This window comes from Schistocerca cancellata, chromosome 5 (genome assembly GCF_023864275.1).
Source record: "Schistocerca cancellata isolate TAMUIC-IGC-003103 chromosome 5, iqSchCanc2.1, whole genome shotgun sequence".
In the NCBI taxonomy this organism is placed as follows: domain Eukaryota; kingdom Metazoa; phylum Arthropoda; class Insecta; order Orthoptera; family Acrididae; genus Schistocerca; species Schistocerca cancellata.
In genome coordinates, this window is record NC_064630.1 from 456,686,927 (window position 1) to 457,840,359 (window position 1,153,433).

Consider the following 1,153,433-nt stretch of genomic DNA (forward strand, 5'->3'; position numbering starts at 1 on the left):
TTATTTTCAGAATTTTTAGCGGCTCTCTCTGCCTCTGTTTATGTACCCAGACACTGGATCAAAATGAAACTACAGCCGTAATAATAGCCTCATTATACTGCCTCGCTATACGGGTAGTTATCTGTGCTGAACTGTGGCGGTACTAGAAATTTGCCGACCGTTGTGACCGTGCGGTTCTAGGCACTTCAGTCTGGAACCACGTGACCGCTACGGTCGCAGGTTCGAATCTTGCCTCGGGCATGGATGTGTGTGATGTCCTTAGGTTAGTTAGGTTTAAGTAGTTCTAAGTTCTAGGAAACTGATGACCACTGATGTTAGTCCCATAGTGCTCAGAGCCATTTGAACCAATCACCTAGAAATTTTGAGGATTCAGACTGCGTATGACTTATTGGAACAAATTTTTGATACGGGCATCCGCAGCTGCAGAATTGTATCTTGATGAAAAAAGGCGGCTTGAGCAGTGTGATAAATATTTGGTTATGATCCAACTATTTTCGTGCCATTAGAACCAAATCTTCAGAAGAAAAGTCTCTAAGCACTATGGGACTTAACTTCTGAGGTCATCAGTCACCTAGAACTTAGAACTACTTAAACCTAACTAACCTAAAAAAGATGATGATGATGTTTGGTTTGTGGGGCGCTCAACTGCGTGGTTATCAGCGCCCGTACAATTATCCAATCTTTGCTCAGTCCAATTTCGCCACTTTTCTGGATGATGATGAAATGATGAAGACAACACAAACACCCAGTCATCTCAAGGCAGGTGAAAATCCCTGACCCCGCCGGGAATCGAACCTGGGACCCCGTGCTCGGGAAGCGAGAACGCTACCGCGAGACCACGAGCGGCGGACTGACTAACCTAAGGGCATCACAAACATCCATGCCCGAGGCAGAATTCGAACACGCGACTGTAGCGGTCGTGCGGTTCCAGACTGAAGCGCCTAGAACCGCCCGGCCACCACGGTCGGCCCAAATCTTCAGAAATACGTATTCATTTGGTATCATATTTCAAACCATAACCAGTAGATGATCAAGACTTCTTTTGTCAAATGCGATAAAAATGTTCAACCGTCAACAGGTCAGTAAAATTCATTTTATCTAAAGTTGATCTTGGTTACCTGTCGTACAGTCATACGGGCTCTGCTGTTTCAGATTTATTTTACCTTACCGGGTGAACATTTTTTCTATCTGGATGATGTTTCCTTCATTCTGCCATATTTTAACGTGGGACTACCGACATTTTGAATGATGAACATTTTTATCGGAAATGGCAGAGGATACTGGGTCATCGACTGGTTGTCGCTTGAACCAAGTTAGGAAATAAATGTATATGCCTGATGATATGTATCTAAGGCCAAGAAACTAGCTGGATTATAAATAAATGTTCATCATACAGCTGAAGGTTGTCGCTCGAACCAAGTTAGGAAATAAATGTATATGCCTGATTATATGTATCTAAGGCCAAGAAACTAGTTGGATTATAAATAAATATTCATCATACAGCTGAAGCTGTAGCTGTCTTTTCCATCAAGATATTAGGTATTACTACGAGAGAGGGTAAAAAGCTGACAAAAGCCGAGACGTGATTGTGAACTGATGTGGGTCGAACATGTAGCCAGCCGTAGACACGGCAGTCAAAGAACTTCTTTGTTGTGTTAACAAGAGATGAGAAAACCGTAAGACATAATGGAGAGTAGGCGAATAGCATTTGAAACCTTGCAGAGGGAACAAGGATGCGTAAAAGTGAATATTTTAATGCGAGAAGACGCTCGTGAATGGTCTTCATACTGTGGTGGACGTCACGCGGCTGCTGTTGATGATGATGATAATGATGATGATGATGTCATGAACCTTCACACACGAAATTTTACACATCAGCCTCTCCCGAAGTATTTAAAATTCCTCCTGAAATATACTGCTCATTTCTTCTTGAGGACTAATTACAGGGAAGACAAGTAATACTGATAACATGAATTGGAACAAACTAACTTGGCACGTCAGCCACGTCCATCAATCACCCAATCCCGTGAACATTTATCACGGACGGCGCTCTTTGCTGGTGAACGAGTAGCTCGGTTGCTCATTTCTGGAAGGGACCCGTTGATGCGTTTCGTGGGCGGTAATTCTGAGCCGCGCAAGTCCAGGCGGCGTCCTTTAAGAGCGGAGCGCGGCCTGTAGTAATTTTCTCGCGTCACTCAGGCGGCGTGACATCGGCGGAGGAGGAACAGAAGGTGCGTGGGAGGGATGCCGGCGACGCATCCCGAGGGCCCGGCAGGCTGCGCGCCGCTCCGTGCTGCACGCTGCACAATTCATGTCATCTCCACGCCGGGCGTGCTCAATAATTAGGGAAGTCGTCGATCCGAGAATAGCCCACGGGATCGATACATCGCCTCAGGCTTAAACGAAACGAGCCTTCCTCTTTTGCCCACTGAGGCTCCATACCTACACACCAGCACTCCGCAAAACAATGTACAGTACTTGTTGAGTGTACTTCGTGTCAGTTTTCGACAGCCTCTTTCCAGTTCGATTAGTACTTGGAGCGGGGGAAAGATACAGAGAATAGTAAAACTCTGAGGTGACACATGTTGTAGGACAGCGACGTGCCCACGACGCAACTGGCTTATGGAGAAGGCAATGGAAGCAAGGAATATCAACGTTGAGGAAAGTCAAGACAGAAGAAGGTGGCGACTGGAGGCGGAGAACTGGCGCCAGCCGCTGATAATCCGCAAGAAGGTGAAGGAGACATATACAGATGGCGGTTAAAAGGCTTCCGATGTGGTCATGGCTGCATGATGCGAATTAAGGGAGGTAGGACATCAAATGCGCCGACTTGGAGCAGGAGAGGAACCACAGTTCATTTTATTTTCCACTGTCTATACTTTTACAAGTAAATTCATAAAATTTTGTCTGCATGACCAGGAAGGATTCATGATTCACACTCGAAGCAGCGGAAGTTCAAAAACATAACAAAATAATTTTTTTTACAGGTGAAATTTCATCATTTTTTCACTTACTATTGGCTGCATTTGTTGCTATAGGTACACTTTTCTTCATAAGTAAGAGAGACTGTTCGATGAATTTCGCACAGCATACAAACCATACTTACAGGTGTCTGAAACTCTAGAATCTATTTAATTTATGAAAAAATGAATGAACTGTTACATTTTAAACTTAATGTTTAGAAAAAATCAAATTTTTTAGTTAATTATCTCAATTTTTACCACAGTTTTTAATAGATTTGGAAAATTCTAGAGTTTCATACACCTTTAAGTATGGTTTGTTTGCTGTGCAAAATTCATCAAAAGAATCTCTCTTACTTGTGAAGAAAAATGTACCTATAGCAACAAATGCAGCCAATAGTAAGTGAAAAAATGATGAAAGTTCACATGTAAAAAATTATTTTCTTATGTTTTTGAACTTCCGCTACTACGAGTGTGAATCCCGAATCCTTCCTGGTCATGCTGACAAAGTTTTATGAATTTATTTGTAAAAGTGTAGACAGTAGAAAATAAAATGTCCTGTGGTGCCTCTCCTGCTCCAAGTCGGTCCGTTTGACGTCCTACCCCCCTTAACAGACTTTGAACACGGCATGGTAGTTGGGACATTCCGAGATCAACAGTCTGATGAGTGTGCCAAGAATACCAGATTTCAGAAATTACCTCTCACCACGGAAAACACAGTGGCCGACGACATACGCTTAATGACCGAGAGCAGCAGCGTTTGCGTGTACTTGTCAATGCTAATAGACGAGCAGCACAGCATCAAATAACAGCACGCATCAATTTGGGATATACGATGAACGTATCCGTTTACGACAGTGCGTCGAAATTTGGCGTCAGTGGGCTATGTCTACAGACGACCGAGGCCTGTGCGTTTACCAACAGCACGACATCGCCAGCAGCACCACTCATGGGATCGTGACCATATCGTTAGGACCACAGACAAGTGTCAAACAGTAGCTTGATCAGATGAGTCTAGTTTTCAGTTGGTAAGAGCTGATGTTAGCGCTGCAGTATAGCGCAGGACCCACGACGCCATGGAACCAAGCTGTCAACAAGACATTGTGCAAGCGGTGGTGACTCCATGACGGTGAGTGCTGAGTTTACTTGGAATGGAATGCGTCCTCTTCTGCAACTGAACCGATCATTGACTGGAAGGTAGTGTTTCAGGACTTCTGCTGTTCCTTATCTATATAGAAAATTTAGGAGACAACCTGAGCTTAGGTGGCTTGCAGACGATGCTGTCGTTTATGTATGCTTAGTCTTTCTTCAAGATTCCTCCACCATTGACGCACTTTGCTGTTATGCATTACAATGACGTTATGTGGGCTGCAGGCGGAACCCCTCAGAATGAAGAAATGATATGAGAGCACTTGGCGGATGACTCTATTGTTCTAGTCATTTTTACGGGTCCGCTGGGCATTCAGAACTGAATAGTGGGACGTGACGCTATCTACGAGCATATTAGAGACACTGCGCAACACATCTGCCTAAGGATTCAATTATATTCACTGTGAGATCATTTTCGCGGTCGATCGGACCTTGAAAAAATTCGCCCTCGTAGGGGCGAACAAATTCGTCTTATGCAAATGAATTTCTGTTTTATTGTTAACCAAACATGCTTGGTCTACAATGTAAAGAAAATTATTTAATTACAAATATTTTGTTAGGGTCTCTGTACTGTTTCCTCAAAGCTAATTTAAATATCTATGTACAACTGTAGGTTGTAATTTATCAGTTACTTTCATTTTTCTGTTCTTCTTATGTACGCATTGACTACTCTGCAGGCACTAAATGCACAAATTTGAGGTTTCCAGTTGCCTGCATGTCACACTTTTTATACATTTCACTACACGTAACCTTTCCTGTAGTATTTTCCAGCAAGCAGAATTGACACAATTCATCAACCGACCACGGCATAACAGCCAGGATGATTATAATGGACATTATGGACAAACAGAATTTTGTTATTATCAGTGGTTCGCTAACTAGGTCAGAACGTAAAAGAAAATAAGTGGAATTTCAATATTACCACGCTTAATAAACGCAGTGACGTTCACCCTTAATTTCGGTGATCGCTTTGTGGTCCAGGAAAGGGTGGCAGTGTGAACTGGCCGGGTGTTGTGTCGGCACACTCACCAAGTCTTAAACACATTATTGACAACAGAATTCAAAAAATGAGAGTGCATGAGAATCGGTAAAACACTACGCAAATGATCAGCGCGCAGTCAAGAAATACACATTAACTTCATATTTAGCGTAACAAGCCAAATGGTAAAATTTCTCTCACTCAAAATGATTTTAGCTGTACAATAACAAGGAGAACACTAAACAATATATATCCACATTAGCCGGCCGGGGGGGCCTAGCGGTTCTAGGTGCTACAGTCTGGAATCGCGCGACCAATACGGTCGCAGGTTCGAATCCTACCTCGGGCATGGATGTGTGTGATCACCTTAGGTTAGTTAGGCTTAAGTAGTCCTAAGGGACTGATGACCTCAGAAGTTAAGTCCCATAGTGCTCAGAGCCATTGGAACCATATCCACGTCAATAATAACTATTCAAGCCGTAATGAATGACGAGAAAAATAAAGTGGTAAGATTCTAGCTCACCACACAATATTCGAAACTAAACCAACTAGAACAGAACACGAGACTGCAAAATTAATGAAAAACAACTAATTAACAAGAGAAATAGCAAATATATAATTAAGGCACAATGAGCTAGACTACACAATGCTTCCCAGAGGATCAAATAAATCAGAACAGTGATTCAGCCGAGATCAGTAATCTCGAAGTGAAGAAGGTGAAGCAGTGAAGCACAATTGAGAATAATATAAAGTGCACCATGAGGATTTAACTTGCACAGAATTTCTCCTACTATAATACAGGGTGATTCAAAAAGAATACCACAACTTTAAAAATGTGTATTTAATGAAAGAAACATAATATAACCTTCTGTTATACATCATTACAAATAGTATTTAAAAAGGTTTTTTTCACTCAAAAACAAGTTCAGAGATGTTCAATATGGCCCCCTCCAGACACTCGAGCAATATCAACCCGATACTCCAACTCGTTCCACACACTCTGTAGCATATCAGGCGTAACAGTTTGGATAGCTGCTGTTATTTCTCGTTTCAAATCATCAATGGTGGCTGGGAGAGGTGGCCGAAACACCATATCCTTAACATACCCCCATAAGAAAAAATCGCAGGGGGTAATATCAGGGCTTCTTGGAGGCCAGTGATGAAGTGCTCTGTCACGGGCTGCCTGGCGGCCGATCCATCGCCTCGGGTAGTTGACGTTCAGGTAGTTACGGACAGATAAGTGCCAATGTGGTGGCGCTCCATCCTGCTGAAATATGAATTGTTGTGCTTCTTGTTCGCGCTGAGGGAACAGCCAATTCTCTAATATCTCCAGATACTGTAGTCCAGTTACAGTAGCACCTTCGAAGAAAAAGGAACCAAAAACTTTATTGACTGAAATGGCACAGAAAACGTTCACCTTAGGCGAGTCACGTTCATACTGAGTTGTTTCCTGCGGATTCTCAGTGCCCCAAATACAGGCATTGTGACGGTTGACTTTACCGTTAGTGTGGAAAGTTGCTTCATCACTAAACACAATCTTTGAAACGAAAGATTCATCTGTTTCCATTTGAGCGAGGATAAAATCACAGAAATCGATTCTTTTAATCTTATCAGCTGCATACAGTGCTTGAACCAATTTCAGACGATAAGGTTTCATAACTAACCTTTTTCGTATGACTCTCCATACAGTTGATTGTGGAATTTGCAGCTCTCTGCTAGCTCTGCGAGTCGATTTTCCTGGGCTGCGAACAAATGCTTGCTGGAAGCGTGCTACATTTTCATCACGCGTTCTCGGGCGTCCAGAACTTTTCCCTTTGCACAAACACCCATTATCTGTAAACTGTTTATACCAACGTTTAATACACCACCTATCAGGAGGTTTAACACCATACTTCGTTCGAAATGCACGCTGAACAACTGTCGTCGATTCTCTTCTGCCGTACTCAATAACACAAAAAGCTTTCTGTTGAGCGGTCGCCATCTTAGCATCAACTGACGCTGACGCCTAGTCAACAGCGCCTCAAGCGAACAAATGTACAACTAAATGAAGCTTTATAGCTCCCTTAATTCGCCAACAGATAGTGCTTAGCTCTGCCTTTTGTCGTTGCAGAGTTTTAAATTCCTAAAGTTGTGGTATTCTTTTTGAATCACCCCGATATCACCACCAGGTCTTAACATGGCTCAGCCATAATAAACGCATATTAAACAGCGTAGCTTAAGTTGAAACACAGCTGGAACATGCATCTGCACAACCAAAATTTTCCACCGAACACAACTGGCATAACGCTCTTCTAGTACACCACTATCCAACAGCACACATCACAGCTTGCGTCTCATCTACACGAGCGTCCCTGGAGTCAAGACACCACGTACAATGAGCCCACCTGGAGAAGGAACCGATGCCTGATGTTGATAACAAGTCACAAGTACCTCAGCGAGGTTGCCTCCGATGATGATCACAGGAGCATATCGCTCCGTCCTGCCCAGCTGACTCCCGTCTCAGTTGCTTGCTTCCTCATTGGCCCTCTGCTTCACTCCACGTCTCTACTCAGGCTCCTTTAGCTTCCTTTTCCATGACGACAGTGCCCTCCTCCCCCCCCTCCCCCTCCCTGTCCACCGTACACATGGCGCATTTTTCACCAGCTGTCAGCAGCCGACCGCATCCGTCCTTTAAGGCCCTGCTCATAATTGGCTAATTCCATTGAACCAGCCACTACAGGGTGTAAACAAGACCTGCTACCCGCAGCCCGACGCCAAAATCAGATTCTCGTCCTGCCACTGCTGCCAATGCGCCCTGTTGCTGGTCCAACATCTTGCAACTTCTTTGCCGTACACTATACTGGTCTCCATTGTCACTGACGGCCACTCGCAACCTCGCCACAATACTGTGCTCAGCTATTTTGCAGTTTCGCGCAAGCACTGCTATAGCAGGACTCCACCAGCAGTGCTGGCGTCAACCGCCAAACAGAGAGGAATATCAAATGTGAATTGGTAAGTCACGCTACAGCTTTGTTGTTATGCTTCAAGACACAAATCTAACGAACACTGAGAATGTGATGCTTCTCTTCCACATCTTCCATTCATGGTAGTTCTCTACTCTGACTTGTTTTATGTGTTATTAATGACCAAATTTAATCTTACCACTGCGCTACTGGGGCTACCTAGAATCGGCGCATCTTTATTTCTGTATTAGTCAGTAGCTAAGTGTATTGGTCAACAGTAGCCACTTTTAATTTTTCGGGAACCAGAGAGCCACACATAAATGTCTAAAATACGTAACGAAACGTTTAATATTTATGAGGAAAGCGCTTGGAACTAATTGAAAAAGTTCTAGACTCAGCGTTTATACTTCTTCTGGTTTTAAGTTTTGATCCCAAACAAAGAACGTTTATTTTTGTATTGTCTTTAATCGCACTCGTACAGTGTTAGCAGTCAAATGTTGTGACATATAATGAGCAAACTGAGTACATAATTTACCAAAACTTTAAAGGTATATTACTTAAAATATATATGTAACAAATTCTAATTTTATACGCTACAAGGATTCAAAGTTTCTCCCCCCCCCCCCCCTATGCAAATTTGGGAAGTTGATGTTCGTGGGATGAATGGTTTCACATATCCTAAAGAGTGAATGATCTTGCATCACACTGAGCATTGGGGAAAAGCCATGGCAATGTCGTAAGCAGCAAATTTAGCAGTCAAAGACGTTTCCTTGAATAAAAAAAAATGGTTCAAATGGCTCTCAGGACTATGGGACTTAACATCAGAGGTCATCAGTCCCCTAGAACTTAGGACTACTTAAACCTAACTAACCTAAGGAGATCACACACATCCATACCCTAGGCAGGATTCGAACCTGCGACCGTATTGGTCGCGCGATTCCAGACTGTAGCGCCTAGAACCGCTAGGCCACCCCGGCCTGCTGTCCTTGAATAACATCGATACAATTAATGATGGAAACCTAATACAACAAACATAGCTGAGAAAAAGAAGACGCAAGGATTAGCTATGTATTACAGCAACAAGGACAAAATAAATATAGAGTGCAATAGAAACATACTCCTCTGACAAGGAAATTGAGAAATATTTAACTATTATAAAACATTTCTACACAAAACTGAAAACGCCACTTACAAGTGAAGCATTTCGCTGATGTTTCTTGTGACTTCTAGATGCCGTGTAGAATTATCAGAGGGGCTTTTAAAATAATAAAGAAAACACGAATAAGGTTTCAGTTTCTTCTATGTATAACAGGTCCTCTAATTCGATTTCTACTTCTTCAATATTTCTGTTGTTTTTAACACAAGCTTCTGGCATAACGTTAAGTCACATAAATGTTCACAGATTAATTTTCCGGCTTCTTTTGATAAACCGCAACATTACTTAAAGAACTACTTCTGAAAGAGAAGCAGAGCTGAAAATTTCTTTATCTCACTGCAGTCATTACGTAGAGACTCTTTGGCATTAGGATTGACAGTACGTATGTGGAGCAGAAGCTCATTACTTTGCTGCCACGCCTATGACAAGTGATCGTATGTTAATTACATAGATTTCTACATCGGTACCTGCAGCCTTATCTTCATTCGATGATATCATTCCACTGGAAATGACCAAATTGTTACGCAGTTTGAGGGCTAATATCGGTCCCCCTCTCCTAGTCCATTGAGCCAACATCTACTAAAGGGTTGTGAAAGTTGCCGTCGATAGTATTTCACCGCACCTGTTCGTTGTGCTAGTACGACCCCGCCGGCGAGAAGCGTGCATCTAATTGAAGTAATTATCACGGGAACAATGGGCGCTGCTCTTTTTGGAGCTGTTAGCGGCTCCCAGAATAATAACAACTGCCGTGTGATTGGGCAGAGCGTAATGCCATGCTACTTTCATTCGCTAACTATGTAACAATACCATTGGTCGGCAATTACTGGCCGCATTGTAATTACAGCATTAAATGGTTTATGTGGGCCTGTTTTGTTTCCGCGTTATTTATTGTTTCCCCCTCTATTTTCGACGCTCGCGTCTCTCCATGTTCGAACGGGAGACCAGCTCACGAAGCAAAAGAGAGATTTTCTGAAACTGAAACTGTCAAAGCGATAACGTCCGCAAAATGGTGGTTCTGTGGACGGAAATGACCTGAACGGGGGCAGTTATTCAACCATTGTGGTTAGAAACTACCATATCGCCATTTTGCGGTGCGTTCTCTGCAGGACCAAGTAATTTCTGTTCGCATTGTGGGTACATTTCACTGCTGAGTTGCATAGAATTCGTTTTAAAACGTTCAAAAACAGAGACGCTATCCGTTTTGAACACTTACCTCCACTGTGATCTGAGAATGACCTTGCTCAGTTCATCCTCTCTGGCAATTTCTCTGTGTGCATACCTAGGACGAGAAACATAACCAAAAAAGTAATATATTTGTCGAACTGTTGAAAAAATTTCCAACAAACATTAGAGACGAGCTTAACGCTGTATATCCATTCGGATAACTTTTAATACTGGGATGTTGAAGCCTGCTTTTTCTGTTTTCGGTAGATGTCGAAATGTACTACCTGCAACAAAATTTGAGAACGTTCCAACTTGATAGAATATTGGTGTGACTTTTTTGTTGTGGTGTAAGCGGTGGTTTTTTGAGCTGGGGAGCAAGCAGGCCTGACTATTGCTAGAGTGCGGCTTCCGATCCTGTAACCGATGTTTTCGTAATATCACTAAACTACGGAGTGCCTAATGTTGCTAACTGTTTTTCACATTTATTACGTATGTTAAGCGCTCTCAAAAATTAGCGATAGTATCCTTAGCTGATTTTATTGTCTCATTAGTTCAGATGCATTCCTGATTGTTGATATCGGTACTAAACGCACACATTTCATTTGGCCTACATCTGCACCGCGGTAAGCCATACACATGCTTAGTGACTAATTTGTAGTAAATGTGGTTTCTAATTACACATTTCTGGTCTTAGTTAAGCTTTACTTTTCATTATTCCCGTAATAATAATGTTCAACTATATGACCGCGTTCATTTTCCCCAACTCCATAAGCTCACTCAAATTAAATTCACATTACACAAAGCTACATTCACGCGACACTCCGAACCGAAACTTCAATGTAAAACTTCTCCATGTTCAGTATCAACGCCTTCGGTGGGATATGGTTTCCCTCGACACGTGGATAACTGCACCTACATCGGACGTCTAGTATACATCACATGACGTTCCTACTGCTACAACGAGTAAGAGCCCATTCAAAAAGAGTTGACGATTGTAAGCTAACTGTTCTTACAATTGAATTCCCTTTCCCCGAGGATCTTTAATACTGCGAGGTCAACAACTTACTTATGTTAAGAAACAAAACACAGTTGAGGAAATGTTCTCAGGCTTCCATCCTGGACGCTGCACTGAAATTCCACGATGTTTTGATGAGTGTCACTCTCATCATCTTGTGGTGAACTGACACTCATCGAAAGGGGACCTATACCGACATTTCATGTCAATTTCATTGAAGCAATTTCTTTTTTATACTCGAATGTAAAACCTTCCCTTTGTATGGTGCTGACGAAATTCTCTCAGGCCTCCATTAAGTTGGTTGCACTGAAATTCCACGACACTTCCATGACTGTGATTTCTCCAGAAGATATTCGGCATGAAATGTCGGTAGAAGTCAGGGAGAATTATGTTCAGCGCTTCGAAATTCGCGGTAAAATTTTAATTCTACACTCAATTATTTGCTGTCCCTTAATAAATTTCAGTGCTTTGGCATGTGTCATACGAAAATCGTACCTATGACTAAAAAATTAATAATGCTATCTTCCATGACACAATCCCTCAATATCTCATCAACCTGGTTTCTTGTTTACTTTTCCTCAGTTTCTTTTCTTTTTTGATTTACTATACGCATTTAACTGTTTTCTGGGGTAAGTAACGTAGATTATGTGTTGGTGAACTCACAGAAAATGTAATATGCTGAAAAACAAATTACTGTGCGATCGAGAGTTTATCGTAATAGTTGAAGTAGTTGAATCAAAGTAGACACTAAAGGTACAAGCATTGAACATGCACAAAATTACGAGCCCCATTTTCCTAATATGGTTTGCCGCAAACAGTAGTTCGAGATAGCGGTTCCGCAAATATTTGCGATACTAGCTTTGATGAAACGCATTCCATATTTGCGGTCGTCTTTAAGTTAAATACATGAGAACTGTAGATGCGTTAAGTTACACTTCCAACTACATGGCATGGGTTAGCAAACCTGAAGCAGCGAATGAATGTAAACGTAGGCTTCGTTTGGGATTTTAATAATGCAGAGTCTATGGTGTTGTCCTGTACGAGCCTATAGCAGGTTTCGTAGAGGCTTTCTTCCCTTACAGTGATGGTTAACGATTTCCTAACATACTTAAAAAACTTCCTCAAGGGTTGCCGTAAGCACATGCAGTATGACGTTGTCGGTTAAGTACCCATTTCACTCCGTCAAGTGCACTCTAATTACAGTTTATTGAAAGAGAGGACAATTTATAATATTTTGTAAAATTCTGCGTTTTTCATCGACATAATAATAATTATCTGCATCGTCACACAGCGTGACTCTATTAGTAACTAAATCTCACTGCATTACACCTCCCTAACGGACACCATCAGTACTGTGGGAAATAAATGTACTGTGAAAGGAAAAATAGCTCAGTACCAGAGAGGGCGTTGGTAAGTAGCTGTCTACGGGAAGAGTTATCTCCAGAAGTTGCGATGTGTCATCACTCTTTCGAATGCCGATTACCGCCGATAGGCGTAGTAATGCCATATGCAGTCAGTGGAAAGGATTATTTGATCGTTCTCGGCTTCACCAAGTGATCAAACACGAAGCAATAACGATGTTACCTCGAACATAAAATCCGGCAATCCGATATCAACTATGTCAAAATATGCAAGTGTAAGATTTACTTATTTTTAAGAAAAAGTGTGTTGATATTGCAGATCGAACTTAAAGAGTCTATATCTGATAACCATTTGTATGTTTCTGTTGCCACACATGAGTTACAGTTAAGTGCGAGAACACAAAAATTGCGCTGACAACTTCCAAATCACACTACCTTCAAACTATCATAAATCTACAGTCCTACTAACATCAAATTGATGGTTCTGATTACAAGACATGGTGAAATTTCCCTATTGTTAAACCTACTACCACGCAGTGCAAAATTTATTAGGAAATCAAATGCAGAACAAAACCAGTGTCTTCAACAACTGTGTTAAAAGGTTACCAAAATGACGGTGTAATTACCCTCAGTCTCTCACAGGGAAATGTTAAACTTAGACTAGTGCCGGCCCAAAACTGTTTAAGTTACATATCCTCTCGAATTCTATGCTGAGCATTAAACAGCGAAGGTAGATTTTCTTTGAAAAATGTACAATAAAGCTCCCAAAAATTTAACTCCTTCTCTTCCGAATACAGCAATCAATAACAGTTAGTCTAATTTCTGTGTTTGGATTCAGACTGAATATTGTTTCAGTAAGTTTAACGCTAACAAAGAGGTTTAAAGTGCAACGTGTCGACGTTTTTTAAAATTTTTGTTAGAGTTAACGAGTGATGGAAACAGGCAACTTAGTTATTATAACACGAAAATTCCATTTCTAAACTGATTTGAAAATGCAATTTTTTTGGTGTACGAAGTAAACTACTGAAAACATACCACTTCATTATGTCCGTCGAACCTAGTCACCTCGCAGTTTTTATGTCAAATGGATACAGGGCGTAAACATAGTTGCAGAATACGCCTGAATCATATTGAGGCATGGTGAATAACTTGTCAAACTGGCCATTTACCAGCGTTGATTTTAATTACTCTCACCAAACTAAAAAAAAAAAAGACATTTTGTCTTGTTTTGTTGCATATAGTCTGCGTGCATAGTGCGCAGACATTTGCGAATTCGGAAAGAAAACACATATTATTTGTTCCTGTTTTAGTACCATTCAATACATATTTTTTCTGTAGAGCCCGGATGATATTGATGTTATTCGTTCAGCAGAGACCTGGCGCCGTTACAACTTAATTTGATCCGCAAATTACATGGTCCAGTCACGTTAATGTGACCACCACCTACGGTAGACGTCAATCTATAATACCCACTGTGAGACAATAGGTGGCAAGACTAGCAGTGGTGAGTATATAAAGCGTGTCTGAGGGACGCGCAATACAGCGCAGTCATTGTCGTAAGTCTGAAACGGAGCGATTTATACGAAGTCCAAAAAGGCGTGATGATTATTGACTTTCGGGCCAAGAGTGGAAGCATTTCCGAAATGGCTAAGTTTATAAGCTGTTCGTGTGCCTCCGGGTTAAAGTATACTGTTCATGGCGAAATGGCGCCATCCGAAACGAAAGCTGGGGCAACTGTGGTGAATGGTGGCTGCGGAGATGTGGGCGGTCGAACAAATGTTCAACTGTTAAGCAACTGAACGCCCATATTAACCGAGCGGCTACCAACGGTATCTTCTCAAAGACCTTTCAATGACCGTACCTGCTTACGGGCCTACGCAGCAGGCGCTTGGTTAATTGCATCCATGTTAACTGCTGCTCATCGGCGACGAAGCCTCCAATGTTTACGACAGTGCTGCAGCTGGACGTCCACTGAGTGGCGACAGGTGGCCTCTGCTGATGAAACACGTTTTACGCTCCGAAACGTCTGAAAGCAAACACAAAGCAACCATCTTCAGAAGGGTCCAGGCAGAGGAGGGAGCGTTGTGGCAGAGGTGAAAAACCACGCAAGTTTCAGTTACCAACTCTGCAACTATTACGTTGATTCCAGTTCTTCTAGTATTTAGTAAGCCTTACGTAAGCTCACCCAGCTAGCCGCGCGGTCTAACGCGCTGCTTCCCGTGCGGGAAGGCGCATCGCTCACCGGCACGAATTCGTCCGGTGTGCCGACCAGCCTGTGGATGGTTTTTAAGGCGGTTTTCAATCTGCCTCGGCGAATGCGGGCTGGTTCCCCTTATTCCGCCTCAGTAACACTAAGTCGGCGATTGTTGCGTAAACACTGCCTCCACGTACGCGTACACCATAATTACCCTACCACGCAAACATTTGGGGCTACACTCGTATGAGACGTTACCGGGTGGTCCACTGGGGGGGAGGGGGGGGGGGGCGAACCGCACAATAACCCTGTGTTCGGTATGGGGCGGCGGTGGGGTGGGTGGACTCCTGTGGCCTGTTGTGGGGTCGTGAACTACTGAGGGCTGCGGTGGGACGAAGCCTCTCCGTCGTTTCTAGGTCCCCGGTTCAATACACAATACACATAAGCCTTACGTATAACATGCAACAATAAGGTATGCATCTGTTAGATGCTGTCCTTCTGTATGTTCTGAATCGCTGTTAGCTAGGAGACAATTTGTTACCCTGTCATATTGCGATACACTTACTGAAACTTTGAATGTTGGGTGTATTCCACCAAATGTTTTGGTATTTGAATATTACGAATAATCTATGACCTTCAGTGGAACATGACCTAGAAAAGTCACGTTTACTGATACGTAAGACAAAGGAAATTAAGACTAACATATGTGGCCTGTGTAGTGAAGTCGTATGCGCTGTCTGCTCCATCATTACAAATAAGCCGCGTAGTTCGGTCAAGGATGTATTAGTAATACCGGTACGTATTTCTTAGCGCCTGAAGCGTTTACGTGTGACAAAGTCGACACAACAACATTTCCCTAAATTCTCTTTGTTCAATATTCTTTGCCTTTATAATAATATGTCTAGCTGGCACGTCATCTGGAAGGAAGCATTTAGAAGGTTGATTTTTCTCCAACGTGTTTTACAACGAAAAGCCCACATATGAAATTTAGTTCCAGTGTTCGCACGATGGTAAAATTCGTTGCTAAAAAGCGAATTGTCAAGCTAAACCATTTCACGGGCGCTAAAACGAAATGTATCAGAAATATTTCCATCTGCGCCGATATTCACTCATCCGGAATTATAGATAACTAGCGACAATATCGGAAAATACCGCCAGAAGAACAGCGTTTACTACTCAGTGCATTGCGCCAGTCAGAGCTTCACTACAGAAAACATACAAAAAATTTCTTCCAGCAAAGGAGACTAATCGAACATGTGCTTTCCCCCCCTACCCCCTCACCATCAAGGTATCCCAAGTTGACAGAACTGTTACTTTTTTACTTTCAATCATGCTTATCACTGCCAATGTCACTTACAATAGTAACATCATCGGACCTATTCACTAAAGACATCGGTGGTTCGTTGAAATACCAAGTGCGTTGATTGACACGCAGTTCCATATACCAAACGTGCGATACTAGTGACAAATCTGATATCGCAAAGAAAATTAGACGATCCACGTTCACGGATTTCTTTCTACGCGAGATTTCGCAATTACGCAATTACGAGTACTATTGGACACGTTGTCTCAGAATGATGGAACACTTATTTGCTCTAGATGCAGTGTGATACATCACGTAAATTGGCAAATGATGGATCGGCCGTTTCGGGAACATGCATTGGCGCTAACCTCCATGGTGCCTTCTTCTATCAGACTTATGCATGTAGGAGAGCGTGGAATGCTTTGCGTGTAAAGTAAACACCAGTGACCAATTTGTCGCTCGCATTGTGTACAATCATGAGCTTAAAAAACAACAGCAAGAATAGCCCAAAATTTAATATAAAATGCTATAGTTTGAGAATTTTACTGAGTAATTTTTATAGTAAAATCCTTGCTGAAGCGGTTACTAACACAAAAGATTGTTTTTTTTTTCAACGTCAATAAGCCTTACCAACAGCCGTATACTTTAAAATATCTTAGCCGGCCGCTGTGACCGAGCGGTTCTAGGCGCTTTATGCCGGAACCGCGCTGCTGCTACGGTCGCAGGTTCGAATCCTGCCTCGGGCATGGGATTTAAGTAGTTCTAAGTCTAGGAGACTGATGACCTCAGATGTTAAGTCCCATAGTGCTTAGAACCATTTGAGCCATTTTTTAAAAAATATCTTAATGTGTACGGCTGTTGGTCAAGTTTATTGACATTGGAAAGTACGTACCAGTCGATGTCCCCTGGCCGTAATGGACAAACAGAGATCAAATGGTTGTTGTTCTTTGACGTTTGGAAGTATTACTTAGAATTTGTAGGGATATGTTAATATTGTGGGTTAACGTTTCTGACTTTTTTCATATTATTATTGTGCTGATAGTAACAAGATAATTTACAAGAAATCTACAAATTAATAGCAACAGTGCATTTCATATTTAATTTAGTGCAGGTACAACGGCAAGTTTAGAGTTGATTAGTGATCGCCAGATGATTTGATTGTGGTAGTATCACATGTGCTATGAGAATTGGTTCGCGCAGCGATCAGTTTCGGCCAACTCCTCGTCTCAAATTTTAATATGTGGAGGTGAATTAGTTACCACATGTAATGCAGGATACCCTAAATATTATCGCTTACAATGGTACAGCGCACAAATTTGAATATCTTGTGGTAAGGAACTTGTGATTGAAAATAAGTATCTAGTTTTTTAACCACCTGAATAAATTGCTCCCCGTAACAATAACTTCAACTCATTCACTGATTTCAGAGTAACCACTACCAAGTTAACAGGTGCTTCTTGATGGGCATTCTCGCATACGAAACATCTATTTTATTGTTTTACCTCGCCTTTATCCTGTACCGTTACGGGGTCGACGTACTACTAGCAGCATTCAACAAGTAAAGGAACACTTCCTTTTTTCTCGTCCATTTCCGGTAGAAAAAATGTAGAATTTGTTGTGAGTCAGCTTGGAATGTACCCGCTTCAGCTCCTTTAGTTTCATTAAGTTCGTATCGGTTGTGGCGTCATACGTAGCCTTAAAAGTGGCGTCTGTAAAGTGGGTGTGTTCCAAGCGGAGAGCTGCCATTGAGCATTGACTTTCGTGTGGAGGAAAACTAGAGCATCGCAGATCTTCATGGACGCTTGCAGTATGTTTAGGGAGACCTGGCAGTGAACAAGAGCACGGTGAGTCATTGGTCGAGGTGTCTGTCATCATCGCAACAAGGTCGCGGAAATCTGTCCGATCTCCCGCGTTCCGATTGGTCGCTCACAGCGGTGACTTCTGCTACGTTGGAATAACTTCTGTTTCTTCGTCGCCACGAAAAGGCAAAAGGATTTCTCCCTCTCCATTAGAGAGGGCCTCATACAAGTCTGCGCACCTGAGAGGAGCTCACAAAACTTCAATGGACTGTTCTTCCTCACACCCTACAGCACGGATCTCGCGCCTTACATCTGTTTTTCTGGATTCTGCGGGAAGCAGTACGTGGTGGAGGATAGGCAAGTTATTGATGCAGCAAGACATTGGCTCCAACGTCGATCAGTAGAGGGGTACCATGCGATCTTAGAAGCCCTCTCAGTAAGGTGATGTAAGACCGTCGCATTGAAGTGAGACTATGTTGAAAAACAGCGTTTGGCAGCCAAACGAGTGGGGAACATTGTGATGTATTGGAATCCTGAATAAAACCAAGCTGCTTTCACAATAAGAACGTGTTGCATTACTTACTTAACGCTCTTCATACTCCGGATTTGGTAATGTTAATGGTAAAGGGTGGTCATATGCTCCTGCCATCGCCTTTCTGTAGCCCTACCGTCTGTCTTCAGCGTTAACACAGGCGAAAGTGCGCGAAAGTTTTCTGAATGTTTGCGAATCGTGTAACTGTAGCTGGACGTGGTTATCAGCCCTGTTCAGATGGTTCAAATGGATCTAAGCACTATGAAACTAAACATCTGAGGTCATCAGTCCACTAGACTTAGAACTACTTAAATCTAACTAACCTAAGGACTTCACACACATCCATGCCCGAGGCTGGATTCGAACCTGCGACCGCAGCAGCAGCGCGGTTCCGGACTGAAGCGCCTAGAACCGCTCGGCCACAGCGGCCGGCCTATCAGCTCGGTATTTACCTAGTTGGACGTGGGAATCTGCCTAAAAACCATGTCAAGACTGCCCTGTACATCTGCCCTCGTCGTTAATTCACAGATGTATCCTACCCGGAGCAGGCGCGCCTCCCCAAATCTCAGAGGCAATGGGCTGACACGTGGCTGTCCCTGTGGTGGAGGAGGTACGGGGATTTACACGAAACATCACCATATTCTACAAAGTGAAACAATCTTTATCTAGAATATTCGCCAGCATTCCGTCTTTTGAACGATGAAGATCCTCGTAAGTTTCTACGCACAGTGACAAATGTCCAAGCGAGGATGCCGGCTGATTCGAAAATGACGCAGTGGATAGCAAACTGGACTTGGAATCCGGAGGACTACGTTTCAGATCCCCGACTGGTAAGCATGATTTAGGTTTTTCCGTGATTTCCCTAATGCGCTTCTGGTAAATGCCCGGATGTTCCCTCCCCATTCTTAAGCAGTCTCGGTTGTGCTCCGTCTGTAATGACCTCATTGTCCGTGGGGAATTAATAACTAACCTTCCTTTTCTCCATTTTGGCCCTAAGATTTTCTCTCTATGGTTTTTAGTCCTTATTGGGAACTGCAGTGTCATAACGCAAATGAATGTCATCAAGTTTCCATAAACAGTAGTCTTCGGCACCCGGGCATGAATTATACCCAGTTGTAAACTTCGTTGTGGATACCTCACACTCACAGCCGTTTGATGGGGACTTTAGGGTTAAGGTCTTGTCAACAACGAAGTTATTAGGGACAGAGAATAATTATATATGCAGTTGTTTGCTATGAAACACCAGTTCATGAAAATTAGCCTCCGACATTGCTCATTCAAGATGTCGCGTGTCCTTACGCAAAAAGTTAATTATTATGTGTATAACTTGACCCAGAAGATTTGGAAATATTGAAGACAAACAATTTTTAAACAAACTGCTGGTAGATGCTGTCTTCATCTTTGCACTTGCACGTAAATACGATTCAGCGTTAAGATAGTAAGTTGACGCTCTATAACCCTACACACGTGTGAAGTGGTATTACTGTCTCACACACGTCGGTCCAATAGCGGACACAACACGTACGATGGTCCCATTAGGTCCATTAGCACGTATTGATCTCGCATAACCGTGCCGCCACGCTGTATTATCCCTGCACATTACAGCGCGACTTAATGTAACGCTACCTTTCAACGCCCATCTTCTGTACGATCGAATGAAGAAATAGTTGCCTTTCCCTTCCGAAATTCCTCTTTTTACGTTCGAGTTCTGAAACATCGTCGGTGGGAAAATATGTTGTCCCTGTCCCATAGAAGTGTTGGCATGCGGCAGTTACATATTTTACGATGGCAACATCGCACTACCATATAAGAGGGACACACAGTGTTATTGTAACGATACCATCAATCGACTCCCGGAAGAGGATAACGACCGGTGATGTAACTGTACAAATCTTACAGGTTGATATATTTTTAACAGAAGGTTTATCTTCTCCCGAACCTAGCTTGTGTAGCTTCACGGGATTTTAATGTAGTTATCAGTCGGATTGGGCGTCAGAGGTTTATCTTTGTATTCTTCAACAGATAAACTGGGAAAAGTCGAACAGAGCGTGTACCGAAATGTAGCTTATGAGAAACAATTAGCGATCTATAGTCAGTGATATTTGATGCATATTGTGGAGCCTGTGAAGGCTGCCGTCACTACCTGCATGTTTGTTGCAGTTCTGTGGTATTGTAGATAATACGTTTGCTGTAATCATACGGGACGTTGGAGAGTAAGACGAGCGCGATGCCAAAAACCTTTCTTTAAGCGTGTCAAATGGATCTTGTTTGAACATTTTTATGTCTTTATACCACTCTTGCTGTAACTATAGGAATTATACAAAATTTATTTTGCCGCCTCCAAATGACAGAACAATCGTTTTGTAAGAGACTCCGCATTTCAGATTCTGAAAGCAAACAACGATTCACTTACTGACATCAGAATTTAAAAGAAAATTTTTACAAAATATCGTTTAGTGCATCGTGTACAGCTAGGAAAGCTTATATTATTGCTACCAGTTTTAACTTTTTCTAATCATCAGGCACTTTCTTATGCCTGATGATTAGTAAGAAACGAAACTGGCACACTTCGTAGCACATTAAAACTGTGTGCCGAATCGGAAATCGAACCTGGGACCTCTGCCTTTCTCGGACGAGTTCTCCACAGACTCAAATGTCCAAGTACGGCTCGCGAGCTGCCCTCACAGCTTTACTTCTGCCAGTACCTGTTCTCACCTTCCATACTTCTCAGACGTTCTGCTGCGTACCTCGTAGGCCTAGCTCCACTGGAAGAAAGGATATTGCGGAGAGGTGGCTCAGCCACAGTCTACGGGATAGATTCATGTATAAAGTTTAACACTGCAATGGAGTGTGTGCTGAGTCGCGCGGGATTAGCCGAGCGGTCTGAGGCACTGCAGTCATGGACTGAGCGGCTGGTCCCGGCGGAGGTTCGAGTCCTCCCTCGGGCATGGATGTGTTGTTTGTCCTTAGGATAATTTAGGTTAAGTAGTGCGTAAGCTTAGGGACTGATGATCTTAGCAGTTAAGTCCCATAAGATTACACACACATTTGAATTTGAGTGTGTGCTGATCTGAAACTTGCTGGTAGATGAAAACTATGTTCCGGATCGGGGCCGCGCGGGGTAGCCGTGCGGTCTTGGGTGCCTTGTCACGGTTCTCGCAGCTTCTCCCTCGGAGGTTCGAGTCCTCCCTCGGGCATGGGTGTGTGTGTAGTCCTTAGCGTAAGTTAAAGTTAGGGTAAGTAGTGTTTAAGCTTAGGGACCGATGACCTCAGCAGTTTGGTCCCATAGAATTTACCTCGAATTTCCGAATTTCCGGACCGGGAATCGAACCTGAAACCTTTACGTTTTTGTGGTCTCTAGAAAGTAGTGGTGGAAGTACAGCTTTGTAGGCTGGCTGTGAGTAGTGTTTGGATATAGTTCAGTCGGTATTGACGGCTGTATCATCATACTTGTCCAAGCTACTGAATATAAAAAAACAAAATAAAGATAAAGATAAAGATAAAAATAAAAGAAGTGGCCTTCTAAACCTTTTCGTTTTCAGACAATCTATTTAATTTACGAATAGCATACTGCGCTTCATGGACTAAAGATATGCACTTTTACAAAGAAGTACTTATCAATTTTTATTTTTGTCGAGAAAGAAGAAGTTTTTCTTGCTGAAGAGCAGATGTGCGACAGCAGAGAAGCCAGGATATATTTGGTCATACGAAACAATGTTTAATTTCAGTAAGCGTTTCCTTTTTTTTGTAGAAATTATACTTTTGTTTTAATAAAGAAAAGACTTTTAGTGTCACAGAAGTTTTATGTTATTAAGACAAAGAAACAATAGAAAAAGGAAAACAAAACAGAAGTCGGTAGAGGTCTTTCCCTCGAAAGGCAAAATGACTGGTTCGATATGCGGTACGTTGCAAAGCTATAATTTGCTAAGAAGCTTCGTATCAGCGCAGACTCCATCGCAGAGCAAAAACTCATTTTGGAATTTCGTGGCTGTTGGCGGTGCTCTACATTATATTCCGAAAATTTCTTCAAATACTAAATGAATTTCTTCATACAGTTTTCGACGTTATAGGTCGTCGTTATACATACTATTTACAAAATTGTTTGACACCACATTATTTTCCACACTAAATGTGTTTCAATTTACTGAGACTATCAATTTAGATCGTATTACAGACAATTTGAGTCAAGCCATGGCTAGTTAATGACGCAGGTATGATAAAAAATGGCAATAAAAATTTACTTAAAAAACGGAAATAACAGCACTAATTACATAATACGCATCAACTGATCATCAGTTTTATCTGGATGAAATAAAAACCGAGTTTTCATTTAAAATATTTACAGGAAAATGATGCTACAGAATTAACACCAAAGCTTGTTCTTTGGCTGTCATTTCTATAAAAGGGAAATGTAGCTATGGCAACAGTAATAAATAACAAAGTTAACAATTCATTCACAGTTTACTATAAAAATAAAGAAATATGATGCCTATGTCTACATAATATGTCTTTAACTGCTTGCAGCCCTTGGAAACAGACTCCTTAGCAAAAAAAATAGAGTTCTCCAACCTTAGTTTCCACCCTTTAACACTGACTATTCGTAATGTCCAAACAGTAGTATGATCCTTCGATTAGAACATTATTTTTTAGCTGATATTTTAAAAAAATGAGAACCAGTTGAAGAGCAGAGCGGATTTTTGGTAGTATTCAATCTTTCACTACTTCTCGAGAAAAGAAGCCAGCGGTATGAAGACTAAGTGTTCCTTTGTATACGTTACTTAATATTTTGATTTTATATATTTTGAAAAGTATAATGCAAAATTCTGAGGTACTCTTAAAACTTTTCAATCTTTGATCGATGTCTGCGTTTATTGTTGCAAATAATAGCAATAAAAAAGCGAAAATCGGTTATTTCAGAATCCGTTTATTTTCAGCGGTTTTGTCAGTCACTTTAAATTGGAGATGGAGAAAACAGGTGCAACCGAAAACCTGTGGTTTCAGCGATAATCGCCATTATTGATTCACAGTAGCACAGTAGAAACCATGTTAGCAGCACATTCGGTATGTACTGTAAGTATTTTTGCTTTGTTTGACATACGCTTTCTATTCGCTTACGAGAGCGGCGTTACCGCATTACGTTTCACTGACTCGTCGCTTCGGTAAGCTCCCTGCAGAGGCAGACGTAGGGTGTAGCTGGTCCGTAGTGCTAATTCTGGAAGCGCCTCACAAGACGATACAGGTTGGTGGCTGTTTGTCAGGGGTGAACGCGAGCGGGGCGGCTGTAGCTGGCGCGCTCATTAGCGTCCATTATCTTAATTAGCGCGTTTAGCACTTGGCACTCATCGCATCAGCGGCGCCGCCTCGCGCAGCTGCCGGCGTCGATTATCGACAGGTAGCGCCAACGACAGCGGCGAGCAATTTGCCCAGCGCACTCGCTACCAGTTTACCGCCAGGGCAAGGAGGATAGCCCGCACCATCGTCCTCGTCTCTGATGTCGGGGTAGAGAGCAGAGATGGGTAAAGGAATAACACGTGGGAAGTATACAGGAAACACTTTGCGTGATACTGAATGTGTACCAATGAAATTCACTAAGCGTTTCCTTTCAAAGAATTCATTTGAGAGCTTACTGTAAAGTCCTGTGTGCTTTTCAGATATTCTTACATTCTACTGAATAGTAGTAGGTATTATCGAGCGACGGTATTTGTCTGTGGCCGCAGACCATTCCGTTTATCTTCTATTTTACGAACGTTCTTTTGGCCTAGGTAAGCTAAAAGGTTGAGCACCCCTGGTATAGAGTGAAATTCATGGTGTAGCGTATGATTTTGAAGGGGTTTGGTTTGGGCTTGGAGCTGTGCGAGCGTGGGCTTATTTTAAATATCGCATTAAGAAGCATATCGCATTAAGAGTGCATGGGAATTCCGCTGTTAAACGCGGAGGAGACAGTGAATGGGTGGAATAGCAAACATTCCAACGGAAGTTGTTGCTGGGGCAAGTGACAACAAAATGACTATTCAAGTTGGTGTGTAAAATCTATGAGACTGGTAACGCACCGTGATACTTGCGGGAAAGTATCGTTCATTCTATCCGAAGAGAGCAAGGACAGAGAATACCGACAATCTTTCTTTCTACGAACAATACGAGACTGGAATAGAAGGGAAAACCGATAGAGGTACTCAAAGTCCCCTCCACCACACACCGTCAAGTGGCTTGCGGAGTATGGATGTAGATGAAGATGTAGAAGTGCGACGACTTGCACACAGTTAGTTTAACAGCTCATGCGTCCAAACTGCTGACAAGAATAATATACAAAAGAATGGAAAAGAAAATGAAAGGTCGATGATATGGCTTTAGGGAAGATAAGAGGTAGTTCTCACGTTGCACATGATAATGTAAAGAATACCGAAGAAAAATCAGGATACGTTCATAGGATTTGTCTAGCTATAAAATGGCTTAGACAATGTGAAATGATGCAAGATGCTCGGAGTACTGTGAAATATAGGGGTAGTCTATGGGGAAAGACGAGTAATATACGATATGTACGAGAATCAAGTTGGAACAATAAGATTGGAAGAATCAACCAAGGTGGAACAGTAAGATTGGAAGACCAAGAAAGAAGTGCTCCTAACTAAAAACAGAATAGGACAGGGAAGCAGTCTTTCGCCTTTACTGGTCAATCCGCACATCGAGGAAACAATGACGTAAATAAAAAGAAAGCTTCAAGAAATGGATTAAAAAACGGGACGAAACGGCACCCGAAAAAGATAAAATTATTCAGAAGTGGCAGAAATGAGACTAACGGTAAGATTAAAATCAAAATTGATGATGACGAAGTAGAAAAGTTAGGGAATCCTGCTACCTTTCAAGCAACCCTGACAGACGAAGCAAAGAAGAGAGAAAGTGCAGACCAGTTCTGGAAAAGAAGGCATTCCTGGCTAGAAGAAGTCAACTAGTATCAAACGTAGGCGTTAATTTAATGAAGAAATTTCTGAGAATCTACGTTTGGATCAGAACATTGTATGGTAGTGAACTATGAAGGGTAGGAATCATGAATCACAAACTGAAGGAAGAATGCTGGAGGTCAGATAGGTCACTCACTTAACTAATGAGGAAGTACTGAAAAGAACTGGGGATACAAAAAATTTTGGCACAATGTGACCAAAAGAAGAGATCGGTTCATAGGACACACTCTGAGTAATCAAGGTATCACCAATTTAACACTGGAGGTAAGTAGTGGGGGGTAGGGGGTGAAAATCGTAGAGTGAAACTAAAATATGGATATAGTAAGCAGATTCAGAAAGATGTAGGTCACAGCAGTAATTCGGAGATGGACACACAGAGTATCATGGAGAGTGACATCAAACCAGTCTTCGGACTTAAGACCGCAACAACTACAGCACCAAAATTGCAACAGAACAGAATCGAAGCGTTTGGGATGTGGCGCTGCACATGACCGTTGAAAATTAGGTGGACCGATAAGTCAAGGAATGAGGTGGTTCTCCTCAGAATCGACGAAGAAAGGAACATATGAAAAACACTAACAAGATGACATGTATTAAGCCGCCAGAGAGTAACGTCGATGTTACTAGAGAGAGTGGAAGATCTTTAGGGGAAGATAGAGATTAGCATACATCTAACAAATAATTGCGGATCTAGAGTGCAACTGTCACGGAAGACGTTAGCATAGGAAAGGAGTTCGTGAAGATCCAAATCAAATCTGTCATAAGAGTGATGACTAAAAAATCATAATATGGAAGCGCATACAGTTACAGCCCTTTCTCTTGATACCGAAAGTATATTCAGATTAATACCAATAATAAACAATAATCGCTACAGGTACAAGTACAGTAACAATTCTTACTTAAAATGGGCACAGAACAATAGTAATAAACAAAACATTCTACACAAATCAGAATATTTCTTCGACTTTACGCTAAGACCAGTGCTACTTTACAACTGGGCACTGCAAAAGAGAACCAGTATTACAAACCAGCACACAGAACGACGCTGAATAACTGAGACAGCCTTTGAAAATCTATACTACTATCGACCTCCACCGTCTACCAAACCAATGCCTATTGGCAATACAACATACAACTAAATACCACATACACAAAGAAATGAAGCTCAACACAAAATAACTATTCCACAAACGAGAAATCACAATCTCTCCATGAGCACTAATATCGCAATACAATAAAATAACTTTATGTACCACTGCGTCACTTTGCGGTACCGTGCTAAAAATGATCGCATGGCATTGTTGGCTAGCAGCTCTAGTATGTGGTTTATCAGCTGTCTGTTGCAAGTCTTTCTGTTTGTCGCAGTTTGTTCAATGCATCTCTTACAATTAAAAATTCACCTGAAACATGAAGTTACACTTCTTGATATAAACCTGTCCCGTTTGCGGTATTCTTCTCTTTTAATTTTTCTCCTGATTATTGACTTTGTCTGACGATAGATAAACTATAGTACATTTCGTGGTTCTCATTCATATATTTTACCGTTCTTAATGAATATTGTATTTTACGAAGGAACGTAATACGTTTCTGTACTTTTCTAATTACATAATTTCTCTAAACAAAGTCAGTGATCTGCGGCGCACTGCCACTACTGTTATTGATTTTGTGATTAAGGGATGGCGTCTATTTCTGGACACATTGTCTGTCACTTTCGGCTCCATTTGCCACAGCAACCGAGAGACGGCCGGTAGCTCGTGCGGAAGAGGAAATTCAATTCGAGCCCATTTCCTCCTGGAGACGACGCTTTGAAACAATTAGCAGAAGGAGAAAATATTTGCCGAGGCAATTAGTTCAGCAACAGTTTCGCAGCAGCAGGCTGAGTTGATGCTTAGTAGTTTGGCGTACTGGAAGCTTTTGGCCCTGCTGGTCTTCCGCTATCAGCTGCAAACTATAAAAGGTGCGCAACAATGTGGCCATTGGCTGAAAGTGTTTTCTTGAAGAAGAATGATTAGTACAAAGACATTGCGGCACAAAATGAAAATGACGTTTGATCTCTTGCGTCACACTTCAACAAAGAGGGCAATTTGATGTTTCTACTACTTTTACTATCCCCCCTCCTCCTTACTTACTTACACTCTCTCTCTCTCTCTCTCTCTCTCTGTCACACACACACACACACACACACACACACACACACACACACACACACAATGCTAAAAAAACAAGTAGGTCAATTTTAGGGTCAAATAGTAATCTCCAAGAGACAAAGGCAAATAAATATATCCCTTTGTTGGAGCTAGCATGTTTAGTTGATCACCTTATGATGGAACTACGATTTTTAAGAGTGATTATTGCAACTGACTCGCCTACGGGACGTACTGGGTCGAAACTCCCGTTGGCTTCCCAAAATCACGTTAATGTAAATGCCAACAAGTATGAGCGTGTGTATGACGTCAATGCCGACAGGATGTAACTTGCTTGTAGGCGTATCTTAATTAAAGAGCATAGTGTTCTTCAATTTTTTTGTTTTCTTAAGTGTTTTAGAATGATAGAACAGGGAATAACGTGTGTGGGGCTAGTGGGAGATGCAGAGGGCAAAAGTTTTATGAGAAGATCGAGTTTACTCAGAGGCTCATTGGTAAAGTGCCTGACTGTGGATCGTAAGTTCTTGGACTCAATTCCCGACCAGTCTTAAGGGTTTAATCAGTCGCATATCACTTCTTTCACCTCTGCTCAAGTTTCATGATGTGAAAAACTGCCGATATACACCGTTGTTCTGGGTTCACCCCTATAACTGGGTGCGTAACTCTGATCAAAGGTCGGAGGAAGGTAACGGCAAACCACCTCAACAGGACTATGCCTAATAAAACGCTGTGATGTTCAATCGTCGGATGTTCAAGGCTAACGGATATAAGTGGGGATATTTTTATGTTTCGTACTTTAATATGTGCACACAATAGTGAGTTGGTTGTTCTATCTCTGCATCGAAAGTCTTCCTACAGACACCTCACAAACTTTATGACGAACTTTATGACGTGATGTTTTCTGCATGGAGTACTACAAAACTGAACGTACTGCACCTATCAGTACAGAGTAACCGTTCTGCGTCAATGGGTCTACACTTCAACATTTGACCTGTTGACCAGGGAAAAATACGCATTAACGGCTTGCTCTTGCCACATCTACTTGGAGATACTAATCAACCTTAAAACATTAGACTTGTAATGACTATATATATATTAGTTTGCAAATGAAGTCATCAGTAGAAATGTCTTCAATTATATCCGTTACACGCTGCTTGGGTGACGGCTTTAACTTTTTTTTAGAACTGTGCGATATACTATAGGGTGAAGAGGTCGTCGCAGCTAGGGAAACTGTGGTGGACCGAATAAGGCCTTCTAGAAGACTGTCGAAGAAACAAAAGTTACTGACATACATCGCTCCATGAGAGATGCTGCACTGAATGCACGCTGTTCGGGAATTTCCAGTGGGTCAATACCTCTTCTATCAAAAGGCTGAAATACACTGGTGTGTAGAACTTAACGACGAAAGCAGGTTTTGCATAATATTTCACTGGAAAGTAGCATAGCGTGATGAAACTTGCACCCTAAATAGAAAGAAGCGGTAAAGTACAGTACAGTACACAAGATAACTGCAAAAAGTATGCAGTGAGAGGAACATAGACGTCGCATTTATTCAAATACAATAATTGCACTGAAGTCACCGCGATTGTTGGTGGTCCCCTAGACATCACAATTCGAGGGCCATTGTTTTTAACGGAGTGTAAGGTCGCCACGGACGACCATACCAGCTCTGCAATGGGCGCCATTGCTGGACGCAAGGCTTGTCAACCGCTCTGCTGGAGAAACGGAACACCCTACCACGAAAATTCCTTACCGAGATTTGTTGCCAGCATGGAAGCACGTCGCAGAGCACTCATTACTGTCCATGATGATCAAACCCTATAAAATCCATGTCCCTCCATCTGTAATGTCCAGGGGACTATCATAAATTCCACTGACAGTTGCTATCCTAGAATAAACGTGTCATTTCTGTCTCGTCTCGTAGCATATATCTGTACTATGCTGTAGCAGTTATTTCTACGAGGGTTATTCGGGAAGTAAGGAACGATCGGTCGCGAAGTGGAAAATACAGTGAAAAAACTGATGAAGCTTGGCACAGATGCGTTGGGCACTGTGTCTAGTACTCCCATCGAACGCATCATGTCGCTCTACTCAGTAATGAGCTCAAAGTGTGAACGTAAAGACGGCTAGCAATTAGCGTCTCCCGCCAAGTATGACGGCCCAGCGAAAGATTTCGCCTCAAGCTATGCAATCCACATAACATAACTGTCATGCGTTTCGTTCTACACGACAATTCTCGGCCGCACTCTGCAGGGGCAGTGAAGATGCTCCTGCAGCGTTTTCGATGGGAAGTGTTTGATCACCCCCAATACAGCCCGTAATTGGCTCCCCCTGAGGTTCATCTTTGCTCAAATGAACGGCTGGCTATGAAGACAATATTTTGACACAGACAACGAGCTGCAGTGCAGAGTAGAAAATTGTCGAAAAACGCTTCTATAACGACGGAATTGAAAAGTTGGCACAACGCTACGACGTCTAAGTCTGAGGAAGACTGAGGGACGATTGTGTAGAGAAGTAGCTGGAAGGTGAAGCTAACTGTTGCAAATAAAACAGTTTTGATTTTCACTATGGTTTCCATTTCGCGACTTATCGTTCTTACTTTTCGAATAGCCCTCGTGTGTAGGGCCCAAGTTTCATCGAGTTATGTTACTTGGCAGTGGCACGTGATTTAATAGTTGCTTTCGCTTTTAAGATTTGAGCTCCATCGTGTTTCTCTGACAGTTGCCCTCATGAAACTGGCTCCACAGTCTGTGAAACGAATCCGACTGATATCTTACTCGAGTTGTAAGTCTGGACTAATGTACGAGCTGTTAAGAGGGAGTGATCGTGTCGGGTGGAACTCCGCAGTCTTAAGCCTTTGGCTGGACAGAGAAGGCCCCTCTGGTCTCACAGCGTGAGACGTTAAGCTGGCTGCGTTGACGGCGGCGGCGGCTGAGTCGGCTCGCTACAAACAAGGCGCCGCTATGAATAAAATTACCGCGGCTTTTTTTACGGGCCGGCGCTGCACTGCGCTCGGCCGGCTGATTGACAGTGATGTGTGGCGGGTTAATGAGGCGTCAGGCGTTTCAGCCGTCGCACGCCGCCGGCGAGAGGCGTGAAAGGGGATCTTGTTGCGCCGCAGCAGAGCCGCCCGCTCGACTGTGCGCACGCGCGGCGCGATTTATCCGTTAATGTGCGCGCTAATCTGGCGGGCGGCGAGGGTGCAAATGATGCACGTGTAATTTGTGAAAGCTACATTCTTCGCGTAATAGTTAAGCACTAGCGGCAACTAATTCCTTTAATAGCCGCCCCATTCTCGCAGCAAATGGCCTAATTTTATTATGTGTTTACGATAGGCTCCAAAATATATGAACATGTTATGAGAAGTGATTCTCAAACATAATTAATAACAACATCACAGATGGTCATACTCGATTTATTATGGATGAAGGAAGTAGAGAGCCAATAACTAACTTATGAATATCGTGTAAAGATGTAAGTAGGCTGTTTAGGTTTTTAGGTTGGTAACGCCACGTAGCGCTCTGTATGAAAATCGCTGACTGTGCTGTGTGCAGTCTGTGACTGGTTGGCATTGTTGGAATATTCGCTATTGTAGTGTTGGGCAGATGGATGTGAACAGCGCGTAGCGTTGCGCAGTTGGAGGTGAGTCGCCAGCAGTGGTGGATGTGTGGAGAGAGATGCCAGAATTTTGAGAGCGGTCGATCTGGACGTGTGTCCATCAAAAGAGTATATTTGCAAAACTGGATGTCATGATAAATATATATGATGACTTTTGAACACTTTTAAGGTAAATACATTGTTCGTTCTCTATCAAAATCTTTCATTTGCTAAGGATGCCTATCAGTAGTTAGTGCCTTCAGTAGTTAGAATCTTTTTTTAGCTGGCAGTATTGGCTCTCGCTGTATTGCAGTAGTTCGAGTAACGAAGATTTTTGTGAGGTAAGAATCATGAAAGGTATAGGGTATTGTTAGTCAGGGCCATTCTTTTGTAGGGATTATGGAAAGTCAGATTGCGTTGCACTAAAAATATTGTGTGTCAGTTTAGTGATGATCAGAATCAGGCATTCGCTCCAGGACTCTCTGCTCATGACGTGATATTCTTAAATTACTCAGTACATACTACCAAAGAAAAATCTCACCTGGTAACCTACAGAAACCTAAAAAATGTTAACCATGACGCTCTTCAAAAGGATTGCTCAGACATCCCTTGGCATGATATAAGCAATGAACCGACTTTAGACGTAAAAATTCGGGAATTATGTCGCAAAATTATTGCACTGTATGATAAACATGCTCCTCAACGCATTGTCAAGGTAAAGAGAGCTCCCGCTCCGTGGCTCACCACTGCATTACGCCAGTTAATGAATAAACGTGATGCTGCACATAGGGCCTTCAAGCGTAACCCAACTCCCGAGGCGTACGAAGCTTATAGGAAACTCCGAAATAGAACCAAGCAAAGCGTGAGGAATGCCAAAATCAGACATGCCTGCTCTGTCGTATGCGGCATATCAAAAACTGCTGCACTGTGGAAAAAGCTGCGCAGTTTCGGTATAGGGAAGCGAAGATCTGACGCTGTTTATCAAGCGTCTGCAGAAGAATTAAACGATTTCTTCTCAACAGCTGTAAACTGCCACGCAGCGACAAATTACCAGCCTCAAGATATCAATCTCTCGAGAGACAATTTTTTCCTAAAACATGTCACTACCGGCACAGTACACAAGGCAATTATGAGAATCTCTTCCGAGACAGTTGGAAATGATGGAGTGAGCATTGGCATGATTAAGAACGTCGTAAACACTATTACTCCAGTTATCACAGACATCTTCAACCTGTCTCTTGTCAGTAGTACATATCCTACTGAGTGGAAGCAAGGTTTAATTCAACCTATACCCAAGACTGACAACCCTAAGTCGCCAGGTGACTACAGGCTGATCAGCATACTTCCTGCAATATCTAAAGCCCTAGAATACATCGTCCATGAACAGCTGACGGATAACCTCAAAACTCATAACATCCACGACAAATATCAGTCAGGCTTTCGAAAGCACCATAGTACAGCAACTGCATTAATCAAAGTAACTGATGATATTAAACATGCTATGGACAGACGTGAAGCTACCATCCTAACACTGCTTGACTTTAGCAAGGCTTTTGATACAGTTGACTTTGATATATTACTAATTAAAATGAAGCAGCTGAATTTCTCAAACAGCGCAATACACTGGTTCGACAGCTACCTCCAAAACAGAAGTCAACATGTCATTTGTGGGTCGGAAAAGTCATCATGGAAAAACGTGCGCTCTGGAGTTCCCCAAGGCTCCGTCCTTGGTCCATTACTCTTCTCACTGTACATTAATGATATTTCTTCAGTGATTCACTCCTGCGACTACCATCTATATGCCGACGACATCCAACTGTACATAAGTGCAAGCCCCAAGAACATTGCTGACGCAGTAGCGAGTATGAACGCAGATCTTTGCTCTGTTTCTGGCTGGGCACAGAACCTAGGTCTGAAACTAAACCCCGAGAAATCCCAGGTCATACTTATATCTCATCCAAAGTTAATCAGTCGGTACTTTCGCGAAACAGTCCCTCAAATACTCCTCAATGGTACCCAACTACCATACCTAAAACAGTAAAAGATCTTGGAATAATCTTGGATGAACACCTAAACTGGAAAGAACAAACAGTCACAGCTTGCCGGAAATCGCTCTCCTCCCTACATGCAATTCAAAAATTTAGAAAAATATTTCCAACCCATGTCAAACAAAAATTAGTCCAAACACTAGTCTTGCCTAATCTTTACTACTGTGATGTAGTTCAACACGGCACAAATAGTGAAAATTCGAGATGCCTCGAGCTCGTGATGAATGCTTGCGTTAGACACGTATGCAATATACGGTTGTATGATCATATCAGACCTTCATACTCCCAGCTAGGTTGGATACGCCCACATAAGGCACGCGATCTCCACACGATGTGCTTACTTCATCGATTTATTAGCCACTGGTGCCCCCAATACTTATCTTCTCACATTAAACATCTATCATCATTCCACAACCGCAATACCAGATCGGATACGTCTAGCATCTTGGCTGTACCTTTACATAACACAAAATCTTTCTCCATGTCATTCTCCATCTCAGCCATACGACTATGGAACGCGCTCCCCTGTGATGTGCGTCTTATCTAGAACCACTCAACATTCAAGATTTACATATTAGGGACGGTATAGCCACCATTGTTGTGCCCCTCTCATCTTTTTCTTTCTCCTCTCCATCATAGCTTCGAATTTTACCATTCTATTTCTCTTCCTCTAACCTATCTACCTCTTCTATATCTCTTTCACCCCATTCTATCGTCTTATGTCTCTGCTTGATGAGAATAACTCACAAGCTGCAAGAATATAACGAGAAAATTCCCAACTAGCAATAGGACTGACAATCATAAAAGAAAAATATGTTTACTTTCATATACATAGTCATTATTCTTCTTCTTCTTCTTCTTTCGATTTCGGCCATCTTTGGACCACGTTCAACAATTCACTTGCCCGGCTTTTTGATCTTTTTTTCTCTCTTCCCAATATTTCCTCATCATTTTCGAGTGGTTCCTCCTCCGCTCTTCCGACCATTTCCTGTTATTATTCTTTAGTTTCGTTTCTTCTGGAAAACACTTAATTTCCTTCACTATTTGTCTAAACTTTTCCCTGTCCCTGATTGACTCACGGGTGACATTAAAATAGGCCAAATCCTTTTTCACCATCTGTATCCATTTATTGTTGGTTTTTTCGTTCCTGTTACTATGTTCAAACACTTTTCTTGTTAGTCTGTTTCCATCCATCCTCGACAGGTGACCATAAAACGTTAGTCTGCGTTTACGCATTGCCTCACTCACTTTCTCAATAGTTTTGTATATTTCCTTATTACTCTTTAGCTTGTACTCTTCTCCAATCTTTCTCGGTCCTAATATTTTTCTCAAAATTTTCCTTTCTTTCTTTTCCATGTTTTCTATTTCCCCCTTTTTGTTAAGAGTTAGGCACTCCGATGCATACAGGCATTCTGGTCTAATGACAGTTTTATAGTGTCTTAATTTAGCTTGAATCGAAATGTTTTTTTGTTATATATGTCTTTGGTTTTTTGAAAAGCAAATTCCATTTTCCTTGCTCTCGCCTGGTTTGCACTCTTGTCTAAACCATTCACTTGAATTATTTCACCTAAATACTTAAATTTTTCTACTCTCTTAATATTGCCGTATTTAGTAATAAGATTTTTCCTGTTATTTCTATGATTAGACATATACACGGTTTTTTCAAATGAAATCTGCAGTCCAGCTCTGGCCGAAACTTCTTGTAGTTTCTCCAAGTAGTTCTGAGCTATTTCTTCGTTTTCTGTAATTATTGCCAGATCGTCTGCAAAAGCTAAACAGTCCACTTCTATTTTTTCTTTTTTTGTTCCAATTCTGATGTCATTCTTGGTGCCTTTGAGTTCTTCTTTCCATATTCTCAATATCTTTTCCAGTACGCAGTTGAAGAGGATTGGGGATAAACCATCACCTTGTCTAACACCTGTTTTAATTTCGAACTTCCTTGAAATTTCACCCATAAATTTAACTTTGGCCTTACTGTTTGTTAGCGTCTGTTTGATAATTTGAATTGTTTTCTTATCGACCCCAAATTCTTCCAATACTTTCAGTAATGTTTCTCTATCTACCGAGTCGTATGCTTTTTTGAAATCTACAAATGCTATTGCAAATCTCTGGCCTCTTGAGATTCTGTAACGAATTAGTGTTTTCAGGTTAAATATTTGTTCAACACAGGATCTACCTTGTCTAAAACCTGCTTGATATTCACCTATTTTTTTATCCAGAACTGGCTCCACGATTTGAAGTAATTTCCTTGACAAAATTTTGTATCCTACTGGTAGTAGCGAGATCCCTCTATAATTATTAACATTCATCTTATCCCCCTTTTTGTGTAGTGGGTGTATCAGGGCACACTGCCAGTCTTCAGGAATTCTTTCTTCGTCCCAGATCTTCTTAAACATATGTTCCAAAACTTGTGGGAGGTTGGTATCCATTATTTTTAGGATTTCTGGTACTATGGAGTCTTCACCTGGGGCTTTATTGTTTTTTAGACTGTGTATTATGTGTTTTATTTCTTCAGCGTCTGGAGGTTTTGACTCGGTATTAGTATTTCGGTGGTTTTCAAAACTCATTTTATCTTTGGGTGGTTCACAATTTAGTAGATTCTCGAAATATTTTGCTAATATTTCACAATTAGTCTTGTTTGTCAAACCTAGCTTGTTCTCTTCATCTTTAAAACATAAATTTGGGGATTGGTATTTGGTTAGCTGTTTTCTAAAAGTTTTGTAGAAATCTCTAGAATTATTTCTTTTAAAGTCTTCCTCAATCTGTTCTAGGTTATCCTGAAATTGTCTTCTTTTTTTATTACGGAAAAGCTTAGCTGTTTCTCTTCTCTGGATTTTAAAATTGTCAAGATCTTGAGGATCTTTTGTGGAGTTCCATTTCTGCCACAATTTCTGTCTCTTCTCCAGGTTCTCATCACATTCATTGTCCCACCATGGATGTCTTCTTACTCTTTTCACGAGACAATTTTCTTTTGCTATTTCAACTATTTCGTTTTTGATCTCCTCCCATCCCGCTTCCTTATTTATTGTGGATATGCCATCGCTATCTTTGTGCAATGCTCTTTGAAACCGTTGTTTAATTTCTTCATTTTTTAAAGTTTCTGTGTTATATTTTGGAATTTTGTAAAAGGTTTTCTTCTCTTTTCGAAATGGGAGTGGTCTGAATTTAATCGTAGTCAAATAGTGGTCTGAATCAACATCAAGGCTTTTCAGCACTTTAGTGTTTTGAATTTCTTCTTGACAATGAAGTGAGATAGCCACATGGTCAATTTGGAATTCTCCGAGAAGTGGATTTGGTGATCTCCATGTTTTAGTTTTTCGGCTCAGCTTTTTGAAATGTGTTGTCATTATTTTCAAGTTGAAATGCCTACATACCTCTATAAGCCTTTCTCCATTTTTTGAAGTTCTTTTGTGACCTGGGAAGAGGCCTACTGTTCCATGGTATTTTTTCTCCCTTCCTATTTGTGCGTTAAAATCGCCTACTAACATTTTTATGTTCTTCTTTGAGCATCTATCCAGTTCCATTTCAAGTATCTCCCAAAATTCTTCAACTTTCTCCGGGTTATTTTTGTTGTCCTGGTTTATGGGTGCATGGCAGTTGACTATAGAGTATCCTTTGTTTTTACATTTAATCTCAAGAGTGGATAGTCTCTCAGAACTCGAGTAGAAGTTAGTAACTGAATCTAAAATTGAGTGATGTACCAGAAATGCTGTTCCCAGGTATGGCATTTGTTTCATTAAGATTTTACCTGGTTTTCCTTTAAATAAACGATAGTTTTCAAAATTTAAAGCAGTTTCATCTAAAAACCTTGTTTCTTGCAATGCACATATTAAAATTTCTTTCTGGTTCAGCTTTGCAATCAATGATTTCAATTTTCCTACTTTAATTAGAGAGTTTACATTTAGGGTTGCAAACATAGTTGCTTTCTTAAATTTCAGTGTTGAGGGCTGCATACATGTTGGTTGGGGTCCTCGAAAATCCTTTGACCCCTTTGCATTGTTTCTACGAACAACGGAGGATTTGCCATTCGGTCTACCTCTTGGAGTAGTGTCTATCTTTGACGACGTTCCCATCATGCTTTGCAGTAATTGTTGGATAATAAATTGGGGGATCGGGTTGCCCCGAATCCGAAATTAAAACCAAGGTAGTAAGCCCTGGAGTTAGCTCTTCCGCTCTCTCTGCCGTTGGGAAATTGTTCCTCTTCCGCCATTGAGACCGTTGGCTGGGTTTCACCTAGTAACCCTAGGCAGGGCCCTATGACAGGGTGCTACCATCTGGAGCCGGATGGACCCTGGTTTTTTAACGAGGTTGTTACTCCTCCCCCTCCACACTTCCCCATCCTCTTGTTTTTAGATGGGCCCGGGCTTGGGACCGGCTTGCGGTGGTGTTAGTCATTATTATTATTATTATTATTGATTGTTATAATTATTTTTTGATTGTTATAATTATCATTGTACTACTTTTATAATCTCTATTTTTTTTTCTTTAACATTAATACTGTATAATATGTTATATGTCCTTAATGTTCTGTAGAAACTGAAATTTGTTGAATCTGAGTATGCCTGGTTACGTGTAAGAGAGGGCCTGAAGGCCCTAATCTTGCCAGGTAAAATAAATGCATAAATAAATAAATAAATAAATAAGTGAAGAGGAAACTGAGTACGTTGAGTTTTGCTCAGCTGTTTGAAAATCAAATAACGTAAGGGGCTTGCCAGCACAGTAATTCATACATTTTTCTAAGGGGCTGTTCAAAGAATCCAAAGATATTCAGACCGTATGCAAAGTACACCAGCGGAAAGGCACTGTCAATACTTTCACTGCACGACTGGTGACAGTGCGACTAAAGCAGAGTTAAAAAAAAAAAATACGAGTTTCCGAAATTCCTTCACGAACGTAGATGAAATAAATATTCAAGAATATACATGTGTAACTTAGATGTAGATATCCTACGTGTAACAAAGCAGCTTATATTACTTAATAAAAGCAAGGCCTCCAGTCTGATGTATACCAGGGATGCTCGTCTCAGAGTATGGTGATGCACTAGCTCCATATTTAATAATAATATACAACCGCTCGTTCATCGTAAGATCCCTACCTAAGGACTGGAAAGTTGCTTGAGTCACATCAGTAAGCATGGCAGGAAATAGAAGTAATCAGCTGAATTACAGAAACACATAACTGACATCTATTTGCAGTAGGCTTATGGAACATGTATTGTGTTCGAAATTATGGGTTACCTCGAGGGAAACGAGCTGTTGAGAAAAACCCAACACAGATTCAGAAAACATCGTTCATGTAAAACGAAAGTAGCTCTTTATTCTCACGAAGTGACTAATGCTTTTGACAGGGAATGTCAAACTGATTCCATATTTTTAGGTTTCCAGAAGGCTTTTGACACCGTACCTCACAAGCGACTTCTAATTAGAGATGGGGGATCCGCTCCTGAACTGATACATAGAGTTGAATCTTTCAAAGGAGTGAACAATCAGTGATTCAGAAAAAAAGAACGGTAGTTCCAAACGTTTCCCACGGCAGAGAGAGAGAGAGAGAGAGAGAGAGACAGAGCATATCGGCGGCGCCTCTGCTGGTCAGAGCACAGTGCACGCCACACAACACAGCCAGCGCCGGCCTCTGCCCTGCTTCTACCTTGGCTGCCTGCATTGTGCAGTGCCCCATTGGATTTTGTGTTTCACATATGCCGTGCCACCTCTGTGCGTCATCTGCCGCGTGCAGTGTCTGGCGCAGCCTAACTTAGCATCGCACTCTGTCGGCGATCGTTTCAGTCGCACGTCCTGCCCTCTGGGCAGTTTATGCGAGCAACAGGACAGAGAGCCTCCTAGCGGAGAACATAGGAACTACTTGCAACAACCTGCTCGCAAGAGAACGGACGATTTGTCTCGGAGCGGGTGACTGGTGGCCGTTCACTGCTCCCCCCACCCTCGGAACTCGCCCGCTCAACGCTCACCCCACCGTTCTCGACTCTAGCCAGAGCGTTGAGCAAAGCAACTCAGGTGTCACTCTGGTCTCTGCCGTCTTAGCTCACGCAGTAATACAGCTTGCGGCTCGATCTGCTCGACTCAGTGCTTCTGCATTGGAGTTCGTCTCTACTGGATATTGTTCTTCGTAGTAATACCGCTATGTATATTACATTATTATGTTATGTATACATCAATTGTTTTTATTTTATTTTTATTTGTTTAAACTGATCAGATTAGGTTCCTGACGACTCCTCTTACTATAGGATTTTTATTATGGACACTCGAATTTACGCTTTAATTACGAGCGAACCGATAATCGTATCACAAAATGTGATACACCAATATTTTCCTTGTTTTATTCTGCGTAAGGCTATATGCAGCACTTTCGTCTTACAGTCAAATTTATATATTTTTTTCTTATTCTGGTACGGATTTTGCGATTTTAGGCGTCTTCGGAAGGAAATGTTCACTTTAAAAATATATGGCATGTGATGTATTTGTATGAGGTTAATGAAATTTTAATACATTATAGCCAAATATATTGTTAATGTAAATCTCAAGTTACAACATTTTCCGATCACCCAAAAACCACGATAGTGCAAAATAAATCAATAATCAAAAACTTTGTCATATCGTGGAAATTTCAATAAACCATACAAAATTCTTACTCATTATCTGTGTTACTTCAAAATAGGATCAAATAAGATCAAAATACAAGTATAGTACTGGAATAAACCAAGTTTAAAGGGCAATGTGCCTTCCATTTATTTTCTATTGTAAATGAGTGGTGAGTCATGAAAAAGAGCTAATTCATTTCAGGGAGTGAACAGTTCTGATCCGATCTCTAAAAAGAACAGTTTTTCCCATCTCTACTTCTAATTAGATTGAGTGCCTATGCAGTATCGTCTCAGTTGTGCGATTGGGTTCGTGATTTGCTGACAGAAAGGCTACATTTCTTAGTAACTGACGGGAAGTCTCCGAGCAAAACAGAAGTGATTACTGGCGTTCTACAAGGAAGTGTTATATCTGCTGTTCCTGATCTACATAATCGATTTAGTAGAAAATCTGAATATCCCTCTTATATTGTTTGCTGATGATGCTATTGTATCGTCTTATAAAGTTTTCACATGATAAAAATAAATTACAAAAGATTAAGACAAGCCATCTGTGTGGCGCGAAAAACTGCAATTGACTCTAAATAATGGGATGTGTAAACTCGTCCACATGAGTTGTAAAACGATAAATCGCACAAACCCAAAGGCTGTAAATTCACTTAAATACTTGGGGGCTACAATTACGAATAGCTTAAGCTGGAACGATCATGCATTTAATGTTGTTGGTAAAGCAAACCAAAAACATTTATTGGTGGAACTCTTAGAAAATGCGATAGGACTAAAGAGACTGCCTACAGTACGCTTGTACGTCCTCTCTTTCAGTATTGCTGTACGGCACAGAATCCGCATCAAATAGGATCGACACAGAACATCGAGAAGGTTCAAAGAAGGGCAACACGTTTTGTACTGTAGCGAAATACGAGACAGAGCGCCATGATTATGATACTCGTACCTGAATTGGGTGGCGATCATTAAAACAAAGGCGTTTTTCGTTGCGGCAGGATCTTTTCATGAGTATCAGTCACCAACTTTCTTCTCAGAGCTTGACTGTTTTGTTGCGTCCATCTACACAGGGAGGAATGATCGTTATAACGAAGTAAGAAAAATCAGAGATCACACGCAAAGTGTTCATTTTTCCCTCGCGCTGTTCGAAAATGGAACGGTAGAGGAATAGCTTGAAGGTTGCTCGATGAACGCTCTGACAGACACTTACTTGAGAATAGCAGGGTAATCATATTGACGTAGATGTAGATACAGATGAAATTTTTCACTATTAATAAACCATTATATGTTAAATGTTTGTTTTTGAGGCCATCTTTCGCTTTAGCTGTTACATAAGAGAGACGTTCAATAAGTAATGGTTTTATTCACCATTACAGTGCAGCATATTATTCTCCGCCTTTTTAGCTACGGTATCCTTTTGTTCAACATAATCTCCGTTCAGTCCGACGGCTCTAGGTATCCAACACGGAGGGCCTGTGTTCCCGTATGGTACCAAACCACTGGTAGACATCAGAGCGGACATCATGCTCCATCAATAACCTCCCCATCGTCCACGTACTGTTTCCCATTGAGTGCACTTCATTGGGCCAAACAGATGGAAATCGGGCGGTGTACAACCCGGGCTATAGGCAGGTAGAGGAAAAACAGTCCGATAGAGTTATGTGAGCTCCTCTCGGGTACCCAAACTTGTGTGAGGCCTTGCACTGTCATGGAAAAGTTCGTTTGTTATCGGCCGATCATTTCGAATGAGCGTGTCCGCACGTTCTAACATTGAAGGAGTCACAGCTGCGTGGGGCTGGGCGTCACGCGGGAGATCGGACAGGTCTGAGCGACCTTGTTAGGATGATGACAGACCGCTCGCCCAACGACTCTCCGTGCTTTTGTTTTGTTCGCTGCCAGGTCTCAGTAGACATTCTGCAAACTCGTATAAATATCATCGATGCTACGGTTTTCTGTCAAAAGAAACCTCTGCTTGGAACACACCTCCGTTGAATACGCCACTTTGAAGACTACATATATCCACCAATAGTCAGAACTTCATGAAACTGTAGGGGCTGAAGCGAGAATATATCGTGACGTCCCATATCAAATTCCGCGTATTTTCAACCTTGTCGAGAAAAAAATGTGCTGCATTACTTATTGAACAGCCCTTCTATACGAACGACCCTTTCTCGAGCGACGTGTATTTATCACCACTATGCGTGGAAAAACGAACTGCCTCATTGTGAGTTTACCTCGTTGCATATATAGCCAACATACTGTACCCGCTAGTTTCATATTTCGTCATCTATTTCAATCATAAATTTTCTACTTTTAGTTATAAATCTTGTAATTCTTATCTGTCATCCATGGCATGGTTTTTCTTTGTTTTCGGTAGCTACCCTGGCCTCAGTTAACATATTGTTTGTCTTACCTCACTCCCAGTTTGCTGATATAGTTTGCGTTTCGACAGAATCACACGGAATCCATCCAAAACTATTTCCGTTTCATGTCAGTGCGCTTTAATTTATAGATGTCTGTTTTTGCCGTACACTGCTATTTTCTTTACGGCTTCTAATTTTTGTCTACTCTGTATAGATACTAGGCTGGGACCAGAATTGTTTGGTGAAAGGTGTGTAACCTACAGAAATTGATGTCGAAACGTGCCCTTTATGCTTTTCCAGTTATACCTTCATCTAATATAGGTATGTTCTCGCATTAATACCCGTATAGTTCACATTTTTTAAAAAAACATCCGATAGTTCTCTCGTTTACAGTAATTTCCCACCACCCACATGCTTCAAAGCGTTTCTGCGCTTATACTTCACCCTACATCAGATTCAAATTATCATCCTCTTTCACACAGGACTTCATTTCCACGATTTCCTCAAATTATATAATGGAATTGAAATGCCCAGTGGATGATAAAATCAGTAAGACAAGACGTAAAAGGTATTCGACCGTTTGTATTTTAATTTGCTGCAATTTTTCTAAATAGCTCCTTTAGTCCAATCTTCCGTCCTTTCTCAGTTGATGTATTATTCCACTGTTTATGACCTAGACGACGGACAGATCGTAATTTAATTCTTTTATTACATTTTTCGTATGAGTAGAGTGTAGTATGAACAAGTCGTCCTATATGGTGTTTGTCACTGGATTAGTTAATACTTAGAAGAGAAATAGTCTGTGTTTCTATTAGAAGCTGGCTCTTGTTACCCACTGTTAAAACAACACCAGTTATCGATACAGTTATATTTCTACAGTTGTCTGACAACACATCACAAAACTAGAAATAAGTAGACAGAAACATAAAATAATTGTAATCGTAATTTTGTCATTCATAAATCAGGGCTGTCGTATGGAACACGTTTCTGCTATGTAAAAGTACTAAAAGGCTCTTTAGAAACATTCGGTAATACAAAACTGCAGCAGCCAACATTACTGCCTCTTCTATTAGTACTTAGCGGGAGGCTTTAACTGAGGCCACGGGAGAACAAGTGAGTGTGTTCCTGTTTACCGCATGTTTACCGCTGGCCTCACTGCTACAAGTTATCCTGATAATTAATTTCACACTTCATGGTGGAGTTACTCTTAATTAAAGCCGCGACTGCTCGTTAGAGGCACAATCAGAAGCGTGTCGTTTTGCGACGTACGACTGCTCAGCGAAGCTGACTGGAAAGTTACGTTGCACACTTTTCGTCCACCACTGACCTGGCGGCTGCGCTAACGAAGCAATTAACATCAGCACAAACTTTTATAATTTTAAGAGAAGTTCTGGTGTACGTAAATTAATTAAAATACCCCTTTGGCGGTGAGTTATTATGGGAGTTTGTACTACCCTTTGAAAATAGTATTTTAGCTGGAGAAAATAACTCATTCATTATCACTTATTGACCATTTATGTCTGTAAAGATGATTAGGCAGCTGTACTAAATGTAGCTCGCGTTTTTTCGATAAGGTAAAACCTCATGTGTAATTTAAAAGAGAAAAAATGTTTAGTAGGAGCTATACCCATTTCGATAAGGTGAAAACTCATGCGTAATTTAAAAGAGAATTAATGTGTAGAAGGAGCTATACCCATTTCAATTTTAGCGCAAGAAAACTTGAGATTAAGACTTTTCTCGTTTCAACGTCTCTCGGGCACGCATCCGGATTTATTCATCGACGTTGAACGAATTTTCGACGGCGTAAAGATTCGAATGGCGGTCCTCAGTCTGCACTCCGCCTTCACCTTGCGAGCTGTCCCCACCACCACCGAGACCGGCACATCGTGCACTCCACGTACGGGGTCAGTGGAGGAGGGACACGACCTGTAGACACATCGCACCTGCTGCCCCGGAGTGTGCATTAGTAGGAATAACCTAACGTTGATGGCACTTTACGCAGTCGAAAATTCATTCTAAAACGATCAGTCAATTCGGCTGCATGTCCGGGAGATTTCCATGCAACATTTTCACCAGGAAAAGACAAAACTTTTCAGTAAGTTTTATGGCTAAAGTCGACATGAAATATAGAGTGTCTCTAAAGTCACTAACCATTTCCATGAAAACGCCAATTTGGTTTCCTTTCCTCTGCAGATAGTGGTACAGTCATACAAGATGTTTTGCACGGAAGGAGGGGTTGCCATTCTTTGTGTATGGGTACGCGGATTGTCATATGAAGACACAATAGCTGATTTCACCTGTAAATTCAACAAACCAGCGCCATCAACGGTACATATTCGTCTGCTTGTGAGCAAATTTAAGCGTACCGACAGTGCGTGCGACGAGCCACTTCGTGGACGACCATGCGTATTCGCAGAAACAGTGCAGCAGGTTCGAATTACCAGTGATAGGAATCCGAAGGCATCAGCTCGACGCCTCAGTAGGGAACTGAATGTCCCTCGCAACACAGTGTGGAAAATCCTACATTTCACACTACGAAAATGTCATCACATTCAGGTTCTGCATCATCCTGAGGACGAGGATTTCGCCTGTCGTCGGGCAATGTGTTATGACCACCTGGAATCTATAGATAACGATAATTTAATGGACAACATTTGATTCTCCGACGAAGCCACATTCCACGTTTGTCGAAAGTTCACAGACACAACAGACGAATATGGGCATCTGAAGAATCACATTCTCATCCAGCGTGGCGCAACGGCGTTACAATAGAAAAATGAGTCACAGAGAAGAGGATTTGGTGGTCTGTTGGATTGATGATTGGTTCATATACTTATGGTTTGGGTTCGATTCCAACTTCTGCCGATGATTTTTCACAGGGAGAGACAGATTCCATTTTCTTCTGGCTACGCCAGGTGAAGAAGGTATAATGGCACTGGGGTCTGAAATTCACATTAAACATGATAATCCTTCTCTACCAAGTAGACGTTGGGTTGAACCACAATAATGTCAGGAGTGCGTCAGCGTCTGGAGTCCCAGGACTATTAGCATGGTGACAGTCGTTGCTGCTCCACTTGTTGAGTAGTTTAAAGCGCTGGTAAAAGTTCTGAACAGGAAGCTATAAGGCAATGTGGATAGACGGACTGGCGATTTAGACGAGGAAAATGAAGGGGAGTTGCTATTACCTGTTAAGAATCATAGGGGAAAGATATATTGAGGAAGGTAGCGAGAAACATGCTGTTTATAATCATTTGGAAATAGCTTTTGACAGAGTATAATGGAACAATTTGATGCACATTCTGAAAAAGAGTAGTTTGGAATGAGAGACGACTGGACAGAATCTATGTTTACTACACAAAGTAAGAATGAAGATTATGAGCAAATTTAAATTCAGCAGTAATGGATGCCATCCCGTAGCCAAGTTAGGCGTGTGGTAGGGCTGCCAACTTTTGGCCTCATGATTTGCCAGTTGATATTGATCTAGGTTTACTTTCTCGGGCCTTTGATAAGCCAATCAACCCAACTGAAGGACAGCAGCTGTTTAATTTTTCTCCGGAGATTTCGCGTAGGAGAACAAAGAGAGTTCAAAAGGGAAACATACATAGCGTTATGTATGACTTGTGGAAAGACTTCGAGCATGTAGACAGGAACATCTTATGATAATATTGCACATGAATGGATTTCCTCAGCGTATAATAAAGGATAGAAAGCCTATACAAAGGTACAAAAATAAGAATAAAGTCCAACTATGGTATGTCAAATACGATGCTTTAAGTAGACGACCTTGCAATTGTAGAGGATAGCGAGACTTCGCTACAACTATCTGTCTAAAGATTGAAACAGATTTCTAAAGGTAATATGGAAATATCCATTGAAAAAACAAAAGTGGTGGCTTCCAAAAAGACAAAACTGCTGAGAACTAGCGTCATATAGGGAAACAAACCCACTGAACAGTGCCGGCCGGTGTGGCCGTGCGGTTAAAGGCGCTTCAGTCTGGACTCGCGTGACCGCTCCGGTCGCAGGTTCGAATCGTGCCTCGGGCATGGATGTGTGTGATGTCCTTAGGTTAGTTAGGTTTAAGTAGTTCTAAGTTCTAGGGGACTGATGACCACAGATGTTAAGTCCCATAGTGCTCAGAGCCATTTGAACCATTTTTGAACCACTGAACAGTTTAATCACTTCATTTACCTTGGAAATATTGTAAGCTACCAGAGTGAACTCGATATACATAACAAACTGTAGAAGTATCAAATAATACGAAGAAAAATCAATGAAATATTCAGAAATAGAGTAAAAAAAATACACAAATATTAAATTTTATAAGGTAATGACCACCCCCACATTGTTATCTGGAAGCGAATCCTGGAAAACTAGTAAATAGCAAGAAAGTAGAATTTAAGTGGCATATAGGAGTGAAGGGCTATCCAAGCTTACATAGATTAAGAAACAAAGACATAAGAGCAGAACTTGGGATGTATGCTGTACATGAGAAGATCAAGTCTAGTCGACAAAGCTGACTAGAGCATTTACAAAGGATGCCAGATCCAAGACTAACAAAACAAGTCTTAAATTTTAAACCGTTAGATGGTCAGCAGGAAGACCATGTAAAGATGGCTGGATGCTTAGAAGACGGAACAGTCCTATGGCCTTGGCCGTGATGAAAGGAGAAAAAGAAGGAGTAAGACTAACGATTTGAAATGAAATGTCGGAAGGTAGCAGAATTGGAAGGAGTGTTAGCCATGGTAGTTGCTCACCCCTTATACCAAGGGCGTTCGGCCGTTAAAACTTGACAACTGATACAATGAGTATTTATATCATCTCGTAACAGAGATCATCATATATATCTTTCCATAAAGTAGCTGTCAGTCCCTACTGCAATAAATTACCGGCAACACATATGTGTACTATGAATATGACGAATGTTGTGTTTCTTGCCATCCTATTCGCATGTACCACGTTACAGCAACATTATACAAAATGATATCTGTTACCAGATTATATGAATACTGTTACTGTCATTAACGAAGTTTTAACAGCATAATGCCTTTGGTAAGACGATAAGTATTGTTCTTTTATTTCCACTCCCTCTTTTCTATATTGATGTGTATTTTCAGTTTTATGACACTAGTTCAATTACACTTGTCACGAACGATGAAAAGATTTTTAACCATGTCATACACGGATTTTGCTATTTTAAGAAAGATTTTAACGATGATAGCAACATTAATCAAGGAAGTTTTATGGTATGTATTTTGTGAGTAATTCGTGCATATACTCGTGAATCCTGTTACGATGTTGTATGTTTCTGAAATGAGAAAAAATCTTTCCTATATATCTTAGATCTGAAGATGGGTAGATTGTTAGCCGAAACTAATGATCGATTGCATGTGCGATTTGTCTTCACGGGTTTTTAATCCCTAATACTGTATAAATAAAAAAAGTAATGGCTTGGCCTTGGCACGCATACTTAGAGGTACTAACGAACCTAAAACATACTAGTCGTAATACCTATAATTATTAGTCTGCAGATGAATTAAATACTGATTAGTGTGTTCATTACTCTGTCTGTAGGTATCAATAAAAATATATGCCCTTTTACCCCTAACACGCTGTGTAGAAATGAAATAAAATTCGTGGTTTATTAAAAATGTTTTTTCAAGGACATTGCTATACCGACAGAGCTACTGGAATGCATTAAGCTGCAAAATGTGACTTTGCCCTATCCAATTCTGGCAGTTAATGCTGCAGTAATTTTACCTCAATAACAAATCTAATCAAGCGCACGCCTGTTTCCCGACAGAACTACTTTAAAATATTTAGCGAAAAAACAGCACAAAGCCGTACTCCACCAATAGCGGGCGCGGATTGCCTTTAAATTCCTAACGAGCCACACCAGACTACTCGGATTCCGCGCAGGCGCTAATGGACTCCCACACTACCTTTGTGTTACGTGAGGCAGCAGCGGCAAAACTCGGATGCTCTACTAACGTAAATCACTCATGTATAGCTTAGATACGGATCTATCGCAGCTACAGCCTGTCGGCAAATGTCTACAGCTCCGTATACGGCTTCGACAAAAATATGGACACGCCTAATTGTTGTTGTGGTCTTCAGTCCTGAGACTGGTTTGATGCAGCTGCTTCACCTCCCAGTACGTACTGCAACCTACATCCTTCTGAATCTGCTTATTGTATTCATCTCTTGGTCTCCCTCTACGATTTTTACCCTCCACGCTGCCCTCCAATACTAAACTGGTGATCCCTTGATGCCTTAGAACATGTCCTACTAACCGATCCCTTCTTCTAGTCTAGTTGTGCCACAAACTCCTCTTCTCCCCAGTTCTATTCAATACCTCCTCATTAGTTATGTGATCTACCCATCTGATCTTCAGCATTCTTCTGTAACATCACATTTCGAAAGCTTCTATTCTTGTCCAAACTATTTATCGTCCATGTTTCACTTCCATACAAATACTTTCAGAAACGACTTCCTGACACTTAAATCTATACTCGATGTTAACAAATTTCTCTTCTTCAGAAACGCTTTCCTTGCCATTGCCAGTCTACATTTTATATCCTCTCTACTTCCACCATCATCAATTATTTTGCTCTCCAAATAGCAAAACTCCTTTACTACTTTAGGTGTATCATTTCCTACTCTAATTCCCTCAGCATCACCCGATTTAATTCGACTACATTCCATTATCATCGTTTTGCTTTTGTTAATGTTCATCTTAAACCCTCCTTTCAAGACACTGTCCATTCCGTTCAACTGCCCTTCCAAGTCCTTTGCTGTCTCTGACAGAATTACAATGTCATCGGCAAAATTCAAAGTTTTTGTTTCTTCTCCATGGATTTTAATACCTACTCCGAACTTTTCTGTCGTTTCCTTTACTGATTGCTCAATATACAGATTGAATAACATTGGGGAGAGGCTACAATCCTGTCTCACTCCCTTCCCAACCACTGCTTCCCTTTCGTGCCCCTCGACTCTTATAACTGCCATCTGCTTTCTGTACAAATTGTAAATAGCCTTTCGCTCCCTGTATTTTACCCCTGCCACCTTCAGAATTCGAAAGAGAGTATTCCAGTCAACATTGTTTAAAGTTTCTCCAATACGATGTATGAAAACCGTTGGTATTCAAAACGTCTTCCAGTCGTCTCGGAATCGATAAATACAGGCAAGTTAAGATAACGATGCTGGAGGTGCATAACGATCACGCAGGGTTCTATCCAAAGCAGACCGCAAAGGCTCAATAATTCTGTGACCTAGTGACTATGATCGGCGGGGGGGGGGGGGGGGGAGGGGGGACAGTTCATCCTCATTCTCACAAAACCGGCCCTGGACGATAGAGCTGTGTGAACAACTTCTCTTCTCCGTCTTGGAACACAGCATCACCATTGGAGAACAAACATTATGCCATGGGATGGACGTGATTAGCCAGAACAGTCACAGAATCCGTGGTAGTGATGTGCGCTTGCAGAGTAACCTTGAGGCCCATAGAATAACGCGATATGGCTACCCAAATCATCACCAAACCACCGCAAATTTTCACTATTCGGATGTAAACTGGCCCACAAGTTGGAAACAGTGTCAAAGAAGACTCATCCGACTAAATGACTATCTTCCATTTCAACATAGTCCAGATTTTATTGCTTCCACTTTTTTTTGGGTCTGTGATGAATAGTTTTTGGAATTCAAGCTCACTATCACACTCGCTCAACACTTACTTTCGCCCGAGTTGTGACTTTTCCTGTATACGGTATAAATCTGTGATACGTTGACTCTTGAAACGCAAAACGCTTCGGCGCCCTAGGCTGCCGTAGTACCCACCATACGATCACCAAAATTTGTCCACTTTCAAATTTATGTAGCTCCGATATATTGTACTCACTACACAGAACACTGTTCTGACGGCGAATGGCATATGCAACGTGTTGAGGACGTTGTACAGGTGCCATTCGTGGTCAAATACAGCAGCGGAACCTGCAGGCTTGGCTAGTTTCTTCATTTGTGTTCAAGATACAGTTTTCGCAGTGTTTCCATATTTTCGTCCAACTCCTGTATTCACTTGGTAAGTCACCGTAGAGTGCATGGCGGACGGGAACGTGTACCAAGATCAGTCATTCCCTTTCCTGTTCCACTCGTAACTGTAGCGAGATAGCAACTATGTGTTTTAGTACGAGCTCTGATTTCTCTTTTCTTGGCGCTTCTCGCGCAACATGTTCGAGGGTTGGAACTTTAATAGTGGCAACTATATATTTACAGGTCGTATAAAGTAGATGCGTGTTTCAAAGTGTCACTGACCTTCAAAAAAGTCACCAGCGATGTGAAAGTCGTAGGATACTCTTAGCAGTGCCAGTTGTGTTGACACTTCGAGCGGCGCGGTCTATTGCCTGACAAATTTGTAGCAGTTCTGTAGCGAATGCCGTGAAGTGTTTCCTTCAGTTTAGATATTCAAATGTGTGTGAAATCTTATGGGACTCAACTGCTAAGGTCATCAGTCCCTATGCTCACACACTACTTAACCTAAATTATCCTAAGGACAAACACACATATCCATGCACGAGGGAGGACTCTAACCTCCGCCGGGACCAGCCGCACAGTCCATGACTGCAGCGCCTGAGACCGCTCGGCTAATCCCGCGCGGCTTCAGTTTAGAAATCCAGTTGAACTCAAGAGGGCCTAAGTCAGGGGAGTGTTGTAGGTGGTACAGCACTTAGCAGCCCCATCAGTCAAACAAATCAGTAACAACTCGCACTGTACGTGTTTGAGCATTGTCCTTCAGAATAATGGTCAGGTCCTGCAGAAAATGTCATCAGTTCTGTCTCTAAGCTGGTCGTAGGTTGTGTTCCAAAAATGAACAGCATAGAGAAAGAAGTGTTTACACATTCTGCAGGAGCTGAACATCATTTTACAGGACAGTGTGTGGATGCAAGCTGTTACTGATATGCTTGACTGATGGGGCTGCTAAGTGCTATACCACCTACTGCACTCCCCTGACTTAAGCCCACGTGAGTTCAACACGATTTCTAAACTGAGGGCAAACACTTCGCGGCATTCGCTTCAGAAGTGATACAAATTCGTCGGGCAGTATAGCGCGCTGCTCGAACCGTGAACACAACTGGCACTGCTAAGAGTATCCTACGACTTCCACATCGCTGACAACGGGTAATACACAATGCATTGGTGACTATTTTGAAGGTCAGAAAAACTTTGAAATACGTATCTATTTTGTACTAGCTGTACATAAATAGTTCCCACTACTAAAGTTCCAACCCTCGTACGTTGGCGGCAGTAGTATTGTTTTGCAGTCAGCTGTAAAAGCTGTTTCTCTAAGCTTTCTCGATAGTGTTTCGCGACAAGAATGTGTCTTCCCTCCAGGGAATACTATTTAAGTTCACGGAACATTTCCGTAATACTCGCATACTGATCGAACTTATGGATACAATTCTAAAGGCATGTTTCCCAGTTGCTTCGATGTCTACTTTTACTCGACCCCATGGGGATTTTAAGCACTCGTGCGGTACGCAAGAATTGGTTGCGTAGATATTCTGCACACGTTTTGTGATTTCCTTTGTACATGATCTACAACTTCCTTGAAGTCTCCTAATAAACTCAAGTCGATCACTCGCGTTCTCTACTATCGGCCTTACGCGCTCGTTTCATTTCATATCGCTTTGCACAGTTACACCCAGATATTGAACCGACGTGACTGTGTCCAACGACACAACACTAAATATTGTATTCGAACATTATAGGATTGGTTTTCCTATTCAGCTGCATTAACTTACATTTTTCTACATTTAGAGGAAGCTGACATTCATCATATCAAATAGATATTGTGTGTAAGTCATCTTGTATTTATGGTCACCTTACTCGCCAGATCATTTGTGCATGTAGAGAAAAAGACTGGCTCTGTGATACTTCACTGGGAGCATAGAAACTATCGTTCACTTTATTCTTTTAAGAAAAATTATTGAATGCACTCCAGTCGCAACAGATACTGTTGTTATTGTTATGGTCTTCAGATTGAAGATTGGTTTGATGCATCTCTCCATGCTACCCTATCCTGTGCGAGCGTTTTCATCTCCGAATAACTACTGCAATCTGCATCCTTCTGAACCTGTTTACTGTATTCATCTCTTGGTCTCCCTCTACTGCTTTTACTTCCTACACTTCCCTCTAATACTAAATTCATCATCCATTGACGTCTCAGCCTGTGTCCTCCGTTTGGTCAAGTTGTGTCACAAATTTCTTGCCTCCCCAATTCTATTCAGTACCTCCTCATCAGTTACGTGATCAACCCATCTAACCTTCAACATTCTTCTGTAGCACCACATTTCGAAAACTTCTATTCTCTTCTGGTCTAAGCTGTTTATCGTCCGTGTTTCACTTCCCTACATGGCTGCACTCCATGCAAATACTTCCAGAAAAGACTACCTGACACTTAAATCTATACTCGATGTTAGCAAATTTCTCTTCTTCAGTAATGCTTTCCTTTCCATTGCAACTCTACATTTTATACAGTCTCTACTTCGGTCATCATCTGTTACTTAGCTGCCCAAGCAGCGAAGCTCACCTACTACTTTAAGTGTGTCGTTTCCTTTTCCGATTCCCTTAGCATCATCTGATTTCATTCGACTACATTTCATTATCCTTGTTTTGCTTTTGTTGAGGTTCATCTTATACCTTACTTCTAAGACACTACCTAATCCGCTCAACTGCTAGTCCAAGTCCTTTGCTATCTGTGACAGAATTACAATCACATCGGCAAAGCTCAAAATTTCTATTTCTTCTCCCTGAACTTTAATTCATACTTCAAATTTTTCTTCTGTTTACTTTAACACCTGTTCAACGTACAGCTTGAATAACATCGGGGATAAGCTACAACCCTATCTCACTCCTTTCTCAACCACTGCTTCCCTTTCATGTCCCTCGACTGTTACAATTGCTGTCTGGTTTCTGCACAAGCTGTAAATTTCTGTAGAAGCTGTAAATAGCCTTTCGCTCTCTGTATTTTACAGAAAGTAGTCTCGTCACCATTGTCGAAAGCTATGTCTGCAGCTGCCATTGTCTTTCCTTAACCTATCTTCTAACGTAAGTCGTAGGATCAGTGTTGCCTCACGTGTTCTTCCAACAAAGAATATACGACCACTGAAAAGGTATTACAATAAAAAAAATTACTTTTAAAGTGTGTATCACTTTAATCCTCTCTGAAACTATCCGTGATACTGTAGTGAGGAAAGATAATACACCTTAGCGTTTCGTTTCGGGCGCTGATAACCACGCAGTTGAGCGCCCCACAAACCAAACATCGTCATCATCACCTTAGCGTTTCAACGCTTCTGAGATAGATCGCACATAATAGTCAGCATGCAAGACTGTAACCGGAACCATCACGTAGAAAATATTGTGGGGACCGCCTACACTAGCGTAGTGTAGGGACTGCCTACACTACGCTTGTCCGTCCTTTTTGGGAGTAGTGCTGCGCGGTTTTGGATCCTTACCAGATGTGACTGACGGAACAGATCGAAAAAATTCAAAGAAGAACATCTAGTTTTGCACGATTATTGTAGCGAAATACGAGACAGAGTGCCACCAATACGATGGAAATGTTGTGGTGGCAATAGTCACTTTTTCACGACTTCTTCACGAAAATTTAACCACTGTATTACTCCTCCGAATGTCCGAGTATAACTCCCGAGTACATAGGGGAAACTGGCGGCAGTGGGAAAAGGGGAGTCCGAGACTGAAACAACAGAGAAACGCTCTTGCAGTTGGTTTCATCCGCCCTCTGCCACATACTGAAGTGTAAATTTCAGAATAATCAAGTAGATGTAGAAATACACGTACTATAATAAAACTATCGTCACCGCTATGCGTCCATGCGTTATTTCTTGGGAAACGTATAGCAGCAACCGAATTACTGACATTTTATACATATTTTTCAACGCAGTGCACTGAATTAGTTACTGTGTCTAAAATTTCTGTCATTGTAGACTTTCAGAAGCCTCTGAAGGTATTCATGCATCCATTTTCCGAAAGTGTTGGTTTTTACACTGGTGTGCAAAACTTATGGATTAAGTAAATTTCGCACGATGTGTCAAGCCAAATACATTACTTGCCATTGAAATTGCTACGCCACGAAGATGACGTGCTACAGACGCAAAATTTAACCGACAGGAAGAAGATTCTGTGATATACAAATGATTAGCTCTTCAGAGCAATCACACAAGGTTGGCGGCGGTGGCGACACCTACAACGTGCTGACGTAAGGAAAGTTTCCAACCGATTTCTCATACACAAACAGCAGTTGACCGGCGTTGCCTGGTGAAGCCTATCGCGATAGTGATTTATCGTATCGCGACGTTGCTGCTCGCGTTGTTCGAGGTCCAATGACTGTTAGCAGAATACGGAATCGGTAGGTTCAGGAGGGTAATACGGAACGCTGTGCTGGATCCCATCGGCCTCGTATCTCCAGCAGTAGAGATGACAGGCATCTTAACCGCATGGATGTAACGGATCGTGCAGCCATGTCTCGATCCCTGAGTCAACAGGTGGGGCCGTTTGCAAGACAACAAACATCTGCACGAATAGATGGACGACGTTTGCAGCAGCATGGACAATCAGCTCGGAGATCATGGCCGCGGTTACCCTTGACGCTGCATCACAGACAGGAGCGCCTGCGATGGTGTACTCAACGACGGACCCGGGTACGCGAATGGCAAAACGTCATTTTTTCGGATGAATCCTGGTTCTGTTTACAGTATCATGATGGTCGAATCCGTGTTTGGCGACATTGCGGTGAACGCACATTGGAAGCGTGTATTCGTCATCGCCATATTGGCGTATCTCCCGCCGTGATGGTATGGGGTGCCATTGGTAACCTGTACGGGTTTTTCTGGATACAGAAAATGTTCGACTGCTGCCCTGGCCAGCACATTCTCCAGATCTCTCACCAATTGAAAACGCCTGGTCAATGGTGGCCGAGCAACTGGCTCGTCACAATACGCCAGTCACTACTCTTGATGAACTATGGTATCGTGTTGAAGCTGCAAGGGCCGCTGTACCTGTACACGCCATCCAAGCTCTGTTTGACTCAATGCCCAGGCGTATCAAGGCCGTTATTACGATCAGAGGTAGTTGTTCTGGGTACTGATTTCTCGGGATCTATGCACCCAAATTGCGTGTAAATGTAATCACATGTTAGTTCCAGTATAATATATTTGTCCAATGAATACCCGTTTTTCATCTGCATTTATTCTTGGTGTAGCAATTTTAATGGTCAATAGTGTAACATAGCTCAGCTAAACTCGGACCATACAGGGGAAAACTGCTACAGTATGGTACAGAAAGTAAGAAACGGGAATGTCAGTTCTATTCAAAGACAATAATTATATTTTCACAGCGATTTATGATGGTTATTAGTGCGGAGTGTGATTAGCACGGAAGGCAGTGCGTGGTCTACAAAGTGCTCCCATACTGGCCACGAGGTTGGTAATGAGTTATTGTGTAGGTCGTCCCATTCCACCGACAGCGTGGATGACAGCTCGCATTGCCATATCTAAAAGATTTGTAGGGTATCATGCTCATGCAGCCTTACACCTTCCCAGATCATAACACCTGAACCACAAAACTATCATGTTCGACAATGTTCCTCGATGCATTATGTGTTTCCACGTCTCATCATACACTCCTGGAAATTGAAATAAGAACACCGTGAATTCATTGTCCCAGGAAGGGGAAACTTTATTGACACATTCCTGGGGTCAGATACATCACATGATCACACTGGCAGAACCACAGGCACATAGACACAGGCAACAGAGCATGCACAATGTCGGCACTAGTACAATGTATATCCACTTTTCGCAGCAATGCAGGCTGCTATTCTCCCATGGAGACGATCGTAGAGATGCTGGATGTAGTCCTGTGGAACGGCTTGCCATGCCATTTCCACCTGGCGCCTCAGTTGGACCAGCGTTCGTGCTGGACGTGCAGACCGCGTGAGAAGACGCTTCATCCAGTCCCAAACATGCTCAATGGGGGACAGATCCGGAGATCTTGCTGGCCAGAGTAGTTGACTTACACCTTCTAGAGCACGTTGGGTGGCACGGGATACATGCGGATGTGCATTGTCCTGTTGGAACAGCAAGTTCCCTTGCCGGTCTAGGAATGGTAGAACGATGGGTTCGATGACGGTTTGGATGTACCGTGCACTATTCAGTGTCCCCTCGACGATCACCAGTGGTGTACGGCCAGTGTAGGAGATCGCTCCCCACACCATGATGCCGGGTGTTGGCCCTGTGTGCCTCGGTCGTATGCAGTCCTGATTGTGGCGCTCACCTGCACGGCGCCAAACACGCATACGACCATCATTGGCACCAAGGCAGAAGCGACTCTCATCGCTGAAGACGACACGTCTCCATTCGTCCCTCCATTCACGTCTGTCGCGACACCACTGGAGGCGGGCTGCACGATGTTAGGGCGTGAGCGGAAGACGGCCTAACGGTGTGCGGGACCGTAGCCCAGCTTCATGGAGACGGTTGCGAATGGTCCTCGCCGATACCCCAGGACCAACAGTGCCCCTAATTTGCTGGGAAGTGGCGGTGCGGTCCCCTACGGCACTGCGTAGGATCCTACGGTCTTGGCGTGCATCCGTGCGTCGCTGTGGTCCGGTCCCAGGTCGACGGGCACGTGCACCTTCCGCCGACCACTGGCGACAACATCGATGTACTGTGGAGACCTCACGCCCCACGTGTTGAGCAATTCGGCGGTACGTCCACCCGGCCTCCCGCATGCCCACTATACGCCCTCGCTCAAAGTCCGTCAACTGCACATACGGTTCACGTCCACGCTGTCGCGGCATGCTACCAGTGTTAAAGACTGCGATGGAGCTCCGTATGCCACGGCAAACTGGCTGACACTGACGGCGGCGGTGCACAAATGCTGCGCAGCTAGCGCCATTCGACGGCCAACACCGCGGTTCCTGGTGTGCCCACTGTGCCGTGCGTGTGATCATTGCTTGTACAGCCTTCTCGCAGTGTCCGGAGCAAGTATGGTGGGTCTGACACACCGGTGTCAATGTGTTCTTTTTTCCATTTCCAGGAGTGTATGTGGATATATAACGCAATTAATGTAGCAAAAGTGTAGAGTCAGCGCTTGAGAACAGCTTTTAGGACTATAGTGTGTATGTTTTTCATTACAATGGAACCCGTATCTACGTTTCATTCCAGGGGGATGGGGAAGTGGTGGTGCTGTTGGTGGTGGTGCTGTTGGTGGTGGTGGGGGAGGGGTGCTCACTATTTTCGACAGCCTCTTGGTCTCGATGCTCCCTCCCCCCTCCCCTCGCCCCGCCCACCCTCTCCTCATTTCATAAAAGATCTAATTTCCTGCAAACCAATTTTTAAGGAATCACGGATTGTTATGACTATGGAAATAACAACAAAACATACAAAAATTCCTTTAAAATAATAACAATTTGTTTACCTAAAGTCTCAGTACCTCGCTCTCGCATAACTTCCGAGAAATTTCAGTTAAGGTAAATGTATCATTTGTAAGAAATTCATTCACAAATTTCAGAGATAAATGATGTGCAGTTGACTTAAGTACTAATAATAGCACCAAACTCTCACTTCTGAGAACATCCAAACTTACACAGTATGAAATCTAAGTGTGCATTCACAACCATCAGTACTTCACAAATCAGTATGATTGTCAACAAAGATCTTCAGCCTGTGGCTATGCGTGCGTGGAAATGTTCTCTCTGCCAGTTATTTCCTCTTACGGTTGGGAAATTACACTTTGTTGCTAAATTTTTCCTTTTGGACGGTATTTTCCTTTCTGTCTTACTCTACCCAACTCCCTGCTGTTTTCCGGTTCTACCTTGGTCTCGCAAAATGTGTCTCATTTGTTACTGGCGACGGGTAATGTCAGCCGGTGAATTTGCAACTTTATCTGAGTGGCGTTTCCCGCAGGTAGTTCGGACACATACCCATCCACGTGAGCTAACACCTAAAATGTGTTTTAATATTGCAATTTTCTAGAATTCCGTACAGTTTCAGACACTCTTACTTTCACGCTGCTTTATTCTCCAAAAGGAAAATAGGAATTTGGAAAATGGCATATGTAAATACATCAGAGCTTTTACGAACACATTTTATGCGGAAGGCTAGTGACCCCTGCCCCTTGGATTCGCTCCAGATTGTAATAGAGCGCCTTCCAGAAGAATTTCCAGCTCGTGAAACTACCGCCGCGTAATTGCGGAGGCACGTTTGCACCTCGACGACGCCTCACGACTCCAGCGCCGTGCGAGCAGTGGCGACAGCGCATTGCCCTCTAACCAAGCCGTCGCCTCTTCTTTGTGGCTCGCTCGACGCATTTACCGAATTCAGGGTCCTTAATTACATTTCGCGGAATAATCCCTTCCGCGTCGCCCTTTTCTCTCCGCTGCCACTACGGAGCCGCACAGTAATGACATTTTCTTTTGTTTCCCGGGCGAGTTATTTAAAGTCTATTCACTAGCCTCTCTCTCTCTCCCAACCCCCCCCCCTCCCCCCCTCTCCTTGTGGGCCTCATTTTTGATATGATGACGAAATACGGGCACGAGACTTTATTTTTTCCCCTTTCTTTTGTTTCCTACTTTCTTCCAGCCTCTTTTCTTCCATAATATCTCGCCGACCCCCCCCCCCCCCCAATTTCCCTCTTCCTCTGTCCCTCATTACTTACGGTACATGTGCGTTCTATGGAGTTGGCGTAATGAATACCCCCCCCCCCTCCCCCAGTGCAATACATTGCGGACCTAATGAGTGTTATGTGTTTCGGCCTGTCAGACTGCCGACTGTTAGTGTCATGCCGTTCGGAACAATTTCAGTGATATCTACACGCTTAATGAGCAAGTGATTGTAAAGGCTGCTTGCCGCTGACAGGCACAATATCACAGCCGTGTGGACCGTGACGCTGATATTGGAGCTCGTCCGTTCGATTCCCGCTGCGTGGCATAAATTCGATAATGATGTGGGTGCACTAGGACGTGCGGAATCATTCAGTGTTCTCTCTCCCGCAGAATTTGGTCGTCCGCAATGAGCCGTTCTTTCCGAAAGTGAAATGAGCTTCGGACTACTACTACCACGCTAAGTGTGATTCACACGAATAAATTAATCAAGTAATATTTGCATGTACACTCCAAAATAGTAGTAAGAAAATTCGTTAGTCCACACAATACTTTGGTACTTCGGCGCGTCTTATAAGATTTAAATGTAACGCGTGTAACAGTTCACGAAAGTACAGGAAATATATATTTCAGAGGTTTTAGGGTGCCCCTCCACATGATAATGAGTACATTGCTTTATAGATTTTATGCGACACTACTGGCAAGAAGCATAGCCACTTGTTTAGAAGATATCTCCCACATTTACGTGACAGTAACTTACTGTTAAATTACAGACATACAAATTCCTACGTCACATATTCTGTTTTTGAATACCTGTGTGTCACATAAGTTATTTTTAATTTTTGATTTCTTCCTTGAGATCACTTATAAGGTAATACGAGATTTTATTCACATCGAGATAAAAGTTCTTGTGGTGGACTGCTTCGAAGAGCTGAATCCACCAAACCTATAATACAAACATGATATCAGGTACTTTTTTAAAATTAAATTTTTGAAGTAATTTATCTGTAACGCTGAAAGAGGTCAACCTACTTCAGTCGAGTAATTATGTTATTTTTCAAATCGATTTTCCAAGTTAGATAAATTCTTTATTTCTTTGAGGTGGAATCATTACTTTTCATACACGCTACCTAGAAAAACTATGACCCTGGTGTGAAGTATTATCATATGACTTGCATGAAGATTACATTTTCCTTCATTATATTTTGATAGCATAATGATAAATTTTATTTTCTTGTTTTTGTAGGACTACCATCATTTCAACCCGGTTCAGTCGTTGTCCCATTAACGAGGCAGTCTCAGTGCTATTAATCGTCACTGAATCGTGCAGTGAATTGGATTTAAGCCTACAGCAATATATCAAATTCAGTAAAACCTGAATTTTTACGATAGATATGCCATTAGAGAGCCGAGGGTGTAGAACTGTCGAAATACCGATGGTGGTGGAAAACTTCCTCAGGTGCATTCACACAAGTTGTTTGAACATGTAAACTTTTAGTTGACGTAGGAGACATGTCTTCATTGCGATGTATAGCTCATTTGACGCTCTAATAGTGACGTAAAGAGCCACATCTGTAACAGAATACTTTCAGTAGGTCCATGTGACAGAGCTGTAAGCTGGCAACACTGATTACAGCTACCCTCATTCTAGTTTTTTTGAATCAGTGAATAAACGTGTTAGTTGTACAACGTATGTTGTTTCATTCGGCAGCCATGTAGCGAAATAATACCGAATCCTGAAAGGAACAAATGGACTTGCTCGTCTAGATCAAACAACGAAGGTATCTGATGATCACGCCGTTTAGCGCCATAAACCACTAATTATCATCGTCATCACCAAATAACGATGATAAATAGCAAACGGTTAGTATTCTGTTTAGCAGTGCCGCGGATTTGACGAACTGCTTGTTTACATACGAAGGGCCTCGTAAAGTATGTTACAGAGATTAAGTAATCAACTAACGTAAACATTTTATTTCGTATGATGAATTTGAACTATCAAGCGTATTATCAGACGGCTACTCCAACAGCTATATGAAGGTAAGTCGTGTCAAGTTCGCTGGCTTAATAGCTGCATTTCATTGACATCAGTGCCACTGGTATGGTGAAGTACTTGTTTCGTTATGTCATGGGATCCGAATTTGAAAAGTACTTGTTGCAAGCTACAGACGTACAGTTTGTGATGAAGTCTTTTACTTGTAATTATTCTTTAAAATGAAGCCGGTCCGAGTGGCCGAGCGGTTCTAGGCGCTACAGTCTGAAACCGCGTGACCGCTACGGTCGCAGGTTCGAATCCTACCTCGGGCATGGATGTGTGTGATGTCCTTAGGTTAGTTAGGTTTAAGTAGTTCTAAGTTCTAGGGGACTGATGACCTCAGAAGTTAAGTGCCATAGTGCTCAGAGCCATTTGAACCATTTTTTAAAATGAAACTTCATAGACGTCGTTGCTTATATTCTTTTGACAGGGACTTCGATATCGAAACCGAGACCGTAAACCAGTCGCTCTGATAGCGTGCAACAGTCCGTCCACTTGTCCCTGAAGTACTGGGAAAGGAGGACTCAATCGAGTGATCGCGAGTCAACATACACACACAAAACGTTTAGCCTGTAGTTATTTCAAGGTATCTAGCGGAACCTCGCCGCCAGGGTAAGAAAAAATTTCCGTAAAGCACTAATTCCCTTAGGGGTGCAGGCAGGAAAAGCCGTGGTGTGGCGCCGACGATCTGGAGACTCACGGTGCTCCGGAGCAGCCCTCTTGGCTTACGGGTTTTACGGTGGGGCCGCGATAACATGGCTGCCTGTAAAATGACAAGCGTTCCGACGAGGCGATAGCACAAGAGCAGCGCCGATTAGATCGCGTAAAAGTTTTATCGACTCGCCTCATATTTTATACGCTCTCCAGTACGAGACCGGTTCGTGCTAGGACCAGGGTCCTTACCGGAACAGGATCAGCACGTTCTGTCCATCAGGTATACCTTTGCTTCGTATTTTTTATTTCCTTCTTAGCTCTTCCTTTACACACTCAATAGTAATTACAGCACAATCACACATCTTCCCCCTTACTTTTTCATAACTACGAGGCGTGTTTTTTAAGTAAGTACTGTTTTGAAATTAAAAAAAGACGTGCTACGATATCTCAATAATTTTATTTTTACGTGAAAGCCTGTACCTTATCTACACACTGACGCCATTACAGTCTGATTCTTCCTTGTTTACGTTACGTACTGAGTGTGTAAAATACCTCCGATAATCGTGAGTCCCGCCGACTGCGAAGTATGGGCTGTTATAAGATTTCTTAGTGCTAAAGGCCTAAAAGCGATCGATATTCATCGTGAGATCTGTGCAGTTTACGGAGGAAACATTATGAGTGATGGAATGGTAAGAAAGTGGGTGAGAGCATTTTAAGATGGCCGCACAAATGTGCATGATGAACAACGGAGTGGGCGTCCTTCGGTCGTTAATGAAAGTTTGGTGCAGGAAGTGGACAATAAGGTAAGAGAAAAAAGACGATTTACAATTTCCCCCTTGCGGGATGACTTTCCTAATGTTTCTCGTAGTGTTTTGTGTGGCATTGTGACCGAGCACTTGAATTACCGAAAATTGTGCGCACGTTGGGTGCCGAAAATTTTGACAGGTGTGCACAAAACCGGACGTTTAACAGTGCATTGAGTTTCCTTGAGCGGTACCACAACGACGATGATGATTCCTTAAGCCAAATTGTTACTGGCAATGAAACGTGGGTGGCCTACGTCACACCAGAATCAAAGCAACAGTCTATGGAAGTTGAGCAAGGGCATCGTTTTGCTGCAAGACAATGCCCGTCCGCATGTGGCGAATCAGACCAAAGATCTCATCACATCTTTTCGATGAGAAACTCTAGATCATCCTCCATACAGCCCCAATCTTGCGCCCAGTGATACCATCTGTTCCTGCACTTGCAGAAACACCTGGGCGGTTGGTGTCTTCAAGACGATGACGAAGTCAAAACAGTGGTGATACAGTGGTTAACAAGTCAGGCGGCAGACTTCTATGTGGAGGGTATTCAAAAACTGGTACAACGTTATAACAAGTGCCTCAATATTGACGGAAATTTTGTAGAAAAGTAGATTAACGTACAGGCTTTCATGTAAAAATAAAAAAAGACGTGCTAAGATATCTCAATAATTTTAATTTCAAAACGGTACTTACTTAAAACACACACCTCGTATTTTCATGTGTCTTTCCCAGCACTGAGCCGAGTGCCTCACTTGAGCTGCATTGAGTGAACATGCTATATGCATTAGGAAGAAGTAGAAAGGGATGCTTCGGAAAGATCAGTATAAGACAGACACTGCATCATAGCAGTTCTGTATCCAAGAAAGAAGCTTCCGCTGTAACAACAGTGAATGTTAGTTGACAGCATATGTATCTTCATATTCCTGTCTCATTCACTATGACGAGTAAAAATTTTCTGTTACTAAACTGCTGTGCATGTGCTTTGGACACATGTGGCAGAACTGCAAACATCTCTAGATAAAGGGTGTTCCGAAAAGACACCTACAAACTTGTGGGACTAATTCATTACACCAAAACAAGAAAAAATGTCCAGTAAACATTAGAATGCACAGCTTAAGAGCTAGGAGTGCTTGTGCATCTTCGGTACTATGAAACAGATCTCTTCCACTCCAAGGACTTCACTTTCTTTATTTTTTGAGGAGGTTGTACGGACCACACCAAGGAAAAAAGTCAACTATGCATGGGCTTTAAAACGCATATCTTAAGATCTAAGAGCACTTGTTCAATAGAAGAGATGTATTCCCCACTATCTACAAGCTCCTGTTCATCTCCGCTAGTGTGTAATACATCTCTTCTACCGAACAAGTGCTCGTAGCTGTTGAGATATATGTTTCAGAGCCCATGTTTAGCAGTCTTTCTTTTTCCTTATTTTGGTCTATACCGCCCCATCCCAAAATATGGAAAGCAAAGCCCTTGCTCTAGAAGAACTCTGTTTCATAGTATCGAAGATGAACAAGTGCTCATAGCCCTTAAGAGATGCATTTTAGAGGCCATGTTTATTACACATATTTTTCTTGTACTGGTGTAATATATATATATATATATATATATATATATATATATATATATATATATATATATATATATATATATATACTCCTGGAAATTGAAATAAGAACACCGTGAATTCATTGTCCCAGGAAGGGGAAACTTTATTGACACATTCCTGGGGTCAGATACATCACATGATCACACTGACAGAACTACAGGCACATAGACACAGGCAACAGAGCATGCACAATGTCGGCACTAGTACAGTGTATATCCACCTTTCGCAGCAATGCAGGCTGCTATTCTCCCATGGAGACGATCGTAGAGATGCTGGATGTAGTCCTGTGGAACGGCTTGCCATGCCATTTCCACCTGGCACCTCAGTTGGACCAGCGTTCGTGCTGGACGTGCAGACCGCGTGAGACGACGCTTCATCCAGTCCCAAACATGCTCAATGGGGGACAGATCCGGAGATCTTGCTGGCCAGGGTAGTTGACTTACACCTTCTAGAGCACGTTGGGTGGCACGGGATACATGCGGACGTGCATTGTCCTGTTGGAACAGCAAGTTCCCTTGCCGGTCTAGGAATGGTAGAACGATGGGTTCGATGACGGTTTGGATGTACCGTGCACTATTCAGTGTCCCCTCGACGATCACCAGTGGTGTACAGCCAGTGTAGGAGATGGCTCCCCACACCATGATGCCGGGTGTTGGCCCTGTGTGCCTCGGTCGTATGCAGTCCTGATTGTGGCGCTCACCTGCACGGCGCCAAACACGCATACGACCATCATTGGCACCAAGGCAGAAGCGACTCTCGTCGCTGAAGACGACACGTCTCCATTCGTCCCTCCATTCACACCTGTCGCGACACCACTGGAGGCGGGCTGCACGATGTTGGGGCGTGAGCGGAAGACGGCCTAACGGTGTGCGGGACCGTAGCCCAGCTTCATGGAGACGGTTGCGAATGGTCCTCGCCGATACCCCAGGACCAACAGTGCCCCTAATTTGCTGGGAAGTGGCGGTGCGGTCCCCTACGGCACTGCGTAGGATCCTACGGTCTTGGCGTGCATCCGTGCGTCGCTGCGGTCCGGTCCCAGGTCGACGGGCACGTGCACCTTCCGCCGACCACTGGCGACAACATCGATGTACTGTGGAGACCTCACGCCCCACGTGTTGAGCAATTCGGCGGTACGTCCACCCGGCCTCCCGCATGCCCACTATACGCCCTCGCTCAAAGTCCGTCAACTGCACATACGGTTCACGTCCACGCCCTCGCTCAAAGTCCGTCAACTGCACATACGGTTCACGTCCACGCTGTCGCGGCATGCTACCAGTGTTAAAGACTGCGATGGAGCTCCGTATGCCACGGCAAACTGGCTGACACTGACGGCGGCGGTGCACAAATGCTGCGCAGCTAGCGCCATTCGACGGCCAACACCGCGGTTCCTGGTGTGTCCGCTGTGCCGTGCATGTGATCATTGCTTGTACAGCCCTCTCGCAGTGTCCGGAGCAAGTATGGTGGGTCTGACACACCGGTGTCAATGTGTTCTTTTTTCCATTTCCAGGAGTGTAGATACATCCAGGCCAGAGTCAGGTTCGATCGGCCACCCCGGCCGGCAAGTCCCCTCTATATCAAGCAGTAATAGAACAGTAAACTGTGATATGTAAATGAAAAGTGATGCAACTAATAATAAATAAATATTTTTTCTTTATCTCATTAAGGTTGTGAGGCCATTGGACGATTGAGAATGAACACTCTAAAAATGTCAACTACACCATTGTTCAACACTTAGTAAAAGTATCTCTCAAATGTTGAAAACCAGTGAAAGTCAAAAACGTCGATTGTTGACGTTGTCTGGACTTCGCCATAGTAAGTCATATAAGTACAAAGGGCCAGAACGATTTCCTTGTTTATGTCACGGAGAAAAGGCATCAGTGTTTCCTTATGATTTTAAGTAGCTCATGTACCTGTCGACTAACAGATGCAACACCTTCATTGCGGATGAAGTTTCCACGTAGTATTGTAGTTAAGTTTTCTAACTAAGAAACGAAAAAGGTTGGGTTGTTGGGGTTGTTTTGGGGAAGACCAGACAGCGAGGTCATCGGCCTCATCGGACTAGGGAAGGACGGGGAAGGAAGTCGGCCGTGCCCTTTGAAAGGAACCATCCCGGCATTTGCCTGGAGCGATTTAGGGAAATCACGGAAAACCTAAACCAGGATGGCCGGACGCGGGATTGAACCGTCGTCCTCCCGAATGCGAGTCCAGTGTCTAACCACTGCGCCACCTCGCTCGGTGAAACGAAAAGGATTTCTGTATTGTTTACAGCGACGATGGGAAAAGGTGCACGCCAGTGATTTTAGGTTGAATTACTAGAATTAACTGGAATTTCATCCTTTACGTACCGATCTTCAATACAACAGTTTCTGGGCTTGTGATTGTACGTAGTAGGTGGTGACTGCTATGAGAGAACGGCTGATACATATTTTATTACACAGGGAAAACGACAGTGGTCTTGGCATTAAACTCTGAGGAACTCCTAAAATGATGTCCCTCAACCGCATTTCTTGCTCGCATTGATTGTCAGTTTTTAATTTCTTCTGTAAACGGTTAAGTCGTTACTGAATCTTAACTCCTCTTTTGCGTTTATACAGCTAAGTACGTTCAAATCGACAGTATCGGAAATATTCCCGGAATAGAGAACGAGCAAGCATTTGGTTGTTTTATTTGTAGGCATGTTGAGCACAAATTTTTACAACCATTAATTTGGCAGTTAAAAGGAATGATAGGATGTATTGGCTGTGGGACGACGCATTACGCAACACGCGGTTACCAGTGCGCGCGTCTCTGTTCGTAGGCAGTAGCTGCTGCAGCCTACGCTCTAGAATTCGTGGGCCGAGCGCGCTCGCTATAAATTCGGGATGAAACTGGGAACTCATGCAAAGCGGCACGTTCTTCACAGCACCCTGAGGACAGTATTTATTTAGAACGGCAAACATTTGTACTTCCAAAAAGCGCTGTGCTTTGCATACAGACCGCAACGCCTATTACCATGCAAATTACAACCATAAATGTTACAAAATTACCAATACATTTTGCTGCGCCTTTGTAGGAGGATAAATGTTTGCATCTGTTTTTCACGGCGTAGCAGCAAGATACGGGGCGAAACATTACAATTGTTAAAACAGTTGTTTGTTCCGCTAGCAGCATCCGTCAGGTAAGTTACCTGGGGCACACAAACACGTAGGCGACAGTGTAAGTAGATTTTTAGACAAAAGGATTTTACTTTTTTAGCATTGAATGCACAGATTATTTTAAAATACATAGCAATATCCTACTGCAGTTTTCAGCTACGTACAAACACAGTTTTTATGAAAATGTTGACTTTTAAGAATAAGTCACATTTTTGAAGATCGGCAAAAGTGTGCCGTCAGTCAAATAAAGGCTTGGCATTGCATTATCATGATCTGCCGTCTACATCTTTGTAGACAGTGACATTATTTTCACATCGCAATGTATAATGTTCTTTTCATTACATACAAGGACTTCATAGTATCAAAACTAAGTTTGTCGGTTGTATTTTTGTTTCTTCACTATCATTATTACACGAGATACCAGCGGAAATAATGAGATTCGGCCTCATTCTCAGGTCATCCAGAAGAAGCAGCTCTTGGAGAACACTGAGGAAATGACTCTACAACTGTCAATACTAGTAACTATTACCGAGGCGCAACTTTTCAGCATCTCGCTCAAGAAAGTCCATTTCTCGTAACATCCATTCCTCATAACGTAAAACCGTCTAAGTGACTGGAGACAAGTCTAAAAATCATAAGAAGGATTTCTTTTTAATTTCACCAAGATATTGGTACTCTAAGATATCTTCTCAAACAGTCAATTTTGGAAACACAGTTTACGTTATTTTATACTCTATCATACGTTTCTTCAAAATTTATGTAGTTGTTTATCGTTTCTAAATCAGTGAAAACTGGTGATTTCCGTCCTAAGAAGTGAAAATTGGTGCTGGCTTGGTTTCTGGAAAATCGTGCTACGTATCCGTGACTTGCTAAGATTTCGGTGACGCTGTAAACAATAGGGATTACTAAACGAATTTTGCTACATTTTCACCATCTTTGAAATACTCTTCGATTCCAGAATGAGATTTTTATTCTGCAGCGGAGTGTGCGCCGATATGAAACGTCCTGGCCGATTAAAACTGTGTGTCGGACCGAGACTCAAACTCGGGACCTTCGCCTTTCGCGGGCAAGTACTCTACCATCTGAGCTCCCCAAGCACGATTCGCGCCCCGTCCTCACAGCTTTACTTCCAGGTTGTTTTTTTTTTCTCTCTCCGTTGCTTAAGAACCCAGTATGGCTCTTACGCTCTGATGTCGATATCTCTGTACACTCTAACACCACCAACTGCACAAGAACAATTACGAGTAACACCGGAAAATTCGTGGATCGGTACCTCATTAGCGAGATTCCAACGCCTTATAAAGTAACTGTCACGACGTATTACTGCTGCTCTGAGAGCTTGAAAATGAGGTCTCGCTATTAGCGCCAAATCTAACGCCCTCTCATAACTTTTCGCCACTCAGCGTACGTTGCTGTTTCGTTCATCTCTTTTTTGACTTGTTTGATGCGGCCCTCCGTTAGTCCCTTGTTGTCAACCACTTTAATGAGATTCGGCCTCACTCTCAGGTCATCCAGAAGAAACAGCTCTTGGAGAACACTGTTTAATGTATTCAAATTTATGACCTTCACTGCCTTTCCCCCCTAGAGATATCTCTAACTCTATGCAGCACATGCGACACCCCACACGCTAAGAATTTCTGCAGAATGGCTCTAGGAAAACTCTTCTGAATTCAAAAGCTACCGCTGGCCACAAAACTCCTCCGACGTGGACATTATTGAGCATATCTGAGACGACTTGCAAGGTGCTGTTCAGAAGAAATATCCACCCCCTCATACTCTTATGGATTTAGGGAGAGCCCTACAGGATTCATTGTGTCAGTTCCCTCCAGCACTACTTCAGACATTAGTCGAGTCCATGTCACAGCACTTGCCCGCGAAAGGCAAAGGTCCGAATTCGAGTCTGGGTCCGGCACACAGTTTTAATCTGCCAGGAAGTTTCATATCAGCGCACACTCCTCTGCAGAGTGAAAATCTCATTCTGAAAATATTCAGTTTATCATAACTTGATAGCGCCGGCCGCTGTGTCCGAGTGGTTGTAGGTGCTTCAGTCTGGAATCGCGCTGGTGCTACGGTCGCGGGTTCGAATCCTGCCTCGAGCATGGATGTGTTTGATGTCCTTAGGTTAGTTAGGTTTAAGTAGTTTCTATGTCTAGGCGACTGATGACCTTAGATGTAAAGTCCCATAGTGTTTGAATTTGAACCGTAACTTGATATAAATAGATGTTTAAGGACTATTTTTTTCCGATCCTGTGGTAGACGCTCACGTCTTAGCCCGCATGGATATTTGCGGACACCCCTGGTGTAGTTATTGGAGTCAGCTAAAGTTAAACAGGAACTTTAGTTACATGTAGTGCAGCGACATGCATAACAGAATTACGAGACCACCTGCGCTTCCATAATCTACGACAACCCCATACGACTCTTATCCAACAAGTAACGGACTATTACACATGTCCGCTGTGAAGATTCGTATTAGGCCACTACCAGACATCGACTGGTTAATTCACCATCTTCATCATTGATATGTGAGTAACAGTAACGTTGTATTGGTTGCTAAGACTGTTTAAGTGAGCTGTGTGATGCGAAGTCCCTCCGAACGTGACGTCAGAGATTTAATTCGTTTCTCGTTAAGTCTTGGTATATTCTAATTTTGTATTCGGAAAGAAGTGTACCTGATGTAACTATGTTATCAAAAATTATACAGATAACATTTTACTTAACATTCGCACAAGTGGTATTATATTATATTATAATGGAGCACGTAAAATAAATAAGAAGATCGGAAGGTGAAACCTGAAGAAATTTACTCCTACCATGAGGTGCATGGTGGTACAGTTACGAATGTTATAAACTGGTGTTATATGCTCAAAAACAGAAGAAAAAATTACATAAGAAATGTGCTTCACGAAACTCGACCCGCTCATCTGTCATTAGAAATGATTTGAAGAGTGAGGTACAGTACGAAATGGTGGAAGACACTAAGCACAGAGGGTTCCTGAGCTGCAAACGCTTTGGAAGGAATGTCGAGGTGAAGAATACGGCGAACAATTTGATATATGGACTGGAGACGCGAGACGCGAACGCGGGACTATAGAAATTCGTGGACAGAAATAAAGCTCAGGTAAAGTAGGTGTTTATCAAGAGAAATAAAATAGGTTTCCTTTATTAACATTTATTGTCTCAATTGCAGCTTATTTCTTGTTTGCGAGAAATGATACAGATTTTGTGCCCATTTTCAAGTTTCTCCACTATAGGACTCAGACTGTGAATTATACCACTTCATTAAAATTGGGAAGTAAATACGCATGTGGTGCCACATGTGACATTACATGCTAAGGCTTATCTTAAGTTAATACTTGGAACATAGCTAGTTGAAACGGATGGCACATCTCAGGACAGAGAACTTCGCGTTAGCTACACGGATTAGAAAATCCATCTAGGCGATTCTGTGTTAGCGTAAGGCATTACTTAAACTGTTAATTGGACTGGATAATTATATATTGCCTAATGACTGCATGGGTTCAGACAATTTGATCGCTGTTGCAACCACATACATATAATGATTTTGGAGTGTGCAGTCGACGGGCTATTTTAAGCCAGAAACTTCGCCTATGCCATTTTAAAGGCATGTTCCACCATAAAGGTTGTACCTTTACAGTATTAGAAGCTGTGGAAGGCAGCTGAGGAGATTGTCAGACATAATTCGATGACTCGCAGTAACCTATAAACAGTAGGATTCCCGCACTGCTTTATACGTGTCCTATTATACATTCACGTATATATAGAAACATAGTAGGGCTTTTCATGTATACCTGTGTGTACGCTGTAGCGGAGACAAGAGCCATGTTATTCAATTAATATCTGAACGTTTCGTTTTTGTTGTTTCTGAAACTAATTACGTCCATCTATAATGTTCGACGGATACCAGCCTTCAGAGGTGCACCATGGTTCTCGTTCTGAAGAAAGCGACAGCTATAAAATGAGAATAGTACTGTAACTTAAGCCCAGTATCACGAACATCCAGTATTCTCATAACGATTAATCTGATGAGAATACGTGGAAACCAAAACTGTCTTTGACCCCAAGTTCGCTTTATTCGATTGAATAACTGGTATCTACCGTTATGACCATAGTCAGATTGATCTGTCTCCTTAAATTTACTAAAAGAAGCAAACAGTATGTTTAAGAAGACGTATCAGTCTGATGATTATCGTAGTTGTTGTGTACATAGTTCCGCGTAGTCAACGCGTACACAACTTTCCCAGTAGAGCGCGCCCCGCCTAGCACAACAGCGCAGGCGCAGCGCTCGTCCGTCTCCGCACTACGAGATGGCGCTGCCTTAGAGACTGACCAAATTCTGCTTCCGCCGATCCGCGTATTAATATGTAATGCAGCCAATGAGATTGCTGCTAACATAGAACCTTTTCTCCTCGCAGATCACACTCGCGCAGTGATACCTGAACGCGTGAGGTATTATAACGAGTGTACAGACCTCCGATTAATCAGTCTGCATTTGTGTGCACCAGTCTGTAACAGTCTGCATTAGCCTGTATTAGTCTGCATCAGTCTATAGTCAAGTTTCAGTCTGCACCTAAGAGATTATCATATTCCTGTACATAGCCATGAAGATAAATGTATACACTTTGTCAAGTATCAGAGATATGGGAGAATATGATTAACGTACCAAGACCAAAGGAACTTCAGATTGTCAATTATAAATAGCATCCAGAATCAAGTTACGTAAGGTTTATGCTTGTTATCATTTTAATAAATCTGTGTGAAAATTAATCAAGTTCTGTTTAAAGTTGGTCACCGTCAATCTGTTACTCTAAGCGTGCAAGTGTCATTTCTATCGTCTGACCTAACGGCAGAAGATAAACACGCCACGATAAGACCACGAGTCATATTGCTGACACTCGCCCTCTTCGTTAGAGCGACAAGTCAAATAATCAGATGGTGTGTGTAGGGAAGGCCTTACAGTACGCACACCACAGTAGTGATCGAACCTGGTTAGTGAGCTGAATACCAAAACAGTCATAGAATGCTTCGTCGCAGTGCCTGTGCTTTTACTATGTTCTCTGCTATGTCCTTCATACATACATGCACGTTTCAAGGACACTACAGAGTACATCGTAAAATCACAGGCACTGCAATATAGTAATTCACGCCATGACAAAGCCGCGACGATAATCATGACTCTCCCTGTGCGGGAATCACAGCAATTGTGCGACTGCAGGACGTAGACACATGGTGACACGTGGGAACGTGGGTCGGTCGCGTGGTGTGCTCAAATGACCGAGGCTGTTAAGGAGACCGCTCGCCTGAAGCGGGAAATATGGGTTCGAGACCCGGTCCAGCAATAATATACATTGTTACCAACACTTTGTGCAGATGGATTCTGATCATATTCGCAACTGTGAATATATTTTTTTGTAGTTACAAAATGTTTAGGTTTCCAAGTATTATCAGACACGGGACCCCATTGTTACCTTCAAGTTGAGGAGAGCTGGAAAGAAGACTGAGAATATACTGAGAAAATATCACTTTATATTCAGGGAGGGGATGGGAGTGAGAGGGCTTCTTACTAGAAATCAGTTAAAAAAAAACAAGTAATTGATGTTGCCGTTGTAGATCTGTAAAAAGGCATTTGATAATATTATCCGGCAAGAAATCTTCAAAGTGCTGAAGAAAGCAAGTATAAAATAAAGACATGCTAATGATACTCAGCTTCAATAAGAACGAAATGGCTGTGATTAGTAAGTTTCATAAGGAACAAGTAGCAAAAATTAGAGAAGGTTTGACACGAGGATGTACTCTCTCTCTCTCTCTCTCTCTCTCTCTCTCCCTCCCTCCCTCCCTCTCTCTCTCTCTCTTTCTCTCTCTCTCTCTCTCTCTCTCTCTCTCTGCCTCTCATCTCACATTCAAGGAAGCTATGTATTAAGCTTGTGAAACAACTGAGGCGGAGATCAAAATTAATCGACAGAAGGTAGACATACGCAGGTGATGGTGTTGTGACCACGAAGACGGCGAAGGATCTAATCATAAACACAATGGAAAGGAATTTCTGTGGCCGATTCAGCGTGATAATAAACAAGAAGAAGATTAAACTGATGCAATACTGAAGAACAATATCATCCTATTAGAATGAGAATTGCAGGAATTATCAGGACAAGAATTACAAACAATGAATGAATCTCTCTCTCTAGAAAGCAGGATCAGAAGAAAAAAAGGTTCAAATGGCTCTGCGCACTATGGGACTTAACTTCTGAGGTCATCACCCCCTAGAACTTAGAACTACTTAAACCTAACTAACCTAAGGACATCACACACATCCAAACCCGAGGCAGGATTCGATCCTGCGACCGTAGCGGTCTCGCGGTTCGAGACTGTAGCGCCTAGAACCGCACGGCCACTCCGGCCGGCAGGATCAGAAGAACTATACAGTAGAATACAGGTGGCTAAAATTACGTTTAATTTGAGAGACAACCAACTCACCAACAAAAAAGTCATCAGGAAATAAGGAAAAAGCGCTGAGAATGTGGACCTATACGGGTGTTAAACAACAGGGAAACAGAAGAAGGTGGCTAGAAGTACTGGAAATTTGAGACTACCAAAAGATAAGGCTCAAGTGGAGAAATGGTTACCAATGAAGAGGTGCTGCCAGTTTCATAGAAGACCAGATTTCTCTGGATGACAGCGAAACAAATAGAGACGAACTCGAGGGACACATTTTAAGACAAGAGCATCTCTGGAACAATAACGGAAGGAGCTACTGAGGGAAGGGCCAATTATGTCTTACAAGCAGCAAAGTATGGGTGATACAGTGTGTTTTGCATGTGTGGATATAAAGACGAAGGCAGACAGATAATTGGAATGGCGTACTACTCCATGCCAGCTTCAGACTGTCACAGTTGTGTGCCACAGTCAAAACTTTCATTACTGATTCTCTTTCATGTATCCTAATTCTCCGACGCTCTTCAAAGATATATTCTGCACCGAGAAATCAATCTCTGGCGGTGTAATTGTCTTTGACACTTTAGGAGCCTATATGGAAGCACTGTGGTCAGCACGTTACAGCGACGAATTGGAAGCGAACGCACCACGTGGTTCTCGGGGAACGTTTAGTTCTAATGCACAAGGAAAGGTCAAGACGAACAATGGCGACAGGCATGGGCTATAGTGGTGAGACGCTGTTATGAGTGAACAAGAGTTAAGTGGAACTGAAATTAGAGTCTGCTGTGCCTTCTCAGATATCGTGCTACAAGTGCATGTCTATTTTCTGGTTCGAACTGCAAGGCTTGGCGTAGTGGTATTCATAACATTTTCAGAAGTTCATCGAGTGCTTATCTATGCTGAGTCGATACGTTCTTTGTTTGCTGAGATGGGTAACTTTCTAAGCACGCTACAGAATTGTATTTACTTTAGTCCATCCGGACATTAGGGCATATGAAGTCATAACATTCCCGTTTAGTGGGTTGCACTATTTTCTGATGCATCGGGAATTATCTTTGTTTAAATTTTTCAGCTACACACATTTACCATGTGTTTCGCGGATGGATGTTGTGTGCGTCATAATGGCCATAATTACACTTTACACGCAATTACATATTTTTTTATTCTTATATGCTAAGGTTTATTCGTGAGCCTCTGCCAGTAGTTTAAAATGTTTACGGCTGAATGTGCTCTTTGCAATCATCATCGAGCTATCTCCTGCAATGCTGTAGACTTTCTGCCTTCATTAGAGATACCGGCTTTCCTAAAACTAATACTGAATTCAGTATATACGTTTCAAAACTGCACTCAGCTGTGTGTTTCATCTGTTTCCTTTGCATGATTTTACAGCTTAAGAAGCAAACCAGAAGTTGGAGTTGCAGAGGGAGAAGGCAGTTCATCACGCGATATATAATGTGATTGTTTTGTATCTTTGAATTTCGGATTTCTAAAAGGAAATATTATGAAAGAGGCAAACCAAAGCGTGCCCACTGTACGTAGATCGGGTACAGGCTGTGTTACCTGTTTTTATTGTTATTCGACGTGATTGTCGCAAGTTAGTAAGTCGATTCCTTTGAAAAAATTTAGCGACACAGCGTTATTACATGATTTCGCGGACCAAAACTGTGCGTAGGACATTTTATTCAGGGCACGTTTGAGCAGACATGAAAAGAAGACAGGAGGCTTGCAATTACAGCAAATATTTGTCCTACAAAAGTAGCTTAACAAGTGGTAGAATGCTGCTGAAATCACGTCACACGCGAGGGATTCAGTCATGTAGCTGCAGCCCTGCGGCGGTATTGCTTTTCCCGTCCAACGGCGGCATCACAACGGAATTTTAATAGGTCTGTGGTAGGTGAACAAACGCCAGCCGCGGTCGGAATGGTGTTGTCCGCACCGCACCACACTGCACCGCAACCGTAGCGTACGTAACTAACCGTGGGACCCCGCAACAGTTGCCGTGCGCACGCTAAGCGGCAATTGGCCGGCGAGGCCAGTACGCGGGTCGCTGTGGGGCTATGAGAGCGCTATTTGTGCCAGCGCGCCGCTACCTGTTATCATATTTCCGCCACATTTGTTTCGGAAATGTCTGTCCCGAAGTTGGGTCGGGGCTCTGAGCGGTGCACGCCGGCTCCCAGCGGGCTAGGAGGCGCTCCCGTGCTCTGCAGCGAAACTTTAAATCGACTCGCAGCTTGCTCTGCTGCCGGGCCCCTGTTGTTCCTACAGGACAGATTAGACGCGGGGCCTTGCATCCCTTTGCGTCCCCGGCTTTCTTTTCTTTTTCCGCGCTGCTCTCCTAAAATTCAATTTCGGCATTGCGGCTCCGGTCGATCGCTTTCTGCTGCCCCGCTTCCGATGCTCGAGGGGCGCGGCGAGTTGCGAACCGACAGCGGCGGCGGCGTTGGGCTCGGCGTGGCACTGCCGAGGCGCTCTTCCGGAAACCGAGATATATTTGTTCCCTCAAAGCGATGTCCCGCGGTGCAGCGATCCCGGCCGCTACCTGAGTCTGTTCGCGACGTAATTCCTGATTCGGGCAAATAACGCTCGGTTGGAAGGAGCAGATGCTTCCGTTCCTCTCCGATACCGTATTACACGCTGTCTTCGGTAGAGGAGCAGTTCCCATTCTGATGTATTTTTTTGCGCATCCCTGGCACAGAATAAATTGCTGTTTACAAATTCTATGGTTTCCGGCTTTGCCATTTTCCAAGAATTGACTTATTGCCAGACAGAAGCACATGATCTTATTAATGTTCAGATACAACGTAATTTCAATGTCAAGAGGGCCTAATTACTATTCTTGACAGTTCCTTTTTCCTCGAAATTATCTCGCAGCCGAGTAATTGTGAGTTGCGTTGGTGCATATTACCAGTCTCTCAATATACACTCCTGGAAATTGAAATAAGAACACCGTGAATTCATTGTCCCAGGAAGGGGAAACTTTATTGACACATTCCTGGGGTCAGATACATCACATGATCACACTGACAGAACCACAGGCACATAGACACAGGCAACAGACCATGCACAATGTCGGCACTAGTACAGTGTATATCCACCTTTCGCAGCAATGCAGGCTGCTATTCTCCCATGGAGACGATCGTAGAGATGCTGGATGTAGTCCTGTGGAACGGCTTGCCACGCCATTTCCACCTGGCGCCTCAGTTGGACCAGCGTTCGTGCTGGACGTGCAGACCGCGTGAGACGACGCTTCATCCAGTCCCAAACATGCTCAATGGGGGACAGATCCGGAGATCTTGCTGGCCAGGGTAGTTGACTTACACCTTCTAGAGCACGTTGGGTGGCACGGGATACATGCGGACGTGCATTGTCCTGTTGGAACAGCAAGTTCCCTTGCCGGTCTAGGAATGGTAGAACGATGGGTTCGATGACGGTTTGGATGTACCGTGCACTATTCAGTGTCCCCTCGACGATCACCAGTGGTGTACGGCCAGTGTAGGAGATCGCTCCCCACACTATGATACCGGGTGTTGGCCCTGTGTGCCTCGGTCGTATGCAGTCCTGATTGTGGCGCTCACCTGCACGGCGCCAAACACGCATACGACCATCATTGGCACCAAGGCAGAAGCGACTCTCATCGCTGAAGACGACACGTCTCCATTCGTCCCTCCATTCACGCCTGTCGCGACACCACTGGAGGCGGGCTGCACGATGTTGGGGCGTGAGCGGAAGACGGCCTAACGGTGTGCGGGACCGTAACCCAGCTTCATGGAGACGGTTGCGAATGGTCCTCGCCGGTACCCCAGGAGCAACAGTGTCCCTAATTTGCTGGGAAGTGGCGGTGCGGTCCCCTACGGCACTGCGTAGGATCCTACGGTCTTGGCGTGCATCCGTGCGCCGCTGCGGTCCGGTCCCAGGTCGACGGGCACGTGCACCTTCCGCCGACCACTGGCGACAACATCGATGTACTGTGGAGACCTCACGCCCCACGTGTTGAGCAATTCGGCGGTACGTCCACCCGGCCTCCCGCATGCCCACTATACGCCCTCGCTCAAAGTCCGTCAACTGCATATACGGTTCACGTCCACGCTGTCGCGGCATGCTACCAGTGTTAAAGACTGCGATGGAGTTCCGTATGCCACGGCAAACTGGCTGACACTGACGGTGGCGGTGCACAAATGCTGCGCAGCTAGCGCCATTCGACGGCCAACACCGCGGTTCCTGGTGTGTCCGCTGTGCCGTGCGTGTGATCATTGCTTGTACAGCCCTCTCGCAGTGTCCGGAGCAAGTATGGTGGGTCTGACACACCGGTGTCAATGTGTTCTATTTTCCATTTCCAGGAGTGTAGATTTTACACGTTTCTCTGAGTTTTCAAACGTCGTGCACCACTGAAAGGTGCTCAAAAAATGTTCAAATATGTGTGAAATCTTAAGGGACTTAACTGCTAAGGTCATCAGTCCCTAACCGTACACACTACTTAACCTAAATTATCCTATGCACAAACACACATACCCATGAGCGAGGGAGGACTCGAACCTCCGCCGGGACCAGCCGCAGAGTCCATGACTGCAGCGCCGGAGACCGCTCGAATGATTCCGCGCGACACTGAAAGGTGTTTCGGGGTTTCGTAAGCCCGGCTTTCTCTATAAAGCACAGCTTCCGGACTGAGTTATCATAGCCAAATTCGATGTAGTGATTCCTTTTTCTAATGATACCACAACCGATTTTGAAGCTGCCACGATTAAATCACTGTGTGGCCAAGCGGTTAAAGGCGCTACAGTCTGGAACCGCGTGGCCGCTACGGTCGCAGGTTCGAATCCTGCCTCGGGCATGGATGTGTGTGATGTCCTTAGGTTAGTTAGGTTTAAGTAATTCTAAGTTCTAGGGGACTGATGACCTTAGAAGTTAAGTCCCATAGTGCTCAGAGCCATTTGAACCATTTGCCATTCGATTAAATCATTACCTGACGTTTCTGGATCGAAGACGGCCATCCGTTTTGTTCCAAACTACGGGTGCGCACAAGGCGCAAACAGCATACTGAAACTATCTACCTCACTTTCGAATAGTGAATTAACCATGTCCTAAAAGCTAAATCCAAACACTAGGTATTAGATAAGAATAGTGCTCTTCCAATAAAACATATATCACTGGTTACCCAAAATGCTTCTAGAAATCCCGTTTTCAACCCATCGTCCTTCGTTTCAGTACATCTTGGTCCTTGATAGGATAATTTGATATCTAGGGGCTTCCCATATCACACACAAATACTCCACGGTTTGCACTCGTTGGTAGCACACCGCGTCTTGTACTCGTTCACCGCGGCGCTCGGGGTCACAGTAACAAGTTATGACACCTGAAGATGGACGTTTAAGAGCTCGAAACTGGTCGTGTGTTAAATATAAGAAGATTACAACTGTAGCGGTATTTTCAACCTCAAGTACAAGAGTGTTGTTATATCACCAATGTTGTACTGATTCCGGAAGCCACGTGGTAGGTAACTGTCTAGTACTGTGTGTACAAATAAAATTTAGTGGACCGCGATACAAAAAAGGTATTTTCAGTGGCTCTTGAGGAAGTTTTCTGATTCCTAGACTGAAAAAATAGTAATGAGTATCTATTATCTGAACATACCTGGACCATTTTCGTCCTACAGACGACATTGAACTGTTGGTGTCCGGTTGCATTTCATCTCCCACTGAAACAAGAAAGCAAATCGGTAATTACACGTGAAAGTTAGCTACCGAAAGATAATACGAGACGAACTTATAGCTCTTAGACATGGTCTTCTAAAATGTTAAGCATTCAAATGTAGAGGGATGAGTAACGAACAGCGGAGAGATATATGATGACAGTTGCTTAGGGGGTCAGGAGAGCAAACAGGTGAGGCAACTGGATGGAAAAGGAGAAGGTCGCTACATCTACCAAGGTGAGATGGTTTTAGATGTGTGAGACGACTACTTAATCGAAGATGGGTTTGTGACATGAAAAAACATTGAAGAGCAACGTGGAGCCGCATGAGATAAATGTAACTGGGTCGAATCCTGCTGGTGAAAGAACCTTTCACTACCATTATTTATCCTGAAAGAGATGTCAAGCAAATAATGAGTGGTTGGAAGGAACAGATGCTTCCGGTCTTACCCGATACGGTGTTACACGCTGTCTTTGGCAGAGGAGCAGTTCCCATTCTTGTGTATTTCTTTGTGCAACAGCGACAAAAAATAAAGTGCTGTTTAAAAATTTTATGGTTGGCGGCTTTATCACTTTCTAAGAATTGACTTATTGTCAGACATATACCAATTTTGAGCTCAAGAGCGCGTCATTACTATTCTGGACAGTTTCTTCTTCCTCGAACTTCTCTCGCAGCCGAGTAATTGTGAGTGGTGTTGGTACATCTCGCTGAAGCTTCATCCTGAACTGTCATTATACTGCACTTACGTTCTCAAACTTCCACTAGCACTTCAGAATGAACTTTCTTTTGCTTAGGGTTCGTGCTACCTTCAGCCATTTTTCAAGTCGTAAACCTGAAAAAGGAAAAAAAGGTGTCGTAGTTGTGTCCTGCAAAAGAGAGTATACATTTTTTTGGGGATACACTGTATGTCAATAAAGCTCGCATCATGCCGACACACGATAAAAGTGGAATTAAAATATGGCCATGTGCTATGTGGTATAGGGCTTACGGAAGAGAAGGGCATAGGAAATTGGGGGAAAATTAAGGACATAGACGAAGCGGACCATCATACAGCTACACTATTTCAACTCAAGTTAAAAAAGTAAAAGGAAATTCTTACAAGTTAATTTTTTAAACTTTTTGAACTGATACTTCTTCTTGCTTGCTTACTTTGAAAGCAGCATATGAATGTAGAATACGCTGTTATCCGTTCCGCTCCGCGTATATCCTTTGTACCCCTCGCCTTCCCCATGCCACTCTTCACACAGGGTAGATAGCAAATTTTAATTTCAACCTGTTTTATAATTTGAGGGCCTATTTTATACTAATATTTTATACCAATTTCGTGATGTTCAATATGCTTATAACTATGCAAATAACTGAAGTTTACATGTAATGACGAAACATTTTGTGGATTAATTATCATAGCTGTTGGTGGCAGTAATATGTTGTAACCAGTTCAGTGAATACTTGTGGTAATTAGACGACCATGGATCAATCAGTTACAATATAGAAATTATGATTGTCTGCTTAAGCGACATTCTTAGAACGTCCGTAATAGTCGTCATCGGGTGCAGAGCGCAGATTTCGTTGTTCGCTGTGTGGGCACCAACCGAACTGAATGTTACACTATGCGCACCGCCGTTTCCATTGTTTCCCGGCGCCACTAAACAATAAAACACTCATAAAGGTAGTCACAACTCTGAAATGGAAACATTTCCGCAATAAACTGCAGTTACTGTTCCTTTCTCGCTATTGGCCACTTTTGGCTGTTACGCCATTGTCAAGCGGTAGTGGACGATGGACGTGCATGATAACAGACGACCAAGCTGTTTGACTACTGTAGGTTTCTTTTACCGTTAATCATGTGGTTTAATGCGTCACGCCACAATTTCCTCCCCCATTAAACCTCAACTTCTAAAAGTACAACTCGTAATTCATGTCTCCAGTTACTTTTTGTGTATATTGCATTCTCTATATTTCGGTTCAGTTTTTGCTATTCACGGCTCCTAGTGCCGCGGAAGATACTCCTTGATATCTTGGCACGCCCTATCATCCCGTTCCTTCCTCTTGTTACTGTTTTTCGCATACACCGCCTGACAAAAAAGCACTTAGAATGGCAGGTGAAAACGAAATTAAGCTTCACAGTTTCACTGGGTATCCGTATTATTTCAGTAATTACAAATTCAAGTCAAATCTGCAAAGAACCTGGCAGTATAAACCCGCCTCTCAGTGTGGCATTCCTCACCCTCAGGTGTGACTGCATGCACTCATTTGGTTGGGAAGTGTATCGTAAAGCCGTTGTGAAGTGAACTGGCCCACAACTGTTGTAGTTGGTTATTGATAACATGGATACTGGCGTTGATACGAAGTCCACGTGCGAGCTGATCCGACAAATGGTCTATCGGGGACATACTATGTAAATTTTACTAGCAATATGAGTACTCCAACATCACACAGACAGTTCCTAGACGCATGTACCATGTGTGGACGAGCATTGTCCTATTGAAAAATGGCACCACAATACTGAGGACGTATGATGTCCTGACGTACTGTTGCACCGTGATAATTACCTAAATCACCAGCCGTAACCTTTGGTTCCCCATACCAGTAGCAACACCGCTGTAACTCCCCAGAACATTGGAAGGATGAGGCCTCTCCCAAATGCAGCCGCTGTAGTAACCGACGATGGTCATCCGAGATAGTGCAGCAACAGATTATACCGACAACTAACAATAGAAGAAAATTATTTCATACAAAAGGCTATAGTGGAGGGAAAAATGTAATAAATGTAAACACTACTCTGAGAGAACTGACACATGTTACAGAACACAAAATATACACACGCAAAAGAACCCCCCCCCCCCCCCCCCCCCCCAAAATCACTAACAGAGACATAAATAAGGAACAGAAGTTGTTAGAACTTCCGCTAGAATTTTTATAGGCTTCTCCCAACACGCGTTACATTTTTCGCGACACGCGCGTACAGCAAGATGGCATAATGTTTTGGTTTATGAACGAAGTGCGGAAGTTAGGTTTTTCTGCGTATAAAAGTGGCTGTAGGCCGTCCAGCGAGCGTGAGTACACGATAAACTACGTAACAACCTAGTACATACCAAAACTGTATCCACAGCACTTCGCAATCCCAGTTGCATAAGGCTGATATACATAAACTCACGTTTACTAACAGCCGCTCATGCAGTTGCAGATGACATGATGTACGCCAAGAAAAGCGGCAACAGAAAAGCACAGGAAACATGCCGCAAACAGCGACAACAATCCTCAAACCATGCTGTTACGTATAGTAAATAAGGTATTGTGAATGTATTCACAGAAAACAACATTTAAAAACCATACATTACGTATGTAAAATTGGTTTAGAATGTTTTATAAGTACGCTGTTTCTGCGTGTTGGAAGTAAAGAATCCACTGATTATGGCGGTATTTGTCGCTAAACTAGTTTGGGGAATAAATAAACAACAAAAGTTTTCCATCAAGGTGGACACACAATTCCCATCGTATTGTGCAGTAAAGCGAATCGTCGCTGAACACAATACAACGCAATGATTCCTGGTCGTGCCACTACTCTAAAGACGGTTGTTGGTGAGGTGAAACGTGGTTTGACCGGAAACTTAGCGACGAATATGCCTGCCCCGACGTTCCTGTACAGTACAACATCGGGCCACTGACATATTCGAATGCCCCAAAATCTGGATATTGCGTGATTCAACCAACCGGTCAAATGAAGGCCCCTTTTTCAACTATCTCAGGTGCTGATACCGCCGTCCCACACGAATGCGCAGTATCTCCGTGTCCCTCCTACTAGACCTGGTTACAGCACTAAACGCGGCCACCGCTAGTGCACTCTGGTGGACGTGATACCGCTCACAGAAAATTGCAACTCTAATCATAAATATGCCCGCCAAAGGCGTTTGCATGACAAAATGCGCATAAACGTTGCACATTTTTCATTTTACATATGGGTTTCATTCCTACGAGACTTGTATGTGTGTCTGCTATGGTTGCTTTTTCCACACACTGCTGTGAGGACCATTTATTGTTAAATATCATATTAATGGTCAAGAGGCTGATATTAGCTAATTACTAAATAATAAAACAATGTTTGTTTCGAAATCAAAGAACAGCTTTGGCAGGAACATGATTTACTTTAAGAAATTTACGGGGCTGTGGATCCATACATAGAATGGACTAATGAAACAGTCGACTGAAATTCTAGTCCAATAGAAAAAATACGTCAAAATGTAATAAAGTTTACATTAATGAACACACTGTAGAACAGTCTTTCACTAAGAACACTATTAATAGCCTGTTTATTATCAGTAGAGAACGAGTGACATATCCTTCCCACGTGACTTAAGCAGTGTGGGTGCAGGATCCCATACTTTGTTTAGGCTGCTGCCTCTGTTCCTCTTGATTAAATTTTCTGCCACTCTTTTTTTTATTTGCCCCATATTATATAGTTCAAGAAAGTCCTCACCTGCGTCACTACGATGATAAACTGGTTTTTAATTTATTCCTCACAGGTGAGGAAAAGTTGGGCGACAGCTGGTATACCGTGGTTTCCCTCAATTAGGGGAACAGCTTGTGGCCTTTAAGATCTTTGCTCAATAGTTAGTTCTTGTAGTCTTTGTAGAACTCACATTTTGGTTGAAGTCCACAGAGTGAGCGCGGGAATTAGTCCCCTACGCTTGACGAAGGCATCTAGAGAAAGTTTCGAAATATCGATTAAAACTCAACGGCTAACACAATACTTGCAGATTACCAGTTTTGTAGAGAAACCCTGAAGTATCACAAACTAAAGATTATTCTTTTCGGATCCACTTCCATCTTTTGAAATACGTCCTTCAAAAATTATGAGGTGTTTACTTATTCACTGAAGCTCTGTTCTTCCTTAAGTGTGTCGTGCGCGGAAACACTGTGATTAGGAAATGCCTCGGGCTCCGTTGTTTCTTTGTTCACTTGCTTCTGATGCCCGGCTAAATTTTGAAAAGGTCATGTCCACCTTTTTTCACTTTACATGTATATGAACTCCATCTGCAGTGACCTAGTCGTCGGTGGGATGGTGAATCCGAACGTAACCTACTTAGGAACCAACTTAAAAAAAAGGCAAGTTGTAACGCAGCCGTTGCGTTTTACGATGCCATCCCATTCATAGAAATGTTAAAACACAAATTTCAAGCACACGTAGTTAGAGTGCTGTATCTTCACGCGTGTGTATTTGAAATGGAAGAACTCAGTAAAAATCGTATAATCAGTACTGTATCTTCACATGTGTGTGTCTGAAATGGAAGAACTCATTAAAATCGTATAATACAGCCAAATTGACAAAGGTGTGGTCAATAATATTTATAGTAAGAACAATCAGTTCTGCATTAACATAACAAATAACATGGTCACAGAAAAGCATTCAACCAAACACAGACAAGCACACCCACACACACACTCACTCACTCACTCACTGACTGACTGACTCACTCACTCACTCACTCACTCACACTACGTTATTATTAAGCATGCACAAGAATAATTCTGATGCTGAAAACAAGGGAACTATCAAATTCAGCCGAGCGGTCTAGGGCGCTGCAGTCATGGACTCCTCGTGATGACTGGGTGTTGTGTGATTTTCTTAGGTTAGTTAGGTTTAAGTAGTTCTAAGTTCTAGTTCTAGGGGACTGATGACCATAGATGTTAAGTCCCATAGTGCTCAGAGCCAGTTGAACCAGTCATGGACTGTGCGGCTGGTACTGGCGGAGGTTCGAGTCCTCCCTCGGGCATGGGTGTGTGTGTTTGTCCTTAGGATAATTTAGGTTAAGTAGTGCGTAAGCTTAGGGACTGATGACCTTATCAGTTAAGTCCCATAACATTTCACACACATCTGAACATCATCAAATTCACTTAGGCGGTAGTACAATGCTGAGAAATGGTAGTGATGCCTTTGCAATTCGTAATGTTACGAAACTGTTTCGTGAAGCAAAAGTGAGTTTTATGTTAACTGATTCCTCTGTCACTTCTTGGTTTTACAGCTCATAAATATATATGAAAAGGTCATTGTTGCTTCAGTTCTACAGTATTAATATATTCTGTTAACCGAATTTCGACTTACAAGCCCATCGTCAGACTTTACCAATCGTCGCCAAATATGATATAATATTGCTGATCAACAGCTAAAATGATGTTGCACGCAAAGAATCAGGTACGAGCATAGAGTAAGTCACCTTTGGCCGTCTACTGGCAACGCAATTAAAAATGTTAAACACAGTGGGAGGTATACATTGGGTGTTTAAATTCAGATGAACATCAGAGTGAGAAATTAATAGCGTCTGATTTATAACATCTTTAAACAACATCAGCCACTGTTGATGATAATAATAATAACCGTAATAATTATAATATGCATAGCTTGTCTGAAAAAAGAAAGACTTGCTTTTGTGGAATTTTGTTGTTTTGTATACAATTAAGTATAGTTTATGGGAAGAACGAAATAAAGTTTACGCTTTCGCTACTCTCCGTTTCACGTTGAAGTTTTCGTGCTTTTTTTTCCAGACGAATGTGTAAGATTCCTAATTCATGTATTAGTTAACGAGTGAACTTCTGGTCTGGAAATCTGGCATTCTTACGCTGCACCGACACAACAATTTATTTCTTAAATGTTAGCTTGTAGTCACGCTTATTTGATTTCGTCACTTTCTCAGACAACGTATTTAGTGTGGAATGCCCTAATTTATTTGCGAAATTGTCTAAATTTCAGCTTGTGAAGCACTGTTAGGTGAAACCACTTTAGATCAAGGCCGACTAACTTCACAAGCAAGCATTGACTTGTAATAACACAGCAAATTCAATGCACTGGCATAAAATTATTTTTTCTTTAAATTCTTTCTCAATTTATTATGTAAGTTCCTTCGAAACATCTCGGCCTATGCGTCTGCATCTGATAAAAATAATAACTAGTGTCACCTGTTATCAGCGTATGGAAATATTTCAATTTTTCTACTGTCTTTGCGAAATCGTAATTTTTAATTATTTCTCAGTGATGCAAATAGTAGAGCGTATAATACGAGATACAAAATTTTTTTTTATACACTTTGCTTATACAGCAGACAGAATTACCCAAGGTCGGTCAAAAACTTAATTTGTTGATGAACAAGGATGCGAACAGGTAGCCGTTGTAAACGAATGGTTGTGTGTACCACGGCTCTGAGCAACAGAACAGAAATGATTCGATAACCGGTAAAGAGGAAAACGTTGAAAGCGTAGAAGATGCCGTTCGACGCCATGGAGTATTAGCCACACGGTTACAATGGAGACACTGCGAGAGAGAGAGAGAGAGAGAGAGAGATTCCAGTACGCCACTCAGATTGCGATACCAACTTCGCCGGCCGGAGTGGCCGAGCGGTTCTAGGCGCTTCAGTCTGGAACCGCGAGACCGCTGTGGTCGCAGGTTCGAATCCTGCCGCGGGCATGGATGTGTGTGATGTCCTTAAGTTAGTTAGGTTTAAGTAGTTCTAAATTCTAGGGGACTTATGACCTCTGATGTTAAGCCCCATAGTGCTCAGAGCCATTTGAACCATTTTTTGATACCAACTTCAACAATGCATACATCCAGCAACACAAATGAGTGTCACTAATTTTGTAATAGTCAGTTTTTGATATTTCCCATACAATTTTAATTTGAAAAATAAATTATTGTGAGACAATGTTAGGTGTAAACGTAAACGATTGTAGTTGTTTTCATCTTTTCTTCTTTGGTGTTCTCCACTAGTCCCTTTTTTGTTATTAGAGGCAATAAAATTCATTGCCTAAACCAACGGCTACACCCCTGTCCTATTTGACCACATCTTGCGTATGAAACAAAAGTTAAAAATAACCTTCACCCCTTACTCTTCTATGGGCCTGCGCCTTCTGCTGTTCCTTCCATTACTTGTCCCTACCGGGGATACGTATCACAGAATGTAGACAAAATACTGAAATCCTGCAACTGTAGGATTTCCTAAAGACCCAGTTACTAGCCAACAGTGGGGTAAACAAAAATAGTCAACGTAATTGTAATGTGCATTATATTGATCAATCAGGTAGAAACATAGCAACTAGGCTGGCTGAACATGAACACAGCTGAAGGATGCTGAATTATGACTCCAAGGTAGTTGAGTATGTACTGAGTAAGGACCACAACTACCAGCCAGTCCTATAACCTTCATGTAGCACAAAAAGGCCAAAAACGTAATTTGTTGAAAGTCCCGGAAATTAACAAATATCTGGTCCACTGTCCCTATTTAATATTAAAATGCAACTCAACACTGGTTCTGTTTTAAACTTAACTTAATGTTCACGATTTTCCAATGCTTCCCACAATCAATTTCATTCTATTCCTCTGTTTTCCTGTACTTATTTATTTTACTATGGCTGTATATGTACTCCTCATATTCTGTCACTTCATTTGTGAGTTCTATCCATTATTCTGTCCCGTACCATTTCATATGTAAAACTTCTTCAAGTTGTTCTTATCACGGAGCAAGGTGGGCCAGTGGTTAGCACACACGACTCGCATTCGGCACGGCGACGGTTCAAGTCTCTGTCCGGCTATCCAGATTTAGGCTTTCCGCGATTCCCTGAAGGGTTCCAGGGAAATGTTGGGATGGTTCCTTCGATAAAGACACGGCCAATGTCCTTCCCCACCCTTTCGTAATACGAGCTCGTGCTCCGTCTTTAATGACAGCACTGTCCACAGGACGTTAAACTCTAATCTTCTTTCCTTCTTTTGTTCTTCGGCACTTTTGTAGTACTAATTTTATTTTACTAGAGTTGTTAATTTAATTTAAATTCTTAGATAGGCATCGGTTTTTCGTGTTTAGTGTTAATGTTTTTCTGGTTTGTTCTCTCCGTATTTGTTTAGTGTTTAACCAGTGGCGGCTCCTGTCTAAGAGCACAAGAGCACGTGAACATCCTAAATTTGACATCTTGGGGATTTTTTGGTTATTTTTCTACAAATGCTGCTAAACGTAATGCAGATGCGGTAATCTCAAATACACGGCAGTAAATCTACAGCACTGTGCTACGTATTGCTCCTTAGACTCGGTGGAACTTGGCATCAGAATCGCGAGCACACCTTCACTTGTACACGTTTTAAGGAACTTCTGCACATGCGCAGATGGTGTGACATAATTGCCTTACTGGTCAAATACATACGGATGTGATAAATAATGTGCACGGTTCACAGGGTGCGCTGCTAGTCTATCATTCAACTACAAGTTCAGGTCAATGCCACCAGGTGGTAGCACACTTCAGCAGACTTTTATCTACGTTCGTTTGGAATAAATCTCCCGCTAGGCGGCAGCACACTCCACAGATATGCGAATTCACTCACTATGTTAAATTAGATCGGACATCAGCATATGTCATAGTTATTCTGACAGAGAAACCTATTTTGTGGGCTTCTCAATGAGATATAATGCATTAAGTTTTGGATTTTATCATAGACTGTGGCAGGAAATTTTGTTTCCTGTTAGTGCTTAATACAGGTTCAACCGAGTTCATGTTGACACTTCACAGGAAAGCTGATTCCTGTACAGTAGACGACAAACAGCTCCAAACACTAGCTGCCGTTTGCGGAAATCTTATATACAAAAAGGAATTGTAGTAGTTGATCAGTTCTGAAACTGAGCTCTGGAATGGAAGGGAGTAAACAAGAAAACGAGAATGTCTCTAAACATTCGTGGATCGAACATAAATGTTTCTCAGAAAGAGAGCTGACAAATAATATAGATAAACGATGTGATCGCATTGTTGGAAGTAGACTGTTCTCATGAATGTCCTCGTTTGCAGTAAATTCTTTTGTTGGTATAGTGAATAAAAAAGGAAGAAGTGACACCTCTTCAGAACAGCAGCAAAATTACAAATAAAATATCCACATGTAGCTAATTTTGACTCTTACGCTGACAGTAGGAAATATTAAAAAGAACTGTCGATGAGCATGGACGATTTTTTTCTGTGGCAGTTAAGCCATAAAAAGAAAAGCAGCTATAAGTCTGATAAGCAGCACCAAACAGCAAAGAATGACAAGAATGTACGCTGTATAGAAAGCAAACTCTGTCGTGATGTCCGAAGACAAGAAAAGACTTCACCAGAAGAATCAAAAGTTCTTTAGGAAAACGTATCTAAATTGTGATATTGCTCTCCAACTGAGATTGAATTCACTGGAAATTCACTACGGAAACGCAATACTACATTGAAATCAAAAGTGTGTAATTTTAAATAGCGAATCAATACAGAAACATTTTGCTAGTTCTGCAAGGATCGCAGAAGAGCTTCTGTGGAGTTTGGAAAGTGGAAGATGAAGTACTGGCAGCATTAAAGCTGTGAGGACGGGGGTCGTGAGTCGTGCTTGGGTAGCTGAGTTGGTAGCTCACTTGCCAGCGAAAGGCAAAGGTCCGGAGATCGAGTCTCGGTCAGGCACACAGTTTTAATCTGACAGGAAGTTTCATATCAGCGCACACTCCGCTGCACAGTGGAAATTTCATCCTGGAAACGTCCCCTAGGCTGTGGCTAAGCAATGTCTCCGCAATATCCTTTCTTCCAGAAGTCCTAGTTCTGCAAGTTTCGCAGAAGAGCTTCTGTGTAGTTTGGAAAGTTGGTGACGAGGTACTGGCAGAATCGAAGCTGCGAGGACGGGTCGTAAGTCGTGCTTGGGTAGCTCAGATGGTAGAGCAATTGCCCGCGAATGGCAAAGGTCCCGAGTTCGAGTCTCGGTCCGGCACACAGTTTTAATCTGCCAGGAAGTTTCATTTTGGAATATGTTTCCACAAAACGGATATAAAGCACAAAGCGAGAGGAAGATACGGTGATTGTTTTAGTTGGGGGCAACTATGTATGGCAAGCACACAATAGAGGAAGTAAGTAGAAATGGGCCACAACTCTGAACGACTCGACCATGGTCTTGCCAAGGGGACCATCTCGCCATTCGCAGTAACCGAAATGGAGAATGCGATGAGTCTAGATCTATGTCGAATGCTTGTCCTGTAATTTGACAACTGCACCAACTCATTCGATTGCGGAAAAGGAGCGCATTTGTGTAAACTGTCTTAAAGAATGCTTTGGTATTCCTGGAAACAGTCGGTTTGAGAGACAAAAAAAAAAAAACCTGTAGAAGGACATGTGTTGAATCACCATCTGCTATTATCAAATGCACATGATGTTGCTAACTACACAAATGAAGTGTCGCTGTGCAGCGGAGATACCTCCGGGTGAAGTCTCAGGATAGCTGTTGGGAACCTGCTACGCACCTACGACGCTAGTAATAAAATTATTACAGTTCAGTTATTTATGCACAATGTTTAAGAGTCGTCGTTCTCCTGCAGCAGTGCTGGCAGTTGCTAATTCAGCTGCGAGGTGGATTCTAACTGACGTCCATAGAGTGAGTTCAGTGTTCGCATTCCCTGTAGGTGATGTAAGCGATCCTGGCGGCGTGGCGGCTGCCGGCGAAAGGGACGGTGGCTGCCCAGTTCGAAGTGGTTCTCGCGCTGGCTGCGGAGTGCACTCGGTCCCACTCCAAACTCTACGATGACCCTTGATGACCCTCCCGCGTTGTTCCTGGTTACGGTAGTCGTGTGGTTGGCTGATCTCCTCTCTATCCCTGATAGGTTGAACAGGAACGTGAACCCAAAGAGGCCCAGTTGCTGGCTTCAGTATTGAGGTGCGGTACTGGCAGCACTCTGCTATATGGTGGTGTCGGAAAACGGACAGTTTCTCCGTCAGTAGATGGCACGCGGCGAGTAGCATGAAGTTCGTTCGGTGAAGGCCGTCATCTCGGGCGCATCTTCCGCTAACTGTGCATCAGCGTCTAGTACATAGTTTCACTACAGTATCGTATCATGGAATAGGGTACTATTACTGTGAATGACGTCGATCCCATCGATCAACTCATGTTAAGAGCTGGAGAGCTGGAGAACTTAAAGAGAGCTATGACGCAAAGCTCGGTTCATAGCGACCGAATGTGTCCTCCTTATTCTGCTATATTCACTTAGCAGCCTATTAACTGATGTTTCAGTCCCTCACTATGTGCTTTTATGAAGTAGGTATAGTTTCTTGCAACATATCTTACGAACTAACGAATACGCTTGTCTCTCTCTTTTGGTTCTCCGTCCTCTTTCTCCGTTGACTCACTCGCGACATAATGGTTAGCTTCATGCTTCAGCCTCTATCTCTGGCATGCCTTGAATTTTTCTGAGGCTGTGCGAGTGAGTTTGAATAAATTTTTTTCTAATTTCTAACCCCTAAAATTCTGTGCAATAACAGCTGGGTAGAAAGAAGTGGACGGTACTAAACCAACAGGAGAAAGTATTAGCTATAAATATATGTAGAAAACTTAATAGTAGATGTAGCCTTCCTTTCCTCCAATGATCTCGTCCCTTGAACAATTTAAAATCCATAGCGGTTTCAATGTGTTACTGTCTACAGGCAGTTCTTTTCAGAAAATTTGTTCTACCATTCTACCAACATAATTCTTCGGTAGCACACAGGGTGTATCATATACACTGATGCATGTTGGTTGGCTGATTTGGGGGAGCGGAAGAAACAGCGAGGTCATCGGTCCCGTGGGATGAAGGAAGAATGGGGCAGGAAATCAGCCCTTTTAATGGAACCATCATGGCATTTGCATGAAACGATTTAGGGAAACCTGCGGGTTTGAACCGTCGCTCTCCCGTGTGCTAACCACTGTGCCACCTCACTCGGTCGGATACACATATACAATGACAGGACCAAATTGCTGTAAACATGAGTCCACAGGCGAATCGTTAGTGAGATAACGATTGATGTGTAGCTACGAGCCGCAATTGACTTCATATAAAGTATTGTCCTAGTTAGTATAAATGCAGCTCAAATGTAACCGTGTCTAGGTGAACTGCTGTTTCTTCTGCTGTTAGTTTCAGTAGCTCTCTCAAAGAACCTTCATGCCTCCTGCTGTATCTTTCATCTCCTCAATGGTCTTTCTTGATTCTCATGAAAGTACTGCTTTTGTGTTCGGGTTATCTGATAATGTTGGTTTTCCGCGGTTCCTTCTGTATCACTTACATCTAATTCCAATTTTCTTGTCCCAAGAGTGACACCGCCTTGTTCTTTTACTTCTGACCGGACTCATGCATTGTGGTTAATGCAGAGGGGACATTGAACTCTCATATTCTTGTGCTAAAAATCTGCCGTACATACAAGCCGGAAAAAACAATGATAGTGCGGGCCAAGGGAGTCGAACCGTGCAAAATTTTACAGACAACCATATCGTGAAATGTATCGGTAAGAACAGCTGTTTTAGAAAGACACCCAGTCAGTGACGAACGCACAGAGTTTGGTCTACTAAGCAAACGTGTCTGAGTGGGTCTAGCTGTGACAGCTGGCCGTAACATGCCAGGGACGTGCGCGAGTGAGCGCCAGTAATTTCTTTTGCTTTTCCGGCGTTTTCGCTATCTGGTGACAGAAATATCGAGTATTTGCTATCAAACATAGATATGAGGAAAAGTGTTTACAACTTATTTTGTTTCCTTTTTCACCATTTTCGTAGTTTACAGGTACTGATCAGAACCACCTGCACATCTAATAGAGGACATCAAGGAGTCAATACAAAGGATGTTCACCATTTATGACGGCTGTAACTCTAATGGAGACTATTTCAGTGACGTGTCTGGATGTCTGCAGATGAATGGCAGCCCACTCTACCTCAAGAGTCAACAACAGGGAAGTGGTGCTATTGGATACTGAAACGAAGTTGGCGTTTTGACTCACCCCAGAGATGCTGAATTGGATTTCAGGAACGTTACTGTTTACAAACCATTTCTTCGCATATGCTGCTGTTTAACAGGATGCACTGTTATGCTATTGCAAACAATCATCGTCTCTGGACTTTTTCTCTGATGCTGTAGTGTGTGCTCATATCCTTCTGCCTTTATCGCTTTCTTTTGTGCAATGTTGGGACCACACCCTAATCACGAAAATCATCCCCACGCCGTAACACCACTTCTTCCATACTTCACTGTTGGTACTACGCTTGATAGCAATTAAAGTTCTCCAGGCATTCGCCAAACCCAAACCGTTCTATCGGATTGTGGTAGAGCACCGAGTGTGATTCATCATTCCAAATCACTCATTTCCAGTCATCCACTGTCCAGCGGCATCGCTTTTTCTACCACGTCAACGAAAAATGTTCAAATGTGTGTGAAATCTTATGGGGCTTAACTGCTAAGGTCATCAGTCCCTAAGCTTACACACTACTTAACCTAAATTATCCTAAGGACAAACACACACATCCACGCCCGAGGGAGGACTCGAACCTCCGCCGGGACCAGCCGCACAGTCCATGACTGCAGCGCCTAAGAGCGTTCGGCTAATCCCGCGCGGCCACGTCAACGCTCAGCATTGGCCATAGAAATGTATGGCTTATGAGGAGTTGCTCAGTCGTTGCCTCTCGTTCTTTTTAACTCAGTACGCGCTGCCACTGTGCTAGCTGGACTACTGGTAGCCTTTCGAGCACACGATTGATTCGTGCCGGCCGGTGTGGCTGTGCCGTTAAAGGCGCTTCAGTCTGGAACCGCGTGACCGCTACGGTCGCAGGTTCGAATCCTGCCTCGGGCATGGATGTATGTGATGTCCTTAGGTTAGTTAGGTTTAAGTAGTTCTAAGTTCTAGGGGACTTATGACCACAGATGATGAGTCCCATAGTGCTCAGAGCCATTTGAACCATTTTTGATTGATTCGTTCCCCTGACTTTTAAAAACCACATTCCGCTATTCTCGATGTTCCCTGCCCTTCGGTAGATGGTCTTTTTTCTTTTTTTTTTTTTTTTTTTTTAGATGTGGTTGCTCCTTCGCTTTTCCATCTCACAATCGCGTCACCAAAAGCAGACATGTGCAGCTTTATAAAGGCTGAAATTTGTTACTTAAGAGAAATCCAATGAAGAGTTCATCTTCGAAACCACTAAGCTCTCCTGACCGATACATTGACAGCACAACATTACTCGTCTTCTTTTATCCCGGCAGGTCCGTCTCTCGTGGAATTTAATGGACATTTCCGCATTAGTAAGTATATCCAGATACATTTTGAACGGATAGCATTCCTGTCTACTGCACTTATTATATGAAATATCTAAACCTTAAATATGGCTGCGAAACAGCAACTGTGTAATTCTGAACAGATTGAAAAATCTGCCAACCAGTTGCAAATAAAGGGTTATTATCCCTTGACTATGGTTTCGATTTTTGTAAAAATATGTTCTTCAGAAGCATTGACCTTATTATATGATATGATGCCACAATAGATTGGCTGAAGCCTAGCGGCTCTTGTCATAAACGAAATTGATGGAACGGATAGACGTTAAATAAAAATATGACATTTCAGTCTTTGATCGCTATCTTTTATTTTCAATGACCAGTTTCAGTTATGACAGCGAACTGATAGTTTTGTACTGACGAGTTACTCTGTAACGGCTATATATGATCTGAAGATGGGCAGCTAGCCTGAAACCGGCCATTGAAAATAAAAAAACAGTGATCAAAGACTGAAATGCCATATTGTTATTTAAAGAACGATCGCGGCAATCCCATTAAGACAATCATGTCTAGTTTTGATAAATGGATAGACGTTGACTGTGGATATAGTATCACAGGCACAGTCCCTTTGACTGTACAGATATGTCACTAAACCCGTCCAAAGATGTAAACAACTATGCATGAGCAGCGCCTATTGGACGGAGAGGGGGTGCCCGACAGCCCGTCAGTTCCAGTCATTCCACCACGAAGCAGGTATACGGCTAGTGCTGTCCGTAGTTCAACCATTCCTAGACGGTCAATACAGCGGTTCTTTCGCGTCTGCATTGTTACTTTGTGCCAGGAAGGGCTTTCAACAAGGGAAGTGTCCAGGCGTGTCGGAGTGAATCAAAGCGATGTTGTTCGGACATGGAGGAGATACAGAGGGACAGGAACTGACACTGATATGCCGCGCTAAGGCCGCCCAAGGGCTACCTACTACTGCAGTGGATGACCGCTACCTACGGATTATGGCTCGGAGGAACCCTGACAGCAACGCCACCATGTTGAATAACGCTATTCGTGCAGCCACAGGACGTCGTGTTACGACTCAAACTGTGCACAATAGGCTGCATGATGCGCAACTTCACTCCCGACGTCCATGAAGAGGTCCATCTTCGCAACCACGACTCTATACAGCGCGGTGCAGGTGGGCTCAACAACAAGCCGAATGGACCGCTCAGAATTGGCATCACGTTCTCTTCACCGAAGAGTGCCTCATATGCCTTCAATCATACTATCGTCGGAGACATGTTTGGAGGCAACACGGTCAGGCTGAACGCTTTAGACACACTGTCCAGATAGTGCAGCAAGATGGAGGTCCCCTGCTGTTTTGGGATGGCATTATGTGGGGCAGACGTACGCTGCTGGTGTTCATGGAAGGTACCGAACGGCTGTACGATACGTAAAGGCCATCCTCCGAACGATATTACGACCATATCGGCGGCATATTGGTGAGACATTCGTCTTCATAGGCGACATTTTGCGTCCCCATCGTGCACATCTTGAGACTGACCTCCCTCAGGATAACGAAATCGCTCGACTAGGGTGGCCAGCATCTTTTCCAGACATGAACCCTATGACATACCTGGGATTGATTGAAAAGGGCTGTTTATGGGCAACGTGACCCACCAACCACTCTGGGGGATCTACGCCGAATCGCCGTTGAGGAGTAGTACAATCTGGACCCAGTACCTTGATGAACTTGTGCATAGTATGCCACTACGAATACTGGCATGCATCATCGCAAGAGGACGTGCTACTGGGTAATAGAGGTACCGGTGTGTACAGCCATCTGGACCACATCCTCTGAAGGTCTCGTTGTGTGGTGGTACTACATGCAGTGTGTGTGTGATTTTCATGAGGAATAAAAAAAGGCAGAAATGATGTTTACGTTGCCCTCTATTCCAATTTTCTGTACAGGTTCCTGAAGTCTCGGAACCGAGGTGTTGCAAACCTTATATATATAAAAGAAAGTTTTGTAATACAAAAAGTACTATTATTACATCACATGGGGCCACAATAGATTTAGATGAAACCGAGCGGTTCTTGTCATAAACGAAAATTGATGAAATATGAGTTATCGTAAGCCAATATATATATATATATATATATATATATATATATATATATATATATATATATATATATATATATATATATATATATAAAGCCATGGCTTGCTGGCTTACGATAACTCTTATTTCATCAATTTAGTTTATGACATGAACCGCTTGGTTTCAGCTAATCTATTGTGGCATCATGTGATTTAATAAGGCCAATGCTTCTGAAGAACAAATACCAAAACCATGGTCAAGGGATAATAAATATTTATTTGCAACTGGTTGGCTGATTTTTCATTCTGTTCAATAAAATCAAGTGGAGAAGTCATGCTAATTGTCAATATATTAGCGTATTACACAAATGCTTTTGCATTTGCTTTTGACGAAAGTGATGTATGTAACCGAAGACACATGTTGTGACGATGACTTGTTGTCTACTGAAATTTAATGCGTTTTAATACTTGTAGCACTTGATAATGGCCTAAGGCCGAAATGTAGATTGTGGTATAAAGCCTGTTGTAAAGTCTAAAAGTTTTATGTGACTGTGGCTCCACACAAAAGTAAAACCATGAATTAAATTTCATTGTTAAAGTAACTTCCAAATTCCAACAAACTTACTGCAATGCTGTTCCTGCATTACATCGTCTTCTCTTATCAAAGAAATAGCAGTACCTTCATTTTAGCGTACTTTATTCAACTTCTCTTAACGAAGGAATATCATTACGTTCCTTCCAGCGTACTTTATTCAGTAGTATACTAGGCCGAGTAAACACAACGTATACAACTGTGGGTATCAATTTGAAGTTTTCGTAGCTTTGACCCACTGAAACCATTATCTTCAGTTGATTTAATTAGTAACTGTAGTCTTTAGCATATGAGTTATTAGTTGGGCCAAGTTCATTTAAATGCACACACTCTCATGCAGTCATCGCAGTTTGGCTGTCGTTCTGTGGACTTAACTCCACAATAGTGCACTTACGACCTATGGTTATTTAGAAAATATTTCTCGAATATCATCAGTTGGTTTTTCGCTACCCTGTATATTTCCGAGACATTCACTACTTCTTCTTCTCATAATTATTTGTTACGATCGTTTCGTAGCAAGATATTTCAAACTCCTTTCATCTACATCTACATACACGTGATTACTCTGCTATTCACAATGAAGCACCTGGCAGAGGGTTCAATCAACCACCTTCAAGCTGTCTCTCTTCCGTTCCACTCTCGAACAGCGAGAGAAAAACGAGCATTACATTTTTTTGTGTGAGCCTGTTCATTGTTGTATTTATGACGTAAGTCCAAAAAATTTCGAGGCTACAGTAATTTAAAAAAAAAAAAAGAGGAACGCTAGGATGGTGGTTTTAATGCTTCAGGTGTTCTACATACTCTATTCCTAATCTGAGCACAATGCTCGAAAAGTTCATGCAAACATGTAAAACCCTCAGAAAAGCCTTATTAGTTTCATTTTTTAAAATTTTGTTCAACTCGCACATCACATTTTCTTGAATGTCGCTTTTGTCGTCAGAGCTTTTAGCCTTTGTGTGAATATCTGTAATTTGTCTTTTTGTGGCATGTTCTTGTTGATAAAACCAAGTCTTGTCATCTACAATGATTATTTTCCAGGAAAGATCTGTCCGTGTTGTGTGTTTCAATCAAGAGCGGCAAGCATCCCCGTATCGTCGTTTGTGTTGGAGAGTCATGCTGTGCGGGCCAAACTTCGCAGATACTTTTCTCTTCTTCGAAATATAGTGTAGAATGTCTTAAAACACGATTTAGAGATGTTGGTCCACAGGAATTTGTGACACAACAAAGTTGAGACACTGCAGTCATACGTCCTCTACTTAACACTGCCTTTTCACAACTGACGGGTCGGATACACAACTATTGTTAACAGTTGTTAGTTCAAGCAGCTGGTGTACAGTTGTCCACTATTTAGTTGACATAGGGTTACATCACTGTCGTGACGTTCAATTTCTGGCTTCACATAGAAGAGGTGCTTCTATGGGCCCTTCTGATGATGTTGACGACTCTTCCTTTTCTGCCGGGCGGAGTGGCCGTGCGGTTCTAGGCGCTTCAGTCTGGAACCGCGTGACCGCTACGGTCGCAGGTTCGAACCCTGCCTCGGGCATGGATGTGTGTGATGTCCTTAGGTTAGTTAGGTTTAAGTAGTTCTAAGTTCTAGGGGACTGATGACCTCAGAAGTTAAGTCATATAGTACTCAGCGCTATTTGATCCATTTTGAACGCTGGTAGGCGCAGGATGAGACGGCGGCCGGTCGGTACCGTTACGCCTTCATGGGTTGTTCGAATGGAGTTTAGTTTTTAGATTTTATAGTACTCCGTATTGTTAGTTCAAATGGTTCTAAGCACTACGGCCTTGACATCTTAGGTCATCAGTCTCCTAGACTTAGAAATACTTAAACCTAACTACCCTAAGGACATCACACACATCCACGCCTGAGGCAGGATTCGAACCTGCGACCGTAGCAGCAGCGCGGTTCCGGACTGAAGCACCTAGAATCACTCGGCTACAGCGGCCGGCTGTTAGTATGGAAGTGGGAATAAAGACATTGTACGAAATGGCATAGCATGATGTATAGCCTACGACTTTAACCATTTCTACGTAGGCTAGTAGAGTAAGAAATTTCCTAGCCACACTCTTCATTTCCGTCCACCTCGCCTGGACGTTAAAAAAAAGGCACGAGTAGTTGCAAGGACGGGAATGATTGCGCCGAGGTAAGGAGCAGCAATTAAACAGCTTAAGGCGGAACTTCGCGCAATACCAGGCCGCATTTGAATACAGCAGGGCAAAGTTATTCGCAGAACACGCCCCTGCTCTCCGGGTAATTGTACGTTTTCGTGGCTTAGCAGTGTCTGCGCGCGGAGCGCTGTTTAATACGGAGGACTCGTTAAAAGTCGTTCTTCGTTCGGTATGATAATCAGAAGATTACACCTAACTTTTATTCCAGCGCTTCATTTACACTGTAAATGTGGAGGACGAGGCTGTGTAGCGGCGGGCAGGTGGGAAGGATAGGCAGCCGCCCCGTGCGGGCGACGCAGGCTCTTCGGCGCTGCTTGCGAACCGGTCGTGTGTTGGCGCGTTCGCGTCGCCTGCGATCGCAGGTGGCCGCACGGCGAAGGATTTACTGGTAAAACTATTTCATTTAAGGGCGGTAGCGGAGCTTTTACCCGAAAATTAGAGCGCTATAAACGTCGCACTGAAATAAAACCTGTTCTCAACCTGGTAGTCGGTGGCGGCGCCGAAGCAGTAGACTTAATCCCGGCCGAGATTAATCTGCGGAGCATGCAAATGTACAGTGGCCGCCGGGTCGCGTCCTACCCCCCACCCCCGTCCCTCCCACCAGCCTACCAGAGCTCTCTGCCTAACACCGTGGCGCTATTTACAATCGTATCGCGACCCGCCTCGTCCGGGGCCATTCCACGCGTAGCAATCCGCAGCGCCAGCCAGTCCGGCGGTGGGCCGCTGTTGCTCGGCAGGCCGGGATGCGCGGCAGGAATTTACCGGCGGTCCGTGATGGAAGGCAAAATAGCTGCACGTCGCGCGGTAATGAAGAAAGAGTTACGGCCGGCGGTCCGCCTACCCTGCACTACGGCGCAACACTCCGGCACCGAACTCTCCTATTTTTGCTTTCCTTCTTTTATCCTCTTCCACAGGTTTCCACACACATCTGAGCTTGAAATGTGCACTATGTTCTTCGACTGATCGAACTCCACGGCAGTCTACATCTACATCTACACGATTACTCTGCAATTCACATTTTAGTGCTTGGCAGAGGGTTCATTGATCCACAATCGCCGGCCGGTGTGGCCGTGCGGTTCTAGGCGCTTCAGTCTGGAACCGCGTGACCGCGACGGTTGCAGGCTCGAATCCTGTTTGGGGCATGGATGTGTGTGATGTCCTTAGGTTAGTTAGGTTTAAGTAGTTCTAGGGGACTGATGACCACAGATGTTAAGTCCCATAGTGCTCAGAGCCATCTGAACCATTTTTATGAACCACAATAACACTATCTCCCTACTATTCCACTCCCGAACAGCGCGCGGGAAAAACGAACACCTAAACCTTTCTGTTCGAGCTCTGATTTCGCTTATTTTATTTTGATGATCATTCCTACCTATGTAGGTTGGGCTCAACAAAATATTTTCGCATTTGGAAGAGAAAGTTGGTGACTGAAATTTCGTAAATAGATCTCGCCACGACGAAAAACGCCTTTACTTTAATGACTTCCATCCCAACTCGCGTATCATATCTGCCACATTATCTGCCCTATTACGTGATAATACTAAACGAGCTGCCCTTTTTTGCACCCTTTCGATGTCCTCCATCAATCCCTCCTGGTAAGGATCCCACACTGCGCAGCAATATTCTAACAGAGGACGAACGAGTGTAGCGTAAGCTGTCTCTTTAGTGGACTTGTTGCATCTTCTAAGTGTCCTGCCAATGAAACGCAACCTTTGGCTCGCCTTCCCCACAATATTATCTATGTGGTCTTTCCAACTGAAGTTGTTCGTAATTTTAACACCCAGGTACTTAGTTGAATTGACCTTGAGAATTGTACTACTTATCGAGTAATCGAATTCCAACGGATTAATTTTGGAACTCATGTGGAACACCTCACACTTTTCGTTATTTAGCGTCAACTGCCACCTGCCACACCATACAGCAATCTTTTCTAAATCGCTTTGCAACTGATACTGGTCTTCGGGTGACCTTACTAGACGGTAAATTACAGCATCATCTGCGAACAACCTAAGAGAACTGATCAGATTGTCACCCAGGTGATTTATATAGATCAGGAATAGCAGAGGTCCCAAGACGCTTCCCTGGGGAACACCTGGTATCATTTCAGTTTTACTCGATGATTTGCCGTCTATTACTACGAACTGCGACCTTCCTGACAGGAAATCACGAATCCAGTCGCACAACTGAGACGATACCCCATAGGCCCGCAGCTTGATTAGAAGTCGCTTGTGAGGAACGGTGTCAAAAGCTTTCCGGAAATCTAGAAATACGGAATCAACTTGAGATCCCCTGTCGATAGCGGCCATTACTTCGTGCGAATAAAGAGCTAGCTGCGTTACACAAGAACGATGTTTTCTGGAACCATGCTGATTACATATCAATAGATCGTTCCCTTCGAGGTGATTCATATTGTTTGAATACAGTATGTGCTCCAAAACCCTACTGCAAACTGACGTCATAGATATACGTCTGTAGTTAGATGGATTACTCCTACTACCCTTCTTAAACACTGGTGCGACCTGCGCAATTTTCCAATCTGTAGGTACTGATCTATCGGTGAGCGAGCGGTTGTATATGATTGATAAGTAGGGAGCTATTGTATCAGCATAATCTGAAAGGAACCTAATCGGTATACGATTTGGACCTGAAGACTTGCCAGTATCAAGCGATTTGAGTTGCTTCGCAACCCCTAAGGTATCTACTTCTAATAAACTCATGCTATCAGCTGTTCGTGTTTCAAATTCTGGAATATTCCATTCGTCTTCCCTGGTGAAGGAATTTCGGATTTACAACCGAAGAAAGTACAAAACTTAGGTACCCGAGGACACCCAAGATTAGGTTTTACGAGACCGTCGTACCAAACGCTGAGATTAAAGTCCAGTTTACACGACGACTTTAGATTGCGCCACTCGTTGTGTGGAATGAGTTGCACGCAAATGGTTTCATATTTGATTGTAGACACGGCGAAACCAGTATATACTCCAGTTTCGTCGTTTTGTGGGTTCCTGAGTCGTGTCTGAAATGAAAGTTTTGGCAGCTGCACGACGCACGAGTTGTAATAGAGTTAAAGCTTTTTGCGTGGAATCGCTGCATAAGAAAAAAAAGAAAAATAAATGTGTTTCCATTCGTGACTGAATGAAGGAAAGACGTCAGCTCGGTTGCTCAGCATCCTTGCTGAAATAATTTGAAATGGAAGACTCAAAATGTTCTTTTACGAATATTAGAATGTCACCAGAACTGCCGGTCAGTGTGGCCGAGCGGTTCTAGGCGCTTCAGTCTGGAACCGCGCGACAGCTACGGTCGCAGGTTCGAATCCTGCCTCGGGCATGGATGTGTGTGATGTCCTTAGAACTACTTAAACCTAACTAACCTAAGTTCTAGGGGACTGATGACCTCAGAAGTTAAGTCCCATAGTGCTCAGAGCCATTTGAACCATCACCAGAACTTAACATTTATCCTAAAGAGGGTTAATTATGTGATAAGTAATAAAGATATTGTAATGCATGAAGCGCTGTTGCCAGAACTGAAATTACATATCACATTGCATGCATTACAATCGAAAACACTGGGCATGCTATAAGATGCGGTTTTAGTTGATGACGCTTTTTTATTAACACCAATTTATTAACAGCAGTAATTACTCGAAGCAGGCCGCATTAAGAAGAGAATTGTTTACAAACAGCTCTCTTGAAGATAGATCTGTACAGTGCCAATATTTCAAAATTGAAACATTTATGAATGGGGAGCACTGCTGGGACGTTTTTAATAGCTGAATATTGAATAAAAAATGTAGCTTCTTTATTTACGTAGCCCTCCCTCCTGTCAACAATATTCCTAAAAAAAAAAGAGTGGGACAACTCGAACAATGGGATTTAAGTCTTGTAGACAAGAGTATTTCTAGAGCTAAAATTACATTTACTTGTATTTTTCTTAATTCAGTTGTATATGTGCTCCTAATTCAATAAATTTTGCCCTGCAACTCAGATATTGTCAAACTACCTATGTTCTGATCGCACATGACGGTCCCAGGAGCAGCAATATGTTACTTATTGCCGGCCGGAGTGGCCGAGCGGTTCTAGGCGCTACAGTCTGGAACTGCGCAACCGCTACGGTCGCAGGTTGGAATCCTGCCTCGGGCATGAATGTGTGTGATATCCTTAGATTAGTTAAGTTTACGTAGTTCCAAGATCTAGGGGACCGATGACCTCAGAAGTTAAGTCCCATAGCGCTCAGAGCCATTTGAACCATTTGTTACTTATTTTTGTAACCAGCATCACTGAAATCCGACAAACACCTATGCAAAGTATAGATATCCAAAAAGCGAATATTAATCTCCGTTCCTCACTTTATATTTCAGTTTGTCTACACTCTGCGAACACACACAATCTCAAAACTCATGCAACTAGTGTCACCAAAGTAGGAACACGCCGAAACTGTTTTGTTTCACCGACGAGTTGCGCAAACGCGCGGCGCGCATGCGCAGTGGCCGGTAGCGCAGTTGCCTGCAACCTAGTGTCGTCGTGTAAACTACGCTTCATGTACAAGATACTGGCATCTGATTTGGGTTCGTAGTCTCGTTGAATTTTTTGAAATGCAAAATATTCATATTGACTTCTAGAACGAATTTTCGCTTTTCAGCGGAGTGTGCTCCGCATTGAAAGTTCCTGACAGATAAAACTGTTGGTTGCATTAGGTCTCCAACCCGGAACCTTCGCCGTTTGCGGGTACATTACCAGCTGATCATTTTATTCTCTTTCTAGAATTCCGAGCCTCAGTCGGTAAAAACGTAACCCTTATAGGATCTCTTTGCTGCCCGTCTACCCGACTGTTAAGAACCCTTTATTCTCAGGAACGGATAGACATAGCAACTTCAAATTTATGCTACACATTATGTTCTAACTCTCTTGATCCATCATGGACAGAGGACATCAGCTGGTTAAGCAATTGTCAATATCAATGAAATTCAAGTAAGACGTCATTTTATTTTATTTTGGTGACAGCCAGTTTCGGCATTCCACTATGCCATCTTCAGGCCTCATATGCAGCTCTCATAATAAACGATAATGCCGGATGCCATATATACCTAGATTTTGTGAATTCAGACCGTTTCACAAGTGTTTCATTGGAAGACTTGGCACCGACGGTTTGAATTTAACAAAACCTGAGATATATGGCACTGTATGACATTATCGATTGCCGGCCGGTGTGACCGAGCCGTTCTAGGCGCTTCAAAAAAATGGTTCAAATGGCTCTGAGCACTATGGGACTTAACATCTATGGTCATCAGTCCCCTAGAACTTAGAACTACATAAACCTAACTAACCTAAGGACAGCACACAACACCCAGCCATCACTAGGTCTAGGCGCTTCAGTCTGCAACCGCGCGACCACTACGGTCGCAGGTTTGAATCCTGCCTCGGGAATGGATGTGTGTAATTTCCTTAGGTTAGTTAGGTTTAAGTAGTTTTAAGTTCTAGGGCACTGATGACTTCAGATGTTAAGTCCCATAGTGCTCAGAGCCATTTTTTTTGACATTATCGTTCATTTTGAGAGTTGCATGTGAGGCCTGAAGATAGCATAGTGGAATGCCGAAACTCGTTGTCGCCAAAATAAAATAAAATGAGATCTTAGTTACACAGCTTTTGGAGAATTTCACTGATATTGACAACATTATATTCTATGTTCTCTCGGTAGTAAAAAATTTAAGCTTCTAAGTCAATGTAGTTAAAATATACGGGAAGTTATGTCACATACTTTGATACTCTGAAACTCATTCATCAAAACTAAAGAGTACTTCTCGATGACCTAGGCTAACGACATTTGCAAAGACGCACAGTTTCACACTGTAAGTAAAAGAAAAAAATCCGAAAAATGTTGATTTATAATTACATCACACGAAAATAATGTTTTTATCATTTTTTTTATCCATGTGTCTGTCGGTCTGTCAAGACCCCCTTTTCTCTGGCACGCGTTGGTGTATCAAGCTCAAATTTGTATCACTTACTGAAGTGTATGATCCCTCGGCGGTGTAAAACGTTTTAGCTTGTAAGGCAATTCAATCAAACGATTCGGCAATTTATTTTACGTGTTCCGAAACTTGCAAACCCACTCATAAAAACTTAAAGGGTACTTCCCATTAACCTAGAATCTTAAAACTGGGCAAGTAGCAAGATTTTACAGCATAGGTAATGGAAAAATTTCAAAACTTGTTGATTTGTAATTATGTAAAGCGAAAAAAATATCCTATTTTGTAATTTTTCATCTGTCTTTGCGTGTCTGTCCGTCTGTTAAGACCCCTTTTTCCCAATAACAGGTAGGCGTATCAAATTCAAATTTATATCACTTATTAAGGTGTATGGTCCCTTAGCAGTATACAAAATTTAAGCTTATAAGTTAATGTAATAAAAAGATACTGCTATTAACGCCACATATTTTGATACTTGCAAACTCGATCATCAAAACCTATAGGGTGCTTTCCATTGACGTAGATTCATGAAATTTGACAAGAAGCAAGGTTTTACAGAACAAGTTAAGTAAAAACATTGAAAATTATTAATTTGTAATTATGTCACATAAGTGTACCTTTTGCCATTAGAACATACATTGCATTCATCAACTAATAAAAGCAGAATAGACTTACATTTCTGCTATGTTGTAATTATATTTTATTAAGTAAGTAAAAATATTTTACGAAATCTTCTGTATTTAAATATATAAACTGAAGTTCCCAGATCTTTTAGTTTCGTAAGTCCGGACAACTCTGAGGAACTACTGTAGAGATTTTGACGCGGGTTTGAAATTCCTCGGACCGATATTTTGCCAGTATCTATGTTGAAAACAGGCAAAAATCGAACTGGTAATCAGATTGCTAGTGAGAGATTGTCAAATAACGGTTTGTCGATCTAAGATATCTTCTGCAAGCTGAGAATATCATCGTCTTGCATGTATTAGATTCTGTGACGTTTTCCTATCTTTATTTTCAAGTCTGCTTTGGTTTACCAAGCAGTTAGTATCTGTGGTCATTTGTCTCCGACTCATCCATTGATAATGTGTAAGAAGTAAAGCGCCCAATCTTTCATGCCTTCGCAGCTTCGATGTTGGGTAAACTGTACATTGTTCTACTATCCTGGCTCACAGCTAAAATTCCGTCAGTATCTCTCATAATTTCGAAACATCAAAACATCGCAGTTTCCCTGCATAGGAAACGCGTTAGAGTCTCGGAACAGGAACAGTTTTCGTATAGTAGGAATTTTTAATTCAGCACACACATCGCTGCAAAGCGAAAATTCGTTTTAGAGGCAATCCTATATGCTGTGGTAAGCCAATTTTTTCTTCCAGGAGTGCCCTTGTCCCGCAAGGTATACGGTAGAACATCTTTGAAGTTTGGAGGGGTGGGAGAGCTGCTGGCGGAATGAAAGCTGTGTGAAGAGTTGCGAGTCGTCCCTCTATACCTCAGTCTGTAGAGAATTTACCTGTGGAAGACAATGGTACAGGGTTCGAGTCCCGATTCCGCACACAGTTTTAATCTGGCAGAAAAATCCCACAGCTCACACTTATTGTGAATTGGGTGGTTGCTATTTCGGCTTTAAGCAGTTATCAAGTCGTTTTGATGCTGAAACGCTGCAACTGTCAACATGGGCTAAAGAAACAAACTGCGTGGCTTGTTTGGATCTCCGCCAACACATTTGGTGCACTAGAAATGGTAATGATTCTCGAAGAACTTGCTTCAAGGTGACTAGGGATGAGTAGACATGGATGTGGTTTACGACAGTGACGTCTGGACACCATGGAGTCAGCTGCTCGAGAATCATCAAATGTATTCCCTAACTGCGAATACACTATTACCGCACAATACAATTTAATGGGAACAAACGAAAATTTGGGTCGGACCATGACTCGAGCCCGGATTTCACGCTCTACGCAAGCGGTCGGCTTAATCGCTTCGGCTATCCAAACACGCTTCACGGACAGTCCTAAGTTTCCCTTAATCCCACTGTCTGCTACCCACTGCGCTCGCACAATCATGTTATTCCCGTACAGTTAGCGACGTATTTAGTTTTCTCGTTAACTGCCTTGGCTTTGACATGTAATACATTACTGTAGCGTCTGTACTTGCCAGTGACTCTAAAGTCCGATCCGATGTCCGAATTAAAATTGTATCGAACTTTACAGACACTGTCAATTGCACTGATACGCCAAAACATTATGACCACTGCCAGCTGAAGCGTTGGATGCAGCCGTGTGGCGATGTGGGCACGTGACGCCGTAACAAAAGTATGTAGCGGAGCAGACATGGATGGGGTATCACACTAGCGAAGATGTGCCCTGCAAATGCGTAAATCCACTGAGATCAGCGACTCTGACAAAAGGCAGGTTATTATTACGCACAGCCTGTGAACGAGATTCCCCAAAAACGAGCCGTGTATCTCCTACCTGGTGGAATGACTGGAATTGATCGGCTGTCGGAGCCCCTCCGTCTAGTAGGTGCTGCTCATGCATGGTTGTTTACATCTTTGAGTGGGTTTAGTGACATCTATGAACAGCCAAGCGGAGTGTGTCCGTGAAACAATATCCACAGTCAACGTCTATCTTCAAGAGTTCTGAGAACCGGGGGTGATGCAAAACGTTTTTTGATGTGTGTATAATGTGAAATCTCTATTTTATTGTAAACCAGAAGTTTTGAACAGCTTAAAAATTTAGTAATGATGAATTTTACATTAACTTACATTACAGGTTTTTTGTTCTATGACTGTCTAGCCATTACGCCTCAAGTCTCTATTAATGCAGCATGTCATCTACAACACAGGCAAAATCGTTAGCGGAAGTTTTAGGCCTCGATTATAACCTCGAAAAATTTTGTTATCATGTGAGAAAGGTGACTCGTGTCAATTTTGACGCTTAAATTTACTGTATTGTATCATATGTGGGTTGTGGTAGGTGTGCATTAGTTGTGTACGAATTATTATTAGTGCTTACTAGTGTCTTTATGCCAGTTGGTTGGTGATTACGTTGTTTGTGGCGGTTTTCAAACGAAGCGCATGTATTCCCACGTTCTACTGCTATAGTTGTTCGAAGTCTCTTATTCTAAAATTTATGTTGGACTTTAAGATACAAGCAGAATGACAGTTATTAAAGGTTAATTGGTATATGTCTGTTCTGCTGAATAGCTAGAACAAGTGGCAAAAGACTAATAGTGCACCACAAAAAAGAAGAAGAAACATGGTGAACAGTGTGAGAAAGTTCGGAATACAAAATTGTGTTTATGTTACGGGCGACCTCAAACGGTTCAAATGGCTCTGAACACTATGCGACTTAACTTCTGAGGTCATCAGTCTCCTAGAACTTAGAACTAATTAAACCTAACCAACCTAAGGACATCACGCACATCCATGCCCGAGGCAGGATTCGAACCTGCGACCGTAGCGGTCGCTCGGTTCCAGACTGTAGCGCCCAGAACCGCACGGCCACCGACCGGCCAGGGCGACCTCCAAACCGAATAAGAAGAAAAGCAGATCACAGCAAACTATCCCACTGAAGATGCCTTAGAGCAATAAAAAGGCGAAACGTGTCTGGAAAAAATAAATTAAGTTGCAACAGAAGAGGCGGCTTTATTCACAGAAGAAGTATTTCTATGATTGCTGCGGAAGATGGCCACGCAAACAAACTTGTTTCCACTTTAATCTCATGAATTCGTACAACTTTGCTGGTTATTTCATTAACTGACAAAGGATGTACATTACTCGCCATGTTAGTCTCGAGACAGATACACAGGTGGGGTTAGACAAAAATATGGAAGCACAACGAGAAATGAATACTTGAGTATAAATGCGGATCCTAGCCAAATCTGCAGGTTGCACTGCTACACTACTGGCCATTAAAATTGCTACACCACGAAGATGACGTGCTACAGATGTGAAATTTAACTGACAGGAAGAAGATGCTGTGATATGAAAATGATTAGCTTTTCAGAGCATTCACACAAGGTTAGCGCCGGTGGCGACACCTACAACGGGCTGACATGAGCAAAGTTTCCAAGCGATTTCTCATACACAAACAGCAGTTGACCGGCGTTGCCTGGTGAAACGTTGTTGTGATGCCTCGTGGAAGGAGGAGAAATGCGTACCATCACGTTTCCGACTTTGATAAAGGTCGGATTGTAGACTATTGCGATTGCGGTTTATCGTATCGCGACATTGCTGCTCGCGTTCGTCGAGATCCTATGACTGTTAGCAGAATATGGAATCGGTGGGTTCAGGAGGGTAATACGGAACGGCGTGCGGGATCCCAACGGCCTCTTATCACTAGCAGTCGAGATGACAGGCATCTTATCCGCATGGCTGTAACGGATTGTGCAGCCACGTCTCGATCCCTGAGTCAACAGATGGGGACGTTTGCAAGACAACAATCATCTGTACGATCAGTTCGACGACGTTTTCAGCAGCATGGACTATCAGCTCGGAAACCATGGCTGCGGTTGCCCTTGACGCTGCATCACAGACAGGAGCGCCTGCGATGGTGTACTCAACGACGAACCTTGGTGCACGAATGGCAAAACGTCATTTTTTCGGTTGAATCCAGGTTCTGTTTACAGCATCTTGATGGTCGCATCCGTGTTTGGCGACATCGCGGTGAACGTACATTGGATGCGTGTATTCGTCATCGCCCGCATCTCGTGGTCGTGCAGTAGCGTTCTCGCTTCCCACGCCCGGGTTCCCGGGTTCGATTCCCGGCGGGGTCAGGGATTTTCTCTGCCTCGTGATGGCTGGGTGTTGTGTGCTGTCCTTAGGTTAGTTAGGTTTAAGTAGTTCTAAGTTCTAGGGGACTTATGACCACAGCAGTTGAGTCCCATAGTGCTCAGAGCCATTTTGTATTCGTCATCGCCATACTGGCGTATCACCCGGCGTAATGTTATGGGGTGCGATTGGTTACACGTCTCGGTCACCTCTTGTTCGCATTGATGGCACTTTGAACAGTGGACGTTACATTTCAGATGTGTTATGACCCGTGGCTCTACCCTTCATTCGATCCCTGCGAAACCCTACATTTCAGCAGGATAGTGCAAGACCACATGTTGCAGGTCTTGTAGGGGCTTTTCTGTATACAGAAAATGTTCGTATGTTGCCCTGGCCAGCACATTCTCCAGATCTGCCACCAATTGAAGACGTCTGGACAATGGTGGCCGAGCAACTGGCTCGTCACAATACGCCAGTCACTACTCTTGATGAACTGTGGTAATGTGTTGAAGCTGCACGGGCAGTTGTACCTGTTCACGCCATTCAAGCTCTGTTTGACTTAATGCCCAGGTGTATCAAGGCCGTTATTACGGCCAGAGGTGGTTGTTCTGGGTACTGATTTCTCAGGATCTATGCACCCAAACTGCGTGAAATTGTGTTCACATGTCAGTTCTAGTATGATACATTTGTCCAATGAATACCCGTTTATAATCTGCATTTCTTCGTGTTTGATATTTCAAAAGGCACCGTATCGAAGCCTTATGCAGACTACAGAGAAAGCGAGAAAACATCGTCAACTAAGTCACAACGCGGACGATAGTGTATGTTGAGTGGTCGTGACAGACCTTCGTTGAAGATGACTGTGACGAAGATTAAGAGGACGGCAACTGCAAAAGCCACTACAGAACGCAGTGTCAGCACCGAAACAACACGAAGAAAGCTCCATAGACAGGGAATTGTAGGGCGAGCTGGAATTCCAAAACCACTCATTAGTGATAAAAATGCCAGCGACAGGAAAAGTGGTGCACAAGCTATGAAAAGGTAAAAGTCCCTTGCTAGGATGAATCTTGTTGCACATTGTTTCCATCTTCTGTCCGAGTTTACATTCTAAGAGTTAAACATGCCGAGGTTCAGTGATACTTTGGCAGCCATAACGTGGTATTCCGTGGGCCCAGTCGTTATTCTGCATTGCCTTATTACGGCCAAGGATTAACGGACTATTTTCGCTGATCAGGTCCTTCCCATGAGACAATGTTTGTTCCCCAATGGTGATGCTGTATTCCCAGACAACGGAGCCTCTGAGCAGACCACGCAGAATAACTATGGATCCCACGGAATACCATGTTATGGTTGCCCAAAATACAACTTGCATCGCCCAGGACTAGTTTTGTGAGTACGAGGATGAATTGTAACACCCCCGTTGGTTACCTCAGTCATTATATGTCAATGTTACTGAGCATTTGCAGCCTAGAAGAGTGCATAGTCGCTTTCCACCTCCATCACCGTTACTGAACTTGCCGCTATTTTGAAGGAAGAATGGTATATAAGTGTCCCTCGAAAACCATATGGAACCAGTGTTTATCCATTTCTAAACTATCTGAAGACTTTTCATTGTAAACGAGCTTCCTACACCGCATTAGGCATGAAAGTGTGTAGTGTTTCTGGCGTTTTCGTGTTTTTCTTTTCCTTCCTCTGTAGCTCATTTAGATGCATTAGGCGCCATTTTAAGGGAGCAGGCTTCTCTCAACGCATAAAAGTAAGTAATTTTCTTGAATTTTTAAGTAAATAAAAATAATGGTAAATATGATGAAATAGTTTTCTTCCTTACAATTTTATAATTAAGAAGTAATTTTTGAGTCCACATGGGACGCTTTCTGTAGCCACTGCACCAGGTGGAAGACAACCCTGCAGTCATAACGTTGGTCATCGGCGGAAATTCCGGAAGAACTCCCATTGGACCTGTAACATAATGATTATGTGAAAGTCATTTTCAATATACTTTATGTCAGCGCGTAAAGGATAACTGAAATATAAACGTCAGTTTTACCGCCCAGACCATTAAGACAAAGGCGTGCACCGGAAAAAGATTTTTGAAAATATCGTAAAACGACTACATACACTGTCGGAGAATTTCATCGAGAATGCTGGGATTAACTTCCGGTCAAAATTGTATTACCGTTCTAAAGTTATATTTCCCGCCAGTTTGAGAAATACGGTTTCGAGAAGAACGCGTTGAAAGTTTTAGGTTACATTTTTCGTACTTACCTTAAAAAATGGTTCAAATGGCTCTGAGCACTATGGGACTTAACATCTGTGGTCATCAGTCCTCTAGAACTTAGAACTACTTAAACCTAACTAACCTAAGGACATCACACACATCCATGCCCGAGGCAGGATTCGAACCTGCGACTGTAGCAGTCGCGCGGCTCCGGACTGAGCGCCTAGAACCGCTAGACCACCGCGGCCGGCGTACTTACCTTAAACATACCTCTAGTCAATGATGGCTGGACCGTACAACAATCGTTCAGGATCCGAAAGGAGGTCCTCTTCCATCTCCTTCATGTCCACGGTTGTCCTGCGGGCCTCTTTGACAGTTGTCATCCATTACTCTGCTCATTCTATACCATTTTCGTCCGCTTTTGTGCAGAAGTTGAAACAGGCCGATCCGATCGCAAGATCGAGCAATTTCATGATATTCTTAATGCCTGTTACGCTGTCGTTAAAATTACATTTTGCCACACTGGCCCCAATTTCGACTATTTATTCCCCACTGTAAGTGGTTATTACAAATCGCTTTGTAACTCAATAACTGAGTGGCTGGCGAATTTGAGACGCTCGTTGCAATAAAGTAGACATTCCGAAAAAAAACAGTTTTTTGAAATTTTCAAAGAGGACTATGCCTCATTGATTCTTGGAATTTTCTAGGCGTAAGGAGAATTCCATGAAGTTTCGTAGCGGTTCAAGTCCAGGGCCTTACTGCAATATGCCGTCAATATTTCTTCTAAATTAGGCAAAATCTTAAGTAAACATCAAGTCACTGCAAAGACTTGTACTCTTGTCGGTTTGACATAGAACGATCTGGGATTGTGGAGGGTGTAATCTAGAGAATACCTTGCAAGTGTGGCAAAGCCTACGTTGGTTAGACAACGCGCACAATACGTGAAAGGTGTTTTGGACATTACCGCCACACTTGCCTTTCGCAGCCGAACATTGAGTCATCACAGGACATTCCACGGATTACTCTGCCACGGAAATTTTGGCGTCAACGAGTTTCTTCTGGGATTCAATAATAAAGGAGTCGGTGGAAATACGTTTGCCGGAAGATCTGTTTAATCGTGAATTTGGCTTTAAACTGGATAAGGCGTGAGACTCGGTGATTAATACTTTGAGAAAGAAAACATTTTGTCACTAATGATAGTTATGTTATTAATCTGACATCTGTATTTTAGCTCTAGGAACCCACATTCCGACAGAGCATGCGCCTGCTCGCCATAAGTGGAGCAATATTCGAAGAGGGCACGAATCTCGACAGATGTCGCTCATGTAGCGGCTGCCTTTGCGCATGCGTCTCCACGTCGGCTTTTGGTATACAGTTAGCGATGTGACCTAGCGTTCTCTTCCAACGCATCTTCAACCAACTCCTTCACCCAGACAATTAGATCCGCTCCGATATTTATCCCTATTATGAAATTTAGTCCCTTTCCACCAACCCCACTCCATATCAGGGGTTCTTCTCCCTCTACACCGACCCCTATCCCTTACTTATTGTGCCACTACCCTCCCCACACACAATTACCCATCCTCACATTATGTCCTTCCCATTTTCTGCATTCTGACTATATCCTTCACCTCCTGCTTGTCATTTCCATAGTTTTCACACCTAACAGATCCCTACCTCCTTATCCACACTTCCCGAGCCTCTATGGAACATACTCTTCTCCCAGAACACTTTTCGTCCACTGGAGGTCCTTCAGATGTTAAGTGAAAGTGCAGTGCCCCGGTGTTTTTTCGTAGAAGAATTTCATCTCATTGCAACCGTGTTTTTGAATTATATATTGCCGACCTCGGTGGCCACGTGGTTCTCGGCGCTGCAGTCCGGAACCGCGCGACTGCTACGGTCGCAGGTTCGAATCCTGCCTCGGGCATGGATGTCTGTGATTTCCTTAGGTTAGTTAGGTTTAAGTAGTTCTAGGTTCTAGGGGACTGATGACCTCAGATGTTAAGTCCCATAGTGCTCAGAGCCATTTGAACCATTTGAACCAATTATATATTCTATGTCATTTTAGCTGCGTGTCATTAATTTTTTAACTTAAAATAGCCCTCGTATTTTTATTCTTCTATATCCTTTTTTATCTTTTTATGAATATTCTTGGCTAAGGAGTATTGCCATTATGGGCCGTGGAGGATGAAATAAAAATAAAGAAAAAATTATTAGCAATCTACAATGCTTAACACTCATCTGAAGATGGCTACATAGTTGTCAGCCGAAATATCGCGGCAAGAATCCGATGTCACGCGGCTGCGATCCGCAGACTTCATGGGATAGGACTGCCCCTTTAATAGCAAAAGCCTTAATGCAACACTCGCCTCTCCGCACAGTGGTATCGTAGCCTCCATCCCGACCAAGGAGATTACAACCAATAAGTGATGGAGGAGATCGGTCACGCTGTGACCAAGCTGTCGGCCGATGATATCGGGCGACCTCTGGCGACGGCATATGGCGGTACTACTGTGCTCCTAGCCTTGGCCGACTGCGATTCTGAAGCGCAGGAAAGAAGTCGTTGGTGAAATTACTTTCCACATGCGACGTAGCAGCGATAGCAACAGCTGGGGCTGCAGCCTACCTTGCGGCACGGCGTCACTCGGCAAGTGGCGGCGCTAGCGAGCGCCGTTTCGGGGGTCAAACCGCCTGGCTTGGTGGTGAGTGGGCTGCGGTATTGGCAGCGGCGCGGGCTTCGCCATCGCCTGACTCCGCACTAATTAACCCATGAAGCATTAAGGGCGCAGCCGGCCGGCAGCTCCACTTAGGCGGTTCCCCACCCCCTCCCAAACCTCCTCCCCCGCCACCACCCCTTCCACCTACACCCCCCCACTCCTATCCCCACCCCCTCCTCCTAACCTCTTGCGCCCCACCGGGCGCCGCTCACTGACTTGTGGCCTCCACTGTATTTACAGTTCGTGCCAACCAATTAATTCGCAGCGCCTAGTTCGTAATAGCTCGTGTAAACTAGCGCGGTCTAACGTGTTTACCGGCCGACGTTATGGATCCGCGGCGCCGTCTCGGATCAAGAGGGAAACGCGCAATTACTCCGTGAGAGCGCGCGGACTTCTCCGTGTGCAGGCGGCTAAGCACCTGGGCGAGCAGTCGCACCGCGCCGAAATGATCGCGCTAATTGCACCTGCAGTCGACACTCACTCGTCGTTTCCTGTAATGGTGAAGCACATAACATTTTCATCTCAAACAACTTTTGACACTGAAGATATGCGTGATGTCTTTTTTTGTAAAGAACTCATGAAAAAAAAGGACCAACGGCGTTTTCACAACTTCATTGATACCTGAAAAGACGCATAGACTGTGGTATTTTAAATAAACATTGGATTTAGGTAGTTACATATTTTGCAACCACTCGCTGTGATACGGAACGAGTCAGTTTTGCTAATCGTACATCCTCTCAGCGGGAAATTCAACCGCATGCAAACCATTGACATGATTTCTTAACTTTCTTACTTCGTATTTGTTTAGATTTTCTTACATGCATACGTTGATTAGAAGAGTAGAAATGGAAAACATTCTCAGTGTCAAATATGAAATTTGTCAGAAAAATGAAAAAAACGATATAATCTCTGATTATACGTAAATGATTTGTGCCGTAAAATTGGGTGGACAGAAGCATTGTAGTGAATAGAAGCGAAACTTCCAGAAACATTCTATGGTAGCGTTTCGGAAGTCAAATTGGAATATCATTCAAAGATTTGTTCGTCTAGCGTGATAGTGAACGAAACTAAAAGGAAAATTATTAATTTCAAAGTTGGCGACTCTGTCACTCGTTTGTTCAATATATGTCAAAGATCGGATGAGGGGCTGAGTTTTCTTAACTTCCAACTTTATTTGTAAGTGCCAATGTAAATTCTGTTGTTTTAACCACCTTTTAAGCAAATTATCAATTCCGTACCATTAGCAAAAAGTTCAGTTTTAAGGTACATTTTAATCTGACTTGTGTCTCGGCTGAATGGAATATAGGATTGTGTCTTCGGAAATGGTGAGGTGAACAGAAACAGTAACCGTCAGTGTTCCTTCAGTAGTCGACCAAGAATTTGATGGAAACGAAGAACGACCTGGCACTCTTTCTAGTCCAGGAGTTTAAACAATGATTAAAGGATACTGAAAAAATAAGGAGGCCAAGCATGTAGAAGGCAAAGGTTCTGATGGTACATTAAGCGAAAAAAAGAAAGGAAGAAAAGCAAGACCAAGTAGACACATTTATTTTAACAGATGGGAATGGAAATTAACTCCCATTCTTCTTGACAGAGCGTAGGGGAACGATGCGTGAGATCCACACCGCCGTACTAGGCAAGGTCCTAATGGAGGTGGTATGCCGTTGCCTTCCTCCGACCATAATGGGGATGAAAGATTATGATAAAGACGACACAACAACACCGACTCATCTCTAAAAAAAATCTTCGGTGTTTTCAGCGCCAGCACGGATGTACCTGTTTCACGCCAGGAATTCCCACAACCACCAAGGAATGTAGATCTGATGATGATGTCTGTTGCAGATCGAAACCGGTCATCCACAAGTACGAAGGACCAACTTGTACGCGACCACGACTGTGTTTACTAAGTAAAATAATTAAGATAATTGACAAATAATATGTTCTACAAAAAGGTGACGTTTTCAAAGAAATCTCGTCAAAGAAATCTAGAAAAGCCGTGCACCAAAATAGACTTTTGAAGATATCTCAAAACGGCTAATACACTGATAGATAATTAAACTGAGGATGCTGGAAGCACATTCCAATCAGAATCGTATGTACCATTCTCAATTTACGACTCCTGCCAATTTGGAACAGGGTTTCGAGAAAAATGCGTTTAAAGTTTAGAATAAATTGTTTTGTAGTTAAGTTTAACATACCTCTAATCAGTTCAAAAATGGTTCAAATGGCTCTGAGCACTATGGGACTTAACATCTATGGTCATCAGTCCCCTAGAACTTAGAACTACTTAAACCTAACTAACCTAAGGACCGCACACAACACCCAGCCATCACGAGGCAGAGAAAATCCCTGACCCCGCCGGGAATCGAACCCGGGAACCCGGGCGTGGGAAGCGAGAACGCTACCGCACGACCACGAGATGCGGGCTCTAATCAGTGATCCGTGAACTATACAGTATTCATTCCACATCCAAAAGGAGGTCCTCCTCTGTCTTCTCCTCTTAGGCAGTTTCTGTCATCCGTTGCCCTGCTCGCTCGATATTCTTTACGTATGCATTTGTCGACAAGTTGTAAGAAGCTGATCTGATCCCAAGTTCGAGAAATCGTAATTTCCATAACGTCCGTTAAGCAGTCGTTGAAATTACATGCTACCACAATGACCGCGTCGTCGACAATATTTTTCCGGTTGTGAATGGTTTTCGAGAACCTTTTCTCACAAATCGCCTCATAACTGAACAACGAAGTTTGTGGCGAACTTGAGATGAACGCATCAATAAAGCAGACATCACACAGAATATTTTAAGCCGAAAAATACAGTTTTGAAATTTTCAAAAAGAACAACGACCTTAATAGACACGCGGCGTGTTATCGAACGATCGCGAGACCGAGGCGGGCACAGCGAATGCTTAGTCAACAAACGAATATGTCGATGCAGTGAGTACCAGTGACGTCACAGCCGGCATCCAGCGTATAGAAGTGTGTATCAGCTGTCCTTAGGCAGTCATTTACATGATAATGGGCAGGGAGTGCTTGGTCGAATACTCGTCGAATTTAAACCACTTGACGCAGCTGGAAAAGCAAGAACATGTTATTCGATCTGGTTTGTTTTTTATAAAATTGAATGAGCCTGTTCGCCATGCGGTAACAACTGGGATGATATCTGGTTTCGGTTGTCTTGCAACCACTCCCAAATCATGTTTACAGTATAGCTGGAAGCTAATGCAGCATTAACCACAACATCGATACTACGCGTATACTGTCAATTGAAGGCTGCTCGAAGCATGACTGACAAGTTGCGCATAGTAACGATGTTGCGAAGATGAACGATGCAAATTAAAGTGTAAACGTGACCTGGAGATGGTTGGCAGTCAACTCAAACCGGTTTTCATTTAGTTTTTATTGCTTTGAATTGCGACCAAGAACATTTTTATTTATAGTAATTGATAACGTTCGCTTTGAAAAGTGCCATAGAAGGATCTCAGAAATGTGCTACAACTGAAAGCTAGATAGAGTTGTCATACAAGCATTTGTCGTTGCGTCGAGCCCTTTGACTGTGTATCTGTTTCCACACAAGCTGTTCAAATGGCTCTAAGTACTATGGGAATTAACATCTGAGGTCATCAGTCCCGTAGACTTAGAACTACTTAAACCTAACTAACCTAAGGACATCACACACATCCATGCCCGAGGCAGGATTTGAACCGGCGACCGTAGCAGCAGCGCGGTTCCGGACTGAAGCGCCTAGAACCACTCGGCCACAGAGGTCGGCAAAAGCTGTTCACTTCTACATGATGCGAAAAAAGGCATTTGAAATAGCCCATCTTAAAGTGCTAGAAGTTACTTACAGTTTGTGTTACAACAATCGTAGCTGACATTAAATCTTTGTCATATCAAGTACGGGCATGAGGAATAACTTTTAACCTTATTAGCTTAGACCTATACTCCCGCTGCATGTAACGTGTTTTTCTGGCAGTTCACGTATTCCGGTAAAGAAGTGCATTTCAGGATCTACCTTTCCTTCAGGCTGTATTATCCGGCTGCAGTAGTGATATAGAACAACGGTACATGAACTGGTCGACCGGTGCTCTATCGCAACTTTGTAAGGTTTCAGTTTGAGATCATGCACAGCTCTATGAGGCTCTGACGGTTCTCCAGTCTGAAGTGCAAAATAGTGCAACGATTTGCCTGGACTTGTTTCCAAGGCCGCTACTAGCTCATCTATTTTGTCTAAAACAGACGTCCCAGAGTTCCAAGAACGGGCCCAAGCTTATACAGCAGTCACAGCCCGCCCCGTAGTATTGGATCCCGTGCAACATCGTCAGGAGCTCGTTTCGCACGAGAAAAACCTTGCATAAGCGACCTGATAAAAAGGTCACCCCTGTGTAATGCAGAAATTGACAACCAGATGTTAAACAGTAGAATGGGTCGGCCAGGAGATCTCACTGACTTCGAGAGTGGACTAGTCATTGCATGCCACCTCAGTAACAGATCCATCAGAGGCATTTCGATTCTTCTAAAGATGCCCAAGTCGACTGCTGGTGGTGTTATTTTAAAGAGGAAACACGACCGTACTTAAACCACGACCACGCAGACTTCATGTATTGACGTTGAGGGACCGTCGAGCATTGTAGAGGCGATTGTAAAAAAAATCATATGAAATCAGTGGAAGGAATCATTCGAGAGTCCCGAAATGCTACTAGCTGTATAGTTAACACAGTGAATGTTAGAAGGGAGTTAAAATTAATTGTATGTAACGGTCACGCAGCTCCTCATAATCTATACATTTATACTAAGCGATGCTTCTACCTTACGTCAGTTCGATATGTTTGGAATGCCTGGAGAACATTATCTGCCATGATGCGTAGTGCCAACAGCGAAGTGCGAAGAACGGTATTTTCCGTGGTTAGGGTGTGGTCCCCGCATTGTCCTTAATAAAAAGCTAACTGCCGAAGAACACGAACACATTTTACATCATTGTACACTACGTACAACAGACGAACAGTTCGGAGACATTGATTATTTACGTATCGTACATCAGCACGACAATGTACCCTGTTATAAAGCTGCATTTGTAGTCAATGGTTTGTGGAATTCTTGAAATAGACTGACCTGCCCTGAGTCCTTCACTTGGTTTCGGGTCTTGAGGGACAATGGGCTACCAGTCCTCCACAGACATTCACATGCCTCACTGAAAGCATCTCCAGCAGAATTCAATCCGTCATATAGGGGAGCAGTCGACACACCTAATGCTTGTCACCACACTGTGTATTCCAAGCCAGCACACGAGATCAGTATTGAAATCAAGACTGTTATAAATGAATGATAAACACTCGAGGAGAATGTAACGCGCTATTTAGATGAAAGGCTCATCCGAGCTTATTTCAAATTTTACGAGATGGGGAGAATCACGTGCTCGTAGTTGCGGTGTGCATTTACAACACACCGCATAACACAGCCATGAATAACTATCATTCGAAACTTGACTTACATTAGAATGCAACTTAAAGCAGTCGTCTATAACAAAATAATCATTAATAATGACGGTGCACATCTTTCTCAAGTTTAAATATCCTCCGTACCATTTCGAATGTGAATGCTTTCTGATTGTGAAGAATACAGTAGAAGCAACTAGCACCTGTTTCAAAAGTGATTACTCCCGATAACAATAAACGTCGTGAAACTACTTACCACATTCGCGAATTTGGGATACAAACCACTCTGCGATTCATTGAATGGAGTCCAGCACACGAAGGATTTGAACATAATTCTCGCATGCGAATATACGGCAAACATTGCGTCAATATTGTTTACTTCCTTATCATAATCGGATGGGCCAACATTTTCATGCAAGCGATGAGGCTCGTTGATTGGAATTTTGTCGATGGGTAATTGCTAATAGCTTGTTAATTCCATTCACACTGTTCAATGATGAACCTACCGTCACCCGCAACAGCGAAAGCAATGATATTTCTCCTCCGTGCAGAACTAGTAATTTTTGTGGGCAGCGTAATACGTCGAAACTTACTGAGTTCGATTCTTATCTTTGACGACGGATGAAAACTTAAAACTACAAAGGAAGTAAACACAGGAGTTATTGTTCATTAAAATTTTAAACGATTCCGCTCCCCTTATAATATAAGTAGTCCCTGGAAGAGCCACTCCGAATGTTGCAAAGGGAGCCACAAACTGTTATTAATAAGCTGATCTATTTTAATTTAAACTGTAGTAAGTTTACGTGTACTTCACATCAATCGCTTGCTTCAGTAACATGTTTGAATGTTTTTGTCCAATTTGCACGTCGTTCATACGGCTTTAATTTTGTTTCCACAGGAAATTGGATACATGTTTATTGTCAGCCTAGAACGATATGACACATTATCACGACTTACTATTTTCAAAGTTGTAATATTTTCGCTGGTGTATCAAACGAAATTAAAGCAAAAGGCCGCCTTTAGTAATTTAAAACATATCACATATTTTCAGCAATAACGGTTTAGAAGATACAACAGCGTCTGAGGCGAAACATAAGTTTCATGTTTTATAGTCCGTCGTTTCACAGGAGATGCTACTAGACCACCTCAAAAATTCTTGATAACATGGCTGGTGGGCGCTAGTAAACCACAAACATACGGCTGACCCTTCGCTCACTAAGAGATTGTGCTGTGTTCTGTCGCAAAGGGCGTGGAAAATGGACTGGAGGCTCTTCGTGCATAATCCTCATCGTCCTAGGGTACCAATATTCAATAGCGCTGGTAATTTGTAGCACAGGAATTACTGAGAAACAGCACTTGTTGAAACTTCCTGGCAGATTAAAACTGTGTGCCCGACCGAGACTCGAACTCGGGACCTTTGCCTTTCGCGGGCAAGTGCTCTACCATCTGAGCTACCGAAGCACGACTCATGCCCGGTCCTCACAGCTTTACTTCTGGAAGTATCTCGTCTCCTACCTTCCAAACTTTAGAGAAACTCTCCTGCGAACCTTGCAATACTAGCACTCCTGAAAGAAAGGATACTGCGGAGGCATTGCTTAGCCACAGCCTGGGGGAGTGCTTTCAGGAGTGCTAGTTCAGCAAGGTTCGCAGGAGAGCTTCTGTAAAGTTTGGAAGGTAGGAGACGAGATACTGGCAGAAGTAAAGCTGTAAGGACCGGGCGTGAGTCGTGCTTCGGTAGCTCAGATGGTAGAGCACTTGCCCGCGAAAGGCAAAGATCCCGAGCTCGAGTCTCGGTCGGGCACACAGTTTTAATCTGCCAGGAAGTTTCATATCAGCGCACACTCCGCTGCAGAGTGAAAATCTCATTCCAGCACTTTTTGATTTTTCCGTTAAACTGTGTGGCCCCATGAGTCGATGACACACACTTCCCATCCACACATTGATACTGAGGGCAAAGCTGATACCTTGCTTCCATGATCGCTCAAGAAGATTCATCTCTCCACACGTGGTTGTCCTGATAATTTTCCATCCAAATCTATGTGAAGCCGGCTCCGTCCGGAAGTAAAAGGCAAGCTGTGGACTGTGATTCTTCAGTGCTCCATTTTAGAATCCATTGTCCCGACTGTAACCTGCCGAGGTGGTCTTATCGCTGAGAGGGCGGATGAGCTGGAAGTTATGTAAAAAGGGAACATCTCGGGTGGAAATGGCCAGTCAAGAGCGTTGTTTATTCCTTCAGAACTATGTTGGCATTGTCGTCTCTGCGAGGTATGCACGATTCATTGTCTTCGTTTGCGATTCATCCCTTGTGTAGAAGTCGCTGGACTGGCGTACTGAGCATTTCTTTTTCTTTGATGTAACACGGCATTGAGGATGTCGCTCGGTTTCCGTGACACGTGCCAATCGACTATCTCGGTCGGCTAAACCATAGCAGAATACCATGTGATTACCACAATGGCTGACGAAGGAGACACGTGTGAGTGCCACGTGTGACAACAGCATTACTATCTAACAAGGGGACCACGCCTACTCGCCATCACTTGTTTCCGCCATATTTATAGTATTCGCAAGGCCTGACCAGAAACGAAAGTGGCAGAAATGGAAGCTACATGTGGGCAAGCGTTTGGAAAAAAAAGAAAGAAAAATATCATTTCGGACGCGCGTCGGGGGATGCACGGGCCACTTACGTTAGCGGAAGAGCACAGAACGATAAACCGAGGGTCGAGCCACAAAGCGGGAACCTTTTGTTTCACGTTTTACTTGACTTTCACTTCAAATAAAACGAAATAATGCACAATAAATTGTTTTTAGTACTATTTTCGTAAAAGACACGAAAACTAGAATTTAGGACTGTGGATTCAAAAAACTGTGGATGAGTACGCGGCAAAGAACACGAATGTCATCATTATTTCCTCAAAATCGAGGAAACCTATAACAGCCTCATTCTGATCTCTTTTGATTCTTGTGACGAAGGCCTAAGTTCAGGGCAAAAATTATTTTGCTGATTGCTCCGTGGCGGGAACAGACATATCCACAATTATAGGATTGGATTTTTCGAGATGAATAAGGACTGCCATCGTGCAGTACTAACGTCATTCCTCCCAAATGCTCTCCCACCTGTGCAACCCCACGATGTCTGTTATTATTGTCAGACAATGAATTTTATCATAAAGCTTCAGAACTGCTCTCATCTCATAAAGACGGAAAAAGATTGAATCAAAATACTTGTCATTGTACATCACCAGGTATCCTCGCCAATATTCTGCGAAATGATCCGTTACGCATGGTTTGCTGCCAAACAGTGCACCAAGTTCGTTTGTCTTTAGAAGTTTTTAAGCTATGTAATTGTGAAAATGTATTTATAACAGATTTGAGATGGCGAGAAAACTAATACTTCCCTGTTTTGTAGTATGAATGTCACCCCATTACTGTAAAATATTCAGTCTCAAATTTTAAATACGAATTCCTCTTGTATGCCTTACAGTTCCTCTTTGGAAATTTACTTGGAGTCCCAAAATTTCTTTTGCCTTTCTTTCATGCCTTTTATGTACATATTAATAATTATAATATTTTAGCATTGTTTCGCTTTATTTGCTGTGTAATGTACAACGTAAAAAAATAATAAAAGGTTTCCGCATAGGGAGTCGATCCACCGACGCTCTGATTACTGTTCAGAACGCTTTCCGCTGCGCCATATCCTGCCTGGAAACTACGATAACATAATGCGTCGCCCGACCCTCGCCAAAAATGTAATTTTTTTTAACTCTTGGCTTTCGGGAGCACTCACTTCTGATACTTTTATTTCTGGCCATGCCCAGTATGTACCAAAATTTGGATGAAATCGGTGATGACTAGGCGCGGTCCTCTCTTAAGTACAGAGACAAACACAACTAATAAGGGACGTCCAGTGAATGTTGAAAGAGTACTGGTCATTCACGTTAGATGTAAAATGATAGGCCATAGCTCGTCAGATGTTTCTTACAGTCATGCGTTTATCCCCTTTTCTCTAGTTTCGACAGGTACTGGTGTTGGTGGTAAATTCCTGTAGGACCAAACTGCTGAGGTCATCGGTCCCTAGGCTTACACACTACTTAATATAACTTAAACTGACTTATGCTAAGGACAACAAACACACCCATGCCCGAGGGAGGACTCGAACCTCCGATTGGTGGAGCCGCCCGAACCGTGGCAAGGCGCCCTGACCGCGCGGCTACCCCGCTCGGCAACAGGTACTATCTCAAGTAATAATATTATGTGACACATTCATTGCGAAAAAAAAGAAAAATTCTGAAAATAAACACTGCTTATCTCATTTCACCTACAGTTTCAACGGGATTTTAACAAAATGCATAATACTTTCATTCACTCATAGGCGTCCGCTAGGTGGGGCAAGAGACGTCACTCTCCCGTTCCTGGAATCTGAGTGGAGGCTGTCTATTAATTACAGAATTCATTATAGTTTCTAGTAATGATTATCTGCGACGATACTGAACTGTAGATTAACAGTGCATGGAGCAACGGGAAATACCGTGACTTTACCAATGATTGCCTGTCTCGGGAATTTTTTTTTCCATGTCGGTCGCGAGAAGTTGCACTGATTCCAGGAGACCGTGGAAATTTCAGTGGTATTCTGCATTCAGGGTGAATGCGAACCTTGACAGAACAGTGCCACTGTAGTTTCGCTAATGTTTTCTCTGTTTCTCCGTCGTGATGCTCTTTTAGAGCCGGAGAAAGGGGCCGATCAGACACCCTGAAGAGCGGATTCCAGTACAGATTTCAGCTTGGCAGCACTATACGTGTCTGTCATTCGTCCACAACTTATTCAAGGACGTCTCTTCCATTTGTTCCAAATCGGAATCACAGAAGTAGTTTATCGTTGTTCTGTAGATAAAATAGACCAGTGATGGCTTGCAAATTCTACATTCAGTTTTACGCTGCTGAGCTTTTGCAGCAGACTCTGAAAAACACAGGCTTCTGCAATCTATGAGTCCAAATGCTTCTGTCGAAACGGAAAATTTCATTTCACGCTTTAGAGGCTAGGGGAAAAAAATTCAAGACCGAAATATGTCCCCACCAGGAATTCGAAATTCGCAACTCTATTGAATGTAACGCAGCACCAAGTGCTGTCATACATCTATGAATTCTTGGTTCAGTTGGTGTGACTACAATACTGTGGACATCTGGAGAAGCGACGACTGTCTTGTTTCAGGCCTGTGGCTAATTTGGGGGCAGAAGTGGAAGATATATCACGTTCTTCATCTTGTCCACTATTGGACCTAGGCTACTTTTTAAGTCTTCAAGACAAGAAATTTATTTTTCAAAACAATTTCATTTAGTTCAGCTTTGGTTACGACACTCAGTATCAGAAAAGAGAAAGCATGATATGGATGAACTAAATTCACAGACATTAAAAATGTGTAGTAAGCATAGAAAGTTTAATAGATGACTTAGAACATAATAAACCATTATTAAGAGTTTACAGCCTGTTTCCTCCATTTCGATCAGTGTTAATGTTGGTTATTTTTCTTGATATTCAATAGGATTCTCCGAGTCGTTATGACCTTTATCTGTGTCAGATTTTTAATATTCGTTTCATATCACATCATGCGCTTAAAAACAAATGTCCTGCAAAAATATTTAAGCCTTATTTCATATTTCGTTGAGTACGCTGGTCTTCGTCTATCTCGTCGAAAAGGTGCCTTTCATATTCATATTGATGAGTTTCCATATACTATTAAATATGTTTACCGTTAAGATACCAAAATAATTAATGCTAAAATTAATTCTTTGTTGAGTAAGATAAGTTTTGTGTAACTCTCCCTAAATTTAATTTCTAGGGCACAACATGTTTTCTAATACCGAATCAGTTACATAAAAAATGGCAATTTGAGAATTCTGCTCCTCTTGGAATAATTTGTACGAACGCCCATGCTTTCATTTCCTAGTTCCTTGGCGGAATCATTCCACTGTCATTTTGTATGTCAATTCACCTACAACGTAATGAGCAAACACCATCTCGCGGTGTGTGTGTCTCCGTAGTTATTCAATTACCAAGCCTATGTGAGCAGATTAGATGTACCTTTTGTTCCATAGGAGACGTTATCGTTAAGGACGTGGAGAAAACAATAACACAAAGTACATATTTATAAAAAGAAATCCCTTCATATATCCTAAGTGCAAGGTCGTGATCGACTAGGAATAAGGTAAAATGTCTACATCTACATCTACATCCATACTCCGCAAGCCACCTGACGGTGTGTGGCGGAGGGTACCTTCAGTACCTCTATCGGTTCTCCCTTCTATTCCAGTCTCGTATTGTTCGTGGAAAGAAGGATTGTCGGTATGCCTCTGTGTGGGCTCTAATCTCTCTGATTTTATACTCATGGTCTCTTCGCGAGATATACGTAGGAGGGAGCAATATACTGCTTGATTCTTCGGTGAAGGTATGTTCTCGAAACTTTGACAAAAGCCCGTACCGAGCTACTGAGCGTCTCTCCTGCCAGAGTCTTCCACTGGAGTTTATCCATCATCTCCGTAACGCTTTCGCGATTACTAAATGATCCTGTAACGAAGCGCGCTGCTCTCCGTTGGATCTTCTCTATGTCTTGTATCAACCCTATCTGGTACGGATCCCACACTGCTGAGCAGTATTCAAGCAGTGGGCGAACAAGCGTACTGTAACCTACTTCCTTTGTTTTCGGATTGCATTTCCTTAGGATTCTTCCAATGAATCACTCCTAATGCGTACTCCCAGATAATTTATGGTATTAACTGCTTCCAGTTGCTGACCTGCTATTTTGTAGCTAAATGATAAAGGATCTATCTTTCTGTGTCTTAAACAAACTCTCATTTAGGAAGGATGTTTTACGGAAGCTGTGTCGAATTGCAATATGTTTTGTACTGCCAATTCAAATGGCATTATAACTATTAAAGAAAATAAAAAAAAATGATGTTGCCATCTACATATAAGTTTTCATTAAGAGCTTCTTTATCTTTTCCATTTTACTTCCATTTCGTTAGGTATATAGGTGTTCTACTGCCATGTAATGCGTGTCTTTATTGCTCATCACCCAAATGAAGTGCTGGCTCATAGCGTGGATCGCCACTGTCGGCGGAAGCAGTCAGATTCGTTAAACCCACAACTTCGGAGCTCACCACTCTCGTGCCGGTTCCGTGTTTACAGCGATGTCAAGAGAGGCGAAGCAATTTTTATTTCGCGTCAAGACGTTTCCGCTATTCGTTGCGTTCTCTCCCAGATTTGACTTCTTAATTCGTTTCCCAATACCAATTTAGTAACAACAGCACGAAAGTAATTACTGTTCTTGAAAAGTTAATGAAACGTCATAGTAAGAAGAGGAGGGTGAGTCGCATTAGGAGAGAACATCGGCCTCATGAAAACAGGAAATGAGAAAGTCGCTCGACTTGTGTTCTCTCAGCAGCGAATGAAGCGCGCTGTAAGAAACCGAGAATTATTACCAAGGTCGTCCAGCTTCCATCGCTGTATTACGGAGAATCAGACTTCGCTAATAAGGAGATGGGACGAAGCTTATACACCCAGTCGACGGCAACGTCATTACATGTGCATCAAAAGCGCGGACAGCGTGAAGATGGGCAAGCAAATTGGCGGTGTACTTTTCAAAGGGACCATTCCTAAGTGCACCTTCATCGGCGTTCGGAAGTCACAGAAATTTCACATCGGGGATGACCAGGTTGAGGTTCGAACTGTTCCTGAATGTGAGCCGAGCGAGTTAATTACTCCTAAGGGCTTTGCTCCAGTCTGATACTTACTATATTGACGTCTGAGTCTCGAAATCGGTCCAAAAAATGGTTGAAATGACTCTGAGCACTATGGGACTTAACTTCTGAGGTCATCAGTCAAATAAAATGGCTCTAAGCACTATGGGACTCAACTTCTGAGATCATTAGTCCCCTAGAACTTAGAACTAGTTAAACCGAACTAACCTAAGGTCATCACGCACATCCATGCCCGAAGCAGGATTCGAACCTGCGACCGTAGCGGCCTCGCGGTTCCAGACTGCAGCGCCTAGAACCGCCGGGCACTTCGGCCGGCAGGTCATCAGTCCCCTAGAACTTAGAACTACTTAAACCTAACTAACCTAAGGACATCACACACATCCATGCCCGAGGCAGGATTCGAACCTGCGACCGTAGCGGTCGCGCGGTTCCAGACAGTAGCGCCTAGAACCGCTCGGCCACCCCGGCCGGCGAAATCGGTCTCCATCGCTAAGAAAGACATCCCGTAGATTTTACAATCAGCTTTCAGGGCATAAAGTAAGAACACTTTTCAGTTTTCAACGTGTAGATTCCGTAGGGATAGTGTAGGTCCATCTGGCAAACAACATTTCGCGTAGAAGCATACATGCACACATGTATCCTAATGGAATGAAATGCAGAGAAAGCTAATCTCATAACAAGGAATAACCTCTGCTACCTTCTCTTACAGTGATTTGGAGAGTACAGATGTAACAATGCCGAGCCTGTCGTTCAGATGCGCAGCTCGTGCTACACCTGATCCGTATATTCACCTAAGGATATTAGAAAAACAATTTAATGTCCCATTTGCCGAAGGACAGTATCTGTTTCTTCCTACGGTTGTTATTATTGGCCAATTCTGTCCGAAGAGACATACCCGATTGGTACAATTCACAGCGGGTCGAAAATTTGTCTTATGGACCCCTGACATGTATCGGACAATGACAATATTTCTTGAAGAATTCTGTACAGGAGCAATTATAAGACCCTTGTATACTTACAAAAAAATGTACGTAATTTCACGAACTGCTGTATCATATCCAACGCTAGCCTGTTACAAAATTCAAGACAAACAATGGAGTTCTTTAACTCTACGTTGCAAGACTTTTGGAAGATCTTACAAAGTTATCTACGACATTTGTTCCTCCTCAGTAAACGATACGAGTGAAATCACAAACCACAAGCGAACGTTTTGATATTTTGATATGTTCCTTCTTTATCGTATATATAAAATGGTATCCATACTTCAGCTATTACTATGCAAGTAGAGGCGTAAAATGGTAAAAAAAATTCCGTAAATATAAGCTGGGGTTTACTTACATTTTTTTATACCGCAATTCTTATAAAATATTTCCCTTTCACCGTAGAATACATCATTCATATGCGACAGACGATGAGCGGAAACGAAATTTCATCTCTTAAGTGTGGTGTAGTGCCGGTGCAATTCAGGAAGACATGGTCGTTGTACAGTATTTATCTTGCATAAAATTTTTGCGTGAAATGCTCTTAACAATCTGGGCTGCGCTACACATTTGCACTGAAAACGAGTTGCGCTACTCTCTTTTCAACACACAAATTTCTTCGTTCTCTGTGGACACGTATTTCTCTCCTCATTGCCGCTGCTTGGAGGCTTATTAACGTTTACTTGCAATGTTGTCTTCATTTTAATGTTGGTTCTATTAATCAGTTGTAAATTAGAACATTTTTTTGCTACCAGCATGTAAATGCGTTATGTGGTAGTAAAATTTCGTGTACGCAGTGTTGGACACTTTTAGAAATGTTAAGAATTGTGCTATTTAATATACAGCGGTACTAGTTTATATTTTATTGACAATAGCATTAAATGTAGACGTAGAATCCCAAAAAAAGGAAAGAAAGAAAGAAATAGAAGGGTAACGCTGTTTTCCTATTTTGTCGAATTGTTTTTTTTGCAATACGTTAAGAAATATTAAAAACGTTTTCGCATGGCAAAGAAACTCATCTTTGAAAATTTTCCAGGACTAACGACACTCCAACAGGAGCATTTTATATTACTTTTGCTAAACGTAGTCTCCAGAGCTGTCCTGCTTTCTGTTGTACTAGCTATTGATACAATTTCACATTCTTACTACGCAGGTTGGAGCGTTCTGAAGTGAAACATCAGTTTATGATATCTGGAACCCACAGGAAATAATCGAAGTAAGACCTAAAATTAGAATATCAGTTTCATATCTCATTTCCTAATGCAAACGCAAACTGTTACACAAGCTAGAAGAGGATACACATTACGTCACTACAAATAGCGTATGACTGTTGCTCTGGGGACAACTGAAGATAGTTCGCTAGAAACAGATGTGGAAAAGAGAAGGTTCGGTTTTGGGACCTTCGTTAGTTATTCCAATGATAATGATTTCAGATTTTATATAAATAATCACTCCATTCGCTACACTGACGTCAGTTCAGACTTTGATAACGTTCATACTATGACGCCCTACCGCAACTATCAATCTGGTTTCGAGCTAATGGATTTTTCCTCAAGGGGAGTAAAATTCAACAAAGTGTAGTTTAAGGAATTTGCCAGAAGGTGACTGCTTACTTAGCGTTAAGCTTTTAGGTTTTGTTGTTGATAGTAAATTGTTTTGGGATCCACACATTAAATATTTTACTGAAACTTTTTCTAGAGTGATATATTTGCTAATAAATTCAAGCATTATATACCTTTGGCTTACGTAAGTTCAGCTTATATTGTTATTTTTCATAGTATTATATCCCATGGGCTTTTGTTTTGGTGCAATAGCACACATGTTCAGGATATTTTGGTACTTCAGATGAAAGTTTTTCGGACTGCCCCAAACTCAGAAAAACTTGTCCACTGCACACCATTGCTTATTGACCTCAAAATATTAACTGTAATAAAGTTATACAGTTACAGTATTCTCTTCTATACAAAGAACAAATTATTAGAATACTAGCTTGGATAATATTTACACCCTCATTGCAGTAGAAATAATAGCTACACTGACATGCTTTACTCTAGACTATCTAAACCATTAAACAGTTACGACGTGGAGGGTATGAAAATGTACAATAATATTTCTCTACAATCAGTAGAATCTCCATTCGACTTATTTAAAAATAAACTGCACAGTTGGTTATCCATTAAGCCTTTTTACTAGTTAATGAACTTCATGAATTTGAAAATGTGACAGCAATGGTAATTGTTTGGAGAGTGTACCGTAATATCTTTAACGTTGTTAATTTATGACCATTTGCTGAAATAGTTTTAACTTAAATGTCGCACTTTACTGGAAATTTACAGAAATTTATTGCTGTTTTAACTTTTATCTTTTTTGTGTATTGTACTGTATATGGTCAGGGAATAGGGGAGAAGGTTGTTACATATGCCTCGTGACGACAGTGTGCAGGAGGTTGAGCGGTCAGGAGAGTGGGTATCCAGGGCTGCGATTAAATGACAGAACAGGAAATTGGGTACAATAAAGAGAATGTATTTCAGCGTCTGGGATACAAGGGGCGCGCCTAGGGTCGGAAGTCATCATGTTTAGGCCAGCCTAGGAGGTCGAACGATTAACTGGAACGAACAACGGAAGGGGAAGTGGTTCATGTTCACTTACGTTGGTGGCCGGTCGTGAAAAGCAGAGCCAGAGAATCTGCCTTCCGAAAAGACGTCTGTTCTGCTCGAGGTCTGGATTACAAGAGAGAGAGAGAGAGAGAGAGAGAGAGAGAGGCGACTTCCGCACCGCAGAACACTCCAGCGTCCACGCACGTGACCTGTATCCCACGCACGCTATTGGCTAAAACCAATGGCGTGAATTCGCTAGCAGTTTCAGCAGAGGGCTCAGGGCGTCTCTTGTCAGCAACTTTAACTGGACATAACTGCCTCGGTTTTCAAAGACAGGCAACTTGTGTCACGTAGGCACAGCGTAAGTTGCTCTAGGAGTAGACTTGTAAAGATTTGACTGGGCCTTTGAAATGAATTTTTTAAACCAATTCTGTAAAATATTATTTGACTGGCTGCCACCACGTATATAACTTGACGTTGGCTGTTGCTGTAACAATTATTTATTTATTTATTTATTTAGTTGGATTTAACATATTGGCGCAGAGCATATAAGCTACTGCAGTTATCCGTAGCGGAGGGGTCTGATTGCGGTTATAGCCCAAATTTGCAAAATCAGAAATCCTCATCAATAGAAACTAAAGACGACTTTGCGTCCCAACTCAATCATCTACTTTAAAAATACCAGTACGAAAGAAAGCCATGATTACTGCAAGAAATATGGTATAATGGTGTTTCGGGTGACTCGGTAGTGTTTATAGAGTAAAAAAAAGAAAAAGTTTTAAATGCTCTATATCCCTGGCTTTAACGCCGGTAGCAATCAATCACTCTCACTACTGAATTAATTCGTGGCTCTTAAAAGGTTGAGCCGCTCGGAGTGCCACTTAGGCGAATGAAGATGTCTCGACGTTAATGCAGTTTACTTTGCGGCTTTCTACCGAAGTCTAGTCCGCCTTTACCACAGATTTCAGAAACCAGTGTCAGTGCAGAGGTTAAGAAATTTACGTGCTGCCATTTACTTGTTTTCCACCTAAAATAACGTGAGCAACAGGATCATAACAAACAGAAAAGGGCTATATCCGTTAAAGTGTCGTTATTAGCTCATACGTAATGTTTATAAAGTTATGTCACAAATCTGTAGCCGGCCACGGTGGTCATGCGGTTCTAGGCGCTGTAGTCCGGAACCGCGCGACTGCTACGGTCGCAGGTTCGAATCCTGCCTCGGGCATGGATGTGTGTGATGTACGTAGAGTAGTTAGGTTTAAGTAGTTCTAAGTTCTAGGGAACTGATGACCTCAGATGTTAAGTCCCATAGTGCTCAGAGACATTTGAACCATTTTGAACAAATCTTTATTGCTTGTTACAGTGACAGATGTGAGCTGTGATCGAAAATTACAACGAAGTCAAATAAAAACAAAAATTGCAAAGTAATATTTGTGAAGGAAACGACTGAAAGTAAGCCCGACGGACAATAGTTGACAGTTGATGGTTGGAGAGACAATATCAGTGTTACGGGTAGTCTGCGGAAACCAGTTAATACATGTTTGCCACTGATGAATCGTGTGTACAGATCGTGTTAACCCCCTCAGTGCCAGTTAAGTCCTGAAGAAGATGCACTGAAAATCCGAAACTGGTAGGCACATAACAAACAACATCTTAAAGACAGCTGTAAGTGATCCATTTTACTACATAAAATATTTGATACTCCATTCAAGGACTACTCTGGTTGCTTTGGAGCGCTGTAGACGACAGGGAATTGGTACCTTCCGTCGCTAAGTCATGGCAATGTGTATAGGCCAGTAAGTTATTTGGAATGAGCACAGTAAAAAGGAGTCGACGTACAGGCGTAACAGGACGGCCGAATGAAGCTTTAGTGGATGGACGTGCCCATGTCCACACTGTGAATGAAGTTATCCAATACACAGGGTGAACAATAACAAAACTGAAAAACTGCAGGAACAGATTCTTGACTGGAAATCGAAGAAATATGGTCATACGAAAATGTATTCGGAAACGGACGGTGTCCGTGCAACGACAACAAATGGTCCTGTAACACAGTACAAAGCTTCATCGCATCCACGTCCCAAGAGATGCTACAAGTGGCCGTCATGGGTTGCAATGCACGCGTTCACACATCGCACCACGGATTGGCGCACTCTTTCGCACGTTCCGGTCTCTCCCCGAAAAGCACCATGTTGTTGTTGTTGTTGTGGTCTTCAGTCCTGAGACTGGTTTGATGCAGCTCTCCATGCTACTCTATCCTGTGCAAGCTTCTTCATCTCCCAAGTACCTACTGCAACCTACATCCTTCTGAATCTGCTTAGTGTATTCATCTCTGGGTCTCCCCCTACGATTTTTACCCTCCACGCTGCCCTCCAATACTAAATTGGTGATCCCTTGATGCCTCAGAACATGTCCTACCAACCGATCCCTTCTTCTGGTCAAGTTGCGCCACAAACGTCTCTTCTCCCCAATCCTATTCAATACTTCCTCATTAGTTATGTGATCTACCCATCTAATCTTCAGCATTCTTCTGTAGCACCACATTTCGAAAGCTTCTATTCTCTTCTTGTCCAAACTATTTACCGTCCATGTTTCACTTCCATACATGGCTACGCTCCATACAAATACTTTCAGAAATGACTTCCTGACACTTAAATCTATACTCGATGTTAACAAATTTCTCTTTTTCAGAAACGCTTTCCTTGCCATTGCCAGTCTACCTTTTATATCCTCTCTACTTCGACCATCATCAATTATTTTGCTCCCCAAATAGCAAAACTCCTTAGCACCATAGGCGTCATGAACACACTATTGAAGGGTGCGCACATCGGGAACTGTTTCAGTACACACAACGCTTTTCAGATGTCTCCAGAGGCTTACGTCTGGTGATATACAAATTCCGGGGAAGATGTTGAGGTGTTGGTGAACTGTGATGCGGGAGCGAGGTGGTGCTCCGTCGTGCAGAAAGCACATAATTTGTAGTATTGCCAAAGGCACATTCTGAAGCATCCCAAGCAGAGTGTTCGGCAGGAAGTCCAGATACGTGATCGCCACGAATCCCTTTACACACACTGATGGTGAACCGATGCTGATGAGACGCTTCAACCACTTCCAGAAGGCTTCCTGTGGCCCCGCAGACGACAATGATTGATTGATGATGCCATATCTGGCAAAGTTTACTTCGTCGGTAAAGAGTACTGATGACGGAAATCCCATAATTGTGATGGTCTGGCGGAGAAACCACTGATAAAATCCTTTCCGTAGAGGGAGATCAGCTGCTGGTAGTCGTTGCACTCGTTGCGGGCGATGGGAATATTAGCAGGCGTCACGCAGAATAACATAGTCGTGCTTTGGCTTACAACCTGTTGGCGCGCCTGCAACTTGTACTAGGTTTCGTCTCAATATCCTGTAGATTCCGTCCATCCAAATCTGGTGTACGCACAGCCGGCCGCCTCCCTGCACGTTCGTCTGTCTTAAAGCACCCATGACCATATGAATCCCCAAAACGAGTTTTAAGGCGCTCCGGAAAGGCTCAAAATCATGAAAAGTTCAATTTTTACTTTTTTGCGTTTTCTGAATCTTTTAATAGATATATAATTTAAGCAATTCCGAAGACTACAACTATTTTTAAATTTTTTTTGAAATGTGTTCTACATGGGCGTGACCCACTGTGGAGCTGTTAAACTGCTGTCAAATGGTGTTATTATTAACGTCCGTGTTCATCAGGTACATTTTAGTGACGTGAGATAAAGAATGTGTTGTGGCTAACCTGTGATGGTTCAATATATATCGCTGGTGTGATTGTCGATTGTTTCATGTTTATTTACTCTGTCGTTATCTCGAAAATATTCGTAATTAATTCTGTTTCTTGAGTCTCTGTTTTGTTGAAGTATAATAATGAGTAAAAGTAAAGTTATTAGAAATCCTCTGAAGGCTTTTAAGAAAAGGAGAAATGTTGGAAAGCCAAAGGTATGTGTTATTACTGTAAATAATAACATTCTAACATGGTACGAGCGATGCTTGCTTTAGACAAGGAACGCCTTCGGGCTGCAGACAGGGTTGTAAAGAGTCTAGAAATACAAGCAAGAGTAAACAGGAGGAGGAACAAGAGGAAGCTGGAGGAGGAGTTTGCAGAGGTGAAGATAATCCATCCTATGGACCTGGAATGCACTAAAAAGTTAATCCAATCTTTGTCGCTCGATTCCCAAAACTTTTATTTTCTCATACTAATTAAATGTTTTCTAAGGATCTTCCAAACATATTTGTTTCAAACTTTCAGTAAATGTTACACAGTACCTTCTGCATAATTTAACACAGCCTTTTTCCAAAAAACTGTGTATTTTTGAATATATAAATAAAAAATTGCAAAAAAATGTTGTGACTTTTCATTACAACTGAAAAAAAAATCATCTTTAATAACTGAAGTAAAATTTTGTAAAATCCCTGTGTTAAGTTGTAGCCCATATTCCAATAAATAATCTGTAAAAAGTTCAACTTCCTACCTCAAATACTTTGTGCGGAAAGATGTAATTTATAAGCGTCATTTTAACATTGCAAGTATAGGGCGTTCCGGAGCCCCTTTAATGTGTGAAGTGGTTGGTGTCTGTGAGGATACTTGTTTTGGTGTAGCAGTGCTGCGACTCCTCAGTATGTACCCGCTTGGCCGGGCACAAACATATCTCGGCTCGTTCCCGACATGAATACCGGATCGTTCTCCTGCATTTCCGAAGAGAAGTCCATAGAAACTCTTTTCCTCCATTTCCAGTCAGGAAACCGACACTGCAGTTTGTCGTCTTATTAATGTTCAACCTGTATTGGTGTATTAACGTGGAAATGTCCAACGAGTGTATTAAGAATGACGTACTATTTGTAAACGCGCGAAAAGTTGTTAGAAGTCGTGAAAAGATCGGAGGCGATTTTTGTGCTTTACCAATAACAGTCGGAATTACCGCAGTCAGTGGATGCAAGTTCATCTTAACCAGTTTCGGAGCGGATAGTCCGAATTAAAGTGCATGCAATGAAAATTTGGAATCGGACACCTCGAAAAAGGCCATTGTCCAAAGGGGTACATAAAGCTGCGCGTTATCAACGGGCTAGGCAACACAGAAACTAGACAACAGATGATTGGAGACGTGTAGTATCATCCGACGAGTTACGATTTTACCTCTTTTGGAATGATGCAGGGTCCGGCCGAAGTGGCCGAGCGTTTCTAGGCTCTACAGTCCGGAACCGCGCGACTGCTACGGTCGCAGGTTCGAATCCTGCCTCGGGCATGGATGTGTGTGATGTCCTTAGGTTAGTTAGGTTTAAGTAGTTCTAAGTTCTAGGGGACTGATGACCTCAGCAGCTAAGTCCCATAGTGCTCAGAGCCATTTGAACCATTTGAATGATGCAGGGCTTCGAATTAATGTGTAGAGGATATAGTTCAGACTGTAGATGGCCCTTTCGTATTTTCGTATTTTTGGTACTATGACTTATGTTCACTCATTGATGTCAACTTGACTATGATCCAGGATGATTTCAACATTCTCAATGTCTAATTTTCACATTTCGTTTACGTCTTGTTATTGATTACGCTATGAACACCCTTTTCTTCCAGGACGACAGAGCTGCATGATAACGCTCCGGGTTTCACTAATACCTAATCACCCTGTCGCACTTCGACTGCCCCGCTAAACTACACGATACTGATCAAATAGGAATTTGGTAGCCCTGAGGAATTAAATAAATAGCGGGTTTCAGGTGCATATGGGATACCTGAAGAAACTCGTGGATGCTCGTACTCGAGCACGCACGTACGTGTGTATGTGTTTAGGGCATTAATTACGTCTTTTCTTGTCATGCACGTTTTAATAATTTTGGAACTTTTATCAACACTTGTCTCAGGAAACTTTCGCATGGGTGCTAAAGACCTTGCCATCATGCATACCCACTATCGTATCATCATCATCATTTACCAACCGAACTGAGGCCATAATGAAGGGTAGCGGCAGTGGTGTACGGTATTAGAATTAGGTTTTCTAGGGGTGACGTATTTTTTTATATCGGTGTACTAATCGTATCAGTATTTCACTAGAGGAAACCTAGTAACGCAGATGTGCATGCACTGTGACGCGGCTGAACGTATCGAGTAAAATAATTTCACATTGATGTACAAGAGAATAACGCCTAACAAACTACACTACTTAGCACTAAAAAATGTTACATGCATTGCCTGATAAAAGAAATGAAGCACCCACAGGTTATGTGGGGATGCGAGAGAGAAATTGAAGTGGTGATAAGCGTTTCGTTGAGGAACGGTCATTCTATCCCATATGGCCGAGTATTCGCTCCAAAGAGCCCTTTTTTTGTTCACTGGACGGACAAAAGCGTCCTATCCTCCCCTGTGCGAGTGGAAGTGTCACACTATAATAAACGTTTCCACGGAGAAGGATTACTCTGTCCGTTTAGAACTCTTAAACGCTGATAACGTGTTCCTTGATGTTTATCTCTTTGGCACTGGTGAGGCGTACTGCCTTCTTGTTTGCACTTTGACAACTCTCTGCTGTTGAACTTGGCGTAATACCGACGTCTGATGGACCTACGTGTACTCCATCACTTAGCGGTCTTAATCAATCGAAGGTGTTAAACCAGTATAAAATATGTATAAAAAAGATTAAACAGTTAATCTATCATAAACTGAGCAGTACTACTCAGTTGTGGTTGTTATACTGTTCTATACACCCTTTGAAGTCCTTGAGTCAGTCTCTCTTGATATTGCAACTCCCTTTAAAGTTAACGTAAATATTGTACGAATTACACTGAAAATTCCCTGAAATCGCAGTCATCAGTCTTTCTTTGTGTACCGCTTAGCAGGTAAAGAGGTGCACTCTTGCACACCAAAGACGTTCACTGAAATGTTAAAGAACGGTTAAACTTTCACTGGTTTTCTGATCGACTTGTGAGAGGTGTGACTCACTCTACGTCATCGCGTTTGACCTGCAACAGTGTGGAGTCTATCAGTATTCGGCCAGTATGTCAATTTATCGGAAGCTACCAGCGGCGTGACGTCTGTAAATCTGGCAGACCTGTCGTTCCACCGGTTCCGCTGGGACAAGCTGGTCCACGGAGAATTCACGAAAGCCCCTGCATCGTCCGATGACCCGCAACGCTGTTGCCCACCGCAGGTAGCGCGTTAACCGGCGCTTGCGTTTTCTGCTACCAGCTGCATACTGCGTCCGTATCCCGATAGCGGCGAATGGACTGACCTGTCCAACTTAAACAGCATCGAGCACGTGTGGGATGCGTTGGGGATAAATATTACCCCAACGATCATTTATCGCCCTGTTCCAGGAATGTAAAGGTCTGCCATAAGAAGCCCTTGCCATCTTGAGGCCGGCGAGGAAGCACGATGCAGAACGTGCCTTGCCATCCGTAGTAACCACAAATCCCGTTAAGAACCATGTCCCACCTTTTATTACGTCCAGGGGATCGTCATAAATCGAACTGATTTCAGTGTAATTATTGTCTTTGAATAAAAGTGACGTTTCTGATAGTCTCATCCAATATTTCGTTTAGTTACCTTCTTTATTAAGCTGTGGCAGTTATTTCTTTGTATGGTCCTAGTCTCATCGAGCTGTGGTACTTGTCATGCGAGTGTTACTTTCGTCCTTACGTTTTGGACACCAGTGTTAATTTTATTAATTAGAAGATCCGTTCTCACAAAAAGAAGTAATAGCTGCGGATGTGGGCAGCTACGAAATAAATCTTCAATACAGATTAATAAGAAACTAGGAGAGGAAAATGTGAGTGCATTATTCGTAATCCAAATACTTTGAACGAAATGCGTGCGTTTTCATTATATCTCGCTTCTAACCCAAGTAACGAAGTCTTCCTTTCGCCCAAATCATGTATTAAAAAGAAAACAGAATTAATAACTGAAGTTACATGATACATAATCTACAGATAACACTGTGTGATGACGCTTCCGAATTTGCTATTGCATCTTACACATAACCGCTACGAAAGCTTCAGTTTCCCACAGTTAATAAAATAAAAACACACAGAAACTGAGTCAAATAACCGTAAATTCCAATGTTCACTTCGTAAAAGCCTCACGGAACCTGGTATCATTAAACACTGTATGATAAGCAAAGGACTTGGTGCTCGCTTACCACCTCGTAGTAAGCAAAATCTCGAAGTAACGAAGAATTTCCTTGAGAATAGCTTGCAACAAAAAGAGGCTCTGAACAGTTAGAAAATATGCGGCCTAGGAGTGACCTCAGTAACAGCATGTTAACTCGCAAAGAGTCGTGGCAGCTAGCTCCAATCAACGCATTGACACGCTAATTTACGACAAATTGCATATACAGAAACATATGACAATAAAACATTGCCAAGTCCCACATTTACGTAATAAATAAGCAAGGAACTGTTATGACAAGTTGACTGAGGGTCATATCGGAATAAGCCTCAATCAAGAAAAGATTGTAATTGTCAGTTTTGGAAATTAATTTACAGAATGACACAAATAATTTGACTGTGAGGATATATGTAATGAGGGAAGCAAGTCATCGAAGGTTGAATGTCTGTTTCTCGCACAAATTTAGCAAGACAACAACAAATCACCCAAATGTCCCAGCGGCGGCAACGACTATTTCATACAGCCTCTCTTACCCAAGTGTGATTAAGCCAGCTGCTCATAGTACTTTACTTAAGACAAATCATTTGCCTTTGGTCACATATCCAGCTCATTTCGACAGTCACTTGTCTTATGAACCACAGCTAAAGTGGTATCTTTGGCCGACAGGAAAGCCAGAGTATGACCAAGAAATATAAAATCGTTTACAGCATATGGGACGCTCTTTCTCTCTTCTCGCGCATACTAGATGTACATGGCTGGATAATGAAATTATACGAATGCTAAATATAAAATAAAAATATAGTTATGCACTGTTAGTAAATCAGTCCCATATACTAGGAACCTTTCAATAGTTGGAACAATTGCAAATATTTAGTGTGGCGTCCCTGTTGCACATTTTTAATACACGACACAGTTCGATCTCCAAGGATCATTTTCAGATCTATGCAGTTGAGCGTCATAAACCCGTCGTGTCTGTATCAAAACCATACATCACAGTACTGTAAGACCCTTCAGGTACACAGATTCGAAGATGATCCAAGGAGATCGGAACGCGTCTTTTATTAAAAAATGTGCAATTGTGACTGAAAAATAAACGATTTCTTACAACCGTTTTGAATATGAACACAGTTGCTGTTCTCTCACGACGAATACGTGGGTCGTAGTGACCTTTCAAAGTGTTTGTTGAGCATTTTGTGCTTCGCAGTTAATGTAAATGTTGACAAGAAGCGCCACAGTAATACTAAAGATGCTCTTATTATGCCACAACTGGTTTCGCTCTACCTGAACGACTTCAGGTAATAGAAAATTCACCAAAGTCTTTGTCATTAATTCTCACGATAAATTTTAGGAGGTGGTGCCACGCAGCTCTCATATATTTGAAAAACGTCATACTAATGCCTTGAGATGCTGGTATAATACTTTATGTACACAACCACTTTCAGTCTTCTGACCATCCTCAGGTTGATTCGTAATCAGCTGGTGAGTCGTCTCTGTGTGCTATGTTCAGATGTGTGTGAAATCTTATGGGACTTAACTGCTAAGGTCATCAGTCCCTAAGCTTACACACTGCTTAACCTAAATTATCCTAAGGACAAACACACACACCCATGCCCGAGGGAGGACTCGAACCTCCGCCGGGTCCAGCCGCACAGTCCATGACTGCAGCGCCTAAGACCGCTCGGCTAATCCCGCGCGGCTCTGTGTGGTATGACGATGTTCATAGTGTTAAGTCTCTTGCAATTTTAACACGAATAAGTACTCTCCCTAGCACAGTTATTATAGACTGACGCCGTAATTTGTATTAAAATATGATAACATGTATTATTAATGGTTTTATCGCCTGACGATAACGATATATTTCACGTAACGTGATGCTGTGAATACTTTTATCAACCTGATAATGGTCAGACGAGGAGGAGGAGGAGAAGGAGATTAGTGTTCAATGTCCCGTCGACAATGAGGTCATTAGAGACGGAGTGCAAGGTCGTGTTAGGGAAGGACGGGGAAGGAAATCGGCCGTGCCCTTTCACAGGAACCATCCCGGCATTTGCCTGGAAGGATTTAGGGAAATCACTTAAAACCTAAATCAGGATGGCCGGAGTCGGGATTGAACCGTCGTTTTCCCGAATGCGAGTCCAGTGCGCTAACCACTGCGCCACCTCGCTCGGTAATGGTGAGACGACTGGAACTAGTTGGATAAATAATTCAACCAGCTGGTGGAGGCTGTAACAAACACTTTTCAATTTTTAATGTCACACAAAGTGACAACTAGACATGTTTGAGTCATGAGAGTAGTAAATTTCTGACACTTTGGAAGATTCAGTAAAAGTGAATGTTGGGGAATTTTCGGTCACCTTAAGACGTATATATGAACGAAACTAGTGTGGCTGAAATAAAGTTACGGTGATTTTATTAACATTTTAAAAAAGTTAGTGGATCGGACGTGGAGGAGTTGTATGAAATGTTGTGGGTGTCACAGTCACTCAGACGAATGTAGACACTATTAATTCCCTCGCGAAGTCTCGTCGGACGACTTCCCACCGCACAGGTGGATCTCGCCTGTAATACGGTAGCCACAGAGAGCTCCGCTTTTAATCAATCGTCCAGTAGCTTCGCTGCGCGGCGGTCGGGACCACACAATGCCCACTAGTCGCTGCGGGAACGATACGCGCGCAATGGGCGAGCGTTCGGAGCCTCCAGGGTAGTATCCGCACAAACAGACGCAATCAAGCGAGTCGGCGATAAGCCGGCGGGCGCGTCGCCCTCTAATTGTGGAATTGGCGGGCGTGTCCGCCGCCCGCCGCTCTGCCCTGCCGGGTCCGGCTGTGGCCGCTGCCGCCGCTGCGGCCTTTCAGCGCCCCAGATTGTGCGCCGCTAACGACCCATTTAGCTTGCATTAACGCCGCGGCGCTCAGGCGCAAAGAGAGCCCCGCAGCGTAGCGCAGCGCAGCCCGGCCCGGCGGAAGCGGAAGCCGCAGCGCGGCCGACAACACTGTGTGGCTCCCGACGGGCGGCGCGTCCGCCGCACCGGAGCAGCGCACTGCCGGCTACTGTGCGTTCTCTCCAGTTCGCACCAGAGCCTGTGCGACTCACGAGGGCACCTTCCGCACTGACGCTCTCCGGTTTCCTTCACACTTACAGGATCTGTTCAAATGTGTGTGAAATCTTATGGGACTTAACTGCTAAGGTCATCGTCCCTAAGCTTACACACTGCTTAACCTAAATTATCCTAAGGAGAAACACACACCCATGTCCGAGGGAGGACTCGAACCTCCGCCGGGATCAGCCGCACAGTCCATGACTGCAGCGCCATAAATCGCTCGGCTAATCCCGCGCGGCACTTACAGGATCTGAAGGCACGCGCGGTCGCGGGTTGAAGTCTAGGGAGAATCGCGGTTTATTTATTTCCCCTCCCTCACTTCTCCTTCCACTCCTATCCCGACATAAATATATTCCACTGTCTGGTCTAAAGTATCCATAAACCCGTTAGTGCACGGAAGAAAGTGGAGCAGTATCGTTGGCGCACTGGATTCTAATTCGGCAATACTTCACACTTAACAACAATCCTTACTGAAATGATTCTCTTTCCAAAATTACACTACTGGCCATTAAAATTGCTACACCACGAAGATGATGTGCTAAAGACACGAAATTTAACTGACAGGAAGAAGATGCTGTGATATGCAAATGATTAACTTTTCAGAGCATTCACACAAGGTTGGCGCCGATGGCGACACCTACAACTTGCTGACATGAGGAAAGTTTCCAACCGATTTCTCGTACACAAACAGCAGTTGACCGGCGTTGCCTGGTGAAACGTTGTTGTGATGCCTCAAGTGTAAGGAGGAGAAATGCGTATCATCACGTTTCCGACTTTGATAAAGGTCGGATTGTAGCCTATCGCGATTGCGGTTTATCGTATCGCGACATTGCTGCTCGCGTTGGTCGAGATCCAATGACTGTTAGCAGAATATGGAGTCGTGGGTTCAGGAGGGTAATACGGAACGCCGTGCTGGATCCCAACGGCTTCGTATCACTAGCAGTCGAGATGACAAGCATCCTATCCGCATGGCTGTAACGGATCGTGCAGCCACGTCTCGATCCCTGAGTCAACAGATGGGGACGTTTGCAAGACAACAACCATCTGCACGAACAGTTTGATGACTTTTGCAGCAGCGTGGACTATCAGCTCGGAGACCATGGCTGCGGTTACCCTTGACGCTGCATCACAGACAGGAGCGCCTGCGATGGTGTACTCAACGATGAACCTGGGTGCTCAAATGGCAAAACGTCATTTTTTCGGATGAATCCAGGTTCTGTTTACAGCATCATGATGGTCGCATCCGTGTTTGGCGACATCGCAGTGAACGCACATTGGAAGCGTATATTCGTCATCGCCATACTGGCGCATCACCCTTCGTGATGGTATGGGGTGCCACTGGTTACACGTCTTGGTCACCTCTTGTTCGCATTGACGGCACTTTTAACAGTGGACGTTACATTTCAGATGTGTTACGACCCGTGGCTCTATCCTTCATTCGATCCCTGCGAAACTCTACATTTCAGCAGGATAATGCACGACCGCATGTTGCAGGTCCTGTACTGGCCTTTCTGGATACAGAAAATGTTCGACTACTGCCCTGGCCAAGACATTCCCCAGATCTGCCACCAATTGAAAACGTCTGGTCAATGGTGGCCGAGCAACTGGCTCGTCACAATACGCAAGTCACTACTCTTGATGTACTGTGGTATCGTGTTGAAGCTCCATGGGCAGCTGTGCCTGTACACGCCATCCAAGCTCTGTTTCACTCAATGCCGAGGCATATCAAGGCCGTTGTTACGGCCAGAGGTGGTTGTTCTGGGTACTGATTTCTCAGGATCTATGCACCCAAATTGCGTGAAAATGTAATCACATGTCAGTTCTAGTATAATACATTTGTCCAATGAATACCCGTTTATCATCTCCATTTCTCTTTGGTGTAGCAATTTTGTTGGCCAGTAGTGTACATTCGAAAACCTCTTGCGGTTTCTACCCAATTTCTGTACTCTTCTAGCATCAGGAATTGTTCATGTAGTACAGTTTGTAAGTTCAAAGGACGAGAAATCACTTCCTAAAATGCTCGATGAATCCGTATGCATTATAGAAGTGGATGTATGTGTGTATGTATGCTCTAGATCTCCTCTTAAATCACTTGATCGATCTCGACCAAACTTGGTACATGTACCATTATCTGGAAGGAACCACTGTGGGGTAAGAAGCTCCTGCCTCTCAAAGGGGTGGCGGTGAGGGTGAAAAGAGAGCGTAGCTCAGGAGACGCAAATATCCATACTTCATTCATGCAGTATTTGAGAATGAGCCAATTTAGTAACTTGCAACAAATTTTACACACACAGTTTCAAACCTGTAGAGGGCCTTTTCATTGCTGACTGTGCTGGTGTAAGCTGTCGCCAGCACACTTGTTGGCAAAAACGTAGCGCGAAGATCGATAGTAGGCGCTGGATCAAGCACGCCTGCCACGAGAGAGGCCTGAGACACACCGTCAAGCAACAGGCCACCATATATTTAGGTCGCCGCCGCTGACCGGATGGCCTCACTTACTCACTCCTCTAGTTTGGCGAGTATAGTTCATTGCAAGTTATAACAGTACGTATCGACCAGATTAGTGACCATAGCGGAACTAGCAGTGAGACTGAAGTTTGTAATAGCAAGATTACCTCCCCAGTAGCTGAGTGGTCAGCGCGACACAATGTCAGTCCTAAGGGCCTAGGTTCGATTCCCAGCATGGTCTGAGATTTTCTCCGCTCAGGGATTGGGTCTTGTCTTAACCATCATCATTTCATCCCTATCGACGCACAAATCGCCAAAATGGCATCAGATCGAAAGACTTGCACCCGGCGAACGGTCTACCCGACGGGAGGCCCAAGTCACATAACATTTACTTTTATTACCTATATTGTCTGCAAGAGGACTATTGCTGATGAGCTTGTACCACAAAAATGGACTCTATTCCAGTTAAGTAATACTGTCAGTTCTTGCAAACCCAGGTGTGCATTTGTGTTGTAGAGAAAGGATACCCGCCACTCATAACAACATTTTCTCCCTTGCATCCTTCGGCACGAGGCTCTACAATGACACCCCTACAAAATGACGAATGGAAAACAGCATCCTCGGCACTTTAACGTTGCACTTAATTGTAGCAGTGCCTCCTTACGTCTCCTTCTCGTTAAATTGGAAGTTTCATAGTGTTTTGTTTACAGAACGCCTGCGACTGACTTCCATGATGAGATTGAAAATATCCGTTTCAGTTGTTACTTTTTTGCATTATGAACACGAACGGTATACCTGCAAATAGGAATATAATTTTCCCGAAACCCGTCATGTTCATAATAAAACAAATTCACAAACGAATTGAATATTTTCAGTCTCACACAGCGGCAGTTGACGAAATAAATTTTATTAGAGCGCTCCTATCTCTTTTGTCTACAGCGCGTAACTAGTGGAGTATGTCCTTCGATGTGCTTGAATTAGTGACGTAATGTCGTAGAGGCATTGTGCGTCGTCCTGGATGTGTACCTGATAGACACTACCGTACGTTTCAGAGCTGCAGCATACTGGATGGAAAAGGGAAGACAGACAACACAAAATGCAGGAAATAACTGAATAGACATAACTTAATGAATAACGAAATGACACCTGGCAGACCGAATGGGATACCTCAGAGAAAGGACGCAGAGTACACACATTCTTCCCGAATATCCGGAAACGAATGAACATGAAGTATATAGATCCGACACGTGGTATGGTCCACTTTCCTACAGTGCAAGGACCGTACCCACAAAATCTCCATCGTGTTGGACTAAGTGACATAGACATGTCCACATGTGGAGAAATCGGCACAGTGGGACACATCACATTATATTACGACATGTTTAGACACGTACGACCACAACAGCACGACAGTGACGTACGACAAAGGACAAGGCAGCCTGATGATTTGTTAGAACTAAACACTATCTCAGACAAAATTCACAAACATTCCATGCAGCATACAGACAGGAACGACCACACACATGACATGGAGAACAGGGAATTACCCCGCAAGACAACACAACACATGGACCGACCATGGAACAACCATTGACTCGGATGCCTCAACAAACTCAAAACAAGGTAACATGGATCCATAGAACAATGTAAAAGTAAATATTAGAAAAATGAAGAAATAAAAGTATATATAGAACATTAGCCCACGATAGAAACTGTATAAAGCTTGTAACTATAGATAAGTAACACGTAAACAATTGTTAAGTTTAATTTCGTACCGGGTTACATTACAGAAATACATTGAGCTAAAATTTCCTGTGGAGGTGAGGCTCGAGGAACTTTCGATGCTCCACTCACACAGGAAAAGCCACATCATTGCAAGTAATTGTTCAAGTATGTCATACTACTGTCAAATGTCATTTAAACTGTTTGTTAAATTTCCCATTATAGATCACTTTCCATAATTAATTACTAGAAACTGCACGATAACACTAAAATTAATGTGAGAAATGTATGTTAATATATTATACATAATGAAAACTTTGTAAATAAGATAATTCAATACAATTTGAACTTAGATCCAAGCAAACGGCTGCTCCAACAAGAACTGGCTCGAATTGCTCCTATGCCCTCCCACCTGGTCATCTACTAACGAAAACTCCGCAATAATTTATTAGCTTCTTCTTAAATAAACAAATTGTTTCCGTTTTCTTTTCCTCATATTATGTTCATTATATAACAGTATTAGCTCATTATTTGTTACTCTTGTTTTATTGCTAAAAGCAAATTTTGTTAGAAATATGGAACAATGTACAGTAACATGTAAAACTGTAAAATATATGACCTGCTTTTTAAAACAGGCAGTAGGTTTTGAAATTTCCAATAAGTGAAATAAAAAAAAAGTCTTAGTGATGTTTCTTAGGAGCGGCTTTGAGCTGTAGTTATGTAATTATGATTTTTGTTTTATTTATTATTACATAATTTTCCTAGAGTAGGGCACTTGCAGAACAGTACTACATAAAAGGACTGTTGCGCCTGCTGTACAAATACAAACAGATTATAATACATTTATTTTCACAACAACTGGTGAACTCGAACCTGCCTATTACTTTCGGTTACACCTTTCACATGACCTAATATGTGGGAAAACAGTAACTTGTCCATTGTAAATAACAATCTAGAGCTTAATTGACAGGGACATCGTTCGGACAGTAGATTATGTTTAAATTGTATGTGAACATAAAATTCACTTGAGGATTAGTGTTGCGTGGTCATTAAAGTCCATATTATTTCTGTATTAAAATGAACGTCGTAAATGTTCACAGATGGACGTCATTTCCGTGCTTCGCCAAAATTCATTATAACAGAGACTAGAAGGTCACGAGATTGCGGTACATACACAGCGTGCTTTCTTACTCTCTTCCCTTCTCTCTCTCACTCTCTCTCTCTCTGTCTCATTCCCTTTCGTTGTTTCTTGTTTTATTTTGCAGCAGAATACATCTACCGCCACAACTGTAATTTACATTTTCATAAACATTGCAAAATAGGATTAAAGGAGGTACTTATGCAACTATTAACACAGTAAGCTTTACTGCATTCATAGTTCTTTGCATTAGTTGTAATGAACAGAACAGAGGTAGCAACAGCCAGCTACACTGATTGCAGTTTGAATTCATAGCTGCGTTGATATGATACAGATGTGAGATGTCACTCACTCACATAGTTATTATTTACTTCCGATGGAAATTAATTTCATTAGGTAATTAACGTGCGCTTTGTACTTTGCTGTGTTCAGTGCAGTGCGTTTAAATGAGTCGGTAAATAATATCGCTACCGATATAAATTTTTCATTTCTGCAACGAATTAATTTCATAGTGAAATTGGTCAAAGTTAGCTCAGAGCAAATTTTACGGCAATCTGAATATAGGTGGTAATCAAGAAGCGTAGGCTTATGCAGGGTATGGATACCGACAGGGTTATTAATGGTACCTTAATTATACTCCACGAGTTAACTAGTTTCAAGAAAACCAAAGCAGAAATACCTACTGTCACTTCTACAGCCGTATCAGTAGGACACCATGTCGCTAAGGAAAATATGGGGGATGTCAGCAAAATATTGACTGTTCCTCCACTCGGGGCCGCCACACAACCAAGGAAAGTTAATAAGAAAGTCTTGCACATCAAACTAGTGTTATGCTGTGCCGTGTCACTGACAGTATCCATGAAATCTTTTGCTTTAAAACATTCACTAGAAAAATAAGAAAATTATCCAAGAAGGACGACCACGATAACATTCTCCTCACTTGTCAATTTAAACGCTACAAACATTTATATAAAAATTCGTTGAAAAGAACCAGGTCCGCTTCGTCTTTTCTTCCAGTTGTTCCGCGAACTGTAAAAAAATGTGCAATTATTTTATTACAGCAGCTAACTTGATTGAATTGTGATGACATAAACTGCATTTGGTGATTCGATTTCGAGTGCAAAGACGAACAAGTATATTAGTTGTGTAATACGTGAACACAATATAGTTGCCCGTGAAAGAGACAAGAGCTTTTTAATTCACTTCGCAAGCGGAAATTAGAGAATTTTAATGCTGAATAGTAAGCTGAAGGACCTGTATTCTTTGCTCGAATGCTGACTTTGCTCTCTCCTTTCCGGTCAATATTTCTGACTGTGATGTTCTTTAGAAACTGTTTTGTGAGGTCATCGAGCGAACTTAAGAATTCTTTTGGGACGTTTATGCTTTCGTCGCGTTATATTATGGTATCAGTGGATTCAAAAGCTGTTTCTTCTGCTGGTGTCATATTCTGTGCTCGAAGCATTGTCAGTTGAACCAGATCATTTTATTGTTTCTAAAATACTTCGCGCATGTAATCAGTTTTAGGTTATGTAGCTTCTCTCTGTACGGGAATGCACTTTTTCGACGAGTCATTCCTTTGTCTTTGGTGCATTGTACAGCTCATCGCTTTAGTCGATTTTGCCGGTGCACGGAGAAGTGCGATACGTGCCGTTGCGGAGTTGTTTTCTAGAGTATTCGATGTTATTATAGTTTTAGGCCATCCGAGAACATTTGCTAACATTAAAAAACAAGGTGTTATATTCAACAGAAGACTTTCGAGATTGTTCTATAGCGTTCTCGAACTTTATGTCTATATGTGTAGGTGAGTTTGTGAGGAAAGAGAGAGAGAGAGAGTGTGTGTGTGTGTGTGTGCGTGTGTGTGTGTGTGTGTGTGTGTGTGTGTGAGAGGGGGTTTAAAAATTACATTGTTGTTGTTTGTAGTGTTAATATTGCAAAGATGACACAGGACACTGGAGCTTCATAAAAATTTATCGTCATATCTAACGTTTCAAAATCATGAATGAAATCCAATATGTGCCTGCGCTATTTTAGCTAATGAAGGGCCATCAACTTCGAGAAAAAACATTGTTACTGAAATGAAGATTAACATAAATTCGTATTTTCTATATGTTGATACATTTCATAAAAGAGCAAACAGTGACCTACACATATATTTTAATGTTTATATTATACAGCCGGCCGCTGTGCCGTGCGGTTCTGGCGCTGCAGTCCGGAACCGCGGGACTGCTACGGTCGCAGGTTCGAATCCTGCCTCGGGCATGGGTGTATGTGATGTCCTTAGGTTAGTTAGGTTTAAGTAGTTCTACGTTCTAGGGGACTTATGACCTAAGATGTTGAGTCCCATAGTGCTCAGAGCCATTTGAACCATTTTATATTATACAGGGTGAATATATAACTGGGTGCAAAAATCACACGAGTAACATAAAATTCATAGATGAAAATTACCTTTTACAGCGAGCCCGCGATCAGGAAGACTTGAGGAGATAGCAGCTGAAACCAATACCGTAGCTTATTTAACCCGTTATCTGGTATATTTTCGTTTCATTCATTTAATAGCACGTCAAAACACTGAGTATAGCATTCGCTGTTCTCTATAGACAGATTCGCAATTCCTATTACGGGCTTCTGGGAATTGCAGTGCGTTCTTTATACATAAAGTTTAGATAAGAAACCCATGTTCGAAAATGTGCCATTTGGATATAAAATGAGCTTTAGGATCGAATCCCTTTCAAACCTCCCGATACACGTAATGGTACGTTATGATAGAGCTGCGCAGCGACAAGGTATTCCAGATTGACGTAGTCCATCACGTCACGTTTTCGTACATCTACAACAACGGCAGCGAGAAAATGGTACGTTCTCAGCTAGGTGGGTTGACTAAGGTGTTCCATGGAAGCTCACTAGGGTTTGTGGACCGTGTACATGAAAGCAAGCGGCGCAGATGTGGATTGTGTAACCAGCAACAGCAACGCCACGTGTAATAACTACTGTATTGCACACCGGTCAGTACATGCAGTGTGCGTACCGCGAAGCAACAGTTTTAAAAGTGATCTCTTAGAAGTTGTTTTATCTAGAAATGGTACATTTTCGGACAATAGTTCCATATCAAAACTATGTCTGAGACCACTCTACAGTTCCTAGAAACCTGTAATAGGAATTTTGAAAACTTGCACCTCTCTCAGTACTTCACATACTTCAGTATTAATTACTATATGAAGGTACAACGTTTCCACGTAAAACTGAGCGTCAAAGAAATTTATGGTTGTCATCTGTTATGCATGGTCATGATAGAAATTTTTCAAGTTGTAATTTCTTAACTTTTTTGAAAGAAGAACAGGATCCTTGAACGAGTTGAAATTGTCAGACATACAGGACTGAGACCGGGCCTACCTCCACCGAAATGGGAGGTGAACCATTGTGGAACGTGAAAGGAACGAGTAACTGGTGGTCATTAATGGTATGACTCAGTTATGATTCAAAGTCGGATGGATCAACAGGTAGTGAAAGGCTTGTGTCAGAAATTTCTACACTGTGAAAATTTTTCAGCTCATCTATATCATTTGTAGCGGTGATGAATATTCTCAGTACACACTGGGAGAAGAACGAGATTATGTAGGATACATGCTGGGAGAAAGGATAGGTAAACGGTAGATGTGCTATGTCATCCAGGAACATGTTGCTGGAAGGAGGAAGAGAGAAAAATTACTGTTGGGACTGACGATGTTTAGAAAGCACTAAACAAATGATCGAGAATATTGGAAGCTGTAGAGAGCTAGATACGAAAAGATTTTCACAGTGTTGTAAACGGCGGAGGACAAAGTAATATCTCAAGCAACACAGTTTATAGATGTACAGCAAAAGCTGGCAGTGTTCAATCTTTTCATTCAGATGTTTGATATTATTACACGGATACTGGTTTAAGCTTAAAGCATCCCCATCGACACACATACCCCGCAAGCCAAATGGCGTCAAATGGCTCTGAGCACTATGGGACTTAACATCTGAGGTCATCAGTCCCCTAGAACTTAGAACTACTTAAACCTAACTACCCTAAGGACATCACACACACCCATGCCCGAGGCAGGATTCGAACCTGCGACCGTAGCGGTCGCGCTGTTCCAGACTGTAGCGCCTAGAACCGCTCGGCCATCCCGGCCGGCCACGCAAGCCACCATACGCTTCATGGCACTACCCACTCGTCACCACAACAGTCTTGTATTTTATGCAACATTCTATTAATAATTTGGCAACTGCGTGCAATGGAAACATCTACACGTTGAAACAAAGTCTTTGTGTATTCCTGATTATATCTACTACATAAGGCTCACCTGATCATGGCATAAGTTATATGAAGCAGCGTTCAGAAATTGAAGTCGATTTCATGTATGAGGAGTACAAACATGAAATGCTGAAGTTAATTACTAAAAGCTAAAAGGAGCACAAAATTATAATTCCTTATCTCCTCAACTCGCATTTTCAAATTAACAAGATAAGTAACGCAGTGAATTCTGCATCCAAGATGCACAAAGATTCGGAAAACTGCGAGCTGTTGCGAATATAGGTTCTGAGATATGAATCTGAACCTTATACTATAGCAGAAGTGACACTTGCATCCTAAAACTGCACAGTCAGCATGGGACGACAGACAAGAAGCTGATTCTAGTAAACACAGGACTACTCCAAGGAAAGAAGCGATGAGAACAAAAAATCCTCTGTATTCAACTCAAACGCTGAAGGGAACGACAGTAGCCCAAAGTGATGAACCAGAAAGTGCATCGGAGCATAAAAACAGAGGGAAGAAACACTGTTGAGATGGTGTGAAATTTTTACCGTTTTATAAAAACGGAAAGGCAGTATTCTTGTTTACATCCATGTCATCATCATCATCATCATCATCATCATCATCATCATCATCTTGGACAGTTTCCAGCCTCTGGCCGGGTCTGTATGAAACATAGACATCTCCATCGTCTTCTGTCTTGCCACCATCTCTCCGTCTTCACCATGCACAGTCTTCTCTTTCCTTCTGGACGCATTACTCTACTCCTTCCAGTCGTCTGTCTTTCGGTCTTCCTCTTGGTCTCTTTCCTTCCAGTTTCATATTGTGTATGCTCCTGGGTATCAGCAGCTGCAGGTATTAATACATAATTCTAATCAACAAATTGTACTGCCTGCTTTTATTTAAGAAATGAGTGTAAGTGAACTGATACAAGGCACAAGATCTTTACCAGTTATGTTAAATCCTTTACACCAGAAAATGGAGCGAGCGAAAAACGGCTGTCCATATGCTTCCGTCTGAGACCTATTTTATCTTATTTTGTTTTCACAGTTCATACTCCATGTGTGCCTTGTTAGATGTAGGATGGTTCTGCTTTCTGTAACAAATGACTATTCTAGAAATTTTCTCAACAACGTTTAGCGAAAAGAACAACTTCTTCCCTTCAGGGGTTCTCATGCGAGCTTACGTAGCATTTCCATATTACTCACGCTCTTATCGATAATACTGGTAACGAACTAGCAGCATGACCCTGAACTGCTTCGATGTCAACATTTAATCCGATGTGATGGGGATCAGTCGAGCAGTACTCGAGAATGGGTCACGAAAGTGCTCAGCACGAGGTCTCCTTTACATATGAGCTTCACTTCCCTGCAATTCTCCCAATAAATTCCGGTTTCTCCTCCCCTCCATTTCATGTCGCTTTGTAACATTACGCCTAGATATTTAATCGAAGTGACTGTGTTAAGCAGCACACTATTAATACTCTATTCTAAAATTATAAGATGGTTTCCCCCACCCATCTGCCTTAATACATACTTCTTTCACATTTAGAGCAAGCTGCCAGTCAGCTCACTAAACACGAGTAGAAATTGTGTCAGGCATCCCGTATCCTCCCACAGTCAGCTGAAGACGACAATGTCTCGCACACTACAGCTCATCAGGAAAGAGACGCAGACTCTAGTGAAACGAAATCTGAAGTTTTAAATTCCGCTCCGTGTTTAATAAATCGTTTAGGCAAGAAGATAGTATAAACATACCGTCGTTTGACCACTTCACACAGTCCTGTATGGACGACATAGTAATCTGCACTTCTGAAATAGAGAAACAACTGAAAGAGTTGAAAACAAATAGGTCGCCAGGCCCGGATGGAAACACATTTCGGTTTTACAAAGGGTTCCCTATCCCAGCAGCAGCTTACTTAGTCTGCATTTGTCTCGAGTCTCTCGCCCAGGGAATATCCCAAGCGACTGGAAAAACGCGCAGGTGACTGCTATATATAAGAAGGTTAAAAGAACGAACCCACAAAATAACATACATCCTTAACATACCTTTTGTGCAGAATTACAGAATACATCCTAAGTTCGAATGTGATAAATTTCCCAGACACCCGAAATCTTATGTCCACTACTCAGCGTGGTTTCAGATAACATCGCTCATGTGAAACTCAACTTGGCCTTCTCTCACATGATATACTGCAAACTGAGGGTGATAGCCAGGCAGACCCCATATTTCTAGATTTCTGAAAAGGACTAACACGGTACCCGACTGTAGATTGTTAACGAAGGTGCGAGCGTACGGAATAAGTTCACAGATAAAGGAGTGCTTGAAGACTTGGTAAGTAGCAGAACCCAGTATGTGGTCCTGAATGACCAACATTGGTAAGAGACAAGGGTATCGTCAGGAGTGTTCCAGGGAAGCGTGATAGGACCGATGTTATTTTCGACATATATAAATGATCCGGTAGAAAGGGTGGGCAACAGTTTGAGGTTGCTTACTGATGGTGCTGTGGTATACGGAAAGGTGTCGAAGATGAGTGACTGCATGACGAAACTTGGATAAAATTTCTAGTTGGTGTGATGAATGGTATCTGGCTCTAAATGTAGAAAAATGTAAGTTAATGCTGGTGAGTAGGGAAAACAAACTTGTAATGTTCGCATATACAAATGTAGCTTCCTGCTTGACATAGTCACAGCAACTGCGCAACAGCAACGGTTCCACGTAATAAGACTAAAAACAGCCGACCAGTTGCAATGGATAAAGAAATCTTTACCTAGGTTTCGGCAGATTTAAATCTGTCTTCTTCAGAAGGCGGCAATTTTTACATAAATATGGATGATATATCATTCCATATTTATGTAAAAATTGCCGCCTTCTGAAGAAGACAGATTTAAATCTGCCGAAACCTAGGTAAAGATTTCTTTATCCATTGCAACTGGTCGGCTGTTTTTAGTCTTATTATAGTCACGTTGGTTAAATATCTGGGCGTAACGTTGCAAAGCGAAGTGAAATGTAACGAGCAAGTGAGGATTGTGGTAGAGAAGGCGAATGGTCGACTTAGGTTCATTGGCAGAATTTTAGGAAAGTGTGGTTCATCTGTAAAGGAGACCGCAAATCGGAAGCCAGTGGGACCTCTTCTTGAGAAGTGCTAGTGTCTTTGAGACACACACCACGTCGGGTTAAAAGAAGGCATGGAAGCAATTCAGAAGCAGGCTGCTAGATTTGTTAGCAGTAGGTTCGAACAACAAGGAAGTGTTGCGGAAATGCTTCGGGAACTAAAATGGGAACCCTTGGTGGGAAGGCGACAGCTTTTCGAGGAACACTATTAAGAAAATTTAGAGAACCAGCACTTGAAGCTTACTGCAGAACGATCCTCTGGCGCCAACGTGCATTTCGTATAAGGAACACGTAGATAAGATGATAGAAATTAGGGCCATACGAAGCCATCTAGACAGTCGTTTTCCCCGCCTTCCATCTGTGAGTGGAACAGGAAATGGCTCTGAGTACTATGGGACTTAACTTCTGAGGTCATCAGTCCCTTAGAACTTAGAACTACTTAAACCTAACTAACCTAAGGACATCACACACATCCATGCCCGAGGCAGGATTCGAACCTTCGACCGTAGCGGTCAAACGGTTCCAGACTGTAGCGCCTAGAACCGCTCGGCCACTGCGGCCGGCGAACAGGAAAGGAAAAGACTATTAGTGATACTCCGCCACGCACCGTACGGTGGTTTTTGGGAGTATGTATGTAGGTGTAGATGCAGGTTCCTGCTCACCCTATCCTTCATATGTTTATATAAACAGAGAACCAAAGTGTCCTTATCATAGTTCCATGGGGCGCTCCTGACAATACTTACACTCCGATGACCACTGGCCTCTATTACTTAAAAATTTCGACTCACTCATATATCTGAAAACCAAATCCCTGTCGTCGGACTTTCCTTTGCTGCGTGGCACTATCATAACTGCTTTCCTTAAATGTAGGAATAAATAATAACAATAAATTACAATAACAACCAGAATACGAGTACTTGCTGACGAGTGTGTCAGAAGGTGTATGAGGTGGATCCAACAAGAAAATATTGACGTTACTGGAGACAAGAGGTAGGTTGCTGTTTTATTACGGTGGATGAGGTGAGCGTGTGTGGTGCGCGGCCTTGGTGAAGGGCCGTGTGAGGCAGGTTTCCGTGAGGTGCAGTGCGGCGCGATGTGATCCTATCTGGGAGTGTAATTGAGTGCCGCAATCCATCAGGCGCGTCGAACACCGGCCGCGGGGGACGCTGCGCTGTCCTGCGCCGCGACGCAGGCGGGGTCACACGTCAGGTGAGCGCCAGCGTCGCCCCCCCCCCCCTCCTCTTTCCTAGGGTCACTGCCCCTCGAGACCACGCGTGGTCGAGGACGCAGCGGGGGCCTCTCCCGATGGCGCTAATGTTGGCTCATGGATAGCCACTGCCAACGTCAGCAAGTGAAAGCTCTGCGTCATCCTAATGACTTGCAAAGCTTGTTAATTAATTTAGAGAGATCCATTTCAGTTGTATTAATCATTTATTGAAACCACGACCGGTTTCACGTTAATCCTATCTTCATGTGTATGAAATTATTGTATTTGGTAACACACAATACGCCGTCGGGCCAGAATCACTGCAGAATGTCAAATCAAACACGTTTCAGCCGTCTAAATTTTCAAATTGTTATTTTATTGAGCTACCAATTTCGGCTATATATTACACAGGCTTCGGGCCCCCTGACCGACGTGTAGGAAGATATTCATCCATCTTTGGTCCATTCAAAATTGCGGCCAGCAATCTGTTACCAGTAGGTACCTTCTTGAGACAGCAATCATTTCAAACGTCACTTGCCAATCACTGAGTATAGGCGGAGACTGGCCATCTCTTAGCAGCAGCACCGTAGCAACGCCCGCTACCACAGTTAGTAGTAGTTCTACACCCGCCGACCGCATATTATGTGTTACAAAACACAATAATTTTATACGCCTGAAAACGGGATTTTAAAATCCAGTAACCGGTCATCGAATGGATAAGTAATTAATACATCCGAGGCGGATCTCTCTAAAATATTTATCATGCCGCTCAGCTTCCGTACCAAATCTTGTGCATAGTTTATATTTTGCTCAGTACTCTTTTGACCACGAGAAATGACTGCGTAGAGCCCATTGTCACTATTACAGCAAGGGAGTACCCAGGATCTGAACTAGGGGAGGGGGGAGGGGGGGGGCAGGTCAGATTAGTCTCAGGAAACAAGGACTCGAGACAACATACAGCACTTCTTATTAAATAAAACAGTAAACCAGTGAAAAACTGCTTTAAATAAACATTTTAAATACAAGAATACACTTGTACAATCCGAGAAAACATGCAGCACTTCTTATTGAATAAAACAGTAAACTAGTGAAAATGGGTTGGTTCAAATGGCTCTGACCACTATGGGACTTAACTTCTGAGTCATCAGTCCCCTAGAACTTAGAACTACTTAAACTTAACTAACCTAATGACATCACACACATCCATGCCCGAGGCAGGATTCGAACCTGCGACCGTAGCGGTCGCGAGGTTCCAGACTGTAGCGCCTAGAACCGCTCGGCCACCCCGGCCGGCAAACTAGTGAAAAACTGCTTTCAATAAACATTTTAAATATAAGAATGCACTTGCTTAAAAATACTTTTTAATCCAGTAAAATCTTCTAAGATTTGCCGCAAATTTCTCATTTACTTTCTTCTCTAACATCTCGCAGTTTTCTTTTACATAATTGTGGTGTACGCTCATCAGACGCAATCCTGTGAGCCTTTCTTCTCCCATAGTGCTTCTCAGCTAAGTCTTCACTCTTCGAAGTGTGCTTAAGGATCGTTCCACAGTCGCTGTTGTGCATGGAATAGTGCTCAAAATTTTTAGTGCTGTTTTCATGCAAGGAAAAAAAAATATTGGTCTCGTTAAACAGGTCAACGACTTCCATATCCTTTAATTTTGCTTCAGTTATATTCTTTTTCCTCCACAAATTGTACCATAGTTCCAGTTCTCCGGCAATATCATCCAATCCATAAAATGTTTTAAACAATTTTGCACTTTTAAGGAATGGTGTATTTTCTGGTGAAAATCGTATATTTAATAATGACATGAATGATTCGATGTATGGTATTACCAGCGAACGTTGCCAGTAATCGTCATTTTGGAATGGTGGACGAGTTCGAATAACATCTGGGGGGGGGGGGAGGTGGGGTAGCCGCACCCCCCTGCCCCAAGCTGGGTACGCCCATGTATTAGAGCATTTTCTAAACTTTTTGAGAAAATAACTGTGTGATGTAGGGGTACTTGGCCTCATAGTTTGGATTTCTAAAGAGCCATTCCTCCGAGTCAGTTATTTATACACTCCTGGAAATGGAAAAAAGAACACATTGACACCGGTGTGTCAGACCCACCATACTTGCTCCGGACACTGCGAGAGGGCTGTACAAGCAATGATCACACGCACGGCACAGCGGACACACCAGGAACCGCAGTGTTCGCCGTCGAATGGCGCTAGCTGCGCAGCATTTGTGCACCGCCGCCGTCAGTGTCAGCCAGTTTGCCGTGGCATACGGAGCTCCATCGCAGTCTTTAACACCGATAGCATGCCGCGACAGCGTGGACGTGAACCGTATGTGCAGTTGACGGACTTTGAGCGAGGGCGTATAGTGGGCATGCGGGAGGCCGGGTGGACGTACCGCCGAATTGCTCAACACGTGGGGCGTGAGGTCTCCACAGTGCATCGATGTTGTCGCCAGTGGTCGGCGGAAGGTGCACGTGCCCGTCGAACTGGGACCGGACCGCAGCGACGCACGGATGCACGCCAAGACCGTAGGATCCTACGCAGTGCCGTAGGGGACCGCACCGCCACTTCCCAGCAAATTAGGGACACTGTTGCTCCTGGGGTATCGGCGAGGACCATTCGCAACCGTCTCCATGAAGCTGGGCTACGGTCCCGCACACCGTTAGGCCGTCTTCCGCTCACGCCCCAACATCGTGCAGCCCGCCTCCAGTGGTGTCGCGACAGGCGTGAATGGAGGGACGAATGGAGACGTGTCGTCTTCAGCGATGAGAGTCGCTTCTGCCTTGGTGCCAATGATGGTCGTATGCGTGTTTGGCGCCGTGCAGGCGAGCGCCACAATCAGGACTGCATACGACCGAGGCACACAGGGCCAACACCCGGCATCATGGTGTGGGGAGCGATCTCCTACACTGGCCGTACACCACTGGTGATCGTCGAGGGGACACTGAATAGTGCACGGTACATCCAAACTGTCATCGAACCCATCGTTCTACCATTCCTAGACCGGCAAGGGAACTTGCTGTTCCAACAGGACAATGCTCGTCCGCATGTATCCCGTGCCACCCAACGTGCTCTAGAAGGTGTAAGTCAACTACCCTGGCCAGCAAGATCTCCGGATCTGTCCCCCACTGAGCATGTTTGGGACTGGATGAAGCGTCGTCTCACGCGGTCTGCACGTCCAGCACGAACGCTGGTCCAACTGAGGCGCCAGGTGGAAATGGCATGGCAAGCCGTTCCACAGGACTACATCCAGCATCTCTACGATCGTCTCCATGGGAGAATAGCAGCCTGCATTGCTGCGAAAGGTGGATATACACTGTACTAGTGCCGACATTGTGCATGCTCTGTTGCCTGTGTCTATGTGCCTGTGGTTCTGTCAGTGTGATCATATGATGTATCTGACCCCAGGAATGTGTCAATAAAGTTTCCCCTTCCTGGAACAATGAATTCACGGTGTTCTTATTTCAATTTCCAGGAGTGTACATTTACTGAGCGCATGATGAAATCTTTAAATGATAAAACATCACTAGTTGGGATCTCCTCTAACTTATCGAAGGCATTTGATTGTGCCAGTCACAATATTGAAGTAGAGAAAGTAAGATCTTGTGGAATAAGCATTTCAGCAAATGTCTGGTTTACTTCGTATTTTAAAGCAGAAAGTTTTTATTTGAATTGGGAGGCAGAATTTGTTTGTTGATGATACGAGTATTGTTGTGAAACCGAACAAAGAACCGTCAACCAAGGAAATAACAAATGAGGTTTAGGAAAGTTACTGAATGTTACTGCACAATATGGCTAGTTAAAAACTTTGATGAAATGCAGTTCATCGAGTTTTGTACTGTTAACAATTTGCAGGCTTCTATCTACCGGGTATACCAGCAAGAAATCATAAACTGTGTAGATAATCTTAACTTTTTATGTGTGCTTACTGATGAAAAGTTAATCTGAAAAAAAAAAAACGTATAGCACACTTGCTACAGCGTTTAGGTTCGGCTAGTTTTGCGATAAGAATAATGACCAACACTGAGGATTTAGAAGTTGACAGATATTACATATCATTATTTATCGATGTCGAAGTGATTCGCGTACACCACGGTGACTACGTTCGTGCATTCAGCCGCTATCGTGCGACAAAGCCTAACACTGAAGAACTGTCTCATGAGTGATCGCCCATGTTCAACAACACACTCTTCACCGCTGCCTAGAATAACTCTAAGAAGTGCTGTTTACGAACACGACTCAAAGTGATTGAACACTTGACGTCACAGCTCGGCAAACTGTGTAAAACTTCAGCCATCCCCAGTCTGCAGGAAAGCCAAAACTAACACGCAGCTTGGATTTAAATTAAATCCCGTCGTATTTTATTTTCTTTCTGAGTTAACAGTCACTTCACGTACTTCTTGTTACATAGTTTAGATGTTACTTATCATCATTCATCTCGTCTCTGCTGCTCCTAATCACTTTCATCATTCTGCCGTTTATTCTCAGTCCACATTCTGTGCTCAGCAGACAGTTCAGTATGTTCTGTAATTATTGTCCATTTTCACTGATGACAACAATGTCAACAGTTAAATTTATCGTTGACATTCTCTTACCGTAAATTTTACTCCCACCTTTATTTAATTTCCGTCTTTAGTTCTCCGATGTATAGATTGAACAGGAGGGGCGGGAAACTACACCCCTATCTTATATTCTTTTCCGGCCGAACACTTCGTTATTGGTTTTCCGATATCACTGAGCCCTGTTGTTTCTTGGACTTATTGTACATTACACGTCTCTCTGTGTAGGTTACACCTGTTATACTGATAATTTTGAATATCTCTCACAATTTTCCGTTATCTTTTTCCTGGCCTACAAATCCTATGAATGTGTCTTTTTTCTTATTAAGTCTTGCTTCCTGTATCAAACGCGGCGTCAGAACTGCCCCTCTAGTGCCTTTGCCTTTCCTTAAGTGAAACTGATAGTCATATAAGGTAACCCAAGTTTTCCATTCTTGCCTGTATGATTCATGTAAGCACTTTGATACGTGACCTGTTATGCTGATCGCACGATAGATATACGTATCTGCCGCTGCCAGCTTTGGGACTGTGTTGATAAAACACTACTGACCATTAAAATTGCTACACCAAGAAGAAATGCAGATGATAAACGGGTATTCATTGGACAAATATATTATACTAAAACTGACATGTGATTACATTTTAACGCAATTTGGGTGTATATATACTGAGAAATCAGTATCCAGAATAACCACCTCTGGCCGTAATAACGGCTTTGACTCGCCTGGGCATTGAATCAAACAGAGCTTGGATGGCGTGTACAGGTACAGCTGCCCATGCAGCTTCAACACGATACCACAGTTCATCAAGAGTACTGACTGGCGTATTGTGACGAGCCAGTTGCTCGGCCACCATTGACCAGACGTTCTCAATTGGTGAGAGATCTGGAGAATGTGCTGGCCAGGGCAGCAGTCGAACATTTTCTGTATCCAGAAAGGCCCGTACATGACCTGCAACATGCGGTCGTGCATTATCCTCCTGAAATATAGGATTTCGCAGGGATGGAATGAAGGGTAGAGACACGGGTCGTAACACATCTGAAATGTAACGTCCACTGTTCAAAGTGCCGTCAACGCGAACAAGAGGTGACCGAGACGTGTAACCAATGGCACCCAATACCATCACGCCAGGTGATACGCCAGTATGGCGATGACGAATACACGCTTCGAATTTGCGTTCACTGCGATGTCGCCAAACACGGATGCGACATTCATGATGCTGTAAACAGAACCTGGATTCATCCGAAAAAATGACGTTTTGCCATTCGTGCGCACAGATTCGTCTTTGAGTTCACCATCGCAGGCGCTCCTGTCTGTGGTGCAGCGTCAAGTGTAACCGGAGCCATGGTCTCTGAGCTGATAGTCCATGCTGCTGCAAACGTCGTCGAACTGTTCGTGCAGATGGTTGTTGTCTTGCAAACGTCCCCATCTGTTGACTCAGGAATCGAGACATGGCTGCACGATCCGTTACAGCCATGCGGATAAGATGCCTGTCATGTCGACTGCTAGTGATACGAGGCCGTTGGGATCCAGCACGGCGTTCCGTATTACCCTCCTGAACCCACCGATTCCATATTCTGCTAACAGTCACTGGATCTCGACCAAAGCGAGCAGCAATGACGCGATACGATACACCGCAATCGCGATAGGCTACAATCCGACCTTTATCAAAGTCGGAAACGTGATGGTACGCATTTCTCCTCCTTACACGAGGCATCACAACAACGTTTCACCAGTACGCCGGTCATCTGCTGTTTGTGTATGAGAAATCGGTTGAAAACTTTCTTCATGTTAGCACGTTGTAGGTGTCGCCACCGGCGCCACCCTTGTGTGAATGCTCTGAAAAGCTGATCATTGGCATATCACAGCATCTTCTTCCTGTCGGTTAAATTTTGCGTCTGTAGCACGTCATCTTCGTGGTGCAGCAATTGTAGTGGCCAGTAGTGTGTATTTCCGAGAGCCTCACTCTCTCCAGATTCTACAAAGCGGTTTGAGTAGTAGTTTGATTGTTACTTCCCCTAATGATCTTAGAAATTAGGAAGAAACGTTGCCTATTCCTTCTGCTCAGAAATTGGCTGCTGCCCCGAAAACAAAGTCGCGAGACTTAATAATTAATTCAACATGTGGAAATTTAAAAAAAAATGTGTTTTGTGTGAAATATGCGAGTGAGTTCGTCAAGTTCAAGAAGTGACTGTAACGCAAATTTCGGCGTCGGCGCACAGTGTCGCCTGGGAGAGCGTCGTCACCGTCCAGGTAGTTCTTAGCGAGAAGCCGGCAGCGCTGCCTCCTCCTCTGGACGGAGACAAATTTCTTCAGCTCTCCCGGCCGTCCCCGTAATCCGGCGAGGCCGACTGAGAGATCCCGCCTCGGCCCGCGGTTTGGCGGCTGCTCGTCCCGTCCGCCTCGGGAAGCAATATAAATTTTCGACCGGGCGCAGCGGCTATCAAAGTCCCGCCTCCTCCGCCCGGACCTCCGCTTCGCCTTTGCAAAGAAGACGTCCTACGCTCCGCCTAAAAGCGAGTCTTAATCGCATCAGCGGATAAGCACAACACGCCGCTGAACGGATTACACCGGATGAACGGAAAAGAGGACTCGGAAAACCTCTTTCGGTTTCTCGTGCTCCTATAAATAAATGCATGGCGCCCTGAGAAGGTGGCCTTGCCGACGCCGTAAGACCGACACGACACGACGCGACGCTCAGCGCAAAAGAGGGCGCCACACTGTTCGTGCACGTCGAGTAATTCCACTTTTATCTGCGGCTCGGGAGTGGTCCGCCCGCGCCGCGTCAGGAACCCGTTCCGGCACGGGACTCAAAGACGAGCTGTTGAGCTTTCCTATCATTACAAGGATCTCTTCCTTACAAATATTTGTTTTGTAAATAAAACTGCTTTTTCCTGCTGCTATTTACTTTATTAATCCTATAGGCGTTTCGCCTTCTCCTGTTCTAAGACATCATCAGTGGGCTCTGTAACGATACAGTTTTGTTACTTATAGATTATCAAACAGTTCACTTCGCGATTTTTTGTAAAAAAAAAAAGTAATTACTTACGATTTGCTGATCTGCATTTTCTCACATCTGGTCCGGAGGTCGCATTACTACTTTTGTCACTGCCATGTAATCACGTCTTTGTGTTCTCACCTTCCACACACTGTTCACCATGTTTCTCACTATTTTTTGTGGTGGACTATTGTTCTTTTGTCACTCGATACAACTATCTCGTCGTACACTGCTTTTCACAGCATAAATATTGCGACTCCACTACGTGTTTCATATTCTTTGGTATGTTTACATGTTTACCTATTTGTTGCCAACCTAACGAAGTATACAGGGTGAAAAGTATTTAAACCGACAAACTCTGGGAGGTTGCAGGGGACATCAAAACAAATATTTTTCCCTAGTGTCATTTTTTCCTATGAGGATTAATTAAACCGGTAGAGGGCGTATTACGCTCTTCAGTTGTAGGCAACTGCTGTCCGCCAATGTAGTAGTGCATTGTCTCGATTTACTAATGGAGCGATACACCTGGAGTGAGTACACTGATATGGTTGGTGCGTACTGCGTAGCGCACCACAACGGACGAGCTGCACAGCGGGTTTATCAACAACAATATCCTAATCGCCGTATCCCGAATCATACGACCTTTGTTGTTGTGTATCAACGTCTGCTTGAGACCGGGTCATTTAGCAGATTACCTGGACAGGGACACCGTCGCACGGTAAGAACGCTGCAATTTGAGGAAGCTGTCTAGCAGCATGTCGAGCGGGATCTTTCAACCAGCACTCGTGCAATTGCACGTAACATGGGGACCAATCAGGCGAATGTAAGAACAGTCTTTCGAGAGCAATTGTTACGTCCATTTCACTTACAGTGTGTCCACAACCTGGAACCAGTTGATTATCCACCCAGGGCACAGCTCCTCTACCGGTTTAAATACTCTCCGTAGGAAAAAATGACATTAGGGAAAATATTTGTTTTGATGTCCCCTACAACGTCCCAGAGTTTGTCGGTTTAAATACTTTTCACCCTGTATGTTCGATACTAACATCTATTATGATGTTTATACCGTGAGTGTGTTTATGGGTGAGAGGGGGGGTAGAGCAGACTTTTTTTTTTTTTGGGTGGGGGGTCGCGGGTGTACTAGCTGTTATCGAGTGGCTGAAAATTTTGATGACAGCTGTTTTGACTTTTCGTTTCAATATTCTGTGGAGGGGTTTATGGATTAGTGAGTGTAAAGATTTTGAGTTCTATTATTATTACATTGGACAGTATTATTATATTAATACTTCTTGAGAACGTTATTCTATTATTTTATCTATTAGTGTAAAGGAATGGACAAGGTACAGGGACACAGTACTAGAAGTGGCTAAAGAATGTCTTGGAACAGTAGTATGTAAAAGTAGGAAGAAGCAAACAGCTTGGTGGAATGATACAGTCAAGGCAGCCTGTAAAAGGAAAAAGAAGGCGTATCAAAAATGGCTACATACCAGAACCCAGGTAGACAGAGAAAGGTATGTTGAAGAAAGAAACAAAGCCAAACAGATAATTGCAGCATCCAAGAAGAAATCGTGGGAAGACTTTGGAAACAGGTTGGAGACTATGGGTCAAGCTGCTGGAAAACCATTCTGGAGTGTAATTAGCAGTCTTCGAAAGGGAGGTAAGAAGGAAATGACAAGTATTTTGGACAGGTCAGGAAAACTGCTGGTGAATCCTGCGGATGCCTTGGGAAGATGGAGGGAATATTTTGAAGAGTTGCTCAATGTAGGTGAAAATGCGATCAGTAATGTTTCAGATTTCGAGGTAGAATGGGATAGGAATGATGATGGAAATAGGATCACATTTGAGGAAGTGGAAAAAATGGTCAATAGATTGCAGTGCAATAAAGCGGCTGGGGTGGATGAAATTAAGTCGGAACTCATCAAATACAGTGGAATGTCAGGTCTTAAATGGCTACACAGGATAATTGAAATGGCCTGGGAGTCGGGACAGGTTCCATCAGACTGGACAAAAGCAGTAATCACACCAATCTTTAAACATGGAAACAGAAAAGATTGTAACAACTACAGAGATATCTCTTTAATCAGCGTTGTGGGTAAAATCTTCTCAGGTATTGTTGAAAGGAAAGTGCGAGTATTAGTTGAGGACCAATTGGATGAAAATCAGTGTGGGTTTAGGCCTCTTAGAGGTTGTCAGGACCAGATCTTTAGCTTACGGCAAATAATGGAGAAGTGTTATGAGTGGAACAGGGAATTGTATCTATGCTTTATAGATCTAGAAAAGGCATATGACCGGGTTCCTAGGAGGAAGTTATTGTCTGTTCTACAAGATTATGGAATACGAGGCAAACTTTTGCAAGCAATTAAATGTCTTTACATGGATAGTCAGGCAGCAGTTAGAGTTGACGGTAAATTGAGTTCATGGTTCAGAGTAGTTTCAGGGGTAAGACAAGGCTGCAACCTGTCTCCACTGTTGTTCATATTATTCATGGATCATATGTTGAAAACAATAGACTGGCTGGTTGAGATTAAGATATGTGAACACAAAATAAGCAGTCTTGCATATGCGGATGACTTAGTTGTGATGGCAGATTCGATTGAAAGTTTGAAAAGTAATATTTCAGAGCTAGATCAGAAATGTAAGGACTATGGTATGAAGATTAGCATCTCCAAAACGAAAGTAATGTCAGTGGGAAAGAAATATAAACGGGTTGAGTGCCAAATAGGAGGAACAAAGTTAGAACAGGTGGACGGTTTCAAGTACTTAGGATGCATATTCTCACAGGATGGCAACATAGTGAAAGAACTGGAAGCGAGGTGTAGCAAAGCTAATGTAGTGAGCGCTCAGCTACGATCTACTCTCTTCTGCAAGAAGGAAGTCAGTACCAAGACTAAGTTATCTGTGCACCGTTCAATCTTTCGACCAACTTTGTTGTATGGGAGCGAAAGCTGGGTGGATTCAGGTTACGGATATGAAAGTAGCTAAGATGATTGCAGGTACTAGTAGATGGAAACAATGGCAGGAGGGTGTCCACAATGAGGAAATCAAAGAAAAACTGGGAATGAACTCTATAGATGTAGCAGTCAGGGCGAACAGGCTTAGATGGGGGGGTCATGTTACACGCATGGGAGAAGCAAGGTTACCCAAGAGACTCATGGATTCAGCAGTAGAGGGTAGGAGGAGTCGGGGCAGACCGAGGAGAAGGTACCTGGATTCGGTTAAGAATGATTTTGAAGTAATAGGTTTAACATCAGAAGAGGCATCAATGTTAGCACTGAATAGGGGATCATGGAGGAACTGTATAAGGGGGGCTATGCTCCAGACTGAACGCTGAAAGGTATAATCAGTCTTAAATGATGATGATGATGATGATTATGATGATTAGTGTAAATAATGAATTGCTTGGCATGTGTACTTGGTCATTCAACAGGATTTTCCCTTTTGCTTTGGTTTTATGTATGTGGTAATTTTCTTGCATATTCAGGAGGTGTTTTTATCGTCGATTGTAATTATTTTCATGTCATCTTCTCTATTGGTTGGATTGTGGTCATTCTCTCTAAGGTGTTCTGCAAATATGGAGTAGTTTGTCCCATATTTCCAGGCTCTCATGTGTTTCTTGCATCCGACATCAAATGTTCTCCCTGTTTGCCCTATGTAATTTCTTGAAAAAAGAGACAGCATTGGTCGTATATTTTTTTACTATCGCAAAATCGATTTTCTGTCACTGAGTGACCATCTTCAGTGCTATATTGTATAACTGAAATTAGGATGAACTGTTGTCACTAAGCTTACGGCAATCACATAGACTCATGTGATTGCCGTAAGCTTAGTGACAACAGTGCATCCTAATTTAAGTTATACAATATAGCACTGAAGATGGTCACTCAGTGACAGAAAATCGCAATGCTGTCTCTCTTTTCAAGTATACCTGTTATCTGGTCGTAGTGCACAAGACAACATGGAGTCGCCAATCAATAAACTTGTTTTTCCTTACTTTTTTGTTTATTCACAAACGTCTTCTGCGAATTTGGTGAATTTGTGACAGCTGACTGAAAGTAAGGTGCGACCATGTCCAATTAGAGGACACTTACACCGATGCTGATTAGGTGGCTATGATGAACTGGCCACTTGCTAAAAATTCATTATATTGACGTGTTCGGGTTCAGCTCATCATCAGAACGTAAAAAAGAAAAAGTATACATACAAAGTATGGCGTTACATGGCTCATTCCTGAGCTGCGCACGGAACACGTCGTATACTAGTAAAGGCTGACGGAAAAAAAATCGCAGCAGCAAGGAGTTTTGCAGCATGGATGAATGGTATCAGACGAATGCCACATTCTTTGACTTCCGGAAAGCGTTTGATTTGGTGCCCCACTGCAGACACCTAACTAAGGTACGAGCATATGGGATTGGTTCCCAAATAAGTGAGTGGTTCGAAGACTTCTTAAGTAATAGAACCCAGTACGTTGTCCTCGATGGTGAGTGTTCATCGGAGGTGAGGGTATCATCTGGAGTGCCCCAGGGAAGTGTGGTAGGTCCGCTGTTGTTATCTATCTACATAAATGATATTTTGGATAGGGTGGATAGCAATGGGCGGCTGTTTGCTTATGATGCTGTGGTGTACGGGAAGGTGTCGTCGTTGAGTGATTGTAAGAAGATACAAGATGACTTGGACAGGATTTTTGATTGGTTTAAAGAATGGCAGCTAACTCTAAATATAGATAAATGTAAATTAATGCAGATGAATAGGAAAAAGAATCCCGTAATGTTTGAATACTCCATTAGTAGTGTAGCGCTTGACACAGTCACGTCGATTAAATATTTGGGCGTAACATTGCAGAGCGATATGAAGTAGGACAAGCATGTAATGGCAGTTGTGGGGAAGGCGGATAGTCGTCTTCGGTTCATTGGTAGAATTTTGGGAAGATGTGGTTCATCTGTAAAGGAGACTGCTTATAAAACACTAATCGACCTATTTTTGAGTACTGCTCGAGTGTTTGGGATCCCCATCAGGTCGGATTGAGGGAGGACATAGCAATTCAGAGGCGGCCCGCTAGATTTGTTACTGGTAGGTTTGATCATCACGCGAGTGTTACGGAAATGGTTCTGGAACTCGGGTGGGAGTCTCTGGAGGAAAGGAGGCGTTCTTTTCATGAATCGCTACTGAGGAAATTTAGAGAACCAGCATTTGAGGCTCATTGCAGTACAATTTTACTGCCGCCAATTTATATTTCGCGGAAAGACCACAAAGATTAGATAAGAGAGATTAGGGCTCGTACAGAGGCATATAGCCAGTCATGTTTCCCTCGTTCTGTTTAGGAGTGGAACAGGGAGAGAAGAAGGTAGTTGTGGTACGCGGTACCCTTCGCCACGCACCGTATGGTTGATTGCGGAGTATGTATGTAGATGTAGATGTAGATGTAGAGTTGGTAAGCGTATTTATACACCTGAGAGATGATGTATACTCAAATTTCGCGCCACTCGCATAAGAGTGACGCTAGTAGAGCCACTATGAGGAAGAAAATCAGGTTTGCTTTAAATACACGCTGTAACGTCGACGAGCGTTTGTTACCTATGAGATTGGATATCAGTCAAGAATCCCTTTAAGGCGACAAAGACGCCTGAATGTATTTCAACGAGGTCGTTTAATAGGGCTACAAGAAGCTTGATAATCCTCCTGCGATACTGCAGAAAGACTTCGCAGGAATGTAACCACTGTACGTGACTGCTGGCAGTGGCGGTCACGAGACTATACGGTCGCAAGAAGACCGGGCTCCGGTCGCGCAGGTGACATTACAGAGGGAAGACCATTCTGCGTATGGCTCTGGAGCATCGTGCTGCATCTCCAGCAACAATTTGAGAAGCAGTTGGCATCGCAGTGACAAATCGTTTACTTGAAGGACAGCTCCTAGCCAGACTTCCTGTAGCGTGCATTCCACTGACCCGGAATTACCGCCATTTGCAACGTCAGTGGTGTCCAGCGATTGCTCATTTTAGGGTAGGGTGGAGGTCCGTCGTGTTTTCTGGTGAAAGTTGGTTCCTCATCGGTGCCAGTGATGTCAGAGTGTTGGTTAGAAAGAGGCCAGCTGAGGACCTAAAACCATCATGTCTGCTTGCTAGACACTCTGGACCTATACCTGGAGCTATAGCCAGGAGTGCGATTTTGTATGACAGCAGGAGCTCTATCGTGGTCGTCCCACGCACCCTGACTGCAAATCTGTACGTCAGTCTGGTGATTCGATCTGTTGTGCTGCCATTCATCAACAGCATTCCTCGTGGTGAAACTTCCTGGCAGATTAAAACTGTGTGCCGGACCGAGACTCGAACTCTGGACCTGTGAGGACCTGTGAGGAAGAGGGGGGGGGGCTGAGTCGTGCTTGGGTAGCTCAGTTGGTAGAGCACTTGCCCGCGAAAGGAAAAGGTCCCGAGTTCAAGTCTCGGTCCGGCACACAGTTTTAATGGCTCTGAGCACTATGGGACTCAACTGCTGTGGTCATAAGTCCCCTAGAACTTAGAACTACTTAAACCTAACTAACCTAAGGACAGCACACAACACCCAGCCATCACGAGGCAGAGAAAATCCCTGACCCCGCCGGGAATCGAACCCGGGAACCCGGGCGTGGGAAGCGAGAACGCTACCGCACGACCACGAGATGCGGGCTCACAGTTTTAATCTGCCAGGAAGTTTCATATCAGCGCACACTCCGCTGCAGAGTGAAAATGTTATTCTGATTCCTGGGAGTGTTTTCCAAAAGAATAGCGGTGGTCTACGTACCTCTGTTGTAACCCAACATGCTCTATTGTGTGTCTGTTGGCCTGCTCGATTGTTTCATCTGTCTGCAGTCGAGCAGATAAGGGACATCATCGGACGACGAGCCCAGCGACATACACAAACAGCAATAACCGCCCCTGCATTAACCGAACAAGTGCAATAGGCCTGCCACTTCATTCCACAAAGCGACATCCAGCACCTGTACAACAGGCACGTTTGCATGCTTGCATTCAACATTCTGGCAGTTACACTGGTTATTAAAGTACCAGCAACTCAGCAACTGTGGCTTATCTCGCGCTTACATTAACCTGTGTTGTTTCACTGCTAATCACTTACCTTTGTTACCTAGACTAATGTATTCCAGAAATTTAATTACTCTGCATTAATTATTTTCGGTTTTATGATTTTTTTCCTCAATGTAATTTAAGCAACAATTCTTCAGATCATTCTAGCGCCCTATTCAGCGTTGGCGTAAGTCTCCTCAAGTTAGAGGAAGACCTCAGCTGTGAACACTGGCAAGGGATAGTCGATGAGAAAAGTATTATTGCACATAAAACATGGAAAATAATGCGGTTCGAATGGTTCAAATAGTTCTGAGCACTATGGGACTTAACATCTTAGGTCATCAGTCCCCTAGAACTTAGAACTACTTAAACCTAACTAACCTAAGGACATCACACACATCCATGCCCGAGGCAGGATTCGAACCTGCGACCGTAGCAGTCGCACGGTTCCGGACTGAGCGCCTAGAACCGCGAGACCACCGCGGCCGGCAATGCGGTTCATTCATGTTACTTCATACATCAATTACACAGGTCTGCGACATAAAAATTGTTTCAAATTTATTAAGTGATTTTTATAGTGTTTTCAACGCTGATTTCGGGAAAAATAGTGAAAAAATTCCATCACGTACAGTTATTTCACAAACTGCCTGCCTAGTTTAGCTTTTTTCGATGCTTCAGCACTCTAGTGAGTTTGAATTTTGGTTTTTAGGATCATAAAATGTTATTTAACAGTTTTTGTACTAGATGTACGTGAATTAAAGAGTAATTAGGAGAAACCGGCAGTATTTTCATGTCAGTGCCTGTCTGTCGCGCTGCCCATTCTCCCCGCCATCACCTAGCAGTGAGCTTCTGCTATTGTCCTTCAGTTCACAGTACCTCTTCACTCTGTGCTGTTCACGTCTTGTTGTTATTAGTGTTTTAAAGTACTGGCTGTTTTTTGTGTTGTGAAGTTGTTTTATGGACAATGCGCAATGTCTACTAGAGGATGTATGAACTCGCCAGATTGCTTCTGCTACATTTATGGTTCCGGTAACTGTACCGTTAAAATGCATTTCACAGCTCCTTACACGAAAAAAGAAGACAGACAGAAATGACAATGTATTTCTTGAACGTAATGGCGAACTGTTGAAGACAACAATTTAATTTAGTAGTCCACTGTGAAACAATATAAAGCATGTTACGTGCTTGTTTTCCCGCAGTGTTGGATATTTTGAAGGACATTATTACCTTACCGATGTCTGACAATATACGGGTCAATAACAGTAATACAATCACGTTTTCAGTGGTTCAGCTGCGCTAAAAGACTCTGCTCGCCTTGGAAAAGTATTATATGCGATTTCGCAGTGAACTTCCAGTTCCTGTTATAATCAGGTATTATCTCAACATGTTTCCAAGGAACAGTTCTACATTCTCGGATAGTGATTAAATGCAGTCTTACATCTCATAGAAATTTCTGTGTAAATGATGACTGTTGGCTTTGTCTCATTCGAAATACATGTTTCACTTCTTCAGTAGTCTCGCACTGTCATTCAAAAGTTTTGGGTACCAAAGCAAGCTTCACACAATACTTACACTGCCTACTACAATAGTCTACTATTATCATCAGGATCTACACACAGTTCCTCACACACTATATCGACAAAAAATGATATGAGCGTGTGGCGTTGTTGGCCGGAAGGCCCCGTCTGGGGAAGTTCTGCCACCGAATGCAAATCTTATTTCAGCCGACGCCACATTGGCTGACATACGCGCCTGTGATGAAGATGAAGTGATGATAGGGACAACACAACACGCAGTCCACGTGCGGAGAAAATCTTGAACCCGGCCGGAAATCGAACCCAGGCTCGCTGTATGGGAGGCAAGCACTTTACCACTCATCTAAGCAGGCGGATATTATATCGATATTCAACATGCATGACATACCATTTAATCGAATGGCGAAGATGATGAACTATATTCAAACACCATGGTAATACTGGATGCGGCATAAATCAGTTAACCGCGGAGCGTTTCTGTCTATCGTCGCATTTTAGCTAAATTATTAAGTACTATTCCCCACATTAGAATATCGCGAAACCTCTGCCCAGTAAAATTGGTTTGAAGGGTGATTGCAGAACTGGTTTTCTATAAGCAAGAGACAGACTGAGCGCTAACATCATTTGTGCGTTCACTGCAAGCGTGAAAAGTGGAACAGAAAATCGTATACGGTACAGAGCACACTTGCTTTACAGTTGGACATTTGTTCGAAATTGTGAAGACGTAAGACGATATTTCGTTGTAAAATTCCTGCATATACAACCACTATGCAGGAAAGCTACCTACAAATTAAATCGATTGTTCTCGGTGACAGGATTAGTAGCTGGCTTACCACGCAATGTCCACCCTAGTTCAGTAACTAATGAAGAAAATCTGCAGCTGGTTGCAGTGGCGTTAGTTCACTCACCCAAGAAATCTATAAGAAGAGCTCCTAAGCAACGACCACTTTCCAACAAAAGATTAATGAGTTTTTTAAAAGCCGTATATCTGAAGCCTTATAAGCTGACATTACATATTACCTAAACGGGTATGATTCTGATCGAAGACGTTGATTCTGTGAGTTTTATGTAGTCCGCATTGAAACTGTTTGTAATCTTACGAAACAAACCTGTGGTTTAATGAAGCATGTTTGAACTTAAATGGAAGATGTAACAAACGCAGCTGCGTTTATTGGTCATCTGAAAATTCTTTATTTATTATTAAAGTGGAGTTAAGTGTTGCTGGAGTTAAGGTTTTGACAGCAAAGGCGAGATAAGTCCTTATTTTTTCAATGCGATCGTGACTACTGGAAGGTATATTGAAATGTTAAGGGGAGTTAGATCGGAAAAATTCTTTTCACATTTTCGGACTTTCATTTCATTATAAAACTTGCAATTTTCCGTTTATAAACTCACATGGGAAGGATTTTTGTTTAATTTTTTTTAAATATAATCTACACCGGTTGAAAATATTAAAATTTTTACGTGCATTACATCAAGATCTAATAAAATCGGGAATTTTGTATACACACGGCTGTTGATTGCTGTGTTATAAAAGTCATGTCCAGAAGAGGATGGGCACTAGGTTAAGGAAGTTGTAACAAAGTTTGAGAGACAAGAAACTTTCTGATGGTAAGACCATAAGAGGCAGGCTGAGCGGCAAAATGATTGATGAACTACAGCAGTATTATGGGATGGCCATTAGAAATGATACTGAGAATTTGTTGAAAATGAAGCAGGTCGTATGCGCTACCTTCTTTCGTAGACTGTCAACTGATGGAAAACCAGTGCACCACCTTTGCCCTCCTTTACCTGATTCATGGAGCAATTACCGCAATGCCCAGTATTCAAACAGTTAATACAGCCTTAAACATTCCATCCCAGCAGCAGTCATGGATACCATGAAATCTATTTACAGAGACCTGGCAAATCCTGAATTACTGAAGAAGTGTCTGCATGGTCAGACTCAAAATACCAGTGAGTCGTTCAGTAATCTTATACGGACTCACTTCCCAAAAATGTTTTTGTTGGAATGAAGACACTAAAAGGGGGGGGGGGGTCAGTGATGCTGTTATTGCTTATAATGATGGCAACATTGATATGATGAAAGTGCTACCGCATATGGGAATTAATCCTGGAGCAAACTGCATCAGAGAACTTTAACAGATGGAAAAGGTTCGTATTGATAAAGCAGAGTATGCAGCACAGTTGGCCACAGGAAGTCCAGAAAGAAGAAAAGAAGATAAAAACTTGGAAAAAGATCAAGAGAATGATATGCAGTATGGTTCAGGGTGCTTCTGAGCGACTAAAAATTTAAAAAAAATTAAGCATATATTAAGTGAGTTACAGTCTTTTGAAACTTTAGAATCCGTTCCTGAAAATCTACATTTTCTGTTGCATTTTCCCCTAAATCTCAGAAACCACATCGAGCACAGTATTCAAATTTTCAGGGAGTAATAACATACATATCCTGCGTCTTCTGAACTAAAAGGAGAACGTAATATAATGTATAATTAAAATTATTTATGATAATGTACAAAAAAGTACGCAAAATTTTAACCGCGTAATTAAAAAAATTGTAGTTCCGAAAGCAGTTGCTGAAATGCATTTATTTTAGTTCAGTAGACTTGGAAAATACAGTTTAATGTCCTGTAAAAGTTTTATGTCAATGGCTACAGTGGTTCCTGAACTACAGGGAAGCCAAGTCTTTAAATTTAACACTGTCGGGATAGGGCGTTCCAACTCCCCTTAAAAATGGCTCAAATGGCTCTGAGCACTGTGGGACTTAACATCTATGGTCATCAGTCCCCTAGAACTTAGAACTACTTAAACCTGACTGACCTAAGGACAGCACACGACACCCAGTCATCACGAGGCAGAGAAAATCCCTGACCCCGCCGGGAATCGAACCCGGGCGTGGGAAGCGAGAACGGCAACTCCCCTTAAGAGAAGTTATTATTGAATTAGACATTACCAGTGTACTTGAAGCTGCACGAAACATCACTTTATAGCAAGACGGCGCTCCATTGCACTACGTATTACACGTTTGTGCATTTTTGAACAGGAAGGCGTGGTAAAGTCAAATAGCCTCCAAGATCACCGGACTTCACAGCGCGTGATGTACTGAAAGACTATGTTTGTGCCATAAAACCGTTGAACCTAGAGCGCTTAAGAGATGTGATTGAAAAAAAATTTGAAAACAGTTATGGTAACAATGGGGGGGGGGGGTTGCGCAACAAGTTACGTATATCAGTATTTAAACGATATGTTAAAAGTCTACATAACAACGGATGACACATTGAACAATCTCAGGAGGATAAATTACTTTGTATAAAACATTAAAACTACACGACATTGTAGTGCATTTTCGCTTAACTGACGTTTGCTGTAACCGTATATTATTATGGAATCGAGTCGAAGGTAGTTCCTGGCATAGTCGTGCCTAATTTCTTACAGGGTGGCCTCCTTTGAATCCTTTAAATCGGAAACTAAGTACTAAGAGGAACGGTGAAGATAAGTTTCATTAATTTTTGAGTCTCCTTAACATCGTTTTGTCATGAACAGTTGAATATAAAGGATATTCAATAAGGTGAGACTGAAGCGTCGAACTTACATGAATATTTTATAGTCGACCCATCTGTCACAATGGCCGGTGTGACACTAATGAATTAGGCGTATTTAATCGTAACACGTGTGCCACCAGCTGCTAGAAAAAGATTTGTTTGCACCTTATGTATCAACAACGGAGGAGAGAGGCTCCATGCAGCAAGGCATCCGGAATATCCTGACAAGTGATGCATCATCTGTCACTCCCATCCACATTCCTTCCTCACAAGCCCTGAGAAGTAAACACGCACGATGAAGTCCCACACACGCGGCTAGCCTTACAACACAACTCTCCAGAGCCAGCGACTTGTACATCGCATTCTGCAGAGTCTTTCTTTTATGAAGAGAGCTCTCAAATGCTGCAGTATCCACTGAATTTCATATTCATGAAAATAAAAAGCAAGCATTTTGTATATAGAACTGCGTTATTGCATCAGTCATTTAGTGTCCTCCGAGAAGCTTATGACGTGTAGAAAGACTAGTAAATGGTGAAATATGCTCTAGGACAGTAGAGTTTGATATGTCATTTATGTACTATTCATTGTCGCCAGAGAAGAGGAAAACAACGTAAAAAAGATTTTCGCTTTTTTAGTCCTCCGCACAAATGAACGCCTGACATTTCTTTCATATTTTCCATTCATTGTTTTTCTGAGCTTTTTCGGATTATTCTGCAGCAAGTTTATCCTCTCCCACACTCCCCACTTTCTTGCTTACTCTCCCTCCGTTTCTGGACTGTCTTTAAGCATGACTTCACAACTCTAATTTTTCCTCTGTTTCATTTCTCTGAATCATAAAGTTTTTTTCAGTGAAAGGTTTTACTTCAGTGAAACAGAGAAAGCTTCCTATTTCCACTGTACTCTTTTATTCCCGTAAATGCGAAACATTCAGTGCTTGTCGGCAATGCGCATGAATAAAGACCGTGCCATCTTCTGCTCTGGCTGACACGCATTTATTTTCAGTAGCGTTACAGAAATGCAGTACAGTTCATACGAAACATCTGACTGACGTGCGTTAATTGTACGGTTTCTGTAAAGCAGTACTATGTGGTATCCGTTTGTGTGTGTGGGGGGGGGGGGGGGGGGGCAGGTCGGTTTCCTGCGTGGCCGTCATGGCGGTAGTTCTCTATTGCTCATAGGTTCGCAAGGTGTCAGTTTCGCTAGTCAATGAGATGGTACTTTCACGTAACCAATCAGAAGCGAGAAAAGATGAATTTCTAGCTTCGAAACAAACCAGTCTCTTCTCTGCTGTCGTAACTAATATTTCACTGTCTTTTCCGAGTGTGTCATGAACAGTACAGTTCCAGTTGCTGCGTGTGAAACGAGCGGCAGCTAAATTAATGAGCCTGATGGAAACTGACGGTTTGGTGGTGAGATGGCAAAGCGAATGTGAAAGCTAAAAACACTGACAGCTGATGTGCAGACTAGCCAATGTTTAGGTTAGACTGGAATGTGTTAGTTTCATGTTCCACGGATCATTTGCACAGTTAATCGTAGCGGTATGTAACAAGTAGTTTTACATTTACATTACACATTTGTAAAATGGCAATATGCTGACCGTTTAAAAGCATTTTTTTTAATATACGTCTCAGCTGTGCGACTAGCCGGCCGGTGTGGCTGAGCGGTTCTAGGCGCTTCAGTCTGGAACCGCGCGACCACTACGGTCGCAGGTTCGAATCTTGCCTCGTGCATGGATGTGTGTGATGTCCTTAGGTTAGTTAGGTTTAAGTAGTTCGAAGTTCTAGGGGACTGATGACCTCAAATGTTGAGTCCCATAGTGCTCAGAGCCATTTGAACCATTTATGTGGCTGGATTTGTGATATACCCGCAGAAAAAGTTTCAGTTCGCAGTAAATGAAGAAAAGTCATCGAGTCAAACAGAAGCGATATCTGACTTTTCACCAAGGAATTATTGTATGTCCTCTGCGGTTCTTAATTTATTCAATCGATTCAGCAGACAGTCAGAGTAGCCCTCTTTGTTTGTTTTCAGATAATCCTGTTATTTACCGTCTCATAAAGTCTTCAGATGATTAACAACAACAGCAATTTTGCATTGTGACTCTACATAACGATAAGTGTGATGTAATCACCGTGAGTGCTAAAAGGAATCCGCTAAATTTCAGTTACGCGATGAACCACACAAATCTAAAGACCGGAAATTCAGCTAAATGCTAAAGGATTACAATTATTAGTAACTTAAATTACAGTGATCACATTGAAAATGTTGTGAGGTAAGTTAGCCATACGCTTCGATTTGGTGGCCTTGTACTTAAAAAATGCAACACGTGTACTAAAGAGTCTGCTTGCACAACCCTTTTCCGTCCTCTTTTTCGAGTGCTGCTGCGCGGTGTAGGATCCATATCGGGCAGGATTCCCGAAGGGCATCAAAAACGTTCAAAGAAGAAAGCTCATTTGCCATTAACGCGAAACAGAGGAGGGAGTGTCACGGATACAATGAGCCAGTTGGAGTGGCGCTTTTTAAAGCAAAGGAGTTTTTCGTTGCGGTAGTATGTTTTCAGGACATTTCAGTCGCCAACTTTCTCCTCCGAATGCGAAAATATTTTATTGGCGCCCACTTCCTCAGGGAGAAATGATCATTATAAGAAAATAAGAGAAACTTCGTAAAGCTTCAAGTGCCCGCGCTGTTCAAAAGTGGAACAGTGGAGAAATAGCTTACGAATCGTCTGGCAGGCACTTAATTCAGTACTGCAGAGTAGAGAATATGTAGGTGTAGATGTAGATATTAGCAATTTCTACCCAAGATCTTTTGCACGTTACAATAATAGAAATTATTCTGCGAAACAGAAGGAGTTATCAAGGAGGTTGGATGTTCTTCAGTTTGTTTTCTGATTTTCTTTTGCTGTCTCTCACATATTCTGTATCACACAAATTTTCGTTTCACTATTGTGAACCTCTTTTTGTGCTAATAACACCCTTACTGTGGAGTAACAATGATGGCTTATCTTCTGATAATGCAATTGTGTATATCATTATTTTTTCATAACTTCCACGAACCATTTGTGACTAACTTCATTAGGGAACCAATATACTATGAAGCAGTAATCAAAATAAATAACTCGTAGAACAGATGTCTGTAAGATGATAGCGAGTGAACACCACTTATTCTTGCAGCTCGTTTTTGAGCATTGAGGACTTTTTTTTTAAGATGAGTAACGCCGGAAATTTGTTCCATATGACATTATTGAATGAAAATATGAAAAATAGTCAACTTAATGGTTTGTCTCTCCACAATATTTACAATGATTCGAAGTGCAAATGGGGCTAACTAAGTTGTTTTAGGAGTTACAAAACGTGCTATTTCCAGTTTAAATTCTCGTCAAAGTGGGCACCTAATGACTTTGGAATTTCGCACTGTTTATTATTTCTTTACCTTGTGTTACACTTATCATTGATCCCACACTTCTAGGTTTGTAAAACTGGATATGTTTGCCTTTTTGAAACTGCAAATGAGACCATTCGCAGAAAACTAATCAGTGATACTTATAAGGACATACTTTCTATTTCTTCTGTTGCTGACATCCATAAAATGAACTAATTCGGCTTGTTGTATATTAGCCGGAGGATCGTTTACATATATGAGAAACCAAAGCGGATCTAAGATATCAGTTTCGTTGTGAGACGACGATGCTAAAAATATGTGAAAGCTAAAAACCCTAGATGTAGTGCCAGACATCTGTAGCTTAACCCGGGGCTTATGTTAGGTTGGAATGTGACCAACTGGTTGAGAGTTGGTGAAGCTAAGGAATGTGAAAGCTGAAAAACCTTGTTATGGCAGCAGGCTGAACTGTAGTTTAGCGCTATTGTAGTTGGAATACGACAGTTTTATTTCGAAAAATTATATTAATAATGTTTATTATAACATATATTTCTTTCTTCCGAATACGTCACGAATTACGAGGTTGTGCTTATGTTGTAATCTAATCTTTCTTTCTTTCGCTATCGCCTTTATCCCGCATTGTGCGCAGGGTTGGCAGGGTTAAGTACGGATTTGGCATGGTTAATTGGAAGGGGTGGCCGGATGCCCTCCTGCCGCCACCCCATATCCCCCGGGACGGAATTAGTGTACCCCCAGCTGCTGCATCTACTGTAAATCGTGAAATAGTGTGAACGTGTGTCAAATGTCTGCGAGTCGTGTAACTGAGACGAGACGTGGGGACCAGCCCGGTATTCACCTAGTAGAGTGTGGAAAACCGCCTAAAAACCACATTCAGTCTGGCCAGCACACCGGCCGTCGTCGTTAAGCCGCCGGGCGGATTCGATCCGGGGCCGGCGCACGTACAGCTTAAATTAAATTAAAAATCTTGGCTGTCAAAAGATTTGCTGGTTCCATAAAAATATGCTACAGTTCCGGAGGCTGCGAGAAAACTCAATCGTCCTGTCTCCTCTCTCATTGGCTGCAAAGATCTGGCGTTGATATACCGCATTTCCTCACCGTCATGCCTCATGGCGAGCGCCGACAACACTACTGCACCAAACACCAAAGTATGCCTCAGGCCCTGATCTAGAATTTTACCGACCACCCCTTTTTAGTAACTAGAAGACGAGGTCTAGAGTGTATGAAGGCAAGAAACGGCTAACTGCCATTGTAAGGGGAGATAATAATCATGGGGAAATGAAACGATGCGGTATGGGTACGAATTGAAGAAGGGGTGTTACGGGACTTGTTGGTAAGAGTGAGAGAGGGGGAAACCTGGTACTCTGCATTAAACTTCATTTATATCCCCGGAAAGAGATACGGGAAGAAATGGAGAACACATGGAGGCAGAGGTAAATACCACCTGGATTAAGAGGGCGTTCAATAAGTAATGAAACACATTTTTTCTTTCAATGCGACGGCCTTACTCCACCTGTATGCCCGCATGGTACCACTTTACTGGTCGACGTCGGAGCCAATGTCCTTCTGCATCAGTAACCTCCCCATTATCCAAGAACAGCTTCCAGGGATTAAATTCCTCATTGGGCCAAACAAATGGTTCTCCATTGCCATTTGTGGTCTTTGTGGCGCCGAGAAACTCAGCGGGCACACACCTCTGAATATACCTACTGGTGGGCAAGTGTCTCGGTACAACCAACACATACGTGCAGTTATGCAGCGAGATGCTTGATTGTGATGTGGAGTGTCCGCACGTTCCAACGTTGCAGGAGTCGTGGTTGTAAATTATTTAAATGGTGTACTTTTGCTGTTGTAATACCTTTAAATTAATAAATATTGATCATCAATACCTCACGTTGTTGGCTAAAGAGCGACCAATTAATGCAATGCAAAGAAAGCTTTAGATATGAAGTATATATATGAAACGTCCCCTTAGAAAAATTATACATGACTGTGCTTAAACTGGCACACTATATTTTTAGCGCAACGCAATCTGACTTTCAAAAATCCCTACAAAATAATGGCCCTGGACTAACATTAACCTATACCTTTCACAAATCACTTACCTCACCAAAAATCTTCGTTACTCGAACTACTACAATACAGCGAGCGCTACTACTGCCAGCTAAATAAAAGATTCAAACTACTGAAGGCTCTAACTACTGATAGGCATAGTTAGCAAATGAAAGATTTTGATAGAGAACAAACAATGTATTTACCTTAATAGTGTTGAAAAATCATAATATACATAGCAGTTCATGACATCCAGTCTTACAAATTTCAAAACTCCGCCATTTCTCTCCCCACATCCACCACTGCTGGCGGCTCACCTCCAACTGCGCAACGCTAGCGCTGTTCACATCCAGCTGCCCAACACTACAACGGCAGACAACAATGCAAACTAGCCACAGACTGCACACAGCACAACCAGTGATTTTCATACAGAACGCTACGTAACGTTGCCAATAAGAAAACATAAACAGCCTATATATATATATATATATATATATATATATATATATATATATATATATATATATACTGTGGGTCTGAAGATGGGAACTTTTTTCCTACACGCGATCAAGGCAGTAAGAAGTTCATATCTGAAGCTTTCTTTACACTGAAATATTAATCGTTAGCCGGCCGGGGTGGCCAAGCGGTTCTAGACGTTCAGTCTGAAACCGCGTGACCGCTTTGGTCGCAGGTTCGAATCCTGCCTCGGGCATGGATGTGTGTGATGTCTGTAGGTTCGGTAGGTTTAAGTAGCTCTAAGTTCTAGTGGACTGATGACCTCAGAAGATAAGTCCCATAGTGCTCAGTGCCATTTGATCTTTTTTTTTTTTTATTAACCGGTCTTTCTGCACTCTACCAAATAACAACCCAGTTCTCGTTTCCTGTACCTATCGGTGGTACAATGAAGATCCCATATTTATCAGACTTAGGTCTATTTGTTGTCGGCTGCTACTTACTTGACTTCGTGAATGACACGGTACCTGCGGTTGGCTGAGCCTCTCACCTGTATGGCCAAAGTAACCGCCGTGTCGTTAACCTCAGTGCAGCTCCCACTAGTCTCGTATGGTACTCAAGAGCGATGCGCTCCTCTCGGCAGCTCAGCAGTCGGGTGGCTCCCATGCGACCCACGTGTCGACCGTGCGTGCCCAAGCACCGTGCCCTCCGAGATGACGGGCCCGGCTCGGTCCCATCCAGACAGGACACGCGCGTGCTCGCGCCTCCCATTAATCACGTGGTCAGGCGCGCTGCCGCCACTATTTCCATCACCGGCCACAATGGCGCTGTCGGCGCCGACGCTAGCACAAAGAGGCGGGAGCGCTGCAGCGGAAAAAAATACACTGTTTCTCTTTCCTGTCCGGCGGATTTCCAGCCGCGGTTTTTCACCCAGGCCTCCTTTCTCCCGTCTTCTCAGCGTCCCTTATCACCTCTGCACTTTCCCGCTGCCTCCCTGACACACACACACACACACACACACACACACACACACAGGTATGTACTGCTTTTTTCACCTTGCTGCTTTTCGTTTGTTATTACTTACCTGTTATGGGCCGAAGGAATTCCATTTTTCAAATGTTCCTGCAGAAGATAACCATTAATAAAAGAGTCACTTTTTTGATTGAAGAAACGGATGTGCTGTCTCTCGCGCCGAGGTGAACATTTTGATGTATGGTCCAATTTGAAGCGACGGCTTGTGTTTTATCTAGATGTGAGTTATGGCACCGTAACACCTTCTGCTCTTTCGTTTTTACGTAAGTTAGCTGAACCTAGTTAAATATGTTGCGCATAATGACTGTGAATGCTATGTACAGTAGAAGACAAACGAACCACCACAAACTGCTGTCCCGGAACAGATACAACTGTACGTTGCCCATATAATGGCTCCCGGAGGCAACAAAAATCTGATTTTCAATATTTATCGTAATTACTGGCTGACTTTAATAATTTATGATGCCATCATAATCTGCTAATTAACAGGCATAATCTTTTGTTGAAAGTTCAATGGTGTGTTTTGCCTTGAATCAGCGTAACTGACGGCTGGCAAATACCCGTAATATATTATCCAGTATTTGAGAATGGCAGCAGTTAACGAATTCCAGCAAACTTTAAACATAATTTCAAACCAATATGTAACTTTGTTTCATTAATCCCTCCCACAGAATGATAAAAGGAAAAGTTTTATCGCTTACTAAATTTTCGCTATTCACTCAAGCAAACTTCAGCGTCTGGCATTACCTTCAAATTTGTTACTCGTTAACGAAGTTTGCACAGTATTTAGATGTACCACTGAGTGAGCATGAAAATTTACTACATTATATAGAACGTAGGTCAGGAGATATGACACTGAAGAAAAAAAATGAGATTCTTGAGAAACCACCTTTTGCTTAAAATGGAGGGCAAATTGTTCAGACTGTGTTCATCTAGTGTTTCATAATGAGAGCACTTAGCGGTTTCCAGTAGACGTTAAGCATAATTTCAGATCTTTCCTAAACTTTTCCTCGCTTAGAAAGTTAAAAATGAAATATTTAACAAATTATCTCTTTTGTAAATTATTCAGATATTTAAAGCTGTTTTACCAAGGGAAGTTCGACTCTTTAAAACTGAGGTTTACTGGTAGATTACTATAACGTTTGACATTCGTTATTTAGTCCCTGTCTGGAATGGGAAGGGAACTTTTTTGAGATATGATGCATTTAAGAGCTCAGTCCTTTTCAGAAGAATTGTGGTGTTACACTTGCCTGCTCAGCATATTCGCTAAGAAATATCTCCCAATAAAGGGGATGCCATACCGAATGCCCTTGGGAGTATCTGACGATCCTACTTTCAGATGTCATATAGCAGTCACTTTGAACATTAATCAATAGAAACGACTCATTGCGATGAAGACGATAAAGAAGAGCAGTTAGTTGTGTGGTTCGAGTTATGTTGTAGGCTAAGTTAGTTTTCGTCGTGTCTGTGGGTCTTATCATCTATAATTATAATAACGGCAAGAGTCCTAATTCGACTCTGTAACTGAGGTTTATCTTGAAATGAAGATTTAGAAAGAAACATGAAACCAATATTAAGCACGGAAATCGAGGAAAAAGGTTGCACTAGTGTTCAATGTCAAGCTCAACGGTTGTCAAGCATCAGTTAAAACGAGTAGCAAAGATGCAATCAGTGAAGCCCGTATGCGACTGAGACGAGCGAGGGAGACAAACGTTGGCAACGAGAAGCAACTTTTGTCTACGACACGCCTCAACAACTATCTGGTTCTGATCGTGAGCACACGCGCCTGCTCAGGCTCTTGCTCGCGAGCATAGCAACTGTGGCGCGGTTGGGAAGGAGGGGAAATGCGCACGCAACATTTGGTGGCGGCAGCATGGAAGAAGCGCCAACAGTGGAAGGGGGAGGGCCAGTTTTGACAGCGGTACCATCTAATAGTAGGAATGTCGCGTCGACGTTGTATAACAACGACAATGTAATCGCATTGCAATCCCCGTTGCAATGAATCTTATAATTTTACACAAAAAATGGGTTCTCAATAATATTAGTACTGAGTACAATGCTACTACGTGTATTACCAGGTGAATGTATACGAAAACTTAGAATGTGAAGGATCTGAGTTTCTATAAGACATTTATGTATTAGGAAGCCATCTGAAGAGAAGGAAGTCCCACCGATATGACTTCGGACACCAAGGAACCCACTGTGGACGCCACTCAAATGTTAACTAATAGAAGTCGGACGGCTAGTAAACAAACTTCCACAGTGGTAGTCCTGCCGGAACTGAACTTCGAACCGTTTCCGTCACTGTTGCAAGAACTAAAGATCCAAAGGACTGGGAGCGGAAGATGCTGGAAGCTATATTGAAATCCGGCCGACATGCACAATACGAAACGCCTTACTCGGGAATTCAGCCGACGAGCGGTAGACCTGTTGGGAAGAGAAAATGGCGCAATTTCTCCTCAACGCCAAGGAAGAACGGCAGCTTATCCGACGACTCCGACAACCCGCGGCTACTACGTACAATTCTGACGGCCTTGTGTATAATCGACTGGCGAAGCTGGAGCTTTATGCGACTGTCTATGACTGGAATATTTCGAATACAACCACCAGCACGACTAGCCTAACAGCTTTATCAAGAATAGAACAGACTGCTGAAAGTAGTAACTGACTTCTGACCGCGACCGACGCAGGATCACCCTCTTCTGTCAACGCCCCATAAGCTCAAGAACGTTATTCGTAAAACTAAAAACTACTTCGTCAGTGCTGAACTGAAACATCTTCCGCGAAAGTTGCTGGTACTGCTTACGGAATTATTAACAGCTGTCTTTAGCTGGAGTACTTCCCGGACACATGGAAGATAGCTCATGTTATCCAGATTCAGAAGCCTGGGAAAGATCGTTCTCAAGCGGACAGTTATCGTACGATAAGCTGTTGCCTACTAAGGGGAAAGTGCTGGAACGAATTCTCCTTAACAGGATCACCGCTCAACTGGAACAACACAACCATCCGCCCTAAATAGTTTGGTTTCCTGGCAAAGCTGTCTGCAAAACTTGAGCTTATCTGGTTTGCTGAATTTATGCAATATAATTTTTTCAGATTCAGCTCTACCCTCTACGTCTTCACAGATACAGACAAAGTGGACGATAAGGTTTGGTGCCTACAGTTCCTACAGAAGCTTATCACCATCACGCCTATTCAGGACTGCTACGTGAAGGTTTTGGATAGCTCTCTACACGACCGACAACTCTTTGTTCAGCTTGAAACGAAGTAGTGTGGCACGAAGCATCCCATCCGTGGCATCCCTCAGGGCTCTGTCTTATCGCCGTTGCTGTCTAATATTTATAGTAACGACAGTCCACTGGAACTCAACGTATCCACAAGTCTTTATGCCAATGACACGGCTTTCATAACCACGGGTAGTATTAAACCGCAGCTGACTGCCCGCATGCGGCGACAGTTTGATCGACTTGAAACATGGTCTTTCCGGTACAAAATAACCATTAACGCAATCCTAACTGCAGCAGTCTTATTATAGAAAAACTGCCGATACAGGACGCGGACGTATTGATCAGTGAAGACAGGAGACCCTGGAAGACTCAGTTTGAGTTACTTTGTTTAATTTGGTTTATGGCTTGACAATGGACTTCTCTTCAAAGCACATGTTAAGGAGACGAAAAAGACGGCACTAAAGATGTTACATGCTCTGATAACGATGTCTCTCAGCAAAGATCTCAACACGGTAAAGAAGCTTAAAATCTTCAAGACGACAGTACAGGCCACTCGTCTATATGGCAGTGTCGCATGCTGAACAAATGCCTGAAGTGGCATTTTGGTCTCCCATGATAGACAAGTACAAGAGCGATTCACAGGAACCTTCATGAAAAATATCTTTGCGAAAAGATTTGCGACGACACAACTACCGTCATCCAACTGGTAGACTCCTTACGACATGTTGTCCGGCAACGTGAACAGGTAGACACCGTCGAACCACGTTTGTGACATAAATACACGGCCCCCCGACAACTGATGGACAGTTAACACAAGAATCTGCCCTGCCCTACGTTAGCCGAGATGTTCATCTACTTTTAACCTTCGATATTTATGATACCACAGGTGGAAAGAACCCGCTTGAGTGTCGACCCTCCTCTCAAATTGTCAAATAAAGAGAAAATTTCCTTCTACCACCTACCCTAAAAGCCGGCCTGAGTGGCCGAGCGGTTCTAGGCGCTACAGTCTGGAACCGCGAGACCGCTGCGGTCGGAGGTTCGAATCCTGTCTCGGGCATGGATTTATGTTATGTCCCTAGGTTAGTTAGGTTTAAGTAGTTCTAAGTTCTAGGGGACTGATGACCTCAGAAGTTGAGTCCCATAGTGCTCAGAGCCCTTTGAACCAACCTACCCTAAAAGGAGAGACCGTTGACGGCGGTAAGATTTCAGTAGTACCACACAAAACACACACACACACACACACACACACACACACACACACACACACACTCACGCCGCACTCAGACACAAAAGAGAAAGAAGAGGAAAGAAATCAAGTGAGTGTCGTTCGATTGAGCTACAAATTTGCACTACTTTTAGCAAAGACTTGTTCCCTTTCAGAGACGTGATTTAATAAAAGAATACTTTGTAGCTGCAGCTAGACAGTTATGTACACTTCAGGTAGAACAGCTTACCGTGGTGCTGTTATCAAACATGACAATGGTCGCATATGGGTTATGGCAGACGACGTTCGGAATCAGCTTGCAAAACCTTCGTAAGGAGTTTGTTGTGTATTCTTAAGCGCTCTGTGTGTAGATATTACAGGCACATGGGAAGATGTGACATTGTTAGCAGTGATCTCGTAAGATGGGGAATGTAAATAAAGCATGCAATTCATTAGTTTATATGCTTACAGACATAGCGCCAGTGATATTTCGAAAAAAAAATCGGGATTCGTAGAGCAACTAAATGGGAAAACGAAAAAAATCTTCAAGTACCTGGTTTCAGCTGATCTGCAGCTTAATGTAACTGATTTACGAGGAAGGGGCAACAAATAATGCAACACATTTTTTTCTCGACCAGTTTCAGTTGAAAAAATGCGGAAATTTTTGAAAGACATCGTGCAATGCTCCCGCGTCTGCCCCTATAGTTCCATAAAGTCTGGGTACTTGGCGGCGCTGCACGTGTCTTCAAAGTTGCGTCTGTAATGGATCACAATCAGACACCTCGCTTCTCAACTGGACATCTCTGTTGGTAGTGCCGGCACAATCGCAGGTCATTTAGGATACTCAAAGGTATGTGACCACCGCGTTCCGCCATATAACGGCAGGCCATAAAGAGCAGACTTGCTTGCTCATTACAAGGCTGATCTAATATCATCACAGGCGATGAAATATGGCAAACTGAAGAAATGACTTTAGCCTGTTCGTCACCATAAAAATGCAAGCGAACTTCGCCTTCTCCATTACAACGCAGAGCCTCTCACAAGTCTGCGCATCCGAGAGGAGCTCACAGGACTTCATGGGACTGCCCTTGCTCGTCCAGCCTGTAACCCGGATTTCGCACCTTCCGACTTCCCTCTATTTAGGCTAGTGAAAGATGCACTCTGCAGGAAGCAGTGGTGGATGACGGGGAGATTATTGATACAGCAAGATGTTGGCTCCGACGTCATCCAGTAGAGTGGCACAATGTGGGAACACAGCCCTCCCAACAAGTGGTATAAGGCCCTCGCACTGAACGGAAATTATGTTGAAAAATTGGGGTTTGCAGTCAAAGGAGTGGAGAATAATATGGTCTGTTGGATTCCAGAATCAACCTAACATGCTTTGAGAAAAAAATTGTGTTCCTTTAGTTATCGAATGTTCTTCGTGATAAATGCCGACACCCGTAATTTATGTAACTCAACTAGTGAAATGTGGGACCCAGGTAGAATGAACTCGATTTGCTAGATATTCCACTGATTGCTGTCTGTTAGGCAGCAGCGATACAGGAAATAAAGTATGAACTCAACAGTCTCCATTATTCCGCGAAAAACCGATTATTTCTAGCATGACAGCTATCACTTGCCGCTTCTCATTTCTGCACAAGTTTGCAGCTTACGTAATACAAATCCTAGGAACGTTGTTGTGTGTTATACACTACTGATCATTAAAATTGGTACACCAAGAAGAAATGCAGAGGATAAACGGGTATTAGTTGGACAAATATATTATACTAGGACTGACATGTGATTACATTTTCACGCAGTTTAGGTGCATAGTGCATGGGGGCTTAATTAAAATAAAATGCAAGCAAACAGAGCTTGGATGGCGTGTACAAGTACAGCTGCCCATGCAGCTTGAACACTATACCACAGTTCATCAAGAGTAGTGACTGGCGTATTGTGACGAGCCAGTTGCTCGGCCACCATTGACCAGACGTTTTCAGTTGGTGAGGGATCTGGGGAATGTGCTGGCCAGGGGAGCAGTCGAACATTTTCAGTATCCAGAAAGGCCAGTACAGGACCTGCAACATGCGGTTGTGCATTATGCTGCTGAAATTTAGGGTTTCGTAGGGGTCGAATGAAGAGTAGAGCCACGGGTCGTAACACATCTGAAATATAACGTCCACTGTTCGATGTGGCGTCAATGCGAACAAGAGGTGACCGAGACGTGTAACCAATGGCACCCTATACCGTCACGCCGGGTGATACGCCAATATGGCGATGACGAATACACGCTTCCAATGTGCGTTCACCGCGATGACGCCAGACACGGATGCAACCATCATGATACTATAAATAGAACGTGAAAAAAAAATGACGTCTGCCCTTTCGTGCACCCAGGTTCGTCGTTGGGTAATCGCAGGCGCTCCTGTTTCTGATGCAGCGTCAAGGGTAACCGCAGCCATGGTCTCCGAGCTGATAGTCCATGCTGCTGCGAACATCGTCGAACTATTCGTGCAGATGGTTGTTGTCTTGCAAATGTCCCCATCTGTTGACTCAGGAATCGAGACGTGGCTGCACGATCCGTTACAGCCATGCGGATAAGATGCCTGTCATCTCGACTGCTAGTGATACGAGGCCGTTGGGATCCAGCACTGCGTTCCGTATTACCCTCCTGAACCCACCGATTCCATATTCTGCTAACAGTCATTGGATCTCGACCAGTGCGAGCAGCAATGTCGCGATACGATAAACTGCAATCGCGATAGTCTACAATCAAACCTTTATGAAAGTCGGAAACGTGATGGTACACATTTCTCCTCCTTACACGAGGCATCACAACAACGTTTCACCAGTACGCCGGTCAACTGCTGTTTGTGTATTAGAAATTGGTTGGAAACTTTCCTCATGTCAGCACGTTGTAGGTGTCGCCACCTCGTGTGAATGCTCTGAGAAGCTAATCATTTGCGTATCACAGCATCTTCTTCCTGTCGGTTAAATTTTGCGTCTGTAGCGCGTCACCTTCGTGGTGTAGCAATTTTAATGGCCAGTGGTGTACATATTTCGTAGCTTAAAAGTGGCGATTTCAGTACAACAACTGTAGTTCATAGAAACGCACCTCCGTTGGAATTACTCATCTTGGACCTTTTGTTCCCATTACAAATACCAAATAATGTTAACCATTTGGGAGCTGTAATTACAGCAGCTCCGTCTCAATTAGTGCTTCATTTAATTAATCCGGCACTGGTAACTGAAATTCGCCCAAGGGCGGCGACATTCGCGGCGCACGAAGGCGCGCGCCTACACCGGAGTACGTGTACTCGCAGCACGGACGGACCTGCCTTTAATTCCATTCATTCGATCAGATGAAAATGCGGCTATTAGTCTCCGCCCCTATCTGCGGCCGTGTGAATGCAGCGGAGGCAGCGCGGCGCGGCGCGGCGTGGCGCGGCCGCTTGCAGGTCCTCCGGTGGCAGAGTAATTACCGAGCCCGCTTCCCGGGGTCCTCCTCCGGCTAATCCATCTCTTGTTAATTCCCTCGCACGTAATCCCAGGCCGCCCATCTCCCGGGCATCCATCAAGCCCGCTGCAGTCCGTTTTTATCTGCGTCTTGCCCGGCTCCGTTTTATCCCGCCGTCGGCCCTCCACCGACCGTTTTCGGCGCGCCGGTGCCCGGTGACGCGGAGGGATGGCGCGGTCTTTTTCTTCGCGCTCATCTCGCCAGGCACGTGACCGGGGCTCCAACACGTGTCCTTAGTTTCTCATCCACAACGACTCTCGTCGGCAGTTTTCTCATATACAACTTCTCGAGGGTTCGCGAACTGTTGCCGAGTGGCTTCCCGTAAAGAGGATATTGCTTGATTCGTACTGGAACTGGACAGACTGAATTAAGAATTTAGCATTTGTAATGCATCCATACATGTTACAAACATGTTGGTGTGTATGTCGGTGTATGTTTGTATATACGAGGTGGTCCATTGACAGTGACCGCGTCAAATATCTCAGGAAATAAGCATCAAACGAAAAAACTACAAACAACGAAACTTGTCTAGGTTGAAAGGGGAAACCAGAAGGCGCTATAGAAGACCCGCTAGATGGCACTGCCATACTCCAAACGGATATCAACTACGTTCTTTTTAAATAGGAACCCGCATTTTTTATTACATATTCGTGAAGTACGTAAAGAAATATGAATGTTTTAGTTGGACCACTTATTTCGCTTTGTGATAGATGGTGCTGTAATAGTCACAAACGTATAAGTACGTGGTATTACGTAACATTCCGCCAGTGCGGATGGTATTTGCTTCGTGATAGATTACCCTTGTTAAAATGCACCGTTTACCTATTGCGAAAAAGATCGGTATCGTGTTGATGTATGGCTATTGTGATCAAAATGCCCAACGGGTGCGTGCTATGTGTACTGATCGGTAACCTGGACGACATCATCCAAGTGTCTGGACCGTTCGCCGGATAGTTACGTTATTTAAGGAAACAGGAAGTGTTTAGGAAACAGGAAGTGTTTAGGAAACAGGTTTAGCCACATGTGAAACTTCATCCACGACCTGCAACAAATGGTGATGCCCAAGTAGGTGTTTTAGCTGCTGTCGCGACTAGTCCGCACATCAGTAGCAGACAAATTGCGTGGGAATCGGCAATCTCCAAATCGTCGGTGTTGAGAATGCTATGTCAACATCGATTGCACCCGTGCCATATTTCTATGCATCAGGAATTGCATGGCGACGTTTTTGAATGTCGTGTACAGTTCTGCCACTGGGCACAAGAGTAATTATCGGACGATGACAGATTTTTTGCACGCGTTCGATTTAGCGACGAAGCGTCTTTCACCAACAGCGGCAACGTAAACTGGCTTAATATGCACTATTGGGCAACGGAAAATCCACGATGGCTGCGACAAGTGGAACATCAGCGACCTTGGCGGGTTAATGTATGATGCGGCATTATGGGAGGAAGGATAATTGGCCCCCATTTTATCGATGGCAATCTAAATGGTGCAGTGTATGTTGATTTCGTACGTAATGTTCTACCGATGTTACTACAAGATGTTTCACTGCATGACAGAATGGCGACGTACTTCCAACATGATGGATGGACATTACCGAAGGCGAACTACTCGCTGTTGAGAGGAATGTCGTTACATGTATTGGCAAATGCATTGAGGTTGACAGACATCATTTTGAGCATTTATTGCATTAATGTTGGTATTTACAGGTAATCCCCCTGTAAGAGCATGCGTTCTCAGAAATGATAAGTTCACAAAGGTACATGTATCACATTGGAACAACCGAAATAAAACGTTCAAACGTACCTACGTTCTGTATTTTAATTTTAAAAAACCTACCTGTTACCAACTGTTCGTCTAAAATTGGGAGCCATATGTTTGTGACTATTACAGCGCCATCTATAACAAAGCGAAGAGAGTGGTCCAACTAAAACATTCATAATCCCTTACGTACTACACGAATGTGTAATATAGGGGTTCCTATTTAAAAAAAAACGCAGTTGATATTCATTTGACCTGTGGCAGAGGCTTCTAACGGGCCAACCATAGCGCCAACTGCTTTTCCCCTTCAAGCTAGACAAGTTTCGTTCCTTGTAGTTTTTTCGTTTGACACTTTTTTCGTGAGATATTTGGCCCGGTCACGTTCAATCGATCACTCTGCATATACGCACATGTACGTCCCATCTTCTCCTAAACGAATTGACTGACTTCAGTCAAGTTTGTTATACAAATCTCTTATTGACGGACAGAAATCGCTGTCGCGATATGAATCACCTACGTATCATAGTCCATGAGATATGATGTCATAAACAATAAGATTATTGAAGAACTGCCGCGTCTTACATGACGTTCAAATTTATTACCTCTGTTATACTAACTCTATTCACAATAATTTCATAGACAGTATCCACATAGGACGCGAAATGCACCTACAAAATTATATCATGGTACGACACAGAGTCAGGAGATATGACGTCATAAACACTGAGATGTTTGAAAAACTGCCAGATTATGCAAGACGTTTATTACTTTTTTGCTGCTAACTCTCTTCGAAACACATTTAGCACACAGTATACACATATTCTACTGAATATACTTACAAAATTTACGATCAGTAAAATATTCCGGACTATCATGCTGTACAGCCTGGGGACCATCACATTCATTTTGATAGGGCTCAAGTACTGGCAGACTGGCAAACAGATTCCACGAAAGGCTATACAGAGAGGCCATAGAGATTGTGAAACACACCAGGAATTTTAGTAGGAAAGAGGAGGGCGTGAAATTGAATGAAATTTGGATGCCGGTGCTGAAGAAGATGTGTGCCAGTCTTCCACCATGGGATGATATCAGTCCAACGGCCAGTTGCGCTCGAATATTCAAAACCTGTGACGTCACGCCACTGCGCGGAAGCGGAATTTTGCTGTAGTTTGCTGTACTCAGTAGTGAGACAGGGTATGAATCGTACGCTCAACGAAGCTACGATCCGCCTTGGAAATATCATCCGCAGATGGGAACGAAACGTCGGCTTTTAAAGTGAAATCCCTTGGACAACAGCACAATAGCCCGGAATATTTGATTAATTGTGACAATTCCGGCCGTGAAAGTTTACATTTTACGCTTACAAAATTATATCACATAGATCAAAAGATATGACGCTATGAACACTGAGACGCGTGAGAAACCGCCGCATAGTGTATGTCGTTTAAATTTATTACTTCTTCGCTACTGACTCTATTTGGAACACATACTGCAGACAGCATCCACATACGCCGCTGAATGTACCTACAGATTTCTATCATGGTGTTACACATAGTTCAGGAGATGTGAGTCATAAACACTGAGTTGCGTGAAAAACTGCCTCATCCTGCATGATGTTTAAATTTGCGAGGTATGTACAAAAGTAATGAGACGGAATACAATGCGAGCGATCTGGCAACGCTGTGTTGTTCTACATCTACTTCGTACTACACAAGCCACATCATGGTGTGTGCGGAAGGTACTTTCGGGACCACCATGTGATCCCTCCAAGTCTGTTACACTCGCGAACAGCGCGTGGGAAGAATGATTGTCAGTAAGCCTCTGTATTGGCTCTAATTTCTCGAACTTTCTGCTCTTCGTCAATACGCGAGATGTATGGGGAAGGAATATGTTGTCCGACTCCTCCTGAAAAACACTGTCCCGAAATTTTAGTAGTAAATCTTTCCATGATGCACAACGCCTCCCTTGTAACGTCTGCCAATGGAGTTTGCTTAGCATCTCCGTAACGCTCTCTCGCCAGCTAAACGATCCCGTTACGAGCGCGCCGCTCTTCGTTGGATCTTCTCCATCTCCTTATCAGTCCTACCTCATAGGGATCCCAGGTAGATGAACAATGCTCAAGAATCGGGCGAACAAGCGCCTTACAAGCCACTTATTTCGTGGATGAGCTACATTTCCTTAAGGTTCTTCCAATGAATCTGAGTCTAGTATCTGCTTTTCCTACTATCTGCTTTTTGTGGTCATTCCACTTAAGGTCGGTCTGGATAGTTATGCCTAGATGTTTTACGGCAGACGCTGTCTCCAGATGTTTGTCATAAATAGTGTAGCTGTACAGTAGTGGATTTCTTTTGTTGTGTAGACTGGTGTGTTCATCCCTTCCAGATGCAGACCAAGTTTCAGCTCCGTACAGCCATAACGTGATTTTTAAGAGCGCCATTAGTGAAGTTCTCTTTTTGTTATTTGCTACTAATGCCGGCCGCTGTGGCCGAGTGGCTCTAGGCGCTTCAGTCCGGAACCGCGCTGCTGCTGCGGTCGCAGGTTCGAATCCTGCCTCGGGCATGGATGTGTGTGGTTTCCTTAGGTTAGTTGGGTTTAAATAGTTTTAAGTCTAGGGGACTCATGACCTCTGATGTTAAGTCCCATAGCGCTTATAGCCATTTGAACCATTTTGTGTTACTAATATTGGAGCAGCGATATTTAGAGCAGTGATATGCAATCAACTTCTATGTAAATTTGGGGAATCTGCGAGTCTGACCTTTCAAAAGTTGAAACAGGCCCACGGGGAACATTAGTTATTAGTAAGACAAGTTTTTTGCTGGCACAAATCATTCTTGGAATGAAGATGATCCTCGCTTAGGGACACCTTCAACTTCAGAATCCGGTGGAAACGTCGTACGTGTGTCTGCTCTTGTAAGATCAGGTCGACGTTTAACAATAAGGACAAATGGCCAACAAAGTGTTTTACAAAGATGTCCATCAAAGGCCCAGGAAAGGTTGAATCGGGTGAGACCGGACATTGCGTACGAGTGGCAGCTGCATCATGACAACGACCCATGTCACACGCCTACCTCCATTGTGGAATTTTTGATCTCAGAAGGTATTCTTGTTTCATGGCCCTCTATTCACCTCATTCGATATTTTTCTTTCCCGGAAGTTGAAAAATTTCTGTGAGATGCTGGAGAAAATTTAAAAGAATGTGACCGATGTGTTACAGGTTCTACCAGTTGAAGCCTTTCAGGGCTGCTACAAAGACTGGGAACCGTTTTGAAGGAGACATGTAGTTCGCAAAAAATTAAAAAAACTTTGGTAGGTGAAAACTCACACACCTCGTATTAACACTTTACTAATAATTATCCTCGCAACATATTTCGCAGACAGTATCCACATATGGCCCTGAACGTACCTACAATATTATACAAATGTATAACTCATTAATATGACGTCATGAACACTGAGACGCGAGAAAAAAATGCCGCATCATGCATGAAGTTTTAATAAATTTATTCTTTACTACTAAGACACTCCTATAGCCAAGTTAAATTCCGGAAATCACCTACACCTGGCAGCGGTTTTGACGGATTGTATCTGCGAAGAGCAAACTGCTGTAGGCGAAACCAATAGCCGTCTATAAAGCTATAGGTGTTACTATACATACGTTTACAATATCGCGTTGTAGACACGCGAAGCAGTTGTACCTATACATATATAGATTATACATATTTCTTTGTATGACCCTTTCATAATTTCAAAGATGTTTTTACGAATACAGGGAAACGAATTTTCTTTCGATATTATACTACAAACGCAGTTCATTTGTTTGTTTCCGTTTCTAACAGAAATACTCGGACAATGCCCGGTTTCTCAGCTACTAAGTTCCTTTGAATACTGTAACGAATCACATATGAAATCGTCATATAAAAACGAAGAGCAGCCCAAGTTGTAACTGGTTACTTCGATCAGCCGCAGATGTGGATCCAGCATATCTTTACGAAGCATATCTTTACAGAAGAACGTTATGTTATCACCGAAAATGACGTTACTGAGGACTAAAATCACTTGTTTTAGATTTCTTTTTCTTCTTATTCTTCCTCTTCTTCTTCTTTGTCATTTTTCTGTATTTTCATTGTGAATTATATTATCATTTGGGAGATACCGATCAGACATTATTCAGTATTTACTATACGAAAGTACTTTGAGGACTACATTATGTGATCAAAAGTATCCTGACAACCCCATAAACATACGTTTAACGCATTAAGCCCATTGTGCTGCCACCTACTGCCATGTACTCCATATCAGCGACCTCAGCAGTCTTTAGACATTGTGAGAGAGCAGAATACGGTGCTCCGCGGAACTCATGCAATTCGAACTTGGTCAGGTGACTGGGTGTCACTTGTCTCATACGTCTGTATGCGAGACTCCCACACTCCTAAACATCTCTAGGTCCATTGTTTCCGATGTGATAGTGATGTGGAAACTTGAAGGAACATGTACAGCACAAAAGCGTACAGGTCGACCTCGTCTGTTTACTACAGAGATCGCCGACTGTTGGAGAGGGTCGTAATTTGTAATAGGCAGACATCTATCCAGACTATCACATAGGAATTCCAAACTACATCAGGATCCACTGCAAGTACTATGATAGTTAGATGGGAGGTGAGAAAACTTGGATTTCATGGTCGAGCGGCTGCTCGTAAGCCACAAATCACGCTGGTAAATGGCAAACGATGCCTCGCTTGGTGTAAGGAGCGTAAACATTGGACGATTTAACAGTGGGAAAACGTTGTGTGCAGTGACGAATCACGGTGCACAATGTGGCGATCCGAAGGCAGGGTGTGGATATGGCTCATGCCCGGTGACTCTTATCTGCCAATGTTTGTAGTGCCTACAGTAAAATTCGGAGACGGTGGTGTTATGGTGTGATCGTGTTTTTCATGGAGGGGGCTTGCACCCCTTGTTGTTTTTCGTGACACTATCACAGCACAGGCCTGCATTGATGTTTTAAGGACCTTCTTGCTTCTCACTGTTGAAGAGCAATTCGAGGATGGCGATTGCATCTTTCAACACGATCGAGCACTTGTTCACAATGCACGACTTGTAGCGGAGTGGTTAGACGACAATAACATCCGTGTAATGGATTGGTCTGCGTAGAGTCCTGACCTGAACTCTGTAGAACACCTTTGGGATGTTTTGAAACGCCGACTTCGTGCCAGGCCTCACCGACCGACATCGATACCTCCCCTCAGTGCAGCGCTACATGAAGAATGAGCTGCCATTCCCCAAGAAACCTTCCAGCACCTGACTGAAAGTATGCATGCGAGAGTGGAAGCTGTCATCAAGGTTAAAGGTGGGCCAACAATGTACTGAATTAGAGCATTACCGATGGAGGGCGCCACGAACTTGTAAGACATTTTCAGTCAGGTTGTAAGTAGGCTGTTTATGTTTTCTTATTGGCAACGTTACGTAGCGCTCTGTGTGTTAGTTTGCATTGCCTTTTACTGCTCAGACTTTGAAAAAAAAACACTGAAATTTTACTGTGATGAACAATCTGGACTGTCTTTATGGACTGTGAAAAAATTTTAGCTTTTGACCAACATTGTATCAATAAGTGTGTGCATTTGATATCTTTGTTATTGTAATTATAAAAAAAATTTATCAAATCATTATTGGCCACTGTCCAAAAACAATTTGTAAAATTTTTTGTGGGGAGCATGGAGGCTATGTAAGTAGGCTGTTTATGTTTTCTTATTGGCAACGTTACGTAGCGATCTGTGTGCTAGTTTGCATTGTTGTCTGCCATTGTAGTGTTGGGCAGCGGCAGCTGGATGTTAACAGCGCATAGCGTTGCGTAGTTAGAGGTGAGCCGCCAGCAGTGGTGGATGTGTGGAAGGAAATGGCGGAGTTTTGAAATTACATATATTATGACTTTTGATGATATTAAGGTAAATACATTGTTTGTTTTCTATTAAAATCTTTCATTTGCTAACTATGCCTATCAGTAGTTAGTGCCTTCTGTAGTTTGAATCTTTTATTTAGCTGGCAGTAGTGGCGCTCGCTGTATTGCAGTAGTTCGAGTAACGGAGATTTTTGGTGAGGTAAGTGATTTGTGAAAGGTATAGATTAATGTTAGTCAGGGCCATTCTTTTGTAGGGATTTTTGAAAGTCAGATTGCGTTGCGCTAAAAATATTGTATGTCAGTTTAAGCACAGTCATGTATAATTGTTCAAAGGGCACGTTTCAAGGTTTCCGGATACTTTTGATCACATAGTATACCTAGTCTAAGTGCGAGAAGCCTTTAACTGATGAAATGTTGCTATTTATAAAATTTAATTCGAGGAGGTACAATTTCTTTTTTGTATTCGCTCATGTTCGTAACAGAAGCTGAATTGGCAACAGCGACACAAACATTTAGACAAGACTACTCCACTACACGCTGGCAGCAATAGAAGAAATCCGTTCGTTATTTAATCGTTTGAATTAAACTCACTTTTTAATATACCACATTTTTAAATCGGACTGAAAAGTATAAAACAATCTCTCCTTGTCCCGTACAGACTCGTAACATAATTTAAATAGTCCTTTGTAATTCAGACTTTTTAAAACGAAAACCATGGGGCGCATGTAATAGATAACAGCAAAGTCGTGAACGTTCGTACATCACTTTATAAGTAGTCTAATAGCAAGGAGATGAATTATTCATGCATCAGTTATGCATTGCATGCGACTCACATTTTTCGTTTTGAATAGTGCATGAATTTCGTTAGGTGTTAAAAATATAGGATCACAAATTTTATCTCTACGGGGTAAGGAATGTACATAATCCCCGAAGAAATGATTTTATAATTGAGGGTCTGTTAGATGACAATCAGTTTGGCTTTAGAAAGAGTAAAGGGACCAGAGAGGCAGCTGCGACGTTGCGGTTGATAATGGAAGCAAGGCTGAAGAAAAATCAAGACACGTTCATACGATTTGTAGAACTTGAAAAAGCGTTTGACAATGTAAAATGGTGCAATACGCTCGAGATTCTGAGGAAAATAGAATTAAGCTACAGGAGAGACGGGAAAAATAAAATATTTACGAAAAACAAGAGGAAATAATAAGAGTGGAAGATGAAGAATATGATGTACGAATTAAAAATACTGTAAGACAGGGAAGTAGTCTTTCGTACCCAACTGTTAGATCTATACGACGAAAAAAGGAGTGACGAAAGTAAAATAAAGTTAGAAGAGTGAGATTAAAATTCAAGGTGACAGGTAAGATTCGCTGATGACAGTTGAGGCAAAGAAGAATTAAAAAATCTGATGAATTCGATGAACGTCTAATGAATACACAATATGGATTGAGAGTAAGTCGAAGGAAGACGAAAGTAACGAGAAGTGAGAACAGCGAGAAACTAAACATTAGAATTGTTGATCACAAAGTAGATGAAGTTAAGTAATTATGCTACCTAGGCAGCAAAATAAAGCAGACTACTATCTGCGAAAGGGACATTTCTGGCCAAGACAACTCTACTGGTATCAAAGACAGGCGTTAATTTAAAGAAGAAGCTTCCGAGAATGAACGGTTGTTACAAAGTATTGTATAGTACTGAAACATAGTTTGTGTAAAAACCGAAGCAGAAGAGTATCCAAAGCAACTACGGTATGGTGATACAGAAGAATGTTGAAGATTTGGCGGACTGATAAGGTAACGCATGTGGAGGTTCTCCACAGGATCGGCGAAAAAAATGACAGGATGGCAGCACATCCGTTAAGGCATCAGGAAATTGCAGAGGGTAAAAACTGTAGGGAAAGACAGAGATTTGAATGAATCCGACATATAACTGAAAAAGTAGGTTGCAAGTGCTACTTTGAGATGAAAAGGAATTCGTGGCGGGCTGCATCATACCAGTCAGAACGAGTTGTATTAAAAGCTCATTTATTAAAATTCTTCTTTTTATATTTTTGAGTGTGTAATACTTGAATCAGTTGCAAAGATTCTGTTGAGATTACATACATGCGGCAAATATTATGTTTATTTCAATGTCTCTTCACCTCAGTCAATTAATACGTTGTTTCTTCTTATGTATATCTCACAAAAAGACTGTGAACTCAAAAAAAATTAGAAAAGTTCAATGGCTTAGAATCACACATTCTTTCCGGAAATTATCCGCGACTGGAACAGGAAAAAGCCGGCCGGAGTGGCCGTGCGGTTCTAGGCGCTACAGTCTGGAACCGCGCGACCGGTACGGTCGCAGGTTCGAATCCTGCCTCGGGCATGGATGTGTGTGATGTCCTTAGGTTAGTTAGGTTTAAGTAGTTCTACGTTGTCGGGGACTGATGACCTCAGAAGTTAAGTCCCATAGTGCTCAGGGCCATTTTTTTGGAACAGGAAATAGGTACACGAAGTATCCCCCGGCACACACCAGACAAGAAAGCGAGCTAAGTCTCAAACTTATCGGAAAATTTAAAATCAATTGCAAAGTTTGTACCAGACAGGCAGACACGCAAGAAAGCGACGCAATAAAAAGCGAAAAAAAAATGTAATACGCCTTCTTCACCAGTGATTGTTAAGTTTTCTCAGTTACGTGCAGAAAATTAATGCGGATACAAGAATTTCGCAAAACAGAACGTAGCAGAAACGTGCCGTGTATAATTGGATATCTTGGGGACGCAGCAAAAATTCTTGCTACTAATTTATTCCTCTGAGTCCACAGGCGTAGAAAATACACTTCGATATTCGTACAGCCCCAGAGAAAACGTCCAACTGGGTGAGGTCGGGCGAATTTACTGGCCAACGTCCAATTCCTTCCCGGCCGATCTGCCTATTGACGGAAGTACAGGTTAATGCTGCAGGAGCTGGCTCTGCAAAGCGCTCCGCGGCTTCACGATCCTGCAACCACATGCTCTCTCTGATGCGCAGGTGTACGTCAGCAAGTGCTCTCCCACGAGTTTACCACACATTGTCTCTTACGGTTTGACATAACTGTTGTAAATGGGTTTTCAACTGCCCATCGCCTTTGGCGTAACGATGTTTGAAGGGGAAACTTTTTGTCTACAGCCTACAACATGGGCATACTTATGCGTACCTATCGCTTTCTCAAATGCATTTTCGACGTCTGGCTACTTAATGAAATATATTTCCTGTTGGCTCCGTCGCAAAATTTCTCACTGTGGAAACTGTATTTTTGAATCCCCTGCAAAGGTCTCTTAGAATAACGCCCGGGTACATTTCTGAATTGGCGTCTTGCCTGTCGGAAGCCTGTGACCTTATAATATTCATATAATAATTTATTACATGAAGGTAGCTTATTTATTGCTATTATCCACACCACAGTTTGTTCATAATATTGCCATTTTAACATTTGATAGTTAATCCACAAACATTTTCGACATACCACATATCGAACAATATGAAAATAGTATAAAATATGTAAAAATATGTGCATCATAGCGTCACGAGTTGAAAGAGACTAAAACTTAATGAGGACTCTTCGTGGATTAAACCAATAACATGAATATTTGTAGTAATTACTCAGTCCTTGTTTAATATACTATTCTACACCCAGAACTACAGTGGTCCTGGTTTTTGAAAGGAAATGTGGCCATCACGGTGTTAGATATATACACCACACCATGGAGGCCCATAGATTTGTTGCTTATGAAGCGATCTAACAAGGGGGTATTGTTCTGTGATTCAACTTCATTCCAAATGCTCACTGCATCCTGAGATAGTTGAAAGGTATCGTGAATTATGCATGAAACGTAACCTTAATATTTATGTGCTCTTCCACGGTTTGCGAAAGCGCTGATTCATCCAGGCTGCTACTTTGCATTCAGTGGAGACAGACTAGGCGAGACATCATGAACTCAACGAATCTAATGGAGAATTGTAGTCGATTCAAACGGAGGACACAACTATGAAGTTTTAAAGCCATTCAGAAAGTTTTCTCAGTCCACCTAAGATAACACAATGAACACCAACGGCTTCTTCATAATTGGTAATAAGAACCAAATACTTGACACGCGACACTACTACTATATTCTTGAACTGTTGTCTCCATCAACTACACACATACTTTGTGCACTATACCACACAGCGGCGAAGTAAAAGTAAGACGTGTACGTAACTGACTCTAAGTATCTCATTAAAATACACTCCTGGAAATTGAAATAAGAACACCGTGAATTCATTGTCCCAGGAAGGGGAAACTTTATTGACACATTCCTGGGGTCAGATACATCACATGATCACACTGACAGAACCACAGGCACATAGACATAGGCAACAGAGCATGCACAATGTCGGCACTAGTACAGTGTATATCCACCTTTCGCAGCAATGCAGGCTGCTATTCTCCCTTGGAGACGATCGTAGAGATGCTGGATGTAGTCCTGTGGAACGGCTTGCCATGCCATTTCCACCTGGCGCCTCAGTTGGACCAGCGTTCGTGCTGGACGTGCAGACCGCGTGAGACGACGCTTCATCCAGTCCCAAACATGCTCAATGGGGGACAGATCCGGACATCTTGCTGGCCAGGGTAGTTGACTTACACCTTCTAGAGCACGTTGGGTGGCACGGGATACATGCGGACGTGCATTGTCCTGTTGGAACAGCAAGTTCCCTTGCCGGTCTAGGAATGGTAGAACGATGGGTTCGATGACGGTTTGGATGTACCGTGCGCTATTCAGTGTCCCCTCGACGATCACCAGTGGTGTACGGCCAGTGTAGGAGATCGCTCCCCACACCATGATGCCGGGTGTTGGCCCTGTGTGCCTCGGTCGTATGCGGTCCTGATTGTGGCGCTCACCTGCACGGCGCCAAACACGCATACGACCATCATTGGCACCAAGGCAGAAGCGACTCTCATCGCTGAAGACGACACGTCTCCATTCGTCCCTCCATTCACGCCTGTCGCGACACCACTGGAGGCGGGCTGCACGATGTTGGGGCGTGAGCGGAAGACGGCCTAACGGTGTGCGGGACCGTAGCCCAGCTTCATGGAGACGGTTGCGAATGGTCCTCGCCGATACCCCAGGAGCAACAGTGTCCCTAATTTGCTGGGAAGTGGCGGTGCGGTCCCCTACGGCACTGCGTAGGATCCTACGGTCTTGGCGTGCATCCGTGCGTCGCTGCGGTCCGGTCCCAGGTCGACGGGCACGTGCACCTTCCGCCGACCACTGGCGACAACATCGATGTACTGTGGAGACCTCACGCCCCATGTGTTGAGCAATTCGGCGGTACGTCCACCCGGCCTCCCGCATGCCCACTATACGCCCTCGCTCAAAGTCCGTCAACTGCACATACGGTTCACGTCCACGCTGTCGCGGCATGCTACCAGTGTTAAAGACTGCGATGGAGCTCCGTATGCCACGGCAAACTGGCTGACAATGACGGCGGCGGTGCACAAATGCTGCGCAGCTAGCGTCATTCGACGGCCAACACCGCGGTTCCTGGTGTGTCCGCTGTGCCGTGCGTGTGATAATTGCTTGTACAGCCCTCTCGCAGTGTCCGGAGCAAGTATGGTGGGTCTGACACACCGGTGTCAATGTGTTCTTTTTTCCATTTCCAGGAGTGTATCTTATCCAGGTTGTAATTGCATAATCACTCACTTAGAAACAGCGTGACACAACAGTAACTACGTTATGGTTACTATAGCACTGTGATAATAGTTGTTACCATTATTGTTACTATTATTACTATTATTATTATTATTATTATTATTAGAGGGGTCAGACACGAAGCATTAACATCCTGAACTCTCCCAATTTTTGACGGTTCAGAAGTAACGAGTACAGAACTTCGGTGATTTACAGACAGTTAGTATAGTTAATATATTTTAATTGATTTAAAAATGGAGGTGCAAGGTATGGGTAGAGCAAGTGCCGCTATGGCTAAGAGTAGTGAAAGATAAGCATGTTTTGTTGCAAGTACCTACCCCTACTGTAGGTAGTTAGTTTTCTTATCTGAGAAGGAAATATACTGTAGGTGGCTTCGCCATGCATCGCAAATTACTTCGTCATTCATTAAACACACACACACACACACACACACACACACACACACACATACAGGTGCGCGCACACACACGGGAATTGAATGTAGGACTCAAGATTAATAGATGTGGAAGTAGATTTTTCTTTATGACAGCAATGAAAATAGAGACAATGAAAATATATTTGTAGCATGATATATGATTTGCACTGTCTGAAAGCATGATATATGACGTGCATTGTATGAAAGCAACTTAAATATAAGAGGCGTTCAAAAAGAAACGACCCGGAGGCATAATTACAGAAACAATTACCTGTATGTTAGAAGTATTGACCCTGGCTGTTGAGACACTTATCCCACTGTGACACAAGGCGATGAATGGATTGACCCTGGCTGTTGAGACACTTAGCCCACTGTGACACAAGGCGATGAATGGATGTCTCATAAAATTCCTGGGGCTCCGAGATTAACCAGTTCCGCACGTACAGCTGGACGTTGTCGTCCGAGGTGATCGTTTGCCCTTCAGAGTCTTTTTAAGGGGACCAAAAATTCTTTCCTTCTGATTCACTTCCTGCCGCACGCGACAACAGTGAATGTCCAGCGTTACTCGCAAACCTTGACCACCCTTCGCCTAGCGATCAAATCAAAACGACCAGGCAATGTAACCCCGGCTCCACGTCAATGCAAAGCCACGTACGGCCAACACAGTCGCGGCACTCCTACAGAAATTCAAATGGGAGGTTCTCGGCCACCCTCCATACAGTCCGGACCTTTCTCCCTGTGATTACGCCATTTTTTGTCCCCTTAAAAAGGCTCTGAGGAGCAGATGATTCACCGTGGACGACGACCTCCAGTTATACGTGCGGAACTGGTTAACATCGGAGCCCCAGGAATTTTATGAGATAGCCATTCCCCACCTTGTGTCACACTGGGACAAGTGTCTAACAGTCAGCGTCAATACTTCTAACATACAGGTACTGGTTTCTGTAATTACGCCTCCGGCTCTTTTCTTTTTGAACGCCCCTTCTATATAGAAAGTTGTTAGACATAATCACTATAAACTATCTCGTAGTTAGTGGCTTAATAAAACAACCGCAGCAACAAAATATCATTGACGTTAATCATTTTGAAAATAAAAGTGTTCAAAGAAAATTATTTCGCTAATGTTGGTGATGTTGGGGAGAGCGGCGGCGGGCGGGGTAGGAGATGGGAGGCGTAGGGTTCTACCTAATATCTACTTATACTCAGGGGTAGAAAGGTCGGGAACTAGTGCCCCACGATTGGTATTGCTTTATGGTAGCTCACGGACTAGGTATGCGTCTCATTAAACGGTAAATTACAGTAATTTACAGTTATCTCGTGCTATTTAGCCCACTGATGGTTTAAGGGCTAGAAGCTCGGTTACTCGTTTCTGTCTGCAAGGACAGAACATCCACCCCCATGAAAATCGCAGTGTAACAAGCCGTTTATGCTTCCCTGTGCTTTTACATACGAACATAAAATATGTGTATTAAAACGCAGAGATAGGGATTTACTCATATTATCATTATTCAGAGAGCAATTTTTGAATATTTTTGTTAAAACACGTATTGTTTATTGATTAATGTAATTCATGTTTCGACTTCGACCAAACACATAACTATAATCTGTTGAACTACAATATAGAATTTCTACACCTGTCCCACAGTGCGCTTGAATGAAAAGATAAAAACAGCGCACTTTGCAGAACTAGTACATGCGGTATCAATGTATACTTTCGGCAATCGATGGGTCGGCTGGGAAGAAACTGCACACGGAGCAGTAAGCACCCGGCATCTCACCTCATTAGATTATTTCCTTCTCTGATGCTACGTGAAGGCTGAAGTATATTCTTGCAGAGTTCCCATACCTACAGAACACGCAACGATCAGTTACGTTGATACTCGTCTAGCTCTGTGCTGACGTTAATGGTGCTCAGTTTCAATATTTATTGCTACAATGATCAGATCATTAAATGACTGAATGCATCAACTTTTTTTTCATTTACAGTCACGCTCAGTGAGTCCTTGACTGTACTCATGTAATATGCGTTTCGACACGTTCTTTTCTTAATGTTACTGAATTATTTATTCAAAATGTTCAAATGTGTGTGAAATCTTATGGGACTTAACTGCTAAGGTCATCATTCCCTGAGCTTACACACTACTTAACCTAAATTATCATAAGAACAGACACACACACCCATGCCCGAGGGAGGACTCGAACCCCGCCGGGACCAGTCGCACAGTCCATAACTGCAGCGCCCTAGACCGCTCGGCTAATCCCGCGCGGCTGAATTATTTATCACCCTGTATATGCTGCACATGCCTTCCTATTCTCTTAGAACATCTGTCAACATAATTCTGAACGTTCTTCCAGAGCAGCATATTCCCCGGCCTCGAGATACAGTTTCCAATTTTCACGCTTCACAAGTAACAATTTCCGGTAGCAGAGTACTCCATTCGTATAACTTGAACCTGACGCGTGAGATCAGTACATAGTTTTTCAATAAAAATATAAAAAACAAAAATCTCGTTCTGTAATCCTATTAACGTGCTTCTTTCTTTGTTTGTCTTGTGCTATGTGGAATACGGGTCCTAGTGACGCTTATGCTCGAACTCAGACAGATACGAATGTGGGAAACAATTTTGCAGATTGATGTGAGGGACATGTGTGAACAATTTCTTCTAGTAATTCATCATACAACCTCAGTATCACCGGCTCCACAAAAGGACCGTCCGTCCACCCACCCATCCACCCACCCACCCACCCACCCACCCACCCACCCACCCACACACACACACACACATACACACACACACACACACACACAGTACGGACTCCGAAGATAAACTACGGAAGGAGTTCGAGAGTCTTGCAAATGATTACAGTATGATAATAACTAAAGATAAAACAAATGACATTCCATGGAAAGGAGCATTTAAACTTTTACATGTGTGGGACGTGAGGTCTCACATACCAAAAACAAATGATCAAGAATGTAACAGCAAAAATTTCAGCAATTGGTAGATACTATAAATCACACTCTCCTCTAAAACGTTGTAAAGGAGACCGCACTAAAATTTTGTAATGTGACGGCAGTACCAGATCTAATGTATGGTTCAGAACCTCGGGAGCTAACCATCAGTCAAAGAAGAAGAACTGAGGCAGCGAAGATGAGTCTCCCAGGACCTCTAGCAGATTACAAGCTCATAGATCAAATAAAAAAAAAAGGAAATACAGAATCAACTGAATGTCAAAAGCATACTCCAGAAAATAGAGGAGTACAGAAAGAAATAGTATAAGCACATTCAGAGGATTTTGTATACCGCCTGGAAGACGGTGCATGGGTCTGCTCCTGTAAACTGAAGGGTAGGCCGAATATAGGAAGCGAGTAGGAGCAGGTGAGGTAAAAATCTCGGTACTGCTTTTAACGTAAAAGTACATTAGATAGAGAATATTATTCAATGACATATACGTAACTTTTGGAAAAGATGAGCACGTAGGTGCTAAGCCGGATGTATCAAAGCTAACACAGGCAAAATCTGTAGTGGCTCGCCCACTTTGTTGGTTGGTCGTCAGCTCGCGAACAAATGGGGTGAATCTGGAGCGGTGCTCTTAGAGCTGCAGAGCACCGGCTAGAGGCCGCTGTCGTCGGTGTCTGTCGTGGCATCGTAACTATCGATACCACAGAGGATGTCAGAAGAACGAATACCTAAATTAATATATATATATATATATATATATATATATATATATATATATATACCTCAAGGGAAAAGGAATGTTGGGCGTCGTAAGAAGAGATGGAAAGATCAGCTGCGTTATACTTGAAAGTGGTACAGGCAAGGATGGCTAAACCGAAACTAGACAAGACGATGATGATGATGCAAGGAAATACGAGGGCCCACGTGGCGGGAGTCGGATGGGATGTCTTGCAAAGGCTGGATATTGAAGTAACGGAAAGGCCATTGGCGAGTCCCCATCCAGGCCCCATCGAGCACACATGGGACACGCTTGACAGGCGTGTTCGAGCTCGTCCTGCTCCGCGACAGACTCTCTAAAAACTCTGAAATATCTCTCCTTCAGGAATGGGGACGGCTACCACAGGGTAGCCTCCGTAGACTTTAAGGCGTATGCCACGTAATTGTCAGAGACCTTCGGACAGTACACGGGTTATTACAGCGCTCAAAGTCCAATTAAAAGCCCCCAGAATATGTCGTTGTTGTTGTGGTCTTCAGTCCTGAGACTGGTTTGATGCAGCTCTCCATGCTACTCTATCCTGTGCAAGCTTCTTCATCTCCCAGTACCTACTGCAACATACATCCTTCTGAATCTGCTTAGTGTATTCATCTCTTGGTCTCCCTCTACGATTTTTACCCTCCACGCTGTCCTCAAATACTAAATTGGTGACCCTTGATGCCTCCGAACATGTCCTACCAACCGATCCCTTCTTCTAGTCAAGTTGTGCCACAAACTCCTCTTCTCCCCAATCCTATTCAATACCTCCTCATTAGTTATGTGATCTACCCATCTAATCTTCAGCATTCTTCTGTAGCACCACATTTCGAAAGCTTCTATTCTCTTCTTGTCCAAACTATTTATCGTCCATGTTTCACTTCCATACATGGCTACACTCCATATAAATACTTTCAGAAATGACTTACTGACACTTAAATCTATACTCGATGTTAACAAATTTCTCTTCTTCAGAAACGCTTTCATTGCCATTGCCACTCTACATTTCATATCCTCTCTACTTCGACCCAAGAGTAAGGGTAAGATTATTTCTACTTTGTTTTCGGACATTTCAGTTCTTGTTGTGTAAATGAAGTAGGACCTAATGTTGTCTTGGGTCTGTGTTTAATTTATGAGACATAAAGGAATAATTTGGTAACATACCCAGTCATCAATTATTGCTCAAATGAGCATGGCAGTCGCCCAGAGTAACGTTTCCCATTTCCTGAGTTGTGTGTTTGCTCTCCCATGTCCAACCTTGATGCTCCGGTGCGTTACAGTAGCCGTGGCGTTTTTAGTAAGAGGTACGCCTTCTGCGAGGGAAAATCGAGAGAGCGCGATTCTCTACAAGAAGACACACGTTTCCGGCGTCTGAGGGAAAAATCCGCGGCCGCATTATTACCAGACGTGGTGCCGGGGGCACGCAGCTGAATGCACGCGCCGAAGCGAACTTCCAGCCGAGGACACGCGAGCTGCCGGCACTTAATTAAGGCCCTGGCACCGCTGGTAATGAAAATCTCCAGCACTCCAGGTGGCAGCGAGTCGCGCGGAGGGGCGCGACGGCAGCGGCGCCAGCGGCTCAGCCGTGGCTGGAGCTGGAACACGCCCGCACAGCGACGGCCGCCTGCTGTACTGCAGTAACCGTGGCACGCGTGGAGGCGGAGGCCGAGGGCTCAAGCAATCAGCCTGTCAGCGGGGGACAGCCTTCTATTAGGGCTGCTAATCAGCCAGCGCCAAAGTGATTTCTCACGTGAAGGAGTGTCACTTCCCATCCGAGCTCACAACGACTGCGGGGCTCGACTGTGTACGTTGCGCGTCCCCCAGCAAAGCTGCCTACAGAATTACTCATCACTGCGTCACTTTTAGTTACTGCCAAGGAAGAAAGGCGATATTCAGTAGCTTCTTCGGGAAGCAGTTCTGACGTCGCCCTTCTTCACTTACGCAATACACAAGAAAAATCAGGGGCTTTGTCGGTCTAGTACGTAGAAATTGGTATATACAATAATTTCCTTTAACCATGCGTGCGGCCAAACAGGCCACCAGTAAACCATCTCTGGACATTGGCCTCCCGAAGACTGATTTGCAAGCAGTCTTACGCCGCAAAGTTTTCGAGATTTGGGACACTGAATGGCGCAACCTGACCACAACAAACAAAATCCGTCCTATCGAGGAGAGGACGAATGTGTGGCGGTCGTCCTTGCGAGCCACTCGCAGGTACTCAGTTGTCCTTTGTCGGCTCCGCATTGGCCACACTCGCTTGACACACAGCTATTTACTGCGCCGTGAGGACCCGCCTCTATGTCGCTGCGGGTCGGCTTTGACGGTGGTCCACATTTTGTTGGCCTGTCCCCTTTTAAATGTGCTCAGGCAGACGTTTGCGCTGCCTGATACGCTCCCTGCCCTTTTAACAGATGACACTGCTATGGCAGGCTTAGTTTTGCGTTTTATTCGGGCAGGAGTTTTTCTATCACTTAATCTAAGTGTTTCTCTTTTTGCAAAAACAGACATAATGTCTTATGGGACAACAGCAATCAGTGATTTTATAATGTTACTTAAAATCCGTCTTGATTGCAAATTTTTTTTTTATTATTCATATGACCGGTTTCGGTTCATTCAGAACCATCTTCAGATCTGTAAAAATAATTATACTAATTTACTATTTCACGGAAACAAATGTTTTTCATCTTATCTAATGAACATCAAATGTACCAGAACGTACCAGATATTTCAGTTACAGTAATCAGGTACGTTCTGGTACATTTGATGTTCATTAGATAAGATGAAAAACATTTGTTTCCGTGAAATAGTAAATTAGTATAATTATTTTTACAGATCTGAAGATGGTTCTGAATGAACCGAAACCGGTCATGTGAATAATAAAAAAAATTTTTGCAATCAAGACGGATTTTAATGTTTCTCTTTTTTGTGTTGAGTCTGGCCTTTGGCCTACGATTTTAGACTGGGTTTTTTAGTGTGTTTCTAGGTGGTTGGCTTGTTCTTTTTTGTCTCTGTGGTCGGCCAACCACTGTCACATACTGTGTGAATTTAATTCCTTTTGTCTGGTCTCTGTCTGAGTCTTTCTTGTCCTGTGTCGTCTGTTGTCATCTCCATTGTTCGTTTTTATTTTGCGTGGGTGTTTGAAGTTTTGGAAAAAGGGACCGATGGCCGTAGCAGTCTGGTCCCTTCAATCCCATAAACCAAACAAGCGTCACATGTCTTGCGGAATGATTTGTCTAAAAGTTAGAAATACATTGAGGTGACAAAAGTCATAGGACAGCGATATGCACATCTACAGACGCCGGTAGCATCTCGTATAAAAAGGCAGTGCATTGGCGGAGCTGTCATTTGTTCTCAGGTGACTCATATGAAAATATTTCCGTCGTGATTATGGCTGCAATGCGAGAATTAACAAATTTTGATCGCGGAATGGAAGTTGGAGCTAGACGCGTAGGACATTCCACTTCTGAAATCGTTAGGGAATTCAATATTCTGAAGTTCCATAGCGTCAAGCGTGTGCCGAGAATACCAAATTCCAAGCATTACCTCCCACGACGGGCAACGCAGTGACCGACGTCCTTCACTTAACGACCGAGAGCAGCGGCATTTTTGTAGAGTTGTCAGTAATAACAGCCAAGCACCTCTGCATGGAATAACAGCAGAAGTCAATGTGGGACGTACGATGAACGTATCCGTTAGCACAGTGCGGCGAAATTTTGTGTTAGTGGGCTGTGGCAACGGAAGACCGATGCGAATGTTTTTGCTAACAACAAGACATCGCCTGCAGCGCCTCTCATAGGTTCGTGACCATATCATTTGGATCCAAGACGACTGGAAAACCATGATACCGATTTCAGTTGATACGAGCTAATGGTAGGGTTCGAGTGTGGCGCATACCCCATGTAGCCTTGGACTCAGGTTGTCAACACGGCACAGTGCAAGCTGATGGTTTCTCCATAATGGTGGTCTGGGTCCTCTGGTCTAACTGAACCTGTCATTGACTGAAAATGGTTATGTTCGGCTACTTGGAGACCATTTGGAGCCATTCATCGACTTAATATTCTAAAATTTTTATGGATGACAAATCGCAATGTCACTTGGCCACAGTAGTTTGCATTTGATTTGAAGAACATTCTGAAGAATTCGAGCGAATACTTTGGCGATCCAGATAGCCGGATATGAACATTTATGGTATGTAATCGACAGGCCTGTTCTTGCAAAACTTCCTGCAGCGGCAACACTTTCTCAATTAACGATGGCTACAAAGGCAGGATGGCTCAATATTTCTACAGTAGACATCCATCGACTTGTTGAATCCATGCCACGTTCAGTTGCGGCATTACGCCGGGCAAAAAGAGATGCGACACGGTTTTAGGACGTACCCCACGAGTTTTATCCTCTCAGTGTAGAAATAGATCAGAAGAAAATTTGACGTATATTTGAATTATGCTAAGAATAAAGTAATCAAAAGAGGTGCCGATTGAGAACTTCAAGGTAAATTTGTAACTTAGAATATTAACGAGAACGGGAGGTCGCTCAGTCGGCATGTGACTCCGAGCGTCATTCACAGACGCAACGAATGCTTCTGTGTTTTGTTTTGACTTTTAAACAAGTTATTTTGTTATGACATGACGAAACTACAATCGTATGGTCATAACTGTGCGTTCTTTGATTGCTCTGAGATAGACGAGCGGAGTTACAACACATAAAACATTAGCTCACTTCAATACAAGAGCGACAAAAAGAGTTACTTAACTTTATGCAATCCATTGACACAGGAATGCTACGAATATTTACAATTATCTTTGAACAATAAAGCATCACTCGATGAACAAAATTACAGTTCCATCTGAAACATGAATAGCATTGGTCCCTAACCCGATGACGACTGCTTCATCGGAGCTCACGAACTGGGCAGAGGGAGTCCATACTCGATTCTATATCGATCTCTGTGCCATGGCGCTGCGATGCTGACAGAAAGGGTGTGTCTTAAGGAGTGCCTCCCATTCACGATACGGACTGCAGCATCTCATCGTCGGTAGTATTTATGCGCATTGCAGACTTTGATGTGGCACTGCGATCTTTGGACGATACCACAATTTTCATAAGACAAATGACCGTTCTTTTTCAATTTCTCTATTATTTTCGAGATATTATTTTTTAAATTACACCTAATGCTGGTCAGTTTGTATCTATTCGTCCAGCCTTCCTTTGGCTTTGAAAATCAGGACAAAAATTTTGCCTTAACTTTTTCTTAACTACGCTTACTAATTTCAAGGAGCAAAATCTTTCTTTGCTGAACAGGACCTCATGCAGGTCAGTTTGGTATCCATTTGTCCCACTCTTAGTTTTTCTACGAAAATTCAGACAAAAAACCATTGCTTAATTTCTGGACAGCATTATTCACTGAATGATATGACCAGAAATGTGATGATCCACAATGTTTGCAAATACTGAGAGGGACTAACTAGAATGGCGTGCCAAGAGAAAAGTGCTCGGATTAACCCACTAATGCCCGCTAATTTTTTTCTCAATTTTGTGTAGTATGTCATTCTGTAACTTGTTTTGGTGCATATAAATGGTATTATTTCTTATTTACAAAATTGCTTCTTATTAAGTTTTTTTTTTAAATACCGTATGATATACTGTACGGCGAGCAGCAATGATTAGAACGGTGTGAACGTGCAAAAAACTGTAGTGTACTTACTGCTCTTTTTATTCAATACAAACATTTAAATGTAGTAAATGGTAAACAGTGTGTGATTTACTTAAGCTCTAATTTGAAGATCGTTACTCCACAAAAGTTTCTCAGGATATATTTTTACATTGCACTTTACACAGTGAAACTCAACAAGCTTACCACAAAATGAACAACGATTTTGGATACATTGCATTTTAAAAAGGTGTGCAATATGTTGACCGTTGCACTATTCAAGCAGAATCCAGAGTAGGTCGACCACCACTTCATTGATCTGATTCGACTGCTGCAGCAGACCCGGATGCGGATCGAAGAGATTTACTCCTTCAATACCACGGTTCATTGTACCAATAACGAAAAATTTATGGTACAGCATAATACGTAACAGAGTCAAAGAATTGATCTTGACAAGAAAAATGCAGCTCCCTGGCAGAACAATATTTGAGCAAAGCTTTCTAATGACTGGCGTGCAAAACACTTTTTCAGCGCATCACTTTTGCCTGATTACGGTTAGAAGGTTACTAGCTAGGCTTTAAGCGGGAGGCAGGAATTCAATTCTCCTTGTCTGTCATTTAGCCTGCATGTCATGGCACGAATAAAGGCAGTAGCAGAGTGTTTCGGAAGTGGGACTAAAATTAATGCTGAAAGGCTGTCAATGATTAGACTCGCAGAAGACGTTGTTACCCTCTACGAATGTGAGGAAGAAACGCAGCACCTGTTGAATAGGACAATCAGTGTACTTAGGACAGTGTGTGGATTGCCAGTGGACCGATGAAAGACAAAAATATTGACTGAACTGAGATTATCGATAAACTAAACAACAGAATTGGAGGTCAGGTAGTAGACGAACTGCTGCTTTGGATGCAAATTAACGCCTGACGGACGAAGCAAGAAGGGCACTGGGGAAGTCAAAGAGGGCGATCTTCCGTAATATAAGTCTAATAGTGATTGTAAGAGTAAATTTCTTAGAAGGTATTCATGGAGCATAATACTGTATGAAAGTTATTCATGGTCTGTAAAAGATGAACACTCTAAATAGGAGAGAGTCGAATAATTTGAGATGTGGTGTTACGGTAAGTTTTGAAAATTAAGTGAACTGGTAGGGTAAAAAACTTAGTCATCCACCTCTTCAGCAAAGACGAAAATATATGAATAACACTGATTAGAAGACGGTAGAATATGTATACTTATTTAGCGTAGCCTATAGCAATTTAAATGAAACGCAAACAAAAATATAAGAAAAAACACGACAGGAATCCAAATGATGCATTAAACTAACAACTAACAGTTGTTACATGTGCAGTCAAAGCTCCACGGCGCATTCGTGACAAAGTCGTTACGGTCACCGACATAGTCCCTCAGTTTACACCCCATGACAATGTGCCAGTTGACCTATTTCGGTGCTCCAAAATTGTAGCTTCGACTGGGATACTTTACCCCATTTACTCCGTTTCCAGTTCGGATGCGAATTATGTTTCTTCTTCCACTCATGTCATGAGAATTCAAAGCCCTTCGGTCCCTGTAGACTGTCAATAACACGTCGAACTTCAGACAGAATATTCGCAGTAAGACGTAACACGCCAGTTAAAGTAAGTCTAGTGCTTATTATGTAACATATTCCACAAAGATTTTTAAAATAAAAATTAAAAACCGGTTTGCCACAATTGGAAACAATATTGCTAAAAAGCACCTTCTGTAACTAACTATGACGACGCACGCTACATTCCACTGATGCTCTCTAGATTTTGAATTGCCTAACGGTGCACATTTCTGCACTTTTTTTACATTTACATGAGGCGTTAATTATGTCATGGATCCACGTTCTTTCAAATATACAGTTCAACTAATTGACACTAAAGCGTAGTAGCTAAGGAATGTAAATAATAGCAGATACTAGGTGACTCTTACGTATGTATCTGAATACCAGATCTTTTAAATTCTTTGCACTGGTTTCAGGTTTGTCAGAAATATAAAGCTGTAAGTATTGACCCCCAAAGATAGTAAGTTACGTAGTTCCCTTTCTTTGCTTATGTGATTACCTGGGACTACTAGTAAATACGTTTAAGATATGTGTAAAGCTGTCGTTGAATAACTTTCATTTTTTTCTTGTGGACATAGTAAACAGCAAAACAGTTGCAAATTGGAAGATTTATTAAAACCTCTTTATTATGGTCTCAACATTTACAAATACGCCTTCTGCAGAAGGAAATATAGACCACTGGAGGGCATGTTGTGGCAGAGGTAAGTTAAAATACAGCTGAAAGGCGTCATTCAAACATAAAATTTCACCTCCATTATAAATTAAAACATGCACAAGTTGTTTGTCATATGGTATATCCAGACCCATGTACAGCTAGTGCACGCCGTACCTCTGCCACAACATATAATCCAGTTGTCTGTATTTTCTTCTGAAAAAGGAGTTTTTATAACCGCTGAGCATGGTAAAACGATTTTAATAAATCTTCCAATTTGCAACTGATTGGCAGTTTACCATTTCTACAAGAAGATTTCATTCCATGTCGCTGCTCCAGACGTACAAAAACATTTATAGCTTTCAGAATGAGATTTTCACTCTGCAGCGGAGTGTGCGCTGATATGAAACTTCCTGGCAGATTAAAACTGTGTGCCCGACCGAGACTCGAACTCGGGACCTTTGCCTTTCGCGGGCAAGCGCTCTACCATCTGAGCTACCGAAGCACGACTCACGCCCGCTACTCACAGCTTCACTTCTGCCAGTACCTCGTCTCCTACCTTCCAAACTTTACAGAAGCTCTCCTGCGAACCTTGCAGAACTAGCACTCCTGAAAGAAAGGATATTGCGGAGACATGGCTTAGCCACAGCCTGGTGGGTGTTTCCAGAATGAGATTTTCGCTCTGCAGCGGAGTGTGCGCTGATATGAAACTTCCTGGCAGATTAAAACTGTGTGCCCGACCGAGACTCGAACTCGGGACCTTTGCCTTTCGCGGGCAAGCGCTCTACCAACTGAGCTACCGAAGCACGACTCACGCCCGGTACTCACAGCTTTACTTCTGCCAGTACCTCGTCTCCTACCTTCCAAACTTTACAGAAGCTCTCCTGCGAACCTTGCAGAACTGGCACTCCTGAAAGAAAGGATATTGCGGAGACATGGCTTAGCCACAGCCTGGGGGATGTTTCCAGAATGAGATTTTCACTCTGCAGCGGAGTGTGCGCTGATATGAAACTTCCTGGCAGATTAAAACTGTGTGCCCGATCGAGACTCGAACTCGGGACCTTTGCCTTTCGCGGCAAGCGCTCTACCATCTGAGCTACCGAAGCACGACTCACGCCCGGTACTCACAGCTTTACTTCTGCCAGTACCTCGTCTCCTACCTTCCAAACTTTACAGAAGCTCTCCTGCGAACCTTGCAGAACTAGCACTCCTGAAAGAAAGGATATTGCGGAGACATGGCTTAGCCACAGCCTGGGGGATGTTTCCAGAATGAGATTTTCACTCTGCAGCGGAGTGTGCGCTGATATGAAACTTCCTGGCAGATTAAAACTGTGTGCCCGACCGAGACTCGAACTCGGGACCTTTGCCTTTCGCGGGCAAGCGCTCTACCATCTGAGCGCTTGCCCGCGAAAGGCAAAGGTCCCGAGTTCGAGTCTCGGTCGGGCACACAGTTTTAATCTGCCAGGAAGTTTTATTTATAGCTTTCACTGTAATAGAGCGAACTGCAGAAGGGAAACACTGTAGAGGGAAATGAGACGAAATGTTCCACACAGGAGAGGAGATAATCGATGGTCACATCAAATGAGTTAGAAGACAAATGACCCCCTCCTCCATTCGAAAAAGTAGTTTCTGGGAGTAAATTGTAAATTGCGTGCTGGACTAGAACTCATATTCGGACGACTTACTTCCGCAGTTTAACAACCCGGTCATGCATCAAGGGATCTGGATGTCTCATCTTTCATTTGGTTGCTACACTACTGGCCATTAAAATTGCTCCATCAAGAATAAATTCAGATGATAAACGGGTCTTCATTGGACAAATATATTACACTACAACTGACATATGATTACATTTTCACGCAATTTGGGTGCATAGATCCTGAGAAATCAGTTCCCAGAACAACCACCTCTGGCCATAATAACGGCCTTGATACGCCTGGGCATAGAGTCAAACAGAGCTTGGATGGCGTGAACAGGTACAACTGCCCGTGCAACTTCATCACGATACCACAGCAACACGATACCACAGTTCATCAAGTGTAGTGAATGGCGTATTGTGACGAGCCAGTTGCTCGGACACCATTCACCAGGCGTTTTCAGTTGGTGAGAGATCTAGAGAATGTGCTGGCCAGGGCAACAGTCGAACATTTTCTGTATCCAGAAAGGCCCGTACAGGACCTGCAATATGCGGTCGTGCATTATCCTGCTGAAATGTAGGGTTTCGCAGCGATCGATGAAGGGTAGAGCTACGGGTCGTAAAACATCTTAAATGCAACGTCCACTGTTCAAAGTGCCGTCAATGCGAACAAGAGGTGACGGAGACGTGTAACCAATGGCACCCTGTACCATCACGCCGGGTGATACGCCAGTATGGCGATGGTGAATACACGCTTCCAATGTGCGTTCATCGCAGTGTAGCCAAACACGGATGCGACCATCATGATGCTGTAAACAGAACCTGGATTCATTCGAAAAATGACGTTTTGCCATTCGTGCACCCAGGTTCGTCGTTGTGTAGACCATCGCAGGCGCTGCTGTCTGTGATGCAGCGTCAAGGGTAACCGCAGCCATGGTCTCCGAGCTGATAGTCCATGCTGCTGCTAACGTCGTCGAACTGTTGTGCAGATGGTTGTTGTCTTTCAAACGTCCCCATCTGTTGACTCCGGAATCGAGACGTGGCTGCACGATCCGTTACAGCCATGCGGATAAGATGCCTGTCATCTTGACTGCTAGTGATACGAGGCCGTTGGGATCCAGCACTGCGTTCCGTATTACCCTCCTGAACCCACCGATTCCATATTCTGCTAACAGTCATTGGATCTCGACCAACGCGAGCAGCAATGTCGCGATACGATAAGCCGCAATCGCGATAGGCTACAATCCGACATTTATGAAAGTCGGAAACGTGATGGTACGCATTTCTCCTCCTTACACGAAGCATCACAACAACGTTTCACCAGGCAACGCCAGTCAACTGCTGTTTGTGTATGAGAAATCGGTTGGAAACTTTCCTCATGTCAGCACGTTGTAGGTGTCGCCACCGGCGCCAACTTTGTGCGAATGCTCTGGAAAGCTAATCGTTTGCATATCACAGCATCTTCTTTCTGTCGGCTAAATTTCCGTCTTTAGCACGTCATCTTCGTGGTGTAGCAATTTTAATGGCCAGTAGTGTGTTAGTAAACAGTTATTCCATTGACCACTGCTACAGTGACGTATGGTCTGTGCGAACAACATCAGCAGGTTACCTGCGAGGTTACCTGAGTAGTTCCACCTGCCGCTCCTGCCAGCCCCCCCCCCCCCCCCCCCCGCCCGCGACAACCAACATACACACCGCAAGCGCAGGACACACACACACACACACACACACACACACAGAACGGGCTATAAATTACTCAGAGCTGGCGCGCGACGTCCCTTGTGAAAGGCTTTGACAATTTTGAGCTTGCGGCTACTTCAAAGCCAGCCAGCGTTACCCGGCTGCGGCGGCGGCGGCGGCGGCGGCGGTAGTGGTAGTGGTGGCAGCGCGTAGCCCGGAGCACGACACGCGTAGGACGCAGGCGCAGCCACTGTTGCCAACGCAACGCTAATCTGGGACGCTGCGGTCGGCGCCGCCCACCCGCCGAACTGGTGTTGTAATACGCGCCCGCCTGCTCTACCCAAACCACGGCGGCCCCTCGAAATCCAGCCCACCTCACCTCATCCCGCCTCACCTTCTGCCACCTCGCCGGCCCAATTCGCTCGCCGCCACCCCTCCCGCTTCACCGCTGTCCCGGTGAAAATTGCTAGCGGGGTTGGCTCCTCTCGCGTAGGATATTCGTTTATTCGGTGCCTAAATTTATGCGCGGGGCTGTGGCGGTGGTATTATGAGAGGCCGCGGTGGTGGAAACGGCGGCTGCACGCTTTTGCCCGCCGCCGCAGGCGTTCCGACCTCCAGGCAGGTGAACGAGCGTGCCTGCCAGGCCCTCCCTCTCGGCTGCGCGGCAACTCCTTCCTCCGACCCACTACTCCGCCCGCACTCGGCACTCACGTACGTGGCTGGAATTAATGGGGGTGGCGGGGGAGGGGTGAGGGGGCGGCAGAAGGTCGTGTGATTCGCTTACGTCAGTGACATTTGGCAAATATTACTATATCAATAACTCTTACTACCCTGGCAGAAACCGAAACGCTTCTCTTAATGGTGTTGTATGCTGGAGGCTTACGCTCTTTGACGGCCAATACTTCCAGGATGAAACTAAAAAACTAAACAGGCATGAAGACCCAACGGTGCCGACCGGCCGCCGTATCATCCTCAGCCCACAGGCGTCACTGGATGCATATATGGAGGGGCATGTGATCAGCACACTGCTCTCCCGGCCGTATGTCAGTTTCCGAGACCGGAGCCGCTACTTCTCTATCAGGTAGCTCTCCAGTTTGCCTCACAAGTGCTGAGTGCACCGCGCTTGCCAACAGCGCTCGGTAGACCGGATGGTCACCCATCCAAGTACTAGCCCAGCCCGACAGCGCTTAACTTCGGTGATCTGACGGGAACCGGTGTTACCACTGCGTCAAGGCCGTTGGCTCCAGGATGAAAGGGTGAATATAATCACCACTTGTTTTTTCTAAAATCTATAGCAAACTAGGGGCGGAATCGGTTACATTACGTTTAACATTTTTTGTAAAATAACAGAGCACAATAAAACGCTCGTTAAATCTGTATAGATCAATTTCCGTCGCTTGCAACTGTATTGAAAGTTTTATTAAGACCAGACGTATTTCGCTTTATTTTATAGCATCTTCAGTGGTTACTGACACAATATGGCTTTTCCTCTTATAATTTTGCTTCTGTGATCATGAGCAGTTCGGTTACTACTGTAAATAGCTTTTATTCTTTACATTACTCATGTTTTTTTCCTTTATTTACTGCATCCTTCTTCTTCTTCTTGTATGTGTTCAGTCTTTGCACACAGTGCTTTCACATCACTTAATATATTCACATTTCTATGCCGATAAGTGTCGCTGTCCTCACGCCATTTCGTATGTTTTCTTCTGCTAATGCGGGATGCGTTCGTCTTTTGTTCGTTTTGGTAGCGGTGCAAGCGTTTATTATCGCTCTGTGAATGTTTATATTTTCCAAATAGAGAAAAGGATTGTCTGCGTGCGTGTTTGTGTGTGTGTGTGTGTGTGTGTGTGTGAAGGGAGCTCACATATCCTATCTCTTGCTTGTGTGTAAGTTATTGCTTTATTGTGGCACAGCGGTGAAAAGAATAGAAACTGTTTTCACCTTTAACAAAGGCATGCGAACTGTTCACAATCATAAGAAACAGAAATGTAACAGAAAAATGTATTGTTAAATATTGTTAGAGTGACCACTGAAGATCCTTTGAAAGAAAGCGAAGCGTGTCTGGTGTTACCAAGATTTTTATTGCAGTTTCAAAAGACATCAATTAACCTATACAACTTTTATACGTGCAACTATGGAAAAAAGAATCTGAAAAACAAAGATAGCTTCTTAAAGGTATAAAAAAATTACCTTGTAGTGTAACCTGACGTATCCTACTTGAAAATCACTTAAATGTGTGTTTTGTATTTTTTATATTTTTTCAAAGGCATGCTTGTATACTACCTGTTCTGCCCCTCTCGCAGGGCAGAATGGGATGAAGGAATTTTTTGTGAAATTATTGCTTATACGTTGTAGTTCTTAGGAATCTTATCTTGAAACTAAGTCATAAATTTTATTGAACAGTTTAACCTAATAAATATGGAGACAAATAAAAGTCATTAACTATAAGGAAATATTTTAATGTCATTTTGAAAAATATACAATTATTTTCAATGGTTAATACCAATTTACTGTTACTTTATTGAATCCCATAGCTTGTACACCAGATGTACTTTCTGGCTTGCGAATAGACAGCAATACGTGTAATAATAAATCCTATAGCACAGTACATCTCAGACCGTGAAGTTTCTTCCTCACTTCCGTGTGGTTAGCCGTTTCGTTCTGCTGCATGACAGGCTAATGATCTGACATTCAGATACTTCATCGTTGGACTAGAAAAGTCTGCTCTACAGTGACTTCAGGTATACTTCCATTTCTCTTTTTGTTCTGCAGTGAACACAATTTCAAATTTCTCTGTTCATTTGCCAACACTGTAGTTGGAGCTATTGTTAGCTTTATGAAAGTATTTTTCTACAGTTGTTTTGGTACGTCAAACTTCTTAGGTGCTTTAAAAACTCCCATTTCAGAAGATAATATGGCTGAACCTGCCATTTCCATTGATTTGATAACCACTTGCTCTCTATCAGCCTTTCTAACATAAGTGCACTCTATCTGAAAAAGCAAAGCGGAAGAAAAGGAAAACGCAATTTGGAATGTACTTGCATCAAAAAATGAAGGGCCAGGACGAATCACTGCCCTGTTCTTCCTCGTCTCGTTCCGTTTCTGAAGCCATTTCAAGTGAACAATTTTTATGGAACACAATAACTGACAGTTCTAATCGCTTCGTGAAATAACGTATAGCGAATGGCATGCACTTCAAAACTATGTGTCATTTCAAGATAAACAACTAAAATTAACGGATTATCTTGCGTTTAACAAAAGTTACAAAAGAAGAAATGAGAACGCGAGGGGCAACCGTTCACCTACAAGTCGCACTCCCTACCAAGTTAAATTGGCTGTCGCGCCATTCCTTCCATTCAGAGACATAGTTACATGTCACTAATAGATTTTAGCATTCTACAGACTAGAAGACAGCCAATGCCTTTTATCCACGCCACCTGCCCCTAGTTTCTCCATATCGTTCATTTTTCCGTCTAAGCTGCAATTTTTTTTACAGCTTCGCTTGTTTTGATCACACTGGATCGTCTTCAGATCTAAGCAGTTGCGTAAACCAACAAACGTGTCTATGCAGGATCTACGCATCCGAATTCTGATGTGTAGTTCTTGCATAAACACTCCGGATTGCTTGCGCAACAACATAGTCAGATTTTTAGTTCCTGTATACTTTTTTCTAGTTTCTGCGTTGACTTCGCTAGACCACAAGGCTGCACTAAAATAAATACCCATCAGCAGGTAGCTGCGTTCTTCGGCGGACGCCTTCTCGTAGAATCTATAAAATATTGCTTCCAGTACCATTCGCAACAAAGCCCACCACAAAGCCATGATCACATTTGGCTGTCCAACCGAGAGCGAAATCAATTCCTACAAAGTCCTAGGCAATTTTTTGTGTCATTTGTATAAAAGTGAAGCGAACATAAGTTGGACTGTTTCCTTCGAGAAGGCGTTAGTAGAAGACTCTATATTTTGACTCATAATTTTAAGATCTCTGAAACTTGACCTGTTTTCTCGTGCACGTGACATCGCTGAATGTGAAAGTGGGATTAAGTAGTGTTCGATCGAGTCGAACAACTTCGGATTTGTTTTTGTTACTCATTTTATTGGAGTTATCCGGCAAGAAGTTTAGGTAACCAGTCTCAGCCTTTCCATTTAACCCAAAATTTGACATTTCACAATTTATACCCCTTGAAAAATTACTTCCCAGATAACGAAAACACCTTTTATCCATCACTTTCGAATGCTCACTACCTACCTACTTAAATTTCTGTCTCTTTTCCAACCGGTTTGGGATGATTCGTCATTTGTCATGTGCCCACTCGATCTCATTTATAGTCTGTCAAGGGCCCTGTAGTTTAGTGATCAGTAAATGATGAAGTGGATTGTGCGGTTAACATTGTTGTATATGCTTGACACTGCGTCTGTCGTTGGGAGCGATCTGGAAGTTATGTTATTATTATTTAAGAATCAGGTTTGCCAATATCGCTAGCAAGCCTTTTGAAATAAAAAATAAAAAACAGAAAATAAAATGACGGTTTAGGCAGTTACCATCGGATGATGACAGCGTAGATCTGTCGAAATCGGTCACAGTAACAAAAAGAATTGCTAGCAGTCTTAGAAAACTCGATTCTTCAAGAATACTATAACAAAAGTATTCGTAATATCACTTTCATACATTTCCATGGTACACTCCAAGTAAATACATGAAATGAAACAAGCATCATTATATTCCTAACTCTTTTTCAAAATACCTAATTCAACTTTTCCAATTATTTTCATTCCGACTCGACGTAAATTCTTGAAGAAGTAATAACATTTTCGAGGGAGATCTAAAGACATAGCTGAAAGAAGTTATTTTTCCTAGGGCTCCTTAACCACCACTGTATCTTATCTGTAATGAAAACTGGTATCCAGCTCAAGCAAGGCTAGTGTGTACTGCAGTGGCTCTTTCGCTGTCCACGGTGAAGCTCGTGTTTTAATGTGGCCATGACTATTAAAAAAATACGTGCGTGTGCGGACGAAGAACCATAAACTTGGTGGACTTGTACTGAAGATTTATCGCAGTAATGACATAATTTGAAGCAGTGGTACAAATGGTGAACATTAACGCGAATAAAAGAGAAGGGAACTTCTCATAAAGGTTCCAACAGACGTTATATTAACGTACGAGTAGAACGTATACTCGCTGGAGCACTCTGAAGTATGTGTGACTCGCTGTAAAAATGCGATTCGGTTGTATGTCGACAGTTGTGGATGAAGCCTTCGTGCGCGAATTGAGGAAATCCCTGCCCATCCTACGCTGATACCGATGTCAATAAATTATTGACTCTCGAATCGGAATAAGATTTAGCTGGTTTCTGCTGGGCAGGAACATCTGAATGCTGCTTCATCATATGCAGGCGTGGAACGAATGTCACTCCAATCAAGATTCTATTCTCGTAATAACGCTGCGATTTCTCGGCATTTACAAGCGCCTCTGATTTTTGGAAGGAAGTGGGACGGCGGAATTGAAGTAGATAGACTACACATGAAGGTCAGCAAGTAGAAAAGGTGAAGAGAAGCTCTCTCTACGCCTTAAACAGCTCCATTAGCGTCCCATGTGAGATGATATTTCTTGTCATCAGAGAACGGAAACAGGATACATTAGCGAATTTGGAACGTATTTTTCCTGAAACTTTCTAATGTTAAATAATTATAAGAAGTGTAGGAAAGCCGAGAGTGCTAAATATACGTACAGTAGATATGGATAACGGTTAAGATTCGCCGTCATCCTCAGGAAGAGGCGAGAGTAATTTACAGTGTCGTGTGTTGCCATACGTCATACTCTCAAAGGCTATGTATTTCAATTTTTAAACAAAATTTCATACGACCTTTTCAGTTTCTTTCCATTTTTTCTTTCAAAAAAACACACGTTAGTAGATTGTGTATTGCTGTGTATCAGGTGACAGAAATAGCACTATTTTCTGTTTATTTTAATATACATTTGGTTGAACCATTGTTTTATAAAATGTTCCGTACAATCACAAAGTTATTCATTTTTCGGACACAAATTAGGCAAAGTGACATGAACTTGTGATAATCCTTTTCCAACCTCAAGTGAAACTCGTGGTCTTTTTTGTAAATTGGCGGGACCAGTAGACGACCCATCGACAATAATGAAAATTTCTGAGGTGAGGCAGTACAGAAAAGCTTTCAGATAGTTACGGAAACACGAAACGTCAACTTTTTAAGTGACTGTTGAATTTATCCACTGCTAAATAACAGGACGCAGCTCAACGGTTATTAACGATTGGCCGTCAGAGTACACTGCCCCCTTTTCCCAGCAAAGATTAGTTACACCCATCTCCAATTGTGAAACAAATTTAAGTGATGTTTATTGTCCACTGTAGATGTTTGTGGTGACGTAATCTGCAGATAGAGTACCAAGTAATTAATGCCATTTCATTCTCTACAGTTTTAACCCTCTACAGCTTCATTTTGAATCATAAAAGCTATTGTCTCATGTCTTTATACTTGTCCGATTATCCTGTCTTTCACATTGTCAGTGTTTCCTTTATGTGCCTTTCCTCGCCAATTCTAAGGAGAAATTTCTCATTTCTTATCATTAATCTTAACTCACTGCCACATAACGCTGTGCCAACAGAATGTTCTTCTTCAAATTAAATTAAATCCTAGTTATTCGATGACTTATTTTGAGCAACAACGATTTGTGCTAGGCTGATTTTTATACCCTTCTCGCTTTGGCCCGTCATGTGTTATTTTGTTTGCAAGGTAGCAAAATTTCTTCGACTTCTTGGTCATCAACTCTAATGTAAAGTTTTTCGTTAGTATCATTTCTGAAACTTCTCATTACTTTTGTCTTTCTTCGGTTCATCCTCAATCCATATTCTGTACTCACTGGACTGTTCATTCTATTCAACATATCGTGTAGTTCTTCTTCACTTTAACTGAAGACAGCAATATCATCCGCGAACGTATCATTGATATCCTTTCACAATGAATTTTAATCCCGTTGTTTTTACGTCATTGCTTCTTCGATGTGTAGATTGAACTGTGGGGGAGGGAAACTGCATCCTTGTCTTACATCCTTTTAATGTGAGCACTTCGTTCTTGGTCTTTTATTCTCATCGTTCCCTTTTCTTTTATGTGCCTACTGCACACTATGTTACCTGTCTTTTCCTGCAGCTTACACTTGCTTCCCTAAGAATTTCGAACATCTTGGACCATTTCCCATTGTCGAACGCTTTTTCTCGGTTAACTATTCCTATGAAATCGTCTTAAATTTTCTTAAGTCTTTTTCCGTAATCAGCTCAACGTTAGATCTGCCGCTCTGGTTCGTTTAACTTCCCATGATGGCCAATTAACAGGTCCTATATTTTCTTTTCCATTCTCCTGTGCGTCATCCTTATCAGTAACTTTCATGCTGATTGTACGATAGAGTCTCACATATCTGTCCTTGCTGTCTCCAGAATTGTGTAATCTCCCTCATAGCTCTGATCGGAACGCAATGCGCCGGGTGCAATTGACGGAGATGCTATCGATACCTCATTATATATCTCAGTTTTAGGCTTTTGTCGGTTGCTTGGACTTTGCGTACCGTCCACATCAGATGTATAATTCCTGGTGCTACAGTCTTCTCAACCCGTTACGTACATGGGTTGTACGGTGCCCTTTAACCCTTTATTTAGCAATGTTGCTCTCAATAATCATCAACGTTGCCAACTGTTTTCTATAACATGTTGCTAGTTTCATCCTTGGAAGGCCAACGCTGCTTGTAAGCAATGTCTAAGTCCTCCTACACGCCAATATTCAGTTGTCTTTGGTGAAAAGTTTCTGAATGGCTTGTATCTTTAACAGACACTGCGCAAGGTTACGTGAGCATCAGTTTACGCTGTAACGGTTCCTGCAGTTTTCGTGGAGCTGTTTCTTCTTGTGCTACGAAAACTACTTATAGCAGGAAACAGGAATTGTTGGAGGTGAGTTGTTATACAAATGTGTTGGCGAATTCCTGCCTGGGGCATTGTAAATGGACTTACCTTCTCTGGGAACAGAATTACTGATTTTGAAATTAGATGAACAACAAGCCCCGAAGAAGAAGAAGAAGAAGAAGAAGAAAGTAACTCTTGTGCGGGAGAATGATGTACTGTATGACAGTTTTGGTCACGAGACAATCTATTTGCCAAAAGGGAGATGTAGCCACTGCCTTCAGGAGTATTCGACGGTAAAATGTGGAAGCTAAGGAACTATTCTGTGTTTTGTAGCAAAAAAGATTTTTTTAAGACAATTCACAGGAAATAACGTAAAACGCACCCATTCGCAGAAAATACTGTCGTATTTATATTGTAGTACCCTTGCCGCTATTGTGAGCAACGATAATTACGGGAAAAATTTGTGTTTTTTAATTATTACATGCACTTTTTTTTCTAGCTAAATACTGCATTTCTCTCTTTGACAGGTTATCTGTTCTTCCTCACTTTTATAGATGGCGAATACGAAAAAGGAAATATGTGAGCCATTTTTATAGGAATAGCGATAGAAGTGAGGCCTTCAGTGAAAAGGACGTCACAAGTGATCAGTGTGAAACACGTTTCAGGTATTTCTTGTCACCCTGCCACGATCGCTCACTTTGCTTCAAATGGGGAGGGAGTCGTTTTGTTTCCAGATATCGGCCTTCCGCAGCCTCTCAAGAGGATGTCACAGCAAAGCAAAGTGATTGGCTCTCTCCGAGGACGCGGGCTTTCAGCCAATTGCTCGGCGGAACACTTGGTTCGCTTTCGACGAAAAATAAGTGATGACACTCGTAATGTTTAAGTATTTTACCGTGTCAGCAATCTCGATGGAGTACACTTCTCATTTGCATTCGAACGATTATGTTAGGCAGCTTTTGCTTCGGGGAACACTCTTCCTTCGAGAATCTCCAGAATTTTTCGACTTTAACTACTTGCAAAACTCTGAAAATACTGATATAACGTAGTTAACATTTTTCGTCAAAAAAGAGATGTAAAACGAACTTAAGTTCATGCTCAGTGTAAGATCCTTCGAAATGTGACGTTGGCAGTTATCGCTGTTACTGTCGAGGCTACCTTACATACTCTTAATTGTACTGACAGCACTAGTTCCCAGAAAGGTTGGACTAGGTCATTCAGATTATGTCGTCACACTCTCTAAGTGTGGCGGAATTTAGTAACCAATTAAGATAATTAAAACCTTCGAGGCCAAAAATAAAACAGAAATTAGAATTTATTAATGAGCGCTTAAATTTTCTTATCCGTTTTATGTAGTATATTTGGAAATTTGTGGTTAGTTCCTATGGGACCAAACTGCTGAAGTCATAGGTTCCTGGGCTTACACACTACTTAATCTAACTTCAGCTAAGGACAACATGCATTACCCATGACCGAGGGAAGACTTGAATATCCGACGGGGGGGGGGGGGGGGGGGGAGCCGCGCGAACCGTGGCAAGGTGCCTGAGATCGCGCGCCTTCCCCGCGCGGCTTTATGTAGTAGCTGGTGATTTTAGGCTGATCCTGAGGTACTTTTCCATACCTTTTGTGGATCGCTACTCCATTTCGTTAAGAAAGTTATTTTCGCAAAAATGGCGCTTCACGTTCAAAGTACGACGTTGTGGCAACTTAATGGTACCTCCTCAATGGAGATTTGTTTCTTTTCACTAGCGAACTTTTCAATAACACTCAAAGGTAGTGGCCGGCATTCGCTTAACTGGCTGATTTCCTACAAGTCACGAGTTTTTCTTGGTTCGTACTGTCAACCTACAGACTATCAACCTACAGGTTGAGCGGTACGTTTCTGTTGTTTATCTGAGGGCTCGCACCATTCTCAGATTTAGTGGTAAGATCGTCCAGTGGCTAGCCTGTCAAAAACTGAGCGCAGATGAAGCATGAAACAGGAAGAAGGTGCACTAATCAGTGAAAAAGAAGCAAAATAGTGAACGGTCCAAGCTCAAGATGTGCAACACTGAGAGAGCTAGCAGAGACACTGAGTCGTAGTTATGCGGTCACATATGTGGAATACACAATGGGAGATCCGTGTTCAAATCTCCCTAGTATCACTTCTTTTTTTCACAAAATTGTGAGCTGTCCGTCTGGTCATTGACGTGTCTGTCCGCTTTATTCTAATCTGTGTCTGTGTCATGGTGTAACTCCCATTTGCAGCAGCAAGGTATAAGGAACAGATCTATAATGAAAGTCGATTCTGCACATCTACTCTATTTGCAGCCGAAAGGAAGTGGCTCTCGAATGGGAACCGCACACGTTTGATGACAAGGTGACAAGTCAACACAATCCTCCAAACGGAAAACACGTCTGGTGTGTCATACACGATAACACTCTAATTTACTATCAGTCCACACTATTTTTCGGAGGTCCAAAACAGCATATTTCACATCTTTAATGTTTTTCTTTTTCGTTTCCAATTTTCCCACTGTCCATGATTTACCCATAGAACACTTTTCTTCAAAAATTATTTTTCAGAAATTTCTTCATCAAATGAAGATCTACGTAGACTTCTTTTAGCGAGGAATATCCTATTTGCGTGTCCTAGTCTGCTGGTTATACACCCCTTGCTTACTCTGTCAAGTGTTGCTTCCAAGATAGTACAATCACTCTGTGTAGTGGTATTTGGGTGATATTTGTGCTTGAGGTTGTGTAGGCGTGGCCTTACGTTGACAAACAAGATTTATTAGACGAAAATATCTTCATCTGTAGGGAACAAAATGGAAGTTAAACAAACTAAATTCAGATATATGGCCGATCATTTGGCATTAGAAGAACACAGCAAACGAATTAATTTCTATCTTTCTCTTCATCATCAGTCTTCTTATCGGTTTTATGTGGCCCGCTACGAATTCTTCTCCTGTGCCAAACATTTCCTCTAAAAGTAGCATTAGCAACCTATGTCCCCAATTATTTGTTGGATGCATTCCACCCTCTCTGTCTTCCTCTACAGTTTGTATCCTATACAGCTCCCTCTAATACCATGGAAGTTATTCCCTGTGTTTCAGCAGATGTCCTATCAGATTGTCCCGTCATCTTGTCAGTGTTTTGCCGACATTCCTTTCCTCACCGATTCTGTGGAGAACCTCCTCATTCCGTATCTTGCCAGCATACCTAATTTTCAACATTCGTCTGTAGCACTACATGTCAAATGCTTCGATTCTCTTCTGATCCGATTTTGCAACAGTCCATGCTTCATTACAATACATTTCTGCTCTCCAGATGCACGTTCTCAGAAATTTCTTCCTGAAATTAGGGCCTGTGTTCGACAATGTGGACTTACCTTGGGCAGGAATACCAGTTTTGCTAGTACTAGTCTGCTTTTTTTGTCCTCCTTGCTCCATTCATCATAGTTTATATTGCTGCCTAGATAGCTCAATTTGACTACGATACATCAAATACCAGGCTATTTCCAGGTTCCACCGAAAGTACCGACACCGGTATTTCGAGAATGACAAAGGAAATTTCTATTAAATGCCCACATTCTAGCACGCATTTAAATTAAATGGGAGACAGCCGGTCAGAACTTTCAATCGCAGACAGAAGAAACTGCAATCACCCTTGCGCGACGCGTCAGGAGCCCCACCTGGTGGCCCTGCCAGGAGACCACGGGAGGAATGCAGGCACACCCTGCAGATAGAGCGGTGGTGCCTTGGCGAGCCGCAGGTGGTCATAACTCATCGGTGGCACGCCCCCGCAACCTCCATAAAACAGGGGCCACCGCACCGCGCCGCGCCGCTGCAGATAAAACCTCCGCCCGCTTGCAGTCCCGTCCGGCGACTACGGGGAACCCCCTCGACCGTCGTCCTCACCGCCAGTGTCTCTCTGCCATCCCTCCCTCCCTGCCTCCCTCCCTCCCTCCCTCCCACCAAACCAACAACCGACGTCGGACGGGCAAAACCGCGGCGGCCGCCGGTCGCGCCTCCCGCCCCGCCCAGTCCTGCGGTCCCAGAGGCCACTCGGCGGAAAATCGCCCACCGGGATTTGTGGCACTCGAGTAGGAAGCGCCAGCCCTTTGTCAGTTTCGGAGATTAATGAAAGCCGCGAGTCAAACGTGAAATATGTCTCGTGTGCAATAAAAGCTGTAGCTGCTCCTCGTGCTCATACATTGAATACAGAGGTATATATTCGCATAGACAATTCTGCTACGCATTACGACGGCTACGATCTACTCACTACCCCCTTTGCACGAAAAAAATCATGCTCGATTGCCAGTGAGTTATCACGCACACTGTCAGTACTGTAGAAGAAGTTCTTTCCTCTTTCATTTCTCGTATCAGCACATCAGAAGAAATATCTAAGATTTGAATCAGGATAAATGCCTGTAGGATGTACAAGGGAGTGTGATGGTTAGGAATATTGACAGTAATATTTCAGTCGGTTAACAAATGATTCAGTAGTCTTCCCAACAGTTTCTTCTGCAATGACCTGAGGCAAGCGGCTTTTACACGGGATTAGCCGAGCGGTCTAAGGCGTTGTAGTCATGGACTGTGCGGCTGGTCCCGGCGGAGGTTCGAGTCCTCCCTCGGGCATGGGTGTGTGTGTGTTTGTCCTTAGTATAATTTAGGTTAAGTAGTGTTTAAGCTTAGGGACTGATGACCTTAGCAGTTAAGTCCCATAAGATTTCACACACATTTGAACATTTTTTGAACAAGCGGCTTTTAGTCGCAAGTTACACTAATATACACACACCAAAGAAAGTTTTGCATCACCTCAGTTCCGAGAGTCCCGGAAACTGTTGATTTGATTTGATTTGATTTTAACAGGAGAGCTAAAACAGCTTAGGTCTAACCCACCACTGCCCTCATCGAAACTAGGTTTATTGTGCGCTATCGCTCCCTGTATATCTAGTAAAGCCAACCAGTGCCCTTAAATAGTGCGAGGAGTCCCTCTACCAGTTTTTTGTTAGACACAATTTCTTCAGGTCTAGTTGTCCCGAAGATTCTGTATCTTTTACTCTCCAATGCCGTGCAATCAAAGATTAGGTGTGATGCAGTTTCTTCACCCTCATCACAGATCCTACATTTAGGGTCCTCTTCCATTATACCCTTTGTGTGTAGGTATTTTTTGAAGTTCCCATGGCCGGTCATCAGTCCAAGTATGAGTTTAATTTCTTTCCTGTTCAATCCCAGGATTACAGAGCTTCCCGGAACCTGTATAGAATAGTGGAATAGAGATCAATATAAACATCATTTCCGCCTTTTTTATTGCTCATCAAACCCACACACTGCATGTTTTACCACCATAGAGAGAGACCTTCAGAGGTGGTGGTCCTCATTGCTGTACACTCCGGTACCTCTAATACCCACTAGCACGTCCTCTTGCATTGATGTATGCCTGTATTCATCGTGGCATACTATCCACGAGTTCATCAAGACATTTTTGGTCCAGTTTGTCCCACTCCTCAATGGCGATTCGGCGTAGATCCCTCAGAGTGGTTGGTGGGACACGTCGTCCACAAACGGCCCTTTTCAATTTATCCCAGGCATGTTCGATAGGGGTCATGCCTGGAGAACAAGCTGGCCACTCTAATCAAGCAATGTCGTTATCTTGAAGGAAGTCATTCACAAGAGATGCACGATAGGGGTGCGAATTGTCGTTCATGATGACGAATGTTTCGTCAATATGCTGCCGACATGGTTGCATTATCCGTCGGAGGATGGCATTCACGTATCATACGACGTTACGGCACCTTCCATGACCACCAGCGGCGTACGTTGGCCCCACATAATGCCACCCCAAAACAGCACCTTGCTGCACTCGCTCAGGCGTTCAGCTCCGGAGATTGACTGGTTGAAGGCATATGCGACACTTATCTGTGAAGAGAACGTGATGACAGTCCTGTGCGGGCTATTCGGCATGTTGTTGGGCCCATCTGTACCGCCCTGCATGGTCTCGTGGTTGCAAAGTTGGACCTCACCAAGGACGTCGGGAGTGGAGTTGCGCATCATGCAGCCTATTGCGCACAATTTGAGTCGTAACACTACGTCCTGTGACTGCACGAAAAGCATTATTCAACATGCCACGTTGCTGTCAGGGTTACTCCGAGCCATAATCCATAGGTAGCGGTCATGCACTGCAGTAGTAGCCCTTGGGCGACCTGAGCGAGGCATGTCATCGACAGTTCCTCTCTCTCTGTATCTCTTTCACGTCCGAACATAGCTTTGGTTCCCTCCGAGAAGCCTGGACACTGCCCTTGTTGAGAGCCCTTCCTGGTCCAAAGTAACAGTGTGGATGCTATCGAGCCGCGGTATTGACCGTCTAGACATGGTTGAACTACAGACAACACGAGCCGTGTACCTCCTTCCTGGAGGAATGACTGGAACTGGTCGGCTGTCGACCCCCTCTGTCAAATAGGCGCTGCTCATGCATAGTCGTTTACATCTTTTGGCGATTTTAGTGACATCTCTGAACTTTCAGAGGGACTGAGTCTGTGATAAAATATCCAAAGTCAACCTCTATCTTCAGGAGTTTTGGGAACCGTGGTAATGCAAAACTTTTTGTGATGTGTGTAGTTCATATAGCAGTCAGGGCATGTTGTCGTTTTCAATTTTCTGTAATCTTGAAATCAGCAGCTCCTAATATACGTAGTTTCTCTCATTTTCAGCTTTTGGTGACATCACATGTACAGTAACGAATCATCGAGATAAAACAAAGTAACAAGACGCACGGTTTTATTTTTAACATAGTTGCCTTCTGTGGCGCTTTTCGGCTGTGGATGAACTATAATGTTAGACAAATATGCAAGTTCTGAGTTCAAAGTCTTGCAGAAACGTAGCTCCTGTCGTCGTTTCATCATCTTCATCGTCGTTGTAATTTTTGCAGCCTGTGTTACGCAACGCGCCTATGCACAACTGAACAAAGAATAAACAGTGACCTTAATGAAGGAACAGCATTCGACAGAAAACCAGTCGATTTCACTCTTTCTCTGGTAAAAGAAAAACGCCTTTTTTCTGACCACATTACATTTTTTATTTACTTTATCCACCCAGACTCGTTTCACCATATTTACAAGTCATCATTAGTGGCGGTCGTGAAATATTACACGATTTTTATCGTTTTCACAGAAACCAGCAATTGTGAAATAAAACAAAATACCACGCAATTTTGGCTGCAAAAGACTTTATTTACTTACTGTTTTTTGTTTTGCTATATGTGTGTTGACATAAGTTTGTGTATACTTTTTGTTTGATTGCTTATTAATTAATTTTTCTTTTTATTTATTTGTTATTAGTGTTTTTTTATCATTTATATACATAGAATAGGAACGGAATTTGTGATCAGTTGTTGGAATTTTTGTCTATTATAAGATCAGTCAGTGTAAACAGTGGGTCATTTTGTAGTAACTTCTTTCCAGACTTTGTTTTGTATATGCAATAATTTTCTTGTAAGGTTACGAGGTCCCTTCCATTAGTTGTTTTAACTATTCTTTAACAACATGTCTTCAGGATGAACTTGGACATATTGTCACATAGACGAACCTGTTAGGCTCTGAGCACTATGCGACTTAACTTTTGAGGTCATCAGTCGCCTAGAACTTAGAACTAATTAAACCTAACTAACCTAAGGACATCACACACATCCATGCCCGAGGCAGGATTCGAACCTGCGACCGTAGCGGTACCCAGTTCCAGACTGTAGCGCCTAGAACCTATTAGAACTGAAACATTATCGTGTCTGTTACTGCAGGGAATTGTCGAAAGTTTTCCATAATAATGTTTACTTTCGTTCAGTTACAGAACATTTTCAGCTGAACAGTAATATCAAAGCAATCAGTTCCTGTTATTGAAGAAAGAATCCTTAACTCAAGGCACCTTCTGTTCATGATACTCAAGACACCTTCTGTTCATGATACACCTTTTCCACTTTCTCTGCAGAATCCTTTGAAAGGATTTCACGCTTTCATTCACTAATCGGCTGCACATCAAAACTGCAACATTATGAAGGCAGAGTGAAACAAACTTTACATGACACGTACTACATGTTAGTATTTCCACTCAACTGCACGAGTTAGAAGGTGTAACGACATATACGTTCTCTATATGTAGAAAAATTACTCCGCTCTTTACCATTTAGAAATCAGAAAGATTGTATTATGCCTTATTTAAGAAAGAGAAAAGTCCATCAGCACGTGCCCAAATTCAGCAACGGCAGGGGCTCGGCATTTCAGACCGCAGTTTACCATTCCGCGATATTGCTGGTCGTGTTAGTCGGAGACCAACGACTGTCATGTAAGTATGGAATCTTTATCAAGTTTTCAGCAAAATAACACAAAACCACATGTAGCCTGTACCATCCTGAGGGTGTTCGTTTTTTGCCCTGGCCAGCACATTCTCAAGATCTCTCATTTATGGAAAACATCACTCTTTTTAAGAATGGTGTATTTGTTAAGATATCTGACTTTGATGGTATTAGAGGGCCACTCGCCAACCACTACAGTTGATGAACTGACATAGAGATGAAGAGGAGTGGAATGACATAACAATATCTGTTACCCAAGTTCGACTCGAGGTTCATCCGAGTCATAACAGTCATTGCTGCTGCAGATGAAAGTACTATCTATTAAATTTCGCACTCTGAATCGGCTACGGAAGGAACATATGTATAATTCTGACAAAAAGAAAAGAGAGAATTGTGGGATATGTTCACCGTAAGGTTGAAGATCACTGTTGGTTGGTTAATTTGGGTGAGGGGACCAAACAGCGAGGTCATCGGCCGCATCGGATTAAGGAGGAAGTCGACCATGCCCTTCCAAAGGAACCATTCCGGCATTTGCCTGAAGCGATTCAGGGAAATCACGGAAAACTTAAATCAGGATTTCTGGACGGGAGGGTTGAACCGTCGTCCTCCAGAAGGCGAGTCTAGTCTGCTAACCACTGCTTCACCTCGCTCGGCAGCTCACTGTTGCGTCTGCGCTTGCTTACAGAAGTTCCACCTTCAGCAACACAGAAGATGAAAATGCGGTTGCCCAAGGCGGAACGTATCCAAAACATTTTAAAAAAAAGAATGGTTTATTTGTTAAGATATCTGATTTTGATGGTATTAGAGGGAGCTATAGAAGCTACAAACTACAGGGAATAAAAATATTGGAATATCTCTTACAAACGCTGGGTGAAAGTGCTAGAGATGAAGAGGTTGATCTAGGAGAGGAAGTCATGGCAGGCCACATAAAACCAGTCTTTGCCACACTCAAATTACCTAAAAAAAATTGATTTCTGTACTTGCTAAATGGGTTGTACAAAAAGCAGTAGCAACACTACTATAACTCCTACCAGACTTTATTGACAGACGTTCACTGTTTTACATTCCCTAAATACAAGGTGGAGAAAAATTGTGTCACGAAATTTTAATCCTGGATAGCTGATGCTAGTAGCAACCAAAATTACTAATGTTGTGTAGGTCTACAACGCACCATTTTTAAACTACGGAAACTTGGCGCACGCACTCCAATTGGCCGTGGAATTGATCTGTGGCCGTTAGTCGGTTGACGGGCAGCGCTATGGTTATCGGTTCTCACGTACGAACGTCCCTCCCCCCATCACTGCCCCAACGTGATACGCACACATGTCGAATAGGTCTTGCTGTTTGTGTCCACCTCACGTCAGAGGCATTCACATGTAAGCTTCGCTTCGGAGCACACACAGGTCACCTGCGATTTAGTCGTACAGTAAGCATGGTGGCCCAGTATTCGTTTGAAGAACAACGAGATATGGTTTTTGTTTATAGACAGCCGACGGTAATGCTCATGAAGCTCGACGGTTGCAAGAGGAACGGCACCCAGCAAGACGCCATCCACACCCGCATACTTTTACAGCATTTCACCGGCGACCAGGAGAAACAGGCTCTTTAGCAGGACATCATGGTGATGCTGGAAGACCTCGAACACGACGGGATGCTGCATTTGAAGAGACTGTTTTCAAGAGCTTCGAGGAAGCACCTACGACAAGTACTCGAGCGGTTGGACACGACATGGAGGTCACTAATCGGTTAGTCTGGGAGGTTCTGAGGGATAACAGCCGGCATAAATTTAGTTTCCACCCTGTCCAAGACCTAAATCCTGTGGCGGACTATGAACAGAGGCTAAGATTTCGCCGGTGGTTTCTGCGAAGTGTTGCTCGAGAACCCGACTTCCCCGCCATTGTGTTGTTTACCGACGAGTGCAACTTCCATCGGGATGGCGTTTACAACACTTACTAGGCAAGGAGAAATCCTTACATCACGTACGTCCACGGACACCAGAAACGAGTTTCGCTCAACATTAGGGCAGGCATTGTGTGTGACATCTGATTGGGCTGATCCGCCTACCTCCTCGACTTACCAGGACTATTACTTTCACTTTTTGCAAGAAACTCTACCCGACCTGCTGGAAGATGTTCCCCTGGACATATGGCTACTCGTGTGGTTGCAGGATGATGGGGTGCCCGCACGTAACAGTCGTGCTGTGCGCGGATATTTAAATGAACTGTTCGACGTTCGGGTCATTGGCAGAGGTGCTTGTAGGACTTGGCCCCCGTGATCACCAGATCTCACACCATCAGACCTTTTCCTGTGCGGATTCTTCAAGGTTCTAGTTCACCCACCCGGACGCGAATCATCTAGAAACGAAGAGGAATTAATGCATCGCATTCAATATGCCGTCAATCACGTCGAGGTAATGTCAGGAATCTCTGAAAGAGTTCGGTGAAACACCGTTCGACGTTACCAAGCTTGTGTCGCGTCAAAGGGTCGCCAGTTCGAGCACCTGCTTCAAGTAGCCAATATCCTAGCTGCAAAGAAAGTTCCTTTTCATGGCCGACACAATTTCTGAAAGACTTTCAGTACGCGAACTAACAGCTGTTGCCGGTTTCGTTCCCGGTACGTCTTATCACAAAACTACAATGGATGTGTCCGGGCCCCAGTGGATTCGCCCCCAGGCCCCCAGAGTGGAAGGCTAGCGCGCTACCACCGGGCGTGCGGGCCGCTTGGGATGCATCGCGATCTCAGGCAAAGCATTCGCAGTTATGCGTTGTCCAGAGCATCCGGCAACAGCGTAATCCCGCGGCTAATCGGAGCGCGTGGCGCCAAGTTTCCGTAATTTAAAATTTGTGCATTGTCGACCTACACAACATTAGTAATTTTGGTTCCTACTGGCGTCAGCTATCCAGGATTAAAATTTCATGACACATTTTTTCTCCACCCTGTATAATCGCCCCGCACATCGATCACTTTGCCCCACACTAATGGAAGGACTTGTACACCACCAGCGTGTTCATCTCTGTCGATGTCTCTCATCAAACGCACTATGCCACTGATCTCTTGTGTTAGCCGGCCGGAGTGGCCGAGCGGTTCTAGGCGCATCAGTCTGGAACCGAGCGACCACTACGGTCGCAGGTTCGAATCCTGCCTCGGGCATAGATGTGTGTGATGACCTTAGGTTTACGTAGTTCTAAGTTCTAGAGGACTGATGACCTCAGATGTCCCATAGTGCTCAGAGCCATTTGAACCAATCTCTTGTGTTGTAGCACGTGCCATGAGGAGGTTCCAAACTTTTGGTGAGCTGGTCGTAATCGCATATACTCATATCGGGTGAATACGGCGAAGTTCTAGTATTCTCGCTTCTATGTACCCAGGGGCTTCCCATGGGGTTGGCACAGTGTCGTGGTGGGTGATGAGATGCCGTACCAGGAGGTGGTGTCACTTTCCTCTCAATGCGGGACTAAGATGGTGTCACAAGACATAGCAGTAGTAGGACACAGTGTTCGTCCGCCCCTGCGGTACATGATGCAGGATTAAACATGGATACTCTAAACCTCGAGAACCACCGCTTTGGTACCGGCTGGTTCACGGAGCACTTTCTGTGGGTGAGGAGAACCAGGGCGTTGCCATTCACTGGGCCGACCCTGGATGACATCCCTGCCATCCTGAAACACTTTCACTCATTCCGCCGCCGTACAATATGGCAATGATGATGCATCACCAACAGACTACGTTCCAGTTAAGTCATGACTAACATACGTTTTTCATGTTTCCTAAACATTCTGTTAGAGCGCTTGAACTGTCCTCCAGCACGTTCAGACAGTACACACTGCAACTGACTAAAGCACAGTCGTCGCCGCTCACTGTATTACTTCAACAGATCTGCTATCAGCTACATACAGCGCTCATGCTGTTGGCTGCATGTCCTCCACGTGTCACAACTTCTCATCCTGCCGTAGTATTCTTCCCAGTGCCGCAGTTTTAATGGCCCCCAGAGTACATTGATGAACTTGTTAAGTCAGAAATTAAGAATTTACTAAAACTGTAGATGTATCTCTTATGAAGTAAATGCACATTTCATATTATCATACCGACAACTCTAGCACGTCATGGCAGTAGGAAGGAAGGAGGGAGGATTAGAATTTAACGTCACGTCTTATACGTGGAGAACAGGGTCGGATTACAAAAGGATGGGGACGGATATCGGCTGTGGCGGTTTCAAAGGAACCATCTCGACATTTGCCTGGAGAAATTCAGGGATATCACGGAAAACCTAAAGCTGGATCTCTGGATTTGAACCGACGTCCTTCCGAATGTAAGTCTGTTGTGCTTACCATTTGTATGGTTGCATGGTTCAAATTATCATACCGACACCTCTGGCACGCGATACACAATGTGAACAAAAGCATACGGACACCTGACTGAAAATGACTTACAAGTTCGTGGCACCGTCCATTGATAATGATGGAATTCAATATGGTGTTGACCCACCCTTAGACTCGACGACAGCTTCCACTCTCGCTTGAATACGTTTAGTCAGGTGCTGGAAGGTTTCTTGGGGAATGGCAGCCAATTCTTCACGGAGTGCTGCACTGAGGAGAGGTATCGATGTGAGCCCTATACCAAGTCGGCGTTCTAAAACATCTCAAAGGTATTCTATAGGATTCAGGTCAGGACACTGTGCAGGCCAGCCCATTACCGGGATGTTATTGTCTTGTAACCACTACGCCATAGGCCGTGCATTATGAACAGGTGCTCAATCGTGTTGAAAGATGCAATCGACATCCCCGAATCGCTCTTCAACTGTGGGAAGCAAGAAGGTGCTTAAAACATCAATTTAGGTGTGTGCTGTGGTAGTTTCACGCAAAACAACAAGGGGTGCAAGCCCCCTCCATGACAAACATGATCACACCGTAACACCACCACCTCCAAATTTTACTGTGGGCACTACACACGCTGACAGATGAAGTTCACTATACATTCGCCATACCCACACCCTGCCATCGGGTCGCCACTTCGAGTACGGCGATTCGTTACTCCACACAACGTTTTTCCACTGTTCAATCGTCTAATGTTTATGCTCCTTACTCCAAGGGAGGCATCGTTGTACTTTTACCGGCGTGATGTGTGGCATATGAGCAGCCGCTCGACCATGAAATCCTAACTGTCGTAGTCCGTGCAGTGGATCCTGGTGCAGTCTGGAATTCCTGTGTGATGGGCTGGTTAGATGTCTGCCTATTAGACATTACGACCCTCTTCACCTGTCAGCGGTCTCTGTCAGTCAGCAGACGAGGTCGACCTGTAGGCTTTTGTGCTGTACATGTACCTTTGCGTTTCCACTTCACTATCACATCGGAAACAGTGGACCTAGGGATATTTAGGAGTGTGGAAAGCTCGCTACAGACATATGACACAAGTGTCATCCAGTCACGTTCGAAGTCCTTGAGTTCCGCAGTGTGCCCCAGTCTGCTCTCTCACGATGTCTAATGACTGCAGAGGTCGCAGATATGGAGTAGATGGGAGAAGGAGGCAGCACAATATACCTAATATGAAGAAATTATGTTTTTGGGGGTGTCCGTATACTTTTCATCAAAAAGTGTATGTCTTCTGCCATTGCAAATAATTCACCGTCACTGTACTGGGACAGAGATGCGTGAACGCATTTCACGAGTAGTGGATAAGACTCTTGACCCTGTGTTTAATGTAATCTGTGGTGCGCTTGCTTGCCAGTCATTTGTGCAGCGCTGGAGCATTCCTATTAGAGGCACAGCAGCGAGCAGTTGGGTTTTAGAGACAATCTTATATTTGCGAATCTGGGAGAAATTATTTGAATAGTTTATTATGGATACGAAAACTTGTTTGTAAAACAATTTCATTGATAGAATTGATGCAGGAGACTTTTGGAGGAATATTTCAAGGTAATCCATGCACGCGCAAGCATATAATGTTTGTTTGTCGGAACTGACAATTGAAGGAAGTTTTTATCCCTTAGGTTACTAATAACATACACGATTTGTGTTAACGTGATCTCTTTGGCTGGCCGGAGTGGCCGAGTGGTTCTAAGCGCTACAGTCTGGAACCGCGTGTCCGCTACGGTCGCAGGTTCGAATCCTGCCTCGGGAATGGATGTGGGTGATGTGGGTCATGTCCTTAGGTTAGTTGGGTTTAAGTAGTTCTAAGTTCTAGGGGACTGATGACCTTAGAAGTTAAGTCCCATAGTGCTCAGAGCCATTTGAACCATTTGAACAACGATGTCCACCGCCAAATAGGAGGGCCCGCTGAGAGGCTTCGCCTTAATGTCTGCAGCCCACCTAACACAACTGCCACGCACTTGTTTCTTTATGGCAATTCTCAGCCGCACTCTGCAGGAGCAGTGAGGACGCTCCTGCAGCCTTTTCGATGGGAAGTGTTCGATCACCCACAACACAGCCCTAATTGGCTCGTCCTGAGTAACATTTCTGTTCACATGAAATGCTGGATACGAAGACAACACTTGGGCACAGGCTACGTTCTATAGACCTGTCTAGAGGATTATCAGAAAGTACAGGTGGCTGCCTTCTATGACGATGGTGTTGGAAATTTCGTATAACGCTCCGACAAATGTCTAAGTCGGAGCGGCGACTATATAGAGAAGTATCTGGAAAGTGTAGCTAACTCTTGCAAATAAGATGTTTCTGATTTTCACTATGGTTTCTATTTAGCGACCGAACGGAACTTGCATTCTGGACAACCCTCGTATTTTAAGTCAGACACTTAAATTCATATTAGGTAACTTTCATAGAATACTTCAGTAAAGCCTTTCAGTTAAATATTTTTCACTGAATACACAATTAGTTCCTTTTGGGATTTAATTTGATTTATTTTCATTATTTGAAATTCAAGTTTCACTAAGATTAAAGTTATGTTTCATGACACTGTTCATATGCGAAACACATAACCAACTAACACCCACTTTTGATCAGCAGCTTAATACCATATCTAAAGCACACGTTACGCGAGGAGAAAGTTATAGCACTGATGAGCCACAACATTATGACCACCAGCCTAATAGCCGTTGACAGGAATAACAGCGGCGAAGCGTCGTGGGATGGAAACAATGAGGTCTTGGTAGGTTGCTGGAGGGAGTTGGCACCACATCTGCACATAGAAGTCAGCTAATTCCCGTAAACTCCGGGAGGGGTCGATGAGCTCTGACGCCACTTTCACTCACGTTCCAGACGTGTTTCATCAGTGAGATGGAGGGGGGGGGGGCAGCACATCAACTGGAGCTCGCCACTGTGTTCCTCGATCCACTCCAACACACTCCTGGCATTGTGACATGGCGCAATATATCGTTGAAAAATTCCACTGCCGTCAGGAAACATGATCGTCATGAACGGCTGTATGGGGTCTGCAACCAGTGTACGATACTAACTGCCCCCTCATCGTCCCTTGCTCGAGTTCCACTGGACCCATGGCTGCCAACGTGTGTTCGTGGTGTTACCATTGGCACATGCATGGGTCGTCGGTGGCGGAAGTCCATCGTTAGGAGTGTTCGATGCACTATGTGTACAGACACACTTGTGCTCTTCCCACCATTTAAGTCTGATGTTACTTCCGCCATAGTTAGCCACCAGTCCTGTCTTACCAGTCTGCCCAACCTACAACGTCCGACATCTGTAATAAGTACTTATATGGATATGGTGTCAGCATATCCATATAAGTATATAGTTCTGGGAGTACCGGCCATGACCTTCTTCTTCTGTGCAGATGCACACGTATTCCCCGAACTCTTACGGGACTTGGAAAGAATTTCTTCCACTAGTAATGATGTTGGGGTAGGACACTACATATGTAGTGTGTGGACATACAAGTTGAGAATGTGTGCCTCGCGCCGGCCGGAGTGGCCGTGCGGCTCTAGGCGCTACAGTCTGGAACCGAATGACCGCTACGGTCGCAGGTTCGAATCCTGCCTCAGGCATGGATGTGTGTGATGTCCTTAGGTTAGTTAGATTTAGTTAGTTCTAAGTTCTAGGTGACTGATGACCTCAGAAGTTAAGTCGGATAGTGCTCAGAGCCATTTTGTGGGTCTCGCGGGAGGCGTGCGCGAGGTAGTCCCTGCAGTTGCGCTATCCTCTGTGCCCTCGGTGCCACAGATGGATAGAGCGTCTGCCATGTATGAAGGAGATCCTGGGTTCGAGTCCCGGTCGGGGCACACACTTTCACCGGTTCCCGTTTATATATATATAAACGCCTGTCGGCAGCTGACGGTATTAATATGATTCTAATTTCTGTAATAAGTGGTGTCCGTCCAATACGACGACATTTGGACGTGGTTACTCCTTGGTTTCGCTACGTTCCTCGAACACCCAGCAAGTCGTGCAGTTTCCAAAATGCTCATGCACAGCCTCTGGGCCATCACAATTTGCCTCGGTGAAATTCAGATAGATCTCGCTCGTTCTCCATTCTACACACGGAAAGCACGTTCATTGATACTACATGCACTGTGAGTGTGTCTCACTAGCAGTCATTTCTCTCCAGGTGACGCTGCAATCGCCTGGGCGGGTTTATATCGATAGTAAGTCACTCGTCATAATATGCTGGCTGATCAATGCAGATAAACTGCATAGGAAGGGTAGCCGAGCGGTTCTAGGCGATACAGTCTGGAACCACGCGACCGCTACGGTCGGAGGTTCGAATCCTGCCTCGGGCATGGATGTGTGTGATGTCCTTAGGTTAATTAGGTTTAAGTAGTTCTAAGTTCTAGGGGACTGATGACCTCAGATGTTAAGTCCCATAGGGCTCAGAGCCATTTCTTTTTTTCTTTTTTTGCATAGGAAGCTTACACATTGGGCAGCCTCACTCGTGTTGTAGCATGTGCCAGAAGTGGACAAGACAACGAGAAAAAAGTTTGTTGTAGGTGTCCAGCGGGATAAAATTAATTGTTGGTAAGGCAGGTGCCAGGTTGAGATCCATTGGTAGAGTCCTTAGAAAATATAATCCATCAACAAAGGAGGTGACTTACAAAACACTCGTTCGACCAATACTTGAGAATTGCTCATCAGTGTGGGATCCGTACCAGGTCGGGTTGACAGAGGAGATAGAGAAGATCCAAAGAAGAGTGGCGCGTTTCGTCACAGGGTTATTTGGTAAGCGTGATAGCGTTATGGAGATGTTTAGCAAACTCAAGTGGCAGACTCTGCAGGAGCGAGGTACTCTGCAACGCGGTGTAGCTTGCTGTCCAGGTTTCGAGAGGGTGCGTTTCTGGATGAGGTATCGAATATATTGCTTCCCCCTACTTATACCTTCCGAGGAGATCACGAATGTAAAATTAGAGAGATTCGAGCGCGCACGGAGGCTTTCCGGCAGTCGTTCTTCCCGCGAACCATACGCGACTGGAACAGGAAAGGGAGGTAATGACAGTGGCACGTAAAGTGCCCTCCGCCACACACCGTTGGGTGGCTTGTGGAGTATAAATGTAGATGTAGATGTAGATATCGTGTGAATTATTGATACAGTGTACTGCAGCCGAAAATGAGGGTGAAACATCCTTTGTCGCTCACCAGAAGGCGAGGCAGACCCTTGAGGAACAAGTGAGAATGGACAGGCATACAGTCTGCCGTCAGCCAGTGCTCCTGCCCAGTCCGTATGTGACGGCAGCGAAGGCGCCTCTGGCCGGTGCATTCATTACCGTGGCCTGTCAAAGCGGCCGGACTGCGGCGACGTCTGGGGAGGGCCGGGCAGGGCTGCGTGGGCGCTGGCGGTGGCGGCGGCGCTGGTGGCAGCGCGCCCCACTAATGAGGCCAGCCGCTCGCGCCGCTACACGCTAATTGGGACAGTCGCAGTAATGAGAGCGTGTAGCGGCCGCGCCACGCCGAGCCACGCCACTGCACGCCACGCGGGGCCACGCCTGCTGCCGCCCGGGGGCGCCCCAGAGGCCCTGGCGCTGACCAGCGCGCCGATGCGTGGTGCAAAGGCTGTGGACACAATAGCGTCGTCCTCAGTGTCAACCACAAGTTCCGTCATCCCGGGCGACAGGTAGGAGCAACATACAGTGTGAATAGTTATAGGGGACCTCCCAATGTCGCGTCGAGGCGCCTTTTGCCCAGCGTAGTACATCGATGTCGCATGGACGCTATTCCTTGGTAGTGCTCTGCACAAATAATGCCTCTGTAGGAGCCCATAATTGCGAAAGTGTTGGCGGTGAAGGATGTCAGGCACGAACTAATCTCCCATAAACGTTCCATTCGGGTAGTTTTGTTGGTCAAAATATTTGCTCAAATGGTCCAGAATTTTCTTCGGACCAATCGGGAACAATTGCGGCCCGATGGCAAAGCACACTGTCGTTCATAAAAATTCGATCATTGAATGGCTGGGAATGGCCTCCAAGTAGCCGAACATAACCATTTACAGTCAACGGGCTGCTGATTTGCACCAGAAGTCGCAGTCTGTGTCATATAAATACAACACACACCATTACGCGGCCATCAGCTTGCACAGCTTGTCGCCAACCTAGCTTCGTGGGGTCTGCGCTACACTCGAACCCTACCACCAGTTATTCCCAATACAAAATGGGATTCATCTGATCAGGTCACCGTTTTGCAGTTGTCTAGTGTCCAACGAATATGGTCATGGGCGCGAGAGAGGCGCTGCTGGCATTGTAGTGCTGTTAGCAAAGGCAGTCGCGTCTGTTGTCTTCTGCCGTAGTCCATTAACGCCAGATTTCGTCGTACTGTACTATCGGATACATTTGTCGTACATCCCACATTGATTTCTGCGATTATTTCACCCAGTGTTGCTTCTCTGCTATCACTGACTACTCTATACAAACGACTTCGCTCTCGGTCGTTAAGTGAAAGCCGTTGACCACTGCGTTGTCCGTAACAAGAGATAATGCCCGAAACTGGGTATTCTCGGCGCACTCTTGACACTGAGAATCTCGGAATATAGAATATCCTGACTATTTCCAAACTGGAATGTCCCACTCGTCTAGCTTCAACTACCATTTCGCGTTTAAAGTCTGTTATTTCCCGTCGTGCGGCCATTATCACGTGGGAAACCTTTTCACCTGATTCACTTGAGTACAAATGATTTCTCCGCAAATGCACTGTGCTTTTATACCTGCCGGCCGGAGTGGCCGAGCGGTTAAAGGCGCTACAGTCTGGAACCGCACGACCGCTACGGTCGCAGGTTCGAATCCTGCCTCGGGCATGGATGTGTGTGATGTCCTTAGGTTAGTTAGGTTTAAGTAGTTCTAAGTTCTAGGGGACTTATGACCACAGCAGTTGAGTCCCATAGTGCTCAGAGCCAACCTTTTATACCTTCTGTACGTGATACTACTGCTTTCTGTATATTTGCATATCGCTATCATATGACTCTAGTCAGCTCAGCGTACGTGCCTGGGCTTCGCTAGCAGAGTCGAAATACAGGTTATTCGTAAGTATTTCCACTGCTTCGGATTGCTGCGCGAAAACTGCAGACGTGCAGAAAATAAACACGTTTCAGTTTGTAGAGAATATCTCCAACTTTCTAACACACATTATGGATGCCAAATGTGGTCTCTGCGTCCAATTTATTTAAGTCGTCCTTGAAGGTGCCTGGGAAAGCAGGCACTGTGGATATATGTTCATTGGGCAGCCTATATGGCTGCCCGAAGTAATCCAATGTGACAATACGGAGCTGATGCGTTTTATACATGTTACGACATGTCTACCTCCTAGGGGTGCGCTCTGCAACTACACTATGGCGTGTATTACGTATCTAAACTTGGAGCAATGCTCTGTCTAATGATACCTACCATTTTTTCTATAGGTCTTGTAGTTTTCATGCGGTTTTCTTCTGACATCCAAAAAAAAATTATGAATAATCCTACGTAAGTTCTCTGAGTGTGGAGTGTGAGAAAAATATGTGCTCTCTCTCCTGTTACATCTCCATAAAAAACCATAATGGAGACTTGTTTTCTTTTGTTATGGAGATCGAATGAAGCGTCATTTCAACTAAGCATGCTGTGTGCAACTTATGGTTCTGAGGTGGCACTAATACATATCCCATTATTACAATAAAATAAAAAATTTTGTCACTTATAAAGGGTGTCAATCCGGAGGCAATTCTAAACAGTCTGAACGCATATAAACTGTTACCACCCTGATCTTTGTCTTTTACAAAGGAAACTGAGGTTACGAGATTGTTCGTGGTAACCAACAATACTACTGAAATTTTTCTGCCCGTAAACCAATAATGATACGATAAAACTTTTACGTCAGATAGATACAAGTAAATAATTATGAACTAAAAATTATATGAACAACAATAGTTCATGAGTGTAAGGTATGAGTACATCAGGTCTATTAAGACAACTATGGAACACAATGGTGTCCGTGTAACTGGATGTAGCAAACGTTCATGTTCAACGTCCAAGATATAATGCACATTTAGTAAGGAATCAAGAACAAAAAAAAAAAAAAAGAAGAAATATCATAAAAAGGATGTATTAGGGACGGTGTATAAAGATGTAGTCATAGTGTACGAAAAATATATACGAAGTAATAGCACAATGATAATATTAACCGTAATGTACATTAGTTTAAGAAACTATTGTAACATTGTATTGTACGAGGGACAACCGCAGCCAAAAGAAGACATCTTACATCTTGAGTAATAACCGCTTGGCTGCACTTGTAAAAAATAAAAAAAATGGAAGATTGGGTTTAACGTACCGTCGACATCGAGATCATTAGAGGCAAAGCACAAGCTCGAATTTGATCAAGGTAGGGGAAGGAAATCGACCGTGCCCTTTCAAGGGAACCATCCCGGTATTTGCCTGGAGCGATTTAGGAAAAATCACGAAAAACCTAAATCTGGATGGCCGGACTCGTGTTCGAATCGTTGTCCTCCCCGAAAGCGAGTTCAGTGTGCTAAACACTGCGCTGCTTCGCTTGGTGGCTGCACTAGTAAATAGTTTATTTCACTACCGGATACATAACCTAGCAACCACATCATCAGGTTTAATCTGTTAAATTAGAGAAAGCGTTCGCTACAGTTGTGGTCGTGCTATAGTTACAATCAGTACAGAAAGACGTTAAAGCTACACAACATTCCTTGATTATAAATAAACGATTGTTAGGTAAACGGAAAGTGTGGGTCCATGGCTCCTCAACCGCGCCATGCATCTGGAACGGATGACAGTAGGCCGAACACTATTCTTCCAGAGAGCTATAAATACAGCAGACCACACTTCATGGAGATGCAGGCGGGCAAGTTCCTAGCTATGGACATGAGTTATTCTAAGTGTGATCCTAGTGTGTTCAGACCTTTATCACTGGTGGCATTTACTATGGACTATAACTATATCAAAGTTCAACAGGCATATACCATTCTGGGAGCATTGTCCGACTGATGCCGAGGTCGGTGGAGGCTATGGCTTCGGCTACGACTGCTGTCGGCTTGTTAAGCAACTGTTGCGGTGACCCTACTCGGGTGGTCCTGGGGTTAGGCCTGACCACTTACGTGGAGGCTTGGCAGAATGATATTTGCACCGGTTCCTCCGGACATATTACTGATAGAGGCAAGTAGTCATGTGCATGTGGGTGGTGTTTTCCGAAATCTAACTCGGTAACAGACCGGCTTGTTTTGGTCGGAGTTTGTGGTGAGATACAGCTCTCTTCGTGTTGTGTAGACGGTGGGGTACCTGAGCTAGTGCAGACCGCCTGGTTGAATCCGTACTGTGGGTAGAGAGAGCAATAGGATTTGGTAATGTTTCTAAGAATATCCCTAAACAGTGTAGTAAGCGCAATTTAGCTGTAAAATCTGTAAAGAGGAACGTTGGCCGAAGGTGTCATTAATACAATTTTATAGAATAGAGTATTATGAAGGTATAATACTGACGAGGTGTACTGGCTCCATTCCCTGTTCTGGATGTCACTGTTTTCATGTGTATACAGGCGAAAGAAAAAGTCACCCTTCGTGGTCGTACGCGATTCCTCATCCCAGTTCAAGAGAAAAGTGTGTGTAGCAAAAACTAGACCCGCCAATAGGTTTAACAGAACTGCGATTTAAAAAAAGGAGCTCTGGCAACGCTTTAACTGGGCGCAGCGTAATCAAGAACATGTGAGTGTACTCGGCGCTGTGCTGGACCTCTTCCATTAGCTTAGTGAGGCGAGTCACTACTGTGTGGAATGGATATGTAGAGTGGCCGATGTTCGTGTCGCGTTCGTGCCAAATATATGTCTTTTTCAGTTAAAGCATCGAACTGTATCCAGATTACACCTCCAACAATGCGGTATATGTGTATTTCTTTCTGTTTCTGTTACCTTTATTTAAACATTAAAATATAACACGAACTTATTACACATATAAACGACCACTTTGTTTCGTTTATGACACAAAGAAAGCGAGCGGAAATTAATAATTGATATAACAACATCGTCTGTAAGCAATAGCTAAGCTACACTAGATTGCACCTTATGCTATGCACAATAACTCGATTCTGTACGTTTGGCGTCCAAGCTTGTCTAACCAGAGTCGATATGTACACTAAGAGCAACGTCCACTTCACAAAAGGTGTTCAAACCGCTCACCTTTCATTTGCAAACAGTTCACCAATCGCTGGATAATACTTCGCTGGACTATGAGCAGCACACCTGTAATCACCATTGCCGAATCCGCATGCGAGCGAGTTATTAGGTGGTGTACACCCATGGGTGGAGTAATACAAACTTGTTCGTTCACATAAGCCCACAAACAAAAATCTAGTGGATTAAGGTCCGGGGAGGCCAGAACATCCATTCCCTGGAAACACTTCATTAAATAACTACGCACACCCATGCACTATCGTGCTGAAACCATAGCTGTCGCCGAACACCAAGTGGAACATTTTCTATTACATCAGACAAAATGTCGCAAAGAAATGTAGGACACAGGAGCGCATTCAACGTGTCCGCAATAGGTAAAGGCCCAAAAGCACGCCTCCCATGATTCCAGCCCACAGGTTTATGCAAAAGCGCTTCTGACAGTTACGATCACGGGTAACATGTGGACTGCGTTCAGACCAATAATGGCTGTTGTGGAGGTAGAAAACACCTTCACGAGTGAAGATAGATTTGTCAGTCCGTATCGCGTTCTTTATAAAACGTTCGTTGTCTTCTACTCGGAGCAAAGGCCATTCACAAAATTGCACTCGTCGAATAAGGTGTTGAGTTAACTTGTAATGATATGGATGAAGTTCCGTCGTGCAACCCTTAATTGCCAGTCTTTAATGTGTCTACAACTGCCTTGCAATATCATGGATACTTCGCCGAGATGATTGGTGAACGGTTTCAAGATTCGCGCCCTCTGTTTGTGCACTACGTCTAGTCCTTCGACGACATCTGTCCATTGCTCGTGGTCGAATGTTACCGCTTTCCCGGAAAGGTTGCTTCAGGTGAAGGAAAACATTCTTATCTTGATGGCACCTTTGACGGTACCGTGCAGCGTACGCACGAGCAGCAGCAGCAGCTAGGTTATGGGAGGCTCCCAGTTCCAAAATCATATCGACGTATTAATCGTTTGCATACTACATCGCGAAGCCGCCCTACAGGAAGTTGACGGCACCAATTATGTAGCCGGCCGCTATGGCGGAGCGGTTCTAGGTGCTTCAGTCCGGTACCACGCTGCTGCGACGGGCGCAGGTGCGAATCCTGCCTCAGTATGGATGTGTGTGATGTCCTTAGGTTAGTTAGGTTTAAGTAGTTCTAAGTCTAGGAGACTGATGACCTCAGTTGTTAAATCCCGTAGTGCTTAGAGCCATTTTGAACCAGCTATGTTTGTGCACTGTGCGATCGGTAGACACATGCATGCAGTTTAATGGTCCCAACTGTCATGTGATATGCTATTATCGTGTGACAAAATGATGTCGTGCTTATAAACAACGAGAACTAAGGAACGGACATTTAAAAAATAAAAAGAAACCTGATGAGCATTCGAACCATAGCTCTATGGCGTATGTGGGTTTCCTGTCCCAGCAGTCTACTCAGTAAGCAACAACGGCTAGCACGATAGTGCTGGGTGATACACCTTCCTCTGTACATTCCGATGCACTGCAGGATGTGACAGTGTTGCCGCCAGCTCCTCGCTTTCATACATTTATTTTCATGACATAGCCAACCCGAATTTGCTAGATAACATGTTGTCTTGAATCTGGATGAGGAATCGTATGCCGATCTCGAAGTGCGGTGCTTTTCCTTCACCCTGTATATATACTCCACAAGCCACTGTGAATGGTGGTAAGCAGAGCATGCTTAGAACTTCGATTTTCTGTCCCGTTCCATCAGAGTTTCCAGCTAGGGGTAAATGAGACATCTGTGTGCCCCCGCACACGCCGTAACCCTTTTTTACTGTTTTCATTATCCGTACGTGAGATACACAGTGGGGGAAGCATAATGATCACAGAGCCTTCTTATAATATACAGGGTGATTCAAAAAGAATACCACAACTTTAAAAATGTGTATTTAATGAAAGAAACATAATATAACCTTCTGTTATACAGCATTACAAAGAGTATTTAAAAAGGTTTTTTATTCACTCAAAAACAAGTTCAGAGATGTTCAATATGGCCCCCTCCAGACACTCGAGCAATATCAACCCGATACTCCAACCCGTTCCACACTCTCTGTAGCATATCAGGCGTAACAGTTTGGATAGCTGCTGTTATTTTTCGTTTCAAATCATCAATGGTGGCTGGGAGAGGTGGCCGAAACACCATATCCTTAACATACCCCCATAAGAAAAAATCGCAGGGGGTAAGATCAGGGCTTCTTGGAGGCCAGTGATGAAGTGCTCTGTCACGGGCTGCCTGGCGGCCGATCCATCGCCTCGGGTAGTTGACGTTCAGGTTTCATAACTAACCTTTTTCGTAGGACTCTCCATACAGTTGATTATGGAATTTACAGCTCTCTGCTAGCTCTGCGAGTCGATTTTCCTGGGCTGCGAACAAATGCTTGCTGGATGCGTGCTACATTTTCATCACTCGTTCTCGGCCGTCCAGAACTTTTCCCTTTGCACAAACACCAATTCTCTGTAAACTGTTTATACCAACGTTTAATACACCACCTATCAGGAGGTTTAACACCATACTTCGTTCGACATGCACGCTGAATAACTGTCGTCGATTCACTTCTGCCGTACTCAATAACACAAAAAGCTTTCCGTTGAGCGGTCGCCATCTTAGCATCAATTGACGCTGACGCCTAGTCAACAGCGCCTCAAGCGAACAAATGTACAACTAAATGAAACTTTATAGCTCCCTTAATTCGCCGACAGATAGTGCTTAGCTCTGCCTTTTGTCGCTGCAGAGTTTTAAATTCCTAAAGTTCTGGTATTCTTTTTGAATCACCCTGTACTTTTCGAATGAGCTTTGCCAAGCTGTTAGGCAGCTCGCAGCACGGCTCTGAAATCGTTCGACGACTGTTAACGCGTACAGTTGACAAGGACTCCACGCACTGAAAATATGGTACTGCTCACATTGCCGCCTTGTATGCGATCTACTTTATGGACGAATTACTTTTTCGCAAAGCCCTTCCAACAAATCAAACTCTTCCATTCGCTCCTTAATACTGATTTTACATTATTGGCCCATTTCATGTCGCTTGCTAACATTACTTTGAATACGTGATCTATACGAGGTGCTTAATTTGTTCAACACTTTAAGTTGTAATCAAATAATGCCTTGTTCTTTATCTTATTGGAAGGGTAAGGGACGATCAAAAAATTTTCCGTTTGAGGACGTTGCTGCAGCTTATATGCAACTCGCCGGGACTTCGATGAAGGAATATAAGCACCGACATGTAGGCAAGGGGTTAGTGTAGCCTTGGAACGGAAATTTTTATGATCGGTTCTTATGACTTACATTATCTACATTCAAAGAGAGCAGCATTTCATTGCATCAAGTAAAAATACATCCAAGTCTTTCTGCACTTCCGTACTTTCCTGTATTCAACATCGCAGTGAGCGAACTGTCTTATGGTGCTGCTGGTCGTGTGTGATAAATCATTTCGGTTACTGAGAACATGTTACATCCTATTATACTTCATTGCAGCAATCAGCGGCACTTTCATTTCTGTACAACATTCATCGTCCAGGCATGAAATATAATCCCAGTTGCGAATATGAACCACCTCCAGCTGTGTAACGGAATGCGAGCATGTCCGAACGAACACTGAATCATACGAGTTCACAATACAGGCACTGTTACTCCGTATTCGCCGTCCAGTATAACATGTTGGGTTATATTGGTGAACTATTCATCGAGTCACTCACATATCTGCGAAGATAGTATGCTCGTAGCTTCATTAGTAATCCAAGATGTGGTACTGTTTCGAAAGTCAGTCGGAAATATAAGGAAAGAGTATCTATCTGTTCACCTGCAGCTATTATCTGCAGGATGTCGTGTATTAACAAAGTTATTTTACACGAATGGTTTCTTTCGTGTTTATTCTTCGAGAGATACTAATTTTCCTGTAATGAAGTTATTATATTTGTGTTGAAAATGTGCTGTGGGATACTGGAACACACGGACGACAGTGTTTCAGTGTGACACACGTGTTTATCTTTTTCACCAAGAATTTATTACGAGGGATGTTGCGCAGTGTTTATCACCATGGACTCGCATTCGGGATGACGACGGTTCAAACCCGCGTCCTACCATCCTGATTTAGGTTTTCCGCGATTTACCTAAATCGCTTCAGGCAAGTGCCTAAATGGTGCCCTTGAAAGGGCACTTCCAGCTTACTTCCCATTCCTTCTCTAACCCTATGGAACCGATGATCTCGCTGTTTGGTCCCCTTCCCCAAATCAGCCAACCAGCCAACCAAGAATTTATTCCGAAAGCGGTGTTACTGTCTCCCGTAGCCTGCACAGGCTGTGTTCTGTTTTCTCGTGTTCCTTTATCCAAGTATACAGGAGAGAAGCTAGCGCTAAGTCCGGTGATGGAGCGGTGTAGCGTAGTGGCTCATCCCGCAGACTGCTGGACTCGAACGGGTTAATCCAAGCTCGCGGCAGCAATCTTTTTCTGTGCGGGCGGTCTTGGTCAGACCTCGCTTTGGCACGCCGCGCATCGCCGCTCCTCCCGTCGTCGGATTAACTGTTTGTCGAGTCGCGTTGCAGCCCACAGGAGGCTACAATGATTTAATTTCTGAAATGGGTCGCTTGTCTTTGATGTCAAAAGAGATAGTTCCCCCTCGCCTGACCGTTTTCAGTTGCGCAAAATTGGGCAGCGTCTGCGCAGTAATGGTGTTTCACTTTGACTGTCGGCGTCGTGTATTTATTACATTAAATGCTTTCCTTGCTGTTACAGTTACTGGTAACGATGGTAGCTCTGTACTCGTAAGAAGGAGGTGAACACACTTCATTTAGCACAAAAGTTTTATGAAGTATGTTTACAAATCGAAGTACTTTAGCCATCACATTTCTGTACGTAAAACCACTGTCGAAGAGTGGGTACGATTACAGTGCCCAGAAGCTATTAAGCTTCACTCCAGAAATGGATAATCCCTTGACGTTGTAACAAGCGTAAATTATTGAGAGTCTCTTCTTGTGTGTCTACACTTTGTAGTTGACGCACTGTAGCTGTAGAATATACCTTTCACGGATATAAAGTGTTAATTATTAAGTGTGGAATTATCACCAAATGTGCACTATTTTAACTGTGCCAAGGCACAACGTGTTTATATGGACTATGTTAAGACACACTATTATGAAAATTATTTATGTTCTACTTTTGTATGGACCATATATGAAGAAAATGTATTATTGAACCACTGATGTGCAGTATGTAAGTATTCTGGTTTAAAAATGACCGTTTTTAATTCATCCATTTGCTGTGATACTTGTGTACATTCTACAGTCGTTTCTTTGTATTTTAGTCGTTTCTTTGTATTTTTCAGTTTTTTCCTTGAAGATTATTGCTACAGCAGAAACCGGTGGAGGATGAACATAAAACTATACAGCTGATGGCACAAATATGCTTTTCTGTCAACTTATTTAACAGCTGAAAACAATCATCCAGTTCCGAAATTGAATGAGCAAATAAGTTTATTCCTATTTCAGTCCCTGCTACAAACGATGGAAAATGCGGAGACCTGTGGAAGCTTAGAAACAAGAGGCAAAAATTGCAGTGACCACATAAGAAACTTTACAAATAAAAGTGAAACGTGTCTGGTGAAAAGTAAGCTTAATGCGGGCAAATCAGTAACAGTTCGTAGCACATTGTATTCAGGTTCCGTGCTTCTGTGTGAAAAACCCTCTGTGTACCGGCGAAGTGGACAGTAGATTTTTATATAATAGTCGATACAGATTGAAATCTATCACTATTACGTCTACTTGGAAATAATAACCTGTCTAGTTCGTCAATTTTCAGAATTCCTTCGACGTAGTAGCAGAAAACCTGTATTAAGATGACGCAAATGCGTTAACTAATTCAGCTTAGAATGACAGATAACATTGTACAAATGTATCGATTGAACTATGTCGTTTACACGAAAATTGCGCGCTCTATTACTCTATGTTACATACTTTATTTTCAGTAACGCAAAGTGGTTCTTATATTTCTATTTTATTGACTTCAGAGAATGACAACATACTGAATGCTGTACATACTTATAGGTATGTTGTAATTGTGATAGCTTCCTGAGCAATTTCACTGTACACCGTTGCAGCTAGACAGTGAAATGAATGTGTTCTCTCCATTGCTATTAGTTTGCCTGATGATAATGTTTCGATTGAAACTGGCAGGAAATGAAGGCTTACTTTATCAATAGCTATTAGTGGTTCATAAACATAAACTTTGATTTATCCATGGCGTCTACGAGGTCTTGGATGTTAAAAACAATGTTAAAATATAGGTTCTACTACCGTTTAGAACGGAAAAGGACTAAATTTCTTTTAGTGGTCGTGCATTGTGAAAGGTGGCTGAGCCTACGTTTTAACATTCACAAATACGGCTTTCTTCAAATTTATAAAAATGATCTACTATTATAAAAATTTTCCGCTTAATACACAGCTCTGTGGGTTAGAAGCACTTTCAGACTTACATAAATATATTTAGGCACTTGACGGAAGTCTACATGATCAAATATGTAATTCCTTTCTCTCTTTCCTTGTTGCAGTTCCCATCGTGGATGTCCAGGGTGTTCAGAACAAGAAAGTAGCACTGCCGTGTGATATCGAGCCACGCAACAAGGAGGACCAGGTTTACATGGTGCTCTGGTTCAAAGAGGCAGACGGCGAACCTCTGTACAGGTCTGTATACACTGCGTGGCAGTTTTGTCTACTACTGCATGCAAAAGCAATTGTGTGGTTGTTTGTGTGTGTGTGTGTGTATGTGTGTGTTTGTGTGTGTGTGTGTGTGTGTGTGTGTGTGTACGCGCGCGCGCGTGTGTGTGGCCCACCGCACTGAGTAAATGTTCTCAGCAAGCTTTCATAGCTTCCTTTAACTATTAGCTTTCCATTCAGATTGCGTATCTACAAGGAATCCATCATCGTAATTTTTTTTCTTGCTGTCTTTTATGATTCGAATTACACAATCGCAAAATGTTAATGTGAGTAAATTGCGCTACACTTGTTATTATTTTCTTAAAGCAGAAGGAATAATTCAGTTAATAAATAGGATCTGTTATGAGAACGAAGTCTTTCGCGAGGGCACTGTAGTATAAATCATCCTCGGACTTCTTTTCGCACCTATTCAGACTAATACCACCAGCTTTACGAAGAGAATGGAAGTAATTGTCGAAAGCTCCTGGTTTTATCCTGAATTGACGCAGTAGTATGTCTGAGAATGTATAATGCAGGATATGTTATCGACTAAATTGAAGGAAAATAAATCTGGTGTCCCTCATCAGTGTAAATCCTGGTAGGGAATCAAAAAATTAATGTTTTTGGCCGCGTAAATTGTCAGTATTGCTTCTCTTTGTTCCTGTCTCCCACTCCAGACTTCATTTCCTACGTCCACCCTGTCTTTTTCAGTATCTCTCATTCCCTCTCGCGTACTCACCGATCGTGCACAGAAGTAAAGACCACACGAGCTTAAACACTTAACGGGGCATCAGTAGGCTATAATTCCTTTAAAGACAGCGTATGAAATAGATAATTAAAACGTACCGACATGATGTGATACCACTGGCTCGAGAGGGCGTTCATAAATTCAGTTTTTCCCACCGTAACACGATACCTTTTAGGACACAGAGTACTGGTCAAATTTTTAACAGCGACTAAAGCCAGATATGGGCTGATTCCTACATGAACAAAAATGATGATATCAATAATTTCAGTCGCCTCCGGACGACTAACAACGTGCGGAATAACTTCCCGGTTAACAGTTTGATAACAGGAATGTCAAGTTTTGCTGTGGTCTGGCTTGGTCTCAAGTTGGCGCGCTAGTAATTCGTCTCCATTTCCCGTAGTTTTACGCGTAACCAGTAATAACTGTAAGAGGGCTTGCGCCGAAGGATAGCTTTGTGCGCCTCCGAACCGACGGCCCTCGCAACACTTGATGGATGAACCCTGCGACAGAAGATTAACGAGATGGCTTGCACCTGAATGGGATTACCAGCAGTCGATTTGGACAATTGATCATTCACTTAATGTCCATCTGAACACGTCTCTAGGTTCCTGTTATATTCCTACCGACAACTGACAGTGTGAATGACTTCTTCTTCGTGTGTCACTGCTATCCGGATATCTACGATTAAACAGTTGTAATAACATACTACGTTATTTGTAATTCAGAAATTAGTGTCTACTAAATAAACTATTGAATCTTGTTCTTCATCCAGGCTCTTCTTCGATTTCTGAAACTGTCTAGAGACTATTGTGGCTGTGTCTCTCCCTCCATTTCCGAAAGGAAAGAACCAGAATCACAATTACAGTGCTTAGTGAGCTGGTGATGAAACGTTAGAAGCTATCCAGAAATGAAGATCTTACTGTAAGTTTCCTTAAGTCGTACCTCCAACCCTTATATTCACATTGTGGGTTTTAATCATTACGGCATAAAAGGATTTACCATCCCCGAGACAAACTTAATCACTGATTTTATATCATGAAACAGATTAGATCAAGAGCCGTAGGTATCCTGTCCGGTGGAATAAGACCACAAAATAAATCGTTATGAAACATAAGCAACTGTGGCACCTATTATATTTGAGCAAGAGGGATCACACATTAAACTACTTTGTATACAATAGTGTCAAACCAACAAACGAAAGCATTTTCGTAAACAGGTCTCCGACGATGTAACTTAATCAGAAGAAATTAAAATTTGGCAAGAGGAAGGGCATCCGGTCACTCTGTAACAAGTGCCAAATCCTATTATAACGATGCCGATTCCGTGTAGGTAAGGAATAAAGGCAAGGGGAAAGAAGAACAGAAGAAGACATTATTTTTAGCTTACAGGAGTGTCTAGTAGGCCCTAACATATTCTGAGTTGTTCTGAAACCAGAAAGGTTCACTTAAAAAGTAACAAAACCGGAAATACTCTTCCGCAAAAACAAAACAATTGCTGTTATAAGTGGTTACCATTACCTGCCATACTAGTATGGCTTTGTCATGGCATGCATGGTCCGCGGCTAGTTAGTCAAGAATTGCAGTGGCAGTTTCTCAAAACGATTTGTTTTTGGACCTGGACAAGTCTTTGATGATGGTTGACTGGTTGCAATGTGTTTCCTCGCTATTATCAAGCAAATTCTCTAATGGGTTCACATCCGTATAACACGCTGTTCAGTTCATGCTTTGAATACTCTTTGTCTGAGGGAAATTTGCCTACGAGACAAGTTCGTTGCGAATGGTCTTTATCTTTCATGTGTAAGAGGGTTGTTATTCGTGTATTCTAGTTGTTCTGTGTTAGCATGTACGAGTACTTACCGAAGTTTGAAAACTGAAACTGTTGTGGGTTGCTTCTATACACTGTCTCCTGCTCTTGAAGTGCGGACAAACGGGGATGACCTTGTAGATTCCCCATTACTGCGACAATACCTACTGTACCGGTATTGGCCATTAAATTGTTGAGTAAATTACGTCGCTACACAACAGAGCCGTAATAGTGGTGAGCCTCTTCCTGAAGATGACATTGTGCGATTAAGCTCTGACCTAGAAGACTAAGGCCACAAACGCTTGCAGTAGTTGAGTAAACTACGTACTCATTTACTCCATTAATGTGTGTGTGGTTAACGAATAACAAAAGACATACTGAATAACTTTGCGTGTGCGGAATAACTCCTTACCGAATGATCCACGGGGACTTCCTCTATTTTCCAGTATAGCAGCAGTACAGCCCTGCTTGTGTCAGGCAGTCGGAAAGTTTTTCAGTGTGCACTTCGTGTTCCAGAACGTGCTTTTTAGCGCTAGATGTGCTGAATAGTCATTTCTGATTCATGACACAGGCGTATTTCTGTCACTTAGTAAGAATTGTTGGTGAACTTTCGGTTTCATCTGAAGCTGTTAATTTAGAACGAAAGAATTTGTGCCGTAATAACCGTACCTGAAACACAGCTGTGTCGGTTGTTATCAACATTTAACTGAGTCAGCTGCGGAGCGCACGATATTATTCGCATTTAGCACTGAACTTACTCATGTTCGTGGTTCACTATAATCTGTTGCCGTTTACCATTCAATATCCTATAGCTGTGTAGTTTGATAGTAAACATTAGTCTTTCTTGAATAAAACTACGAGGCCTTAAGCAAACATATATAACAACATATTTTGTAAACTAAGATAATGTATACGTTGAATTGCACATATTATTTTGTCCTTATTTCCTATATGGTAACGCAATATAAATTACGGAATTAGTTCATATAATTTTTTATCTTTGTGGATCTTATTCGAAAGAAGCCTTAGTCAAAAGCAATCGAGCGTCAAGCCTGTTTCACCTACAGAAACTAGTTGTTCGTGCATCATCGATGTCGATATCGTTTCAGTTTTCGAGTATCTACCGAAGAAGCGAATACGTGCACCATCAGTCGACAAACAACAGCACTGGCTCTTTGAATCCGTTCAGTAACTTCGTTCAAACATATTTCGTTGGGTGGATGTAGCAATTATGAAATATAAGAGGCGAATGGGTCCTAAGACCGTTTTATGAAGATTTCTGTCATTAATTATTGTGGATTGCATTAACTCGTCCAACGAAGAAAGCTTCCGTTTCAAATTCTGCATAGCAGATTTTCCTCTTCCATTTACTTCGTGAGACAAACTAAGGGTTACCTCTTCAGTCAGATTTAGGACCTGACGCTGACCTATAATTAATGGCTGTGCCAATATTTGACATGAAAGCCCAATAGCTGTTCTGAAGAGGACGTAATGACGATTGTGTGGATAGACCTGCAACTCCTACTCACATCTCTAACGTACAGTTTATCCTCAGTAAGTGTTCCTATTAACTACACGCTATTTTTGAATTTTCCGCTGAGCGACTGTTAAATAACAGTGTCGCGGGTCAGCTACTGAAGTAGTGTCACTGGTGTCTTAAGCAAATAATGAGTACGTGTGTGCACCTGTTATTGTTCGAAGCGGCCTTCTGGTAGGTAATGTCAACTTGGAAGCATGCTTACCATTAGTGACGTTTTGTCAGTATCATTCAAGGAGTATAGTTTCTCTCACAGCGTCTCGAAGTCTGGTCTCCATCAAAGAAAATGATTTTGAGAAAATGTTTCTGTTATTTGGTGGTATACAGATGGTAATCATTTCTTGAAATGTGATTTTTTTTTACTCTAGTGTTCAGATGGTAGCATTAGAGTTGAAGATAACTTCACGCCTCAGCCCACTTCTTTTTCCTCCTAAACTCACACATCATTCCAGAGGCTCTCCAGCTGTATTGGAATGGCATATCACCGTCGAATGAAGTGGGGATCCTACCCGAAACCCAGGTATAGGTGCTTTAATGGAATGAAACTGTGTGGTATGAGAGACCTTCACAAGTCTCAGCCATCTTTGATGTATATATTCAGACTGAAGCAACGATTGAAAATTTGTACCGAGGCTAGAATTCGTATGCAGGTATCCGGCTCGGTACGCCGATACGCGTTTCTTTTGATGCCGAGGTGCTATTTCAGAATAATTGAAGAGTCTCTCCAAAGCTCTTCGAGATTATCGGGAACACCAAGTGAGCTGAGGCGTGAATGGTAACTTAGACGAAGGCGTACTACGGTAGTCCCTGCAGCTGTGCAAAACAACTGTGCCAGGGTGGCAGAGTGTTTAGTGCATCATGTAACGCGCCCGGGGGTACAAATAGGGGTGGGGTCCCTTAAACTGCTTCTTTCACTTCTGGACCGTTAATTGACCGTGCGCCCTGTCCACACCACGTACCTGATAATACCGCGGCGGTCGTATTGTCCTGCTCCACACTGCTGTTGGCTTGCCTAAAATTATCTACCGTATACAGGCAGTTTAGGGGAGCCACTCAACGTTAAAACACAACACTGTCCAATGTCTGGTGTGATATGGAAACCACAGATTGCACTGTTTACATTCAAATCGTAAATGTTTATCCCAGTTTACAGTCTTGATGATTAACAGTCCAAAATATCATTCGGACGAGCGTACGCGTAACCGACACGACGCGGGTGATTGTTGATGATGCGGTAGCCGAATGATCACACGAAAGTTCTTACGCTCGTCACGCATACACAGATACTTGGTACCAGTCCTCCTTGACGCTAGTAATGATATTTTAACACTGTTCGTAAAGTTAGTTTTTCAGGTCTCAGTTCTCACTTGTACCGTCGCGGCGCGGCTGATCGTTGATAATACGGAAACGATGATCGAACGCACGTCCTCACGCTCGCTACAAATCACTGGCACTTGACTGCACTGTTTTATGGTAACTAATTTTTAGTGATTCACATCAGTTCATTCTGGGAGACCGAACACGGCGCGGATGATTGACACTGTACGGTACGACACGCAACGAGATGAAACACAATATATTATCGGCAGCACTGCTCTTTTTTAATTACTTCTTAACGCACTTTCCTCTGAACTATTTCCATATTTCATAACTTTACTGTAATAGCCCTTGCAGCAACACTTCAACTTCCATACTAACAATGCCTCTCACATGCAGAGCTACACACTACACAACATAACCGTTCCGTGTCCGGTGCTCGACTGTACAGACGCGGCTGCCCGGAAAGATACTCCAGAACTAAGCCAGCGGTATGACAATACCCTTACAATCTGCCTAGCGAGTAGAAGATCCGTGTTAAAATCCTTGCCTTGCTACAAATTTTCGTTCGTCGCTTCATTTTACATATATACTCTCTGTCTACCTCCCCACCACCCACGCCATGCAATCACAAACGCACGCGCATTCGTATTGCAAACATACGGCAGAATCTATATAACTAATTTCCTTTCAAATAATTTGTTTCTCTCCTAGAAAGCTATATTCATATGTTAATACACACATTATTCGCTGTAAATAGTGTGTTTAATCCGTTGTAAAATTTTTGTTCAGAAAGCATTAAGTACTATAGTAAATGGGTTATCGTTTGTTACTGCAGTTTGCTACCGATTTGTTTATCTCCTAGAAAGCTATATTCATATGTTGATAGACACATTATTCGCTGTAAATAGTGTGTTTAATCTGTTGCGAAATTGTTGTTCAGAAAGCATTAAGTACTATAGTAAATGAGTTATCGTTTGTTACTGCAGTGTGCTACCGAAGGTTATGTGGTCGGTGTCCTGCCGCACCAGTCAGAGAGGGGTGAGTTAATCTGTTGTAGCCGATAGAGGTACCGTCTGAACCTTCTGTGGTTAAATCGGAGGCGTAGTATGTTAATAGCAACTCTATTACGGAGTTCACGTCCGCTCGATAAGTCCGTACCTCATATGCCAGTAGGTGAAACCCTCCCCCCCCCCCTACATCCCCCGTCACCATCTCATCACATGCGGACGCCTATAAGTAAACGACTCCTTGAAGGTTTCAGAAGTGTTCAAAAAATGGTCCAAATAGCTCTGAGCACTATGGGACTTAACTTCTAAGGTCATCAGTCTCCTAGAACTTATAACTACTTAAACCTAACTAACCTAAGGACATCACACACATCCATGCCCGAGGCAGGATTCGAACCTGCGACCGTAGCGGTCGTGCGGTTCCAGACTGTAGCGCCTAGAACCGCTCGGCCACCCCGGCCAGCTTCAGAAATGTCTTCAGTCACGTCTGAGTGGTGGTCCCGATCCTTCCCATGTTCATTGGAAAGGAAACAATATATATTTACTAAGATAATTAAGGCTCACCGTCCACTTGACCATCTTCTTCTTCTGTGCGAATGCACAAATAGTGCCCGAACTCTTACGGGAATCGGCAACGCGCCGCGAGTAATGAGTATAATGGGCGGGGGCACTATGAATGTAGTGCGGGACAATACGTTGAGAATGTGGGTTTCACGGGAGGCGTGCCCGAGATGAATCCCTGCAGTCGCGCTATCCTCTGTGTCCTCGGTGGCTCAGATGGATAGAGCGTCTGCCATGTAAGCAGGAGATCTCGGGTTCGAGTCCAGGTCGGGGAACATATTTTCATCTTTCCCCGTTGACGTATGTCAACGCCTGTAAGCAGATAAGGGTGTTAATTTCATGGAAATAAATAAGTCGAGCCACCCTACAAGTTGCGGATGCAATCGCGTATGCCCTGATTGCGAATGCTCCTTGTCGTAGCCTGCAAATTAACCTGAAGCGGGCCGGTGCTTCAGCAGGGGCGCGGTGAGTGGGAGTATATCGGAGCGGCTGCGTTCGACGTCCGGTGGCCGGTGCACAGTGGTGTGCGGTGCGGCGTGGGCGACAGCGCAGGCGCCGCCCAGCCGCCCAGCGTACGTGCTGCCGCAGCTGCCACGTGTGTAATCACATTACGGCCCGGACAGATTACCGGCATTAACCAGTGTACACAGAGATGCACTGCAGCCCGTCACGGCGCCGGCCGCCCTACGTTGCCCAGACCCACCACCACGCTGCGCCGAACGGCTCTCTCTGGTAACTCGCCGTGCTGCCCACACCGTGCTTGATGCTTTCAACGTTTATGGGGACCTTTTATGGGGACCTCCCAAGCAAACGGCTCCACTCGGATGTCTAGCTCGATGCTTAGAGAAACCTTTAATGAGCGACAAGGCCGATTAGGAAAAAACCATCGTTACTATCTTTGTAACGTCTGCTTTAATCCTATCGGAAACCACTCCGTCGTCAGGCCACGAGTGGCCTACAGGGACCATCCGACCGCCGTGTCATCCTCAGTGGAGGATGCGGATAGGATGGGCGTGGGGTCAGCACACCGCTCTCTCGGCCGTTATGATGGTATTTTTGACCGAAGCCGCTGCTATTCGGTCGAGTAGCTCCTCAATTGGCGTCAAGAGGCTGAGTGCACCTCGAGAAATGGCAACAGCGCATGGCGGCCTGAATGGTCACCCATCCAAGTGCCGACCGCGCCCAACAACGCTTAACTTCGGTGATCTCACGGGAACCGGTGTATCCACTGCGGCAGGGCCGTTGCTTTAATCCTCTCGGAAGAAAAAGACATTCGCCGGATTTCACGATCGTTTCATCGGCAGTCAGTATGCTCTTTGCCGAGAGGACATCAAGACTCATAGCAGTAGCTGCTACGAAGTTACTGACTTGATTCCAGAAAAACAAGAACTACGAAAAATAAAGTGAAGTTCCAACATAATGGAGGATAGGACCAGCAACTTGGGTATGATATATTTTTATTTTTTCCATTACCCGTCACAGTTACGATAATAGTCACTTCTTTCTGGCGACTAGTTTCGGACCATCACGTCCATTTTCAAACCGAAGCCTTGAACATAAATGCAATCACACAGTCCGTCAATGAACATTTGAATAACAAATGTTCATATTCGTCGTTGGAAATCATTACGTGAGTAAAAAAGGCCCAACCGTGCCGACCTATTGCTGTTTCATCCTAGCAGACAACGGTCACTCGATTTGACAAGGAGGGTCACGTGGTCATCACACCGCTTTGCCGGCTATTGTCAGTCTTCGCGACCGGAGTCGCTACGTATAAATCAAGTAGCTTCTCAGTTGGCCTCAGAAGGGCTGAGTGTAGCCCGCTCACCGACGGGCCTCGGCATACCCGAATCCAAATGCAAGCCAACCCCGACAGTGCTTAACCTTGGAAATATGACAGCAATCAGTGTTATACTGCGGCAAACCATGTGAGAATATAATTTGATTTGCTTCCAGTTTGCTGCGTTCGACTGGAAGGAATCCATATTATACACTCATATAAAGTTTACACTTTGTAGTCAGGTAATGATTTCTAACGACGGTTTGAACGTTTGTTACTCACATGTCTGTGATTACACTTACTTTCAAGGATATGGTTTGAAAAAGGACGTGATAATCCGAAACTAGTCGCCAAAAACGAATGACTATTTTCGCAACTGTAACAGATATTGGAAAAAATAAAAGTAGAAACAGCGTGACCTATTCATCTAATTCTAATATACCATGTTTCGAATCGAACTGTATAATTAAACGAACGTGGTGAGGTCCATTCACCTCGAGGAAGAGCGCGTACTATGAAGGAGGGCAGGGGACTGTCACAATCTCACCAAATGAAATAAGAGATCCCCCTCCATAGGAACACTGTGGTCACTTTGGGGCGCTGTAGACGGTTAGATCGGCTACCTGGCAGTGTATGTGTGCCAGTCACTTGTATGGAATCCTGTAAGGTGGATAGACATGACAGAATGGCAGGAAAGAGCTGTTGTCGCTGGATGAGCTTATGATTATACAGTAATTTTGTTTGCCCCATTATTCGCGGCGGGGTCAGGGATTTTCTCTGCCTCGTGATGACTTGGTGTTGTGTGATGTCCTTAGGTTAGTTAGGTTTAAGTAGTTCTAAGTTCTAGGGGACTGATGACCGTAGATGTTAAGTCCCATAGTGCTCAGAGCCAATTTTTTGGTTGCCCCATTTGGCTGTCTCTCCACGCGGACTATCCAACGTGCTTACAACGAATTGTTTACTACTTACAACGGGCACAGGCCGGAGACGAGTCTCATGTCCGGCCAATGGCAGCCGCTTTCAGGCTATACAACAATGGCTGCTATTAGTGAAACCTGCTCCACTTCGATCAGTTTCCGAGTGGTTGCGAACACAATTGCACATAATAGAGTTCTGGCACCGGGTACCTAGCGAAAACCTATTGCTCACAGGCTCACATAAAACTGAACATCTTCATAGATCGGGCAAGTGTTGCGAAATGACCAGACAACACAGAAAGTGAACAGCAACTCATTGAAAGCATGTAGTGTGGTCTGACGAGTCGCAATTTTGGTTCTTTCCAAATCGTCTGTACACTAACAATGCGCTGGGACCTAAGGTGAAATGGTCTTATAACACAAATTATAGGAACATCCGATGCTAGGCTGAGATTCATTCGGACAGTCTTAAGCAAACGTAGAATACACGAAAGAAGTGGATTATAAAATACTTTTTCTAACGGCTATTGAGTCTTATTCGTCGCTTTGGGATCCTTACCACGTAGAATTAACAGAAGAGCGGCACTTTTCGTCACGGAATCGCTTAATAAATGCGAGAGTGTTATGGAGATACTTTACTAACTACAGTGGCAGCAGCTACAGAAGAGACTTCGTGTATCACAGAAAAAGTTACTCTTAAAGGGCTTGCGTTCGATGAAGAGTCCGGCAAGTTTTGTGAAACGACCATGCCATAAAAATGAGAGAAATTAGACCTCACTCTCTGCCTGACTGTCGTTGTCCCAGTCATTGTGACTACCATTACGCTGAATGCATGGTGAATACTTTTGGATTAATGATGATCAGTTGACAAAGTGACTGTCATTTTCCCGAACATGGTGAGGTCCGCTAGCTCGAAAGCTTGGTATTCTTGAACAGTTAAGAAAATTGATACGCTGACCTTGATGAGCACAAATAGTAATGTAATATATTCTGGAACTATAGATGAAGAGCACAGGCAGATTCCATATTCCTAGATTTCCAGATAGCTTTCGACACACTGTCCCACTGCAGACTATAAAGGAAGATCCGAGTGTACGGAATATGTTCTCAGAAACGTAAGTATCTAAAACACTTTTCAACTGATAGAGCCAACAACTTTTCATCAAAGACCAGGGTATTGTCAGGAGTGTAACTTGGAGGTACCTGTTCAACAGGAGCGCTCTGGTTCTCCATATACACAAACAATCTTTCCTAGCCGGCCGAAGTGACGCCGGCACGGTAGCTCAGCGTGTTCGGTCAGAGGGTTACGTGCCCTCTGTAACAAAAAAACTGAGTTAATCGATCAACAACGAAATTCACTGGACGTCTTACGACGTCCGCCCCGAGCAGATGCAACGAACAAAAGCGAACAAAAATGAGATAAAAAAAAAAAAGTGGCCGTGCGGTTAAAGGCGCTGCAGTCTGGAACCGCAAGACCGCTACGGTCGCAAGTTCGAATCCTGCCTCGGGCATGGATGTTTGTGATGTCCTTAGGTTAGTTAGGTTTAACTAGTTCTAAGTTCTAGGGGACTAATGACATCAGAAGTTGAGTCCCATAGTGCTCAGAACCATTTGAACCATTTTTTGAATCTTTCCTAATGAGTGAGCATAAACATGCCACTGTCTGCTGATTGGGCTGTAATATATGGAAAAGTCTCATCATTGAATGTAGGAGGATACTGGATGACTTGGAAAGAATTTCTGTTTGGAGTGATGAAAGGTAAGTTGCGATAAATGTGAAAAAATGTAAGTTAATGCAGATGACCACGAAAAAAAATCTTGTAATGTTTGAATACAGCATTATTAGTGTCAATTAAATATGTAGGAGTTATACTGCAAAGCAATATGTAATGGAAAGACCACATTAGAACGGTAGGAGAAAAGGCAAGTGATTGATTTCGACTTATTGGGAGAATTATGGGAACGTGTTACTCATCTATAAAGGGGACCACATACCGAACACTAGAGTGGCCATTCTTGAATTCTGCTCGAGAGTTTGGGACACCCATCAGGTCTGATTATAGGAAGAGGTAGAAGCAATTCAGAGGTATTCTGCTAGATTTCTTACCGGTAAGTTCGATCAGTATATGAACACTTCGGAAATGCTTTTTGAACTCAAAGAGGAATCCCTGGAGGGGAGGAGACACACTGCTGAGAAAGGTAGGAAACCAAAATTTGCTATAGACGGTAGAACGATCTTACTGCCACCAAAGTTAATTCTACATATGGGTCAAGGAAACAAATCAGGGCTGGTATAGAGGGAGATAGCCGTTCATTTTACTCTCACTCTATTTGCAAGAGGAGCAAGAAATACATGACTAACAGTGGTATAACCACCATGCACCTTATGTTGCCTCGTGGTGTATGTATATTATAGGGATATAGATGCACGTAAATGTATATGTATGAGAAAGTTTCAGAACAAAAATAAAGTGTTAAGTGGACCAAACTGAGGATAAAGTTCCAAGACGGAGCAGTCCTTCTGAAACAACAGTGTATTTGAAAACTGTTGAATGGAATCAGCAAAACACACAGCTCACACTAAAAGTTAGAGGTCGACAAAGTAAAGACCAAATTGTTGGACGATAATGGAAGAGTGCACGAATTGCTAAATGTCAAAATTAGGGAATACAGGACACTGCAAAACAGTCACAGAAATGAGAGTTGTGCAAACAAAGAAAGAATTTAAAAGTTGTCATTTTGCTTTCAGCCGCTGGAAATTTACCTTGCAATTTCGAGATTAAGCCACTGTCAAGCTTTAAAATAGCAATCTTAAATTAAAATTCTAAGGGCTGAAAACAAAACGAGAACTTCTAAAAATTTATAGAAGCTGTGGTCGCATATTACAAGGAAATAAAGAAAAATTTCTTCAATAAAAGAGCTCCAATGGTATAAAATATTCACTCTGAACTAAGGAACGTTATTGATTGAAAGCGAATCAGAGGTCAGGGGAAAAAAACCTAGAAGAAACAACTTATAACTGTGCTTCACTTGTGTTTGAAAATCTGTCACAGCTTTTTAAAATGCGTAATGAAGAAAAATCAGTAATAATAAGCGAAAAGTGTGTTAAAACTAAATTACTGAAATAGGAACAAGTCACAGGTACTTTTGCTATGGCGTACTAGAACAGTTTATCCGCCACTGTAAGGAATAAAGAGTACAAAGAATAATTAAATTATGTGAGACCCATCTAGGGGGCTGTAGGTACGTCGATATGAAAAGTTGTTAAAAAAAGTTTCATTTGTTCCTGAGAGAAGTGCATTATATTTCTCAAAGACTACGAGGAAACCATTTGGCAATATTAATACCACAGAATGACAAATTGCTTTCGGAAGCAATGACCGTAAACAGATCGCGCTCATAAATCTTCATAAACCAAATACCGTATGTTTAAATCACTGAAACGCAAGCTGTTACACGGCTGAAATTGTGAAATATGTTTCCATAGGCAATATAAACTCGGTAGCTGAAACTGCAAGTTAAACGAGCACACTTTTATACTCTGTAGTGCAGTGGAGACCAGGTTTTCCGAGCGTGCAAGGTCAGCCACTCGCTATTGGCAGCTCGACCATCGCGGAGTGAAATACTCGCTACGGGGATAATACTTGTTCCCCAAGCGATGAAACGTGCGCGCCGGCGGATATTATTTTCCGGTCTCCTAACTGCACCGGGAATTGTGGTGGTGTGGACGAGAACAGGAGGGGGGGGGGTTGGAGGGAGGGGGGAGGAAGAGGAGTGGTAGAGGGGTGTGGGGTTGGAGGCCTGCGCTGGCGGATAAAATATTCGCGCCGAGGCTGTGCGCAGCCGGACGTTGCGCTGGGGTGGCGCAGTTTTCAGCGGAGGCAGATTTAGGGCAGCGCCGGTCCCTGCAGACAAATGGCGGACGCCGGACCCGGTGCTCCTAATGTGTCGGCAGCGGTCGCGGTCGTGGTCGTGTTCGTAGTCGACGCCGACGGGTAGCGACATCTTCCCAGGGCTTAGCCCGACGATGATACTTGTCTGCCCTCCGTCTGTTGCACACTCCTGCTTCGTATGATGCTGATTACTGTCCAGTTTTATGAACTACTGAAAAAAAATGAGTGGGCCTGGAAACACGACGTCTATTTTGATCCGATGACGGCATGTTCCATCCGGGGATTTTAGATAGACTGATAAAGGTTTCAGTGTCCTTCACGAGCAGCTAGCGTAGTGGCTTATCTATGAGAGCGCCATCTGTGTTCACCCTTTAACTGAGAATCTTCACAGCCAGAAGGCTCAGTGTGCTACAAAGGTGTGACGGAAGCAGGCAAGTATTCCTACAGCCAAGTGAGCGAATTTGAAAGGGGTCCAATTGTGGTCTTCCGAGTTGTGTGAGGGTCCTTTCGGACAACTGCCACACGAGGTGGACGTGCTGCTTCAGTTATGCAACGATGCTGACGGTCACGTAAGCATTCTCACATCCGTAGATGATATTCTGTATGTTCGCATCGCACAGACGCTCACCAGCATCGTCATATTGTAAGGGCATCAATGGCAGATTGTACAGTTACCAAAGTCCAGATAAGAGCCCATACATGTCAAAACGAGCTGTTGCCAATCGGTTATTAGCAGAGGGACTATGCGCACCTAGACCTCTATCTTCCAATAATTCAAGAACAGTCTTATCGCATTTATTATTGTCATAATACCGCCAACAGGTTTCAAACCGAGGTAGGGGTCATCCTCTGGGCGTTTACACCATTGGTCGACTGCTGGTGGTGTCACTCTTGTCTACATGCCGTTATGTAGACAGGAGTGACACCACCAGCAGTCGACCAATGGTGTAAACGCCCAGAGGATGACCCCTACGTCGGGTTGAAACCTGTTGGCGGTATTATGACAATAATAAATGCGATAAGACTGTTCTTGAATTATTGATTAACCGTACTAATCGCTGCTTCTCTCCACAACCACGTTGTCCAAAAAACTCTATGTTGCAATTGCACCACAGCACCGACGTGCAGAGCTCGACTTGTGCCGCCAGAGGATCACTTGGGCGATATAGAATGGCGCGCCCTGGTCTTCATCGATAAAAACAAGTGATGGTCGTTTGGGCGTACGACGTAGACCTGGTGAGCGCTGTCTCGTAGAGTACATTCGTTCAAGACACAATTGGCTGCGAACAGCTACAACTCTCGTCCATGAAGTTAAAATCTTCTGGGTTATTATGCCGCGTCATGTTTCTTCTAAAATGTTCGACGTTTCGACCCCTCTGCTGGGATCTTCCTCAGGGTCTCTGTTCTAGCAGTAGTGGCCACCAAAAGATCGTGAGGAAGATCCCAGCAGAGAGGTCGAAACGTCGAACATTTTAGAAGAAACATGACGCGGCCTAATAACCCAGAAGATTTTAACTTCAGTGTCAACGTCCATCTTTTGAGTTTCTGGAGGGGAATGTAACCAGAACTCTGTACGTGCAGAACGTTTTGAACTTGTTCAGCCGGCCGCGGTGGTCTAGCGGTTCTGGCGCTGCAGTCCGGAACCGCGGGACTGCTACGGTCGCAGGTTCGAATCCTGCCTCGGGCATGGGTGTGTGTGATGTCCTTAGGTTAGTTAGGTTTAAGTAGTTCTAAGTTCTAGAGGACTTATGACCTAAGATGTTGAGTCCCATAGTGCTCAGAGCCATTTGAACCATTTTAGCCATTTGAACTTGTTCTTTTTTCCTTCTTGCAACAGGAAGATGATGTGTCGCTCTAACCGGATAATACTCGCACACACCTTACCCGTGAGACTCTATACGCTCTGCGAAACGTGCAGTAAGTTCCCTGGAGAGCATGGCCTCCGGACTTGTCTCCAATCGATCACCTGTGAAGTATTGGGACGAGAAGTAACTCGTGCGACAGGTCAACGAACTCTTACAGAACTGCGTGAACAGGTCCAGCGGTTGTAGCGTAATGTATCTCAAGGCAGCAATCGCCATCTTGTACGATCGATTGGATGCCAGAGTCAGCGCCTGTGTTGCCTCCTGTGGGCGTTTCAGCATGGGTTGGAAGAGTACTAACAGTCTTTTCTGCTTCTGCAGAAACCGGGGTCACACTACACTTCATTGGCGTATTCAGTTTTTGTAGATCCATCATACAGAAATGGATGGCTGCACAATAACTCAGAAAAAGGATACCAACAGCCGTTATTCTTCCTGAAAACGTCTTATTATTTAAGCAAGTAGTTTCGTAGCTTCCTTAGAACCATCTTGACACCTATCCGAAAAAGGAATGGAAACAGTGGCGCATATAGAACAGGTACCATATATCGAACTAGATATTGTGGACTTTTATTTATTCGACGTGTACGCGAAAAACACGCGACAACTGACGATGCCCCTATCAGACTTGCTGACAATAATAAGCACTAACAAGACTAATGCACTCTGGTGGTCTGTCCACCTGTCGTTTTCTCACCCTCCGGTAGGGTACCTCTGTAGGAAGTTACATTGTCTTTCGTGAATATCTTCTGAGTGCCCTACTTTATTTGCCAGGCGGTGAGATTATGTTCCACAACAAGACTTATCCCGAAATTTGAGTAGCGCCACTCATTTCCAAGAAACAGTGATACGAACTTACCTGTTTAGATCGTATGGCTTTGCTTTATTATTCTGCCAGCTGACCCACTACATCTGCACGCTGCCTGTCTTCCAATGCATTCATGCACATTTTATAGACAGGATAACGTAAATGAACGTCGATTTACACACCAACTTATGTATTTATGCTGCTGCCGCCATTCGAAATATCCAAAGATTAGTAGGCCACTGCTCCCAATTTGCGAAGAATTTTACCCTTCAGCCAGTAATAAACTTTTTTGAATCCTTCATGTCACCGCTATAAAAACACAAACTCTCAATCTTAAGAACGTTTCAACTCCATAATGTTCTGTCAAGTTTGTAAAATGGTATTGTCTTTAAATTTGCGGCTTCTTTGTTTTCTAAAAAATGGTATTGTTACTCTTGAAAAAGAAAGAAACAAAGTTACAAAGTTGTCGTCCTTATCATAGACTACGAGAAAATTTTTTGCAGAATTTGTGTGACCGTCAAAATAGCTTATCATTATCTTCAATGTATCGAAATTGATTGATATACTGGCCATGCGGTTGTCAGTGACGCAATCGACACTGTAAACCATGGAATTACTCTTCAATATTGTATCTGTGGTATCCTAGTTCAAAAGAGAAGCAAACTACAAAGGTTATTCTCGGCCCTAATGGCTATGTTTGTGAACCGTGACTGTGTGGGATAATGATTTATTAGTAATTTCTACTACTAGTAACTTCTTTATTTCTTGTTTTATGTTTAATTTAACATCATACAACGCGTTTCGAACATGTTCTGTTCATCTTCAGGCGTTTATACATACATATGTTCTTTGCCATCAATTTATTGCCCAAGTACAACCCCAAGAGCGTGATTAGACGCGTCACATTGTGCTATAAACTCCTTCGAAAAGTCTGGAAACTTCAAAACTGGATCTGATGTCAGTATCCGTTTCAAATCTTGAAATGCTTTCTCGCACTCTGACATTCACTGGAAGGTAACACCTTTTCGTAGCAACTTAGTAAGTGGCCTCACTATTTCTGCGAACCCCTGTACGAATTTTCGATAATATCTCGCAAGACCAAAATGCGATTGCAGTTGTTTAACCGTTTGCGGAACCGGAAAATCTCGTACTGCAGAAGTGAGACGAGGATCTGTCCGTACCCCGTCCTGACTGATAACATGCCCGAGATAATTTACTTGTGCTTGCGCAAAATGGCCTTTGTCCAAACTTAATGTTAGCCGTGCTGCCTCTAGTCTTTTAAACACCTCCTCTAACCGTTCCAGATGCTGCTCTATATCTTTTGAAAAAACTATAATGTCATCCAGATACACCATGCATTTTTTCGGTTTCAACCCGCGAAGGACTCCATCCAACAACCTCTGAAATATTGCTGGAGCATTTTTTAGTCCAAATGGCATTCTTTTATATTCGAAGTGACCACAATGCGTCGTAAATGCTGTTTTGGGCCTGTCCTCCGGACAGACTTCAGTCTGGTGATAACCGCTTCGCAAATCCATAGCGGAGAAAAATTTACACTGCCTTAGGTTGTCTAACGTTTCTGTGATATTCGGAAACGGATATACGTCCGCCACTGTCCGTTCATTCAAATGTCTGTAATCGCAACAAAAGCGAAATTTTTTCGACCCGTCCAGTGTCTTCTTCGCAACTAGGACCACGCTTCTAGACCAAGGACTATTACCGTGCTGGATTATCCCATCTTCCAGTTGTTGCTCTATTAATTACTCCACTACTGGTTGTAATTGTTTCGGTAGTCTGTATGGCTTATGATACACCGGAGCGTGATTCTCTGTCGGAATACGATGCTGTGTTATCGGTGTAGCAGGTAACGTACCCTGTGCTTCAAACAATCCTTTATACTTTAGTAATAATGCTTCCATACCCAAACGATCATTCCGTCTCAAATGAATTACCTTGTCACGAAGTGCAGACGTGCGACGGTTTGCTTTACATCATAGTCTAGCCTCGAACTATCGATGTCCTCTTCATCCATTAATTCTCCTGTGGCTATTACTAATCCCTTCGGGAGATCGACATCATCCCGCCCGAAGTTATCTAAAATCACCGGAACCATAAACTGCCCGTTTATGTCCGTTACCCGTGATAGACTCCTACGAATAAAACAATGCTTTTCATCTAAAACCTCACTACTCGGTAGTGGCTCTACCAAGAATAACCCCTGCTGTGGCACATCGACATCCACCGGTACCCAGATCAACTTCCATGTACCTGTTCGTACTTTGTCACACGAAATCACCTTTAATGCACTTGTACGCAGTTCAGTTGGTTTCACCTTAGCTATCGGTGCACCTTGCGACTCTGAAATATTTGCAACGGCTGTACCCATAGAACAAGCTCCCATCGAGTTCCAGCGTATGTTGCAAAAGGTCAATTTTGGCGTGATGCTTAATCAGAAAGTCCAACCCTAGTATCGCTGAAAATCCCTGTCTCAAAGTTGACAACACCTCCATTTGCTCCCGGTACCACACGTTGGCTATCTTCAACTTGAGCTTTGCTGTTCCAAGTGCATCTAATTTTTTTATCACCTACAGCGCGCAATCTGTATCTCGGAGCTTCCAATCCTTTCTTGCCCGCGAGGTCCACACTGACAACTGATACATGCACTCCAGTATCCTCTAAAGCTCTCCGTCACTTATCTTTTATCCAAACCATCAAACTAACAATCCGCCTCTTCGTGCACTCTCTGAGTACCTCTTTTTACTGGGAATGCCTCCAGACGGCAGGAACACTCCCTTTTTCGTTTGACAGTTTTTTACCTGCTGTATCATTAACCCGTTTCTTGACTTTACACTGCCATGCCTTATGTCCTATTTTCTGACAATTGAAACACTGCGGTTCCCGACAGTGTCCCTTAAGCTGACCTTGCTTCCCACAACGGTAACACTCTGTGGAAGACGAAAAAATTTTCTAGTCATTGCGACTTCTAGTGGCACTATCCACTTCCTGCAAATGTGTAGCTACGCGCAATGCTGCTGCTACGTCACTTGGATTTTCCATCATTATCCGACGTGAAAAATCCGGCGAGACCCCTCGCAAAAATGCGTCTAAAGTTTTATTCTCTGCTTTTTTCAATAGAACTTCATTTGCACTCGCATCTTGCGTTAACTCATACGTGTGCGCATTCGTTCTCCTAATTCTGTCTGAAAATTCTTCTACCGTTTCACCCGTTTTTTGCATCATTCCCCCCAATTTTTCTCTAAAAAATCTGGCACTGTTTTGTTTCCTAAACCTTTGCAATAATCCCTTAGTCAACTCTGTGAACGTAGTAGCATCCTTTAACCCTTCGTGGTATGCCGCAGAAGTCTTTGCGTCACCTACTAACCGTAACCTTGCCGTTTGCAAACACATTTCATCCAACCAGCCACACAATCTAGCCGTACTACGTACGTCACCAATGAAAACATTCACATGGTCTGATGTTTTACACCAGAAGGAAGGTATCAAATTAGCCGCTGAACAATCTGCCACACCGGAAAAGACAGTACCATGCATTCTACACTATCGCTTCCCGAGCCTGATTAAGTATTTTGCAACCATTGTTGCTCCATCCTCTGCATGTGCTGCTTTTGCAACTTCTTTTCTTCATTCAGTTTCTTAACTGGCTCTGTCAATGCGACTAAGGCGTCACTTGTCCCGGTTGCACGTGTCTCTGGCATTTTCCTTGTGGCATACCTCACGTCTCAAAAATAAAATTGTATTACCCACAAGTAAATTAATTCCTAGCACGTCTAATGGCAAGCCATCCAGGCTTACCACATTGCCCCGTTACATGACCATAGAAGCCACACACTTCACAAGTGTTTGGTACAAATTTATCGCAAGGAGTGACATGACCTGTTAATCCACACACTACACGTTTAGATGGTACTAAGTTAACGTGACTATCATTCTCACGAAACTGCGATAAGTCTACAGGGCTGCTAGGCTTTTCAAATGACACTTTCACATCCATTAACGTTACCCTCGACATGTCTAGCTACACAGAAAACATAGAGAGAAGGCAGTTGCTGGATTACCCTATTCGGTGTTTCTCGGTTGCTCCGCACGGTGCTAGTCCAAGTCGTGGCGTGGGTGCGCCTGACACCACTTGTTACGACTTCTGCATCACTTGTTAGCTGAAGACGCAGTAGGTCCGCCTAAGACTGAGACAGCGTGGAGTTTTACAATTATTTATTGAACTTTCTTTACAATTTCTCCCTCGTCGTCGCTGCCCAGCCCTGCGGATCCCTCCGCCTGGCTTCTGTTGTGTAGATTCTCCGACAATGCGCGCAACGTGCGCCGCTGATCGCACTCGGGAGCCTCAGGCCACCAGTGCTCCACTGAAGCCAGGATGCCCTGTGGTTGAGATGAACTCGTCGCCGTGAGGTCAGCTCCGATGCCTGCTGCACCGGCAGCTGGGAAGCCATCAGTCGCGATGTCCGCGACGTCCCGTTATGGATGGACTACGCGCCGTGGGGCCGGGTTGCCGTGAAGTTCAAATGGCTCTGAGTACTATGGGACAACATCTGAGGTCATCAGTCCCCTAGAACTTAGAACTATTTAAACCTAACTAACGTAAGGACATCACACACATCCATGCCCAAGGCAGGATTCGAACCTGCGACCGTAGCGGTCGCGCGGTTCCAGACTGAAGCGCCTAGAACCGATCGGCCACATCGGCCGGCTGCCGTGAATTCCGGGCGCCAGTCCTCGGCGGCGCCTGTGACCAACCCCGCGCTGCGGCCGATCCTGCTGGAAGTTCTCGCTGTAGTTAGTCAGCCATGGTGCCGACCGAACTCGGGCCGACCTCCAGAGCTGAAGTTGACATCTGGCAGGGAACGGATGACTCCTGCGAACTGGAACAGACTTCTGGAATCGTCACCTACGAAGATTGAACATTCGGACATGGACCACATCTGTCCTCAGATCTGAACTGCTTCGTAATGGCTTCTGTCTGTTGCCGCCTGTGCTCCACTATTTATATCCGGCAGGAGGATGTTCTTTACTCTCAGTGGTAGCTTTTTGTTGTTACTCCCGCAGTATATTGCAGGGTAACTTAGCATGCTGGCCTCAATTCCTCTTACTCAGCACTCTCCAGGCTTCACTCGGCGCTCGGTCTGTGTGCATCCTTGTGTCAATCTGTTGGTACACTGCTGCTGTCAGCAAGGCTATCTGTGCCTGCCTACTTCGCAACGCCTCGGTCGCCGGCGTGCCTCTGTTTTGCCATTCTCCACTGCGTGAAGCAACGCTTACTGCATGTGGCCGCAACAGAATAAATATTTCACTCACGCAGGCAAAACGCGCCACCTCGCGATACATATTAACTTTAAACCAACTACAATAGGAAACAACGATCAGGTAATCAATTGAACGACTTGCACCCCCTAGTACGGGCCAAAGGCCCTTGGTGTGAGGAATGGCACAGGGTGCACTCAGCCTGTTGCTGACAATTGAAGGACTAATTTAATGAGATGTAGCGTTTCTACAGAATCGAAACTTGGCGAAACCACCGGGAGAGCAATCTGCTGACCACGTACAACACGTCTGCATGACACCTCAAGGCAGAGGTTGACATGGCGGTCGGCCGACAACCCTTGAGATTTCAATGCCCGTACGAGGATCTCGTTTGTCTTACTGAAGCATTTTACAGAATACTTATGTCAATAAATTAGTCCGATCAACATATTCTGTTCTGATAAACAGTGTAATTGTGCTATCAAGACGAATTAGTTTTCATACATGTAATTAATGAAGATGACAGAATGCTTCTTCATCATTTTATGGGTATCTTGTAACTGTTTGCTTGGGTGACTGTAAAGGAGGAATATCGATGTTTCGAAATGCTTTTGGCGCGAAATCGTTAGGATTTTCATATCTTACGTTAACGACCCTTCGGTTTACACACATCAAACACTCTTAATTCATTTTTGGAAAAGAGGCGATAATGCTATTAAACATACGTTGGCAAAGGAATTTAGAAGTAAACTGGTGAAGGCCTTCAAAACGAAATTAGGAAGCAGTTTTAAAATATTTGTTCTAAATAACTTCTGTTTTATAGATAAAGGCTTAGAAACTAGTACTACATGAAATACAGTAGGATTACATGCCTTCCTGTTTTACTGTTGTGTGAAGTCATCTGTAAATAATCAGCATGCAGACTTACTTTAATGCAAATTAATTTAATTGCTTATCCACGGTATTTGGCAATTTCTGTTAAAGGCTTCTAGGGGATGTATACGGGACTTTGTAGAGAAATTTTTGAGAAGGAAACCGTACCCTTAACGTACTTTTGGGTATAAAATAGGTCTAAAGATTGGATCGCTTTCAAATCTCCCGTCTCAGGGTTCACAAATGGGAAGAATGCGTCGTCCTCAGTCCCTGTTGTAATTATGGTATCACGTGTCATTTTCGTCCGACTAATACAACGGCTGCGAGAAACTGGTGCGTTCGCGGCTAGGAGGGTCGACTGCCGTGCTCCACGGACGCCCCGCACTCTCGACTAGGAAGGACGCCCTTCGTCACGTAGAAGGGAAGCGGGCGACGAGTACTTGATCCACCATGCCATGGGCTACTGTAGAGAACGCAGGTCAGGGTTGTTTGGCTCCGTAGTGTGCGTACCATTAAGTGCGAGGTTTGAAAGAGATCCTATCTACAAACTTTTTATACGAGAACGTTACATTAGCAGGTATTGATTATTTAGAAAAAGCTATGTAAGAGCCCCCCTCTACAATCTCACTCTACAGCCCCTACAAACATATAATATATGAGTCATTCCGTATCACTGTAATATATAATACAAATTCAGTACTCTGTCAAATAGACGCAACTGATAGGAAGGTTAAACTGGAAGTCCTGAGCAACCCATTGTTAAATTAAAATTCCAAAAACGTAACAAAATGAATGCTGCATGGTATTCTACGGACTTTCAACCATACAGTGCCACTGTTCGATGCCATTACCGTATATCACTTGATCACAGACAGTACTTGCAAAGTGACAGACATCGACGTTTCGTTTAAACAGCTTGTTGTCACTGAACTGCTTCTTAAAGAGGTAAAAATCAGCGGCTGTAGAGACGTCTGCTTGGGTGCTAGCAGTGTTAGGAGAGGGGTGAAGCATTTTTTCAAAGACGAAAAACAAGTGTCCAAGATCAGCCTCGCAGCAATTGGCCATGAACTGCTTCAGCGGAACGCAAGAAGGAAAGAGTCGGTGAGCTCATTAAAGAAGACAGGTGTGTTGTGGCATTGAACGAAATCGCTGCTAACCTTGCAATAGGACACAGTGCAGCGCAAGAAATAATTTCAGGCTTAGGTTGCTGAAAAGTTTGTGCTCGTTGGGTCTCACGTTCATTGACTGAAAACCTATGACTTCAGAGAAGAGCCATTAGCCAAAACATTCTTCAGTAATTTCGAAATGAAGGTGACGATTTTTGATGAGTTTTGTGACAGCCGATGAAAGTTGTAAATGAACAGATGCGAGACCCACAGTGCGTCATTGTATAGCGTTTGAGTGTTTGGTGGAAGCAACTGCAGCAGATTAGCAATGGAGCTCCGACTGACAACGTTCCCTAGCACATCACTCACTCACCTTGTGTCCCAGGCGTCGGACTTCGTCTCTTCTGCAGGTGTTTCGTTGCCTAGTAAGGAACTGGTTTACAAAAGGGAAAAAAGGGAAGCCACAGACAATGAAAGTCGGGGTAATTTTGCGAAACATATAATCAGGAATGAAGATATATGTTCAGAGGTAGCCTTGTCACAAGTCATAAATTGTTACACAGGGAATGTAGCTGCTGGGCGAGCATACTTGCTGTAGGATTAACTGATACGCAAAGATCACTCACAAACCTGTCTCCAGTATCTACATCTACATATATAATCCGCTAGCCATCAAGCGGTGTGTGGCGGAGGGCACAATTCGCGCCAAAGTCATATTTCCCCCCCTCTGTTCCAATCGCGGATCGCGCGAGTGAAAGACGACTGTCTGTACGCCTCAGTACGAGCTCTAATTTCCCTTATCTTTGAATGGTCATCATTGCGCAATCTGAAAGTTGGTGGTAATAATATGAGCTCTACATTCTCGGCGAGGGTCGGAGTTCGGAATTTAGTAAGCAGCCCCTTCTGTTTAGCACGCCGTCTGTCTGCAAGTGTGTCTCACTTCAAACTTTCTCTGAGATTTGTAACGCTTTCGCGATGACTAAATGCGCCAGTCACGAATTTTGCCGCTCTTCCTTGGACCTTCTCAATCTCTTGAATCAGACCCAACTGGTTAGGGTCCCATACAGACTAACAATAAGACTGGACGAACTAACGTATTGTAAACAATTTCCTTTGTTGAAGGACTGCGTCGCTTCGGATTCTACCAATAAACCGCAATCTAGAGTTCGTCTGGTCTGTTATTTGTTTGATCATTCCATTTGAGATCATTTAGAATAGTCACAACCAGATACTTGACGGATGTTACCGCTTCCAAAGAATGGTCATTTATTTTGTACTCGTACATTAATGGGGATTTTCGTCTTGTTATACACAGTAGGTTACACATACTAATATTGAGAGATAATTGCCGGTCATTACACCATGCATTTATTTTCTGCAAGTCCTCATTGATTTGTTCACGACTTTTGTGTGATACTACTTTCCTGTAGACTACAACATCATCGACAAACAGTACGAAAGGTACTACGGAAACAAAGAAAGCTTCATCATAGGTTTAAGAGTAGTCGAATCATAGCTGATAGCTGATAAGGAAAAGCTGAACGAAGCGAAAAAGAGCGTAAAGAGAGCAATGAGAGAAGCATTCAACGAATTCGAACATAAAACATTGGCAAACAATCTAAACAAGAACCCTAAAAAGTTTTGGTCATATGTAAAATCGGTAAGCGGATCTAAATCCCCTATTCAGTCACTCGTTGACCACGATGGCACCGAAACAGAGGACGACCGAAGAAAGGCAGAAATACTGAATTCAGTGTTCCGAAACTGTTTCACTGCGGAAAATCGTAACACGGTCCCTGACTTCAGCCGTCGCACGGACGCCAAAATGGAAAATATTGAAATAAACGATATCGGAATTGAAAAACAACTGCTATCACTTAGTAGCGGAAAAGCATCCGGACCAGACGAGATACCCTTAAGATTCTACAGTGATTATGCTAAAGAACTTGCCCCCTTTCTATCAGCAATTTATCGTAGATCGCTGGAAGAACGTAAAGTACCTAGCGACTGGAAGAAAGCGCAGGTCCTTCCCATTTTCAAGAAGGGTCATAAATCAGATGCGAATAATTATAGGCCTATTTCGCTTACGTCAATCTGTTGTAGAATAATGGAACATGTTTTGTGTTCTCGTATTATGACGTTCTTAGATAATACAAATCTCCTTCATCATAACCAACATGGATTCCGCAAACAGAGATCATGTGAAACTCAGCTCGCCCTATTTGCCCAAGAAATTCACAATGCCGTAGACACTGGCGAGCAGATTGATGCCGTATTCCTGGACTTCAGGAAGGCATTTGATACGGTTCCGCACTTACGTTTAATGAAAAAAATACGAGCTTACGGAATATCGGACCAGGTTTGTGATTGGATTCAGGATTTCCTAGAAGAAAGAACACAACATGTCATTCTTAACGGTTCAAAATCTGCAGATGTAGAGGTAATTTCGGGAGTACCGCAAGGAAGCGTGATGGGACCTTTATTGTTTACAATATACATAAATGACTTAGTTGACAACATCGGTAGCTCCGTGAGGCTATTTGCAGATGACACGGTTGTCTACAAGAAAGTAGCAACATCAGAAGACTCGTACGTACTCCAGAAAGACCTGCAGAGGATTAATGCATGGTGCGACAGCTGGCAGCTTTCCCTAAACGTAGATAAATGTAATATAATGCGCATACATAGGGGCAGAAATCCATTCCAGTACGATTATGCCATAGTTGGTAAATCATTGGAAGCGGTAACGACCGTAAAATACTTAGGAGTTACTATCCGGAGCGATCTGAAGTGGAATGATCACATAAAACAAATAGTGGGAAAAGCAGGCGCCAGGTTGAGATTCATAGGAAGAATTCTAAGAAAATGTGACTCATCGACGAAAGAAGTAGCTTACAAAACGCTTGTTCGTCCGATTCTTGAGTATTGCTCATCAGTATGGGACCCTTACCAGGTTGGATTAATAGAAGAGATAGACATGATCCAGCGAAAAGCAGCGCGATTCGTCATGGGGACATTTAGTCAGCGCGAGAGCGTTACGGAGATGCTGAACAAGCTCCAGTGGCGGACACTTCAAGAAAGGCGTTACGCAATACGGAGAGGTTTATTATCGAAATTACGAGAGAGCACATTCCGGGAAGAGATGGGCAACATATTACTACCGCCCACATATATCTCGCGTAATGATCACAACGAAAAGATCCGAGAAATTAGAGCAAATACGGAGACTTACAAGCAGTCGTTCTTCCCACGCACAATTCGTGAATGGAACAGGGAAGGGGGGATCAGATAGTGGTACAATAAGTACCCTCCGCCACACACCGTAAGGTGGCTCGCGGAGTATAGATGTAGATGTAGATGTAATGCCGCTGTCAATACCATCAACCAGATCGTTTGTGTAGATCGTAAAAAGCAGCGGACCTATTACGCTGCCCTGTGGCACACATGAAGTTACGCTTGTTTCTGTTGAAGTCACCTCATTCAGGACGACATACTGCTCTCTATCCAACCGCATATGTCATCGGATAGACCGTAAGCGCGCACTTTTTGGAGCAAGCGATAGTGCGGAACTGAGTGGAACGCCTTTAGAAAGTCGAGAAATGTGGCATCAACCTGGGAGCCGGTATCTAGAGCGTGTTGTAAATCATGCACAAAGAGGGCCAGCTGTGTCTCGCATGACCGCTGTTTCCTAAAAACGTGCTGGTTTCTGCAGATGAGCTTCTCAGAGCCTAGAAACGTCATTAAGTCTGAACACAAAATATGTTCCATGATTCTACAACAAATCGATGTCACTGAAATTGGCCGGCAATTATGTGCATCAGATTTTCTACCCTTTTTATAGATTTGTAGGACCTGGGCCTTCTTCCAGTCCCGTGGAACTTTCCGCTGTTCCAGTGATCTCTGATAGATGATTTGTAAGAGTGGCGCTATATTTGTAGCATGTTCCCCGACAGAAATAGCGGGCATCACTGTAACCAGAGGAACTAACCATGGGCCACGCTGACAGCAACAGGCGTCGGCAGAAACAGCTTACTACGCTACATGCTGGTCTGCAGCGCTAGTATCTTAGCTGTGCAGACATAGCGCTAACGCAGTCGCAACCACCGTAATTGCGGAGTGCTTCAGAAACATCGCGAGTGTTTCCCTGGTGATTAAATCTATGCAGTTCCCAGGGCAATGGGAACCGCTAGCTGTTAAATGGCGGTAGCTGCCGTACACTGACGTTTACGATGATGACTCCTCTAGAAACTGAAACTGAATGTGGCTGGAGAACTGCTCTCCGGGTTACTTAAAGGCTCGGTCGATGAGCTACAGTGCACCTCCGCGATACGCGCAAAGGTCCCCGTAGCCAACCTAACAGGTGTGAGAGGTGGAATCGTTCCTGCTGTTCTGGCCGCCTGGAGTGGTACATTTCCACCCCTTAAGCCGTCGGCACACGGACCGTGCATCCGAACGTCGAGCGTTGAGCATGCCGAGTTTTTCTGTAATAGCACGTTCGGGAGTCTTTCCGAACATGCAGAGCGATATCTAGCATATCAGATATCCTGAGCGTGCGTCTGAGTGTTGACCAATCAGATGGCACAACGCCACCTACGTGACATGCACGCCATCTCCCTTCAGCACAGAGTTGTGAGACGCCATATTGCCATTCATTTCAACCCATACCTATATATGCCGTTTCTGAGCACCAGCAAATTGAGAATAACTGGAAAACACGTTGTTAACTGTGCGATTTGTTCCAATAAAATAATGAGAAACATCTTATTCGTGGCAAAAGTATTACTGTAACTTGCATATTATGAGAATATATCATTTGAAGGTAGCGACACACTGAGGATCCACGAAAAACCATTGTTCTTGGTACAATTTGTTATAATTAAATTTCAGTTAGTAATATAGCTATGGTTAAAGCTTTTAGCAAGGGGCAAGAACCTGTAAGAGGTTCATAAACGAATTGGTATCAGTTGAGCGTAGTGAGTAGCGTTGATGATTCAAGACCAGATACGTGATGTGCTGATGATTCTTATCTCGCCGTCTAAATTTTTTCATAATATTCGCGTATATAATAGGTTCTGAGGCTTTATTATTAGTTTAATGTAAGTGTATACTACAATATTTGATATTATGTAAATATAAGTTCACCTTTGTTTGAGGAGTGCGTTTGTTCAATTAGCTTAATGTGCAGGACAGCTTGCGCTACTTGTATAAAGATATTTTATTCCGTTTTCTTTTGAGTTTTTTGATTTACATGTTGTAAAGTTTCTGCTACTGGGTAGAAACAGTGATCAAGTAAGAATGACTTTAGATTTTTACTAAAATGTGGGGAAGATAAAATAGTGTTTATTTTATGAGGAGAACTATTGTAAATTTGTGTCGCACTGTTTGTAATGGAACTTTTATAAGCCTGTGTCCTTACTGAGTGGACATGGCACTTTCCTTTTTGTCTTAAAACATGTACATCGATATTGAAGTTTTTATTTGTGTATATTACATATAGAACAACGTGACTAGGATATGAACAATGGAGGAAATGGCGTTTTAATAGAGCTAACATGGGAATTTTACGCAGCCTGTTGAGTAAACAGTGTGATTTACGAACTAGAAACATCCCACAACTGCCGCTGGAGTGCGTTGCTATCGCGTATACCACGTTGGGGCCCACGTAATGCATGCACAAATCGCATCGATCCTGAGCCTTCAGCAGCTTGTTCAACTTGGCACGCTCAACGTTAACGTTCGACAGCACCGTCCATGTGCCGACGGCTTTACGATGGGTGCCCTAATTTAGCGAAAATTCTCTTTATATTAATTAAACGGGGAATGTTAAAATTATACTGCCCCCTACAACCGATGATCCTCTACGCATCGGTCCTCGGTAGTGTTTGTGGACTTGGGAAAATTAACTTAGTGGTATTAATTGAATGATCAATTCTGATGAATTGTTAATTAATTAGTCGATTGGTCGGAGGTATCAGTTTACTCGGAATTTCAAATGGAGTTGGAATCCGTGATCAGAATTAAAGGCATAATTTTCTTCTCTTCTCTCTTCTTCTTTGTGGTGAGGCTTGGTCTGGACAGATGCTGTGGCCCTGCCACGTATTTGACAAAGCGACTGCGTGACAAGTGTCTTCGTACAGGTGGACTGGAGATCTGTCGTAAGGGTATTTTCAAACTTGCAGAATGGTGAGAAAAATATATGAAAGGAAATTGAGACTATGTTGAACAGCGAGAGAAAAGTCTGTAGATGTAGTTGGTTTCTCTAAAAAACAAATATTAAGAGATTTAAAAATTGTTGCTCTCTACTTTTGTGTGACCCGCGTATTTCATTTCAAATGTCTGTGCCCGAAGTTTGGCAGTACGGTGTTGGCGAAGGTCTCTGTCTAGCAGCAGTATGGAAAGAGAGAGGATGTAGTCTGCGACGGATAGTGTGTGCATGGCAAAGGGAGTGGGAGTTGCTTGTGCACCTTCTGTCAGGGCAAGTGCGGCCTGGTAGTGTTGTGGAGTAGGAGTCTGCATCTGACGTTTATGCTCGCTCAAATTTCTAGGTGCAATTTCCCTTAAGTACTACAGACGTTGATGCAGCTGCTCTGGGCTGGGAGAGCAGCTGCACCCGACATCCTTGACGCTCGTTAGAGAATTTCATGCTCGAACTGGCCGGCCATCTAGTATAGTTACCCGAGCTCCGCTCAGTTGCCTGCTGTAGGATCAAGCCGAGCGAACTTGACATGAAGGAGAGTGCGAAAGTGAAATTTGACTCAAAAGAATATACCCTGACTGCGAAAGACAATGACTGGAAGAGATTTTCACTAGTGTCTGATGAGGATGCCGGCTATATGTATTGTCCCAAGTACTCCGTTCTTCTTACAGATCCGCAAGCACACATCTGCAGGGTGTAAGTTCTGAAGCATTATGAGTGTAATTGAAAGCTACGGCAATTGAAAAGGTGCGTAAAAATGTGTGCCAGAAATCTCCGTCGGCTTACATTAATGTTAGGTGCAGGATTTCGCGCTTTATGTCAGGAGCTTGTAAACATCGGTTCAGAATCGGGACATCTAGGCGTTGCCAACATTTTACCGTATGTTACAGTAGTAGCACGAAAAACTGAAAGACAGACCCAAGAAATTTGGACCAGTATGAAGCCCAGCATTATCCAGGCCATATGCGTTAATTTATGTGGGTGTGTGACGGATGTACTGACCGAGCGATACTTGTCGGAAAAATATGTGGTATTGCGCACTCTATTTATCAAGATTAGAGACCGCGAAATATGATGTTGGTGACAACTCTCTTTTTTGAGAAGAAAAAATCTGAGGAATTTTTTTGAAGTACAATGAGAGGACATTATTCCGATTGTTAGGAGTAAAGCCCAGCATTTTAATATGATCTCATTTGTCACTGACCGAAGTGGTAACATATGTAGGGCACTGCATTCTTTCAGCCTTACACATGCATTACATATTTTCGATGGCGATTATTTGGAAAACGGGTTTTCAGTGGTTTATTCCACGACTTATGCTACCAAAGGTACTGCATGTTTCCTGAAGAAAATGTGACGTGAATTCGCTTCAGACAAGACTGAAGCAACGAAACAAGAGAGTAAGTAGAACAGCTAGTTTATGATTCAACCGTCTGTAGTTAGGCAGTGCAATAAAATCATGGAAATGTTTCATCATGGAAATGTTTCTGAAGACAGGCATCACTTAAGAACTTACTGGCTACGACTACAACGCTGCAAAAGAACTCGTGAAATTTTTAGAACCATTCAAAGATGGAATAGGAGTACTGGAAAGCGAGAAGTTTCCAACAAGTCAGCTTTGTTTTGTTATGGAGGCACCCACTGAAAATTCATTGTAGTGCAGGGCTTGAAGATTTAGAGGTATGCTTAAATTACTGTTGATGCAGATTTCTTGTTTAATACAAGTAGCTTGTCCAGAAAATGAAAACTGCTCTTAACTGCAGAACGCCAGTTTCAGTATTACCGATATTTCGCCGGTGTAGTACAATTGTCATATTATCGTCTACTAACTGTAGGTGCTACGAGGGCCAAAAAACCGCTCACTTCTCCACATTGAGGAGAAAGTCGCAATTCGGACGTTGCACCGAATAGTAACATTTCTGTGATAGCCGATTATTGAAAGTGTCTATGTCTGATTTAGATGTGACAATATGTAGGCCCTACTGTGCGTCAAATACAGTATGTGATGAAATATCAGTTTATGATAAGATAGAACAAGATAATAACGTGGTAGTAATATCGTACTCCGTTTTTGTGATATCTATAAATATTTATTAGGCCTGTTGAGCGAATATCAGTCGCACTCAGCAGCCAAAAAATGAAGTCTCTGTTTTCGGAGTGACTAGACTGTGGGCCATACAATACTCAATGTGCAGATGATGCTGAATTTTATTTAATCAGCATGGATAGTGGTGACAACGATGATTGGCTTAAGAGGGGGAAGCGCAACGGTAGTCTCTTTCCAAAGATAAGCAGTTTCGCGAGAAAAATGTTTTGTGTTCCAGCCTTAAACGCGACTAGCGGAAGAAATTTCAGAGCAGCAAGGAATCTTTTCTCTGGCAGTAGAAGCAGATTTAGTCGAAAACGAGTCGATTCATTATAATTAATTTAACATGGAATAATTAGGAGATAGTTTTGTTCCTGTTAGATTTCTAATTTGTTAGGTAGATACATTCAGATACGTACATTTTAATCAATAAAGTAGATGGTGCTATAAAAACAGCAGTATGATTTTTAACTACCATCATTACAAAACTTGGTAGTTACATAATTTCCCTGTGAAACTGCAATCAGTTTCCAGATTTCCGTTATCGCATAAAGCAAGCTATTTGCTCTTACGGATGACAGTGAAGTCGCCGTTATACACTACCGCCCAGAAATATACGTCTACAATGTGAGTTAGTTGATCAGAATGTGGTTCCTTCAGCTGGTGGGAGTGTGTCAGGGGGAACACCTGCACGCAGACAAGCACAGCTGCCACTAAAACGATCGCAGCGACAGGGTGGCGAGAGCTGCTCTCCCCACAATACCTCATTCGACGACCACAGCAGCTCGTGGTCCTGTGGTTATTGTGGCTGCCCCTGGATCATGGGGTCCCAGGTTATATTCCCGGCCGGGTAGGGGATTTTCTCCACCCAGGAACTAGCTGATGTGTTGATATGGGATTTAGTACGGGCGCTAATAGCCACGCCGTTGAGTATCACACGAATCAAAATCATGAGCATCAGAATCGTTCGTCCACTGCCTTCGTTATCGGGCAAGCGATGCCAGAGCGCGATGGGCTCGAGTGAATTCGAGTGAGCAAAACGCCCTATTTACAGACCTCTGTTGTAGACGCCGTAGCTATAGCGTGGCCGGCGAACAATTGGAATGCCCGTCTGCGTGGTATCTGTTTTCGATGTAGTAAATTTGCAGCTCGGCGCATCTAAGTCCATCCCGATTTTTGCAGAATCCAGGGCGCTTATTACAACAGTTGCTTGTCAAGAATCCTAAGAGCAGTCGTGAGCCCCGAGGAATGCATGAACAAGCAAGGTGAACTGCTGAATTGAAGTAGACCTGTAAGTAGCAGTTGTGGGACGGCTACTCTGCTTACCAGACTTGACAAGAGAAAACTCTGTCAGCCAAGTAGCCGTCCTGCAGTTGCTACTTACAGGCCTACCTCAATTCAGCTGCGGACAACAGAAAAGGGAAATGGTAATGGGCCTATTAAGTCAGAAACAGAATTGGTATTGTGAGTTGTTTTGTTTAGCCACTCGATCAGACAAAGATGATGTTTAAATTACATTCTTAAGGGTTGTTTAGTTTTAAAGAAACTTGTTGAAGTTATTGCTTTTGCTGACTGATGTTAACTAACAAGTAACTGTTAAATTTATCATGTCATTTCTCATAAAGATACTAACATAATCTATTCAAGCTTTTCACTTCTGAAAAGTCTAAATATCGGTCTGCGGTAGGTATTAGGAATTGTTTTAATTGTAAAGAGATGTGACTTGTGGTTTGCCGTTTGACAAACAGTTGTTAAGTTCCCAGAATGAGATTTTCACTCTGCAGCGGAGTGTGCGCTGATATACCATCTGAGCTACCGAAGCACGACTCACGCCCGGTACTCACAGCTTTACTTCTGCCAGTATCTCGTCTCCTACCTTCCGAACTTTACAGAAGCTCTCCTGCGAACCTTGCAGAACTAGCACTCCTGAAAGAAAGGATATAGCGGAGACATGGCTTAGCCACAGCCTGGGGGATGTTTCAAGAATGAGATTTTCACTCTGCAGCGGAGTGTGCGCACACTTAGGTAGCTGAATTCCTTAACTTCACTACTTCGGTACCACCAGTCTTGATGTTAAATTTCTCGCTGTTCTCCTGGGCTTACGTTACAGCAAGATGATACCCGCCCGAACACGGCGAGAATTTCCACCGCTTGTCCTCGTGCTTGTTGAAACCAATCTTAGCCAGCAGATTCTCTTGATCTTTCCACATCTGAGAATCTTTGGGGCATCACGGGCGGATCCCTCCAACGAGATCGGAATTATATCGATCTAACTAGCCAATTGGACTGAATGTGGTACGATATCCCTCAGGATATCCAACAACTCTGTGAATCATTACCAAGCTGAATAACTGCATGCATAAGGTCCGGAGTTCAACCAATGTGTTATCGACTTCCTCAATTTCTCAGCTATTTCTTTTGCGTAAGTCATCCAATTTTTCTGAAATATTCATATATATTTGTCTGTACATCTACATCACATTCGGATAATTTGTTCGTGGTTCGTCGCTTTTTTGTATTAGGGTGTATTTTCCGTTTAGATATTTATTTTAAAGGTTTTAAGTTTTGCTGTAAATGTGTGTTTGTGTAATTAAATATTTTTGTATTGCTCATACTTCAGTTGTAGATTCTCTTTTGCCCCAGTCAAATATGGCTCTGAAATTAAGGTCCAATCCATTTCTAGAGAGCTGTTTATCTATCAGTGGTCCAGTTCCCGAAACGGTCCCAGCAGCGCTGTTGTGATGGTAAATCCGTTCCCCAGGTGTTGTGGGATTCTGGGAGGTGCGGCACCATTGCCTGCAAACTGTGTGGCCCTCGCCTCGCCTCGCCCCGCCTCGCACCCCTGCCGCCCCTCCCCTCCGGCGTGTAGGGCCAGCCGCGGCAGCGCGCGGCCGCCACTTCATTAGCACCTCGGCCGGGCCCTGCTCGGCGGACTTGCAGATGAGGTGCGGCCTGCGGCTGGCCGCCCGGTACCCACGTCCCCCCAGTACCAGCCTCGCCACACGTAGACTGCCCGTGGAACTAAGTCCTTGCTATTACCGAACGAGGCAGCCTACAAACTCGCCAAATAACACTGACACAATTCCATTACTGTAACCACCTCCACTGAAATCGCTTCGTAAGGTATAGAAAAAAGAGTCGGAGTACTGGAATAATAAATTTCAGTGTTGGTGTCTGTAAAGCGCCATATAAAGCAAGGGGAGCTTGACATGTCAGCCATAGCGGAGCATTGCCTAGAAAACGGACATAAAATACAGTTCGAAAATACAAAAGTGTTGGCTCCTGCGTCTACATATTGGGACTCCGTTATAAAGGAAGCGGGCGAGATTCACTTAAACAACATCAGTTTCAACAGAGACCGGGGATAAACACTCAGCAGGGTATGGGGACGGGCGTTGGACATCGAAAGAAAGCAGAGACAGATGCGCGACGCGGGAGCGGCAGTTTCAAACGTGGCGCCTGCACCTGGCGCCATCTGGAGTCACCGGTGCTGCCACGGGCAATAGCTCCGCTAGCTGCGCGGGTCGACTTACGCGCGCGCACCACGTTGGATCGATCTGATTGGCTGCTTATGATGTCATCATGCCTATATAAGTGAGAGACCGTAACAGCCGCGGCAGTCAGTGAACTCCTGACAACGATGCCGAAGATTGCCATCGAGAGCTCGAGGATCTTATTCGAATTGACGCGCCTGGAAAGCCCAGAACGTTTTATTCATGTATGCCGTCGCGAAAGACTCCGAGGACACATATTATTCCTTTTGTTATTAAGATTAATAGCTTGAGGTGTAAATATGGATGAAGCACTAGGAAATACGCGGCCCCACAAAAAAAGGCGAAGTAAACAGAAACCGTGGCCGAATGTTTGTGTAACTTCGTGCATGTAGATACCGTCAGCTTGTATGCAACCTAGCGGGGGAAAAATCCCTAGAATGTGTTGCGCCAGATAAACGAAGGATGGTGGCGTGTTTCTACATCTAAAAATTGACATCTACTCATATTCCACGCCAGTCACGTAGGAGTGAAGCCTTTGTTAGCAGCACCCTGGAATTTGAACGAGATCGTGCAGCAGGGCTCTGAGGAGCTGGAGGCTCTTTCTGCGATTCTGCAGAAACACTTTGCAGGAATGTAGCCAGTGTACGTGACTGCTCGCAGCGGTGGACATGCAAACGTACGGTTACAAGTAGACTGAGATCCGGACAGCGATGTGGCACTGGAGAGAGGGAAGATTTTCGTGGCTGGCTCCGAGCACTACGGGACTTATCTTCTGACGTCATCAGTCCCCTAGAACTTAGAACTACTTAAACCTAACTAACCTAAGGACATCACACACATCCATGCCCGAGGCAGGATTCGAACCTGCGACCGTAGCGGCCACGCGGTTCCAGACTGTAGCGCCTAGAAGATATTCGTGTTCACCTATGGCTGTTGCGTATCGTACTGCATCTCAGGAGCAACCCGAACAGCAGTTGGCCCCATTCAATCAACAACTACAAATTTGTTCTCCAAGGAAAGCTCCGAGCTACGCGGTTTGCGACTTTATTGGCTCTAAGCGAGAGTTCAGTGGTGGATGGGGTGGAGGTCTGTTGTGTTTTCAGATGAAAGCCAGTTCTGCCTGGGTACTCGTGATGGCCGTGAGTCAGTTAGAAGAAGGCCAGGTGAAAGATAGCAACGATCCAGTCTACGGCCTAGACACACTGGACCCGCATCTGGTGTTACGGTCTGGGGTGCGATTTCGTATGAGAGCATGAACACTCTCGTCAGTGCGGCGATCGACTGTTGTACTGCCATTCACGAATAGTATTCCAACTCTCCCACATACCGCTGTTGTAACCACGGTAAATGAAATTACATACCACAATCTGCATGTACTCCACATCTTGCACCATTATTCATTCTGTTAAAGTTGTAGCTACTCATCTGTATACCTCAGTCTCCGTATCTAATAACTTTGACGCTGCAATACGTGAGAAGGTAATATAGTGGCGAATGTATGCTGGAAGTGCATTTGTGTATGGTTACTGCCCATCTGATAACACAGTGATTTTATTGTTCTTCATCATCTTGCGAGATGTTGATTGAAGATGCTGAGAAAAACAAGTTCTTTGAAGTTGTACAGAGCATATAAGCATCAAGAAGAAATGTCGCATATTTCATAGTTGTCGACAGCTGATTTTACATAAGGTTGTACCATCTTCAACATTTCATATAAATACGGAAGTTCAGTGTTTTTTCAATAAAGACACAGCAGCCAGGTGGGCAAACATGTCAGGGTCCTCCATGAAGTTCTTAATACTGTTTGATTCTTTCTGAATGAAATGGGAAAATTATTGTCACACAAAACATAGACTGGTGAGCCCTGTGCAGAGGACTCCAAAGGGGCAGTAAGTTCATCCTGCCTGGCGACGAAGTCAGTGGTAATCAACATGGTCCCTACTACCCACTACCGGGCGACCGATTTTTCATCGTGGGTGGCTCAAAATGGTTCAAATGGCTTTGAGCTCTATGGAACTTAACATCTGAGGTCATCAGTCCCCTAGAACTTAGAACTACGTAAACCTAACTAACCTAAGGACACCACACACATCCATGCCCGAGGCAGGATTCGAACCTGCGACCGTAGCGGTCGCGCGGTTCCAGACTGAAGCGCCTAGAACTGCTCGGCCACACCTGCCGGCTATAGATGGTAGGTGGTAAGAGTTTTAAAAATATTTTCCTTACTTTATAAATAACCATTAATGTGGAACGGGTGGAGTCTTACAAAATTGCAGTACTAAGAGAGAGATGCAAAAGTGGACAATGGATAAAACAGGGTGACCACCGCTGGACTAAGAGATAAAGATACAACACATACTCGGGTTAGAGGAAGATGGGCCAATGCCTTTTGGGAAAGTGCTATCCCAGCATTCGCGTGTACAGATTTAGAAGGTACCTACAGCTGAACGCATGCAGTACTAGTGCATTACTCAAGCATCGCCTGTTATAGAAAGGAGTAATAGGGGGAGATGTTGTAGAACCATATGTGTCGATCATTCGGAAGAAGGGGAGAAATTGTAGAGACAGACAAAGAATATAGAAAGAAAGTTGTTAATGATGTTGAGGGTGCCAGCTATACCAAGATGAAACGTTTATGACAAGTCAGAAAAAAAAACCAGTTGCAAGTGCCATGACTTAAAAGTTCCTTCGGTAGCAGATAAAGGCAGGTATGGCTGAGAGGGTGCCTCTTCCATAGTTATTGCCCCAGATTTTCTTCCCAGATAAATCAGAACTTCTTGGACATTTTGCCTGGGAAGGCGAATAAGAAACGTACCGACTGCAATGAATAGCTTCGAAAATATTCAAGGAAAATGGATGCCAGATTTTTCTGAAAGATTAATGCTCAATGTGCCGTGGTAGGTGCACATACTGTAAGCTTGTTATGGGGCTTGGGACGTCAAGACGTAGATTACGAGACATCATTTTGTATCAAAGACATTTTGTTGACTACGTACGTACCGCTGGTTGAGCGGACTATCATACATTGAAGGCAGAATTCATTTAAAACTGCTTGGTTATGACACTTCAATTCATAACGTAACTTATGTCAGACTAAATGAAAGCTTCTGTTTGCTCAAAAGGTCAGACTGTGATTGATTCTAAAATAAATAACCTACATTTGCGGTGTCGGTTATCTACGGACACAGATATACCTATTCAGTTTTTAAAGAAACAGTTGTCGGAGCAGAAAAACTAATTCAGAAAATTGTGTGGTGCAGTAAAATTGGAAAATAATTAGAAGCACTTAAAACAGGCATTCTTTCGTCCTGTAATATTGTAGATAGCACTTAGCACACTTGCTTCTGTGAATAACTGACGACCATCTGGTAAAGATACAAGTGACACTAACATGCAGACTATCGGTATAACGTTTTAATTAACATACATGGGAAGAGTGTCCGTTTTTATTTGTTGAAACAATGCACTTGCAGCAAAGTAAGTTTTGAAATCTAAAATTCAGATGCCTCATCCAGTTAAGTAAGTATCTTTTTTGGCTGATCTGAGTACACTAACGAGTTCCATCTTTGATATTATTATTAAGGTTTGGCTATAGGTGATGGAGGTCCGTTGTGTTGTAAAGAGGAGTTATTTTTGTTGTGCACAGCACCAGTAATATTACATTTACATCTACATCTCTCTTCGCTAGCCACCTAGTTGTGTGTGGCGGAGGGTACTTTTGTGCCACTTACTGAGCCCTCCAACTCTGTTCCGCTCGCGAATAGCACGTAGGAAAAATGACTGTCGGTAAGCCTCTATATTGGTTCTAATTTCTCGAAATTTGATTCGTGGTCATTACGCGAGTCGTATGTGGCGGGAAATGTTGTCCGATTCTTCCCAGAAAGTTCTCTCTAAAAATTTCAATAGTGAATCTCTCCGTGATGCACAACGCCTCTGTTGTAGGGATCCCAGATAGACGAGCTGTACTGAAGAACCGATCGAACAAGCACCTTACAAGCCACTTTCGTCGTAGATAAGTTACATTACCTGAAGATTCTTCGTGTGAATCTTAGACTGGCGCGGGCCGCGGTGGTCTCGCGGTTCTAGGCGCTCAGTCCGGAACCATGCGACTGCTACGGTCGCAGGTTCGAATCCTGCCTTGGGCATGGATGTGTGTGATGTCCTTAGGTTAGTTAGGTTTAAGTAGTTCTAAGTTCTAGGGGACTGATGACCACAGATGGCAAGTCCCATAGTGCTCAGAGCCATTTGAACCATTTTCTTAGACTGGCATCTGTTTTTCCCACTATTTGTTTTGTATGGTCATTCCATTTGAAGTTGCTCTGGATAGTTACTCTTAGATATTTAACGGTAGGTACTGTTTCCAGCGATTTGTCGTCAGTAGTGTAGCTGTTCCTATGTATGAGCAATGTGTTGCATTTACTTACTTTCAGGATCAGCAGCAAGAGCCTGCACCATTCATCGATTCTGGAGGTCATTCTGCAAATCGTTACTCTCTCCTAGCGTTGTTACTTTGTTATAAACAACCGCATCATCTTGCGAAAGGCTTTAAAAAACATCCGACACTTTCTGCCAGATCATTTGTATGTATTTCAAACAATAACAATCGTATCACACTTCCTTGGGGAACTCCGGAAATTACATCTGTCGAACTTGTTCCGTTAAAGAGCGACATATTGAGTTCTGGCTGCAAGGAAGTCTTGAGTCCAATCCCAAATCTGCTCCGATACTCAACAAGCTCGTATTTATTCAGGAAATGGCAGTGCGGGACTGTATCAAATGCCTTCCTAAAATCAAGGAATATGACGTGAAACTGAGGGCTGTAATTTACGGCGCTGTGAAACTCATGGAGGACCAGAGGGAGCTGAGTTTCGCAGGACCTCTCTTTACGGAATCCATGTTCATTTTTACAGGGGAGATTTTCATTCTCCAAAAACGGCATAGTGCTTGAGCATAAAACATGTTCCATAATTCTACAACACATAAGCGTCAACGGATTGGCCCTATAATTATGTGCATCTGTCCTATGGCCTTTCCTAAAACTGGAATGATACTAGAATGGTGTTCTCCATTACATTAGTTCTATGGACTTCAGACAAGGATGCTGTAACGGACTTAGTTATGGAGCTAGACGCCACAGCTTAAAGACAAAATATGCAGTAGTATCAAACGCATACTAAGACTACCTCGTTTATCTGTACATATGGCTCTGAGCACTATGGGACTTAACTGCTGTGGTCATCAGTCCCCTAGAACTTAGAACTACTTAAACTTAACTGACCTAAGGACATCACAAACACCAATGCCCGAGGCAGAAGTCGAACCTGTGGTCGCAGCGGTCGCGCGGTTCCAGGCTGTAGCGCCTAGAACCGCTCGGCCACTCCGGCCGGCATCTGTACATACCACGTAGGTATTGTGAGAGTAGAATCAGATGATTGTTTACAAACTCAATTATAACAAAAAGGGAAGTTGTGAACCAGGAATGCAGGAAACAGAGAAAATGTATAAAAAAAAGCGGCAGTTACCATCAGCGTCAGCGTTATGTTCGCTTGCTAAATCATTTGTCTCCTCAGGTGTCGTGTTTGTCCCTTTTATGTGTGGAACATTAAGTTCAGATATGTGATGAGTAATGCCAGGAGCTTCGTTGCTGTGAAATTCGCGAGAAACAGTTCACTCGTAGTATAGAAGGAGTAAGTGCACAGTTATCACTGGCGTTCGGACGCTGTGTGTACTCGTACAAGAAAGCAAGATTTACTCCCTTAAGACCAATTTAAGATTGGCAGAAACGTTGACCGTTTATCCAGACCATATTGTCCTGGACTCATCAGCACCACCATCTGCGGTGTAACGGTTGACGTCTGGCGGAAAACTGACACAAGACCAGACAACACAATCACAACAGCTGTGTGTTTTTCGTGGCGAATAAACCGCGAGCGCTGGTTACTACACTTAGTGTATAGTAGAGTGTTAAATGTTCTCTCCAAACAGCTATGTCGACATGGGATCGCTGACTATACAGACTATACAAAAGGTCCAGACAGTGAGTTCACTGGAGAAAATATTAGTCTTCCGCTTAACCCTCGCAATACCAATACGGAGTGGCCGGGGGTAGGCGAGGGGAAGGGTTTACTCTACATCTGCCTTTCAAAAATTGTATCTAGTGAGTGACTTTATATTTTAAATTTTTGAAAAAACTATTTATTGTATTTAAGGAAGTCTTCTACCAGATCCTATAATTTACTGGCTCATTATTGCAGAGTAGATAACAGCGACCAGCCACTTTTGGTAATGCTGTACACTCACTAAAATAGCACCGTTACTGGTTTAGAACCAACATGTTCATCAGCGGACGGCTTCTGCACGTTAAGCTACTTTTTTGCTGTAGTTTACATAAGTTTTCACTTTTTCTTCGTTCCAGGTGGAGAAAATTCCTTATGGTGGTAGTGCCTTGCAAGCAAAACATGATGTGAGAAACTGACTTTTTAACTTTAACTGTGCCTGATAACGATTTCAAACGACGTAAGGAAATAACTAAAGGGAAAATGTTTTAGTTACTTAAGTTAAAAATTTCGCACCATTATTCTAATGCTGACTGCTTGTGTTCACGCAGAGGCGAAATCTATGTGAAGCACTTTTTTGATACATACGTACACATAAAGTGGGAAGCGCCACTCACACACACCAAAAGGTTTTGACACGCGGAAAGATGTATACGAAGGTGGTCATATCACAACTGTAGTTGTGCCAAAGAACTACTCTTTTAGAGACATTTCGATGTATACATTGCTGTGACAGTAGAAATTTAGAGACTGCTAACATTTCATTACGTTAATGAAAAGTGATTACAATTAAGATAAACAAATAAAGTATCCTGTCTGTTATAAAATGTCATGACAATGACAGTATACAAATATTAGAGTATACGCTTTTATACACTCAAAATAACAACATGCAGACACTAACCCAACATGAAATAACATGTAACAGCTTGCCTAGTCATACAATACCTTCAACTAGCTGTTAAATTTTAATCTAATGCTGATTGTTGTAATATTTACGTATTTCTATCCCTCATCATTTACTTTGCTTCCCCTGTAGACCACAATATTTACATGATGTTACTGCAGCAACATTTAATAGAAAAAAAACTAGATTCTTTGTAAGTTTATATTAGTTGTAATCACTTCTTATTTAACATAAACTTTAAACATTGAACAGCGCTATTTATGTGAATAAATAGTGTTAGAGAAAGTGATTGCTTGCTGTTATGTTCGCTGCACGAATCGACCTGTATTTTGTAGACAGCCACGGACTCAGAATGTCAGTTCTTGACAAATAGCAGATTTTATAATTGCTTTAAATTTCTCAAGTCGGAGTAGTAGCTGTCACTTTCCCCAATTAATGCCATAATCAATAACTTCACATTCGGGAGCCTACGTACACATCAGTAGCTCTTGAAAAAGTTGCTTGTGAGTAGGTGTCAATAACAGTTAACGAGACTTGTATTTTTTAATATTTTGTGGTGGTCATTAAGCAGCCCTCTTGATAGTATACATTATTGAAAGTGTGTAAGTATTGCCAAGAGTGTGCTAAAAGATATTTTCAGGTTCCTACAAATCCGCAACTCTTTAAAAAGTATGTTGCTAATACAAGCCAACAACAATCAACTATTTTTTTTCTTTTTTCTCTCCATTTGGTAATGTGCGTTGCGGTAAATGCGTTGGTATTACCAGAGTTAAAAGAGCACACTGACGGTTGTTTGTAACGTATATGGTACCAGACGGTCACGTGAACCTTCACCGCTGGTGTAGGTTATGGCAGTGTTACAGCGTGTAGATGTCAGTCAGTTGAACGCAGTAAGCAGAATAATACGGATCAACCTGGAGATGCGACAGAATGGAGCTGTCTTGTTTGGACTTTCCCACGACCAAACCGCGAATGAAGTTGCTCTGTTTGCTAATGTATCAACGTTTACTCTCCGTAACATGTATACTACGCATGGTGTTGGCCGGCCGAAGTGGCCGTGCGGTTAAAGGCGCTGCAGTCTGGAACCGCAAGACCGCTACGGTCGCAGGTTCGAATCCTGCCTCGGGCATGGATGTTTGTGATGTCCTTAGGTTAGTTAGGTTTAACTAGTTCTAAGTTCTAGGGGACTAATAACCTCAGCAGTTGAGTCCCATAGTGCTCAGAGCTAATTGAACTATTTACGCATGGTGTACCGATCGCAGCCATATAACGTGGTGTAAAATCTGTGGTCGTTACAATGCAGTGATCAACAGGGAGCTGAGTCGAGTGTCATGCCATGTCAATGACAGTTGGTTTTAAAACCGAGACGAATTGCTGCAGTTGGTGAATGCTGGTCCATTTCAATCAGTTTTCGTATGAATGAACAATGCTTGGGTAGTGTCTTGTACATCTACATCTACATGACTACTCTGCAATTCACACTTAGTGCCTTGCAGATCGTTCATCAACCAGTTTCACATTATTTCTCTACAGTTCCGTTCTCGAACGGCGCGTGGGGAATACGATTACTTAAATCTTTCCGTACGAGCTCTGATTTCTCTTATTTTATTACGATGATCGTTTCTCCCTGTGTTGAAGGGCGTCAGATAAATATTGTCACATTACGAAGAGAGGGTTACTGATTGAAATTACATGAAAAGATCTCGCTGCAACAAAAATGTCTTTGTTTTGATGGTTCCCACTCCAACTCTTGTATTATATATGTGACACTCACTCCACTACGTCGCGATGAAACGAAACGATCAGCCGTTCTTTGACCTTTTCCGATGTCACTCTCATTAGATACGGATCCCACATCGCACAACAGTACCCTAGCAGAGGACGGACAACCATAGTATAACCAGTCTGTCGTTGTTTTATATCATTTTTGTGCAGGCACTATGAACCATATAACCACGACAATATGCTGCACGCATCGTAATTTTGACATTCGCAAATAAAGCGATAGCTATAACTTCTGAAGAAGGGGACGAATCACCTGAAACCGGTTAAAGAAATAAAATTTCTTTTTTTTTGCTGATTGCTGATTATTTCAACAAATACTGCTACAGTTGCTGAAGATGGATAAAATCTTAATCTATTTTATGCTAATAGTATTATAAATTAGTATAATACTTGCCACAAGGCGGTTTAGTAATTCTATGGAGTACACATCAAAACTTCGGTATTGTAACCTCTTGTCCCGTAATCTAGTGGTTCAAATGGCTCTGAGCACTATGGGACTTAACATCTGAGGTCATCAGTCCCCTAGAACTTAGAACTACTTAAACCTAACTAACCTAAGGACATCACACACATCCATGCTCGAGGCAGGATTCGAACCTGCGACCGTAGCGGTCGCGCAGTTCCAGACTGAAGCGCCAAGAATCGCTCAGCCACACCGGCCGACCCGTAATCTAGTGGGGAGAGGTATGTCTTTACATAGATTTCTAGGGGATGCCACCCGCAGTTCTAACTGTGTTGATGTTCAAGTAGGTAGTTAAGATTTCCAGAACTTTATTTTTGTGAAGGCTTTGACATGGCATGACGTGACAACAATGAGGAAAAGGTATTCCCGATGTTTGTTACTGTGAATTGTGAAGCTTTGAATTGTGTTTACAAACCACGTACTTTGAATAGATGTTTTGACTTTTTACTTAATACGTGGAACATACAACCTACAGACATAGTGAACTTTTGAACCAATCTCCTGGAGTGCACTGCAGCCAATTTAGTTCATCATTGCTGTAGATGAAATCCATGGTATGGATTTGTGGGGTAATTCATGAGGGCTCAGAATTTGTTTTTAGACACAAAGTAATAGTTAAGTCCCCGATGCGAGGCAGTAGCGTTGCTATTGTTATAGTACTTAATGTAGTTCAAAACATATTATGTTGTTAAAAACCTCAAAAGCCTCTCAAATTCTACTAAAAATTATATATTTCCCTTTGAAACATATTATGTCGTTAAAAACCTCAAAAGCCTCTCAAATTCTACTAAAATTATATATTTCCCTTTGAAAGAAAATAGTTGACTATTTGGGCATCCCCAAACGCTATAAATTACTTGCGTAAGTTAGAAATTTTGTAGCTTATCGAAAACTGTATATTTTCTAGTCTATTCTTTAAAATTACTTTAGGTATTTTGGATCAATTTCACATGCTAATTGTTACGTTCTAACGATCTTCCGCTGACAAGTATTTTATAGGTTATCTGATGTTTAGTTAGCTCGAGTATCTGACATCAAACTGCACTCCCCACTGTTGTGTACTGCCGGTAATAATGAATGTTTGAGAGTGCGAGTCACTAAACTGGAAAAATATGAGAAAAACAATGAAAGAATCGTCTGCCGAAAATCCAAATGGAAAGGCCAGCAAACAGTGTATAACCGCACCCGTTTCTTGTGGCAAGGGATCATTTATTCTCAGTAACGGATTATTCTTTGGCAGTTTGTTATTACTTTCTCTCTTATTGACATCTGTCTGTACGTTCTTCAAAGAACAGTTTTTCTGTTGGAAACACTTTTTGTGTGCTCTTAAAACAGACATTTACAACGCAGTTTTAACGCTCTCCTTTTCCTGTTATTCTGAGCCGAGAGTCCGTTATTTCCGTGAACAATGAATGTCTTCGTTAGCCATTTACTGGATTCAGCGAGAGCTAACAGTAACGTATCTGTACCAGTATCACAGCGAAGCAGTACCGTGAGCAAACGAACACAAAACGAAAAAGGCCGAACGAAGAGTCCCTGTGGGAATTTTCTATGAAAGCCCTACTCACTCAGAGCAAACATACAGGGAATGCGAGTTGCGAATACGTTGAAAGGGGGAGGGGGCACGGAAAAGTAAAAAGGGGCGCACTGTTGGTTTAAGCTCAAGGATGGCAGCGGCGACCAGCGGACGGCGAAGCCGAAGAGTAAACACGTCTCGGTGCGGGCGTTGCTCTTCCGCTGCTGTTTCCGTTTCCGATTTTGGAAGCCCTCTCTGAACAACACACTACTCGAAAGCCATTCCCTGTCGGCACAGATATCTTGGCCGTGAAGGGAGATATTCACCGAAAAAGGTTTTCAACGGAACGTCACCACAATATCGACGAACTCGTTATTGCAGTCACAGTCTTCCGCTATAGCCATCCATGATTGAGAACTGTGTTCTCAGTACTATACAGCTACATGTTGAAATGCATTTAATTATTCATGTTACTTCCCTAAAGTACAGCCAGCCACTGTGGCCGAGCGGTTCTAGGCGCTTCAGTCTGGAACCGCGCGACCGCTACGGTCGCAGGTTCGAATCCTGCCTCGGACATTGATGTGTGTGGTGTCCTTCGGTTAGTTGGGTTTAAGTAGTTCCAAGTTCTAGGGGACTGATGACCATAGATGTTAAGTCCCATAGTGCTCAGAGCCATTTGAATCATTTTTTGAACTAGCCGACAAATGAAAAAAAAATGCAGAAACATTTCTACTCCTGAAACAAATGTCCGAATCAGTTTGGGAGTTGGCAACTCACCTCAAAACTTAACAGAAATACAGGTGCTAAGTAAGAGATGGTGCTAATGGAGAAACAAGAAAAGTTGAGCGAATGACTGTCAGTGACTATCAAGCATTTCCAGAATCTCTCATTTCTCATATCTGCAGAGGAAATCATTCAGTGGTAACGAATAATTGTGTATTATGCCCACAATATCACATCCACTTCTATACTGTCATTAGTATCGCCAGCCGGTGTGGCCGTGCGGTTAAAGGCGCTTCAGTCTGGAACCGCGTGACCGCTACGGTCGCAGGTTCGAATCCTGCCTCGGGCATGGATGTGTGTGATGTCCTTAGGTTAGTTAGGTTTAATTAGTTCTAAGTTCTAGGCGACTGATGACCTCAGAAGTTAAGTCGCATAGTGCTCAGAGCCATTTGAACCATATGAGCCATTAGTATCGATTTCTGATTTTTTGTTGTATTTTTGGCACAATCAGAGTATTTGGACACTGTTTTGTCGAATACAGATTTTATACACTATGAAGTACATGTGACACAGCTGTAGTGTTGGGAGAGCTGTATAGTCAATAAAGATGCATTTCACGGCATCGGAGATCACAGATACAGGAGGTGTATGTAAGTTGTAGGCCACTACAAGGTCCACTCGAAAGCCCTTACAGAGTGACCCTCTTAAGAGTCGTCAGACAATTTTTTCTGGTGTTTCAGCAGATATCAGCAATTTCATTTTTGCACTGTGTTGCTGGAATCAACCCACACAAACAATACTCATCACGTCATTCATGCCACGCCCAGTGTCGACGCGAAGTGTCTGCTGGTTTCTCGTTACCCTCCTCCACCACCACCACCACTTCTACGACTACCACTCGCTCGTGGTTGGTGCGTAAGTTGAGACTGGTCTTTTAGTGCTTGGAAGTTATCTGAAACAAGGGAAAAGGAAGAAGCGATGCCGATTGGTACAACACGAAGAGCAAATTCGTCCGCGTATAAAAGTTTTTCTTTCGCGACGTTGCGTATTAGTACTCTGAATAAGTAGGGGTGTTGCGTAGGTCATTGGAGCAACAAAGCCTCCCAATCGTTTGGATAGCTTCCGCTCTTAGAAAAAGTCGTCGGAGAGATGTACGCAACTGTACACTTGTATCATCCACGTCTGTTGTAGAATTGTCAATATGTATTGTGCTTGACTATATCGACCTTTTTATATAGCTTCCAACATGGATTCTGTAGAGATCTGCATCTTTGTCTGTGAGCATACTCTACCAACCATTGTAAAGTACGTGGCAGACTGTGCTTCTCGTTGTGACATACGTTAAAGATTTCTTTCTGTTGCATTTGGAAATGTTTAAATATCTCTGTGCGCATCATGATCAGCCTAATTTACCTTAGTCATTCCAAAGGGAGCGATGCATAGGGAGCTGTAATACATTTCTTGACTCCTCAGTACTTGTTATTGTAACTCCTTAAGCAGGTTTTCACACGATAGCTGGCCTCTATCCCTATACGTGATTGCAACTGGAAGAACTCTTAACATGTAGTACCACACTAAGCGCTCTCTGTCTACGGACGGGGTCATTATAATTAAACTTTTGCTACTTCAACCAGTGTAGACGGAAAATATTTTACCGTTTGCCTACCCAACTTTATAGGGATGATGCACAGTTTGTGCCCTGCAGGATTTGCATTGTTGGTAGTGTTTTTAGAGCTTTACTTATAAAGCTGTTTTCTCAAGGTCCCCTTTCTGCACTGCGGGTCAAGAACATGAGTCGGAAATACAAATTAAAGGGAAATTTAGGGAACTGCCCCTGCGAGAGGCCGATGGATAATTGCACGATAGATTTTTGAAGAAGTTACCGTTTCCATGGCTAAGAATGTTGGACGCAAAGTGCGATCTTCATGCTAGGTTCCAAGCAGACGTGGATGAAGATGGTTACCAAACAGGGCAACGTTTGTAAGCTGGGACGTAAACATGTTATGAATTAACGAATGATCCACCTCCAGCGGAAATTAAAATGTGTTTGTTTCAATTGTTTATTTCTTTTTTCACTTCCGCATGACTTTACAAATTTTCTCACAAAGTTTCATTGTCCTACGAGCATTCATTTTTCATGGGGCCTTCTCAAGTACCGGAAGTATAATAATAACTACGCTGTGTATGTAGATTAGTGAAAGTGCGGTAGCGTTCTCGCTTCCCACGCCCGGGTTCCCGGGTTCGATTCCCGGCGGGGTCAGGGATTTTCTCTTCCTCGTGATGACTGGGTGTTGTGTGATGTCCTTAGGTTAGTTAGGTTTAAGTAGTTCTAAGTTCTAGGGGACTGATGACCATAGATGTTAAGTCCCATAGTGCTCACAGCCATTTGAACCATTTTTTAGATTAGTGAAAGACGAACAGATCGCCCGTCGGTCCCCATTATGCACTTACACGTAGTACTTGACCAGTGCATTTCACGTTGTATCGAGTCTCGGAGTGGTCAGAATTACCTTACTCGACATTAAAATACACGCGGGTGCTCGGTAGCTCGTTGCCAACCTCCATGGCGGTGCAGACAGACGACGGAGAATTTTCCCGCAACCGGCATCACGCAAGCTGTTGCCGCGCTGCACCTACAAGTCACTCTTGCAGGCTGGCCTCATAAAACATTCGCTAGCCGTCTAACGGGCGCCGTTGTTACAGCTGTCATTTATTACTTGTCGTATAACCTGAAGTTCTTACCTGGCTCACAGCAGAGGCGGAAAAAGAAGGAAAAAAGAGCTGCCGGGAGATATTTATTGGGCGCGAGGCTTGTGAGTATTTATAACTTTCTCCAGACAAACAGCGTTGCAGTTTGTCTTCGTTACGACAAACACTGAATCAGAAAAATGCCACTGGGGGATTTGTACAACTGGGACTTTCCTTTCGAATAGCAAATGTTGATGGGGCTTCCTTAGAGACTACAGTATCGCTAGAAAAAGCTACACTCTCTGTTTATCCTGAGTTTGTACTCACGCATGCCATTTCAGATTGTTTTCTCGAGCTGCTGTAGTGTAGAGCAAAATTTGGAAGTTTCTCGTATAAGAATATTTATTTAGTTCGCCTTGGGCATGAAATGTATTTTTGTGTAAAATATTCCAAACTGAAATGCATAATTCCATATTTTGAGTTTTATATCTGTATGAAGTTTAAGGTTTTCCGTGGATGAAGATTGTTTACTTTCTCTTCAGCCGGTCAGTCTGTTTGGGCCCCTGGTTCCATTTTGAAACCATGACAACATTGTACTGTTTCTCTGCAGTTCTTCTCGTCGATAATATCAATCTGCATGAATAGTTTGGTTTTCTCATCTCTGTGACAATGATAGTTCTATCTTCCCATCAGCGATGTAATGAAAGCTAACAACGCTTATTCGACGTTACGCACGAAGAAATGACTGTGCTCAGGATTGCTGGACAGTGGCTACTGTGAGGCGTAGATATGTTTGCACGCGGGTCAATATCAGTATCATTACCTGAGATCAACAGATGTTATCAGTCAAGCAGAAGATGTAAAATCCACATGGAGCGAGTTAGTGATATAATAAGTGTCGGACAAAAGCTACGTCGGAATAGTTCCCTTTTCTTTCTCAATAGAATAACTGACTGCGGCATAGCGTTTTATCCTATGTGCAAAGCATACAACATTGAGTCAGTTGCAATCGCAGAAACTTTTTACTGAGACAACAGAAACGTCATCTGTAACGTAAAAATGAAGCATATTCACCCAAAATTTTTCCCAGATTTGTAACCAAATGATACACCCTTTGGTGCTCTGGAAACAATATATAAAATATGAGATGAAAACCAGTGTTTCCTCTTCAAAACAATTAAACTACATTATGCTACGTTGTCTATACAGGCGGTATAGGCATATTCACCAACTGCGACATAATCGCGTGTACAAACAGTGATCCAACACTGTAAAATGCTTTTTTATTCCAGTTTATGATCACAAACGAATTCGTTAGACGATGACCGGTTTCAGTCTGTAATGACCATCCTCAGATCTTTTTTACACCACGTCCTAAAGTGATGCGGGCATAATGGCATCGTCAAAACATATAAATATGCTATGATAATTATATTTATATGTTTTGACGATGCCATTATGGCCGTATCACTTTCGGACATGGTGTAAAAAAGATCTGAGGATGGTCAATACAGACTGAAACCGATCATCGTCTACAGAATTCATTTGTGATCATAGACTGGAATAAAAAAGCATTTTATTGTATAGACATATATACCACTTAGGTATTACATTTAGTCTTTCTAATCACTACTAATTTGCAGTGCTACTTCCAGTACTTACCGGTAATACACACTTAATTTAAAGGCAAATAATTAATGACAAATGGTAAGCAACCAGCGCATAGTATATTGAGAGAGGTGAAGATCGTGTTTTTCGTACAATGTGATTGCAGTGGTTACATCTTACCTGTGGTGTCTCTAGCAAACTATGCTTAAACTAAACACATTTTTACAAACTCAGTATCTCGTAAATTCATTTTACAGCTTTGATATTGTTAATGAGCACTGCGTGCAGAGTATCGGAGAAGAGACAATTTTTGAGTTTGCCTACGCATATAAAAGTTTTAGTAGTAGCCATTTTCTTTCACACACAAAGCATTAGCAGAACGTCGTCCATGTAAAACTTTTCGCTCTATTATGATGTGCAATTCTATATGTTCTTAAAATACTTCTCTCATATTATACTTCTACAAATCAGAAAGATACAGCAAAGAATTAACACAGCTATTACAGGAATGCTACATGAAACCATTTAGCCGGCCGTAGTGGCCGTGCGGTTCTGGGCGCTACAGTCTGGAGCCGCGTGACCGCTACGGTCGCAGGTTCGAATCCTGCCTAGGGCATGGATGTTTGTGATGTCCTTAGCTTAGTTAGGTTTAAGTAGTTCTAAGTTCTAGGGGACTGATGACCACAACAGTTAAGTCCCATAGTGCTCAGAGCCATTTGCACCCATTTGAAATCATTTACCAGTTGATTATAGTGACGGCTTTTTCCGCTTTCCGTAATCCAGAGTGGCTTGGTTTAGCAGTGTATTGCCATTTTCTTCGAGACTGCAGTTTGCAAAATACGTATATACTGACCGGAAAAAAAGTCAGAACACCAAGAAGGAGTTGTGCGAAGTAAACGAAAGTTGGTAGGGCTGCTTCTACGTCTGGAAGATTATGTCTGTGCAGATTTCATGCCAGTCGCATAAGAGTGGCGCTAGTAGAGTTACTATGAGAATGTAGATCAGGTCTGCTTTAAATACATGCTATAACGGTCATGACCGTTAGTTGAAATCTACTCTGTAGGAATCAGCATGGGTTTCTAAAAAGACGGTCGTGTGACACCCATCTCGCGCTATTCGTCCACGAGACTCAGAGGGCCATAGACGGGTTCCCAGGTAGGTGCCGTGTTTCTTGACTTCCGCAAGGCGTTCGATACAGTTCCCCACAGTCGTTTAATGAACAAAGTAAGAGCATATGGACTATCAGACCAATTGTGTGATTGGATTGAAGAGTTCCTAGATAACAGAACGCAGCATGTCATTCTCAATGGAGAGAACTCTTCCGAAGTAAGAGTGATTTCAGGTGTGCCGCAGGGGAGTGTCGTAGGACCGTTGCTGTTCACAATATACATAAATGACCTTGTGGATGACATCGGAAGTTCACTGAGGCTTTTTGCGGATGATGCTGTGGTATATGGAGAGGTTTTAACAATGGAAAATTGTACTGAAATGCAGGAGGTTCTGCAGCGAATTGACGCATGGTGCAGGGAATGGCAATTGAATCTCAATGTAGACAAGTGTAATGTGCTGCGAATATATAGGAAGATAGATCCCTTATCATTTACCTACAAAATAGCAGGTCAGCAACTGGAAGCAGTTAATTCCATAAATTATCTGGGAGTACGCATTAGGAGTGATTTAAAATGGAATGATCATATAAAGTTGATCGTCGGTAAAGCAGATGCCAGACTGAGTTTCATTGGAAGAATCCTAAGGAAATGCAATCCGAAAACAAAGGAAGTAGGTTACAGTACACTTGTTCGCCCACTGCTTGAATACTGCTCAGCGGTGTGGGATCCGTACCAGATAGGGTTGATAGAAGAGAGCAGCGCGCTTCGTTACAGATCATTTAGCAATCGCGAACGCGTTACGGAGAAGATAGATAAATTCCAGTGGAAGACTCTGCAGGAGAGACGCTCAGTAGCTCGGTACGGGCTTTTGTTGAAGTTTCGAGAACATACCTTCACCGAAGAGTCAAGCAGTATATTGCTCCCTCCTACGTATATCTCGCGAAGAGCCCACACAGAAGCATACCGACGATCCTTATTTCCACGAACAATACGAGACTGGAATAGATGGGAGAACCGGTAGAGGTACTCAAAGTACCCTCCGCCACACACCGTCAGGTGGCTTGCGGAGTATGGATGTAGATGTAGATGTAGATGATATCAGTCAAGAACGCCTTTAACGCGACAAACACTGCACTGAGTTTGACCGAGGTCGTAAAACAGGGCTACGAGAACGATATTGCAGAAAGACTTGGCATGAATGTAGACACTCCTGGCAGCGGTGATCACTGGAATGTACGGCCGCAAGATGATCAGGTTCGGGAGGGCCACGTGGCGGTACAGAGAGAGATAATCATCGCTGTTGGCGTACAGCTCTGTCATATCTGCATCTGAAGCAGTAATCTGAGTGGTGGTTGACACCGCAGTGACATAACTAATTTTTACAAACCGGTTACTTCAAGTGTAGCTCCGAACCAAACGCCCTGTAGTGTCCGTCTCACTGACTCCAAAGCATTGCCATTTGTCACTTCAATGCGTCAAGCGAGAGCTCATTGGAGGGCAGGATGGAGGTCTGATGTGTTTTCCGATGGAATCTGGTTCTGCCTCGGTGCGAGTGGTGGCCTTGCATTGGTTATGAGGAGGCCAGTCGAGTGCTTGCAACCTACCTGTCAGCATGCTAGACGCACTGGACTTACCTGGAATTATGGTCTGGGATGCGATTTCGTATGACAGCAGGAGCATTCTCGTGTTTATCTCGTCAACCCCGACCGCAAATTTGTAGGTCAATCTGGTGGTTCGACCTGTTGTGCTGCTGTTAACGAATGGCATTCCAGGGCCGTTTCCGAGCAGGATAACGCTCGCCTACATACCGGTGTTGTAACCCAGTATACTCCAAAGAGTGTCGCCTGATCAATCACCAGATCTGTCTCCGATCCAGCACGTATTGGAGGACATCTGACGACAACTGCAGCGTCATCCACTAACAGCATTCTCTTTTTTGCTTTGAGCCATCAGTTCTCAGACTGGTTTGATGCGGCCCGCCACGGATTCCCCTCCTGTGCCAACCCCTTTACCTCGGAATAGCACTTGCGATCTACGACCTCAATTACTTGCTGTTTGTATTTCAGTCTCTGTCTTCCTCTACAGTTTTTGCCTCTACAGCTCTCTCTAGTACCCTGGATGTCATTTCCTGATGTTTTAACAGATGTTCTATCATCCTGTCACTTCTTCTTATCAGTGCTTTCCACATATTCCCTTCCTCTCCTTTCTGTGCGGAACCCCCCCCCCCCCCCATTCCTTACCTTATCAATCCACCTAATTTTCAACATTCGTCTGTAGCACCACATCTCAAATTCTATTCTGATCTTTTCTGGTTTTCCCACAGGTCATGTTGCAGTACCATACAGGGTGGTCCATCGATAGTGGCCGGGCCAAATATCGCACGAAATAAGCATCAAGCGAAAGAACTACAAAGAACGAAACTCGTCTAGCTTGAAGGGGGAAACCAGATGACGCTATGGTTGGCCCGCTAAATGGCCCTGCCATAGGTCGAACGGATATCAACTGCGTTTTTTTAAAAATAGGAACCCCATTTTTAATTACATATTCGAGTAGGACGTAAATAAATATGAATGTTTTAATTGGACCACTTTTTCGATTTGTGGTAGATGGCGCTGGGCGCTGTAATAGTCACAAACGTATAAGTACATGGTATCACGTAACATTCCACCAGTGCGGACGGTATTTGATTCGTGATACATTACCCGTGTTAAAACGGACCGCTTACCAATTGCGGAAAAGGTCGATATCGTTGATGTATGGTTATTGTGATCAAAATGCCCAACGGGCGTGTGCTATGTATGCTGCTCGGTATCCTGGACGACATCACACAAGTGTCCGGACCGTTCGTCGGATAGTTACGTTATTTAAGGGAACAGGAAGTGTTCAGCCACATGTGAAACGTCAACCACGACCTGCAACAAATGATGATGCTCAAGTAGCTGTTTTAGCTGCTGTCGCGGCTAATCCGCACATCAGTAGCAGACAAATTGCGCGAGAATCGGGAATCTCGAAAACGTCGGTGTTGAGAATGCAACGTCAACATCGACTGCACCCGTACCATATTTCTATGCACCAGGAATTGCATGGTGACGACTTTGAACGTCATGTACAGTTATTCCACTGGGCACAAGAGAAATTACGGGACGATGAAAGATTTTTTGCACGCGCTCTATTTAGCGGCGATGCGTCATTCACCAACAGCGGTAACGTAAGCCGGCATAATATGCACTATTGGGCAACGGAAAATCCACGAAGGCTGCGACAAGTGGAAAATCAGCGACCTTGGCTGGTTAATGTATGGTGCGGCATTATGGGAGGAAGGATAATTGACCCCCATTTTATCGATGGCACTCTAAATGGTGGAATGTATGCTGATTTCCTACGTAATGTTGTACCAATGTTACTACAAGATGTTTCACTGCATGACAGAATGGCGATGTACCTCCCACATGATGGATGTCCGGCACATGGCTCACCGCAGTTGAAGCGGTATTGAATAGCATATTTCATGACATGTGGACTGGTCGTCGAAGCACCATACCATGGCCCGCACGTTCACCGGATCCGACGTCCCTGGATTTCTTTCTGTGGGGAACGCTGAAGGACATTTGCTATCGTGATCCACCGATAACGCCTGACATCATGCGTCAGGGCTTTGTGAATGCATGTGCGAACTTTATGGAAGGCGAACTACTCACGGTTGAGAATCTAGCCGGCCAACCATAGCGCCATCTGGTTTCTCCCTTCAAGCTAGACAAGTTTCGTTCTTTGTAGTTTTTTCGTTTGACCCTTATTTCGTGAGATACTTGGTCCGGTCACGATCAATGGACCACCCTGTATAATGCTGTGCTCCAAACGTACATTCTCAGAATTTTCTTCCTCAAATTAAGGCCTGTGTTTGATATTACAAGACTTATCTCGTCCAGGAATGCGCTTTTTGTCAGTGCTAGTCTGCTTTTGATTCTTAACTTCATCTACTTCGTGATCATCATTCGTGATGTTAAGTTTCTTGCTTTTCTCATTTCTGCTGCTTCTCATTACTTTCGTCTTTCTTCGTTGTACTCTCAGTCCACACTCTGTACTCATTGCAGCATTAACCGTTCCTATATTGATCGAGCAAGTGCAACAGGCACGGAACTCGTTTCCACAACGTCCAATACCTGTGCAACACATGCGCGTTTACATGCTTGCATTCAACATCAAACAGGTTAGTAATGTAACAGGATTTCACGTTTGCAACGGCTTAATTCGCGCTCACATTAACTTGTGATACTGCGATGTTAAAAACTTCAATGTGTTACCTAGGAGAATGTATTCCCGAAGTTTCATTACTCAACATTAATTGTTTTTTTTTTGTTTTTGCGGTATTTTTCTTTCAAAGTATGTGATAAAATGTAAATTCTTTAGGTAGCGCCTCGCATAATGTCAACTAATCAAAAATTATTCTGCGGTTTTTGTTGTGCGATGCCAAACTTGTTCAAGAGTTTTCTGCTAATGCTAAAAATTTAAAGTTATCAGCAACATGAAGGATGGTTTGAAAACCACAGTGCTTCACTAGCAACTTTCCTACTGGAAGATGCATGCTCTTGCACTCCCTTGAACTGTCTCACCCAGCCGGTTATAAGGGGACTTACAGTTTAACGTGGAGTCTGAACCACCATTAAATTCGATATATTTCACAATAGCACATTAACAGGACTGCCCGTGATTTGAACCCAATACTTTTCCAATCGATGCTAGGGAATCGGGAAAGTTTTTCACGACCGGTTGTCTTAGCTGATGGTGAATTTTCCAGGATGCTTGGTCGTGGTCCACGAAACTCTTTTATTCCAGACGTTTCATCCAGAGCTGCGCTAGATATTTTCAGTTCTGCAGTCAGCAAGACTTACAAGAGAATTGGCCAATCCGACGAGACGAAACCAGTCCTGAAACAATTTGTACGGGAAAAATACAGCAAAAGAAATATAGTGTCAAACTTTTACTGCTAAAAAGCTCTATAAGTATTTTTTTTATTTAAAATTGTCGATTAATGCATTCGTATACAGTTATTCCGAATGTTAACCTGGCTTATAAATTGGCTGGAAAGTTATGTATTGTGCTGTGAAAAGTTGGAGATGCTTCGCTGCCTAAAAATCTTTCTCGCATATGTGATCTTGTAAGGGCGATAGTGGATATTTACGTTACATCCAGCAAGAATGGGAAAATGGGCGTAAGATAACTAAAACTGTGGTATGAGCACTGCTTTTGGTCAATGGCAGGTAAAATAATCTGCTTTTGCTTGATTCCTGGTCTGCACATAAAAATCGTTTTTATTTAGAGCAAACTATTCCTCCTGGAAAGTGTGTGGCATTGTATTTTATATGACCTGCAACCACTGGACAAATTCAGCCTCTGGATGTTTGCTTTTTCCTTGCCAGTAAATCATATTATCGCACTGTCTGCAGCTACGCCTTAAAGGATAGACGGTTTCTCGATAACTTCGACGACAGGCTGTTTCGCATTAGGTTGCAAGCAATCAGATTCCAACAGTGCTCATCACCCCGCTGCATCAATATGATTCTATATGCATTCATTAAGAATGGATACCTAGTAGAACGTTCAGCTTGGTTTGTAACTACCAAGGAGTCCACCTTCGATCTTGATGGTGTAAACCTTTGTAACCACTGTGGAGTGCCATTCTTCATTCGGCGTTCAAGGTGCTAGTTAATGGCTTGTTTTGCACATTTCTTGAGTGTCGACGATGTCAATTTTGCAAAGCGTGCTACAAACATCCAAAGAAGTTTGATCCCTGCGTCTGCTGACCTCCTGTCGCCTACGTAATGCACATGTTGAGTAGTTAGAAGCTCATATTTTTCCTGTCTTAATTGTTAACATAACAGTTTTAAACGACCGTTACTAAAACACTTTTAAATGAGCCTTACTAGAGACTGAACTTGTAGCCTCGGATTCAAGCTCTTCATCGAAAACTATCGAGCTACCCGTTTATACACTACTGGCCATTAAAATTGCTACACCAAAAAGAAATGCAGATGATAAACGGGTATTCGTTGGACAAATATATTATACTAGAACTGACATGTGATTACATTTTCACGCAATCTGGGTGCATAGATCCCGAGAAATCAGTACCCACAACAACCACCTCTGGCCGCAATAACGACCTTGATACGCCTGGGCATTGAGTCAAACAGAGCTTGGATGGCGTGTACAGGTACAGCTGCCCGTGCAGCTTCAACACGATACCACAGTTCATCAAGAGTAGTAACTGGCCTAATGTGACGAGCCAGTTGCTCGGCCACCATTGACCAGACGTTTTCAATTGGTGAGAGATCTGCAGAATGTGCTGGCCAGAAAGGCCCGTACAGGACCTGCAACATGCGGTCGAGCATTATCCTGCTGAAATGTAGGGTTTCGCAGGGATCGAATGAAGGCTAGAGCCACTGGTGGTAATACATATAAAATGTAACGTCTACTGTTCAAAGTGCCGTCAGTGCGAATAAGAAGTGATCGAGACGTGTAACCAATGGCACCCCATAACATCACGCCGGGTGATACGCCAGCAAGGCGATGACGAATACAGGCTTCCAATGTGCGTTCACCGCGATGTCGCCAAACACGGATGCGACCATCATGATGCTGTAAACAGAACCTGGATTCATCCGAAAACATGACGTTTTGCCATTCGTGCACCCAGGTTCGTCGTTGAGTACACCATCGCAGGCGCTGCTGTCTGTGATGCAGCGTCAAGGTAACCGCAGCCATGATCTCCGAGCTGATAGCCCATACTGCTGCAAACGTTGTCGAACTGTTCGTGCAGAAGATTGTCGTCTTGCAAACGTCCCCATCTGTTGACTCAGGGATCGATACGTGGCTGCACGATCCATTACAGCCATGAGGATAAGATGACTATCATCTCGACTGCTAGTGATACGAGGCCGTTGGGATACAGCTCGGCGTACCGTGTTACCCTCCTGAACCCACCGATTCAATATTCTGCTAACAGCCATTGGATCTCGACCAACGCGAGCAGCATTGTCGCGATACGAGAAACCGCAATCGCGATAGGCTACAATCCGACCTTTTCAAAGTCGGAAACGTGATGGTACGCATTTCTCCTCCTTACACGAGGCATCACAATAACGTTTCACCAGGCAACGCCGGTCAACTGCTGTTTGTGTATGAGAAATCGGTTGTAAGCTTCCCTCATGTCAGCACGTTGTAGGTGTCGCCACCGGCGCCAACCTTGTGTGAATGCTCTGAAAAACTAATCATTTGCATATCACAGCATCTTCTTCCTGTGGGCTAAATTTCGCCTCTGTATCACGTCATATTCGTGGTGTAGCAATTTTAATGGCCAGTAGTGTATTATGCTTCTGCAAATACAGTAAGAACACTTGTCGAATGTAGCTCATATTAACAAAATACGGCTTCATATCAGAGGGAGCTCGAAGGTAGAACCTTATGAACTCCTGTCGCAGTACATTAAAATGGTATCGGTTTCCTGAGTCAAACACCTCTTTGTTTCATCGTTATAGCAACTAGACTTCGACCAGTCCCCGCTTTATTGAGATGGGTGCGTCGTCTCGAGGCAGGAACCGCGCACACATCAAAAGCAGACCGCGGAAGGTGCGCCCGCCTTCATTTCCCGCGTTCTGCCAGAGGCGGGAATGCCATTTATTAAAATGCGCAGCTCGGCGCAGCGCGGCCAGCGTGGCTCCGTTCCCCACGACGCGCAGCGATCTACCTGCCTGCCTGGCCGCCGGTACGACTCGGCGCTTGCAGCGAGAGACGTCGCTCTTCCGACAGCCTGCGCTCTGATTAAATTCCTGCCCGGGCAAGCGCCATTATTCATTTCCGATCTCGCCTGCTCCCCGATATAAAAAATATATTAATTACGAATGACAAGACAGGTCTTAATATCCGCACCGGGTAGGTTACAGCCCCTGAGTGATGCGTAACACGTTCTTCCGGTTCTTCGGGCAAAAGAGCATCTGCTGTTGACACTGAAGTGGTATTACTGTAGTGTAGCTACTACAAATGGTTCATGAGTTTCGCTATTTGGGCGGTAAAGTAACTGCTGATGGCCGAAGCACAGAAGATATAGTTTCTGTGAATTGAAGGTGGATAAGAGAGAAACGAAAAGGAAGGTTAGGAAACTACCATTGTCAGTCGCATGGGGACTTTATGCGGAATCAGCTGCGACGAGTAAAATTTTGTGTCGGATCGGTATTCTATCCTACGAAGCCCTGCTTTGTAGGCAGTTGCGTTAAAGACTGTGCCATCAGAACACTATCTCGGCTCGCCTCGCGGACGATGTAAATTCCGACCTAGCGGCACCTATCCACAGTTCCCGGGCACGTGCGAAAGAGCAGACACCATGCATTCATATAACTGACTCGCCTAGACGGGCAATGAATTCACCACCTTCAGTGCGGATGCACAGTTGGGTACGATCTCCTGAGGGAATCTCAAAGTAACGAGCGTGGATCTCCATTCTTGCTACTTTGAGATCCCAGCAGGAGATCAAACGTAATCGTGCATCCGCACGGAAGGACATGAAAATAGCATGGATAGCTGTATGAAACCGGTCTTCAGACTGAAGACAACAACAACAACAACAACGTGACGTCCGTAGCTAATGGGTATCACATATTGCCAACAGTTACCTTCTTTCGAGTCAACTAGATCTAATTAGCAAAACTGGACGTACTTATCTGCACGGACTTACCCGAAACTCTTATCTGTAGCAAATAACATTTGTATGTAGACTTTTTTCTGTTTTTACTATTAATGCATAAATAAATGTCAATAGGTTCAAAAAATGGCTCTGAGCACTATGGGACTTAACATCTGAAGTCATCAGTCCCCTAGAACTTAGAACTACTTAAACCTAACTAACCTAAGGACATCACACACATCCATGCCCGAGGCAGGATTCGAACCTGCGACCGTAGCTGTCGCGCGGTTCCAGACTGTAGCGCCTAGAACCGCTCGGCCATCCCGGAAGGCAATGACAATAGGATTCTAGTTTTGTGCTTGCTATAACAAAAGAGCTAAAAATATATTTACATTAGAAACGCTGTATGACCCATCATTTCTTGTAGTTACATAGAACAGTCTTCAAGGAACACTCAGTTTCTCCACCAAATATTGAAGCCGAACTCCTGTGTTGTCGCTGTATATTAAAATTTGAGGGATATTTGACTGGTGCTGAAAGCCTGTAGTTTTAATGAGCGCCCTCTACATCTACTGACGAATTTAAAAATAAAATCTTGAAATAATTAAAAAAAACCGAGAATTGAATGTAAAAAATACAGAGGACTGCATAGGTTGACAAACATGTTTTGTGAAAACGGGAAACAATTGAAATACCTTTTAAGAATGTGTCCACATCTTTTCCATTAAGCCATTGTAGAAGCAGATGGGTAAATGCCTGCTCGAAAGAATATTTTAGGTATAAATTATTACAATACTGTATGTTTAAATCCACTAGCACGGGTAGAGGAAATGAATTAAGTTTTAGCACACTAATCAACTTCCTTTTAGGATTTGAGATTAAGTGACAGCGTGTAAGTTTAGATTAATTATTGACAGTTCCCATAAGAATGGCTGTTCTGTAGCTGCGACGAATGGTACATCATTCAACGTTTGTATCGTAAATAATTAGAAATTTATTTTAGTTCTCTAATACTTTGGATGTACGATTAGCACACGACTGTCATTTATTTTTAGACCCTTTAACATACTTAAAGGTGGGCGATACAATTCGAAACCATCAATTAGCAGTACTAAGAACAGCGATCGACGAATCGAAAAAAATTGCTGTATAGAATTAATTAACTTCTTTGCATACAATGCCCTGCGCTTATCAAGAAAACTTTCCATCAAGAACACTCAGTACCTAGGAGGGGACTCCCGAATATCTGTCTCATACCCATTCTGGCAATGAATGGCAAGGAAAGCGTTTCTGAAGAAGAGAAATTTGTTAACATCGAGTATTGATTTAAGTGTCAGGAAGTCATTTCTGAAAGTATTTGTATGGAGCGTAGCCATGTATGGAAGTGAAACATGGACGATAAAGCATGCCGAAGTGGCCGTGCGGTTAAAGGCGCTGCAGTCTGGAACCGCAAGACCGCTACGGTCGCAGGTTCGAATCCTGCCTCGGGCATGGATGTTTGTGATGTCCTTAGGTTAGTTAGGTTTAACTAGTTCTAAGTTCTAGGGGACTAATGAACTCAGCCGTTGAGTCTCATAGTGCTCAGAGCCATTTGAACCAACCATGGACGATAAATAGTTTGGACAAGAAGAGAATAGAAGCTTTCGAAATGTGGTGCTACAGAAGAATGCTGAAGATTAGATGGGTAGATCATATAACAAATGAGAAAGTATTGAATAGGATTGGGGAGAAGAGGAGTTTGTGGCACAAGACTAGAAGAAGGGATCGGTTGGTAGGACATGTTCTGAGGCATCAAGGGATCACCAATTTAGTATTGGAGGCAGCGTGGAGGGTAAAAATCGTAGAGGGAGACCAAGAGATGAATACACTAAACAGATTCAGAAGGATGTAGGTTGCAGTAGGTACTGGGTGATGAAGAAGCTTGCACAGGATAGAGTAGCATGGAGAGCTGCATCAAACCAGTCTCAGGACTGAAGACCACAACAACCACAACCCAGTACCTTGTAGTTGCCTCTTCTTTACCTTCACAACTTTCTCTACCCACTAATTCCTTTAAAGGAAAGGTAAAAGATTGTAGTAGTTGCCGAATATGGTAAGAAGGTGAAGGTTTAATTAATCCTTTACTTTTCAAAACGCTGACTCATTTGTAGGCAGTCGGATTCTCCTAAGAAAAATTGTTTTGTGTTGTTTCCTTTCCATCCAGGCCCCTCTTCCAGAAATCATTGGCAGAATCTGCTAGTTATTTCATTTTACCGACTGAAAGTTGGTAAGAAAGATTCCACTCGCATTCACCAAAGGAGTGGGCAGCCTTCCCGCCGGATGTACTTCCATGCTGATCGGTTTCAATCACTACTTCAAATGTTATTACGTTTCTGCAATGAATTAGTGGTCACACGTCGATGCGTGCAGTATTTCATACACATTTTGTCGCCAATGGTTCTGTAATATATTGTGCATTTTTTCAATGTTTTCAGATGAGGGTGCAGTGTTTCATGTGAATAATATTAAGGAGCAGTGTCGTCCATTTCTTAACAGCTGAAATGAAAGAGCTCACGCTTTGTGCAGGTTGGAAATTTTGGATGAATTCCTTTAGCGACAAAACGCCCAAATCGTAGAAACTTATGACTACACGGTGTTCTACAATGAAGCGCCATGGAAATTAGTACAGGCACGCTTATTCAAATACACAGATACGAAAACAGGCAGAGTACGTCGCTGCGGTCGGCAACGCCTAGATAAGACAACAAGTGTCTGTCGCAGGTTACCAAGATTTAAGTGAGTTCGGACGTGGTGTTATAGCCGGCGCAAGAGCGGTGGGAAGTTTCCGAGATAGCGATGAAGTTGGGATTTACCGTGCGACCATTTCGCAAGTGTACCGTGATGATGGGGAATCCAGTAAAACATCAAATCTTCGACATTGGTGCGGCCGAAAAAGATCCTGCAAGAACGGGACCAAAGACGACTGACGAGAATCGTTCAACTCGACAGAAGTGCAACCCTCCAGAAAATTGCTGCAGGTTTCAGTGCTGGGCCATCAACAAGCGCCAGCGTGCGAACCAATCAGTCAAACATCATCCATATGGGCTTTCGGAGCCGAAGGCCCACTCGTGTACGCATGGTGACAGCATGACACAAAGCTTTTGCGCCTCGTCTGGGCCCGCCAACACTGACATTGGACTGTTGATGAGTAGAAACTTGTTGTCTGGTCGGACGAGTCTCGTTTCAAACTGCATCGAGCCGATGGACGTGTACGGATATGGAGACAACCTCATGAATCCATGGACCCTGCATGTCACCAGGGGTCTGTTCAAGCTGGTGGAGATTCTATAATGGTGTGAGGCGTATGCAGCTGGAGTGATATGGGACTCCTAATACGTCTAGATAGGGCTCTGACAGGTGACACGTACTTAAGCATCCTGTCTAATCACCTGCATCCATTCATGTCTACTGTGCTTTCCGACGGACTTGGGAAATTACAGCAGGACAGTGCGACACCCCACACGTCCAGAATTGCTACAAAGTGGCTCCAGGAACAGTCTTCTGATTTTAAACACTTCCGCTGGCCACTAGACTCCCCAGAAATAAACGTTATTGAGCATGTATGGGATGCCTTGCAACGTGCTGTTAAAAAAGAGAGCTCCACGACATCGTCCTCCTGCAGATTTATTCACAGACCTGCAGGATTCATAGTGTCAGTTCCTTCCAGCACTAGTTCACACATTAGTCGAGTCCATGCCACATCGTGTTGCGGCATTTTAGCATCCTCGCCTGGGGCCCTACACGATGTAGGCAAGTGCACCAGTGTCTTTGGCTCTTCAATGTAGTTCATTCATTAGAAGTAAACACTTTATGTAACACCAGACTGTATTAAGAGAACTATTTGTCGGAATAAGTTGACACCTGGCTTACATTGATACAAAGTAGGTGACAATAGAAAATTCTCCTTTTATAAATGAAAAGCTGAATCCGAGTATCAAATCGGAATTCGTTCCCACTTATTTACGTTTTGTGAGTAGTAATAAGCAGAAATTCGTTGGCATTTGGTCAACATATGAAGTGTGCTTTTATAACAAATATAGTAGCTTACTGCCCGCAGAAGCCTTTTACCTAGGTTCGAGTCCAAATCGGCCTCTGGTGTATGCCTCTAGCCTGTGACCTGCCTTGATACAATGTAAGTGTTTTAAATCTACTGTGGTTGATACTGAAAATGCAGACTACAAAGGTGCAAACACCAAACTATGTGCCGCGCGGAGTGGCCGCACGGTCTGTGGAGCGACGTCATGGATTGCGCGGCCCCTCCCGCAGGAGGTTCGAGTCCTCCCTCGGGCATTGGTGTGTGTGTTGTTCTTAGCATATGTTTGTTTAAGTAGTTTGTAAGTCTAGGGACCGATGACCTTAGCAGTTTGGTCCCTTAGGAATTCACACACATTTGAACCTAACTAGGTACGTTATGCCATACTGTACAGTAGCGTATGAGCTGTTTGGCATGCTTTAAGTCTAATCAATCGTGTCCTATAGAGAAGGGAAGCTCACGATAACATCCCCAAATTTTAACGAAATATCAGATTAGTGCAACGGAGACGTGTTATTCAATAATAACTATCAGTCAGGGCCCTATTAGGCGCGAAAATATGAGTACTATATCACATATGGATATGTTAATGTCTGCAACAGAAAACAACGTCCAATGTAACAGTTAGGTTTATCACACTAAGGCATCAACATATGGGTGATTCATCTGAATTACCCGCTCAGGTAAATAAGTGAACATTTAATGAACGGACAAGGGATTATAGTTGGGAAATCTCAACAATGTACAGATGGATGAGCACAATAGAATCATAATCATGAGAATAAATCATAGATACTGCCAATGGCGGGAACAATGATTAGTGGTTTAAAGAAAGAACCTGGAAAAATAAGTACGAACAGCAGCTGAATCACCAATTCGATTTCTAAGCTGAGCCGCCTGTTGCTACTATCGCGTTGCAGCACCTATTTTGGAACCATGCAAGATGAATAATCGAACCTACTGAAGTTATTTGTACTTTTAACAAAAACTGTAACATTAGCGAAGATTTAGAGGTCAAAATGAAATCACACCATAAACAAATTTACGGCGAGACTTTTCAACAACATAAGGCCCAACAGTGTGACCATAAGAATTCCTGATAAAATGAGCACTAGGAATCCACCTTTTTTCACAACAGAACACGAGAGCACTCTTGCTTAATTTACTTGCTTGTATAATGTCATCAACGAGACAGTGGGTCTTCGTTTCACACTAGACTGGAAAAATCACCTTTTAAATCATTATCATGTCTTTGAAAACTGTGCTTATGCTCAAAGTATTTAATTACTACTCGAATGTGACATGGTTTGAACACCACTGCGAAATATCAGAAACATATTAGCAATGAGTTTAAGATATTATTGCGTCATCGAATTGCGAACGTCGTTCGAAGCACGCTGACAGAGAATACTCTGGGAGACACACAAAAGCTGTCATACTAATTTCTCGGAACGCACTGAGTGTGGGATAATGGCTTGGCTATGTCGATAAGAAACTGTAATATTTATTGATATCAACAGTTATCATTTATGATCTCAGTGATATATTGTCCCAGTGAGTTCCAATGTGGTTTGGCATTACTCTGAATATTTCGAGTAATTTTGTTGAATATTTTCATCTGAAATTCTCTCCGAGGCACTAATCCATTTGACTATTTTTATATTGTCAAGCTTCCAAATTTCTGAAATTAAATTAGTGCGTTTTTAAGACGGCACAAGCAAGTTTTAGGCCAACGTAAAAACTGTTCTATAATTTCGTGCTAGAGGGATGGGTACAAGAAAACAGAAAACGGATATTGCACTTCATTTCCGCCGAAATTCCCGATAATAACAATTATTAAATTTAATCGTTCATATTTTATTTAATTGATATACACATTCAGAAATTATATACATTATTTAGTCATGTTGTTTGGCTGTGGAGAGGGGGAGAAACCCTGTCGCGCATCTCAGTTCACGTCGGCTTCAGCCCTCTTAATTCCGCGGACCTCGGTCCTTTACATATTAAAATGAAGAGATTACCCGAATGTGTTTAGGTGCCCCAAGTTTCAAAGAGTCGGCTCAGAAGTTCTTTCTGTCTCCTGGCCCGGTGCGCCGCCCCTTTACCTGTGGTCTAATTAACCCTCTGCTGCTACCCACCCCCTCCTCCTCACTCATTTTTGTGGAGAACTTCAAGGCGCCGCTCCACTTCATTACTACGTTAAATAACGAAATATTAAAATTACATTTCACAGCCACCTCCGAATGTGCCGACTTGTTACATTACGGTGGAAGACTTAATCCAACCAAGTATTAAGATCTGACGCAGAAACTTAGTTGCTCGTCTAAATCGGGTAAATTTCTTGCGACAGACTATGAAGCCAGCAGGGAGAAGCTTTCGGTTAAACAGATTGGTGTGAGCAGATAAATAAGTAAGTCTCCCTTCTTTCTCACCTATTGTCTTCGTATTACAGAATAATATAGGATCTTGTTTACATTAAAAGTTCAGGTATAAATATTCTTTGTTCCCAAGATTCAAAGTATTGTACTCAGTATTCATTTAACTGTCATTACTGATGGAAAGTTAAGATTTGTTCTCTTTTTCAATACTGAATGACGTATGTCAAGGCCAGAGGTTGTTGACAATGTTCACTGAATGTCGATACTAAGAGAAAGTTCCTCTTCGTCCTGTTCGAATCATGATGGAGAAACAAATTTTGATTGTAAGAATTTAGTTGATGAATGGAATGTTGTGGATTATTTATCAAGTTTTCGTCTTCCGTTAACGCTTACCTCTTTGAAATATGTATGTGTCTCATGATAGGTTACCAGATAACCGATTGAGAATTTGCTGCATGTTATTGCTCCTACGTATCAATGTCCCACCGGTACAAGGAAGCCTGCAAATGGTCACATCGCCTTAGATCGTACCTTCATACGGGCAACCCAGTTAGCAGGAGCACAATGCGGGCTGCCTATCGTACTGTCCCGGACACGTGATGCCGACGACTTGAATCCACCAACTAAGGCTTGCCACATCACAAACGAAGCCCATATTTATTGAGCACCTGTAGTGTGAGTTACAAACTTGGAGGGATGGTTCAAATGGCTCTGAGCGCTATGGGACTTAACTTCTAAGGTCATCAGTCCCCTAGAACTTAGAACTACTTAGACCTAACTAACCTAAGGACATCACACACATCCATGCCAGAGGCCGGATTCGAACCTGCGACCGTAGCGGTGGCGCGGTTCAAGACTGTAGCGCCTAGAATCGCTCGGCCACTTCGGCCGGCTTGGAGAGATGCTCTGTACACTGATGTACAGTATGTTTTCACTATGTCTTGTAGTTTTTGCGCAATCGTCTTCTGAAACCCTGGAGTTACTTACGAATGATCCTATATGTCATACCCTCCATTCCCTTCAAACCCCTTAAAATATTTCTTTCATATTGTTATTTCTGACTAAGATATTAATTAAAATAATCGTACATTAATGTCTTTGAAATAATATTGGTTGTCAAAGGGTTAAGCTAAATATTACACTTCAACAGTTCTGGCTTCTTCTTCTAATGTATAATATAGCTGAAACACGTCAAGGTCATATGTGAATGGCATGTCAGCTTAAAGATGGATGTGATTGGAGCTAGGGATTATTTGGCGATGCTACTGTGGCATTGCCACCCTTTAGTACTGTCTGATTTAATTTGCAGCTTCAGTGATTTGAACTTTTATAATTAATAAGCTAAGAAAATTCAGCAACTTCTTATAAGGAAAAGACGAGGTGTAGAAATTCACTATGTCATCAAAAGTATCCGGACACCCGGCGGAAAATGACTTATAAATTCGTAGCGCCCTCCATCGGTAATGCTGGAATTCAGTTTGGTGTTGGCACATCCATAGCTTTGATGACAGCTTCCACTCTCGCAGGCATACGTTCAATCAGGTGGTGAAGATTTCATGGGCAATGGCAGTCCATTCTTCACGGAGTGCTGCAATCACGAGAGCTATCGATGTCGGTCGGTGAGGCCTGGCACGAAGTCGGCGTTCCAAAGCATCCCAGAGGTGTTCTATAGAATTCAGGTCAGGACTCTGTGGAGTCCAGTCCATGACAGGGATGTTCTTGTCGTGTAACCACTCCGCCACAGGCCGTGCATTATGAACAGGTGCTCGAACGTGTTGAAAGATGCAATCGCCATCCCCGAATTGCTCTTCAACAGTGGGAAGGAAGAAGGTGCTTAAAACATCAATGTAGGTCTGTGCTGTGATAGTACCACGCAAAACAACAAGGGGTGCAAGCCTTCTCCATGAAAAACACGACCACACCATAACACCACCGCTTCCGAATTTTACTGTTGGCAATACACACGCTGGCAGATGCCGTTCACCGGGCATTTGCCATACCCATACCCTGCCCTCGGATCGCCACATTGTGTACCGTGATTCGTCACTCCATACAACGTTTTTCCACTGTTCAATTGTCCAATGTTTACGCTCCTTACACCAAGTGAGGCGTCGTTTGGCCTTTACCAGCGCGATGTGTGGCTTATGAGAAGCCGCTCGACCATGAACTCCAAATTCTCTCACCTCCAACCTACCTGTCATAGTACTTGCAGTGGATCCTGATGCAATTTGGAATTCCTGTGTGATGGTTTGGATAGATGTTTGCCTATTACACATTACGAGCCTCTTCAATTGTTGGCGGTCTCTGTCAGCCGACAGACGAGATCGGCCTGTATGCTTTTGTGCTGTACGTCTCCCTTCACGTTTCCACTTCACTATCACATCGGAAACAGTGGACCTCGGGATGTTTAGGAGTGTGGAAATCTCGCGTACAGATGTATGATACAAGTGATACCAAATCACCTGACCACGTTCGAAGTCCGTGAGTTGCGCAGAGTGCCCCATTCTGCTCTCTCATGATGTCTAGTTACTACTGAGGTCGCTGATATGGAGTACCTGGCAGTCGGTGACAGCACGATGCACCAGTATGAAGAACGTATATTTCCGGATACTTTTCATCACATAGTGTATTTTATATAGGGTCCACACGGTAAATGTATCACACATTTTCTAGATCAAGGAGACATCTTCGCTAAGTTTGTAGTTATATACACTCCTGGAAATGGAACAAAGAACACATTGACACCGGTGTGTCAGACCCACCATACTTTCTCCGGACACTGCGAGAGGGCTGTACAAGCAATGATCACACACACGGCACAGCGGACACACCAGGAACCGCGGTGTTGGCCGTCGAATGGCGCTAGCTGCGCAGCATTTGTGCACCGCCGCCGTCAGTGTCAGCCAGTTTGCCGTGGCATACGGAGCTCCATCGCAGTCTTTAACACTGGTAGCATGCCGCGACAGCGTGGACGTGAACCGTATGTGCAGTTGACGGACTTTGAGCGAGGGCGTATAGTGGGCATGCGGGAGGGCGGGTGGACGTACCGCCGAATTGCTCAACACGTGGGGCGTGAGGTCTCCACAGTACATCGATGTTGTCGCCAGTGGTCGGCGGAAGGTGCACGTGCCCGTCGACCTGGGACCGGACCGCAGCGACGCACGGATGCACGCCAAGACCGTAGGATCCTACGCAGTGCCGTAGGGGACCGCACCGCCACTTCCCAGCAAATTAGGGACACTGTTGCTCCTGGGGTATCGGCGAGGACCATTCGCAACCGTCTCCATGAAGCTGGGCTACGGTCCCGCACACCGTTAGGCCGTCTTCCGCTCACGCCTCAACATCGTGCAGCCCGCCTCCAGTGGTGTCACGACAGGCGTGAATGGAGGGACGAATGGAGACGTGTCGTCTTCAGCGATGAGAGTCGCTTCTGCCTTGGTGCCAATGATGGTCGTATTCGTGTTTGGCGCCGTGCAGGTGAGCGCCACAATCAGGACTGCATACGACCGAGGCACACAGGGCCAACACCCGGCATCATGGTGTGGGGAGCGATCTCCTACACTGGCCGTACACCACTGGTGATCGTCGAGGGGACACTGAATAGTGCACGGTATATCCAAACCGTCATCGAACCCATCGTTCTACCATTCCTAGACCGGCAAGGGAACTTGCTGTTCCAACAGGACAATGCACGTCCGCATGTATCCCGTGCCACCCAACGTGCTCTAGAAGGTGTAAGTCAACTACCCTGGCCAGCAAGATCTCCGGATCTGTCCCCCATTGAGCATGTTTGGGACTGGATGAAGCGTCGTCACACGCGGTCTGCACGTCCAGCACGAACGCTGGTCCAACTGAGGCGCCAGGTGGAAATGGCATGGCAAGCCGTTCCACAGGACTACATCCAGCATCTCTACGATCGTCTCCATGGGAGAATAGCAGCCTGCATTGCTGCGAAAGGTGGATATACACTGTACTAGTGCCGACATTGTGCATGCTCTGCTGCCTGTGTCTATGTGCCTGTGGTTCTGTCAGTGTGATCATGTGATGTATCTGACCCCAGGAATGTGTCAATAAAGTTTCCCCTTCCTGGGACAATGAATTCACGGTGTTCTTATTTCAATTTCCAGGAGTGTATTTCAGCAGATCATTTTTCTTTGTCATTACCGAAAACAGTTTTTTGACTCTTGACGTCTTGCACTTGTATAGAATATGCCATCAAATGAGTAAACAGGCTCATTTCGTTTCAAGAAGTCGGTCAGAAAACAGCCTTGTCGATGGCTGAAGAATTACAGCTGAAATATCGAAAGGGCCAGTATTGATGTCTTAGATGCACGAAAATGTATGGAGTAACTGCCATTTGATTTTCTGACAGTTGGATTTTAACTGACAGACAAAATATTTGAAGAATATGGTTGTGGAAAACAAAGGTAATCGGTCGATGTCAAATTCCTAAGAACGACTTGTTGTTGGTGGTGCAGTCCATCACTTGAGAGACGTCAGCGCACGCAGAGTGTTTATCACACGGTCATGACAGCCGATAATGGAGAAAGCCAACACAAGTTAAAACGACTGAAGCCCACCTTGCAGTAAGAGGTCTATTAGATGTAAGTGAATACAGCTTACTAACCCTATTATAGTTGTGAATTTTGTAATGACAAGAAAAGATTCTCCCCATGAAACATGGACCTTGCCGTTGGTGGGGAGGCTTGCGTGCCTCGGCGATACAGATAGCCGTACCGTAGGTACAACCACAACGGAGGGTTATCTGTTGAGAGGCCAGACAAACATGTGGTTCCTGAAGAGGGGCAGCAGCCTTTTCAGTAGTTGCAAGGGCAACAGTCTGGATGATTGACTGATCTGGCCTTGTAACAATAACCAAAACGGCATTGCTGTGCTGGTACTGCGAACGGCTGAAAGCAAGGGGAAACTACGGCCGTAATTTTTCCCGAGGGCATGCAGCTTTACTGTATGATTAAATGATGATGGCGTCCTCTTGGGTAAAATATTCCGGAGGTAAAATAGTCCCCCATTCGGATCTCCGGGCGGGGACTACTCAAGAGGATGTCGTTATCAGGAGAAAGAAAACTGGCGTTCTACGGATCGGAGCGTGGAATGTCAGATCCCTTAATCGGGCATGTAGGTTAGAAAATTTGAAAAGGGAAATGGATAGGTTAAAGTTAGATATAGTGGGAATTAGTGAAGTTCGGTGGCAGGAGGAACAAGACTTCTGGTCAGGTGACTACAGGGTTATAAACACAAAAACAAATAGGGGTAATGCACGATTAGGTTTAATAATGAATAGGAAAATAGGAATGCGGGTAAGCTACTACAAACAGCATAGCGAACGCATTATTGTGGCCAAGATAGATACGAAGCCCACACCTACTACAATAGTACAAGTTTATATGCCAACTAGCTCTGCAGATGACGAAGAAATTGAAGAAATGTATGATGAAATAAAGGATATTATTCAGATAGTGAAGGGAGACGAAAATTTAATAGTCATGGGTGACTGGAATTCGAGTGTAGGAAAAGGGAGAGAAGGAAACGTAGTAGGTGAATATGGATTGGGGCTAAGAAATGAAAGAGGAAGCCGCCTGGAAAAATTTTGCACAGAGCACAACTTAATGATAGCTAACACTTGGTTTAAGAATCATGAAAGAAGGTTGTATACATGGAAGAACCCTGGAGATACTAAAAGGTATCAGATAGATTATATAATGGTAAGACAGAGATTTAGGAACCAGGTTTTAAATTGTAAGACATTTCCAGGGGCAGACGGGAACTCTGACCACAATCTATTGGTTATGACCTGTAGATTAAAACTGAAGAAACTGCAAAAAGGTGGGAATTTAAGGAGATGGGACCTGGATAAACTGAAAGAACCAGAGGTTGTACAGAGTTGCAGGGAGAGCATAAGGGAACAATTGACAGGAACGGGGGAAAGAAATACAGTAGGAGAAGAATGGGTAGCTTTGAGGGATGAAGTAGTGAAGGCAGCAGAGGATCAAGTAGGTAAAAAGACGAGGGGTAGTAGAAATCCTTGGGTAACAGAAGAAATATTGAAATTAATTGATGAAAGGAGAAAATATAAAAATGCAGTAAATGAAGCAGGCAGAAAGGAATACAAACGTCTCAAAAATGAGATCGACAGGAAGTGCAAAATGGCTAAGCAGGGATGGCTAGAGGACAAATGTAAAGATGCAGAGACTTATCTCACTAGGGGTAAGATAGATTCTGCCTACAGGAAAATTAAAGAGACCTTTGGAAATAAGAGAACCACTTGTATGAACATCAAGAACTCAGATGGAAACCCAGTTCTAAGCAAAGAAGGGAAAGCAGAAAGGTGGAAGGAGTATATAGAGGGTCTATACAAGGGCGATGTACTTGAGGACAATATTATGGAAATGGAAGAGGATGTAGATGAAAATGAAATGGGAGATACGATACTGCGTGAAGAGTTTGACAGAGCACTGAAAGACCTGAGTCGAAACAAGGCCCCTGGAGTAGACAACATTCCAGTGGAACTTCTGAGGCCTTGGGAGTGCCAGTCCTGACAAAACTCTACCATCTGGTGAGCAAGATGTATGAAACAGGCGAAATACCCTCAGACTTCAAGAAGAATATAATAATTCCAATCCCAAAGAAAGCAGGTGTTGACAGATGTGAAAATTACCGAACAATCAGTTTAATAAGCCACAGCTGCAAAATACTAACACGAATTCTTTACAGACGAATGGAAAAACTAGTAGAAGCTGATCTCGGGGAAGATCAGTTTGGATTCCGTAGAAATACTGGAACACGTGAGGCAATACTGACCTTACGACTTATCTTAGAAGAAAGATTAAGGAAAGGCAAACCTACGTTTCTAGCACTTGTAGACTTAGAGAAAGCTTTTGACAATGTTGACTGGAATACACTCTTTCAAATTCTAAAGGTGGCAGGGGTAAAATACAGGGAGCGATGGGCTGTTTACAATTTGTACAGAAACCAGATGGCAGTTATAAGAGTCGAGGGGCATGAAAGGGAAGCAGTAGTTGGGAAGGGAGTAAGACAGGGTTGTAGCCTCTCCCCGATGTTATTTAATCTGTGTATTGAGCAAGAAGTAAAGGAAACAAATGAAAAATTCGGAGTAGGTATTAAAATCCATGGAGAAGAAATAAAAACTTTGAGGTTCGCCGATGACATTGTAATTCTGTCAGAGACAGCAAAGGACTTGGAAGAGCAGTTGAATGGAATGGACAGTGTCTTGAAAGGAGGATATAAGATGAACATCAACAAAAGCAAAACAAGGATAATGGAATGTAGTCGAATTAAGTCGGGTGATGTTGAGGGTATTAGATTAGGAAATGAGACACTTAAAGTAGTAAAGGAGTTTTGCTATTTAAGGAGCAAAATACACTCCTGGAAATGGAAAAAAAGAACACATTGACACCGGTGTGTCAGACCCATCATACTTGCTCCGGACACTGCGAGATGGCTGTAGAAGCAATGATCACACGCACGGCACAGCGGACACACCAGGAACCGCGGTGTTGGCCGTCGAATGGCGCTAGCTGCGCAGCATTTGTGCACCGCCGCCGTCAGTGTCAGCCAGTTTGCCGTGGCATACGGAGCTCCATCGCAGTCTTTAACACTGGTAGCATGCCGCGACAGCGTGCACGTGAACCGTATGTGCAGTTGACGGACTTCGAGCGAGGGCGTATAGTGGGCATGCGGGAGGCCGGGTGGTCGTACCGCCGAATTGCTCAACACGTGGGGCGTGAGGTCTCCACAGTACATCGATGTTGTCGCCAGTGGTCGGCGGAAGGTGCACGTGCCCGTCGACCTGGGACCGGACCGCAGCGACGCACGGATGCACGCCAAGACCGTAGGATCCTACGCAGTGCCGTAGGGGACCGCACCGCCACTTCCCAGCAAATTAGGGACACTGTTGCTCCTGGGGTATCGGCGAGGACCATTCGCAACCGTCTCCATGAAGCTGGGCTACGGTGCCGCACACCGTTAGCCCGTCTTCCGCTCACGCCCCAACATCGTGCAGCCCGCCTCCAGTGGTGTCGCGACAGGCGTGAATGGAGGGACGAATGGAGACGTGTCGTCTTCAGCGATGAGAGTCGCTTCTGCCTTGGTGCCAATTATGGTCGTATGCGTGTTTGGCGCCGTGCAGGTGAGCGCCACAAAGAGGACTGCATACGACCGAGGCACACAGGGCCAACACCCGGCGTCATGGTGTGGGGAGCGATCTCCTACACTGGCCGTACACCACTGGTGATCGTCGAGGGGACACTGAATAGTGCACGGTACATCCAAATCGTCATCGAACCCATCGTTCTACCATTCCTAGACCGGCAAGGGAACTTGCTGTTCCAACAGGACAATGCACGTCCGCATGTATCCCGTGCCACCCAACGTGCTCTAGAAGGTGTAAGTCAACTACCATGGCCAGCAAGATCTCCGGATCTGTCCCCCATTGAGCATGTTTGGGACTGGATGAAGCGTCGTCTCACGCGGTCTGCACGTCCAGCACGAACGCTGGTCCAACTGAGGCGCCAGGTGGAAATGGCATGGCAAGCCGTTCCACAGGACTACATCCAGCATCTCTACGATCGTCTCCATGGGACAATGGCAGCCTGCATTGCTGCGAAAGGTGGATATACACTGTACTAGTGCCGACATTGTGCATGCTCTGTTGCCTGTGTCTATGTGCCTGTGGTTCTGTCAGTGTGATCATGTGATGTATCTGCCCCCAGGAATGTGTCAATAAAGTTTCCCCTTCCTGGGACAATGAATTCACGGTGTTCTTATTTCCATTTCCAGGAGTGTAACTGATGATGGTCGAAGTAGAGAGGATATAAAATGTAGACTGGCAATGGCAAGGAAAGCGTTTCTGAAGAAGAGAAATTTGTTAATATCGAGTATAGATTTAAGTGTCAGGAAGTCGTTTCTGAAAGGATTTGTATGGAGTGTAGCCTTGTATGGAAGTGAAACATGGACGATAAGTAGTTTGGACAAGAAGAGAATAGAAGCTTTCGAAATGTGGTGCTACAGAAGAATGCTGAAGATTAGATGGGTAGATCACATAACTAATGAGGAAGTATTGAATAGGATTGGGGGGAACAGAAGTTTGTGGCACAACTTGTCCAGAAGAAGGGATCGGTTGGTAGGACATGTTCTGAGGCATCAAGGGATAACCAATTTAGTATTGGAGGGCAGCGTGGAGGGTAAAAATCGTAGAGGGAGACCAAGAGATGAATACACTAAGCAGATTCAGAAGGATGTAGGTTGCAGTAGGTACTGGGAGATGAAGAAGCTTGCACAGGATAGAGTAGCATGGAGAGCTGCATCAAACCAGTCTCAGGACTGAAGACCACCACCACAACAACAACAACAAAGAAAAGATTATTTTAATACTGACTGTAAGGTTTGCTATTAACTCATGCTTAAATCGCATAATTAGTAAAATGTAGATCTTTATTCAGGGAAAGTAATAAACTTTCAGACTATGAATAATTAAACGGAAAAGAATCGAATCCTTCTCAATAGTAATTTACACCCAGTTCTTATAGGACTGGTAACGGCAAGGGCAGAGAGGTCTGCATGTACGCTCCAATAAAGAGTTGTAAAAAAACACATGTATACATGCTGTTGATCGTTCTGACGGTTCTGAGAGATACACAGCGGTAATTTTATGTAGTCTGGCTTAGCTGACACCTCAGTTTGCACTATACTTGTTTTATTACCTTGTTATCAGTTTCGGGGCGTCCTGTCCCATCATCAAATTTGCCTTAAAACTCTTCAGTAGAATATAAGGAACCATATAAGACCTATAGAGGCATTACTGAAGAAGATAATCTTATTTTTGGTAGGCGTACTTAGGTTTTTAGTTGCACATAATGATAGAAAATTATTTCCCTAACTCGATAATGTGACATAAAATAATGAAATCAATACAATTTACTCTGAGTAGTTAAGCTAGACAACGTCAAGAGCAGAGAGACATAAAAACTAGATTTTTATTGTAACGAGGAAAAGCAAGGAATAACCAGAAACAAACAGTTCTACTTCTCTTCCAGTCAAAAGCAGGTGTTCTGTATGAAAATAACACGTTAAACTAGGTGCGCGCCGCATTGTTAACCACTGTTAAACAATTATTTATAAAATGTCCCTGTATGTATTTATTCCAGTCTTCTATTAGTCCTTCTCCTCCTTCCCTTCACTCTGTTCACATCCTCCTCCCCCTCATTGTCCAAGTCTTCGTCACATCTGCGTCCATCTCCCTCTTTTCTCTATCTTTTTGTTCGTCTCTTTCTTCTCCTTTGTCTCTCCATGTTATCACCCCAACCGCAAAGGAGATTGGCAGTTATTACGCAAACAGTATTTTTTTCAGATCGTAACTAATATGTTTACCAAAGTTGATTGAAATTGTCCGAGGAGCTGAGGATGAGCTTCTTACACTTGGCTTTGCTCGTCTAAGCACGTCTCAAATATATTTCACTTGTATTTAATATATTTCAGATGTATTCGTATACATATTCCACACGTATGTCTAGCAACTTTTGCCCTACAGTTTCAATTTGACGCAGCCCAGTATTTTTGACTTCGTATCCCCTGAACTACGCGTCGTACAATGGTGGTTTGCTGGTACGTCCAGTGGTACACGTGAATATTGTCAGCAAATAGTGGGGTGAATACAATTAGTAGTCAAGAAGTAATAAACTGAAACCACATGGTGGTTAAGGTTTACTTTATGAACAGTAAAAATGAAGTAAGCGATTAACTATTTTCCTTTCCTCAATTTGTGGGTTACCAGCAAGTAAATGTTTCGTAAAAGTTTGATATTATGTGCAAAATTTCTTTCAAGTCACTAGGTGTTATTCTCTAATGGTGGAAGAATTAAGTACAGGTATTCGGGCGTCGTGGGCTACATATATTTTTCACCCCCAAACCACCCCTTTGATAGGTAAATGAGGTAGCCTATGTATTAATTCGTGGTATAAGCTATGTCCATTCCAGATTTCATCCAAATCCGTCAAGCTGTTTCAAAACACACACGCACACGCACACGCACACGCACGCACACACACACACACACACACACAAACACAGACACACACACACACACACACACACACACACACACACACACACTGACGAAAATTCACATTTATAATATACTAGCTTCGCTCCCGCTTCTTCGCGCGCATTTACTGTAAGATGTGCACAGAAGTTTTTTTTTTGCTTTAGCGCCATTTTTATGTTATTCACAAGTTACAACCTCTGTCTTTGCACACTAATTAAGGCCACAGAAGCGTGGTTTTTTCCGCATATACGAGGGTTGAATGAAATGTAATGTCTCCACCCTCGTTAAATGGATTTGGATGGGAATATTTTAATAAATAAAACGCAGAAATAATCCTTAGAATGTGATCTTTAATTACCAATATTCACTTTTCGACATAATTACATTTCTGCCAACGATGAACAAGTTTTCTGAAGCCGTCACGGAAGAAACCAACACTCTGTTTCGACAACCACAGTGTCACATTTCTCTCAACGTTTTCATCAGAAGCATAATGATGTTCCCGCAGACCGTCTTTCATTATCGGGAACAGATGGAAGTCAGACGGTGCTAAATCTGGACTGTGTGGGGGATGCCGCTCGGTGGTGAGATTCAGTCTCTGAAGATCCGTTATGGTGGCACGTGAAGTCTATGGTTTGGCATTGTCAATCAATAGTGTTACCCACACGTTCTTGTGAAATGCCGATGGTGCTTGCAGTTTCTCTCTGAGTGATACAACGATCGTCCTGAATCAATCTGTTAACATTTTTCTTGTCGCAGGACGTCCAACTATTTGTTCGTCACGCATGTCAGATGTTCCGGCCTCAACATCTTTAAATTTACTCGCCCAACGACGCACAGTACTCACATCAACATAATCACCATAAACTGCTTTCATTCTCTGATGAATCTCCTTTGTGATAACACCTTCTGCTGTCAAGAATTCAATGTCTGCACGTTGCTTAAATCGCACTGACCGACCGTCTGCGCAGAGTTCCATACTTTACACTGTAAGAACACAACCGTTCAATGCTATGGCTTCCTGCAACTGGAGCTGTAGAGAAGAGGCTACGGATCAAGCCAGTACCTGCCGCATACCAGTGCTGCCAACCGTTGAAGAGTTACGAAGGTGGAGGTATTACTTTTCAGTCAACTCTCGTACTTCTGACCAAAAAGCAATTCTGGTTGCTAGTGTCGGAAGTCTTTGTTAATGCTGCCTTTTGAGTTCTTGTGGTGATATTTCCATACAAATTTTCATATTTATAAGTCAAATACAAATTTTCATAGACTTAGCTTTAAAAATGTTTCGTGTAACGAAATATTTTAATAACAATTTTGTCCCCTATTTCACCCCTAAAGGGTTGAATTTCCAGAACAACATTGAAACAGGTATTTTTTACTTCTAACCCAAAAGCCAAATATAAATATTCGAAGATTAAGTTTCAAAAATGCTTTCAGAATGAAACATTTCCATAACAACTTTGATCCTCTGTTTTACCCTCTTAGCTGTTGAATATCCAAATACCCAGAAGTGAATTACCAGATTTCATAGATGTCGCCTTAAAAATGCCTTACTGGTACTTCAATAATTAAGTGCAATGGAGAAAGCTTTCAGTCACTATTTAACCCCCTTAAACGCTAAGTTTCCAAAATGCTTAAACATGTATTTGTTTATTTCTGTCCAAGAAACCAAATACTAATTCTCATAGTTTGGTTTCAGAACTGCATAAACAGCGAAATATTTTCAAAAAAATTTTCATCCTTTATTTCATCCTCATAGCGCTGGAATTTCGAAAAATCTTATCAGGTGCCTAAAATATAGGATCAACAGCCTCTCCACATTTAAAGTTTCTATCCTGAGCAGTTTGGGCCTATTTCGACGCGTTATGGGTTGTATTTCCAAAGAAACTGAATCAGCTCATTTTAAATTTCGAACCGAGCCGCAAATGGAATTTTTCGTCGATTTAGCTTCGAAAATACTTTCATAGTGAAATATTTCCGTAAACGCTTTCATTCACTGTTTCACCCTGTTATGGGTTCAAATGGCTCTGAGCACTATGGGACTCAACTGCTGTGGTCATAAGTCCCCTAGAACTTAGAACTACTTAAACCTAACTAACCTAAGGACATCACACACATTCATGCCCGATGCAGGATTCGAACCTGCGACCGTAGCGGTCGTGCGGTTCGAGACCGTAGCGCCTTAAACTGCTCAGCCACTCTGGCCAGCCACCCTGTTATGGGCCAAATTTCCATTAACACTAAAACACATTTCTTTTTCCTTGTAACCGAGATGACAATAGTAATTTTCACAGATACAGCCTTTAAAATTCCTTAGTAGTTCTTTAATAACGATTTATTAGAAAAGAGTCCAATATTTCACCCCCATAGTGCTTAAATTTCCAAAAATTTTGGAATAAGTATTTCTTTATTTCTGACCGAAAAACCAAATACCAGTTTTCGTAGGTGTAGCTTCAAAATTGCCTTAATAGAAACAGACTTTCAAAAACCCTTTCATCCGCAGCTTCACTGCCTTAGCGGCGGAATTTCGAAAAATCCCTTTTTAAACGATGACTACGGTAAAAAGTCAACTTCCTCTCAAAATTACATGCTTCTGTTCTCAGCAGTTCAGGCTGGCCGATGATAGTCATCTGGCATCCTTCTTGGCCATTATGTGAATATTAGCACTTGCTGACTGTTTGACGTATTATTACGGTAACGAGGTACACTTCTGATTCAGACTCGTTATAGTCGGAGCCGGTAAACTGTTGTAAGTTTACTACAAGTGATCAATAAAATTATGAATAAACCAGTATTTTTTCAAACTCGATGGCGTGCTCCAGTTTGACAGAATCAAATTACATTGAAGTGTAAATAACCCACCGGCAATGTCCGCGCCAACAACCGTGAAGCTTATAATATCTACGTTCCACTGCGTTAGAGGGTGATGAGCAATACATGTGTGTTACTGGGCGTGATTTCACGCCGCGTGACATTAAAACACTCGTGTACCACGAGGGGAACAGTTCATGTTTTCATCAGAACTGCGGAGCTACCACATGTAAAGCGTGATACCGCCCACCGAATAACCGTGATGGCCAATTGAGAGCGTGGCAGGTGATGGCGACAGCGGCAAGAATGCTGGCGCTTTTTAACGCCGGCCGGTGGCCCGACAGGCGGACAATATGTGTCCGTCAGCCGCCCCGGCCGCCGGCGCTGACAAAGTGCGCTCCACAGGCGAGGCCCCCGTTCGCGCCACTCGCCCGCTGCCACAACGTGTCACAAATTCCTGCCACTGACCGCTCGCCTCTCGTCACCCTTAACCGTTCTCTCCTCCGATAAAATCCCCTCCTGCCTAGGATGCTCCTCCTGCACTTCACGGACGATTTGTTAACTAGCAACTGACGTCATCTCTAACAGTAAGAGAGTAGGGGAAAGCAGGGGTAAAACTTATATATTAATTCACATGCAGCTTTCTTCGCGTAGACTTTATGGCCTGAACAGAGTTTTTTTTAATCGCATTTTTATGTTGTTCACAAATGGGAACACCTAAACTTCTCACGCTAATTGAGGCCATAGAAGCAAAGTCTTCTCCGAATGTATTTCCGACCAAAAAATCGATTCACTCGGTTGGAGTCCAATATTTCTGTTAACTCCGTAATACCGAATGTCACGAATTCGCATCGTACCGATACTATGCTAGTAATGGTAGGGTTAACCGTATTTGAGCGCCATTGCAGTTAGGTGCTGATGCTGCATGAGGCTACTAACGCTTCTGACAAGTGCTACATTCTCCTGAGTCTTTTGGGTACCTCTAAGGCTCAACGATTTTTGATCATCTGAAAATCGTCTAGAAATTTATTAAGGCTTTAAGGGGTTAATCATGCCTTTAGTGTTCTCGCGGTGACATTTCCATAGAAACTTTCATCACCTAACAAATATTTCTAGATATCTAACCGAAAAGTGAAATACCGATTTTTATAGATTTAGCTTTAAGGACTATACTATACTATATCAGTGTTTTCGTAAGAAAATTTTATCAGCTATTTCATTTCTTTAGGCGTTGGACTTCCAAAACGTGTAAAACACGTATTATTTAATTTCTAGCAGAGAAGCAAAACACAAATTTCCACAGATTTTTCTCTAACAGTGACTTCATATTTTTCATTCCGTATTAACTCACCTTAGGGAGTTGAATTTACAAAAACACTGAAAGAAAAATTCTTCTATTTCGAACCAAGAGGCTAAATACCAATTTTCATAGATGTAACTTTAAGAATGCTTTTGTATTCCTTCAATAATGATTTAATTAAATAAACTTTCAATCACTCTTTTGCCTTCTTAGGTGTTGAATTTCCAAAAATGCTGAAACGTGTAATTTTTTTCTGACTGAGAAACCAAATACCAGTTTTCGTAGTTCAAGCTTCAAAATTTCCTTAATAGTGACAGACTTTCAAAAATCCTTATGCCCAGCATTTCACCCTTTTATAAATGTAATGTCGAACAATCCCATCTTAAACGATGACTACAGTATAAGACCCACACCCTCTCTAAATTTCAAGTTTCTATCCTTTGCAGTTTGCGCTCGGCGGCAGTAAGTGTATCAGCGTGGCCTTGTTTCAGCTACTTAGGAGGTAAATTTCGAAAAAGAAACTGTGTAACATGGATTTTTTCATTTCTAACCAAGAAATCACACACTAGTTTTCAAAGATTTACCTTTAAAAATGCCTTCACAATGACATATTTTTGTAAGATATATCAACCTCTATTCCACATTCATAGGGGTTGAATTTCTAAAATCAGGGAAGTGTATATTTCTTTTTATTTCTAACAGAAAAGCCAAATACAAATTCCGATACAATTAGCTTCAAATATGCTAACATAATGAAATATTTCCGTAAAGACTTTCAACCCCTTTCTGACTCCCACAGTGCTTGAATTTTCGAAAGCTAAGTCTGTGCGGGGACTGCCAGTTGTAGCTGATTACGCTGCGGGAAATGCACGTATCAGTATTGGAATTGTTAAAAAGTTAATCTTGCATACTGTGTTCACTTGTGTGCCAGTCTACAACGATTCACGTAGCCCCACTTACGAATCTCATGGAGACCAAAATGTTGAGTGATTCATTTACCGCTCATTACTATATTCATTAACACAACACTAGTCCTGTTTTTTTCCGACTTAAACTAAAACATTGCAGCATAAAAAACTATCTTTAACGAAGAATTTCAACAACTTAAAATATTTCAATAATGTGGGCAATGGTCTCAATAACTGGTCGCAATTAAAAAGCGAAAACATACCTATTAAGAAAAGAAATCACATACGAAGCAGCTTTTCCTTCCTCAGCAGTGGAACATTGTTCTTGAAACAGAAACTGGACCCATCTCTCCTTCTAAAAGGAGTCTGAATATAGCCCTTTACAAAATGTGCATGTTTCGCGAGGCTCTTCTTCGCCTGATGAAGTCGAGGAATCCTTCTTATTTTTTATTTTTTAGATTTAATTTTTAAATTTTTTGATATGGTACAGTCCACCATCTGTCGCTTCTGCTATTCCAACGTCGTTGCCGCTAGACGCTTTTGTTTCTTCTCCATAAAAAGTTTTCGTTTTGCAGTTATCTTTTCTTCTTCACATTCACGGTTTTTTCTTTAACTTCGGAATCATTTTTGTATGGAAACGAGGTCGGTATTACTGGTTTGTCCTTTCTCTTGTGGGTGGTTTCGTTGCGCTTTCTTCTAAGTGAACCTTTGGAGGAGGTATAAGATGCTTTTACGAACACGGTTTTGCCTCTTCCGGTACATCCGATTTTGCCCCACAGTGTAGGATTGAACAAAATATGATGCTAGAAAGTTAACGTTCACTTTATGTGCAGGTTACAGAACTTAAGTACACTGAAAAACATGCTTCATCGAATTAGTAACTAAATTATATTTTGTCAAGTACTATTTCTCTTCAAGGGACTGCTCAAAGAAGCGCCAACATTGAAGGAAATTTCGGCAAAAATTTTAAAAATGTCGGCAGGGAAAGCAACAAGTGGCCGCTGATGACAGTTATTTACGACTCTCAGAATGACGATAATTCTGAGAATTATTAGACTGATGTCAACAGTACTCAAGGAAATATAAAGCTATCCTGTTTGACCCATATAACCGCTTTTACCCTACGTTCCCCTACTGGAAATGAAAAAAGTGAAGATGTGAAGGATATGAAGAAATCGTGGAAGTATCTTCTTTACTGTCCCATAAACTGAAATCATAGAATTCCCTATGTGTGCCGTAATTTTTTGTCCTGCTTTACAACAAATTTTCCAACGCTTCAGTACACTATGAAAACTGCTTGAAATCCACTTTTCTACTGATCATGATTATCCTCATCCTTTCCTGACCTTTCCTCTTCGTAACAATAATCCGTGGTCCTTCCTAAGTACACCCTACATCAAATAGTACACTCTTCCACAAGTATTCCCACTTATCAAGCTCAAACTCCTCCACTGCCAGCCCTCAAGCTGCTGGACCATAAACCCTTTTACACCTGTCTTCTTTTCCAAATTACTCTTTTCCAAGTGGATCTTTCGTTTTGATTCAGGGAAGAATTTCGTCTTCATCATTTGAGCTTCAATCTTAATTTATCGCCCGCATCTCGTGGTCGTGCGGTAGCGTTCTCGCTTCCCACGCCGGGTTCCCGGGTTCGATTCCCGGCGGGGTCAGGGATTTTCTCTGCCTCGTGATGGCTGGGTGTTGTGTGCTGTCCTTAGGTTAGTTAGGTTTAAGTAGTTCTAAGTTCTAGGGGACTGATGACCATAGATGTTAAGTCCCATAGTGCTCAGAGCCATTTGAACCATCTTAATTTGTCTTTGAAGAAACACAGTTTCTTTCTCCAGAACATGAATGTACAACCCTTCTTTAATAATAAGAAATATAAATGCATATCTTTTTAATATAATGAAACACTCCTTGTTTTTAAATGTTGTTTTGAAGACTGGAAAACGTTCTACATCTATGTCTGTCGTTGGCGAGAGAATGAAATAACAATAAAGTGGAAAATTATCAGAGAGAGGTAAAACGAGATAAACGTGTATGATGCTCGGAAACGCTCTCGGGCGTGTTCGATGGACTATTATCCATTTATTGTAGGGGAGAGTTTCGTACCTTGGAGCACTACTCAGACTTCCGCCTGTAGCCAGCACTGCAATAGAAATTTAACATAGTTCCTTTTTCTATTTTTAAGCGATGGGAAGCACGTTTAATTCTCTGGATACATTTTCTGAAATTGCACCGGAAAATTGATGTATTCCGATTGTGTAAATATGTTCCAAGGTACAGCATTATCATGTATCTAGCAGAAAATATTCCACTAAAATTTAAAAGGGTTGCAATAGATAAAATTTTGTGACTAAATTACTTAGTTTTTTGTTTTGTTTAAATTGACATATTTTCAGTTGGAAGTAAGCGACCTGTATGGATGCTTATGTAATAATTTATTACGTCACGATTGCTTAGACGTATAAAAAGTACATTCACATTACCGGTTTCGGCAAGTAGTTGACATATTTTGATGTGCTTAATCTTCTGAAAAGGTTCATATGTATATACAGATTAAACGAACAATTATATTTGTTAAATCTGTGAGAAGATTGTAATGGATTAAACTCATATGAAGGCGACAGTTATTATACTGTACTTAGGCGCCTATCTCTTACATTATTATTCTCCTACACACCAACAACCAGTAAGTAAAATCAAATCAAGAAGAAATATTAACACAATCCAGTTACAAGTTAAATTCGCTTTGAAACTGAAGCTACTGGAAATTAACACAGATTTCCATTCCCAAGGCAGGTAAAAATGTGCAGACATTAACGAAACTCAATTAATTTGCAAACATGACAAGTTCCTTAGTAAACGACTATCTTCTATTTCAAGTAGCAAGATGACGCACGGCTGGCGAAGTACTCCTTAAGCGCACACACGTTACATAACTAGTTTCATAATATAGAGCGATCCACAGAAACCTGAACTACTTCAGTGGGTCATAATTTCCCTCCGGAAGCTCGTATAACTGGGAAAGTTGTTTTAATGATCTCAGTAGCTCTTTGGAAATCAGAAGTACCGCCCGTTGTTGGAAAGTTGAATGTAGTCTTTTGTCCGGATTAACGACGCACTTGCTCGGTGCATGTAATTTGTAGCCACGTTGGTCGCGGCTTGCGATGTCTGTGTGCAGCAAATTAGTGATTCGTTTGCAGTCTTTACCTGATAGAAACATACAGTACACACTTCGAGAGCGGTTTCTTATTGTGAAAACATATTAGAAGGCACACCCATTGGTTACAACGGGCATTCCAGGGAGAATCCCATTGTGTGTGACGTCCAACAACTGTAACAGCTTTATCTATTGTTAGGAGGCTGGAGATGACTGGTTTACTAAACGGTGGCAGTGCTAAACAAAGACCATCCCCGAGTGTAGAGGTTACTGATAATGCTCTAAGACGCTTGGAGAACTCCCTAAGATAATCGTTGCGTCGGTTGACCTAGGAGACAGGCGTTTCGTATGGAACATGCCAAAGAGCTGCGAAGAAACAGGCGTTGCAACCATGCAGAGTGCACATGATGCAAACGTTGCAAGAAACAGACCATGAGAAAAGAGAGCGTTACCGTCGATGATTTCAGGGGTTCCTTATTCAATATCCCGACACCCTCTCCACAACTTGGTTTACAAAGGTGGCACAGTTCCATCTGTCAAGTTACAGCTACACAAAAAACAGCAGGTACTGGGCTGGTGTAAACCTTAAATCATCCACGAAACACCACTGCATGGCAAAAAGATTGGAATGCGGTGCGCGATGTCAGCTTCAGGGACTGTTGCGACTACGGTGTGTATGGGCATCTTCAATGCGTTTATAGATTGTATATATGGCGTCGAAGCTGCAGAAATTTATTTCCAGCGAGATGGGGCAACGTGTCACACGTTTTACGCTTCCATGCCACATATAACATGTTTCTTTGGTGTCCGAATGATCTCAACGAGTTTGTGCTCAACCCTCGCCCGATCACATGATCTAACTCCCCCCCTCCCCCACCTTATTTTTTCTTGTGGAGTTATCTTAAAAGCTGTGGTACAAGAATTGGCCATAGACAGCTGCAAAACTCCGTGAGGCCGTTACATACGAAATGAACAACGCTGGCGAAAATACACGTCACGGAACGTCGCTGAATATGATGAAACGAGTACAGTACTGCACCGGTACTGGTGGAGGGCACTTCTAAGTTTTGCTATGACGACTTTGTGTTTATGTATGTAATCTCCAAATTGTGTATTATGGTCTTCAAAAATTGCAAATGTGTCCCTTTATTGGTTAAAATGTTACGACTCATTTATGCAGTTGAGGTTTATATGGGCACACTCTATGTACTGTAGCATTTTATTTGTCACGAAAGTCTGTTAGTGAAGAATTAATAATAAACTCCAAGTTGCTTCAATGTATTTAGTGTTGTGTAGAACTCGAGTTATTTACAAACGCTGCAGGAAACCCAGCCTCCCTGTTGATTCATTGTGGGTGCGAAACATCGGCTGGTCAAATTTTTGTTGCCAAGTCTTCGATGGAAACACTCGAAAAACGAATACATGGTATCCAGATGGCTCCAGTATGCAAGTATCAATATATATACCTTTTGTGGCGGGGTTCGTAGCGACAAACACTTCGCTGTAGAAACGGCTTACGAAGTCACCGCCACACTTTTAATAGCGAGCCGACCGGTCCGCTGGAACAGTGAACAGAAAGATAAAAACCCAAACACTCTGATTAAATAAAAGTCGGTACTTATCTTTATTAACGAAGATACAGAAACACAGTAGTGAACTCCGTGTCTACAGAAATCTGTCTAGTTCGAGTCGGAGCGGCTAGGTCAGCGTCGGCTGACGACAAACAACAACTCTGCTGCGATGAACACACAACTGACTAGCAAGTACACAAATCGGTGGCGAGTATACAACTGAGCGGCGAATACAGAACTGTCCTAGCGCTCGCGACTCCAGCGCTTAAGAAGCCAGAAGCCAGCGGTGGCGCGCGCAGACTTGCGGCGATTTCCTGTATCGCTGGCGCTGCTTATGCGGACGGCGTCCGGACTTTGATGCTGCCAACCTTTTGGCAGCGGGCTCGGTTGGCATTACTGGCTAAGATATAACAATACCTGACATGAAATGCATATGGGGCCTGAAGATGGCATTATTGAGATACCGAAACTGATTACCTAAATAAAGTAACTACTCAAAATGCACAGATGTTAGGGGATTTTCATTGTTAACCATGACGTCATTTCTAACAGCAACAAAAAGTGTAGAAAATGGCGGAAATTACTTATGACGGTCTTTAGTGTGCATTACTAGAATTAATTCTAAACTCGGTCACTAGACTGAAGACCGACCAAACAACATCGTGTGTTCCTAGGTACAAGATTCCCCCTAACGATTAACACAAAATATGGAAAACCCAAGTCATTCTGTCTGAAGTGACTACGTCCGCACCATCTTACGGTAATGATTGTTTATTTTCCACTTTTGGCCAGTTTCAGCTATTATGCCATTTGTAAGCGGCGATTGGCCTGTATGAACACAATCCATGAGCGGGTTCCGCCACCAGGACGCAGCAGGCGAACAAATCTTACAAGTAGTCGTGCATACAGTTTCTATAAACACTGCTTCTGCTAATACATACTTTTTTTGTACAAGTTGTATAGTTGTCCCCTTGTCGTAACTTCATGTTTTATACACTATTATTTTTATACGTTATGTTCAAATGGATGAAATGGCTCTGAGCACTATGGGACTTAACAGCTGAGGTCATCAGTCCTCTAGAACTTAGAACTACTTAAACCTAACTAACCTAAGGACATCACACACATCCATGGCCGAGGCAGGATTCGAACCTGCGACCGTAGCAGTCCTCGCGGTTCCAGAGTGAAGCGTCTAGAACCGTTCTGCCGCACCGGCTGGCATACGTTATGTGATCAATAGTATCCGAACATCTATTAGTGAACATTCATATGGTGTGTGTCCGCTCTTCGCCGTTATAGCGGTTTGAACTCTGCTGGGAACACTTTCTGCAGGGTGTCTGAATGTCTGTGGGGGAATGCAGCCCATAATTCTTCAAGATCCGAAGCCATAGTATCAGTGAAGTCGACGTTGTAATTCTTCCCGAAGGTGTTCCTTTGGCATCAGGCTAGTCCGTGTTATTCTCCACAACCATTGCCTCACAGAGGCTGTTCTATGACAGGGTGCATTATCATGATGGTGGGTAAGATCATTGTCTTCAAAATGCTCCTCTACTGTGAGCAGTACACAACGCTGTAAAATGTATTATATTCTTCCACTTTTAGAGATTTCTGAAACACTATAATGGAAACACACACTAACTGAATACATAGCCCCATACCGTTACACAAAGTCCCCAGCATTTCACTGTAAGCACAGCACAGATGGCAGGTAACGTTGTGCAGGTATTTTCCAAACCCAAACGCTTCCTTCGGATTGCCTCTCGGTTCGAGTGATCCACTATCCTATGACGTCGCTCTTTACACCGCCTCGATCGTCAGATATGTGTAGCCTATGAGGAGGTGCTTGACCACTGTAACGCAATCTTTCTGATTCACAGCGCACAGTCATTGCGGTACCTGGACTGATGATAGAACTTCGGAATGCTCGTCGGTTCCTATTAGTGAGTACATGAGGTCCGCATGGTGTTGTTTCAGCAGTGGTTGTTCCTTCGTGTTTCCGCTTCACAATCACATTACCAAAAGTCGACTTGGACAGCTTAAGAAATGTCCCTGATGGATTACTTACTCAGATAACATCTAATGTCTAGACCACTTCCGAAATAGCTGAGCTGGCCACGGTGGCCGAGCGGTTCTATGCGCTTCAGTCTCTAACCGCGCGATTGCTACGGCTGCAGGTTCGAATCCTGCCTCGGGCATGGATGTGTGTATGTCCTTAGGTTAGTAAGTTTTAAGTAGTTCTAAGTTCTAGGGAACTGATGACCTCAGATTTTAAGTCCCATAGTGCTCAGCACCATTTGAAATAGCTGAGCTGTCCTGCCCGACGGATTGACCTGTTGCTGCTTCTGTACTGACAATACTCTCCAGCTCCCCTTTATACAGGCGGGTCAATTCTTCATTACGTGGGCATGTCCGGATACCTCTAATTTGACAGTGCTTGCTAGTGACTGCACAACTTACGCCTGTGAATCGCAACTTATAATTGGCATACCAGCCGAATTCGCATGACGGTGGATAACGAATAATACGGTAGATGTTTCCGTCTCAGCATTTTTGTCATGGTATCCACCCGAAGGAAAGTAAGTCACAGAGGTTGGAGATTTGAGCGTAGTTCCTTCGCAGTACGAAACGAGTATCTTAACCATTAAACCATTTAACTTGATCATCTCTGTAAATGAGGGAATAAAATGTCGCAACGCTGATGGTCGAAGCATGACCCAGATACAGAACGTTTGCTTTTTAGTAGTTCCGAAATTGGTGAACGTGTGGATAACGTTCTTAATGCTCGAGAAAATGCCATTCCTAATACAGTGTTGCATTTCAGATCTTACAGTTTAATAGTGAAAAGGAAGTGTGGAACTGAGTCAAAATCAAACAAGATATCGATTTAAAAATATCAATTAGGCTGACATTACAGGAAATATCATTGATCTCGTTTCACGAAACTGCGCAGCCAATTGGAATGCAGGCCATTCACATTCACAGTTTTGTGGATGAAACGTAAGCACAGCCCAGTTTTCTTCACCAGTAGATATTACAACCGTTTACTTCCCTTCCAGCAACCGTCTAGTCGCCTCAAAAGCCACGGAAACACCTAATGTGACATACGCAACCTCAACACCATTTCATTCAAATGGGTAATGCTGAGATTGTAAAAATTACGAGGACTGATATGAAATGATGAACTACGCCGTAGAATTGTTGAGGACAGGAATTCATTTAAAACTCCATGTAGAAACAGAAATAACATGGTAGCACTTGTTGGGAAGTAACAGAATAACTTCCACGGTGCTATACAGAGCTGCAGGGAGCAAATATAGTAGGAAAGATATAGATTGGAATACACAAAACTAACAAATTAATGCTGTTGGATGAACTGCTAAAGAACGAACTAAATTGGCCAATGAGATATTCTCAAGCACACGAAGGTACATGACTTGTTGACTGTAAGGCATAGTGCCTGTAAGTTAAAAAAATGCGATTTAGAACCGCATTTGCCATTTTTTATTCTAACTTCTTGGGAGTAACAGGGTACTTGTTGCCCTGTGTGGCACTCTGCGTACGGTGTGCTTTTATTAAAATGTTTCAGGACATGAGCAATCCGAAAACTGAACGGCCAGAATGTGTTTCATATTTCCAGTCCTGTATTTAATTGAATTCGTTTCGTGCGCAAAACAGTACGTATCCTGCGAGGTTTAACTGGAATTTAATTTCAGCGTTCAACGCGGAACGAGATGTATTTTAACTGCAACACAGATTTGTTAATTGGTTTTTATGTTTGTGCATTTACTTCCACAGCCATTACCAACGACCGTTCGTCGGGATAATCAGATACATGCCGTGTGACATCACGCGCGAAATAACATAATACTTGGTCCTGTAACATTTAGTGACTTTCTGGCTCATAAGTTACTTTTTCGCACGTTTTTAATGAAAGTTCTGAGAAGCCACTCTGTAGATAACTCTCCAGGAACGTTGGTGCGCAGCTAAAATATAATTTAAGGCCCCCCGCGGTTTTATCGTTCTCCATAAATTTCCAAGGAAAGTTGTTAATTTGTCGCGTCAGCCATCTGATTTAGTACTTTCTGCGGGACGAAAAAGAGATTCAGTAAAAATAAGAAGTGAAACGAACAGAAGGAACAATATGCGATGGCGTGTGAAAGAATGGTGTCTCATGTCATGAATATGCATAGGGAGCGCTTTTTGCGCATTCTAGATGAGGATTTTGTAATGTTTGTTACAGTGAGCATATACTTATTCAATTTTTTCACCAGATGTGCTACTTTGTTTTAAATCAACAGCCTAAATATATTAAATGATATTGCGAACATGTTTAAAATATAATTGCATCCTCACAAGTTACTTGTTGAGCTAAATATGGCAGATATATCAGACAATATTGCTCATTTCCTTTCTAGTAATGCAATGCAACTGAACAAAATGAAACTGCGACGAAGATAGAATCCGGAAACTGTCTGGTATCTGAAATAAAATTCTATGCTCTATTTTGAGGTAATTTCAATGATTAATTCATTGTATCTGGCGTCCTGCTGATTGCAAATGCAAGTGGTGCGCATGTTGCGCTTCGTGCTTCCATGGTGCTGTAAATTACTTAGGACAAGTGAGGAAGACAAAAAAAGAAACGCATACTTGTGAGATTCTGAGAGGAACCGTTGTATATGCGTCTTAGTTACAACGAAAAAAATGAAGTTTCTGTTTTATAAGAACTGTAAAAAATAGGAAATAGGACTAATTGGAACTGTAAGGTCTATGTGTTTACGTGATTGTCTATTATTTCATCGATATTGCACATTACCTGAAATGCAATATTCTTTCCGCGATGAAGTCTGCATCAAAGTGCTCTTCAGCGATAGATGATTTAAGTTCACGTAATAAAGACAAGCATACAAATTCAGTTTCAGTTTTGAATACTTTTTCCCATTGATGGTAGATGAAAACGAACCATTTCTCCTGAAACAACTATAAATATCATTTTCGATTTCTCAGCTTTTGTATACATTCTGATGAACACAAACTTATTATTCTCAAAGTGTGTTTCAATATGAGCCGTAGTATTAGTCATTTTACAGGTCCCATCTCCTCCATACCTTAAAATTTCTTCGGTTGCCAGATGTAACATGTCGGTTGTCTATCAATTTCTTCTCATAATATACACGATCATTTGTAAACTTATTATTACTTACGTACTAAATAATAGGAGTTATATGTGTCTTAATCAGACGAAGGAATTTCAATTGGACACAGCACACTGGACCTTACGGGGAAAGCCGTCTGGTTAAAAACGACATTGGTATTGAATAAAAAACAACAAATGTTTGTTCGTAAAATATCCATTGTTTTGAAATTTTGTGTTACTATAGAAAACGAAAAAAACGATCACTGCTGTTTTAATAACAACGTCATCAGTTAGAAAAGTGCAACAAACACATGACATAGGAATCAGTAGAGCATTTCTGAGACAATATTGTCTCTCATTTTGGGGTTGAAGCTCTTCTGTCCGTGTTTTCTCCTAAATAAATTTTTCTTTTCTTCTCTTACACAGAAATTTCCTCTCTTACCCTAAGGTTTCAGCATCGTCAGTGTTTTTTAAATTTTATCTCGATTGTTAAACAACAGGAAAACTGTTCTTTACTGCTTGTACACATATAAATCACAGTTTTAAGAAAGTATTTACAAATTTGAGGAACATACAAGCTGTTGTATGTACACCTCGTTACTACATTCTCTAGTTTTTCAGGTTGTTTTATGTTTTGCAGTACAATTGTTTTCCTGTCACAGATTTCATCTGTAACCATATAAACTAAGGTGGCAAAAGTAATGGGATAGCGATATCCACCTATAGATGGCGGTAGTATCGCGTACACAAGGCGGAGTTGTCATTTGTGCTGATTTGGCTCAAATGAAAAGGTTTCCGACGTGATTATGTCCGCAAGAGGGAATTAACTGACTTTGAGTCCGGGATGGTAGTTGCAGCTAGACTCCTGCGACACTCCATTTCGGAAATTGGTAATTCAGTATTCCGAGATCCACATTGTTGAGAGTGTGCTGAGAATACCAAGTTTCAGGCATTACGTTCCGCCACTGACAACACAGTGGCCGACGGCCTTCACGTAACGATCGACAGCAGCGTCGTTTGCATAGAGTTGTCAGTGCTGAGACACAAGCAACACTGCGTGAAATAACCGCAATAATCAGTGTGGGGCGTGCGACGAACGTATCTGTTAGGACAGTGCGGCGAAATTCTGCGTTAATGTTTTTGTATGTCAAAGCTTCTGATTGGAGGAACACTTGTAACCGTTCTTACGATGTTAATTATTTTATGGCTCCAATTTTCGGTGCTTCAGTGTACCATGTTCAGACCTTCCCTGACGCACCGAAACTGGTAGCTATATAATAAATAACAGGTAAAGACAGATGTAGGTGTTCCATTTTGTTGCAATGGCGTTAATGGACTACGGCAGCAGACGACCGACGCGAGAGCCTTTGCTACCAACACGACATCGCTTGCAGCGCCCTCCTGGGCTCGTGACCATATTGGTTGGACCTGGAAAACCATGGCCTAATCAGATGAGTCTCGACTTCAGTTGGTAAATATGATGATAGTGTTCGAGTGTGGCTCAGTCCCCACGAAGCCAATTGACCCAAGTTGTCCACAAGGCACTGTGCAGCCTCGTGGTGTCTCCAAAATGGTGTATTTACATGGAATGGACTGAGTCCTCTCGTCCAACTGAACCTATCAGTGACCGGATATGGTGACGTTTGGTTGCTTGGAAACCATTTATAGCCCTTCATCTATTTCATGTTCCTAAACAATGATGGAGTTTTATGGATGACAGTGCCCCACATCGCTAGACCACAGTTGTTCGTAATTGATTTGAGGAACATTCATGACAATTCGAGAGAATGATTTGGCCACCCAGATGACTTGATCTGTGTTCCATCCAACGTTTATAGGACATAATCGAGAGGTCAGTTCGTGCACAAAGGCCTGCACCGGCAACATTTCAGCAATTATAAACTACTATAGGGGCAGCATGTCTCAGTACTTCCACTAGGTACTTCCAACAGCTTGAGTCCATGCTATTTCGAATTGCTGTACTACGCAGGACAAAAGAGGTTGACACAATATTAGTATGAATCTTATGACTTCTGTCACCTCAGTGTAGAAATTAGTATAAAAAAAGTTCTTTACCTCGAAATGTTACGAATGGTATTGTTGTGGTTAGACCTAACATAAATTAATAATGTGGAAGATCGTGTGTGTTTATGTGTGTCTGTGTGCGTTTGTGTCTGTGTATGCAGTATGTTCCCTTTTATCTTCACTTTGATAACTTTTCGCGACCACTGTTTACAAACTATGAAAACTAATTGGCAGACAGTTGAACAGTTGAATGTTTTCTGCGTAGGAGTTTTGAACGCTGGTGAGGTCTGTGCGTCTGTGTGTGCGTACGTGTGTGTGAGAGAGAGGGAGACTGTATGTGTGTGTGTGTGTGTGTGCGCGTGTGTGTGTGTGTTTATGGGTTGGTGTTATCTGATAGTTCTTTGAAGGCAGAGAACAGAGTTCCGTTTCAGAGAGCTGTGTATTCGTTTATAATTTTCCTTCTTTGAATGATGGCTTTTAGTATTTGGTAGTTTTCCTCAATTATTAGTTTTCTTTGGAAGGGGGGGTCTGTTGCTGCACATTAGTTTTCTTTGGAAGGGGAGGGGGGGTCTGTTGCTGCACATCATAATTTTAAAGACGGTGTACGCTGGGCTGTGTTTCATGTCCATAAGACGTTCGGTGAATGTAGAATGACAGTTGTTACTTTTAGGTGCTCTACTGTGTTCTGTGTATCTAGTATTAAAGCTTTTGCTTGTCTGTACAATATACTGTATTCATTGGCAGTCCTGGCCAGGAACTACCTATTTCGAAATTATAATCACAGCGCAGTGTAGATCGCGTATTTTAGTCGGTGTACAGAATGATTCTTTGATGATGTTGGAAACTTTCAGGTTAGATGTCAAGGATAAGTGTATCAAGTCTGTGAGAGAGTAGGGTAAACAACTTTCCACTGCAAAGTCTTTGGTTTTCATATTTTTGGAGGAGCTAACATGGACCGAAATAAAAACAATTTCAGCAAACATGGGGTCTAGAATGTATACCTACGAGCTATGGGCACTTGTCAGTAGAAGAAATATACACTCCTGGAAATGGAAAAAAGAACACATTGACACCGGTGTGTCAGACCCACCATACTTGCTCCGGACACTGCGAGAGGGCTGTACAAGCAATGATCACACGCACGGCACAGCGGACACACCAGGAACCGCGGTGTTGGCCGTCGAATGGCGCTAGCTGCGCAGCATTTGTGCACCGCCGCCGTCAGTGTCAGCCAGTTTGCCGTGGCATACGGAGCTCCATCGCAGTCTTTAACACTGGTAGCATGCCGCGACAGCGTGGACGTGAACCGTATGTGCAGTTGACGGACTTTGAGCGAGGGCGTATAGTGGGCATGCGGGAGGCCGGGTGAACGTACCGCCGAATTGCTCAACACGTGGGGCGTGAGGTCTCCACAGTACATCGATGTTGTCGCCAGTGGTCAGCGGAAGGTGCACGTGCCCGTCGACCTGGGACCGGACCGCAGCGACGCACGGATGCACGCCAAGACCGTAGGATCCTACGCAGTGCCGTAGGGGACCGCACCGCCACTTCCCAGCAAATAGGGACACTGTTGCTCCTGGGGTATCGGCGAGGACCATTCGCAACCGTCTCCATGAAGCTGGGCTACGGTCCCGCACACCGTTAGGCCGTCTTCTGCTCACGCCCCAACATCGTGCAGCCCGCCTCCAGTGGTGTCGCGACAGGCGTGAATGGAGGGACGAATGGAGACGTGTCGTCTTCAGCGATGAGAGTCGCTTCTGCCTTGGTGCCAATGATGGTCGTATGCGTGTTTGGCGCCGTGCAGGTGAGCGCCACAATCAGGACTGCATACGACCGAGGCACACAGGGCCAACACCCGGCATCATGGTGTGGGGAGCGATCTCCTACACTGGCCGTACACCACTGGTGATCGTCGAGGGGACACTGAATAGTGCACGGTACATCCAAACCGTCATCGAACCCATCGTTCTACCATTCCTAGACCGGCAAGGGAACTTGCTGTTCCAACAGGACAATGCACGTCCGCATGTATCCCGTGCCACCCAACGTGCTCTAGAAGGTGTAAGTCAACTACCCTGGCCAGCAAGATCTCCGGATCTGTCCCCCATTGAGCATGTTTGGGACTGGATGAAGCGTCGTCTCACGCGGTCTGCACGTCCAGCACGAACGCTGGTCCAACTGAGGCGCCAGGTGGAAATGGCATGGCAAGCCGTTCCACAGGACTACATCCATCATCTCTACGATCGTCTCCATGGGAGAATAGCAGCCTGCATTGCTGCGAAAGGTGGACATACACTGTACTAGTGCCGACATTGTGCATGCTCTGTTGCCTGTGTCTATGTGCCTGTGGTTCTGTCAGTGTGATCATGTGATGTATCTGACCCCAGGAATGTGCCAATAAAGTTTCCCCTTCCTGGGACAATGAATTCACGGTGTTCTTATTTCAATTTCCAGGAGTGTATTTCACATTAGCAAAGATGAACAAGTGCACATAGCCCTTAAAGTAGGCCATTTATAGCCTATGCCGACTGAACATTTTTTTCTTGTTTGACCATACTACAACTCGAAAATTGCTTATCCTGCAATCTCAACAGCAACAGCGGTACAGTAACACGGAGACCGCTAAGAGAGCAACGGAGAAAACTGTGAAAGGTATTGCTGAGCGAAACGTAGTTATATTCTGTCAGCTGAACCTCTGTAGCCAATAAAAAGGTTACATACTGTTTTGGAATGTTTCGTCCTAATTATTTTTTACTAGCATCTCTTAAATATAAACGCCACCTCTTGAAAAACGCAGTTCATACCTTTTCGACCGAGATCTGTAAATGTGCTTCATCCGCTTTTTCTGGTTCGAAATAGTTCAAATGGCTCTGAGCACTATGGGACTTAACTTCTGAGGTCATCAGTTCCCCAGAACTTAGAACTACTTAAACCTAACTAACCTAAGGACATCACACACATCCATGCCCGAGGCAGGATTCGAGCCTGCAACCGTAGCAGTCGCGCGGTTCCAGACTGTAGCGCCTAGAACCGCTGGGCCACTCTGGCCGACGCTTTTTCTTGATTTGTGTGGTTTGATTAAAGTAGTCGCACCAGTGACTAGAAGAATAAAGACTGTGAAGGTCACACAATCTACCTGTACTCCATTTTATTGCATTATTCTACACGGAAATTTCATTCGTAGTTATCATTCACTGGTCAACGTGAAACTACCGTACTAATGAAAATTGTATGTGACAAAACCTTTCGCTAGCAATCTGAAAGCAAATGCTTTTCAAGTCAGATTGCAGCATCGTCCTTCTATCTTGATCTAGAATATCCTTTGAAACCCTACCTTTGAAAACGAACATTGAATATGTAAATTTCTTTTAATGTGTTTTCTGCCATTTGATTTATGCTGAATCTGACTAATAGTAAACAGAATTTGAATACCTAGAATGGTTGTGTAATATGCAGAATGGCTCGCTCATAAAACAATTAAAAAACAGTTTCTAAACGTTGCATACTGAAAAATGATCTGTTAGAAAATGCATCTACTAAATTTATATGAAATCCTTGAAAATGAAATGTGTTTCCAATTGAATGTTAGAAAATTCGTGTAGGCCCCACAATTGTTTCTCACCTTTGCAACAGACAACTGGACTCTACTCTGTCCGCATAATACGTAGATAAGAAGTGCTGAAAAGCATGTACCTGAAAAAAGAAAAGAATCGCTGCGCGCAATATTCCTTATTTTGTTTTATTTCAAGCTGCTTTCTCAAATTACACTTTCCTTATATTTTTTAAAAACAAATGCAGTTGCAATTGCGCAAGGCATGACTGTACGTATTTAACCAGGTTTGTTTCTTTTAACAGTGAGGAATTGGGTTAGTGAAATACTTGTAAGTGACTGAAAGGGATATTCTGAAACTGAAGTCCTTTTAACAGCACGGAAGTATCTCGATCTCACATGAATGATAACGTTTCCTCGTCATTGTTGTACACAATAAAAATTGCATTTATGGACACTGTTTACATTACGCAAAATTTACTCTTCGCTTTCCTAATGTGGAAAGAAGATAATTAGAATACTGAACACATGACTAATAATTCACCTTGGATACCAACACGTAACTATTTTTAAACACCATAAAATAATTACAATAATTAATCGGCAAGCGATTGGCGCAAATAATACTTGCAAATTCCCTTTTTTCCAAATAAACACCTTTACATAAAACCTTCTTAAAAATCATCCTTGAACCTCAATTACACATCAGGGAGTGTAAAAAAGTCATTCCCTGTGCCGTAGGTACGCCGTTCAACTCCTCACTGTGCGACGAAACAACTCTATCTCTCTCTCCCTCTCTCTCTCTCTCTCTCTCTCTCTCTCTCTCTCTCTCTCTCCCTCCCTCCCTCCCTCCCTCCCTCCCTCCCTCCCTCTCTCTACAACTGACCGACCCGCTCGCTCGAGCGCTACTGAATAATGCAACTTCTCTTAGCCAAGGAATGGATATCATCCATGTGTTGAGGCATGCAAAGCTGCTGATATATCTGACGATATACAATCCTTTCACGCGTTCTAAGGCCACAGTTAGAGAACAGTGGGGAGTGCCCGCTCCTAACTACTGGTTTTCATTCTGAACGTTTCTCAAAGCTTTCCTCTGAACCCCTGGCCTTGGCTATCGTGTTGAACTCACAATCCATTTTACGTAATTTTATTGCTATTTACCGCAAATAGTGAAAAGCTCATTGTAAAACATTCTCACTTTACTTGAGTAGAAGGTGTTATGGACGAAGAGATGCAGCACCTGCTGTTTCAGAACTATGCTGATACACGTAATATTTCGGTCGCTCTCACAATGCCACAATTATTCTTTTAGTTCATGGCAGCGGAAATAGGCACTCGCGACCTAGCGCAGATCCGCTAAAAGGGACGCCGAGTTCAACATTTGCTTTTAGTAATGAACACAGCCTACCGTCCGGGGTTTAGCGTAATGGACGCCGTGCGGCCTCATTTCCATAGAGAGCGCCGGTTCCATAGCGCCGGATTCCGAGGTGCGCGCCTGAAGCGGTGTGTGATCCTGCGGAACTACCCGACCTTCCACAGCGCCGCAACTATCACTGCGGAGCGGGTCAGCGTCTTTAAGGGGTCGAACACTTATACTCTCAAGTAGCTGCCACTTTGCTACTGAATGAACGTAAGTTTCATGACTTTCCTCTACATCTCTCTCAGAATATATGATCCACGCAATGAAAAAAGGGTTTTCGTTTTGTTGTGTCTCAGTTGCCTGTAAGGAACTCCTATGGTAGTCTTTCCTGCTAACATACTGACGTAGTGCCTACATCTACTACCCAGATTACAGTGATATATCGGATCAGTACTTGAATGGTAGTGCCAGTAATTTATTTTCTAATTACTGTCTATTGCTCGTACCAGAGCCACAAATTTCATCTGCATCTACATCAACACTAAATTCCCGAAGCCAACTAATGGTGTTTGTCTGAGGTTACTTTTTGTATCACTAAATGAGCCCTTCAAACCTCGTTTCACTCTCGGAGAAGCCTCCATATTGGCTCAAATTTCTCGAATTTTCTCCTTCTGTTCATTACGCAAGACGTATGAGGGGGGAAGTAATACACTGATGAACCAACTGGTACACTTGCCTAATATCGTGTAGGGCGCTCGCGAGCAAGCAGAACTGCCGTAACGCGACTTGGCATTTAGTCGAATAACGTCGTAAATGGTGCTGGAGGAAACTGACACGATGAATCCTGCAGGTTTGTCCATAAAACGGTAAGACTACAACGGAGTGGAAATCTCTTCTGAACAGCACGTTGCAAAGAATTCTAGATATTCTCAAGCGGATGTGTTTGAACTCAGAAGAGTGTTACTGGAGCCACTCTCTAGTAATTCTTGACTTGTGGGGTGTCGCATTGTCGTGCTGGAATTTCTCAAGTCCGTCGGAATTCACAATGGACATGAATGGATGGAGGTTATCAGAAAAGGTGCTTACGTACGTGCCATCTGTCAGAGTCGTATCTAGACCTAGACGTACCAGGGGACTCATATCACTCGAACTGCACGCGCCCCACACCATTCCCGAGCCTCCACCTGCTTGAAGAGTCCCCTGCTAAAAAATAGGGTCCACAGATTCTCACTGTTGTCCCCATACCTGTACATGTCCATCCGCTCTATACAGTTTGAAACGAGACTCTCCAACCAGAAAACATATTTTCAGTCATCAACAATCCAATGTCGCTGTTGACGGGCTCTGGCGAGGTGTAAAGCTTTGTGTTGTGCAGTTATCAAGGGTACGCGAGTGCACCTTCGGCTCCGAAAGCCCATATCAATGATGCTGGAGGTCATTGTGTCTTCTGGCGTTGCTACTTTGCTGTAGACAGCCGTATCATCTGCGAATGGCCTTAAAGAGAATCCTACGCTATCCACTAGATCATTTACATATCTAGAACACCGATCACATCACACTTCGTTGGGGTACTCCGGAAATTACTCTTACATCTTTCGATTGTTTTCTGGTAAAAGCCACATATTGGGTTCTACCAGCAAGAAAGTCTTGAATCCAGTCGCCAATCTGCTACAATACTATATAAGCTCGTAATTTTTTTTTCACTAAACGGTAGTGCGGGACGCTGTCAAAGTCTTCCTGTAATCAAGGAGCACGGCATTAATCTGTGCCGTGGGCATTAATCTGTGCCGTGGTCTATGGTGCTGTGGATCTCATGGAGGAACAGAGCGAGCTGCGTTTTGCAGGATCTCTGCCGAATCCCTATTGATTTTTATAGAGAAGATTTTCATTCTCCAAAAACATCATAATGCTTGAGAAATGAACATGCTCCATAATTCTACAACAGACTGACGTCAAAGATGTGGCTCTATAATTTTGTACATCTGTCCTACGGCTCTTCTTAAAAACAGTAATGACATGCGCTTTTCTTCAGTCGCTACATACACTTCATTGCTAGAGCGATCTACGATAAATTACTGCTACAAGGGGAGAGAGCTCCTTCGTACAGTCTTTGTAGAATCTTACATGTACCTATCTGGTCCTGAAACCTTTCCACTACTAAGCGATTGTAGTTGTTTTAGTATTCCGCGACCGGTTATCTCAGTATCTACCATTTAGATGTTCGTACGACGATTGAAAGGAGGGGCCGTGTTACAATCTTCCGCTGTGAAACGATTTCGGAAGACCGAATTCAGTATTTCGGCCTATCTCTGTTATCTTCAGTTTCGGTGCCAGTATGGTCACTGAGTGAATGAACAGATGATTTTGACCCATTTACTGATCTTACATACCACTAAAACTTCTTAGGCTTTTTCAAAGTCGATGAACGCTTCTCTCCTTGCTCTCCTTACGCTCATTTTTGCTTCGTTCAGATTCTGTTTATCAGCTAGGTTTTCACTTATCTTTAATCTGGGATGAAGTTCTCTTTATTTATTTAAAAGTTGTCTAACATGGCTATTAAACCATGGTGGGTCTTTCCCATCCCTTAAGAGCTTACTTGGAACATACTTGTCTGGGGCATATTGCACGAAGCTTTTGAATTTTTTTCCATTTGTTCTCTACATTTTCGTCCTTGTCACCGAATATCTGATGTTGACTGCTCAAATACTCTGAAATTTGTGTCCCGCCGCTCTTGTTAAGCAAATTTAATCGATTGTCAGTAAGTAGTGAATCAAAATCTCCGTTATTGACACATCAAAACAGAAGACGCTCCACTTTGTAGCAGTGCACAGAACCACTGAGTAACGATTAGTGGATTTGTCTAACACAGGGGTAGTCAACCCTTTTTACTTACTCTCCCCCCCCCCCCCCCCCGCCACTTTTATATCTCTGTTAATAGCAAAATTTGCTGATCGCCCACCGGTTCTACAGTTCTACAGTAATGGTGCTTTAATAAGTAGGGAAGTAATTTTACTTTATAAAATTTGTAAAGCAGAGATACAGAAAGATTAATCATATAGTAAGAATTGCTTACAACTACTCTATTTCACAATTTTATGAATACCTGTTCAGAATGTTTCTAAACCCCTAGTCGCCTACTACTGATCTAAGGAATATATTAATTTGCCCTAAACTTTTTACACTTTTGAAAGAACATCCGCTCGAAAGACACGGATGCCTTGAAGGTGCTGCTACTGTCCTCACACTCAGTTACCGAATACGAAAGCTTGTACTTAATATCTGTACCAGAAGAGGTCAAGTGCCAAGACCACATTCATGGATGAGCTGCTCGCTCTTGAAATCGAAATATTGTGGCACGTCAACAACATAGTAACGGAAACACAACCAGTCATTTGGTCTCTTTACTCCCCAAACCAACCAATTAACAACCAGTCATCCACACCGTGTTGCTTACCACTTTGACCGCTACGATGACAATTTGGCACATTATTTACACTTGTAATCTTGCGAGAACCAAGAAGTTTTCTGACCCTAGAGACCGACATATGTACTAACGAAGACGCTTCGCAAGCCACACAACACCCCCTTACAGCGAATGCTACTGGAGTTAGTTGTACGTTACCGTGACAGCCTCACGCTTACTGAACTCGTGACGAAGCGCACTTTTACCCTTATCACACCTGATAAGAATCCCATGCAGAGGAGCATTATACAAGTGTCGATAGAATGACAGTTTTGTAAGCTATTTTCTTCGAGCGTGGACTTCGGATCCTGACAGTTCTTCTAACGGGTATGTGTCTGACATCTGCCTCTCTTACGATTAGTTTTACTTGTATGTGTTCGGCCTCCGTAAATCGCTCCATACGTTAAAGCATAGGCATGCTCCCAGATGAGTCGGATGCTATCCAGTGATTTTTCAGCAATCAAACTATAGCGTTTTATTCAGCCTATTTATGGACAATACTTCAAATTTGTCACGCTTACGGTAACTGCCAATTTTTTCACCAAATTTTGATCCCCTGCCTGTCTTTCTGCATTTCGGTATAAGTTTTTAGCGTTGCGTTGCAATCTCTGCATCGTATGCGACAGACAACTTCATCTAACTTCCGACTTTACCCTCTAACTCTGACCCTGAATCTCTTCTTATATACAGTAGCACTGCTGTTTAACGTAGAACGACGAAAAAAAAAAGGAATATGCAGTACCCAGAGCTTACCATGTTACCCATTTTCCATTCAAAGACTTCTTACGTCAATTAAAAATTGAAGTCAGTTTCTCGTGGACAGAGGAATTGGATATATCAATCGTTAATAAGTGAGAGTGTTTGTGGTAAGATCAACCACATACATATGTTTCCTTGGCTTCATAACATGTCAGTACAGCATTCAGTTACTTCTAAAATCACTCGCATGAGATACAATCACGACAAGTTCCGTCCTCATTTGCGTAGCTGAAGAGTAAGAAATTCAGACACTTGTGATTGCAATACTTCAGACATTAATCTTTGCTTGTTGCTACACAGAGGATATTATCTTTCAGAAATGACGAAACTTAAGGTACCATTTCCTACAAGCATTCCTGGTTTTCTAATAAAGAATGGTAAAGCAATTCTTAGACGCCTTACAAGATTTAGTTTAGTTAGTAACTATAAAATCTAGCCACAGACCTCTAGAGATGGTGCAATCTCCGTTTTTAATAGTTCATTACGAAATTGTTGGTCTCTCAAAGAGATATGACTTCAAAGACTTGCCTGTAAACATTTTTGTATAAAAACGTTTAATTCTTACTTCTGTGTTAATAAATTAACGGACTTTTTCTTTCTTATTTATAGTAAATGAATATAGTACAATTACTCAGTCTAACATATTAACTTGTGGGATTCTTTATTGTTGAGAGCTAAATAGTGTAACTCTTTGTGGCTAAACAGGCTAGTCACACCGGAGGTCAAATAAAAAAAAAGTAAAAAAATTAAGTGAAAAGCCAAGTCATTTATAAATATTGTAAACAGCAATGGCTCCACCACAGTTGAAAGATACCAGCATTGTATGCTGAAACTTTGTTTAACAGAATTTCTCGCTAAGAATCTGAAAACTGCCTGACTTCCAGAGTTCGACTACAGATTCAGGTCTAGAATCGAAATAGTTACCCTAGTTTTGAACATTAACTGATGTATGAAAATTAGTCTTCAGGAAATTGATGTTAATTAATCTGAAATGTATGTGACTATCTATAAATTAGCTTTCATAAAAGAATGATTCACAAGAATATTCAAACTGAGTAAGTGTTAAGTAATTTGAACGTGCCCTGTTACAGAAACTCGTATGTTGGACGTACATGAAATTTCACTAATATTCTGTTGAAAATGTTCTTTTAGGTATTACAACAAATACTTATCATGCAACAGATATCTTGCTTCTGCTCTAAGTGCACTGTAAATGATGATTTGAAATAAGTCACTGTGCTGCAATTTGTCTGCGCATTGTTATTTCTATTACGTTGCTGTTTCAGCAAATTAGTTACTTAGGTCTCTTTTCCAAATCCTTAATTATTGTTCAGGTAAAAGTGCAAGGCGTGACAATTCAATTATTATCAAACACATTTGTTTGAACAGTGGCGTTATATTTTCTGAAATATTTGTAACTGACAGAAGGAAATGCTTTGAAATTGATTGCTTTTAATGGCACAAAAGCAAATTCCAACTAACATGAATAATCAGCATTCCCTGTCACAAAAAGTTGTTTACTTGGGTTCGTAATGTAGTACCATTTAACTAATCCAAATGGGAGAGGGCTATTTAGAATACTGAATACAAGTCTGATAGTTCTTCCCGACCATCACTTAGATATCCTTCCACACAATAAAATCTTTGAATGGCAATAATTACTGACCTCGCACTTGAAGCCAACAAACACTTAATAAGCTACCTTTTCCTGAGATGTTCTCTGTTTATACAGTCATCTCAGAAGTTGTCGGTCGTCCTCAGGTTACATATCATGGAACATCTCAAACAGAAATCTTTGTGCTATACCTCCGCTGTCCAAGCTTGATCCAGCACCACGATTCCACAACAACTACTGCGCAAGACAGCGATTCGACTCGACTTTCATCTGCTTGCTTGCACGCGCTTTCTTTTAATAATAGAACCTCTGGGAACCAGAGACTGTGTGTCGCTCATGGGTTCAGCATGCTAAGATATTTGAAATAATAATATTACTAACAAGCAGATAATTTTCATTAAATTTAGATTTAAAGTGGCACGAAGAGGTAATGCACAAAACTATCATTTAATATCATTTCATTTAATGTATAAACCTTCCACAGTCCGTTGGGGCATGAATGAAATTACTGTTAGATTTATCTCCGTTAAAAATAAAAGTAGTCTCTTAAATTAAACTTTTCAAGGCCGAGGTAAAGTGCCATCAGGTGATTGTCTGACGTAGTACAGGCCATCCTGTCCACCCCATTGCATACCGGGACCAATAACTGTGAGACCCTTTCTGTTTCATTCAGTAGACGTGGACGTGTTACACATCTGAACTGTAACCGTCGTACAACGGAAACGATAAGATTACGCATTCACTCCCTTCTATTAGTCATAGAAGATTGTAACGGGAGTTCCCCACCACTCTACCCGCTTGTAACTAGTCCCTCAGCAGTTGCGTAGTGTTGTCAGTGAACACGTCCAGGTCCTCTGGAATTCAGCGCCACTGTGCGGTGTTTTCTTTGCCCTCAGCTTCGACGTGCGCGGCCGCGAATACGGTCAGGCCAAGACGTGGTCGGCGCCGCGTGCGTTCGGCTCGCGGGCCTTCTTCCGCACGGCGACGACGCCGGCGCAGCTGCTCGTCGACGACCTGGCGCTCTCTGACGAGGGCGTCTACCGTTGCCGCGTCGACTTCCGCGACTCGCCGACGAGGAACCTCAAGATCAACCTCACCGTCATCAGTGAGTCTCACTTCCAGTTCTGCTTCTCGCCATGCTCTCCTTATACATCACTGGAACACTGCCCTTGCTGTTATTAGTTAACACCTTAATAAACCAACTAGCTGACAAACCCGGCGCTACATGGGTATTCATTTTGCCAATATTCTACAAGAAATAGAAACGAATATGAGCTATGTTTGCAGTGAGTATCAAAAAAAATTTCATTTCTATGTACTCGTGAAAACATCTTTGAAATTGTGAAACAATTTACTCATGATGACATCGAAGGGGCGATCTGTAGTGATTACTTAGGAGAAGAACTTCTTAGCCGAGACCGCTACAAAAAACTTTATTGTAGATGACCGGTTTCGGTAAAACTAATTTACCATCTTGATATCTTCACACAGGTTATTACAAACATCTTCTACCAACTAAACACATAACCTTTCCATATCATTTCCAGGTACAGAAACGTGAAGTGAATGGTGCGTTGGCACGTCAGAATTGAAATTACTATATATATCACAACCCACCGAAACATAACCCGTCATGCCTACCAGGGCGGCACTAGACTGTCAATAGCCAATGCATGAGACAAACAGAACACAAGCACAACAGATTTCGCTGCAGTACATAGAGTTCATCGGTAAAAGTCAAATACGTGATTTAAAAATAACCATGATTTCAAATATATATTACACTCCTGGAAATGGAAAAAAGAACACATTGACACCGGTGTGTCAGACCCACCAGACTTGCTCCGGACACTGCGAGAGGGCTGTACAAGCAATGATCACACGTACGGCACAGCGGACACACCAGGAACCGCGGTGTTGGCCGTCGAATGGCGCTAGCTGCGCAGCATTTGTGCACCGCCGCCGTCAGTGTCAGCTAGTTTGCCGTGGCATACGGAGCTCCATCGCAGTCTTTAACACTGGTAGCATGCCGCGACAGCGTGGACGTGAACCGTATGTGCAGTTGACGGACTTTGAGCGAGGGCGTATAGTGGGCATGCGGGAGGCCGGGTGGACGTACCGCCGAATTGCTCAACACGTGGGGTGTGAGGTCTCCACAGTTCATCGATGTTGTCGCCAGTGGTCGGCGGAAGGTGCACGTGCCCGTCGACCTGGGACCGGACCGCAGCGACGCACGGATGCACGCCAAGACCGTAGGATCCTACGCAGTGCCGTAGGGGACCGCACCGCCACTTCCCAGCAAATTAGGGACACTGTTGCTCCTGGGGTACCGTTTCCATGAAGCTGGGCTACGGTCCCGCACACCGTTAGGCCGTCTTCCGCTCACGCCCCAACATCGTGCAGCCCGCCTCCAGTGGTGTCGCGACAGGCGTGAATGGAGGGACGAATGGAGACGTGTCGTCTTCAGCGATGAGAGTCGCTTCTGCCTTGGTGCCAATGATGGTCGTATACGTGTTTTGGCGCCGTGCAGGTGAGCGCCACAATCAGGACTGCATACGACCGAGGCACACAGGGCCAACACCCGGCATCATGGTGTGGGGAGCGATCTCCTACACTGGCCGTACACCACTGGTGATCGTCGAGGGGACACTGAATAGTGCACGGTACATCCAAACCGTCATCGAACCCATCGTTCTACCATTCCTAGACCGGCAAGGGAACTTGCTGTTCCAATAGGACAATGCACGTCCGCATGTATCCCGTGCCACCCAACGTGCTCTAGAAGGTGTAAGTCAACTACCCTGGCCAGCAAGATCTCCGGATCTGTCCCCCATTGAGCATGTTTGGGACTGGATGAAGCGTCGTCTCACGCGGTCTGCACGTCCAGCACGAACGCTGGTCCAACTGAGGCGCCAGGTGGAAATGGCATGGCAAGCCGTTTCACAGGACTACATCCAGCATCTCTACGATCGTCTCCATGGGAGAATAGCAGCCTGCATTGCTGCGAAAGGTGGATATACACTGTACTAGTGCCGACATTGTGCATGCTCTGTTGCCTGTGTCTATGTGCCTGTGGTTCTGTCAGTGTGATCATGTGATGTATCTGACCCCAGGAATGTGTCAATAAAGTTTCCCCTTCCTGGGACAATGAATTCACGGTGTTCTTATTTCAATTTCCAGGAGTGTATTATATTAATGTAATTCAGTGAGTGAGCTTCCGTAGGTTTGTGTGTCAGAATTGCGTTTTGGTTTCTGATGTTCATAGCCTGATATATACTATCACATCACCAAATGTTTTTGGTGCACTAAATATGTTGCGTTGTGCCATATTGGTATAATTTTACCCTAACTTCAGATATCCGTTTGAATAACGCTGTATTCTGATTTTAATAATTTACTATAAAAATCTTTTTAGCATACAGCCTAAGTTCGGTTTCTCATAATAATAAGTTTAAAAATAATTGCTTTTCTTTGATAACTATGCTTGTCGCTTTCTTAGCGAAATTGCAGAAAGAAGGTACTTGTAGTTTTGTAATGATATAACGAAAGTATCGTAAGTATGGTATGTAGCGTTTTTCAGCAGTATTTTGTCATGAAGAAATGACCATAAATATAAACATTTCAGAGTTTTTTTCTATATGTATGTGTATTAGGAATCACGATTGTTTGACTTTTACTAATAGAACCTATGTACAGCAGCGACACCTGTTGTGCTTGTGATCTGTTCGTTTCATGCATTGGCTATTGAAAGTCAAGTGTCGCTCTGGTAGGCATGACGTGTGATGTTATGAGAAAGATATTTTGGCGGCTTGTGATGTATCTAGTAATTTTAATTTTTACGCGACAATGTGTCTTTCATTTCATATTTATGTTCCTAGAAATCCAATGGAAACATTTTGTGTGTAACTGACACAGGATGTTTGTAATAACTTTTATGTGGATCTGAAGATGGTAAAATACATTTAACGAAACCGGTTATCTACGATAAAGCTTTTTACAGTGATCTCACCTAAGAAGTTCTTTTCCTCCTAAGTAAAGAAATATTCATACTGTACGAATGTATAATTAAGAAACATGATACCAAAGATTTTCTGTACGCTGAAAGTAGCTGCTTCGCATGTCTACAACGCCGTTTTGCAGACGTTTCAATGACAAAGCTTCTTCCTAGCACTATAACTGCTATCGTTTTCGCCCATAGCCGTTTGCACTTCGCAAATGAAAGCAGTCGAAAGCGCTACAAGATGTCAGGGATTTCCTTTAGTTGACTCGTCTGAGGAATGTCTTAGAAGTAAAGAATAAATGAATTAAAACTTTATGCATAATGTGGAATTTTTCACGTGCCTCAGTATTTACGACATCATATTTCTTGAATGATGTGTTGTACAGCGATGCAGTTGTGTAGGTACATTCAGCGGCACATGTCGATACTTTCAGCGAAATATGTTACGAACAGCGTTCGTAACAAAAAAGTGATAAATGTAGACGCTATGCATGATGCTGGCTTTTTTCACGCATTTCAGTCTTTATGATTTCATATCTACTGATCTATATATCATAAAATGATATAATTTTGCAGGTACATTCAGCGGCATATCTGAACATTGTTTGTATAGTGTGTTGCGAATAGATTTACAAAAACATTGCGGCAGTTTTTCACGCATCTTAGTATTCATGACGTCGTATCTCCTGGACTATGAGTGGTATCATGACACATTTTTGTCGGTCCACTAAGCTTTTCATGGCTGCTACTAAACTGAAATGGGCTATTTAACACAGTTCCCATGATATTTAAGAAGCTTGAAAGTTGTTGACGTGAGCAAGAGTACGTCCAGGACCAAGATAACCAAACCCAGTACTCTCAAGTTACTGATTGTAATGCACCAATACCAATAATATTTAGTGCAACCAGTGCTGAAGGACAACAAAATTGAGTCCTCCGAACTAAAATTATCACGAAGTGCCTTCTTTAGTCTTATTCTGCTTCACTGGACGCTTCAATGCTAAGTGGATATACATATAGCATCGCCTTCTGGCTAGCTTTCCTCCTACTTCATTTGTGATGGACAAAGTAACTCGCACTGTTATGCACACTTAGAAAATCACAAAAATACACGGTGTCTCTCCCAAGAGCCGTCAGGAGAATTTTCTCTGGTGTTTCAGCAGGTACTTGCAGATTTGTTTCTGATAAATGTTGCTGGAGTCATCCCAAAACAAAAACTGCTCTTCACATGTTTCACGTGACGCGCAGCGTCAAAGCAAAGCATCAGTTTGTTTCCCGTTACAAACAAAATGATCTTTAAATCGGAACTACACGCGCGAATTGGACAGAACGGTCCCAAATTAGTCTACTACGATATTCGTTTTATCGATATGTGGAAACAGGAACAGTAAAACACATACAATAATCAGATAGCACCGCTCTGGCTATCCAGAACCACTACTCAGTCGCTGCTGGAATACTTGGTCATTCTACGTGTTTCAGTAGCGCTGTCCACACACTTTGTTTAAACGAATATCGCGCTAGACTCATCTGAGACCACTCCGTCGAACGGACACGTAAAATTACTATTTAAAAATCGTTTTGTTTGTGACGGTAAACACATCGATACTTTCCGTCGAAATTGGGCGTCGCATGAGACATGCAATGAGCAATATTTGTTTGAGTCACTATGTGTGTGTGTGTGTGTGTGTGTGTGTGTGTGTGTGTGTGTGTGTGCTTGCGTGTGTGTGTGTGTGTGTGTGTGTGTGTGTGTGTGCGCGCGCACGCGCACGCGCGCGCGCGCTCGCGTGCGTGGGTCATAAATAACTCCGTTACGTAAAAGGTCAATGTTTACTATATGAGACATCCTCGTGGAAAAGAACAGTTGTTACATCAGATACGGTGAGAACAAGGAGTGAGTAAGTCACTGAGAATTACGAATATAAACCGGTACATCGGTGCTGTATAAGAAATGAAGTATATAATAAACATTGGCTGTTAAAACATCTAACATTCTAGCGTTGAATGATAGTTCTTCTGAGTAAAATCTGATACTGGAAATGGCTAGTAAGTGAATGTTTTATACTTCTATTTGGTGCTGTACATCGCCGTACACTATACCTTTCATTTCGTTCTTGCTAAACAAAGGTGTATTGTTATTAACCTGTGGCACAAGTAAATTTATTTAGAAAGCAATTATTTCTGCATTCAGATAATTATTTATTTCACCCTCACACAATTCTTGTTATGGGTGTATAATTGCCAGTTCTAACAGCGAGATAGTTTCATGCTTATAATGAAATGGTATGCAACGAAATTCTGTTCGTTTCTTGTCTTACAGGAATGCAATATACAGTTCTTTAGTCTATATCAACATCTGGACAACACAAGGACGTAGCCAGGATTTCTTAAAGATGACATCAAAAGACACATTTTTTCATTTACTCTGAAGATTTTCATAAAGAACGGTAAACCATTTTAATTGAAAATGATCTCGGAGTTTTCACCAAGTGGAGATATAATCTCGTTAGTTAAGAGCGATACATGTTGCCAAACCACTAAGAAGCAGTCGTGCTCCAATGTCCTTCGTCCTTCAAAGTCATTTTAGACTCTTCTTCTTTCAGTCTGGACCTGTACGAGCGCAAATTAATTTTGGACACCGTGATTATTACCGACAAGGCTCTTGAAATAAAGTGCTCTCTATTCGAAAACAACTAAAACAACTTTTGGTAGCGAAAATGCAAAGGATGCGGAATTATTCAACTTAACACTTCCACAATTTTCTCATTTAAGTAGGCATGTCTCACTGCTTGCAATGTAAGAACGATCGTTTTCTGCATTAATGAATGTCCCAGCACACAAAATGAGCATAAATGAGGAAAATGTTGATTATTATTTATTTATCTTACGGATTTTAGTGTCGGGATCTCCTAAGAGATGCTCAGGTCTCCTTCGATACAGCTCTCTTCAGTTAAGCAGAGGGGTGGCATCTTTAAGAGAATTGGAATCTGTCAGGAATTGGCTGTGGCTCATAGTAAGGGAACAGCCCCGGCATTTCCTGAATTGAAAATGGGAAACCACAGAAACAAAGGTCGCCGGCGGATGGATTCAAACCTCCACGTCTCCCTAATCCGAAGATAGCTAGCTCAAGGGCTCAACACGCAGAACCGATCAAGTCGATGGAGAATTTGAAAAAAAAAAGCCGGCCTTGGTACATTGTCTTAAAATAAAATGAAATGCATAACAACATAAGATTGAATTCTGACATTGCATGGTTTTCCCTTGTGCACGTTTAGTCATCTTATAGTGCATGAATGCATCCATATTTTAAGACTTAAATGCGTTCAGTTATCTACATCTACGTGATTACTCTGCTATTCACAATAAAGTGCCTGGCAGAGAGTTCAATGAACCACCTTCGAGATGTCTCTCTACAATTACACTCTCGAACGGCGCGCGGGGAAACCCAGTACTTAAATTTTTCTGTACGAGCCCTGATTTCTCACATTTTATCGTGATGATCATTTCTTTCTATGTAGGTGGGTGCCCACAGAATGTTTTCGCAGTCGGAGGAGAAAACTGGTGATTGAAAATTCATAAGAAGATCCCTTCGCAACAAAAAGCGCCTTTGCTTTAATTATTGCCATTCCAATTCACGTATCATGTATGTGGCACTATCTCCCCTATTTCGCGATAATACAAAACGAGCTGCCCTTCTTTATACTTTTTCGACTTCATTCATCAGTCCCATCTGATGTGGATCCCACCCCGCACAGCAGTACTCCAGACTAGGGCGAACAAGCATGGTGTAAGCAGTCTCTTTAGTAGATATGTTGCACCTTCTAAGTGTTCTGCCAATGAAGCGCAGTCTTTGGTTGACTCTAACCACAACATTATCTATGAGGTCGTTCCTATTTAGGGTATTTGCAATTGTAATCCATAAGCATTTAGTTGAATCTACAGGCTTCAGATTTGTGTGACTTACAGCGTAATCGAAAATTAGCGGGTTTCTTTTAGTACTCGTGTGAATAACTTCACGCTTTTCCTTATTCAGCATCAATTGCCGCTTTTCGTACCATACGGATATATTATCTAAATCATTTTGCAAGTCGTTTGGATCATCTGAGGACTTTATAAGACGGTAAACGACAGCATCATCTGCAAACAACCTAAGACGGCTACTCAGATTGTCTCCTATGTCGTTAATATAGATCAGGAAAAATAGAGGGCCTGGGGAACGCCGGATATTATTTCTGTTTTACTCCATGACTTTCCGTCTATTACTACAAACTGTGACCCTGTGACCTTTCTGACAGGAAATCACGAATCCAGTCGCACAACTGAGGCTGTATTCCATAGGCACGTAGTTTGGTTACAAGACGCATGTGAGGAACGGTGTCGAAAGCCTTCTGGAAATCGAAAAATATGGAAACAATTTGACATCCCTTGTCGATAGCATTCATTACTTCATGAGTATAAAGAGGTAGTTGTGTTTCGCAAGAACGATATTTTCTGAATCCGTGCTGACAACATGTGAATAAATCGTTATTATAGTAATACAAGAGAATTAATATTTTTGAAGAAACGGGGTGGGAGGGAGGGATGCACGACACTGTCGACTCTACCAATTCAGGTAGCACGCTGCAAAAATCTTTCAGCAACGAATGTACTACAGCATGTGCTGTCATCACATACCCCTTACCTTTTCAAAAACCCTTCCGCAACTCTCCTTATTGAAACTGGTTTTCATAATTGAGTACCGCCTAGGTGACCAGATTGGGTACATTTTATTGTTGGGACTACTAATGACAGATGATTGAGAAGGATTTTTACAGAAATGTAACCATCTCCAGTTGGGTGACATTTTGTTGATCAATGCTCTTTTTGTACGAAAATTGCAAATTCAAGTGATTTTTATTCACTGATTTTAATTTAATGTTTTTTTTAATACTGTTTACCGCTTCGGTGGCTTGTGAAATACTGAAATATGAAACGTTAAGTCCTACCAGCCTCCAAATAATGACTCCACTGCTAACATTAAATTGCTGTTGATAGGTAATTAGGCTGTTACACTAGTACGTACATGTTTTTATCTTAGAGTAACGCTAGCGGACGAATCAAATTCGGATTTCCTTTTCTTTCATGTTACAGACTTATCCATAATTAGAAATTATCACAACAGGAAACATCACAAAAAAATAAAAGCGTAGCCCTTACATTAAATTCAGCTGCAAGTAAGATCTGAGCTGATTAACAAAATAACCGGGCCCAAGCAAGGCCAACAACTGGTCTTGGGTAATATAGGGATAGGCAATAGCAGAAAGTGCTAAGGATGTATTGGTAGTTCAGATCCATCGTTGTCCTGCTGACTGTTGACTTGCTTATCTCTTTTTAGTCGTATGATTGAAAATAAAAATATCCTTCAGTTTCACTATACGGCAGCTAGGCCGTGAGTAATTTCATTTAGGTGCAAGGGGGATCTCCGGATCCCATGGACCCCCCCCCCCTTCCCCCCGCCGTTTCGCTTTTCGCTAGTCCGTGTATGATAGTTAAAAATGCTGTTGTCACACGTTATGACACAAGTCATTGGCTTTGTTAGAAACCACTGGCATATTTTGTCATCTCATCTGGTCCCCGAAGTGGATACTCTTTGATGCCGATGTGCTGCAGCTGTTTTGACGATCTTTGGTCCACAGCAAGATAGCAGTTGCTATACTGTCAACGCTAAAATGAATGAACAAAATGCAAATTAAATTTATGCTGCCATCTGATGCGTAAGCTTGTCATAATACACATGTTGTAAAATTCTGAAACTGTTTCAGAGTGGGTTGCGTGACAGGATTATGTTAGACAGGTATTGCAGACAGTGGTTTGCACTCTCACCAATGGCGACTGCGTAATTATGCGCTTCAATTATGAACCGCTACTTTTATTAATACACACCTTTGAAATATTGTTTGCTTTCATGCTTACATTGAATAAGCCAAATTTTGAAAATGGTTCACAATTCAGATCACAAATAAAAGTTGACAGCTCCACCTTTAAAACAGTTCATAGAACAGTCAACAATCACAGTCTCTCTTTTGTTCAAAATAATACGGCAAATAGTTCGGTATGTTGCCAGGAGAAATCATTCTGGTTCTATGAAGGTCGTTGTATTAGAAGCTCTATATCCCGAAGTTTTCTGTGCTAGGCCTTGAAAAATCTTCTCTTGCTGATTTTTTGTTCTTGTTTTTCTTCTTTTCTTCCACGTCGTCACCTCATGCGATGTTCTCTTCTGGGTAGATTTTCCAGAGTTAGTTCTCCTCTCGAAATTCCTGTAAACTATTGCATCAATCGAGGAGAATAGTGTTCGTGAAAGTTCTGAGTTCTTGTCGCCTCTTCATTTTATTAGTGTATTCCTGGTCTTCACACAGTATCCCTGTGAACTTGAACTACTTCGCCACAAAAACTGCTCTGCCTCCCAAAAAATAATTCATTTTTTCCTAGTTGACTCCACACTCATGATTTCTGTCGAAGCACTTCTGTGTCCCGGCTAAGAGACTATACTTCAAAGCCGGCCGGTGTGGCCGTGCGGTTCTAGGCGCTTCAGTCTGGAACTGCGTGACTGCTACGGTCGCAGGTTCGAATCCTGCCTCGGGCTTGGATGTGTGTGATGTCCTTTGGTTAGTTAAGTTTCAGTAGTTCTTTGTTCTAGGGGACTGATAAACACAGATGTTAAGTCCCATAGTGCTCAGAGCCATTTGAACTATACTTCAAAACTTCGTGTTCTTTTCTTCACAGTATTCTGTCCTTTCATTACTTGTTCTTACTAAATGTAATAGATCTTCCACTTATACCCACACACGCCATCTCTTTGTATCTTAACACTTCCAAGTCATATCTTAACCGTCTCTTTCACTATTTGCTTCTGCATATAAAATTTGTTTCATAGATTAAACACTCCATACGGGGGCAAAAGCTTAAGAATACAGAGAGGTTACGTATAATTGCATTGAAAGAATAATATTACAAATTCGTACAAAAATTTTCATTAGGAATAAGACATGAAATAAGTAAAGAAAAATGAAATTACAGAGTAAATACAAGTTTACTACACATTTCTGATAAATATTGACTGATGGGATGCTGTTTTGTGATTAAAGAACGGGGTGGAAATATGCCGATTATATACTTTGTTTTATTTCGAATTCTTCTTTTGTCTGGACCTTCCTGATCGATAGTAGATAACCTCACCTAAGGGGTGTCGAAGGGATTGCCTGCTCTGAGACGCTAGAGCCGCCGCAAGGCACCACTCTGCTGAATGGGAAAAAAATTTGGAAATTTGTGGTAAGGACTATGGGACCAAACTGCTGAGGTCATCAGTCCCTAGGGTTACACATTAATTGAACTAACTTACGCTAAGGACAACACACACACACACCCATACCCTAGGGAGGACTCGAACCTCCGACGGAGTGAGCCGCACGAACCGTAACAAGACGCCCTAGACCACGCGGCCACCCCGTGGGTGTTGAAGTCTCAGACAGTCACATTTTTATCATGCCTGAGACAGTTGCCTCGATGGCACCGAGGGTGTTGCCGAACTGTGGGTTCTTAGAGAGACACTTTGCCGTTTTGTTCACGCACATTTCTGTTGCAGTTCTCAAACGTATTATCTACCATATTGAAAAGTTCTTCATAAATTATAAGGTACATAATTTCAATGATACAATGAGATAACTGTTCTTCTCTTCACATTTAGTATTTACCATTACATCACACAACTTTGTTGGAGTCTATCATTTGTTTACACGTTTACATTTTCTGGTAAGTTTTTTCTCCAAAATGATAATATCCCACTTGTTTGTCATAAAAGCAGAGGTTAGGCATAGTGTAGGATATTAGTACCATTTATCTAACTTTCTAGCATTGGTTGGTATTTTAGCGTTTCCAGACAAACTTGTTTGGAACTCTTAATGCAGAAACTAGCTTATGACCGTCTGTTAACACAAACAGAAGATAACTTGAAAGACACTGTAGCTTGTGTGCTGAGAGCAGGAAACAGGATATAAATATTGGTCAACATGACACGATACGTTAAACGAGTAATCTACATTATTGTCATCTCAATTAACACTCTTCACTATCTCGTATGTAAAACTTGTGAGCACAAAACAGAGTACTGTACCATGAGTAGAATATGCTTATGTCGGTAGGTAGTATTTTAAATTTTACCTGCATACCTAGATTAGGGAGCAGCATCGGTTTCACTTTATTGTAGTCGTATAAGCAGCGCTCCTAAACTTGCTTACAGTTACGTTTACTAGTTTGGGAAGGGAAATACTGGCAACTAATATGAATAGTTTTATTTACATTAAGCGCTGTAGCTGCTTGACATACATACTGATAATTGCTCCTACACTTTGATAGACGCTGGGAAATCCTGAGGAAATAGCTGGACAATGTACGAAATCATTTACTTCCTACTGAAAACCAGAAGAAGTCACTATGCACCACAGTGTACTTTTTTCTGAATTTTCTGGACAAATCAAATGTCTTATAGAGTTAAACCAAAAATCTTACATTCAATAGATGTAATGTGACTAGTTTATAAGAATGAGAAAAGAACCTTTAGAAAGGTCTATGTGGTCAATTATTAACTCAATGATTTGGGTTTGTGAGGCAGTATGAATATTAGCTAACTGTAGTTGACAAACGTTCCATTGTTTAATTTAAACAACAGCTTATATCACATAATCGTGATAGTAAAATCTATTCCAGAAAAGCGCTGTAGCCTCGAACACGTTTAATAGAGGAGCTAGCCAATTAATTTTAAGTCGCCTACTAATTGCTTTGAGTAGTAAACCGCGAACCATGCTGCTCACGTCCATCCCTCGAAGAAGTGGGCTGTGTAAGCCCGCCCCAGACTTTATATTCACTAACTTTGTTTCCTTTCTTCAAACTAAGAGGATCGGCCGACGAAGTTTCAGCTGATCATTTTACCGTAATCCTGGCCTCTTGAGAGGAACTTTAATTACAAAAATCATCCTTAGGTGTTGACTCTTTAATTATTCATAACACGCCTGTCTACAGTTTATAATAAAGTTCTTTCTAATTTATTCATATTTAAAGCACGTGGCCTGTAGGAAATACTCTTAAGGATTGGAAGCACTGGAAATTGAAGTAAACTGGAAGTATTTGCATTATGAACATTTATCGATTCAACTGATAAGCTCCATCCTCGTACAGATAAAGCAGGCACCTGGAGTGCGTAAATAAATTAATAACTTCTTTTGCGTAGGCACACTACTAAGTAACGATGCAAGCTGGAAAGGCACTTCGAGGTGTGAGAAAAAGATTCGCCAGAACATATTTCGTTGGTTGGGAAAGTAGCAGGGCGGTGAAAGTGAAGCTGTCCGTACTCTGGATGGGTCTTCGCAGTGCTTTATCTGAATACACTGATCAACCAGAACGTTACGACCACCTACCTAATAGCCAGTGTGTCGACCTTTGACACAGGTAGCAGCGGTGACGCGTCGTGGCATGAAAGCAGTGAGGCCTTGGTAGGTCGCTGGAGTGAGCTGGCACCACATCGACACACACGAGTCATCTAATTGCCGTAAATTCCGGGGAAGGGGGTGATGAGCTTTGACGCCATGTTCAATTTGTACTTGTCTTCTCTGTTAGAATCTAAAAAATATTTGTTTCACAGTTTTTGGAAACTGGACTCCCCCTCCCAGGTGGTAAAATGCGGGATGAAGAATGTTAAGAAAATATTTTTATATATTACAAAAATTTTTAAAGTTACACCTATGAAAACTGGTATTTCATATCTCGGTTTCATATAAAGGAGTATGTTTCAGGGGATGATAGTTTCTAGGGAAATGTCACCACAAGAACGCGAAAGACATGATTAACAAAAGCACTGGACTCCAGCTACCAGAATCGCCTTTTGGTTTCAAGTACATCCAGGAAAGGCAATGCTCCTATGGCCTTAATTAATGTTTGCAAGCTACTGCAATTCGTGAACAACATAAAAATTCGATTAAAGAAAAAAATGTGTGCAAATTATAGAGTCTATGCGATCCAAGTGGCCGGCGCTAGGCTAGACAGACATCAGTTTGGAGTTCGTGTGCCGTTCCTACGTCCAAACTTTAAAACTGACGTACTCGGATGACTGAGGAACGAATGTCAGACATTAATGTTTATTTTAATTTTTCCTTAACTGACAGCGTATCTTGGTCTCGCCAGCAGTTGTCATCAGGGGCCCAAGCTTTTTGTTTGGACGAAAACCTTCTTTATATATTTATCTTTGTGCGACCAGATTATCTGAGAGGTTACATAAAAAATTTCAAAATAAAATTGAATTATTTTCAGCAGTAGAAAACGAAACGTGAGAAATTTCTTCTGTATCAAGTAAGTTAAAACAACTTTTAAACTAAAATCGTAATGTAACAATAGACTAAAAGTCATCTCGAAACACAAAATATTTTCTCAACCTAAAATTATTGATGAATATTGCGTCTGAAGTCCTGAGACGAAGTAACGTGAACAGTTGGAAAAAGGAATCTTATTGTTGCAATGCTAAGGCATACTAACATCCTAGAAAACAATTAATGAGACATATTAGGAAATAATAGAGGGAAAGATAGGTCTAGGAAATTTACCTCACCGAAAACTACTGTCTCATTGAAGTTTGATAAAATCGGGTATGAGAAGAGCCCTGTGCAGAGAGAATTTTAGTCGCATTGAGGGTGTGAAGAGGGTTTGTTGCGAGTTTTGCTGAAGATAAAATTAGTTTTCAAAGGGATGAAACAAACAAATTTTATTTTCCGATACGACTAAAATAAAACTGGAGATATGCTGTCAACATGTCATGTGAATATAACAAATTTTAATAGATGATGATCCAAAATTTACGTATTGTTCGCTGTTAATAAAAAATTAAGACAATAAATCTTTTCTCTGTGTGCGTGTCATACACACGAGGCACAAACATGACTCTGAGAGACCGGATTATGCAAAGACATAGTTTTCGTTGCTCAGTACTGCAGAGTATGAGATGAGTTTCGAATCTTATGCCCCTTATTGTGGTACACAGTAAAGAAAGTAGAGCGTAAGCAATGGGGAAAAAACAGACTTGCTTGCCATTTTAGCAGACAGTTCTCTAGGTTATAGTGTCATACCGATAATATAACTGCCAGACAACCAGCTGAAATTCTGATCCAACAACAAAAAGGTGATGGGTGCAGGTCATCACGTGAAGACAAAGATGAAAAATTTTCGGCCTGACGGAAGAAGACTTTTTTTAGATCAAAATTGCTCTTAGTCAATGAAATTTCTCTGACCTTTCTAAACTGGATAGTTTCTACATCTCACGTGCAATTATGTATTGTCGGCTAATGCCTGCTGGCAATGACTCCAAATTTTTCTCAGCAGCGTATGTACTTAGACGTTGGAGTAAATGTGGTGAATGTGGTGGTTAATATAATAAGTAACTCATTCCATTTCTGTTTTTCCAATAGGAAAAACCTTCTATTGCCAAGGTTTCTTTCAATTAACGATCTAGTCTTTCTCTATTTTTCAGCTATTTAGAACAGAAGACGTCAGTTGCGTTATACAGTAATTGCACTAACCCAGCACCCCTGTCGTAACTTAACTAGCAATGGTAACAGACTTGACCTCCTTTGAGAAATTCAGTTTCGCATTTCCTTTTCGGTCAGTATTCAACAAATATGTCAGACGCTTTTCACAATACCTTTTCACTGTTAATTATTTGCATTAGAAAGTTGGTAACTTTTTGCGTCCCTCTGGTTCCCGCTGTTTAATACGTGTAATCGCTGTTTAATGTTTACCAGACCATTATAACTGCGTAGGCTGTTGTTTTATATAGAAACAAATAGTTATTTTTATTTTTCAGTAATTATCTATTTTTTTTGCCTTGGGAACTATCAAGCTACATCACAGAAAAAAATTGATGTATGTATTATGATATATTCCACATATGCCTGTGGAGGAAGCAACACATGTTGTTATTCATAATAATGGTTTCACACAAACATGACAGCTAAGAACAGAACTATGGCAGATGAGAAATCCATATGTAAAACGGAAAAAACTCAACCCTTGGTTGAGTTTGTCACATTAAAATACATTGTGTAACTATCAACGTGAAAACACACATTACGCGTGGGCAGCATTTTAATAATTTTACTAGGGGCCCTATCATATGTTGGTTCCTCCACACGGATGTGTGGAATATATCACGCTATACAAACAACAACTTTTACTACGATGCAGCTCGATAATACCCAAGAGTGCGAAATCAGCTAATCGCTAAAATATAAAGTAACGAAAAGTGATGCTTTTCTTTAGATTCAATTTATTTTATCTGACAGTTCTATCTGCTTATCACTATAGGATCCACAGGACTGATAGAAGAAGCAGGGAATATACAAACAAAAGCAGCTCGTTTTTTTAGAGATTCATTTAGTAAGCGTGAAAGCATCACGGAGATATTCAGCCAACACAGTGGCAGATGCTGCAAGAGAGGCGTTCTGTATCACGGTATGTGTTTCTGTTAAAGGTTCGAAAGAAGAGTCCACTAATACATTGCTTCCTCCTGCGTATATCATGCAAAAAGAGTATGAAGGTAAAGTTGGAGAGATCAGAGGTAACACGGGGGCTTACTGGAATATCCTCCGCCACAAACTGTAACATGGCTTGTGAAGTATATCTGTATGTTGATGTAGATGTAAAGGATTTCTTTCAAAACAAAACTGTCACCTACGCAAGAAAATGACTTCCTTCAATAAATTCACAACAGCTGTGTACATCCAAAAAAAAAAAAAAAGACTACTGAAGATACAAAGGATTACTGTACTATATTGAACCAGATTTCTCTGTGTAAATACGTGAACTGCTGCAAGAATAATTCAGATACTTGAATTAGGTACTTTGCAAGTTTCTCCCTGCGTTACATCCTCGAGTGAGGGCACCACATAAAAACAAAGTTGCATTTGTTACTGTGTACAATAAGTCATAATGGAAGTTGCAGACATGTTATAGAAGAACGTACTCCTCAGAACAAGAAAACATATTAAGAATTTCGGCTAAACTACGATGAGTGTGCATACCCGCACTTTTGACTGCGAAAATGCCGAAGTCTAGAAATTTTTCTTTAGTCATCCGGAGACGAGTTCCTGTCTTTCCTCAGAAACTTGCCAATTCTAGTCTCTTTCGTTCGAAAGTGTGCTATTATGTATCCCAAGAACAATGAGGAGGATTCATTTCCCCAACAATACTGTCCTCCTTTCTTTACCTGATTAATTATTTTCAATTTCTTGGTTAAATGAGGGTATTTGCTATAACTTCCGAGTTCCAGTTGTGAGAACTGCACTACGTCTTAAAGTTCATCATCCTTTATTTAATTAATCAAGACTTGGCTTTGGCCTTAGCATTAAATACGAAGAGGAGAGCGAATCCAGAATCACTCCTCAAGTTGAGTATCACCTCGCACTTTCCCTGAAAAACTTTTCGAATGTGTTCTCCATCCTTACAGAATAAAATCTCCAATGCTGTGAATATATTTTATTTTACACTATTTCGTGTTATATTAGATTACGATCATCTCAGGTGTGCGTGTACAGCAGTTTTGGAATCTTTTTCACTCGGATCATCAACTAGGAAATTTCTGAATATTGTAATTCAGCTAATCTTCTTCTAAATACTACACACTAGCTGTCATCCGCGCCTACACTCGCATATCTGCAGTTTTCTTACGATGAGTGATGGTAAGTAAGTAATCTGTTGTACGTGCAATAACGTCAGCTGCTCCCACGTGTCTGCCTGTTCGAGTAAGCATAGCACGATGCATAAATGCGCCCGCCCATCCCCCCCCCCTTCCAACTACTCCAACACACGACGACGTGACAAGCATAAAGCGTTGCTGCCGAGCGGTGCCTACGGACGGGCGTCAGCAGGTGCTAGCATCGTACTATCGAAGTAGCTATGTATACATTATACAGTGTGTTCATTAGCAAGAAATTTATTTTTTTGACATGGTTTATGTTCAGTGATGTAAAAGTGTGTTCTATCCCCTACTTCACACTTTGTCAACTTCCCCTTTTTTTAATTCCTAAAGTAGCCTACGTTCTTCCTTAGGGGCCAAGCAATCTCCAAATCAAATTTCCTCGAAATCGGTTCAATGGTTTAATCGTGAAAACGCTACAGAGTGACTTTCACACATACTGTATTACAGGATGGATTAAACACATTGAGGAATGTATAAGCGTTATATTCATTACCTTGAATCGTGTTATGTAGAACACATCTATCAATAAATGCCGCCGGCCGGATTGGCCGAGAGGTTCTAGGCGCTTCAGTCTGGACAGCGCGACCGCTACGATCGCAGGTTCGAATCCTGCCTCGGCCATGGATGTGTGTGATGTCCTTAGGTTAGTTAGATTTAAGTAGTTCTAAGTTCTAGGGAAGTGATGCCCTCAGCAGTTAAGTCCCATAGTGCTCAGAGCCATTTGAACCATTTTTGAATAAATGCCTATTCACGAACATGATGAACTTCAAAAGTCAAAGATCATATTTAAAAAAAAATTCTTTTTAAAATTCGATCTTGATCGCACCACCCATGGCATTCTTCGAAGATGGTAGTTGGAGCACTCTTCTCAGCTGCTGTGATGGTCTGATGATGGTCATGTGATATGACCGAAACCCGTCACCTACGTTCTTCTAGCATACGTGGTGCGATCAAGACTGGATTTTAAAAAGAAAATTAAAAAAAAAATTTTTTTGATCGCTGTTCCAAAAGTGTTTATTAAAAGTGTTCAAAGATAATAGTTGTTACAAGAACTAAATACATTTCCCTACGTGCGTAATACCCGCAAATCAATAAATACTTTGTACAACGCACTTTGTACGGCAGCCTACATTCTACTTCGTCGTTCAAGCTATCTCCATACCAAAATTCATTAAAATCCATTCAGCGGTTTGGTCGTGAGAAGGTAACAAACACACTTTCGCGTTTACAAAGCTTTGACTTCCGATGGCTTCATTTTTCGTGGTCTGATTCTGACGAAATAAAATCTACATGTTGCTCCAAGCTACCCTCGCGTCACCTGTGAATACCACGGAAATTCCGCAAGTAGACTTGGAGATTAACGTGTTGAAACAGACAAAAGTCACACGCGATGGTTTTAGATAAGACGATTATTTTTTCGTGTTCCGATTTCGATAAATCACAGAGTTTGTATGTTGTCTCAAAGCTGCACTCAAAACAGACGTGAAAACACCATGAAAATGTGTCTAGCAGTTCTGGAGATTAGCATGTCAAACAAACAGATAGACTCAACAATGTAATAGTTAAATTGTTAGTATAGACAGATAGATATAGATAAAGGAGCAGCTTCTTTATAAACATCCAACAATTTTAAATTAAATTTCATTGCATATAAACCTGAAAGAAAGGATTTTGCGATGCCATGAAGCTTCAGTCCGTCTCCTCGAGCAAAGTAAATACAAGTTTTTAAAGAAGCTGTAGAAACGAAACTATTATGCAGTCAAGTTGTCTAGCACTACTTTGCACATGACAGTGGATAATAAAATAATTTCGTCGATAGAATCGTCAGATCTGGCCAAGGAATTTTCACCTTGCCATTCGAAAATTTATTGTAAAACTTTTGCCCAAGGTATCGCTAATTTAGAAACACTTAGGTGCTAACCACAGTAGCATCCCGACCGAAATCTCCACCGTAACTGGAAGTATCTGGATGCGATGAAAATGGCTAGTTTAGAATTGACAAAGGAAAGGGCACGAGAGACCACCTGCTGCAGCTAACGCTGCTGCAGCCAGGTCCTCATGTCCTTCCTGCCCTTCGGCGCCCAACTCTTTTGTGTTCCAAGAGCTCCTACACCCCACAGCCTCAAGGACCCAGTGTCAAAGGGCGCTGCACTGGCCACGTGGACAATTACACCGCGAAACGTTGCATTTTACCCGTCCTTTGTCACCCTGCACTCCACGTCCTTGTTTCAACAGGACCAAGGGCCATCGGCACAGAAACAACTGTCATTCCAACTGTGCCTTGCCAACTGGAGACTTTCCAGAACGGCTGCTTTGAAATTGTCGTTTTTTGTGATTCTAAGATGAAAGGTGAATAGTGCCTTAGTCTGTATTTTATCGTTTCTGTTACTCATATGATCTGTAGAAACAGTATATAATGAGGAGCGAGAGGTTTTTTCAACTGACCGACACGTGAACAGCGCTCTACGTTACTTTCAATTGAAGGAGAAAATGATAAACTCATAGTGTCCATCGAGTATTATCTCAGCTATATTGTTAAATTCCTTATTTCCTGTCAGAACGGTTACACTTCGTAGTAAGTTAAGGGAAGTCATCTAGTAAAACGAAAGTGACATCTTCAGGAGACAATCTGTGAAAACTTCTTAGATTCCTTGCAAATATTTCCGTCGTTTACCGTGTAGTTAAATCAACAGAAGATCAGAATAAATTTTCAAAATGATGTAGGCAATATGCGAGTACCTTTATAATGCGAAAAGTGTCCATTGAACTAAATTACAAAAAGCGTAAGCTCTTTCACGTCAGTATAAAAGGATCCCGTTACAATTCGGTTACATAATAAGTTACAAAAAAATTGAAAGTTATCGATTCACCTAAACTTATAGGGATTACATTTGTTAATAACTAAAACTGGAACAATTATATAGAAAAGGGTGCGGGAAAGGCGAACCAGTGACTGCGTTTTATTAACAGAATTCTTGGAATATTCAACAAATCTGTTTAAGAGGCTGCCTGCACTACGCTTCTCCGTCCTTTTCTGACCTATAACTGTGTGGTATTAATTTGTGGCAGAGGATCCTTACCAGATGGAAATGACGAAGGACATCGAAAAAGTTGAAAGAAGGGCAGCTCTCATTTCGATAGTAATACCACGAATTGCATATCATATTCATTACACTCTCTCTCCTGCTCCGCGATATTCAGATTCACATTCACGTACAAGAAATGCATAATACACGACACATATACATACGTATTATGAAGCCTGACACATTTCCTTCCACCCGTCCACATCGGTTCTGTTGCACCCGCGGCCGGCCGCGTCGTGCAATAAACTAGGCGGTGGAGCCGCTGTGTTTGTATTTCCCCGTGCGAGCGAGCAGCGAAACCTGCTGCTTATAGATCTTAGACTACTGTACCTTTTCACCACGTTTATTGACATTCGTTTCTCGTTTTCGTCCAAATTACCACTTCTGCAAGTTTGTTGGCGGAGATCAGCTCCACGCTGTACATTATCTCAAAAATATCCCTGGAGTGTATCCCAAATCCCAACAAATATTTGCGTTTGTCATAAGAACTGTTGACATTTTCAGAAAAGTTTAACGCAGTTGAGCTCTACAGCTTATAAATGGACTGAAGACTGGGTCCAACTCCTAACAGAACCTGATTAGTTCTACATACTCGCCCGTCTATGGACTTTCACTCTCTATGACACTAAGAATTTTTTGAGGCTTTTTAACCTAAAGATAGGAAGCAAATTGACAACAAAATCAAGTTTTACATGTAAATAACACTGTTAAAAATGTCATGTCATTCGAATTAATCAAAATGTCTCTGAGCACTATGGGACTTAACATCTGTGGTCATCAGTCCCCTAGAACTTAGAACTACTGAAACCTAACTAACCTAAGGACATCACACATCCATGCCCGAGGCAGGATTCGAACCTGCGACCGTAGCAGTCGCGCGGTTCCGGACTGAGCGCCTAGAACCGCGAGACTCGAATTAATCGCTCTAATTATTACAGAATACTGTAATTTACTGCAGACTTTCACCGAGAGCTTCGCCCTTTCTTGTGCTATTTGCTTAACACGGAGACAGTTTCTGGGACTTTATAATCGACACGTTAGCTCAGAATCATTACAATGTGTATTGAACTTTACGCGAATGTCCCTGCTCGGCATAACTAACTGCATCACTTCTCATTATTTCCAATATTAACTCCCACGAACTTGCTTGAAATAATTTCACAGCAACTTGTGTGATCCGCTTGACGGCCTGCTACCACACTGGGAGAGAAGCTTCGACTACAGGGATATCTCTTCCGTACAGTTTATTGGAAGTTTATATCTAACGTAAATATTCTTCCACATTATTGAGTTCTTCAGACAAATGTGAAAGCAAAAGGAAGAAAGAAATTTGCAGACCGAAACGGATAAGACTGTGTCTGTGTATAGTGACGGATACTGTGGAAAATATTCATGGGATAGAAAGGGAAGAAGTGAAATTCGTTTTTCTGTTTTCAATGCATTATACACACAACAGGTTTTGATTACAGAAGCCCAAATTAATGTGAGTGACGCAGCCACGTTTTCCTTATTATATTCTTGTAATTCACAGGGCAAGTGATACATGAAATACGTTAAATATTGTCGGAAAATTCTTGTTTGTTGTGGATCTCCTGGCAAAAATAGTGAGTAACACTGAGCTCACTATAAAAATTTGCCACTTGAAACGTATGTTTCATTAAATTCTTAGCTTATGACTTTAGCACTCGACATATTTTAACGCTATCTATTTTAAGCATAAGTCTAGGCTGTGTAATGGCAGAACTTATTGAGTTTTACGATGTCGTTGAAATAAGTTCTGTGGATAAAGCGCTTGGTGAAAATCAGAGCCGGCCGCTGTGACCGAGCGGTTCTAGGCGCTTCAGTCCGGAACCGCGCTGCTGCTACGGTCGCAGGTTCGAATCCTGCCTTGGGCATGGATGTGTTTGATCTCCTTAGATTAGTTAGGTTTAAGTAGTTCTAAGTCTAGTAGACTGATGACCTAAGATGTTAAGTCCTATAGTGCTTAGAGCAAACAGAAGATATCAGGTGAATTGAGTGACCTGCCTGTTCTCCAGACCTAAACCCCATCGAGCACGTATGAAATGCTCTCGCTCGAAGTATCGCTGCACGTCTTCAAACCCCTACGACACTTCATGAGCTTCGACAGGCACTGGTGGAAGAATGGGAGGCTATACCACAGTAGCTGCTCGACCACCTGATCCAGAGTGTGCCAACCCGTTGTGCGGCCTGTGTACGTGTGCATAGTGATCATATCCCATATTGATTGATGGGTACATGCGCAGGAAACAGTGGCGTTTTGTGACACATGTGTTTCGGGACGGTTTTCTCTACTTGTCATCAATACCGTGGACTTACAGATCTGTGTCGTGTGTTTTCCCTACGTGTCTATGTTAATAGCGCCAGTTTTGTGTAGTGCCACGTTGTGTGGAACCACATTCTGCAATTATCCTTAATTTATGATCATGAGTGTTCAACAATGTTTTACTGATTAGCTTTGCTCCATAATACAGGAAAGTAGCCCAGATACTTAAATAATGTGCTGAAGAAGCAGTTGTATAATTTGTAGAGTATAACAGTGATGTAGGAAATAAATACAAATTATATCAAATACACCTCTTCTCCTAAAGACTTTTTTAAAAGCAGAAATACACTCTCAGAAAAAAACCTCCGTTCAACGATGGAATTACCCGAATGGGGCGGATAGCGGTAAAAGTGATGTACATGTACTGACAAACAAATGATTATAATTTCAGAACAGTTGGATAATTTTTTCAAGAGACATAGCTTGACAAATTGAACAAGTCAAGAACATATTGGCCCATCTCTGACACTTATGCAAGCAGTTATTCGGGGATAGAATTGACTGATAGAATTGCTGGATGTCCTCCTGAGGGATATCTTGCCAAATCATTATTGGCGCGTGAGATCTTCAAAATTCAGAGCTGATAGAAGGGTCTTGCCCATAATGCTCCAAAACTTCTCAGTTGGGGAGAGATCCGGTGACCTTACTGGCTAAGGTGGAATAGAGTAAGAACGGAGAGAAGCAATTGAAACTCTCGACGTCTCCGGCCGGACATTACCTTGTGAAATACCCGCCCAGGATGGCTTGCCATGAAGGGCATCAAAACCGAGGATAGAATATCGTCGACTTACGGCTGTGCTCTACGGATGACAACCAAAGGGATCGTGCTGTGAAAAGAAATGTCGGCCCAGACCATCCCTCCTAGCTCTCGGACCGTATGGAGGGCAAGTCAGGTTGTTATCCCACAGCTATCGACGGCCTGTTCAGTCAAGTCTTCTTCGCTGATCATCGGGGCTCAGTTCGAAGCGGGACTCAATACTGTATACAATTTTACTCCCATTAATGAGATTCTAGGTGCAAGGAGTGGCTGGAGAGTCCCTGGGCAGCGGTGGAAAACTAACTTGGTTCAAATGGCTCTGAGCACTATGGGACTTAACATCTGAGGTCATCAGTCCCCTAGAACTTAGAACTACTTAAACCTAACTAACCTAAGGACACCACACACATCCATGCCCGAGGCAAGATTCGAACCTGCGACCGTATCAGTCGCGCGGTTCCGGACTGAAGCACCTAGAACTGCTCGGTCACCGTGGCTGGCGGGAAACTAACTATATGGCCCGTCACCCAAGAGTAATTGGCTGGGGTACCACTTCATTCCATAGCAGGAGCCCTTTAGTTGTCATTCCTTACAGCACATTAGTACGTCGACGATGTTCTACGTCCCGTTTAGTTGCCCTTCATGACAAGCCGTCCTGGGTGGCCGTTTTAGCAAGATAATGCCCTTCCGTACATTGCTGGAAAATCCACAGCTTGCCAAACGCTACCTTGGCCAGAGAGATCTCCGGCTCTCTCGCCAGTTGAGCACGGTTGGACTATTATGAACAGGGCACTCCTACTATCTCGGGATATTGACGAACTTACGAGCCAATCGGACAGAATTCAGCAAGATAATTTCTCAGTAGGACATCAGCAATTCTACCAATCAGTGCCGAGTCGAATATCTGCTTGCATAGTGGCCAGAGGTGGACCAACACGGTAACGACCTGCTCAATTTTTCAAGCTCTGCCTATTGATTCAATTATCCAATTTTTCTGAAATTTTAAACATTTGCTTGTCTGTACATTTTCATCACGTCTGCACATAATTCCTTAGTGGTGTGTTTTTTTTTATTTTTATTTTATGTTTTCCCTTTTTTAGAGTGTAATAATTGAGAGAGAAATAATTTTTACTAAAATGCAGTATACATAAAAGAATAAAATTATAAAACAGAACATTACACACTGCAGTGCTTGTACGCGGGCGCCAGCTTGGCAGCATGTTCTGTTCCTGAAGCTAGATTTTACGCCGCAGTCAAAGTTTATAAGCCATTGAAGGATTCTGGCAGCTGCCATTATACTGGCGCAGGCGCTTCCATTCGACACAGAATTGGTCTTTCATGGCGGGTAATACTGCCTAATTCTTGAACGAGAACTTGTTCATTATTCGCAAACCGTAAAAGGTTTACCACTTGGAACAATTCTCTCCGTAAGTGGTGCTTTCGTAGCCCAGTGATTGGACAAGGACGCCGTTTACAAGGCGGAACGCCAGGGGCGCTGACTGTTTTGGACAAAGATGAGTCGTCATTAGACTGTGTACCTCTTCAAATACAATAACGAGGTCATCTTCGGACATGTCAAGTTGACTTCTAATTGTTCCTTCAGTTTTTCAAAGAAGATTCTGTCTCATCGGTTGCAGTAATTTGTGAGAATACCAGCTTTATGTTTTATTTTTGTCTAATATGTAACACAGATCCGTTTATTAACACGTCGATTAACGCAAATATGTACCGACTGGGAATAATTACATCGCACAACGTATTAGTGTCACTGCCATACCTGTTCTCCATGACACATTGCCATCTTATGTGTCCACCTTCCGATGAATGATTTTTGCAGGAGGAGCAGGAGGAGGAGGAGGAGGAGGAAGAGGTCATTAGAGATGGGGCGCGAGCTGGGATTAGGGAGGAATGGACAAGGAAAGTGGCCGTGCCCTTTCCGAGGAACCATCCCGGCATTTGCCTTAAGAGATTTAGGGGAAACACGGAAAATCTAAATCAGGACCGCCGGAAGAGGATTTGAAGCGTCGTTCTCTCGAATACGAGTCAAGTTTGGTTCAAATTGTTCAAATGGCTCTAAGCACTATGGGACTTAACATCTGAGGTCATCAGTCCTCTAGACTTAGAACTACTTAAACCTAACTAACGTAAGTACAGCACACACATCCATGCCCGAGGCAGGATTCGAACCTGCGACCGTAGCAGCAGCGCGAGAGTCCAGTGGGCTAACCACTTCGATACCACGCTCGGTTGTTCCTGTACGTGAACTACGAACGTCTGATATTAAGTGTGGAATAAGCTAAATCTTTGGCAGAGACTATAACAATGGTGAACCACGTTTTTGTGTTTGTGTCTTTCTTTACCATAGATAAGGAAGCGAAAATGTGAGATTCATATAAAGGGTAATTGTAACACGCCGGTCGTACTTCCAGTGATGGAAAATATTATTTTGAATAACTTAGCTAATTATTACGACTGAAACATATCATAAGACGCCTTAGAGCTCGTTACATTTAGTTTCAGTTTTTATTTAGGAGCTCTTCGTCCTATCAGTTGTATATATGAGTTCCCTTTTCGAATCGCAGAAAGTTTCGCTCGTTTTTTTATTTCTTTCCTTAATCTCCTCTATACGTTTACTTCTCTCCCAGATCCGATGTATGTTTTGTACAGTTTTAAATAACCCAATATCCCCATCATTCTCCATAAAAGGCCTTCGGCCAGTGAATAAAGTAAATTTCTGCATTATTAAACTGAGCACGGTATCTACTAAGTTTGTTAATTTCACACTTTTTCAAGTTCTTTCATTTGTACTCGACTCTGCATTACCACTATTGTTCAAAGGTCATTTTGTTTCTGCCATTGCACTCTGTTTTCAATGAATGGAGGCTAACAGCCTGTTCCAGATTCCCATTACAAAAATTTTATATGACATATACGCTGTCTCATTTAAAAAATTTGAATATTTCACACTAGTTCAAATCGTGACTGTTCCAGTTTTCCCCATATATAAAGACAAAGGTTATGCCGATGACTTTTCTCAAATATTAACATATGCGGCCAACCCATAGGAAGCTCAACGTCTTCATAAGTTGTACAGAACAGAAGACACGCATGTTATGATAATCAACGCACACGACCTCCGAGTAGACAAATTAGACGTACGGGGTGGTGCAGAAGTTACTGGACAAATCAAATGGTTCAAATGGCTCTAAGTACTACGGGACTTAACAGCTGAGCTCATCAGCCTCCTTAACCTAAGGACATCACACACATCCATGCCCGAGACAGGATTCGAATCTAGGACCGTAGCAGCAGCGCGGCTCCGGACTGAAGCACCTAGAACCGCTCGGTCACAGCGGCCGGCAGTGACTGGACACTCGGCACTGATTTGAACAAAAGATTGAATTTACGTTTCAATACAGATACAAACAAAACATAGAATTACTTTTTGTGTTAGAACTGTTTTCCGCCTTCATTAATACATTTTTTAAATACTCTGTGGCATAGAGTGGTATCACTATCCAAATCATGAAATGCTTCGTGTATTTAGTCCTTTACTTCAGCAATGGCCGGAGGCATTTGAGAATAAACAGAGTCTTTGAGACACCCCATAGGAAAAAATCTAAGGGTGTTATATCTGATGAACGTAGAGGCACGTCAGTCTCTTCCCTTCGACCAATCACTAGTCTTTGGAAGGTTTCGTTTAAATAATCGCGGACGGCAGTGGCACAATGTGGTGGAGCGGCATCACGTTGGAAGTATATTTCTTCAAACTTTTCAGCACACGTCATAAGTCGTGATACCGTGAAATTCTGAAGCATATCCAAATAGTTCTCTCCTGTCAATGTTCCTTCAGAAAAGTATGTTCGAAGTACGTCACATGACGGTATTGCTCCCCAAACACTAACACCAGTTTGATTTAGTGGTTATTCTAAAAAAAGAATTTGATTGTCAGTGTACCAGTAAGTGCAGTTACGTCTGTTAATATGTCAGCTTAACTTCAATTGGCCTCGTTAGACCACACAGTTTTACTGAATAGGTTAGGTTCATGTTCCTGTTGGTCAAGCACCAATTCACAAAACTGAAGACGTCGACCTGGATCATTCTTAATAAACCCATGTAGTAAACGCGGAATGTAAAATTTAAACTTCTCTTTGTGTAACATTCTTTGCACTGACCTTCGTGATAAATCCAGATCGTTTGATACTCGTCTGGTTAATTTTCGTGCACTTTGGTTCACAGCTAAACATACCCGCAATTCATTTTCCCTCGTAGTTGTGACGGTTCGTGGGCGGCCAGATCTTGGTGAATCCATATCAAAACTATGTTCTTCAGTGTTTGTACTGACAATTTGAATACCTCTGAAAATTATTCTAATTTCTTGGGAAGAGTGATAACATATGACGAATCTTGGATTTTCACTTATGATTCAGGAACGGGGCGCCAGCCAACGCACTGGAATGCCCCAGCTTCACTGAGAAAAAAGATTGAAAGTGATAAAGATTTTTTAAAGTATTCATGGAATCGTATTTCTGAGCTTGTTTCATGAAGGTCATGCTATTAATCGACGTTCCTTCCTTGAGGTTCATGCTCAACTTCATGAGAAAATAAGAAAGAATCGACCAGAATTATGGAAGTACAAGTCATAGGTTGTATACGAAGGCAATACACAGGTTGATACACTATTGTCTGTTAAGAAATTTCTAGCGAAGTACAGCATCCAGTGTTAGATCACCCACCAGGATTTGCCTAAGCTAGCAACATGTGAGTTTTATTTATTCTCCAAGGTCAAATCTGAATTAAAAGTAGCAAGATTTCAGTCCGTTGAAGTAATGAAAGGTAAAGCTGCTCGGGTCATCAAGGAGCTCACAGAGGAAGGCTTCCAGCACCGTTTCCATCACTGGAAACTTTGCATAGAGAAATGTACGGATTGAGGATGGCAATTACTAAATACGTGTGTTTTTGAAATAAAATGTTTTATAGCAACGGGCCCCTTAATTTATAGTGACAACTCGTGTTTACGTCTATTATCTTTAAACTAGTTTAAACTAGCTCCTCGTCCAGCCGGTGAAGGCCCAAGGAATCCTGACCGGCCTACCGCGTCACACTCCGTCTTGCAGCGTTATGCGGATGTGGTATGGCGAGGAATGTGGTGAGCACGCCGCTCTCCCGGCCGTTTTATTGACGTTCCAGACCGTGGAGCCGCTACTACTCAATCGAGTAGCTCCTCAGTTTTCATCACGAGGCTGAGTGCACCCCAGTCCACCCACCAAGCAAAAAGTTTTGGCAGTAACGGGAATCGAACCCGGGTCTGCTGCATGGCAGCCATCTACACTGACCACTTTTTGTATTTTTGTTCGTTGTTGATCGTTGGGTTTGGTCGTTGCGGACGTCACATGACATCCGTTAAAGTTCGTTTGTTGATCCTTCCACTCAGTTTTTTTTTTATTACAGAGGCCAACCAGCTCCATGACCGAATACGCTGAGGTACCGTGCCGGCAGTCCACTCGGTTACGGAGGCCGACTCGAACCCATTTAGTAGTGCGTGATAATGTGCTTATGTAAAATAAAAGTGATAGAAACTCTTCATTCTTCATACTAAATGAGTTGGCTGTGTCCACTCAGATCTAGTCAGTCAATGTTTAACATAGTCTGTGCTACATTATTAGACTTTACGAAAGATATGTAGGTGAAAACATTACGTCTGTTTTAGAACAATATGTATACATTACATATATATGACCGTTTCGTAATTTTATTCATTTATTTTTATACCAGTTCTGGGAGATAATGCGAGTCAAAGCATGTTGCTTCTCAAAATAATCAGTTCATAGTTTCCAGAATGCTGATTAGATAATTTATGGAAAAAATTAAAAAGCAGTAAAATGAAAAAAAGTGGTCTGAGAGGGTATGAGAATAAATAAAGCGTTACAGAAAAAGGGCTGCATCTACTATGGGGAACTTCTGTGATGGACAGAATGAGGGTCAGAAAACTTTAAATTTTGGTTTCAATACTTGAGGTTAATTACTAAACTGTTTCACTTCTGCTGGGAACCTACTGAAAATTATTCGTGTTAAATAGCGCACGATTTTCAGTACGTTGTTTAAGAAAATGTTATCTACTTCCATACCCTATTTCCGTCTAGTGTTCACTGAAGGAGTACTGTAGTTCCTTCTGAACAAGTCGACATTATCAACAACAAATCCCATGATGGAAAATGTGTACATGGCGGAAGAGCTGGTACTCGGAGACACTTGAACGATGGTTTACACGAATTTCATTAACTGACACCCCAGTATGACCGTCATTTTCTGGAACTTGGAATGTTCTTCGTGAGAGCACAGGGTTGCTCCAAAATACATCATCATACGACATAATGGAGTGAAAGTGAGCAAAGATAGCTGCATTCAGTTTCTGCACATGATCTTGAACGTGATACTTCCAGGGTAGCTTTCTATCTATTCTCAGCCCTAATAATTTTAAATCACCGATTTCACTGACTATTACAAGAGTTAAGTGAAAACATTCGAGCCGGCCAGAGCGGCCGAGCGGTTCTAGGCGCTACAGTCTGGAACCGCGCGACCGCTACGGTCGCAGGTTCGAATCCTGCCTCGGGCATGGATGTGTGTGATGTCCTTAGGTTAGTTAGGTTTAAGTAGTTCTAAGTTCTAGGGGACTTATGACCTCAGCAGTTGAGTCCCATAGTGCTCAGAGCCATTTTTGAAAACATTCGTGTATGTCGGGGTTCATCAAGTCAGTGAGGAACGTTTGCGTACCACACCCAGCACCGATCCCCCAACACCGCGATCGCAAGTATTCCAGTTAGCTCCTTCTCCCGTCTCAGTGCGAACGGAGTTTTGTTGCCAAGCGGTCACGCCTGTCTGTTCTGTAATCCATAGAAGTAGCTGTGTCCATACAAAATCTCACCAAATGCGAAGTGCGTTGTGTCATCCTTTTTTTGTGTGTTCTGCCTATCAAAATTTATATACAAATAAAGCATGCTTGTGGTGATAGTGCAATGAACGAGTCTTTAGTGACGTGGCATATTGTCAACTAAGGTAACGCTCAACCTCTCGCATCAACCTAAACACAGCAAGAAGCTAATCTTAAGTGGGAAATCCTCCTTACAGCCCTGACTTGCCACCAATTAATTTTCAATTTATTCCCGAAACTAAAGGAGTTTTTGAAAAGAGTTCACGGGTGGTGAAGTCCTGAAACAAGCAGTGACATCGTGGCATAAATCTTTGCGGTAGACGAGTGCAACATGGTAACTGACAAACTGATCCCATGTTACAGTAAGTGCCTTGACAATTATTCCGACTACATTAAAAAGTAGTGTAAGTTAGTGTAACTTTGTAAATGAATTTCGTTTTGCTTAGTTATGACGCAACATTCTCTAGTTTCCGGACGACCCTCGTATAATACCACTAACCGTCAGCGGTGGCTGCGTTTGCATATTAGTAGTTTCGTTGTAATGAGTAATGGTGATTAAGTATACTAGCAATTTTTAAATGTTTGGGTGTATGATAGTGCAGATATGTATGTTTGTGTAAATGTATGTAGTGCCGGTATATGGGTACATAATTATTGTGTTTTTATTATTTTGCCATATGTCGTTTCATTTTAAAAATAATAAAACTACATTTTTTCTTTCTTATCAATTATTTTTTGCACGATCTTAACTCCACACAGTTCTATAATGAACGTTTTTGGTCTTGCCTTCTTTTGCAAGAACGCTAACATGTCATGGTTTGGAGCAAAGCGAGGGTGTCATGTAGAGTCCTTCATGAGAAAACACATAGCGGCACTCTCCATTGTTTTTCCAATGGCTTTATTTATAGTAATTATAAAAACAATTTTTAGTGAGAACGGCTACCTTTTAAATTGTTAACGCAAATACGTCGGTGAAATTGGTATTCGTGGAATCAAAACATTTTCCTCCTTTAGCTGTGCTGCTAAAGGTAAGAGCCCTAACAATATATACTTCGGCCCTGATGCGTAACTTGTAAGCGTGTACCGTTACAAAATCTGGTCGCATCAAGGTTTCACCTTAGTAGGACTGGAACATCAATTTTTAACAATAGTTTATGACAAGGCACTCATGACAGTTACAAAGAGTTAAGAAACTCTGTAGTGAGGTTGTTACAGAAGCGTAGAAATAAGTAAACGCTGAACAACTACTCAGTTTTAAAAAATTTTGTAAAATTATAAGAAAACAACTTTGCTTGCTTAACTTATTAACGATTACTCGTAAAAGACCAGAAAAAAGTAGACATTATAAATTGCTAAGCAATTGTTTAATTTGTGACAATACATCCTCAAAACTGAACTTATTATTTTTTATTATTATTTTGAGCATTTCCTCATTACAGAGGCTTAACTGCAACATAATAATTTACTCGGAAATTGCTATACAAAGAATAAACGTTATTAAACTATATTTTCAAAATATTCAAATGGCTCTGAGCACTATGGGACTCAACTGCTGTGGTCATAAGTCCCCTAGAACTTAGAACCACTTAAACCTAACTAACCTAAGGACATCACACACATCCATGCCCGAGGCAGGATTCGAACCTGCGACCGTAGCGGTCGTGCGGTTCCAGACTGTAGCACCTTTAACCGCTCGGCCACTCCGGCAAAATATTCCTCCACCTGTTTCGATCTTGTGTGTCCTCTTCCTCTGTGCCCATTCTCCTCATTGTGAGCTGTACATTTTGAAGCCAGATGGTCATAGGTCGTCCTCTTCCGCTTCTCCCCTCCGGTTCCCACTCCAGTATCAATTTTGGTATTCTGGCTTCCTCCATTCCTCGTACATGCCCATACCAATGTAATTTCTTCCTATCCATTACGTCATATATTCTTTCTTTTATTTCCACTCTCCTTATTATTTTGGTGTTTCTTATCTTCTCCTTCCTAGAGATTTTTACTGATCTTCTCCAGAAGTCCATTTCTAGAGCTTGTAATTTTTTAATGTGCTTCAGGTTAATTGTCCAGGTCTCCTTTCCATACAGAACCACACTCTCTAATGTGAATTTGCATATTAATTTTTAGTTCTGCTCATTACATTCCTGCTCCATAAGACTGAGTTAAGCATCCCAATGACCTTCCGTCTGCTATTAATTCTTTCATTGATTTCTGACTCTGATTTTCCCTCGATTTCTAAAATGGATGCCAAACAACAGAAAGTGTTTTATCTTTTTTATTTTCTTTCCTGCAATGTATAGCTCATCTGAATCATTAGTCAAGTATTCTGTTTTTTGGTAATTAATCTTCAAACCCCAAGTTTTGTATGCTACCGCTAGTTGATTGCACATATAGTTAGCCTCCTCCCCATCTTGTGCTACGACTACTTGATTATCAGCAAACAATAAATGATGTAGATAAACTCCATCTCTTATTTCTAATCCCATACTATTACATTTACGAGACCATGTTCTAAGGCTAAGGCTAATATCTATATAGCATTTAAATAATGATGGTGACATGGGACAGCTCTGTAAAAGGTCTTTGCTTGTTCTAAATTTCTGTGAAAGTTTATTACCGACGTTCACTTGACAAACGTTATTCTTATACATATGTTGTATTATTTTATTCAAGGAAGGGCTTATGTTTGCCATATGTAGTAATTTTCTTGGAACAGAATCATACGCTTTTTCGAGAACTATGAAAATTAATCCTATATTTTTTTGATTTTTCCCTATGTTTCTCCAAATTCTGTTGTAATGTGAAAATATGGTCTACACATGATCTCCCAGCCGTGAAACCACATTGTTCTCCTTGGGTTCTAAATTTTTTTCCAGTTTGCTTTCGCAAAAATTTTCATTAATGTGTTTGTAACACAAGTTCTTCCATAGTATGAACAGATTTTTCGATCTCCTTTCTTAAATACGGTATTAATGTAACTTAGCTTCATCTCGTTGGGTACTGAATCTCCATGTATCATTTTGTTGAAGAGCTGTGTTAGCTGTGTTATCAGTTTCACAATTTTGTCACCACCGTATTTCAGACACTCCAGATTGTTATTGCCTGGTCCCAGTGATTTACCGTTCTTACCTGTTCTCAGCGCATGAAGTACTCCACTTTCTAAAATCTGGATCTCAACATCTTCATGTTCATTTTCTTCCACTGTTCCTTCTTCTAGATATTCTTCTCTATCCTCATTTAATAATTTTTGGAAATACTCTTCCCATTCCTTTTGTGGTATCAGTTGGGGATTGGTTTTGATTTTTGTATCCCGTCGAAGCCCTTTTAATACTGACCAAGCTTCTTTTGCTCTCCCAAATCCTAATTTGCTATTAACCTTGGCACATGTTCTTTCCCATGCTTCATTTTTTACCATCCTTATTTTTTTTCATCACTTCATTCCTCTTTTCCTTGTATATTGATCTTGTTTCTCCTGATTTATCATTCAACCACTGAAGAAATGCATTTCGTTTTCCTATAACGAGGACCTCTATTTCCTATGACCACCGGTCTGCTGCACAGTTGTGGTTGCTACCTTTTTTACCCAACACATCTGTTGCTATGATTTTCACATTGGTTTTTATATAGTCATATATTTCCTCTATACTTCCTTCAAATGATTCAACCAGTTTCCTTTCTATCCTTGCCACAAAGAGTGTTCTGATACTTTTGTCTTGATAGTTAATAATTGATCATTAAAGAAGAAATTTAAAATGACATTGTAACAGTGATCTGCTACAAAACGGACGTCCGTTTCAGGGACTCAAATGGGCAATAAAATAAAATGTTGATTTTCTGACATAATTATAAAGTGTAAAAGTGATGAAGAAAAGAAAATATGCAATTTATACTTCACTGTAGCACAAATTTAGTAACATTTGTACGTGAAATAATGTAAGCTGGTCTCGCATGTCTGTCTGTCCAGGCAAGCATAGCTCACGATGTGTAGCTCCCACCTTCCCCCCCCCCCCCCCCCCACTCCTTTTAACTGCCTCAGCACACAACGATGCTGGAGATGCAGCACCGCTGCCGAGCAGTAGAGGAGGATGGACAGGAACTTGCATGTATACATTTTGCTATCGAAAGAACTGTACAATATATAATGTGTACATCACGCAACCAAATTTATTGTTTTTTATTATGGTTCAGTGATGTAAAAATAGATGTACCATTTCTTACTTCACGCTCATATAGATCATCACTCACCCCCCCCCCCCCCCCCGCACCCCTTTACATTATCCAGAGTTCTTTCTCACTGTTTCATCAAAATTGGCTCAACAGTTTAGTCATGAAAGCACAGCAGGTAGCGGCCAGTGTGATTTTCGCATTTATAATGTTACTATGAATCGCAAGCTTATATATATGCTGTTTTCTAGACAGCAATTGTTTTTAATCTCTTGAATACAGATGCTGTAACTTCAGTTCACATGATTATTGTCATTTCATGACACCCAAGAAATGGTTCGAGGTTGACATCATGTACGTTTATGAAGAACATTTGAGAACTTGTCTGTAAATCGCTTTATTTTACTGTCGGCGGCAAAGAGCTCCCCGCCCATATATTTTGTAAAGCAGCCATGACAGCTGCCACAGCTCGTGATTGAAGGAAACAATATGAAACGTAAATCAGGACGGCCGTGCATAAATCATAGCAATACGACGCGCTCAGCCGCTTCTAGCAGCGAACGAGATTATTTATGCAGATACCAACTTGCACAAGAATTTATGTTATTTTTTTATTTAAAAAGGAAATGAGTAATGAGGAGAAATTAGTACCTGGGTGAGACGACTTTGACATTCTATTAATACTGAATGTGTACCACAGCAATTTTGTTTCTGTTTACATAAAACAATGAGATTTTTTGTGCTTGTATCAGTAAAGTATAAATTCCTTAAATATATGTTATTTGAAACACAGAAGAAAAGAATATGGGATTTTACATGAGTGACAATAGAAAACTTGTAGTTCCCATTATACTTAGTAATTCAATTCAGTACTGAGAAATACTTGGACAGTCACAGGTTTGTAGACCTGGAACTGTACACCGTATTTCAAAACAGTTAAGCAGAATTCTGAGGTGGCTATTACAGGTATGAGACAGCACCCCTGCTTCACATTACTTTTAATCACAAAGTACCTCAAGTGGGAAAAAGCAGCAGCAGCTGCAGCAGCAGCACAAGGAAAGAGGTACATTGCATTCCCTTCAACTTCACACGATACAAGACATTTTGGAACTGAACTAAATGATATGGATAGATAGTCTTCCGCTGAACAAAATGGAAAATAGCAACGTTGCTGAAGGGCAGAAAACCGTTGACAAAAGAGTACATATAAAAGGAAAACTACTAACATTGTTGTAGATGAATGAATTTGCAGATGTGCAAGAGATTTAAAGAAAATGGCCGAAAAAACAATGAAAATAAGGACTAGTTTTGAAATGATTCGCTAGGGTAGAAGTTTTGTAATGTTTATCGCTGGGATGGATGTAATAAATGTTCTTAAATTATTATTCAGAAGAAAATCTTTCCTGCAGTGGGGATGGGATAGCAGAAGACCTCCGTGAAATAACGCTAAAAAACGGAAAGAAAATTAATGAGCAAGTTTTATTGTTGAAATCGAATAGTAAATGTGTCATTAACCATCACAGCAAAAAAATTACTTTCCATAAGTAAAGTTCACAAGATGGCTATTTAAATGTAAGCATTCCTGGAAGAAAATAATGAGTTTCTTCATGGCCCTTTCAAACACTTTGATGGGAATTACAACGATTTCTAGTTGAATCCTTCTTTTCAACTCAGTGATCGTCATTCTGCTAATTGTGTGGACTTGCCCTTTGATGTGGCTCCACAAACAAGAATCACACGCTAACAAATATGGTGATCTTGATATTCAAGGAACGTCGCCAAGCCATGGAAATACGGAGTTACCATAAAGCAATCGGACGTCTGTTATTTGCTGCTGTGGCTATGATTTGCGTGATCCATGTTGCTGAAATGATGGATTACCATGATCGCGAACGTTTTACAACTGTTCTTCTACAAAAGTTTCGATCAGATTCGAATACATTACCGTCACATTTCCTCTTGCGTCCTCGAAGAAGTGACGCCCCAACTGGCTTTCACATGGTATACTATACTGTAACCATCATGCAATGTATATTAAGCTACTAACGGTAGATAACAGCTATTTAATTAAAAAGGGGAGGCAGTAGATTATTTCAAAGTCGCACTTACTCAATTAAATTCACGTGGCGAAATTATGAAAGCATTAAGGAATCCAGTGAAAATTTGTTTCAAAGCAGTATACAGATTAAATTTCTGTGCTATCTTTCTCAAATCATGTGCACCTTCACGCATTCCGCTTCACTGAAGGTACTCCTCCTTGATGGGGTCTACAGAATACAAGGAATGCATAAATGAATGAATGAATGAATGAATGAATGAATGTCTGATGAAAACTGTAAGGTGCCTCCTCTGTAGGAGTGTGTTTGTTTTTATAAATATTACGTTTACTAGATCTCGGATAATACCAGAAGTCAGTTAGGTGCCTTAAGCAGTGCTGCAGAATAAGATGACAGAGTAGAAATTTGATTCCGATGCAGGGAATGGTAACGACTGGACCATATGGCGCAGTAGTGAATCACAGGAGTGGGAAGAGCAATGTGAGCTTTGTGAACGGACCTTCCTCAGCACTCAATACGTAAGGAAACCGTGAGTGTTCTACCTCGAAACGCCGATTTTACTTTATTCTGCAGTAGTCGTTTATTTCTACTTTTGGTACAGCTGTTACAAGGAAGAGCGTAAGGGCCACCAGAGCTTCGCTACAACAATAATCCTCTGCAGTAAATCAGCAAATTCAGCAAACAAATGAATGTTTACTTACTGAAGATGTACAAAGGGCTTCAAAGTCTTACAATGTAAGCGAGGGTTTTTGACTGGCACCAGACTCACCAATCAGTGATGGGATGTATTAGTAACCTGTTCTTACGTGATAGTCGGCTTTACCACGCTCTAGGATTTTATTAACATTTTGAGAGGAATCGTTTCGTAATACTAAACTGTTACTATTTTGCCGTGCTCGAAGAAACGCATTGTAATGGCATCCTGAGACTTATTTCATAAAAATTATGTACCCTCACACCCCTTAGAAACACACGTCGCCTGCTTGCGTCGTCTTAAGTGTCAAATGCGCTAGAAAAGCTACTTAGAGAGGTAACATGTACGAGAACTTCACAGAGAATGGGTAGAAGGGAATCCTACGAGCCGATTCATTATGATAATCGATGAAAGGATAATTTTAACCAGGTCAGTCTCAGTTTGGAAGGTATGACCAGTAGACCTTACATGACAGAGACTACGTTGTACGGAATCGTGGCTGAACTGTGAAAATTGGATGGAAGTTTGGTACCGCGAATGGATTTTGCTAAGTGTAATGTCTGTTCACGTAGTAGAAGGGTTTTCAGGAGCCCAATATCTGAATTTCTCCTTTCTAGTACACCTGCATCCACCATGAAAAGGTAAAATTATAGCGGTCGCTGTTAATGTTTTTAATTCTTTCTCTCACAGAAGTGCTGTCGCGCCTTGTGTTATAATGACTTCAGTTCTTGTACAACTTAAATTTTGTTAAAGTGAAAAACGTCAATTACTGTGAAGTATTGGACAGTTCATTGTTAAGTCTACTGCTGCTACATGTTTGCTTTCCGATCATAGATTGATACCCAAAGTGCTTGACTGTTTTCTGGGATTCAGTGAATATTTTAACCTCCTGGAGAAATCCTTTTTAGAGATAAACATATCTCTTCAAAATTCTCAGCCCATGTCTCGATTGTGAGACTTATTAATGCAACTATAACGTTCTCAGTTGTAATTATGTCGGAATTTCTGTCTATGTCCGTAAACTGAAGAATGAGCAACGTTTGTGATGGGGCAGGTGGCCTTTCCCCGACTCCACAACTGCCATAAAATATCACTAAGTATCAATTTCTCTTTTGGCAGTAGAATGCAGCGTATGATGATTTGTGTAGATTCTGTTCGTGTGGTTCTGTTGGGATAGTTACATTAGTTAGTAATTTCTGTATTTTTATGTTATTAACGCATCTAATGGAAAATAATACTTCCTGGACATGTCTGAGCACTGCTTAGAAAGTAATTTCATAGTTACGCCTCAGAAGGTCGGTACAACACTGGAATACAACCCTTGCTGTTTAGAAAGAATGGAGAATCACCCGCTCGGTCTTCATTTTTCAGACAGACTACAACATCGGTCAGTCACCATTCTTGTAAAAAGACTTCATAGTAGATGTGCGTTATGGATCAGCCCGCTGCTTCATGATTATAAAAAAGCAAGGAGTTACACACGGAGAAAGAAGCCACCGTTCTACGAGCTCTTCAGCACCACCACTAATATTTTCAAAATGTGTTGTTTCCTTGTGCCATCCTACACTTGCCCTGCCATCAAAATACCAGTACTCGGCGTCCATATCTTTTGTTTGTAAAAATAAAAAATAAACTAAGAATGGTAGAAAGACTTGTGGGAACTCATTTTCCTGCTTAGACTGTTGTTTTGTTATGAAATAACCACATTATTTCATAATCTAGAGAATAGCTAATGTTTTGTCTTGGGCCTTATCAGGCTACATCACTGTAAAAACTCTGTAATACATTTAGTATGATATTCGTAGAGGCTGCACACTAGTGCATACAAAAGACTAATGGCAGGAAGATTCATATTTTCAGCTGAGGTAGAGTACTAGAAACATATACTTTCTGGGTATTGCTCACATGTCTTCCAGCTTTCAATCAGAGAAACAAACAATTTCACACATTCTTAGTATCTTTTCAAGCGATGTTTACGTATTACTTCAGCCTTGTTGAGAACTATATGTATCACGTACTACTCTGAGTTCCTGCGGCGGTATTTATGTACCTTCTTCGAACATATGTAACCTTAGGGTTCGGTCACATAACTCTTACCTGTACATCAGTCTTCACTCTCGAAATGTGACAGTACACTTACACTTCTCGTTTCCGAGTTCTGTCAGCGGCATTCAGCATCGCACCACTATCCAACAGTTTCGCTTGCACAGCGATAATTGCTCGAAGTGGTGATACTTTTTCCCGTTTATGTATAGGCACGAGGGAATCTTCTGCATTAGCCTTGTATTGTATTGTATGTTAACCGGGGACCTAGAAACGACGGAGAGGCTCCGTCCCCCCGCAGCCGCAGTGGTCCACAACCCCATGGCGACTACCGTAGTCCACTTCACCCCTTCGCCGCCCCACACCGAACCCAGGGTTATTGTGCTTCGGCCCCCGGTGGACCCCCCAGGGAACGTCTCGCACCAGACGAGTGTAGCCCCTATGTTTACGTGGTAGAGTAATGGTGGTGTACGCGTACGTGGAGAACTTGTTTGTGCAGCAATCGCCGACATAGTGTAACTGAGGCGGAATAAGGGAATCAGCCCGCTTTCACCGAGGCAGATGGAAAACCGCCTAAAAACCATCCACAGACTGGCCGGTTCACCGGACCTCGACAGAAATCCGCCGGGCGGATTCGTGCCGGGGACCAGGCGCTCCTTCCCGCCCGGAAAGCCGTGCGTTAGACCGCACGGCCAACCGGGCGGGCTTGCATTAGCCTTAGTGAACTTTCTTTGACGATTTACTATTGTATATTTTAACCTCAAGACTAGAGGTACTTGGAATGAACTTGACCGTCTCCCTCTACAGTATCGGTTAAGCTATGTGGTGTGTGATGTTTCGTATTAAGCAACTTGGATTAATGTCATTGTGTGAAATGAAGTTCGCCCTCAAGCCTGAAATTGGCTTCACATTTTTCTTTTAGACATGCCCGCATTTCCAAGACCGTTGACGAATGCTCAGAATTTGTCCATATAGAGGACGAGTATCAACCAGATGTGGTAAGACAGACTTTGCTTTTCAAGACCACATACAAAGTTATGTTTTATCTAGAATACTGGTAACAGCGAGGACTTCAACTGGCACTACATATCTACTGCATATCTCTCCGTATCTCTGAATGGGTTGGTGGATCTTGACGATGACGTGGCCCACTGAGGACAACCCGTCACCGCAAGTCTGCACTGGTTGTCAGCACCACTCGTCGTGTCTCGTTGAGGAGCCAACGGTGCAACAGCTACGCCCATCTTCGTGTAGTACTGGATGCTGCCTGTCGAGTAAACCCTGATTTCTCGGTAAAATCTAATGAAAGACATGTGAGCATAGCGCTGAAGAAATAAAAATTCAGATGTTTACTTCCATAAAGTTATCGTTAGATAATTACTGTAAAGACCTTCTATGTTTTGTATCACTCGAGATTATGCACTAATCAGTCAAAACATTACGATCACATACCTAAGAGCCGGTGTGTCCACGGATAACAGCGACGACGTGTCGTGGCATGGAAGCAATGAGGCTTTGGTAGGTCGCTGAAGGGAGCTGGCGCCATATCTGCACCCTCGAGTCATCTAATTCGCGTAACCTCCGGGGAAGGGGCCGATGAGCTCTGACGCCACATCCAACCATACTCCAGATGTGTCCCATCGGGTTCTGAACTCTCAAGTTAGGGGAGCAGTACAGAAATTGGTACTCGCTACTGTGGTCTTCGAAGCACTCCGTCACACTCCTAGAATTGTGACTTGGCACTTTATCTTGTTGAAAAAATACCACTGCTGTCGGGAGATATGATCGTCGTGAAGAGGTGTAAGTGCTCTGCAGCCAGTTTACGATACTCCTTGGCCATCATTGCGCAGTGTATGAGTTCCACTAGAACCATGGACCTTCAAGTGTATGTTTCCCAGAGCATAATGAAGAAGCCGCCAGCATGTCTCCGTCGCCCAGCACAGGTGTCAAGGAGCTGTTCCCCTTCAGGACGAGGAATTCGCGCCCTCCCATCGTCATGATGAAGAAGGTATCGGGACTCATCAGGCATACAACGCTCTGCCACTACACCAATGTCCAGAGCCCATTTCAGTCGTAGTTGCCAATGTCGTGATGTTAACGTTGGCACACGCATGGGTCATCGGCTGCGGAGGCCCGTTGTTAGGAGTGTTCGGTGCACTGTGTGTTCAGACACACTTGTACTCTGCCCAGCATTAAAATCTGATGTTAGTTCCTCCAGAATTCGCCGCATGTCCTTTTTTTTTACTAGCGTGCCCAGCCTACGACGTCCGACACATGTAAAGACGAGTGGCCGCTCAATCCGACGATGTCTGGACGTGATTTCACTTTGGTTTCGTCCGGTGTTGAAGACTCTCACCACGGCACTGCTCGAACACCCGCTAAGTCGGCAGTTTCCAAATGTTCTTGCCGAGCCTCCTGGCCATCAGAAACTGCCTTTGATCAATCTCAGATAGATCGCACGCCTTCCCCATTCTACATACGGAGAGCGACCGAAGGACCATCCAACGGTCGTTCCCACTCCAGTCTCTTTCCGTCGGACAGTACATGCGTTTCGCCAGCCGTCGGCGAGTACTGGCGATCCGGACCTGACTGGCGCTCCGTCCCGACTCAAACCCCGACACACGACGAGCCGGAAATACTAGCGGTCGCTTCAAAGATAATACGACAGTGCTCTTATCTATAAGCGCTGCTGCTGCCACTCAAGGGCAGGCAAGACGCCATTAAATCGTATAAGAAACGAGGTGACAGTTCCGTAAAAAGAAGCTGTCAAGCAAGAAACGGCATGAACACGAGCCGCGCATGGCTCACCTCGTTTATCTGCCAGTCTGTCATTAACTACTGTAGGAGCGGTGTTCTGTTCGCTAGGAAGCATTTACTGCGAGCGCGTCCTGTGTTTACTAGGGTATGATACAGAACTATATGGAGGGCTTTATGGTACTTAAAAGGAAGCATCAATTTGATATCCATGCAGTGGGTACTTACATAATTCGTACTGATCCTTACAGAGTAGTTGTTGCGTTTCCAAGAACTCATATGCCTTAACGACATATGTTTCATTAATTATATAGAAACTGAAGTCAGTGATATGTGTCTGTAGATATGCTTACGCATAATTAAAGCACCAAGATTAAAAACCAATGTCATACAATTCCTCGCATTCAGGTTGAAAATAGGTTACATAAATTAGTATCAATTTTTCTTAGGCTTATTGTTTGGATATTCCTTATATGTGTGTTCTTTATAGCTCCTGTAGATATTTACGAACAACATAACTGTCTTTAGTTGTCTACATGGATAGTGAGAATTTTAACAATATCTTTGGAAAATTTACAAACAAAAAAGAAATTTGGTATTTTGATAGATATTTAAAAATCCACTAATACCGATTATACAATATCAGTACAGATCAGAGTACATCAAGCTTTTTGGAAAAGTCAAATGAATTAGATGTAATGTAGCAGATCTATTCGAGCCTAAATTTATCCCACGCATACGCCCGTATCTCACCTGTCCGTTCCGCTATGCCAGTTACATACGCGGTGTCTTATTTATAGGTATCTGCTGGTAAAATCCAACAGTTTACCGTCAAAATACGAAAGATAAAAATGTCGCTGCCGTAGCAGCTGCTTATAAATATCATACAGTACGCGCCTTACGAACAATCCGACGGCCTGCAAATGTGATACCAATGACATTTTTTACCATGCAGTCGCTTAAGTCAAGTTGCATTTCTCTTTCTGATAATAAGAATACGACACCGATGATATCTTCTGCATGCAGACACTGAAGTCAAGTTGCTTTTCTCTTTATGATAATTGAACCGAACGTATTCGACATCATAGCCAGGGTATGAAAATAGGAAAGTCTTAAGCGTAACTAGACGTATCACCATCACGAAAGTATGCAGCAACCCATTTAAATTAGTTAAGGACGTAAAATACACTGACGGTAACATGAGAACTACGTCTATTCTACGAAAGCCAACACCACTGTAACGAAGCTCCAATACTAGAGAATAAACTGTCACTATAGTGATAATCAGCGATATAGGATACCGAAAAGTTTCATTACTCCAGTCGTAGACGGCAATTTATATTGAACTACTTGTTTCCAGCCCAGCATTATTATGGTACATTCTGGTTAAATGGGCGGGAAGAATAGAGAAAGCACAGTTTCTGGTATGTATGGGAACTGGATATACGTCCTAATCTCCCCCTCTCCTGTCCATCTCCTTTGTCTTACTCCTCCTCTTCCCCCCCCTCTCTATCCATCTTCTCGTCCCCCTATCTCCAGCTTCTCCGGCCCCCTCCTTTCCCCTTCCTTTACCCATCGCCTATTCCCTTCTTTCCATTTCCATCTTCTCTTCCCCTTCTCTCTCTCCATTTCCTCCTGCTGTTATTGCAAAAACAGATTCAGCAGTAGTAATCTAATCAGCCAACGAGCCATGATTACAACTTTCTTGTTTACTAACAGTGTTTCACTGAAGATACGTCCGAGTACTCATTAGATTACTGTGTGAAAATTTTGAAGAGGTTTTTGGTAATAATGTTTCCTCTCTGTATACTGCGTATTCATTTGTATATTAAAAATAGATATGTGCAAACATGCACCTATTCGAATTCAACCTTGTGTCAAAATTTCAAAGCAATACGTGAAGAACTTTCGGATTTTTAAGGTTTGGTATATACGGACATTTTAATTTTTTTATAGATTATGACCCATTTTACTCAGTGACGACTATGTTAAGATTTCTCGTAGCCATATGCGACAGCGTAAATGTTGATTAAGGGACTGTGCTGAAGCCATATCGTCGATGGGTGAAACATGGTACCAACTGTTAAGAAACGAAATACGTGAATCGTGATGGACACTACGTGATCACAAATATCCTGACATCCTGGAAACATATGTTTTTCATATTTGGTGCTTTGTGCTGCCACCTACCGACAGGTACTCCATATCAGCGACCTCAGTAGTAATTACAGATCATGAGAGTGCAGAATGAGGTGGTCCGCGGAACTCACGGACTTCGAACGTTGTCACTTGTGTCATACGTCTATACGCGCGATTTCCACACCGCTAAACGTCCATAGGTCCACTGTTTCCGCTGTGATAGTGAAGTGGAAACGTGAAGGGAAACGTACAGCACAAAAGCGTGCAGGCCGGCCTCGTGTGTTGATTGACGCAGAGCGCCGACAGTTGAAGAGGGTCGTAATGTGTAATAGGCGGATATCCATCCAGAACATCACACAGGAATTCTAAACTGCATCAGGTTCCACTGCAAGTACTGCGACAGTTAAGCGGGAGGTGAGAACACTTGTATATCATGGTCAAGCGGCTTCTCTTAAGCCACACGTCACGCAGGTAAATGTCAAACGACGCCTCGCTTGGTGTAAGGAGAGTAAGCATGGACGACTGAACAGTGAAAAATGTTGTGTGGAATGACGTATCGCGGTACACAATGTGGCTATCTGATGACAGGGTGTGAGTATGGCGAATCCGCGGTGACCATCATCTACCAGGGTCTGTAGTGCCAACAATAAAATTCGGAGGCGGTGATGTTATGGTGTGGTCGTGTTTTTCATGGAGAGCGATTGCACCCCTTATTGTTTTGCATGGCACTATCACAGTACAGGCCTACATTGATGTTTTAAGCACCTTCTTGCTTTTCACTGTTGAAGAACAATTCGGGGATGGCGATTGCATCTTTCAACACGATCGAGCATCTGTTCATAATGCACGGTCTGCGGCGGAGTGGTTACACGACAATAACAACCCTGTAATGAACAGGCGTACCAGGCCTTACCGGCCGACATCGATACCTATTCTCAGTGCAGCGCTCCGTGAAGAATGGGGTGGCGTTTCCTAAGAAACCTTTCAGCTTCTGATTGAACATATGCCTGCTAGAATGGGTGTCATCAGGGCTAAAGATGGGCAACACCATAGTGAATTCCAGCATTACCGATGGAGGGCACCACGAACTTGTAAGTCATTTTCAGCCAGGTGTCCGGATACTTCTGACCACATAGTGTACGTACAAGGTATTTTGTAATTACAGTCAACATCGACATTGATTACCATTGATGAAAATTTCAAGAGTAGAATGAACAACTATTTCAACAGTTAAAATATCTCTATCATATTTTGCGCTTCAACCGAGACAGCATCTACATTTCGATTATCACTTGATGAGTATCTTCCTTTTAAAGATAAAAAATACTGCTCTAATTCTGCAATTTCACATGTCATTTTTGACAAAATCATGGGAACTTCAGAGTGCTTAGCGATTAGTTTTTGGGGGAGCTGGGAGATATTTAGAAGTAATCACGTAGCCCACGGCACTGCCATATGTAGGGTTTACTTCGTACTCTGGCAGTTAAAAAAAAAAAAAAGATAATTTTGTTTTCATGGTTCCACATTGAAACATTCCAATACAAATCATCAGTGGTCTTGAATGTGAAACATTATTGAATTTCCTTTTTTTCATCTCGAGTCTACAAATTACTTGATAAATGAGTTAGTAGATATTAATTACAGTGCACGATATTAATCGTAGACAACACTAATGTAACGGCCAAGTATGCGATGACATTTTGTAACAGAAATCAATTTTGTAAGACACATTTAGGTAAACGTTTTGTGACACAGCGTGACGTCAGGGGGAAATTGTTTCGAGCATCAGATATTAATCATAGACAATTATAACATATACCTAAAGAGTACCATGACTTTTGTGACAGAAATCAGTGTCGTCAGACCCATTTATTTAAACATTTTATGGCAGTGAGTGATTTTGGGACGATATTTTCTCACAATTATTTTTGTATTACGTTGATAAGACTATACCACCTTGGCTATAAATATTACCGATATCAGATTACGCGTTAGGATACTCCAGCAATGACCTGCATTCATATCGAGCACGTAATTCCGTTGCCAAGAGCTACAGCACGATTTATGTTGAAAAAAGTAAAATTTAAATTGTGATGTGTTGACTATATCGCATGCATGAAATGAAATACTGCATGTTAATATTTCGCTGTGTACGTGCCAGGCGCCGCCATGCATAATAAGCAGGTAGTAAAATTACTTTTCCCGTATTTTATTTACAATCTAAAATATTATGCAACTGACAAGGAGAGATGTTCGTCACAGAATTTAGAGTGCGTTACCTCCTGGTTAAGTACTCAGTCAATTTCTTACAAAGAACACAGATACTTACATTTGGCAGAAGTTCTATACACATTCAGCTGGAAAGTGAAGTAGGCCTTAATGCTTAAAGAAGGTCAGGTTTGGCACTGTCAGAAGTACTACATATGCCGCTCCGTCAAAACTGCTGAGTATGTTCACACCACCGATGGGAGAGATTTATTTCTCAGAAAACAAACAACAAAAATATTGTCGCTCACTATGTCAGTAAGTATCGGTATTCTACTTCTTCTATATATCTCTTCTTCCGAGTTCTGATCTTGAAAACGCGATAACACACAAGGTGTTTAAGTTCATGTGTTTTTTTGTAACTTAAAAAAATGTGAAAGCATTATTATTAATATAAATATCCGAACGGACGTTATGTACTATTTCTGCGAAGTTATGAACATAATTATCCTTCAGCTAGTTACAGCAAGGAGTTATAACTTTTTTAAATAGAATATATCTATCACGTATAGGATGCAATTAAACCAATTATGTAATAATTAGTTTAAAGCAAATTTCTATCAATTTTATTTAGGGTACTCGAAAAAAATCAAATTTGTGGGAGTGGATGCCACATGCCGCATACAATTTAACTAGCACTGGCTGTATGCAAATGAGTGTTCTGATGGTGGAATGTTCATTTAATTGAGATCTTCAAACGACTGCTCACTTTGCTAAACGTACAGTTCAGTGCGCCTTCTAAACTACCTGTGGACGAGATGTAAAAATTTCTTCTGTCTGGTCTTACGTAAAGTTACTAAATTGTTTAGAAATCGTCTATTCGATCGCTCAGTTACCTTAGCAGTACCGGAATGAAGGATGAGGTAGATAATGCCACCTTGAATAGCGAACCTCCAACGAGGATAATATTACGACTCATCCTTTCAATCGTCGCACGAAGGCCGAAACGACACGTCGTACTGTCCTGCTGGTACATGCCATCAAACTGCATGAAGGAGTAGACATTGTCCCCAAGAATAGATGCAAACTTTTGTTGATACGCTGGCCTTAGTGAATGACGAGATCACCCAGGGAATGCCACGAACACTTTCCCCAAACCACAACGCTCCCTCTTGTGGCCTGGACTCTTTGCTCTCTGAGGTTTTACGCCGTACACGCCACCGGAAATCTGTCCAATGGAGCACAGAACGTGATTCATCTGGAAAGGAAGCCTGTCGGCGCTCAGTGGACGTACGATCTCCCGCCTTCGTTACCGATGAACAACAGTAAAGCCGTCGGCACACGGACCGTGCTGTCGAACGGTAACGTTGAGCGTGCCAAATTCAACGTGCTGCTGAACGCTCAGGAACGGTGCGACTTGTGCTTACGGTGCGTGGGCCCCAACATGGTATACCCGATCGAAACGCACTCCAGCGGCAGTTCGAGGGATGTTTCTAGTTCGTAAATCACACTGTTTACTCAACGGGCGCGCGTAAAATTCCCATGTTAGCTCTATTATAGCATACATTTCCTCCATCGTCCACGAAAAGGAAAGTACCGTGTCCAATCAATAAGGACACAGGCTTATAAAAGTTCCATTACAAACAGTGCGGTACAAATTTGGAACACTTCTCCGCATAAGATAAACATTATTTCATCATTCCCACATTTCAGTAAAATCCCAAGGTCAGTCTTACTTGATCACTGTTCCTACCCAGTAGCAGAATCTTTGCAACATGTGAATTACGAAGCGTAAAAGAAAAAGGAGCAAAATATCTTTATACAAGTAGCGCAAGCTGTCCTGCAGATTAAGCCAATCGACAAAGTCACCCCTCAAAACAAGATGAACTTATATTTACATAACATCAAATATTGTAGCATGTACTTATATTAACCTAATAATAAAGTATCAGAACCTAATAAAAACTCGAATGTTAGGGGAAAAAAATTGGAAGTGTTGACACGCGAACTACTGCCTCAACAAAAACTCATTAGTGGAGAGAGACGCTACTCATTACGCTAAACCAACAACTCGGTCCTTGTGCTCAATCATATTATGTTAGCGCTTACTGAAAGCGTTAATCGTAGATAATTATGTTACTAATTGAAATTTAATTATAACGAACTGTACCAAGAACAATGCGTTTTGGGTGGCCCTTCAGTGTGTCGCTGCCTTCAAATAGCCTCCTCTCATAATACGCAAGTTATAGTAATTCTTTTGCCACGAATATGATGTTTCTCATTATGTTATTGGAACGAATCACACAACTAACAACGGGTTTTCCAGTGATTCTCAATTTGCTGGTGCTCGGAAACGGCATATATACATATAAGCTTGAAATGAATGCCAATATGGCGCCTCTCAAATCTGTACTGAAGGGAGACGGCGTGCGTGTGACGTAGGCGGCGTTGTGCCATCTCATTGGTCAACGTTCAGACGCACGCTCAGGATATCTGACATGCCAGATATTGCTCTGCACGTTCGGAAAGACTCCCGAGCGTGCTATTCCACGCTATGACGTCAGAAACTCGGCACGCTCAACGCTCAACGTTCGGATGCACGGTCCGTGTGCCGACGGCTTAAGCTTCGGTGCCGCGGAGGCCCTTACGCAGCAACGTTCGCTGAACGGTCGTTGAGGGAACAGTGCTGGCAGCCACTTGGTTCATTCTGGCGGTCAGTTGCTCAATATGTACACGTCTTTTAGGTCGTACAAAACTCCGAAGCCGTCGTTCACCTCTATGGTGCACTGTAGTTGACTCGGCGCCGGTTTTGGATACCGTCATTTTGTCATGCACGGTGTACTTTAACCACGGTGGCACACGATCAGGTTACGAACTTAACTGTTTCGTAATTGCTTCCATCGAAAGCCAATGGTCATGCCCTTTTGGACGTCATATAAATTGCTCCATTTTCGCGCTACAACAACCACGGCACTGGTTTCCGTGTCGCCTCGAGACGCATTGTATACCCTCTACTGCCAATATTGCCATCTGCCGTCTGTGAGTGGTTGTTGCGCACTGACCTCGAACATTCTGTGGTCATATCAACGTGACATGACAGAGGATAATGCAGCAAACCTTTGTTAACGCATAAAAATAATTGGAAACGAAAGGGAGTGCTTTACAATGGTTACTGTTCACAATATACACCGTTGAGCCAAAACACTATTAGCATCGCCCACCGTGAGATTGAATACCGCCTTGTGGTGTTGGGAGCACGTGAAGTGGTAAGCAAAGTATACAGGCTACCCGGAAAATCTCGTTACAAATTTCTAGGACTTGTAGAGTGGAGTATGCACATAACATTTTGGATAGGAACCCATGACCACCCTTTATATGTATTTAGATACAGCGTAATTCCGTGATGATGTTACAAACTTTAAAGCATGATGGATAAATACCTCTGATAGTGTAGTAAATGTACGGTTGTTGCTAAGACTGTAGGGTATGCAGCTTTCAGAGGTGGTAGTGTGGACCAAAAGAAGAAGAAAAAAATGTATAGGAAACATGGGCTCTAAAATGCGTACCTGAGTAGCTATGAGCACTTTTTCATTTTCGCTAGCGTGAAACACATCTCTTCTATTGAACAAGTGCTCATAAGTCTTAAGATATGCATTTCGAGCACAGGTCTACTAGACATACCACCACATCTGAAAGTTTCCTAACATACAACCTTAGCAACAACAGTGCCGTTACCTGTCAGAGGTATCAGAGCTGTTTCCGCTTATCAAGTTATCACGGAGTTACACTGGGTATATGTACATTTACAGGCGCCGGCACCTATCATATTGACGCTCTGTAGCGTTGTTGCGTGACATTTCGAGACTTGGGTTCATATTCAAAATATTATGTACTCATTTTCGTCTACAAGTGGTAGAAGTTTGTAATGGGAATCTCCGAACACCCTGTACAAGCAGAGCACAGACGAATGACGAGTCATTCTACCGACGACATGGGCCACAAAGCAGAAACCCACTGACATAATCGACTTTGACAAAGGGCAGGTTGTTATCCACTGGGAACGTGGATCACGGGAACGGCGAAGCTGCTCGGTTGCTCGCGTGTTGCTGTCGTGAGTTTCTACGGAAAGTGGATAGGGACGCTAAAACCACAAGTGAACGAGAGTGATGTGACTGTCCACGCATAACAGAATGTTCAGTCGGAGGCTTGCTCTCTCTGTACATCAGGATCGGCGGCGATCTGCGGCAGATCTGTGACAGTATAACGTTGGTGCGGCAGATCTGTGACAGTATAACGTTGGTGCAGTCTCAATTATTTTGGAGCAGACCATTCAGTGCACATTGCTGAACACTCAGCTCATGAGCAGACCTAGATGATCCCCCCCACTGATCCACTGGCATTGTCCGTTAAAATTACAGATAGCACAGGATCATCAAGTTTGGACTTTGAATCAATGATAATATATGTCGTTGTGGGATGAATCATATTCCTTATTATACGAGGTAGATGGGCCTTTCTGGACATGGCATCATCCAGACGAATGGGTGTTCAAAACCTGTGCCGTGTCACGGATGAAACCAATGGAGACAGTATCAAATGGTTCAAATGGCTCTGAGCACTGTGGGACTTAACATCTGAGGTCATCAGTCCCCTAGAACTTAGAACTACTTAAACCTAACTAACCTAATGACATTACACACATCCATGCCCGAGGAAGGATTCGAACCTGCGACCGTAGCAGTCGCGCGGTTCTGGACTGAAACGCCTAGAACCGCTCTGCCACCGCGACCGGCCGGAGACAGTTTCATGCTACGGCGGTCACTCACCTGTGCTTTCATGGGTGAACTGACTGAGGTCACATGGCACCATGATAGCTAAATATTACTGCGGACGACCTGCATCTCTTGATGTCTTTCTCGACGGTGATGGCATTTCAGCAGGGTAACTGTTAGTGTCGCAAGGCCAGAATCGTGATACAGTGGTTTGCCACAGTTCAACGGAAATCGCTGAATCCATGTCACGTATCATCGCTCTTGCGTTGCAGTCTGAAGGTGTACCGCGTCGCTGTTAAGTAGGTGATCACAGAGTTTTGGTTCATCAGTATAAATATAAGTGGCCTTCAAAAGAAGACGAGACAGACGAGAAGAAAACAAAACTAAGTAAACCGTTTATTACTTTAACACATCGCCATAGTTGTTAATATTGTTAATTAGCTAGTTGGTTAGTTGCATGTTCCATAGAGCATTTGAACGGTTATTTTATCGCAATGATATGGAACCAATCGGTGTACAAGTTATGTATACAGGATTAATGTTAACATTAACGAACTCATAATTATTTGTAGTCCTTTTCATACAACCAGACTCAATGTTTTTTTCCGATTACCAGTTTTTAAGTAGAAATTCGCCAACTGAATGTAAGGATTTGTCCAGAAAATATAGTTTAAAATTAAATTTATGCTAGCTTCGCTATACACATTTTATATTATAGGGCCAATGGTCAAACATTTTTGTTGCTGCATAATGAACTCCTTTATGAGCCACTGATAGCTTAAAGAACGGGTAATAAAGGTCATTTTCCCCTCTAGAGTTGTCCGTATAGACATCACTGTCCTTCTCCAACTGGATGGAATATTTATGACGCATTTCGTAAGTGAATACATGTACAGTGGCACCCACATGACGTCATATTATTCTTACTGCTCACTTTCATGCAATCAGTACTTACTTTTTAAGTGTTGAGTTACCCAACAAAATTAATCCGTAGTGCATTGTTGAATAGAAACATGAAAAAATTTGTCAGGAGGTTGATACGTTTTTATCAAAGATTAGCAATTATACAAAGAGCAAACGTAGCAGAACTTCTGTTTGAGAAGCTCATATGCTTCTACCCTATCCACTACAAGTGCTACATCACTTGTTGGTATGACTCTATTTATTGTACAGAATTGAATGTAATATGTTTTTTTTTTCAAAACTAAGGGAGAGTCCATTTTCAGAGAACCACTTAATAATTCTTTGGAAAATGTCATTCACCAGCTATTCTGTTGCTTTATAACACTAGTATCGTTTACAAGTACAAATTCTGCTTTTTGACTGTTGAGTGGAAGATCATTCACAATATAAGGAATAGATGTGGACCTAAAATTGAACGGTGTGAGACTCCCATTGTGACTCAGTCTTTCCGTTTTTTTTTTGTCCTGAGTCACCAAAATTTTCTGTCTTCGTGACATTGTCTGGGTTATTCAGCAATATTTTGCATTCCGTTTGTTAAGTATAATTCACGCCAGCTGTGTGTAAAGCCATCAGTTCCATAAAACTGAGCTTTTTAAACAGAGTAATATGACTTATACAATCAAACGCCTTGGAAAACCACAAAAAATACCAAATGGCGACATATTATTATTTACAGCTTGTTTTATTTGACGAGTAAATGTAAAATATCATTCTCAGTCGAGCGACCCTTCTCGATTCCAAACTTTGATATGACAAGTAAATTGCTTCCATGTATGTGTGCGAGTACTCTTGGGTACACTAGTTTTTCGAATACTTTCGAAAATTATGTTGGAAAAAGACATTTGCCGTGAGTCAAAATGGTCAAAGCGTTCGTGGATGTTTCCTATGGATTCATGACTGTATCCAGGGTGCACCACATTGTCCAAAGCAAATCGACGGCCATGAATGCCTTTCTTGAGGACTCAAAAAAATATAAATCGCGTGGGAGAGATCGGGCCTGTATGAAAGCTGTGCAGGGGCTTCCCAGCTAAACTTCTGTAGCATAGTCGAAGCAACCTTGGAAACGTTTGGGCCCACATACCAACTTTCAGAAAACTACCAAAATCGTCAGAGACGCTCGCCCCCTCGTAACGAGATTCGCCGACCTCCTCCTGCTGATAAACTGGAACTGAGACCACAGTGAGAGCGCATCTTCCTACAAAGATTTCCTCGCATTCAGTGCACTCAATAGAATAACTACGATATAGTGTCAGAAAATGAAACAGTGTCTATGCTGTAGAAGTTTCGCTGTGAAGCCAGTACACATCCTCTATGCAGCTGCGATCTCTTCCCATACATTTCCATATGGTGGAGACCTGAAGAAAAACATTCGTAGCTCTCGATTTTACTGGGACGAAGAGGTGCACGCCTGCATGCAATCATGATTCCGTAAGCAACCGCAAAGATTTCTCCACGTAATTACTGACCATCTTGCCTCATAGTGCTATAAACGTACAAACAGTTATGGCGATTACTTTTGAAATAATAAACATTTTACTTACTTTTTTCCCTCTGTTTTGTTTTGATTTCACTGCCCCTCATAAATAATGTAATGCACAAAAACGTAAGGATCGTAATGTTGATCCTAGATGATGCTGTTTTACAGAGAGAGGTCGCAACGCCAAAGAATTGTGAGGACATTGTAGAATCGGACTGGCAGTAACTTTCAACGAAGTAAATGTAGCTTACTGCTGAAAGGTAGATGGAATGTCCCATAATCGTCAGATTCTCAGACAGGTGAGTAATCTCTAAGTGAGTCACAGCTGCAAAAAGCCTAAGAGTGTGCATCCGTAGCAACGGGATGAGCAAGTAGAACAATACGTACCAATAGCAGAAAGCTACTGTTTATGAATTGCAGAGAAATTTGATTAACCCAAGATGGAAGTACCTAAGAACACTCATTTGCCTGTTTGTGTCCAGTCTATGACCCTTACCAGGTGGAATCAGTGCCGTAGAGAGAAATGCAAAGAAAAGAATGCTGATCGTTACGGTGTCGTTTATTAAGCTTGAGACCTTTACAGATACCTTCCCCTCTCCAGTGGCATGTGACACAAGAGAGGTCTCATGTACCGGGGGGTGGTTTACTGTACAAGAACGGTTAAGCCAGAATACATTTCGTGAAACGACCGTGATTCAAAATTAAAGGAAATACAGAATTTTACCGCTATTCGTTCTTATGTTCTCCATTTGCAAATCAAACATCAAAGAATGAAATGGCGGGAACACAGAGATTTCTCTGAATTCATAACATGTCTATTAGAGTGCAGATGTATTTTGTAACAGAACAAGTACCGAGAACTGCCGCTTCAGTGGCCAGCCCGTCACTGTACGTCAAAACCTCACGCTCCTGCAGCAGCTTGTTATTACCTGTCGACTGCAGAAACTGCCACAGAAATGAGAGAGGCAGTTTCATTCGCGGTTGCGAAAGCGGAAAACTTTGGCTATGGCATTTACTGTAACCTAAGATTTAGAAGTTAATAAAATGGGAAAACATGTTTTTCATTACTTACAGTCTCCGCAGAGGTCTTTTGTTGGTATACCGTAAAGATTGAATACCACGAAAAAAATTTTTAAATTTCTCTGTGACAGATTTTTACCGATTAACAAACAATCACTTCGCGCCCTCATATTTTTGTCAGCAAAGTACTGTCCCCGAAAAGAAATTGAAGTGTATAACGATTCCCACTGTTCTAATACAGCTTTTGGAAAGATTTCTCTGGGTTCAAATAAATGTCGTGGCTGGAAATCCTATCTCAAATAATTCCAACTGGGAACCTCTCAGACCCACTATCAGCTCATCTAGTATTTGCAGAAAGGAACTGTTTTCCACAATTGGCTGAAACTCAAATGACGCACACTTATCAGGCAATCAAAGAATGAAACATAAATATATACTGTTCGTATTTTTCTATTAAAACCAGTCATTGGTTGCCTAGGGCCTACCTTTGTATGGGATTGTTTACACATCAGTCCTATAGTCTCAAGTAGCAGAGTTCTATTTAACATCACTGATACGGAGCAGAAGTACTTCTCATCGCCCCCTCCTCCACCTCCTTTCCCCGCCCACCCTCACTCCCTGCGAAGGCAGTGTTTCCTGTCAAGGTAAAATACAACAGCAGCAAGACAAAAAACGATACCTCAGCTGCGCCATACCAATATTAATGTTACAGATGACAGTGCCTCTAAAACGGAATTACTAAATAGGGTTTGCCGAAAATCCTTCACCAGACCAGACGAATTAAGTATTCCAGAATTCGAATCAAAACAGCTGCCAAAATAAGTAACTTAGAAATAGATATCCAAGGTGTAGTGAAACAGCTTAAATAGAATAATAAAAGAAAGACTACGCGTAAGGTATATATCAATTATATCCTTCCAGAGTACGCTGCAACGACAGCTCCGTACTTAGCAATCATATATGACCGCTTGTTCTACGATAGATCAATAACTAAACACTGGGAAGGTGCACAGGTCACACTAACACTTAAGAAAATAAACAGAAGTAATCGCTGAATTACGGTACCAAATCATTGACATCGAGCAGCAGTAGCACTTTTGGAACGTACTCTGTGTTCGAACATTATGAATTACCTCGAAGGAAACGATTTATTGGCACATAGCACGGATTCAGAAAATACCATTCTCTTGTAAAACAACTAGCTCTTTTTTCTATAGACAAGTGATCTCACATTTTCAGATTTTCAGAAGATTTTTCACTCTGTTCCTCAAAAGCAAATTCTAATCAAATTTTACGCTTATGGCGTATCGTGTCGGTTGTGCGATCGGATTTGTGACTTATTGGCAGAAAGGCCACACTTCGTAGTAATCTGAGGAAAGTCACTGAGTACAGCAGAAATAGCGTCTGATGGCACTGAAGGAAGCGTTACAGGCTCTCTGCTCTTCCCAATCTACTTATATATGGACGATTTAGGAGACAATCTGAGAGCAGAGCTATTAGATTGTTTGCAGACGATGCTGTCATTTACGGTCTAGTAAAGGTATCAGAAGATCGAAAGGAATCGCAAAATGATTTAGATATGATGGTATGAAAATTGGCAACTGACCAAATCGGAAAAGTGTAAAGTCATCCGCATGAGTTCTAAAAGGAATGCATAAAATTCCGGTTACATAATAAACCATGCAAATCTAAAGAATGACAATTCAACTAAATACGTAGGGACTATAAATACGAGTAACTTAAACTGGTATGATCAAGTAGATAATGTTGTGGGGAAAACGAGTCAAACACTGCGTTTTATTGGCAGAGCACTTAGATGGAACATGCCTACTAAATAAACTGCCTACACTACTCTTGTCTTCTGCTGAAGTATTAATGCACGGTATGGTATCCATATCAGATATCAGATGGAGAACTTCGAAAAGTTGAAATAATCGCAGTTCGTTTCGTATTATAGCGGAATAAGAGAAAGTGTGTCATGAATGTACTAGTTTGGGAGGCACTCATTACAACAAAGGCATTTTTCGTGGCGGCTACAGCTTTCCACAGAATTTCAGTCACCAACATTCTCCCCTCAATGCGAAAGTATTTCGTTGACGGCAACCTGCCAAGGGAGAAATAATCATAGTAGTAAAATAAGAGAAGTTAGTACTCGCACGGCAATATTTAAGTTTTCGTTTTTCTCTCGCACTGTTCGAGAGTGGAAAGGTAGAAAAGTAGTCTGAAAGCGTTTTGATGGTCCCCTGCTGGACACTTAAGTGTGAGTAGCAGAGTAGGACGTAAATGTAGGTCCAAGTGCACCGAGGGATGATGGAGCTAGTCACTTTTTCATGACCACCACGAGATGGTTACAAGGTTGTGTGTATGTGTTGGTTTTCAAATGTGTGTGTTCCCTAAGGGACCAAACTGCTGAGGTCATCGGTCCCTGGACTTACACGCTACTTAAACTAACTTAAATTAACTTACGCTGAGTACAACACAAACACCTGTGCCAAAGGGAGGACTCGAACCTCCGGCGGGAGGGGCCGCGTAATTCGTGACATACAGTCTCGAACTGAGCGGCCACTCCGCGCGGCCTGTGTGTTGGAGACCATAGCTCTCGAAATATAACGCTCCCTCACGCCAATATTTCGATACCTCTCAAAGTCCATAAGGTAGCAGTAAGCCGCACCTGCACGTCCCCTTAGCATACTGTGTTACGATTTCAATTTGAAAATTTTCAGTAACGTTTGTCGAGCCCAGTAGCCATCATGCAAGCGCAGTATTTTTCATCTGTAGGAAATGCTGTCAATTAGGATAAAAGCAGAACACGGAGAAAAAGTCTCTTATACGAATGAAATATCAACCAAAAAACCCAACAGGCATCGAAATTCTGGGTATCGGTTTCTTGGCGTTCGGTAAAGACGTTAATCGTATAGCACTTTCCTCGTCGTTGTAGTTGCAACGATCTTACTGCTGCGTCCTATGTTGCCATATACTGGCAGTCTGCACTGTGCAACACATTTAGAAAGTCTCTGCTTGGGATCTTTGTATTCGATATCAAAGAGCTGTTATCGGAATACACCACTAAAACTCTAACATATTTCAATGATGACATGATAGTATTAATCGAGCCCGAAGGTGACGTCATTCCTTTGCATAATTACAGAGAGAGCTTATACGCACGTTTGGGCGAAATTTAAAACTTTTGGGTCCCAATGTGAAACAATTGCGTGATTCCAAAGAAGAGACCCTTTAACCGTGTTACGAGGTGTATATTACTTAATCGGTATCCCAGATACCGTACGAGCTGAAGGTTGCCTATCTAACCGATTCCAGCGGCAACAAAAATTGTCTTTCAATACTACGCACAATTATTGACCAAATTTAAAATGCTGGCATAATCTACGCATTAAGAGGTGTATTCCGTGTGAAAGGTTCACCTTAGCAAGAAAATGTTTACAGTTATAAACTGTGTATATGTCATGAGGTAGTGTAACATACGGCGAACATTTACCCCGTATATAGTCAGCCAATATTTGAGAAAGAGAACTCCCTGACAGAACAGAAGAAATGAGTCAGGAAGAAATCAGTTTGGACTTGAAAGAGCGATGATTATCGCTAAGTCTTTTAAATTATTGCGATAGACTATTAAAAATGGATGCCGCAGAACGCTCTACGCCTTTCTGTGCACGAGTCATATATATATATATATATATATATATATATATATATATATATATATATATATATATATATATATATATATATATACCGCGTAGGCCTACAGAGAAAGTGAAAAACATCAAACGCTGAGTCACAACGTGGAAGAGAGTGTCTGTTAAGTGGTTGTGACAGACGGCTGTTGAAGAGCATTGTGACGGAAATTAAGGGAACGACAGTTGCAAATGACAATGCAGAAATAAAGTCGCACTGGCGAACCCTGTCCGCAAGAAAACAGAACGAAAGGAGCTCCAGACGCAAGGAATTTCAGGGCGAGGGGAATTCCAAAAATCAAATGCTCATAACAGGGAAAACGTGATGCCGAAGCCATAGAACCTGAGCTATGGAGCAATTGTAGAATGTCATTTGATCGGATGAGTATGTTTTTATACTGTTTCTAACTTCTGCCTGAATTTACGTCCCAAGTGCGAAATGTTGAGGATGTTCGGTGATGATTTGGGCAGCCATGTTGTGTTATTCAATGGATCTTTGAAATGTCGCATTATGTGATCAATTTGGTGAATGATTTCGATGCCATGGAACAATGTTTGTTTCCTACTGGCCTAGCTGTGCTCCAAGATGACAGGTCTATGTTCACACAGCTCACATCATCCAGGACTGGTTTCCTGAGCACGAGGATGAATTGGCTACGAAGTCTTTCGCGACGTATTTCTTGAATAAAAATCTCTCGGTGTACATGCCGCGTCAATTCAGGAAAAAACTCCAAGCTTTCGACCACTACCTCCAAGGTCGTCGTCAGGGCTAAAACTGACTCTGGTCGAAAGCTTGGAGTTTTATCCTGAATTGACGCGGCATGCACTCTGAGAGATTTTTATTCACGAGGATGAATTGTCGGGTCTCCGCTGGTCACCATAGATCGCTACCTGCCTCCATGATCGTTACCTGCACTTGCCACTATTTTGAAGGAAGAATGGTATGAGATTCTCTTGATAGCAATAAAGGACCTGTATCTATCCATTCCGAGGCGACTGGAGGCTGTTTCGAATGCCAACGGTTTTCTTACTCAGACTTAGGTATGGTAATGAATTGTGTTTTTGTGTTTCCAAATTTTTGTCCAGCCCCTGCAGTCATATTAGATGTCATGCCTTTTACATATATAAGAAACAACAGTGGTCTCAGCACTGACCTCTGAGGCACTCCCGCTTAACAGTGCCCCAGGTTGTGTACATGGAAGATTCCTGGAGATACTAAAAGATATCAGATAGATTATATAATGGTAAGACAGAGATTTAGGAACCAGTTTTAAATTTTAAGACATTTCCAGAGTAGATATGAACTCTGACCACAATCTATTGGTTATGAACTGTAGATTAAAATCGAAGAAACTACAAGAAAAGGTGGGAATTTAAGGAGATGGGACCTGGATAAATTGACTAAACCAGAGGTTGTACAGAGTTTCAGAGAAAGTATAAGGGAACAATTGACAGGAATGGTGGATAGAAGTACAGTAGAAGAAGAATGGGCAGCTCTGAGGGATGAAGTAGTGAAGGCAGCAGAGGATCTAGTAGGTAAAATGGTGAGAGCTAGTAGAAATCCTTGGGTAACTGAAGAAATGTTGAATTTAATTGATGAAAGGAGAAAATAAAAAATGCAGTAAATGAAGCAGGCAAAAAGGAATACAAACCTCTCAAGAATGAGATCGACAGGAAGTGCAAAATGGCTAAGCAGGAATGGCTAGAGTACAAATGTAAGGATGTACAGGCTTATCTCACTAGGGGTAAGATAGATACTGCCTACAGGAAAATTAAAGAGACCATTGGAGAAAAGAGAACCACTTGCATGAATATCAAGAGGTCAGATGGAAACCCAGTTCTAAGCAAAGAAGGGAAAGCAGAAAGGTGGAAGGAGTATATAGAAGGTCTATACAAGGGCGATGTACTTGAGGACCATATTATGGAAATGGAAGAGGATGTAGATGAAGATGAAATGGGAGATACGATACTCCGTGAAGAGATAGACAGAGCACTGAAAGACCTGAGTCGAAACAAGGCCCCGGGAGTAGACAACATTCCATTAGAATTACTGACGGCCTTGGGAAAGTCAGTCTTGACAAAACTCTACCATCTGGTGAGCAAGATGTATGAGACAGGCGAAATACCCGCAGACTTAAAGAAGAATATAATAATTCCAATCACAAAGATAGCAGGTGTTGACAGATGTGAAAATTACCGAACTATCAGTTTAATAAGTCACTGCTGCAAAACACTAACACGAATGCTTTACAGACGAATGGAAAAAACTGGTAGAAGCCGACCCCGAGGAAGATCAGTTCGGATTCCGTAGAAATATTGGAACACGTGAGGCAATACTGACCTTACGACTTGTCTTAGAAGAAAGATTAAGGAAAGGCAAACCTACGTTTCCAGCATTTGTAGACTTAGAGAAAGCTTTTGACAATGTTGACTGGAATACTCTCTTTCAAATTCTAAAGGTGGCAGGGGTAAAATACAGGGAGTGAAAGCCTATTTACAATTTGTACAGAAACCAGATGGCAGTTATAAGAGTGGAGGGGCATGAAAGGGAAGCAGTGGTTGGGAAGGGAGTGAGACAGGGTTGTAGCCTCTTCCCGATGTTATTCAATCTGTATATTGAGCAAGAAGTAAAGGAAACAAAAGGAAACTTCGAAGTAGGTATTAAAATCCATGGAGAAGAAATAAAAGCTTAGAGGTTCGCCAATGACATAGTAATTCTGTCAGAAACAGCAAAGGACTTGGAAGAGCAGTTGAACGGAATGGACAGTGTCTTGAAAGGAGGATATAAGATGAGCGTCAACAAAAGCAAAACGTGGATAATGGAATGTAGTCGAATTAAGTCGGGTGATACTGAGGGAATTAGATTAGGAAATGAGACACTTAAAGTAGTATAGGAGTTTTGCTATTTGGGGAACAAAATAACTGATGATGATCAAAGTAGAAAAGATATAAAATGTAGACTGGCAATGGCAAGGAAAGTGTTTCTGAAGAAGAGAAATCTGTTAACATCGAGTATAGATTTAAGTGTCAGGAAGTCGTTCCTGAAAGTATTTTTATGGAGTTTAGCCTTGTACGGAAGTGAAACATAGACGATAAATAGTTCAGACAAGAAGACAATAGAAGCTTTCGAAATATGGTGCTACAGAAGAATGCTAAAGATTAGATGGGAAGATCACATAACTAATGAGGAGGCTGAATAGAATTGGGGAGAAGAGGAGTTTGTGGCACAACTTGACCAGAAGAAGGGATCGGTTGGTAGGACATTTTCTGAGGCATCAAGGGATCACAAATTTGGCATTGGAGGGCAGCGTGGAGGGTAAAAATCGTAGAGGGAGACCAAGAGATGAATACATTAAGCAGATTCAGAAGGATATAGGATACAGTAAGTACTAGGAGATGAAGAAGCTTGCACAGGATAGAGTAGCATGGAGAGCTGCATCAAACCAGTCTCAGGACTGAAGACCACAACAACAACTACAACAACAGTGATACTCAATGTCACAGCCATTCTTATTACTGCAGAGAATGATTTCATTCTCTCTGTCTCGAAGTTCATATGAGAGGCACCTACCGTGAGCTACTCCGTTTATTCCATAATGCTCCAACGTCTACAGTAATATTTTGAGATTAACACAATCACAGAGACACCTGATGTTGATAACATTTTGTTCAATGTCTTCAGTGATGTGCAGAAAAATGCGAATATAGAATTTTCAGCTGTTAAACCACTTCTAAAGTCAAATTGTAATTTCTGTAGAAAAATATAAGAACTAAAACGATCAATTAATCTTATTCGGGGTGTAACGGGTGTAAGTGCAGATATTTCTATTGGTGACTGTGGACGATCTACTGAAAAATGTTATATCAATATTTATGTCATCTGCAGACTAATAATTACAACCATTACATGTCATATGTTGTAGGTTGGTTAGTACCTCTACGTACATGTAGCAATACCACGTCATTAATGCTTACTTTGCCGTCGACAGCCGATCAGGTGTTAAAATGTGGATACGTGGATGCAAAACGGTTAATGTACACTCCTGGAAATTGAAATAAGAACACCGTGAATTCATTGTCCCAGGAAGGGGAAACTTTATTGACACATTCCTGGGGTCAGATACATCACATGATCACACTGACAGAACCACAGGCACGTAGACACAGGCAACAGAGCATGCACAATGTCGGCACTAGTACAGTGTATATCCACCTTTCGCAGCAATGCAGGCTGCTATTCTCCCATGGAGACAATCGTAGAGATGCTGGATGTAGTCCTGTGGAACGGCTTGCCATGCCATTTCCACCTGGCGCCTCAGTTGGACCAGCGTTCGTGCTGGACGTGCAGACCGCGTGAGACGACGCTTCATCCAGTCCCAAACATGCTCAATGGGGGACAGATCCGGAGATCTTGCTGGTCAGGGTAGTTGACTTACACCTTCTAGAGCACGTTGGGTGGCACGGAATACATGCGGACGTGCATTGTCCTGTTGGAACAGCAAGTTCCCTTGCCGGTCTAGGAATGGTAGAACGATGGGTTCGATGACGGTTTGGATGTACCGTGCACTATTCAGTGTCCCCTCGACGATCACCAGTGGTGTACGGCCAGTGTAGGAGATCGCTCCCCACACCATGATGCCGGGTGTTGGCCCTGTGTGCCTCGGTCGTATGCAGTCCTGATTGTGGCGCTCACCTGCACGGCGCCAAACACGCATACGACCATCATTGGCACCAAGGCAGAAGCGACTCTCATCGCTGAAGACGACACGTCTCCATTCGTCCCTCCATTCACGCCTGTCGCGACACCACTGGAGGCGGGCTGCACGATGTTGGGGCGTGAGCGGAAGACGGCCTAACGGTGTGCGGGACCGTAGCCCAGCTTCATGGAGACGGTTGCGAATGGTCCTCGCCGATACCCCAGGAGCAACAGTGTCCCTAATTTGCTAGGAAGTGGCGGTGCGGTCCCCTACGGCACTGCGTAGGATCCTACGGTCTTGGCGCGCATCCGTGCGTCGCTGCGGTCCGGTCCCAGGTCGACGGGCACGTGCACCTTCCGCCGACCACTGGCGACAACATCGATGTACTGTGGAGACCTCCATTTCCAGGAGTGTATATTGACAGGCATCGTGTTCTTGGTGCGCGACGTCTGTGCAGAAGACACCTCATCATAAAGTTTGTGATGCGATTGTGGGAAGACTGTTCGATAAAGAGAAAGAACAGCCAACACACTGATTATATGTGCATATTAAGGTACGTTACTTAATCACTGGCGAAACAGAGGTGGCCCACACAGAGAGCATCCCAGAGAGCTACAGCACAAAGATGAATCGTTTCTCAGCTTTTAGTAGGATCAATGTGTAGTATTTTTATTTTTTGGGAATGGTAAAAGGTCATTTAATTTCTATAATAATGAGTTAATCACCAAGTTTAATAGCTTTACACACAAGGTCACCCTTTATCCATATACATTCTCTTCCTGTTCATTAATTTCACCATGATTCTTGGTCCTTGATACTAATGGCAAAGTAGATGTAAAGTAGGATTTACCCATATCTCTGTTACATACCTCCCCAATCTGAAAGGTGCGGTAGGCAATTACATCCCTACTATTAAAAGTCTCGAGTCCTGGAACTGTTTTAACTTTTTCGTCATTGTAGCGTACTACTGCAATAGTTATCCAACCTTTACCACACTGCGCAGCAATCACTTTGGTAACTGTGAAATTCAGTACATAACCACAAAAGACAGAGGGACGCTGGAATATAACTTGCGCACCAACACCACTAGCTGTAGTAATCTCCAAATCGTCGATAGCCTTGTAATTCGACAGGCTTAGTCTTCGTGATGTACGGTGTCTGTGTAGAAGACATCATATCATAAAGTTTGTGATGTGTTTGTGGGAAAGCTGTGAGATAAAGAGAAAAAACGCTCAACACACTGATGATACGTGCATATTAACGTAATACATATAAAATTATCTGCGTTTATTCCAGTTACAACCTGTACATGTACATATATAGCTTTTCAAAAACTTTTGTAAACACAAATGACGTAGAAACAGGTCTCAAACAGTCTACATTATCTCTTGCGATTTTTTTATAATGCGATTTCACGACGGAGTGCTTTTGTCATTCAGAAACTTACCATTCCCGAAGGTAAAACTAACATATACAGAACAGTCATTTAGTTACGTGCTATATACCTCATCATATATATTTGAGTCTTTAGTCTTAAGCGTTTTCATTATTCGGTCATTGCCCCTCCAGTTAGTTTCACATAGGTGTATTTCAGATAAAAGTCGGAGAAAACCATTTTCCAAAGAGTTATCTGATTCGCTGTACAAGGCAAGTTTCACTTAATTCATCTCATGTATTCAGAAAGTGATTGTTGAATACTGTACGAACAAGCAACTTATCAGTACCGGTAACAAAAATATTTTTGCTACCTTCGACCTTGTGCTGTTGATCAGACATTTCCTTCACGACCGACCATATTGTTTTAATTTAATCTATTCTCGGAACTTCACAGAAGCACTTCTTGGAAGAAAGGATACTGCGGAGAAGTGGCTTAGCGGCAGCCTGAAGGATGTTCCCAGAATGAAAAGTTAACTCTGCATTGGACTGTGTAAAGATGTGAAACTTCCTAGAGTCCTTCCTCGCTGAAGGCAAAGGTCCCGGGTCCGAGTACCAGTCCGGCATACAATTCAAATCAGTGACGAAATTTCATATTAGCGCATACTGTGGTGTTGAGTGAAAAGTTCATTCTGGAAACGGCCCCCAGGCTGTGGATTAGCCATTCCTTCGCTGTATACTTTCTTCCAGGAGTGCTAGTCTGCATAATATGTAGGAGAACTTCTGAATTTCCATGAAATTGGGAGGATGGGAGATGAAGTACTGCCGGAAGTAAAGATGTGGGGACGTATCATCAGTCGTGTCTGGATAGCTCAGTCGGAACTTGCTTGCAATAGGCAGAGGTCCCTGTTCGGCTCACAGTTTTAATTTGTTAGGAAGTTTCAAACCAGAGCACACTCCGCTGCAGAGTGAAAATTTATTCAGTAGGTTATTAAATTAAATTATGACCTTCAAAAAACACAATTAAGTAATAATCTTTTTGTTAACTTGCGGGTACATGTGCTAGTACACATAGTAATCCCGCACCACACAGTACTGTAGCTTGCTGCTACAGGAGCCAAAACCAAAATAGCGCTGCCCATCTCCCATCCATCGATGACCTACACCTCGTAGACTCTGATAAAAAGTATCCGGACACCTCTATATAATGCGGAATTGATCACTGCATGTCACGAGAGGTGATCCTGACAGTGCAAAATGAGGTAGTATTGTGTAGGGACGCATTAGCAGCAGAACGAGTGACTCACGAGAGCTCAATGACTTCGAAGTAAACTAGTCACTTTATGTCATCTGAGTAAAACAAATAAATAAGGGGCATTTGAAGCCTCCTACAGTGGCTGAAGACTATTTCTTACGTGATTCTGAAGCGGAAATGCGTAGGATCAAGGAAAATGTGAAGGAACAACCACAACTAAACCAAGACATGGCAGACATCTTGCACTGACCGACACGGACAGTCGAGCTCTGCGGAAGATGAGTGTAAAAAATTGCATTATATCAGTGAAACGGATCACTTTCAGTTGCGAGGTGCCGGGGCAAGCAGTGTATTTAACACTAAATTCTTCTAGAATCTCCATATGTAAATGATGCTCTAAGCCCCCCCTATTCTAACTCCGACTTTTGCTGTTGCACATGGATTAAAAAATATACGCGAACTGACTGTAATCAACCCTGAAAGTGGAGTAGAAAAGAGTTTGGCACCTGCAATAATTTAATTTGATAAATAAGTTAAATAAAGGAAGGTTTCATTAACGTAGTGAGAAATGATGGGTTGCTGTACCGATTAACAGAATGAAAGTTCTGTCCAAAATAACAATATGATTTATTAAGACTAAACACAAAATAATAAACAAAAACACATGAAACATTTACAATACATCAAATTGGCTCAAATTGGATACTCAAACAAACGCTATGAAGGTGAAATTGTGCCTAAACTAGATTGTGAGGTTTAAGACGAAGTGGTATGTGGAGCCAATTCCTTGCCACTCAAATCTTAAGAGAGACACACAGCTAACCCAACATTAATTGCTGCTACTCAAGACAGAACAAAGTTAGAAAAAGACGAACAGGCGCGCTCTGCTGAGCTCTGATTATCACCTAGGAAAATCCCTATCTGCCGGTGCTGCGGACATACATTACCAAACTGTCTTCTTAACTGCCAGAACACGATTTGGCGTACCGGAGGCGATGGCTGGTTGCTTCGACGTCCTCGACCGAAAAGGCGAGAGCCGACTACCTAGAGCACCCATACAGGCCGAACACACAACATTCCCGCCACCACGACAGTGTCTGTGGTTAAACGTTCCAATCAGCAACTCGAAAACCGGCGGAAAATTCCACTCTATTGCCGGAGCACTACCATTCCACCAATGGAGTTTCTTGGCGCCAATTTCTGCGCTGATTTTGCTACGTCACGGAGCTATGCCCTGAGCAGGCCACTCACAGTTACTATTTTGCAGAAAGCGCGGGAATTTTCCCGCCACAACTGCATGGGTACACAAGTCATTTCCACGCCTCGCTGGTAGCCCGCCAGAAAGTGTTTTCGCTAAGTTTCTGCGAAGTAACGGAACCTCTAGCCCAGCCGCTACTTCAGACCCCTCCGGGCGTGTCTTTTGACAATGTCGGCGTCTGCAAAGCATTCACTCGACTTCCTCATACCCATCGGCTTAACGCTTTCCAGATCAGCAGAACCCGCCTGTCACCGGACCACCCGGGTGACGAGAGACGCTGCATGGGAAGTCCGCGTGTGAAGGAATAGCGACTTTTCACTGCATGCAATTAGAGAGGAAAACCATAAGATAGAAATATGAGTGGGGGTACATGCCACCTCTCACAGTTACAGAGTCGTACCAGGAGTTCAGCTGGTAACAAGACTGTGCGTAGGCAGTCATGGTACGTTGACTGCACCAGCTCAGCGTAAGCCACAAATTTCTGTACCACTTAACGTTGGATGCCAAATCGAGTGATTTCGAGCAGAGAATCATGCTACACTCCTTGAAAGTTCTATGAAAGGCATTGGGTTTAGCGGATGCCTAGAGGAAGGTACCTGCCCTCATGTGTAGTGCCAAGAGCGAAGTGCACGGGAGACGATGGTACAATATGAGCGTGTTTTCCGGGGTTAAGGCGTGGTCCCTCTGTTCATTTAAGAAAACGCCTAATTCGGAAGGATATGAACATATTTTACAGAACTATTAACTGTGCAAGGTAGAGCAACAGTTCGGAGATAATGATTATTTGAGTTTGCTTGACAATGGATCCTGTAACGAAGCAGCATCTCTGAAAGAGTGGCTTGTGGACTATGACTAGTCGCTGCAGGGTTTCGACCTGAAACTGAAACAGCCACACCCTCTCTGGTTTCTGCTCTTGACGGAGAAGAGAGGGTAACACTCTTTTCACAACAATTCCAGTGAACGCGACCTCATTTTGACGTCACGTGCAAAATCGACAACCACAGTAACTGCTGTCGACTTCCATTAGCGTTCGGTACAGACCTCTCTCGCATGGGTAACAGTTCACCCACATCGTTAGCCGTTGCGAGAAGTCTTGTGAGACGAGTGTTACACGTAAAATATTCGTGACAAGGATGAATATGAATGTTTGTGTTCATTGTTACACATGCAGCAGTTTAAGCTTTACACTTAGGTTCCTGCCCAAGTACACACTGGGATTTCACCACGTATTTGGAAATAAACAGTCGCGAAAAAACAGTGACCCGTATATGTAATATGTTTCCTTTAATTTACATCTATGGTCACAAACTTTTGTTAACAGATTACCGGTTTCGGTCTTTAATGACCATAATCAGATCTGTTTCATAAAAACGAAGTCCTAATGTACTGCAGCCATAGTGGCTTGTTTTTATGAAACAGATCTGATGATGGTCATTAAAGACCGAAACCGGTAATCTGTTAACAAAAGTTTGTGACCATAGACGTAAATTAAAGGAAACATAGCCAATTATTTATCCACTCCTCCGTTCTCTAAACAGACGGAAATGTTAATTGACATCTCGTATTGGAGAACATACTTGTGTTTCATTCATAAGAAACTCTCAGAATATGATAACATCACTAAGATGATTAAAAAGCATGCAGCAGGATGCGTTCCTATTTCCTTCGTATACCACGAGATTATCCATTATACTAAGGCTTAGCCATGTGATTTTCGTCTCATGTCTCGGTTCTCATACTGCCTCTTGTAGGCTTGTATCATTGATACGTTATTCACTAGCATTTAATGAGAAGGATGACGGTTTATGACACATTTTCAGTGCACTACTGCCTTCAGACGTCATACTTTAAGCTATAATACCAAACAACTGAACGTCGATATCCAGTGTTGGGTATTGTTAACATTGCATGTGACGTCATAATGACGTCACGTTTGCAGGAGGTGGTGTGAGATGAGTGTTACCCAGAGAATGGGATGCAGTTCCTCTACGAGCATCAGCCACTTCATTATGTCCACAGTAGAGTTCAAGCCGTCCGCTATTAGGTGTCCGGATACCTGTTGTCACTTAGTGTGCACCTAAAGCTTCATTGTGCCATTTTCCCACACTGAGCAGTGAGGGAAAGTACGGTATAAACTTGCGGTGCAGAGGGTGTAGAGTGATAGAAGACTGTAGGAGAGTGCGGTGGTAGGCGCGGCGACGCAAGGGCGCGGCCGGGTTGACGCATTAGGGCACTGTCGGCGGCGACGCGCTGCGGCCGCGGCGGGCGCCGGCCGCCGCGGATTACGGCTGAGCTGACGCGCAGACCGCAGACCGCAAACACTGCCACGCCCAACCCCACCCACACACCACCCCACCCCACCCCACCCCACCTCACCCCACCCCACCCCACCCCTACAGCACGGCTCCTGGGGTGGGAAGACGGAGCCGAGACAAAGGTGGCGGGACTCTCGCCTCACCTTGACTCTGCGAAAGCCGTTTTCATGAAGTGGAGACAGGCACGCCCGGCGCTCTTAGTGTGAATACGAGCCGCTAGGAAAACGTTTCAACAGGTAAGTCAAGACAGCCTTCTGTTACATTAAAAGTAAAATGTTTTCAGCCTGATGAGGATAAGAGGAATTCCACTGCTAAGTACAGAAGAGAGAGCAGAAAGATTGAAAAGAGTACACCGAAGCCCTGTACGAAGGGGGGTGGGGGGCGAGCAGAGGAACTGTGTAGTGACGTAACGGAAGAAGAAACTGAAATCGATATTGAGGGCATGAAATCAGAAAAAACTCAACGGAGCTTTAGGTGACTTGCGATCAGCTAAGGCAGAAAGGGTAGACAACATTCCTTGGTATTCCTAAAATAATTGCGCGGAATTGCAACCAAACGACCATCCAGGTCGTATATAATCAATGAGTTTGGAGACGTACCATCAGATTTTCCGGAAAATCTACAAAATCCTCAGTACAGCAACAGCAGATGAGAGCAGCAACTATCGTACAGTCAGCTTAAAAGCTCATATTTCTGACAAGAATAGTGTAAAGGGAAATGAAAATGAAACTGAGGATACTTCACATTACGGTCAGCTTCGCTTTCGGGAAGTTAAAGGCATCAGAAGTACTTTTCGCACTGCGATTGATAAAGGCTTCCAGACTTATGAAAAATCGAGGTACTTTCATAGCATTAATTGCGCTAAAAACAGTGTTCGACTATGTGAGGTGGTGTAAGGATTTCGAATTTTCAGTAAAACAGGTGTACGATGTAAGCTAGAAGAAAATATAGGTAACATACAGTAATCATCCAGAACGTTTGTCCACCGACCTATTATCGATAAAAATCGGTCGATGAAATAGCAGTGTCATCTGGCAAGGAATGACTACTAGTGACGGTGCTTGTAGTGTCAGTGACCGTTATGTCCGTGTGTTGGATGAGGAAGGCGCGATCCATCTGAGTTTGACTGAGAGCAGATTGTGATGGCGGAACGGCACGAAACGAGCCTTTCGGAAACTGCACGTCCAAGCTGAAATCACGTCCAGACGGCATTGGGTTGAGTAGCCATGTCTCATCACAGATGTCGGTCATCATATGCTGAGCAGGCTGGTAAAACAGAACAGGCGGTGGAATGTGGAGGAACTGACATCATACTAATTCAAAAATGTTCAAATGTGTGTGAATTCCTAAGGGACCAAACTGCTGAAGTCATCGGCCCCTAGACTTAGACACTACTTTAAACTAACTTAAACTAACTTATGCTAAGAACAACACACATACGCACCCACGCCCGAGGAAGGACTCGAGTCGTCCCAGCGGTTCTAGGCGCTACAGCCTGCACCGCGCGACCGCTACGGTCGCAGATTCGAATCCTGCCTCGGCCATGGATGCGTTTGATGTCCTTAGGTTAGTTAGGTTTTAGTAGTTCTAAGTTCTAGGGTACTGATGATCTCAGCGGTTAAGTCTCATAGTGCTCAGAGCCATTTGAACCTTTATAAGGACTCGAACCTCCTGCAGGAGGGGTCGAGCTATCCGTGACATGCCGCCTCAAACCACGAGGGCACTCTGCACGGATCACACTTTAATGCTGAGAAGATTACAAGTGTATCTAAACACACGATGGGCCTCCGTAGCCGACGACCCATGCATGTCAATATTATCACCAAGACTCGGCAACTGCGAATGAAATGGGCACGTTTCCATCGGCACTGGACAATGGCATATACCTTGTTCATCATGCCGACGGGAGGGCGCGAATCTGTCCTCTTCCAGGGGAACAGCTCCTTGACACCTGAACTGCGGGACGGAGACAAGCTGGCGGCGAATCCATTGTGCTCTGGGACACATTCACACGATCATCCACGGGTCCAGTGGAGCTCACGCAAATTACCATGATGGCCAAGGAGTGTCGTACACGGGATGCAGACAACGTACATCCCTTAATGTGGACCATGTTTCCCGACGGCATTGGAATTTCTCAACACTAAAATGGCACTCTCACAAGGCCAGAAGCGTGATGGACTGGTTCGAGGAGCACTGTGGCGAGACCCAGTTGATGTACTGGCCCCCCGAAACGCCGGAACTGAATTCGATCGAACTCACGTGTAATGTGACTGGACGGGAATTTACGGGCGTTAGGTGACTTGTGTGTGCAGATGTGGTGCCAACTCCCTCCAGCAACCCACCAAGGCCTCATTGCTTACATGCCAAAGGTGGATACACATGCCAAAGGTGGATACACGGGCTTTTAGGTCGGTGCTCATAATGTTCTGGTCGATCAATGTACAGTATGTACAAGAAGTAAGGGGAAAAATGGAGGACCAGGAACGAACTGCTTGGATTAGAAGGGCGTAACACAGTTATGTCATCTCGTACATCTACCGATCAGTCTGTCTCTCGAAGAAACTGCGCTGTCCTCAGTAAAAGAGCGGAACAATGGTAGGTCGTGTTGAATGGAATACAGTCCAGTGAACACACACTATGAAGAAGATGGAAGATATGAGGAGGAACCGAAATGAGATTCGTGATAAACATGATACGGTGGAAGGCTCAGCAGCTGCATAGGCCGTGTAGTGGAAGTGGTTAAAGTTTGTTGGGGTACAAATACATTAGAATATTATGATGACTTATTGCACAAGAAGAGAGAATAATAAAAATACGTGACTTTTAAACAAGAAAGATACCTAGTATTATGAAAAACGCTAACAAAGTAAAATATACTGAAAGGACTGTACACATGGAAGGCGATTGGGCGTAAGAAACAAAATAAAATGCAAATGCAACCGGCAATTACATATCAGGAATAACGCATATAAACGGGAAAAAACTTATCTTATAAAAATGTAATGGAAGCAACGTTTTCAGTAGCATCAAGAGGAAATCAGCATTACACTGCACATACTGTGCTTATCAGTGAATCATGGTAGGATACACATCGACTGCAAGATAGCATATTCATATAACTTCAACTGAACTTCTGGAAAGAAAAGCAGCGTTTCATTTGCGAACTCATGTACAGATTACACAGCACAAGGCACAGCCACTGCCCATACAGGGACCAAACCGACCGATACGATCCCGTCGGCACTTTCTCTGTAGTTGTACTCCCCACCTTGAGTTGAGATCCTAGTCAGACGGCTACAACGTCTCCCTGTTGTTCGGTCGTCCTCCTGCCCGATTCGCCCCTACCGAAATACCTAAAAATATTTCGACAATACCTGCAGAGCCCGGGGGTGTCACAATTATGCGGCGATAATCACGGCGCAAACTACACTTCAAAATTGGCGACCACGAAGTGAAGAATTTCTGCTACCTTGGATGCAAGGAACACATGGCAGATGATGCGAGGAGAACGTAAACCAAACTAGAAGAAGCAGAGATGATGAAACTGTCCAAAAGATGTCCATTAGCATCAAACATTCGCCTTATATCACGGAAGAAATTTATGAGAATCTGCGTTTGAGCACGTCTGAAAGAGAATCATGATCTGTGAGACAATAAGAAGAGAATCGAAGCGTTTGACTTGTTATACATAGATGTAGAAAATTGGATGAAGTGATAAGAGGGCCCGCCGCCGTGGCTGAGCGGTTCTAGGCGCTTCAGACCGGAACTGCGCGACTACTACGGTCGCAGATTCGAATCGTGCCTCAGGCATGGTTGTGTGTGATGCCCTTAGGTTAGTTAGGTTTAAGTAGTTCTAAGTTCTAGGGGACTGATGACCTCAGATGTTAAGTCCCATACTGCTCAGAGCCATTTTTGGCTAATGCTCTGCACATATGTTTGTATGGCGGCGCTGGTCTTCTTGCCTAGAACAGTTCCAATTTGTACAGCCAGTCAAATGATGCGAAGGCTGCCGAAACAAAGAAAATGAATTGAGCCGTTATCAAGTCTCGCGCACTTTGATAACGAAAAAAATGACAGCGTCTTCGTAATCTGTTGTTCGCGTACGGTCTGTGGTGGTTCCCACTACTGTCAAGATTTTATTCAGCTGCGTGCAAACTGAGAATTTTGGTTACTGTATGAATTAACCTCATCGACCGTCGCGCTTTAACTTTCAATTCATTAACGGGGATATATAAGTTGCCAGACACTAGCTCTTTCCCCTAGTCAATGGTCTAACTAGATTATCAGTGTCGGAGTGTTTACTTCGGGCGCTATTTCCTTGGAGGCACAGTGTTGCAACGAGGGTAAATTGATCATTGGCAAAAGAAAATGAGTAGGCGAAGTAGGGAATGAGAAGTGATTGAAGGGAAAGGATTGGAAGGCAGTTAAAAGGAAGGCTGAGGAAACGTATGAAAAGAAATGATGAGATTCGTTTTGCATTGTGTAAAGTAACGGTTTCATAACTCTCTTGCCGGTGGAGGCGCTTCTTTCTTGTTTTTGTCTGCTAGATGGAGCCACTGTTGTTACTACAAGTTTGCCAGGTCACCGAGACTGTAAAGAGTATGGCTATCATTGAAGGTAAAATGTTCTAGGTTGTTGGGATGCATCATATTATACTTCAAATGGCTCTGAGCGCTATGGGACTTAACTACTGAGGTCATCAGGCCCTTAGAACTTAGAATTACTTAAACCTAACTAACCTAAGGACACCACACACACCCATGCCCGAGGTAGGATTCGGACCTGCGACCGGAGTGGTCGCGCAGTTCCAGACTGTGGCGCCTAGAACCGCTCGGCCAATCCGGCCGGCTATTATACTTCAGTTTCTTCTACACGGACGTATCGAGCCTTCAGCTGTGATCTTCTCCAGCATCAGAAGATCTTGAAGATCTCAGCAGAGGGTGTGAAACGTAGATCGTGTAGACGAAACTGAAGTATGACATGACGCGGCCTTCTATGACAACGGCCATGAAAGCGATCTGACTTACATAGTACGCTCTGAGTTTACTGGTTCGTCTGTTTCGGTATTGTACCGACCGACAGTGAAGCGCTGAATACAGGAGTCTCATTATTGTTCAGCAATTCCATTTTTTGTGGTTATAACCGTTTCATAGAAAACAGAATAAGTGCAATGTGTACCCACTTTGCATTGTACTGATATGTTCATTTCAATAAACTAGTTTATAGGCTAAGCAAAGATGATCAAACAAAAAAATGCAGAGATGTCGGAGGGGAAAGGGTATGGATTTGCACAGTTACCTTGATGGCGCCACTGGCAGTAGTAGTTTATTTTTGTATCTGTACTTTCTTTCGGAATGCAAAAGTTTGCATATCTCATACTGTCTTATTGGAATAATGTTTTAGTGGGTTTCCGGACTGAGCAACTTGACAAGCAGCAAGGTTACTTGCTGCTACCCTGAGGTGACAAAAGTCATGAGATACCTTTTAATACCGTGTCGGACATCTCTTTGCCAAATGTAGTGCAGCGACTCGACGTAGCAAGCTGTTGGAAGTCCAGTGCAGAAATATTGAGCCACGATACCTCCTTAGTCGTCCATAACTGCCCAAATGCTGCCCTTGTAGGATTTCGTGCACAAACTGACCTCTCGATTATGTCCCACATGTTTTAGATGGGTTTCATGTCGGGCTATAAACCTCAAATAGCTTTAATATATTATGCAGCACTTACACGTGTAGAGCTCTAAATACTAACACCACAACCTCATGTCTAACAACAACAAAATTGTAGAAAATTACGGAAACTGCTTATGTCGTTCTGCATTTCGCATTCCTTCATCTGATTCTAAAATGACTCATTATACTGAAGTACCGATCAAAAATCATCAGAGGATCTAGAAGAAGGCCACAGTAACCGTGGCCGAAACGTTGATTTAACCAGTACAGTCTTTTACATTATGTCATTGTACAATACTCAGAAAACTTTTAAGTCAAAAAGCGCTACGTGCGTACACTGTTCTTTAGATGGAACTCTCTCCTCTATTATTGACTGTAGAATGGTTAGAAGCAGACGATACACGACATTCATTTCTTTCTGTTGATAAGTTGAATGGGCACACGACTCCGAGGTCAGATTTCCTGATAGTTCCAGGGCAAAGAGGCGGTCGCTGCCACTAGTGAAGTACCCATCTTCTCCGCCGTCGCTGCTCCTCGGCTTGTTCTCCCGGGTATGAGCTCGTTAAAGCGCCAGCAGCGCAGACAGTTAGCATAATAATTCAATGGTCCCCGGGGCACTGTGTCTTTATCTTAGCCGGATAGGGGAAACGGGGAAAGGAAGCAAGTGAGGAAGGAAGGGGGATTAAAGCGCGTACACCCTCTCCCCCTTTCCATCTCACGCCCTCCGGAACCTTCAGGGAAGGCAAAGTTCGGTAAAGTTCCCTAAATCGTGCCTCACCCCGTAGTCATTAACCTTCCACTTCCATAACATGCGAATCTTAAGTTCACCATTTGCATGGCTGCCCAGTAATGTTCTATCCATGACTTCGAATATCGAAGTTATCTTTTTTCGCCCTTATGCATAAAGTCACAAGTACACTCTTAATATTCCATTACCGATCAGGAAGGCAGTTGTTCTCGGACGAAAAATCGAGTTTCTCTTCAACTGTCACATATATTTGCTGTTCATTACAGTCAAATCGATTCATAAAGCAATTTTCAGCTGAGTTCATATCCTTTTTTACTGCATTTGTTCGAGCAACTTAACCTTTGTTGTGTACTGATGCGAGTTAATTTCATTTTTACGTGTAAACATACACGTGAAAGACTGTAGGAGTTGTTAACAGAAAGTAAACTAATAGGCGTAGAATCATTGTGTCCAACATATCCCACACCAATATTTAAAATGTGTGCTTGCTATATCACATCGTAAATTGCATTTAGTTACGTGTGTGTGTGTTGCTGTTCACGTAGGGTGGCTATATGAAAACTACCGACAGAACTAGCATTTGACCCAATATACTGTTTCAATTACTATTTCACTGATGACAATGTTCTCGTGAAAATGTACTTCGAATCAGATTGAGAGCGAAGTTCATGAGAAGACATATGCAGATTTTTGCAGCTTCACACAGAACTTTAGATCGCAGTGTCATTCGGGGACGCATTACTTTCATTAAAACGTGTGACAGCATTACTTGCGTACAAAAGCAGAATTTTATTTTCACTATTTCATATTTTCTGAGTGATTCGTTCTCCTGACCGTTTCACTACACTACACTGCATAAGAATTTTATCGTGGCTTAAGTCGCAAAGATATAAACTAAATTGGTAAAGTGTTACCGTATAAATAATGACCACAAGATTTTAATTAGTAGGAGAACAATTACTTAAGCCATTTCCAAGTGAACTACTATTGGAATATTCAGTGTCAGTTGTTCATTACACTTCTTTAAATGGATATTTCATTGCATGTCGATATGGTGCAGGAAATTCGATGTTTCGCGCAGTCTTCCACGATCGCCGGCCGCGGTGGTCTAGCGGTTCTAGGCGCGCAGTCCGGAACCGCACGACTGCTACGGTCGCAGGTTCGAATCCTGCCTCGGGCATGGATGTGTGTGATGTCCTTAGGTTAGTTAGGTTTAAGTAGTTCGAAGTTCTAGGGGACTGATGACCACAGTAGTTAAGTCCCATAGTGCTCAGAGCCATTTGAACCATCTTCCACGATCAACATTCTTCTTTCAAAGATAAGATTTTTTTTTTTGCGATAATGGTCTTAGTGCTCATATTTTCTTTCATGTTCAAACAAGTCAATACTTTCAAATTTTCAGACACCTGACGGCCGCATCTGTCGTATTGTTGCTTCTGATACATTTCTTTGCGCGCACATACATCTCTGAATGTTGGTCACTTTATAAAATGGTTCAAATGGCTCTGACCACTATGGGACCTAACTTCTGAGGTGATCAGTCCCATAGATCTTAAACTACTTAAACCAAACTAACCTAAGGACATCACACACATCGATGCCCGAGGCAGGATTCGAACCTGCGACCGTAGCAGTCGCGTGGTTCCAGACTTTAGCGCCTAAAACCGCTAGGCCACCCCTGCCGGCGGCACGTTATAAAATAGATCGTAAACACAGTTCCTTGAGTCGTAATAAACGTAACTGAAGACGAATATTCATCGTTGACGTTATCAAGATTTGCAAGAGAACGAAACTCACAAGTTTCTCTCATGTCTCTTGAGATGACAGAACAGTCAACAGGGGTTTATGATGAGGGTTGAAAGTCACTAAAATTTTCCCCCTACAATATGTCGAAGAAACGTCACCATGTAAACGTAATTCGAAAACTTGTTTGTTGTGCTTAACCCAAGAGCAGAATACGTGACATCGGGCGAACAGTATTCATGGCGAAAAATAATGTTTGCACGGAGGACTTTTAGAAATATACGGAACATATCTGTCAATGTCGTTTCAATACGAGTTGTGAGTATCAAGAGCAATAAGGGGGGACATGCAATGATACTGTATTAAAAGCAATGTGCTTCCCAAGAACATCTAACACAGCTTTATGCCGTTTAGGTCGGGAGATCGATCTGGTCTCTACATCGCTGCCACCAGAAAAAACTGTTGTCGGCCAGGTCCGCATGGTCCATCGTGGCCTTCTTGCAAATTGAAATCATGAAATGGTCATACACAAATATCTCTGTAGACGTAGGTAGTCGAAGTGAAAGAGTGGAACAAATCAGTGACTACGTCTGCCAGTCCAGTGTTCTGCGACTCTACTGGATTGGAGTAACAGATCAATCCCTATGAGATCATCACATCCAATATGCTCGTGTCGCACTTATTGGCCTTTCGACTGATAAATTTGATGTTAAGAGAAATAAAAAGGCAATATCTTTGGTTGAAACGTTTTAGATCTATGAATTATCATCGCACTTCTTACGGTAAGCGACACTCTGATATCGTAGCTGCTTTTTCTCGTTCTCACGTTCTGTGCTGGCTAGTTTGAAGCACTGCGAGTTTATGTTTGCCGTTGAAAAAATATGCTGAAATGTTCTAGTAATTACTTCAAGTTCGTCTGCGCTCTTCTTTTATCGTGCTGCCGCGCAGAAGACCTCGTTTAAAGTCGCCCAAAATGAGAGAAGTGGAGCAGTAGTTAGCAACAAGGACTCGCTCGCATTCGGGAGGACAACGTTTCAAATCCCCGAGTTGCCGTCCATGTTTAGATATCTGGTGATTACGCTAAATCGCTTAAAGTAAAAGCCGGGATGTTTCCTTTGAAGTATCACCGCAGATTTACTTCCCTGATCCGAGCTTATGCTCAGTCTCTAATGATCTCGTTGTCGATCAGACGTTAACACCTACTCTTTCGTTGCCCACTTGCTTATTATAGATTGTTGAAAACCACGCTACTCTATGAGAGATCCGTTGTGTGGCACTTGAAGGGATGTAGTTCACATCCATGAAAAACTGAATTAATGAAAATTACAACGATGGAAATAAAATGAATTTAAAAACACCCTGTATTTTCAGCCAGACACATTGAATCCCGGAACATAACAACCGTGACAAAAGCGACGAGTTGTCGCGAAGTGGACATCAGAAAACACCAGAATCGTCATGAAACTATATCAAGCCTCACAAAGTGTCGCCCCCGAAACTGTAATCTATTCTGCCATGTTCACACTATTTACGTCTTAAGGCTGTTTACAAATACCCTACATAGTTACAAGACGCAGTTCGTAATTATACCACAGTGACAGACAGAAATCAGAAATTTAGCAACATTCAATCAGTCTTGAAGGAGCAGAATCTTCCTCAAAGAAATTTAGGTGAGATCGATGTTACCGAGTCTCAGTGTAGTATCTCGTAACTGACCAAACCGAAAAAAGTTTTAAAAGTGCCGTCAGTAGAGGTCTCAGCATTGCGGAAGTAGATCGTGTTTCTATCACAATGAGCATGTTATATTGTAGATCAGCTGTCATCACTAAAGTTACTTAAGGTGCCAATATGTCACATTTTCCCTTGTATAGCATGCCTGGTGTCAAACTTTAGATACGTCTCACCAAGATTAAGAGGTGAACAGACCTCACATGATGTGATCGTAGAGATGCTTAGAGATGCTTAGAGAAGCGACACTGACTGGAAACACGGTGCCAAGTTCTTGCAAAAGGAAAATTCTCATAAGCAGCATTTGTGATCCACTGTGCGACAATATCATGGCATTATCGTATAAATATCAGAATGAAATAAATTATAACTATAACGAAGTACGGAAATGAAAGGGATTCATCTACCATGCATTGTACAACGGCTTATGAGTGTATATCTAGCTGTAGATGCAGATATGTGAGTAAATGATATATGAGTTGTGGTATGAACTTAAGCTCTCGTTTCGTTATTTTACCAACTATAAAAACCTTAGAAATACATGTCGCCTGTGTCACGGTCTCCCCTTTCATCGTGATGTATTTATCTGACATCGTATAAAAGAAAACATTAAATGTGACATGGAAAATGTGTATATGGTTATCAATTAGCTCGAATTCGAAGGTTTTGTTTTGGCAAATGAAAACTATGTGTCGGATCAGGACCCGGAATCTTGTCTTTCGTAGACGGTGGTTCTACTGAGTGAACTGTCCAGACTCAGAGGCATTGGCAGAGGTGAAGCTGTGAAGGCAGATTTTGGGCCGACTCTATTTTAGCTCAGTCACTAATTGCATTGTCGGTGAAAGGTAGGAGGACGTGCTCAAAAGCAATGCCCCCGGTTTTTTCATGTGAAAACTCTAAAAGTTTTTACAGGAAACAAAGGTTATTAACATTCTCCATCTGTATTCTTCATGTCTACACATTTATTTCACAACATAGTCTTCCATCGAGAGACAAGTTTGTTGATACCATCACTGCAGAATGTTTCACTTTGTTGACAGAGCTACAACCTCTCCTCTGCTTGTATCGCTTCATCACTATCAAATTGAAGTTCTCGAATGTGTTCTTTAAGACGTAGAAACGGATGAAAATCAGATGGTGTAAAATCGGGACAGTATGGAGGATGACCGATGAGAGTGAAGACTAGGCATCGGTTTGTTTCAGATGTCACAGCGGTCGTATGTGATCTGGCATTGTCATGGTGAAGAGGAGGGTGCCCCATATGTGAACTAAATCTTCGAATTCGTGCTTTCTGTTTTCCGAGGGTTTCTCACGAACCAAAATAGTTACATTACGCACCGCCATGTTACATGAGGGCTGCAGAGGGCTGAAACTTGCTTAAGCGAAGCAGGAAAGTCGGCCGAGTAATATGTGTTACATGTAACACGTCCGCCAACGTTGAGAACAGAATAAAAAAATTCAGAAGAATTTCTTTTCTGTACACCCTCGTAACCTTCTGGGTCTGCGTCCTGTCCATGTGGTCATAATATTGGTAGGATGAAAATTAAAGTAGCAAACAACTTTATTTTCCGTCTGAACATCACGGTGCTATAGCAAAGAAGGTGGTAGAGAAGGTTCATATCCTCATTTTGTCTGACCTGTGAAATTTCTCTCCGTTTCAGTTAAATCTGATGTTCAATGTGGAATTCAACCAGCTCAGATATTTGGCATTTTCCGGATAAATGAAGCTTTGCCAGAGAAAATCAGTCTGTTTAAATTCCAGAAAGAATTTTACTTCCTGTCGCTTATCGAACATCGAACGACGTACCTATGTAGGTATTTTGGGGAGTAAAACCATCAAGTCAACATGAATCGTTTATTGAAGCATAAATACAGGCAAATAATGATAGTCAAGTGCGCCTGAGAGATGGAGCAATAATAATGTTGAAAGTTAAATATGACCTCTTCGTTATAACATATATACACCGTGCTAGTTGAGCAACAGCAATGAAGGAAACCAAAAGCAGAGAGAGTAAAAAATAAAAAATAAAAATATCTCATTATATTGCTTCACAGAGAGTTTAAAGAGCGATCAAAATGAGAACATCATATAATTTTTCTGTCAGAGGGGCATAAAAAGTGAATTAAATTGTCACAAAAGGCTGATACAATTTAATTAATTACTGGTAGAATACTGGAACTGCTAAATAGTTGTAAATTCTGAGAATTTCGCTTAGAGTTCTGTATCCGAGAAAATAGATGTTACACCAAGTAATAGTTTGAGCTTTTGTTCATGTTATCACTCTGAAAACGAATAGTAATTTAATGAAATCCTGTGACAGCCATTTTTTCCCTTGCGAAAGACTCGAGTTTAATTTCAAATTTCATTACACGCGTTTTATTGCTGCGTCTGTACGATTGAAAATACGCGCATTCAGCCAAAGCCGTGGAAAACGAATCAAAGCATTACTGATGAGCCGCCGTTACTTTCTTTATTGAAACAACGTGTTCTTTAATAATTTTCTTGAGGTGCTGAAGGAAGTCACGAAGGTAATTTTTCAGATGCTACTTGATGATAGAATTTGCCAGAACACTGTGATATTCTCATGTCGTTGGCAAGATCGAAGAGATACTTCTCGAACAAATTTAATTTGAAATCAGAAAACGTTGTTTTCTTTAGCTTTTTCTTCTCTTCTTCTTGTACGATTCCGCCTAGGAGTTTGCCGTTTTCGACCAACGTAGTCCTCTTTCGTTGTAGGCATCCGGTTTTAGATTTCTGTCTCCCATTGCTTGTTTTATGCATTTTTCCCATCTTAGCGTTGGGCTTCCACTGTTACCTCTTCCGGGTGACTCTTGCATTAAAATTTTCCTTGCACACTTATACGAATTTGGCATTCCCTGTACGTGGCCGCAACGCTGAAGCACTCTGTTTTTGAAAGATTCTGTTACGGAGCAGGTCTGGTCCCGGCGGAGGTTTGAGTCCTCCCTCGCGCATGTGTGTGTGTGTGTGTGTGTGTGTGTGTGTGTGTGTGTGTGTGTGTGTGTGTGTTTGTCCTTAAAATAATTTAGGTGAAGTAGTGAGTAACCTTAGAGATCTTAGCAGTTAAGTCTCATCAGGTTTCAGACACATTTGAACATTTGAACGGAGCAGGTTATCTCCCTGCGGCTCCATACGTCCTCATTTCGTGCCGTAAGTCGCCTCGATAACTGCACACTTCTCATATAATTCCATTTCCATTGTTATAATTTGTGACTAATCTTCCTTGTATGGGACTACATCTCAGCACTATAGGTAACTATATTCTCCGCCACATTGAGGAATACCGTTTTCTTAGTGTCCTGTCCAGGGTTCAGTAGGTCTCTTCCCCATTGCTGTTTTGGAGCTAATAATTTTATCATTTGTAACGGAGTTACCTGTTATTGTTCGCAATTATTCGTAGCGTCTGCAGGATTTTCTTTCTCCCTCCTTCTTGTCATGTTTCATCAAATCTTGTTCCATATATATACACTCCGGCTTGTCCACAGTTATTTCCGTACCTCATTTTCTACACTACTCCTCTACATTTCTCAACATGTATTCCATACGCGTATTTTATTCATCTTGAGAGAATAACTCAGTCATTCGCAAATAAAAGAGAGTGAAGAGTATCGTCACAAGTATTTATTACCATGCATGAACATTTCAGTTGTACACGTCATTCAGTACCTGTTCTAAATTCATTTTAAGAAAAGTAGGTGACATTCCACAATATTTGCTCAGACATTTATTAACGACAATCATTCGGGTACCCTTGTTTCCAATTTTCATGATTACTTTCGTGTTCTTTTATGACTATTTAACAAGATTAATCCATTTTACTCTAACATTGACCTTGCTAATGTTTTCTTGCTAGTTACCCAAACGTTTGTCTCACTTATACAAAATTGTGATAACAATTTCGTAAGTGTAATTATGTACCTTGGCAAAATTTAGTTATTGCGTTGCTCAGTACACTCAGTAGTTTCCGACTCCATCACGACAACCGAATTTACATTTTTACAGCTGTACTTAAATTAGTTATGACAAATACAGTATCATCCCCTTAACAGTGCTGCCTTTATTGTTGAATTTTTTCTGTCACCAACTTATTAATTAAAACCATGTTGACGAGAAGTAAAATATTGTGAAAGGTGGAATAAAATAAGGTGTAAAAGATGTCTTTAAATAATATGACGTTTGTCGGCATATTTGTGACTTGCAAAATTCTCGGGTGTCCGAACGTCTTACGCCGTAATTACGATATTTCGGCAAAAATACTCGTAGCCATCTTCAGCTGATCGTCAGTGACCACCTGAAGATGGGAACGATGATGTTTACCGAAATATCCTGCTGTAATTACGATGTGACCCGGCTGGACACCCAAGTATTCTACAAACATTTCTTTATATGTAAGACACAGTCACATAATACACTCCTGGAAATGGAAAAAAGAACACATTGACACCGGTGTGTCAGACCCGCCATACTTGCTCCGGACACTGCGAGAGGGCTGTACAAGCAATGATCACACGCACGGCACAGCGGACACACCAGGAACCGCGGTGTTGGCCGTCGAATGGCGCTAGCTGCGCAGCATTTGTGCACCGCCGCCGTCAGTGTCAGCCAGTTTGCCGTGGCATACGGAGCTCCATCGCAGTCTTTAACACTGGTAGCATGCCGCGACAGCGTGGACGTGAACCGTATGTGCAGTTGACGGACTTTGACCGAGGGCGCATAGTGGGCATGCGGGAGGCCGGGTGGACGTACCGCCGAATTGCTCAACACGTGGGGCGTGAGGTCTCCACAGTACATCGATGTTGTCGCCAGTGGTCGGCGGAAGGTGCACGTGCCCGTCGACCTGGGACCGGACCGCAGCGACGCACGGATGCACGCCAAGACCGTAGGATCTTACGCAGTGCCGTAGGGGACCGCACCGCCACTTCCCAGCAAATTAAAGACACTGTTGCTCCTGGGGTATCGGCGAGGACCATTCGCAACCGTCTCCATGAAGCTGGGCTACGGTCCCGCACACCGTTAGGCCGTCTTCCACTCACGCCCCAACATCGTGCAGCCCGCCTCCAGTGGTGTCGCGACAGGCGTGAATGGAGGGACGAATGGAGACGTGTCGTCTTCAGCGATGAGAGTCGCTTCTGCCAATGATGGTCGTATGCGTGTTTGGCGCCGTGCAGGTGAGCGCCACAATCAGGACTGCATACGACCGAGGCACACAGGGCCAACACCCGGCATCATGGTGTGGGGAGCGATCTCCTACACTGGCCGTACACCACTGGTGATCGTCGAGGGGACACTGAATAGTGCACGGTACATCCAAACCGTCATCGAACCCATCGTTCTACCATTCCTAGACCGGCAAGGGAACTTGCTGTTCCAACAGGACAATGCACGTCCGCCTGTATCCCGTGCCACCCAACGTGCTCTAGAAGGTGTAAGTCAACTACCCTGGCCAGCAAGATCTCCGGATCTGTCCCCCATTGAGCATGTTTGGGACTGGATGAAGCGTCGTCTCACGCGGTCTGCACGTCCAGCACGAACGCTGGTCCAACTGAGGCGCCAGGTGGAAATGGCATGGCAAGACGTTCCACAGGACTACATCCAGCATCTGTACGATCGTCTCCATGGGAGAATAGCAGCCTGCATTGCTGCGAAAGGTGGATATACACTGTACTAGTGCCGACATTGTGCATGCTCTGTTGCCTGTGTCTATGTGCCTGTGGTTCTGTCAGTGTGATCATGTGATGTATCTGACCCCAGGAATGCGTCAATAAAGTTTCCCCTTCCTGGGACAATGAATTCACGGTGTTCTTATTTCAATTTCCAGGAGTGTAGAATAATTCATTACGAGAATGAATTTTTCACTCTGCAGCGGAGTGTGCAATTACATGAAAGTTGCTGGCAGACTGAAACTGTGTGCCGGATCGAGACTCGAATTCGGAACATTTGTCTTTCACGGGAAACTTCTGTGAAGCTTGGAAGGCAGGACATGAGTAAAGGTTGAGAGTCGTGTTTGAGTAGCTCAGTCGGCTGAACACTTCCCCGCGTAAAGTGCAAGGCCTGACTTCGAGTCTCGGTCGAGAGCACACTTTTAATTTATCAATAAGTTTCATAGCCATTATCAGTTTTGGCCATCCTTAGCCTCTATGTCATAAATCTCTTGAACGAAGTGTTCACGGCGCGCGATGTCATGTTAAATCTCAGTGATGGAAAAATTTATTGGAAATGCATACGCTTTGAGAAAAGTTAATATGAACAACTGAAAGCCTCCGACACTGAGAACATGTAAACAGCATAAAGCATTTGATAACTAATTGTCTCTACTGCTTCTTTGTTTTTCTCGTAGTCTATTGAATTACACAATACGATCCGTCATAACATTCACTGTTGGGCCTACCTCTTCGCATCAAAGAAGCTGTTTACACTATTAACGGATAATTAACAGATAGTTCAATAATTACAGCAGCGTAGCCATTAAATGCCGCGGAGAGTAATGAACACTTAATTTTTGTATTGAACTCTGCCTGTACCTTTTTTGATCGAACCCTGCCAGTAGCTGTTTGATCAAGAAGCCCTGATAATAATCTCAGTCCTTCATACTAAAATCACTTGATGTCTCGTAATTTTCTAAATTGAGCATGATTACCGCTCGATTCCATACATAAATACGTACAGTTATGTGCTGTACACTCCTGGATGTTGTGAAGTGTGGGTCTTACTGCATTCATTTATAGAGGTGTATAGTGTATTTTTGTACTGATCCTTTTAGTTACATCTAAAAACAGATTATATGTGCGCTATGTACAGAATTATTTATAACACAACCACCATTGATTAATACCAAGGAAACATATAGAAATGGGATCAAGATTCCCGCTGTTTCTATGTGTGATAGTGTGGCAGAAATTTAGCACCTTGAGGCAAAGACATAGCGATGCACCATACCTTGGATTACGGAATGGAGTCAGAATGAAAAAATAAGCAGGAAACCCCCGAATATCATTGGGTTGCGGGAACGATATAATGGTTTACCGTGAACAGATGTCCGTCTATGTATACGCTATTAAATCTGAGAATCCTGACTAGCAGTACATGCGAGATCAGTTTTACAGGACACAATTACGGACTTACGCTATTATTCTCCATCGTTTTCTGTTTGTGTCAATCAAAAAATCCACTTTAATAGCTGGGTCGACCGAGTGATATACACACTGTACACGTTCGATTAAAATCCTTGTTTAGCAATCAAAATAAGATTTTCTATGGTTCCCGTAGATCACTGAAGGAAGTTCTCAGACTGGTCCCTTGAACAGATTATCGCCTATTTCCTTCCTCAGTCCCGTCCGTTTCCAGTTTGCCTTCTGTTTGTAATGTCCTTGCCGTCGAAATAACACCTCAAGTTACCTACTTGATTTCTTTAAATGGAGACATGGAGCAGCATTAAGTACTACATCGGCACAAAGGAAAATTAATTTCCTGGGAATTTCTGTGAAATCGGCATCAAGCACGTGCGAAATATTTGAATCTTCCTGTGTACAATTTTTACTGAATAAAGCGCACCTATCAAGCTGAGTAAGCGGTATGGCAATTGTCGTGTTTATGCTGAAGCCATCTCGTAGACTATAATATTATTTCAAAATAAATATTTAAATGATGCTACAAGAAAAATTATACGCTCATTTACTGTTAATATAGTTCCTATGTTCTAAATTTTTGTCACAAGAAGGAACAAGAGAAAGCGAGTAACATCAATGTCACCTTATGAAGCTGGGTCGTATCTTGAAATGGGGGCCGGATAGGGCAGGTTTAAACACACACGTGGACTTGCTTTTACTCTCTCTTCAGTCACCCACGTCCGATTTGTCTTCCAAACGCAGATGTAGGAAAAAAATGGGAACATGGCGAGTAATGTATACTTGAACATAAATTGAGCCTTCAGGTAGCACTGTTGTGTTTGATACCAAACGACATCGGTGCCAAATCTTCATACTTTGCATGTGTTAGTCGTAGTCAGAACAGTGCTCTCTTTAGTTGTGATTCACTATGTCAGGGCTAAGAGAATTCGAACGTGAAATAATTGTTGGTGCTCGTATGAGTGGTTCTTCCTTAACCAATATAACCGAAGGTTTTAACAGACCATATCGAATATTTACACTACATACAGGAAAAGCGGTAAAACTTCATCCGGTAAGTCACAAGCGGGCCATAGTTTGAGTGATCGTGATAGATGATCATTGAAGAAAATTGTGAATGTCGCACTGGCGAACGCTGTCAGCATCAAACCAATACGAAGGGAGTTGCGAAAGCACGGAATTGCAGAGCCAGTTGGAATTCCAAAACCTCTCAGTAGTGATGCACATACCGAAAAATGTGGTGCCGAAGACATGAAAAGTGTAGCAATAGAAGAAACTCACTTGGCCGGATGAGTCTTGCTTCACACTGTTTTACAATTTCTGGCTGTGTCTACGTCCAAGAGTGAAATATGGCAAGGATTCGGTGATGATTTGCGCAGCTATATCGTGCTATTCCATCGGCGCTATGATTACTCTGTAACGTCGCATTGCTAAGTAGGATTATATGATCAGTTTGGCTGATGATGGCCATCCCATGGAACAATGTTCTCCGATGGTCATGCTGTGGCCTATACTCACACAGGTTTTGTGCACACGAGGATGAAGTTTCACATTTGCGCTGGGCGTCATAGTCACTAGATCTGTAAACAAGTTTAGTCTTTGTGGCCTACATTGCAGATAATGGGCGTCCACCTCCATAATCGTTACTTGCACGTGTCACAGTTTCCAGGAATAATAGTATAACGTCTCGTTGAAAACCATACGGGACCCGTATTATCCATTCAGAGCGGACTAGAAGCAGTATTGAATGGCAACGCTTTTCCTACACCATATTAGGGTTGGTAATGTGTTGTGCTTCAGGTGTTTCCAGCCCATGTAGCCTACCTGCTGACGTTGTTCTTGTTCTTGTATCTAAATTCAGAAGGTGTTCAAATGTAGAAGATATCCAAAAGGTATCATCCAGTCTGCGAGATGTCTTGTTCTGGCTCGTCAAGACTTGATTATGCTCTTGGCGGCTGTTCACCCAGAGCGCTAGCGACACAGCGAAAACTAGAAGCCATTTGTGTCCAAACAGTGGAGAAGATGTACCGAGATTTACGTTTCTTCTGCTTTCCCATGCAGCCATTTCCCTCGATACAAGATTATGTGTTCATTCCCTAGCCACTCCAGTCGGTTGGTGCTGGTTCACTAAAGTGAACAACAGCGCCGGTTTTCCGATTTCCAGCGGACAGAGACTGTTCTACGGACTGGAGGTACTGGGCCGGTTTTGACTTAATCTTCGTAAATGGATGGCAGTCCATGCGTAATCGCTATAGACGGAAAAAACAGACATTATAACTACCTTTGCTAGGGAAGAAATAATCGAAGAACTCCACTTGAATAGTTGGTAGTCAGATAGTTGGTAACGAGAATGAGATATCAGTGAAAAGGGCCAGGGGGTTAATGTCACACTCCCACCATCAGGGAGCTGTTAGGAATGAGACTTATTGAGCCCAGCAGAGGGATGATTCACTTCCTGACCGGACATGGCACTTACGCAATGCAATATACCGCGTAGATTTCATTGATCGGCAAGAAAGTATCTGTGGAGAGAAAGGTTCCACCGAGCACGTCGTAATACAAGGCACAATTCTCTCACAGGCCAATTTACTAGAGCACTTACACAACGCGGCATACTCGATCTCAAAGTCCCTGCTCCTTTAGTATGCGAAAGAAAGAAAAAATAGATCTGACATGAGGCCCAGGGCGCAACAAACAACATGACAGACAACTCACAGAAATTTGGCGAAACCGACCCAGGCGAAAATACATAGGTCGTTGATGAAACCTTCCTTGATCAAATCGCCTAATACAGCAGCTGTGATGGTTTTTTTGTACACTGAGTCAAGTAAAACTTGCATACTGTAGTAGAAATGAAATGGCTAGTTAGCAAGGTGCTTGGGGTGTGGTAGAAAAGGACCGTCAGATTAGCATCATAAATAAAAAACAAAAGATGTGCCACATACTTACACTACAATTATAAATTCCATATGATGCCCGGTTAACTTCGTTTCATAATCATACGAATGTACCCAGGATAAACTTCATCCCAAGCCAAAACAAACAGTGAAAAGTAATAACACAGTGTATTAGAGGTCGGGCAACCGCAGCCAAAGTCGCACAGGGTGAATATAATAATCTACAATGGCTATTAAAATACGGTTATCAAACCGTCACGACCGGTTTCGCATTAGTAGAGATGAATCTTCGGATAATAAGTTCATTTCTCTAACAGTAACGGTGCGGCGAAGTGAATGCTACGAGCCAATTCCCACTGTTCGTCGGCAAGGTTAAACCAATAGCCCGCTAAAGGGGGAATTGGTTCGTAGCCTTCACTTTGCCGCGCCATGACTGTTAATTAAGGACACTTATCACCTGACGATGTATGTCCACTGATGCGGAACCGGTTGTTACTTTTTACAACTGAAAACATCACGTTGCTAGAAACTGCAACTTTTAGTACAAGCTTATTCTTCAGGCAACACAACGTTATGTATTTAAGTACAACTGTCAGTAGTCTCTCAGTAGCCTGGAAGTGAACCATTTAAACTCGTAAAGCCAAGTTATCAACAAAAGTCGAGTGTCTGTTATACGGAATTCTTTGTTCGTCGTTCTTGTTGAGGCGTAGATAATTAAAGTTAATATGTTGTCTCCTAAATTTACAAAACTACTCTCGCTTTGATTTCTTATTTTTTCAGCCATCGACATAGTAAGTTTTCTCACAGTCTAAAACATATTTTCAAATACAATTTGAAACGCTTTTAATTGAAGATTTTCGGGTAGTTTCAGAATAGCGGATTATGAAAGCACTGGTATTTCTGGCAGCCCTGGTCTATTGGTTGATACGTTATTGCTTTCTGTAGCTGTCACAATGAACAGTGTGTATGAAACAGATACACCGCCTGAACCTGTTTTACGTCCCTTGCTGAATGCAAACCCGCTGACGGTATTCTCCGATGAGAATTTTCCAGCCAGTGTGCGAAATTCGTCCTTTTTCCTCTTCTCCCGCGTTCCACTTCCGTCAGCGCTGGCGACTTGTTGCAATAAAATTAGTGACGTTTATTGTCCCTAATAAATGTCTGGTTTGAATGACGTCCGTTTTGTCACACAATATAAATGTGTGCTGCTGAGTTCTCTCATTTTTATACAAAGCGGGACGTTCTGTCTACCTCGAGTGCCTCTGCCTTGACTTTTTTCCAACTCTGATGCAATCATACGCTGGAACTGTTTCCACTTTGTCTCTCTGCATACTGTAGTCTAACTTTGAAGTTGTGTAATACTTTCTGGCTACAAAATGGAGATTACCCCAAAGTTAACAGTATGATACTTTATCGGTGTTTGCTGCAGTCAGTCTCGTGAGTTATTATTTTCTCGGTTTCGTGTCATTTCAAGTACAACGTGTCGAGGCGGTTGTTATCTTTGCTTCTTCAGAGATTTCGTGGTAGACTTACTACTTCATAACATTATTATACGTTTCAATACAAGCAGGTCCTCACCTCTGGGTCTCACTGACCTGCTTTCGTTGGGAAGTGCGTTTCATTTCTTAGTGTTTCACATTAAAAGATGAGCAGGGAAACGTTATAAGTGTGCTGTTACCTTGAACTAAAAGTGGTAAAACCGTCTCCCTTCGCCGCGTTTGACATAAGTTCATTCCTGCAGCGACCAGACATGTTTACTTTAGGACCAACTGGTCATGTATGGGTCTCCGCGCGTGATTGCCTGAGCTGTCCAGCGTAAGCAGGACGGTATTCCTTATAAAAAGTGTACTCCCTTCCAATGTTTGGTGCTGTAATCCGTTTCCTTTGAGCAAGAAATACATGAGATCTGTATTTGTAACCAGGAGCAAAGCACGGCGAGAAACTGCAGTCAGTGACGAGTAAAGAAGAAGCAAAATTAATTGCTATCAGTGATACAATGAATACGTAAGAGAAATGTATTTTGTGCAGGTGGGCCTCACAGCTCGCCAAATTTTGAAAAATATATTTCGTAAGCAACAAGGACTATTGATAAAACGTATTTCACTTTATTCATCATTGGTTTTGGTTTATCTGATCATCTTCATGTATCGTAAAATCACGCAACCCAATTTGGCAACGTTCTTACTGTCGGGTCGAATAAAATTTAGAACACTTTGCGTTTTTTCCGTCAGTAGTAAAGTACACAATACTGCCAATAGCAAACTGTATTGACATAGTTGACTGATTTTCGCTTACAGTCACTCAACTGTAATCTTTTCCTGCGCAGTGTACTGTATCTGCACATATCCTCATGTATGGAGAATGCATTACACACGAGAAAGTGGATCCTGTCTATTAATATACGAAACTGATAAATCTTTAAGTACATGGGACACCTCCTAATAGGCCGGCCAGAGTGGCCGAGCGGTTCTAGGCACTACAGTCTGGAACCGCGCGACCGCTACGGTTGCAGGTTCGAATCCTGCCTCGGGCATGGATATGTATGATGTCCTTAGGTTAGTTAGGTTTAAGTAGTTGTACGTTATAGGGGACTGATGACCTCAGCAGTTAAGTCCCATAGTGCTCAGAGCCATTTGAACCATTTGAACACCTCCTAATATCGGTTCACTTCGTTTCATAATCATACGAATGTACCCAGGATAAACTCCATCCCATGCCAAAAGAGACAGTGAAATGTAGTAACATAGTATTTTAGAGGTCGGGCAACCGCAGCCCAAGTCGCACATGATGAATATAATCTTCTACAATGTCTATTAAAATACGCTTACCAAAACGTCACGACCGGTTTCGCGTCAGTAGAGATGAATCTTCGGGTAATGGAACGGCAAAGTGAATGCTACGAGCCAATTCCCACCGTTCGTCGTCAAGATTAAGCCAATAGCCTGCTAAAAGCATTTAAACAGTACTGGTTACGCCGAGGCCGTGAGCAGTTCTATGACGTCGAAGTCATGGCGCGTTGCGTTCCCAGTCGGTTTGATCATAGACAACCACTTTTAGCACGGTATTGATTTAATCTTGACTATGAACCGTGGGAATTGGCTAGTAGCCTCGCGTAGTGCAGCAACTGAACGTGGCATTGACTCAACAAGTCTTTTGAAGCTCCCTACAGAAATATTGAGCCATGCTGCCCCTATAGCCGTCCATAATTGTGAAAGTGAACCGGTGCAAGATTTTGTGCGTGAACTGATATCTCCGTTATGCCCTATATGTGTTCGATGGGGCGATCTGGGTGGCCAAATCGTTCACTCGATGTGTCCAGAATGTTCTTCGAGCCAGTCGGGAACAATTGTGGCTCGGTGTCAGTTTCATCGCGGTTTGGGAGTATGAAGTCCAGGAAAAGCTGCAAATAGCCTCCAAGTAGCTGAACAAAGAATTTCCAGTCAATAATCGCTTCAACTGGATCAGAGGATCCGGTCAATTCCATGTAAAGGCAGCCCACACTATTATGTAGCCACCACCAGCTTTATACAGGACCTTGTTGACGATTTGGATCCATGGCTTCCTGGGGTCTGCGCCACACTCGAACCCTACCATCAGCTCTTACCATCTGAAATTGGGACTCATCTGACCAGGCCACGGTTTTCAAGTAGTGTAGGGTACAACCGAAATAGCACGAGCCCAGGAGGGCGGAACAGGCGATGTGATATCAGCAAAAGCACACCCGTCGGTCGTCTACTGCCAAAGCCCATTAACGCCAAATTTGGCTGCACTGTCCTAACGGATACATTTGTCGTATGTCACACACTGATTTCTGCTGTTATTTCGTGCAGAGTTCCTTGTCCGTTAGCACTGATATCTCTACGCAAGCGCCACTGCTCACAGTCATTAAGCGAAGGCTGTCAGCTACTGCGTTGCCTCTGATGAGAGCCAATGCCGAAATCTGCTATTCTCACTTCACTCCTTATATTGTGGGTCTCGGAATAATGAATTCCCTAACGATTTCCGAAATGGAATGCGACGTGCGTCTACCTCCAATCTAGCTCCTAGCGTTCAAAGTCTGTTAATTCCCGTCGTGCGGCCGTAATAACGTCGAGAACTGTTTCGCATGAATCACCTGAGTACAAATAACAGCCCCAACAAACCACTGCCCTACTGTACCTTTTGTGCTTGATACTATCATCATCTTTACGAGAGCATATCGCTATCCTACGACTGTTGATAGATCAGCGTATTTCACAACTGACATAGGTTGGTTCTCATTTCGTTTCATTTGCATCCACAATTAGGACTTTGCCACGTAGGCTGCTGTGAAAAGATTTAACAAACTTGAAGGTCATCTAATTGAAACTGGTAGTAAAGACATTAATTACGAGTTTTTCGCAAGTAATATGAACGCTTTTCTACGAAATCTCTTACTGAACTGGAGGAACTACGAGTGTGAGTCAAAGGAAAACCTTAAATATTTTTTTAATATTATTTGTTGTGCAGAAATGGTACAAAGGTGTATCACTTTTTAACATAATAACCCCTACGCTCAATGCAAGTCCTCCAGCGCTTACAAAGTGCATAAATTCGTTTAGAAAAAAGTTCTTTTGGTAGTCCGCGCAACCACTCATGAATTTCTTTCCTCCCATTGCGCCTTTGAGTGGTCCAAAAATATGGAAATCACTTGGGGCAAGGTCTGGTGAGTATGGTGGATGAGGAAGACACTCAAAATGCAGGTCTGTGATTGTTGCAACTGTTGTACGGGCAGTGTGGGGCCTTGCATTGCCATGTTGCAAAAGGACACCTGCTAACAGCAATCCACGTCGCTTTGATTTGATTGAAATCTGCAGATGATTTTTTAGGAGATCTGTGTATGATGCACTGGTGGTCCCTCTAGGCATGTAATGCTCCAAAATGACGCCTTTTTCGTCCCAAAAGAGAGTCAGCATAACCTTCCCTGCTGATGGTTCTGTTCGGAACTTCTTTGGTATTGGTGATGAGAAATGGCGCCATTCCTTGCTCGCTCTCTTCGTTTCCGGTTGGTGGAAGTGAACCCAGGTTTTGTCCCCAGTAACTATTCTTGCAAGGAAGCCATCACCTTCTCGTTCAAAGCACCGAAGAAGTTCTTCACAAGCATCACCACGTCGTTCTCTCATTTCAGGAGTCAGCTGCCGTGGCACCCATCTTGCAGACACTTTGTGAAACTGAAGCACATCATGCACAGTGTGATGTGCTGACCCATGACTAAACATGCTCCAATGTCATTCAGTGTCACTCAGCAGTTTTCCATCTCTATCGCTTCAACTGCTGCAATGTTCTGTGGAGTCACAACTCGTTGTGCCTGACCTGGACGAGGAGCATCTCCCACTGAAGTCACACCATTTGCGAACTTCCTACTCCATTCGTAGACTAACAAGCATCACCGTACCGTTCATTCGTCGTGAATTTCAATAGGTTTCACACCTACACTACGCAAAAACCAAATAACAGAGCGCTGCTCTTCCCTGGTGCAAGTCGCAAGTGGGGCGGCCATCTTTATACTAATACTGCTACGGTATGTGTGCATCTGCACTATGCTGCCACCTACAGGCCATTCTGCACGCTGTTTGTAGCACGCTTACAAACTTAGAGGATAACGGCGCGAAATTTTGATTTGTTATTAAAAAATTTAAGGTTTCTATTTGACTCACACTCGTATATGGTTTTAAACATTTTATGCCTATGCAAAATACATAATTTCCTTCTTTTACACTTATAATAATAATAATGACAATAATAATATTTTGTAAAAACAACAAGTTATACCAGTGATTTGTCTTCTTTGCGCTCTCACATGCTGTCTTATAATAATTTGCATTTTAATTTTTACTTAATTATTTTCTCGTGAGTTTTATTCTGTCAAGTAATTATGTTATTGACTTATGCGTACTCTTTGTCTACATTTTCCTCTCTTAACCTGACTCGAGAATCACACGCAGGTAACTGTGCGCCTACGGCCCACAAATTGTTCTTAGATGATATTTAAAGCTCCAGTATTGCAAAGTGGATAACTTCCTGTGTATCAATGCCCTCGAGTTTTGCGAGAGAGAAAGGTCAAGTGTCCAGCGAGACAAATACGTTGTGTTTTGCGTCAGGGAAAATTTCCCATCTGGTGGCAGAACCTGATCACAAAACCCAGTCGACGTGTACCTTATTTACGGCGGTTATCGTGTTAATGGAGAGCTTTTTCTTGCCAAATTCCGAACACCAATCGTTTTCTTGCTTAGATATATTTGTTTTATGATGGGATATACACTACACTCTTCGTATAAAGCTGAGGTATTCAGTTTGATTGTATATTTCTTAGCAAGAGATGATTGGTTTTCGGTGGTGACATCTAACCACATAGCTCTAATATTTAAGGGTAAAATCTCTGCCTGCATATTTCTTCCAACTTATAAACAATTTGTGTGACTTTGTTTGCCCTACACAGGCTACTTCGTAACGTTTTGGACTAATTGCCAGTAGTCTCTTGCTGGAGATTTGTTCAGTGTATCCTCTTCTAATTAGGTTACTTCTATGTCGCAGTTGTGGACATATCTGTAAATTTCACGTTCTGGATCATTATAAATCGGAGGCATTATATCGTAGGGTGGAATCATTTGAAAGGTTTGGAAGACTTTTTTTCATTTCCCTTAGATATCTTGCATATTTATTCAAAAATAATTGTTATGGAATGCCGATACGGATTTATCAGCCTCAATCAGCAGTTGATACATGGGGTTGCTGTACTGAGAAAAGGAAATGTGAACAAACTATACCTCCTTGTATACTATACCGGAACTGAAAAGATTTGTCTAACGTATTTTTATAGTATAGGTAGGTCTGCATCTATATGACTGAATTTGGACAATATATAAGCACTGATGTAATAAGCCATTTGTGGTTTCGCTCCTTAATGTCGTTTTGATTGATTGCTCCTTCTTCTACCAGTTGAGTTCTAATACGTGCGTGGCAGTCGCCATGATGATCACGACCAATCGGTGTCTTTTTTAACAGTACGCAACTGCTGGTGCGGCCGATTTAGACAACTGGGTCCCATCTCGATACAAACTGATTTATCCATGTTGATTCTGGTTCCACTGGATCTTTCTGGTGCAATGTTTCTATTATTAGTGACACAAAGCCACTGATGTCGTTCAGTAACATCGTAACATTTGCAGGAGCGAAGGAAATGGCAAGTCACATAGGGCGTGTGTCACACACTCGAATACTATTGTTTCATCGCAACGTAGAATAGAAAAGAATCGTTTTGCTAGGTGTTAGCTACGACTACAATTTCCATTAATTGACAGGACAAACGGTGTAAAATGAGAAAAGAGCTACATATATGAAACACAGAAATGGCGCGTTTCAGAATATTCGCTCAATTAGAGCATGAATTTTAATGCTGCTCGTAATTTAAGATCCCCACAGTGAACGAATTATACACCGCTCCTGCCTTTTGAGTTTACCGTAAAAAAGAGCCATAAGCCGGCAGAGCGGTTTCGCAACCGTCGCCTATTATCCTCCGTCGCTCTTTCTTCCTTCGCGTACGAGTAAGTGGCTTTTTGCCACTCAGCAACGTGTTTAATTGATTCATTTATTTCAATTTAGGTCTTTGGTTTTCTCCTCTGGGAAGTAACGCACGCGGGACTTACAGCGTATCTTTTTTTTTTTTTTTGTTCTCGCGGCCCTCCGTGGCTCTGGGCCGCCATTAACGGACCAGCGACTGTGTAAGCGCTGCAAGAAGCTCCGCAGGGAACCTGCAGCGTGGCAGAAGGGCGTATAACAGCCTCCATTCTCTGGCTGCGAAACTGTGGCAGAACGAGCAGCAGACCAAGCAACACGAAAATAGCATGGTGAAGTGTTCCTCACAGACACCCGCAAGAAGCCCTTCGCTTGCATCCACACATATGTAAGAAAGACTCACACTGAAATATTTATTTATTTGTTGCTTATTTAGCCAGACCAGATTAGAGCATTAAAGTGTTTTCTTACATCTGACCACGAACAAAATATACAAAAAATCAGCTAATAATCAAAGTCATAACAATATGCATTATTTGTAAAAAATTACATAGCAATCACAACAACAATATTTGGATTATTAATAAAAACAATAAATGGCACTAATAATAATAATAATAATAATAATAATAATAATATCTACACTAATAATGACGGTTCTAATGGTTCAAATGGCTCTGAGCAATATGCGACTTAACTTCTGAAGTCATCAGTCGCCTAGAACGTAGAACTAATTAAACCTAACTAACCTAAGGAGAGCAAACACATCCATGCCCGAGGCAGGATTCGATCCTGCGACCACAGCGGTCGCCCGTTTCCAGACTGTAGCGCCTAGAATCGCACGGCCACTCCGACCGGTAATAATGACGGAAAATATGGACGAATTAAGGATGACATTAAGTAGCTATTACGTAACAGACTCAAAAATTATAATAATAATGATAATAATAAAAGTAACACTAACAAATATTACAAAATAATGTAGGTATTAAACATATTGATTAGTTTAGCACTCTTGACGCATTGTTTGGTACTTGAGGAACTGGACGGAATAATGAAAGAGCAGAAATAAAAATAAAAGTGCCAATGATTGTTAGGAAAGGATTTCAAAAGAGTACTCTTTAGACAAGGGAGAGACAAGCGGTGGGGGAGGGAGGATTGGTGATAGTGAGCTGAAAGAAGAGATAGCTATTGTGATAGAAGGTTGGCGATTAACAGTCTTTTAAAGTTTGGAAGGATTTCAATTTTTCTAATTTTTTGAGGAAAAGTGTTCTTAAGTCGAGTTCCCGCTGCATAAAATGAGTTAGTGAACATGGCAGTGTTATGCTGTGGTGCACAGAGATTTTACTTTGTTGAGGACGAGTATTTCTGCTGTGTTGTTCAGATAGTAGCGTAAGGGTTGAAGTTAAATAGGAAGGAGTAAAATGATTGCGAAGGCGATACGCCAAGCATTGGGTGTGATAATCTCTATGCTTATCGGCACTTGGCCGTGATAACTGTTCATAGACACGAGCAATATGGTCGCATTAGCATACATCACAAATATTACCGAAGAATTCATCGACCACATTATTTTCACTTCCTATTAAATGACTAAATATAAATTACCACATCATCCCATACTATCGCAACCTATTCATTCACTATCCAACCACATGGGCCGGCCGGAGTGGCCGTGCAGTTCTAGGCGCTACAGCCTGGAACCGCGTGACCGCTACGGTCGCAGGTTCGAATCCAGCCTCGGGCATGGATGTGTGTGATGTCCTTAGGTTAGTTAGGTTTAAGTAATTATAAGTTCTAGGGGACTGATGACCACAGCAGTTAAGTCCCATAGTGCTCAGAACCATTTGAACCATTTTGAACCAACCACATGGTTATCATCTTCATTACCAGTACAAACAGCCACTTGAACATTAACTGTTGTGTAAGGGCCTTCTCTTTAATACTCAACAAATACTGATGCCTGTTTTCGAATGGGGATCTCAAGTTGATTCCACATACCTAGATTTTGAGAAGGCTTTTGTTCTGATACAGGCTGTTTCTAATCAAATTATGTGCCCATGAGGTCTCGTCTCAGTGAAGCGACTTTACTGCAAGAAAGGTCGTAGCTCGAAGTAACTGACGAAAAGTAATCTAATGACATCGAAGAGATACCTGCCGTTCCCCAAGGAAATCTTACAGGCACTCTGCTATTCTTTATATAAAAGATTTAGGAGAAAATTTGAGAAACCCTCTAGATTGCTCTCAGATAATACTGTCGTTAATTACTAGTAATGCCATCAGAAAATGAATTGCTAAATGATTCAGACACCGTACCTGTTCCGGACTAAAAGTAGCAAGAATTCGGGACTAAAAGTAGCAGTTGACTCCAAACAATAAAAAAGTGTAAGGTTCTCTCATGAATACTAAGAAATACCGTTAATTTAGGTTACACGATAAATAACACAAATTTAAAGAATTAAATTTAACTAAACACAATTACAAACAAACTAAATTGAAATCATCACACAGAAAATGTTATGAGGAAGGTGAACCAAGGACTGCGTTTTATTTGCAGAACACTTCGAAGGTTCAACCAGTCTGCCAAAGAGACTGCCAGAACACGTTTGCCTCTATTGTTATGGAGTATTGCTGCACGGTATGGGTTCGTTACCAGATAGAACCGATGGAAGGCTTCGAAAGAGTTAATAATAAAATAAAAATAATGAAAGCTGCTCGCTATGTATTAACGCGAAAGAGAAGAGAGAGTGTCACAAATACGATCAGCGAGTTGGGGTTGCCGCCATTATCCTTCGAATGTAAGAATATTTTGTGCACATAGCCATCTAAGGGCAAGTGATCATCATAACAGCTCCCTTGAAGATAATTAGGTGTTTCATGTGTTTTTATAGAGTTTAACGGTCGAGAAACAGTCTGAAAGTCGTCGTAGAACCCTTTGCCAAACACTTAACTCTGAATATTTTGTGAATGAAAACGCCTGGATCACTTAATATACTTCCTTATTATGCCGTTTCGGTCACTGCTATCAACAGTTTCAATTAGAAATTGCAAAACAAGGTTCAGTGTTAGTATCAAAAACCTGTGCCTAAGCTGAGCGTCAACTCAAGTATAAGTTTTTAATACTAATAATGAGACTTATTTTTCAAGTTCTAAGCTTTCTACTATTGACAGCAGTAGACGAAACTACTGAAAGACTAATGTTTTAATAAATTTACAATCATATTTTCATCAACCGTAGCATGTTATACATAGTTCTTTATCGGACTTCGATGACAAGAAATCGTGGTATCGCTGAACATGTCTGTTATTTGAATAAAATGTTTTATTCAGCAGTATTGGCCAACTTCAATTACATGGCTGTTATCAAGTGACCTCGTAAATATTATAAAAGGCACTTACTAGGAGATATGATAATGGTCTTGTGACTGAAGTTAGTCACTACTTATAAGTAAAACATATTATTCCCGCAACCGATATCCTCCGTGAAACCACAATTTCTTTTAATCAGTGGTATATTTCTGTGTAAAATATACATAGTGTTTAAAAGACGTTGCAACAGGCATTTAGGCGTGACAGATCACGTCATGGGGAATAATTTCTTCCGGCGACGCCAGACGTCGTTTTAATGAATTCGCGTACACTGCGACGACGAGATTTCACCGGACCAGCAGTATCTACTGACCAGGTGTGCTCCATCTGTGGGCCGGCCGGTGTGGCCGCGCGGTTAAAGGCGCTTCAGTCTGGAACCGCGTGACCGCTAAGGTCGCAGGTTCGAATCCTGCCTCGGGCATGGATGTATGTGATGTCCTTCGGTTAGTTAGGTTTAAGTAGTTCTAAGTTCTAGGGGATTTATGACCACAGGTGTTGAGTCCCATAGTGCTCAGAGCCATTTGAACCATTTTGAATTGCTCCATCTGCATACTACGTAACCCCGTGAACTGATAGAGTGATTTTCAACAAGAAATTCTTACGAATCAGTATCTCTAAGAGGAGGAATACATAAAGGCTTTGGGGAAAGTAAGGAACGATAGTGTGAGGACGATCAGTCGCGAAATGGAAACCACAGCGAAGATCCGATGAAGCGTGGCACATATGTGTTGGGAAGTATTTCTAGTATGCCCGTAGATAGCGTTAACAGCGTTATATCGCTCGTCTTACTGCTGAGCGCACAGTGAGCGCGTAAAGATGCCTAGAAAACAGAGCCTCGCTCCAAGCATGGGTCCCTGCCGAGAGTTCTCTTGATTTAATGCAATCCTACACAAGTGTCATACCAAACTTTCTTCCTAACAGCTCTTGGCCGCACACTGCAGGGTCAATCAGGACGCTCCTGCAGGGTTTCCGATGGGGTGCGTTTCCTCTCTGTTCAGACTAACCGCTACCTACGAAGACAACATTTTGGCACAGACACCGAGCTACAGTCCATCGTAGAAAACTGTCGGAAAGCACAGGACGCTACGACAGGGTTACTGGAAAGTTGGTACAACGCTACGACAAAAGTCTGCGCCGGAGCGGTGACTGTATACACAAGCAGCTAGAAGTTGTAACAAACTGTTGCAAATACACTACTGGCCATTAAAATTGCTACACCAAGAAGAAATGCTGATGATAAACGGGTATTCATTGGACAAATATATTATTCTAGACCTGACATGTGATTGCATTTTCACGCAATTTGGGTGCATAGATCCTGAGAAATCAGTTCCCTGAACAACCAACTCTGGCCGTAATAATGGCCTTGATACGGCTAAGCATTGAGTCAAACAGAGCTTGGATGGCGTGTACAGGTGCAGCTGCCCCTGCAGCTTCAACACGATACCACAGTTCATCAAGAGTAGTGACTGGCGTATTGTGACGAGCCATTTGCTTGGCCACCATTGATCAGACGTTTTTAATAGGTGAGAGATCTGGAGAATGTGCTGGTCAGGGCAGCATTCGAACATTTTCTGTATCCAGAAAGGCCCGTACAGGTCCTGCAACAAGCGGTCGTGCATTATCCTGCTAAAATGTAGGGTTTCGCAGGGATCGAATGAAGGATAGAGCCACGGATCGTCACACATCTGAAATGTAACGTCCACTGTTTAAAGTGCCGTCAATGCGAACAAGAAGTGGCCGAGACGCGTAACCGATGGCACCCCATACCATCACGCTGGGTGATACGCCAGTATGGTGATGACGAATACACGCTTCCAATGTGCGTTCACCACGATGTCGCCAAACACGGATGCGACCATCATGATGCTGTAAACAGAACCTGGATTCATCCGAAAAAATGACGTTTTGCCATTCGTGCACCCACGTTCGTCGTTGAGTACATCATCGCAGGTGCTCCTGTCTGTGGTGCAGCGTCAAGGGTAACCGCAGCCATGGTCTCCGAGCTGATAGTCCATGCTGCTGCAAACGTCGTCGAACTGTTCGTGCAAATGGTTGTCGTCTTGCAAACGTCCCCATCTGTTGACTCAGGGATCGAGACGTGGCTGCACGATCCGTTACAGCCATGCGGATGAGATGCCTGTCATCTCGACTGCTAGTGATACGAGGCCGTTGGGATCCAGCACGGCGTTTCGTATTACCCCCCTGAACCCACCGATTACATATTCTGCTAATAGTCATTGGATCTCATCCAACGCGAGCAGCAATGTCGCGATACGATAAACCGCAATCGCGATGGCTACAATCCGATCTTTATCAAAGTCGGAAACGTGATGGTAGCTATTTGTCCTCCTTACACGAGGCTTCACAACAATGTTTCACCAGGCAACGCCGGTCAACTGCTGTTTGTGTATGAGAAATCGGTTGGAAACTTTCCTCATGTCAGCACGTTGTAGGTGTCGCCACCGGCGCCAGCCTTGTGTGAATGCTCTGAAAAGCTAATCATTTGCATATCACAGCATCTTTTTCCTGTCTGTTGAATTTCGCGTCTGTAGCACGTCATCTTCGTGGTGTAGCAATTTTAATGGCAAGTAGTATAAAACATTTCTGATTTTCCTTATTAAAACCTCTGCCTGTCACCTTCCATATGGGCAGATGACTGGCTTATTGGTAACACAAACTGGATACGAACACGATAGATTACATGTGTACTCAGTGACATAAGCAATAATGAAGGGCGCCTAAAGCTACAGGGAAATGTGGACGAACGATTTGCCTGTAACAAACGTTGTACCCCCTAGACATTTGTCGGAAAGTCTTTGAAACAACGTGTTTATTTTTTAAAATGATCCAGTCTATTGATGTACAGTATATTAATTCTCTGAATGTTTTCTTTGTCAAACAGCAAAGTCTTGCAATCTTCTTTCTTCACACTCGGAAAACGAATAGTAGGAAGCCTCTTTCTAGACTGTACGATCTCCAGATTTTTCACTAAATTCACTACGCTCATCAACTGGGTCGTACAGCAAGCATTCCCATTTAAAGAATTTGAATAATTATTGCGTACAATTCCCGACAGCATCCGAGAACAGTGGTTTGAAACGGAAAGTAACCTTACGTATTTTGCAATATTTCAGCGCAGCGGTGGCATCCAATAACCTTCACTTTGCTGCTCCGTTCTTACGTCCTTTCGCCTTTTGTCTTCCTCTGAAATTGCTCAGCCGCGCGGAAGAGAGGCCGGTCTGCTCACGAGCCACGACTGATGGCCACTGGCCGGCGTAGAGGGGGCTGGGAGGCTCGCTCTTCCAACAGGAGTCGCTGCTCGCCCGCCAAGGGCGAAACAGAAACGCCAGAGACCCCCCCTCACATCTCGCTGTGGAATGTGTCAGAGTGTACTGTGCAATTCTTTTTTTATTTTTTCTTTCCTTTCTTCTTCTCAGCTTTCCTTAGCCCTGCGGATGCGCTGGAGCTGTAAGGCGCACCGTTTTCTGGATAAAGAATGTCCGAAATTATATTTGACGGCATGGCGTTCTCTGTGTGGCGTGTGGCAGGTACACCGGACCACGGAGTAGAGGGGTGGGGGTGGTGGTGGTGGTGCAGGAGGGGAGATGAGCATATGCATAGGGGTAGAAACGAGAGGGTGAGGGAAATAGTGCGCGAGAGGAGATGGAAACCGGACGACCGTGTCTGGCGGAGTAGGGATAGAGGATGCGCGAAACGGCGCCGGCTGGAAGTGGAAATGCAAGATATCTTTCGTCGCGAAAGGGCCGGCTGCCATTCGCCTTGAGCCGTCGCCCCTCGAGGGGGCAGAGGTGGCCGGCGGTGGCCCTACCCACTGCGGGAGCGGCCGCCCTGGGGACCCCGGGGTAATCTGTGCTGCCGTCTCTCACCCAGCCTTAAAAATCTATCGAGCAGTTAAATGGAGGATGAAAACGGCGCTTTATTAAAAACAAACTTTCCTCTCCGAGTGTAAAGGTTTATTTCGAAACTGGGCTGTAGCCTTCTGTCTGTCTCTCTCTCTTTCTCTCTCGCTCTCCACGGAGCAGCGAGAACGCCAGATCCCGTCGTGCTCGTTGCGCGGTAAATTCTTTCAAAAATAGGCCGCGCTGCTCTTTATTTCAGCTCGATGCCCACTTTTATCCCTATGAGAATAAGAGAGAGAGAGAGAGAGAGAGAGAGAGAGGGAGAGACAGAATCTCGATCTCGGAGCGCGCACGCTAGGGAAAATGGTGCTCAAAAGCAAGAAGTTGACTTATGAACAAAAAAGGTGTCCCCAGTTTAAATACTTGACTGTCCCTCGAGGGAGAGACGTCCGGTAGAGGGGATTAATTAATTCTCCCCGGTCGTTGCACAGCTACTCGAGAGGTCGTCGTGACAATAATAAAACAGTAGACTAGTTTTTCGAGTTCTTCGATGCGACTGACCTCGCACAGCACTCTCTACTCTTCGCGCTAAAGTACTTCCCCGAAGAGTGGAGTACGTACGAGGGGTACTCAGAATGTAAGAAACGACCGGGCGCGAAATGGGAACCTCAGTGAAACTCCGATGAAGCCTTGCACAGATTTATTGGGCAGTATCTCTAGTACGCCAATAGATAGCGTCACGTCTCTCTTCTCAATTCTGAGCGCAAAGTGAGCGCGTAAAGAAGCCTAGAAAATAGTATCTGCTGCCAAGTACGAGTGTCTGCCGTGGGATTCCACACAACCCAACATAAACTGTCATGCAGCTCATTCTTCATGACAGTTCTCGGCCGCACACAGAAGGGGCAATGAAGATACCCCTGCAGCGTTTTGGATAGGAAGGGTTTGATCACCAACCGTAGTGCGGACTTGGTTCTCACTGAGTTTCAGCTCTGCTCACATGAACCGCTGACTTTCAAATCTTAAATACGAACTTCCAATTTTTATCGAAAATTCGGAGTCGATGCGAATTATATGTACCTGCTGTATCTAACACTTCCGTCGTTGCGAGATAGATGGCGCTGTAATCGACAAACTACACAACTGAGTTCCAAGACGGTGTTATCTCGACAAAAATGCGTTGTAACAAAAGGTAAAAAAAGACAGACGTGTTCATTGACTGCGATAAAAGCTTTTCTGAGGTGTGTCCTCTCACCTCTCACTGACGGGCTGGGCGTTTGAGCTGTGTCCTCTTATCAGTCACCAGGGTGCTCGATTGTACGAATTATTTCACAGTAAGAGCTTAGAAACGTCACCGCTCAGCGTGTTGTTTGATATACGTGTTTCATGTTTGCACCGATTGTTCTTAATCATTATCTGTTCAGAAATGCTACCACTGAATCTCATTATCAATGTGTGATATTGTCCAACGGATCTGTTTCTGATTATGACCATTGGCATATACGCCTCCGACGGTCCTAGCTCAGGTCTGAGTAAAAATTTCTCGGTGTACATGCCGCGTCAAATCAGGATAAATCTCCGAGCTTTCGACCACTACCTCCATGGTCGTCGTCAGGGCTAAAACTGACTGTCGTGAACTAGCGAGGTTCCCACTTTTATATGCCAATGACGGCTTCTTATTGGCTGGAATACGTCAGCGATATGGCGCGTAGCGAAGTGGTGCCCTCTACTTCCATAGATGTAGTTGCTATCCCACGTTGCTTGCAGCGCCATCCCTTAAATCAGGAGGTAAAGTGCGAGAAGTTTTTCTCTTCGATTTTTCTTTATCCAGTGCACTCTTCCAAGTGTTGCTGAGTGCATAGCCGTTGTCTCTATTAAAGTTATTATCGCTAAGTCTAATTTCGACTGCTTCCCGGATCACAGAGTCCCAGTAATTCGATGTGTGGGCTATTACTCTGGTTTCTTCAAATAAAATCTTATGCTTGTTAAGCAGGCTATGTTCAGCCACCGCTGATTTTTCCAAATACCTGTATTTCAGGTGGCGTTGGTGCTCGATGCAGCGGTCGGCAACGGTTCTTACAGACTGGCCCACGTAATTCTTGCCGCATTCGCAAGGAATAGTATAAATTCCCGGCACTCTTAAGCCGAGACTATCTTTGACTGGTCTCAACATTTCCTTAATTTTCCTAGGTGGTCGGAAAACTGGTTTTATTCCTTGCCTCTTCAGGACTCTGGCTATCTTGCTCGTTGTAGCACCGCAAAAAGGAAGCCGCGCTATGTGTTGGTCCTCTTCTTGTATGTGGCCGGCATCTTGTCTTACTTTCTTGGACAACAGAATAACCATTCCTCTTGAAAACAGTCGTCAAATGGTTGATCTCGGGACCGAGGTGGTCCTTGTCGGAAATTGTCCTGGCTCTGTGTACTAAAGTATTCAGCATAGCTCTCTTCTGAGACGGATGATGGAAGCTATGGCTATGCAGATATAAGTCTGTATGAGTTGGCTTCCTGTACACAGAATGGCCCAGTCGTCCATCCGGCTTTCGCTCTACCAACACATCTAAAAAAGGTAACTTCCCTTCCTTCTCTAACTCCAATGTAAATTTTATGTTTGGATGTACACCATTCAGATGTTCGACGAACTGCTGCAGCGTGTCGCTGCCGTGTGGCCAGATTAAAAAGGTATTTGGAAAAATCAGCGGTGGCTGAACATAGCCTGCTTAACAAGCATAAGATTTTATTTGAAGAAACCAGAGTAATAGCCCACACATCGAATTACTGGGACTCTGTGATCCGGGAAGCAGTCGAAATTAGACATAGCGATAATAACTTTAATAGAGACAACGGCTATGCACTCAGCAACACTTGGAAGAGTGCACTGGATAAAGAAAAATCGAAGAGAAAAACTTCTCGCACTTTACCTCCTGATTTAAGGGATGGCGCTGCAAGCAACGTGGGATAGCAACTACATCTATGGAAGTAGAGGGCACCACTTCGCTACGCGCCATATCGCTGACGTATTCCAGACAATAAGAAGCCGTCATTGGCATATAAAAGTGGGAACCTCGCTAGTTCACGACAGTCAGTTTTAGCCCTGACGACGACCATGGAGGTAGTGGTCGAAAGCTCGGAGATTTATCCTGATTTGACGCGGCATGTACACCGAGAAATTTTTACTCAGGAAATACGTCGCGAAAGACTTCGTAGCCACACTAGCTCAGGTCTGTTCGTGGTGGCATCTGACTTGAACGTAGCCGGACTGAATCCCGTTCGTGGATAAAATTCTAACTACTAGTATTTGATCGGCAAGGAGGCGAGAGCTTGTGGCATTCAGTTCCTGACAATCAGACTGCACCAGTATACAGGGTTAACGTTTTAAGATTCTCCGCAGTGTGTCATGGACTGAGCACACTGTTGTTGATGAAGTCATCACTGGGTGAGGTTTCCGAGGTGTTATTCGAGAGGAGTAGACTTTGTGTCGGAGCCGGGTTTCATGCTCTTCTTTTTTCATCATCACACAATACACACACAATTACTTCGCTACAGTCACCTACACTCAACAGAGGCTTCGTAAAGGAAAGGTCCCGTCTTCTGCGAAGGAAGAAAAACTTTTCTGAGTAGGCAGAGCCAAGTATGTCATACAACTTAGCTTTATCACTTAACATCTAGCCAAAACCACATACAGGATTTCTGTCCCGAATGCGATTAAGTGTAGACAGTGCAGCAGGTGCAAATACCATCTGCCTTTTAAAAGCTTATGTCAGGTTTCTCATCATATGATAGCGAATGGGGATTGGCCACTTGTCTCATTCGAAGGTTGCTGAACAGGCAAATATGTTACTGTTTATGAGGAGTAGGACCGCTTCTAGAATTAACACATATTACAAAAATGGGTGTATGTATATATGTGGACACTGTCTATGAAACGTGGTACAAATAGAGTTGGTATCAAAGAAGTAAATAATTTTACGGCATGAATAGTGAAAAAGTAGTAAGCGTTAACCTTTTTTATTTCATCGTTTCGTAGCGAGTAAAAGCTTCGTAAAGATTTCAAATTGGATGTAAAGTTTGTTGGAAATCACAAAGTACTCTCATTCTTAAATACTGGATGTATAACGTATGGTTCTTCACGCATCACGGGCTACACTTATTTTTCATGCTCTCCCCAACACCTCTGGTAGGCAGGTGCTTCTTATCCCAACAGCGATTATTTTCAGGCAGTAAGTGATACGTGTACGAAGTCTGACTGTAATCGATTGAGTCCTCGGTTGATGAACGAAGGGATCCTGTAGTGTAAAGCAAAGATTTACGAACTCGGTTATTTAATATTGGCTTCTGGTATGACTGCACACGAGATTGAACGTCTTCCAACTTATGTTGGTCAAGAAGACGGAGGGTGGTGTAATGGAACACCGAAACTGCGGTAATAAATTTAAATGAAAAGAAATGGCTGCAGGTGTTTGATATCGAACAGCCGAAGTTCTTGCAACCATATGTTACAAGGATGGACGTACAAAGAGAGACTGAGTAGTCCCGTGCACTGCCGTCTACGCTATGACAACAATTGACACTAATTGTATCTATCGGGCCTCTTCAACATGCGCGCGGAAGGGCCTGATTGGGTAACTTCAATGCTAGCTAGCTCAGAAACGGCGCCATATACAAAATTATTTTCTTAACAATTATTTCTTAGCACAACTTACCCTGCACCATGCTTATAGTCTTCCATTTTTTCAGACTGTTTGTGACCATTCTGCATGTAGGGTGAGGGTGATAACGAAAACCTCAAACACTTCATATAAGATTAAAAACGGAAACATACTCGTCTATGTTCAACATTTTAAAACATGCTTATCCGACGATAAAAATGCTGACCCGTACCCACCGCAAGCGGGATGGGTTGGGGGCCAACTTTAGAATCTCAAAGAGGAATATTGGATTTTAACTGTACATTTGGATTCTGCGGGGGAAAACACCTTCCTTTTGTATGTAACACTTCTGTTGTTGCGGAATAGGTGGCGCTGTAATCGACAAATATAAGAATTCAATTATAAAACGGATTATATAGAGAAAAATGCGTCGAGTCAAAAACATGGAAACAGATGCGTGTGGCAAATGACTTAGTATTTAGTAGTTTTCTGCGTGTAGTTATTTTGAAATACTCATTATGTGACTTGATCTCATTGTGTGCACATCGTCCATCATTTCTTAAATACGTTCATTCACAACCTGAATGCATTATTAGTTCGAATGTATGCTTTTACGACAGAAAATAAATCTGAAATGGTTTACATTTCTGGAGAATGTGGCAGAAATGTCTATAATGCTGTAAACCCTTATGCTCAACGTTTCCACACGCTTCTTTTGTGGTTTTTTTTTTGACAGTTATGAAGGTAGGAACTACACAACCACGGAAACGGAACCGTCAAAATACCATTTGTGGGAGAGAATAACGAATCTGAGGTATATGCTGTGGTGACTCGTAAACCCTCTACTAGAACTCGGCAATTAACCTGTGAGTCTGGTTTTAATCATACTACTGTTTGCTGAATTTTGAAACGAAAAAAAAGTCATCTGTTTGAAATTTCCCTCTATCAGGAACTTCATGGCAGTTAGTTACAAATACGGGAACATTTTGCCAGCGGTCCCTTCATCAAATACAGAGAGACACCAATTATTTTGCTCGGTATTGTTCTGTAACGAATCGACCTTTACGAACCACGCTACGATTAATCGACAAATCATGCATTGCTGGAACGTAGAAAACACTGCACAAAAAAGGGCGATCATTCCACTTGGGAGCTGTGGAATGGTACATTATCTTATTTGTTTTAGTTGTAAATATTTGTCATATATTGTTGTTTTCTGACATGTTCCACATCCTGGAGGACCTCCTCACTACGGATCAATTGGAATGAAAGTAAATCTAATCTAATCTAATCTATCAGCAGATTACATCGCTAACACTTTTGAGTTCTGTTGAATCATTCTACGTGCGTATAAAAAAGTACATTGACGCTGGATATAGGAAAACGCATCTTAATATGCCTCAAGATTTCCTAACTTAATTCTTTATATCATGATTATACATTAAGTGCTTGCAACTGAAACCAAGAGATGTTCGAATGCCTCTCCGTCTTGAATTAAATAATCACATAATGATCTGTAGAATGATGCGAGGAATAATGTAGTTCTAAGATGTAAGGAATTTTGTCCAAGCGGTATTCAAAACTCCAAAGCTAGCGTAGCAGCATCGAGAGGTATAGGCGTTATTTGGCATTTTTCTATAGGTAGTTTATCCTTTTTTTCATGATCCAGCACACACGTCGTACATATACAGTTCAGGGAGAAGGCACTCAAATAAAAAATAAATCAAATTAAATACAGCAGAAATAAAATATGTGACAGTTGTTTAGGTTATGTTTTATTTTTGGTAACGCTTTTATTGCTGCAATGTGTCCGATGCTGTATAAAGCTGCTTTTCTGACTTAAGGTCTCGAGAGACGCCACATACTTTTGAATAGCAAAAAGTTATAAAATGGATATATGTAATACGCTGCAATATTTGTGCTATACTTTTTGCACAGCCGAATATTCAAAAGAAACCTCCATCTGAAAAACGGCTAAAATATGTATGTTTGCCCGCATCAAGTGCGGCTGTAATTTACACTGTTAATTGCCCCGCTGCAGAAAGCGGAAATTGCAGCGGAATTTTTTGTTCCAGTTCCGCCCCATGGGATCGTCATTTACGACGACAAGAGACGCGACCGCAGCCAGGTGAAGGAGGCATACAACGAGGGCGCCGTTGTCAACCTCATCTGCGAAGTCTCTGGCGGTAAGCGCTCTCTCTCTCCCTTCCTCTCTCGCCGTCTGCCTATCCCTCTCTCTCTCTCTCTCTCTCTCTCTGTTATATACTTGTCCAGCTCTCAGCTAAAACCTGCACTGAAGCGTATAAAGAAGAGAGAAAAAACTGGTGAAGACTGACCAAGGGGAAATCAATTTGGATTCCGGAGAAAAGTAGAAATACGCGAGGCTATATTGACCATACGACTTCTTTTAGAAGACAGGTTAAGAAAAAGCAAATCTAAGTTTGTAGCATTTGTAGACTCAGAGACTGATTTTGACAATGTTGGCTGGAATACTCTCTTTGAAATTCTGTAGGTGGCAAAGGTAAAACACAGAGAGCGAAAAGCTATTTACATCTTGTGTAGAAACCCGATGGCGGTTATAACTGTCGAGGAACATGAAAGGGAAGGGCTAGTGAATGGAGTGAGACAGGGTTTAACCTATCTCGTATGTTATTCAATCTGTACACTTCTTCTAATAATTTCCGGGTATGCAGCCGGATCCCGTCGACATTCTGCCACGATATTTCGGCCCAGAGACGTCCGGCCATCATCAGGTGAGTACACAACTACTGAAGAGCCCAGGTGCAGTCGCGACTGCACCTGGGCTCTTCAGTAGTTGTGTACTCACCTGATGATGGCCGGACGTCTCTGGGCCGAAATATCGTGGCAGAATGTCGACGGGATCCGGCTGCATACCCGGAAATTATTAGAAGAAGAAATACGCCGGGAAAATTTCAGAAGTCAAATCTGTACACTGATTAAACGATAATGAAAGCCAAAGAAAGTTAGGAGTAGGTGGAAGAAATAATGACTGAGGTTTGCCGATGGTATTGTTATTATGTCAGGGACAGCAAAGGACTTGGAAGAGCAGTTTAATGGAATGGACAGTGTCTTGAATGGAGAATATAAGACGAACATCGTCAAATGCAAAACAAGGATAATGGAATGTAGTCGATTTAATTCAGGCGGTGCAGAGGGAAATACATTAAGAAACGAGATACTTAAAGCTGTAGATGAGTTTTCTATTTGAGCATCTAAATACCTGATAAAAAAAATGGCTGAAGTAGAGGGGATATAAAATGTAGGCTGGTAATGGCTAGAAAAATGTTTCTGAAAGAGAGGCATTTGGTAAAATCAAATAGAGATTTAAGTGTTAGGACGTCTTTCCTGAAATAATTTGTACATGTGTAGCCGTGTATGGGAGTGAAGCATGGACGATAAACAGTTTAGACGAGAGGAGATAAGAAGCTTTTGAGCGTGATGCTACAGAAGAATTGTGAAAATTAGGTGGGTAGGTCACGTAACTAATTAGGAGCCACTGAATAGAACAGGAGAGAAAAGAAATTCGTTGGACTACCTGACTAGGAGAGGGAATAGGTTGATAGGGCCCTGAACGGATCGCCAATTTAGTACAGGAGAGAAGTGTGTGTTGGGGTGGGGGTGGCAGGATGGAAATCGTACAGAGAGACCTAGAGATGAATGCAGTAAGCAGACTGAGAAGGCTGTTCGTTGCAGCCGTTATTCGGAGATGAAGAGGCTTGAGCAAGGTAGAGTAGCTTGGACAGCAGCATCAAATCAGTATCCGACTGAAGCGCACAACAACAACAACCAGAATTCCATCCAAATTAAGCAAAAGGGCCACATTTATTTCAAGTAAAGAACACTATGTGACAGTAAGTTGCGGATACAACAGAAAGAACTAACGTAAACCTTTGACTCATTCGTAAAACCGTCCATTCTTCAACACCATCTGTTTCTCTAAAATGTTTTCCGTGTATTGACTGGTGTGATACTTCATTCTGTCGTCAGATAAATAGCTGGAAAAGATTTTAAATTAACAGATGAGGTTGAATAAAATACAGTTTTTGACAATTTTCATATGACACAGAAATATAACCTTTACTTTGATTTTTCCCCGTCTGTTTATAGTAGAACTTACTGCCACGAATAAACTAGGATATCATTTTATCCCCTATAAACAGGAATAAAAATGGGAGATCTAGAACGAAGTGCTCGGATTTCGAAGAGTTTAAGATAGAGATATCTTTCGCCTGTGCTGCTCAAAACCGAGGAGGCAACGACGAAAATAATAGAAAGGTTCAAGAGTGAGATTATAATTCACGGTGAAAGGTTATCAATGATAAAATTCGCTGAAGACATTATATCTTCAGTGAAAGTGAGGAAGAATTTCAGGATCTGTTGAATGGAATAAACAGCGTAATGGACACACTGTCTTGTATAAAATACAACCGCAGCCATAATCAGACATCTTCAATAATAACCGACTGAATGCTCTTGTAAATAATTATCACGATTTAACATAGCTAAACTGATTATTTGGCTCTTAGGCTACGAAACTGGTCATTAAAGAAATTTTTTACAACAGCAGCCAAGCGGTTATTATTTCAGAAATATAAAGAACATATACTGAAAGAGTAAAAGGAATAAAATCGAAAGTAATGAGGAGTTGCAGAAATGACATTAACAGTAAACTTAACATCAGGATTGAGAATCACGAAGTAGACGTACTGAGGGAATTACGCCACCTTCGAAGTGAAGTAAAACATGATTGAAGAAGGAAGGTGGACATAAAAATGGAACTAGCACAGGCAAAGAGCGCATTTCTGATCAAAAGAAGTTTACTAGCATCAAACGTCGGCCTTAAAGTGAAGAGGAAATTTCAGGTAATGCAGTTCGGAGCACTACAATGTATGGAAGTAAACTATGGAACGTAGGAAAATCAGAAACGAAGAGAATCGAAGCGTTTCAGAAGTGGTGCTATAGACTTTTGTTGGAAATTAGGTGGACTGATAAGATACGTAAGGTGCAGGTCCTCACAGAAATACCGAGACTTGCAACGTGAGAAAATAAAAAGAAGAGAGGGCAGAGGATAGGAGGTTGTTGAAAATTGTCGGTGAAAAGACAGGTAGGAATACATTCAGCAAAGAGGAGAAGGGTTACCCTGAGATGCAGAGGTTTGCACAGTAGAGGAATTCGTGGCGGGCCGCATGAAACCAGCCAGGACACAAAAAATATGTTTACTAATATAAAATTCTCAACGAAATCATATGCACTAATACAACTCATTTTAATTTGTAATTATTTAGGTCATAGCGCTTCCCTTTGTGCCCACATTTGTTATAATATCCTTTAGCTCATTCGCGTCTGAGATTAAGTCGACTAACCACGCAGGATATAAATTTAGTAGAAAACTACGGTATGAATTTTATTTGTACGTTAATAATTACTATGAAAGAGGGATCGTAACATACTAATATAACATCTTGTGTTGTTTTCTATGTATCCAAAACGTTCGGAAACAAGTATCACAATCAGTTGTAGAATCAACGAATAAATGCACGTACGCTTTGAGTTTTGTTTGATTTGAGACTAAGTGCTTAGCTTAGTCAGTGGTTACTATTGTAATTAGAGTACAGTACGAGATTTCTAATGCGAGTTCATCAGTCAGTCGCCGCAAGTAATGCGTTATTTAACTCCTGTGCTTTGCCTATAACGTGTGCGTTATGATACACGTATATTTTGAAGCACTGAAGCTAGAGGAATATTATTTTCTGCTTACGGACGCTTTTTGATACGTTGACAGTTATTGTTTTAGTAAGTTTATAAGCTACTGTCGTCAATTACACTGCCGAACAAAAGCTTTCACTCACCTATGATAAAAACTATATGTTTCATTCCAATGTACAGACATATCACACAAACAAAAGAGACCAAGAAGATATATATTTTTTTCTCTCTATCATTAAGTAAACTACAACATGGTCTAGATTTTAGCCTACTCGAAGTACCTATCCCTTTGCCCTCAGAAGAGCTGCAAATATTCTTGGCATTCTGGAAATAAGATTTTGTAGTGTTCTTGGAGGTATTACGGTCCATCACGTATGTAAGTTATTCCATAGAAGTTGGCGTCAGTTTTCTGAGCTATCTGTCGGGTGCAGCCTATAAGAATTCATTGAGATTTAAGTTAGTTGACTGACTTGGCCAAATGATATTCTTCAGTTCCCAACATTTCTCGTTTCTGTTAACATACACTCTGCTCAATTCAGAAGCATATTTGCGATATTTGTCCCGCTGCAGAACAAATCCACACCAATTAGTCCCTTGCCATATGGAATTTCAGTGCTGATCATAATCCCGTGATATCGCTCCTTCTTCAACGTTAAATTAATTCTCACTAGATCACCGACTTTATCACACGCAAAACATCGTCACACAATGACCGACATCCATCACGCTTCACCGTTGGCATCACACACAACTCTCCATACGTTCTCCATAAAGTCGACAAACGAACATTCGACGATGGCTTTCAAATGCTTCAGACTTAGATACGTCCATGAATAACTAATTGGATCATGGCTGCACGGTCTGGTTTTTATGTTTCTTTGCTCACTGAAATTTTTCCATGCATTATAAAGGCTTTTTGACCGCTATGCTCCCCTATAAACCTTGTTCGTGAAGACGGCGTTGTACTGTTGAGAGAGATTGAAGCTGCTCGCATACTATTTACTTCCCCGCAAATTTCAGGTGCAGTACGAGTGCTTTGATGCTTACTGTATACAGGTTTCAACTGATCCGTATAATACTGCTCTGGATCTTTCAGATCGCGAAAAGCATTGACAAAAATTTGATTGAGCCGCTGCAATATAGATTGTACTACGCAAACATTCGTTGCTTTTGTCTTACAAGAATAGTTCTCCTGAAGCAGGGCTAAAATTACAGCATGTTTTCCAGTTTCAGTGCCCTGCGTCCATCCCATTAGGAAGTAATACAGTGCGAATCTGATCAGGCATACAAAAACACTACTAGATGCGCACAGTGTACTGTAAAATATTGAGAACCGATAGCTACACAGACAGCTAAATGAATGGGGCCTATTAGAATGGAATCGTAATAGATAAACGCACTTCGGTGTTGCTGTGGATACTCATCAGTGCCACTCCATGCGAACAACCAGTCAAATATGCAACAGAGGCGCTTAGTCCTCACATGTTTATACTTGTTTGGTTATCAGGACAGGAATACTATCGAATATTCAAACTAAATCTCTGTTTTAACCACAAATCCATATTTCTAATAAGTGATCGAAAATTTTTGACCAGTAATGTATGTTAACAAAGTGTGCAGCCGAGTTAGTAGCCTCGTGAGGGAGAGCCATGTACCGTAGTTAATTTCCTCTCTAGAGGACATATTTTTACTAGTGAAATCAGAATTTGTGTGACATCTCGCTGTTTAGATTTGTCTGGTGACAGCATACAAGTGTCTTTCTCTTCCTAACAATATTTCAGTTCTGTGAAAATAAGACTAATCAGGTCAAATGTAACACGTATTTAACAATATAATCTAGTATTCTGGCTCCAAGTAATTTCTCTATAATTAATGATCACATTCTACAGGTTTAACTCTTTTTCTTTTTTTAAAGATGCAAAGTAAAACTGTCCATAGTTGTTCGTGTAAACAAAGCAGTGCTTTCAGAGAGATGTGATATAGGAGATGGTATCTCACTGCCATTTCACGGCCTTTGAACTCACCTACCCAGCCAGCTAACGAGGGCCCTGACTACGGTGCTACTTGTTATTTTTCACATAAAAAGATATATTGCCAGAGGCAAGAGGAACAGGATAAAGAACTTGGACGGACTGAGGAATGAAACCTGAACCGTTACATGTGTGGTCTGGCATTTATTCATCAAGGTAGCAGCCGCAAGTTTACCAAAAACAAAAACAAAAAAAACAAAAAAACAAAAAAGAATAAAATAAATATTAATCACATCAATCTTTCAAGACATCTCTCAAAGTTTTTAGTGATTTTGGGAACTTGTATAATGATACAAGAGAGTTCGAGAAATCCTGTGGGTATTATCTGAACTAGTTTCAAAAGAAGGAAATGAATTCCAGCTATTACGAAACGTTACGCATCACTATACCATTTGAAGACTCGACGCAGAATCTCGATGAGAATAATGATTGGCATGGCTGACATGATAGAATCTCAAATACAATGTCCGATATTGATGCTACTAACTTTAGGTAACAGGCAATATCTACTCAGATCAGCCACGAAGCCTAGAGTAACTTTAAAGTGCGCGTATGGTAGTTACATTCACATTTTTTGTTCCACTGGGTTTGTTGCTGGTGTGACTGTTGTATAAAATGGTTTACAACAAAGTCATAATGTAAAATACCACCTTGACGAAAAAGAGCTCAGGCAATTAGTAACATATATTGTTCACTGAATATAACCCACCAGTAAACTTTGCAGATCATATGCACGTTTAATAAACATATTATGTTTTAGAAAAAATGAGCGATCATCCATGATTACATTAATCATATTTTTTCTACTTTGACCATATGTTTATTTAACGTTTAGTGTATAATCTTATAGTGTGACTAACTGAGATACATTTAACATTCGTGTACAGAACTTTTAGCCAACATTTAGTTCTTCTCACAGTGGTTGACCATTTACTGATTTTGTTATTGGTCAGCCAGACACATATAAAAAGAAATATCTTTTAAGTTCTTTTCTCTGGTAATTCCCGTTTCGTTTAATTTGTGACTGTATTATAATTATATTTAAGCACGAGAGAAGGACACGAACTGTCATTTAGATCTGCACGCTCCCATGTGTGGTATTTACCACCCATTTCAATATGTTAATGAACAGCCACTGTCCGTTTTGTCATTTCCAGGAAGTCTTTCAAGTCAATGGACCACTGCCAAAAGAAGATTGCTTACGAGTAATGTATTTTAAGCATTTATTTCATGTTCTGCCAGACTGCTGGTAACAATGTCCCGACAACAAACCTAGATCGATTTGTCAGACAGAACTGTACTTTACCACTTCAGCGAAACATGTGTGCTGCTGTACTATGACAGTAATCACTGGACAGTTTTGCTTCATCAGCATGTTTACGTAAAAACAAAATATGAAGCACAATAAAAAAATCACTATTAAAATTTCTGAGGGCTGTAATACAGGAAGCGAAAGGTTATATACAAATTGTGCTAGAAGCTGGCTGCGATTATGATTCGAAAGGTGTAAAAGTTATGGTGTTATTTATGTTTCCTCCCTCACTGCCGGACACCTTCCAGTGTGAGGGTTTCTTTGGCCCTGTTCCGAGACAAATGGCGATGCTGAAATAATACAAAGACCCCTAAATCACTGCACAGAAGGATTGCTACAAGAATGTATAACACAGAAAATTCTGACTAAAAAGTCAGCCTTCAATTAAAAACATTTCTTCTGGCAAAATACAATGTATCCAGTTACAATAACTATATACTTAAAAGGTAGAACTATTCTGTACATAATTTAAATACTAGCAGCTAAATCAGTATACATTTAAGCAGAAATATGTGACCTTAGATGCCACCGCACTTCCACAGAACCTAATAATCGGTAGGACGCATGGTACTCCTGAGACACGGCCTTCGTGTCCTCATGCTCCTGTAACAGTGAAATAGAAACTATGTTTGTGACCAGACTGATCTCTCATCTGCAAGTGATACCTTGGAAATTGGTCAGTGGGAGAGTACAGGTACCCATCCACGTGTCCGACCTCTCTGCTACCCGTAGCATCTCAGACTGGCACTTGCACCATATGTCCTTATTTATTTGTTGTTTTCCCTTACGCTATACTTAAAATTAATTTATTTCATAAGTAAGACATATGTCTCTCTTAATAACTGTCTGCCTTCAGCTGTTTTTGTTGTTATCAATTAAGTTAGATGGACTACCGTACACATGGTTTTAATATTTAGTGATTCACAATCCTGCAACTATGGCAGCCTGCAGCTTACCGCTCTTGAGAAACGTTCGTTAAACTTTCTCTGGGAAGAGTGCGGTGCGGTGGCTTGCCTGCCACGCAAGGAACACTTCTCCAGGAAAAAACCGAAGGAAGGCGCCTGCCATTGTATTGCACTTCTGTCAAGTGCCGCTGGTCACTACGCCCCTTAAAAAGTGTAGTAGTAGTTGAGACGTGAGGGACACACTATTGTAGGCTACACTCGATGTTGCTGAGCACCTTGAAACCAATATCATTATCATCATCAATACCATCGTCATATTCACGAACATCACCATTATTTCTTAATGGACGTCGTCTGCCTCTTTTACTGAGCACAGAACGTTGCCTGGAAGAGTAGCTAATAGTTTTAATCGAATCACGGCGCGGTCACACACTCTAAACGATCACAATGAAATTTCATTCTTTTATTAAACACGAGTCCGTTGGGGAATTAGTCACAAGCACATTTAGATTCAATGCGATCTGTTCTCTGATTTCAGTTCCTGCCTTCCATCTGTTTTCTCCCACCTCTTGCTCCGCATCCAACAGCGCCGGATAAATCCGTGACGACGTAATTAATACTGTTCGAGAGCTCGGGAAGGGGTTGGGGGAGGTAACAATAGGCTTTTCGCTTCCTCTTCCGGGCAGCAGGTAGGCGGTCCCCGGGTGCTAATACGAGGCGGTGCTGTCGGGATCCCAGAGGTACAATACGCCGCCAGCTTACACACGGCTGCTAATTAGCATACTGAGGGGCGGCTAGCAGGCGACCGGCCGCGTTGCTGCGCTGCCTATATACCGGCCGAGCCGCGCCTTTCGCCTGCGCAGGCGGCAACCCAACGCGCAGCACGGCGTGCTTTTTGCCGCAGAGCCGCTCTCGCAGGCGCTCATTAAACACCCCGCGCTGCTGGCCGGGCACGCTTTATGACAGTGCCTTTACAAGGGACGGCTTGTATGCTCTCCTTTTTTTACATTTACTCGGTTATTTTTGTTTCCTTTTAATCTGCTATGGCTTTTTTTTTCTCCCTCCTTCCTTCTTTGCATGCTCGCACTTTATTCGAGCAGAAGGATTCCGCGTCCAGCCTTGGAGGCGGAAGCAAATTTAGAACAAATTGTCAGCTAAAACTGCACTTTACCACTTATTCAGCGAGACATGCGTGTTGCTGCACTACAACGGGAAATACTAGACAGTTACTATGTAGTTTCACGTGAGCTTTTACATGTAAACAAAATATGGTATACTGAAAAAGCGCCACTCTTTGAAACTCTGAAGGTAGGGGAGCGGAAGGTAATCTAGAAATTGTATAGGAACTAGGTTGCAGTAATAAGAGGCAAAGGATATGAAAGAGAGGCAGTAGATAAGAAGGGCGGGAGATATTGTTGTATCAATAATTTTATAGAATCTGCATACTGAGCAAAAATTTTCCAAGTTCACTTTAACGGAAAAGATAGTCAAGATATTGTAGTGCCAGCGTCATTAGGAAGAACGTTGAGCTTCTATAGCTGTTAGGAAAAACATCAGCCGGTCGGGGTGGCCGAGCGGTTGTAGCCGCTACAGTATGGAACCGCGCGACCCTACGGTCGCAGGTTCGAATCGTGCCTCGGGCATGGATGTGTGCGACGTCCTTAGGTTAGTTAGGTTTAAGTAGTTCTAAGTTCTAGGGGACTGATGACCTCAGAAGATAAGTCCCATAGTGCTCAGAGCCACTTGAACCATTTTTTTTTAAAAGAACATCAAATGGTTTCGCAATTGCGAAAACGAACAACCGTCACCTGTATAAGGGAATAACAACAATTTAAATTTGTGCCGGATCGGGAATCGAACCCAGATATCTGCCATTTACGCTAGCGGTTGTCTTAAATGCTTTCGGTACACTATATCACAGTCAGATCCAAACTTCCATATGCCATCGTTCCTGTGTCGCAAGCAGTACTCGTACACACATTATGTAACTCCCGTACAGGAGAGGAATTTTTAATTGAAGGGCGCTGTCTGATATTGGCGGATAGATACGATGTTGCAGTGCCTGTGTTGCTAAGAAGAGCGATGCAGTGTTCCTTCGGACATGCATGCATGATGGTTGTTCGTATTTTCAAATGAGAATACACTTCATGTATTTCATAATGGCTGCAGTTGCTGAAGTGGCTGTTCATCATCACATCGTTCCTCTTAACAACGCTCTGCAATATCTTATTTATTCGCCGATACTAGGCAGCGACTTTCGATTAAAATGTCCTCTTTTGTGTGGGAATTACATAATGTGTATATGAGTACAGGTTGTGAGGCAGAAACTACGGCAAATGGAAGTTTGGGTCTGGCCGTGAATCCTGCACGGCGAACTAAAGCCGGTTAAGGCAACCGGTCACGTTAAGCGAGAAATATGGTTTCGAGTCCCGACCTGGAACAAATTTTCGTTGTCCTCGTTCGCTTATACAGCTTACAGTTGTTCGTATTCGCAACTACGTATAAATTTCAAGAGCAGCTGGTGTCCTGAAACGTAGTTAGCCATACGTGGTAGCCGCATGGCCTATGGCGCCTTGCCGCGGTTCGCGCGGTTCCCCTCGTCGGAAGTTCGAGTCCTCCCTCTGGCATGGGAGTGTGTATTCTCCTTGGCGTAAGTCAGTTTAAGTTAGAGCAGGTAGTGTGTAAGCTTAGGGACCGAAGATCTCAGTAGTTTGGTCACATAAGACCTTACCACAAATTTCCAAATTTCCAAACTTAGTTATAACTATCAACAAAAGTAAAGCATGCGAGTAGCAATGTAGTCAAAATAGGTGAGGCGAGATGCAGGGAATCATATTAGAGAATGAGACACTAAAAGTAGCAGACAGTTTTTTTTTCAATTTAGGCAGAAAAATAGACAGATGATGGTGGTCGAAGCAAAGAGAATATAAAGACTGGGAACAAAAGCGTTTCTGAAGAATACAAATTTGTGAACATCAAATAAAAATTCATGTGTTAGGAAGTCCTTCCTGAAGGTACTTCTATGGAGTATATCCTTGTACGGAAGTGGAACGTGAACGGTAAACAACTCAGGCAAGAGGAGAATGGAAGTACTTAAAATGTATGGCTACAAAGGAGTTCTGAAGATTAGATGAGTACATAGGATAAACAAAGAGGAGGCAATGAACATAAAAGGTGTTTATGGCACAGATTTTCTAACAGATTGATTCGGTTGGTAGAATATATTCTGAGATGCCAAGGATTGGTTAATTTGATAATAGGGAAGCGAGTAGTTGTAGACAGAGGCTTGAGTCCAGTAGGTTCGAAGCTGAGCAGAGGCGAACTCGCTCGAAATGGATTGCTTGCCTAGAGTTCAGACTGAAGACAGCACCACAAAAGACGACAGTCAAAGAATTCTGTTTGTATAACTCGGCCCTGTGCAAAATAGGGAGTGGGTTTCCCTCCTCTTTATCACCCAATTATGTTCTGGCATTTGTGGATCATGCTCTGCAGGTCTAACTTTAGTTCTCTAAAAATAAGGTACATATTTCTGAACTTACGAAAAATATTATTTTATACCTGAAACTATAACCTGTTCGTCTATTTTTGTTGCCGTTGGTTACCTCACCTGAGTGCCATTCGTGTCTCAAATGTGACACATTTTGCATTCTTTGATACACATTTCGCCTGAAAAAAAACTATAGAATTGTGGAATACTGTACTTCTAACAGTTACATTTTTACGAAATATTATTCAACAGTAGTGTCTGTGCAGCAATTTCGTTTCATTTCCCTTCGATACTACACTGAAGCGCCATAGAAACTGGTATAGCCATGCGTATTCAAACACAGAAATATGTAAACAGGCAAAATACGGCGCTGCGGGGGCAACGCCTAAATAAGACAACAAGTGTCTGGCGCAGTTGTCAGATCGGTTACTGCTGCTACAATTGCAGGTTATCAACATTTAAGTGAGTTTGACGTGGTGCTACGGTCGGCTCACGAGCCTTGGAACACAGCATCTCTGAGGTAGCGATGAAGTGAGGAGTTTCCCCTACGACAATTTCACGAGTGTTCCGTGAATATCAGGAATCATATAAAACATTAAATCTCCGATATCGCTGCGACCAGGAAAATATCCTTCTAGAGCGGGACCAACGGTGACTGAAGAGAATCGTTCAACGTGATAGAGTTGCAACCCTTCCACAAATTGCTGCAGATTCAATGCTGGTCCATCAGCGTTTGAACCATTCAAGGAATCATCATCAATATGGGCTTTCGGGGCAGAAAACCCACTCGTGTACCCATTATGACTGCGCGACACAAAGCTTTACGCCTCGACTGGGCCCGTCAGCACCAACATTGGACTGTTGCTGACTGGAAACATGTCATGTATTCGGATGAGTCTCGTTTCAAATTGTATCGAGCGGATGGACGTGTACGGGTACGGAGAGAACCTTATGAATGAATGGACCTGCATTTCAGAAGGGGACTGTTCAACGTGGCGGAGGCTCTGTAATAGTGTCGGCCGTGCGCATCTGGAGTGATAACGAACCCCTTATGTGTCTAAATACGACTCCGACAGGTGACACGTACGTAAGCATGCTGTCTTATTGTGCATTCCGACGGGCCTGGGCAATTCCAACCCCACAAGTCCAGAATTGCTACAGAGTGGCTCCAGGAACACTTTTCTGACTATAAACGCTTCCGATAGCCCCAAACTCCCCAGACTGAACGTGATTGAGCATATCGGGAATGCCTTGCAGCGTGCTGTTCGGAAGAGATCTCCACCCCGTCGTCCTCCTGCGGATTTATGGACAGCCCTGCAGGGTTCATGGTGTCAGTTCTACTTCAGCACTACGTCACACATTAGTCGAGTCCATGCCACATCGTGTTGCAACACTTCTGCGTGGTCGCGGGGGCCCTACATTGCATTAGGCTGGTTTACCATTTCTTTGGCTCTTCGGTGTAACTTGGCGTGTAACTAAAGAAGCTAAAATTATTTTTGGTCAGATACACCACAAATAAAATTTATTCTGCTAGCAGTCTATAAACACAATTTAAAAGAAGTTTCTTAAGGCTCCTCAAGACGACTACTGTAAACACGCTAAATAAAAGCGTTGCGATATGATACAAATTCAGTCAAATTTCCAGTCACATTACTTGAAAATTTAGCAGTGCACAGCGGGAAAATATTGTGCAAATTGCAAAATAACGCTTTCTGGATCTCCTAAAATTTTCGTTCCTACTTGCATCAAGAAACAGGCGTCCTTGAGTGGTTATGTTTGGCACATGGCGTGCTGGACACGGACAGAGACAAACAGCGCTAGAGACATCAATACGGGGTTCTACGACCAACGAACTCAAAATGATTACCATAATTCTCGAGGTGATCTAATTAGAATTATTGGGTGTCTTGATTTCTGTAGCTCTACACCTCAGAGATGGAAAGTGTACCACCCAGACAGCCCAAGGAACCAAAAAAATGAAGATGCTGTAGGTAGTAAAGGAGACTCATGGTCTCTACTCCCCTGAAATTTACGGTACTCCTTGTCAGTTTGGTATGAACTGTACTGGTTACTCCATCCGTACAGCTGGCATGAAGGTTTTCTCAGTATGATACAGCGTCATACTGTAGAAAACTGTTAGTCTACTAGTAATAGGTTTTTTACAATATGATGTGGTAAGTAAAACATTCTCGGTTTTCTTGCCGCGTCAATTCGGTATAAAATCTCGAGCTTTAGAGCCGTCCACGGGATGTATAAGGCCATGACAGCAGCAATGAAGGGAGTCAGTTGCTCCTGATGGTGACGATGGAGGCTATCGCCGAAAGCTCGACATTTTGTCCCGAATTTACGTGGCAAGGAAAGCGAGTGCCGTCGCGAAAGACTTTGTTCTGATGACGCGCTACCTTACCCAGAAAACTTTTGTGTCAACTGACTCTGGCCGCGAAAGACTGCGCATTTGTATCCATCTGTACAGTTTTGGAAAGTTGTGCAGATACCAACGCCAAATTAAAAGTCGAAATTTGGAAAATTTTCGATTTCTGAGTGCATTCACGCAAATAAAGTTAATACCATTTAATGATAATAAAAATCTTGTCGAACGCGTCATCGTACTGAGACTCCCCTTAGCAACGAAACCTTGGAGATCGGTATGTGCAGCAGCAAAGTTATCTAGGACAGCCGTCATAATCTTAATAGTCGGTTGAGGTGATCTCACGAGGTTGAAAGAATACAGAGCAATTCGTCGTTTATCTTTTATCAGGACGTGGCATAACGCCCTCCACAGACATCGACATGGCCTCGTATAGCAGGCTGGAATGTCAGGAAGACGAAAAGGGGCTCATCACACACGGACTAATGCACTCAAAAGTCTCCCCCAGAGTAGTAGGGAAGGTAATCAACTGCTGTTGACCAAAAAAATGGAGGTAATCATAGACAGCAGAGACTTTTATTCTAATTTAACGGGGAAAGAAAACCTATAACATTTTATGGAGAAGTGTCGTAGAGGGAATCTTCGTTCCATTAGTCAAGATGTCTGCGGCAGGATTCCTGTTTATCACTGGAACTGATGACAGATAACTTATGCGATAATTGTTTCACACATTGGTTTACATGTATGAAATCTTGGCAGTGCATCTATTAATTAACTACAAAATATTCTGGCGGAATCATTCCTAAAAACCATCGACTTCTTTTATGCCCCCCTAGATATAAGGTTATAGCGTCAATGTTTATCCTCATCTTTTTTTAAATGCCTGGTAAATTCACTAAGATTTGTTATAGATTGGAGCGTAAAGAAAGAAAACAGCCCATACGGAAGCGATAACAAATTACTTGCAGTATGGTCCGTACTTTATTTCACTCTGTAATACTAAAACTCACAGTAATAAGTACTGTAACTGAAGCTTTCCAAACGGGCACTGAGCAATCATTGATGAATTGCTTTGGTCAAGTATAATTCAAATTCCACTCGAGGTTTCAGTAGTCGTGCCGTCAACTTTAGGAGCATTTTGATGTTTTCACATCGGGAAATCTAGTTTTGGCAAGCACATGTGCCGTCTGTTTAACTGACGATGTAGCAAGACAGTTATGCCTATTTTTTTTGCTAGTGAATAAATAAAATAGAAATCGCCTGTAGGTGAAATAATTACCAAAGGTAGCATGAGAGTGAAACACAGTAGTTGCAACTCAGAGTACATTACGCCAACAAATACGAAATGCTTCCACCACAACAGAATCAATAAAAAAATCTCTTTTTTAAAAATGTTAAAATCGTAGCATTTAACATTTATGTGCATGTAATTTTATGTTAATTAAAAGCTAATATGCATTTCATACAACCGCTTAGCCTTATAAAATGGTCCATGAATTGAAAACAGGTTACAAAACGCGTACGGTAAAAAAAGACAGGTAATACTAATGCAGAGGTTGTACTTCATATTCTCACAAAAAAATTACCGACAAACTGAACCCGACATCGGCTTTGAGACTTCTCTGTGCAACTGAAACAACATTATAATATTGAGTCGCAAAGCTACATTTATTGGACACTATACAGCGTTCATTTTCCACGCGAGTCACTTGAGTGATCCTTCACATTATATCTTCAGTGTACGCGGTTACTGCTCTTCATTGCGTGATCTCCTGTTTTACTAACGTACGTACAAAAATGTTTGCTTTTGTAAATTCTTAAATTTCTTTTGCTCACTACTATTTGATGATGTATCACGATTTTAAGTTTCTTGTTTAAGAAACAACCTGTTTTGCATAGGCTTACGTTAATACCTCTCTCCACCCTGTGGACAGATTTCAAAATTCTATTGAAAGCACCAAGTGCGGAGTTTGCAACAACTGCTAGCTATACTAACAGTTATGTAAATAACGTTCTCCTATTGTCTTGCGCAGAAAATATTTGTTGTAGTTCATAATGCATTACAATATCATTAAATAATTATCAGTTATTGCTTTTCCCTGGATTCATATATTGTGAGAAAGCAGTCAACAATCTGCAGGACAACCGTTCAGAAACAAGGTCTCGCTTCTACATTACCGTATGCTGGCGATTATACAGTATGCTCATTTTAACAGAAGACATTGAAATATCTAGAAAACTATAAATCGGATCAAAAATGGTTATAATTTTAATTTGTATGTCTTGGAATGGTACATCAAAATATATCACACTTGATCCCCCGTCCCACAATGCGCGTGGTTTGCAAGGAGAAACTTTGAAATCTTCGATGTGAACTCCCGTCTTTATTATAGATTATGTTTCTACGGTAAAATCTGTATACGTTTTGTCTTAGGGATTTTCTTCGTTTCATCACAGATGGCGCTGTAATCGGAGGAGTAGAAATAGGTACACAAGCGTAATTTATGACATGCGACTCAATGGGAATATCCAATGCAACGTGGGACCCCACCTCGAAACTGCGAAGGTAGGGCAGGTCAGTATTTCTTAACTTATAATTGGAAACCCCATTCGCAACGTTATATTCCTACGATATATCGAACAGGGGACTACTCGACGGGCCAGTGTGGTCGTGGCTCGAGGCGAACGCAATTGTAATGGCAAAAATGTTCAAACGTAGCACCGCAAACTTCAAAACAGTGATACGCTTTTGAAATGATTGTGCTCAGGACAGAAACATATCTGCAGGAATGTGAGCACAGACGTTTCTGATGAAGTCGGTCACGTTTCCACGGCCTTTTGGAATTTGCTGGTACACCTGATGTATCAAATATACCCACAGAAAGAAATCCAGAGACATCAAATCCGGCCACCCAGGAGGACAATTAACAGGGCCAATTTTTCCGACATACCGACCAGTGTAAACACGGTGCCGGCCGAAGTGGCCGTGCGGTTAAAGGCGCTGCAGTCTGGAACCGCAGGACCGCTACGGTCGCAGGTTCGAATCCTGCCTCGGGCATGGATGTTTGTGATGTCCTTAGGTTAGTTAGGTTTAACTAGTTCTAAGTTCTAGGGGACTAATGACCTCAGCAGTTGAGTCCCATAGTGCTCAGAGCCGTAAACACGGTGTAATGCCTTTGTACTTCAGTTGCGTGAAGTGTTGGGCAACTGTCACGCTGAAACAACATGCATTGTGCAACGTCCACAGAAACATCCGGCAGTAGTGCCGACATTTTTTGTTCCAAAAATATTCGATATTTGTCTCCATTCAACATGCCATCGATAAGATACGTACCAATGAAATTGTTTCTCTAATTAAGTTGTATTATGCCTACGCTTGAAAATGTCATATTGAAATGCAACATAATAATAATAAAAGGTCAGAAGCCGAAAATGCCGTCATTTGGAGTTCAGTTAGATCTCGTATCACTAGAACTATTTTCTTCAGTCCTCGAAGAAGTCTGCGCACTCGTAAACAACTATAAGGCGCACCGGGCCGAACTTCATAATACTAGGGACTCTGCAGTTTTGGCTGCTTTATGCACCATTCGGAAGAATTTAATAGAATAAGTTTGTAAGTAGGCCTCGAAATCAGTTGTAGTATCTCTAAAATAATGTACAATCCTCACAATGAAAGAAACTTTGGTATATTCAGTATGACGTTATGGAGCCAGTTGAAGAGATTTTACAGTTAAATCCTTTGAAGTCAAGAAGGAAGCAGAGAACAAAACAAATAGACAAGAGCGGACCAGTTGATGAGTTTTTATTTTCAAGTCGGTGAAGAAAACAACGTAATAGATGGTAAAAGAAAGAAAAAAGAGCCCAGTAATGAAAGGAAACTGGGAAAATTAAGAATTTATTTGCGGAACCAGCTGAGGAGTATTTATATTGAAGTCGATTGAACACAATGAAGGAGCATGTAGCAACAGAAACAAAAACATTGTGTGTTCACAGTTTTGTCTTACGGCAACGAGATGCCGACTTTTATGGCAAAAGGGAGTCTAAAGCTGAAAATTCGTCAGCGATCAATGGGAAGATGCGTGGCGGGAAATATCTGTCGAGTTAGGAAAACAGGGAATTAATCAGAGTACAGTCTACCGAGTAACATTTTTTTACAGCTACAGTAAAATGGGAGGTGAATGGGACATCCACCCAGGAGAACGAGCAGCTCTTGCACGAATGAAGTTTTTTGCTGGAATACTAAAAGGAGGAAAGTTCTAACAGAACGTGGATAGCTGACATTATAAAACATACAGGAGTTGCCCATGGAAAAGTCTACAGAGTGCCGTTAGCCAGCACTGATTTCCAAATGGCTGGCAATTATCTAGTCATGAAACATATGTCTTCCTTCAGCAATTTCTCAGAAATGAATAAATTAAAATTTCTATAGGAAACTCCATGTCAATGAGATAAGTTACTTGAATAATGGATCACTTTTGGTCATGTGAAAATAAATCAAACTTCCTGGAAAATGAAATCTGTCAGTCGTGCTTGGATAGTTCGGTCGGTTGAGTGGTTTTAGGATCGAGTCACAGTGGGGTACACCGTTTCAGTCTGCCGGAAAGTTTCAAATCGATGCACATTATACTGCAGAGTTACAATTATCAATTTGTATGGACGTGTCTCAAGAAATCGTAGAATATAATTTTTGCTGAAGAAAACAGCGTACCAAGAAATTAGCTTATAACGCAACTCCAGCTCGACGCTGTAGTGTCACTTGCAGCTATTAAATAAGTTTCGAATTTTGTAACTTGTGTCTGAAATTTGAAATACAAGACCTACTTTTATTTTGTGCATTGAAGCAGATAGAGAAACTGTGTACCCCTATCTGATGCAGAAAATATGCTCCACTCTGTAATTGCTTTTGTTCCATCAGCTCCGACAGCTAACTCATTAACAGATATGGTTTGGTCTACAGTGTACTTGACAACTACGAACGACATGTGAATTAAAAACAGCGTATACTTCGAAACGAACTGACGGTGCAGTTTATTCAGAGACTCGACGAAGAAGTAATGCATCCTACTTCTCTATATGAGAAACAAGATTTAGATTTTCTATATCAAACATTAAATCGATCCTACCACTCATCTGCATTCCACTTATCAAAATACGGTACTTGATACATTCGCTTTCTCTAGCGTATTTCACTTGCACAAGACGCCGCCCGAAGTGGCCGGGCGGTTCTAGGCGCTACAGTCTGGAACTGCGCGACCGCTACGGTCGCAGGTTCGAATCCTGCCTCGGGCATGGATGTGTGTGATGTCCTTAAGTTAGTTAGGTTTAAGTAGTTCTAAGTTATAGGGGACTGATGACCACAGCAGTTAAGTCCCATAGTGCTCAGAGCCATTTGAAACATTTTTTTGCACAAGACGGAGTGCGTTATAACACTTATGGCGAATATTTTAGGAAATGGTTGTATAGTCCGAATGAAACATTCCATGCGATATTGATCTAGTTTTTACTTGTTACAGAGATATAGATGATAACGGAGAAAGTTTTCATTCTTATGTAGGTACTCCAGACGATATGAGCTTACTGGTCAATTCTCACTGTATCCATTGTATCGTTGATACATGCGGTACATACAGATGCAGAGTATGCCATGTGTATGGTATTGGTTTTCGGGTTTTGTAATGGACAAGCTGCTGCTGCTGTTGCTTGTAGAGAATAGGGTAGACGATATCCTAATCTCGGAGTGGTAGATTCAATAATGTTTTCACTAAACTACGAGAGACCCGTGCTATGCCCAGTAGTCATATTTTATCTCAAAGTGAAAATGAAGCGAGTGTGGATGGATTAGCAGATATTATTCACTTCGTGGAACGTAGTCCAACTACATGCACACACAGAACTTTTACTCCTATCGGTGTGCCACATACGGGGATATGGCGTTTACTACATATGCATGCCCTCTGTATCAAACACAGTGGATTCAACACCATATACACTCCTGGAAATGGAAAAAAGAACACATTGACACCGGTGTGTCAGACCCACCATACTTGCTCCGGACACTGCGAGAGGGCTGATCACACGCACGGCACAGCGGACACACCAGGAACCGCGGTGTTGGCCGTCGAATGGCGCTAGCTGCGCAGCATTTGTGCACCGCCGCCGTCAGTGTCAGCCAGTTTGCCGTGGCATACGGAGCTCCATCGCAGTCTTTAACACTGGTAGCATGCCGCGACAGCGTGGACGTGAACCGTATGTGCAGTTGACGGACTTTGAGCGAGGGCGTATTGTGGGCATGCGGGAGGCCGGGTGGACGTACCGCCGAATTGCTCAACACGTGGGGCGTGAGGTCTCCACAGTACATCGATGTTGTCGCCAGTGGTCGGCGGAAGGTGCACGTGCCCGTCGACCTGGGACTGGACCGCAGCGACGCACGGATGCACGCCAAGACCGTAGGATCCTACGCAGTGCCGTAGGGGACCGCACCGCCACTTCCCAGCAAATTAGGGACACTGTTGCTCCTGGGGTATCGGCGAGGACCATTCGCAACCGTCTCCATGAAGCTGGGCTACGGTCCCGCACACCGTTAGGCCGTCTTCCGCTCACGCCTCCAGTGGTGTCGCGACAGGCGTGAATGGAGGGACGAATGGAGTGTCGTCTTCAGCGATGAGAGTCGCTTCTGCCTTGGTGCCAATGATGGTCGTATGCGTGTTTGGCGCCGTGCAGGTGAGCGCCACAATCAGGACTGCATACGACCGAGGCACACAGGGCCAACACCCGGCATCATGGTGTGGGGAGCGATCTCCTACACTGGCCGTACACCACTGGTGATCGTCGAGGGGACACTGAATAGTGCACGGTACATCCAAACCGTCATCGAACCCATCGTTCTACCATTCCTAGACCGGCAAGGGAACTTGCTGTTCCAACAGGACAATGCACGTCCGCATGTATCCCGTGCCACCCAACGTGCTCTAGAAGGTGTAAGTCAACTACCCTGGCCAGCAAGATCTCCGGATCTGTCCCCCATTGAGCATGTTTGGGACTGGATGAAGCGTCGTCTCACGCGGTCTGCACGTCCAGCACGAACGCTGGTCCAACTGAGGCGCCAGGTGGAAATGGCATGGCAAGCCGTTCCACAGGACTACATCCAGCATCTCTACGATCGTCTCCATGGGAGAATAGCAGCCTGCATTGCTGCGAAAGGTGGATATACACTGTACTAGTGCCGACATTGTGCATGCTCTGTTGCCTGTGTCTATGTGCCTGTGGTTCTGTCAGTGTGATCATGTGATGTATCTGACCCCAGGAATGTGTCAATAAAGTTTCCCCTTCCTGGGACAATGAATTCACGGTGTTCTTATTTCAATTTCCAGGAGTGTAGATTGACATCGATGCAGACGACTGGTGTTTGGTCGTTCGCTGGTTGCAACGCGCTGAGTAATCCCATTGATATTATTTACTGATGAAACCACTTTCACACGCGACGGTATCAGTAACACTCGTAGGTCACGCCGGTGATCCGACGAAATTCCGTATGCCTTTGGGGAGGCATCTTTTCAGAAACGCTTCTCTGTCAATATATGATGTGGTATGAGAGAATCGAATAGTGGTGCCCTCACAAAGGAATTATGCACTTGGAGAGATTCTCGTGGAATTGTCAATAGAAGTTTAAATAGCACAGATGACGAAAGTGGAATTTATGAAAATCTGTATTGAAGTAAACTATTTGCATTTGTTTAACGTCTTCTGTATTATGCAGTACGGTTATACTATGTAGAATTTCGAGAAGGCGTCTTAATGTCGTTGTTTTGCGAAATACGTACAGTTATCATCCATATATTTAGTGATACAATCACTCCGACAACAAGTATTACTTTGTTATAGAACATCATTGTACGAATTATACATTGAAATGCCAACGAAACTGGTGTAGTCATGCGTATTCAAATACACAGATATGTAAACAGGCAGAATACGGCGCTGAGGACGCCAACGCATATATAAGACAACAAGTGTCTGGCGCAGTTGTTATATCGGTTACTGCTGCTACAGTGGCAAGTTACCAAGATTTAAGTGAGTCTGAACGTCGTGTTACATTCGGAGCACGAGCGATGCGACACAGCATTTTCGAGGTAGCGATGAAGTGGGGATTTTCCCGTACGACCATTTCACAAGTGTACCCTGAACATCAGGAGTCCAATAAAACACCACATTTCCGACATTCCTGCGGCCAGAGAAAGATCCTGCAAGAATGGGACCAACGGCGACTAAAGAGAATCGTTCAGCGTGATAGAAGTGCCATCCTTCAGATGGAAATTGTTGCAGATTTCAATGCTGGGACATCAGCAAGTGTCATCGTGCGAACCATTCAACGGAACATCATCGATATGGGCTTTCGGAGCCGAAGGCGCATTCGTGTACCCTTGATGCTCTCATGACACAAAGCTTTACGCATCGCCTGGGCCCTAAACACTGAAATTGGTCTGTTGATGGATGCAAACATGTTGCGTGGTCGGATGAGGCTCGTTTCAAATTGTATCGAGAGGATGGATGTGTACTTGTATGGAGACAACCTCACGAATCCATGGACTGCACGGCAGGGCTGGTGGAGGTTCTGTAGTAGTGTGGGCCGTTTGCAGCTGGAGTGATATGGGACCCCTGGCACGTCTAGTTATGACTCTGATAGATGAAACATACGTAAGCACCCTGCCTGATCACCTGCGTCCATTCATGTCCTTTGGGCATTCTGTTGGACTTGAGCAATTCCAGCATGACAATGCGACACTCTGCACGTCCAGAATTGCTACAAAATGGCTCCAGGAACACTCTTCTGAGTTTAAACACTTCCTCCTCCACCAGCCTGAACACTTTCCCATACATGAACAGTACTGAGCATAACTGGGATGCCTTGCAAGGTACTGTTGAGAAGAGATTTCCACCCCCTCGTACTCTTGCGGATTTATGGACAATACTGCAGGATTCGTGGTGTCAGTTTGCTCCAGCACTATTTCAGACATTAGTCGAGTCCATGCCACGTCATGTTGCGGCACTTGTGCGTGCTCGCGGAGGCCCTACATGATATTGGGCAGGTTTAACAATTTCTTTGGCTCTTCAGTGTATATTTGGATATGCATTCAGCCTCGTTGATTGACTGGGTTGCTCCAGTGGTTTGGGTAGGAGACCAGTTTGTACAGCAATACGTTTTAATACAGTTAGACATGTATTCAATACGTTTAGAGCCTGAAGTGGGGTGTTCCTACGATTTTTATTGGAGACCGGTGTGTACTGCAGTACGTTGCAATAGAGCCAGTATGTTTTCAATAGAGAAATGGGCTAAATTGCACTAATGGCATCGGTGGGTATTCTATCCAATAATAGCATACTGTAGGCAATAAGAATCGCTCCATCTTACAATTTTGGTTATCACGGATACTTGACTGTTGTTTTCCGAGTATGTTCAGATTTTCGGAGCTGTGGGGTGAAACTAGTAGCAATCATATTAATAGTTGTCTTACCATTTCACAAAAATTTGGCTTTTTTCGAATATGTCGCGATTTCCGAGGGTGTGGTTAGGCAGGAACCAAAAGCCACAGCTTAAACTGATGCAAGAAACAAAATATCAGCTGAGTTAACTGCTGCGAGTGAAACAAAATGTCAGGTAACTTAAAGTATGAAACAACGAGTATCTCATTAGCTATCTACACTTGACTGATGATTTGCCCTGTTGACTTGCCATCATTCTTCCTACAAATAGTTACCAACAGCAGCACGAGGTGGAAATATACATATAAACGACCGCAAGCAAAGGTACAGCCGTGTCCATGTAAAGCTGTGCGCACTCTCCTAAAGTGGAAATGCTGAATTCTCGCCAGCCATTCACGTATGGAATAATGCAGTTCTTAAATCTTCCGTTGTAAGCTGCGTGGGCCTCCGATACATTCTGACTCGCATCGTAGTATGATAATGCATATCGGCGTATTTTCCAAAGGAATACCGATGACGCTATGTGGCACCACTAACAAGGGGAGGATACGACTTTGGGATCACAGATTTACTTCAAATTTTTAGCGTCTTTAGTAGAGCATTAAAACAACATAATGTGTAAGTAGCAAGGTGCACGACTCTAGCAGTTCCTAGAAAATTCCTGCTAGTAACGATGTGTTTTTCTTACACTCTATTCCTTCTTCTGTTTTCATACTCATATGAAAAAAAAATTTTGAAGTAAAGTTCATAAATTACGTGGTAGCGTATAAGACATTTCTTTACAAAAATGCTTATCCCAAGCTGTACAGCTAATTTCAGCAGGTGGATACTGAACACTTCCACCTAATGGCTAATGGAAATAATAACAGCCGAAATACTAAATTCCTATAAACTGAATACCTAGTAGACATTTAAAAACTCGTTAGAGATTCTAGAGAGTAGATATGCACGACACTTAAACGTTTTGGAACAATAACAAAAATCTAATGGGACAGACAACAGTCCTAAAATTCACGACGACATAGTCGCAGAAGACCAATTTTGGAAGAGTGGACATATTTAGTGGAATTAACGTCGTACTTGGGATACGGTATCAGTATATATCAACAGAAAAAAGACAAAGCAGAGGAAAAAGGAGAACAACGACATGTTCGATACTGAATCTCGGGCCGATCAAAACAGTTTCATGCGGTTAATTAGTGAAGTTTTGCCGTTGGATGTAGTCCTAGAAAACCTGAGTTCGGCATACGTAAGAGCAGAGGGGATCAGATTGTCGATAGAGGACACAAAAAATTCTTTTTATCTTGCAGCTGTCCGGCCGCCCAAAGGGTGCGATAAATGTCTTTATCTCCCACCAATCTCGGACCGGAAAGCTGAAGCACTCTCCTCTTCGGGAGAGTTATTTTGTCTCTGAGAATAAGTGTTGTTGAACGTGTTTTGTAAGCACCCACGCAGTCCATGGATGCCGTTATCAGAGTGATACTGTTGAATAATGGTCTATCATCTGTGCAGTTTCAGGGTATAGTTCGGAGTGTGCATATTCCGCAGTTGCCTTTCTCTCTATGTTTACAAAGCTATAATGTTTAGCACAAAGATATTTTGTGTGGCTTACGCTCTATTAGGTTGATTAGGTTAGCAGCTGATCATGTCTCTAGCGATTTTCTTGGGGTTTTCGTTAGTGCGACACAATATATCCTCCGATTAAATTTAATTTCGTGACTAAAAGTAGCTTTTGCCACCATCGTTGCGCCTGCACGTTGGCCATAAACCACTGTTAGGTCCGATAGTTTGAATTCTGTTTCGTCTATTCGTGTTTTTATTTCCCCTAATCCTTCCGAAAATCATCCTCCTTTGTACCTTCAGGTTTTTATTAGAGTCGTTTTTTTCCGAATAACTTGGTCATTTGTTCCAAATATTCAGTAACCACGTGGCACTACTGTACCTCACTCGATATTCTTTCTCAAGATGCTCAGCAGGTCATGCCCTCAGTATTTGTCCAAGGACGTCTTTGTTATTATATAATTTTTATTAAGCGTACTGTTAAATATGATTATGCGCAGTAAATAGTTGACGAATAGAGATGACGAACCGCACGTGTCTCAGTGTTACTGGTCATGACCAATGTCTCCCTTGCAATGAAAAGTACGCTACATTCTACATCGAAAAAGCCCGTATACGATGACATAATTTGCTTTAATTGTGAAACTTGCCAGATTTGATGAGATTTCGCGAACTCCCCATGGTTAGTCGTGAGTCAGGGTTGTCTACCTCTGGTCAGCCTTTAACGTCCTGTCTCTCTCTCTCTCTCTCTCTCTCACGCACACACAGACCCACCCACCCACTCACACACACACACACACACACACACACACACACACACACACGTTAGTGCTCGCGCATATACTGTAAAGTGAATTTTTTGCTACTATTTCTGTTCGAATGTAAACGGAAAGCCGGCCGAAGTGGCCGAGCGTTACTAGGCGCTACAGTCTGGAACCGCGCGACCGCTCCAGTCGCAGGTTCGAATCCTGCCTCGGGCATGGATGTGTGTGATTTCCTTAGGTTAGTTAGTTTTAAGTAGTTCTAAGTTCTGGGTGACTGATGACCTCAGATGTTAAGTCCCATGGCGCTCAGAGCTATTTCAGCCATTTGTAAAGGGAATGAAATTGGATGTTCGCCTTCTGTAGTTCCTCCACCGGTGAACTGATTCTTCCCTTTCTCCAGCTCCGCGTACATAATTATCTTCAAGCGCTTATTTTTTATTTCCTTTTTGTATGTTGGACCTTGTACATCAGGAGCAGAAGTCCAATTCAGAAGGTGATGGAAAATATTAATTTTACTACATTCTCTCGCATGCCTTTTGAGCCGCTGCATTTGAAATTCTTCGTATGTTTTGTTAAAAACCATGAAATGATCGTTCCTTTTGTTGTAATAAATTAAGGTTCAAGAGGTAACGGTATTTCATTGTTTGGTCTTCATTTCCAACTTCCATCCTCCTTCTGGTACTTCGTCAAAAAGACCCTTTCAGGGAAATTTATGAATCAGGAATAGTAATGAGAATAGTGCGTAAGGGGCAGCCCAATGAAAATGAAACAGATGAAAAAAAGCAAGTAAACTGTTTATTATTACAAATTAATCGCCACAATTGTCAATACACTTATCCCACTTCGAGACAAGGCAAGACCGGACCGTACAGGGGATGTGTAAGGGCTTCCTAGCGAAACATCTGCAGCGTCCTCAAAGTGACCTTGGTAACATCCAGACCCGTCCACATGTTGACAAGGTTGTTTCGACTACGCTGTAGATGTTACGCTGAGGAGCCCTTACACATCCCCATCCTGTTGAGATTTCCACAATTTTCGAGCCCTTAAGGAAGACATTCGTGATCGTCGATTTGCTTCGGACGAAGAGATGCACAACTGGGAACAATCATGGTACCGTAGGCAGTCTCAAATATCTTTCTATGAAGGTATGGACCATCTGGTCTTACAGTGGGATAAATGTATTAACAGTTAGAGTGATTACTTTCGAATTAATGAACAGTTTAGTTACTTGTTTCCATCTGCCTCGTTTTCATTTGACTGCCCATAGTAGTGCGGCAACCGCGTGCCTGAATGCCACCACTAGAAATACGACTATTTTCTTTCTCCCTGCGTTATCAGTTGCGCACACTGAATTTTACAAATATCTACCGCAAGACCACAACAGCGATATCTGTGATTTAATTTCTCTAGGGAAATCCGACCAGGAAAGAGGTAATAAGGAAGTGGAATCGTACCATGTTAGAAGGATTTAAAATAGAGCACAAGAAGAATGATTCCTTTCAATATAAACAGAACTGAAAGATGTCCTTGCGTAACAACTAGAATCACGCAGTATGACAAAACGAAGAAAGGAATGAGAAGCAGGTTGATGCAAGTAAAGAATGTTTTAATTTTAAAAATAGCTTTGCTGGTGTCATTAAATGAATTGAGGAAACAGTCTACGTTTAATACAGCGTTGTATGGACATGAAACAGCCGTGGTGGCATTCAGTTGCAAGGAGATGGAAGCATTCTAATTTTTTTTATGAAATGGATGATGCTAATTGAGTGTATATGACGTGAAAGTGACGAAATACTTACCTTCTTCAAAGACATTTCGCGGTTAGCACCTAGTTGCCACTGTTTCACTGTTAGCACTGTTGGTTACATATGGGATTTCAGTAATAAGACAGGGTGCTCTTGGTTGAGTATGTAATTTCAATACTAAGACGGCATATTGCTGCAAAACCATCTGCGCTGTATCTTGACTCCGTAATGTCGGTGTAATGTCTCCTAGAAATCGGTAATATTCACAGCATCCTTAAGGCGAAAGTACATTACACTCACTTTCCGCAGGTACCCTTCTCTCCTTTTTCTGAGATGAACACCTTTGACAAATCATGCCTCCGCGCGCACAGACACACATACTCATATGCACAAAGAAAGATAGGCGTGCTCTTTACTCGTGCACACAGCTCGCTCTAGAAAAGTTGAATGGCTATAAATATTGCATGTGACCTCTTGAGAGGGAGGTCCATGAATTTAAATGAAATAATTATGGTAAGCGTTGCAGTGTGGAACCCGGAAGCATAGTAATGGTTCCTTTCGAGGTGGACATCAGAAAGAGGCGTGAATAAGTTTTTATTCTCCCGATGGTTCCCACTGTGAAGCGTGTTTTAGTGTTTTATCTGTGCAACTGGGGCAGGAAATCCCTCCGCATCGTGGAAAGGGAAAACATCCCGAAAAGTTATAGCCGTGCTTGTTGCGTAGCCCTTGCAGCTATTTACACGCGTGCGTTGCCGAAAATAATGGCTTCTCGCTCATCTCCCTCTCCGACTGAGAAAACACAGCCGTTTGTTGATTCAGGGGTTTGGAAGCCTTACCAGGCTTTCATTGCTCCAAAGCGCTCACAGGGAAAGGCTACAAGCGAGAGGTTCTAGAGATTTGTATTCAATTTGTCTTTTAAGTGTAGCAATAATATTATTAGAGCTCAGTACATGGTGCCAAAAACTTTGTCAGTACAACGTATACGAACATGCATATGTGCACAATTGCGCAACGTCCTTTTAAATGTAAAAGGTTTTATTTTTGACAGCCTTATATGTAATGAGTTGCATTTTATCCACCATAATAACAACACGGCATGAGGTACTAGTTCAAAACGGCAAAAAATATTTTGAACACATCAAAGTGATATTTACAACTGTCGAAACCGGTTGTTAACAGTAAAGATTTGACTATTGAAAGTTTCTTCCCATTTTTTGACTCGCTGTAACTCTGCTTTACGATTTTTATAAACTAAAATTTTCCCTAATTTATGAATAACCATTGCTGTGGAACTGATGGACGGTTAGAAGAAGAGATATAAAAGGTGGTGGGAGGTAAGAAAGATTGAATACCCTTGCTTTAAACAGATCAGATATTACGATTAAAGTATTTTACGTGCGGTGCTCGCAGTCTTTATTTCCTGGCAACAGTTTTCTGTATTTTATTGTTGGCTCTGTGTTTTTGCACTTGTATGTATTCATTTATTCGTATACATATCTCCCATTATACATTCTGTAATCAATCCCAAGAATGTTCTGTTATCTTGTAAAAGTTGCAAAATGTTATTTTGCGTCAACTACTTTGACAGTAGTATCTCAGGTTTTGTATGAAATGGCTCTTCGGTGTTGGCTGTCACAAAAACTTTTAGAGTAGTTTTTCCTCTTCTTTCAGGAAATGCTACTAAGAAATTTTAAAAAAAATAAAACGAGGGAAATACTATCGAGTCGTCTTGTTGGTAGTAATGAGAAAGGTGGAAAATGAGGGATTAGCAATTCGTAAGGCTGCAGTTATCAAACCAATTATCGATTGTAGGAAAATCGATAATTATAGATTGTATTAAAATTTTCTAAACGAAACTGACGATGGAAAGACATTTCGGTCTTCCACATCACTGGTTATTTTCCAGATAAAAAACTTTTATTCTGATGACGACGAGAAGGACTTTAAGCAACATGTTCTTCAATAGCTGGTGTAACGCCAAAATAAATCAAAATTTCGGCTTATGATCTCTATACGGCAAATACAATTAAATCTCGGCAGGATAATGTGCGTATACCAAAGATGACTGGCTTGTTGATTAAAAAAAAAGTAAAAGAAAAGACACCCAACTCTTTCATTAAGAAATTCAGAGGCAACCTGTTAGCCTGAGTTTCTAGTTTCAAGCGAATAAGTGAGCATCACGAAGTTTCGCATATGGACGGAACGGACGTTACTTCAGAGCTCCAGTAACGTGGAACCTATTGTAACAGTAAAACTAAGAACCAATGGAGCCACTGTACACAAAGTAACAAGTAGGCTCACGATTTATATAGATCAAGCCAAATAGCATTTGCACATGCAAAAATTTTGAGAATGAGCTCGAAAGGACTAAGCTAACATGAGATAGTTTCATAAATATTTACTGAAATTACTATTTAGGTATCTAAATCGGTCTTTAAATTAGAACCAAATATTTACTACTGCTTTTTAAATATAAATGTTTGTCTTTTCTAAATTTATACAACATTTTCAACAAAGAATTTTTTCTCGTCTAAATGCCGCGAGTGTCTGTGACACTGTGAAAGTAATGACAGGTTGTCACAAAAATTTACTCCTGGAGAATCATTTTCAGGAAAACCGAAATGTTGCTATGGCTTCAAATTTGTGAAGCAATATAGCCAAGGATACATATTACGAAACACACCAGTGTTAGAAAGGGAAACTGTTAATACTGCATCCTCAAAAATTAAAAATCATAAATCGTGACAACTTGACTTAGTCTCCCCTACAATAAAAAAAAGAAAAGCAGCACATGTTGTGTGCGCTCCTGATTGGTAACGTCTGTTGCTTACAAATGGAGAAAAAAGATACATTAACGAAAGTTCCTCTAAGGCTAAAGTGTTAGAGGTGCGTGCTGGAAACAAAGAATAAATTATGTGCTTTTTTCGGAGAAAACAGTGTTTCACACGAACAATCATCTCAGTGTAAATTTATTACCACCGTGTGAAATCATGACAAATGTTGCCATCTTACGGAAAAAAATTTAGCAGTACATGATTGGAGAAAATTTTGTTAGTACTCACTTATTAACGACGGCTTACTACAAAATGCTATCAGAAAAAAAAGATAGAACTTCATAATATAGTGTTATTTCTCTAGATAGATAGGAGCCATCCTATTTCCTTCTGCTACATGTCCTTATTTCAAAACTGTTCAATACTCTTGCAGTTGCATTTATTGTACTTAGTTCTTCATCAGATAAAAAGCGAATGAAGCCTCATATCCAGTGGTATCTCTACTGATTCTTGACAAATTGTATGACGGTGTGTGTTTGCTGCGTTGTATAGAATAAACTGTTCATATTTAAATGTTATTATGTCAACTTAACGGACATTTATAGGAACGTTTACAGAAGAAATCAGTTTTCCGCAAACAAGGGTTTGTATTTGTCTGCCATCTAAGACACTATGGATTACAATGTTCGCATACAGAACAGTAACTTTCTTAACAATGATTTGGTTCATTGTTATTCAGAAAGTTTTAAGTAGAACTTCCTACGTCTGCCTAATGATAAAAAGACCAAAGGGGGGCCGGGAAGACCTTGGGATAACACCAACATTGTCCAATCTGCAAAGAAATTATCAGCAAATATTTCATGTAGTCACTCACTTTCTTTATGCATTTGAGACTACTCTCGCTACTACCTGTATAAACTGAACTCGGATAAACTCTGCCAATATAGTGCAGCAAACTATACGCATAATGCACGATGAAAGTCTGCGCCTTTCATCATAGTTGAGCCTTCAAAATTAATAAGAGTTTAAAACCAAATAATTTTGCGGCAGAAGGTGATAGTACGGAATCACGAAGCATAACGAAAGAGGAACGAGGTGAAAACCGTCTTTCAAAACACAATAGGAAAGAGTTTTTCATTATTTGAATACGTCTGTCACGTTTTAAACGAATGTTTTTAAAAAATTAATTCCATGTCGTAATTAATGGAACGAGTCGCTTAATTACTGGTTGCATAAAGCCACTCTCTTGCTCATACCATAAAAAGCTATCGATATTTCCTCTACAGAATGTCAGAGTCAAGCTGCGAGTGCGTCAGGAAACTGAAACAAAATTTCGATGAAAGGCATATTATATTTGGAACAGACGAATCTTTCATATACCCTTATGGCTGAAATTGAACGCCATTTCATATGTCGATACCCAAATTAAAAAAACTGAATTAGTGTTATATTCACCAAATCACAGAAAACTTGTTGCTGTATATAGGCGGCATGCTTGCTCGCTTGCAAATAGGCTCGTCACAGGGCGAGTGTAAATTAAAACACAAATAACTTTCACAACAACGTAAGTAACAAATAAGGATCATTCATTAAAATTAAGGGTTGTGACATAGTCACCTTAATTAGCCATACAAGGTTCGTTACAAATTACAAATTTTGAGTATCATTACGCCATAGATACTGACACTTTAAGGAAACTGAGAATAGTGAGTACGATAGATGTAGCGGCTCCAAGGCCAAGGAAGCAGACAGTGCAGAGGAGAGCGATGAGCTGAAGCCACGCCCCTGCAAACCTCATCCAGCGATGGCATCGGCAGAATGTGAGGCGGTTCCGATTGTCCCATCGGGGCCAGAAAGCGGAGCTTTACTTGACTTAAACCCACTCTTTTCAAGTCTTTTTGTTCCTCGGTGAACGACACCCCTTTGGTTTCCTTGTTGAGAAAGTAACGTAACATCCGATTGCTCAACCCTATGCGACTGCTACACGCAATACGGTCTTGGAAAGAAATTCAACTCTTACCAATGGTGTCTGTCATCTTTCCTACATGAATGTAGAGTTCATGGTTGTGTGTCTCCTGCGTTCACTATTTTCATCGATTAGGCCGAGGAATGTAATAAAGATCATTATTTTATCTCCTGCTTAGCAGTTATATATGTGGGAATCCAGTTCGTAGAAATATTTCTTCAGCTTAAGTAAATTCTCAGATTGTAATACTTACATTATTGATTATTGTATTTACTGTGATCTAAGAAAGCTATTCGCATGTCGCACGACGATTTTCTTCAAGAAAATCCCAGATTTACGGTTTTCACATCTGTTGACGCTTCTGGCCTCTGCATTGTCCCCAAGAAAACCATAGAGTATCATGAAACTATATTGCAGTCCTCCATAAACTCGCTGTAAATTTCATGTAAATAATTGAACTACTTTCAAGTTATGCGACCTTTTAACTTCAAGAGTCACCTCACCCAGTACCCATGCAGGAATTATCTCAGTAGTATAAGCTTTCATGTCATGGGATGCTGTGAATGGAAAAAGGTGAGTTCTCCCTTGTTCCTCGTGCCTCCAATTCTATCCTACGTAGCTATTCTCGATACTGCCATTTGTCTGAAATCTCAACCTGGCGTTTACTTATGAAATAATTTGTTTATTTTGTTTGTATACGAAGATCACATGAGGCTCTTACATCAGGCCCTCGCAAAACGAATGATGGAAGACATACTTTTCTTTTTTAGTCATCAGTTTGGCTCGATTGATGTGGTCAACACTAATTACTCCTCTGTGTCAATCTCTTCATCTCATAATAGCATTGGCACACTACGTTCTCAGTTTTTTTTGGACATACTCCAGTCTGTCTTTTCCAGCTGTCTTTACTGTCCATGGCTCTTTCCAGGACCATGGAAGCGTCTACTTTGCGGAGAAGTTCCTCATTACTTGTCAGTCCACCTAATTGTAAACATCCTTATGTAGTACCGCAGCTCAAGAGTTTAGATTCAGTTCTTCTCCAGTTTTCCTATAGTACATTATTCACTACCATAAAACGCTATGCTCCAGATGTATATTCTCAGAAATTTATTCCTCACATAAAGGCCGAAGTTTGATAGCAGCAGGCGTCTCTCGCCCTGGGAAGAACTCTTTGTCTCTGCTAATCCGCTTTTTATATCCTTCCTGCTTCGTCCATCATGTGTTTTTGCCTTCCAAGGTAGAAGAATTCTTTAACTTTGTATACTTCATAAAACCTAATTTTAATATTAAGTTTATCGCTAATCTCATTTCTGCCACTCCTCATTACTTCCGTCTATCTTCGGCTTGCTCTCAATTTACACTGACCAACCAGAGCATTACAACCACCTTTCTAGCACCGGTATGTCGACTTTTGGAACGAATAACAGTGGCGACGCGTCGTAGCATGGAACATGGAATCAATGAGGCTTGGTAAGTCGATGGAGGGAGGTGGCACCACATCTGCACACACATTTAATTCCAGTAAATTCCGATGAGGGGGTTATGAGCTCTGACGCCACGTTCAATCACATTCCAGGTTCTCTCCGTCCCGCAATACAGGTTTCAAGGAGATGTTACCCTGGAAGACGACTGATTCGCGCCTTCCCATAGGCATGATGAAGAGGGTATCGAGATTCATGAGACCATGCAATGCTCTGCCATTCTGCCAACATCCAGTGCGCATCATTAGGAGTGTTCGGGAGTCTGTGCGTTCAGGGACACTTGTACTCTGACCAGCATTAAAGTGTAATGTTAGTTCCGCCCCAGTTCGCCGCCTGACCTCTTTTTACCAGTCTGCCCAGCCTACGACGTCCAATGTCTGTAACGAGTGGTGGCCACCCAACCCAACGATGTCTGGACGTGGTTTCACCTTAGGTTCACCACACGTTGCAGTCAGCCATCACCGCATTCCTCGAACAGCCGACAAGTCGTGCAGTTTCGAAAATGCTCCCTCCGAGCCTCCGAGCCCTCACACATCTGCCTCGGTCAAACTCAGATACACTACTGGCCATTAAAATTGCTACACTACGAAGATGACGTGCTACAGACGCGAAATTTTACCGACAGGAAGAACATGCTGTGATCGGCAAATGATTAGCTTTTCAGAGCATTCACACAAGGTTGGCGCCGGTGGCGATACCTACAACGTGCTGACATGAGGAAAATTTCCAACACATTTCTCATACATAAACAGCAGTTGACCAGCGTTGCCTGGTGAAACGTTGTTGTGATGCTTCGTGTAAGGAGGAGAAATACGTACCATCACGTTTCCGACTTTGATAAAGGTCGGATTGTAGCCATCGCGATTGCGGTTTATCGTATCTCGACATTGCTGCCCGCGTTGGTCGAGATCCAATGACGGTTAGCAGAATACGGAATCGGTGGGTTCAGGAGGGTAATACGGAACGCCGTGCTGGATCCCAGTGGCCTCGTATCACTAGCAGTCGAGATGACAGGCTTCTTATCCGCATGGCTGTAACGGATCGTACAGCCACGTCTCGAACCCTGGGTCATCAGATGGGGACGTTTGCAAGACAACAACCATCGGCACGAACAGTTCGACGACGTTTGCAGCAGCATGGACTATCAGCTCGAAGACCATGGATCAAGTTACCCTTGACGCTACATGACAGACAGGAGCGCCTGCTATGATGTACTCAACGACGAACCTTGGTGTACGAATGGCAAAACGTCATTATTCGGATGAATCCAGGTTCTGTTTACAGCATCTTGATGGTCGCATCCGTGTTTGGCGACATCGCGGTGAACGCACATTGGAAGCGTGTATTCATCATCGCCATAAAGGCGTATCACCCGGCGTGATGCTATGGGGTGCCATTGGTTACACGTCTCGGTCACCTCTTGTTCGCACTGAAGGCACTTTGAACAGTGGACGTTACATTTCAGATGTGTTACGACCCGTGGCTCTAACCTTCATTCGATCCCTGCGAAACCCTACATTTCAGCAGGATAATGCACGACCGCATGTTGCAGGTCCTGTACGGGCCTTTCTGGATACTGAAAATGTTCGACTGCTGCCCTCACCAACACATTCTCCAGATCTCTCACCAATTGGAAACGTCTGGTCAATGGTGGCCGAGAAGCTGGTTCGTCACAATACGCCAGTCACTACTGTTGATGAACTGTGGTATCGTGTTGAAGCTGCATGGGCAGCTGTACCTGTACACGCCATCCAAGCTCTGTTTGACTCAATGCCCAGGCGTCTCAAGGCCATTACTACGGAAAGACGTGGTCGTTCTGGGTACTGATTTCTCAGGTTCAATGCACCCAAATTGCGTGAAAATGTAATCACATGCCAGTTCTAGTATAATATATTTGTCCAATGAATATCATCTGCAAGTATTCTTGGTGTAGCAGTTTTAATGGCCAGGAGTGTAGGTCGCGCGCCTTCCGCATTCTATACATGAACAGCTCGCTCACTGATGCTACATGTGCATGTTTCTGGCTCGCAGTCATTCCTCGCCAGGTGATGCTGCTATCGCGTGAACGGATTTATATCGATATTAGGTCAGTGGTCACAATATTCTGGCTGGTCAGTGTATATACTGTATTCAATAGACTTCATTCGATTGAACACGCCCTGTAATTCTTCTTCACTTTCATAAGAAGAGCAATTTCATCACTAAATCTTCTTATGGATATCCTTAAACGTTGAATTTTTATCCCGATCTTTGATCTTTCATTTTATTTCCGTCATTGCTTCTTCGAAGTATAGAGCACTGATTCGGAAAACTGCATGCCAGTCTTGCACCCATTTTAATAGGAGCGCTGATGTCTAGGTATTCCGGTCTCATTGCACCCTCTTCGTTCTTGGACACATTGTATACTACGCGTCTTTCCGTATAGTCTGTTACTACTTTTGTCAGAATTTTGAAGATCTTGCATTATTTTACATTGTCGAATGCTTTTTAGAGGTCGATGAATACAATGAACTAGTCTACTTTCTTCTTTAGGTCTTGTTTCCATTACGAATCTTAACGTCAGCATTGAATCTCTCGTGTCTTTACCTTTCCGAAACCCAAACGGATCGTCATCTAACAAACCACAAATTCTCTTTTCCATTCTCTGTATATTACTCTTATCATCAGCTTGGATGCATGAGCCGTTAACATGAACGTGCAGTAGTTCTCACACTTACCTGTATGTCCTATCATCTGGATTGTGTACATAATATTTTTCGGAAAGTCAGATGTCTACAGAGACATAAATTACACACACAGTCTCAAATAAGCGTTTGGTTTCCGATTTAGAAATTCCGAAGTTATGTTTTCTATCCAACTCTTTCAAATTTATATTAGAACGCCGACACTAATGCTGGTTCACCTACGGCTCCCGTATCTCCTATCATTGCTTCCTAAATTACGTAAGAGAAATTCTCCCGCTCGTAGAGGACTTCAGTGTACTTTTTCCATCTACCCGCACTCTTTTCTGCGTTTGAAAGTGGAATTTCCATTGCTCTCTTGCTGTTGATGCTGTGGTTTCAATTTTACCGAAGGTTCTACATACTTTTCTATGTGCTGAAACGGTCCTTCAGATGTCCATTTCATTTTCCATTTTTTTACATTTTTCCTGCAACCATTTTTGAAATATTTATTCTGTTTCCCAAGGTTTCTTCGTAGTTACCATCCTCCTGCCTATGTTCATTTGTTCAGCTTCAGTGACTATCCTTTTTAGAGAGGTCCATTCCTCTTCAACGGTAATGCCTCCTGAGCTATTCATTATCGCAGTATCTGTACCCTCTTTCCATATAGCAGTTCTTTCAGCACTGATCCTTCTTGACTAGTCTCCTACACTTCAGGCTACTCTTCATCACTACCAAATTGCTACCTGAATCTATATCTGCTCCTGGGTACGCCTTACTATCCAATACCAAATTTCGGCGTCTCTAACTGGCCATGGTGTAATCTGACTGGAATTTTTCTGCATCTCCCGGCATTTTTCAAGTATTCTCTTGTGATTCTTGAACAGACTTTTCGCTATCACTAGCTGAAATTTATTGCCGAACTCAGTTAATCTTTCTCCTCATTTGTTCCTATTACGAAACTCTTCGTGTCCCGTAAGCCTTCCATCTTCCCCTACAATGTCATCCAGGTACCCCGTGATTGTTGCATTTTCATCTTCCTTTACGTACTGGATTACCCTTTCAATGTCGTCGTACACTTTGCGTATCTCTTCATCTACTGCTTGCGACGTATTTATGTAAACCTGAACTATTGTTATCGGCCGTAGTTCGCTACCAAATTTGATGAGAACAACGCTGTAACTAAGCTATACACAGCAACTCTGTCTCTGCCCCACCTTCCTGTTCATTACTACGGGCGTTGTAGCACTTTATGGTGCTGTTGATATTACCCTATAGTCATCCGACTACAAATCCTTGCCTTCTTTCCATTTCGCTGATGAAGATTATATACAGACTCTGCCTTTGGATTCCCCCTCCCACGTTTTCTATTTTCTCAACCTCGTTGAAACGTGTCACATTTCACAGTCTGTACCAAAGCATGTTACCTATTCGTTGGTTATTGAATCCTTTCCTCGTCGTTACCTCCCTCTTGACAGTCCCATGATGGAGATCAGAATGTCATACTAAACCAGGATTAGTTTTTCGATGTTGCTAAGCAACAGTCATAGAATAATTTTTAAATGAACACACCGCCCTTTGACTCTATTGTTGTTTATTTAGTAACGATCCCGGTTTCGGCCTTTTATGTCATTTTCAAGTGACTGAGTGTATGTCAATAATATATATTGCTCGACATCAAGCACATAATTGGCCATAAACTAAGGAAAATATTCGTTCCCCACAAGATGATGGTTTCACATCTGGCATTTCATGATGGCCGAATATTTTTCTTAATTTATGGACAATCTTGAGCTTGATGTCCTGCAATAAATGTGAATGACATAAACTTAATCACTTGAATATGGCGTAAAAGGCCGGAGTCAAGGTCGTAATTAAATAAACAACAATATACTCAAATGGCGGTGTGTTCATTTTAAAAATAATCTAGAATATTTCGCCAACAGAGAATTCATGAAAGAACTTGTTGTGGATTGGCAAGAGAGCCAACCCGGTTTTGAGAGGAAGCGGAAAGGCACGCGTTTTAGCTCACGCAGGCTGGCGTGAGGTCTGGAACAGATCAAGGAAATTAGACTAGCAAAAAAGGACGTAGCTGTGGAATACTTAACTTTAATCCATAAATGGTGAACATCGCTCTTTACGGTACATGTTTTACAGCATCAATAGTAACTGGTAATGGCGGCTTGCTAGGTCGTAGCAAATGACGTAGCTGAAGGCTATGCTAACTATCGTCTCGGCAAATGAGAGCGTATTTTGTCAGTGAACCATCGCTAGCATAGTCGGCTGTAAAACTGAAGCGAGTGCTAGGAACTCTCTTTAGACCTACCGTGTGGCGGCCTCGGTCTACAGTCACTGACAGTGGCGACACGCGGGTCCGACGTATACTAACGGACCGCGGCCGATTTAAAGGCTACCACCTATCAAGTGTGGTGTCTGGCTGTGACACCACATTCCTCCCCCGCAAATCGGCGGACGGTTATGGCATAAGGCTTCTGCCCGCCGTGGGGAGGACCCCATGTTGACGTATGCGACGAGGTGGGGAGCCTAACAACAGGCGAGGCTGTGCCACCCGCACCCTGCCATTCGGACCGAGGGGAGCTAGGAGACGCCTGAAAACCTGCTCCAGGGTGCAGGCCAACATGCGATGTATGCGCCCGTAGAGAGACAGGAGGGGCCGAAGGGTCGACCTCCATCGGGCCGGGGCACCCGACGGGCGAAGACGACATATGGTCCGGAGCGGGCAAGAGTTCCATGTCGGAGGACAACTGGTCACGGGAAGCGATCGGCGGCGCGTGACCCAGGGAGGAGCCCGGCGCTTGCAGCGACGCGTCCACTGCGGGCATCGCCGGCGGGAGAACAGGCGGCGGCGGCGGTGGCGGCGCGTCGCCATGTGGCAAAATGGAAGACAGCGTCGGTAACACCTGGGGCTGAGGCGAGCCAGTATGGGTCCCCAGGGCGCTGACCGGACGGCACCGTCGCTGAAAGCAGACGGGGAGCGGATCCCGTGCGACGACAGAGGGGCAGCTGATTGAGATGCCGACGCACCTCACCAGAGACCCCCAAAACCAGATACATAGCGCGGCCGAGGCAGCGAAGAATGCGCCCTTCGAGCCAACGCCGTGAACCTCGATAGTTGCGGTATTAGACAACGTCGCCTGGGGCAAAGCAGGTGTCTGCCGCTGCACAGGAACCTGATGCGGCGGATGTAACAAAGACATCAAGGTTCGATGAGGGCGACCGTGGAGCAACTCAGCCGGCGAGCGACCATCTCGGGGCTGAGAGCGATACGAGGACAAAAAGAGCAATAACGCGTCCTCCCGAGAATGAGACTCGTTCAACATCTGTGACTTGAAAGTCCTGACCAAACGTTCAGCGGCACCGTTTGACTGTGACGAAAACGGCGCGGACGTCAGATGTTGAATACCATTGGCCTTGCAGAATGACTGAAATTCTGCGGACATGAATTGTGGGCCATTGTCGGAAACAATAGTCTGTGGAAGACCTTCAATGCAAAAGATAACGGATAACGCTTGGATGGTGGCAGATGACGTTGTGGAAGACATCCGGACAACAAAAGGAAAATTACTGACTGAATCTACCACAACCAACCATCGAGCATTCCAGAATGGACCAGCAAAATCGATGTGTAAGCATTGCCAAGGGGAAGTGGCTTTTGGCCATGCAAAGAAATTCCGCGGTGGTGCTGATTGTTGTTCGGCACACACCATGCAAGAAGAGCACATGTTCGTAATTGCGGCATCGATTCCGAACCAAGTGCAGTGCTGACGAGCAAGTTGTTTCGTTCTCACTATACCCCAATGTCCTTGGTGGAGAAGCCGTAAGACAGAGGACTGTAACGAACGTGGGACCACGACCCTGGACTCATCATTATCAGAACGCAACAGCAAAACACCACGTCGTACAAAATGTCTCTCCTTGTGAGCAAAAAATCGGCGAACCAACGGATCTCCGATCCACGACTTTGACAAGGGCCATTGAGTAGCAACAAAACGCAGAACCGTAGCAAGGACAGGGTCGGCAGCTGTGGCTGGAGCTACACGACGAAAATCAACCGGAAACGATTCGAGCACGTCATCGGTTTCTGAATCAATGAACATGCAAGCAAGTTCGGAGGAATCTAATGCTCTATCCTCAGCAACAGGCAAATGGGACAACGCATCGGCGTTTCCGTGGTTAGCAGTGGACCGATGCAGGATATCGGAGCGGTACTGCGAGAGGAAAATAGACCAGCGAATGAATTTCTGCGTTGTACGTGGAGGTACAGGCTTGGTTGGATGAAAAAGCGATGTCAAAGGTTTGTGGTCGGTGATGATGGTAAAGTGACGACCATACAAGAAATCATGAAACTTTGTAACACCGAATACGAGAGCCAATGCTTCTTTCTCTATCTGTGAATAATTTCTTTGTGCAGACGAGAGCAATTTGGACGCAAAGGCCATAGGGCGATCGCGCGAACCATCTTTGTGCGCAAGCACAGCACCGATCCCGAAATCCGATGCATCCACCATCAACAAAAGGGACTTCCGGGGATCAAATGGCGTAAGGCAAGTATTGGAAATCAACGCCGATTTTAACTGGCGAAAGGCGCGTTCGCATTCCGTCGTCCAGACGAACGGAACACCTTTACGGCGTAAGCGATGAAGCGGAGCTGAAATGGAAGAGGCGGGTAGGATTCATTTATTATAGTAATTTATTTTTCCCAGCACACTCTGTAGCTGCTTCAAATTCTGCGGCTAAGGCAAGTCTTGTATGACACGGAGGTGCTCTGGACTGGGATGTATGCCTTGGGCATTGAGTACATGTCCCAGATAAGGCAAGTCACGAGCAAAAAACACACATTTGTCCTTCCGCAAGCGAAGACCATTTTGTCGCAAGACCTGAAATAATGTTCTGAGATTGGCTAAATGTTCTTCTTCCGTCTTTCCGGAGATCACAATATCGTCCAGATAGTTTGCTGCAGTAGGGACCGATGCACAAACAGTTTGCAGATATTGCTGAAACAAGGCAGGGGCGGATACACACCCGAATGGCAGTCATTTGAATCGATACGAACCAAGATGCGTGTTAACCACCAAAACGCGCTGGAATTCTTCGTCCACCGGTATTTGCAAGTACGCATCTGCTAGGTCCAACTTCGAAAAATATTGTCAAAAAGATCTTGCGGGCGGGGTAAAGGAAAAGTTGCAGTCACTAGTTGTGGATTCACTGTTGCCTTGAAGTCCACACAAAGTTTCAATTTTCCTGAAGGTTTTTGCAAAATTACTAAGGGTGATGCCCAGAGAGAAGCCTGCACACGTTCAATTACACCTTGTGATTCCAGATCGTGTAATGTTTTTGCGACCTCATCACGCAATGCGTGGGGAAAATTGCGCGCACTGAAAAATTTCGGTTGCGCGTTTACTATCAGTTCCAAATGAGATTTATAATTCTTAGCGCAACCGAGGCCCGGTGCAAAAATGTCTCCAAATTCTTCACATAGACGAGAAACACTGGCTGAAGGCACAGTCTGGTTCACTGATAGGACCTGATTTACTATAGACAAGTTAAACAACTGAAATAAATCGAAACCAAACAAATTCACTGCAGAAGAAGAAATGTAAAGTTTTGTTTGTCCTTTGTATGTTGCAAGAAGGCTGCACTGTCCTAACACAGGGATCACGTGACCTAAATAGGTACTTAACTTAACATTTGCGGCACACAACGGAGGTGTGCCCAGCTGTTTGTACGTGTCTTGATTGATCAATGAAACTGCCGCCCCGGTATCGAGCTGGAATGGTATCACTTTGACGTTAATGTCCAACAACACAAAAAGTTTATTGTCCTGTTGACGACAAGAGCGACTGTCTCTTGCAACGTGAGCTGACACTGGTACAAAATCACTTGCGACTTGACGGGAGTTCCTGCGATGTCGACGCACACTATTTGTGGGATGAACGCAGTCACTGTTAGAGAGAGTGGCACTGGGCAGAGTGGCATGAACTATATGAATTTCCATAGGCGAAGTGTCGTGAGCCTGAGTATCCTTGGTTCAATTCCGATTCCGGCACGAAGCAAAGGGCCTGGAATGGTTTTGAGCTTCCATTCTGAGCTTTTTCTGGCAAACACTTTGAACATGTCCTTTTTTATTACAGAAAAAAGCAAATATCTTGGCGTGACGGGGAATTCTCACGCGAATGCTTAGTAACACACTGCGGGCATGATTTTAGCACTGCATCTGCTTGCCGGCACGGTACTCGTGGCTGAGAGTTTGGCGGCTTTGGCGCGGCCAGGGGAGAGGACTGTTTACTGTTCCGTGCAGCTCGCCTGGTGGGCTGGTTAACCTGACACACGGGTGGCCAAGTTTCAAATGATTCCTGAGCAAAGTCAAGTGTGTCCTGCCGATCCAATATGTCCATCACTTGTTGAAGGGAGGGATTGACTAGTTTCAAAATCTGTTCCCGTATATGAACATCAGAAACGTTCTGTGCAATTGCATCACGTGCCATAGTATCTGAATAAGGGAGTCCACATTGACACTCAAAAGCACAATCCCTAGTAAGTCCTTGCAAGGTTGCAACCCACTCCCTATTAGTCTGACCTGCCGTACGTTTTGTACGAAAGAAGGTATACCGTTTCGCAACTACATTGACTGATTCTTTGAAATATGCATCTAATTCAGACAAAATTTCGTCGTAGGACAGAGTTGCTACATCGCGTCGGCGAAATAATTTGACTATCACACGGTACGTTTGGACCCCGACGGAGGAAAAGAGAAAAGGCTGCCGCTCATTGCCTTGAATTCTGTAGGCGGCAAGATGGAATCCAAATTGGCGTGACCACTCCGTCCAGCTTTCCAGTGCAGCATCAAAAGGACGAAAGGGAGGTGCAACTGCGTGTTGTGGCTGCATGAGCGGTGGAGCGGCGGCTGCCGTATCGTTTTACATTGCACGTTGACCCTGGACGAGCTGCCCAAGGGCATCCAGTAAGGCCTGCGTCTGTTGGTGCTGTAAGCGATAAAATTTGGACAGTACGTCTGGATATTGTGGCGAAGCCATTACACAAGTAAATCAAGGCAATATCGATACGAACGCGATTTGGCCTCGTCGCCAAATGTTGTGGATTGGCAAGAGAGCCAACCCAGTTTTGAGAGGAAGCGGAAAGGCACGCGTTTTAGCTCACGCAGGCTGGCGTGAGGTCTGGAACAGGACAAGGAAATTAGACTAGCAAAAAAGGACGTAGCTGTGGAATACTTAACTTTAATCCATATATGGTGAACATCGTTCCTTACGGTACATGTTTTACAGCATCAATAGTAACTGGTAATGGCGGCTTGCTAGGTCGTAGCAAATGATGTTGCTGAAGTCTATGCTAACTATCGTGTCGCAAATGAGAGCGTATTTTGTCAGTGAACCATCGCTAGCAAAGTCGGCTGTAAAACTGGGGCGAGTGCTAGGAACTCTCTCTAGACCTGCCGTGTGGCGGCGCTCGGTCGGCAATCACTGATAGTGGCGACACGCGGGTCCGACGTATACTAACAGACCGCGGGCGATTTAAATGCTACCACCTAGCAAGTGTGGTGTCTGGCGGTGACACCACAGAACTGTTGTTAGCATGAGGAGGGTGACATAGCAGATATCTTCGGTTGACGTTGTTCACGGTTCTTGTTCCAAATTAATGCAGTGTATGGTTTCGAACCGGAGAGTCTGGGATTTTCCATGTTTATTCAGAGGCGCTACCCTTGTGCCGTGAGTTAATATACATTAACTGCATATGAACTTGGGTTTGCACCTGTGGACTAGGAGTTAGTTATTTGACGGTAAGTACTTGATTAACTTGAGCCGGATATGACTGAGTGATATTGCCATCTCGTGAATGTAACAAAAAGAGCACAGAGAACTTCCAGGAAAAGGAGGCAAGTTGTTGGCTGCCTCTAATTCAGGAATCCATCTTCCATTAAGGAATTACCATTTACAGGTGAACATCCATTGACATAAGTATATTAAGGTGTGGAAACATTAACAGTTACAAGTCTATTTTTCTAGAAGATAAATTACGGTAAAAATAAACTTGTCAGTGCTACTTATGTCCGTTCCAGAAACCCAAAAATGATAAGAGTGTAAAGTAACGCGCCTCACCCGCTGCGCGCTCTGACGCTCCTGCTTGTGTCTTCCCAGGCCGCCCGATGCCGCGAGTCACGTGGTTCCTGGAGAACACGGTGATCGACGACTCGTTCGAGCAGCGGCCGGCTGACGGCCTCACCGTGAACCACCTGACGTTCCCCAACATCGGCCGCCAGCACCTGCACTCCCGTCTCATCTGCCAGGCGTCCAACACCAACATGGCACCGCCTGTCACCAAATTGGTCGTCCTCGACATCAACCGTAAGTACCACTTGTACTGCTCTGGCACTGTTTTCAGTGTTTCGTGACTGTACTGTTCCAGACTGACTCAGAAATGATGTTTATTGAGCGGACTAGGGTGACTAGCCCGGTGAATCCACATGTTTTCTGCCTCCTAAGGGAACTTCAGGTGTCGGTTGTGTGGACACTTTGGATTTAATACCACTCTTCATTTTTTCATCGTACGATGTGCGCCTGATGGTACATTTTCAACGTGTAATAACACTATTACTACCTTTGTCTTCAGGGGAGCATTTGTAATGTTAATCGTGTGGTGAGCGAAATTTGCCATTTATGTATCAATTTTGTTTATTTTTTCACAATTTGACAGTAATCCCGTTACCTAAGCTGCAAGTGAGATACCGAACTTCTTTCAAATAAAGAATTATAGTAGTAAATACCAGCACCATGAGTCCCTCTCAAGTCACAGCCTATAAAGGAATTAATGAACTGTTTTATATCGCTGACCACAGGAGTGCTAGTGTAATAAGGCGAAAATCGTCGCTGTATTGTCAGGTAAGATGTGTCAATTATCAATTGTCAAAGTATACACATATACTGTCGAAAAAAAATAGTGCTCCCTTCTAGAGGTTTCCAATTCACACAAGATTCATTGTTGCAACAGGAGTACATGAAATGATTACATTTACAGATCAACAGCCGTTTTGAAGTACCAGGTACCGATTCATATTGAAACATACTTATTAGTACGTAGGGTAGCCTCCACGGGAGGCAATGCGGACGCTGCCTCTGGTATCCAGTCAATCCTACAGACGGCGAGTACTATCCCAGGTTACATTACGTCACGCCAGTTCCATCCCTTCACGCAGTTCTGTAAGTGTTGTTGGTTGACGTTTCGTACGATTGCTTCTCGTCCCATCATATCCCGCACGTTCTCTATTGGAGATAAGTCATGGGAACGTGCTCGCCATGTAAGTTGCTGCATATCTTGCAGATCGCGTTGAGCTTAACGGGCAGTACGTGGGCGAGTATTTTCCTGTTGGAACAACACAATGTCTTGTTCCTGCAAGAACGGCAAAAAACTGATCTAATAACATTCTGCACGTACAGAGCACTGCCTAGCATTCCCTCCAGATACACCAAAGGTGAACGAGAGTTGTAGCTTATCGCTTCCCAGATAATAAGGCACAGGGTGGAGCCAGTGTGTCGTGAACGAATGCATTCTCCGAGGCAGGGGTCACCATGTCTACGCCATACGCGCAGAATACCATAACTTGCCTGCAGGCATAATCTGCTCTCATCGCACCAGTCGAGGAGTGAGTAGAAGACTGGCTAGAGGTATGCGTACCTGTGGAAAGAACAGATACCATCTTCATATACTTAAGACTCACCGGCCATTTGACCATCTTCTTCTGTGTGAATGCACAAACAGTGCCCAAACTCTTACGGGAATCGACGGTAAAGCCGCGAGTAATGAGTATAATGGGCAAGGGCACTATGAATATAGTGCGGGACAATAAGTTGCGAACGTGGGTCTCACAGGAGACGTGCGAGAGATAAGTCCCTGCAGTCGCACTATCCTCTGTGTCCTCGGCTCGGTATGCTGGCACGGTAGCTCAGCGTGTTCGGCCAGAGAGCTGGCTGGCTTCTGTAATAAAAAAAAACTGAGTGAAAGGGTCAGCAACGAACTTCAACGTATGCCATGTGACGTCCGCTACGGCAAAATACAACGAACCATAACGAAAAAGAAAGATGGACAGAGCTTCTGCCATGTTGGCAGGAGATCCCGGGTTCGAGTCCCGGTCGGGGCACACATTTTCAACTGCCCCGTTGACTTAGATCAACGCCTGTATGCAGCTAGGGGTATGCATTTCATTGTAATTTCAATGTGGTACATTTCCTCATTGCGGAGTACAATAGTTATGAATCTGCAAAAAGGTGTTTGGTGTTCTTTTATTTCTTTGTTTTTAGTAGGGTCAGCAAACGAAGAAAAGTATGCGATGTATGTCAAAAATCATTTTCAGTCAGAAGAAGCTCCCAACAAATCGGCAAGAACCTGTTTGCTAAAGTAACACTATTCTGCCGATGACAGTTCATTTATATCAGAGCTGCAACATATGCCGAAAGTTTTACCCTACGATTTGCGTCATTGTCATATCATGAGTGTAAAAGTTGTCAGGAAGGCAAATGTTGCAATACCGGATATCGAAAAATAGGTATTTGGCCGATATCTGTCTGTAGTTCCCGTTCCACGGACTGTGGCATGATTCATTTGCCAAGAAAGGCCAGTGCGCCGATTGCTCAGTGGTAGCGGCATGTTTTAGAAACTGTCTATCTAATGACGTTTATTAATGAAAGTAACAGATAACAAATGCTAATTATGTGTCTTGACAACAAGGAATACCTATGGTACAAAATTAATTGTTACTTTCACGGCCATATCCAAGGAGGCACTTGGGAAAGAAGGAAGGGCCGGCCGTTGTGGTCGTGCGGTTCTAGGCGCTGCAGTCCGGAACAGCGCTGCTGCTATGGCCGCAGGTTCGCATCCTGCCTCGGGCACGGATGTGTGTGATGTCCTTAGGTTAGTTAGGTTTAAGTAGCTCTAAGTCTAGAGGACTGATAACCTAAGATGTTAAGTCCCATAGTGCTCAGAGCCATTTGAACCATTTGAACCAAAGAAGGAAGTGCTACAGCATAGTTATATTTTCTTTGATTGAGACAACAAAAGAAATTTTAATGCGAAACGGTACATGAGTATCGGCACCCATAAATTTAAGAAATTATTCTGGACAGATTACACAGACTTCACATGTTCCCCAGTTTATTTTTAGTGTTAGTAGAGCGAATTCAAAATATCAGTGAAAAAATGAACGCAATCGCCAGTTTTTACTGTCCTGTAATATTAACGTGATAACCGCCTGTTTTCGAAGTCAGTGTGCAGTGACGACTCACAGACGACAGGTGGCAGCACTGGCAGTAGAGGGTATATAAAACGCGCCCGAGGGACACGGAAATCGCCCTTGTCGTAATACGGGGACGGAACGATGTATCTGACGTACAAAACAGCATGGTCATTGGATTTAGGGGCAAGGTTGGAAGCATCTCCGAAACTCCTAACTTTGTGAATTGTTCGCATGCCGCCGTAGTTAAAGTATACCGTGCGTGGCAAAATATCGCAATCCAGAACTGGCGAAGATGTAACTTTGGTACACCACAGTCCACAGAAAACATTGGTGAACGACGGCTGCAGAAATGTTGACAGGTGAATAGCCGAATAATTGTTGAGCAACTGACAGCCCAGATAAATAAATGGGCTACCAACAACGTCGCCTCAGCGACCGCTCAGAGAACGCTGCTGCTCGAGGGTCTCCGCAGGCGCCTGGTCCGTGCACCCGTGCTGACTGCCGTTCATCGGCGACGAAGACTGGAATTTGCACTCCAGTACCTCGCTGGACGTACACTGAGTGGCGACAGATGACTGGCTTTTTCAGCTGAATCACGTTTTATGCGGTGTCGCAGAGATGGCTCTTGGCAGGTATGGTGTGAAACATCTGGAAGTAAAAACCCTTCAACAGTCGTAGAAGGGACCAGCCAGGAGGAGGAATTGAGGACTGGGGAATGTTTACATGGCATTCCCTGGGTGATCTCCTCATTGTTGAAGGCCAATGGGTCAATAAAATTATGCATCTATCCTTGAGGATCATGTTCACCCCTACATGAACTTTTGTGTTTTCCTCGGTACGATGTCATCTACCAGCAGGACAATGCAACGTGTTACACAGTTCGCAGCGTACGTACGTGATTCGAAGAGCACAAGGATGAGTACACCGTACTCCTCTGGCAACCGAATTCACCGGATTAAAACGCAACCGAAAACCTATGCGACCATATCGATCGTATTGTACGCATCATGGATGCTCAAAGGATAAACTTAGCGGAGTTGACCACGGCAATGGAGTTGGCATGGCTTCACGTCATTTCCAGAACCTCATCGACTCTCTTCTTGCACGTACGCACTGCAAAAGGTGGTTATTCAAACTTTTGCTTGGTAGTCACATTTATGTGACTGGACTGCATACCTACATTGCTGCTATTGTCTACCATTCATAGATTAATGTCGCTAAAAGTATGATCTGGAAATTAACGTTTCCTTGCAGTACACGTTACTATAAGGTCATAGCCGTAGGCATAGTATCTGGGTAACTGCTCGACCCGACCCAATAGTTGAGCGCGTAAACGCACAGCTTCCTGGATACGAGGAGGGGAGCATGACCCGAATCAAATGACCCGAATCAAATGACCCGAATTAACGACGGGGCCAGCCTAAATGTGGTTTGTAGGTTGTATCCCGCATCCCACGAGAATGATACTGGATTAAAGCAAACATGCAGGAAACGTTCTCACACTTGCTCATGAGATTTGCTCCATGCGCAGAAACATGGGAAGCATGCCGAAGATGGCAGGGATAGGTAGGTGGGAGAATTATCGCACAATCAGCTTCACATCTCACACATCCAAATTACGGCAAGAATAATATACAGAAGAATAGAAAAACTGAAGATCTGTTAGATGTCGTTGAGCTTGACTGGTTTGATACAGCCCGCCCCGAATTCCTCTCCTCTGCCAAGTTCTTCATCTCAGAGTAGCACCTGGAAGCTACGTCCCCAATTATATGCTAGTTGTTCCTTTACAGTTTTTAACCTCTACAGCTCCCTGTAGTACCATGGAAATTATTTCCTGATGTCTTAACAGATGGCCTACCATCCGGTCCCTTCTTCATGTCAATATTTTCCATATATTCCGTTCCTCGCCGATTCTGTGGAGAACCCCACCATGTTATAGTTCTTGGTGGAAATTTTAATTTGCCGGATATAGACTGGGAGACTCAAACGTTCATAACGGGTGGCAGGCACAAAGAATCCAGTGAATTTTTTTAAATACTTTATCTGAAAACTACCTTGAGCAATTAAACAGAGAACGGACTCGTGGCGATATTAGACCTTCTGGTGACAAACAGACCCGAAATATTTGAAACAGTTAACGCAGAACAGGGAATCAGCGATCATAAAGCGGTTACTGCATCGATGATTTCAGCCGTAAATAGAAATATTAAAAAAGGTAGGAAGATTTTTCTGTTTAGCAAAAGTGACAAAAAGCGGATTACAGAGTACCTGACGGCTCATCACAAAAATTTTGTCTCAAGTACAGATAGTGTTGAGGATCAGTGGACAAAGTTCAAAACCATCGTAAAATATGCGTTAGATGAGTATGTGCCAAGCAAGATCGTAATAGATGGAAAAGAACCACCGTGGTACAACAACCGCGTTAGAAAACTGCTGCGGAAGCAAAGGGAACTTCACAGCAAACATAAACATAGCCAAAGCCTTGCAGACAAGCAAAAATTCCGCGAAGCGAAATGTAGTGTGAGGAGGGCTATGCGAGAGGCGTTCAATGAATTCGAAAGTAAAGTTCTGTGTACTGACTTGGCAGAAAATCCTAAGAAATTTTGGTCTTATGTCAAAGCGGTAGGTGGATGAAAACAAAATGTCTAGACACTCTGTGACCAAAATGGTACTGACACAGAGGATGACAGACTAAATGCCGAAATACTAAATGTCTTTTTCCAGAGCTGTTTCACAGAGGAAGACTGCACTGTAGTTCCTTCTCTAGATTGTCGCACAGATGACAAAATGGTAGCTATAGAAATAGACGACAGAGGGATAGAGAAACAATTAAAATCGCTCAAAAGAGGAAAGGCCTCAGGACCTGATGGGATGCCAGTTCGCTTTTACACAGAGTAGGCGAAGAAACTTGCCCCCCTTCTTGCAGCGGTGTACCGTAGATCTCTAGAAGAGCGTAGCGTTCCAAAGGATTGGAAAAGGGCACAGGTCATCCCCGTTTTCAAGAAGGGACGTCGAACAGATGTGCAGAACTATAGACCTATATCTCTAACGTCGATCAGTTGTAGAATTTTGGAACATCTATTATGTTCGAGTATAATGACTTTTCAGGAGAATAGAAATCTACTCTGTAGGAATCAGCATGGGTTTCGAAAAAGACGGTCGTGTGAAACCCAGCTCGCGCTATTCGTCCACGAGAGTCATAGGGCCATAGACACGGGTTCACAGGTAGATGCCGTGTTTCTTGACTTCCGCAAGGCGTTCGATACAGTTCCCCACAGTCGTTTAATGCACAAAGTAAGAGCATATGGACTATCAGACCAATTGTGTGACTGGATTGAAGAGTTCCTAGATAACAGAACGCAGCATGTCATTCTCAATGGAGAGAAGTCTTCCGAAGTAAGAGTGATTTCAGGTGTGACGCAGGGGAGTGTCATACGACCGTTTCTATTCACAATATACAGGGCTATTACAAATGATTGAAGCGATTTCATAAATTCACTGTAGTTCCATTCATTGACATATGGTCACGACACACTACAGATACGTAGAAAAACTCATAAAGTTTTGTTCGGCTGAAGCCGCACTTCAGGTTTCTGCTGTCAGAGCGCTCGAGAGCGCAGTGAGACAAAGTGGCGACAGGAGCCGAGAAAGCGTATGTCGTGCTTGAAATGCACTCACATCAGTCAGTCATAACAGTGCAACGACATTCAGGACGAAGTTCAACAAAGATCCACCAACTGCTAACTCCATTCGGCGATGGTATGCGCAGTTTAAAGCTTCTGGATGCCTCTGTAAGGGGAAATCAACGGGTCGGCCTGCAGTGAGCGAAGAAACGGTTGAACGCGTGCGGGCAAGTTTAACGCGTAGCCCGCGGAAAATTTGCTCATGCCAGAACTGGAGACCGACAGCGCCGACTTCATCTTTCAACAGGATGGTGCTCCACCGCACTTCCATCATGATGTTCGGCATTTCTTAAACAGGAGATTGGAAAACCGATGGATCGGTCGTGGTGGAGATCATGATCAGCAATTCATGTCATGACCTCCACGATCTCCCCACTTAACCCCATGCAATTTCTTTCTGTGGGGTTATGTGAAAGATTCAGTGTTTAAACCTCCTCTACCAAGAAACGTGTCAGAACTACGAGCTCGCATCAACGATGCTTTCGAACTCATTGATGGGGACATGCTGCGCCGAGTGTGGGAGGAACTTGATCATCGGCTTGATGTCTGCCGAATCACTAAAGGGGCACATATCGAACATTTGTGAATGCCTAAAAAAACTTTTTGAGTTTTTGTATGTGTGTGCAAAGCATTGTGAAAATATCTCAAATAATAAAGTTATAGTAGAGCTGTGAAATCGCTTCAATCATTTGTAATAACCCTGTACATAAATGACCTCGTGGATGACATCAGAAGTTCACTGAGGCTTTTTGCAGATGATGCTGTGGTGTATCGAGAGGTTGTAACAATGGAAAATAGTACTGAAATGCAGGAGGATCTGCAGCGAATTGACGCGTGGTGCAGGGAATGGCAATTGAATCTCAATGTAGACAAGTGTAATCTGCTGCGAATACATAGATCCCTTAGCATTTACCTGCAAAATAGCAGGTCAGCAACTGGAAGCAGTTAATTCCATAAATTATCTGGGAGTACGCATTAGGAGTGATTTAAAATGGAATGATTATATAAAGTTGATCGTCGGTAAAGCAGATGCCAGAATGAGATTCATTGGAAGAATCCTAAGGAAATGCAATCCGAAAACAAAGGAAGTAGGTTACAGTACGCTTGTTCGCCCACTGCTTGAATACTGCTCAGCAGTGTGGGATCCGTACCAGATAGGGTTGATAGAAGAGATAGAGAAGATCCAACGGAGAGCAGCGCGCTTCGTTACAGGATCATTTAGTAATCGCGAAAGCGTTACGGAGATGATAGATAAACTCCAGTGGGAGACTCTGCAGGAGAGACGCTCAGTAGCTCGGTACGGGCTTTTGTTAAAGTTTCGAGAACTTACCTTCACCGAAGAGTCAAGCAGTATATTGCTCCCTCCTACGTATATCTCGCGAAGAGACCATGAGGATAAAATCAGAGAGATTAGAGCCCACACAGAAGCATACCGACAATCCTTCTTTCCACGAACAATACAAGACTGGAATAGAAGGGAGAACCGATAGAGGTACTCAGGGTACCCTCCGCCACACACCGTCAGGTGGCTTGCGGAGTATGGATGTAGATGTAGATGTAGAACCTTCTCATTACTTATCAGTCCACCAAATTTTCAGCATTATTCTGTAGCACACTTCTATAATGTTTAGATTCTATTCTGTTCCGGTTTTTCCACAGTCCATGTTTAACTACCATACAACGCTGTGCTCCAAACGACCATTCTCGGAAACTTCTTCCTCAAAGTAAAGTCTATATGTGAGACTAGTCGACTTTTCTTGTCGAGGAATGCCCTTTTTGCCAGTGCTACACTGCTTTTTATGTACTGCTTGCTCCGTCCGTCTAGGGTTGTTTTGCTGCCTAGACGGCAGAATTACGTAACTTCATCTATTTTATTATCACCAATCCTAAATCCAAGTTTCTCGCTGTTCTCATTTTTAATACTTCTCATTACTTTCATGTTTCTTCAATTGTTCGTTCCATTCAGCAGATAATGTCATTTTTCTTCACTTTAATGGAGGATAGCAATATTAGCAGCGAATCATTGATATACCTTCACCTTGAATTTTAGTTCCACTCTTCAGTATTTCTGTTATTTCAGTCATTGCTCCTTTGAGGTACAGATTGAACAGTAGGGGCGAAAGACTACATCCTTGTGTTATACCCATCTTAATCAGAGCACTTCAGTCTTGGGCTTCTACTAGATTTATTCCCTCTTGGTTCTTGTTCATATTGTATATCACCACTCCTTACCTGTACCTTACCCGTATTTTTCTTAGAATTTCGAACATTTTGCACCGTTTGACACTGTAGAACTCTTTTTACAGGTAGACAAATCCTGCGAACGTGTCTTGACTTTTCTTCAGTCTTGCTTCCATTATCATTCGCAGTGTCAGAATTGCCTCTGTGGTGCCTTTGCCTTTTTAGAACCAAACTGATCGCCATCTATACATCCTCAATTTTCTTTTCCATTCTTCCGTATATTTTTCTTGTCATTAGCCTGGATTCATGAGTTGTCAAGCTGATAGTGCGATAGTTCTCGCACTTGTCACCTCTTCCAGTTTTAGGAATTGTGTGGATGAATTTTCCCGAAAGTCAAATGGTATATGGCCCGACTCAAACATTCTACACACCAAAGTGAATAGTCTTTTTGTTGCCATTGTCTCCAATTAGTTCAGGCATTCTGACTGAATATGACTACGAAGTCTTTCGCGACGGAGTCCTTGCATAAAAAGTTCTCGGTTTACTTGCCGCGTCAAATTTGGATAAAATCCCAAGCTTTCGATGACTACCTCCGTCATCTTCGTCAGGGGTAAAACTGACTGAATGTAATTTATCCCTTCTGTCTTATTTGATCCCAAGTCTTCGAAACCTCTTTTAAAATCTGATTCTAATAATGGATTCCCTATCTCCTCTCTGTCGATTGCTGGTTCTTCTTCTATCATATCAGACAAGACAACTCACATCGGCCGTGAATGTACTCTTTCCAACTATATGCTGTCTCCTCTGCATTCAGTTTACTTCCCATTGCACTGTTAATGTTACCATCCTAGCTTTTAATTCCAAAGAAGGTAATTTTGACGTTTGTATATTCTGAGTCAGACTTTCCGACAATCTTTTCTTTTCGATTTCTTCACATTTTACATTTAAATATTTCGTCTTAATTTCCCTGCACTTCCGATATATTTCATCCCTATGTGAATTTTCTGTCTTTGTTCCAGAATTTCCCTGAACATTTTTGCACTTTCTTCTTTCATCGGTTAACTAAGTATACCTCCTCACACCCACCGTTTCTTCGCATTTAGCATCTTTGTACCTATCTCTTTCTTCCCAACTTGTGTGATTGCCTTTTTTACAGTTGTCCATTCCTCTTCAACTGAACTGCCTACTGACCTATTTATTATCGCTGTATCTACAGCCTTAGAGAACATAAAGCATTTCTCTTCATTTCTTAGTACTTACGTATCTCACTTCTTTGCGCACTGATTCTTCCTGACTAATCTCTTAAACTTCAGCTTAGCAATTATCAGTACTACATTGTGATCTGAGTCTATATCCGCTCCTGGATATCTGGATATAGACAAACCAGTATGTAATTTCGGAATCTCTGCCTGGCCATGATGTAATTTAACTGAAATCTTCCAGTACCTCCCGGCCTTTCCCAAGTATATCTCCACCTATTGTGATTCTCGAACAGTGTATTCGGTATTAGAAGCTGAAATTTATTGCAGAACTCAGTTAGTCTCTCTTCTCTCTCATTCCTAGTACCAATCCCATATTCTTCAGTAAGCCTTCCTTCTACAGCATTCAAATAATCCTAGGATTATTAGATTTTCACCTGTTTTTAGGAACTGAATTACCCGTTTAATATCCTCACATATTTTCTATGTCTCTTCATCCTAGGCTTGAGATGTCGTCGTGCATACCTGAACTATCATTGTCAGTTTTGGTTTGCTATCGGTTCTGATGAGAACAACTCTTTCACTGAACTGTCCGCAATAACTCACTCTGTCCGCAATAACTCACTCTCTGCCTTACCTTGCCATTCATAATGGATCCTACTCCCGTGATACCATTTTCTGCTGCTGTTGATGTTACCCTACACTCATCTGACCAGAATCCTTGTCTAATTTCCATTTCACATCACTGACCCACACTGTATCTCGACTGAGAGTTATCATTTTCCTTTTCACATTTTCCAGCTTGCCTACCACTTTCAGACTTCTGATATTCCACACCCCGACCAGCAGAATGTTATCTTTTCGTTGGCTTTTCAATATTTTTCTCATCGTCACCTCCCATTTGGCAGTCTCCTCCCCCTCCCCCGCCCCCTGCCCTCCGGAAAACCGAATGGGGACGACTCTGGAATCTTTTGCCAATGGAGAGATCATCATGACACTTTTTTAATTACAGGTTACATGTACTCTGGTTACATATAATGTGTCTATAATGCAGTGGTTACCTTTGACTTCTGTATCCTCATGCCTTTCATCATTGCTGATTTTGGGGCAGTTTCCCAAACTAAGCGCAAGAGAGTGTTCTGAAACTCTATCCACTCATCAGCACTCTTTGACAAGGCCGTTGGAAGAGTGAGGATGACTTCTTGTGCCAGAAATCTTCGACCGCCTTTGCTGATGAATTTTATTCAACGTTGATACTGTGACAAGCTTGAAATGGAGGACGTTTTGATCATTCATTAAAGACCTTACCCCTAGAATAGGGATGCATTCGACTTGGCTTTAGCAAATGTAAATGTACTAGAGAAGCAGCTGCGACGTAGCGCTTGGTAATTGAAACAAGAGTTCAGAAACTTCAAGACACATTGACTACACTTCTTGATATAGAAAACGCGTTCGACAGTGGGAAATGGATAATATTCAAAATTCTAGAAAGCATAGGAGTAAGCTATAGGAAAAGACGGGTAATATAATCGTACAATATGTACAAGAACAGGAAGTCAAACATGACTGGAAGACCAGAAACGTCTTGTTCCGATTCAAGACAATGTAAGCCAGGGATGCAGTCACCCTCCTCTACGGTTGAGTCTGTACATTGAAGAGGCAATGATGAATGTAAACGAGAGGCCGAGGACAGGGTAAACATGGGATGAAAGAATAGCAATGATAAGACCTGCCGGAGACTTTGCTCTCCACAGCCAAAGCGATGAGGTATTTCACGACTTACTCAATGGAACAAAATGTCTACGGAGCACAGAGTGCGAATTTAGGATATTCTGTGATCATTAGACCATTCATTCCGTTGGGTAAGTTCTGAAATTCTTCTTCGCGTTGACTGAGGAATGGCGGCCGAACACTTCTGGCACAATAAGCCACCCTCACTCTGTCAACGACCTTGTCAAAGAGTGCCGATGAGCGGTTCAAATGGTTCTAAGCACTATAGGACTTAACATCTGAGGTCATGAGTCCTCTAGACTTAGAACTACTTAAACCTAACTAACCTAAGGACATCACACACATCCATGTCGGAGGCAGGATTCGAACCTGCGACCGTAGCAGCCGCTTCGTTCTGGACTGAAGCGCCTAGAACTTCTTGGCCACAACGGCCGGCTCCGACGAACGGACAGAGAGGTTTATACCACTCTCTTACCCTTAGTGTGGGAAACTGCCGCTGAAAGTGCTTGAATCTGGAATGATCGAAGGCACGAGGATGCAGAAGGCAATGAAAACCACTGCATAGACTGTATAGACGCATTGTATGTATCCAGAGTACATGTGAACTGTAACTGAAAAATTGTCATGATGATCGCTCCATTGGCAAAAGATACTGAACGAAGAAAGACAAACGTATTGAGAAGTATCAAACACGGGATTAATGAGAAACATATCATCAAACTAGGGGACCACGAAGCTACTTCGGAAACTAAACAACATCTTACGGAGAAAGGAAGGAGGTTATAAAGCGCAGACTATCCCAGACAAAGAGGGTATTCTTGGCCTAAAGAAGCCTAATAGTATAAAAACATTGATCTTAATTTGAGGCAGGAATTTCTGAGATTGCACATCTGGAAGTGAATCACAGGCTGCGGGAAATGCAGAAAAGGAGACAGACGAAGAGTGCTGTTCTATTCTACAGAAGGATACTGGAAATTAGATGAACCTGTAAAGAATGAGGAGATTCTCTGCAGAATCTGAGGAGAAAGAAACGTACCGAAAAGAAGGGACGGGATGGTAGGACGTGTGTGAAGACATTAGGGATTAACACCCATGATGTTTGAGGGGGCTGTAGACGATAATTCTTGGCGGGCCACATCTAACCAATCAGAAGAATAAATTTAAAAAGTCGAACTGAACAGTTGGTATAAAACGAAGGTAGCTCGAAGAAACAATAAGTGATACAGGAGACATACTGTTCCCTCACAAGGTACTCCTGCGCGAAACGTATCTGGGAGAAAGGGATGGGAGGCTTAAGAATACTGTCAACAGTACCCGAGTTGGACACGAATTGTACGCTGCAACTGACAAAATGTATTCCGTACACAGTTACTAACGTTTTTCTCTGCTGAGTTTAATAAAGTAGGGGCCCACAATTCAGGTATGAAGTGCGTGAGGGGAAGGAAACATGTTACTAAAAAAATGGTTTTCATTGGTATCGAACCTTAAGCCTCGTAATCTACTCGTTATTCGATAACAAATACATATAATATGTAACAGTGCTCCTCGTGGATGCAGGACGAAATCATAGTGTTATCCAGATGACACAGTCATATATACTGCGGTGCTGTAGAGACATGGACATGTATAGATGGTGGAAGTATAACGTACACTCGGAATAAATGGATGGTACATTGGCGGAGCTGTCATTTGCACTTAGGTGATTAATTTGGAATGATTATAGCCACACGACGGGAACTAACAGACTTTGAACGCGGAATGGTTGTTTGAACTAGACGCATGACTATTTCGAAAATCGTTTGGTAATCCAGTATTTCTGAGATCCACAATGTCAAGCGTGTTCCGAGAATAAATTCAGACGTTACCTCTGACTCCACGTAACTACTGAGAGGAGCGGCCTTTGCGCAGAGCGATCAGGATAACGGACAAGGATCGGTTGAGTAGGAATAGAGGTTCCAGTCTATTCCACGTAAACATAGCCCACACCATTATGGAGGCACCATCAGTTTGTACAGCGCCTTGTTGATACACTGGGACCAGGGCTTCGTGGGGTCAATGTCAAACTCGAAACCTTACCATCTGACCAGACCATGGTTTTCCAGTCGTCAAGGATTCACCGATATGGCCACGAGCCCAGAAGAGGCACTGCAGGCGATGTCGTGCTGTTAGCAAAGGCACTCACGACGATCGTCGGTTGCCATAGTCCATCAACGACAAACGACAAATTTCGCTGAACTGCCCAGCCGGCCGGAGGGGCCGAGCGGTTCTAGGCGCTTCAGTTTGGAACCGCGTGACCACTACGGTCGCAAGTTCGAATCCTGCCTCGGGCATGGATGTGTGTGATGTCCTTAGGTTAGTTCGGTTTAAGTAGTTCTGATGACCTCAGATATTAAGTCCCATAGTGCTCAGAGCCATTTTTGAACTGTCCAAACGGATACATTCGTAGTCCATCCCATATTGATTTCTGTGGTTACTGCAATAGTATGCGTTGCAACAAATCAGTCATTGAAGCTCAAAAATGAATAAAATCTTTACCGGATAAAATAAACTTCACAGGAAATTATGTATCTGCACAGCGTCTTACCGAAGACCCGCAGCTTTTGCCATGAACTGCATGATGTTCACTCAATAATTGTTGCAAATTTAGCAGTAAGTTGAGTCTGCTGCATCGCATGATCGTACATTGTTGGAAATTACTTTTAATCTAAGCCACAGTGACCTTTTTCAACAACGCATGCTTTTGAGAAGCCAAAGTGTCTAGCATTTTGCTGCAGATACTTCTGACTCACCGTTTCCATAATAAGCTGGAATGGAATTACGTTACCTTGGAGTCTTTGGTCTTTGTTTCGGTGAATGGAGTAGTTGGCGCTAAATAATACTAGTACAGGTTTGTGCACCTTCGAAAAAATTGGAATAACACATTTCTCAATGACAAACTATATGTGGGAAGAGAATGTGGTTCGTTAATACGGACGTAAATTCTCAAGATAACAGCTCAAAGTCAGACTTCACATATCTGGCCTGTTGTGTACTACACCTCCCCCCGGCTCGAACTACCCTCTCAGGCGTTCCATTAACAGCTGGTTGCTGCCTGTAACAATAATTGCACTTGACTGAATTCTCATTTCACTCCGTTTACCTCGGAAGGAGATTAGCGCAAAGCAGGTTCCTCCTTGACCCGGTGTGGAGTTGCCACAAATTTCTCCTGTAAATATTATAGCGCGACATAGACGCAGCGAGGAGAGGTTCCGCTCTGGCGAAGAGCACGACGCGAATTTGTGAAACGAGATCAGGAGGGTTATTCGCAGCACGATGTCGGCAGTTTACGCGCTGGCGGGACGTCGTTAATTCGATGCAGGCTCGTTACGACACGCCACTTGCGGGGCGGGGCCCTTAACGAACTGACGGACGCCCGTGGCGGCGGGGCGGGGGTGGGTGTGGGTGGGGGGAGTGGCGGGGGCGGCGCGGGCGGCGCGGGCGGCGCGGGCGGCGCCTTCTGCGCGAATTAAAGACGAGCAGTCGCACGCTTCCTCGCTCTACCGACAACCCTCTGTGCAGATCACTCAGGCCATTCTAATCACTGGTAATTCAGTCACTCTAGTGGTTTCCTTCAGTTGGTTCCACTCTGGGCACAAAGTACAGCAGTGATCGTCCTGCCCTTTCAGACATTTTAATAATTGTTAGATGCCCGACTGCTGATGGTAACCCATGATTATGAATAGACAGGACAAATGGAATGCAGCTGTTACGGAACCATGTACATTTAGAATCTTTTGTAATGTTCTGTGCAGTGGAATCTGTGCCTCGGTCCGTAAAAATGGAACCCTGAGAGGATCGCTTTTCTGTCCATCGATCAGTCTGTCTGTCTGTCTGTCTGTCCGATTATTAAGAATCCTTTTTCTCACCAACGAGCTGACGTATCACGTTCAAATTTGTGTCACATATTAAGGTCTAAGACCCTTGGCGGTGTAAGGATTTTAAACTTCTAAGTCATTTCAATCAAAAAGAATACGACCATATTTTGATATTAGAAAACTCACTCATGAAAACCTGTAGGGTGTATTGTGTATTGAACCGCGGATCTAGAAACGACGGAGAGGCTTCGTCCCGCCGTAGCCCTCAGTGGTTCACACCCCAAAACAGGATGCAGCAGTCCACCCACTCCACCGCCATCCCACACAGAGCCTAGGGTTATTGTACGGTTCGGCCCCCAGTCGAGCACCCCGGGTAACGTCTAATGCCAGACGAGTGTAACCGCAAATGTTTGGGCGGTAGAGTAATTATGGTGTACGCGTACGTGGAGACAGTGTTTGCGCAGCAGTCACCGACATAGACACCTATAGGCTATTTCCCATTGACCTAGAATCACGAAATTTCTCTTGAAGTAAGATTTCACAGTACAAGTAAAGGAAAAAAATCAGAACTTGTTGATTTGTAATTGAATATGACGAAAAAAAAAACTTTTTTTTAATTTGCAATACGATTTCAAACTTGAAATTACAACATTCTCGAAAGCCTTGGAATCCCTTGGACCTATATCTTATTAGTATCAATGTCGGCCGGCCGCGGTGGTCTAGCGGTTCTGGCGCTTCAGTCCGGACCCGCGGGGCTGCTACGGTCGTAGGTTCGTATCCTGCCTCGGGTATGGGTGTGTGTGATGTCCTTAGGTTAGTTAGGTTTAAGTAGTTCTAAGTTCTAGGGGACTTATGACCTAAGATGTTGAGTCCCATAGTGCTCAGAGCCATTTGAACCATTTTTATCAATGTCGATAACAGGCAAAAAGCGTCAACAACCTTGATTTCTGGAATGGGTAAACTATCTGCATACATATTAAAGTTTGAAGAGAACCCTCCGTGCGTTAGTCGCACTCACTTCTGGCCAATTTTTCTTTTCTGTAAAATGAGACCTCGGGCATGGGTGTGTATGTTGTTCTTAGCATAAGTTAGTTTAAGTAATGTGTAAGTCTAGGGACCGATGATCTCAGCAGTTTGGTCCCATTGGAATTTACACACATTTGAGTTTTTGTTTGTAAAATATGAAAATGAGTCAACTGCTACGTCTCAGAGTATTTGGTCTGATTTCCAGCGAGCAGATCACATCGTCCACATCGCTGGATTTGGTTACGAGGCTATAACACTCTTATGTAGGGTGCTGTCAGCTTTTCAGCACTTTGCTGTGCCAGGAAGGGCCATTAGCGGGTGAAGAAGTCGGGGCAACTGAAGGTCCTGCAAAAATCAGCGATAAACTAGCTAAGACAGAGAATAATAACTTCTTTCCCGCGTAGTCCTTCTTAATCTTTAAGTTTCCTTACTTTTGTACATTTTGGGGAACCTCGACCTTTTGATTTTACATGGAAGAAAGCAATATGTTATTCTGCCAGTTAAAGCTTGCAACTTCAATAAAGATATAACATCAGCATCTAAATGTTACCATTGATCTTTTCTCTCGGTTCAGAGGCCTCATATAAATTCTCATGCAGTGAAAACGGACTTCAACCAATATAATTTTAACTAAAGAAATGTTCATTCTTAATCTGAAACTTTACGTAGCGATTTACGTGTCAATCCAGCATGTGAGGGCTCTTACATAAATGCTTGAAGGCAATAGTTGAAAATGGAGGATACATTCCGTGCCCCGCGATCGCAGTATGGAAACGTTTATTATTCCAAAATGTCCGGAATTTTGCCATCATCTGAACTTCTGCAATTTTTAAACAAGTACCATGACACATTAAATGAAGCCAAAGTGCAAAATGCACTCTTCTTGTGTACATATGTTGATAAAAAAGTAGATAAAAGACGCATGGTAGATAATATCCTCTTATTATCCGTGTATATCGGCATCGAACATGTCTCTTCCAAGCTTTCCAGTACAGTACTACGCTACAGCGCCTGGATTAGTTGTTTCAGTATCTGTTACGAATACAGGAAATTACGTCGAGCTGCGTGGTTGCTTCAGCAAAACCACAACCACACTAGTCACTCATCGTTTAACAATCATGTGCTGATGGTACGTTACCGTACACTCTTCCTCTGTTTCTTGGAAAGACATTTTAATACATATTGTAGCCTTTTTGGACTCCAAACACAATTAGGCTCAAAATCTGGCTACAACCACACTACTTTCGAAAGGAAATCGGCGAACTTTTTTTATGAGATTTAATCGAATGTCCAGTATAATTTCGATATCGCTACACCCAAGATTCGTAACGTACTCGTAGATAGCTACTCTCGTGAACATTATTGATCAATTTGGAGGAATGTTCTTATGAAAGTTTCTGCGAAAGACAGGTAGATAGATAGACACAGGGAGAAATAGAGAGAGAGAGAGAGATCTAATATTCAATTTACAAACACCTGTTGTCAGAACAGGTTTTTTTTAAGAACCGTATACATAAAATACATGTAATTAATGCTTTATCATGTTGGTCTACAAAATTACCTGAAATGCGCCACAAAGATGCAACAAACGAAGTGATTTGATAATGTGTAGAGATCCAACATCAACCACATTCTCTGAATTCTAAGAACCAGAATGAAAATATTATTTTTGTATCAAATTTTTATTAATGATTGACATCTCTGTAGTGTTAAGAACGACTGAGAAACATACAAAGTACCATAAAAGTCATGTTTTACACCAAAAGTGTTTCCTGAACCTGTATTTATGACATTTTTCTACTCTTTCGGGAACCTAAAGTAAAAATCCGTTTACATTCATAAATTCCACTCTGATACTGCAGCAGAGAATCGCCGGTGCTTATTTTATCAGGAACTTTTATTTCTTTTAAGTCTCTTTTGTTCAGTAGCCTCAAATTTAAACAGCCGTTCCTGCAATTTTTTGGTGTCCCGGTATTTAAATATTCAGGGTCGCCTATAGAGAAAGCCAAAGGTTAAACTCTTTTGCGTAAATGTTTCCTCTGATAAAAGAATAACTGCGGAGGCACCGGCTCTGGTTTACGAGGTGAATTTTCTTTTGGCGCAAACAACCGCATTAATCCTACCGCGGGCCGGTTAAATTTTCACAGGACTCCGCACCGGTGCACGCTCCGCTAAATCCGGGCGTCTGCCACGCATCCACACCCCACCACCACCCACCGTCCCACCAGCTCACCTAGCCGCCCACCTTGCCACTCCCAACATTCATAAAAGGGGGAAAAAAAAAGAAATGAAAAACTGCAGAAGAAAGGAAGCGTAAGTTCCATCCGCAGAGTTCTTTTGGCGAGGCTTACATCAAGATGCTCCTTGCCGCTATTTAACAGTAAGTGCCAAGTGACGAAGTCTTACGCATTAGTCAGTAGTGTAAAGAGACTACTGCATGTTACCAGATGTGTTTGGGAAGACACTTCAGGGTTGAAGCAACTGATACTTGTAACCACACGGAAAGAGAAATACAACAGCAATACTTTGTGTATCAGTGTGAAAATAAATGGCTGTTAAGAAACTGAGAACAGTATTGCATCCGTCAGTTGTGCTTTTTTGGGTCTTGAGCGTAACACGGTTTGAGAGTGTATTACACCAAGACGAGTTTCGCTTGTATTTACAAAGCATCATTAGTGGTGCTTCTGCAGAAATAGTATACATAACATGTTTCATCATATTTGTACTTACAGTTTAAAATAGTTTTGAAATTTCAATGACTTACAAACAGCTGTGTGCGGGACGTAGTAGGCAGGCTCTCTGAGGCCCCCCCCCCCTCCCCCCTCGGCAACACACTGTTTCTTCAATCTCATTTTGTTCCATATTGTTCGTTGGATTTGTTCGGGGCGGGCGTCCTATGACACCCGTTCAAGTTCATCGATGATCCGTTCACTCATTTCTATAGATTGCTGAGGGCAACTATCCCTCTGACTGAACACGCTGAGCTACCGTGCCGGCGTTTTGGCTGGTGTAGTGTACAATTTACTTACGGCGTTTACATCTTTTTTTCACACGATTTGAAGTCGGAAGGTATCAGATACCGTGTTCTTCTTTCTTACTACGTAAAATAGCTGTTGCGACAAATGTCAAATATTTCACACCATTTAGTCATAATTTTGTCCCCGTATGAATCTAATATAGTGGCATCTATAAGCACTGTGGGGCCCTTTCGTTACGTGGTAGGTCTAGTGCAATGAGTTTTCCTTGGAACTTGTGTTTCAGTTTTATGTTTATTGGGAGATATGCTTAGTGTAATCAGTCCCCGTATTTACTACCAACTGTATATTCTCTTTTAACTTCAAAAGAATTGTTATGGACTGCAGAATGTTGCAGAAAAGGAATCATTTCTATTTTTCTGAAAATATAAACAAACTTGAACATGTATTTTAAAATCTGCACGTACTTGACTTTTAATTTATTATTTTTATTGTTATTAATATTATTATTATTATTATTATTATTATTATTATAAATAAACCTGAACATCTATTTTAAATTTCGTACGCATTTGACTTTTACTTTTAATTGATTATTATTATGGTTCAAATGGCTCTGAGCACTACGGGACTTAACATCTGTGGTCATCAGTCCCATAGAACTGACTAACCTAAGGACAGTACACGCATCCATGCCCAAGGCAGGATACGAGCCTTCGACCGTAGCGGTCACGCGGTTCCAGACTGAAGCGCCTAGAACCGCACGGCCATACCGGCCGTCGATTATTATTATTTAGGCATTATTACTGCTTTCGTTGAAGAATGTCTGGCCGGCCAGAGTGGCCGATCGTCCGTTGCCATAGTCCATTAACGACAAACGACAAATTTCGCTGAACTGTCCAGCCGGCCGAAGTGGCCGAGCGGTTCTAGGCGCTTCAGTTTGGAACCGCTTGACCACTACGGTCGCAGGTTCGAATCCTGCCTCGGGCATGGATGTGTGTGCTGTCCTTAGGTTAGTTACGTTTAAGTAGTTCTAAGTTATAGGGGACTGATGACCTCAGATGATAAGTTCCATAGTGCTCAGAGCCATTTGAACCATTTCTGAAGTATGTCTACGTAAAAATTGCAAAACTTGGCAAGATTTATAATGTGTGATGTCCAGTGATGTCCTTAGGTTAGTTAGGTTTAAGTAGTTCTAAGTTATAGGGGGCTGATGACCTTAGAAGTTAAATCCCATAGTGCTCAGAGCCATTTGAACCATTTGACGTTGTCTAAAAATACATTTGAATTATGGCAGCGAATGTAAAACCATCGATATGAAATTATCCCTGCTCGTTGGAACAATTAAAAATCAAGAAATATGGAGATAGTAATCGTACAACATTGGAATAAAAGAGCAAGTAAAAGATTTGAAGCTGCGCTCTAATACAGTTGTGGTATGATGTGGGAATAAAAGACTCGATCACGATGGATATGGCAACTGTTGAAACGGAGAATTGGTCATGGTGACTGTCTGCATGAGACAACTAATTAGCTCGTCAATGAGGAAGATTTGGTTGTAATTTCAAACACACTGTGTGGTGGATTGCTGCACCTTTAACAGTCAAATGACGCATCTAGTCACTTTTGTACAATGTGCTCGCCCTCTAATATGATTTTCGCTGTAAACAAATCATGATCAGTTTTACCAGCTTTCCCGCTTACACGTACAGATAATTGTACGAAATTTTCTCCTAAGAAGATTTGAAACCTATATGACAATTTTGATCTCACTCCCAGTATACTACAGCGCTGTCCCACGAGAAATGTGACCCATATTGCAGAAGACAGAAGGAACGACAGTACTGTAAAAAATTTTTATTGTATTCCGTTTGTGTCTTTAGCTTCGACAACATAAACAAATCATTTCCATGAACGAATAGCGTACCTGCTTTTGTAGAGATGATTTCAATGTGGAATATGTAAATAGAATAGATAAACGGAAATTAAAAATTTTAGGATACTAATGACAGACTAACAAATGGTCATCATTCCCCTAGACTTAGAACTACTTAAATCTAACTAACCTAAGGACATCACACACATCCATGCCTGAGGCAGGATTCGAACCTGCGACAGTAGCAGCAGCGCCGTTCTGGACTGAAGCACATAGAACCGCTCGGTCACAGCGGCCGGCTATGAAAGATTCAATTGACCGTTTTATAAACGAAAATGGTGGTTCTTTATAGCACAAAATCTTCATTAAAACAAATATATCGATTGAAACTTATCTAGACCTTTGTATCATTTCCGAAACTCTCACTGTTCCTAAGACGGTGTATCGTTTCATATTTTTCATTCGGTTGACATATGTCCTTTCTAACTCTTAAATTTAGGCGCATAAGCTGATGTTCAGGACGGTAATGTGTGTAATCCGGAATGATTTCTATATAACTTGTTAGCAGTGGTGATTTACCGTCCACCTCTTCCAACCGGGTATTTTTGGATAGATGTGATAGCCAGTGGATCTTTATTCTTGTTTGTATGGTAGTACATAAAAGCAGAATGAAAGTGCAAGATAGACAAATATTTTATTATTTCAATTTTCTTTTGCACAACGGTATATGAGACGTCGCATTACAGATAACTAACAACAGGAAGCAACCCCACATAAAAGTACGTACTGTGGTACAGGTAGTGCACTCTTCCTGAGGAGACGGGCTACGCTTTATGTGGGCAACTAAAGTAAGAACAGCATAGAGTTTACTGTTTCCACCGATAATATATCAAATCAAATGTTTAGTAATTATTTTGTTTACATGTCCTCTTAGAATTCAGCAAAAATTCTTTTATGCAGATAAGAGCGTTATTCTTTTCATATGGAACATTTCAGTATATATTTCCAATGGCCTTAATTTATATTCTTAGATCCTTCTTTAGTAATTGGGCATTTTGCTTCTAAAAATTTGTAGAATTTCCTGGAATATTTCCATTCTGGTGTGCTAAATATTTTTCTTCGAAATGTTCCAGTTGTATTAGACAAACCTAAATTGTGTTCTTACATCTTATTATCAAGACAAAGGGTATAAAACCGGGACGTAGTTGCACGCTGTGATCATCAGAAACCGCACAGCTCATCTGACCCCCAAATCGCTGCCTAATTCTCACGAACTACATTTGAACCGACTTCAAAGTCAAATGGCTCTGAGCACTATGCGACTTACCTTCTGAGGTCATCAGTCGCCTAGAACTTAGAACTAATTAAACCTAACTAACCTAAGGACATCACACATATCCATGCCCGAGGCAGGATTCGAACCTGCGACCGTAGCGGTCACGCGGTTCCAAACTGAAACGCCTTTAACCGCACGGCCACACCGGCCGGCTGAACTGACTTCCTCCGGATCAGAAGCCATTACATCACAATAGCGCACACTGCGATAGCATAGGTACGAAAGTAGGGCGGAGGGTGCCATACTGTGAACGGCTCAGTAATACGGCTGTTCTCATCAGATTTGACAGCAAACCATGCCGGCAACGGTAGTTAAGACATACAAGCCGACGTCGTCAGTAGAATATGAGGAGCTAGTGAATGTATATGAGGATCCTGACAGAGTAATTGAGCCTGTAAAGGGAGATGAAAATTTAATAATCAGGGGAATAGGAACTCGGTTCTAGGGAAAGGAGTAGAGGAAAGGGTTACAAGAGGGGTAGGTATACTTGGTAAAGACCCAGGGACACAGGAAGATCCTTTCTGGATTACGACATGATCACGCAGAAATTCCGAAATCAGATATTGGATTGTAAGGCGTACCCAGCAGCAGGTACAGATTTAGATTATTGTTTAGTAATGATGAAGAGTAGACTGAAGCTTAAGAGAATCGTACGGAAGAAACAGTGTGGAAGGAAGTTGGATACTGAAGTAATAAGGAACGTTGAGAAGCGTTTGAATTTCGCTAAGATTGTGGATATTGCAGTAAGGAGAATGACAATAGGCAGTTCAGCTGAAGAGAAATGTTCACCATTAAAATGGGCAATCACAGATGTTGAATAGTCAGGCATAGGTACAAGGACAGTAACTCCGAAGAAACCTTGGATAACAGACAAAAATTCAGTTTATCGACGAAGGAAGTGCTAAAACGTTTAGGGAAAGACAGGAATACAACATTATAAATTCTTTTTGAATGAAACAGATGGGAAGTACATTGCAGCCAAGGAGAAATTGGTGCCAGAATCGATAAGGAGCACATGGGGAGTCGAGTATTACAGTCAAAATTTAAATGACCTCTGGAAGACTTGAGATCGAATGAAAGAGAAGGAATTTATGTGGAAAATTGTGGTAAGTTCCTATGGGACCAAACTGCTGAAGTCATCGTTCCCTAGGTTTACGCACTACTTAATCTAACTCAAACTAACGTGAGCTAAGGACTCGAACCCCCGTCGGGGGCAGCCGCGCCTACCCTGGCAAGGCGCCCCAGACCGCGCGGCTACCCCGCGCGGTGAAGAGATTTATGACAATCCACTACTGGAATTTCTGTCAGCATGGCGGAAATTGCAGCCAAACGCCTGTTCAAGTTGGTGTGCAGAACCTGTGTCACTGGCGACGTACCAACAGCCTTTCCACACAAATCCGAAGATAGCAGGGGCAGATATGTGCGAAACTGTCACCAAATTAGCTTCATCTCATGAATCCAAACTGATAAGGTGAATAATATAAATAATAATGCAAAACAAAATTTAGGTTCTGTTACATGACGATCAGTGCATCCTTAGGAAAAGTAAAGGCGCCAAATAGACAGTTCTGACTTTGCGTTTGATAGCTTTGACAAGACTGAAGAAAATTTGAAACCGGAGCAAGATTTGTCCATCTAGAAAAAGCGTTCGACATTGTGAAATGGGGCGACAGGTTCTAAATTCTGAGCAAAATAGGAACAACGTTCAGGAAAAGGCGGATGATATAAATATGCACAAGAGTCGAAAGGAAAAGTAATGCTGGAAGGCCAAGAACGAAATGCTCGAACTGAAAAGGGTCTGAGACAGGGAATCAGCCTTTCGTCCCTACTGTTGATTCAATACGTCGAAGAAAGAATGATGAAAACACAGCAAAACTTCAACAATGTGATTTAAGTTCAGAGCGATGGGATATCAACTGTCATATTCGCTGATTAAATTGCAATCATCAGTGAAAGTGAAGAAGAATTATGAGATTTGTTGACTCGAACGATCGCTTTAAAAAGTACAGAATATGGACTGAGAGTAAATCGGAAAAAGACTGAAGTAATGAAAATTAGCAGAAATGAGAATATTGAGAAACTTAGCATCAAAACTGCTCGTCACAATGTACACGAAATTGAGGAATTCTGCTACCTTGGAAACAAAATAATCCATGACGGGCAGAGCAGGTGTATGCAAAGAGCAGAATAACACAGGCGAAGAGGGCATTCCTGGCCAAGAGAAATCTGCTAGTATGAAACATAGGCTTTAATTAGAGGAAGAAATTTCTGAGAATGTACGTTTGGGTTGGGGTTGTTTGGGGAAGGAGACCAGACAGCGAGGTCATCGGTCTCGTCGGATTAGGGAAGGACGGGGAAGGAAGTCGGCCGTGCCCTTTCAAAGGAACCATCCTGGCATTTGCCTGAAGCGATTTAGGGAAATCACGGAAAATCTAAATGAGGATGGCCGGACGCGGGATTGAACCGTCGTCCTCCCGAATGCGAGTCCAGTGTCTAACCACTGTACCAACTCGATCGGTGTATGTTTGGAACGCACAAATTTATAGTTGTAAATCATGGGCAGTGAGAAAACCGGAATAGGAGAAAATCGAAGATTTTGAGATATGATGCTATAGAACAATGTTGAAAATTAGGTGGACTGATAAGGTACGGGAAGATGAGATTCTCAGCAGAATCAGTGAGGAAAGATATACATAGAAAACAGCGACAAGAAGAAGGGCAGGATGGTAGGACACGTGATAGGGCATCAGGGATTAACGTCCATGGTGTTAGAGGTAGAGGAAAAGACAGACAGTGGAATACACACAGCAATTAATAGAAGACGTAAGGTGCAAGTGTTACTCTGAAATAAAGAGGTTGACCCTGAAGAGGAATTCGCGGAGGGTCGCTTCAGACTTGTCAGAAGACTGGTGATCATCCAGCCTAAGATAACATTCAGCTTTCACATGCGTTTCAGTGATTACAATGTATTTACTAGAAACTCATTGGAACGTTAGTGCAGTAGTGACGTGGCAATTTATATCACTGTACATGAAATTGTTTGCTGCATTGCCAGCGCAGTTTCACTTAAACATCATTCTCTCATGGCACAAAATGAGGGAAATACGTCGTCACCCACACAGCTCCTCGTGTTTATTGTGGTAAATATGTGGCATCAACAACAGGTCAAGTAGAGAAAGCATTGGTTCTGTAGCTTACGCTTGTGACGAGTGTTTATTGTAGAACTTGACGTTCGAACGCAGAGAAAATAAAAACGAGTGGTACTTTTTAAAGATTTCTCTTAATGAGCTTCATTTGTAGAAAGGATGTTCTCTCTTCTGAGATGGTAAGACGGTAAAGGGGAGGAATGAACGGCAGGATGGAAGTCTTACTGGCTCGCCACAAAGTGGAACGCCTAGGGCTACACCGCTCCGTGTCTGGCGAGTTGTATGCTCGCTGTACTAAATCGCGAAGGCAAATAACGAGGCGAGCTAAGTAATGTGTAACTCCGGATATTGCGTGTCTTAACCGAAGCCGCCGTCGTGAGAAGCAGAACTTTGCTCTCCGCCGCTGTGTTCTCTGCTCCTGCACCGTCTGCGCATGTACCTTTCAGTGTTTGCCACATCTGTCTGCTGCTCTCTCCGAACACGTCTCTCCCTCCCACCCCCCTTCTCTCTCCCCCCCCCCTCTCTCTCTTTCTCTCTCTCTCTCTCTCTCTCAAACACAACTCTAGAGGAAGATATAGAGACAGAGAAGAGCAACTGCCCGCGCGGGCCATAACACATTGTGAGACCGGATGCAAGTGTCGCAAGCATTTGTCTCTCTAAATTACCCCGCTGGTTAGCGTGCAAATAAGGGCTTGCAATTCTGCGTAGATCGCGGAAGTGCTGCAAATTGGGGAGATGTTGGGGAGGGTTGTCCTTCTGTCGTATCGCGTGCCAGGTTCGCCGCTACCTTGTGGGACCGGATGCACCGCAGTGAGTACTGGGAGCATATATTTTCCATTACCTTCATCAGCTGCGAGCGTAACGCTTCATTTATCACTACAAAAGCTGAGAAGAGGATGTTGTGTAATGTGTTGTAGGTTCCCAACTCCCACCAACCTGCCCTATTTCTGAAATTTATCATGTCGTTATTCTCTACCTCAAAGGTCTTAGAATCTAGATTTAGAAACAGCCTTTCACGGTGTTGACTGGAATACATTCTTTGGATTTCTGAATGGAGGGAAACGTTATTTGCAGTTTGTCCAGATACCCCTCTGCAGTTACAGCAATCGCATCTGGAAGAGGTGAGATGAAGTAACAGTAATACTTGTGTTGTTGAACGTATCCATAGAGGAAGAAGAAATAAACTAAAGTGATATTAGGAAAATAAATGACACAATCACTAAACTGCAAAAGTCGTTTGTACAGTTTCTGAATGAAATTTGGTGCTTGGGAAAAATTCTTGAAGAACTGAAACTAGCAAGAATTATGAGTATAGACAAGAAACGAGATAAAAGAGAATACTCAAATTGTAGTGGTGTATCCATTTTAAACCTAGCATTAGCTACACATTTGCACACTGCATGCTACCAGGGAGGGGAGCTAGTACGTTAAGCCTATCACAATTTTTTTTGAAAAATATAAATTTCTTTAATTGTTGTTATTTTATTAACTTCCTTTTTAAATAGGTCCTGAACTTAAAAGTATCTCTCAGCACAACATCAGCAATTCCAACGCATCTTCCGTAATGTGTACATAGACAGGAGGAGTACCTTACGACTACCACAAAAATATTTACAAGATCCTGAACTTGAAAATACATATAGACATTTGTTACGAAAAGTCACATCCACTGTTAATGCTTAAATTTTTGGGCTATGTTGTACTGAAAATTTCAAAACGGTTTCGGAATATGGTGTTGGAAATTGTAACGTTCTTTATAAAAATGAAACAATAAACTTTACAATTACGTTGAATGAAGTCTTAACTGTGGAATGGATACAGAATTCAAGTTGTCTTGTTACGTGTTGTAAATGCAAGTGGTGCGCTTACTCTGTCTTATTGCTAGCAAAACTTTACGAATCGATTGGGCAATGCAACTCCCAATGCCCATAAAGAAATACAGTCACTGCAGAATACATTCAGCCCCTGAAGCACTGAATCCTAAGGCCCTGTTCGCATAACAAATAAAATAAATTGTCTTACCTCTAGAGCAGAAACGGTGGAACACGATATATTCTGGTCTCTCATAAGAAAATGTAAATGCAAACTATAGGCTCAGCAGTGTGCAATGTCGGCCAAAATACTTGAAATGCACATGAAATTCATTTGGCTGATAATCGAGAACATTTAAGAAAATCCAACTTCTTTGAAAAATTTATGACCTGGGCTGGGATGCGGTACTGATTATGGTGAATACTAACACTCAGTTTTTTTTTAGCAAAGTTAGATTGCAATTTAATTTTGGTTTTCCAAAAACATCTGTCAATTGAGGTTACATTCCTCACAATTGATTCACAAACAATGGGATTTAGTCAGACAGTATTATCTAACTTCATTAACCCAACATAAATGCAAACCATCAAGTTACATATACCTCTGTTAACAGATCTTAAAAGCACTACAGGAATGAAATATTTAACTAGTCTTTTCCTCAAAACATTTTACGTAAATTCTGGGGTTGTTCAACAGTTATAAATTGCCAGCCAACTCATCTATAATACGCGCTCGCAAAAACAGAAATCATAATTTTTTAATATTTTTACCTTATTTGCCTGGAGACTTCTGCTCTCATGTTCAACAATATTAATGTACCTAAATTAATCTAACTCTTGGTGGCCTCACACAGCACACCACAGAAACTGCCTACTCCGTCGTCTTTCCCTCACAGACAGCTACCTACTACTGTGCGCCAAGCGTTGTCTTACTCCAACACTAGCAGTACAATATCTTTGCTCTGCGGTCGCACACAGTCAGCGATCCGCATTATCGAGCCTATCAGAGACATTCATCGTTTATAGTATACTAGTTTCATTTTAATTTACTAATATTCTTATCTTATTCTGGTGCGCATACACAAGTGTGCCCCAGTGTACTCCTTTCCAGATCGTTAAAAAAAAGTTCGGTGATTACATTTTTTGGACCCCTCTGTATGTATATGATAAAGGATAGGTGAGAAACCACACCCTTGTTTCAGTCCTTGGTTTACAGTCACTAACTCCTGATTTGTATTTGTTATAGTGTTATCGTACAGTTATTTAACGGAATACAACAAATGTATGGGTACACTGTAGTTCCAACTGAACAAAGTTTTACAGATTCTTCGAATGGTTGTACCTGCAAATAAAACAAAAATAAAGCCAATGGAAGGAAAACACGCGAGAAGAGCAAAAATAAAGGTAAACAATAAGATGCAGAACAGATAAATTCATTTACATATCTCGGGACAGAGATCAATAAACAGAACTAATGCAGATGTGGTTCAATATATTAAGACATATAGAGCTATGAATGGTTGTATAAGGAGGAATCTTGGCAGAACTATGAGCGTAGAGAGCTAAGAGAAAGAGAAGAACAAAGAACTGAAGCAGCTGAGATGAGGTTTCTGAGGTCTCTTCTTGGTTAAACAGTTAGAAACTGGATGACATCAAAAGGTGGCCACCTGTACGCGTGCCACGGCAAGGATTACACTAACCAAATCGTGAGACGGGTTATGGGAAGACCAATGAAGAGTTTTGTTAAATTCCTTTGGTTTCGTTGAAATGGAAGAAGAAGAAGGAGAAGAAGAAGAAGAAAAGTTCAGGGAGAAGAAATGAAAGCTTTGAGGTTTGCCGATGACGTAGTGACATAGTATTTCTCTCAGATACAGGAAAATACTTGGAAGATGAGTTGAACAGTGGACAGTGTTTCACGTTTAGTTTAGACTACAAGAAAATGGTTCAAATGGCTCTGAGCACTATGGGACTCAACATCTTAGGTCATAAGTCCCCTAGAACTTAGAACTACTTAAACCTAACTAACCTAAGGACGTCACACACACCCATGCACGAGGCAGGATTCGAACCTGCGACCGTAGCAGTCCCGCACTTCCGGACTGCAGCGCCTGAACCGCTAGACCACCGCGGCCGGCGTTTAGACTACAGCTCCCAGGAAGTTGATGCTGGCTAAACTTATTCTGTATTCTAAGGAGGACTTTCAAAGGAAATCAGAACCCATATTAATCATTCAGTTATAGGCTCCTCGCTTCTGTTTTACATTTTGAAATGTATTTCTCATTTTTTTATAGTATTGTATTCAACGCTTGCATTCATCTCATCACCATTTAGAACTGTATTTCTCCTTACGTTGTATCCAACGCACGCATGAGTCACACTTCCCCACACACGGTGACTTGTGGAGTAAAGTTACAGGAGCATAATGCCAAATATGCCAAATTACTATTTGTAAAACTAAAAACTAAACTCCGTCCGGACAGGTCAGCAAGGCCCAAGAGTACTGACCATCCGCCGTGTCATCCTCAGCCTAGAGGCGTCACTGGATGCGGATATGGAGGGGCATGTGGTCAGCACACCGCTCTCACAACCGTATGTCAGTTTACGAGACCGGAGCCGCCACTTCTCAGTCAAGTAGCTCCTCAATTTGCCTCACAAGGGCTGAGTGTAACCGCCTTGCCAACATCACTCGGCAGACCGGATGGTCACCCATGCAAGCGCTAGCCCAGCCCGACAGCGCTTAACTTCGGTGATCTGACGGGAACCAGTATTACCATTGCGGCAAGGCCGTTGGCCAATTACTATTAATCGACCAGAATATTTTTGTCTCTAAGACGCTTTCGCCCCTTCCTAGCAATCTGTGTGTGCGTTACAAAACAGATTGTGGCGTTACAACAAGAGAGAGAGGGAGAGGGAGAGAGATAGAGAGAGAGAGAGAGAGAGAGAGAGAGAGAGAGAGAGAGAGATAGAGAGAGATAGAGGGGGGGGGGGGGGGATATTCAGGGATAGGCGACGATGAGAGAGAGATGCGGTTGAAATATATTGATACAAGTGACTTATTGATAAAACGAAAGTAAGGCAGTTTTACACGCCAGATCAACGCGTTTTAATAGGATTATATTATTAAAACTTACTTTTTGATTCAATGTCGAGTTGTACTACTTACATTTTAAAGAGAAAAAATTGTAAATTTATATTTTTGTTTTAACATGGTTGTGTAAAAATTTGTTTTTATTGATATTGTGCCAAGGCGGTAGTTTTCTTCTCATAGTCAGATTATTAATTTCTAGCGTTTCGCAAGAAGTATTGTTAACGAAGCAGATATAAAATTTTCTGAAATATTAAGTTTTCTTTCTGTTCGTTCTTAAATACAAGACCAATTTGATATTAATGAAGAAAATACTTGATACTATCAAGTTCAAACTGTTAATGAGGTACTAGCATCGGTATTAACTATTTCTGATCGACCGGTTTTCTTTCTCGTGGTATGGTGTTACTGCTCGATAATTCAGAGGAGATGTGTCCTCCGCACACCAATCTCCATCAAGGAGCGAGATGTTGCATTGGTTCAGACACTGGTCTCACCAGCATTGCATGTGTTAAATGGTGTCTTCCTCTTAAAAAAAAAGTAGCAGTGTATTCCGAATCTCATTAAACGAAACGGATGTTTCTGTCCACAGCAAAAGATAATCTGTTCAGCGCTTCCGTAAGTGAAGTATACAAGAACTGATGGTAGCTGTTTCACTTAAAGATCTTGAAGAGTATTTCCATTTAATGCAGCCCAAATGTTCACACGTTCACTGGAGCTACATTTTTTTTTTTAAAGACCACTTTGTAACTTCTATGCAAGCTATGAAAGTGAGTATCTTGTTCGCTTTCTCTAGCGAATGTCTTGTGAGAACAGGTCTTACTACTGGAATGCTTTCGAAACGGTTAGGTAAAGTGCGCTCATACAGCGTGTTTATCACTTACAATAAAAGAGGCCGGTTATTCCGAATCACCTATTGACGACCTTAGATCTAGTGCCCTCTGACCGTGGATTATACTCACTGGGAAAAACCTTTGTTATTGGCTGATTGAAATGAATTTAGATTTACTATCAAAGACTATAAAACAACAAAAAACAAAACAAAAACTATAAAATCGCTACGACCTATGTATATACATAGTCTGCAAGATTCCACATTGTGCGTGAGACACTGTATCTTATATCACTACTAGCCATTCTATTTCCTGTTCCACTCGGTAATAGAGCTACGGAAAAAACAATTGTCTATGTGCCTCCGTTCGGGACGTAATTTATCCTATCTTGTCCTTGCGGTCCTTTCGTGAAATGTACTTTGGCGCCAGTGCAAACGTTTTGCAGTCAGCAGCAAATGCCTGTTCTTTCCATTTTCTTCAACAGAACCTTGTCTTACTCCTAGGGATTCCCGTTTGAGATCACAGAGCGTTTCAGTAATTAATGATGCTGGGAGCTACCGCTAACAAATATGGCAGCGCGCCTCTGACTTGCTTCGAACTCTTCCTTTTATACAGTCTGGCGGGGATCCCGAACACTCGAGCAGTGCTTAAAAATATGTCGCACTAGTGGACTATGCGCGACCTCTTTCATAGATTACCTCACATTCCTATAATTATCCCAATAAACCGAAGTCGATTATTCGCCATCTTTTCTGCCGCGATTACATGCTCGTCCCGTTTCATATCGCTGTGCAACTTTACGCCTAGGTATTCAACCGATGTGACTCCATCAAGGAGCACACCTCTAATCCTGTATTGGAACGTTATAAGATTATTTCTCCTAGACATCTGCAAATTTTTTCCACATTTAGAGCAAGCCAACATTCATCACACCTAATAAAATTTCTGTCCAAGTGATTTTGTGTCGCCGGCCGCGGTGGTCTAGCGGTTCTGGCGCTGCAGTCCGGAACCGCGGGACTGCTACGGTCGCAGGTTCGAATCCTGCCTCGGGCATGGGTGTGTGTGATGTCCTTAGGTTAGTTGGGTTTAAGTAGTTCTAAGTTCTAGGGGACTTATGACCTAAGATGTTGAGTCCCATAGCGCTCAGAGCCATTTGAACCATTTTTTTGATTTTGTGTCCTCCTACAGTTACTCGATTACGACACTACAGAGTCATCAGCAAATAGTCACACATTGATGCTCACCCAATACGTCAGATTGTCTATGTATATAGAGAACAAGAGTGTTTCCTTAAAACTTTTGTGGAGCATTCTTGACGGTACCCTTGTTTCCGATGAACACTCTCCGTCAAAGACAACGTGTGGGTTTTATTACTTAAGAAGTCTTCGAGCCGCTCACATATCTGTCCTCGGACCTTCGCCGACAGTCTGCAGCTGGCCTGTCAAACGCTTTCCGGAAATTTAGGAATATGGAATCTGCCTGATGCATTTCATCCAGATGTGCGGAAAACGCAAGCTTAGTTTCCCACGAGCGATTCCTTGTAAATCCGTGCTGATTTATGAACAGAAGCTTTTTTGTCCAAAGGAAACTTAATGTATTGGATTTTAGAGCATGCTCATGATTTCTGCAGCAAATCGATGTTAAGAACAGCGACTTCCTATTACGTGGGTCCATACATTTGCCTCTTCCTATACACAGGGGTCACTTGCGCTTGAGGCCTTGCGCCGGGGCAGAGGTTCACGAAAAAGGAGCCATTGCCATAGTGCACTTTTTGTAAACCCGAACTGAGATTACATCCGGACCTGGTGACTTATTTGTTGCCAACTCTCTCAGCTGCTTCTCAACGCCAGGGATGCCCATCACCATCTGTGCGACGGTCACGCGATGGTATGTCTGTACGATCCTCCTCTGAGAATGATTATTAAACGCGAAATTTAAAACTTTCTTTTGCTGACTTATGTTGTCGCACCAGATTAGCCCCAGCGAGTGACTGAATAGAAGCCTTCGGCCTCATCGTGGACCGGAATTTTGTCGGGTTCTCGATAAGATCTATCGTAAGATGGTGGAAGTTGTATGTTTCGCACATGGCTCTTTTTCTTGATGCACGAATTTCCATTAACTTTCACCTGTTAACGTAATGAATGTATCTACACTGTGCTGATTTCAAAATACGTGCTTCTGAGGCGAACTGCGTTTTTTGCCTTAATTTGTCTGGTTGTAAAATTGTTTGTTGCTTGCGATATTAAAACTGTTTAGTGTAGAGGTGGAGCCCCTCCATGCCCACACGGGCATGATGGCCAACACAAGAGGTCTACTGCCATCTCTGCAAGGTCTCGCAGGATGTGGGTACTGCGATGTTTGCGTACGTCTGGTTAAGAGTAACCGTTAATACGCGCTCATCTGGAGATAGGTTGGGTCGAAAGTCGAACAAAGGGTAGTGGTAGGAAGGGCAGAGGGGAAAAAATGCCAAGGTGAGAGCCAAGGGATTAAAACCGCTGCGATGGTTGAGTCGGGTTGTAAGAGCAGTAGCGGTTTTCTTGCTGCCTGGGACAGGTCATGCAACGGTAGGCTTCATTAGTAGTGGGTATATGGAGGTTGATACCTTAGACGTTGTGGTGCTGTTACTCGGCGGCTGCCGCTGGGTACCGGTGTTGATTTCTCTGTCAGCGTCAGCATACCTGTAAGAACAGTTAGGTTCATCATCGTTTTGTGTCCGACAGGTCATTTATCAGACACACAGTGTAGGGTAATGTTGGCGATTTGTTTGTGCATCAGTGTGTGAGCTTGTCGGTCTCCCTGTTGTAGCCTGTCGGTCGGCTTTACTAGCAGCTGGCATATCCTGTCAACGTTGCTTACATGCTGCGGTTTCCTGACGTTTGTCGCTTTTGGGTGTATGTTAGCTTACCATAGGTGTATTTAGTGTACTAAAGCATACTATTTACAGGTTATTATATAGACAAGTATACTTCAAGTATTCAAATGTATATTTTCATGATTTTTACACAGGATGTTGTTTTCCTGTGAGCACTCTCTACATGACATCCCTTTCTTGCCGTGCGTGCTTACGTATGTGTCTTATCTCGGTGGCAGGTAAATTCACCACATATTCATTGTATCTCATTCAGGAGCCGTGCTTATGCTCTGTCCTTCTGCTGGACTACCGTCACCCTTCTGACACGCAGCACATTTAAAATGAGCGCTCCTATTATAGTCCTCAGCATTAGTTATTTTACACACTTCTCTATACATATCAATTAATTTATTGTTCAAAACTAGCAGTACATAGGAGTTTATTAATCAGAAGTTTTAAATAAAATATTGTCGTCTTATGAGGAACAAAAACAAAATTAAGTAATCTGAACAGAAGATGATTAACCATTTAAACACATCTAACAACCAGGAGTGACTACATGGATAAAGGCACATCAAGATCTGTGTAAGGTTGCTTTCGCAATGAGAACATTCTTATACCATATTTGATAACAGTTAATAACATGCAGACGGTCTAATAGAAAAGGAAATATTGTCTTTTGTGTTTTGGAAACATACGTGCGCCGAATTTTAAGACAAAAGAGATTTTTCTCCGCTATTGATTAAAGCAACAGCAGCATGCCACCTCGTATCTGGATTTAAAAGAAGGGAAAAGAATATCTGGCCCTGAGCGAGAAAGGACGTAGCCGGGAGCTGAAGGCGCGGTATTAATAACGGTAGAAGGACTCCTTATAATTCTTCTCCATTCAAAGACAAAGTTTCCTTGTTATTGGATCGAAGTTGAATCAGTTCTCTTGAGCCATGAAAGAAATTCGTGAGCACAAAAAGTATTTAATTCCATGTAAACACAAGACTTGACTTTGTCAGTGGTGGCTGACCAACTAAAAAAAAATTCTCTGTGGTTCTTTCACATGCTTTAACGTCCTCTGTAGAGCGTAATAAGCTACAAAAAAAAAAAACAGCCATTGGCAAACTAACTAATTAGAATCTGGAAGGAGATGAAGCATTCTCTCTTTTGTTACAGTAGTTACATTTGCCCACCACAATTCATGTAATTACTAAATCTCAGTGCATTCTTAGTGACAGGACTGGTCCTTCTGCGTTTGGAAGCTGAAGAACGTAATGATCGAATAGTTACGGTAAAACTAGATTCTGTCACTTTCTAAAAGTATTAAAGTGTTATCTCGCAATAAATGATACCTAAACAATGTTACAAACACTATTTTTGAGGTACATTGGTTACTTATTACAAGAAATTAGTTTTCTTTTTCCAATATACTGTATTTATATTTGTCCAATAGCAGCCTTCAAAGCTTGAAGCCTTAAGGGGAAGATGAATTTCTCATTATTTGAGATAGGTTCTTCAATATTTTTTGGATTTTCGTGAAATGATTCAGTGGATTTCGTACAATTCCCTTTCCTCACTCATTGGTCAGTAATAAGTTCGTTTACGGCGTAGACGCGTCTCTATCGACTTTGCAAGTTATCTTTTGGTTTCCGTGCTTCATTACTGCTTGACGTTACATTTACAGAAATATAATGTGAATTAATACAATCCTTGTATCATATTGCTGGCGAATGCACTAGTCTATTTCTTTCCGGCGTCATAGAATTTATTATTTGTCTTTAGTTCCTCGTACTTCAGAGTTTCGAAGTAAATAGTAAATAAAAACGACCTGAATCTCAAATAATGTACTACAAGATAATAAGAAACCTTCGAAAAAAGCAAAAGTACACTACTTGCGAAGAGTCCTCACCATTAACAATTTTATTTTTAAAAGTACGAAATTATTGTTATCGACCAAGAGACACATTTTTCGCGGTTCAACCTATAATATCATTTTATCAGAAGAATGGCATACCAGCTAAAATAGAAAAAAAAGTATAAGCTTATTTTTGACTAAATAGCCCTGCAAGTGAACTGAATTTTCAAAGATTAACGGTAATCAGTATCCGGAATATCACTCTCAATCAAAAGTATGACAGTCAGTCACTGCATATATTGCACCTCTATCTTTAACATTTTCTTTTTAGGTCAACTGTTCAGACGCTCATTAAAATCGTCTCCCTTTTGTCACCCCAGATATTAACGGAAGACGGCATTCAAAATAGTATAGCAAATTAGAAGACCATAAAAAGTTGTTTGGTGTACCAAAGGATACTTACCAATAGAGCCAAGTGTCTCGCAACTTCCGTCCGGCGTTATTCCAGAAATTCATTCTAAGCGTGTACTCATAGTTCATGTATGTACCATGCTAACATAGGAATCTTTTCATGTCTGTTTCAGTTAAGCCAGTTTCGGTGAACATACTGACGAGGGAGAAAGCTGTGTCTGCTGACCGTAGGTACGAGGTCGAATGCAAGTCTTCAGGGTCGCGACCTGAGGCCATCATAACCTGGTGGAAGGGTAGCCGCCAGATCAAGCGACACAATAAGAACGTAAGTACACCGCTTCTGATGCTGACTCACTCAGGCCTGTTACTCAGTTTATGTTGTACATACTCGTAGACAGCACATTTGCACCAGTATTGCACACATCAGAAAAAGTTTTGCATCACCTCGGTTCCGAGTGTTTCGGAACCTGTACAGAAAATTGGAATAGAGATCAACATAAACATCATTTCCGTCCTTTTTATTGCTCATGAAAACCACACACTGCATGTTGTACCACCATACACCAAGACCTTCAGAGGTCATAACTGGAGAACATGTTGACCACTCTAGTCGAAAGATGTCGTTATCCTGAAGGAAGGCATTCACAAGATGTGCACCATTGGGACGTGAATTGTCGTCCATGAAGACGAATGCCTCGCCTATATGCTGCCGATATCGTTGCACTGTCGATCGGAGGATGACATTCAGAGATCGTAAAGCCATGATGACGTCTTCCATGTCCACCAGCGGCGTTCGTCGGACCCACGTAATTCCACCCCAAAACAGCAGGGAACTTCCAACTTGCTGCACTCGCTGGCCAGTGTGTCTAAGGCGTTCAGCCTGACCGGGTTGCCTTCAAAGACGTCTCTGACGATTGTCTGGTTGAAGGCATATGCGGCGCTCATTGGTGAAGAGAATGTCATGCCAATCCTGAGCGGTCCATTCGGCATGTTGTTGGTCCCATCTGTACCGCGCTGCATGGTGTCGTGGTTGCAAAGATGGACCTCGCTATGGACTTAGGGAGTGAAGTTGCGCACCATGCAGCCTATTGCGCACACGAGCCCTGTGTCTGCACGAATAGCATTATTCAACATGGTGGCGTTGCTGTCAGGGTTCCTCCGAGCCATAATCCCCAGGCAGCGGTCATCCACTGCAGTATAGCCCTTGGGCGGCCTGAGCGAGGCACGTCATCGACAGTTCCTGTCTCTCTGTATCTCCTCCATGTCCGAACACATCGCTTTGGTTCACTCTTAGAAGCCTTGACACTTCCCTTGTTGAGAGCTCTTCCTGGCACAAAGAAACAATGTGGGCGCGATCGAACTGCGGTATTGACCGTCTAGGCATGGTTGAACTACAGACATGAGCCGTGTACCTCCTTCCAACTGGAATGACTGGAACTGATCGGCTGTCGGATCCCCCCTTCTAATAGGCGCTGCTCATGCATGGTTGTTTACATCTTTGGGCGGGTTTAGCGACATCTCTGAACAGTCAAAGGGACTGTGTCTGTGATACAATATCCACAGTCAACGTCTATCTTCAGGAGTTCTGGGATGATGCAAATATTTTTTTGATGTGTGTCAATAGCCTCTTACAACGTAAGCAATAAGAGTCTCAATAATAGTCTACACATGCCAACAGATTGACATTAGTTTCCTCAGACCTATGGAAGATGAATTCAAAGTGTAATTGTGCAGGGGACAAAATTATGGAAATACCATGAGAACTGTATGCTTCAACGTAAACGCCGATGCTAGCCAAACCTGCTGCTTGCGCTGTTGTATTTGACCACGAATGGCACCTGTGCAGCGTTCTCAATAAGTTTGTAAGTCTCAGTCGCGGTCAGAACAGTGTTCTACGTAGCTGAGAATGCAAAATGTCGGAGCTGTATGCATTCGAATGTGCGAAAGATTTTGGTGCTCGTGTGGTGGGTGATTCCATACCCAAGGTAGCCGCAGTGTTCGGTGTTCCAAGAAACGATGTATTGATGGTTTATACCGCATACTCTAAGTCACAACGCGGGCGAAATTATGGGTTAAGTGGTCGTGGCAGACGGTCATTGTAGAGGATCGCGACGAAAAGTAAGAGGACAGCAGCAGCAAAACTGTCGTACACGCGAACCCTATCACCACCAAAACAACACAAAAGGTGTTCCATAAGCGATGAATTACAGGGCGAGCTGGAATTAGAAAAGCACCGATTACTGAAACAAATGCCACAAAACCTGGACTATGGAGCAACGGGAGAAAGCCGTTTAGTCAGATGATCGTTGTTTCATAACTTACAGACGAGTCCCAAACATGTCGGGGGTTCAAAAATGGCTCTGAGCACTATGGGACTTAACATCTATGGTCATCAGTCCCCTAGAACTTAGAACTACTTAAACCTAACTAACCTAAGGACAGCACACAACACCCAGCCATCACGAGGCAGAGAAAATCCCTGACCCCGCCGGGAATCGAACCCGGGAACCCGGGCGTGGGGGGGTTCAAAGATGATTTGGACAGCCATATTGTGATTCCATGTGCCTCATAGTTACTCTGCATTGTCGCATTACTGGCAAGGATTGTATGAAAATTTTGGTTGATCAGATCCATTTCATGGCACCACGTTTCTGGCCCAAAGAGGGTCTGTGTTCCAAGACGACAGGGTCTCCGCTTTTTGAGCACGAGGGTAAACTGTAAAATCTCCTCTTACCAATGCAGTCAATAGATTTCAATATTTTTGAGCCTTAGTGACCTACTTTGGACAGAAGGGTGCGTAATTTCTGTTCACCCACATCATCGTTATCTGATCTTGCCACTGTTTTGTAGGAGTAATGATGTAAGATTCCCTTTAAAACGATACAAGACATTATGAATGCATTCCGAGACGACTGGAAATTGTTTTGACGGCCCAAGTTTTTCTTACATCGTGTTAGGCACAGTAATGTGTTGTTCTTATGGTGTTTTCATGTATCTGTTTATTACTGCCAGGTGTATATATTATGTTCCCGGGTGTGTTCTGTCTTCGATAGGCAGACGTTTATTAAATGCAAGTCAGCATTTTGTTATATTTTATTTCGAGGGCTCGTTTTTGTTCTTCTGGTTTATTTTCATCTGGTATGATTTCCTCTCCTTCACCAATATACGGGGTGAGTCAGGAGGACAGGTACAAGCTTTCAGAAGCGATAATATTAGTGATTCTGAACAGAAAACTTCATATGGGCATACGCCCTATTGCGAATGGTTTACGAGATAGATTACGTTTAATATCACTTTTGTGCGTTTTCATTTAATAACTCGAAAACCACACACTCCAACGAAAATGTGCCTCAGTACATAATTAAACTAAATTAAATTTGCTAAGGAAATGTCCTATTAATTTCTTGTCCAGGACTAACAGTTTGCGCGGAGTGATCGCGGGAATAAAGCAAATCTCGCGCGACGCGCGTGCGCTGTGGCTTAGGTGCTTTTTGCAGGCCAGTTTGAGGTGGTTTTCCGATTTGATGGACCGCAAGCGTCGTGTATCAAATGTTCGTCTCAACTTCCTCTATATTTCCTCTATATTAATGTGGTACGTTGTAAACAATGACAATGAATATTACAGAAAATAAATAGAAATGTACATTAAATGTGTTTTATCTCGGAAACCATTGGGAATAGGGCATATGTCCACATCAAGGTTTTTGTTCAGAGTCAGTGCAATGCTATCACCCGTTAAAACACATAACTTTCCTCCTGATTCACCCTGTACACAGAGTGTTACAAAAAGGTATGGCCCAACTTTCAGGAAACATTCCTCACACACAAAGAAAGAAAATATGTTATGTGGACATGTGTCCGGAAACGCTTACTTTCCATGTTAGAGTTCATTTTAGTACATCTCTTCAAATCACATTAATCATGGAATGGAAACACACAGCAACAGAACGTACCAGCGTGACTTCAAACACTTTGTTACAGGAAATGTTCAAAATGTCCTCCGTTAGCGAGGATACATGCATTCACCCTCCGTCGCATGGAATTCATGATGCGCTGATGCAGCCCTGGAGAATGGCGTATTGTATCACATCCGTCCACAATACGAGCACGAAGACTCTCTACATTTGGTACCGGGCTTGCGTAGACAAGAGCTTTCAAGTGGCCCCATAAATGAAAGTCAAGAGGGTTGCGGTCAGGAGAGCGTGGAGGCCATGGAATTGGTCCGCCTCTACCAATCCATCGGTCACCGAATCTGTTGTTGAGAAGCGTCCGAACACTTCGACTGAAATGTGCAGGAGCTCCATCGTGCATGAACCACATGTTGTGTCGTACTTGTAAAGGCACATGTTCTAGCAGCACAGGTAGAGTATCCCGTATGAAATCATGTTAACGTGCTGCATTGAGCGTGGGTGGAAGAACATGGGGCCCAATCAACACATCACCAACAATGCCTGCCCGAACGTTCACAGAAAATCTGTGTTGATAACGTGATTGCACAATTGCGTGCGGATTCTCGTCAGCCCACACATGTGGGCTCATCCGTAAAGATAACATTTACACTGAAATGAGGTTTGACACATTGTTGGATGAACCATTCGCAGAAGTGTACCCGTGGAGGCCAACCAGCAGCTGATAGTGCCTGCACACGCTGTACATGGTACGGAAACAACTGGTTCTCCAGTAGCACTCTCCATACAGTGACGTGGTCAACGTTACCTTGTACAGCAGCAACTTCTCTGACGCTGACATTAGGGTTATCGTCAACTGAACGAAGAATTGCCTCGTCCATTGCAGGTGTCCTCGTCGTTGTAGGTCTTCCCCAGTCGCGAGTCATAGGCTGGAATCTTCCGTGCTCCCTACGACGCCGATCAATTGCTTCGAACGTCTTCCTGTCGGGACACCTTCATTCTGGAAATCTGTCTCGATACAAACGTACCGCGCCACGGCTATTGCCCCGTGCTAATCCTGACATCAAATGAGCATCTGCGAACTCCGCATTTGTAAACATTGCACTGACTGCAAAACCACGTTCGATATGAACACTAACCTGTTGATGCTACGTACTGATGTGCTTGATGCTAGTACTGTAGAACAATGAGTCGCATGTCAACACAAGCACCGAAGTCAACATAACCTTCCCTCAATTGGGCCAACTGGCGGTGAATCGAGAAAGTACAGTACATACTGACGAAACTAAAATGAGCTCTAACATGGAAATTAAGCGTTTCCGGACACATGTCCACATAACATCTTTTCTTTATTTGTGTGTGAGGAACGTTTCCTGAAGGTTTGGCCGTACCTTTTTGTAACACCCTGTACACTCAAATGGGAGTAGCAATTACAACCAGCGTCCATAATTATTTACGTAAAAATACCATTGTCTGTGTTCCCTGACACGTTTTGTCCTCTTCAGCGTCCTTGTACACAACTGAATCTACTGCCCGATGTCTGTAACACTTGTTTCATAATTCCGTCCTTTCTTACAGTCAGTGTTTAATGTTTTCCATGTATTTCTTCTGCCAACAAGTCATTTTCTTTTTAAAAAAGTCTCTCCAATTATCCCTGGCAGTAACCTCTGCATAGAACCTCCTCATTTCTTATGAACCCACTAACTGTTCAATGTTCTGCAACACAACGTCTCAAACGCTTCGGTATCTTACTTTCCCCGCAGTAGAATATAATACGGTACTAAATATTTATTTATCCTTTTATAGTTTTTATAGTCATATAAGTAATCTATCTCATATACAGAATGGAAGTGAGAGCGTGTGGAAGCAAGTACATGTGTTTTAAATGGGAGTAAATTCAATGGCGAACTTAAATTTTCATCCTTGGATTCATGTAATCACTTCCAGAGTAGAGAATTCACGTAGCTGGACGCTGAACTACAGTCAAAGAATCGAATTAGACGCAGCATAAATAGACTTTACATGAAAGGTATGGAAAATAATACACGCAAAAAAATGGTTCAAATGGCTCTGAGCACTATGGGACTTAACATCTATGGTCATCAGTCTCCTAGAACTTAGAACTACTTAAACCTAACTAACCTAAGGACAACACACAACACCCAGTCATCACGAGGCAGAGAAAATCCCTGACCCCGCCGGGAATCGAACCCGGGAACCCGGGCGCGGGAAGCGAGAACGCGACCACACGACCAAGAGCTGCGGACTAATACCGCATATTTGTAAACATTTCATTGTCAATGCGAATGAGGCATGTATTTTTCAATGATACAGAAACTCTTGGATATTAGCGTCTTTTATACCTCTTCTTTCAAACAACTTAAAGAGATTTAGTTATTTATGAACTTTATTCTGCTCGAACTGCATTAAAGAACTACGCTACTTGTAGCTTCACAACTGTGAACTTCACTGTTTGATGGTAATAATTCCTCTGCTATTTCAGGTCATATAAAAAAATAAACACACACACATACACACGCGAGTGCTGTTGTTTACAACATTTATATACAGAGTGTTACAAAGTCTTCGTGACAAACGTCTAGGTGTGATAGACCACGTCTTGGGGCACTACTTTTGTTACAGATAAAACATTTGCCGTCGCTTTTCGACGACGCTAGGCTTCTTTTAAGAATAGCTATGCCCCAGAAAGGCGGCAGAGCGTAGGCACACTGCCGTGTTTGTTTGGAAAGTGCTGCTCTGCGAGAAGGGCGGTAGGCCGAGCACAACTGAAGATGCTAGCTCGCTGCTAAGCTTTCTCCGCTTAGAGACCATCATTCTTATTGTTTTCCTGTTAAAAATCACTCCGTCATTTTACTGGGGCTGGCAGTATGTGGCCTACCTAGTAGACCTTGCTAGTTACGTGAAATCTCGTGGTACAAGGGCAGGCGAATGCTGAAGGACGCCTAGGTTCTCTGGGAAGCGTCAGCGAACGTTTTGTCTCTGACAGAAGTAATTCATCATGACGTGATCTACCACCCGTAGAAATTTTTCGAGATGACTTTGAGACAGCCCGTACGTCCACGAAGAGTCCTACTGTTTACAAAATTTCCTTCGTGTTCCCCAGTTGTTCGTCTTTATGTCATAGTAAAACAAAAAAAATCACTACAACCACAGTCTCTTTAACATGAAAAATTTCGTCTCAACCTTGAATAATTGAATATGTTTTACCCAAGAAATGACTTGGCAGAACAGTTGAACGAAATGGACAGTATCTTAAAAAGAGGATATAGACGAAGATCAACAAAAGCAAAACGAGAATAATGAAATGCAGTCGAATTAAATCAGGTGATGCTGAGATAATAACATTAGGAAACGGGACACTTATAGTAGTAGATGAGTTTTGCTATTTGGGCAGCAAAGTAACTGATGACGGTCGAAGTAGGGAGGATATAAAATGTAGACTGAAATTGGCAATAAAAGCATTTCTGAAAACGAAAAATTCGTTAACATAGAATATAGATTTAAGTATCGGGAAGTCCTTTCTGGCAGTATTTGCATGAAGTGTAACCATGTAAAAAAATCAAACTTGGACAATAAACAGTTTCTAAAAGAAGAGAATAACAACGTTTAAAATGTGGTGCTACAGAAGAATACTCAAGGTTAAATGGGTAGATCACGTAACAAGTGAGAAGGTACGGAACAGAATTGGGGAGAAGAGAAATTTGTGGCACAACCTGACGAGTAGAAGGGATCGGTTGGTATGACATTTTCTGGGGCATCAAAGTTTCACCAGTTTATTCCTGGAGGGAATCATGGGGGTAAAAACTGTAGAGGGAGGCAAAGAGGTGAATACAGTAAGTAGATTCAGGAGGATATAGGTCTCAGTAGTTACTCGGAGATGAAGAGGCTTGCACAGGATAGAATACCGTGGAGAGCAGCATCGGCCGGCCGGTGTGGCCGAGCGTTTCTAGGCGATTCAGTGTGGAACCGCGCGACCGCTACGGTCGCAGGTTAGAATCCTGCCTCGGGCATGGATGTGGGTGATGTCTTTAGGTTAGTTAGGTATAAGTAGTTCTAATTTCTAGGGGACTGATAACCTCAGATGTTGAGTCCCATAGTGCTCAGAGCCATTAGAGCAGCACCAAACCAGTCTTTGCACTGAAGACCACAACAACAACATCCCATCTTAAATGATCATCTGAGCATTCTTCTAGAAACTACCATCTGTTTAAAGCATTATATTGCATCTGGCTTTTGTTCTTGTATGTTGTAAGCTCATCACATTAACCACCGTGGATCTGCTTTTACACTTTCACTATCTCTCTGGTTCTTCTGTCGTACCAGATAGTTTCCACTGTGAATCATCTTCAGTTTAAAGACAGAAAGATCACTGCAAACAAAAGAGGCCTTGCTACCATTCTCACACAAGCAAAGTTGGAATACCGATAATACTAGAACAGTGATGAGCTAAAACAATATGAATACATCTCGTCGCAAGGCTGAACGCCAACTGGTGACACTGCTGTTACGTTACATGTTAGAGAAAGTATATAATAAGCAGAGTAGGGACGACAGGTGGTGCAAATGGGGAAATCTGGTGACATACTTGACTTGGCGAAGGGTAGAGTGCTGTGGCCGGGCTCTTGAGTACGAGGAACTCGGAAATCGCGAACTGGCCGACTGTTCGCCTGTTGCTGTTGTGAGCATCTGTGGAACATCTGTGTGAAAATCTCTGGAAAGCGGCTGAAGTGTGGTGAAACAATAAGACATGCTCTTGGACGGCCAATCCTCATCACCGAATTTTCATGTTTACGGTTTGACCAATCATTACAGCAGGATAGGCGGCTATCTGCGGCAGATCTAGGGATAATGTATAAAGTCTGTGGAGGCACAAGTTTTTCGGAGCACACTGTTCGGTGCACATTACTGAACTTGGAGCTCGGCAGTAACGGACTCCACGTTTTCTCATTTTTTCAGTTCCAATTATACTGAGTACGAGATCAACGAAATTCGAATGTGGTTCAATGGAACTGTGTCCCTTGTTAGGATGAATCACGTATGGTGTTACACCGTGTCAGTGGTCGAGTACGGCTTCGACGTCATGCAGACATGCTTCGCGCCTCGCATGTAAGCCGATGAGGGCAGTACTCGTATTACGGTGTTGGGGGCAGTAACCTGGGATTCCATGAGTAGCGACCCAGGGTGCGTGGGGCCGCTGAGATGTAGAGATGGCGGGGTCACGGGTTGTGGACGAGGTGTAGGAAACTCCGCTGCATTTGATGAGAAACATAGAAGTAGATATCCTCGGTGTAACAAAGCAGCTTAAATCACTTAATAAAGGCAAGGCCTCCGGTCCAGACTGTATACCAGCCAGGTTTCTCTCAGAGTATGCTGATAAAATAACTCCATATTTAGCAATTATATACAACCACTCGCTCACAGAAAGATACGTACCTAAAGACTGGAAAATTGCTCAAGTCACACCAATACCCAAAAAGGGAAGTAGGAGTAATCCTCTGAATTACAGACCTATACACTAACGTCGATTTACAGTAGGGTTTTAGAACATATACTGTATTCGAACATTATGAAGTACCTCGAAGAAAACGATTTATTGACGTATAGTCACCACCGTTTCAGAAAATATCGTACTTGTGAAACACAACTAGCTGTTTATACTCACGAAGTAATAAGTGCTATCGACAGGGGATGTCAAATTGATTCCACATTTTTAGATTTCCAGAAGGTTTTCGACACCGTTCCTCACAAGCGTCTTCTAATCAAACTGCGTGCCTACGGAGTATCGCCTCAGTTGTGCGACTGGGTTCGTGATTTCCTGTCAGAAAGGTCACAGTTCGTAGTAATAGACGGAAAGTTATCGAGTAAAACAGAATTAATATCCGGTGTTCCCCAAGGAAGTGTTATAGGCCCTCTATTGTTCCTGATCTATAATAACGACATAGGAGACAATATGAGTAGCCGTCTTAGATTGTTTGCAGACGATGCTGTCATTTACCGTCTTGTAAAGTCATCAGATGTTCAAAACGACTTGCAAAATGATTTAGATGAGATATATGTGTAGTGCGAAAAGTGGCATTTGACCTTGAATAAAGAAAAGTGCGAAGTTATTCACATGAGTACTAAAAGAAATCAGCTAAATTTCGATTACGCGATAAGTCACACAAATCTGAGGGCTGTAAATTCAACTAAATACTTAGGGATAATAATTATAAATAACTTAAATTGGAACGATCATATAGATAATATTGTGGATAGAGCAAACCAAAGACTGCGATTTATTGGCAGAACACTTAGAAGGTGCGACAGGTCTACCAAAGAGACTGCTAACATTACGCTTGTCCGCCCTATTCTGGAGTACTGCTGTGCGGTGTGGGATCCGCATCAGGTGGGACTGACGGATGACATCGAAAAAGTACAAAGAAGGGCAGGTCATTTTGTATTATCGCGAAGTAGGGGAGATAGTGTCACAGACATGATACGTGAATTTGAGTGGCAATCATTAAAACAAAGGCGTTTTTCGTTGAGACGGGATCTTCTCATGAAATATCAATCACCATTTTTCTCCTCCGATTGCGAAAACATTCTGTTGGCACCCACTTACATAGGGAGAAATGATCATCACGATAAAATAAGAGAAATCAGGGCTCGCACGGAAAAATTTAAGTGCTCGTTTTTCCCGCGTGCCGTTCGGGAGTGGAACGGTAGAGAGACAGCATGAAGGTGGTTAATTGGAACTTTATTGTGAATAGCAGAGTAATCACGTAGATGGACATAAAACAAATTTTATTCGTCTCGTATCAGAATGTCGGAGTGCTGCGACGCCCCTGATGCAACCTCTGCAAGGTTTACCTCACTCGATAGGAGTGCCTGAGCTAGCACTAAGTGGCCCTGAGCGAGCAGTGCCAGCGACCCTGATGTCCACTGAATATCCGTAGGCGGCCACGGATTCTGGGTTAGAAGCTCGCCCTTTTGCGGAAGGATGGCGAAAGTACCTGTATGTATATGAACTGCTGCCCTCCAAGGCTGGAGTTCTTTGCTGCTGTAGCGCCAAGCGGTCGGCATACCCCATAGGGAAGGGGGTGATTTTGAAATATTTTCCTCGGCCACTCGTAAGACCACCGCGTGATTTGAACTCTAGGTGTCGCTGAGGTGTCAGACGAAGGGGAGAATGTGTGTAAATATCAAATGACACGTCCACAGTGGCGTTAGTCAGAATTATAGTGAAATTTGGGGCAAATGTGACATAATTCACCCACATTACAGCTCACAACAACTTCCGAGCTCTAGCCTTTTATTTGCATGTGTCGAACCCTTGCTTTTTGAAGCGATATCGAGCCAGAGGGTAGCGCTGCAGGATGCCACACACTTCAAACGTTACAGAGCAACGTTTCCGGCACCTTTGAGCTGAATTTAAAACTTCTACTTCGCAACGGGGGACAATTACCGGGTTTCAAACAAGTGACCCCTTTTGCGCAACATATACATATTTTCTGTAATATTAATACATAATGTTATGCTTAGGCCCTTTGAAGTTTTTTGTTGGCATTGGTTTTAACAAACATTAAAGCGATGATCCTCGAAAATGAACACAACATTGTTTCCATTGATCTTGGGGGTATTAATAAGCCACTTCAGTTGTATTTAGCCCTTTATTATTGAATCACTACTGATATCGTGTCACTAAAAGCCACATCTTCAGGCGAACGTATAACTAAAATATTAGAATTGAAGAGATCGGAACTTTGTTTCCAACATTTGTCGTCCGTCAGAACAAAACACCGCTAAAGGCGGTATGTCATAGAATAAAACAGTTGCTTTCCAACATACTGGCTAGGTCCGTTTCTCCGGTCTATACAGGGGACGCAGCTGCATGCTGTACCATACGAAAACGTGTGAAGACTATAGTGGGGAAGGCAAATGGTCGACTTCTATTTATTGGGAGAATTTTAGGAAAAAAGTGAAAGGAGACCTCATATATAACGCTGGTGCGACATATTCTCGAGTACTACTCGACTGTTTTGGATCCGTGCCATGTCGGACTGAAGGAAAACATCGAATCAGTTCGGATGAGGACTACTACGTTTGTTACCGGTACATGGGAACAAAACTTAATTGTTACGGAGATGCTTCGGTGACTCAAATAAGAATCCCTGGAAGGAAGGAAGTATTCTTTTCACGAAAGACTATTGAGGAAATTTAGAGAACTGCGATTTTAAGTTGACTGACGAACGATTCTGCTTCCGCCAACATACATCGCGCGTAAGGGCCAAGAAGATAAGATACGAGAAATTAGGGTCATAGGAAAGCGTACAGACTGTCGTTTTTGGTCGATTCTATTTTCAATTGGAACCGGAGGGGAAGTAGCTGGTAGTGGTATAGTGTACCCTCCGCCACGCACCTTACGTTGGCTTGCGGAGTAGTTGTAGATGTAGATGTAGAATGTTAACATCAGAAATATCCCGTGTGGCCCACCATACATACTGATACGTTTTTCTGTGCCTTTAATTTTCATCATGAACCGCTTGAGTTTTTCTGCTCAAACATTTTTGTAGAAAAATAATTTAACAGAGAGACAAATTAAGTGTTTAATTCTAAGAACCTGAAAATTTAATGAAGCGTCTTTATACACCGAACTCAATACCTCTCTGCAAGCAAGTAATAGGACGTTTCTTTCTCAATTTTTTATTGTCCCTCAGAGGGAATAAATGACAGAGCTGAGACGAAAAAATTACGACGAGATAAAATTAATACGATCACGGATCAGCAGCTACGATGAAACGGCTTTTATTAGCGAACAGCGGCTGTAATACACAAAGAATTCTCCAGTCCATCTCCCACCGAGAGAACCACTTGAGCAGCGTTTATCTTAACCCGCGGTCTTGGCGGCACTGGCCAAAAACCTCTTGAAAGATGGAAGCGAAAGGAGCAGTCTCTATGGAAAACGGAGCCATTCAGTAGACGCTTAAGCATATTAATAGAGCGGCACGATGTTGTAACGAGCGAGAGGAAGCAAAGGCGGAAATATATATAGCTGCCCAACCAGAAAGTGGCAAATACAAAAAAGGACGAGGAAGAGGAGAAAGGAAAAAAATTAGACGCTGTTGATGGTAAAAAAGGGAAAGAGAAGGGATTGGGGGAGAGACAGAGAAAGAGAGAGAGAGAGAGAGAGAGTCAGAGAGAGAGAGAGAGAGAGAGAGAGAGAGATGACTGGTGAGATGATGAGTGTACAGAGATTCGCGTGAAGCGGAGAAAACGGCTAACGGAGTGAAGGGCCACCATTTAAGAAATTACTCACCGGCCTGGGAGGGGTGCTAATAACTCATCAATTAAACTCGGGGCGAGTGGTGTTTGTCGGCTGCGCGGGCCTCATTGTGCAGCGGCGGGTGCGGTGGGAGGGAGGGGGAAGGGGCAGACCACGCCACCAGAGGGGACAAATTGCGCGATTGTTCGGTCCGCTTCCTCGGCGCGCCGCCAGATGGCGCCTGCTGTGTCCTGGCGGGACGTCGACTTCCGGATTCGGCGAGGCTCCTGAATCAGAATTTGGTCTTACCCACATTGTGTCGTTCCGGAACAATGACCAGCACTCGTCGTACGTCGTTCTGAAGGCCGTTATGTATTCAGCTTCCCTCTGCTGTTGGTCCTGTTGTTATATCCGTACGCACGAGTTCCCACATACTTTTTTCCAAGCGCTGGAACAATTAAATTCTACCACCAGTAACTACGCACCTTGTGTGACTTGAAGCTTACTAAATGAACCCGTGCCGCTTTTCAGATATTCTAAGGGAAGCACTTTCTTTTGTAGTATAATCTTTAACGAGCGCTCCAATGAGAGCGGCGGATTACTTTACATTGAATGATGTTTGTCGTGATAAAAAGCAAAAACTGCTTCCATAAGCCATAAGTAGTGATTACCAAGTCGTGAAACCTTGAAGCTATCCAAAATGTACAATTCTCATGCAAAAAATGGAAAAAAAATGCTATCTTATCCTTAACGCTCGTAGGATTTTTCTACCTAGAGTGTTCGTTCGACAATGTAAAACACTACAATGTTCGAAATTATGAGAAAAATAGGGGAAAACAGGTGATATACAATATGTACAAGAACCAAGAGGGAGCCATAAGAGCCGCGCGGGATTAGCCGAGCGGACTGAGGCGCTGCAGTCAAGGACCCTGCGGTTGGTCCCGGCGGAGGTTCGAGTCCTCCCTCGGGTATGGGTGTGTGTGTTTGTCCTTAGGATAAATTAGGTTAAGCAGTGTGTAACCTTAGGGACTGATGATCTTAGCTGTTAAGTCCCGTAAGATTTCACACACATTCGAACATTTTTTGGAGCCATAAGACTAGAAAACCAACGAGGAACTGCTCTTATTAAAGATGGTGTCAGACTGGTGCTCAATCTTTCATTCCTATTGGTCTATCTATACAGCGAATAATGGATGATGGGACTAAAGGAAAGGCTCAAGCGTGGGATTAAAATTCGGGGTGAAATGATATCAGTGACAAGATTCGCTGGTGATATTGCTATCCTGAGTGAAACCCAAAGAGTCAAAGAGATTTACGGGACCTGTTGGATGGAAGGAACAGTGTAATGAGTACAGAATATGAGCTGAGAGGAAGAATGAAAAAGATAAACGTAGGGAGAAGTAGCAGAAATGTGAATAGTTAGAAACTTAGCATCAGAATTCATAGCCACGTAGTAGACGAAGTTAAGAAATTCTGCTAACTTTGAAGCAAAATAACACAAGGCGAACGAAGCAATGAAAACATAAAAAGCAGTATAGCACAGGCAAAGAGGGCATTCCTGGCCAAGAGAAGTCTACCAGTATCGAACATACGCCTTATTTGAGGAAGAATTTTGTGGAAATAAACTGTCCGAGCTCAGCACTGTGCAGTAGTCAGTCATGAGCAGTGGAAAACCAGGAACAGGGAAGAATCGAAACATCTGAGATGTGCTGCTACAGAAGAATGGTGAAAATCAGATGGAGTGATAAGGTAAGGGATGATGAGGTTCTCTGCAGAAGAAAGGAACATTCGCAAAAAACTGTGAAGACGAAGGGACAGGATGATGGGACATGTGTTAAGGCATCAGGGAATAACCTCCATGGAACTACACGGAATGATAAGGGTAAAAATTGTAAGAGGAGGAGAGAGATTGAAATACGTTCAGCAAATAATTGACAAGGTAGGGTTCAAGCGGTAGCCTTTGATGAACAGGCTGGCACAGGAGAGGAAGTGGTAGCGAGTCACATCCTACCAGTCAGAAAACTGATGACTCAAACAAAAAAATGAATAGAAACGGTAACACACAACATTAACTTTCATAATTCAGCTCATCGGAAAAGAAACTGGCTTGCAGAAGTTATACCTAAACACTGGACACGGACAACTGAGTGATAAAGGACAGAGAATTAAACTGAGCGTACATTAGCTTTCTGCTTATAGCACTCAGTACTGAAGAAGAGGATGTTTTCTCAATTTTGTAACTGTCAGTATGAAGACCCTCTAAACCATTTGACTGGAGAGGCAAATAATGAATGTCACCTCCGAGGAGAATAAAAATGGTACACACCAAATTTATCTGCACATTATATAACCAGCAACAATCAGAGAAAAAGCTGTCGCTCACCTACTTGGTGCCTAATAGTATGGAAGGAAAAGTGGCTTATTATCCAGTGCCTTATGAGATGGGATTGGAGTAACTGATTTCTGATACACCCAGAGTGGTTGTGGATCGCAAAGCGTGCCACAAGTTTAAACAAAGACGGCGCCCATGCAACGTGTCATGCTCCAGTGGCTCAATTTAAAGAATGATATATTTTGCAATAACTTCAAAATAAGAGGACTGATAAGCAGTTAAATTGAACTAAGCACGTAAAAATGATTTTACAATCCCGCAGGGGTACTCAAACCTCCAAGTAGAAGATTCAGATTTACGACACGCAATAGGGACATCATATTCTCATTTCACGGTACTTGAATAAGTAAAAAATGATTTTATACTTCAGTAAACGGTAATATATTTATATTTACAGCACTGCGAGATGAAAAAATAATGTACAGCAGCATAATCAGCTAACATTCAACTAAGTGTGAGCTTAAATTTCACTGTGCGCAAGCACACGGCCCGATTCGCCCCTTGATCGCAAACAAGTAATACCAATGTAACCTCGTCACAATAACTAAACTTCAGGGCAGGTAAATGTGACAGACGTCAACAGCTAGCATCCAAATGAACTCGAAACTGACACAGAGAAGACTCGAATACCTTTCAAACCAGAACGACCACATAGGCTTCAACCCACGAAAGACTCCCATTGGTCGGAAACAAACCCTTCCCAATGACATAGATGTTCTTCAGTGACCAATCAGAGGGGTTGCTATATTGCTTCTGCCGATAGATCGAAACGGATTATATTTAGGCGCGCAGTCCGGAACCGCGGGACTGCTACGGTCGCAGGTTCGAATCCTGCCTCGGGCATGGATGTGTGTGATGTCCTTAGGTTAGTTAGGTTTAAGTAGTTCTAAGTTCTAGGGGTCTGATGACCACAGCAGTTAAGTCCCATAGTGCTCAGAGCCATTTGAACCTTTTTTTCTTTTTTTAAACGGATTATAGCAGACTCGAGTAAACTTTTGCAAAGATAAATATCGGCATCTACTAGAAAAGAAATATTTGGGAAGAAATGAAAGTATGCAATGAACAGGCAACATTCAACTTTTGGCCTGTAAGCGTATACTATATTTAAACAAATTAAATTCTTTTGCAACGCAGTATTTATCACCGTATCTCTTGTATACAGAATGTTAGACATGATGGCACTAACAAGCGAACAAACATTCTATCTACTTATTCACTGTGCAGAGTAACCAGCCGCTGCGCTGCTGGTAGGCTGTGGAACTTCTGTTGCGTCGTTAACATGTATACAACATCACAAAATGTTTTCGTAAGCCAAAAGATAGAATTCTGTGTTCTTTTCCCATCTACAAAGCTATCGTGGGACAAGCAGTTTGCCGAGGTATTAGTAAGTACTTGTTGCATTCTGTGGCTTATCTTAAGGGCGTGTAAGTTACATACAGGGTGATTCAACGTATTTGAGACTAACGTCTAGGGGTGATAGATCAAGTTATGGGGAACAACTTTTGTTATAGGGAAGATGTTCGCTGATGCTTGCTAACAAAACTACACGTTTCTGGCCATGACTCAACAACATTTCACCGAACTAATAGAGTCTGCTAAGTCGGTGTGCAGCATAAAACGTGAACCATTAAACTGGTAGAGTGATTTTAAACAAGAAAGCCTTAGGAATGAGTGTCTCTTAACTGACAAAGGTATTTTAGAAGCGAATCAGAAACTTCAGTTTCATTTGGCCAACTGCCTTTCAGGCGGAGCAGATGCCTGGATGATAGGCAACACACATTGCATAAGAACGCCACTGATTGCCTACGCCCTGCTACATCACAGTGGCGTAACCAGTATTAAACGATGCCTAGCATCCCCGGGAAGCGTCAGCGAAAATTTTGTGTGTAACTTGTTTCCAGCAACATGATCTATCGTCATCCCTAGACGTTTGCCGTAATGATTTTGAAACGTCCAATACACAAGGTGACTTTTCGGTGTCGAAAATCAAACGCGGTAGGGATAGTGCCGAAATTAAATGAAAAGTAGTGTAACACTTTTCAGATAAATCGATGTTTACAGAGCTATCGCTATTTTTCTGAAGCTTACAAAACGCTAGTCTTAAAAGCATAAGACTGACTTATTCGTATGTAAAATGATCATACTACAATGACTCTGTGAAGCTGCTTCGTCTCCTATCAGTAGTGAACCAAACAAAAGGGAATCGTAACCGCAGAAACACGGTACACTTACTCCAGGTTTGGCTGGCAGGACCACTTGGCGAAAGTCGTCGACCGAATGTGGCGTATTTTTCTCTGTCATATCTTCCACACGTGTTAAGATGTCGAGGAATAACTTCCATGGTACTTTCTGTAGACAATAAAAACTGTGAAAGAGACAGGGATTAAACTACACCCAAAAAATAACGAAGGAAGTTTTGAGCAACTGCTGCTCTGAGAGGAAACATAAGCACAGGAGACGGATTCAAGAAGGAGCGCATCAAACCGCTCAGAAGACTGATGACGAGAAAAAAGTCTCCTTCTCATTGTCAATACCAACCAGTAAGTCTTCTGCTCGGGTCCTTTTTAGAACATTTGCGCGTGGTCTTCTGTTCCGATAAGAACAGATTAGCAAGAGTAGTTTCTATAAACAAAAGGGTTTTGCGTCTATTGTTGAGTAATAAGTTGGTGCAACAAACAAATGGAAATGGTACGCCCTTGCCCTCCTTAGGCATTTCAAATGAATTGCTCAGCATTTCTGAGGGACGTAAAGTCCGCAGCTCGTGGTCGTGCGGTAGCGTTCTCGCTTCCCACGCCCGGGTTCCCGGGTTCGATTCCCGGCGGGGTCAGGGATTTTCTCTGCCTCGTGATGACTGGGTGTTGTATGATGTCCTTAGGTTAGTTAGGTTTAAGTAGTTCTAAGTTCTAGGGGACTGATGACCGTAGATGTTAAGTCCCATAGTGCTCAGAGCCATTTGAACCATTTTTTGAGGGACCTAAACCTTAACTTGTATTCCGAAACACGCTGTAACTTTTATTTTCTGACATGAGTAAATCATTTACAAAGTGAAACAAGTGAAGTTTCACAGGAAACGTCTTGGAACTATTGACGATTAAGTCCTAGAATTTTGAAATCACACTCTGACATCCACTTAGTCATCAAGCAACACTATGTAAATACTGCTACACCTATTACTTAAGAACATTGCTTTTGCTCTCTATGCATTTCGATCTCAGGTCGTTCGGTCATTTAGGAGCGTGTCATTCCACCCAAAAATCCGCGCGGTGTGTCACTTAGTAATGCTTTCATTGCATCTAATATTCGAAGGGTTTCCCGCAACGATTTTTAAAAATTTTGTTTGTTGCTATTTTGAGTTTATCTGAATACAAGGTACAGGTTTACGTTTTAACTTGGAATTTATCACCAATGATGTTTTTACAAACATTTGCATTGTTTCCATGGTAACTGTCGAATTTATTGAAATACGTTGATTAATCAAACGTAAACAACAGGTTGCAATCAGACCGGCAGAGACACATGACGTTTGAAATACTATCATGAGCGTAAGTTAGTTAAGATATCCAAAATTATACCAGATACTCTTCATAATAGTTTGAACCGGTTAGGGATAGTGCATTTCTGACAAATACTGTATAAAGATGACCATTACATCCGATTCTGAAATATAGCCGTGATCATTGCAGATCATGCATTAGGGTTAGTATATTAGTCTTCAATGTAAGAGTGCTTACCAGTTGACTGTAGTCAGCGGTTGACACTAACGCACTAGGGACACGCAGAGATTAATATTTGTTGGTTATTAAAAAGGGATGTGATTTAATACAGAGAGAGCCCTTTCTCAAAACCCTCATAAGTAGATAGGAAAAATCTGGAAATAAGTAAAAGACTTTTACAAATCCAGTATCGATAGTTAAGTTCCCTGGATCATCTTCTAGTCCCTTCCAACTTGTATCAGGAATCGGAGACGGTTTATCACCATTATTATTCATCTGTCAGCTGGAAAATATTATAAGAAAGTGGAAAACAGAGCAAGAAAAAAGAAAAAGTTAACAACTGCGTGAAGCTGGGTAGTTCGAAAGAGATAATAAATTGTTTGCCCGTTGTTGGCGATCTCGTGATAATAGATGAAACGTCAGAGAATGCAAAGGAAAGACTGTAACAACTGAAGACAATAGCTGAGAAGATAGTCTACAAATATAGTTTGAAAAGATGAAATGCATTACTAATGAAAAGAAGTTACCAAAGAATTCTGAAAACCAAGTGTGGCAACATCAAGGAAATAGACAAGTTAAATATCTGATTGAACACACAAAGATAAAAACTGAAAAAGAAGCAGTTAAAGCAAGGACTGAAAAAAATAAAAAGAGCTTACATGAAAGTGAGAAATCTGGACTGTAAAAACTGTGGTGTCACCGCCAGACACCACACTTGCTAGGTGGTAGCCTTTAAATCGGCCGCGGTCCGCTAGTATATGTCGGACCCGCGTGTCGCCACTGTCAGTGATTGCAGACCAGGTCTAGAGAGATGTCATAGCACTCGCCCCAGTTGTACAGCCGAATCTGCTAGCGAAGCTACACTGACAAATACGCTCTCATTTGCCGAGACGACAGTTAGCATAGCCTTCAGCTATGTCATTTGCTACGACCTAGCAAGGCGCCATTACCAGTTTATATTGAGATTATAAATCACGTATCAACAAGAGCGATATTCTCCAATTATGGATTAAAGTTAAGTATTACATCAACTACGTACTTTATTTGCTGCTATACATTTCCTTAACTGTTCCAGACCTCACGCCAGTCTGCGTGAGCTATAACGCGTGCATTTCGGCCTCCTCTAGCAACACGGTGTTGGCTCTTCTGCCAACACAACAAAAACAGTCTTTTTAAATGTTTTAAATTAAGGTATGTATTATAATACATTCGTAATACAGAAGTCTTCTGTGGGTCGGAAATACTACTTTTCTCCCGATGCAAAAGGGCATTAGAAGTTTAGGAGAAGGTAGAAAGAACAATCCAGCGAAAAATATTAGGCCCAATCAAGAAAAAAAGTAGCAATTTAGTTTTTAGACCAAATAACGAAATATACTCCTTCCGCCTTAGAATAACAGAGCCAAGAAAGACGTGTTACTCTTTTATGGACATCTTGAGATAATTAAGGAAGATAGATTAAGAAAGAAGATTCACACTTTCTTCCAAAGCAGAAAGACAGACATATAAAATGGGTGAGGAGGCAAAATAAAAAGTACTCAGAAGAAATGCAGATTAAAAAGGAGAACTCAACAGAGACAAATTCGAACTGGAAGTCAAAATATTCGAAGATTTTCAGAAAGCTAAAACAAACAGAGACGCGAACCAGGCGACGCAGTGGTTGGCACACTGGTCCCTGGTCCGGCAATCGGGAGGACGACGGTTCAAGCACGCCTCCGGTCATCCTGATTTAGGTTTTCCGTAATTTCCCTAAATCGCTTGAGGCAATCACCGGGATGGTTCGTTTGAAAGGGCACGGCTGACTTGCTTCCACATCCTTTCCTAATTCGCCGGGACCGAGGACCTCGCTGTTTGGTTCTCTCCCCTGAATTAACCAACCAACCAAACAGAGAAAAAGACTTCTGTGAAATGTCGGATAAGAGGAAATGAGCTCGTTGTGAGAAAAACAGGACATTTTGGAGAAGAAAGGGATGGTAAATACACAATTATCCTGAGGTAGTGCTTAGTGGACGGGTAAGGATATAGAAATATATGTGTGATGTTGAACGTTTCTTCCGTTTTGGAGGAAGATGAAAGAAAATATAAATACGCAGTTATCTTGACATCGTCCTTAGTAGACCTGTAACGCTATAAAAAAAAGTATGTTCTTCCGTATGCACATGAAGCTTGTCGCATACACCGCTATCGCTAGTGAATAAAGCTGTCTAATTCACTAGCTGAAGGTGTAAGGCAGAATGTTATTCTTGCAATATATCACAGGTTGGATTGCAACTTATAACAATCTTGGAAACATTGTAATTTAGATTAGTTTTGACTTGTAGCCTCAACTCAATGTGAGACCACACTCGCGTCCTTGTTTGTGCGGGCGGGCGTGTGCGCGCTTGCCTAGTGTATTAAAACAGCAGGGCCCGGGCAGTATAACGGCTGTTGTCCGGAAGCACGGCAAGTAGCTCCAGGACGCAGCAGCCTCGCCCCAGCACGGCGGCTGCAGTACGTGCTCCCTGACCCGCACTGTGGAGGCAGCGGCGACCAACATGCGTTGAGCGGCCGAGAGCGCAACTATGTGGCCGTGGGCCTTATTGAAATACCAGCGACGGGCTGTCTGCTCCCAGACAAGCTTCGGAATCCTATTGACGGTCTGTGGGGATAGCGGCGCTAAGGAACTTTCCGGAGCGCCCAGCCACAAAAGACGTAAGGGAAACCATTTGAGTGGAAGAGCTAGATTGGGCAGTACAAGAACTGTATGAAGGATGATGAACATAAAAAATTTGCCAGAGAGCGTCATCTTTCCTCCTACTGCCACCAGTAGTTTCAGATGCTATGCCTCTTCTTCCGTCGTTTCACATTTCCCACTCAATCACCTGATGTGCTCAGTGCTCCCAGCTATAATTGTTTGGATGAAACGGTACGCTTCTCCCCTTTGTGACAGGGGGATATCTCAAACAGCGCACCCGTGCTGCTGCACCGTGATCCAGTTATGCGATTTCATCACGCCACTTTCAATCGGAGGACGTGGATAAGCCTCCTCTATTCATTGGTGTTAGTGAGGTTTGAGATGACTGTCGCCAGCTTTACTTTAATCTCTGGTAAGAGGTAAAATTGTAGAAAATCTTGTTTAACCTATCTCTGACGTTGTAGGAGTCCGAGGGTACTCACCGAATAAGACTGGTTCAGATTTAGGTTTCCCTTGATTTCCCGATCTTCTTCTTCTTCTTTTGCTGCCGCCTTTGTCCTGCATCGCGTGTAGGATCAGGGTTAAGTACGGATTTGGCAGGTTAATTTTAAGGGGTGGTCGGATACGTTCGCTGGATTTCCCGATGTGTATGGAAAATGGAACGATGAGCATAGAACTGTGGAAGGAAAGTTCTGTAACATTTTTTACGCAAATCAGTGGTTATGGAGCTATCGCTAGTTATTTGTAGCTGTGAAACCACAAGAAAGATGAACCTAATGGTAACTCTTATGTAAAATAATCATATTGTAAATATTCCATGGATCTGCTCCGTCTACAAGAAGAATGATGGTCATAAAATGCACGAAATTTAGCAATCTTCAACCAAGCAAAATAGGTTCGTAACTTCGGAAACGCTGAGCTTACACTGAGCTTCGCTAGAAGCGGTGCACTGTTATTTGTACGCGAGCATTAAGCTGGCCGCTTCAGATAGCCTCGCATGCTTGTCACAGATGGTTGCTAAGGTAGTTGCTGTAAAGAAAAAACTGTGACGCAAAACTTTTCTGTCTGTATCGCAAAGTATTTAATTCATATATGTGACTGGTTCCAGTGCCTCATGCACAATCAAACACAAAATTCATGGCTACGAGTAGCACATCAAAGCGAACTGCAGCACAATCTGAGGCACGAACTCTGAGAAGACTGAAGAAGTAGACAGTGAAAGTATGTGAATGAGATACTACAGAAGCAGCTTAAAAATTAAGGGGACAGATAAAGAACAAACTGATACTACAGTTCAAACTGTCGTGCTATTACTAGCCAAGTATTTTATATCTGATGGTGATGCATAAGGCGCTGCAAATGTTCGTATCTGAATATAAATACTTTGCGATCGAGTCCAAAAAATTTTATATTACCAACAGTATTGTAATCACTACGCCCCAGTGACGACATCAACATTTCAAAAGAACTCATCATTGTACGAGTATATACGTAAATGAGTAACGCTTTGCACGTTCAGCCAGTGACAGTTGCAAATTGTCTATATAACGACTTTAAAGGTATTCATGTAATAATTGACCAGATTGAAAAATTAAAAGGCTGTGATAATCTACTCAATAAGAGGTATAAACTTACAGTACAAGTTTAACACAGTTAGAGATTTTTTGCAGATATCAACCCCGTATATGTCTTGGGGCAGCATACTTCACGACGCACAAATTACCAAGTTATGTATATTCAGTTTTTGACAATGAGAGCGCTTAGGGACTTACAAGAATCCATACACATAATTCGAAACTTTGTCGAAACTTTTTCTCGCTGCCAACTCCCCTTCCTCCTCACAAAATAATGAAAGGAAGAAAGATTATCGCTTACTACATGTTCGTTGTTCATGCTGTAAAATTTCATCATCAGACGTGACGTTTTAATTTATTATTCTTTGCTGCTAACTGTATTTGCAATATATTTTGTAGACAGTATCCAGATATATTACTGAATATACCTACAAAATTCCGTCACTGTACGACACACAGCTGAGGAGACATAACGTCATAAACATTGATGCGTGAAAAACTAGCTATTGCTTGATACGTAGCACAAATTACCGATGCTTTACTCGTCCAGTGATTGATAACGAGAGAACTTAGCGACTTCTAAACAACTTTAAAGATAATTTCGAACATTTTCAAAAATTTTTTCTCTCTTTTATGCTTAACACCAATACGAGGGCAGTTCAATAAGTAATGCAACACATTTTTTTTCTCGGCCAATTTTGGTTGAAAAAACCGGATATTTCTTGTGGAATATTTTCAAACATTCCCGCTTCGTCTCGTATAGTTTCATTGACTTCCGACAGGTGGCAGCGCTGTAGGGAGCTGTTAAAATGGCGTCTGTAACGGATGTGCGTTGCAAACAACGGGCAGTGATCGAGTTTCTTTTGGAGGAAAACCAGGGCATCTCAGATATTCATAGGCGCTTGCAGAATGTCTACGGTGATCTGGCAGTGGACAAAAGCATGGTGAGTCGTTGGGCAAAGCGTGTGTCATCATCGCCGCAAGGTCAAGCAAGACTGTCTGATCTCCCGCGTGCGGGCCGGCCGTGCACAGCTGTGACTCCTGCAATAGCGGAGCGTGCGAACACACTCGTTCGAGATGATCGACGGATCACCATCAAAAAACTCAGTGCTCAACTTGACATCTCTGTTGATAGTGCTGTCACAATTGTTCACCAGTTGGGATATTCAAAGGTTTGTTCCCGCTGGGTCCCTCGTTGTCTAACCGAACACCATAAAGAGCAAAGGAGGACCATCTGTGCGGAATTGCTTGCTCGTCATGTGGCTGAGGGTGACAATTTCTTGTCAAAGATTGTTACAGGCGATGAAACATGGGTTCATCACTTCGAACCTGAAACAAAACGGCAATCAATGGAGTTGGCTCCGACATCGACCAGTGGAATGGTACCGTGCAGGCATACAGGCCCTCATTTCAAAGTGGCGTAAGGCCGTAGCATTGAATGGAGATTACGTTGAAAAATAGTGTTGTGTAGCTAAAATTTGGGGAATAACCTGGTGTATTTCAATGCTGAATAAAACAACCCCTGTTTCAGAACAAAAATGTGTTGCATTACTTATCAAACAGCCCTCGTATTTAATACATTCAAGTAATGATAAAGTAATCACAAGTTTCTAGCAGTTTTATACATGGGTGTTTGATTCTTAAGCAATCGGGTGTTTACTGATTAATTAGTAGACCAAAAATCGTAGAGAATTTTCGCCTGTAAGTGTTCTGTACTCTCCGCAGGCTGCGTTTACATACGCATAGAAAAGTCACCCCGTATAAGCGCTTGGCAGATGAGCAGTTTAAAATGGTACACCGTTCACGATCGTGATAGCATGTGATGCCATATCACGAATAGCAACCATGTGGACAGAGTTGCCGATATACAAGCATCCTGCCCCTTTCTTTCAGCATCAGTCGTTTCACTGATTTGATGCGCCCCCCACAAATTCCTCTAGTATGCCAACCTCTTCGTCTCAGAGCAATACTTGCATCGAAGGTCCTCACCTAACTACAAAATTTAGAAACAAGTAATCTACAGAACTAAGATTGCATGTTGTGTCTTTGCTCTTTCACTGATTGCTGGTACTGCATTCTAAAATCCGAAAGAAAAACAGTAGAAACCTATTAATTTAAACCCAGAGACTTGGGACAGTAGAAAAATGGTTTTGGAAGTCTACTCGACATCATTCAGTAACATAAAGACACGTATGAGGAAGACTCTAAGGGAGGGCTTCAGATAATTATCGATATTTTTAAGTTACAACTCGAAGAAACATTGTACGGAATGAAAGATTGTTTCAGAAAAGTGTGAAAAGTACATGGAGAAATATCAAGAAATATTTTAGACGACTCAACCATTTATACTGTAAGAGAGGTGTTAATAGATGTAGATAATCTACGCAGCCCAAGCTTACAGATAAATATAAACAAGGGAGAAATGAGTAAGATTAATGGTAGAACAAAGGAGAATAGTATGTGGTTAAACGTAAAATGCAAGAATTGGCAGCAAAAGAAACGACGAGTTGCACAAGATGGCACTTGTTAAGATAGACATTAGAAACAACCTGGCTCAGGCAAAGAAATGATTATTCAGCTATGGTCATCTACACTCCTGGAAATGGAAAAAAGAACACATTGACACCGGTGTGTCAGACCCACCATACTTGCTCCGGACACTGCGAGAGGGCTGTAAAAGCAATGATCACACGCACAGCACAGCGGACACACCAGGAACCGCGGTGTTGGCCGTCGAATGGCGCTAGCTGCGTAGCATTTGTGCACCGCCGCCGTCAGTGTCAGCCAGTTTGCCGTGGCATACGGAGCTCCATCGCAGTCTTTAACACTGGTAGCATGCCGCGACAGCGTGGACGTGAACCGTATGTGCAGTTGACGGACTTTGAGCGAGGGCGTATAGTGGGCATGCGGGAGGCCGGGTGGACGTACCGCCGAATTGCTCAACACGTGGGGCGTGAGGTCTCCACAGTACATCGATGTTGTCGCCAGTGGTCGGCGGAAGGTGCACGTGCCCGTCGACCTGGGACCGGACCGCAGCGACGCACGGATGCACGCCAAGACCGTAGGATCCTACGCAGTGCCGTAGGGGACCGCACCGCCACTTCCCAGCAAATTAGGGACACTGTTGCTCCTGGGGTATCGGCGAGGACCATTCGCAATCGTCTCCATGAAGCTGGGCTACGGTCCCGCACACCATTAGGCCGTCTTCCGCTCACGCCCCAACATCGTGCAGCCCGCCTCCAGTGGTGTCGCGACAGGTGTGAATGGAGGGACGAATGGAGACGTGTCGTCTTCAGCGATGAGAGTCGCTTCTGCCTTGGTGCCAATGATGGTCGTATGCGTGTTTGGCGCCGTGCAGGTGAGCGCCACAATCAGGACTGCATACGACCGAGGCACACAGGGCCAACACCCGGCATCATGGTGTGGGGAGCGATCTCCTACACTGGCCGTACACCACTGGTGATCGTCGAGGGGACACTGAATAGTGCACGGTACATCCAAACCGTCATCGAACCCATCGTTCTACCATTCCTAGACCGGCAAGGGAACTTGCTTTTCCAACAGGACAATGCACGTCCGCATGTATCCCGTGCCACCCAACGTGCTCTAGAAGGTGTAAGTCAACTACCCTGGCCAGCAAGATCTCCGGATCTGTCCCCCATTGAGCATGTTTGGGACTGGATGAAGCGTCGTCTCACGCGGTCTGCACGTCCAGCACGAACGCTGGTCCAACTGAGGCGCCAGGTGGAAATGGCATGGCAAGCCGTTCCACAGGACTACATCCAGCATCTCTACTATCGTCTCCATGGGAGAATAGCAGCCTACATTGCTGCGAAAGGTGGATATACACTGTACTAGTGCCGACATTGTGCATGCTCTGTTGCCATGTCTATGTGCCCGTGGTTCTGTCAGTGTGATCATGTGATGTATCTGACCCCAGGAATGTGTCAATAAAGTTTCGCCTTCCTGGGACAATGAATTCACGGTGTTCTTATTTCAATTTCCAGGAGTGTATAAATGAGAAATAGTGAAATGGATTTGAAGGAATTGTTTCAGAAACTGTATAGCTGGGAGAAGGAAGTAAAATATGAACTAATATACGAGAAATGATACAAAATAATGTTTACAGATAAAGAAAAATTAACGTCGTATTGTAAAAATTAGGGGACGATTGATTTTAAGCAAAATCTGAGACGAAAAGGACTGATTAATGGGAAATGTGCCAAAATACGCAAGAGACACGTAGAAATCTCCGTACTGAAATAAGAAGCAAAGGGCAGGGTTAATGCTGCAGGAAACTATCCAAGAAGTAAGTTGTTGCACGAGAATGGTGATGATGACGTTAACACAAGACATTTTACTGGTGATGTTTATGAAATACCTCGGTAAACGTTTCCAGTCACCCGTAGTCTGAGCTAAAGACTTACTGCAGATAACGCCTGTTAAAGGGAATAGCACGTGGGAGGCGTGCATGCTACACAGCTCTTGAGTCGGTGCTGAAATTAGTTCCATTACTCACATCGCTAATAGAAGTAGCTACATAAAACTGTCAGTCAGCGGACGTAGAAGTACTGACTACTAACTCAGCACTTTGAACCTAGATTGCTGTTGCTCCCGCTAGAAACACTTTGCCCCTGTACAAAACCGTCCTGTTTCAGCGTGCATATCGCTTCTCTTTATTCTCACATAGCCATTTCGGGCCAGTTTCCCATCTTAAGATATGTCAGGCAAACATTAAATTACAGCTGGTTCAAGACTTACGTTTCAAAGCATCAAACAGTCTTCAAAAATGTAATTAGTTACAGTACGAAAGTTTTCTAACAAACCATTTGTTACAGTTACGGAGTAACTCGTCGAAAAGGAACTGTAAGATCTCTGAAAAAGAGCACAGACTGATCGTCATGTGTGATACACTTGATGCGCATGTTAATGATTCCACATCTTTCATCCTCGTGTAACTAAATATGAGCATGCATATTGTAATAATGCTACGGCTGAAGACATGACAGCTTTTGGAAATGTGGTATACGCTAAAAATGCAAACATAGCTTTTCTGAGAAGGAATTTTTTACGAAATTAGAGATAGTATTCTTATACTAACCGTAGCCTTAAGTAAAGCAGAAACGGAACGCCTGAGTAAATTCTACGATAACTACGGTACTTGGACGCAAGTAACACGGCACGCGTCAGTGTGGGATATTCATTTGAACGGATCGTCCTACGTAGTCTCAATGTAAACATCCACATGTTCAGTCATAAATCGGTAGAAAAAGGTGGAAACAAAGGGCTGCAATTGTTCCATGCGCATTAGGCTTTCGGACGATGATGTTGCTCTATTCACATTAGGCGATCCAATTGAATTTTCCGAACGGAGAGCTGTTTCAGTCACCTACTGACTACTGGCTAGCCACTATGGATGTTATTAGTGTTGTCTGTGTTCTATTCAGTATACCACAGTAGTATTCAAGCACAGTACGTGCATGAGACGTGCAGTTAAGCGAGTGTCGCTGTGAGCAACGTTATTAAATTATCGCCGAAAGAGACAATTAGTGTACTGTTGCACCGTGTAGTTGCCGCCAGCACTGGAAGAGACTTCCCCTTCCACCCTACCCCCACCCCCTCCCACCAATCCAGTTATCCATATTACCCCTATCAGCACCAAATCCTTGCAGTTTACACAGGGATAATATACTGCCCCTACTGCCGATTATATTGTTGGTGAACGATAAACGAATATATCATAAATTTTACGAACTGTGTTCGCATTTGCGAATCTCGATTGACGTCAGCTGTTGTGACACACAGAAATTTGTGCCGGACCGGGACTCGAAACCGCGATCTCCCGCTTACCGCTTTTTTACATACCAGAATTTGGAGGCAGAAAGAAACAGTAATTACGTAATTGAATATATAAATAAAACACATAAGCGCCCCTCTTTCATGACAGAAGAATAGCTGATCGCTGCCTTGCCGAACCCAGGTGTTCCTCTTGCTGGAGTCGGGGATGTCTTCTCGTGAGATTGTAAAGACTGCTGCAATGCACTTGTTTATTATTATTCTAAATCAACATGTATATTAATTAAATTCTTCTAACCGGTATACCCCAACTGCGTGGGTATATAACAAGGTACTTCCTAAAAAGTGAACGTAATAGAGTCTCATCTAGAATTTTTCAAAAGTAATGATTACGTTCTTACAGAAGAGTCCTAAAATGAAATACATTCCTATAGTCAACTTGGAAAAGATAAACCACTATCATAACCCGAATAACCACTTGGGCTACAGGGCACGCCTTCAGGACCGATCCAATCAACCATATGTCACGGAATCCACAACCATTACGCATACATCATAGGTGTTAATCCTGAAAGTACAATCAAATATCAATCGTCAAGAATTACTTGTGTCATCAGGTTTACGGTGTAGTCTTTAGAATGAAACGAAACAGTAGGAAAAGAAATGAGAAACACGCAGTTGTTTCCTTACCTATTTCAAAAGAAAATTATTTTCAATTCGACATTGCAGTGCCTGTGTTATTCTACACTACGATGCAGAGTTCCTTTGGACACGTATGCATGTCCTAGGGACAGGCATTGCGGCTCTTACTGCAGTTATGATATACTTTAAATGTATTCGAAATTGCGAATATGGACAACCATCAGCTGTAGAATGGAATAACGATAATGAAGCTTTACGCCGAATAGGGACTCGAGCCCAGATTTTCCGCTTATCGCTAACGGTCGTCTTATATTTGGCTATCCGTGCAAGACTCACGGCCGTACGCAAATTCCCATACGTCGTCAACGATAGTAGTATAGTGGGTAGGCATGGGACAGACAATAATATGGTCCTCATCAACCATAAAAAATATACTCTAAAATAGTGGTTCAAGTAACCATAAACATCCAAACAGCCAATAAGAATTTATATAATGGCCACACCAACCATTAAAAATATTCCATAAAAAACAATGCTTAAATAATGGTCTCCAGTGACCTTTAACCATCATCATACAACCATTAAGGTACAAATCAGCCATAAATGGCATCAAAAAGTACAGGTCCAAACTTAAGGTACTAAGGAACCATTATTTTCAAAAGAAAAACAACTGAGAAATGGTACTACCCCGCCATAACTTGACCAGCAATTTAAAGGTTCTAAACAACCACTAATTTAAAAAATATATATATCAAAATGTAAGATAAATTCCTTTTTAAGGTATTAAAGAACCATTAATTATACAACCATTAAAAAAGGTAACAGAGAACCATCAATTTTTCCCGAAAATAAAAATAAAATTTCAAAAAATTTTATTTAATGGGTCAAAGACCATTAAATTTGAAAATACTTTTGAAGTCACGTATAAAGGTACTAAAGAACCACAACTTTTCATCCAACGCCTTTTTCGTTTAAAGGTACTAAAGAACCACAACTTCTTATCCAAGGTCTTTAATATTTAAAGCTCGCACCTACCATAAGTCAAAAATTTATAGAGTTTATAAAAATGAAAAATATAAATAAAATATAAGACAGGTAATAAATAAATAAAGAAAATGGCTCTGTATGCTATCTTGAGAGAACTAGATAATTTCGATATAAACTATAAATTAAATGAACAAGGAAAAGTGCTATACGTTAAAGATGATGAATACATATTCTTAACATATACATTTTATATTGAAAGTCTTGATATAAATAAATTCTCACATTTTAAGAATGTAGTTACTCGTCGTGATGATTATGATGGGTGGGAATTAACTTGTGGTGTCAGAAAGCACATAATTGATTTATATTTTAATACTGACAATGAATATATTAAGTTTGAATTCTTTGAGTCTGTCGCTGGCGAAAATTAGAAATACGGTGACCTCGGCCGTGAAGTCGTTACGCAATCCGAAACAGATAATCAGAGGAGCGTCGCGGAACTACCGACACACATCTGGCGACCCGCCAAGCCGCGAGGTGAAGGCCAGCGTGACGTGTATCACCGCAACTTGCTGATACGTAATATTAACTCGTTCATTCGCTAGTAGATGACATTCTTAACAGCTTCAGCATGACTTATAACCCGAACACGGCTAGTTTTCTCTCGCCGGCGTGGTTGCTCAGCGCGTTCGGTCAGGGGTCTGGCCAACCTCTGTAATAAAGAAACTGAGTAAAGTTTTCGTCGTGGAATTTTGAGTGACGTCATGAGACGTCCGCAAAGAACCGCTCTCCCTCATCAACCAAGATGCATGGGACGAGACGTGGTAACAAAGAGGAAAAACCCTGTGGGGTGAAGAAAACAGTAGCAACGACGAAGAAGAGACAGAAAGAGAAGTCCCCACAGGGTTCCTTGGCGCCAAGGTTTTGCTGTTTTCGACATTTTTTTCTATTTAAATAATAAAGTAAATAAATGAACAATCAACTAATACCTCCTTGTAGCATGACGTGGGTAATGAAAGGTGGTGACAAACAAGCAGTACATCCTTTTGATATAAACAGGGTGCCACCACACCTAAAAGGTATCGTTTTTAATTATCTAAAGAAAATGCAGTACCTACAACTAACTGTTATGGAATTAGTAGAAGACCAGACTGACCTCTGCAAAATAGGCGAAAGTATATCACAAATAGAACAAGAATTTGAAAAGTTGATGGTTACCCTCACTGCAGTCGAACCGTAACAAAATCAAAACATTTATCAGATTTTAATGGTTAAAAACCATTAAAATATTACATTACTTTTATTCACCCAACTATTGTGTGAGTTATCAAACCCTAACCACTTTACATAGACTTTGTCACCCCTTTTCCTTATTACTTTTTCTACAAGATAGACGTCAGGATACTTAGTTTTCTGTAATTCTTGTTCGTAGAAGTTACCTTCAATTTCTTCTTTATTTGTGTCTTTCAGCTTGTACGTGGTTGGAATTGTGTTACTGATCTGACTCACTTCAAATATTTCTGTCGACCAGTTAGCTGTGTACCCTTTCTCAAACAAACCTTTCAATTTACTGATCCTAACTTTATCACCTATCTTGAACTTGGGTGGGCCTGCTTTAAGTTCAATTGTTGGTAGCAATATCTTTGCGTTCTTTTTAGTCACTTCTATTGGTTTCATCCCTATTGTTCTATGTTTTCTGTTGTTGTAGTCATATATGAGCTTTGGGAGTAAGTCAATCCACATTTTTTCTTTTAGCGTTCTATTGAACCTTTCAACTACTGATGCTTTAAGTTCTGTAAATGTGGAATAGTGGTTTATGCCTTCAAGTTTCATCAGTTCCTTAAAGTGTTTATTGTAGAACTCTTTACCATTATCTGTTTGTAGATTCCTTGGCTTCCTTTCTTGTAGAATACTTTTAAAAGCAATGGCCACATTCACACCTGATTTGTCGTTAACAGGAATAGCCCATGCATACTTTGAAAACACATCAATAACCGTTAATAGGTACTTCATACCCTTATTGAGTTTAGACACCCCTTTTAGGTGACCAGAATCCATCTCAACTAAGTCAGCTTGCCACAAATCATCTACGCCATAAACTATGACACTTCTCCTTGGGAAGTTCTTTCTCGATGGTGTGTGAAGCTCGTTTACAATACCTTCACGAACAGATGGTTGGTATACACCACAACCTACATTTTCTACGTCTTTTTTTTTACAAATTTACTTTTCCTGCTTTTGCACTCCGAACAGATACCTTCAATTCTTGTTCGTCCGTTTTTAGCCATAACACGGTGTGGATGAAGTGTGTTAGTGTATTTTTTGCACTTTAAACACCAAATATGATAGTCGTCCATTTATTAACTGAGTGTTACATCTAAAATATAATCCTCTTACTAGTACACACTTTTTAAAAATCCTAAAGACCTTTAAAAAGTCATTCTTTAATTCTCAATATCCTCGACAACTGGTATAAGTTCACCATAAATCAGAAATTTCACGTTAACAGGTACGGTTTTAACACTATCTTTTAGTCTTACAGAGAGAAAATTTCCTTCATTTATTGTTATTGAATGGTTTCCACCATTAATTAGATGTATTTTGTCATATACACTTACTACCATATCAAAGTCCTTAGTTGACAGACGTCCATTAACGTTTTCACCAATTGCAACAACTCTTCTTAACTGAAAGGTGTATTCAAAGTAGTGCATTTTTTGTTCATCACCTGTCACAAATGTGAATTCAACTGTTTGTTTATCGTGTATAGTGCTCTGAGAACTCTCAATATACGGCTTCAAATCTGATTTAGTAAAATAATCTGAAAGAACTTTCTCAATCTCCTTCTTGCTGTAATAATTACTGAATTGTGTTAAGAGACTTGTGTATTGTGCACTACTCTCTACAAGTTTTGTTTGCAGAAACCTCTTGGTAACTACATCCATATCATCAACAGGATCATCGACATTGACTAATCTTCTACCTAGAAAATTAATATAACGCTTTGATTTCTTCAACACATCTGTGAAATATTTTTGAAACTTGGTAAAGCTCTTTTCGACATTTTTTATCTTATCTAACTCTTCTTCCGTCATTCGAAACGTTACATCAGTAGCTACAGCTAGTTTATTCCCAAAAACGTCCATTTATTACATTCAAAATTTCGTTAAAATTCCACCCATCCGTAAATAGCTTAAGTACGAGCATACACAGGTGACCACAAATATACTCGTCATAATACTGTATTCTTTCTGTATTGTAGAACAAATTCTTTGAACCTAGGTAACGGAGCAATTCATCAGGTACATTTCCTCCAAATGAATCAAAAACCAATTTTTCGTCGCTTTTTTTGAAGTAACAGATCCAGTGTGAACCAGTGTGCTTAGACGAGTCTAAATTCACAATTCCTGATTCGTACTTTAATGGTTTATTAGGTAACTCATCAATCATATAAACACCTCTGAAAGATTCAATTTTCAATTCTTTTGCTAGTTTTTCTATGTCAAAGTTGCTTAAAGCATGAGGGTAGTCTGCAATTATTTTTTTGAACTTTTTTTTTTCATTCCAGATCCCTTCTTTTCCATTGCTAGATTGTGTCTCTTCTGTTCAGCCAGTTCTGCATCTTCTTTCTGTTTTTTATGAACGGCGCTAGTGATTGCAGCAGCTCCACCAGCCAATGAACCAATTGCGCCTAAGGCAGCCAGTATCAGTGGTAGGAATCCTCCTTCGTGCATACTCATACCAGAACCCTTTTTTAAACTCTTTGAGTTAAGGTAATCAAGAATCTTTTTCACGACAGGTATAGATAGTGTTATAAGTAAACTACCACCTTTCTTAAGTTTATTTGCTTTCTGTTTCATTTGAGCCTCTGTGAGGAAACCATCAAGAAACCAATGACTTTTCAAATCATCATTGGTCAATTTTATTTTAATAGATTTTGCTTTTGGACTCCCTCTGGGGGAAACATTGTAATCAATACTAAATCCTCTCATTTATTTATTAATTTATTTCAATTTTAATTTTATGCTTTAAAAGCATAAAATCTGTATTAAAATTACACCTTTTCACAAACCAAAACCGTTTTCATCGACTTCCAACCCCATTCCCAGCTTCCGTTTCCCGAACATTATTCCAGCAACAGCTGTGGAAGCTAATCTCTCTCCAAGTGAAGCATCTTTACTGAACATCCTTTCCTTTGCAGCTTTTTGTAGTTCTTTGTCAGCTACGTGTCTATTCTCCAAATCCTTATGATCTCGATAAGCAATGTCATGTTGTTTACACGCTTCGTCTAAAGGATTGATTCCTACATCTCCTCTAGCTAATCTTTCTTCTAATTTGGTGCCAGGGCCGCAGTAGTTGTATCCAGGAAGGTGCAATTCAACCGGGAGATTATTAATTAGTGTGTTCACTAAACCTTTCCCATGTTTTTCTGACTTCCAGAAGGTGTGAGGGAGGTGGTTTAGAAATCTAATTAGGTAAGGGATCCCCTTCGGATTATCGATAATAAAGTCATTAAACTTATTTCTGAGCATTTTAGTAATTGCAACTTTTTCATTGTGGTAGTTGGTGTTTCCAGCATTTTCTTCCCCATGAATAACCATAAGTCTATCAATTAAGTCCCGGACATCGTCCATCCAGATGTATTCAATCGGCCTGTCACTATATTTCTTCACGAAACCATTTCCAGTCTTTGTGGGACTTACCTTTGACCTCTTTATTGCTTTGTATATGGGCTTGATTAGCCTGTTATATTTTTCGCTTGCACTTGATTTAGGTCCTTTTGTGGGGTCGTTGTTCTGATATATAGCATTTGTTAATTTTAATATATCCACATAATTGTCATGGTCATCAAGTGGTACACTCTCATCTACATCTTTCTGTGTTAGAAGATTCATTAACCCTTTAGTAGCTTTAATTCGTTTATCTTTAATGATAATGTCGTCATTCTGAAAGTTAACTTCTGAATCACCAATAAAATGCTTACCATTATTGAATCTTAAACCAAACACCTTGTCACCTAAACCTCCTAGGTACTTGGATACTACAGGGCCTAAATATGTTGTTGAATAATTGGTTATAGCAGCCTTTGGTGTACTACTTAATTCACCCTTCCTGATCATCTTTTCCCTTTCCTTCTCTTCAATTTCTGCTAAGGTTGATTCTAATCTTTGTTTTGTATTTGGTGAAACATCATTATCAGTATCATTGTCTTTAAAAATACTCTTTTCAAATGACGTTTCATCAGGTGTTGAGGGAATAGGAAACATGTCTTCGAAATCTGTTTTTTTATATGGAACCAGCTGCTTTTCTACTTCTCTGTTTAGTTCTATTGCTTTTATTACATTATCACCCAAACCCTCCAATTCTCCCTTAACCTCTTTAATTGCATCGATAACAGGTTGGTCTTCTTTTTTATACTTTTCATACTCTGTTATTGGTTGTTTCTTCCACGATTTAAAACCTTCCCTGAGTTCTTCAAACTTTCTTCTGTTCTTCCGTGCACTCTTAATAGCATCAGGATTATATTTTGCAAACATCTTTATTATATGTGATATTTTATAGTAAAACGTAAGCGTTGGGCGTTAAGCGTTAAGCGTTAGACGGTAGGCGTTGGACGTTGAGCGTTAGACGTTAAGCGTTAGACGGTAGGCGTTGAGCGTTAAGCGTTAGACGGTAGGCGTTGAGCGTTAAGCGTTAGACGGTAGACGGTAGGCGTTGAGCGTTGGGCGTTAAGCGTTAAGCGTTAATCGTTGGGTGTTACGCAGTTTAAGAATTGTTTGATCTTATTTCTGTACTCGCCATCATTAGATTTACGCGTTAAGTCTAGCGTTATAAAACCAAAATCGTCTTCATTCCAGCAATTACTACACATGGTTTTGAAATCATCGTATCTCATATCACCCCCAACAAATTCATTATAAATATGATTTAGATTCCTATTGTCTTGTCTAAAAACATTCAGGAAGTTCAGATTATCACGAACCAGTTGTTTCGGTATCTTGGTGTATGTTTGTGCTAAGTAAAAACAGTCTACTCCTTTGTGTCTACCTCTGGTGAAATATTCCCTAACTATATCTTGGTTCTCCAAAATAAAATCATCAAATATCACAACTGAATTTTCCGTACATTCATCTAAAGGTATTATATCTTGTGCAGCTTCAATGAATGATGCTACCTTCAAATCTGTTTTTCCTTGTAGTTTGTCACACATTTTCATTAGTTCTTGATACTTTGATTGATCTAGACTTTTTGAATATATGTATACATGATTTACTTTGTCCCAGTTCAACCACCCTGGTGCAAGAAGGTAATTGTCGATCATTAGTGTTGTTTTACCACATCCACTTGGACCGATAATTCCACAACGTATCGAATTAGGTAAAAGTTCCCCATGCTTCAATTTTCTTTTCCTTTCTGGTATTCTAACTTTAGGTTCCCAGTCTGTCTTCATTTCTCCTTTCTTTATTCTCTATTTAACTTTATTAACTGAGTTAATAAATGACAAGATTATTTAAGCTGAGCGGTAGGTCCTCTGTACTAGAAAAGAGGTTGACAGTTCCGATTAGAGACCACTTTAAAGGTGTGGCCTTAAAAGGATTTTACACGACGTTCTTGACTCCAAATGTAACCACAAAGAATAATAAGTTGTACTATGAGAAAGATGGTGTGGTTAACATGTTAAATATCCCTCCTGGCCAGTACAGTATACAAAGTTTAGAGAAATACATTCGTACCAAAAACCCTGAAATAAGTATTAAGGCAGACAAGGTTTCAAACAGAGTTGTTATAGAAAGTGAAGTGAAGCTATTTATGGACAGAAAGGATAGCATAGGAAGTGTGCTGGGGTTTAATAATCAAATCGTTGAACCTAACACAAAGACTATTGGTACTGGTATTCCTAAAATTATTCCCTTCGAAACGATTAATGTTCATTTCAACTTGGCAGATGGTATGTTAGTTAAGGGTGGTGAACACTACCACAGAGAAACTAATATTATAGCTTCTTTTAAAATCGGTGTGGAGTTTGGTGGCCCTATTATTTATGAACCACAGAACCACTCATTTGTTCCCCTTCACGACAGAATTCAGTACTTGGTAGTAACTGTAACTGATGAAGACGATAATTTGATTGATTTTGGTGGAGCCGATGTCACGGTAATTTTAGAAATGCAGTAAAAATTTAGTTTAATTAATTAATTAAACAAAAACTCAGTTAATAAATGAACAAGATAGAAAGTTATCAATACCAGTCTTTTCCCGTAAATGAGAAGACGAAATTTAATGTAAACATACCAAACAAAGATGTTGAAATAGACATCAAAGTTGGTGATGGGTGGATTGACAGTAAGAATGCTTTTCTTTATATGAATTTTAATGTAACTCACGTTAATGGTTCTGATTACACTAGCTACAATGGAAAATCTAATGTAAAGCTGATCGACAATTTTGTATCGCAGTTGTTTTCCGCAATTACCATTAAAAAGAAAGGAGTTATCATCTCCAGAATTGAACATCCCAGTATTTCTTCAACGGTGTTGTATCACCTCACCTCTTCAATTGCTGAGGATGTAATGTATGAAGGGAACTTTGTAAACAATGGTAAGCTAAAGTCAAAATCAAATGAAGTATTGTACCCACTGAAAATGTTGGGTGGGTACTTTAAAGACTACAAAGAGATTATGTGGGAAGGAGATATAACGATTTGTTTCACTTGGAGCGCGAGTGGTGGAGATGCTTTGGAGAGATGGTTTTCAAAAAATGCTGCTGGTGTTGATATTGATGGAACTCGTCCAGAAGAAGGGAAAGTAATCATCACAAGTATGGAAATAAGAATGCCTGTAGTTAAATATGAGCCAACTTATGAGCTCGATCTAAGAGATAAAATATTCAGAGAACCTAAACTACCCATTTCATTCTTTGAACTACAGACACAAGAGATAGCGGGTCTCAGTGGTAGGAGGAACTTTGAAATTGACATTACCAATTACTACACATCCTTAGAGTTTGATATGCCTTACTTTATTTTTGTTGTGTTCCAGACTAACCGAAAAGGTAACCAAGAAAGAGATTCGTCACAGTACGATCATGTCAACCTTCAAAATATTTATCTAAAGAATGGTAGAAACGAAATATTTCCTGAGGAAGCATGGAACATTGCTCCTCCTTCAATTTACTTCAAGGCCTACAATGCATTCTTAGACTTTAAGCGGATAACCGAGTTAAGAGGTGATTCGAAAATTAGTCCTTACAGCTTCATTAATTCGTATCCCATTTATGTTATTAATATGACCAAGAGGCGAAATGTTGTAGCGGCAAACAAAACAAGTATGAAGTTGTGCGCAAATTTTAATGCTAACATACCTGAAAACACTACTGCTTATATTGTGATGTATACCAAAAAGAATTTGATCTATGATGCAAAGCATGGTATAGTAAATGAAAGCTTTTAATGCCTATTTTTAATGCCTCTCAGGCATTAAAAATTAAAAATTAAAAATTAAAAATGTATTTTATAAAAATTCTATGATGTGTCTGGGTTTTATGTTAATGTCTCCGTGTGTCATACCTTTGTAAACCATTTTTAATCCTATAATAGACCTAGAGTCTTCCCAACTTAGGATTTTGTTGTACCTTTCAGGCAAATTAACTTTAAGTTCATTCTCGAGTTCTAAAATGTATCCACTACCGAATTTCATTGTCTTGAACTCTATGTCTGTAATAAGATACTCATAATCTATTTCGAGATCTCGCAAATGAGTAAACGATGTTTGTGTGTTAAAACTATTGAGTTTTAGTAGAAGTTGTTGTTGTTGACTATTCATTTATTAAATATGTTTTTTTTAACTAAAAATTTATTTGTTCTAACAGGGTAACTGTATTTTTTAGAGTACTTATTATTTCTACAATAGAAGATGACTGTTTAGGGCAATTTATTTCAAACAAAGAAAGATCCATTTTCCCAGCTCTAACTACAGAATTAGTAAATTCATTGTACTCATAGAATGTTTCCCCTTTGAAGAAATATAATAAACCATTTGTATATCTAAAAGATGAATCGATACTTGGAGGTAATCCCGGAAATTCTCTTGTAATTCTTCCATACCTTTTGCTTATTCCCTTACATTCGTCAACTTCTATATAGTAAACATCATCGAAAAATATGAAACTTTTGCCAGAATATGAATTTATTGCTGAATGTAACACTACATTTTTCCTTAATGAAAGGTTTGTTAATGATTGTGGATAACCATATTTCAACTTAAAGGATGGTATTTCCATTACATATATCTTGTTATCAATGAATAAAACAACATCTCCAGATGGTCTTTGGTAAGCTGCAGTAATATTTTTAAAGCCTTTTGGAAGAAATGTTAACCAATCATTTATGAGTTGTGGTGTCGTGTGTATATTTAAGTTATCCAAATCCATTACCCAAACCCATTTCTCATAATAAATATACAGAACCTGATCAACGATTAAAAAGTTCTTTATTTTCTTATTCAGTTTACATAGTTCTGGAGGATTTGAATCTTCCTCTCCTTCATCAGCATCATCGGTTTCAGCTTCATCTTTACCACTTCCTTCACTATCTTTTCCATACAAACTTTGAATTCCAAGAATATCATCTTTACTTAATTCAATATTTGAACTATTGTATATCGGATACATAATTGATGTATTTACACTTGAATGAGCTAGTCCTAGTGTATGACCAATTTCATGAACTAAAACAGCATAAAAGTTAATCTTTTCTTTAGGAGTGTTTGTATCAATCTCAAAATACCAATCTTCATCTTGATCCATATGAATTTCTACAGCATTATTATTGATATCGTGGTAAAATGCATGACCTAACACACCTCCTTTGCCATCAAACGGTTTTGAGCAAAAATGTTGGCCACTAGTTTCTTTTCTGTGTAAACGTCTTTTATTTGAAATAATAATGTCGCAATTCGATTGATCTTCTTCAAAAATCAAATCTGTATGTTCTTTCCAGCTATTAAAAGCTATTTCAGTTAATTCCTTCATTCTCTTTGATGAACCAGTGTAATACCATTTTATATTTTTCTTATTCCATTTATCAATATGTGAAGTAAAAGATAGTGCATGATCTTCAACGCCACATCTAGGTCTCCTTATCAGTTCTAAAGTTTCATCACTTATTTCACCTGTGGGTTTCAAATTAAACTTTTGTTGAAATAGTTTTAAAGCATTCTTTACATCTGAAAGTTCTGGAATATTTGTAGAATCTGGTTCAAGATACCCAAAATCATGTAAGTATTTGATTACTTCTTCATCAGCAGCGACAAATCCACTAAATATTAATGTTAGGATGATTGTTTTCATTTATTAACTGTGTGTAATTACTTTTCAGTATCCCCAAGGTAGTGTGTCAATTATTCCATCTGTCTCCTTCAAGACCATTCGTTTGTCGTAGGTTACTTTGAACTCTTTAACCATAAGCTTATTTACCAATCTTTTATTTTTCTTATCTCTAGTTATCATATTGTTATTTGTCGTTATTTTATCACTGGTGCCATATATCAGTTTACCCATTGTCTTCATGTTAATTTTCAAACTATTTTCGTAGTTGAGGGTAAAACCTTTTATTTTCGTCGCACGTTTGCCTTTTAGGGTTTCATAAGCATAACTTTTTGGACCAGTGCTTATCCAGTCTGTGATATAATCATCCTTTCCCAACTCATCTGTCCATTCTCCTAACATACACCCTGTTTCTACAGTATTCGTACCATCATCAATGTATACAACACTATCAGTATCATAGTATACAACCTTATCTCCTAATCTGTCTAGCATCCTAGCATTGGAGGTGGTGAAGGCTGCTATAAATATATTGGTGGCATTACTATCCTCTACATATTCGTCAGTGTACTTGTAGGTAACCTCAATCATATCTTCATTGATGAAGATCACATTAGATATCTCTATCTTATCATCTAGTAATAGGTCGTACCAACGTTGCGGATCAGTGATGAATTCACTTTGAGTCATATTTTGTCTTTGGCCGAATTTACCCCACAGAGAGTTTAGGCAGATCTTGGCGACGGCACGTTTTCCGGGATTGGGCTCAATTTTGTTAATGTCCAGTTCAATACCTTGCTTCTCCTTTATGGCTTGGATGTATTCCTCTTTTGACCCGTAATCGTCTTCCCAAGGGCTAGTTTCTAGCTTTATTTTCATAAAAGTTTTAATGTAATCTCTGAACAGGGCATTACTTTTATTTTTAAAATTCCACACGTCGTAAATTTCTTGTATTTTGTAGCCTTTTTCGATTGCTTTATTTATTTCTACAGTAGTCCATGTGCCTGTGAAAGCTCTCTCTTCGTTGTTGTGGTTGCAACGCTCTGTCGTCTTATCAGCACACTTGGCGCAGAGAGCAAACAACAATTTTTCTTGCTTAATGGGAAGTACGGGGTGATAAAGACCTTTAGGAGCTAGTACCTTGCATTTGACCAAACCAAACCATTCCTTGTTGTATTCTTTTGGTTTCAATATTTTAGTAGGATGGCCAACAGGATACCAATCGTAGAACATTACAGTTGGATACAAAGAGCATATGTCTATATACCGCATTTTCTTTGCAGTCACTTTCAGTTTTGCAGCATTTGTTCGCCCACCGAAAAAGGCGTCTCTAGGCTTTAATGGTTCCACAACGTTGATCGTTTTATTTAGGGCTTGTTTGTAAGCTTTGGATTTCTTCCACTCACAAGACCACACCTCAACTACATTGTAACCTGCATTTCTCAGTGTGTTAGTTCGGTCCATAGTTTTAGTAAACAAATCATCCATAGTTTCATTGTTTACATTATTGATGGTGTCGGGGTTGTAACAGTCGGGGCATCCGTGCCAGAAACAACCGTGATATTGATAAACTGTTTTAGTTTTGGGATTGTAACCATCAACTTTAGCACCACATATGTTTACTTCACCACCATTTAGTGCGTGACGTACATTAGGGTACATATTCAACCAGGCTATGGATTCTTTACTAAACATTTCCTTCTTATCGTCTTTCACTACTGCAATAGTATTTTCTTGGAGATACTTTGATCTATAAATAGCCATACATACACTAGCGATGGTTACGTATTGGAAAGGATCTATATTGGCAACCTCTAAAAATGATTTCCTGAATTCAAGACACCCCCTACGCAATATATCAACGTCCGAATGACAGTACTCTGCTAGTTCCTTCTTAAAGTCAAATACATAGTTTTCTTTTACCTTATCACCGTGCCATTTTAAAAAGTCGTCACGTTGACCATCTTTCATAGTGTTGACACCATAGAATTTGGTAGGTGGAATAGGTCCAACGTAATTTTGATTTTCTTTTGTATTGAAAAAGTGGGGAAAGTATCCTTTTTTAATTTCTTTTATACCAAACGTTTTCGGGAATGATGCTAAAGCTCCTTGGATGAAGTTCATGCTGTCAATTATTTTTATTCTTAAACAAGGTATTTCAAGCTGCATTATTTTAGACCCTGAGTAAATAGTCTTGGGTTTGATTCCATTTTTGATACAATATTGAAGAATAAAGTATGAGTCGTAGCCTTTAGAATTATGAGCAATACATGTGTATCCTTTGTGGGCTTCGCTAATAAGCCATTGGCAAAACTCATCATTAGTTAGAAAATCTCGTCTATTGCCACTGAAATCATGAACGGCTACATAATTAGGGTTGTGCACACCAGTATCTTGCTTGGCTTCATAATCGAAGAAGTAGTACTTCTCAGTGTAACTACAACCGTTTTCGTATGTGATAATGTCGATCAAAATATTGTTTAATAATAAATTATATCTTTCTTGAGAAATTTTTCCAGCTAAAAATTGTTTTTGGAGTTCTTTAATCTTTGGTATTTTGAACAATTCTAACCTATTTGCAACCATATAACATTTTATAAACTTACTTTTATCTTTAGCATTACAAATACATTCGCCTTCACATCTACCACCTTTTTGAGCCTTGGATTGGATGTAGCATTGGTGTTCACCAACCTTAAACGGTTCCATACAGTTATAACAAAAGGAATATCCACACTTGTGCTTTTTAGACCTTAAAAGTATTAAATTACATCCTCTGCATTTGTAGACTTCCTTGCACACTTCTTCATGGTTTTTGAAACAATCTTTACCAAAACAATATCTATTACACTTATTACAATATATCCTAACACGATCTTTACCATCTTGATGTTGTGGTCCTTTACACAAGTTACACACAGATTTTTTAGATCTACTTTTACAGGTGTGTTGGTCCTTGTTATTATAGGGTTTGTCGCACTTTTGACAGTAGTATACGCTTCCAAAAAAGGCTTTCATGTTATTTATAGCGTCATAGTGATTGTCGTGGTGGTACAGATATATCGTAGTGTCTCTTTCTCTTCCAGAATGTATGACTGCGTTGAAATGTGCAGCCGAAACCACCTTAATTTGAACATCCAAAAACTCTTCAGCATCCTGGATATCTTCTAAGGTGAACATATCTTCGCAATTCTTCCCCATCCTTATACATAGTTCCTTAGCCAACTCTTCTTGCAATTTCCTACCTTTCCTTATATAGATTAAGTCATTACTGGTGAGTTCCCTATCAAGAATGATGTTGGTTTCGTATGTCAAAGCCGTGATTATAGCTCTTGGACCGCACATATTGTCCTTATTATCTATTTTGTTAATACATCTTTTAGCCTTAACGTCTTTCTGAAGGTTGACTACTTTTTTGCCTTTATTACCACCGCCTCTGGGGATTTTATAAACTTGAAAGTCAAATCTGGTTGTATTTATATCTACATTTTCATTAGATGTAACAATTCTTTCAATTTGAATGAGTAAAAGGGAGGCGTTGATTTTCTGATTTCTTTTGGCCGAAATTGTATGGTGAAAATTTTCATTATCTGCGACTATTTTCATCTGATCTCCTGGACTGTAATTACTCATTTTCTTCACAGCTTTTATAGTTGCATGGACGGCTGCCCTAACAGCTTTCATTTGTTCAAGGGGTGTTCCTTTCAAATCTTTTACCTGTATGGTGTAGTTAGTTTGCCAAACGTTGAACGTCTTAAGAAAGGTACGGTCTCCTTCATGAATCTTAAATGGAGATTTTTTCTCCACACTTCGATCGAACAATTTTTGTTTGAATGGGAAAATTTGACCTAACTTCTCATTAATTACTATTTCTTTGCATGGTTGAGGGGGTACTTTAGTTTCAAACAAGTCTTCAGCAAAGTTGAAGTGCCTGATTTTATCCAACCGTTCCTTCTCACTTCGTATCAAAGCCGTCAATCCGTTCTTTGAATGAACCATTGAGTAGCCCTTAATTGCGTACTCCCTTGCAAATCGTTTCAGTTGGCGAACAGTCATTGCCGACAGTTCTTCATTTGTATAATTAAATAAATCATTATTCATAGCCTTGGACGTTGCATTGGTCACAGCTTCAGCAAGATCCACCTTCTTCATCTTGTAGAAACCTGTAATTTTGAGCTCCTTAGCCAGAGCCCTTAGTTCTTTAACAGTTGCGCTGTTGCGGCGCATAGCATTTTGATTGTTGTATTCCATTTATTAACTGTCTTATATTTTATTTATATTTTTCATTTTTATAAACTCTATAAATTTTTGACTTATGGTAGGTGCGAGCTTTAAATATTAAAGACTTTGGATAAGAAGTTGTGGTACTTAAGTACCTTTAAACGAAAAAGGCGTTGGATGAAAAGTTGTGGTTCTTTAGTACCTTTATACGTGACTTCAAAAGTATTTTCAAATTTAATGGTCTTTTGACCCATTAAATAAAATTTTTTGAAATTTTATTTTTATTTTCGGGAAAAATTAATGGTTCTCTGTTACCTTTTTTAATGGTTGTATAATTAATGGTTCTTTAATACCTTAAAAAGGAATTTATCTTACATTTTGATATATATATTTTTTAAATTAGTGGTTGTTTAGAACCTTTAAATTGCTGGTCAAGTTATGGCGGGGTAGTACCATTTCTCAGTTGTTTTTCTTTTGAAAATAATGGTTCCTTAGTACCTTAAGTTTGGACCTGTACTTTTTGATGCCATTTATGGCTGATTTGTACCTTAATGGTTGTATGATGATGGTTAAAGGTCACTGGAGACCATTATTTAAGCATTGTTTTTTATGGAATATTTTTAATGGTTGGTGTGGCCATTATATAAATTCTTATTGGCTGTTTGGATGTTTATGGTTACTTGAACCACTATTTTAGAGTATATTTTTTATGGTTGATGAGGACCATATTATTGTCTGTCCCATGCCTACCCACTATACTACTAACGATGCCTCTACAACCTGTACTCGTGCATACTTTATGTATATTCCCATACAGGTGAGACATTTTACTCGCTGCATATCCAAAGGAACTAGGCTTCCTAATCGAGGATAACACAGGCACTCAATATCAGCCGACACCGGGAAAGCGACTTTCAAGTAAAATGTCTAACCTGAACGGGAATATAGATAACGGATGTACGCGTACAGGTTGTAGACGCTTGGTTGACGACATATGGAAATTTGGGTCTGGTTGTGATTCATGCCCGGGTAGACAAATTATCAGGAGACCGCTCGCTACAAGCGGGAAATCCGGGTTCGAGTCCCGGTTCGGCACAAATTTTCATTGTCGTATTCCATTCTACAACTCATTATTGTCCACATTCGCAATTGCGAATACATTTAAAAATTATTTTACTCCTCACCACAGTTGTATCGAACATCGGAAAACCAAAATGCAATTTTCAAAATATTTCTAAGCCGCGCAAGTGTGTGTGTGCGTGTGTGTGTGCGTGTGTGTGTGTGTGTGTGTGTGTGTGTGTGTGTGTGTGTGTGTTTGTGGAGAAAGTGATAGAGAGAGAGGGGGGGAGAGGGGGAAGGGGGAGAGAGAGAGAGAGAGACAGAGAGAGAGAGAGAGAGAGAGAGAGAGAGACAGAGAGAGAGAGAGGAGTGTGGCATCCCTTATGTGTTGCAGTTCTCGGAGGATAGCGGGGCGAGCCGGAGCATCCTCACGTTCATCCCGGTCATCGATGACGACGGCAAGTACCTGACGTGCCGGGCCGAGAACCCCTACATCCAGGACAGTGCCTTAGAAGACAAGTGGCGGCTCAACGTACACTGTGAGTATCCTTAACAGCTCCATTGTAACCGCTCTGTAATTATTGCTATTGTTGTTATTGTAGTTGTGATCTTCAGTCCAGAGACTGCTTACATGCAGCTCGCCATGCTACTCTATCCTGTGCAAGCCTCTTCATCTCCAGCTCACTACTGCAACCTACATCTTTCAGAATCTGTGTAGTGCATTCAACTTTTTGTCTCCCTCTACGATTTTCACCCTCCGCCCTGCGCTCCAGTACTAAATTGGTGATCCCTTGATGCCTCAGAACGTATCCAGCTAACGGACCCCTTATTCTAGTCACGTTGTGCCACAAATTCCTCTTCTCCCTGATTCTGTTCAGTACCTCCACATTAGTTACGTGATCTACCCATATAATTTTCATCATTCTTCTGTAGCACCATGTTTCGAAAGCTTCCGTTCTCTTCTTGTCTAAACCATTTATCGTCCATGTGTGACTTCCACACATGACTACACTCCATACAAATACTTTCAAAAACGACTTCCTGACACTTAAATCTATACTCGATGTTAAGAAACTTCTCTTCATCAGAAACTCTTTCCTTGCCATAGTCAGTCTACATTTTATATCCTGTCTACTTCGATCATCCTCAGTTATTTTGCTCCCCAAATAGCAAAACTCATCTACTTCTTTAAGTGTCTCTTTTCCTAACCTAATTCCCTCAGCATCATCCGATTTAAGGCGACTATATTCCATTATCCTCGTTTTGCTTTTGACGATGTTCATCTTATATTCTCCTTTCAAGACACTTCCCATTCCTTTCAACTGGTCTTCCAGGTCTTTTGCTGTCTCTGGCAGAATTACAGTGTCATCGGCAAACCTCAAAGTTTTTATTTCTTCTCCATGGATTTTAATTCCGACTCTAAATTTTTCTTTCGTTTCCTTTACTGCTTGCTTAATATATAGTTTCAATGACATCGGGGATAGGATACAACCCTGGTTCACTGCCTTCCCAACCACTGCTTCCCTTTCATGCCCATATACTCTTATAACTGCCATGTGGTTTCTGTACAAATTGTAAATAGCCTTTCGCTTCCTGTATTTGACACCTGCCATTTCACAATTTGAAATAGAGTATTCCAGTGAATATTGCCAAAAGCTTTTCCTAATTCTACAAATGCTAGAAACGTAGGTTTGCATTTCCTTAATCTATCTTGTAAGGTAAGTCGTAGGGTCAGTATTGCCTTACGTGTTCCAACACTGTCATAGTTGCTCCGGGCAAAGCGCCTTTCGTATTCGCACCATTCATCGTAATTACCACAGAGATCTCCAGAAATGACTTCCAAAGGCAGAAGTCGCTGTTGAGGAAGACGGAAAATTATTTGGGAAGAAAACTGCAAGTAGACACATACATTACAGTATGGGATTAGCGATTACAGTGCTTGCATCAAGGGGACCTATAAATCCTATGTTGTTTTGATCAGACACGAATCAATAGGGAAAGGAGACAAGATCGGTCATGACAGACATCGACATGCCGAAACGACATGATCAGGCCATACTACACTGGCAGCCAAAAATTAAGGACGAAAGTAACTTTCTCGTGATGTGTCATTACCAACTACCGTAGCTCGATGAAACTGGGATTGTAAATAGAAAGAACTACTATCGTGTAATACTGAGGGTAGCTGAAATAAATACGCAATGAGACGAAGAGAAATGAAGCTTTTATTCAAATACAGTAATTATACTGATGTCATCGCGGTTCATGATGGACACCCGCACATACGCAAAGATGGGACATAGTTCTTAAGAGGATCTGTGATCATCACGGACAGCAATACATGATCCGTAACAAAATAACACGTTAGCCACAAGCACAAGGTCCGTAAAGAGTTCTTGTGGTAGGGCTCTCCACTAGTGCAATTGAGGACAGCTCAATGATCGTTGGTGGATTTAGACGCGCTCCAATACGTTTCCCCCGACGCAGCCCACAAGTGCTCGATGGAATTAAATTGAGTGGACAGCACACCAGTCGGTTTGCCAAATATCCACTCGTTCGAAGAGGTTCTCCAATTACACTTATACTGACATCGATTAATATGAAGTCAAAGCCGAATGCACCCTTGAAAATAAGAACATGGGGATCGAGTACAGTGTCACAATAACGTTGACCGCTGATTTTACCGTATTCGAAGGTACAGAGCTACGTACGCACATGCAACATTATGCCTCCGCATACCGTATCAACTGGTCCACCAAAACGATCATGCTCGAAAATGTTCCTGGATGCATTACGTGTTCCTACCTCTCGCGATATGAGGGCACGTAATGCAACCAGGAACATTGTCGAACACGGTCGCTTTGGTAGGAAGGTATTGGTGGTGTGGGAAGGCATTATGTTGCAAAACACGATACACTCACTATTCTGTAGTATTGTGACACTATACTCGTATATGAGTTTTTGCAGGAGTGCCTTCCACCGTGACTAAATTTTTATGGATCTAACAGCGCTGGTGGAGGAGCTCCTGGAAAATGGTTCAGATTGCTCTGAGCACTATGGGACTCAACTTCTGAGGTCATCAGTCCCCTAGAACTTAGTACTACTTAAACCTAACTAACCTAAGGACATCACACACATCCATGCCCGAGGCAGGATTCAAACCTGCGACCGTAGCGGCCACGCGGTTTCAGACTGTAGCGCCTAGAACCGCTCGGCCACCCCGGCCGGCGAGCTATTGGGAGGTCATGGTATTCGACGAATGTACTGAACTGCCAGTTCCCATCGAGTAGGTGTGCAATGTCTTTGGGAGACGTATAGTAACACGACCACATGCACCAGCGATCACCCAGCAGCTGGTGGATGAATGGAATTTCCTACCACAACAACTTCTTACCAACTTTGTGGCCAGCATGGGAGCACGTTGCAGATCTTGCATTGCTGGTGATCAAACACTCGATTATGAAGCATGCACTGCTTTTTGTAATGCCCAAGTGACCATCATAACCCGCAGTGAGTTCAGTGTAATTATTGTCTTTGAATAAAAGTGTCATTTCTGTTCGTTTCATTGCCTATTTCTTTGTTATACCATCTGCCTTGTACTGTAGCAGTTGTTTCTACGTGTGTTCCAAGTTTCATCGATCTAAGTTACTTTGTAGTGTCACAGCACGCGGTAGCTACTTTCGACCTTAAGTTTTGAGCACCAGTGTACTCGTTGCACCGACCACATTCTGTGTTCTCAATTTTGCTCGAGTATCTCTACCTAAAGAATGCAATGCAAAAGAATCCAAAAGCTATAGAGCACTTAGCTTTATCCGCTTGTTACAGAGGCTGTAACGAGAGTTATGCTAAGGAGAAATGAAAAGAAAATCGAACAGAATACTGGGGAGGACCAGTTGGGGTTCAGAAAGAGTAAAGGAACAGAGTTGCTACTGACTGTCTGGTGGTGACTGTAGAAAGAATGATAGAAATGAAAAAGAGGTGTACATTTGTTTTATAGACTAAGAGAAGAAGACTGAAATATACTGCTGGGAATTTTAAAAGGCGTTGGCAAGATACGAGGGCTATTTGGAAAGTAAGGTTCGATCAGGTGGTTGCCTTATAGCATGAGGGTATTGGAAATGTCTAAGTCGGAGCGGTGGGTATGTAGAGAAGTAGATGTAAGGTGCAGCTAACTATTGTAAATAAAATATTGTGTTTTTTTACGGAGGTTTCCATTTCAAGACCGGTAGGACCTTCCTCTCTAAATCGTTCTAGTAGAAGGATTGCAAAGGAAATGTACACAACGATAAAAGTAACAGAGTCTCAGGAGACGAAAGCAATGAGCTTAGGAAGGGGCTTATGTCAAGGACGCTGACTGTCGACGAAGTTGTTCGACACATGTGGAGAAGAACTGATGGGGTAAAGCCATAGAGGACGGAAGAGGCATTCTAATAGAAGGAGACAGAATAAGAACTATAGAGTACGCTGATGAACAAGTAGTACTGTGAAATCAGAGGAGGAGCTACAACAGATGTTGAATAATACTAAAAAAAGTGCAAGGAGTATGGAAGATAAATATGGAAAAGAGAAATGTGATGAGAATACGCCAGAAGGAAGCGGCAATTAACATATTCTTACCGTTACAGGGAAATAATAATAAGTAATATCCTTCCTCAAACTGCGAAATTTAATGACAAGGAACGGAAGCTGTGGAGAAGAAACAAAACGGAGAATATCCATAGGAAAGAGAGTATTCGAAAAGGTGAAGAAGTTAGTAACAGCTAGAAGAACCAATGGAGATAAAAAAACATTTGCTAAATGTAATGTCTGAAACGTAGTTAATCATGGGTTGGTAAAAGAAGGAAGGAATATATTTATTAAGTTTTGAAATTTGTCTATGGAGAAGGAGGTAAGGGACTGACAGACTGAAGAATGAAGAAGTGATGAATAAAATAGGGGAAGATAGAAGATTAAGGGAAGTAACCAGAAAAATATAAAAAAAAACCTTTGCTGGGACACATATTGTGTAGAAATTGTCTGCAAAACCAGTGAAAGGAAGGAATGAAAGAGGTAGTAAGAGAAGTAGAGCGATGAACGACATTAGAAACGAACGAACATACAACCAGATGAAGAGGGATGCTACGGACAGAACACGATTGAGAGCCTTCGATTGAAACCTGTCACAAGACAGATACACTAAAGAAGCAGAAGAGGAAGAAGAAGAATAAGGAGAAGAAGAAGATCTGTTAAACAGTGCTCACGTACGTAATAGTAGACAGATCGACAAAAAACATTAGTAAAGTAAGTAAGAAAATTGCTTGCTCCTGAAACGTATGTAGCCCTTTTGACCAGCCTAGTAGTCGCAATACCGAACAATTGCTTTAGAAAACAGAATAGCTCGAAATATGACAAAAATTACTAAGTTTTATTACATACAGTTTAAGAAAAAACGATCTTGTTACTGTCTCTAAGCTAATTCCTTTCTCCTGTGTTCGCTCCTCCTCAGACATGCCAGTTGTAACGCTCAAGATGGGGTCCAGTCTCAATCCAGATGACATCAAAGAAGGAGACGACGTATACTTCGAGTGCAATATTCGCGCCAACCCTAAAGCTTACCGGCTCGCCTGGTTCCACAATGTAAGTATGCTAACTGTTTCTTATACCTGGAATTGTTATTCATAACTGTTTTTAAAAGATAGTTTCATATCATGCTGCATGTAAGAACGTTCCAGCTGCAAACTTGTAGGAAATACGAAGAGAAAGCTATAGGCATATTTTATGCCATTTCAGTTCCAGGTGAGCGTCATAGAATGTAAAGTGATAAGTGAACTGCACATCTATTTTAATAGGCAATATGGACCATTTTAGAAAATTCTAACTAGTTTTTTCATGGCCTCAAATGTCACAGTCAACGATCAGTACATTGTAACGTGCGTTTTGAATCCAGTATCATCATTAACATTCAAACATATTTTTGCGGAGTGTAAATCGGAAAGACAGATCAAAGGCCGTAGAAGGGGGGTGTTCATTGCTGTTGACAAAAATATTGTCTCTATTGAGGTCGAAGTGGAGTGCGGCAGTGAAGTTATCAGGTCGTGTATAACAGGTGTAAATGAAACCAGGCTAATTGCTGGATGTTTTTACCAACCACCCGATTTCGCTGCGACAGTTGACTCATTCAAAGGAAGTGTACGGTCAATAGCTCGTAAATGGTACAAAGGGCTCTGAGCGCCTAGAACTTAGAACTAATTAAACCTAACTAACCTAAGGACATCACACACATCCACGCCTGAGGCAGGAGTCTAACCTGCGACCGTAGCGATCACGCAGTTCCAGACTGAATCGCCTAGAACCGCACGGCCACACCGGCCGGCAGCTCGTAAATGCACAGATCATGCAATACTGGTTGTAGGTGGCTTTAACCTATGAAGTATAGACCGGGATGTCTATGGATTCATTGTGGGTATTGTAGACAGTCATGCGAAATACTTTTGAGCACGTTTTCTGTGTTGAGCGGCTATCTCGGCAGCCCACATGCAATGAAAATCTCTTAGACCTTGTAGTTATAGACAAGCCGGATCTTATCGACACTGTGAGTATAGAAACGGGATAAGCGATCATGATATCATTGTAGCAACTATGGTTACGAAAGTTAACATATCGATCAAGAAGGCTAGGAGAGTGTTGCTGCTATACACTGCAGATAAGCAGTTAGTAGCGTCTCACTTAGAGTGTGAACTGTTCGTACTTAGTTCCAGTAAGATGGATGTAGAGGGATTATGGGCAAAGTTCAAGCAGATTATAAATCAGGGTGTAGAGCTACATCCCTAGTAAATGACGATGGAAGAGACCCACCACCGTTTAATAACGATATTCGGAATATGCTGTGGAAGCAGATGCTGTTGCACTTTCGATTCAAAAGAAAAGACACAAATGACGACAAGCAAAGGTTGGTAGAGATTCGTGTGTCTGTGAAAAGATCTCTGCGCGAAGCATACAATAATTACCACCGTCATATCTTAGCAAAAGATCTGGCAGAGAACCCGAGAAGATTCTGGTCCTATGTAACTCCATAAGCGGGTCTAAGGCTTCCATTCAGTCCCTTGTTGAACATTGTGGTGTGGCAGCTGAAGTTAGCGGGAGAATCGCACAAACATTCCGTCATTTGACCATCGGACAGACTCTCGTAATAAGCATCACTGGTTTAGAGAAATAACTGAAAGATTAAATCACTAGGTCCTGATGGAATCCCAGTTCGGTTTTACAAAGACTACTCTACGGGATTGGTCCCTTACCCTTCTTGCATTCATCACGAGTCTCTCGCCCTTTACAAACTCTCAGGCGACTGTAAGAAAGATGCAGGTGATTCCCGTGTATAAGAAGGGGAAAAGAACAGATTCACAAAATTGCAGACAGATATCTCTAACTTTGGTGTGCTGCAGAAACCTTGAACATATTCTCAGTTCGCACCGTGGAATGGAAAAAACGTTGCCGTTTTACTAATGTAGTCATCGTCATATATTATGACATCAGACTTACTATATTTCGCTATGGTTCTCCAGCTTGCAGTTGAGATTTTTCAAAACATAGACATAATTCTTTTTGAAATGGGTGCTGTTTCTTGTACAAGTAAAGTGTCACTAAGTCTTACTGCTTATTTCCGTTTCTGCAGCACTTGGTTTAATATTGTTTGTATTTAATCGTAGCATGACATTATACCGTAAATATTTTTCTAACATCAGTGTTTCATCCTGAGTTGGGTTAACATTTGTAAGATGGGTTATTCTGCTGTTAAAAGAACGATATTTTGTAGCATTTATTGCGTGTTTTTCCTGATATGTGAGGTATTAATTTGTTGTATTGTCTAAAAGGTCTTTTTTCTATTTTTTGGCTACTTTCCCTAGTTCTCCTAGATTTCTCTCCGAGTAGATTGGAACTGCATAGCAGAAAGACCATAACTTAAATGCTTCGTTTTTTAGAAAGTCTTTACGTCTGAATAACTCGAATATTTGAGTTATAATCTGCAAAATTTCACTACTTGCTTTAAGGGATTGTGCAATAATTGAGCGGTCTTTTATTTTAACTGTCGCATAGTTTGGTACAACACCTATGGCTATATATTTTAATTTCTTTACCTGTTAACGTCATGAAGAAAGATATGTTTTCCTAACTTTCCATTCTACATATATTACAATACTGCTTATTACAGCTGATAGCCTACCATTATAAACATTTTTATAACTTATGCACATTTATTTAATTAGATCAATCTCAAGGTGATCAAAACAATCGAAACCGGTAACTGAGCAAAGAAAAACTGACGATCAGTGACTGCTGAGTGATCTTCCATGCAACAGAAAATAAAACTCGGATTCCAAGTACTTTATAAACCAATATAATGTGTATACTGCGTCACATGAGAAACTGAAATATTGTTTACATTAATTTAGAAAAGTAACTTCATTTGAAATACACCGCAAGTGATAAACATAGCACATCATCAGTATATAGTAGATAGACGAGAATTTTTTAACGCAAGTATACATGCAAATAATATTTTAAACTTGATGAATCATTTATCATGAACCTTCAAAAGCATGTAGTTTTTGAACTTAGTGTCATTGTAAATCTTAGCGACAACTGAGAGACAATCATAACCCAGGTGAGTAACTTATTTCGCATTACAAAGGAGTTCAGGGCTGACTCATCTATTATAAAGAATTGAAAAAAAATTGGAGTATCGATTAGTCACGATTTTGCTGTGAATACTTATTCATAGAGTTAAGAATCCCACCTATAATATCTTAGCATGTTAGTCGAAATAGACAGGTCAGTACTTAGAATAATGGGTGAGTAAATGAGTATCATTTCTTGACGAATTTAATTTTTGTATCGAAACAGTTTTAACAATATGTGAATAAAATCCACTTACCGCGTAACGTAAGACAAATGACAGACAACAAACATCATTTCACAGCTAGCTTGGAAGGCATGAGACAAATCTGTAGCATTTATTTTGATTAAAAAGAACACGTTTGTTACTAAAGGCAAGCTCTTTCCTTTTTTGTATACGTATCTCAGCAAATGGCAGTATGTTTCCAGATAAGGATATGGATATATTAAATAGCTTATAAACCTTTTGGACCCAAATTAACATGAAATGCTATGCTATAATGGGTAAAGGTAGTGAATCACTCATCTGCCATCAGTTTGATTTAACACCATAGTGCATTACTGTTCATAACCCTACTGTTGCTGATACACCGTTGAGAAGATTGACTCATTTCTGTACAACTAAAGCATACGTGAACAGGAAAATTCGTTTCCTTTTCCAGTTTCCCTCGGGCCTTTTACTTCGATTTTAATACACGTTTGATATTCAGTTACACCTATTGATTTTCCTGTGTCTCTTATATAATACGAAGGAGTATACCATTTTTTACCTGATTTCGTCAATCATAAATAATAATTCTAGAAAGTTTATACCTATCGATAATGATTTAAATAATAAAGTACACAAAAGCTACGTTTTTTCTTGCATACTACAAAGCGTTTCAGGATTTTATTCGCATTTGAAGTGCTCTGGCAGCTTGCATTAGTATCGATATGTCTGGGTCAGTGTTATTCCGCCTTCATTTCCCACCTGTTCTTTTTTTTCTTTAAATTCTGGTTGTAGCAGAGAAATATATGTGTCGGAATTTTGGATACTGATGCTATAAAATAAATTTATGCTATATGTGTTTACAACCACGGTATGTATTTTGCATTATTTATTACGCATGTGTGCGAATTTCTTCGCAATAAAGGAGGCGAATACTTATAAGTAGATATACAAAATACTATATTATCACAACATCTAATATTCCAAGAATTATAATTCCCAGTTTCCCCATTGCTGTAAGAACATGAAAAGACAATCGCAGGGAAAGAGAGACAGAATAACACTCCCGCATACATCACATCCAGTGGTAGTGCAAACTCTCACAGTTCTTGAAGATGGAAATAAATTCTTGAAATGCGTCGGGCTACTCATGAAGAAATGTAACTAGTGTAGTTCTGTATTATGTTAATCTCCTGCTGAGTCCTACACTGTACAGTAGTGTTAAATATTTGAAATATCGATGATTAAACCAGAAATAAGCTCACAGAGAGAGAGAGAGAGAGAGAGAGAGAGAGAGAGAGAAAGAGAGAGCTCTAAGCCGACATGTTAAAACTATCAATCTTACATATGAAAGCAGTGTGGAATGAAGCTCAACAGATACTACATTTCTCAATGTTTCTGATTTTGACGGTTGTTTCCAGTGTAAGATCCAGGCGGTGGTGTTATTAAGACTCGTTTTTGAAAGGGATGGGATCCAATCGCTCTTCTCGTTTACAATACTCTGTATGTAGTACTACAGGTGGATGCTGGGGTTATTCCTTGCAACACTACGTCGAGAAAAAACAAACGAGACTGATGCCTTTACGGAGGAAAAATTAGGAAGTACCTGTTAATGGTTCAAATGGCTCTAAGCACTATGGGACTTAACATCTGAGGTCATCAGTCTCCTAGACTTAGAACTACTTAAACCTAACTAATTTAAGGACATCACACACATCCATACCCGAGGCTGGATTCGAACGTGCGACCGTAGCAGCAGCGTGGTTCCGGACTGAAGCGCCCAGAACCGCTCGGCCACAACGGCCGGCACCTGTTAATGAGCGAATGTTAGCCTGTGTACTTTGTCAAAACAGATCAGTTCGGAGTCAGATGACTAACTGCTACAGGTGCGTTCTTGCGCTATATTTACATGAAAAGACGACAGATTTTCTGCTGAAAGACGACAAACTTTCTGCTATGCAGTCACACAAAAACCGTACTGTACTAATGCTGCGATCAGCAGAAGAAGAGAATTATTGTTATTATTACTATTAGTATTATTGGTATCGTTGTTAACAGTGTTATTGTTCTTTGTCTATCCTCATATACTCCGTGTTACGATATAGCGCAACAATAGTGGTGTTGTAGACATTTCGTCGTCCGCCACTGAGCTGACTGATTTTGATGAAGCCTCCCACAACCCAATAACACAGTTCAAGCCCGGAAAACAGTTCCACTCAAGTACTCGAAGCAGCATACTGCTGCCAGAGTGGGGACAGTCTCGTGTGATTTCCACCGATATTCCGTCCACAGTCTTAAATCTGTGTATTGTTTCCCTTACTGGAGTTATTTAACGTATGAGACAAACTATTTCTTTTTTTCGCCGTGTTAGGTAACGGCCGATTTGCTATCCCCATTACCATACACACAGTTGTACAAAAATATCAAAGCCGTCTATACCGACAAGACGTTGAATTCTAATGGAGGTGTAACGATTGCTGACGCTGGTGTTAGTAACAATATTGTATTTAAGTTTTAAATCCTAAAATTACCTGATTAGGCCGAAACTAATCGTAACATTTACATAAAACGTAATGTAGACGTTGAATCCTAAGGGAGATCTAACGTCTCACACTCTCTGATGAATGTGTTAGTAAAAACGTATTTCAATTTTAAACCAGAAAATTATCTAATTAGGCCGAAACTAATCTTCACAGTTACTTAAAAGGTAATCTCGACTGTTTTGCCAGTATAATTAATTTTGCAAAATGAAGAAAGTGCGCAACAGTGGCTCAAACCACAGTCTCTTATTGTGTACACGACCAGTTTCAGAACACTTAAAGTTCCATCATCGGGTGTAAAAAATGTCGTCATGTAACCAAAGGTTCCGTATCAGAAGGATGGAAGGGACATTAATTCCACGCCGGTCTTCCGTGATGCAGGAACACAAACAGGGAAACTGGATGATAGTGACCTGTCGCACAGCGCGGGGGAACGTTTCTTATGGAAATTATGTTCCTTTCATCCTACTCGCACGGAATCTTGGGTTCTAGGACTATATTGAGGTGAGAATGGTCTCAGATGGTTAAGTGATTTTATTCTTTTCACCAGATGATGGAACTTTAAGCATTCAGAAACCGGTCGTGTACACAATTAAAGACTGTGGAGTAAACAACTGTTGCCAGGTTTCTTCATTTTACAAAATGGACTTATACAGTTGCCGCAAACTCATAAGACTTCTTGTGTTGTGAGTTCAGTTTTTCACGAATGTTGTGGTTAAGACTTAGAAAGTCTTCCCTATTCCACGGCTTACCAGTTGCAGGACGAGGGAGAAGTGTAGTAACATCGAGTGTATTCGATGCTAAGAATTTTTAGCCGATGGTACTAGTCAGGGAACTTCAAATGCCGAAAAGCATTGTATTATGATCACGCAAAGGGTGAAAGAAACAATTGAACTACTGACAGCACGCAACATCTAAGCTCTGATTTAATTATTCATGCAGAAATTAAAATTCTCATACGTAAATTCAGGCCGGAGGAGGAGAGGCTTTTGTCGCTGAAAGTGTAGCGTCGAATCGAGGCCGGTCTCAAGTTTCGGCTCCAGTGGACGAGAAAACTTGTAACCGGCAAAGCCACCGCTGGGGTCATCAATAATGTAAGCCTACTTTTGTGCCGAGGCGACGGGCGTAGCAGAAGTTCAGGAGGCTGGGACAGGGACACCGCGCAGACTTCTTGCGCGCGAGATGAAGAAAGGGCTCAGGGGCGAAGAGGAGCCGACGTGAGCGCTCCAAGCGGCGGTGCAGCGGGATTACAGCACGGTGATCCCGTCAAAAAAACCTGCTGTATTGTGCTTCCAGTGCCAGAGTTCCATCTCACACGCAATTAGCCGCGATGCCAGCGCCGCTGAAAAAAAAAAAAAAAAAAGAAAAAGCGCGTAATTCCTTTAAGAGAATCTCTTCTAAAGATTTATATTTAATATAGCGAGCTACGAATCTTGTTTCTATTTTAATATTACAAAGTCCTGCAGACAACCGAGCTGACAATACGGGGTGCAAATTATCTCATGAAAAGCTTTGGCGATATACGGCGTTAATATCCTCTCGTATTTAATATTTACGCAGATATGAATTTTAATATCTGCTTCAGAAGCCTCAATGTGAATGGGTCCTGTGAAGGCGAAAACGTCGCGACTCGTTGTATGAAATTATAAATCTCGGAAAAGACAGCGGGGTAAGGCGGCTTTTTCGGCGTTTTATTAAAAAGTTTGACTGTTCACTAGACGAACTGACACTCTTTTCCGCGTCAATTCCACTTTGCTCGATACGTCGAAATTATGATCCTTGGTACAAAAACCGACTGACAGCTTACGAAAGGCTGCAGATGAGATCACAAAATTAAAATATTACATTCAGTTCTAGCTATCAGCAGCCAGAAAGAAGATTATCGATGTGAAAATTTATCGATGGTATACAGGGTGAGTCATCTAACATTACCGCTGGATGTATTTCGTAAACCACATCAAATACTGACGAATCGATTCCACAGACCGAACGTGAGGAGAGGGGCTAGTGTAACTGGTTAATACAAGCCATAAAAAAATTCACGGAAGTATGTTTTTTAACACAAACCTACGTTTTTTTAAATGGAACCCCGTTAGTTTTGTTAGCACATCTGAACATATAAACAAATACGTAATCAGTGCCGTTTGTTGCATTGTAAAATGTTAATTACATGCGGAGATATTGTAACCTAAAGTTGACGCTTGAGTACCACTCCTCCGCTTTTCGATCGTGTGTATCGGAGAGCACGGAATTACGTAGGGATCCAAAGGGAACGGTGATGTACCTTAGGTACAGAAGAGACTGGAACAGCACACTATGTCCACATGCTAACACCTTTTTATTGGTCTTGTTCACTGACGCACATGTACATTACCATGAGGGGTGAGATAAACGTACACACGTGGTTTCCGTTTTGAATTACGAAGTGGAATAGAGTGTATCCCACTGGAAACGCGTCGACGTATGTGGTATCAGCATGATGGTGCACCTGCACATTCCGCAATTAACACTAGGCTGACCCTTGTCAGGATGTTCGACGGGCGTTTCATAGGACGTGGAGGACGCATAAATTGGCCAGCCCGTTATCCTGATCTTACACCTCTGGACTTCTTTCTGTGGGCTACGTTAAAGGAGAATGTGTACCGTGATTGGCCTACAACCCCAGAGGATATGAAACAACGTATTGTGTCAGCCTGCGGCTACACTATACCAGATGTACTGCGGCGTGTACGACATTCATTACGCCAGAGATTGCAATTGTGTGCAGCAAATGATGGCCACCACATTGAACATCTATTGGCCTGACATGTCGGGTCACTCTCTATTCCACTCCGTAATTGAAAACGGAAACCACGTGTGTACATGTACCTCACCCCTCATGGTAATGTACATGTGCGTCAGTGAAAAAGACCATTAAAAAGGTGTTAGCATGTGGACGTAATGTGCTGTTCCAGTCTCTTCTGTACCTAAGGTCCATCACCGTTCCCTTTGGATCCCTACGTAATTCCGTGCTCTCCGATACACACGATCGAACAGCGGGGGAGTGGTACTCAAGCGTCAACTTTAGGTTACAATATCTCCGCATGTAATTAACATTTTACAATGCAACAAACGGCACTGATTACGTATTTATTTATATGTTCAGATGTGCTAACAAAACTAACGGGGTTCCTTTTAGAAAAACGTAGGTTTGTGTTAAAAAACATACTTCCGTGAATTTTTTTATGGTTTGTATTAACCAATTACACTAGCCCCTCTCCTCACGTTCGGTCTGTGGAATCGATTCGTTAGTATTTGATGTGGTTTACGAAATATATCCAGCGGTAATGTTAGGTGACTCACCCTGTATACGGACGCTTCCATGTGAGTAAAATTTACGTCTTACACTGATCTAAGATCTACTATTGGAAATTTCATTTGATGTATTCATTCTTTTAGGTTCTACTCCATTCGACTTGTTTTGTCAGTAACAACAGGTTGTGGAAGAAGTTATAGCTTATCCACAGTGTTCAAATGTAAAAGTCAGAATATAAAAAGTTTGTACTACGAAAACCAAAATGTAAAGTAATATTGACAGTGGGGAAGAGAACAAATGGTTCAAGTGGCTCTGAGAACTATAGGACTCAACATCGGAGGTCATCAGTCCCCTAGAACTTAGAACTACTTAAACCTAACTAACCTAAGGACATCACACACATCTTTGCCTGAGGCAGGATTCCAACCTGCGACCGTAGCAGTCACGCGGTTCCGGACTAAAGTGCCTAGAACCGCACGGCCACCAAAGCTGGCGGGGAAGAGAACAGCAACCGATCGTGAATTCTGTTGTTTTATTACGGGAGATTTAGAGTTCAACTGTTACACAGTCATCTTCAGTTCTAAAAATGAATTGCAAATCAGGAAAAACAGGAAGAAATATGAGATAGTTAACAATGTATCGTAAGTGCAAACACAATAACCACATTGTTACGTACCATATAACAACAGGTGGCGTTAGTCCAAAACATCACGTAATAAACAATAATGGATGATGCAGAACATTCAGAAGTCTAACATTAACTAGAGCCGCTGCTTACATGTTTGGACAGGAAGAAATATGTGACGTCAGAGACGTACGATGCCCTCTATTGAGAGACCGGTGAATAAGTAAAGAAATGGTGAAGCTATACAATTTTAAAAAGAAAATTAAAAATGCTCTCAATAATAAAAGCAGAAGTAATGATTACATCATAGAAAACAAATCACATGTGTGAAGCCTTAAGTGTAGCCCGCTCAGTAGCATTATGAACAGGATAGTATGACATGTATTTTTGTGTTACAGACTAATGGAAAAAGATCCACTTATAATTCCATACAACAGCGAAATGTACAATGTTAAAATTATGTACGAAAATAATTAAAACACAAGGGAATGAAAATAGTACAATAAAAACATGACGTGCTCCCTCTGGGCATGAACTAAAATAAACTGTTTATTACGAGACACTTTGGACTAACTTCACCTGTTGTTATGTAGTGTGTAACTGTATTGTGCTTATGTTTGCACTTAAGTTCGTTGTTAGTTACGTTACATTTGTTCCTGGTGTACTGCCCATAAATGACCAAGCAATAGTTGAAATCTAGATCTGCTGTAATAAAACGAAGGATTTCGCGATCGATTGCTGTTCTTTTCTCCATTGTCTATGTCCAACGATCGCTGCGAACAATGGGATCATATGGATTCCAATCTAATTAAAGTAATATTTCTAACCGTAATGGAACTAAATTTAATCAAACGACAACATGAAATATAAAGTGATGATTCTCGATAAAATTTCGAAACCATTCGTAATAGACAAGTAGGGAGACGGACCTTCAAGCAATTTGGAAAAACCATCCAGTAATATGTCCAGGCACTGTATGATGCTCGAGTAAATCACTAACGAGGGAAACTCCCCATCGCACCCCCTCCCCCACAGATTTAGTGGGAAGAGGGCCCAGTGGACATCCCGTCAAAAACTGAACACAGATCAAGTATGAACAGGAAGAAGGTGTACTGAAGGGTGAAAGAAAGCAAAATAGAAATAGTGAACGGTCCAACTACAAGAAGTGTAACATAGGGCAACCAGAAAGAACCACAGCGTCGTGGTTCAGTGGTCACGGTGTTGGACTGTAAAGGTCCTTCGTACCAATATTTTTTTCCCGCTGTCTTCTGCATTCAAATTTGTGTCTGTGTCATGATGCAACGTCCGTTTGCAACCATGAGGTGTAAGGAAGGGACCTTAATGAAAGTTGATTTTGCGTAATTACTCTATTAGCAACAGAAAGGAAGAAGCTTTCGAGTGGGAACCGAAAACGTTTGATGACAATGCGACTAGTCAGCCGAGTACTCCACCGGAAAGCACTTCTGTTGTGTCGTACACTGCATTAGTCACAGTACGTGTGTCATATGATAGAAGTCTCGTATCGATGCACCTAATCTGTACGCCTTGTGAGTGAGTGAGATATGCCTCACTGCCGAATTTAGGTGTCCTTATGAATGTGAATGTAATCACTCCTTAGGAAATGGTGAAAACATAATAGTTTGTCACATAAACTGCAACAAAGAAACCCAACAATTTCACAAGTACACAGTTTCTCTGTGCTCTGTCAAAATATATGTTCTTAAAGTATTTTAAGTTGCGTTCCTTATTCTTACCACATGACTCATATTCTAGAGCCAATGTATAGTATGACAACTGCCAAGAGAACAAACATTTCAGTGACCGGACGGACAGTTCATGGTGTTGTGCAAAAAAAGAAATAAAAATAAGTGGCACGTGGGAGTTCTGAACAGACTCGTCCGTTTTGCTGGTTAACAGAATGACCACTTAACCACGACACCGTGGCTCTACAGTTTCGTTCGCTGTTGCACTTGTCAAGTTTGGACCGTTCATTGTTTTTTGTTTCGCTTTATGTATGGTTCAGTACATCTTCTTCCTGTTTTCATGCTTGATATGTGTTCAGTTTTTGACGGGCTACCCGCTGGCTCATCGTACTAATAAATCTGAGAAGAATGAGATGAGAAATTTCCCTTGTAAGTAAAAGGAGGACTAAGAAGTAAGGGAGTCAAAATCTACAGATGACCTAACAATTTTTTCCAGAGACATAATTCAGCCATGAGAGAAATAAATCCTCTCTGAAAAATTGCAGCTGGCCGGAGTGGCCGTGCGGTTCTAGGCGCTACAGTCTGGAGCCGATCGACCGCTACGGTCGCAGGTTCGAATCCTGCCTCGGGCACGGATGTGTGTGATGTCCTTAGGTTAGTTAGGTTTAATTAGTTCTAAGTTCTAGGCGAGTGATGACTTCAGAAGTTAAGTCGCATAGTGCTCAGAGCCATTGTTTTCAAAAATTGCAAATGAAACAATTCGAAACATACCTTCTTCGAAAACGAAGTACAAAAATGACATTTTGGATGTTCCGAAATTACTAGAGGAGTGAAGGTTCAACAATAAAAACTAAAATAAATGGGTTTAAAAAAAACATGTAACAATCCTAAATATTGAAACTGTGTACCACTATCCAAGAGATCAAACAGCTCTCAACGGTTTATTCAAAGTAGATGAAACAGCCAAAGTACTGAAAAAATTAATTCAAAAGTTTCTGGGGCCAAAGACAGATGAACCTGGACGTATGTACTAAGATGCAACACAGAACTCCATAGGACACCACAAACAGTTTCAGATGCAGTTTGGGCGAAAAACGTACCTCTATCTCTCGATGTATAGGAAAATGAAGGAAAGCTGGCAGAATAATGAAAGAAATATTACAACAGTTCAACAAAAGATCGAAGAAATATAATTCCATCAATTAAATGTGAAGACTAAAAAATGTTTCCGAACAAGGTATCCAAGAAAAGAGAAAACTTGCAAACTATAATTAATATATATAAGGACTTAAGTAAAGAAAAAAGTACCCACCGATAAACCTATGACGAGTAACAGTGGATTAAAAAATATTGGGAATAAAGTAAAATGGAAAGGCCTCAGGAAACAAGAAGTCATAAACAATTCTAGTGTGAGGTTCGTAGTAAGTCGGATTCGACACAGAGAGAAACATTAAGAAACAAGAGACAGGCACCGTCAATCTATATATGTGCAATACATGAGACTAAATTAAGTTAATACGTGTCTTCATATCTATGTCAAAAGAGGTGAAGTACAAGCTGGAGTCAAGAGGTTCGTAAAAATTTAACAAAGAAGCAACGTGAGAGAAGAGGGAACAATAGAATTTCCGACAAGGAATGTCACAGATGGAAACTTTATGAGGCACTAAGTAACGTCGAAGACGGTGGAGAGAAATATAAACAAAGAGTAATGATGAATGAAAATTGAACGGAAAGTAAGACAAAATAACAGGGAAATACTGATAGCACATAGTCTGTATCAGTCGGTGATGTTTTTTATTTGCGACTTATTCAGATCTTCGCAATAATTCATTGTGTAGACCCTGAGGACTTGGAATATGGAGTGAAAAAGGGGTTGTGTAGTGTATCAGTATTCTGTTACGCATGCTGTAGACAAACATAAGGTAGGATGATCGCGTTACCGAAAACACGTCGTACAGACGGAGGACGCGAATTTGGCCAAGTGAGTCCTCGCGTATTTGAAGAATGCTTATTGCAATGGCTAAGTCAGTTTATAAGACAAAGACATGACATAATGGGAATGACTTTTGACAACGACCGATCAAACACCTATCCTGACTGAGTTGGCTGATAAAGCTCAGTTTAGCATAGACTGTTGTACCAGCGAAGTGCATATACACTGCTGAAAAAAAAATTAGAACACCCATTGAGAGTTTATCTATCAGTTCAAATTTATTGTAGAAACAATACGTATAGAATCCATGCAGTCATTACATTACACATCAAAAGCAGTTCCGAAGTACCAAATACGGAGATGTGATTAAGCACCCATATTTCTAAGGAGTGTAATGGCTCCAGAAGCGACAATTCAGATGCTGACTGTGGCACGCAGTCGATCAAAAAGGTGTCGAATACTGTCTGAGGATACGTTATTCCACACCCAACCGTATACGTTGGGGTCTATAATAGTCACCACGAAATGTGGAAATACAGTACGAATGGTAGCAATGAAGACGTGCTGGTCGACTGGTCCGAGGAACAAAATACATATCTGGTCTTTGATGCCAAGGACCGAGGGACATTCAGATCAGCCGCATGGAATTGCGACTATAGCCCGGATCTGTGCTTTGTTTCGAGGGATACAAACGATAAACCACTGACAGCCTCTAGAAGGATCCTGACGGACTTCCCTCATAGCCAGCACCGCCCTGTGCTTATTAATATCGGTATATCCATCACGATAATAAGGTCTTACCCTCAACCAAGGTGGAATTTTACAAAAGCTGACTGGAAAAAATTGTCTGAACAACTTGATTATACTTTAAGCTGGATCCCTCCAACTAGCAAGAGCTATGAGAGGTTTGTGGGAGCGGTCATTAGCTCTGCGAAAACAGCGATCCCAAGAGGATACCGCAAAAAATACATTCCCGGTTGGACTGGGATATACGATGACCTGTACACGGAGTTCCTCAAGAATGGGGACCGGGAAATAGCGGATGAACTATTACATAACATCGACCTTATTAGATGGCAAAAATTGGAGAATACTGTTGCAAATCTAGACTTTTCAAAGTCAAGCCGACAACCCTGGTCCCTACTGCGTAAATTTGGAGGCGCAAATCCACCTAAACATAGAAAGGACGAAATATTTCCCGACAAGGTCGCATCCCGCATAGTTTCTGCGTCTAGAGCCCGACGAGATCGAAAGCAGACAACAAAAGTGAAGAACGACTTAAAAACATTAAAAAGGACCCATGCAATGGTCTCAGAATATTCATCAGATATTCTTATCGAGGAGGTTACCAATGTCCTGAAGAACGTTAAACCAAACAAAGCTCAGGAGTTTCGATGGTATCCACCCTGAGTTCCTCATACGTGTCGGAGCCTACACAAAACAATGGCTGGCTAAGTTCTTTAAGGACATTCTCGAAGTGGGTAACATTCCTCCCTCACTTAAACGAGCGAAGATCGTCGCAGCCCTGAAACCTGGTAAACGGGGCGATAGACCAGAGAGTTACCGCCCTATTGCCATTCTCAGTATGGTCTATAAATTACTAGAAAGACTACTCCTCAACAGAGTAGGCCAAACTATAGTCAAAAAAATCCCTATCGAACAAGCAGGATTCTGTCCCTGTCGATGCTGTACAGATCAAGTCCTATGACTGACAATATATATAGAGGCGGGTGTGCAGAAGAAACATAAAGTAGCTGCAGCATTCATAGACCTAACAGCAGCCTATCATACAGTTTGGAAACAGTGACTCATGTACAAATTAATCTGTGCCGTCCCCTGCAAGAAGATAATCAACCTCATTGACGATACGTTGTCAAATAGAACCTTCCAAGTAATAATGGGGAATGAGAGAAGTAAACAGGTGAAACTCAATAATGACTCCCACAAGGCTCTGTCCTTGCGCCCCTTCTTTTCAGCCTTTACATCGCTGACATGCCTGCAACCAGATCGCGCAAATTTAGTTATACTGACGACTGGGCTCTGGCAACAGCCCACAGAAATATAGAAACTGCCGAAGATATCCTTACGAGTCACCAAGGGATTCTCAGCGAGTACTTTAGAAAATGGAGGCTACAACCTAGTGCTACAAAGACGGAAGTATCTGCCTTCTATTCGAACAACAAAATGGCCAGCAGAGACCTACATGTATATCTAGACGGGAAAATACTAAATCACAACAAACACCCAAAGTACGTTGGGGTTACCCTAGATAGGACACTAACATTCAAGGAACACCTGACGAAAACTGCAGCGAAACTTAAAACAAGCAACAACATATTGCAGAAGCTCTGCGGCACCACTTGGGGCTCCACCGCATCTACCTTAAGAACAACCGCACTTGGCTTGGTGTATCCAGTGGCAGAATACTGTGCCCCAGTGTGGCTCAACAGAAAACACACACACATGGTAGGCAGCCAACTTAATGCAAAAATGCGTATTATATAAGGCACAATCAGGCCAACTCCTACAGTGTGGCTGCCCGTTCTCAGTAACATAGCCCCTCCTAAACTGCGCGGAGAACACGCTCTGGTTAGAGAATTTCAAAAAATCATGACCAACCCTCAATTACAAATCCATGAAGATACTCACCACATCCAAGGAAACCGACTCCAGTCTAGGCATCCTCCACTAAAGACCGCACAGGCGCTGCACCAAACCAACTTTAAAATGAATGACTTATGGGAAGAGGAATGGGAGAGCAGAACAGCAGCAAACTGCTACAGTATGCCATGCATCTTTAGTAAATCAAAAGGATTTGATTGCCCTCGCAAAGTTTGGTCAACTTTTAATCGCATCAGAACCAACTGTGGGAGATGCGCCGATTCCTTACACAGATGGCGTAAACTTCCTTCGGCCGCTTGCGACTGTGGCGCTGAGAGACAGACGGTCAAACAAATCGTGCAGGAATGCCCACTAAGGGCATATGAGGGTGACCCACAGGATATCCTAATGGCAACCCGAGAGGCAATCGACTATATATTATCTAAACTGGAAGTTTGTTTGTGATTGCTCTTCTGTGAGTGTAAATTTACAATTGGTGGTGCCCTTATATACAAACTGTTATTTATTGTTCTGTTTATACATATGTGATTTTTTTTAAATCGTGTTGTTTCTGAAATTTTTACTGTGATTTTAGCCGGCCGGTGTGGCCGTGCGATTCTAGGCGTTTCAGCCTGGAACTGCGTGACCGCTACGGTCGCAGGTTCGAATCCTGCCTCGGGCATGGATGTGTATGATGTCCTTAGGTTAATTAGGTTTAAGTAGTTCTAAGTTCTAGGGATTGATGACCTCAGAAGTTAAGTCCCATAGTGCTCAGAGCCATTTGAACCAGCCAGCCAGTGTGCTGAATTCACAAATTCCGCAAGTGTAAAGGCGGTTGCTCTTTCGCAAACAACTTCATTCAAATAATAAATCCCGAAAATCATTTTTTTAATTATTTAGGGGAAGTCGCCTGTACACGAGCAATTTTCGTTGTCGAGGGTTGTCGATCTGGGGTATATCGCTTCATGATGCATACTGTTTTGCTTTATACGATCAAAAACAACCAAGTTTGAATGTCCCATATACCAGAACGTAACTACATAGATATATCTGATTGTGAAAGGAGGGGAGGGAAATCGGGGTTTTCTTTCCTCTCCTTCGTAGACACTTTCATGACATTTACTTAAGCAATTTAGAAAATCAGGCAGATCTTAAAACTGCGTAGTGGGACTGTGGTGTAGGCCACTCTCCTCACGAACGCGAGTCCATTTTCTTACCACTACACACCACTTCCGTCGTTTTTTTTTTCCTGAATCATGCATTTATAAAGTTTAATTCAAAGACACATAACCACCCAGTTCATAGTTTTACTTCTTCACATGCAGATAACTTGTTCCATCCAGTGCTATTATATTTGTTGTCATCCGTGTCCTTCTCAAACATAATTTCAGCAGGAAATCACATAATCTTTGATATTTTGATATTCACAGTACCTCAGTTTTTCTCTTCACCCTGTTAAGAGTTTAACATTAATTCTCGTGTTGCTCCTCGCAAAATGACTAAGCGTAAATGCATCTTTCATATATTTTAAGCGACACTGTTAAAGATTTCTGTAGTGTTCCGGCGCGTATCAGAAGTTTGTGCGTTGCTTCGAAGCGTCCACCAAACTTTGTTAGGGAACACACGAACACCTAATTAAGCCTTAACCAGGCTCTCGTGAGTTTACTACCGAACTAGTAATGCTTTTATCTGCTCTGTTATTAGCTGAATTAACTCGTCTATATAGACATTCTCTCCAAATACTTGCCTCGCAAGTTCAGGAGTTCTTTTTTTGTCTTGTATCAAAAGTGGTATTTTCTCACTGATTTTCTTATAATAAGCCGGAAACTTCCCTAATCTTATGTACTTAATACTATGCTACAGTAGCTAGCCAATAAATCTTTTCTTTAGTTGAAGGCTAAGGACCTATCTTTTAAACAATACGAACTTTTTAGATTTGCCTTCGTTATAAAGCTCTCGCTTCCACGAAATATACTCTTCTATAGTCATTTCAACTCATTTACAGTCACGTGTGCACAATATTCCTGTTGGTAACAGCCCAGAAGATTTGATGAGAACTTTCTTTCTATGGTAGTTTTTGTTCCATATGTGAATCCATTGACTGCCTTCCGTAAAATGACATTGCTTTAACTTATAATGAAATTTGACATATTTTAAACAAAATATGCAAAACATAATTTACTCGATCTTTTAACGCATTTTTTTCCGGCAGTGATACACCTGCTTGCTAGGTCCTTCGGGAACTCTTCATCTTCCATGTGGTATAGCGAGTCTACAGGGTTAGTTAAACTTATAACAAGTTTCCTAGGCTACTTAAATTTATGTAGACTTTGTACACTTCGACTTTTTTATGAAAATACCAGTCACATATTATTATTACTATATACGAGGGCTGTTCAGAAAGTAAGCTCCGATTGATCGCGAAATGGAAACGACTATGATAATCCGATAAAGCTTTGCACAGATGTGTTGGGCAGTGTCTCTAGTATGACCCTAGATAGCATCACGTCACTCCTCTCATTTCTGAGCTCACAGTGATCGCGTAAAGTTGGCTAGAGAATAGTGTCTCCCGCCAAGTACGAGGACCTGGTGAGAAATTTCGCCTGAAGCTATACAGCCAACATTACATAACTGTCGTGCAGTTTCTTCTACAAGGCAATATTCTCAGCCGCATTCTGAAGGGGCAATGAAGATGCTCCTGCATCGTTTTCAATTGGAAATGTTTGACTACCCACAATACAGCCCGTAATTGACTCCCCCTGCGTTTCATTTCTGCTCACATGAACCGCTGGCTATGAATACAACATTTTGGCACAGAAAACGAGCTGTAGGCCAGCGTAGAGAATTGGCGGAAAGCAATGGCGGCTGTCTTTTATGATGAGGGTATTGGAAAGTTGGTACAACGCTTCGACAAATGTCTTAGTCAGAACGGCAACTACGTAGAGAAGTAGCTGGATGGTGTAGCTAACTGTTAAAAATAAAACATTTCTAATTTTCACTGTGGTTCCCATTTCGCGATCAATCGGAGCTTACTTTCTGAACAGCCCTCGTATGTTTTCGTCATCTATCCGTATTTCACACCAAGGTACATAATAATCCAAACTGATTTTTAAGTAACTATAGACGTGATATGATATTGCTGTATACCGAAGGAAATTAATGATGTTCTTTCTCCCGCTAGTAGCACAATATACACCGAAGTGCCAAAGAAACTGGTATAGGCATGCGTACTCAAATACAGAGATATGTAAACAGGCAGACAACAAGTGTCTGGCGCAGCTGCTACAATGGCAGGTTATCAAGGTTATCAAGATTTAAGTGAGTTCAAACGTGGTGAAGTGGGGGTTTTCCCGTACGACCATTTCACGAGTGTACCGTGAATGTTAGTAACACTGTCAAACATTTCTTGGCATCGTTGTAGCCGGGAAAGATCCTTCAAGAACGGGATCAACGACGACTGAAGATAATCGTTCAACGTGACAAAGTCCAACCCTTCCGTAAATTGCAGCAGATTTCAGTGCTTGGCAATGAACAAGTGTGAGCGTGCGAACCATTCACTGAAACATCATCGATATGAGCTTTCGGAGCCGAAGGCCCACTACTCGTGTACCCTTGATGACTGCACGACACAAAGCTTTATGCCTCGCCTGGACCCGTCAACACCAATATTGGACTGTTGATGATTGGAAACATGTTGCCTGTCGGAGGACTCTCATATTGTATTGAGCGGATGGACGTGTACGGTCACGGAGACAACCTCATGAATCATTGACGCTGCATGTCAGCAAGGGACTGTTCAAGCTGGTGGATGCTCTGTAATTGTGTGGTACGTTGGAGTGATATAGGACCCTTGATACGTCTAGGTAACGAGTCGGACAGATGACACGTATGTAAGCATCCTGTCTGATCACCTGCATCAATTCATGTCCATTGTGCATTCCTTCGGACTTGGGCAATTCCAGCAGGACAATGGGACACCCGGCACGTCCATAATTTCTACAGGTTGGGTTCAGGAACATTTTTCTGAGATTAAACACTTCCGCTGGCCACCAAACTCTCCAGACTTGAACATTATTGTGCACATTTGCGATGCCTTGCAAGGTGCCGTTCAGAAGAGATCTCCGCCTCCTCGTACTATTACTGATTTATGGACAGCCCTGCAGGATTCGTGGTGTCAGTTCCGTCCAGCACTACTTCAGACATTAGTCGAGTCCATGCCACGTCGTGTTGCGGCACTTCTGTGTGCTCTCAGGGCCCTACACGATTTAGGCAGATTTACCAGTTTCTTTCAAGGCGGAAAGGCATTCGAACCTCTCTTATTTTTAGTTACAAGACGTTGATGTATAACCATGATAAAAAACCTTGAGGTACATTAAGATACGTTTTCCTTTATTCAACATCTCAGCATATTGTTCCATATAAGTGTTTGTCTTCGTATGAAACATTTGTATAACGATTGGAATTCACGATATCGAGTGTTTCATGACACTATACAATAAGTTCGTTTATTTGGATAAAAGCGTACGGGGCCTGAAGAAGAGAAAATGAATTGCCGAAACTGTTTGCTCTCAGAATAAAATAAAATATTTTAAAGTATACTGCTGTTGGTGAAGCTTATTGACTCTGAAAAGTAATTAATATTAGGCTTGTAAACGCCACAGTAGATTAAGAAGTAAGAACTGTCCTGTTCAGGAGGTAAGATCACACTGGATAACCTATGCAAGAAAAGATGTCAGAAGCGGAGTAGCACATGCGAAGGAATTTCTTAAGTAAAAGGCCTGTATTGATTTACTAGTGTCAAGAACTGGTACTAAATAGAGTTAACAATACCTGAAACTGTATGTCGGGGCAAGCGAAGTGTAAGCTATGGAGTGTGAGGAGTGGAGAAAATTTGGCGTGTTTTATATATGTTGGTATCAAAGACTATCAAAAGTTGTCTAAATGGATAAAGTAGTGAAAGAGGACTATGGAAAACTGTTTCCTAAAGAAGAGACACGTTAGTGCCTTGTTTGCTAGGGCATCCAGCAGTACATTGACTGGGGCTGAAAGAAGATGTAGAGATGAAAAGCTCTGGGACCAGACAAAGAGTAAAATACGGTAAGCAAGCGACGTCCTTCCAGCTACTACATACGCTAAACGTATGGCCCATTCCATAGCAAGCGCCACAGTTTCCGAAAACGTCCTCACGCCCTTTCCTCTCGTGAGATCCTGAATGCCATGGACCAAGCAGAGAGTAGTTGCATTATCTTTTGACTTCCGAAAAGCATATGACTCAGTACCACATCAATGCTTCTTATGGTAACAACAATAATTTGGGGATTGTAACGAAATTTATAATTGATTGGGAATTACGATACATGCTATTTTGGACAAAAAGTTATCGATAGAAGCAGATGAAACTTCATGCGTGCTCAACGGATATGCACTGAGACCCGTGCTGTTGGTATTCTATTTACATGACCGGGCGGAAAAGTAAGTAAGTAAGTTCAGAATTTTTGCAGGTGATGTAGTTAACTATAAGATAGTACTATTTGAAAACCTGCAGAGGTAATCAGCCAGACTTTTATAAGATTACAGAGAGGTGCAGAGATTGGCAACTCACTTTAACGTCCTGAAATGTAAAATTATGCGATTCACAACGGGATAAAAAGTAACTTTTGAGGACAGTGTCGGTAACTCACAAATGAAATTAGTCAACTCAGTTTTCAGGGGTACGAAATTAAATTATCACATACGATTAGTCGTAGGCGAATACTTAGCTTCATTGGTAGGTTAAAGGGGAAAGCATTCAACAAAGAGCAAGGTAAAATCTTCAGGGTTACGAGGCCGCGTCATATTTCTTCCTTTCAATTGACGCTTCGACCGTTCTGCTGGGATATTCTTCAGGACCTTGCAGTGTCCACAGTTCAGCTAACTGTAGACACCACAAGATCCTAAAGAAGATCGGAGCTGAGGGCTGGAAACGTTTATTGCGTAGATGAAATATGAGGTGGCCAAGGAACCCAGAAAATTTTACTTTGTCAAAAGGTACGAAAGTATGCAGACTTACGTAACAATAGACAGTGCTTACAAATCACCTGTAGCACCCTTCCTTGCAATATTGCCTATCTGTGAGGACCTCTTAGCAAAACTGGCTGTCGTGGAACAATGAACGCAAACAAAAATGCACAGCAATGACTGACCTATGAGAGAGTCTCAAAGAGACAGTGAAAACCGTGAAATGGCAGACACTTGAAGAAAGATGACAACTGACTCGCGAAGGCCTACTCAACACGTTTCAGACACCAGCATTTAGAAATGTACTACAAACCCAGACACATCGCTCTGGTAGGAACCTCAAAGACAATTTTAGGCTAATTACAGTGCGCACAGAGGCTTTTAAGTAGTCGTTCTTACCGCCCTGTAGACGTGAATGCAAAGGGAAGAATCCGTAATAACCGTTAGTACGGGAAGTAATCTCTGACACCCACTCGACATCGAGTTTGAGAGTATAGTAGTAGATGAAGACATATTATAGATGACACTGGATGTGTAAGTTATGTGGAAATGGAAATAACTATAAGATGCTTGGAAAAGATGAACGAAAGCTTCAAAAGAATCGTAAAATAACGTCGCATTAAGAAGTACAGGGTGACTCAAAAGCCTGTTATGAAAATGCGTACTTCCCGGGATAGTGTAGGTTGTTGTTGTTGTTGTGGTCTTCAGTCCTGAGACTGGTTTGATGCAGCTCTCCATGCTACTCTATCCTGTGCAAGCTTCTTCATCTCCCAGTACCTACTGCAACCTACATCCTTCTGAATCTGCTTAGTGTATGGTTCAAATGGCTCTGAGCACTATGGGACTTAACTTCTAAGGTCATCAGTCCCCTAGAACTTAGAACTACTTAAACCTAACTAACCTAAGGACATCACACACATCCATGCCCGAGGCAGGATTCGAACCTGCGACCGTAGCGGCCGCGCGGCTCCAGACTGTAGCGCCTTTAACCGCTTGGCCACCACGGCCGGCTGCTTAGTGTATTCATCTCTTGGTCTCCCCCTACGATTTTTACCCTCCACGCTGCCCTCCAATATTAAATTGGTGATCCCTTGATGCCTCAGAACATGTCCTACCAACCGATCCCTTCTTCTAGTCAAGTTGTGCCACAAACTTCTCTTCTCCCCAATCCTATTCAATACCTCCTCATTAGTTACGTGATCTATCCATCTAATCTTCAGCATTCTTCTGTAGCACCACATTTCGAAAGCTTCTATTCTCTTCTTGTCCAAACTATTTACCATCCCTGTTTCACTTCCATACATGGCTACACTCCATACAAATACTTTCAGAAATGACTTCCTGACACTTAAATCTATACTCGATGTTAACAAATTTCTCTTCATCAGAAACGCTTTCCTTGCAATTGCCAGTCTACATTTTATATCCTCTCTACTTCGACCATCATCAGTTATTTTGCTCCCCAAATAGCAAAACTCCTTTACTACTTTAAGTGTCTCATTTCCTAATCTAATTCCCTCAGCATCACCCGACTTAATTCGACTACATTCCATTATCCTCGTTTTGCTTTTGTTGATGTTCATCTTATACCCTCCTTTCAAGACACTGTCCATTCCGTTCAACTGCTCTTCCAGGTCCTTTGCTGTCTCTGACAGAATTACAATGTCATCGGCAAACCTCAAGGTTTTTATTTCTTCTCCATGGACTTTAATACCTACTCCGAATTTTTCTTTTGTTTCCTTTACTGCTTGCTCAATATACAGATTGAATAACATCGGGGAGAGGCTACAACCCTGTCTCACTCCCTTCCCAACCACTGCTTCCCTTTCATGTCCCTCGACTCTTATAACTGCCATCTGGTTTCTGTACAAATTGTAAATAGCCTTTCGCTCCCTGTATTTTACCCCTGCCACCTTTAGAATTTGAAAGAGAGTATTCCAGTCAATAGTGTAGGTAGAGAGGTAAAAATTGACAAAAATGCTTGAAATGACGTAGGGTTTTATTGAAAGCAAAGAAAAGTGTACAAAATGTGCAACAGATAGCCCTTCATATGAAAAAAGCAATAATTAACATAACAATTGATATTTAGGGAAGACGAAGGAGGTTCTTTAGAACAAATACGCACCATTTTGGCAGCCATTCATTAACGATACCTGTAACTGAGGTACAATGTTGTGAACAACATTATAAAACATATCAGTGGTAATGGGGAGAAAATGCTGCTGAATGTTGTCTTTTAGCATCCCTAATGAGGGCCGCAGGTCGCGATAGACTTGCGACTCCAGATAACCCCACAGGCAGTAATCACACTGATGGAGGTCTGGGGACCTGGGAGGCCAAGCATGACGGACATCGTGGCTCAGCACGTGATCATCACCAAACGATGTGCACGAGAGATCTCTCACACGTGCAGCAGCATGGGATGGAGCGCCATCCTGGATAAATGTCATGTTTGTTAGTCAGACCTGGGATGATGCGATTCTGTAAGATACCTCTCACCCGTCAGGCTGAAAAGCAGCAGTCCGGTCCGATCACTATTCATGTAATAAATCCACACAACACCGTGACAATCGGGTTTCCACGACAGTTCTAGAATATTCATTAGCCCAAATTCTGGAGTTGTAGATGTTGACGGACCCTCTGAGTCTGGAGTCGACTCCGTCGATCCACAACGTATTAAAGTACCAATGGTCATCTTCCCCCATTTTTTGAAGTGCCCACACCGTAAATGCTATCCGCGTTACAAAATCGGAGGCTGACACTTCATGAAGATCCTGGATTTTGTATGGATAGCATTGGAGGGTACGCGTCAGTGCAGTCCAAACAGTAGTGTGTGTAATTACTTCACCAAGTGGAGAGTTACACGCTAAGCAGACAAGAAATCATAGAAATGGCATTCCGGGCCAAGGAAAGTCTACTGGTATCAAACATGGGTCATAATTTGAGGGAGAAATTTCTGAGAATGTTTGTTTGGAGCACAACATCGGAACAAAATGAATCGAAGCATTTGAAACGTGGTGTTACAGAGGAGTGTTGGAAATTAGGTGGACTGATAAGGTAAGGAATGAGGGGATTCTGCTGAGAATCGGAGAGGAAAGCAGAAGGGACAGGATGATAGGACATCTGTTCAGACATCAGGCAGTAACTTCCATGGTACCAGAGGGAGCTCTAGGGGCAGAAACTGTAGAGGAAAACAGAGATTGGAGTACATTCAGCAAATAATTGAGGACGTAGGTCACAAGTTCTACTCTGAGATGAAGAGATTGGCACAGGAGAGGAATTCGGGCGGGCTGCATCAAGACTGATAACTCAAAGAAAGAAAAAAAGAAGTCTCCATTTCTGCTTGAACTGCCTGAGCAGCAGAGCGCGTGTGTCCGGTCGCCCATTACGGGGTCGATTGTCTAAACAAACCGTGGCTTCAAACTTCATGATTTTCTTCACAGCGACGATTGTCACGGGTCATTTACACATTCTAATACTCCTCTTATCGCGATATGATTGTAAAGCTGCAGTAGTGTATCCTCCATTGTGAGAGTAGAGATTCACCCGCAGTGTCTTTCCTGGCAAAGTCAACATACTGCGACTGCTCCCGGATCTTACTCCCTCTCTTACTACAGCTCATTTTATACACGATTCTCATTCGGAGTCACTGACGTATTGCTGTCCAGCATCATCTATTGGCCAGTTTTTGGGGTCGTCTTGGGTTTCAATAAAATTCCATGTCATTTCAGGGATTTGTGTGAAGGTTTACCTTCCTACCTATTTTATTCTGCTAATTAGTGCACTTTTAAGTGTAAGTGGACTTTTATGTCGTCTTGTACCTATTAAAGAGGAACCACAGAATTCGATTTAGTCTATATTTGCCATTTCCCTTTCCTTGAGACTTATTTTATCAGTATGACATAGCTTTCGGACACCCGTGTGTCAATTTCTTTTCTGCGGCAGAAACGTATTGGTTATTTCAGTCGCTCGCTTAGTAAGGATGGTTCCCTTCACACATTTGACTCTCTGATGTGCCAGTTACAGGTAGCTCCAAGACAGTGTTCGGCAACTGTGTTCCGTGTTTCAGGGCCGCGAGATGCACCACAACGTGACGGCGGGCATAATCCTGAGCGACCAGTCCCTGGTGCTTCAGGGAGTGACGCGGCTCAGCGCCGGCGACTACACCTGTCTGGCCGCCAACACCGAGGGCAAGGGCACCAGCAACCCGGTCACGCTACGCGTCATGTGTGAGTACACCGTCCAGTCTGACGCCCAGTTACACTGACAAAATTTTGGAGATCGTTCAGGGGTATGTTGGCAGTATTTTGGTATCATCTTCCTATCTGCATGACACTGGAAATATCTGAAAATGTGCAAATGTGGACGACATGCTTTGTGTGTCTTATCTGGGAAGCTACTGCAGAGAAATTTCACTCTGACCACCCAACGCAAACTTGGTAAGACGAAAAACATAGGTCCGTACTGCCAGCCTCACATTTTGGCTGTTCCTTACAGATGCTTGGGCATCAGTCTCTTCTTAAAGCCACACCGTCACTCATTTATCACCGCAACCACCGAAGATGGAGTGTGATCTTGCTCAATGTTTAATTATCTCCACCTCATGGAGTGTCCGAGTCAGAGACGACTGACAAGCTTGTTCTCTACAGTAGAGTGACAGTTGTAATCAAGCTTGAAAATTTTTTCTGTTATATAGGCTGTTTCACTATGTTTTCATGAGTTCAGATTTGAATAACTCGCGCTAAGACAAGATAAAATGACGCTGGCGTCGTCTATCAGTTGAGCGGAGTGTCAAGTTTCATCCCGTATACAGGCCATTAATCGCGTCGAACTGGTCGAAGCAACATCGCGCGTTCGCGGTGGAGTTCTATTTTTGCTTCGGCGAATCTGCTGTGCTCGCGCAACGTGCCTTACGTAAGCATTTCAAGATTCAGTCACGGTATCCAATTCCTGCTCGTCGAATAATACTCAGATGGGTAGGAAACTTCGGTGCATCTGCAAATGCATCGAATCGAAAGTCAACCGGGCTTCGGAGCACCGTCCGAATTCCCAAAAACGTCAAACGTGTGCGTAGTAGCTCACAGACAAGCCCTCGCCACTAATTACAGAAACTCATTCCAACAAGACGGCGCGGCATGACACACATCCAACAAGACCAAGTAAGTTCTCCGTAAAGCGTTTGATAACTGTACAATTTCCAAACGCGTCTGCGTTCAATGGCCGCCTCGCTCGCCTGATTTAATCGTGCCAGACTCTTATCTATGAGGCTATTCAAGGGCGAGAGTTTATTCCGACAGGCCGAGAAGCTTTTAGTTGTTAAAAGAGCGAATTCACAATGAGATTTTCATAATCCTTCTAGCAGTAATGGAAGATATGTTCAAAAACTGAGTGAAATGTCTCGAGTATTGTGTACCCGCGAATGGTCGTTATTTGTGATACGTAGTATTTTGTAAGTAAACTTGAATAAATGTCGTACTTTGTGCAAAACGTTCAATTTTGATTCGTGGTTAGTTTGTGTGTTATTCAAGTTGGATATAGTTAATACACTGTGACGCATCGTGTACGTTATTTTGATAGAATAAGAGAGACTGAATTTCATTATACTATCTTAAAACTGTGTGTCCGTAGTTGAACTGACTTCATTTTAACACAAATTCTATGATCTATTATCGCCGCATTACAAACGTGTATCATTGCAGTAGTAACGATCCATATACCTATTTTTATCATAGTGCACATTAACGAAGGATGACATTCATTCGAAGAGACCAGACTAATGGGAAGAACTAAAATAAAATCCTTGCTTTTTTACACTACAATTTTTTATAGAGATCTTTAAAAGAATGGTCTCTGGTAGTAACGCCTACAAGTAAGGACATTCGTTTATGAATCTCTTTACTGTAGAAAGATTCCAACATCAGTAGCAAACACTAATGGTATATAGATTAGATTAGATTAATTATTCATTCCATGGATCCATAAAAGAGGGGATCCTCCTGGGTGTGGAACATATCAGATAAACACATTACAAAAATGTAATTAGAAAAACTTGAGTTTCATTATTTTTAATGATCCACAGTCAATAAACAGTAAAATTATGTACATGAATTAAATTTAAACTTCTAATATCTACAGGTTTAATACTTACATCTGCTTTCATTAAATCCATCATTCAGACATTTGCTAGTTTCTTGGCTATTACAACCAAGTATTGTCAAAAATTAAAGTAAATTATTCATTTCAGAGATCCTCAGTTAAGAACAGTCATAATATGTACAAGGTTTAAAACTAAACTTCCACTATTTACAGACTTAAGACTTACATCTACTTTCCACACATCCATCATTCACACAGTAGGTAGTTACTTGGCTGTTACAACCGAGTATTGTCAAAAATTAAAGTATAATACATTTTCATTAAAGTGGTCTACTGCACTTGTTGAGAAACTCATGGATGGAAGAGAAGGAGTTAGCCACCAAAAATTATTTTAAATTATGTTTAAATTGTGCCTTGTCTGTAACTAAACTCTTAATGGTTGCTGGTAACTTATCGAAAAAATGCGTTGCTGAATACTGGACTCCTTTCTGGGCAAGAGTAAGTGATTTTAAATCTTTATGTATATTGTTCTTATTCCTAGTATTGATACTGTGTAGTAAGCAGTTAGTTGGAAAAAGAGATGTATTATTTACAACAAACTTCGTTAAGGAATAAATATGCTGAGAAGCTGTGGTTAATATGCCCAATTCTTTGAATAGGTTTCGACATGATGTTCTTGGATTTACACTACTCATTACTCTTATTATACGCTACTGTACTCTAAAACTTTTTTCTCTTTTTGTGGAATTACCCCAAAATATGATACCATATGACATAATTGAGTGAAAATAAGCAAAATATGGCAGTTTTTTTTATATTTATATCTCCTATGTCTGACATCATTCACATTGCAAATCCAGACTTGTTTAGGCGCTTTAGCAGTTCGTTAGTATGTTGCTCCCAACTTAATTTATTATCAAGTTGTAATCCCAAGAATTTTACACTCTCAACTTCTCCTATTTCCATATCATCATATTTTATACACACATCAGAAGGAAATCTCTTGGAAGTTCTGAACTGCATATAGTGGGTCTTTTCAAATTTTAATGACAGTGAATTGGCTATGACCCACTTATTAATGTCAGTAAATATTTGATTAGCTGTCCTTCCTAAATTTATTATTTGATTTACTATTTATTGCAAATCAATATACAAGTTCAGTACACAATCCAGTCTTCAAACAGAAAAGATGAATCGTTTGCAATAGCCGAATTCCTAGCAGTGAAAGAATTGCATTTTTACGCGTTTCCACTAAACAGGCAATACGGAGATTCTCAAGCTATGCCTAAGATAAATGTCCTACTTCTTTCGTTTCTTAGAAAACTGAAACTACGAGATATACCTTAGGCACTGCGGGAAAATCCCAGAACTTAACCAATTCGTTCTTTGTTAGATTTTGTATTAGGAACGCTAAAAAGTTTGCGTTTGAAGACTGTACAGTCCAGAATGGGTAAGCCAACCAGGCAAAACAGCCGTAATCATTGTGCATTCATTCCACAGACGCACCAGGTTGAAAATACTCATTTGGTAAAACACCATCTCGTGCAGCGTGAGAAGTCCGCGCCCCCTGCACATCCTCGTCCGACAGGAATTGTCCGACCTTCAAGACCTTTTTTTAAGAGACCATGGGAGAGGGGGCGAGGGGGGGAAGATCAGAACTACAGAGAGGGTGCTCGTGTGTCTCCCACTGGAACTGGCGTAAGTCCGCGTAACATTTTGTGCCATGGGGCGTGCGTTTTCAATGAAGCAGCCTCATCCCTTGTCGCGCACTTTTTCGCAACGGTGATTTTCGACAGACATGCTGCCTCATACACGTTCTTCATTCTCCGATGAATGTCTACCTGCGTTTGTTATTCGGCAGCCAAGAAAAGAATGGTAGCACGTCGCTCCTGTCTGGACGCATTTGGTAATAACGTCGCCATACTTAACGTTTCAGTATTTACCGAACGCACTACAGCAAGACACGAATGCCATCCTAACCCCCTTATATACCCACATCGGTGTCGCTCTACGGTACATACACGCTGCAGCAACGCTGTCAAATTACACTTTCTGATTGCCTCTTACAGTTCAAAATTTATTAAAGGCGTTATTCTGAAGAGAACCTTTTTTATGAGGTACGATGTAAAAACTGCTGTATATTTCGTTATTTTCCGGTTCAGTGTCTCATTCTAATCTTCGATCATTTCTACTTGAATCCCTCCGTTTCCTGCGATACCCTACTCATACCACCCAACTGTCTCCCACTGTGTACCATCGCTCTTAATTCAGTTCCCCTTTCGATTTTCTGTTATGGAAAAGGTCACATCTAATTCAGTATCATAAGTGTACAGAAACCGCAACTACAATTACGTGATACTTTGCGTCGGACAGAAGAAACTGTTCCAACTTCAAATTAACCTGCCTGACACAGGTTGGTCTTAGGACCCCAAATCAGATTCCTATTCCACACTGTTATTCAGTTGTGTCGACGCTGTTATCATCTGTGTCCGTCCTTGCTCACGAAGCTAATGAGGCACAGAACAAACTTTCATCAGTCAGGAAGTGAGCGTAACAGATGCAGTGATTGGAAGACCGTTGTTTATCGTTAAACGATTTCTGCTGCTTGCTTCCACCTCGGCAGCTTTTCATTTCACAGAAGAGCCAGTTGATGAGAGAGATACACTACACGGGAGTCTGCTGCCCGCCATTTAAACTCGGCAATACAAACAGAGAGGTTCCTGCTTTATTTTCACGACTACACCCCCCCCCCCCCCCCTGCACTTTATCAGTGGACGAACACTTCGTCTTTCTGTGTGGCGTCGGGAGCTCGCGAAACGATGCGAAACACAGGGAAAGAGCACGAAACAAATTGGCAGCGGAGCGGTGCACGCGAACAGTGAAAAAGAAAGGTCGTGGAGAACCTGTGTCTCGGTGTACATCTTGTTAATTCATTCGGCACGTGCAGGTCGCCGTGGGCTGGGAAACCAAAGGGCGGCGGGTTGGGCGGCTGGCACAGCATAAATAGCACCCAATATCGACCCGGCGGCCATTAAGGGATCCCGGCTAGCAGCCCTTAACTGTGCCTCGCATTCCGCCCTGCACGATTTATTCAGGCGACCGCTGGAGCGCTCACGACTCTGATGCGTTTCCAGCCGGGTGCAGTTCTGTACGTACGTAGGAGCCACTCCTACCCGTACGCAGGAGTCAATGTGCAGCGTTTGTGCGTCTGACATCTGCTGCGATCTTACTTGAACCTACGACAGACTCCTTGCGTATACACAATAGAAAATGGAAGAGCAACTGTTGGCTGGTTAGAATACAAACACGTGAAGTAATGTAGGAAATGTGCTCGCACCGTATAGGAAAATTTCATATCTGTGCTTTGCCTCACGCACTTGTAGGGTTCACATTATTCTCCCTGCGCAAGTACGTGAGGCAAAGCATGGATATGACATTTTTACCAAGTGTGTACGAAAAGTAATGAGACTAATTCTTGATCTAGAAAAATTTTCTTTTTTCCAAACAACAATAACGTCCTGATCAGAATAATTCCCTTGGGCCGCTACACACCGGTGGAGTCGTTCCCAGTCTTGATACACTACTGACAATTAAAATTGCTACACCAAGAAGAAATGCAGATGATAAACGGGTATTCATTGGACAAATATATTATACAAGAACTGACATGTGATTACACTTTCACGCAATTTGGGCGCATAGATCCTGAGAAATCAGTACCCAGAACAACCACCTCTTGCCGTAATAACGGCCTTGATACGCTTGGGCATTGAGTCAAACAGAGCTTGAATGGCGTGTACAGGTACAGCTGCCCATGCAGCTTCAGCACGATACCACAGTTCGTCAACAGTAGTGACTGGCGTATTGTGAAGAGTCAGTTGCTCGGCCACCATTGACCAGACGTTTTCAGTTAGTGAGAGGTCTGGAGAATGTGCTGGTCAGGGCAGCAGTCGAACATTTTCTGTATCCAGAAAGGACCTGCAACAAGCGGTCGTGCATTATCCTGCTGAAATGTAGGGTTTGGCGGGGATCGATTGAAGGGTAGAGCCACGGGTCGTAACACATCTGAAATGTAACGTCCACTGATCAAAGTGCCGTCAATGCGATCAATAGGTGACCGAGACGTGTAACCAATGGCACCCCATACCACCACGCCGGGTGATACGCCAGTATGACGATGACAAATACACGCTTCCAATGAGCATTCACCGCGATGTCGCCAAACACGGATGCGACCATCATGATGCTGTAAACAGAACCTTGATTCATCCCGAAAACTGACGTTTTGTCATTCGTGCACTACGTTCGTCGTGAGTACACCATCGCAGGGGCTCCTGTCTGTGATGCAGCGTCAAGGGTAACTGCAGCCATGGTCTCCAAGCTGATAGTCCATGCTGCTGCAAACGCCGTCGAACTGTTCGTGCAGATGGTTGTTGTCTTGCAAACGTCCCCATCTGTTGAGTCAGGGATCGAGACGAGGCTGCACGATCCGTTAGAGCCATGCGGATAAGATGCCTGTCATCTCGGCTGCTAGTGATGTGAGGCCGTTGGGATCTAGCACAGCGTTCCGTATTACCCCCCTGAACCCACCGATTCCATATTCTGCTAACAGTCATTGGATCTCGACTAACGCGAGCAGCAATGTCACGATACGATAAACCTCAATCGCGATAGGCTACAATCCGACCTTTATCAAAGTCGGAAATGTGATGGTACGCATTTCTCCTCCTTACACGAGGCATCATAACAACGTTCCACCAGGCAACACCGGTAAACTGCTTTTTGTGTATGAGAAATCGGTTGGAAGCTTTCCTCATGTCAGCATGGTGTAGGTGTCACCACCGGCGCCATCCTTGTGTGAATGCTTTGAAAAGCTAATTATTTGCACATCACAGCATCTTCTTCCTGTCGGTTAAATTTCGCGTCTGTAGCACGTCATCTTCGTAGTGTAGCAATTTTAATGACCAGTAGTGTAGCAACATTGAAATGGTTTCAGCTGGTAGGGCGTGTAACATGTCGGTTACATTCTTTTGAATGCTCTCCGGAGTCCCGAAAAGACGCCTTATTAAAACCCTTTTAAATTTCGGGAAAAGAAAAGGGTCACAAGAACTTAGATCAGGTGAACAGGAGAGCTCTTGATCAAAAGGAATAGCTTTTGGAATCAAAAATTGCATGAGGTTTTTGGCACCATTTTGGCATAAATATTTTGCAAGCGCAAAACTTCGGTCATAATTTTGGTGTACAGTGAAAGTATTTAAGCTTAACAGGTTACCCATCATGCTTATTGTTAAACGTCAATCTGATCTCACAATAGCAGTCATACATTCGACGTTTGAAGTTGAAAGTCTGCCTGAGCGAGGTTCATCTTCAACGTTTCCACGGTCTTCCAAAAACGATTTGTGCTGGCGAACAACTCCTGTACTCTTGATAAGGCCTCTTTCGACTTTTGGAAGGTCACACTTATGGATACCCCGCGTTTAATACAAAACTTGATGACACAAGTTGCTCTAAATTCCGCTGTTCCATTTTCGAAAAAAAGAACAAAAACACAACTTCGCTGATGGCGCTCTCAGAACTCATGTGATGGCTGTACGGAACTGAAACACGGACTGAGCTTTTAGAAGGGACGAACACACCACCCTACACATGTAGAACAACACAGCGTTTGCCAGATAGTTTCCAGTGTTAGCAGTTTCATTACTTTTCTCATGTGCCCCGTAAGTTGTCAGTTACGTGCCATTCATTTTTTTCTTCTCCGAAGGGCCAGCTAATAAACATGCACCAGTTACATTTCATTACTCGTCATTCTTTTATTTCTTCTTCTTCCAGTGCTCTCATCGGTTCACTGTGTTTCTCCTTCATTTTTCCGACCTAATTGGACCAGTTTTTTTTCATTCTCCTATCTTTTAATCCTCCCATATTAAGTACTTATTCCTAAACACTTCTGTCAGCCGTTTCTACAGATTTAATATTATTTTTTCCGGAATCCCCTTTTAATTCGTGGACCCAGCTCGTTATTGACTTCTTATCCCACAAATATTTCAACAATTTTTTGGTTTATGCACTGCCTTGGATTCGATATAACCGTCAAAAATATAGTCTTTTTCTCATTATTATTGAAATGTTTTCCATATTTCGATAAATTTCATCGTTACTTCACAATTTCCAGCCCTCTGTAGATATTCGTGGTTACAACATATTCCCAATGATTCTCCTTTCTAGTATTTCTAGTAAAACTTATCTAAATAATAGTTTAATTTCTTATATTCATCTATTTTTTTCATTCCAATGTCTCACTCTTTTTCTAGAACTGAATTAAAAATAACTGTGGATAAGCTCAAAAATGGTTAAAATGGTTCTAAGCGCTATGGGACTTTAACATCTGAGGTCATCAGTCCCCTAGAACTTAGAACTACTTAAACCGAACTAACCTAAGAACATCACACACATCCATGCCCGAGGCAGGATTCGAACCTGCGACAGTAGCGGTCGCGTGGTTAATGACTGTAGCGCCTAGAACGGCTCGGATAAGCCATCATCGTGTCGTACACCAGTGTTTATTTCGAAGGGCTGAGAATTTTTTCCCATAAATTTCCCTGTAGATATTGTCCTTAACTATTTCACGAATTAGATTTTCCGATTTAGGCTTTAAATGTCATTTCCATTTTCTTCTTCTTTTCTTTCTTGGTTCGCTGTCCTGCATCGGCGCAGGTGGTTACAAACGGATCTGGCATGATTAAATGAAAGGGTAACCAGCAGTCCTTCCTCTCACTATCCTGTTACCCCCTTGGAACAGAATTGTGTACCCTAACTGTCTGCATGTGGTATTACTCATGCGAAAAATGAGCGAATGTTTTCTAAATGTTCATGAATCGTGTAACAGTCCAGTATTCACCGAGTGGGATGTGGAAAACCCCTAAAAATCTCATACAGCCTAGCCGGCACTCCATCCCTCATCCTTAATCCACCAGGCGCATACAATCTGGGGCCGGTGTACTTCACCCGTCCCAGATATCGTGTGCTTTTCCTTATGGCTATCTGGGTACGTATCTGCCATTTTATTTTATCACTTTATACAGGGTGAAAAGTATTTAAACCGACAAACTCTGGGAGGTTGTATGGGACATCAAAACAAATACTTTCCCCTAATGTCATTTTTTCCTACGAGGATTATTTAAACCGTTGGAGGCCGTATTACGCTCTTCAGTTGATAGAGGCCGTATTACGATCTTCAGTAGTAAGAGGGCGTATTATGCTCTTCAGTTGTAGGCCACCAGGTTTACTAATGGAGCGATACACCTGGAGTGAGTACACTGATATGGTTGGTGCGTACTACGTAGCGCACCGCAACGGATGAGCTACACAGCGGGTTTATCGACAACAGTATCCTAATCGCCGTATCCCGCATCATACGACCTTCGATGCTGTGTACCAACGTCTGCGTGAGACCAGGTCATTTAGCAGATTACCTGGACAGGGATGCCGTCGCACGGTAAGAACGCTGAAATTTGAGGAAGCTGTCTTGCAGCATGTGGAGCGGGATCCTTCAATCAGCACTCGTGCAAATGCACGTCACATGGGGACGAATCAGACGAATGTAAGAACAGTCCTTCGAGAGTAATCGTTACGTCCATTTCACTTACAGCGTGTCCACAACCTGGAACCAGTTGATTATCCGCCCACAGCACAGTTTGCGCAGTGGTACCTGGAACAGTGTGAAATGCATCCTACATTTCCATCCTCGGAGTTGTTTTTCGATGAAACAATGTTCGGGCGTGATGGAGTCTTCAACAAGAACAATTCGCATGTTTGGAGTGACGATAACCCACATGCCACAGCTACTAGCGCTCATCAAGTGCGATTCTTCGTTAATGTGTGGGTCGGTGTTGTTGGAGTCTGTTTAATTGGGCCGTATCTGCTACCTAGTTGTTGTCTCTTGATCATAAAAAAATGGAAAAGTGTTTCTTGGTTTAATTAATTTGCCGCCAGAGAAATCTTCCTCTACCGGTTTAAAGACTCCTCAGGAAAAAAATGACATTAGGGAAAAATATTTGTTGTGATGTCCCCTACAACCTCCGAGAGTTTGTCGGTTTAAATACTTTTCACCCTGTATTTTAAAGTTTAGGGACATGTTTGTTAATAATACTTTTTCCTCAGTGAAAACATTTTATTTTCCTATTTTTGTCAAACATGTTTCGGAGCTGCAGTTCCATTCTCAAGGATTAAAACGACGATTTTCGTGCGATACATCTGTTTCAGTTTATCACCTACAAGTAAATAAACGACGAGTTTTACGCAAAAAGACATCCAACTCGAGATAAATGATGCCTGCCTCAGATCATAATAAACGAGAGGCGAGTGGAAGGACATAGGAGACGCGAAGAGCAGACATTAAGTTTAACAGATTACAGATGAGCTCGATGTTCTTAAGCTTTGAATACTGGAGAGGAATGTGCCACTATGTCATCAAAGGCTTCCATAACAAATCTGAGAATCTGTTCTTAATGGTTCAAATGGTTCAAATGGCTCTGAGCACTATGGGACTCAACTTCTGAGGTCATTAGTCCCCTAGAACTTAGAACTAGTTGAACCCAACTAACCTAAGGACATCACACACATCCATGCCCGAGGTAGGATTCGAACCTGCGACCGTAGCGGTGTCGAGGTTCCAGACTGCAGCGCCTAGAACCGCACGGACACTTCGGCCGGCAGTTCTTAATGCCAAGTTCTAGAACTACTCACTATTCGTATCATGTGGAACTATAAAGAAGAAGAAATCAAGGAAGTCTGGTTATACACGGATGTAAGCTGACAATCTCCTCGTGTTTGGAAAAACTGTGTAAAAATATTGGGCGTTTGGGGGTGCGTGGGCAAAATGATTATTTGCATAATCATAATGGAGAGGGATTCCGTCACGATTTTCCGGAGTCCTTCTACAGCGGCAAGGCTGTATCCTTTGAACGAGTACGTGTGAAAATTAGTGTTGTGTTTCATTGCTTATGGAGTAATGTGGAGTCGAGGCTAGAGAGAGACATAAACCTCTTTCCAGCACACCACCTATAATTATCGAATTGGGTCAACGGGAAAACATCACCATCTTATGGAAGAACCACCATGAACATGACCTCGCTTGATGAGGCACTGTGGAAAATTGACAATCTGGTGTTGAGAACACTCGCATCTCTTTGTCGTTTAAGTGGTGATAAAAAGTATTCAAGCCGCTACTAACGACATGTCTTTTGGTGGTGGTACCCTACAGTTGGTAAATATTAGAAGTCGTGTTTATGAGACGCCAAGGCTGCTACAATTGAAACGATTACCATAAGGGAATGTAAAATTACTTACATTGGCTTGTGTGGTATGATTCTTACTATGCCGCCAGTAAAATTAAAAACACATAATTGCATCACTACAGTTAAATTTTTATTTTAGTGTAGACGACTCGCAGGTTCGAATCCTGCCTCGGGCATGGATGTATGTGATGTCCTTAGGTTAGTTAGGTTTAAGTAGTTCTAAGTTCTAGGGGACTGATGACCTCAGATGTTAAGTCCCATAGTGCTCAGAGCCATTTGAGTGTAGACGACAGTGAAACAGTATAACTTTTTATTAGTATTGACGCTACAGTTAATATCGTACATATAGGCTCACGTAAATAGTTTTACCTCGCCTGATGGCGATCGTTTCTATCGAAATGTATGGCGATTAAAGGTTTATGTCGTCAGTGGCTCTTGATGGTTTAGAACTATGATTTTCTTCCGAGACCAGACCCATATCACTGGCGTCTATTGGGGAACTCAGGTGTGGATGTGGGCAATGAAAGATGAGAGTTTCACGTGTCTTCAATATCGGAAAGGCGAAACAGGAGTTTGGCCTGGAGACGAATATGGGAGGTAATCATACGGAACTATGTTAAGGAATCACCTCAGCATTTTCCTTGCGTCATTTAGGGACAAATAACGTTAGTCTCACACAGGATAAAACAGCAATTCGACATGATGGGTGGGGGTGGCGCGAGAAGAGGGTGTTGTGGTGTTGGCTAGCTGTATGTATGCGATCCATGCGAATTACTCTATATTCGGCTCATCCCTCTCCGCCTGTAATCTGCCTCACCTGCCAAGACCCCGCATCGAAGCAAGCACGTGGAGGCCGAGAAACAACTGCGATTTGCTGATGTCTACCCCTTCCACTCGACTCACTGAAATATCAACCACGAAGTTATTTTAATCAAGGTGTACTCCAGTGTATTACATGTTGAATCTAATGGAAGAGGAGAATCAAATACAATCGACACTAAGTATATTTCGCCACACACACACACACACACACACACACACACACACAAATACTCGCAGTACGACGACACGAGAAGAAATAATGTAAAAATTCCTGTGAGATCATACTTTTTCGCGTCTTCGCCGACTATAGGGTCTCAGTTGGAAGCGGGACTCATCACAGAAGACAACTCTATTCCAGCCAATGTGATTCCAGGCCGGTAACGTGTCTGGAGACGCTCCGGAGAGCGGTAGGACACTAACCTGTGTGTCGTCCACCATATGGCTCGACATCCAGAAGTCTGGGGTGCCTTTTCATTTCATAGCAGTGCACCTTCGGATATCATCCGGGGCATACTTACTGCACAGCGGTTAAGTGGATGATATTGTACACCCCGTTTCGTTTTCCTTCATAGCAAACCGTCCAGATCTTATGCTTCATCAAGATAATGCCCGTCCTCACGCGGCGACAGATTCTACTGCCAGTCTTCGTGCTTGCCAATCCCCAACTTGGTCAGCAAGACCGCCTGATTTGTACCCAACTGACAACGTCTGCAGAGTAATGGGCAAGGCTCTCCAACCATCTTGGAATGTTGTCGCTCTAACGCGTCAATTGGACAGAATGTGACACGATATAGCACAGGAGAAAATTCTGTCAGTCAGTGTCAAACCGAATAACTGGTTGCATAAGGGCTTGAGTTGGAACAATGCATTACTGACTTGCTCAATTTGTGTAGCTCTTCTCTTTAATAATTCATCCAGTTTTTCTCAAATAGCAATCATTTGTTTGTGCATGATGTACATCACATCTAGGGATTTCCGTCCCATTCGGATAATTCCTTCGTGTAGAGCCGTTCTTTTTCTTTTCGCAACATAGATATTCCTCCTTTAAAGAAAGTGCCACATGGACTTTTAGTGTGAGACGACTATTGACGATTGAGCTTAGGAATTCTTAGTAAGCTTGAGTTAAGAATAAAGTTTGACGCAGAAAATAATCCGAGCCAAATTAACCTAACGTCCGTTGAGCTAACGTAATGCATCGACATTCAAACGATCGACCATTTTCAGGGATTAAGATAAAGAATTCTTAGTAACCTTGTGTTAAGAATAAAGTTTGACACAGAAAATAATCCGAGCCTAATTAACCTAACGTCCGCAGAACTAACGTGATGTATCGAAACACAAACGATCGACCAATAACATGGACAGTCCCACCTAATAAGTGCCTAGTGCAAAGTTGCGCCTGCGAGCACCACTCTCGTAGACCACACACAGAACAATGGCTGCAGACACGGCCGCGCACTACAGCACAGCGTTTCGCAGCGCTCCGGCGCTGTACCGGAATTTTATTTATAGCCGGTACACGTTACGGCCGCAGAGGGCGGCACCAGATGCGCCCCGGGCTCCCCGCAAACAGTTCCGGCGTTGATCGTCGTTCGCAGCTGCTTTGCTTGCCTGCCATATGGCCGTCATAAATACTTCTCGCCGCGCTTCGCCTTTGCGCTCGTATAATTCTCGGGGATTGTTTGCCGAGTTCTTTTTGTCTTCTTTCCCGGAACGAGGTCGGCTCTTCGCCGAAGACTCGCTCGGATGTAAAAGAGCGCCGAAGCTATGCGGATTGTGATGGTTCCGTAGGGGATAGGCGTAAATATTGTTGTTGCCCGCCTTAGTGGCTCTTACGGTGCAGGGAGTACGGCTTGCTTGCTGCGCAAGGTGAAACACCGCTGTTTACCAGACAAAACTTTACCGCGGCGAGCTCCGATAAAGACGGCGTTTTGTGGAGGACGAAGGGTTACCGTATAATCTTACGAGTGGGGCTCTTATAGAAGAGAATACCGCACATCTCTCATTCCTAGCTTTTATCCCGTCGTATGGTTAGTTTTGCCTTTGTGAGCGGATACTCTTCCTGTCACCACAGTTTTCAGCTAACCTCTTTGTCTTCTTCTTCTTGCTCATTATCTTCTTATGCTGTCGTGCGTTAGGCCTTCCCGCCCTGTTGCAACTACATTTGATATCATCCTTCGATTTTTTTTTAATTTTTAATTTTTTGCTGATCTTCCAATGCACGTTTACCTTGCGAAGTATACTGCGGAAAATGCAGTGATAATCTTGACTCCTCCATTGTCCCTTGTTTTGGATCTGTTTTTATCGTTCTCGTTTATATCAAATACTTTCAATTTCTTCGTAATATCGATATTTCTTTTATAATCAGGCTCTTCGATCGGCCTATCTTGTTCAGGAATTTGGTTTCGTTGGCTTTTAATCTTATTTATTCTTTTTACGGTTCCGTATCTCCATCGGTGAATGCGGAAACCCTTGTAAGATCACTTTGTTGTCTGTCCTTTCGTTAAGGCTCCTCCAGGAGGTCTGTGGTTCCTTGGCGGTGTAATAAGTGTAAGCTTCTAAGTCAATGCAACCGAAAAATATGGCCATTTATCTCATATTTTGGTACACGGAAAGTCTGTCATAAAATCCTGTAGGGTACTTTAAGTTGATGTAGAATCACGAAATTACATACACAATGTGATCAGAAGTATCCGGACACCTGGCTGAAAATGACTTTAATGTTTGTGGCGCTCCCACCATAATTCTGGCATTCGATATGGTGTTGGCCAACCCTTAACCTTGATGACAGCTTCCACTCTCGCAGGCAAACGTTCAATAAGGTGCTGGAAGTTTTCTTGGGGAATGGCAGCCCATTCTTCACTGAGTACTGCACTCAGGAGAGGTAACGATGTCGGTCGCTGAGGCCTCGTTCGAAATCGGCGTTCCAAAACATCTCAAAGGTGTTCTATAAGATTCAGGCAAGGACACTGTGCAGGTCAGTCCCTTACAAGGATGTCATTGTCGTCTAACCACTCCGCCACAGGCCGTGCATTATGAACAGGTGCTCGACCGTGTTGAAAGATGCAATCGCCATCCCCAAATTGCTCTTCAACAGTGGGAAGCAAGAATGCGCTTAAAACATCAATGCATCAATGTAGGCCTATGCTGTGATAGTGCCACGCAAAAGAACAAGGGGTGCAAGCCCCCGCCATGAAAAACACGACCACACCATATCACCGCCTTCGAAATTTACTGTTGGCACTACACATGCTGGCTTATGACGTTCACCGGGCATTCGCCATACCCACACCCTGAAATCGGATCGCCACATTGTGTACCATGATTCGTCACTCCACACAGTGTTTTTCCACTGTTCAATCGTCCAATGTTTAAGCTTCTTACACCGAGCGAGGCGTCGTTTGGCATTTACCGCCGTGATGTGTGGCTTATGAACAGCCGCTCGACTATGAAATCCTAGTTTTTTCACCTCCTGCCTAACTGTCATAGTACTTGCAGTGGATCGCGATGCTGTTTGGAACTGCTGTGTGATGGTCTGGATAAATGTTTGCCTATTACACATAACGACCCTCTTCAACTGTCAGCGGTCTCTGTCAGCAACAGACGAGGTCGGTCTGTACGCTTTTGTGCTGTACGTATCCCTTCACGTTTCCACTTCACTATCACATCGGTAACTGTGACCAAGGGATGTTCAGGAGTGTGGAAATCTCGTGTGCAGACGTATGACACAAGTGATACCCAATCATCTGACCACATTCGAAGTTCGTGAGTTGCGCAGAGCACCCCATTCTGCTCTCTCACGATGTCTAATTACTACTGAGGTCGCTGATATGGAGTACTTGGCAGTAGGTGGCAACACGATGCACTAGTATGAAAGACGAATGTCTCTGGGAGTGTCCGGATACTTTTGATCAAATAGTGTAGATACATAATTAAATTTGCACAGAACCCTCGGTGCGCGAGTACTATTCGCACCTGGCATATCCTCCCACCCCCTTTTTTTTCTTGTTGCCCAGTATCACTCCCCCTTACAGCAGTATTGGCACCGACATAACTTTATAAAATTTAGGATAATTCCACGTTCTTTCTTTATTTTTGAGAGATCTTCTAATGGTACCGCCTTGGTAACTAAAGTTCTCAGTTTTGGCCTTTGGATCTAGGTCTCCCCTGCGCATTACTATGATCCCTAAAACTTAAACCAATGTTGTTTCACTAAGACGGTTTTTACCCTTATCGTGTTTTTCCCAACATAATGCGTAGTTCACAGGCAGCTCGCTGTAGTCCATCTTCACTGTTCACTTTTCTCTACAGTGAGTTAACTTAAGGGAGGAAATTTGTGTCCACTACCTGCTTTTCATAACGTATGCCGACTTCTACGCTAAACGCATTTTTCGTGTTAAACAAGTTTTCAAACTGAGCACATTTTGGCAATGTTTGAGTAATTGCTGATGTAGCGCATTAAAATTATTTGCAGGGAAGCACATTATAAACTCAAAATAAATTTAATTCATTAAAGGGCGTTATTTTCTGCCCTGGGAACTCAGTTCGTGACTAATAACACTAAAGAAAAGCGTTTCTGCTGCAAGTAACCTCAAAATCTTATTACAGCGCTTCAGAGCAATGACTAGTGAATAACACAGAAAAATAATCCACCTGAAAAATAGATACTGAAACTAAGCAATAATAAACCATGCATTCTGACCCACGTAGCATTTATAATCTTTCAATAAGCAACATAATTCTTGTTTTGTTTAAAGTCTATGTTGTTATTAGGTTTGTCACTTCCAAACAATTCTGAACTGACTTCCTATGACAAGTTAATGAGTACATTTGTAAACATCAAATTATTTTACAGATTACAAATCTTTCATATAAATACGCGATTTCTTCATGCGATTTACAAATTATTTTCTTTTTGTGAAATTTGTTGTTTCTCTTAATGCTTGTTAAATGTCCCTATACATTCAGTAATTGCACATTTCATACAACCATTCTGGCTCCGTTTTATATCATTTTCCTTACTTCTATATGGGGAATGGTAGTTTTATATCACTTAAAAAGTGAAATAACAACCACTGAAATATTATTATTTTTATAGATTATTAGTGCCACTAGTTTCGATATTTAAGCACACAACGAAACAGAAATGCTCAAATTATTAGCCGAAAATGTTAATTCTCTACTGAAAATTTGATATTATTGCCACAATCCTGAAATGACTAGTTAGAGGATCAACACAAACGGGTGTATCAAGTTCTTCGTTAAAAATATGCATCGCGTAATTCAGTAATAGGAGTCTTAGGCGGTCACGTCTCGTCTCCTGTAAATTTCGTTTTGTGGATAATCGTATAATACTGTTCGTGTACCTTTTTTCTGAGGAGGACATTCGGGCCCATACCAGATTTTACCTGAACGAGCACGGAAAACGACCTAAAAACCACCGTATTGTGTGTGTGCCAACGAACGGTCGTTAATACAAAGCGCCTACGCGATCTGGGCCTGGCTCATCATTCTCTCGCAAGAGAGACCGTCGCGCGTTATGTTATTCGTGAGATTATCGCATGCGGATATGAATGTAATGTACCACAGCAGTTATCTCTGTTGAGCTGATATCGGTAGACGATGTCAAAAAACTGTGGTCATAACCTATTTGGTGCTCTGAATTTGTTTGGCTTTCTTTGGTTTCGTTGAGGACCGTTAACGTTGCCATTCCACTGGCTGGCGCTTTGCTTCTGGACTATTACGTGAAACCGAGGTCTTATCACCACTAGTTCCAAAACTCCTCGCCCTGTTGTCGTCCCGCATAGAAAAATCAGCGCAGTGCCCAATAGTTGTTTATTTATTTATTTGTATTCGTGTGTTAGTAGTCGGGGAACCCACATTATACACTCTTTTCTACAACGAAAATCACCCATAACAATTTGAGGACGAACTGATCGTGAAATTTTATGAAAACACAAGCTCAGTCACTCGACACAGAAACTCTTATCCTGTTGAATTCTTTTCTCGATGCTTGATGTGAGTTTCGTCAGTAACAGCTTAAAATCTGGTCGTTCTTCGTCATAAACACTTGTTCGGCTGCCATTAAAAATCACGCGGCGTTTTCGAACTGAAGTTTCTTTGCCGGTCGGTGTGGCCGTGCGGTTAAAGGCGCTTCAGTCTGGAACCGCGTGACCGCTACGGTCGCAGGTTGTAATCCTGCCTCGGGCATGGATGTGTGTGATGTCCTTAGGTTAGTTAGGTTTAATTAGTTCTAAGTTCTAGGCGACTGATGACCTCAGAAGTTAAGTCGCATAGTGCTCAGAGCCATTTTTTGAAGTTTCTTTAGTCAGATTTCGGTTACCTGCGCATAAATTTCGGCAGGGCGAACTTGTTTTACATCCAGAAACCGTATTACACTACGAGTCTTCGAACGATCGTTAATTACATCACACGTTTTAAAATCGCACAAAGAGCACACGACCATTCCTGCCCACTGTTAGCCTTATACTGGCGCCAACGGTTAGGACGGTCTACGACATGACAGTGGGGAAGTGAGGAGAATTGCGCGGTTCCTGAGAAAAGGAATGTTCTTTCGTTTTATAATGACTGTCGTATAAATTAGTTCGCTGAATTTGAGCAGCATAACTACACGCATGTTCAAAAAAAAAAAAAAATAAATAAAAAATAAAATAAAATAAAAACATAACATCTTGATGGCTAGAGATAGGACGTTCGTAGTCATATCACATGTACGTTAATATGTTCTTCAGAAATGATTAGCATTTGAATAATGTCGCCCGCTCCTTAGAGGTCAACATCGACATCGTGGCGCAACACCACCAGCCGGTAAAATGTTCCTGCTGCTCATGTTCTCGCTATAAATCGAAGGTAATGGATCAGTGTGACTTGAGCAGACATGTGGGATGCCTGGCAGACTTATATGCGAACCGTACAGTCGAATCAGTGACGCGCATTATTGGCTTGAGAGAATGTGATGCATCCATCCGGGAAACTGCTGCTCGTATGGGACGAAGTGCTTCGGCAGTGCAACGGGTGTGTGCAGAATGGTTCACGGAAGGCCGTAGAACCGACGAGATGGGTCACGTCGCACCACCCAGACCACCCTCCGAGAAGATCGACACCTCATCGGAAGCGCTTTGCGGGACAGATCTGCGTACACTATCAGCGGTGACAATCCGTCGCCTTTTATCACGGCAAGGGTTACGAGGGCGTCGTCCGCTTCTGACCCTACCTTTGACGAACGTGAAGAAACATGCTACACGGCAATTGGTGTATGGAACGACGTCACTGGGGACAGGAATGGCATCAAATGAAGGTTAAGTGAAATTACTGAAACCAATCGCCTTTTGTTTTTACTTCAATTTTTAGTATCCCATTAATCGTTTCGAACCGCATAATGATTCATCATCAGATAGTATGTATTTTTGATTGTCTGCAGCAGTGTGGTAGCCGTGTAGCTGTGGCAAGATGTTCATACCAAACACGTAAATACTGAGTGTGGCGAGAATTATACACATTACGAACTCCAATTTGTTGCGTCACTTAATATTATTAGTATCCGTGGTCCAGAATGAGGTTTTCTCTCTGCAGCGGAGAGTGCGCTGATATGAAACTTCCTGGCAGATTAAAACTGTGTGCCGGACCGAGGTACTGGCGGAAGTGAAGCTGTGAGGACGGGGCGTGAGTCGTCCTTGGGTAGCTCAGATGGTAGAGCGCTTGCCCGCGAAAGGCAAAGGTCACCAGAATTCTCGCCAATGAAAGCGTGTGGAATGTGGTGAAACAACAGCGTTGTGACCCAATGCCAACTACCACAGATGAACTTTGGAACCAGGTGAAAGCACCATGGATGGCTATACCACAGGACATCATTCGCGCCTTATACTCGTCGATGGAACAAGTTATCAGGCCCAATGGTTGACCCTGTGCCTACTAGACCACAGGACGGATGCTGACCTCAGGTCGGTTTCAAAATGTCATCTGTAGGTGATGTGCGTTACAAGCAACGTCGCGTAATTGAATTTCTCACTGCACAGAAAGAACCTAAGAGGAATATTCACAAACGCTTGTGCAAAGTCTATGAAGCATCTGCCGTCGGCAGAAGTACAGTTAGTCGCTGGGCACGGAGGGTGAGGTCATCAGAAGGCGGTTCGATGGAGCTCCACGATTTGCAGCGGTCGGGGAGACCATCCACGGCTGTCACACCTGACTTGTTGCAGCGAGCTGATGTTGTCACACCATTGTCATGTCATTAAAGGATGCCATTATTGGAAGACATTTTGCGGACGATGAGGAAGTAATTCACACGGTGAAACACTGTCTCCGCCACCAGCACAAGGATTGGTACCGACAGGACATACACGCCCTTGTTTCGCACTGCAGGAAGGCCATAGAACGGGATGGAGGTTACGCGGAAAAATGAGATGAGTGGATAAAACACCATTTTTTCGTGTATGTAATTCTCGTTACGTTCAATAAAAAACAGTTGAAGAAAAAAATGCGGTGCATTACTTTCTGCTCAACCCTCGTGACTCATGACGGACAAAGCAAGGAGTGCATAAAATGCGGACTAGCACAAGCAAAGAGGGCTTTCCTGGCCAAGAGAATTCCATTGTATCAAACATCATCCATAATTTGAGAAAGATTTCTCTGAGAATGCGCGTTTGGAGCACAGCATAGTTTGTTAGTGAATCGCGGGCAGTGGGAAAACCAGAACAGAAGAGTACGTAAGCGTTCGAGATATGGTGCTACAGAAGAATATTGATTACCAGGCAGACTGATTAGATGAGGAGATTTTCTGCAGAATGCGAGGAGAGGATTATATGGAAAACACTGACTAGAAGAAGCGGTAGGGTGAATGAACATCTGTTAAGACGTCACGAATAATCTCCATAGAAAATTGTACAGCGTAAAAATTGAGGGGTGTGGGGGGGCAGAGACTGGAATACATCCAGTAAATCATTGAGGACGTAAGGTGCAGTAGCTGCTCTGAGGTGAAGAGGTGGCCGGGCGATGGAGAGGAATTCATGGCGGGCCGCATCAAACCAAGCAGAAGACTGATGGCTCATGTTACAAGATCGAGACTAGCACCGCGTTGTTTCTTTCTATTTTTAACACTCTGAACGCTAGTCAAAGATGCCCATGCAGTTGGCAGCCCTTCCCAATGTTCCAGCAGTATACTGGTGCCCACTGTTACTAGTAGAGTTCGCGCTAAATAACGTGGCACTGGCGCATAAACGCATTCTCATCGTGAGCTCTGGGCGAGTCCAACCAATTGCTTCTAATGGACGACCGCTTCATTTACTCTTTCCTACCGTGCTGCGCACTTTAGTCGTTCTCGTTGCTGTCTACATAGCATGGCACTGCAGACATCACGCAGCACGGGTGCAGGAAAAGCTCTTCATAATCAAACTGTGATTAAATGCAGTGCCATTAAATTTCTATTGGATAAGGCTGTCGTGGGAGCAAAAATATCAGGGGATTGAAACGCAGTTTCCACGTGACATATGTCACACGTGACATACCTGACCTAGCCTTCTCGGGCTTCCAGTTGTTTGCGCCATTAAAGGATGCCATTCGTGGAAGACATTTTAAGGACGACGAGGAGGTGATTCATACAGTGGAGCACACGCTCCGCCACCTGGACAAGGATTGGTACCGACGTGGCATATACGCCCTTGTTTCGCGCTGGAGGAGGGGCACAGAACGGGACGGAGATCACGCGGAAAAATAGGATATGTAGATAAAACGTCATTCTTTCGTGTGTGATTCTTATTATGTTCAGCAAAGACACGTTGGAAAAAAAAAAATGCGGCGCATTACTTTCTGAGCAACCGTCGGACTAATGTACATGTCCTGTGAGTACGAATGTCCTATCTCGAGTCGTTCAAGGTGTTCTGTTTATTCTTAACGTAAGTGTACATACCAACAGGTATCTAGTGTAATACTCCATACTTTTCTTTCCTGCTTCTTGTTGTTACGATTCCAGGAAATACACAAGTTTAGTTTAGTTTTGCAGCTTTTTCTAGTGGGAGAGAGAGGCATTAGAGCATGGACTTGTTGGCCACGCATTCGCCTCTCGGGTGTCTATTTACTGGGCCATTATTTACTTCTTATCGTGGCTCCCACACTCCGAAGGGGCCATCGCGCGCTTCGCATGGTTTTGTTCACGTGGTCGGCGTAATCTCGGCCCAGAACGGTGGCTCTCAGCCACTCGCGTGGTCGCTTATCAGAGCGCCGTGCAGATAGCGTGGCGACTACATGCTTGCGGAGACATCGAGTTTGCCCTAACAACCGTCTGACACGAACTCTGTTCGCCAGCACCTCGGCTTTGCACGGAAGAGGTGAATCCTTTCCATTCTATACGGCTTGCAATGGACGGGCTGATGTTTCGTACTGTTTACGTTTTATCTACATAAACAGAGATCTACAAAAGAATTCTGTCTTACTCGTAAAAGCAATGAAATATTCGTCGATTATTCAGTTAATGCTAGTGTGGGAACATACTCGTAGATTACTGTCTCAACATTATAGTCATGATGATCTTTTTGGTGCCTGACATCGATATCTTCAGCGGTCATACTAAAAATAGATGAGACGAGTATGGTGTAGTTAAGCATTTTCTTCAGGCTGTTATCAGCTGTGGATACGTGCTGCGTGAGAAAATAATGAGACTGACAACTCAGCGTGCGAGCTGGCAACGCTGTGTTGTGCTACTTGTGGATACCTGCATTTTCGTCCCTTCCAGGTGCTCAGTCTGAATTTCAGCTATTGAATTCTGAGAGTGCTATCAGTGAAGCCGCGTTTTCGTTGTGTGCAACGAAAATGGCACTGCGAAATTTAGACCAACTTTATGCTGTCGGAATGTCAAATCAAACATCTTTCAGCCGTCTAATTTCCAAACTGTTATTTTTTTGGGCTACCAGTTTCAGCGATATATCTTCAGGCCCCCTGACCGACATATAGGAAGGTCCAACATCAGTTTTGGTCAAAATAGGAGACATACCACCAAGTTTTTTATTAGCCCTGCGGAATCCGCAAGTGTGACCTTTTAAAAGTTGAAAGAGGCATCTAGAACATTCCTTATGAAGATCACAAATTTTACGCTGACACAAATCATTTTTGGAAAGTCGAGGAGACGTTGAAGATAAACGTCGCCAAGGGAGACCTTCAACTTCAAAAACAGACGATTACTTCGAATGTATGGGTGTTCTTGTGAAACTAGACCAATGTTTGACAATAAGGATGACAGGTAACCTGTTAAACTTACACACTTTCACTATACATCCAAGTTTGATCGCAATTTTGCAGACGCGAAATTTTGCTTAGTGCCGAATCGTGCCGAAAAATGTCACAGCTGAGGAGAAGGATGAACGAAGGAACGTGTGCGTTGATCTTCTGGAGATGACTGCCAATGACCACGAATTGTTCAGTCAAGTGATCACAGGTGATGAATCTAGAATTAATGAGGTATTGATGTTGTTCTATAACCCCCCCTTCTATTCTCCGGATCTGAATCTTTGCGACTTTTTTCTTTTTCTGAATTTGAAAAATGTCTTAAAAGGGCATCGTTTTGGAACTCTCGAGAACATTCAAAAGAATGTGACCGAAATGTTCACACCCTTATCAGCCTTTCAGCGCTGATACTAAGACTGGAAACAACGGTCAGCCCTTGTGGCCGAGCGGTTCTAGGCGCTTCACTCCGGGACCGCGCTGCTGCTGTGGTCGCAGGTTCGAATCCTGCCTCGAGCATGGACGTTTCTGGTGTCCTTAGGTTAGTTAGTTTTAAGTAGTTCTAAGTCTAGGGGACTGATGACCTCAGATGTTAAGTCCCATAGTGAGCCTTTTTTTTTTTTTTTTTTTTTTTTTTTTTTTTTTTTTTTTTTTTTTTTTGAAACAACGACTCCGCCGGTGTATAGCTGCCGAAGGAAACTCCTTTTCACGGAACAATACAGTTGTGTTATAAAAATAAAGGCATCGGTAGATAAAAAAATTAATTTCATTACCTTTTTCACACACTTCGTATATGTTTCAGAAAACTGATGACACATTGCCGCCGTGTGTCACAAGTTTCTTACACACCATTGACTTCCCCAGAGAAAAAGTCCAGAGGTATAAGATCTGGCGATCGCGCTGGCCTTGGGGATCACCCCTTCCAACGCAAAGATGAGGGTACTTGTTGTTCAGGTGCTCGTGGACATTAACATCAAACAGTGCTGGCGCGGCATCGTGTTGAATCCTCATACTTTCGTGAACAACGCGCAATGCCTGCCCATACATCGGTGGATAATCATTGCTGCCGCCGACCGATGTCGGTGGCGTGGGGACTGTCCTCACTCCAGACATGGCTGTTGCGGCTGTTGAAGGCACCATCACGGGTGAATGAGGGCTCATCCGTGAACAATACAAAGTGTACGATGTTCGGCACTACAGCACTGCAGTGGATATTCCATTGGCAGAAGTGAATGCGGGGCTCAAAATCCATTGGTCCCAGTGCTTCCACATCTTCTTTTTGATATTGACGTAACACCTGTTCCACCAGTACTTTACGCACTGTATCCTTTGAAGTGTGCTTTTACGGGCATGTTGAAGTATGCTTGTTGCTGGGTGGTCGGCCGCTGATGTTCGGCCATGACTTTGGCAGGTATCTTCGTTGGCCCTCTGTAGCGTGAACGACCATGTGTCTCGTAAGCTGGTACCGACAGAGATTACGCCTGTTGGGAAAGCATTCTTCTCGCATTCGTGGTGCTCTGTGGGTAGTACATACTGGAGCACCACACTTTAAATACATGCCTGCCAACTGTCGTGAGGAGTAATCTTTGACTAAGTGGCATGCACTGTACACAGAAACACACCTCACCATGGAAATTTCCCTGCGAAACCCTACATTTCAGCAGGATAATGCACGACCGCATGTTGCAGGTCCTGTACGGGCCTTTCTGGATACAGGAAATGTTCGTTGCTGCCCTGGCCAGCACATTCTCCAGATGTCTCACCAGTTGAAAACGTCTGGTCAATGGTGGCAGAGCAACTGACTCGTCACAAGACACCGGTCACTACTCTTGATGAACTGTGGTATCGTGTTGAGGCTGCATGGGTAGCTGTACCTGTACACGCCATCCAAGCTCTGTTTGACTTAATGCCCAGTAGTATCAAGGCCGTAATTACGGCCAGAGGTATTTGTTCTGGGCACTGATTTCTCAGGATCTATGCACCCAAATTGTGTGAAAATGTAATCACATGTCATTTCCAGTATAATATATTTGTCCAGTGAATATCCGTTCATCATCTGCATTTCTTCTTGGTGTAGCAATTTTAATGGCCAGTAGTGTAATTTGCGTGTCCTGTACTAGTTTGTAAGTGTGTGGAGCTACATTGACACCCGATCATGTCTCTTGATGTCAGGCGTTGTATTTCGAACACAGAGTAAGTGTTCCAGACGATGCGCGTGAAGCAGTCTGAAGTCCCACAGCTCGAAAGCAAAGAGCGCCCGGCTGACTGGAGACTGAGGCCGTCCGGCGAGAGATTCCGCGCAGCTGGCTGCAGCCGACAACCCGGCGCGCGGTGGCGCGATTAGGACGCGGCGGCCGGATCCGCTTTGTGCCGGCACAGAGACCGTGACGGGTTGCGGGCGTCGCCGGACGCCGCGACGCCGGGCGCCGGCGCTGTCCATCGGCTCGCGCCACGCCGCGCCTCCCCGGCCGGCGGTGGTCCGACGCGCCTAATTATTTACGGGGCTCTCTTCGCGGCCGTCCATCTTTAATGGCAGCGCTCAGCGGATCCGGTTGGGCCTCTGTGGAGAACCAAAGGGACGGAGGGAGAGAGGGAGAGAGAGAGAGAGAGAGAGAGAGAGAAGGGCCGCGTCCGTGGAGTGATGAGAGGCGCAAGCTGACGCCTGCCTCCGCCCGGCGGAAGGCTTTGTCCGCTCACGCAGATTTGCGGCGCCACAGCTAGGGACGACATCGGCTCCGGCCTTTATGCGGCTGTCCTCTGCAGCCTCGAAACCGGAAGAGCAGCGCGGTCATTCCTGTCGAGCTTCTGAGCGCGTATGCATAAATCAAAGCGGACGCTACTTCTTCAGTATCGTAGATTCCAGTCCTACACTGTGCCCTTGGAGATTATTCCCTCTCCAAATGCGTGAGCAGAGTGAAATGTATGCAGCACGTGTCGCTTTCATTTTTATACAAATTGTGGTAAAACTTTTATCAACTCGAAAAAATGAAATTACGAAATTAATATTTTGTTTGCATAGAGGAACATGTCCGGACAACGGTTACCTGTATGCCCTGGTTTCGATTTTGAATGGAAATATCAGTAGAATGTTTCTCAGTGTTGTTAGCATGTGTAAATCCAGCTATCCGAGGCAGCAATAAAAAATTTTTACATTTCTCAGACATATCCAATGGTTTCATTAGCCACCGGAACACCATTGAGTGTTGGGTGTGTCATTAAGATCGCGAGACAAACTGGCGAAGAAGGCGAAGAAAGGCAGTGGAACGATGGGGATCACAACCGCACAAAAACACGAATGCCCACCATCATCAGGTAAGTTGGTGTTGATTGTAGTTCGGGTTTCCCATGATATGTTGCTAACAGGTTATGCTCGGAAGGGGGCAAATTTTTACAGAGTACTACCTAAATCTCCTCTAGGCTGTCAAGTTGGTTGGTTGGTTTGGGGAAGGGACTAAACAGCAAGCCGGCCGCTGTGGCCGTGCGATTCTAGGCACTTCAGTCTGCAAGCGCGCTGCTGCTGCGGTCGCAGATTCGTATCCTGCCTCGGGCATGGATGTGTGTGATGTCCGTAGGTTACTTAGGTTTAAGTAGTTCTAAGTCTAGAGGACTGATGATCTTAAAAGTCCCATAGTGCTTAGAGCTATTTGAACCAAACAGCGAGATCGTTGGTCCCATCGGATTAGTGAAGAACGGAGTAGCATTTTGGCCCTTCCAAAGGAACCGTCCCGAAATTTGCCTGAAGCGATTTAGGAAAATGACGGAAAACCTAAATCAGGATGCCCGGACGCGGGTTCGAACCGTCGTCCTCCCGAATCCGAGTCCCGTGTGCTAACGACTGCGCCATTTCACTCGGTAGGGTGTCAATACGACGAGTCGCGGGACCCAGTCCAAGGCAGAGTTTTGCTTCCGGCAATGCCCCGCTAATTCTGCGCAGGACACAGTCGCACATGTGCTTTCTTTGGGCTACCAAATTTTGCCTCACCTCCGGCATATTACTGACGTGATAACCCCGTAACTCTTTCCTCGAAGGAGATAGGGGGTTAGAGAGGGGGTTGTTTGGGGAAGGAGACCAGACAGCGAGGTCATCGGTCTCATCGGATTAGGGAAGGATGGGGAAGGAAGTCGGCCGTGCCCTTTCAAAGGAACCATCCCGGCATTTGTCTGGAGCGATTTAGGGAAATCACGGAAAACCTAAATCAGGATGGCTGGACGCGGGATTGAACCGTCGTCCTCCCGAATGCGAAGGAGATAGGCATTTCCCTAAGGATGACCAGTTTAGTTTCAGCCAAATACTGTCCTCTGTTACCAAAATTTCTGCCAAGTCATCTATGTTAGGAAAAAATGTTACATTGAATTGGGGATATATAGAGGTTTTGTCGGAGTCAATAATTATAACTTCATCCCTCTAATTCAGAATCGCTCATAAGTAACTAAAAAAGCTACTATGTTGGAAAGGAAGAGAGAGAGAGAGAGAGAGAGAGAGAGAGAGAGAAAGAGAGCTCTTCATGTTACTCTACTACTGCAACCTACATCTTTCTGAATCTGCGTAATGTATTCATCTCTTGGTCTTCCTCTACGGCATTAATGGCCCAAATGTCCCGCCAATACTAAATTGGTGCTTCCTTGATATCTCAGAATATGTCCTATCAACCGAAGCCTTCTTCTGCTCGAGTTGTGCCATAAATTTCTTGTCTCCCCAGTTTTATTCGGTACCTAGCCATTGTTACGTGATAGACCCACCTAATCCTCAACAGTCTTCTGTAGCATCACATTTCGAAAGCTTCTATTCTCTTTTTGTCTAAACCGGTTTCATCCATGTTTCACTTCCATACAAGGCTACATATTAGTCAAGTATCTACGTGAGAGACTTCCTAACAGTTACATCTATATTTGATGTTAACAAATTTCTCTTCTTCAGCAATGCTATTCTTACCATTGTTAGTTTACATTCTATATCCCCCTACCTCGGCCCTCATCATTTATTTAGCTGCCCAAATATCAAACTCATCTGCTGCTTTAAGTGTCTCCTTTCCTGTACCTAATTTCCTTGACCTTACCTGGTGTAATTCGACTATATTCCATTATCCTTGTTTTGCCTATGTTGATGTTCATCTTATATCGTTCTTTAAAGACACTGTCCATTCTTTTCAACAGCTCTTTCAAGTCCATTTCTGTTTATGAGAGAATTACAATGTCATCAGCAAAGCTTCAAGTTTTTATTTCTTCTCCCTGAACTTTAATTTATCCTCCAGTTTTTTTCTTAGGTTTCCTTTACTGCTTGTTCAGTGTACATATTGAATAACATCTGGGATAGGCAACGACACTGTCTTACTCCCTTCTCTACCACTGCTTCCGTTTCATGCCCCTCGACTTTCATAACGGCCATTTGTTTTATGTAGAAGTTGTGAATAGCCTTTCGCTCCTTGCGTTTTACCCATGCTACCTTCAGAATTTCAAAGAAAGTGTTCCAGTCAGCATTGTCAAAAGCTTTCTCTATGTCTACAAATGATATAAACCGAGGTTTGTCTTTCCTTAACCAATCTTCTAAAATAAGGCGAAGGGTCAGCATTGGCTCACGTGCTCATACATTTCTGCAGAATCCAAACTTATCACCCGTGATGTCAACTTATAACAGTTTTTCCATTCTTCTGTAAGGAATTAGTGTTAGTATTTTGCAACCATGACTAGTTAAATTCGGTATTTTCACACCTGTCAGAAAATGCTTTCTTTGGAATTGGAATTACGACATTTTTCTTGAAGCCTGAGGTTATTTCGTATGTCCCAAACATCTTGCACACCAGGTGGAATAGCTTTGTCATGGCTGGCTCTCCCAAGGCTATCAGTAATTCTAATGGAATATCGTCTATCCCCGGGCCCTTATTCCGACTTAGATCTTTTAGAGTTTTGTCAAATTCTTCTCTCAACATCATATTTCCCATCTTAACTTCATCTACGTCCACTTTCCTTTCTATAATACTGCCTTCACATTTACTCCCTTGTATAGATTCTCTATGCACTCCTTCCACGTTTCAACTTTCTCTTCTTTGCTTAGGACTGGTTTGCCAACTGAGCTCTTGATATTCATATAGCTGTTTCGATTTTCCCCGAAGGCCTCTTTAATTTTCTTGTAGGCGGTGTCTGTCTTTCCCCCTTGCGAAATATGATTCTATGTCCTTACGTTTGTCCTCTAGCCATTCCTGCTTTGCCATTCTGCACTTCCTTTAAATCTCATTTCGTAAAAGTTTGTATCTCCTTTCACCTACTACATAAATCGTGGTCATAGTCCCCATTTGCCCCTGGAGATGTTTATAATTTAAAATCTGGTTCCTAAATCTCTGTTGTACGATTATATAATCAGTCTGAAATCTTCTGGTATCTCAGGTCTCTTCTACGTATACAACATTCTTTTCTGATTACTAAGGCAAGTGTTAGTGATGGTTAAATTATGCTCTATGCAAAATAATTACAAATTACCAAATTAAAAGTAATGCCATATAAAACAAATCTCATTTATTCTTCAGTCTCAGTTGCGCATTTTTAATTACATGATAACTTTCTATCGCTGTAGATAATCTTCGTCTGTGTCAAAACGTCCACCACAGTTCTCCGACACAAGTTTCTGACACAGACAAGATGGCTACTGAATCAACTACGCACATTGGAAGATGATACAGAGAGATCGAAACATATCATCTATTTAAAACTGAGACTGAAGAATAAATGAGTGTCTTAAATATCAATATCGTTGCTCATTCTCTGTGGGGCCAATATGACCTCTCTAGTACTAATGGAATTCTTTGACGCATCACGTGACAGGGATATTTTTAGATTCTTAAACAGTCTCTTTGGTGTGACAGAACAACTTTAAAAATATTAATTATTATGGTTGAAATTTATAAGTTGGGGGGGGGGGTGAATTTTCATGGCAATCGTAAACCATATACAAACTATACAGAAAAACTGCAAAAACTTTCAGTTTCAGCTAATTTCCCATAAGAATAACTGCCAACGTTATGGGCATTTACATCAGTAAAATTATTATATTTGGCATGATTTCATTCAGTGATGTAATACAGGTTAATGTCTTGGAGTAACTGCTCGCTTAGGTAAATACTGTGTATTGCACAACATAAAGTAATTAGAATCATGTATGGTGTTGCCACAGGAACACCTCGCAGTTTTTGCTTCCAGCATTTGTGAATCTTAACTACAGTCTCACAGGACATTTGTTTCCGCTTGGAAACCACCAGGTCTCACCACCAGCTCGCCTGGCAATTGACTGCAAAAGCGACTCTACGATGGACCAGACGTCAGACAGCATGCACTCCTTCTTGAAGTAGAGTACGAAAAGTAAAATATTAAAAATGGAACTTTTATTCTTAAATAAAATTTGTAGTCACCAATCCATTACGGTTGTAGAAGAAGAGAGAACAAGGGAAAGTGATGTGCACTTTCCTCTAGTGTATAACTGGGGCTGCCCCATCCACTCCTATGGAAGCTTTTTTACCTGAAAATGCAGAAAATATGTTGGTTTACGCAAGTTCAGTTTAAAGGCATATAACGGATAATTGTTGTTTTTTGTGGAAGCTGGCTGTATGGGAGATGCCCAAAACCTGTTAAAAGATGTATGCAATAAAGACATGTAAAAATACACAGCCACCGTCTATGAGACGGAGCATCCTCAAATGATACACCCAAATATATTTTCTAATTACATATTACAGTACTTAAATTATCAGTAGGCATTTCGAATATTTCTCACACAGATTTCAACAATGACAGGGGTTTTTCTTGGGAACGTTTCACATCGAATGACGTTTTTTGAGCAGGTAGCAGCTAGCCTTAAGGCCACACCTTTAAATGTCAGTTGGTCGATGTAATAACTATTTGGAGAAGTAGCTTCTATAGAGCACAGCTCTTATACACTTCCTGAAGGCTAACTACGTCCACCCAAGCTCTGCATAGTTTTTACGTTCCGCCTCTTATAACGAAGCTGAGCCAACGAAGTGGTTAAACCTTCAGTCTCTTAAATTCTGTCTCTGTATATGCATATTATGCTTTGAAGCGTCATTAATTTACGTTTAATATTAGTGTTTTGGTAGTGTTAACGATGCTTTTGTAGGAACTGGCATGGTAAGATTGTAAATGTCTCTCTAGAGTGCACTAGAATAAGGTTGCGTAAGTATCAACTCCTAGCTAGAGCTTCACAAACAGTTAGAGAAAATATAATCACAAATATGTATCATTATTTTCAGTCGCTAAGAAATTTTTTTCTTGCTAATGACGACTGCAGGGTAAAGTGAGGTACTGAAAGTTCCTTTTTGTGAGAATATTGTGTCACAGTTCTTGTGAGAATTATTTTCTTGTGAATAAGTAAAACATACCGTAGTTTGAAAACAGCACAATGTAAATTGGTAACATGTTTACCCAACGACGTCACTTTTCCAGCACTTTACCGCAACAAGCTGTAGTAAAAATGAAGCATTTTCGTGAGATATTTAATGCTATACTTCACTTACAGTTCATATTTTCGTGATAAACAATCATAAGCCTCAAAACCACTAATTACGGCACATTGGTTTCGCAAACACTGAAATTAACAAGGCGGCTGCTCCGTTTGCTTCTGTCAGCCAGTTACAGCCAGAACCCCTGACGTCTCGGAAACTTCACTGTTTCGTCACGAGAACTCATAAATACCGCGGACTGAATACAAACGAAAACCATTACACGTCTCCAGTTCAGAACCGAAATCATGAAAAACATTAAGCATGCAACGAAGCTAGTGTGCCGCAATTGGCGCTTTTAGTTTTTATAGTTGCGTATTACAAAAAAATGCAGATTAAGTCATAGACCACATAAATGATCTCTTCAAAACGCGTCATTTTTAGCACAGTTTCTTGTACTGAAAATGTCGGAAACCTTACGTCCGTAGCTAAATATGTTACCTACAGCTATTACCTCGGAGACAACTTATGGTGTTATTTATTTCGTTGATTAAAAAAAAGGATAGGAGATGCTGTCTGTGAACTTTAGAGAGAGTCGAGGCACAAGGGTTCTGTATAGAACTCACAAGCCGCGACAACGCAGCTCTTTGACAATGTGCCAATGGCAGTAAAACGTGTGACAGATAGCAAAAGTGTTGCTAATGTCAAGTTTCTTTTCTCCTTAACATTTATTTCTGTCCCATAGAAGAATTACTCATTAGAAATAAGTAGTCAATTACAAACCTTGTAAGTTACGAATCACTAGGTGTGTAGAACGACAACAACTGTGATGATACGTTTCAATCGATGAAACCATAGAAATCTGCGTCAAAACGATTCATTAATCACGACTAGTCTGATGACATTATAGTCACAGCTTCAGATAAACTTTGACCTACAGAAGATACAATAACCATAATCAGAACAATCTTAACAAAACAGCGGAGTGACGTAACTCTGACTGACATGTGAGGTATACTGTCCTTTCAATATATAATGTCCTTCGAAACTCCATAAGGGTAAATAATGGAAGTCTCCTATCCTCCAACACAAAACTGCCATCACAAAGCACGCAACTGTCATGAATAAAGTAGGCAGCGGAAGACGTAGACCTAGAAACAAGAGTCTGTTCTGTACTAATAATGTAACTGTAAAACCATCGTGTCGGTCTGTTTGAACACGACAAACTCCAAACCTACTACGCGAATTTCCATGGAATTTTCACAAGCAGCTTGAACGTAGTTTGGGGCAGCGTTTATGCTTTATTTCTTCAAAATGAGGTCATAAAAGAAAGACACCGTAATTTAAAGTTTTATTTAAAACCATGGTGTCTTTCTTTTTGTCTGTGTGAACACGCTAATCTCCCAAACTGCTAGACGAATTTTCAGGGGGTTGTCACAGTCAACTTCAGTGTATCTTCGGGCAACATATACACTTTATTTCACCAGAATCGTAACTCGGAGGAAAATAGATCATAATTTCAGCTTAGTAGTTCGGATGTTTGAGCATCACGGCGTAGTATACCAAAGAACTAATAGTGACGCCGTTAGTTTATTAGTCCATCAAAGAACCAACATATGGCGCTGTTAGATTATCTTATCTGTACCAATATAAACAAATAGTGAATTTCGTTGGCTAGTATATCTACATCTACATCTACATGACTACTCTGCAATTCACATTTAAGTGCTTGGCAGAGGGTTTATCGAACCACAATCATACTATCTCTCTACCATTTCACTCCCGAAAAGCGCGCGGAAAAAACGAACACCTAAACCTTTCTGTTCGAACTCTGATTTCGCTTATTTTATTTTGATGATCATTCCTACCTATGTAGGTTGGACTCAACAAAATATTTTCGCATTCGGAAGAGAAAGTTGGCGACTGAAATTTCGTAAATAGATCTCGCTGCGACGAAAAACGTCTTTGCTTTAATGACTTCCATCCCAACTCGCGTATCATATCTGCCACACTCTCTCCCCTATTACGTGATAATACAAAACGAGCTGCCTTTTTTGCACCCTTTCGATGTCCTCCGTCAGTCCCACCTGGTAAGGATCCCACACCGCGCAGCAATATTCTGACAGAGGACGCACGAGTGTAGTGTAAGCTGTCTCTTTAGTGGACTTGTTGCATCTTCTAAGTGTCCTGCCAATGAAACGCAACCTTTGGCTCGCCTTCCCCATAATATTATCTATGTGGTCTTTCCAACTGAAGTTGTTCGTAAATTTAACACCCAGGTACTTAGCTGAATTGACAGCCTTGAGAATTGTACTATTTATCGAGTAATCGAATTCTAACGGATTTCTTTTGGAACTCATGTGGATCACCTCACACTTTTCGTTATTTAGCGTCAAGTGCCACCTGCCACACCATACAGCAATCTTTTCTAAATCGCTTTGCAACTGACACCGGTCTTCAGATGACCTTACTAGACGGTAAATTACAGCGTCATCTGCGAACAACCTAAGAGAACTGCTCAGATTGTCACTCAGGTCATTTATGTAGATCAGGAACAGCAGAGGTCCCAGGACGCTTCCCTGGGAAACACCTGATATCATTTCAGTTTTATGTGGCTTTACTGATTTCACTTAATGCATTACAAACTTAACGACGTTGCTTTGTTTTCTGTTGGCGTTCTTTATTTTCTTTGCTAGGAAAAACGAATTTATTAAATTTGCTTTGTGACTTGGTTACCTACCCTAAATATTTTGACTTCGTTTTGTTTACATACAAAAATTCATAGAAAACGGCGGAGTCTTTGTGAATAGACCAGAGCGGCTAAAAGCCTGGTACTGCGCTGTCTCTAGAATCCATTGATGATCGTGAGAGACGAGACTTGTGCCTTGAAAACAACAGGCTTTAATTCGCTCTTGGGAAACTCCTTCCAAAAGCGAGGTGCAACGTAACTCTGGTCGAGATCGTAATGCATTATCTCGCTCATCGGAACTCTTCGCTCACAGAGGCTTCAATTTACGTCTCTTCAGTGTAACATCATAGAAGAAGAAATTTTGACAGGAAGGGACGCAGGTGAGCAAGTTTTTACAATTTTTATAACCTGAAACCGGCTTATTCCCAAGACTTTGCCACTTCGCTTTAAACGTATTTAACTCGTAGTAAACAAAGCAAAAGGCCAGACACTGAGTGTTGCGGGCGTGGATCTTAGTGTAAGCTGTTTTTTGACTCAGCCAGCTCTAAGTGCCTCTCTCCAGTGTTAGAGAAGCAAATGAGCCCTTCATTTATGCCGCAATCATACTATTCAAGTGATGTATGGAGAGAAGCCTTGTAAGTCAAAATTAAATTCCAAACACAGCTATAAACAAACCGCGGGGCAATGCCGGGTTTCATAGCGGGCAGTTCAATAAGAACAGGCACCCTAAATGTGGAAACAACCTCAACACGAAAAAAGCTTACTGGAAATACGTCTTCTCAGGCAGCGATCAGCTACACTACTGTCACATAGACAGAATAAGCAAGTACCATCCTTGAAAGACTGTACAGTGGTGTGTGCGCTGGATCCAGGAGAAACGACATGGCGGGTCAACAGCCACCAAACCAACGCGAGAAGCAACGGTACAGTGCCAGACTAAACCGATATAAAACAGGAGTACACAGCAGAAGATATGGAATCCTGTACAAACCAATAAACAAGATAGCAGGTGTTAACAGCGTTTGAAGTATTAAGCAGATATTAAATTAATCTGACACAGTGTCATAAAAACACGACAAAAATCAAGCGTATTTTTCAGATATTTTGTCTCAAAACAAAAAACTCACATATATAGTGTAGTCACAAACAGTTTGCAAAGCTTGTAAGCAGAGAAACACCTATTTAAAAAAATCGATCGTTGTGCCGTTTTCGAGTTAATTAGCATTGAAGTTAACTTATCAGGTAGTCGCGCGCGTAATTCAAGCGGCCCCATTGGCGACGTCGCTTGTGGCGGGGTGCTTGAACTTGCGGGCGCAATGGCTTGATTGGCTGGCTTCAATGTTAATTAACTCGGAAACGGCGCAACATATCGAATTTTTATCTGAACAATTATTTCTCAGCACGACCTACCCTGTAACAAGCTTACAAGCTTTTCAGACTCTTTGTGATCATCCGCTACGCAGCCAAGTGATGACGTCAGTATGACAATCAGAATAAGTGTATGTGATCGTGGCAGGAACATCTCTTTTTACTTGGGTGACAGTCCTCAGTTTAAGGCTCCAAGACGTTACACCAAATACAGCCTTTAAAAATACGCAACGGATGTATGGAATATCAGGTGGACTAACTTAGTGCAAGCAGGATGTAACGCATTAGGATAAAGCGAGGAGATGATACTCTTGCGTAGGCAGAAATTATTTCTTATTCTAGCGTCTTTGGTTCATATGCACAGATATAATGAATTATAGTCCTGTGTTTAGCTGCAACGGCAGTCAGCGATTTGTGTTCGTCTACAGGGAAACTTTGTAGTCTATCCTCTCAAGGGGTTTTTCCAAACATTAATTCTTTTCTCTTTCGTGGTGATTTTTCGAAAGTGATCCGTATAAATTCCCCATGTACACTGACATTAAAATGTAGGATTTGCTCTGCATGGTGCAAAGTGTGTTTCTGTTGTGGTTCATTTAATTAATTTATACGTTATTTCTCTTTTAAATTTAACAAGCATCGACAGATATCCACAGCTTTTTTCAAAAACAGAAAGTTAATTGGTTTATTGATCAATAAATAAATGATATACGTATGAGTTTACATCCAAAACACAACTAATTATCAATGATTAACATGTTGTTTATAATAAAATGTATCGTTAATGTCAAGAGAGAAAAGTAATTTTCGCTTGTAGCTTCAGTAATGACAGATACACTGTACAATAACACGTTATATAACCTCTCATGCGCCGCAAAAACGGTAATACTAATTAAATTTGATTAAATATGCATTTACGATTTTATTTTCTCCCTAACCAATGAGAGTCGGCGTAGCGATTAGGCGCTTACTATTTGCATTATGCCTTTAGCGTGTTCAGTAACAGTTTCATATGAATACCTGCCACAATTCAATACGCCTCCTCTGTTTTCTACTATGTATAAAACTCTTTCATTGCTGATTTTACGCCTTTGTTCGTAGCGTACTGCTTTTGTTTCAGTTATATGTACTATGGTACCACCTGAGTCTTATCGTAACGACTATGTCTGCTTGCCTTTGACTTACGACTATTCCACTGCAAAGCAGTTTTTTTTTTCTTTTTCTTTCTTTTAAGCGGTATATTCCTCAATCAGAAATATTCAACTTCATACTACCTGTTCGTTCGTTAGCCGGCTGCTGTGGCCGAGTGGTTCTAGGCGCTTCAGTCCGGAACCGCGCTGCTGCTACGGTCGTAGGTTCGAATCCTGCCTCGGGCACGGAAGTTTGTGATGTCCTTACGTTTGTTAGGTTTAAGAAGTTCTAAGTCTAGGGGACGGATGACCTCAGATGTTAAGTCCCATAGTGCTTAGAGCCATTTGAACCATTTGGTCGTTTGTTTTTGTTTCTCTCTCATATTACGTGTTTGCTTTTAAGTTTACGAACTTACGTACATAACAAATTAATTCTGGCAGTATGGAATGAGCCATGATTTCAATAGTTGATCGATGGTTTTCGGCTGTGGTGAATATACCTGTAATGATGAAATAGGCATATCATATGTATCGAAGTTAGATTCGCCAGACGAACGTAAAAGACGTTTACATACGAGTAATAGCCTCCTAGAACAGAAACCTAAATTGAGGTAGTATCTAGAAATATAAATGACGTGTATCTGAAATTACCACAGATTAGATAAATGACAACACACAGGAGTTTATGATTATTTCAAAAAACGTCGTATTTCAAATGTTGCTTTCATTTACCCGTCTGTCCTACCAAAATCTGTGTTTCTCCTTCTACGGTTATGGATCAAAGGATACCTTTTCATTTCAGCTACGAAAAATCGGTAGATATTAACGTCGTGATCTTTTGGTTTTTGGAACAACCAAGTATGTAAACTAAGAATCCAAATCGTTTAGACAAGAATATGTGCCTATTTTTCATTAGTCAAGTGAAAGTGCTCCCTCTGCCTGTAAACAGGCGAACGGAAAAACATATTTATATCGGACGGACATGCAACTGCACTCAACATTATTTTATTAATGGGAAAGCTACAATCTGAATTATTTCGAATCTGTGTCAATGTAAATCCGAACTATTGTTCCAAAAAATTTCAATGATGCTTATTTTAATAAGCAACGCGAAACGCGTCTGTAACATAAGTTTATATCACACTCCAACAATAAAGAGCAGTCTGAATTTGAAGACCGAATATTTGTGACTTGCTGCAGAAAAAAGAGCACAATAATAAATTTGTCATGTCTTCTATTTCAGTAAGCCTAATTTTGTTCTAGACTGTACCTAGAGTTCATCAGCCTATAGTCAAGACATGTCTTAAGTCATTCGGCGGAGGAATAATCTGCCGGTCGACAAGCGTGGAGGTATTTGAAATTAGCTAGCTCCACTCGGTGAGTAGGAAACTAAACCAGAAGAGTTAGTCCATTAAGAATCGGACCCTCCAAAGAGGAGCACCTTTGGCTACCTGCAGTTACAGAGAACCGCCAATCAGCGTGTACGGTTAATGATGCAGAGGCGGTGCCGCTGAAACATCCTTTCGGTGACTGATTCTGTACCCAAAAATCGTCCAGAACCACCCACTCTCGATATCAGCCTCTTACTTTGTTGCCGCGTAACACACGATACTAACTATTTGTACTGACGAGGTAACTCTACCCGTGTTTGAGTAATCACTTACGACGACGCTAACACGTTTCCTCTACCACATGTATCTATTGCCAACTAAGCCTGTTACCCCCACAGAATGACTGGGTGGTCCACATGCATGTGTAGCGGTAAATGCGCGCGGTCTGTTCAGGGACGTCGTTATGGCACTAAAGCAACAATGGATACTGTAAAATTCAGACACCTTCAACGACTGGCACAGATCTATTATTCTCGTGTTTCTAAGATTACCCTGCGTTTGCCGAGTCACTGCTTAAAAAGTATCCTTACCACATATCTTTACTATCGGCGTAAGCACATCAATGTGCACAGGCTTCGGTCGTCCAAATACAGTAGTCTGGTCAGGAGTACCGTCCATGCTCTCAACAACTGCAGCGTACCACTGTACATGTATCCAGACATGTCAAACCACGTTTATTATACTGGATGCTTGTATCAGAATGGCTCTGCTCGGCTGAAGGCCACTTGTAATGTAGTATCTCCCTATCAGTGGTTACTCTTAGAATCGCCGAAACAGTTTGTATGACATAACCTGAACTATGTTTCATGTAGTTAAGTCTTTTGACTCATGAGCCTATTTGAGTTCTAAGAAGTGTACTAAGTGACAACGTAATAGAAGTCCATCAGCCATCACACATTCTTCGCTGACGGACTTCTACGAAGGATATCGTTGTAGAACCTGCTTGTCATGTACACTCCTGGAAATTGAAATAAGAACACCGTGAATTCATTTTCCAGGAAGGGGAAACTTTATTGACACATTCCTGGGGTCAGGTACATCACATGATCACACTGACAGAACCACAGGCACATAGACACAGGCAACAGAGCATGCACAATGTCGGCACTAGTACAGTGTATATCCACCTTTCGCAGCAATGCAGGCTGCTATTCTCCCATGGAGTCGATCGTAGAGATGCTGGATGTAGTCCTGTGGAACGGCTTGCCATGCCATTTCCACCTGGCGCCTCAGTTGGACCAGCGTTCGTGCTGGACGTGCAGACCGCGTGAGACGACGCTTCATCCAGTCCCAAACATGCTCAATGGGGGACAGATCCGGAGATCTTGCTGGCCAGGGTAGTTGACTTACACCTTCTAGAGCACGTTGGGTGGCACGGGATACATGCGGACGTGCATTGTCCTGTTGCAAAAGCAAGTTTCCTTGCCGGTCTAGGAATGGTAGAACGATGGGTTCGATGACGGTTTGGATGTACCGTGCACTATTCAGTGTCCCCTCGACGATCACCAGTGGTGTACGGCCAGTGTAGGAGATCGCTCCCCACACCATGATGCCGGGTGTTGGCCCTGTGTGCCTCGGTCGTATGCAGTCCTGATTGTGGCGCTCACCTGCACGGCGCCAAACACGCATACGACCATCATTGGCACCAAGGCAAAAGCGACTCTCATCGCTGAAGACGACACGTCTCCATTCGTCCCTCCATTCACGCCTGTCGCGACACCACTGAAGGCGGGCTGCACGATGTTGGGGCGTGAGCGGAAGACGGCCTAACGGTGTGCGGGACCGTAGCCCAGCTTCATGGAGACGGTTGCGAATGGTCCTCGCCGATACCCCAGGAGCAACAGTGTCCCTAATTTGCTGGGAAGTGGCGGTGCGGTCCCCTACGGCACTGCGTAGGATCCTACGGTCTTGGCGTGCATCCGTGCGTCGCTGCGGTCCGGTCCCAGGTCGACGGGCACGTGCGCCTTCCGCCGACCACTGGCGACAACATCGATGTACTGTGGAGACCTCATGCCTCACGTGTTGAGCAATTCGGCGGTACGTCCACCCGGCCTCCCGCATGCCCACTATACGCCCTCGCTCAAAGTCCGTCAACTGCACATACGGTTCACGTCCACGCTGTCGCGGCATGCTACCAGTGTTAAAGACTGCGATGGAGCTCCGTATGCCACGGCAAACTGGCTGACACTGACGGCGGCGGTGCACAATTCTGCGCAGCTAGCGCCATTCGACGGCCAACACCGCGGTTCCTGGTGTGTCCGCTGTGCCGTGCGTGTGATCATTGCTTGTACAGCCCTCTCGCAGTGTCCGGAGCAAGTATGGTGGGTCTGACACACCGGTGTCAATGTGTTCTTTTTTCCATTTCCAGGAGTGTATATGGTTGATTTAGATCAGTAGCGGTGCCCAAGCAAAAGTTACATAATATGAGACAATATCGCGTAAATATAGGGAAACACGACGGGCACTTGCGTTCTTGTAATCGTTCAGTAGCTAATGATTCGTACTACGAAAGGAAAATGATTGTCAACAGTTACGTGGTGTCCCGCACAGAAATATGCACCTGCAAAAAGTTCTGCTCGTGTAATAGCCAATTTCATATTCTTACCCGGATCTTATACAGCGTGTATTATTGCAAGGCTTTTACTCACCGAATATTTCTTTTCCAGTAGCTTACCACAGAATAGCTTTACGAGGAGAATCGTAGCCTATCAAACTCGTAGACATACTAGTTAACGGGATCTTTCATCTTTCTCATTACAGTATGTTTTCTTCCTGAGTTCCCTCGTGTTTCAAATTTCTGTTGGGTCCATTTCTTCGTGTACTGGAACCTCATGACGTTTAAATTAATTTCTTCTCTTCCTTTGCCTCTATTCGCAACATTTTTTACAGACAGTATCCACACGCGCCGCAATGTTCCTACAAAATTACATCGTTCTATCACACATAGATCAACAGATACGACGTCATAACCACTGAGACGCATGAAAAACTGGAGCATCATACATGATTTTTAAATTTATTACTTATTTGCCAGTAACTTCATTCAGAACGTATTTCGCTGACAATATTCATAGATACTGCTGAATGTACCCATACAAATATATCATTTTACGACAAATAGTTCAGGAGACGTCATAAACAATGAGATGCGTGAAAAACTGTCGCATCATGCATGGAGTTTGAATACATTTTTCCTTTGCTAATAAGCCACTCCTACAGTCCAGTTAACTTGAGGAAATCTAGCCGTCTATAGAGCTGTGATGTGGCATTGCCAAAGAGATATTTGTAAAATCGAGTTGTAGATTCGAGAAGCAGCTGCGTCCAGCGTACAGAAATACTACGTTTCTTAATTAGGATACTGTACTTATATATTTGTACATTATGCACATTTCTTTTTACGACTGTTTCATAATTTCAAAGGTGTTGTCGCGAATACATGTAAAGGAAATTTTTTCGATATTACACTACGAACAGTTTATCTCTTGTTTCGATTCCTAATAGAAAATTGTCGAAATGAATATCAGGGCAATGCCAGGTTTCTGAGCTAGTAAATTTATAAAATATGAATACTAGCAGTCCCAAGCCCTATACCAAGTCAGCATCAGTGCAGGACTTATCAGGTAATGCTGCAGTAGTAATTCTTGTCATGAACTCAAGTGCTTCTGTCGTACTAAGTGAGGCAGTTGTTTATATACTCGAATCGTATTTCGAAGCTTCATACCTTTGCTAGTATTTCCCAATATTGGTCTTCCGTTGCTTCCTCAAATCGCTCGAGATAAATATCGGAATATTTTTTGTTAGACGTAAACTGCTGATTTCCTTTCATATCCTTCCAAACCGAAGCTTGTATACCGTTTTTAATGATCTTGTCGTCGGCGGAAAGTTAAACTCCAAAGTTCCTTAATTCCGTATAGTTCTGGTCTGGTCCAGGTTTAAACAGACGTCGTACAGAAAAGACTACTTCTGTCACTGTAGAAGTATAAATGTTTGTTCGCTACCAGTTCATAGAAGATAATATTCTAAAATGTTTGCAATAATTAAGCAAAGTTTATGATATAAATGACGGTTACCTGACTCACGAAAGGTGTCGTGGCGTGAACACACAACTCCCATTGACGTTACGAGGTGTGATCAAAAAGTAAGGGGAATTTTTCAATTTCGCTGGCCTTATACAAAAAAAAAAATCTTGTTGGTACACTTGTTCCTCATATATGTTTGCATTTTCTGCCGTTTTGAATATTTTGTTTATTGCCGACAGTCGAAAAGATGATACATGTTTCTGAGTACACGTTGAATTTTTGATTTCAAAAATGGTGTGTCAATGAATGTGCATTAAAATTTGCTTGAAAACTGGAATAAAGTTAAGCACCTCATTCGAAATGTCGCCTGTGGCTTTTGGTGAATCTAATATGAGTAAGACAAAAAGCTTACGAATGGTTATAAAGTTTCAAAGTTGGTCGAGAAGGCGTTGAAGACGACGATCGTTCTGGACTCCCTCGCGCCGACAGCGGTGGCCGAGCGGTTCTAGGCGCTTCTGTCGGGAACCATGCGGCTGCTACGATCGCAGGTTCGAATCCTGCCTCGGGCATGGATGTTTGTGATGCCCTTAGGTTACTTAGGTTCAAGTAGTTCTAAGTTTAGGGGACTGATGACCTCCAATGTTAAGTCCCATAGTACTTACAGCCATTTGAGCCATTTCGGACTCCCTAGCACCTGAATTACTGATGCCAATGTGGAAGAAGTAAAGAAAATGGTTTTGAAAAATCCCCAAATTACCATCCAGAGAGCTTGCTGATGATGTCGGCATATCCTTGGGCTTATTCCAACTAATATTTTCGAATTTTTTGGGCATAGAACGTATAGGAACAAAGTTTACTTCGAAAATGTTTGATTTCAGCCAAGAACGACGTCCCATAGACATTGCTCAGGAATTGCTCAGTGAAGTCGACAACGATCCAGAACTTCTAAAGAAGATTATAACGGGTGACAAAATTTGGTTCTATGGGTATGACGTTGGAACCGTGACCCAGCCGTCTCAATGGAAACTGCTTGAAGAGCCAAAATAAATAAATAAATAAAATAAAATAAAATAAAATAAATAAATAAATAAATAAATAAATCTCAAGTTCCATCACATCTGAAGGTTCTTCTCGCTGTTTTCTTCAGTTACACTGGGGTAGTCCATCCTGAGTACCTGCCTTATTATTATATACTACCTGGAAGAAATGCGCCTTTTGCGTGAAGAAATGTGAAGAAAATGACCATAAGTGTGGCAATCCCGCTCGTGGAAATTGCATCACGGTAATTGTCCCACTCACTCCTCAATGCTTGTTTGTGATCTTTTTACAAAAATCAAAACCATTGTATTGTCTCAGCCACCGTATTCGCCGGACATAACCCCCTGCGACTTCTTTGTATTCCCGAGGCTAAGGGAACGGTGAAAGGACATAGTTTTTCCACCATTGATGAGATAAAAACAGAATCACTTAAGTAGCTGAGCACCATAACGAAAAGTGAGTGCCAAAGAGATTCAAGACTGGAAATAGCGCTGGCACGAATGTATTACATCTGAGTTTGATTACTTCGAACAAAATTGATGATGATAAATAAATTGAGATTCTGTAAGAAAAAAAAATCCCATTACTTTTCGATCACATCTCGTAACTTGCCTTAATTTCTGGCAGAGATCAGATGCTTCTTGGCACGTTGTTCTGAGTCACGCAGGTTATCGTGGTAACACGCAGCAGTCGACACGCCAATAGCTTATCGGCCGTCTGATGGTTGCTGCTGCGTGCTTTCAGCAGCATCATCTACCATGGCGATCGTACTCTTCCTGCCACCAGCGTACACTACAGTTAGCACAGTTTCCCTCAAATATGAAAATGTTCTGTTGGAAGAACGTAACTTTGTCTTGTAATACGACAAATTCTTTTCTTTTAAATTGGTTTTTCACGTAAAATCTAGAATTATTTTACAACGGCTTCGAAATTTAAATTACTCCACAGCTTGCGACATATCATTTCCCTAGCTGTAGATATGAGGATTCGGAGGAGAATTAACTGGATTTGGAATTTATGTGGGGTAGGGATTTTATGTTGTTTTGAATCTGGTGGACGACCGCGACTTGGGGATGTCTCATTGTCTGTCAGTGACCCAAGAACCACTACCCCGCAATGAGCTACCGGTGGTGGCGTTCATCTGCAGTCGATGGTTTTCCTTAATCTGGATAAAAGGAGCAGTAATGTAGGTTCGCAGTGCATGCTGACTATAAAGGTCCAAGACTGCAATGCTCGTTTAAAGGCTAGAAATTTTCCACTGCCGTCAGGTTTCCTCAAATTACCATTTAGTTGGATGCCAGAGACATGCTATTAACGCCACTCATATTCATGAAGTGTTCTACGTTTGTCTGTCTTTACTTGTGCTGCTGTCGCCTGATCCGCTACGACTGAAAGTGTCGACAGTCTTGCTAGTACGATAAGTGAAGTCTGTTGTCTCCTATGCTCATTGCCACCTATGCTCTCGTCGCTGCAAGTACTGTTTGTGCACAGCTCTGGGTATTATTTCTGAACAGATGCTGAGATCGGCCCACAAGTTAGCAGCAACTTAGCTTCCCGACTTATTGCACCACTTGAACGTAGCCATACAACTAAATACCCAAGACAATTTGAAAATAATCATACGCCTAGAAAATGTAAATTACACATACTTCCTACACTGAAGAGCCAAAGAGGCTGGTACACCGGCCTAATATTGTGTAGGGTACCGGGAGAACGCAGAAGTGCCACAACACGGAGTGAAAAGAACTCGACTAATGTCTGAAGTAGTGTTGGAGGCAATTGGCACCATGTATTCTGCAGCGCTGTCGATAAATCAGTAAGAATACGAGGCGGTGGATATCTCTTCTGAACAGCACGGTGCAAGGCATCCAAGATATGCTCAATAATGTTCGTGTCTGGGGAGTTTGGTGGCCAGCGGAAGTGTTTAAACTCAGAAGAGTATTCCTGGAGCCACATTGTAGCAATTCCGCACATGTGGGGCATTGCTTTGTCCTGGTGTAATTGTCCAAGTCCGTCGTAAGGCACAACTGTCATGAATAGAAAAAAATGGCTCTGAGCACTATGGGACTTAATATCTGTGGTCATCGGGCCCCTAGAACTTAGAACTACTTAAACCTAACTAACCTAAGGACATCACACACATCCATGCTCGACGCAGGATTCGAACCTGCGACTGTAGCAGTAGCGCGGTTCCGGACTGAGCGCCTAGAACCGCTAGACCGCCGCGGCCGGCTGTCATGAATAGATGCAGGTGGTCAGACAGGATGCTTACGTAAGTGTCACCTGTAAGAGTGGTATCTAGACGTATCAGCGATTCCATATCATTCCAACTGACACGCCCTACACCATTACAGAGCCTTCACCAGCTAGAACAGTCCCGTGCTGACATGCAGGGTCCATGAATGGATGAAATTGTCTCTATACCCGTACACACCTATCCATTCGATAAAATTTGAAACGAAACTCATCCGAACAGGCAACATGTTTCCAGGGGTCAACCATCCGATGTCGGTGTTGACGGGCCCAAGTGAGGCGTAAAGGTTTGTGTCGTGCAGTCATCAATGGTAAACGAGTGGGCCTTCGGCTCACGAAGCCCATATGGACGATGTTGCATTGAATTTTTTGCAGGTTGACACTTGTTGACGGCCCAACATTGAAATCTGCAGCGATTTGCGGAAGGGCTACACCTCTGTCACGATGAACGATTCTCTTCAATCGTCGTTGATCCCGTTCTTGCAGGATCTTTTTCCGGCCGCAGCGATGTCGGAGATTTGATATTTTACCTAATTCCTGATATTCACAGTTGTTGCTGTTGTGGTTTTCAGTCCTGAGACTGGTTTGATGCAGCTCTCCATGCTACTCTATCCTGTGCAAGCTTCTTCATCTCCCAGGGCCTACTGCAACCTACATCCTTCTGAATCTGTTTAGTGTACTCATCCCTTGGTCTCCCTCTACGATTTTTACCCTCCCAGCTGCCCTCCAATACTAAATTGGTGATTCCTTGATGCCTCAGAACATGTCCTACCAACCGATCCCTTCTTCTAGTCAAGTTGTGCCACAAACTTCTCTTCTCCCCAATCCTATTCACAGTACACTCGTGAAATGGTCGTACCGGAAAATCCCCACTTCATCGCTACCCCGGAGATGCTGTGTCCCATCGCCCGTGCGCTGGCTATAACACCCCGCTCAAACTCACTTAAATCTTGATAATTGTAGCAGCAGTCACCGATCCAACAACTGCGCCAGACACTTGTTATATAGGCGCTTCCGACCGCAGCGCCGTATTCTGCCTGTTAACATATATGCCTGTATCTGAATTCGCATGCCTATACCTGTTTCTTTGGCGTTCAATGTATATTGTAGAACATATTCACGAAATCTTAGCGATGATTTCTGACACTTATAGTCCGTAAGTTGATGCCTTTTTTATTTTAATGCATACGAGGCTGCTCTCTGGTAATGACTCGATGGCCTGCAGAGATATGACTGTAATGCAAGACCCGTTGTGGTGTTGGGGCAGACGCGCCGACGTGCCGCGACGAGCGCGAGCAGCTGCTGGGCGCGCTGAAGCACGAGACGGTGGCGCTGCGCTGCGAGGTGGACGCCAGCCCGGCGCCGCTCGCCTTCCACTGGACCTTCAACAACTCGGGCGAGCTGGCCGAGGTGCCGCCGGCGCGCTACACCAGCCTCGGCGCCATCTCCTCCCTCAACTACACCCCCGTCTCCGATATGGACTACGGCACGCTTGCCTGCTGGGCCACCAACGCGGTCGGCAACCAGCGGGCGCCGTGCGTCTTCCAGGTAGTGGCCGCAGGTAAACGAGACCTCCCAAGCCGCCGACGGGCCGCACCGCCTTGCCTCGCCTGCACTGCTGCAGCGCTTTGCACCAGCCTCCCACTGCTGCACCGCTGCACAGGCGCGTGCCAGCCTGGCTCATGTCTGTGATTTTGAAACTTCTATAGGTGGTTTCGTCTTGTACCTATACATCCCACTCCAGAACGGTAGCAGAAGATAGAAACTATTGTCCGTAGATACCGCTGTCCAAGTTTAATGAGTTCAAAGGATGACGTAAAGGTTCCATCATTTCCTACTGTAATAAATATTTCCAAGCGACTAGTTACGGTCAAACGAATATCTTCAAAGCACTGATCAACACTGCATCGAGTTGAACGACGGTTCCTTACGAGGCAAACTCCCCATTGCACCCCTCTCAGATTTAGTTGGGAGAGGGCCCATTGGACAGCCCGTCACAAACTGAACGCAGTTCGAGCATGAATACTAGAAGTAGGTGTACTGGACTGTGAAAGATTGCAAAATAGAAACACTGAATGGTCCAAGAACGTAAGTGCAATACAGAACAGCCGTGAAGAGAAATAGCGTCGTGGTTAAGTGGAATCGGCACGGTAGCTCAGTATGTTCGGTCTAAAGCTACCCTCTGCAGGAAAAAAACTGAGCGAATGTATCAACGTTGATCTCGAACTGGAGTCATGACACGTCCGCCCCGAACAAAGGCAATGAACAATGATCAAAATGAGATTTAAAAGAAAAATATGGTGACAGTGTTGGGCTACCGTGCGGACGAGCCGTGTTGAAATCTCCCTTGTGCCAAATTTCTTCCATTTTTTTTCCTGCTGTTCGCCTTATTCAAATTTGTGTCTTACTTTGTGGTGTCACGTCCGTTTGCAACAGCTAGGTGACCTATAATGGCAGTTGATTCTGCACAACTACTCTATTAGCAGCCGAATGGCTTTCGAATGGCAACCGAAAACTTTTGATAACAAGGTGACAAATCAACCGAATCCTCCACCGGAGAACATGTTTGGTGTCTCATACACGGCAGTAGTGAAAGTACGTGTGTCATATGATAGGAGTCTCTTACCGACGCACCTAATTTGGGCACCTGGTCAATGAGTGAGATTGCCTTCTTGCCAGATTTAGGTGTTCGTATGATTGTGAATGTGATCACTCCCAAGGAAATGATGAAAACATAACAGTTTGCCACATAAGCAGCAACAAATGAACGCAGCAGTTTCACAATCATACAATTTCTCTGTGCTTTGTCCAAATATATGTTTTTAACGTCTTTAAACCTGCGATCCGTTTTGAAAGTCTTGACTCTTGAATTCCTTTGTTGCCACATAGTTCACACCCGTTTATTTGTTATTTTTATTTCAGTCAGACGTCCATAAGGTGTCTCATCTGCTCTCAGTATTCATCACATTCACTTGCAGCGGTAACGTATTCTTACCACATGTTTCATATCCTATAACCAATGTAAAGTATCACAACTGCCAAGACTACAGAAAGAACGAACATTTCAGTGATCGGAACGACAGTTCATAATATTATGAAAAAACAAAAATAACACTTGAGAGTTTTGAATACGGTTCGCCCGCTTTGTTACTCGAACAACATGGTCACTTACACATGACGCCATTGCTTTTCCACGCTGCTCTTTACTCTTTTCCTTGCACAGTTCACTATTTTTATTTTGATGTTTTTTCGCAGTTCAGTACACCTTCTCCCTGTTTTCATGCTTGATCTGTGTTCGGTCTTTGACAGACTACCGACTGGGCCATCTTACCACTAACACTGATGGAGTGCGGCGGCCAGTTTCCACTGTTAGCGTTATTTCCAGGATTTGCTTCTATTCGCACCGTAAGTGCATCTATTAGTTTACGCTGTCTGATCAGAAGTGACAGAAGCCACCCCCCCCCCCTCTCCCGTGACCAGTATAAAATATTAAAATATTAGATGGCGATTATTGTGTTGTAGATAGAGAATCAGTATCACAACTGGATGCGTCCGGCAGGTTGGTTGGTTTGTGTGGGTTGAAGGGACCAGAATACAAAGCCCTTCGGTCTCTTTTCACAATCCTGAAAACCCACAAGGAATAAAAACAAGCAACAGAGGTAACAACGGACGACACAGAGCAAGAAAGACGCAGGCAAAGACCAGATAACAGGGAATTAAAAGCACACAGAGTTGTACAGTGGTTGGCCGACCATGGAAACAAAAAAGGAAAACTCAACCACTGAGAGACACTAATTACCTCAATCTAAAACCGCAGGCCGAAGGCCAGAGGCAACACACAAAAGGGACAAACCCTCAGATTGAGCCATAAAAGCCCCCTGCTAGAATAACACTCAAAACAAAGCCTGCCATGGCAGCGTCATCGGTTAAAAGAACAGGGAGCGTAACAGGCAGCGCAAACGTCTGTCTAAGCGCAGTTAAAAGCGGACAGTTCAGAATGTTCAAATGTGTGTGAAATTGTATGGGACTTAACTGCTAAGGTCATCAGTCCCTAAACTTGCACACTACTAAACCTAATATATCCAAAGGACAAACACACACACCCATGCCCAAGGGAGGACTTGAACCCCTGCCGGGACCAGCCGCTAAAAGGGGACAGTCCAACAAGATGTGGACCACTGTCAGTGCTGACCCACAGCGACATAGAGGTTGGTTTTCGCAGCACAATAAATTGGTCATGCGTCAGCCAAGTGTGGCCAATGCATTGCCGGCAGAGAACAACGGAATCCTTGTAAGAGGCTTGCATAGAGGATTTCCACATACCTGTAGTCTCCTTGATAACCCGAAGTTTGTTGGGTGAAGGCAGGGTTCGCCATTAATCACTCTACGTACCAAGGACTTTCTGCCGCAATACTACCTGGAGATCACATTTCGAAAGGCCAATCTCCAGGGCCAGTTCACTGATAGCCCGTTTGGACAGCCTGTCATCATGTTCATTACTTGGGATGCCAAAATAACCTGGGATACACACAAACCATGGGGAAGCCGCAATGAGCAAGAGTGTGGATGGACTCCTGGATAGCCATCACCGGACGAGAGCGAGGAAAACACAGGTCGCTAGCTCGTAAAACGCTCAGGAAGTCACTACAGATGACGAAGGACTCACCTGCGGATATCCTCTAGGGCGAGAGAGATGGATACCAGCTCTGCAGTGAAAAAACTGCAACCAGCCGGCAATGAGCATTGTTTAGAATGATCCCCAAGAGTAATAGCATAACCAACTCGACCAACAACAATCGAACCGTCGGTATAGACCACGTCAGAGCCGTGAAACGCGGCAACAACGGAAAGAATGCAGCGGCGGAGGGACTCAGGAGGGACTGAATCCTTTGGACCCTGTGCCAGATCCAGCCAAAGGCATGGGAAGGAGACACACCACTGGGTATATGTAAATGGGCCCAGAAAAGTGGTAGGAGAGGGAAAAACTCAAGCCCAGAGAGAAGAGCCTGGTTGTGAACTGATATTATTCACCATGACCAGAGCCGCTGTCAGGAAGATGGACGACGGAGTTGGGGAACAGGAGACAGTAATTTATATGCCCAGGCAAGCTACAAACAAGTGCAGCATAAGTTGATGCCGGATCCTCAATTGAGGGACACCAGCCTTCACAAGGATGCTGTTTAGAGGGCTTGTGTGGAAAGCTCCAGTTACAAGTCGGACCCTGAACTGAACTATGGGTTCAAGTAACCGCAACCTGGAAGGCGATGCTCAACCATAAACCAGGCTCCCATAATCGAGATGGGACTGAATCAACGCCTGATACAGTCGTAGAAGTGTAGACTGATCGGCACCCCAGCTTGTGTCACTAATGCAATGAAGAGTGTTAAGATGGCACCAGCATGTTTGTTTAAGCTGCCGAATGTGAGGGAGCCAAGCCAACTGGGCAGCAAAAAGCAAGAACCGATGCTTCTCCACCATAGCAAGGGGATCACCGTCAAGATAAACCCATGGCTCAGGGTGAACAGTGCAATGCCGGCAGAAATGCATGACGCAGGTCTTGGCAGCCGAGAAATGGAAGCCTTGCGTGATGGCCCAAGACTGCGCCCTGTGGATAGCGCTCTGTAGCTGCCTTTCAGCAACCACAATGCTAGTGGAGCTATAGTACAGACAAAAGTCATCAGCATACAACGAAGCCTATACGGACGTTCCCACAGCTGCAGCTAGTCAAAACGGCTCTGAGCACTATGGGACTTAACTACTGAGGTCATCAGTCCCCTAGAACTTAGAACTACTTAAACTTCTGAGGTCATCAGTCCCCTAGAACTTAGAACTACTTAAACCTAACTAACCTAAGGACAGCACACACATCCATGCCCGAGGCAGGATTCGAACCTGTGACCGTAGCGGTCACGCGGTTCCAAACTGACGCGCTTAGAACCGCACGGCCACACCAGCCGGCTTGCAGCTAGTCCATTGATAGCAACTAAAAAGAGGCAGACACTCAAGACAGTGCTTTGCGGGACTCCATTCTCCTGGACTCGGGAGGAACTATGTGAGGGAACAACTTGCACTTGGAAGGAACGAAGAGACAGAAAATTTTGAATAAAAATCGGGAGCAGGCCCTGAACACCCCACCCATCAAGTGTGATGAGGATGTGATGCCGCCATGTTGTATCATATGCCTTCAGCATGTCAAAAGGGACAGCAACCAGATGCTGACGATGGGCAAATGACATGAGGATGGCAGACTCCAGGCAGACCAGATTATTGGTGGCAGTGCATCCCTTTGGAACCCACCTTTGGACAGGGCCAGAAGGCCACAAGACTCAAGTAGCCAACTCAACCTCCGGCTCACCATCTGTTCAAGCAACTTGTGCAGAATGTTGGTGAAGCTAATGAGGCGGTAGCTGTCCACCTCCAGTGGGTTCTCACCAGGTTTCAACATGGGGATGACAATGCTTTCCAACTATTGTGATGAGAACTCACCCTCAATCCAGATACGGTTGAAAAAGTCTAGGAGGCATCACTGGCAGTTCACTGAGAGGTGTTTGAGCATCTGATAGTGGATGTGATCCAGCCTGAGAGCCATATCAGGGCAAGTGGCTAGGGTAATTTGGAGCATTGTATGATTTTGGGTGGCATATGTGGAATGAAAGTCTCCGACATTCCAATTGCTCTTTCAGTGAGCAGAAGGCCAATGGGTAATTCATAGAAGCGGAACTCTGAGCAAAATGCTCCACTAAGAGTTCTGCAATCGTATCGGTGTCAGTACAGCGCTCCTGTTTCCGTCAGTGAATAAGGCATTGGGCTCAGGCATGGAACCGCTTAAAGGCAATGAGGTGGTCCAGTGACGGGTGCCACTTATGACATTGGAAGGCCTGCCTGCAATCACGAATCGCCTCAGCGATCTCTGGTGACCACCAAGGCACAGTCCTCTGGTGAGGGGACCCAGAAGAACAGGGAACTGCAAATTCCGCTGCAGAAACAATGCCGGTGGTGACCATGTGAACCACCACCTCAATGGCGTCATGAGAATGAGGCTCAATAGTGGCAGTGGAGGTGAATGACTCCCAATCAGTCTCATTCAAAGCCCATCTGGGGAGGGGCCTAGATGAGTGACGCTGTGGCAGTGACAGAAAGACTGGAAAGTGGTCACTATCGCACAAGTTCTCATGCACATGCCAGTGGATGGATGGTAGAAGGCCAGGTCTGCAGACCAAAAGGTCGATGGCTGAGCACATGCCATGCACCACACTGAAATGTGTGGAGGCACCATTATTTAAAAGAGAAAGGTCGAGCTATGCCAACACTTGCTCAATGACAGTACCTCAGCCTGTTGCCACCAATCCGAATAACAGAAAAGGCTGCGGCAGTTGGACTATCAGCGCAGCCAATATATGCTGTGGGACATCACCACCCAGTGGAAGATAGAGACAGCAGACAGTAATAGCCTGAGGCGTCCACACCTCAAAGCGACAGCCTCTAAAGGTGTTTGAAGTGGGACACACTCGCTTAAAAGAGAGTTAAAGACATAGACACAGACTCCACAAGATAACCTTTCATAAGACGCCCAATTCTTATAATAACTCTGATACACAGAGGGTGGGTGTTCGCATCGCCAGAAACCAATATTTCTGGAGAGCAATGCAGAAGAAAGAGTGGTGGCTGAGTAGTTGTTGGAGCTCAGCAAGGTGGTGGAAAAAACCGCTGCAGTCATCTGACTGCACAAGGAGGTCAGGGTGGAAAATAACACCCTGGCCTATATTAAGGTTTCTATGTGGCGTAATCGAGACAGGGATGTCACCGAGTTTGTCACAGGCGAGCAGCGCCCACTACTGGGCTGCGGAGGTTGCCTGGATCAAAATTTGCCTGCTGTGCATATGGAAAACACCGCCACTTCCCCAAATCTATCCTCAAGATCGTCGACAAAAAACTGGGGCTTTGTTGCCTGAAACGTCTCTTCATCAGTCCTGCTGCAAACGGGGTACTGAGGCGAATACAGCTCTCAAGATCTGGTCGCCTGATGGTCCTCGAAAGGTGTAGCCAGGGAGGGAAACGATCGGAAATCATAGGTCGCAGCATCAAAATCATTCCTGACATGCTTTGAGACTGCTGGGACCGAGCGACCACCAGCTTGATTAGATTTAACCCGTTTCACTGAGAGTCATCCGCCCAGCGGCTCTCCCCACAGGCACCACCCATCGTCAGCAAGGCCACCTAGTGGGATGGCCATTGTGGGAGTCCTGGTGCCCCAGAAGGATGGGAACTTGCTCCTTGTCAGACGTGGGGAGATCTCAGCTCTGACATCAGCATTGTGATCCCTGTGTTGTCAGGGAGCTGTCACCAAGAGGGTACATGACAACCCCACCACGATGACTGGCTACCGCACTGGTTTTTGGGTGTCAAAATGGTCCAGAATTGTCGTGGGCGCGAAGGATGGTACAGTGCAGGAGACGAGAATTAGGCAAGCCAGAAGACGTTGGGGGCAAAGCCCACCACAAGACAATAAGTAGCATGAAAGATCTTGGTGCATGATGGACAAACAAAAAACACCACATAAGGCGTTCTTCCCCAAATGGCACGCACTAGAAACAGAAATTTGGAAAAGGTGGCGGTCAAACCCGAGAGGGGACCAACACGACAGGCAGGAATACCGCTGGCCTATTCTAACCCCCAGACCATCAGGGGGTGGTCCGGCAGCATTGCTCAGCAACTTGGATGTTACCTGAGTGGTTCAAAAAAGACAACACGGACATTTCAACTTCTCCAAAGCAGCCCAATTCTATTGTGGATGAAGTGATTGTGAAGTGGAAACGTGAAGGAACAACTACAGATACACCAAGAGCAGGTAGACCTCATCAAGCACTGCGGAAGCTCGTTGTAAAGCATTGCATGAAATTGGATAAAGTTTTACCATCAGTCCATCTTCCTCAAGGACTGGAAAGAATGGGGTACAATGGCCGAGCAGCTCCAAATAAGCCAAACATTTCTGTAAACAAGCCTAGGTGGATCTTGACTTGTAAAGGGCGACGCCACTGTACATCGGATGACTGAAATCGACTGATTTGCGGTGATGAATAACGATATACGTTGTGGCATTCTGATGGAAGAGTTAGGCGAATGCCTAGAGAATGCTAGCAGCCATCTTGTATAGTGCCACCAATGAAGTATGGAAGAGACGGCGTTGCGGTGTGGAGGCATTTGTTTGTGACTAGAAAGTGGTCTCCTCACTTACGGAAGCGCTATATTCGGAAGGACATGAGCACGTTTTAAGGTATTGTGGACTGCGTACAGGAAACGAACAGTTCGGAGACGTTGACTGTTTATATCAGGATGACAATGTGCAGTGTTGTAAAGCAGCAACTGTGAAGCAGTGGTTTGTGGACAATAAGATTCTTAAAGTGGACTGGCCTGCCCAGAGTCTCGGCCGCGGTAGAAAACCTTTGGGGTGAGTAAGAAAGTCGACTTCGCTCCAGACCGCAGCCTCCAACATCAGTTGCGTCATACAGGTGAAGGCTGGACACACCCCATACTAAAATCCACCAATAAGTGTCTTGTTACATTTCACCAGATAGTGTATATGTGTCTTAGCAGTCATGAATAATACAAGAAACACGAGTGTATCTGACGGCCCCTTTAACTACTGCAGAAACCAATTGCGTATCTGAGACTAGGAACCTAGGTCCTAAATACTGTGATTTTTCCGGAACTGCTAATCGGATTTTGGAAAACGGAAAGCCATTAAATTCATCTCCTTCAGAACTAAAACTAATAAAGGAATAACTATAATTCCATTTGAAAAAGGGAGGTTTGTACCGACATTTCTGAGTCTAATACAGCTATGATCAGGATCTATACATCTTTCAGTGAGGATTTGTCCACAGTTTGACTGAAAGCAGAATGACGACATCGTAAACGGTTCATGAGGTGAACAGCATAGCTCAGTCACCCAGTAAGATTACAGACTACTCGTTTACATCTTCCATGATGTAGCGATCGAGGTCGAGAGCACAGATCGCAGCAACCGTGAATACCACATAGTCCCATGCAGTCATGTTTTCGTATTGCGAGAAGCAGACTGTCTACCGTGGAATCTAAATTTAGCTTTCACTGTAACGTACAATGAAGATTTAGAATTGGAAAAGATGATTTTTTCCCTCAAAGAATTATGTCTTCATTATCTGGTCACTGTAAATGAGAAATTCCTTCGTTCTGCATCATGAACCTCGTCTAAGACATACTACTTACAGCGGCACCTGCGAGTAATAGCGTACAGTGATTCAACGTGATGAGATAACTCGTCATATAGTGTACGGTAAGTGACATGGGTGAAGGGACTTCGTACGCCATATGCTCTGTACATTTAGGGTCACATGACAGGTTTACAATACTTTGGAAGCTGTCTATCCATACCTTCATCATCCTTCCCCCACATTTCCCCCACGCATCACTGTGGTGATACTAAAAGTAGACTTAATTCCAGTTTAAGACAAAAATAATTCACAATGGTCAAGCACTCGCCCATGATCGAATCTATAGCTGGATCATATCAAGAATTTTTTCTTCAAAGAAAAATTTTTCAAATAAAAATTTCAGTAACTATGTGTTTAGCTATGTCTGAAGCAGACAACAAACACTCCTGGTTCTTTTTTAAAGAACAGAGTAGTGTAGTAAATGCTATACTGTAAGACGATCCAGTGTGAAATTACTGGATGACTATGTCGGCGGAAAAAACATGTTTGAAAAACTCTTGACTGATGTCTGAGTTAAACAGACCATAGTTTCCTCCTGAATATCTATGCAAATATTGATTTTAATAACAGTGTCGGCTGTTTTTACACACACTGAGTATGCTGATATGGGATCTATTTATGGTTTATGTTACACACTCGGTCGCAGGTTCGAATCCTGCCTCGGGCACGGATGTGTGTGATGTCCTTAGGTTAGTTTAAGTAGTTCTAAGTTCTAGGGAACTGATGACCACAGCTGTAAGTCCCATAGTGCTCAGAGCCATTTGAACCATTTGTTACACACTTATTTTGACTGCTCGAAAATATCGCTGACGGTCTTCAGGTAAAGTTCAACACGGCTTACACTCTAGTCCTCAATAGTGGATCTAAATTACATCGTTCGTGTAATCAAAGTCCTGACACAGTTGAGGAAATACAATTACTGATTTTCTCGTCTGTAAATGTGGGGTGTAATTGATCAAGGATCATGTTTGACCTGGTTATTTTGACGACTGAGCATAGGGCGTTCGTCTATGAAATGTGACGGAGCAACTGCATTGCCACGGTCGTTTAAGAGATTTGTTCGTCCTTAAGTTTTGCGTCTTTTGTCATCATCATCCCAGGAAAATTCCATTCGCTCGATCACTCGTCATATAAGTACAATGTGCTGTCGGCGATGAAGAAGTCGTACCGTTCGCCGGAGCTGACTCCAAAAAAATGGTTCAAATGCTTCTAAGCACTATGGGACTTAACATCGAGGTCATCAGTCCCCTAGACTTAGAACTAATTAAACCTAACTAGGCTAAGGACATCACACACATCCATGCCCGAGGCAGAATTAGAACTTGCGACAGTAGCAGCAGCGCGGTTCCGGACTGAAGCGCTTAGAACCGCTCGGAGCAGGCCGATGTCGCCGAGCGATTCTAGACGCTTCAGTCCTGAAGTGATGCTGCTACGGTCGCAGGTTCGAATCCTGCCTCGGGCATGGATGTGTGTGATGTCCTTAGGTTAGTTAGGTTTACGTAGTTCTATGTCTAGGGGACTGATGATCTCAGATGTTAAGTCCCATAGTGCTTAGAGCCATTTGAACCATTTTAGAACCGCTCGGTCACAGCGGCCGGCAGGTGACTCCGGCAGATATTTTCTCTGGAACTGGAAAGTAATCACAGACTAATTAGTCACACGCTTTTTAAATAGTGGCACCCTAATAAAAATATATCATCGCGTCCTCGGACAAGATACTCGAAGAGAGGTGAAAATCATACTGTAATCATTATAGGTCAAGTTGAAATTTTGATCTAAGCTTTTACTGGCTGTTTATGTATTTATGCACCAACAAATTATCTGCATGCCCTTCACAGAGTAGTGAGCGTTTTTACACGCTCTCCGTTGAAATAGATGAGAATTTATAAGATGAAGTCTGTCCCTATTACCGTCTCTTGATATACTTAGTGTTTCAGCTGAAACACTCCGTGTGGAATTTTGTATTGACATTGTTTAACTATTATGTTTTTGCATGCTGCCTCCGTAGTTCTGCAATTTTAAGTACCAGTACTACTTTAACGGCGGAATTTAGTTCGTTAGTCCTCGTTCCTGTGATAAAAGCGTTCGCAGTCAGTAAACAGTGGTTTGCGTTTTACATACTGCCGTTTAATGCTTCCCATTTCTTAACCTTATGCCATATAACCACATTACCTGTCCGCCTGCTTAGCAGGGTAGTAGCGTGCTCATCTCCCGTGCAAGCGGGCCCTGGTTCGATTTCCGGCCGCGTTGGAGATTTTCTTCGCTCGGAGGCTGTGTGTTGTGTTGTCCTCATTATCAATTCATCCTCATCACCGGCGCGCAACTCGCCCAATGTGGCGTAGAAAAATAAGACTAGCACTTGGCGGCCAAACTTCCCCGAATGAGGCCTCCCGGCCAACGATACCTTACGCTCATTTCTATCAGATTACCTGAGGAGTGTAAAAAGTAACCTGTTCATTCTAGTCGGCGGTTTCAAATTATCATTTAAAGTGAAAGCCTTGTATCAGCTTTCCGATTTCTGAAAGCTCTAATTGCTGTATAATGAGATGTTACTACCTTTTCCACGTACGTTAAGCATTGTCGTAATGCAAAAAGACAACTTGTCTTGTGCAGTTGCTGTTTTCGACTCATACTCTAAATCACTCTTATTCTGGTAACGAATAAATTTGGAGGTATAAACAGCCATCGTGCGCTTCGTACTTTGCAGTGTCAGCAGTCGAGCAAATAGCATCTAAAGGAAGATAAAGAAGTTTTGCAGTGAAACTTGGCCTCTAACTAGAGCTCGTGACTTTAGGGTCGTGAAGAAACTTTCTTTTCATGATCCCTTTTATAAAGTAAACTGAACGTATAGAAATGAAACCTCAATGTACTTAACAATCAATAAAAAGGGAATGGAAATTACACTGCATTTGACACACCGAATATTGACTATGTAATCTGTTTAATTCCACTTCATATTCTGCCATCAAGTGCGACGTTGGTTGGTTGATTCCGGGGAGGGGACCAAACAGCGAGATCATCTGTCCCATCGGATTAGGGAAGGTTGGGGAAGGAGGTCGGCAGTGCCCTTTTAAAGGATCCATCCAGGTATTTTCTCGAAGCGATTAAGGGAAATCACGAAAAACATAAATCAGGCTAGTCGGATGCGGGTTTGAACCATTATCCTCAAGAATGCAAGTCCAGTGTGCTAACCACTGCAACACCTCGCTCGGTTAAGTGCGACGCGAACACAGCGTATTTGATTCCTATAAATGTATTTAACGAAAGAGGAGAGTATCGAAAGCCTAAGGGAATATAGTAGTATGTGTGCTAAATAATACCATTTTATCATACTATTGACTACAGATGGGAAATGTTTTTACTGCCCACGCTTCACAAAAATCTAGTTTAGGCCTTTAGTCATTATGAGATCATCTCGACGAAACCTATCACAGAGTTAGTTTTAATGCAATATACCATGTGTAATGTGCAGGTGACTTCAGATAACGACTTACTTGTGAACATTGGAAAGGTATTTTTGTAAGCGCCCTTTCTCGTGAATGTACTAAATTTCATTTGTATTTTGCTGATAAATCCCCACTCGGGATCTCACCTATCCATCGTTGGATTTATCTGGTCCTTCCATCATAAACAGCTCCATACGTATCTTCTTCTTCTTCTGCTTGTGCCTTTTCCCTGCGGTTACGCCCTTCTTGCTGCCACCCCATACCCCCTGCGACAGAATGAGTGCACCCCAATTGTCTGCGTCTAGTGTAATCCATGAAATAATGCGAATGTGTTCAGAAATCTGGGAGCCGTGTATCAGAGGCGGGACATGGGGATGAGCCCAGTATTCACTAATGGCATGTGGAAAACCGAAAAAAAACCACATCCAACTGGCCGGCACACCGGCCAGGAGGATTCGATCTGGGGCTGGCGCGCCTATCGGAGTCCAGGAAGCAGTGCATTACCGCTGTCGTCTAACCTGGCGGGTAAATCACTCCATATGTATATTCGTAGATATTTGGTAGTTGTGATTGACTGGACGCTGATCGTACACTGCCTGACAGAAAAAGCGAAATATCAACATGACACGGTCGGATGTCAATGTTGCCTCACACACACACGCACCATCGGTGCTTGTATAAATGTTTACAGACGCGCAGGGTCGCCGCGTGATCTAGGGCGACTTACCACGGTTCACGAGGCCCGCTACCGTCCGAGGTTCGAGTTCTCTCTTGTGCGTGGGTGCTTGTTTTGCCCTTAGCGTAAGTTAGTTTAAGTTAGATTAAGTAGTCAGTAAGCCTAGGAACCTCCGACCTCAGCAGTTTGGTCCCATAGGAACTTACCTCCACAACCACCACCATAAATATTTAGCTTCAAAATATCACGTGATACGTAGAAGGGCCACCAGAGTGCATTAGTCCTGTTTATGTTTAGTGTTATACAAGGGGCATGAAAAGCATCAGATGTTGAATGATCACTGTGAAGAACATGGAGATGGTACCTACTTCTGTAAGACAGCGCCATCAACATCTGACAGAGTAGAAAGGGGCCTTATTGTGGGTCTACATTTGGCTAGTGATCGAATCGTGCAGTGTCGAGATTTATGGAGTATTTTGATGTGTTAGAGGCTCAGTGTTACACAGCTTGTGAAAGTACTCGACGTTGCAGTCAGTCACGATTGACCATCAAAAGGGAGTCTCTTACAAGGGAACATACCCATCGCACACCCCTCAGATTTAGTTATAAGTTGGCACAGTGGATAGGCCTTGAAAAACTGAACACAGATCAATCGAGAAAACAGGAAGAAGTTGTGTGGAACTATGAAAAAATAAGCAAAATATACAAACTGGGTCGTCCACGCGAAAGATAGGCAATATTAAGGGCAATGTGAGGCGAGGAGTTCCGTGGTCCCGTGGTTAGCGGGAACAGCTGCGGAACGAGAGGTCCTTGGTTCAAATCTTCCCTCGACCGAAAATTTTAACTTTTTATTTTCAGTTTATGTGAAAAACTCTTATGTTTTCATCACTTTTTTTGGGAGTGATTATCACATCTACAAGAAAACCTAAATCGGGCAAGGTAGAAGAATCTTTTTACCCATTCGCCAAGTGTACAAGTTAGGTGGGGCGACAACATATTCCTGTCATGTGACGCATATGCCGTCACCAGTGTCGTATACAAAATGTCAGACGTGTTTTCCTGTGGAGGAATCGGTTGACCTATGACCTAGCGAGCAAATGTTTTTGGTTCCCATTGGAGAGGCACGTCCTTTCGTCAACTAATCACACGGTTTTGCGGTGCGGTTGCAAAACACAGACACTATACTTATTACAGTGAACAGAGACGTCAATGAACGAACGGACAGATCATAACTTTGCGAAAATAAAGAAAGCAAAATTTTCAGTGGAGGGCAGATTTGAACCAAGGAGCTCTCATTCCGCAGCTGTTCACGCTAGCCACGAGACCACGGCGCTCCTCCCTGCACATTGCCCTTAATATTGCCTATCTTACGTGTGGACGACCCAGTTTGTATATTTTGTTTATTTTTTGATAGTTCCACACAACTTCTTCCTGTTTTCTCGATTGATCTGTGTTCAGTTTTTCAAGGCCTATCCATTGTGCCAACTTATAACTAAATCTGAGGGGGGTGCAATGGGGATGTTCCCTTGTTAGTATTTTGTGCCTGGCTTATCGGAATCCCTTCACATGTGTGACCACCATCCGAGAACAGTTACTGGACTTCCTACTACATACCGTGCCAACACTTACCGTTGGTCGCAGACTAACAGCAACCGGACCATGGAATTACCGTCCCATGCGTATGCTGCCTTTAACACCAAACGGCTGTGTTTGGGTGGTGCGTTGACCAGGAAGCACGAACGGCTAATGAATGGCAACGCATCGGGTTCAGCGACGAATTGCTGTTCTGCACCATCCAGGATGACCATGATCGGCGAGTATGGTGGTGACCTGAGAAGAATATAATATTCTGGAGAGGCACAACAGTGTCACTCCTAGGGTCACGATGTGGGGAACGGCAGGATACGACATCAGGTCACGGTGGGTAGTGATTTATGGAAGACTGGTAGCACGTCACGGACATCCTTTGTCCCCAGTATCTTGCTTTTCATGCGATATTATCGTGATGCCAGTTTTCAAAAGAACAAAGCTCGTCTCAGTGACTGTCTGCCCGATGTTCAGGTACTAGCGTTGTCAGTAAGATCCATAGTTCTGTCCCCAAAAGAACATGTGTGGAACTACCTTGCACTCAACTCACTCACAATATCTGTATGCAGTTTATCGAGGACCAGTTACAACAGTTATGGGTCAGCTTGGTATTGAAAAGGAAATAATGGCTTTATGACACTCTTCCAGGTAGTATTTGTGCATACACCCAAACCATATGGTGTGCTACGTAGTGGACACATATTGCCAAGTTCTTTGTAAATTTGACCCGATTTTGCTATTATCGAAGTAACATTACATACCCTCACAACTCATGAAGTTTCATTTCGTTTCCACCTCCCCTTCTGGACACTACATAATTTTGTCAGTCTTTCATAATCAAACGACGAGTCTATACGTCTTCGTTTCGGTTGACATAATTTACTCCGATGGCTGATCATTTTCCAGTCTTATAGCGTCTCGCATCTATTTGCTTACAACGCACACTCCCTGTGTGTAATTGCTTTGTGTCCAATTGATATGCATTTAGGGCATCGCTAATTCATTCAGATTCTGCTCTGATGTCAACCTGGTAAGGATTCGAACGCTAGAACAACAGTAGAGTTGGATGTGGTTTTTCAGGACCCTCCGAAAAAAATAAAGTGTGCTATTTGTCTTTCCTGCTAAGATTTCAATTAGTGATACAATTTCATACCACTTCGTAGTATTTGCCAGTTTATTGAAACAAAAAGGTTTAAGAAGGTTTCCCATGATTTCGTAATCGGGTACTATCGGTATTATATGTCCATGATGGCTTTTGGATACCACAAGTTGCATGTAATTTCGAGTGAATCATAATCGCAGCCGCATCAAATACCTATTTTTAACTCTACTAAGAATTTCGGTATTTCCTCCCATTTTCATCTGCATCACTTGGCGTCGGTTAAAGAAACTCTAACCATCATCATGATATAATACAAACTTTGACGAAAAAAATGACTTGTTCAGCCGATGCCGTATGATATTCCACCACTTGAAAATGGAATAAGGCCCGAGTCCGGTAATGGAGCTAGAAATAAAACTATGTTGCTACTGAGGAGGTTCTATTAAAATGGTGGTCACCTCCTGGGTACCACCGTCACCTTTCTCTTTGTTATGTGTATTTTATCTTAAATTCATCCTCTCCTCTAGAGAGCTTGTTCTAAGTGGAAGCACTGTCTAAAATATCCTGTGATTCCGTAAAATTACTCATCAACTATTCGTTCCTGTTGATAACAGCGTCGTTGTCCTTTATAATAAACTGTGTACGTGTATTTAAAACACTAGAGATCCTACTTCACTTCCTCGGAAAATTCAAGGTGTTCTATCCGCTTCTGTTCAGCGTCCGACGTACTGCTTGACATGGTATGTACGTATTTGTGATGATACATCATACGCTTCAATGATGGTTATCAGTCTACTATGTAGTGTTGTATCGGACTCTTTTTGAAAATCTAGGCGGATGAGCTCCAACTGTTCACCTGGATCTACTATTTGCGAAATATCATCTTTCATAAGAATAACATTTCCTGAATCCATGATGTTTTATTAAGGGAAGACTACATTTCCTTTAGGAACTTCAGGAAGACAGAACTTTGAATCCGCTTTAGCGTACTGCATCAGACGGACCTAAGAGGCATTGGTCTGAAATTTTGCCTTTCATTCTTTTATTGCGTTTGTAAGCTCGTGCCGGCCGCGGTGGCCTAGCGGTTCTAGGCGCTTCAGTCCGGAACCGCGCTACTGCTACGGTCGCAGGTTCAAATCCTGCCTCGGGCATGGATGTGGGTGGTGTCCTTAGGTTAGTTAGGTTTAAGTAGTTCTAAGTTCTAGGGGACTGATGACCTCAGATGTTAAGTCCCATAGCGCTCAGAGCCATTTTTGTAAGCTCGTGTATGTGACCCAGGCGCCTTTTTATTCAAGCTAGACTGAAGTACTTTTCGAGGAGATGCACGGAGATGGTTGGAAATTACCGAAGATCATTACTATATGATCTCTCTTGATTTGAATTTCACGATTGCCTGCAACCGATTTTTGAGGGCGTAACAGCAATTAAAATCCCTCCCCTCCCCCCCCCCCCCCGCGCCACAGAATATTTCCTTAATGTGTTTTCTGTTATTATGTAAGTACATTAATTTGATTTTGTAACGAAACAGCTCTTGTGACTCAACGTAAACACAGCTGAGAGCTGATTTAAATGGGCAGAAACCAACCAGTCACTTGTTTGTTCTTTCTTGTTTGTCTTGAGCGACGACACTGCAGTTGATAAGTACAAGGTTTTAAAATCGGCCTGATAATCACATGAAATACAGCAGTAGTTGATAAACAGTCAAGTTCAGGCTCACAGGGCTGATTTGTAATCTATGAGCAATGCCAGTAAACTCATTTCCCCAAGAGTTGTTTCAAAATAATTTCGAGTAGCTCCTGTAGACAGAGGAAGGGAAATAACTGAGCGAAACTAATAATAAAATACCATTTACTGCCAGAAGAAGCACCAATATTGATCGACCTGTTCAGAAGCATTAAACGGTGGCCACTGTGCGTCTTAGATTACAAATCTATAAATGGAATGCACCATGAAGACACACACTGAACACTGTTTCTTAGATGCCACATTGCTCCCGAACTATCATGTCACAAAACTTCTTTCAGTCTGGCCAAACTTCTGTTGTGGATGTTCCACCACGATTGTAGTTGATAGTGAAGATGGACACAGCTTATATTTCGTTATAAGTAGAGAATAAATTAAGTGCTCGTTTGCGAAAATACATTAAGTCCTATCACGTTATAAAACAACTGACCTCTCGCTACCTCGGAACACCCCGCAACACCAATAGTACTTATTCATAGTCAGTAAGTTCTGCAACAATCAATATTTTCGTCAAACAAGAATAATTTTCCATTAATAAGATATTCAACGCTAAAGACGCTATGAAACTTTATAATGCGAAATTCGTTATTGAGGCGAACCACTGCGATCTGGAATGAGGCGCCACCCTAATTTCTCGTACTATGTTGTGACTCGGAACGTTCGCAGCCGTTTCCAGTTCCCTAACAGGCTACGAAGAAAAATTACTGAGTAATGGGCGCGCGCTCTTATTTGCCGAAAGTTACAACGACTTTCATTTTAACGGCAAACAGGACGACAAGCCTTTATCCCGGCAGACAACTTTCCAGTGCGACTCTTTAATTAACGCATCCCATTCACTGAAAGCTTAGCCGCTGTTTAAGCTAATTTGTATGGCAGTTCCTTATTAAGTATGAGCACGGCTTTCGGCTACCAAACTCCTACTTTACTGCAGCTCTTGTTTCTGCAACTGCGCTTTGCCCAATTCTAACGTAAAATATCCAAGTACTTATTTCATTAAAAATTAAATGAATCTTACGTAACGTTCAATTAAAACGGAATAAGAGAAACGATTCACTGCATTCTCGAATAAATTCTTGATGTTCTCCTTGCGTAATTAATGCCTTGTAAAGAAAACTTGAGCGAAAGATGGACCACGCTGAGGTTCCTAAACTGGCTTGATGGCCTGAGTGGTCGACCTATCCAGCGATTCGTTTCGTGCCATCTCATCCACGGCTAAGAAATCCTAAGCATGTTTCCACTTCAGTGCACTCAGTATTTCTAAAGTATTATTTAGAATTTCCCAACCATTAGGTCTTATGAAGAACAGTAAATTCCAGCAGTATAGCTTGCCTCATTAGCTACAACATGAGAAATGATACAGCGAATCCTGGATTTTCTTGTTTTATATAACCTGACGCAAATGATTCTACTTGATGCTATTAGTATAGATTTCTACATATTAATACCGATAGCCGAGCTGAGGATGTGAGCTAAATATCAGCAAAAACTAAGTCCTGCATACGCTTCCGACTAACTACATTGAGACACTAACACCCGACGAACATTATCTAAAGTCATGAAAACTTATTTTCAGAACTGTCATTGTCATAGTATGTAAAGAAAAATATCTTAATCGACGATATGAGGACTTCAACAAATTGCAGATAGGTGTCAGAAGGTCTGAAGGGTAATAATCGATCCAGCTAATCGACGAGAGTTTGATTGATCTCTGAATAATTTAAGCACGAGGAAATCTGTAGAACTCGACGAGATATCTTTAGAACCAATAAACTGAGCACCGAAATTGGTAAACAGAGCAAAAGTAAATGAAAAGATGACGACAGAAACAGAAGAGCTTTACTGAACATCAGTACGTGAGAAGAGTGGCAGAATTGAAATAATTGTGTTATCTAAGAAGCAATCTTCACTTGGTACAACATAATATTTGTGAAGCACGGACATATTTGGTAATCAAATGAGCGCTACCGGCATAAATTATTTTCGTGATACTGAGGAAGAAGTTTTACGAGACTGTACATCTGCAAAGAAACATTGATGTGTAATTTCAACACTAGCAAAACTTCTGAGCTGTATAGTCGTAAGACTATTAGATCTGCATTCAAGTTGAGGTGGTCCTAGATACCCCGTTTCTCCATCTTGATTTAGGTTTTCCATGTGTTCATTGAATTATATCACTCTAGTCCGTGGCCCGTGTCCTGTCACAAGGTCACCCCCAATCCTAATTATTCTGTCCTTAGCCTGTAATGAAAAAGTGTAGTAAGTGGCCAGACATAAATTGAAAATAGAGCTACCAGAATGAGAATTTGTCGAAATAAGATCATGGAAAATCCTTTGCCAGTATAATAGATATAATAGTTAAACATCAACTTATTGATCTTTCTTTCGTACTTAACTTGGCACGAGAGAGAAGCGAATTAAGCAAAATTGTAAGGTCGTGGCACTGGAAATAATACGTTTGTGTGAATGAAAAGATTAGTGCAAGATGTGTCGAAGGTGAGGACAGCATCAAATAATGGTAATACCGATGGTTGGAAAAATAACAAATCGAAATACGTCTCTCGAAATCAAGCACAAACTAAAAGGATCTAGAAACGATTATTTTCTTTCTTCAGCTAAATGACGAACATGTTTCATGGTAAGTACATTTGAACAGTGATGCGTAAATTCCTCCTTCGACTTGAGGAGGCTAGTCTATTCGCTACATAGATGGGGACGTCACCTAGAGCCGTATTCAGCCTCATATTCATAAGTCAACGAGAGCTAAATTCATACCTTTGAAGACAGTGATACATCAAAATCGGCAATTTGCAAATAGCCCAACAGCCACTGTGTCACGTAGAGGTGGGCGAAATACAGAGGTACGGAAGAGAAAGCGAGGTTGTCTTGAATGACAAACGATTTTCGTACCACGTCACCGCTGCTTGTGCGTTTCAACAGATGTATCCTGAAACTGCCTTCGTTTTTTCTTTATACATCATTCTGATATAGTGGCTCCTAAAACTGCGTCAGCATATCTTTTTCCTCCTTCATAACCTGCACTCTTGCAGGTATAACTCCAGACAATCGTTCCTTTTGTGGATAACTGTAATCTATTTTCGCCAGAGTAAATATACATGTCCACCTCCCAGCGCAGACAAAACCCACCCATGCTCTCTCTCTCTCTCTCCTTCCCTCTCTCTCACTCTCTCTCTCTCTCTCTCTCTCTCTCTCTCTCTCCCTCTCCCTCTCACAGGTCGTGGGATAGCGTTAATGCACATATACAGAGGCTGTCAGTATCAGCCGGCCGGGGTGGCCGAGCGGTGCTAGGCGCTACAGTCTGGAACCGCGCGACCGCTACGGTCGCAGGTTCGAATCCTGCCTCGGGCAATGAGGTGTGTGATGTCCTTAGGTTAGTTAGGTTTAAGTAGTTCTAATTTCAAGGGGACTGATGACCTGAGAAGTTAAGTCCCATAGCGCTCAGAGCCATTTGAACCATTTTTTTGTCAGTATCACGTACACAAGGGGAATGCATTGGCGCAGCTGTCATATGTACTCATCTGATTCACGTGAAAAGGTTTCCGACGTCATTACGACCGCACGACAAGAATTAACATAGTTTGAAATCGGCGGGTCGTTAGAGGTAGACGCACGGGACATTCCATTTCGGAAAACGTTAGGGAATTCAAAATTTCGAGATCTACAGTGTCAAGACTGTGCCGAGATTACCAAAACGCTCACCCCGTACAAGGCAGCGGCCGACGGCTTTCACTTAACGACAGAGAGCAGCGGCGTATGGGTGCTAAGAAACAAGCAACTCTGCGTCAAATAACCGCAGAAATCTATGTGGGACATACGACGAACGTATCGCTCAGAACAGCGCGGCGAAATCTGGCGTTAATGTACTATGACAGTAGACGACCGACTCGAGTACCTTTGCTAACAGCACGGCGTCACTTGCTGCGCTTCTCCTGAGCTCGTGACCATATCGGTTGGCGCGCGGAGTAGCCTTGCCATGGTCCGCGCGGCTCCTCTCCCACCCCCTCCCCCCACCTTTCGGAGTTCGAGTCCTCCTTCGGACATGGATGTGTGTGTCGTCTTTAGCGTAAGTTAGTTTAAATTAGATTAAGTAGTGCGCAAGCTTAGGGACCGATGACCTCAGTAGTTTTGTCCCATAAGACCTTAACACAAATTTCCAAATTATTTACCATAACTGTTTGACCCCAGATGACTGGAAAACCATGGCCTGAGCAGATGAGTCCCGATTTGAATTGGTAAGAGCTGACTGTAGCGTTAGAGTGTGACGCAGACACCTCAAAGCAGTGTGCCTTATCGACAAGGCTCTGTGTAAGCTGGTGGTAGCTCCGTAAAGGTGTGGGCTGTGTTTGCATGGAATATTTGATCCTCTGGTCCAGTTAAATCCAACGGAACGTGAAGCCATTCACGGTGCTCATGTTCCCAAACAACGATGGAATTTTTATGGATGACAGTGCACCATGCCACCGGATTAAAATTGTTCATGATTGGTTAGAAGAATATTTTGGGCAATTGGAGTGAATGATTTGGCCACCCAGATCGCCCGCCATGAATCCCCTACAACATCTATGCGAGATAATCGAGAGGTCAGTTCATGAACAAAATCCTGCATCGACAACACTTCCGCGATTACGGACGGCTAAAGAGGCAGCATGGTTCAATACTTTTGCAGGGGAATTTCAACGGCTTGTTGAGTCCATACTACGTCGCTCGGCAAGAAGAGATCCGATGCGATATTAAGAGGTATCCCGTAATATTTGTCGCCTCAGTGCGCGCGCGCGCGCGTGCACACACACACACACACACACACACACACACACACACACACACAATCAAACGCCCTAACATGTACGCAGACTCTCTTATACATCTTTACATTGTCTTTCGACTATGGACAACATTATTCCAGACAAATCCAAAATATTACGTTAGTTATTATCACTTTGGATCCGTGTAGTACTAAAGGCAATTAATTTTTCGTGTTATACGCGTTTTGCCTTTATTATCTGAAACGATTCTTGAGTGACATGAAATATATGGATATTTCTGTTTACACAGTATTATTTTACATGACGGATGTTTTACAAATCTGGCACTTTCTAATTTTCTGTGGCTTCATCACAGTTTAAATTTGTAACACATTTTCACAGACACTGTGCCATACTGTTGTTGTTCCGGTTTTATAGCTGGTCTTTTGCTTTATTTGCAATCGAAATTTCATTTGCACAGCACTAGGAAATCAAAATTAAATTTCTTGTTGTTATCTTTTGTATGTTGTTGCGAACTGTCGAATGTTACAATTATCGCTCTTTGTTGTTGCTCGTAACTATCGTGGTTTTTTGTTTACTATGGGTGTTGCGTTCCAGTAGTCAAGTACCGTAAGAATTAAAAATGTGGTATGAAAAGTTCTTCGTATGGTATATGGTTAGCAGTAATACATTGTTGCATAATTTGAAATGCATTTCGGGTATCAGAGCAAATTATATCATTTTGCCTGCGTATACTTTCAGCGAGATATCGCAATGTTAAAAAATCTTTTTCTGTAATTAGTTCTGGATTACGTCTGCCGAAAGATTATGAAACTTAAGACATAAAGAATTAGACTGAAGAATAAAATGTCAAACACACAATAGCTAGATAAATGGTACGTGATTATGACTTTGATCACAGTTCCTAAATAACACACCAGCGTCTTTAGCACCAGTTAATAGCAGAACGACCTGTAGTTTTATGAAAGCGACATGATAAACAGTACCAAAATGATATTTTTTCTAAGTGCAGAAGCTTAAATGATGGATCCTAACGTCTTCACAAAAGGATTATTGGTAAACATGAGTAGCAAAAACCCGCCCAGGTAGCTGATTGGTCACCGTAACGGAATGTCATACAAAGGGGCCCGGGTTCGATTCCCGGCTGGGTTGGAGATTTTCTCCGCTCATGGATTGGTTGTTGTGTTGTCATCATCATCATATCATCCCCATCGACACACAAGTCGCCAAAGGGGAGTCAACTCAAAAGATTTTCTCAGGCGACCGATCTACACGGCGGAAGGTCTTAGCCTCACGACATTCCATTTCAGTAGTAAAAAGAATGAAATAGTTTCTGTAATTAAGATAAGACGTATGTGTTTGTAATTTCTCCATGCTAAGCTAGTTTTCAAAGTCCTTATTTGAACTAGATAAACCCTTCATGGCAGACCTCGAGTGTATTTGAAATAAATAAAGTAAATAAAATGTACTTCCTGAAATTTTCCGCCATGTTCTCAGCAACTGTCGTCCTTGGAATAGGCAAAGGCTTTTGTCTGCACCGATTTTGTGTCCATCTTTCTGTTGGTCCACCTGTGTTTGACTTCGTTTGCAAATTGTAATGTATGATTTTATTGGGTAGTCTTTCATCTCTCATTTTGTTCACATTTTGCTTTTTCCCATCTCTGTATTTAGTTATTCTCTCATTGGCAGCATGTACATTGAATGCATTCCGAAGTTTTTATTCAATTTCTTCTTGTACACCTGCTGGATATGTCACCTTTCGCGCTCCCGTACATCTAGAAGGGCATCATCGTAGTTATATTAAATTTAATTTCTTATCTTTACCGGAAAAGGACACCTGAGAGATGGAAGAAATATAAAGAAGGGTTATGCAGGGCAACGCGGGATTAGCCGAGCGGTCTCAGGCGCTGCAGTCATGGACTGTGCGGCTGGTCTCGGCGGAGGTTCGAGTCCTCCCTCGGGCGTGGGTGTGTGTGTTTGTCCTTAGGATAATTCAGGTTAAGTAATGTGTTAGCTTAGCAGTTAAGTCCCATAAGATTTCACACACATTTGAACTTCTTCTTTTTATGCATGGGATGTGAATTGGAAGACAGTTTTATAGAAACGGAAGAGGAAATGTAGATGATATGGGTGGTATGAAAGCGGGAGAAGAATTTGAAGCATCACTGAAAGACCTAAGTCAACACAAGGGCACTTGGGGAGACGACATTCCATCGGGATTTTTGAGATTCTTGAGGGAGCCAGCTATGTCCAAACTACTCCACCCGGTGTACAAGAAGTATGAGACACGCGAAATAATCCCAGACATAAAAAAGAATGTTTCATTTCTTATTTTCCGGCGATGTATGTCCGGCGAGAGCGGTATGTTTCTTTCACCTGCAGGGCCGGTGCGGTAGGCGTAGCGCAGTACCCCGCTGTGAGGTAATATGGCAGCGTCACGGGCAGGGAACCAGCAGTCAGGAAACGCGCTCTGTCAAAGTGTTGGGTGTCATTTAGCGGTCGCGGCGAGCACCGGTGCGGTCGCGACCTTCCGGAGAGCCGATGCGAGAGACAGTCTAATTAAACGGTTCCGGCGGCCGGATAAACAGCTAATCCGAAAACGAGCCCAGGGCACGGCGCGGGGCTGAAACCGGAGTGGCAGATTTATCGAGGTTATTAATTTCCATTTCGCTGCCGCAGCCTCTCTTCCCATGCTTGATACCCGGCGTAGCGGTGGTTCACCAGCAGCATTTCATTTGACAGATGTTACAATACCGCGCGTATCGTGCGCTACTGCAGTGTAAAGCGCGTTAAGGGTGTTATTTCTACCTGCTTTCAGGATTACGGAAGATAGTGAGGAATGAGTGAGTAATGGAACGTCCACACGAATTTAATTCAGACAAGCCGATCCAGAAGCTCGTTTGGTTATGTGTCCGATTAATAATCGAGGAGGTTGGTGTTGGATCATTGATTAGACGTCGCTTTTATATGTTGGTTTTCATTGAACTTACACAAATTCTTTACTCTCCTGTTCAGTATTGCGTAACAAATTTTTTTATTTCATTGCCTCACATTAATTTTGAATTTTGGAACACCGTGTTTCATAAGTTTTCAGTTCCTACAAATCAATTTCCTAGATGTCTGTCTCCAAGTTCTCTACATGATACCGCTCTGTATGTACTACAGCTGTTGCTGGTTTCTTTCTTACTCATTCAGGTCGTCAGCTACCTTGAATTCTAGGAAGCTTTCTGTATCTGCATTAGTAAACTTCTTCCTGTCCGTACAAGTATTAGACAACCTTCGCATAACTTCTACGAAGTAATTTTCAATATCCGAACAAATCATCTAAATGGATGTACAGGGTCACAATTATTGAACCATGTGAAATAAAATCGGTATAACCTCTGAACGGTTTGCCGTAGAACGTTGGCCACGGGTCATGATTAGTTTCGCTTGTAAGATTTGGTTTAGCGACAAAGCCCACTTTTATTTGAATGGCATCGTCGATAAGCAAAACTGGCGCATTTGAGAAACTGAGAATCGGCATTTCGCGATCGAGAAGTCTCTTCACCTTCAGCGGGTGTGTGTGCGGTGTGTAGTGAACAGTCACGGAATAATGGGTGCGATATTCCTTGAGGGCACGATGACTACAGAACGATACGTGAAGGTTTTGGCCGATGATTTCATCCCCATTATTGAAAGTGAGAATTTCGAGAGGATGTGGTTCATGCAAGACGGAGCTCGAGTCCACGGAAGCAGGAGAGAGTTTGATGTCCTGCAGGAGAACTCTGGGGACCGGATTAAGGCTCTAGGGTACCCAGAGGCCAGTGGCATGCGCCCCGAATGGCCGCCATATTCTCTGGATCTGAATACATGCGACGTGTCTTCGTGGGTCTATATTAAACACAACCGCAAAACCATTTCTGAGCTGAAAACCACCATAAAGGAGGTCATCGACAGCATAGATATTCCGACAGTTCAGGGAGACCTGCAGAAATTCGCTAGTCGTCTGCGCCTCATCATTGCCAATGATGGCAGGTATAGAGAACTTGTCATAACCCAAATCCGAATATCTGTAGTGACTTTTGCCTGTTGAATAAATGAATTTGTAACTAATTTACGTTTTTTTCCATACAGTTCAATAATTGTCACCCTGCACGTATGTATACATGTACATTAAGTATGCACTTTCCACTTTTTATCCTAAACCACAGGACTGATTTAATTCAAATTTGCCACGCATATCGTTTACTGTCTGGAAAGAATCACTGAGGCGGTAAGACAATCTACTTCACAAAGGTGCGGGGACGGGGTGAAAAGACAGTGTCGCCCACGATGTGAGAATACCCATATTTCTATCACCCAGTATTTAAGAATGGCATCACTTAGAGGCTTGCAACGAAATTTACATATAATGCCATAACCTTATGAAATCTTTACTCGCGAAATACCCCCACAAAACGATGAATGGAAAAAAGTTTATCGATTACTACTGTTAGTGCAATAAAAGTGCCACATGAAACATGACGGTTTAATTAATTATTTATTTACTGCTAACTGTATTCGTGACACATTTTGCAGACAGTATTCACGTGTACCATCGTGTGTACAAAAAAAATTGTATCATTGTAGGAGACTCGTTCAGCAGATAAGAAGTCATAAACACTGAATGTGTAACAAAGTATCCCTCATCTGTTAACTTTTAATTTATAATTTCTTTGCTACTAAAACTATTCGCAAATACATTTCTCATGTCGGTATTTGTATATCTCGCTGAATAAACCTATAAAAACATATCACTGCATGGCACATAGTTGAGGCGATACACTAAAGCGCCAAAGAAATTGGTATAGGCATGCGTATTCAAATACAGACAGATGTAAACTGGCAGAACATGGCCCTGCGGTCGCTAACGCCTATGTAAGACAACTGTTGGTAGATCGTTAACTGCTGCTACAATGGCAGGTTATCAAGACTGAAGTGAGTTTAAACGTGGGGTTATAGTCGGCGCACGAGCGGTGGGACACAGCATCTCCGACGTAGTGATGAAGTGGGGATTTTCCTGTACGACCATTTCACAAGTGTACCGTGAATATCAGGAATCCGTTAAAACATCGAATCTCCGACAACGCTGCGGCCGGAAAAAGATCCTGCCAGAACGGGACCAACGACAACTGAAGAGAATCGTTCAACGTCACAGAAGTGCAACCGTTCTTCAAATTGCTGGATATTTCAATTCTGGGCCATCAATAAGTGTCAGCCAGCGAATCATTCAACGAAAGATTGGTATGGGCTCTCGGAGCCGAAGGCCCACTCGTGTACTCTTGATGACTGCACGACAGAAGGCTTTACACCTTGCCTGGACTTGTCAGCAGCGACAATGGACTAGTGATAACTGGGAACATGTTGACTTGTCGGACGAGTCCCGTTTCAAATTATATCGAGTGGATGGAAGTGTACGGGTATAGAGACAATCTGATAAATCAATGGACCCTGAGTGTCAGCCGTGGACTGTTCAAGCTGGTGGAGGTTTCGTAATGGTGTGGGTCGTGACACGAATGTAAGCATCCTGTGTGGTCACCTTCATCCATTTGTGTCTATTGTGATAGCCCTGAAAATTTGTGGCTCTGAATTTTTAATAGCTATGAAAACACTTGTAAGATTTAAAATGAAAAACTTGGGCCACATGCAATCGATAAGTAAGGAAGTTAACTATTAATGCACGACGGACTTGAGAAATTACAGCAAGACAGTGCGACACTCCACACATCCAGAAAAGCTACAGAGTGGCTCCAGAAACAGTCTTCTGAGTTTAAACACTTCAGCTGGCCACCAAACACCCCAGGCCTGAACATCCTTGACCATATCTGGGATGCCTTGCAGCGTGCTGTTCAGAAGAGATCTCCACTCCTCGTACTCTTACAGATTTACGGACAGCCCTACAGGATTCATGGTGTCAGTTCCCTCCAGCACTATCACAGACGTTATTCGAGTCCACGCCACGCCGTGCTGAGTCACTTCTTAGTGCTCGCCGGGGACCTACACTATATTAGACAGGTGTAGCAGTTACTCTTCAGGGTATGACGTCATAAACAAAGCGACGAGTGTGGAACTGCCGCGTCACGCATGACGTTTTAATTCATTATTTCTCTACTACTAATTCTATTCACTATACATTTCATAGATAGTAATCACATTTCCCACTGGATGTACTAGCAAAATTATATCATTGTATAGCACATACTTTAGGAGGTGCGACGTCATGAACATTAAGGAGTATGAAAATGAATCTGCAAGGCGAAATACGCATGACATACAGGCAAAATACGTGTTAAGTACGTTTGAAATATGTTAAATATATGTGAAATATATTTGAAATGTGCGCATGTGAACAAATCCAAGAGTAAAAATTCATCCTGAACTACTGGAACGATTTCAATCTAATTTTTATAAAAATAGAAATCCCCATTTTTTTACATCATATTCATGTAGTAAGTAAAGAAATATGAATGTTTTAGTTGGATCACTTTTTTCGATTTGTGATAGATGGCGCTGTAATAGTCACAAACGTAAAAGTACGTGGTATCAGGTAACATTCTGCCAGTGCGGACGATATTTGCTTCGTGATACATACCCGTGTTAAAATGGACCGTTTACCAATTGCGGAAAAGGTCGGTATCGTGTTGATGTATGGCTATTGTGATCAAAATGCCCAACGGGCGTGTGCTATGTATGCTGCTCGGCTTCCTGGACGACATCATCCAAGTGTCCGGATCGTTCGCCGGATAGTTACGTTATTTAAGGAAACAAGAAGTGTTCGGCCACATGTGAAACGTCAACCAAGACCTGCAACAAATGATGATGCCCGAGTAGGTGTTTTAGCTGCTGTCGCGGCTAATCCGCACATCAGTAGCAGACAAACTGCGCGATAATCTGCAGTCTCAAAAACGTCGGTGTTGAGAATGCTATATCAACATCGATTGCACCCGTACCATATTTATATGCACCAGCAATTGCATGGCGACGAGTATGAACGTCGTGTACAGTTCTGCCACTGGGCAAAAGAGAAATTACTGGACGATGATAGATTTTTTTGCACGCGTTCGATTTAGCGACAAAGCGTCATTCACCAACAGCGGTAACGTAAACCGGCATAATATGCACTATTGGGCAACGGAAAATCCACGGTGGCTGCGACAAGTGGAACATCAGCGACCATGGCGGGTTAATGTATGGTGCGGATTATAGGAGGAAGGATAATTGGCCCCCATTTTATCGACGGCAATCTAAATGGTGCAATGTTTGCTGATTTCCTACGTAATGTTCTACCGATGTTACTACAAGATGTTTCACTGCATAACAGAATGGCCATGTACTTCCAACATGATGGATGTCCGGCACGTAGCTCGCGTGCTGTTGAAGCGGTATTGAATAGCATATTTCATCACAGGTGGATTGGTCGTCGAAGCACCATACCATGGCCCGTACATTCACCGGATCTGACGTCCCCGGATTTCTTTCTGTGGGGAAATTTGAACGATATTTGCTATCGTGATCCAACGACAACGCCTGACAACATGCGTCAGCGCATTTCAATGCATGTGCGAACATTACGGAAGGTGAACTACTCGCTGTTGAGAGGAATGTCGTTACACGTATTGCCAAATGCATTGAGGTTCACGAACATCATTTTGAGCATTTATTGCATTAATGTGGTATTTACAGGTAATCACACTGTAACAGCATGCGATCTCAGAAATTATAAGTGTAGCGTTGCTCCTGGGGGACGAAAAGAAAAAGAATTGTTATTTTAATTTTTTTGTTTTGAAAAATGTCGAAAAAGTGAATATTTTGGTGGGTCACTTGGCAACAGAATCAGGGATTGATTACACTATTATAATAACATACGTTGAGCATTAAATACCTGAATAAGAGCAGCATATTGATATATATATTTGAAATCGTTCGGAAGAAACATTATCATCTCTGTGCATTTTTATAGTCGCGATGTAGTCATACCCGGATCAACAGTAAGGGACCAGAAGATTTATAGAATTTAAAAGAAATGCAACACTACACAAAAAAATTTGTTCAGAAATAATAGGAAAACGATAATGTTCCTTCTGCCTCATGCTGCGTTCGGACCATCAGCGTGATCGTAATTTCTGCTGATGAAGTAACACAAAATAATTATCCTTCAGGTAAATAAGGAGATGGAAATCATCAAGGTTAATTTACTAAAATAAGCACACTTATCTGTAACACACCTTTTTTTTTTAATGCTACGTACCTTTTCATATTAAATTACAATAGATGACCATTGTGGTTACATACTTTATACATAACAGTCAAAATGTCCTCTTGATGCTGTCTGTTCATAATCAGTTACAAGAGACTACATGTTTTATGATTTTAAAAAAAATAACATTTAGCATATTCACTCAATGTTTTCACATAAAATATAAAATACAGTTGTGGAACGCAGCAAGTCCGCGTCCGCCTTTCATAGAATACCAACAATAAAAGGTGAGGCGCCAAAAGCCTCATTTGTCTTGAAACAACAGAATTCTTTTTTATACCATTAATCGATACATGTACATAGAGATTTACAGGCACCGGGCAAGAACGGCAAAGATAACGAATAATAGACTCTGTCGCTGCTATGCGATGGTTCACTTCTTTTACTTTACAATTGTTCGATAACTTTAGGCCATCAGGCATTTCTATTGAGCGTATATTAATGTTTGTGAGGCGACATTACAAATATTACTTAAGTTAACAAAGGTACATGTATCACATTGGAACAACCGAAATAAAATGAGAAAACGTACCTACGTTCTGTATTTTAATTTAAAAAAACCTACCTGTTATCAACTGTTCGTTTAAATTTGTGAGCCATATGTTTCTGACTATTACAGCGCCATCTATCACAAAGCGAAAAAAATGGTCCAACTAAAACATTCATATTTCATTACGTCCTACACGAATAGGTAATAAAAATGGGGGTTCCTATTTTTAAAAAAACGTAGTTGATATCCGTTTGACCTATGGCAGCGCCATCTAGTGGGCCAACCATAGCGCCATCTGGTTTCCCCCTTCAAGCTAGACAAGTTTCGTTCTTTGTAGTTTTTTTGTTTGACGCTTATTTCGTGAGTTATTTGGCCCTGTCACTATCAATGGACCACCATGTATAAGGCACAGTACTTTTGAGAAGAGAGGATACAGGAAAAGTATTCAAGGTATTCACTGTTTAAAATGGGTAATAAAAATACACCTCCTGAATGCATCTCATTACACAGCCTGGAGTATCTCCTCACAATAAACATACTGTACACGTACTCGCTTAGAGAGTTTATAGACAACAAACCTTCTGTTCAGGAGCAAAAACCAGTATAAAAATGTAATATTTTTAGGAAAACTGACATACAATACTGCTATGCATAACCATGATGCAGAATGTAGTGAAACAATGAACCAGAAAATTGTGTTCAGAAAGGTTATCAAAACAATAAATTAAGATGCACTAGAAAATGCTACCTGCATCATAACTCCGTCCGCCGGTGATGGATCCTAAAACATGATGAATGGGAAATTTAGCGGGGTTACAAGGAAAATTTGATTTCATGTTTGGTGGGGGCCATTTTAGTCATAATTAATCAGACCATATGTCACATCTTTACTGAATGTTCAAATGGTTCTGAGCACTATGGGACTTAACATCTATGGTCATCAGCCCCTAGAACTTAGAACTACTTAAACCTAACTAACCTAAGGACATCACACAACACCAAGTCATCACGAGGCAGAGAAAATCCCTGACCCCCGGGAATCGAACCCGGGAACCCGGGCGCGGGAAGCGAAACCGCTACCGCACGACCACGAGCTGCGGACTTAACTGATTGTGTGAAGCACATTGGAATGACTGAGTGGTGGACACAGAAAGTAATATCAAACAGTTCATAAAAAAAAGGTAAGCACGAAACACCATTAATAGATGGTCTCTCAGGGTGCAGAGAGCAAGCAGTGCGCGATGGATGATTGACAGCTGTCGGAGACTGAATGGCTTGGTTCATCTTTGAAGGCCGAGAGGATTAACGCCTCAGTCTGCTGCTGATGACTATACGGCCAGCGCTTTCGCCTTTCATGTAGTTCCGTTATGTGGGGGTCGCTCCTCAAACCGGTGGAGGGGGGGGGGGATTTTTACATGTGGCCGGAATAAAGACGTGGCAGCCAAGAAACGGAGGACGGGCTGTCATGTGAATGACTGTTTGGAAGCAGAATCTAAACTCGTATCTTTATTGGACTGCTACAGTAGCATTAGGTAAGAGACAGAAGGCTGGCAAAAGAAAATAAAAACAAAGTCGAATGCTCGTGAGAAGAAACATCGGACTGCAATGAAAACCAGCAAAGACTGGAATGAGAACCAGAACAACATGGAGGACACCAAAGTCATTACAGGACTGGATCAGCAGCAAGAGCAAGTGCAGACCAAGTCTTGATATGAAGTAAAAGAACGAAGTCTCTCGACCGGGAAGTCGCCCACCGAAAGCGATCACCGAACCTCACCACGCTACCAAAAACAAGTATTTCCACTCTCTTGTTCACTGATGCTTTCGTCCATGTCTTCCCCATTTCCAACTTGCTGACTGTGTAGTCGCATCATATCACTAGCAGCCGCTATACCAGTGCCAGCCCGTAGACGATTCCGCCTGGGCAGATTTTCTGCTATTTTTTCGTCACTACCGGAGGCCAGGTTTTGACTGAAGTCTCACAGAAGTCTCTAAAATATTTCACTTGATGCCACTTATTGTTTATGGACACGAAAATGTGTCTAACAAGCGTCCTGACGGTTTATCCCCAGATGATGACAGCTTATTCCTTCGAGAAGCCTTCAGGAAGCTTCAGAGGGTTCGCTTACACTATGGCATGGGATTTTGAACCGTCAACGTGGTGTTTCGGACCAAAAATATTTTACCCGTGGGTTTTTCTTCCTTCAAAGGAAGCCACAGCAATGGGGTCTGCTCTGTCGACCGTTTTGTATTACCGAGTGACAATTATTGAACTATAGTAAATAAAATCGTCATGACTTCTGAACGGTTTGCGTTAGGACGTTCAAATTGCACGGTTGGTCGAGGGGCATGATGGGAATTAGTCTGGTTAGTATGGTTCGGTTTAGCGACGAAGCCCACTTTCATTTGGAGGTCTTCGTCAATAAGCAAAACTGGCGCATTTGGGGGACTGAGAGCCCGCATTTCGCGATCGAGAAGTCCCTTCACCCTCAACGGGAGACTGTTGTTATCTCATCCCTCCTTCTTAATCCCAGTTATTGTCCATAATAAACAAAGTCTTTAAGATTAATTGGAGAAGAGCGAACTTTCCAGTTTACTTAACTTTTCGTGTAGAGCTGGCTCCAGTTCTATTTGACTAGTGGTCAGATTCTTGAAGCTGAAATCCTGAAATTTTAGGTCCATATGATTGAACTGATCTAAATAAATTTGAAGATTATTGTTGCAGAAACTGTTTGTTACGTTAAAATATTTTGTCTCTTTTAGTATATCACAGTCTTTTGAATTTTCACATTAACATAGCTGAAATTACATTGTTCGCCCAAAATACACTCCTGGAAATGGAAAAAAGAACACATTGACACCGGTGTGTTAGACCCACCATACTTGCTCCGGACACTGCGAGAGGGCTGTACAAGCAATGATCACACGCACGGCACAGCGGACACACCAGGAACCGTCCGCCGCTCGTGGTCTCGCGGTATCGTTCTCGCTTCCCGAGCACGGGGTCCCGGGTTCGATTCCCGGCGGGGTCAGGGATTTTCACCTGCCTCGAGATGACTGGGTGTTTGTGTTGTCCTCATCATTTCATCATCATCCAGGAAAGTGGCGAAATTGGACTGAGCAAAGATTGGGAAATTGTACGGGCGCTGATAACCACGCAGTTGAGCGCCCCACAAACCAATCATCATCATCACACCAGGAACCGCGGTGTTGGCCGTCGAATGGCGCTAGCTGCGCAGCATTTGTGCACCGCCGCCGTCAGTGTCAGCCAGTTTCCCGTGGCATACGGAGCTCCATCGCAGTCTTTAACACTGGTAGCATGCCGCGACAGCGTGGACGTGAACCGTATGTGCAGTTGACGGACTTTGAGCTAGGGCGTATAGTGGGCATGCGGGAGGCCGGGTGGACGTACTGCCGAATTGCTCAACACGTGGGGCGTGAGGTCTCCACAGTACATCGATGTTGTCGCCAGTGGTCGGCGGAAGGTGCACGTGCCCGTCGACCTGGGACCGGACCGCAGCGACGCACGGATGCACGCCAAGACCGTAGGATCCTACGCAGTGCCGTAGGGGACCGCACCGCCACTTCCCAGCAAATTAGGGACACTGTTGCTCCTGGGGTATCGGCGAGGACCATTCGCAACCGTCTCCATGAAGCTGGGCTACGGTCCCGCACACCGTTAGGCCGTCTTCCGCTCACGCCCCAACATCGTGCAGCCCGCCTCCAGTGGTGTCGCGACAGGCGTGAATGGAGGGACGAATGGAGACGTGTCGTCTTCAGCGATGAGAGTCGCTTCTGCCTTGGTGCCAATGATGGCCGTATGCGTGTTTGGCGCCGTGCAGGTGAGTGCCACAATCAGGACTGCATACGACCGAGGCACACAGGGCCAACACCCGGCATCATGGTGTGGGGAGCGATCTCCTACACTGGCCGTACACCACTGGTGATCGTCGAGGGGACACTGAATAGTGCAAGGTACATCCAAACCGTCATCGAACCCATCGTTCTACCATTCCTAGACCGGCAAGGGAACTTGCTGTTCCAACAGGACAATGCACGTCCGCATGTATCCCGTGCCACCCAACGTGCTCTAGAAGGTGTAAGTCAACTACCCTGGCCAGCAAGATCTCCGGATCTGTCCCCCATTGAGCATGTTTGGGACTGGATGAAGCGTCGTCTCACGCGGTCTGCACGTCCAGCACGAACGCTGGTCCAACTGAGGCGCCAGGTGGAAATGGCATGGCAAGCCGTTCCACAGGACTACATCCAGCATCTCTACGATCGTCTCCATGGGAGAATAGCAGCCTGCATTGCTGCGAAAGGTGGATATACACTGTACTACTGCCGACATTGTGCATGCTCTGTTGCCTGTGTCTATGTGCCTGTGGTTCTGTCAGTGTGATCATGTGATGTATCTGACCCCAGGAATGTGTCAATAAAGTTTCCCCTTCCTGGGACAATGAATTCACGGTGTTCTTATTTCAATTTCCAGGAGTGTACAAAATTACGCCCAAAATACAAAAATACGAACGATCACATTAGAGGCATCCTTACTAGTCCTTCCTCCGCAGAAATGATAATATTCGAAAGGGTTTAAAATTTTTCTTGACAAATGAGTTTCTATTAATTTTGATTATTATTTCATAAATGAATCAAGAAATAAACAAAGTAAACAGTTCTAGACTGCCTAATTAATAACAGAAATCTTAAGTGACCAAATTATTCGTAATTTCAAATGTTTCTGAAAAAAATTTTAACTGTACATTCAGAGCTAGTACTTATCTATTGTAACATCGAAAATAAAGTAATTCCTTTTCACAAATTTTAACTTTAAATATAGCAAATTGTGTATAAAATTGTATGAAAGTTTTCAGGAAAGCAGCTGACATAATACTGACGTATCCAAAATTCGAAAAATACTGGTATGCACACCTGCTGCTGAGAAAAAGTCCTGTTTCACTATGTGGTGTGCAACGTCCATTCAAGGAATAATCGGTGCAATAATCCTTGATGGCACGGCGACTACCGAAAGGTACTTGAAGACTTGCTGACGGAGCTACAACTTTACCTCTGCTTGCATCACGTCATCACTGTCAAACCGGAGTCCCCGCAGGTGTTCTTTAAGTTTTGGCAATAGATGAAAATCAGATAATGCCAAGTCGGGATTGTTTAGGAGATGGTCGATGGCAGTGAACCCAAGGCCGAAGTCGCAACGCTCGTGTGCCGTCAAGCATTGTAATGCAGAAGGAAAAGCGGCTCCATATGAGGAAGAACTCTTCGAACCCGAAACTCGCTTACAACAAGCTGTTTCTCACGCAACGACATTGTTAAGTTAAACACCGTCATTTTACAGGCTACAATTCGGTTCTCTCTAGTGCAAATACTTATATGTAGACACGAAGAATAAATATGTAAAATGCTAATAGCGTTAGTTTTATTTAAAAAGCTTTAAAACTTTTTACTGAAAGAATTCGGAGGAATTACTTTTCAGAATGCCCTCATACCTTCAGTTAATTTTAAAATCTTATCGCTCAATTGAATCTCCGAGTTGGTATAAGTGTTCTGTGTTGTCCCACTAACGTCACTCCCTGTTATACAAAATGAAGTCTTAGAGTTCTCATAATGCAGCATACATGAGGCAAAACTAAATCTTTATCTGCAGCACTTAAGAAAGATCATTTTTGAGGTTAAAATGCGTCACCAGCTGTATTTAATTTTTTTTTTCGTTACCAGATTACAAGTTGTAAAGGACTTTTGAAAAACATGTGAAGCAAAGAAAATTGTGCTCACGTAAATAAGTCATTAGAATTGTGTAGCCAGGAACATGGAACCGAACATTCGTTGTCAGGTCAAACCAGTTAGCCGGTAAATGGGAGTTAGTCAATGAATCTAAATCAGCGGGACGTGGGGATGCAAGTCCAAAATAATGGCTGGAGCCTAACCACATTACATCACGTCAATCCTCTGGTAAGATGAAGATAACTATAAACCGTGTAAAGACCTGATAAGCAGTTGGTTTAAAGAGAAGAGGGGTGCTTGCATCGAAGTTGCACAGCAGCCAAAACTTTTCATGTTAGTGGCTATTTTAGAGTCTATTACACTTTAACAATACATTTTTATACAGATGTCATAGGAAGAAGTGGTTTTCAGAGCCATGAAACCGGTTGTGATGTGATAATAAAAAGATTAAATTCGTATGAACCGGCTTGTTAATCCTCAAGATGATCAGGCACAGCTGTGGTTGCCCGGTCCACATGGTTTTCTGCAAACTACGGAAGGGTCGGAAATCCCACTTAGTCGCTCAGCTGCAGGAATATGGTTCGCCTGTTATATTTCTCAAGATGGCACAGGTTTAAGGAAGGAACGTGTTTCCGTAATATAGAAAGCCAGCTGGTGACGAGTCCCCTCTCTCAATCAGGAGCCTTTCCCAGGAAGGTAACGTTGCCACGTCCGGACTGCCCGTCGCTCGAATTTCGAGGCCGGATTTCCATAAGCCACCAACAAGTACTTAGCGGTTCCTTAAATGCTTAAAGCCAGTGGTTATAAGTCACACTTTGTCTTTTATACTTTACCATTCACTGGAATAAATAATCCTGAAATCCTGCTACACGCTATTCTCTGGCTGTGTTCAACTTATCATTATAGTACTATTATTAGGCATATGTACAATTAGGTAAACGTCCACCATGCAAGTGTACGAGCTGTTGAATTATGTGTCTCATTATTTGGCCCAGTGACTCAATGATATGTTCCTTGTCATAATAGACTCTCGTATATGTTCTCACGAGAATAAGTGTAAAACTAATCTTCGTGTTCTCGACCTGGAAACGACAGCACGTACTAAATTTCGTAAATCGTAATACAAAAGTATTTATGTTGTATTTTCGTTTATGTATACATGTGACTGCAACCATTCCGTAAAGCATATATAAAACATTCTCGGTTTTCTTGCCTCGTCAATTCAGTATAAAATCTCGAGCTTTCGACGATAGCCTCCATCGTCAGTTGCTCCTGACGATGACGGGGGAGGCTATCGTCGAAAGCTCGAGATTTTGTCCCGAACTGACCCGGCAAGAAAACCGAGAATGTCTTACACATAACTGCCGTCGCGGAAGTTTTCGATCTCATTCCGTAAAGCTCATTGAAAGGAATAACAACGTAACCAATTTGAATCATTTATCAAACAATGTATGTATTTCACATCTTTATAACAAGACCTACAGTAAATGTAAGAAGTTTAACGCAAACATTTTGGCGAATCGTATTGAAAATTCTTCTAGGTAGAATGCAAGTAACTGTAGTTAATGATAATGTCACCAACACGCTACACGCTACGTCCGTTTACATTGAAAAGGCGTTTTACAAATTTTCTCGTCACAATATCGCACAGCGTAACTCTCTCGGCCATTAATTCGAAAGGGTTACCACAACTACAATATGTAAAACGCCACTATGGACAGTAATGATTAAACCATAGCTACATCGCCAACCATAGAAGTGGCTTTGCGGGTACTGTGACTCACTCATTTCGCAGTACGGAGATTGTTCAGAAAACGTTATCAACGGACGTGCGATGACTGCGTTTACTGCAGGCAAATAGTAACTTATGTAGACTAAGTAGTTATTAACCCAAAAGCGAAAGGATGCGGTGCTTTTGATGTGTTCATCAGTACTATTTCACGTAAAGTGTCTTTAGTTATACCTATATCTTTGTATAGATTGATCTAAAGTCTTACTCGAACTCATTCCGCTTAAATATGTGACTAACATTTGCTACTGCCAGGAACAAGGGAATAACGTAGGCACACACAGCCCCAATAGACTATTGTTCCGCGATACAGGCTTTGTTAGACGACGTTATTGAATTTTCATGAATACGAAAACGCCTTTCAGTTTGATGCAGCTAGTCCTGCTGTTATTCAGACGATTCATTCAACATTCTGGTAACAAATCCTCTTCCTACATCACAGGCAGCAACGCTAAAGCACCATTCACTAAACACTTAAAAATGTAATCATGAATACCCCTTACACTAACAAAAAAAAAAAATCTGCTTAAAGTATGTAACTCTATAAATAGAAATTTCAGTCATCGAATGTTGCTAACGTAGCCACAGACTTATAATGCACCATCAGTCAACGAAGGTGACAGTCAGTACCTCCGATTTCAATAGCACACAGTTTCAGCGATGCATATCCATGCTGCTGTTGCAATTTTTCTGATGCCGTTAACGCATATTCCATTACGTTCTATTGATTTTTAATTATTCATTGGAATTCTGTGAAAAACTCTTTACTTGGTCCATCTACCATCTATGTGCCTATTGTAAGTAAGCAGACAATGAAAACCCGAAAGGTGGAAAGAATTTATAGAGGGGCTCCACAATGGAAGTTAACAATTAAAGCAACGCTACAGAGCGTGAAGAGGAAGTAGGTGAAGACAAGTTGGGAAATACGATACTGCGAGAAGAATTTGACACAAAGTTGAAAGAGCAGAACAATGCCCCTGGAGTAAGCGACATTAACTGAGAATTACTGAGATCCTTCGGGAACCAGACTAAACTTTCCACCTGATGTACGACTTACACGAGATAGGAATAATACCCTCGGACATAAAAAATAATGTAATAATTTCAGTTCCGAAGAAAGCATGATCTGACAGGCGTGAAAGTTACAGAACTGTCAAGTTAATACGTCATAGTTGCAAAATACTGCCACGAATTGTTTACAAGAGAATGGAAAAACTGGGAGAAGCTGACCTTGGGAAATAACATTTTGGGTTCCGTAGGAATGTAGGAGCACGCGAGGCAATATTGACTCTAAGACTTATCTTAGGGTATACGTTAATGAAAGGCAAAACTACGTTAATGGATTTAGAGGAATTTTCTGATAAAGTTGTCTGGACAACATTGTTTGTAATTCTGAAGCTAAAAGGTGTAAAATACTGCGAGCCTGAAGCCGATGGGTAGGAAACTCACCGGAGCGTTGTGACCAGACAACGCCATCTCTGAGCTGATCACCCGAGACTGTTTCATCACGGCTTAAGATTACTGATAACTTGTACGGAAACCAGACTGTAATTCTAAGAATCAAAGGACATGAAATAAAAGCAAACGTTGGAGACGTATTGAGGCTAGTGGCCTGTCCCCGACGTTATTCTGTGTGAACACTGAGCAAACAAAAAAGAAAGTCAAGGTGTAATTTGGAGACGGAATTAAAGTTCACAGGAAAGAAATAAAACTTTGAGTTATCCCGCTGACACTGTATTTCTTTTTGGAGACCGCAAAGAACTTAGAACAGTTGAATGGAAAGGATAGTCTCTTGAAAGGAGCTTATAAGTAAAAGTAAAGCACGGGTAATGGAATTTAATCGAATTAAATTACGTGATGCTGAAAAAAATTGGATTAGGCACTAAAAGTGGTATATGAGATTTGCTATTTGGGCAGCAAAATAACATGATAGCCGAAGTACAGGGGATATAAAGGCAGACTGGCAACACCACAAGAAGGTTTTTGAAAAAGAGAATACTATTAACATATATTACTAATTATAAAGTGTTTTCCAAACTATTCTTCCAGTGTATGCCCTTGCACAAAAGTTAAACGTAGACGATAAAGAGTTCAACTAAGAAGAGGGCAGAAGCTTTTGAAATATTGAAATGTGGTGCTACATAAGAATGCTGATGATCAGATGGGTAGACAGAATAGAGAACCGAATTCGGGAAAAAGGAATTTACGGCACACTTGATTCAAAGGAGGGGTCTGATGATAGGACATGTACTGAGCAGCTAGAAATCGTCAATTTGGCAGTGGAAGACAGAATTGGGGGGGGGGGGGGGGGCTAAAAAATTTGGAGGGAGATCAAGGCTTGAATACATCTACATCCACATCTACTTGATTACTTTCTAGGTCACAATTATGTGCTCGGCAGAGAATTTATCCAACCATCATTAAGCTACTTCTCTGTAATTCCATTCTCGAAGTGAACGGGGGAAAAGCGAACAGTTATATCTTCCCGTTCGAGCTCTGATTTCTCTTACTTTATTACGACAATCATTTCTCCCTGTGTAGGTGGACACCATGAAAATACTTTCACATTCTGAGGAGAAAGTTCGTGATTCAGATTTCATGAGAAGATACTGCCGCAGCGAAAAACACCTTTGTTTTTATGAATACCTCCCCAATTCATTTACGTATCCGTGGTACTCTCTCTATTATTTCGCGGTAGTAAAATACGATCTGACCTTCTTTGAAATTTTTCAATGTCCTCCGTCAGTCGTATCTGATGAGTATCCCATACCGCACACCAATACTGCAGCAGACTGCAGACAAGCGTACGTAAGCAGTCTCTTTAGTAGACATTTTACATTTTCTAAGCGTTCTGCCAGTAAATCACAGTCTGGGTTGCTTTCCCGACAATGTTATCGTATGTAAGCAGTCTCTTTAGTAGACCTGTTATATTTTCTAAGTGTTCTGCCGGTAAGTCACAGTACAGTCATTAGTTTGCTTTCCCCACAACCTTCAGTATGTGAACGTTCCAGTTTATGTTATCCGTAACTGTAATCCCTAAGTATTTAGTTGAGTTTACAGCCTTTATATTTGTGTGATTTATCCTACAGAAGAAATTTAGCGGATTCTTTCAGTGGTCATGTGGATGACTTCACACTTTTCAAAATTTACGGTCAAGTGTTACTTTTTGCACCATACAGTCTTGTTTTGCAATTCGTTTTGATCATCTGACGACTTAACATGACAGTAAATGACAACTTCATCTGCAAACAATCTAAAAGGACTGCTTAGAATATTTCCTAAATCGTCTGTGTAGATCAGTGCCAACAGAGGGGTTATAACTCTTCCTTGGAGAACGTCAGATATTAGTTCTGGTTTACTCCATGACTTCACGTCAGTTACTACGAACTGTGACCTTTCTGACAGGAAACCACGAATCCAGTCACACAACAGAGGCGATAGCCAATAGGTGGGCAGAAGGTGTCAAAATTCTTCTGGAAATCTATAAATATGGAATCAGTTTGACGTCCTCTGCCCATAGAACTCCTTACTTCGTGAGAATAGATAGCTCGTTGTGTTTCACAAGAACGATATTTTCTGAATCCGCCTTAGCTTTTTGTCAATTATCGTTTTCTTCGAGTTGATTTATAACGTTCGAACACAGTGTATGTTCCAAAATCCTATTGCAATTGTGCATTAGTACCAAGGGTCTGTAATTCAGCTGATTACTCCTGTGTCCTTTTTTTGGTGTCGGTATGACTTGTGTAACTTTCCAGTCTTTGGGGATCTTTCAACCAGCGAGTGGTTGTATATGATTGATAATTATTAAGCTATTGTATCAGCATACTTTGAAAGGAACCTGACATGCTTTAAGCTGTTTCGCCACATTGGGGATATCTACTTCTAAGTTACTCATGTTGGCAGTTGTTATTGATTCTAATTTTGGAATATTTACAATGTCTTCTTTTGTAAAGGAATTTCGGAAAACTGTGTTAAGTAACTCTGCTTTAGTGGCACTGTCAGCAATGTCATCACGATTATAATCACGCAGTGAAGGTATTGATTGCGTATTGCCATTGGCGTACTTTGCATACGATCAGGATCTCTATGGGTTATTATAGGGATTTCTAGATAGAGTTTCGTTGTGGAAACCATTAAAAGTATCTCAAATTGAAGTTCGCGTTAAATTTCGTGCTTCTATAAAACTTAACGGGTCTTGGGTATTTTGCGTTCCTGTAAATTTGGCGTGCTTTTTTCATTGCTTTTGCAATAGTCTTCTGACCTGTTTTGTGTACCAAAGGGGATCAGTACCATCTCTTATTAATTTTTTGGTATATATCTCTCTACTGCCGTCGATACTATTTCTTTGAATCCAGACAGCATCCTATCTACGCGTACTCAGATTGGAAGAATGGAGACTGTGTTTCAGGATGGAGTCAAGCGAATCTTTATCTGCTTTTCTTGAAGGTAGATGTATTTTGCGTTTATTTTTGATGGGTTTGGATGTTATGGCATTCAGTCTCGCTACAACGACCTTGTGGTCACTAAGCCCTGTATGTGTCGCGATGCTCCCTACTTGGTCAGGGTTATATGTAGCTAAGAGGTGAAGTTTGTTTTCGCAACCATGTACACTTCGATTGGGCGCCTGAAAAAGTTGTTCAAATTATTTTTCTTAAAATGCGTTAACTACGGTTTCGGACTATGTTTTATGTCCACCATCGACTTTAAACATCTATTTTCGCTAACATATCGAGGGTAGATAGACGTGACCACCAACTATAATTGTATAACAGAGCTACCACAGTTTACAACTACAGTATTCATTGTTCCTATGTCTACCCTCCTCCTGTGTTCACCCTGCACCCTTTGCGACTGAAGCCCTTTCTGCACTTTCCCAAGACCCTCTAACTTAAGAAAACCTCTCAGTCCTCTTTACTCAACCCCCTTTACCAGTGTAGCCGATTCCTTGCGTGTTTGGACTCCACACTTATTTAGTGGAAACTGGAAACCCACCGCCCAGTGGCATAAGTCGAAGAATCCGCAACCTAAACGGCGACAGAACTGTCTGAGCCTCTGGTTCTGACCCTCCACTTGGCTCTGTACCAGAGGACGACAGATGCTTCTATCTCACAGTCAAGACTGGTACTCTTTACCAATTAATTTATCCACCCGAAACAGAGAGAATCTCTTCCAATGCAAAGCGACACACATCGTTAGTTCTGACATGAGCCACCACCTACATTTGGTTGAACCTTGTACCCTTTACGGCATCTAGAAGCACCCATTCTACATCTGGGATGACTCCTCCTTGTACGTACACAAATGCACACACTGGATACCTTCCCCTCCTTCGCAGCCATATCCCTCTGGAACTCCCAACAACCAGTAATCCCACCCTCTGAGAATGCCCAGACCATGCAGGGAGAGTATTCCTCTGAAACAGGGCGAACGACTTCATCTGGCTCAGGTGTTTTGTTCGCCACAGATACCGTCCCAATCTTTGTCAGACGAACCAGGGAGGCTCATATTCATTACCCTTTTCTCACACTTCGTCCATGCTACCGACTCTGAAAGTCGAGTTCTGTCTCACTCTGTATATACAGGTTGATCCAAAAGATTGTTAACGGTTGAAAATACACTAATGCATGGAACACTGTAGGTCGAGTGGTAAAAATTGAGACATATGCCTGAAATGACATGATGTTTATTGAAACCAAAAACGAGTGCAAAAACTGGCCAACAGATGGCACTGGACAGCAACACGCCAGTGACGCCGCGTGAGGATCGTGAGCTGTAGAGAGAGAAAGAGTCAGGTGCGCCAGCAGTCGCATCATACTGACATCACATAAAAACTCATTGTAGGTGGAGCTTTAATATCAGACTTGAGGATCCGCTACGCAGCTGTGCGATCCTATCTCCATAGGAAGAGTATCCGAACGGGTAAAGATCCTGTGGCAAGTGCCATTGTGAAGAAAATTATCAAGAAGTTCGAAGCCATGGATTGTTTAGTCAATCTGCCCCATAGTGGACGACCACTTACATGTGCTACACCAACTCGGACGGTTAAGGAAGAAATGGAGACATCAACGCGTTCATCTCCGCATGGTGAAGTCACGGCTTGTAAAATCGCACATGGCACTGTCATTCCATGCACTACTGTTTGGGCCGGCCGGAGTGGTCGAGCGGTTCTAGGCGCTACAGTCTGGAACCGCGCGACCGCTACGGTCGCAGGTTCTAATCCTGCCTCGGGCATGGATGTCTGTGATGTCCTTAGGTTAGTTAGGTTTAATTAGTTCTAAGTTCTAGGGAACAGATAACCTCAGAAGTTAAGTCCCATAGTGCTCAGAGCCATTTGAACCAGCCACTACTGTTTGGAGAGCACTAAGGCATACTCTCCATAGCTAACAGTACAATATCCACCGTTATCATCAACTGATACCCACCTACTATGTGATGCGGAGAACATTTGCGGTGCGACTGTTTCAAAAATTTGGGGAAGATGACGATTGGTTGCCTAACGTACTATGGACAGACTAAGCCTATTTCATACTGCGAAGGCCAGTTACCATACAGCTGCAAAAATTGTCCACCGAAGATCCTGGAACTGTCGTGAAAACCTCGCTATATGACGAGAAAATCACGGTATTGTGTCGGTTTACTACGTAACCGTTTCTCTTCGAGGAAACGTAGAGTGCTGCATTTCAAACTGTCAGCGTAAACATTGATAGGTACGATTACGCCGATATGTTATAGAACCTCGTCATCCCTAGGCTGATAGATAAACACCTGCTAGAAGGCATGAATTTTGTGCATGATCGCTCTGCATCCCATATTGCTACATGTATCGCATATCGTTTGGTGAGGCTCACGTGTTGAGCAGCTACTTGGTCTCCCAGGTCCCCAGACATCAGTCCGTGTGAGTAATGGTTACCTGATCATTATCGTGATCGATCGACCTCATTACGGCGCTAAAAGACAGCATTCGACAGCAGTTTCTCACCATACCTACTGATATGCCGTGCAGTGCAGTTCATAGCATCGTCTCTCGACTAGATGAATTGTTGATGAATGTCGGCCGACATGATGAGCCTTTATTATGGAGAACATGGTATTTGTTAATCAATTGCTATGCTAATTATTGCTTTTGTATCATGTAAAGCGCCGTCTTTAGGTCATTTTGTGCACTATTTTTGTTTCAATGAAACCAACATGTCATTTCAAAAATTTTTGTCACTTTTTACCTCTCTGCCTACATTATTCCGTGAAGTATTGAAGTATCGAATGTTAACAGACTTTAGCGTTACCCTGAACAATGAGTTTAAACGATAACTGTTTACAACGAACAAACTGGTGAAGAATACTTGTCGTCTATCAAGCCGGGAAACTGTTTCAAATTGGCCTACAAAACCACCCAAGCTTCATTGCATGAACGATACGCGAGATTTTGACAAAAATCATCCTTGAATGTTAAAAACCACTTGTTCTTGTGCACACAAGACGCAAAATAACGTTTGTATAAATCATACGTCGAAATATTGTGAATTTAGAAACTGTAAAATTAATGAATAATTGTTCTGTTTGTATAGTTTTACTATGAAACTACTGTGCTTGTCAGCCTTCATTTTGGATCTAACTATAAACCTAATTAGTTCTTGCATAATGTTTACGAAAGACGTTTTTCTTTCTCTACCGTCACAACAAAGTTTGAATTAACAATGTCAGTAACGTAAGAGAGCCAAGGGTATTGAAAACTAGAGTGGCGCGCATTTGTTGTAGCTTTGGTGACTTCTGCGAGCCAATTTGAGGCGGTTTCCCGGCTCGAAAGACCGCAGTATCCCATATCAAACTGTAGGTCTCCTCTACATTATCATTTACACCCTGGTTGTAAATTTCAGGTAGCGATCAAATAATGACGCAAAGAGAAGAACTGGGCAAGTCATAGTAATCAATAAAACCTTTTCGGCATACAAGCCGCGTCACTTCCGAAAAAATCCCCGAGCTTTAGATAGCTGTCTCCACCATCGTCATCAGGAATTAAAGTGACTGCTGGGGCTCGCACTGTGTTCCCCTTACATACATGTACTGGCAGCGTCTGGAACCTTGTAGAGTGTGCCAGAATGATTTCAGATGGCTCGGGTAGCTGGAGCAAGTTTGAAATACCGCTCCCGCGTTCCAACAAGCGTTAAGTCTACGTCTTTGCTTTCGACCAGTGTTCAGAGTCTGCCCCGATAACCTACTAAGTCTGTACCCCCGACCTCTGTTAAAATTGTAACTGTTTATTCTAATTTCAGATGCTTCTTTTATAACAGAATCACAATATGATCGTGTTTGAGCCAGAACTCTTGGCTTTTAAAACTGTATTTTATGGCCGTTTTCTAGGTGATGTTCAGCCACGACCGACTCCTCCAGTCCCCTTTTTTCGATATATCTTAAATTCTGTGCACAGCACTCAGCGACAATGCTAACATTTGATCCGTACAAATACTACCATGTTGTCTTTAACGGGGCGTAAGATATTTCTCATCTTGAGGGCGAAACACTGGTCTCAGTATATTCTCTTCAGCACTCTCCTATCTTGCTATTAGTTGCTCCCACAGTGTGGAAATATTGCAGCTGGTTTGGTTCAAATGATTCAAATGGCTCTAAGCAATATGGGATTACAAAGCTCTTATCTTGGAGGCGGGGCGGAACACAGGTCTCAGTTCATGTTCAAATGGCTCTGAGCACTAAGGGACTTAACATCTGAGGTCATCAGTCCCCTAGAACGTAGAACTACTTAAACCTAACTAACCTAAGGACGACACACACATCCATGCCCGCCCGCATCTCGTGGTCGTGCGGTAGCGTTCTCGCTTCCCACGCCCGGGTTCCCGGGTTCGATTCCCGGCGGGGTCAGGGATTTTCTCTGCCTCGTGATGGCTGGGTGTTGTGTGCTGTCCTTAGGTTAGTTAGGTATAAGTAGTTCTAAGTTCTAGGGGACTTATGACCACAGCAGTTGAGTCCCATAGTGCTCAGAGCCAAGCCAAGCCAACATCCATGCCCGAGGCAGAATTCGAACCTGAGACCGTAGCAGCCGCGTGGTTCAGGACTGAAGGGCCTAGAAACGTTCGGCCACAACGGCCGGCCGGCTGGTTTATCCTCTTGCACGGATTCACTAGGCGTCTTTCGTCGGTGGCACCTGAAAGCTCCAGCTATTTCTCCCTTATCTGACTATTTTCTCTGAACACTGTGGAACTTAGACTCTAGAAGGCTGTCGACAGAAATAAACTTTGCCTTGTGTACTAACGTGGCTGAGCGGTTCTAGGCGCTTCAGTCTGGAACCGCGCGACCGCTACGGCTGCAGCTTCGAATTCTGCCTCCGGCATGGATGTGTGTGTCGTCCTTAGGTTAGTTAGGTTTAAGTAGTTCGGAGCTGCTGAGAGTTGCTCAACTTCTATTCCGCCCATGAGTCACTCTGACCCTCTCTGGGAGATTCCAGACGCTGCCGTTACAGCTGTACTGCCAGAACACCTTGCCAGCCCCGACATTCAGCGGTTTTTAACTCCTGATCTCGATGGTGGAGACATCTATCGAAAGCTCGAGTGTTTTATGCTAAATGACGGGACTTGTAAACCGAGAATGCTTTACCGAAGCATGCCACTGCGAAACCAAGTCATCGTGATATTATGCACTCACTCCGTCTTCAGGCCACGAGTGGCCTACCGGGACCATCCGACCGCCGTGTCATCCTCGGTGGACATGTGGATAGGAGGGGCGCGAGGTCAGCACACCGCTCTCCCGGTCGTAAGAGGCTATTCTTGACCGAAGCCGCTATATTCGGTCGAGTAGCTCCTCAATTGGCATTACGAGGCTGAGTGCACCCCGAAAAATGGCAACAGCGCATGGCGGCCTGGATGGCCACCCATCCAAGTGCCGACCACGCCCGACAGCGCTTAACTTCGGTGATCTCACGGGAACCGGTGTATCCAAAGCGGCAAGGCCGTTGCCAGATCGTGATATTCTGCGCATAATGAAATTGTCAACTCTCGTAAAAACATATCCACTTTGAGGACATTCTGTACAGTTTCATGCTGACGTGTCTCGTCCCAGTTAGTAACTTTTCAGCACTCTATATTTACAGCCACAGAGAGCGCTAGTCAGCCGTTGCACGAACAGCGCAGGTGCAATTTTGAGGAAAGTTTGGTGTGCCGTGTAACGGAGGGTCTGCGTGTTTGACACAGGGCGACCGTTCCCGCTGGTGAACTGCACCGTGGTGAACCAGACGTCGGACTCTCTGCACGTGGAGTGCCTGGAGAGCTTCGACGGCGGGCTGCCGCAGAGCTTCCTCATGGAGGTGCTGGAGCTGCCGCAGCTGCAGCTGCGCCGCAACGCGACGGCGGGCCGCGCGCCGCCCGCCTTCGACGTCTTCGGCTTGGAGGCGGGCGCCAGCTACCAGGTGCGCCTGTACGCCGTCAACGCCAAGGGCCGCAGCGAGGCCTACGTCATCGACGCCGTCACGTTCAAGGGCGTCGCCAAGTTCACAGGTCGGTACCAGCGCGCACTCTGCATCTCGTGCCTTCGAATAACGCGAGCCGCATGACAAAGACCACACTTAGGGCCCGAAGATGGAGAGAGGGGCGGTTGAAGCAGTCAGGAAATACAGGGCGTAACAGAAAGGTGTGGCCAGACTTTCAGGATAGATTCTGAGTCTGGCAATTGCGCCTAGGTCGGTGCTATCAAATGCCGTTCAGTGGAAGGACTGGACCAAGGGGTAATCTACTCGTAAAACATCATTCACCATGTCCGCAGCTCGCGTTCTAGTGGCGAGCGTTGCTGCCTCTGCATCATGGGACCCGGGTTTGATTCCCGGGTGGGTTGGGGATTTTCTCTGCCGCAGGACTGGTCGTTTGTGTTGTCTTCATCGTTCCATCATCGTCAATCATGACAGTGGCTAGATTGGATTGAGTAAAAAGAATTATTGGACTGTGTAAAAATTGGGACTTTGTTCGGGCGCTGATGACCGCGCAGTTGAGCGCTCCACAAACCAAACATCATCATCATCTTCATCATTCACCATTAACAGTATCGCCATTTTATAATATAATAAAATGATGGAATAGATGATAATAAAGTGTTGAAATGCGTGGCTTTTTAAAATGTATTGAATTAATGAGATTAATTTTTCGGCATGAATGACAAGCACAATAAGCTGAGCTATGCCTGGAAATAAGTTCGTATTAGTTCATATTATTTGGCAGGGCGAAGTAGTTTCTTTCTCCGCTGTAGATTTGTGCTTACCATTCTTTATAATGCTACGTTTGCTCGGCGTGTTCACCTTTGAAGTGTTGACCGTGTCCCCATTAGGCTTATCGGATCTTCGTAGTTTTCCAAAGTACACAGGTGGGCTTCAGTTTTTGTAATTATCGTACTATTTGAAATAACAACTCACACGACATTTCTATTAATAAAACAATACTGTATTTTTCTAAACGGTGCACATAAGAAATACGTACTCCTCACTTATTCATAGCGACCCCAAAATGGCGGTCTACAATTACTTGCTAAAAATGGCGTGCTTCTCACTCGTTCACTAGCTGAGCGCGAATCCTCCCTTCCTTCCTCCTACTGGTACCAGAAAAAATCCTCTGTGTTTTAACAAATGGAAATCAAAAATACCTGACGGTAGGCACAGGCTCTATGATGGGCTACCGCTTCATCTTTTCTCTTCGCCTTTAAATAAGACGAAAACATAAAAGAAATGCAAAAGGTTTATCACAACAGGAGCGACATCTTTATTTCACACTCAGAATTTAAAACGATTGACAGTAACCATTTCGGACTAGAACAAAGTTAGAAGTTTCCTTTTTTACTTTACTGTCCAAGAAAACAGTGAGTGGACTCAAATTTTAGCAGCTTTAAATTACATGTACACCTTTTTAACTTTCCAAGCGAGCAATAGGTGGTCTCAGATTTATAACAACTCGAAATCACACTTAACAATATCGTCCGAGGTAAAGCCACAGAAAAATAAATTGCCATTATTAAAGAATCAAAATACTAATCCCTGGAAAAACCACTCTTTAATACTCAAAAAAATGAGATAACCTCAGAAACAGTAGTGAAAGTACAAGAGTTTTAAAATTAGAAAAACAATTAATACTTCTTTGGTCGTGACAACAGGGCAAATACGCCACAGAGAAACGGAGGTCCTGAACTAAAAATTAAATGGTCTTCGCCAATCGCTACGACGGATAAAAAGTAAAACGCAGTCGACAGCCCGCGCGTCGTTCACTAAAATGGCCGGTAACTCAGACGACAAACACAAACGATAACATAAGTGGTCAAAAAAAAAAAGGGTATTCCGTCAGGGAATGGGAGGCCGTCAAAGGTTGACTGCACCGAACACAGAGTTGTCAGGGAGCATCACTTAACAAATGGCGATGGCTAAAAAGACGGTGTCCGATACGCAATCGAGAAAGCCGAGAGGCGGTCGTCCAAGCCGCTGGTAGAAGCTTAATAACGCGGAGCTTGTTTCCATGAATGGAGAACCAGTGGTGATACCAAAGTGACACGACCTGCTGAGAGACGGCAACACAGAGATCATCGGAGGGAATGTAAGAACTAGCGGGCTGAGGTACGAGGTGTGCAGCTTTGGCAGCAGCGTCAGCGGCCTCGTTTCCTGTCGGAGCGACGTGATCAGTTTATACATGAAGGTGCTGTCCTGGGGCACTGAACGACGGCCGTGATTGTGATACAAAATCCAATACTGAGATAAGTTAAAACACACCAACAGAGTAACCTCACTCAAGTTTCTAAATAAGATGAGTATTCTCAGGCGCACCTGTAGTACGGATCAAAGATTATTAGTTAACGTATAATAATTATTCACTACCAGACTCGATAGGAAATAGAGAGTAGATCTGGCAGGTTCCCAGACATTCAATTAAAGAAAGCTACAAATAACTGTAATAAATCAATGTTAATATTTACTCCCTTGCTTTAATCATTGCTCTGACATTAGTACATTAATAACTTTTATGGTCGAATTAAGAGAAAATATGTCTCTTAGGTTTGTCGTAATTACAAGCTGCACCTTGAATCAGCAGTTAATGACACTTTTCAGCAGATAATTTACATGATATCAGTGCACTTTAAAAATCTGTTGCCTAAGCGACGGTAAAACAACGGCAGCCATTTCATATAATAGATAATTATGCATCTTACTGACAACTTGCTAATCAAAATATTTTCAAGTGGCATCCGTCCCTAGACTTAAACACTACTTAAACTTAACTTATGCTATGAACAACACACAGAACCATGCCCGAGGGAGGACTCGAACCTGCGGCGGGAGGAGCAATGAATCCGAGACATGGCCCCTCAAACCGCGCGGCCACCGTGCGTCGTGAAAAAGATAGGTACACAAGATAAACAACTCTAGTAATAACCTTCAACATTGCAGTGCGTCAGCAATCGTTGGTTCTTTCGGAATCTCCTATCAAATTTTTAGTATATTGCATCCCAGCTCTAATTTCTTTTTGGAGAGTAATACTGGGATCTTTGTTAAGCGTAACTATCCCTTTGTCATTGAAAAAGCTTCGGTCTTGTCTATGTATTCTTGTACGCCCATAAGATGGCCTTTTTTCATTCTAATATTCACAGAGTTAGAGCTATCCCTCTTGCACCAGATGCGGTAGAAACTGAACTGGTCACACTTGAGAATATTGCTATAAATAATGGCTATAGGCCTCAGTTGGTAAGACAGATGTATAACAAGAAAGTAAATAAAAATAATTCGACGTCTTCCAACCTAGGGGATGCGTTAGATGATAAACAAGTGGCAACGATATCTATCCCTTACATAGGCATTATAAGTTACAAATTGGGGCGTTTACTCAGAGCCCATAATTTCAGAGTCGCCTATTCTACTAATAGTAGTTTACATAGGAATTTAATCCACTCCTTGCACAATAAGAGCGATAAACTTTCCCAATCAGGAGTATATAAAATTACATGCGGGGATTGTCCAAAATTTTACATCGGGCAAACGGGACGAGCTCTGGGTCTCAGGTATAAAGAGTATATTCCTACTAGAAGTGGTGACGGTACTAAGGGCTCTACTTATGCGGAACACCTTGTGCAAACGGCTCATGCGCCGAGCCCTCCAGTTAATATCGAGTTACTTCATGCCGAGGTTAAAGGCTTAAAACTGGATGTTTTGGAAGAAATGCAGGTCTTTAAGCATCTGCAACATGGTTCAAAAATGGTTCAAATGGCTCTGAGCACTATGGGACTTAACTGCTGAGGTCATCAGTCCCCTAGAACTTAGAACTACTTAAACCTAACTAACCTAAGGACATCACACACATCCATGCCGGAGGCAGGATTCGAACCTGCGACCGTAGCGGTCACGTGGTTCCAAACTGTAGCGCCTAGAACCGCTCGGCCACTCCGGCCGGCTATCTGCAACATGATAAAGACAATATTCCTAACGACCAACTCCTACTAAGAAACAGAAAATTTTTTGAAGGTTTAGCACCTTTAATTTGTTCTTCATACTTGTAAATCTGATGATCTGGGGATTTTCACATGCTTGCGCTGATTGGCGAGCGTGGTTGGTCAAGCTGTTCTTCTTTTTTCTTGTTTTCCTCAGTTTCCTTTTACGATGAAGGTGATTTTAGCCCGTTGAGAACCTCACGTTTTATCCCTATGTCTTTGTTACCACGACGTCCTTAGATTACGTTCCCTCAGGACCCCCCCCCCCCCCCCCCCGCAGGCTAACTACTGGCTTTAGGAATAGTTTTTAAGAGTTCCTACTGTTGACATAGATAGCTTCGTATATGTTTCTTTCCTAGCATAAGCAACTGTGTGCGGTTATTTTTAAGCTTCATCTCCTATTTAGCTCGTCACTTATTCTATCCATTCTATTTTTTGATATACGTTGATCCACGGTTGGGAATACAAGGGCTATTTAACCACGACCCATGTACAAACTTTCACGTATTCGTATGCGCATGCGCTTTCAAGTAACTTCCCTTGTCTTGCGCATGTGCATAGGTAGCGGGTCGAGCGTGTAAGTGAGCGACGTTGTGTAGCTGCAGTTTATGGCGGGTCATGGCCCATCGAACATAGGCGGGTGTGAGGTGGAGGTTACACCACTAAGTTAAGTAACGGTTTAGACTTTGTACATATGTACTGTTTGTGTTCCCCTTTTTTCGTTTATAAAAGTATAGCCATGGTGTTCTTTTAATCATTGACAAAGGTCTTCTTAGGCACTTGTGGATTTTATTGTTCTGAAGAAGGTGTAGTTATCTACGCCGAAACCTAATTAAACACTAGGTGCTTTTTTCGCAGTCGAGGCGGGTTTCTAGTTCTTTAATACCTCTAGTAATATTAGCGATGCGAAATAGCATTAGCCTTCAGAGAAACTCAGACATCTAAACTAAAATAAGCGACATTTAAATAGTCAAAGGCGCAAATAAGCGTGCTACGGTTAATACCAAAATTGCTTATAGTTTTCAACCTGCTTTTCTTGACCCAATACACGGGCGGGTACAAACGAACACTTGCCTAGAGCGTCAGAAGCTGCAATCGGACCGCGTCCCAGTACGCAACGACTCTAGCAGTGCTAGTTGGGGAATAGCAGTGCTAGTTGTGGAAATACTAAAACACAATAACTATTAACATTAGAAAAAACGGAAAATGCTAGCACACTGTTTACTGTCAGTAGCATAGAAAGAGCTCCTTTCTGGTCAAGATAAAGTTTACGACAGCTCAGAAGGCAGCTTAAATATCACGCGCAAGGAAATAAGCTCTTTCTTTCCTACTACTTTTTAAACAAGTTTTAAATAGAATATATTGAGGCCCAAACCTCATGCAACAGTTTAAAAGTCACTTTATAAATGACACAATGAACAAAATTGCAGATAAAAGCAGAAGTTATTTATAAGCATAGAGTGAGAGACTACCTTCACATAATCAGCCAGTACCCCAATAAGAAACACTTGACTTTCTAGCTAGCCAAGAAGTGAAACATTGACCAACACGAAGGAGGAACCAAAGCATCTTCCTCTACATGGCAACGCTCAAGAAGGCGCTACGACAGAACCACCACGAGCCTCTCCACATTACACTATTGCCAAGCGAATGCCAAATCCAACCGCTCGGCCGCACGGAGAAGCACTCCGTGTCTCTGCTCATTTCGGGTCCTCTCTCTCTCTCTCTCTCTCTCTCTCTCATTAGCCGCCCGTACTCGCCACTACACTCCCTCGGTCGCCGCGCGCCACCTAGTCGACGCTAACAGCTGGATACCAAACAGAACAACTTCTATCTAAAACATGACCAGTACGAGCAACCACGGCTTAGTTTTCTCTCGTAGAGTAAGAAAATATATTGTACGGTAATGGGCCCGGAAAGGCTTGAGTTCCATGCTGGAGCTCAGTTTCAACGAATCTTGAACAACATTAATCATGGGAAACACACAGGAAAAAAGTTAGCACAATACGAAACACTTACCTAAATCAAATGTTCAAAATGCTGTCCGTTAGCCAGGATACCTGCGTCAATCCGCCGTCGCATTGACTCCCTAACGCGCTGATGTATTCTTGGATAATGTGTAATGTTCCATAGCCTTCCACAGTGCGGGCACTAGGATTCTGTCCATCTTGTACCGAGGTTCTGTACACAAGGGCTTTCAAATGCTCCTAGAAATAAACGTTTTGAAGGTTTAGGTGGGGGGAGCGTCTAGGCCAAGGAGCTGGTCCACCTTTTCCTGTACATGTGTCACGGAATCTGTTACCTAGAAACCGACGAACATTATCATTGAAATGTGGAGCAATTAAATTGTGCATGAAGCGCGTACTGGCAAAGGCATATATTCTAGTGGATCAGGTAGAATATTCTCAAAGAAAGCATGGTAAGCTTCTCCGGTAAGCCTGGGTGGAAGTGCTTCAAGCCCTAACAAACGCCGGTCTAGGTGGCCTAGCAGTTCTAGACGCTTCAGTCCGGAACCACGCCGCTGCTACGGCCGCAGGTTCGAATCCTGCCTCGGGCAAGGATGTGTGTGATGTCCTTAGGTTAGTTGGGTATAAGTAGTTCTAAGTTTAGGGGACTGATGACCTCAGATGTTAAGTCCCATAGTGCTTAGAGCCATTTGAACCATTTGAATCCTAACAAACATTCACCAACAACGCCAGCACAGTCGTTGAGAGAAAATCTTTGTTGATGACGTAATTGCACAATTTCGCGAAAATTCTGACATTCCATGACGAGGGACAGGAGTAGGCCCAAATTGAACCTTTTTGGACTCCCTTCGTGATTTATCCGGAGTCACTAAAAGTTTTTCTCCTTCCAGCATTGTTTGAATTATTCAGTACAACATTTTGCGTTCTGTTCGTTAAATACGATTCAAACGAGCTGAGTTTCACATGATTAAGGCGATTATGAACAGAAGTAGAAATTGATCTCTAATACGCAAATAAAGCGTTCCTGGACCCATGAACATATAATATATTTTGTTCCTCTATCTTTGAGCGATTTTTTCCTGAACGTTTGACCATACCTAATTGTTACAGGCTTCATAATGAAGAAAGACACCGTATGTGTCACTTCGTATGTACTTGTCTTTCTTTAGATGTTTGGATCTGAGGACGATGTACATCAAGGGCCGAAACTGATTATTCGAATGAAACACACTAAATAAGTCAAACTGTGTCTTTCTTCAACATAATTACAAATATTCATAGCTGTTAGACAGCCTTTCTATAGATATGAAGCACTTGGGGACAACAGTTCGAAGCAATAGGTATCGCAACGAGCATTTGCGGCATGCGCTTGGACAGACTTCGAAGTTTACTGAATTTTTTTTTCTAGTTAACCATACGACTCGTTTGCCGTTGCTTCATCACCAGTAGAAAGGTTAAAAAATTAAATTCGAAATGACTATCGTTGTCAAAATTTCCTTCATCAACGGTAATCACATGTCTTGAACTTTACTTTCTGATGGCTTGCGTCTGTAAAAATGTGTACATGTTCTGCTAATGCTAGTTTATTATAGGGCAATACAAACCATCAAGCATCCTTACGTTAGAGGTCAATACGAGACAAATATGTAATCAACCGTTACAGTTACCAACACTCAACAGAAACCCTCCTCACGCACAACGAGGAAAGAGCACCAGGAGGACAAGCGCTTTCTGATTAGCCAGCTGAACTTACCTGCCGTGGTCTTCCAGCTAACAATACAGTACGACTCTTTCCTTCTTTCCTTCCATATTTCTTCCACTTTGATCTGTGTTCACGAAGTAAGAGTCACCAGCAATATGAAGCGGTTTGCTGGGATATCTCTAAATAATATTCTGTAAACTCAGTAGCAGCCTATAAAGACACAGCTTTGTCTGTTTTAAGCTTTCATAAAACTGAGTTTTGTACGATACAGTTACGTATCTACCCATTTGTTTAGATTTACTCCTCACAAAGCACGGTGCAGCCTACAGATAGATGAACAATGAGTAGAAGTATAATCTGCCCTCCCTATTATGCTCACTCATATTGCGTGGGAAACGATACTGCCCACATACTGCCGCATTCTGATTTAGCTTAATTAAGCATTTTCAGAATGTCATTGACTCATGAGTTCTCGTGAAACATGATGATATTGATCTAGTGTCCCGACAATCGGTTTTCGAGTTGGCGTATCACACATGCGTTTGCACGATGAAATCTTGTGTAATGTAGTGCTGCGTTTTTAATGTTAGCAGTGGTTTCTGAACCCGAAAGGAAGGGAAACGCTTAAATTCGAGAATAAGGTCTCCTTCTGCCACAGAGGACAGAAATCACCTCCCAGCAATTGCATCACCGCCAGCAGTTTCGAATGCCTCCAGACTAGCTGTTTGTATCTATGCCTCTGTGGAGAGGTCCGGGATTCGACGCAGAATATTCGTCACGAACATCTGGTTCTCAGGAAGAACAGTTCATGAACTACTCCTTTCTTAGAGATCATGTGCCGTTGGTAAATTTGTGAGGCTTGTACGCTACTTTGTGGTGTTTACACATGTGGTTTTGGTGCATGTCTGTGGTTCTGTCCTAAAGATGTAACTAATTGTAAATCTCAAAAAATAAATCAGTTTCTGTGATCATTTTTATCTTATTAGTGCTCACAAAATAAAGCTTCCAGTCCGACGAGCAGTTTTCAAGGCGGATTTCGCGACATATTCGTAGCAATTACCTTACGTAGAAAATCCACAGGTCGATTTCGAACCAGCAATTCTTCCCTCATAGTAAAACAAACCTAAATACACAATCCCGCACGTATTTCAACGGTCACACTAATGTGGTTACCAGTTTCCACGGACAAAAGTGATGATTCACTGTTAATAGAACGTGGATTGGTATAAAAATTTCTCAGCTGGTTGTGTGTATATGTCCATTACATTTTCATTATATGGCGAAGGAATGACTGAAACATAGTGCAGTCCGGATAAGTAAGTATGGCTGATCAATGAATTTGCCGTCCATTCTGTGACTCAGTGTAGCACTACGTCCTTTTTCATCCCAACTACAGCACTTGCGGCGAATTAAATTATCGTTCTGCCGACAATATGTCTTCTAACACAAGCTTCAAACCTACCGCTTGGAGAAACACGTGTTGAATGGTTATTATCAATGATCTTACGTCATCAGCAGGTGTATAATTCCATCCTGTTATGTCGTGTTGTTATAAGAACAGGCCAAACACGAATGCATGGTTCACCAATTTCCCAAATATGTACGACGACAGTCTAACTTGCAATGAAAGACGTCAAGTTATCTTCAGAATTTCCTTCTACCCAATGACCAAATACTTGTCTTTCGACATGCGACATTGTCCTCCTGTAAACCACCATTGTTTTTGTGGTATATAAATTACATAAATAGATATACACGGGTACTGAGTAGTAAGACAAGACTTTTTACGTGAAGAGAAACTCTAGTTCTTCATCTGCTGGCATGAAATCACTCAGAAACCCCACGGAGTTACTATGAGTATGCTTCAAAACAAAACAATGCACTGATTCAACGGAATGACACATTGGGTCTATCTATCAAATGAGCCTCTCACTTACGTTCTATTTCGTACGTCTTTCATTATGTGTAAATGATCATTAGCTTGTATATAGCAGCATTAAAGCCTTTACTCAGATGTAGATTCGACATGGTAAATGGTAGGGTTACCGTAGTGCTGGTAGCAGTCGTAGGGGAAGAAACATAAATGAAAGTGAGTGTGTGAGAGAGAAATTGGGAGCCGACGACTTCTCTATGTTCATTGTTTGTTTATTACATAATTAGGACCGCACATGGTCTAGTGATAGTCCATTGTGTATTCTATACCACTACAAAATTTAAATTGTATTTTATAAGTAATAAAAATTAGTTGGACGCTTAACTTCTACGCTGGTATGTAACAGCAGCAATTCTTTTGCTGGAAGCACAGTTTATAAGCACAAACATAAAACTATATTTATTATTATTGGTCATATTTGTATTCAATAGAATGTTCTTCATTATGATCAAAGACAAGAGTTTCCTGTTATTACTGAGAAGTGCGAGAGTTGTTTGCGAATAACTGAAACACGTTTTATATAAGCTCTACGAAGTAATGAATCGTTCGTTGTTTGATGTGCCATTGTTTTTCAGTCTGTTTTTATTTTACCTATTTCTGAGGAAATTGCGTTTTCTAGGGCTATATAATAAATCCATATAGCTTTTTAAAAAAGTTTATCTCCAACAAGCTTCGGTTTCGTGAAACAAATGAACGATTTGTGAATAAAACCTGAATTAAATATTTACAGTTTCACTTTTAAGTAACAGACAGGAGGATAACGATGAAGAACAAAAATGTTCCGTTGGTTACGCAGCCCTTTTTGTATCCTAACTCAGTTTCTGGAAGTTTCACATCTCCGGTTTCTAGAGGAATTTAGTATGGCACTGAACGTATATGCAAACAAAGCGATTTATTTATTTATTGTGTCACCCAAAAGTACAGAAATTATATATATATATACGTAAGTGTTGACATAATTTTACACAAAAGTAATTGGACACGTCAAGTGCATTTGGTGTAGCTCTCATAAGGTCTTGCAAAGTGCACAGTGCACAGTTGGTGATGAGAAACACTGAAGGAAATGTCTGTTAGTCTGTTCAACGCCAAACTGGCAAAGAATTGAGTACACAGAGAAACCCCAAGTCCGTAGACTGGTCTTGCATCTCATTGTGTTTGATTGTAATCTACTGAGAGACCTCCATATTGACCACTTCTCCGAATGCCCAGGGGGACGTTCTTCCTTTGGAACCATCCATTCTCCCAAATACCGACATTTCTCCCACCATCGCGAGATCCTTGCCATATGTGGATTCTCGATGAGAGCCTCAGTAGTTGTCAAGAAACTCTTTCTTGATTTCAGCCTAGGATGTGCAGGCTGACGACCATATAGTGGATGGGCTTCCTTCGTTGTGGCCTTACTTTTCTGATACCTCGCAGCTACCTCCCGTCTGGTTTCAGGAGGAGCTATGCCAGCGAGGCAATGGAGTTGGTCCACAGGAGTGGGTAATAAGCAACACGTGATAATCCGGCAAGACTTATTTAGAGCAACATCTACGTTCCTGGAATGACTGGACTTGTACCATACCGAAAATGCATATTCAGCAGTGGAATAACATAGAGCAAGCGATAGAAATTAGGTAATGCCCTATAGGTATGCTACGCACTCAACGTACAGGCAAAGCAGTTACAAGCCTAACCGACCAAAGCCACTAGGAAAACTACCGTTGTTTACCTCACTTGTAATAGTCTGTGGTAGTCTACTGTAGTTTTACGACTCAGCTCAGATGACAATAATGTCGGTTATGCAACATTCTTTCAGTACATTAGAACATCCTACCTTTATAACTCTTATAGTAAGTAGGCCAGTTTCCAATCTTGTTATAAAATGAATGTTTCTTTTCTCTATCTTCCTGAAGCAGAAACAGATTAATTCAGCCGGTGAACTATACACAGTGCAATGTGTGTCCCGTTATGGAAGTCGTCTTTCTCGTGCTGCACTCTCGTCCGCTGAACTGGCGTCTCCCTGTTATACCTCGCCCTTCACCTGGAACCTTTATATAGGCATAGAATTGAAGTGTAACCTCACCAACATGGACAATTTATTAGTCACTTGGTTCTTGAATCCAAATAATTCCTTGGTCAACATTGGCGTAATCCTTCATTCGCTTCCTTCTTACAATTTTTTGCAAAGTTTTACACACAATTTCGTATATAAATCAAAATATTTTCAGACAGAACTCGATTCAAACTTACAGCCATCCAAAACAAAACAAGCCTAATAAGCATACATCTAGAGTTAATCATAGAGCAATGAAATAGAATGAACATCTCATGGAGCGTCTGTAACAGATTCATTATATATCTGCTCAGCAAGTAATTTTACACTAGTACTTAATTACTGTGAATATTATTTTTATATGAATCTATATAAAAGGAGAGGTTGGTCACGGAAGTGTATAACATAACATTCTGAACACTGTGATCGCAGAATGCCGAAAGTCCAAGAAATTTCTTAAGTCCCATGTTCCACGCCAGTTACTTCGTGTCCATAGCCCGTAAATATCCTCGTGTTGTATTTACGGTAAAACTACGCTGATATTTTTTATTTATTACTATCTGTTGCATTGGATATATTCCTCCGCAGCTCAGCAGGTTAGTGTTTCTGGCTGCTGCGCAGAGGTCCCGATTCCATTTTCCGGTATTGTCAACTATTTTTCCTAGGCAGGAAGACTGGTACGGGGTGCACTCAGCCTTTTGAGGGAAGCTGAGGAGTTTCTTGAATGAGAATTAGTGGCACCAATATCACGGAAGCCGAAAACGACTGGAAGGGCTGTGTGCTGATCACACATCTCTCCTTACCGTATCCATCGACCGCGGTGGCAGAAGTTGACACGACGGTCCCGATTGGCCCAGCAGGGCGGGAACACGGAGCTTTGCTTGCATTTAACTGTTCCACTGGTTACCTCCTTTACTCGGCTATTCGTCTTCGGCTTTCCACTTTCTAGTTTGGTTATGGTCTGAGAACAGCCACTGAATTCACCTTACTTTTTTCTGGAAACCACCATTAAATTTACAAGTCTTCTACTAATCGTTCATACCACTGATAGGAATGTGACTACATATTTTCAAGTAGTGTAAACCGAAAATTAATACTCGTTTATGTACCACAATTAAGTACTGGCTAATAGTAGAGGAAAACATCGGCCTTGCCGCCTTGGATACACCAGTTCCCTTCAGATCACCAAAGTTAAGCGCTGTCGGTGGTGGCCGGCACTTCGATAGGTGACCATCCGGGCCTCCCTGCGTTGTTGGCATTTTTCGGGGTGCACTCAGCCTCGTGACCCAATTTAGCAGCTACTCGACCGAATAGTAGCTGTTCCGGTCAAAGGAAACCTTCATAACGACCTGGACAGCGGTGTGCTGACCACACGCCCCTCCTATCCGCATCCTCAATGATGACACGGCGGTCGGATGGTCCCGATGGGTAACTTGTGACCTGAAGATGGAGTACATTTTAATATTAGAGGAAATCATTGTAATGCCAATCTGAAGCCAGACCTGCAGTGTCCCTCTCGTTCTTCGTCTGTCCTCCTCCTCCTCCTCCTCCTCCTCCTCCTCATCATCATCATCATCATCATCACCTCCATCTTTTCCATAACGTACTTAAGAAATTAAGTTTTTTTAATTTTATTTATTTATTTTTCAATAAAACATGAACGAAGAAGCCCTTGAAAAACTTTCGCTGTATTCTTTCAATCCCTCGAAATCGTTAGAATTTTTGCTGGCAGTCGGGTAGCACTATGAGCGTGAAATGAAGGAAATGTTGCTTTCATTATCTTACGTCTCTATCACACCATAAAGCTTCAAAATCAAATTTCTCTTCTGTTTTGTGTTAACGTAGAATATTTGAAAAAAAAAATTAATTTAATTGTCAACTATTTAGCTGGGAAACTAATGCCTGAATGCAACGAATAAATAACTGCACTCTAAATAACAATTCTTTGGTGGAAAATGTGACAATTCCAGCAACAGAAGTACAGTTAGTCTTGTTATAACTTCCAATATGTTACAGGCATGTTAGACCAACATCGCATACTTAAAGTTCATCTTTCTGGTTTTATGACGATGAAATGTACATATTTTGTACTCGATTGTAATTTCAATAAACATGATTTAGAATAAGTCTTTTATCTCGCTGGTATAAATAGCACTTTACTGAAGTTGTCTTATATACAGACGATAGGCTCTGTTCGTGTTCTGTACACTGACGTATTTATTTTACCACTAGTGAACTAAAAATGATTGTATGAACAACGAAATGATGAAAATTCTTTGCCGTGTAGGGAATTATAAAAGGTAATAGTAACAACTTTTTTAATTTTTTAAGGAAAATAGTAGGAACTGTCGGAAGAGTCACTCGGAAGTTGTGTGTCTCTGCAAGCTTCTGCGAACTGAAAAAGATTAACTTCGAAATATTCTCCTTCATACATTAATGTTACTCAGAAACTCACTACTAATTTCAGGCTTCAGAATTACTCTCGTCATTCTTTATTGAAATGGCGGCTACACACATCTCTACATCGTTCATTTTATATTACAGTGTGCAGAGTAGCTACGGGTTCTTAATTGCATGCTTCAACAACATACTCTCCGTTTACATAAAGTACTTTAGCTTTCCCTCTTGAAACCCTCGTTGAAACGAAATCGCGAGATTGGGATAACAAGGGAAACGCGTACTTTTTCATCTCTTCGAGCAACCCTTCCATTCATTCTCCTTCAGCCTCATCGATTCTTTGCTTAAGTGGAGCGTCTTTCTGCTCTAAAAAAAGTTTTCTCCGTTAATGGGCCGCTAATTTTGCCTCTTGCCGCAGATATACTTTAATTATGCTCTTCAAGTTCCCCTTCATGGCCTGTACGTTATCTCTCAGATTTTTCTTTTTTATCTCCATTCCTCGGCGGAATTTAATTATTTCAGCTCTAAATTTTGGTGGCCTCGCGTGGGAGTACTATAAACTTCTTCAAAAACCAGGGAAAGTTAATCACGGCGGAGCCGCTAACGCCCCAGGGCGCCATTCTCGTACGTCTTGTAACGCCGAGGCGAGCTCGAGAGCTTGAGTTACGTGACGTCATGGACAGTGCCGAGGCGATGGCCCGCTGAGGGTGCCACAGGTCTGCGTTAGCCGGTCTACGTGGCGGCACGTAGCGCAATCGGCCGGAGTGCACCATTAGTACAGACAATGACCGCCCCGCCTCTCCCGGTGGTTCTTAGCGGCACACTTGAGTACCACCACGACCAAACAGGAGCCTGGCAGGAGGCCTTCCTGCCGAAATGAGCTCGGAGCAACAAACACTTCGACCTAAAAACACAGATACGCCTCACTTCCTTTCTGTTTTATATTGGCTTTTGAACAGGTTGACAGTGTCGAAACTGTTGTCTCTCTTTCGGCTGTGGCAGGAAAAGGCCCGGATAAAGAATGTCTTATACTGCACTTGTGAAGCCTGCCGGCTATGCCGTGAACTCTAAACTTTGACCCGTGGAGAGTAAAAGTATAGGTGTAGCCGATGACGTTAACGTCTTCCATGAGGATATGAAATTCTTTAGGTAACACGAAAAGACCAATGATCATCATATTTTGTAGTACTAGTCCTCTGCATTGTTTACAAATATCTCAACTGAATAAAATTTAAACAACAACGCCGACCACGCTTCAAGTAAAATAACAAGCAGTTAAATTAGTCCTGCAGCACAAATATTAGTAAATTAAAAGAATAGGGCTCAAACCTGCCAAGCAAGAATGACAGTAATATAAAGAGGAAGAAACCCTTAGCAACATAGGTCACCCAGGTAAAATATAAAATCAAAGTAGTTGAACCCTAAAACACCTAATATAAGAATCACAACGGATAGATGTAAATGTTCGTAACGTATGCACATACAACGCTAGTCAAATAAGTCCAGCGGTCGTCAACCAGTTCACTTAATCCAATTTGCCCGCGAATTCTGTAGACATAAATAGCAGATTGAGTTCCAGGGCCGTCATCCACCAAATCCGAGAGAACGTGTTTCTCAGAGTTACAATTTTTTAGAATAGCGCCACCTTCTCGCTCAGATAATATTCTATTCCGGCAACTTCTCATAACATCCATGTCGCATATGACTACCAGCACTTGCCTTTGGATGACCATACTCCGATAATTGGTGACAAACGAGTGAGAGCGATGAATAATGATAGTGAAAGGAATGGAATGGAAACGGTGAAGAGATAGGAGGGAAATAACGACTTGAGCCTCACAGGGAGTTGTGGCAATGCAGTGGCAAGAGTTAAAAATTACTGTTGGTCCGAGACTCGAAGTTCCTCTAGAACGATTGCCGCAACCGGTTTTTTTTTTTTTTTTTTCGTCATTGTTCGAGGCATTTGGTCTGGACGGAGTTCTCAAGACATCCATTCCAGTTCATCGCTGAATAGTTCACTCAGTCTTTTTTTTATTACAGAGTAGCAAACTAACAAGACGTAAGCCTGCAGGCTTCCGTGGCTTTTTCAGTATCACCTGGTGTCCACTGCACTCACATCTCGTACAAACATGTACATGTACTGTTTGACAACATACACTGAGGTAATAAGGCATGGGATACCTCCTATAATCCTATCGGACCTCTTTTTGCCGGGAATAGTAAAGCAATTCGACGTGGCATGGATTCAACAAGTCGTCGGAAGCCCTCTACAGAAATATTGAGCCCTACTGCCTCTATAGCCGTGCATAATTTGCGCAAGTGTTGCCGGTGTAGGATTTTGTGTACGAACTGATCTATCAGTTATGTCGCACAAATGTTCCTTGATGTTCATGTAGGGCTACCTGGGTGACCAAATCATGCACTCGAATAGTCCAGAATGTTCTCCAAACCAGTGTCTACAAATTGTGGCCCGGTGACTTGCCGTATTGTCATCCATAAAAATTTCATCAATGTTTGGTAACATGAAGTCCAAGAATGGCTACATATAGTTCCCAAGTATCCGAAAATAACCATTTTCAGTAACTGGTTAGTTCAGTTGGATCGGAGGACCTAGTCCATTCCATGTAAACACAGCCCACATCATTATGGAGCAACAACTGCTTGCACAGTTCCTTGTTGACAACTTGGGTCCATGACTTGTGGGTTATGCACCACACGTGAACTCTACCATCAGCTCTAACCAACTGAAATCAGTACTCATCTCACCAGGCCACGATTTTCCTGTCGTTTAAGGTCCAACCGATATGGTCACAAGCCCGGGAGATGCGCTGCAGGTGATGTGTTCTTTTCAAAGATGCTCGCCATAGCCCGTTAACGCCAAATTTCGACGCAGTGTCCTAACGGATACGTTCGTCGTATGTCCGTCCCACATTGATTTCTGCAGTTATTTCTCGCAGTTGCTTATCTATTAGCGCTGATAACTCTACGAAAACGCAGCTGCTCTCTGTCGTTAAGCGAAGGCCGTTGGGCATTTCGTTGTCCTTAGTGAGAGGTAATGCCTGAAAATTGGTATTCTCGGCAACATCATAGTAGTAGTAGCTTTATTCATCCGTAGATCTCTTTTTACAAGGATACAGGACATATCAAAGTATTTACAAGTTTAGACCAATTTAAAATAAACTAATTCGCATACACATATATTTACAGACTTCTAGTTAGAGACAATCATTAGATTTACTCCTGGTATACAATACTTTTTTTACAAATAACTAATGAAATAATGTAATGCCACACTGTTCACTCACATCTCACTATCAGTCACTGAACACACTATACACACATTGTTTCATAACACTTCACTCACTACACACCAACCACACACACACATTGGTGATCCCTGGGCCATTTTCTGTACCACAACTTCCCATTTGCTATCCTGAAAAACTGAGTCAGCATGAGTGAAATGTTGAGCTCAGAAAGAGGAAGAGGTGTTAGTATTCTGCAATGCATAGCTTGGGGATTAGTTTTCCTAGAAAAGGGAAAAATGAAGGAAAAAACGTATTGTGCAGGTGTTATGTGGAATCTTGGATGTTTTATAGTCATTAATATTATTATTTATTTGTATAACATTTTTTTACAAACCGCTATCTAAATAATCCTTCATAATCCTTCACTGTATAAAATGTATTGCATAAAAGGTACATTTTAGCTGCCTTTTCAAATAAGTATATATTTGCAATTTCTTTTATCTCTTTTGGTAATTTATTGTACAGTTTTATTCCTTGGTGGAAAACCTTTTTTTGAGTTTTATGTTTATTTTTTCTTGGCAAATGTGACTCTAGCTCTTGTTCCATGGTCATGGACAGAAATGTTTGTGCAGTAATTACAAATGTTATTTTTGATGTGTACAACTGACTGGTAAATGTATTCACATGGAGCAGTTAAAATCCCCAGTGTTTTGAACAGATCTTTACAATGAGCTCGACTGCCACTTTTGGTTATGATTCTTATGGCTCTTTTCTGGAGTTTGAAAATTGTGTTCATATTTTGTGCATTTGTTCCCCAAAAAGGAATGCCATAGCTAAGAATTGAGTGTACATGTGAATAGTATAAAAGAAACTGCATGTTACACACTGATGATAGAATTCTAAGGGCATAACATGCGGATGACATTCTGCTTGCAAGTACCTTTCTGTGTTCACATCACTTCAACTGAGAATCAATATTCATTCCTAGAAATATTGCATTTGTTACACAGTCTATAGAGGTATCATCTACATTTAATTTAACATTGTATCTCTCCTCTTCGTACTGAAATTCATGGCGTTAGTTCTCTTTATGTTCAACGTTACTTTATTGCTATTTGACCAATAGTAAGCTTCTTTGAGAGCTTCATTTGCTTTCTCTGTAAGGTATTCTCTTGTTTTCTCAGTGATTATAATGTTGAAGTCCTCAGCGAAGAGACTGTTTTCACCATGAGTAACACTACTTTGAAAGCCATTGACGTGCATCAAGAATACTATTGGTCCTAATATGCTGCCTTGCGATCCCCTATTTTAATTTATTTATTTAATTTAGATCGATTTGAAGTATGTGTTATATCTACTCTTTGTATCCTATCTGCTAGGTATGATGGAAACCAGTCATTAGCTACTCCTCTTATTCCTAATGCTTCTAATTTATTTAACAAAATATTGTGGTCGACTGTATCAAAGGACTTAGAAAGATCTTTGTCAAGAGCATCAAGTACAACCTTTGTGGATTCTACTATGGCTGACGCCGTATTCATGACACTGTGGAGCTCGGTATATTGAATTCCCTTACTATTTTCGAAGTGGAATGTCGCATGCGTCTAGCTCCAACTACTATTCAGAGTCTGTTATGAAATTTCCTGGCAGATTAAAACTGTGTGCCCGACCGAGACTCGAACTCGGGACCTTTGCCTTTCGCGGGCATGTGCTCTACCATCTGAGCTACCGAAGCACGACTCACGCCCGGTACCCACAGCTTTACTTCTGCCAGTACCTCGTCTCCTACCTTCCAAACTTTACAGAAGCTCACCCGCGAACCTGTTATTTCCAGTTATTTCCAGTCGTGCAGGTATAAATCACGTAGGAGATCTTTTCACGTGAATCACCTAAATATAAGTGACAGCTCCTCCAATGCACTGTCGTTTTATGCCTTGTGTTCGCAACAAATACCGCCATATATATTTGTCCACATCGCTGTCGCATGACTTTTGTCGACACAGCGTATGTTTTATTAATGTTTTAAAGAATTTGATCCCATGATGGCAGTTTGACGAAAAGCACAGTCAAAAATAAGAAATAATAAAATGTTCCCAGTACAGGAAAATTTTGTGTGATCGTGCATGATTATGGGTGCTGATTATACAAAGACACTCTATCTGCTATTCTCGGAGAAAATAAAAATCGCGTATGTCTTCTGAAATATGTATTTCGGCACCGGTTTCTCTCAATCATACCTGATCAGTACGTCAAAGAAAATCAAGCTGCTTACTTAGAACTCAGAACACGACGGGAAATATTGAAGCTACATCAGTCGTTGTACACAAGAAAGCAAGTTTGGGTGGGACGGAGGCGGGTTCGTCAAAGTCCTGTGGTCAAGGCGAACGTGACACTCTGCTGACCGTTCCCCAAACGGGATCCCTGATTGTCAGTCTGATGCTTCCTTGTGCAGCCCTCAGTGAGCCTACAACATCTACACTCGTAGTTACTGTCGGAAACGTGACGATGGGAGCTGGTTTTAACAGCCAGGCATTTTACGTGATTTGGACGTGCACACATCACGCACACGTCGCTACCATTTTTTACACTCGTTTACCGTCCCCATGCAGTTGTAACCCTTACACAGAAGATATCGCATTGGTAGCTCTCATCTTGACTGTATTGTGGATCGCCGCAAATTTCGTGAGTTGTGTGGCTCGCAGGAATGTCTATTAAAATAATTTTTTATGGCTTCCGTGATACTTTTTATGTATGTGAAATTTGTTCAACTGGTAGTCTCTTGCTCTAGACAGCCAATGAGAGGCGAGAAAAAGTATTTCAGAGTTGTTTCACTTGATCAACCGCGAACCTAACGCATGATCATGACGCAGTATGTGTCGCCAAGCCGCGTGTATTCGATTTTACACATTAGTTTCCAAAGGCCGCAGAATTTGACTGGAATCACTGGCTTCCAATACATCAAGCTCATGTTTGAGATTTGACAGATCTCACAATAGAGAGAATCAGGGAAAACCATTACAAGCTGTGGAAAGGGGCAGCTCCAACAACATAGCGCTGGGATCCCGACGCCAATCCCCGCTAAAGACCAACATGCAGTACACAGCCCAACATCCATCACTATATCCCTAAAGGACATCTGCTTCCCCTACTGCAAAATTTAATCATAGCAGTATTTTTACATATCTATAAAAGAGAGGAAAAATGTGAGGAACTGCTAAGTCGAAAAGATGTAGTCTCCGGGAATTAGGACTTTCTCAATTTCTTTGCGGTGGAACACAGAGCAACATCCAGTGGTAGAGGTATAATTTCTGTAGTTCCATTGGCATGGAGACACAATAACATGTCAAATTGGGGAGTCTGGGAACATCTTTATTCAATTCTTGGCCGTTAAGCATCAGTTCTCTCGTATAATTTCAAGGTTGCTTTGGGTTCCTCTGCAAAAAAAATGGTTCAAATGGCTCTGAGCGCTATGGGACTTAGCGTCGGAGGTCATCAGTCTCCTAGAACTTAGAAATACTTAAACCTAACTAACCTAAGGACATCACACACATCCATGCCCAAGGCAGGATTCGAACCTGCGATCGTAGCAGTCACGCGGTTCCGGACTGAAGCGCCTAGAACCGCTCGGCCACCGCGACCGGCTCCTCTGCAAACAAACGATCCAAAAAAAGTAGCTTTCACAACACATTTTGTACAATTTGAGTCATTCTGGTCAAAATTGAAAAATGTGTGTCTTGAAATAATGCAACAAATTAATTAACATCATCAGACGTTAATTTTCCTGAGCAAAAGTGTTGCAGATGGCGTCAGAGCTGAAGGAACTTCTTTTGTTTACTTCTTGTTTCTCTATTTTGAGGAAAATTACTAAAAGGCAGTTTTTATGCTTATTTTTGCTGATATCCAACAGTTTTCTGTCAGTGTGATTTTTTTTCTGATTTGGATTTCTTATGTTCATTGTCAAAGTAGAACTCTTGATATACGAATAAAAATAACTTTTGTGAACATTTTTTCTCTACATTTCCCAACCAAATGGATATATTGGATTTAATCATATGAAGATGTCATTTCCATGGTAAAATCAGAGAGACGGCATACTTATTCATATTAAGAGTAGTAACCACTTTACATGTGTTATGAAATATGCTTGCCATTTCTGTGTCAAAACTAACATAACTTCAAATAAATAAAGACGAATTCTACAAAACCGTTCCTCAGAATAAGACTTGATTTAAATTGGCAAATTTTATTCTTGGTTCATGACTCTTTGTCATATACACCGAATGACGTATTAAAAATGGCAGTTTAAGAATCTTGCCGCCTCTATGATAAATTTCTGAAGACGGCCGTGGTCACCACACACAGCTGAGTGCGCCAACAAAGTAGTCTTCAGTCACTTACTTGGAATATTAACGCCTTATTTCTGTTATTAACACCGTTTTGGATGGTTCTGCCATCATGGTACAGCTCTTTTTCTGAACAGTAGCGTTTTTTCCACAATCATAAGACAAATAAAAAATTCATCAGAAAAATAACGTAATACCTCCGGCAGCCTAAAGACAGTTTTAAAAAATATGGCTGAACCAAAATTGATTAGAATCGGTCATACTGAGTGACTATATAGCCACTTTCTCCTTATCAATAAGAGGTCACACTCTCTCAGTTTCACATTAACCTATGTCTCCCACTTGAAGGACCCTGTCGTTAGCACAGCTTCACACAACGCCGATTACTGTTGAGCACTCGAATGTGCTACGCCGTGCGAACCAAACAAATGCAAACGACTCTTTGCATGCTGAACGTGAAGCACGAGTAAGGGCGTCCTCAACTCGAAAGCCTCTAATTGACCTCTAGGACTCGCGATTACCGGTTTTATCCGGCAGGGACGTAAATTCCACTGTGTTGGGTTAATGGGTCCGTAATCTGTCGGGTCCCCGCTACACAGCTTTCGTGTCATATTTTGCATGTGTTATCGAACGTTAAATCTCAGAGCAATCAACTGACACGGGCCAGTCGAAGTTCTTGCTTGAATTGAGGGGAGCCATGTAGTTTCATGGTCCACTTACCGCACAGTCTGCGGACCCGTATCTTCCCAGCTCAGTGTAGGCGCAGAGATGTTATCCATTTTCCACATCTGGTCACGCCAGCTCCCAACAGCACGACATTTTCGGTGATTTCCCTTTCCGGTCAATTTCGTGGTAAACGTTAATTGGACGAATACTTCTTCTTTTTTCCCAGCTGTGTTAGTGAAATTGCATGCGTGACGTTATTCATTCACTTTCACACAAAGCGGGCTATTTTTGTATTTGATTCCAGTACTTTTCCTTTCTTTTCAAACCAACTCCCTTTTATCCGACTACCACAGTTCTCTATTTATTTCCTTGGAATAAGTACCGTAGTTATTCTCACTGCCAATGGTATGAACAACCTCTTCATTCGAGAAAGTTTTGCTTCTGTGTCATAATTATTTATCCTAAGTGCCTTATCACGTGAAACACAACTCTTGTGTAAAGAGTTTCCGACAATTCTTCTATGTCGACGTTCCTAAACGCGATAAAACCCAGTGAACGCAAAGGGCAGATTAGCAGCCGTATCAGCTTCTGCCAAGAGCGTCCATTGTCTTAAGCTCTCCAAGCTTCTTCTCATTAAAGTAGCAACTTGTTCTCCTGAATGTACACCATTTCTTGCCACAAACATCTGATTAATGTCTTTCTATATTGTATTCTGCACGCTGACTTTATTACACGATTAAGTCACATTAAAGTGACCACCACCTACGTTCGACGTCAACGTGCAGTAACCACTCACGGACAGCAGGTGGTAGCACTAGCAGTGGGTGGTACATAAAACGTGTCGGGAGGATGCGGAAAACAGTGCAGTCGTTGTCGTAATACAGAAACGGGAGCGTTTCTTCTGACGTCCGAAACGACATGATCTTTGGCTTTCTGGCCAAGGGTGGAATCATATCTGGAACGGTTAGCGCGTCGACATGCTTAAAGTACACTCCTGGAAATTGAAGTAAGAACACCGTGAATTCATTGTCCCAGGAAGGGGAAACTTTATTGACACATTCCTGGGGTCAGATACATCACATGATCACATTGACAGAACCACAGGCACATAGACACAGGCAACAGAGCATGCACAATGTCGGCACTAGTACAGTGTATATCCACCTTTCGCAGCAATGCAGGCTGCTATTCTCCCATGGAGACGATCGTAGAGATGCTGGATGTAGTCCTGTGGATCGGCTTGCCATGCCATTTCCACCTGGCGCCTCAGTTGGACCAGCGTTCGTGCTGGACGTGCAGACCGCGTGAGACGACGCTTCATCCAGTCCCAAACATGCTCAATGGGGGACAGATCCGGAGATCTTGCTGGCCAGGGTAGTTGACTTACACCTTCTAGAGCACGTTGGGTGGCACGGGATACATGCGGACGTGCACTGTCCTGTTGGAACAGCAAGTTCCCTTGCCGGTCTAGGAATGGTAGAACGATGGGTTCGATGACGGTTTGGATGTACCGTGCACTATTCAGTGTCCCCTCGACGATCACCAGTGGTGTACGGCCAGTGTAGGAGATCGCTCCCCACACCATGATGCCGGGTGTTGGCCCTGTGTGCCTCGGTCGTATGCAGTCCTGATTGTGGCGCTCACCTGCACGGCGCCAAACACGCATACGACCATCATTGGCACCAAGGCAAAAGCGACTCTCATCGCTGAAGACGACACGTCTCCATTCGTCCCTCCATTCACGCCTGTCGCGACACCACTGGAGGCGGGCTGCACGATGTTGGGGCGTGAGCGGAAGACGGCCTAACGGTGTGCGGGGCCGTAGCCCAGCTTCATGGAGACGGTTGCGAATGGTCCTCGCCGATACCCCAGGAGCAACAGTGTCCCTAATTTGCTGGGAAGTGGCGGTGCGGTCCCCTACGGCACTGCGTAGGATCCTACGGTCTTGGCGTGCATCCGTGCGTCGCTGCGGTCCGGTCCCAGGTCGACGGGCACGTGCGCCTTCCGCCAACCACTGGCAACAACATCGATGTACTGTGGAGACCTCACGCCCCACGTGTTGAGCAATTCGGCGGTACGTCCACCCGGCCTCCCGCATGCCCACTATACGCCCTCGCTCAAAGTCCGTCAACTGCACATACGGTTCACGTCCACGCTGTCGCGGCATGCTACCAGTGTTAAAGACTGCGATGGAGCTCCGTATGCCACGGCAAACTGGCTGACACTGACGGCGGCGGTGCACAAATGCTGCGCAGCTAGCGCCATTCGACGGCCAACACCGCGGTTCCTGGTGTGTCCGCTGTGCCGTGCGTGTGATCATTGCTTGTACAGCCCTCTCGCAGTGTCCGGAGCAAGTATGGTGGGTCTGACACACCGGTGTCAATGTGTTCTTTTTTCCATTTCCAGGAGTGTATATCGTGCGTAGCAAAATGGCGCTATTAGAAACCGTCGGGGAAGCAGTTGGGAAGCTTCATGGGCCATAGATGACAGGGCTGAACGGCGGCTGCGAAGATGACTGAGGAGCAAATAGATGTGCAACTTGGGGCTGAAGCTCTTTTGTCTGTATTTGCTTTAACAATACATATGTTTTTGGATGGGGTCCGCCTTTAGCAAAACACAATTTTGTTTTTGTATCCCCAACATGTTTCACTGCAGTTGCAGCATCATAAGTGGTTTTTTTTATTTAATGGCTTTTTACCACATGACGTGGTTTTCCTGTTGCATTATGTTTCTACAGTGTCTGTTTTCTTTTACTGTTTGTCAGATACAGCATCATTCAGTGAAACAGTGACAGTGACAGCTCAATACACAGAACTCCACAGTGAAGAAGATGAGAAAAAAGAAAACATGACAAACCGTAAAAGAAACCAGACACTTTAAAAACATAAAATAGCAGGAAAACCACACTATGTGATTAAAATCCATAAAATAATAAAAAAACACTGATAATGCTGCAACTGCAGTGAAACATGTTTGGGATAAAAAACAAACTTGTATTTGTGCAACTGTTGACTAACCGACCGCCAGATGAACCAAGGGGCTACCAACGGAGTCTCCGCAAGGACCGTTTAGCGAACGTTACTGTGTGTGGGGTTCCCAAAAAAGCGCCTGGTTGATCAACTCGTGCTTTCAGCTGTTATGGTCTGGGAATGTTTTCGTGGCACTTCTGGGAGACCTCGTCATTCCGGCACAGTGGATCAACAAAAGTATGCCTCCTTGGAAACCACGCACACTCCTATATGTAGTTTGGTCGTAATCAACACGATGGCATCTACCAGTATGGCAACGCAACGTGTCAACAGCTCGCAGTGTTCAAAATGGTTCAAATGGCTCTGAGCACTATGAGACTTAACATCTGAGGTCATCAGTTACCTGGAACTTAGAACTACTTAAACCTAACTAACCTAAGGACATTACACACATCCATGCCCGAGGCAGCATTCGAACCTGCGACCGCAGCGGTCGCGCGGTTCCAGACTGAACCGCCTAGAACCGCTTGGCCACACCGTTCAGCGCCTCGCAGTGTAAGTACGTTGTTCGAAAAACGCAAGGGTGAGTGTACCGTACTGCCCTGCCCACCAAACTCCTCGGATTTATACCTGATCGGCTATATGTGGAACCACCTCGATTTGCCTGTTCGCGTCAGGGACGCTCAGCCAAGAAACCTAGCGCAGAAGGCCACGGCACTGGACTCAGTGTGATTCCACGTCCCTGTCGGTGACTACCAGAACCCCACTGCCTCCCTCCCTGCACGTCTCGAAGCCGTCCGCGCTGATTATTCAGGTGTTTCAAGGATGATCACATTAATGTGACTACATAGTGTATATCTCTTTCATCTTGGGTTTCTTCCAAACAGTTCTGATCCTCAGATAAATATTGTGTTGGAATCTTAATATTTACTTTATTACTTTGCATTTTCGAAACAAAGTAGATTTCTATATTTTTAACTACTCAGCCAATTTAGAACACGCTACTATTTAGAGAGCGATATCACCATGAACACAGATACTTGTAATTGACAAGTTTTTTTCTTACACCCAGATTAATACAATCAGAAAACCTGTAGAAGAAGTGGTTAATGAAGTATGTTTGATTTTCAGTTGAATCGCTTACTTTATACAACATGGGAATCTGTAAAATACCTTTACATAACTCCACAATGAATCCTGCACATGAAGGCAAAGTACATGGAAATTGTTGTTCTGTCTTGTATTCTGATTGTGCAGATATGAGAGCTGGTGAAACCAATTTTTATTACAAGCAACAAAAATCATTAGGAGTAAATGCACGGGAAAGTGAGTATAATAATTCCAAGTTCCTTAAAGAGATTTATGTGAGATGTGCAGTTATCTGCTTCACACCATAGTATTACAATCCGTTCCTGCTGGAATAAATTAACTTAGTCGCGCCGCTCCAGAAAATAATTTCTGAAGACAATATTAAGTAAATACTGAAAAATAGGCCAACACTGTTGCCTTTAAGTTAAAACAACGACTCATTTCTTTTTTTCTTTTTTTTTGTCACCAGCGACTGGTATGATGCGGCCCGCCATGAATTCCTCTCCTGTGTAAGCTTTTCATCTCAGAGCAGCAACTGCAGCCTATGTCCTCAGTTATTTGTTAGATGTATTCCAGTCTCTGTCTCCCTATACAGTTTTTACCCTGTATAACTCCCTCTAGTTCAATGAAAGATAATCCCTGACGTGTCAACGTATGCCCTATCACCTTGTCCTCTTCTTGTCACTGTTTCCTATATATTCCTGTGCTCGCTGATCTTCCGTAAAACCTCATTCTATACCTTATCAGTCCACATAATTTTCAACATTGTTCTGTAGCACCACAATTCAAACACTTCGATTCTCTTCTGCTCCGGTTCACCCACATTCCATGTTCCACTACCATTCAAAGCGTAAATTCCCTGAAATTTCTTCCTCAAATTAAGGCCTATGTTTAATACTAGTAGACTTATCTTGGGCAAGAATGACCCTTTTCCCTGTGCTATTGTGTTTTTCTCTCCTTCCATCATGGATCATTTTGGTGCCTAAGTAGCAGAATTCCTTTAGTTAGTCTATTCCGTGATCCGCAGTTCTGATGTTAAGTCAGAAATCTACTCTGTAGGAATCAGCATGGCTTTCGAAAAAGACGGTCGTGTGAAACCCAGCTCGCGCTATTCGTCCACGAGACTCAGAGGGCCATAGACACGGGTTCCCAGGTAGTTGCCGTGTTTCTTGACTTCCGCAAGGCGTTCGATACAGTTCCCCACAGTCGTTTAATGAACAAAGTAAGAGCATATGGACTATCAGACCAATTGTGTGATTGGATTGAGGAGTTCCTAGATAACAGAACGCAGCATGTAATTCTCAATGGAGAGGAGTCTTCCGAAGTAAGTGTGATTTCAGGTGTGCCACAGGGGAGTGTCATGGGACCGTTGCTGTTTACAATATACATAAATGACCTGGTGAATGACATCGGAAGTTCACTGAGGCTTTTTGCAGATGATGATGAGGTTGTAACAATGGAAAATTGACGCATGGTGCAGGGAATGGAAATTGAATCTCAATGTAGACAAGTGTAATGTGCTGCGAATACATAGAAAGATAGATCCCTTATCATTTACCTACAAAATAGCAGGTCAGCAACTGGAAGCAGTTAATTCCATAAATTATCTGGGAGTACGCATTAGGAGTGACTTAAAATGGAGTGATCATATAAAGTTGATCGTCGGTAAAGCAGATGCCAGACTGAGATTAATTGGAAGAATCCTAAGGAAATGCAATCCGAAAACAAAGGAGGTAGGTTACAGCACGCTTGTTCGCCCACTGCTTGAATACTGCTCAGCAGTGTGGGATCCGTACCAGATAGGGTTGATAGAAGAGATAGAGAAGATCCAACGGAGAGCAGCGCGCTTCGTTAACAGGATCATTTAGTAATCGCGAAAGCGTTACGGAGATGATAGATAAACTCCAGTGGAAGACTCTACAGGAGAGACGCTCAGTAGCTCGGTACGGGCTTTTGTTAAAGTTTCGAGAACATACCTTCACCGAAGAGTCCAGCAGTATATTGCTCCCTCCTACGTATATCTCGCGAAGAGATCATGAGGATAAAATCAGAGAGATTAGAGCCCACACAGAGGCATACAGACAATCCTTATTTCCACGAACAATACGAGACTGGAATAGAAGGGAGAACCGACAGAGGTACTCAGGGTACCCTCCGCCACACACCGTCAGGTGGCTTGCGGATTATGGATGTAGATGTAGATGTAGAAGTTTCTCGTTGTTCTTATTACTGCTAATTCTCACTGCTTTCGTCTGTCTTCGACTAACTCTCACTACGTGCTCTGTACTCATTAGGCTATTCATCCCGTTCAACAGCTCCTGTAATTCTTCTTCACTTTTACTGAGGATGACGATTGCATAGGCGAATCTAATCACTGATATACTTTCACCTTGGATTTTAATTCCACTCTTGAAAATGTCTTTTCTTTCCGTCATTGCTTCATCGATGTATACCAGTAGATTCAACAGAAGCGGCAAAAGACAACTTGCCCGTATTACAATCTTTTTAGTCCAAGCACTTAGTGCTTTTTCTTCCATTCTTATTACAGGATAAGTCTCGTAAGACGTAACACCCCTTTTATTTCTTGAACTGTTCCACATATCGCAACGCAGTTTTCTACAAATGTTAGAGCGCCGATGAGCAGGTATATTTTTGTTTGGTTAATGTTTTTAGCTCTGGTATCAATGGACGTACCTAAGTAGGTACGTTTTCTTAAGTGGAACCGTGTACTTTCTGTAAATGCATTCTATAGCTTTTGAGAAGACATTTACAATCATGTAGCGCTTGTTAATGTTGACGTTGAAACCTGTTGTAACGAAATTCGCGGAATGTCCTAGAATGTGAGAAGGCTGTGGCCGGAAACGGCATTTGCGGTGCAAACACTGCCAAGAGGTGTCTCGGACGGGGCTGTGTACTTCTTTACCGTAAGATAGGCCTGAGCAGCGACGATAAAGCGTTATTTCCCCTTGAACCAACTTATGACCTAGATGCAGTTTCACCTGCGAATGTCGTATATGAAAATACGACATGGGCTAGAATGTAGAGTGCCACAAAGGGCTTAGGAGAACTATTTCACATTTGTGTATCCTCCAATATTTACGAGAGCTGAAACAGGGAAATGAAGTCTCAATTCTTCAAAAATAAATGTTAGAAGGGAGATCAGGCCTATCTTTTCCTGTACCTATGTGCTTTAGACAACTGTCTCTACATTTTATAAAAATACATTGGTGACCACCTTTACACCGTAATATAAATATTCTTATGCTGAACGTGGGAGTGTAATGACAGTGTTACAAGCTACGCGCAATACACGCTGTCGACCTATTGACATTGCAATGGAATTTTGTACGTACGAAAATGAAATAAAAAAATTACTACCAATGATTTGACAACGAACCATATCAAAAAACGTAAATTTTATCTTAAAAATATATCGTTCATTTAAGCATGTGTTCGAACTGTTGATCGTGGACTGAAAGGCACGTGTGCAGTGTGCAATCGCCTTTAGAAGGACTGACGGACAGGAGTAATTACAGTGGATGATGTGGTAGAGCATGCACTGGGGATTTGACGACACATATCGTCTGGCATAGCTGGGTTGGTTCAAATGGCTCTGAGCACTATGGGACTTAACATCTGAGGTCATCAGTCCCCTAGAACTTAGAACTACTTAAACCTAACTAACCTAAGGACATCACACACATCCATGCCCGAGGCAGGATTCGAACCTGCGACCGTAGCGGCCTCGCAGTTCCAGACTGAAGCGCCTAGAACCGCTCGGCCACACTGGCCGGCGCGTAGCTGGGGCTTCGTCATATACTGCATCTTTGAGGGCTACTCAATGAAAGAAATCAAGAGGAGTCTAATCGGGGGACCTTGCAGGCCGTTCGACAACAGAATCTCGTCCCATCTAACATCCAGGAAAGCTCTCATTCAGCATTTACGTTCCAACAAGGGACGAGTGACCTGGACAACCGTAGCGTTGCAAGCACATACACTGCTGAATATGCAGTGGTACCTGTTCTGGAAGAAACGGTAGAATGTTCGTCAGAAAGTTTTCGTACGGATGTCCAGTTAGAAAGCCTGAGATCAAGTAAGGTCCCCCAATGCAATTTCCTGTGATGATGCACCATACGTTGCGCTCCATGGCCTTTGATGTTGCACCTGACGAAACCAGTGTGGATTTTAGACTACACAGTAGTTCATGTTATGAAAATTTACATTAACGTGGTTAATAAACTTTGCTTCATCGGTAAAGAGCACAGGTTGGGAAAACGTACGATCGTCTCTCAGTTTCTGAAGGGCAAAGCAAAAGAATTATGTACGGCATTCGAAATTACGATTGTCGAGTGAATGAAATAGTGACAGATGATAGAGATGGAAATGCTGTCGGTGCAAGGTGCGAAAGACACTCGTCTAGTTGATTACAAATTCTTTCGTAATATGTCTCGTACTACTGTGTGAATTCATAAGTGTCGTAGCCAAAAAAGGTTCTTCGTGTTCTCTGTCAGTAGCAGTCTTCTTTCTCATTCTCTTTTTGACGTTCAAGTAGCCTGTCCGCACTAGCGTCTTAATAATTCGTACAATTGCTTCGGGCTTCGGACAATGGTGTCGCTGATAGATAGCCTTATGCCGCTGTACTCTTCATACGACATTTCTTTTACATTCACCATATAAAGGTAGTTTATCCAACTTCTCCTCATTAATATACATGTCTGTAAGCAAGGAATGTTGGAGCAGGAATGAGTTGCCTGCAGTGCACACAAGTAGACAGACAAATGTTTTGACACTGTCACAGCGTAGCACGATATTCCTGCTTAGCCGTGTTTGCACCGCTAGAACCGATTCCGGCCACAATGCTCTCACATTCTAGGATATTGCTCGAACTTCTTACGACAGGTTTCAACGTTAACGTTCCCGAAAGTCAGATGGTTAATCACCAATCTCATGCGTTCTACACACGAACGTGAATAGTCTTTTGTTGCCATTTCCCCCAATGGTTTCATAAGTTCTGCAACAAAGTTATCTATCCCTTCTGTCGTCCAAAGCTTTGCTAAATTAAATTCATTCTGTCGACTACTGTTTCTTCTTTTATCATGTCATCAGATAAGACCTCCCCCTCATAGAGGCCTTTAGTGTACTCTGTGCACTATCCCTTCCTTAAAAATGCGTAATGTGATTCTTTGTGAGATTAAGACTGAAAGTGTGTCTACATTTACATTCAGACTCTGTAAACCACCGTGTACCATGAATCAGAGTTTCTTCCTGTTCCTCTGCATGGAAACACTAGAAGGATAAGTGCTTAAATGCCTTTGCGGGTGTTGTAACGAATCAGACTTCTTAGTCCCTAGAGGAACGATAAGTTGGGGGCTGTACTGAGTCCCAACATTCCTCGCTAAATACTAATTTTTTAACTTCGCGGCGTAGTTTAATTCTGTCAGTCTGGGTACTTCGGGGTTCCGTAACGCTCTCCCGCGGCTGAAATGAACCTGTCGCCATTCATGCTATCCTTGTATACGCCCTATATCTGTTGGTCTTACTTGGTATACAACAAAGCATTACTCTGGGATGTGCCGCATGAACTTTTAGGTGTTATCCCTTATAGACTGAACGCAGTTTTCCAATAAATCAGTTCTTTGGCACCTGCCTTACCTACGACTGAACGTATATGATCCTTCCATCCCCAATTCTTACACACAGATATTAGCAGGAGATGACAGATTGTGAAAGTCTTTCATTGATGTTATTGCCATAGTATTCTAGGCATTTAACTTTTGTGAATTACATAATTTTACATTTATGAGCATTTTAAGGAAGTTGCCTGTCTTTGCAGCACTTTGCAAACCATAACGTGACAAAGTGCTTGCTGTCTTACAGTAACCCATCACTCTAAATGCCATAAAAAGTTGGTTCAAATGGCTCTGAGCACTATGTACTTAACTGCTGTGGTCATCAGATCCCTAGAACTTAGAACTACTTAAACCTAACTAACCTAAGGACATCACTCACATCCATGCCGGAGGCAGGATTCGAACCTGCGACCGAAACGGTCACGCGGTTCCAGACTGTAGCGCCTAGAACCGCTCGGCCACTCCAGCCGAAATGCCATTCAATGCATTTCATGCGGGTAGGGTAGTGCATATTGTTGTACCGTCTTAGTTTCTTCTTGTGGTAATTACCATTTGATTATTTATCTCATTCCTGGAGAGCAATATTGCTGCACCAATAATAACAGAAAATAAGGAATTGTTACTTATTTACGTATCTCTGTATACAACAGGAAATGTGACTGACTGACTGACCGTCTCATCCTCACCCAGCCCAAATCGCTAAGGAAAGAAACTTGAAATTTTGAGACGGTGTTGATCTTATACGGTAGACAGGGTATTTTTCGGAATTCCTCCCCTAAGCTGGTGAAATAATAGGGGATGAAAGTTTTTTGAGATAATGTCGTTATTAAGACAATTTGGCAGTTTTGTAGTTACAAGTACGAAAATTGGTATGTGTTTTCCCGGTCTGTAAAAAGTGGTACGTTATTCAGTATTTTTGTAAATTTAACCGCTAAGGGGGCGAAATTGTAGATGATTTTTTTAGAAATAATTCATTGTTAAAATAGTAATAAAGCTAAATCTACGAAGAGGGAACTTACCTTCTGTGTTAGAAATAAAAAAAAAAAGCACGTCTTTCAATCTTTCAGTAAATTCAGCCCCTGAGGGGTGAAATAGGGAATGAAAATTATTATGAAGGCATTGCAGTATGAAATTATTTTTGAAACTAAATATCTGGCAAAACTGGTGTTTGGCCTCTAGGCTAGGAGTAACCAAATGCTTTTCAATTACTTTTTAATTTTTGAAGCTAAATCTATGAAAACTTGTAGTTGACTTTTAAAGAAATATGTGTTAGGGGATGAAAGTGTCTCTGGAAATATATCTATAAGTACTCAAAAAGCAGGATTAAGACTCTTTCGACTCCAGCTACCAGAAGCGCTTTTTCGTCAGAATTTCTTTCGTAAGAGAACATGTTTCTTTGACCTTAATTAGTGTGAAGATATTTAAACTTGTGAATAACATAAAAGCTCCATAGAATAAAACATTTAAAAAATCTGTGCATACCATTCAGTCTGCAGCGAAGTCAAGTATAGTGTAATAGGTAAGGTACATTATTAAGCTGTCGGTGATTTGGATCCATGGAGAGTGAGAAGTTTCGCACACATAGCTGTCAGTTCTAGCGACAACAACGTCTCAGATCTGGGTGGGGGTCGAGTCGAACTGAGCTTTGATGACAGACACGGGTACGTGAGTCCATGCTTCTGCAGTTGTATGCCAGAGTTCATTATCGTAGTGACTGGAGGGTGGTAGGGCGCCACTCTCTCAGCAGTGGGTGACAGGATGTTTTCACGGCGTGAGAGAGCCAGGGTAATAGTCGAATACTTCCTGTACCGAGGTAAGCCAGGACAGCAGGGGAAAAATACACTCTTGCGTTGTCTTGTTGAAAGACCTCGAATGTAGGCACACGTTATAATTTAAAAAATCTGTTTTCATTGCTAAGCAGAAGACAATTTAATAGTAATGGCCGGTTTCAATACATACTGATGATCCTTAACCCATAAGATATCTCGGAAAATTTGACATATATTTTCTTAGAGGGAGATCAAAACCTATTGAACATTTTAACAGTAAACAAATAAGAGAATATAAATTACGATAAAATCCAAAATACCCTCTAAAACGGAGAAATGACTTACCAAGAAGGAATTATAGGACTAGGACGGAAATTGGCAGATGTCCTCTACATCTACGTACAGACAGATGATTCATTTTGAATAAAATGGATGTTTTATTCAAGAGAAAGAGCTCCACAAATTGAGCAAGTCAATAACGGGTTCGTCCACCTCTGGCCCTTAGACTAGCAGTTACTAGCCTTGTGGTTGATTGACGTAGTTGTTGGATGTCCTCCTGAGGGATATCGTGCCAAATTCTGTATAACTGGATCGTTAGAGCGTCAAAATCCAGAGATGGTTGAAGGGCGCTGCCCATAGTGCTCCAAATGTTCTCCATTGGGTGGTGATCTGGCGACCTTGCTGGCCAAGGTAGGGTTTGGCAAGCAGGAAGACAAGCTGTAGAAACTCTCGCCATGTGCAGGCGGACATCATATTGCTGAAATGTAAACCCAGAATGGCTTCCCATGAAAGGCAACCAAACGGGGTCTAGAATATCGTCGATGTACCGAATTGCTGCAAAGATACCGGTAGTGACTATCAAAGGGATCCCCTTATGAAATGAAATGGTACCCTAGATTGTCACTCCTCGTTGTCTGGCCTTATGATGGATGGCTGGCGACAGCCAGGTTAGTATCCCGCAGCTGTCCATGATGTCTCGAGACACGTCTTCGTTGGTCATCGGGGCTCAGTTCCAAGCGGGACTCATCACTGAAGAGAATTCTATTCCAGTCAATGAGATTCCAGGCCGAATGTGCCCGACACCACTGCTGATGGTGGTGTTGGCGATCAGAGGTCAACCGTGGTCGGTGGAAGGGCCACCGTGAGCTCTGTCCTCTTTGTGTGAGCCGCCTATTTGTCACTCAACTACCAGCTGCACTTAGGATAGAAGATCCGGAGCTCTGAGTGCCTCTCTAACGACTGCTCGGTCCTCTCATTTGTCGTCTCTCTCTAGATCTAAAGCTTCCTTTTCGACGCCATGTTCAGCCATGGTTCCAAAATATCTGCCAACATCGTCGAATAGTGGCATCACTCTTATTCAAATTTCGAGCGATTTGCCGATTTCTCCAACCGGCTTCTTTGAGCTCAATACACGCCCTCTCCCAAATGCTGACATCTGCGTATATTTGTCATGCGCATGTCTGTGTGGCGTAGTTACTGACCAACTGAACACATGGAATGAAATTCACAAAGACTTTATGCCCTGGCGTAGCCATGTCGCATGTTTTACTCTCTTTGGCAGCTGCGAGATGAAGTGCCAGAAGGCATATTCGTCAGAAATTGAAGCGCTATGAGTTATAACGGTGAATTTCCGTCCACCGTCTAGCGCATGATCGGAATTACTCTCTATATCGGGTTGACGTCAGCGTCCAGTTATTTGAGTGCTGCAGGTACGTTACTACTCGTCAATCATTGCAGCCAGTGTGCTAACAGTATCTCCATCGTTCACAGCGCATGAGAGCGCCCTGAACACCGACATAGTTTCGCCTCACGAAGTTTTAGCACTATTCCGCTCTCGCTACTTTTACACGCCGTAGTTGTTCTGTTGCTAATCTAATAGAACGGTTGCCAGGGAAGTAGACGGTTGGACACAATTAAGATGGCCGAAGTTAGAATAAAAAAGCAATTACGTACACAGGCTCTTGGTCCTCTCTTGATATGAAATTACGTACAAGCGAGGGATATGTAATTTAAAGTCGAGGTCGGCACCTTGAATTATGCGAGAGCACACGAAAAACTCCTTCCCATGCACGCTATCTACGATATGTCCGTCACCCTTACAATGATATTATCGTGAGCTTGTCACTCACAAGGAAACAACTGTGCACACGCTAGCGGTCATTGAGTAAAAGTAACGGAATTCAAAAACTCTGTATTTAACAAGTTTAAAACCGAGAAAAATCTAGAATGAATAATTGCACTGTCACACGGTTCTTTAATCTAAGCCTGTAATTGAAACTCGTGCTCTGTTGAACACGCAAAACGGAAGAAAGGAATCGGAACTTACACACGCGACCGGTCAGCCATCTGTGTGAACGATAACCAAAGAAACATCAAAAATCACGCCAATGCGAAGCCATGTCGTAGAATTACGAGGGCTGTTCAATAAAGAATGATCATAATTTTTATGGTCGTAATTTCTCGATCTAAAATTTAATCTTACGATATTCTGTTAGCTTAATGTGCAACAAACACGCCGTAGTAGTTTCATTGTAGGGAATCCTGGTTCCCGCCTGTCAGAGGCAGGCAGGGTCAGACATGTTCACTATCGCCTACCGCTGCAGTGGAGGTAACACGCGATGAACAATATGAGGCTTTGAAATTCTGTTGTCGTCTCATCAGATCATAAGCTGAGGCCTATAAAATATTACAGGAGGCCTGTGGAAAGTCTGTTCTTCCCTACAGCACAGCTCGAAGATGGTTTAAAATGTTTAAAGAATGGTGACAATCAGTTTCAAAGGAAGGAGGACTCGTTGCTTCAGTTAGTGATCTTACGGAATAAAACATCAACAATGCTGCTGTAATTGTGAGAGAGGATCGACGAATTACCTTAAGATCACTTTCTGAAATACTGAACATTTCATTGGGTACTATCCGCACGTTGGTGACAGAAAAATTAGACATGACACGTGTTTGTTCGCGATGGGTTCCAAGACTGTTGGCTCCCTAACAAAAGGACATTCTGTGTGCAGGTCTGCATGCAGTTAAAGTTGATTTTAGAGGAAGACCCAGAGTTTCTTTCAAATGTAATCACTGTTGATGAAACTTGGCTACATCATTTTGATTCTGAGAGCAAATAGCAAAGCGCAGTGTCGAAATCTCCATCACCAATCCCCAAAAAAGCAAAAATGGTTGCTTCCGCTGGGAAAGTTATAGTCATCCCATTCTTTGATATTCACGGAATGGTTTACCAGCATGTTATACTTGCACACCCATCAGTAACTGCACAGTACTAAAGGGATGTCCTGGAAACATTGCAAGTCCATATGAGGCGCAAAAGACCACAGTTCCGTGAAGCAGTCTGGATGTTGCACCACGATAATGCGCGGCCGCATATTGCAATGTTGTTGTTGAATATCTTGCAAAAATCAACTTGGCATCCCACAACCTCCCTATAGACCGGATATATCCCCTGCGAATTTTTTATGTTACCTAACGTGAAGAAACGCCTTCGTGGGAAGCATTATCAATTATCAGAAGCAGTGGTGAAGGCTGCGGAGGCGATTTTGAATGAACTCTCAAAAAATGGTTTCCAGCATGTATTTGAAGACTGGCAGAAACTCAGGGACAGGTGCATCGCATTCATGGGAGACTACTTTGAGAAGGTCTATCGAAATTATGAGAATGAGTAATGGTATCGTATAAAAAAAATGATATTTCATTATTGAACAGCCGTCGTAGTAACCCATCTCGATGCAGCAACATTTTGACTTAAGAACGCGCTGTTTTAACTATCTTCACAATCAAAAACAGATCTTACACACCATGTCAAACGTTCATTACCCATACGACACGTTACTTTCGTGTAGCTTGGCGTAATAAATAAACTTAACATGCTCCTTAACTACTTCCGACACTCGGGACAGTGACTGAAAAGCGTTACTACTTGTGCAAGTACTTTGTTAGCGCTGATGTTAACATGTCAGCAGATCGTTCAGGTTTGCGATGTTATTCGGGTGAGATTAGGTTTAGAGTCCTAGAGGTGAGCATCAATGCCTGAGCTGGATCCTTCTCTACCTTGCGTCTGCTGCACTGTTTCTTCAGACAATATCAATTTTATAAATCAATGAATCGATAATATTTATCATAATTAAAATCACTCGGTTAGCCTTTGTCCTCTGTTCCCTGCTTGTGGTTGTTATTAATCCGAATAGTTAACACAGTGGAAGAAATATTTCGTGACGTCGGTAATATATCGATTTATCGCACGGCAGACCTATAGCGGAAATTTCCCTCCGCGAGACTAGTTCTGTATTATTTTCGCGCCATATACGGTCCCCATAAGCAAAGAATATTTTACAATAATCTTGATAAACTCTAGTTTTCCCTGCGCCTGATAATCTCTTGAGATTAGCGGGCACGTGTGCTAGCAAATTTGTGCCGCACAATAGCGTCTCACCACCTTTTCTACGTCACGTTGCCTGCATAACATTTCTTCTGTTCTCTCTTACTTTAACCCTTAACTCTGTAGTGTTTACGTGAGATACTGTTTTATTGTAGGTCGCGTGGAGTATCACAAACGCCTACAGTTTTCTTACATTATGAGTGTATATTTCAATCTGTTCAAGTTTGTCAGTGTAAAAGTACTAATGAAAGATATGTATACATTCTCATTAATGCGGCCTATTTTAATTTTATGATTTTTAGGTACAAATGTATCCCACCAAAATGTTGATTGTTACATTACGCAATTTCTATTCCATTCAAGGCACAGGAGAAAAATCACCACAAACTAACATGTCTTATTAGACTTCTTGATGGAAGCATTCCTATTTAATGTAGTGTACAACTTATAATAGAAATAACTCATTTAGTCAACTGTACAACTAGCAGTCAGTGCATACTTGCTGTGCAAGTTCTAAACAAGGATATTTATTACAGTTCCGGCATCTATATTTGTTGTATCGGGTTTCTGAATGACCACATTCATAATATCTCTTTCTTTCTGAGCCTCGGTCCTCTTCTGTGGGTTGGACTACGCCTACATCTGCAGAAAGACTCTAGATATATCATCTGAGATTTCTTGCCAACGGTGAACACAGAGATCGTCGACACAAGTACTCAGCAATTAGATTACGTGGAGGATGTTTAAGATATTCACTACGTCTGATGCTAGCATCAGTATTATATGCAAGGTATACTATTTGTGCATTTACAGCTGCAGTATTTATCTGACTGTAAGAACCGCCACGGGTCATCTGTTGAGCTTTTCTGGACACGTAGATCTGGACACGTAGATCTGAAGATAAATACCTGTAGCAACACTTGTTGTTGTTGTGGTCTTCAGTCCTGAGACTTGTTTGATGCAGCTCTCCATGCTACTCTATCCTGTACAAGCCTCTTCATCCCCAGTACCTACTGCAGCCTTCATCCTTCTGAATCTGATTAGTGTATTCATCTCTTGGTCTCCCTCTACGATTTTTACCCTCCACGCTGCCCTCCAATATTAAATTGGTGAACCCTTGATGCCTCAGAATATGTCCTACCAACCGATCCCTTCTTCTAGTCAAGTTGTGCCACAAACTCCTCTTCTCCCCAATTCTATTCAATACCTCCTCATTAGTTATGTGATCTACCCATCTAACCTTCAGCATTCTTCTGTAGCACCACATTTCGAAAAATTCTATTCTCTTCTTGTCTAAACTATTTATCGTCCATGTTTCACATCCATACATGGCTACACTCCATACAAATACTTTCAGAAACGACTTCCTGACACTTAAATCTATACTCTATGTTAACAAATTTCTCTTCATCAGAAACGCTTTCCTTGCCATTGCCAGTCTAAATTTTAAATCCTCTCTACTTCGACCATCATCAGCTATTTTGCTCCCCAAATAGCAAAACTCCTTTACTACTTTAAGTGTCTCATTTCCTAATCTAATTCCCGCAGCATGGAGAAGAAATAAAAACTTTGAGGTTCGCCGGTGACATTGTAGCAACACTTAATACTAACAAATATTAAAAACCAGTAAAACCCCGTCCGAACAGGCCGTCTAAGGTCCAATGGTACCGACGGACCCCGTGTCATCCTCAGCCAACAGGCGTCACTGGATGCGGATACGGAGGCGCAGATGGTCAGCACGCCGCTCGACCAGCCTTTGTCAGATTTCGTGACAGGAGCCGCTATTTCTCATTCAGGTCGCTCTTCAGTTGCCCTCAAAAGGGGTGAGAGCATCCCGCTTGCCAGCAGTGCTCGGCTGACCCAGACGGTCACCCATTTAAGTGTAAGCCCAGCGAATGCGCTGAACTTCGGTGATCAGACGGGAACTGGTATTACCACGGCAACAAGAACGTTGGCTTTAAAACTACTAGATTAAATAAAAAATAAAATACTTGCCTTTTATAACGGCAAAGGTCGTGTGACACCTGTTATACTCCAGGGTTGCAGGGACGGGAACAATCTTTTCTCTCCATAACTCAATTGAATCTAATGCAGTGTGGATGAGCACAATATGTTTGTATTTAGTTAACTCGAAGACTGATGCCCCAACAAGTCATCCAGTGTATCTGTTGGACAATGGTCAGTATATAAAGTGCATTACAGACATTAGCTGCGAGGGGGTATTGATTTAAATCAATGTGGAAAGTTGAAAATTTATGCCGGACTGGGATTCGAACGTGGGTGTCCTATCCTGATCACTGAACACCAGGCTCGAAATCCTACGGGAGTCGGCGAAAAGTGCCGTAGGTAAAGTGGATAATGGGCAAGGGGTAGCAAGGGGTACAACTTTAGAAGCGCGTGGATGAGTTGAGAATTTGGATCTGATGGGAGGCGTGCTAGGATAGTTCGTGCAGTTAGGATGACCACTGTGTCCAGATGGCGCAGTGGTCAGCGCATCTGTCTAGTAAGAAGGTGACATGGGTTCTAATCCCGGTCCAGCAAAAATTATTAACCTTCCCAACTGATTTAAACCGATACCTGCTCCCATCCGATGTCTATAATTTCTTAGTGTCTTAATTGGAGGGCTTATTTCAATAGTGGTACAAGTCCATTATCTCCACTTTTCTGCCTATAATGCTTCTGCAATTAATGATCCAAACAAACAGAAAGAAAGGTTCATCTCTCGCAAGAAGCCATATGCTTGAATATTTCTGGCATCTCAACTGCAGATTTTTCAGTGCTCATTTAACTTTAGGACTCTGTATCTCACAATGAACAAAATGGACTTGTACCACTATTGAAGTAAGCCCTTCAATTCATAGAGGCTGCTGATTCAAAATGAGACAGGTCCGAAAGAACAGACACTTCGTAAGTGCGCCTACCGTCTGTGAGACTCTTTGTTGCCACTCCAGAGTTAATTCTAATAAAGTATGAGTTATGAAATAAATAGTCTTATCACGTCAACTTAAGGGTGGAGTTACTTTGTTTAAATCTAGGTGAAGGTTTGATTATTTTACTATTGATATGGATTATTAACTGTAGCTTGGAAATAAGAGAAACATAAGAAAGACAGGGAGAGACATTTACACAACACAACATAACGTATTTGCTACGTTACAGGTATATATAGCCAAGCACATACTACACATAGTGCCAATTTGGCGTTTTTTGTATGCGTGCCTCCTAGGTGTTTCAACTTCAATAGCTAGCGATGAGCGTTTATCACACAGCGCAGCCCCTGATGGCTACTCGCGAACTCCCGGGGAGGGCTGAGGAGCCGGGACGCAACACGGCACGTTGCGCCCGCAGGCGCCGACGTCGCCGGCGCTTGTGGGGTCGGCGGGGCGCCGCGGCGCAGTAACGCCACAATAAGTCAGCGAGGCCGCGAGCCGCCGCATTTGGTATTCAGAGCGCGGCTTGTTGCGGAGTTTTCCAGCGGCGGCGTCGTTCGTAGCCGGAGGACGGGGCCCGCACCAGCGGTGTGGGGGCGGCGGGGACCGGGGTGGCCGCGGCGAAAGTTACCGCCCCTCTTTTCACACCGCCGCTCTTGGCGAGAAGCTCCGAGCGACACCAACACTACAGGCGTCAGTTTGTATCATAAAGCCAGCTCCGGCGTCCTTCTTAAATAACTTGATCTACTACTGGCGGCGCGGCCCTTGGCAAGGCGAGCGGGGAGCGGCGATGGGAGCCGCGGGGAGGGGGAGGGGGGGAGGAGGGTGGATCCCGTAGCACGGGATATGACGGGAATAGAGCGCGGGGAGGAAGCGCAGGGGTGAGCGGCCGCGGCAAGTGCATGCAGCCGGGGTGAGGGATGCGTCTAAAATCGGGCGACGTCGGTGGGCGCCCGCGGCGGCTGAAGATGTCGACAAAGTGAATTATACATGAGTTGAACTAAAATATGGAAATTCGGGGTGACACGAAGTACGGCCTGGAAAAAGGCTAGCGTCCCCGCGCGCGCGTGTCCGAGGGAAAAGGGGGAGCAAAGTGGGTCACGTTCATAACCGTGTGCTGACAGAAAACGAGACAGAGGGACAGAAGAGAGAGGGAGAGATGGGCGAAAAGCGAGAGTGAGAGAAAGAGACGGGAAGGAAACGATTCAGAGATCTGGAGGCAACTGACCAGTCCTGATGAAGTCTGGAGGGACTAAGAACGGACAATAGGAAAGGAGAAGGTAGGAGAATGCGTTACTCTTGAGAAACTGACTCTCGCCGAATATTGATGATTTTTACGGTTATGATACTGGGCTGTAAAAAGCAAATATAAGCAGCACATAAACTACTTTTATAGCACAGGGACATGCTCGCTCGACCGCCTGCCGGTATATCCCTGGCCCGATCTTCGAAAAATTTGGGCTATGGGTAGTGGGTTAGGGGGTGGGGGGAGGGGAATGAACGGGTTGTAAAACATAAATATCGTATACTGTAAAATGTGTTAATATTCGGCTACTGCGGCCGGCTTACGAGGGGTTCGATCGGTTCTAATTCACAGGCTCAATATTTACATAGTCAGCTGTAATAATGATCATGTAGTAGTCAAACAGTTTATACAGGATGACAATTATTGAACTATATGAAGGAAACGTACATTAATTACAGACTACAGCGTGCACACACTTTAACATGTAAACGACGCTACATATATTAGGATTTAGGTTATGACATGTTCGATATGCCTGCCATCCTTGGCGACGATTGGCTGCGGACGAACAGCGAAATTCTGCACGGCCCGCTGAAGTATCGGATCCTCGATCCTGTCGATGACCTCCTGAACGGTCGTTTTCAGCTCAGCAGTAGTTTTGGGGTTTACTGCTGTGCGCCTTTTCTTTAATATAGTCCTACAAAAAGGTGTTGCATGTGCTGAGATCGGGAGACTATGGCAGCCAATGGAGCCCCATGCCAGTGGCCTCTGGGTACTGCAGAACCAGAATGCGGTCCCCAAAGTGCTCCTCCAGGACATCGAACATACTCTTGCTTCGAGGGATTCGAAATCCGTCTTGCATGAACCACATCGGGTCGAAATTACGATAACTTTACATAATGGGGATGAAATCATCTTCCAAAATCTTCATGTACCTTTCGGTAGTTATCATGCCATTAAGGAGTAATGCACCGATCATTCCGTGATTTGATGTTGCACACCATACAGTCAACCGTTGAGGGTGAAGAGACTTCTCAATCTCAAAATGTGGATTCTCAGTCCCCCAGATGTGGTAATTTTGCTTATTGACGAACCCATCCAAATGAAAGAGGATTTCGTCGATAAACCAAACCACGCAAGCGCATTCTAATTCCCATCATGACTCGCGACCAACCATCCAGTTTGAACGTCCTAAAGCAAACCGTTCAGAAGTTATGACAATTTTATTTCATGTAGTTCAATAATTGTCGCAGTGTACTAAACCTGATATGCCAAAACAACAATACAGATCGAATTATACATGAACTTTAAATAACCTTATCGCTGGAAGCTACTACAGAGATTTTCGTTTTGTATATGCTGCAAAATAAAAAGTCGTGGAACTGAAGACTGTGACACCTTTCGAAAATCTCACAATGTATACTGCAGCTGACACCGAAGCTAAATCGGAATCTCGTCAACGAACTGAAGACGTTAATAGCACTGAGTCGCACGTCTTACTTCATATTCAGATAGTTGTTGTGATCACCTTCAGTCCGCAGATTGGTTTGATACAGCTCTCCATGCTACTCTAGCCCGTGGAAGCCCCTTCGACTCCGAATAACAACTGCAACTTATATCCTTCTGAATTGCTTACTGTATTCATCTCTTCGTCTCCTTTACATCTTTTACCTCCCACAATTCCCTCCAATATTAAATTGGTGAGCCCATGATGTCTCGGAATGTGTCTTATAAACCGATCCCTTCTTATAGTCGGGTTGTGCCACAAAACTGTTTATCATCCATGTTTCACTGAAATCTGCAGTCGATATTAACACACCTGTTTTCTTTAAAAACGCTCTCTTTGCCATTTACAGACTACATTTAATATCCTTTCTACTTTGGACATCATCAGTTATTCTGCTGTCCAAATAACAGAACTCATTACCACTTTAAGTATCTCGTTTCCTAATCATATTCCTTCAGCATCACCTGACTTGATTCGACTCCTCGTTTTCCTTTAGTTGATGTTCATCTTATATTCTCCTTTCAAGACAATGTCCATTTCGTTCAAGTGCTCTTCCAAGATCTTTGCTGTCCCTGAGAAAATTACACCTTCATCGGCAAATCTCAAAGATTTCATTAGTTCTCTCTCCACTTTAATTCCTATTCCAAATTCTTTTCTAGTTTCCTTCACTGCTCGGTCAATGTATTGATTGAATAACACCGGGGGCAGGCCAAAACCCTGTGTCACTCTCTACTCAACTACTGCTCCCCTTTCATGCTCCTAGACTCTTGTAACTTCTGTCTGGTTTCTATACAAGTTGTAAATAGGCATTCTATCCCTGCATTTTATCCCTGTTACCTTCAGAATTTCAAGGAAGTTGAAGTATTCCAGTCAACAGCTGTAAAAACTGTCTATAAGTTTAGTTAATTAACACTGCAACATTAAAATTTGATCAGTGCATCATTTAGATTATACATTTTCTAAATCTCCACTCATGTTTCCATCGTCGGTGTCGCAAGCTAAAGGTGGACCAAAACGTAATGCCTCCTGTGATATAAAAAATTTAATAATGAACGTATACTGGTGCATATCATAGCCTCAACAGTCCTTTACACAAAACTACCATTCAACATAGTCATCATGCATTTGCATACGATTGCGCCATCTTTGGACCCAGGCATCAAACCCAGTCTGGAAAAAAAAGCTGTTTTTGCTTCTTGACCCATGATATTAAAGCTCTTTTAACCTCAAACAAGAATAAAATATGTGGGTACGCTGCAATGGACACAGCAATATGCAGCTTTGGGTGAAGATATTCAGTAACGGAGATACGGACATTGCAATTAAAACGCGCAACGTCCAGACAACGACATCTGTAACGGGTGCCAGTAGAGGACGTGCTGATGATGTGATTTGACGAGACAGGCGCAATAGTGTTCGCAATAAACAGCCGAACCTTGTTCTTTAAAGTCATGGTCAAGAATCAAAGCCCTGATTTTTTGCAAACTAGGCTCAGACATGATGCAAATGTGTACAAATGAATTCAGACTATGTTGAATGGCATTGCTGCATACATGACAGTCCGAGCTATGATCTGTACCAATTCCTCTGTGGTGTATTCGTTATTAATTTTTTGAGGAACAACAGCATTACTTTTTGATCCGTCCTTGTATTTCCCAGTAACCTTCAGGTATACGATAGTGAGAGGTTTACTAGTACACAACACAAATAGGAAACTGGTAGTGAACATTTGATATCTAATTGCTTAGAGAAAACATGAATAATCGGAAAATTCTACGATATTTGATTGAGTGACAAGCTCTTGAAAATAACATAAAAATGCCCTACAACCATTTCATGATACTCTTTTATTTTATGAATCCGGTAAACTACTTGAAACAATGAAGTGATGCAATAATTTTACCACTTCGTCAATGGTTTTACGAATTATCATACAGCCAAAGCATTCTCAACATGCCATCTAATAGCTTTAAAACTCGAAGTATTTCTCTTCTAAAATACGCAGCTTTACATTCACCAAATATCCAATAATTTCTGTGACTCTTTTTGAGTACTCTTCTTCCCTACTAGAACTACTGCAAGTCTTCAGGTATTTGGTACTCTTAATCATGTGTCAAGTGAAGACATGTGTCGAAGACTACATTAAATACAGCGTTGTAGCTGTAATGCCGCAACCGAAGATAACAGATGAAAGTAGCTGAGGAAATGTGTAGGCTAGTTACCTGCACTAAGCAGCTTTCAGTTTTCTCTGGAGAGTTTGTTCATTGAACAACTGAGCGGTCTAAAAATTTTACGTTCTTAACTAACAGAACTGAGATTATTCTGTAATGCAGATAACTGTTGCTAAATTATTTTCTGCGCTTGCAGTACCACAGTCAGGATGTGAAGGTAATGTCTTTTATTTACAGCTGGCCGTGGTGGCCGAGCGGTTCTAGGCGCTTCAGTCCGGAACCGCACGATCGCTACGGTCGCAGGTTCGAATCCTGCCTCGGGCATGGATGTGTGTGATGGCCTTAGGTTAGTTAGGTTTAAATAGTTCTAAGTTCTAGGGGACTGATGACCTCAGATGTTAAGTCCCATAGTACTCAGAGCCATTTGAACCATTTTTTTATTTACAATTATCTTCATCGCGTTTGGTGGACTTGTAACAGCTCGCCGGTTCAACCTACAAGTCATCATTAGTGACGAAAATAACACATTAAACAATGATCGTGTGCCTATGTTGCTAGTCTATTATGGTAGTGATTCTGATCACTGAGACATTGTTATAAGTCCGTCAATTGTGCTCAAACGAGTTGTGAATAAAGAAGTGTTTTCCAAAATAAATCTATTTGACAGTCGTCAAATATAAATGAACTTTAAGATCATCGTTTCCATCTCGGCTTTAATTACTTCATCTGCAAACATTTGTTCATTACAAATACACGACTGGCAAGCTATAGGGAGATGTAATCAGTGAGAGCTTGTAAACTCATGCTACTGACATTTTCAGTTTCTCTAGTAAAAGGTCGAATCGTCAAGCTTCACACTCACGAATAGGTTATGAAATTTGAAATATTTCAGGACATGATGAACGTCTCATGATTACTTTTAATCCTTTATAACCTTTTTCCTAGACTGCTATTGTAAACTGCTGACTAAATGTACCTAAGAGAAACAGTGTACGCGACGTAGTGAATGAACATATCTTTGGTTGTAAAAAGGAAGTAGTATCGATGTTTAGTCGAAAGAAGGGAAATTAAGAACAAACAGAAACCATTCTTGCCATTTCTTGAGCAAATAGAAATCTTCGAGGGAGAGAAATACGAAGACTGCTCGAAATACTAAGAACAGAAGGACAAAGCCACACGGGCATCATGCTCAGTCTACAAAAAACATACTAGGTATAATGTAGAAACTCGAAAATGCCAATGTGGTGTTACATTTTGTTGTAATTTCTATGTAACGAGAGTGTCACAGAATTGAAAGTAGCTCTGAAAACATGTACGAAATAACAAGATACCCATGCCAAAGTTTGTAGACTAAACTTTTCTGTCGTAGATGTTTAAGATACCGGGTAAACAAACCAAACCGCAAAGGGGAGTAGTGAAAAGCAGATTACCAACGAGCTAAATATATTATATTTGATCAGAAGTCCACGGGCACTTCTAAGTGATGGGGAATTTAAATGTCACGATCTCAATTTCGAAGAGTGAAGGATGAGAGATTTCAGTAGTAACGGTATAAACGCCGAACTCAAGGTTTTTTTTTGTATTGTTACCAGTCTGTTGCTAACATTGGACATACTTGCAGAGAATTTTTATCGTATATCCGCAGAACAGAATACGTTAGCCGAAATAATACAGTAATCTTTCGTAACTAATATATGCCTTCTACAGTATGTAATTAGTAGTAAATCATTGTTTTGTTTATGTAGTAATATCGGACTGTTTACTATAGTTTGGTCACTCGGCCAGCGACAGATTCGTTGAAGGGCGTTAGCCTTGTTTGTACACAGGCGACTTGCCAAACACCAGGTGTATCGATTGGCTATGCCTCACTGCCTCCTCCTTCAGGAAAGTTATACTCGGAACCAAGAGCTGGACGAAACCCGAAGTAGAAAGCACCGAAATATTTAACAAGACAGAAACTTATATCGAAAGACAGAACAGACGCCACAGGATGGGGAATGTTCATTGCAGATGACGAAAATATTGTCCATCGAGTCGAGCCTGACTTACGAAGTTATCTGGACCCGAGTAGCAGGGATAGGTGAACTGAAGCTAACTATAGCAAGTCTTTACCGGTCACCTGATCCACCGTACCAATTGTGGAATCATTCCAAAAAGCTGTGTTCTCAATGCTTGGAAATGCTCAGATCATGCAGTCTTAACTGGAGACATCTTTGACCTACCGACTACAAACTGCGACGTCCATGGATTCATTACAGATGGTGCGTAGAGACATTCTTGTAAAAAAGTTCTGAACACGTTTTCCAAAAACTGTCCTATTTAGTTAGTTAGTTAGTATCTGATTCGATAACCCACACGAAATGAAAATACTTTAGCCGCAAACATGCCTGATTATTGACAATGTCAGCATAGAGACAAAGATTACAGATTATGACGTAATCATAACGACGGTCGTTACTAAAGTTAACAAAATTCATGAAGGGGACGGAAAGAGTACTTTGCTGAAATGAGGACATAAGAAGTTAGCGTCTTACTTAGACAATGAATGGACATCATTTAGTTCCAATGTGATGGACTTTGAGGAATTATGAACAAATTTTGAACTGACTGTAAATAGCACTCTGGAGAAATATTTTGACGAGCAGGTGACTTAAGAACAGATAAATGCATCGCTGTTTAATAACAAAATCAGGAAAATGCTGTGAAATTAGAGACTGATGCACTCTCGGTTCAAGAAAGAACGGAAAAATGTCGACAGGCAAATGTTAGTTGATATTCCAGCGTCTATAGAGATCGATGAGTGAAGCAAATAACAACTTCCACCGTCATACCTTAGCGATATTTATTGATGAGAAACAGAGAAAATTCTGGCCCTACGCAAAGTCACTAAGCTGTTCCATGGCTTCTATCCAGTCACTCGTCAACTAGCCGGATACGGCAGTAGAAGATAGCAAAAGAATAGCCGAACTTTTAAATTTCGCATTTATGAAAGCATTCAAACAGGAAGATCGAAGAGACATACCGTCTTTTGACAGTAGCACAGACTCTCACATAGATAACGTAATAACAGGTACCCCTGGCGCAGAGAAGCAGCTGAGAGCAACTGAAGTCGCCAGGTCCGATTACTCTACAATAATAGCACCATTTCATTTATCGTCATTCTCTCGCCCAGAGCAAAATCCCAAGAGACTGAAAAAAAAAGAACCAACGATGGCGACTCTTGTACATAAGAAGGGTAAAAGATTTACCCAGAAAATTACAGGCGAATATCCTTAACACAGGTTTACTGGATAATTCGTGAGTTCTTATATAATAAACTTCCTTGAGAAAGAAAAGCTTTTCTTCATAAATCAGCACGGATTTAGAAAGAACATCTTTTGAGAAACTCAGCTTTCCCTTTAGTCACAGCATATCATGCTAATAATGGGTAAGCGCAAAAGGCAGTTTCCATATTCCTAGACTTCCGAAAATCGTCTGACACGGTATCTCACGGCAGACTGTTAACGAAGGTCCATGCATACGCAATACGTTCCCAAATATGTGAGTGGTTCGAAGACTTCCAAAGTAATACAATTCAGCACGTTGTCCACGACGTCTAGTGTTCATCAGAGATCAGGATATGGCCAGGAGTGGCTCAGAGAAGTGCGATAGGACCGCTATTACTCTCTCTCTATATAAATTATCGATGGATATGCTGAGCAGCAATATGAAGATGTTTGCTGATGACGCTGTAATATGCAGGAAAGTATTGTGGTCCAGTAACTACAGAAGGATACAGGGTGACTGAGATAAATCTGAATTTGGAGTGATTCATGCGGCTTGGTCTAAGTGTAGGAAAACGTAAGTTAATGCAGATGAGGAGGAAAAACAAATTTACATTTACATCTACATACATATTCCGCAACCCACCATAAAACTCCCAATCATTTCCTTTCCTAGTCCATTCTCAAATGGAGTGAGAGAAAAACGACGGTCTATGTGCCACCGTACGGAGTCCTAATTTCTGTAATGTTCGAACGGCGTGCTGCTTGATACAGTCATGTCGATTAAATATCCAGGCGTAACGTTACAAAGCGGTATGAAATGAAGGTGAGAAATAGGGCTGGTGAATTGTCGACTTCGGTTAATTACGAGAATTATAGGAAAGTGTTACTCTTCTATAAGGGAGACCACTTATAGAATATTGCTGCAAACCGTTCATGATTTCTGGTCGAGTGTTTGGGATCCCCACCAGCCCGGATTAAAGGATGACCTCGCAGTAATTCTGGTAGATTTGTTACCGGTAGATTTGGTCAACAGGTGAGTATTACGAAGATGCTTTGTGATCTAAAATAGGAATACCTGTTGAGGTGGCAAATATGGAGGTGACTGCTGCCAACATAATTTAGTGTAAGGAACGCGAAATCAAGATAAGAGAATTTAAGGGATTTACAGAGGCATGTATACAATCTTTCTTAAGTCGCTCCATTTGCAAGTGGAACAGTAAAGGAGATGACAAATAGTGGTACAAGGTATTGTCCGCCATGCACCATACGGTGGCGTGCGCATTGTGTATGCTATTGCGACAGTCATGTCTGACCCAAGTGAGGCTAGAATGAGATATCCACTCTGCAGCGGAGTGTGCACTGATATGAAACTTCCTGGCAGGTTAAAACTGTGTGCCAGACCGAGACTCGAACTCGGGACCGGAGTGGCCGAGCGGTTCTAGGCGCTGCAGTCTGGAACCGCGCGACCGCTACGGTCGCAGGTTCGAATCCTGCCTCGGGCTTGGATGTGTGTGATGTCCTTAGGTTAGTTAGGTTTAAGTAGTTCTAAGTTCTAGGGGACTGATGACCTCAGAAGTTAAGTCCCATAGAGCTCAGAGCCATTTGAACCATTTGAACTCGGGACCTTTGCCTTTCGCAGGCAAGTGATCAACCATCTGAGCTACCCAAGCACGACTCACGCCCCGTCCTCACAGCTTTACTTCTGCCAGTACCTCGTCTCCTACCTTTACAGAAGCTCTCCTGCGAACCTTGCAGAACTAACACCACTGAAAGAAAGGATATTACGGAAACATGGCTTAGCCACAGCCTGGGGGATGTTTCGACAGTGAGACATTCACTCTGCAGCGGAGTGTGCGCTGATATGAAACTTGCTGGCAGATTAAAACTGTGTGCAGGACCGAGACTCGAACTCGGGACCTTTGCCTTTCGCGGGAAAGGGCTCTGCCAGCAGTAGAGAACTTGCCTGCGAAAGGCAAAGGACCCGAGTTCGAGTCTCGGTCCGTCACACAGTTTTAATCTGCCAGGAAGTTCCAAGTGAGGCTGGAATTGCTCGCCGGCCGGAGTGGCCAAGCGGTTCTAGGCGCTTCAGTCCGGAACCGCACGTTCGCTACGGTCGCAGATTCGAATCCTGCCTCGGGCATGGATGTGTGTGATGTCCTTAGGTCAGTTAGGTTTAAGTAGTTCTTAGTTCTAGGGGACTGATGACCTCAGATGTTAAGTCCCATAGTGCTCAGAGCCATTTGAACCTTTTCTTATTTTTTATATTTATTTATTTATTTTTTTGGAGCTGCTCCAGGTTTAAAGAGCTGCGACCGAGCGAGGTGGCGCAACGGTTAGCGCACTGTGCTCGCATTCGGGAGGACGACGGCTCAAACCCGCGTCTGGCCATCGAGATTTAGCTTTTCCGTGATTTCTGTAAATCGCAATAAGCAAATGCTAGGATGGTTCCTTAGATTGAGCGCGGCCATCCTTGACACAATCCGAGTTTGTGCTCCATCTCTAAGGACAACGATGTCGACGGGACGTTAAATAAAACATTCCATCCTTCCTTTTTCCAGAGCTACCCTGGACCTAGACCCACATACAACAGGCGGAGAAATTTACCACGCAGGATGGCGACCGTGTGTGGCTGGGAGGTCGTGGTGAGCCTATATGTGTGTGTGTGCGTGTCCGCAGGGCCGTCGTCTGCGGCGCCGATGAACCCCGTCCTGACGGCGCTGGTGGCCACGGCGGCCGCGCTGCTCGCCGTCGTCTGCGCCGTCATCGTCGCCCTGTACCGCCGCCACCGGCACCGCCGCCAGCCGCGACACGACAAGGTCAGTAGCCGCCCTTAACAACCGCCTATGTGTGACGTAGTCGCCCTGCCGCCCCCCCCCCCCCTGACCTCCTGTCACTTACATGTCACCTGGCTTTCAACGTCCAGTATGCTCTGCTACCGAAACGCCGCAACGCGTCTCGTCTCTTACACAGCCAGCTCAACACGTTCTAAACAGCCGCATCTAGTGACTCCTGGTACCACAGTACATCTACAGATACACAACATTGCCGGATTTAGTATCTTAAATATGTGGTTTTACCTGTAAAAAATCTACGTCGCCGAAGTCGTTAACAATGCGTAGGTGCTGGCTTCCGTCACGAACGTTGTCGGATGGAATTTTGTTTCACTTAAGACGGGTAGGACGTCAAACGGGCCGACTTAGAGCAGGAGACGCACCACAGGACATTTTAATTTCCACTGTCTATACTTTTACAAATAAATTCATAAAACTTTGTCAGCATGCCCAGGAAGGATCCAGGATTCACACTCATAGCAGCGGAAGTTCAAAAACATAACAAAATAAATTCTTTTACATGTGAAATTTCATCATTTTTTCACTTATTATTGGCTGCATTTGTTGCTATAGGTACACTTTTCTTCATAAGTAAGAGAGATTCTTCGGTGAATTTTTGCACAGCATACAAACCATTCTTACAGGTGTCTGAAACTCTAGAATCTATTTAACTTATGAAAAAATGAATAAGCTGTTACGTATTAAACTTTATGTTTAGAAAAAAATCAAATTTTGTAGTTAATTATCTCAATTTTTACCACAGTTTTTAATAGATTTGGAAAATTATAGAGTTTCATACATCTGTAAATATGGTTTGTATGCTGTGCAAAATTCATCAACCAATCTCTCTCTTACTTGTGAAGAAAAATGTACCTATAGCAACAAATGCAGGCAACAGTAAGTGACAAAATGATGAAATTTCATATCTAAAAACAATTATTTTGTTATGTTTTTCAACTTCCATTGTTATGAGTGAGAATCTTAATCCTTCCTGGTCGTCCTGACAAAGCTTTATGAATTCATTTGTTAAAGTATAGGCACTGGGAATTAAAATGTCTAGTGGTGCCTCTCCGCCAGCCGCAGTGGCCGTGCAGTTCTAGGCGCTGCAGTCTGGAACCGAGTGACCGCTAAGGTCGCAGGTTCGAATCCTGCATCGGGCATGGATGTGTGTGATGTCCTTAGGTTAGTTAGGTTTAATTAGTTCTAAGTTCTAGGCGGCTGATGACCTCAGAAGTTAAGTCGCATAGTGCTCAGAGCCATTTGAACCATTTGGTGCCTCTCCTGCACCAAGTCGGCCCGTTTGACGTCCTACCTCCCTTAAAAGCACCTTATTAGGCTCCATTAAATCAGGCCACAGGTAAGCAGTCATATACGTAACAGCTCGAATCGAAGTGCACTGGTATGCAAACCTAATGACGAAAGTACCTTTCGCATGTTTTCCGCAGGATGTGTCAATTCCAAGTAACATAGCTCGATCACACTTGAACCTTGCTTACAAAGAACTGCTGTAATATAGTACAGAAGATACCTGAAAGACATACACAATGAGACGAAGAGAAATAACATTGCCTCATTTCCTGATAGTTCCCTTGCACATTACAAATGATGGGACATAGTTCGTAATCGGGGAGGGGGGGGGATGATGGGAGGTGATCAACATTGACGAAAAAGCATGCTGTGTAAAGCGCTTACATGTTAACCAGACGGTTTGTAAGGATTTCTTGTCGTAGGAAGTCCCATTCATCCACCAGCACTGTTGACAACTGTGGATGAATGTCGGTGCGTGTGGAAGTCATGTAGTACGTCTCTCCTGCGTATTCCACACAAGCTCAATGGAACTTAAGTCGAGGGAAGGAGCAGGCGTCTCGTTATTAGAGCTCATGCACCTGTGCTGTTGGATGTGGTGGTGCAGTATCATTTGTGTAATGAAATAAAGATCGAATACACCCTTCAAGTGACGCACATGAGGAGTGAGTGCTGCGTCTCAATAATGGTGACCGGAGAGTGTGCCGTGTTCAAAGATTTGGAGATCAGTACGGACCTGGACTATCAAACCGATAATGTTCGACAGTATTGGACTTAACCACACATTGCGAAAGGTGTGAATATTTTCGAACATCATTGTTTTAGTAGTCCATAAGTTAAGTTGTCTGGAAGCTTAATGTTGCAGTAATGTACTAACTTGCAAAGCTTTGAACACACTACAGTTCCTGACCTTCTATCCCTACAAAATGATAGTCTTTTGAAGGGTGCATTCATGACTGACTTCATTTTCGTGGACGACAGTGTGCGACGCCGTCGATCAGTGGTGGTGGAGCAGCTTTTAGAACTAGACGAACTTGCCGAATGGACTGGCCTGCACGTTCAACTGACTTGGATCACATCGAGTCGGATGGGTTGTGGAGACGTATTGTAGATGTCGATATGTACCAGCGACCATCCACCAATTGTCAACTGCCCTGGTGAGGAATAGAGTTCCACACCACATGAATTCCTTACGAACGTTGTAGCCAGCATGGGAGTACCTTGCAAAGCATGCGCTGCCGTCCCCCGTGATCACACTCCAAATGAAGAGCTATGTTCCACATTTTGTAATGTCCAGGGGACATCATGAACCACAGTGACTTCAGTGTAATTATTGTCTTTGAATAACAATGTCATTTCTCTTCGTCTCATTGATTACTCCTTTCAGTTACCTCACGATTCTATGTCAGTCCCTTCTATGTACGAGTATGAGCCAACTTCAATCGAGGTATGTTACCTAGCAGTGACACATCATGCGAAAGCTACTTTATCCTTGAGTTTTGCTCAACACTGTATCATAAGTTTTGTTACTTAACGCGCTTGTGAAGCCACTATCCGGCCATTGCGTACTACATAGGGGGGGGGGGGGGGGGGGGGGGGGGGGAAGCCACACTGACCAGGACAAAATTAAGTGCCGATTTCCTCCATATTTTGTTTGTCGAAGAGACGAGAGTGATTAAACATTTATAATGAAATTAGCAATCAGTATTTGGTTGAGAAGTTGAGAAGAGGAGGGAAAGTGAGGACGTAAATTTCGCAGAGTTTACGCCATTGTCTGAAGTCTTATTACCGACCTCCCTGAAAATCTTAGTTGAGTGAAGCTATGGGAAATGGTTAATGGCCATCCGCAAGTCGAATGGGGACGTTACGCACGACTGTCTCATCGATACTTTCTGAGCAACACGTTGTGTGCAGTGACCGAGCTGCAAGCTCTCCCTTCTTACTAAAAATATAGGGGAAAAGAAGTCCGACTGCACAAGTACGGATCAGCTATCTACAAATCGTAGCACGTAATACGTCAGAACAACACAGCACCTTACAACCTTCATTCCTACCACTGCAAGGACGGTAATGCATGATTCCCTTATCCACCTCCTCCATGTAGGTATAATAATGGGTGCAATTATGACGTCACAAACTTGAAACCGACGTTCGCTGTGTCAGCTGCCTCAAACATTAGCTTCCGGTGATCAAATATGTTGTACCAAAAATGCCACCTTTTGTCATTTACTGGAAAAGTGCAAATTAATCACATTTGATGCGAAAACGGACCCGTTCAAGCGATAGTTTCGTTTCTATACATGACATTTAGTTGCGCTGTTTGTCTTTGCAGTGATTTTATTTCTGTTACTCGACTATAGATGTCCTACGAATCCAACATGAAAAGCTTTCTGGATGTACGCTGTGAGAAGGAAAGTTTGGAAACCGTCCGATGATACAAAAATAAGTTCTCAGCATTTTCAGGAGGACGGAATTTGAGATTCATCAGCCAATATCAAGGAAAAGCAAACAAGTGCTGTTTTTGAAGTTACAGCGTAATCAGCTATCGACACAAATACAGTACAGGAGCGTTTAAATGGATTATGAAAGCAGCTTTTCTTCTTGGTTACTCGAAACGCATAACAAAAGTAAAGTTACATTAACAGGGTCAAATGTATCTTAATTCTGGATTAAATACTCACGTAAGACAAGAAGAACGCTTGAAAATGCTTTCCTGACTCTGTCTCATTCGCTAACGTGCTGTTACATTTACTACTTAAAACAACTGCAGCGTGCACATGACAAAGTGGAACAAGAAGCAACCGTAAACAGTGTTATACTAATGTTGTGAGCCATCTAACACGGCAGCACCGGCTTCAAAGCAATGTAAAGCGTACGCCTACAGCGCCATCTCCAGTTATTATGCCACCATGTTTTTCATTTTATAAAAGGATTATCTATATCGAGGCAGCCAGTCACGTGGATTAAAGTGATTTGTTACAGTCTGTCCAGCCACGACTGGTTAGAAGAGTACCTACAGAGGGTAAAATTGGATATTAGTACAAGATGGTTGGTTGGTTTGGGGTATAAAGGGACCGAACTACCGGTTCATCAGTCTCTTCTACAAGAGCTTGAAATTGTAACTGAAATAATGTGTGAAAAGCTGCAAGATAATATGCAGTAATAGAGAAAGCTTAAAATCAAATATTGAATTTCAAACCCTAACTCCACTTTATTGCCATTTAAAAGAAATACAGGTTTATGTCTAAGCCTCTGATGAAGTGACGTATTTTTAATCGATGGACAAGATTTGGACGAGAACATGAACTCATATTGTCCCTAGCCTTTCCAGCTACTACCCCATGCCTGTTGGCAACTTTGTTCGGTTACCCAGACTAGATACCTTTTGTTGTCAGCATTTTATATATATATATATATATAAAATAAAGGAAATTAAGCGTAATCCCCAAACAATTTATGTTCTCCTTCTTTCTCCTCTTACTTCCTCATTAACGCCATGATGAAGGGTCCGTAACCCCTTAACGTTCTCCTTATATTTGGTTTACTCAATTTCTTCATAGACAAGCTCCTAACGGAACAGTTGAGTGAAACCTACTATATGATAAACTTCCGACGGTACTCTCTTTACACGTTTATTGAAAACAAGTTGCTTTGTAATCAGAGAACAAGTAATTGACGTAATAGTCGGTAAATTCAGCAAGGCACGCACAGATACTTGTTAATGACATAGGCCGATCTGTTGATTTTTTTTACTGAAAATTATTGCTGACAACAAAAGGTATCTAGTCTGGGTAACCGAACAAAGTTTCCAACAGGAAGATGCTTTCTTACCTCTTTTGCCATAATAAGAGAATCACAACAGCGGCGGTAAAGGCAAGAGAGTATTTAGCTAAACCAACGTAGACGACGCTTAAGAAATGTGAAATGTGTGTGAAATCTTATGGGACTTAACTGCTAAGGTCATCAGTCCCTAAGCTTACACACTAATTAACCTAAATTGTCCTAAGGACAAACACACACACCCATGCCCGAGGGAGGATTCGAACCTCCGCCGGGACCAGCCGCGCAGTCCATGACTGCAGCGCCTAGACCGCTCGGCTATTCTCACGCGGCGACGCTTAAGAAACGATACATTGAAATTTGTAATTTTCTAGATCAGTTCAAACAGAATTTCACTTAAACTATCAATTGACGTAATTACTTGCCTGACATAAGGAGCCACTTACAAAACAGTGTCAAAATTACTTCCTAAACAGTACGTGATTCCAACGACGTACTCCAAACGGTTTACAATTCAGGAGGGTACAGGAATGACTTTTGCTGTAATGTGCCACGATGTATACTTGTTGTACATCATAAGAAAAGATCCCTTCCCATATTGTTTCTTCAAACCCTTCAGAACATCGTATTCTAGGATTTTGTCGTAAAACAGCTGAGAATCTCGCTATTCAGCTGGATTTTAAATTTTAAATTAATTTGGTTAGAATTTATAACGTATTCTAATTTCATATACTCTGTATTTAACGTAATGCTCATATACATTGACAAGATTGTGTTAGTAAATTGAATCAAGCATTAAAATTATTCATTGTTTTCCCCAAAAATCTACTTGAGCATGCGATTTATGTATAAAGTAAACGTATTTGTAATTCAGATTCTGTTTTCTGTTAATACTTAGAAACTGTCATATTTATTCTGCTGTAAATCGAATTGTCAGTGTATTGTAGAAATATCCTCCACACAAATTTCTAATTGTCTAGAATGTATCGTTTGAATGATTTTTATTAGCTGCTTGAAAAGTTTGAAAGACTTCCATTTAGTCATTTTGAATATTGACCGGCTCATGTAAACAGCGTCGTTGGATAGATATAAATTATGTTTCTTTATTAATATGTTCCTATAACGTTTCTTAAAGGACTAGCAGGGAGTAACACTGGAAGTACCACTGCTGAAGAGAGACACGTGGCGTATTAACATGAACTGTTTTCGTTCACTGCGTAAGGGCAAGGGAACTTTGCTTACTTAGCTACATTCAACGTTTGTGAAGAAACTCACTCAACGCGAAACAGGTATAGAACGGCCAGCGACGGTTGTCAATAAACAGGGGATGCGTAATTAACAAGATGTTGGAAAGTTAATTAAGCATCTGTGTGTGGATGTGCAACTTAGAAGCACCACAGTGGATAGTAGATGTAAATGTGCGTGTAACATATTTTTCCGGAATTCATCATGAAAGAAAAAACCGAAAAGCGCCTGGAAAAATAGAAAGGTAGCACTTGGAGATCAAATGTTTACATGGTATCACGTAACAATTACATTAATTCGAAAAAGATATTTTGGTAAGCTTCTCGTCAGTAGGTGAAACAACTGCGAATATATCTATGATGAATCTAGTTCTATGTCACTTGGCGCTACAAACTTTAGATAGGAAACGCATACGGTGTCGCTTACTGATTATCAGTAACTCTCTTCACGATGTGTTTCATGTCCTTCATTTTTACTATGTGTAGAACATGTAAAGAACTCTAGAGTATTGTAAGTTAGTAAAGTGGAATAATACAAATGCCAGTCACAGACAACTCATTGCTCCCACAAACAAGACTACAGAACGGTAAAGGATGACTGCTAACTGGAACTAAACTCCTGAAACTTCTGCCAAGTAACTGGCGAAGTGCTGTTAAACAGGATCGCTAAAAAGTTGAGCAGATGTGGGTTCATTCCAGTGAAAATATCATCTTAATGCCTCATTTGTTACTCACAATAGTTGTTAAAGGAAATATTTCGATGCTGAAGAAATCCATGAATAGTACAACGAAAAGACAAAATATAAACTTAGAAGTTTGTTTTCTAAAGAAAACAATATTATCCAAGCACACTGCAATCTCCAATAGATACAGAATGAAACAGCAGACACACTGTTAATAAATTATTAAGTCATTACTAACCGATAGAAATATACAAGAGAGAAAGAGATGTACAGGAATCTGGATTTAAAATGTTATAGATACATTGCTCAAGACCATCAAGAGTTTTAGAGTGAAAGTTATCAATATTCCCGTTCTTCAAAACTCAGAAAAAATCATTAGGGGCCGAAAAATTGGTTCTTGGAAGTATTTCTGACTGTCCGCGACAAAGTACCTGGAATGTTGGTGTGAAGAAAGATGGGAGCATAGCGAAGTAATGAGAAGTAACATCTTTTGCGAGTACGAGATCTGCGGCATTATCCCATTGATTAACGTAGTGTTTGATAGAAGAAGAAGTGCATAGTGTTATATTAGCAGCAAAGGTATGCGGTAAGATCTATTCAGGAGAGACATCAGTAACACGTTTATGAAGTCTTCTCCAGATGAGCAGTTTTCTTAGCATACAACGTTGTAACAGAGAAGCTGCCTCTGGAAGAATACATAGGATTCGGAGGATAAAAGTGCAGTATAGACAACAGATGCCCGAAGAAGCTAAAGCTGGAAGCATTTGAAGAATGACGATACATTATGTTAACATTTAAAAGGGAAACAGGTTATGTACTGAAGAGGTGCAACAAAGTATAGAGCAAGACAAGTTTATGGTCAGTTCCTACCAAAGGATAGAACACCTTAATGCTATATCTGGTTTACCACACACAAAAAGTAAAATTAGCTCTGTAAAAAAAGTGCAGAGTGGATATTTGGTTGGCATTGGAGGAAGAAGAATGTGCTGAAAAAATATAGCGGATTTTTTGTGTACTAGACACGTAAGGATGGAAACAAAAAAAGACGTAAGCCTAACAGCCCAAATAATACTGATATAATATGTGACATGGTACTACCGTCATACTTGGACGATTTGTAGGGCTTGTTTTCAGGAACAAATTTAGGATAGCAACCAATGTACGCCCAGGGACGTTACAGTGACTTGAAGATACAACTACTAAGGCCTGATCCTACGCCACCAATTGGGCAGCAAATGTTAGTTTGTACGTTGACTGATATCAAGCAGAACACTTTGCATCTCACAGCATTCGAGTCGTTAGATGGCGTCAAACTTGTCACGTCTGTCGCTACAATAAAGCTAGCGGTCGGTCAGGATATAAACTCACGTTCTCGCAGAAGGGATGGCTTTGCGGCAGGCGTTGGCATGTGTACTTTAACGGTGTTAGATGATTCTTCCTGGTATGGTCTGGAAACCATTCCGAAGACAGCTAATGAGAGTTGACATCTGTGCCACCATATCGGTCAGCAGGCTCTACAAAGTTGTGGTGATGGTGCAGAGGCGTTCAGAGGAATCTAACGTGAAAAGAACGGGTTTTCAGAACCACCAAGAACTGCTAATGGAAAGTTGTTGTTGTTGAGGTCTTCAGTCCAGAGACTGGTTTGATGCAGCTTTCGAGGCTGTTCTATCCTGTGCAAGTTTATTCATCTCCAAGTAACTACTGCACCCTACATCCTTCTGAATCTGCGTATTGTATTCTTTTTTTGGTCTCCCTATACGCTTTTTACCCTCCGCGCTGCCATCCAGTACTAAATTAGTGATCCCTTGATGCCTCAAAACATGTCCTACAAACCGATCACTTCTTCTAGTCAAGTTGTGCCACAAACTTCTCTTCTCCCCAATTCTGTTCAATACCTCCTCATTAGACATATGATATACCCATCTAATTTTCAGCATTCTTCTGTAGCACCGCATTTCGAAAGGTTCTATTCTCTTTTTGACTAAACTATTTATCGTCCGTATTTCACATCCATACATGGGTACACTCCATACAAATAATTTTAGAAAAGTCTTCCTGGCACTTAATTCTATATTCGATGTTAACAAATTTATGTCCTTCAGAAACGCTTTTCTTGTCATTGCCACTCTACATTTTATATTCTCTCTACTTCAACCATCATCAGTTACTTTGCACCCCAAATATCAAAATTCATCTACTACTTTGAGTGTCTCATTTCCTAACGTAAATCCCTCGGCATCATCTGATTTAATGTGACTATATTCCATTACCCTCGTTTGGCTCTTGTTGATGTTCATCTTATACCCTCCTTTCAAGACACTGTCCATTCCGTTCAACTACTCTTCCAGGTCCTTTGCTGTCTTTGACAGAATTACAATGTCACGGCAAACCTCAAAGTTTTTGTCTCTCCTCCATGGATTTTAATTCCTACTCTAAATTTTTCTTTTGTTTCTTTTACTGCTTGCTCAATACATAGATTGAATAACATCGGGGATAGGCTACAAGCCTGTCTCACTGCCTTCCCAACCACTGCTTCCCTTTCGTTCCCCTCTACTCTTATAACAGCTATCTGGTTTCTGTACAAATTGCAAATAGTCTTTCGCTCCCTGTATTTCACCTCAGTCGCCTCCCATACAACTTTGTTGTATGGGAGCGATAGCTGGGTGGATTCAGGTTACCTTATCAACAAGGTTGAGGTTACGGATATGAAAGTAGCTAGGATGATTGCAGGTGCTAGTAGATGGCAACATTGGCAGGAGGGAGTCCACAATGAGAAAATCAAAGAAAAACTGGGAATGAACTCTATAGATGTAGCAGTCAGGGCGAACAGGCTTAGATGGTGGGGTCATGTTACACGCATGGGAGAAGCAAGATTACCCAAGAGACGCATGGGTTCAGCAGTAGAGGGTAGGAGGAGTCGGGGCAGACCAAGGAGAAGGTACCTGGATTCGGTTAAGAATGATTTTGAAGTAATAGGTTTAACATCAGAAGAGGCACCAATGTTAGCACTGAATAGGGGATCATGGAGGAATTTTATAAGGGGGCTATGCTTCAGACTGAACGCTGAAAGGCATAATCAGTCTTAAATGATGATGATGATGATGATGATGATGATCCTCTGCTGCCTTCACGATTTCACCTCTCAAAGCTACCCATTCTTCTTTCACTGTATTTCTTCCCCCAGTTCCTGTCAATCGTTCACTAATGTTCTCTCTGAAACTCTCTACAACCTCTGATTCTGTCAGTTTATCCACGTGCCATCTCTTTAAATTCCCAACTTCTTGCAGTTTCTTCAGTTTTAAACTACAGTTCATAACCAATAGATTGTGATCAGAGTCCACATCTGCCCCCTGTAAATGTCTTACAATTTGAAACCTGGTTCCTAAATCTCTGTCTTACCATTATATAATCTATCTGAAACCTTCCAGTGCCTTCAGACCTCTTCGACGTATACCAATATTTTTTCATGATTCTTAAACCAAGTGTTAGCTATAATTAAGTTATGGTCTATGCAAATTCTACCAGGCGGCTTTATCTTTCATTCCTTACCCCCATTCCATATTCACCTACTACTTTTCCTTCTCTTCCTTTCCCTACTATCGAATTGCAGTCCCCCATGACTATTAAATTTTCGTCTCCCTTCACTATCTGAAAAATTCCTTTTATCTCATCATACATCTATTCAATCTCTTCGTCATCCGCGGAGCTAGTTGGCATATAAACTTGTACTACTGTAGTAGGTGTGGGCTTCGTGTCCACAATAATGCGTTCACTATGCTGGTCGTAGTAACTAACCCTCGCTCCCCTTTTGTCATTCATCATTAAAATTACTAATGCATTACTCCTATTTGATTTTTTTATTAGAACCCTGTTTCTCCTGACCAGACTTCATTAATTACGAGTTCATATCAACTGCTCATTATCAGATACCGTAAAACTGTTTACATCAGCATGCGTGGCATCTTGCTTTCTGAGGCGTTAAAACAAATAATTACCCATCCTGTGCTGCAGAAACTGCAGCAAACAATAAAATAATTTTCTATAAAATACCCTCAGTATGTTGCTATGTTCAGGTTTCATCTCCTGACTAGAGTCCACTCTGTATAGATTCAACTCACACACTACAATACATCGAAGTTTCTTGTCAGTATGGATTAAGCAAGCACTACCTTTAAACTGTTTCAGGATGCTAAATAACTTTGCTGCAGGTGAAGTGATCACTCTTGTGCCACAAGTGCTGATATTCTGCTGATGATCTAAGCTCGAAACGCATCAATAAAGTGTTTAGAACAAAAGATGTTTTTCTTTTTATTTTGACACACGAATCAATGTTAAAGGCGGACTCATAGTCGCAGGCTTGATGCACGATCTTGTGCCTCAAATCAAACTCGTCGATATCGTTTTGTTCCACCGGATACAGTATACAGAGAGCTGGTAGTGTAAGTGAGGACATTGTGATCACTGGTGCCTTAATATGTACCCAAATCGCTGTGTTAGCTGTTTTTTCTCTGCGTCTAGCAGTCTTCCCCCAAACACGCCACATTATTTACCACTCAATGTTTTCTGAACGGCCGTAGCTGTACCACTAAGTGGACTTCGCCTTTTCAGTAAAGACTAACCGTTTTGCGTCCCCGCGTCCACACTTCAACACCTGACCTGCTGCCCACGGGAAAATAAGTGTTAATGGCTTACTCTTGCTGCATGTACTTGAAGGCACTAACCAACCTAAAAACATAATATTCCAAATAGCTATAATTATTAGTCAGAAAATGAAAAAAATACTGATGTAATTTTGCTAAGTACACTGTCCTCAGTCATTAACAAAAATATCTGCACTTATACCCCTGCAGCAGATGGGTTCAGATGAAGTAGAAGGTGCTGAAATATTACGAATAACAAAAATTCGTAAGAATGAAATTGTACTTGAAGTTACGATGATTATCATTATGTATCAGATCAAAAGTATCAAGACACCTATTAGTAGACATTCATGTAGAGTGTGTCCACTCTTCGCTTTTATGACCTATTGAACTCTGCTGGAGGCACTTTCAATAAGGTGTCTGACAGTCAAAGAATAGCAACCCATTCTTTCTCAAGAGTTGATACTAGAGAAGGTAGATATGTTGGAAGCTGAGGTTAGATACTAAGTCCACGGTCTATTTTATGCCTAAGGTATTCCGTCGGGATCAGTTCAGGACTCTATGCAGGCCAGTCCATTTCAAAAATGTCAATTGTCCACAACACATTGCTCACAGATAATGATTAATGATAGAGTGCAATATCGTACTGATACAAACAGCCCTTATCTGCAGACTGTTACCGCACTGTACGCAGTACACAATGCATTTAGCGTTTTCTTAAGCACGGTGAGGGAAACACATCGTAGCCTCGAAAAATATCGTAGAAATATCGGCTCCACACGTCACTCTTCGCCAAACCTGAACACTTCTATTGGATTGCCAGAGGGTGTAGCATAATTCTACATTCGAAATTACTCGTTTGCAATAAGCCACTGTCAGACACGTCGCTCTTTGCACCACCTCAAGCGGCGCTTAGCACTGACTGCAACAACGGTTGGCTTATGAGCATCTGCTTGACAATTGTACTCCATTCTATTTCTAAATAAATTTCTTCTCTACGCATCGTTACTGTGCTAGCTACACTGCTGGTAGTACTTGGAAACTCACTTGTTATTCCATCTGCTGATCTAATGCGATTTTTAAAGATACCTTCACCAATGTTCAACAGTCCCTGTGAGTTAGTACATGAGTTCTGCCTGGTCTTGATTAAGCTGTGGTCTCCATCGCGTTTCCACTTCACACCACATGACTTGCACAACTTTAGAGGTGTTGAAACGTCCCCTGGTCGATTTCTTACTGGGGCAACAAAAAATGCATATTCCACGTTAAGACCTCTTCACCGGTCCTCTCTGCTCTTACTTACGACACAATACTCCAGAATTCCTGTCTTACTGGCGGGGCCCCTCTCGTAATACTCAATGATCAAATCCGTGTTACAAAGGCGTGTGCAGATATTTTTGGTTCAGGTAGCACACGTACATTTCCTTGTGTGACTAGTGACACAAGGTATAGTTGCCCTTTTAAACATTTTTTTAGGTCGCTTTCTTGTCTGCTTTTCGCTACAAATTTTTCAATTGATCTTAAACTACCATCGCGATGAGCTACATACTTGAAATTTTCAACACATCTCAAAACTGGATGAAAATGCAATATTAACCAACTTTTGTGTATGGTGTATGGCAGAGGGTGGTTTGTTATCCACTATCATTTCCCAATAAGGCTTGAAACATTCAACAAAGCTGAGATCCCGATGACAATTCAGTATTAACTCGCTTTCGTATGTGGTGTGTGGCTGAGTGGCTGAGGGTGCTTTGCGTACCACTACTGTTTCCCTATTTTCCTGCACCACTTGCAAACGTTTCGTGGTAAGAACAGTAGCTGTTAAGTCGCCGTTTGAGTCTGATTCTCTCTAATTTATTGATTAACTCAGGTCGAGAGGAACTTTACCCAGTATCAGTGTTGTAATCTCATAACAATGTTTGAAACAGAAAATTTGACAAACACAAGATTTAAAATCTTTATATATATATATATATATATATTTTTTAAATCGGGCTAAGAAGCATAAAATAATTTCTGTTCGGCCAAAACAGCCGGCCGCTGTGGCCGATGGGTTCTAGGTGCTTAACTCCGGAATCGCGTTGCTGTTACGCTCAGGTTCGAATCCTGCCTCGGCCATGGATGTGCGAGATGCCCTTAGGTTAGTTAGGTTTAAGTAGTTCTAAGTCTAGGGGACTGATGACCTCAGATGTTAAGTCCCATAGTGCTTAGAGCCATTTGAACCGGCCAAAAAAGATTCCTAACCCCATGGAAATAGTCTTGAAAACTGATGCTTGTGATTTTTTTAGAGCTATGATAGTACTTGTAGAATTTAAAATGAATAACTTGGGGTACATGCAACGGATAATAGTAAGGGGGTGAATTATTGATGCATCATACACCCCATGTCTTTAGTTATAATTTCTACAAGTATTTTCATCTCTATTAAAAATTCACAAGTACAGTATGACTGTCTGTAGAGGCTTAGGAATCTGTATGCGGCTAAGGGAAATTATTTCATACTTCTTAGTCCGTCTTGAAAACGTATTGTATTAAGAAGTTTTTTATTTAGTTGATAATTTGTATATAATTTCAAAATTCCTCTCGCTTCTAGTTTTGACTCCCCCAGCAAGCTGTAGGTACTAAGTATTGCTTCAGCGCGCACTGCATGCTTGCCACAGCAAATGCTAGGTAGTAAACTGTATGGTTTGTCACAATAGTCAACACTGCATGTTGGTTCCGTAGCTGTTGACCGCCGCATCGTGGCTGCTCGGGTAGGCATTAAACGGCGTGTGTTCTATCCTAAAGCGTGGGCCCCCAGGGGCCAGCGGGGGTGCGGTGTCGACCCGGTCGTCGCTAGACGCGCTGCAGGAGGCGCACCTGGCTACGGCGCCACTCACGCCGGGCATCGGACAGCCGGCCGGCGCGCTCGCCCAGGAGGACACCGACCCGGACCTCATCCCCAACAAGTACGGTGAGTACCACACGCCACCCGCGGCACTCGCTGGACCTCGTACACATACCTGTTCGCGACTCCCGTAGCACCGGGCACTGGTCAGCCTGCCGGCACCATGGGACAGCAGGTCATTAACATTGTATACAGTAGCTGAGTACCATATTCCAGGGCGGCACAGCTAACACTCTCTGAGGCTGTGAGCTAATCGCACCATTAATCGGTGACTCCACTAGCATCATAGTAACGGACGATAATCAGCCTCACCTTATGTCTAAAATGTGGGGACTATAATGTGGGGTTACGCTGATAGCAATTCCTCCTATATAGTCCGCAAGCCGACTTACGTTGTATGGCGGAGTGTACTCTATGTACCAGGTCACTTCCCCCTTTTCCTGTACCAGTCATGTATGGTTCGCAAGAAAGAACAATTACCGGTAAGCCACAATGTGGGCTCGAATCTTTCTAACTTTATCAAAAAATGGTTCAAATGGCTCTGAGCACTATGGGACTTAAATGCGATGGTCATCAGTCCCCTAGAACTTAGAACTACTTAAACCTAACTAACCTAAGGACAGCACACAACACCCAGCCATCACGAGGCAGAGAAAATCCCTGACCCCGCCGGGAATCGAACCCGGGAACCCGGGCGTGGGAAGCGAGAACGCTACCGCACGACCACGAGATGCGGGCTTCTAACTTTATCATCACGGTCTTTTCGCGAGATATACTTAAGAGGAAGCAATATATTGTCCTCTTCATCTAGGAATGTACGCTCTCGGAACTTTAGCAGTAGACCGTAACGCGAAGCAGAACGCTTTTCCTGACGCATCTGCCATTGGAATTGTCTGAGAATCTCCGTGTCGCTTTCGCACTAACTAGAAGACCTTGTAACGAAACGTGGTGCTCTTTTTTGGACCTTCTCAAGATCCTCTAGAGTTCCTATCCGGTTCGATCCCATAGCAAAGACCAACATTTAGTTATTGCTCGAGCGAGATGATTGTAACATATTAATTTGTTGATGAACTACATTTCCTTTGGACTCTTGCTATCAATCTCAGTCTGGCATTTGCCTTAGTCGTAATTAATTTGATTTGGTATTTCCATTTCAAATCGCTGCGTAGTCTGTTCCTAGATATTTATGGACGCAACTGCTTCCAGTGGTTGTTCTGCGATTTTGTAATCATAAAAAAGGTATTGTAATGTCTAAGTATTCACAATACGTTACATAATTTCACAAAATATCTATCCTCTGCAATTCTTCCTGCATTTCTAGGGTCATGACTTCTCTGTATACAGTAGCATCATCCGCGATAAGCCTCATGGAACTTCGGACGTTATCTGCTAGGTCATTATACATGTTTTGAAAAGTAATGATGTGACAATCCTCTGGGGCACGCCCGAAGTTACTGTACGTCTGAAGACTTCTCTCCGTTGAGACTGATATCTTTTGTTCTGTTTGCTAGAAAAACTTCAGGCCAGACAACACTACTGGTCTGATACTCTAAGTGCTCCTATTTTGTTCATTAGGTGCCACTGTAAAGCTGTATCGAACGTCTGTCGGAAGTCAAGAAATACAATATCTACCTGAACGCCTATATCTACTGCTTTCTGTGTCTCGTGGACTAATAGAGCCAGATGAGTTTCAAATGGCCAAAAATTACGGAACCCATGTTGGACCGTGCAGAGGAGTTTTTCGGTCTCCAGAAATATCAAAGTATTCGACTATAAAACATCTTCCAAAATTCTAAAACATACCGACGTCAGGATATAGGCCTATAGTTTGCTGCGTCTGTTCAACGACCCTTATTGGAAGCGCTTATTTCCAAACAATAGGGACGCTTCTTTTTCCATACGGTACATATTTCATGGCTTGTAATGATGGTCACCGCTGATGGTCGTTCCACTTACCACTATAATCACATGTCGTTTATTGGCTCACCTTTTAACACTTTTCACATCTATACCAGGCAACCCACCTTAAGGAGTGTGGCAGAGAGTAGCCTATGTACTACAGTCTCTTTTGCCCGTTCCTGTTTCAGCAGGTCGATAAACCTCAAACTGTGCTAGAATCTATCTGATTTTACGTCCATGGTCTTTTCTCCAGGTATACCTACTCTCTAGGAAAATTTGCTTACCGGTACTCTATTTTAACAGCAAATCACTACGTCAGGCTGAACATTATTATTGTAGTGTCTGCTACTGGAGTTACACGATCATCTACGTAACGCTTTACAGCTTACAAAATGAGCCTGTGACGAAATGCACGGCTCTCCTTTGTATCTTTTCTAACTTGGTTCAAATGGCTCTGAGCACTATGGGACTTAACTTCTAAGGTCATCAGTCCCCTAGAACTTAGAACTACTTAAACCTAACTAACCTAAGGACATCACACGCATCCATGCCCGAGGCAGGATTCGAAACTGCGACCGAAGCGGCCGCACGGTTCCAGACTGTAGCGCCTTTAACCGCTTGGCCACCACGGCCGGCCTTCTCTAACTCCTCTAGGAACTTGTCTAGTACCGGACACAGGTCGACAACGAATATTCAAGCACTGGTCGAACGAGGGCATTGTAACCTACCTCCTTCGTGTTTGGACTACATTTCCTGAGTGTTACAGCTTCTAGAGCTTATTATGTGATGTGTGTAATCATACAGAAACCGATCTTTGAGTTTACATCCTAGTCATCTGATTGAGACTCAGAATTCTTTGCTGTAGGGAAGCGCAGGAATTGGAATGCATTGTTATTAATTTTATTTTATTTTCCCCGCCTTATTGCTGAGGTCCTTTGTATGTTTCCACAAATATATCGGAATTATACAGTTTTTCCTATTCGTCTTCTAGATAGCTTATTTGCTTCTATTGCTGACTTCATGTCTAAAATGTACGGTTAGACCAACAGCATAAGTGAAATGGCACAGAGACTTTACTGGCCACATACAGAAATGATTTTACGTGCAGGGGCGACAGTGAGAAGTGGGATCGAGGAGGGAGTCACGCCAGGCTAATTCGTGCACTTGTGTGAACCGCTGTGCCAGCATGGCTTAGTGGCTAACGCACCTGCCTACTAAGCAGGAGACCTAGGTTCGATTCCCGGCCACGGTGCAAATTTTCACTCGCCATTTCAGTCCTCTTCTTCTTTTAGTGTTCAACCCTGAGGTTGATTTGCAGCAAAGCTCCATTCCTCTCTTCTGTCTGCCTTCCTCTTCATTTCCACGTATGTGTTACATCCAACGTCGTTCATGACCTGTTCATTCATTTCAATCTGTAGACACAGAAAACAATGTAATTTGGCACTGCTGCAACACACTGTACTGTACCCACGCACTTAGCATCTGTGTCTCTTAACACGAAAGGAGGCTAGTTTGGTGGCAACCTGGCTCAGGAGTACAACAATTCTAACCCAATCATTTCTGACACGTAACACATGCCAGCTTCGCACCGCTAGAGCTACCACGTCTGCGCTCCTACGACACTAGCGGTTGGCTATCTCACTGGACTCGGGCAAGGCGACACCGCCCACGAACACATCACTAACAAAGACGGCGAGGCCAAGAATGAATTTTCACTCTGAGGAGGAGTGTGCACTGGTATGAAACTTCCTCACAGATTAAAACTGTGTGCCGGACCGGGACGCGAACTCGGGTCCTTTGCCTTTCGTGAACACAGCTTTACTTTCGCCTGTATCTCATTTCTCACGTTCCGAACATTACACAGATTCTCCTGCATAACTTGCGGAACTAATACTCCTTGAAGAATGAAAATTGCAGGAACATGGCTTAGACACAGGACTGAAGGATTGTTTCCAGAATTAATTATCCTCAGTTTGAGGCCAAGTCTGGTACACCGTTCTAATGTGCCAAGAACTTTCACGGTGAGGACTATTTGCCAGGCTGGTGTTTTCAGACAAACATGTCTGAAACTCCTGTCTCTAGAGAGAGAGGCCAGTTCGCTAACTCGATGAGACAGGAGAAGATTTACTCTGACATCCACGTGTGCTGTGTTGATTACCACGCCCGCATCTCGTGGTCGTGCGGTAACGTTCTCGCTTCCCACGCCCGGGTTCCCGGGTTCGATTCCCGGCGGGGTCAGGGATTTTCTCTGCCTCGTGATGGCTGGGTGTTGTGTGCTGTCCTTAGGTTAGTTAGGTTTAAGTAGTTCTAAGTTCTAGGGGACTTATGACCACAGCAGTTGAGTCCCATAGTGCTCAGAGCCATTTGAACCATTTTTTTTTTATTACCACGCGACAGACAGGTACTGCCAGTACTTATTTATCCTGACAGCAGGCACCGGCCACGCCGCTGGGTCGCTGGAAACAGAAGAGCAATGTGAAGTGTTTCCTCCTGTGCTAATAGTTAGTTTTTAATGTACTGATAAACTGTAAAGTGTTCAACCAAAGCATCCACTTCACCATCGATGAAACGAAATTTATTTACTTGTTTTGTAAATAAACTGCCTTTCCCTGCTGCTCTTCGTCTTTTACGTTCATTGAGTCATTTAAATGAATCTACTTTCTTAAGTTTTCTGTTAATTTTTTTAAATATTTATGGTTCTAACGAAAAAGTACAGGCTGACGATGTTGGTCGTGGGTGTTCAAAAATGTTCAAATGTGTGTGAAATCTTACGGGACTTAACTGCTAAGGTAATCAGTCCCTAAGCTTACACACTACTTAACCTAAATTATCCTAAGGACAAACACCCCCTCCCCTTCCCGAGGGAGGACCCGAACTTCCGCCGGGACCAGCAGCACAGTCCATGACTGCAGCGCCTAAGACCGCTCGGCTAGGTCGTGGGTGTGTTTGGGACACGTAGTTATTTTAATATTCTCACATACATAAAATAATTTGTAAAAAATTAGGTTCACCCTTAAGTGAATGAGCGCCTAACGACAGAGCGCTAATGTCGCGGCGCCACGAAACCAACCACTTCCAACTCAGATAAAACCGCCAAAAAGAATCTCCATAATTCAGTTAATATGAGAGTAATGATAGGTTAAATATTTGTTGAAATAAAAATGTTTTGAGATTAAATACAACACTTCTATTGACAGAAGTGACTCTATACAATAAATCTTCATCTACCCTAGTGGACGTCCAAAAAGGGAAGAAAGATAGTAAAAAAAATCAAAGAACGGTTATCTCTTACAGAGATAATTTTCGTTTGAAAGAACGATTGGTGTAACATCAATGTATTATATTTACTTTGCTCTCAAAAAGGACATTACACTATCTGTACTCTGCATTGTAAGTGTTACTCAGTAGCTGACAAATATTATTTTGTACAATAATATTGCATGCATCAGTGTTCCAGGTGAGTGGGATTATGATAAAGAGTCACTGTACCGATATTTAAACTTTTACAACTTCTGTCAGTAGGTTTGGTGATTTCGAAACTCCCTTGCATGACCTCTCCTTCAATTTCGAATTTCATCTTGACGATGCGTCACGGGAGTTGAATCATTGCTTTATGAATCTGAGTCCAATGGCATTTCAGAGTGTAGTCATGGTAGGAATTTTCACGTGTAGGTTTGGGCTTCATCTTGAGGCACTTTCGTGTGGTAATCCGTGCCGTGTACCTCATAAAGCATATCGAATTATCGTAATCCAGCATCCTCTGGTGTAGTTACTATGCGACTTGCAAGATCGTGAAGTTGATGCAAAATTTCTGGCTGTATAGTACCCGCAGCCACACCAAATAGTGTTGAATTAAGATAACCCGATTTACTTAACGAGATACATGATACCGATTTGCAAGATGAATTGCATAAAACTGAACCCTTTAAGCTGCGAAGTCGATCAGAAATAGACAGAAAAAAACAGTTAATGTATCTGATTTGAAGGAAAACAATACAGGAATAAATAATTTTTATTGTCTATAAAAAAGATATTTCACAGCTGACGTCCCATTTTCTTCCAGCTTTATAAGAGAATCACCATGAAATACAATATTTTTACATAACACTGGAGATTTTCTTAGTAATAAATAATGATACTGTTGTTAGCGACGAGAATATATGTGAACACTATGGTATTGCCCGCCAAAGGCAAAGGTCCCGAGTTGGAGTCTCGGTCAGGCATACAGTTTTAATCTGCCAGGAAGTTTCATATCAGCGCACACTCCGCTGCAGAGTGAAAAATCTCATTCTGGAAACTGTGGTATTAAGTTACTTACGTTCTGATTGGTAGGACAAGGTCACAACTATAAATGAAAGTGAAAACGTAGAGCACCACAATTTAAACTATAATTATGAACTCGTTCTATCAAGCAGCGAAGGAGGAATCAACTAAAAGGCAAACTGTGCCACCACAGTACAATTACCAATCTTTAACATTATATGACATCTACAATTTTGTGCTTTTCTTTTATAAATAGCCATGTTGTACACGTTCACACTATATACCCCCAGTATTTAAACTGTTTTCTATCATCTGACGTAATTTGAGTTGGTTGCAATAAATACATACAGCAGTTATCATCTCGGAAGTCATTTTACACGTCACACTGTACTTACATTTCTCTCTTAATATGTTAAGATTGCTATAGATAAGTGATGAATAAGATTGCCTGTGCAGTTAAGTACCTCTTACATCGTATTTCTATTGGTTTTGTCCAATATGTTTGTATGCACGCTGCACATGCACACGCATGGATTCAGACACAGTATTCGAAACACGTCTGTTTCCTCTGTTATAACTTGTTTATCCTAATTAGTTTATTGAGGTGCATTATTTTACGGTGCCTATTTCCTGTTTTCAAACGTATAGCAAACGTCTGCAGACGAAACATTTTCTCGAAGTGGAAATCTCTTCCCGTATCAGTTGTGCAAGGATGTAAAAGAATGTAATAAGGGCTCGAATCTGCAAACATTTTAATATCCCTTCTTGCCAGTTTGTCAACCGACTTGTCGCATCTTCTCGAAATATTTATGATAGTGACCTATGCGTATGCTTCGAAGATCACACTATCTGCAGGGCGCAGACTTTATGCATTTTGGTCACGTAGTATATTACTGTATTCGAGCGCCAGTGGAAGTTGTTAAAATTTCAATTTCCTTCAATCCTATTCCATTTTCGCAATACCAGATATTGGTTCACATCAGTTCAGTGAATAGTATCACGCGTTTATAAACACGCCAGATGGTGCAAAGCGGACGCGGTCCCGAATGAGCATTTCCACCGACTCCTCACCCCAACCCCACCAACCCCTTCCCCACCCTCGTTCTCTCCTGCTGTGTTTGGGAATATATAAAGTCGGGCTTTCCAAAGACGCATATAGAGATTTCTGTTCCAGTTCGATAATGTGTGCGTACTTATACGCTCACGCGCAAGTGTGTGTACGTGTGCGCACGCGCATGCGTACCGCGGTGTGCGTGCAGGCCTGCCGGTGCATTTTAAGCGCAGAGAAATCGCCGGCAACTATTCAGTTCCTGCACAGTAGCATGAATTTTACATTTATATGCTGATCGTTGCGTCGGATGTTGGCGGCGCTGTAATACCCCGCCTGGTCGATGCCGTATAGCGGATAGACATCACCGTTCGCTACCTGAAAGGAAATCAAATGCAGGGGGAGGCATATCCTGAAATGCTGCTTGTTCGCTGCTGCCACTACACATTTCGAGAATGCGTCGCGCTGACATTAATTGAGCGGATCTGATAGCTACGTCAGCCTAGTGCCACTGCTGGCTCATGCTGGAATGCTCAGCCTTGCGTACCGGAGACCAAATCATGCGTACCTCTCCGGCTGATTTCACAATCTGCAGGTCTGGAGAAGTAGATGCCGAGACATTCAGCAGTCGACTCGTTGCAGACTGTAATATATACCGGGTGGTTATAATTAAAATGCAGCTACTCGCAGAGATCCAGTACGTTCTGTAATTATCATATGGCGCGACACTTAGTACATATTGCATTTAGTTAATCCGGACACCGATGTATGGTGGAAAAAAATTAGTTCTAATTTTGCTCACAAGGTGCAAATCTGGCGCTATGAATGAAAGAAACACGTTTAGAAATGTTTCCATATGTAATGGGTAATGAACGGGACGCGGGCAGAAAATGTCAATCAAGTGAGAAAGGCGTAATATTTATATTATTATTAACCGCCACAGTCACAATTTGTTCAATATGAGCACCAAATACGTCGACGAGATGCTGTAGAGCGCCAGATTTGCACCTGGTGGCCAAAATTGAAAATTATTGTTTTCCAAATAAAATCGGTTCCTCATAAACGGATAAGCATATATAATAAGTTTAATCGGCTCCTCATAAACGGATAAGCATATATAATAAGTTTTGCTGCCATACGATAGTTACAGCCTACGCTGGACTTCTGTGAGTAGCTGCACTTTAATTTGAACCATCCGGTAGGCCATCGATAAATGAAAGCAAGATCATCACAAAGGCAACTCATATACCATGACAATGTACTGTTCACTGGAGAGCCAAAACTGGGAACTATCAGATAATGGTGTGAACTGTATATTTACAATGATAACTGAAACGTTGTGACTACTGACCACTGTGTGACTGTGAAACCAATCTGCCTTAGTAACCATTTCGTAACCTGCGAGTGCTATCCACTCGCCATCACAATAAACAGCATTGCATGTTATTCGACATGGCATAAATAATTTGGTCGCTGCGTACAATGGAAACAAAGTCAGACTGAAGCTCCGCCCAAGTGCATTAATGATTATAATTTTTAACGAAGGAGGGCCCTATCATATGAAGCAAGGTTCATAAATGGGTGTTGGTTCCATAAATGACTAAATTCAGATAAAAACCATACCGAATATTACTCCGAAGCTACGCTTGGGAAACAAAAGCACACAAAATTAAAATGAATAACTGAAGCTAATAATGTGGCACTTTTATGTACATCGTTAGGGGGACTGACTAAATCTCAAGTGGGGACCCTAGGGCTGTAGCAACATTGCACCCGCGCATCAGGGATTAACTCCCGGAAGCAGAAACTTCAGAATGTGCCGAGCAAGCTTTGAGGACCACCCCAAAATTGCCATCCAATGTGAGCAAAGCCTTCATCATGTAACATTACAGTAGACCCAGGATGTCCCGGAATCCGCATCTCTGTGTGAGAATTTTTCTGTCAAAACATGCATGCGCACTTGACGACGGAGCGAGCAAATGACGAGAGAGTGAGTACGTGCATGCGTCGACTGTCCATTGCACTCTTCCTCATAGAGGAAGGAGCACGGGGAAAGGAAATTCAGCGAAGAAAGGGGAAAATATGCGGAGAACACAGCATATCGGTTGCGATTTCGACACTCAGGCCCAACCGAGGGGCAATGGCTGTCACCGTTACTGCTGGTTTTCAATAATGAAGGCATACACATGACGGACAATGGTATCGGTAATGCGGCATGGTGGTATGGCTTGCGTCGTCGGCCAGTGACATTCGTCCTTGAACCGTTTGTGCCAAGCCTCAAACCTTGCAGTTTGTACTTCTATTTTACGTGTTGATGTTTTACTTCTTGACTGAAAGAAACTGTGGCACATCAATGTTCGAACTTCTACTCTCCAAATGACGAAGCGATTTGCGTGGTACAGAATCTCCTTAGGTTGTACGCTAGGTTCTAGAGCTTTATTTATTGCCCCATTATTTATGAAACCTTGTGCTAAAACTTCAACTTTTTCATTTATTTTATTTTCGTACAGAAAGATTTGCCGGATACTTTCAGTATGACGTGTCACTCTATGAGAGAAGGTAGTAATTGTGTTGCAGCGATGTTAGTTTATGTGACGCATTTATGCTTTTGAGCGGGGTGTATGCAGCATGCTGCACTATTTTTGGCTGGTCAAAACTGTGTGCATAGTCAGAACATACACCCCGTTAAAGAGTATGGAAATATAATATCTGTTACCTTCCATGACACTACAACTCCCGCTTTGAGTCGTTAAAATTACGCGCCAGAGCCAAAGAAACTTTTTTAACATAGACATCAGTGCTACAGCATTTTTGCACTTCATCCGTACACTGAAATTACACTGAGATATTCAGTACTGAAGAGAAGTACTCATAAGGGTATTCATTAAACTATTCCCAGCAGTCCTATATCAAATTGTATTGGTGTTTTACTACTCGCTACACAATTTCTTCCGCAATATCAGTTTAGAATTATTGTTGATATTGAAGCAATGGATCACAAGATACAGCAAAAAAAAATCTACCTCACAAAACGGAAAATTACTACATAACGCAGTTGTTGAAAGAGACCCTTTTTACACATCTTAAAACTCAGTAATTGTGCTAGATCTCAAAAATCATTTAAAAACAAAAAGGAGGAAATTATCAGAAAAGTCTTGGAACAAAATGATAAAGTAGTGTTTGGGATGAAAAGAAATCACCGGAGGTCTATCAGCTCGTAGAAGAAAATCACAGACGCCATCCGACTGATGAAAACATGCTTATAAAGGAAACTTTACACTTAGCGCTGTCGATTAGAAAAGACAAGAAACGGCTGTCAGAAGTTAACGAAGACCTACACTGATCTGACTAAAGTCATAGGATAGCGATATGCACATACATAGATGATAGAAAGGCAGTGAATTGATGGAGCTGTCATTTCTACACATGTGGTTTGTGCGAAAAGGTTTTCGACGTGATTATTGCCGCACGGCGGGAATGAACATACTTTGAAGGTGAAATGGTTGATGGAGGTAATGCATGAGACAGCCCGTTTCAGAATTGTCAGGAAATTCCGCCTTCCAAGATCCACAGTGTCAACGGTGCGCCGACAATTCCAGATTTCAGGCACTGTCTCTCGCCACGGACGACGCAGTGGCCGATGGCCCTCGCTCAACGATCGAGAGCAGCGCGTTTGCTTGTAGTTGTCAGTGCTAATACAGAAGAAACTCTGCATGAAATAACCGCAGAAATCAATGTGGGAAGTACGCCGATAGTATCCGTTGGGACAGTGCTGCGGAATCTGGCGTTAATGAGCTACAGCTCAAAATGGTTCAAATGGCTCTGAGCACTATGGGACTTAACATCTGAGGTCATCAGTCCCCTAGATCTTAGAACAACGTAAACCTAACTAACCTAAGAACATCACACACAGCCTTGCCCGAGGCAGGATTCGAACTTGCGACCGTAGCGGTCGCACGGTTTCAGACTGAAGCACCGAGAACCGCTCGGCCGCAACGGCCGGCTGTGCTACAGCAGTAGACAACTGACGCAAACGGCGTTTCCGACAGTACGACATCGTCTGCAGCACGTTTTCTGGGCTCTTGATCATATCGGTTGCACCCTAGACTGGAAAACCGTGGACTGGTCAGATGAGCCACGATTTCACTTGATAAGAGCTGACAGTACGGTTTGAGTATGGCGCAGACCCCATGAAGCCAACTCGGCAAGAAGGCACCGTGAAAGCTGGTGGTGGCCCCACAATGGTGTGAGCTGTGTTTACATGGAATGGACAGGGACTTCTCCTCCAACTGAATCGATCATTGACTGAAAATGGTTATGTTCGGCCACATGGAGACCATTTGCAGCCATTCATGCAGACATCCCAAACAGTGATGGAATTTTTGTGGAATACAATGCGCTAAGTCACTGGGCCACAACTGTTCACGATCGATTTTAAGAACATTCTCGACCATTCGAGGAAGTGAAATGAATCACATCGAGTATTTATGTGACATAAACCATAGATCAATTCGTGCACATAATCCAGCACCGGCGACACTCTGGCAATTACGGACTGATCAATATTTCTGCAGTGTACTTCCAACGACTTGCTGAGTCCCTGCCAAGTATTGTCGCTGAACTACGCCGGGTAAAAGGATATCCGAAACGATATGAGCAGGTGTGTGTGTTTGTGTGTGTGTGTGTGTGTGTTTGTGCATATTGAGTATTGAACTGGGAACCTAGAAAGGACGGAGAGGCTTCATCCCGCCGTAGCCCTCAGTGGTTCACAACCCCACAACAGGCCACAGCAGTCCATCCACCTCACAGCTGCGCCATACCGAACCCAGGGTTATTGTCTGTTCGGCCCACAGTAGACACCCCCACCCTTCCCTCCCGGGAACTTGTCATACCACATGAGTGTAAGCCCAGTGTTTGCGTGGTAGAGTAATTATGGCGTACGCATACGTGGAGACAGTGTTTGCGCAGCAATCGCCAACATAGTGTGACTGTGGTGGAATAAGGACAACCAGCCCGCATTCGCCGAGGCAGGTGGAAAACCGCCTTAAAAACCATCCACAGACTGACTGGCACAGCGGACCTCGACACTAATCCGACGTGCGGATTCGTTCCGGGGACCGGCACGCCTTGCCGCTCGGGAAGCAGCGCGTTAGACCGCGCGGCTAGCTGGGCGGTCTATATGAGAAGGTACTCAACGACTTCCGTCAACTCGGTGTAAAGGAGACTGGCAGTCACTGAAAATACTCTACGGCCCATTAAAATTGCTACACCACGACGATGACGCGCTACAGACGCGAAACTTAACCGACAGGAAGAAAATGCTGTGATATGCAAATGATTAGCTTTTCAGAGCATTCACACAAGGTTGGCGCCGGTGGCGACACCTACAACGTGCTGACATGAGGAGAGTTTCCAACCGATTTCTCATACACAAACAGCAGTTGACCGGCGTTGCCTGGTGAAACGTTGTTGTAATGCCTCGCGTAATGAGGAGAAATGCGTACCATCACGTTTCCGACTTTGATAAAGGTCGGTTTGTACCTATCGCGATTGCGGTTTATCGTATAGCGACGTCGCTGCTCACGTTGGTCGAGATCCAATGACTGTTAGCAGAATATGGAATCGGTGGGTTCAGGAGGGTAATATGGAACGACGTGCTGGATCCCAAAGGCCTCGTATCACTAGCAGTCGAGATGACAGGCATCTCTTCCGCATGGCTGTAACGGATCGTGCATCCACGTCTCGACCCCTGAGTCAACAGATGGGGACGTTTGTAAGACAACAACCGTCTGCACGAAAAGGTTCGACGACGTTTGCAACAGCATGGACTATCAGCTCGGAGACCATGGCTGCGGTTACCATTGACGGTGCATCACAGACACGAGCGCCTGCGATGGTGTACTCAACGAGGAACCTGGGTGCACGAATGGCAAAACGTCATTTTTTCGGATGAATCCAGGTTCTGTTTACAGCATCATGACGGTCGCATCCGTGTATGGTGACATCGCTGTGAACGCACACTGGAAGTGTGTATTTGTCATCACCATACTGGAGTATCACAAGGCGTGATGGTATGGGGTGCCATTGGTTACACGTCTCGGTCACCTCTTGTTCGCATTGACGGCACTTTGAACCGTGGACGTTACATTTCAGATGTGTTATGACCCGTGGCTCTACCCTTAATTCGATCCCTTGGAAACTCTACATTTCAGCAGGATAATGCACGACCGCATGTTGCAGGTCCTGTACGGGCCTCTCTGGACACAGAAAATGTTCGACTGCTGCCCTGGCCAGCACGTTCTCCAGATCTCTCACCAACTGAAAACGTCTGGTCAATGGTGGCCGAGCAACTGCCTCGTCACAATACGCCAGTCACTACTTTTAATGATTCTGTGGTATCGTGTTGAAGCTGCATGGGCAGCTGTACCTGTTTACGCCATCCAAGCTCTGTTTGACTCAATGCCGAGGCATATCAAGGCCGTTATTACGGCCAGAGGTGGTTGTTCTGGGTACTGATTTCTCAGGATCTATCCACCCAAATTGCGTGAAAATATAATCAGATGTCAGTTATAATATATTTGTCGAATGAAGCTTACGGGAAATAATGGAGAAGTGTTACGAGTGGAACAGTGAATTGTATCTATGCTTTATAGATCTAGAAAAGGCATATGACCGGGTACCTAGGAGGAAGTTCAGGGGTAAGACAAGGCTGCAACCTGTCTCCACTGTTGTTCATATTATTTATGGATCATATGTTGAAAACAATAAAATGGCTGGGTGTGATTAAGATATGTGAACACAAAATAAGCAGTCTCGCCTATGCGGATGACTTAGTTGTGATGGCAGATTCGTTTGAAAGTTTGCAAAGTAATATTTCAGAGCTAGATCAGAAATGTAAGGACTATAGTATGAAGGTTAGCATCTCCAAAAAGGAAAGTAATGTCAGTGGGAAAGAAATATAAACGGATTGAGTGCCAAATAGGAGGAACAAAGTTAGAACAGGTGGACGGTTTCAAGTACTCAGGATGCATATTCTCCCAGGTTGGCAACATAGTGAAAGAACTGGAAGCGAGGTGTAGCAAAGCTAATGCAGTGAGCGCTCAGCTACGATCTACTCTCTTCTGCAAGAAGGAAGTCAGTACCAAGACTAAGTTATCTGTGCACCGTTCAATCTTTCGACCAACTTTGTTGTATGGGAGCGAAAGCTGGGTGGATTCAGGTTACCTTATCAATAAGTTTGAGGTTACGGATATGAAAGTAGCTAGGATGATTGCAGGTACTAGCAGATGGGAACAATGGCAGGAGGGTGTCCACAATGGGGAAATCAAAGAAAAACTGGGAATGAACTCTATAGATGTAGCAGTCAGGGTGAACAGGCTTAGATGGTGGGGTCATGTTACACGCATGGGAGAAGCAAGGTTACCCAAGAGACTCATCAGTTAAGCAGTAGAGGGTAGGAGGAGTCGGGGCAGACCAAGGAGAAGGTACCTGGATTCGGTTAAGAATGATTTTGAAGTAATAGGCTGAACATCAGAAGAGGCACCAATGTTAGCACTGAATAGGGGATCATGGAGGAATTTTATAAGGGGGACTATGCTCCAGACTGAACGCTGAAAGGTATAATCAGTTTTAAATGATGATGATGATGATGAATGCCCGCTTCTCATTTGTATTTCTCCTTGGTGTAGCAATTTTAATGGCCAGTAGGGTAACACGAAATTTTAAATCCTAATTCATAACTTATTGAAAGACCATTATAGATTTGCTATGGAAATCGACGTTTAAAATAAGACAATTAGGAAACTAAACTACCCTGCTGAGAAGCATACCCGACAAGATTCGGCCTGGACAGATACCTTAAAAATAAACACAGCTAAAGAAAGGAGAGATACTCGGAGAAAAAGGAAAAAAAGAGTGCTAAATAACTTCAAATGTGCTCTGTAGATGGGCTCAACGAAGCAAAATAAAACAGCACGAGATAGGAATAGATTGATGGGCTGGTTGTTGATGTAACGGGAGAGAGTGATTTCCGCCATGGCGCGGCGGCTGGCAGCAGCCGGTGTCGGCGGCCCATTGCAGCAGCAGGCAGCAGCGGCAGGCAGGTGTTAAAGAGCAGCGGCTCCTAATGGCCCGCCTGCTGACGCGCGCGCTGCTAAACGAGGTGCTTAAGAGCCAGCGGCAGCGGCAGCGGCAGCGGCAGCGCCCCAGTCACCTGGCTAAATGCGCGCCAACGCCTGCGCCTGCCCGCGCCAGCGCCTGCAGCCCGCGCAGCACGGCACGGCTGCGGTTCGCGCGCGCCGAATCGCAGTCGCACGCTGAGTGCCTCCCAAAAAAACTCGCGCTCTGCTTTTGTTCGCTCCACCGCGCTCAGCATTGCGCTCACCTGTATGAAAGCGCAAAGCCTGACCCACAGCGGCCGCACCGACAAGTGGCTTCCACCGCAACGTCTGCGTATACCCTGCTGCTGAAATATAAGCGCGTGTGTCGTGGTTCGGCGAGAAGAACTCTAATTTTTCAAAATTAATTCCTGTGAGAAGAGTCTGAGTAACGCAATCAAACACACTATTATCTATATATACAAGGAACGGTGACCGTTTGATTCTTTGTTTGAACGTAATACATTCAAACCTACTGCTTTATTCAGATTTCGATGAAATTTTTCACGCTTTACGTTCAAGACTAGAGGAGATCACAGTCTACATATGTTTGTTATATAAAAATGTCACCAAAAATCTCTAAAAGTTCTTGGCCGATTTACTTTTTCATGGCCGATTGACTTCAAATTTCTACACCATCCCCTAATGAACATTTGGGCAGACATACTACAAGAAAAGTCAACTGCCTAACAAACGAAATACCGGGTGATCAAAAAGTCAGTATAAATTTGAAAACTTAATAAACCACGGAATAATGTAGATAGAGAGATAAAAATTGACACACATGATTGTAATGACACGGGGTCTTATTAGAACAAAAAAAGAGTATTGCGCGCGTCGTTTGGTGATGATCGTGTGCTCAGCCGTCACTTTCGTCATGCTTGGCCTCCCAGGTCCCCAGACCTCAGTCCGTGCGATTATTGGCTTTGGGGTTACCTGAAGTCGCAAGTGTATCGTGATCGACCGACATTTTTAGGGATGCTGAAAGACAACATCCGACGCCAATGCCTCACCATAACTCCGGACATGCTTTACAGTGCTGTTCACAACATTATTCCTCGAGCATTTCCTGTAAAGAACATCATCTTTGCTTTGTCTTACTTTGTTATGCTAATTATTGCTATTCTGATCAGATGAAGCGCCATCTGTCAGACATTTTTTGAACTTTTGTATTTTTTTGGCTCTAATAAAACCTCATGTCATTCCAAGCATGTGTGTCAATTTGTACCTCTCTATCTACATTATTCCGTGATTTATTCAATTTTCAAATTTATACTGACTTTTTGATCACCCGGTATACCGCGATGAACTGACTGTAATTCATAACGTGAGAATCGATTACACTGACAGTACTCGTCTTGGAGATAACACTACCAGACATCACTAGTTAGCGAGGCGAGCAAAAGCTCTAGAATTTTACAGGATCATGATTGAAAACTCGCATTTATTGATCAGTTGCCGTTGTTAAACGTGAAATGTGCCATAGAAGATATTTTAGCCCGTGTTTCACAGCTATTTTTATTACTAAAATCCAAAGTGCTATATACAAGCTAAGGCTGGTCATGAATTCAGCACCAACAGAAGTCACTAGATCACGGGCCGGTGAAAAGATTGAACAGAACCCTAAGTTGTCAGTATTGGACGTAAGCTTTTCGAACAATTCGAGTCGTGCTGAGACACAGACCTATTTGAAATCGTGAAATCTTAGCTGAAACAACAGAAAACGAATTCTGTAAAAACACAGTGATATACTTAGCGCAAAACGTAAGACACATTAAGTTTGCGAAAATTTGCTTGAAGAAATAAATTGAAAATGAAAATAGGCACAGGACCAATCACTTTGTGTGGCCGATATTAATAATCACGGACAATGCCGGGAATTGCAGTTAGTGAAGCACTAGTTTTAAAAGAGCAGGACGGGGGGCCACGCATCTCGTGGTCGTGCGGTAGCGTTCTCGCTTCCCACGCCCGTGTTCCCTGGTTCGATTCCCGGCGGGGTCAGGGATTTTCTCTGCCTCGTGATGGCTGGGTGTTGTGTGCTGTCCTTAGGTTATAGTTAGGTTTAAGTAGTTCTAAGTTCTAGGGGACTGATGACCATAGATGTTAAGTCCCATAGTGCTCAGAGCCATTTGAACCATTTTTGAACGGGGGGCCAGGAGGGACGATAACATGGTACAAAATAAAATAGTTGTTTTCGTAGGTTTCCCATTTGTATATAGCTACAGCAACGTACATTTATCTGAAACTATTTATCATAGCGAAACTATCTTTGGAGGCCAAAATACACCAGATGAAAGTTAAGTACTTTTGGTATATCACTAGGGCAGAAGATTCGCTAGAAAAAGCTTTAATGGTCGGAGTAACAGAAGGTCAGAGGCGTAGAAGAACCATGGGGATGTTGGATAGAGGACCCTGAAGAACTGGGGACCGAATTGAACAGGTGTGCATGGAAGTGCGTCATTCATCACGTCACTCGGGATCGGAGACGACTTGATATGTCATAGCAAGACATACACCCTTACACACGCTTCCTTCCATTACCAAACTGTTGATTAGTTGATGCTTGAGGATATGTTCTATCAACTAATGCATTCCTTTAGTCGAATTGTGTCACACATTTATTTTCTCCCCAATTCTATCTAGTACTTTGTCATTAGTTAACCGATCTACCCATCAGATCTTCAACATTCTTGTGAAGCGCACAGTTCATAAGATACTTCAATTCTTCATCAAACCATGTCCTCGGGAAATGTAATGGCTGTAGTTTGACTCTTCTTTCAGCCATTCACAGTACTAAAATAGACGTCAAAATAAGAAATATTTCTACATCTCTTCATCTCATGGCCCACACACTATATTTCTTTATTTTAATTTTTATTCTATTCTATTTTTTGATTGTTTCGGTGATTAATATCGCCTCCTTCCTTTTATTGAGCCCAGTTTATCCTCTGTATTCATTGTGACTAGGATAACAGAATAGACACTCGCGCTTTTATCCGTAAGTGTGGAGAAAAGTCTGAGCTGTGAAAGTCAAGATCGTGACCTGAAGTTCCACTTCCCCTAATCTAACAAGTGAGGTACCTATGCTCGAATCGCGAAAACCGAGAAAAATATTTTATAGTACAGATATGAGACTGTTCTATCACCGATCAAGGTCATTTATCCATAAAACTCGGCATTTGTGTACAATAGATGCTTCGATCTTAAAAAGTAAAGACATGGACGAATAGGTTGGTTTGAACCTTGGGGTACATTACTAGGCATGGGCCTATCCCATGGTCTTCCTCCGAATTTAGAACATAGTTACACAAGGGAATCCGTAGGTGGACGTTGTGTTAATTGCTACGCAATTCGTCTTTTTTTTTAAATTAACAAATAGTACCAGCGGTGAAAAGAATCATAAGAGACAGATGAAATTTCGACGACTGCTGGGTAACCACCTCTACACGTTTGGATGTTTAGTCTTCTTTTATGCTTCAAACGCCCTTAAAGCCTTGCCTTCCCTTTCACAATTGTTGCATTCTAGACATGGTTTCCACACTGTTTTTTCCATAACAAAGTAGAATTAACTTCCTACTTGAAGAAAATATGACAGCTGATTCATAAAATATAATTCCAATACATCATATATTAGAATCTTTCTATAAAATCGGTATGCATGCGACAGCATAAAAACGTGATTGATCTTGGGCTCATTCCTCACATTTTATCGTTTTTGTTGATAATAGAAAGCTATTAAGTGTTTTAGATAGCTCTTTGGCTAGGAATCATTTCTACAACGAACACAGAACAACCACACAAAATTAAAAAAAATAACTATTGGATCAAGACAAAAACGAGATCAAATCTAATAAGAAATGATACAAGGCATATTAGTTAGGAGACGGCGGAATTCACAAACCATTTATGTTCATATAGGAAAAGATAGTAAAAGTAAGTTGAAGCTGAGCCAATAAGAAACTGGAGCCAAACAAAGCTCAAAGACCATAAGTCATGGTTATGTTTTTAGAAAGGCTTTTGCAGCGCTGTGGCTCCTCTATAACAAGAGTGAAGTGACGGATAGTTTCACAAATTACGTGCTACTTTAGTAAATCTGAAGCTAAAAGTTCAAGGTCAACACTGTGAATGTTCCTCCGAAAGGAAGTTCATGTTGAGGTATTAAGAATCTTCGAGTATAGGTTTCCCTTTACTTCAAATCGCACTTTTTCCATTAAAAAGCTACCTAAAGTATTTCGTAGAATCTGGTATACAGATCCAAAAGACAACTTTATGGATAAACCAAAATGATTGGATAGTTCTCAATTAAAACGATTGTGTGTAGTAATGCCAAATAATGTTTTAGCCCTTGTATCATAAACTTTGTCCTAACGGGTAACATTTCGACAGACGGTAAAGGTGGCCTAAGCGTTGTACAAAACAAAGTCTGGGATACTTCGGCTCAGGCTGCAGCGAATATTGGAATGGGAAGCAAACTGGCAGAATGATTTTTTTCTGAAGCTTAAGGTGTACTCTGTGTTATATCTGTCAATAATATAAAAGCAGCGACAAAGAGGAATGTACTTTTGTCGAAAATTTATCTCTTACCGAAGTGTTATTTTCTCTCTCCCTCAAAATTTTGTCAGTTACGAGTTCATATAGATATACGTGAGGTACTAATCCCGTGAAATACTTTTCCTGTGCAATAAACGCAGAATGTTACAACTGCGAAAAGATACTGACGACACGAGAAACGAAATTACGCAACGAATTACATAAAAGATTAAAAAAATTGAAATATGTGGAGTTATAATATTGACATGTTTCAGCTCTTCGATGAGATTCCACACGAATCTCTGCAATTTCAAATGCGAGGCCAACTGCGAAAGCTATTTAATCACGGAACAGAAAAAAATGCAGCGTGATATTTCAAGTTCAGTCTGCTTGCAGTGTCCAACGTGTATTTATATTTACGAAGGTATTTGACTCACACGATAAAACAAAACAAATAAATGTAAGAAGTGGTTGTTATTTTTCTTAGGAAATTATTTTATCTAGTGACTTACCGCTACAGAGAATTTTAACAATAAACACAATTAATATTGTGTGTGTGAAATCTTATGGGACTTAACTGCTAAGGTCATCAGTCCTTAAGCTTACACACTACTCAACCTAAATTATCCTAAGGACACACACACACACCCATGCCCGAGGGAGGACTCGAACCTCCGCCGTGACCATCCGCACAGTCCATGACTGCAGCTCCTCAGTCTGCACGGCTAATCCCGCGCGGCAATAATAAATATTAGACATTACTAATCTTAGTTATAAATTCGTTTTGCATGCCGAAGTATTATGGTGAAGATATTAAGATTCAGAATAGCAATAACGAGTATATGTCAACTTGTGTTTCTGGAGACATTTCTTTAATCGGTGACCGTTTGTTTCTAATGTTGCTATCTGTAAGTCTCATTTCGATCTCTCAGAAAGAAATTTTCGTCTGATGTATAACTTTTTGCACTTCAAAAACTTTTCACGCTATTATAAAGTGAAAAAAGTGCTTTAAAACCTAACAAGGTGGTTGCGACACGTCCGTTAATCACGCTTCTTTATCTTCCAACCACCGGCTGTTGTGGCCGAGCGGTTCTAGGCGCTTCAGTCTGGAACCTCCCGACCGCTACGGTCGCAGGTTCGAATCCTGCCTCGGACATGGATGTTTGTGATGTCCTTAGGTTAGTTTGGTTTAAATAGGTCTAAGTTCTAGGGGACTGATGACCGCAGATATTAAGTCCCATAGTGCTCAGAGCCATTTTAACCATTTTGTCTTCCAACCCTGTTGCTCTATGAGACATTGTACTCATAGAATACTTGAGAGAGTTTTACTAACCGTTCCATCATGCTGGCAAAGTACCAGGATTAGTCATACGGTTTTAACTATCACCTCAAAAAAATCAAGTTGTGGCCACGAAATCTGGTGTTAGTCTGCCTCCACATATCCACACTTTACTGCAACACATTCTTCGCAACAATGAATCACTTTGCGAGAACCCAGGTTGCGGAAGTCTGCATTTTTGTTGTTCAGAAACATGCCCCGTGCAAGTAAGCTCATGTCTGCCACGAATAGTTTCCTCATCTGAGGAAAGAGGAAGCGATATATCCGTTTTCTCGGAGATATCCATTAAAGGTGCAGATAGTCACAGTAACTCAAGTTTATTTCTCCATCACAACATAACAAATTCCTCATTGTGATATGGAAGTAAATTTATTGAAATTGAGATTAAACAAACTTGTCCCACTTGCGAACAAACAAGTAATAGTTCTTCAATAACAACAGACTTATAGTTAAATGATAATTAACTCAAAGCCCTAAGCTTTCGACAGGTGTTGGTATACATCTACGGGGACAGTTGAAAATGTGTGCCCCGACCGGGACTCGAACCGGGAATCTCCTGCTTGCATGGCAGACGCTCTATCCATCTGAGCCACCGAGAGCACAAAGGATAGTGAGACTGCTGGGATTTATCCCTTGCACGCTCCCCATGAGACGCACATTCCGCAGCTTAATGTCCACACACTACGTTCGTAGTGACCTGCCCATTACACTCATTACTCGCGGCAGACAATCTTTCCGAGTCCCGTAAGAGTACGGGCAATGCGTGTGCATCCAGCACACAAGAAGGTAAATAGCGACTTAGCCTTAACTATGTGAAGATGGTATCTGTTCTTTCGGACAGCTTAGGGTCTTGATTTAATTATCGTTTCATTCTTAGAGAGCTGCATGGTCACCGATGGTATCTGTTCTTTCGACATGTCCGAAAGATCAGATACCATCTTCATATAGTTAAGGCTAACCGGCCATTGACCTACTTCTTCTGTACTGGATGTACACACATCTCCCGAACTCTTTCAGGACTCAGTAACGTTGCCTGCCGCGAGTAATGAGTGTAATTGGCAGGGTCACTACGAATGTAGTGTGTGGACATTAAGTTGGGAATGCGGGTCTCACGGGGAGCGTGCAAGGGATAAATCCCTGCAGTCGCACTATCCTCTGTTCCCTCGGTGGTTCGATGAATAGAGCGTCTGCCATGTAAGCAGGAGATCCCGGGTTCGAGTCACGGTCGGAGCACACATTTTCAACTGTCTCCGTTGATGTATATCAACGCCTGCCGACAGCTTAGGGTCTTGATTTAATTATCACTTCATTCTAAGAGAGCAGCTTGGTCACCGATGGTATCTGTTCTGTCGGAAATGTCGGAAAGAACAGATACCACCTTCATAAACTTATAGTTCCTTAATCTCAAAAACATATCATTCAGTTCCTCAGTTCTTAAATTACAAAAAGGAAGTCAGCACTCTGTGCTTAAGTCTTGGAAACCAAAACGCTTCAAAGTGTCGTTAACGCGATAAGTATCGGAGGTCAATACAGTTCAGGAAAATTTCTAAGTCCGACAACAATAAACGCACAAGCTCAAGTTTTAGCACCTTCTTGTCGGTGAACACAATAAAGAGTAGATGTTATACCAAGTCCCAGTTAGCACGTCACCGTCGCTTACAAAGGGAGATCAACCAATGTTGGTCAACTTTTGCTGGTGCATTCTATATTGAAAATAAAAAGACAGGTGTTTCGGCTTTTTGCTACATGCTCCCTAGTTTTTGAAAAATCCAGGTCGACTACCAAACAGCAGGTCTATGTTAGATAGTTGTTCGCGACGTTTTTACATTCGACATTTTTTCGGTGTACCTTATAACATTTTGAAAATGGGATCACATTCCTTTTTTTGAAATAAAAAAATTGTGAAGTATGATTAATGGTATATAGGTATGTAAAACGTACTGAAAGTTATTTTCACGATAACATGCTAGATAGGATTTCCGTAGATGGTAATGGTGAACCGACTTGCAACGTGACACTGATAACAACGAAATGTACGTCTACTTGTGAGCTGTGAGACGACTGCATTTTCCGACAGGTAAAGAATTTCACGGTACGACTTAAAAATCATGTGACAGCGGAGGAAATAATTACAAAATAGGGTAGATGCTATCAAAATTCTTGCGTTGGTCCATAATCAGTTGTCCAGTCCTATCTTTCAAGACATCCTTTCATAAGGATGCTTGGTACGCATCCAAATTGATACCTGACAGATCTGTTGCTAGCGACGGGAATGTACCGGAGACCATGTCAATGCGGCGAGATTTTCGTCAGTTGCGCCTGCTGCGGGAAATATTAATTTTTTGGCTGTTTTTACGATAAGCTGCACAGTACTGACTGCGAAAACGCTCACGAATAGATGATCAATTACACTACAGGCCATGAAAATTGCTACACCAAGAAGAAATGCAGATGATAAACGGGTATTCATTGGACAAATATATTATACTAGAACTGACACGTGATTACATTTTCACGCAATTTGGGTGCATAGATACTGCCTAAATTTTGATAAATAATCAGCAATGGCGGCCGAATACTTCCGGCATAAGAAGTCAGCCTCATTCTGCCAACGGCCTTGTCAAAGAGGGCGGAGGTTCAGGGCACTCTCTTGTCCGAGGGGTGGGAAATTGCCCCTAAAGGCGGAAGAATCAGCAATGATCAACGACATGAAGATGCAGAAGGCAATGGAAACCACTGCATTAAAGACACGTAACGTGTATCCACAGGACATGTGGCCTGTAATTGAAGAAGTGTCATGATGATCTCTCAATTGGCAAAAGATTCCGGAATAGTCCCCCATTCGGATCTCCGGGAGGGGACTGCCAAGGGGGAGGTTACCATGAGAAAAAGATTGAATAATCAACGAAAGGATAACGTTCTACGAGTCGGGGCGTGGAATGTCAGAAGCTTGAATGTGGTAGGGAAACTAGAAAAATCTGAAAAGGGAAATGCAAAGGCTCAATCTAGATATAGTAGGGGTCAGTGAAGTGAAGTGGAAGGAAGACAAGGATTTCTGGTCAGATGAGTATCGGGTAATATCAACAGCAGCAGAAAATGGTATAACAGGTGTAGGATTCGTTATGGTTCAAATGGCTCTGAGCACTATGGGACTTAACTTCTAAGGTCATCAGTCCCCTAGAACTTAGAACTACTTAAACCTAACTAACCTAAGGACATCACACACATCCATGCCCGAGGCAGGATTCGAACCTGCGACCGTAGCGGCCGCGCGGTTCCAGACTGTAGCACCTTTAACCGCTTGGCCACCACGGCCGGCGATTCGTTATGAATAGGAAGGTAGGGCAGAGGGTGTGTTACTGTGAACAGTTCAGTGACCGGGTTGTTCTAATCAGAATCGACAGTAGACCAACACCGACAACGATAGTTCAGGTATACATGCCGACGTCGCAAGCTGAAGATGAACAGATAGAGAAAGTGTATGAGGATATTGAAAGGGTAATGCAGTATGTAAAGGGGGACGAAAATCTAATAGTCATGGGCGACTGGAATGCAGTTATAGGGGAAGGAGTAGAAGAAAAGGTTACAGGAGAATATGGGCTTGGGACAAGGAATGAAAGAGGGGAAAGACTAATTGAGTTCTGTAACAAGTTTCAGAAAGTAATAGCGAATACCCCGTTCAAGAATCACAAGAGGAGGAGGTATACTTGGAAAAGGGCGGGAGATACGTGAAGATTTTAATTAGAGTACATCATGATCAGACAGAGATTCCGAAATCAGATACCGGATTGTAAGGCGTACCCAGGAGCAGATATAGACTCAGATCACAATATAGTAGTGATGAAGATTAGGCTGAAGTTCAAGACATTAGTCAGGAACAATCAATACGCAAAGAAGGGAGATACGGAAGTACTAAGGAATGACGAGATACGTTTGAAGTTCTCTAACGCTATAGATACAGCAATAAGGAATAGCGCAGTAGGCAGTACAGTTGAAGAGGAATGGACATCTCTAAAAAGGGCCATCACAGAAGTTGGGAAGGAAAACATAGCTACAAAGAAGGTAGCTGCGAAGAAACCATGGGTAACAGAAGAAATACTTTAGTTGATTGATGAAAGGAGGAAGTACAAACATGTTCCGGGATAATCAGGAATACAGAAATACAAGTCGCTGAGGAATGAAATAAATAGGAAGTGCAGGGAAGCTAAGACGAAATGGCTGCAGGAAAAATGTGAAGAAATCGAAAAAGATATGATTGTCGGAAGGGCAGATTCAGCATACAGGAAAGTCAAAACAACCTTTGGTGACATTAAAAGCAACGGTGCTAACATTAAGAGTGCAACGGGAATTCCACTGTTAAATGCAGAGGAGAGAGCAGATAGGTGGAAAGAATACATTGAAAGCCTCTATGAGGGTGAAGATTTGTCTGATGTGATAGAAGAAGAAGCAGGAGTCGATTTACAAGAGATAGGGGGTCCAGTATTAGAATCGGAATTTAAAAGAGCTTTGGAGGACTTACGGTCAAATAAGGCAGAAGGGATAGATAACATTCCATCAGAATTTCTATAATCATTGGGGGAAGTGGCAACAAAACGACTATTCACGTTGGTGTGTAGAATATATGAGTCTGGCGATATACCATCTGACTTTCGGAAAAGCATCATCCACACAATTCCGAAGACGGCAAGAGCTGACAAGTGCGAGAATTATCGCACAATCAGCTTAACAGCTCATGCATCGAAGCTGCTTACAAGAATAATATACAGAAGAATGGAAAAGAAAATTGAGAATGCGCTAGGTGACGATCAGTTTGGCTTTAGGAAAAGTAAAGGGACGAGAGAGACAATTCTGACGTTACGGCTAATAATGGAAGCAAGGCTAAAGGAAAATCAAGACACTTTCATAGGATTTGTCGACCTGGAAAAAGCGTTCGACAATATAAAATGGTGCAAGCTGTTCGAGATTCTGATAAAAGTAGGGGTAAGCTATAGGGAGAGACGGGTCATATACAATATGTACAACAACCAAGAGGGAATAATAAGAGTGGACGATCAAGAACGAAGTGCTCCTATTAAGAAGGGTGTTAGACAAGGCTGTAGCCTTTCGCCCCTACTCTTCAATCTGTACATCGAGGAAACAATGATTGAAATAAAAGAAAGGTTCAGGAGTGGAATTAAAATACAAGGTGAAAGGATATAAATGATACGATTCGCTGATGACATTGCTATCCTGAGTGAAAGTGAAGAAGAATTAAATGATCTGCTGAACGGAATGAACAGTCTAATGAGAACACAGCATGGTTTTAGAGTAAATCGGAGAAAGACGAAGGTAATGAGAAGTAGTAGAAATGAGAACAGCGAGAAACTTAACATCGGGATTGATGGTCACGAAGTCAATGAAGTTAAGGAATTCTGCTACCTAGGTCGTAAAATAACCAATGACGGACGGAGCAAGGAGGACATCAAAAGCAGACTCGCTATGGCAAAAAAGGCATTTCTGGCCAAGAGAAGTCTACTAATATCAAATACCGGCCTTAATTTGAGGAAGAAATTTCTGAGGATGTAAATCTGGAGTACAGCATTGTATGGTAGTGAAACATGGACTGTGGGGAAACCGGAACAGAAGAGACTCGAAGCATTTGGGATGTGGTGCTACAGACGAATGTTGAAAATTAGGTGGACTGATAAGGTAAGGAATAAGGAGGTTCTACGCAGAATCGGAGAGGAAAGGAATATGTGGAAAACACTGATAAGGAGACGGGACAGGATGATAGGACATCTGCTAAGACATGAGGGAATGACTTCCATGGTACTAGATGGAGCGGTAGAGGGCAAAAACTGTAGAGGAAGACAGAGATTGGAATACGTCAAGCAAATAACTGAGGACGTAGGTTGCAACTGCTACTCTGAGATGAAGAGGTTAGCACAGGAAAGGAATTCGAGACGGGCCGCATCAAACCAGTCAGTAGACTGACGACGACAAAAAAAAAAAAAAAAAAAAAAAAAAAAAAAAAAAAAAAAAAAAAAAAAAACTGAGAAATCAGTACCCAGAACAACCAACTCTGGCTGTAATAACGGCCTTGATACGCCTGGACATTGAGTCAAACAGATCTTGGATGGCATGTAGATGTACAGCTGCCCAAGCAGCTTCACCACGATACCACAGTTCGTCAAGAGTAGTGACTGGCGTATTGTGACGAGCCAGTTGCTCGGCCACCGTTGACCAGACGTTTCCAATTGATGAGAGATCTGGAGAATGTGCTGGCCAGGGCAGTAAGGCCCTTACAGGACCATGCGATAAACCGCAATCGCGATAAGTTACAATCCGAACTAATAAATTCGGAAACGTGATGGTACGCATTTCTCCTCCTTACACGAGGCATCACAACGTTTCACCAGGCAACCCTGGTCAACTGCTGTTTGTGTATGAGAAATCGGTTGGAAACTTTCCAGCGCGTTGTAGGTGTCGTCACCGGCGCCAACCTTTTGTGAATTCTCTGAAAAGCTAATCATTTGCATATCACTGCATCTTCTTCCTGTCGATTAAATTTCGGGTCTGTAGCACGTCATCGTCGTGGTGTAGCAACTTTAACGGCCAGTAATGTATTATATTTAGACGAACTTTCAATGTGTAGCATTGAAAACACGATTTTGCGTTGTCATCTTTGACAATGATTTCTTTTCAAATATAGGGAGTGTAGCAAAGAGCCGAAACAAATGTCCTTATTTTCAATGTATAACGCCGTTGCAACACTCGACCAAACCTGGTGACCAACATGTCTGTTCCTATTCTTGCTAGTCCAGGCGGAGGAGGTTGCGTGCTGTCCCGGAAAATGGTGGCAGACTAGTGAGCGAAGCGCAACGGAGGTCTTAGCGGCTGCTCGTTGCCATTGAAGTGCTCTGTTAAGCTCGCGTGTCTGCCTAAATAGTTGCCTCGCAGCGGGAACCATGCGGGTCTATCTTCGGCACGAGTCCGTGTGGATGCAGGGAAAGGTGCGGTACGTCACAGACTGCTATCATGGGCGTTGCCTGTTGGTCTGGCCTGAACTCTATTGACGCACCCCCGGAGTTGGCCACAGAGTTCCCGCGGCGTCTGTCCCTTAGCGGCGGAGCGTGCGGCAACCCAAACAGCGTAGAAGTTGCGCGGGATGCCGTTGGCGCCTGATGTCTAGAGCGCCACGGAAGAAAGAAATCGCTTGGTGCCATGTCAGTAGAATACGGAAGGTGAGGCCAAATTTGATAGCCCAAAGAAGCAGCAGCCGTGTCTGCGTCCAGTACAGTGTGAGCTGGGGAATGATCGCTGAGCAAAAGCACCTACTTGCCTGGCTTCCCGCGACGCTTTGTCCAGACAACGTACCGCAACGTAGTTCAGGATGTTTTGATAATACACTCCTGTAACGATTTCTCTCCCGAGCAAAACCTTTAGCACCACGTGACGCTACTTAAAAACCCTCTGTATGAACCTTCCTCGCGATAGTAAATCTACATGTTTCCAGTGTTTGCATTGCTCGTTTGTCTCCCTGCGGTAGTGATACAGCTAGCAGCCGTTCATGATGATTAGGCTGCTAAAGAAGTCACGTGGAAATATCTTAAACAGCTACAGTATTTGCGCTGCCGCCTCGGTTCTGCCGGCATTATGAATGGGCGCAAGCAGCTGGGAAAGCTAGAGCGCAGTCGGCGATTATTGTCAGGTACAAAACGTTCTGGAAGATCCATGACTAATTATCAGTTTCCAGCACCAGGGCCTCCACTTCTCTTTAGAAAATAGAAAAAATTGTCCACCGCTTCATTCTTCGACTTTTCAGGCTTGCTTGACACTCAAAAGCATTGGAAGCGTCTGCGCCACCTAACCATTGTGGCACAAGTTTCTTCACGTTTGTGTCCACGGCCTCCACTCCATACCTCAACGCTAAAGGCGCTTACATGTCTTCTCAGGCTTCCGCACCTCAACCGGTGAACACGGAACATTTAGAGGATAGCTTTGATGCGCATCTGTTTTTCTGTCTGTCCGATTGTGAAAAACTCTTTTTCTCAGGAACGGGTTGACATATCAAATTGAAATTTTTTCCACGTGCTGAGATCTACGGGGCCTCGGCGGTATAAAACACTTTAACTTGTAAGCCAATGAAATCAAAAGTTACGCCCATTTAGGCACATATTTGACGCTCGTAAACTTATTCATCAAAACCTAGAATCTCAAAATATGGAAGTATCAACGTTTCACAGTGCTGTCAAGGAAAAAATCCAAAATTGTTAATTTGTAATTACATCACAAGGAAAAAAAAATGTTATTTTTTACTCAATTGTTTTTCCACCCGCCTCTATAGACGCCTTTTTTTCAATAACGGGTAGACGTATCAGGTCGAAATTTATGTGTATGGTCGTTTGGGTGTGTAAAATGTTAAGTTTCTAAGGCATGCATTCGAAAGATACAGCAATTTATGTCACATATTTGATTCTCGCAAACTCATTCATTGAAACCATTGACCTAGAATCACCAGATTTGGAAGAAGTAAGATTCCGCAGTACAATTAAAGGAAAAATAAGAAAATTGTGATTTTGTCATAATAACACGAAAAACAAATTTCTTTGTTATCTGACTTGAAAATTAAAATTAAAACGTTCTCGCAAGTCTTGGATATCCCAGGACCGATACCGTGGCAGTATCAATGTCGATAACAGGTAAAAATCGTCGAAATCCTCGATTTCCGATGAACTTTTTATACAATTAAGCTTACGCGAAACCCTCAGAGCACGAATCATACTCGCACCGGGCCAGTTTTGTTATACGTTTGAACTTCATTGCACCATGTAGTATATTAATGGCCAATTTCAGCATTTGGCCTTTTTCCAACGTAGCGGCGTCAGTGACATATGCGTCATATTTAAAAACTGTATATTGCTATGTCTCTGTTCCTATTTACAAGCGTCATATCAGTCAGAAAATTGTACCATAAGATAACGAACGCATCGTTTTAGACAAGATATCTTTGAAGGGAGATGCGGCCTTGTTGGCACTAACAGTTACAACTTGTCTTGGCCACCATTTTTTTCTTTATTTTCAACTTTTTAACACATGTTTCCGATTAACTTGTCATCAGATTTTTAACATCGATACATAGTATCTTTCTACCAACACATATTCCATTACAACATCAGTGCCCAAACTCGCTTGTTGTAATGGCAAGTTTTTACGAGCGTCGCCCAGAAAGTAATGCATCCCATTTTTTTCTTTCTTCAACAGTTATGTACTGAACAAAGACAAACGTAGCCACAAGAAAGAATGATGCTTTTTCTGCGCTTCTTACTTCTCTACGGGATCTGGGATCTCCTTTTCCTTATGTATCCTTCTTCCAGCGAGACACAAGGGCGTGGATGCCCTGTCGGTACCACTTTCTGTTCTGGACACGAAGCCATTTTTTTACTGTGCGTACCACCCTCCACTAATGGCATTCTCCAATGCCCCAAGCAAATGGAAGTCCGAGAGAGCCACGTCAAGGCTGTAGGGTGTACGGGATAACATTGTCCAATCCTGTTTAGTGAGGTGTTCCGAAGTCCTTAAACTTGCGTGAGGCCGAGGGTTATCATGCTGAATCAAACAATCACTATGGTTGTTACGGCGTCGAAGTCACTGGAACCGCTTCTTCAGCTGGGTTAAGGTGTTCAGAAATGCTTCAGAATTAATGGCGCGGCCCCTTGGCATCACATCAGCGAGTATGACTCCCTAACAGTCCCAAAACATACTGATCAAGATCTTACCGGCGGATGCAGTTGCTCTGAATTTTTTTTCTTTTGTAGAGGGGGAGAATGATGTGATTCCCTCGGTTGTTATTTCGTTTCGGGCTCAAAATGGTGAAACCAGGTTTCATCACCTGTCAGAACCCGAGACTAGAAGGATTCCCCGTCATCTTCAAAACATTGCAGGAACACAGAAGAAAGGTTTTTTTTCTGAAAGATTTGTGTTCCAGCTTTCATGCACACACTTCTAAGTGATTAAGAGCACGGATGAATACATCCACACTCCATTTTCTGATTGACAGCTTCGGCGCCAACTACCGAGTCCGTATGTGTCGGACCTAGCGAATGGGCACATCAGCAAGCTGCACCTTATCATGTGTGAAAGCCGTAGTTGGCCTCCCCGAAAGCTGCCAATTTTGCACCTCTGCCGAACGGTCTTCTCGTTATGTCCTTACCACCTTTTCTCAGCGAATAACCGTACTTCTGTCGGCTCTAGGTGCTCCATAAAAACACACAAACATTTTTAAATGTTCCCGACAGTTCCTGTCTTCGCAGTGAGAAATTCAATGACAACGCACTGTTTGTAACGTACATCACTTATGGAAGCCATTTTGAAACTCTGTAACAGGTGCGCTATATATCTACGGAAACGGAAAACTTGCAGGCGTACGCGGGAAACTTCAAATAATGCATTACTAACGTTGCACATTCTTACCGCTGCGGTCAGCTGAGGAAAAAAAAATGTGGTGCATTACTTTCATGTCGATCCTCGTAAATGACAAGATACAGTGATGATGGGGTAACCCGAAACGAGTTATGAGAAATAAAAAATAATGACAATTTTTTTGTAATCAAGATATATGTACACTCCTGGAAATTCAAATAAGAAACACCGTGAATTCATTGTCCCAGGAAGGGGAAACTTTATTGACACATTCCTGGGGTCAGATACATCACATGATCACACTGACAGAACCACAGGCACATAGACACAGGCAACAGAGCATGCACAATGTCGGCACTAGTACAGTGTATATCCACCTTTCGCAGCAATGCAGGCTGCTATTCTCCCATGGAGACGATCGTAGAGATGCTGGATGTAGTCCTGTGCAACGGCTTGCCATGCCATTTCCACCTGGCGCCTCAGTTGGACCAGCGTTCGTGCTGGACGTGCAGACCGCGTGAGACGACGCTTCATCCAGCCCCAAACATGCTCAATGGGGGACAGATCCGGAGATCTTACTGGCCAGGGTAGTTGACTTACACCTTCTAGAGCACGTTGGGTGGCACGGGATACATGCGGACGTGCATTGTCCTGTTGGAACAGCAAGTTCCCTTGCCGGTCTAGGAATGGTAGAACGATGGGTTCGATGACGGTTTGGATGTACCGTGCTCTATTCAGTGTCCCCTCGACGATCACCAGTGGTGTACGGCCAGTGAAGGAGATCGCTCCCCACACCATGATGCCGGGTGTTGGCCCTGTGTGCCTCGGTCGTATGCAGTCCTGATTGTGGCGCTCACCTGCACGGCGCCAAACACGCATACGACCATCATTGGCACCAAGGCAGAAGCGACTCTCATCGCTGAAGACGACACGTCTCCATTCGTCCCTCCATTCACGCCTGTCGCGACACCACTGGAGGCGGGCTGCACGATGTTGGGGCGTGAGCGGAAGACGGCCTAACGGTGTGCGGGACCGTAGCCCAGCTTCATGGAGACGGTTGCGAATGGTCCTCGCCGATACCCCAGGAGCAACAGTGTCCCTAATTTGCTGGGAAGTGGCGGTGCGGTCCCCTACGGCACTGCGTAGGATCCTACGGTCTTGGCGTGCATCCGTGCGTAGCTGCGGTCCGGTCCCAGGTCGACGGGCACGTGCACCTTCCGCCGACCACTGGCGACAACATCGATGTACTGTGGAGACCTCACGCCCCACGTGTTGAGCAATTCGGCGGTACGTCCACCCGGCCTCCCGCATGCCCACTATACGCCCTCGCTCAAAGTCCGTCAACTGCACATACGGTTCACGTCCACGCTGTCGCGGCATGCTACCAGTGTTAAAGACTGCGATGGAGCTCCGTATGCCACGGCAAACTGGCTGACACTGACGGCGGCGGTGCACAAATGCTGCGCAGCTAGCGTCATTCGACGGCCAACACCGCGGTTCCTGGTGTGTCCGCTGTGCCGTGCGTGTGATCATTGCTTGTACAGCCCTCTCGCAGTGTCCGGAGCAAGTATGGTGGGTCTGACACACCGGTGTCAATGTGTTCTTTTTTCCATTTCCAGGAGTGTATAATACCCTTAGATGATGAATTGCTATCATACTCTATCGCAAAACGTAGCAACGTTGTTCCCCTTCAAATGCAGGAAAGTAATTACTGCATCATACCACATTTATTTAAGTTCAATACGTAACTTCATTTCTGTGAGGTGATTATTAAATCTTTATCACTATCCGTCGGAAAATATAATTATGAAACAGCGAGATTCAGTTGGTAAAATTCGTTCTTATTTTTCGATGAAATTAAGTTCCGTTGTATTTGCCTTACCTTAATTCGTCTGCTATTTCGAATCCCTGTTATACATTTTTAAAAACTGAAGCGAAGACTGGGTGTAGGTAAAATACCGTGAGACAAAATATCGCCTTAGTGTCTGTTTTGAAGGTACCGGAGACAGAGTTTTACTAGTGTCGACGGTGCAGCGGCCGCCGCGCTGCGCCTGTTCCTTCTCCGGGGAAATTCGGCTTTTCGGAGTAAGCGGCTCGTTGGGCGAGCCCTCCGGAAGCCCATTCGCGTCCGATAGGCTCTGGCTGGACACGTAGGATTCCCCGGCAAGCGGCGGGGATCTGCCGGCCGCTGGGGCGTCCCCGTTCCGCAGGTGGACCACTCGCCAAATACGGCTCAGCTTAGCGCTTAAAGCGGACCACTTGTTCGACACCCGGCAGGGTCGATAAACTCGCTCCAGAACGTGTTACGGCCTCCTTCAGAAGGGGTCAACGTATAAAGGCAGTTAACATTCGTGGCTGTACGACGTAGAAATCAGAAGAGTGTTTCGTTTATCGAGTTTTCCGGTCTTAGTATTTACTATCAACAAAGTATTATATTTCCATGCCTTCTTCACTTAATCCTTCCTGGCTGCCTGGACGTCATCGATATATAAAACTTTCTCCTAACAATTCGTCTCCTGCTGCGGGAGACATCCTCGAATATGAAGGAGCGAACTGCAGTCGGAATTCGAGGGAGAGCTGAATATTCTTGAAATCTTCGTAGTGCCTCACCACAGCCTATTTCCTTTATAATCATGATTTTATGGACAGATTGACGGGGTGGCTATGGCCAGTCCTCTTAGTCCAGCTGCAGCCAATTTGTGTATGAAGATTTCCGAACTTCCAGTAAATGATGCTTTCTTGATACACGATAATAGCGTCAACCAAAAACTCCAATTTACTGTAGAAACAGAGAGTTTTCTGGAAGTGTCTGTCATCAAGCGAGGAAACACGACGAGGGGAGATACTGACCGTTATCTTCAAAATGATTCTAACCGCTACCCAAGGCAGGAAAAGGAGTGTTATAAAAATCTTGGTAGGCAGCGCCAACGATACTTGAGAACCGTTTTACTTACAAGACGAAGTTAAACATGTATGATCGACCTTTAAATGGAATTGTTATTCTAACAAGGAGACAGATCGGGATCTTCGACCTAGGGAGAGAATTAGGATCAACAAGCAACAATAGCCGCCCAACGGGAAAGTTTTTCTTCCGTTTATTAGTAAAATTACTGGTCCATTTGTGGAAGTGTTGGGCAAATAAGAAGTTGAAATTACTTCCAGATCTACAAGAAATGAAAAGAATATTATTTTCTTACAACGGATGCATATAAAATTCATTGTAGTTGTGGACTATTATAAAATACCCAGAAGAAAACACACTTGGTTGCAATGTTGAAATTACTGTATATTTATTCATCAATGACGCTCGTTTCACCTAATTCAAGGCACCGTCAAACTGCCCGATAAATGTTGATAAGCGAGTTATGGATATGTATGTGTTTGAAGGATATAGAATGACGCTTCCAGCATGTGTACCATTTGTCAAATTGTACCCGCCTGATCCTGCCTTGTATTTGCTGGACCACATGACCTGCTTTTAATACCTGAGGGAGCATATATTTGCCTCGACTATTTTACTTGCACATGATATGGTTAATTTATTTTTGTGAATCTTTTTATCGTCGATATCCATAACTTACTTATTAACATTTATCGGCCAAACTGAAGATGCCTTGAATCAGGCAAAACGCACGTCATTGATGAGTAAATAAACAGTAATTTCAACATCACAGCCAATACTGTTTTCTTCTTTTCATACTACATACTGGCTGCTTTATCATCACACTATGGAATGGAAAACCTTTTAATATATATTGGCAACACGAAAAGAAATGATAAAATCCCTTCAGCTGAACGGAGGAAATGCCGTCTGTGACATAAGGATAAATGGTCCGTAGCAGAACTTGTTTACCAAGAGTGTAATCACAAAGTAAAATTCATTGAGACGAGATACATATCGAAAACATGGAAATATCAATCGCGCCTGGACAAAGAGGCTGTTGTGATTTATAAATATCGCAATAATTTTAAGAGAAAAGAAAAAGGTGTTGACTCTGCACTGACAGAAAGGCGATCGATTACTTTCCAAAAGGAATGTTGACACTACCGCAGATATTGTCGTAGACGGCGTCGTGTGATGGAATGTGATGCCCTTTATACTATCTACATATTCGACATACTCTCCAGTTCTGATTGCAGTTCGCCGCTTCACCTCAGAAGATGTCTTCTGCAGCTGGAGACAAATGTTAGGGAAAAGATTTGCATATCGACCACGGCCTGAATTCCCGGAATTCTTAGGTGAAGTTAGTACCATCCATGAAAGCGTACATTCTCTGATCGTTTCTGCACCGTGTTTGTCACTTTAAGAGCTCAGGTATACAAGAGACTTGTACCATATTAAGAATGTCATATACTATACACATGTTACAAGAATGTTTTCAGAAGTTCATGACCGATAGCTTGCAGATATGTGTTGGAAATTATGTTGTTTTATCGTCAGCTGCTACCAAAATGTTCATTATTATTGCCACTAGTTTTGATTACTGGAAACTGTTATCAGACACCTGACTCAGTACCTATATCCTCCGTCCAAAAACTTTCAAGACATTTTATTCCTGGCAGTAACGACGGTGGCCAATTGAACCAACAACTGAAAACAACAGATCTATGTTCGACCAGTCAGTTATGAGCAGGGAGTGGACGTGCGCTCGTACTGTGGCAGCGTTGTTGTGTCAGAAATCGCAGTGGAGCTATGTCTCTAAATCAGATATTAAAAAAATTCTCTAGAATGTTTTGAAGAAGAAAAAAATGTGTGCAAAGATTTTGCCGGACACCTTGACACCCGAACAATAACATCGACCCGTGGAATCGAAGAAGGAAAATCTGTTCCTATGAGCATCAGGACTACAATGCGTTTGTCGTGAGACGCAGGCATTGTACAAATATCGTCAGTAATTGAATAAAATGTGGTATCATTTATACCTAAGCAAAATTCTATGACGAAGAATTTTTGCTGTGTCGATGGCAATATCATGTACACGAGTGTTGTCCTGGCACTCGCAACTTTGGTCGCACTCGTAATAACACATTTTGCTAACTCAGAAAGAAATTGAGTGCATGTGCATCTGATGCGAAGTTTAAATTGGTAATTGGTCTACATGATTCTATTTTTGATCGTACTATTAGGAATGAGTGTGAAGAAGAACTTCACCGGAACCGTTATCCGTACAGGCAACAAATATTGTGTAGGATACTTGGAACAATCAGATGTAAGGTACAAGATCATGTTATCTTGATAGCGGTCCATCCCGCCAGATACGAATTCTTACCTTCTAGGAATGTATATTTTGAAGTGTAGGAAATAATTCAGGTGCGAGTATATGAGTTGGCTGCGGAATGCATGTAGGTCACACTTTTAACTATCCCATTGTATATCATCAATTATTGGACTCAAATCAATGCAAATGGTATAGAAATCTCTGAGAGACAGATTCTCCATATGAGCAGAATTTTGGTTTCTTCACATGGCCGCTACCATGGCGACATTAGCTTCGTCCCTTTCGATCACAAAAGAGGCCACGTTTCAGTGAGATGGTATCATATCGTAAACGTACGTCATAATACTTAGAATAACAACACAGCACCGGGAAAGGAAATACATAGAACTGATTGTTAAAAATTTCTGGGTTTTTTTATTGATCAGAACACCAGTTGGAAATCACATATTACAGATCTTCTCTAGTGAAACATTTACTCAATACTTAATTGCTAGAATTTTCGAGAAAATTATTGGAAAGTTGCCTTAATTTGCATTCTTGTATTCTCTGATGTCGTAGGGAATATGTTAATATGTTTTTGGGACTTCTACACAAAGCTACTATGTATTCGTTGGACAGAAATGAGATGTAAGGTTAATACCTGGTGTTCTTCACGTACGCAACCGTTTGAAAGTTAGACGTACTACTAAAGACTGCCAGATGATGCAATACTGTCGATACTAATTGCATAACGGTGAAGGTATACCTAAATTCTGGCATTTAAAATAGCCTTTGAACACGCTTACTCCTTATGAAGTTCTTTGGGAAGAATGAGACACGATATTAAAATAATAGCAGTACTCATAGATATTTCACTACTAACCACATCATTACTCATGAATACAGGGAGCAATACATGGTTGAATTCCATTTGTCAAAATCTGTTGTAGATTAAGATTCAAAAAAAATTCCAGTAATGTTTTCACAGAGAAAAATATATTTTATAAATAAACCTAATGACTCGTTGCGCATCGTAACTGGTTGTCGTGAATATGACCCATGGATAAAAAACTACCCTCACAATCAGACGTTGACAGGAGGTAATCATCAGACTGTTATTGTTGCTAATCGTTAAGGACGATATGGAGTCAGTATATGATCTGGACTATCCATGATCACATGATCGACAAATGCATGCTACCCCACAAACTGAACTGACTTTCTTCAAAGACACGGTGACTAAAACACTGAAAATGCTATCCAATAAGTTCGTAGTGCCGTGGGGTTCGTGTATGACAGGATCGTTGAGTGCTTCAATTTAAATGTATGCTGGTTCCTCTAAAATATAGTATTTTTAGCATTGGACGGGCCAGTCTGTGTATCTTTATTTACTCGACATTGACCTGAAACTGTGTATCTTTAACGCCTAAGAAGCTGCTCAGCAGGGCCTAGGTTTCAAGAATAAATTTTCATTCTGCAGTGGTGTGTGCGCTGCTCTGAAACTTATCTGAAAGACTGAAAGCTGTGTGCTGGTCAACGATTCGAAGGCGGGTCGTATGGCACTCGCGGGTAAGTGCTACACTGACGGCAAGCACGACTCACAACCTGTCCTCACAAGGTTTATTTCGACCGCTACCTCTCTCTTTCCTTCCAAACTTCACAGAAGTTCTCCTGCATGCCTTGCAGAACTTGCACTCGTGAAACAAACTGCAGTGTGCTGTGGCGGGTTGTTAGTCGTGCTTGGATAGCTCAGTCGGTAGAGTACTAGCCCGCGGTCGGCAAAGGTACCGGACTCGACACTCGATCCAACACACTGTTTTCCAGGAATGTTTCAGCAGCCAGACACTTACAAAGAGCTTCGCCGAACCATTTTAAGTGATTATTATCTGTTAACTTGAGACCACAGCCTCGAATATATTTTCCACTTGGACTGTTGTTAAACTTATTTATTCATCACGAAAACGATTTCAGCTTATTATCCATTTTCATGTGATAGAACAACATAAACTGCTTACAGACCAAATCAATTAGGAACACATTCTGCACTCAAAATATGTTATAAAAATTAAATTGTTTACAAAAAATGAACTTCTTTTTATAGGAATATGAACGAAATCAATGCTATATTTCATTTCAGAGGACACCGTCATCTTGACATTCATATTCTGCGTCTGCACCTATACACCATATCTGTTGGAGCGTATTTTAAGCACCACTGTCACGTCCCCGACTCCACTGTACTACAACTGTACACCAAACGTGTGCTTCCAGACGCGGATCTCGTGAGAAGATAGGCCCGAAGAGACTGGTAAGGAGGTCAGCAGAGTTAGTTAATCGTCGGAGCGGAGCGTGGCTTGGCGCATGTCGGTGCTCCCATTCTTGCCGGCACTGGGCTCCCGGGAGCCTGCTGGAGGCTGCGAGCTCCTTATTAAAGACCGCCGCCAGACCGCGCCTCGCGCCGTCGCCGTGGCAGCTGAAGCTTACGCGGCTGCCTGCTCGAGCCTACCTGCTCGGCAGCCACCGCTCGATGCTGTTGTGTGCTTGTAATTAAGTCGGTTGGCGGCTCCGCCCCCCCCCCCCAATTCCCCCACCACCGCCCCCGGCCACGCTGCCTGCTCTACTCTACTCTGCGCGCAGCAGGCCACGTCGCTCCAACTCCTCTCTGCCGCTGCTCGATAAAACGGATTGAGGACGAGTCCCGTCGAACGTAACGGCTCCAGCGGTTCGAAGCGCTGCCGGTGACGGATACTGCGAAAGCACGGTATCGAATGCCACTGTAGCTCCTGCTCCAAACGTGGACTCAACATTGTAACAGCACCTACTTCCTTCCCCTCGAAGACCTTACCAGTTATTGTCAAATAAACGTAACAGTTGAAAGCTGTGAGTGTGTTTAGAAAAACAGACTACTCCAGAAAGTACTGATAAGTAAATCTCGTTACTTTCAAGACAGGCAGAACGTAGACTTTTGATGACCCAGAAACCATTTGGAAACGCGGTCTCACTCTTTAATTGGATATCAGATACTAAGTTTCAGAGCCTGTGTTGATTAATGTACTTTGCAAGTACACCATTTTCCTTGGGGTGCTGATTTCCGCGCGTTTCGCGAACGCGAACGACAGATGCGAAGAAAATGCCAGAGCTCAGAAGTTCACGTGAGATGTTAGGTGCGCTAATGATGCATGTCTGAAGGAACGGACACAGCGGTGATCGGCAGCCCTATGAAATACCGGTTGGCTACAATTAACACCACAGTTGTGTCGTGAGAGAAATAGTGGTCAACGGCTGGCGACACCAGAGTGGTGTCGTCAGCATAGTACCGCACAGTGGCCGGCGACAGCACATTAGGATCTTTTGCATTCTGTTGGTGTTTTGTCTAGGTAACAATAAGTTACACACGTCAACAAGTGTTTTGTTTTTATAAGTACACTCCTGGAAATGGAAAAAAGAACACATTGACACCGGTGTGTCAGACCCACCATACTTGCTCCGGACACTGCGAGAGGGCTGTACAAGCAATGATCACACGCACGGCACAGCGGACACACCAGGAACCGCGGTGTTGGCCGTCGAATGGCGCTAGCTGCGCAGCATTTGTGCACCGCCGCCGTCAGTGTCAGCCAGTTTGCCGTGGCATACGGAGCTCCGTCGCAGTCTTTAACACTGGTTATTTTATTTAGCGTATGGCTCATAACATCACAGTAAAAATTACAGAAACAACACGATTAAAAAAAATCACATATGTATAAACAGAGCAATAAATAACAGTTTGTATATAAGGACACCGCCAATTGTAAAGTTACACTCACAGAAGACCAGTCACAAGCAGACGTCCAGCTTAGATAGTAAATAGTCGATTGCCTCTTGGGTCGCCATTAGGAAATCTTGTGGGTCACCCTCGTATGCCCTTAGTGGGCATTCCTGCACGATGTGTTTGACCGTCTGTCTCTCAGCGCCACAGTCGCAAGCGGCCGAAGGAAGTTTACCCCATCTGTGTAAGGAGTCGGCACATCTCCCACAGTTGGTTCTGATGCGATTAAGAGTTGACCAAACTTTGCGAGGGCAATCAAATCCTTTTGGTTTACTAAAGATGCATGGCATACTGTGGCAGTTTACTACTGTTCTGCTCTCCCATTCCTCTTTCCATCGGTCATTTATTTTGAAGTTGGTTTGGTGCAGAGCCTGTGCGGTCTTTAGTGGAGGATTCCTAGACCGGAGTCGGTTTCCTTGGATGTCGTGAGTATCTTCATGGATTTGTAATTGAGGGTTGGTCATGATTTTTTGAAATTCTCTAACCAGAGCGTGTTCACGGCGCAGGTTAGGAGGGGCTATGTTACTGAGAACGGGCAGCCACACTGTAGGAGTTGGCCTGATTGTGCCTGATATAATACGCATTGTTGCATTAAGTTGGCTATCTACCATGTGTGTGTGTTTGCTGTTGAGCCACACTGGGGCACAGTATTCTGCCACTGGATACACCAAGCCAAGTGCGGATGTTCTTAAGGTAGATGCTGTGGAGCCCCAAGTGGTGCCACAGAGCTTCTGCAATATGTTGTTGCGTGTTTTAAGTTTCGCTGCAGTTTTCGTCAGGTGTTCTTTGAATGTTAGTGTCCTATCTAGGGTAACCCCAAGGTACTTTGGGTGTTTGTTGTGATTTAGTAATTTCCCATCTAGATAGACTTGTAGTTCTCTGTTGGCCATTTTGTTGTTCAAATGGAAGGCAGATACTTCCGTCTTTGTAGCACTAGGTTGTAGCCTCCATTTTTTAAAGTACTCGCTGAGAATCCCTAGGTCACTCGTAAGGATATCTTCGGCAGTTTCTATATTTCTGTGGGCTGTTGCTAGAGCCCAGTCATCAGCATAACCAAATTTGCGCGATCTGGTTGCAGGCATGTCAGCGATGTAAAGGCTGAAAAGAAGGGGTGCAAGGACAGAGCCTTGTGGGAGTCCATTATTGAGTTTCATCTGTTTACTTCTCTCATTCCCCATTATTACTTGGAAGGTTCTATTTGACAACATATCATCAATGAGGTTGGTTATCTTCTTGCAGGGGACGGCACAGATTAATTTGTACATGAGCCCCTGTTTCCAAACTGTATCATAGGCTGCTGTTAGGTCTACGAATGCTGCAGCTACTTTATTTTTCTTCTGGAACCCCGCCTCTATATATGTTGTCAGTGATAGGACTTGATCTGTACAGCAGCGATATGGACGGAATCCTGCTTGTTCGATAGGGATTTTTTTGAGTATAGTCTGGCCTATTCTGTTGAGGAGCAGTCTTTCTAGTAATTTATATACCATACTGAGAAGGGCAATGGGGCGGTAACTCTCTGGTCTATCGCCTGGTTTACCAGGTTTCAGGACTGCGATGATCTTTGCTCGTTTAAGTGAGGGAGGAATGTTACCCACTTGGAGAATGTCCGTAAAGAACTTAGCCAGCCATTGTTTTGTGTAGGCTCCAACATGTATGAGGAACTCAGGGTGGATACCATCGAAACCCGGAGCTTTGCCTGATTTAACCTTCTTCAGGGCATTGGTAACCTCCTTGATGCGAATATCTGATGAATATTCTGAGTCTATTGCACGGGTCCTTTTTAATGTTTTTAAGTCTTTCTTCACTTTTGTTGTGTGCTTTCTATTTCGTGGGGCTCTAGACGCAGAAACTATGCGGGATGCAATCTTGTTGGGAGATATTTCGTCCTTTCTACGTTCAGGTGGGTTTGCGCCTCCAAGTTTACGTAGTAGGGACCAGGCTTGTCGGCTTGACTTTGAGAAGTCTAGATTTTCAACAGTATTCTCCCATTTTTGCCGTCTAATAAAGTCGATGTTATGTAATAGTTCATCCGCTATTTCCCGGTCCCCATTCTTGAGGAACTCCGCGTACAGGTCATCGCATATCCCTGTCCAGCCGGGAATGTATTTTTTGCGGTACCCTCTTGGGATCGCTGTTTTCGCAGAGCTAATGACCGCTCCCACGAACCTCTCATAGCTCTTGCTGGTTGGAGGGATCCAGCTCAAGGTATAATCAAGTTGTACAGAGAATTTTGTCCAGTCAGCTTTTGTAAAATTCCACCTTGGTCGAGGGTAAGACCTTATTATCGGGATGGATAGACCGATATTAATAAGCACAGGGCGGTGCTGGCTATGAGGGAAGTCCGTCAGGACCCTTCTAGAGGCTGTCAGTGGTTTATCGCTTGTATCCCTCGAAACAAAGCACAGATCCGGGTTATAGTCGCAGTTCCATGCGGCTGATCTGAATGTCCCTCGGTCCTTGGCATCAAAGACCAGATATGTATTTTGTTCCTCGGACCAATCGACCAGCATGTCTCCATTGCTATCATTAGTACTATATTTCCACATTTCGTGGTGACTATTATAGTCCCCAACGTATACGCTTGGGTGTGGGTGGATCTTTATCACTTCAGCTGGCCATGTAGTAGCAGGAGGTTTATAGATGTTAGTTACTGTAACTTCTCCTATTTTGATGACAACTTCATGGATATCATTTGCAATGGAGGCTTCAACTGGAAAGGCGTCCTCTATGTCCCCACGCACATATGTCGCAACGCCATAGTGTCTGTCATACGTGGCTCCAAGTAGATCATATCCCAGAATCCTTCCTCTAGCTTCAAGTTGGGCTCTATTTTCAGCATGAGTTTCCTGTATGGCTACCAGGTCAATGTCGTTATCGTGTAAAATTCTCTGCAATACTTGACATTTTGCTCTGCTTATGCCCTCAATGTTGAAATGGCAGATTCGGATGCATGGTCCGCGATCCTTTGTCAGTTGGTCCCTAAAAGGACCGTTGTATGTATCTTGCATAGCGCTTTGTCTGTCGTTCTGTTTCACTGCGATGTGGGGCAGGAATTCTTCGTTAACACTGGTAGCATGCCGCGACAGCGTGGACGTGAACCGTATGTGCAGTTGACGGTCTTTGAGCGAGGGCGTATAGTGGGCATGCGGGAGGCCGGGTGGACGTATCGCCGAATTGCTCAACACGTGGGGCGTGAGGTCTCCACAGTACATCGATGTTGTCGCCAGTGGTCGGCGGAAGGTGCACGTGCCCGTCGACCTGGGACCGGACCGCAGCGACGCACAGATGCACGCCAAGACCGTAGGATCCTACGCAGTGCCGTAGGGGATCGCACCGCCACTTCCCAGCAAATTAGGGACACTGTTGCTCCTGGGGTATCGGCGAGGACCATTCGCAACCGTCTCCATGAAGCTGGGCTACGGTCCCGCACACCGTTAGGCCGTCTTCCGCTCACGCCCCAACATCGTGCAGCCCGCCTCCAGTGGTGTCGCGACAGGCGTGAATGGAGGGACGAATGGAGACGTGTCGTCTTCAGCGATGAGAGTCGCTTCTGCCTTGGTGCCAATGATGGTCGTATGCGTGTTTGGCGCCGTGCAGGTGAGCGCCACAATCAGGACTGCATACGACCGAGGCACACAGGGCCAACACCCGGCATCATGGTGTGGGGAGCGATCTCCTACACTGGCCGTACACCACTGGTGATCGTCGAGGGGACACTGAATAGTGCACGGTACATCCAAACCGTCATCGAACCCATCGTTCTACCATTCCTAGACCGGCAAGGGAACTTGCTGTTCCAACAGGACAATGCACGTCCGCATGTATCCCGCGCCACCCAACGTGCTCTAGAAGGTGTAAGTCGACTACCCTGGCCAGCAAGATCTCCGGATCTATCCCCCATTGAGCATGTTTGGGACTGGATGAAGCGTCGTCTCACGCGGTCTGCACGTCCAGCACGAACGCGGGTCCAACTGAGGCGCCAGGTGGAAATGGCATGGCAAGCCGTTCCACAGGACTACATCCAGCATCTCTACGATCGTCTCCATGGGAGAATAGCAGCCTGCATTGCTGCGAAAGGTGGATATACACTGTACTAGTGCCGACATTGTTCATGCTCTGTTGCCTGTGTCTATGTGCCTGTGGTTCTGTCAGTGTGATCATGTGATGTATCTGTCCCCAGGAATGTGTCAATAAAGTTTCCCCTTCCTGGGACAATGAATTCACGGTGTTCTTATTTCAATTTCCAGGAGTGTAGTTGTGCCCCTTCATCGTGACGGACAAAAGAGGCAATAGGGTTATTTACGATGGATGCGCGTACGTCTTGTCTGACGTTTCGGACGGCATGACTGATTGGGAAGAAGACACTGAATATCAAAAAAATGAAAGTGAAGCAGAATAGTAGGAAGATAGTGAAATACGTCCAAGAAGAATTCGTCGAACGCTACGGTTGCCAACTGATTCGGATGAACCAGTCGAAGAAGACAGTGCACAGTCGTCAGACTTTGATTAACCGAGGACCAATAATAAATATGAAGGTTCAAATGGCTCTGAACAATATGGGACGTAACATCTAAGGTCATCAGTCCTTTAGAACTTAGAACTTCTTAAACCTAACTAACTTAAAGACATCACACACATCCGTGCCCGAGACTGGATTCGAACCTGCGACGGTAGCGGTCGCGCGCTTCCAGACTGAAGCGCCTAGAACCGCTCGGCCACATCGGCCGGCAAATATGAAGGATCCCCGGGTCCAAACATATTTCCCAAAGATACACAGAGCGTTCGGGATAACCTACAATTACATATTGGGAACGATCTGTTTGAATATATTACCAACGAAATCAAAAAGTCTACAGTCAACATTGCAAGAGAAGGAAACTGGATTTAAAAAATGCCAAATTTGTCGACGTTGCGGGACCCGAACTAAGAAAAAGGCTTGGGATTGCTATCCTTATGGGAATTTTAAAAGCAAGAATCAATGATTATTGGTCAACGAATCCGTTGATACACACACCGATATTTCGCAAAACGATGTCCCCCAACCGATTCAGACAAATATGATCATTTTTACATTTTTCCGACAGCAACAATAAACAGTATAGTGCCGACCGTCTTGTCAAAGTGCAATTCTTAATTTATTATTTTTCCAAAAAGTTTAAAGAAACGTTTAATCTAAGTCAAATCATCTCAATTGATGAAGGAATGATACCGTGACGTGGACGGTTAAATTTTAAAGTTTGCAATCCGTCGAAAATTACGAAATACGTCATACTCATTCGGATGCTGTGTGATTCGAGTACGGGATACATTTACTCATTCAAGATATATTCCGGTGCTGCATAGCCTTTACCAAAAACAGTGATGAACGAATTGACACATTCTGATTGAATCACCTCTGCATAGATAATTATTAGAACAGTGTAGTACTTGCAGAGAAGTTACCTGAAAAGAAAATTCGAGTTTGTGAAAAGATACGGCAAAATAGAGGATTTCCGGAAAATTAAAGCTCGCAAAGTCAATGTGTTTGAAGCTTGTCGTCAACGGAAAGGTGATAAGCGGCGGGCGACGAGCCAAGTAATCCGACTTAGCTCTGCCGTCGCCAAGCGAATAAATTTGTACGAGACGTGCGGACGGCAGTGTTAAACTGCTGTTACCCCACAAAGGTCCAATATGGGCTGTAATTATGTATGACAACGAAACTTTGTAGATGTTCTAACACGTTAATGCGGAAGCGACTTCGGATGAAAAGAAAAAAAAAAAAAATGGTGCGAATCTGGCGCTGTGAATCTAATAAAGACATATAGAAATGTATCCATATGGGATGGGTTAGGATTGTAACGTAGCCACAAAAGGCTCAAAAAGACTGAGAAAAAATGCATATTGTTGATTTTAGACAAGACAATCACCGGAGGCGTCAACGAGATGTTGTGCAAGCTAGGAGTATAACCACACATCTTTCCATGTACGGTACTCATAGTTCATGTGTAAGTTTGGTATGTATGTATAAATATATATGATAGTCCCACAACACACAACTTTTATAAATTTATCCCAATAAAAAGACATGAAAGTGCATATCTAGTGCTTGCACAATGCACAGTGAATATACACTCCTCAACACAATTAAGTGAGCACATTTTTTGGAACCGCCTAACTGTCTCCCTTTGTTGTTGTTGTTGTTGTGGTCGTCACTTCTGAGACTGATTTGATGCAGCTCTCCATGCTACTCTGTCCTGTGCAAGCTTCTTCATCTCCCAGTACCTACTGTAACCTACATCCTTTTGAATCTGCTTAGTGTATTCATCTCTTGGTCTCCCTCTACGATTTTTACCCTCCACGCTGCCCTCAAATACTAATTTGGTGATCCCTTGATGCCTCAACACATGTACTACCAACCGATCCCTTCTTCTAGTCAAGTTGTGCCACAAACTTCTCCCCAATCCTATTCAATACTTCCTCATTAGTTATGTCATCTACCCATCTAATCTTCAGCATTCTTCTGTAGCACCACATTTCAAAAGCTTCTATTCTCTTCTTGTCCAAACTAGTTATCGTCCATGTTTCACTTCCATACATGGCCACACTCCATACAAATACTTTCAGAAATGACTTCCTGACACTTAAATCTATATTCGATGTTAACAAATTTCTCTTCTTCAGAAACGCTTTCCTTGCCATTGCCAGTCTACATTTTATATCCTCTCTACTTCGACCATCATCAGTTATTTTGCTCCCCAAATAGCAAAACTCCTTTACTACTTTAAGTGTCTCATTTCCTAATCTAATTCCCTCAGCATCACCCGACTTACTTCGACTACATTCCATTATCCTCGTTTTGCTTCTGTTGATGTTCATCTTATATCCTCCTTTCAAGACACTATCCATTCCGTTCAACTGCTCTTCCAAGTCCTTTGCTGTCTCTGTCAGAATTACAATGTCATCGGCAAACCTCAAAGTTTATATTACTTCTCCATGGATTTTAATACCTACACCGAATTTTTCTTTTGTGTCTTTCACTGCTTGCTCAATATACAGATTGAATAACATTGGGTATAGGCTACAATCCTGTCTCACTACCTTCCCAACCACTGCTCCCTTTCATGCCCCTCGACTCTTATAATTGCCATCTGGTTTCTGTACAAATTGTAAATAGCCTTTCGCTCCCTGTATTTTACCCCTGCCACATTCAGAATTTGAAAGAGAGTATTCCACTCAACATTGTCAAACGCTTTCTCTAAGTCTACAAATGCTAGAAACATAGGTTTGCCTTTCTTTAATCTAGCTTCTAAGATAAGTCGTAGGGTCAGTATTGTCTCAGGTGTTCCAATATTTCTACGGAACCCAAATTGATCTTCCCCGAGGTCGGCTTTTAATAGTTTTTCCATTCGTCTGTAACGAATTCGCGTCAGTATTTTGCAGCTGTGGCTGATTAAACTGATAGTTCGGTAATTTTCGCATCTGTCAACAGCTGCTTTCTTTGGGATTGGAATTATTGGTTCAAATGGATCTGAGCACTATGGGACTCAACTGCTGTGGTCATAAGTCCCCTAGAACTTAGAACTACTTAAACCTAACAACCTATGGACATCACACACATCCATGCCCGAGGCAGAATTCGAACCTGCGACCGTAGCGGTCGTGCGGTTCCAGACTGCAGCGCCTTTAACCGCTCGGCCACTCCGGCCGGCTTGGAATTATTATATTCTTCGTGAAGTCTGAAGGTATTTCGCCTGTCTCATACATCTTGCTCACCAGATGGTAGAGTTTCGTCAGGACTGGCTCTCCCAAGGCCGTCAGTAGTTCTAATGGAATGTTGTCTACTCCCGGGGCCTTGGTTCGACTCAGGTCTTTCAGTGCTCTGTCAAACTCTTCACGCAGCATCATATCTCCCATTTCCTCTTCTGTCTCCCTTTGCGACGCCTAAATTTGAAATTTAACACTCTACTAGTGAAAAAGCGTGGAACCCTGGGACGTCACACGCGGGTTCAGTGACGCTTGAAATAGCAAGGTGTCGATAGATTCGAAGGAAATACCAGCGCTCAGAAGTTCACGTGAGATGTGAGGTAGGTTTATGACATCGCTTATGCGCCAAATTTCATCACAACTCTGCCCAACGCCACCGTGGACATGTCACACGATGGGAAATTCGCCACATCACCTCTCACTCACATTTCTTCCCTTCAGAACAGAGACGCCCAGCCTTAAAATCACACAGTTTTTTTGAGAGCGAGCGGGGCAATCGTTCCAGAAACATCACCACTCAGAATCTACACGAAAATGCCTTACACGGTGGTGTATAAGGCGTCAAACAAACGATACGTTTCTTTGAGTCGTTGATTCCCACACAACTGGCGGTCGAAAACGACAGTTCGGAGTGTGACGGGAAACAGGAGAGCTGAAAAAGCATGACCATTTGCTGCTTCGGATCTCGTTTATATCTCGTTCAACGATTATGAACCGTTCCTAGTGGCCCCACACTGTACACCACAGCATGAGTTAAGCTCGCAGTGACGACACTCCCTGGACAATTCAGTTCTTCTGTGTCATGTCTGTTAGGCTCTTATTGGGCTGCTACATGCCTGTTAAGGCTTACCCCCAGGTGATGGAAGCTGTTCACATTCTCCACCACTTTATCTTCAACTGTCCGGTTTTTACTACAACTACAGCAAGATTTTTCAGCGCCATTTTTCCATTTTCTTCGTTCTCATGTACCAATACCATTTCATCGGTAAAGGCTAGGCAGTCTGCTATGCTGTCATGTTTTAGTTTACACCTATGGTAGCCATGGTTTTGTTCACCAGTCACCACTGTTGGGTCACTTCACTCACCTACAAGTTGAACAGGATCAATGATAACCCATCTCCTTTGCTTAACTCTTTATTTCAAGGCTTTCCGACATTCGGTAGTTAACAATAGCGGTTGCATCTTTCAAGGTATCCCGTAACAGTTAGTGTGTTGCTTCACCCAGTTCTCTGGCATGAAGGACGTTCAACAACAGAGTCATGCCTGCATAATCGTAAGCTTCGGCAGAAAACACGGTGGTCACTACAGTGTTTTTATCTTCCCTGTGATGGTGTTCTAAAATCCTTCTGAGTCGAAAAACCCCAACGGTACAGTTCCTCCCTTTTCGGAAACCAGCCTCATAGTCTCCAATGCTTGACTCGAACTTCTCCTCCACCCTCCTTACCAATAGTCTACTGAGTATCTTGTACCCTATGTTCTGTATTGCGATACATATGCAGCCATCCTGTATTTCTTGCCCTTTTTTATGTACTGGAATGCTAATGGTTTCTTTCCAGTCTTTCGGTGTCTTTCTTTTCTTGCAGATGTCTAATATTTTGTACATAGCCTACCCCATGTATTTCCTCAGCGCAAATGCCTCGATTTCCTGCAACCCTATTCTTCTCGAGAGCCTTAATTGCTTTTATTACTTCCATTCTGGTGGATATATGATCTCTGTAGTTTTCCCTGTAGTCTTTCCATAGATGTTTCAATACACACCAGATCGTAGAAGTAACTTACTAATTCGTCACACTCATATTTCTCTCCTACTTTCAATTCATTATCATCCCCGTTCACAAAGGGCTCTTTCTTTCTTCCTAGCCCTTTATTCGGTCCACTCCCACAAAGAAGGCTCGTCTCATATTTTTTTAATGCATCATCCGCTTCTTCCAAATTTTCATTTCACTTCTTTCTTTTGGCGTTTCTTATCAGTTGACGGATTTTTATCCTCAATGTTCGGTATGCACTACTCTCTGTCTTCCCCCGTTACTTGTGCCCGGATTTTACTTTTATCATGTCCATCACTTTATCAGTATTCTTAAACTAATGTTTCTTGCAGTTTCACCCTTGTGTCTGTTCAAAAATTAAATTAATCCCGCGTGGTCCTTGATTTCTTTTATCTATTTCTGTTTTCATTTACTTTCGGTGAAATAATGATCAGATTCCGTCCAACTGTTTGTTTGTGTTTGTAGAGTTCATAAATTTCCTGTGGTTATTTTCTCCGAACATTACATGCGGTTTAGTTGTCTTCCAAAAATCCTGTTACCTGTAGTCACCCATGTTGTCTTTAGTCGTTTTGCCTTTGTAGTGACATTTCATGATTCTCATCTTGCCCTCTTGGTCAGATCTACTAGCGCCTCTCCATTCTTGCTGGTTTTCTTGTGTGTCTTGTATTCTCCTGCAGCGCCGCGTATTCTCCAGCAAGTCCTCTGAATATATTCTCCTGTAATGGTGGTAGTGTGAGTGGTAAGACTGGGTTGACCTGTGAGTGAAAATATTGTTTTTAACAATTTAATTACTAACCACATCTCAAGTTTCAAATTTTTTTCAAACAATTTTAATTTTGAATCAGTGACGTGTGTATCTAAGACAACGTCTAGTGTTTGTATACAATATATCGGTTCTACATCAGAAACCATCTCTAATAGACAAGTAATTTAAATCATGAAGAATACGCAACAGCGAAGAAAAAAGCAGAAATAATAAAAATATTAAAATCGGATAACCAATTTACGGTATTTAGTGAGGGAATGTAAAGAAAACAGAAAAACAAACAAAAATTCACTGAACAAAATATAAAATACATAGTAATAATTGAAACATTAAAATTACAAAAATAAATTTATACTGTTGCATTAAATACAAATGAAAGTAGTAAACCAAATAAAATTAGCCTATAGAACAAATATGAAGTTCAGCATACATAAATAGGACCCACACCCCTGAGGAATTACACGCTGGGTGTTAAATCACCACTAAACCTGATGTATGTCGAACAGTCTATTATTCAGGTACGTGCTCAAAAGCAAGACAAAAACAATTTAATTCACTGAGCATCGTTACGTATACGCACGATTCAACTTAAAGCTTCTGCTCGACACTAGTTCCTTAAAAATGTAACGGTAGTGAAAATTAATATAGGTAGTAATACTGAGGCAGAGAGATTGCATGCATCCACTATACAGTTCTGCCTTCTGCTTCCTGAAAGTACGGCACCATCGGTGCAACAGGCAGACTCACAGCAGGTGCCAGAGCATGTAGAGAGCTGCATGAAAAGGATGCATATATATATATATATATATATATATATATATATATATATATATATATATATATATATATATAACCCAAGTTCTCAGACTACAGTAAGCGCACAGCCCAAACTCCTTTAATGAAACCACGCTGGCATGTGCTTACTTCCATCAGACAACACGGTCTTATTCTCAGCCGTCCGCCAACCAACAATTACTCATGTCTCTTTATGAATGGGTCCTATGTGACTCTTGTGCTCTTCCTTCTGGAGGTCAACATTCTTGGCTCTGTGTTAATCGATCTTCCGCCTCTAGTACTACGCATTCTGTCTCTAGTACTCTAGGTGTCGCCCACTGACGGGCTGGAAACCCCTACTGTTTTCTCAGGGTGAAGGCCGAGAACTGTGCGGCGTTGTTAGACGCAATTAAAACAGTATTCAAAATTATTCCATTTATTACTCAGAATACAAGTCTCTGCCACGTCACGTAATCCGAAGAGTACTCTGCCGAATCCAACTATGCTCTCACGGCTGCCATGGGCGCTGCATCAGCTGGGACCGTATTTCGATGACTCTATGGTGCTTGCAAGGCAAGCAAGCCCCGGGGTAGCCCTGCTTGTAGATGTCGGTGTCCGCATCTTGTATGTTTTCTTCACACGCCGTTTCGAGTACTCAATCCCTCCCAGATCACTGCCTGCATTGTCCCCTCAGTTGGATCGCCATGCGGATATCGTAATGTCGTGCTGAATGCTGAATCTGGCCCACCGGTACACTAGGTCGTCAGACTAGTGCGACGCTGGAGCTTTGGGTAGCTTCTGCCCTGGACCAGAGCCGTGTTGGTAAGCGCCTGGACTACCCTTCAGTGCCGGCTGCTGTGCTGACTTCAGGAATGGATGCTGGACTTTATTATCCGCGGCTACGAACCGCTTATCTTCTCTTGAGGCAACAAGTGCAAGACCAACACTAGAATAATCTCACATACGAGACATTACCATAACACAACCAAATAATCTAGTGCGACGACATGAACGTCATCATGACTACTGATCGAATGCTCTAAGGTAACGGGTATGGAGTACTTACGTCGTCGAGGAGAGGCAGCGCTCTGCGACGTCTTCTCGAGTAGTCAGTGGTCTAACATTTTCTTAATGAATTTGTTATAAGGTATTTATTGCTTAGTGAAACTCTTACAAGTCTATGTTACGTCCTGCTAAAAAGATCGCAGGAATGCTTCTTATTAACCACCGACAAAGTATTTGCTTGGTATGTGTAATTTAAATGCTTTTTACATAAAGAAATGAAAATGCTGAATCCACTTAACTGAAAATTAAAATGTTACTTAACAGCGTAGAAAAGTGAGCTAGTTGTTATTATTACTTATCTGACCCAAAGAAAAGAGCGTAAGCTATCTAAACACTTGAGTTTAGCTAGCCTTTTTCTATAGTAAATTTATAATACTTGGATATGACAGTCGTAGTAGATCCGTAGGGCTGAAAGCAAAAAAATAGTGGACCTCGAAGATTTTCTTTTGCTCAGCGCTATTGTGGGTATTAAACTCCTAGACAACTGGAACTTCAGATATTGTTATTGAAGATTTACAACAGACAAGCCGGGGCCACGTAGCTAGGTGCTACGTAGTGCCGTCCAGTAAATATTGAATACTGACTTCGGACTGAGAAAAAGCTTTATTATTTAAAGACAGCTCCATTGAAAACGGATCTACTTCGTTAGTACTGGATTTTGCTCAGGCTCTAATCGGCAATCAGTCCTCACTGGAGTCGGCTGTCTATGCAAGTACTTGTAGATTCTTAAACACATCGCTGTCTTCTAAAAAGAAAAAAAAGATAAGTCTTCTCACCTTTTACCAAGCGAGGTAGCGCAGTGGCTAGCACACTGGACTCGCATTCGGGAGGACGACGGTTCAATCCCGCGTCCGACCATCCAGATTTAGGTTTTTCGTGATTTCCCTAAATTACTCCAGGCAAATGCCGGGATGGTTCCTTTGAAAGGGCACGGCCGACTTCCTTGCCCTTTCTTCCCCAATCCGATAACACCGATGACCTCGCTGTCTGGTCTGCTCCCCCCAAAAACAGCCAACCAACCAATCTTTTTCACCTTTTAACACAAGTTGTTTATTTGAACCTTTTAGTATTATCTTCGACCATTAGCATTTAAATAAACTTCTAGCCGTCAAGAATTCAGTAATTTTTCCACATGAGACATAATTGAAGAGTTTGTACATTGTTCCTCACAGTCGATAACATTTGGCTGACAAATTAATTTCATTTTCGCTGTTGGTGTGCGCAAAGCGCTGGCTATTGTTATTAAATCACTTTTTCTACTGAACATTTTATAATGACGCAAAAAACTGTTTGCCAGTGGCACAGTTAATCGTCAGTCACACAGCTGAGCTGCTACACCACCAGGTGTGTCTTACATAACATTACGAGAGTAACGAAGGCAGTTCGGTTTGTGCTCTTCTAATCATTCTCTGCTGAGCTTATTCGCAGTTGCACACAAGCGTGTCGAGTTTAGTGTCCTGTCTGGGAGACGGTGTTGAAATGTTTGCGCTTCCTGGCTGGCGGCTGTTGATGTTCCACGTGATTGAGTAAACCCAGCTGTTCAGACTTACAAAATTTTACATCCGAGATTCCTTACTAATTTGTCGCGTGACAGCACGCAGCGGCCTCCCAAAATATCTCCGGACGACGCTGGCGCAGCGTCGCTCCTACTGGTACCGTTGCAGCTCTGTTTGTACTGTCTGTCAGGCTGGAGGGGATATGTGACGTCTAGTGACGGCACATCTCTGATGGATTGATACTAATGTAGAACAGGTCGGATTTTAAAAGTTGCCGGCCGAGGTGGCCGAGCGGTTCTAGGCGCTACAGTCTGGAACCGCGCGACCGCTACGGTCGCAGGTTCGAATCCTGCCACTGGCATGGATGTGTGTGATGTCCTTCGGTTAGTTAGGTTTAAGTAGGGGACTGATGACCTCAAAAGGTAAGTCCCATAGCGCTCAGAGCCAATTATTGTTAAACTTGGTAATCTTCCAATAATCCCGGCTGCTGTTTATGGAAAAGGTGTTCATCTGTTGTGGTATGTACACTGCCGAAAAAAAGGTACATCTTTTAAAAAGATCCAATTCATTCAAGATTTATTCTTACAACAGTGCATACGGAGCACAAGAGATGAATACAGTTACAGATCAGTAGCACAAGCTCTTCTGAGGTACCAGATATCGAACCATGCTGAAACACCCACATTAATACGTGGTGTAGCCCATGGGCGGCAATGCAGGCATTGATTCCACTCAACCTGTTCGCGAAGCTCTGTAAGAGTTATTGTCACACGAGTCGCACGACTCACTTCTCGTCCCGTCATATTCCGTACGTGCTCGGTAGGAGATATTTGCAGAGATAATGCTGGCTAGGGAAACTGCTGCACGTTGAGCTTCACGGGCAGTGTGTGGGTGGGCGTTGTCCTGTTGGACCAATACATCACTTCCTGTTGCAAGAAAGGCAAAAGAACGGGTCTGAAAACATTCTGCACCTACCATAAACACTAAATTTGAACGAGAGTTGTAGCAGTGAGGCCATTGTGTGTTGGAGGAATGCACTCTACAAGAAAGAGCTCACCAGGTCTACGTCGTACATGCAAACGACCATCGCTTTAGAGCAGGTCTAATTTGCTTTCATCGCTGAAGACCACGGCGTGCCTTTCCATCTTCCAAGTGATAACAGAGGTTGAAAATACCACTTCAGTCGTAAATTTCTTTATTATGAGACGACCGGTTTCGGACTGTTATAAGCCCATCTTCAGGTGTTGTAGCTGCGCTGTGGTCCCCGAGCGCCGTGTGTACCAGGAGGGATGTGCTGCCCATGAGCGCAGCACACCACGCCTGGAACACTCGTCGCTCGGGGACCACAGCGCAGCTACAACACCTGAAGATGGACTTATAACAGTCCGAAACCGGTCGTCTCATAATAAAGAAATTTACGACTGAAGTGGTATTTTCAACCTCTGTTATCACTTGGAAGATGGAAAGGAGGGATGTGCTGCCCATGAGCGCAGCACACCACGCCTGGAACACTCGGCGCTCGGGGACCACAGCACAGCTACGACACCTGAAGATGGGCTTATAACAGTCCGAAACCGGTCGTATGATAACAAAGAAATTTACAACTGAAGAGGTATTGTCAACCTCTGCTAAAATTCTCAGTTGCGGGTGTTCTTCCAACAGTATTGTTTGTTCCAAGTGGTAGTCTGAAGGCACCAGGCGAGCCATGAACGCCGATGCTATGGCGTGAATGGAAGAACGGCTAGAGGTTTGTATTCCAATACTCCCGGTATTAATAATCGGTTCGCAGAAGTTCATGTTAATGCGTCTGAGATCACAAGCCCTCTTATCTGTGCTGTGGTAGCTGTATGATCTGACACTGCTGCCCTTACAATACGACGGTCCTGGCAGGTGGCTGTGCTGCGTTGACGTTCAGGATCTCATCTACAGGCGTACGAATGTTCACGTGACCACTGGTGCAGAACGTTCAACTTGTGTGGCAATTCTCGGAAAGAACCATACCGCCATTCGCAAAGGCACAATTTGACCCCTTTCAGACTCACTCAGTTGGCTGGAGGAAGCACGAGTCAATTTCAATAGCATAGTTTCCTGCTTGTTTCACACGCAGACTGGCCTCTCTGAGCATTCCGTATTAAAGGGGAGACACAGATGGAGGTCTGGTAGCTATACCACTACGCTGTCGAAACTACTATCTACATCTACATCTACATCCATACTCCACAAGCCACCTGGCGGTGTGTGGCGGAGGGTACTTTGAGTGACTCTATTGGTTCTCCCTTCTATTCCAGTCTCGTATTGTTCGTGGAAAGAAAGACTGTCGGTATGCCTCTGTCTGGGCTCTAATCTCTCTGATTTTATCCTCATGTTCTCTTCGCGAGATATACGTAGGAGGGAACAATATACTGCTTGACTCCTCGGTGAAGGTATGTTCTCGAAACTTCGACAAAAGCCCGTACCGAGCTACTGAGCGTCTCTCCTGCAAAGTCTTCCACTGGAGTTTATCTACCATCTCCGTAACGCTTTCGCGATTACTAAATGATCCTGCAACGAAGCGCGCTGCTCTCCGTTGGATCTTCTCTATCTCCTCTATCAACTCAATCTGTTACGGATCCCACACTGGTGAGCAATATTCAAGCAGTGGGCGAACAAGTGTACTGTAACCTACTTCCTTTGTTTTCGGATTGCATTTCCTTAGGACTCTTCCAATGAATCTCAGTCTGGCATCTGCTTTACCGACGATCAACTTTATATGATTATTCCATTTTAAATCACTCCTAATGCGAACTCCCAGATAATTTATAGAATTAACTGCTTCCAGTTGCTTACCTGCTATATTGTAGCTAGATGATATAGGCTCTATGTGTACATCTACTATCCACAGATGCATGTGGCGTATCGGATTTTTCCCGGCGTGTATATTCATCTCCGTTTGAGAGACACGAGTGAGGTGAACGATCGCCAGTGTAGTGATACATGTTCGTCGTCCTGTAGCGCAGAAACCGACGTGAGGTGCTCGGAGATCCCTAGAGATACTGCAGAAATACCTGCTGCCTATCCAGAATATACAGTGCCGAAGCTGCGGACTCTAATGGGAGCGTGAGACACCTGTCAGTAATTTCCAGGCACTTGGGAGAACGTGACGCCTGCACAGCGCGGGCTCGTTACTTCGCCGTCAGCCGCGACCCGGCAGCCCGTCCGCCTACCTCTACCTGGCTGGCTGCTGCGTGTAATAATGTATTAGCGCGCGCCGCTGGCTGCCGGCCGCCGCAACTAATCCCGTCTTCATTACGCGCGCCACCGCCGCCGCCAGCGCCAGCGCCACTGTTTGGTAAGCCGGACCTCCTCCGGGGCAGGTCGCCGCGGCTTTGAATAAGCAGAGAAACACGCCGAGAATGTGCGCGCCGCGGTTGTCCAGAGTTCCTGTTGCATTTACCCGGCGATAAATTAATATTTGATACTGGAAGTGTGTGTGTGTGTGTGCGTGTGTGTGTGTGTGTGTGTGTTTGCGCGCACACGACAGTTGTCCGCAAAGTAAGTTACCAACACTCCCGAAATATAGCGAACCATGCTCTGCGAAAGTCGAGTGTACATACGCGAGTCGGTATACAGAGCGATTCAGTTACCTCTACAGATGTCGTTTTATGCAGCCCACAATTCTGTATCTGACTTTCAAAACCCACGTCCACGATTTTCACATTCTCTCGCTCTCCAAGCGCAAACTATTAGCCTTGCAGAAGAAGGTTAACACGACCTTTCTGTAGAAAATTTAACGAAGCTAAGTTTTGTACTGCGACCGCAGTTTTTGAGTTATTCAAGAAACACGTACAAAAGAAACCTTCAGACACACCCCCAACTCTCGCGCTCAGCCCCACCCAGTCATGATTTCTAGTATGTTCTTCATCTCACTTCCCCCTACAAGTATACAAAAATTTGCGGCTCCACTAAATATTTCCCCATCTTCGACATGTTTTAATCTTGATCGACTGACCTTATTACGCAATCGGCTTAATCGAGCACTTACATCTTGTAAAACTGCGTTTCAGTAAACTTTACCCAACAATTTTGAGAATTTTAACAGCATAAAGCAAGAAATTACATCGTTGTATTCGTCAGGCCTTCTGATTACGAAACTAGTGTTCGGATCGAATTGTCGACGTAATTAGTTTTAGCATAACGTATACAAAAGTCGTTCTTTCTTCATTACCCCCAAAGTCACGTTTAAATTAATGATGTTAACAAAATAGCCGACTGTGCTTGTGGCGTAATAGCCCAAATAATGGAGATAAAATAAGATCGAAAATCAAGAAAAGTTTGTGCAATTTGAAATTTTTGTACAACACACGAGAAATCCTGACTGGTAAGGGATGAGTTTAGGGGGAGACGGAGGGTGAAGATGGGTTTGAAGTTGATTTTTGTACGTTTTCCTCCAATAACTCGAAAACGGTGCCCTGCAGCGGAAACATATCGCAGTACAAAATTTAAATGAATTCAATTTGACTCAAAAGTGTCCGGTTCATTTTTTCTGTTGTTTTAATAGGGTGCACATATCGAGCAAGAGAATATGAAAATCTCGCGTGTGGTTTTTGAATGCTACATTTAACATTGCGGGCTGCATAAAAGGTCATTGGTAAGTGCAACTGAATCATCACCGTATGGTTATACACTATTTGTCAAACTTTTCTTCATCAACAGGCTCCACTCATGTAGCTATTCATTGTGGAGCAGTACGACGGAAAGCTTCGCATACATTGCTCATTGCAGGTAATACAAGTGCACTGTGTTTTTTTCCGAGACTCAGGACAGAAGTAGCGACAATGATAGTAACGAACGTATACCTAAATTTCCCTTCAGAGGTTTTTATTGACACTTTTCTTTTCAATAAGGGTACATACACTATCTGATCTAAAGTATCTGTAAAGCGTCATATAATTCAGAATTGACAACGAGATCCCATGAGGGGTGAAACCGCCAGTGTTAAACGATGCGGGGAGTACTCAGTTGTCACTAAAGAAGCAGTAACAGCAGAAATGATAGGTCAGGAGGGCTCGGTGCCTACGATTGTGGACTAATCACTGGATGTCAACCTGAGTAACAAATCCGTCAGGGTCAGTTCAACCTCTCTAAAGTTGTTCAGCTCAACTGATTGTGAGGATTTTGTGAGGCCGAAACGCGAAGGAACGACCACAGCTATATCAAGACCACGCAAACCTTATGTAGACAGGTACTGTAGACAGGGACGAATACAGCGGAAGGAATCACTCCTCAGTTCCAAAGTGCTGCCAGCAGATAATCTAGCAGAATGACTGTGCGTAGGAAGTTAAAACAGTGGCGTGACGGTTAATCAGCTCTTCATAAGCCACGCGTTTCTTTACTCAATGCTAAACGAAGCTTGAGGTGGTGTGATGAGCGATGGCGTGAAGAGAGGTGCCACTAGACAGCGAATGACTGGAATCGAGTGGTTTGGAACGACAACTCACACTTTACCTTGTGACCATCAGTTGGACGAAACTCGGTTTTTGTAACCTTCTGACTGGAGGTTTGAAGGACTTCGGCCGTTCATGTATGTAATAAAATGGAACACCTACACCCGTCTTTTCGATCTTATTTATTGTATGGCTACCAGTGTTGTTGATTCAGTATACCATCTTCAGGCCTTAACTGACGCTGAGGTGGTTAACTCCAACTGGTAATCGATAGCTGGAAACACAACATCGTCGTTATGGCCTACGGAAGACAGTTCATAGATGTTGACCAGTGATCGAATCGTGTATACGATTGTTGTTAAGCCCCTCAGTGCTAATTAAGGCCTGAAGATGGTGTAATGAATCAAACTCGTAGCCACATAATAAATGATATCCAATGGTCGGCTGTAGCTGTTCCATTTTCTTACAGAATTTCGGTTTGGCGAATTCTTGGTTAACGTTACCTTTCATCGTTTCTAGTTAGTACAGAGGAGGTAGTTTCACGTTATGGGATTGTCTTTCGTGATTAGGGTGGCGTCCCGTTACTGCGCTTAAGAAAATGCTGAATGTGGAGTAATATGAACACATTTTATAGAATTGTGCACAGCGTACAGTAGAGGAAAAGTTTAGAGACGGCGATTGTATTACCATGACAATGCACCCTGCCGTAAAGCACCTTCTCTAAGAAGACTTCGCTAGAGACCCCAGCGTCCAACATCACTGAATTCTCTGATTTCGGCTCTTGAGCAAGAATGGGCTGCTACTCCTCAATAGACATTCAGAAACCTCACTGGAAGTGTCCCCAGCAGTGGTCAAGCCTTCATACAGATGAAGGATGAACGCATCTCATGTTTAAAGATATCCGGACGCTTTTGATCGTACAGCGTATTGGTTCAGATTACGTGACAGCTTCAAAAAGTAGCATCCTGCGACGTCATTAAGTACCTAATACCCGCGTTTCATTCCTTTTTTAAGAAATCTCTTCCGAGAAAATCTGAGTTAATCAAATCGTGCCCTGAGATTCTAAATTTTTAAAAAAACATGCATCACGACGCAATATCATTTTCATTGCAACTCTAAGTAATACGTTAGAAAACAGTATTGTTGTTAGAACTGTTGAAAATGATACCGTCGCTTTTCTGTGGAATTATTTTTGGCATTGTGTGTAATACTATAGTGTAGACAAGGAGTTTAGTACCCTACTTACCGAAATTCTAGTATTAGCCCACGTAGGTGAGCTGCAATGTTGTGTGATATTATGAGTGCGTGAACAGTGGATAGTTGGAGTCTTTGAGGTTTTAAGCCACTACTCCAGAAGATATTCAGTGGTTGTCCGTTAAATATGCGACACATACAAAATGGTTCAAATGGCTCTCAGCGATATGCGACTTAACTTCTGAGGTCATCAGTCGCCTAGAACTTACAACTAAGTAAACCTAACTAACCTAAGGACATGACACACATCCATGCCCGAGGCAGTATTCGAACCTGCGACCGTAGCGGTCGCTCGGTTCCAGACTGTAGCGCCTAGAACCGCACGGCCACTCCGGCCGGCTGCGACACTTGCATATAATGACTACGCAAAATAAGGGTTATTGTTATCAAACTTGCATCTATCAGATTGTTGGAGGTAAACCAGCATATGTAATCAGAAAAATAAAAATTGGCTAACCTAAGATCAACCCAAATCCCTGAGATGGATCACGTATTCCTTCAGCATGAAGAATGAAGCACTACAAATCATAGCTTTAAGTATCTGCCGTGAAGCGCCTAATTGCTTCAACACGAATCATCCAACTTAAATATGTCTGACGTCTAGCGCTATAAGCGTCGATGCACAAACGTTTTTCCTCCCTGTGTGTCCCTGATCATTCCCAAGTTGAAATGTATTATATGAAAAGCCTCATTCTTTAACAAACTTTAGAAGAATTATTCAACTCAATCAACATCAGAGGCCCTTTTGAGCAGGTGAAGTATCAGTAACTCAGCTTTTTGTGCGGTATTTAAAACTCAACAACTCTCGACAGGCGAAGTTCAATCAATAAGTTCCCAAAATAAGGATCACAAAGCACCTTGATTAGACCCACAGGGGCGGCGTGAGACCAGCCGACGAAATAACGCAATTCAGTTCAAGGAAGAAAGTGCAACCAGAAATATATATGACACATAGCATATCGAAGAGGAAATCTATCAAGCATTAACTCATGCATACTGTAATTACGTGCGAGACGATAAAGATGTGATAAATGGTCTATGCCCTTTTCTCAGGAACGTTGGCTGTGGTTTAACTCCCGAAGTCTTCAGACTAGTACACATATATCGACTCAAAATTATGGAGCACCATCAAGAAAAGTACAACATATGATATTCGACAGCTAGAACTTCATAACGACTAGATTTGTGACTGTTTTAATCATATAAAATAGCGGCACTCATTTTATTTCCATCTAACTACAAGTGTAGGGCCTCGATGGAGCTTTTGGATGCACATTAACTCAATCAAGCTTATGCGATTGAGGTCGTGAGCAAACAGATTCTATGATGCTGCTGCAACAGTTTTCCAAATACTTTATAGCAAAAAATTCATTCGTTCTATTGGGGTCAGGAACATGAATCTCTCTGCCTTCCTCGAACAAATTTCTGAAAGATTTTACCTTAAATGACAACGCCCATGAAAGCCTCTAGACTTACAAAACAAATAACTCTGCTATCTACAGCCTTCTGGATCACACGAAGAAGCAGAACAAGCTGAACTCACACAGTCCATGCTTGCGCAACCTGTGATGATTCCTAAAAGGCTTTTCTCGATCGACATACGTTCATCATACGCGAGACAAAATATGTTCTATAATTGTCAGTTCAATATGACAAGTCTACTGCTCTGGCGCATCTGTCCTGTGACGTACGTGACGACTGCTGTACCACCTTGCTTAGTATAGTATGGAGTTACAAATATAAAGTCAGTCCCCACAGAACCCTCTTGAGAACTAAAAATCTTACTTATAAGGGTTATTATGAGGGATAAAGGTTAGCATTTCTGTGTCAGACATTTTCCGAATAGATCTGGAGTCAGACTCTTTGGAAATGTGGTGACATTGATGGTACCAACATCAGTACTATGAATAGCGCAAATATACTTTAAATGCACAGCACACCGATCCACATGAGGGCGAGCATAGGTAATGAATCATTACTACAAATACCTCTTGAACTATTCATTATGTATCACAGTACTGGTCAACGTTCACCCATTCGCTTCCGGGCCGGAAGTCAGAATAATACAGTTCATGTCCCAGAACTGTCGCGAACCGTCGCATGTAAAACCCTCAATCGTCCTATTCTTTGAGTGGTGTTCGTAAGTCTGACGTCATTATCTGGTGTGCCCCACCTTACCAGCATTCTTGAGTCAAGATTAAGGTACTTGGGTTCTTGATACGTATCACAGTACAATCAACGAAATGATATGGAAAAGCGTTTCCTGTGCTACTGGTAAATCAGGTTCATCAAAATGTAGGTAATTTATGGAGCAGATTTATTTTTTGATATTAAATACTTTGTACACACTGACAGAGGGAGAGGTGCTAGTTACATCTCTTTTCTACCCTGGCTCTAGTTGCTCACTGTTAACCAGGTTACGTGTTGTTCTACTTGTTCACTAAAAATCTCGTTTTGAACAATAAGAAAAGTGTCATCTACCGTTTCTGCCTCAGTCTCATGAACTAAATTACGTGGTTTTATATGAGCAATCCGTGCACTCAGTCGATTCATGAAACAGCTTGGTCGTACTAACTTGGTGAGGCGAGTGGGATTCCTCCATTTGTTGTAAAATGATAACATGAATTCCAACATTAATGTACTGAATTCAACCAGTGGTACTTGTCAGCAGTCAACTCCTTTGTTCGACGACAGTGGCGGCGGTTTCGGTTATGTTTGTTGGCTACGGTACCATCACAGGACCCTGCAAGCCCTCTAGAGGCTTTTTCCGCCCTTATATTTGAATCTGTCACCAGTTCTGTCAGTTCTATTTTTGTCATGTTAAGAGATCTGAAATAGGAGCTTTCAACTGTAGGCAGTCTAGTTAGTTCAGGCCTTACCATTTCTGCTCGTAGCTGCTCAGCTGTGTCTGGCTGTTGAGTGTCCACCAACTGAGACACTTGCATTGTGCTTTTCGAAAGAGGAAATAAAACTTTGGTATTATCGATTCTTCCCACGGATATTAAACTCTTTTCATCTGATGTCTCAATTTTGAAAGAATACGTGATAGTATCACTCCCTGACAAAGACAAGACAGATTGCTTCGTTGATGGAATACTGTTTACTTTATGTATTCCAGTCATTTAAACCTATACAAGCATTTTTGCTAACCAATTCGTAAACATTAAGTTTACAGAATTTCATGTAAAAAACAAAAGCACAGAGTTCGAGGAAATTTTTCATTAAGTTTTCACTTGATCCCATGTATTCACAGTATTGTTGAGACTAGAGATACTATATGAAGATGCATCACAATTGAACTACAGGTTCACTATTGGGAGCCCTTGAATGTGTCTGCCTATTTTTTGAGGTACAAGATCGGAGAAATTTTTACGATACGAATGCAACATTCTGCGTAGGATCTATTGCGCCAGGTGCTAGAAGCATATTTTATTTATTTATCTGTAGAGAGAACTATTCCCCTTCATAGGATCCCTCTCCTATTTATTTTAGCTCTGAGTTACTGTAAAATATCTGGAATAGTGGTATATGTACATTATGAACCAACCCACTCGGAAAAGTGCCTAGGTTTCATTTCTGAAGTGCTTGTAATAGGATATAAAGACGTCGTCTCACATTCTAATTACAAAAGTATGCATTTGGCTGTGTGCTCTAGAAAGACGGCCGATCAAGGGCTTCATGAAGATGTACAAGACGCCTCCGCAACGACGACGGAAAAAGAGCGTCAGTGGAGCGTGCGACGGCGGGGACGACGACGACGACGACGGCGACGGCTGCTGTACGGAGGCAGTCCTCGTGGGGACTGTGTCAGCGGGCACTGGCCTGGGGGGCGCGCAGCACCGCGGCGGGGGCGGGGGCGGGGGCGGAACCCTACACAGGCTTCTCGCCTGCAAGGATGCGACCGCCCTCGCGAACTGCAACAGCGTGAGTATCCGAGCTGCCCTGCATTCCACATTCTACTATCCCTGTAATGTGATGTGACCTACCTGAAACTATTGACTTATGAGGATTTAACAGTGTACATTGATATAGTAAGAAGACATCCCGCAAGGCTCGTTACAGAGACCAAAATTCTAAGATCTCTATAGTGAAATAACGCAAGAGATTATTTATGGCAATAAAACAAGCGTTTCAACGTGTACTGTGGCAATCCGATACCTACGAACATTGTTAGATTGCGGCAGCGAAGAATCTACAGTTGTCTGTACAGTAACCGTTTCGTGAGCAGTCATCTATTATTGAAATTCGAACCTGATATTGTATTATCGACCGCTTTGACACTAATAATAAGTAAGACGCACGATTTGGCAATCTTGAATGTAATCTTTGAATTCTTAATCAGGGAACGAATAGAAATTTCGTTGTCAGGACCACCACAAAATATCGTGTATTCACCATATGCTCACTGGACCTATCAGTGTATCGTCTGTTTGCGTAATCAGAGTATAAGCTATATGCACTAGATAATGATATTGTAGTCGAAATTGGACAATCGCACAACAAATAAATTACCGTATGAGATAAGATACAGATGTTTTATGCACATAAGTATTTGCTTGTTGTGAAGTTACTAGCAAGACATTTATTGTAACTAAGTCGAACACATACAGGGTGAAAAGTATTTAAACCGACAAACTCTGGGAGGTTGTAGGGGACATCAATACAGATATATTTCCCTAATGTCATTTTTTCCTATGAGGAGTATTTAAACCAAATTAATTAAGCCAACAAACACTTCTCCGTTATTAATGACCAAGAGACAACACATTAACACAACTCAATTTCAATTACAGTAGATTTCCAAAAATGCCTCCATCGACACGTAAACAAAGGTTACACCATCGGATCATGTTCTGTCTGACACGGGCAAAACCCCAGGAGTATCCTGAATTGTTCCTGCTGCTGCTACTATCCAGGCAACCAGATCCTCTTCTGATGCAACAGGAGTTGCGTAAACAAGGTTGCGCATCTCTCCCCACGCAAAAAGTCCAGAGTGGACATATCTGGGGATCGAGCAGGCCATGCTTCAGGACCACCTCGGCCAATCCACATTTCTGAGAACCGTCTGTGCAGGAATCGACGCACACGACGACTGAAATGTGCCGGCACCCCGTCATGTTGGAACCACATGCGTCGTCTTGTAGAGAGCGGGACGTCTTCCAGCAATTCCGCCAATGCTATGGCGAGAAAATTATAATAGTGCCTAGGTAGCAGATACGGCCCAATCAACAGTTCCCAACAACACCGACTCACACATTAACGAAGAACCGCACTTGATGAGCGCTAGTAACTGTGGCATGTAGGTTATCCTCACTCCAAACATGCGAATTGTGCATGTTGAAGACTCCATCACGCCCGAACGTTGCTTCATTGGTAAACAATACAGAGGATGGAAAGGTAATATGCATTTCACACTGTTCCAGGTACCACTGCGAAACTGTGCTCTGGGTGGATAATCAACTGGTTCCAGGTTGTGGACACGCTGTAAATGAAATGGATGTAACAATTGCTCTAGAAGGACTGTTCTTACATTCTTCTGATTCGTCCCCATGTTACGTGCAATTGCACGAGTGCTTATAGAAGGATCCTGCTCCACATGCTGCAAGACAGCTTCGTCAAATTTCAGCGTTCTTACCGTGCGTCGGTGTCCCTGTCCAGGTAATCTGCTAAATGACCCGGTCTCACGCAGACGTTGGTACACAGCAGCAAAGGTCGTATGATGCGGGATACGGCGATTAGGATATTGTTGTTGATAAACCCGCTGTGCAGTTCGTCCGTTGTGGTGCGCTACGTAGTACGCACCAACCATATCAGTGTACTCACTCCAGGTGTATCGCCCCATTAGTAAACAGAGAAATGCGCTACTACACTGGTGGACAGCAGTTGCCTACAACTGAAGAGCGTAATACGCCATCTAACAACTGAAGATCGTAATACGGCCTCTTAACAACTGAAGATCGTAATACGGCCTCCACCGGTTTAAATAATCCTCATAGGAAAAAATGACATTAAGGAAAAATATTTGTTTTGATGTCCCCTACAACCTCCCAGAGTTTGTCGGTTTAAATACTTTTCACCCTATACAGGCCTCGTGAACGAAGCGAAGGGCGTAAGAAAAGAGCGTATGACAGCTAATGAAGACCATGTCAGCCACAGTCGTGGAGTTATCCTGTCTGACTGTATCTCATGTGATGTCTTTATAAACTGCAAAGAGAGATCAAGAATCTGGTACTGTGAAGAATCCAAGATAGGTCGAACCAGTTGGAAGCATAGATGCTTTAACATCACTTTAGATAATTCTATTAGAAACCGTAAAACGCGGACTCTTCTTATAGTACGCATTGCACATAGTGACTTATATAATAGCTAAAATTGCACGTACTCTCGTGTTTTCTACAGTTTGTATTGCAGTAACACCTAAGCTGATTATGAGGTCACTTGTTATAAACTTTTACTTTGTCACACAAACGAAAGAAATCAATAAAAAAAGGAAACAGGCAACATCACACTGACGTCAAAAGTAACCTTACATTATATTAACGTGCGTTATGCGATCTTGGGCTATGCATTCGAAAATATTGAAACGGAACTGTCAGCCTATCTTCCACGTAATTTTGTGCTTTTATAATATTGTGGATTTATCAAGCTCTGCAGAGTGTCTTATCTCTGCCTACGCTTTCCAATTTCTCCATGCCAGGGCGGAAGATTACGATGAGAACCGAAACCGAATGTGTTTTCTTCCACTTATATTACATTTGCCTTCCAGCATACCATGTACTTGTAACCACCTGTTTCGTTGTTGTCTCCAGTGTCACCTCTGGTCTGTAACGTTCATGATTCCTTTATTTCTTCCACAGTCAGCTGATTTACTGGAAAAGGCAGTGGTGATTAATGTCGAAAATTCGGATTTTGCTATAGAATTAACGCGACGTGTGCGCCGGGAACAGTTTATACAAGAAATGCGTTGCGAAAATATTTCTCATTTATGATTGTCATTCGTTAGAGAGAGACTGAAAACAAATGTCACAGGTGCTCACTTGCAACACTCTTTTGGAAGTGCGTGCTTTATTTGCCGTTGTGTTAGGTGGTAATAAAACACTGGTCTTTGTGATACTAGTTCATAGGGAAGGTCTCTCGTTGTAGTCTTTCATTGATATTCTTTGAGTGGAATCACCTAACAACAGGCGTTATTTCGTTTTTTTATTTCATACAGAAGTAGTAAATGTCGTTCGCCACATGTGCAAGGGTCGCACTGAACTGTAATTAAATGAGAAATGTCAAGTTCTGATTTCTGAGAATGATGTGTCAATGAGGAAACGCAACGGGAAACTCACGTGATTCGGTATTAGCTGAGCTTTCGTAGCATAATCAAAAAATTTTGGTTATCTATATTAAAGAGGGAGCATGATTTAGGTCGACAATAAATTATGTAACAACGGGGCATTTTCAATGGAGTAGACGATATACAAAAATGTGGCTAGTCGTTGCCGTCTGCTGCAAATATTCTGTGTCACACGACACCGTAGTTCTCAGTATCTAACAAAATACTTCGTTAATGAAAGAAGACAGACATTCAGTGTCCATCGACATTATAATCTACGCGGAATCACGTCATCCCATAAAATGCAAGGAATGTTACTTTCGTTCTGTCATCACAGGACGGGACTAAAAAAATAACTTAATATTTTGAAGCACTGGCAGAGCAAATGGGTACGACAGCTCCATAGTCACGCGCCTGGGTGTGTGTGTGTGTTTGCGTGCGTGTGTGTGTGTGTGTGTGTGTGTGTGTGTGTGTGTGAAAATAAAAATGAAACTACAAAGGAGGAAGAACTAACAAATTAAATTAGAAACTTAAGTACGTCAGCATGACGTTGCACTGCCTAACATTGCCAAAACTGAGAAGTCTTTACGTACTTCAATATTAATACTTGCCTTCAAAAAAGAAAATACCCTATCACAGAACGTTTGCCAAAGTAGTTCAAGGGAAAAGAATTACGAACTACACTTAGGAATAAATTCAGAGAACACTGTGTATGGAGTGCAGCGATCTGGTGTTATATTTAGGTTAAAATCAACAGGCGAGATAGCAATAATATTTGATTATTTACCGGGTCGGTTTATGTTAAAGTCATCCTCAGAAACCGGTAAATAAACAAATATTGTTGCGATCTCGGCAGTTGATTTTAACCTAAATACACTTAGAAATTTTGAGTAACTTGTGACGAAAGCCAAAAACGATGTATTGGAGAGACTGAAAGTGTTTTCAAAGTCCTACGTGTTGCATGTTCTATAGAACACTCTTACGCATAAAATAAAACCACACCAAGCACACATATGTCAACGTGCAACCGCACACTGTCGAATATGATCACAAACACAGAGATGGAGAAGTCTGAAATATACTGTGCGAGAGGAAAGGAAACCAGACAAGGTTTTGGATGAGCAGGAATAGTTTTCACAGAATGCCTGTTTTAAAACATACTACGACATGATTTACTAAATCTAGGATGCCTGGTGTGTGTCTTCCTGCTTCTGTAATCGTAACCAAGGCTGTTTGTCGTGTGACCACCGCGACCGGCAGGCTGCTTGGACACACGTCATTACCACACTTTACCTTCAACTTAGTGCAGGTGTTTCATCCTTGTGATTACCTTTATTTGTCCAGTAAATATGTACATTGTATAGCAATTACATGTAGCAGCTATAAGTGTTTTATGTACTTTTAATCTTTATTTTGTTAGGTTTTACTTCACAGTGTTAACTTAGGCCAAAGGTAGCTATTACTCTATAGGAACACTGGGGTATATTGCCAGCCAGTGATAGTGTGTATACGTGCGTCATGGTGCAGTTTGCGCAATCTGAATGTTCTTTTATTAGATATTGTGTCTCTAATGATGTACGTACCTTGTAGATATTTGTCACATGCGTAGAACTGAAGGTATTCATGCCCACACTGATAAATTATAAAATATGATACTTCATTGTTTTATGTTAAAGTCGGAGTGTTCCTTTGGGTACGCTGGCACATGCTTTGTCAGCTCTAACAGAAATGACCTACGTAATTCAATTTTGATTATCAAGGTTGCTCTCTCTCTCTCTCTCTCTCTCTCTCTCTCTCTCTCAGTCATCGGTCCTCCGTCTGGTTTGATGCAGCCCGGTACAAATTTCTCTCCTTTCCTGCACCAATCTCTACATCTCATACTAGCACTTGCACCCTACTTCCTCAATCACTTGCTGCATGTATTCCAATCCCATTCACCCTCTGTCGTTTTTTCCCTTAGGTCTTAACACATGTCATATCATCCTGTCCCTTCTTGTCAGCGTCTTCCTTTCTTCACCGAATCTGCGGAGAATCACCTCGTTCCTAACTTTATCAGTCAGCCCAATTTTCAAGATTATTTTGTAGCATCACATCTCAGACACTTCGAATCTCTTCTGTTCGCGTTTTCCCACTATACATAGTTCTTTTCTGTGCTCCGAACGTGTATTCTCAACAATGTCTTCCTCAAATTAAGCCTATTTTCGATACTTTTAGACTTCTCTTGGCCAAGAATTTCCTCTTTGCCCGTGTTAGCCTGCTGTTTACCGCTTCCTTGCTTCGTCTGTCATCAGTTATTATGCTGCCTAGGTACAAGAATTCCTTAACATCGTTTGCTTCGTGATCAATTTTGATGTTAAATTACTAGCTGTTCTCATTACTTCTCTCTTAAAACGTTGAAGAGATGTCTCTCTATAACAATCCACTCGCCATGATTCAGTAATATATCTCTTTCCACGAAGCAGGAGACAGAAGAACAGAGATAGCACGGTATTGTAAGCTGATAGTCTAAGCATTTGCATAGCTGGCGACAAAAGCATTTAAATTTAAATTACACAAGTTATTATGTATATATTTCAAAATTTATTGAAAACATTGCTGTAAACAACTCAAAAATATTAACTTATTTATTTTCACTACGAAATTTATGAATTTAAGTAAAACGAAAGCCGTAACTTGCAAGGTATATCATATACATTGAGATCGAATTAATAGTTACACTTTTGCATTAGGCCTGATTACATCAGAGCACATCCCGTAATTTAACTATATCTATGCTCTGATGGCAAAGCGATACTTGCAGTAATTAGAATGAATTATCTTATAATGGCTTATTTGTATAGTATCATTGTATTTATTTTTATGTTACACGACCAGCTTTGTACGATTTAATGCTTTTCTCTGCTATTGAAATTGGATCTGAAGATCACCTGTCACAAAGATTGAAACCGATAACCCAAATAAAAATAAAACGTGATCCAGACGTTTCTTTCTCTGTAAGTGTTGTCTGTCCTTTTGGACAAACAGACAGAAGAGAGACCATTTTGATCCAGAAGCCACTATGAATCGAGACACAAAGGAATTAACATTATCTGCTAGTGGGCATTGATTTAAATCAGTTGGGAAAGCTGCAAATATGCACTAGACTGTAATTAGAATCTGGATCTCCTGCTTACTGGGCAGATACGTTGATCACTGCGCCATCTTTTTTTGCTGATATTTTGTTCGTTATTGCTCTTTACTTTTGTTCGGAGCGGAAGTCCCATGACACCTGTTCAACTGCATTGCTGACCTATTCACTCAGGTTTATTTTATTTTATTTATTTATTTTTATTTTTTTAAATACCGAAAACGGCTAACACTCTGACCGAACACGCTGAGCTACCGTCCCGGCTACGCCATCCGGACACTGTGATCACGGTAGCTGCACGGACTACACTATAGCACACATTCCAACACACCCAAACTCTCAACTTATCCGTACATTGCTGATGTAATGCGCCTTGGCCATTTTCCTCATTTCTCGCGGCATTTCTCTGATTCCTGTAAGAGATCGAGAGTAGTGAACATCCGCACTGAAGTGGTCATTGATCATCCTCGCCTTAATTGTACATCTGTTGTGTCTGTTTTTTCAGACATTCGTGAATAAGTTGAGAAGTTGTGTCTGACTGGAGGTGTGCTAGAGTAGTCCATTCAGTGGCGCTGACTGGTATGTCTGGATGGCGCCGTGGATAGCCGGCACCGTAGCTCAGCGTGTTCGGTCAGAGGGTTAGCTACCCTCTGTAATAATTTAAAAAAACTGAGTTAATGGATCAACGACGAACTGAAACGGATGTCTTGCGACGTCCGCCCCGAGCAGATGAAACGAACGAAAACGATCAAAATAAGATTTAAATAATAATAATAATAATAAGTGGTCAGAGCATCTGCCTAGTAGGCAGGTGACTTGGGTTCGAATCCTGGTCCGGCACAAATTTTTAACTTTCCCCGTTGATTTATATCACTGCCCACTGACAGAAAATGTCATTAATTCATTCGCGTCTGGTTTATTTCTTCATTATGTTGAATGTGATCAGCGTTCCCATCAGGCATTGTATCCGCTATTACACTTCGTTAACGTATTGTACGGTCCACCTTTCGCGCCCCTCGCTGTGTGATCTCTGACTGCGACCTGTGGCAGGTGTCTCCCGGCCTGCGCTCGGCGGCGACGTCTCCGTCGGGCGGCGCCGCAACGCTGCCGCCGCTGCTGTCCGGACCCGAAGTCGTCACGGCGTCGCACCGCATCCAGGAGAGCTGTATATAGCCACGTCACACACAATCACACACACTGCCCGCTCATCCGAATCAATACTCTTTATATTGTAAATACCAAGACTAATAAAAGCATTAATATGTACGAATACTGTTTGGTGTTTCTTCAGTCACCCAGCCATCCACCCGGCCCTTCGTATTTACGACGCAGAGCGAGGCAACCGGCGTAACAGACGGAGAGGAAGACCTACAGCCTTTTTCCAAGCAATTACGTCAGTAAATTCCTCAGAATTTTATTCTCTTTCTAGCATAATCCTTCGTTTCGGCGAGTCATGAATAACTATGAGAGTAAGCTAATTTTAATGGCGGCGGAAGCAATTTGCCTCCGGGAACAGCTTGGAAATTAAGAGATTACGCGCGAGTGGTGGCTGGCCGAGGCTCTACCACTCGCTGAAAATCGCAAATGTGTAGCGATCGGTTCGTTCTCATTCCCTTTCTTTTCTCTTTCGTGCCTTTCTTTCCCTCAGGTAAATGGTTGAAAATTTTACTGAAGCGAAGATAACTTTGCGGACAAGGTTTGTAGCGATCCTCAATAATAATTAGTGTGTACAATAATATATTTAATTATTAGTTAAGTTGTATAGTCTTGACATGCTTGGAATTTCCTAAATGGCTCAAGATACTGAAGAATTTTAGCAAGCGGTAGCATTTAACGGGTGAATAGTTTGCAGTCTCCTATGCATACTAATTACAAAACAAATTTAAACTTTTTTCTGCATCTGTCTTATAGATGGTTGGATTTGCCTAATGTTGGTATGCTGAAGTCACTGGTTTCTTTCAATCACGTCACATTTCCTTGATACAGAGCGTAATAAAAAAAACAATACATGCGAACATTAACAGAATTAAAACAAACAAGAAATACATATTAGTAACTTCACAACTTAATACTGTTTAGTATGTATGTACGAACATATCGCCAGTGAAAGTTTTAAATTATGTCGCAACATGTTTTCAACTTAAACGTTCTTTGGTATTCGAAAAACGTGACCACTTTCCCTGAGAAGACTTCAGCAGTAATCGCTTATCATGTAAGCCTTTCAGTGAAGCTGATAACAGTGTTCCATCGTATGAATGTCTTGATGAAAGAGTTCACTCTGCTCGGCGCTTATGGCTCCCAAATTTTCCAGAAATAAATCACGGGGGACATGTCAAAACTGAATTTTAAAAGGTATTCTACGTCCCATCTTCTTGCAACTGTCTAACAGATCATTCACTAATGGGTACATAGTTATGGAAACTTAGTTATAATCTCTTCTGTTGGCCAAAAAAGCTATACATGTAAGTTTGGTAACAATAATTGGTTCTTTCATCAATTTTCTTATTTGTCGTCCAACAAAGCTTTCCGCTTTGGTTCATTGAGTTTAGAAAAATTTCTTTCAGTTGATTGACAGCACGGCTGTAAAAAAATCATCTTTAAAAACTCAAAAATCTTCTGTGCTAGAACATTTTGAAAGATAATTCGAAATCTGCATACGAAAATACATAATGATTGAGATATTTTACGCCGGATGAAAAATTGCTCTTGGCTAGTGTTATTTATGCAGGTACCGAAGCTACTACTTTTGTGTGAAACATAATTGCGCATCATGTGGAAAGAAGGATGGAAAACCACAACATGATAGTGCTTGTAGTGAAACTCATTTCAAAACATCCCATTAATTATCTACTTATTTTACCGCAATGTGCCATTGAAACTGCTAAATTCCAGCACAGGTTGGTATTACATTGGTACATGTGTCCATTCCCGTAGACGTCCATCCGCTCGATACAATTTGAAACGCAATTCATCTGACCAGGCAACATGTTTCCAGTCATCAACAGTCCAATATCAGTGTTGAAGGGCCCAGGCGAGATATGAAGCTTTGTGTCTTGCGGTTATCAAGAGTACACGAGTGGGCCTTCGGCTCCGAAAGCCAATGTCGATGTTTCGCCGAATGGTTCGCATGCTGATAAGTGTTGATGGCCCAGCATTGAAATCTGCAGAAATTTGCGGAAGAGTTGCACTTCTGCCACGTGAACGATTCTCTTCAATCGTCGTTGGTCCCGTTCTTGCAGGATCTTTTTCCGGCTGCAGCGATGTCGTAGTTTTAATGGTCTTCTTACCGGATTCCTGATATTCACGGTACGCACGTGAAATGGTCGTACGGGAAAATCCCCACTTCATCGCTATCTCGGTGATGCTGCGTCCCATCGCTCGTGCTCCGACTGTAAAACCACGTTCAGACTCACTTGAATCTTTATAACCCGGTAGTGTAGCAGCAGTAACCGATCTAACAAGTTCACCAGGCACTTACTGTCTTATACAGGCATTGCGGCCGCAGTGGCGTTCTGCCCGTTTACATATCTCTGTATTTGAGTACGCGTGCCTGCACTAGTTTCTTTGGTGCTTCACAGTACATATCCACACTTTGGTTAAGGAACACTGTTTTTGAAAGATTATCACATTTTTGCTGCAGATACATGTACACAACCTCTATAAATGTAAATTAGCAAAATGATTTTACATTTCCAATAATATTAAGCTATAAAGTCCTGTAGTTTACGCTTATTACACAGCTGTTACAAATGACTGAGTCACAAATCAAAAAGGTCACCCAATAATTGCAATGAAAGAAAATGAATAAAAAAATGGAAAATTGATATAAATTAACCTACAGCTATATCAGTATATCCTATGACGCAGATTCCGAGTAACCACTAAGCCTGTGATGTCCTGGAAAAACAAAATCTGCTCGTTCGTCCTCAGGCGCCTTACTACAGAACTAACTCCAACCGTCAGTATATTCTATAACAACCAGTAACTTTAGGGTTTCTTCCAATGAACTTTTCAAGACAAGTTTGCCCCAGCTCTATGGCACACAATGTTTTTCTTTTTTTTTTTTCACATGGAAATCTCTTAACTGCAGAAATTCGTTACTACAGCTACATGAATGCAACATTGTGGTTTTCTTTCGGTGTTCAATCTCCTTGCTTTCCGTAAAACTCTTCTGGATAGTAGTAAAATTCAAGTTGTATAACTTTTCAGCCATTCGTAATACTGGCCGAAATATTGTGACATATTACAGCATGACGTGGTCTATAACTAAAAATATTTTTTTTTGAAATTCATACTAGCCTTGCAAGCCCTTTAAGTTACTGTTCAGTATCTCTACACTCCTTAAAGTATCAGTTGAAGCTCACACCGTTCGCACATTTTCACTTCATCACAAGAATGGTTATCATAACAGCTACCGCCGATTTGGCATACACGACAGCTACTTCATGAGAGCATCAACCGCAGTTGCGAATCACAAATCACTGGACATTTCTCTCAATGTGGTCGTCCGCTGCCTACACTACCAGATAATGACCGTCGGATACGTAAGTCATGTTGGTATTCCGAGAAGAATCTACATCTACATCTGCACCTAAACTCTACAAATCATTGTGAAATGCACGGCAGAAACCATGCTCCATCCTACTAGTTATTAGGGTATTTTCCCGCTCCATTTGCGTATGAATCGCAGGAAGAATGACTGTTTAAATTCCTCCGCGAATGCATGTAACTAGACTAATCTTGTCCTCACGATAACTACAATATCTGTACGTAGGGGATGCATTATGTTCCTAAGGCCATCTTTTAAAGTTGGTTCCTGAAACTTGTAAGTAGACCTTCGCAGGATAGTTTACGTCTGTCTTCAAGAGTCCGTCAGTTTCTCCAGCATCTCTGACACTCTCTGTGGGCCAAACAAACACGTGATCATTCGTGCTCTGCCTATCTGTCTGTGCTCAATATCTGTAACTGGGAACAAACACTCTACTGACACTTGAAAGCGTTCCAGTCGAGCAAATATTGTTAGTATTGTATTTAGAGAGCCACCTGTTACAGCATTACTGTTCTACACACCAATAATCAGTAAGTGAAATCAAATTAAGCAGAAGTACTATAAAAAACTGTTTCAAGTTAAATAAACTTTCAAAGAGAAGCTATTGGAAACTAACACAAATTTCTACTTTCACGGCAGGTAAAATTCTTGAGACATTCAGGAAACTCAGTTTTTGCAAGTATCACATGTTCCATCGAAAGAGACGTTCTGTTTCAAAGTGCAACGTGGTGCAGAACAGACGAAATATGCCTTATCAGTCCACATGTTATACAGGATAAATGTTTCAAAAAATATAATACATTGCTCTCATCATAAAATTATGCAGCTCAAGAACCAACAATATATTCTAAATAGCTTTAACATATTATACAGCACTTATATATCGAAAACACGAAGCATTTACAAATGCCACACAAAACATAACCTTATGTCTAATAACAAAAACGGTAGAAATTTGGGGAAACCGCTTATAACGGTCTCTAGTGTGCATTCCTTCATACGATTCTAAAATCAGTCACGACTGAAGAAAAGAGCACAAACGAAAGAATGGCTGACATCGAAATAAGTGTCAAATGGTTCAAATGGCTCTGAGCACTATGGAACTCAACGTCTTAGGTCATAAGTCCCCTAGAACTTAGAACTACTTAAACCTAACTAACCTAAGGACATCACACACACCCATGCCCGAGGCAGGATTCGAACCTGCGACCGTAGCAGTCCCGCGGTTCCGGACTGCAGCGCCAGAACCGCACGGCCACCGCGGTCGGCGAAATAAGTGTCCAAGGAATAGAAAAGCAACTGGAATCGCTCATCAGAGGAAAGTCCGCTGGAACTGACGGGATACCAATTCGATTCTACACAGAGTACGCGAAAGAAACTGCCCCTCTTCTAACAGCCGTGTACCGAAAGTCTCTAGAGGAACGGAAGGTTCCAAATGATTGGAAAAGAGCACAGGTAGTCCCAGTCTTGAAGAAGGGTCGTCGAGCAGATGCACAAAACTAGAGACCTATATCTCTGACGTCGATCTGTTATAGAATTTTAGAACATGTTGTTTGCTAGCGTATCATGTCGTTTCTGGAAACCCACAATCTACTCTGTAGGAATCAACATGGATTCCGGGAACAGCGATCGTGTGAGACCCACCTCGCTTTATTTGTTCATGAGACCCAGAAAATATTAGATACAGGCTCCCAGGTAGATGTAATTTTCCTTCACTTCCGGAAGGCGTTCGACACAGTTCTGCACTGTCGCCTGATAAACAAAGTAAGAGCCTACGGAATATCAGACCAGTTGTGTGGCTGGATTGAAGAGTTTTTAGCAAACAGAACACAGCATGTTGTTCTCAATGGAGAGACGTCTTAAGACGTTAAAGTAACCTCTGGCGTGCCACTGGGGAGTGTTATGGGACCATTGCTTTTCACAATATATATAAATGACCTAGTAGACAGTGTCGGAAGTTCCATGTGGCTTTTCGCAGATGTTGCTGTAGTATACAGAGAAATTGCAGCATTAGAAAATTGCAGCGAAACGCAGGAAGATCTGCAGCGGATAGACAATTGGTGCAGGAAGTGGCAACTGACCCTTAACATAGACAAATGTAATGTATTGCGAATACATAGAAAGAAGAATCCTTTATTGTATGATTATATGATAGCGGAACAAACACTGGTAGCAATTACTTCTGTAAAATTTCTGGGAGTATGCGTGCGGAACGATCTGAAGTGAAATGATCATATAAAATTAATTGTTGGTAAGGCGGGTACCAGGTTGAGATTCATTGGGAGAGTCCTTAGAAAATGTAGGCCATCAATGTTCGACCTATACTTGAGTATTGCTCATCAGTGTGGGATCCGTACCAGATTGGGTTGGCGGAGGAGATAGAGAAGATCCAAAGAAGAGCGGCGCGTTTCGTCACAGAGTTATTTGGTAAGCGTGATAGCGTTACGGAGATGTTTAGAAAACTCAAGTGGCGGACTCTGAAAGAGATGATGTAGTATACAGAGAAATTGCAGCATTAGAAAATTGCAGCGAAATGTAGGAAGATCTGAAGTGCCCTCCGCCACACACCGTTGGGTGGCTTGCGGAGTGCAAATGTAAATGTAAATGTAAATTAAGTGCCAACATTCTCCTAGGAGGGCGAATGAGTAGATAGACAGAAGGGCACTATCTTGCATTTACACTGGGAAATTGTTCCTAAAGGCGGAAGAGCCACTAGATGGCCAAACGTCAAAGGATGAGGAATCAACCAATCTATTAAAAACGCCATTTGGTATCCCATGTACCAACAACTCAAAACCGAAGGCTCGTTGGTTAAATGTTTTGGTAGTAAAAGGGACTCCTAAACTTAAAGGTATTCATGTAAGAAGAGCGGCAACGTGGATCAAAAAAATGGTTCAAATGGTTCTGAGCACTATGGGACTTGACATCTGAGGTCATCAGTCCCCTAGAACTCAGAACAACTTAAACCTAACTAACCTAAGGACATCACACACACATCCATGCCCGAGGCAGGGTTCGAACCTGCAACCGTAGCGGTCGTGCGGTTCCAGACTGAAGTGCCTAGAACCGCTCGGCCACTCCGGCCGGCGGCAACGTGGATCATTGACATCAAGAGGGTAAATTGGGAAATATGAAACTCTAAATGAAAATGATGAATACTGATGTATTAGGAATGTTAGATGTTAGATGGCCAAACCCTGGTGACTTTAGGACAGGCTATTACAGAGAAATAGCGAAACAAGAGAAACCTGTGAGCGCGGGATTTGGAATTATTGTCAACAAACATCTGGGAATGAGACTAAAATTATATGCAATATAACGAAAGAATAAGTCTCTCTAGACTAGAAACAAATCCTTGAGATACAACCTTAATGTAGGTGTATATGAAAAACAAAATGGTGCATGTGGCTCTGAGCACTATGGAACTTAACTTCTGAGGTCATCAGTCCCCTATAACTTAGAACTACTTAAACCCAAATAACCTAAGGACATCACACACATCCATGCCCGAGGCAGGATACGAACCTGCGACCGTAGCGGTCGCGCGGTTCCAGACTATAGCGCCTAGAACCGCTCGGGCACCCCGGCCGGCGTATATGAAAACTGAATTAGTTATGACGAGGATGAAATGTACGCAAAGTGCTAATGTACGCTCATCTCGGACAGATGGCAAGAAGAATTAAAGGAGATGTACAAGAGATATGGATGTGGTCGTTGGTCAGGCAACGGAAGTAGTGTTGACTCAGTCAAACGTCAACCGCAGACAGTGGACGCATTAATGCGACTGGACAGTGTATGATTAGGGCTTTTTAAATTCCTATTTATCAGCTCGGCAAACGAAGGCTGGAAAGGCTACGTTATGGTGGTGACATGCGAAATTACCCTATTACTGCAAAATCTTTTGAATTGCTTCCATACGAATATTTGAACACTGTTGATAACAAGAGTCTTCAGCTCTCCCAATTTCGCAAATATCCTGCTTAGCTGTTTAAGAGTCACACCGGCTGTGGCACACCAAGTAGCAATCGGCCTTAAAAACTGTGTGAAAGCATCCACTACAATCATGACATAGTAGTTACTTTCTTAAAGCGGGTAAGCGGTCTAAATAGTCTATGAACACTTTATCCAAGGAACGTTATACTCTACTGGAACCAAATTTTTCTCTTCGGGAATTAGGGTTCAGTTTTGTCATTTTACAGTACCTGTACTCTTCAAACAGCTTTCTTATATCACACTACAGAGCCATCAACCACGTTAAATGCTCCTTTATTTTCACTCTGACTTATGAAAATATTTAAACACTAGCAGAGTTAACTCTGTAACTCAAGAGAGCCGTCTGGAGGGAATATACGGCTACTTCAGCTCTTCGCTCAGTCTGTTTAATTTGCGCTAATATTATCACACTCCTGCTTCTTTGTGTGTCGCCGAAGAGCGCTGGAATTTCTCCCACGGTCACCAACATATACAATTCCTCCTCCACCTCCTGCGAGGTGTTCAAACTTCTGGGTTCCTCTTGGAAAATTCGACTGAGCATATCGGCAATTCTATTTTCAGCTCCCTTAACGTATGTTACTTGAAACCTGAAAGCCGAAATTCTAACGGCCCTTCCTGCTATCTTTGAGGCTTTCCTAGGACGTGCCAGCCCCTTGTAATTGTTGGTTATCAGTTTCAATTTGAACACTTTGTGCCCAAATAAAAATGGAGCTTTTCCAGGGCAAACAATATGGTAAGAGCCTCCAACTCATGTATGGAGTATTTCTTTTCCGGTGCCAATATGGTCCTCGAGGCAAAAGCCACAGTCCTTCCTCGCTTATGTTCCTGCAATAATACGGTCACCACCCTTGAATTCCAATTGTCTATTTGTATATTAAACTGCCGCTGAAAGTGAGCAACTGGAATGACTGGTTCACTGGCTAAACCGAGTTGTAGCTCGTTGAATGCGGCATATTGTCCACTTAAACGGTTTTCCCTCACGTCATAACTGGTTTCAAGGTGCAGCCAACATTAGGTGTAAACTTTCGGAAAAAGTTGATCATTCCAATGAAGCGTATTTTCACATTTCTACCCTTTGGTGGAGGGAACTAATGAATGCTTTGATACCTTCAGAATCTACCCTTATACACTACTGGCCATTAAAATTGCTACACCACGAAGATGACGTGCTACAGACGCGAAATTTAACCGACAGGAAGAAGATGCTGTGATATGCAAATGATTAGCTCTTGAGAGCTTTCACACAAGTTTGGCGTCGGCGGCGACACCTACATTTCTCATACACAAACAGCAGTTGGCCGGCGTTGATTGGTGAAACGTTGTTGTGATACCTCGTGTAAGGAGGAGAAATGCGTACCATCACGTTTCCGACTTTTACAAAGGTCAGATTGTAGCCTATCCCGATTGCGGTTTATCGTATCGCGACATTGCTGCTCGCTTTGGTCGAGATCCAATGACTGTTAGCAGAATAGGAAATCGGTGGGTTCAGGAGCGTAATACGGAACGCCGTGCTGGATCCCAACGGCCTCGTGTCATTAGCAGTCGAGATGACAGTCATCTTACCCGCATGGCTGTAACGGATCGTGCAGCCACGTCTCGATCCCTGAGTCAACAGATAGAGACGTTTGCAAGGCAACAACCATCTGCACGAACAGTTCGACGACGTTCGCAGCAGCATGGACTATCAGCTCGGAGATCTTGGCTGCAGTTACCATTGACGCTGCATCACAGACAGGAGCGCCTGCGATGGTGTACTCAACGACGAACCGGGGTGCACGAATGGCAAAATGTCATTTTTTCGGATGAATTCAGGTTCTGCTTACAACATTATGATGGTCACATCCGTGTTTGGCGACATCGCGGTGAACGCGGAAGCGAGTGTTCGTCTTTGCCATACTGGAGTATCACCCGGCGTGCTGGTATGGGGTACCATTGGTTACACGTGACGGTCACCTCTTGTTCGCTTTGACGGCACTTTGAACAGTGGACGTTACATTTCAGATGTGTTACGACCCGTGGCTCTACCCTTCATTCGATCCCTGCGAAACCCTACATTTCAGCAGGATAATGCGCGACCGCATGTTGCAGGTCCTGCCCTGGCCAGCACATTCTCCAGATCTCTCACCAATTGAAAACGTCTGGTCAATGGTGGCACAATACCTAATCCAACATTCTAGACGTCACTGCGGCACCAGTTGTCAGTCTGAATAGAACCATTGTCATCAAACAATTTGCAATCGGAATTGTTGTCAGTGCTTTAGATTCCTCAGCCAAAAGTACCTGTCACTAGGCATGGTTCAAATGAAGGATAGTAAAAAACTGAGCTTCGGTGAACCAGGAATAACAGGCCGGGATAGTGAACTGATTCCATGATAACTATCTTTTGTAACAGGCGATATCCGACAAAGTGTGGATACCTTTTCCCAGCTGGCTTGGAAACAAGAAACTACGGGCAGCGTAAGGGGCACCAAATAGCGGACAGAGGGTCAGGGCACTTTTGTCCTTGGAGTGGGAAACTGCCCCTCAAGACGGAAGAATCAGTAATGATCAACTGCATTACGATGCAGAAGGCAATGGAATCCACTGCTTTAAAGATATGTCTATCGACAGTACATGTCAATATGATCTCTCCATTGACAAAAGATTCCAGAATAGTCCCCCATTCGGGTCTTCGGAAGGCGAATGTCAAGGGGGAGGTGACCATGAGAAAAAGGTTGAATAACCAACTAAATGATAACATTTTACCGGTCTGGGGTTGGAATGTCAGAAGCTGGAACGTGGTAGGAAAGCCAGAAAATCCAAAAAGGAATATACTTAGGCTCAGTCTAGATATAATAGAGATCAGTGAAGTGAAATCGAAAGAAGATATAGATTTCTGGTCGGATGAATACAGAATATTTAAGCAGCAGCAGAAAATGGCATTATTATTCGTTATGAATAGGAAGGTAGCGCAGAGAGTGTGTTACAGTTAACGCTTCAGTGATAGGGTTGATCTTAACAGAAGCGACAGCAGATCAGCACCGACAACGATAGTTCAGAAATACATGCCGACGTCGCAAGCTGAAAATGAAGGGAGGGAGCAAGTATATGAGGATACTGAAAGCGTAATACGGTACATAAAGGGAGACGAAAATTTAGTAGTCATTGGGGACTGGAATGCAGTTGTACGCAAGGGGTACAAGAAAGGGTTATTGGAGAATATGGGCATGGACAAGGAATGAGAGAAGAGAAAGACTGAGTTCTGTAATAAATTAGAGCTAGTAATAGCGAATTCTCTGTTCAAGAATCACTAGAGGAGTAGGTACACTTACAAAAGGCCGGGTGATACGGGAAGATTTCAGTTAGACTAGATCGTGGTCAGACAGAGATTCCGAAATCAGATACTGAATTGTAAGGCATACACAGGAGCAGATGTGTACTCAGTTCAGAATGCAGTAGTGACGAAGAGTAGGCTGAGTTTAAGAGATTAGTCAGGAAGAATCAATACACAAAGAAATGGGATACAGAAGTACCAAGGAATGATGAGATACGCTTGAAGATCTCTAAGGCTATAGATACAGCAGTAAGGAATAGCTCAGTAGGCACTATACTTGAAGAGGAAGTGACGTCTCTAAAAATGGCCATCACAGAAGTTAGAAGGAATAACATAAGCACAAAGAAAGTAGCTGCGAAGGAACCATGGGTAACAGAAGAAATACTTCAATTGATCTATGAAAGGAAGAAGTACAAATATGTTCAGGGAAATTTAAGAATACAGAAATACAAGTCACTGAGGAATGAAATAAATAGGAAGTGCAGGGAAGGTAAGACGAAATGGCTGCTTGAAAAATATGAAGAAATCCAAGAAGGGATGCTTGTCCGAAGGACTGACTCAGCAAACAGGAAAATCAAAACAACCTTCGGTGGAATTAAAAGAAAGGTTGGTAACATTAAGAGTGCAACGGGAATTACGCTTTCAAATGCAGAGGAGAGAGCGTATAGATTGCAATTGTGCCTTGGTTAAATACGAAATGCCTAATACCTGTCTCTAATCAATGATCTCCTCTGGAAAAATACAAGCAGACTAGTATCCACAAACATATACCGTTCTTCCTACCTATTCACTGCATCAGAACCCCACCACTTGCACAATCGCAACCACGCTCACCGCTACCACTGGAATGGTAAGGAGTCAGATAGTGGAATGCTAAGGTGCTGGGATCTAATAAAAATCGTAACACTGCAAATAAATTTATTTAAAGATGGTATTCGAAATAATTCACAGCGTGGAAACAGCTTTAATCTTTTCTTTTACAATACATCGTGTTCGCTGTGGGCGATACGAAGTAAGTTTAGAAAAAATTTCCAACCAAAAGTAACTATTAAACTCATAGTTAATAACCTTAAGAAATTTGGAAGTGAACCACGCACTTTGTACATCGAAATAGCTGTGCATCATTTCCAATTATACTCATCGCCCCACAGCACAACATGTGTACGTTAGTTATTTAATTAAATTCTTCAGTCAATTAAACGCAAAGTCAGTAGTGATTGGTGAATTAAGACAACATACCTTAAATTTTTAAAGGCGTTCCTTAAAGAAAACAAAATATAAGGTTTACAATTGTAATTTTCAGAACCTGTCGCCATACAAAGTCTGCTGTACAAACTGAAGGCTCCAGTTGCAATGCGGTCGCAATGAACCACCTCCGTTTATTAGAGCATACGCCGTGGCCTACACGAAACTGTCTGTAGATTCAACACTGTAAGGAACTGTTGGGTTGTTATACAACAGCCAGAGCTGATGAGTCGTCAAGCTTTAAAGGATTTTGCTTGAAAATTTACTAACGCCTTGGAAAATTCACAGGCAAGAAATAGAAAAGTGCTGATTAACCATGCTATTTAACTTAATCGTAACAGCATTCGCTCATCGCTTGGATCAAAGTTACACAGCATGTTTTGGTAAAGGGCAACACTTCCTTACCTTTTAGACAGCGGAACACGTATTACTTGAGGTTACACTTCTTCCTAAATACGTCTTACATTATGCTGCACTCTCAGTGACCTCTCAACAAAACACAACGAGACAGATAGGAAACCAGGATTATATAGACTGGTAGGCTCCCTAGAACGAAGCGGATAACTTGTTTCAATAACTCAGTGAAGGTCATACTGACTATTCTAAAACAGACGCCGTCCCCTTAGTACCATAGTAGGAACCGAAGTGTGACAGACTGCAAGTCGTCGTAACTGCCGTCTGCTTCACGTCTGCTGCGCAGCGAGCTACCATTAATTTAAGTATTAACTGTATTTTTCTTACTTCTCACTTCTTCTTCCGTGTGTATTTGCTTTTAGGAAGCTTTAATTTTCGAGTGCTCTTAATAGTGTTCCATAGATTTCGTGGTTGTTTTGAATACAGTAAGAGAGAGTCCCTGTAGTCAACCATAGTGCCAGTAGTGCTAGAGTTTGTTTTCAATACAGTTCAGAGACAGGTAGTGCTATTTTCATTGTTTTCTACAAGAAGTGGCTAGCAACCACAGTTTAGTGAATAAGCAGCCGCCTTTAGTGAATTAGCAGTCTAGTTAAAGGTTGATTAACTCTCTTCAGTAAATTGTTTCCTTAGGATGGATAGGATGTGTGACTGCTGTGTACGGACGCAGGAGGAGCTGGCCACTGTTCGCAAACAGCTGAGCGTGTTGATGGCCGCGGTCAGCCGTCTTCAGGCTGCTGCCTCGGAGTGTAGCGGCAGTGGGGAGTCTGGTGCGTCGCAAGGTACACCCCAGGTGTTACATGCTTCACCCACTGTCCCTGCTGTCGAGACATCTTCGCGGGTACCGGGCGCGGTTGGGCCACCCTCTCCCCAAGGGGAGTGGCGCGTTCAGCGGCGTTCGCGGCGCACGACGCGGAAGGTCAATGTGGAGGCTGGCCGTGTGGCATCGCCCGCTCTGCCTGTGAGGGGACATGTGGCTGCTCCTTCAGCAAGGTCCGAGCAGGCACACGGGGGGAGGGGTTTATTAGTTATTGGGAGCTCCAACGTTAGGCGGGTGATGGAGCCCCTTAGGGAAATAGCGAGAAGGTCGGGGAAGAAGGCCAGTGTTCACTCTGTCTGCTTGCCGGAGGGTCTCATCCGAGATGTGGAGGAGGCCCTACCGGCGGCGATAGAGAGCACTGGGTGCACCCGACTGCAAATTGTTGCTCATGTCGGCACCAATGACTCCTGCCGTCTGGGTTCAGAGGTCATCCTCAGTTCGTACAGGCGGTTGGCGGAATTGGTGAAGGCGGAAAGCCTCGCTCGCGGGGTGGAATCAGAGCTAACTATTTGTAGCATCGTTCCCAGAACCGATCGCGGTCCTCTGGTTTGGAGCCGAGTGGAAGGCTTAAACCAGAGGCTCAGACGATTCTGCGGAGATCTGGGGTACAAATTTCTCGACCTCCGCTATCGGGTGGAGAAATGTAGGGTCCCCCTGAATAGGTCAGGCGTGCACTACACGCCGGAAGCGGCTACAAGGGTAGCGGAGTACGTGTGGAGTGCACATGGGGGTTTTTTAGGTTAGAGAATCCCCTCCCTAGGCCCGACAAGACGCCTCCTGAGACGCGGCAAGATAAGAGTAGGCAAAATGTAACAGGGAATAACAATATTAATGTGCTAATAGTAAACTGCAGGAGCGTCTATAGAAAGGTCCCAGAACTGCTCTCATTAATAAACGATCACAACGCCCATATAGTACTAGGGACAGAAAGTTGGCTGAAACCCGACGTAAACAGTAACGAAATCCTAAACTCAGATTGGAATGGATACCGCAGAGACAGGCTGAACAGTGAAGGGGGAGGCCTGTTTATAGCGGTAAGAAGTGCAATAGTATCGAAGGAAATTGACGGAGATCCGAATTGTGAAATGATTTGGGTGAAGGTCGCGGTTAAAGCAGGCTCAGACATGGTAATTGGATGTCTCTATAGGCCCCCTGGCTCAGCAGCTGTTGTGGCTGAGCACCTGACGGATAATTTGGAAAATATTTCGAGTAGATTTCCCCACCATGTTATAGTTCTGGGTGGAGATTTTAATTTACCGGATATAGACTGGGAGACTCAGACGTTCATAACGGGTGGCAGGGACAAAGAATCCAGTGAAATTTTTTTAAGTGCTTTATCTGAAAACTACCTTGAGCAGTTAAACAGAGAACCGACTCGTGGCGATAACATATTAGACCTTCTGGTGACAAAAAGACCCGAACTATTTGAAAAAGTTAACGCAGAACAGGGAATCAGTGATCATAAAGCGGTTACGGCATCGATGATTTCAGCCGTAAATAGGAATATTAAAAAGGGTAGGAAGATTTTTCTGTTTAGAAAAAGTGACAAAAAGCAGATTTCAGAGTACCTGTTGGCTCAACACAAAAGTTTTGTCTCAAGTACTGATAGTGTTGAGGATCAGTGGACAAAGTTCAAAACCATCGTACAATATGCGTTAGATGAGTTTGTGCCAAGCAAGATCGTAAGAGATGGAAAAGAGCCACCGTGGTTCAACAACAGAGTTAGAAAACTGCTGCGGAAGCAAAGGGAACTTCACAGCAAACATAAACATAGCCAAAGCCTTGCAGACAAACAAAAATTACGCGAAGCGAAATGTAGTGTGAAGCGAGCTATGCGAGAGGCGTTCAATGAATTCGAAAGTAAAGTTCTATGTACTGACTTGGCAGAAAATCCTAAGAAATTTTGGTCTTATGTCAAAGCGGTAGGTGGATCAAAACAAAATGTCCAGACACTCTGTGACCAAAATGGTACTGAAACAGAGGATGACAGACGAAAGGCCGAAATACTAAATGTCTTTTTCCAAAGTTGTTTCACAGAGGAAGATTGCACTGTAGTTCCTTCTCTAGATTGTCGCACAGATGACAAAATTGTAGATATCGAAATAGACGACAGAGGGATAGAGAAACAATTAAAATCGCTCAAAAGAGGAAAGGCCTCTGGACCTGATGGGATACCAGTTCAATTTTACACAGAGTACGCGAAGGAACTTGCCCCCCTTCTTGCAGCGGTGTACCGTAGGTCTCTAGAAGAGCGTAGCGTTCCAAAGGATTGGAAAAGGGCACAGGTCATCCCCGTTTTCAAGAAGGGACGTCGAACAGATGTGCAGAACTATAGACCTATATCTCTAACGTCGATCAGTTGTAGAATTTTGGAACACGTATTGTGTTCGAGTATAATGACTTTTCTGGAGACTAGAAATCTACTCTGTAGGAATCAGCATGGGTTTCGAAAAAGACCGTCATGTGAAACCCAGCTCGCGCTATTCGTCCACGAGACTCAGAGGGCCATAGACACGGGTTCACAGGTAGATGCCGTGTTTCTTGACTTCCGCAAGGCGTTCGATACAGTTCCCCACAGTCGTTTATTGAACAAAGTAAGAGCATATGGACTATCAGACCAATTGTGTGATTGGATTGAGGAGTTCCTAGATAACAGGACGCAGCATGTTATTCTCAATGGAGAGAAGTCTTCCGAAGTAAGGGTAATTTCAGGTGTGCCGCAGGGGAGTGTCATAGGACCGTTGCTATTCACAATATACATAAATGACCTGGTGGATGACATCGGAAGTTCACTGAGGCTTTTTTCAGATGATGCTGTGGTGTATCGAGAGGTTGTAACAATGGAAAATTGTACTGAAATGCAGGAGGATCTGCAGCGAATTGACGCATGGTGCAGGGAATGGCAACTGAATCTCAATGTAGACAAGTGTAATGTGCTGCGAATACACAGAAAGATAGATCCTTTATCATTTAGCTACAAAATAGCAGGTCAGCAACTGGAAGCAGTTAATACCATAAATTATCTGGGAGTACGCATTAGGAGTGATTTAAAATGGAATGATCATATAATGTTGATTGTCGGTAAAGCAGATGCCAGACTGAGATTCATTGGAAGAATCCTAAGGAAATGCAATCCGAAAACAAAGGAAGTAGGTTACAGTACGCTTGTTCGCCCACTGCTTGAATACTGCTCAGCAGTGTTTGATCCGTACCAGATAGGGTTGATACAAGACATAGAGAAGATCCAACGGAGAGCAGCGCGCTTCGTTACAGGATCATTTAGTAATCGCGAAAGCGTTACGGAGATGATAGATAAACTCCAGTGGAAGACTCTGCAGGAGAGACGCTCAGTAGCTCGGTACGGGCTTTTGTCAAAGTTTCGAGAACATACCTTCACCGAAGAGTCAAGCAGTATATTGCTCCCTCCTACGTATATCTCGCGAAGAGACCATGAGGATAAAATCAGAGAGATTAGAGCCCACACAGAGGCATACCGACAATCCTTCTTTCCACGAACAATACGAGACTGGAATAGAAGGGAGAACCGATAGAGGTACTGAAGGTACCCTCCGCCACACACCGTCAGGTGGCTTGCGGAGTATGGATGTAGATGTAGATGTAGATTGGCCAATTACAGTGCCGTAGGCGCAACGGCCCCTCCCAAGGCACACGCCTGTAGAGATAAATAGGTCCGCTAAGCCCCTGCGTCGCGAATCCTCCCCTGATGTTTAATGCTGACTGTCGACTGCACTCCACCCTGCGCTGCCCTCTCCTACACTAGGCCAAGCCCGGAAACACAGCTGAGCTTCCTTGGCGCTAACATTGCGCTCACACTGCTTGCAGACCAAACACTACCCCTTGCTACCTTTCTGTCGCCAGAGAGTTCTACCATCGCATGAGCGTCTCTTCCACCTGCCCCTGGTGAGAACAACTGAAGTATCACCTGTCGACCAAGAGCAAAGATCGCTTGCTCAGCGTGATCGATAAAAAGCCCGCCACGGCTCAAGAAAGAGTGCGTTATTGCATATAACAACACTGGACGCAGTTTTGTTTTCCTTACTCTTTGACCGAAATGGGGCTCATTTGTTAGCAGCAGATGCCAGCTGCAAAGGGCCCATCACAGCGAAGGGGTTCGCCGGCCGCTGTGGCCAATCGGTTCTGGGCGCTTCAGTCCGGAACCGCGCTGCTGCTACGGTCGCAGGTTCGAATCCTGCCTCGGGCCAGGAAATGTGTGATGTCCTTAGGCTAGTTAGGTCTAGTGGACTGATGACCTCAGATGTTAAATCCCATAGACCTTGGAACCATTTGAATTTGGGAAGGGGTCCGTAGTGCAGGCATCCTGTTTTGAGCCACCATGTGCTTATTATTATATTCCTGCTGCCCTTTGTGGAGCATACGTCTGTTGTTACGACTGGGTCATTAATTTGTCTTAAGTAGTTAACATAAAGGCACCATAACTCATCACCAGTAACAATTTTGCATAGGAATGCTCAGTGAGGGAACTGATGATGTTCAAGCAAAACTTTTTGTTGTTTTGAACTAGAGCAAGCATTATTCCTACACTCAGATTCTGAATCTTGCCTATTGGATGCAATTATTTCAAGGAGGTTAAATGAGCTGAGTACGCCACATCTGACAGCCACCGAGATTTCCGGAATGCAGAAAATTATTCGTGCCAGAACGATCGTTTTTCATGCAAAAATATCCTTGATTTGTTCGACATCACTCGTCCCACACACAACAGATGTACATATTTCAAGCTGATCTGCTGCCTTAAGCCTTCTATTAAACACAAAACGAACAATATGTTGCAATTGTTAGACGTTCATCCACCTGTGACTTCAACAACAACGTTCATATCTTTCAAATACGCAGACAGTTCCACATCCGACAGTGTCACCGGATCGTGCATATGACCGGACTTTGAAGTCTGAGGGGCAGGAGGCTGCATTGCCTCCTTAACTAAATGACTCGGACTTAACCTCTGCGGCAACTGGCTGGTGGCCAGGTTTTATGTCTTTTATGTCTATGGCTGTATACAGACGAAATTATGAGATCTGTGGGAAGTATGACCTATACAGAAACGAACTAGAAGTCATTGGAGTTCCGCTACCAGCCAATCCTTTGAATGATCACTGCAGAAGAAGATATACTAAAATACCTTGAAAGATGTCATTGTTACTGTAAAGAAGAACTTCTTAATAAGAAAAGAAGAGTAGGAGAACTTGAAGGCTAGGTGAGTTTTATCTACTAATTATTTTTCATTCTAAGGCAAATGGTGTAAATGTAAAGGAGAGCCCTGAAACGGGACATATGGTCTTACCTTACTATTGGTAGACGGTTAATTATTCTCCTAGAACAAAAGATATGTAAGAAAAATCTGAACATTACAGATAAAATAATTTACTACTAAAGATATGACGAAGATTCGATATGCATTTATAAAATTCATGCTATGGCTAGAAAACTGAGCACATATCCAACATTTCGTTTTCACTAGGACTTGAGAAGAATAACACAGTTTCCCAATTATGGCTTTTTTTTTGTCATCAGTCTTCTGACCTGTCTGATGCGGCCAGCCACGAATCCCTCTCCTGTGCTAACCTCTTCATCTCAGATGAGCACTTGCAACCTACGTCCTCAATTATTTGCTCCTCTTCAGTTTTTGCCCTACTCTAGTACCATCGAAGTCGTTCCCCCATGTCTTAACAGATGTCCTAGCATCTTGTCCCTTCTCCTTATCAGTGTTTTACACATATTCCTTTATTATCCGATTCCACGCAGAACCTCCTCATTCCTTACCTAATCAGTCCGCCTAATTTTCAACATTCGTCTGTAGCACCACAACTCAAATGCTTCGATTCTCTTCTTTTCAGGTTTTTCCACAGTCCCATGTTTCTCTACCATACAATGCTGTACCCATACGTATATTCTCAGAAATTTCTTCCTCAAATTAAGGCAAATATTTCATATTAGTAAATTTCTCTTGACCAGGAATACCCTTTTTGTAATTGCTAGTCTGCTTTTGATGTCCTCTTTGCTCCGTCCGTCATTGATTATTTGGCTGACTAGGTAGCAGAATTCCTTAACTTCAACTACTTCGTGGCCATCAGTCCTCATGTTAAGTTTCTCACTGATCTCATTTCTACAACTTCCTCATTACCTTCGTCTTTCTTCGATTTACTATCAATCCATTCTCTATACTCATTAGTCTGTTCAATCCGTTCAGCAGATCATGTAATTCTTCTTCACTTTCACTCAGAATAGCAATGTCATCTGTGAATAGTATCACTGGTATCCTTTCACCTTGAATTTTAATTCCACTCCTGAGCCTTCCTTTTATTTCCATAATTGCTTCCTCGATCTACAGATTGAACAGCAGAGGTGAAACGCTACATCCTTGTCTTACACCCTTTATCATAGGAGCACTTCGTTCTTGCTCGTCCACTCTTATTATTCCACCTTGGCTGTTGTACATATTGTGTGTGATCTGTCTCTCCCTATAGTTTACCCCTACCTTTCTCAGTATTTCGACATTTTGCACCATTTTACATTGTCGAAAACTTCATCCAGGTCGACAAATCCTATGAACGTGTCTTGATTTTTCTTTAGTCTTGCTTCCATTACTAACCGCAACGTCAGAATTGCCTCTCTCGTACCTTCACATTTCCTAAAGCCAAACTTATCGTCATCTAGCACATCCTCAATTTTCTTTTCCATTCTTCTGTGCCGGCCGGAGTGGCCGAGCGGTTAAAGGCGCTACAGTCTGGAACCGCACAACCGCTACGGTCGCAGGTTCGAATCCTGCCTCGGGCATGGGTGTGTGTGATGTCCTTAGGTTAGTTAGGTTTAAGTAGTTCTAAGTTCTAGGGGACTTATGACCACAGCAGTTGAGTCCCATAGTGCTCAGAGCCATTTGAGCCAACCCATTCTTCTGTATATTATTCTTGTAAGCAACTTGGATGTATGAGGTGTTAAGCTGATTTTGCTGTAATTCTCGCACTTGTCAGCTCTTGTCGTCTTCGGAATTGTGCAGATGATGCTTTTCCGAAAGTCAGATGGTATGTCGCCAGCTAATATATTCTACACACCAACGTGAATACTCGTTTTGTTGCCTCTTCCCCCAATGATTATAGAAATTCTGATGGAATGTTATCTACCCCTTCTGCTTTATTTGATCTTAAATTCTCCAAAGGTCTATTAAATTCTGATTCTAATACTGGATCCCTTATCTCCTCTGAATCGACTCCTGTTTCTTCTTCTATCACATCAGAAAAATCTTCCCCTTCATAGAAGCTTTCAATATATTCTTTCCACCTATCCGCTCTCTCCTCTGCATTTGACAGCGGAATTCTCGATGCACTCTCAATGTTATCACTGTTGCTTTTAATGTCACCGAAGGTTGTTTTGACTTTCCTGTATGCTGAGTCTGCCCTTGCGACAATCATTTCTTTTCCGATGTCTTCACATTTTTCCTGCAGCCATTACGTCTTAGCTTCCCTGCACTTCCTATTTATTTCATTCCTTAATGTCTTGAATTTCTCTATTCCTAAGTTTCCCGGAACATTTCTGTACTTCCTCCTTTCATCGATCAATTATTCTTTTGTTACCCATGGTTTCTTCGCAGTTACCTTCTTTGTGCCTATGTTTTCCTTCCCTACTTCTGTGATGGCCCTTTTTAGAGATTTGCTACTGAGCTGTTCATTATTGCTGTATCTGTAGCCTTAGAGAGCTTCAACGGTATCTCGTCATTCCTTAGTACTTCCGTATCCCACGTCTTTGCTGGCCATTGTAGCAGGTCGGCTAGGACAGGTAAGTGGAGTGCTGTAGCGAGTCGTGCCACGGGCAGCGGTAGCAGCAATCGGCAGTGCACCTTGTCCTTTTGCAAGCAACATCGATGCGGCGAGAGGATTTCAGCGACGATATACGTGTATATAGAATTTCCACCACAATCAGTAAATTCGTTCCACAATAGCTACAGTAAATCTGATTTTATCTTTGAACACGTAATAAAAGGACGATTCCAATAAAATTCTCACTACCCATGTAATACCGATATTAGTAAAGTTGTTAATGTCTGTATGTAAATTATTTATAGGAAAGGTGTTCGCAGCTATACACACAACTTCAGTGACAAACGAAAGAGAATGAAATTATCTGTACTGAAAGAGAATGAAATTAGCTGTTGGATGAGTCTACGTGACATAATATTAAACAAAGGAGGAATTTATCGTATTATTATGGTTACTTATCAGAGAAAAGAGTTCTCCACCGATAGCAAAAAAGTTTAGCCCCTGCGGGAATTGTTTATGCTGTTGTTTTCTTATTGTTATGTGCATTAGTAATACAATACTATTAATGGGTCACTTGACTTAAGCAATTACGGAGGAGGACGAAATAAGTTGTGAATTGACGAGGTTCCAGCAGTTCATCTATGTACAAAATTAATCATTGTAAAAGTGAGATGCAAGTGAATTGTAAATATACATCTTGGTTGTCGAATATGAAAAAGTTTAAAATTTATAAACAATTTCAAACGATCATCTAAAAGTTATGCGTTTATGTGGCTGCAGTAGTATTTTTGAGACAGAATTGAGGAAGTAGCGAGCAGACTGTAGTTAGCTTCTTTTGTCACCGTCTTGGCTCCGGGTAAGTGCTTGTACGGCCTCGGAGCCGCTTGAGATAACTTGGTGTGCCCGGCGGGGTCAGGGATTTTCTCTGCCTCGTGATGACTGGGTGTTGTGTGCTGTCCTTGGGTTGGTTAGGTTTAAGTAGTTCTAAGTTCTAGGGGACTGATGACCATAGATGTTAAGTCCCATAGTGCTCAGAGCCATTTGAACGATTTTTTTAACTTTGTGTGCAGTACTCGGACTTTGAACTCAGTCATCCGGCTGTAACAGTTCGAAACTCTGGAATTACGTTTTTATTGTACGTTGATGTGAAAAGTTGTATTGAACTTCATTTTGAAAATCATTTTTACAGTAGACTACATTGGGCTAACTAGATATGGAGAACTTGCTTAGCTTAACATATCAGTCGTGGACAATGCGGCTGGCAAAAATTAAATGTTGCCTGTGTACGATGTGTTCGCTATAATTGCACTGCTGTTACTGCATATGTTATCAGTTTTTCCGAGGCCACCGTTCCATACAACTTGATTTCGTGATGGAAATAAAGCTAATACTGAACACAATTTTGATATCAGGGTACATCGTTGTCCTAAAGGACTATTCTCATTTTATTTATTTAATATTTCATATTTATTTGTGCTTTCCATCCTATGCATTGACTGTTGTTATTATTACTAGTTTATTACTGTTTAAAGAATTTCTCGTTGTCACAGCGCACAACCAGCCCCCTACGTCAGCAGATGAACCACTAAATTTATCAAACGGTTATGTGCTGGCCCACCGGTTGTTAGCTACCAGCAGATTAGTTCATCTAAAGATTAACTTCAATATACATCGAGGTGACAAAAGTCTTCGGATACCTCCAAATATTGCTTCGGACATCCTCTTGCTCGCCGTAGTGGAGCAGCTCTACGTCGCATGGACTCAACAAGTCGTTGGAAATCCCGTGAAGAAATATTGACCCATGCTACTTCTATAGCTGTACAAAATTGGCTCTGAGCACTATGCGACTTAACTTCTAAGGTCATCAGTCGCCTAGAACTTAGAACTAATTAAACCTAACGAACCTAAGGACATCATACAGATCCATGCCCGAGGCAGGATTCGAACCTGCGACCGTAGCGGTCGCGCGGTTCCAGACTGTAGCGCCTTTAACCGCTTGGCCACCACGGCCGGCGCTGTACACAATTGCGAAAGTGTAACCGGTACAGGATTTTCTGCACGAACTGACCTCTGAATTATACCCCATAAATGTTCGATGGGATTCATGTCGGGCGATCTGGGTGGTGCTCAGATAATTCGCTCTTACTGTCTAGAATGTTCATCAAACCAATCGCAAACTATTGTGGCCTGGTGACACGATGTAATGCCATCCATAAAAATACCGTCGCTGTTGGGGAAATGAAGCCCATGAATGGCTGCAAATGATCTCCAACTAGCCGAATATAACCTTTTCCAGTCAATGATGGGTTCACCGGCACCATAGGACCCAGTCCATTCCATGCAAACACATCACACACCATTATGGATGCATCACCAGCTTGCACAATGCCTTCTCGACAACCTGGGTCCATGGCTTCGTGCGACAGACGCCACACTTAAACCCTACTCAAATCTGGACTCATCTGACCAGGCTCTGGTTTTCCAGCCGTCTAGCGTTCAACCAATGTGGTCACGAGCCAAAGAAAGGTGCTGCAGGTCATGTCATGCTCTTTGCAAAGGCATTCGTGTCGTTCGTCCGCTGCCACAGCCCATTAACGCCAGATTTCACTGCACTGTCCTGACGGATATGTTCGCCGTACGTCCCATATTGATTTCTGCAATTATTTTTCGCAGTGTTACTTGTCTACTAGCACTGACAATTTTACGCAAACGCCTCTGCTCTGGGTCTTAAAGTGAATGCCGTCAGCCACTCCGTTGTCCATGGTGAGAGGTAATACCTGAAACTTGGAGTTCTCGATGCGCTCTTGATACTGTGGATCTCGGGATACTGAATTAACTAACGATATTCGAAACGAAATGTCACATACGTCTAGTGCCAACTACCATTGCGTTTTCAAAGACAGTTGATTCCCGTCGTTCGTCCACAATCATGTTAGAAATATTTTCACATGAATAACATGAGTACAAATGCCAGTTCCGTCAATGCGTTGCCATTTCATACCTCGTGCAAGCGATATTACCATCATCTGTATGTGTGTATATCGCTATTCCATGACTCTTGTCACCTCAGTGTGCATTGTTGCCATTAACGAACTGGTACGCTACAGTTGGTACCTTTTGTCAGAAAATAAAGCGCCAGTTTGTAAATGTCACGTTGCACACTTTTCTTAGTCATAACTTGCACACTTATCGTGGAGCTTACTAGTAAGGAATGAACATTTCTTACACCTCACGATCTTGTGCTTCCAACGTACAGTAATAATTTTTCAGTCACCTGTCAAAACCATTTCCCTACTTTCCCTAAATTATTGTCTTGTTTCAATCTCTAAAAAATCAAATCTTATCTTTTCTCCTCTTTCTCCATATATCAGTGCAACAATATTTCACTGATAGTTCTATACATAATCATGGACATAAATTTACGGTGAAAAGACAAAGAAGATACTCAAAGTAGCATTTTCTGTCAGGAATTGAAATTGTCTGATAAACTGTTCATGGAGATGAAAGAGATTACTAAAGCACCTACGTCTATATGAAAAGGCAGTTGAAACACAATTCATGTGTAATGCGTTTTAGACAAGTAAAAATTCCTTAGAGAACTCAGCGTAGGTGTCACTAACCAAAGTGTAAAACTACAGCTCGTGTCTCATTAACAATACATGACCAAAATGTGAGGTTTCTTATAGCACGCGTCCAAGACCTATAGTGCATATTAATAATATATTGTCATTTTCTTGAGCTCAGCATCTCACCCATTATGGAAGGATGCTACTAAATTTTGCAGACAGACAGAAGGGAGAACATGGAATTATGCATGGGGAATACTAACATATCTATGCTCCTAGGGGTAGTTTTCTGGACGTACTGAAGGGAGTGCAAGGGCCATAGCAACATGTTCGTAGTCCTGGAATCACTAGCGGGTGTCCGTAGTGTGTGCAGCTATAGTGTAGAGACATACGAACCAGTGTAAAACTATTCTTTTATGTTTTCTGAAAGTTGTGTATGAACAAGATAAGATGGTACTGTACAATAGGGACCGACTAACTGTGAAAGTTTTTAAGATAATGGCTCATCTTTGGTAGAAAGGAATTTTCTCTGCCCGACTACACTGGTTTAGGTTTTCCATAGTTTGTGCCAATTTCTGGCAAATGTTGGGCTGGTTGCCTCATCAAGGCCACTGCCTTGTACAAATATCCTTACACCGTTTGAGTTTACATAGCGTCATTTTGTAATTAGGTGATAGCGAGTGGAGCTGTTGACGCTAGAAAATAGTGTGTCAGGTCGAGGAACTGGAAAATTTCCGACAAAATCTTCTGGTTGAGTTCAGTAGATGTGCGACAGCAGCAGACACAGTCAGAAACATTTGCGTCGTCTGTGGAGTCAATGGCACTGGACAGAGTATGGAAAGAAAACGGATTTCTTGTTTTAAGAAGAATCCTTTTGACATTAGTGACTCCAGACGTTCATGAAGATTTTCGAAGTGTGATGAATATCGTTCAAATGCATTAATCTACAATGATCCACTTCAGAGTACTCTAGAACTGGAAAGTGTGATGAACTGTGATCATTCCACCATAGTACGACATTTGCATGCACTGGGGGAAGGTACAAAAATCCAGTGTGTATGGGCACCGCATGCACTAAGCTAAAATCATAAAAGTCAACGGGTAGCCATGTCTCTGTTTGCTTCCTGTTTGGTATCATTACTAGTGACGAGATATAGTGCTTTTCTGGAAACATAAGGAAAAGAGAGGAACGGGTGATCCTAAGAAAAGCATCAGTTCCTCGTATAAAGATCTTCGTGCATCAAAAAAAGATAATATGCATCTGTTGGAACAGTGACGCTTTGGTGTACTACGAATTATTTTCCCGATTTGTAAGCAACATTACTGACATTTATCGTCAACAACTGAGACGTTTTACAGACGTAGTCCAAGAACAACGAACGACCAAGGAGACTCCATGAAGTGATGTTACTTCACGATAACGCGCACCCGCTTTCTGCTGGACTAAGAAAGAATGCTATTGACGAGTTGGAAAGTCATTCCACGCCCATCTTATTTACCTGATATTGCACCCTCAGATTTTCATCTTTTGTGCTCTACCGAACAACCGTCAAGGAACTCCCTTCAAGGAACATCCTTTGCGGATGAAAACGCGCTCCGAACATCTCTCGATGAGTTCTTCGCTTGAAAACCACGTGATTTCTACAGTCACGGAATGTAAAAGTTACCCTGGCATTGGCAGAATGTTTAAGTTCAAAAACGGCTCTGAGCACTATGGGACTTAACATCTGAGGTCATCAGTCCCCTAGAATTTAGAACTATTTAAACCTAACTAACCTAAGGACATCACACACATACATGCCCGAGGCAGGATTCGAACCTGCGACCGTAGCAGTCGCACGGTTCCAGACTTTATAAGTAGCGAAGAGGAATACATTATTGACGAATAAAGTCCCAGTTACGCATCTGTTTTCTTTTTAACTCACGGATAAACGCTACGAACTTATACACCAACTCAATATTATGATGACAATTTGTATATCGTTCTCAGATGATCCCATGGCGAATAAACAAATAACTGAAAAATAAATTCAGACGTATAATATTGGACAGCCGGGTTCGCTTAAGCTTGAGTTGCTTAAAGGCTTGAAACATGTCAAAATTATAGAGCGAAAGCTGCAGCCGACTATATCGTATCGTCATTGCTGTACCGTGCTATTGTACAGCCCGAGCGGTGCACGTAGGACAGGTAAGGCACGCAGTGGCTGAAGCGACCCGGGGCAGGGGGAGGCCAGTGACCGGCCGGGGCCGAGGGTGCTGAGGAAATGTCCCGGCGACTAATGCGTCGTGAAACGAGGCAATTGCAGCGGCGCTACGCAGCGTGAACGGCCGACCGCAAATGAAATGCCCTGCCAGCGGCGACCTATGCTGAGCGAGCCAGTCTTTCCCACTCTGGATGCGAGCAGAACCAGGATACCGGTTGCTACTTGTCTGTTTTCTTACACACTTTTAGCACCAATATGCAAGCACGCACATACGCATACACACGCGCACACACAAACACACACACACACACACACACACTGTGGTGTAACGACGTAAGTTCTTTATAAATTATTTTCTTTCGACATATGACCATGTGCAGACTTCGTCACCTACGTCAGTTACAAGCCACTTCAAAATTATTTATATTCTTTTTAAATTGTCTCAGAATGGTTCTTGAACGAAACTGTAAAACATCATTTGAGTCGTATGCACAGAATTACGTCACTCGGGCCAATTGGTTTGCGTAAACTTTTTCGATTTTAGATGTCGTTTGTTTCTCCTCAGAAATTATACTGATACACGTTATCTGATTTAATCGATATTAGAACCACATTGAATAAACTTTTGAGATTTAAAGTCGCGATGAACGCTGTCAAAATTCAATAATCTTGTCAAATATATTATTAATTCATTCACATAATTCTTCATAAATAAATCCTCGGAACACGTATTTCCACTTTAGTAGCATTCACTAGTTTATTGTCTTCCTACATACAGACGTGAACCTGAGCCTTGACAAGACAGGACTAACATTTTCAATAAGATTAAACTTCCTATGATATCATTGTTGTACAAAAAAATTACATATTTTCATTTATCAATTTTTAGAAGCACGACGCAACAACTCGGTTCCAGGATATTCTGTTGCTCTTTGGCTGTCGACCCGCGACGTATAGTGGCCAGCAATTTTCCCTCTGGTCGCGGCAGCGAAGATGCTGTCTCCGTTCGTTGCGCCGCCCTCTCCGTACATGAAACATAAAAAAAATACAAAACTTTAGGCAATTCACAACCATTACAAAATATTACAAAAATACATAAACAAACACTAAATTAAACTTATATTCACCTGCAAACTGGGCTGACACTGGTGGATGGGTGACGCTTCAATTTCGTCCCACTACAACACACACACACATACACATTACTATGATTATCATCAATAGCAATTTTTCTTCCTCTGTGACCCAAAGGCAGGCGATCCATCCTAACTCGAACTAGCACCTTATTTTACCTCAAGAAAAACACGTATTAACTACACTTATACGGTAACTTTTCAAGTTAAAATAAAATGAAATTACAATGAAATGAACACCCTCAGCTGTTTACAGGCGTTGACATACGTCAACGGGGACCGATGAAAATGTGTTCCCCGACCGGGATTCGAATCCGGGATCTCCTGCTTACATGGCAGACGCTCTATTCATCTGAGCCACCGAATACACAGAAGATACCGCGACTGCAGGGATTTATCTCTGGCACGCCTCCTGCGAAACCCACATTCTCAACGGTATTGTCCCGCACTACATTCGTAGTGCTCCCGCCCATTATAATCATTACTCGCGGCGCGTTGCCGATTCCCGTAAGAGTTCGGGCACTGTTTGTGCATTCGCACAGAAGAAGAAGATGGTCAAGTCGCCGGTGAGCCTTAACTATATATATACTAAGATGGTATCTGTTCTTTCGGACATCTGTCCCCGTTGACGTATGTCAACGCCTGTAAGCAGCTAAAGGTGTTAATTTCATTGTAATTTCATTCTAACGAGCTGCATGGTCACCAATGGTATCTGTTCTTTCGGACATGTCCGAAAGAACAGATACCATCTTAGTATATATAAAAATAAAATGAGTTATCAATTTAATTGTAAGCTGAGCTCAATCACCTTTCTTCATCCTATCTCTGACTAGTTGGATGTGGTCATTTTTAGAGATTCCAATTTAGCTGAGCTATCTACTATGACATTCATTATAGCAGCGTTTATAGCCTCAGAGGACATCACACGAACGAGAACATCATACGAACATCCTCAGTCCGCAGCTCGTGGTCTTGCGGTAGCGTTCTCGCTTCCCGCCCACGGGGTCCCGAGTTCTATTCCCAGCGGAGTCAGAGATTTTCTCTGCCTCGTGATGACTGGGTGTTGTGGTGTTGTTCACCATCATTTCATCATCATTGACTCGCAAGTCGCCGAAATGGCGTCAACTTCTGTCTCACTTCTTCCTACGTCCATCCTTCCTAAAGATTCTTCGTCATTACTGAATTGTGGTTGAGTTTACATCTACTCCTGTGTAGCACTTTCAATCCATTGTCTGTTTTCGCAGTCCCCGTATGACAAGGGTCATCCTATTGAGGTTTTTGAACAGTGTATTTGCTTATTACGAGTTTGAAGTTGACAGCAGAGCTCTAGCAGTCTTTCTCATTTCTGCTATCGGGCCCATACTATCCTGCGACACCGTCAATTGCTTGCTCTACCACAGCGTTCCAATCCCTCATTATAATTAGATTGTTATCCCCATTTACATAATGAGCTACCCATTCAGCGCTCTGGTATACTCTCTACATCATTTCATCATTGCTTGTGACATCGGGATATAAGCCTGAATAATAGTTGCTGGCGTTGATACGCTTTAGATTATGTTTAGATTAATCCTATAACCAAACTGTTCAATATAACTTATCTCCTGACGTAACTCCCCATTCATAATCATCCTACACCCGTTACATCGTTTTTTGCTGCATCTGTCTGACCAGAAATTCTTATTTTCTTTCCATTCCACTTCACTGACCACTGATACGAGTATATCTAGACTACGTCTTTCGAGTCCTCGTTTTAAGATATTCTAGGTTCCCTCCTATACTCAGACTTGTGCCATTCCACGCTCTGACTCTAGACTGTTAGCGTGTCGCTATTTATTCCATATTTCCCTGATGATTTTCTCTGATAATTACCTCCATCTTGGCAGTTCAAATGGCTCTAAGCACTGTGGGACTTAACATCTGAGGTCATCAGTCCCCTAGACTTAGAACTACTTAAACCTAACTAACCTAATGATATCACATACATCCATGCCCGAAGCAGGATTCGAACGTGCGACCGTAGCAGCTGCACGGTTCCGGACTGAAGCGCCTAGAACCGCTCGGCCACTATGGCCGTCTCTTGGCAGTTCCTTCGCGGAGATTTGAATCAGCTGTATCAGGAACTAAACTGTAGTCTTTTGCCAACGAAGAAATTTTAACAAAATAAAAAAATGGTTCAAATGGCTCTGAGCACTATGGGACTCAACTTCTGAGGTCATTAGTCCCCTAGAACTTAGAACTAGTTAAACCTAACTAACCTAGGGACAACACACACATCCATGCCCGAGGCAGGATTCGAACCTGCGACCGTAGCGGTCTCGCGGTTCCAGGCTGCAGCGCCAGAACCGCACGGCCACTTCGGCCAGCTATAACAAAACAAAACATTCTCAAGTACGCGCCACATGTCCTGCGGAGGCCCTATGTGTGTCTTTGATGCAGTGCCTCCACCCCAAGGCAAGCTGGCGCAGAAACCTCTGTCCGATTCACTGCAAGGCTCTTGGCCAAATGATGGAGATTCCTTTGAACCGGAAGTCTTCGATTGCCATCACTGATGATGACTGTGACTGTGGTCGATTCAGAGACGCAGGAAGTTAATTGGCAGTTAAAGATGCCACCCCTAATTCATGATGATCTCAAATTTATAATCAAATTAATATTTATCACATGAAACTGAAGCATCGCCCGGCGTATCGAATGTTGAGATAGCTTAAGAGAACGTCCTCGACAACAGCTGATATATCGACACCACGTCATCTTTTAGGTACAAATTAAGCATGAGCTGCTGTGCATGGGAACTTACACCTTCGGAGGGCGCACCTGTATCAACAAGGGATGAAAGATGGCGAATCCCTTTCATGGACACATTTTTCAGAGTTTGTTATAGGTGACAGTTCGTTGTTCAGTGACTTCCTATGAGCCGCCTGTGCCATACCATGGAAAAACAAAAAAATTTTGGCACCCTTTTTTTTAAAAAAAAAAGTTTTGTGTAGGAAGGTGGCTTTCACGAACCATAAGATGGTACTATCAATTTTTTCAGGATTTTTTTAATTATAAGAATTGACACTCCATAACAGCATAAAAATACATGGTTGCTAGATTGTCTTTTATCCACAAAACATTAACGAAAATTTGATTGCTGGATGTTATGGAACAGTCAGAAACACGGTTCTATACACAAAGCTACATTGAAATTGTGCCATATTATATTATTCTTGTTCTTTTTTCTTCTTTTTTAATACTGCGCATACAACAACGCCTATAGTTCACAGTTTTCATCGACAGATGTTCCAACGTTTGAAAGTCTGAGTTCACAGTGATGTCTGCTTTTTTCGAAATGAATACAGATGGACGCCCAAGTCATTTCCTTGATTAGAATCCTGACAGTAATTCCCTTGTTAACTGTAAACAGAGTGTTAGCTGCTCTCCATTTCCTGTGACTGCGGCGTGCATTATAAACGCTTTCACAATGGGAGCATCAACTAGAAAATAAAACTTCTTTTTCCACCATTATAATGATCGCCGTCCAACTTAATATCGTTCTGGCTCCTGATCGAAGAGATCCAAACCTCTCATTACACTGTTGTAAAAACGTATGGCTCTTGGACAAGCTATGCTAAACATGGATTCGTTTCTTCCCTTTCTGGAAAGGAATCTTACATCCTTGGGAGACGTTGCTGTTGACAGAGCAGTTACTGCTATTGCGTTCTGCCACTTTATCACAACTACCGAATCTTTGACCTGTGCCTTCAACTCGCTTTGTGGAAGTTAGTCCTTTTTCTTCATCTTCTCCGGAAGATCTTCTCTGCTGACTCTGACAATACCTACAGAATATATTCCATTATCCAAACTGTTTTCATTAGGGTGTACGAAATGAAATAGTTGTCAAATGCATCAATACACTTATTATTTTTCAAAGCCGAACACAATTCAAGTACAACCCCTTCATCAAGAGGAATATTTATTATCGTCCCGTTTTCCACAATATATCTGGAACTTCAGAGGACAGACTATATTATCATCAGCCAGGCAGCAGACCTTGTACTCTCTTTTTATAGGCTTCACGGGCATATATTGTTTTATGCTCGATCTGCTAATGAAAGGTATCACAGCTTCGTCAATGGATGACCTGCCTGAATGATTATGTGCTTCTAAGAAATTACTGTTTAGGGTGTCATTTAGTGGCCTCACTTTGTATAATTTATCATAACCAGGAGCACACTTCCCCACTGCCTTCGAATAGTCGTTGACATGAAAGTTTTTTAATTGTTTTTGAACCATTTAGAGTTATCACTTTCGACACTCATTCAACATGCAAAAGAGGATCTGAACTCCAGTAAATTGGTAAATGTGCCAGTTTGTGGATGGTCATAATTATGAGCAACCCAAAAAAATGCTTTGATGTCGTAGTGTGCTGTGTCTACCCAGTTCTTTGTTGTTACAGGTGTTTCAGAGCTCGTTTGAAAATTTGTCGTTGTTGGGATGCATACAGGTTCGTTTGTTCACCAATATTTGATAATTTCGTTGAAGATATCAAGAAAATACTAGTATGGTCGATTCGTTTTAGAGAATGCTTTGTTTGGCAATGCTGGGCTTTCTTTAACAGGATCCACGTCTAAACACTAAGGCAGTGTTTCATCTTGGCTCTCATCGCTGTCTCTCAGAACTGGAATTTTTGTCTGTGGAAGGCACTGCAGATACCGAAAACATTCAATGGACTGGAACATTGTTTACTTCTGAGGGCATTTTTTGTAGAAATGTAGCAGGAGGCTGTCATCGTATGTTCAGTATATTATTTCCCTCATCTGCTGAAAAATCGCCTGATTCAATGCCGGAAATTGTCTCCTCCTCAGGAAGTGAGAAGAGATATTCCAGCACGTCTTCCTCTCTGGTGAAGTAGTTCTTCAATGGAATAACTCGGATAAGTGAATATGCCTAATAACCCTTCAATAAACAGGTATACTGTCTACACTAAAAGGGTGAAACAGTGCTAAACGTGTGGCCAACTTGGAGCGTGGAAACAAATATTCCCACATGTTTAAACCGTATTTTTGATGTGTTACAATGGTCTAGAAATTTTCTTTCATGCATTAAAATCAATGAAATTGCATGAAACACCACTGTCTACAGATAAACAAACAAAACAACGAAATAAGACCAAAACAAAATTTTTGTGTCACCAGGCTGAGCACAACAGACAAACAATACTCCGTCAATTGTTGCCAGTGCTACTGCTGGCAGTGGCGGCAATTTTCATGTGTTTATCCTTCTAATCTACAGATGACAACACCAGCAAGACATGGGAATATCGAATCCCTTGAACCTTTGGGGACATTAAAGTATGTGGGAAGATACCTTCCCATGGCCTATGAAAGGAGTATGCTGAATGTCAGTACAGTCCGCAAATAAGTAGCGCGAACATACAAACCAAAGACAACCAATAGCAGATATTATCGGCAGTGAAACATTAATCCTTGGTCAAACAGCCAAGGTAAAATTTTTCGGAGTTATCGAAGATTCATATAAAAATGGTAAAACTATCGAAAGAAAGTTTACCATTTTTAGGAAGTAATTTGTGCTTTTATTCCTTGATGTCCTGATTCTCATGATGATTCGGGCTTGAAGATGGAAGGTTGTGCTTTCGAAACTTGTTAATTTTATTGTGATAAATTTTAATGTGATTAACTTTGTAAATGCGGTTGAGTAGACATATCACTTAAATTGTTAAATTGCAAACAGACTTCCATTGAGCTACGGATAAATTTTTTTAATAAATAAGTTACATCACAGCGTCTCCTCTAGGATGTGATGCTAATGATGAAACGTAAGACTTTACTTCTTTTTTTCCTTTGCAGCTCGAAACAAACTACAGTTCCGTCGTTCCTCTTGTTTCAAGTAAGCATAATTTTGTTGCAATTATATGGAAACAATAGCAACGAACTAAAGAAAGTGAAAGAGTAGGAAAACTACAGAAAATTAAAACAGTGCTGAGTAACATTGATGGGAAACAGAAAATGCTGTACACTGTATAAAATATACCACAGCAAAAAACGTCACGTATGTGCAGAAAGAACTTCGTTTCCACCGGACTGTTATTTTAAAATAGTGTTTTATTACGGGCTACAAACAAACTTTATGACAGAACTCTCGCACCGTTGACAGTTCTGCGTAGCATGTTCATCAGTGTATACAATCTCTGCCGAGCAGGATATCCGTAACTGCGCAGGTATACGATTTCTATTTTATGCTGTTTACAAGGATGCGGAATCCACATGTATCGTGCACTCAAATCTGAGCAACGCTCGAAACAATTTTTGTTTGACAAAGTAGGGGGAGTGCTGTAGGTGTAAGTTAGTACATTTTTCACACTTTCATTTCCAGTTAGCCTTGTGATAGAAGTTTAGTATGTATTATTTTCCTGCTTTTAAACGATGGCACTCACTTTTTAGGTGCCTTTTTCTGAAATTACAAAAATCACTCCGGAAAATTAAGGTTTATCCATATGTGAAAAGTTCTTCCCAAATACAAAATGGTTTTGTACCTAAGAACAAATATTTGACTGAAATTTAAAAGCATTGCAATTAGTAAATGAAATTAAACTAAGCAAAACCATTATCAAAAACGAGTTACAAATTAAGCACATTTTGCAATAGAAGCTATTGTAAACAAGAAAATACTTCCATTTTCAAGAAATTGTTCCACAAATTAAAGGAACTCCGTTCATTTGCAGGTGTCACATGTTTCATAGTAAAGGATCTTCTTCCATTTCCAAGTATAAGAAGGTGCACGATCGACGAAATATAACTTAATTGTCCACATGTTATATAACTGTTCTAAAACTGCATACAGCATTTAACTTACGACAAAATTCTGTACATGAACAGTTAACTTTGTAAAAACTATAGAAAACAGACGAGACTGCTTATAGTGGCCAAACAGTATCGCGTGTTCCAACGTGCACTACAGTCTACGTTTAACACGCTCTCCTACCCTTTTAAAACAAAATAATGAGGTTAACTCTAAATTTATTGAGTCTGTGGCACTCACCCAGAAGTCAATAACTGATAAATTAAAAAAAAAACTTGCAGCACGTAGAGAAAGAGAGAATAGTGATGCTACATTGATGCTCCGTTCGTTCAGTGTTTCACTCGGAAAGAATACAGAGTCTTGCTGTCGAGAAACGGCCAATTGTTCTTTGTATAATTTTATAATTCTAACGTCACAGATTTTGCTGCAGCCTTCGCAGGACACAAAGCTGTGACGCTCCTGATGGGCCGTATTTTTATGAAAATAGATGGTTGGTTGATTTGGGGGAGGGGCCAAACAGCGAGGTTAACAGTCCAGTCGGGTTAGGGAAGGATGGGGAAGGAAGTCAGCCATGCTCTTTCAAATGAACCATGCCAGCACTTCCCTGAATCGATTTAGGGAATCGCGAAAAACCTAAATCAGGACGGCCGGACGATGGTTTGAACCGTCGTTCTCCCGAATGCGAGTCCACTGTGATAGCCGCTGCGCCACCTCTCTCGGTATGGGAATAAATGTATCTGCGGCACTAATATTACTAATATAATAGTTAATTTTCCACTCTGTCGCTAAGATACAACTAATAACATGAGCTTTAAGATTTAGTACATAATCCTTCTTATAGCTAGCATGACACTGAAACTGGTTGAGCTAAGCCGCGGCTTTTCTGATGACCAGCTTTTGTGACGACCAGCACCAACAAAACCGAAGACATGTCAACGAGGTTGGGCGAGAAATCTCGTCTTTTTCCTCAGCAACGACTACACTGGTAGGGGCAAAAAACATTGACTATTTAGCCCTCCAAGGTGCGCGAATAGTCTCCATGTTTCTGTCCAGATGTAGAACTTTCTCCATTGTCAATACACATCCAGTCGTCACATCTCGCAAGAGAAATTATTTTTCGATAATAGTGGCAACGGCAGTGGTATCATGATATGGGTTTCCTAATTCTCCGCATTCGCAGGTGCTTCCTATGCGCAGCAGATGCGTTAAGTGAGGTGGAGAGGGGGTGAGGAGGGGAATGGGGGGGGGGGTGTAAAACAGAGTATCATGTGTCGCTGTTAAAAAAAATTGAGCATTTTAAATGGTCTTGGATATAAAAGACGGTCATGTACAATCGTCGAATCTAGGCACTGCTATTACACTATGGTTACCTGGTATCCACCTTTTGTTTTTCAACTAGACATTATAATTATTATTCCACTGCATTTTCTATCCTGTAAGTATCCAGTACAATGAAGCAAGACAATGTGGCTGGAGAGTACTTCACAGAAATTAAAGACAACGAGCAATAAAATTTCTGAATGCAATATGGCCTCTTTCATCTTTGGAGGGCATTGGTGAACACAATACCTAAATAAATCGTAGCGTTAACGTTCTTGGAGACAAAGATTGTGAAGGCTACGATTTGTTGAAAATACACATTTTGAGCGTCTAGTAACGCTGGCTTAAATATTTATGTTATAAAATACGAATAAATTATTGTGAAATGAGATACTGACATGAAAGTATTCGAAACAAGTCCTGTCCATGAAAATTCATTGATATAAGCGAGATTTGTTGTACATTTTGCAACAAAAACAATAATTTCTATTAAGGTGTTGTTATGTCATATCGCCTTCCGATACAATGTGGAGAAAAAGAATTACTCTTTCTTTCTGCATTATGACAATTATGGCATTTTTATATTCTGCTCTGCGGTATTTCACTCGAATTTTTTGTAAGCACGGATACTAAAGTGGGAAAATGCAGTTTTGATACAAACAACTAAATCCTTTCGATTCTTGCCAATCACGATTCGGCTGCTCGTTTGTGCACATACCTCATATAATCCCTCCGGCAAAAGCCACCTCGCCACGCGCGCAAATACACTGTATGAATAATTGCTGGCATTCGCTCGTTATGGGCAGTTTTTCGGTCAGCCACGAGCAATCCATCACTCACTTAACCCCGATCAAACTCCCTGAATAAAACATATCCTGTGGACAAAACATTCCATTCATCACTCAGCGGTGCTAGATATACGTTAAGAGTATGTGTTGCAAGGCCCTAGAGCTGCTATGAAAGCGAACGGGGCTGCAACTAGCGATATTCCTTTTACTGCATGTGTTTTTCATATGGGACGGCTCACGATGTATGGAACGATTCAGATGCTGACAGACATTAGTTCCTCTGAAAAATGTCATGAGTGTGAAATGAAAAGAACGAATATTTTTCGCGCGTAACGAACTCACACTTGCCTAATCTATCATATACGTCCTCTTCTTTGTTGCTAACATTAATGTCAAGTGAATTTTGTGTGTAGGAGGTGTCACATCAAATGCGTGCTCTGAATGCGAAACACTGAGAAAAATACGCAAAGAGACGGAATCTCCGTTTTATACAGCAGCAGTATCATCCCAGGCTATTATCGAACTGCTGTGTATGGAACTGTGATGCGAACATGATAGCTTTGGTTACAATAGCACGTGTCGAAACTTCGTGCAGAAACAATACACTAAAGAACGGCGTTAAATCCTTGCAAAGAGTGGGATTGCATTCTGTGTACTTTTTCAGCTGTGGAAGTAAGCAGCTTGTGATATTCCTTTTGCTGGAGGTGTTTTTCAGGCGGCACGGCTGTCCGTGTATGAAAAGATTCACACGCTGACAGACATGATTCAAACTGGTGTTATTCGTGTGCGATATCTGGGTGGATAATTAGGAAACACATAACAATATACTGTTTCATCGCCTTCATTTGTTGGGGTTGCATTACTTTTCTGACCTGAATAGCGTTTTATTTTTTAAAAACTACTTGATGAACATTTTCTTCTAATTTATCATTGCCAACAGCACGCCAGACTTGCTCTTTCGTCAGTACAGCTTGGTACACTGACCTCACAGAGGTGTACAAGAAAACAGAAAATTTAACCCAACTGGAGCGTGAAATGTACGATGAACTCAGGATCTTCAATTCACACGAAATATTATATATTTCAGTAATAACTGACTTGATTTCTTATTTTTCGCGACCGTGTCTGTTTTGAATATCTGAAGTGCTCTAACATTGTTCGCACTAGCAAATCTGACTTCGTGAAATTAATTAACAAGGAGGTCCTGAATGATTATTACAGTTCACTGTGATCTCAGTGAGACAGGCGCAATGGCGGCTAAACAGAGTTCTCTCAAGCCGGTTATTAGCGTTCACACAACGGGACTCATCCACATGTCCACTTGGGTACCTGTCAATAACATATAAGGGAGATTAATGGTAATAAATAACAAGGCACGCGTCAATATTTGAGCGAAAATAAATAACTGTCCTCACTTATATCAGTATATAATGATAAATACGTCTTAACATACCAAGACCAGGAGGATAAAAAATGAATGTGGAAGTAACAAAAGGAGACAGACAAATGGCAGAGGATATTTCACAAAGATATCGCAGTTTCTACTTTTTCTTCTAAATTGTAAAATGCTATGTCTAAGTGTTCTAAATATAATACTCTTTACTTTATCGTCAGCATCACAGTGCACCATTAACTCACTTTACTTAGGAAAAAAAACAATTTTGCTAGCACAAAAAAACAAAGAAAAATACTAACATGTTGTTACACAGCCCTCTTTAACTGAGGCAAGGAAATGATATTTATTATACAAAACGAAACTTAAAAGTATTTCATTAATTCCAAATTTCCGTAAAGAATAAACGTCTAGTACATTAGACAGATTAAAAGTTCAAATAAGTGTGTATTTGTCGTCAGATGTTAAGTATTCTTAATTTTCTTCATCACGCCCACGCATTGTACAATTACATGCAGATAAAAAATAAAACTCTCTTTCATTATAATGAAGCTTCAGTGGGTTCAATAGTCTTAAATTTCATAAAGTCGCAGTAGTAGGGTTATTATCACGAAGAACAGTTTTACACTACACTTAATTCCTCAGATTATTTAACACATAACATCAAAACACAAATGGTTCAGTTCCTTTTAGTTATTTCTTTAAAAGATTTGTATAAAATCTGGTTAGACACGTTATTCATCAAAATTTTAAAGAGGAGTTTCAGCTGGGTAGGAGCAGTGACGTGGGCATTCCAGGGACGTACGACTGCAGACGCGATGGCGTGGTGTTCCAAACCGGTCATCGAAGCCAGGACTATCCAGGGAGGTTATTCGGAATTAGTGGACAGAACACCTCGAGGCCGTTCAGGACTGGATTCCACGGAGATTATGACTACATTCACATCGTTTAGATTACATGAAAATACACATAGGCGTGAATTAGGTTATTTGCACACAAAATATTCTTGCTTGTACGACAAGAAAAGTCTATTTTTAAGTGTAGGTAATTTGTTTTCTTTTCACATAACGTTAATCATTGTCGTGTGCATCAACAATTATTGAGAAGGAATTCTTCTGAGTACAAATTTGACGCCGCTGTATATTTGCACGACTGTGTCAGTCTTATTTTAGTACAGCTTATTTACGGGGTATTGTAGGTAGTTGTTAGATCATGTTTATTAGAGAATGTTCAGTCTAGGGATCACTAAACACAATCGTAGGAAGCAATATCTTTCTGCATCTTGTCATCATTTTAAAACACCTCTTATTTGTCCGTTGATCGTTAAAAATATAAGCGTCTGAATCAAACACCGACAACAATTTGGACTCTTACCTCAACTGAACGGGCAGCTGACTGTTTGAGCTGCACTAAGCTGCCAAACTGACTGGCGTGTACGCATATGCTGTTGATTTAGTGAACGTTCAGGACATGTTGATTTAGTGAACGTTCAGGACATGTGTATCACCAGCACTTCATAGTATCTGGTATTATTCACTGGACAGAGCGAAAACTTTTTGTGAGTGCAATTGCCACTCGACTCCACAACGTCCTTCCACTGCTAAGTGAAACGTAGTTTTCTATTCACCCAGTTCAGGTTGACTGTGACACAGTCACTTTACACCGCCACCTATCACCGTTTCACTTTTGGCCGAACAAAAACAGTACACGCAGTCTCAGATGTACACAACACAGTTAGTCCCAAGACTGAATTAAACAAATTTATTCTCTCCTCCCTTCCTTACTTATTGAACATTTTATATGTTTTTAGGTCTCGCTCACTAGCTGTTAACTACTGCTTAGCCAAGAGCTCATATGACTCTTATACGTTGTATTACGAAATTTTATAAATGTACAACTTTCTTTCTCTGTGCCTGGAGACCATTTGAGTGATCTGAATATTAATGTTTAGTGCTTCAGTTCTGCACAGACGGTAACACAGTTCAGTACATACAGTGTCCTCGCCAACTGTACTTAGCAATACAATATCACTGACTCATTCATCGAAAAGTGAATAAATTGCTAATACGAGAACGAAGTAGTTATAAGCACAAATGTTTGAAAAAAATGGTATAATAAAAGAAGACAAAGAATGAAAACACTAGCCATAGAAATCTAAAACTGGAGTAAAGCTTATTTATTTGAAATTGTACATAGAATTCTATAGCACCTCTCATCTTCTTGTTTATCCACAGATATAATTCTGCCATATTAGTATAAATGTACATTTCTTATTTATCTGGTTAACTACAGTTGGCATTTCAAAGCCATAACTTTGTTCCATTACTGATTCGCATCTCAGATAATATCTTAATAACTAATCTGCAAAAAGGTATACACCTACTTACAAAAGTTCAAGAAAATAGGAAAAATAGTCCAGTTATCTTGCGCTATTCAAAATTCCGCACTTTCTTCCAAATTTTAGTCAGAAGAATCTTTGTAACATACCAGGAATCATATTATTATCTACTAATTAACACTAATTAATAATCTTCTTATCATCTACTACGTAAGATTAAATTACCCACCCAAAGTATCCCTGTATTATTTCATCAGACCGTTTTGTGGCTAATATTTTCACTAAGATACAATCATTTTAAGTTCATAGCATAGAGTTGTGTGGTTTTATCCTTCTAGAGAGAGTAAAGCTTATTACCAGTGACTCTAATGACTGAAGTCTCTTTACATTCTTGATCACATTACCACCACAAATATTTTCGTGCCAGGGTTCATTACAAATGCTTTCACAGCTTTCATTTGTCAACTTTAGGTAGTAACTTTAACATATCAGAGAAAGAGATCCCCATATCACAAGACTGCATTCCATTGATTAAATTACTCTCTTTGAACTTGGTTAAGTATTCCTATCATTATGTGTTGAGTAGCTTACTTGTAACTATGAAGTATAAATGGAATATTTTTCGCAAAAAGAATGTAAGTGAAAAATACTTGAACGTTTATGATCAAGTTGGCAAACTAAAATATTCATGCTTATTTTACTAACTAGCACAGTTAAATTTCTGTGTTCATAGGCATTTGCCACTGCATAACTTATTCATTCAGATCTCTGAGAACACTACTTTTTATTTTCTAGCATCAGCTAAATCTCATACATATTTCACAAAATTCTTACACATTTGCTTACTACGCACTGCTCCTCTTCAAAAATTCCATACTTCCGACCAAACTATTTCTAACTCTCATTTGGGCTGTGCCAACTGACTCTGATTCCCTTTTATGAAACTATTCTAAAACTACAGTAGTCATTGTGCTTGTCTTCGTTCACCAAAAGAAGTGCGTACCTTCTGAATAATAATAACTAGCCACTAATGTGTCCAACTTACTAATAAAATAGCAGTAATACTAACACAGTGGAATATGACCGAAGTATCTCAGGGAAAAATAGGATAATATTCATTTTATACTGTTAGACAATAGCTGTTCTCTTTTATTTTATCTACGTTCAGTCTTAGTTTGAATGTATTCAGTGGTGCCTAACTGAGCAGATAACAAAGCGCACTTCTTGAGCATGTCGTTTGTTTTTCACTTTTAATGGCTTAAATGTATTCAGGGAAATTATTTCTTAAGATCTCGGTGCGAATAGAGACCTTTAATCCTTTCAGAAGTTGGGTATGTAAGCAAGTCACTGATATAGAAATAAACAGTATTCATCCTTTCTGGTGGTTTGTTGTTTGTGCAATGTGTTACAGCTTGTGCACTATGCTACGTTCACAGCCTTGTGTCATAGCAACATTGGTTTCCATCAATCTCGTTTCACAGATACAAGGCGGGCCGCGCTTTTCATGGCGTTTGTAACGTTGTGGACAAATCATTGCCTGGGTCACTGAATTTACGCCTTCGCCTTGTGACATAGCGCGCCAATAAAACCTTACATGCAGCTGTGAGAAATCACTCGCACCGCAAGTGTTACTGTAGTTTCTATCATTCTCATTATTACTGCGTGTCACAAGGTGAACATTTGAAGCTGTTTGCGTTTCAATTGACTTTTGTCTAATAATATAGAAGAAGGAATAGGTTCTGCCACCATACTCGCACTTATATGGTTTTGTAGCAACCTACAATGCAGTTAATTAGCATCTGTGCGTTCACGGGATATTGGACTATGACAATTTTGCTACCTGCTACCTGAGTTGCTTGCGGTTGTCATTCCCAACCTGTTTCTCTCCCATGTTCAATTCTTTCTCTATGTTCCTATCTGATGATTAAGGTGAGTTTCAACATATTTTTGCCATCTAGGCAAATCTAGTGCTAAAGCTTCTTGTATAAGCCCTAATTCACCTATAACCACCTGTTCAGAAGTGTTCTGTTCGAATACAGTTTGGTAATAGTTTGTTCCACGACTTTCTGTAGTCTGATTCTAACCTTCCTGTATTTTTTTCGTCCTTTTCCTTTAAAATTTAATCTTTCTCTTTCATAATGGAGAGATTCTCTACTTGTGTTACTATCCTCTGAAGGGTGGATTTCGAAGTTTCTTGTTCCAGCTGGAAAGAACTATAGTTTTCAGTCAATTTTTTACAATTTCAGGAATACCTCAAAGGAATGTTTTCACTTCTGAGATCTTGTTCTTTATGGTTTCTGTATCAGTACGCATCTCGTTGATTATGGGACTGGCCACTTAGGTTTTCAACTGCTCATTCTGATTTTTTACCTGTCCATTAATTTGTGCGACCTAACTAGACAAATTGTCTTGCTGTTGCTTCATACCTTCCTGTCTCTGTTTAAGAGTGAGTTATTACTAGGCATATTTTCGTCTCTTTGATTCAACGTATCTACTGCGTTTTTTAATTGTTGTAGCAATAACATAATAGGATCTGGTGCGCCATTAACAGGTTAACCAATAGTCTCGTCTGGAGCCGGCGACGTAATTTCACTCGTCGCAGCTATCATGTTATTTAAATTTTCAGTGATGGATTCGACCACTGGTACCTGATTAGATTCGGGCCCTGGATGTGAAGAAACCATTAATCTGAATCCCTATCGGGTTATCACAGTACTAACGTGCCATACGGTTACTCGAGTCTATCACTTATTGTAATGCAGTTAACACGTAACCAATTCACAAATCGTATCTGCACGCAGTGGATCATCACAGGTAAGCAAACATTTTTTTCCATTTAAAACAACCGTGAATCACTACGTCAAGCTACACGCTTACGTGTTCCCTCAATCTTGTGGCTCTTTCACAAAACGTGCAACCAATACGTAAAAATTGCAAAGTTTGTAAACGACTAAGCCTCAAATAAACAAATTTTATAGCTACAGGAAGCAGAACTAGATGGAATGAGCTGTATCTTGTCTTATCTCATGTTGCAGCCGCTAACAATAATGATTTATGACTTGCATTATTTCCTTATTTTATATTCCTTCTTTTAACTCATCTGCTAATTTGCACGAAATGTCGTTCACTTTTAATTTTTATAAGCTTTTCAATATAAATTTGTACATCTTGTGATACATGGAAAAGAAACAAACTGTCATGAAATATACATATTTTGAAATAAAATTACATACACAACACATTAATGGCCTATTTTGATTGTCCTGCAATCGATCGCCAGTTTAACTGTACTGGAGCTTTTGACTGATATTGACGATGAACTAAGATGTTGTTATAAAGAGGATCCAGTACTCGGATCTTGGAAGGTCACAGTTTATTATTTGCTCCCCTCTTTTACTCACTCCCAAATTCAATAATATAGCTTGCCGACACAGCTACCTTTAACGTGCTGCCACATGTGGTGTTACTGCCAGATACCACACTTGCTAGGTGGTAGCCTTTAAATCGGCCGCGGTCCGTTAGTATACGTCGGACCCGCGTGTCCCACTGTCAATGATTGCAGACCGAGCGCCGCCACACGACAGGTCTAGAGAGACTTCCTAACACTCGCCCCAGTTGTACAGCCGACTTGCTGGAGATGGTTCGCTGACGGATTGCGCTCTCATTTGCCGAGACTATGGTTGGCGTGGCCTTCAGCTGCGTTATTTGCTGCGGCCTGGCAGGGCGCCATTATCAGTTGCTGTTTATCTTGTGATGCATGTGCCGTCAGACCGACGTTCACCAATTGTGGATTGAGGTTGAGTATTCCAGCAGCTACGTATTATTTTTGCTGGACTCAACTCCTTTAACTGTTCCAGACCTCACGCCGGCCTGCGTGAGCTTGAACGCGTGCCTTTCGGCTACCAATCATAGTGGCTTGGCTGTCTTGCCAAGTCACAACACCACACTCACTTTTAGCTTGACTCATGTGCCTATAATATTTGTAATAATAAAAAAATTTGTATAATTATAGTAAAAATGATATTAGCAGTATAGTTTTTAAAATCACTGTTTCGTATCTCGCTTTAACAATGTTCCAACTTAGTGTAGTTCAGACAAATGCATAATTTGGAAAGCATTAGCCTGAAAAATTGAATTCTATATGTGTCATGCAACTGATTTAACGAATATAATATCTATAAACTCCCGTAAGTTTGACAACGTCATAAAGTACAAGACATAACATCCAAATGCGTACACGTCATTATCAGTGTTTCACTGAGGACTACAATTATGAACACTTATCTGCGAACCATTGATATGCGAGCGGGTAAACGATGGAGAATATTGTTGCTTTCTTTCGTTTTGGCATATATTTGGGAAAGCCAGGCTTCATTACTTTTTTTCTTCTTGCTTTATTCAGCTTCTTGTGATGCGCCGGTTTTGTCTGTGGGCTCACGGAGCGTATCGAGTTTATTGCTGTTTGTGAGCAGGCCTCCAGGCAAGCAGCTGCGAAGTATATTCTGTTAAACAAGGCTTGTAATGTTCTTGAGTTCATTTACAGTTTAAAGACTCTGTTTTCACGCAACTTTTATCTCTAAAAGCTGGCTGAGAAATTTTGAAAATGATATATGTAAAGATACAAACATTTTTTTGTAAAATTTTCTTTGATGTCCCGTACAAACCCACCCCCTCCACCACCCACCACCCTCTTCATCTTTATCTTCCCTTGGATCCGCGACTGGAAGAAAAACATTCTAGCGAAATATTTGTAATCGATTTTCTAGCAACAATACTCATGTTTTCTCACTGTATATGTAACATTTGCAGCGGGTTTACCTATCGAACACCACAGCCGCCACATTTTCCATGTCTAGCGCTGTGAAAAGTCTCCGTCTCCCCAGAATTATACGAAAACGACCGATACCGACTTTCTAAGAAAACCTGCAATTTAAAAAAAGATTAGAGAACCATTTATATACACAGTAGACACCTACAGGTGCGTTACCGTTTAACGAACCCGCCTCTACGCTCTAAGGACTAAAGTTTATCTCCAGATTCATTTCGCGGCCGTGACCAATGTTTTCCAACTGAGAGACTTGATAGGCTACTAAATTCGAACTGGATTTGTCAAAGGCTGTCACAGTTTATAGCAAGAGCAATTCAATAAGACAAGAATGCTGAGTTGTGTATCTTCCCCACTCTACATCTACACCCACACCCGCACTCTCCACAACCACTGTGAAGCGCATGGTAGAAGGTAATTTTCACAGTACCACTTACTAGAGCTACGTAGCGCTTCTTTCACTTCTGTTAAAAAAAAAAAAAAAAAAAAAAAAAATTCGAATGTTGTGAAATCTTGTGGGACTTAACTACCAAGGTCATCAGTCCCTAAGCTTACATACTACTTAAACTAAATTAGCCTAAGGACAAACACACACACCCCTGCCCGAGGGAGGACTCGAACCTCCGCCGGGACCAGCCGCACAGTCTATGACTGCAGCGCCATAAACCGCTCGGCTAATCCCGCGTGGCATCACTTCTGTAACAAAGGGAGAAATGATTGGTTAAATGTCTATGTGCACCTGTAATTCGTCTAGTCTTCTCTTCCCGATCCCTGCTTGAGTAATACGTAGGGGGTTACAATACAGGATGATTATAATTAAAGTTAAATTTTCAGGCCGCTGTAGAAATAACATCACTGGTCAGAATGACGTCAAATTACAACAGAACACTATCGGAAAAGCGGGAAAACGTATGGCAGAAGAAAATTAAATAGTTACAAAATGTAGCAATAGATGGCGCTGTAAGCATCACATTTTAATAGAGGTCGACTATAACTGACAAATGAATCATACAACAATGGCTAAGGTGTACGTTTGACGTTAAACAAACTGCACTACTCAGTTTGCATGGGTGCGCAGGTATACTACTGTAAGTCACGTAAGCCCATCCACCACGGCAAGGTCATATCACATCGGATGGGAAAAATCGGTTTTTGATTGTCCTGAGGCCAAAAACCGCATAAAAAGCATCACTCACATCGATTTTTAATCGTCCTCAGGCCAAAATCTGCACAAAAAGCATCAATCAGAACGATTTTTAGTTGAGCTGACCAAAAACCACATAAAATCATTGATCAGAATAAGATCTGATTATTAATATCCGTGTGACCAGCGCAAAACATGTTCAATACGCTGTCCACCGTTTCCTGCAAAAAATTGAAATCGAGAAACAGCATGTTCCACAACTGATCGAAGTGTTTTCCGGGGACATGCTCAGAATGTGCTGCGCAATGCGTGCCTTCAATGCAGCTAATGTTGCAGTCGGAACACTGAACACAACATCTTTCCGATGGCCCCACAGCCAGAAGTCCTACGGATCTTAGATCAGTTGGTCGGGACGGCCAGACTGTAGGGAAATGGCGGTTGATAATTCTAGAATGTCCGAAATGGCGCCTCAGCAGCTGCTTAACTGGATTTGCAATGTGCGGAGGTGCGCCATCTTCCATAAAAATGATCCCATTCACAAATTCACGCTGTTGGAGAGCTGTAATGATGTGGTTGCTCAAAAGACATTCATAGCGCTTGCCAGTGACGCTACAGGTAACAGGAGCGGCAGCACCTGTCTCTTCGAAAAACTATGGCCCTCTGATATTTTTGTTTTGTTTTGTTTTTTTGGTCGTCAGTCTACTGACTGGTTTGATGCGGCCCGCCACGAATTCCTTTCTTGTGCTAACCTCTTCATCTCAGAGTAGCACTTGCAACCTAAGTCCTCAATTATTTGCTTGACGTATTCCAATCTCTGTCTTCCTCTACAGTTTTTGTCCTCTGCAGCTCCCTCTAGTACCATGGAAGTCATTCCCTCATGTCTTAGCATATGTCCTATCATCCTGTCCCTTCTCCTTGTCAGTGTTTTCCACATATTCCTTTCCTCTCCGATTCTGCGTAGGACCTCTTCATTCCTTACCTTATCAGACCACCTAATTTTCAACATTCGTCTATAGCACCACATCTCAAATGCTTCGATTCTCTTCTGTTCCGGTTTTCCCACAGTCCATGTTTCACTACCATACAATGCTGTACACCAGACGTACATCCTCAGAAATTTCTTCCTCAAATTAAGGCCGGTATTTGATATTAGTAGACTTCTCTTGGCCAGAAATGCCTTTTTTGCCATAGCGAGTCTGCTTTTGATGTCCTCCTTGCTCCGTCCGTCATTGGTTATTTTACTGCCTAGGTAGCAGAATTCCTTAACTTCATTGACTTAGTGACCATCAATCCTGATGTTAAGTGCCTCGCTGTTCTCATTTCTACTACTTCTCATTACCTTCGTCTTTCTCCGATTTACTCTCAAACCATACTGTGTACTCATTAGACTGTTGATTCCGTTTAGCAGATCATTTAATTCTTCTTCGCTTTCACTCAGGATAGCAATGTCATCAGCGAATCGTATCATTGATATCCTTTCACCTTGTATTTTAATTCCACTCCTGAACCTTTCTTTTATTTCCATCATTGCTTCCTCGATGTACAGATTGAAGAGTAGGGGCGAAAGGCTACAGCCTTGTCTTACACCCTTCTTAATACGAGCACTTCGTTCTTGATCGTCCACTCTTACTATTCCCTCTTGGTTGTTGTACATATTGTATATGACCCGTCTCTCCCTATAACTTACCCCTACTTTTTTCTGAATCTCGAACAGCTTGCAACATTTTATATTGTCGAACGCTTTTTCCAGGTCGACAAATCCTATGAAAGTGTCTTGATTTTTCTTTAGCCTTGCTTCCATTATTAGCCGTAACGTCAGAATTGCTCTCTCGTCCCTTTACTTTTCCTAAAGCCAAACTGATCGTCACCTAGCGCATTCTCAATTTTCTTTTCCATTCTTCCGTATATTATTCTTGTAAGCAGCTTCGTTGCATGAGCTGTTAAGCTGATTGTGCGATAATTCTCGCACTTGTCAGCTCTTGCCGTCTTCAGAATTGTGTGGATGATGCTTTTCCGAAAGTCAGATGGTATATCGCCAGACTCATATATTCTACACACCAACGTGAATAGTCGTTTTGTTGCCACTTCCCCCTGTGATAAATGATGCCGTAAAACCGCACCACACAGTGATCTTTTCAGGTTGAAGTGGTACTGGTTGATTTGCGTGTGGGTTTTCCATTGACAATATTCTACAATATTTAAATGTCCTATCTGATGGAAGTGGGCTTCGTCTGTCTACAAAATCTTCCAAGGCCAATCATTGTCCACTTCCATGTGAGCAATAAATTTTAAAGCAAATGTCTCTCTTGCTGGCAGGTCAACAGCAAGCAGCTCGTGCACATGGGTAATTTTGAATGGATAACAAAGAAAGATGTTTCGTAGGATTTTACGCGCCGTGCTCACGGGTATGTCAAATGTTCGAGTTATTCTCCGTGTACTACACATTTGCGCACCACCACTCGTCTTCTGCACTGCTTGGGCCACTGTTTCCACTACGTCTAATCAATTCGTTTCCTCTCTATACCAGGTTGCACACCATAAAAAACCGTCTTTTCGAATTTCCGAATCATTTTCTCCGGACCCACGGCAGTCATCGTACCACCGCTTTTTTTCAAACCCTTCAGTGTCGGGAACTTCTGCAGAGCGACGTGTGCAAAGTCATCGTTCTCGTAATACAGCTTTACAAGCAGAGCGCCATTCTGCATTGAGACAGTCATGACGAACGTCGCAGACGTGAAAGGAGGAAGAGCCGTGTACGCGGCGAGCTTATACCAACTTCAATGGGTCATGTGCATTACAGGTGTTTTCATTTATGTATTCTGACACATACAGCGCCATCTATTGATCAATTTTCACACTATTTTTTTCTTCTGTCATGCGTTTTCCACCTTATCCAATAATATTCCGTTGCAATTTGACGTCATTCTGACCAGTGGTGTTATTTCTACAGCTTTTTGAAAGTTTATCTCCTCTGAAGTGCCACCGACGCGCATTTGTTCAGCACGTTAGGAATGTACTTCCAGAAATTTCGATACCAAATCAGCCTGGCATCTTCCCTAACGCATGAAGGTACTCAAACCACACTCTACAAGTGTCGAAACGGTTGCCTAACACTCAGGCGCTAGAACAAAAGCCAGGCTGAACAGATGTCGAAATTTCTGACAGGTACATTTCTGACGTGCTCAGCAAAGGTACGTGGATCGCATTGAGGGCGTTGCCAAAATGGTGGGGTTACATGTTAATATTGCATTCCGGCGTGTAACACTACAGGATGGCGGAAAATAGATGGGTTCAAAAATGGTTCAAATGGCTCTGAGCACTATGGCACTTAACATCTGAGGTCATCAGTCCCCTATAACTTAGAACCTCTTAAAGCTAACCAACCCAAGGACATCACACACATCCATGCCCGAGGAAGGACTCGAACCTGCGACCACAGTGGTCGCGCGGTTCCAGACGCGCGTAGGACCGCTCGGCCACAGCGGCCGGCATAGATGGGTTGAAAAACATATGCTAACTGTTTAAATCACGTTAAAATTTCGTCTAATGATTTTCACCGGTTCCTAGTGGTTTACAGATGTACACGGAAGCAAAAACTGCGGTCACATTGCAGTCCTAAGGATTGCTACGCCGTACAGTGGATATGCAGTCCCATAATGTCTTTAGTGAAGAGTTGAAACATCCGAGGATTTCTGCAGTGTCAGAGGTCTGCAATAATACTTTTGTATTGCTCATCGTACAGCAACCTGTCGTTTTCGGCTGCGAAATATCTGGCGATCAACGCCCAAGAGACTGGGGTAGTTTCGTTGACTGTCTTTATGAGAGCCCCTGAGACGTCTTCGAGTCAAATCTGGTCGGCCATGTGTCCTAAATGTTTTCCTCCTCCACCCAGAAGAAAATCAAGTGATTTCAACGCCTGATGTCGAGGTTCTGACCTCCAACACAGAGACGTCAAAAGAAGGCGTGAAATGTTACTAGGAGAGCCTGTAACGGCCATCTCATTGTGTGACCCGTCGACTTGGGCGTTGGACAGACTTATGGTGAAATCTGGTGCCAATGTGCAGTCATTAACCCACTTTACAGCGCACATGAACTTCCGAGCTGTGACATTCTTTTCGCATGACACCTAGTTGTCACGAGTGTCGCCGCCCCGAGACTGACGTCACAGGATGCCACGCTTTTAGACCATTACAGAGGAAGGTTGTAGGCACATCTGAGCAAATTTCCAACTTATGCGTCGCAGTGGGAGAGAATTACAGGGTTTCGAAAAAGTGATCCTTTAACCTTGTTGCGCAGTGTAGATAGACCTCTTCCCATGTGTTGGGTTAGAGAAGCGTGTAGGAAATTAACTACAGAGCCACGCAACATACATCAATCAATCTGAGTATTCCGTATACAATATTTTAATAAATATTTATTACTCGTGTAAGTAGGCTGTTTATGTTTTCTTTATGTAAGTAGGCTGTTTATGTTTTCTTTATGTATGTAGGCTGTTTAGGTTCTTATATTGGTAACGCCGGCGCCACGTAGCGCTCTCTGTATGAAAATCACTGGCTGTGCTGTGTGCAGTCTGTGGCTAGTTTGCATTGTTGTCTGCCATTGTAGTGTTGGGCAGCGGCAGCTGGACGTGAACAGCACGTAGCGTTGCGCAGTTAGAGGTGAGCCGCCAGCAGTGGTGGATGTGTGGAAGGAAATGGCGGAGTTTTGAAATTACATATATTATGACTTTTGATGATATTAAGGTAAATACATTGTTTGTTCTCTATTAAAATCTTTCATTTGCTAACTATGCCTATCAGTAGTTAGTGCCTTCCGTAGTTTGAATCTTTTATTTAGCTGGCAGTAGTGGCGCTCGATGTATTGCAGTAGTTCCAGTAACGAAGATTGTTGTGAGGTAAGTGATTTGTGAAAGGTATAGGTTAATGTTAGTCAGGGCCATTCTTTTGTAGGGGTTATTGGGAGTCAGATTGCGTTGCGCTAAAAATATTGTGTGTCAGGTTAAGCACAGTCTGTCAGGTTAAGCACAGTCTGTCAGGTTAAGCACAGTCTTGTATAAATGTTTCAAAGGGGATGTTTTATATGTCGACCCTTAGCCTAGGATACCTCACTGGAATCTTCTGGTTTTTTCTTGTAGTTTGTGTATTTAGTGTAGCTTTTGTTTATTGCTAGCGCGTAATTATAAAGAGAATTTCCTTGGTAGTTGTGGTTTTTCATTGTTGCACAGTAAAACAGTTGTGGCATGCATGCAGATTTGCACCAAGTATTTCGCAGCTGCGCTTGCAATTAACTAGATATTATTTTCACTTCTATGTTAATGTGTTCTCTTATTTTTGCTCTTCAAAGTGTGTCTTTTTGTGTTATCTTGTGAAATATTGTGACAATAATGGCGTCTGAAAAACGTAATACTAGGCTCCAAAGTAAACTGAGAAATGTCAGTGAAGACGAAAGCAGTGTGTTAGCGCCACCGTGTAATGAAGTAACTAATGTTCAAAGTAGTAATTTGGTAATTGTTCATAGGGAAATGGAGCGGGCGGCAAATAATGGCGTAGACAGTGAAACAATTAGTGAACAGGGAAGCATTATCGATCGATCGGTCGGCAACAGCTTGCCTCAGGAATCCGAAATGACAGGACACAATCTTGCAAATACTGTAGATTCAGGTTTTGCGTCCTCACCCTTTTCTCAAATAAGTCAAGACACATTTTCTGCTTGTCAAAATGTGAATGTTGCCAGTGCAAATTCACTGCCGAAAAGCACTGAGGAACATGTTTCAGACACCAGTGCATTGTTATTATAATTAATGCAACAAATGGGACAAAAGCTTCAAAAGTTAGACACAATGGAACAACACCAGAGACAAACACAGCAACAGTTAGACACAGTGGAACAAAATCTTAAAAAGTTAGACAAAATGGAACAAAATCTTCAAAAGTTAGACACAATGGAACAAAATCAGAGACAAACACAGCAAAAGCTTCAAAAGTTAGACACCACACTTGAACAAACACGTGAAGATTTAATCCATTAAATTTCGGGCATGCAGCCGCGCAAATTTATTTGCGCGGCTGCATGCCCGAAATTTAATGGATTATTCATTACGCCGCGAGAAGTTGAAAATGCACGTGAAGATTTAACTACTGAGTTACATAACATTGAATCGAAATGTCAAAAAGTCTGTAATGACGTAAAAACACAAATTTGTGAGCATTTTCAACCTATTTTTTCGCGGCATGAAAATGCATTACAGAATCACGAAGCAGCCATAAAGGAACTGCAAACCATTGTTCATGAAAATCATAAGACCCTGCAAGCTAAAATTGACTCAGTTGCATCTACCGTTTCGGTTACGCAACTTGCAAAAACTCAAGAAAACTTAAAGGATACAGTAGATACTCTGAAAATTGGTTCAGAAAGACACACTGAGGAAATGTGTTCACTATCGGAGAAAGTAGCCGAACTTTCGGATCAGGTCACTAACTTATCTACGAAGGTAGATGATAATCTGAATGACACAAAACCGGTAGTCTTTAATGACACAGAAGAGTGCGAACAAATTAGGAAACTGAAACAAAATCTGAATCAAATTAATACGCAACATCAAAGAGAAATCCGGGAAGTACAAGATCAGCTGACACAGGTAATACAAGAATTACGTGTTTCAGAGGACACTCGCGCTCCAATACGGGAAGAGGGACATAGAAATACGGAACAGCCACAAAATAATAACACAGGGCACTTCGGAAATTATGAAAGAAATTGGCAAGGTACACCGAATTTTGAGATGGAACCGCCGAAACGATGTAACAATGACCGACATGCGACTCACCGACATGATGATTTTGATTATAAGCTGTTCATTACTACACGTAAATTCAAAACGTTTAAGAATTCTGCCAACGACATTCATCCACAAGCGTGGCTCCATCAATTCTCTCATTGTTTTCCTCCCAACTGGTCATTGGAGCACAGATTAGAATTTATGTGTGGCTACTTGGAGAATGAACCAGCTGTAAGAATGCGATCGGTCATTCACGATTGTCACAGTGAAGGAGAATTTTATCATGCCTTCCTCTCAGCGTATTGGTCTCAAGCTACACAAGACCGAGTAAAACATAGCATCATAATGATGAAACGTTTCGAACAATCTGAATTTTCCAGTCTTATGAAATATTTTGAAGACATGTTGCATAAGAATCAGTATCTTTCAAACCCATACAGCCCCTCAGAACTCATCCGTGTTTGCTTAATCAAACTGCCTGAACATTTACGACATATTATTTTAGGTGGACATTGCAAAGACGACACTGAAGTTTTTCAGGGACTGTTACAAGAATGGGAAATTGACACTGACAATCGCGGAACGCGAAAACAGGAGTACAACAATTACAGGTCACATCTGTCACAATTCCGTGATGACAGAAATAATACACGACAAGGCTATTCTTATAACGTAAATCGTGACCAAAACAGACACCACCCATATGACAACCGTTGGCAGAGTAGCAATAATTACAGGGAAAGATCACCTCTCCGCGGTAATGACTATCACAGAGACAATCAGAGAAACAGACAATATGGGAACCAAAATAATTATTATCAAGGGAGGCAGAATAACTTTAGACGCAACGGTCCAGCGCGCAGTTACGACTCAGGGAGAAATTCTCCACCACGTGACCGACAAGAAAGAAACTATGGAATCTACCGACATGACGACAGACGATATGATCGTAACGACAGACCTGAACTGCATCAGAACTTGCGGGATTTAAACAGAGCAGGGCCCTCTCGTCACAGTGAATTTGTAGAAGTTTGGTCTCCAACTCCCAATAACGACGCGCGCCAACAGAGAGACAATAGGCAATGACTCATACCGCTGGCAGCCACAAAACGTATGTATGAAACTGACGACGCATCTGCCGTAGCTAGTAATTACGTAAGAATGGAAGACATTAGAGACATCTTACTCCAGGAACACAACATAAAACATAACAACATTGCATATCCTGTGATTCACATTACAGTAAATGACGTAAAATTTACGGCAGTACTTGACTCTGGCAGTCCCATTCCAGTAATTAGTGAAACAGCTTTTAGCAAGTGCAACAAATCGAACGATTGCCCCACACTTCCGTTACGTAAGATTAAATTACAAGGTGCAATCTTTGGAAAAAGTGTAGATGTACGCCAACAAACCAACTTAGAATTCTTTTGTCAAAGCCACAGCTTCTCTATGAACTTTCTTATTGTTCCATTATTTTCGACGGAAATTATACTGGGAGTAGACTTTTTGAATGAATACAAAGCAATATTAAGCTTTCACAATGCTGAAATAAGTTTAGAGAAAGAAGGTAAGTCAATTGCTTTGAAATTTGAAGATTGGCTCTCAAACCATGACGAGGAAATTAATCGGCTTTACCTTCTGTTAGACAACATTTCGGAATTTTCTACGGAACTAGACACTAACAATCACTCTGCAAGTACTGACATGGATGGTATCGATTGCATATTTGAAACTAATGAGTTAATTCAGAATAAAATTCAAACAATTGAGAATTGTAATGACACTGATAGGCAGGACCTTTTTGAGATTTTACAAGCACATTCCACAGTTTTTACTCACAAAACAGGAATAATCAAGGGATTTCAATACCAATTTCGTGTTCGTGAGCATACTAAATTTTGTGTTAGACCGTACGTAATTCCAGCACATTATAGGGACCGTGTTAGAACAGAAATACAATCTATGCTTGACGAGGGCATTATTGAGCCCGCAGTAACCTCATACAACAATCCGTTACATGTTGTTGAGAAGAAAAATGGATTGATCAGGCTTGTCTTAGATTCGAGACAAATCAATACTATCATTATTCCTGAAACAGACAGGCCGCAGACGATGGAAGAACTTCTTCAAAATTTTAATGGTGTAAAAGTGTTGTCTTCCATTTATCTCAGATCCAGCTTTTATCAGATCGAACTTCATCCTGAATGTAGAAAATACACAGCTTTTCTTTGTTTCGGCGTTTGTTATCGGTTTCGAAAACTTCATTTTGGTTTGAACATTTCTTCGGCAGCACTCATTCGCGTGCTAAATTCTATATTACCTGAGTTCTTAAAACGTCACATCACCTTATATGTGGACGATATTCTGATAGCAGAAGCGTCATGGGAACAACACAATCGCATCCTCAACAGCGTGTTACAAATTTTTGCAGAATATGGAATTACAGTTAACTTGGAAAAGTCTGAATTCGGTAGGTCAAAGCAGAAGTATTTGGGACATATTATTTCTTCTGAAGGCATTCAGCCGGATCCTGAACAGTTAGAAGCAATCAGAGCCATTCCAGTTCCATCCACAAAAAAACAAGTCCGCAGTTTTCTAGGTCTCGTAAATTTTTACTGTCGTTTTCTGAATATGCAAATACTTGTTAGACCAAAACTTTGTTCTCTCACTGGAAAAAATACTATTTGGAACTGGGACGAACAAGCACAGTTGGAATTCAATTCTTTGAAACAAGCGTTACTTCACGCGCCAATACTAGCTCATCCAGATCTGTCACAAGATTTCTGCCTTAGCACGGATTCTTCTAAAGTCGGTCTTGGTGCCCATTTATTTCAAGAAGCCACAGAAAATGACACTACTGTCCAGAAAACCATTGCTTTTGCTAGCCGAGTGCTAACAAAATCTGAAAAAAATTATTCCGTTACTGAATTAGAAGCTTTAGCTATCGTTTGGGCATTTAACAAATTCCGTTTCTTTCTTTCTGGTAAGCACGTAAAAGTATACAGTGATCATCGTGCATTACAATTTCTTATGTCTTCAAAATTAAATCATGACAGGTTAAAACGTTGGGCATTGTTTCTGCAAGAATTCCGCTTCACAATAGTCTACATTCCCAGCAAGGAGAACATTGTTGCGGACGCGCTGTCACGCGCACCGGCTGGGCTTGAGAAAAGTAACACAGAAGGCAACCTCGAGAAAAATTTCAGTATTCTTTACATTCAGAAAGTCGCCTTTGAAAACTTCATCACCACATCTTTAAAGGACATTGCTCATGAACAAGATAAAGATCCGATTTGGAAAGACATCAAAAGTAAATGGCATGAAAAGCCGCACACTCAGATTCGGCATTATTATCTGGTTAGAAAAAACATACTGTTCAAACGCTGCACTGTTGATGACAAGCTATGGGTACTTTGTATTCCTGACGACTTTGTTAATAAGCTCATTTGGTACATTCATTTCAGCTACGCACATTTTGGCTCATGAAAATGTTATATTCTTCGAACGACTTGTTATTTTAGCAATATGGAATGGAGAATTCGAAGAGTCTTGTCTATTTGTAAACTTTGTCAAAAGGCGAAACCATCTACTATCTCCCATCGTGCTCCGCTGTTTCCTATCGTTCCTTCTAAATTAAAAGAATTTGCTGCTGTTGATCTCTTGGGACCGCTTTGCAGAACATCAAATGGATTTGCGTACGTTCTAGTCGCTGTTGAACTTACTTCAAAATTTGTTTCTTTCACTCCGTTACGTAAAGCCACTGGACGGTCTGTATCCAACGCCTTTGTTAAAAATTTCTTACGTGAAGTTGGCCATGTTGCTAAAGTCATTTCAGATAACGGACCGCTATTCAGATCTGCTGTTTGGTCACGCATGCTTCGGTATCATAAAATCACACCTGTTTTTATTTCATTGTACTCACCACATTGTAACCCATCTGAACGGATTATGAAAGAAATCAATAAGCTTTGCAGGCTTTATTGTCACAGAAATCATCAGCATTGGGACAGATATTTACACTTATTTCAAATTGTGCTGAATGAAATGCCTCATGATTCCACTGCTTTACCCCCTACTCTTGTACTAAAGAATGAAGAACCACCGAACAGAATCAGAGAGCTTGTACCTTTCCCGAATACACGCAAACTTCGACACAAAGACATAATTGGTTTGGCTCTTAAAAATATAAAATCTGCAGCAGAAAAAAGGAGAAAACTACACGGTAAAGCAAATGCAAAGAAATTATATATTGGTCAGAAAGTTCTCATTAAAGCTCATTCATTGTCACATAAGAAGAAACACTTGAGTCACAAATTCTTTCTAGTTTACAATGGACCTTACAGAATCCGACGTATACCACATGATAATTGCGTTGAAGTTGAAACTCTCCGTGCTAGGAAGAGTAAAGGTTTACACCACATTTCACATGTAAAACCGTTTATTGAAAGATAATCTGCTTTTTAACTTTGTCTTTGCCATAAAACGTTTCACTTCACATTTCTAGTATGCATTGTCACACTTAGAAACTGTTATCATGCTACAATGTTTGAAGTTAAATATCCAGTCAAGAACCAAGAGAACTAATTTAAATAGAAATTACTAATGCATTGTTATTGTGAAGAAACGTCACAGTGTTATTGTGTGTGTACATTCTTACTTGTTAGTTGCACGATTACGTAACGACTATCAGGCTTACATACTTAGAACATATACTGCCAATGAGATTTTAATGCAACATTTTGGTTTACTTGAAAGTACATTCTGGATTTAAGGTACTTTCTGTGAGATACCAGATGAGACAATGGGTAGTTTATGTGACAGCTACACGATTATATCACGACGTTACTAATGAGTGACAATTTACAATGTTGCTTTTGCGGTGTTTCTGTTTTATATCTGCACAGTTTTTCTGTATTATTCTGGAAAGTAAAACATGTTTTAGTAGTAACTTTTGTGGTATAGCCACAATGAGACAGCCGTTTCCGTAGCACAACAATACGTTACAGCACAGTAATTTCTTCATCACAACAATAAGCGTAATAACTAAGATATCTATATGCAAAGCATTTCACTTTTGTTTATCATGAGATAAGTACATTGACTTCTGCAGAACTTAGCTTTCGGAGGACAATAACCACGACACTTCCACAGAGATTATCTTACAGCAAGACGCACATTTAGCGCTACAGTACACGTATTTGAGTGATTAATTTTGTACTTAAAACATTTATTTTTTAAAGATATTTGAAGTACAATGATACAAAGGTTTTCCGTAATACATTTCATTCCATTCTTGTAATCTGTAACACCTGAGGGTATAATTACATTAATCCTCAGGGGGGTACATGCCTACTTTGTGTACCATGTGTTTGGCAAGCACAAGGAGCCCTAGCTAATATGGTATTTGCTTATACAACTTTACACATCGGTACCATATTCCTCTAACACATAAATTACACAGCTATCTGCTCATTTAACTGAGAGATAAACTTTTTTTTTTCATCAGTGACACATGACACTGTATTTTGTCTGTACTGTGTGAATTTTTCATATTTTGTCAGAACCATTGTGATACTATGAGAGCTTTGAATGATATATTTGGTATGGGATCATGATTTTTAAAGAACGTTTGAGGTAAATGACACTTTTGAAATGAGCAGAGAATTTTTTTTAATTATTGCAGAAAGCTATGACGTTTTTGAGAGTTGACTGAAGTGTTATGATGTTATTATTACGATGACTATGTGTATTATGCTGCTGAGGTATGTTTATGATCAATAAGCTGATGCTATATAAGTTATTTGATTATGCTACAAATCTGTTGTGATGAAATATTGAAGAAATGTCGACGCATATGTATATATGTAACAAGGTAAGGAATAATGAGTAGTGGTTAGGGACTCTGGTTTGTGAATAAGGTTGTTGGAAACCAAGAATCGTACTTTAAGAGTTATGAAATGTGTGTATATGCGTAAATGCATCACAATGCCGACGAAAACGTTTTGAACACTGTTATATTCATAGGATTTTGTTTCTACACATTTGCAACGTAAATTCTCGACCGGTGAAATTTTTTATATGAGACTGCCACTGTAGCGGAAACTGCTGTCATAAATATTTCAGTAAGAAAGGTAAGTGACCTTGACGTATTGCGTTTTGGGTGCCCAGCTGAGAGGTAGTTGTCTGACAAAAGAAAGCCATTAATGTGTGCGCCTTTCAGAGGCAGAGGTGGAGAAAAAAAAAGAGACCATTAAAATCGCTATTGACATTCCTTTGTAGAAAGCATCTCAAATATGACAAGCTCATTACTTGAAAACATATGATTACTCGTACTTTGTGCTAATTACTGAAATGCTTATGAATTGATAGGAAATATTCGTACATCTGCACACCTGATTATGACAAGTGTCTTTCTAGGAGAGTTGAGAGCTACTGACTTACGAAATGCCACATAGCTATTGAATGATGTTTTTATGCTTTGGTTTGCCTAATTGCTTATTTCATTGGATACCTGTTCTCCAGCTGTGTTGCAGCATTGGTTTTATAAAATAAACTTAAATGCATCTGCTAATGTGAACACTTTCTGTCAACAGATTTATTAAATAATTATTTTCTGATCCACATTCTTCGAAAAAGGAGCTCTTGGAATGGAGAGAGCAGTAAGAAGGAACTAATAACAGTAACTGCATCTATAATTTTCTTTTCAAGTACTTGGTAATTTTTTGTAGAATAATCCGTGGTGCACCACTTTAATTACATAGACATTAAGATGTGAATATACATTTTCCTTATCTGCATTGTTGTTTTTACTGTAATATTTTTTCTGCTTGAGCTACGTCATGTTTAGGTATAAGTTGCTGCTGCTGTTTGCCAGGCATAGTGTTACTGAATTTGACTTTGTATTACGCTGTTAAGCCAGTTTTACTACTGATTTATTTTTCTTGTTGCTGCACATTGGCTCATATTAGTTGTAATTTTGCATTTTATCTGTTAATTTAGATTTACTGCTGCTTGCATTGCTGTTTGTGTTAATTGTTTTGTGTTGCTGCATTGCCTTGTCCCTTAGTTTAGCATCTGAGCTCAGTAGATTTAAGTTAGTTTAAGAAGGGGTAGACTATATAAAAAACTAACTATGATGAATTGGAAGAAAGGCATTAAGAAGCTATAAGAAAATAGTTTGGCCAAAAAAAGTAGTGCACAGTGGAGAAAAACTATTTTTGAAAGAGGATGTGAACAGAATACAGAAAGCATGCTTGGATAGGATGTTTTTCTGGCTGGAGCAAATGTTGAAATAAGAGGGACGACATATGGAATGAAGTTTTGGGTTGGACTACAGTACCAAATGTTACACTGAAAACGAACCCTGTCCTTTCCTTTTGTGTTATCCCACTATGTGTTTGTGTACCCTTGTGTATTTGTTTTCTTCCTGTCTCTGTGTAGTTTCATAGAATTTTTTCTTCTTTTAATATTAAGCTACATTCACTATGATGAGGAATACTGTTCTCCTCAAATATAATTGGCATTAATAATATGTTATTTACCTTGTAAATATGCTTAGACATTATTTATTCTGTTTTGTTTTAATGCTCATGTGTGAAGTTGATGTTCCAATAATTATTCTGATCTTTTATGTATTTACTTATGTCATAATTCCTGTAACACTGATGTATTTGTCTATTTCTATTCTTTTGTAAAGCCTGTATTATTACAAATGTTATCTGTATTGTTATGTTCTTTAATTATGTATTTTGTGCCTTTGTTATTGTATTTTTATGTTATAAAATTGTAATTGACACCAGTACATCAAATTAAGTAACTTGTAAGTTCCATTTCACTGCACACGTTTCTGTTGGTCATAGTATATGGACAATATGTGAGAAGTAGGGACTGTTAGTGTTTGCATGTGTGTTAATAATTCAGCAAGGGACTGGATAACAGCATTGCTGGTTCTAAGGACAATTCCAAAAACTTCGTGAGTGTACAAGTGGTGGTTTATGAACTTGCTATATTGTCTGCAAGACTTCTAAGGACAATTCCAAAAACTTTGTGCGTGCACAAGTGGTGGTTTATGGACTTGCTATCTTCTCTGCAAGACTCTTCGATGGTGATTGTGCACCTGCACAGTCACAGCAGATGGCTGCTGGCCACCTCTACATGGACTACAGTGGGTCTGCACCTTTGATGATCCACCAATACCATTATTTCTACAAGGACTACAGTGGGTCTACACCTTTGCTGACTCAACAATACCATTATTTCTACAAGGACTGCTGTGGGTCTGCACCTCTGGTGGCCCACCAATACAGTAATCTCTACCAGGACTACAGTGAGTCTACCCTGTGATGACCTACCTACCAATCTTCTTCAAAACGTCGAATGACTGTGCTATGGATTTGCTCTGTTGTGGCCCATTACCTGTCTGCATGTCAAGAGTCAGCACTGTCTTTCCGTTGGAAGGACAACACTACTTCTTCAAGACTGCATGGAAATCCACTACTTCCGTGTGCATTGTCTCTTACTGCTCAGACTTTGAAAAAAAAAACACTGAAATTTTACTGTGATGAACAATCTGGACTGTCTTTATGGACTGTGAGAAAATTTTAGCTTTTGACCAACATTGTATCAATAAGTGTGTGCATTTGATTTCTTTGTTATTGTAATTAAGATTATGAAAAATTTTAACAAATATGTATTGCCCAATGCCCAAAACAATTTGTAAAACTTTTTTGTGGGGAGCATGGGGGCTATGTAAGTAGGCTGTTTATGTTTTCTTTATGTAAGTAGGCTGTTTAGGTTCTTATATTGGTAACGCCGCCGTCACGTAGCGCTCTCTGTATGAAAGTCACTGGCTGTGCTGTGTGCAGTCTGTGGCTAGTTTGCATTGTTGTCTGCCATTGTAGTGTTGGGCAGCGGCAGCTGGACGTGAACAGCGCGTAGCGTTGCGCAGTTAGAGGTGAGCCGCCAGCAGTGGTGGATGTGTGGAAGGAAATGGTGGCGTTTTGAAATTACATATATTATGACTTTTGATGATATTAAGGTAAATACATTGTTTGTTCTCTATTAAAATCTTTCATTTGCTAACTATGCCTATCAGTAGTTAGTGCCTTCCGTAGTTTGAATCTTTTATTTAGCTGGCAGTAGTGGCGCTCGCTGTATTGCAGTAGTTCCAGTAACGAAGATTGTTGTGAGGTAAGTGATTTGTGAAAGGTATAGGTTAATGTTAGTCAGGGCCATTCTTTTGTAGGGGTTATTGGAAGTCAGATTGCGTTGCGCTAAAAATATTGTGTGTCAGGTTAAGCACAGTCTGTCAGGTTAAGCACAGTCTTGTATAAATGTTTCAAAGGGGACGTTTTACTCGTTTAATTTGCTTGGTCCATATTGCTTCTTTTAAATATAAAGCCCTGTGATTACATCTTTTGCTAGCATGTTAGGCAGCTACCTTCCACAGCAACAATTTTTTTGTAATAGGCGGTTAATTTGTTTTCTGCTCATAAGAAATTGGGTATCTTTTTTATGCATATGACAGGAAAAATACTACCTCAGTGTCACTGCTTCGATCCGTGGCTTTCACCATTCGTGTGAGAAAGTGCGAGCTAGATTTCACATGATCGAAGCTTTCAGGTTTTCTCCTGCTTGGCAAGAAGGACGTCATTATCTTTCAGGTACTTCATTTGAGTGCGGAATATGTTATCAGATTCTACAAAAAACAACGTCAAGTCTATTTGACGGTAGTTTCGTTGATCGCTTCCGCCACCCTTCTAGTAAATCCATGTGACCCGAGCTTTCTTCCAGCTACTCGGATCTACGGTATATTACGGTTTAGCACTGAGGCCTCGTGGTTGCCCCCCACAGAGAATCACGAATATCAAATAAATAGGAGTGATCTGTTCGCCGCTCAACTTGGGTGAGGAACTGCTCTGTGACAAACTAAGTTAAGTGGAGCCGTATTAGCCTGTGCGTTGTTTAGAACTGGAAAACGCTTGAAGAGAAGCTCTTGATAGTCACCTTAAATCAGGAACGAATAATAATTTTGTATTTTGTACAGATAAGAGCATACCTGCTGGGGAGTGGTGTAGTGGGACGCGAAATTGAAGCGTCACCCATCCACCAGTGTCAGCCCAGTTTGCAGGTGACTATAAGTGTAATTTAGTTTGTTTATATATTTTTCTTATTATTTGTAATAGATATGAATTATCTAAAAGTTTTGTATTTTTTGTGTGTTTCATGTACGGAGAGGGCGGCGCAACGAACGGAGACAGCATCTTCGTTGCCGCGACCAGAGAGGAAATTGCTGGCCGCTATACGTCGCGGGTCGACAGCCGAGGAGCAACAGAAGATCCTGGAACCGAATTGTTGCGTCGTGCTTCTAAAAATTAAAAAGAATGTTTTATACTCTTTTGTATAACAATGACGTCATAGAGATCTTAATCTTATTGAAAAGTCAGTCCTAATCTGTTAAGCCTGAGGTTCAGAACGTCTGTATATAGAAAGTTAATAAAACGGTGTATACTACTAAAGTTGAAACACGTGTTCTGAGGAATTATTTATGAAGAAGTATGTGAATTGATTAATAGTATATTGGACAAGATTATTGTGGTCATCGCAACTTCGAATCTAAAAAGTTTATTTAATGTGTGGTTCTAATTTCAATTCAATCAAGATAACGTGTATCAATATAAGTTCTGAGGAGAAAACAAACGAAGTTTAAATCGAAAAGTTCACGCAAACCAATTGGCCCAAGTGACGAAATTCTTTGCATACGACTCAACTGATGTTTTATAGTTTCGTTCAAGAACCATTCTGTGACAATTTAAAAAGAATATAAATCATTTTGAAGTGGGTTGTAACTGACGTAGGTGACGAAGTCTGCACATGGTCATATATCAAAAGAAAGGCATTTATAAACAAACCTATACGTCGTTACACTACACCGTGGCGACCTTATAAACAGGACTTGTGTGCAACTAAGGCATACAGGTACGAAACAAAGCATCAAGAGTCCTTCGGAAGTCAACGCGAGTTCTCGTGGAGCCTTCACCAGCTAGCGGCGACTTCGCGGGTGTGGGCATCTGACGGAGAGCAGCCAAGCAGTACGGTCACGCAGTTGTTCCACGAGAAGGCGCATCTGTTGGGCAGCAGCTGAACGCTGCAAACCCCGACAACCTTTTTTTTTTTCCTAAACTAATAGGCCCAGTACATCAGCTGCGGGGTGTTCCTCCGGCTGGTATTGGAGGTGTTGCTGAGGGCTTCGCCTGTCTACGGCGGTGCCGGACGTGGTTGCAGCCAGTGACGTCTCCGGTGTTCGACTCAGCGTCCTGCCGGTTGCGGAAGCGGGGTCGCAGCATCTCAGCGGCTTCATCGACGGCTGTTACTTCTGCAGCATATTGATCATCGAGAACTACAAATTACAATATTAGTGTCCGGTGAGTTTGTTTCAAGTTGGAAGTGCAGTGTTGTACATAGGGAGTGTGCTTTTACAGGATTGTTAATTACGAGTCTGCGTGTGTAACTAGTTAATATCTTACAATAATGTCGGGAAGTGAAATGTCAGACGAAGAGCAGTCTATGTCCGATAGGAGCATGAGATCCCTTTTTAGGGCGATCGCTAAATTAAAACAGTCTAACGGGGATTTTTTAGCTGAACTAAAACAGTCTAACGAAGAATCTATGGCTAGATTAAAACAGTCTAACGAAGAATCTACTGCTAGATTAAAAGCTGAACTAAAACAGTCTAACGAAGAATCTATGGCTAGATTAAAACAGTCTAACGAAGAATCTACTGCTAGATTAAAAGCTGACCTAAAACAGTCTAACGAAGAATCCATGGCTAGATTAAAACAGTCTAACGAAGAATCTATGGCTAGATTAAAAGAGGAACTAAAACAGGAACTAAAACAGTCTAATGAAGAATCTACTGCTAGATTAAGTGATAAAATAGAGTCTTCTAAAGTTGAAATGCAGGAAAAATTAGCAGGACTTAGTAATAAGATTGCTGATAATTGTAAAAGGTTAGAAGAACATATCCAGGAATCGCGCGAGGAAAAAGCTCGCATGCGAAACGATATTACTGACTTAACCGAGAGACTAGATAGTGTCAATATCTTAGTTGTAAATGAAATACAGAAAAATAACGATATGTTACGAGATGAATTTTCTATGCAAACGGAAACTGTTCGTAGAGAATTATTGGAATCTATTAAAGAGGTCTCTACCAAACCTGTAGAGATTTCTTCAATAGATAATGTAGAATTAGAGACATTAACTCATCAAGTAGAAAAGGACCATACCGAAATCGAAAACATGAAATTTTTAATTACTGAAATATGCAGTAACCTTGAGACTGCCAAAGATAATAACATTCATGAAGGTACAGAGCGTTCACATCGTGAACACAGTGAAGAATCGATATTAGCTAATCGCGTTTCCAATACAGAAATGCGAATACAGGAAATTACTAAACGGTTATCGGAGTTAGATAATAACGAAAACATTTCAGATAGCAGAGGTAATAACATAATCAGAGACAACAGTCGCATCGAATTTGCTAGCTCGGACGACAACAATATGAATAAAGAAATCACGGCAAGCCAATCCGATGCAACTCCGTCTCCGCAATCTAAACAAAATCCGACTATTTCTCTCGCAGAATGTCTGGATGATATAACGACAAATTCAAATGTAGCAAGTCGATTTCCTGTATTCAAACCAGGAGGCGAACTTCACCCTATAATCTTTATAAAAGCTTTTGAAACTGCATTATCTCCTAAATGGAGTAACGAAAAACGGATTCAATTTGTAATAGGACATTTAGAAGCAGAAGCTGCGGAGTGGGCAGTACTGCATAGAACTGAATTTAGGGACTGGGATGATTTTGTTAAGCAGTTTAAACAACATTATTGGTCAAGAGGAAAACAACAACACTTAACTTTAGAGTTGTTAGACCCTCCTCCATATTCTAAGCGGTGGGGAGGTTATAGGAATTATTTTGAATGGCATTTAAACCGTGCTAAATTAATTGAAGAACCAATTATTGAAAGTCATTTAATACGAGTCCTAATTAGTAGGTTACCGTATTATGTAAAGGAAAGAATGATAGAAAAAGAATGGTCACAGCCGTGCGAATTGTTAGGATACTTAGAGCAGCTAGATATACTTAATAGAGAAAGGGAAGACGAGAAGTTTAGATTTGGTAGAAATGACAATCCTCGAAATAATAATAATAATTCAGAACAACGAAAAGCTAATAACAACAATCATAGCCGGTTTTGTTATATAAAGCGTCAATCTAAAGATAAAGAGAGCCAACAAAATCGTGGCAATAACTCGAAAATGCGGAAATTACACAATAACGATCATGAAATAAATCATCCTCAAGTAATTAATGAAGGTCAAGTCATAGGTGACGTTATCATAGAAAGTTCGGAAAACTAGTAAAGTCCTTTAGTACGGGTCAACTAAAGGGAACTGTTAGTCAAGATTATACAAGACCCAATTGCAATTTAGCATTAAGCTGCCAAAAGGACGGTGACTGGCAACAAGATTTGCTTCAAGAAGACAATCTGATAAGGGAGAATATAACTTATAAACCCGTTATTAAAGGTTATATTAAAGATACCGAAATAAATATTATAATTGATTCGGGTAGCGAAGTAAGTATTTTATCGAAAGAATTATTCCAGCTTAAAAGAAAATATTGGAATTTCCCAACCTTACCTGTAACTGGGGTGAAAATTATAGGAGTTACTGGTAAAAGAAGTCAAAATATTACTGAGGAAGTTTATTTAACTTTTGAGATTGCTAAACAATTAATTGCTCACTCTGTACTTGTCGTAGCCAACTTAAATGTGGCCCTAATTTTAGGTATAGATTGGCTGTGTAAATATAAAGCTATATTAGATTTTAAAGACTCTTCCTTAACCATCCATAAGGAGGCAGGTGCTTTTCAAGTGAGGTTTTCTGATAATCAAGTACCGGAAAATTGCTACGAATCCTTACAGATTAAGTACGCACAGACCATGAGCCTATTAACAGATTTTAGTGATCTTGAATATGAAGTATACCAAGGTCAGGCTAGTAGCAGTATCGAAACCGAAGTGAAAGAAAAATGTTATTCTACGAATTATCTATCCGAACAAGAAAAGGAAGAGTTGGAATCTTTGTTGTTAGAATTTAGAGCCGTCTTCTCAGATGAACCGGGGAGAATTAAAGATTACGTCTGTAAACTTAAGATTAAAGATCAAAAACCATTCTTTAAGAAACCTTATCCTATTCCAGTACTATTCAAAGAACCGGCTAGTAGAGAAATAAGTAAGATGCTAGAACAAAACATTATCGAACGATCATGTAGCGCTTTTAACAGTCCTTTGTGGGTAGTTAAGAAAGCTACTGGTGGGGTACGACTAGTTCTGGATGCCCGTGAGTTAAATAAAATTATAGAGATGGAAAGAGACAGACCTATTCCTATGGAGGACGTACTTCTTAAGATTGCTGGTTCACGTTATATGAGTACAATGGATTTAACTGCTGGCTACCATCAAGTAATATTACACCCGGATTCACGGCAATATACGGCTTTTCTTTTTGAAGGCAGATCATATCAGTTCCAAGTTTTACCTTTTGGACTTAATATATCAGTGTCAACTTTCATTAGGGCATTAGATTCTGCTTTGGGTCAGCAATTGTTACAAAAGATTATTTTATATGTAGATGATATTTTGGTAGCTACTAAAACGTGGGAAGAACACGTAACGATATTACGGGAATTGTTTGACCGTTTAATTGACAGAGGAATTACTTTAAAATTATCTAAGTCTTACTTCGGAAAGGAGGAAGTGAGATTTTTGGGGCATATAGTGGACAGTAAAGGTATCAGGCCAGACCCAGCACGTATTGAAGCTATTGCTCGATGCCCGAGTCCTAGAAATCGGAAACAATTGAAATCATTGTTAGGAATGGTAGGATTCCTGAGAAGATTTCTTCCAGGGCAGGACATTGTTAATCCTAAATTACTAGATTTATTGAAAGAGAAGTCAGTATGGCTCTGGGGACAAGAGGAAGAGGAAGTTTTTAATAAGATAAAAGGAGCGTTGACCGAAGCCAAAGTGTTATACCACCCAGATTTTAATCAGGACTTTTGTATGTGTACGGATGCCTCTGATTATGGTGTGTCTTGTGTAATATTCCAAGGTGATCTGACCAATGAAAAGGGATTATATCGGCCTATTGGATTCGCTAGTAGAACTTTAAATAAACACGAAAGAAATTATTTTGTAACCGAGAAGGAAGCTCTCGCAGTGGTATGGGGTTTTCAACGATTTAGAGGATTATTAATGGGAAGAAAAACAATTGTATATACTGATCATCAGGCTTTAATCTTTCTGAACAATTGTCGGTTACTTCACCGTAGACTATTACGTTGGGTATTATGCTTGCAAGAATTTCAGTACGAAATTAGGTATATAAAAGGATCTCAGAATGTAGTTTCAGATGCTTTGTCGAGACTCCCCGTAGGAATGGAGAATATTAATATTGCAGAAGAACCAGGAACAAATTACCATGTTTATTTCCTTTTAACTAAGGAGAACGAACGTAAGGTTAAACGGATAGTAACTGCTGTTAAGTGCAATCAAGGACATGACGATCAATATAGGGACCTTATACAAAACCTTAATAATGGGGACGAAACAGTTAACACCCGGGGTGTGTGGTTATATTTTAACGACTTGTTATATTGGAAAGCACAGAGGGAACACCAGAGTTGGAAAATCTGCATTCCGAAAACTGTTGTGTACGAGTTAATTACTTATATTCATGAAGGTTACGGGCATTTTGGAATTCATAAATGTATTAAACATCTAATGAAGTATTATTATTTCAAAAATATGTCCCGTATTGTGAGAAGTATTATCAGGGCTTGTGAAACCTGTCAAAAGGTTAAAGTTAATAACAAATCTAAGCGTTATAAATTATATGCTGTAATTCCTCGAGGTCTGTGGGATCTACTGTCATTAGATTTTTTCGGCCCTCTGCCTCGTAGTTCAGGAGGATTAACATATGTGTTTGTTGTAATGGAATGTTGGTCCAAACATGTGAAGCTATATACTTTGAAACGAGCGAATACAGCAAGCGTTATACGCTGCCTCACCCGAAATTACTTTGTTAACTGGGGCATTCCTAAACGACTTATGTCTGACAACGGTAGTGCCTTTATTAGTCAAAGATTTAAAGATATGATAAAACAATATGGGATCAAACATATCTTAATTTCGAAATATCACCCTCAAAGTAATTTAGTAGAAAGAGTCATGAAAGAATTAGGACGATTATGTAGAACTTATTGTGCACATAAACATACTCGGTGGGCCAAGCTAATGCCTGAATTCGAAAAGATATTAAATGAATTACCTCATCTAACGACGGGATTATCACCTATAGAAATTTTAGGCAAACGAATTATAGGTGAGCCTTTACTAGCTGCTCTACCTTGGCCACCAGCAAATGAGATCCAACAATGCATCCCAGACGAAAAAGTTTGCGAACAGATTATTAAAAATGCCGAACGGAGAATTAAAATTTATAATCAACATGCTAGAGAACCCTCATTTCAGGTAGGAGATCTTGTGCTAGTACGATCGCATCCTAAAAGTTCGAAGATCAGTAAGGAATGTAGAAAATTCTTCTTTATCTTTGAAGGTCCATATGTTGTACATAAGATTGTACATCCCAAAGCGTTACTTCTTATGGAACCTTCATCAGGTGTAATTAAAGGATTATATAGTGTTGATCAAATGAAACCCTTCATTCCTAAATAAGTTAAAATTTAGTATGTGTTACACACGGAAGAGCGTTCATAGTTTATTCATGTGAAGTTTCGTGAGAGTTACGTATTATTTTAAAGAATATAACAGAAAGCTTAAACAAGTGTTCTACAATAATCTACTGGTACTTCAAAAAGGAGAAAGATAACCAAAAGGGGGATTTATATGGAAGAAATTTTGCTATTAGGTCAAGAGGAATTTTGTATATTTTATGTTTACTCGGATAGTAGGAACCAAAGGGGATGGTCAATAATTTTAGGGACCATGGGCGTCCAGAGCTATATGGCTCACGAGAACATAGCAGAGTGCCTTTAATAGAGGTTTGTAATAGTGTTAATATAGAACACACCAAACGGGGCTCTCTCGCGTGTTTCTCCTAAATAAATTGCCATTACCCAACAAGGTGTCCGAAGGCAAAGAAAGCCGTGCCGAGATTCTGAAGAAAGTTTTGCTTGATTTCTTCTTGACCTCAGGCGTAAATAAGGTATTAGGAAAAAGAATGAAGTAAAGTAAGTAGTACTATTAGTTATTGTGAGAAACTAATTAGTAATGTACATTTTAGGAAAGAGTAACTCTAGTAAATGAATAAAACTGAAACTAATTTATCGCAATTTGAACGCTCTGTCCTAATGTAACCACGTGAAGGAACGAACTAAATTGTTACTTACTAGCAACTATTAAATGAAGAGGAATAATCTCCATATATTCGGTTATGAATTACCACAATGGCACAATTAAGGGTAAATGACAAATAGTCGCGACAATATCGTATTAAAAAGATTAAATCTATCTAAGAGCAAGGGCTCTAGGGTAAGTAAAATGTGAGGGAAATGTATTAACAGTTAAATATTGTATATTGAAAAGTTTTATTTATCGGTTAAAACCTGACAAACTGAGCTTGTGGGTGGGGTATGTAGTGGGACGCGAAATTGAAGCGTCACCCATCCACCAGTGTCAGCCCAGTTTGCAGGTGACTATAAGTGTAATTTAGTTTGTTTATATATTTTTCTTATTATTTGTAATAGATATGAATTATCTAAAAGTTTTGTATTTTTTGTGTGTTTCATGTACGGAGAGGGCGGCGCAACGAACGGAGACAGCATCTTCGTTGCCGCGACCAGAGAGGAAATTGCTGGCCGCTATACGTCGCGGGTCGACAGCCGAGGAGCAACAGAAGATCCTGGAACCGAATTGTTGCGTCGTGCTTCTAAAAATTAAAAAGAATGTTTTATACTCTTTTGTATAACAATGACGTCATAGAGATCTTAATCTTATTGAAAAGTCAGTCCTAATCTGTTAAGCCTGAGGTTCAGAACGTCTGTATATAGAAAGTTAATAAAACGGTGTATACTACTAAAGTTGAAACACGTGTTCTGAGGAATTATTTATGAAGAAGTATGTGAATTGATTAATAGTATATTGGACAAGATTATTGTGGTCATCGCAACTTCGAATCTAAAAAGTTTATTTAATGTGTGGTTCTAATTTCAATTCAATCAAGATAACGTGTATCAATATAAGTTCTGAGGAGAAAACAAACGAAGTTTAAATCGAAAAGTTCACGCAAACCAATTGGCCCAAGTGACGAAATTCTTTGCATACGACTCAACTGATGTTTTATAGTTTCGTTCAAGAACCATTCTGTGACAATTTAAAAAGAATATAAATCATTTTGAAGTGGGTTGTAACTGACGTAGGTGACGAAGTCTGCACATGGTCATATATCAAAAGAAAGGCATTTATAAACAAACCTATACGTCGTTACACTACAGTGGCTGCTTGATGATGTTCATTTTGGTATCGTCACATGTCTTCATTAGCTGACGGTATATTGTTGGATGGCCTCGTAACAAATGTAGTGATTGCGATTTATTAGTTTTTTTTGTGAATTTACATACATTGTCCATCCTTCTTTTGGGAAAAGGATTTTCTCTGTCATGTAAGGAGTGATCTGTTCGCCGCTCAACTTGTGTGAGGAACTGCTCTGTGACAAACATGCTTTCCTTGTTACAAAATGAAATACTTCTTCTAACGATACAGTGGCAAGTCCTTTGGTTTACACATCAGTCTACGAATGTCAGCTTTGCAGCCTTTCCGAAAGCAATCTAGGTTAAGTTTAAAATCCAGGTATAAATTAAAATGCATTGTAACTGTCACATGTGAAAACGTGAATTTGTGAAGAGTAGCCGTCAGATATACCGATCTGAAGAATCACTGTGAGTGAATAAAAGCTGAGAAGGAAAACGGGTTTACAGCAGTCTCATTGGAAGCCTTAAAACAAAGCAGAAACCTGAAAGTAAGTGCCAGTGTGCCTCGTCTAAGTGAAACTAAGTGGAATGGAGCGCTATTGGCCTGCGCGTGGTTTAGAACTGGAAAAACGCTTTGCCATATTAGGGCACTTCGTTTAATTCATGCTGCTACAAAAATGATGCGCGTACGCGGTGTAACGAATCAGTAATCTCCCTGACGTTAGTTTAACCAGAAATGACCGTTATCTTATAAAAATTTAGTTACGAAATACGTGATCTTTTAAACTGTAGAGGGATTTAATTCATATATACTGAAAGTGGAAGAAAACTGAAAAGTTTCTGTGTATACATAGATTCTGCAGTAAATAAAACCAAAAAGTTTTAATGTTCTCAGGATTAACTAAAAGTTTTGCATACTCAGACCAAACCGATTGCTAATATTCATGTAACAAATAAGTAAGACCTCACAGTGGCTTTGGAATACAGTAGTAAGACGAAAATTGACGTGTAAAAAAATGATATGCAACATGCATCTCTAAGATTCGCGCGGTCTGAAGACTTTACCATGAAATTTAACCTACTCTTTCCTGACTGGGCTAAACAGCTATCTTAATGGCGGACGTTATGCGGAACGCGTATTTTCAGTAGCACATTGCATTAAACGACACGGAACTCGACGTGTAATTTGGTTCAAATGGCTCTGAGCACTATGGGACTTAACATCTATGGTCATCAGTCCCATAGAACTTAGAACGACTTAAACCTAACTAACCTAAGGACAGCACACAACACCCAGCCTTCACGAGGCAGAGAAAATCCCTGACCCCGCCGGGAATCGACGTGTAATTTGAACAAACATAAAATATGCAGGAAATATTGCAACAAAACTAGAAAAGAACATGCTCATAAGGTTTAGTATTATGCTATAAAAAGAATTATTTTCAGTTTAACATTTTTAATTTACTAAAAGTGTGGCCTAGCATGCTTAGGATTTAAGATGACATAAGCAGCAACAATGAGATGCCGTCAACAACTTCAGCGCAAATGGTACGTTTATTAAAAAGTTATTCTATCATATATAGCCCGCTGATTAATCACTTAGCTGAGCTAATCGGCGTGTCGTCGCCCAGTGCTGGAGGAACACAAAGCAGCTGTGCTATCCTAATTAATAGTTGCTGTTGTAATGGCCCTCTTTCCCATGACTATTCATCTAATAAATGCTGATGGGAAGTCCGGTACTTACAATATCCTCGTTGATCGAAGTATCTGCAGTCAGTGATGTAGACTGAACGTGCACCACTAAGAAAACACGCGATGTTTACTAAGGTCACAGCTCTTGTTAATCATTTCTCTCGACAGTCTGAACTTCGTAGTTTCATATCACATTGCGACGAGAAGCAGTTCATACATTACAGCGTGCAATGTGCCTCCGAAACCATTAACTTGTCAAACACGTAGCTTTACAGCCCAGCCATTACAGTGTTCCGATTACTATTTCGTGAAACATTAGTTCCCGCCAAAAAAGCTAAATTTTTACTCAATGTCACAGTCTGCACTATTCATAAAAATCATTCAGATCGGTACAGTTATCTCTTCATAGTCCCGATTAACAGCTTTCACATTTTTAGGTTACAACACAATGAGTTATAACGAAATCATTCTAATCGGAATGTTCATCAAGTTCACAGTTCACTAGGCTCAGCGAAAAAACGCCACTCTGCAAACCCCCTGCACCACTGTCCACAAATCGTACCTTTCAAATTCACTTTCTGATTTGTCATTCTACGATGTTAGAGTGCTATAAGTTTTCACTTTTAAATTTGCAGCCCACGAAATGCATCGAAACAGTTCGTGCTATGCAGACCGAAAAACCATCCACTCCGCGGCCCACGTGACCCCACTAACTGCACGTCGTATTTTTCAATTTTATTTTTCATGATATTTGTCCCCGCTCTAAAGCACTGCAATACATTTAGTTTTTAACTTTTTTGTCCGCAGTGTGTACAGAAACCGTACTTCTGAAACGACGTGATTGTTTGCATAGCAACGTTCCACAGCGTATTTGCGTCTAACTTTATAACAATTTAGGAGAGTTTTCCAGCAGACACGTTACACTTTTATTTACAAAGCATCTTCAGTGGTCATTTCGACATTTGTAGGTTAAAAAGATATTTCTTTACAAGCATGGCGTACAATTTACTTACCTCTAATTATCTGTTTTTGCGTTATGTTTAAATATTCTGATGTGCACTGCTTGTTCCACGTCGTTAGCGGTGAAGTCACTTGGGCAGTTTTTCGGCCTCTATGAAACTTTTTTTTTATTACCTTGGGTTTTTTCCACTTTACCTCACTTTCATAAATTTCATAAGAGAAGTAGCTCTACAGTTTTATATGTTCCGTACTCATTACAGTATTTTTTGTTTATTCCTTTGTTTTCTGTGTTGGTTGTGAAAATTAATAACTTTTTTCGATGCCTGTGTCTTTGGTGGTAATTTTATGTTGATGTTGGTGTAAATGTTTGGCAAAAACTGAGTGATTTGTTTCGCACTTCTATGTTCTTACAAGCTCTTTGTATCTGGTGTCAGATGACATCCTGGTTTGTCTTATACATCTTTCATCACATGTATTTATTTAGTTGGTAGATTCCGGATTTCTGATACAGATCTGCTCTTTCTATAGCTTTTGGAAACTATTTCTGAATTTAATTATTGATTTGGAATCCATTTTATCCCTTGTTTCCGGGAAATATTAGGAACTCCTTTGTATTTGTCGCTGAATGCGATTGTATTCCACCTTTTGTTTTCTTCTCTTTCTAACTCTTTTTTGATCCTATTATTGTGCCTTGCTTGTTTGCTTGTGTGGGATTCTGTCCTTGGGTTGGTGATAGCTGAGTGTTTGCTCTTTCTTTGGCTTCTTGGTTTTATTGTTAATGTTTGTTATTAGTTTTCTTTGTATCCACTGCTTGTGGCTATTTGTGCTATGGTATGCATTTCGTTTAAGTAATTGTCTGTGTCTAGTGGTTCTGTGTTTAGTCTGTGGGGTATTTATCCAAGTGCTACTCATTTATCGGAATGTTGTTGTGAGTTTTCCATATTTGTCGAACATGTGTTGGTTGTTCTGAACCATCATGGTAATGTAAAACACTTTTAAATTGCAGCAGGCTTAAGATGGAAAGACCAGTAACAATTTCGAACTAACGTTCTGGGTCAACATACAGTAAAGCTTATACCCAAAAGGGCTTCAGCAAATGTTTAGCTGCACATGCACACGAAGCTTTGTTTCAGACGAGTAAAACAAATGAAGGTAATGATGTCAATTTGCAAAACAAATGACAAACTAATACAGTATATGGTGTGTGATTTATACATAATTTGATTCGTGAATATATCTGAGGTTTTCCCAGGTATTTCTGACTTCTAGAACTATCATGTGTCAGCCAAGGTCATGTAAGTTCTCTACGATATTTCGACGATATACCACCTGAAGATGGCTAACAGTTTGCTTGCGAAGTATCGAGGAGACCTTACGACATAAACTGGGCGGACACCCCAGGATTCTACAAATGATTCGCAATTGTTCACAATCGCTGTTGACTCATTCCTATAATCTATTTTCCTTACCAACAAATGTTTCATAGTCTTTTTAGGACGCATTCTCCAAAGCATCAAGTACGCTTACAAAGAAAGCTTCTTAAAGTAGTCTCGGGGAAGAAAACTTTAATGACAGCTGTACGAGAGATTGTCATACCTGGAGGACAGTGTACTTAGGAAAACATGACGTCTCTTCCAATGCTTTTCTGTCTAGTGTCCGAGTTCAAAATCATATGAAGAAACGCACTCCACAGACAGCCGTATGCAGTTTCAAGCATCTTCTAATGTTTTTGTTGTTGGGAGATTTCAGATCGTATTAGGTGCATCGTTTGTGAATATTAAGAGTTATATACATTTAAGAATGTAAGAGTACATTAAATCTATGTCAGGACACTGTACATTTTTGAGTTACAGAGTCTTATTGTCAGCAAATTCAGTATATTTTTAAAACTGGTTACATACCGCGAAGACGGTTATCCCATATTTAACCCGCTTGCACTATCCTGTACATTGAAACGGAAGGTCTCTTTACCATGGAGCACCGAGTTTCTTTAATGTCTTATAAATTTCCCTGTCTAGAAAATAGAAATTAGCATTAATTGCCAATATCTTCAATTTTAGAATGTTTTTTAACGTTTAACTGTTTTTTGATAACACTTCATAATAATTTGAATTTGTTTACTGTTACTGTTATGTAGCAGACTATTAATATAACAAGTAGGCTATTGAATACAGCCCCAGACATGATTTTCTCGACTGCGATACTTTTAAATTTGAATGGAGTATTTGTTCCTATGTATCTGACAATGTTCTACCAGTCAGAAAAACACTGCAGCACACATAAGGATACGAAAATATATAAAACCACTGTTAGAAATCTGGCTAGAAGCGAAAGCCTGAAAAGTTTTCCAAGGTACAACACTCTCCCCTGCATGACAGGCATGTTCTTTAGTAGATCCTAGTTTTGAAAACTGCTTGCCAGGTGCGATTATGCAACGTGTATTTTTTGTAATAAAAGTATTTTATTCTACCTATTTTTCCCCAGATGAACATAAAAAAATCAAAACTAGGGTAATGGAATGTAGTGGAATTAAATAAGGTGGTGCTGATAAAATTAAATTAGGAAACGAGACACTTGACGTAGTACATGAGTTTTCCTTATTGGGCAGCAAAGTAACTAATGGTGACCGAAGCAGAGAGGATACGCAAAGTGACAATTGCGAGGAAGGCATTACTGAAGAAGAGAAATTTGTTGACTTCGAATATAGATTTAAGTGTCAGGAAGTCTTTTCTGAAGGTATTTGTCTGGAATGTAACCATGTATCTTAGTGAAACATGGACAATGAACAGTTTAGACAAAAAGGGAATAGAAACTTTAGAAACGTGGTACTACAAAAGAATGTTTAAAATTGGGTGGTAGATCACGTAACTAATGAGAAGGTACTGAATTTAATTGGGGGAACAAGTAATTTGTGACACAACTTGACCAAAGGAAGGGGTCGGTTGATAGGACACATTCTGTGACATCAAGAATTCACCAGTTTAGTGTTGGAGGGAAATGTGTGTGTGTGAGGGGGGCGGGGGGCGGGGGGCGGGTTAAAGTTCGATGAGGGAGACCAAGATATGAATACACTAGGCAGATTCAGAAGGATGTATATTGCAGTAGTTATTCGGACATGAAGCGTCTCATATAGCATAGTGTAGCATGGAGAGCTGCCTCAAACCAGTCCTCAGACTAAAGACCGCAACACATTTTCCCTCCGTATGATGTCAGCTTTATAGTTCAGCTTGTCTTCTCCGTACAGAAACTGTAGTCAATTCAGATCATTGAGACGTTACCTACCCTCAGGAAACCAAGGTAGGCGACAGCGTCATGAGAGGTTCAAATGGTTCAAATGGCTCTGAGCACTATGGGACATAACTTCTGAGGTGATAAATCCCCTAGAACTTAGAACTACTTAAACCTAACTAACCTAAGGACATCACACACATCGATGCCCGAGGCAAGATTCGAACCTGTGACCGTAGCGCCTAGAACCGCTCGACCACCTCGGCCGGCGTCATGAGAGGCTCTAAATAAATAAGCAGCTGTTTTTATAGAACATAGAGTCTTTGACACTGGCGTGCTACATAAATATTAAGAAAGTACAGGTGGAAAAGAATCAGCTTCCTCCTACTTGTTTTATTGTCATTCACGGTTATTGTATGCACAAAGAGAAACTGCCAAAATTAAATGAAATTGTAAATTGACCTGAGACTTGGCATACATGATGTATTATAATGTGGACATTCAGCTACAAATTTACTTGAGGTTTTCAGGTACAAAAAGGGCTGCCAGAGTATAAATCGCGTTATGTGCCACATAAAACTCTCAGAGGAAGGTTGAGATTAAAGCCCCGTCGTTTGCTTTCGTCGTAGACTTAAAGAGTTACCAAGAAAACCATAGTCCTAGTTAATGCAATCCACAGAAATACTAACAGTTCTTCCACCAGTGATCAAACATAATATAGTTCCACGTCCTCGAAACTTCTCAATGACTGACATGGGGCGGTGATAGAACACTGAATGAACTCATATGCGAGAGGACGAGGACGGTGGTTCATATTTATGTGATTTCTCTAAATCCCTTCCCTTTGAAAAGGCAGGTCGATTTCTTCAGCAATCTGACCTTATGGTTCACCTTTGATAAGGTAGCCGTAGACGGGACGTTAAAAACTAATATTCCTTCTTGCCTTTGGAATTTCCACCTTAATTTTTCGATCTACAAAACAAGGTGTACGAGTGAATTAAGGAAAGATGAAATCCTCTCTATACATTTCCATAATGCTTTTATAATTTGTAAGTTTATTTCTACTCTAATAATCACTTGTTGTCAGGCAACATTCTGCATATCTAAATCGAGTACCAAGCGATTCTACACTGTTGTAATAAGCTTTCAATCTGTCTTTTATGGGGGGGGGGGGGGGGGGGCATCATGTGGCAGAATTTGTGATGTTACAGTTTCGGCTGTTATGCCAGTTTCACACCCTTCAACAGAAGAAAGTTCCGTCAATACATGCGTTAGTGGAATTAAACAGCATCGTAATGAAAGTGATGTAGAGTCATTTTGAGAAGTCGTGGGTACTCAGAGAAATAATCGGTCGAATTTATTTTTTTCAATAGTGAGACTGGTCCCTACCAGTGGATCAAAAGAGGACGAGGAGGAGTTTTATTGGGTTCTGACACGCCCCTCTTCGCATGTGGTGAATCTGTCTGTTGGTCTCTTAATAGAGATCCTTACTAGAGATCCTTGTCACCGATTACTCTTGTTTGGCTACCTGAAATGATTGTATAAATTACAGTCGCAATTGTAACTCTACGAGACGAGGAGATAGAGAAAACGCAGAGCGACGGAAAGATTTCAAATGGATTACACCATAGTCAGAGATTGTGATATCAGATGCTCGAGTGTAACGCAAACCCAGGAGCAGATATTCAATCTGATAATAAATTAAAAATAATGGAGAGTAGACTGAAGTGTAAGAGAACTGTACAGAAGAATCATAGTGAAAGGAAGTTGGATACTGCAGTACTAAGGAATGATGAGACGCAGTTGAAGCTCGCTGAGAATGTGGATACTGCTGTAAGGGATATCATAGTAGGCTCTTCAGACGAAGAGGGGTAGTCACCACCAAAAGAGCCATTCAAGCCATTCACAGATGTCGAAGAATCAGACGTAGATCAAGGAAAGTAAATCTGAAGAAAACTTACTCAATAAAAAAAGAAAAAGAAAAACTTCACTTTGTAGACGAAAGGAGGAAGTACAAAGTTGTTCAGGAGAAGTCAGGAATACAGCAACATAAATTAGTTAAGAATGAAAAAATAGAATGTACAGTGCAGCCAGGCCGAAATAGTTGCAGAAAGATGTGAAGATTTGAAGAGATCGAAAAAGAAACGATTGCTAGAAGGACTCAGCTTACAGACAACTCAAAACTGTGCTCGGAGAAATGGAAAGCAAGGAAAGCAGCGTTAACAAAGGCTCTGGAAATTTCACTGTTAAGCGGAAAAGAAAGAGCGTATGGATAAGAAGAGTACGTTGAAGGCCTCTATGAGGGCAAGGGCTAGTCTGAAGACATGCAGAAAAAGAAATTGGAGTCGATATGGTTCATTTAGGGAACCAAGTATTAAGGTCAGAATTTAATATATCTCCGGAAAACCTGAGATCAAATAGGTCACAAGGTATAGCTAACATTTGATCGGGATTTCTGAAATCGCTGGGGGAAATGGCAAACAAACGATTATTCAAGGTTGTATGTAGAATCTGTGAGAATGGCGACATTATCAGATTTTCCTAAACACATCATTCACACAATTCCAAAGGTTGTATTGGAAGATATGTGCGAAAACTATTGCGCAATCAGCTTAACATCTCATCCATCCAAGCAGCTGACAAGACTAATTCAAAAGAATGGAAAAGAAAAATGAGGATTTGTAATATGACGATCTGCTTGGCTATAGGAAAGGTAAAGGTACCAGAGAGGTAGTTCTGACTTCGCGCTTGATAATGGAAGAAAGACTGAATAAACATCTAGATCGCTCATAGGATCTGTAGATCTACCAAAAACGTTCGACAATGTGAAATGGTGCAAGATATTTCGAATGCTGAGGAAAACAGGAGGAAGCTACAGGAAAGAGGGGCTATATAGAGGATGCACAAGAACCAAGAGGGAACAATAAGACTGGAGGATCAAGAACGATGTGCTCAGATTGGAAAGGATGTAAGACAGGGATGCAGTCTTTCCCCCTCACTTCAATCTACGCGTCACAGATGCAGTGACAGAAATAAGAGAAAGGTTCGGGTGTGGGATTAACTTCAGAGTAAAGGATATCAGTCGCTGACGACAGTTTTGTCCTTGGTGAAATACAACAAGAATTACAGAATCTGCTGAATGGAATGAATATTTTAAAGAGTACAGTGACGCTCTGGAGCACATCGGTTCCATTTTTCCGCAAGACATCAGAAAGCATCCTCTCAGCCCAATGGTGGCCAACTTCTTCATGGATCAATTCGAAGCACAGGCACTGGACTCGGCGACTTGCAAACCTAAGGTGTGGTACAGGTACGTCGATGATACTTTCGTGGTGTGGAGCCATGGTGAAGAACAGCTCGGTGACTTCCTAAGACACTTGAACAGCCTCCATGCCAACATAACATTTACCGTGGAAGTAGAAAACTGCCATTTCTAGATGTGCTGGTCACAAGGGACGGCGAAAACCTGGGACACAGCGTGTATCGAAAACCGACACACACGGACCGATACCTGCACAAACTGTCAAACCACCACCCGAGCCAGAAAAGAGGCATGATCAGAGCAGGACGAATATGTGAGCCGCAACACCTCAAACGAGAAATGCAACACCTGGAAACTGTCCTGAGGAGCAATGGGTACTCCACAAATTATATTAGAAGTGTAATAGAGCCAAACACTCGGCGAAGTAAGGTACCAGAAAAAGAAATGTCGGGTACGGCCTTTCTGCCATACATTCCCAGAGTGACGGATAGAATCGCAAACATGGCGTAAAGACGATTTTCAAACCGACATGGAAGATCAAAGAGTGTCTTAGATTGGCGAAGGAGAAAAGAGACCCACTTGCAATGTCGGGAATATACCGTATACCATGCACAAGCGGAAAAGTTTATGTCGGAGTGACTGGACGATCAATTAACACCAGGATCAAAGAGCATAAGCTACATTGCTGGTTGGGGCAGGTGGAGAAATTGGCAGTGGCAGAGCACGCACTGAATGAGACCGACCACGTAATAAAATTCGCCGACACGGAAGTTCTGGCTGTAGAGAAGCACTATCACACGCGCATGTTCAGAGAAGCTGTAGAAATACAAAAACACGCGAACAGTTTGAACAAGAAAGAGGAAAGCCTTAAGGTAAACGTATCCTGGCTTCACGTACTGCAGCGAACGACCGTCGCAGGTAGCAAGAGGAGAACCGCACCGGAAATGACTGCGGAGAAGCCCACGGACGTCGGCGCGCCAGGTACATATAGTCTGCGGCCACGAGCTCGCCTCCAGTTCACCACCGGCAATGGAGGGTGAAGCTTTGACAATGCCAACCACTCGTGCTGGTGAAACGTCAGAAAAATCATTAGATGAACGTCGGCCGAAGAACCCGAGGCAGAAGCCAATAGGCAGTTTGTAAAACAATACGGCTGAAGGCCTAGTTAAGAAAATTTGAGATACCTCCTGGACTGAAGGCCCAAAACCACACCAAAAACAAAAACGGTTGAAAGCCTGAAAACAAGTTATGAAAAATTGCTTTAAAGAATACATGCGGCTGAAGCCTTTACTTAAAATAAATATTTCACGTAAATACTCGGCTGAAGGCCACACACAAGACATTGAACAATCAGGACGTAGGGCCTGGATAACAAGAACTTCAGACACAGCAATTTAAAAAAAAAAAAAATTCGTTTTAAACAAATTTAAGACTGCTGAAGGCCTCATCTTAAAAATATTTCATGTAAAAGCTCGGCTGAAGGCCACACACTGGACAATGAACAACTCAGGGCTTAAGACCTGGTTACAAGATTTTCAGATAGAACAAAATTTCAAAATTTAGTTTAAAAAAAAATCAATCTTCAGCTTTTAATTTAAGTCAGCTGAAGGCCTTATCTTAAAAATATTTCACATAAAAGCTTGGCTGACGGCCACACACTGGACAATGAACAACTCAGGGCCTAAGACCTGGTTACAAGAATTTCAGATAGAACAAAGTTTCAAAATTTAGTTTTTAAACAAATCAATCTTCAAATTTTGATTTAAGTCAGCTGAAGGCCTTATTTTAAAAATTAAAACTAACTAAATTAATAGACAGCTGAAGGCCTCGCACAGTACTTCAGACTAAAGTCACAATCTAAACCCAACAGAACAGTGGTGCTCAGAAGTGTTCCAAGGGTCGGCCTGAGGAGGTAGCTCTAATGTAAGGTGAGGTGAGACAGGCGGCCAAGAGGTTAAATAATCGGATGGCAACCCGACCAGGAATGGCTGAAGGATCGACCAACAACTTAATCAATTCCCTTCCACCCGACCAATGGCACTACAACGGGAAGTATCAGCCGAGGATGAAGATACCAGCAGCATTACATCTTCAAAATTGGCATCTAAAAATAGGCAAGGCACAATAACCACTCTAAAAAAATGAACAAACAATTAAAAGGTTGTCGAACTACACACCGTGCCGGACAGCATCAACACAGTGAGGAAAAACACACTGCCAGAAAACTACGCTAACGACCAGGGCAGACAAATGGGACGTTAATGGCCACAAGGGAGAAGATACTGATAAGTAACAACCAGTTTCGCCGACTCCAACACATCATACATTGTTCATAGCTGGAACAGCCCAGGAAGCAGCAACCAGCAATGAACGAAGAGATGTCACAGCATCTGAGGTTTCATAACAGGTTAACTGATCACTCAACTTCAGAGTTCAGGTTTGGTGGGCAACGAACTGTGCAGCTCTCACAGCTAGCACCTCACAATCTGAATGCACGTGGACGCCGCCAGCAGTCCCGGTTTGACCTCGTTCTGCGGAATTTCGTCGCTGCTCTGTCCCAACCGACCGACTACCACACACACCACTACATGGAAATTAGCGGTCACAACAAAGACAGGTACAGCAACACTAGGGTCAATAAGCGCTGCTGCTGCCACTGATTTCGGCAGGTCAGCAACTCGTTATGGTAGTAACTCAGGGAGAAACAAGGCGCCACTTGATTGTGACGAAATGCCAAAGAACAAATGGCATCAACGAGAGCCGACCACAGCTCAGGCAGTAGCACAAGATCTGGTGAACCCAGTGGTGAGCTGCACTTCCAACAGCTTTGTAATACGAGTGCTATCTGTTGTCGTGATATAGGATGGCCAGTGGCAGCCACTCAGCCCACTTAAGCTTGGAGCCACTTTCCTGGAGGAGGCTACATAGACAGTGCTCCGTCACTGCACCAACATCAATGGCCGTGCTTTAATACAGTACAACTCTTAGTTGTTGACATTGTTATAGGTGGACTCTGTTTCTTGCTGTATTATTTGTAATGAGGTTTCGTTCTCTTGAAGAAATAAAAGTTAAGTAAACCACCCATTTATTGTGTTAACTCGCTCAAAAGTTTATCAAAAGTAGACATGATTGTCCTATTGGGATTGCTGCGATCGTTCTTTGAATAAAAATATGGCATTTCAGTCTATGATCGCTATTTTTTATTTTCAATGACCGGTTTCAGCCTAGCTGCCCATCTTCAGATCATACATTGCAATTACAGAGTATCCTGTCTGTGCAGAACTATTGGTTTGCTGTCAACATGACAGTGAGCCAATAATTCTGTACTTATAGGTTACTCTGTAACTGCATTATACGATCTAAAGATGAGCAGCTAGCCTCAAACCGGTTATTGAAAATAAAATAATAGCGATCATAGAGTGAAATGCCACATTTTTATTTCGTTCAAAAGTCATTTTTGCTCCTGTCCAACTTTCCTACTATAACAGTTGCTTCACCACACTGTAACCCACCTCTCCTTACCAGTGTGCGCAGTGTCGTTCACAAAAAACGCTGGCGATGAGAATGGGATGGGTCTCACGTCCTGGCACCTGTCCAATGTGCTATTTCGGTTCAGTCGGCAGTCGTTGAGATAACTTCATCTTTGTTTGCTGCTTTTGGATGTGGATGCTTACCTTCTGCCACTTTTTGGCTGGTGTTCCCAGGCAGGCTCAGGGCATATGATGGGGCACTGGCACGAGACAGCCTCAGCCCGTCTCCACATTGCAACCTGCATCGATCCTCCCCCCCCCCCCCCGCCCCCCGGCCAACCGTCTTTCACACATCTACACTACACGATGATGGTGAGGAGATATTGTGTATCAAATATCAATACCACCCCATGGTACACCAAGTTTGGCAACGGAATGGCAAACGGCCTTCTCATACTGATAGTGGTCGCATGGGATCTGGCGTACCAGTGGTGTGCATCCACTGAGCGACATATTCAGCAGCTTTGTACTAAGATCATACTCTGCCGCCGCAGTATAGAACGGTCATCTACAGTGACTCAGCCCACTTGCGCTTGGAGCCACTTCACTATGAGTGGCTGAGGAGGCGCCGCATAGTCGCAGCACTGAAATCGACTGTCGTAATTTGGTACAGAGAGACTCATCCTTGTTGACTTTGCACAGCTGGACTCTGTTCCCTGCTGCATCATTTATGATAAGTAAGTTAAGTAAATCATCTGTTTGTGGTGTCAACTTATTCACTAATCATTTCTGCTTCTTCTCAGCTTTCCTAAAATGACAGTGGCTGCACCACTCCATAGCCCATGTTTCCTTACAATTGTGCATGAAGTCACACACAGCAGTTGTGGCCCCTGCGCTCTCATGTGCGGACAACCCATGGTGCTCTTCTGTTATGTTGGTGAGCTATACGACAGAAACAGCAAAAACAAGATTAAAAACTTACACCATCTTCGTAACAGAGTTGTTATTCTGATTAATATTAAATTACCTAGAGATGAACAGGTGTGTTTGAGAAAGGACTATAATATAACATCTGTCCCCATATTATCAAAACCCAGACTGAAGAGTTAACAACATAAATAAAAGTTGCCATCAAGTCGGTTGCAATGAATAAATAAACGTTAAAAACTCTATATCACTAGCCGATGTCACCAATATTTTCAGGAATAATGCTGTGCACATTTTAAATAATGTAAACGTACAACTAAGAAGAGAGAAAGCTATTATCAATAAAGCTGAGAAAGGCAACATGGCCGTTATGCTTGATACTAAATATAGACACAAAACAGAGAAATTTCACATTGGAAACAGCTTTGCAGAGGTTAAGAAAGCTACAACACAAAATCTGAGTAATGACCTACACAGAAAAACTGATATTATAAATTTTCTACCCTCAGAGTCCGGAAAAGTGTCTTGTAACGTAATGAACCCACAGATTCCAGAACTGAGATTCCAAATTAAAATCCACAAGCAAGGGAAACCTAATTTCAGTAACCAAAGCCGTGATTCCATTTACTTCGTTTATTTTTATTTTTAGATGGCCGTTTTTGATCAGATCTTACATTCCTCGATGACTGTAGGAACCGTTGGGGCGGAGGAGGTCTTTCTGTGGAGGTGCGGTGAACACAGCGATGCAAAAAGTGTTAAGAGAGATCTATAGTTATAAGCCTGACAAGCTTTTGAATAACAAGCTAAAAAGTGCAAGTAAGCGTTAGCACAAAAAAATTTCTAAGGCAATCGAGAACGTAAAAATTCCAGGTGATCTAATGTTAGCATCATTAGTCACAGCAGATTCATGTCCAGTGAAAGAATACAATGAAATCAAAAAACGGAATTTATTAATTGACAGAAATATGATTATCAAAGACATAATTTAAGTAACTGAGCTTTTACAATTGGTATTACCCTTTAACTGTTTCACCTTTAGTGGTAAAATATATCACCAGAAACAGGGTCGAGCAACACCTTAGCTTCCACACTGGCAGAAATATTCATCTGTGGTCAGAAGAAAAGCAGAAAACAGTGTATTGTCAAACAGCATGATATGGTTCTCTTCTTTAAAGGCAGTGTAGTAGACACAGGTTGCTTTGTATAAACTACGAGTTCCATGCGACATAAAATCCCTTTCACTCTTGAACCAGAGCATGATAACTGCATTAACTTTCTGGACTTGCAGCCGGACTACAGGATAAACATGTTTGTGGGCTTTACAGACGACCAACCTGCACGAACGTGATAATAAACGTCAATTCAGGTCATTTTCCTCAACTTTATGGTACACTGTCTAGTAAACTTGCATTGCAACAAAGTGAATTAAATAAGTAACTCAGTATACGGAACCAGAGTGCTGTAACGAGCGGTTTTAAAACCACCGATATTACCATCATTTACAGAAAAATCAGGAAACGATATGAATCACATGTAGGTAAACTGGTCACGAATGAGGGCCACAAACCAAAAAGTAGTTACACTGCATTGATATCAAACTGCAATGATATCAAATGCCAAACATCGCAGAAAAGTGAGGCAACGTTTCAAATATCAAAAGTTACAATAGGTTTTTAAAAAACGATAGTTTGAAATTATATCTCTGCCATAAAACTGAAGCTGAACGAGTGATTGTGATCATTATTACTTACGTCAAGCGGGACACTCATTTAAAACATGTTTTAAAGTGCATACATATTTCCAAAAGAATATTGCTTCTGTTATGTACATTATTGGAAGCAAAAATTCCAGGACAAACAGAACAGAATACAAAAGCGCTGCATACAGCAGCTAATAAAAGAGCTGCAACTTTCGGTAGCAAAAAGTGCTGCCGAGAACTCATTTCAAATGGACAATGTTTCGTTAATCAGAGAGAGTACTTTAACATTTTTGAGAAACTGCTTTAGTGATCGGATACTCTGACATCGTGTATTAAAATGTTATGCTATTATATGCAAGAACAAGAGTGATTCTGAGCTTATTGCCTCGTGCGAAGATGCCTGGCCCATCTGACCTCGTGAATGGTACACCTGCAGCTGGGGGGCAAACACAGGCACACAGTTTTTCAGAGTGACTAACAAGATATAAATTTTAACACTGTGATTTCAAAAACGTATGTACTGATTGAACGTTTACAGGTCAAGTGTTTGAAAGTGACCTAACGACCGAAACTGTAGTACAAGAAATAAAGGTTACAAGTTCAGCCACTTGTAGTACCACGTTGACATTTAGAAAATACATAGTGGCTGAGGACCCACAACCAATAAAATTATTCAGCCTCTAGCAGCTCATGTGTTGCATAAGCTAGAATTCTGAAGAGAAGTGTGATGCCACCTAGCGACCGCATCTCCGGCAGCAGCTTGCCCAGGCTAGGTTGCCTCTCCCTCCCCCCTCCCACCTGTGCGACAAACCGGGTCCTCGACACTGTTTGCCACGGCGACCGCAGTGTGGCGCGAGTAGTGCTTCCGCCGGAAGCAGCCGCTGCTCCGCTGTTAATGGCGGAAAGGGTAGCGCGGTGCTTGCCCCTGGGATCCGGTAAGGGACGGGTAAAGGAGGGGTGGAGCAGGCTGGACTTGGATGCCCGTGGGAAGGTGGGTGCAGGCAGTGGCGCAAGGGGGCGACGGGGTGGGAGTGAGTGAGTATGAGCAGACCTGAAACGTCAGAGCTCCCCAGAGAATCGCGTCCAATTAGAAGACAATCCCAGTGTTTCAGGCCTCCGGTGACACAAAGGGACACGTTGACTCAGGATCAGAAGGCACAAGCGGCTGATGAAACAGCACGGGGAAACACAGTGACTCACATTAAAAGCGTCTGGTGAAATGCCGATTAAGGCAAATGTCAGATAGCGCTCGTCTGACAATAACTGTAGTGTGCTAGTCAAACAGGGATGATTTTATTCTGGGGGCGAACCACTTAGCTTCTTTGGGAGCTGAATTAGGGAGGAAGGGGATAGTAAGCTAAATCGTTACTCAAAAATCTAGAAAATTTGGCTAATTTGATTTTCTGTCACTTTCTATCGAGTTTGCTTCCTGACCAGCAAACAAAATAGATCTACCTTTGCAGTCACACAAACATTAACTATACACGACCATATTCATTGCTAATGTGCTCCAGTCGACAACGCCCTAAATGCAAGCGATAAACGATTACTGGAACTCTCCTAGTTCTCATCACCTCACACTTTTTAGGAGGCGTCTTGTCACGGTCCAGGCGGCTAACCTCGTCGGAGGTTCGAGTCCTCTCTCGGGCATGGGTGTGTGTGTGTCTTCAGCGTTAGTTAGTTTAAGTTAGATTAAGAAGTGCGTAAGTTTATGGACCGATGACCTCAGCAGTTTGGTCCCATAAGACCTTACCACAAATTTTCAAATTTTTACTCCTTAGGATGCAACAGGAAAATAAAGTAAGCAATACTGTGTTGAAATAAACATGAAAAGAGGTAGCATTGCGAATGTATCCTCTCGTAATAAAAATAAACTTGCCTGATTCATGCAGAACTTTATCAGTGATTTTTGCTACTTATTGACAAAATAATGACGATGTCAGAGGTAGAAAGGACGCAAATACAGAATAACTTTCGACCTCTCCTTCATTGGGGACCACAGCCATATAAAATTTTTCCCTAGAAATTTCCACCGTTTTACTGTTTATTGTTCATTGATTTTACGCAGATATGATTGGGCCTATGGCCATTGTTCAGTACATACTGAACTGAAAATTAATAAAGCATACCTATCATACATTGCAGGGCATAGGAACAGGCGGTTACTACGTATATGAAAAATTACTTAAATGTGAAAATATATCTGACTGTCTCTGACATGTCATCGTTGAAAAAACATATTTCTGGCCTTATAGATTGTTGTCGTGTTACAGCAGATGAATACATATCGAAGACACATAACATGGCTGACACTGTGCACAGTGAAAAACCATTAACACGCAGTAAGGCGTAATTATCATCCAGTATGTTCCTGTGACCTCGTGGCGTGCATTCATCAACTCTGTTCATCAACTCTTCTATTTTTTTTTCTTCTTCTTCTTCTTATTCTCTTGCTTTCAGTGTCGCTCCGAATACACAACGGCTCACTACCAGGGGCGCTCCGCCCTGTGCACGGACAAACATCGAAACTAAGACTGGCTCAGGCAGATGTCCTTGACAGACGGGAACGAAACGCTGTGTTTTCTAACAGATCCAAGAAGACCTCAGCACAATAGCCCGAAAAAAATTTTTAAAAATTAATTTCAGCTATTTGACAGTTAAATGTTCATTTATTTTGCACAGTCGCGGTTTCGGTTTGACAACCATTCTCCAGTGCATGCTGAACTGAAAATTAATAATGTATACATATCATACAGCGAAGAGCATAGGAAAAAGTGGTTATTACGTATTTGAGAACATTATTTACATGTTGAAATACGTCTGACGTGTCTGAAACACGTCATCGTCCAAAAAACATGTTCTGTGGTTGTCGCCTTACAGGATATGAGCACATATCGAAGAGTAAATACACGGCTGATACTCTCGACCGTGAAAAACCATTAATACACAGTAAAGGGTAATTAACACCCTATATATTTCTGTGACCTTGTGACGTGCATTCGTAACGTTTGCTCATCAACTTTTATCTTCTTTTTTGCCCTCTACACCTCCTTTTTGTACCATGAAAGTTATACCGTGACATCTTAATAGATGTCGTACCATCCTGTGGCTTCTTCTCGTTAATATTTTTTATATACAGTATTCCTTTCCTTGCCGACTCTTCAGAGAACCTCCTTATTCTTTACCTTTTCAGTCCACTCAATTTTCAACATTCTTTTGTAGCACAGCATCTCACATGCTTCGATGCTGTTCTGTTCCAGTTTTCTTACAGTTCATCTCACACTACCATACAATGCTGTGCTCTACATGTACATTCTCACAAATTTTTGCCTCAGTTTAAGACCTGTGTTTGATACTGGAAGACTTCTCTTGGCCATGAATTTTCTTTCCGCCAGGCCAGTCTGCTGTCTATATCTTCCTTGCTCCATCTGTCATCTGTTATTTTGCTGCCTAGGTAGCAGAATTTCTTAACTTCAGCCACTTCGTGACCAAAGTATGATGTTAAGTATATCGCTGTTTACATTCTGTTACTTCTCAGTACTTTCTTCCTGTTTCGGTTTACTCTCAGTCCATATTCAAAACTCTCTAGACCATTCCATTAAATAGATTATGTAATTTTTCTACACTTTCACTGAGAATAGCAATGTTACCAGCGAATCTTATAACAATGAAATTGTTCCACCTTGAATTTTAATTCTTAATGTATTTCGTTCTTAGTCTTACGCTCCTATTGTTCCATTCTGGTCTTCTGTTCGTAAATATTGTATATTAAATTTCCTGGCACATTCCTTCCCCTTAGCGTGGCCCTATTTTTCTCAGAATTCCGAACATCTTGCACCATTTTACACTTTCGAATGCTTTTTCCATGGCCGCAGATCCTGTGAAAGTGTCTCGATTTTTCTTCGGTCTTGCTTACATTATCAACAGCAACGTCTGCCTCTCTGGTGTCTTTATCTTTTCTAAAGCCAAACTGATAGTCATCTAACACATCATCAGTTTTCTTTTCCATTTTTCTGTTTATTTGGAATGCACTTGGAATACAGGTTGGATGCATGAGCTGTCCGATAATTCTCTTATTTATTTGCTCTTGCAATCTTGTGAATTGTGTGGATGATACTTTTCTGAAAGTATTGATATATCGCCAGTCTCATACATTCTACGTACCAACGTGTATAATCTTTTTTTCCACATTCCACAATGGCTCTCAGCAGTATGGGACTTAACATCTATGGTCATCAGTCCCCTAGAACTTAGAACTACTTAAACCTAACTAACCTAAGGACATCACACACATCTATGCCCGAGGCAGGATTCGAACCTGCGACCGTAGCAGTCGCGCGGTTCCGGACTGAGCGCCAGAACCGCTAGACCACCGCGGCCGGCACACATTCCACAATGATTTTAGAAATTCCAATGAAATGTTAGTCATCCCTTCTGCCTTATTTGATTTTAAGTCTACCAAGGCTCTTCTAAATTCTGATATGAATCCTGGATCCCCTGTCTCCTCCCAATCGATTCTTGTTTCTTCTACGATCAGGTCATCAGATAAGTCCTCCCCCTCATAGAGGCCCTCATTGTACTCTTTCCACCTATCCGCTCTCTCCTCTGCTTTAACAGAGTAATTCCCATTGCACTCTTAATGTTACTAATCTTGTTTTCAATTTATCCTTAGGTGGCTTTGACTTTTCTATTTGCTGAGTCAGTCCTTCAATTTCTCCACGTTTTCATGCAGACATTTCGCCTTGTCTTTCCTGCACTTCCCATTATTTCATTCCTAATCGACTCGTATTTCTATATTTTTGAATTGCTCTAAATATTTTTGTAATCCCTTCTTTCTTTGATCAGCTGAAGTAATTCTTGAGTTACCCATAGTTTCTTCGTAGTTAGCTTCTGTTATCCATATTTTTCATTCCAACTTGAGATTGTCCTTTTTAGAGACCTCATTCCTCTCAACTGAACTGTCTTCTGAGGTATTCATTATCGCAGTATATACAGGTTCAGAGAACTTCAGTCTACCACTTCATTTATTAGCACTTTTGTGCCTCGCTTCTTTGCGCGTTGACGTCCTGACTAGTCTCTTAAACTCCAACCTTCTCTTCATCATTACTACATTATCTATATCCCTCCCTGAGTACGCCAGACATTTCAGGAACTGATGTTGGAATCTCTGCTTGGCCATGGCGTAATCTGAAATCTTCCCGTATCTTCCACACTTTGCCAAGTATAACTCATCCTGTTTCTATCCTTGAACGGAGTATTTTTTATTACCACGCCAATCTTATTGCAGAACTCAATTAGTCTTTTTCCTCTCTCATAACCTTGTCTTCTACTGCTTCCCCTAGAACCCCATTGGAATTCCCCATCACTACAAGGTTTTCATCTGCCTCGACGTACTGAACTGTCCGTTCAATATTCTTTAGGTGCAGATGGTGTCTTTGTGTCAGCAGCCCGACCCAGCAAACTATGGCATGTCTCCTCACATTCAGTACACCAAGGCCGTCTCCTCCTACGGGATAGTGTGAACAGTATGCTGTGTACAGGAGGCAGGCGTTCAACCGTATGCACTGTTTAGCGACAGCACAAAGACCGCGAGGCACTCTGGAAGGAACACAGACTGAGAGCAAACCTTCCTTGAACAGAGTTAGTAAACGCTGCGCGACACTGCTGTCAGAGCGTGTCGTGCACCGCCGCCAGAGACAAGTCCGCTTACACCATCTACAGACATCTACAGCTACATCTACATGGATACTCTTCAAATAGCATTTAAGTGCCTGGCAGAGGGTTTATCGAACCACCTTCACAATTCTCTATTATTCCAATCTCGTATAGCGCGCGGAAACAATGAACACCTATATCTTTCCGTACGAGCTCTGATATCCCTTATTTTATCGTGGTGATCGTTCCTCCCTGTGTAGGTCGGTGTCAACAAAATATTTTCGCATTCAGAGGACAAAGTTGGTGATTGGAATTTCATGAGAAGATTCCGTCGCAACGAAAAACGCCTTTCTTGTAATAATGTCCACCCAAATCCTGTACCATTTCTGTGACACTCTCTCCCATATTTCGCGATAATACAAAACGTGGTGCCCTTCTTTGACCTTTTTCGATGTACTCCGTCAGTCCTATCTGGTAAGGATACTACACCGCGCAGTAGTATTCTAAAAGAGGACGGACAAGCGTATTGTAAGTAGTCTCCCTAGTAGGTCTGTTACATCTGTTAAGTGTCCTGTCAATAAAACGCAGTCTTTGGTTACCCTTCCTCACAACATTTTCTATGTGTTCCTTCCATCGTAAGTTGTTCGTAACGGTAATGCCTAGGTATTTAGTTGAATTTACGGCTTTTAGATTAGACTGATTTATCGTGTAACCGAAGGTTAATGAGTTCCTTTTAGCACTCATGTGGATGACCTAACACTTTTCGTTATTTAGGGTCAACTGTCACTTTTCGCACCATTCAGATACATTTTTTTAAATCGTTTCGTAATTTGTTTTGATCTTCTGATGACTTTATTAGTCGATAAACGACAGCGTCATCTGCAAACAACCGAAGACGGCTGCTCAGTTTGTCTCCCAAATTGTTTATATAGATAAGGAACAGCAAAGGGCCTGTAACACTACCTTGGGGACCGCCAGAAATCGCTTCTGTTTTACTCGATGACGTTCCGTTGATTACTACTAACTGTGACCTCTCTGACAGGAAATCAAAAACCCAGTCACATAACTGAGACGATAATCCATAAGCACGCAATTTCACTACGAGCCACTTGCGTGGTACAGTGTCAAAAGCCTTCCGGAAATCCAGAAATACGGAATCGATCTGAAATCCCTTGTCAATAGCACTCAACATTTCATGTGAATAAAGATCTAGTTGTGTTTCACAGGAACTATGTTTTCTAAATCCATGTTGACTGTGTGTCAATAGACCGTTTTCTTTGAGGTAATTCATGATGTACGAACACAATATACGTTCCAAAATCCTGATGCATATCGACGTTAACGATATGGGCCTGTAATTAAGTGGATTACTCCTGCAGGTGACTACACCGTACCAGGCCGCATTGCCGCACGCTGAGTGTCAAGGGACGTCGATAGGGGTACGCGTCGCACAACAACACGACTCGCACCTGACGGCTCAGCAGGCCAGCGACCAACTGGGAGCTTCTTTCTCGGTTAGGAGCCCAGTAGGGAATCGCTGCACAGCAGCAGTTGACGCTGCTGTCCTCACGCTTAGATCAGTATGCGTCGTCCTACTTTCACTAGTGTGTGTCGCAGCTTGCAAGATGTTTTTGTCACTGTGCCACGCTGAAACGGGACAATAAAATTTGTTAGGTAAGTGTTAGGTGCCTGTGGTAATTATGTCTCTGACATTCGATGAATTACAGCTTCCTGCTGCCTCTGTGGGCTAGAATTTGCGCCTTCAGATTCGGCATGTTTCTCATTTCCACTGCTTCTGTTTGGGATGACTTGATGCCAGAATTTTCTATACAACCAATGACCGGAATAGAAAGAAAACAGTGGGCACCTTCTGTTACATATGACAAATACTGGTTGTGATTCCCGAAAACTCATGTTCTTTCAGCGAGGCCTCGGTCCACAAATTTAATTTGTTTTCTCGCGTATCACACTGTCTGGCTCTGATTAGTGACTTTAGTATTTGCATTCGTCCTCAATGAGGATCGGTATTCTGAGTTCGAAGAACATGTCTGAGTAATTCGTAAGCCCATATGTAAAAAGCGAGATCTTGCTTAAACGAAACTTATTTGCAGCAATCGTGGCTCGGTACAAAAAGAATTAATCATTTTAGTTTGTGATTTTACTTTTAAATGACCTTGTGTTAAAACTATGATGTAATATTTATTTTCTTATTTGTTTTTTCCCTTTTAAAAATTTGTATGTTAAATCACCACAATTATTCTTTTTACTTCAAGAATACTGAGCCGAAATAAAAAACTTATATCGTTCACAGTTAACCCTTTTGTGACTGAAAGGGTACATGTGTCCCACTAAAGTAATATGCAGATTTTGGCGTTGAGTCCGTCTATAATTCGTGTGTGTTTAGTGCTAGTATGTATAGAAGTGCTTTCGGAACTTGGAGTAAAATACTACAGACCATGGGTTGAATATATAGAAGGTTGTGAGCGATCAAATAGGGCGGTACTTGTTTATAGTGTGTCTGTTTCACGAAAATCGATGAAATCGCCATTTCCTCCAATAATAGAATGTCTAAATAACTTAATATGTGTTGTTATGCTTCATAGACATTACGCTGGAAGTATGAATTAAAAAACGTCTTCAGTCACATATTTTCTTGTTTTATTAAATACACGATGCATTTTGGACACTGTGCGTCTATCATCTTAATAAATGACTTGTATCATTAATACATGATATGATTAATACATGATTTATATGATTACTACATGATTTATATGATTAATACATGATTTATTTTTTCTCTTGAATGAGGTGAAATGCGTATTCACATAATTTCAAAAAAGCAGTTTCAAGTTTTTATCTCCATCATACATTATTTTCTCCATCCTGTCCATGCATATCACTTTTGTCAAGAGATACATTTAGATGAACATAAGGTGCTTCTTAATTCATACATTCAGTGTACTGAATACAGTCACGTTTGAAGCTGCAAAATATGGATAAAATTACAATATTTTTAGGCATTGATTTGAAACATTACTACATGCCTTAGCAGTTTCACTGATTTGTACATAATTTGAATGTAGTGGCACATATATGTCTCAGAAACCATCACAGAATCTAGAAAACATTGGTGTGTGCTGTGTCAAAGCCATCTTCAAATGTTATGTTGAAAAGTTTTGTGCAGTATTTCATGTTTTTCATTGTCAGGAAGATCAATATGTTTTGTGCTAATTTGTTATACTTTCTTCCATAACTGCCATCCAGATAAAATTATTCTATAATTAAAAATTTAACTCTGGAAATCCTACTTAAATATGAAAACATGGATCATGTCATTTTCATGGGTCACGTGTGTCTCAACACATAGATTTTCAAAATGTTTTCGGTACCGGTAGTGGAAGTATTATTTATGACAAACGATCACAGGTTTTGACTCCCGTTTTTCAAATATGTGCTAAATAAATTTTAACCGTCAAAGGGTTAAGACCTGGAAGAGTCTCGTAAGACCTTTTGGCGTGCAATCTTTGATTCATTTCAGTTGTTGCCATCCTGTGGCTACGTGATTGTAATTTTTACAGTGTGTTTGTTTTAAAATACCAGACATTAACTGAATATCACCTTTCCCAGGAATGTAGTTATGTATTAATTATTGTCAGTATTGACGGAATGCTTTAACACTTATATCGAATAGAAGTAGGTTTATATTATATAACTTTGTATCTGTAATTAGGAAGTGTTTATTCTTTGTTAGTTAAAGTCATTGATTTCTGACAGAAAATTTAAAATTTGTAATGTATATATGGGGAAAGATAAATGATTGTTTCAAATAATCAAATTTTATAAAACGTGTAAGTCTATAAGACAAATAATGTGTATTGGAAGCTTGTTCATGCTTAGAGCACTTCTATTGTAAAAAGTAAGAGATGTAGTGAAGTCCATCCACACCGGAAGTGACATGGCGCGACGTAAAAGGTGACTTTGGCGGCGAACTGGGCGGCTACTTGGTGTGAACGGTACGCAGTCAGTGGCTAGCCGTTGAACGGTACACATCGGTGGTGCCAAGGGAGGCATTTGGAAGCCGCTTTCCAAGGATGTTTGCCTCGTATGTGGATTTGGCTATTGCTTGGTACTCTCGGCAATAAGGAATGGCTCTAGCACATTAAAAATCCGTCGCCAAGAAGAAATTTTATAGATCATTCAAACATCAAAAGCCGTCAATACAGTTAGCCGCCACGTCGCTTGCCACCACAAATTCGCCACTGCTCCACCCACTTCAGATATGTATCAGAACATGAACCAGTTAATTTCTGTGAGTGATTTTAATAATAATCCAAATACTATAAATCTGTGTTTGGAACCGTATCTTTTATCCTGATCATGAACCTATGCAGGGTCCTCTCCTAAGTGTTTATAAAACCGAGTGCCCTGTTTCAAATGAACTAGTGATTTATTTATGTTTGTCAAACGTGCAAGGATTAGCAAGAGTTGAAGGTAGTTAGAATTTTGCTAAAGTGCTCTCAGTTTATTGCGAAGTATCGCTCTGCAAAAGAACTCCAGGTTGTGATATGTTACTGTCCAAAATACCTGCTCCACAGGTGATGAAAAAGGCAAATAAGTTAAACTTGTTTGAAACATATTTTAATCTTAATTACTATCATGAATGATTTTTTAAGTTAACAAAGCTCAGTGTTGATTAATTTGCTTTGAAAAGTAAAAGACAAACTATCCCTGGTGAAGTTAAGAAGTGACTTTTTTTTTTTTAAATTAAATTTTGCTACTGACATAATCATAGAGTTTGACGAGTGATATTATACCAGTTTATGGATCCCCACCATATTGTTCTCATATTAAAAAGATAATTGGAATATTATTGCTGCTAAGGAAAACAAATATAAGCACAGGGATATGAACAGTGTGAGTGTGGTATTATATTTCTTTAATTGTGGTTTTTACATTACAGTTAAGACAGAGGCCCCTCAGGTCCATCTTTAGTCCTGCACTTCTTGCACTAACATTTCATTACTGTTCCAAGTAATGATCTTTAGTGTAACTGTTATTAGTATAAGTCTGGTACAAATTTTGCTTTCTGTGATTACTGGTTTATGCATTATTGGTATCTACTCTTACCTACAGCTCAGAGTGCCCTGTGTCCATTTGTATCCTGAGTGCTATTCAAGGGAAATACTAATGAAAGTAACTTCAATAACTGATATTCAGTTTTCTTAAACTTATATTTCCAAATTAATGTGCATAATTAGGCTGGCGACCGTTCTTTTTTTCATTCGCATATGAATTTTACTACTTTCATTAGCCCCCAAAGTTAAAGTCTGTTTAATTTTTCTGTTAATTGCACCATATTCAAAATTGTACTCCGATACACTCATCCATTAGACACACGCACGGTCAAAATTCAAAATTATAAATCCTCTCAGAGGGTAACAATACCTTGTGTTACAGCAAACTTGTTTTATTCGTGGCTTTTTCCGTGACAGGACTTAATGTTCGGTAGTTAGGGAAAAGTGGCGTATAACGTACGACGAGCTAGTGTTATATTGCCACTGAGACAAATAAATGTAAAAGAAGTCTTTCTTCTTTTTGGGTATGTTGAGTCCAACACATAACAACTCCAATATCTACGCAACCTGCTATTTCAGTAGACCCTCAAAAAGGAAATAGCGGATGTGTAACTATTTTCCCTTGCACAGTCCGTTTTATTTCTCACTTGTCCTTGTAGAAATGAGTAAATGCGAGGGTGTCAGCTTTTAGAATTTCACTCCGGTGTGTACAGAGCTATCATAGAAAGGTGAAATCATGAGGTCAACTTAACTTTTATGTTAGTATTGCTGAAGCCAGAGATGTTGCTCTGTAACACTATGTGGTAGTCTAACTTTTCACGCTATAGGTGCATGGGCTCCTGTACTGAATGCGGGCAGGGTTCTTTCGAACAAGAGAATTTCAGGCACTCGTCCTTTGGGGCTGGTAAATGAACTTTCCTCATGCGTTTTCCTGGTACTATGTCCAAAGGTAGTCTGTTACATTGGCTTAAATTGGGGTTACTGTTAACTCTTTTCAATTATTTTCACGGAGCAGCCAAATTTTCTGTGAACCGTTATTATTCTTAATTTACTGGCGTTAATTAGCATGCTGAATATAACTTCCAGTGACTTGCTTTGTTCCATTTTGGAAACAGATTAAGTTATGCTCGCTTAGTTACACACTTTAGGTATCATGAGCAGCTTTATTCGCAGTGTGTTTCACCGTCTTGTTATTCACATCCTGCTACCTACAGGGTGCATTTTCGGGGGTCTTGGTGAAGTTTTCTTAGTGACTAATAGTTCAAAGTCCTGACGCTCAGTCAATCATGTAACAATTGCTTAGAGCTTATTGACAAATGGCATTGCTTAAACGATAGAATAAAATTCCTACTTGTAATGAACACTGAGCATGCAGACAGAATTTCTTGTTTGTTTCACAGACTGGAAGTTACTGAAATTTCTGGCCCTTAGCCGATCATATGGCCCTTACTTAGAGATTATTAATAATCACATTGTTTAGACGACTGATCTCAAAGCCCACAGAATAATGAGCATTCGTATGCCTCTGGAATTTCTATCTGTTTCATGGTTTTAGAATGTACTGCAGATAGTTTACATTCTGGCCCTCTGCTGGAAACATACATTGCACCCTTTCACCAACGACGACTATTTCAAAGACTGATCGAGAAAGCGATTGATTGTGAACGTGATGGGTACTTATTATGCCGTGCCGATGGTATTCCTGGCAGATTAAAACTGTGTGTCGGACCGAGATTCGAACTCACGACCTCTGCCTTTCGCGAGCATGTACTCTACCGACTGCGATATCCAAACACGACTCAGAATCCGTCCTCACAGCTTTACTTACGCCAGTGCCTCGTCTTCCATCTTTCAAACTTCACGGAAGCTCTCCTGGAAAATTTGCGGAACTAGCCTTCCTGGAACTAAGAATATTGTGGATATTAGCCTTAGCCACAGTGTGGGGGATGTTTCCAGAATGAAATTTTCACTCTGTAGAAGAGTGTGCCCTGATATGAAACTTCCTGGCAGATTAAAACATCCCTCACGCTGTGGCTAAGCTACGTCTCTGCAGTATCCTTACTTCCATGACGGCTAGTCCCTCAAATTTCCTAGTAGAGCTCCTGTGAAGTTTGGAAGGTATGAAACCAGGTATTGGTTGAAGTAAAGCATTGAGGATGCGTCTCGAGTCGTGCTTGGGTAGCTCAATGGGTCAATCACTTGCCCGTGAAAGGCAAAGGTCCCGAATTCGAGTCTCGGTCTGACACACAGTTTTAATCTGCCAGGAAGTTTCATATCAGTGCACATTCCACTGTAGAGTGAAAATTTCATTCTAGTATAAAGATGGTTTCTTGAGTACTGATGTACTGATGGTTACGAGGTACGATGGTCTTTGGTGCCCGGCTGAGGTCGAAGGGGTTGTGAGGATAGCGAGAGTGTGGGGTGTGGAAGTGGCGGCAGTGTCACTGTGGCTGTTGGACGACACAGGGCTCATGAGTGCTGGCGGCGGCAGCTGACGTTTGGACGGCACCGGGTGGAGGCGTGCGTAGATCTGTTAGTACTGGCAAGTCCGGGATACTGACTACAGCCCTTGTGGAACTGCAAGCTTATGAAAGGCTCACTTTTGGAAATACATGCGTCAAATCCGTTGGTCTCGCTCGTCTACCTTTTCACTGCCAACGTCACAATAGTGAGGATTGCCTAATAAATGTGCGTTCGGCAGCTTACTGCTTGATTGTGTATAGTCAGATATCCCGAAACACGATTATGAGCAAGTAGTACTTATTAACCTACATGAGTGAAATCTTAGCTCGTGCTTAGCAACAGTTACTAACGGCATCTATGTAAGTTGTACTGGAGTTTGCCCTTGGAGCGTTTCTTGATTACTGTTTAATGTTAAAATATTTTGTGCCCCTGTCTGTTAATCGTTGTGAGTTTCAGGTTATGTTTCTTTAATTTGGTGCGAAGTGCACGAGTAACTAATGTACCAGATTTATGGACCTGTTATTTGCACGAAATTTGTTAACTTACAGATGCACATGAAGTACTGTGTACACTAATATCAACACTTCGTGCTAAGATGACTGCATTTTGTTCTTTGTATTTTTTTTTATTTTTATTTTTTTTGGTTACTGTGTTTTGCTGTGAACTCCTACTCACGTGCGAAAGCACAGTAGTAAGGAAAGAACTGGCTACGGCTGGTCGTTTGCTCAGCTGAAATTTGTGTATCGTCGCGCCATTCTGTACTGCAGTGCAACGCGTTCTCTCGTTGTTGGTATTGATAACTGTAATTCAGATGCTTGTGTACAGGCTTCTTGAGACTCATGTTCAGGTGAACAGGTGAGTATGGTTCAAATGGCTCTGAGCACTATGGGACTTAACATCTGGGCTCATCAGTCCCCTAGAACTTAGAACTACTTAAACCTAACTAAAATTAAGACATCACACACATCCATACCCGAGGCAGGATTCGAACCTGCGACAGTAGTGGTCGCGGGGTTCCATACTTAAGCGCCTAGAACCGCTCGGCCACATCGGCTGACTAACAGGTGAGTAATTTACTTACTTGAATAACACTGTCTCGAGGATTTAATATCTTGTTTTAAGACTAACTAATATCATTCCAACAGCAGCCATTATACCATTATTAAATCTTACGCATTAATGAAAATGTACGCTTTTATATTTACTCCACTGAAGTAAATACCATTAATCCTTAATTTCTAAGACTTTCATGTGATTATTCCAAGATTTTGACAAATTGCTTTAATGTCTGTGCTGTATTTGACATTTGTCGTTGCATGTTTCACAGACAGCCTTGGCTGTTCAAGGTTACTCTTTCTGTCCTATTGAGGCGCGGACAGTGATATATTATTTTCCTCGCTTGACGGCTCCTCACGGCCAGTTAATGTAGAATTTGAGTTCATTTTAAATAAAGGTGTTCTGTTTCTGTAAATCCTGGGGTGACGTATGTCATGTCTAAGCTGTGTTATATCTTTAATTCTGATGAAGCAAATTTATTTTACTAAAGTGGCTTGCATCACCACATTGTCTATTTTACTTGTGTTTAAGCAATTCCTATTTCTTTACAGTTATATATCTCACGTTTGCCTCTGTGGTCTCTTTGATTGAAGTGAGGTAAGATCTTGTCTTTCTACAAGGTGACACGTCACGTTCCTATAAATTGTACTTTTATCCTGTTAATGTAAATGCACACTTGTTTAAGGGTTTTAACACTGTTAGAGTTAATGTCAATTTTTAATGGATAGAAATGTGTCTATTTTGGAATATCTTCGATGGATTTAAGCCAATGATGTGAGATAGTATGGTCAATGTTTCGGTGAAAGTGATCTTTTAATGGTTTTAAAAAAATATTTTATGCCAAAGAAAAAATTATAGAAAAGGGAAATTTTTAAAAATTTTCGGAATTAATTTACCACTCTAGTACGCCAGTATACCTAAAGAACGTACAAGAGCATGTTGTAGACACATGGTGGCAACATATAGAAGTTTTGCTTGGATCTGGTCGTGCAACATGAGCGGATAGCCTAATGGTAAGGCTATCGCTCGCGATAAGAGAGAAATTCTGGTTCGAGTCCCGATCCGGCGCAAATTTTCGCTGTCGCTATTCCGTTATACAGCTGACGGTTGTCCACATTCCCAACTGCAAATGCATTTCATGTACTTCATAACAGCTGTAGTCGCCACTGTGCCTATTCCTTCGGACCTGAATACATATAGCAAGGAAAATTGTATCGTATTTCTGAACGACACTGGCACTGCAGTGGCATATGTTGAAAGATGTTCTGCCTATGGTCCGTCAGAGTACAAAGTGACGTTCGCTGCCAAAGGAATGTCCTATTGGCAGGCGCCAGTGCCTCTAACTTCGACGCTCTCTAGCGTCTTTGGATGACGTTTCCAGACATTGTTCCTATCCTAGATTAGTCTCTGAAGACACCATCTACAACCCTTCGAAATAAGTCACAACAAATCTGGGACACCCTGTACATTCGTCCCACTTTTTGTGCCAGTCGTGGATATGCTTTCCACAACAAGACACGTGCTCCTATTGATCACACTCATTCTGACAGTCTCAAGATGCAAGTATACTGTAGAACTGAAGTTGTTTGTATCCTGCATGTATCATAATACGAAATTTGAATGTTCTCCACTCCAATTTCCCATATTGTTTCCGCGTCCTTGAACGTTAGGTGGTACTTGATAATCTTCGTTGTTGAATTTTTAGTATTTCGGAAAGAGAAGCATTCATTAAGGAATCATAGCAGCATAGCGATATTTATTGTGGAATTGTATTCGGCCATCAGTCTCTTGCTTACGTGACAAATCGTAACTGATGAATAAACTCACCTCATACGTGGAGAATCTCCAGATAATTTATCGCAACACGTAATTCATAACCTGTCTTAAATAGATGCTATATAAAACCACAAATTTAAAGTATGAAACTTGCTCTTAGATACACTGTGTGATCAAAAGTACCGGACACTCCCAAAAACATCGTTTTTCATATTAGGTACATTGTGCTGCCACCTACTGCCAGGTACTCCATATCAGCGACCTTTGTAGTCATTAGACATCGTGAGAGAGCAGAATACGGCTCTCCGAAGAACTCACGGACTTCGAACGTGGTCAAGTGATTGGGTGTCACTTGTGTCGTTCGTCTGTACGCGAGATTTCCACACTCCTAAACATCCCTTGGTACACTGTTTCCGATGTGATAGTGAAGTGGAAACGTGAAGGGACACATACAGCACAAAAGCGTACATGCCGAACTCGTCTGCTGACTGACAGAGACCGCCGATAGTTGAAGAGGGTCGTAATGTCTAATAGCAGACATGTATGCAGACCATCTCACAGGAATTCAAAACTGCATCAGGATCCACTGTAAGTACTATGACAGTTAGGTGCGTGGTGAGAAACCGGATTTCATGGCCGAGCGGTTGCTCATAACCCACACATCACCCCGGTAAATGCCAATCGACGCCTCGCTTGGTGTAAGGAGCGTAAACATTGGACGCTTCAACTGTGGCAAAATGTTGTATGGAGTGACGAATCACGGTACACAATGTGGCGATCCGATGGCAGGGTGTGGGTATGGAGAATGCCCGGTGAACATCGTCTGCCAGCGTGTGTAGTGCCAACAGTAAAATTCGGAGGCGGTGGTGTTATGGTGTGGTCGTGGTTTTCATGAAGGGGGCTTGCACACCTTTTTGTTTTGCTTGGCACTATAGCAGCACAGGCTAAATTGATGTTTTAAGCACCTCCTTACTTCTCACTGTTGAAGAGCAGTTGGGAGATTGCGATTGCATCTTTCAACACGATTGAGCGCATGTTCATAATGCACGGCCTGTGGCAGAGTTGTTACATGACACTAACATCCCTGTAATAGAGTCGCCTGCACAGAGCCCTGACCTGAATCCTATAGAACACCTTTGGGATGTTTTGGAACGCCGACTTTGTGCCAGGCCTCGCCGACCGACATCGATACCTCTCCTCAGTGCAGCACTCCGTGGAGAATAGGCTGCCATTCCCCAAGAAACTTTCCAGCACCTGACTGAATGTATGCCTGAGAGAGTGGAAGCTATCATCAAGGCTAAGCGTGGGCCAACACCATACTGAATTCCAGCATTACCGTTGGAGGGCGCCACGAACTTGTAAGCCATTTTCAGCCAGGGGTCCGGATGCTTTTGATCACATAGTGTATATCTTGAGTTAGAGAAAAATTGGTTTTGAAAAAGGCATTTCAAAAGGAATTTAGAAAGTAGCGCACTGCTAATGAAGTCGTCTTTCCTCTCGCCCACATGCTTTCAAGGGATCAGAAGGTGCTCATCTGCTCTGCATAATAATACTAATAATCGTCTTACTCATCGGGACAGTTCCATTTGTGAACTAACGTATTCGATGGATTTGTAGAGTTGTTAGATGCACATGAGGGAAATCTGAGTGGCCTCCAGCGTTCCTAAACCAAGACGTGTGATGGCGACGATGTAGGGCCCTATTGTTCTCTACGGACTAGGTACCTGATTTCACAGCTTACTCTGCTCTGATTTTAGAACTGGACGGTTTCCGGTCTCTTGGTCGTCTGGAATGCGACGCTATTAACGTTCCAACATGGGGAAATCTGTTTCCAGTGCGGCAGGAGTCCAACGCGACTGATTTGCGAGAGGTTTTCATGCTCGTAATTTTCTGGCGTGTGCTATAAATTTGGTACGAACACAATATAGTGCATACATACTCTATATCATGTAATCCTGCTTCAAAATCGGTAAAAATTGAACCGAAATCAATTATTTATCTACATAAATCAGAGAATTTTGGTGTCAGACCTGGTCTCCTACCGTTGAACATCGAAGAACGAATTGCAGCTGTTCACTCAGTTCTGGACTCAGCAAACGACACACAACCATATCACAGAACAGATACATCTAACCGTTCCTTCTTCACAATGTGATCTATATTGTATGTGTGACATGAGATGTTTCTCCAGGGTTTACAATTTCTTGCAAATGAAAGTGGACAGGCTGAGTTTGTGAATGTTGGTAGCCGAGCGGGAAAATGATAGTGCGTGCGGACTTGGCGAAATTCTATAAGCTTGCCAGGTTGTGAGACACTGAAATACGTAATACTATAGCTGTACATTGAAATATTTCCAAGAATCGTCGATGTCAGAGGCACTTTCGTTAGGACTGCAAGGTCGGAACATCAGAGCAACCAGCGACGTGTATGATATCAAAAGGTGCGAGTGAAAACGGTTGAGTGAGACGTCATCTGTCTCTTAAAGGACGTAATTACTCGTCAGTAGCTAGCTGTCGTCATATGCTACTATTATAGATGTGAAAGAGCTTGTTATATATGTTATGTCAGCAGAATATCAAAATGTGCACTTCAGTGGTTGATCGTTAAATTCGGACATGTCCGAAAGAACAGATACCATCTTCATATTGACGCGTCTTACCGGCCAATGATCTTCTTCAGTGCGGATGCACTCACATTGCCCGAACTCTTACTGGAATCGGTAGATTGACTGCCGCGAGTAATGAGTATAGTGCGCAGGGGCACTACAAATGTAGTGTGTGGATAATAAGTGGGAATTGTGGGTCTCACGGGGGGCGTGCCAGAGATAAGTCCCTGCAGTCGCACTACCCTCCGTGGCCTCCGTGGCTCAGACAGATAGAGCGCCTGCCAGGTAAGCAGATCCTGGGTTCGAGTCTCAGTCTGGGCCCACATTTTCAACTCTCCCCGTTGATATTTACCAGCGCCTGTAGGCAGCTAAAGGTCTGATTTCATTGTAATTTCATTTAAGTCTATGTATGGTGTTTGTTCTTTCAGACATGGCCGAAACAACAGACACAGTTTCGATCCTGCAGTCATTATGAATCAAAACACAAAGGCATTAATGACAATAGCTTCTCTATTGTAAAAATAAAAATATTAAATAGTAAAAACAAGCTTTCCACCGCGAGCCTTGTATTTGTTTTCCCAGCTATCTGACGGGTTAGCAAGAATGTTCGTAAGAAACGTGCACACCAATCCTTGTATTGGCGTAGATGTAACAGTTCTTTATGTCCGAATTTCAAGTATTGCCAATAATCCAGTACGTTCGTATATGTATCACGGTACACGTAGTGGACTGTCATATCCGTGAACCATGTCATCGCGTCCGTCTTATGACGAGGAAAATACGTGTTCTCCGGAAAAAACACTATGTCGGAAGAGATTTCTGTATGTACAGTGCGCCGCATGTACGCTATTACCTTCCTTGTCTGAGTCCAGACCTGCAACGCAGCACTGCAGACCAACCAGTTGTCGTCCGCGTCAAGTATGCAACATCGTTGACACATTGGCGAATCCACCAAATGAATGGCATACTTTTGTCATTTGTCGGGTACTTCCGGTTCACCATAATGAACCATGTCGACCTGTCTGATGTAGGTAGGTGGGGTGGTGAATCGTGCGTCACAACACTCTCCAATTAATGGCAGGATGTTCCTGTTCTGCTTTATTCCGGGCGATCCGCCGAAAAAGCAGACTGTACACGTCCTTCGACGTCGGCGGTCGGTAAACGCGTCCGAACGTAACTGTGTTCAACGGCGAATGTCCGCACGTACTTTAACGGAGGCAGTTTATGTCCGGATGACCGCACGTACGTTAACAGGAGCGACATACGAGTATGTCTGATACAGACCGGAGAAAGACGCGATGGCGGAAGCAGCTATTCGATGAGCAACTCCGTAAAGAAGAGATGTTTGTTTTGCCATCCTTTGTCACGGCGTCAATATACATGGCCAGCCCCATCTCGTGGACGTTGATTAAGCCAACGCCCCTATATTTTGCTATGAGGATACGTGTGTCGTACTGTACTTTAAAGGGCTGTCTCAAGCTTGGTACTGCCCGAAAGCCGCCTGAATCCTCTAAACTATTGTACGCGTCATAGGGATAAGGTGTGTTAGGTGGCACATAATGGGACCGAGATGAAGATTGACGAGTGACACTCTCTGCAGCATATCCAACGACCGTAGGGCATTTGATAGCGCAGACGTGCGAATTGTGCCCAATAACCGGCTGAAGATGTCAACAGCTGTTCCAGCCGCCTCCTTCTGAAAGACGACAGCTGAACGTCTCAGGAGTTGCACCACAGGTAAGGGTCCTTCCGTTCTCGGTCCTAGTCCGCGCCCCACGTGCACGTATTGTGGATTTCGGAAGTTTACTCAACTGCTAGCTGCCGTCCCATAAGCCTGTAGCCAATCTAGTGCTGAGCGGTTCTTCTCCTCGGTCCGGACGAGAAACACAATGTCATCTGCGTATGGTAAATGCTGTAGGGAGATCCCAGTCAATCATTGCTGAATGTGTTCGAGGTACGGTTCTAATGTTACAGCATGCAGCAGGATCGACAAGAAGCAACACTGTCTGACAGGGCGTTGGCTCTTAAACTACTCCATTCTCCCACCGTTGGTCAGTTGCCGGTCTGCCTCCATGCAACAGGCACATCACTGCAGTGTCAGCAGACCGTGGTCTCGCGATCGCGTTCTCGCTTCCAGCGCACGGGGTCCCGGGTTCGATTCCCGGCGAGGTCGGGATTTTCACCTGCCTCGAGATGACTCGGTGTTTGTGTTGTTCTCGTCATTTCATCATCAGTCATCAAAGTGGCGAAATTGGACTGAGCAAAGATTGGGGATTTGTGCGGGCGCTGATAACTGAGCAGTTGAGCGCCCCACAAACCAAACATCATAATCATCATGACTGCAGTGATCAGTAAAGGAGGGACACCCATCCTGTTCATCACCGCCGCGAGGTACGCATGATCCACCCGCTCAGAGGCATGGTCAAAATCTATGGTCAGTATAAATGAGGATCAAGAGGCGGTAATTACATGGTCATTTTCCGCCACGTGGCCTGGGTATCGGGTCACGAGTCCTTCCGCGAATTCATGGGGAACGAGAGTTCCTATTTCAGAAGCTCATTAAACATGCTGAATCTCGTCTATGTCATAAAGGTCACAATGACACGGCAAAATTACAGCTGAAAACCGTCAGGGCCTGGAGACTCGTCGGGGGATCCTCGTGTAATCGCTTCAGCCAGGTCCTCAGACGTCTGCTTCCCCGTTCGCATATGTCACGTCTGGTTTCTCGTCGAGGACGGTCCCCACCTCTCTTTGACCCTCTTTACTGTTCCAATTTTTTTTTTTTATCGTCAGTCGTCTGACCGGTTTGATGCGACCATACACGAATTCCTCTCCTGTGAGAGCCTCTTCATCTCAGAGTAGCACTTGCTGGATGTATTGCAGTCTCTGTCTTCCTCTACGGTTTTTACTCTCTACAACTCCCTGTGATATCATAGAAGTTCTTCCCTGATGTCTTAGCAGATGTTGGATCATCCTCCTATCCCCTATTCTTGTCAGTGTTTTCCATATAATCCTTTTCTCTCCGATTCAGTGCAAAACCTCCTCACCCCTTACCTTGTCAGTCCATCCAATTTCCACTGTTCCCACAGAATCTGCTAAAATGATCCTTCAATACCTGTGCTATGTCACTTTGTGTTGTAAAACAATGGGCTTCGTAGCGATCGATCTCATGAATTAACGTCTACATCTACATCTACATCCATACTCCACAAGCCACCTGACGGTGTGTGGCGGAGGGTACCCTGAGTACCTCTATCGGCTTTCCCTTCCACTCCAGTCTCGTACTGTTCGTGGAAAGAAGGATTGTCGATATGCTTCTGTGTGGGCTCTAATCCCTCTGATTTTATCCTCATGATCTCTTCGCGATATATACGTAGGAGGGAGCAATATACTGCTTGACTCTTCGGTGAAGGTATGTTCTCGAAACTTAAACAAAAGCCCGTACCGAGCTACTGAGCGTCTCTCCTGCAAAGTCTTCCACTGGAGTTTATCTATCATCTCCGTAACGCTTTCGCGATTACTAAATGATCCTGTAACGAAGTGCGCTGCTCTCCGTTGGATCCTCTCTATCTCTTCTATCAACCCTATCGGGTACGGATCCCACACTGCTGAGCAGTATTCAAGCAGTGGGCGAACAAGCGTACTGTAACCTACTTCCTTTGTTTTCGGATTGCATTTACGTAGGATTCTTCCAATGAATCTCAGTATGGCATCTGCTTTACCGACGATCAACTTTGTATGATCATTCCATTTTAAATCACTCCTAATGCGTACTCCCAGATAATTTATGGAATTAACTGCTTCCAGTTGCTGACCTGCTATTTTATAGCTAAGTGATAAGGGATCTATCTTTCTATGTATTCGCAGCACATTGCACTTTTTTACATTGAGATTGAATTGCCATTCCCTGCATCATGCGTCAATTCGCTGCAGATCCTCCTGCATTTCAGTACAATTTTCCATTGTTACAACCTCTCGATACACCACAGCATCATCTGCAAAAAGCTTCAGTGAACTTCCGATGTCATCCACAAGGTCAATTATGTACACTCCTGGAAATTGAAATAAGAACACCGTGAATTCATTGTCCCAGGAAGGGGAAACTTTATTGACACATTCCTGGGGTCAGATACATCACATGATCACACTGACAGAACCACAGGCACATAGACACAGGCAACAGAGCATGCACAATGTCGGCACTAGTACAGTGTATATCCACCTTTCGCAGCAATGCAGGCTGCTATTCTCCCATGGAGACGATCGTAGAGATGCTGGATGTAGTCCTGTGCAACGGCTTGCCATGCCATTTCCACCTGGCGCCTCAGTTGGACCAGCGTTCGTGCTGGACGTGCAGACCGCGTGAGACGACGCTTCATCCAGTCCCAAACATGCTCAATGGGGGACAGATCCGGAGATCTTGCTGGCCAGGGTAGTTGACTTACACCTTCTAGAGCACGTTGGGTGGCACGGGATACATGCGGACGTGCATTGTCCTGTTGGAACAGCAAGTTCCCTTGCCGGTCTAGGAATGGTAGAACGATGGGTTCGATGACGGTTTGGATGTACCGTGCACTATTCAGTGTCCCCTCGACGATCACCAGTGGTGTACGGCCAGTGTAGGAGATCGCTCCCCACACCATGATGCCGGGTGTTGGCCCTGTGTGCCTCGGTCGTCGCCAAACACGCATACGACCATCATTGGCACCAAGGCAGAAGCGACTCTCATCGCTGAAGACGACACGTTTCCATTCGTCCCTCCATTCACGCCTGTCGCGACACCACTGGAGGCGGGCTGCACGATGTAGGGGCGTGAGCGGAAGACGGCCTAACGGCGAACGGGACCGTAGCCCAGCTTCATGGAGACGGTTGTGAATGGTCCTCACCGATACCCCAGGAGCAACAGTGTCCCTAATTTGCTGGGAAGTGGCGGTGCGGTCCCCTACGGCACTGCGTAGGATCCTACGGTCTTGGCGTGCATCCGTGCGTCGCTGCGGTCAGGTCCCAGGTCGACGGGCACGTGCACCTTCCGCCGACCACTGGCGACAACATCGATGTACTGTGGAGACCTCACGCCCCACGTGTTGAGCAATTCGGCGGTACGTCCACCCGGCCTCCCGCATGCCCACTATACGCCCTCGCTCAAAGTCCGTCAACTGCACATACGGTTCACGTCCACGCTGTCGCGGCATGCTACCAGTGTTAAAGACTGCGATGGAGCTCCGTATGCCACGGCAAACTGGCTGACACTGACGGCGGCGGTGCACAAATGCTGCGCAGCTAGCGCCATTCGACGGCCAACACCGCGGTTCCTGGTGTGTCCGCTGTGCCGTGCGTGTGATCATTGCTTGTACAGCCCTCTCGCAGTGTCCGGAGCAAGTATGGTGGGTCTGACACACCGGTGTCAATGTGTTCTTTTTTCCATTTCCAGGAGTGTATATTGTGAATAGCAACGATCCTATGACACTTCCCTGTGGCACACCTGAAATCACTCTTACTTCGGAAAACTTCTCTCCATTGAGAATGACATGCTGCGTTCTGTTTTCTAGGAACTCTTCAATCCAATCACACAATGGGTCTGATAGTCCATATGCCCACTTTGTTCATCAAACGACTGTGGGGAACTGTATCGAACGCCTTGCGGATGTCAAGAAACACGGCGTCTACCTGTGAACCCATGTCTATGGCCCTCTGAATCTCGTGGACGAATAGCGCGAGCTGGGTTTTACACGACCGTCTTTTTCGAAACCCATGCTGATTCCTACAGAGTAGATTCCTAGTCTCCAGAAAAGTCATTATACTCGAACATAATACATGTTCCGAAATTCTACAACTGATCGACGTTAGAGATATACATCTATAGTTCTGCATATCCGTTCGACGTCCCTTCTTGAAAACGGGGATGACCTGTGCCCTTTTCCAATCCTTTGGAACGCTACGCTCTTCTAGAGACCTACGGTACACCGCTGCAAGATGGGGGGCATTTTTCCCGTACCACATGATGGATCGAGGGTAGTTCGTTGGGCAGGCAGTACTGCGACATCACGCGTACCACTGTACCCACCATCCTTAGTGTTGAATGTTGTATGACCGCTTTGACTCGGTGGACGGCTATCTGACGTTCCGGTGAAGGCGGATAAGCGGACAGTTCCCGAAGGACTGTAAAACAAAAGTCAGAGATGGTGCGCTGCCATCGAAGAGCCCCTTCCCATGACCTATAAACGTACACCCTAAGGCTGGCTTCGCGCACACGATCCTCAACAATATAACGGAGTCGTAGGCATTTTTTCGTCGGAGGGAGCCATGCCAAGTGTCCTCCATCAAGCGGCGGCAATCAGCGTCATTCAGATGGGAAATGTCCATCCTGCAATTACCTTTCCTCCTCGATACCTGTTGTCTGGCAAGGGTAACCGTGCAAATGTGTGCCTCATGACTTATAAACGCCGTCGTCCAAATTTCTGCGCCCACCGTCGACGTCTCTACCTCTTTTGGAACATAAATTCGATCCAAACGGCTCTCGGAGTGGTTCTTAAAAAAATTTGTATCCCGGTTGGTTGCGATGATTCAAGTCCCATATATGACTAATCCCATCCCGCAAAGTACTTGGCTGCGAGTGTATTTATGACGGTGGTCCTTCAGCTCGATCACACAATTGTAATCTCCGCTGAAGATTATACAAGCATCGTATCGCACTCGGCACAGCGATGTAATCTCGTGAGCATAAAATTCTGCACGTGTACTCTTATCAGAGTCTGGTGGTGCGTAAATATCGATCAACCGCACTCCGGTAATGGTAAATATTAAAACCGTAAAAAAATCCTAGGAGAGTAGCATCCGAACTTCGTGCAATAGCTTTGAAACCCCTGGGTTAGCAGGACAGAGCTGATGGGGTTATATTTGTGGAAAGGGGACAAAATAAGTTACTTTCAGTTGAACTCAACATATAAACTTTATTTCTTAAAACAGGCAATCACACAAGCAAGAATCAAAAACTCTCAAGGTTTTAACGAAAGACTTCCTTTGACTTAATTTAGATCGGCTGAAGGCCACATCGAAAATCCACGGCACAAGGCCTAAGAAAGGAATTGAGGTACAGGAGTTCTTCCGGAGGTTTCACTTCTTTAGAAAATTTTTTTTATCTTCAGTGTAAATAGGCTGTAAGCCTTACCTTAAATTTTTCCCATAGAACTTGGCTGAAGGCCTCACAGTAATCAAGAACAGTGTCACGGTTTAACGCCGAGACAAAGATTTTCAATGTTTCATCTAAATAGGCTACAAACTCGGCTAAAGGAAGCATATCAACAATACAATTTAACGGCTTAAGGCCTAGGAAGAAGAGCTTTCAATCTGAAGAGGCTGAAGGCCTCATCTTAAAATATTTCGTGTAAAACTCGGCTGAAGGCCTCATACTAAAGAATAACAATCTTATGACTTAAGGGCAAGACAAGGAGTTCGAATTTTTAATTTAAGAGGGATTAAAACTCGACTGAAGGCCACACACCACGCAGAAAACAATTCTGTGGCTTAAGGCCTAAAGGCAAGAGCTTCTAAATTTCAACTAAAATAGGCTAAAGGCTTTATCCTAAAATGCTTCACATAAAACTCGGCTGAAGGCTACATACGAAACCCAAACAATTTCAATGCTTAAAGCCCAGAAAAATAAATTTCCAATTTTTAATTTAAGCTGGGAAAACCGACTGAAGGGCACATACAAACTAGAAAATATTTCTTACAGCTTAAGCCCTAGACAAAATTCTCCAACATTTGATTTGAAAAGGCTGAGAACTCGGCTGAAGGCCACATACCAACTTGAAACAAATTTATAGCTTAAGGCCTAGGCACAAGGAATTTTCAATTTTAATTTTGGAAGGCTAAAACTCGGCTGAAGGCCACATACCAAACAAGAAACAATTTTTTTGTGGCTTAAGGCCTAAAAAAGTCTTGCAATTTTAATAGGCTAAAGCTCGGCTGAAGGCCACACAGAGTACTTAAGACTAAACAGGAAATCACTATGTAAAACACAAGGAGCGGCTCTCAGAAGGTTCCAAGGATTAGCCTGGGGAGGTAACATTAACGCACGTTTAGGTGGGACGGGCAGCCAGACTGACAACCTCTTAATCGGAAGGCAACCCAACCGAAGGCCAGCGGACGAACCAACCAAAAAGATCAGTTCTGCTCCACATGACCAGCAAAACGACAACAACATGTGAATAGCACAACGTTCTGGATACTGTCGCCCAGTCCAGCCAAGTCAGAATAAACGCCCGAAACTGCCAACAACACCGCAGCTGTCGAACTACACGCCGTGCGGACAACATCAACACGACGAGAAAAATGCACTGCCGAAAACTACGTCAACGACCAGGGCAGGTCACCGGCCACAAGGTATAAGATACCGCTGGTACACTTCATTAATGAAGGAATGAATTAAATTAAGTTAAACACCACACAGGAAGGCGGCTGCAATTCTAGCCGACTTCAATGCACACTTTGCTAGCGGGAATCTCCCAGAAAGCGACAACCAGGATCAAACGAAGAGATGTGATAGCAGTTGAGGCATGGTAGTAAGTTAAGTGAGCACTCAACTTTAATGTCCAGTGTCGGTGGGCGACGAACTTCGTAACCCTCGCAAGAAGCGCCTCACAACTCCAACCATGTGTGCACGCCGTCCGCGGCTCCGTCCTGACCATGCGCCACGGAGACTTCCTCGCTGTTCTGCCGCAACCGACTGACTGCCACACACAGCACAGCCGGAAAATATATCAGCCACACCTAAGACATTACAGCAGTACTACTATCGATACACGCTGCTGCTGCCACTCATATAGAGAAGACAGCAACGTCATGGTGGTAACCGAAGAAGAAATAAGACACCACTGGACTGCAACCAATGATAAAAAATAATAAAAAATTACAAGACATGACGTGAGCCAGCCACAGCTCAAGCTGTTCCAGGTGTGCTAGTCTTGCAAGGTTCACAGGAGAACTTATGTGATGTTTGGAGAGTAGGAGACTCGGTACTGGCGGAAATAAAGCTGTGCGGACAGGTCGTGAGTCCTGCTTGGATAGCTGAATCGATAGACTATTTGCTCGCAAAAGGCAGTGCCCAGTTCAAACCTTTCTCCGCCACACTCTCTTAATCTGCCAGTAAGTTTCATATCAGCGCACACACCATTGCAGAGTGAAAATATAATTCTGGAAACATCCCCCAACCTGTAAGTAATCGACGTATCCGCAGTATCCCATCTTCCAGAAGTGCTTGTCTTGCAAGTTTCGCTGCAGAACTTCTGTGACGTGTGGAAGACTGGAGACGAAGTATTTGCGGAAATAAAGCTGTGAGGACGGATCGTAAGTTGTTCTTGGGTAGTTCAGTCAGTAGGTCACTTACCTGCGAAAGCCAAAGTTACCGAGTTCGAGTCTCGCTCCAGCACACAGTTTTAATCTGCCAGGAAGTTTCAGATCAGCTCACATTCCACTGCAGAGTGATAATTTCATTCTGGAATAACAATAAGTACAATAATAAACGTTGAGAGGGGTCCAACTGTGCAAGCCTCTTTTATATTCCGCTTGAGGTCTGTGGATCTTTGATGACATTCAAGCTTTCAGTAGGGGTTATGGAACATGTCTGTCAAAACTCCCGGATGAGTTGATGGTGGACAGAAGTGATGAGGGTAAGCGACTGCAGCGCCACGAAAATTGGAAGATCTTATTTGGGACTAACAACATTGCAGGCAATAGCTGTATCCCACGTCAGCCATTTAGGATGAAATCTGATGTTTGCGAGCTAGATATCTGACGGAATGTGCGCTTGTTTTAACATGCCGAAGCAGGGTACTACCTTTATGGTGACGGCATTGAAATAACATTTCCCAACTGTGTGGTATTGTGCCACATTCTTGGCATGTGAATAACATGTTTGCAGGTGTGAAGTAGTATTGAAGAAAGTAAGTCAGCTGTAAAGAGCTGACGATCTAGTACCTGATGAGTAACGGTTGTAACCTCCCCAGAAAAATGTGAGAGATGAAAGACAATAGTGTAACCTCCCAGAGAAATTTTCTTAAAATTACAATAATTTGAAATGACAATTATAATCGTGCTAAGTGTAACCTCTTCAAAAAATGAAAGTCAATTTAATAAGAAATGAATGAAATCTCAATGACAATGAAAACGCAAATAGACCGAAATGTCGATCTTTAGGCCCTGATTAAACTCAAATTGTTACCTCAATAAAACTGCATCTGCTCTTATTTTTCGCCATAGCTTGGAGGAAATGCTTCGTAAAAATTCTTTGAACTTAAGTAAAAACTTTTCTTTAGGGAAATCCAAGGGAAATGTTATTTTAAAAAAAAGGACTGTTTGTTAAAATGCTTGGTTTAAAAAACAAAATTATTATTGGGGCGATTCTTGAACAAATTAATTACACTTAAGATCCATTACAATACATTATTAGCTGAGCGCAAAGCTGCTTCATTACCTTATTTAAAAATATACCTCGTCCTGAATCTTGACCAGAGTCATGTCGGCGCCCGCCAACTCCTCACACACAACCCGACTGTCTCTCGCGCGCTACTATCACTGACCGCCTACATGCAGCTGCACTGCAAACTCTCAACCGACTGCATACTCTCGCGGCTCGCTACTAACTCTCTCGCAACTGAACTGACTATATGCTCTCTGGTCAAGGATTGTTATGCCTCACCATCGCTGCGTACGCGTTTCATAACCCTCCACTGGGGGGGGGGGGGGGGGGCAAAAATTTGGCAGCGATGGTGAGTCATTTGGACTTGCCAATCGCGGCAAAAATTTTTCTAACTAATTAACTTTACAATTACAAAGAATATTCAGATGTAGAACGTGAAATAAATATGGTACACATGCACCGAGTACAAAATATTTCAGACAAAGACACGCACTAAAGTATTGAACATATCTTTCTACAACAAACAAACAAATCAATGAGTGTAATAAAGTGCACATGCACTATAGAAGTCTTTAGTAATTTCAGGATAACCGATCTCATTAACAAAAGAAAAGAAGTACACACGCACTGTATATGACTTTTTCATTTCACAATAATTAGGGAAGGAATAGGAAGGATTGCGTCATGGTTGTAGCTCTTAGGTTGCACGCAGCTGCACTGAAAGTCCATATCTTTCCACAGAAATACAACACCAAGTGAGACAATTTGCAGTTCTTTTCCCAGAAGTATTTATCAGCGTATCCAAGACACTGAAATGTCGTAGTAAGAGTCCCAGTTATCATTTTAGCAGTACATCAGGTACACCAAACAGTGGGACCATAATAACGTCTTCATCGCTCACGGTGGTGGACAGCATGTCGTGTCAACACCACGCTTTTACAAGGCACACCAACGTAGAATTAGTGCAAAACCAAATATAGTGCTCCATGATCATGAGGATAAACAGGACAAAGGGATATTACAGTTATTCCGGGTAGTTAGCTCAGAAAGTGAAGGACATTAAGTCACATACAAGTCGTCATTACTAGTTTGCGGCATTCATAGCCCAACTATTGAACATTTCTGTACCATGAATGTAGTATTACAGAAAAATGTTCATAAAATTAAATTATTGGCATCATGGGTAATCGTATTACAATAAACAGTGGCAGTCCTTGGCCAGTTACAAAGCATATTTAGTATGACAGAATAATGTTAATTATTGGCACTCAGTGGCCAGCAAGTATTGAATAGTACAAAACATTTTTAATTATTGGCAGTCATTAGCCAGTTACAAAAGATGAAAAGTCATTATTGAAAACAGGAGCTAATTAATGGCATAATTATTAACAATTCATCTAGTTACATTAATTATTGGCACTCAGTGTCCAGCAAGTATTTAATAGTACAAAACATTTATCATCATTCAGTATTATCATGAGAAGTTATCATTGAAAACAGGAGCTAATTAATGGCATAATTACTAACAATTCATTTAGTTACATTAATTATTGGCACTCAGTGGCCAGCAAGTATTAAATAGTACAAAACATTTTTCATCATTCAGTATTATCATGAGAAATCATTGGAAACAGGAGCTAATTAATGGCATAATTATTAACAATTCATTTATTTACATTAATTATTGGCACTCAGTGGCCAGCAAGTATTAAATAGTACAAAACATTTTTCATCATTCAGTATTATCATGAGAAATCATTGAAAACAGGAGCTAATTAATGGCATAATTATTAACAATTCATTTAGTTACATTAATTATTGGCACTCAGTGGCCAGCAAGTATTAAATAGTACAAAACATTTTTCATCATTCAGTATTATCATGAGAAATCATTGAAAACAGGAGCTAATTAATGGCATAATTATCAACAATTCATTTAGTTACATTAAATGAAAAATGTGTAACGTCATTCGTCTTGAGTCAGCTGTAGCAAGGTTGTGAAACAAATAGAGTATATGTGATCACATTTATAAATGATAGACACAAATGGGTAAAAAAATGTAAGTGCTAGTACATGTATAATAAGTAACAGGTTTAGTAAGTATCATGAAAAGCTTCTGCTGGAAAAAAATACAAAATGGATTATTGAGCTGAAAGAAGAAACGCATACTATGCTGAAAAGTAGTGAACTTCGAATTAACAGGTAGTGAAATGTGTATAAAAAATATGTTCCATAGCTGTCCTATCCAAAACCTTCCATCATCCTACTATGCAATATAACACCTGCTGTCAAAGCAAACTGCAACAAATACTTAAATAACTACATAGCATAAATACATAATCTTCAACATCATCCTCATCTGTAAAGAAAAAAACTTCATTATCCATCACTTCATTATCCATATTATCATAACTTCATTATTATCATCACCTGTAAAGAAAAACTTCATTATTCATAGTAGCATATTCTTCATCATTATTCATCATCACTCATTATCATCTGCAAAAAAATATCACTTCATTATTCATTATACAATTATTCCTTATTTCTACCATATTTCATCACTAAAACTAAGATGTGTAGTTCTGTCTGACAGCCTGCATCAATCGCCTCGTATTCTGAAAGAAAAATTTAGTTAAGACTGCTATTCTTCGATGTGTATTGTATATTCTTGTTAATGCTTGTTAATTCTGATCCATTTACTCTTCTTCATAACGTTTTTTGCATCTTCTTTCGTTTATTCCGTAGGTGAAATTCCCATTTCTGTTTAATTTATTTCCTTTACACGTTATTTCTTTCTGAAAATGATGAACAAAGATTAATGCCTTGCATTTACATCATATACCCACTAAATAATGACTGATTTATAGTAACATAATTAAGCATACAGCATAACATGACAGAAAACGTAATATGTCAAAAGCATACACACTGTTCAAAGGCAAAAATGTACAGAGAATATCACAATGCAGCAGCAAAAAAAAAAAAAAAAAAAAAAAAATGTAAAATAGTTACGATGTTGAGATAGCATAGGGTAAAAAATGTCAAAGTCAACGGGTGTGTTATACCTTAACTATTTCACAGTGCATACAAACAAAACAGGAAAATAATCATACGTACCAAAAAATGGAAAATGTGCACGGTCTGATGTGTAACGACAAGTAAAGCGACCTGCTAACCTTATCTTGCCGAGCACTTGCCAAGAAAAATACAATAGTCAGCAGTAGGTAGTCATATAATTGCATAAGTGGTCATAAAATGTATAAGTTCGTCTGGAAAAATATGCACGGTCTAATGTGTAATCGACAAGAAGAGCGACCTGCTAATCTTACCTTGCCAGGCACTTGCCAAGAAAAAATACGATAATCATCAGTAAGTAGTCATGTGAGTATAACTGCATAAGTGGTCATAAAAAAAATTAGGAAATGGCATTACTGTGCGATAAATCATAAAGTATGTTCATTCAATAAAGGGTTTGATGTTGGACACGTGGTGATTGCCTTTACTTTTTTTCATTCTCAAAGTTTCTGCGTGTACAACATTGGGGTGAGGAATGCTCCGAATCCGATATGGACCTGCGTATAAAAGTTCAAATTTACTGCACTTACCTTTTATTCTGCTGGATAAATAGTGTGTACATACTAATATCTTCTGTCCAGCGTGAAAGTCTCGGCGTGTACAAACCTGTTTTTGCTGTCTTCTCCGGCGCTCTGCGGCACGTTTGATGTTGTTCAGCGCAATGTCAATTATTTCACGGTGTCGTAGTCTATGAGATCTAAGAAAGTTTATTAATTCTTCAATTTTGTTTGGTGGTTCAACGTTTTTCAGTATAACAGACGGAGATAGCATAGTGGATTCATTTGGTATGGAATTAATTACTTCCTGGAATGAGAGTATGTGTCTGTCCCAATCAATATGTCTTTTATGGCAGTAAATTCTACACAGTTTACCAATTTCTTTCATTAATGGTTCACAAGGGTTCGAAGAAGCATGGTACTTGGATACATAGATCGGAGAAATGTTTCTAGCTCGTAACATGCGTGTCCATATAGCAGAACGAAATTGTGATCCATTATCGGAAATTACTCTCATCACATGCCCTACATGAAATAAGAAATGTTTTACAAATGCTTTCGAAACAGTTTTAGCAGTAGCTTTCCGTAACGGAGTGAAGGTAACAAATTTTGAAGTGAGTTCAACAGCGACAAAGATGTAGCAAAAACCTCTATTAGTTCTAGGAATCGGACCAAAAATGACTACTGCGGCCATATGTCTTAATTTAACAGGTACAATCGGATATAATGGAGGAATATGTGAAGTTGTGTCTTACTTAGCTTTATGGCAAATTTTACATGACGCTAAAACTCGTCGTATTCGTTTCTCCATGTTGTTAAAATAACAGTTCTGTCTCAGTATAAGAAAACATTTTCTTGCTCCGTAATGTGCGTGGCTTAAATGAGTATACCAGATTAATTTGTTAACCAGTTCGTCGGGAATGCATAATAACCAATTGTTGCTGTCAGGATGAGAACGACGAAACAGAATGTCATTGCGTTCAGTGTAGTGGTTTCTAATCGTAACTTTATTCTTATCTTGCCAAAGGTGTTTAATTTCTTTCCACACGTTGTCTTTACTTTGCTCTTTTGCTATGTCCTGTAATGACGACGAAATAAAATTTTCAAATGCAACTTGCTGAATGTACATGATGCTGGAATTTGTTTTGCAGAAGTTGCTTGCGACGTCTTGCTGATTGTTGCTGAGAGAACGGGATAGTGCGTCTGCTACAACATTTTGTGTGCCGGGAATGTGAACTATTGTAAAATTAAATTCCTGTAAATAAAGCTTCCATCTGCTTAACCTGTCGTGAGTGAATTTAGCTGAAAGTAAAAATTGTATCGCTCTGTGGTCTGTATAGACGGTGGTATGTCTTCCGTAAAGAAAGTGCCGAAATCTCGTGAAAGCCCAAACAACACATAATGTTTCAAGTTCAGTAACGGAATAATTTCGTTCAGCAGGTGACAAAATGCGGCTTGCAAATGCGATGTTTTTGATTACTGTAGAGCCATCTTCTTCAATTTCCTGAAAAATATGTACGCCTAAAGCTGTGTTGGAACTGTCGGTGGCAATGGAAAAATTTCTGGTAAGATCTGGGCGCGATAAAAGTGGAGCATTCAACAAGGCTTCTCTCAGGTTCACGGTATAGCTGAGAGTAGACAAGAAATAGCAGATATTATTGTTGAAGTTTTCCCTGACGATCCAATATTACGTTTTTTCATGAGTGCATCAGAGATGTTATAAGATCTTGTAATGATATTTCGGCTGACAACCATTCAGTCGTTTCAAGGTGAGTCCCCTCCTAAACTTTTAAAGCACTTTCAAGACTGCAACATCTTAGTAAAGAGCTCAATGAACTTAATAATTTTGGTCTCAGGTTCCATCACACGTTCGTTTGCTCTACAGTGTAAAGTGATTTACAAATCTTGCACACTACTCATCTAGAGAAAGGAAGTATCGGTACAAAAATTATAAGTATACTAGATGAAGTCTCGAAAAATTATGGATTAAGGAATAAGATGTTTCTACGCGTGTAAGCTATACTGTGTTGGAATTGCACATTCCTGTTGACTGAATAACATGTTCAGATTCGTAGCAAAGACTTCTCAAGTTTTCTGATGGCTGAGCTTCGTAAGGCTTCACAGCTCATTCCATAAAATCTCCACACATAAGGACACGACTCGGTACACTTGCCCATAACACACTGGATAGCTTTGGTACCATATATTGCGTTTCTAAATGTGGATTTCTAAAACTGAGTACACTGCATGCTATTCTTGGTGTTGTTGTATGTTTCACTGTTCTTGGGTAGTCCCTCATACATACTGGGTGGTCAGAAACAGTCTGGAAAGCTTGCAAATGTGTTGCAGGATGGGTTGTGCTGAGAAATAATTATTAAGAAAAACTTCGATACAATGCGCCGTTTATAGGTCAATTAACATCGAAATCAGCCAATTAGGCAATTGCATACGCCAATTCAAGTGACCTGTCAGTCTTTCGCATAGAGTCAATGATAGCGCACCAGACTGCTGGGCCTCTGACTTGGGTGCGATCGTCACTTACGACCCATGTTCCGTTTTCGCATCGTGCTCTTTTTCCGTCACGTCAGGTGACACCATCTCTGGTGGGCTGCTTGAATTTGCATGTGTAACAACCTGTCTGACTAACTTCCACCCTAACCAACTCAGAAACAGTGCAACGTATCGAATCATTTCAGGAGTAGATTAGATGTTTTCAAGGAATTAGAAACTGTTAAACATCTTTCTCGAAATGATGGCCTCATTCTTAATGAGCAACTACAGCTACGTAATAGAAGCTTCTTCAACGGTATAAAGCCATTACTTGACATTTGATTTCGTGTTCCCTCGTGCAGTTACCGAAATATTTTTTTCTATCTAAGTCGATTCGTAATGGACTAGAAGAAGGGATCGATTGGTAGGACATGTTCTGAGGCAACAAGGGATCACCAATTTAGTATTGGATGGCAGCGTGGAGGGTAAAAATCGTAGAGGAAGACCAAGAGATGAATACAATAAACAGATTCAGAAGGATGTAAGGTTCAGTAGGTACTGGGAGATGAAGAAGCTTGCGCAGGATAGAGTAGCATGGAGAGCTGCATGAAACCAGTCTCTGGACTTAAGACCACAACAACAACAAGTCGATTCATATTTTTTTGTTACTTGAATGGTTTATATTAAGTGAATTTCATGTTGATATATTAACTACATTTCATGTTATACCTTTGTTCTACTCTCTGAGTTATTCAGCTCCGTCTGTAATTCTGTAACGGTGACTTCAGCCTTTAAACTGTACTTCTAAGATCTTATGTAGACAAATGGTTATCATATCTGCTGTTGATAGATAAAATGTCGCCTCTCACTTCATATACTAAATAATTTTCATCACAATATTCGTCTGTCTATAATTCGAATGTTATGTATTTGTATTTGCGGCTTTTAGATCGCACTCTTGGTGTAATGTTCACCTGCCAGCATTTGCTAGCGCGGGCACCTCAGTCTGATGCTACCGCAGCTCGACATGTGTGAGCAGCCCATAGTGGCTTACCTTCTATGTTTTCTATTTTAAAATTCTGTGACCAAAGCTTTTTCGTTTGATATTTATTTTATACGTGACATGTAAGTACTGTGGCTTTTCTTTTTATACTGCTAGTCAGTACTTACACTTACAAAAAAGATTCCTAAAATTATGTTCTTATGTCATGGACCAGTTTAAACGTTTTATTTCTGATGACGGCACTCTTACAAGTGGCCGAAACCTAGACCTCATTTTGCGTTAGAGGGCTGTTCATAGCTTTAACTTTGCGTTTCAACGGTCGCTGACAACGCAGCCATATTTAAAACTTGAATACCAGTGTGTACCAGACTCGGTGACTTTTCCGAAACGCTACCAATTTTAAAAAAGGTTTCTTTAATGAGAAGCCATTTAATGGTTTTCTTTTTATTCATTTATTTTTTGAACATACGGCTAAAATTATAACTTTAAGTTAACTTTGTTTGCTACGCATCCTCTTATAAATGTGCCTACAATAGAGAAATCTTGTAGGCGTTCTTTAATGTGTATCACCCATATTGCAAAAGATAAGAAAGCAAATGTCTGTGGAGTATTTCCGACTTTTTCTCTCCTCCGTGGTAATCAGCAACGCCATTATTCTTCGACTTTTGGATGTACCATGGGCATTTTATTATTATATAAGGATACGTTTATCATTTCGACCTCACCTTCAACAAGAAAGAAGAAAGTCATTTCTTGTGATGTATTTCTGAGAAGGAATGGGAGTTGATTGGCAATACATTCCTGAACGATATGCCTTAAAAGGGTGTACGGACGGATTTTGAATCTGACGAATGAACCATCGCAAGAAATTAGCACTACTGTACAGTCTTACCTTTGTTCCGTTTTCCTTACAGTAGCATTGATACATTAGTTCTCAAAGCATTTATGACTTGTAGTGAGTTATATCGATATAAATACTCAAAAAAAACGTCGCGTGTACTAATAAGTCACTTTTATGGCCATAGCCTCTCACTGAACGCTTGTCAAAAAGCAGACTCGTTATGAACATCTTCCTCCACAACCAGTGTTTTTATTGTACAGCAGGCAGTGGAAGCGATATAATTAAATCTGAGCGATGAAAGCAGTTTAATTACGTTATGTTTTCATCATGACGGCTTACGGATTTGTTGGCCGGTTTTGTTCCTCAAAGCTTCTGCCAGCACTTTCTGGACTAATTAAACGAATATAGCATAAAGAAGTAATCTCGAATACATTAATAAATGGTATTTAAAATGTTTCTTTTTCTACAATGTCTCAGTCGCTGCTGATGCTATTACTGGCAGAATTTTTTCTACGCGTGGTTTTTATTTTGGTGTTTCGGTTATACGTTTAGTCATATTTACTGAAGGAAAGACAGAGTTAGACAAATAAGTTAAAAAGCTCGTAAAATACTTTCCGGAATACTTTCGTTGTATCTAACATTTCGCCTTGAAGTAGTCGGCACAGTTTTCTTTACAGTAATTGAAATCAGTAGTTGAAAATGTGTCCGTTAAGCACCTACACGAATAAAAATATCGCCTAAAATGATGTACACACCAGTGACACAATTTTCCCTTCTGATTTATTTTGTGTGGACAGTTATAAAGGTCTTCTCGAACATCATATTTCCTTTCATGACAATAAAATACTAGCATAGTGCTAAGCTTCAAATATGATTAACTCTGGAAATATCTCTGTATTTTTTTTTCTTTTTCGGCTTTCTATCTTCTCTTGTCTCTTCGTTCATTATCTGTCCTCCTCCTAGCGTCTAACGACAGTTATAATTATGTAAATTAGTTTAGATAGTAACAACTATCATCAAACAGATTTATTGCATTGCATCCATATTCTTGACACTAATAGTATATATGTATTTTGAACAACCTATCCTTTGGAAGCGACAGTGAGTTTGTTTCACGATCAGAATCAGCCGGCATGGATGTGATCTCTTTAGCCGCCATTAGGGCTGTCTCATTGAGATAACTGCTAACTGCTTATTTTCTAATTGCGAAGTCCGATGCTTCAATGTGAACAACATTGGTGCACTTCAAATATTTAAAATTCATGGTCGCAGAGTTGTTAACAGACAGCTACTTCTGAAACACAATACAGAACGCGGAAACAAATGAATTTTTTACGTCGGTAATAGTCATATCAGCTTGAATTTTACTATTAACGATAAATTAAACTAAGTCAGACACACATTAACCTGTGTTCTCTAATTTTTCATGTCTGAATAGCCTTCAAATCTTGTTTCTTGCAAGTAGAGGAATATTTGTCGACGATCACATTTCCCGTTTAGCAGAACTGTGTCTTCTGAACAACGCCCATCACAATAGTGCAAATATATTTGTTCTAAGAGTTTTACCTCTTGAATAGCTCACAATTACCTTTTTCGGTGCACGTGAAACTCACAACCAAGCAGTTTCTTTTAAACAAACTACTTATCAGATACGCCCATTTAATGACAGTTGTTAATACTAAAATACAAACCCAAAAAGCCAAGAAACATCGTCCCTCTATGGGATAGTTTGATCTCATTTTCTACCTCACTGCCGACAATGAAACTGACGTGACCTCAGGTCGCCAATGACAAGTAGAGAGGGAAGAAAAGAAACTTGTTATGTATGGATCCTCAACAGCAACAGCAGTACAGTCATGTCAACTGTTGTTGTTGTGGTCTTCAGTCCAGAGACTGGTTTGATGCAGCTCTCCATGCTACTCTATCCTGTGCAAGCTTCTTCATCTCCCAGTACCTACTGCAACCTACATCCTTCTGAATCTGCTTGGTGTATTCATCTCTTGGTCTCCCTCTACGATTTTTACCCTCCACGCTGCCCTCCGATACTAATTTGGTGATCCCTTGATGCCTCAGAACATGTTCTACCAACCGATCCCTTCTTCTTGTCAAATTGTGCCACAAATTTCTCTTCTCTCCAATTCTATTCAATACCTCCTCATTAGGTATGTGATCTACCCATCTAATCTTCAACATTCTTCTGTAGATGTCAATTATGGAAGGAAAAACGATTAGTATTTAGAGTCACACCGATGACGAGGTCATTAGAGATGGAGCACAAACTAGCCTTTGCTAAGGATGGGCTATGAAAATTTTCATATCCTTTCACACGAACATTCGTAACATCAGTTTGCTGCAGAAACCTTGAACATATTCTCAGTTCGAACATAATAAATTTCCTTGAGAGGGAAAAGCTTCTGTCCACAGATCATCACGGTTTTAGAAAGCATCGCTCGTGCAAAACTCAGATTGTGCTTTTCTCACATGATATATTGCGAAATGTGAGTGAAGGGCAACAGGCGGATTCCACATTGCTAGATTTCCGTAGAGCTCCTGACGCGGTGCCACACTGCCGACTGTTAACGGAGGTATGAACATATAACAGGTTCCAAGATATGTGAGTGGCTCGAATATTTCTTGAGTAACGGAACCTAGTATGTTGTCCTCGTGGCGAGTATTCATCAGAGACAGGAGTGCCCCAGGGAAGTGTGATAGGACCGCTGTTATTTCATATGTACATAAAAGATCTGGCGGACAGGCTAAGCAGCAGTCTGCGGCTGTTTGCTGATGATGCTGTGGCGAACTGATGTCGACTTTGTACGACTGTAGGAGAATGCAAGGTGACTTACGACGAATCCCAACAGTGCGAGGTCGCAAGTTCAATTTTTAGTAGAGCTCGCTTGAAAGTGTTGTGTTAACAGCTTTGACAGGAAAATGTTAGCTGCAGGTGGCTAACCATAGGCATCATGAGGACGACAGGAAATAAGTATGCCGGAGGTGCAGACATGAACCATATATGGGATGTATGTATTACACTTCACAAAATGGACATCGTCGCCAATCAAGAAATGTGCAAAACAAACCATTATCTTGCACAACGAGCACCGAATGAAAAGTGGCCACAAAGGTTCGCACCACAAAGCCGTGCAGGCCGCTGAGTTAGGTATCCACTCCTGAAGAATGCATAGAGAATCACTGGGGGAACTGGCAACAAAGCGACTATTCACGGTGCTGTGTAGAATGTATGAGTCTGGCGACATACAATCTGACTTTCGGAAAAATATCATCCTCTCAATTCCGAAGACTGCAAGACCTGACGAGAGCGAGAATTACCGAACAATCAGCTTAACAGCTAATGCATCCAACTTGCTGACGAGAATAGTATACAGAAGAATGAAAAAGAATATTGAGGATTTGTTAGGTAAAGATCAGTTTGGCTTTAGGAAACTTATAGGCAGCAGAGAGGCAGTTCTGACGTTGCAGTTGATAACGGAAGCAAGATTGAAGAAAAATTAAGCCACGTTCTAGAATTTGTCGACAAGATGTTCGAAACTAAGATAAAAATGAGGCTAAGTTATGGAGACGATGAATGATATACAATATGTAAAAGAACCAAGAGGGAACAATAAGACTGATAGATCAAGAACGAATTGTTTGGATTAAAAGGAGTGTAAGACAGGGACGTACTCTTTCGTCCCTACTGTTCAATCTCTACATGTAAGAAGCAATGATGGAGATACAAGAAAGACTCAGAGTGTAATTAAAATTCAAGGTGAAAGCATATCAATGATACGATATGCTGATGACATTGCTACCCTGAGTGAAAGTGAAGAAAAGGCGATAAAATGAGAAGTAGCAGAAATGGTAGCAGCTAGAAACTTAACATAAGGACTGTTGATCGCAAAGTAGGTGAAATTAGGAAGGACTATTGATCAAAAAGTAGGTGAAATTAGAAAGGACTGTTGATCGCAACGTAGGTGAAATTAGGCAGCAAAGCAACCAACCACAGACGGAGCAAGGAGGACATCGAAAACAGATTAGCACTGGCAAAAAGGCCATTCCTGGCCAAGAGAAATCTACTAGTATCAAACGGTCGGCATAATTGTGTACGAATGTGTTAAAACATTGATGTTGCGTGATTTTACACAACTGTCTTGGTACCTCTAACTTCTAGGGTTAGTTTCATATGCACTTCCTGTTCAAATACCGATCGGTCAGAGCTGAAAACAAATTCCTTACTGAACTATGGGATAAGTTTAACTTATGTACAAATTTTCAGGACGATTCCAAAGTCTGTTCTGCATCGTCAACACTTTATTTCAATTTACGGCTTCCACTTCTGTAGCATTGCTAGATCTTGTGCAACTGATAGGTGTGTAGGAAAACCAGACCCCTTTAAGGGTACAATATAACAATGCCCTGAGCCGTGCGCGGCTCATGTTCATGCCGTTTCTTGCTTGGCAGCTTCTCTTAACTGAACTGTCGCCTTATTTATTATTCGATTTACTGTCGTCACTACGTTGCTGGCTTTCCAGCTCGTGAGTGGCAGCAGCAGCGTGTATCGAAAAGAGCACTGTCGTATTATCTTTGAAGCGACCGCTAGTATTTCCGACTCGTCGTGTGTCTGGAGTTCAGTCGGGACGCAGCGCCATTGAGATCCGGACAACCAGTACTCGTCCACCGCTGGCGACACACATGCACTGTCTAACAGAAGGAGACTGGAGCGCGAACGACCGTTCGTTGGTCCTTCGGTCGGTCGTCTCATCGGGCGACGTGTATCTGATCTTTTGACCGTTTATGGGCCTCGTCAGTTGGTCATCTTGCCGGGCGTGTGTCGGTTCCCTCCCTGTGCAGAAATGTCGGGTGACCAATGGGCAAGTGTTACCTTCGCGTGGTTGGTTCCGAGCCAGTGTGGCCCGTTCGCTGTGTCTCCGAGTTCGGAACAGACCTGGAGTTGAGTCGGGATGGGGCTGCATTGGGGTCCTGACAGCCAAGACTCGCCCAATTGTCGCTGATACACATGACTTGAGTGGGGACGACCTTTGTTGGTCGTTCGGTCGGTCGTCTCATCGGACGACGTATATTTGGTCCCCGGATGCTTCGGGTTCTCTGTGTGTGTCGACTTGTCATTCATCCTGCTTGTTCCACAGTGATTGCTCCTACGATTGTTCGAGTTCTCGTGGAAGTGTTTTCGTGGAACTGTGTCTAGCCTGTGTAATTTCAACTGGTCAGTTATGTTAATGCTATCTGTGTACTGGAATAGGCAGTCGGTCGGTTGCAACAGAGCAGCGAGGAAGCCTCGGTGGTGCAAGGTCAGGCCAGGACCACTGGCAGCGTGCAAATGCGGTCGGATTTGTGAGGCTACGAGAGCTGCAAAATTCGTCGCCCACCGAACTTGGATACTGGAGTTGAGTAATCCGTTAACTTGTTATGAAACCTCAATTGCTGTGACATCTCTTCGTTCATTTGGTCCCGGTGGAGGTTCGAGTCCTCCCTTGGGCATGGGTGTGTTTGTCCTTAGGATAATTTAGGTTAAGTAGTGTGTAAGCTTAGGGACTGATGACCTTAGCAGTTAGGTCCCATAAGATTTCACACACATCTGAACATTTCTTCGTTTATTGTCGGTTGCTTCCTGGGCCGTTCCCACAAGCAGCAACTTATGGTGTGTTGGAGTAGCAAAATTTTGCAGCATGACGTATGACGCATGACGTATGACGTATGACGTTCAACTATTGAACTGATTGTAACTTATTAGTGAAGTGCACCAGCGGTATCTTCTGCCTTATGGCCGTTAACGTTCAGGTTACCTGCCCTGGTCGTTAGCGTAGTTTTCCGGCAGTTTGTTTTCCTCGCCGTGTTGATGCTGTAGGCACGGCATATAGTTCGACAGCCTTGATGTTCATTTTCTTGAGTGGTTGTTGCCTTGACTGTATTTAGACGCCAATTGTCAAGACATAGTGCTGCTGCTATCTTCATTCTCTCTGATATTTTCGGTTTTCGTGCCGTTGGTCGGGAGGAAGGGAATTGATTAGGTTGTCGGTTGGTCCTTCAGCCATCCATAGGCTGTGTTGCCATCCGATTGTTCAGTGTTAAGCTTGGCTGCCTGTCTCGCCTAAACTTATGTTAGAGTTTCCTCCACAGGCCGACTCTTGGAACACTTCTGAGCACCACTGTTCCTGTAGTTTTGTATTGTAATTTTCTTTTAGTCTCGTACTGTGAGACGCCTTCAGCTATGTATTAATTTAGTTTGTTTTAATGTTAAGTATGTGGCCTTCAGCCGAACTTCTACGTGAAATATTTTAAGATAAGGCCTTCAGCCTTCTTAAATTAAAATTGGGAAGGTCATTTTTTTAAAATCTTTTAAATTTTTCTTACTGGAGTTATTGTTATCCAGACCTTAACCCCTCAGTTCTGTTTTGTAACTAAGGCCTTCGCCCGTGTGTATTCCTTAAGGCAATTTTAATAACTTGTGTTCCGACCTACAGCTGTATTGTTTCTGAATTCTTTTAAGGGCATGTGTGATTAAGTGGTTTAGCAAAATAAAGTTTGTGCGTTTGTACAACTAGCAACAACTGATTTAGGCCCCTTTCCACAACCTGATCCGCTCTGTCCTGCGAAACCAGATTTCAACCCTATTCACTCCTTCATTTATCACACCATAACAACATAATAGCACGGAACACTGACATCACCCGGTAAACTTCATTGAAATAAAATGCAAATATAACGAAAAAATAACTCTGACGTTATATTGTATTTATTGTTAGGAGCCCGAACGATTAAGCTGTGAAATATAACAATAATTACTAAAAGCAGAAATTCTTAAAAAAATAGAACGTTTATCTATGAATGCTTCAATGTAAAGCAAATGACTCCTACACACGGCTAGTGAAATTATGTCTCATCTGAACTTGAACTTCAGATTCAAATATCGTAATTCCATAAAATATTAATTGTCATAAGAATACAACAAATTCCATGTGAAGGGGCCTTTAAGAAAGAACAATTTTACAGCATTGAATCACTTATTTTAGAAAAAAAATGGAAAAAAATACAAAGTCTTTCAAACAGCTTTTTTAGTTTCCGTTCTGCAGGTTCTTCGTCCTCCGGTGCAGCCTCTATTTCCTCTTACTCAAAATAGCATGATTTACAATTAAGAAATTTTTTTCAAAGAAAGCACTTTCTCATTAACGTTGTGTTGTTGCACTTAGACACCATTGAGAGAGCGCCCAACGGCGGCGTCAGCTAAGGCAGCCTCGGACACGACACAGACAAACAAGTTGCACCCTGAAATATATGGAAAAGCCAATAAATTTATAGCCAAGCGTTGTGACTCTTGTGAAGGAGTGAGCCTTTTACGCAGCACTAATCTAAGATAGCAGACGCTGTATTAACCTGAAACTTCCTGGCAGGTTAAAGCTGTGTGCCGGGGTGAGACTCGAACTCGGGACCTTTGCCTTTCACGGACAAGTGCTCTACCATCTGAGCTACCCAAGCACGACTCACGCCCCGTCCTCACAGCTTTACTTCTGCCAGTACCTCGGCTCCTACCTTCCAAACTTTACAGAGGCTCTCCTGCATTAACCTTTCCGCGGTATCAATTAGTTCGGTACGTATCAACACAGCTTGCATTTTGGCTCACATAGAGCAAAATTAAGACAAAGAAGTGAAAATTAATTATGACTAGTCGGTTTCTACCTTTCTTCTTTAGAAAACCACAGTGCAAACAGACAGCATATTACTGTTCAATTATACAACACAAGTTATAGAAACACTGGGCGATTAAGAGGCTTAACTAACCTAAATAACAAAGAATACCAGTAATGTTCAGCAGAAAGATTTGAAACTTACAGTTTAAGAATAACAGAACTACAGATGCTTCCCATTTTTCACGGGCTTCACATTGAAGTATTTTAAATGGTAGGTGCCTGACAAAATCAGGAAAACTTATTTGCCGGCCGCGGTGGTCTAGCGGTTCTGGCGCTGCAGTCCGGAACCGCGGGATTGCTACGGTCGCAGGTTCGAATCCTGCCTCGGGCATGGGTGTGTGTGATGTCCTTAGGTTAGTTAGGTTTAAGTAGTTCTAAGTTCTAGGGGACTTATGACCTAAGATGTTGCGTCCCATAGTGCTCAGAGCCATTTGAAAACTTATTTTTAAAGCACAATCGTTAACACAGGCAACACTAACATTTAAAAAAACCAGTATAGAACGGGCAGAACTCGGGCACTGCTAAGCCAGAAAGTAAAGCAGTGCAGTTACATGGTACATAACAGAAAAATAGCCGTCAGCAACTTGGTATTTCGGATCACAGAACTTAAAACGGCTCACCTGCTACGAAGGAGGTCGTCGGTAACAGCAAGATGGTTGAAGATACTGCGTGATGCCACAGGACGGGACACAGCCACACACAGACCTATATCCCCCACGAACAGCAACGGCCTCCACGGCGGACCCTGCTAACTCCAGTTCCGCTAGGCCAACGTGACCTCGTCGCCCCGACCCATTCAGCTGAGTCGCTCCAATGCGTCGCGCCGAGACATCAGCGGCTTCGCACTATTTTAGAGCTGGCAGTTGGCTGCGATTGCCGTAGCCATGCCACCCTCGATACAGAAGAATAGTGCCCTGTCCTGGACGAACTCGAAACTCCTACCAACCTCGTTGGAAACCGACCTGGCAACCAGACTTTTTTTTTCATCATTATAATTTAATCCTTCTGCCCTCAGGTAAACAAAAACATGCAAATATAAAACAAAACATTTTGATAAAATGACAAACAATGAAATACAAAAAACATGGAGAATGTAAATGGGAATATTGTCACAATTTAAAACCACAAAAAGCTTCATAAAAACCATCCATGGACGAAGACGTTGTAAAAACACCGGCGGTATTTATAACACGAGGTAAACGTCAGTCACAGCACGAAATACACACCACACAAACACATCGTAAAATACTGTAGTTGTAGCGTAACACCAATAGAAATCACGAAGCACTTCACAAGTTAAAACGGGAACGACCTGCCAGAGGGTGGGGTGGGGGGGGGCTGGAGGGAGGGACAAGAGGAGGGAGATGAGAGTGGATGGGGGAGGGGGAAGCAGGATCGGGCGGTAGCGGCATGGGAGAGCGGCGGGAGAGGAGCGAACTGAGATAGAGAGCAGAGACAGGGAAAGGAGGGGGAAGGAGAAAGAGAAGAGTTTGGGGGGGGGGAGAGGAGGTAGGATGCAGCGAAGGGAAGGAAAAGAGAGAGAGCCCTATAGAGAAGGAAGGTTGGGGTCAGATTTGGAAGGAAGCATAGATGTCGGGATGGAGCTCATCATCTGGGACAGGGAGATGGTGAAAGTTTCTTTGGGATAGGACATGAAGGGTGTGGACGTGAAGGTGGGTGTGACGCAGCAGTCTGGCGTGGTAGTTGACGGGGTTGGAGAAGAGATAACACACCAGGGGGTGGAGGGGTCCAGTTTGTGGATGGTATAGAGGATGCGGATGCATTCCAGGTAAGCGAGGAGATGTGGGCAGGTGATTAGCTCATAGAGGATCCTCATGGGGGAAAGGTGAGGTGGAACGTATGGCGGACAAATATCCAGAGGGATTTATAGAATTTAAGAGGGGCAGAGATCTAGGCAACACTGACATAACAAAGGGTGACAGATCAAGGATTTGCAGCCCCAAATCTGACCACATAGGAGTTTCGGAAGTCGGAATCTATTGCAAGCTTTGTGTAGATGGTAAGGTGGAGTTCAGGGGAGGTGGCGGTCAGTGGTGAGGCTAAGGCATTTCAATACAGAAGTAAGATCTACAGGACAGTCATAGATGGTAAGGTAGAAATCAAGGAGCTGGAAGGGAGGGGTTGTGTCACCTATGATGATTACCTGGGTTTCCAAAGGGTTTATTTGAAGGATCCACATTACACCAAATGGTGAACTGGTTTAAATGGGTCTGAAGGGAGTGCTGGGACCATTGAAGAGTAGGTTAGAGGGCAAGAAAGACAGTGTCATCAGCATATTGAAATGGCCAAGCAATGAGAGTTAAGTTGCAGGTTAAGGAACTGTTTTTTGGCAGAGGAGGGGGGCCAGAAGCCACACTGTGCAATAGGAAGCGGTGTTGATGTAGGTGCTGATGCAGATGGTGGGAGACGATGGATTCGAAAACTTTGATGAACACTTCAGATGTGGTAGTCCAGACTGCTGTACACACCGGTATCTCTAATACCCAGTAGCACGTCCTCTGGCATTGATGCATGCTGCTATCCGTCGTGGATTACTATTCACAAGTTCATCGAGGCACTGTTGGTCCAGATTGTCGAACTCCTCAATGGCGATTCGGCGTAGATCCCTCAGAGTGGTTGGTGAGTCACATCGTCCATAAACAGCCTTTTCAATCTATCTCAGGCATGTTCGATAGGGTTCATGTCTCGAGAACATGCTGGCTACTCTAATCGAGCGATGTCGTTATCCTGAAAGAAGTAATTCATATGATGTGCTCAATGGAGGCGCGAATTGTCGTCCATGAATTATTTAGTTGATGAGATTTGTCTTGTGATATTGATTTTTTTTGGAAATACACAAAAATCAGTTTTACTTCACAATGGGCTTCAGCGTGGTGTTGTGGAGTTGTATGTAGCAATTCGTCCCAGTTTGAAACACTATAAATCATTACAACATACCCTTCCTATCGAGTGTTGTCCGTAATCCAGATGGAATGTACCGCACGTGACACTTTTCGAACCTGATGATGATGGATCAACTAGCGTTTTCTTTGTGGTGGAAGGACTGTGTTACGGAAATTTATATATTCATATTTATTATAGCAATAAAAGAATGTGTTATGAGTATAAAGATTTATGCACAACGTACGCAAAATACGACACTCAAAATACAGCACGAAAGGCAACTTTGTGCATGCTTCAATCATTTTTATCTTTTACATCTTTCGCAGACCACTAGCAAATACGGTTTCTGCTCGTCGGGTATCTTATGTAGAATCTTTCCTACGTCGTGTCGTTTCTTTTTTTGTATTGGAACACGTCCACTATGTGCTTTTTTATCTGGAAGATCTCTCTAACATTCTTCTTTGAGCAATTGAAATAGAAAAGCAGTAAGTCCATCAACGAAAGATCTGGTTTTAATAATTCCAGAAGAATCACTACGGAAAATGAAATGGCTATATGTAGAGACTTGAAATTTCACTTTCGTTTTACTTCCATACGAGCGCAATAAGGTAACATCCCTTTTGTAGTGGTTAGGTCACCTGGTCTTAATCCCAGAGTATCTTCTGCTTCCACGTTCATGACGCAAAAGTCCTGTTTATGAGTCGACGAACGTACCAAAGTTTCATACCCCTCTCGAGTCATCTACAGACATGGCATCTTCCCTAGCTCAATACCCACCTAACGAGTACTCCTGTTAATGGGACATGACCCGCTGCTACACAAAAACGATGCGCATAGATGTAAAGATTAGGTACTAGCGGGAAACGTAATTTGAAAAAAAAGGAAATGGCCTGTTTTCCAGTTCAGCGATTCAGCTTTATTTCCTGTGAGCAATGCTAATTCTTTGTTAGGTTTCACAAATTGTCTGAAATATGTAGTAATCAATATCCAAGCTATTTATCCCATTGCTTTTCGACTCATGGCCATTAATTCGAATGTATGATTACTTATCTGTCTTTTGAACGTGTACTGTCATGTTAAGTCATGTGGTCCGTTGAAGGGCATTTGTATTCATTCTCCGGTCAATGTATACATGCTTCTCCAACATTCATATAACTGGCATTCTTATGAAATGATTTTCCACTCGTCATAAGTGCTTACTTAAAAACTTCGCTCACAAGATAGTTACATTCAATTTCATTAAGATTCAAGGTCAAAGCGAACGAACTGTCTCCAGCAGTGAGGATATTTTTAAATGTACTGCCCAGCTAACAAGGTAAGTGCGTGGGAACGCGGCTGCAGTGACGAGGAACGTCAATACTTAGTTACCACACAAGCTCATTTCAGTTTGTTAGGTGTTGTAGGATACTGTGTGCAAGTCCATTTGCAATGCACCAATTATTCCTACAAGGAATGATCCATGAACACAGATAGGAAGCAGCTACATGAGGTATTTTGTAAAGGTTTTACTTTCAAAATAAATTAGATTTAGCTTAAGTTACTCCCCCTTTCACTGATCCGTTGCACTACGGGAAAGTTGTTGGTCACTACAGAATTTAAGGTACATTTAGTTAGATCGCGTTGTTGTTCACTTACGGGTCAAATTTCATTTAAAGGGGGGGGGGGGGTTTCAGGGCATGAGTACTGCTGGGGTTAGCGTGTCTTATGAACTCACATGTTAAAACTGAATACAGCAATCAGCTATCAAGCTAAACGTATGTTAGTGGCCTGGGGTTTGAACCGTCATCCTTCTGCAGAACTAAGTATATAGATCTTAAGCCACTAGCGGGCAGTATAATTATTTTTGTCGAGTGATGAATCTGCAGTGGCAGTGCCATCTCCACAGTAAAAAGAACTGACGTGTCACAGGTTTCTCAATCCAATAAGAAAGGAAAGAAGAAAAGGGAGGAAGCATAAATGGTACAAACGAAACGTCGTTTACCTGATTAAATATTAATGGACTAAATAAAAAGAAACTGAACCTTTTAGCACGAGGAAGACCTTGCGCAAGCCTCCATAAGACTCATTTTAAGTCTTTTGATGTTTTCGGGTTAAAGTGTTTTAAACATTGCAGATGTAACGACCCAAGTGGATAGATGGCTAAAGTGGAGCGGTTATCCCTGTAAATAATGCGTACAATTTGTCGACATTCCCCTACCTTACTTAAGTACAAGGAAGTTTCAGTCAAAAGAAACTGCCAAGAAAATGTTAGAAATAAATGTTTCAAGTACTTTTAAAAAATTTTTAATCGTTAGACAGATCCCCTAGTCATTCGTCATTATCGACATTTTGATGAACTCAGTATACACTGTAGCTCCCAACTAACCAACGGATGAAACTGTTGAGTCGTTCAATTGGAAGGAATTTATTTTTTAGTTATGGAATACGGCATTTATTTCAGCACTCACAGAAGATTGTGATCCGACATCTAACTCTACTGTATTGTACCCTGCTATCCGTAGTCCCTACTCAGTATAGCAAGCTGATTAGCTACAGTGGAGTGACAGTTTACTCACCAGGCCCTTCATGTTACGCAGAACAGTATCCGAAATAAATTCGTGGAAAAGAGGGCTCAGTAAGGAAGCCGCTATGCGGTGAAGTAGTCGATTTCGAATATCGAGGATCCATGCAAAATGTGTCGATCGGACTACGAAAGCAACTACTCGGGTCGCTAAAACTTTCAACCCACAGGCGTGACAAACCAGCAGACAACAGTGTATAATGATGTTGATGTCCAAAACTTACCGTAAGGTCATGCTTACGTGACGCTGTGTTATTCTATCATTTTCGTTTCATGTTTATCTGCCCTGGGAAACTTATTTCATGTAAGAAAGAAAGATAAAGCATCCTGTCCATGGCGAAGTCTTTAGAGACAGAGCACAAACATGGAAGAGAGGGAGAGTAAGGAATGATTTGGCCACGCCCCTGCTAGGAAACTATCTCGTAATTCTGCATCTCCAGCATTCTGGGATTGGAATGCATCCACATCTTTTTTGTGATAAAAAATAACCTCATGAAAACAGTCTTCAGTTGCACAGTTTTGGACTGATTGTCCAATACCAAATCAGTCTAAGAGTTGTTACACCATATAGAATTAAGGCTTACAAAATTGCGTTATTATAGCAACTTAGGCTCTAGAACACTAATACTGTTCAAAAATAGATGACATACCAGAAATGTATCTCTTATGTTACAGCAGTCATACAAGTGGAGAATGCGGTGTGAGTTGCATAGCGGTGAAGTGAAGAGGGTTTTGCGGGGGCGGGGGGGATTTGGAAGAGTCGTGAGGTGTGGTACGTTTTTGCTAGATACATACCGTAACCAATAAGTATATATGTTATTCCTCTAAGCTGTGCCAAAGTAGTTTATACAACCATTTTTATCATGCTATGGTAAGAGTGTAGATGGTAAGGTATGGAGGACTGGGGGGAAGGGAGACGAGGGAATGATTTTAATCTAAATTCATGATAGAACAATAATTTCAAACGATATATCGGGTTCCAGGCTGGACACAATCCTTCCGTCACAAATGATGGCATCTTACCAATAATTTGTAAATTACCTGCAATAAAATATCCAGAGCTTTAGACGTGGCGTTGCTACACGATGATTTTGGAAGGCGCCTTTTGTGGCGTCACTGGAGCTTAGTGTACTTATATTTTAATTATATTTTATAGGTTTTAGTTCTGCACTTGACAAGAGAGAATTTCATTATTTTTTATAATTTTAATAAATAAATAAAAAGCACCAGTTTGTTTTTGTTCTACAGTATTTATTTTGTTGTTAACTGATGTCTGAAGATGGCCTTGTAAGCCGAAAACCGGTTAACAATAAAAGTAATACTGTAGAACAAAAGCAAACTGGTGCTTTTCATTTATTATAATGTTGTTCTACCAAGAACCGGCGAAAGATTCTGTTAACATTTTATAATTTTGTTGTCTACTGTTTATAAATTCTGTTATGCAGTCCTACTGCCTGTTGTTCTGAAATACACCGTGTGTGGTCTCAGTTTACCTGGTATTTAGGGATTCCACTTCATGTTTTATATGTTTGTATTCCATGAACAATTTGTCAAGAACGTATTTTGTAAACCTTGTTTCGGTTATGAAAAAATGTGCCAGTCCTTGGGTGTACGGCGCCACTACCGACCTCCCAGGTCATATGGACGCCTTTGTCACCTCTTAGTGCAATTGTCGTTTAGACAGTTATTGTTGAGACAATTTGGAGCCCACATTATCTATATCACACTTATTAATTTTATGGCCAATCTTCCATTTGTAAGACTGGTGAAACGCAAGAGTTGTATTTATGACATGCCGTCTATTTTTGAACAGTATTAGTGTTGTAGAGACCAAATTGATATTGCAGTGCAATTTTGTAAACCTGATTGCTATATTCTATAACATCTCCTTTATTTCATCTCTGGGGCTAATCCGATAATGGACAACGAGCCCGAAATCAGCCATCTATAAATAAAGGTTCTTCCTGTACAGCTTAAAATGAGTTTCATAACGGTTATCGTAAACATTTCGTAATTTGTCTTAAGAGATTTAGAGAAATCACCGTGATGGCATCCTCCAGCAGAATAACTGTCCGCGCCAAGAGGCCACAATTGTGTTACGTTGACGTATTATCCACAACAGTCGCCTGATCTGGATGGAACACATATGGGATGGTATCGGGGGCCATCTCCGTATCACGGAAACAATACGCCCAAAATTTGTGCGTCAATATCTGGTTTCTCATACCTCCAGAAACCTGCCAAGAACTTGTCGAATCAGTGCCACGCAGATTTGGCGACATGTGGCGTTTGAGATTTGGACCAACGTGCTATTAAGTGTGAAGGGGGGGGGGGGGGGAGTCATAAACTATTGCTGAAACGTGGAACACACGCTCAACTTAAGGATACTTCAACGCAATAAAGACAAGGCAATAATTATCAAACACAAATTCTGGCCTGTAATTTCCAACAGATTTTATTTAACAATTTCATGACGACAGCAGACTGCTGTTACCCAAGAATAATATACATAATGGCCCTATTTGGATTAATTCCTTTTTCAGAGTGTACTTTTTATTTACTTACCAACTGGTTTGTGGTAGTTTTCGTTTTCAAAGATTCTAGTCCTCTTACTCAACTGGTAATACTACTTTCTATTTATACATAGAACGGCAATCTTCTCTTTAGACTAGATGAAAAATGGTTCAAATGGCTCTGAGCACTATGAGACTTAACATCTTAGGTCATCAGTCCCCTAGAACTTAGAACTACTTAAACCCAACTAACCTAAGGACATCACACACATCCATGCCCGAGGCAGGATTCGAACCTGCGACCGTAGTAGTCCCGCGGTTCCGGACTGACACGCCTAGAACCACACGGCCACCGCTGCCGGCAGACTAGATGAAGTTACATATTCTGTATGTCTCCACAATTCTTCATTACGCCTTAAGCATAACAATGTATTTATAAAGTTTCAGTACTGTTGTTTATTATTTATTTATTGTTTTGTTTTGCAACAATGCCTTAATGCCAAGACTCTCCTCGCTATAGAAGTTTTTCGTCAGCTACGAATTTCTCTCTAATTTTAATTAATAATTACTTACTTCTCTGGCACCTTTCCAGGATCATCTCTCCCGAGCTGATGAACTTCATGACATCTTTGATGTTTTTATAGTGCTCATACGTTTTAAATATCATTAAAGTTTGTCATTCATTTTGGTTTTTCGAAGGAAACGTTCTAACCAATTGTCTCAAGTACTTTATTTAGATATTAAATTTTTGTAGCTGTTACGAAGTTGTTACAAATCTTTGAAAACCAACCTACTAATACTCGCAGCAAGGCCGTCTGGTGTGATCTCTAAGAACTTGGAAAACACAGAGGGAACGTTGCAGTATAGAAACACTGGGATTTTCCTATTTCGAGAGGAAGTATTTATTGATGAATTAATAGACAGCAGCACAGCTACATCATGGCGACAATACTTTGAGTTTGAGAACCAATCAGTATGCTATTTTTCTAGGTTGTTGATTTCTCTATTCTCAGAACCACAGCTGAAAGAAAATGGAGAAAATTCATTAGCCACCCCCGTCTCAAACAGTTCCCCACTTCGTGCGGCCAATGGCTCCTAAAGATCAAGCCCTCCAAAATGTAAGAAATGAATGTCGAATAAATCTCCTGCAGTTGCTGCGCTCATGACATACCTAATAATTTATGATCGTGATCTACAGCTAACACTTCAATACGGAAAGCTAACATGGCAATCCCACTTAGTAAAAAATTAACAGAAAGTCAACAATTGACAGAAACTGTTAAGTGGTGAGTGATTTCCTGTGAACAGTTCAGTGATAACTTTGTTGTCACCAGAATCGACAGCAAACCAAAGCCGACGACAATATTTCATTTACATATGCCGACTTTGCAGGCAGAAGACGAAGACATAGATAATGTGTATGAAGATATGGAACTGGCAATTCAGTGCGTAAAGGGAGATGAAAATCTAATAATCGTGAGGACTGGAATGCGGTTGTATGGGAAGGAGCAGAAGGAAGAGTTGCAGGAAATTATGGGCTTAGTAGCAGGAATGAGAGAGGAGATAGACTGAGTCCTATAAGAAATGTCAGCTAGTAACAGTGAATACACTGCTCAAGAATCACAAGAGGAGACGATAAACATGGAAAAGGCTCGGAGACACGAGAAGATTCCAGCTGGATTACATCATGGTCAGACAGAGACCCCGAAATCAAATATTGGATTGCATGGCCTACCTAGGTGCAGGCATAGACTCATATTACAATTTAGTACTGATGAAGAGTAGACTGAATTAAAACAAAATCTTACGGAAGAATCTCTTTGGAAGGAAGTGAGACACTGAAGTAATCATGAGTGATGTTAGCTGAAGATATGAATACTGCGAGAAGGAACAACACAGTAGGCAGTTCAGTTGAAGAAGAGTGGACATCAGTTAAAAGAGCCATCACAGATGTTGGAAAAATATTCAGACATCAGAAAGGCAACAGAGGAGAAACCTTGGACAACAGAAAACATATTTCAATTGATCGACGAGAAGGAAGTACAAAAATGATATGGGAAATGCTGAAATACATCACCATAAGTCACTTAGTAATGGAATAAAAAGGAAATGCAGAGGAAACAAGGCGAAGTGGCTGCAGGAAGAATGTGAAGAAAAAATGGTTCAAATGGCTCTAAGCACTATGGGACTTAACATCTGAGGTCATCAGCGTCCTAGACTTACAACTACTTAAACCTAGCTAACCTAAGGACGTCACACACATCCATGTCCGAGGCAGGATTCGAACCTGCGACCGTAGCAGCAGCGCGGTTCCGGACTGAAGCACCTAGAACTGCTCGGCCACAGAATGTGAAGAAATACGGAATAGTGCGAATAGGTAATGTCGACTGTAAGCCATTTTCAAGCACATGTGTGATATTACATTTTATGTATTCCAATTATCGAATTCTTTTACTTTACAAATTTAAAACCAGACGCCGTATTCGTTAATTACATCAGGAACGAAACCAAACAGATACAATCTTACGTCACCTATTGGTAACTGTACTCGAAGTGTTTTGTGCTTGAATACTATGTATTTATAGTACCGTTACTAATATGTGATATGGAGTATTAAGTGCCCGCATCTCGTGGTCGTGCGGTAGCGTTCTCGCTTCCCACGCCCGGGTTCCCGGGTTCGATTCCCGGCGGGGTCAGGGATTTTCTCTGCCTCGTGATGGCTGGGTGTTGTGTGCTGTCCTTAGGTTAGTTAGGTTTAAGTAGTTCTAAGTTCTAGGGGACTGATGACCATAGATGTTAAGTCCCATAGTGCTCAGAGCCATTTGAACCATTTTTAGAGTATCAAGCATGAGCTTGAAAATGATTTATAGTCGACATGGTTAATCGCACGATTTAAATAAAGAACGTTTACGTTACTGCCTACTTCAGAGCATGTTTCCTTTTACAGAGGCTAAGAGAGAGAAAAAAATAAAAGAAAAAAAATACCGTCGGAAGGAATGACTCAGCTTACAGAAAAATCAAACAATCAAAAGCAATGGGAATTCCACAGTTGAACGCAGAAGAGAGAGCGGACAGGTGGAAAAAGTACACTGAAGGCCTTTATGAGTGGAAGGAATTTTCTAATGACGCGAAAGAAGAAGATACTGAAGTCGATACGGAAGAGAACTGGAATTTAAAAAAGTTTTGGAAGTCCTAAGATCAAATAAGGTGCAAGGAATAGATAAAATTCCAACGGAATTTCTGAAGTCACTCGAGACGTTACAACCAAATGATTAGTCAGGTTGGTTTTGGAGAATCTATGAGACTAACGACATACCATCAGACTTTCTGAAAAACATCGCCTACACAATTCCGAAGAGAGCGGAGTAGGTAAGTGAAACATTTATGTCACAATCAGCTTAACAAGCTTGACTTGAGGAAAGTTAGATGCACAACAGGGGCATTTCGGAAGTTACGCTTGATAATGGAAGAAATACTGAAGAAAAATCGAGACACGTTTATACGATTTATCGACCTGCAAAAAGCGTTTTTCAATGTAAAATGGTGCCAGATTCTGAGAAAAATAGGACCAAGCAGTGGGAAAGACGGGTAAAATACCATGTACACAGGAACCGAGAGCGACAATATAAGACCACTACCGAAGTGCTCGGGTACAAAGTGCTCGGATACTAAAAGGTGTAATACAGGGCTGCCATCTTTCGACCCAGCTTTTCTGTCTATAAATCGAAGAGGCAATGATGGAAATAAAGGAAAGATTCAAGAGAGGAATTAAAATTCTGGAAGAATGTCATTGATGAAATTCGCTGATGACAACACTATCCTGTGTGAAAATCAAGAAGAATTGCAGGATATGTTGAAAAGAATGAATAATCTAATTAAACAGAACATGTTTTAGAGAAAATCGGAGGAAGACTAAAGTAATGAGATGTTGCGTAAATGAGAACAGCGGAAAACAGTAAAATTGGTGGCGACGAAGTAGACGACGTTAAGGAATTCTGCTGTCTCGAAAGCCAAATAACCCACGGCAGATGAAACAAGAAGGACATCAAAAGCAAAGTAGCACAAACATTAACGGCGCTCCTGGCCTAAAGAAGTCTAATAAAGTAAAATACATAGTCTTTAATCTGAGGAAGAAATCTGAGCATCTACATACGGAGCACAGCATTTTATGTTACTGAATCACGGACAATGGCAAAACCGGAGCAGAAGGGGACCGACGAATTTGAGATGTGGTGCTACAAAAGATTATTGAAATTTAGGTGGACAGATCAGATGAAGAATCGGCAAAGGTAGTACATACGGAGAACACTGACCAAAAGAGGTGGCAAGATGATGGAAATTGTAAAGACATCAGGTCTTCCATGGTACTAGAGGGAGCTGCAGAGAGATTAGAAGACATAAAACAAATAATTGGGGTACTAGAGGGAGCTGTAGAGAGTAAAAATTGTAGAAAAAGAGATTAGAAGACATAAAACAAATAATTGTGGATGTAGGTTCCAAGTTCCACTCTGAACAGTTTGGAACGAAGAGAAATTCGTGGGTGGTGGCTGGTGTTTAAGACAGTGCAGCCACCTGCTTTCCTGAAAACAGCGTCGATACAGTCCTTACACAGTGCTAGTGTTGGCACCCAGACGTTGACAGCTGAACAGAGCACTACAACCTGCAATGCAAATGTTTGATTCCCAGGTATAAAAAAAAAGAAAAGAAAAAAAAGTCTCCTGTAACTGCAGCACAACTTGGGATGAATAATGCACTCGCACGGCAAACAGACAAAGCTAGTAAAAAAGGTGCTGTTAAAATTGCCTCTTCGTCCGTAATATCCAAGCTGTGGACGATAAACAATAGAGCGAAACGATATGAGATTCTAAGGCATCAGACTATTTGACTTTGATCCTTCCGGATGGATCAGACGATGAGAGCAGCAACGATGGTACGGGCGTCTATCCTTTATGGATATTTTAATGCTCACAACGTGGTTTTGGGCTCGACAATCACCGGCCACAGGGGTAGGACAACCGGGAGCCCTCTAACGTCATTACATCCATGTCTGTTGTACATGACGCAGAGCACATACTTCAACACTGCAACAGGGTCATTCACTACTAATGATCTTTCGGCATCGTCTCCAGAACTCGCATGCACTGTTCAGGGAGAAGTACACTATGTGATCGAAAGAATCCGGACACCTGGCTGAAAATGCTGTACAAGTTCGTGGCACCCTCCATCGGTAATGCTGGAATTCATGTTGGCCCACCCTTAGCCTTGATAACAGCTTTCACTCTCGCAGGCATACGGTTGCTCAGTTGCTGGAAGGTTTCTTGGGGAATGGCAGCCCATTCTCCACGGGGTGCTGCACTGAGGAGAGGTATTGATGTTGGTCGGTGAGGCCTGGCGCGAAGTCGGCGTTCCAAAACATCCCAAAGGTGCTCTATAGGATTCAGGTCAGGACTTTATGCAGGCCAGTCCATTACAGGTTGTCGTGTAACCACTCGCAGCTGAGATGGATAGCCATGAAAGTGTGGAAAGAGGAGTGGCTGGCAGCGAATGACAAGAAGCTGCGGTCAGTGTAGCCAACCATCCGACCGTGGTATTCCTCATACTGCTCCGTCAGGCGGGACGAAGTAACCTAGGCAATGTCGCCTAACACATGGCTTTGTGAAGGACACTCCAGCAGTGATGCCAGTGACATACAAATCGCTACATGCTACATTTACCCCAAGTGCGTCTTGTAATGGAGGCCAGAAACAATTTTAGGATCTGCCCTCTATTTTAGCTGATGACAGATGTGATAAATCTTTTAAAGCAGACAGGGGCGGCCTTTGGTGATCTGTGAGCCAGATTTACCTCCTTATATAACATTGGATTAGACTCAGTTTAAGTTCCATAGACCCAAAAAGTAGATGATTCTCGTACGAGTGGAACAAGGCAGAAAGTGTAACACAAAAAACGTAAAACATTTGAATAAAATACTCATTTACTCTCTACCCTGATCATTTGTCACTAGATTGTAAAAATATGTGAATTCACTAAAGTAAACTGGATTTTGATGTCCATCCCCTGTATGGGCATAAACTGCGTTCGCAGCGATTGAAGTCAAGGAAGAATTTCCTTAGAACATCAATGGTACTCACTATCACTACTACTGAAAATGCCAGGGTACAACTTTGGAGAGATAAGACTTCCCTTCTCCCCGGTTGGAAAAGAGTTTCTGAAATTCTGCCTCCAGTACATAACGATGAATGTATGACCTGGATGTCTTAAACAGGCCGAAATCAGGAGTGTGTAAATCCAGGTTTAGTCTAGCAAGATGGGACTACAGTACAGTAAAAAATATTAAGTTTGATTGTGGAAAAGTCAATCACATGCTTCAGTGTCGACTGTGTCCAGCCTCTTGTATTGTAGAAGATCTCCATCAACAGACGGAAAATGGACCGGAAGTGGCCAAATTTTGGTCAAAGATTGTATAACGTGTTAACTGTGCACCTACGTATGTTTCTAACACGATGATAATAATACTAATAAGTAAACGGAAATTCTACTATTTACATAAATAATGCAATGTCAGAATGAAGCATATTTAAGCACTTTTAATAAATTTGTGATGCACAAAATACCTAATCTTGACTATATGCAGATGGTATCTGTTCTTTCGGACTATCTTCATATAGTCAAGACTAGGTATTTTGTGTTCGTCTGGAAGAAAAGATACCACTGGTGATCCTGCAGCTCTCGAAGAATGAAATCAAAATAAAATCCAGACCTTTAGCTGCTGACAGGCGTTGATAAATATCAACGGGGACAGTTGAAAATGGATGCCCCAACCAGGACTGGAACCCAAGATCTCCTGCTTACATATATATTCTTCGTGGAATTTGTTCGGGGCAGACGTCCGATGACACCCATTTATGTTCTTCATTGATCCGTTCACTCAGTTTTTATTACAGAAAGTAGCTAAGAGACCCACATCTCCAACGTACTGTCCACACACTACATTTGTAATGCCCCTGGCCACTATACGCGTTGCTCGAGGCCGTCAAGAGTTCGGGAAATGTGAGTGCATCCGCATTGAGGATCATTGGCCGGCAAGCCTTATCTATATGAAGATGGTATCTGTTCTTTCAGACATGTCAGACATGATGTTCTTAAATTTACACTACAAATGAGTCTTATTACTCGCCTTTTTACGCTGAAAGCTTTTGCTCAATTTGATGAGTTACCCCAGAAAATTTGGAAAGTGGTAAGTTCCTATGGGACCAAACTGCTGAGGTCATCGGTCCCTAGGTTTACACACTACTTAATCTGACATAAAGCTAACTTACGGTAAGGGCAACACACACACACACACACACCCATGCCCGAGGGAGGACTCGAAACTCCGACTGGGAGAGCCGCGCGAACCGTGGCAAGGCGCCTAAGACCACCCAGATACGCTGCGTGGCGATTACGCCAGAATATGATCCCACATGACGTAATAGAATGACAGTGACAAAGTTTGAAAGATATTTTATATTTCCTACATCTGACATCATTCTCGCTGCAAATACAGACTTAACCTCGCCGGCAGCCTCATCACGTGACACGACAGCGGCGCTTCTGGTGGGGGGAAAAAAAAAACTACAGCGGCCATGACGTTAATGTTGGTGTAGTGAACCGATATGAGTGTCACCCCTTTCTCGACACGCAATGTCAACAAACCACGTCTCAAGACGTGCGTTTCATAGTGAACATTCATTTTATGTTCACCCCATCGTCAGAGATTTGTATTTACGAGTATTTACGTGTCGCGAACAGTGTATCTTACGACATTTTACAGCTGTCTTAAAAACTTCCGTTACAGATTCCTGCAATTACGTTGAAAAATTAAATTGAACATCTGAATATTGGTTGCCAGGCACCTTGAAACGTGTTCGTAGAAAAATAAATACCCATAAAAGCAACTGGCTGCAGCTTATTCATTATAAATTACCTTCAATTTCAATAGAAATGTCCTAATACGTCCACAATGGACAAAAATTGTTCATTAACTAGCTGACTACCCGACGTTGTCCCGGGATGTATTTATTTCAATTCTATTAGTCCATCTGTACCCCCCCTCCCTCCACCCTTTCCCCATCTCCTCTGCCCCCTCCCTTTCTCCCTCCTTTCTATCCACCTCCTCCACTCACACACACTATCCCTCTACTCCTCCTCCTCTCATTCTCTTTCGATCTCCTCCTCTTGCCTTTCTATGTCCATTTCCCTTCTCCCCTCTCTCTCCATCGCGTAGCACATAAAAACTAATAAAATCATTGTCACAAATATCGTAAAGTTCAAAAATCAAAGATTAAATAGTTTTTTCAAATAGTAATTTTTTTCTCTGAGTCGTATAATATTCTTCAAATCAGTGAGTATCCTGTACTGCCTGAAGTAGCCTATGATTTTCCTTGGGATTAAAGTTACCTCGGTACCAAATTTCATCGATCTTGATTAAGAGGGTTAGTAATTATAAATTTAAACGTCATGCACGGTACGGTACTTTTTCACTGTCTCATTGTTTATGACGTCATACATAGCAAAATTTATGTCGTACAGTGACATAATTTTGCAGGGATATTTAGTGATATATGCAAGCACTGTCTGAAAAACGTGTCACGAATACAATTAGTAGTATAGAACTAATAAATTAAAATGTCATGCCTGAATGTAAATGAACATGAAAAATTGTAGTAAGCGATAAACATTTTTCCTTTCGTCATACCGCACGTGTTGTAAGCGAGAAAAGGTTTCGTAAAGGTTTGAAATTATGCAATTAGTTAGTTCCAAGTCACTAAGGGCTCTCGTACTCAGATACTAAGTGAATAAAATCTGGGTAATCACGAGTCGTGACCTACACTTATTTGCCGGCCGAAGTGGCCGTGCGGTTAAAGGCGCTGCAGTCTGGAACCGCAAGACCGCTAAGGTCGCAGGTTCGAATCCTGCCGCGGGCATGGATGTTTGTGATGTCCTTAGGTTAGTTAGGTTTAACTAGTTCTAAGTTCTAGGGGACTAATGACCTCAGCAGTTGAGTCCCATAGTGCTCAGAGCCATTTGAACCTACACTTATTTTTCACCCCCGCCACAACCCCTTTGAAAGATGGATGGCTCCTACCGTAACAGCGATACCCTCCAGATTGTAAGTAATATGTGTACCAAGTTTGACTGAATTCTATTCATTGGCTTCGGAGGAGATGTGGAACATACATATAGAAACACATTTTTATAACATATATGGATATATTTTTGCTGAAATAAAACCTACACGGTGCCCCAGATTATACTCAGGTTACAAGCGGAAACCCCGTGAAAGTTCGTCTGGTAGTTTTCGAGATTAGCGAGTTCAAAGACAGACAGACAAAACGGCTTTGCGGATTTGTTATTAGTTTAGACGTTAATACAAGAAAGAATAGAAAAACAAAATCCCGCAATAAGACAGGAAGTCCCACTATACAAACAATTAGGTATAACTTTGCGAATTGCTTCCACGGGCCAGAGTGAAAACAATCGTAGGCCGAATCCAGCCCTGCAGGCCGCCGATTGCCCACCCATGTTTTAAACTTCCATGAAGGGTCCTACACTCTTAGTTCGTTGTAGACTGTCTATACAATCCTTTATACTCCAAAGATCAGCGAGCCACAGCTGTCTGCTTTACTATTTTAATCCTTTTCACTGAGTTACTGAGTTTCTCTTTCTATTGTACATTTTAGAAATTAGTAAATATACTCGTAATATATATATATATATACACTCCTGGAAATTGAAATAAGAACACCGTGAATTCATTGTCCCAGGAAGGGGAAACTTTATTGACACATTCCTGGGGTCAGATACACCACATGATCACACTGACAGAACCACAGGCACATAGACACAGGCAACAGAGCATGCATAATGTCGGCACTAGTACAGTGTATATCCACCTTTCGCAGCAATGCAGGCTGCTATTCTCCCATGGAGACGATCGTAGAGATGCTGGATGTAGTCCTGTGGAACGGCTTGCCATGCCATTTCCACCTGGCGCCTCAGTTGGACCAGCGTTCGTGCTGGACGTGCAGACCGCGTGAGACGACGCTTCATCCAGTCCCAAACATGCTCAATGGGGGACAGATCCGGAGATCTTGCTGGCCAGGGTAGTTGACTTACGCCTTCTAGAGCACGTTGGGTGGCACGGGATACATGCGGACGTGCATTGTCCTGTTGGAACAGCAAGTTCCCTTGCCGGTCTAGGAATGGTAGAACGATGGGTTCGATGACGGTTTGGATGTACCGTGCACTATTCAGTGTCCCCTCGACGATCACCAGTGGTGTACGGCCAGTGTAGGAGATCGCTCCCCACACCATGATGCCGGGTGTTGGCCCTGTGTGCCTCGGTCGTATGCAGTCCTGATTGTGGCGCTCACCTGCACGGCGCCAAACACGCATACGACCATCATTGGCACCAAGGCAGAAGCGACTCTCATCGCTGAAGACGACACGTCTCCATTCGTCCCTCCATTCACGCCTGTCGCGACACCACTGGAGGCGGACTGCACGATGTTGGGGCGTGAGGACGGCGTAACGGTGTGCGGGACCGTAGCCCAGCTTCATGGAGACGGTTGCGAATGGTCCTCGCCGATACCCCAGGAGCAACAGTGTCCCTAATTTGCTGGGAAGTGGCGGTTCGGTCCCCTACGGCACTGCGTAGGATCCTACGGTCTTGGCGTGCATCCGTGCGTCGCTGCGGTCCGGTCCCAGGTCGACGGGCACGTGCACCTTCCGCCGAGTACGTGCACCTTCCGCCGACCACTGGCGACAACATCGATGTACTGTGGAGACCTCACGCCCCACGTGTTGAGCAATTCGGCGGTACGTCCACCCGGCCTCCCGCATGCCCACTATACGCCCTCGCTCAAAGTCCGTCAGCTGCACATACGGTTCACGTCCACGCTGTCGCGGCATGCTACCAGTGTTAAAGACTGCGATGGAGCTCCGTATGCCACGGCAAACTGGCTGACACTGACGGCGGCGGTGCACAAATGCTGCGCAGCTAGCGCCATTCGACGGCCAACACCGCGGTTCCTGGTGTGTCCGCTGTGCCGTGCGTGTGATCATTGCTTGTACAGCCCTCTCGCAGTGTCCGGAGCAAGTATGGTGGGTCTGACACACCGGTGTCAATGTGTTCTTTTTTCCATTTCCAGGAGTGTATATATATATATATATATATATATATATATATATGTGTGTGTGTGTGTGTGTGTGTGTATGTGTGTGTGTGTGTCTGTGTGTCTGTGTGTCTGGTAAGGGTGTGTGTGTGTGTGTGTGTGTGTCTGTGTGTCTGTGTGTCTGGTAAGGGTGTGAATGACCTTGAAGCTGAGTGCTCAATGCACATTATCGCCATAATTATCACCTTCAAGTAACCACGAGGTAGACGATATTTTGCTTGTCCAACTACACTTCGATGTAAGACAGGTCATGTAGACCCTAATGTGAGCAGGTTAAATAAAAGAATAAAATAAAATAAGACTGATGACATAGTAAGTCAAACGTGGCACCTTCAGACATAGAGGAGTCTGAGGAAATGCAGCGCACCACGTTTGAATCTCCCCTGTCAGCAGCAATCCTCAGTCCTCTGCGGTCATTCTGGAACACAGCATGCAGTGCTTACCAGTAGCGTAATTGTAACTGGCGGTGCTTCTCGGGTGGAGGGCTCTCCAGAAGGCCAATAGCCGGTCTTGGGAAGTAAAGGAAATGCCGGGGGCGGCTCCGGAGCTCAGTAAAGGACCGCCGGGAGACCGCGAGCTCCCAAAGCTCCGGAAACCCGCCGACACAGTGCACACTGCCTCTTTCTCCCTCCCATTCCCCTCCTGACCCCTTCTTCTTTCGCTCTCTCTTTCTGGAGCAGTGTTTCACTGAGAGCAAAGAGACGCACGACCCTTCCCGTGCCGCTGGTCTCGTTATTATACGGGCGGTCCGCAGCGCGGATTTCCGATAATTGCGTGTACCCTGAACGTCGCCAATCGCCTTAATGTCGACTCGGCCCCTGCCCCCCGACAGAGTTGAGACCGCAGTACACGGCCGTTGATACTGTTCCGTGTCACGGACTCTCATTTAAAAGACTTATGCTTTGCCCTCTGCATACTTCCAGATTCCCCTTGTCGTCTTCTCCCGACGAAGATAAACCTCTTGATTGAGCTGATTGAATCATCTCCTCACTTTATCTCCTTGTACGTTATGCAAATGCTGTAATAATATTCCAGTATGGTTTCTTTTCTGGTCTGTCGGCCACCCATAGCGCCGTATACTGTTCCATCCAGTCGGTAAAACAGACGAATCCAATCTTAACACAAAATAGCAAAGTCTTTCAAGCATTATCATTTATTATGTTATATACCATCTTTGACCGGAAACCTGATCACCGTGCAAAGTTTGCAGTGATAACGTTCGAGCTGTTGACGTAAGGTGACAATCACCTTGCCCTGTCCTTGTAATACCGAGTCTAACGATCTCCACAAACTGTCAACAACCTATGACTCGTTAGTATTTTCAGGAAAGAAGCAATTTAAACGAAAAAAAAGGTGTTTGACACTCACCTTTTGGTTAAAAAAATCACATGTCCGCCAGGGAGAAACCGTACCTTGAACACAAATACGGTCTATTTACAACACTGTTATGCCGGCAACATGGGACGGTTTCTTCATGGGTGATGTAATGAATCATTGGCAGTGGCTATCTGGCTGTTACTTCCCAGTTGTATAGGACTCTTAGTTACCTTCGGCGCCTCTGTCACGATTAGCGAAAATTTTTATCAGTCGTCTGATGCCGCCTAGAACAGGCGAAACCCATAACATGTGGAGATTAAATAAATGTATCTTGTGCAACCAAGACTGTTTTCTGTTCTAAATTTCATTAGATTTTGGGGACAGAGTTCATGATCGAGAGTTTTCCTTCCACGTGGCTGATGGCTGATGTGTGACGGCGACCGAAGGCTGCCGTCCACTGGCCAAAGAGTTCGTTTTCAGTTGCACTTTGCCACAGTTACACGCAGAGTGTGTAGGTTCTATCAATTTGGAAAGCAAAAATCCTTAAATATACCCACGAAAAACACAATGAACACCGTGTAATTACTAACGCCATGTCGCAACTGATCAGACAACAGATGGTGCAATAAACATTGAAGTATTTAATGTATTTTCACAATTAAAGCATGCATGAGAACGTCAGGTGAGTGCATAATTTCGTAGTTTTGAGCTCTGGGAAGGGGAGAGGGAGGGTGAAATTCGTAGACCATAAGGTGTCTTCTTTTTTATTTAAAGTGCTAGCGCTGTTCTTGAGATTACAAACTGAATTTTATATATCTGAAGGGACCGCGTTTTGTAATAGATTTTATAAAATACTGAAGCGGAACAAGCCTAGCATTAGCTGCATACTTCTCAGTTTTGGCTTAACACAGATGTGAAGGCAGCTTGTAAGTCATTACAAAGAGGGTCGCATGATTTTGATGTGAAATTGTCTTCATGTTCTGGTATACCTTTGGATTTTGATGAAGCTGACTTAAACGATTGAATCGTGATCGTCGATGCCAGTGATCCAAATAATGACACATTTCTTCGGTAATGATCACAACGACAAAATTTTAGAAATTCAGACTTACGCAGAGGGGATCCCCACGTAACATCCACGAGTAGAATAGGGAGAAAAGAAAGTCAAAACGATATGAACTGCGTGACTCACCATTCTCCACACGCTGTGATGTGGCTTTCCCAGTACAGATGCTGATGTAGACCACTTTGTCTCTTTTCATTCCATCCAGTTTCACAAGAACTAAAGCGCAATGCTACACTAGCATTTGAAAAGCGTAACTTTAACGCCCTACAAATGATTAACAGTTAAAAGTTATTTTCGTCGGAACTGCTTCAAGAAGCAGATGGTCCTTGATTTGGTCGAACAGTCATCCCACCTAGAGATCGAAGGTGTATGCACGTTATCCACCAAAGACTTTGTCGAAGCTGGTGTTACCACCGTGGTAATCATGATACACATTCTCTCGTACCTGTAAATCATCAACAACTAAGGGGGAGGTATGCGTTAAGTACCGTTCCACTTGGCATCAGAAAATTTTGGATGAGAAGGCAGCTTTGCTGGACTGTTACACCACTGGTGCAGGAGGATCATTTGTTTGTTACATAAATAAAAGAAAATGAAATCACTCTATTATACGTTATATGACTTGAAGATATTTGCATCTGTTTGAAGTGTCACCAAACCACACATTGTTAGCAGCGTGAGATACCCGACATCACGGTATAATGCGTTACTATAAAAACTCAATGCATTTTAAACACACAGTGTTTCATAATAATACCATCAAGAGCGAAAATGCCACCAATGGACTTTTATTATAAGTACAAGGTGTCCCAGAAATGTTGCGACAAATTTCAGGCGCTGGTGCCTGCCACCAAGCCAGCCTTCGGCAGCAAACCTGACTTTGTACGCTGATGATTGTAGGCGGAATGTCTCACAATGTAATTCAGTGATCGAGACAGATTGCCATGATTGCCAGTGGAGAAGATAGGTAGCTGCTGCGTAGAAACGCCTTTTCTCCTATGGATGCGATGCTCTGTTGCCTCGGTGGATGATGCTTTAGGACACGGGTCCCTATCTGCTGTGTGTTTTCTGGTGGAATCTTTTAAAATTTCCAATGTTTTTCGGTTTACAGGAGAAAAATAAACTGCTCACTAAAACCCGTGTCCGAAAGAGCATCACATTCATAGCAGACAGCTTGAATACGCAGCAGCTAGCTCCATCTTCGCCGTTAGCGAACGTGACAATCACTAGCAACCAGTGACTAACTAACACATTGCGAGATGTTCCGCCTACGGTCTGTGCCTGTACAAAATCACGTTTGGGCCAAAGGGGTGACCTAGTGCGAGGTGTCGGCGTTTATAACTTCGACTCTCTATAGCGTTGTTGGATGACGTTTGCGGACACAGATTTCTATCTTGAATTTTTACCTCCAGATACCCGATATGACCACCTTGAAATTCGTCACAAAATTGCTGGGACACCCTGTGTATGATGGGGCACCCAGGTTTCTGCTTGACTCAAACTGAACACATATTCCTGAACACATGATTCATTTTGCTGTGCTGCTTTAGGACACCGGTTCCTACAATCTACAGTGTAGTTGATAATCTTGTCTTCCAGTCGTTTGAGTAGGAGGTATTACATTGAGTGCGAGAACCTGTAACACTAACGCCGGTTAGTGATATTGTGATATCTGTATTATGTAATTTTTTCGACTTGAAAAGAATTAAAACCATTTTTCTCTTTCGGAAACTTTATGTAAGGAGAAATATTTTTAGAAATTTCTTTCCTAAAGTTATGTTATTTTATGTTAAGTATAAACTACACTGTAACGTTTGTAGCTGGTTCATGCCTAGGAAATGTAGAACTGTACGAGATAGAAAAGCTGGAGGAAACGTGTAGGTGGGAATATTAAAGGTGGATAGCTGCGAAATTCCTTGAGCAGCCTTTATGGCAGAGATATGCTGCTGTTAGCCTTCAATGAGTCAACATTCTGAGTGTTAGTTGAGGTAATGATTTCTGCAAAAGTGCATTAAATATGCCATTTATGTGAACTGCTATTATTTTTAGTCTCACAGCATTTATCGGAAGGCAAGAGCAAATATTCAGAGCCCAATGCGTCAAGTGCCATGATTGCTTAGTACGTCATTGCTCTACTGAAGTGTTTACTGAAGTGTTGACGTTATACCGCTTTATGTGAACTTTGTGTCATGAACCTTAATTTTTTCTATGTCATTCACATTGATCCTGCTCCTCGTCAAACAAGATTCCGAGTTTTAAAACAAGACTATAGGGAGGAAACAGGTAATTGCAGTAACTGAAAGAAGTGTTAACTGTCGTGGAGCAATCGTTTATGGTTTAGCAAGTAGTCTTTTCTGTGATCTTCTATATGTGGTAGCATAAGTTCGAAACATGGTAAAAGAATATTTAATTAACCTTTCCGTAAAGGCAGTCAACTTTCACGAACCACTGAAATCATTTCCCAGAACATGAAATTTTCTGAAAAAAAAAGTGATTTCAAGTCAGTACTTGGCCATAACAGTTGAAATCCCCACAACATTTCTACTTGTGTAACAGGTCTGCAATTGTCCTATTGCTTATTTATATTTATGCGTAGTTTTTGTTATATCTGACTGTTGAAGGCTCGTACTGAGGTGTTCAGACAGTCGTTTTTCCCTTGTGCGATCCGCGAGTGGAACAGAGGGGGGTGGGGGTGGGGGGAATATGACTTTGGTGCGAATTGTGCCCTCCGCCACACACCGCATGGTGGCTAGTGTAGTATATATGTAGATGTAGCAAGTGTTACTCAAAAGGCCAGCTGGTAGAAAATCAGTTTCAAGCCCCTCCCCCCCCCCCTTAATTTATTCAGTGTGTTAGTAACTCTACGTTGAAAGTTTGGGTAAAGCTCAGTAAATATTCTTGAAACATTGGCGCACTTAAAACCATCAGTTGCCATAATTTCTTCTAGCTGAAACAGCTTCAAGGCCCCGTGTCCTACTCAGGCCTTGTGAATTACTAACGTCTGCCAGTGATCAATCATTAAATTCCATGCTCAAATTACTTAAAACGAGTGCTTGGGAATTATTTCAAAATCAGTCATTATCAGTAGAGAAGTTTCGCGGCCAACGCATGTCACACACGTTAGTACTTTTGCCCTGTTAAGTGACATATTATATTTAGCATTATCCTGTACACACTTAAGCAAGTAGTGTATGTTAACATGAAATACTATAGTTTAGTGCCACTATATTTAAACAGATAACTTCATACACTATTCATGCTTTGAGTATTACAAACGTCTACCAGCAAGCTGTGATTAAATTCTGTGTCCATGTTATGCCAATTCAGGTCATATACATCTACATCTACATGACTACTCTGCGATTCACATTTAAGTGCTTGGCAGAGGGTTCATCGAACCACAATCATACTATCTCTCTACCATTCCACTCCCGAACAGCGCGCGGGAAAAACGAACACCTAAACCTTTCTGTTCGAGCTCTGATTTCTCTTATTTTATTTTGATGATCATTCCTACCTATCTAGGTTGGGCTCAACAAAATATTTTCGCATTCGGAAGAGAAAGTTGGTGACTGAAATTTCGTAAATAGATCTCGCCGCGACGCATAATGTCTTTGCTTTAATGACTTCCATCCAAACTCGCGTATCATATGTGCCACACTCTCTCCCCTATTACATGATAATACAAAACGAGCTGCCCTTTTTTGCACCCTTTCGATGTCCTCCGTCAATCCCGCCTGGTAAGGATCACAAACCGCGCAGCAATATTCTAACAGAGGACGAACGAGTGTAGTGTAAGCTGTCTCTTTAGTGGACTTGTTGCATCTTCTAAGTGTCCTGCCAATGAAACGCCACCTTTGGCTCACCTTCCCCACGATATTATCTATGTGGTCTTTGCAACTGACGTTGTTCGTAATTTTAACACCCAGGTACTTAGTTGAATTGACAGCCTTGAGAATTGTACTATTTATCGAGTAATCGAATTCCAACTGATTTCTTTTGGAACTCATGAGGATCACCTCACACTTTTCGTTATTTAGCGTCAACTGCCACCTGCCACACCATACATCAATCTTTTCTAAATCGCTTTGCAACTGATACTGGTCTTCGGATGACCTTACTAGACGGTAAATTACAGCATCATCTGCGAACAACCTAAGAGAACTGCTCAGATTGTCACCCAGGTCATTTACATAGATCAGGAACAGCAGAGGTCCCAGGACGCTTCCCTGGGGAACACCAGATATCACTTCAGTTTTACTCGATGATTTGCCGTCTATTACTACGAACTGCGACCTCCCTGACAGGAAATCACGAATCCAGTCGCACAACTGAGACGATACCCCATAGGCCCTCAGCTTGATTAGAAGTCGCTTGTGAGGAACGGTGTCAAAAGCTTTCCGGAAATCTAGAAATACGGAATCAACTTGAGAGCCCCTGTCGATAGCGGCCATTACTTCGTGCGAATAAAGAGCTAGCTGCGTTACACAAGAACCATGTTTTCTGAAACCATGCTGATTACGTATCAATAGATCGTTCCCTTCGAGGTGATTCATAATGTTTGAATACAGTGTATGCACCAAAACCCTACTGCAAACCGACGTTAATGATATAGGTCTGTCGTTCGATGGATTACTCCTACTACCCTTCTTAAACAGTGGTGCGACCTGCGCAATTTTACAATCTATAGGTACAGATCTATCGATGAGCGAGCGGTTGTATATGATTGCTAAGTAGGGAGCTATTGTATCAGCGTTATCTGAAAGGAACCTAATTCTGAAAGGAACATAATCGGTATGCAATCTGGACCTGAAGACTTGCCCGTATCAAGCGATTTGAGTTGCTTCGCAACCCCTAAGGTATCTACTTCTAAGAAACTCATGCTAGCAGCTGTTCGTGTTTCAAATTCTGGAATATTCCATTCGTCTTCCCTGGTGAAGGAATTTCGGAAAACTGCGTTCAATAACTCCGCTTTAGCGGCACAGTCGTCGGTAACATTACCATCGGCACTGCGCAGCGAAGGTATTGACTGCGTCTTGCCGCTTCTGTGCTTTACATACGACCAGAATTTCTTCGGATTTTCTACCAAATTTCGAGACAATGTTTCGTTGTGGTACCTAGTAAAGGCATCTCGCATTGAAGTCCGTGCCAAATTTCGCGCGTCTGTAAATTTTAGCCAATCTCCGGGATTTCGCGTTCTTCTGAACTTCGCGTGCTTTTTCCGTTGCCTCTGCAACAGCGTTCGGACCTCTTTTGTGTACCATGGGGGATCAGTTCCGTCTCTTACCAATTTATGAGGTATGAATCTCTCAATCGCTGCTGCTATTATATCTTTGAATTTGAGCCACGTCTCGTCTACATTTGCATAGTCAGTTCGGAAGGAATGGAGATTGTCTCTTAGGAAGGCTTCTAGTGACACTTTACCCGCTTTTTTAAATAAAATTATTTTGCGTTTGTTTCTGGTGGATTTGGAAGAAACGGTATTGAGCCTAGCTACAACTACCTTGTGATCACTAATCCCTGTATCAGTCATGATGCTCTCTATCAGCTCTGGATTGTTAGTGGCTAAGAGGTCAAGTGTGTTTTCGCAACCATTTACAATTCGCGTGGGTTCGTGGACTAACTGCTCCAAATAATTTTCGGAGAAAGCATTTAGGACAATCTCGGGAGATGTTTTCTGCCTACCACCGGTTTTGAACAAGTATTTTTGCCAACATATCGAGGGAAGGTTGAAGTCCCCACCAACTATAACCATATGAGTGGGGTACTTATTTGTTACGAGACTCAAATTTTCTCTGAACTGTTCAGAAACTGTATCATAGGAGACTGGGCGTCGGTAGAAGGAGCCAATTATTAACTTAGTTCGGCTGTTAAGTATAACCTCCACCCTTACCAATTCGCACGGAGTATCTACTTCGACTTCACTACAAGATGAACCACTACTGACAGACACAAACACTCCACCACCAATTCTGCCTAATCTAAGTGCTTAGTAAGTATTTCAAGATCAATGATTACGAGTAGAGAAGTTTCAGAGCTATAGCATGTCAGATACATTAGCACTTTTCCCCAGTTATGTGCCTTAGTGTAACTAACATTATTGTTTACACCCTAAGTCAAGTTAGTGTGAAGTATTTGGTTGCTACTGTACTTAGAGAGATAACAACATCACTTATGCATGATTACCTTTCTTGCGCCTGTTGAAGTTTTTCATGTCCGATTACCATACACATTTCAAACTTAAGTGAAGTTTAATTCTGCAGTTTGTTTAATTTGTTTGCTGCATATTTGCTTGAAATCACTTTTCCCTAATTAGGATGACGACCGCCTTTATATTGTATGACTACAGCTTTTACTTCTTAATAACAGTACCTTTCGTTCGATTCCCATTCAGATGACGTTGCATCATGTCAGGGTTTACGTCTTCAGGAGATGAATTCTAGTCCGATTAATTCTCATTAGCATATGAGATCACAGCCAAAATCCTAGTAAAGAGTAACATTTTAGTGAGGAATCACTGGTATCAATAATTGGTATCCACCTAGAGTATTACATATGTTGCTGCGTGACAGGACGTTCTTTAACTTGTACTGTAATAGCAGGCTTCCTGTGCGACTTAAAACTGCAGTATAACCAAATTACAAGTACTGATGGCCCAGCGACACATACTGAAAAGAAAAGCAATGGTAATTATCACAGGTGTTTTAGAAAGTAAGTTGTAGGTCATATTTTGTAACAGAACTGTTGCGAGAAAATTAGAAGATCGTAGTGAGCACAACAGGAAAGTATATGATGTGGAGAGGAATGTAATGGAGGATGCTAGTAGTTATGGAGATAAATAAATAGATTATCCCACGGTACGTCAACTAGTGTACATGGAGTACTGTGAATATGTGAACCAGCATTTTCAGATGTTGAACACATCACAAATAAAACAAAATTCAACAATACAAATAAATGATGAAAGTAAGGAATACCATAAATAGTATATGACTCTACTGAAATTTTGAGCCCATTACACATAAAACACGAACCAACGAAAGTAAATGCTTCAGAAATGGATAATGAGGATGTTTTAGAGGAGATAGCGGAAAACCATTGAATATGAAAGATTTACTAAAGCTTTTGACTAAACAAATTGAAGCACAGAGTGACCATCTAGATAACAAGATTAAGGCACAGACCAATAATTAAATGAAGGCCCTGATAATCAGTGTAAAGCGTAGGCTAGCAGCCTCAGAGCACAAAACAGTACCCTCAAGAATGAAATAAAAACACATGGACCGGCAAGAAGACAAAAAGGTTGGCGTGCTGAAAATTAAATCGCGGATATTAAGGTGTAATGGACAACATAAACAATATCGGTGCTACTATACAAGTACAAATTAATGATATTAAAGAAAATTTTGATTCTTACCTTGAAAAGAGAGAGGAAAATGTAGAGAATGTTGTGCAAACGAAAGTAGGGGAAAACGTTTCTCATTTTAAAACGGAAATTGTTGATGAATGTAAGACAGAAATCCCACATTACGAAAAAAACACATGTACGATTCAGAAAAGGAATTAAGTGGACAAGTAATAGCTGTCAACAGAAGTGTAATCAAAACACTTCTCACATTCAAGGCAAGTTTGTGGTCTTGGAAAAAAGTTTAAATACAAAATTATAACGTGACTGGACGAGTAGTTAATATCAAATTATTCGACGGTGAAGAAAAATTTGATCCAGCTAAGGACACAATGGCTTTCGTCCATAAGATTTATTGAAAAATTGCGAAAGAATTTTTCCTGTAGGCATGACAGACCAAGGAGGATTAACGTAGCAATCATTTAATTAACAGAAGATGCCAAAATATGAGGTCTGAATTTAGATACAGGTGAAATGACTTTCGGTGACTTTAAGCAAAAATTTACTGGGGAATACTTCTTACGACAGAAAGAAGAGTGTTTGCTAGGAGAATTCATAATGGCCTGAATATATGATAACAAAAGAGGAATTCTGTGAATTATTCCTGAGAATCTGGGTATAGGAAGTTTATCCATTTAAGAAGTAGGTGTTCCGAATAGGAAATCATTTGGTGGCTTTGGTAGAAACTCCCAGGAGTTTCAAAGAGTTGTGTGTGGAAAGTAATAACAAATTTTCTCCATCTGTTGAAGATGATGATCACTGTGAAGGGAATTGTGATTACCGTGACGCTAATAATAAAATAAATAAGCAGCAAACTGCTGAACGAAATCGCAGTGAGAGATATCGCATCTATATTATGCGAAGAGGGCAAGGTAGAGGACAATTTAATTCAGCCACTAGTTGTGTAGTTCTTGCGCCACGAAACTGCAACGGCAATAATGATGCGTTTGTTCTACTTCCGATTAACGTGGAAATATTTCCACGTCCAAGGATTAGGAATATGAAAGTGACAGACATTATAAATTACATGCGCAGCATAGTAACTGCGAAGTGTCGTAACACGCTGCCAACGTAGCAACAGATCTGCATTAAGATGAATCACAGCAGGCAGCCAATAAGGTCAGTGTGAAGTTATGGGCTGCAATGCCATTAGCAACAGATTGAGCAGAATAATCAGCTGTCAATGGGAATACATTAGCTCTGGCGGTAGAGCAGAGTAATGACGTCGCAGCAGTGAGCAACGAACCTGCTGCGCTAGTTAATGAAACTGTAACAGACTTAAGTACGAATAAGTTTGTAAGCAAGGAATTGTCAAAAATCACTAACTAGTGTGAACATCTTGCCGATTTGTATAAGGGATTCAACCAATGCGGGTGGGACGATATCAGAAATGGTTATGCGGCCAGAAACTTGAATAGAGGTGAAGGAAGAAAGAAAGACGTCAAAAGTAACACGTTACCTACAAAGAGGTGAATTTTAACTAATAAATAAAGCCGAATTGCACCACACAGAGATTGCGGCCAGCTGATATCGAGAATGTGGTAGGTATGTAAGATGTGGCGTGAGCTGCCAATGAAATTCAAATTAGTCACAGAGAAATGTTTGATGTTGTAGACAGAAGGAGAATGACAGAAGATGAAATCACTATCATTGAGGACAAAATGTTCCTGAATGATGCAATATTAATGGAACAAACTGTTATAAATAAGCAAGATGGGTTTGACATAGCTGATTATTTATTAATTATTGAAGCACATGATGGTTACATGGGCATGAGGTAAAAGGATATGTTAGCGCTGATGAAGAATACTGCTCAGATGAAGAGAGTTATTAACATTATGTAAATACTATAACTCTTCATGTGCGAATTATGATAAAAGATTATAGTATTTATTGTGCTAGAGAAAACGTTATTTGCGTTGGAGCAAATCAGGTGACCCTGAGCGGACAAATTTAGACCACAGTTCTGATAAAGAATATGGGGAAGTAACCATTATAAATAATCTCAGTTGTAAATATTGAATGCAACCATAAAATTGAAATTCTTTCGGTGCAAAAACCAGAAATAGAGAATAAAAAAAACTGCAGATGTTACTATACTGTGTCAAAAACGATTCAGGTTGTGAAAGACTTTGAAAACCCAAAACCGAAAGAGCCTCTGGATGGTATAATGCACTGGCGGCAAATGATTTAGTCTGTAAAAGAAGAAGAAATACGAAAATCAAAAAAACCTTTCCGATTCAAAACTCAAAGAAATCTTCAAATTTTGGCAATGTATATGCAGACAAAATTCCTTGCAGTCAAATTAGGACTCCTTAATACTCGTTGTGGAAAGATTATGAAGATGTTACGAATAAAACAGCATAATAAAAGTAAGTTGTGTAGCGCAAAATGCCACCATAATTATAAGATTTAATTTACAATGACATGTTTGCAATAAAGAGAATTCTTCACGCTAACGCTTACTGTCTGGTGTATCCAAACTCCAAGAAACCTTTAGGTATTTGCAATTAAGGGGACTTAAAACTGTACGCCCCTAGAACAGAATAAGAAATACTGTTCAATAAATGCATGAACAAAGTATTGTGTATCATGTTATAAAATGTATATTCTTGTAAATATTGGTGTATTGTCACGATGAATAATTATTATAGTCATGAAAATTAAATAACTGCTGTAGTACAAAATAAATAAACTGATGATACTTACTTCCATTATGGAACACAATGAAAATATTCAGTAAATAATATTGTATGAAATGAATTATAATAAATGTGTGTCTTGTATAGTATTATGGTTGCATTCAATTATGGTTACATGTTTATAAAGTATCTGTTTACATTTCACCCAAAAATTTTCTGTGATACTGAAACACCTTTCTGTGATCATATGTAAAATATAACTGATGATATTTGTTTGAAAATTTAATGTAATCATATTCTTTGTAATATGAAACATGCAAAAGTTAATTGTATTTGGCGAAATTTACATGTGGTTGTGCCCAGCCATTTATTAAGAATTATAGATCTTTACCAGGAAAGATCCTGAAACATTGAGGATATGTAACACTTATTTGATTACCATATTTTATAGTCTGTATTATGGAATTTCCTTGACTTGTGATGGATGTAAATACGTTTTCTCAACCTGTAACTTTAAGTAATCAAAAATATTTTTAAATGTCGTTTCTAAAGGGATGTTATTTTATATAAGGTATTTACTATATCTGGTTCATGCTTGAGAAATGTACAACTGTATGGGATAGAAAATATTGAGGGAACTCCCTCTGCAACAGAAGGGTTTAGGTGGGCAATGTGGCACGAGGAGTCTTTGTGGTAGGGTTAATCTGTCGTTAGCCCTCGATGCATTAACATTGTGAGTCTTTATTGCTCACATTGTACTGTTATACATTAACTTTGTGTCTCGAACCTTAAGTCATCCTACGTCACTCACCTTAATAGGATTCTTTTCCTTGTCCAACTGGATTCCGAGTTTTCAAACGAAGTTAATGTGGCTAATGAATAACAGTAACAATTGGAAGAAGTGGTAATATTCGTGGGGTAATAGCTTTTTTTAGCAACTAGTCTTTTGTGTGAACTGCCCATGTGGTAGCTAAATATTGTTAGTTCAGCACACAGTTAAACAGTATTTCATTATTTCCCCAAAGGAAATTAAGCTTCAAGAACCTTTACAATCGTTTCTCAGAATATGAAATTTCCAAGAAAACAATGACTACAAATCGGTACTAAGTTATAAGAGTTTAAGGGCCTTCAGTATTCCACACTGTGTGATAGGTTTGTAGTAGTGCTTTTGTGGATTTATATTGAAGTCTATACGTTGTTAGTGTCAAATGTTGAAAGTGTTAGTTAAAAGATCAGTTAGAAGACAAAACTTTTCTGAGGCCCATTAATTTAGTGTGTTAGCAATTCTACAATGAAAGTTTGTGCAAGGCTCAGGTTTGTGTTTTTAAAATTGTCAGTTGCCATAACTTCTTCCAGATGAAACAATTCAGGGTCTCAATGTACTGCTCGCACCTTCTGTGTTACGAAGGTCTATTAGTGAACAATCATTAAATTCTATGTTCAGGTTACTTAAAAAAACTGCTTGGTAACTATCTCAAAATCAATGTTATCAGCAGAGAAGTTTTCAGTGCCATGGCATGTCGAACACATTAGTAATTTTACCCTGTTAAGAGACATGTTACATTTAGCACTATTCTTTACACACTGAAGCCAGTAGTTTATGTTAGCATGAAGTACTATAGTTTTGTGCAAATACCTATTTAAACAGATGACAGCTTCGTTCATATCTGATTATCTTGGTGATAGATGTTGATGTATTCTGTGTCTGATATCTAACAGATTTCTGATTGAAGTGAAGTTTAATTCAGCAGTTATGTTACACTGTTTGCCGCACATTTACTTGAAGTTACTTTTGCCTGATTATGCTAGCATGACCATAGCTTTTACTTTTGAATTACAATACCGTCAGCTTGCTGTGAATAATTTTATGTGACCTTCCTGGAGACGAATTATAGTGTGATTGATTTTCATTAGTGTATACCATCACGGTCAACTTAAAACACAGGTAAAGAGATATCACTTTTTGGTGAAATCGCTATTATTAGCATCCCCCTATAATAGTGGTTCTCAAACTATTTCTGTGACACAATGATTTGAGAATCCTGGTACTTTGATGGTATAGCCTGTTTATTTTAGGGGTTAACAGAATTAAAATAAAAGAGAAAAACTTGTTTTTTTTTCAGTGATTACTTCAATTTTAAGTCATAATTAATAACATGGAGGTCATAATTAAATTTTGAAAAATGGCCAGGTGCGAGTAGCAGTCGCATTCTGAACAATCTATACTATCTTAATTGTGTATGTAGACAGTTCATCAAACCCAGGAATCGAGAATCTGGACGACTTTCTCTCCTCATCGACATTGATGCTGGCAAGATGTCGCTCTCGGAAAATGCAAGACTCGAGAAAGTTATAATTTTAAGTTTGAAGGGAGATAACTAATGACATAAAATATTTTTTGTGTGATATAATTAAAATTAACACTTTTGGGATCTTTCCCTTTAAATGTACTGCTTCTTACCAACTGTCACCATTGTACGTCGACGGGAAGCACCCCATAGGTTATCACGAGTTTGAGAGTATCAAAATATTTGATATAAATGGTTATATCTCTGATTACGTTGACTTAAGAGCTTACATTTATTACACCGTCAAGAGTAACCACATACATCAGTATGTGACATAAATTTCTACTGGAATCGTGTAGCCTTTCCTTAGAAAAAGGCGTCTCAACGGAAGGAAAGACAGACTGAGAGTCTGTTAACAAATAACAAAATTTCTTTTTCGTGTGATATAAATACAAATGAAACATTTTCGAATTTTTGCCTGTATGTGTACTGTGAGATTTTGCTTCTTGCAAATTTTATGATTCTATGTCAAAGGGAAATACCCTATAGCTACTGTTGACTGAGTTTGCGAGTTTAGAATATGTGACATACATGGCCGTACCTTTTGACTGCATCGACTTAGTACCATAAGTTATCTATAGTGGTGAGGGACCGTTGATATTAGTATGTGACATAAATTTCAGCTTGATACATCGAGCTGCTTCTGAGGAAACCGACTTTCAGCAATGGAAAGACAGATAGACAGACAGACAAGTATGTGGTCCTGTAATGGTCCTCTTTTTACTGACTGATGTAACGAACCGTAAAAAAGTGTATTTTGAAAATATAGAAAAAAGACGCCATACAGTCGATAGTTTTCTTGGAGCACTTATTTGTTTCCCATGGTGTTCTGTTTGGGAAATCTTGCCCCACATACAATCCTACGTAGACGATTATAACCAGTCACAGGTACAACGTTGGGTCAGAGGGAGGAGGTGGGGATGGAGGGATTATCACTCATCCTTACTTTCTCCTCTCCCTCCAGCCCCAATGTAATTTGTTGTCAGTTCCACTTTCAATGTAATAATAAGTTAGTTACAATACTGCCAAGTGTATCGCCACACATTTATCGTAACTAAGAAAGAAGTATGTACACGACGTAAAATTGAAGCCTGCACTGAACGTTATTACAGTTTCATTTAGAGCAAAGATTGTGAACACGTGTTAGCCGACTACGGTTGTGTGAGCGTGTAATTAAGAGGAATGATGTTTCTTTGACTCGTTTCCGCCTATGATCGTGTCAGTCAGTGTTTGTTATTTTTTGTTTGTTAGAGGGCCTTCCCCTTTCCATCTTATCGTACCTTACTCAACTACCTACGGACTTGAGAACCATGTTCGATTCTTTGTTAGCAGCATGAACGGTCAGCCTACCTATGAAGGCCCTTTACTTGGCTGGAATGTTCTCTGCAGCTGGACAGCCCGCAAGCTTATGCATTGTGCGTTAGCGCTCAATCGAGCAACTGAAAAGTGTCCAGCGTTAAGCATAGTTTGTAATTTTCTAGAATTAATTGCCAGGGCTAGACTGTTTTCGGTGTTACTTTATCGAGAAATTATTTAATAACCTTGGAAATTGGCATGTAAAAACATGAAGGCTTTCTTTATATGTGTTTTTGGTGTGGTGGATGGGGTTTGGGGTGGTTTCATGACCAGCATGACACCGAGGTGGAGTAAAACCACCTGGAAACAATAAGTGCCGTTATGTGAACGGCATACTATGCGACTGAAAAGACGACGTATTTTACAAGTTGCCTTTATATTGGCGATAATATTGGCCATCATAGAATAGGAGCATACCACACAAATGTGAACATTGAAGTTTTCGTGTCAAGTGCCACTTCCTGAACTAGAACATAAAGAGCTCTTCTCTATGGCACACAGCTTCACGATAATTTCTAAAATCAGATATCCAGTACCGGATACCAACAGAAATTAACTACATTTTCAGAGAGACATATTCCCTTATTTTATAAAAATTATAGTGCAATGCGGTTTTGTAGACGAACAAGAGACAGCGCGCCATGACTGGTGTCTAGACCGCAGAAGGTAATGCACTACAGCAGCTAGTCTTAAAAAGAAACGTGGGATTCAGTGGCAGGCGAAAAACTCTGTTCACTAACATGTATGATTTTGCACGCATATGACAAAAGGTTACCATAATTCGAAGCTGTGTAGAAATATGGACTTTGATGTACGACGTTCAAGTTCGGTAGCAGCCTCTGATTATAAAGAAAGGCTAATCAGTCGTCATCAGAACATGAAAATGATCCCAAAATCTCTGAAAATAATATCTGAAAAATTTTATTCTTAAGCAAAATAGTAATTTACTGTCTTTATTTCTATACTAAACAAAACAATGAGAAGTATTACCTACTGCAATATACTGTTATTCAATCACACAATTGTTTTATTGGTGATATTTTGTTCTATGCCCGATTTCAAAGTTATACAATTTTATCTTCAGTCGTCTGATTAACCCAATCGAATTATTGAGTACATAAGTTCATCCAAAAGTAGCCGCATGCAAAATCAGTAGCGCTACTGTAAGCATTAAATATGTCATTTAATGTATGCATCAGATATAAAGGCCAAACGTATTTTAGATTCTATATAAATCATCATTAAATCTGGGAGTTTTTGCTGAACGGCATTGTATTTCTTTGTAGGAGTCGTGTAGAAGGGTCTTACCAAAATGACTTTTAATTTTTACACAGCAATAACAAATAGCATTCCTTTTATTATTTGACAGTATTGTAAAGAATTTGAACAGTTCACAGATTTTCGTGGCATATTGTTTTTGGTTATACATATATGAACTGTCTTTTACTGCACTGTCGAGTGACAGTTTTTGGTTTTGGGTAGTGGTAACGAGTATAGACACCACTTTCACAGTGGCATATAACAAAAAAATTAATTTTAAAAGACTTAATAAACCCTCTCAGCATCTATGTGGCAGTAAAGAATAACTGGTAACACTGTTGGTGACTAAATAGTCTCAAAATCCATTATGTAAAATTCTTATTAAGAAAACTAACGGCAAGTACGCAAATCTGTGGTCACATGACTGTAGTTCCCTCTGTCTATAAACTTTGACTCTCCACAAAATGGGATATCTAGGTATAGTTTTTGGATAACGTATATTTCCCATGTTTTTTTAAGATATATGTTTATGTACGAGGAAGTAGGAGGACATGTTGTGCCGTTGAATGATGTTCTGTTCTTAGTTACACGATATGTTTTATAACGTGTGCTTGGAAGGAGATTGTGATATGCAAGACCATATACACACATCAACAAAAGTTCTGCATCACCCTGGTTACCAGAACTCCTGAAGATAGACGTTGACTGTGGGCTTTGTATCACAGACACAGTCCCTTTGACTGTTCAGAGATGTCACTAAATCCGTCCAAAGATGTAAACAACCATGCCTGAAAAGAGTCTATTAGACGGAGAGGGACCGACAGCCGGTCAGTTTTAGTCATTCCACCAGGAAGGACGTACACAGTTCGTGTTGTCTGTATTTCAACCATGCTTAGACGGTCAATACCGCGGTTCGTTCGTGCCCGCATTGTTACTTTGTGCCAGGAAGTGCTCTCAACAAGGGAAGTGTCCAGGTGTCTCGGAGTGAACCAAAGCAATGTTTTTCGGACATGGAGGAGATACAGAGAGACAGGAACTGTCGATGACATGCTCGCTCATTCCGCCCAAAGCCTACTACTACAGTCGATGACCACTACGTAAGGATTATGGCTCGGAGGAACCCTGACAATAACGCCATAATGCTTTTCGTGCAGCCACAGGACATCGTGTTACGACTGGAACTGTGCACAGTAGGCTGCATGATGCGCAACTTCACTCCCGACGTCCATGGCGAGGTCCATCTTTGCAACCACGACACCATGCAGCGCGGTACAGATGGGCCCAGCAACAGCCGAATGGACCGCTCAGGATTGGCATCACGTTCTCTTCACCGATAAGTGCCGCATATGCCTTCTCGGAGACGTGTTTGGAGGCAACCCGGTCAGGCTGAAAGCCTTAGACACACTGTACAGAGAGTGCAGCAAGGTGGAGGTTCCCTGATGTTTTGGGGTGGCATTATGTGGAGCCGACGTACGCCGCTGGTGGTCATGGAAGGCGCCGTAATGCCTGTACGATACGTTAATGCCGTCCTCCGACCGATAGTGCAACCATATCGGCAGCGTACTGGCGAGGCATTCGTCTTGATGGACGACAATTCGCGCCCCATCGTGCACATCTTGTGACTGAGTTCCTTCAGGATAACGACATCGTTTGATTAGAATGGCCATCATGTTCTCCAGACATGAACCCTATCGAACATGCCAGGGATGGATCGGAAAGGGTTGTTTATGGACGACGTGACTCACCAACCACTCTGAGGGATCTACGCCGAATCGCCTTTGAGGAGTGGGACAATCTGGACCAACAATCCCTAGATGAACTTGTGGACACTATACCACGACGAATTCTGGCATGCATAAATGCAAGAGGACGTGCTACTGGGTATTAGAGGTACCGGTGTGTACAGCAATCTGGACCATGTAAAGACACTGCTTTCCCCGAAATTCGATAATTTTTTTTTTCTTTTGTGCATTACCTTGTCATAGTACGCATGTATCATTTATTTCAACTATTCTTTATCTGTTAATACGTCACATTGTTTCTTCATTCATTTTGCTACTGTTTTATATTTTATATTTTACGAATATGAATGTTGTGGTTTTATATGCTTTGTAAATCTTTTGTTAGGCTAGGAAAAGTACTGTGTCAGAGAACGAACGACTATCGATAGAAATTGCGAGTTATTGTGGTATCGTTGCCAGTTCGCGGGTGGAGAAACGTTGCAAAGTTCGGCGTGAAAGACGATGATTACGCGGAGGAACAATTAATTACAGTGCGTCCGCTGTGTTAATAGGAGATTGTGCATTATTAAGTGAACAGTTAAACCTGAAAAGTATATCGAGTGTTTGCAGTGACAGTTTTACATACTGTGTCAACTTGTGACAATTAGCCGTGAACCAGACACCATTGTCGCGTGGAGACACTAATTGTTAGCATTGCGTGAAAGTGGAACAAAGCAAAATGTTAAGTAAAAGAACAGTGCTGTGATTTGATCAAGAAACATTTATTATATCATCCAAACTGTCTTAAAGACGACAACGTAAAATTTAACTGATGTTTAACGGACTGTTATAGTGATAAACACATGTGACTGTTTTCCTGTGGCAACACGGTGAAAGAACTGTGCGAAGTATTGGCATTAACCGGGTATATATCGTAAATACTAAAGACATTGCATAATTCCGATCTACACGCACCGCGTGATTACTAAACGTGTAATAATAAAACGTGGCGCCCGTAACGACAACTCACACTGCAACTATATTATCGCGCCAGTGCTGCCAGCTGATTCGACTAAAGCGGAGATGTGGACCACCGCTGTAACTCGAATATTAATGAAACAGGAGGATCCATCATTATCTTCGCGCCAAGAATCAGGATTAACTCCACACGTCGTCAGCACGGACCACCGCTGACGTCATCGCCCAGCCTGCGGCAAAAGTTAAGACGTTAAAAGAAACTTATTACGCTCTCCCTCATTTCAAAATTAAAGACAATTGCATTTAAATTATCTATTTCAAAAATGCTGTCACAATATCAAGGTTCCATTTTGTTTAGTTCCAATAAATATTCTTTCCATTTTTTCGACTTGTTAACAGTGTCGAAAACCCACCAAATTAAAGTTCAACTAATAATTTTCTTTCAAAATTCTTCTCAGACATTATGCTGCTCATCATAATTTTGTTTTAATGTTTGTGTGTAACTTCTTTTGGAGGGAGTACACATTTTATTTTTTGTGCAGTAAAATTAGCTACCATAAAATTACGTATATTACCAGCTGATGCTGTCCGCCATTACTGCTTGAATACTGACCAATAGTATTTTTGCACCTATTTTCTCATTTGCTGTTTCAAAGCAAAGATACGTATTTCGTGGGCATCTAGCAGATGCGTGATGTCTATTTAGGCTCCTACAATAATTTTTTTTTTTTTACTTTTGCCGGTTTACTGAATTATATTGACTTTAATCGATCATTTTGCCCCCTTAAAGTGGTTTATCGCATCTATGTAATAATTGTACTGAGTTACCTAATTTATTTTTATTATTACGTAAACATTGGGATACCGTATTTAGATTAAAATTGACGTCTTATTGGCCCCACATAAGATTCTCCCCGTTCTTACAAAGACTATGCCAATTTTTTTTTCTTTCTTTTTTTCGTCCATGATTAACAGGGGTAGTCAGATTACTTGTATAGGTCTTGTTTCATTATATAAAAAGATTTTTTTTTCAGATGTAGAGAACCAGTTTCTTTACAGATGGCAACCGTTTAGCGTCAGAACAGTATTATTTCAATGCTGTCTTGTCGAATTTTTGCAGTTTTCGGATACGTGTTCAGAGTTTGACAGAGTAATTTTGTGTTTTGCTTTGGTTAACTGTATTTAATTTTGTGGGCAATATGACTATCAAAGAGGATGAAAGAGTAGATAGCTTTCAGATGTGGCAAGATAAAGAACATGGGGAAAAAGACACAGAATTTGTTATGGGAAATGTAGGCATGGGGACAGCCATTAATTTAGAATCGGGTGTCAAAAGAGAAGTAGATGAGAAGGTAGGAGTAGAAAGTATGTTAGCATTGCTGTTAACGAATATGAAGGAAATGGAAAAGAGACTGGGTGGCTAGATAGAAGCTGTTAGCAAAGAAAAGAAATGAGTGAAGAAATTAAAGGTCTAGATGAAAAGTTTGAACAACGTCTGAAGGGATTTAAACAGGAATTGAAGAGGGATTGGAAAAAAAAATTGGATTTTAAGTCAGACGTTAATAAAGATTTTGAGAAGTTTAAAGATGATGTTAAAGAGACTTTTAGAGAGACAGAGTTTGAGTTAAATAGGAAGCAGGAGAAATTTGAACACAGTGTAAAGGAAAGTGTAGAAAGCTTGGATAAAAAACATTAAAGCGCAAGCTACCGAATGTATGAAAGGGAAGGAGGAAATTAAAGATTATTGCAAAGGAATTTTCCGTGAATATAGGCAAAAGACTAAGACAGAAGCGGAAGATATTAAAGAGACCACTTCTAAGATCGAGAATAGAGTATTTAGTTTAGAAAAGACGGTACAGGATAAGCAGTTTACTGTATCACCGATAGTAGTGCAGATAAAGGATGGGAGTAGTTTCAACCACATAAATTTTGATCCTAATGGAGGCATACATCCTGTGTCCTTTGTGAACCGTTTGAGGGGTCAGTTTACTACAGATTGGATAGAAAAAGGTAATCTAAGGTGGGCAAGTGCTTGTTTAAAGGGAGAAGTTGATGCACCAGAAAAATATGAAACATTTGAAGATTTTGTGTCAGCGTTTTTGAAAGAGTACTGGTCGAAAGAAAAACAAAGTGATGTCATAAAAGCTTTTAAGAAGGCCCCATGGTATGATAGGAGGAGTAGGGACAATATGAGAGAATATTGCGAGAAGTGGATCAGTGAACTGAAACATTTGGACAGCCCATGGAGTGACAAAGACACTATAGAAGTATTGATAGGGAGGTTGTCTCCTAATAGAAGATGTGGATTAACAGGAAATGTTAATACTACTAAAGATTTTCTGAACAGAGTGAGGGATGTAGATAGGTGGCAAGTGGGCTGTTCATTTAATGAAAACAGACATGTAAATGGTCATCATGAAAATCAGGATAGAATAGGAAGATTGAACCAAGTAAATGTTAGAGGTAGAGGAAGAGGCCGAGGCCGAGGAAATTTCAAAGGAAATAGCCAAGGTTGGCAGACAGTAGGGGAGTCACAAGAGGGAAACGGAACCCCGCTACAGTGATGGCCTGCGCTGGGGTGAGTCATAGGTTAGGGCCTATTAAATTTTCAAATCACCATGGTAATGTAAGGGATACAGTGATTTTAATACTATTAGTAATGATTATAGTGATAGGGTTTGTAGTCATCATGGTCTGGTGATTGAAGAAATTAGACCTGCAGCTAACGGTGGAGGTGGTAAGGAATTAGGGGACCCATGTATGGAAAGATTTTCCCAGATGTATGAGGGAGTTAAAGAATATGAAGGGCTGCCAAAGAGGGTGACAAAGGAACAGAAGATATTGCAAAATGCTAGTGAAGGGAAGAATATGAGTAACGGTTGCAGCAGGGGAGAAGAGAAAGAAAGTAGTGAAAAGGGTACCTTCCATGAATGTGATGATTTAAGAAAAGATGTTAAGCTAGGAGAAGGGTCAATTTCTGAGGTCAATGTAGAAGTAATGAATACACGTGCCTTTAATCACAAAGAGAGAGTAATTAATGAGGAAGAAGTTAATGGTCTTATTATTCATAGAGATGTAGGAATAGCATATGACGATAAGGAGGAAGTAGGTGTTTGTGCTCTTCAGAAATGTTTAGAAGGGAATGAAAGCTCAAAGTTGAATTGTGATGACTGGGTTCATAGTGAAATTGAGCAGGATTTGTTACGTGAAGAAAGTGAGAATTGGTATGTATGGTGGGGAAGAAAAAGATCTTTTGGACACAGGTAGTGAAATTAGTGCTATTTCTGAAAGTTTATTTATAACATAAAGGAGCATAATGAAGTGATGAATGTATCAGTAGTAGGTTTGAAGATAGTGGGTGCTACAGGGAAACTGAGCAAGGTTATTGAACATCAAATAAGTCTGGAATTTGAGATTGGGGACATAGGTCTAATACATAATTTTTTTGTAGTACCTGGGTTAACAGTGAATATTATATTCTGCATGGATTGGTTGACAGAGTGCAAAGCAGAGATAAATTGTGAGGAAAGATTTGTTAATTTTTTGGGTGATGGATCAAGGATCAGTGTGAAGTTTGATGGATTGGTTATAGACAAGGACCACTTATTAGGGCATTTGAAAGTGAATATGATGCCTGTAGGGACTAGTTTGGGTAATGTTAAGCTGAACTTCGATTATAGAAGTGAGGAGGATACAAATGGACTTATAGACTAACTGGAGAACCAAATGTCTAAAGTTGAAGGGTTAGATGAATGCCAGAAAGAACTGAAAGAAGTTTTATAGGTAAATAGAGAAGATTTTCTGACAGACCAGGAAGAGCAAAGAATTTTGAATGTAAGTTGGATATCAAACTGCATTAACCTTTTTCGAAAAAACCGTACTCCATACTGTTCACACAGAGGGAAGCGGTGAATAAAGAGCTTGAGAGGATGTTGGATTGTGGTGTGAATATAATTCACCTTTGGTCGTTGTGGGCAAGATAGATGGTAGTGTGAGACTAGTTATTGATAACAGAATGTTAAATGAAGCGGTAAGGAGAGAAACTGATAGGCCAGAGAGTATGGAGGGCATGTTACAGAGGTATCACAAAGTGAACTTAGTAGTCTACATCTGACCTCCAGATACTGGAAGATGCCACTTGCCAAGGAATATACAGGAGTATACTACATTTTTGGTAAATGGGAAGTGTTATCAGTACACTGTTGTCCCATTTGGGCTGAACATTAGTGTATCTGTTTTTATACGAGTCCTTGATCATGTATTAAGGACCAGAGATGTGTTCAAAACTAACAATACATGTGGATGACCTATTAGTTGCCACTGAGTCCTGGGAAGGACATTGTTGCTTATTAAATGAGTTCTTTCAAGCCTTGAGTAAAGGGGCATGACCCTGAGACTCAAAAAGTGTGAGTTTGTTCGCAAGGGAATAAAGTTTTTTTGGTAGAATTTTGTCAACTACTGGTATTAAAGTCGATACAGACAAAATGAAAGCAATTAAAGAGTGTCCATCCCGGAGGAATGGAATAGAGTTGAAATCATTTTTGTGTGTGTGTAATTTTTACCATAATTTTGTGTCAGGGGGAGGTTTTCAACAACCCACATTTGAGTCCTAAAGTGAGCTATGTTTGGACAGAAGAGTGTCAGAAAGTCTTTAATGAACTTAAAGAAGCTTTGAGAGAGGAAAAGATTTTACACCATCCTGATCTTAGTAAACCATTTTGTTTGGGGACTGATTCGAGTGGGTACAGTATTGGAGTGGAACTGTTTCAAAATTTTGGGGATGAGGAAAATGAAGATCATAGGACCATAGCCTTTGCAAGTAGGTCATTGACCATGTATAAGAGAAATTACACTGTGGCTGAGTGTGATGCATTGGCAATAGTTTGGGGATTTCAAAAGTTTAGGGATTGCCTATGAGAAAATAAAACTATCATTTATACTGATCACAGAACCCTTATATTTTTCAAAAAATTTTGGCTGGTACATAGACAGTTAACATGATGGACTTTGTTCTTATAAAAGTTTCCTTTTGAGATAAAGTATGTTAAAGGTACACAGAACGAAATTGTAGATGCTTTATCCAGGTTACCATTGAGTGTAGGTAATGAGGTAGGGTACGATGTGGATGAGGAACAGGTAAAATTATTTTATATAAAAGCAGTTCAAGGGGAAAGGAAAATTGAAGGGATTTGTTAAAACTTGAGAAGGTACCAGAATCAGGATGAAATATGGAAGATGGTGAAATGTGAGTTGGAAAGGAAGGATAGTAACAATAAATTGCCAAAATATTACAAAATTCATGATGGGGTATTGTTTAGGCGAACTGATGAAAATTCGGTTGATTGGAAAGTGTGTTGGCCTTGGGAATATTTAGATGAGATAATAGATTATATACATTTGTGTTTTGGACATGTAGGTGCTAAGAAGTGTGTACAGAAATTAAGGGAAAATGTGTCTTTTGACAACATGGTAAGGAGAGTGAACAACTGACTCAAAACTTGTAACAAACGTCAAAGAGCAAAAGTTACAAATCAATCATGTAAGCTTCCTATGTAAAATATTAAACCGATGATGTGACTGAACTGTTATCTGTGGATCTTTATGGTGCATTGCCGAAGACTAAGGGAGGTTTTGCGTACATTTTTGTGGTCTTAAAAGTATTTTCTAAATTTGTAAAACTCTATCCGTTACGTAAAGCTACTGGGAAAGCCGTTTTGAGCAAATTGGAAGGCGATTATTTTGTGAAGTTTGGGAAACCTAAGGCCATATTGTCTGACAATGGATCACAGTTTGTATGTAAGAAGTGTAAAGAAGATCTTACTAATCAGGGAATTACAGCAAATTACACTTCAACATATCACCCACAGGAGAACGCCATAGAACGTTATATGATGGAGATTGGCAGATTCTGCCGTACCTACTGTAGCAGTAAGCACAGCTCTTGGGGAGATATAGTAGGAAATATTGACGAGGTTATGAATACTGTTGTTTATGCTGTAACAGGGTTTACTCCTCAGGAGATTATGAAATGTGAGAGACAGAAAAGTCTGGGGGAGGAAGAGTTATCTTTCACTACTAAGGAAGAATTAAGTCGGGACAAAAAGAAGAAAAGGGTAAGGGAGCTGGTAGAGAATAAACTGTTGCAAAGGAAGAAAATACATGATGACAAAGTAAGAGGTGCTGAATTAAAAATAGGGAATTTAGTTTTAGTTAAAACATATGAGAAGTCTAAAGAAATAAACACTGAGATTTGTAAATTCTTTGATGTGTACAAAGGTCCTTTTGAGGTGGCTGATATACCCCAACCGAATGTATTTTATCTGGTTTACCAAAAATCGAAAAAGAAGTTTCCTCTTAAAAATATAGTGGATTTAAATCCTTATAGTGCAAGGAATGTGAAAACTTAATTGGGTATTTGGGTAGTAAATAATTTTGTGAGAAGCAGAATATGACCTATAACTACCGAACAGGGTCAAATGTTAATGAGATGGTAAGATGATAAACTTTATGTATACATATGTCAGCCCATGAAGTTTTAAATACTGATCATATTGTGACAAATTAAACCAAATTATGTCAAACAACACAGACAATATGATGTGGTAATCTGCAAATTTGCAAATTATATTTAATGATATGACACGCAGTTAGGGAATACTCACTACAAAAGATGAGACATATATAAAGGAAATATATGCAGTTTATATTTGACAGGCAATATATACGATATTTGTTTTGTATCTGTGACAGTGTGGATAAATAAAAAATATGACGCTGTGGTTAAAATGTGGAAAGAGTGAGAGGCAGTTTTAACACAATAATACAATGACAAGACTTTGTGTGGGGAAAATACGAACGCTTAGTGTATATCTTCAGGTTCATAGTCTATAATTGTAACTATAAATATTTTCTTGGATTAAACACATAATGTTTGTTCTTCTTTTTCATTATGGTCAAATTTCTGTAGTTTAATGAATTAGGTATTTGCTTCAGTGAGAGATATGTTTCGCTTAATATGTAAAAGTTGCGTAATTTTTTTTTTTTTTTTTTGCTGTTAGATAAGTTCATCTCTTTTCATATTGATTGACAATTCATAATGCAAATTGACAAAGACATTGCATAATTCCGACCTACCCGCACCGCGTGATTAATAAACGTTTAATAACAAAACGTGGCGCGCGTAACGACAACTCACACTGGAACTATTATTATCGCGCCAGTGCTGCCAGCTGATTCGACTAAAGCGGAGACGTGGACCACCGCTGTAACTCGAATATTAATGAAACAGGAGGATCCATGCGATTCTTGAGTTTCTCCCGGCGTATTTAATTAGGAGGATCCATCATTATCTTCACGCCACGAACCGGGATTAACTTCACAGGTCGTCTGCACGGACCACCGCTGACGTCATCGCCCTGCCTGCAGCAACAGTTAAGACATTAAAAGAAAATTATTACGCTCTCTCTCATTTCAAAATTAAAGACAATTGCAGTTAAATTATCTATTTCAAAAATACTGTCACAATATCACGGTTCAATTTTGTTTAGTTCCAGTAAATATTCTTTCCATTATTTCGTCTTCTTGACAGTGTCGAAAACCGCCAAATTAAAGTTCAATTAATAATTTTCTTTCAAAATTCCTGTAAAGCTGTGAGTACCGGGCGTGAGTCGTGCTTCGGTAGCTCAGATGGTAGAGCACTTGCCCGCGAAAGGCAAAGGTCCCGATTTCGATTCTCGGTCGGGCACACAGTTTTAATCTGCCAGGGACTTTCATAGGGCGGAAATGATGTTTATGTTGATCTATATTCCAATTTTCTGTAAAGGTACCGGAACTCTCTTAACCAAAGAGATGCAAAACTTTTTTTGATGGGTGTATTATAATAGAAGTTGCTTGTTAGGAGGGATCGTGTTCACTGAGCACAAAGACCCCAATCTTTCTTTCTTGACTGTGTGGATACGGAGAATAAATATAGTGCAAGCTGTTCCTCTAACATTATACGATTGTCTCATGGTACTAATTAATGCTGCGATTGAAATATTGGATGCACTGTCACACTTAATTTACCATGTGCTTCTCTATGTACTTAGAGGTCGACATTTTGAACTTCTTTCATAATGCACTGCACGGAGTTTTCTTAACGAAATGTGGAACATTGACCAGCACCAAATGTGTATCATTCTGTAAGTTCATCGTCCCACAGTGTCCCGACTATGAATTTGAGGCCGAGTTCTGTCTCTAAAATTGACCAGCTTACCATCTCACAGAACATACTAAGCGTTGACAGGATACACTTTATACAGTGAAGAAAAGTATTTTAAAAGTATCTGAACCATACTCTGCGAAGTGTTCTTAGTTAATTATTGGACTCGTTGCCCAACTTACCAATGTAATGTCGAAACTAGATTCAGGCAAAGCGCAAGAAATATAAGACTGCCAGTAGAATCCTTGTAGTTGCTTACTTAGAGCAGAGAAAAATTGTGTTCATTGACGGTAAACGACAGGGAAATGCTGTTTGATGTGTGGATAACGATTCGAGCCAAGTGTGAAACATCAAAGGACCAACTGTGATTCATTTCCAACAAAATACGTTTCTGAATAACTTAACTGACCTTCTTACTCATATTTATCCAAAAATTCGTGTTCTTTCCCTAGATTAGCAGCAGAATATACGTGATGCTGACAACAAAATTAATGAAACCAGAACTCTAAGAAAAACAAAGAAAATATAGTAAATACCGCGGTGAAAAAAATTTGGTACAAAGGTTACATAAATTCTCAAAAATCGAACGTAATATCATACTCTAAAGAAAAAATAATTTTAATCCAGAAAACGATTGTACACAACAAGGTGTGGCGTGATGAAAATGTTTCGTGACTTGTAATACTTAGTTTCTCGTGCCAAGCGTAGCTTGCCAGAATTGAATGTAAACCTAGCGTTTCTGCGCGAAACCATCGATTGATACGTCACGACGCTTTCAATTTTTAATACCGGTCAATGTCGTACCACACGCGATAAGGAATTGCGTGTGAGTTGCAGGTGTTCAGCGTTCTGTCCGCGCCACAAAAAGTCATTTTACAGAGTATGCCAACAACACTTCCCGGTTTACGTGTGAAGAACGTCACTTTTCAGTCATAGATCTTCTTTTTACCCAAATTAAATTTTTTTATGTCCTATTTCAGCGTCTCAGTTGCACATTAATTTTTATGATGATTGATTTCGATCGATATTTGATGATCTTCAGATGTATGTAGTTGCACAAGTAACCTGTCGTATTCATTCGGAACTATACAACAGACTACTGTATTTTGCCTCTAATTTCACCTATAGTTGCGTATGAGCACTACGGGTTGCAAATGGTAATCAAAACTATCTATCACAAAAGTAAATGTGCGTCCGAGACGTGAAAAATGGGACGTAAAAAGGTTTAATGGGACATAAAACTTTAAATTCGGGTAAACGTTTGGCTTTGTCCAGGCCACGTTTGTGTTGGAAACAACTGAAAAACAAGGAATTTCAATATAGTGACGGTATCTCTTGTGTGTATTAATCGCCACTACTTACTTTTTAGGGCATATGTATCATAAGAACTTTCATAAACGCAGTAAACACACAGAGAAGTTTTGGGCATGGGTATCGTAAGACAGTTTTATAAACGCACTTAATATACAGTGTGAAAAACTTTTAAGGGTGCTGTAAGGTAGAATGTGCTGAGAAATAATACAGAAATACAAGATAATTTCACGAATTTCACTAACTCTCTCTCTCTCTCTCTCTCTCTCTCTCTCTCTCTCTCTCTCACACACACACACACACACACACACACACACGCACACACACACACAATAAAAATAAAAAAGCAGTAGTTTCAGAGGTTGGCATCACTCACAACGTGAACGGAAACAGACGAACAGACACAAATACTGTTGCAGTCCGGAATGAGAAACGGTTTAAGAAAGCAAAATGTAAATAATGCAGCAACAGAAATACTGCAGAATGGCAAAAAGTGCCAAGTGCCAACGTGAAACCAAATCTTTCGAAGCCAGCCGCTGCTGGCAAGGAGGGAAGGAGCAGAATATGTGACGTGACTTACTTGTTGCAGTAGTAATGAATTGACATTATTGTAATAAACGTGTTAAATGCTGTAACTATTTTCTTTATTAGTGTTATTTGTAATTCATTTTCCTTACATATATCTTAACAGTGCAGAGGATCTAAGGATTGCTAGACAGTTTCAGGAGAGGTCCTGGGGGCTATAATCTCCCCAGGTAAAATACATGCATAATATTTATATATTTCTTTATGTCTTTATTCGAATCGCCGTCATTTATCTCAGCTCGTTTTGATCGAGACACGTGCTTTGTTTTCTGAGATGTTGGTACGACATCTCAAATGCAAGTGGTCGTTTCTATAAACATACTTCTATTTCTGTAATGACACACACTAACATACCGTACAGATATGTTAAAAATCAGGCACTGAGATTCCGATCTTACATCATTGAAACATCTATTTCCATTATTAGACAACAGATATTAGACCAGCTATACCTTGTATCTGCTGTTCCATTTTACGAAGACAGAACAACAATCTAATCTCGTGTTTCTCGTTACGAGTGTTTCCCATCTTTGTCAAACTAGAAGTGTAAATTCCTGTAGATATGAATTACGTTTTTCTCTTTTAACTGTAGTACCAGGACACGTCCAGTATCATAGTAAAAGAGATCCATGGATGAATAAAACTAATACTATAACTACACACCAAATCTCATTCACATATGAAGCACTTTTGTTAACGACCAGACTACTGATTAACATCGCTGATTAACATAGCCAGCTCTGAATTTCTATCCAGAATTACTGAAGATATCAATGTGTGCTATTTGGGCAGTTTAGGAGAGAGAAAATATATTTTTCAAACGTTCTACAGTGATTTCTCGGCATTGCCTTTGCTATTAGGTACAAGGGCAACACACAGGGTTTCACATGATCTTTGGTAATTCTTCGGAGATACTCTGATGACATGTGATCATGTCAACGATGTCAAATTTTTCCAGCATCTTTTTTTCATTTTTCGACATACGAACATTCACCCACGGAATCTCTGGACTGGCTGTTTCATTATAAGGTTAGTACGTGGACGGCATTTTATTATATGTCACTGACGTTAGAACGACGTAGTGTTGTTCGGTGAAATACTGTTTTCTCTAACGAAGACTAAACGAAAATGAGTGCATCACTTGCCTCCATAGAGATCTAAGTAAAATACGAATACCGACCTTCACAATGTAACAGTTTGAGGCCACAATGGTCGCATTTTTGTACAACAACCAAACTCTATGAGTACATTTAGTGATTACTTTGTAAGGAATATACGATTCCATTCTGCAGTAACGTTATGCACTGCCGATTAAACCTGCACGATGTATAGCCTTCGTGCAATTAAGCCACACTCGTTGCAATTAATATTGTGTGAAGATGACTTGGTATCGTATTTTTCACCATCAGACGTTACAGTAGAGTGTATATCCATATTATCTTCTTTGCTTTTCGTCCTTTTTCCGCAGTTATACAAGTTACATAGGTTAATACAGTTTTTTGAAACTGTAATAAAAGTTTTATTTAGACCACAGGCGTGTCGCTTTATTTTGAAGCATCTTCCATGATCATTGTTATAATGACTACTGAAGATGCTTTGAAATAAAGCAAATTGCGTGTGATTTAAGTAGGTTCTTTAAAACAGTCGCGAAATACGGTGAAAAATTATATAAAGAATATATACGACATGTGGGATACTCACAAATGCCAAGTAGAAACCTTAAAAAACTGAACATCGAATTCCTAATACTTGCGATAGCTTGCGAGCACAAATTAAAGCCAATAGAAGGTGTCTGAAGCGTCTCAATTACACAAACTTAGACAATAACCACGTCAGGACCACCTCAACCTCTGGAATTCAATTCCCCTAGCTACTAATATATTCTTTTTCTTCTTCTTTTGTCTCATAACGGATCAGGGTCGGAATGTTAATTAATGGATGTGGCATGGTAAATCTACATGACATATATATTTCCTTTCGCCATCCCGCTACGCCAGGGACGAAATCTGTATGCCCAACTGTTTACAAGTTCATTTGAAAGTGAGTAGAATGTCTTTTCGAATCGTGTATCTGAGGCGGTACTTGGATAACAGACCAGTATTCATCTAGTCGCATGTGGGAAACCGCCTAAAAGCCGTATCCATTCTCGCCGGCGGACCAACCTTTGACGCCATTTCGTCAGGCGCACATTCTAGTCGTGGAAGCGACACTTAAACACATACGCAGCTGTAAGGACGCGTCCGCTACTTATTGATATGAAGGTCAAAATATCAGGTGCCTGTTAGTACAATGGATTTCCTCGAGAAGTGATTATCTGTGAAAGACTCCACCTAGCCTTGAGTGAACTAAATAAATAGTGGCATTTACGAGTAAACTATCCGAATGATAGCAAATCGAGAAACCTGCACCCAGCAGAGTTTCAGCAAATGCAAATTACATAAAAGCGGAAATATTTCACTTAGCTTAGAGTCTATATTTGTCGAACAAACAGACCATAAGTACACACTGAGGTGAAAAAATTCATGGGATACTTCGCAGTATCATATTGGACCTCCTTTCGTCCGGCGTAGTGCAGCAACTCGACATGGCGTGGACTCATCAAGTCGCTGGAAGTCCCCTGCAGAAGTATTGACCCATGCTGCGTCTATAGCCGTCCACACGTACGGAAGTGTTGCCCGCGTAGGAGTTTGTGCACGACAAACGTCTCGATTATGACACATAAACGCTAGATGGGATGAATGACGAGCGATCTGGGTGACCACATCATTCTCTCAAATTGTCCAAAATGCTCTTGCAGCCGATCGCGAACAATTGTCGCCTGATGACATGGCTCATTGTCATCCATAAAAATCGTGACGTCTATGAATGGTTGCAGATAGTCTCCAGGTGGCCGTACATTACCATTTCCAGTCAATGATCATTTCAGTAGGCCCAGAGGACTTACCAAGCCATGATTTTCCAGTTGGCCCAACCGATATGGTCACGAGCCCAGGAGAGTCCTTGCAGGCATTATCGCGCTGTTAGCAAAAGCAGTCGCTTCGCACGTCTGCTGCCATAGCCCATTAACGCCAAATTTCGCCACGCTGTCCTTACAGACACGTTCGTAGTACATTAATTTCATTGGTTATTTCAGGAAGTGTAGCTTGTCTATTGGCACTGACGGATTTGGTATTCTCGGCACATTCTTCACACTCTGGATCGCGAAATATTGAATTACCTAACGGTTTCCATAATGGAATGTATCAGTCTAGCCCCAATTACCATCCCGTGTTCAAGGTCTTTTAATTCCCGTCTTGCGACCATATGACAGCTCCCTCAATGCACTGCCCTTCTATACCTTGTGGACGCGGTGCTGACGACATCTGTATAGTGCATATCTCTATCCCATGACTTTTCTCACCTCAGTGTATGCTACGAGCAATCCAGTTTAGAAATTTTTAGCCTGTTTTGGATTTTCGAAGTTGATGCTACTATTCTTAGAGCCTCCGGGCAAGTTGCTCTGTTAAAACTGACTGAATAAGTAGTGTAATTATTTTAGATTTCCGAAGTTTCTTTCGAAGGACTGCATGATGCAGCGAATGAATGCTCTTATTCCAAGCAATGTGTATCTAGGGTGATTCTATGTGACAAGTGAAAAATATAAGGTTCAGCAGGATACGAGCACTAATCCCTCTCTTTCGAAATCAGTGCATTAACTATTGCCCAGTCCGAACCTGCCTTAACGACAGGCATATAACTTCAGTTTGGGAAGAGGAGGAGACCATAAGAAATTGAAGATCTGAAAGGAAGATTAGATTTATGGTTCCGTCATAGAGAGAATTACTGTCGGATCAAGAGATTTGATTGGGGGAAGAATGGTAAAAAAAGAGTCTATGTCATTTCCAAAGGAACCAACCTGAATCAAAATTCTGGGTGTATACTAGAAACATGCCCCAGTCACGTAATTGGGAGAACACGGCCAACGACAATGGAGGCTGTCGATTAAAATCTTTACCCATTGCTGCACTGGAACGCTTAAAATGTAATCGTGTGCATGATAAATATTGGGGATGAATAAAAAAATGAAAACACCACAAAACGACATGTTACCATGTGTAGGCAAACGTTTGAATCAAGTCGTCTCGGAACAGATAAATATAAGTTCTGTACGGATTTAAAGCAAATCTTATACCATTCTTCCCTCAAAGTAGTGACGGTAACGATGATGGAGGTGGATAGCCATCATGCAACAGATTTTAACAGCTGATGAGCAAGATGGTGACGCAAACAAACGTATTATAGAGATATTCGGCAGAACTAATAACTGGACGAAGTTTTTTCCTTTTTTCTTTTAGATGAAAATATTTACTACTTTTCTGAATTAAACATAGGCAGGAGGACTATAACTTACCCATTGTGACAGCCTGTTCTTCGGATTTGGTTGGTCATCCAGGGTCACGCCGGATAACTGCCCTATCATTATCCAACAAAAAACATGTGCATCTATTAATTTCTAGATACAGCACTTTATATATCCCGCTACGCTTTATTTGCCTGTCTTTTTCGTGTCGACGAGATATGTGTTTAACAATGAAGATTTGAAGAACTGTTTAACTATTAAGACATCTCGATTGATTGAAATATTGACACCTATGTATTTTCCCCGCATTCAATTCGAGAACTGAAACGAGATCAGCGCTATACTGTGGTTACTAGTTTAATTTAAAGGGATCAATAAAGACGTTTGGGACCACATATGGAAATATGTAGTTTGGGGTTGCATCGAAGAACATTTGAGTAGGGTAGATGTTCTCCCTTTTAATTTCCAGTGGACTTATAGTGTGTGTAGGAGCTACTAAGTTGACAAAATATAAAAAGCTTATTATGTGAAGAAATAGGTGAGTCTTGCGCTCGCCTTTAGTTATGATTCATTTAGTGAGGTGATGAGCGTCAGTCTTTTCAGTGTTCAAAATTGTTTTGTATAGCTTGATAACTAAAGAATCTTCAAGTGGCCAAGCTTAATATGACCCAGAGAGATTTTAACTTTATTTCAAATCGTTAGTGTATGGACAGCATTAACTGCAACATGCCAACGTGAAAGTTAAAATGTGCTCATTGTTTTTAAATATGCCTTATAGCTGTAATGATGTCGTTCAACTTAATTTAGTGCAAATGAATTAATGTCTTTCAACTGAAATACACGGTTTCAACGAATAGCACTTCGTTCGGATACACTGATCGTTTTAACTACAATAAACACTCGTCGATAAATGAAACTAAATGTAACTCAACATGTGCTAAGTATGTTTTTATTTCCAAGTTGCAAAGAAAATCCGTTGCCAACGTTATACTGTTAGAGAAATCCGCTACGTCTGTTGGACGTTCAAAGTCAATGGTTTGACATAACCACGAGCCATTTGAGAATACGAATAAATATTCTTTTGCAGCCGCATAAGGTCAGAGAGACGGGGAGAAGGAGGTGGATTGCAAAATAGTTTGTAGTTGGAGACAGGTGACTAGACATGAGTAGTGGCTTTGGCTCTGAGCACTATGGGACTTAACATCTGTGGTCATCAGTCCCCTAGAACTTAGAACTACTTAAACCTAACTAACCTAAAGACATCACACACATCCATGCCCGAGGCAGGATTCGAACCTGCGACCGTAGTAGTCGTGCGGCTCCGGACTGAGCTCCTGAACCGCTAGACCACCGCGGCCGGCTGAATAGTGGCTTTACTGGACTTGAAAACTCACATCAAAATCTCCAGTAGACAGAAAAATATTAGTCTTACTCTTTCACTTTATGGTGGTACGTAAACACAATGACTTCTGTTGGTGGTGTTTCGATCTGCTTTATTGTGGCCATCAAACAGTAAGTTACAAAGCCTATTATACGTACACAATATGCAATTCAATTATGCTTTAGAATGAATATACATTCACGTTGTTGCACGTATTTTCCACGTACAGAGCATCGCTAAGCTATAACAGACACAGAAATTGGAAATTTGTGGTAAGTTGTTATGGAACCAGACTGCTGAGGTTATCGGTCCATAGGGTTACACACTACTTAATCTAACTTAAACTAACTTATGCTAACGTCAACACACACATCCGTGCCCGAGGAAGGACTCGAACTTCCGACGAGGGAGCCGCGTGAACCGTTGCAAGGTGCAAAGACCGCGTGGCTACCCCGCACGGCGCTACGAACACACAACAGAGTACAGTTTGCAAATGTAATACAGCTTTACCTAAGACATCTGTAACTCCATGTGTTTGTTTGGAGCGTAGTCTTACATGGGAATGAAATGTGGACGTTAGACGGTTAAGACAAGAAAAGAATATAAATACGATGTTCCAGAAGACTGTTGGTGGTTACACTTGTAGATCGAATAACTAATGAAAGATTGTACGTTATTTACCGTAATTCTTCGTAAATCAACATAACCGCAACGTAGAAAGAAAATCCTTTGGTAAATCTCATTGCGTCGGTATACAGTAACATAAGGGAACAGATTTCATGTTTTTTCATACTAGAAAATTCTCTTTCCACTTGCTGTGGATGACTAGCAGGCCTGATTCTCCCAAAAAATAGTCTCATGGCACAACTTAAAGGTATAGGTTCATAGGACATATACTGAGGGATAATGGGATAGTAAATTTAGTAACAGAATGGATTTATGGGGTTGGGGGGGGGGGGGGGAGGGACGGTTAAAAATGTAGAAGGGCGCAGAATTTAGCGAGGTATTGCACTTTACATTGCTCTGACTATTTAGTTATCTTTTTTAGATATAACATGTCTGATTAAGCACATCAAGGAATATACTTTCGTCTTTCGTTAGGTTATCATATCTAGCTGACACTATGCAGTGTGGATTTATGGTCTGAGGTTCCGCCACAAGATTTGAGAATCCCATGTGTTTAGTGGTCAGTAATTAATAGGTATTATTTTTACAGTCAGACTGCTTCTTTACCCTCTGCCTTCGGCATGGTAGCACCACCACCGCCTAAATAGCAGAAGGCGGCGCACTCGCGTGACGACATATAAAGCAGGCCAAGGTTGGCGAGGCACTGTGCTGACAGAATCGAGGCGCACGCCCTGCACTCATTCTGGAAAGATCTTAAGGAATCTATTCGGTAAAAAAGTACTCTCTACGTTACTTGTAGCTTCATATGTCAGCTTCATGGTGAAGTGACCATTACTGCGTTAATGGTCATATTTATTGTTATACATCACTTGGAAATACGAAATTCGAAAACATTGCAATGAAAAATAGGGGTAGCTGTGAATTTGATTTTTGTGGACATTAGACTATATGTTGCTGTATATGAAATATAGCTAACATCTTCAAATTTTCTTTAAACTTGAGAGGGGATCAATATCTGTCTCCAGTCTCGAGAAAATGTAATTTGTGTAGTTCGTTCACTTCCAGTCCCGTGAGTGCGAGAATGAACTGTTTGAGATCCCGAAACGAGATTTTGGAAAATTATAGCGTGCGAATAGGGGAGTATTTTGCCATAAGGATAACATACGGAACTTTCTCATACACCACAATGCAAAGCTACAGTTTTTATTTTATATTTTTTCAAGTCAGTACCGTAATTTTTTAAGAGTCACCTACAGCAAATGGAAAGAGAATTTGCTAGTATGAAAAAATATGAAATCTGTTCTCTTATGTTACTGTATACCGACGCAATGAGATTTACCAAAGGATTTTCTTTCTACGTTGCGGTTATGTTGACGTACGAAGAATTACGGTAAATAACGTACAATCTTTCTGTTCCTATCCCTGTACAGAGTGAATGAGTGTATCTCCTTATTGTAAATATCTCTAAATCATCACTGATGGTAACTTTGACGAGTAGTTGGCAAGGTTCTGCAAGTTGTCAGTGTGTTCGCAGGGTCGCAGTTACAAAGAGTTGGGTCAGTTCTAATCTGCAGAAAAAATGTAGATTTGTTCTACTACAAATAAATTGCAAAGCGAAGTTAACACTTGAAATAAACGAAACGCGCCGCTTTTGCACATCCGGAGATGCAAACGTGATCTGCACGTGGCTCGTAATCGCGATGTGGGCGTACGTAACCTTACTTTCAATGTTCTCAGGGGGGCTGAGAGTATTAATACGGTTTCCTGCCTCAAACATTGACCATACCTAACGGTTTCCCTCTTGCGAGTTGTATTTACCTATTTACACATTATGGAACAGTAATGGTCAGTGTACGCCGACCCGTTACACTACCCAGTACAACCCACCGCCTCTGGAGTTGTGTACTGGAACGGCCCACAATCGGCATTGTTTGTGTGTGTGTGTGTGTGTGTGTGTGTATAAACAGCGCTCATGAACCAGGTTGATCTGTATAGAGGTGCATACAGGTAAATGGCATGGGTATACTGTACACTGCAATTGGTATGAATGTTGTTAACGTGATATTAATTTACCTGTCCTTCCGTTCTAGGCACTCTACATGGTTTCCACAAAAGAAGAAATGGTTGACACGATAGTACTTTACGGAGACTGCCACGCACGAATGGCACAACTGTATGGCCATTGTTATTCTAGTAGGCATTATCCGGCCCACCCCACCTCCTCGGATATTGTTAGAATCCTTCAAGTGAAATGCACGTCTCCATGAACGCAGGTCCTGGGCAAAAGAGTAACACATGAAGCAGCAGAAGTAGCTGTTGTGGCAGCCGCTGCAATAAACCCTCATGCCAGTTTCGTAAAACGAAAAGACTGGTGGGTATCCCTCGAAAAGGCGTGCGGCACGTGCTTCGCAGGCATAAATGGCACCCGTACCACATGTCGCTAAATCAAGGGCTTCATGGCAATGACTCTCAAATTCCCCTGAAATACTGTCAATGCAGTCTGCAGCAAGGCTATGACTTTGTGCTTAGGGTACTGTTTACCAAGGACGTCACGTTAATGAACTATGGGGACATCAACTTACACAATATGCTCTGCTGGTCACCGGAAAACCAACATTGGCTTGTTCAGGTAGAACACCCACATCAGTGGAATATCGATGTATGGTGTGTTATTGTGAGACAACACATCATTGAGCCATATTTCAATGATGGCTCTCTTAACGAGCTACAGCATGAGTGGTTCTTGAGATGAACCTTCCCCGATGAAGGACCGACCTCTTCATTTGCATCAAATAATGTGGTATCAGAATGATGGATGCCCTGCACAGAAAACTATGGTGGGAAGAAATGCACTAAACACCAACAATTCCTAAGTCTATGTATTCGTAAGTAAAATTTTACGTTTATGTAATCTTTTCACAATGTGCAAAAATTCACTAAAAACATTCGGTAATACGTCTTGTACATATAATGTACCGTTATGTAATTGATGTATAACTATGCACAACTATCATTTACCCCTCTGTCAGATCGTTGGTAAGCCGGTGATATCGGTATTTCATTACGGTTGTGTTAATTGTAGTACTGTGGTAAAGATCAATAAAGCACGAACGAGTAAACCCTTTCTTTATTTTTTGTTGAGTGTGACTGGACATCTGTGCTGTCTCCTATCCATTTAATAACAACTAAATAGCAATAAATAGAGATTTTCGCGCATCGAAGTACGTCAGTCACATCACGATTGCTAACAACGTGAGGTTCACGCTTGCACCTCGGGATGTGCAACAGCGACGCGTTTCGTATATTTCAAGCATCGACTTTGCTTTGCAACCAACACCATTCTTTTTCTGATTTTTCATGTTATTGATGCGTAAGGAATGAAACAGGGTGTCCAGTAAAAAATATGAGTTTGTGTTAAACTTATACTTTTTTCCGTTTTAGACTGTCACATAGTATTTACTTTTATGGGATTCTGCTTTAAAATCATACGTATGAAAGTAGTTTTTCAATATATATTGCTGTTCCTCAGATACTTGCGCTGAAATGTTTATGTGGGCCACCCTGTACGTAATCTATCTCTAACACATGAAAAGATAAGGTGTTCACCACTTCACTCTGAATGGGGGATAGAAAGAGAAACATGGTACACTACCTGCAGTTAATTATTTTCATATTCCTGAGATGAAAAACAGAAAGAAAATCCTTTCGTCAGTTATAGTCCCAGCTGTTCACTATCGAAAATACGATTCGTTACAGGATTCTGCCGAAACTGCAACAGAACTGGCCATTTATTTTTGTCAGAAATGTTATCCTATTCTCGTTTGAAGAAGCATAATCAGTTATGAATAAGAGCTACATTACTCTTGTTGACAGGTTTAATATTGCACCTTTTGCCAAAACACAATACAATTTTCACAGACTCACATTGTAGTAGCTATTTTGACAGAATCCTCAAACATGAAGTCTTATTAAACAAGCACTTGGCGACCAGAGAGATCAACAGCTTACGAAAAATCTTATTTTGTCTGTTTACAGTAACATAAGACAACAAATTTCGTATTTTTCCATACTATCGAATTCTCTTTTCACTAGCTGTCGATGACTCTTAAAAAATTACAGTACTCTCTTGAAAAAATATAAAACAAAAACTGTAGTTATGCATTATAGTGTATAAGAAAGTCCCCATACATTAGCCTTGTGAAAAAATACTCTCCCCTTTGCATGCTATAATTTTCCAAAATCTCGTTTAGAGGTCTCAAACGGTTTACGCGATATGAAGGATGTTACGAATATTTAATTCTCGCGCGCATGAGATGGGAAGTGGACACCATACAATTCATTTTCTCGAGACTGGAGAGAGATATTGATCCCCACTCAAGTATAAAGAAATTCTAAATGTTAGCTATATTTCATACACAACAATATATAGCCTAATGTGCACCAAATTCTTATTCACAGTGACCCTTATTTTTTATTGGAAAGTTTCCGAATTTCGTGCCCATACGTGAAATATCACAATAACTATGACCATTAATGAAATAAAGGGCCTTCTTCATGAAGCTGACCTATAAAGCAACAAGTAACGAAAAAAGTATTTTTTTACCGAATAGATTCCGTAAAACAGTTCGAGTAAGATTGCAGGGAGTGCACATCGATTCTGTTAACGCAGCGCCTCGCCAACACTGGCCCACCCTGCGTGACGTCACATGAACGCTCCGTCGTATGACCCTGTTTCGAGTCCCAGTATATTGTCGTTTTATTTGATTTATGGCAATCTATAACTCGGTCCACTCAGCCTCATAAGACCAAATGACGAGCTGCTTGAATAAAGAAGCAGTGGCTTCATCCAGATTCGTCCACTGGCAGTAACAGGTGTAGGGATTGGCAACATGCTGGTCATACGTCCCATAGTTATAGATCAAACCTTGTACGTACTGCCTTGTAGACAGCAGTCAACCCTTCGTAACACATCTGAGATCAAATCGTTGAGTGGTGCTTACGTTTATTTTTATAAGTCGTAATAACATTTTTAGCAGACTTTCGTCTATAAACCAACTTTTACGCATTTTGAGTGTCATATTAAACTGGCACAACTTCGAAAGCTGCTTGCTATCAGTTATGGTTAATCAAGTTAACATAGAGCAGTCTATTCGTAAGTAATTCTCAGCGAAGATCGCAGCTGCATTTTATCCAACAATTGCTTGTTTAGAAGTGTCTCCAATGGAAAGACATACTAAAGAACGGATTAGTCAGTCGTATGAGACAGAATCAATAACACACTGATTAATGATAATTTAATTGCCGTCCTCTTTCCCGGTACCGTTTTGTGTCAAAGTACTAGAGGCAGGTATTCATGATCATGTACGCATAAAATGCCTATTGTCTACCCAACTATATGACATGACGCAGTTATTTATGGGCTATGCTTAAGGTACGACAAAATTAATGTACTCTTCTTTTTCGACAAGATGTTTGCCATGGATGTTTCACGACATATTTAGAGCTCAAAAAAAAAAAAAAAAAAGGTTCAAATGGCTCTAAGCACTGTAGGACTTGACAAAAAAATGGTTCAAATGGCTCTGAGCACTATAGGACTCAACTGCTGTGGTCATCAGACCCCTAGAACTTAGAACTACTTAAACCTAACTAACCTAAGGACATCACACACATCCATGCCCGAGGCAGGATTCGAACCTGCGACCGTAGCAGTCGCACGGTTCCGGACTGCGCGCCTAGAACCGCGAGACCACCGCGGCCGGCTAGGACTTGACATCTGAGGTTATCAGTCCCCTAGACTTAGAACTACGTAAACCTAACTAACCTAAGGACATGACACACATCCATGTCCGAGGCAGGATTCGAACTTGCGACCGTAGCAGCCGTGTGTTTCCGGACTGAAGCACCAAGAACCACTCGGTCACAGCGGCCGGCTGTAGAGCTCATTCTGAAGACACAGCGAGGAGTGTTAACCATACATCTCCTTCACAAATACTCACTTCCGGCGACGGGGTAGATAGTTTCAAGCTCTGATAGTTTCTGACGATCAGTATTACATAGAACATCACTGTTCAACAAAATTATTTCATGATTGACAACACTTAATTTATGATTAGCTATATTGTCTACGAAATTACAAAATACATATGTGTATTGGCATTTTCGGCTGGGATACACATTAGATATTCCTCCGCCAAATTTGGAATGATCTGTCTTAATCGCACACAATTTATAAATAGCGAGTGGTACTGTCGGCTGGAATTTCGCACAGACATTTCTTTGAGTATTTGTCTTAAGTGTGATTTGTTTACTGCATCTATGATTTCTGTATGATGCTGAATGGGAAGAGAGTGTGAAATAAGGTCTCAGCAAGTAGTGTAGTCCTTTCGAAATGTAACAAGGTTGCTGCCAGGTTTAACTCCCTAGTGCGATGGATGGATAACAATCAAACTGTCACCTACTCATGAAAATAGCGATGACAAACGTGTGGTAACAGAGCTGAAAAAACATGAGGAGGAATCAATCACTAAGACATAGTCAATCACTTCAATGTGACCATCACTTATATTCTTCGTCAATGTACAATAAGCTCTCACATACGGCAGGAGGTAGCACTAGCAGTGGAGGGATCTAAAAAGTGTCGGGGTAGGGTGATGTGGAGGGGGGCGAGGGGGTAGGGAGGAGCCGGCCGGAGTGGCCGTGCGGTTCTAGGCGCTACAGTCTGGAGCCGCGAGACCGCTACGGTCGCATGTTCGAATCCTGCCTCGGGCATGGATGTGTGTGATTTCCTTAGGTTAGTTAGGTTTAATTAGTTCTAAGTTCTAGGCGACTGATGACCTCAGAAGTTAAGTCGCATAGTGCTCAGAGCCATTTGGGTAGGGAGGAGGGAACGCGGTAAAAAGTGCAGGCGTTGTCGTAATGCGGAAACGGAGCGCTTTGTCTGACGTCCAAAAGGGAATGATCATTGGCTTTCTGGACAATGGTGGAAGCACCTCCGAAACGGCTACGTTTGTAAACTGTTCGCTTGCCGCCATCGTTAACGTATATCGTGCATGGAAAAATTGCCCAATCCAAAACTGGCGCCGAGGTAGCTGTGGTGCTACAAGGGCCACAGATGAAAGTGGTGAACGACGGCTCCGGAGTTGTGCAAGGGTGAATAGAGTTGTAAGTGTTGAGCAACTGACCACCCAAATGAATCAAGGGACTGGCAACAGTGTCGCTCAATGAAAGTTCAGCGGACTTTCCTGCGTATCAGCCTCCGAAGCAAGCGCCTGGTTCATTCACCTACGATGACTGCTGTTCATTGGCGTCGATGACTGGAATTTGCGTGCCAATACTGCAACAGGACATCCATTGAGTGGAGACAAAGGGTCTTTTCAGATGAACCACGTTTTGTGCTCCATTGGACAGTTGGCCCTTGGCGCATATGGCGAGGAACGTCTGAAAACAAACATCCCGCAACGATCGTCGGAAGTGTCGATGGCGGAGGAGGGAGCGTTATGTTTCCGGGAATGTATGTCTCCGTGTAATTTCCTTAACGATTTCCCCATTAGGGAAGGCAGAATGGATCAACACAAGAATGCGTTTATCCTTGGGGACCACGTCTACCCCTAATTGCACGCTGATTCTCCTCGGCACAATGGTATCTACAAGCAGAACTATATAAAGTGTCACGCAGTTCTCAGTGTACGTGAGTGGTTCGAAGAGCACCGGGATGAGTTTACCGTGCTACCCTGGTCACCAAAATACTTGTATTTAAATCCAATCGAGGATCTGTGGTACCACACCATCTGGGCTGTTCGCCCAATGGATCCTCAACCGAGAAACCTCGCGCAATTGGCCACTGCACTGGAGTCCGCATCGCTGCACATCCCTGTCAGTACCTTCCGCAACCTCACTGATACACTTCCTGCAGGTCATGCAGCGCTCCACGCTGCAAAAAGTGGTTACTGAGGCTTTTGACAGGAGGCCACATTAATGAGATCGCACAGTTTACAAGGAGCACTCCTTGTCAGCCAATGTTTATTAGGCTCTGTAATAGAAAATTGAGGTCACCATTATGTCACCGAGCAACTAGACATATGGTGTCGATTCGGCTTATCGAGTGTAGAATGCTACCACAATCTCGTTATGAAATGTTTAGAAATTTCTGAACGATGTTCCTGACCGCAATATTTATGGATTACATTGTACGTGGCTACATATTACCTGTGGAATGTATCGGACCCATCAAGAACTACAGCTGTGTAATGGAAACGTGGTCACAGTTTCGTTAGCACTAAGGAAAATGGTATTTTGCTCTGGGTGAAAAAATTAGTGTGCAAAAATTAGGAACTTGCATAAAAGCGTCGTTAGTTTCTAGGTCGTCAGAGTCAGACGCATTATGCCCGATGATAACGGTGCTGATGATTTCTATATGTGTGTCAGTACGCGTCAGTATAGAACGGAGCAACAAGTATGAATCACCACTAAGCATAGGATTTATTCAGTTCTAGAAAGAAGTTCAACAGAAACCTGTTTTAACAACCATTGAGGGAAAATCGATATTAATATACTGAAATGCAAGTACACATAAGTGAAGACTTCGCTGAGACAGAAAAAAAAAGTCAGGTGACCACGTTATTCAAACTATTCTCGGAGTACCCTAAAGAAAGTTTTCAGATCCTTTGACCGGGAAAACGATGAAAGAATGCTTGTTAATAAAGATGTATCAATCGCTTTCGTTTTGCTGTTGACATCGTACTTTTTGCCGATAAATACGAACTGCTAATAAAAGAAACGTAACGCTGACTTCCTTCTGGATCGTGATGAAATGGTTTTTGTCTCGCTAACCTGCGATGCATTTACATGATCATATGTTACGCGTTTTTAAGATGATACAACAAACGATTTCTTTCCAAAATATATATTTTTTCTAGCAGATGCTGTGTCCCATCGCTCGCGCGCCGACTGTAACACCACGTCCAAACTCACTCAAATTTGACAGCCTGTCATTGCAGCAGAAGTAACCGATCTAACAACTACGCCAGACACTTCTATTCTTATATAGGCGTTGCCGACTGCGGTGCGGTATTCTGCCTGTTCACGTACGAGTAACTATGTACGAGGGCTGTTCAGAAAGTAAGCTCCGATTGATCGCGAAATGGGAACCACAGTGAAAATTAGAAATGTTTTATTTTTAACAGTTAGCTATACCATCCAGCTACTTCTCTACGTAGTTGCCGTTCTGACTAAGACATTTGTCGTAGCGTTGTACCAACTTTCCAATACCCTCATCATAAAAGACAGCCGCCAGTGCTTTCCGCCAATTCTCTACGCTGGCCTACAGCTCGTTTTCTGTGCCAAAATGTTGTATTCATAGCCAGCGGTTCATGTGAGCAGAAATGAAACGCAGGGGGAGTCAATTACGGGCTGTATTGTGGGTAGTCAAACATTTCCAATTGAAAACGATGCAGGAGCATCTTCATTGCCCCTTCAGAATGCGGCTGAGAATATTGCCTTGTAGAAGAAACTGCACGACAGTTATGTAATGTTGGCTGTATAGCTTCAGGCGAAATTTCTCACCAGGTCCTCGTACTTGGCGGGAGACACTATTCTCTAGACAACTTTACGCGATCACTGTGAGCTCAGAAATGAGAGGAGTGACGTGATGCTCTCTAGGGTCATACTAGAGACACTGCCCAACACATCTGTGCAAAGCTTTATCGGATTATCATAGTCGTTTCCATTTCGCGATCAATCGGAGCTTACTTTCTGAACAGCCCTCGTATTTGAATATGCATGTCTATACCAGTTTCTTTGGCGCTTCAGTGTATATTCCGTGCAGAACACGTTCGTACGGACGTCTATTGACAGTTTGTGCTATTATATTGTAAATTAGACACAGGTCAGACAAACTGTGGTTTGTTGCTTTAATTTTGGATACCAGTGTATGTTCTAGTATGTATTACATTCACTTTAACTGCATTCAAATCGGTGAGGGAATAAACTGGCTTGAGCAGTCATGAGAACTCTATTAAAATAGTTTTCAGCTATACAGTTAAGTTTGACGGCGTTGAACTTCATCGTTCGTTTACTGAACGTAAAACAAAGAGTCTGTAGTACATAAAAGATCAGCACATTTTCGCGGCAGCAGGTGGAAGATCAGAGCCCCTCTTTGTCTATCAGCCATGTGGCCTCGTGAATCGATTCTACCGCCAAGTGTCTATTTGTGTAGTCTCGTTAGTGTCTGTATGGCTCACTGTGACGTATCCCATAAATTCTACCCAAAGGCTTACTACCCAGGCAGATAGAAAGGAGAGTACAGATTGCTTCACGCAGACAAGTGCCATCCACGCCGGCGCGATTGCGAGGCATGAATGGTGTCTAATGGCAGTCTACCTTAAAGCTTACACTATGTTAACAGCTGACTAAAAATTGAGGCATTTGAACTTTTAATGTTATGTCCATTCAAAAACTGAGGTTTTCTCAGCAAAGTATGTTAAGATTTTCTAGGAAAGATAGGAAAGTAGATAAATCAGGGAACAGACTGGAATGAAATACGTAATTGTGATTCTTGGGATTACCAAACGGAGAGCAGTAGGAAATTTTGCCCGTAGAATGTCTGGTAGATGGACCAAGGTTGTTGATACATTCGTCGGGTCCAAGATGGATCATGTAATACAACTATTTCCTCTGGAGGTACGTGGTCGCAACGTTTATGGTGTAGACACATGAAATAGACGTTTCGCGGATCATTTTAATTGCCTTCATACCAGTATCAAGTTCATGATTGAGTTCGAAATGGATGGAAAGCTTCCGTTTCTTTTGTGGGAAAATGCTCTACCGAATGAGTTATTCAAGCACGACTCACGCCACGCTCTCACATATTTACTTTCCCAGGCCTCCCTCAGCCAGGTTCGAGTCACGGTCTGGTACACACTTTTTATCTGACAGGAAAGTTTAGACCTTAAGATGGAGTTCAAGCGTAATAGATGCATCTGTATCTACAGGACTCTTCTGTAATTCAGGCTTTAGTGCCCAGCAGAGGGCATTCTCATATTATTCCTCTAGCGTTATCCTCTCGAGCATGGCACGGTAAAGGAGAACATCGAAATCCTTCCCCACGAGCTCTTATTTCTCTTATTTTATTATGATGTTCCTTTCTACCTATGTAGGCTGGCTTCAACAAAATTATTTTCGCTTTCCGAGGAGAAAGTTGGTGACTGAAATTTCGTGAAAGTCCTCACAGTATCAAAAAAAGCCTTTGTTTTAATGATTTCCATCCCAACTCGGATAACGTAACAGTGACACTCTTTCACCTTTTTTTACGATACTAAAAATGACCTATCCTTCTTCGAACTTTCTTAATGTTCTCTGTCGATCCTATCTTGTAAGGGTCTCATACCACACAACCATACTCTAGTAGAGGACGGACAAGCGTACTTTCCTGGATTTGTTGCATCTTCTAAGTTTTCTGCTAACAAAACGCAGTTTATGATTTGCTTTCCTCACAAAATTATCTATGTGAACTTTCCAGATTAACTTTTTCTTTATTTTTGTCCCTATGCCTTTAATTTAACTGGCTGCCTTTAAATATGTATATGATTTATAGTGCAACAGAAAAGTTTCATTATTTAAAGCCAGTTGCCACTATTCTCATCATACAGATATCTTCTCTAAATCGTTTTTCAGTTGTTTTGATCGTCTGATGACCTTCGTAGACGGTAAAGGACAGCATAATCTGCAAACAACCTAAGACGGCTGCTCAGATTCGCTCCTAAATCATTTATATAGATGTGGAAACAACAGAGCGACTATGACATTTCCTTGGTGAACGCTAGTTTTCATTTCTATTTCAGTTAGTGAATTACCATCAGTTACTACGAACTGTAACCTTTCTAACAGGGAAGCACGAATCCAACAGCACAACTGAAACGATGTCCACAGGCATGCAGCTTGAGTAGAAGCTGCTTGAGACGAAAAGATATCAAAAGATTTCTGGAACTCTAGAAATATGGGATCAATTTGAGAACCCTTGTCGATAGCACTTATTGCCTTATGAGAATAAATAGCTAGTTGCGTTGTACAAGAACGACATTTTCTGAATCTGCGCTAAATGTCAATAGGTCGTTTTTTCGAGGTAATTCATAATCCAGAATGAGATTTTCACTCTGCAGCGGAGTGTGCGCTGATATGAAACTTCCTGGCGGATTAAAACTGTGCGCCGGACCGAGACTCGAACCCGGGACCTTTGCCTTGCGCGGGCAAGTGCTCTACCATCTGAGCTACCGAAGCTGTGAGGACCGGGCGTGAGTCGTGCTTCGGTAGCTCAGATGGTAGAGCACTTGCCCGCGCAAGGCAAAGGTCCCGGGTTCGAGTCTCGGTCCGGCGCACAGTTTTAATCTGCCAGGAAGTTTCATATCAGCACACACTCCGCTGCAGAGTGAAAATCTCATTCTGGAAACATCCCCAAGGCTGTGGCTAAGCCATGTCTCCGCAATATCCTTTCTTTCAGGAGTGCTAGTTCTGCAAGGTTCGCAGGAGAGCTTCTGTAAAGTTTGGAAGGTAGGTGACGAGATACTGGCAGAAGTAAAGCTGTGAGGACCGGGCGTGAGTCGTGCTTCGGTAGCTCAGATGGTAGAGCACTTGCCCGCGCAAGGCAAAGGTCCCGGGTTCGAGTCTCGGTCCGGCGCACAGTTTTAATCTGCCAGGAAGTTTCGTAATTCATAATCTTCTAACATAGTATATGTACGAGAATCCTACTGCAAATTGATATCAGTGATATGGGTCTGTAACTCAGCGGATTAATGGTATTTCTTTTCTTGAGTATTGGATTTCCAATCCTTAGGTGTTGATCTTCCGTCGAACGAGTAGTTATGTACCACTCTTAAGCACGAAAGAATTGTATCAGCAGACTCTGAAAGGAATTTAATTGGTATACGCACTTGAAGACTTGCCATTATTGAGCTACAGAAACAGACCCTTCATGCGTTCGTGTTCGGAGGTTCACTGGAAATAGTATAAGGTATAGTTAGATCGGTGAATTTCCTACTATATTCTTAACATCAAAAATAGGAAGGATTTAAAATTATGTTAAAAGTATGTTCCGGCCTCCAGCAAAGATTACAGCACAGCTTGGTTTAGCGAAAGGTGACGTAGGGTTGTGTTGGAAGGCCAGTGTTTTGTAAAATGCCTTGTCACTTGGGTAATCATACGTATATTGATCATACAGTTGGCACCATTGGCGACAGATGGGTGTATTAAGTACCGTCGCCACACATGTTTGTTGCAGCCTGAGAACTCTGCGGTAGCAGAGGGCTTTCTTAGCGACGGATACGGAATGTTATACGATGAGATATAAATGGTTGCCCTTGTGCTTTATAGGAATCATTCGACTGGCAGGCAGAATTATGCAGACAAGGGTTACCGTTTAAGTAAGGTTTGAAATCTTGTTTTATCAATCTTCTTAATATCAATTACAAAACAACTGTCGTTGACTCGGCCGGCAGTGACATCCAGAGTGGTCCTGCTCTGAAAAGAAATGGCATCCCAGACAATCACTACTGCTTGTCAGACCACATGGCGGGTGACAGTCAGGTTGGTATGCAACCACTGTACGGGGTTTCTCCAGACACGTCGCCGCTGGTCATCGATGCTCATTTCGGAGCGGGACTTATTACTGGAGACAAAAGTGCTCCAGTAAATGAGGTTCCAAGCCGAATTATCCGGAGATACCTCGGACAGCGGTGGGGTAGCAACGCGACTGTCGCACGCTATACGGCCCGACAACCGGGAGTGATGGACAGCAGTGCCATTTCTTCTAGTAACAGCACTTCTTTGGTTGCCATCCTCGGCATCCAGACAGCACAGCGGTACGTCGACGATATTCCGCACTTCGGTTTGTTTCCATTCGTGGTAAGGCGCCTTGGCTTACATTTCAGCGCGATAAAGTCCGCGTGCACACGGCGAACCTTCCTACTGCTTACCTTCGTAGTTGCTAAACTCTACCTTGTCCAGAAAAGTCGCCGGATATCTGCGTAATTGAGAATTTCAGGAGCGTTAGGGCAGGCACATCCAACCAGCTCAGGATTTTAGTGATCTAACGCATTAATTTGACGAAATTTCGCACAATATCTCTCAAGAGGGCAGCTAACAACTCTGTCGATGAATACCAAGCCGAATAACTGCTTGAATAAATGCTGCATCGCATCAGTCGCACTACTGGTTTCCGTCCCATTTGGATAATTCCCTCTTAGTGCGTACATTTTTTTAAGTGTCTTATGTACAGATGATTTACTATCAGGCAGCAGACCCGTCGAGAATATTATCAATTAATACGAAGCCTAAGAGAGCTACTGAAGACCGTAATCCACAAGAAAGTCCTCTCTTCCAAGACATAACTGTCACCCATGTAGGATACGGAAGTGTATTCATCCTTATAAACTGTATACTAATGACAGCGTTTATCCTTATTAATCGGATGGCACTGCTTTTGTTTTTCCATCTCGGACTAACCAACAAAAACAGATCGTTTCTTGCTCTCTGATAGCTTGACATAAGTATTAATTACTCCTCCTCTGACAGATTGTGAACACACCTCTTGGAACCCTAAGCGTGTTTCGCGCGCTATAAACGCTCCAAGTCAGCAAGAAGAGAGCCCGGCTGCGCTTTATCTCTGCCCAGCCTAACGACAGAAGCAAGCCGCCTTGACAGACTTCCCGAGCGCAGAGCAAGATCAATGGTCACAGTCACGCCATCCAGGAACCACGCCGGCACCCAGCGACGCGCCAGTTCTAGAATCTTCAGGTTGCTTCAGTGTACCACTGCAGTAGCACAGACAGTATTTGTGCACGGAGCGCAAACAGTATTTGCGTGTGGGGATCGTCACCCTCCTTGCCATGCACTGTTATAGTAAACTTTGTCATAAGTAAATATTGACATATCGAAAGTTAAATTTAGCACACTATCGACATACACAGATACGAATTTACGCGCAGATAAAGTACGGCCAGACACTTGACAGAAAAACCCAAATGTTAGGGTGATTAAAGAGAGAGAAAGAGACAAAGAAGAGGTGGAGGAGGATGGGAAGATGAGAAGGGGGGGGGGGGCAGGGGCAACAGGGTGAGATGATCAGTAGCACATTTTGATAACTGAGAAGCAAAGGTCTGTATGAATCTATGTAAAATGAAGATGGTTATAACACCACAAACTTTTTTTCATTAGCGCTGGACAAATTATCTGAGAAGGTTTCATCAGTACTGCATAAGATGTCCGTGTACAAAGGTAAAGCACTTACAGAGCTTACGTTGTAACAAAGAGTTGTAAGTTGGTGCTTGTGTTCATATGAGTGTTCCAGGTGACCACAGTATCGTGCACACACACATACTCGGGCACAGGTGTAGTGTAAACTTCTCGACACACTAGCAACTTGCACGACTGACAAACAGAGTGGCGTTTCCCAGTTTTTGCACGAAAGCAGCAACCAACTAATAGGGCATGGTTGTACTATCAGCCAACCCTGCTTCGAAGCAAAAATTACAAAAGACGGCGGATTTAAGGCATGGAGCGGTATCAGAAACCAGCATACGACAAGCCCCGAAGGTACCAAATACACAATGAAACAACGCTTGGGCGGTAATATTACGAGCGGGGAGCAACCAGCGGCAGCGCGTGGACGTTGAGCGCTCAGAAATGATTCGACTCGTGCATATGATACCTGTGATCAAACGTGGTATACGCGATCGCAGAGCGCTCCAGCGACAGGTGTCGGCTGTATCTTTACAAATTGCGTGCGAGTAAATTCCCTACATTAGGTCTATTAAAACGCATATTTCCTCCATTAAACTTATAAGAAAGTATCGGAACCTTAAAACTGCGAACCTGTAGCGCCTCACACTCCTCCTTATGAATCGCTACACCGACCACGAATCTTTGATGACCATACATAGTATCTTACCATCTCCTGAAACCTTAATCATGTCTGTATTACTAACTGAAATTTAATTATAACAAACTGTACCAAGAACAATGCGTTATTGATGGGTCCTCAATGCGCCGTTCCATTCAAGGTCACACTCTGATAATGTGCAAGTTACAATAATTCTTTGACCACGAATACGACGTTATTAGTCATTTTATTGCAATGAATCGTACAATTAACGATGGTTTTTCGGGAGATTTTCAATTCGCTTGTGCTCAGAAAAGGCATATATACTTACAGGCTTAACTTGAAAGGCTATATGGCGTGTCAGAGCTCTGTACTCAAAGGAGATGGCGTGCATGTGATGTAAATGCCTTTCTACCATCTCATTGGACACAATCAAACACACGTTCAAAATATCTTCCCAACGTCATGTTCCGCTCTATGATGTCAGAAAATCAGCACGATCAATGCTCAAAGTTCGGATACACGGCCCGTTTGCCGATAGCTTTACCACTTATCGTCTCTGGAACGTGGCAGTGACCCCAAGTAATCAAGATAATATTTTTGTCTAGGTTCAGCTACTACATCAAAAGACAGAAACCCTCGTCCACTAACCATCATTGGTTTGCTGTCTCCACACGTTTTGCATCCTAGCACCAGCTCCTTGATTTGCTTATTCATGCCTTTACAAACAAATTTTTCTTCGATTTCGATGTACATTTCGAACCCTCCTAAATAATTCCGAGCTGGTTTCATAACTACACTTGAACACCAAAGAAGAAAGGCCTTCTGGCAGCATGATTTGTTGAAACATGCTCGGCCCATAACTCAGAGCTCGATGGATCGAAACCATTCCGTGCTACTAATGTGTAACAGTACTAGTTAGCCGAAGGGCTAGTTTGATTATGGTATGACATTCTTTTAAAACTCATTACTTTCGTTACAGTTCCGACAAAAAACAAACACATTTCGTTTACATAATTTGCAAGCCCCCATAAAACTTTCTTTATTACAATTATCAATTCATAAAATCCCCAGTAAAATTAACTACAATGATTTGACACAATTATAGCAAGACAGTTTTTTAAGACACTTAATTGTTATTGATAACTTTGGTATAATTTTATGACCTGTTTTCCCAACTCTAGAAACTAACGCAAAGGATTTTGGAGAATTCACCCTTTTAAATATGAAATATTTTAACATAAGGGTATATTTCAGTACACGCAACTAACTGAGAACATGTGAGAGAGAACAAGTTAATACGTCGCCTATTTTTCACACATGGAAAATGATTAAAAATTTTATTCGAACCTGACACACCTTGAGCGAGACCCTAGAAAGTTAAGGACGTGAGCAGACGTTGTGGAGCCTGGTAGGGTGGTAAAAGCATGACGTATTTTTATGATTCTTAGCCCGTAAAAACGGCATGTTGGGAGTTGAGAGCAATTGGAAACCAGCCGATCCCTTAGTAAATCTTGCTGAATGGGTCCACAGCCATAGAGAGCAGACAGGACAGCCTGTTGTCAAGACAGATCTCCAGCAGAACAATGCCTCTCTACCTGCCGTGGCGCCAGCAGAAGCCCGGGCTGGGGTGACAGTCTGCACCTACATAGTGGAGTCGTAAACGGGGCATTGTGTGCCGAGCCGCGCGTAACAAAAATTCACCTGTTTTCGTGTGTGACGATAGTGCAAATAGGCCAGTGAACCACTTCCCCCGGCCGCCTCGGTTGTATAAGAAGAATCAAGCGCCTGAGAAATGTTGGGAGTTAGAATCTTTATTACACCTAGGACTAACAAGCTCCAAGGCACAGGCGATTTAAATAAAGATCTTTGAAAGTGGGTCTGTTCACTTGTTGCCATGGGAAGAGACATGACTTTGGAAAAAAATCATCCCTTCGTCCTCTGCGAAAACTTTAAAAAGCTAGTAATTGGCGGTTTCCTTTCCTTTTTTCAGAGATGCAGGTTTCTTAACTCTTGCTCTGGTTCGACATGAGCATGTGCTGTCGTGTGGGAGGGGAAATTTAGAGCCTATAGAGTCCTGTGATTGGCTCAAGATGGGATGGAGGCGGTGTCGTTCGTGCATTTTGCGGGAAATCCGTTTTTTTTATTTTTTTTTTTATTTTGGAGAGCTGCGAAGCACTTAGGTGCGAGACTTTGGTCTAGTGAGAACTTCTTCTATGGCATGTGTGGTTGGTACTTGGGACCTGTCCTGAGACCGACTTCGCTTGCGAATAGTTTAGACTTGGGAGTCTGTGGTGAAATTCTTGCTGTACCAACAGTGGAACTTCAAACGTCTCGGACTACTCTTTTACGGAGGGCACACATATTCGTTTTTTGGTTTACCAATCTTGACGTTTGGTATCTTTGTACGCTCTGTCGTATAAGTGAGCCACATTGATCCTTAGTATACCAAGCGAATGGGTGGGTCACACACTGAAATCTACCGTGATTTCAGGGCTCTGGTAGAGAGAAAATTGCGATCCGTCTGCCTGATTGCTAGACCATGAGATTTATGCATTTATTTCGTGGCCGCGATTGCTTCACAGGTGCCACCTCCACGTCTCACCTCCGCCGCACACATCTCGCCATCTGCAAGTCACGTGGCTGCACGAGGTACACAGGGTAACGTACTGCCGCTCCGGCACTGTCAGGGCGTACAGATCTCAATCGCCACTTGCTCCCGGCTGCACCTATGTAAAAGAACTTCAGTAGATTTGATCAGTCAAAGTTTGTTCAGCGTCTGACCAATTCAGTTTGCGTTATCCACATTATTAGGGCCAGAGTACTTGACTCACAGATCACCTAGTTAAATAGTCTTTGCCACCCAAAATCCACCCATTGTAGGATTAAAGCACCTGTTAGTTGTTTACGGTATTAAATCAGTAACTTGTTTAGCGTAATTTGTCTGTTTTGGGAAAATAAAAGCTATTAGTTCACTGAATTTTACCTACATTCTCAAGCTTTATATAGTCTCGCTAGAGTTACCTTTCATTGTGCCGTCCCATACCCGGATCTCGGATTGATGGCACCTTTTGCTACCATCTGATCGCGTTGCCGAGCGTGATCATTCAATTTGACGTCCGTTACGCAGAATTTTGAATTGATGGCACCTTCTCTGACCGTCAGATCGTAGATGGTGTTTCCAAGTGAAGTTTCTGTTCCCCATGTTTAATGTAGTGCACTGGATAAAGTAGATTCGCGCTGTTGGAGCTTAGATATAGTACTAATACTTATTTATTGTATGTGTGTATTTTCACGTTGGGGTTTTGACTTCTGCATCACTCGATTGTTTCTGACGGCGAACGGCGCTGTGCTGATTTGTTAGAATAGTTTGAGATTTTCATTTGTTAGCATAGATATGAATGCTGAATTCATTGTCAGGAACTAGGAATCAGTAGCTCACGGGATCGTAACTTAGCGTAGCATCTGTGTGGCATAGGATTGTGTAGTGTTTAAATTCGTTTGGGTCAGACTTAGAGTGCATGCTTGCAAGAAGCAAGGCATGTTTGCTACAGAGCAGCTTAAGTAATTGTGTTTTGTTAACCATGGATCCACGTCAGCTTATTAGCGTTGATCAGGCAGATATTACAAGAGGTTCTCAGGTAAATGCGGTTGCAGACCGGGCAGAAATGTCGAACGTAGAACCTGCAGAGTATGACGACATGTCTCAGTCAGGTGACGAAAGTTGAAACGTCCCCTTAGAACAATTTATACATGACTGTCCTTAAACTGACACACAATATGTTTAGCGCAACGCAATCTGACTTTCAAAAATCCATACAAAAGAATGGCCCTGACTAACATTAACCTATACGTTTCACAAATCACTTACCTCACAAAAATCTTGGTTACTCGAACTACTGCAATACAGCGAGCGCCACTACTGCCAGCTAAATAAAAGATTCAAACTACGGAAGGCACTAAGTACTAATAGGCATAGTTAGCAAATAAAAGATTTTGATAGAGAACAAACAATGTATTTACCTCAATAGTGTTCAAAAGTCATAATGTATATAGCAGTTCATGACATCCAGTCTTACAAATTTCGAAACTCCGCCATTTCTCTCCCCACATCCGCCACTGCTGGCGGCTCACCTCCAACTGCCCAACGCTATGCGCTGTTAACATCCAGCTGCCCAACACTACAATGGCAGACAACAATGCAAACTAGCCACAGACTGCACACAGCACAGCCAGTGATTTTCATACAGAGCGCTACGTGGCGTTACCAATAAGAAAACCTAAACAGCCTACTTACAAAGTGAACGGGAGACCGCAGCAGAACGAAATGTAGACGCTGACGGTACGTGAAGCACCATCAGTGAGAATGGCAGACTAGAGTCCAAACGAAAAGTCACAGAATGATGGAATCTCGTTCATCTAGTCCGAAAGGTGTTAGCGGTGGAATATCAGTTTGACGCTGTCATGCAAATCATACAAGAGGCAGAAAGGAAGAAACAAGAGGCAGAGAAAGAGAGTCGGGAGGAAGTTAGTCTTAAGAACAGTCACAGACGGTACAGATGGAGTCAAGAAAGAGATCGCAGGAATCCAAGAAGAGCTAGAGAATGTCAAAAAAAAAACGACAGCGGGACCGCGTGAGGTCGCGGACCAGGCGAAGCGCGATGCCAAAACAGCACGACTGGTAGTGCAAGTAGCACGAAAGGATGCATCAGTGGACAAAGAACAAGTTAAACTGGCAAGAACTGAGATGTGTAAGACAAAGAAGGCACTTTCGACTCTCCAAAAGTATGGCAAAGAAATTGCTCAAGAAACAAAGGAAAAAATGAGAGAGGCTGCAAAGCGAATCGAACAGATAGAAATCAAACAGACCGAAATCTCTGAAGTTAAAGAAGAGCAGACTCGAGTCGCCGCGCAACAAAACCAGTTGGCTAAGGACGTTCGGCAGACGCATGAGCGGGTCGCGCAATTGCAGAAACAAACTCGTCCAGTTGACCGTCATCGAGAGCATCACAGAAGTGAAGAAAATGTTTTTCGACTCTCCGAACCGCTATATGAGGACACACCCCCTGCACATTGGTGAATGCAGTAGGAATATGCTACTGTCGTGGCGAAACGCGTAATAGAACACACTCCGTCGGTTACAGCAGCAAGTCAGAGACCAAGCCGGAAAACAATTATACACAGCTACGGAGGTCAGGAACGCTATTACGTGAATCTGACAACACGAAGGGATACCATAACAGTGCATTGGCATGGATACATGGAATCACACACTGCAGACGAGAGGGAAAATTCGTACGGTGGATACGTCGAACCCTTCGACCACAAACATTTCCTAACCATCCAGAATTTTCAAGTCTACAAGGAGAGAAACAACGCATTACACCCAAAGACCTGGATGGCACAGTACGATCACGTGCTACCAGAATCTTGGCCACTTAAGTACAAGCTCCAGTTTATCTGTGTAAAAGGGTCTATTGCAGAACATACGCACGGAGTTGAGGAGAGTTGTCGCTCCTACCGAGAATTTAAGGACGCATTCCTTAGCACATACTGGTCGCATGACACACAGGAAAGGATAAAACAGGAGATCATGTTAGGAATGGACTTACAAGGGTCAGGATTCCGCAGCTCTATCAAATTCTTCAAATCCCTGGTCAAGATCAACCGATTCTTGTATCAACCGTACAATCCCAAGGAAATTATAAGGCACTGCTACATTAAATTACCTGTACGTTACCAGCAACTGCTCAGCGGTAGATGCAGCAATTCAATCGATGCTTTCGAAGATTTCGGTGTTAATTTATTTGTTTGTTATTTCCACTAGTTTTCAGCATGTGAACGTGGTCAAGTGAGTTGCGTACTAGTGACATCTTCACGGCAACATTCACTGGCAGGTGGCAGATTGAATTAAAAATCCGTTGCAAGCTATATGTCGTCAACAATTGGCACTTTTTGTGGCATGCCAAGCCAGGCAGGTTGCAATACTGAGCACTCAGAACAACTGAGCACTGCTGTTATTTCTTTGGACCTCAAAATTGTTGTCCGATTTCCGCTCCAGGGAGAGCCAGGAGATCTGTCACAATTTAACCGCAATTGAGCATCGTACTCTGTCGTGGCATTCTCTTAGAAGAGCCTCCACGAATATCACCGTGGCCACTTAAATTGCTTCTGTTTACTTTCCGTGGTTTCTTGTACGCTACCCTAGGGACTGATGTACGTAACTTTATGTTTTTCTTAGTGTCAAGACGCTAAATCGTACCATAGAGCATGTGAATCTCGATTTTCGGATGTGTTTCGTATGTTGTTAGCGGTCCACGCTGTGGGAACGTGTCGACGCTAAGACTCATGAGCCATGGCCTCTTGTGCGGTGTAGCCTGTCTCGTGGTGGAATTTTTCCAGCGCCGTGTGAGCGGCGTCGGCGAAATATTGTGTACAGGGAATTAGCACGGACAAGTGCAAGTCACAGTAGAGTGGCGAACCCTAGACCCGGAAATAGGAAGCAGAAACGAAATGATGTACCATGGATGATTATATATATATATATATATATATATATATATATATATATATAACTACAGGGGAATCTCACTTTTACAAGTCACCTACAAAATTCTCTCAACATGCCTGCTGAAAAGAACACAAGAGCAGCTGGAACGCCAAATTGGTGATTATCAAGCAGGCTTCCGCCCCGGTCGCTCATGCATAGAACAAATATTTAATTTAAAGACAATATTAAAACACAAAGCAATTAGAAATGCCCCCATAATTTGTACATTTGTAGATTTTAAGAAAGCCTATGACTCAATAGACCGGCAATCTTTGTTTAACATTTTAGAGGAACTTGGACTTGACTCCAAAACACTAAGGCTTATCAAAGAATCACTGACAGACACTGTATCTAAAGTTAAATTCAGGGGAGAAATCTCTGAACCTTTTCTCATAAAAACTGGAGTACGTCAAGGTGACGGGCTATCTCCACTTCTGTTTAATATAGTCCTGGATAAAGTCATTAAGGAATGGGAAAAAGAATTAAAAAATCAATCCTACTGGAAACCAATCCATCTTGGTAGAACCAAAGACAACGTGGAGATATCTTGTTTAGCATTCGCGGACGACTTGGCCATACTTGCAGATGATGAAGAAATCGCCACCAAACAAATAGAGATCCTTAAGGAATGCGCGGATAAAGTAGGTTTACAAATTTCGTTTCAAAAGACAGAATTTTTCTGTACAAAATTACATATACACAGTTTGAACACAAAATATGGAAAAATAAATAGAGTAAAACATTTTAAATACCTAGGTGAAATTTTGGAGCCAACCGGAGGAGAGAAAGTTGCACAGAAGATCAGACAACAGAAAATGAAGAGAGCATATGGTATGACACATGAAATATACAATAAAAAATGCATCTCCTCGAACACAAAAATCAGACACTACTGCGCAGTAATTAAGCCAGCAGCACTATATGCTAGTGAAACGCTCACACTCCACACAAAATGTGATTTAGAAAAAATACTAAAAGAAGAACGCAAAATTATGAGAAAGATTTTAGGTCCAAAATTAACAGAAGAAGGATATCGGATACAATCAAGAAGAACCACAGAAACTATATCAAACCTGGCAGCAGACATAAGAAGGCGAAGATTAAAATTTTATGGACATGTCACTAGACTTCCCCCCACACGACTCACCAACAGAATTCTCACTTACATAGAAAAAGTCAAATCAACAACACCATGGATTAGCCAAGTAAAATTAGATTTACAAAAAGCAAATATTGAACTTAAAGATGTCAAAGACAGAAAAACTTTTAGAAATAAGGTGGAAAAGTGGATTGTATTGTCGGAGAAGGAAGCACTAAAGAGACCAGGAACAAAATGGACAGAAGAAAGAAAAAGAAAACATGGAGAACGGATGAAAGAAGTATGGAAGAAACGACGTCAGAAAGCTTTGCGTGATCCTTCTGGGTCCATTCGCGATAAGTAAGTAAGTAAGTATGTATATATATATATATATATATATATATATATATATATATATATATATATATCAGTATGTTTGTGTTTCATTTCAGCAGCAGCGATCCTGACAGAGGAGACAGGAGGCATCCTTGTACTATGTAAAATTATGTGTACATAATCATAAGTGACACTACAAAGATTTGAGACAGCATATGAGCGAGTAGACGCACTCCCTGACCACTTCAGCGTCAGTAGACAACACCGCCGGACATCGAGAAATGAAAGAGGAGTACACAAGGAATAAAACGCATGAAATATCGCTTTGGTAGCATTGGCAAAGGCATACGGTAGTACAATAAGTTTGTATTTAGTATTGGGAGGAAGTCTACACGTTTGGTGGAGGTATAGAGGAAGCGTCAGCATAAAATTAGGGTGCATGACAGTAGTAGAAGTAAACAAAAACATGTGCACACACAGAGACCTCACACCAGATAATTTAAGTACATACAATGTTAACAGGGCCCTGCAGTCATTTAATTTATTTGTTGGATATTGCATCGTTAGTAATATTACGAAAAAAGGAAAAAATTATATTATGTAAAAAAATTACTTTTCATTATTTTTTCTGTTAATTGATGTTGTTGTTGTTGTGGTCTTCAGTCCTGAGACTGGTTTGATGCAGTTCTCCATGCTACTCTATCCTGTGCAAGCTTCTTCATCTCCCAGTACTTACTGCAAGCTACATCCTTCTGAATCTGCTTAGTGTATTCATCTCTTGGTCTCCCTCTACGATTTTTACCCTCCAATACTAAATTGGTGATCCCTTGATGCCTCAGAACATGTTAATTGATGATATCGATATAATGACATTTGTGAGAGGATATGGCACTTGACCACACTTCAGGACTCTGGAACCAACATGGCAGACTGGACATCACGGTCCACGCCATCCAGCGAGGGACCAGTGCAACGCGGAGCCGTAATGAGTCAGTTGTGGCAGCCCAAGTGAGGGGGACCAGACCACGCACTGCGAAAGAACTGGCCGCTGCCAGCTAACGTGCCTACGTCACGCAGTCCCAGCGGCGGTGGCATGTCTCAAGAGAGCGGGACGTCACATCATACCAGCAACAATCCCCCGCCGGGGGCTGGAACCGAGAGGTACTAGGCGCTTCAGTCCACAACCGCGCTGCTGCTACGGTCACAGGTTCGTATCCCGCCTCGGGCTTGGATGTGTGTAATGTCCTTAGGTTAGTTAGGTTTAAGTAGTTCTAAGTCCGGGCTACTGATGACCTCATATGTTAAGTCCCATAGGCTTAGAGCCATTTGAACCATTTTTGAACAAACGCCCTGGTGGCCAGCGACCCGCCAGGCCACTAATTGAGGGACAAGCGAGTTGCGTGGCCCTACAGTCAACATTCGCGTTAAGCCTAACCGACTCAGTGGAGTGCCACGAGTGATGAGTCCCATCGACAAAAGGAGAGCTAATCCGATGTCCCTCGCTGGCAGGTACGCATTCCGATGCAGAGGTGAAGAGGAAGAGCAGGGCTGTCCCACGTCCTGCTATCTCTGAATGGATTTCTACACCAGGGGGTGGGTTGCACATCAAATGCAACACTGTCACGCCAGTCCCTGCTGACTGACTGCGGCTTGACCAGAATGACACCAAGGCTCCAGCTGCAGTCCAGAAGTTACTAAAGGTGCCGGATGCCGCCCAGACACCAGATGCTGAAAGAGACGAGGGGGAACGACAGAGATGTCTGCCGCCACTTTTTCCATGTCATGTGATGAGTGAGAGGCCATTCCACTCTGCCTCAAATTACTGTTTTTCAGTCCTACCAGCCACAGTTTATGCGTGTGCATAAGTGCCATGTTCTCAATTTGTGTGACATTTTCAATTGTAAAATTTGTCTCCCCAGGATACCTTTCTGTAATATCATTATGTAATATCTTTTTGTGTTTTTGTATGTATCAATTGAACTGTGTTTATTGTGAGGGCTATGTTTGTTTTGCACATTTATGAATGCTGTCGACACTGATTATGTGCCTGTATTTGTTTTCATGTCATAGTAATAATACACAAATTTACACAATTTAGGTAATGAGACAAACACATTACACATTAAATTTCCTTGTTGATTGAGATTTTGAGAATGTATATGTTTAATGAATGAGACCAAATGAGTGGTAGAGAAGGGGTTAATCTATGAGCAAAGAACAGTTCATACTCCAGGGCACTATAGATGATTAGGGACATAAGTCATTTATGACCTCAGGATATGGTGTGAATGGGTATATTTCTTTGCTCCAGTGTCTTTTAATCGCATACCAAATGTTTATCAGAAGTTTGTGATGTATCAATGACCCCTTGATGTAACATAATTCATACTACTCGCAGCATATTTACATGTATTCTTGCTGGCTTGCAGCTTCATGTGACTGAACGACCCTTGGTTGAATGAGGTCAGGATAGGATGTGTTTTAGCCATGGGCAATCCTGATTGGCAAAGTTACGTTCTTCACATATATATATCTCTTACCGGGATGAGAATCTACTAGTATTTTCAATGATTTCTTTTGGTTTCTGTCACATTAAACAGTTTTAAGTGAGACACTACCCATGCAAAAGTCAACAGGAGATAGGGGGCAGTGGGAAAGTTAAAGGCCTGAACAGACATTAGTGGAGCCTGGTATGGCGCTAAAAGCATGAAGTATTTTTATGATTCTTACCTCGTAATAACGGCATGTTGGGAGTTGAAATCAATTGTTAGTGAGCCTATCCCTTAGTAAATCTTGCCGAACAGGTCGACAGCCGTACAGGGCAGATAGTGCAGCCTCTCATCGAGACAGGTCTACAGCAGAACAATGACGCTCTACCTGCTATGGCGGCAGCTGGAGCCTGAGATTTGGCGACCGTCTGAAGGAATGTGTCTACACAGTGAGTCGCAGAGCCAAGCGTAATAATAATTCACCTGTTTTCGTGTTTGCCGATAGGGCAAATAGGCCAGTAAACTACTTCCCCCGGCCGCCTCGGTTGTATAACAAAAATCCGGCGTCTGAGAAACGTTTGGAGGTAGAGCCTTTATCACACATCATAACTAGGACTAACAAGATCCAAGCCACAGGCGATTTACAAATATATCTTTGAGAGTGTAACTGTTCACTTGTTGCCATGGAAAGAGACATGACTTTGGAAAAAAATCAGCCCATCCTCCTCTGTGAAAACTTCAAAAAGCCAGAAATTGGCGGTTTCTTTCTTTTTCGGAGATGGAGGTTTCTTAAATCTTGAACTGGTTTGACATGAGTTTGTGCTGTCGTGTGGTAGGGGAAATTTAGCGCCTATAAAGCCCTGTGATTGGCTGAAGACAGGGTGGAGGCGGTGTCGTTTGTGCATTTTGCGGGAAAATGGATTTTTGGTGCGAAGCACCCGCGTGCAGGACTTTGGTCTGGTAAGCACTTTTGGTCGGAGCTGTGGCATATATGGTGGGTATTGGGATCTGTCCTCAGACTGACTTCATTTGCGAGTAGTTTGGACTGGAGTGCTTGTGGTGAAGTTCTTACTGTACCAACAGTGAGACTTCAAACGTCTCGGACTACTCGTTTTCCGAGGGCACACATATTCGTTTTTGGTTTACCAGTCTTGACGTTTGGTATCTTTGTACGCTCTGTCGTATAAGTGAGCCACATTGATCCTTAGTACACCAAGTGAATGGGTGGGTCACATACTGAAATCTACCGTGATTTCAAGGATCTGGTAGAGTGTAAATTGCGATCCGTCTGCCTGATCGCTAGACCATGAGATTTATGCGTTTCTTTCGTGGCCGCGATCGCTTCACTGGTGCCACCTTCACGTCTCACCTCCGCCGCACACATCTCGCCTGATGCAAGTCACGTGGCCGCACGAGGTTCACAGGGTAACGGACTGCCGTTCCGGCACTGTCAGGGCGTACAGATCTCAATCGCCACTTGATCTCGGCTTCATCTGTGTATAGAAACTTCAGTAGGTTTGATCAGTCAAAGTCTTCTCAGCGTCAGATCAATTCAGCTTGCGTTATCCACATCTTTAGGGCCAGAGTACTTGATTCACAGATCACGTAGTTAAACAGTCTTGGCAGGATCCACCCAGTGCTGGATAAAGCACCTGTTACTTCTTTCCGGTATTCAATCAATAACTTGTTTAAAATAATTTATGTCTGTTTCGGGAAAATAAATGTTTTTAGTACACTAAATTTTGCCTACATTCTCAATCATTATATTGTCCCACTAGAATTACTTTACGCTTGCTCTTATTCATGGCTGGAATAATTAGTTCTTCTTGCAAAACGTATAGCAGTACTTGTCTGAATATTAGAGCCCAGCGCTGTTCTCAGTTTTCAAAACGGGTCACCCACTAATAATTTCAGGCAGCTACAACTCAGTCAACACTGACTGGTCTAACGTACTATCGGCTCCTGTTTACGTGCGATAATGAGCGACAGCGACTGCACAAAAGCACCGTCCAAGGCATTCAGGGGTGCGCAGCAAATTCGGACACCGGTATACAAGCATTATGAAGCATTAGTGCAAACAGTTCACGAATAATACTAGCGTTTGACGGTAAACGCCACTGTCACATACGAAGTAGTCGACTCAGCAGCCGTACGGCGAGCTGCGTCCTGCAGAAAGAGAGAGCCGAGTAACTAATACTTCCAAGCCGCTGCACCAACCCAGAAGACCACTTCACCAATATGCCAAGTAACAAGCAACAAGCCACACTCGATCTGCTCGCAGCGCCGCGATGCAGCAAGTCCGGGAGAAGCACGCGCGGGAATCCAAGTCGCCGGAAATGGTGACGACTCAAGGTCGCTACAAGAATAAAAAAAAGCCGAACTAGCGACTTTCAAGTAAAATGTCTGTCCTGTACGGCGATATACATAATCAATGTGCAAATGCCGGTTGTAGACGCATGGTTGGCGCCATATTGAAGTTTGGGTCTGGTTCTAGGTCATCCACAAATAGCGAAACGGTAAGGCGACCGCTCGCTGTCCGACACAAATTCATTGTCGTTATTCCATTCTACAGCTAATGATTGTCCATATTTTCAATTGCGAATACATTTACTGCAAATACTTACGCGGCCAGCCAAAGGTGCAGTCTCTTCGGGTGCTCGCTTGCATCATTGCAGTGGTAATCGGAGAGGGGGCGGCATTGTAGAGGCTTGGTCAACCCTGCGTCTTGAGCGTGAACAAACTAACGATATCGATTCTTCCAGGCTCTCCAGCTTCTCTACTACGTCTCTTCAGCAATTTAGGTTGGCAGAGCTGATACACTACACAACAGACTTTGCTTGCCCATGAAAATTTTAAAACGAAAGCAATGACACAACCATTCACTCGTTATAACAATCAGCAGAATGGGGAGAAAAAGTATGCACTTTTGTGAAGACAAATAATTGTACATTACAGCTCATCTTTCTTCCAAGGGCCTATTGACTTCTCAAATAAATAATAGGTGGACTTAAATTTTTCGTGTGATCGCATTTGGAGACATTTTACGAAACGCGTCTGAATGACTCCTTTCTGAAGGTCGGTGGCTCAGCGAACATTCTTCCCAAGGCAATGGCACCGTTCGCCGGCCGCGGTGGCCGAGCGGTTCTATGCGCTTCAGTCACCGCTCGACTGCTACGGTCGCAGGTTCGAATCCTGCCTCGTGCATGGATGTGTGTGATGTCCTTAGGTTTAAGTAGTTCTAAGTTCTAGGGGACTAATGACCTCAGATGTTAAGTCCCACAGTGTTCAGAGCCATTTGAACCATTTTAGGGACACCATTCGCACCTGGTATCCCGGCCGCGAGCGCGCGTGCAAGAGGAAATGCTTACGCAGCTGTTACTTGCGAGTACTGTTGTCTGAATACACCGACACGGCACAGGATTTGAGAACGTCTATTGTCCTATTGACGTTTGACAACGCATATGCTAGCTCCAAAACTTTTGAAATAGAGTGTTTTTTGAGTAACGAAGTTCGTTTACCTGCTACAGACCTCATTTGGGATATATATAGCTATCCACAGTAAGCAGCACAATATTGATGACTGATGATGCTGCATGTAAAAAAACTGTCGACTCTGCTCAAAGGATATTTAAAGTTCGTCTCTTTGATGGCCACATCAACGATGTAACAGTGGCTCCTTCAGGCTTCGGACTGAGGGTCAATCAGGTCTTTGAAGTGCCGTTTGATGTACCAGAATCGATGGTTACTGAATCGCTGCGACTATGTAGGCCAGTACTCAGTCATACACCTAAGCCCTGGGCGAGCTATAGCGCCTATCGTTTGCTACACGGTCCAGCAGGTGTGGATCGTCCTTAACATATCCTTTCATATGTACTGGAGGATGTCAAACTGTTGTGATTTACAACGGCTATCAGCGGACGTGTCCCGGCTGTGATAGAGAAGGACATATCTGCTCGGAGTGCGTACAACGCCACATAATGCAACTGTCATTTCCGCCCTACATTTGTCTCTTTCTTTTTCGGATGCGACTGGGACCTTTTTCCAAGGGTCGCACATTGCGTCCTTCCGGAACGGATGGTGATTTTTGTCAGTTGAAATTCTACAAGAAAGGCCTTTTTTTAACTGGAATGTAAACAAAAATATTAAATAATGATATAATGTTTCATTCTCACTGCGTTTCGCTTACCGTGTCGGGAGACGGGGACACCATGGAGGCACGACCCCTACCCACTCTGAGCCCAATCCATTACTTTAAAGAAAAAAAAGGAGAAAAAACGAGTAAGCGATGAGTTTCATAAGCGCATGGTTAAAAAAAGCGGAAAAGTGCCAGACTACAAATCAAAAACTCTCAGATACGATTCCCGCCAATTTTAGGAGTTTTGTCTGTTAATTATCGTTTCTTTCAGCTCTGGAAAAGTTTGTTGACGTGAAAAATAACGAGCTGCTCCGTGATTCGAAATCCACGTCAAACAGTAGGTCCCACTACAACTGGTGGGGTGAGTCAATTCAGAAGTCGAATGAAGCCAACGCCGTACCACTTCCAACAGGAGCACGCCTAGTAAAGCACTGCGGTGTTCAAAACAATCTTCATATTGATGACTACTTTACTTGTGGTGTTTCATGCTGTATGCTAGTACTTTTGTATCTGTGTGTTCCTCGTGAGCCGGCCAGTGTGGCCTAGCGGTTGTAGGCGCTTGAGTCTGGAACCGCGTGACCACCACGGTCGCAGGTTCGAATCCTGCCTCGGGCATGGATGTTTGTGATGTCCTCAGGTTAGTTAAGTTTAAGTAGTTCTAAGTTCTAGGGGACGGATGACCTCAGATGTTGAGTCCCATAGTGCTCAGAGCCATTTGAACCATTTTTTGTTTCTCGTGATAAATGTGCTATTAAAAGCCGTGGAAATTGTTCTAACATGGAAATATATATTTTTGGACTCATATCCAGGTTATTTTTCTCTTTTTGTGAGGAATGTGTTCTGAAAGTTATACCGCATACTATTGCCACATTCAGTACAGGATGCAGCTACAAGTAGTGGCAAGAGTTATTCAGTAATGTTGAGTGGTTCATTCGGTACAAATTGTTTCGGGTTACATAAACTGGAGGTGGATTCCTGACCAATATTACTGCATACAGCAATGCCATGCCATAAGTACTTACAACATGGGAGGAACTCTATCTACTGTGACTGGTATGCACAGTGTGTCTCTTAAGAGGGCGAGTATAAGGAGTGTGGATGCAAAGAGTGTGGTGTGGGGAGTAAAAGTGAATAGTATAACAGATTGTGGTTATACTGTGCATCGGCTGCACTTTTCCTCTAACTTTGAAGGAGAGTGAACTTTCTAAGCGAGAATGGAGTTTATTACGTTGGTGCCATTTGTTACGTTGAATTTTTCTTTTGTTAGAGCATGATTCTTTCTCTCAGGGATATGATCTCTTCTTATCACTTTTACTTACGTGCATTGGCAAATATGAAACGGGTTCTTGAAGGGCCGCTGTTATTCATGTACGAACTTTAGTTTTTGAACGTGATGACTAAAATATAGTTGCCGTTAACTGAATTGAATGTAATTTTGTTAATTTCTATTCATTGATTGCAAAGCGAGGCTCGAGAGAATTTCGATTGTTGCCGTGGAGCGGCCCAGATAAAACTTACTGAACTCATGGAATCTGTATAATTTAAAAAATGAACTTGAGCGTAGATTAATTATCTGTTGCAATTTAGAAAGGTTCTTACAACGAAATCTCTCGCATTTACAGTTACTGTTAACATTTTGAAAAATAAATTAATGCTTCGGCGTGTAATGGCCGACCAGAGGCTGCATCGGAAGATGAGCTTCCCGCAGCGCAAATTACTGAAAAAATGCTTATTAAAAATAACTAGCCGCTACGACCATTTGAGGTGACAACTATTACAAAGAAATTCATTTTGTGATAACAATAATTAGTATTAAATATGTGTAGCCACTCAATGGCTGCCTTCCGTATCGCGAAACAAAACGGTGTGTGCACCATAAAGTACGTCCTTCCTCCTCGGCACTACAATCGCGTCTCTTTACGATCCTTTTCTTTATTTTCATGGACATCTTGTAAATAAAGATGTTACTCTTAAATTATCGCTGCATATCAGTTGTTTCAAGAACATTAACTGTATCTTTTATACTAATTATATTCATAAAATACGTTAACTCCGGTTTACAACCGATAAAAATGTCAATATTTATGTGGCGTACCGTCACAAGTTGAGTCGTACAGCCCAGTTCTGTAAGGACATGCCTGTATAGCATATATGCCTCAATAAACATTCATTGTTTGGTGCACGATACTACACTAAGTATTTGCTCGCTCCCACTCCTATACCGTTCACGTTTGAAACCAAGGAAAATTTATTTTCTTTAAGCCTGTGCATGCACTCTGGTCTATTGTATGATTCTTCATGTATCCGCACATGATATATGCATGAAAATAGGCTGTCTGTGAAACTAGTTTCCTCTTCCACTTAAATTCCTTATGCAGAACGATTGTGAATAGCGACAGTTTTGCTGTGTATGAGGGGCAATGAATGAACATATCAGCAAATTGCTGTCCTCTGCGTTAATGCGAATAACTTGACAATTTAGTTGGCGTGGCCTAAATCTTTTTGTCATCAGCAGCTCGCTTCGCTTATCCCTCTCACTGCGTGAGTTGACAAATCACGCCAGAGTCGGTGGTGCAGAAATCAATTGTAGCACTCGACTAACGACAGACGGAACGCCTGGCATTTGAAACGAACGGCCAGTCACAAAAGCGCCAGCAGCGGGCGACGTCGGAGGCGGCGCGAAGACCGATGGAGGAAGTCACGCCAGGCGTCCGCCAATTGAAGCTAATCCCTCGATCGCGTGTTGCGTCCACCCCAGAGGCCACAGCAGGAACGGCGACCAGGGACGCGACGATAGCGGCCATCTCGGCCGAGATACCGATGCACGTGCCAGACGACACACATACACAGAACGTGGGACGAATTTACGTTTAACTTTGTTTGGTATCAGGTACAAGCCATCCACCACTCAGCGCTAGCTTTCTAGGTCAGTGTGTGCGTCATTCCTTGTCCGATTTAGCGGGGGCTATATTAGGGGTAATATGAAGCTTACAGAACACAGTTCAAGCTTATAATAACAATAATAATAACAACTTGCTTGCTTGTACTTAACTTACCCCAGCAATCCTAACTGGGAAACGTAACCTACAGTTTAACGTGGAATCAGAACCACATCCACATCGTTGAGACTAGGCTAACTGCGGGCTGAAAATATCTGTAGTCCAACTGTGATTCCATCCCACGATCTTTCACTTTCTAGGCCAACACTTTACCACTAGACCGCCAGGTATGACGGTTCAATATTAACGTCGAAGAACCAGAGAAAAAGTCATAACGTAATGTTATGACATCTTGCGAAGTGAGTTAATTTCGTCTCCAGTATGAGGAAGAAATTCATAGACCTTATGACCTATAACACAGTTCTACATCTACATCTCCGTCTACATGGTTACTCTGCAATTTACACTTAATTGCCTGGCAGAGAGCGTGTCCGACATCTCGGGTGTCCTGTGTGGGCGGGCATTGCCGTCCATAAAGAGAACGTCGTGACCTACCGCACCCCTACACAGACGCATATGATCCCGAATAACCTCCGTGCAGTATCACTGTGCTGTAACGGTGCCTCGCTCTAAGATATGCAGCGGCGTTCGGCCACTGTGCATAATGGCTGCCCACACCATAACGCTCAGGTCACACCGATGACTTTCATTAATACTGTGTAACATGTAACGGCTTCCTCTCTCTCTCTCAGTACTAACTGGTGCTCATAATCAGTTTCTCAGTATCTTTGAGAAAATAACTTTGGATCACTGTTCCTGACCCCCAATCAACATGCTCCATACACTAACGAACACTTTCTCGCTGATGGCATGGTCGAAGTGGGACGGTTTGAATGGGCTTCCGAGCATACAAGCCAGCCGGATTTAATCTCTGCTAAATGGTTCCGTTAGAGATCCGTGTACCGGTAGCGGATAATGGTCTACAGCAGCCTACCTCGGAATTTGACGTTTGCTCCTTTCCGCCACAAGGGCTACGTATGTCTTCTTGGGGTGAGGTGGTCCATCTGCGACTACCAGCATGCTTTCACATAGCATTTCCAGCTTCAGTGGCCTTTTCTTCATCGAGAGATGACATTTTTTGAGACGCCCATTACTCAGGCCATTGTAGTGGCGCTTAAGCCAGTTTCGAGCTGTCAAGCCGCTCGTCCATGATCGTAGTAGTTGAAATGATGACCTGCAGACACGTTACCATTGCACATGGAATGTCACACTAATCGGTTCCACCAAAACTTTCGTCAAACACCGTACTGCAGAACGTTCGTGCATGGGCTTCGCTACAGTTAACACGTAACGCCCTTTACATTTCCTTTTACTGGCATTGGTCTCGTGTTCCGTAGCAACTATCAGTAACAATTGGCAGTGTTTCCTAAGCAAGTGTCATCCGTTCCCAAGCAAGTCTCAAGCAGTGTAGTTCACAGCTGAGACTGTATTGACCAAATCAGTGTATTTGTCAATTTCATATCTAATAGTTCAATATCCGCCAATATAACTTACTTAAACGTGCCCTTCTTTATATAAGCCATGGAAAATGCTGTGTTCACAACAAAGGACTCTTTACATAACACGTTGTTATTAGATTATTATTCAGTTTTCAGTTTGTCTTCCAATCTTACAAATAAATCACTTCAAACGGCATGTCAGTATTAGAAAGCAGGGGGCGTTCTAAAAGATATTGAGTTACCCACTTAAACCCCTTCTGAAAACATACACATACACATACGTTCAGCTTCGCTTGGTTTTAAGAACAAGACATCCACCTTTCAACGCCACCTTTCTATATCAGTATGTCCGTCATTCCCCGTAGATTTAGTGCAATCTACATTATGGGTACCGAAACACTTACTAAAAGCCGATTAATAGTAACATCGACTAACGAACGAAAATGTCATCTATCCGAAATCAGACATTATGTCGGTATTGTGCATGCAAAATTAAGAACAATTCGTTCGTAGTTTAGTCCTACATTACAAGCTGGTAAATAGCATCACTAAACTGTTTTATGAATGAAGGTTCATTTTTTGTTATTTATTTCATTTCCTTCGTTATTTTAGACAACGTGTTCTTGATGCACTCACCTACTGTCAAATTGCTTTACGTGTCCCTAAAGGCAGAGCTTTGAAATGGATAGTTTTCTATCAGCTATGGTCAACACCAACACACTAAAGTGTTACGTCCATTCTTTCAGCTCACAGCTCTGTTAAGGTTGCGAGATATCGTTATAGGTGGCCCCACTCTAGACTTCCGGACGTCTGTTCAGAAATTAGGGAACCTATAGCTACAGATTCTTGAAACATCCTGTGACGGACAGTGGGCTGGTGAAAGATACAGCTAATGTTAATTAAAGTAAAATATTTCAGGTTCAAGAACAGCCGTTGGTCTGGACATAATTATAATTCCTTCAGCGACAAGACAGTAGCCTGGAGTCACTTTTTCTCTAAACGTTTCCACAAGTGATTATTTCTCTAGGGTTCATGTACGCGTTAGTTTTTTTATGATTAGCTTCTAATCCATATCTTGTATATGTACTGCTTTTGCGCAGATATACTAGAAATACAGCGCTATTACACTTGCTCATCAAATTAATTCTTCCTCTAGCATCTATTATTGATTACCGCGCTTCCACAACCGACATATTGTTAACCACACCTATGTGCGGCCTCGAAGAACGAAGAAAGCTAAGGAACTAACGCCTCGTCCACATCGACGTCAGTAGAGACGGAGAAAAGGCACGGTTTGTGTGAAGGTTGGAGAAGGAAACCGGCCGTTCGATGTCAAAGGAACCAGCCCGGTATTTACTTAGAGTGATTTAGCGAAATAGCGGAAAGCCTAAATGTGGGCTGTTGGATACGGATTTGAACCAGCGTTCTTCCGAATGCGAGTCCAGTGTGGCATGATGCTCATTAGTGCTCTCTCGGGAAGCTGTTTTGTCACTGGTGCATCTGAAGAAGAGACGTTGTTTTCATAATGCTCTGTGCATTACTGAACTTGCGAACGAGAGACACTTGCTCTGCCTATTGGCCTTGCTTATGGTGGCCTTTCAAAACTTCCGAGGCGGCAGAAGACAATGCGTACTATCCTAGCCTGCACTGGACTTTTTACTCTCACTGTCCCACTGAACTGTGGGATGAAAAGACTGTGATAGATGTGGTATTGCTTTCGAGACCTTGAGACGTAGTGCCTGGCTTAGTAAACCATAGCTGCCCCTCATCCCGCTCTCACCATCCAACCATGCCTACACAATTTACCCGGCCCCGATACGGTTTCCGGCACGACCGTACCATGTGCCCTGGATAGCGCTTGCAGCAGCATCTACAACTGCTAAAATTTACTGCAGTTCAGAACTCTTTTCTCAGCTGGCTTAGTACAATGGTTTTTCTCCACCACTTTGTGACGTCTCCTGGCAAGACATTTGTAAAATCTGTGCAAAAAACATTTATCTGTGTTCCTATATTTCATTTCTGTATGAACAGTTATCGATTATGTGGATTCTGTATAAAAGAAATAATCATTTTGCATTTTTAACAAAAATGGTGCAAATGGCTCTGAACACTGCGGAGCTTACCTTCTGAGGTCATCAGTCCCCTAGAACTTAGAACTACTTAAACCTAACTAACCTAAGGACATCACACACATCCATGCCCCGAGGCAGGATTCGAACCTGCGATCGTAGCGGTCGCGCGGTTCCTGACTGTAGCGCCTAGAACCGCTCGGTCACCCCGGCCGGTTGCATTTTTATGTTTGTATAAAATTATGTATGCCAATTTTGCAAATAACTTCTGTGGTTGGTGAGTGTGGATACCGACGCAGACAATAATAATTATAAATGTAACAAAGATACATTTTAGCATATTAAATTGCTTATAAATAGCGGAGGCTTAGACATTACTGCATCTGTCTTCCCGTAGCCGTGAAGGTTGTAAGAGCCTGTGACGCTCTCTCGAACGCTTAGTTCGCTTTCATAATTTGCAGCTAGCTTGTCCAGTGTTTCATCCAACATTTTTAGCCCTTTTCGGCGAATTTAGCATTTTTTTTTTTTTTTGTGATGCAGTGCTGCGCCACGATCGCGGGAACCGCTGCCGCGGCAGATTCAAACTATAATCGAATGAAAACAGTTTCCCCGCAACTAAGCGGGCAGGTAACTGTACACTAAAATTATTTCTTTCAGCTTGCAGGAGACCACAGAGGAGAATTGCAGATTTTGTTATGTCATTTTCATATGGACATGGGCAAATGCTAGTACCATATTAGTGACGTAAATAATTTAAGTAAATCAGAGAGTTAAAGCTTTACTTGTGTGAGATCAAAGACTGCTGGTTGAAATATGGTCTGGCTAATAATATTAAAATCTCATGTTAGCCATGGCAATCAATAGTGTTCAAACATTAAAAAATCCAGTGCAACTTTTACGTTTGGCAAACATAACTTCTGTGCGTGTAATAAAATGTAGAAAGATATGTTTAATTTCGTAATCAGTTACAGTAATGGTACAGTGTTTCTTTTCTAACAAGCCAGATCAGAGTTATAAGAACACAGTTTTACGAATTAAAGATCATACATTCACAGCAGGAAATCTTTTAGTGTTGTGGGTATCCCCACATAATAGATGAGAGAGCATAAAAGTTAAATTTTCAGGTACAGGAACCAGTAGTGAGAGCTGCATTTTATATTCTGTGTTTGCAACGATAATCAACATACGGTTTATTTAAAGTGCTATGCCATATAAACTGTATTATAGCCAAAGATTATAAAGGTTCAATCCATGATTTTATTACTACCAAGCAAATGAATAACATTCTTTTACATTCAGTCAAATTGTATATAAAAATCAAAGTGCATATTTGATAGGCCTATATTCAAGCATTGGCCAGCCTACACAACCTCGTTAGATTTTACCTCCCAGTTCGAAACAACAGAGACCGTCGAATCTTGGTTCAGGTTATCACTCACAGTGCTCTTCACTCCAGGACAACATGCCTAGTTTTAATTCGCAATTCATTCCTGCGCCCATCAGACGCAAACAGCATACGAGAATTGGGAAGTAGAAGGAATGAGTAGTCTTTTAGCTGAGCAACTCGCTTGTTTCGTCTTTTGTCGTACACCTCCTGCACATGATTTATAAGTTATTTCGATTTTTCGTGTGTTAATTTTAAACCACGAATTCGTGAGGCAGCCGCATGAGAGAGATCTGAGAATTCGGTTCCTCAAAGCACGAGATGTGTTTTAAAATGAGTAATGTATGGTACGTGGCTAGCAGACCGAGCGTGTCTCTGCAGTTTTATAACCCTATTTGCGGTATCGACATGACTGAATTACTTCCATAATCACGTTCCAAAAATTTGTCCTCTGAATCTGCTAGTTCCAATTTCAAGAAAACTGACGCATATAAAGATATTTTGATCAGAAGAGATCCTCAAATTAAGCATTTTATAAATGACACTCTGTTTATTGTACGAGTATTGCCACGTTGTAACCACAATAAAGCCTAAACCCGAAAGCAGGGCCGTCTCTGAAGTATGACAGTGCTGAAAGCACGTTTATTACGAATACCAGCGTACAGCCAGAACAAAACTATAGACCTGGATAGACAGTGCTACTGTTTATAATATCTTATTTTCCAGAATACATGCAAATTACAAACATAACAAGTTACGAGGTCCTTTTAGAAATAAAAATATTAAATAATTAAAGGAATTCTGGTGACGGAATTTGAACTCGCGACTCGCAGCCGCCAACCAGTGACGCTAACCACTATACCACACTGCATGCAACGCAATTCGCCCGAATATCTTAAGTTCGTGAAAATATTCTTATGTCGAACTTAAGCATATGCATACTTACACTATCCAAATTTTCAACTGAGTTACCCACTGCTCTTTTAGATGATCCATTCACATTATGTGACTACTGCCTATGTTCGACGTCGACGTGCATTAACCACTCACATACGACAGGTGGCAGCACTAGCACTAGAGGGTATATAAAGCGTGTCGAGGAGGCACGGAAAATAAGGCTGGCGCTGCCTTATTGCGTAATCGTTGGCTTTCGGGCCAGGATGGAAGTATTTCGGAAATGGTGTCACCGTGGTTAAAGTACACTACTGGCCATTAAAATTGCTACACCAAGAAGAAATGCAGATTCTAAACGGGTATTCATTGGACAAATATATTATACTATAACTGACATGTGATTACATTTTCAAGCAATTTGGGTGCATAGATCCTGAGAAATCAGTACCCAGAACAACCACCTCTGGCCGTAATAACGGCCTTGATACGCCTGGACATTGAGCCCATGCAGCTGCAACACGATACCACAGTTCATCAAGAGTAGTGACTAGCGTATTGTGACGAGCCAGATGCTCGGCCACCATTGGCCAAACGTTTTCAATTAGTGAGAGATCTGGAGACATTTTCTGTATCCAGAAAGGTCCGTATAGGACCTGCAACATGCGGTCGTGCATTATCCTGCTGAAATGTAGGATTTCGCAGGGATCGAATGAAGGGTAGAGCCACGAGTCGTAACACATCTGAAATGTGACTTCTACTGTTCAAAGTGCCGTCAATGCGAACAAGAGGTGACCAAGACGTGTAACCAATGGCACCTCATACCATCACGCCGGGTGATACGCCAGCATGGCGATGACGAATACACGCTTCCAATGTGCGTTCACTGTGATGTCGCCAAACGTAGATGCGACCATCATGATGCTGTAACCAGAACCTGGATTCATCCGCTGGTTATGAGGTCAACGTTTTGGCTCAGACAACGAACTGCAGACCAGCGTAGAGAATCGGCGAAAAGTGTCTTCTATGACGAGGGTATTGGAAAGTTGGTACAACGCTACGACACATGTCTCAGACGGAGCGGCGACTATGTAGAGACCTTGCTGGAAGATGTTGCTAACAGTCGCAAATAAAACACTTTTGATTTTCACTGTGGTTTCCATTTCGAGACCTATCGGACCTTACAGAAATTGAGTTAGGGGCACGTTCCTGATGAGCCACTACCGCCGCCTTGATGACAGGGGTAGTGCTCCTGAAATGGTTGTTCACCGGCGCTACCCCTCTCATCAGTCCATTCTGACAGCGCCGACATTTCCATTTCGATATACTAACGGTACACCTTTGACACGCTGGCAGTTAAAATTACAAGTGCTTCCCATCATTGATGTGGCCTATGCGTCGGGCACCCGAGATACAACCGCGATGAAAGGATCTCGTGTCACGAATACTCATAGTGGAGGTAACAATATAGTTGACGTGTCTATGCTATAAGTGGGGGAAAGCACGTTCGCAACTTACAAGCACTGTGACCTGAAAGTAGGTCCTAAACTATTCATAACCGAGTTTGCTACTAAATTCTGTCAGATTATGTGATCTTGTTACGCGATACTTACGTTAAGTGTCAGCCTGTCCCGGTATACGATTCCGTGTCAGATACACTGTCATTAGATGACTGACCTACTTCTGCAGAGATTTAAAGGCGGCATGCTGGATTACAGTCATCAGCTGAGTATTAGCAGGCGGCTGCATGGTGCGTTTCGCCTTCGCCTCCGCCAACCCGCTACGCCGCGCTCCTGCTCGCATGCTCCCCCGCCTTGCTCTAGCGTGCTAACTGGCGCACGTGACGGAAGATTGCAATCGGGGGGAATTACAGCAATCTTTCGCACTATCAGAATTTCTTCTTCTTCTTTCTTCCTGAATTTATGAGTTAATAACTCTTTTGTCGTTGAGCAATAACTTCCGTCTCGTAACAGGAAAGAAATTGCTGAGCAGCTATCTCTGTTCTCATTGTGGCAGTTGGTGGACGGTCACTTATGTATATTAATTGACAACCTAGACGTCACGTATTAATTGAGTTGTTGTACATTTATTCGGGATGCAATAATGTTGTTCCCTTCGTGGTAGCACTTCCAGAAATATTTCAAGGATTAAGTTTGAAAATCTGGCTTATGATACAGCAGTATTCTTGTAAGGCAAAACGGGGAATAACTCTCTTTTCAGTTAACAACGTATTGCTTTTGAGAGGTAGTGGAATACTGCGTATATCTCCGTTGACATTTATTGCCGGTCCAGGTATGTTTGATGGGACACGGTAAGGTACAACTGCACTATTATTACTTCCTTTATCTGTGTCCAGCGAAATTTGTATACAGATGACTCAAAAGCAGAGTTAACTGGTTATTCCGTCACTTATTTGCAGAAAATCTTCGTAATTACAAATTAAAAGCACAGTACTGTAATTTTTATATATGTCTTTTGTCTGTTTTTCGCCATGTCCGAAAGCACAGTTATAACACATGTTGTTGTGGTCTGCAGTCCGAGAACTGGTTAATGCAGCTCTTCATACTGCTCTGTCCTGTGGCTTCAGCACATAATAAATATATACCGCCAGAGGGCCATTAAGATCATTTTGCTGATGATGTACGCTCTCTCTCCTGAACTCTTTCAGGAATAACGGACTTCCTACGCCTGGGCATTGAGTCAAACAGAGCTTGGATGACGTGTACAGGTACATCTGCCCATGCAGCTTCAACACGATACCACAGTTCATCAAGATTTTTTTTTCTATACTCCGCGAGCCACCTTACGGTGTGTGGCGGAGGGTACTTATTGTACCACTATCTGATCCCCCCTTCCCTGTTCCATTCACGAATTGTGCGTGGGAAGAACGACTGCTTGTAAGTCTCCGTATTTGCTCTAATTTCTCGGATCTTTTCGTTGTGATCATTACGCGAGATATATGTGGGCGGTAGTAATATGTTGCCCATCTCTTCCCGGAATGTGCTCTCTCGTAATTTCGATAATAAACCTCTCCGTATTGCGTAACGCCTTTCTTGAAGTGTCCGCCACTGGAGCTTGTTCAGCATCTCCGTAACGCTCTCGCGCTGACTAAATGTCCCCATGACGAATCGCGCTGCTTTTCGCTGGATCATGTCTATCTCTTCTATTAATCCAACCTGGTAAGGGTCCCATACTGATGAGCAATACTCAAGAATCGGACGAACAAGCGTTTTGTAAGCTACTTCTTTCGTCGATGAGTCACATTTTCTTAGAATTCTTCCTATGAATCTCAACCTGGCGCCTGCTTTTCCCACTATTTGTTTTATGTGATCATTCCACTCCAGATCGCTCCGGATAGTAACTCCTAAGTATTTTACGGTCGTTACCGCTTCCAATGATTTACCACCTATGGCATAATCGTACTGGAATGGATTTCTGCCCCTATGTATGCGCATTATATTACATTTATCTACGTTTAGGGAAAGCTGCCAGCTGTCGCACCATGCATTAATCCTCTGCAGGTCTTCCTGGAGTACGTACGAGTCTTCTGATGTTGCTACTTTCTTGTAGACAACCGTGTCATCTGCAAATAGCCTCACGGAGCTACCGATGTTGTCAACTAAGTCATTTATGTATATTGTAAACAATAAAGGTCCTATCACGCTTCCTTGCGGTACTCCCGAAATTACCTCTACATCTGCAGATTTTGAACCGTTAAGAATGACATGTTGTGTTCTTTCTTCTAGGAAATCCTGAATCCAATCACAAACCTGGTCCGATATTCCGTAAGCTCGTATTTTTTTCACTAAACGTAAGTGCGGAACCGTATCAAATGCCTTCCTGAAGTCCAGGAATACGGCATCAATCTGCTCGCCAGTGTCTACGGCACTGTGAATTTCTTGGGCAAATAGGGCGAGCTGAGTTTCACATGATCTCTGTTTGCGGAATCCATGTTGGTTATGATGAAGGAGATTTGTATTATCTAAGAACGTCATAATACGAGAACACAAAACATGTTCCATTATTCTACAACAGATTGACGTAAGCGAAATAGGCCTATAATTATTCGCATCTGATTTATGACCCTTCTTGAAAATGGGAACGACCTGCGCTTTCTTCCAGTCGCTAGGTACTTTACGTTCTTCCAGCGATCTACGATAAATTGCTGATAGAAAGGGGGCAAGTTCTTTAGCATAATCACTGTAGAATCTTAAGGGTATCTCGTCTGGTCCGGATGCTTTTCCGCTACTAAGTGATAGCAGTTGTTTTTCAATTCCGATATCGTTTATTTCAATATTTTCCATTTTGGCGTCCGTGCGACGGCTGAAGTCAGGGACCATGTTACGATTTTCCGCAGTGAAACAGTTTCGGAACACTGAATTCAGTATTTCTGCCTTTCTTCGGTCGTCCTCTGTTTCGGTGCCATCGTGGTCAACGAGTGACTGAATAGGGGATTTAGATCCGCTTACCGATTTTACATATGACCAAAACTTTTTAGGGTTCTTGTTTAGTGACTGGCGTATTGTTACGAGCCAGTTGCTCGGCCACCATTGGCCAGACGTATTCAGTCGGTGAGAGATCTGGAGAATGTGCTGGCCAGGCCAGCAATCGAACATTTTCTGTATCCAGAAAGGCCCGTACAGACCCTGCAACATGCGGTCGTGCATTATCCTGCACGGATCGGATGAAGGGTAGAGCCACGGGTCGTAACACATCGGAAATGTAACGTCCACTGTTCAAAGTGCCGCCAATGCGAACAAGAGGTTACCGAGATGTGTAACCAATGGCACCCCATATCATCACGCCGGGTGATACGCTAGTATGGCGATGACGAATACACGCTTCCAAGGTGCGTTCAACGCGATGTCGCCAAACACGGACGCGACCATCATGATGCTGTAAAGAGAACCTGGATTCACCCGGAAAAAAAATGACGTTTTCCCATTGGTGCACCCAGGTTCGTCGTTGAGTACACCATCGCAGGCGCTCCTGTCTGTGATACAGCGTCAAGGGTAACCGCAGCCATGGTCTCCGAGCTGATAATCCATGCTGCTGCCAACGTCGTCGAACTGTTCGTGCAGATGGCTGTTGTCTTGCAAACGTCCCCATCTGTTGACTCAGGGATCGAGACGTGGTTGCACTATCCGTTACAGCCATGCGGGTAAGATGCCTGTCATCTCGAATGCTAGTGATACGAGGCCGTTGGGATCCAGCACGGCGTTCCGTATTACCCTCCTGAACCCACCGATTCCATATTCTGCTAACGGTCATTGGATCTCGACCAACGCGAGCAGCAATGACGCGACAAGATAAACCGCAATCGCGATAGGCTACAGTCCGACCTTTATCAAAGTCGGAAACGTGATGGTACGCGTTTCTTCTCCTTACACGAAGCATCACAACAACGTTTCACCAGGCAACGCCGGTCAACTGCTGTTTGTGTATGAGAAATCGGTTGGAAACTTTCTTCATGTCAGCACGTTGTAGGTGTCGCCACCGGCGCCAACCTTGCGTGAATGCTCTGAAAAGCCAATCATTTCCATATCACAGCATGTTCTTCCTGGCCTTTTCAAGCTCATAAGATACGTGGTTCCCTTCCGGGACACATTTCAGAACGTGGAGACAGAAGATATGAAGACTTGCGGATTGTCCGGACGCACGCGTGGTTCAAAATGGTTCAAATGGCTCTGAGCATTATGGGACTTAACATCTGTGGTCATCAGTCCCCTAGAACTTAGAACTACTTAAACCTAACTAACCTAAGGACATGACACACATTCATGCCCGAGGCAGGATTCGAACCTGCGACCGTAGCGGTCACGCGGTTCCAGACTGAAGCGCCTGGAACCGCACGGCCACACCGGCCGGCCGGACGCACGGCGTGTCTCGATGCTTATTTAGTATCGGTGGTGAATTCGGGTGATTTTTTTAATGTGTTTTTATACAAATTAAACTGCTCTTGCCTCTCGTCAACGGATCACCAGAAGTTCATCATACACTTCCAGAAGGAAATTTGTAAGACTGGCCCTTTGGCCAGTATATTGCATTTCTCTTCATTCTCTGTTATGTGATGTCGTCAGGGTCAATTAAAGACACCATAGAAATCGCATGTGGCGCGGTGCGTTGGCTGAAAGCCAGTAGGCGTCAGAGCTGTTGCCACACATCCTTTGCAGCCCTGTAAACCAGGTGGTGGAGTCTGTACCATGCATGTGGAGGTCTGGCACAACGGCACTCCCGCTAGACGGATGTTGTGCAGACGTAGCTGCGTCGTGTGTTTACCATTCACATAATTGTACCATGGAGTCCGCCCAAACGTCCTTAAGTCGGGATGGTGTATATTACATCGGACTGCATTCCAATCAACGTTAGGATCTTTCCTTTCGACCACGTTCCGCTGCTGACGCAACAGGAGGGTGACGTACACCCTGCGGACTGCGGGCAGTCGTCAACGCGCAGCATCGTCGTCAGGTAACTGTATTCTAGCAGTAAAGTACGACAGTGAGATAATGCTGTGGGGAAGTAGGAATATGTATCGACCGATTCAGGTTAGGTGACACAATCTCCGGAAGGAGGAATGAGATGATACGGCTGTCGTGGCGTTTCCATTGCCTTAACGTAGAGTCGCATGAATAACGCCAAAGCCTTGTGGTCCACACCGGTGAGTTCTAGGTCGCCACCAATCACCAGAAAAGTGAACTTTGTGTAGCTTACATTGAAGAGATGCCCTTAGTTCACGTAACGTCCGAAACCTGCATGGAGTCTGTCTGCTGTTGCTCGCGGCATCGGAAAGTTTCTTGCCAATTACGTGAACTTGGACACCAAGTTGTTCAAGAGACGTTTGTAGTTGAGAGCGGTAGTGCGTCGTGTTATCTTAGACCGCACCACCGCAAAATATTTCATCTCACTAACCACTTTGGTGCGCCCTTCCGGTTGCGCAGAGAACCGACGACCAGTGTTAATGATACCCGATTGTCGCCCGTTCATTTGTGCACCAGCCGCTTTTCCCTATTTTTCAATCAGGGACTGCCCCATGGAAATATCTTCGTGCGAACGTACTAAAAGCACCAAATCTACATCAAATGGTTCAAATGGCTCTGAGCACTATGGGACTTAACTTCTGAGGTCATCAGTCCCCTAGAACTTAGAACTAGTTAAACCTAACTAACCTAAGGACATCACACACATCCATGCCCGAGTCAGGATTCGAACCTGCGACCGTAGCGGTAGCGCGGATCCAGACTGAAGCGCCTAGAACCGTTCGGCCACACAGGCTGGCCAAATCTACATCAGCATGGATACTCAGAAAATCACACTTTAAGTGCCTGGCGGAAGGTTTATCGAACCACCTTCTCAATAATTTTCTATTATTCCAATCTCGAAGAGCGCGCGGAAAGAAACGCTCACCTCTATCTTTCTGTGCGAGCTCTGATTTCCCTTATTCTACTATTCTGTTTCTCCCTAGGTATGTCGGGGTCAACAAAATATTTTCGCATTCGGAGGAGAAAGTTGGTGATTGACATTTCGTGAGAAGTTTCCGCCGCAACGAAAGACGCTTTTGTTTCGATGATGTCTACCGCGAATCTTGTATGATGTCAGTAACACTCTCTACCAGATTTCTCGATAGTACGAAATTTGCTACTCATCTTTGAACTTTTCCGATGTATTCCGTTAATTCTATCTGGCAAGGACCCCACAACGCGCAGCAGTACTTCAAAAGAGGATGGACAAGCGTAGTGTAGCTAGCCTTTTCAGTAGTTGTGTTGCATCTTCTAAGTGTTATGTTAATAAAACGCAGCCTTTGGTTCGTTTTCCCCGCAACATTTTCTATGTGTTTTTTCTAATTTTAGCTTTTCTAAATTGTGATTCCTAGTTATTTAGTTGAATTTACGGCCTTCAGATTTGGCTGATTTATTGTGTAACTGAAAACTCGGATTCATTTTAGCACTCATGTTGATGACCTCACACTTTTGATTATCTAGAGTCAATTCCCAATTTACGCAACATTTAGATGTCTTTCCTAAATCGTTTTGCAAATTGTTTTGATTTTCTGATGACTTCAGTAGACGATAAATGGCAGTATCATGTGCAAGCAACCTAAGACGGCTGCTCAGCTTTAGCAGCCGTCGTTTATATAGGTAAGCGACAGCAGAGGGCTTATAGCACTACCTCAGGGAACACCATAAATCGCTTGTGTTTAACTCGATGACTTTCCGTCGGTTACTACGAATTGTCAAACATCTGGTAGGAAATCACGAATCCAGTCACATAACTGAGGAGACATTCCATGGGCACGCAATTTGACTACAAGCCTCTTGTGAGGTACAGTTTCAGAAGCCTTCTGAAAATCCAGGAATACGCAATCAATTTGAAATCTCTTGTCAACAGCAGTCAACACTTCGTGTGAGTAGAGACCTAGTTGTGTTTCCCAAGAACGATGTTTTCTATATTTATGTTGATTGTGTGTCAATAGACCAGTCTCTTCTAGGCAATTCATAATGCTCAAACACAATATATGTTCAAAATCCTACTGCATATCGACGTTAATGATATGGGTCTGTAAGTAATTGGATTATTCATTTAGTGGATTACTCATACTGCTTTTCATGAATATTGATGTGACCTGTGCAACTTTTCAGTCTTTGGGTAGGGATCTTTCGTCGAGCGAGCGGTTGTACGGAGTATGGAGCTATTGCATAGCGTACTCTGATAGGAACTTAACTGGTATACAGTCTGGACCGGAAGACTTGTTTTTATTAAGTTGCTTCACTACTCCGAGGGTATCTACTTCTAAGTTACTCATGCTGGCAGTTGTTCTAGGTACAAATTCTGGAACGTTTACTTCGTCTTCTTTGTGAAGGAATTTCGGAAGGCTGTGTTTAGTAACTCTGCTTTAGCAGCACTCTCATCGATAGTACTCTGAATCAACAGAGAAACTGGTATAGGCATGCGTATTCAAATGCAGAGATATATAAACAGACAGAATACGGCGCAGCGGTCGGCGTCGCCCATGTAAGACACCAAGTGTCTGTCGCAGTTGTTACATCAGTTACTTTTGCTACAATGGCAGGTTATCAAGACTTAAGTGAGTTTGAACTAGAGATGAGCAAACTCGTTCATCTTTGGGAACTAGTTCACCGGTAATCGCTCTTGTTTGGGAACCATTCATTTTTACTCGTTCACCGTTCATTTGTGCATGGTATATGGTTCTTATGAAAAATTGAAAATTAGGAGCATAAGTGACCGAAGATGGAAGGCGCCAGGAGGGGTACTGGCCTCCCCCCTTGAGTATAGAGTTTTTATTCATTACAGAATTCTCACACACTTGTCGAAGCAATTTTCGTTATTCTGCATAACCTCTCGTTCAGCCAACTGTAGCGTTATGTGGCTGATCACAGCGAAATAATATAAGGTGGCGCACGAAAAATCAGCCCCTAGTACAGACTGCTGCCAATTACGCACGATTTGTTGACCGCCACGAGCAGAATAGGTAAACATGTAATAATTAGGCAGTAAACAAATAATAAATAACCTAATGCAAACAACAACTTCGAAACAATAGATGACGATTGATGGGCGGCAATTAGCAGTTTAGTACTCGGTGCTGATTTTTCGTGCGCCACCCTTTTCCACTAAAATAATATTGTAGAAGTTATCCTATCCTCTTAACAAAATGTGACACCAGACACTTGATTATGGAGCGCGGGCATCAGTCAGTTGTAAGTCGGTCTGCTTTCCATAACAATGAACATGCTATTTTACCTTGGATAAAAAAAGAAGACGGATAATGGCCACTCGTGTGTGACGTGCCGACTTCTTTGTCACGTTTAATTACAAAAAACTTTTCTATTTATAAGTATGTCTTCTGCTGCTTATCGAAACAGTGAAGTAAGCTGATACGCCCTTTTGTTACCTGAAAAGATGTATGTATTACATACAACGTAATTAAAAGATACCTTTTAATTACCGGTAGTGGACGCTGAATAGAATACGAAAAGAACCAGAAGTCCATAGTTCAGAAAAGGTTCGAAACAGATCTAGAATGGGTGTGCGCAGCCAACGAAACGAAAAACAACCCGATACTGAACTAACTATGAGCAGTCGGCAGTGGAACTGCGACGAGTGGTCAAGCGAAGAAGGACGAGTCGGGCCGAGGGAGATCGAGACAGACGGGAACGGGACCTAGGCTGAAACGAGACCGGCCGACGTACTGTTGCGGGAACGAGATCGACCGTTTCACGTTACCGACACCTATAAGTAGAAACCCGCAACTGAAGTGAACCATGAAAGACCGTTCCTTAGAATTCGTTCCTCGCTCCTTCCGTTCATCTTGGTGAACCCATCCCTTGGACTCGTTCGCTCGCGAACGACCCATCTCTAGTTTGAACGTGGTGTTACAGTCGGCGCATGAGCGATGCTACACAGCATCTCCGAGGTAGCAATGAAGTGGGAATTTTCCCGTACGGCCATTTCACGAGTGTGCCGTGAGTATTAGGAATCCGGAAAAGCATCAAATCTCCGACATCGCTGCGGCCGGAGAAACATCCTGCGAGAACGGGACCATCAACATGTGTCGGCGTGCGAACCATTCAACGAAACGTCATCGATATGGACTTTCGCTACCGAAGGCCCACTAGTCTACCGTTGATGACTGCACGACACAAGCTTTACGTCTCGCCTGCCCCGTCGATACCGACATTAGACTGTTGATGACTGGAAACATACTGCCTGGTCGTACGAGTCTCGTTTCAAATTGTATCGAACGGATGGACGTATACGGGTATGGAGACAAACCTCATGAATCCATGGACCCCGAATGTCAGTAGATGGCTGTTCAAGTAGGTGGAGGCTCTGTAATGGTGGGACCATGTGCAGTTGGAGTAATACGGGACCCCGAAACGTCTAGATACGACTCCGACAGGTGACATATTCGTATTCATCCCGTCTGATCACCTGCATCCATTCGTGTCCATTATGCACTCCGACGAATTTGGGCAATTCCAGTAGGACAATGCGATTCCCCCCCCCCCCCCCTCCCCCCGGCCGGAGTTGCTATAGAGTCGCTCCAGGATCGTCTTCTGAGTTTAAACACTTCCGCTGGCCACCAAACACCCCAGACATGAACACTATTATGCAAATCCACCATCCCCCCCCCCCCCCCCCCCCCCCGTACGCTTGCGGATTTATTCACAGCGATTCAGGATCCGTATTGTCAGTTCCGTCCAGCACTACTTCAGACATGACTCGAGTCCAAGCCACGTCATGTTGTGTGTGGCACTTCTGAGTGCTCGCTGCAGCCCTACACGACACTGGACAGGAGTATCAGTTTCTTTGGCTCTCCAGTGTATTTCCATTGCTGTTGCTCAGAGAAGGCATTGATTGTGTCTTAAGCATACTTTATATACGACCAGAATCTATTTGGAGCTGCCAGGTTCCGAGACAAAGTTTCGTTTTGGAAATTATTGTAAACATCTCGCACTGAAGTCCGAACTAAATGTCGAGCGTTTGTAAATGATCGCCAATCTTGGAGATTTTGCGTTCATTTAAATTTGGCATACTGTTTGTTGTTTTTGCAACAGTGTACTGACCCATTTTGTATACCAAGAGGGATCAGCTGTTTGCTAATTTATTTGGTATAAATCTTGCGATTTAGGCTGTTTAAGTTTTTATATTGGTAACGCCACGTTGCGCTCTGTATGAAAATCACTGTCTGTGCTGTGTGCAGTCTGTGGCTGGTTTGCATTGTTGTTTGCTATTGTAGTGTTGGGCAGCTGGATGTTAACAGCGCGTAGCGTTATGCAGTTGGAGGTGAGCCGCCAGCAGTGGTGGATGTGGGGAGAGAAATGGCGGAGTTTCGAGAGCGGATGATCTGGACGTGTGTCCATCAGAGACAGTAAATTTGTAAGACTGGATGTCATGCACTGCTATATATTATGACTTTTGAACATTATTAAGGTAAATACATTGTTTTTTCTCTATCAAAATCTTTCATTTGGTGACTATGCCTATCAGTAGTTAGTGCCTTCAGTAGTTTGAATCTTTTATTTAGCTGGCAGTAGTGGCGCTTGCTGTATTGCAGTAGTTCGAGTAACGAAGATTTTTGTGAGGTAAGCGATTTGTGAAAGGTATAGTTTAATGTTAGTCAAGGCCATTCTTTTGTAGGGATTATTGAAAGTCAGATTGCGTTGCGCTGAAAATATTATGTGTCAGTGCAGTGTTGATCAGAATAGGTAAAGAGCGAAATGTCTGAGTACGTTCAGTTCTACTCAGTTGTTTGAAAATCAAATAATGTAAGAGGTTTATCAGCATAGTCATTTATAATTTTTCTAAGGGGACGTTTCAATCTCTCAATCGCTGTCGATACTATTTCGGGTAATTGTCAATCTGGAATGAGCGGAGATTGTCTCACAGGAAGGCGTCAATTGAATTTTTATTTGATTTTCTGAACATGTTATTTTTCCGTTTATTTTTGGAGGATATGGGAGTTACAATATTAAGTTTCGCTACGACAACTGCGTGTTCACTATTCACTGTAACCATACTGATGCTCGTTATTAGCTCAGAATTATTTGTCGCTAAGGGGTAAGTGTGTTTTCACAACCGTTTACTATTCGGATTGGCTCTTGAACTAACAGCTCGAAATAATTTTCAGAGAATGCGTTCAACACAATTTCGGACGATGTTTTATACTTACCTCCGGATTTAAACATGTATTTTCATTTTCACCGACTGCGACATGGTCGCGTATACAAACAGTGATCCAATACTATCAAATGTTTTTTATTCCAGTCTTTGATCACAATATGAATTCTTTAGACGGTGACCGGTTTCAGTCCGTAATGACCATCCTCAGATCTCTTTTACACCATGTCCTAAAGTGATACCATTATGGCCTTATCACTTTAGGACATGGTGTAAAAAAGATCTGAGGATGATCATTACGGACTGAAACGGGTCACTGACTAAAGAATTCATATTGTGGTTGATCAAAGACTGGAATAAAAAAACATTTGATGTATTTTCGCTAACGTATTGAGATTAAATTGAAGTGACCACCAACTATGAAAATACTCATATGAGTACGGCATGTGTTTCAAATTGGACTACATTTTTCTTTGAGCCTTTCAGCAAGTGTATAATCTAAGCTGGGAGGCTGATAAAAGTATCCAGATATTATTTTAGTCAGTTTGCAAAGAATGACTTTTATCCATACTAACTCACAGGAGTTATCGACTTCAATTTCGCTACAAGTTCTAATAGCATAGAACACGTCACGCCATATCCATTTAACCTGTCCTTCCTGATCACCATTAGGCACTTCGCAAAAGTTTCGGATGAGTTTACTTCCGGCTTTACTCAGCTTTCACTTTCTATAACGATTTCGGCATCAGTACTTTCTATCAGCGCTTGGAGCTCTCATACTTTTGCAACACAGCTACGACAATTTACAACTGTTATACCGATGATTCCTGGATCTACGTTCTACCTTTGTCCGACCTGCACCCTTTGAGACTGAAACCACTTTTGTGTTCCAGCGAGACTCTCTAACCTAAAAAAACCGCCCAGTCCACCCCACACAGCCCCTGCTACCCGTGTAGCCGCCTGCTGTCTTAGTGGACTTCTGATCATACCATTCACGCACACCCGGTACACAAATGTGCCTCCACTGACATTGACGCCCCATAGCGTTTAGTGGAATTGCATCAACAGTGGCTCAATCGCGAGGGCTAACAGGCCCAGGGATAGCGGACACTTCTGTCTGACAGAGAACTGTATGTGTATTGGTTTCTTCAAAAGTCCATTCACTATGTCAATTGACTGCGATCCACGAAGAAGTCACGTTATTGTCGTGATGAACCGTTGTGGTATATTCACCACTGCCATCGTTGCGCGCAGGAACTCGTGGCCGACTGCGTCGAAGGCTTTCTGTAAGTCGACCGCAAGCTTCGCGTCATGAATTCTGCATGCTTTTGCGATGGCTATCAGATCGCGCTAGTCGCATAATGCCATGTGGATAGCGCGGTTTTCACTGACTCCTGTCCTTTCATCGTCAACACTGTAAGAGATGGTTTTAAACGAAGTACCAAAAGTCTCTCTAACAGTTTGTAATCGCTGTTGAGAAGCGTCAGTCGCCGGAATTAATACACTGAGTATCCTGATGATGTCTTCGGAACGGCGATGATGAGACGTTGCACAAAGTCACGAGGTATGGTTACTTCCAGGTGAGTAACTCCTGGAACAGCTGTCGCAAGGTCGGCTTTAGCATATCTTGAAATTTCCTATAGAATTCTGTGGGCAGTCCATCGGATGCAGGGGATTTATTCCTACGAGACTTCGTCGTAGTCGTCGTCACTTCTTCTTCCACCATGGTTAATTGAATCTCATCAGCAGTCTCGTGGTCCAGTTGGTGCGACAGCACCGTGAGCATTTGGTCGAGTGGCGCCCCATCTGCGAGTACAAACGAGGGCAGTAATCCGCAATCCCCTTCTGTAACTTTGTTTCATTTGTTAACAGCTGGTCGTCCTCTGTCCGAAGTGTCGTGACGAGTTTCTTCTGGGACTGCCTCACCTCACTTATTGTGTGGTTCAAGGAGGTTTGTTGATGCAGGACACCATATCCGTGCCCTGCTCTAATGACTGTACCATCCACCTTTTGGCACATGAGCTGCAACAGTCTGGCTTTAACACGGTCGATTTCTACAAGACGGATCGTTGCCGTTCTTGACTGTGATGCAGATCACGGAGGACACTAAAGTAAAATTCCACTATGTAGTTATATCGTTGCATTCTATATCAGAAGCAGTTCATCAGTGTACGCCTCAAAGCCAGTTTGACGTACGTAACCAGTACAGCAGCAACGACTGATATGCATGTTTTCGTCGTAAGAATTTTGTCCAGGTTTCGGCGTCTACCTCACGACAATCTCGATCCTTCAGAACGGCTACATTCAGTTTCCACATCCCCCTGCCGTGATAGGTTGTGTGGTGCACCTGGTTTACTATGCAGATACAAGCCATATGGTCTGGAAAGATCGTCGGCTAGAGTTCCGAGTGGTGAAGATTACTACGAAGCTCGTGTGGTGTATATATGCGGTCCAGTCGACTTGCTGACGTGGCCATGAGGTACGTGAACCTCGACGTGTCCCCATGTAGGCAGGTCCATGTATCCAACAAGCCCACGTCACGTACCATGGTGGACAGCCTTGGGCTCGATGACTGATCGCGTGGGGATAGCATGCTTATTACTCGTACAGAACGCTGGACGAGAGAACCCAGCAGTACGTGATCAAGGGAGTGGACCCCAGCAACCCCAACGAGACAGTACATGCGTCCCTTTGTTATTTGGGATTCGACTGTAAAAGTGCCTCCCGGATTACAGGGTTCCGTACACACGCACCGTTACCACACTACATGGTTGAGTTAGCCGACACGGCTGATTCCCGCGCCATTCTGCGGATGGACGTGCGTGTAGAACTTTACGAACCACCCAACGTCCCCCAACAATGCAACAACTGCCAGCGGTTCGGCCACTCGGCCCTCCACTGCGGCCTGGCAACTCGCTGCCGCGGATGCGCTGGCAACCACAGATCCAACACTTGCACACAAACACAGCCAAACCAGCGACGTTGTGCCAACTGCGGTGGGTCTCATGCGGCAAACTTCAGACAGTGCAACTCATACAAACAGGCGCTGAAGCGAAAACAAGACAAAAGCAGGGTACTGTACGACATACCACGCCCAAGGCCAGCGCCGAACCCAGTAAGGAACGGCGTAACGTTTGCCACGGTTGCACGCCCTGGCGGAACGGCACAGGCTGCGGAACCTCAGCGCCCTACACACACACGTGAAACAACCGCTGCAACAGCCACACAACAGCCACAGACAACACCTGAAACCCAACAAGCATCGGTACCAACACCTATGCCCCCAAACAACACGACCCCACTCCCGGAAATCACGAGCTGCGAAGAAACGCACCATATACAGGAAAACACATCCACACAAGAACCCCCCGAACCCCAAGCCCAGAGGAGGAATAGACGTACACGCAAACACAGGGCGGGGAACACGAAATCACCACAACAGGCCACGCAGCAACAACAGAACTGCAATACACAGGAAAACAGTCAACAAGACACCGAGACTGTAACTCACACTACCATCCCCCTCACCACAGAAGTAACTCAGGCGCCACAACCTCTACCACGAAACACAAATGCCGCCCCAACCAACACACCAATACCTGCACAAGCGACCGCTAACCCCACAACAGCACCTCAGGCTGCCACACCCAACACCAACACATCACCTGGGGGAATACTGGAAACACTATTCCCTCGACACACGACCATTGAAATCCTTACCAAGGTGCTGATGGCCGTCACTACACTCATCACCCAGCTCATGAGCGCCGAACCCGGGCAATACTGGGCTGTCATACACACTGCCATCACAACACTCTTTCACACTCTTACATGAATAATACGCCAGACCCGCACACACTATCACGGATCCTGTTCTGGAATGCAGACTCGATCCACAACAAAAGGGCAGAATTTGCCGCGTTCATGGAGCGCAAGGGAATCCTTGTCGCGCTACTGAGCGAGACTAAACTTAAACCGCACAAACAATTAAACTTTCCTGGCTACTGTATCTATCGTACCGACCGACCGGGCGACGCCGTGGCAGGTGGAACTGCAATCGTCATACACAAAGACATTGAGCACACAAACATAGAGCTCCCTGAACTGGAAAAAATCGAGGCTACGGCCGTCAGAGTCAAGTTCAACGGAGCCTACACCACACTGATATCGGTATACAACAGCCCTGTAGGCATTTCAACACGCGATATCAGCACATTACTCAACATTTCACCGCGAGTAATAGTCGCTGGAGATCTGAACGCAAAACACCCAGAATGGAATTCACGCATACGAAATCCCAACGGCAAAAAACTGTACGAACATTCACTTGGCAGAAACTACAATATACTAGCGCCGACTGAACCGACGCACATTCCCTATCAGAGGGGACACAGGCCAGACGTGATAGACATGGCCCTCATCAAGGGCATTACATCGACACTCAACGTTGCCGTCGAAAACGATCTGCCCTCAAACCACCAACCTGTAATACTATACATTGAGGAAACACTGCAGCACATGGAACAACGTAAGATGTTGGACTACGGGCGTGCGGATTGGACAAGGTTCAAGCAAACGCTCGATAGCCACATCCCACCTATACACGAAATTAATGATACAGCACAAATTGACGAGGCAGTAGAAACCCTCACTAACGCCGTCCAGGACGCAATGGCAGGCACCATACCTGATCGCACCTCACAACAACGCAGTGCGGCCCTGCCCCAGGAAATCCTGGGCCTAATCTCAATGAGGAATCGCCTCAGGAGACAATGGCAGCGCACCAGGCGTCCGTACTTCAAACGGCACATTAACAGACTACAGGGCATCATACACGATAAAATACAAACACACAGAACACAACAGTGGAACCACAAACTCGAAGGGCTGGACACCACACGACCTGGCGTGTGGCAACTAGCCCGACACTTCACCAGGGAGAAAATATACACCCCAACGCTTCAAGGGCCCGACGGACCTGCATACTCAGCGGAAGAGAAAGCAGAACTAATGGCCCGAACACTCGCAGCGTCATTCACACCGAACCTGGTACCATCAGATCCAGCGTTCACACTTGCTACTGACCAAGAGGTTACACGCATTCTAGCCCAATCATCGCGCGACGACATTCGACATGCTAGCACAGCCGAAGTCTCCTGGGCTATAATGCATTCCGCTGCTAGGAAAGCCCCTGGTCATGATGGCATTCAAAACCGTGTCCTCCAGGAGTTCACGGATAAAGCAACTGAGTACCTAACACACATAACGAATGCCATACTACACTCCTGGAAATGGAAAAAAGAACACATTGACACCGGTGTGTCAGACCCACCATACTTGCTCCGGACACTGAGAGAGGGCTGTACAAGCAATGATCACACGCACGGCACAGCGGACACACCAGGAACCGCGGTGTTGGCCGTCGAATGGCGCTAGCTGCGCAGCATTTTTGCACCGCCGCCGTCAGTGTCAGCCAGTTTGCCGTGGGATACGGAGCTCCATTGCAGTCTTTAACACTGGTAGCATGCCGCGACAGCGTGGACGTGAACCGTATGTGCAGTTGACGGACTTTGAGCGAGGGCGTATCGTGGGCATGCGGGAGGCCGGGTGGACGTACCGCCGAATTGCTCAACACGTGGGGTGTGAGGTCTCCACAGTACATCGATGTTGTCGCCAGTGGTCGGCGGAAGGTGCACGTACTCGGCGGAAGGTGCACGTGCCCGTCGACCTGGGACCGGACCGCAGCGACGCACGGATGCACGCCAAGACCGTAGGATCCTACGCAGTGCCGTAGGGGACCGAACCGCCACTTCCCAGCAAATTAGGGACACTGTTGCTCCTGGGGTATCGGCGAGGACCATTCGCAACCGTCTCCATGAAGCTGGGCTACGGTCCCGCACACCGTTACGCCGTCCTCACGCCCCAACATCGTGCAGTCCGCCTCCAGTGGTGTCGCGACAGGCGTGAATGGAGGGACGAATGGAGACGTGTCGTATTCAGCGATTATAGTCGCTTCTGCCTTGGTGCCAATGATGGTCGTATGCGTGTTTGGCGCCGTGCAGGTGAGCGCCACAATCAGGACTGCATATGACCGAGGCACACAGGGCCAACACCCTGCATCATGGTGTGGGGAGCGATCTCCTACACTGGCTGTACACCACTGGTGATCGTCGAGGGGACACTGAATAGTGCACGGTACATCCAAACCGTCATCGAACCCATCGTTCTACCATTCCTAGACCGGCAAGGGAACTTGCTGTTCCAACAGGACAATGCACGTCCGCATGTATCCCGTGCCACCCAACGTGCTCTAGAAGGTGTAAGTCAACTACCCTGGCCAGCAAAATCTCCGGCTCTGTCCCCCATTGAGCATGTTTGGGACTGGATGAAGCGTCGTCTCACGCGGTCTGCACGTCCAGCACGAACGCTGGTCCAACTGAGGCGCCAGGTGGAAATGGCATGGCAAGCCGTTCCACAGGACTACATCCAGCATCTCTACGATCGTCTCCATGGGAGAATAGCAGCCTGCATTGGTGCGAAAGGTGGATATACACTGTACTAGTGCCGACATTGTGCATGATCTGTTGCCTGTGTCTATGTGCCTGTGGTTCTGTCAGTGTGATCATGTGATGCATCTGACCCCAGGAATGTGTCAATAAAGTTTCCCCTTCCTGGGACAATGAATTCACGGTGTTCTTATTTCAATTTCCAGGAGTGTAAAACACCAACACTTCCCCGCCTTTTGGAAGACGGCCAAGGTCCTGATATCCAGGAAGCCGGGGAAAGACCACAGCCTCCCACAAAATTACCGACCCATCAGCCTTCTGAGCTCGCTCAGTAAGATTGTTGAGAAGGTGATTCTCAAACGCATCACTAGGCACTGTATAACAAATGACATCCTGAGACCGGAGCAATTCGGCTTCAGAAATCACCACTCCACAACACAACAACTCCTACGGGTCGTTGAACACATAACACATGGCTTCAACATAAACAAAGCTACAGGGGCAGTGTTCCTGGACATCGAAAAGGCATTCGACCGTCTATGGCACAACGGCCTCATCCGCAAACTCAGCGACGCGGGATTCTCCGACGGGCTGCTGCGTCTAATACACTCATACCTCACAGACAGGAGTTTCAACACTGACGTGCAGGGAAAACAGTCAACACGACACGGTATACACGCGGGAGTACCCCAGGGAAGCATCCTAGGGCCCCTACTGTTTAACCTCTACATAAACGATCTCCCAACCACACACAACACAATGATGGCAATCTACGCGGATGACACAGCCATCCTTGCGCAAAATTGGAAACCATCAAACATTACGTCACGCCTACAGACTGCACTCAGAGTGGCCGAGCCTTGGTTGGAGAAATGGCGTGTTAGAGTAAACGTCGACAAGTGCGAAGCCGTTCTGTTCACGAGAAGACCGAAGCAACTGCGCAAACACCGCTACTGCAGACCAATAACTCTACATGCACGTCCAATACGTTTCCGCGAGAAAGTCAAATACCTCGGTGTGTGGCTGGACCGGAAACTACTCTGGGGGGACCACATACAACACATGACCAACCGAGCTAGCGCGAGGCTCAAACAGCTCTATCCTGTGCTCAACAGGCGTAGCACACTGAACAGAAGGGTGTCGAGGTCCATGTACATGACACTTATCCGACCCCTGATGACGTACGCAGCTCCCGTCTGGGGATACGCTGCGCCTACACGCCTGCGCCGTCTGCAGCTCATACAAAACAAGGTACTCAAAATCATAAGCAATGCTCCACGATACACACGCATCGCGGACCTACACCGGGAATACCGACTTAAGACTCTCACGGAGGTAATCCACAAACTCACCACAAGACTATACAGAAACTCCAGACATTCGCAGAACACGTTTATTCTGAATCTGGGGAACTACGACCACAACCATAGATGGAAACATAAAAGACCAAAAGACATACTTGCAAGGACATAACATCTATGGCCAAGCTTACGCAAACATAACGGCACAGGCGAGCCCCTGTTAATCAGATGCATTTACTGGATATCCAGCTGAAATACACTGCCGAATAACTGGCACCACACAGGGAAGCCATACCGTACACTGCATGCAAACAAGCTCCACACATCCCCCACACAGTGAGATGATCTATGGCCGATCTCCCACTACTGTATACCGATCTTGATTGTTCCAGGAAAGTAGCAGCCGCAGCAACTGGGACACATCGCCATCGCCTGTCACGGTAATGATGCATGATACCTATACTAACAAATCCAACCTTTCATGAGCTATCGCAGCTAGTAAGCCACTACCGCTCTTACTACCCATCCCACTGTCGCAGAGGTTTTTTTCCCACGGCACGAGCCATGGCACTTTTTTCCCTCTGCTCTTCAAATCGCTACCCTCATTCGCGTTTCGTCCACTATCTATCACCTGATGGACCGTATTAATGCGTAGCCTTACCCAGACGCATGGACAACATCACAGCCCAGCATCCTGTGATCCACCTACTAGATAACTAACATGTTGACGGAGGTGACAGTAGAACTTTTGGTTTGGTCACCACGTTGGTGCGGGCGTGGAGGGGCTCCATCTCTGTAAGCGGAAGTGCCGTTTCTCTCACCGAAGCTAAAAACTCGACCCGTAAATTCAATACCCTCTTTGGCTAGGATTGTAGTTCCCAGTTCTTCTGCGGTACCTGGGTGGATACGAGCATTACAAGCTCACAATGATCGATCCTCGTCCTTTCCTTCCTGTAACAAGACGATATCGACGTCCGCTTCGTCACTTAGAAGATGTAAAACATGCCCACTGCTGATATTATTAATGTTTATCGTGGCTATTCCAAATGCTTGTTGGGGGTCATTCTGCACAAGCCCGCTAAATATGCTGCGGCCCAACTCGCTGTTGTCTCTTTGAGATGGTGGCTGTTTCACTTGCACCTTCTTGTATCGTGCTGACCATGATACCTTTGTTTTCGTCCGCGTCCTGTGTTGCCGTCGGTATGTCCGCCGTTCGCTGCATGCTGGTTGTCATGCTCAACATCATCCGCTCAATTCACAGGATTGTGCACAGGATAGGCTCAGTGCAAGATCGGAATTTGTTGATTTGGGCTTCCGTGTGGTTCACGCTGTCGCGCCATACCCACTTCCGTGGGCGCCGGACCACTGTCTTTACCGTCATAGCGCTCTCGCGTCATCTCTTGCTTTGTGAGTTCCTGTTGTTTAGCACGACCCGTAGCCGGAGTGCTGCGATGAGTTTGTGCCGTTTTTTTTTGTCCTTTTTTCGATATAGGCGAACAGTCTCGTCGGCATCAATGGGCAGGACAAGTTGTTTCTTGCGCTTTTTTGGTTGGTGTCGTATCAGCTGTTTGAGACTGTCCATCTGGCAGTTTGTCATTCGCCCCCTACTCAGTGACCACATCTATTCTTTCCGTTCGTATTGGATCAACACGCGCCGAGGCAGCGAAATATGGGGTGTCGTCCACCGTTCTGACTGGTTGATTCACTGCTGGTCCATCCTGCTGAACTGCTGTCTCCCGTGGTTTATTGGTAGGCGCTTGTGCAGCGGGGAGCAGCGTCGTAGTTCCTCATACCGCCTAGATGTACCCATCCGTGGGATCTTTGAGGCTCAAGAGTTTCTCCCACGGGCAGTTGCGCAGTTCGTCGTTATAGGTACTATGATCGCACGTGACCTTCCTTTTCACAACCGTAGCATGTGCGAGGTTGCTCCTCGCACATAACGACTGCGCGTCAGCCACGAAATTGCAGATAGAAGTGGAGGTAGATTCTGACTTAACGCATACCACTGAGAATAGGATATCTCTCAAAGTTCATCAATTTTTCTTCCGTATGGGCGGTGACCGTCCCGTATTGCTGCAGTGCCAACTTATACCGTCACTTCAAATGGTAGCTCAAAAACGCACCGCTGCTACTACTGAAAATGAAAAAAATAGTTTAACTTGAAGTGCATTTGTTCCAGCAAATCCGTTTCAAAATGTGGCCTTCACAATCGATTTTCGAAGAGTAGCCATGTGAACGACGTCCGTGTACTATGAACAGTCCGCTGCTAAATCACTATACTCGCCGCTTCCTCTGAGCTTATTCTCGCGACTAGGACGTAAATAACATGTCCTGCTTCACGGCCTTTCAGTACCGACTGATCACTGAGCCATCCTGACACAGTGGTCATTCCATCTGCACAGACTACCCTAGCGCGCCTCCCGTCAAAGGCAAACGCTCAACTTAACCGTACACTACGAATACAGTGCCCATTGCCCATAATCCTGGCTGCGCAGCCATTGTTTGTACTTCCTTTGTGTCTTATTTCATAATGGCTGCTGAATCAGCCCAACCCATCCAGACGATAAGAGCGTCACCTGGCGAGGACTGCCTGCTAGTCAAAGACATGCACAATTCATGCGGTACCAGTGAGCATGCTGTCCGTGTGCAGTATGGTTAAGACGCGATCTATCTGAATTTGACCGAGGGGATATTGTGACGCCCCAGAGGCTAGACACAACCATTTAGGCATTGCATGGCTTGTCGGCTGCTCGAGGGGGACCATCAGCACTGGACATTAACGAAGTGGCAGAGCGCTGCATGGTCTGCATCGAGATCCATTATCCCAATACTTGTTCATCATGCCGATGGAGGGCCGCGAATCCGTCATCTTCCAGGAGAACAGCTCTTTGACACCTGTACTACGGTCCATTATGCTCTGGTCAACATTCACATTGGCATCCGTGTAGACCGTGCAAGGCGCTATCATGGCCAAGGAGTATCGCACACTGGTTGCAGACCATGTACACTTCCCAACGGCAATGACACTTTTCGTCAGGGTAATTCATCCAGTATCCGTGATCTAGCAATAGTGCCTTTGATTAGTATTCATAACGGCCTCGGTCCCGCATTCTAAACACACCACCGCTTAAAATTTGATTAATCGCCAGTTTTGGCAGCCGAAGACTGTTAATAGCCTTATCAAAGAGGGCGGAAGAGCGGACAGAGGTTCAGGACACTCCATTGGCCTTGGGGAGGGAAACTCCCTTAAAGGTGAAATAATCAGCAATGACTAACGGCATGAGGATGCAGAAGGAAATGGAAATCACTGCATTAAAGACACATAATGTGTATCCACAGGACATGAGGCCTGTAGCTGAAAAAGTGTGATGATGATCTCTTCATTGGCAAAAGATTTTAGAATAGTTCCCCAATCGGATCTCCGGGAAAGGACTGCTACAGGCATGTAACTCATGAGAAAAATACTGAATAATGTTCAACGAATCGGGGATTGATATGTCAGAAGCATGAACGAGGTACGGAAGCTAGAAAATCTGAAAACGAAAATCTAGATATAGCAGGAGCTGTTGAGTGCAATGGAAAGATGACAAGGATTTCTGGTCACATGAGTATAGGCTAATACCAGCAGCAGCAGAAAATGGTGTAGCAGGAGTAGGATTCGTTATGAATAGTAGGTAGGACAGAGAGTGTGTTACTGTGAACAGTTCAGTGACAGAATTTTCCTTATCGGAACTAACAGCAAACGAACGCCGAAAACGATAGTTCAGGTATACGTGCAGATGTCGCAGGCTGAAGATGAAGATGAAGAGATAGGGAAAGTATATGAGGATACTGAAAAGGTAACACAGAAAGTAAAGGAAGATGAAAATCCAACAGTCATGGTGGACTGGGATGCAGTTATAGGGGAAGGAATAGCAGAAATGGTTATTGGAGAATGTGGGCTTGTGACAGGGAATGAGAGAGGAGGAAGACTAATTGAGTTCTGTAACAAATTTTAGCTACTAATAGTGAATACTCTGTTCAAGAATCCCAAAATCACATACTGCACTGTAAGGCGTACCCAGGAGCAGATACAGACTCAGATCCAACATAGTAGTGATGAAGAGTAGGCTGAAGTTTAAGATATTAGTCAAGAAGAATCAATAAGCAAAGAACTGGGGTAGGGAACTACTAAGGAATGAAGAGATATCCTTGACGTTCTCCAAGGCTGTAGATAGAGAAATAGGGAGTAGGTCAGTAGGCAGTACAGTTGGAGAAGAAGTTACATCTGTAAAAAGGGCAATCACAGAATTTGGAGAGAAAAACATAGGTACGAAGAAGATCACTGCGAAGGAACCATGGGTAACAGAGGAAATGCTTCAGTTGACCGATGAAAGGAGGAAGTACAGAGATGTCCAGGATAATTCAGGAATACAGAAACACGAGACGCTGAGGAATGGAATAAATAAGAAGTTCAGGGAAGCTAAGAAGAAATGGCTGTATGAAAAATGCGAAGAAATCGAAATAAAATGATTGGCGAGAGGACCGACTCGGCATAAAGGAAAGTCAAAACAACCTTTGCTGAAATTAGAACCAAGGCTGGTAACATTACGAGTTCAACGGGAATTCCGCTGTTAAATGCAGACGAGAGATCGGATAGGTGGAAAGAGTACAATTAAGGCCTCTATGAGGGAGAGATTTTGTCTGATGTAATACAAGAAGAAACCGGAGTCGACTAAGAAGGGACGGGGTTTCCAGTATTAGAATCAGAATTTAGAAGCGCTTTGGAGGACATAAGCTCAAAAAGGCAGAAGAGATAGATAACATGCCATCAGAATTTCTAAAATTATTCTGGGAAGTGGCAACAAAACAATTATTCTCGTTGGAGTATAGAATGTACGAGTGTGGCGACATACCACATGACTTTCAAAAAAATATCATCCACACTATTCCAAAGACTGCAAGAGCTGACAAGTGCAAGAATTATCGCATAGTAAGCTTAGCAGCTCGTGTATCCAAGTTGCTGACAGGAATAATATACATAACGATGGAAAAGAAAACTGACTATGTGTTAGATGACAATCAGTTTTTCTTTAGGAAAGGCAAAGGCACTAGAGAGGCAATTCTGACATTCAGGTTGATAATGGAAGCAAGATTAAAGATAAATCAAGGTACTTTGATATAATTTATAGTGATTTGTAGGCCTGTGAAAAGCGTTCGACAATGTAAAATGGTGCAAGATGTACGAAATTCTGTGAATAATTGGGGTAAGCTATAGAAAGAAACGGATAATACATCTATGTACAAGAGCCGAGAGGGAATAAGAAGAGTGAACGACCAAGAACGAAGTGTGCGGATTGAAAAGGGTACAAGAATGGGATGTAGTCTTTTAGTCTTTCGCCCCCCCCCCCCACCCCCACTATTCAGTCTCAACATCGAAGAAGCACTGATGAAAATAATGATATCGGTGATGACATTGCTATCCAGGGTGAAAGTGAAGAAGAATTACGTGATCTGCTAAATGGGATGAAGACTCTAATCAGTTCAGAATGTGGATTGAGAGTAACTCGAAGAAAGACGAAAGTAATGAGAAGTAGCAGAAATGAGAACAGCGAGAAACTTAACATAAGGTTTGATGGTCACGAAGTAGGTGAAGTTAAGGAATTCTACTACCTAGGCAGCAAAATAATCAACGACGGACGAAGTAAGAATGACATCAAAAGCAGACTAGCTCCGGCATGAAGGGCATTCCTGGTCAGGAGGAGTCTACTAGTATCAAATTAATTTGAGGAAGAAATTTCTGAGAATGTACCTCTGGAGCAGAGCAGTGAAACATGGTCTGTGGGAAAACCGGAACAGAAAGGAATCGGAGCATGTGAGACATGGTGCTACAGATGGATGTTGAAAATTATGGGGCTGATAAGGTAGGCTATGAGTGGGTTTTTCGCTGAATCTAAGAGGAAAAGAGGAAGTGGAAAACACTGACGGACAGGATGATAGGTCATCTCTTAAGACATCAGGGGACGACTTCCATGGTACTAGAGGTTGCTGTAGAGGGCAAAAGCTGCAGAGAAAGACAGAGATTGTAATACATCCTGTAAATAGTTGTAGACATAGGTTTCAAGTGCTACTCTGAGATGAGAGGTTGGCACAGGAGAGGAATTTGTGCACATCAAACCACTCAGAAGATGGATGTTTCAAAAAAATAATAATACGTGCAATGTCACAGGACCAGGAGTACTGTGGAGTGGTTCGAGGACACAGTGGTGAGTTCCAATTGATGTGATGGCTAATCAGTGCGCACACACACACACACAAACACACATATGTATATAGAAATATATATAATTAAGGCGCGATGGCCAATGTTCTCTCCAGTACAATTGCACAACAGGCACAGACACTTACGGGAATAGGTGAAATGTCGGAATGTATAGGCATGGATCAGTGGCCAGAGCACCTGCCTAGTAATCAGTAAATTCGGTTTGAAACATAGTACGACACAAATTCTGGACGTTCCACATTTACTTTCATTCAGTGCCTACTCGCAGCCACTAAATTCCTTTGCGTCTTATTTCATAATGGCTGCTGCAGCATAATAAATTCCGCTGTCTGTCACAAATCTTCGCTTGCAACCATTGAATCGATTTCACTGCCTATTTACAGCCGATGCCAGAATGTTTCCCATTTCATCACAATCCTGTAAATCTATTTCCTCACGTAATGGATATAACCCACCTGATTGACCACTTCTTGCCCAGAAAACAAAAATTGAAAACTATATCCCTCCTCTGTGTTCTTCTTCTGTACTTTCCAATGTTTGTGGGAAGTGGTGTATAAGCTAGGACCGTGGACAGGTCTCACAGAATGTAGCCAAACACTCAAATCTTGGCGCTATAGGATTTCCTATTATACGAAGAACACTATAGTAGAGGCAAAACCCAGTAACGAGCCAACGGTAGGGTATTCATAATAACTTGCTGTGATGATGATAAGTTTTGCATTGGTCATTCAGGCAGAGGCACAGCAAACATATTGGCTGAACATGAACACAGCTGGAGTTTGTAGAATTTTGACTCCTCAGCTACCAGTTCCACTGAGATTTGACTGGTAACACCAGACGCAGTAAACAAACTCCAAAAGGGTGATGACATGACAAAATAAGGAATAACTAAAAACAAACATGACGAAAAGAGCTTTCGTATAATGTGTCACTATCAAGTGACACAGCTCGATAAAAACTGGAACACATAAAGAAAGAACTGCTATCGTATAGTACAGGGCCTTAACGCAACTGAATCTTCGTGTAAATTCAAATATATTGCGGTGTTCGATAGGTCCATGGACGATACTGTCTCAGTGTAAGTGTCACAAGCCTCTTCAGTCAAGTTACACACAACAGATTTTGATTTACCTTCGCCAAATTTGTCGCTGACGGTAGCACGATGAGGACGATATTCTGCCAAGTGATTTCAGAAGGTCTTTTCTGAAGACAGTTGATTGTCAGAAGTTGTACGAAGCAGTTCGAGACACTGTAGAGTTGGTCGTTACATAAATAGTAAGAAGGCGACAAAAATTTCAATTTTTTCACTGGAATGTTTATTTGATCTCTCAGTGTAAACTAACTGCTCGGCCAGTTTCGTATTTATCACTGTTCTGACAATTGCAGATGGCAAATATGAAATCATTGACGCCTGTGGGCTGAGGATGACACGGCGGCCGGTTGGTACAGTTGGGTCTACATGGCCCGTTCGGGTGGAGTACAGTTTTTAAATATGAAATCATCAGTAACGTCATGCAGTATCTCAGTACCACCATCTAGTGGACGATTATAATTTAAAAGGCGGCATTCTGAGATTGTCGATCAGAATGGGTTTTAAAAGTAAAACATGCTTCAGAAATGCATAAAAATTAATATGGGTAATAGAAAAACGGATAAGATAACAAGAAATCAAGGTGTCAGCCAGGGATGTAGCGTGGCACGGATTTTTTTTTTTGTCATCTAAATAGAATACCTCAGATGAAACTGGAAGGAGGAAGCCCACCAAAGTATACAGATGGAAAGGAACTATTATCTAAGTTCCATGCTGAATGCTTGTATTTCAAAATAAATAGGTAGACTTACAAGACTCTGTGTCTAAATAACATGAGTTGGGAAGAAAACATTGTGTTGTTGTTGTTGTGGTCTTCAGTCCTGAGACTGGTTTGATGCAGCTCTCCATGCTACTCTATCCTGTGCAAGCTTCTTCATCTCCCAGTAACTACTGCAACCTACATCCTTCTTAATCTACTTAGTGTATTCATCTCTTGGTCTGCCTCTACGATTTTTACCCTCCACGCTGCCCTCCAATACTAAATTGGTGATCCCTTGATGCCTTAGAACATGTCCTTCCAACCGATCCCTTCTTCTAGTCAAGTTGTGCCACAAACTCCTCTTCTCCCCAATCCTATTCAATACCTCCTCATTAGTTATGTGATCTACCCGTCTAATCTTCAGTATTCTTCTGTAGCACCACATTTCGAAAGCTTCTATTCTCTTCTTGTCCAAACTATTTATCGTCCATGTTTCACTTCCATACGTGGCTACACTCCATACAAATACTTCCAGAAACGACTTCCTGACACTTAAATCTATACTCGATGAATTTCTCTTCTTCAGAAACGCTTTCCTTGCCATTGCCAGTCTACATTCTATATCCCCTCTACTTCGACCATCATCAGTCATTTTTCTCCCCAAATAGCAAAACTCCTTTACTACTTTAAGTGTCTTATTTCCTAATCTAATTCCCTCAGCATCACCCGACTTAATTCGACTACAATCCATTATCCTCGTTTTGCTTTTGTTGATGCTCATCTTATACCCTTCTTTCAAGACACTGTCCATTCCGTTCAACTGCTCTTCCAAGTCCTTTGCTGTCTCTGACAGAATTACAATGTCATCGCAAACCACAAACTTTTTATTTCTTCTCCATGGAGTTTAATACCTACTCCGAGTTTTTCTTTTGTTTCCTTCACTGCTTGCTCAATATACAGATTGAATAACATCGGGGAGAGGCTACAAACCTGTCTCACTCCCTTCCCAATCACTGATTCCCTTTCGTGTCCCTCGACTCTTATAACTGCCATCTGGTTTCTGTACAAATTGTAAATAGCCTTTCGCTCCCTGTATTTTACCCCTGCCACCTCCAGAGTATTCCAGTCAACATTGTCAAAAGCTTTCTCTAAGTCTACAAACGCTAATCTGGCTTCTAAGATAGGTCGTAGGGTCAGTATTGCCTCACGTGTCCCCACGGAATCCAAACTGATCTTTCCCGAGGTCGGCTTCTACCAGTTTTTCCATTCGTCTGTAAAGAATTCGCATTAGTATTTTGCAGCCGTGACTTATTAAACTGATAGTTCGGTAATTTTCGCATCTGTCAACACCTGTTTTCTTTGGTTCAAATAGGTTAAATGGCTCTGAGCACTATGGGACTTAACACCTGTGGTCATCAGTCCCTTAGAATTTAGAACTACTTAAACCTAACTAACCTAAGGACAACACACACATCCATGCCCGAGGCAGGATTCGAACCTGCGACCGTAGCAGTCGCGCGGTTCCGGACTGAGCGCCTACAACCGCTAGACCAACGCGGCCGGCTGCTTTCTTTGGGATTGGAATTATTATATTCTTCTTGAAGTCCGACGGTATTTCGCCTGTCTCATATATCTTGTTCACCAGATGGTAGATTTTTGTCAGGACTGGCTCTCCCAAGGCTGTCAGTAGTTCTAATGGAAGGTTGTGTACTCCCGGGGCCATGTTTCGACTGAGGTCTTTCAGTGCTCTGTCAAACTCTTCACGCAGTATCATATCTCCCATTTCATCTTCATCTACCTTCATCTTCCATTTCCATAATATTGTCCTCAACTACATCGCCCTTGTATAGACCCTCTATATACTCCTTCCACCTTTCTGCTTTCCCTTCTTTGCTTAGAACTGGGTTTGCATCTGAGCTCTTGATATTCATACAAGTGGTTCTCTTTTCTCCAAGGGTCTCTTTAATTTTCCTGTATGCAGTATCTATCTTACCCCTAGTGAGACAAGCCTCTACATCCTTAGATTTGTCCTCTAGCCATCCCTGCTTAGCCATTTTGCACTTCCTGTCGATCTCATTTTTGAGACGTTTGTATTCCTTTTTGCCTGCTTCATTTACTCCATGTTTATATTTTCTCCTTTCATCATTTAAGTTCTATATTTCTTCTGTTACCCAAGGATTTCCAGCAGCCCTCGTCTTTTTACCTACTTTATCCTCTTCTGCCTTCAAAGAAAACATTACACTCGAAAAATGTTTGCTACTAAAACAAAAGTTATGAACAACTACGGAAAATTTCCAATCCGATCTTAGATTGTTGTGGAAAACAAGGTACATGAGCAAGTCTCCAGTTTCAATTATTTAGGCAGTGACATAGCTCTTGACGTAGAGAAATTGAGAAGAAAGCTAAGTAACTTCAACATATGTGTGGAGTTATAAACAAAATTTTGAGAAATGTAGTTAGCAAAGCAACAAAATTGAAACTGTGTAAAACAACGGCAATGCCTGTGGTACTTTATGGCAGTAAACCCTGTATTAAGAGAGAAGGAGATAAAAATAACGTACAGTCAGCAGAAACGAAATTATTTTAAGAACTGTGAAGTGTTTCTCAAGGAGAGATTACATAAAAAATGATGGCATCCAGGCACAACTGGAAATTTATAATTTAAATGAGAAGATTTAAGAGTACGGGATTAATGGAGACAACACCTCACACGGATGGATGAAGACGGAATTCCAGTCGTTGTAAACTCGTACAAGCCTTCAGGAAGAAGAAATGAAGGACAGCCAAGAAAGAGATGAATATGTGATGTCGGAACAGGCACTCTGCCAACGCCTTGAAGTGCAGAAGAAGAAGAATGATAAGAACAAGAAAAGCAGGAGACGACCATCGAACTAGTCGGATGGCGGCTTACTAAAATAAATCTGTACAGGGAATGTGAACTGGAAATAAGCACTTCGCAGGGACTTCAGTTCACTGTTACAGCTTTCAACGCCGTCCCTGTCGAAGCAGCGGAGTGCTTCTAGTCGAAGCACAACGTGAAACCGCACCGACTGGCTCGGGTAGCCTCCCGCTGTGTCGCTGTAGTCATATATAAAACACGGCCCTTTTATATATATATAGATGGGTAGGGGGGCGGACGTCCACTTGGCCCGCCCACCGTATCGCCCGAGCTGCCGCAGAAAACTCCGGCCGACAGAAAGTTCACCGTTTCGCCTTATGGGCGCGCGGCATTGACTTGCCGCAGCGCCGGCCAGGCCAGGGCGTTTAAATTACACGGTCAACCGGTCGTGAAATAACGAAACTTTGTTCCCGGTCGCGCGGTCCGTGTAGCCAGCGGACGCGGCGCTCGCCGCTGACGTTTTAAATTAGGGCCAGGCTACGCGAGGCGCCGCTTCCTGGCGAGCGGCGGGTCCCTGGGGTGAGACGGCGCCACTAGCCGCACGTAGCGCTTTCTCTGCAGTTCACGTCTCGCGGTGCGACGGCGAACCGATCGCGGAACTGAACTACGAACAGCGTGGGCCCTTTCTGCGCTTAGTTGGCTGTGAAATTTGTAACCGAATTTTACTACCCGAGCATATCGCCGTTCTTCGTATTGTGCCAGTCTTCCGTAACAGAAGATGCGAGAATAAATGTCGAAAATAAGTAATATTATGATAAGACAACTTCTTCTAGACAAATCAAGAAAGTAATCGTGTTGAAAGCTAAAACCTCGTGCAGTTGAAACCACCTCTATCAAAAAAACTGCAAACATATTGTTTTCTTTTTCTTTATTGTAATTTTAATCACCTCATACAGGCGGGCTGTCAGCAGCATATTACACTGCTCTTCAGCCTTAAGTGGTATAATAATAGGACATATAGGTGACACAATCAAAACAATAAAAACGGCGGGCAAAAAATGTAGATATAAAAAACAATAAACATGAAGCCGTTCACGCCGGACAGGAAAAAAACACTTAACACATGTTGACGCGGCGCACATAACACGGATGACTGCGACGGCACACGTGAACAGTGGAGGCGTGACGGCGAGAGAACACGAAACACAAAACGAAGGCACACACACGAGACGCTGATGGCGATGATCTCCGGCGCGCGAAAGTCCACTGAGCGTGTACGAGTCCGGGGACCTGCCAAGAGAGGGGGGGGGGGGAAAGGGAGAGGGGAGAGCAGAGATGTCATGGGCAGGGATGAGAGGGGGAAGGGAGGAAGGGGGAGGGGAAGCCCGTGGGAAGAGGGGTGGAGGAAGGGGGATGGGGGGAAAAGGAAAGAGAAGGGAGGGGAAGGGAGGGAGGGTGCCTAAAGGAAAGGACCCTGGAAGTGGGGGGGAGGATCAAAGTTGATAGGAGGGGTAAACGTATTGTTTTGACACAGCACTTATAATCACTATTGCACTCTAAGACAGAAAAAACGACGCACCACAAAGGAATTAACCCTAAAGGGTCAAATATCGATAGATGTGATGTAAGTGTACAGACAAACAAATGATTACACTACTGTCCATTAAAATTGATACACCACAAAGATGACGTGCTACAGACACGAAATTTAACCGACAGGAAGAAAATGTTGTCATATGCAAATGATTAGATTTTCAGATCATTGACACGAGGTTGGCGCCGGTGGCGACACCTACAACGTGCTGACATGAGGAAAGTTTCCAACCGATTTCTCATACACCAACAGCAGTTGACCAGCGTTGCCTGGTGAAACGTTGTTGTGATGCCTCGTGTAAAAAGGAGAAATGCGTACCATCACGTTTCCGACTCTGATAAAGGCTGGATTGTAGCCTATCGCGATTGCGGTTTATCATATCGCGACATTGCTGCTCGCATTGTTCGATATCCAATGATTGTTAGCAGAATATGGAATCGTTGGGTTCAGGAGAGGAATACGTAACGCCGTTCTGGATCCCAACGGCCTCGTATCACTAGCAGTCGAGATGACAGGCATCTTATCCGCGTGGCTGTAAGATATCGTCCAGCCACGTCTCGATCCCTGAGTCAACAGATGGGGACGTTTGCAAGACAACAGCCATCTGCACGAACAGTTCGACGAAGTTTGCAGCAGCATGGATTATCAGCTCGGAGACCATGGCTGCGGTTACCCTTGACGCTGCACCACAGACAGGATGCGATGGTGTACTCAACGACGAACCTGGGTGCACGAATGGCAAAACGTCATTTTTTCGGATGAATCCAGGTTGTGTTTACAGCATCATGATGGTCGCATCCGTGTTTGGCGACATAGCGGTGAATGAACATTGGAAGCGTGTATTCGTTAACGCCATACTGGCGTATCACCCGGCGTGATTGTATGGGGTGCCATTGACTAGACGTCTCGATCACCTCTTGTTCGCATTGACGGCACTTTGAACTGTGGACGTTACATTTCAGATGTGTTACGACCCGTGGCTATATCCCTCATTCCATCCCCGCGAAACACTACATTTCAGCTGGATAATACACGACCGCATGTTGCAGGTCCTGTACGGGCATTTCTGGATACAGAATATGTTCGACTGCTGCCCTTGCCAGCACATTCTCCAAATCTCTCACCAGTTGAAAACGTCTGGTCAATGGTGGCCGAGCAACTGGCTCGTCACAATACGCCAGTGACTCCTCTTGATGAACTGTGGTATCGTGTTGAAGCTGCATGGGCAGCTGTACCTGTAAACGCTATCCAAGCTCTGACTCAATGCCCAGGCGCATGAAGGCCGTTATTACGGCCAGAGGTGGTTGTTGCTCAGGATCTATGCACCCAAATTGCGTGAAAATGTAATCAAATGTCAGTTCTAGTATAATATATCTGTCCAATGAATATCCGTTTATCGCCGGGCGGGATTAGCCGAGCGGTCTGAGACGCTGCAGTCATGGACTGTGCGGCGCAGGTTCGAGTCCACCCTCGGGCATGGGTGTGTGTGTGTGTTTGTCCTTAGGATAATTTAGGTTAAGTAGTGTGTAAGCTTAGGGACTGATGACCTTAGCGGTTAAGTCCCACAAGATTTCACATACATTTGAACATTTTGAAACCGTTTATCATCTGCATTTTTTCTTGGTGTAGCAACTTTAATGGTCAGTCGCGTATAATTTCAGATAAAAGTATGGATGATTTATTCAAGAGAAAGAGCTTTACAAATTGAAGGAAAGTCAATAAAGCACTGGCCTACCTCTGGCTCTTATGAATGCAGTTATTCGGCTTGGCACTGGTGTTTTTAGATGTTCTCCTAAGAGGTATCGTGCCAGATTCTGTCCAATTGGAGCGTTAGATAGTCAAAATTTCGAGCTGGTTGGAGAGTCGTGAGCATGAAGCTCCAAATGTTCTCAATCGGAGAGAGATCCGGTGACCTTGGTGGCCAAGGTAGGATTTGGCAAGCACGAACACAAGCTGTAGTCTCATTGTGCCAGAGCACTGAGATTCCACGCTGAAGACGCGTCTCGAGTACAGAGTCTCTCAAACAGTGATTTCCTATCAACTAACTGATAAGCCCTCCCGAAGTGACAAAAGAGATTACGAAATTTGTAGATCTTTTCAGACACACTGTTATTGACTTTCGTTTGAGAATTTGCTTTCGACAGGATCTACTCTTTATAAAATCACATTGATGTTCAGTTGTGCCGCCTTAGCTAATAACGCTTTTCGTAAGATTTTGTAGGTAATGGGTAGGGGAGAAATGCCTCTGTTGTTGTTCACATCGGTTTCTTCACCATCTTTGTGCAGGGGTGGATCAGAGCTGTCATCCAGTCTTCAGTCTTTTTCTCCCTGAACTTTAATTCCCTTTCCAAATTTCTCTTTGGTTTCCTATACTACTTCCTCAATGTACATGGGTTGTACATAAAGTCCGGAACAATTTCAATTGTTTGTTGCACAAGAACCAAGCAATGTACAGATATCATACGTACGTCGCTTTGAAGATAAACCCTAAAAGTTTTTTTTTTTCATTTATACCATCACAGCGTAGTTTGGTAATTTGCCGATAGTTAGCGCTACTCGCAAAAATCGCGAGTTCAGGTGCGGAGCGAGCTTTCTGTGTGTTGGAGTTCGACAAAAATAAGTGTGCTACAGCTGTTCAACGGATGTTTGGAACCAAGTACGGTAAGAAGCCACCAACAAGGAAAGCCGTTTACCACTGGCACAACAATTTCGTTACGACGCGTTCCTTTTGTCCTGCAAAGAGAATCAGACGTCCCACTGTGAGTGACTTGAATGTGGAGCGCGTACGAGAGACATTCATTAGGAGCCCAAATAAATCGGTGCGTCGTGCATCCCGTGAACTCGAAATGGCTCCAACAATGACAGTGTGGGAAGTCCAGCGACAGAAGCTGTCTATGAAACTATTCAAATTGGAGCTGGTGCAGAAGCTCAGTGACGACGACAAAGACAAGCGTTTTGAGTTTTGTTCGCAGTTGGAACAGGTGAATGATGATGGGGATGGCATTGTTGATCGCTTAATTTTTAGCGACGAAGCCACTTTTCACACTAATGGGAAAGTGAAGAGGCATAATCGTCGAATATGGGTTACAAAGCGTCCCCACTAATGCACTGAATTAGAGCGTGATTCCCTAAAGGTAAGACTTTTTTGTGCCTTGTCACGTCGAAAACTGTACGGACCAGTCTTCTTCGCCAAGAGCACTATCGCTGGATATTCCTACTCGGACATGTTGCAGCAATGGCTGATGCCTCAAATGCGATCGGACTCTCCGTTCATCTTTCAGCAGAATGGGGCTCCACTCCATTTTCATTGCGAAGTTCGTCGGTACCTGAACACGGCGCTGCGTCATCGATGGATCGGTCATGCTACTCGTACAGAAGGGGACAGCTGTTTCATGAAATGGTCTACCCGATCGCCAGATCTGACTCCGTGTCGCTTTGTTCTGTGGGGATATGTTAAAGATCTGGTGTATGTACCGCCTCTACCATGTGATGTAGCACAGCTCTCCGGGAGAGAACACGGGAACCGACTGCCACAGTCGACGATGCCATGCTGTTATGGCTATGGCAAGAATTCGATTACCTTATTGACATCTGCCGGTTCACTCATGGTTCACATACCTCATGTTTGTAAAAAAAAGTCTTTCAGAGTTTCTCTTCAAAATGCAGTATGTATGACATCCGTACAATGTTTAGTTCTTGTGCAATAAATAATTGAAAGCATTCCCAGACTTAATGTACACCCTGTACTTCTCAATGTATGGCTAGTGATTCATTGATACAGGTGGAGGCTATAGCACTGTCTCACTCCCTCCTCAACCACTGATTCCCTTTCATGTCCTTCTACTCCTATAGCTGCGTTCTGGTTCCTGTATAACTTGCAGAAAATTTTTCGCTCCCTGACTTTCATCCCTGCTACCTTCATAATTTCAAATACTGTATTCAGTCAAAATTATCAAATGAAATGTGTAAATAACTAACAAACTAGTTATCTCTTCCTATAGTTTAAAGTGAAAACTGCAGTTGCTGGAAGGCTCAGTGGAAACACTGCTGCCAATGAAGAAGGCTTCTATTCAATCTCTGTACAAGTTTCGTAGTGGCTCAGCGATGACAGACATGCCTCACTCTGTTGACCAAGGCTGACACAGATATAAGCCGTGGTGAGAGGATTCTGAGTAGGTTCCCCATAGTGCTGATGGCAAGCCTGCAGGCGGCCTCAGTAGGCTAAGGTCACGACACGTCAGAAGCGCGCTGTTGCTTTGTCGATGATGGCCCCGGGGACAGTACTTCAGGTCCGGTGGCAGCCACTGCGGCGGGTGTGGAGACTGCTGTATGTAGGATTCGTCCCACTACTCCCTGGCAGGAGTGGGAAGGCGGCTGGCGATGTGGCACTAAGTCACGGAGAGGAACGGCAGGTGCAGACGACAGGTGGGTAGTGCTAAAGCACAAAGTCCCGTAAGGTACTTAGTCTGGTGGCAGCATGTACAGGCCAGCCTCGTGCCTAAGGTTGCTGCTGATGATGGCCAATCGTCTCGCTGTCTGGCGTCACCCTGGTGTTGTGGTGGTGCTGTTGGATTCCTGCAACGAGAATGCTTTTGCCTAAAAATTCAGGCACATTTGCATCACTGAGGAGTGCGTGCGTTTTATGATGACCTGGCACACAGTTACATCGCCAAAACAGGAGACTTCTTCAGTGTGGTGACATCGCTCCGCCCACGACGGTCATTACCGCTGTGCGGTGAAGTTTTTCACTGAGTGCGGCTGACCTAGTCTCACAATACCTTTACGTGTGTGTTAGTCTGGCACACATGGCGCCTCACTGCGGCTACCGGCCTGTGACTGACACTCCACTGGTTTTCTTATTACTTCTTCTAAAGGACTTATTGCTGTGGCCTTCTCCACCTGCGCCTAGAGTATCAGCTACCAAACTGACAGCCTGCAGCCGCGGGTTGCCCACGTCGCGGGCACGCCGAAGCACTACACAACCGACAGGCAATATTGATGAACGGCCACAGCAACAACCACAACAACAACACCACTGCAAAGACACCAGCGGCCACCAGGGGCCACTACCGGCCCACATAAACATAAGGAAGAGGTCGCTCCATATCCCGGAACTATTTTCAAACGTCAAACCACGTGATGGAAAATAGTTCCTAGGTACTCATCCGCTGAAGAACTATAAAGGCCGGCGCTCCGCCGCACATGGGCAGTTCATCGACCGCCGGCGTACTTGGATAGCTGCCGCCCCGGCAGCCCGTCTTGGGTCTCCTCGCTGATCTCTGGATTAGGCTTGGTATATGGGAGAAAGTGGGAAATTATTTCAGTTGTTTTCTATCTTATTCTTGTATGTAGTTGTGATTCGAAGACGGATCACTGTTTTGTGTTGGTGTTATACTTGGAGAATTTGTTTTGGTTAAATGAACAGTCCAATAAATTGTTTTCGGACTTTGGTCGTTTGTTTCTTTTGCTTACACAGACATATTACTTATTACTTTTGCTAAAAGACTGGGTAGCAACACAACAAAGCACATTCAGCCTATCAGATAGTTTAGTCATCTTTATTCAACAGAGCACATAATTAAGAAATTAACTAACTGGGCCAATGTACCTCAGCACTCTGCTGGGAATCTGTGCTCTCAAACATGATGAGAACGTTCTGAGATTCGCCACGTACAGTCAGCTCAAACAGAGCAGCCGAGGCAGGAGAACAAAGATTACAGCGGCAAGAAATTCAGTATTTAACTCCCGACGGCGCCACAGAGCACAGTTCAGTGTGGAAACAGATATTAACGAGTCTGCGAGGAAGGGGGGTGGTTCGAGAAACAGTATATTCCTACGGCGTAATTGGAGAGTAACTGTCTATGTGCAACCGAGTGGTAAAGGTGAAAAATATATCAGGAGGAGACGAGTCCGGGGTTCTAATTAGCGAAATTAGACGGTGCGCCGGCTAACAAGGATCGCCTGGAGGCGGCAGCGGCGTCGGCAGCGCTCGCTCGCCCGGCCCGTCGATACGGACTGGGCGGCGGCAACAGGCGGCGGGCGAGGGCGGCGCAGCGGGGAGTCGCGGCTAACGAGGCGGGCCACTGCCTGGCCGGGTCAAGTGTGGGGTGTGGGAGGTGGGGGAGGGCAAAGGCTGGCAGGCCGCGGCACTTGCTCCACACTGTCAACATGTCACACCTCGCTCTGTCGCTTGTCAGAGCTAAAGACGCGACTGCGTAATCTGTTGCGGTCTCATCCATGTTTTGAACGAAACCTTTGCAACCTTCCATCTACTTACAAATGTTGCAGATTTTTTTTTTCTATAAGGTAAGTGGAAGGTACAGATACAGCGTCTGTATGCAAAACGGCTCTCTGGTGTGGCTCCTAGAAAAGCTACAGCCACCAAAAGTACTACCCTCTATCGCTCCCACTAGTTTCGTTGGACGAGTCTTCGAGTAGAGTGACGCTCTAATGCAGCCCATCCACAGGCCGACGTGTTGTCCAGTCCCTCTCCTGAGCGGGTCGCCGACTGTCGTGTTGGTACGTTGTGGCTGTGTGAGTGACCTTACATGCCCCCATTCGCATGGCAGTTTTCACCATCCAAAACATGGAAAAGGCCAGAGTGTGGGGTGTGTGGGGTTGCAGATAGCAGGTAGCGTTGCGCCGGTGGAGCTGACGCATCAGGACCGTGGACTCGACTGCTATAGAATGATATACCACAAAGGCCAACATGTCGGGGTAGACCAACTTGGTACTCTTCCATGGTGATTGGCCGACTGGTCTGCTTGTGAATGGCTATCTTAACCTGCAAAACTCGCCCAATTACTTTCACTTTATGAGGTCTTCCGATATTACACATCTCCTCGTGACACAATCTTATAATCCGATCAAATAAACTGGTCTGCATGTGAGTGTCTACATGAGATTATGTTTAACCTCATCTTATTATCTCAGACAACTGAACTTATGTCGCAGTTAATAAATACCCCCTGCTACGGAAAAGAGTGAGCAGCAGAGCGTGTTCATATCACCCACAGGTTACAGCGGATTGTGTTCATATCTGTGGTATCACATATCGATGCCACCCCAATGGTGTCCAATTTGGCAAATTTCTATCAGATATCGATAGTGGCCATGCAGGTTGTAGCGGACCCAGCGGAGCACGCCCGCCGAGCCAAGCATCAAGTGGCCTTGGACTACAAGGGCCCTTTGCCGCCGAGATATAGGATGACTGGCGACAGCCACATGTCCCACTCGCACTTCACCACTCTTCGCAACATGATGCTGTCAAATGTGACCTAGTCACAGATCTGATACTATTGTTTATGTTGTAGTTAAGAGAGCCTCATCCTTGTTGACACTGAAAGCTCGACTGTATTCCCTCCTGCATTGTTTATTCAAGTCTTCGTAAACTTGAATAAATACAAGTTAAGTCAATCTTCTGTTTGTGTTGACACGTTCGCTAATTATTTCTGCTCCTGTCCAGATTTCATACAGCGAAAGTTTTCGCACCACTCTGCAGCCCACCTCTCCTGACCATTACGAAGAAAGTCATACACCACAATATCAACCACAGTTTACACATTTTTCTTATTTAAGACTAAACTTGTCTGCTACTTGAACTATTCAGACGCACTTGTTCAAAGTCCATTAACTTTTGCTATTTCTCTGACTCCCACACTCATGTCTGCAATCCCTAAGCGCCGTGCCGGCCGCGGTGGTCTAGCGGTTCAGGCGCTCAGTCCGGAACCGCGAGACTGCTACGGTCGCAGGTTCGAATCCTGCCTCGGGCATGGATGTGTCTGATGTCCTTAGGTTAGTTAGGTTTAAGTCGTTCTAAGTTCTAGAGGACTGATGACCACAGAAGTTAAGTCCCATAGTGCTCAGAGCCATTTGAACCATTTGAACCGAAGTGCCGTATTCTACTGTACCTGACCTTTCCTTTCCCTCCTGGAATAATAATTCTATGTAAATAACCATGGGAGTAAGGTTGGCTGCTACTGTGATAGTGAGGCAACTTTAATAGTGGGTAGCAAAAAGGTTTGTTTGCTGTGGTCGAACCTTTTGTGCAGACTGGCGCAATACTCTTTGCATGCTCTTTGGTCATTTCCACTGGGAGGATAAACTCCGATTTTATGAGGGAAGGTCGTCACAGTCCTCTGGGTGTTTGGTAAGATCGATTGCTCGTAAGCGCTTCTCCTCGATAGTTTAACTAATGTTTGAGTTACTGTTTAAGTCTAACTGAAGCCCTAGCTCTCTTCACCTATAGTCTATTTGTTCATGTAACTAATTCTATTTAAATATCGAGAGTGCTGAATACTCTCAAATTTAGATGATTTCGTGAGCTATTGTTTGTTTCAACTAGTCACCTAAACACATTGAGATGTACTGAATGGGGATTCAGTTCAGTGAGCTTGTCTTTTGGCTAACCGTTAGTACATGTGCATTAGACTGGATGAGTCACTAACTACTGCCACCTAGAATAACTCCGAAAGTATGATAGTAGCTGAAATGTTTGTGAGACAAATGTTGCATGGGACAATAGGGCCCATAATATGACGTGGTTTTTCGTTGCTAGGTGGGGTCGCGTCAGAGATATGAAGGTCAAGTATGCTTTTTTTTTTTTTAATGGGATGCTATAATTTGGTACTTATTTTCTGATAGCGGCTATCGAGATAAATCAAATGATGTGTAACAGAAAGCCCTTTGGAGGTCAACGAAGGTCAAAAAGGTGGCATGAACGTCCATTTACAGAAGGTGTTTGAAGTGATGACCATTGGTATCAATACAGTGCTGCAATCTTCTTATCGTGAATTGGGTGGTGTTACTTATCACTTCGGCACTTATCGAAGCACATGCTCTGACATTTCTCTCTCGTATATCCTGCAATTAGTAAATATTCGCCGAATACGGCGTATCCATCTGACATGCCATTGACATGTAAACACCATTCGACGGTTTCGCAAGACGATAGTAGTAGGAACGGTAAGACTAGTATCATCGAATCAAACGAATGTGAATGATGTATTCCTTCGAAAAACAAATAGATATGCTTCTCATTTACGGAGAATGCCAACGAAATTCAGTGAGAGCCATCGACTTATACGCTGAAAGATATCCTCAATGTACTCACCCTACACGTCGTACATTTAAATACGTGTATGATAAATTGAGAACAACTGGATCTTCGACGCATCGGAACCATATCCGGCTAAGGAAAGTTACTAACAAGGAAACGGCAATTGGTTCTCTTATCACTGTGGTTCGAGATCCTTGTGGTTCACGTCTAATCTCAAGTGAATCTGATATGAGCCAGAGTAGTGTTGCTCGTGTTCTGCATCGCCATAAATATCATCCTTACCATATCAGTCTCCACCAAGAATTAATTGGTTTAAGAGCCTTTTGTGGTGTAGCGTCTGTAATCTTCCTCTTACACTATGCGTTTAAATTATGGGTCGCACTGAATTCTAGAGATGAGCTCAACTTCAGATTCAGAGGGATGACACATTTATTACTATGATTTTATTTACTGACGAGCCTACATTCACGAACCATGGAAATTTGAATATCATGTATTATTGGGCAACTGAAAATCCATGTTGGCTGCGGCAAGTTGCACACCAAAAACCGTGATCCGTGAATGTAAGATTTGGGATTCTGGAGGACAAAATTATAGGCCCCCATTTCATCGTAGGAAATCTTAATGGTAGGAACTACACCACATTCCTGCAAGTAACATTAGCTTATTGGAAGAAATACCTTTAAGAACAAGGAACAGAATGTGGTATCAACACTATGGGTATCGGACACATTTTTCGTTGATGGCTAAAAATGAGTTGCAGAGACAATTCCCAAATCGTTGGATTGGACGCGGTGGTGATGTGTCGTGGCCAGCTCGTTCGCCAAACTTGACGCCTCTGGATTTTTTCTTGTGGAGATTCGTAAAGGACATAGTTTATAAATTCGTTCCTACTACACCTGAAGATATGCGAGAGAGAATTGTCAGAGCATGAGCTTCGATAAGTGCCGAAGTGATGAGGAATACCAATCAATCCATGATAAAAAGATTGCAGCACTGCTTTGATACCAATGGTCATCACTTCGAATTGGACTTTCATGCCGCCTTTGTGACCGTCGTTCAGCTTAAAAAACCTTACTGTTATACATCATTGGATTCGTCTCGATAGCTGCTGTCAGAAAATAAGTACCAAACTATAGCATCCCTTTTAAAAATCCAAAGTTGACCATCATGTCTCTGACCTGACCCCACCTAGCAACAAAAAACCACGTCATATTATGGCCCCCGTTGTCCCATGGAACTATTGTCCGACAAACTTTTCAGTTCCTATCATACTTTCGAAGTTATTCTTGGTGACAATAATTAGTGACCCATCCTGTATGATAGCACTCTGATTTTTATACTGACATTTCAATCTGTTTTATTCTCTACCTCCACATATTTGGTACTTGGTTCCTTCATTATCACCATGTGTTAGTGTTCATGTCTAAGAGCCTTCAGCTCTCACATTAAGTTAGCTTGCGATAAATTAATTGCAGTTCTAGTGCGTTTATCCTGAAATACTTACTTTTTCAGTACTTACCTTTCATCGTCACCAGCACATGGTCGCGTTCTGGTTTAAGAGGCTTTTGTGGTGTAGCGTTTGTAATCTTCCTCTTACACTAGGCATTTAAATTAAATGTGTTTCTTAGCTCATGTTTTGACCATCGTTTCTGTATTCCAATGGTGAATTTACATACTCATTCCATGGGTTAAAATCAAGGGAGCAGCCTGTTTTGTGAGCCACAGGTAGCCATGGTGGAGAACCTTTATTCCTTCCTTTCTCTTTTGTGTAAACCTCATAAACTGCATGACGGTGTATGATTAATCTCTCTCTCTCTCTATCTCTCTCTCACTCACTCACTCTCTCACACACACACACACACACACACACACACACACACACACACACACACACACACATACATACATACATACATACATACATATATATATATATATATATATATATATATATATATATATATATATAACAGAAATAGTCACATTATATCATGATTACAAGTATCTTTAGTTATCTAACTCAATAAATATTCAGTTATCCATAGCTATATTCGAGCTTTCCATAAATGAAATTCATTACACACCGCATCTATCTCCGATCCAGGGAGCATCCTCCATGAACTATGAATTATTTAAAATAGCCCAATGGTAGGTAGGTTGGACCTTACATTCTTAAATACATGGCTTTAACTACTAAACCAGTGCCAAGACTGTTGAGGCCTCAGTCCAACCTTACTTAATACTGCAACCTTTCTACATATAATGTAGAAACCTCTCACATCGGCCAGAGAATAGGTGGGTTGGCTAGTAAATAAGTACCAAACTCTTCTGGTAAAAGCAGGCTATATTGTTGAATGCCTGTGTCCTTCAGTTAAGTTACTATACATAGATAGGTTGAAAAAAATATGAAAAGACGGCGAGAAATGCATGAATGAAAATAAATGCCGATGCTAGCCAAGCCTGCAGGTTGCACTGTTGTATTTCACCATGAAAGGAACCTGGGCAGTGTGCTCCAAAATATGTTTTAAGTGTCACGGTCAGAACAATGTTCTCTATAGTTGAGAGTGCAATATGTAGGAGCTAACTGAATTCGAATATGGGCAAATTGTCGATGCCAGTACGATGGGTGATCGAATATTTATACCACATGTATGGAAAGCGGAAAAACACCATCCACAAAGTGACAACGTGGACGAAAATATGTGTCGTGTGACCGTGACGGATGGTCATTAAAGAGGATTGTGGAGACAAGTAAGAGGACCGTAGCTGCCTTTTAGGAGTGAGGGTAAGGAGACGGGAGTTTTGACATTAGTTGATAACGCAGAGTTTCAAATCTAAGAAGGCGCAGCTAGACCTACTGTTGCACTTTGTTCGTTACTACATACACACGCACACGCACACGCACACACACATACACCGAAACACAGAAATGGGCATGCCAGCAGCTAGTCTCCAGGCAACCAGCTGAGCTGCAAACACCACCACGACTACCCCTGTATTCTAAGAGTCTGCCTGAGGGGGGAGGGAGGCGGAGAGAAAGTGCTGCAACGGTGCCAACTGAGAGCTCTTTCATCCCTCAGGGGGCTGGTTGTCAAGGACCAAGATAGCGAAGGTAAGTCATTTATGACACTGTAATATTTTGGAACGCAGACACCAAGGATTCTTTCACCTAGGCGAAGCTAAGCTCAACAAACAGCCATCTCTGTTTACTAGGACGCTGTTAGTGACCAGAGTTGTCATTAGTCAAGTCCAAAATGTATAATGTGTGTCACACACAAAAAACTCAGGTGAGACTCTCCTTTTGCCTGATGTACTTCAGTGGTTGAACCTGGCATGGACTCAATAAGTCACTGCAGAAATGTAGAGACAGGCTGCCCTATAACCGTCCATAACTGTGTATGAAACCTGGAGGATTTTGTGCACAAACTGACCTCTCGATTATGTTCCATAAATATTCGATTCTTTTTGTGTAATCTGGGTGGCCAAATCATTCACTCAAATTGTCCAGAAAGGGACCTAGTTACATGGTGGATTGTCATCCATAAAAATTCTATAGTTGTTTGGAAAGATGAAGTTCATGAATGGTTGCAGTGCTCTCCAAGTAGCCACACATAACCGTTTCCTGTATATGATCGGTTCAGTTGGACTAGAGGAGACCGTCCATTCCATGTAAACAAAGCCCACACCAAAATGTAGCCACCAGCAGCTATCACAGTGCCCTTTGCACAGCTTGGGTCTAACTTCATTCAGTCTGTGCCACACTCGAACCCTACCATTTGCTTTTACCAACTGAATGGACTCAACTGACCAGGCCACGGTTTTCCAGTTATCTGACGTCCAGCCGATATGGTAACGAGCCCAGGAGAGGCGTTGCAGGTGATGCTGGGCTGTTAGCAAAGGCACTCGCGTTGGTCGTATGCTGCTGTAGCCCATTAACAAAAAAATTTCGCCACATTGTCCTTACGGATACGTTAGACATACGTCCCACACTGAATCCTGCTGTTATTTCACACAAAAGCAGCTGCTCTCGGTCGTTAAGTGAAGGTCGTCGATCATTGCGTCGTCAGTGTTGAGAGGCAGTCCCTGAAATTTGGTATTCTCAGCACACTCTTGACACTGAAGATCTCTGTATATTGAATTCCTTAACGATTTCCGAAATGCTATATCCACGCGTCTAGCTTCAATTACCATTCTGCATTCAAAGTCTGTTAATTTTCACATGAATCACCTAAGTACACATGACAGCTCCCCCACTGCACTGCCCATTTATACCTGGTGTAGGCGATACTACCACCATCTGTGTATGTGCATATCCCTATCGCACGACTTCTGTCACCTCAGTACATACATACATACTATTACTCAATACTACGATCTAGTTTCTATAGAAATCTACTCTCTTGTACTTTAAGACACATTCAACAACTGACAAACATGTAAGTCTGGACAGCTCTGAAACCAAATCAGAAAAAATTTTCAGGAACCTGAAAAGGTCTGCTGTGTCCCCCCTTTTTCTTTAAAACGTAAACCAAACCTGGGATCTTAGGTCTCTACATTTGGGTACGTTCCTATGTGTCTGGACAGAATACATCACGGGATTTCACAACCTCCCTTAAAACCACCCAGAAAGAGACACAAGCGGCTTCACACCATAGTGAAGCTACATACATGAAGTTGCGTTACACATTCACTAGATTTTCACTATGTTGCCCCACAAAATAAAGTGCATAGCATAGCCAGATAAAGTTAAGGCACCTTTCTCGGTGCCGCAAGAAGCCACGTTTGTGGGTCAGGCCACAACAGTCATGCGGAATTTCACAAGGGAATGACTGTTGATGTAGCGGTGCGGTTGCTTCACACTGTCACTAAGCCGAGCAACTTGAGACGCAGAATTAAGGGACACAGTAGAAACATGGAGCGTCCACATTACGAAAATTACGTAATGCACAAGTAGAGGTTCTACATCTACATCCATACTCTGCAAGCCACCTGACGGTGTGTGGCGGAGGATACCTTGAGTACCTCTATCGGTTCTCCCTTCTATTCCAGTCTCGTATTGTTCGTGGAAAGAAGGATTGTCGGTATGCCTCTGTGTGGGCTCTAATCTCTCTGATTTTATCCTCATGGTCTCCTCGCGAGATATACGTAGGAGGGAGCAATATACTGCTTGACTCTTCGGTGAAGGTATGTTCTCGAAACTTTGACAAAAGCCCGTACCGAGCTACTGAGCGTCTCTCCTGCAGAGTCTTCAACTGGAGTTTATCTATCATCTCCGTAACGCTTTCGCGATTACTAAATGATCCTGTAACGAAGCGCGCTGCTCTCCGTTGGATCTTCTCTATATCTTCTATCAACCCTATCTGGTACGGATCGCACACTGCTGAGCAGTATTCAAGCAGTGGGCGAACAAGCGTACTGTAACCTACTTCCTTTGTTTTCGGATTGCATTTCCTTAGGATTCTTCCAATGAAGCTCAGTCTGGCATCTGCTTTATCGACGATCAACATTATATGATCATTCCATTTTAAATCACTCCTAATGCGTACTCCCAGATAATTTATGGTATTAACTGCTTCCAGTTGCTGACCTGCTATTTTGTAGCTAAATAATAAAGGATCTATCTTTCTGTGTATTCGCAGCACATTACACTTGTCTACATTGAGATTCAATTGCCATTCCCTGCACCATGCGTCACCATGAGTCTCGTGGACGAATAGCGCGAGGTGGGTTTCACATGACCGTCTTTTTCGAAACCCATGCTGATTCCTACAGAGTAGATTTCTAGACTCCAGAAAAGTCATTATACTCGAACATAATACGTGTTCCAAAATTCTACAACTGATCGACGTTAGAAATATAGGTCTATAGTTCTGCACATCTGTTCGACGTCCCTTCTTGAAAACGGGGATGACCTGTGCCCTTTTCCAATCCTTTGGAACGCTACGCTCTTCTAGAGACCTACGGTACACCGCTGCAAGAAGGGGGGAAAGTTCCTTCGCGTACTTTGTGTAAAATTGAACTGGTATTCCATCAGGTCCAGAAGCCTTTCCTCTTTTGAGCGATTTTAATTGTTTCTCTATCCCTCTGTCGTCTATTTCGATATCTACCATTTTGTCATCTGTGCGACAATCTAGAGAAGGAACTACAGTGCAATCTTCCTCTGTGAAACAACTTTGGAAAAAGACATTTAGTATTTCGGCCTTTAGTCTGTCATCCTCTGTTTCAGTACCATTTTGGTCACAGAGTGTCTGGACATTTTGTTTTGATCCACCTACCGCTTTGACATAAGACCAAAATTTCTTAGGATTTTCTGCCAAGTCAGTACATAGAACTTTACTTTCGAATTCATTGAACGCCTCTCGCATAGCCCTCCTCACACTACATTTCGCTTCGCGTGATTTTTGTTTGTCTGCAAGGCTTTGGCTATGTTTATGTTTGCTGTGAAGTTCCCTTTGCTTCCGCAGCAGTTTTCTAACTCGGTTGTTGTACCACGGTGGCTCTTTTCCATCTCTTACGATCTTGCTTGGCACATACTCATCTAACGCATTATGTACGACGGTTTTAAACTTTGTCCACTGATCCTCAACACTATCTGTACTTGAGACAAAACTTTTGTGTTGAGCCAACAGGTACTCTGAAATCTGCTTTTTGTCACTTTTTCTAAACAGAAAAACCTTCCTACCCTTTTTAATATTCCTATTTACGGCTGAAATCATCGATGCCGTAACCGCTTTATGATCGCTGATTCCCTGTTCTGCGTTAACTTTTTCAAATAGTTCGGGTCTGTTTGTCACCAGAAGGTCTAATATGTTATCGCCACGAGTCGGTTCTCTGTTTAACTGCTCAAGGTAGTTTTCAGATAAAGCACTTAAAAAAATTTCACTGAATTCTTTGTCCCTGCCACCCGTTATGAACGTTTGAGTCTCCCAGTCTATATCCGGCAAATTAAAATCTCCACCCAGAACTATAACATGGTGGGGAAATCTACTCGAAATATTTTCCAAATTATCCTTCAGGTGCTCAGCTACAACAGCTGCTGAGCCAGGGTACCTATAGAGACATCCAATTACCATGTCTGAGCCTGCTTTAACCGCGACCTTCACCCAAATCATTTCACATTTCGGATCTCCGTCAATTTCCTTCGATACTATTGCACTTCTTATCGCTATAAACACGCCTCCCCCTTCACTGTCCAGCCTGTCTCTGCGGTATACATTCCAATCTGAGTTTAGGATTTCATTACTGTTTACGTCTGGTTTCAGCCAACTTTCTGTCCCTAGTACTATATGGGCGTTGTGACCGTTTATGAATGAGAGCAGTTCTGGGACCTTTCTATAGACGCTCCTGCAGTTTACTATTAGCACATTAATATTGTTATTCCCTGTTGCATTTTGCCTACTCCTACCTTGCCGCGTCTCAGGAGGCGTCTTGTCGGGCCTAGGGAGGGGATTTTCTAACCTAAAAAACCCCCATGTGCACTCCACACGTACTCCGCTACCCTTGTAGCCGCTTCCGGCATGTAGTGCACGCCTGACCTATTCAGGGGGACCCTACATTTCTCCACCCGATAGCGGAGGTCGAGAAATTTGCACCCCAGATCTCCACAGAATCGTCTGAGCCTCTGGTTTAGGCCTTCCACTCGGCTCCAAACCAGAGGACCGCGATCGGTTCTGGGAACGATACTACAAATAGTTAGCTCTGATTCCACCCCGCGAGCGAGGCTTTCCGCCTTCACCAATTCCGCCAACCGCCTGTACGAACTGAGGATGACCTCTGAACCCAGACGGCAGGAGTCATTGGTTCCGACATGAGCAACAATTTGCAGTCGGGTGCACCCAGTGCTCTCTATCGCCGCCGGTAGGGCCTCCTCCACATCTCGGATGAGACCCCCCGGCAAGCAGACAGAGTGAACACTGGCCTTCTTCCCCGACCTTCCCGCTATTTCCCTAAGGGGCTCCATCACCCGCCTAACGTTGGAGCTCCCAATAACTAATAAACCCCTCCCCCCGTGTGCCTGCTCGGACCTTGCTGAAGGAACAGCCACATGTCTACTCACAGGCAGATCGGGCGATGCCACACGGCCAGCCTCCACATTGACCCTCCGCCTCGTGCTCCGCGAACGCCGCTGAACCCGCCACTCCCCTTGGGGAGAGGGTGGCCCAACCGCGCCCGGTACCCGCGAAGATGTCTCGACAGCAGGGACAGTGGGTGAAGCATGTAACACTTGGGGTGTACCTTGCGACGCACCAGACTCCCCACTGCCGCTACACTCCGAGGCAGCAGCCTGAAGACGACTGACCGTGGCCATCAACACGCTCAGCTGTTCGCGAACAGTGGTCAGCTCCTCCTGCGTCCGTACACAGCAGTCACACATCCTATCCATCCTAAGGAATCAATTTACTGAAGCTCCTCCAGCGTCCGTACACAGCAGTCACACATCCTATCCATCCTAAGGAATCGATTTACTGAAGAGAGTTAATCAACCTTTAACTAGACTGCTAATTCACTAATGGCGGCTGTTTATTCACTAAACTATGGTTGCTAGCCACTTCTTGTAGAAAACAATGAAAATAGCACTACCTGTCTCTGGACTGTATTGAAAACAAACACTAGCACTACTGGCACTATGGTTGACTAAAGGGACTGTGACAGTATTCAAAACAAACACGAAATCTATGGAACACTATTAATAGCACCCGACAATTAAAGCTTCCTAAAAGCAAATACACACGGAAGAAGAAGTGACAAGTAAGAAAAATACAGTTAATACTTAAATTAAGGTAGCTCGCTGCACAGCAGACGTGAAGCAGGTTAACAGCAATAAGTCAGTACCATAGCAAAACAAGCACAGGCGAGGCCCATATAAATATTCCTCACTTCCAGATAGAGGTATCTCAGTGTGCCGGCATCCAACTGCAAGGCCTGTACAATGGTGGTGCGCAATCTTTGCGACTACTGACGTTTGAATTCCATGGACCTTCACGTCGTGTGCTGTGGACGTGGACGCTAGTAGCCATGGTGTTGTGCTCATACCATGTCCGCCACGGGGGACTTGGTCCTCTACAGCTCTGGGCCTTCTGGTGGCCCTTAGTTTCTGACTGGGAGCGTGCAGCTGCTAGTCCACTCCTGGTTGTGTGGGCAAACTGCTTGGTGCCTCCACTTTTCACATGGGCAGACTCCGTCATTGGGTGGCTACGCAGCCTGTATCGTGATTCTGCTGGTCCTAGTCGCCTCTTCCTGAGGCTGCTAGAGCCAGTGGGCCGTGTGGGTGATGCAGCGACTTGGCGTCCTGGCGACTTGACATTCTGTTTTTTCTGTACTACCAGCTCGTTATGTTAAGTTCAGTTACTGGTGTCACTGAGTTGCTGCCTTGCCTGCAAGTGAGCGGCAGCAGCGGCGCTTATCGATATAGGCCCTGCCGTATCATCTTCGCCGACTGCTATTACTTCCCAGTTGTCGTATGTTCGGGATTAGTGGGAGATCTGCCAGTGAGTTTGGAGGCGCTAGCAGTGCAGTTCGGACCTGGCAGTGTTTGACTTAACGACGCGGCAGAATCAGTCGGGACGCGGCTACAGTGAAGTCCGGACAGCCACGACTAGCCCGACGGTTGCCGATACAAATCACTTGAGTGCAGACTGCCGTGTTTGGTCGTCGGTCTGTCGTTTTGTCGAACGGCGTGTATGTTGGCCCGCGGTCGCTTATGGGTTGCCTGCGAGTGCCGACTCTTGATTTGTCCTTGTTATTGTACATTGGCTGCCGTTAGTATTGTCTAGTCCTTCGTGCAAGTGTTCGTGAAACTGTGTGCAGCTTGTGATGTCTACTTCTCAGTTATTTTAGTGCTGTCTCCGTGCTGATGTGTGGCAGTCGGTCGGTTGGTTTGGATCAGCCAGGAAATCTCCGTGCGGCGCAGTGGGCCGGGCACGCTGGCGGTCTCTACGCAGTGTCGGAGCGTATGAGAGCTGTTACGATTGCTACAAATTACGTGGCTCACCGTCCCAGGACATCGAAGTTCAGTAGTGATTTAATTACCGAAGCCAGTCTGTTCACATTGTTCCATTGGTTTTCATGGTTGGCTGTTGGGGATATTACAGTGAGCAACAGCGACTGTTCAAGTTAGCGAAAGTGTGGCCACCATCTGGTGGAGTTTAACTGTATTTTGGTTATTTGAAGTCCAAGTGTACCAGTGGAATTTTCTGGCTTGTGGCCGTTAGCGTTCCCGTTACCTGCCCTGGCACCTGACGTAAAATTCAGGTAGTGTCCTTCCCTCACCGTGTTGTCGCTGTCCATCACGTGTGTGTAGTTTTGACAACTTATACCTACTTGGTTGTGGGCGGCTATGCTTTTTATGTTTTGGCTTTGGAGTTCCTTGTGCACTGGTCGGGTGGAAAGCAAGTCGTCTTGTCAGTGGGTCCGTTGACTGTCTCGTGGTTGGGTTGCCAGCGGATCGGATATAGTTGGGCCGACTACCTGACTCCCCTAAGCGAACGTTAATATTTCGAGTCCAAACCGACCCCCGGAAACTTCTGAGCGCCCTGGCTGTACTGCCTTTTCTTATTGGTGTTTCTTTGTGTATTTTAATGGCTCATAGTCGATGGTATGAATTTGTATGCTTTTAGTTGGGTTTTAAATAATAGGCTTTCAGCCGTTTTAAAATTGAAAGTTCCTTACTTGTCAAGTATTGCATTGTTTGGGCCTACAGCCTCATTTATTTTATTTTATTTTATTTTATTTTTTTGGGTAAAGCTTTGGGCCCTCTGCCTTTTGAAAATTCATTGTAGTTGTGTTTTTCAATCACGGGCCTTCAGCCGTCTTAAGTTTAAATTCCTTACTTATTAAATTTAAGATGGTTTGGGCCTTCAGCCTCCTTTTATTTAAAATTATTCAAGGATAAATCTTTGGGCCTTCTGCCTTTAAAAATTTATTGTAGTTGTGTTTTTAAATCATGGGCCTTCAACCGTTTTAAAATTAAAAGTCCTTACTTGTCAAGTCCTACATTGTTTTTGCCTTCAGCCTCATTTAAAATATTATTTAGGGATAAAACCTTGCGCCTTCTGCCTTTTGAAATTTTATTGTAGTTGTGCGTCAAATCATGGGCTTTCAGCCGTTTTAAAAATTAGAGGTTGTGCCCTTAAGTCATAAGATCGTGTGACATATTAAGTCGATAGTTAAGCTCGGAAAATTGCGCAGTAATGTTTGGGAAACTAAATAAAGTTATACGTGTTCGAATGTAATTGACGGCCGCTCATTTTTGGCCCCTTTCCACAATTCCAACTATCTGTTCTAACCTGAGGATTTAACTAGGCGTTTCACTGGTAGCAGAGTGTGGTTACGTTTGTGTTTGCCATTCTAGTTGTTGTCAGGTTCACTCTTGTTTCTGTTTCTATTTGGTGGTACCATATTGTTTTGGATGTTACTTGTTTCAGGTGCTTATTGTAATGCCAGTCAGACTGACAGCTGCTAATTTTTGGCCCCTTTCCATGATTCCAACTACCTGTTCTCACCTGCGGATTTAACCATGCGTTTCAGCGTTGTTACTGACGTCTCAGCTCTCATCTAACCAGTATTCACTCATCTCACCGTTGCTCACCCACGCCATATGGTAGCGGTACATTAGTCTCCTGATCTTGATCTACCCTACGCCGCCACCCACCCAAACGGCCGGCCAGTCAGATCTTTGCAGATAGCTAGTAAAAAATGGAATACAAGTAATTACTAAATATGAGCTCGACCCGCCAGGTTAGCCGAGAGTGCTAATGCGCTGCTTCCTGGACTCGGGTAGGCACGTCGGTCCCGTGTACTGACCACACTTGATGTGGTTTTTAGGCGGCTTTCCACATCCCACTAGGTGAATACCGGGCTGGTACCCACGTCCCGCCTCAGTTACACGACTCGCAAACATTTGTCACATGTTTGCAGTATTTCAAGTTTTACACTAGTCGTAGACAGCTGGGGTACACAGTTTACGTCTCTTGGGGGGGGGGGGGGGAGTGGGGGAGGAGACAGGGTGGCAGCAGAAAGGGCATACGGCCACCCCTTGACATTAACCACGCCAAATCCGATTCTAACCCTGCCGATCCTGAGAAAACTGCCGGACAAGGCAGTGGCAAAAGAAGAAGACTAAATATTAGCTCGCTTGCTCATTGAGCTGTCTTTGCAATGTCCGAGACTGCCGAGCGGTTATAGGCGCTTCAGTCTGGAACCGCGCAACCGCTACGGTCGCAGGTTCGAATCCTGCCTCGGTCATGGTTGTGTGTGATGTCCTTAGGTTAATTAGGTTTAAGTAGTTCCAAGTTCTATGGGACTGATGACCTTCGATGTTAAGTCTCATAGTGCTCAGAGCCATTTGAACAATTTTTGCCCGAGACTATAACATGTGCAATTTGTTCAGGTTTTATAAGTTACTGGGAAGTGGCACAAACAGGTTTGAGTCAGCGATCTGCAGGTATGTAGATTTTGTTGGGATCCACGTCGAAATTAACCCGTCGTGTTCGAGCACGGGACCGGAACAGTCGAATTTGCCCACTGACGAAAACCATCAATTTTGGGATGAGCAACCACATGACTGGATTTCAGCTATACCTAGTTTTGACCTGCATGAGTACCAATGGTTTGGGATGATATTATGGCTGAATTCAAGGACTCTGTCTTTCAGCAATCAACGTTGCCTAATATCTACAGACTAGATTTAAACTGGTCAAATCAGCAGACGCCAAAACGCTTCTATACTCGCGTGACAGAGCATCTCATTTCTTCCTGTTGGCACCAGTTCAGCAGAAATATGATACGTAAGAACTGCATCGATATCTGTAGCCTTTTATATTGCATTGCACAGTATTGAACTGGGGACCTGGAAACGACGGAGAGGCTTCATCCCCGCCGTAGCCCTCAGTGGTTCACAACCCCACAACAGGCTGCAGCAGTCCACTCACCCACCGCCGCCCCACACCGAATCCAGAGTTATTGTGCGGTTCGGCACCCAGTGGACCCCACACCCCTCCCCCCGGGAACGTCACACACCAGACTAGTGTAACCTAAAATGTTTGCGTGGTAGAGTGATGAAGGTGATCGCGTACACGCAGCAATCGCCGACATAGTGTAACTGAGGCGGAATAATGGAAACCAGCTTGCATTCACCAAGGCAGATGGAATACCACCTTAAAAACAATCCGAAGACTGGCCGGTACACCGGACCTCGACACTAATCCGCCGTGCGTGTTCGTGCCTGGGACCTGCACGCCTTCCGTCCGGAAAACAGTGCGTTAGACCGCACTGCTAGCCAGGCAGCTCTGTAACCGTACTGACACGTTCGTATCGACACAGCGCCAAGACGGAACTCGATTTCTGTTAAGGCTTCGTCATTGCACAGTCAGTTTTGTGGAGTTTTTTTTATATAGAGTTAATTATGTTAATTATTTGCAAGTTCATGGGCAGTAAACTGTCCGAAACAACAGACACACTCATTTAGGCATACAGGGTAATTTTTTTCCATCATGTACAAACTATAGGGATTAATCGATGAGACGACATGGAAAAAAAGGTTTAATGAACTTATGTCCAGAAGTGCATGTTTTCCATGCGGGCGACCATTTATTCAACCATACATAATTACAGAGACTGCAGTCTAATAGGTGCTGTACCATGCAGCCACAGTTACCTCCTAGAGGATGGAATTGTTCCTCATACGTCATGCGCTTGCGCCCTCTTCTCCCATAGTAATTGGTAAAATATGGTTCAAATGGCTCTAAGCACTGTGGGACTTAACATCGGAGGTCATCAGTCCCCTAAGAACTAATTAAACCTGACTAGCCTAAGGACATCACACATAGCCATGCCCGAGGCAGAATTTGAATCTGCTACCGTAGCAGCAGCGCAGTCCCGTACTGATGCGCCTAGAACCGCTCCGCCACTGCGGCCGGCTAGTAACTGGTAATGTTGTGTGCGATTCACTTCTCTTGCCTATTCACCTTTAGTGGATGTGATACTGCGTCGTACACAATGGTTCTGCATTCGAATCCAGAGCTTCCCGACATAGTGTTTCGTTATGGAAAAGCAAATTGCAATGGGCGATGGCAGCAACGTTGTATCAGGAGACCTATCCCCTCCGCAGCATTCAATATTTGCAACAGTATTTTCCCGTTTACCTGGGACAGAGACGTTTCAGGAAGCAGGAAATCATGAAGGATGAAGCCGAAATGTTCAGACGCCACACTTGGAGGAAACTGTGATTAACACAGCGGAAGTCGATCGCCTTGCCATTACCAGGCAGTTGCCGCGCCGGTACGGGGTAAACCTGACGAACGTGTGGAACATTCTCCAAGACAGCGTGTGCAGGGCATGCTAGTGACAGACGTTCCGCATTAGGGGCAGTTTTGTCACTGGTTTCTTCACCAGGCAACCACGATTTCGAGATTTCTGAGATCCATCCTATTCACAGACGAGGCAACCTGTACACTGAGTGGTACCTTCAACTTTCGTAACATTCATATGTGAAATAGTACGCAGAACCTCATGGTATGGTGACAGTGAATCATCAGCATCGGTACAGCCAGAATGTGTGGGCCGGGATAATTGGCGACCGTATTTTGGACCAGTCTTCCTTCGGCGTCGCATAACCGACCGGAACTATAGTATTTCTTGTGAGTGACTTTGCCCCCGCTGCTGGAAGAAGCGCCATTGATGATTCTAAGGGTTATGTGGCTGCAACTTAATTGTGCTGAAGCTCACTTCGCCGTTAAGTTCTGGACGCATCTCAATCGTGCCTTCCCTGGTCGATGGACTGGGCGAGGAGATCCACTTGCATGGCCTGCTCCTTCACCGGATCTCAAATCATGCGACTTCTGGTTAAGGGACCATCTCAAAAGTACCGTGTAGGCAGAGCCCGTTCCAGATATGGAGACACTGGAGCAGCGCCTTTTGGAAACCATTTTCAAAACATACTGTAACTGTGACTCTTCAAGCTTTCCTGCGGATGACGTTGCGCAGATTCCACAATACTTCCTCGGAACAACTGTCTGACATCTTCTGATGGTTGAACCTGGCTGTTGGCTAGCTTTGACTGACGGTATCCGCACGTCGACGCGGAAATCACGCAAGCGCCATGATTTGCAGATAGATGCAGCCATACTCAAACACCCTCTGTCGAAAACAGTAGAGTGACCCTCCTGCCCATGCGCTGAACTCTATGCTTACTAACAGTGCGACCAGACGTCACTCACTAAAAAACAATACTAGACAAATATTACGACGGGTTGTTGTTGTTGTTGTGGTCTTCAGTCCTGAGACTGGTTTGATGCAGCTATCCATGCTACTCTATCCTGTGCAAGTTTCTTCATCTCCCCGTACCTACTACAGCCTGCATCCTTCTGAATCTACTTAGTGTATTCATCTCTTGGTCTCCCTAC

General features: G+C 42.5%; 1 protein-coding gene, 2 non-coding genes and 2 pseudogenes across 6 annotated transcripts; 1 reads left to right on the forward strand and 4 right to left on the reverse strand.

The window, feature by feature from the left end:
* Positions 1 to 217,417: 217,417 nt before the first annotated feature.
* Positions 217,418 to 217,492, reverse strand: Trnas-cga (transfer RNA serine (anticodon CGA)). The gene has a single exon. It is a non-coding gene; the product is annotated as a tRNA-Ser (tRNA).
* Positions 217,493 to 221,125: 3,633 nt separating this feature from the next.
* Positions 221,126 to 221,243, reverse strand: LOC126189762 (5S ribosomal RNA; annotated as a pseudogene).
* A 36,125-nt stretch (positions 221,244 to 257,368) lies between these two features.
* On the forward strand, positions 257,369 to 869,442 carry LOC126188244 (neural cell adhesion molecule 2). Of its 4 annotated transcripts, XM_049929802.1 has the most exons (14): positions 257,369 to 257,495; positions 364,387 to 364,595; positions 474,677 to 474,787; positions 519,035 to 519,241; positions 556,138 to 556,289; positions 602,907 to 603,051; positions 607,998 to 608,128; positions 634,136 to 634,295; positions 681,106 to 681,399; positions 729,922 to 730,224; positions 782,108 to 782,247; positions 796,702 to 796,867; positions 861,389 to 861,657; positions 869,232 to 869,442. In XM_049929802.1, exons 1-14 carry the CDS (start codon positions 257,452 to 257,454, stop codon positions 869,352 to 869,354), a joined length of 2,454 nt encoding a protein of 817 aa, XP_049785759.1. In that variant the 5' UTR covers positions 257,369 to 257,451; the 3' UTR covers positions 869,355 to 869,442. The 4 variants fall into 4 exon arrangements, 2 of the variants coding, with proteins under 2 accessions (XP_049785759.1, XP_049785760.1); XR_007537838.1 differs by lacking the exon at positions 869,232 to 869,442 and having other exon boundaries at positions 796,715 to 796,867; positions 861,389 to 861,526; XR_007537839.1 differs by lacking the exon at positions 869,232 to 869,442 and having other exon boundaries at positions 796,715 to 796,867; positions 861,393 to 861,525.
* On the reverse strand, positions 265,613 to 265,730 carry LOC126189233 (5S ribosomal RNA; annotated as a pseudogene).
* Positions 734,053 to 734,136, reverse strand: Trnap-ugg (transfer RNA proline (anticodon UGG)). The gene has a single exon. It is a non-coding gene; the product is annotated as a tRNA-Pro (tRNA).
* Positions 869,443 to 1,153,433: the final 283,991 nt, after the last annotated feature.

Excerpts from the sequence above, each read along its gene's own strand:
- LOC126188244 (XM_049929802.1), top strand. The coding sequence starts at position 257,452 with ATGGTGCTCTGGTTCAAAGAGGCAGACGGCGAACCTCTGTACAG. Across the intron at positions 608,129-634,135 it reads GGCTCGCCTGGTTCCACAAT|GGCCGCGAGATGCACCACAA; the intron begins GTAAGTATGCTA and ends TCCGTGTTTCAG. Across the intron at positions 796,868-861,388 it reads CCTCATCCCCAACAAGTACG|AAAGACGGCCGATCAAGGGC; the intron begins GTGAGTACCACA and ends TGTGTGCTCTAG.